Raw genomic sequence first — 1,153,433 nt, 5'->3', positions numbered from 1 at the left:
AATAATCCATTTGGATGGTCCCACTGGAACCGTGCTGGGACCAGGGTCCTGACCGATCATATCAGTAGGTTTATGGACAGGGCTTTAAACTGACAGAGAGGATGCTGCGACTGGGTTCAGGTGAAAGGAGCTTTCCAAATCCAAAGAGAAAAGGTGAAGCATTGGAGCAGCATGGGGATGTGACTGAAGACAAGCAGAAAGGAACAGGAAGGGACAGAGTATAACTAAAATTGTACATCAGCAAAAAGATTTGTGACAGAAGATTGTGGGAAAGAGTAAGTTATGTTTTTTTTAACGGATAATGTCACTGTAATAAGGTAGATGGATTTGTGACACAGAGATAAAAGATATTTAGACACCAGGGAGATATGGATATAGGGTGAACAATCAGGAAAAATGGGTAACACTAACAATAATGGATAACAAAGGCATTACACAGAAAGCATTTGGCTGCAGATCAAGAAGTAGAATCAGTCTGAATGTACATTCTGGCTACTATTGCCAAGGACACAAGTAGCAGAACAGTTTTAGCCACTGAACAGTATTCCATTGCTCATCACTGCATTACACAGGAACTCATTGGAATTTTTTAACAAAGGCATTGTGGTAATTTTGGAAAACCTCAATATTCTTATAATCTGGGACAATCACACGGTCAACATTGATATTGGAAGAGGACTTAGGTTATTTTTTTTTCAGTATTTCTTTGAAAAACACATTGTGCAACTGTTAAGGGACATAACTATCACAGAGCGACCTTGTAATGAAACTTAGTGAATGAGTCATGTCACCTGCAGAGATCCTTCGGGAAATTGTGATAAAGTGCAGTTTAAATAAATATAAAGTTTTAAAGTGAATCACAGAGGACAAGCTGCAACTAGAAACAAAAATAGCCAATTGGATGTGTGTGAGAGGAGAACTGACCAAGGTAAACAGGCTAAACAGACTGAGACATGTATCTGTAAATGGACAGCAGAAAACATTTGAAGGAACAGTGTAAAACGCTCAACAGAAGGACATTCCATTGAAACAGTATAAACCTCAGCAAGAAATCGCCATTGGTCCCGCACTCAGGACAAAAGGGATCATACTAGATTATGAGGCTGAGAAGATCCCCAAAAAGTACTTAAAATCCTGAAGTGAGAGAGTGTTTTAGGAGTAAATGTTAAATAGATTGCAAAGGTTATGCTAGAAGGATGAGGGCAGTGGGAAGGGGAGCCACGGTCAGGGTTTATTGACACAATAGGAACAGGGAGAGGTGAAGGTGCTTGAGGTGGTGAGAGTGTTACAGAGAGTGGTCATGGTTGGAACGGTGTTACAAAGCCAGTACGGATTGCTGCAGCTGGAGAAGTTTGCAGAGGTAGGGAGGGACATATGTATTTTTATTTATTCATTCATGGGATGTGGGTGTCACTGCCTGGACCAGCATTCTTTGATCCAACTGCTAATTACCCAGAGGGTAGCTCAGAGTCAGCCATATTGCTGTGGGTCTGGAGTCAAATGTTGGCCAGACCAGGTTAGAATAGTTAATGTTCTTCCTTAAAGGAAGTAAGTGACTAGAGGAGTTCTTCCTCCTGATAAAAAAATGTTTTTATGGTGGCCCCACCAATATCTTTTACAGATACAACATGACATCCCAACTCTTCCTCTTAATGTTCTCCCCAATGAAGGTAACCACCCCAAACGCCTGCTTCACCAGTCTGTCTATCTGTGACACCACATTCAAAGATCTGTGTACCTGCATCCCTGGGTCTCTCTGACTGATAACACTACCCAGGGCCCGAACATTAACTGTACAAGTCCCACCCTGGTTTGTTTCACCAAAATGGAACACCTCACCTTTATCTAATTAAACTCCATCTGCTATTCTTCAGCCCACTATCCCAGCAGTACTGTTCATCCTCTTGGTATCATAGATAACCTTCTTCACTGTCCACTTTACCACCAATTTCAGTGACACACAAAATCCTTACTTTACCAGAAAACCAATATTCCCATCCACACCATTTATCCAAATGACTAACAACAGTGGACCCACTCCACCGCTGGCCCCACGCCTCCAGTCAGAAAAACAACATGTCTCCCACCATCAAGCAAATTTTGTATCCAGTTCACTAGCTCCTCCTGAATGCCATATCCTTTTTACATTGACCTGAGCTTATTACCCAGTTTACCAGACAGAACACAGAACAGTTCAGCACAAGACCCTTCGGTCATGATTTCATGCCAACCTTTTATCTGACTGTAAGATCAAACTAGCCTACATACCCTTCATTTTACTATTGTCCATGTATCTGTCCAAGAGTCTATTAAATGTCCCGAATGTGTCTAATTTTACTACCACCATTGGCAGTCCATCCAACCACCTACCATTCTCTATCCTCTTATCCATCCTCCATTCAACTTAAAATTATGCTGTCTTGTAATAGCCATTTATGCCATAGGAGAAAAAGTCTCTGACTATTCACTCACTCTGTGCATCTCATCACCTTGTTCACCTCTACCAAGACACCCCACCCCCTTCTTCTCTCCAATGAGAAAAGCCTTATCTCCCTCAAACTTTCTCCATAAGAAATGCCCTCCATTCCAGGCAGCATCCTGGTAAATCTCCTGTGTACGGTCTCTAAAACTTGCACACTCTCCATTCCAGGCCGCATCTTGGTAGATCTCCAGTGTCCGCTCTCTAAAACTTGCACACCCTTCCTGTAAAGATGGGATAAGAAATGAACACAATATTCCAAGTGTGGTCTCACCAGGTCGCTATAAAGATGCAGTAAAACCTCACGGCTCTTGAAATCAATCCCCTTGCTAAGAAAAGCCAACACAACATATGACTTTTTAGCCACCCTATCAACGTGCGTGGCAACTTGAGGGATCTATGAACATGGACGCCATGATCTCTCTGTTCCTCCACAATGCCAAGTATTCTATATTCAGGTTCAACCTTCCAGAATGAATCACTTCACACTTTTCCAGATTGAACTCCATCTGCCACCTCCAGCCCAGCTCTGTGTCCTGTCAATGTCCCATTGCAACCGACAACAGCCCTCCACATCCCCCACCACTCACCAACCTTCATGTTATTGGCAAACTTACTAACCCACTCTCCAACATCCACATCCAAGTCATTTGCAAAAATCACAGAGAGCAGAGTCCCAGAGCTGATTGTTACAGAACACCACTGGTCACTGAGCTCCAGGCTCAATACTGTCCATCTGCTGCCATACTCTGTCTTCTCTGGCCATCCAATCCTGTATCCAGACAGACAGATTTCCCTGTATCCCAATCATCCTTCTTTTCTAAATGAGCCATCAACGTATTCTGTCATATCCTCAAAGAATTCAATATCGTTTGTGAGGCATGACCTGCCCCTCACAAACCCATGCTGTCTCCAATTTAACTATGGTTTTCCAAGTAGTCATAAATCCTTTCTTTAGAGTCCTCGCCAATAATCTTCACAACACAGACATTCGACCAAATCTGTAATTTCCAGAATTCTACCTCCGTAACATGGTCCAGACGCTACAAATCTTCTCTCCTCTGCCATGTTCCCCAGAAGGGCACAGGAGGGTGGTGGGGATTACAGAGATAGGGAGGGATATCAGGACACGAGGATTTTTCAGACAATAGGAGGGTTGCAATGCCAAAAGGAGGCTTCAGTAATTGTGAGGTTTCATGGTGATGAAGGCATTTGAGGAGGGAGGGAGGGAGGATTGTAGGGAAATGAGAGGTTTCTCAATTTAGGTGCTTTGTTAGGACTGCAAGTTGGGGATGTTTAAGCACTGGTGGATATTACATAAACTTGTGGTTTTGGTTGCAATGCAGGAAGAGGATTCAGGAAGCTGGAGAGTATGGGGTCTGAACGAGGTTACACAATTGGGAAGAGTTTTCAGGAGTGGAGGTGTTCACAGAGACAGCAATGGTCTGATCTGGAGCAGAGGACCCAGACTGGGAGAGACGTGGGGACTGGAGGTGGTTTCACAGGGAGGGAGGACCATTGGGCCACAGGAAGTTACATAAATGTCGAGAGCTGTAGGGCCGACAGGTTCATGGAGTTGGGAATGTTGGGAGGGATAGAGAAGTTTACAGGGATAAGGATGTTTGTAGGACAGGGCTGGTTTACACAGACAGGGACTGTTTTAGGGAGCTGAGCAGATTACAGAGATAAAGAGGTTTGTATCATCTGGCGGTAAACAAACAGAGATATGGAGGGTCATCGTGACTGAAGATGTTTATAGATATAGGAAAGTTTAGGTTCTGGGGATTATTTAGACATGGAGGCTGTAGAATCTGGATTGTTCTTTGAGGGATTGGGTAGCAAGATTAGTTGGAGACAGTTTCACAGATAAGGGAGCATAGCACAAACAGAAGGAAGTTCCTGCGGAAGGGAGGGTTCGAGTGGAGAGTGATGTTTACACAGATGGGGGTAAGAGCTGGAGAAGGTTATGGAGATGAGTAAATGTTTGGAGATACAGGAGGAGCTTACATTGACGGGGTGGGTGATAGTGACGGGAGGATGTTACATTGTTAATGAATCTTGTCGGAACAGGACCGGGAGAGGCACAGGCATTGGAGTGGGATCTACAGATCGGGAGTGTTGCAGGGACCTGAGAGGATAACACAGAGAGGGATGGTGGCAGGGTCCCCACATACTGATGGTGTTTTAGGGACTGGAAGAGGTTTGGTCGATAGGGAGGGCTGGAAGAGCTGCAGGAGCTTATGGAAAGTTGAAGAGTTGGAGCAGTTCACAGAGGGAGGGTTCTCCGACAGGAGTAGATCACAGATAGTGAGGGATGTGTGGCCTGAGAAAGTTAAAGAGAGGGGAGTTTTCGGGACTGGAAGATATTACACTGACAGGGACAGTTGAAGAGACTATAGCAAAAATGGATGGAGATGGTTACACAGATAGGGAGGTGAGTAGGGACTGAAGGTGAATACATAGACATGGAGGGTTGTATTGTTAGACGGAGCTGAGAGGGATAGGGACTGGTGTAGGGATTTACACAGATAGGGAAGTTTGTGTTTTTGGAGAAGGTTACAGTGATACAGACAGTGTTAACGAGTGTTGAATGGACTACAGAGGAGCTCAGAGAGAATGAATTATGGGGAGTGGAGGAGATGACAGGTACAGAGATGGCTGTCGGTTTGAAAAGAGCTTCTACAGATCCTCAGTGCTGTAAGGCTGGAGGGAGGTTGCAATAATAAGGGTTACCTACACTTAATGACTTTTTTGATAGAGAGAAAGTCTCAGAACGGGATTGTCAAAAGGAAGTATAGACAGTCCAGATGAGTTTACAGAGATATAAATGTTTTTGGTGGTTTCAGGATGGAACAGTGATTGGGAGTGATGTAACAAATGGCAATAGTTTTCCGGATTGTTCTAAAAGCAGGAGGAGGTGACAGTCATATCGATCGTGGTAAGGACTGGAGAAGCATACATCGCCAAGGAGTGTTTTAGAAACTGTTGGAGATTACACATATAAGGAGAGTATTGGGGATGAGGCAAGGTTCAAGAGACAGGGATGGTTGACAGGACTGGACAATAACTTGAATAGAATCTCCACAGTGTGGAAACCGGCCGTTCAGCCCAACAAGTCCACACCAACCCCTCTAAAGAGCATCCGAACCAGACCCATCCCTCTTCCTATCCAATAAACCCTGCATTCCTCATGGTGAACTCACCTAAACCACACTTGCCTGAATACTACAGTCAATTTATGATGGCTAATCACGTATCGTGCAAATGTTGGACTATGGCAGGAAACCAGAGCACCTGGAAGAGACCCACACAGTCGGGGCGAGAACATGCAAAGTCCACACAGACAGTCGGCCAAGGCTGGAATTGAAGCCAGGTTCAAGGCACAGTGAGGCTGATTATACAGAGCACTGCAGAGATTGGTCTAGGTCACAAAGTTCACAAGGGTTTATTGGAACAGGAGGAAAATATAGTAAGGAACAGGAGATGCTTACATGGACGGTGTCCATGAGAGGGGCTGGAGGTGGTTAACGCTTTAGGGAGGGTTGTGCATTCTCTCGACAATTAGAGATAGGGACTGTTGGGGAGACTGGATGAAGTTAGTCATACTCAGAGTTGTACACACTCTGAGTAATGGCAGATGGAGTTTACTTCTGATCACTGTGAGGTAATCACTGTGGGAAGTCTCATAAGCGAAGGATATACATCATGAGGGTAGGTCCTGCTAGAAAACTGAGTAAAAACGGGACCTTGGTGGCCAAGTCCCTGGATGTCTGAAGGTGTCAGCACAGGTTGACAGGGTGGGGAATGCACCTGAACTGGGAGCAGGAGGGGGACCCACATCCTGATTGGGCGAATTGTTAGAGCTGACTGAGAGGATACAATCTAATCTGGCAGGGTGTTGCACCTTAAACAGTCATAAAGCCAGAAAGAAGATTGAGGTTGGTGCACAAGTTAAAGACAGCAATTTCAGCAGACAAGGCAGGCAAGAACACAGCAGGAAATGGGGGAGGGGGAACTGATGATTAAACTGCATTTATTTCAATGCAAGGGGCCTGACAGCTAAGGAAGATGAACTTAGGGCATGGATTGGAACATGGGACTGGGATATTATAGTTATTACAGAAACACAGCTGAGGGAGGGACAGGGCTGGCAGTTCATTGTTTCAAGGTGGAGATGCTACAGGAAGCATCGAAGGGGAGGCAAGAGAGGACGCGTGGTGGTGGGTTTTGATTGCATAAATCATTACATCAGTACCTAGAGAGGATATTCCTGAGGGATCACCCAGTGATGCTATGTTAGTGGAACTGAGAAACAAGAATGGGTCATCACACTAACACGATTGTCCTACTGACCCCGAATAATCAGTGGCAGACTGAGGAACAAATATATCAGGAGATCTCAAATATCAATCATACTAATAGGGCTGTTATGTTTGGGGCTTTTGAACTTTCCAAACCTAGTCTGGGACTGCCAGTGTTCAGTGTGTAAGGGAGGAATTTGCTAATTGTGTTCCAGAAAACTCCCAATCAATATGTAAATGGCCTGAAAAGAGAAAGGGGCAAAAACTGACCTCCCCTTGGGAAACAAGGTAGGGAAAGGGACTGAGGTGTGAGTGGGAAAGCATTTTGCCAAAGTGACTCAAGTCTATTCGTTTGAAAATAGTGATGGAAAGGGACAGGGCTGGTCCACAGGTTCAAGTTATAAAATGGGACCAGACTAATCTTGATAATATGAGCCAGGAACTCTCAAAAGCTGATTGGGGAGCCGATTTGCAGGGAAAGGGAAGTCTAGTAAGTGAGAATATTTTAAAAGTGAGATAAATTGAGCGATCACCACCAGCATGTTCCTGTTCGTGTGCAGCTCCATGCTGACAGCATTTGGAAACACTGGCTGTCTACTGACGGTCTGGTCAAGGAAAAGGGGGCACGTGTCAGGTATAGCCAGCTGGATCAAGTGAATCCCTGAGGATCACAGGGACTTTAGGAATACACTTTGGGTAGAAATCAGGATTGCAGAAAGTGTACATGCATTAGCCTTGGCAGAGAATGATCAGGAGAATCCAAAAGTGATTGTATAAATATATTGAGTAAAACAGTAACTCGAGACAAAATGCTGTCACTTCAAGATCAATGAGACCATTGATGTGTGGAACAGCAGGATATGGCTAAGAACTTAAACACATTTTTTTTACTCCAGAACTAATTGAGGACAAAGACTGGGGAACTCAGGGAACAAGAGTAATATGTTAGACCAAATTTGGAGTTCTCTACAATTCCAGTATCCCCGCTATAGGAAGGATGTTGGGAAAGTTGAAAGTGTTCAGAAAAGATTGACAAGATGTTGCCAGGGTTGTTGCTGAATAAACTGGGGTTAAATTCTCTGGAGCATCAGAGACTGAGGGGTGACCTGACAGAGGTTTATATAAACATGAGGGGTATGGATTGGGTAAACATTCAAGGTCTTTTCCCAGGGGTTGGAGAGTCTAAATCTAGAGGGCATAGGTTTAAGGTTAAAGGGGAAAGGTTTAAACGGCACTGCAGGGACAGCTTTTTTATGCACACGGTGGTGTGTGCATGGAATGAGCTGAGAGAGAAAGTAGCAGATACTGATACTATGACAACATTTAAGAGATATTTGGATGTGTATATGAATAATAAGGGTTTAGAAGTACATGAGCCAAATGCTGGTAAATGGGATGGATTTATTTACATCTTCTGGTCAGCATCGACGAGTTGGACCGAGGGTCTGTTTCCATGCTGTACATCTCTATGACTTGAAAAGAGTGCATGTTATCGAAGGTTTTAAAACACAAAGCTATGGAAAGCCCAAGGACCTGATTAAATGTATCACAGAACATTGTGCAGCCCCGAGCAAAGATATTTGTGCCATTGATAGCCATGTGCTGGAAAGGCTGGAGGGTGGCATAGTGGACAGTGAAGATGTTGTAATCGAGGATAAAGCGGATGGCCCTCAGGACAACACTGTACAACCCTGTTACGGTGGACGCTGCAAGACGCGTCAGTTGTGGATATAGATACCACTATCACGCGTGAGAAAACCTCCCACCTTGTACATGGCAGGTACTCATGTAACTCAGCTAACGTTGTCTAGCTAATACATTGCAGGCAATGATGCCCTGAGTCATGGTACATTGGGGAAACCGAGCAAAGGCTAAGACAATGGATGAATGGGCACCACACAACAATCAACAGACAGGAGGGTTCCCTCCCAGTTTGGGAACACTTCAGTGGTCCGGAACATTCAGCCTTGGACCATCGAGTGACCATCCTCCAAGGTGGACTTCGGGACAGGCAGCAGAGAAAAGTGGCCGAGCAGAGGCTCCAGGACCTTGGGTTCATGTCACATTACAGGTGATCACCATTACACTCCACACACACAGATATTCCTACACACACACACTCTCACATACACATGGACACAGGTACACACAGACGCGCACACAGACACCCACACACACCGTTATAGACACACACACTCCCACACTTACACATGCACCCCCTCACAAACTTAAGACACTCTGCACTCACTACACACACACTTTCCCACACTCACAACCCCCACCCCAGAGAGACACACACAGACAGACAAAGACCCACAGACACACATATATTTTGTGGGGTGAATTTGTACTTGCAGGATTACATTGTGCTTTGCTCAAAAACTGCATGAATTTATGTAAAACTCTGTTATCTCACTTTTTAGATTAGAATCAATCTAAATATCAGGGCATAGACAGAGAACACAGGGGGCTAACACCTTAACATATTGGCTAGCTATCACCATTGTTACCTGCTAACCCGAGAATGCAACTTTAAAAAACAGTTTTGTGATTTACACATGAAAGAAGTGAAACTATCACTGTATTCTAAACGATAAAAGGCTTAACAGACAATCAATTTTCCAATGTATAATGTCAGTTCCATCACACTGTAAATTTTTGTTATAAATTCTGTGTTATGATCGAGCTCTCCACTATCACCTGATGAAGGAGCGTCATTCCGAAAGCTAGTGTGCTTCCAATTAAACCTGTTGGACTATAACCTGGTGTTGTGTGAATTTTAACTCTCTTCAGTAAGGTAGATTGATTTGTGACACAGAGATAAAAGAAATTTGGACACCAGAGAGATGTGGTTACAGGGCGAACAAAAGGTGGACATAAATATTCAATGGATCACAACCTTGCAGAAACTCAGGCAAAATGGGTAACACTCACAATAATGGATAACAAAGGCAGTGCAGAGAAATCATTTGGCCTCAGACCATGAAGTAGAGTCAGTCTGAATGTAAATTCTGGCTACTACTTGCCAAGGACACAAGGAGCAGAACAGTTTTAGCCACCGAACAGCATTCCGTTCCTCATCACTGCATTACACAGGAACTCGTTGGAATTTTTTAACAAACACTTTGTGATAACTTCGGGAAACTTCAACATTCCGATAATCTGGGACAGTCACACTAACAACAGTGATATTGGAAGAGTAGTTCAGAGAATTTTTTTTCAGTGTTTCTTTGAATAACAAATTGTGCAACTGGCTAGGGACATAACTATCTCAGAGCGATCGTAGGGTGATCAAACTTAGTGAATGAGTAATGTCACCTGGAGAGGTCCTTCGGGAAATTGTGATAAAGTGCAGTTTAAAGAAATATAAAGTTTTAAAGTGAATCACAGAACGGACATGCTACAACTAAAAACAAAAACAGTCAATGACATGGTTTGAGATGAGAACTGACCAAGGTAAAGAGGCGAAACAAACTGAAGTATGTGCCTGTAAATGAACAGTGGAAAACATTTGAAAGGACAGTGTAAATCACTCAACAAAAGAACATTCCACTGAAACAGACAAAACCTCAGCAAGAAATTCCCACCGACCCCTCACTCAGGACAAAATGCATCATATTAGTTTATGAGGCTTAGAAGATCACCACAAAGTACTTAAAATACTGAAGTGAGAGAGAGTGTTTTAGGAGTAAGTGTTAAAGGGATTGCAAAGGGTCTGCTAGCAGGAGTTGGGCAGTGGGAAAGGGAATCAGTGTCAGGGTTCAATGTCACAAAAGGAACAGAGAGAGGTGAAGGTGCCGGAGGTGGTAAGAGTGTTGCGGAGAGTGGTCAGGGCCTGAACGATGTTACAAAACCAGTACGGATTGCTGCTGCTGGAGGGGTTTGCAGAGGTAGAGAGGGACATATGTATTTTTATTTATTCATTCATGGGATATGGGTGTCACTGTCAATTACCCAGAGACAGCTCAGAGTCAGCCATATTGCAATGGGTCTGGAGTCACATGTTAGCCAGGCCAGGTTAAAATGTCAGATGTTCTACACAAAAGGAGGTCAGTGAACCAGATGAGTTCTTCCCACTGATCAACAACGATTTTATGGTGACCTGACCAATGTCTTGTAAAGATACAACATGACATCCCAAATCCTACTCTCAATGCTCTCCCCAATAGAAGTAACCATCCCAAACGTCTACTTCACCAGTCTGTCTACCTGTGACACAACTATCAAAGAACTGTACCTGCATCCCTGGGTCACTGACTGACAACACTACCCAGTGCCCGGACATTAACTGTACAGGTCCAGCCCTGGTTTGTTTCACCAAAATGGAACACTTCACCTTTATCTAATTAAACTCCATCTGCTATTCTTCAGCTCACTATCCCAGCAGTACTGTTCATCCTGTTGTATCACAGATGACCTTCATCACTGTCCAGTTTACCACCAATTTCAGTGTCGCCCAAAAAACTTATTTAACTTACTTAACAATATTTCCGTCCAAACCATTTATCCAAATGACAAACACCAGTGGCCTCACTCCACCGCTGGTCACATGCCTCCAGTCAGAAAACAACATGTCTCCCATCACCCTCTGTCTCGTACCATCAATCCCAATTTTCTGTCCAGTTGACTAGCTCCTCCTGAATGCCATAACCTTTTACACTGATCTGAGCTTATTACCCAGTTTACCATACGACACGTAGAACAAAGAACAGTACAGAACAAGACCCTTCGGCCGTGATGACATTCCAATCTTTTATTCGACCAGAAGATCAAAAATAAAAATGGCATATAGAGTTTAATTCAGATAAAGGCGAGGTGCTGCATTTTGGGAAATCAAATCTTAACAGGACTTATACACTTAATGGTAAGGTCCAAGGGAGTGTTGCTGAACCAAGAGACCTTGGGGTGCAGGTTCATAGCACCTTGAAAGTGGAGTCGCAGATAGATATGATAGTGAAGAAGGCGTCTGTTATGCTTTCCTTTATAGGTCAGAATATTGAGTACAGGAATTGGGAGGTCATGTTGCGACAGTACAACACATTGGTTAGGCTACTGTTGTAATATTGCGTGCAATTTTGGTTTCCTTCCTATCGGAAAGATGTTGGGAAACTTGAAAGGGTTCAGAAAAGATTTAAAAGCATGTTGCCAGGGCTGGAGGATTTGAGCTATAGGGAGAGGCTGAACAGGCTGGGGCTGTTTTCCTTGGAGCATCGGAGGCTGAGGGGTGACCTTATAGAGGTTTACAAAATTATGAGGGGCATGGATAGGGTAAATAGACAAAGTCTTTTCCCTGGGGATGGGGTGTCCAGAACTAGAGGGCATAGGTTATGGATGAAAGGGGAAAGATATAAAAGAGACCTAAGGGGAAACCTTTTCATGCGGAGGGTGGTATGTGTATGGAATGATCTGCCAGAGGAAGTGGTGGAGACTGGTACAATTGCAACATTGAAGAGGTATTTGGATGGGTATATAAATAGCAGGGGTTTGGAGGGATATGGACCGGGTGCTGGCAGGTGAGACTAGATTGGGTTGGGATGTCTGGTCAGCATGGACAGGTTGGACTGAATTGTCTGTTTCCATGTTGTACATCTCTACGACTCGAACTTCCATACCCTTCATTTTATTATCATCCATGTGCCTATCCAGAAGTATATTAAATGTCCCTAATGCATCTAATTTTACCGCCACCGCTGGCAGTGCACTCCACATACACCACTCTATATGTAACAAACCTACCTCTGAAATCTCCGCTTAACCATCCAAAAATCACCCGAAAATTATACCCCCTTGTAATAACTATTTATAGGAGGGTAAAAAATATCTCTCTCTATTCACTCTATCTATGACTCTCACCATCTTGTTCACCTCTGCCAAGTCACATCTCACCCTTCTTCAATCCAATGAGAAAAGCCTTAGCTCCCACAAACTTTCCTCATAAGACATGTACTCCAGTCCAGGCAACATCCTGGTAAATCTCTTCTTTACCCTCTCTAAAGCTTCCACAGCTTTCCTGAAATGATGGGACGAGAACTGAACACAATATTTCAAGTGGGGTCGAACTAGGTCTCTATCGGGCTGCAGCATAACCTCACAGCTTTAAAACTCAATCCCCAAACTAATGAAATCCCACACAATATATTGCTTCTTAACAAGCCAATCAGCTTGGGTGGCTACTTTGAGAGATCTAGGGACTTGGAACCCAGGATCCCTCTGTTCCTCCACACTGCAAAGTATCCCGCCTTTAACCCTGAATTCTGCATTCAAATTCAATCTTCAATATGAATGACTTCACACTTTTCCCAGATTGAACTCCATCTGCCACTTCTCAGCCCAACTCTGCATCTTGGCAATGTTCCACTGCAACCTACAACAGCCCTCCACACTATCAACCACTCCACCAACCTTTGTGTCATTGGGAAGCTTACTAACCCCTCTTTCAATCACACATCAAAATCATTCATAAACTCACAAAGAGCAGAGGTCCTGTCACCACTCCCTGCAGAAAACCACTGGTCACTGAGCTCCAGGATGAATGCTTTCCATCTATCATCACCCTCAGTCTTCTGTTTACCAGTAATCCTGTATCCAGACAGACAGGTTTCCCTGTATCCCATGCCTCCGTACTTTCTGAATGAGCCATAAAGATGTTTTGTCACATTCTCAAAAGATTCAATAAGACTTGTAAGGCATGACCTGCCCCTTACAAAACCATGCTGACTATGTCTAATCAAACTATGGTTTCCCAATGAATAATCAATCCTGTCTCTCAGAGTCCTCTCCAATAGTCTGCACACCACAGACATAAGACTGATAGGTGTGCAATTCCCAGGATTATCCCTATTCCCTTTCCTGAACAAGGGAATAATATTTTCCTGCCTCCAATCATCTGGTCCGACTCCAGTGGAAAGTGAGGGTGCAAAGGCCATCACCAGGTGCTCAGCAATCCACTCCCTCGGTTGCTGTAGTAACTTTGGACGCATCCAGTCTGGTTCAGTGACTTATGTATCCTTATCTTTTAGAAAATTCTCAGCACATCCTCCTTCTTAACATCCACCTGTTCATGTACAAAAGCCTGTTTCACGCTGTCCTCACAAACGACAAGACCCTTCTCAGCAGTGAATACTGAGGCATAGTATTCATTAAGGACCTCCCCTACCTCCTGTGACTCCAGGCACAAGTTCCTTCCACTATCCCAGATTGACCTTATCCTCACTCTGGCCTTGCTCTTGTTCCTCGCATAAGTGGAGAATGCCTCACGGTTTTCCTTAATCCTTCCCAACAAAGGTTTTTCATGCACCCTTCTAGTTGCCCTAAGTCCATCTCTTGGTTCCTTCCTGGTACCTTCAGAGAATCCCTACAGTGTGGAAACAGGCCATTTGGCCCAACTCCATATCAACCCTCCAAACAGTATCCAACCCAGCCCCATTCCCCCACCCTATTACTCTCCATTTGCACTGACTAATGCACCAAACCTGCACATCCCTGAACACTATGGGTAATTTAGCATGGCTAAGCCACCAAACTGACACATCTTTGGGTTTGGGGGGGAAACCGGAGCAGCTGGAGGAAACCCACAGGGAGAATGTGCAAACACCCCAGAGACAGTCGCCTGAGGCTGTAATCGAAATGGAGTCCGTGATGCTATGAGGTCGCAGTGCTAACCACTGAGACACCGTGCCATCCAATGTAACTCTTTGGAGCCCTGTCTGATCCTTGCTTCCTCGACCTTAAGTAAGCTTCCTTTTTCCTCTTGACTAGATGCTAAAGTCCATGTGGACAACGTTGACTGCTCTGCCTTCATCTATCTTTGGCTACCTCCTCGAAGAGTCAATCCGGTTTGTGAAACGTGGTTTTCCACTCACAAAGCCATGCTGACCATCTCGATTCAGCCCTTGCCTTTGTAAACGTAAGGAGCTCCTTTCGCTCAGAATCTCCTCCAACAACTTCCCCATCACTGGGCTCACTGGGCTGTAATTTCCTGGCTTTTCCCTGCAGTCTTTCAATGATGGAACAGCATTAGCCAACCTCCAGTCTTCCAACATCTTACTGTCCCTGTTGATAATATAAATATCTCTATAAGGGATACTGCAATCTCCTCCCTTGCTTCCCACAATATTCTAGGATAGACCTAATGAGCTACTGAAGACTGATCTACCTTTATTTGTTGTAAGATTCCAGCACTTTCTCTTCTTTGGTGAGGATTCTTTCCAAGACATCACTATTTATTTCCCCACGTTCCCAAGCTTCCATGTCTTTCACCACAGTAAATACTGACAAGACTATTTTGTCTAATATCTCACCCATCTCCTCTGGTTCCACACATAGGCGACCTGATTGATCTTTAAGGAGCCCTATTCTCTCCCAAGTTACTCTTTAGCCCTTATTGAAACTTGCATAAAGGCTTCTGATAATTCAAATAAACCATATCCCCCATACCACTACACCCCTCCTACACCCTTACAATTCTGCCATTTATATTCACACCAACAAATTAAATCCAACAGGCTCGTTGCTGTATCAGTCGGCATGGAGACCACTGTCACACACAGTTACTGTACTGCCCTTGCCATAAGTCATTCAGTGTCTTGACTGTAACTATATTGACATTCCCATCACTGTTTGGTGCCTACAAAAGAATTCCTGCTAACGGTTGCTGCTGTTTGCTTATTCTCAGCTCCACTTTTGATATTCAGATCCACATGACTGTCTCATTGATGCATTAATCTCATCTTTCCTTCACAACTTGTTGGCTTTATGCTTAGTCTGCCTATTGGGACTAGATTGGGTTGGAATATCTGCTCAGCATGGATGGGTTGGACCGAAGGGTCGGTTTCCATGTTGTACATCTCTCTGACTCTATAACTCGATCCCAACAACCCTTCGCATTCACTTCCCAGCGATGGTCATTCTGCAGCTACATCACCGTAACGACAGTTCCATCATATCTGATCACTGTCATTCCATCTGCCTTATGGAGAATACAGGGAGTCATTCCTCAGTAGTGGGGGGGGTTGAACAGATGGGTAGAGGTTACAGAAATAGGGAGGCTTAGAATTAAACAGAGTTATATCTGGTCAAGAATGTCAGAGGGACAAAGGTGTTTGGGGATTGGAGAAATTTACAGAGATAGATGGAGCTGGATTAGATTCTGGAAATAGTGATAGGGATGGAGAAAGGAAGAGGCAGGCAGTCTGAGAGGCACAGACAGGGAGCTGTTTCATCTCGGAGATTATTGTGTATACTAACAGAGATATGGAAGGTTGTCGTGACTGAAGACGTTTCCAGATATAAGAAGGCTTGTAGGCTCTGGAGGCTACATAGATAGGAAAGCAAGGTTACTGGGTTGGACACAGTTAAACAGATGGGGAGCGTTGCACAAACTGAAAGAGGTTCCTATGGTCGGGAGGGGTATGGTATCGGGAATGAGGGTGAAATTTAACAAGATAAAGATCGAAGAATTGGAGAAGGATAAGGAGATTACAAATTTTTCACAGCTAAGGAAGGGTTGTAGGAGCTGGCACTGAGTCCAGCAGGGATCTCGATAACCCCAGTCTCCATCCCTTGCCTGTGCTGCTGCATCACTCTGTTGTGGACAATTCTGTTGACTCAGGATCTCAGACCACCTGTACGAGGGAGGAATGCTGACAGAGGCAGTAAATAGACTGACACAGCGAGGGATACCAGATGGAGAGAAACTGAGTGATAGCACATTATTAGACACTGTATTAACAGGGAATTGTTTGAATTTGTCACAAAGACACTGGGATAATTGTGAGGGGATTCAACCTTCCTATCTCATCATCTCTTTGGCAGTGGCTCACAGATGAGGCTGACTCTCTCCCACTTTCATTGGGGATGGGGGAGTCTGGAGTGGCTGTAGAGACTGATATGGCCTTCCACAGACTCTGTTACACTTGAGGCAGAAGGTGGACATGGAAAGGGGGTGGGTGGGGCGTTGATATGACAGCGCGCTCCTTGTGCTGTTTTCTCCTGGATTCCCGTTTTCCCCACAGAAAGTCTCAAGGTGCTCGACACCTTCCCAATGCTCCTTCCCCACTTCAGACGGTCTTGGCCGATTTGATTAAGAGATGAAAAAGAACCGACCAATTCTGAAGTAACCAACATTTAGAAATGTGGAGGAGTGCAGTAGGAAGCGGAAATATTGTCAGTGTTTAATCAGAGGAGCGGAACAGGGAGAATTGAAGGTGCCGGAGGTGGTGAGAGTGTTACAGAGAGGGGCAAAGGCCTGAACAACGTTACAAAGCAAGTATGGATTGCTGCAGCTAGAGCTGTTTGCAAAGGTAGGGATAGACATATGTATTTTTGATTGATTCATTCACGGTCTGAGGATGTCACCGGATGGACCAGCATACATTGCCCTCCTGCTAATTGCCCAGAGGCAGCTCAGAATCAGCCATATTGCTGTCGGACTGGAGTCACATGTGAGCCAGACCAGGTAAGAATGCCAGATGTCCTTCTCTAATGGACATACGTGAACAAGTTGATTTTTATCAGATAATCAACAATGTTTATACAGAGGCCTCACTAATGTCCTGTACAGATACACCATGACATCCCAACTCCTACTCTCAATGCTCTGCCCAATGAAGGGTAACCCTCCCAAACACCTGCTTCACCAGCCTGTCTACCTGTGACGCTACTTTCAAAAAACTGTGTACCTGAGTTCCTGGGTCACTGATTGACAGCAGTACCCAGGGCCCAAACATTAATTGAACAAGTCCAGCCTGGTCTGCTTTAACACAATACAACATCTTGCATTTCGCCACCTGTTATTCCTAACCTCACTGGTCCAGCAGTACTGTTGATTCCATTGTACTCTCCGATAACCCTTTTCACTGTCCACTTTATCACCAATTTCAGTCTCACTCACAAACTTGCTAACCATGGCTCCTGTATTATCATCCAAACTGTTTGTATAAATGATGCACAACAGTGACCCAGCACCGAACCCCAGGGCACACCGTTGGTCACAGGCCTGCAGTTTGAGCAGTAACCCTCTATGAACATGCTCTGTCTCCTACCGTGAATCCTGTTTTGTATCCAGTTGGTGAGTGCTCCCTGGTTATGTGTGATCTAAACTTACTATCCAGTCTGTTATGCAGAACCTTGTCAAAAGCCTTGATAAAGTTCATGTGGACATCGTGTACTGCTATGCTTTGACCTCTCACTTGTCTACCTCCACAGTCAGGTTTGAGGCATGATTCCCCATACACAAAGCCATGCTGATGATCTTTAATCTGTCCTTACCTTTCCAAATGCACGATGATCGTTTCTCTTAGAATCTCCTCTAACAACTTACCACCCTGCCATCAGTCTCACTGGTCCGTAGTAGCTGTCGATGATACAAATATCTCTGGAAGGATCCTGTAATTTTCTCCCTCGCTTCTCACAAGGCGCTGGGATACATCTGACCATGTCCCAAGATTTTATCTAACTTTTCGCATTTTAAGACATCCAGCACCTCCTGTTCTCCAATGTGCACTCATTTCAAGATATCCCTATGTATTCTCCCAAGTTCCCGAGCTTCCATGTCTTTCACCACAGTAAATCTTAACGCAATATATGTGTTCAGTATCTCACCCATCAGCAATGATTCCACACAGACAGCCTCATTTTCCTTTCAGGGGCCCTATTCTCTCACGAGCTAAGTTTTAGCCCCTTGTTGAAACTTGTCTAAATGCTTCTGAAATTTCAAATATTCCTCTACCGCAACTAGCCTCCCCCAACCTTATCTATTCTGCATTTATGGTCACACCAAAATATAGAATCCAACAGATTTAAAAATATCTCCCTTTTATAAAATCATACATCTCCCATTGTTTCTAAGTATCTAGTTATCATTTATTGTCATATCCTTTAAAACACATTCTAGCACGTTCCCGACTTACTGTCAGGCTAACACCGTTTGGTTCAGACTGACTGCACAAAGGGTTTTGGGAATCCTTGTGTATCAATCTGAAAAAGGTAGCTTACAGGATCAGCAGGTAATCGAGAAGGCAAAGGGAATGGAGTCTAAATATAGGGAGGGCTTGCTAAAATGATGTCAGACCACACCTAGATTATATTGAACAGTATGAGTGCCCGAAGGAAAGACATTCTTGTATTGGAGGCAGGCCAGGGAAGGTTCACTCGGCTGATCCTGGAGATGGGGGATTTTCCAATGAGAAGAGGTGGAGTAGATTGACCTTGAACCTATTGGGGTTTTGAAGAATGGGAGAGAAATTGAATGAAACATCCAGGATTCAGAGGGGCTTTGAAAGGTTAGATGTCGTTAAGTTAGAAACTCGAACAGTACAGCAGAGGAACAGGCCCTTCTGCCCACCATGACTGTGCTGACCATCTATTCTCGGCCTGTTCATGTTTCTGTCTAAATGCCACTTCAAAACTTTGCTCTCATTGCCACCTCTCCCACCTCCTGAGCAGCTTCTACCCTCTTGGTAAAGACAACTGGCCTCATTCATCTCACTTTAAAATTCTCACTCTCACCTTAAGCCGATGCGCCCTAGTATTTGATATTTCTCCATTGGAAGGAGGATTCCAACAATTCACACTAATCACGCCTCTCCTAATGCTATATATCTGTACCAGGTCACCCCTCAGTCTCCGATACTCACGCAAAACAATCCAACTGCGTCCAACCTCCTTACAGTAAACACATTCTCATCCAGGCAACATTCTGCCAACCCTCTGTTACACCCTCCACATCCTTTCTGTAGTGTGGCAACGAGAATGACACGCAATCTTTCAAACATGGCTGACTGAAGTTTCATTCAGTCACAACATGACATGCAAATGTCTGTACTCAATACTGTGCCCAATAAAGGTAAGCATACCATACTCCCCCCTCGACCACCACATCCTACTGTGTTGTTATTTTGAGGGAGCTATGGATTTGTTTCCAATGTCTCTCTGTTTGTCAATATTTCCAACTAGTCAATTACTGCACTTCTCTCTTCCATTTGGCTTCATAAATGCATCACTTCGCACCTGTCCCGATGAAATTCAATTTGCCACATCTCTGCCCAACGTTCCAGCTGATCGACATACTGCTGCAACCTTTAACACTCTTCCTCACTATCCACAATTCCCCTAACTATCCCTAATCATTACATGCCTTTCCGAATGTCGTCTGTAAAATTACCACTCAAACTGCTGACTTTTTCATCTGAATCACAGATATAAATTACACACAGACATCGCAGCACTGATCCTTGTGAAACATCATTGGCCACAGACGTCCAATCAGAAATTCACCACTCCAAATGCCTCTGTCAACTATCACCAAGAAAATATTGCATCCAACTTGCCAACGAGCATGGACTGTGATTTGATCTTCCAGATCTCCCTTGCTATTTGGAAGCTGTCCATTCAAAACGACTCTATATTTTGATTCCCAGATTAAATTGGCTGTCTCACCAATGCACTGACTGCGTCCTTTCTTCACAACAAAACGGGACATTGTTTGGTTTTTTGCTGATCCTGCCTAAATCCCTACAACCCCTCAATAATCACATTGCTGTCATGGTCATGCTGCAGCCACCCCTCCACAATAACAGTTCGATCATATCTGTTCTCTGCAGTTAATGCTGTCATTTCATCTGCCTTGTTGCAAATGCATGGTGCGTGTCATCGGGAGAGGGCCTTTGAGGGATGGATAGAGGCAACAGAGTGGGAGAGATGTTTGGGGGCGCGACAATGTTGCAGGGTTAAACATAGTTCCAGTTGCTACAGAATGTCCGCAGGAGAAAATATTTTATTGTTTGGAGGAAGTTAGACAGATAAAGCGTCTTTGATTAGATTCCAGAGATAGGGATGTGTGTAGGGTTGTGGATCATTATATGGACTCTGTTGATCAGGGTGTAGAAACATTCACAGGATTCCAGGATGTCATACATTTAACAATAGTTGTGGGATCTGGAGAATATCACAGTGATAGGGAGGATGGGATGGACTAGAGAATATTACAGGGAAAGGGAGGGTGGTATGGACTGGAGAATGTTGCAAGCACATGGAAGATGATATAAGCTGGAGAATGTTGCAGCATTAGAGATGGGTATATGGACTGGAGGATGTTGTACAGACAGGGATGAAGTTGTAGACTGGATACAGTTATAAGGAGAGATGAATTTATGCACTGGAACGTATGTCAGAGAGAATGAGTGGTGTACATACTGCAAGATACGACAGGGATAGGGAAACTTGTAGAGACTGGAAGAGAGAGTGACAGAGATCTTGTGAGAGACCAGGTTCACTTATGAGCATAGGATGTGCTACAACGAGCAGAGCCTTTTGCAGATATAAATGAGGATACAATGGCCACAAAGCAGTCACACCTTTACATCGGGATATAGGAATTGAAGAGATTACACAGGCTAGGAGTGTTGTATGCAGTGGAGGAGATTAACCTGATAGGGAAGCTTTTAGAGACTCAACAATGTTAGGAAATAATGGGAGTTGCAATGGTGAGAGCAGGTTTCAACAATTCGGAGGATATAGACCTGAATGAGCTTTGACAGATAGTGATGGTACAGTAAAGGGAATTGTAGTGGCTTCCCTTTCATAAGCAATCCATAAGCACTTAAAACAGCCTGTTTGACATGTGCATTATCTCTCGACCATTCATCAGACAGCGCTGCAAATATTTCACTGGCTCTGCCTACCAGGTTAGACTGAACTAGCATTACCCAGAAGACCTCGGAACACTCTATCTGTCTATGCAATTATTCAAATGAAATACAGAGTTCCTTGACAGTAGAGTCACAGGTCGTTCGGATAGCGAAGGTGGCGCTTCGTATACATTCCTTTATTGGTCAGAGTATTGAGTCCAGGAGTTGGGAGGTCATGTTACGGCTGTACAAGACAGTGGTTAGGCCACTTTTGGAATACTGCATGCAACTCTGTTCTACTTCCGATTGGAAGGATTTTGTGAAATTTGAAAAGGTCCAGAAAAGATTTAAAACAACGTTGCCAGGGATGAGTTAAAGGGAGAGTTTGAACAGGTGATGGTTGTTTTTCCTGGAGAGTCGGAGGCTGAGGGTGACCTTATAGAGGCTTATAAAATCAAGAGGGGCATGTATAGGGTAAAGAGACAAAGTCTTTCTCCTGGGGTGTGCGAGTCCAGAATTATAGGGCGAAGTTTAGGGTGAGATTCGAAAGATATAAAAGATAAAAAGGGGCAACTTTTTCACGCAGAGGATAGTACATATATGGAATGAGCTGCCAGAGGAAGTGGTGGAGGCTAGTACAACTGCAACAGTTAATAGGCATCTGGATGGGTATATGAATAGTAATGGTTTAGAGGGAGATGGGCCGGGTGCTAGCAGGTGGGACTACATTGGGTTGGGATATCTGATCTGCAGGATGGGACCATGAATGGGTTGTGGAACCTGGAGGATGTCATGATTTGAACCACAGGTAATGTTTGGATCTTTCAGCCAATCTTACAGATGGTACAATTGCAACATTTAAGAAGCATTTGGATGGATATATGAATAGAAAGGGTTTGGAGAGAGATAGGCCAGGTACTGGCAGGTGGGACTAGATTGGGTTGGAATATCCTGTCGGCATGGCCGGGTTGGAATGAAGGGTCTGTTTCCATGCTGTATATCTCTATGACTGTAAGATCGGCTGAATGGTCCAATCAAAAATTACCTGTGGTTCAAATGATAATATCCTCCAGGTTCCACAAGCCATCCCCTGTCCCATCCTGCAGGTTCAATGAATCCCGGAACCTCTAACCTTCTGCAAGTCCCACGTCCCTTCTGACATTTGTACCATCCTCCAGGTTCTGCAGCCCTTCATACCTCGTAACATGGCCCAGACTCTCCAACTCCTCCTTCCCCTGCAATGTTCCCCAGAAGAGCACTGGAGGATGGTGGGGGTTACAGAGATATGGAGGGACATCAGGACGGGAGGATTTTGCAGACATTAGGAATATATGGACTTGAGGAGGTTTCACAGTTTATGAGTGTTGTAGGGACTGGAGGAACTTACAATGATACGGATAGTTTTAGATTGGAGGATTCTGCAGAAAACCTTTACGTGGTTAAAGGCAGGATTCTGAGCAGCGTGCAGGAACAAAGGGACCCTGTGTCCCTCAGGTTACCACCCAAGTTGACAGGATGTTAAGAAGGCGGATGGTGTGTTGGCTTTCATTAGCAGGAGGATTGAATTTAAGAGATGTGAGATTTTGCTGCAGCTCTACAGAACCCCAGTTAGACCACACTTCGAATATTGTGATCAGTTCTGTTCGCTTCATTATAGGGAGGACGTGGAAGCTTTAAAGACAGTGCAGAGGAGATTTAGCAGGATGCTGCCGGGACTGGAGGGCATGCCCATAGAAGGTAGGTTGTGGAAGCTAGGGTTTTTCTGATCACAGCGAAGGAGGAAGAATGGTGACTTGATAGAGGTATACAAGGAAATGAGAGGCATAGATAGAGTGGATAACCAGAGACTACTTCCCATGGCGAAATGGCTATCACAAGGGGACATAAGCTAAAGGTAATTGCCAGAAGGTTTAGTTTAGATATCAGAGGGATATGGGCCAGGTGCTGGCAGGTAGGACTAGATTGGGTTGGGATATCCTGTCGGCATGGAAGGGACTGGTACGTTATTCACACAGAGTGTGGTGGGTGCGTGGAATGGACTGCCAGCCGTGGTAGTAGATTCAGACACATTACGGACATCTAAGCAACTCTTGGATGGGCACATCAATGATAGTAAAATGTAAGGTATGCAGGTTCATTTCATCTTCAGAGTAAGATAAAAGGTCAGCACTATATTGAGGGCGGAAGGGCTTGTACTGGAATGTGCTATCCCATGTTCAAAATAGCAATAGGTTATGATGGCAGCAAGAGGTTTCGGGAAGCGGGAGAGGATGTGATCTGAATGAAGAGACACAAATAGGAGGCGTTGCTAAAGTTGTATGAGGTAACAGAAACAGCAATGACCTCATCTGGAGCAGATGACCAGACTACGAGAATTGTGGGGACTGGAGGTGCTTTCACAGGGAGGGAGGAGCATAGAGCCACAGGAGGTTACAGAAATGTGGAGAGCTGTCGGGCCTACAGGAGTTCATGGAGATGGGGAGGTTGGGAGGAATGGAGCAGTTTACAGGGATAAGGATGTTGGTAGGATGGGGTGTTTACACAGACAGGAATGTTTCAGGTGACTGGAGCTGAGTACAAAGATAAAGTAGGTTGTACAGATTGGAAAAACAAATAGACGTAAGGAGGGTAGTCGTGACTGAAGATGTTTATAGACACAGGAAGGCTTAGGTTCTGCAGGTTATTTAGATAAAGGGGGTGTGGAATCAGACAGATTCTCCAAGTGATAAAGACAGCAATTTTGGTTGGAGACAGCTTCACAGATTAGGGAGCATTAGTAACCTCCTCCAGTTTGGTCAGAGTGGGAAGGGTTGTAGGGGAAGGTGATGTTTACACATGGAAGAGCTGGAGAAGATTGTGGAAATGAGTAGATGGATGGAGACACTGGAGGAGCTGACATTAACAGGGTGGGTGCTGGCAATGAAAAGATATCACAGAGACAGTGGGTCTTGTAGGAACTGTATTGAAAGAGTCACAGGCATTGGAATGACTTCTGCAGATTGGGAGAATTACAGGGACTGAGAGGATTGTAGGGTCTCCACAGATTGATCGTATCTTTAAGAATGTGTAGATACGGAAATCTTAAACCCAATGTATGCAGTCTTCATTTCAAGACCAGAGGCTTATTATCCCTCATCAGCCAAGGATCCCTAACCCTGCCAGCTTTTCCCTTTACCCCAATGGGGCATACTGGCCCTGGATTCTTGAGATCACACTTTGAAAAGCCTCCCATTTGCCAGTTGTTCCTTTTCCTTCAAACAGACTCACCCAATCGATTAGAATCGTACTGCGGAGGTGCAGGTGTCGGACTGGGGGTGTACTAAGTTAAAAATCACCTGACACTCGTTTCCAGTCCAACCGGTTTATTTGAAAGCACTAGCTTTCAGAACACTGCTTCTTCATCAGTGGTTGGGGAGCACAATCCGAAGGTACAGAATTTATAGCAACAGGATGGCAGTATCATGGAATATAATATCAAACAAATTTAGTTTAAGCCTTACATCTGTTACAGTGATCACCAGCGCTTCCAAAGCGAGTTGGATTATAACTGGGCGTTGTGCAATTTTAAATTCACAGCATTGACGCTGGTCAGATCCTGCCTACTGGCCCCAAACCTGGCCCTGTTCCAGTTTTCCTCTTCAATCTGTGGACCTGCTGATCTTTTTCCATAGCTATGTTAAAACGAAGACAGTTGTGGGCACTGGACCCAAAGTGCTCTCTGAATGACAGTTCAGTCACTTGCCCAACCTCGTTTTCTGTGGGGAGGTCCAGTGTTACACCTGCCTGAGTAGAGTAGGACCCTCTGCATATTGATTTAGGAACCTTCCTTGGGCACATTTGAAAAATTGCCCTCCATCCAGGTCTTCTTATACTCGAGGTGGCCCAGTCAATACAGGGAATATTAAAATCTCCAGCCTGCACTCCTCTATTATTCCTATAGTTATCTGAAATCTCTCTACACAGCTGCTCCTCTGGTATCTGTTGGGTCTACAACAGTCTACAATACAGTCCCAACAAAGTGACCACCCCGCCCCCCCCTTCTTCTTTCTAACTTCTAACCATGTGGAATTTTAAATGAATATATGTTTTAAAAATTGGAATTAACAATCCATAAATAAGTATTGATAAAAATCCAAACACTTGACCTTCAGAGAAAGACAACAGTTCACTCTCATGTGGTCTGCACGACATACCCACAGCAAAGTGTTTGCCTCTCAATGCCCCTGTGAACTGGGCGATCCAGTTGCTTAGCTCAAGGGCAGCAAGGGATGGGCAATAAAGGCTAGTCAGACAGAGACAACCACATCCCATACCTGATTTTTAAATAAGATCCATTCAGATTGTTCCACTGGAACTGTGCTGGGACCAATGTCCTGGCCAATAACGTTGGTAGATTTATGGACAGGGCTTTAAACTGACAGAGAGGATGCAGGGACAGGCTTCAGGTGAAAGGAGCTTTCCAAATCCAAAGAGAAAACGTGAAGCATCAGAGCAGCGTGGGAATGTGACTGAAGACAACAGAAAGGAACAGGATGGGAAAAAGTTTAACTAAAACTGTAGATCAGCAAATCCATTTGTGACAGGAAATTGTAGGAACGAGTAAATTATGTTTTTTTCTTAATGGACAAAGTCTCTGCAACAAGGTAGATGGATTTGTGACACAGAGATAAAAGGGATTTAGACACCAGAGAGATGTGGTTACAGGGCGAACAAAAGGTGGAACGTAAATATTCAATGGTTCACAACCTTGTGCAAATTCAGGCAAAATGGGCAACGCTAACAATAATGGGTAAGAAAGGCATTACAGAGAAAGCATTTGGCATCAGATCATGAAGTAGAGTCAGTCTGAATGTAAATTCTGGTTACTACTTGCCAAGGACACAAGCAGCAGAACAGTTTTAGACCACCCACCGAACAGCATTTCATGGCTCATCACTGCAATAAATAGGAATTCATTGGAATGTTTAATACAGGCATGGTGAACATTTAGTGAAATGTCAATATTCGCAAAGTCTGGGACAATCACACTGACAACAGTGATATTGGAAGAGGAGTTCAGAGGATTTTTTTCAGTGTTTCTTAGAATAACACATTGTGCAACTGGCGAGGGACGTAACTGTCTCAGAGAGACTGTTGTGTGCTAAAACATCGTGAATGAGTAATGTCACCTGGAGAGATCCTCTGGGAAATTGTGATAAAGTGCAGATTAAAGAAATATAAAGTTTTAAAGTGAATCACAGAAAGGACAACTAGAAAGAAAAGTAGCCAATTACATGGGTTTGAGAGGAGAACTGACCAAGGTAAACAGGCTAAACAGACTGAAATATGTGCCTGGAAATGAACAGTTGAAAACATTTGAAGGAACAGTGTAAAATACTCAGCAAAAGGACATTCCACTGAAACAGACAAAAACTCAGCAAGAAATCCCCACCGGTCCCTCACTCAGGACAAAATGGATCATATTAGATTATGAGGCTGAGAAGATCACCACAAAGTACTTAAAATCCTGAAGTGAGAGAGAGTTTTAGAGTAAGTTTTAAAGGGATTGCAATGGGTCTGCTAGCAGCAGGAGGGCTGTGGGAAGGGGAATCATTGTCAAGGTTTATTGACACGATACGAACATGGAGAGGTGAAGGTGCTGGAGGTAGTGAGAGTGTTACAGAGAGTGGTCAGGGTCTGAACGGTGTTACAAAGCCAGTACGGATTGCTGCAGCTGGAAGGGTTTGCAGAGGTAGGGAGGGACATATGGATTTTTATTTATTCATTCATGGGATGTGGGTGTCACTGCCTGGAACAACGTTCTTTGACCCCATGTGAATTACCCAGAGATTGTTGGGGCCCTGGTGGATATATTTAATACTTTGCTGGACACAGGTGAAGTGCTGAATGACTGGAGGATCGCTAATGTGGTTCCTTTGTTCAAGAAGGGCAGCAGGGATAGGCCAGGCAATTACAGAGCAGATAGTCTGACAGCAGGGGGAGGGAAATCATTGGAAACAATTGTGAGGATGAATCAACACTTGCAAAGGTAAGGATCAACTCGGTTTTGTCATCTCGATTTGGCAGAAGGAGATACTGTCTGAGGGATTCAGTTCAGTTTTTTTGAAATGATGCTTAATTATATTGATGAAGGCTGTGCAGATGATGTGGTTTACATGGACTTGAATAAGTCCTTAAAACAAGATCCAACATGGAAGGCTGGTCCAAAAGGACTGGGTTCCAAGGCAAGTTGGCAAATTGGATGCAAAATTGGTGGATAGAATATTTTCACCACCGGGTGTACCACAGGGATCTGCGCAGGAACCATTGAACATTAATAACTCGGATGTGAAAGCAGAAGGTATCATTAGTCGGTTTGCAGATGACATGAAAGGTGAGGGTGTTGTTCACAGTGAGGAGGGTGGTCTCTGTCTGCTGTCCGATGTCAATCGGATGATAATCTAAGCAGAGTTTAGTTCTGATTGAAGTGAGGTAATAATCTGTGGGAGGTACGATAAGAGAAGAACAGACATAATAAACGGTAGGTCCTTGTGGAGTACTGAGGAATACAGGGACCTTGATGGACAAGTCCATAGATCCCTGAAGGTGTCAGCACAAGGAGACAGAGTGGGAAAGGCACCTCAACTGGGAGCGAGAGAGGAACCCATATCCTGGTGGGGTGAATTGCAGGAGCTGCTCTAGAGGATATAACCTGGTCTGGCAGGGTGTTGGACCTTAAACAGTCATAAGGCCAGTAAGATGATTGAGGCTGGTACACTAGTTAAAGACAGCAATTTCAGCAGACAAGGCAGGCAAGAACATAGCAGGGAATGGGGGAAAACTGATGATTAAACTGCATTTATTTCAATGCAAGGGGCCAGACAGCTAAGGAAGATGAACTCAAGGCGTGGATTGGAACATGGGACTGGGATATTATAGTTATTACAGAAACACAGCTGAGGGAAGGGCAGGACTGGCAGTTCATTGTTTCAAGATAGAGATGCTACAGGAAGGGGAGGCAAGAGAGGACGTGTGGTGGTGGGTTTTGATTGCATTGATCATCACAGCAGTACTTGGAGAGGATATTCCTGTGTGATCGCCCAGTAAAGCTATGTTAGTGGAACAGAGAAATAAGAATGGGTCATCACTTTGATACGATCGGACTGCTGACCCTGAATAATCTGTGGCAGACTGAGGAACAAATATGTCGGGACATCTTAAATATCAACCATAATAATAGGGCTGTTATGGTCGGGGTTTCTGAACTTTCCAAACCTAGACTGGGACTGCCAGTGTTCAGTGTTTGCAAGGGAGGAATTTAGTAATAGTGGTCCAGAAAACTCCCAATCAATATGTAAATGGCCTGAAAAGTGAAAGGGGCAAAACCTGACCTCCCTTTGGGAATCAAGGTGGGGAAGGGGACTGCGATGTGAGTGGGAAAGCGTTTTGCCAAAGGGACCACAGTTCTTGTAGTTTGAAGACAGCTTTGGAAAAGGACAGGCCTGGTCCACAAGTGCAAGTTATAAAATGAAGCCTGACCAATCTTGATCGTATTAGACAGGAACTTTCAAAATGTGACTGGGGAAGGGAATTATTTACAGGGAAAGGGAAGTTTGGCAAGTGAGAATATTTTAAAAGTGAGATAAACGGATCGATTAGAGCCAGCATGTTCCTGTTTGTGTGCATGTCAATGCTGACAGCATTCGGAAACACTGGCTGTCTATTGAGGGTCTGGTCAAGGAAAAGGGGGCACATGTCAGGTATAGCCAGCTGGATCAAGGGAATCCCTGAGGATATACAGGGGCTGTAGGAATACACTTTGAGTAGAAAACAGGAATGAAGAAAGGCTAAATGAAATAGCCTCAGCAGAGAAGGAAAGGAGAATCCAAAAGTGATTGAATCAATATATGAAGAGTGTATAAATAACTCGGGACAAAATAGTGTCAATTAAAGATCAATGAGGCCATCGATGTTTGGAACTGCAGGATATTTGCTCAGATCGTAAACTATTTTTTCACTCCAGAACTTACTGTGGAGAAAGACTGGGGAACTCAGGGAACAAGAATAGTTCATGAGACGACAATTGGAGTTCTCTGCAATTCCAGTCTCTCTGCTGAAGGAAGGATGTTGTGAAACTTGAAAGGGATCAGAAAAGATTAACAAGATATTGCCCGGGTTGTTGCTGAATAAGCTGGGGTTACTGTCACTGGAGAATCGGGGGAGACTGAGGGATGACCTTCCAGAGGTTTATATAAACATGAGGGGCATGGATAGGGTAAGCATTCAAGGCCTTTTCCCAGAAGTTGGGGAGTCCAAAACTAGAGGGCATAAGTTTAAGGGTAGAGGTGAATGGTTTACAGAGGGATTGAAGGGACAGCTTCTTCACACATATGGTGATGGGTGTATGGAATGAGCTGAGAGAGAAAGTAATGGAGACAGATACCTTTTAAATGTTGTAATTGTATCTGGATGGGCATCTGAATAGTAAGGGTGTAGACGTATATGGACCAAATGCTGAAAAAGGGAATGGATTTATTTAGATCTTCTGGTAAGCCTGGACGAGATGGGGACCGAAGGGTCTGTTTCTATGCTGTACATCTCTATGACTTGAAAAGAGTGCATGTTATAAAAGAGGTGGTGCTGGAGGTTTTAAAACACAAAGCTATGGCAAGTCCCAGAACCTGATTAAGTGTATCACAGGACACGTGGGATGCTAGGGAAGAAGTTGTGGAGCCCCGAGCAAAGGTATGTGTTCTACTGACAGCCATGTGTGATGGGCTGGCAGGCTGGAGGGCGGCATCATGGACAGTGAAGGAGGTTTTCTGAGATTACAAAGGGATCTTAATGAAGGGAGTGAATGGGCTGAAAAACTAGAGTTGGAATTCAATCTGAATAAATACGAGGTAATGTATTTGGTAAAACAAACAAGGGTAGAGCTTATACAATTTAGGTTTGGGCCTCAGTTAGTGTTTGAGAGCAGAGGGACCTCAAGGTTCAGGTACATAATTCTTGAAGCTTGAGTTCTGAAAAATGGCTGGATAGGCTGAGTCTTTTTTCATTGGAGCCTGGAGGTTGAGACATGATGCTATAGAGGTTTATGAAAAAAATGAGGTATATAGATCAATTTAATGGTAGTTTCCTTTTCCTCAGGATGGGGGAGTCTCAAGAGGAGGGGCCACATTTTTAAGGTTAGAGGAGAGAGGTGTTCAAAAAAAAGATATGGGGCAATTTGCTACACAGAGGGTGGTTTGAGTGTGGAATGAACTTCCTGAGAAAGGGATTGATGTGGATACAATTACAACGTTTAAAAGATATTTGGATAAACAGGTGAATAGGGAAGGGTTGGAGTGATATGGGCCAGCAACAGGCAGCTGGGAAGAGTTTAGTTTTAGATTATGGTGGGTATCAGCTGAAGGGTCAGTTTCCATGCTGTATAGCTCTATGAAAAGAATATGGTTTGATTCCATTATTGAAGAAAGGATCAGGGCTGGGTCCACTGATGTGCATCATCTACATCAACGATTTGGTTGAAAATATAGGAGTGATTGTGAGAAAGTTTGTTGATGATCAAATGAATGGTGTAGTGGGCAGTAAATACGGTTATCAAAGGGGATCTTGACCAACTAGGCCAGTGGACCAAGGAATGAAAGATGGAGTTTAATTCAGGTGTTGGATTTTGTTAAGACAAACCAGGGAGGACTAATACAGTTAATGGAAGGGCTCTGGCCAGGGTTGTTGAACAGAGAGAGAGAGAGAGAGAGAGAGAGAGAGAGAGAGAGAGAGAGAGAGAGAGAGAGAGAGAGAGACCAGGGGGTGCAAGTTACATTGTTCCTTGGAAGTGGCATACCAGGTGGACAGGGTGGGGAAAGCGACATTTGGCACATTTGCCGACATTGGCCAGCACTTTGTTACATACGTTGGAGATATTTGTAACATTGTCCTAAATATTTCCCTTGGGCAGAGGAGGCCACGGGGTGACCCTAAGAATGGTGAATAACAAAGGTAGGTGAGTCCAAAACTAGAGGGTATAAACGGGAGGTGAGAGAGCAAGGATTTAAAGAGGGAGCTGAGGGGGATCATTATCCACAAAGGATGGTGCATAGACGGAACAGACTGCCTCAGGCACATGGGAGAAACAAGAACAATTACAGCATGGAAAAGACATTTGGGCAGGTACATGGAGAGGAGAAGGTTTGAAGAGATAAGGGCCAAATGCAGGCAAATGAGACTCATTCAGTTTAGGTAACCTGGGCAGCATTGAGGCGTTGGACCACAGGTTCTGTTTCCGTTCTGTATCACTCTGTATCTAGCTAAAGAGGATTAGTGTACCAAAATAAGACACGTTGTAGACATGGAAGCAAGTTACAGCAGTGGGGATGGTAGTCTGGAATGCAGTACATTTCAAATATGTGGAGGGACTCCTTGGAAGGGAGAAGGTTACAGGGGCAGGGACTATTGTAGGAGTTAAAAATGACTGAAAACACTTGTGCACAAGCTATGCCACAGATACAGTGTTGCAGAGTAGTGAGTCTTAGTACAGTGTTGGGGGGAGAACACAGAACAGAAAGATCCCAGGCAGCATTCCCAACCTCTCGTTGGAGGCCTACTCTCCCCTCTGTTGTCCTAATGCTCACTAAGACAGCGCAGGACTGGATTGATAACTATGAACTCCCGATGCTGTCTCAGTGCAACATTAGTTAAAGTAGATGTGGTGATTGAGCATGGGGTGTGTCTATACTGTGCTCCCCATCCAGCACTGTATCTATATCATGTATTGCTAGCGATGTTTGGAGCCCTCTCATTGCTCTCTGCTCTGTGCACTGTGAGTGATCTTACCTCACTGCAGGATTTATTGAAGGTTCCAGATTTCCCTTCCCTTTGAAGATGGTTGGTCAGCCAGAGAGACAATGAGGTGATGGATGAGACATACAGCAGTTGGGAAGTCTATTGAGTTAGCAACTTCCTGAGTACCGACAGGAAGAGATAGACAGAATGGGAAATTAGACTGATGCAGTGAGGGTTACACAAGGAGAATGGAAATGAGCCCCACAGATATCTGGAAAATCCCAAACTCCATCCCTGACCTGTGCTGTTGCGTCTCTCTGGAGTGGAGAATTCTGTTAGCTCAGGATCTGGAGCAGCTGCAAGAGTGAGAGACACTGACAGACGCAGCAATTAGACCCTCACAGTGAGGGATACCACATGGAGAGAGACTGAGTGATTTCACTGGAGTGCTGGAATACTTCAGGATCACACAATCATGTTGGAAGAATGGGTTTAGCTTCATGTGTCAGTGCTCAGGGATGAGCAACCAGTGAGCAGGTGAAGTGATGGCCTCGTAACATTATTGTTAGGGCATTTGTTCAAAACCTCAGCTAATGTTCAGGGGAGGCAGGTTTGAATCCCATCATAAGATATGGTGGAGTTTAAAAATCAATAATTTTAAAAATAGCAATTAACAATCCATAAACAAATATGAAACCATTGCTGATGAACAAAAGTCACAATTCCTTAGATTAGATTCCCTACAGTGTGGAAACAGGTCTTTCGGCTCAAGATTGACCCACTCAGACCCATCACCCTCGACCTAATACACCTAACATTATGGGCAATGTAGCATGGCCAATTCACCTGACCTGCACGTCTTTGGACTGTGGGAGGAAACCGGAGCATCCGGAGGCAATTCACGTAGACACGGGGAGAATGTCGCCCATAGCTGGAATCGAATCTGGGACCCTGACGCTGTGAGGCAGGAGAGCTAATCACTGAGCCACCGTGCCACCCACTTGTCCTTTCGACAACGAGATCTGATCATCCTCACGTGGTCTGCACGACATACCCACAGCAAAGTCTTTGCCTCTCAATTGCCCTCTGAAATGGCCGAGCAAGTTACTCAGCTCATGGGCAGCGAGGGCTGGACAAGAAAGGCTGGTCAGCCAGAGACACCCACATCTCCTACCTGATTTATGAAAATATCCAATAGGATGGTCCCACTGGAACCGCGCTGGGAGCAGTGTCCTGGCCAATCATGTCAGTAGGTTTATGGACAGGGCTTTAAACCGACAGAGAGGATGCAGGGACAGGGTCCAGGTGAAAGGAGCTTTCCAAATCCAAAGAGAAAAGGTGAAGCATCGGAACAGTATGGGGATGTGGCTGAAGGTAATCAGAAAGGAACAGGATGGGACAGAGTTTAACTAAAACTGTACATCAGTGAATAGGTTTGTGACAGGAAATTGTGGGAAAGAGTAAATTATGATTTAGTTTGAATGGACGAAGTCTTATCAATGAGTTAGATGGATTTCTGACACTGAGATAAAAATGATTTAGACACCAGAGAGATATGGTTACAGGGTGAACAAAAGTTGGACATAACTATTCAATGGATCACAACCTTGCAGAAACTCAGGCAAAATTGGTAACAAAAACAATAATGGGTAAAAAAGGCATCACAGAGAAAGCATTTGGTCTCAGATCATGAAGTAGAGTCAGTCTGAATGTAAATTCTGGCTACTACTTGCCAAGGACACAAGCAGCACAACAGTTTTAGCCACCGAACAGCTATCAGTTGCTCATCACTGCATTAACCAGAAACTCATTGGAATTTTTTTAAACAAACACATTGTGATAATTTTGGGAAACTTCAATATTCACATAATCTGGGACAGTCACACTGACAACAATGACATTGGAAGAGTTCAGAGAATTTTTTTTTTCAGTGTTTCTTTGAATAACAAATTGTGCAACTGGCTAGGGACGTAACTATCTCAGAGCGACCGTTGTGTGATGAAACTTAGTGAATGAGTAATGTCACTTGGAGAGATCCTCATGGAAATTGTGATAAAGTGCAGTTTAAAGAAATATAAAGTTTTAAAGTGAATCACAGAAAGGACAAGCTACAACTAGAAACAAAAATAGCCAATGACATGAGTTTGACAGGAGAACTGACCAAGATAAATAGGCTAAACAGACTGAAACATGTGCCTGTAAATGAACAGTGGAAAACATTTGAAGGAACAGTGTAAAATACTCAACAAAAGGACATTCCATTGAAACAGACAAATCCTCGGCAAGAAATCCCCATCGGTCCCTCACTCAAGTAAAAAGGATCATATTAGATTATCGGGCTTGGAGGATCACCAAAAAGTACTTAAAATCCTGAAGTAAGAGAATGTTTTAGGAGTGAGTTTTAAAGGGATTTCAAAGGGTCTGCTCGCAGTAGGAGGTCAGATGGAAGAGGGAATAATTGTCAAGGTTTTATGTCACAAAAGAAACTGGGAGAGGTGAAGGTGCTGAAGGTGGTGAGAGTGTTACAGACAGTGGTCAGGGCCTGAACGGTGTTACAAAGCCAGTACAGATTGCTGCAGCTGGAGGGGTTTGCAGAGGTAGGGAGGGACATAGCTATTTTTATTTATTCATTCATGGGATGTGGGTGTCACTGATTGGACCAGCATTCTTTTGCCTCACTGCTAATTATCCAGAGTATAGCAGAGTCAGCCTTGTAGCTGTGGGTCTGGTGTCACGTGCAGGCCAGACCAGGTTAGAATGTCAGATGTTCTTCTCTAAAGGACGTAAGTGAACCAGATGAGTACTTCCTACTGGTCAACAATGCTTTTATGGTGGCCTCACCAATGTCCTGTACAGCCACAACATGACGTCCCAACATTTACTCTCAATGCTCTGACCAAAGAAGGTAACCATCCCAAAGGCCTGCTTCACCAACCTGTCTGCCTGTGACACCACTTTCAAAGAACTGTCGACCTGCATCTCTGGGTCTCTGACTGACAACACTACCCAGGGCCCAAACATTAACTATACAGGTCCCACCCTGGTGTGTGTCACCAAAATACCCTATCCTCTACCAAGTTACTCCTTAGCCCTTATTGAAACTTGTGTAAAGGCTTCTGATAATTCGTATAAACCGTATCCTCGGTACAGCCACTCCTTCACCCGTATCTACTCTGCCATTTATATTCTCACCAATAAAAATGCAATCCAACAGGCTCAAAACCACATTCTCTTTTTATTAAATGTGTTTCTAAGGGTCCAGTTATTGTTCATTGACATATCCTTTCAAACATATTTCAGCTCCCGACCTACTGTCAGGCTAACACTGTTTGATTTCAGACTGACAGCAGAAAGGGTTATGGGAGTTCTTGTTTCGCAGTCTGAAAAAGGTAGCTTACAGGTTCAACAGGTCATGGAGGCTTTGGAATTAAGGAGGATCATGGGGACAGAAGGACATTATGGAGATAGGGAGTGATGTGGGGACTGTATTAGATTATGGACACAGAGAGTGCAGTGGTGACTGAAGAACATTATGGAGATAGGGAGTGATGTGGGGCCTGAAAGGGGCCAAAGAGATCTGGAGGGCTGTTGGGCCTTAAGGAGGTTGCATCGATCAGGAGGATCATGGGGATTGAAGGAGATTACTCTGAATGGGAGGGTCGTTGGGTCAGGATGAGTTTATGGAGATAGGGAGGGTCGTGGGACCTTTTGGAGGTTATGGAGTTAGGGAGGTTTGTGGGGAATGATTCAGGTTACGTGGATAGGAAGAGTTGTGGGGACTGAAGGAGTTTATGGAGACAGGGAAGGCTGTGGGGACTGAAGGAGGTTATATAGATAGTAAGTTTATAGAGATGCACACTGACTACTGGCATTTAGTGATGCAGCGGGGTGTAGTAACTGGGACAGGGGTGCTCTTACTGAGATAGGGAGGGTTGTGGAAGATGGAACAGCTGACAGATACAGGGCAGGTTTTAGGAATGGGAGGACTTTACAGGGATTTGGAGGAATGTAGGGATGGGACGTGGTAACAATCACAGGGAAGATTTTGGGAACTTGATCTGAGACTGGTACGGCTGAGAACAGAAGTGAGCCAAACAGTCAGGACAGGCAGGGACAAGGTAGGACTAATAAATTAAACTGCATTTATTTCAATGCAAGGGGCCGAACAGGGAAGGCAGATTAACTCAGGGCATGGTTAGGAACATGGGACTGGGATCTCATAGCAATTACAGAAACATGGCTCAGGGATGGGCAGGACTGGCAGCTTAATGTTCCAGGATACAAATACTACAGGAAGGATAGAAAGGGAGGAAAGAGAGGAGGGGGAGTGGCATTTTTGATAAGGGATAGCATTACAGCTGTGCTGAGGGAGGATATTCACAGAAATACATCCAGGGAAGTTATTTGAGTGGAACTGAGAAATAAGAAAGGGATGATCACCTTATTAGGAATATATTACAGACCCTCCAGTAGTCAAAGGGAAATTGTCAAACAAACTTGTAAGGAGATCTCAGCTATCTGTAAGAATAATAGGGTAGGTATGGTAGGGGATTTTAACTTTCCAAACATTGACTGGGACTGCCATAATTTTAAAGGTTTAGATGGAGAGGAATTTGTTAAGTGTGTACAAGACAATTTTCTGATACAGTATGTGGATGTACCTACTAGAAAAGGTGCAAAACGTGACCTACTCTTGGCAAATAAGGCAGGGCAGGTAACTGAGGTGTCAGTGGGGGATCACTTTGGGGCCAGCGACCATAATTCTATTTGCTTTTAAATAGTGACGGAAAAGGATAGACCAGATCTAAAAGTTGATGTTCTAAATTGGAGAAAGGCCAATTTTGACGGTATTAAGCAAGAACTTTTGAAAGCCGAATGGAGGCAGATGTTCGAAGGTAAAGGGATGGCTGGAAAATGGGAAGCCTTCAGAAATGAGATAACAAGAGTCCAGAGAAAGTATATTCCTGTCAGGGTGAAAGGGAAGGCTGGTAAGTATAGGGAATCCTGGATGACGAAAGAAATTGAATGTTTAGTTCAGAAAAAGAAGGAAGCATATGGCAAGTATAGACAGGATAGATCGAGTGAATCCTTAGAAGAGTATAAAAGAAGTTGGAGTATGCTTAAGAGGGAAATCAGGAGGGCAAACGTGGACATGAGATAGGTCTGAAAAATAGAATTAAGGAGAATGCAAAGGGTTTTTTACAAATATATTAAGGAAAAAAGGGGAACTAGGGAGAGAATAGGGCCCCACAAAGATCAGCAAGGCGGCATTGTGTGGAGCCACAGAAAATGGGGGAGATACTAAATGAATATTTTGCATCAGTATTTATTGTGGAAAAGCATATGGAAGATATAGACTATAGGGAAACAGATGGTGACATCTTGCAAAACGTCCAGAATCCAGAGGAGGAAGTGCTGGATGTCCTGAAATGGTTAAAGGTGAATAAATCCCCAGGAACTGATCAGGTGTCCCCAAGAACTCTGTGGGAAGGTAGAGAAGTGATTGCTGGACCTCTTCCTGAGATATTTGTATCATCGATAGTCACAGGTGAGGTGCCAGAAGACTGGAGGTTGGCAAAAGTGGTGCCACTGTTTAAGAAGGGTGGTAAAGAGAAGCCAGGGAACTATAGACCGGTGAGCCTGACCTCGGCGGTGGGCAAGTTGTTGGAGGGAATCCTGAGGGACAGGATGTACATGTATTTGGAAAGGCAAGGACATGATTAGGGGTAGTCAACATGGCTTTGTGTGTGGGAAATCATGTCTCATAAACTTGATTGAGTTTTTCGAAGGAGTAACAAAGAAGATTGAGGAAGGCAGAGTGATAGATGTGATCTATATGGACTTCAGTAAGGCGTTCCACAAGGTTCCCCATGGGAGACTGATTAGCAAGCTTAGAACTCATGGAATACAGGGAGAACTAGCCATTTGGATACAGAACTGGCTCAACGGTAAAAGACAGAGGGTGGTGGAGGAGGGTTGTTTTTCAGACTGGAGGCCTGTGACCAGTGGAGTGCCACAAGGATCGTTGCTGGGTCCACTACTTTTTGTCGTTTACATAAATGATTTGGATGTTAAGCAGAAGATGTACAGTTAGTAAGTTTGCAGATGACACCAAAATTGGAGGAGGTGGAGTGGACAGCGAAGAATGTTACCTCAAATTACAACAGGATCTGAACCAGCTGAGCCAATGGGCTGAGAGCTCGCAGATGGAGTTAAGGTCAGATAAATGCGAGGTGCTGCATTTTGGAAAGCAAATCTTAGCAGGACTTATACACTTAATGGTAAGGTCCGAGGATGTGTTGTTGAACAAAGAGACCTTGGAGTGTGGGTTCATAGTTCCTTGAAAGTGGAGTCGCAGGTAGATAGGATAGTGAAGAAGGCATTTGGTATGCTTTCCTTTATTGGTCAGAGTATTGAGTACAGGGGTTGGGAGGTCATGTTGCAGCTGGACAGGACATCGTTATGGCCACTGTTGGAATATTCCGTAAATTCTGGTCGACTTCCTATCGGAAACTTGAAATGGTTCAGAAAAGATTTACAAGGATGTTGCCAGGGTTGGAGGATATGAGCTACAGGGAGAGGCTGACCAGGCTGGGGCTGTTTTCCCTGGAGTGTCAGAGGCTGAGGGGTGACCTTACAGAGGTTTACAAAATTATGAGGGGTATGGATAGGATAAATAGACAAAAGTCTTTTCCCTGGGGTCAGGGAGTCCAGAAGTAGAGGGATAGGTTTGTGGTGAGAGGGGAAAGATATAAAAGAGACCCAAGAGGCAACTTTGTCAAACAGAGGGTGGTACCTGTATGGATTGAGCTGCCGGATGATGTGGTGGAGTATGGTACAAATGCAACATTTAAGAGGCATTTCGATGGGTATATGAAGAGGAAGGATTTGGAGGGATATGGGCCAGGTGCTGACAGGTGGGAATAGATTGGGTTGGGATATCTGGTCGGCATGGACGGGTTGGACCGAAGGTTCAGTTTCCATGCTGTACATCTCTATGACTCTATCACTCAGAGGTTATAGAAATAAACTGCGTGGTCGCGTCTGGAGGAGATTAAAGGTATAAAGGTTTGTAATTACCGAAGGAAATTACATCAATCGGGACCAGCAGAGTTTACAGAGACTGAGTGCGTTTTAGAGACAGGAAGAGTTCAAAGTCATCATTAGAAATGCAGAAACTAATTTATGAGAGAAGCAGGGTCACTCTGCTTTGTGCCCAGAGACAAAGAGGAGTCTAACAGCTGGAGGAGGTTACTAAGGTACAGAGCTTTTTAGTTGTCGTGACGGGAAGGTTACAGAGATCATGAAGGTAGTAGGAGTTCAAAAAAGTCACAAAGACAGGGAGGTTTCTCAGGTCTGGAAAGGACTACACTGACCTGGATGGGTTAAGGAACTGACGAGTTGTTTTTCTTCAGTTAAGGAGAGATGTGACAGAACCCGGGATTAAAGGCAAAGGCAGATACTTGGAGAGTTGTAGTGGTAGGAAGAGCTTACAGGGATAGGCAGGATTGTAGGGGCTGATCGAGATAGGGGAAGTGGTATCGATGAAACAGACAATGGAGAAACTGACAGACATAGGGAGGGTTCTGTGGAACAGATGAATTTACAGACAAGATGGTGATAATGAAGCCTGAGACTTTGCTCATGTTCCTTGCCCAGCATTCTTCCTACATCATGCCCTCAGGGTCTGAATTAAAGTCCACTAACTCCTCCCTGTGCTGTTCACTGTGAGTGATCTTACCGGCTGCAGGATTTACTGAAGGCTCCAGATCTCCCTCTCCATCTCTCTCTGGCTGACCAACTGTATTCAATTTGGGTGATGGACAAGACAGGAATTGGGAATTCTGCTGAGTCAGGGACATCAGGAATACCTACAGGAGACAGGGAAATAGACAGAATGGTAAATTACACTGCTGCAACGAAGGTTACACATGGAGAATGGCACTGAGTCCCACAGAGATCTGGAAATTCCCAGTCTCCATCCATGGCCTGTGCAGCTGCTTCCCTCTGGAGTGGAAAATGCTGTTGGCTCAGGATCTGGAGCAGCTGCAAGAGTGAGAGACACTGACAGAGGCAGCAATTAGACCCACACAGTGAGGGATACCACATGGAGAGAGACTGAGTGATATCAGCAGAGTGCAGGAATCTATCAGGATCACACAATGGTATCATCAGAAGTGGTTCTGACCAGTGAGCACTGCTACCAGTACTCAGGGAGGATTGAGCTATTTTATTGGGATAGGCTCCTCTGGTACCAGGATTATGCAGTGTGCTATAAATGGACACAGATGAGGAGGGGGACAGGTCTGAGGTGAATGGAAATTCCCAAGTCCAAAGAGAAAGGGTGAAATATTGGAACACCATGGAGATGTGAATGAAGATCAACAGAAAGAAACAGTAAGGGACTGAGTTTCATTAAAATACGACATTATCAAACAGATTTGTGACAGGAAATTATTGGTTAAAATAAAGTAAATGCCATTTCCGCCCCTCACAATTCCTCATACACCAAGAGTGTCATCACTTCCACCCCTCACATCATCACTGATGTCACACAGTCACTGACTTCCTCGCCCCCCCACTACTGTGTTTGCCACCACTTCCGCTCCCACCAACGCCACTCACCTGCATTCTGCTTACACCACCCCCAGGTCCCACATCACCATCCCTGCCCCCAGAACCCTGAGGGGAACACCACCCCTGCTCATGACTCCATCCACATTCCCCCTAACACCACACCCTCTCCAGTTACAGGCTCCGTCACCTCCCCCAGCTCCACACCTACGCTTGGTCCCAGCTCCCAGTCCTGCCGAGTTTTCACCATCCCCCTGACCTCCCCTTCACAGAGGACGAATGATCAGTCCTCAGCAAAGGCCTCACCTTTATCCCCCTCCATCCACACATCAATTAATTTAATACATGCCATGACATCGAAAACTTCTTCCACCCTCTCCACCTCAGAGCTTACTTTTACAATGAAGACTCCCGTCTATTTTCTGAGGACCCCTTTGCCGGCCTCCAATACACTCCATCCACCTGGACACCCCGCGCTGGCCTATTACCTGTCTTCCATTTCTTCATTTCCAACTTCCACCAAGACATTAACCGCCTCAACCTATCTACCCCCACCCCCACTCCAACCTCTCACCCTCACAACGTGCAGCCCTACACTCCCTCTGCTCCAATACCGACCTCACCATCAAACCAGCAGATAAAGGGGGTGCAGTGGTAGTCTGGTGCACTGACCTCTACACCGCTGAAGCCATGATGCCAACTCAAAGACACCTCCTCCTACCACCCCCTCTACCATGACCCACCTCCCATCACCAAACCATCATCTCCCAGAGCATACAGAACCTCATCACCTCAGGAGGAGATCTCCCAACCACAGCTTCCAACCTCATTGTCCGGGATCCCCCACTGCCCGGTTCTATCTCCTTCCCAAGATCCACAAGCGTGACCACCCTGGCCGACCCATTGTCTCAGCATGCTCCTACCCCACCGAACTCATGTCTGCCTACCTCAACATTGTCCTGTCCCCCAGTCCAGGTTCATTCGAGACACCACTCACACCCTCCACTCCTCCAAGACTTCCTTTTCCCCAGCCCTCAATGCCTCATCTTCACAATGGATATCCAATCCCTCTACACCTCCATCCACCATGACCAGGACCTCCAAGCCCTCCGTTTCTTCCTCTCCTGACGTCCATAACAGTATCCTTCCACCGATACTCTCGTTCATTTGGCTGAACTTGTCCTCACCCTTAACAATTTTTCCTTCAAATCCTCCCACTTCCTCCAGACCAAAGGGGTAGCCATGGGTACCCGTATGGGCCCCAGCTATGTCTGTCTCTTTGTTGGCTACGTAGAACAGTCCATCTTCTGTAGTTACACCGGCACCACTCCCGTCTTCCTCCGCAACATTGATGACTGCATTGGCACCACCTCGTGCTCCCTTGAGGAGTTTGAGCAATTCATCAACTTCACCAACAAATTCCACCCTGACCATAGATTTACCTGGACCATCTCTGATACCCCCCTACCCTTCCTGGACCTCTCCATCCCCATTAATGATAACCAACTTGACACCGACATTTTTTACAAACCAACGAACTCCCACAGCTACTTAGATTACATATCTTCCCACCCTACTGCCTGCAAAATTCCTACCCCTATTCCCAATTCCTCCGCCTCTGCCGCACCTGTTCCCAGGAGGGCCAGTTCCACCACAGAACACACCAGACAGCCTCCTTCTTTAGAGATCGGAATTTCCCTTCCCACGTGGTAAAAGATGCCCTTCAACACATCGTCCACATCCCGCACCTCCGCCTTCAAACCCCACCCCTCCAACCGTAACAAGGACAGAACGCCCCTGGTGCTCACCTTCCGCCCTACCAACCTTCGCATACACCAAATCATCCGCCGAAATTTCCACCACCTCCAAACGGACCCCACCATCAGGGGTATATTTCCCTCCCCACCCCTCTCCACTTTCCACAAAGACCATTCCCTCCGTGACTACCTGGTCAGTTCGACGCCCCCCAAAAGCCCACCCTACCTTCCTGGCACCTTCTCCTGCCACTGCAGGGATTGCAAAACCTGCGCCCACACCTCTCCCCTCACCACCATCCAAGGCCACAAAGGAGCCTTCCACATCCAAAGTTTTACCTGCACATCCACCAATAACATTTATTGTATCCGTTGCTCCCGATGCGGTCTCCTCTACATTGGGGAGACTGGACACCTCCTAGCAAGCACTTTAGGGAACATCTCTGGTACACCCGCACCAATCAACCCCACCGCCCTGTGACCCAACATTTCAACTCCCCCTTCCACTCTGCCGAGGACATGCAGGTCCTGGGCTTCCTCCACCGCCACTTCCTCACCACCCGACGCCTGGAGGAAGAACGCCTCACCTTCCGCCTCGGAACACTTCAACCCCAGGGCATCAATGTGGACTTCACCAGTTTCCTCATTTCCCCTTCCCCTATCTCACCCCACCTCCAGCCTTCCAGCTCAGCCCCGCCCCCATGACCTGTCCTAATGGCCTATCTCCCTTCGCACCTATCCATTCCACCCTCGTCTCTGACCTATCACCCCCATCCCCACCCCCATTCACCCATTGTACTCTTTGCTACCTTCCCCCATCCTGCACTCTGACCTATCACCCCCGTCCCCACCCCCATTCACCCAATGTACTCTTTGCTACCTTCCCCCATCCTCCACTCTGACCTATCACCTTCTTCCCCAACCCGTTCACCTATTGTACTCTATGCTACTTTCTCCCCATCCCCACCCCCCTCTCATTTATCTCCCCACTCTGCAGGCTCCCAGCCTCTGTTCCTGATGAAGGGCTTTTGCTGTTCGATGTTCCTGCTCCTCGGATGCTGCCGGACCTGCCGTGCTTTTCCAGCACCACTCTAATCTAGACTCTGGTTTCCAGCATCTGCAGTCCTTGTTTTTACCTTATTGGAGGAGACGACCAAGATAAGGCATGTTGTAGACACTGAAGCAGGTTACAGGGATAAGGAAGGTAGTCTGGAATGCAGCACAATTCAAATATGTGGAGGGACTATCGGGAAGGGAGGAGGTTACAGCGATAGGATCTGTTATAGGAATTAAAAATTATTGAAGACACTGGACAACAAGACATGCCATAGATACACTGTTGCAGAGTAGTGAGTTTTAATATAACTGAACTTACATTGGGGTGGTGATTGAGCCTGGGGTGTGTGTGTGTACTGTGCTCCCCCTCCAGCACTGTATCTATGTCATGTTGTGTTAACAGATGTTTGGAGCCCTCTCATTGTTCTTTGCTCTGTGCACTGTGGGTGACCTTACCTCACTACAGGATTTATTGAAGGCTCCAGATCTCCTTTCCCTTTGTCTCTCTCTGGCAGACCAACTGCATTCAATGAGGTGATGGACGATCCACCCAGCAGCTGGGAAGGCTATTGAGTCAGGACTTTCCTGAGTACCTACAGGAGACAGAGAAATAGACAGAATGGGAAATTAAACAGATGCAGTGTGGGTTACACATGGAGAATGGCACTGAGTCCCACAGAGATCTGGAAAATGGAGCGATATTAAGTAATATTCCCAGTTTGCTGGAAGATGTCAGGATCACACAATTGTGTCGGAAGAATGGGTTTAGCTTCATGATGCCCTGGTATCAGTGCTCAGGGATGAGCATCCAGTGAGCAGGTGAAGTAATGGCCTAGTGGTATTATTGCGAGAGAATGTATCCAAAACCTCAGCTAATGTTCAGGGGAGGCAGGATTGAATCTCACCATCTGAAAAGGAGACATTTGAAATCAATAATTTTAAAAATAATAATTAACAATCCACAAATAAGTATGAAATCATTACTGATGTACAACAAATCCAAACACTTGTCTTTTCGAGAAGGACATCTGCCCATCCTCATGTGGTCTGCACGACATCCCCACAGCAAAGGGTTTGCCTCTCAATGACCCTCTGAAATGGCCGAGCAAGTTACTCAGTTCAAGGGCTTCTAGGACTGGGCAAGAAAGGCTGGTCAGCCAGAGACTCACACATCCCATACCTGATTTTTTTAAAAAATCTATTAGGATGGTCCCCCTGGAACCGTGCTGGGTCCAGTGTCCTGGCCAATCATGTCGGTAGGTTTATGGACAGGGCTTTAAACTGACAGAGAGGATGCAGGTGAAAGGAACTTTCCAAATCCAAAGGGAAAAGGCGAAGCAATGGAACAGGTTGGGAAGGTGGCTGAAGACAAGCAGAAAGGAACAGAATGGGACAGAGTTTAACTAAAATTGTACATCAGCAAATAGATTTGTGACAGAAAATTGTGGAAGAGAGAATATTATGTTTTTTTTTAATGGACAACGTTGCTGCAATAAGGTCGATGGATTTGTGATACAGAGATAAAAGAGATTTAGACACCAGGGAGACATGGATACAGGGTGAACAAAAATATTCAGTGGTTCGTAATCTTGTGCAAACTCAGGCAAAATGGGCAACGCTAACAATAATGGATACCAAAGGCATTACAGAGAAAGCATTTGGTCTCAGATCATGAAGTAGAGTCAGTCTGAATGTAAATTCTGGCTACTACTTGCCAAGGACACAAGCAACAGAACAGTTTTAGCCACCGCACAGCATTTCATTGCTCATCACTGCATTACACAGGAACTCATTGGAATTTTTTAACAAAGGCATTGTGATAATTTTGGAAAACGTCAATATTTCTCTAATCTGGGACAATCACACGGTCAACATCGATATTGGAAGAGGAGTACGGTTTTTTTTTCAGTGTTTCTTTGAAAAACACATTGTGCAACTGTATAGGACATAACTATCGCAGAGCAACCGTGTAATGAAACTTAGTGAATGAGTCATGTCACCGGGAGAGATCCTTCGGGAAATTGTGATAAAGTGCAGTTTAAATAAATATAAAGTTTTAAAGTGAATCGCAGAAAGGACAACCTACAACTAAAAACAAAAATAGCCAATGACATGAGTTTGAGAGGAGAACTGACCAAGGTAAATAGGCTAAACAGACTGAAATATGTGCCTGTAAATGAACAGTGGAAAACATTTGAAGGGACAATGCAAAATATTCAACAAAAGGACATTCGATTGAAACAGTAAAAACCTCAGCAAGAAATTCCCACTGATCCCTCACTCAGGACAAAAGGAATCATATTGGATTATGAGGCTGAGAAGATCATCAAAAAGTACTTAAAATCCTGAAGTGAGAGAGTGTTTTAGGAGTAAATCTTAATGGATTGCAAAGGGTCTGCTCGCAGAAGGAGGGCAGTGGGAAGGGGAACCACGGTCAGGGTTCATTGACACAATAGGAACAGGGAGAGGTGAAGGTGCTGGAGGGGGTGAGAGTATTACAGAGAGTGGTCAGGGTCTGAACGGTGTTACAAAGCCAGTACGGATTGCTGCAGCTGGAGGGGTTTGCAGAGGTAGGGAGGGACATAGGTATTTTTATTTATTCATTCATGGGATGTGGGTGTCACTGCCTGGAACAACGTTCTTTGACCCCTCTGCAAATTACCCAGAGGGTAGCTCAGAGTCAGCCATATTGCTGTGGGTCTGGAGTCTCATGTCGGCCAGACCAGGTTAGAATATTTGATGTCCTTCCCTAAAGGAGGTTAGTGAACTAGATGAGTTCTTCCTCCTGATCAACAATGTTTTAATGGTGGCCCCATCAATGTCTTTTACAGCCACAACATGACATCCAAACTCTTACTCTTAATGCTCTCCCCAATGAAGGTAACCATCCCAAACGCCTGCTTCACCAGCCTGTCTACCTGGGACACCACATTTAAAGACTGCGTACCTGCATCCCTGGGTCTCTGACTGATAACACTACCCAGGGCCCGAACATTAACTGTACATGTCCCACCCTGGTTTGTTTCACCAAAATGGAACACCTCCCCTTTACCTAATTAAACTCCATCTGCTATTCTTCAGCCCACTATCCCAGCAGTACTGTTCATCCTGTTGTATCAGAGATAACCTTCTTCACTGTCCACTTTCCCACCAATTTCAGTGTCACTGAAAACAATTACTTACCAGGAAACCTATACTCCCATCCAAACCCTTTGTCCAAATGACAAACAACAGTGGACCCACTCCACCGCTGGTCACATACCTCCAGTCAGAAAAACAACATGTCTCCCACCACCCTCTGTCTCCCACCATCAAGCAAATTTTATATCCAGTTCACTAGCTCCTCCTGAATGCCATATCCTTTTACACTGATCTGAGCTTATTACCCAGTTTACCAGATAGAACACACAACACAGAAAAGTTCAGCCCAAGACCCTTCGGCCATGATTTCATGCCAACCTTTTATCCATCTGTAAGATCAAACTAACCTACATACCCTTCATTTTACTATTATTCATGTGTCTGTCCAAGAGTCTATTAAATGTCCCAGATGTGTCTAATTTTACTACCACCATTGGCAGTCCATCCAACCACCAACCATTCTCTATCCTCTTATCCATCCTCCATTCACCTTAAAATTACACTCCCTTGTAATAGCCATTTATGCCATAGGAGGAAAGGTTTCTGACTATTCACTCACTCTGTGCCTCTTATCATCTTGTTCACCTCCACAAAGTTACCCCGTCCCCTTCTCCAATGAAAAATACCCTTAGCTCCATCAACCTTTCTTCGTAAGAACTGCCCTCCATTACAGGCAGCATCTTGGTAAATCTCCTGTGTACACTCTGTAAAACTTGCACATCCTTCCTGTAAACAGCGGACCAGAACGGAACACAATATTCCAAGTGTGGTCTCACCAGGACGCTATAAAGATGCAGTAAAACCTCACGGCTCTTACAGTCAATCCCTTTCGAAGGGGAACCAACACAACATATGCCTTTTTAACAACCCCACCAACGTGCGTGGCAATTTTGAGGGATCTATGGACACGGACCCCATGATCTCTGTTCCTCCGCACTGCCAAGTATTCTGCCTTTCACCCTGTATTCTGTACTCAAATTCGACCTTCCAGAATGAATCACTTCACACTTTTCCAGATTGGACTCCATCTGTCACTTCCAGCCCAGCTCTGTGTCCTGTCAATGTCCCATTGCAACCTACAACAGCCCTCTACATTCCCCACCACTCCACCAAACTTCATGTGATTGGGAAACTTACTAACCCACTCTCCAACATCCACATCCAAGTCATTTACAAAATCCACAAAGAGCAGAGTCCCAGAGCTGATTGTTACAGAACCCCACTGGTCACTGAGCTCCAGGCTCAGTGCCACCCTGCTGCCACCCTCTGTCTTCTCTGGGCCATCCAATCTTGTATCCAGACAGACAAATTTCCCTGTATCCCAATTTTCCTTCTTTTCTGAATGAGCCATCAACATATTCTGCCATATCCTCAAAGAATTCAATAAGGTTTGTGAGGCATGACCTGACCCCTCACAAACCCATACTGACTGTGGCTAATTTAACTATGGCTTTCCAAGTAGTCATAAATCCTGTCTTTTGAGTCCTCTCCAATAATCTGCACACCACAAACATTCGACCAAATCTGTAATTCCCAGAATTCTACCTCCGTAACATGGCTCGGACTTTACAAATCTTCCCTCCTCTGCCATGTTCCCCAGAATGACACTGGAGGGTGGTGGGGGTTACAGAGATAGAGAGGAATATCAGGACAGGAGGATTTTGCAGGCATTCGGAGGTTCGCAGTGCCAAAAGGAGGCTTCAGTAATTGTGAGGTCTCATGGTGATGAAGGCGTTTGAGGAGGGAGGGAGGATTGTAGGGAAATGAGAGGTTTCACAGTTTAGGTGTTTTGTTAGGACTGCAAGTGGTTACTGAGTTGGGGAGGGTGTAAGCACTGGTGGATATTACATAAACATGTGGTTTTAGTTGCAATGCAGGAAGAGGATTCAGGAAGCTGGAGAGTATGGGGTCTGAACGAGGTTACACAAATGGGAAGAGTTGTCAGGAGTGCAGGTGTTTACAGAGACAGCAATGGTCTGATCTGGAGCAGAGGACCCAGATTGGGAGGGATGTGGGGACTGGAGGGGGTTTCACAGGGAAGGAGGACCATAGACCCACAGGAGGTTACAGAAATGTGGAGAGCTGTAGGGCTGACGGGGGTTCATGGAGATGGGAATGTTGGGAGGGATGGAGAAGTTTACAGGGATAAGGATGTTTGTAGGCCAGGGCTGGATCACAGACAGGGACTGTTTTAGGGAGCTGAGCAGATTACAGAGATAAAGGTATTTGTATCGACTGGAAGAACAAACAGAGATATGCAGGGTAGTCGTGAATGGAGATGTTTATAGACATAGGAAGGCTTAGGGTCTGGGGGTTATGGAGACTGTGGAATCTGGATTTCTTGTCAGAGACTGGGATAACAATTTTGGTCAGAAACAGTTTCACAGATAAGGGAGCATAGCACAAACAGGAGGAAGTTGTAGAGGTAGGTGACGTTTAAACAGATAGTGGTGTAAGAGCTGGACAAGATTATGGAGATGGGTAGATGGTGGAGACACAGGAGGAGCTTACATTGACATGAGGGTGATAGTGACAGGAGGGTGTTAAATAGATAGTGGGTTTTGTAGGGACTGGATTGGGAGAGGCACAGGCATGGAGTGAGTTCGACAGATCAGGATTACTGCAGAGACCTGAGAGGATTACACTGATAGGGATGGTGGTCGGGTCTCCACAGACTGTTGGTGCTTAGGGAATGGAAGAGATTTGGTCGAAAGGGAGGGATGTAAGAGCTGCAGGAGCTTGTGGAGAGTTGAAGAGTTGGAGCAATTTGCAGAAGTAGGTTTCTCAGACAGGAGTAGGTTATAGATAGTGAGGGTTGTGTGGTCTGAGTAAGTCAAAAAGAGGAGAGTTTTCGCGTCTGGAAGAGGTTACACTGACAGGGACAGTTGAAGAGACTGAAGCAAAAATGCATGGAGAAGGTTACACAGATAGGAAGGTGAGTAGGGACTGAAGGTGAATACACAGACATGGAGGGTTGTATTGTTAGACGGAGCTGAGAGGGATAGGGACTGTTGTAGGGATTTACACAGATAGGGAAGGTTGTGTTTTTGGAGAAGGTTACACTGATACAGACAGTGTTAGGGAGTGTTTAGTGGACTACAGAGGAGCTCAGAGAGAATGAATTATGGGGAGTGGAGGAGATTACAGACACAGAGATGGCTGTCGGGTTGAAAAGACCTTCTACAGATCCTCAGTGCTGTAAGGCTGGAGGGAGATTATAACAGTGAGTTTTGCCAAGACTTAATTACTTCACTGATATAGAGCAGGTCTCAGCACGTAACTGTCAAAGGGAAATTTAGACAGTCCAGATGAGGTTTCAGAGATACAAATGTTTATGGGAGTTTCAAGAGGGAACAATGATTGGGAGTGCTGTACCAAATGGGAATAGTTATAGGGAGGGTTCGAAAAGCAGGAAGAGGTGACAGACATATCGATCTTTGCAAGGACTGGAGAAGGTTACATAGGCAAGGAGTGTTTTAGAGTCTGGAGGAGATTACAGTGTTAAGGAGAATATTGGGGATAAGGCAAGGTGTAAGAGACGGGGATGGTTGATAGGGCTGGACAATAACCTGAATAGAATCGCCATCGTGTGCAACCAGGCCATTCGGCCCAACCAGTCCATTCCTAACCTCTGAAGAGCATCCAACCCAGACTCACCCCTCTACCTATACATTAAACCCTACATTTCTCGTGGTGAACTTACTTAAACCACACATTCCTGAATACCACAGTCAACTTATGAAGGCCGATTCACTGATGGTGCACACACACACACACACACACACACACACACACACACAGAGATACAGCAAGGGAGCGACACGCAAACACACACAGTGCGGGAGATACCCGCAGACACACAACAAGGGAAGGACCTGCACACACACACAGTGAGGGGGATACATGCAAGAAACACAGCAAGGGAAGGACATGCAAACACACACATACACAGTGAGGGGGATACACGCAGACACACAGCGAGGGAAGGACATGCACACACACACAGTGCGGGGGATACTCGCAGACACGAAGCGAGGGAAGGACATGCACACACACACACACAGTGAGGGAGATACACGCAGACACACAGCGAAGGAGGGATGCACACACACACAAATCGAGGGAGGGACACAGACAGCGAGGGACACACACAGTGAGGGGGGACACGCACACATGAAGCGAGGGAGGGACACGCACACACGAAGCAAGGGAGGGACACGCACACACGAAGCAAGGGAGGGACACGCACACATGAAGCAAGGGAGGGACACGCACACACGAAGCAAGGGAGGGACACGCACACACGAAGCAAGGGAGGGACACGCACACACGAAGCAAGGGAGGGACACGCACACACACACACAGAGGGAGGGACACGCACACACACACACACAGAGGGAGGGACACGCACACACACAGCGAGGGAGGGACACGCACACACACAGCGAGGGGGGGGAACATCAATACGCACACACACATAGACACAGCGAGGGAGGGACATGCACACACAGAGCGAGGCAGGGAGACGTGCACACACAGAGCGAGGGGGATATGCACACACACAGCGAGGAAGGGACACTCATACAGCAAGGAAGGGACACGCACACACACACACACACACACAGCAAAGGGGAACGCGCAGACACACACAGCGAGGGAGGGACACGCACGCGCGCACACACACACACACACGAACACACACAGCGAGAGAGGGACACGCGCACACACACAGCCAGGGAGGGACACACACAAACACACACAGAGAGCAAGAGAGGGACACGCGCACACACAGCGAGGGGGGAGACACATGCTCACACACGCACACCAGGAGGGACACACACACACACACACACACACACACACACACACACACACAGTGAGGAGGGAAGGAAACACACACACACACCAAGGGAGGTACACGCGCACACACACAGCAAGGGAGGTACACGCGCGCACACACAGCACGGAAGGGACACACACAGCGAGGAAGGGATACGCAGCGAAGGGACACACACACACTGCGAGGGACGGGGACACAAACACGCAAAGCAAAGGAGGAACACATAAACACACACAAACACAGAGCAAGGGAGAGACACGCACACACAGTGAGGAAGGGACAAACACATTCACTTACGGTGAGGGGAATACACGCAAACACACCATGAAGGAGGGACAAGCACACACATGTCGAGGGGGAGAGCATGTGAACAGAAATCGAGAAGGGGCACACACATGCAACGCGAGGGAAGGACATGCACAAATACATACACACACAGCGAGGGAGGGACACACACACGCAAAGCGAAGGAGGGACACGCGCACATACACACACACACACACAAATATTGAGCAAGGGAGAGACATGCACATACAGCGAGGCAGGGGCAAGCACACACACCTACGGTGAGGGGAATACACGCAGGCACACAGCGAGGGAGGGACACGCACATACACTGCAAGGGAGGGACACACACATCGCGAAGGACGGACAAGCACACACATGTTGAGGGGGAGGGCATGTGCACAGAAATTGAGAGGCGGCACACCCACGCACACAAGGGACGGACACACACACGCAAAGCGAGGGAGGGACATTCACAAATACACACAGAGCGAGGGAGGGACATGCACACACGCACACATGCACATAAGGGACGGACACACACAAGCAAAGCGAGGGAGGGACACGCAAAGATACACACACACACATAAACACAGAGCAAGGGACGGACGAGTGCACACACAGCGAGGGAGGGACACAAACACACAGCGAGGGAGCGACATACAAACACACACAGTGAGGGAGGGATACACACACACACACACGTCGAGGGGGAGGGCATATGCACAGAAATTGAGAGGGGGCACACACACACGCGGCAAGGTTGGACATGCGCACACAGCAAGGGGGGACACGCACTCACACACACAAGGGACGGACGCACAAAGCGAGGAAGGGTCACGCACTCATACATACACTCAGAAACACAGAGCAAGGGAGGGACATGCACACACACACACACACACACAAGGGACAGACACACACACGCAAAGCGAGGGAGGGACATGCACACACACAGCGAGGGAGGGACATGCACTCACACAGCGAGGGGGGGAACACGAATACGCACACACACATAGACACAGCGAGGGAGGGACACGTACACACACAGAGCGAGGGGGATACGCACACACACAGCGAGGAAGGGACACTCACACAGCAAGGAAGGGACACGCGCACACACACACACACAGCAAAGGGGAATGCGCAGACACACACAGCGAGGGAGGGACACACACACGCACACACACACACTCACACTCACACATACACACACACACAGACGGAGCAAGGGGGGAAACTCACACTTACACAATGAGGGAGGGCCAAGCACATACACAGCAAAGGAGGGACACACACACACACACACACACACACAGTGAGGAGGGAAGGAAACACACACACACACAGCAAGGGAGGTACACGCGCACACACACAGCACGGAAGGGACACACACAGCGAGGAAGGGATACGCAGCAAAGGGACACACACACACTGCGAGGGACGGGGACACAAACACGCAAAGCAAAGGAGGAACACATAAACACACACAAACACACAGCAAGGGAGAGACGTGCACACACAGTGAGGAAGGGACAAACACATTCACTTACGGTGAGGGGAATACACGCAAACACACCGTGAAGGAGGGACAAGCACACACATGTCGAGGGGGAGAGCATGTGCACAGAAATTGAGAAGGGGCACACACATGCAAAGCGAGGGAAGGACATGCACAAATACATACACACACAGCGAGGGAGGGACACACACACACACACACACACACACACACACAGAGCAAGGGAGGGACACGCACATGCACACAGTGAGGGGGATACACGCAGACACACAGCGAGGAAGGGACACACACACGCAAAGTGAAGGAGGGACACGCGCACATACACATACACACAAATATAGAGCAAGGGAGAGAGATGCACACACAGCGAGGGAGGGGCAAGCACACACACCTATGGTGAGGGGAATACACGCAGACACACAGTGAGGGAGGGACACGCACATACACTGCAAGGGAGGGACACGCACACACCGCGAAGGAGGGACAAGCACACACATGTTGAGGGGGAGGGCATGTGCACAGAAATTGAGAGGCGGCACACACACGCAAAGCAAGGGAGGGACATTCACAAATACACACAGAGCGAGGGAGGGACATGCACACACACACACACACACACACACACACACACACAAGGGACGGACACACACACGCAAAGAGAGGGAGGGACACGCAAAGATACACACACACACACATAGACACACACATAAACACAGAGCAAGGGACGGACGTGTGCACACACAGCGAGGGAGGGACATACAAACACACAGTGAGGTAGTTACCCGCAGATGCACAGTGAGGGAGGGATACACACACAAACACACAGAGCGAGGGAGGGACACACACACACATACACACGTCGAGGGGGAGGGCATATGCACAGAAATTGAGAGGGGGCACAAACACACATGGCAAGGTTGGACACGCGCACACAGCAAGGGGGGACACGCACTCACACACACAAGGGACGGACACACACACGCAAAGCGAGGGAGGGACATGCACACACAGCGAGGGGTGACACGCACATACACAGCGAGGGAGGGACACGCACACACAGTGAGGGAGGGATACACGCACAAACAGCGAGGGAGGGACACGCGCGCGTACACACACACGGAAGAGCACGTACACACAGCGAGAAAGGGACACACACACAGCAAGGGAGGGATACACGCACACACACAGACACACACACACACACGGAAGAGCACGTACACACAGCAAGGGAGGGACACACACAGAGCAAGGGAGGGACATGCGCACACACGCACACACGTACAAACATTCAGAGTGAGTGAGAGACACGCAAACACAGTGAGGGTAGGATATACACACACAGCAAGGGAGGAACCTACATAAACACACACAGAGAGGGAGGGACACACACGCACACACAGGGAAGGAGGCACAAGCACACACACGGCGAGAGAGAGGGCATGTGTACAGGAATTGAGAGGGGACACGCACACAGCGAGAGGGGACATGGACAGACACAGCGAGGGAGGGACACACACACAGAGCGAGGGGGGACATGCATTCACACAACGAGGGGAGAAGCGCACACAGTGAGGGGGATATACATAAAGTGCAATGGAGGGACACACACACACACCGAGGGAGGGAAGGACATGCACACACAGCGAGGGAGGGACATACACAAACACACACAGCGAGAGACACACACACACACAGGGAAGGAGGGACAAGCACACACATGGCGAGGGGGAGGGCATGTTTACAGAAATTGAGAGGGGACACGCACACACAGCGAGAGAAGACACGCACAGACACAGCAAGGGAGGGACACACGCACATATAGTGAGGGGGGACATGCACTCACACACCAAGGGGAGAAGTGCACACACAGTGAGGAGGATATACACAAAGAGCAATGGAGGGACACACACACACACAGAGACAAAGAGCGAGGGAGTGACATGCGCACACACAGCAAGAGGGACACGCAAACTCAAAGCAAGGGAGGGACACGCACACACAGCGAGGGAGGGACACGCACACACAGCGTGGAAGGGACACGCACACACAGCGAGGGAGGGACACGCACACACAAACACACACACAGCAAGAGAGGGACACGCACACACACAGGGAAGGATGAACAAGCAGACACACGGCGGGGGGAGGGCATGTGCACAGAAATTGAGAGGGGGCATGCACAGACATGGCAAGGGAGGGACACACGCACACACAGCAAGGGGGGACAGGCACTCACACAGCGAGGGGCGATGTGGACACAAAATGGTGGGGATATGCACAAACAGCAAGGGAGGGACACACACACACACACACAAGGGACAGACACACACTCAGAGTGAGGGAGTGACACGGACACACACACACACAAAGCAAGGGAGGGACACGCACACAGTGTGGGAGTAAAACGCAGACATACACACACACACGCAGCGAGGGAAGGACACTCACACACACTGTAAAAGGGTCACACATACTCACAGCAAGAGAGGGACACGTGCACACACAGTGAGGAGGAGACACATGCACACGCAGCGAGGGAGGGCCACACCCACACATACGCACAGAAAAAGGTACACACACACACAGAGCGAGGGAGGGACACACACACACAGACAGCGAGGGAGCAACACACACAAACACACACAGAGAGCAAGAGAGGGACACGCGCACATACAGCGAGGGGGGAGACACATGCTCACACAACGAGGGAGGGCCAACACACGCACGCACACCAGGAGGGACATGCACGCACGCACGCACACACGCACACACACACACACACACACAAATCAGAGCAAGGGAGAGACACACACACACCGCGAAGGAGGGACAAGCACACACATGTCGAGGGGGAGGGCATGTGCGCAGAAATTGAGAGGGGGCACACACACGCAAAGCAAGGGAGGGACATGCACACATGCACACAAGCGACGGACACACACATGCAAAGCAAGGGAGGGACATGCACACACGCACACAAGGGACGGACACACACACGCAAAGTGAGGGAGGGACACACAAAGATACACACACACACATAGACACACACATAAACACAGAGCAAGGGACGGACGCGTGCACACACAGCGAGGGAGGGACATACAAACACACACAGTGAGGGAGCGACATACAGACACACACAGTGAGGTAGTTACCCGCAGACACACAGTGAGGGAGGGATACACACACAAACACACAGAGCGAGGGAGGGACACACACACACACACGTCGAGGGGGAGGGCATAAGCACAGAAATTGAGAGGGAGCACACACACACACACGGCAAGGTTGGACATGCGCACACAGCAAGGGGGGACACGCACTCACACACACAAGGGACGGACAGACAAAGCGAGGGAGGGTCACGCACACATACATACACTCAGAAACACAGAGCAAGGGAGGGACATGCACACACACACACACACACACACACACACACACACACACACACAAAGGGACGGACACACACACGCAAAGCGAGGGAGGGACACGCACGCACAATGCGAGGAACGGACACACAGACACAGCGAGGGAGGGACATGCACACACAGTGTGTGAGAGACACACACAGCAAGGGAGGAACATACACAAACACACACAGTGAGGGAGGGACACGCACATACACAGCAAGGGAGGGACACACACGCACACACAGGGAAGGAGGCACAAGCACACACACGGCGAGAGAGAGGGCATGTGTACAGGAATTGAGAGGGGACACGCACACACAGCGAGAGGGGACATGGACAGACACAGCGAGGGAGGGACACACACACACAGCGAGGGGGGACATGCATTCCCAAAACGAGGGGAGAAGCGCACACAGTGAAGGGGATATACACAAAGTGCAATGGAGGGGGATACACACACACAAAGAACAAGGGAGTGACACATGCACACACAGCCAGAGGGACACACACACACACACACACACACACACACACAACGAGGGTGGGATATGCACATACGCTGCAAGAGGGATACACATACTCACAGCAAGAGGGACAGATGCACACAGAGTAAGGGAGGGACACGCGCATGCGCAAGCACACAAACAGAAACACACACAGCGAGAGAGAGATACACACACACAGCAAGAGAGGGACATGCGCACACACTGCCAGGGAGGGACATGCATACACAGCGAGGGAGGGTCACACACACACAGCATGAGGGACACACACACAGCAAGAGCGACGCGCACACTGTAAGAGGGGGACACGCATTCACACACATACTCACAGCGAGGGAGGGACACACAGAGAGTGAGTGATACGCATACACACACATACAGAGCGAGGGGAGGACACACTCACACACTGCAAGAGGGGCACACACACACACAGCGAGGGTGGGACACGCAGACGCAGCGAGGGTGGGACACGCAGACGCAGCGAAGGTGGGACATGTGCTCAGAAAGCGAGACGGGACACACACACACACACACACACACACACACACACACACACACACACAGTGAGGGAGGGAGACACACAGACATACGCACACACAAACACACACACCAGTGAGGGAGGGACATGCACACACACACAGTGAGGGAGGGACAAACACACACAGTGAGGAGAGTTACACGCACACACAGCGAGGGAAGGGGACACACACGCATACACACACAGAACAATGGAGGGACACGTGCACACACAGTGATGTGTCTCCTCGGATGTGTAATCGTTCAGCTCTCACTCCAGCCTGCTCCCTCACAGGGTCACCGTCTCTGTTACTCCCAGGTACAACTAGGCCTCGATCCTCAGTGCTGATTTATATTCTCCCAGCTGTGAGTCAGCCTCAAGTTCCTGCTCCAAGTTGCTCCCTCACACGGGGTCCCTCCCTCTGTGACTCGGTGCTGATTTCGAGCCTCCTGCTCTGCTTTTTATCCAAATCCAAGTCCCAGTCGGCCTTGACACTCGCTGCTGATTTATATTCTCCCGCTCTGTGCTGCTCTCTCTCAGGTTCTCTCCCCTTGTGACTCCCAGGTAATGGTAGGCCTCAAGCCTCAGCTGAGATTTATAACATCCCATTCCGCACTGCTCTCTTACAGGATCGCCGTTGTGCCTGGAAGATAGTGGGAAAGAGGAGGATTAGACAGAGCAGAAGATGTTACAGTGATTGAGGGAGCTGTAGGGGAAGAAACAGGTTATCTGGGGAGCTAGGCAGACCTGCAGTAACTAAAGAATGTTACTGGAAGATACAGCGAGAGTTGCAGACACTGAAGAAGGCAAAGGAAGTAGAGAGATGGTGGCTTGTTCATGACGGAGCTTTGTAGAGTCTAAAGGGCTTCAAAGTTTGGGGGAAGATTTGTAGCTCGGGTGCTCATTGTTGTGGTTCTGTTCGCCGAGCTGGGAATTTGTGTTGCAGACGTTTCGTCCCCTGTCTAGGTGACATCCTCAGTGCTTGGGAGCCTCCTGTGAAGCGCTTCTGAGATGTTTCCTCCGGCATTTATAGTGGCCTGTCTCTGCCGCTTCCAACTGTCAGTTCCAACTGTCCGCTGCCGGTATATTGGGTCCAGGTCGATGTGCTTATTGATTGAATCTGTGGACGAGTGCCATGCCTCTAGGAATTCCCTGGCTGTTCTCTGTTTGGTTTGTCCTACAATAGTAGTGTTGTCCCAGTCGAATTCATGTTGCTTGTCATCTGTGTGTGTGGCTACTAAGGATAGCTGGTCGTGTCATTTCGTGGCTAGTTGGTGTTCATGGATGCGGATCGTTAGCTGTCTTCCTGTTTGTCCGATGTAGTGTTTTGTGCAGTCCTTGCATGGGATTTTGTACACTACATTGCTTTTGCACATGCTGGCTATCGGTACTTCATCCTGGAGTTGTTGTCTGAGAGTGGCTGTTGGTTTGTGTGCTGTTATGAGTCCGAGTGGTCGCAGTCGTCTGGCTGTCAGTTCCGAAATGTTCTTGATGTATGGTAGTGTGGCTAGTTCTTTGGGTCGTGGCATGTCTTCATTCCGTTGTCTTTCCATGAGGCATCTGTGGATGAAATTACGTGGAGTTTGATCCCACCCCGCAGCTCACCAAAAGGATAAACAAAACACAGAGAAACATACAAAAACAAAAGGAACTTATAACCAGGTTTGACCGACAGAGAATGAAACCTGAAAGCAACAACACCCCCAGATTCTATGGACTACCCAAAGTGCACAAACCAGCCATCCCACTCAGACCCATAGTATCACTACCAGGGACACCATCACACAAACTGGCTAAAGAATTACAGCAGAAACTGAAACACCTGATCAGTGGATCCAGACACTCTGTACAGTCAACACAGGAATTCTTGGACATCATCAGAAATATACACATAGACAAGGAAGAAACCATGGTCTCATTCGATGTAACGGCACTGTTCACCTCTATCGACAAAACCCTAGCCAGAGAAACAATAGCCAACCTGCTGGACGTACAGAACAGACAACAGGACGGGGAACCTATCAACAAAGACGGCATACTCAAACTACTGGACCTGTGCCTCACAACACACTTCACATTCAACAACCAGATATATGAACAAATCAACGGCACACCCATGGGCTCACCCATCTCTGGACTCATAGCAGAAGCGGTAATGCAAAGATTAGAACAGTCTGACCGCAAATTCAACCCAAACTCTGGGTCAGATATGTGGATGACACCTTTGTAATCATTAAAAACACAGAAATAGAGAACACACACCGGATCATCAACGCCACACTCACAGGAATCCGATTCACGAGAGGGGAAGAAAACAACAACCAACTCCCATTCCTAGACGTGATGGTACAGAGAACACCGAACGGAGAATTCACCACAAAGGTTTACAGGAAAGCCACACACACAGACCAAGTCCTGAACCACGAAAGCAACCACCCCAACACACACAAAAGAAGTTGCATCAAGACACTGTTCAAAAGGGCCACAACACACCAGAACTACAAAAAGAGGAAGAAGAACACCTATACAATGTATTCGCCAAAAACGGATACCCCCGCAATTTCATTAGGGATTGTCTGTATGGATTTGCGAGATGACTGTCCTCTGATATTGATGAGGGCAGTGCAGATGACGTGGTTTATATGGAGTTCATTAAGGTCTTTGACAAGGTCCCACACGGAAGGCTGGTCCAAAAGGGAAGATCCCATGGGATCCAAGGTAAGTTGGTAAATTGGCTCCACAATTGGTGGAGGGTTGGTTTTGTGATTGAAAGCCTTTGTCCAGTGGGTGTACCACAGGGATCTGTGCAGGAGCCATTGCTGTTCATTGTGGACATTAATCACTCGGATGTGAAAGCAGAAGGTAACATTAGTAGGTTTGCAGATAACATGAAAGGTGATGGTGTTGTCCACAGTGAGGGGGATGGACTCAGGCTGCAGTCTGATATCGATCAGATGATAAACTGAGCAGAGTAATGGCAGATGGAGTTTACTTCTGATCACTGTGAGGTAATGCACTGTGGGAAGTCTAATAAATGAATGATATACATCATGAATGGTAGGTCCTCCTGGAGTACTGAGGAACACAGGGACCTTGGTGGGCAAGTCCCTGGATGTCTGAAGGTGTCAGCACAAGTAGACAGGGTGGGGAATACACCTGAACTGGGAGCAGGAGGGGGACCCACATCCTGGCGGGGAATGTTGCTGGAGCTGCTCGAGAGGATTTAAACTCGTCTGGCAGGGCTGTGTGACCCCAAAAAGAGTCGTAAGGCCAGAAAGAAAGTTGAGGCTGGCACAAATGTTCAAGAGAAAAATATAAGTAGACAAGGCAGGCAAGAACATAGCAGACAATTAGGGAAAACTGATGGATTAAACTGCAGTTATTTCAATGCAAAGGGCCAGACAGATAAGGCAGATGAACCCAGAGCATGGATGGGAAAATGGGATTGGGATCCCATAGATATTACAGAAACACAGCTGAGGGAGCAACAGGAGCAGCAGCTCAATGTTCCGGAGACAGATACTACAGGAAGGATAGAACAGGAGTCAAAACAGGAGGAGAGCTGGTGGGTTTGATTGGGGGGAAACATCCCAGCAGTACCTAGAGGGAGGATTCATGTCGGATCGCCCAGTTAAACGATATTAGTGGAGCTGAGAAATAAAAATTGGTCATTAGGTTTCTACGGTCGGACTACAGCGATAGGCAATGGGATATGGAGGAGCAAATATGTCAGGAGATTTCAGATATCTCTAAGAATAATAGGGTTGTAATGATAGGGGATCTGAACCGTTCCAAACCTGGACTGGGATTGCTACTAAGTTAAGCATTTGGATGGAAGGAATTTGTTAAGTGTGTTCCGAAAATTATATAAGTGGCCCAACTGGAGAATGGGGCTATACCTGACCTCCCCTTGGGAAACAAGGTAGGGAACGGGACTGAGGCGTTAGTGGGGGAGCACTTTGGAAAGTTACCACAATTGTATTAGTTTGAAAATAGCGATGGAAAAGGACAGGCCTGGTCCACAAGTTCAAGTTACTCAAAGGAGCAAAGTTGTATTAGACAGGAATTTTTAAAGTAGATCTGGGGAGGCTATTTGCAGATAAAGGGAAGTCTGGCAAGTAGGAATATTTTAAAACCGAGATAAAAGGAGCGTTCAGTGCCAGTGTGTTCCTGTTAGTGTGCAGCTCAATGCTGACTGAATTAGGAAATACTGGCTGAGTTTCGAGGCTGTGGTCAAGAAAAAAATGGGTCGCATGTCAGATTTAACTGGCTGACTCAAGGGAATCCCTTCAGGAGCATCTGGGCTGTACGAATACACTTAGGATAGAAATCAGGAATGTGAAAAGGGGACATGAGATAGCTTTGGCAGAGAAAGTTAAGGAGAATCCAAAGAGACTCTACAAGTGTATGAAGAGCAAAAGAAGAGCTCGGGACAAACCCGGTCTCCTTAATGATCAATGAAGCCAACGATGTGCGAAACTACAAGATCCAAAACAAATATTTCACTTTGGAACTTACTGTGGATACAGACTGGGGCGCTCAGGGAACTAAACAGTGTTTGTCCTGACCACTATTGGAATACTGTGTGCAGTTCTGGTCTCAATGCCACAGGAAGGATGTCGTGGAACATGAAAGGGTTCAGAAGAAATGACCAAAGATGTTGCCAGGGTTGGAGGGTTTGTGCTTCAGGGAAAAGCCTGAATAGGCTGGGGCTGTTTTCAGTTGAACATGGGAGGCTGAGGAGTTAACCGATAAAAGGTGTTTAAAATCATGGTGGTCATCGACAGGGTCAATTGACAAGGCCATTTCCCCAGGCGAGGGAAACTTTTCAAAGGGGTCTAAAGGACAACTGGCTCCCGCAGAGTGGATGGAATAAGCTGCCAGAGCAAATAGTGGAAGCTGATAGATATACATTTAAAAGGCATGTGGATGGGTGTATGAATAGCAAAGGTTTAGAGCGATATTGGCAAAATTGTGGCAAATGTGACTAGAAACGTCATGCAGGAGTTGGTCCGAAGGGCCTGTTTCCGTGCTGTACATCTCTATGACTCAATGTCTTGAAATGAGTCCACATTATAGAAAAGGAGGTGCTGGAGGTTTTAAAACACAAAGGTAGATAAATCCCCAGGACCTGATCAAATGTATCTCAGGACATTGTGGGAAGCTGGTGAAGAAATTGTAGGGCCCCTAGCAGAGATATTTGTAACATAGAGAGCTATGTGTGATAGGCTGATAGACTGGGGGGTGGCATTGTGGACAGTGAAGAAGGTTTTCTGAGATTACAAAGGGATCCTGATGAAATGTGTGAATGGCTGAAAAACTGTAGATGGAGTTTAATCTGAATAAATGTGAGGTAATGCATTTTGTACAACAAACACTGGCAGGGCTCATACAATTAATGGCAAGACCTTCAGTAGTGTTGTAGAACAGAGGGACCTCAGGGCTCAGCTAGATAATTCTTTGAAGGTTGCAACATGGAGAGACAGGAGGGTTTAAAATAAGGTGTTTGCCTCACTTGCTTTCATTGCTCAGTCCTTTGGATATAGGAGTTGGGAAGTCACGTTGAGATTATACAGGCCATTGGTGAGTCCTCTTCTGGAATACTGTGTCCAGTTCTGGTCGCCCAGTTATAGGAAGGATATTATGAAGCTGGAACGGGTTGGGAGGAGATTTACTGGGATGTGGCTGGGTACGAAAGGCTTCATTATAAAGAAAGGCTGAATAGGTTGGTATTTTTCACTGAAACCTGAATGTTGACAGATGACCTCATAGAAGTTTATAAAATCATGAGGGGGATAGATAGAGTTAATGGGAGTTGTCTTTTACCATGGACAGGGGAGTTTCAAGACATGGCACTACATTTTTAAGTTTAGAGGAGAGACATTTAAAAAAAAGACATGAGGCACACTGTTACACAGAGGGTGGGTTGTGTGTGAAATGAACTTCCCAAGGAAGGGGTGAACATGGGGACAATTACAATGTTTAAAAGACATTTGGATTAGTACAGGAATAGGAAAGGTTTGAAGGGATATGATCCAGGAACAGGCAGGTGGGATGAGATCCGTTTTAGAGTATGGTTAGCGTTAACCGAAAATGGGGGTATGACTCTGACTAAGATTATAATGTTGTGTCATTAATTAAGGAAGGCTGCAAGGGAAAGCCAGGGAACTACAGACTGATGAGTGAGACATCAGGGTGGGTCAGTTGTTGGAGGTCATTCTGAGAGGTAGGTCTTACATGCATTTGGAAAGATAAGGCCTGATTACGGACAGCCAGCATGGCTTTGTGTGTGGGAAAACATGTCCCACAAACTTGACTGGAGTTTGCTCGAGATGTGACCAAAAAGGTAGACAAAGGCAGAGCAACAGACGTTGTTTCTGGTTTCCACAAATCCTTGTTCAGGGTGTAGCATGATACATTGGTTAGTAACGGTCGATCACAAGGGATCAGAGAGAGCTAGCCAACTGGATACAAAATGGGATGACAGTGGGAGACAGCGGGTGGTGGAAGAGGGTTGTTGTTCAGACTGGGGCCTCTGACCAGCAGTGTGCTGTAAGGATTGGAGCTGGGACCACTGTTGTGCACCACTGACATAAACAATCAGAGTGAAAATATAGGAGTCCCTGTTAGTATGTTTGTGGATACCAAGATTAGTGGAAGAGTGGGCAGGGAATATAGTTATCGAAGGGGATGGTAATCAACTGGGCCAGTGGGCCAAGGAATGAAAGATGGAATTTAATTCAGGTGTTGGATTTAGTTAAGAAAAACCAGGGAGGACTAACATGGGTAATAGTTGGGCCCTGGGCAGTGCTGTTGAATAGAGAGAGACCAAGGGGTGCAGTTACATTGGTCCTTGGACTGGCATCACAGGGCGACAGGGTGTTGAAAGCGGCAATTGGCACACTTGTCTTCATTGGTCAGAGCATTGAGTACATGAGTTGGAGATATTGGTAACACTGTCGTCAATATTTCTCCTGGGCAGAGGAGGCCATGGGGTGACCTTATAAAGGTTTATGAAACCATGTAGGGTCTAAGTAAGGTGAATTGCCAAGGGTAGGTGAGTCCAAAGCTAGAGGCATAAACGTGAGGTGAGAGAGCAAGTATTCAAAGAGGGACCTGAGGGGCAACATTATCCACAGAGGATGGTGCATAGACGGAATGGACTGCCAGAGGAAATGGTGAAAATAAGTACTATTACAACATGGAAAAGACACTCGGGCAGGTACATGGAGAGGAGAAGGTTTGAAGGGATATGAGCCAAACACAGGCAAACACGACTCATTCCATTTAGGAAACCTCGGCCGAAAAATCACACAACACAGAAACAGACCCGATGTCTCCAGTTATTGGAGGAGGAGACGATCGAGACAAGGCATGTTGTAGAGACTGAAGCAAGTTACAGCGATACGGATGGTCATCTGGACTGGAGGTTTCAAATATGTGAAATAATTGGTGAGAGGGGAGGAGATGACTGAGATAGGAACTGTTATAGGAGTTAGAATGATTGAAGACACTGGTCCTCAATACAAGTCATAGATACAGTGTTGGAGAGGGAATATGGAACAGAAAGATCCCAGGCAGCATTACCACCCTCTCGTGGGAGGCCTGCTTTCCCCTCAGTTGTTCTGATGCTCCCTAAGAAAGCACAGGCCTGGAATGATACCTGGGAACTCGCGATGCTGTCTCATTACAACAAAACCTGCAGCAGGCGTGGTGATTCAGCCTGGGGTGTGTCTGTACTGTGCCCCCCCCCCTCCAGCACTTTCTCTATGTCATGTCTTGTTAGCTGATGTTTGGATTCCACTTATTAATTCTGCTCTGTGCACTGGAATGATCTTACCTGGCTGCAGGATTTATTGAAGACTCCCGACCTCCCTGACCTTGTCTTTCTGGCTGACCATCCATCGTCCCAACCAGCAGTTGGCAAGTCTATTGAGTCAGGAACTCCATGAGTACCTGTAGAAGACACAGAAATAGGCAGAATGGGAATTAGACCAATGCTTTGAGGGTCACATATAGAATGTCACTGAGCCCACAGAGATCTCGAAAATCCCAGTCTCCATTCCTGGCTGTGCTGCCTCATCTCTCCGGAGTGGATAATTCTGTTGGCTCATGATCTGGAGTAGCTTCAAAAGTGAGAGACGCTGACAGATGCAGCAAGTAGACCCACACAGTGAGGGATACCACATGGAGAGTCACATCACCAGAGTGCCGGGTCAAACAATTGTGCAGGAAGAAAGGGTTTTGATTCATGTTGCACTGGGATATACAACCTGTGAGCAGGCGAAGTGATGGCCTAGTGGCATTATTGTGTGGCAATTTATCCAGAAGCTCAGCAAATGTTCTCTGGACACAGGTTCAAATCCCACCATTGCAAATGATTGAATGTGAAGTAAATGCTTCAAAAACAATGTAATTAAAAACCTGTAAGTGAGTATTAAACAATTACTGATATTAAGAAAAATCCATCGGGTGCATTCCTGTCTTTAGTGAAGTAATCTAAGGTGGGACTGGGATATCACAGGTATTACAGAACAACAGCTGAGGGAGGGACAGGACAGGCAGCTCAATGTTCCAGGGGACAGATGCTGCAGGAAGGAAGAAGGGGAGCTGAGAGAGGAGGAGAGCTGCTGGTTCTGATTGGGTGAAACATCCCAGCAGGACTGAGAGAGGATATTCCTGCAGGATCGCCCAGTGACGCTGTGTTCGTGGAATTAATCAATAACAATGGGTCTTCCCTTTCCTCTGATTGTTCTACAGACCCCGACAGCCCCGCCCTCCTGCACCTTGACCTTCTCAAGATGGCGGCCCTCAAGCCCGCGCTTCCTCTTCCCTCAAACAAATGGCGGCCGTGAATCTGGGCCACTTCCTTGATCAGAAAACGCCGCCTCCTTACCCGGGACTGGTGGGTCTTTTTCGAGTTATTTTTAACCTGTATCCAGGCTTGTGAAATCTCTCCGCTCCTTTCTCCAGCTTGGCGCCCTCACACCGGCTCTAATCGCCGCTCTCTGAAGCCGATCGCAGCCGCTGCCAGAGAATTCAGCTCCATCGCGATCTTTCTGCGTGACCTGATCAATGTGACACTGCGCATGCTCTGTATGGAAACCAAACCGCGCGTGCGTATGAGGTTATCAGTGAGTTTACAGAGAATATTCCTATCTGCACAGGATCATGGGTGAAATATGAGTCATTAACAATTGCTCTGTCGAGTTACAGTCATTGAGATAATTAGTATGTAAATAGATTGTTTGGTCCAACTTAACCATACTAGCCAGGTATGTAAATTACCAATCGTTCTGGGAGTTTGAAAATAAGTTTCTTACTCGAGTTGTGTTAACCGACCTATAAATTATTCACGCCGACCTATGAATTATTCTCAGCTCGTCCCCCTACACGATTGCAAACTCACCCATGTGTTTATCTACGGATTGTTTAGACCTCCCTAATGTACGTTATGATATTTACATCTCAACTATTTCTTAAAAATCTCACATTGATTCATCGGAGAGGCTTAATGCTCCACTATGTAGTGAGAATGATCAATCCTGAAGCGTTCACTCTCCGAGAATGCTTTGGCCCCGCTCCTCACTCACTCTGGTTAGACGACCGGCCGCTGCTCGGTCCTCCTATTCCGCCCCTTCCTCCCAATTGCGGAGTTGATTCAGGCGCGACTCAGCAGGCTAAGGGACAAGGGAAGTTAGAGTCGATGCCTTGTGATGTGGTGAAAATATCCCGAATCTTGGATCGAGAGGCCTGAGTTCATTTCACAGCTTGTGCAGGTGTGTGTATTTCGACTTTATTAAGAAAAAACAAGGGAAGGCAGGAACATTGTAAAAACAATAGAACATGCAAACAATATGGTGGGGCTCTCAATGCTCTGGTGATTTTAGTCTTTACCATGTGTTTCAGGGCCCCAGTGCATCTCAGTACAGACTGTGCCACTTCTCTTTGTGCACAGACAGATACCACGATTGTGGGGCAAAGTGATGTGGTGGGGTACAGATTCTGGATTAGTGGTGCTGGAAGAGCACAGAAGTTCAGGCACCATCCGAGGAGCAGTAAAATCGACGTTTCGGGCACAAGCCCTTCATCAGGAATAAAGGCAGAGAGCCTGAAGCGTGGAGAGATAAGCTAGAGGATGGTGGGGTTGGGGAGAACGTACCATAGAGTACAATAGGTGAGTGGGGAGGGGATGAAGGTGATAGGTCAGGAGCAGTCGGAGGATGGAGTGGATAGGTGGAAAAGAAGATAGGCAGGTTGAACAAGTCAGGACAAGTCACTGGGACAGTGCTGAGGTGGAAGTTTGGAACTGGGATGAGGTGGGGTAAGGGGAAATGTGGAAACTGTTGAAGGTTGCCCTTGGGTTGAAGTGTTGCGAGGCGGAAGATGTGGCGTTCTTCCTCCAGGCGGCTGGTGGTGAGGGAGCGGCGGTCAAGGAGGCCAGGACCTCTATGTCCTCGGTAGAGTGGGAGGGAGAGTTGAAATGTTGGGCCACAGAGCAGTGGGGTTGATTGATGCAGGTGTCCCAGAGATGTTCCCTAAAGCGCTCTGCTCGGAGGTGTCCAGTCTCCCCAATGTAGAGGAGACCGCATTGGGAGCAACGGATACAATAAATGATATTACTGGATGTGCAGGTAAAACTTTGATGGAACTGGAAGGCTCCTTTATGGCCTTGGATAGAGGTGAGGGAGGAGGTGTGGGTGCAGGTTTTGCAATTCCTGGTGTGCCATGGGCAGGTACGAGGATGGGTTGTGGGAGGTGTGGACCTGACCACATAGTCATGGAGGGAACAGTCTTTGCGGAAGTCAGAAAGGGGTGGGAAGGGAAATATATCCCTGGTGGTAGATTCTGTTTGGAGGTGGGGGAAATGTTGGCGGATGATTTGGTTTATGCGAAGGTTCGTGGGGTGGAAGGTGAGCACCAGGAGCGTTCAGTCCTTGTTACATTTGGAGGGGTGGGGTCTGAGTGCGGAGGTGCGGGTTGTGGACGAGATGCATTGGAGGGCATCTTTAACCACATGGGAAGGGAAATTGCGGTCTCTAAAGAAGGAGGCCACCTGGTGTGTTCTGTGGTGGAACTGATCCTCCTGGGAGCAGATACAGCAGAGCCAGAGGAATTGGGAATACGGGATGGCATTTTTGCAAGAGCTAGTGTGGGAAGAGGTGTAATCCAGGTAGCTGTGGGAGTCGGTGGGTTTGTAAAAAATATCAGTGTCAAGTCGATCATCATTAATGGAGATGGAGAGGCCCAGGAAAGGGAAGGTGTTGTCAGAGATGGTCCAGGTAAATTTAAGGTCAGGGTGGAATGTGTTGGTGAAGTTGATGAGGTGGCGCCAATGCGGTCATCAATGTAGCAGAGGATGAGTTGGGGAGGAGTGCCGGTGTAATTACAGAAGGTCAACTATTCTACATAGCCAACAAAGAGACAGGCATATCTGGGGCCCATACGTGTTCCCATGGCTACCCCTTTGGTCTGGAGGAAGTGGGACAATTCAAAGGAGAAATTGTTAAGGGTGAGGACCAGTTCGGACAAACGAGTGAGAGTGTCGGTGGAAGGGTACTGTTGGGGACGTCGGGACAGGAAAAAACAGAGGGATTGGAGGCCCTGGTCATGGTGGATGGAGGTGTAGAGGGATTGAATATCCATGGTGATGATGAGGCATTAGGGGCTGGGGAAACTGAAGTTTTGGAGGAGGTGGAGGGCGTGGGTGGTGTCTCGAACGTATTTGGGGAGCTCCTGGACTGGGGGGATTGGACAGTGTTGTGGTAGGTAGAGATGAGTTCAGTGGGGAAGGAGCATGCTGAGACAATGGGTCGGCCAGGGTGGTCAGGCTTGTGGATCTTGGGAAGGAGTTAGAACCGGGCAGTGCGGTATTCCTGGACTGTGAGGTTGGAGGCTGTGGGTGGGAGATCTCCTGAGGTGATAAGGTTCTGTATGGTCTGGGAGATGATGGTTTGGTGATGGGGGGGGGGTGGGGTCATGGTCGAGGGGGCAGGAGGAAGAGGTGTCCTCGAGTTGGCGTTTGGCTTCAGCGGTGTAAAGGCTAGTGCCCCAGACTACCACTGCACCCCCTTTATCTGCTGGCGAAATGGTGAGGTTGGGATTGGAGCAGAAGGATTGGAGGGCTGCGCATTGTGAGGTTGGAGTGGGGGAGGGGGGTAGACAGGTTGAGGCGGTTAATGTCCCGGCGGCAGTTAGAAATGAAGAGGTCGAGGGCAGGTAATAGGCCAGCGTGGGTTATCCAGGTGGATGCAGTGTGTTGGACGTGGGCGAAGGGGTCCTTGGAAGGTGGGCAGGAGTCCTGATTGTGAAAGTAAGCTCGGAGACGGAGGCAACGGAAGAATTGTTCGACGTCACGGCGTGTATTAAATTCATTGATGCGTGGACAGAGGGGGATGAAGATGAGTCCTTTGCTGAGGACTGATCATTCGTCCTCAGTGAGGGGAAGGTCTGGAGGGATGGTGAAAACTCAGCAGTGCTGGGAGCTGGGATCTGGTGTCGGTGTGGAGCTGGACGTGGGGGCGGAGCCTGTAAATGGAGTGGGAGGAATGGAGGTGGAGTCAAGAGCAGGGTTCCACCCCCATTCCCCTCACGCTGATGTCATCATCCTAGGAAAAATACTTCCATTGTCTACCTTTCTAATCCTCTGATCATCTTGTATGTCTCTATCAAATTCCCTCTCACCTTATTCTTGCCAATGAGAAGAGTTTCAAGTCTCTCAGCCTTTCCTCACAAGACCTTCTCTCCAGACCAGGCAATGTTCTGATAAATCACCTCTGCACCTTTTTCCAATGTTTCCAGATCCTTCCGGAAATATGGGCACCAGAACTGAATACAATATTCCAAGTGTGGCTGCACCAGCGTTTTGGATAGTTGCAGTATGGTATTTAAACTTCGGAACTCAATCCCTCCACAAATGAAACCTAACACACCGTTTGGCTTCTTAACAGCACTATCAACCTGGGTGGCAACATTCAGGGATCGATGTACATGGACTCAAGGATGTCTCTGCACACCACACTACCAAGATTTTTTCTATTGACCCAGAATTCAGCCTTCCTGTATTCTCAAAGTGCATCACCTCACATTTAGTTGCATTGAACTCTATTTGCCACCTCTCAGCCCAATTCTGCAGTTTATCCAAGTCCCCTTGCTACCTGTAACCTTCTTCCACACTGTCCACTACTACACTGACTTTAGTGTCATCCGCAAATTTCCGAATCCATTCACCTATACCTGCAGTGGTCCCAAAACAGATCCTGGTGGCACATGACTAGTAACTGGACTCATCACGTTCGCCTCATACGCGAAACGTCCCCAGTTTGAAACTGGGCAGAAACTCCTTTGTTCTTCAACTGCAGCCTTTTACATGGACAAGAATGGAGCTTTCTTGCTTGCTTTCCCATCTGCAGACCTGCCTTCAAAGTTGCTTGAACAAATCTGCTCTCGTAGTGAGGCTTGTTTCTATGCCTCTGCATTTTCTCCAACAGTGTACTGTGTGGAACCTTGTCAAAGGCTTTACTTTTGTCCATGTGTACACGTCAAATGCCCTACCCTCATCTACAAGCTTGGTGACCTTCTCAAAAAACTCAGTGAGGTTTGTGAGACATGACCTGTCCTTGACAAAACCAAGTTGACTATCTGAAATCAAATTGATGTTTGCCAGATGATTTTAAATCTTATCTCATATAATCCTTTCCTAAACCTTTCCTACAACAGAAGTAAGGCTCACTGGTCTATAATTACCTGGATCACCTCTACTGCCCTTCTTGAAAAGGACACAACATTTGCAATCTTCTAGTGCTCTGGTACCAAATCTGCAGACAATGACAACTTAAATATCCAAGCCAAAGGTTATGCTACCTTCTCCCTAGCTTATCAGTGTATCCTTGGATAAATCCCATCCAGCCCAGGGGACTTGTCACGCCTTCCAACATTGATAATACCTGTTCGTAACTAACTTTGATAATTTCTAATCTAATATCTCATACCTCATTCTCCTCCTCTACAATATTCTCCTTTTCCTGAGTAAAAACCAATGAGAAATGTTCATTTAGCATCTCTCCGATCTCCACAGTGTCAACACTCAACTTCCCATTCTGTCTGTGATTGACCCTATTCCTACCCTAATCATCTTGTTATTCCTCACATACCTCTAGAAAGCTTTAGGGTTCTGCTTTATTCTATGTGTTAAAGACTGGTCGTGTCCTCTCTTTGCTCTTTTAAACTCTCTTTTTAAATCCTTCTTAGCTGATCTGTAATTCTCCATCGCTTCATCTGAACCATCTTGCCTCATCAACACCTAAGCCTCCTTCTTCTTTGTAACAAGAGATGCAGTTTCTGCAGTAAACCAAGGTTCCCTTACCTTATCACTCCCTCCCTGCCTGATAGGGACATACCTATCAAGGACACGCAATGTCTGTTCCCTAAACCAGCTCCACATTTCCATTGTCTGAATCCCCTGCATTTTGCTACCCCATTCTGTGCATCTAATTCTTGCCTAATAGCATTATAATTGCCCTTGCACCATCAATAACTCTTGAACTGTGGCATGTACTTATTCCTTTTCATCGCTAAACTCAACTTAACTGAATTATGGTCACTCTCTGCAAAGTGCTTAACTACAACTAAATCAACCACCTAGTCTGGTTCATTACCAAGGACCAGATCCAATTTGGCCTCCTCTCTTCTCGGCCCTTCAACATACTGTGTCAGGAAATCCTCCTGTACACATTGGATAAAAACTGATTCATCCAACGTATTAGAGTTATAGCATTTCCAGTCAATTTCGGGGATGTTAAAATCCCCCATAATGACCACCCTGTTACTTTCACTCCTATCCAGAATAATTTCGCTAATCCTCTCTTCCACCTTCTGGAACTCTGCAGAGGCCTATTAAAAAAAACTCCAAACAGTGTGACCTCTCCTCTTCTGTTTCTAACCTCAGCCCACACTACCTCAGGAGGCTAGTCCTCATCAAAAGTTCTCTCAGCCACCATTATACATTCCTCGACTAACGTGACATGCATGGACCCATTGCAGTGCTTCAAACTCCATGAGGCAGCCATACTCTCTGACAGACAGACTCAGTCTGGAACCTCCTCTATCCTTAAGACCTTATGCACTGCCTGTGCTCCTCCATTTCCCCTTTGCACGTTCCCTTTCCAACCCATCCCACCTGCATCACTCCATGAATGGTGCTGTCAAGGGCAAACGTCTGTGGAATACCCTCCCTAACCTTCTCTATCCTCCTTTAAGATGTATTTTAAAATCATTCTGTTTAATCAATGTTTTGATCATCCATGAAGCACCTCAGGAGATTTGCCATTGTAAAAGATTCCATACAATACAAGTAGTTGTTGTTATTGCTGTACATTAGGAGAAACAGGAATGATGCATTCAAAATTCGAACAAGAAAGTCACTGACAGGTGTAGTGTGCAGGCCACCAAATAATAACATTACATTGGGATGGGCAATAAACAAAGAAATAACTATTGCCTGTAAAAATGGTACAGCTATTATCATGGGTGATTTTAATCTACATGTAGATTGATCAAACCAGCTCAGTTAGCGTAGCCTTGAGTTTATTAAGTGTATCCATGATAGTTTTCTTGAACAGTATGAAATGGAACTGACAAGGGAGCAATCTATCCAGCATCTGGCCCTGTGCAATGAGACAGGAATAATTAATGACCTCAGAGGTAGGGATACTCTTGAAAGAAGGGATCACTGTATGGTTGAATTTAGAATACATATGGAGAGTGTGAAGATAAAATCTAATTCCTGGGTCCTGTGCTTCAACACAGGGAACTACAATAGAATAAGGGAGAACCTGGATAAAGTAGACTGCAAACAAAGATTTTATGGTGGGACAGTTGATGAGCAGTGAAGATTTTCAAAGGCACTTTACGAACAGTATTTACGAACGAAAGGGACCGTATTGTTGAAGAGAAGAGTGTGAAACGGACTGGTAAGCTAGAAGAGATAATTGTTAGGAAGGAAGATGTGTTGGACATTTTGAACACCTTGAGGATAGACAAGTCCCCCAGGCCTGACGGGATATATCCTAGGATTATGTGGGAAGCAAGAGAGGAAATTGCAGTACTATTGGCAATGATCATCTTATCTTCACTGTCAACGGGGTGGTACCAGGGGTCTGGAGAGTAGCGAATGTTGTGCCCCTGTTCAAAAAAGGGAATAGGGATAACCCCAGGAATTACAGGCCAGTTAGTCTTACTTCTGTGGTAGGCAAAGTAATGGAAAGGGTACTGAGGGATAGGATTTATGAGTATCTGGAAAGACACTGCTTGATTAGGGACAGCCAGCACGGATTTGTGAAGGGTAGGTCTTGCCTTACAAGTCTTATTGAATTCTTCGAGGAGGTGACCAAACACGTGGATAAGGGTAGAGCAGTGGATGTAATGTACATGGATTTTAGTAAGGCATTTGATAAGGTTTCCCATGGTAGGCTTATGCGGAAAGTCAGGAGGCATGGGATAGAGGGAAATTTGGCCAATTGGATAGAAAACTGGCTAACCGGTTGAAGTCAGAGAGTGGTGGTAGATGGTAAATATTCAGCCTGGAGCCCAGTTACAAGTGGAGTTCCGCAGGGATCAGTTCTGGGTCCTCTGCTGTTTGTAATTTTTTTAATGACTTGGATGAGGGAGTCGAAGGGTGGGTCAGTAAATTTGCAGATGATACAAAGATAGGTGGAGTTGTGGACAGTGAGGAGGGAATTTGTCGTTTGCAAAGGGACTTAGATATGATGCAGAGCTGGGCTGAGGAGTGGCAGTTGGAGTTCAACCCTGCCAAGTGTGAGGTTGTCCATTTTGGAAGAACAAATAAGAATGCGGAATACAGGGTTAATGGTAGGGTTCTTAGTCGGGTGGAGGAACAGAGGGATCTTGGGGTCTCTGTACATAGATCTTTGAAAGTTGCCACTCAGGTGGATAGAGTTTGTAAGAAGGCCGATGGTGTATTATCGTTCATTAGCAGAGGGATTGAATTCAAGAGTCGTGAAGTGATGTTGCAGCTGTCCAGGACTTTGGTTAGGCCACATTTGGAGTACTGTGTGCAGTTCAGGTCGCCTCACTTTAGGAAAGATGTGGAAGCTTTGGAGAGGGTGCAGAGAAGATTTACCAGGATGTTGCCTGGAATGGAGAATAGGTCGTACGAGGATGGGTTGAGAGTTCTCTGCCTTTTCTCGTTGGAACGGCAAAGGATGAGGGGTGACTTGATAGAGGTTTATAAGATGATCAGAGGAATAGATAGAGTAGACAGTCAGAAACCTTTTCTCCGGGTTCAACAGAGTGTTACAAGGGGACATAAATTTAAGTTGAAGGGTGGAAGTATAGGGGAGATGTCAGGGGTGGGTTCTTTACCCAGAGAGTGGTGGGGGCATGGACTGCGCTGCCCGTGGGAGTGGTAGAGTCAGAATCATTGGTGACCTTTAAGCGGCATTTGGTTAGGTACATGGATGGGTGCTTAATCTAGGATAGAAATTAGGCACAACATCGTGGGCTGAAGGGCCTGTTCTGTGCTGTATTGTTCTATTGTTCTATCTATTGTAAGTGCTCAACAATGGCATATTTCAGTGAAAAGGAAGGACTCTAAAAAAAGGCATACTCTGCCATGGGTATCTAAGGAAAGCAATCAAATTGAAAGAGAAGGCATGCAAAATGGCCAAAAATAGCCTGAAACTCGAACTGGAAAAACTTTAAATGTCAACAGAAAGCCACAGAAGAGCTATAAAGAAACGTAAGTTAGAACATCAGAAAAATAAACTAGCACAGACTATAAAGACAGATAGCAAAATTTTATATTGAATGAGAAAAGAGTGGCGAAAGTAAATGTTGGTCCTTTGGAAAATCAGAAGGAACATTTCATTATGGGATATCACAGTGGAGGAAACCAATATCTTGCCAATAATTAGCAAAGAGACAAAGATCGGTGAGGATTTGGAAACCATCATTATTACGGAACAGCTAGTGTTGGAGTTAATTGAGCTAATGACAGAAAAGTCTTCTGACCCTGATGGAATGCATCCCAGGGTACTAAAGGAGATGCCAGGAGAAATAGCAAATACACTGGCAGTAATTTTCCAAAATTCACTGGACTCTGTGGCAGTCCCAGCAGATTGGAAAGCAGCAAAAGTGATGCCACGTTTTTAAAAAGGAGGTGGGCAAACGGTGAGGAGTTATACACAAGTTATCTTATTCTCTGTAGTGGGAAAGATGCTTGGGTCTATTATCAAGGAAGAAATAGCAGGGAATCTTAATAGAAATTGTCCCATTGGACAGACAAAGCATGGGTTCATGCAGGGCAGGTCTTGATTCACAAATCTTTTGGAATTCTATGAAAACATTTCGAGCAAGGTGGACAACAGGGACCTAGTGGATGCGGTGGACAATGGGGACGCAGTGGATGCGGTGTACCTGGATTTCCAAAAGGCCTTCAACAAGGTGCTGTGAAAGAGGCTGTTGCGTAATATAAAGGTGCATGGCGTTTGGAGTAGAGTATTAGCATGGATAGAAGATCGGTTGACGAACAGGAACCAAAGTGTGGGGATAAATGAGTACTATTCTGTCTGGCAATCAGTGACTAATAGTGTGCCTCAGGGATCAGTGTTGGGACTGCGATTATTTAGAATTGATACAGATGATTTGGAGTTGGCGACCACATGTAGGGTGTCAAAGTTTGCATATGACACTAAGATGAGTAGCAGAACAAAGAGTGCGGAGGACTGGGAAACTTTGCAGAGAAACATAAATACATTGAGTGAGTGGGCAATGGTCTGGCATTTGGAATAGAATGTCCATAAATGTAAAGTCCTTCTGTTTGGTTGGAGTAACATTAAAAAAGAGATTATTCCTTGAATTTTAAAAAGTTGCAACATTTGCTATGCAGGGGCACCTGAGTATCCTTCTGCATGAAGGTTGGTCACCAGATATAACAATCAATTCAGAAGGCAAATGCAATTTTTCCTTTATTGCAGAAGGGATTGTGCTTAAAAGCAGAGGTTATGTTCCAGCTGTATAGGGTGCTGGTGAGGCCACACCTGGAGTACTCCATGTAGTTTTTATCTCCTTAGTTGAGAAAAGATGTACTGGCACTCGAGGGGGTGTATAGGAGGTTAAATAGGTTGATTCCAGAGTTGAGGGGTTTGGCTTAACAGAGACTGAGTAGATTGGGATTATATTCATTAGAATTCAGAAGAATGGAAACATATAAAATAATGAATGGAATCGATAAAATAGGAGTAGAGAGGATGTTTCCACTGGCAGGTGAACCTAAGACAACACGGCATCAACTCAAGATTAGATGCAGCAAATTTAGGACTGAAATGAGAAGGATCTTCTTAACCTCAAAGGAATTCATTGCCCAGGGAAGTTGTTGATGCTAGTTCAGTAAATGTTTTTAAAGCGAAGGTCGCTTTCTTAACAAAGAAATAATTAATTACGGAATATGGTGAGAACATGGGTAAATGGTTCTGCGTCCACGAAATGGTCAGCCATAATCTTATTGAATGGCAGAGCAAGCTGAAAGGGCAGGATGGTCTTCTCCTGTTCCTAGTTCTTATGTTATGCATTCCTTCCTCACTCGTGACTTGGAGGTGCTGGTGTTGGATTAGGATGGGCAAAATTAAAATTCACAGAACACCAGGTTATAGTCCAACAGGTTTATTTGGAAGCACTAGTGTTGCTGCTGCTTCATCAGGTGGTTGTGTGTTTTTAACTTTGTACCTCACTCTTGTAACTTCTGAACAGCAACAAAAGTCACGAAGCAGTGCGCATGCTCCAGCCAACAATGGTCCCCGGATGATTGTCAGGGGCGGAGCTGGAGGACCTGGCGGGGCAGTTGGTCCTCCGACCAATCAGTGAGCGAGGTGCGGGACTTGGCTATACCACGTGATCATCCTCGCAGACAGCGCGAATGTGTGGGCGGAGAGTTGTCGGTAAGGAAAGGAATAAACAGCAGGAAGTGGGAGGGAAATGGTGTTGGTATGGGCTGACAGATTTTGCAAACATTTGGTGCACATCGGAAAATACAAGTTTGAAACTTAGTCTCGTTTTTTGCAGGAAACGGGAATATGCCTCATCTAGCGATTGACTCGAGTAAGCGCCGCCACCTTTAATCGAAGCAACGATTCACTGGACACGTGCGGCGGCCAGTTTTGTCGGGGGCAAAGTTCAGAGGGGAGTATGCAGCCTTCTCTGGTAGAGAGTCATAGGGCAGGATTTACACAGAGCATGTTCAAACCCAGAGAAATTGATTTTTTTCTCTAGATTTGATTCATCATTCATTTAAATGATTTGGATATGCATAGAGGTGGTACAGTTAGTAAGTTTGCACGTGACACCAAAATTGTTGGTATTGTGGTCAGTGATAAAGGTTGTCTCAGAATACAATGGGGTACTGATCAGATGGGCCAATGGGCTGAGGAGTGGCAGATAGGTTTTAATTTAGATAAGTGTGAGGTGCTGCATTTTAGAAAAGCAAATCAGAGCAAGACTCACACACTGAATTGTAAGGTCTTGGAGAATCTTACTGAACAAAGAGTCCTTGGAATGCAGGTTCACGTTTCCTTGAAAGTTGAGTCACAAGTAGATAGGATAGTGAAGAAGGCATTGGGTATGCTTTCCTTTATTTGTCAGAGCGTTGAGTAAAGGAGCTGGACAGGACATCGGTTAGGCCACTTTTGGAATATTGTCTGCAATTCTGGTCTCCCTCTTATCAGAAGGACGCACTGAAACTTGAAAGGTTTGAGAATTGATTTTCAAGGATGTTGTCAGGGTTGGAGGATTTGAGTTGCAGGGAGAGGCATAATAGGCTGGGGCCATTTTCCCTGCAGTGTAATAGGCTGAGGTGTGATGTTGAAGAGGGGCATGGATAGCGTAAGTAGACAAGGTGTTTACCCTGGGGTGGTGGAGCCCAGAACTAGAGGAGAGAGGTTTAGGGTGTGAGGGGAAAATTCAACAGGAGCCTAAAGGGCAACAAAAATTGTAACATTTCAAAGGCATTTGAATAGGAAGGGTTCAGAGGGATGTCGGACGAGTGCTGGCAAATGGGAATAGATTAGGTTAGAATATCTAGTTGGCATAGATGGGTGGGATTGAAGAGCCTGTTTCGGTGCTCGACATTTCTGACTGTGGGATCATAAAAGTGAACACTGCTCTGATTCGCCTGTGAGCTCCTTGATGTCCACTTTTTCATTATCTGGCTTCCTCTGTCTCTGAGAGTATTTTTGCTCTGTTTATTATTTTATGATTACGTTCACAGACCTTTCTGTAAATGAATTGTCCACTACTGCCTGACTCCTGGCCATATTACAGACGAAGAAGTACTGGATATCTTAAATTGTAGCAAGGTGGATAAATCCCTGGGACCTGTTAAGGTGTATCCCAGACATTTGTGGAAAGCTGAGAAAATGATGGCAGTTCCCCTCCCCTGAGATATTTATATTGTCACTGGTGACAGGTGAGGTGCTGGAAGACATGTGCTATTACTTTAAAAAGGTGGTAAGGAAAGGCCAGGGAACAAGAGAACAGTGAGCCTGAAGTCAGTGGCAGGCAAGCTGTTGGAAGGGATTCTGAGGGACAGGATTTATATGTATTTGGAAAGACGAGGAATGATTAGGGATAGTCAACATGGCTTTGTGTGTGGGAAATTCTCTCTCTCTCAAACTTGATTGAATTTTTTTTTGAAGGTATTCTGTGGACGTTGTCTATATTGACACTGAACGATGTACCACAAAGCAGACTGGTTAGCAAGGTTAGATAACAGGAAATGTTGGGAGAACTTGCCATTTGGATACAAAACTGGCTTGAAAGTAAGAGGCAGAGGGTGGTGAAAGAGGGTTGCTTTGTGGACTGGAGGCCTGTGAGCAGCAGTGTGCTGCAGGAAAGGGATATTGTGTCCTTAAATAATTGACTTGGATGTGAATATATGAGATATGGTCAGTAGGTTTACAGAAGACACCAAAATTGGAGGTGTTTTGGACAATGAAGAAGGTTAGTTCAGAATGCAACAGGATCTTGATCAGATGGGCCATTGGGGCGAGGAATGGCAGACTGGGTTCAAGTTAGACAAATGTAAGCTGTTGGATTTTGGAAAGGCAAGTCAGGGCAGGACTTACACACTTAATGGTAAAGTCCTTGGGAATGTTGCTGAACATAGAGACCATGGAGTGCAGGTTCATTGTTCCTTGAAAGTAGAGTCGAAGGTAGGCAGACTAGTGAAGGTGGTGTTTGGCATGCTTATATTTATTGGTCAATGCATTGAGCACAGAAGCTGGGACGTCAAATTGTGGCTGGACAGGACATTTATTAAGCCATTTCAGGTATTCTGTTTTAAGTTCGAAATTCCCTGTTCTGGAAAGGATGTTGTGAATCTTGAAAGAGTTCAGACAAGATTTACAGAGACTTTGCTAGGGTTGGAGGATGTGGGCGACAGCGTTAGGCTGAATAGGCTAGGGGACATTTCCCTGGAGAGTCAAATACTGAGAGTTGACTCTCAAAGATCAGCAAGGCAGCCATTGTGTGGAGCTGCAGTCTATGGGTGAGATACGGAGACAAGTATTTTGCATCATGTTTACTATGAAGAAGTACATGGGAGATATAGAATGGGGGGAAATAAATGGTGGCATCTTGAAAAATGTCCATATTACAGAGGAGGAGGTGCGCAATGAGTGGCTAAGGAGCTGGTGCAGGGGAAAAGGATTCACATGTTTTGGATCATTGTGATCTCCTCTGGAGTAGAGTTGACCTGCATAAGAAGGATGGATTGTACCTGAATTGGAAGGTGTCTAATATCTAGGCAGGGAGACTTGCTGGTGATACTCGGGAGGCATTAAACCAGGGAGCGAGTGGGTGGAAACCCAAGAGGATAGTGAGAAAAGAGGTATGTCTGAGGCTATTTATTTCCCCCCATTCTATATCTCCCATGTACTTCTTCATAGTAAACATGATGCAAAATACTTGTCTCCGTATCTCACCCATAGACTGCAGCTCCACACAATGGCTGCCTTGCTGATCTTTGAGAGTCAACTCTCAGTATTTGACTCTCCAGGGAAATGTCCCCTAGCCTATTCAGCCTAACGCTGTCGCCCACATCCTCCAACCCTAGCAAAGTCAAATAGTCAAGGCAGGCAAGGGTCAGTATTAATATGATGGGCTGAATGAAGTCGGACTGAGCAGTTGCACTGCATTTACTTCAATGCAAGAGGCCTGACCGGGAAGGCAGATGAGCTCAGGGTATGGTTTTGAACATGGCACTGGGATATTATAGCAATTACAGAGGCATCACTCAGGGATGTATCGGCCTGGCAGCTTAATGTTCCAGGGTATAGAGACTATAGGAAGAATAGAAAGGGGGAGAAGGAAGGAGGGGGAGTGGCATTTTAGATTCGGGACAGTATCATGTTTTTGCTTAGGGAGGATATTCCTGGGAGTACGCCCAGTGAAGTTATTTAGGTGGAACTGGGAAATAAGAAAGGGATAATCACCTTATTGGGGTTTTCTGCATGGATCTCGTCTGGGTCCTCTGGTTTCCTCCCACAGTCCAAAGATGTGCAGGGTATGTTGAATTATCCAGGCTGAATTGTCCACAGTGTTGAGGGATGTGCAGGTTGGGGGGATTATCCAGATTGAATTGCCCACAGTGTTCAGGGATGTGCAGGTTGGATGGATTATCCAGGCTGAATTGCCCATAATGTTCAGGGATGTGTAGGTTTGGTGGCCGTGGGAAATGCAATGTTACAGGGGGAGGTTAGGAGGCTCTAAGGGTCAGTATTAAGGGCTGAATGACCTGCTTCCACACTGTTTGGAATTCTCTGATATTTCTCCTAGTTTTAAAATAGTTACAGAAAATAATACACCAGATCTAAAAGTTAAGGTTCTGAATTGGACAAAGGCCAATATTGATGGCACAAGGCAAGAACTTTCAACTGGCCCTTCAAGCATGCTCTGCCATTCAATAAGATCAGGACTGGGCTTTTTATGGCCTCAGCTCCACATTTCTGCTCTCTCGCCACAACCCTTAATTATTTTCCTGTTCACAAATCTACATTTTCCCTTAAAGGCATTCAAGTTGATAACGTCAAATGCTGCACTCGGCAGGGAATTCCACCGATGCACAACCCTTTACCTGAAGAAGCTCCTCCTGAACTCAGTCCTAAACCTGCCCCCCCCTTATTTTGAGGTTATGCTCTAGTTTGACCCGCCCCCAGAGGAAATAGCATCCCTGCTTCCAGCTTATCTACTCCCTTCATAATTTTATTTTTTCCTCTCCAACCTCCCATCCTTTTAAATTACAATGACTATCGAACCAGTTTTCTCAATCTCTCCACATATACCAATCCTCTCAACTCCCAACTCAAACTAGTGAAGCTCTTCTGTACTCCCTCCAGTGCCAGTACATCCTTGCTAATGTAAGGGGACCAAACCTGTACACAGTACTCAAGGTGTGGCCTCCCCAGCACCCTGTACAGCTACAGCATAACCATCCCTCTAGCAATGAAGGACAATATTCCCTTCACTGCCATAATTACCTGCTGCCCCTGCAAACCAACTTGCTGTGATTCATGCACAAGGACACCCAGCTCCCTCTGCACAGCAGCCTGCTGCATGTTTTCACCATTTCATCATCCAGTTTGCTGTTAGTCCAACCAAAATGGATGACCTCACATATCCCAACATTGAAGTCCATCTGCCAGACCCTTACTAACTCACTTAACCTATCTGTATCCCTGCGCAGACTGACAGTGGTCTCTGCAGACACTGCTCTACCTCATCTTTGTATCAAATGTGAACTCTGACACCGTACACTTGGTCCTCAACTCCAAAACATTTGTGTAAATTGCAAACAGTTGTAGTGCCAACAGTAATCCAAACACCTGTTTATCCCCATTCTTTATTTTTTGTTAGTTATCCGATCCTGTATCAATGATAATACATTACCCATAATGCCGTGCATCTTTACCTTATTCAGCAGCCTTTCGTGTGGCAACTTATCGAATACCTTCTGGAAATCCAGGTATACCACATCCACCAAGTCCACTTTGTCCAATGTGCTCATTGTATCCTGAAATAATTCCAGTAAATCCTTAAACGTGACCTGCCTTTCATGAATCCATGCTGTTTTTGCAAAATGAGACAATTTCTACCCAGATAACTCACCACTACTTCCTTGAGAGATTCAAGCATTTTCTCCACTACAGAAGTTAAGCTAACGGGTCGTTGTTGAAAAATAGTGGCACCACATTTGCAGCTTCCAGTCTGTCAAAACCATCCCAGAATCCAACAGATTTTAAGTGAATTATCACAAGTCTATTTGTTATTCACCACCCCCTCCAACCGCTACCCCAGCCATCTACTTTAGTCCCTGAGATGCAATCCATTAGAGCCAGGAGACCCATCTATCTTTAGGCTGTTATCTTTCCCAAGTTACCTCTTTACTGGGAATGATTGCATCTCTGTCCTCATCTGCCATTGCTTTCATCGGCCTGCGACAACAAGAGTACACAGACAGTATGTTCCTGTTAAGGCCAAGGCTGGAAGGTGTAGGTAATGCTGTCTATCAGAAGAAATTGTGGGCCTGTTCAAGAAAATTAAGGAGGCATATGGCAGGTACAGAGAGCTGTTTTTGTGTGAATCCCGAGAGGAGTATAGGGGCAATAGGAGTAGACTCGAGGTAAACCATGAGGGCAAAAAGGGGACATGAGATAGCTTTAGGAAATAGGTTTAAGGAGAATCCAAAGTGATTGTACAAAAACATTAAGGACAAATGAGTAAGCAGGCAGAGAATAGGTACCCGCAAAACTCAAGGCTGTCTGTGGAACCGCAGGAGGTGAGAGAGATTCTGTATGAGCGGAGAGGTTTTACAAACAAAATGTGCACATCGGAAAACACAAATTTGAACGTCCCAGTTTCTTGTTTTCAGTAAACGGTGAATTGCCTCAGTGTGGCTGCAGGCATGGGTGCGCGCCGCCATCTTTATTTGGGGCAAAAATTCACTCGACACGTGCGGAGCCACCAGCTTTGTAGGGGGCAAGGTGCAGCCAGGCGCATGTGCAGACCTTCTCTGGTACAGAGTCATTGGGCAGGATTTACACAGAGCACGTTCAAACTCAGTGAAATGGATCTTTATTTCTGGATTTGTTTCGTCATTCATTTAACTGATTTGGTATCGTAAATGAGTTTGCAGGTCATACAAAATTGGAGGTATTGTGGATAATGAAGAAGATTACCTCAGATTATAATGAGATATTGATCAGATGGGGTTTAATTTTGATAAATGTTAGGTGCTGCATTTTGGAAAAGCAAATCAGGGCAGGACTTATACACTGAATGGCAAGGCCCTGGAGACGTTTGCAGAACAGAGAGACCTTGGACTGCAGGTTCTTAGTCCTTGCAAGTCAAGTTGCAGGTAGATAGGAAGATGAAGAAGGTGTTCAGTATATTTTCCTTTATTCGTTAGAGCATTGAGTATCGGATGTGGGAGGTCATGTTGCTGTACAGGACATTCGTTCGGCCACTTTTGGACTAGTGTGTGCAGTTCTGGCCTGCCTCCTATCAGAAGGCTGCTGTGAAACTTGAAAAGTTTCAAAAAAGACTTATAAGGATGTTGTTAGAGTTGGAGGATTTGAGCTACAGGGTGAGGCATAAAAGGCTGGGGCTGTTTTCCCTGGAGTGCATTAGGCTGAGCAGTGATGTTATAGAGGTTTATACAATCATGAGGGGCATGAATAGAGTAAATGAACAAGGTGTTTTCCCTGGAGTGGTGGTGTCCAGAAGTAGAGGGCATTGCTTTAGAGTGAACAGATAAAATTTCAAACGAGCCTCAAGAACAACTTGTTCATACAGTGGGTGGAATGAGCTGCCAGAGGAAGTGGTGGAGGCTAGTACAATTAACACATGTTAAAGGCATCTAAATAGACACATGATATGATTAGGAAGCGTTTACAGGGATATGGGCCAAGTGCTGGCAAATGGGAATAGACTAGGTTCGGATACCTGGTTGGCAAGGATGAGTTAGACCAAAGTGTCTTTGTCGGTGCTATTCATCTCGATGACTGTGGGATCATAACAGCTTACACTGCTCTGCTTCATCTCTGGGCTCCCTCATGACCACTTTGTCAATATCTAGCTTCCTCAATCTCGAACAATGGGTGTATGTTTGGACTGTTTAGTATTTTACTATTACTGTTACAGACATTTTTGTAAGTTAATTTTTCACTGCAGCTCAGCCCCTGACAATGTGCTGCTTATTAATTTTATTTCTGGAAAATCTTTAAGAGTCAAGAATTCTTTTTTCCAATAAGCAAGTGTATTTTCCTTCCATTTCTGACGATCATATTCTGCACCATTTTCATTCCCTGTAATCTGTTTTGCACTCCCTGAAACATCAACTGTGTTTCTCCTTCCGCAGATACCAGTGATTAATGCCAAAGCCCTGTTGCTTGTGGAGAGGGTGATGTTTGACTTTCTTGTACAGCTGCAGTTTGTGTGGTGAAGGTGCTCCTATAATGTGGTTGGTTAAGAGACATTACAGAATATTCATTCAGCAACAGTAAAGGTCTGAAGATAATGTCCAAATCAAGAACAGTTTGTAGTTTTATTATCCTGCTTATAATTTCACAAAAAAAATTATTGGGAACTTTAGACATTAGGCAAGAAAAGGATGATATTAGGTCAGGTGACCAAAACCATTGCCAAATAAGCAAGTTTTGAGGAATGTCTTAAAGGGGGAAAGCAGACCTCTGAGGTTTTAGCTGCGAATTTCAGACCTTGTTGCTTTGGCAACTGTAAACGCAGCCACACAGGTGAGGTAATGAAGTATTGTGAGTCTTGAACAGAATGGGTTGTCGAGGTCTCAAAGGGTGTGAGATACAGCGAGCTAGGGATGATCACAACCAGGAATTAAATCAAGGGTGAGAATTTTAAATTGAGGGATGTGGGCTTGATGCTGGCAGGTGAGACTAGATTGAGTTGGGATATCTGGTCAGCATGGACGGGTTGGATTGAAGGGTCTGTTTCCATGCTGTTCATCTCTGTGGCTCTCTGTTGTTCATTATGAATAGCAGCCTTTTGATGGATCAATAAGTTTTGGTACGAGGGAGTACTTGGGCAGCAGAGATTTCGTTTTTCTTGAGATTACAGGGAGGTTGAATGTGGGGAGCTGGCCATGAGTATGTTTGGATAATGAAGTCTGGAGATAACACAAGGTGGATGAAAGTATATGAGCTGAGATAAGGGTGGAATCAGCTAGAAATAGTGGTCTTGTAGTGGGACTGGGCTGTCATCCTCACCTCGCCTCTGGGATTCAGTTAGTTGTCAGATTGTGAATCAGGGCGGTAACACAATCGGGAGCTGAGTGGCCCTGGTGGAGCCTAAAATGAGTGTCAATCAGCTGGCTGTTGCTGAGCAGCTGCTACTTGATAGCCCTGTTGATAACATCTTCCATCACTTTACTGCTGACCGAGTGTGGACTGATAGATGGAAATTGGCTGGGTTGGATTGCCTTGTGTTTTTGTGTTGAACATCCCTGGGCAATGTTCCACATTGTCGGTAGATGCCAGTGCTGGAGTGGTACTTGGCTTGGTGGGTGGCAAGTTCTGGAGCACGGGCTATCAGTTTTATTGCCAGAATGTTGGCAGAGCCCATCGTCTTTGCACTACTTAGCCATTTCTTGATGTTATTCAAACTCAACTGAACTGGCTTTAAACTCACATCTGTGATGTTGGAAACCACTGGAGAAGACCGAGATGGATCATCCCACTTTACACTTCTGGCTGCAGATTTCTGCAAATGCTGTCATCTTATCTGGTGCATGGGTGTGTGAGGCTCCTCCATCAGTAAAGGTGGGGATATCTGTGCTGCTTCCTCCAGTGAGTTGTTTAATTGTCCATCACCGTTCACAACTCAGTGTGGCAGAACTGCAGAGCTCCGATCTGATCGATTGGATGTAGGATCACTTAGCTCTGTTGCTTGCTGCTGATGCTGTTTGAAATGCAGGTAGTTCTGTTTAATAGCTTCACCAGGATGGCACTTCATTTTTAGGTCTGCCTGGTGCTGCTCATGGCATGCCCTCCTTTACTGTCCATTGTGATGGGTGAGAGCAGGATTTACAAACCCATGAGATTACAGATTGTGCTGGAGTACAGTTCTGCTGCTGTTGATGTCCCACAGTGCCTCAGAGAAACCCAGTTTGAGATCCAACATCTCTTCAAAGTCTGTCCTATTTAGAACGGTGATAGTGTCACTCAACAGAATGGAGGTTTTTCTCAACTTTAAGACTTTGTCTCCAAGAGGAATGTGTGATGGTCACTCTTACCGATACTGTCATGGACAGATGCATGTGAAGCTGGTCAGTTCATAACAATGAGATCAAGTATGTTTTTCCCTCTTGTTGGTTCCCTCACCACCCGCTGCAGACTCAGTTGAGCAGCTATGTCCTTTAGGACCTGGCCAGCTCAGTCAGTAATTCTGTTGCAGATCTAGTCTCGATTGTGGACATTGAAATCCTGTGCCCAGAGTACATTTGACACCATTTTATTGCCTCAGTGCTTCCTCCAAATGTTGTTCAAAATGATGGAGAAGTGATTCATCCGCCAAGGAAGGACAGGATGTGGTAATCAGGAGCGATGAGACTTCCTGGTCTCCGGAGTCAATGCTGAGTACTTCCAGGGCAAATCCTCCCTGTCTGTACACCACTGTGCCACCACCTCTGCCTGGTCTGTCCTGCTGGTGGGGCAGGAGATATCCAGAGATTTCAAGAGAAAGTGAAGTCTGCAGATGCTGGAGATCAGAGTCAAGAGTCTGGTGCTGGAAATGCACAGCAGGTCAGGCTGATGAAGGGCTTTGGCTCGAAACATCGATTCTCCTTCTCCTCGGATGCTGCCTGACCTGTTGCGCTTTTCCATCACCACAATCTCAATATCTTGGGATGGTGATGGTGGTGTCTGGTCATTGTCTGTAAGGGTTGATTTCATGAGTATGAGTATGTCAGGCTGTTCCTTGATTGGTCTGTGAGACAGCTCTGCACATTTTGGCACCAAAATCCAGATGTTAGTCTGGAGGACATTGCACCATCGAGAGGGCTGATTCTGTGGTTGTATTAAATGGTGCCTTCTTAGATGCCGAGTGGTCCATCCAGTTTCATTCCTTTGTTGAGACTTTGCAGTGATTAATACAGTGAGTAGCTGGCTGGGCCACTGTCACGTTGGCAGGATTTCTTTCGCCATTGACAATTGTTCCATGGAGATCAGGAGATTCCTAATTCCAGTTATTTTTTTTCTTGAATTCAGATTCCACCATCTGCCAAGATGGGATTTGAACCAGGACTTCAGTTGTTTGTTTTAATATTTTGGATAAAATTTAAATAAATTAGGTTTGTTCACTCACTTTAAATATCACTTACCCAGGTTTTGTTTCTTTATGAAACACTGTCCATCATTCTGTCTCCTCCATCCTTCTCTCTAACAAGAAGAGTTTGGAGCACATGAAGTTTCTCTGTCACTAAGACTGAGATAATCCGATCTGTAGCTTCCCTCCCTCCCACTAGCCCGCCGAGCAAAACTGCTTCCCGTGGTGTTCCCGGTTTTTGTCCTAAACTTACTTCTTCCTCCAGTCTCTTGTCAAGCCTAATCAGAGCTCACCTTGACCCTTTACCCTAATTTCACTAAACTATAGACTTTCCAACTCTCTTTCCTCCTCCTCCTCCTCCTCATCAGTCCCCCTCACCGATTCACAGATATTGTTCCTTGTTCTGTCTTTTCTGGTTATGTCCTTCTCTCCCAAAATCCTGCTCCACCTCCAATCTCCCATTCTTTTCTGAATTCCTTGCATTTGGTGTCCTTGGTCCCTTCTGTATCTCACCTACATACTGCCAGGAGGTGACATTGTGCAAAAGCACCATGTTGGGTTTCACATGTACACTGACGATGGCCAGCTCTCCCTTCCCATCATCCCTCTCCACTACTCCACTGTTACTCAGTTATCAAACTGCTTACCACATTCCCACTACTCGATTAGGTGCAGTTTCCTCCAATGAAACATTGTAATGGTTAAACCCGTTGCCTGACAAATTCCTTTCCCTGACTGCTGAGCCCCTCCCTCTCACTGGGAACTATGCAGCAGAACTACACTCTTCACAGTATTGCAGTTATATCTGACGCGATGCTGACCTTCTGATCAGACATCCACAATCCCAAACACCAGGAATTCCAATCTCGTAAAAGTTCTTCTCTCCTCCTCACCCCAGCTCCATTGCTACTGAAACCCCTTCCCCGTGTCTGTGTTGCCTTAAACGTGACGAATCCGAAACAGAACCCTTGATTCTGTGACTGGCTCAGAATCTGGTTTCAAACTCCCTCCTCAGTATTTACCCTCAGACACATCAGTATTTATTCTGTCAAACCCCTTAAGAATCTGGTGTTGGGTCTGATTGTAGGTGGTGAAAATGGCAGAGGATGATATGTTGTATCTGGGTGGAAGGTAAGGACTTGGCGGGGTGTTCTATCCTTGTTGCAGTTGGAGGTGTGGGTTTCAAAAACAGAGGTGTGGGAAGTGGAGGAGATATAGTGGATGGTATTGACCAAATGGGAGGGGAAATTGCAGTCTTTGAAATGCAGGACCATTTGGTATGTTCTGGCTACTGGAACACAGCAGTAAGCATGAGACAGAGATATTGGCCAGAGAGCGGACTCCTGTGTTAAAGTGGCAGGCAGCTGGAAGCTCGGGGTCTGTTTTTGCAGCAGAACATAGATCATCAGTCGCCATTTCCGCCACCTTCACTGAGATGCTGCCAGACACAGGTTCCTGTTCCCTTCCTGAACAGCTATGCACCCCCCAGCCAGATCGTAATCCACTCCTTTGTCTTTCCAAATGTTCTGGTCTCTCTTTGGGTTCTGTCCTTGCCTATTATTTACTCTTTAACCCCTATCTCCTGCAGTACAGAGATCTGCAGGTTAGTTGAATTGGACAAGCTAAATTTCCCATAATGCTCAGGGATGTGTAGGTTAGGTGCATTAGTCAGGAGAAATATACAGTAATATGGTAGGGGAATGGGTCTGGGTGGGATACCCTTCGGAGGGATGCTGTGGTACCAATGGGCCGAATGGCCTGTTTCCACACTGTCAGGATTCTAATTTTCCCAGCTCCCATGGTTCTGAGGAAGGCCACTGGACAGGTTTCTGTTCCCAGATGCTGCCAGACCTGCTGAGCTTTCCCAGCACCTTCTGCTTGTTGTTCCTGATTGACACCATCCATGCACCTTCTGGGTTTAATTCAGACAGGGGGAGGATCCCACCACTGACCTCACAATGGGGTACAGCTGATTGGTGGAAGCTTCGGATCAATAAGAAAAGGTGGTGGGACTGGTGGACCAAGTGGAACCAGCTGGTCATCCAAACAATGGGAGTGCATGAGGGGCGTGGCCAGTGGGATGACACGTCACCAGTAACTCGGCCAATGCAGTGCTACGTGACTCGGCTGTTGGTGAATGAGGGAGACGCAAACAGGGAAGGGGAGAGTGGCCGTGGAGACGGAGATAATGAGTCACTTTAGACTGGGATCAAGACAGTGGTCAGGACCAGGGAGGCAACATGTGCAGGGAAATAGAGAAGGCATGTCAGAAAGGCAAGGTCACAGTGATCATGGGAGACTTCAATATGCAGGTGGACTGGGTAAATAATGTTGCCAGTTGATCCAAAGAAAGGGAATTCATGGAATGCTTACAGGATGGCTTTTTGGAACAGCTTGTCATGGAGCCCACAAGGGAGCAGGCTATTCTGGACCTAATGCTTTGCAATGAACCAGACTTTATAAAAAATCTTAAAGTAAGGGAACCCTTAGGAAGCAGCGATCATAATATGGTAGAGTTCAGTCTGCAGTTTGAAAGAGAGAAGGCAAAATCGGATGTAATGGTGTTACAGTTAAACAAAGGTAATTATGAGGGCATGAGAGAGGAACTGACAAAAATAGACTGGAAGCAGAGGCTTGCGGGGAAGACAGTAGAGCAAAAATGGCAGGAGTTTGTGGGTATACTTGAGGACACTGTACAGAGGTTCATCCCCAAGAAAAGAAAGATTATCCAGGGAGGGATTAGACAGCGATGGCTGACAAAGGAAGTCAGGAAATGTATGAAAGAAAACGAGAGATCCTATAAAGTGGCCAAGAGCAGTGGGAAATCAGAAGATTGGGAAGGCTACACAAACAAACAGAGGATAACAAAGAGAGTAATAAGAAAGGAGAGGATCAAATATGAAGGTAAGCTAGCCAGTACTATTAGAAATGATAGTAAAAATTTCTTTCAATACATAAGAAACAAACGACAGACAAAAGTAGACATTGGGCCACTTCAAACTGATGCTGGAAGCCTAGTGATGGGAGATAAGGAAATAGCAGCAGAACTTAACAAGTACTTTGCGTCAGTTTGAACAGTGGAAGACATGAGTAATATCCCAACAATTAAAGGGAGTCAGGAGGCTGAGTTGAGTATGGTTGTCATTACAAAAGAGATAGTGCTAGAAAAGCTAAAAAGTCTTAAAATTGATAAATCTCCTGGCCCCGATGGGATACATACGAGAGTTCTAAGAGAGGTGGCTGAGGAAATAGCGGAGGCATTGGTTGAGATCTTTCAAGAGTCACTGGAGTCAGGGAAAGTCCCGGATGATTGGAAGATCGCTGTTGTAACCCATTGTTCAAGAAAGGATCAAGACAAAAGATGGAAAATTATAGGCCAATTAACCTAACCTCGGTTGTTGGTAAAATTCTAGAATCCATCATTAAGGATGAGGTTTCTAAATTCTTCGAAGAGTAGAGTCTAATTAGAACACGTCAACATGGATTTAGTAAGGGGAGGTCATGCCTGACAAACCTGTTGGTATTCTTTGAAGAGGTGACAAGTAGGTTAGACCAGGGAAACCCAGTGGATGTGGTCTAACTAGACTTCCATAAGGCCTTTGATAAGGTGCCACACGGGAGGCTGCTGAGCAAGGTGAGGGCCCATGTTGTTTGAGGTGAGCTACTGGGATGGATTGAGGATTGGCTGTCTGACAGAAAGCAGAGAGTTGGGATAAAAGGTTCTTTTTCAGAATGGCAGCCGGTGACGAGCGGTGTCCCGCAGGCTTCAGTGTTGGGGCCATGGCTGTTTGCATTATATATTAATGATCTGGATGAAGGGACTGGGGAAATTCTAGCAAAGTTTGCTGATGATACGAAGTTAGGTGGACAGGCAGGTAGTACTGAGGAAGTGGGGAGGCTGCAGAAGGATCTAGACAGTTTGGGACAGTGGTCCAGGAAATGGCTGATGGAATTCAACGTGAACAAATGCGAGGTCTTGCACTTTGGCAAAAAGAATAAAAGCACAGACTACTTTCTAAACAGTGAGAAAATTCGTAAATCCAAAGTACAAAGGGATCTGGGAGTGCTAGTCGAGGATTTTCCAAACGTCAACATGCAGGTTGAGTCCGTGATTAAGAAAGCGAATGCAATGTTGTCATTTATCTCAAGAGGTTTGGAATATAAAAGCACCGTTGTGCTACTGAGACTTTATAAAGCTCTGGTTAGGCCCCATTTGGAGTACTGTGTCCAGTTTTGGTCCCCACACCTCAGGAAGGATATACTGGCACTGGAACGTGTCCAGCGGAGATTCACACGGATGATCCCTGGAATGGTAGGTCTAACATATGAGGAACGGCTGAGGATCCTGGGATTGTATTCATTGGAGTTTAGAAGATTAAGGGGAGACTTAATAGAGACGTACAAGATAATACATGGCTTGGAAAGGGTGGATGCTAGGAAATTGTTTCCATTAGGTGAGGAGACTAGGACTCGTGGACACAGCCTTAGAATTAGAGGGGGTAAATTCAGAACAGAAAGGCGGAGACATTTCTTCAGCTAGAGAGTGGTGGGCCTGTGGAATTCATTGCCACAGAGTGCAGTGGAGGCCGGGACTCTAAATGTCTTCAAGGCAGAGATAGATAGATTCTTGTTGTCTCGAGGAATTAAGGGCTACGGGGAGAATGCAGGTAAGTGGAGTTGAAATGCCCATCAGCCATGATTGAATGGCGGAGTGGACTCGATGGGCCGAATGGCCTTACTTCCACTCCTATGTCTTATGGTCTTATGGGAAGTTTTAATTACACTCTGTGCGGTTCGTAAGTCTGAATTAGAAACTCTTAATCCTGGGTTTGCAGCAGATGGGAAAATGGCTGCGGCCCTCAGGCGGTGATAGGTCCTGGGATATAGCCGCCATCTTTATTGGGGGCAAGGTACAGTGAGGCGCATGTACATGTCCCCTTCCTAGGATTTTGGGGGTGGGGGTGAGGCGTACAGCTTGAAGAGAGGCATTTACACATCAAACACATACCAAGTAAAAAGTATGTCTTTATATTCTTCCTGTACTGACTGTGAGTTTTGTTTTGTGAATTCATTTCATAGGATATTAAATCAGAATAATTGAGGCTGGGATCTCAAAATCAAGTTTTTACAGTTAATGGAGTCATCAGGATCTGAATATCATTGTCATTTAACTATGGAAGGAGAACAGTTTGTCTGTTCTGTTTGTGGGAAGATATCTTCAATATTTTTGTTAAGCAGGAAGATGTACAAATTCGTGGTTGGATCACCCTTTGGGTGTATGCTCTGTTCTGGGCCCTGCAGCTGAGGAAGGAGATATTGGCCTGAGAGGGAGCACAGATTTATCCAAATTATACCTCGTTCTCTTTGTAAGAACTCTCAGATTTAGACCCAATCACCCACTTCATGATGTTAACCTGTAAACTTCATATTTTCAATTACCTGCAAACTTCCCATTAAAAATCCTTTTGGACTCAAATTCCAGTACCTTTTCAGGTGGGCTGTTCCAGGCTCTGACAACTGTCTGTTCATTCAGAAACTGCTGAGGTCCATGTTGACTCTGGGGTTACAAAGGGCTGAATTGAAAGATGAGGTGCTGTCCCTGAGCTCCCATTGAGATGCATTGGAACAGTACAGGAGGCTGAGGGCAGTGTAGGTATGAGCAGGCAATGAAAATGACAGGGCTGCACTGTGAGGGCTGCTTGGCTCAATGAGAGTGTTCTGGAGTTGGGTGTAAACAGACTGATGTGCGACAGGGAGAAGGTGAAGCTGAAACTCAGTTTTAGTTCAGGCCGTTCAGAAATTCACATGGTCCCAATGTGAACAGCCAGTTTTTAAGTGATACGTGTGGAGTATTTGTTAACAGTTTTTAAAGTACTTTTCCTGAGGGCAGTTGAGAGTTAACCACATTGCTATGGGTCTGGAGTCACATGTAGGCCAGACCAGGTGAGGATGACCGTTTCCTTCCCTACAGGACATTAGTGAACCAGATGGGTTTTCTAACAATCAACAATAGTTTCATGGTCATCATTCGCCTTTTCATTCTAGATTGTATTGAATTCCGATGCTGCCATCAGCCATGTTGGGATTCTATCCCTAATCCTCAGAACACTGTACATATCACTCATCTGGCAGGCATACCATTAAGCCATTGCCTCCCTTTTTAGCAATGTCTAAAAGGAAGTTTCATCTTTCTACGTGTACAATCAGAGATAAAATACTGCAACGTCCATGTGTCAGCCTCTCCAAAAGGTCAACCAACAGAAATTTTTTGGGCGGCAAAATATTTCACTTTTTTGGGGGGTGGTTTATTACACAAAAATGAATCCAAATAAAAATTTTATGCCACGGACATGTAATTTCTGAAGCCGGAGGGGGATTACAGAGACAGGGAGGGTTGTGGGGCCAGAGGGGGATTGTTGTCCAAACATCACTGTAGTGTACATGAACTGCAGCATTTCAGGGAGGCGGTTAACCACCACTTTCTCCAAGACAAGTAAAGGTGGCCAATAAATACTGGTCTGGGCAGCAAAGGCAACCCCCAGTGAATAAAACCAAGCAGTGACCTCTCTGAGCTGACTTGCTGTGAAGTTAAAAACCTCTCTGGAAATGGAGTGGGCAGAGAAGAGAAACAGAGACATTTCACAGCTGTTCTCAGAGAGACCTCACCCTTGGAAGTACTCAGAGCCGGGGATCAGCTCAGTGAGTTTCAGTTTCTTCAAATATAAATCTTAGTCTGTTTTATTTTATTAAATCTACAATCGTGAGTCAGGTGAGGATTTCTTTTTAATGTCTTACGGTCTCTTGATTAAATGTTTAAGATATGAAACGTAAGCAATAAGTTATTCTCTGGCAGTATTTTTCGAGCAGTAAGACTGTGCCTTTGTCTTGGTCTGTAGATTGTTAAGGTGGAGAGATGGCCTGTTGTAGAGTGGCGTGCTGTTTCTGTCGGATGTGGGAGATTAGGGAGAGTTTCAATGATCCTGATGATTGTCTGCAGGAAGTGTGATTGCAAATCTTATTGGAACGCATGGATTGGTGGAGGAGTGATGAAAGGCAGTGAGGAATTGACAGGAGCCCGTGGGGGGTGGGGGGGGGCGGGTGATAGGTGGCAGTCTCAGGATTGCAGGATACTCCACAAAGTCAGGTAGATGGGTAACCACCAGAAAAGCTAGGAGGGGTAGGTCGGTACTGCTGGAGCTGTCTCCTGTGGCTGTTTTGGAAAATGTAGGTGGTAATAGACTTTCAGGGGAATGTAGCACTGACAGCCAAGTTACTGGTACTGAGAATGGCTTCGAACACAATGTGAGGTATATCCAGTTCCACACGATCGATGGTGATAGGGGACTCCCTAGTCAGGGGCACAGTCGGCCATTTCTGCAGCTGACAGTGAGACATCAGAATGGGGTGGTGCTGCCCTGGTGCCAGTGTCAAGGATGTCTCACAGAGGGAGCAGAATATTCTCAAAAGGGAAAATAACCAGTGGGAGGACATTGTACATTGATACCAATCGCATAGGAAGGGGAAAGCATGGGGTCCTGAAAAGCAGCGAAATTTGCTAGTGCCACTCGGGAGGCATTAAACCAGTGAGGGAGTCAGGGTAATCCTAAAGAGATAGTGAGAAAAGAGGTGAGTCTGAGGCTGGTACTGTTCACCAGTCAGACTGTCAAGGCAGGCAAGAGCAAGTCACAGAATGAGGTGTGACAGACCAGTTGCACTGCATTTATTTCAGTGCAAGAGACCTGGCAGGTCAGGCAGGTGGGCTCAGGGTATGGTTTTGAACATGACAGCAATTACAGAGGCATCACTCAGGGATGGACAGGACTAACAGCTTAATGTTCCAGGGTACAGATGCTATAGCAAGGATAGAAAGGGGGCAACAGAGCAGGGAGAGAGGTGTTTTTAATTAGGGATAACATTATGGCTGAGCTTCGGGAGGATGTTCCTGGGAGTACATCAGGCAAGTTATTTGTTTGGTACTGAGAAATAAAAAAGGGATGACCATCTTACTGGGATTGTATTATAGACACTCTCCCATTAGTCGGCGGGGAATTGAGACACAATTTTACCAGGAGACCTCAGTTATATGTAAGAATAATATGGATGCAATGATAAGTGGTTTTAACTTTACCAACATGGCCTCGGAGTGCTGTAGTGTTAAGGGCTTGGATGGAAAGGTATTGGTTTAGTGTGTACGAGAACATTTCAGATTCAGTTTGTAGGTTGTACCTACTAGAGAAGGAACAAAACCTGACCTGTTTTCTTTATTTATTCACAGGATGAGGCTGTCACTGGCTCAGCCAGCATTTATTGCTGCGTTTACCCAGAGGGCAGTTAAGAGTCAACCACGTTGCTTATAGGTCTGGAGTCCCATGCAGACCAGACCAGGTAAGGATGGCATTTTCCTTCCCTAAAGGTCATTCTTGAACCACATTGGTTTTTCCAACAATTGATAATGGATTCCTTGTCGTCACGAGATTTTTTTTCAGATATTTATTGAATTCACGTTCCAAAATCTGCCGTGATGGGATTCAAACCCGGGTCCCCAGAACGTTATCTGGGTCTCTGGATTAACTGTCTAGCGATAATTTCACTCCATCATCAGGACATGAGGCAGGGTGAGTGACTGAGGTATCAGTGGGGCAGCACATCAGCACCAAAGATTCCATAGTATTGTGGCTCAGTGGTTAGCGCTGCTTCCTCAGCACCAGGGACATGGGTTTGATTCCAGCCTCAGGCGACTGTCTGTGTTCAAGTTGGCACATTCTCCCCAGTGTTTGTGAGGGTTTCCTTCGGGTGTTCCAGTTTTCCCCCACAGTCCAAAGATGTGTAGGTTAGTTGGATAAACCATGTTAAATTTCCCATAGTGTCTAGATGCTGTATATGAGATTTTGGGATGTGCAGGCAAATCTCTGCCTGATGTGAAAAGATCCTTTTGGGGTCTTGGACAGAGGTCAGACGGAGGTGTGGCCGCACGTTTTACATCTCCCGTGGCAGTAAGGGAGGGTCAAGGGTGTGGAGGGTGGGTTGGTGGGAGGGTGTGGACCGAACAAGGAAGGCGCAGCGGGAATGGTCTCTGCGGAATGCAGATAGGGGTTAGAGAGGGAAATATGTCTCTGGTGGTGGCGTCTGACTTTAGGTAGCAGAAATAACAGAGGTTAATGTGCTGTATCTGGAGATTAGTGGGGTGGAAGGTGAAGACCACAGGGTGAGATTCTTTATTGTGGCTGGAGGGGTGGGGTAAAGGTGGAGGTGCAGGAAGTGGAGGGTATGTGTTGGAGGGCATTGTTGATCAAGTCAGAGGAAAATTACGCTCCTTGAAGTCGGCCTTTCTGGGATGTCCTGGAGTAGAATCCAAAGAGATTAAACAAATATATCACTGACAAAAGATTAACTGGACCAGAGAATAGGACCCCTTAAAGGTCAACAAGGCTGTCTATGGAACCACGGGGTGCAAAAGATATGCAAATATTTCACGTCATTTTTACTGGAGAAGTATATGGAAGCTCAAGAGTTTGGAGAAATAAACAGTGATAACTTGAAAAGTGTCCATGTTACAGAGGAGGTGGTACTGGATGTCTTAAATCGCATCAAGGTGGATAAAGCCCTGGAACCTGATCAGGTGTATCCTGGAACTTTCTGGAAATCTAGGGAAGTGATTGTTGGGGCTCTCCTGAGGTATTTGTATCGTTGATCGCGACAGGTGAGGTGCCATTATTTTAAAAACGTGGTAAGGAGAGGCCATGGAACAAGAGAACAGTGAGCCTGACGTAAATGGCAGGCAAGTTGTTGGAAGGGATTCTGAGGGACAGGATATCCATCTATTTGGAAAGGTAAGGAATGACAGGAAGAGTCAAGTGGCTTTGTTCATGCACAATTGTGTTTCACTAACTTGAGTGAGTGTTTTGAAGTGACAAAGAAAATTGATTAAGCCAGGCGATAAACGTTGTTTATATGGACATTCAACAAGGTTCCACAAAGCAGACTGGTTCGCAGGGTTAGATAACATGGAATGAAGGGAGAGCAAGCCATTACAAAACTGCCTTGAAGGTAGGAGACAGAGGATGATGATGGAGGGTGGCTTTGCGGACTGGAGGCCTGTGAGCAGCAGTGTGCTCCAAGAATGGATATTGGACCCTTAAATAAATGACTTGGATGTGAATATGAGGTATGGTCAGTAGGTTTACAGAAGACACCAAAATTGGAGGTGTAGTGGACAGTGAAGAAGGTTAGTTCAGAATACCACAGGATCTTGATCAGATGGGCCATTGGAGCAAGGAATGGCAGACGGAGTTCAATTTAGATAAATGTAGCTGTTGTATTTTGGAAAGGCAAATCAGGGCAGGACTTATACACTTCATGGTAAAGTCCTGGGGAAGGTTGCTGAACAAAGGGACCTTGGAATGCAGGTTCATAGTTCCTTGAAAGTAGAGTCACAGGTAGGCGAGGTAGTAAATGCAGCATTCCGTACGCACCCCGTTATTGGTCAATGCATTGAATGCAGTTGTTATAACGTCATATTGTGGCTGTACAGGGCGCTGATTACACCTCTTCTGGAATTCTGTTTTCAGTTCCAATCTCCCTGTTCTTGGAATAATGTTGAGAAACTTGAAAGGGTTCAGAAAACTTTTGCAGGGACTTTGCCAGGATTGGACGGTTTGAGCTATTGGGAAAGGCTGAATAGGCTGGGAATATTTTCCCTGGAGGGTTGGACACTGAGTGGTGATCTTATAAAATCATGAAGAGCATGTATAAGGTGAGCAGTCAGGGACTTTTTCCCAAGTTCGGTGGGTCCAAAACTAGAGGGTACAGACTTAAGGTGAAAGGGAAAAGATTTAAAAGGGATCTAAGGGGCATCTTGTTCATGTTGAGGTCATTGCGTGTATTGAATGAACTGCCAGAGGAAGGGGTGGTGGCTAGAACAATAACAGCATTTAAAAGGCATCTGTTTGGGTACATGAAGAGGAAGGTTTTAGAGGGATAAGGGTGAACCGCTGGCAAATGGTACTCCATTAACGCTCTCTGTTATTGGTCAATGCATTGAATACAGAAGCTGGGGCGCCATATTGTGGCTGGACAGGACGTTTATTTAGCCACTTCTGGAATTCTGTTTTCAGTTTGAATTTCCCTGTTCTGGGGAGGATGTTGTGAAACTTGAAAAGGTTTGGACAAGATTTACAAAAACTTTGCCAGGATTGGAGGATTTGGTCTACAGGGAGAGGCTGAATAGGCTGGGGCTATTTTCTCTGGAGAGTCAAAGACTGAGAGGTGACTTCATGGAGATTTATAAAATCACGAGGGGTGTGAATAAGGTGAGCAGCCGGGGTCCTATTTCCTCAGGTTAGGTGGGTCCACAACTCGAGCACCTGGGTTTAAGTTGAGAGGGCAAAGATTTAAAAGGGATCTAAGTGGCAACGTTTTCAAGCTGAGTGTGGTGTGTGTATGGGAGGGGCTACCAGATGAAGTAGTGGAGGCTGATAAAATCACAACATTTAAAAGGCTTCCAATTGGGTACATGAGTAGGAAGGGTTTTGATGGATACAGGCCAATAGCTGACAAATGGGAATCCATTTTTTAGGATTCCTTGTTGGCACGGACGAATTGGACTGAAGGTCTGTTTCTTTGATCATCTTAAATTAAGATGCATTCCTCTCTTTTGTGGAGAGCTAGCTGAAGCACAGATAAATATCCTTGGAGCTGAGAAGGTGAAGCAGTGATTTCTATCTGGTGCAGATTTGGTTCCAAGGTCTTGAATTTGCAGAGAGAGAGGAATTGTTAACACTGTCATAATTTTTAGTAACTACTTTCAAGTAATTGGCAAATAATACAAGGTGAAAATATGAACACTATTTTACTCAGTAAGTTCTGAGCATCTGGAACAGTCTGAACGACTCAGATTCAGCAGGTATTCTGAAACAGACATAGAATTTTACTTTTTAAGGAAAGATTTGGGCGGCTGTGGGCACATGGGAGGGGACTTGGGACAGACTTGCAGCATCTCCAGCAGGAGAGAGTACAGCCCCAATGGGTTGAATAGCCCCCAGCCCCTGTGCTCTGTGATACTGCCCCATTCACTGTGAATGATGAAGCTCATCCCAGGGCAGAGAGAGGGATTAGCCCTCCACTCTCATCACAATGGGGTGCGGCTGATTGACGGCAGCTCCAGACCAATGGGAGGAGAATCTGTGTGTTCCTGCAGCCAATGGGAGTGAATGAGGGGTGTGGCCAGGAAGACAACACCTGTCCATGAGCTGTGCAGGTACAGTGTCACTGTTTGGGGTTGGGAGAGACAGCAGAGACTGGGACAGAGGCTGTGGGACCTGAATTACAAACTCCCGGTAAATTAAAACCAAAAGAACTGCGGAAGATGTAAATCAGAAACAACGGGATTGTTGTAAAGGAGTTCATTCTCGATCATGAATTGTAATCCATTGGCATTGTCACGTCGGTTCCAGCGCCATGGGGAAATATTGGAAAAATGATGAATGCAATGTAGTTTTCAGTTATTAAACTGTAAAAAGTGCAGAACAATTTACAAGGATGTTGCCAGGGCTCAGGGGTCTGAGTTATAGGGAGAAGTTGGACAAGTGAGGATTTTATGTTTCGAGCAGAGGAAACAGAGAGGTGTTCTTTTCTAGAAGTGTATAAGACCTTGAGAGGCATGGATAAGGTGAATGCACTCAGTCTTTTTCCCAGGAACTCAAGGATTGGACGGCTTGATTGGATCAGTTTAAGGTTAGCGGAGAAAGAATAAAAGGGAAGCTGAGGGGCATCTGTTTTACACAGAGGGTGGTATGTATATGGAATGAGCTGGCAGTGGAAGTGGTTCAGGCAGGAACACTCACAACAGGTAAAAGTCATTTGGACAAATACATGGATAGGAAAGGGTCAGAAGCAAATGGGCCAAATGCAGGGAAATGGGGTTAGCGTGGATGGACATTCTGGTCGGCATGGGCCAGTTTGGGCCAAAGGGCCTGACTCTGCTGTAGGATTCTATGACTCTTAAGTGTATTTTTCTATTTCTCCCACTAACTCTGTTGGTATCCTGGGATGTATTCCATCAGGGCAATGAGACTTGTGTACCTTTCGCTCCATTAGCTTGCCCAGCTCTAACTCTTTCACGATAATGGTTATTATCTAGGTCCTCACCTTCCTCAGTCTCCTTATCAATTATTGGCATGTTCTTCGTATCCTCCACTGTGAAGACTGACTGCTGTGTGCTCATATTCCTGAACCCTGCAGGATAGGAATAACTAGGCACAGAACTCTGAGAGGTCTTCTTTGAGTCTTTATTGATGAGACATGGCAGTTACCTGGATAGTGTACCTGCAGAACACCTTCAGGCAGCATCAGAAACTCCCCGCCTGTCAAATGTACAGCTCCCATTCTTATACCTTTGTGGTTTGGGACCTTGAATAGGGACTGTCTCTCAGTATTATCTCCATGGCAACGGCAGTTAGAAAGTCTAGTTCAGTTCAGCACTTTGTGGTTAAACCACACACCCCTCCCCCACGCCCCCGTGGCTGCCTCAAGTATCTGACAGGTGCTTCAGTTTCAATGGGGTATCTATCAGGATTCTGATGTGGGGGATCCGGTGGTGGGGTGGACAAAGTTTAAAAACCACACAACACCAGGTTATAATCCAACAGGATTATTTGGAAGTACAAGCTTTTGGAGTGTGCTGTGATTTTTAATTTGATCAGGATTATCTCTATGGTAACAGTTAAGTGCTTTAACAATTCCAGAGGCCATATGTTCCCCACACAATACGTTCCCCTCGAGCAGTGTAAACTGCTATTCTGGCCCTGGGGATAGTTACTCATCGCTTTTCTCCACAATCCCATCCAGCTTTCTGTTGATCTTTAAAGTTTTCCTAATCTCCTTGGTCTTTGCCAGTTTGTATTCATTCTATTTCAGTTTGATAGACTCTCTTATTTCCTGAGCCACCCACGGCAGATTATCCCTTTTCCTACAGTCCTTCCTTTTCCCTGATGTATACTTTTGCTGAGAATTTCAAAAAATTGCTTTGATATTCCTGCACTGTCCGTCAACTTTCCCACCATAAAGTCTTTGTTTCCAGTCTACATTAGCCAACTCCTGCCTCATCCTATTGTAGTCTCCTTTTGTTTAAGCACTGGATCTTGGGAGTGGATCTAATCTTCCAGCTTTCCATCTGTGTTCTAAGTTCAACCAGACTTATCAGGAGTCTTTTATCAGATTACGAGGTGAGACGATGTTTCCTGGGTGTTTTGGTTTTCATTGTCAGAGACCTTGGCTTTGTAATAAAGTACAGGATAGATATTCACAACAGAGTATTCTGGACACTGCGAATGTACGACACAATCTAAAACCACAAATCACGGTCTCCCTTCAGTTTAAAATTGCAAAATCATTATCTACCACACGCTTCCTCACTATCTAAGATTGGAATGCTAATCCACCTGACTATCTGTCATTTTCCAAAAATCTCCTTTGGTGAAGGTGGTGAGTTTTGTATTCAGCTTTTCAGTTATTACCGTAAGAAGATAAGCACTGGGCACAGGAGAACCAGCCCCACCATGTAATACAGTGATGATTGAGCTCACATCGGTCTCAGCTGGATTTTCCTGTCTGCTCTCTCTCTCACCCTTCAACTCATTGCAAATTCAACATCTGTATCTCTTCATTACATTGGCTCATTGTCCTGGCATCCACCGCATTTTGAATAGGGAATTCCACAGATTCAAAACACATTGAGACAAGTACATTCTTCCTCATGAGAATAGAATAGAGTCCCTATAGTGCAGAAACAGGGTATTCATCCATCGATTCCTCACCAACCCGATGATGAGCATCCCAATCAGACCCAATCGTTCCCTGAAACATTGCATTTCCCATGGCTAATTGTCTAACCGGCACGTGAATGGACACTATCAGCAATTTAGCATGGGCAATCCACCTAACCTGCACATCTTTGGACTGTGTGAGGAAACTGGAGAACTGCACAAAACCATGCAAACATGGGGAGAATGTGTAAACTCCACACAGTCGCCTAAGGTCCCTGATGCTGTGAGGCAGCAGTGCTAGCCACTGAGCCACCTCGGCTTAAAACCTACTGCACCTTATTAACCTCCCTATCCCCCAATTGGCTGAATCTATGTTCCTTACGTCAGAAATCAGGTTGTCTAAGTGGATGTCTCAGTAAATCCCAGTGACAGTCCACATGTCCCATGTGTCTGAATGGGGATCCGATACACAACATCCTCCATCCCACACATTTCATTCACATTCCAGAGACAGGTCTCCAGTGGCTGCATGAGGACTGCAACTCCCAAATTCCGAAGCAGGGACCACACGTCTGTGGGGAAACCTGGCACTGCACAAGTACAGAATGTGGGTGAGTTTTGGAGCATGTGCTTTGGGGTAACTAGTGGAAAGTATTTCACACTGTCTGGAGGAGGAACGTATTTGCTTGTAGTATGATCTGTTGGAGGGTCAAAGTGTCACCACACCCACATGGGACCAAGTTCCATTCCCAACTTGTCATAACACTGGAATCTACCAGTGAGAAACAAAGAAGGATGTGACCCATTCTCCCAGACTGAAGGTTCCTCTTCTGTCCAGGATCTGCCACATCCCTTTTTGTTTCCTTTTGTTTCATTCTGCAGTTACATTATTGACTTGCAGCAACTGAAGGGAAAGGAAGTGAACCCAGAAAGGGTGCAGAGTCTAACCAGGGACGGGAAGTGGTGGCATGGATCTGTTTATCAGTTACTCCATGAGAATGGGGAGGGTGTGCATTAGGGGCTAGTAGAGTCAGAATGGTGGGAGAGAGTAAGTGGGCTGTATGGTTACAGCTTTGGGGGAAGAAAGGGGGAAAAGATATTCCAGAGAAACTAGAACTGTCTGCTCTGAATTTCTCATCTGTAGATATTCCTTTACACAGGGTGCGAGATGGTGAAGATTTGCAGATTGAAATCTCAACATCATTTGCCGATCATGATAAAGTTAACCAGAATTTGAAGAACCAAAGATGGAGAATCATTCGGCCAAAATCCTGCAACACTCTCCTCACAGCATTGTCGGTCTATCTGCGCCAAATGGACTGTGAATGGTTCAAGACAGCAGCTCACTACCATCTTCTCAAGGGTAACGAGAGATGGGGAATAAATGCTGGCTGAGCCAGTGATGCCCATATCCTGGAAATGGGTTCTATCTCTAGTTGCTGAAACCCAGTTGATGTTCCTGCAGGATGATGAGGGACGCTGAGTGCATCCTCCAGTAGGCAGCACCATCACATTACCACTGCCTACACCCACACAGTAACATTACAACTTCACTGGAACAAAAGGCAGTGAAACCAAAGGAGGACTTAGATATAGTTCTTCAAGGTAAAGTCATGAAAGGGGATTGGAACACAGCAGGAACAGGAGACTGAGCTGGATGGTCAGCTGTTTCCCATTGAATGGTGGAGCAGGATTGAAAGGCTGAATGGCCTCCTGCTGCTATCTCCCAGGTATGTATGGAGCCCGGGTAGGAAGAAGTGGGCAGGGATTCTCTAAGAGATTGCACCTCCACAACAGTTTTCAGTGAGGGATGGTTTGATGGATTTTATTTAACATTTGTCTTTAACACAAGGTTTGTGAATTTGGTTTTAAAATATTGTAGCTATTTATTCCACTATAAATAAAACTAAAAGAAATGAAACTAACAGTTTTTAAAAATTTCAAATGCCCTGTAAAACAAAATCCTGTCTATTCCCGGACACCATCTCTTTCCAGTTACTCAAACTCCAGGGAAATATTCCCTCCCTGTCTGAACCTTTGGTTTGATTTAACTGCTTTTCAGTTCTCGTTCTGTGAGCTGTGAAGTGTTCTTTTTCCCCCCATTTCTCCTACCCAGAAGTGTTATCTCACACAGCTGATCAACCTTCCCACGTTCATCATTACGCCATTTTGGGTTTTGTTAATATATAATCACCAGCAGTAAACCACCCGTGTAACCAATTGAATATTTACAAACAAAGCCCATTACGGGCAAAGCAAACCATTACAAATGAAAGTGGGAAGGGACCAAATCAAAGTAGAGTTAGGGGTGAGGGGGCAGCAGTGGAGATAAAGCACTGTATCCCCTGCGTTGCCCACCTCTATCTAAAGGCATCGAGAGCATTGATCCATACCACCTGCGCCTCTCCAAGGACTCCCTGCTTTATCCTCAATCATAGAATGGAATCCCAACTGTGTGGGAGGAGAGTATTGGCCCATCAAACCCCACCAACCATCCAAAGATCATCCCACCTGGAGCACTCTTATCCTTGTAACACTGCATTTCCCATGGCTGATCCACTGAGTCTGCACAATTATGGAGACTGTGGGCAAGTCCACACCGACCCGCGGAAGCGCAACCCACCCATACCCCTACATTTACCCCTTACCTAACACTACGGGCACACACAGAAACACAAAAGGCAGCATGTGTACCTGAGTTGACTGAACCTGAACTTAGGAAAATGTGACAACAATCACAACCAGTTCGAATTACAGAATCCCTTAGGCGCACAAAGAGACTATTCGGTCCATTGAGTCTGCAATGATCTGCTGTCCCACCCTACCTCCATAACCCCACATTTAGCATGGCTAACCCAACCCACCAACCTACACACTACAGGCCATATGAGCACGGCCAATCCATCAAACTGGCACATCTGTGGGAGAGTCACATATTATGTCTAAGTGCTCAGGATTGTGGATGAAGGCTTACAAATACTTGACTCTGACGCAATCCTCTTTTTTTCCCAAAATAAAATCTGGGGGAAACTGCAGCCAGAAAGATTTCCGATTATCTCATGAGGAAGAGAATTCAAAACTCGTGCCCCTGACCCAGGGTGCGCAGTGAAGTCACAGAGGTCTGGGAACCATCAGAAATGTAACAAGTTGTGAGCAAGGTGGGAGTGAGACAAGTACAAAAAGATAGTCTGTCACACGGGGGAAGGCAGGAGAGATTAAATTGCAGAAATGGTAGTCCCTCAAGGCCATGGGGAATGGAGTTAGGGCTGGGAAAGAAACCAGGAAACAAGGTGAGCAGCTGTCAAAGAAATACATTGAAAAAACAGATTATAACAACATAGAGGGCAGAGTACACAGTCTGAAATTGTTTTTCTCATTGGTGAGTGCAGAACACTGTAAAGCCTGGGTCATTCTATTACAGCCAACATCTGCAGGATAGGCCAAGTGGCCTCGATCTGTGCTGTAACTTTCTAATAAATTTATTCTGACATTTGGAATTCAGGTCAGATGATGATCATAAATTCTCAAATTGGACTTAAGTTTAATATTCTGGAGAAATGTTAAATCAATCACAATGATCCCATTCTGCAGACTTTAGTCCACAGCCCTGCATGTTCCAGCATCTCAGTTACATCCATGTCCTTTTATTCTAATGTGATGCTGGTTACTACCTCTGCCACCCCATCAATGAGTTCCTGCTCCACACCATCTCCGAGTGAAATGAATTCTCCCCTCCCCTTCTTTCTGCGAATTAGTTTCAATCTAAATCCTCCAGTTTCTGACCTCTCAGTTAATGAATAGCTCCTTCCTATCCACTCGATCTGGATTCCTCAGCATTTTATCACTTCAATTAAATCTCAGCTCATCCTCCTTGGAAATCATCCACAGCCTATCCAACCTTTCTTCAGAGCAGAAATTTTCCAATTGTAGAAACATTCTGATCAATCTCGTCTGTACCCTCTCTGGTGTGATCACATCAAACCTGGAATGTGGGGATCAGAAGTGTGTGCAGTACTTTAACTGCAGTCAAACGAGTGTTCCTGACATTTCCCGTGTCACCTCCGTGTTCTTGTGGTTGTCGCTCAGACAAGAAGTGTCCTGGTTTTCCCACATGAAACTGGATGTGCACTCCGTGGGGCTGGGATTCCCTCTCATGTGTTTATTTGTTAACTAATCCTAAATTAACTTCAGTATTAAACAAGACTATCAGGTCCCCACCAATCAACTTCTTCCATTATACTCAAGTCAACTTACTTTTTAAAATCTCTTTAAAATTATTACTATCTAAACACAACAGGCTTTAATTTGCTGATCAAGTATTCAGATGTCTCCACTGTTACAATCACTTGAAGATTATCTTAACCTTCAGCTACATTTGGTGAATTGAACACGGATTGTAAATATATGAATATCAAACGGACTTGAGTTTTATGATAATTAATCCAGTCTGACATTCTTGTTGGCTTATATCTTGAAGAGAACTGTCCTCAGAACTCCAGCTGTGCTCTGACTTCATTCACAACTGGATGTGGCTGGACTGCAGATCTTAGATCTGATCTGTTGTTTCCCGGATTGTTTTGCCTGTCTATCACTTGCTGCTTATGCTGTTTGGAACACAAGTAATCCTCTTTGGGAACTTCATCAGGTTAACACCACATTTTTTGGTATTCATGCTGCTGTTACTGGCATGCTCTCCTGAATTCTCTCAGTTAAACGAGGATTGATCCTCAGGTTTGATGGTAAGAGGTAAGTTGGGGGTATGCGGGGCTGTGATTCTGTAAGTTTTGTTGGAGTACAATTCTACTGTTGTTGGAAGGAAAGAGCTAAACTCTTGCACTGTAAGCCGTATATACAAGAAGCTACATGCAGTATCATGAACACTGATAGGCCAAGACATGAAATACGAGCATCACTGTACAATGATGCAGGATCACAACTGCAGCAAGGGGAGATTAAGATCCAACTTGACATAGGAGTAGGGAAAGAAGCAGCTGATCAGATTGTCTCATTCATAGTCACAAAGAGACTCTGTGAGATTATTGTACTGTTGGAGTGAGGATGGAGGAGGTCGGGGAGATGGAGAGCCCTTCAAAAGAAACTAATCTGCCTGAGAGTTATGAGATCGATTTGATTGCCGTGCATTTAATAGAAAGCTAATTGAAACTGTTCTTATCCTCAAAAGATAACAAGACAATAGAAACAAACCCCAGAATACATGGTTCAGAGATGGATGTCAATAGCCCATCAACATCCAACTCCTGCAATTATTCAGCAAACGTATGTGTGATTACCCTGTTCTGATGAACCAGAAAATCACTGTTCACTCTGTGCAGATGGACAGTGATATGGGGAAGTACTGGCCGAGTGGTATTGTCACTAGACAGTTAATCCAAAGCACCAGATAGTGTTCTGGAGACCTGCGTTCAAAGTGTTGCAGCACTTGGGGGAATTTGAATTTAATAAAAAAAACTCCGGAATTTAAGAGTCGAATGATGACCATTGTCAGAAAAACCCATCTGGTTCAGTAATGCCCTTTCAGGAAGGAAGCTGCCATCCTTACCTGGTCTGGCCTACATTGTGACTTCAGACCCACAGAAATGTGGTCGACTCTTACCTGCCCTCTGGGCAATTAGGGATGGGCAGTAAATGCGGCCGGGCCAGCAACACCCTCATCCTGTGAAGGAATAAAGGAAAATAAAAGTCTCTACCCAGTGTGAATCTGTACATGTTCAACGATGTTGTGAACATTTCCAAAAGTAAGTTCTCTATCTGCAAAACTTTATGACCTGCCAAAACCATTGTTCATTACTTGGTGTGAACAAGAGAAAAGAACTCCTTCAACTTGTGGTTATGAGTAAATTCACTGGTGTCGCAGCAGAATGGATGCCTGAGTGAATCCCTTCCACCTCCCACACACACAGCGCAGGTGAACAGCCTCTTCCCAGTCTGAGTGGTTTGGCCAGTTTCCAGGTGGGATGGGTAAAGAATTCCCATCTGGCATTCCCCATATTTCCAGAGTCGATCCCTAGTGTGGCTGCACTGGTGTTTTGCCATTTCAGATGAATGCTGGCAGACGGTTACACACACCGTTACGCCGCCACCCCCCACCAAGTCCCCGCCCCCCCCCCAAATCCCCCACGACCCCCAGAATCCAGTATAAAGCAGTTAACATTATCTCTTGCTGTGGAGGGACAGCCTGTATTGGTCTGAGTAGGAACACTGAGCAGATTTACCTTAATGAAAATTTAATCGGTGATCAAAGCAAGTTAAGCAAGTCCAAATAAAATGCATTTAAGCACAGAAAGAAGCCCATCAAATCCAGGCTGACTCTCTGTCACAGAATCCAACATTCTCATTTCCCATCCGTCCCCCAAACTCTGCGATTTTATTTCCTTCAGATCTGATTTAAATATTTTTATCAATCATTGATCTTCTCGACTTGCACCACCATAATAGGCAGCATGTTCTGCATATTTCCAGCTAATACAGTCAGCAGAAACACTTACTCATCTCCCACTGTCTCAAAACCTCATATCTGATCTTAATTCTTGTGCCATCACCTATCGAATACAGATATTTTTGTCTGCTATATCTAGGTCTGTTATAATCTTATACAGCTCTATCAAAAATATATTTAACTTGTTTATTTCAAAGAAAATAGCAATCTCTTCAAATCAATCCAGTGACTGCATTTTCTTCATCAGTGAACCACTCCAGTAAGTCTGTACTCCACACCCTGAAGATCACTCATATCCTTCCTTGTTAATGTCTGTTTTGTTCCACAAATCCAGAGGACGCAAGTTTTCTGTACAACAGCAGTAGCTTTATTATTGGACAGCTGGCAAGAGTTTCAAAGCATCTCTAAAGAAGCCGAGTGTCTACTCGTACAGACTCATCTTCACGAATCTCTGCCTTACCCACAGAGACAGTATATTTAATAAGAATGAGACAAAGGCATATCAGTCACATGGGTGATTGTCATTACCTGGTTTAAAGCTTGTAATTATGAATTTACAAAGCTTGATGAATGGCAATGTCCTGTGATAATAGAACAGAGAACATAGAACATAGAAGAATACAGCGCAGTACAGGCCCTTCGGCCCTCGATGTTGCGCCGATCAAAGCCCACCTAACCTACACTAACCCACTATCCTCCATATACCTATCCAATGCCCGCTTAAATACCCATAAAGAGGGAGAGTCCACCACTGCTACTGGCAGGGCATTCCATGAACTTACGACTCGCTGAGTGAAGAACCTACCCCTAACATCAGTCCTATATCTACCCCCCCTTAATTTAAAGCTATGCCCCCTTGTAATAGCTGACTCTATACGTGGAAAAAGGTTCTCACTGTCAACCCTATCTAACCCCCTAATCATCTTGTACACCTCTATCAAGTCACCCCTAAACCTTCTTTTCTCCAATGAAAACAACCCCAAGTGCCTCAGCCTTTCCTCATAGGATCTTCCTACCATACCAGGCAACATCCTGGTAAACTTCCTCTGCACCCGTTCCAGTGCCTCCACATCCTTCCTATAGTATGGCGACCATAACTGCACACAATATTCCAGATGCGGCCGCACCAAAGTCTTATGCAACTGCAGCATGACCTCAGGACTCCGGAACTCAATTCCTCTACCAATAAAAGCCAGTACGCCATATGCCTTCTTCACTGCACTATTTACCTGGGTGGCAACTTTCAGAGATCTGTGTACATGGACACCAAGATCCCTCTGCTCTTCCACACTACCAAGTATCCGACCATTAGCCCAGTACCCCATCTTTTTGTTACTCTTACCAAAGTGAATCACCTCACACTTAGCTACATTGAACTCCATTTGCCACCTTTCTGACCAGCTCTGCAGCTTCTCTATATCCCGCTGTAACCTGCCACATCCTTCCTCACTTTCTACAACTCCTCCGACTTTCGTATCATCCGCAAACTTGCTCACACAACCTTCTAACCCTTCCTCCAGGTCATTTATAAAAATGACAAACAGCAATGGTCCCAAAACAGATCCTTGCGGAACACCGCTAGTGACGGCACTCCAAGATGAACCTTTGCCATCAACTACTACCCTCTGTCTTCTTCCAGCCAGCCAATTCCTAATCCAAACCTCCAACTCACCCTCAATGCCATATCTCTATATTTTCTGCAGTAGCCTACCATGGGGGACCTTATCAAACGCCTTACTAAAATCCATATATACCACATCTACCGCTTTCCCCTCATCTACCTCCTTAGTCACCTTCTCAAAGAATTCAATAAGGTTTGTGAGGCACGACCTGCCCTTCACAAAACCATGTTGACTATCCTTGATCACATTATTCTTATCCAGATGTGCATAAATCCTATCCCTTAGAATTCTCTCTAAGACTTTGCACACAACAGAAGTGAGACTCACTGGCCTATAGTTACTAGGATTATCCCTACTCCCCTTCTTGAACAAGGGAACCACGTTTGCTAGCCTCCAGTCCTCTGGCACTACTCCTGTAGACAAAGAGGACACAAAAATCAAGACCAATGGCTCTGCAATCTCCTCCCTTGCTTCCCAGAGAATCCTAGGAGAAATGCCATCAGGCCCAGGGGACCTATCTATTTTCACCCTTGCCAGAATTTCCAACACCTCTTCTCTACATATCTCAAAGCCATCCATTCTACTTATTTATGCCTCAGTATTCATATCGACAACAATGTCCTGTTCCTGAGTGAATACTGACGAAAAGTATTCATTCAGTGCCTCCCCAATCTCTTCAGCCTCCACACGCAACTTCCCATTACTATCCTTGATTGGACCTATTCCTAACCTAGTCATTCTTTTATTCCTAACATACCTAGAGAAAGCCTTAGGGTTTTCCCTAATCCTACCAACTAAGGACCTTTCATGTCCCCTCCTTGCTGCTCTTAGCTCTCTCTTCAGGTCCTTCCAGGCTACCTTATAACTCTCAATAGCCCCTATTGAACCTTCACGCCTCATCTTTACAAAGGCCGCCCTCTTCCATTTAACAATGGATTCCAATTCCTTATTAAACCACGGCTCCCTCACATGACCCTTTCCTCCCTGCCTGATAGGTACGTACTTATCAAGGACACTTATTAGTTGCTCCTTGAACAAGTTCCACATATCAATTACGCTCTTGCCTTGGAATCTACTTTTCCAATCCACACATCCTAAGTCATGCCTCACCGCATCATAATTTCCCTGCCCCCAGCTATAAATCTTGCCCTGTAGTACACACTTATCCCTCTCCATCACTAGAGTAAAAATCACCAAATTGTGGTCACTGTCCCCAAAGTGCTCACCTACCTCTAGTTCTAATACCTGGCCTGGTTTGTTACCCAGAACCAAATCCAGTATGGCCTCCCCTCTTGTTGGCTTATCTACATATTGTGTCAGGAAACTCTCCTGCACACATTGGACAAACACTGACCCATCTAACGAACTTGAGCTATAGCTTTCCCAATCAATATCAGGAAAGTTAAAGTCCCCCATAACAACCACCCTATTACTGTCACTCTTCTCCTGAATCATCTTCGCAATCCTTTCTTCAACGATTCTAGGACCATTAGGAGGCCTGTAAAAGACTCCTAACAGGGTGACCTCACCTCTCCTATTCCTAACCTCAACCCAAACTACCTCAGATGGCAAATCTTCGTCCATCGTCCTTTCCACTGCTGTAATACTATCTTTGACAAGCAAAGCCACACCCCCCCCCCTTTAACCCCACCTCTGACCCTACTAAAATATTTAAACCCTGGAACCTGCAACAGCCAATCCTGTCCCTGATCTAGCCATGTCTCCGTAATAGCCACAACATCGAAGTCCCAGGTACCAACCCACGCTGCAAGTTCACCTACCTTATTTCGTATACTTCTGGCATTAAAGTATACACACTTCAAGCCACTATTCTGTTTACAGGCACCCTCATTTAAGATTGATGCCATATTCCTAACCTCCCTACACTCCAGGTCCTGCACCCTAAAGCTACAGTCTGGGTTCCCATGCCCCTGCAGAGTTAGTTTAACCCCCCCCAAGAGCACTAGCAAACCTCCCCCCAAGGATACTGGTGCCCCTCAGGCTCAGGTGCAGACCATCCTGTTTATAGAGGTCCCACCTTCCCCAGAAAGAACCCCAGTTATCCAAGTACCGAAATCCCTCCCTCCTGCACCATCCCTGTAGCCACGCATTTAACTGTTTTCTCTCCCTATTCCTCGACTCTCTATCACGTGGCACGGGTAACAAACCAGAGACAACAATGTGTGATGGATTACAGAAACTGATTATCGTATTGTCCATGATTATGTGTTGACGGGAAGAGATTAAGGCAGAAGGGTTCTTCTTTCAGTAAATGGGGGATTCACTTACCTATGCTCATATGGAGGGGAAGTAAGACAATGGGAGCAGGAGGCAGTTTTACAGGGCTGTGCCCAGGGCTCTCCGTCTTGTCTGGAAAGGGCAAATTGCTCTATCTGGGATTATGGTGGAATCCACATGTGTGGCTCCAAGAGGTTCTGTTTTGAAGATACGGTCTGCCTCACCCCTACTGAGGTGTTCAGTCTGTATTGGAAGAGTACAGGCCTTGTACTCTTACAATACGGCATGAAGACCTTTGGCAGGAGAATGTTTAACCCTTGAGTCGCCAATGCATCCTGAAAGAGAAGCAAAGTATGGCACAGGTCCCTCTGTGGTATTTTAACTTCCTCATCCTGACCAGGAATCTGTTGACCACAATTGGTTGCAATGATTGACTGTGACCTAACGAGAACTTTGTCAATGGTCAGCATCTTTTCCATGAGTTTGTTATCATTCCCTCCATTAATGAAGCCCAGCATCCTATACGTTTACTCAAAACACTTTATGTTCTCTCTCCTTTTTGGATTTGTATACATTGTCCCGCATTCCTGCTGTCCTGCTCTCTATGTCTGTGCCAATCAAATATGTATTCCCTTTCTACATTGCTTCTCTCAAAATGCATCAACTTACTGTGTGTTCTAAAGAAGAGATATTATACTCAAAATATTATCTCTCGCTCCACACATTCTCCCCCCTGAAAAACAGAACAGTACAGCACCGGACTAATCAGCCCTCCATGTCTGTGTAGATCATGATGCCATTCCAAACTGGTTCCATCTGCCTGTATATTGTCCATATCCCTGCCAACCCAGGCCTGCTTATCTGTCTGTCCAAATGCCTCTTAAACATTGTGATTGTTTCTGCTTTTACCATCGCTCAGGCAAGTACATTCTAGTCACTGACAACCTCCTGCAGAAGAAACTTGTCTGACACAACTCCCTTTTAACTTGCACAGATGTTGTTGAAAATGCTCAGCAGGTCTTGCAGCATCTGTGAAGAAAAAACAGTTAATGTTTCGGGTCCGGTCCCCCTTGCTCAGAAATGTTAACTAATTTCTCTTCACAGATGCTGCTAGAAGGCTGAGCTTTTTCAGAAACTTCTGTTTTTCTTTCTGGTTTACAACATCTGCTGTTCTTTAGGTTTTCATTTCCTTTAAACTTGCCCCCTCTCCCCTTAAATCTATGGCCTGTGGAATTGGTAATTTCCACTTGGAAAAAGATTCAGATTATTCACTCTCTCTGTGCCTCTTGGATCACTCCGCAGCCACTGACTTTCCAAATACAACAATCCAAGATTTTCCAACCTCTCCCAATCCAGGCAACATCCTGGTAAACCCATTTCCACCCTCTCCAAAGCCTCCACATCCTCCTTATAATGCGGTGCCCAACACAGCCCACAATCCACCAAAGGTGGGCCTAATGACAGTTTTATATTCAGTCCCCTGTCAGAAGAAGGCAAGCCTGCCATCCACCTCCTTCACCATATTCAGGGAGCTGTGAACATGCACCTAAAGATCCCTCTGTATATCAATGCTGCTCAGGGCATTACCTTTTAGTGTATACATTCCTCTTACAATGAGCCGCCCAAAACGCATCACGTCACACTTGTCTGAATTAAAATTTATCTGCAATTTCTCCGCATAACCTTCCAACTAATATCGTCCTTGATGTTTCCTTTGAGAACATTCTTCACAATTCACAACTTCTTCACTTTGTGCCATCTACAAACTTGCTAATTAAATTGTTTACATTTTCAGGCTAATCATTTATATGTATTACAAAGGACAGATGTCCCAGCTCTGACCCTTGTGGAACAGAGGCACTGGTCACAGACCTCCAGCCAGCAACATACCCCTGCACAACTGTTACTGGGAGAAATATCAAAGAGGAGCCTTGAGTTCTGTGCTGAGCACCACGACCAATGTTTATTCAGAGCTCCTTACTAATGCAGGATGGAAGAGTTCCCTCTCTGGATTTCTGTGACTCCCCCAGCCAAGTCCAGCATTTGGATGTGTTTCTTTCATACGTTCCACTAATATTTCCCCCCTGACCAGATCTCCTGGGTTCGGGATTTCAGCTCAGATGTTTATGAGCTCCCTTTCCCAGTCTCTGATTCTCTGTCGGTCTGCAACTTCCCCTCTCAGCTCATGCAGTTGCTTTGTGAGTTCTTTCACAAATTGTTTCACCCTATCCTTGCTATTGTACATCTCCTGCCCTCCCACTACTATACCCACTGGCAGCTGCATAGTCCTTCCGGTCACTAATTCAAAGGGGGATTGCTCAGTTCCCTTTGCTGGGGTTGACGTCAGTTTCATTAGGGTTGTGGGGAGTACACTAACCCATCCTGGCCTGTCTCTGTCAGGGCCTTAGTCAGTCTAGCTTTCAGTGTCTGCTTCATTCCTTCTACTGTCCCTGAGCTCTGGGGGTGGTATGTGAGATGGGATTTCTACTCAGTACCAAACAGGCCACAGAGCCGCTTAATTTCGTTTCCTGGAACATGTGTCCCTTAGTCAGAATCTGCAGGGGAATGCTTCCACCCACTGAGTAAACCTGTTTATTAAGACCCAGAGGGATTTCCTTCCCTGGGATTGGGATGGGGGTGTATGTAAAATCCATCTGTAATTGCTCCCATGAGTCCCTGGGCCCCTGCTGCTGCCTCCATTTTATCCTGATTGTTTTCCCTGGCTCACACTGTGTACAAAACCTTCGACAAAACCTTCTTGTTCCAGAACACCCCTGTAGTTGATCATCCGATATTGCATTTTATCCTGCTCACTATTGGCCAGCCAATGATATGTTTTTAATAATGTTTGTCTTATACAGTGGCACTGCTGGATCATCCTATGTCCTATTACTGCCCCACCCTTTTCCCATTCCTGTTTCTCCTGCTATGGGACTGTTTCTGGAAATGTCTTTAAACTTTCCTTTCTCACTTCTGTAGCTACTGCCACTGCATCCTCCTCAAATGTCTGCACTGTTTCAGTAAGTATGCTCACCCATGCTCACCAACTACCCCGTTGGTGTGGGGTTTCTACTTTCCTGTGAGCTCTAATCTTCATTATTGCTGCTTCACGGGGAAAGTTAGCTGCTTCCACTAACTCTCTGACCTGTTCTTCATGCTCAATGTGGCCCACAGACAGGGTGATATAACTTCACCGAGCCCAGTCATGAACTATACCAACGGCATGCTGACTGTGTGCATTTTGCCTCCCTCACCCCTGGTTAATGTCCGCGCTTCTGCCAGGGCTACTGGTGGTTCTCTATTTCTGGATAATTCCTCACAAAATTCCCACAATAATTAAACAATCCTAAAGTTTGCCTGATCCCTTTACGGTGTGTGGGTAGATAATTTTATACTCATAGTTTTTGTTCCTGCTGGGACTGTTCCCTCTCCCTTCCTGATTTGATCTCCCCGATATGATGTCCCAGTTCCGTCTCTCCCTACCTTTCCAGTTGTACTCTCTGTGTGTTAATTTTAAGCCTGGCCTGGCTAACCTGATCCAATACTCTGTATAATATCTGGGTATGTTCTTTCTCACCACTTGAGGTGATGAGGTGTTGGTAAGATCAGTGTGACGAAGTCCATCAAACACACATCGGTGTGTAATACTGGAATATTGTGGGATCCCTGAGGTAATAGTATCCTGGTGGACTGTTCTCCTCGGTCAGTAAACACCACTCTCTTCTGCCATTCAATGTCCACAGGTATGGACCCAGACTAGTTCCAGCTTCTGTCAATCTATCACTGTCACAATTGCTGCCTCTTCAGCCCCAGCTTTGATAAGATCCCGTTTGTGTGGGGATTGAGAGGACCCTTGATCTCTACAGGGTCGATAGATAACAACCCACTTTCCTGTTTGAGTTTTGCACACCACTGAGTGGGTCCGAGCTATAACCCACCAGATGCTCTCACTGTCCCAGTCTCCCTGCAATGTAGCTACTCCGGAGAGGTTGCCTCTCCTTTTCTTTCTGTCCCAGTCCTGGCCGGAGCATCCCCATGTTTAGATTCGGGTGTTGACGTCAATAGTTGCCATTTTAGAATAAATAGGAGCAACTCCCAGAATGGTCCCTCTTGAGTGTCACACCTCCATATCTGAATACGTTTTGTCATACTCCCGGTCTACATCGGGACAGGTTTGCTTCATCCAGCTTCCCAGGTTCCCACTCCGACTGCTGTCATTTTAGTAATTGAGGGGGTGAGGGGTAAATCCTTATCGGTAACTGACAAAGATGCTCTGGTGTTAGAATCATGCAAGTGTTGGCCCCTTAACAGCACGTCAATGAATATTCATTGGCTATGCATACATCTACATGAACACAGGCCACTCACAATATGAACAATCTCCCTCTCTCTGCCTACATTCCTTGTCTATGTACCCTTTCCTGCTTCCCTTGTAACATTGTGGGTCTGATTACCCACCCTGTACTGCAGCTATTCCCCTGTGTTTCTGTGTTTGCCTCAGCTCTCATGGCCCAATTCAGAATGTGGTTAGAATTATCTCCCACTGAGAGTCCCATGTTTATAATTACAGTTAAAAAGTGTCCCATGTCATCTTTTAAATACATCAAACCGATTTCATCATCACAGGTTGGGGTTTGGTAATCCCCTGTGGTCCTTACACACCTGAGGCCTCCTCTCTGTATGATCCTCGATATTACCCTTGGTTCCCTGAGTCATCAAGATTATTTTAGCCCATTCAGTCTGTCCCCTCCCCAGTGTGTCCCTGTAATATCTGTAAATGCCTGGTGCCATGGATCAGCTGTACTCTGGGGGGAACCGGCTCGCACCCCATCCTCTCATTGCAGGTACAGTTTCTGCTGTACACTTCAGGGCATCTTGGACCGAGGGAGGGTCCGTACATCATCTTCGGTGAGACTGTGTACCTCTACTAATTCATCCATATTGTCCCAATAAGGCCTATTATTACCATTTCTCTATCAGGCTGGGTGTTCATTCACCAACATCTGCTATTCAGCGGGTAAACGGTTCAGGTTTGGTTTCTGTCAGTTCCCTTTGTTGCTCCCTACTGTCTGTCTAAGTTGAGCTTTGATGCCCAGTGGTGCCATAGACAGGGCCTTCTGGACCTTATAGGGCGTTGGGTCATCCCACCCATTGCCGTCCCTCTGTCCATACGTCGGTGCTTTGTCATCTAACCCATTCCAGTCAGTGTCACCATCCTCACTGCCTTCTGAGGAGAGCGAGTCACTAGGTACCTCCCCCACTGTAACTACCACCTGGCCCTTTGGCTTTAAGGCCTCACGTCTGAGAGCCACCACCTTCACTTGTTCCTGTTTCCCATAATAATTCAACACATCCTGTCATTCCTGGAATAAAACAGAGCAAAATGTGAATTTGGTTTTACTTGAAATATTAATAATTTGACATTCACTTTACATATCTATAGAAGTGAAAATTCTACTTTGATTATTTAAGTGAATTTAACGTGATCATACAATGAAAATAACAGATAATCAACGACAATGAATGAACTGAATAATATGTGATATTTTGTACAAGTTCTTGCAATGAAAATTCAATTTTATTTAATGTTTATCACCCATTACACCAAGGGCATTCTTATTAGGGAATAAAGTAATAGAAGGATATCAGAGAAAATAAATAGACTTTAATTTTAGCTTCACTGCAATAATGAACCAAAACAATATTTGGAAATATGGTTGAACTACATAACAAAGTTTCCAGTGTCATTATTGACATGAAAACTATTTTAGTTTGAAATTGTTTTGCTCTAAGAATAATTGGAAATGAATTGTGATTTGGAATACACCATTTAAAATATATTTTGAAGAGAATAATCAGATACGTTTTTTTGGAGGAAATTGGGAATGGAAATAAATATATATTCATTAATATTAATAGTTTTAAAATGTTGAGAAGTTGACTGGGATTATTTTAATTGAGAGAGGCTACATGATTATAAAGACTAATTCGCCATTTTCATTGCAGTGTTGGTTTCACTAGAATCTGTTGTGGTCTAAGCTCTTGTTGTGTGCAATGGTCTGTCACTAATAGCTTGATTAACCTGCGAGTTCCTGATCAGGTTTCCTTTGTCTGTAAGTCAGTCTGTAAGTGAGCAACACACCTCCTTTTGTGAGGGGAAATAAGTGGCAGTTCACCCTGAGAATTGTTTCTAGCACACACCATCAGCAGGGAAGGGGTTTTTCTAAAGATTTCCAATCTCTATCTACAAATCGGATTTGTCAGTTTGTGGAGGATTCAGCCCCTTTGTTCTGAGCTGTTTTTATGCAAGCAGTTGTTTCATTCTGGCTTTGCCAAGAATGTTGTTTACTCTTCCCTTTTACTGTGATTCTGCAGGTTCGCATATTCTGTCAGTCAATAATGTTCAGGAACTGAACATTGATTGATTTTGTCTCTAACAAAGCAGTGGCCTGGTTTTCAGCTAAGTATTCACGTTCCATTTCCTGGTTGTATTGAATGTTCCAGAACCAGGCTCTGAGCAATGTTTCCATTCACTTGTGTTGGATTCACTGCCAGCCACATGGTCAGTCAAATTCAGCAGTTTGAAATCAGTAATCATCTTGAATTATGAGTCTATTGATGAAATTATTCTCGATTGTCAGGAAACATCCAACTCGGTCACTATGTCCTTTCGGGAATGAAGCTGCCATCCTTACCTGATCTAGTCTACATGTGACCCCTGACCCACAGCAATGTGGTTGACTCTTACCTGCCCTCTGGGTAATAAATGCTGCCCATATCCAGTGGCACCTACATCCAGTGAATGAATTTTCAACAAAGCTCTTAGTCCTGTGTCATGTGAGAAAGAAGCAGAAGGTGAAATTTCAGCCCCTCAAGTCCACTCCATCATTCAATAAGGCCAGGCCTGATCTGTTAGTGATTTGTGTTTCTTCTTCCCCCAACGTCCCTTAACAAGACCATATCAACCTGTATCTTAAAATACTCAGTGAGCCCACCTTCTGGGGCAGAGTGTTCCAAAGTTGCACAGCCCTCTGAGAGGAAATAGATCTCCTCATCTCTGTCCTGAAAGGGTGAATCTAATTTTAAAGCAGTTCTCTCGAGTTCACGTATGACCCACAAAAGGAAACATCCTTTCTACGTCCTCCTTAACAAACCATTCAGGATCTTAGACACTTCAGTCATGTCACACCTCACTCTCCCAAACTCCGGCTATAACAAATCCAGCCTGTCCAACCGATCCACATTTTATTACTCTCACGCCAGGTTGAAATGTTGTGTTGTGTTTATTATGCAGTGAATGTGTTGTCCCACTGTGTGGGGGTCTAAGAGTCAACGTGAGCCATACTAGCTTTCCTGTCTCACTGTGTTACATATATCTTACATCACTGTGGTGATCCAATCCCTCCCTACCTCATATAACCAAAAAGAATGGCAGAGAGAGATCAAGAAAAGTTGTTAGAAAATGTGTTGTCACCTAAAAGGTACTTGGTCTGTTTGTAGAGATTGCATTGTAATTGAAGTAACCAGTTAATGAAAAGTTACTGACAAAATATTTTAAGTGGAGTTGCTGCTGGTGATGGAAATGCTGCTGGTTGGTATAAGAGAGGGCTGGGGGGAATACTGTACTGATGAGAAAGTTGAGCAAGGTAACCTTTTATCTTTGTCAATAAGAAGAGGCAGAGACTGCAGCAAGGACAGAGTTGGAGCTGTTTTGATTTGCAGACATTATTTTAATATTTATTTGATGCGATGTGTGTGTCATTGGCTGGGCCCAGCATTTATTGCCCGTCCCTAGTTACCCTTGAGAAATTGGTGATGAGTTGTCTTCTTGAAGCGCTGCAGTCTACCTGCTGTGGGTTGACCCACGATGCCATTGGGGTGGGGCTTTACAGGACATTCACCCACGGACAGTGAAGGAATGGCGATATATTCCCAAGTCAGGGTGGGTTAGTACCTTGGAGGGGAACTTGAAGGTAGTTGTATTTCCATCTAGCTGCTGCCTTTGTCCATCGAGATGGAAGTGGCCATGGGTTCCTTTAGTGTTGTTAGGGCTGCACTAATCCAGGCATGTGGGGAGTATTCCATCACACTCCTGACTTGTGCCTGGTAGCTGTTGGGCAGGCTTTCAGGAGCCAGGAGTTGAATTACTCTTGTAGCCACTGTGTTTGTGTGGTGAGACCAATTCAGTTTCTGATCAATGATTATCCCCAGGATAATGTTGATAGTGTGTTCAGTGATGGTAACAGCATTGAATGTCAACTGATGGTGGTTAGGTCATTTCTTATACGTGATGGTCGCAGCCTGCATTTGTGTGGCATGGATGTTACTTGCCCCTTGTCAGCCTAAACCTGGATATTGTCCAGATCTTGTTGTTCTTGGGGTTGGACTGCTTCAGTACCTGAGGAGTTAATTGGTTATCAATATTCAATAATTACAAAATTATGCAAATTCCTTTTACTATCAAATGTCATGGACTGTATCTTGTGGTCACTCTGATATTAAATTTCGTTATCTCCTTATTTTCTTCCTAATTCAGACACAAATGTTTGAACATCGATCAGGATAAAATTAAATAATTTAAAAACATACGTTTCTACATGTAAACTAATTGAATGAAATACATTCCTTCTGTATTGTCTGCATTTTGAGCAAAAGTCACTTCTTTTCAATCATTACTGAATAGCTCATTTATTGTCCTCAATCCATCAATCCAGCTGTTCGATTTTAGTCTTCAGTTTACCGATCTGAATGATGTCTAATCAACGTCAGAGCAAAGTGCTTTTAAAATGTTGAGTCAACTTAATTGTTCTGATTACAGCATTTATTATGAATTCGTTATCCTTATAATAATTACAGAATTTTTTTTGTCTTTCTAACATGTATAGTCAGATCCATATTTTAATTTAATCTATTGTTTCATTTAATCCATTGTAACAATACTATTGTTTTCAGGTCAAGTATCCCACAATGGAACCAATGATTTTGTACCCAACATGCTTTGAAAACTGACTTTTGCTCATTTGAATAATCACAGTAATCTCAGCCTTATAAATTCAGAGAACTGTAATTACTTTTCACTGCAATGATTGCTGTTCATGTCTACACATTGCACAGTCACATAGCAACATTAAATATCTCCTTCTTTGATGTGCACTGATATATTTTCAAAAATCTATGTGTTGCTACTATGTAACTATTGTTCAGTTCAGTAAGGGGTATAAATGTGTAATAATAGCTCAGTACATGAACTGATGTGAATATATTGCAGTGTACAAACTCACAATCATTGTGAATATCAATTTTTATTTTCACCATGGAAACACAGTTGAATTAATTCAATTATATTTCACTTTAATGCTCGCATTCATTGTATTTCTAATCACAATAAGAGTGAACTATTTCATGTGACACAATTATTTAAAATTCATGTCACTTTTTTATGGACACAAAATAGAATTAATACCCATTTTTGCTTTCCTTTACCTATCACAGTCAAGTTTGAATTGTAGAAAGTTAGACTGATACAGCACGGAAACAGGTCATTCAGCCAAACTTGGCATTCCGGCCAGGTTTCCGAAACTAAACTAGTCCCATTTTCCTGTGTTTGTCCCATATCCCTCTGGATGTTTTCTATCCATGTAACTGTCCGAAAGTTTTTTAGATGTTGTAATTGTACCAGCCGCTGCCTTTCCTCTCACAGCTCATCTCAATATGCCAAACACACATTGTGAAAAGAGTTGCCCCTCAAATCCCTTTTAAAATTTTCCCCTCACCTTAATAACATTCATACTTTAATCAATAAACTGAAACAAATAAATTCAAGATATTGTGACCATTATAATCAACAACAGATACAAGTTGAGAAAATGTTGGATTTAAAAGTAATTCAATTGACACTTAGATATTTTCTTATCAACTCTGAGGTGCTTTGACACATTTCTGTTTAAGGTAGGAATTGAACGCCTGCCTCGTGGTCTATTCGTACAAACATTACGAGAACCCTCCATAATGTTCCCATGAAGGGCAGGACTATAATCACATACTTACTGTGGTTACTCACAGGGAAAACTGCTCAGATATTTATCGTGATAATTGGACTAGGATTATATTAGACACTTCCAGTGTGTAATGGATAAAAAGAATTCCTAATTTCTAATAATGATGGAACGAAGCGACAATGATCTTAAATAAATATAAGTCTCATGATAATCAAATAATTCAATATGTTTGAAGCAGTTATTCATATACATAAATTAACATTGACCTGCTTTGTAACGCACATGAATTGGAAATAAAGCATTCGCCATTCAACGTGACTACTCACCAAAAGACAAATTTCCTCAGTTTCACAAAATTGTGATTTCTAAGAATTCAAGATTTATTGTAAAAGAATAGATCAACCATTGGTTAATTCAGGTTTGTGTACACAAGAAACACATGAAATTTAAATAATGTTTAATATGAAAAATAGTTAGCTCTTTTTTAATAATCAGAAATATAGAAATGTTAGCATTGAAGTGAAATACAATCAGTACAAGAACGCAAAAAACTGTGGATGCTGGAACTCAGAAACAAAATCAGTAATTGTTGGAAAACAACACAGCAGGTCTGGCAGCATCTGTGGGAAACATTCAGTGTTAATAATTTGGGTCCAGTGACCCTTCCTCAGAATGTATTTTTGCTCACAGCCAATTCAATCCAACTAAGCTTCCATACTGAAAATTATTTTGCTAAGATTAAGAGATTGTAGAGTGCAATATTGTTTGTCAGTTGATGTATTGAGCCATTGTTCCACATCAACAGCTGGATATATTGCATTTAAACAATGATTACCAGTTAGACATTAGCAATAATTCATTTTAAAATGGCTGAAACCAAATTTAAGGTTGATAAGAAAATCCTTATTGCAATGTAATTGTGCAGTATATCAGAAAAAAACTGAAATATTGAAGTGAAAAATAATTAGCCATCTCTTAATTGATAAGGTTGATTAATAATCCTTCCATTTATACGAGAATTCAAATGAAAGTAAATGAGATAGTTACTATGAGTGTTGGGTGAGAAAACTCTGGTTGATTGCAGGTGTGTTGACCTGAAGAGAATGTTAATATTTCATTGTGATACTGACACTAAGAAATAATGGATTCAACGAAAATGTGAATCTCATGATGGTGTGAGAATTGAAATGACAATCAAATAATAATTAATGTTAGAACTCAACACTTCAAATGATTCAATATATTCAAAGCAGTTTGTACTGGATATTCATTAAGATCAGTAAACTGAGAATTAAAATATTGGGTTAATTTAAAACAAAAATCACAACTTCAGAGATTATTCATCAGAATTGTTTTGTCATTGAAAAAAACACATTTATTCAAGAAATTTCCCTCATTTTCTGTCTTTTTTCCACAGGGATCTGTACTGGAACCCTTCTGGTTACGATACAAATATATAGAAGTGACATGAATTAAAACTTAATTGGGTGAGTTAATAAGCTTGAAGATGATACAAAGTTCAGTGCAGTTGTGAATAATGTAGAAGGTTCTCAAAGAATGCAACAGGAAAAAGATAAACTGCAGCTATGGGCAGAGAAATTAAAGGTAAAGCTTAATCCATACAAGTGTGAGGTGTCACACTTTGGGAGCTCAAATATTAAGGAAAAGTAGATAGTTAATGGCAGGACCCTGAACAGCTTTGTTTTTCAAAGGGATCTTGGCGTTCAAGACCATGGCTCCCTGAAAGTGTCCATTTAAATAGATCGGGTGGTAAGGAAGGCAAATGGCATGCTTGCCTTTATTGGTCAGGGAACTGGTTACAAGAGTCAGGGTAACATTTTGCAACTTTGTAAGACTTTGGTTCAGGCATACTTAAAGTATTGTATTCACTTCTGTTTGCCACATTTCAGGAAGGGTATGGAGGCTTTGGAGATGGCACGAGGGCGTTTACCAGGATGCTGCCTGGATTTGGAGAGGCTGCTTTTTTGTGGATTGGTGGTGGCTGGGGCAAGAATTGATTGAAGTCTATACAATCATGAGATACATAGGTAGGGTTGTCAGTCAGGAAGTTTCTTCCCAGAGTTGAAACGTCAAAACTATGAGGCATGCATTTAAGGTTGTGGGGGGAAGTTCGAGGGGCATGTGAGGGGCATGTACTTTTTACACAGGGAGTGGTAGGTGTCTAGAATGATCTTCAAGGGTTGGTGGTGGAGGCAGATACATTAAGGCTATTCAATGTTCATTTAGATAATTTGGATGGATATGGACCAAGGATAGGCAGAAGGGATGAGCTTCTTTTGCATTATGTTCAGCAAAACGTTATGGGCCAAAGGACCCATTCATGTGCTGCACAGATCTTTGAGAGAAAACAAAAACCTCACTCATATGACATTTAATCTAATCAATATTTAGCCACTGGTGTCAGAAATAGGAAGAAAATAAGTAGAGAATGAAGTAGAGACTATAATCTAAACATAGAGTCAATGACATTTACAGAGGTAATTTTTTTGATTTTTTATAAATTATAAGATTAATAACTTTGGAGACGTGTTGAAAATGTTTGCAGTTACTGATGTGCTGAGCCAAAATTACCCTTTTTAAATTGAAGATTGGACTAGAAACCTGTTAGAAAACTTGAAAATATTCAGTAAAGTGTGATGCACATCATAATTTAATCCATTGATTATTACTGCCAATACTACAATAAAAAAAATTTCAGCTCTACACCAAAAAGCATCAATTTTCCATCCAATGCTCATTGGAAATATTGGAATACTACTCATTTCAACAATCAAGGTAATCACAGCCTCATCGATTAAGAGATATCTAATGACATTTCACCAATAATTACAATTTATTTCGACATATTGCTCGTTCAAACGGCAATGTGAAGTTTCTCATTAATATTCAGTTCACTGACAGCATATTAATAATTTAGTTATTGCTAATATCTAACCATTGATCAATCCAGTCAGGGATAGAAAAGTGGAAATATGGCTCAGTACATCAACTGATGGGAAGATATTGCAGTGTTCACTCTGCCAATTATTGTGAATATCGATGTATATTTTGATTTGATTTGATTATATTTTTCTTCAACACAAAGATTTATTGTAATTCTGATCACAGTAAGATTATTTAACTTTGTGACTTTTTTGTAAACAAAAAAATAGAATTTACAGGTGTTTGCTCTTTCCTTTATCAATCAGAATACATTTGGAATTGTTGCAAGTTATACATTTGTGGAAGGAAGAGAAGATGTCTGCAGCTGAACAGTCACAGTGAATGACCTTTTCTTCCGATTCCGTCCAACTGCTAAACGTTCTCATTATCTTTTTCTTTGTAAGAGAAACTGCTTTAAACGTATTCAGCAGCTGTATTATTTATGAATTTACAATAAGCTCATGATATGTCGATTTATCTTTCTTCCCATTATTCTGATATTAATTTGTAAGTAAGAACATATGTGCTTAGTACCATTATTATAGTGAATTACTATTTCATTCTCAGTCCATTCCACAGAAACAGTCTAATTAATTCCCAGGCAATTATCGGAATGAACACTGGTTAGTTTTCATTTGAGTAATCCTAATTGATTGTAATCCCAACCTTCCTTGTTGGGACGATAATGAAAGGCACTTGTGTAGCTCTCGTAGTGTCTCTCCTAAGAGACCAGATAAGCAGATGCAGAGCCATAGCCTTGAAAGCTGGTCCTTCCAAATAAACATCTTGGACTATAACCTGGTGTCATGTGATTTTTAACTTTGTCCACCCTAGTCCAATACCGAGATCTCCAAATTATTGTTGCACGAAGGAATTCTCGTAATTTTTAAAAGAAAATATGACTTTAATTACGATCTTTAACACACGATTATTAATCCCTTCCTATATTCTTAAAATATAGTTGTAATTGAAAAAGAATGCTCACTGAACATGGCACACACAGCTACACAAATGTCTTCCTGGTCATCTAATTACTGCTCCAGAGCAAAACCTGAGTAAGTATCTTATTGTTTCTGAGAACAAGAACCACAATAAACATTTGGCGAGCTGTTCCATCCAATAAATGCACTTGATTTCTTACATATCACTTCAGTAATTGCACACGACATATTTCGCTAAAACCAATAACAATGCTTTATTACAAATGAGCGAGGACGCTAACGTCAGCATACATAGCAGATTTCCAATCCAGTTGAAGTATCGCAAAAGAAAGTGATGTATTTTGGCTTAGAACAACCTGTAGGTGAAAACACTTTGAACTTGCACCTTAAAAATCTTTATCTGCTTATTCAGAGAAAATAATGAAAGATGGCACTGTAAATTTATTTTGACTTTCACTCATGAAAATACTCATGTGAATCGCTTCTCATTTTCTTCCTAGTTCTGATACAAATGTCGAAATATTTATGATAATAAAACTTTAGGAATAATAAGAGTGTTCTTTGCAAGAACGACATGAAGATGTTCAAGGTCCTCGAATTCCTGTTGAGTAGAATACCCTTCATAAGGGTCTTATTGTCTCGCGCCGATGTTTTTTGTGACTGGGGACTGATGCGTTTTCAAATCATGTGCACTGGAGAAGGATTTTTTTAATTTTCAATTTGTTATGAGAAAAAAAACTGCTTTGAACATGTTGATTTACTTTTTTTACTCCAAAGTTATTTATCAATGTACTATCATCACAAAATTATGGACGTTCCCTGTATCTTACGTTCATTGTCATACGCACTTTCGCTATCTACTTATTAACTTCCTACTTCTGACAGGAATGACCAAACATTGGTCATGATCAAAAGTATATAAATTAAAAGTATGTCTCAAGAAGCAAACCAATGGATGGTAACATGTCATTCTTGTAATCCTGCATGTTTGACCCAAAAACAATTCTGCTGAATAATAACTGAATGACTCATTTTTGTGAATCCATAAAGCTAGCCATTATATTGTATTCCTCAGTTTATCGATCTTAATGAATATCCAATAATCATCCCAGCAAAGTACTTTTAGAATATTAAATCAATTTATTTTTTCAGATTATAATGTTATTTTTCCAGTCACTGTCATTACGATAATTGCACAATTATTGGAGTTAATCTTTCTAACAAATATAGTGAGAATCGCATTTTAATTGCATCAATTGTTTGAGTACGAACCCTACAATATATAAATCAATTTATTGTTCAGCTGAACTATCCCATAATGGAACCAATGACTTCTCATTCAATGCCTCATTGTAAACATTTGATGATTGCTCATTTGAATGATCACGGTAATCTCAGCCTGAAGCGTTCAGAAAACTGTAATTACTTTTCATTAGAATAATTCCTGGTCATTTCTCCACATTGTTCAGTGAAATAATCAACTAAGATTTCTCAGTATTCTTAAATTAACTGCTTTTATCTAATCATTGTTCAATATAGTTCAGGGTATATCTGTGGAATTATGGCTCATGCATGAAATAATGTAAAGGTTTGCAGTGTGTGTTGTAAATATTAATTTTTATTTTAACCCTAGCAAAAGTTGAATTGATTTAATTATGTTTCGCTTACATGTTAACATTTACTGTATTTATAAACACGATACAAGTTAATAATTTTTCATGAAACAAAATCATTTAAAATTCTTGTGACGTTTTGAAGTACAACAAAAGGAGCTAACATCTCTATTGTTCCATGAAATAGTCACAGTACATTTTGAACTTTGGGAATTTGAACATTTTGGGAAAGAAGGGAAGTTGTCTTCAGATGAATAGTCGTATTGTGTGACTAATTCATTTATTTTCCTATTCATTTATGATGCAAAAGCATTTTAATTTTCTTTTCATTCTGTGAAAACTTGCTTTGAACATATGGAACTATTTTATTGATTTTTGTTCATCAGGGTACAATGATCAAATGATTAGGCTTTTTTCCCTATCATGGATCTTCATGAGATTCATATTTATTTTAAGTCATTATTGCTTTGTTACAACTTTACTGTAAATTACTAATTCATTTTGTCAGTTCATTACACACAGGAAATATGTAATTAATTCACATACAAATTATTACAATAAACATCTGATTCGTTTTCATTTGTGTTGCCACAGTAAGCATGTGACTATGGTCCTACCCTTCCGGGGTGGGGACATTATGAAGGGTCCATGTGGAGCTCTGACAGTGTCTCTATGACAAGATCAGGAGGAATGATTTCAATTCCCACCTTCAGCAGAGATGTGTCAGAGCAGCTTCAAATATTCATGAGAAAATACCTGGCATAGATTGAACTGCTTTTCAAAACAACATGAAATATACTTCAATCTGCTGTGCATTTCAATCATCACCATATCTACTACTTATTTTCTTCAGGTCACAAATAAAACGTATCATATCTGCTAGTTCAACATTCCTTGAAAAAGTAATTGAGAATATTGCAATCTTAAAGTTGGAAGAGTCTAAGAAATGATACTCACTGATTTTTTTTTCTCTGTTTGAAAGATTCTAGTTCAGACATTTCAAGCACATAAATCTTTATTCTCCAGTATTATAAAGATGAAAAAATAAACAGTCAAAATTCCTCTTCAGCAAAATAACCAAATGCAACTTCATATTATTCATTGATCAGTTGATCACCTACAATTGTAACTAAATATTGTAATTCATCTAAATATTGTTATGTGCTTTGAACAAATTAAACTTCTTATTACTATTCATTCTTGAATTGTCAGGAATTTGTTTTTATTTTCCATCCACCAATACATAATTCATAAGATTGATATGCTTTCAAAATATCGACGTGTTCACTTGAACATTTAATTTGTCTCTCTCTCTCACTTATCTCACTTCATGCATGATAGCTTCAATGCATTTTGCTCATTAACTCTACGAAACTTAAAAATGTTGTTGACTTTACTTCTTTTGTACGCAAGAAAACAATGTAGGTACACCCATCTGTGCTTTAGCTCAAATAACACTAAATTTTAAATTATTGAAAAGACTACACTGGGGGAAAAAGAACGATTCTTCATCTCAAATATCATTTAAATGACACTTTTTCAAATCAATACAAAATGATTTGTATTTTAATTTCACTATAAGAAAAAAAACCTGCTTTGTAAATGTTAAAATCTGCTTCTGTTACTTCCAGCATTAGTTGTCAATGAACAATAATCACATAATTATCAGTCATTTTGTGCAAAATAATTTTCTGTACCAAATGTCATTTATTTGACCTTTTGTTCACAATAGTACTCACTTTGCTGGTCTAATTATTTTCTTCCTTATTCTGACATAGATGTCTAAACATTTATCACAATAAAAATTAAAAAAATAAACATGACTCAACAAAAATCCCAAAGTTGAACTGTCAATTGTTGCTGAGTATTTTTTATAATTATTAAAGCGACTTTTTATATATTAATTTTCTGTTTATCAGTCTTAATTATGACGCAATCGATGTCAGAGCAAAGTGCTTTCAAAATATTAAGTTAATTTATCTATCAATATTCTAGAAACAATTAACAATTACAATAATTGTACAGCACTTTGTGATTGTTACGAAGTCTAAGTTAATGTGTTATTAATATTGTCCATATTTCTTCTTGTGAATGCTACAATATAAAAACCTGTTTGGTCGGGTCAATACACCCAGAAAAGACCAATAACTGCCCTTGCAATATCCTTTGTAAATATCTGACTTTTCCTCATTTGAAAGATCACAGTCATTGATATTCAGAGAACACCAGTTACTTTACACTGCATAATTTCTCTTCATTTCTGCACATTACTCAGTGGAATAGTAAGATGAGATACCTCATTATTCTTAAATTCATTAATAGTATTTTTAAAATCAATTTGTTGCTAATATCAAATAATTGTTCAATTTGGCAAAGATTGTAAGTGTGGATTTATGGTTCCATATAATAACTATTGCAAGGACTTAGCAATGTAGAATCTCTCAATCATTGTGAATATTGCTTTTCATTTTAAAATTGGAAACACTTATGAAATGATTTGATTGTAATTCACTTCAATGTTAACATTTATTGTGCTTCTAATCACAATAATAGTTGAATATTTTTCTTGTGCACAATGATTTAAATTCCGATGAATTTTTTTAAAGTACACAAAAAAACGATTGACATCTTTCTTGTTTCATTAAACACTCACGGGAAATGGTGACTTCTTAGAAACCAGACATTTTCAGAAACAATGAAAGTTGTCTTAAGCTGAATAGTCCCATTGACTGACCAAGTCATCATTTTGTTCCAATTTACGTGTCGAACAAACAAAATTTACGTTGCATTTTATAAAATGAGAAACTATTGTGAACATGTAGAATGATTGTATTCATTTTTATTTATCAATTTACAGTAATCACACAAATCTGTCAAGTTATCATTCCACAAATTATCATAAAATCATAGTTAATTAAGACATCTGTTAACTCCCATCATTATTGTACATTACTGTTTAATTTTAAGTACATTACACACAGGATCCATCCATTTAATTCCAATCCAATTATCACAATAAACATCTGATTAATTTTCACTTGAGTAACCACAGTGAGCATGTGATTATAGACCTGCCCAGCCTGGTTGGGAACATTATGAAGGAATGTTGTGCAGCTCTGATAGTGTCTCTGTTACCAGACCAGGAGGTACAGTTTCAATTCCCATCTTGCACAGAGTTGTGCCAGAGCAGTCTGAATGTTGATTAGAAAATATCTAAGAATCAATTGAATTGCCTTTCAATTCAATATTAGATATGCTTCCATCTGTTGTTCATTGCAATAATCACAGTATTTGCTATTTATTTTCTTCAGGTCACTAATAACAGAATGTATCTAATTCCACTCAATCAATATTCGTTGAAAAATATTTGAGAATGTTGCAGTCATACAGATGAAATATACAAAGTAATGATATTAATTTATTTTCTTTTGTTCTGAAGAGCTGAGTTCAAACAGCACATAGAACTTGATGCTCCAGGGCTATAAAAATGAGGAGAAAAAATACATTTCTTGTTCAGTCAAATAAACAAATGCCAATTCCTTTTATTTATCAATTTTTAATTATTGATGTTTATGAATTGTGTGAAATTTGTTTTTCGTTTTCCACTCACCTATTTATATTGAATGTGAGATTGAACTGCTGTGAAAATATCCAACTGTATTCATTTGAAATTTGACTTTGCATATTTATCACTGTGGGATATATGTAAAGCAGTGTTACTTCTGCAATCATAATTGTTTATTCAAGGTAAATGAACTCGCACCAGTGTATAATTGTTTCAGCCAAGAGCTGAGTTAACAAGAATGAAAACTATGTGAAGGAAATATATTATTGCTTTTATATTAGCTAAAATGTGCATACAAGAATGAAATGTGTCTGCAAATAATTGTAGATGTTATAGACAAATAGTTAAGGTGCTGTGAGGGGAAGGGGTGCAGGTTAAGCTAGATATGCTTGTACAAACATTTACAAGCATCTGTTTTCCGTGTCAGCAGGAACAAAATAACACCATAAAAAGGTCATAAGGCTCGGTGTAAATAAAGAATAAAAAGAAATTATGCTTTGGTTAGCACGGAAATAGATGGCAGTGAAGAAGGATAAATAACAATAAGACCACAGAGGGAGGTGGTCAAACGGCCTTGTGAGGCCAGAGATAAACATTTTGTCAAGGACGAGGCTGGATGAGTTCAGAGATAAACAGCCGGTTTAGATTAGAAATAGTTGTAAACAGGGGAGGAGCAATGGGACGAGGGAAGAGAAACGAATTACATAAATATTGTGTACTCGTTAAATTCAGTGTGTGTGTGTGCCTTGTGGACAGTGGACACCACACCCCTCTTGCAACAGTGTAATAAATGATATTACTGATTCAGGTCATGTTCTGGACTGAAGTTATTGAAGTGACTGAACTTCATTTCTTATAATCACTTATCTCATTTATTGTATGATGTCTGAAGTGTGTTTTGCTCAGCAATTCTATCAACTATTTAAAAAGTCTAATCTTAAATAAGATCCTTAACACCCAATTATCAATCTATTCCTAATTCATGTAAATATCTCAATTTTCTTGAAGTCAATGTTCACACAAAACAGTGCACATAAAGTGACACAAAGATATTCATCATCAGCTGATTACTGTTCAGTGGAATAACCTGAGTATCTTATTGTTTCTGAGACTAATGACAACAGTAAGCATTTGTTTACTCGTCCATGCAGTAAGTGCAACTGATATCTTATATTTCAGTTCAGTTGTTAACGACGATTTATGTTGTTTAAAACAATAATTCTAATTTATCATGGATATTGACTGTAATACAATAACACTGGAAACATTTTTTAACTATTCTAACAATCTTTAAGCCCCTCTTCTGTTGTGAGTGTACAAGAGACAATTCAAATTATAACCATTTTTGTTGCAAATTCAACAAGCGCTACATTTTGAATTTATGAACTTCTTACATATTTGCAAAAAGGTTAGTCTTCACTGTATGTCATATTAAAAGACTGCTTTTTCCAAACATGCATGCTCCAAAATGATTATTGCTTTCATTGCATCGTAAGAAAAGAAGTGTTGAAATTTTTGTTGTTTCAGTTCCAACATTATTCATCATTGTAGAATAACGACACAATTATTACAATCGCTTTATATACCACCAAGCAGTGACTTCATTGTTTGTTTAGTTTCATGCTCATTTTCATGATCTATTAATTCTCTTCCTAATTCTGACACTTTGATTATAATATTAATCAACGTACCATCTCTACAAGGAATCCAGTGGAAAGAAATTCACAATTTTTATATTGCATATATTTTTGAGTTCAGAAAAGAATTTTGTTCAATAATGACTGAATGTCTCATTTTTTCTTTAATACGTAAAGCTAGCTACTATGTTTTATTCCTTAGTTCACTGATCTTAATAAATATTCAATCAACATCACAGCAAAGTGCTTTTGAAATATTGAATCATGTTAATTCTTCTTATGTATTGCAGCGTACAATCTCTCATTCATTGTAACAATCAATATTTATTTTACCTGTTGAAACATAGTTGTATTAATGTAAATATATTTCACTTCAATGCTAACACTAAAAGTGTTTGTAATCACAATAAGACTTAAGCATTTCTCATGCAACAAAATCCAATGAAAAAGCATCAGCATCTCTTTATTGTTTCATTAAACAATGACAATAAATTTTGAATTTTTGGAAGTTGAACAGGTCTAGAAAGAAGGAATGTTGTCTTCAGTTGAATGTTCGCAGTATCTGCTGTTGATTCTCTTCTCCGGGTTCCCAAGAAAATAAATTAACTAGTTCTGCTCATTCTAAATTCCTGGAAAATATTTGAGAATGTTGTGGTCTTAAAGATGAAAAGACTAAGTGATCGTAATTGATCAGTTTTTTGTTCGTAAGAGGTTGATTCGGACATTCACATTGTTATTCTGCTGTGTTACGGGGGGGGGGGGGAGGTGGGAAACAAGTCGCTTTCTTCATCTGTGAAGTAAACATATGCCACTTCCAATTATTCATTAGTCAGCTAATTGCAATTCATCTAAATATTGTAATGAGCTTTGATCAAATTAAATTTCTAATTATTTTCATTCGTGAATTGTTGGAGATTTGTTTTTTTTTTGTTTTCCATACATCTATTCGTATTGAATGTAAATTTTACATGCTTTGACAATAGCGGAGGGTGTTTATTTGAAATTTGTCTTTGCATACCTCTCACTGATTTTACTTATTGCATATAGTTGCACAGTTGCTCAGTCATTAACACTGCTGCCTCACAGTGCCAGGGATCTCGGTTTGATCCCATCCTCGGGTAACTGTCTTTGTGTACTTTGCCCATTCTCCCCAAGTCTATGTGACTTGGCTGTGGTTTCCTCCTACGATCCAAAGACGTGCAGGTTGGGTGAGCTGGCTATGCTAAATTGTTCAGGGATATGTATGTTTGTCAGCAGGAAATGTTGAGGAATATGGTTGGGAAAGTGTTTGGCCGGGTTACTCTTTGGAGGGTCATTTTTTTCAACGAAATGACCTGTTACCACACTTTGCTAACAGGGATTCTACAATAGATTCATTGTGTTTCTCTAAGCAATTCTAACTTTTTAAAAGTTGACTTTAGTTAATATCTTTAACACTTGATTATCAGTGTTCCTAAATCTTGTAAAATAGCTCAATATTTTTTAAATCGTTGCTCACACAAAACACTAAATATGAGGTCACACAAATGTCCCCATGACCAGCTAATCACTGTTCAGTGGAATAATCAGAGTAACTATCTGATTGTTCCCGAGATCAATCCCCACTGCCACAGTGAGGATCTGTTATCATTCCCTCCAATAAATACAGTAGGTGTCCTCTGGTATTTCAGTTCAGTAATTACACATGATACTGGTTGGTCAAAGCAGTGGTCATTCTTTATTATGAATGGCCAAGGATTCTAACTCAAGGGATGTTCATATATCCTGATGTGTTGCATGGTCACAAACAGGCTTTCAGTCCAAATATTGCAAAAATACGTTGGTTTCGTTCAACTGCCGATGTTAACATTTTCAGTTCATGTCCATGAAAAATATTTGGAGAAAGTGAGGAAATCAGATGTTGGAGATCAGAGTCAAAAGTATGGTGCTGGAATAGCACAGTAGGTCAGGCAGCATGTGAGGAGCAGGAGAAACCACGTTTCAGACATAGGCCTTCATTGGGAATCTCTGGCTCCATGGATGCTGCCTGGTCTGCTGTGCTTTTCCAGCACCACAATCTCAACATTACAAATATTTGTCTGCTTATGTGGAGCAATTACTGACTGTTTCCTCTGTAATTTAAAATTACTGTGCTTTCTATTCACTAAAGTTCTGATATTAATTGCTCTTCGTGTTCTTCTTAACTCTGATATAAATCTCAAAATTCTGGGCACAATAAAAGCGATATGAATTATAAATTAGTATCTAGACAAGAGAACCAATGAACAGCTACATAGACTTCTTGAACAGCCTATATATTTGAATGAAAAAGCAATGCCTTCTAAAAAATATCTGCATGACTGTATCCTTTTTTAATTCAATAATGCCACAAACAGCTTATAATTCTTAGTTGATCTCTCTTAATGACTATCTAATCAATCTCACCGGAAACTGCTGAAAAATATTGAATAATCTGGTTTGTTAAAATGCAAAGATTCATTCTCAATTCATTATTACAACAATAAGTGAACCATATTTATCTATCCAATCAGGTCAAGTGACCTGTGGCCCATAATTGAACATTCTAAATATTCCTACAGCTGGAGAAATCGGAGCTGAAAAGGTCAAACTAAAGGAAACAGTAGACAAAATAATCAGCTCCAGAAAACAGCGGAAGGCCCGGTGAAAGAGGTCACAAATGTTCGGGAGATCCAGTACCAACCAGCCTGAGAGTTGTGTTTTGGAGAGGTTGAAGTAGACTTCCAGCCAGTGCCTGAGCATTACACACCTCACTTGAGAATGACAACAACAGAAGGGTGTTTACTCGAAACCCATTGGATGCTTAGAATCCAGAAGTCTGGTAAAATGTTGTGAAACATTTCCCAAATCATGGAGATCAGCTCAACATTATTGAAATCAAAGTACTCGTAATGGTCTTCAAGGGCACTTAATTACTGTTCGGTGAAAACCTCTTTGTAAGTAACTTATTGTTCTCAGGATCAATTATCACAGCAATCATCATGCTCTCACCAGATCCAAACATATGTACGAGACACCTTAATATAATTCACACACTATATCTTTCCCAGAACAATGATGACAGTTTATGACTTATGGCTGAGGACGCTAATCTTAACATGTATTGAGATGAAGGGTACTGAAGGAGGTGGCTCGGAAAATCGTGGATGCGTTGGTGATTATTTTCCAGAGTTCGATAGATTCGGGGTCGGTTCCTGAGGATTGGAGGGTGGCTAATGTTATACCACTTTTTAAGAAAGGTGGGAGAGAAAGCAGGAAATTATAGACCAGTTAGTCTGACCTCAGTGGTGGGAAAGATGCTGGAGTCTATTATAAAGGATGAAATTACGACACATCTGGATAGTAGTAACACGATAGGACAGAGTCAGCATGGATTTATGAAGGGGAAATCATACTTGACTAATCTTCTTGAATTTTTTGAGGATGTAACTCTGAAGATGGATGAGGGAGATCCAGTAGATGTAGTGTACCTGGACTTTCAGAAAGCTTTTGATAAAGTCCCACACAGGAGGTTAGTGAGTAAAATTAGGGCGCATGGTATTGGGTGCAAAGTACTAGATTGGATAGAAAATTGGTTGGCTGATAGGAAACAAAGGGTAGTGATAAACGGCTCCATTACGGAATGGCAGGCAGTGACCAGTGGGGTACCGCAGGGATCTATGCTGGGACCGCAGCTTATTACAATATATGTAAATGATATAGAAGATGGTATCAGCAATAACATTTGCAAATTTGCTGATGATACAAAGCTGGGTGGCAGGGTGAAATGTGGTGAGGATATTAGGAGATTACAGGGTAACCTGGACAAGTTAGGTGAGTGGGCAGAAGCATGGCCGATGCAGTTTAATGTGGATAAATGTATGGTTATCCACTTTGGTGGCAAGAACAGGAAGGCAGATTACTACCTCAATGGAATCCATTTAGGTAAAGGGGCAGTACAGAGAGATCTTGGTGTTCTTGTACATCAGTCAATGAAGGCAAGCATGCAGGTCCAGCAGGTAGTGAAGAAGGCTAATAGCATTCTGGCCTTCATAACAAGAGGAATTGAGTATAGAAGCAAAGAGGTGCTTCTGCAGCTGGACAGGGCACTAGTGAGACCACTCCTGGTGTACTGTGTGCAGTTCTGGTCTCCAAATTTGAGGAAAGACATTCTGGCTATTGAGGGAGTGCAGCGTAGGTTCACGAGGTCAATTCCTGGAATGGCGGGATTACCTTACACTGAAAGACTGAAGTGACTGGGCTTGTATACCCTTGAGTTTAGAAGACTGAGAGGGGATCTGATTGAGACATATAGGATTATGAAAGGATTGGACACTCTGGCAGTAGGAAACATGTTTCCGCTGAAGGGTGATAGCTGAACCAGAGGACACAGCTTAAAAATACGGGGTAGACCATTTAGGACAGAGATGAGGAGAAACTTCTTCACCCAGAGAGTGGTGGCTGTGTGGAATGCTCTGCCCCAGAGGGCAGTGGAGGCCCAGTCTCTGGATTCATTTAAGAAAGAGTTGGATAGAGCTCTCAAAGATAGTGGAATCAAGGGTTATGGAGATAAAGCAGGAAGAGGATACTGATTAGGAATGATCAGCCATGATCATATTGAATGGCAGTGCAGGCTCGCAGGGCTGAATGGCCTACTCCTGCACCTATTGTCTATAAGTCCTGACGACAGACAAGTTTTCTGAGAGGTTTCCAATCCAATAGTTATGATAGAAAATACAATTGTGGTTCATTACATTGTGAACAGATCCCCATTAAATGTATTCATCTGTTAATTCAGAGACAATATTGAAACAAATACCTTGACAAATGCTGTTGACTGTATGTTTCTGTGAAAAAAAGTTCCTTATTGTCTTATTTTCTTTGTAATTCTGAATCAAATGTCTAAATATTGATGATAAGAAAAATTGCATGAATTAAATATAATACATAACTTGTTCGTATTATATATCCAGAAGGAAAGCAGACACCAATTCTAGAATTCTTGAAGATCTGAGAATTTTGAATGACAAACCAGTTCTGATCAATGTTCACTGAATGTCTAATCATGCCAGCATTATAATTCTCAGTTGACTGATCTTAATAAATTACTAATCAACATCAGAGCAATCGCATTTGGAAATATTGATTCATTTACCTTGCCAGAATTATAAAATTAATTAATAATTCATTTTCTCTCCAAAAATCACACAGCAATTCAGTTTAGGTTTCATAAAAAACATCATCAAATTCCCATTTTAATTTAACCCATTATGTCTTAGTGCCAATATTAAAAAGAATAATAGTTCTCTTATTCCAGGTCAGCACAACCACAAACTAACTAATGATTCCCCATCCAACACTCACAGATATTATCTGTTCTTTCTCCTTTGAATGTTCACAGAAATCATTGGATTAATATTTGGTCTTACATATTAACAGACGTCTGATTGTTTTGCACTCCAATAAATACTGTTCATTTTTACACATTACTGGCAGCTATATGAGATTTCTAATCATTTTTAAGTTTTCTATGAAATGATTTTTAAGACTAATTGTTGCTTATATCTAATATTTAATAATTGATCAAGTCCATTATATCCAGCTTTAAGTGTGAAATTAAGGCTCAGTGACAGAAACGTATTGAACTTTGCAGATACCATTTGTAGCGAATGGTGATTTTTATTGTAATACTTGAGTCTTAGTTGATTTTCTGTTCTGGGTGCGGCCTGTCCCCATCTGGAACAGAATGGTCCATATTGGCTCATACAAAATGCCTGACAATCAAAAAGAGGCAGCCTACCTTCGAACTAAAACACAAGGTGTCAGAGGGGTGATAAACAAGATTAACAGTCTCTTCCAGCCTTTAATTTAAAAAAAAACACACTACCAATGGACCTCCTCCAACGCCAGGACTACAGAATTCCAGATAACATACAGACAAATGACCGATACTGATCTTCATAAATGAAAGGATAATTGTCCCAGTAAAATGAATAAACAGCAGCTGTAGGGTGCAGCCCAGTTAACTCACTAAGCAGCTATCGCGACAATAGAAGAGATTGTTTGTCAGAAATAGTTATTATTTTAAAGTGACTCAGAACATTAAACAAAGGTTCTAATTGCAGATTCTTGAGAATCATAGGGGTAATTTGCAACATAAGTTACATTCATGTAACCAATGTTTATTAAAAAGCATTAGAGAAAAGTATTTAGACTTAGATGTGCAGTTAGCTAGTTTTAGGAATTAGCTTCAAGATATGATGTTCACTGCCTATTAATTATAAAGTCCTGACAGTAAGAGTAGCTGTTTAATTTTACACAATATAACAAATTTTATAACACAAGTCATATTACTAATCTTACAGCAAGTAAGTTAAAACTAACTGTCGTTTGTATTTCTTTGTACATAAATAATTAGGACAGTGAACAATATGAGGAGTAATTGACTTTGGTAAAGTAAAATATAATAAACAGTAGAATTCAAAATGTCACACCAGATAAGGCATTCTGAGAGTCCCGAGGGAGTGCTGCAATAACATTGGAATCTGAATGAATGAGATGCGTGGAAAGATCCCAAGGCCTGGAGATTATAGTACCTGTTAAACAACATGAGATGATAAGAATCTGGGACTGTCTATTAGGATGCCCATCTGAGATGATGTGTTTGGTTTGAGTGTCTGGATGAGGAGGAGAGGGCTGTCACATTATATGTACATAAAAATGCAGCTTTTTACTGTACATGTTAGAGTGTGTTATGGATCTCCCTTCCGAGATTGGCCTCGGGGGACGATCCCTTCATTAACTGATTGTTGCATGAGTAAACATTTTCCACATGCCTGAGCTCAGATTGCCTCCTGAGTCTTCATTCCCTGTCAGGGAAAAACACTTCTGCAGTTGTGATGACATTTCAATTCAATACAAGCATTTATTGTGTGTGAAATGATTACATTTTGAGCAAAGTTATTTTCATGATAAAATTGCTTTACAGTTGCATTTTTTTTTGGTATACAAGAAAACAATGGGGGTATATCCATTTGCTCTTTAGTTCAACTAACACTAAATTTAAAATTATGGTAAAGACTACAATGAGGAAATGGGAACTAGTCTTCAGCTCAAATGTCACATTAAATGACTGTTTCCCTTTTTTTCCAATCATGTGTCCTCCAAAATTATTTTTCATTTTTATTTCAATTTAAGAAAAACATTGCTTGGAGATGTCGACAATTTTCCTTTTCCTTTCATGTTAGTCGTCAGTGACAAATGCTCACCCAATTATGAGAATTCCTTTCCGGATGAAGTGTCATTGACTCTACGTTTTGTTCACAGAAATAGTCACTTTCATGGCCTAATTCGTTTCCTCCTAATTCTGAAATAAATGTCGAAGCATTTATTGTGATAAAAGTTACATTAATAAAATTGACATGACTCTTCAAGAAAACTGAAAGAAGAAAGCATGTAACTCTTATGTTGCCTGCATTATTGAACAAAATCAATTTTTAACAATTATTGCTGAATGAATCTTTTCAGATCATACAGCTAAGTTTTATGCTTTAATTTTCAGTTGCTTGATCTTAATGAATATCCAATCAACATCAGAGCAAAGTGCTTTCAAAATATTAAGTCAACTTATCTGTCAGGATTCCAAAAGCAATGATCAATTACAATAATTACACAGCAATTTAACTTAGACATTGTAAAAATGCAGTGTTTTTAAAATTTCATTCATTATTTCTTATTGTCAATGCTACTATATTAATACCAATTTTTTCAGGCTATTGCAAATACAAAATGACCAATAATATCCCTTGCAAAATTCTTTGTAAGTATCGGATTTTTGCTCATTTGAATGATAATAATTATCTCAGCCTTTGAAATTCAGAGAGCTCCAATTCCTTTTCCTTGCAATATTACTCTTCATTTCTACATATTACTCAGTCTAATATCAAGATGAGATATCTTATTATTCTCAAATTCACGAATATGATTTTTAAAATCCCTTTTTGCTAATATATATTATATACAATAATTGTGCAATCCTGTAAGGGATATAAATGTGGAATTATGCTTCCATACAATAAATACTGCAAGGACATTGCAATGTGCAATCTCTCAATCATTGTGAATATTGTATTTACTTTTAACTTGGAAACATTTTTGAATTGATTTGATTATAATTTACTTCGATGCTGACACTTACTGTATATCCAATCACAATATCAGTCGATTATTTGGAGGTATCATCGTTCATTCCAATAATCACAGTAACTGCTATATACTTTCGTCTGGTCACGAATAGCAGGATGTGTCTAATTCTACTCAATCAATATTCCTCAGAAAATATTTGAGAATGTTGCAGTCATAAAGCTGAAATATACAAAGTCATGATAGTCATTAATTTTCTCTTGTTCTGTAGATCTTAGTTAAAACAACACATAGAATTTTATGTTCCAGTGCTATAAATATGCGAAAAGATCAATTACTTCTTCAGTAAAATAAACAAATACTACGTGCTATTATTTATCAATTTTTAATTACTTGTCAGTTTATGAATTGTGTGAGATTTGTTTTTAGCTTTCCAGTCACCTATTTGTATTGAATGTGATATTGAAATGGTGTGAAAATATCAGGGTGTGTTCATTTGAAAGTTCAATTTGCATATCTCTCACTTATCCCATTGATTGCATGATGGTTTAAGAACGTTTCACTAAGCAGTCCTCGTAAATATCAAAAACTGCCTGATTTTAAATCAGATCATTCGCACCCAGTTATCGATCTGTTCCTAATTCATGTAAATATCTCAATTTTAGCGAACCAATGTTCACACTAAACAATACACATAAAGCAACACAAAGACTTCCATCACCATCTGATTATTGTTCAGTAGAATAACCTGAGTAAGTACCTTATTGCTCCTGAAACCAATGACAACAGTAAGCACTTAGGTACAAACAATGACTGCAGATGCTGGAAACCAGATTCTGGATTAGTGGTGCTGGAAGAACACAGCAGATCAGGCAGCATCCAAAGAGCTTCGAAATCGATGTTTCGGGCAAAAGCCCGATGTTTCATCGATGTTTCCTGATGAAGGGCTTTTGCCCGAAACATCGATTTTGAAGGTCTTTGGATGCTGCCTGAACTGCCGTGCTCTTCCAGCACCACTAATCCAGAAACAGTAAGCATTTGTTTACTATTCCATGCAACAAATGTAATTGATATCTTCTATTTCAGTTCAGTAGTTAAAGATGATTTATGTTGCTTAAAACAATGCTTCTACTTTATCATGGATATTGACTGTAATACAATCATGCAAACAACAAACGTTTTGTTATTCTAATAATCTTTAAATTTACTTATTTTACATTTGTGTGCAAGCGATATTTCAAATTACAAACATTTTTGTTGTATAATTCAGCAAACCTAAATTTTGAATTTGTGCAAGTCTCCATTTTTGCAAAACGGAAGTAGTCTTCAGTTTATATAACACATTAAATGACTTTTTTTTCAAATCACGTGCTCTGCAAAATGATTATTGGTTTCAGTTAATTGTAAGAAAAGAACTGCTTTGAACATGTTGATTCTTTTTTGTCTTTTCTATTCCAACATTATTCATCATTGTACAATAATGACAATTATTATAATTCCTTTCTGTACCAAATGTCAGTGACTGCATCATTTGTTCACTTTCATGCTTACTTTCATTATCTATCAACTTTCTTTCAAATTCTGACACAAATGTTTGAACTCTGATCATAAAATTAATCATCTAAATTGAAATAACATGTCTCTATGAGGAAACCATGTGATAGAAATTCATATTTCTTGTGTTACCTGAATTTTGTAGTGAAGAAAGGAAAAAAATGTTCTATAATCACTGATTAGCTTTATGAATTGAAAAAAAATGAGCCAGTTACTATATTTTATTCCACAATTTACCAATTTTAATAAATATCCAATCAACATCACAGCAAAGTGTTTTTTGAAATATTGAATCATTTTAATTGCACATATTACAACATTAATTATCAAGTCATTGTCATGATAATAATTGCACAATTATTTGAGAAAGTCTTTTGAACAAGTAAAGTGAGATTCACATTTTAATTTGACCAATTGTTTCTGAGTACCAACACTGCGATAGGAAGAGCAGTGGATGTAGTGTACATGGATTTTAGTGAGGCATTTGATAAGGTTCCCCATGGTAGGCTTACGCGGAAAGTCAGGAGGCATGGGATAGAGGGAAATTTGGCCAATTGGATAGAAAACTGGCTAACCGGTCGAAGTCAGAGAGTGGTGGTAGACGGTAAATATTCAGCATGGAGTCCAGTTACAAGTGGAGTTCCGCAGGGATCAGTTCTGGGTCCTCTGCTGTTTGTAATTTTTATTAATGACTTAGATGAGGGAGTCGAAGGGTGGGTCAGTGAATTTGCAGATGATACAAAGATAGGTGGAGTCGTGGACAGTGAGGAGGGCTGTTGTCGGCTGCAGAGGGACTTAGATATGATGCAGAGCTGGGCTGAGGAGTGGCAGATGGAGTTCAACCCTGCCAAGTGTGAGGTTGTCCATTTTGGAAGAACAAATAAGAATGCGGAATACAGGGTTAATGGTAGGGTTCTTGGTCAGGTGGAGGAACAGAGGGATCTTGGGGTCTATGTACATAGATCTTTGAAGGTTGCCACTCAGGTGGATAGAGTTTGTAAGAAGGCCTATGGATTATTATCGTTCATTAGCAGAGGGATTGAAGTCAAGAGTCGTGAAGTGATGTTGCAGCTGTACAGGACTTTGGTTAGGCCACATTTGGAGTACTGTGTGCAGTTCTGGTCGCCTCACTTTAGGAAAGATGTGGAAGCTTTGGAGAGGGTGCAGAGAAGATTTACCAGGATGTTGCCTGGAATGGAGAGTAGGTCGTACGAGGATAGGTTGAGAGTTCTCGGCCTTTTCTCGTTGGAACGGCGAAGGATGAGGGGTGACTTGATAGAGGTTTATAAGATGATCAGAGGAATAGATAGAGTAGACAATCAGAAACTTTTCCCCCGGGTACAACAGAGTGTTACAAGGGGACATTAATTTAAGGTGAAGGGTGGAAGGTATAGGGGAGATGTCAGGGGTGGGTTCTTTACCCAGAGAGTGGTGGGGGCATGGAATGCGCTGCCCGTGGGAGTGGTAGAGTCAGATTCATTGGCGACCTTTAAGCGGCATTTGGATAGGTACATGGATGGGTGCTTAATCTAGGATAGAAGTTCAGCACAACATCGTGGGCCGAAGGGCCTGTTCTGTGCTGTATTGTTCTATGTTCTATGAAACTTTATTTTCAGGTCAAGTTTCCCACAATGGACCCAAGGACTTCCTATCCAACATTAATTGTGAATGGCTAATGTTTGCTTATTTGAATGATCTCCATAATCACAGACTTTAAATTCACAGACCTGCAATTACTTTTCACTGCAATAATTTCTGTTTGTTTGCACATATTCCTCAGTCACATAGCAAAATGAGATTTCTCATTATTCCTTAATTCATTAATCGAATTTTATATTCAGTTGTTGCTCATACCTCGTAATTATTCAATCCAGTATTTGCCGTAAATATGGAATTATGGCTCTTTACATGAATAACTAAATATATTGTAGTGTACAATCTCTCAATCATTGTTAATATTAATTCTCATTTACCCGCGGAAACATAGTTGAATTCATTTAAATATATTTCACTTCGATGTGAACATTTATTGTATTTCTAATCACAATAAGATTTAAGTATTTTTCCTGCAACAAATCATGTAAAATTCCTGCGTTTTGTTAAGTCAAATGAAAAAGAATTAACAGCTCTGTATTGTCTCGTTAAACAATGACAATGCATTCTGAATTTTTCGAAATTGAGCATTTTTGCAAAGAAGGGATGTTGCATTGAATGACTAATTCATAGAATCTGCTGTTTATTCTCTTTGAGTTCCCAAGAAACCAAATTAACTACTTCTGCTGGTTCTAAATTCCTGGAAAGTAATTGAGAATGTTTGAATCTTAAGGATGAAGAAGTTGATGTGATTGTACTGACTTTTTTATTGGAAAGAACTTAATTCAAACATTTCAGGCACATAAATCGTTATTCTGCAGTGTTACAAAGATGAAAAGCAAGTAAATTTCTTCATCAGTAAAAGAAACAAATATCACTTCCCGTTATTCTTAGTTAGCTCATTCCCAAATTTGTTACTAAAAATGCAATTCACCCGAATATTGTTGCGTCCTTTGATTATATTAATTTTCTAATTATTGTTCATTCATGATTTGTTAGGGATTTTTACTGTTTGTTTTGCATGTCCCTCACTTATTTGCATGGGGTTGGGCATTGAGAACAGAGGATCAGTGGTAAGCACTTGTGTCTGACAGTGTTATGCACTTGGGTTTGATTCCATCCTCGGCCACATGTTTGCGTGGAGTTTGCATGTTCTGGTTTTCTCCCACAATCCAAAGATATGCAGGTTAGGTAAATTGGCTATGCTAAGCTGCATGTTCTGTTCAGGGATGTGTAGGTTATGTGCATTAGTCAGGGGTAAATGTCCAGTAACCTGAGAGCAGAATGGTGCTGAGTGGATTATTCTTTGGAACGTCAGTGCAGACTTGTTGGGCCAAATGGCCTGTTTCCACACTGTCGGGATTCCATATAATTAGAATTGTGTTTCGCTAAACAAAACTGACAATTTTTTTTAAAATGTTGCCTTTAAAACTTATCTTTAACAGTCAATTGTCAATCTTGTAAAATATCTCAATGTTACTGAAATCAATGTTCAAACAAAACACTGCACATGAAGCCACACAAAGATCTTCATGACCATCTAATTACTGTTCAGTGGAATAATCACAGTAAATATCTTATTGTTCCTGAGATCAATCACCACTAATTGAGTAAGGATCTGGTTATCATTCCCTCCAATAAATGCAATCGTTGTCCCTCTGGTATTTCAGTTCATTAGTTATACACCATACTGGTTGTTCAAAGCATGGTTATTCTTTATTATGAATGGCCAAGGGTTCTAACAGCAAGAGATGTTGTTCGATCTGATTTGTTGCATGTTCTCAAACAAGTTTTCTCTATAAATATTGCAAAGAAATGTGTTAATTTGGTTTTGTTCAACTGCCGATGCTAACCTTTTCAGTTCACGTTCATTAAACATATTTGGAGAAAGTGAGGAAAGCTGAAGCTGAAGATCAGAGGCAAGAATGTGGCAATAGAAAAGGGCAGGCACATCCAAAGAGCAGGAGTATCGACTTACGGACATTAGGCCGTCATCAGAAAAATTCCTGATGAAGGGCTTATGCCCAAAACTTTGATTCTGCTTCTCCTCGAATGCTGCCTGACCTGCTGTGCTTTTCCAGTGCCACACTCTTGACATGAGAAATATTTGACTGAATGTTCAGATATTATACTAAAATTTGCCTCTGTCAATTTAATTTATTTTGCTTTCTATTCACTAAAGCTTTCATGTTAATTGCTTCTCCTTTTCTTCTTAAATCTGGCACAAATCTCAAAATACAGAACGCATTAAAATTCACATGAACTATAAATTTGCATTCTCGACAAGAAAACCATAGGAAGGCGATATAGAATTCTTGAACAGTCCACACATTAAAATGAAAAAGCAATTCCTTCCAAAAAATGTTTGCCCGTCTGTATCTTTCTTTCAATTCAATAATCCTGCAAATAGTTTATAATTGTCAGTTGATCTCTCTCAATGAGTACCGAATCAATGTCAATGTAACCAGCTGAAACATTAACAACAGATTGATAACTGGGTGTTGAAGATCTTATTTGAAGTGAACAAATGTTTGGAATTGACTTGAATTCCACCAGGAAACATTCTTGATTCATAATACAAGAAGTGAGACATGTGAGAGATGTGCAAAACTTATTTGTAAATGAACAAACTCCAATATTTTCAAAGCATTTCAATCTTACTGTCAAAATGAACAGGTGAATGGAAAAATAAAAACAAGTTTCTGACAATTCATAAACTAAACAACAATTACAAACTCACTTTGATCAAAGGAGAGAGTAATATTTAGATGAATCACAACACTTAGTTACAAAGTAGGTAACCACCTGACTGACAAGTAAGAGGTGGTGGCATTTGTTATTTTAGTGAAGAAGATATCAACTTTATTTCAAATTTATAGCATGATATAATAATGTTTAATGTGTTTCAATTGTTTGGACTTGCCCCTTTGCAACAAAAAAGATCAATCTCATTACTTAGACATCGTAATCTTTAATTCTGCAACATTTTCAAATATTCTCCAGGAACTTATAAGCGACAAAATTAGTTACAGGTATTCCCACTATCCGAACATAAAGCGTTATTATAAAACCTTTCATAAGTTGAAAAGGCGTAAATCGAAGAAGCATTAATTTATGTTGGAAACATCTCCCCTTTTTTCGTAAAAGTGAAAATCCTCTTCAGATTTCTTTCAGTTAGAGAAAACAGAGACAGATATAAAAGCTAAGTGGCGAAAGCAAATTTTCCAACACACATTTCTTGGTAACCTGACTCAGATAAGTATCAGATTTTGTGATTATTGATATAATAGATAAAAGCAGATCTAATGTTGGATCGAAAAGCAATTCAGTCTGTGCTTAGGTACTCTCTAATCAACATTCAGATAGCTCTTGATAAATTTCTGGTGAAGGTGTGATTTGAAACCTTCCCTCGGGTTTAGTAATAGAGACACTGCCACAGCTCCACAAGCTCCTTTCATAATGTTCCCACTCAGGACAGCAGGACTGCAATATTCTGTTTCATGTGGTTTCTCAAATGAAAATTAATCAGCTGTTTATTGCAGTAATTTGAATGGGAATTAATTATGTCGTTTCTGTGTGTAATGGACTGGAAATTAAACGATATTTTACAATAACAATAGAATAAATGAATGATCGTCTTAAATAAACAGGAATCTCATGACAATTCTTTGAAAGACAAATTGACAAAACTGTGTGATCATTGTACTTTGATTTAAAAATGCATCAGTCATTCAATGTGAATATTCAGCTGAAGACAAGTTCCCTTCCTTTCAACAATGTACTACTTTCACAATTTCAAAATGAACAGTCATTGATAAAGGAAGGAACAAGCAGATGGTAATTCTATTTTCTGTACATAAACGTGCGATGAATTTTAAGTAAGTTTCATATATGTAAAAAGGAAACTCTTATTGTGGTTCGAAATACAATAAACGTTAGCATGAAGTGAAATATAATCAAATCAATTGAACTGTGTTTTCTCAGTTAAAATACAGTTCCATATTCAAAGTAATCGAGTGACTGTACACTGCAATATCTTTACATTAATTCAGTGTTGAGACATAATTCCACATTTATACCCCTTATAGTGAAGGAAACTTGTGCCAGGAGTCAGAGCAGGTAGGGGAGGTCTTTAATGAGTACTTTGTTTCAGTATTCACGAATGAGTGGGACCTTGTTCTTAGTGAGGACAGTGTGAAACAGGCTGATATGGTCGAACAGGTCAATGTTAAGTCTGAGAATGTGCTGAAAATATTGATAAATCATGGGGATAAATAACTCCCAGGGGCCAGAAAGGATATAACTTAGGTTGTTATGGGAAGGGAGGCAAGGGATTATTGTGTTTTGGCAATGATCTTTGCATCCTCACTGTCCACTGGAGTCATACCAGATGATTGGAGGGTGGCAAACGTTATTCCCTTATTCAAGAATGGAAATTGAGATAATCCTGGGAATCATCGATGAGTCAGTCTTACATCAGTTGTCGGCACATTTTTGGAGAGAATTCTGAGAGACAGGATTTATGATTATTTGGAAAAGTATAGATTGATTAGAGATGGTCAGCATGGCTTTGTGAGCGGCAGGTCATGCCTCAGAAGCCTCATTGAATTATTTGAGGTTGTGGCAAACACATTGGTGAGGACAGAGTAGTAGATGTGGTGTATAAGGATTTCAACAAGGTGTTTGATAAGGTTCCCCATGGTAGGCTCATTTAGAAAGTAATGAGGCATGGGATACAGGGAAACCTGCCTGGTTAGATAATAAATTTGCTGGTCCATAGAAGACAGGGTGAGATTAAATGGATAGTTTTCAGGTTGGAGCACGGTGACCAATGGTCTTCTGAAGGGATTAGTTCTGGGACCTCTGCTCTTTGTGATTTTTACAAATGACTTGGATGAGGAAGTGGAAGGGTGGGTTAGGAAGTTTGCCAATGACACGAGGGTTGGTGGAGTTATGGATAGTGTGGAGGGCTTTTGTAGGTTTCTAGAGGACATTGACAGGATGTAGAGCTGGGCTGAGAAGTGGCAGATGGAGTTCAACCTGGGAAAGTGTGAAGTTATTCATTTTGGAATTGCAAATTTGAATGCATATTTTCAGACTAAATGCAGGATTTTTGGCAATGTGGAGGAACAGAGGGATTGTGGGGTGCACCTCCATACATCCCTCACAGCTGACATCCAAAGTGATAGGGTTATTAAGACGGTGCACGGTGTGTTGGCTTTCATTAGCGAGGAGATTGAGTATAAGAGCCACGAGGTTATGCTGCACCTCTATGGATCCCTGGTGAGACTACACTTGGAATATTGTGTTCAGTTCTGATCACCTCATTAAGACATTGGATGCGGAAGCTTTAGAGAAGATGTAGATGAGATTTACCAAGATGTTGCCTGGATTGGAAGGCATGTCTTATGAAGAAAGATTGAGGGAGCTGGGGCTTTGATCATTGCAGTGAAAGAGGATGAGATTTTACTTGATGGTTTTGTGTAAGATGATGAGAGGCATAGATTGAGTGGATAAGAAAGACTTTTCCCCACAAAGTGGCATAATTTTAAGGTGAATGGGGAAAGTTGTGGGGAGATGTCAGAGATAGTTTCTTTATAGATAGTGATGGGTTCGTGGAATGCACTGCCAGTGGTGGTAGTAGATTGAGATCCATCAGGGACATCTAAGCGACTCTTGGATAGGCACATGGATGATAGTAAATGAAGGGCACGTTGGTTAGTTTGATCTTTGAGTCGGATAAAAGGTCGGAACAACATTGTGGCCAAAGGGCCTGTACTGTGCTGTACTGTTCTATATTCTGTGGACTGAAATGAACAATTATATATTAGCAACATATAGATTTTCAAAATTCTATTAGCATACTTACGAATAATGATAAATTTCATCTTGCTATTTGACTGTGCTATCTCCAAAAATGACCAGGAATTGTTGCAGGGAAAAGTAATGAGGTTTTTCTAAATTTATAAGGCTGGGATTACACAGATCATTCAAATGAGCAAAAGTCATATTTTTAACAGTGCATGTTGCATCAGAAATAATGGATTCTTTTGTAGGTGTGTTGATTGGAAATAAAATGGATTTTTATATTACTGTGTAGGTACTAATGAAGATTGGATTAAATTCAGATATAAACTTCACTGTAGTTGTTAGCAAGACTAAACTGAAGTATACTATAATTATTATCATGCAAATTCCTTAATAATTACTGTTAGAATCCTGAAAAAAAGATATATTGTAGTATTTTACAAACAGTCAAAAAATTAAATTGTGAACCTCAGTATACTTGTTACCCAGACCGATTATTATGCAATTATTGTAATGGTAATAACTTGGTAACTAATGCTAAAACCTAAACAAATAAATTGGTTCAATACTTTGTCAGCATGTTGCTCTGAAATTAATTGGATATATATTAAGATCGGTAAACTGAGGGACAAAATATAATAGCTTGCTTGGTAGAACTGAAGGAAAAAATGAGACAGTGTTTATTGAACAGGATTGTTTTTGTTTAAAAATGCAGTTGATGCAAGAATAATATATTTTCCTCCATTGGTTTTCTTGTGGAGACATTTTTTTAAAATTGTCATGATTCAATGTTGAGACACTTGTGTCAGAGTCTGCAAAGGGGAGAGTGAGAGAGAAAGAAATTTTTAAAAAGCAGAAATGAAAGGAACTGGCGAGCAGAGGAGCTGCAGCTGTAGTGTCTCACCCTGTCAACATCTTATTGGGTGAGCTGGAATGCAGACACAGCTGACACAAGCAACAAGCTGACACAGTCATACGCAGAGAATCAGAGCTTGCAATGTCCTGGACACCACCGTTACCATCCCTGTAGGTCCTGTCCCAACGGCAGGGGACATGGATGTAACTGAAATGCTGGAACATACAGGGTGAAGGACTAAGATCTGCAGAATGTGATTTATTTGACACTTCTCCAGAATATTAATCTCCAGTCCAATTTGAAAAGTTGCTTGCATCATCAGACTTTAACTACAAATGTCAGATGAAAAAATTATCAGAAAGTTACAGCACAGATCGAGGCCACTTGGCCCATCCCGTATGTGTTGGCTGTAATAGAACTCCCCAGTCTTTACAGCTTTTTGTACTCACCATTGAGAGCAACAATTTCAGACTGTACTCTGCCCTCTATGCTTCTATAATCTGTTTTTAACATATTTCTCTGACAGCTGCACACCTTGTTTCCTTGTTTCTTTCCCAGCCCTAACTCCATTCCCCGTGGCCTTGTGGGATGATCATTTCTACTATTTAATCTCCCCTGCCTTCCCCCGTGTGACAGACTGTCTTTATGTCCTTGTCTCATCCTCACCTTGCTCACGACCTGCCACATTCCTGATGGTTCCCAGACCTCTGTAACTTTCATTGCGCCCCCTGAGTCAATGGCACAAGTGTTGAATTCTCTTCCTCCTGAGGTAATCAGAAATCTTTCTGGTTGCATTTCCCCCAGATTTTATTTTGAAAAGCAGAGAATTTGTGTCAGAGTCAAGTATTTGTGAGCCTTCATTCACAATTCCCAGCATTTGGATGTAATTTGTGACCCTCCCACAGATGTGTAACGTTACTGGATTGGCACGGCCTGCAGTGTGAAATTTAGGTGGGTTGGGCTAGCCATGGTTAATGTGGGATTATGGGGGTAGGGTGGGTGAGCAGGTCATTGCAGACTCAATGGGCCGAATAGACCCTTTCTGCACCCACTGGATTCTGTGATTCTAACTAGTTGTGATTGTTTTCCCATTTTCCTCATGCCAGGTTCATTCAACTCAGATACATATGATTCTGTTGGTGCTCACTCACTCCTTCCCCTCAGTTTTACATCAATTTCACACTGTATGTGAGGGTGGGAATGGATTTGTAAATATAAATACTCCAACCAAAACCCTTCACAGGTCAGGAACTGTTTCTGCTACTTTCATCACTCACAAGGAACAGGAAAATAAAGGTTCAGTCACAAATCTTACAGGAACATAGCGGTTATAATCACCAGGAAAGGCTGAACAGCTCAAAATGCTTTTCTCAAGAAAAGAGGAGACTCAGAGACAGCCTGGTACAAGTAGAAAGCTTTGTGTCTGTGTTTTCAGAGATTTGTGGTTGAAATCATTGGGTTGAAATCATGTTTCATTGCCCCAGATCATCAAAGGTGCTATCTAAATGTGCATCTTTCTATCTGTCTGAGTCATCAATCAGATGGACAGGTCAATGTCTGAGTGTCTTACCAAATCCCTGATTGAATCTGCCTCCCCCACAATCTCAGGTGCCTCACCACTCACTGGGTAACGGAGAAACTCTGCCGTTACAATGAGATCTTTATTTGCTGTCACCGCTCCTCGTGCTTCCGCCTAATCCCCACTGCCCTTCATTAAATCCCAGCTGTCACTAGTCCACTCACATGGACATGTTGAAGAGCATGACAGGAGAAAGGATTGAAACCGAGAGTTCAATAGCCCGAATGAAATAGGAAGATGGAAATAAACGGGGATTGTGGATCCCAGGGGATACAGACTCCAGGATTAGTCCTTGTGGGCATTCCTGCAGTAATGAGACAGCATTCACACCTGCACACACACACACCATGAGTGCTGGGGAAAAAATAAGCACTACCGCAGTTAGGCGGTAGTGTGGGAGTTGAAAAAAAGAAAAAAAGAAGATAAAAAACAGAAAAAAAAACACAGCATTCCATGATGAGAGTTAAACCCAGGTGGCAGGAGAGGGAGCCACTGAACAAAAACAGGTTTAGTTCAAACACAGGAGGTTTGTTCAGTCAGTAACATTGTGTTCGACGTGGATGTGAAGTGAGCAGTGAGGGGAAATATTACCACAAGCTGACAATGGATAACTTTCATTGGAACAGGAGGAGGCCATTCAGCCCCTCCACTCTGCTCTGCCATTCATGATGATCATAGCTGATGTGTGATCATATCTAACGTACAATTTGCAAAACCCTCTAATTTCATCAATAAACTCCTCTGCACCACACAAGATGAGTATTGGAAAACTAAACATCTGCAAATGCTGGGAAATCAGATATTGCTGGAAAAATTCAGTAGGTCTGGCAGCATCTGTGGAGAGTGAACCATTCATGTCCAGTGATCAGTCAGGTGACCAGCTGTAGCTGACCATTCTGTTGTTTCTGTAACACTGGAACAGGCTCTGGTGCGAGGGGAATGAGATTGTCAATAACAACTGAGAGAAACAGGAGGATGTACTCAATTAGAATTAGGAATTCACTTAACCCTCCCAGTGGAACACTCACCGACACAGTCACACTGTGGAGAGGCTGTTCACCTCCCCCGATTTACTCGTTCTTACAATCTGCTGAGACACCAGAGATGGCACAGTGGATTTCGACTCTTCACCTGCTCCATGTGTGAGAAAGGATTCATTCAAATCTCTCACCTGTGGAGACAATATTGCATTCCCACTGGGGAGAGGCCATTCACCTGCTCAGTGTGTGGGAAAGGAATCACTCAGTCCTCTGACCTGCTGAAACACCAGCGAGCTCACTCTGGGGAAAGATCATTCACTTGTTCCCAGTGTGGGGGAGATTCACTCAAATGCAGCACCTGTGGAGTCCCCAGTGAGCCCACACAGGGGGCAGGCCATTCAGATGGTCAGTCTGGGAGAGGGGATTCATCCCTCCTGCTGAGACCTCAAGGAGCCCACCAGGGGAGAGGCCACTCAGATGCTTAGTGAGAGAGAAGGGATTCAGTGATTCATCCTGCCCCAGACTCCAGCGGGTTCACACTGGGTAGGATCTGTTCACCCCTCTGTGTGACAAGGGATTTGCTGCGTCTTCAACACGATTGAGAGACCAGTGAGTGCTCACAGGGAAGTGGTCATCCCCTTGCTCCGTGTGGACTGCAGGACTCTGATTCTGATGTTACTGTCCATCAGAGCCAGGAGTGGACCTTGTACATGATGACACTGTTGGAGTATTGATGTTGTTGTTGTTAACCACATTAACTGGGCTGGAGGTGACTGAACTTACATTGCCACTTTCTGAACCTCAGGATGTCTCTCTGGGCAGTAAGTCTCCACAAACAGCAATGTGACAAGGAGCAGGGATCATCTGTTTTGATTTAAATTGTGATTGTAGCACGGCTGCTTCACAGCAGCAGGCACAAGGTTGGAGTCCAGCCTTGTCCAACGGCCTGTGTGAAGTTCCCACATTCTCCCCATGATAGTGTGGGTCCCCCAGAGGTGCTCTAGTTTCCTCCCACAACCCAGAGATGTGCAGGTCAGGTGGATCAGTCATGCTAAATTGTTCACAGTATCCAGGATTGTGCAGACAAGGTGGATCAGCCATGGGAAATGCAGTGTTACAGTGATAGAGTGCTCTGGGCTTTTGATGGTCGGTTGGGTCTGATGGGCCAATGCTCTCCTTCCACACTGTCGGGATTTTATTCTCTGATTGAGGATAAAGGCGACACAGCAGGGTGTCCTTGGAGAAGTAGCATGTAGTGTGGATCAATGCTCTTGATGCCTTTAGATAAAGGTGGGCACTGTAGGGGATATAGTGCTTTATCTCCACCGCTGCCCCCCTCCCCACAACTCTACTTTGATTTAGTCCCTTCTCACTCGGTCACTTGTAATGGTTTGCTTGACCCGTAATGGGCTTTGTTTGGAAATATTCAATTGGTTACACAAATGGTTTACTGCTGGTGATTATATGTCTAGATTAGAGTGGTGCTGGAAAAGCATAGCAGGGCAGGCAGGATCCGAGGAGCTGGAAAATCAACGTTTTGGCGAGAGGCCTTTTCCAGCACCATTCCTAATCTAGGCTCTGGTTTCCAGCATCTGCAGTCCTCACTTTTGCACTGCTGGAGATTATAGGTTAACCAAAAGCAAAATGGCGTAATGATGATTTTGATGGTGGGAAGGTTGCTGTGCTCACATTTCTGGGTCAAAGAAATGGGGAAAAAGAACGCTTCACAGCTCTCAGAACGAGAACTGAAAAGCAGTTAAATCAAACCAAAGGTTCAGACAGGGAGGGAATATTTCCCAGGAGTTTGAGTAACTGGAAAGTGATGGTGTCTGGGAATAGACAGGATTTTGTTTTACAGGAGGTTGAAAGCTTTAAAACTGTTATATTCAGACAGTTTACGTTATTTTCTTTAATTTTATTTGCTGTGCAAAAAGGTTTTGCAACATTTTAAAGCCAAAATTTAGAAACCTTGTGTTAAAGATAAATGTTAAATAAAATCCATCAAACCATCCCTCACTGAAAACTGTTGTGGAGGTGCAATCTCCTGGAGAATCCCTGCCCACTCCTTCCTACCCAGGCTCCATGACTATATACATACCTGGGAGATAGCAGCAGGAGGAGACCATTCAGCCTTTCAATCCTGCTCCACCATTCAATGGGAAACAGCTGACCATCCAGCTCAGTCTCCTGTTCCTGCTGTGTTCCAATCCCTTTTCATGACTTTACCTCGAAGAACTATATCTAAGTCCTCATTTAGCTTCACTGCCTTTTGTTCCAGTGACGTTGTTGTGTGGGTGTAGGCGGGGGTAATGTGATGGTGCTGCCTCCTGGAGGGTGCACTCAGCGTCCCTCATCATCCTGCAGTAACATCAACTGGGTTTCAGCAACGAGAGATAGAAACCATTCCCACGAAATGGGCATCACTGGCTCAGCCAGCATTTATTCCCCATCTCTCGTTACCTTTGAGAAGATGGTAGTGAGCTGCTGTCTTGAACCATTCACAGTCCACTTGGCGCAGAGAGACCGACAATGCTGGGAGGGAGAGTGTTGCAGGATTTTGGCCCAGTGATTCTCCATCTTTGGTTCATCAAATGCTGGTTAGCTTAATCACAATCTGCACGTGATTTTGAGATTTCAGTCTGCAAATCTTCACCATCTAGTACCCTGTGTAAAGGAATATGTACAGGTTAGAAATTCAGAACAGACAATTCTAGTTTCTCTGGAATATCTTTTTCCCCTTTCTTCCCCCAAAGCTGTAACCATCCAGCCCACTTACTCTCTCCCACCATTCTGACTCTACTGCCCCCTAATGTACACCCTCCCCATTCTCATGGAGTTACTGATAAACAGATCCATGCCACCACTTCCCGTCCCTGGTTAGACTCTGCACCCTTTCTGGGTTCACTTCCTTTCCTTCAGTTACTGCAAGTCAATAATGTAACAGCAGAATGAAACAAAAGGAAACAGAAAGGGAGGTGGCAGATCCTGGACAGAAGAGGAATGTTCAGTCTGAGAGAATGGGTCAGATTCTTCCTTGTTTCCCGTTGGTCAATTCCCAGTGTTATGACAAGTTGCGAATGGAACTTGGTCCCATCTGGGCGTAGTGTCACTTTGACCCCCCCGCCCCCCCAACTGATCAATACTATAGGCAGATGCGTCCCTTCTCCAGCCAATCACAGTGTGAAATGCTTACCGCTCGTAACTCCAAAGAACATGCTCCAAAACTCACCCACATTCTGTACACGTACAGTGCTGGGCTTCCTCACACACGTGTGGTCCCTGCCTCAGGGACTGTGGGAGTTGTAGTCCCCATGAAGCCTCTGGAGACCTGTCCCTCGAAAGTGAGAGAAAGTGTGGGCCGGAGGGTGTTGTCGATAGGATATCTATTCAGACACATAGGACATGTGGGCTGTCACTGGGATTTACTGAGACATCCGCTTAGACACCTGGACTTCTGACGTAAGGAATATACATTCGGCCAATTGCGGGGTGGGGAGGTTAATAATGGGCAGCAGATTTTACGCAGAGGTGGCTCAGTGGCTAGCACTGCTGCCTCACAGCGTCAGGGACCCGGGTTTGATTCCAGCGTTGGGCAACTGTGTGGAGTTTACACATTCTCCCCATGTCTGCATGGTTTTGTTCGGTGTTCCAGTTTCCTCCCATAGTCCAAAGATGTGCAGTTTAGGTGGATTGGTCATGCCAAATTGCTCACAGGGTCCATACATGTGCTGGTTAGGCAATTAGACACGGGAAATGTAGGGTTACAGGGAATGGGTGAGTCTGAATGGGATGCACATCAGAGGGTTGGTGTGGAATCGATGGATGAATACCCCGTTTCTGCACTATAGGGACTATTCTATTCTCATGAGGACGAATGTACCTATCTCAATGTGTTGTGAATCTGTGGAATCCCCTATTCAAAATGCGGTGGATGCCAGGACAATGAGCCAATTTAATGAAGAGATACAGATGTTGAATTTGCAATGAGTTGAAGTGTGAGAGAGAGCAGGCGGGAAAATCCAGCTGAGACCGAGGTGAGCTCAATCATCACCGTATTAAATGGTGGAGCTGGTTCGAAGGGCTGCATTGCCTCTCCTGTGCCCAGGGCTTATCTTCTTACGGTAATAACCAGAAAGATGAATCCAAAACTCACCACCTTCACCAAAGGAGATTTTCAGAAACAGCAGGATAGTCAGGTGGATTAGCATTCCAAAATTAGGTAGTGAGGAAGCGTGTAGGAGATAATGGTTTTGCAATTTTAAACTGAGGGGAGACAGTGATTTATGGTTTTAGACTGAGTCGTACATTCACAGCGTCCAGAATACTCTGTTGTGAATATCTATCCTGTACTTTATTACAAAGCCAAGGTCACTGACAATGAAACCAAAACACCCAGGAAACATCGCCTCCCCTCGTAATCTGATAAACAGACTTGTCATTAATCTGGTTGAATTTAGAAAACAGTTGGAAAGCAGGAAGATTAAATCCAATCCCAAGATACTGTGCTTAAACAAAGGAGACTACAAAAGGATGAGGCAGGAGTTGGCTAATGCAGACTGGAAGCAAAGAGTTTACTGTGGGACAGTTCTCAGACAGTGGAGGAATATCAAAGTAATTTTTCAAATTTCTCAGCAAAAGTATATATCAGTGAAAAGGAAGGACTGTAGGAAAAGGAGTAATCTGCCGTGGGTGTCTAAGGAAATAAGGGAGTCTATCAAATTGAAGTAGAAGTCATACAAATTGACAAAGACCAAGGTTAAATTCGGAGATTGGAAAAACTTCCAAGCTCAACAGAAAGTGTGATGGAATTGGGGATAAAAAGTGATGAGTAGCTATCCCCAGGGACAGAATAGCAGTTTACCCTGCTCGAGGGAAACCTATTGTGTGGGGAACATATGGCCTCTGTAATTGTTGAAGCACTTAACTGTTACCATAGAGATAATCCTGATCAAGTTAAAAATCATAGCACACCCCAAAAGCTTGTACTTCCAAATAAACCTGTCGGACTATAACCAGGTGATGTGTGGTTTTTAACTCTGTCCACCCCACCCCAACCCCGGCTCCTCTACATCACCATCCCGATAGACAGCCCCACTGAAACTGAAGTGCCTGTCAGGTACTTGAGGGAGCCACGGGGGCATGGGGGAGGGGTGTGTGGTTTAACCACAAAGTGCTGAACTGAACTAGAGTTTTGAACTGCCATTGCCATGGAGATAATATTGAGAGACAGTCTGTATTCAAAGTCACAAACCACAAAAGGTATAAGAAGGGGAGCCATACATCAGACAGGCGGGGAGTTACCTGATGCTGCCTGAAGGCATTTTGTATGTACACTATCAAGGGAGCTGCCGTGTCTCATCAATAAAGACTCAAAGAAGACCTCTCAGAGTTCTGTGCCTAGTTATCCCTATCCAGCAGGGTTCAGGAATATGAGGACACAGCAGTCAGTCTTCACAGTGGAGGATACGAAGAACATGCCAGTAATTGATAAGGAGACTGAGGAAGGTGAGGACCAAGAAACAACCATTATCACGAGAGAGTTAGAGCTGGGCAAGCTAATGGAGATAAAGATAAACAAGTCTCTTTGCCCATATGGAATACATCCCAGGATACCAACAGAGTTAGGGGGAGAAATAGCAAATGCACTTAGAGTTATAACGTCCTGCAGCAGAGACAGGCCCTTTGGCCCAAACTGGCCCATGCCAATCAGAATGTCCATCCACACGAACCCCATTTCCCTGCACTTGGCCCATCTGCTTCTGAAACTTTCCTATCCATGTATTTGTCCAAATATCTTTTACTTGTTGTTAATATACCCACCTCAACCACTTCCACTGGCAGCTCATTTCATATACATACCACCTTTGTGTAGAACAGTTGCCCCTCAGTTTCCCATGTATTCTTTCTCCTCTAACTTTAACCTGATGTCCTCCAATCCTCGAGACCCTGCGAAAAAGACCGAGTGCATTCACCTTACCCATGCCTCTCATGGTCTTATACACTTCTATAAAATATTCCCCCGCAGTTTCCTCTGCTCTAAACAAAAAAGTCCTCACTTGTCCAACCTCTCCCTGTACCTCAGACCCCTGACATCATCCTTGTAAATTTCTTCTTCATCTTTCCAGTTAAATAACTGAAACCTACACTACACTCATCACATTTCCCGTGTTTCCCTACGGCGCTGGAACCGATGTGACAACGCCAATGGATTACAATCAATGATCGATAATTCACTCCATTACAACAATCCCATTTTCATAGCTTTTTCCATGATGCAGGAATCCTTTTGTCTTTTTGGTTTCATGGTTAATTGTCCTCATACAAAACCAATCTGTGGCTTACCTTTTCCAGGGAAATGTTCCATGATTGTTTAGACTTTCAAAAACCAATGAAATCTCTCTCCACAGTCCCCACGCTAACATGGACTTCACGGTCTCAGTACTTTTTCCAGTCACTCGGACATTTGAAATATTCGTCCACGGGCAGAATGCACACCTTTCCATCCAGATGAAAAGGTCAATGATATTCAGATTGGCACGTATCCAGTAACATGAAGTTCAAATTGAATTTCTCAACTGCAAATCCCCCCTTTCAATACTCTATAACAGAGAAAACAGAAAGTGCTGGAGATCCTCAGCAGGTCTGGCAGCATCTGAAATGGTGACAGATGCAGGAAACATTGCAGCCTTGAAGAAGTGTTGAGATGATCACACCAGGCCTGTGTGCTTGATGACCATTATGGATAAGATGGGGACAGGGATCCCTTTCTGGAAGGGCCTTGGTGAGACCACACCTGGAGTACTGTATACACCTTTGTTCCCCTTTTCCAAGGAAGGCTCTCCTGGTTATTGAGAGCGTGTAAAGGAGGATCACCAGATGAGTCCTGAGATGTGAAGATAGTTAAGGAGTGCAGATGCTGGAAGTCAGAGTCTGTACAATGTGGACCTGGGGAGGTGCAGCAGGTCAGACAGCATCAGAGGAGCAGGAAGGTTGATGTTTTGGGTCGGGACCCTTTGTCAGTCTTGATAAATAGCCCTGACCCGAAACGTCAACTTTCCAGCCCCATCGTATTCATGCTGGTCATCAAGCACCTATTTATTCTAGTCCCACGTTCTGGCACTCAGCGTGGAACTGATATTCTAGTGCTTGGTGTGATCATCTGAACACTTCTTCAAGGCTACAATGTTTCCTGCATCTGTCACCATTTCAGATGCTGACAGATTTGCTGAGGATCTCCAGTGCTTTTTGTTTGTATTGCAGATTTCCACCATTTTGCTGAAGCACAGAGTCATAGACATGTAAACAGCTCCAGATTTTGTTGACTCACATTCCTGGGATGTCAGGACTGATGGATGAAGAGGGACTCAATCTTCGTTTAATCCTCCTTTCCTTTGGCTTTCTGAGCCGCTAACTACATCACTAATATTCTACCTCCCATCCCCTGTCCTAAATCTGATCCATCTAAGCCTACACTTTAGTTCCCATTCCCCTGCCAGACTAGTTACAAACTCACCAATAGAACTGGCAAAAGCCCCCACCAGATTTGTCTCAGCTCTGCCCGGGGGTAACCGGTCAGGCTGGTACAGGTCCCACCCAGAAACAGTCCCAGTGCCTGAAGAATCAAAACCCTTCTCTGGTACACCATTTCCCCAGCCACACATCCAGCTGATCTACCTTCTCATTCCTGATCTCATTAGCACATGGCACTGGGAGTAAGTCTGACATTATTACATTTCAGGAGCTACATTTTAATGTATCTCTGCTCTCCCTATGTCCAACTTTCAGGCCCTCATCCCTCTGTTTAGCGATGTCGTTGGTATCTGTGTGTTGCACGACCATGGGCAGTTTACCCTCCAGCTCCAGAATATCCTGCAGCCACTCCATGATATCATGGATCTTGACACCAGGGAGATTACATACCATCCTGGATTCATGTCTGTGGGCACAGAAGTGCCTAGCTGTACCCCTGATTATTGAATCCCCTGTCACTGTAGCCCTACCATTCTCATTCCTCTTGTTCTGATCAGCAGAGCTCTCTGTGGTGTCATGAACCTGGCTGATGCTGATTTCCCGAGAAGCCACCCCACCCCTTCCCGCCCTTACAGAATCCAAGCAGTGTACAGTATCTGTATGAGAAGGGGATAACAACGGGGGACTCCTGTACTCACTTCCTGAGCCTTTTACTAGATCTGATGGTCACCCATTCCCTTTTTGCCTGTGTAACCCTCACCTGCAGTGTGACTAACTCACTAAACGTGCTGTCCATAACATTCTCAGTATTGCGGATGCTCCACAGTGAGTCCACTCACAGCTCCAGCTTTGAAAAGCAGTTTCCGAGTAGCTCCAGATGGGAACCCTTCCTGCACACATAGCCGTCAGGGACACTGGAAGCGGCCCTTATTTCTCACATTGTGCAAGAGGAGCACACCACGGGTCTGAGGGCTCCTGTCATAACATCTCTCTACATTCATCAAGTTACTCCCATTAAGAGAATTTAAATGAGCGAGTAACCTTCCTTTACTTCAAACATGTCCATTATAACAACAAAAAAAAACATTTACTTAAGCTGATATGTCATACTTTAAAAACTTAAATACTCCACAGGTATCACTGACAAATTGGCTGTTCCCATTGGGACTGTGAATTTCTGAAAGGCCTGAACTAAAACGGAGTTTCAGCTTCACCTTCTCCCTGTCTCACCTCACTATTTACACCCAACTCCAAAACACTCTCATTGAGCCAAGCAGCCCTCACAGTGCAGCCCTGTCATTTTCATTGTCTGCTCACACCTACACTTCCCTCAGCCTCCTGTACTGTTCCAATGCATCTCAATGGGAGCTCAGGACCAGCACGGCATCTTTCAATTCAGCCCTTTGTAACCTCAGAGTCAAAATGGACTTCAGCAGTTTCTGAATTAACAGACAGTTGTCAGAATCTGGAACGTTCCACCTGAAATGGTACTGGAATTTGAGTCCACAAGGAATTTGCAGAGAATTGGAAGTAGGGAGTTTACAGATTAACATTACAAAGTGGATGATTGAGACTAAATCTGACAGTTCCTGCAAAAAGACGAGGTGTAATTTGGAAAAATCTGTGCTCTCTCTCGGGCCAATACCTCCTTCCACAGCGACAGGGCCAAGAATTGAACACATACCCCAAGGGTGATCCAACCATGAACTTGAACATCTGTCTGCTTTTGGTTTGACAAAAATATTGAAGATATTTTCCCACACACAGAACAGACAAACCTTTCTCCTTCCACAGTTAAATGCCAATGACATTCAGATCCTGATGACTCCGCTGACTGTAGAAATTTGTTTATTGAGATTCCTGTCTCAATTATTCTCAATTAATATCCTATAAAATGAATTCACAAAACAAAGCTCACAGTCAGTGCAAGATGAATAGTGAAGACAAACACTTCTCTTGGTATGTGTATGATGTGTAAATGCTCCTCTTCAAATCACCCCTCCCCCACCCAGGAAGAGGACACGTTCATGCTCCTTGCTGTACCTTGCCCCAAATAAAGATGGTGGCTATAACCCAGGACTTCTCACTACCTGAGGCCCAAGCCATCTTCCCCTTTGCTGCAAATGTGGGACCAAGAGTTTCTAATTCAGACTAACGACCTGCCCAGAGTGTAACTAAACCCTCCCAGTCGACACTGATACATTTCATCCGGTTCCTGCTGCCACTCTCCCCTTTCCCCTTTCCTCCTCCTGCACACACCATGGGTCATCATGGGTCCAGTGACCCTTCCTCAGAACCGATGACAGCTGGGAAAATTAGAATCCCTTCAGGAAACAGGCCCTTTGGCCCAACAATTCCACACCCACTCTCCGAAGTTTATCCCACCCAGACCCATTCTCCTATTCTATTACTCTCCATTTCCCCGAACTAATGCACATCCCTGGACACTACGGGAAACTTAGCTGGGCCAATTCACCGAACCTACAGATCTTTGGACTACAGGAGATAGGGGTTAAAGAGTAAATAATAGGTGGGGACAGAGCCCAAAGAGACACAGGAACATTTGGAAAGATAAAGGAGTGGGAAATTGGAAAGTTGTTAATGGAGGAGACAGGAACCTTCGAGCATCTCAGTGGCGGTGGTGGAAATGGAGGCTGATGATCTACATTGTGCCTGCAAAAAAGACCCTGACCTTCCAGTTGCCTGTTCTTTAACACACAAGACTTTTCCCTGTCCAACATCTCTGTCTCACGCTTACTGCAGTGTTCCAGTGAAGCTTGATGCAAGCTGGAAGAACACTTCAGAACATACCAAATGGCTTCCTATTTCAAAGACTGCAATTTCCCCTCACATGTGGTCAACAATGCCCTCCAGTGTATCTCCTCCACTTCCCACACCACTGCCCTTGAACCCCACCCCTCTAAATGCAACAAAGATGGAATCCCCCCATCCTCACCTTCCACCCAGATACAATGCATCATCGTTTGCTCTTTCCACCATCAGATCCAACCACCTGAGATATATTTCCCTCCCCACCCCTTTCAGCATTCCACAGAGATCATACCTTCTGTGACTTCCACGTTGGATCCACGGTCCCCACCATCCCACCCTCCACTCCAAGCACCTTCGCTTGCCACTGTAAGAGGTGGAAAACCTGTGCCCACACCTTCCCCTCACCTCCATCCAAGGCACCACTTGATCCTCCCACATCCAGCAGAGATTTCCCTGCCCACGCAAACACCTCACCTATTGTGTCCCTTGCTCTCAGGACGCCAAATTGTGGAATATTTCAGGGAACATTTCTGGGACACGTGCACCAACCAACCCCACCGCCCTGTGGCCGACCACTTCGGCTACCCCCACCCACTCCGTCACCATGCTGCCAAGGACATGCAAGCCCTCCATCCCAAATCCGAGCCACCTGACACCTGGAGGAAGAACACCTCATCTTCCACCTTGGGAACTTTCAACCACACGGCATCAAGGTTTCCTCATCTCCCACTCCCCAACATATCTCAGATTCAACCCTCCAACTCGGCACTGGCCTCTTGAACAGTCCCACCTGTCTATCTTCCTTTCCAATTATCCATTCCACCCTCTCACCACGACCCTCCATCTACAACCACCTATTGCCTTCCGAGCTCCCTTCCCCACAACGCCAAACACCCCTCCCTATTTATCTCTCAGCCGTATTCCAGTACCCACATTTCTGATGAAGTGCTGACATGCCCAATACATCAATTCTCCTGCTCTTTGGATGCTGCCTGATCTGCTGTGCTTTTCTAGAGCCACACTTTAACACAAACTGGAAGAACAACACCTCATCTCCCACTCGGGGACCCTGCAACCCTCTGGCTTCAACATCAAAGTCAATAATTTTAGGTCCTGAAATCTACCACGTCCGAGTGTCTTTCCCCCCTACCCCACATACCAGGCCTTGTTATTACGTAGCCTGCCATTACACACTACCTATGGTTTCCACTAACAGTCCCCATAAACAGCTATTCACTCTCCCCCCATCAGATCGTTATCCACTCCTTTGTCCAACTGCTCTTATCTCTCTCTTTCGAATCTATCCCCACCTATCATTTACTCCTTAACCCCAACCTTCTGCATAAAAACAGACTTTTATTTCCTCAGTAACATCAGTTCCTGAGGAAGCATCACTGGATCGAAACTGTGAACTGATTTCTTTTCACAGATGCTGCCAGATCTGCTGAGCTTTTCCAGTACCTTCTGGTTGTTGTGTGTGATTTACAGCATCCGCAGTTCTTTTGGTTCTAATTTACCCGGAGTATCTAATTCAGGTCCAGCAGACTGAAACAGTGTTTATCAACCTTCCCAGTCCACACGAACTCCATCTCTCTCCCAGTATCTGCTGTCACTCCCACTCCTTCATATTCAGTCCCCCCTCACAGTGACACTGCACCTGCAAAGCTGATGGTCATGTGTTGGCCTGCTGGACCCACCCCTCATTCACTCCCATTGGCTGGAGGATCATGCCAACTCTCCTATTGGTTTGAAGCTGTGTCAATCAGCCAGGCCCCATTGTGACTTGAGTGGTGGGATCCTCCCAGGTGCATCAGAGGCTGAGGGGTGACCTCAGAGAGGTTTATAAAATCATGAGGGGCAATGGGTAGGATAAATAGACAAGGTCATTTCCCTGGGGTCGGGGAGTCCAGAATGAGGGGGCATAGGTTTAAGATGAGAGGGGAAGAATTTAAAATGGATCTGAGGGGTAATTTTCTTTCCTCACTGAGGTTGGTGCGTGTATGGAATCTTCTGTCGGGAAGTGGAGGATGTTGGTACAATTAAACCATTTGGCATCTGGATGGGTATATGAAAAGGAAGCGTGTAGAGTGATATGTGCCAAGTGGTGGCAAATGGGTATAGATTAGTTTGGGATATCTGGTCAGCATGGACCAGTTTAACCAAAGGGTTTATTTTCATGCTGTACATCTCTACGGCTCTGCCCTGTTATGAGCTTCATCATTCACAGTGAATGGGTCAGTATCACAGAGCACAGGGACTGGAGGCTATTCAGCCCATTGGGGCTGTACTCTCCCCGTCTGGAGATGGTACCAGTCAGTCCCAACTCACCTCCCATTTGGACATAGCCCTCCAAATCCTTCCTTAAAAATGTTAAATTTCAAATTTGTTTTGACAATAACTACTGAATCTGCACCCAGCTGACGGTCAAACTGTTCCAGATGCTCAGAACTTACTGAGTAAAATAATCTTCACATTTTTCTTTGCATTATTTGCCAGTTACCTGAAAATAGTTACTAAAAATTGTGACGTTAAAAATTTCTCACTCTGTCTCTCTGTAAATGAAATACCCTGGAAACAAATCAACTCCTGGTCGAAATCACTGCTTAACCTTCTCAGCTCCAAGGAGAATTAGCAGAAGGTCAGACAACTCTCCATAAAAGAGAAAACTATCTTAATTTTAATTTATTAGTGCCAGAGAGATGTACAGCACAGAAACAGACCTTTCAGTTGAACTTGTCCATGCCGACCACATATCCTAAATTAATCTCATCCCATATGCCAGCCCTTGGCCCATAGCCTTCTAAACCTTTCCCAATCACATATCCAGTGAATGCCTTTTAAATGTTGTAACTGTACCAGCCTCCACACTTTCTCTGGCAGCTCATTCCATACACATACTACGTTCAGCTTGAAACTTTGCCCCTAATATCCCTTTTCAATCTTTTCCCTCATGCCTGTGCTTTCTCGTTTTGGACTCACCTAAACAGGAATAAGACCCTGGCTGTTTACCCTATCCATGCCCCTAACGATTTTATCAACCTCTATGGTCACCTCTCAGCATCCGATTCTCCAGTGAAAAACAGCCTCAGTCTATTAAGCCTCTCCCTATAGCTCAATCCCTAAACCCTGGCAACATCTTTGCATCTTTTCTGAATCCTTTCAAGTTTCACAATATCATTCCAATAGCGGGGAGACCAGGACTGAAAGCAGAATTTCAGAAGTGGCTGAATGAGTGTCCTGTACAGCCGCAAAATGACGTCACAACTCCTGTACTCAATGCACAGACCAATAAAGGCAAGTACACCAAACACTTTCTTCACTACCCTGCCTATCTATGATTCCACTTTCAAGGAATTATGAACCTGCACTCCAAGATCTCTTTGTTCAGCAACACTCCCCAGGACCTTCCCATTAAGTGTAGAAGTCCTGCCCTGATTTGCTTTTCCAAAATGCAGAACCTCACATATATCTAAATTAAACTGCATCTGCCACTCCTCAGCCCATTTGATCGGAGTCTCATTGTACTCTCGGGTAACTTTGCTGTCCACTGCACCTCCAATTTTGGTGTCTACTGTAAATGGCAAAAAGCAGTGGCCCCAGTACCCAGCCTGACAGCATATTGCTCATCACAGGCTTCCAGTCCAAAAAGCATCCTGCACTATGACACTGACAACTCAGCAAGGTTAGAGCTCATGGTATACAGGGAGATCTAACCATTTGGATACAGAACTAGCTCAAAGGCAGAAGACAGAGGTGGTGATGGAGGGTCGCTTTTCAGACTGGAGGCCTGTGACTAGTGGAGTGTTACAAGGATCACTGCTGGATCCACTACCTTTCATCATTTATATCAATGACTTGGATGTGAACATAGGAGGTATAGTTAGTGAGATGACACCAAAACTGGAGGGAAAGTAGACAGTGAAAAAGATTACCTCAGAGAACAATGGGATCTTGATCAGATGGGTGAATGGCTGAGGAGTGGTATTTTGGGAAAGCAAATCTTAGCAGGACTTATACACTTAATGGTAAGGTCCTGAGGAGTGTCACTGAACAAAGAGGCCTTGGAGTGCAGGTAGATAGGATAGTGAAGGCGGCATTTGGTATGCTTGCCTTTATTGGACAATGTATTGAGTACAGGAGTTATGAGGTCATGTTTCAGCTGTAAAGGACATTGATTAGGCCACTTTTGGAACGTTGCGTACAAATCTGGTCTCCCTCCTATTGGAAGGATGTTGTGAAACTTGAAAGGGTTCAGAAAAGATTTACAAGAACGTTGCAAGGGTTGGAGGATTTGAGCTAGGGTCGGGGTTGAATAGAAGTTGAATAGATTGGGGCTGTTTTCCCTGCAGCGTTGGAGGCCGAGAGGTGATATTATCTATGTATATAAAAACATGAGGTGCATGGATAGGTTAAATAGACAACGTCTTTTCCCTGGCATGGGGAATCCCAGCACTAGACGCCATAGGTTTATGGTATAAGGGGAAAGACTTTAAAGAGACTTGAGAAGCAACGTTTTCACACAGAGGGTGGTACGTGTATGGAATGAGCTGCCAGAGGAAGTGGTGGAGGCCATTACGATTGCAACATTTAAAAGGCATCTTCATGAGTATATGAATAGGAAGGATATGGGCCGGGTGCTGACAGGTGGGACTAGATTACATTGGGATATCTGATCAGCATGTACTGGTTGGACCGACGGATCTCTGTTTCTGTGCTGTCAATCTATGACTCTTTGACCTTCCAGCCAATTCCGTATCCAAACAGCTAGTTCCGGCAGAATTCTATGGTATTGAACCTGCTAACCAGTGTGTTATGTGAAACCTTGTGTCTTTCTCAAGTCCAAGTGACTGATTTCAATGCACAAAGCCATGCTGACTCTCCGTAATCATATCTTGCTTTTCCAATGACATGTAAATCCTGTCCCTGAGAATCCCTTCCAACAACTTCTCTGCCACTGACTTCGGGCCCACCGGTCTATAGTTCCCTGGCTTTTCCTTACCACCTTTCTCAAATAATGGCATCCATCTTCCAGAACCTCACCTGTGGCGATCGATGATACAAATATCGCAGCGAGGGGCCCAGCAAAAGCTTCCCTATTTACCCACAAAGTTCTGGGATACATCTGATCAGATTCAGGGATTTATCCACCTTTATGCATTTTAAGTACCACCTCCTCTGTAATATGTACACGTGCCAAACTATCACTATTTATTTCTCCAACTTCTCTAACTTTCTTATCCCCTTTCAGTAAAAACTGACATGAAATAATTACAGAATCTCTCCCACCTCCTGCTGTTCCAGAGACAGTCTTGTTGATCTTTGAGGGTCGCTATTCTCTGCCTAGTTATTCTTTTGTCTTTAGTGTATTTGTAGAGTCTCTTTGGTTTTTCCTTAAACCTATTTCCCAAAGCTATCTCATGTCCCCTTTTTTGCCTCCTGGTTTTCCGCAAGTATACTCCTACTTCCCTTATCATCCTCCAGGGATTCACACAAACACAGTGGGGACTGTACCTGCCATATCCTTCCTTCATTTTCTTGATCAGAGCCTCAATTTCTCAGGTCATGCAGCATTCTCGACGCCTCCCAGTTTTGGCCTTAACAGGAACATACTGTCTGTGCAGTCTCATTGTCGCAGGCCTATGGAGGCAATGGCAGATGAGGACAGAGAAACAATCATTATCAGTAAAGAGGTATTGTTTGGAAAGCTAACAATTCATCCTTATCTCTATAATTCCTCTCTAGCCTCAGAACTATCGCTATCTCTGCATCAAAGACATCTCAATCTCTGCAACATCCTCCAATCTCTAATCTCCTCCAGTCTCAACACACTTTCTATCTTTAATCTTGTCCACCCTCTCAAATCTCTGTGATGTGCCTTTCTTTAATTCCAGCCTTCAGGATAACCCATTTTTTATTTCAGATTCCTGCACCCAGAGCTCCACAATGTCTCGCTTAACCTCTGTCACATTTTCCTCCAAAAACATTAATTAATCACGTATCATCTATTCTAATATCACCTTCTCTGACCTGGTTTCTATTGTGGCTTGTCATATTCCTATATTACGCGTCTGTGGTCTACATGACGGAAAACGGTTTTGTGGTCCATTGGGTTTATGCTGTAAAGAAATCTCCCAGCTAACTATTTTAATCCCAATTTCCAGCACAGAGCCCATAGACCTGGCAGCCTTGGCCTTGCAAGTATGTTCCTAAATAGATTTTAAATGCCTTCGGGATTTCTGTCTCTCACTCTCTTCCAGACAGTGAGGTTTAGTGCAACTGTTGCTCTATTCTATCACCCACAGGGTTCAGAGCAGCTGGGTCTGTGCGAACCACAGATCGCCCATACACTGGGAAGGATGGCAGGGTCCCTGAGAGAGGGCACTGGAGATTTACCAGGATGGTTCAAGGAATGAGGGATTTTAGTTGCAGAATTTGTGGGGCTTTTTTAACATTAATTGTTCATGTGACATGTGTGTTGCTAATACACATCAAGATTAACCATCCGCAATTAATCAACTCTCATTTTCAACCTCTCCCCTTGCATATGCTGTGGTAATATTCAGGTTAACCACTACTAGACATCTCTCTCTAATGAGAGAGCAGTCCTATGGTCGGGTAGCACAATGGTGACTTGATCTTTTACACAGTTATGCCACTGTGCCTCGAGGGTGGGGAAAGGAAATGCTGAAGGTGGTGGATGGGAAGCCTCTCAGGTACAGTGCTTTACCCTGGAGGATGTTCACTTTCTTTAATATTGTTGGGGGGTGGGGGGGGTGCACTGATGCAGGCAAGTGGAGAATGTTCCAACACAATCCTGATGTGTACCTTATAGAGAGCAAACAGATATTGGGGAATCAGGGGTTTGGGGAAACTGAGGAGTTCTCCTTGTAGCAAAGGAAATTTGGGGAGCTGTGACAAAGGGGTTTACAAAAGTTACACGTTATAATAATAAACCTTAGACCCATCAGCTCATTATACAAGGATTACAAGACACATGTTGAAGATTTGGGAAGATCTATTGAGAGGATGGTTTGATTCAAAGGAGAACTTTTATTCAGCAAATGGTATTGATCTGGAACACAATACTCTCACACAATATGAATATCCAGGTCCTGATGAATGGAGTAATTCTGTCAGAGTTTGGCGTTACAATGACTGAGATTTCCATCTGAATATCTGCCTGTAAAACAAGCTTATAAAATCCGTCACTGTCAGTTCAAGTTTGAAACTCATACAATTCCCTCCTCCTGGCCCAGGATAACTGTACACGTTACCCCTGGTGGAGGTCAGCAGGCACTTCAAGGGCAAATCTATGTGGGTTTCTATGAGTTTCCACCTTGGGACTTCATGTGACTGAACATGAGACAGAATGTCCCAAGATTCAGTCAGATATGGAGAGCAGGATTTGCTTCCTTTTCTTTCCTTCCATTCTGCCGCTGTGTCTCCTCAATAAGACATGGGGTGTGAAAGGCTCCTGCAGCTCAATGGGCAAGTTGTCTCCATTCTGACCAATGGGCAACAAGCTCCTCCCAGTCATGAAACAGAGTATCCCTGAAAGATAGCAACTGTGCATGCTTCCCACTGCCCAGTGCTCACAGTACATGTTTCGAATAATGAGGGGGGGGGGGGGAAATCTCTAAGAAAAGGCATAACAGGAAAGTTCCAAAAGGTTATAAACAGTTTACAGAGAGATATTCACAGGAAACCTGGGCAACAAGTTGGCAAATAGAGTATAACTTGGGATAAACTGTAGAAAGCTGCACCACAAAGGGACTGGGGGAAAATGAGCAGGAAACACAGAAAGCTAGCACACAGTTACAACATGGAATCAGGAAGGGGAATGGAATGTTGTCCCTTATTTCAAGGAGTTTGCAATATAAGAGTTTGGAGTATATACCTTAGGGCAACTAAACAAATGGCAAGTGAGACCACATCTGGAGTAACGTGAACAGATTTGGTCACTTTAGTTAACGAAATAGAGCAGTTTATTGGAGGCATTTCAGAGAAGATCCATTGGGATGATCCCTGTTTTGAAGGGATTATCCTGTAAGCAAAGGGTGAATAAGTTGGGAATCTACTCACTGGACTTTGGAAGAATGAGAGGTGATCTCTTTGAAACATACAGGATTCTGTCAAGGTTTGACAGGGTAAATATGGAGAGGATGTGTCCCATTACGGGTGAGTCTTGAACCAGATTCTGGGTCAGTCGCGGAATCAAGGGTTCTGTTTCAGATTTGTCAAGTTAAAGGGAACACCGACACAGGTAAGGGGTTTCAGTAGCAATGGAGCTGGGGTGAGAAGGAGACAAGCAACGTTTTAGAAATTGGAATTCGTGGTGTTTGTGATTGTGTAGATGTCTGATCAAGAGGTCACCTTGGGGTCAGATATGAAAGCAATATTGTGAAGAATGTAGTTCTGCCTCAGACACTTCCCAGTGAGAGGGAGGGACACAGCAGTAAGGGAAATGAATTTGGAATAACAACTGAAGGCAACGGGTTTAATAATTACAGTGTTTCATTGGAGTGAATTGCAGCTAATCGAAGCGTGGTAAGCAGTTTGATAACTGAATAATAGTGGAGTAATGGAGAGGGATGATGGGGAGGGAGAGCTGGACATTGTCAGTGTACATGTGAAACCTAACAGTGCTTTTGGGTGATGTTACCTCCTGGCAGTGTGTTGGTGAGAAACAGGACAGACCAAGGATAGAGCCTGGATGGACACCAAATACAATGAATTCAGAAAGGAAAGGGAGAGTGGAGATGGAGCAGGAATTTCCAATGATGGTGAGGTCAAATATTAGGTTTTAGCAGAATGGGAGAGAAGGACATAACCAGAAAAGACAGACAGACAGATCATGGAACAATATCTGTGAATTGCAAGGGAGGGGGGGGGAAAGAGGGTGGTGACAAGCAGGAGGATGAGACAGAGATTTGGAATGTCCATGATTTAGCTACACTAGGGTAAATGGTCAAGATGACCTCTAATAAGGCTTGACAAGGGACTCGAGAAAATGCAAGTTTAGGACTAAAATGAGGAGCACCCTTGTGAGGCAGTTTGGCTCGGTGGGCTAGTGGAGAGGGAGGAAAGAAGCAGAGGCAGCTGATCGGATAGTCTCAATGTTCTGGACAGAGAAACTCCATGTGCTCCTCACTCTTGTTGGAGGTGAGGATGGAGGAGACAGGATAATGGACAGTGTTTTTATTTCCAAAACAATAAACAAAACCTGTGATAGTGATTCTAAAAATAAGTGAACAAACCTGTCATATTTATCATTTATCAAGAATATTAAAATATACAACTGAAGTTCAGGTTTGAATCCCAAATCGGTAGAGGGTGGCTCTGAAGTCAAGAAAAAAATAACTGGAATGAAGAATCTACCATTTGCCATGGAACCATTGAGGATGTTTTTCTGCCATTGACAATGTCCTTGAGGGAAAGAAACCCGACAGTGGCCCATCAAATCACTCATTGTATTAATCACTGCACAGTCTCAACAAAGGAATGAAACTGAATGGACCACATTACATCTACCAATGCACTGGAAAATACAACCACACAATCAGCCCTCTTGACCCTGCAACTTCTGTCTCACTGTGGGCCAACACAGCAGCAGAACTGTACTCCAGCCCAATCTGAAATCTCATGGCCTGATATCCCCCACTTAACCATTAACATCAAGCCAGGGGAACCAACCCTGGTTCAATGGTGAATGCAGGAGGGCATGCCAGGAGCAGTACCAGGCATACCTAAAAATGAGGTGCCAACCTGGTGAAGCTACCAAACCTGCATGCCAAACAGCACAAGCAACACTAAATAGAACTAAGTGATCCCATAGCCAATAGATTAGATGTGAGTTCTGCAGTTCTGCCACACCTCGTCAAGAATAGTGATGGACAATTAAACAACTCACTGGAGGAAGCATCAGATATCCCCACCCTTGCCGATGGAGGGGTCTCACACATTCATGCAACAGATAAGAGGACAGCATTAGCAGCGCTTTTCAGCCAGCAGTGCCAAGTGGATGAGCCTTCTCCATTGGTCCCTCACATCACAGATATGAATCGACTTGGTTGAAAACTCATTTCCAATCAGATCAAGAAATGGATAAGCGGTGTAAAGGTATGGGCCCTGACAATATTTTGGCAATAATACTGTTGGCTGTGCTCCAGAACCTGCTGCCCACCAAGGCAAGTACTGCTCCAGCACTGGCACCGACTGACTTTGTGGAACATTGCTCAGGGATGTTCCAACACAAAAACACAGGGCAGATCCAACTCAGCCAATTCCCCTCCATCAGTCCACACTCGCTCAGCAGTGAGGTGATGGAAGGTGTCATCAACAGTGCTGTCACGCAGCTGCTCAGCAATAACCTGCTCAGCGATGCCCAGTTTGGGTTCTGCCAGGGCCACTCAGTTCCTGAGCTTGTTACAGACTTGATTCACAAACTGACAATCAGCTGAATGAGGTGAGGATGACAGGCCAGACCCCCTCCAAGTCCACTATTTCGACTTCAGTGATATCACCTGACCTCACCACAGTCTCAGCCCATTTGCTGAAACTCTCATTCATTCCTTTTGTTAACTCTAGTTTTCATTATCTAAATCCACTCCTGGCCAGCATCCCACATTCACCCTCCCGATAATCTCAAGAATATTGAAAACTCTACTGCCGAACTGCTCACTTGTACCAAAACTTTACGATCAATCAAAAGGCTCCCATTTATAAGCAACAACAATTTACTTTCGCACCTTTGAATTAATTCCTAGCTGTAATCATTCCTATCCCCCTGCACCACACACCCTTTCATATCTCAATAATATCTCATTTTAGTTCAGACTCTCAATGATGTGTTTATTTTTGAGTTCACCTGTGTGACTGTTTCTATAGATTGCAAGGGAACATGGTCTGGAATCCCCACTCTAACCCCCGAAGATCTGCTTTCTTCCTTTAAGGCATTCTTGAAAAACTGCTTATTTGGCAATGGTTGTGGTCACTGGACACAATATTCTCCATCTGTAGCCTTATGTCAAAAGTTCTCAATAATATTTTTGTGAAATTAAAACCATGATGATTTGTACAGATATCTTCTATTCATCAATATCGCTGAGTGAATAATCTGTAATTTCTCTTACCCAACCACCTTCACCATACAAACTGCAGCATTGCAAGGAAGTCAAACATCACCCTCTCCACAGGCAACAAGGCTTTGGCATTGTTTACTCGTTTCTGTGGAAGGAGAAATACACAGTTGATGTTTCAGGGAGTGCAATATGAATTACAGGAAATGAAAATGGTGCAGAATTTGACTGTCAGAAATGGAAGGAAAATGCACTCGCTTATTGGACAAAAGAATTCTTGACTGTCAAAGATATTGTGGAAAAAATAACCTGATAATGGAACAGCGTATGGTCAGGAGCCGGGCAGCAGTGGACAATTCATTTACATTCCTGAAGAAGGGCTTATGCCCAAAACGTTGATACTCCTGCTCCTCAAACTCTGCCTGGCCTGCTGTGTTTTTCCAGCTCTACATTTTTCAATTCATTTACAAAACAGCTGTGAAAGTAATAGTAAAATACTATATAGAGCAAAAATACACCCATGAGAGACTGAGGAAGCTAGATAATGAACAAGTGGATATCAGAGAACCCAGAGGTGAACCAGAGCAGAGTTTACTTTTATGATCCCACAGTCAAAGATGTCTAGCACAGAAACAGGCTTTTTCGGTCCAACCTATGCCAACAAGATATCCTAGCTTAATCTATCTAAATTAAATCCTATCTGCCACTCCTTAGCCCATTGGCCCATCTGATCAATATCCCACTGTACTCTGAGATAACCTTCTTCATTGTCCTCAATACCTCCAAATTTGATGTCACCTGCAAACTTACTAACTATACGGCCTCTATTCACACCCAAATCATTTAAATGAATGACTAAATAAATCCAGAAAAAAAAAATCAATTTCTCTGTGTTTGAATGTGCTCTGTGTAAATCCTGCCCTGTGACTCTTTTTACCAGGGAAGACTGTACATACATCCGTCTGATCTTTGCCCCCTACAAAGCTGGCGGCCGCGCACGTGTCCAGTGAATCATTGCCCCGAATAAAGATGGCGGCGCTCACTCGGGCCGATTACTCAACGAGACATATTCCCGTGGTATAGTCTAGTCCCGCCCTCATTCACTGATTGGCCAGAGGACCAACTGCCCCGCCAGGTCCTCCAGCTCCGCACCTTCCTAGGCATTGGTCCGCCGCTGACATCAATCACTTCTTCGGTCCAACCTGTCTATGACAACCAGTTATCCTAACCTAATCTATCTAAATTAAATCCTATCTGCCTGTCCTCAGCCCATTGGCCCATCTGATCAATATCCCATTGTATTCTGAGATAACCTTCTTCATTGTCCACAATACCAACTGTTGGCTGGAGCATGCGCACTGCTTCGTGGCTTTTGTTGCTATTTCTCAGTTACAAGAGTGAGGGACAAAGTTAAAAATCACACAACCACCTGATGAAGGACCGGCAAATTAGTCCTTCCAAATAAACCTGTTGGACTATAACCTGGTGTTCTGTGAATTTTAATTTTGTCCATCCTAATCCAACACCAGCACCTTCAAGTTACGAGTGATGGAGGCATGCATAATATAAAAACAAATGATCTAGGAAAAAGAGAAGGCCGTCCTGCCCTTCGAGCCTGCTCTACCATTCATAAGATCATGGCTGATCATTTTGTGGGTGCAGAACCATTTACTCACGTTCTTAACGTATTCCTTAATTAATTATTTTTAAAAAAAACTAATTTAGCTTTAAAAACGTTTACTGAACGAGCATCAACTCCTTCCCTGGGCAATGCATTCCATAGAGGTCAAGAAGTTCCTTCCCAATTCAGTGCTAAATTTGCTGCCTCTAATCTTGAGGTGATGCCCTCTTGTCCTAGCTTCGTCTGCCAGTGGAAACATCCTCTCTACTTCTAGTTTATCCATTCCATTCATTCTTTTATATCTTTCCATTCTTCTGAATTCCAATGAATATAATCCCAATCTACTCAGTCTCTGTTCAGCCAAACCCCTCACCTCTGGAGTCAACATAGTTAACCTCCTCTGCAACCCCTCTCGTGCCAGTACATCCTTGAGCAAGAAAGGAGATAAAAACTACATGCAGTACTCCAGGTGTGGGCTCACCAGCACCCACTATGGCCCACCTCTGCTTTTAAACACAATCCCTTCAGCAATGAAAGACGATATTCCATTTGTCTTCTGAATTGATTGTTGTACCTGGTGACCAATCCTCCTACAGAAGGATGTTCAGTTGCCTCTGCATAGCAAATAATGCATTTTTAAAAAATTCAAGTAATACTCTTTTTTCTAATATTACTCCAACCAAAGAGTAAGACTTTACATTTATGAACATAATATTCCACTTGCCAAACCATTGCCCACTCACTCTCTGTATCTCTGTTCCTCTGCAAAGTTTCCCAGTCCTCCGCACACTTTGTTCTGTTACTCATCTTAGTCTCATTTGTAAACTTTGACACCCTACATGTGGTCCCCAACTCCAAATCATCTGTATCAATTCTAAATAATTGCAGTCCCAACACTGATCCTAGAGGCACACTACTAGTTACTGATTGCCAGCCAGAATAAGGCTTATTTACCCCCACTCTTTGCTTCCTGTTAGTCAACCAATCTTCTATCCATGCTAATACTGTATCCCATGCACCCTTATATAATGCAACAGCCACTTGCGTGGCACCTTGTTGAAGGCCTTTTGGAAATCCAGACACGCCGCATCCACAGGGTCCCCGTTGTCCACATTGCTCGAAATATCTTCTTAGAATTCCAAACGATTTGTCAAGCATGACCTGCCCTTTATGATTCCATGCTCTGTCTGCCCAATGGGACAATTTCTGTCGAGATTCCCTGCTATTTCTTCCTTGATAATAGACCAAAGCATCTTTCCAACTACAGAGAATAAACTAACTGGTGTAGAATTCCCTATCTTTTGTCCACCACCTTTTCTGACAGTCCTTCCTTTTCACTGGAATATGCCTTTGCTGAGCACTTCCTAAAATGTCTTTGAAAATCTTTCACTGCTCATCAACTGTCCCACCATAAAATCTTTGTTTCCAGTCTACTTTATCCAGGTTCTCCCTCATTCTATATTAGTTCCCCATGTTCAAGCACAGGACCAAGGTATTAGATTTTATCTTTACACTCTCCATATGTACTCTAACTTCAACCATACTTCTTCCAAGAGGATCCCTAACACTCAGGTCATTAATTATTCCTGTCTCATTGCACAGGGGCCAGATTTTGGATAGCTTGCTCCTTGTCAGTTCCATTTCATACTGTTCAAAAAAACTATCATGTATACACTTAATGAATTCCTCACGGCTACCCTGACTGAGCTGGTTCGACCAATCTACATGTAGATTCAAATCACCCATGGTAATAGACATGCCATTTTTTCAGGCTTTAGTTATTTTTTTGTTTATTGCCCATCCCAACGTGACGTTATTATTTGGCCTACACACTGTGCCTATCAGTGACTTTCTTGTTAACATTTTGAAAGGATCATTCCTGTTTCTCCTAATGTATGGCAATAACAACAACTGCTTGCATTGAATGGAACTTTCACAATGGCAAATCTCCTAAGGTGCTTCATGAATGATCAAAACATTGATTCAAGAGAATGATTTTAAAATACATCTTAACGGACGATTGAGAAGGTTAGGGAGGGTATTCCACAGATTTCTGTCCTTGGCAGCTCCAATCGTGGAGTGATGCAGATGGGGTGGGTTGAAAAGGGAACGTGCAAACGGGAAAACGAGGAGTGCAGGCAGTGCATAAGGTCTTAAGGACAGAGGAGGTTCTGGACTGAGTCTGTCTGTCATAGAGAGTACGGCTGCTTCATGGAGTTTGAAGCACCGCAATGGGCCCGTGCATGTCATATTAGTCAAGAATGGTATAACGGTAGCTGAGGGAACTTTTGATGAGGACTTCTCTACTGAAGTAGTGTGCGCTGAGGTTAGAAACAGGGGAGGGGAGGTCACATTGCTTGGATTTTGTTATAGGCTGCTGCAGAGTTCCAGGGAGGGGGAAGAGAGGATTAGCAAAATTACTCTGGGTAGGAGTGAAAGTAACATGGTGGTCATTATGGGGGACTTTAACTTCCCAAACATTGACTGAAAATGCAATAACTCTAGTATATCGGATGGATCAGTTTTTGTCCAACCTGTACAGGAGGGTTTCCTGACACAGTATGTCGAAGGGCCGACAAGAGGGGAGGCCACATTGGATCTGGCGCTTGGTCATGAACCGGACTATGTGTTTGATTTAGTTGTAGGTGAGCACTTTGGAGACAGTGATTACAATTCAGTTATGTTTAGTTTAGCGATGAAAAGGGATAGGTACATGCCACAGGTGAAGAATTATCGATGGGGCAGTGGCAATTATAATGCAATTCAGCAAGAATTAGGATGCATAGGATGGGGTACCGAAATGCAGTGGATGCAGACAATGGAAATGTGGAGCTGGTTTAAGGAACAGATATTGCGTGTCCTTGATAGGTATGTCCCTGTCAGGCAGGGAGGAAGTGATAAGGTAAGGGAGCTGTGGTTTACCACAGAAATTGCATCTCTTGTTAAGAAGAAGTAGGAGGCTTATGTGTTGATGAGGCAAATGGTACAGATGAGGCCATGGAGACTTACAGATCAGCTAGGAAGGATTTCAAGAGAGTTAAGAAGAGCAAAGAGAGGGCACGAACAGTCTTTAGCGTGTAGAATAAAGGAGAACCCTACAGCTTTCTACAGGTATGTGAGGAATAAAGGATAGGGTAGGAATAGGGCCAATCAAAGACAGAAGTGGGAAGTTGAGTGTGGACACTGTGGAAATTGGAGAGGTGCTAAACGAATATTTCTCATCGGTTTTCACTCAGGAAAATGAGAATATTGCAGACAATAATGAGGTAGAAGATGTTAGACGAGAAAGGATCGAGGTTAGTTACGAACAGGTGTTATCAATTCTAGAAGGATTGAAAGTAGACAATTCCCCTGGGCTGGATGGGATTTATCCATGGATTTTCTGGGAAGCTAGGGAGAAGATAGCAAAGACTTTGGCTTTGATATTGAGCTGTCATTGCCTACAAGTTCAGTACCAGTGGACTGGATCATTGCAAATGTTATGCCCTTGATCAAGGAGGACAGTCGAGATGACGCAGGTAATTATATACCAGTGAGCCTTACTTCTGTTGTAGGAAAGGTTTTGGAAAGGATTATAAGAGACAATATTTGTAATCATCTGGCAAACAACAATATGATTTCAGATCGTCAATATGGTTTCGTCAAGGGCAGGTCGTGTCTCACAAACTTCATTGAGTATTTTTGAGATGGTGACCAAGCATATAGATGAGGGTAGGGCAGTTGACGTGGTATACATGGACTTCAGTAAAACCTTTGATAAGATTCCAAATGGTAGGCTCTTAGATAAAATGCAGCGACATAGAATTGAGTGTGATTTAGCAGTTTGGATTAGAAACTGACTTTCCTGAAAGAAGGCAGCGAATGGTGGATGATGGAAAATAATCAGCCTCCAGTGCAGTTATTAGTGGTGTGCCACAAGGGTCTGTTTTGGGACCACTGCAGTTTGTAATTTTTTATAAAAGTCTTAGATGCAGGCATAGGTGGATGGATTGGTAAATTTGCAGTTGACACGAAAGTCAGTGGAATAGTGGACAGTGTGGAAGAATATTACAGGTTGCAGGGGGACTTGGATAAACTGCAGAATTGGTCTGAAGGGTGGCAAATGGAGTTCAATGCAGCTAAATGTGAGGTGATGCACGATGTGAAGAATAACAGGAAGGCAGAGTACTGGGTCAATGGAAAGATTCTTGGTAATGTAGATGTGCAGAGGGATGTTGGAGTTCACGTACATAAATGCCTGAAAGTTGCCACCCAGGTGTACAGTTAAGGTGGCATACAGTGTGTTAGGTTTCATTCGTAGATGGATTGAGTTCTGGAACCACAATATCATGCTGCAACTATACAAAACACTGGTGCGGCCATATATGGAATAATGTGTGCAGTTCTGGTGCCCATATTTCGGGAAGGATGTGGAAGCATTAGTAGAGGTGCAGAGGAGATTTACCAGGATGTTGTGTGGTCTGGAGGGAAGGTCTTATGAGGAAAGGTTGAGCAATTTGAACGTGTTCTCATTGGCAAGAAGGCGGCTAAGAGAGGATTTGATAGAGACATACAAGATGATCAGAGGCTTAAATAGGGTAGACAGTGAAAGTCTTTTTCCTAGGATGATGACATCAGTGTGTATGAGGGGGCATAACTACAAATTGAGGGGTGATAGATTTAAGACAGATGTCAGAGGCAGGTTCTTTACTCAGAGACTGGTTAGGGCGTGGAATCCACTACCTACTAATGTAGTTAACTCAGCCACGTTCGTGAGATTTAAACAGTCCTGTAGATAAGCACATGGGTGATTTCAGGATAGTGTAGGGGGACGAGCTGAGAATAGTTCACAGGTCAGCGCAACATCAAGGACTGAAGGGCCTGTTCTGTGCTGTGTTGTTCTCTGGCTATTGTGCTACAAGAGATTTTTACTGTCTTCAACAGAGTGATGGATCTTGTATTGTGAGCTTACGAAGTGTCACTGATCTCAACCAAACATGTACAAGGTAGCATTTTTCAGCTCTGATCTCCAGCATCTGCAGTCCTTACTTTCTCCATATACGAGGTAGAGTCAGGGCAATAATAAGAGGCTGCAACAGGAGGGAGACAGGTAGCTCCATACAAAACCCGACTCCTTCTCAACTATTTTCACCACAAAAACCGAGCGCCTTCCAGAAAAGCATCTCTATATCCCACCACAACATTTTGAGCCCACAATCGTGGTATCTGGCTGTGCACGAAGAGCAGTGCAACAGTCTGTAGTGGGACCCTGAAACGCTTGGTAAAGAGTCAAATCATCTGAGCATTGAAAGCCCCATCACATTGCATGCATTTTCTCTTGTTTTCACTGTCTTCCTGACTTCCCTTAGTTTTCCTAATGAACCTGCTAAAGTTGTTATTACACACATCTGCACAAGCTGTGAATTGAACCCAGGCCTGTCGTTCAAGATTCGGGATATATTCACCGCGTCACAAAACATCGACTCGAACTTCCTTTGTCCCTTGCCTGCTAAGTCACGCCCGAATCAACTCTGCAATTGGGAGGAAGGGGCGGAACAGGAGGACCGAGTAGCGGCCGGTCCTCCAACCAGAGTGAATAAGGAGCGGGGCCAAAGTATTCTCGGGAGTGAGCGCTTCAAGATTGGTCAGAGAGCAAACTATTTTGCAGGATTGATCATTCTCACGACATAGTGGAGCATTAAACGTCTCTCATAACTCAATGTGAGATTTTAAAAAATACTGTTGTTGAAATGTAAATCTGATAACGTACATATTTCCAATTGATTTACACTACTCGAGTAAGAAACTTCTTTTCAAACTCCCAGAACAGTTGGTGATTTACATACCTGGTTGATTTTGACCGGACAATTTACATGTTATACAGCTCCATGATTATAACTCGACAAAGCAATTGTTAATGACTAATATTTTACCCATCAGTCTGTGCAGTTATGAATATTCTCTATAAATCCACTGATAACCTCAGACGCATGCGTAGTTTGGTTTCTATGCAGAGCATGCGCAGTGTCACATTGGTCAGGATATAGAGAGAGACATGGAGAGACACTTTCTCCGGCGGCGGCTGCGATCGGCTTCAGAGAGCGGCGCTCAGAGCCGGTGTGTGGGAGCCTCGCCGGGAAAAAGGAGCGGAGAGATTTCACAAGTCCAGGATAAAGGTTAAAAAAAAAACTCGGAAAAGACCCTCCAATCCTGGGTAAGAAGGTGGCGGTCTCTGATCAGGGAAGGGGCCCAGAGTCACGGCCGCCATTTGTTTGAGGGAAGAGGGAGCGCGGGCCTGTGGGCCGCCATCTTGAGAAGGTCAAGGTGCAGGAGGGCGGGGTTATCGGGGTCTGTAGAACAATCAGAGGAAAGGGAAGACCCATTGTTATTGATTAATTCCACGAACACAGCTTCACTGGGCGATCCTGCAGGAATATCCTCTCTCAGTCCTGCTGGGATGTTTCACCCAATCAGAACCAGCAGCTCTCCTCCTCTCTCAGCTCCCCTTCTGTCCTTCCTGCAGCATCTGTCCCCTGGAACATTGAGCTGCCTGTCCTGTCCCTCCCTCAGCTGTTGTTTCTGTAATACCTGTGATATCCCAGTCCCATCTTAGATTACTTCACTAAAGACTTAAATGCACCCGGTGGATTTTTCTTAACATCAGCAATTGTTTAATACTTACTTACAGGTTTTTAATTACATCTTTTTTGAAGCATTTACTTCACATTCAATCATTTGCAATGGTGGGATTTGAACCTGTGTCCAGAGAACACTTGATGACTTTCTGGATAAATTGTCACACAATAATGCCACGAGGCCATCACTTCGCCTGCTCACAGTTTGTATATCTAAGTGCAACATGAATCAAAACCCTTTCTTCCCACACAATTATTTGATCCTGAACTCTGGTGATATCAGTCAGTATTTTTCCATGTGTGAACCCTCACTGTATGCGTCTAATTGCTGCCTCTGTCAGTGTCTCTCACTCTTGCAGCTAATCCAGATCCTGAGCCAACAGAATTCTCCACTCCAGAGAGATGAGGCAGCACAGGTCAGGGATGGAGACTAGAATTTCCCAGATCTCTGTGGGCCATTCTACATGTGTAACCCTCACAGCATCAGTCTAATTTCCGACTCTGCTTATTTCTGTGTCTTCTACAGGTACTCGGGGAGTTCCTGACTCAATAGACTTGCCAACTGCTGGTTGGAAAGATGATTGGTCAGCCAGTGAGATGAAGGTCAGGGAGGTCGGGAGCCTTTAATAAATCCTGCTGCTAGGTAAGATCACTCACAGTGCACAGAGCAGAGAGCAATGAGAGGGCTCCAAACATCAGCTAACAAGACATAACATAGACATAGTGATGGAGGGGGAGCAAAGTACAGGCACACCACAGGCTCAATCACCACCCCTACTTTATGTTTTGTTGCACTGAGACAGCATCGGGAATTCCCAGTTTTCAATCTAGACGTGGGCTATCTTGGTGAGCACCAGGACAACAGAGGGGAATGCAGGCCTCACATGACAGAGTGGTAATGCTGCCTGGGATCTTTCTGTTCTCTATTCCCTCTCTAACATTGTATCTATGGGTCATCTTGTGGACCAGTGTCTTCAATCATTCTAACTCCTATAACAGTTCCTATCTCTGTCATCCCCTCCCCTCTTGCCAATTAATTGACATATTTGAAACCTCCAGTCCAGACGACCATCCGTATCGCTGTAACTTGCTTCAGTCTCTACAACATGCCTTGTCTCGATAGTCTCCTCCTCCAATAACTGGAGACATTGGGTCTGTTTCTGTGCGGCATGACTCTTCGGCCGAGGTTTCCTAAACGGAATGAGTTGCATTTGCCTGTGTTTGGCCCATACCCCTTCCAATCTTCTCCTCTCCATGTACCTGCCCACGTATCTTTTCCATGTTGTAATTGTACTTGTTTTTACCATTTCCTCTGGCTGTCCATTCTGTCTATGCACCATCCTCTGTGGAAAATGTTGCCCCTCAGCTCCCTCTTTAAATCCTTGCTCTCTCACCTCACTTTTATGCCTCTAGCTTTGGACTCACCTACCCTTGGCTTTTCACCTTACTGAGGCTCTACATGCTTTCATAAACCTTTATAAGGCCACCCCGTGGCCTCCTTTGCCCAGGAAAAATATTGACGACAATGTTACAAATATCTCCAACTCATGTACTCAGTGCTGTGACCAATGAAGACAAGTGTGCCAAATGCTGCTTTCCCCACCCTGTCCCCCTGTGATTCCATTCCTAAAACAGTGTAACTGCACCCCTTGGTCTCTCTCTGCTCGACAACACTGTCCAGGGCCCGAACATTACCTGTGTTAGTCCTCCCTGGTTTGTCTTAACTAAATCCAACACATGAATTAAATTCCATCTTTCGTTCCTTGTCCCACTGGCCCAGTTGATTAACATCCCCTTCAATAACTATATTCCCTGCCCGGTCTTCCACTAATTTTGATATCCGCAAACATACAAACAGTGACTCCTATACTAATACCCAGATCCTCTATATAAATGATGCACATCAGTGGCCCCAGCACCAATCCTGCTGGTCACTGCTGGTCTAAGGCCTCCAGCATACTGCTGGTCTAAGGCCTCCAGTCTGAACATCAACCCTCTACCTCCTCCTATCAAACTCATTGTGTCTCCAGTTGGGTCGCTCTCCCTGAATGCATGTGACCGAATCTTACTAACCCATGAAGCCTGCTCAACCCTGTCAAAGGCCTTGCTGAACCCAGAAACAATGTCTGTTGCTCTGCTTCCATCTATTTTCTTGGTCACATCTTCAACAAACTCAGGCAAGTTTGTGAGACATGTTTTCCTGTGCACAAAGCCACTCTAACTGTCTGTAATCAGTCCTGTCTTTCCAAATGCATGTAACTCCTATGTCTCAGAATGATCTCCAACACCTTACCCATCCTTGATTTCTGTCTCCTCAGTCTGCAGTTCCTTGGCTTCCCCTTGCTGTCTTTCTTAAATAAGGGCACAAAATTATTTTCATAGTCAGACAGTCATACAGCACAGAAACTGACTGTTCGGTTGATACCGACCATAATCTTAAACTAACCTCGTCCCTCCTGCCTCTTCCTGGATCACATCCCTTCAAACCTTTCCTATTCCTGTACTAATATTTCAAGCTTTGTAATTGTACACACAGTCACCCTTTCCTTGGGAATTTCATTCCACACACAAAACACACTCTAACAGTTTGCTCCTTATGTTTTCTGATTTTAATCTCTCCCTTCTAACCTTAAGAAATGTAGCCCCTTGTTCTAAAATGACCTGCTGTTGGGAAAAGACAAGTCACGTTAACTCTATCTATACCCCTCATTATTTTATAGACTTCTATACGCTCACCTCTCAATCTCCAGGCTCAAGTCAAAAATGTCCCAGACTATACAACCTTCCTTTATAACTGAAACCTTCTATACCCATCACAATCCTGGTAAATGTGATCTGAACCCTCTCCAGCTTAATATCCTTCCTATAACTGGGCAGAGTATTCCAGAACAGGCCTTACCAATGTCCTGTACAATCTACACACGACTTCCCAAACTCCTAAACTCGAATGACTGAGCAATGAAGGCAAGTACCATTTATAACCATCCTGTCTCTCCTTGTGGAAAACTTCAAAGAACTACGTACCTGAACCCCTAGGCGTACAACACTACTGAAGACCCTACCATTAATTGTGAAAGCTCGACCCTTGTTTGTTGTAACCTAAATGCATTACCTCACATTTACCCGAATTGAACTCTGTCTGCAGTTTTTCAGTCATTCACGCATTTCATCAAGATCCCTTTATAATCTCAGAAAACCTCCATCACTGCCCAGAATGCCACAAATATCACTGCTCAGGCCCCTACAATTTCTTCCCCAGCTTCCCACAATGTTCTGAGATACACTTGATCAGGTCTTGGGGATTTATCTACCTCTATGTTTTAAAACTTCCAACACCGCCTCTTCTCTAATGTGGACTCATTTCAAGACATGGAGTCATCGAGATGTATAGCATGGAAACTGACCCTTTGGTCCAACTCCTCCATGATGTTTTTCATCCCATTTGCCAGAACGTTGCCAATAACCCTCTAAAATCCTGCTATTTATATACATATCCAGATGCCTGCTAAATATATTTCTGTCAGCCTCCACCATTTCTTCTAGCAGTTATATCATATATATACACCAACCTCTGCAGGAAACAGCTGTCCCTTTGGTCCCTTCTAAATCTTTTCCTCTCACCTTAAAGCTATGCCTTGTAGGTTTGGACTCGCCCCCCACCCCCCACGACCGGAGAAAAGTCTTTATCTATTGACCCTTTTCCATGCTTATCATGATTTTAAGAAACCTTTATAAGATAACTCCTCAGCGACCCATGTTAAAGTATAAATAATCCCAGTCTCTTCAGCTTTTCTCTGTAGCGCAAACCCTCCAACCCTGGCAACATCCTTATTCATTTCTTCTGAACCTTTTCAAGTTCCACAACATCCTTCCGATGGCATTGAGACCAGAATTGCACACAATATTCCAATAGTGGTCAGGCCAAACAATGAGCGCCCCAGACCTTATCCACAGTAAGTTCCAAAGTGAAATATTTGTTTAGGATCTTGTAGTTTCACACACCGTTGGATTTGTTGATCATTAAGAATACTGGTTTTGTCCCTAGCTCTTCTTTTGCTCTTAATACACTTTGGATTCTCCTTACCTTTATGTGCCAAAGTTATTTCATGTCTTCTTTCTGCATTCCTGATTTCCATCCAAAGAGTATTCCTACAGCCCCTATGCTCCTCAGGGATTCCCTTGATCCAGCTGTCTATATCTGACATGTGCCCCCTTTTCCTTGAGCAGAGTCTCAGTCGACAGCCAGTGATTCTGAAAGCTGTCAGCATTGAGCTGCACACAAACAGGAACATGCTGGTGCTGAACGGTCCTTTTATCTCACATTTAAAATATTTCCAATTGTCAGAATTCCCTTTACCTGCAAATAGACTCTCTAATCAACTTTTTAAAAAGTTCATGTCTAATACTATCAAGATTTGTCTTTCCACATTTTATAACTTTAACTTTTGGACCAGGCCTGTCTTTCAGCAAAGCTATTTTCAAACTAATAGAATTGTGGTCACTTTGCCCAAGTGCTCCCTCACTAACACCTCAGTCCTATTCCCTACCTTGTTTCCCAAGGGGAGGTCAGGTTTCGCTACTTTCTCCAGTTGGGCCATTTACATATTGACTGAGACCTTGTCAAAGGCCTGACCGAACGCCAGGATAACCACATCATCTGCACTGCTCTCATAAATATTTTTAGATAACTTTTCAAAAAAACTCAATTGAATTCATCAGACAGGATTCTCCTTTACAAAATCTGTCCTGAATCTATACCTTCATTTTCAATGTTGATACATCTTGTCCCTCAGAATTGTTCCCAATTTTTACCCAATATCCCTGTGGCCAGCAAAGTATTAAAGAGATCCAAAAGGGCCCCAGCAATCTCCTCCCTTACCTCCCACTGCAGCCTGCAATACATTTCAGTGGGCACTGGGGATGTCTCCCCCTTTATGCCTGTGAAAGCATTTAATACCTCCTTATTGATCTTAACATGTTCTCGAGTCTCACCATCCCGACTGAAATCCCCGGGTACAGTGTCTTTCTCCTGTGTGAATACAGATGGGAATCATACATTGAAGACCTCAGCTACTTCCTCTGGCTCCATGCGCAGATCGTCCCTTTGGTTTCCAACAGGCCGCACTCTTTAGCTGGGCATCTTCTTACTCTGACTCTCGTCATAAAATATCTTGTAGCTTTTCCAAACTAGTGTCTGCTAAGGAGGTTTCATGGCCATTGAGTGCCCCTCATTTTTAAGGACCCCCTTGCACTCTCTATAGTTGTTGAAGGGCTTCACCTGGTTTGATTGCACTGTATTTTCTTTACCAAACTCACAATATCACTTGGTCAGTATTCGCTGAACTTGGTGCCTTTGTCATTCACTGTTCATGGTACACGCTGGCCCTGAATTCTCACTGTATCACTTGAAAATACTCCCGCTTTCCAATTGTAGGCTTGACTCCTCTGAGTCTATATTTTTCAAATCCTGTCTAATGCTAGTAATAATGACCAGTTATAGTGATAATGAAATGATAAGTAGCCTTCCCCAAATTTGGACACACAACTTCTGCATGATCCTTAGCTCTTTCCATCATGACTTCAAAACGTACAGAATTATGGTCATTATCCCCAAACACTACCTTATCCTTATCTCTGTCAAAATGTTCAGTACCTACAGCCTCTTTAATATCCTCCAGCCGTTACCAAAAGCTTGTACCTTCCTCAAGCCTTTCCATCATATGATATCACTGCAAACTTCTCCAGTCCCCACAGCACTCCTCCATCCTATCCTACAGCACCTCACTCCCATGAACCTTCTACCATCCCTATAAACCTCCTTATTTGTATAAATCCCTCCAGCTCCCATAGCCATTCCTGCCCATCCTCCCTTTGAAGCCACATGACCGTTCCCCAGATCTGTAACCTTGGCCAATCTCTGCAATCTTATCTATCTCTGTGACCTCCTCCCATCACTACTAGCCTTCTTAACTCTGTAACATCCTGCAGTCACTAAAATCCTCCGTGAATGTGTACCATCCTATTGAGGACTGTCACCTCTTCCAGTCCCAACAGCTCTCTCTACCAGTAACCTTGGCCAGTCTGAAGAGTCCTTACTAATTCTTCAACCCTCAGTATTGATAACTTCATCCAGTTTCGATAACTGAGAAGAGAGGAATGAGAAGGCTCCAAACCTCTGTTAACAAGACATGACGTCGATACAGATCTGGAGGGGGAATACAGTACAGGCCCACCCCACGCACAATCCCCATCCCAACTTTAAGTTCTGTTGTACTAAAACTTGCTACACTCCAACACTGCACCTATGGCATGTCTTGTGGACTGGTGTCTTCAATAATTTTTAACTCCAATAACAGTTCGTATCCCTGTAACCTCCTCCTATCCCAATAGTCACTCCACGTATTTGAAACTTACTGCATTCCGATTACTATCCCTATCACTGTAACTTGCTTCAGTGTCTACAACATGCCTTATCTCGGTTGTCTCCAGTTATTGGAGGAGGAGACTGAGTCATGCAGCACGAAAATAGTTCCTTCGATCCAACTCGTCCATGTTAACCAGAGTCCCTGACCGAGTCGTGTTTCCCTGCATTTGACCCAAATCCCTTCAAACCTTCTCCTCTCCATGTTTCTGCCCAAATCGTTTTTACGTGTTGTTATTGTACTTTTCTCTACCACCTGCACCATCCTCTGTGTGAAAAATGTTCTCCTCCAATCCCTTTTAAGTCTTTCCCCTGTCACCTGATATTTATTCCGTCTAGAACGTAGAACATGGCAGCACAGTACAGGCCCTTTAGCTCTCGATGTTGCGCCAACCTGTGGAACCAATGTGAAGCCCAAGTAGCCAACACTATTCCATTCTTGTCCATGTGACTATCCAATGACCGTTTAAATGCCCTTAAGGTTAGCAGATCGACTCCTGTTGCAGGCAGTTTGTTCCATGCCCCTACTACTCTGAGTAAAGAAACTATCTCTGACATCTGTCATATATCTTTCACCCCTCAATTTAAAGCTATCCCATCTCATGCTCGGTATTGCCATCTGAGGGAAAGGCTCTCACTGTCCAATCCATTTCACTTTCTGATTATCTTAATATCTCAATTAATTCATCTCAAAAGTCTTCACTCAAACAAAAACAGCTTCAAGTTCCTCTTATCACATTCCCTCCATACCAGGTAACATCCTAGTAAATCTCCACTGAACCCTTTCCAAATCTTACACATCGTTCCTCTAATGGGGTGACCTATCTGCTCTGTCATTTCCTGGCCTATCCCTGCTGCCCTTCTTGAACAAAGGAACCACATTTGCTATCCTCCAGTCATTCGGCATTTCATCCGTGGTCAGCAATGTATTAAATATATCCACCAGGGCCCCAGCAATCTCCTCCCTTACCTCCCAAAGCAGATTGGGATACATTTCATTCAGAGGGAAGGGAGACCTGGAGCCTTCAAGAAATCCTGCAGCGAGATAGGACCACTCACAGTGAACAGAGCAGAGAGCATTTCAGCGATCGATCTTTGGTATGGAGGCCATGACATAGGTACAGAATTGAAGGGTGAACACAGAGTGTGATGGTCCCAGGCTCAATCCCCACTCTCTCGTTTACTTTCTTCTCTGCTGTATTGAGTCTTCCAATGTCTATATAGGAAGTTGACAGTTATCAATCCAGGCCTGTGCTGTCTTAGTGAGGATCAGTACAAAAGTGGGGAAAGCAGGCCTCCCCCAAGGAGATGGTTTTGAATCCTGGGATCTTTCTATTCCATACTTCCCCCGATCACGTTGACTTTTGTCATGGGATGAAGTCATACATTAAGGAAACATACCTTTCGGTCCAACTTATCTGTGCCAGGGCCATGAATGTTTGTAATTCCCAGAAAAGTTCTTATTTCTGGAACCTTAACCCTGCCCACAATCCCACTATTAATTTGATCCCTACTCCAATACTGATGATTCTTCATATTTGTAAATTGCTGTAGTCTTGATAACATGCCGAATCTCAATAATCTCATCCTGCACTCAGTACAATAATCACTATTTCTGTAGTTTTTTACAATAACTACGGTCCACCCTGTCACTGTAAAATCCTTTTCAGACCCTTTTCCATTCACAGCAACACTCCACATCTCTGTTTGCTCCTCCGAGCACCTCTAACGCTCTCACTTTGTGTGGCCAGTACTCTGTGTGAATAACCCTTGGCATGTGGATGGACAATATGGTATGTGAATAATCCTGTCGCCAGAGGATGGTCAATATTGCGTTGGAATAATCCTGTGGCCACATGCTGGTCAATAAAGTGTGTGCATAATCGTGTGGGCTCAGAATGTTGAATATTGTGTGTGAATACCCCTTTGGCTTGAGATTGGTCAATACAGTTTGTGAATGATCCTTTGGCCTGTGAATGGTCAATACTGTGTGTGAATAACCCTTGGCCTGAGGATGGTCCAAACTTTGTGTAATTAATCCTGTTGCCTGAGATTATTCAGTACTATGTGTGAATAATCCTGTGCACTGTGAATACTCAACACAGAGTGTGAGAAATCCTGTGGCCTGAGGGCAGTCAATACTGTGTGTAAATAACCCTATGGCCTGTGAATTGTAAATACTGTGTGTGAATAACCATTGGCCTAAGGATGGTTAATACTGTGTGTGAATAATCCTTTGGACTGTAAATGGTCAATGCACAGTGTGAATAATCCTGCGGCCCGAGGATGGTCAATACTGTGTGTGACTAACTCTTTGCCGAAGGATGGGTAATACTGTGTGTGAATAATCCTGTGGCCTGTGAATGGTCAATGCAGTGTGATAATAATCCTGTAGCCTGTGAATGGTCAATACTATGTGTGAGTAATCCTGTGGCCTGTGCATGGTTAATATTGTTTGTAAATAAGCCTTTGGTCTGAGGATGAACAATACTGTGTGTGAATAATCCTGTGGCCTGTGAATGGTCAATGCAGTGTGATAATAATTCTGTAGCCTGTGAATGGTCAACACTGTGTGTGAATAATCCTGTGGCCTGAGGATGATCAATACTGTGTAGGAATAACCCTTTGGCCTGTGAATGGTTAATACTGTGTGTGAGTAATCCTGTGGCCTGTGTACTGTCAACATTGTGTAAAAATAATCCTGTGGCCTGAGGATGATCAATAATGTGTGTGAAAGATCCTTTGGCCTGAGGATGGACAATACTGTGTAGGAATAATCCTGTGTTCTGTGGATACTGTGTACTGTGTACTGTGTGTGAATATTATTCTGGCCTGAGGTTGTTTAATACTGTGTGTGATTAATCTTGAGGCCTGAGGCCGGTCAATAATGTGTGCGTATACTCCTGTGGCCTGAGAATGTTCAATACTGTGTGTGTATAATCCTGTGGTCTGAGGTTTGTCAATACTGTGTGTAAACAATCCTGTGGATTGAGGATGGTCAATACTGTGTGTGAACAATCCTGTGACCTGTAAATGGTCAATACAGCGTGTTCATTAATGCTGTAGCCTATACTGTGTATAGCCTAGCCTATGCTGGTCAATACTGTGTGGGAATAATCCTGTTGGTTGAGAATGTTGAATACTGTGTGTGAATACTCCTGTAGCCTGAGGTTGGTCAGTACAGTGAATGAATGATCCTGTGGTATGAGGATGGTCAATTCTGTGTGTGAATAATCCTCTGCAGTGTGAATGGTAATACAGTGTGTAAAAAAAAATACTCTTGGCCTGAGGATAGTCAATACTATGTGTGAACAATCCTGTGGCCTGAGGATGGTCAGAACTGTATGTAATTAATCCTGTTGCCTGAGGTTGTTCAATACTGGGTGTGAATAATCCTGTGCCCCATGAATGGTCAATGGTGTGTGTGCATATTGCTGTGGACGGTGAATGGTCAGTACTCTGTGTGAATAATCCTATGGTTTTAGGATGGTATATACTGTGTATGAGCAATCCTGTGGACGGAGGATGGTTGATACTGTGTGGGAATAATCCTTTGGACTGTGCATGGTCAATGCATTGTGTGAATAATCCTGTGCGCTGTGAATGTTCAGTACCGTGTGTATGCTCAATACCATGTGTGAGTAATCCTGTGGACTGAGGCCAGTCAATACTGTGTGTCACTAATCCTGTGGCCTGTGAATCGTAAATACTGTAAATAAGTCTTTGCATAAGGATAGGCAATACTGTGTGTGAATAATAATGTGGACTGTGGATTGTCAATACTGTGTGATAATCATCCTGTGAACCGTGGATGGTCAATATTGTGTGTTAATAATCCAGTGGCCTGAGGGTAGTCAATGCTGTGTGCGAATAATCATGTGGATTGAGAATGGCCAATACTGTGTTGGAATAACCTTTTGGCCTAATAGTCACTACTGTGTGAGAATAATCCAGTGGATTGAAGATTGTGAATACTGTATGAGTAATCCTGTGACCTGTGTACTGCCAACACTGTGTAAATAGTTCTGTGGCCAGAGGATGATCAATACTGTGTTGAATAATCCTCCGGCCTGATGCTGGTCAATACTGTGCGGGAATAATCCAGTGGCCTGAGGATGGTGAATACAGTGTGTGAAAAATATTGTTGCCTGAGAATGGTCAATAAAGTGTGCGAATAATCCTGTGTCCTAAGGTTGGACAATACTGTGTGGGAACAATCCTGTGGCCGGAAGATGGTCTTCACTGTGTGTGAATAATCCTATGGCCTGATGATGGTCAATACTGTGTGTGAACAATCCCGTGGCTTGAGGATAGTCAATACTGTGTGGGAATAATCATGTGCCCTGTGAATGGTCAAGACAGTGTGTTCGTTAATCCTGTGTCCATATGCTGGTCAATACTCTGTGTGAATAATCCTGCTGGCTGAGAATATTGAATATTTTGTGTATGTACTCCTGTGGCCTGAGGTTTGTCAATACAGTGTGTGAATGATACTGTGGCCTGATCATGATTAATACTGTGTGTGGTAATCCTCTGGCCTGTGAATGGTCAATACTGTGTGTGACTAATCCTTGGCATGAGCGTGATCAATACTATGTGTGAACAATCATGTGGCTGTGAATGGTCAATACTGTGTCAGAATAATCTTGTGGCTTGAGGATGTTCAATACTCTGTGGGAATAGCCCTGTGACCTGTTAATTGGTAAAGAGAATATGTTCATCAATCCTGTGGCCTCAGGTTGGTCAATACAGTGTGTGAATGATCTAATGTCCTTAGGATGGTCGATACTGTGTGTGAATAATCCTGTGGTCTGTGAATGGTCAATACTGTGTGTGAATAACCCTTGACCTGAGGAAGATCAATACTGTGTGTGAGTAATCCTGTGGACGGAGGATGGTCAATACTGTGTGGGAATAATCCTGTGGCCTGATGATGTTCAATACTTTGTGAATAACCCTTGGCCTGAGGATGGATAAAACTGCGTGGTAATAATCCTGTGACCTGTAAATGATCAAGACAGTGTGTGCATTAATCCTGTGTCCGTAGGCTGGTCTATACTTTGTGAATAATCCTGGGATGAGAATATTGAATATTGTGTGTGAATACTCCTGTGGCCTGAGGTTGGACAATACTGTGTGTGAATAATACTCTGGCATGTGAATGGTCATTACTGTGTGTGACTATACCTTGGCCTGAGTATGATCAATACTATGTGTGAATGATCCTGTGGCCTGAGCATGGTCAATAGAGTGTCAGAATAATCCTGTGGCTTGAGGATGTTTAATACAGTGTGTGCATAATCCTCTGGGCTGAGAAAGGTCAATAATGTGTGTGAAGAATCCTGTGGCCTGAGGATGTTCAATACTGTGTGTGAAAAGTCCTGTTGCAAGAGGATGGTCAAAACAGGGTGGGAATATTCCAGTGGCGTGAGAATGGAAAATACTGTGTGGGAATAATCCTGTACTCCGTGGATGTTCAATACTGTATGTGAATAATCCTATGGCCTGAGAATGGTCAATACTGCGTGGGAATAATCCTCTGACCTGTAAATGGTCAAGACAGTGTGTTCATTCATCCTGTGGCCATAAGCTAGTCAATGCTGTGTGTGAATAATCCTGTTGGCTGAGAATGTTGAATATTGTGTGTGAATAATTCTGTGGCCTGTGGTTGGGCAATACAGTGTGCGAATGATCCTGTGGCCTAAGGATTATCAATACTGTGTGTGAACACTCCTCTGGCCTGAGGATCGTCAATACTGTGTGGGAGTAATCCTGTGGGCTGAGGTTGGTCAATACTATGTGTGAATAATTCTGGGGCCTGAGTGTGGTCATACTCTTTTTGTGAAAAATCCTGTGGACAGAGGACGGTCAATATTGTGTGTGAATAATCCTTTGGACAGTGAATTGTCAATACCATGTGTGCATAATGCTCTGGCCTCTGAATCATCAGTACTGTGCGTGAGTAATCCTGTCGACTGACCATCCTCAGTACTGTGTTTGAATAATCCTGAGGCCTCAGGATGTAGAATACTGTGTGTTAATAATCCTCTAGCCTGTGAATGGTCAATGCTGTGTATGAGTAATGTTGTGGACTGTCAATGGTCAATACCGTGTGTGAAGAATCCTATGGTTTTAGGATGATCCATACTGCGTGTGAGTAATCCTGTGGACTGAGGATGGTCTATATAGTGTGTGAATATTCCTGTGCACTGTGAATGCTGAATACTGTGTGTGATTAACCATTTGCCTAATGATTGTCAATACTGTGTGTGAATGATAATTTGGCCTGTGGATGGTCAATACTGTGTGTTAATAATCCAGTGGCCTGTGGATGGTCAATTCTGTGTGGGAGTAATCCTGTGGCCTGAAGATAATCAATGATGTGTATGAAAACTCGTGTGGTCTGAGGATGGTCAATACTGTGTTGAAAAATGCTGTGAACTGTGAACGGTCAATACTGTGTCAGAGTAATCCTGTGGACGGAGGATTGTCAATACTGTGTGTGAATAACACTTGGCCAAAGAATGGTCAATACTGTGTGTGAATAATCCTTTGAACTGTGAATGGCAAATACACTGTATGAATAATCCTGCGGCCTGAGCTTGGTAAATACACTGTGTGAATAATCCTGTGGCCTGTGAATTGTCAAGACTGTGTCTGAATAGTCCTTTACCGAAGGATGGACAATACTGTGTGTGAATAATAATATGGCCAGTGGATGTTCAATGCTGTGTGATCATAAACCTGTGGGCTGTGGATGGTCAATACTATGTGTTAATAATCTCTGGCCTGTGCATGGTCAATACTGATTGCAAATAATACTGTGGCCTGTGGATGGACTATATTATGTGTGAATAATCCTGTGGTTTGAGAATGGTCAATACTGGGTGTGAATAATTCTGTGATCTGTGCATCATCAATACTGTGTGTGAATAATCTTTGCTGAGAATGGTCAATACTGTGTGTGAATAATTCTGTGGCCTGAGGATGGTCAATGCTGAGTGTGAATAATCCTGTGGCCTGAGAATGGTAAATACTGTGTGGGAATAATCCTGTGACCTGCAAATGGTCAAGACATTTTGTTCATTAATCCTGTGTCTGTATGCGAGTCAATACTATGTGGGAATAATCCTGTCCGCTGAGAATGTTGAATATTGTGTGTGAGTACTTGTGTGGCCTGAGGATGTTCAATACTGTGTAGGAATAATCCTGTGACTTGAGGGTTGTCAATACTGTGTGGGAATAATCCATGGCCTGAGGATGGTCAATACTGTGTGGGAATAATCCTGTGACCTGTAAATGGTCAAGACAGTATGTTCATTAATCCTGTGGCCGTAGGCTGGTCAATACCGTGTGGGAATAATCCTGTTGGCTGAGAATATTGAATATTGTGTGTGTATATTCCTGTGGCCTGAGGTTGGTCAATACAGTGTGTGAATGATCTTATGGCCTTAGGGTGGTCAATACTGTGTGAATAATCCTCTGGCCTGTGAATGGTCAATACTGTGTGTGAATAACTCTTGATCTGAGGATGATCAATACTGTGTGTGAGTAATCCTGTGGACGGAGAATGGTCAATACTATGTGTGAATAATAATGTGGCCTGAGGGCAGTCAGTACTGTGTGTGAATAATGCTACGGGCTGTGAAACGTCAGTACTGTGTGTGTATAACCCTTTGTCTAAGGATGGTCAATGCTGTGAGTGAATATTAATGTGGGCTGTGGATGGCCAATACTGTGTGATAATAATCCTGTGGCCTGTGGATGGTCAATACTGTGAATCAATAATCTGTGGCCTGTGCATGTTCAACACTGTTTGTTAATAAAACTGTGGCCTGTGGATGGTCAATGCTAGGTGTTAATGAACTGTGGCCTGTGCATGTTCAGTACTGTTTGTACTGAATGGTAAAGGCCATGTGTTTATTAATCCTGTGGCCGTGTGTTTGTCAATACTATGTGTGAATAATCCTGTGGCCGACAATTGTCAATACTGTGTGGGAATAATCCTGTGGCCTGACAATTGTCAATACTGTGTGGGAATAATCCTGTGGCCTGACAATTGTCAATACTGTGTGGGAATAATCCTGTGGCCTGACAATTGTCAATACAGTGTGGGAATAATCCTGTGGCCTGAGAATTGTGAATACAGTGTGGGAATACTCCTGTGCACTGTGAACGCTCAATACTGTGTGTGAATAATCCTGTGCACTCTGAACGCTCAATACTGTGTGTGAATAATCATGTGTACTGAGGGCAGTCAATACCGTGTCAGAATAATCCAATGGCCCATGAATCGTAAATACTGTGTGAATAACCCTTGGTCTAAGGATGGTCAATACTGTGTGTGAATAATCCTGCGGCCTGAGAATGGTCAATACAGTGTCTCAATAGCCCTTTGCCTAAGGATGGTCAATACTGTGTGTGAATAATAATGTGGCCTGTGGATGGTCAATATTATGTGTTAATAATCTGTGACCTGTGCAATGTCAGTATTGTTTGCAAATAATACTGTGGCCTGTGCATGGTCAAGACTGTGTGTGAACAATCTTGTGATTTGAGAATGGTCAATACTGTGTGTGAATAATCCTGCGGCCTGTGAATCATCAGTACTGTGTGTGAATAACCTTTGGCCTGAGGTTGGTCAATACAGTGTGTGAAAAATCGTGTTACCTTAGGTTGTTCAATTCTGTGTGTGAATAATCCTGTGGCCTGAGAATGGTCAATACTGTGTGAAAATAATCCTGTTGCCTGAGGATGATCCGTACTGTGTAGGAATAATCCTGTGGCTTTAGGGTTATCAATACTGTGTATGAATAATCCATGGCCTGAGGATGGTCAATCCTGTGTTGGAATAATCCTGTGACCTGTAAATGGTCAAGACAAAGTGTTCATTAATCCTGTGCCGTGTGCTAGTCAATACTGTATGTGAATAATCCTGTGCCCTGTGAATGGTCAATACTGTGTGTGAATATTCCTGTGGTCTGAGACTTGTCAATACTGCGTGGAAATAATCCTGTGACGTGTAAATGATCAAGACAGTGTGTTCATTAATGATGTAGCCGAATGGTGGTCAATACTGTGTGTGAATAATCCTGTGCCCTGTGGATTGTCAGTACTGTGTGGGAATATTCCTGTGACCTGTTAATTGGTAAAGAGAATGTGTTAATTTATCCTGTGGCCTCAGGTTGGTCAATAGAGTGTGTGAATGATCTAATGGCCTTAGGATGGTCAATATTGTGTTTGAATAACCGTTGATCTGAGGATGATCAATACTGTATGTGAGTAATCCTGTGGACGGAGGATGGTCAATACTGTGCGTGAATAATAATGTGGCCTGAGGGCAGTCAATAATGCTATGGGCTGTGAATTATCAGTACTGTGTGTGTATAACCCTTGGCCTGCAGATGGTCAATACTATAAGTGAACAATCGTGTTGCCTGAGGTCGATCAGTACCGTGTGTGAATAATCCTGTGGCCTGAGAATGGTCAATACAGTGTGAGAATAATCCTGTTGCCTGTGGATGGTCAATACCGTGTAGGAAAAATCCTGTGGCTTCAGGATTGTCAATACTGTGTGTGAATGATCCATGGCCTGAGGATGGAGATACTTTGTGTAAATATTCCTGTTCCTTGAGGATAGTCAATACTGTGTGGGAATAATCCTGTGACCTGAAAATGATCAAAACAGTGTGTTCATTAATCCTGTGGCCGTCGGCTGGTCAATACTGTGTGTGAATAATCATGTAGCCTGAGGATTGTCAATTCTATGTTGGAACAATCCTGTGACCTGCAAAAGTTGAAGACCGAGTGTTCATTAATCCTGTGGCCGTGTGCTAGTCAATACTGTATGTGAATAATCCTGTGCCCAGTGAATGGTCAATACTATGTGTGAATATTCCTGTGGCCTGAGAATCGTCAATACTGCGTGAAAATAATCCTGTGACGTGCAAATCATCAAGACAATGCGTTCATTAATCCTGTGGCCGTATAGTGGTCAATACTGTGTGTGAATAATCCTGTGGACTGAGAATATTCAATACTGTGTGGGAATAACCGTTGGGCCGAAGGATAGTCAATACTGTGTGTGTGTGTTAAATATCCTGCTGCCCGTGGATGTTCAATACAGTGAGTGAATAATCTTGTGGCCTGTGAATCGTCAGTACTGTGTGTGAATAACCTTTGGCCTGAGAATGGTCAATACTGTGTGTGAATAATCCTTTGGACAGTGAATGGTCAATACCATGTATGCATAATGCTCTGGCCTGTGAATCATCAATACTGTGTGTGAACAATCCTGTAATTTGAGAATTGTCAATATTGTGAGTGAATATTCCTGTAGCCTGATGATGGTCAATACCATGTAAATATAATCATGTGCCCTGAGGATGGTCAATACTGTGTGTGACTACTCCTGTGGCCTGAGAGTGGGCAATACTGTGTGTTAATAATCCTGTGGCCTGAGGATAGTCAATACTGTGTGAATACTCCTTTGGTCTGAGGACAGTTAATACTGAGTGTGGACAATCCTGTGGCTTGAGGATGGTCAATACTGGGTGCGAATATTTCTGTGACCTGTAAATGATCAAGACAGTGTGTTCATTAATCCTGTCGTCGTATGATGCTCAATACTATGTGTGAATAATCCTGTGGCCTGAGGATGTTCAATAGAGTGTGTGAATAATCCTGCAGTGTGAAGATGGTCAATATTGTGTGTAAATAATCCTGTGGTTTGAGGATGATCAATACAGTGTGTGAATAATCCTGTGGCTTGATGATGGTCAATACTATGTGGGAATAATCTTGTGACCTGTAAATGGTCAAGACAGTGTGTTCATTAATCCTGTGGCCGTGTGCTAGTCAATGCTGTGTGTGAATAATCCTGTGCCCTGTGAATGGTCAATCCTGTGTGTGAATATTGCTGTGGCCTGAGAATAGTCAATACTGCATGGTAATAATCCTGTGACGTGTAAATGACCAAGACAGTGTGTTCATTAATACTCTGGCCGTATGGTGGTCAATACTGTGTGCGAATAATCCTGTGAACTGAGAACGTTCAATACACTGTGTGAATAATCCAGTGGCCTGAGGATTGTCAATACTGTGTGTGAATAATCCTGTTGCCTGAGGACGGTCCGTACTGTGTGTGAATAATCCTGTGGCTTTAGAATGGTCAATAATGTATAGGAATAATCCTGTTGTCCTGAGAATGGTCAATTCTTTGTGGGAATAATCCCGTGGCCAGACGATGGTCAATACTGTGATTTAATAATCATGTGGACAGAGAATGGTCAGTACTGTGTGTGAATAATCCTGTGGCCTGAGAATGGTCACTACTATGGGAGAATAATCTTGTGACCTGAGAATGGTCAGTACAGTGTGTGAACTATCCTGTGCACTGAATACTGTGTGTGAACAATCCTTGGACTAAGGATGGTCACTACTGTGTGTGAACAATCCTATGGCCTGAGGGTAGTGAGTACTATCTGTTGTCAAAAGCTGCCGATGGGTAACTTTCATTGGAACAGGAGGAGGCCATTCAGCCCCTCAACTCTGCTTTGCCATTCGTGATGATCATAGCTGATGTGTGACCGAACGTACAACTTTCAAAACCGTCTAATTTCATCAATAAACTCCTCTGAAACACAAACACACAAGATGAGTATTGGAAAACTAAACATCTGCAAACTCTGGGACATCAGAAACAAAATCAGAAATTGCTGGAAAAATTCAGTAGGTCTGGCAGCATCTGTGGAGAGTGAACCGTTCGTGTCCAGTGATCAGTCAGGTGACCAGCTGTAGCTGACCATTCTGTTGTTTCTGTAACACTGGAACAGGTTCTGGTGCGAGGGGAAATGCGATTGTCAATAACAAACGAGAAAACAGGAGGACGTACTCAATCAGAATTAGGAATTTACTTACCCCTCCCAGTGGGACACTCACCAACATTGTCACACTGCGGAGAGGCTGTTCACCTGCCCCACGTATGGGAAGGGATTTACACGATCTTACAATCTGCTGAGGCACCAGAGATGGCACAGTGGATTTAGACCCTTCACCTGCTCCATGTGTGAGAAAGGATTCATTCAAATCTCTCACCTGTGGAGACATTAGTGCATTCCCATCGGGGAGAGGCCATTCACCTGCTCAGTGTGTGGGAAAGCATTCACTCAGTCCTCTGACCTGCTGAAACACCAGCGAGCTCACTCTGGGAAAAGGTCATTCACTTGTTCCCAGTGTGCGGGGAGATTCACTCAAACGCAGCACCTGCGGAGTCCCCAGTGAGCCCACACAGGGGGAGAGGGCATTCAGATGGTCAGTGTGTGAGAGGGGATTAAGTGATTCATCCGGCCCCCCCGAGACTCCAGCGGGTTCATTCTGGGTAGGAGCTGTTCACCCCTCTGTGAGACAAGGTATTTGCTGCATCTTCAACCCGATTGAGAGCCCAGTGAGTGCTCACAGGGAAGTGGTCATCCCCCTGCTCCATGTGGACTGCAGGACTCTGATTCTGATGTTACTGTCCATCAGAGTCAGGAGGGGACCTTGTACACGATGACACTGTTGGAGTATTGATGTTGTTGTTAATTTCATTAACTGGGCTGGAGGTGACTGAACTTACATTGCCACTTTCTGAACCTCAGGATGTCTCTCTGGGCAGTAAGTCTCCACAAACAGCAATGTGACAATGAGCAGGGATCATCTGTTTTAATTTAAATTGTGATTATAGCACGGCTGCTTCACAGCATCAGGTACAAGGTTGGAGTCCAGCCTTGTCCAACGGCCTGTGTGGAGTTCCCACATTCTCCCCATGATAGTGTGGGTCCCCTCCAGGTGCTCTGGTTTCCTCCCACAGTCCAAAGATGTGCAGACTAGGTGGATCAGCCATGGGAAATGCAGTGTTACAGTGATAGAGTGCTCTGGGAGTGATGTTCTTCGGATGGTCGGTGGGGTTTGATGGGCCCATTGCTCTCCTCCCATACTGTAGGGATTTTATTCTATGATTGAGGATAAAGGCTACACAGCAGGGTGTCCTTGGAGAAGGAGCATGTAGTGTGGATCAATGCTCTCGATGCCTTTAGATAGAGGTGGGCACCGCAGGGGATACAGTACTTTATCTCCACCACTGCCCTCCTCCCCACAACTCTACTTTGATTTAGTCCCTTCTCACTCTGTCACTTGTAATGGTTTGCTTGGCCCGTAATAGGCTTTGTTTGGAAATATTCAATTGGTTACACAAATGGTTTACTGCTGGTGATTATATGTCGAAATTAGAGTGGTGCTGGAAAAGCACAGCAGGTCAGGCAGGATCCGAGGAGCTGGAAAATCAACGTTTTGGCAAAAGGCCTTTTCCAGCACCACCCTAATGTAGGCTCTGGTTTCCAGCATCTGCAGTCCTCACTTTTGCACTGCTGGAGATTATAGGTTAACCAAAAGCAAATTGGCGTAATGATAATTTTGATGGTGGGAAGGTTGCTGTGCTCACATTTCTGGGTCAGAGAAATGGGGAAAAAGAACGCTTCACAGCTCACAGAACGAGAACTGAAAAGCAGTTAAATCAAACCAAAGGTTCATACAGGGAGGGAATATTTCCCTGGAATTTGAGGAGCTGGAAAGTGATGGCGTCCTGGAATAGACAGGATTTTGTTTTACAGAGGATGAAAGCTTTAAAACTGTTATATTCAGACAGTTCAATTTATTTTCTTTAATTTTATTTGCTGTGCAAAAAGCTTTTACATTTTAAAGCCAAAATTTACAAACCTTGTGTTAAAGATAAATGTTAAATAAAATCCATCAAACCATCCCTCACTGAAAACTGTTGTGGAAGTGCAATCTCCTGGAGAATCCCTGCCCCCTTCTTCCTATCCGGGCTCCATGACTATATACATACCTGGGAGATAGCAGCAGGAGGAGACCATTCAGCCTTTCAATCCTGCTCCACCATTCAATGGGAAACAGCTGACCATCCAGCTCAGTCTCCTGTTCCTGCTCTGTTCCAATCCCCTTTCATGACTTTACCTTGAAGAACTGTATCTAAGTCCTCCTTTGGCTTCACTGCCTTTTGTTCCAGTGACGTTGCGGTGTTACTGTGTGGGTGTAGGCAGGGGTAATGTGATGGTGCTGCCTCCTGGAGGATGCACTCAGCGTCCCTCATCATCCTGCAGTAACATCAATTGGGTTTCAGCAACGAGAGATAGAAACCGTTTCCAGGATATGGGCATCACTGGCTCAGCCAGCATTTATTCCCCATCTCTCGTTACCCTTGAGAAGATGGTCGTGAGCTGCTGTCTTGAACCATTCACAGTCCATTTGGCGCAGATAGACCGACAATGCTGGGAGGGAGAGTGTTACAGGATTTTGGCAGAGTGATTCTCCATCTTTGGTTCTTCAAATGCTGGTTCACTTAATCACAATCTGCACATGAGTTTGAGATTTCAGTCTGCAAATCTTCACCATCTAGCACTCTGTATAAAGGAATATGTAAAGGTTAGAAATTCAGAGCAGACAATTCTAGTTTCTCTGGAATATCTTTTTCCCCTTTCTTCCCCCAAAGCTGTAACCCTCCAGCCCACTTAGTCTCTCCCACCATTCTGACTCTACTACCCCCTAATGTACACCCTCCCCATTCTCATGAAGTTACTGATAAACAGATCCATGCCATCACTTCCTGTCCCTGGTTAGACTCTGCACCCTTTCTGGGTTCACTTGCTTTCCCTCCAGTTGCTGCAAGTCAATAATGTAACAGCAGAATGAAACAAAAGGAAACAGAAAGGGAGGTGGCAGATCCTGGACAGAAGAGGAACCTTCAGTCTGGGAGAATGGGTCAGATTCTTCCTTGTTTCCCGTTGGTCAATTCCCAGTGTTATGACAAGTTGCGAATGGAACTTGGTCCCATCTGGGCATAGTGACACGTTGACCCCCCCCCCCCACCCCCCCCAACCACCAACCACCAACTGATTAATAGCGGGGAGTTACCTGATGCTGCCTGAAGGCGTCTTGTATGTACACTATCCAGGGAGCTGCCGTGTCTCATCAATAAAGACTCAAAGAAGACCTCTCAGAGTTCTGTGCCGAGTTCTTCCTATCCAGCAGGGTTCAGGAATATGAGTACACAGCAGTCAGTCTTCACAGTGGAGGATACGAAGAACATGCCAGTAATTGAGAAGGAGACTGAGGAAGGTGAAGACCAAGAAACAACCATTATCACAAAAGAGTTAGAGCTGGGGAAGCTAATGGAGCTAAAGGTAAACAAGTCTCCTTGCCCTGATGGAATACATCCCAGGATACCAACAGAGTTAGGGGGAGAAATAACAAATCCACTTAGAGTTATAGAATCCTACAGCAGAGACAGGCCCTTTGGTCCAAGCCAATCAGAATGTCCATCCACGCGAACCCCATTTCCCTGCACTTGGCCCATCTGCTTCTGAAACTTTCCTATCCATGTATTTGTCCAAATGTCTTTTACTTGTTGTTAATATACCCACCTCAACCACTTCCACTGCAGCTCATTCCATATACATACCACCTTTGTGTAGAACAGTTGCCCCTCAGGTTCCCATGTATTCTTTCTCCTCTAACTTAAACCGGATGCCCTCCAATCCTTGAGTCCCTGTGAAAAAGACCGAGTGCATTCACCTTACGCATGCCTCTCATGGTCTTATACACTTCTATAAAATATTCCCCCTCGGTTTCCTCTGCTCTAAACAAAAAAGTCCTCACTTGTCCAACCTCTCCCTGTACCTCAGACCCCTGAGACCTGGCATCGTCCTTGTAAATGTCTTCTTCACCTTTCCAGTTGAATAACAAACCTACACTGCACTCATCACATGGAACCGATGTGACAACGCCAATGGATTACAATCAATGATCGATAACTCACTCCATTACAACAATCCCATTTTCATAGCTTTTTCCATGATGCAGGAATCCTTTTGTCTTTCTGGTTTCATGGTTAATTGTCCTCATACAAAACCAATCTGTGCCTTACCTGTTCTAGGGAGATGTGCCATGATTGTTTAGACTTTCAAAAACCAATGAAATCTCTCTCCACAGTCCCCACGCTAACATGGACTTCGCTGTCTCAGTACTTTTTTCCCCAATCACACTGACATTTGAAATATTCGCCCACGGAAAGAATGCACACCTTTCCATCCAGATGAAAAGGTCAATGATATTCACATCGGCACGGATCCAGTAACATGAAGTTCAAATTGAATTTCTCAACTGCAAATCCCCCCTTTCAATACTCTATAACAGAGAAAACAGAAAGTGCTGGAGATCCTCAGCAGGTCTGGCAGCATCTGAAATGGTGACAGATGCAGGAAACATTGCAGCCTTGAAGAAGTGTTGAGATGATCACACCAGGCATGTGCGCTTGATGACCATTATGGAGAAGATGGGGACAGGGATCCCTTTCTGGAAGGGCCTTGGTGAGACCACACCTGGAGTACTTTATATATACCTTTGTTCCCCTTTTCCAAGGAAGGCTCTCCTGGTTATTGACAGAGTGTAAAGGAGGATCACCAGATGAGTCCTGGGATGTGAAGATAGTTAAGGACTGCAGATGCTGGAAGTCAGAGTCTGTACAATGTGGACCTGGGGAGGTGCAGCAGGTCAGGCAGCATCAGAGGAGCAGGAAGGTTGATGTTTTGGGTCGGGACCCTTTGTCAGTCTTGATAAATAGCCCTGACCCACAACGTCAACTTTCCAGCCCCATCGTATTCATGCTGATCATCAAGCACCTATTTATGCTAGTCCCACGTTCTGGCACTCAGCGTGTAATCGATATTGTAGTGCCTGGTGTGATCATCTGAACACTTCTTCAAGGCTGCAATGTTTCCTGCATCTGTCACTATTTCAGATACTGACAGACTTGCTGAGGATCTCCAGCACTTTTTGTTTTTATTGCAGATTTCCACCATTTTGCTGAAGCACAGAGTCATAGACATGTACACAGCTCCGTATTTTGTTGACTCTCATTCCTGGGCTGTCAGGACTGATGGCTGAAGAGGGACTCAATCTTCGTTTAATCCTCCTTTCCTTTGGCTTTCTGAGCCACTAACTACATCACTAATATTCTACATCCCATTCCCTGTCCTGAATCTGACCCTCTAAGCCTACACTTTCGTTCCCATACCCCTGCCAGACTAGTTACAAACTCACCAACAGAACTGGCAAAAGACCCCACCAGATTTGTATCAGCTCTGACCGGGGTAACCGGTCAGGCTGGTATAGGTCCCACCCAGAAACAGTCCCAGTGCCTGAAGAATCATAACCCTTCTCTGGTACACCATTTCCCCAGCCACACATCCAGCTGATCTACCTTCTCATTCCTGCTCTCATTAGCACATGGCACTGGGAGTAAGTCTGACATTATTACATTTCAGGAGCTACATTTTAATGCATCTCTGCTCTCCCTATGTCCAGCTTTCAGGCCCTCATCCCTCTGTTTCGCAATGTCCTTGGTATCGGTGTGTTGCACCACCACGGGCTGTTTACCCTCCAGCTCCAGAATGTCCTGCAGCCACTCCATGATATCATGGATCTTGGCACCAGGGAGATTACATCCCATCCTGGATTCATGTCTGTGGGCACAGAAGTGCCTGGCTGTACCCCTGATTATTGAATCCCCTGTCACTATAGCCCTGCCACTCTCATTCCTCTTGTTCTGATCAGCAGAGCTCTCTGTGGTGTCATGAACCTGGCTGATGCTGATTTTCCGAGAAGCTACCCCACCCATTCCCGCCCTTACAGAATCCCAAGTGGTAGACAGTATCTGTATGAGAAGGGGATAACAACGGGGAACTCCAGTACTCACTTCCTGAGCCTTTTACTAGATCTGATGTTCACCCATTCCCTTTCTGCCTGTGTAACCCTCACCTGCAGTGTGACTAACTCACTAAACGTGCTGTCCATAACATTCTCAGTATCGTAGATGCTCCACAGTGAGTCCACTCTCAGCTCCAGCTCTGAAAAGCAGTTTCCCAGTAGCTGCAGATGGGAACCCTTGCTGCACAAATAGCCGTCAGGGACACTGGAAGCGGCCCTTATTTCCCACATTGTGCAAGAGGAGCACACCACGGGTCTGAGGGCTCCTGTCACAACGTCTCTCTACATTCATCTAGTTACTCCCATGAAGAGAATTTAAATGAGTGAGTAACCTTCCTTCATTTCAAACATGTCCATTATAATAACAAAAAAAATCTTTACTTAAGCTGATATGTCATACTTTAAAAACTTAAATACTCTGCAGGTATCACTGACAAATTGGCTATTCCCATTGCGACTGAATTTCTGAAAGGCCTGAACTAAAACTGAGTTTCAGCTTCACCTTCTCCCTGTCTCACCTCACTCTGTTTACACCCAACTCCAGAACACACTCATTGAGCCAAGCAGCCCTCACAGGGCAGCCCTGTCATTTTCATTGTGTGCTCACACCTACACGGCCCTCAGCCTCCTGTACTGTTCCAATGCATCTCAATGGGAGCTCAGGACCAGCATTGCATCTTTCAATTCAGCCCTTTGTAACCCCAGAGTCAACATGGACTTCAGCAGTTTCTGAATGAACAGACAGTTGTCAAAAATTTGGAACGTCCCACCTGAAATGGTGCTGGAATTCGAGTCCACGAGAAATTTGCAGAGAATTGGAAGTAGGGAGTTTACAGATTAACATTATAAAGTGGTTGATTGAGACTAAATCTGACAGTTCCTGCAAGAAGACGAGGTGTAATTTGGATAAATCTGTGCTCTCTCAGGCCAATACCTCCTTCCACAGCTACAGGGCCAAGGATTGAACACATACCCCAAGGGTGATTCAACTATGAACTTGAACATCTTTCTGCTTTAGGCTTGACAAAAATATTGAAGATATTTTCCCACAGACAGAACAGACAAACCTTTCTCGTTCCACAGTTAAATGCCAATGATATTCAGATCCTGATGACTCTGCTGACTGTAGGAACGTATTTATTGAGATTCTTGTCTCAATTATTCTCAATTAATATCCTATAAAATGAATTCACAAAACAAAGCTCACAGTCAGTGCAAGTGAAGGTAAACACTTCTCTTGGTTTGTGTTTGATGTGTAAATGCTCCTCTTCAAATCACCCCGCCCCCACCCAGGAAGAGGACACGTGCATGCTCCTTGCTGTACCTTGCCCCAAATAACGATGGTGGCTATAACCCAGGACCTCTCACTGCCTGAGGCCCAAGCCATCTTCCCCTTTGCTGCAAACGTGGGACCAAGAGTTTCTAATTCAGACTAACGACCTGCCCAGAGTGTAACTAAACCCTCCCAGTCTACACTGATACATTCCATCCGGTTTCTGCTGCCACTCTCCCCTTTCCCCTTTCCGCCCCCTGCACACACCATGGGTCATCATGGGTCCAGTGACCCTTCCTCAGAACCGATGACCGCTGGGAAAATTAGAATCCCTTCAGGAAACAGGCCCTTTGGCCCAACAATTCCACACCCACCCTCCGAAGTTTATCCCACCCAGACCCATTCTCCTACTCTATTACTCTCTATTTCCCCGGACTAATGCACATCCCTGAACACTACAGGAAACTTAGCTGGGCCAATTCACCTAACCTACAGATCTTTGGGCTACAGGAGATAAGGGTTAAAGAGTAAATAATAGGTGGGGACGGAGCCCAAAGAGACACAGGAACATTTGGAAAGACAAAGGAGTCGGAAGGTGGAAAGCTGTTAATGGAGGAGACAGGAACCTTCCAGCATCTCAGTGACGGTGGTGGAAATGGCGGCTGATGATCTACATTGTGCCTGCAAAAAAGACCCTGAGCTTCCAGTTGCCTGCTCTTTAACACACAAGACTGTTCCCTGTCCAACATCTCTGTCTCATGCTTACTGCAGTGCTCCAGTGAAGTTTGATGCAAACTGGAAGAACACTTCAGAACATACCAAATGGCTTCCTATTTCAAAGACTGCAATTTCCCCTCACATGTGGTCAACAATGCCCTCCAGTGTATCTCCTCCACTTCCCACACCACTGCCCTTGAACCCCACCCCTCCAAATGCAACAAAGATGGAATCCCACCATCCTCACCTTCCACCCAGATACAACGCGTCATCCTCTGCTCTTTCCACCATCAGATCCAACCACCTGAGATATATTTCCCTCCCCACCCCTTTCAGCATTCCACAGAGACCATACCTTCAGTGACTTCCACGTTAGATCCACAGTCCCCACCAACCCACCCTCCACTCCAGGCACCTTCGCTTGCCACTGCAAGAGGTGGAAAACCTGTGCCCACACCTTCCCCTCACCTCCATCCAAGGCACCACTGGATCCTCCTACATCCAGCAGAGATTTCCCTGCCCAACTAAACACCTCACCTATTGTGTCCCTTGTTCTCAGGACACCAAATTGTGGAATATTTCAGGGAACATTTCTGGGACACATGCAACAACCAACCCCACCACCCTGTGGCCAACCACTTCAGCTACCCCCCACCCCATCCGCCACCACGCTGCAAAGGACATACAACCCCCCATCCCAAATCCGAGCCACCCAACACCTGGAGGAAGAACACCTCATCTTCCACCTTGGGAACTTTGAACCACACGGCATCAAGGTTTCCTCATTTCCCACCCCCCAACTTATCTCAGAATCAACCCTCCAACTCGGCACTGGCCTCTTGAACAGTCCCACCTGCCCATCTTCCTTCCCAATTATCCATTCCACCCTCTCACCACTACCCTCCATCTACAACCACCTATTGCCAACCTAGCTCCCTTCCCCCAACCCCAAACACCCCTCCCTATTTATCTCTCAGCCGTATTCCAGCACCCACATTTCTGATGAAGTGCTGACATTCCAAATACGTCAATTCTCCTGCTCCTTGAATGCTGCCTGACCTGCTGTGCCTTTCCAGCACCAAACTTTAACACAAACCGGAAGAACAACACCTCATCTCCCACTCTGGAACCCTGCAACCCTCTGGCTTCAACATCAAATTCAATAATTTTAGGTCCTGAACTTTCCCACGTCCTAGTGTCTTTCCCCCCTACCCCACATACCAGGCCTTGTTATTACGTAGCCTGCCATTACACATTACCTATGGTTAGTCACTAACAGTCCCCATAAACAGCTATTCACCCTCCCCGTGTCCGATCGTTATTCACTCCTTTGTCCAACTGCTCCTATCTCTCTCTTTGGACTCTATCCCCCCCCTATCATTTACTCCTTAACCCCTACCTTCTGCATAAAAACGAGACTTTTTTTTAGTAACATCAGTTCCTGAGGAAGTGTCACTGGATTGAAAATGCGAACTGATTTCTTTTCACAGATGCTGCCAGATATGCTGAGCTTTTCCAGTACCTTCTGGTTGTTGTGTGTGATTTACAGCATCCGAAGTTCTTCTGGTTCTAATTTACCCGGAGTATCTAATTCAGGTCCAGCAGACTGAAACAGTGTTTATCAACCTTCCCAGTCCACACTAACTCCATCTCTCTCCCAGTATCTGCTGTGTCTCCCACTCCTTCACATTCAGTCCCCCCTCACAGTGACACTGCGCCTGCAAAGCTGATGGTCATGTGTTGGCCTGCTGGACCCACCCCTCATTCACTCCCATTGGCTGGAGGATCATGCCAACTCTCTTACTGGTCTGAAGCTGTGTCAATCAGCCAAGCCCCATTGTGACCTGAGTGGTGGGATCCTCCCAGGTGCATCAGAGGCTGAGGGGTGACCTCATAGAGGTTTATAAAACCATGAGGGGCCTGGGTAGGATAAATAGACAAGGTCATTTCCCTGGGGTCGGGGAGTCCAGAATGAGAGGGCATAGGTTTAAGATGAGAGGGGAATAATTTAAAATGGATCTGAGGGACAATATTTTTCCCCACTGAGGTTGGTGCGTGTATGGAATCTTCTGTCAGGAAGTGGAGGATGTTAGTACAATTAAACCATTTGGCATCTGGATGGTTATATGAATAGGAAGGGTGTAGAGTGATATGTGCCAAGTGTTGGCAAATGGGACTAGATTAGGTTGGGATATCTGGTCAGCATGGACCAGTTTAACCAAAGGGTTTATTTTCATGCTGTATATCTCTAGGGCTCTGCCCTGTGATGAGCTTCATCATTCACAGTGAATGGGTCAGTATCACAGAGGACAGGGGCTGGAGGCTATTCAGCCCATTGGGACTGTACTCTCTCCCTCTGGAGATGGTGCCAGTCTATCACAACTCACCTCCCATTTGGACATAGCCCTCCAAATCCTTCCTCAAAAATGTTAAATATCAAATTTGTTTTGACAATAACTACTGAATCTGCATCCAGCTGTCGGTCAAACTGTTCCAGATGCTCAGAACTTATTGAGTAAAATAATCTTCACATTTTTCTTTGTATTATTTGCCAGTTACCTGAAAATAGTTACTAAAAATTGTGACGTTAAAAATTTCTCACTGTCTCTCTGTAAATGAAATACCCTGGAAACAAAACAACTCCTGTTCGAAATCACTGCTTAACCTTCTCAGCTCCAAGGAGAATTGTCTGACCTTCTGCTAACTCTCCATAAAAGAGAAACCTATCTTAATTTTAATTTATTAGTGCCATAGAGATGTACAGCACAGAAACAGACCCTTCAGTCCAACCTGTCCATGCCGACCAGATATCCTGAATTAATCTCGTCCCATATGCCAGCCCTTGGCCCATAACCTTCTAAACCTTTCCCAATCACATATCCAATGAGATGGCTTTTAAATGTTGTAACTGTACCAGCCTCCACACTTTCTCTGGCAGCTCATTCCATACACGTGCTACGTTCAGCTTGAAACTTTGCCCCTAATATCCCTTTTCAATCTTTTCCCTCATGCCTGTGCTTTCTAGTTTTGGACTCAGCTAAACAGGAATAAGACCCTGGCTGTTGATCCTATCCATGTCCCTCACGATTTTATCAACCTCTATGGTCACCTCTCAGCATCCGATTCTCCAGTGAGAACAGCCTCAGTCTATTCAGCCTCTCCCTATAGCTCAATCCCTCAACCCTGGCAACATCTTTGCATCTTTTCGGAATCCTTTGAAGTTTCACAATATCATTCCAATAGCGGGGAGACCAGGACTGAAAGCAGAATTCCAGAAGTGGCTGCATGAATGTCCCGTACAGCCGCAGAATGACGTCACAACTCCTGTACTCAATGCACAGGCCAATAAAGGCAAGTACACCAAACACTTTCTTCACTACCCTGCCTATCTATGATTCCACTTTCAAGGAATTATGAACCTGCACTCCAAGATCTCTTTGTTCAGCAACACTCCCCAGGGCCTTCCCATTAAGTGTAGAAGTCCTGCCCTGATTTGCTTTTCCAAAATGCAGAACCTCACATTTATCTAAATTAAACTGCATCTGCCACTCCTCAGCCCATTTGATCAGAGTCTCATTGTACTCTCAGGTAACTTTGCTATCCATCGCACCTCCAATTTTGGTGTCTATTGTAAACCTACTAACCATAGCTCCTATATTCACATAGAAATCATTTATATCAATGGCAAAAAGCAGTGGACCCAGCACCCAGCCTGACACCATATTGCTCATCACAGGCTTCCAGTTCCAAAAGTACCCTCCACTATGACACTGACTGCTCAGCAAGGTTAGAGCTCATGGAATACAGGGAGAACTAACCATTTGGATACAGAACTGGCTCAAAGGCAGAAGACAGAGGGTGGTGTTGGAGGGTCGCTTTTCAAACTGGAGGCCTGTGACTAGTGGAGTGTTACAAGGTTCAGTGCTGGATCCACTACCTTTCGTCATTTATATCAATGACTTGGATGTGAACATAGGAGATTTAGTTAGTGAGATGACACCAAAACTGGAGGTGTCGTGGACAGTGAAAAAGGTTACCTCAGAGTACAATGGGATCTTGATCAGATGGGTGAATGGGCTGAGGAGTGGCATTTTGGGAAAGCACTTAGCAAGACGTATACACTTAATGGTAAGGTCCTGAGGAGTGTTACTGAATAAAGAGACCTTCGAGTGCAGGTAGATAGGATAGTGAAGGCGGCATTTGGTATGCTTTCCTTTATCAGACAAAGTATTGAGTACATGAGTTGTGAGGTCATGTTGTGGCTGTACAGGATATTGGTTCGGCCACTTTTGGAACATTGCGTACAAATATGGTCTCCCTCCTATTGGAAGGATTTTGTGAAACTTGAAAGGGTTCAGGAAAGATTTACAAGAATGTTGCCAGGGTTGGAGGATTTGTGCTAGGCTGGGGGTTAAATAGAGGTTGAATAGATTGGGGCAGTTTTCCCTGCAGCGGAGGCCGAGAGGTGATCTTATTGATGTATATAAAAACATGAGGTGCATGGATAGGATAAATAGACAAAGTCTTTTCCCTGGCGTGGGGGATCCCAGCACGAGAGGGCATAGGTTTATGGTACGAGGGGAAAGACTTTAGAGAGACTGGAGAGGCAACGTTTTCACACAGAGGGTGGTACGTGCATGGAATGAGCTGTCAGAGGAAGTGGTGGAGGCCATTACGATTGCAACATTTAAAAGGCATCTTCATGTGTATATGAATCGGAAGGATATGGGCCGGGTGCTGACAGGGGGGACTAGATTGCATTGGGATATCTGATCAGCATGTACTGGTTGGACTGACGGGTCTCCGTTTCTGTGCTGTCCATCTATGACTCTTTGACCTTCCAGCCAATTCCGTATTCAAACAGCTAGTTCCGCCAGAATTCTATGGTTTTGAACCCGCTAACCAGTGTGTTAAATGAAACCTTGTGTCTTTCTCAAGTCCAAGTTACTGATTTCAATGCACAAAGCCATGCTGACTCTCCCTAATCATTTTTTGCTTTTCCAATGACATGTAAATCCTGTCCCTGAGAATCCCTTCCAACAACTTCTCTGCCACTGACTTCAGGCTCACCGGTCTATAGTTCCCTGGCTTTTCCTTACCACCTTTCTCAAATAATGGCACCCATCTTCCAGCACCTCACCTGTGGCGATCGATGATACAAATATTGCAGCGAGGGCCCAGCAAAAGCTTCCTTAGTTAACCACAAAGTTCTGGGATACACCTGATTAAATTCCAGGGATTTATCCACCTTTATGCATTTTAAGACATCCAGCACCTCCTCCACTGTAATATATACACTTGCCAAGTTATCACTATTTATTTCTCCAACATCTCTAACTTTTATATCCCCTTTCAGTAAAAACTGGCATGAAATAATTACAGAATCTTTCCCTCCTCCTGCTGTTCCATAGACAGTCTTGTTGATCTTTGAGGCTTGCTATTCTCTGCCTCGTTATTCTTTTCTCTTTAGTCTATTTGTAGATTCTCTTTGGTTTTTCCTTAAACCTATTTCCCAAAGCTATCTCATGTCCTCTTTTCTGCCTCCTGGTTTCCCGCGAGTATACTCCTACTGCCCTTATAGTCCTCTAGGGACTCACTCAAACCCCATGGTCTGTACCTGCCATATCCTTTCTTCATTTTCTTGATCAGAGCTTCAATTTCTCAGCTCATGCAGCATTCTCGACACCTCCCAGCCTTGGCCTTAACAGGAACATACAATCTGTGTTCTCTCATTGCTGCAGGCCTATGGAGGCAATGGCAGATGAGGACAGAGAAACAATCATTATCAGTAAAGGGGTCGGGTTGGGAAAGCGAACAACCCATCCTTATCTCTATGATTCCTCTCTAGCCTCAGAACTATCACTATCTCTGGTATCAAAAACATCTCAATCTCTGCAACATCTTCCAATCTCTAATCTCCTGCAGTCTCAACACCCTCCCTATCTCTAATCTTGTCCACCCTCACAAATCTCTGTGTTGTGCCTTTCTTTAATTCCAACCTTCAGGATAACCCACTTTTATTTCAGATTCCTGAACCCTGAGCTCCACAATGTCCCGCTTAACCTCTGCCACATTTTCCTGCAAAAAATATTAATCAATTCCGTATCATCTATTCTAATATCACCTTCTCTGACCTGGTTTCTATTGTGGCTTGTCATATTCGTATATTATGCATCTGTGGTCGACATGACAGAAAAAGGTGTTGTGGTCCATCAGGTTTTTGCTGTAAAGAAATCTCCCAGCTAACTATTTTAATCCCATTTTCCAGCACTGAGCCCATAGACCTGTCAGCCTTGGCATTGCAAGTGTGTTCCTAAATATATCTGAAATGCCATTGGGATTTCTGTCTCTCACTCACTTCCAGACAGTGAGGTTTAGTGCAACTGTTGCTCTATGATGACATCACCCACAGGAACACAGAGCAGCTGGGTCTGTGCAAACCAGAGATCGCCCACACATTGGGAAGGATGGCAGGGTCCCTGAGAGGGGGCACAGGAGATTTACCAGGATGGTTCAAGGAATGGGGGATTTTAGTTGCAGAATTTGTCTGGCTTTTTTAACATTAATTACTCATGTGACATGTGTGTTGCTAATACACATCAAGAATAACCATCCACAATTAATAGACTGTCCTTTTCAACCTCTCCCCTTGCCTGCACTGTGGTAACCTTCAGGTTAACCACCACCAGACATCTCTCTCTAATAGAGAGCAGTCCTATGGTCTGGGAGGACAATGCTAACTTGATCTTTCACACAGTGATGCCACTGTCCCTCGGGGGTGGGGAGAGGGAATGCTGAAGGTGGTGGATGGGAAACCACTCAGGTACAGTGCTTTACCCTGGAGGATGTTCACTTTCTTTAATATTGTTGGGTGAGGGGGGGTGCACTGATGCAGGCAAGTGGAGAATGTTCCAACACAACCCTGATGTGTACCTTATAGAGAGCAAACAGACATTGGGGAATCAGGGGTTTGGAAAAACTGAGAGTATTCTCCTTGTAGCAAAGGAAATTGTGGGGAGCTGTGACAGAGCAGTTTACAAAAGTTACATATTATAATAATAAACCTTACACCCGTCAGCTCATTATACAAGGATTACAGGACACATGTTGAAGATTTGGGAAGATCTCTTGATAGGATGGTTTGATTCAAAGGAGAACTTTTATGCAGCAAATGGTATTGATCTGGAACACAATACTCTCACACAATATGAATATCCAGGGCCTGATGTATTGAGTAATTCTGTCAGAGTTTGGTGTTACAATTACTGAGATTTCCATCTGAATATCTGCCTGTAATACAAGTTTATAAAATCCGTCACTCTCAGTTCAAGTTTGAAACTCATACAATCCCCTCCTCCCGGCCCAGGAGGACTGCACACATTACCCCTGGTGGAGGTCAGCAGGCACTTCAAGGGCAAATCTGTGTGGGTTTCTATGAGTTTCCACCTTGGGACTTCATGTGACTGAACATGGGACAGAATATCCCAAGATTCAATGAGATGTGGAGAGCAGGATTTGCTTCCTTTTCTTTCCTTCCGTGCTGCCGCTGTGCCTCCACAATAAGACATGGGGTGTGAAAGGCTCATGCACCTTGATGGGCAAGATGTCTCCATTCTGACCAAGGGGCAGCAAGCTCCTCCCAGTCATGAAACAGAGTATCCCTGAAAGATAGCAACTGTGCATGCTTCCCACTGCCCAGTGCTCACACTTCATGTTTCGAATAATGAGGGGGGAAATCTCCTAGAAAAGGCATAACAGGAAAATTCCAAAAGGTTATAAACAGTTTACAGAGAGATATTCAGAGGAAACGTGGGCAACAAGTTGGCAAATAGAGTATAACTTGGGATAAACTGTAGAAAGCTGCACCACAAAGGGACTGGGGGAAAATGAGCAGGAAACACAGAAAGCGAGCACACAGTTACAACATGGAATCAGGAAGGGGAATGGAATGCTGTCCCTTATTTCAAAGAGTTTGCAATATAAGAGTTTGGAATATATACCTTAGGGCAACTAAACAAATGGCGAGTGAGACCACATCTGGAGTAACGTGAACAGACTTGGTCACTTTAGTTCATGAAATAGAGCAGTTTATTGGAGGCATTTCAGAGAAGATCCATTGAGATGATCCCTGTTTTGAAGGGATTATCGTGTAAGCAAAGGCTGAATAAGTTGGTAATCTACTCACTGGAATTTGGAAGAATGAGAGATGATCTCTTTGAAACATACAGGATTCTGTCGAGGTTTGACAGGGTAAATATGGAGAGGATGTGTCCCATTACGGGAGAGTCTTGAACCAGATTCTGGGTCAGTCGCGGAATCAAGGGTTCTGTTTCAGATTTGTCAAGTTCAAGGCAACACCGACACAGGTTAGGGTTTCAGTAGCAATGGAGCTGGGGTGAGAAGGAGACAAGCAACGTTTTAGAGATTGGAATTCGTGGTGTTTGTGATTGTGATTGTGTAGATGTCTGATCAGAAGGTCACCTTGGGGTCAGATATGAAAGCAATATTGTGAAGAGTGTAGACAAGTCCCAGTGAGAGGGAGGGGCACAGCAGTAAGGGAAATGAATTTGGAATAGCAACTGAAGGCAATGGGTTTAACAGTTGCGGTGTTTCATTGGAGTGAATTGCAGCTAATCGAAGCGTGGTAAGCAGTTTGATAACTGAGTAATAGTGAATTAATGGAGAGGGATGATGGGGAGGGAGAGCTGGGCCTTGTCAGTGTACATGGGAAACCTAACACTGTGCTTTTGGGCGATGTTACCTCCTGGCAGTGTGGAGGTGAGAAACAGGACTGGCCAAGGATAGATCCTGGAGGGACACCAAATACAATGAATTCAGAAAGGGAGAGTGGAGACTGAGCAGGATTTTCCAATGATGGTGAGGTCAAATATTAGGTTTTAGCAGAATGGGAGAGAAGGACATAACCAGAAAAGACAGACAGACAGATCATGGAACAATATCTGTGAATTGCAGGCGAGGGGGGGGGGGGGGGGGGGGGGTCTGCGGGCGGAAATGACGGTGAAAGCAGGAGGATGAGACAGAGATTTGGAATGTCCATGATTTAGCTACACTAGGGTAAATGGTCAAGATGACCTCTAATAAGGCTTGACAAGGGACTCGAGGAAATGCAAGTTTAGGACTAACATGAGGAGCACCCTTGTGAGGCAGAATGGCTCGGTGAGCGAGTGGAGAGGGAGGAAAGAAGCAGAGGCAGCTGATCGGATTGTCTCAATGTTATTGACAAAGAAACTCCATGTGCTCCTCACTCTTGTTGTTGGAGGGGAGGATGGAGGAGGCAGGATAATCGACATTGTTTTTATTTGCAAAACAATAAACAAAACCTGTGATAGTGATTCTAAAAATAAGTGAACAAACCTGTTGTATTTATCAAGAATATTAAAATATACAACTGAAGTTCAGGTTTGAATCCCAAATCGGTAGAGGGTGGCTCTGAAGTCAAGAAAAAATTAACTGGAATGAAGAATCTACTGTTTGCCATGGAACCATTGGGGATGTTTTTCTGCCATTGACAATGTCCTTGAGGGAAAGAAACCCGACAGTGGGCCATCAAATCACTCATTGTATTAATCACTGCACAGTCTCAACAAAGGAATGAAACTGGATGGACCACATTACATCTACCAATGCACTGGAAAATACAACAACACAATCAGCCCTCTTGACCCTGCAACCTCTGTCTCACTGTGGGCCAACAGCAACAGAACTGTACTCCAGCCCAATCTGAAATCTCATGGCCTGATATCCCCCACTCAACCATTAACATCAAGCCAGGGGAATCAACCCTGGTTCAATGGTGAATGTAGGAGGGCATGCTAGGAGCAGTACAAGGCAAACCTAAAAATGAGGTGCCAACCTGGTGCACCTACCAAACCTGCATGCCAAACAGCACAAGCAACACCAAATAGAACTGAGTGATCCCACAACCAACAGATTAGATCGGAGTTCTGCAGTTCTGCCACACCTAGTCAAGAATAGTGATGGACAATTAAACAACTCACTGGAGGAAGCATCACAGATATCCCCACCCTTACCGATGGAGGGGTCTCACACATCCATTCCACAGATAAGAGGACAGCATTAGCAGCGATTTTCAGCCAGCAGTACCAAGTGGATGAGCCTTCTCCATTGGTCCCTCACATCACAGATATGAATCGACTTGGTTGAAAACTCATTTCAAATCAGATCAAGAAATGGATAAGCAGTGTAAAGGTATGGGCCCTGCCAATATTTTGGCAATAATACTGTTGGCTGTGCTCCAGAACCTGCTGCCCACCAAGGCAAGTACTGCTCCAGCACTGGCACCTACTGACTTTGTGGAACATTGCTCAGGGATATTCCAACACAAAAACACAGGGCAGATCCAACTCAGCCAATTCCCCTCCATCAGTCCACACTCGCTCAGCAGTGAAGTGATGGAAGGTGTCATCAACAGTGCTGTCAAGCAACTGCTCAGTGATGTCCAGTTTGGGTTCTGCCTGGGCCACTCAGTTCCTGAGCTTGTTACAGACTTGATTCACAAACTGACAAACAGCTGAATGAGGTGAGGGTGATAGCCCAGCCCCCCTCCAAGACCACTATTTCGACTTCAGTGATATCACCTGACCTCACCACAGTCTCAGCTCATTTGCTGAAACTCTCATTCGTTCCTTTTGTTAACTCTAGATTTCATTATCTAAATCCGCTCCTGGCCAGCATCCCACATTCACCCTCCCGATAATCTCAAGAATATTGAAAACTCTACTGCCGAAGTGCTCATTTGTACCAAAACTTGCTGATCAATCAAAAGACTCCCATTTATAAGCGACAATAATTTACTTTCGCACCTTTGAATTAATTCCTGGCTGTAATCATTCCTATCTCCCTGCACCACACACCCTTTCATATCTCAATAACTCATTTTAGTTCAGACTCTCAATGATGTGTTTATTTTTGAGTTCACCTGTGTGAATGTTTCTATAGACTCCAAGGGAACATGGTCTGGAATTCCCACTCTAACCCTCTAAGATCTACTTTCTTCCTTTAAGGCATTCTTGAAAAACTGCTTATTTGGCAATGGTTTTGGTCACTGGACACAATATTCTCCATCTGTAGCCTTATGTCAAAAGTTCTCAATAATATTTTTGTGAAATTAAAACCATGATGATTTGTACAGATATCTTCTACTCTTCAATATCGCTGAGTGAATAATCTGTAATGTCTGTTACCCAACCACGCTGTGGGAGCACCTTCACCACACAAACTGCAGCAGTACAAGGAAGTCAAACATCACCCTCTCCACAGGCAACAAGGCTTTGGCATTGATCACTGGTTTCTGTGGAAGGAGAAATACACAGTTGATGTTTCAGGGAGTGCAATATGAATTACAGGGAATGAAAATGGTGCAGAATTTGACTGTCAGAAAATTGAAGGAAAATGCACTCACTTATTGGAAAAAATAATTCTTGACCGTCAAAGATATTGTGGAAAAGATAAACTGATAATGGAACATCATACGGTCAGGAGCCGGGCAGCAGTGGACAATTCATTTGCATTCCTGAAGAAGGGCTTATGCCGAAACGTTGATACTCCTGCTCCTCGGATGCTGCCTGGTCTGCCGTTTTTTCCAGCTCTACATTTTTCAATTCATTTACAAAGCAGCTGTGAAAGTAATAGTAAAATACCATACAGAGCAAAAATATACCCATGAGAGACTGAGGAAGCTAGATAATGAACAAGTGGACATCAGAGAACCCAGAGGTGAACCAGAGCAGAGTTCACTTTTATGATCCCACAGTCAAAGTTGTCTAACACAGAAACAGACTTCTTCGGTCCAACCTATGTCAACCAGATATCCTAACCTAATCAACCTAAATTAAATCCTTTTTGCCACTCCTCAGCCCATTGGCCCATCTGATCAATATCCCACTGTACTCTGAGATAACCTCCTTCATTGTCCACAATACCTCCAATTTTGGGGTCACCTGCAAACTTACTAACTATACGGCCTCTATTCACATCTAAATCATTTAAATGAATGAAGAAACAAATCCAGAAAAAAAACTCCATTTCTCTGTGTTTGAATGTGCTCTGTGTAAATCCTGCCCTATGACTCTTTTTCCCAGGGAAGGCTGTACATACATCCCTCTGAACTTTGCCCCCTACAAAGCTGGCGGCCGCGCACGTGTCCAGTGACTCATTGCCCCGAATAAAGATGGCGGCGCTCACTCGGGCCGATTATTCAACGAGGAATCTTCCCGTTTGCTGCAAAAACGGGACTATAAGTTTCAAATTTGTATTTTCCGATGTGCAGCAAATGATTGTAAAACCTCTCAGACCATACGAACACCATTTCCGTCCCGCTTCCTGCTGTTTATTTCTTTCCTTACCGACAGCTCTCCGCACACACACATTCCGAACATCCGAACCCACCGCGAGGATGATCACGTGGTATAGTCTAGTCCCGCCCTCATTCACTGATTGGCCGGAGCACCAACTGCCCCGCCAGGTCCTCCAGCTCCGCCCCTGCCTTTCCATTGGTCCGTCGCTGACATCAATCACTTCTTCGGTCCAACCTGTCGATGTTAACCGGATATCCTAACCTAATCTATCTAAATTAAATCCTATCTGCCTGTCCTCAGCCCATCGACCCATCTGATCAATATCCCATTATATTCTGAGATAACCTTCTTCGTTGTCCACAATACCAACTGTTGGCTGGAGCTTGCGCACTGCTTCGTGGCTTTTGTTGCTATTTCTCAGTTACAAGAGTGAGGGACAAAGTTAAAAATCACACAATCACCTGATGAAGGACCAGCAAAGTAGGGCTTCCAAATAAACCTGTTGGACTATAACCTGGTGTTCTGTGAATTTTAATTTTGTCCATCCTAATCCAACACCAGCACCTCCAAGCCACGAGTGAGGGAGGAATGCATAACATAAGAACAAAAGATCTTGGAAAAGGAGAAGGCCGTCCGGTAAGACCATGGCTGATCATTTTGTGGATGCAGAACCATTTACCCACGTTCTCACCGTATTCCTTAATTAATTATTTCTTTTTTTAAAAAAAACTAACTTAGCTTTAAAAACGTTCATTTAACTAGCATCAACTACTTCCCTGGGCAATGCACTCCAATCTATATCAAGACGTTCCTTCTCAATTCACTCCTAAATTTGCTGCCTCTAATCTTGTGTTGATGCCCTCTTGTCCTGGCTTCATCCGCCAGTGGAAACATCCTCTCTACTTTTATTTTATCCATTCCATTCATTATTTTATATATTTCCCATTCTTCTGAATTCCAATGAATATAATCCCAATCTACTCAGTCTCTGTTAAACCAAACCCCTCACCTCCGGAATCAACATAGTTAATCTCCTCTGCACCCCCTCTAGTTCCAGTACATCCTTGAGCACGTAAGGAGATAAAAACTGCATGCAGTACTCCAGATGTGGTCTCACCAGCACTCACTATAGCGAGAACATAACCTCTGCTTTTAAACACAATCCCTTCAGAAATGAAGGACAAAATTCCATTTGCCTTCTGAATTGATTGTTGTACCTGGTGACCAACCCTCCTGCAGATGGATGTTCAGGTGCCTCTTCATAGCAAATAATGTAACTTTTTTAAAAATTCAAGTAATAATCTTTTTATTAATGTTACTCCAACCAAAGAGTATGACTTTACATTTATGAACATAATATTCCACTTGCCAAACCATTGCCCACTAACTCAATGTATCTATGTTCCTCTGCAAAGTTTCCCAGTCCTCCGCACACTTTGTCCTGCTACTCATCTTAGTGTCATATGCAAACTTTGACACCCTACATGTGGTCCCCAACTCCAAATCATCTGTATCAATTCTAAATAATTGCAGTCCCAACACTGATCCTAGAGGCACACTACTAGTTACTGATTGCCAGCCAGAATAAGGCTTATTTATCCCCACTCTTTGCTTCCTGTTAGTCAACCAATCTTCTCTCCATGCTAATACTGTATCCCATGCACCCTTATATAATGCAACAGCCACTTGCGTGGCACCTTGTTGAAGGCCTTTTGGAAATCAAGGTAAACCGCGTCCACTGGGTCCCCGTTGTCCACCTTGCTTGAAATGTCTTCATAGAATTCCAAACGATTTGTCAAGCATGGCCTGCCCTTCATGAATCCATGCTCTGTCTGCCCAATGTGACAATTTCTATCGAGATTCCCTGCTATTTCTTCCCTGATAATAGACCCAAGCATCTTTCTAACTACAGAGAAAAATCTAACTGGTGTAGAATTCCCTATCTTTTGTCCACCGCCTTTTCTTACAGTCCTTCCTTTTCACTGGAATATGCCTTTGCTGAGCACTTCCTAAAATGTCTTTGAAAATCTTTCACTGCTTATCAACAGTCCCACCATAAAATCTTTGTTTTCAGTCTACTTTATCCACGTTCTCCCTCATTCTATTTTAGTTCCCCCTGTTCAAGCACAGGACCAAGATATTAAATTTTATCTTCACACTCTCCATATGTATTCTAACTTCAACCATACAGTGATCACTTCTTCCAAGAGGATCCCTAACTCTGAGGTCATTAATTATTCCTGTCTCATTGCACAGGGGCCAGATCTTGGATAGCTTGCTCCTTGTCGATTACATTTCATACTGTTCAAAAAAATTATCATGGATACACTTCATGAACTCCTCAAGGCTACCCCTGACTGAGCTGGTTTGACCAATCTACATGTAGATTAAAATCACCCATGGTAATAGACATGCCATTTTTACAGGCATTAGTTATCTCTTTGTTTATTGCCCATCCCAATGTGATGTTATTATTTGGCCTACACGCTGCGCCTATCAGTGACTTTCTTGTTAGAATTTTGAATGCATCATTCCTGTTTCTCCTAATGTACAGCAATAACAACAACTATTTGCATTGTATGGAATCTTTCACAATGGCAAATCTCCTATGGTGCTTCATGGATGATCAAAACATTGATTAAGGAGAATGATTTTAAAATACATCTTAACAGAGGATAGAGAAGTTCGGGAGGGTATTCCACAGACTTCTGCCCTTGACAGCTCCAATTGTGGAGTGATGCAGGTGGGGTGGGGTGAGTTGAAAAGGGAACGTGCAAAGGGGAAATGGAGGAGCGTCGGCAGTGCATAAGATCTTAAGGATAGAGGAGGTTCCAGACTGAGTCTGTCTGTCATAGACAGTATGGCTGCCTCATGGAATTTGAAGCACCGCAATGGGCCCATGCATGTCATGTTAGTCAAGGATAGTATAACGGTGGCTGAGAGAACATTTGATGAGGACTTGTCTACTGAAGTAGTGTGGGCTTAGGATAGAAACAGGAGAGGGGAGGTCACACTGCTTGGATTTTTTTATAGGCCACCACAGAGTTCCAGGGAGGGGGAAGAGATGATTCGCAAAATTACTCTGGGTAGGAGTGAAAGTAACATGGTGGTCATTATGGGGGACTTTAACTTCCCAAACATTGACTTGAAATGCTACAATTCTAGTGCGTCGGATGGATCAGTTTTTGTCCAATGTGTACAGGAGGGTTTCCTGACACAGTATGTCAAAGGGCCGACAGGAGGGGAGGCCACATTGGATCTGGTGCTCGGCATGAACCGGACTAGATGTTTGATTTAGTTGTAGGTGAGCACTTTGGAGAGAGTGATCATAATTCAGTTATGTTTAGTTTGGCGATGAAAAGGGATAGGTATATGTCAAGGTGAAGACTTATCGATGGGGCAGTGGCAATTATAACGCGATTCAGCAAGAATTAGGATGCATAGGATGGGGTACCGAAATGCAGTGGATGCAGACAATGGAAATGTGGAGCTGGTTTACGGAACAGATATTGCGTGTCCTTGATTGGTATGTCCCTGTCAGGCAGGGAGGAAGTGATAAGGTAAGGGAACCGTGGTTTAGCACAGAAATTGCATCTCTTATTAAGAAGAAGTAGGAGGCTTATGTTTTGATGAGGCAAATGGTACAGATGAGGCGATGGAGACTTACAGATCAGCTAGGAAGGATTTAAAGAGAGTTAAGAAGAACAAAGGGAGGACACGAGCAGTCTTTAGTGAATAGAATAAAGGAGAACCCTAAAGCTTTCTATAGGTATTTGAGAAATAAAGGATAGGATAGGAATCGGGCCAATCGAAGACAGAAGTGGGAAGTTGAGTGTGGACACTGTGGAAATTGGAGAGGTGCTAAACGAATATTTCTCATCGGTTTTCACTCAGGAAAATTAGAATATTGTAGATAATAATGAGATAGAAGATGTTAGACTAGAAAGGATAGAGGTTAGTTACGAACAGGTGTTATCAATTCTAGAAGGATTGATAGTAGACAAGTCCCCTGGGCTAGATGGGATTTATCCATAGATTGTCTGGGAAGCTAGGGAGAAGATAGCAAAGACTTTGGCTTTGATATTGAGCTGTCATTGCCTACAAGTTCAGTACCAGAGGACTGGATGATTGCAAATGTTATGCCCTTGATCAAGAAGGCCAGTAGAGATGACCCAGGTAATTATATACCAGTGAGCCTTACTTCTGTTGTAGGAAAGGTTTTGGAAAGGATTATAAGAGACACTATTTGTAATCATCTGGCAAACAACAATATGATTTCAGATCGTCAATATGGTTTCGTCAAGGGCAGGTCGTGTCTCACACATCTCATTGTGTTTTCTGAGATGGTGACCAAGCATATAGATGAGGGTAGGGCAGTTGACGTGGTATACGTGGACTTCAGTAAAGCCTTTGATCAGTTTCCACATGGTAGGCTGTTAGAGAAAATGCAGCAACATGGAATTGAGTGTGATTTAGCAGTTTGGATTAGAAACTGGCTTTCTGAAAGAAGGCAGCGAGTGGTGGATGATAGAAAATAATCAGCCTCCAGTGCGGTTATTAGTGGTGTGCCACAAGGATCTGTTTTGGGATTACTGCTGTTTGTCATTTTTATAAAAGTCTTAGACGCAGGCATAGGTGGATGGATTGGTAAATTTGCAGACCACAGCAAAGTCAGTGGAGTAGTGGACAGTGTGGAAGAATGTTACAGGTTGCGGGGGGACTTGGATAAACTGTAGAATTGGGCTGAATGTGGCAAATGGAGTTCAATGCAGCTAAATGTAAGGTGATGCACTTTGTAAAGAATAACAGGAAGGCAGAGTACTGGGTAAATGGAAGGATTCTTGGTAGTGTAGATGTGCAGAAGGATGTTGGAGGCCATGTACATAGATGCCTGAAAGTTGCCACCAGGTGTACCGTACTGTTAAAGCGGCATACAGTGTGACAGATTTCATTCGTAGATGGATTGAATTCTGGAGCCGCAATATCATGCTGCAACTATCCAAAACACTGGTGCGGCCATATTTGGAATATTGTGTGCAGTTCTAGTGCCCATATTTCTGGAAGGATGTGGAAGCATGGGAAAGGGCGCAGAGGATATTTACCAGGATGTTGTGTGGTCTGGAGGGAAGGTTGAGAGACTTGAACGTGTTCTCATTGGCAAGAAGAAGGCGAAGAGAGGATTTGATAGAGACAAACAAGATGATCAGTGGCTTAGATAGTGTAAATATATGGCTTACTTATAAGTATATGGCTGGCTGCCACCTTTGGGGATGCTCCGTTACATGCACGTGCAGGATAAGGTCACGTGGTGCATCGCACCGTTCCAAAACAAGGTCACGTGATGCACTGTTTCACGCGCCGGAGGTGTGCAGGGAGGTCACGTGGTCCTCCGTTTCGCGGGCAAAATTGGGTCACGTGGTACTCCGTTTCACGCGCAAAACACGGTCACGTGGGGTCGAACATCCGGGAATGGAAGGAGGCAGAGAATGGAGTCAGACTAACAACCAATCAGAAGATAATCCCACCTCAGTGACTGCATGATGTTTTTTACTATATAAAAAGACTGGGTCAGGGACAAGGGTGTGGTATTTTTCTGAACTGACACACTGTATAGTTTGTCAGGGACGGAAAGGTCTAGACCCAGAGCTCTGTATGCTTTATCCACTTACTGTAAAATAAACTCAAAAAGTGTGACACCGAACACCTTCTCCTATTGCTTCATTTTAAAGAACACGCAGGACTTCGCTCACACATAGAAGAAAGTAAATTAGTAGATTGAGCCAGAGTCTGACAATAGGGTAGACAGTGAAAGTCTTTTTCCTAGGATGATGACATTAGTGTGTATGAGGGGGCATATCTACAAATTGAGGGGTCATAGATTTAAGACAGATGTCAGAGGCAGGTTCTTTACTCAGAGTGGTTCGGGCATGGAATCCACTACCTACTGATGTAGTTATCTCAGCCACATTAATGAGATTTAAACAATCCTTTAGATAAGCACATGGGTGATTTCAGGATAGTGTAGGGGGATGAGCTGAGAATAGTTCATAGGTTGGCACAACATCAAGGACCGAAGGGCCTGTTCCGCGCTGTATTGTTCTCTGACTATTGTGCTACAAGAGATTTTCACTGACTGAAACAGAGTGATGGATCTTGTATTGTGGGCTTACGAAATGTCACTGATCTCTACCAAACATGTACGAGGTACAGAATGCTGCCTGACCTGCTGCGCTTTTCCAGCAACACATTTTTCAGCTCTGATCTCCAGCATCTGCAGTCCTCACTTTCTCCATGTACGAGGTGGAGTCAGGGCAATAATAAGAGGCTGCAACAGGAGGGGGACAGGTAGCTCCATACAAAACCCGACTCCTTCTCAACTGTTTTCACCACAAAAACCAAGCGCCTTCCAGAAAAGCACCTCTATATCCCACCACTTTGCCCTACAATCGTGTTATCTGGCTGTGAAGAGCAGTGCAACAGTCTGTACTGGGACGCTGAAACGCTTGGTAAAGAGTCAAATCATCTGAGCATTGAAAGCCCCATCACATTGCATGCATTTTCTATTGTTTTCTCTCTGTTCCTGACTTCCTTTGGTTTTCCTAATGAACCTGCTAAAGTTGTTATTACACACATCTGCACAAGCTGTGAATTGAACCCAGGCCTCTCGTTCAAGATTCGGGATATTTTCACCGCATCACAAAACATCGACTCGAACTTCCTTTGTCCCTTGCCTGCGAAGTCACGCCCGAATCAACTCTGCAATTGGGAGGAAGGGGCGGAACAGGAGGACCGAGTAGCGGCCGGTCCTCTCACCAGAGTGAATAAGGAGCGGGGCCAAAGCATTCTCGGGAGTGAGCGCTTCAAGATTGGTCAGAGAGCAAACTATTTTGCAGGATTGATCATTCTCACGACATAGTGGAGCATTAAACGTCTCTCATAAATCAATGTGAGATTTTAAAAAAAAACTGTAGTTGAAATGTAAATCTGATAACGTACATATTTCCAGTCGATTTACACTACTCGAGAAAGAAACTTCTTTTCAAACTCCCAGAACAGTTGGTAATTTACATACCTGGCAGGTATGGTTGATTTGGACCAGACAATTTAAATGTTAGACATCTCTGTGATTATAAATCGACAAAGCAATTGTTAATGACTAATATTTTACCCATCAGTCTGTGCAGTTATGAATATTCTCTATAAATCCACTGATAACCTCAGACGCATGCGCAGTTTGGTTTCTATGTGGAGCATGCGCAGTGTCACATTGCTCAGGACGCAGAGAGAGACATGGAGCTACTTTCTCCGGCAGCGGCTGCGATCGGCTTCAGAGAGCGGCGTTCAGAGCCGGTGTGTGGGAGCCTCGCTGGGACAAAGGAGTGGAGAGAATTCACAAGTCCCGGGTAAAGGTTAAAAAAAAACTCGTAAAAGACCCTCCAATCCTGGGTAAGGAGGTGGCAGTCTTTGATCAGGGAAGGGGCCCAGGGTCACGGCCGCCATTGTTTTGAGGGAAGTGGGAGCGCGGGCCTCAGGGCCGCCATCTTGAGAAGGTCAAGGTGCAGGAGGGCGGGGCTCTCGGGGTCTGTAGAACAATCAGAGGAAAGGGCAGACCCATTGTTATTGATTAATTCCACGAACACAGCTTCACTGGGCGATCCTGCAGTAATATCCTCTCTCAGTCCTGCTGGGATGTTTCACCCAATCAGAACCAGCAGCTCTCCTCCTCTCTCAGCTCCCCTTCTGTCCTTCCTGCAGCATCTGTCCCCTGGACCATTGAGCTGCCTGTCCTGTCCCTCCCTCAGCTGTTGTTCTGTAATACCTGTGATATCCCAGTCCCATCTTCGATTACTTCACTGATGGATTTTTCTTAACATCAGCAATTGTTTAATACTCACTTACAGGTTTTTAATTACATCGTTTTTGAAGCATTTACTTCACATTCAATCATTTGCAATGATGGGATTTGAACCTGTGTCCAGAGAACACTTGCTGAGTTTCTGCATAAATTATCACACAATAATGCCACTCGGCCATCATTTCGCCAGCTTACAGGTTGTATATCCCAGTGCAACATGAATCAAAACCCTTTCTTCCCGCACAATTATTTGATCCTGAACTCTGGTGATATCAGTCAGTATTTCTCCATGTGTGATCCCTCACTGTATGCGTCTAATTGCTGCCTCTGTCAGTGTCTCTCACTCTTGCAGCTACTCCGGATTCTGAGCCAACAGAACTATCCGCTCCAGAGAGATGAGGCAGCACAGGCGAGGAATGGAGACTGGGAGTTTCCAGATCTCTGTGGGCTCACTGCCATTCTACATGTGTAACCCTCACAGCATCAGTCTAATTTCCCATTCTGCTTATTTATATGTCTACTATAGGTACTCGGGGAGTTCCTGACTCAATAGACTTGCCAACTGCTGGTTGGGAAGATGATTGGTCAGCCAGAGAGGTCGGGAGCCTTTAATAAATCCTGCTGCCAGGTAAGATCACTCAAATGCACAGAGCAGAGAGCAATGAGAGGGCTCCAAACATCAGCTAACAAGACATGACATAGACACAGTACAGGCACACCCCAGGCTCAATCACCACCCCTACTTTAAGTTTTGTTGCACTGAGACAGCATCGGGAGTTCCCAGTTTTCAATCCAGATGTGTGCTGTCTTGGTGAGCATTAGGACAACAGAAGGGAATGCAGGCCTCACATGAGTAAGTGGTAATGCTGCCTAGGATCTTTCTGTGCCCTATGCCCTCTCCAACATTGTATCTATGGCTTGTATTGAGGCCCAGTGTCTTCAATCATTCTAACTCCTATAACCATTCCTATCTCTGTCATCTCCTCCCCTCTCACCAATTATTTCTCATATTTGAAACCTCCAGTCCAGACGACCATCCATATTGCTGTAACTTGCTTCAGTCTCTACAACATGCCTTGTCTCGATAGTCTCCTCCTCCAACAATTGGAGACATCGGGTCTGTTTCTGTGCGGCATGATTCTTCGGCCGAGGTTTCCTAAACGGAATGAGTTGCATTTGCCTGTGTTTGGCCCCATACCCCTTCCAATCTTCTCCTCTCCATGTACCTGCCCACGTATCTTTTCCATATTGTAATTGTACTTGTTTTTACCATTTCCATTCCGTCCATGCACCATCCTCTGTGGAAAATGTTGCCCCTCAGCTCTCTCTTTAAATCCTTGCTCTCTTACCTCACGTTTATGCCTCTAGCTTTGGACTCACCTACCCTTGGCTTTTCACCTTACTTAGGCTCTACATGGTTTCATAAACCTTTATAAGGCCACCCCGTGGCCTCCTTTTCCCAGGAGAAATATTGACGACAATGTTACAAATATCTCCAACTCATGTACTCAGTGCTCTGACCAATGAAGACAAGTGTGCCAAATGCTGCTTTCCCCACCCTGTCCCCCTGTGATTCCATTCCAAAACAGTGTAACTGCGCTCCTTGGTCTCTCTCTGTTCAACAATACTGTCCAGGGCCCGACCATTACCTGTGTTAGTCCTCCCTGGTTTGTCTTAACTAAATCCAACACATGAATTAAATTCCATCTTTCGTTCCTTGTCCCACTGGCCCAGTTGATTACCATCCCCTTGATAACTATATTCCCTGCCCGGTCTTCCACTAATTTTGATATCCGCAAACATACAAACAGTGACTCCTATACTAATACCCAGATCCTCTATATAAATGATGCACATCAGTGGCCCCAGCACCAATCCTGCTGGTCACTGCTGGTCTAAGGCCTCCAGCATACTGCTGGTCTAAGGCCTCCAGCATACTGCTGGTCTAAGGCCTCCAGTCTGAACAACAACCCTCTACCTCCTCCTGTCAAACCCATTGTGTATCCAGTTGGGTCGCTCTCCCTGAACCCATGTGACCGAATCTTACTAACCCATGAAGCCTGCTCAACCCTGTCAAAGGCCTTGCTGAACCCAGAAACGATGTCTATTGCTCTGCTTCCATCTATTTTCTTGGTCACATCTTCAAGAAACTCAGGCAAGTTTGTGAGACATGTTTTCCTGCGCACAAAGCCACTCTAACTGTCTGTAATCAGTCCTGTCTTTCCAAATGCATATTTGCAATTCCTTGGCTTCCCCTTGCAGTCTTTCTTAAATAGGGCACAAAATTATTTTCATAGTCAGACAGTCATACAGCACAGAAACTGACTGTTCTGTTGATACCGACCATAATCATAAACTAACCTCGTCCCTCCTGCCTCTTCCTGGATCACATCCCTTCAAACCTTTCCTATTCCTGTACTAATATTTCAAGCATTGTAATTGTACACACAGTCACCCTTTCCTTGGGAATTTCATTCCACACACAAAACACACTCTAACAGTTTGCTCCTTATGTTTTCTGAATTTAAATCTCTCCCTTCTAACCTTAAGAAATGTAGCCCCTAGTTCTAAAATGACATTCTGTTGGGAAAAGACAAGTCACGTTAACTCTATCTATACCCCTCATTATTTTATAGACTTCTATATGCTCAGCTCTCAATCTCCAGGCTCAAGTGAAAAATGTCCCAGACTTTCCAACCTTCCTTTATAACTGAAACCTTCTATACCCATCACCATCCTGGTAAATGTAATCTGAACCCTCTCCAGCTTAATATCCTTCCTATAACTGGGCAGAGTATTCCAGAACAGGCCTTACCAATGTCCTTTACAATCTACACACGACTTCCCAAACTCCTAAACTCGAATGACTGAACAATGAAAGCAAGGACCATTTATAACCATCCTGTCTCTCCTTGTGGCAAACTTCAAAGAACGACGTACCTGAACCCCAAGGCGTACAACACTACTGAAGACCCTACCATTAATTGTGAAAGCTCAACCCTTGTTTGTTGTAACCTAGATGCATTACCTCGCATTTACCCGAATTGAACTCCATCTGCAGTTTTTCAGCCATTCACGCATTTCATCAAGATCCCTTTGTAATCTCAGAAAACCTCCATCACTGCCCAGAATGCCACAAATATCACTGCTCAGGCCCCTACAATTTCTTCCCCAGCTTCCCACAATGTTCTGAGATACACTTGATCAGATCCTGGGGATTTATCTACCTCTATGTTTGAAAACTTCCAACAGCGCCTCTTCTATAATGTGGACTCATTTCAAGACATGGAGTCATCGAGATGTACAGCATGGAAACTGACCCTTTGGTCCAACTCCTCCATGATGGTTTTTATCCCATTTGCCAGAACTTTGCCAATATCCCTCTAAAATCCTGCTATTTATATACACATCCAGATGCCTGCTAAATATATTTCTGTCAGCCTCCACCATTGCTTCTGGCAGTTTATATCATATATATATATATATATATACCAACCTCTGCAGGAAACAGCTGTCCCCTTGGTCCCTTCTAAATCTTTTCCTCTCACCTTAAAGCTATGCCTTGTAGGTTTGGACTCACCCCCCCACCCCCACCCCACCCCCCCCACCCCACCCCCACCCCACCCCACCCCACCCCACCCCACCCCACCCCCACTCAACCCCACCCCATGACCGGAGAAAGGTCTTTATCTATTGACCCTATCCATGCTCACCATGATTTTAAGAAACCCTTATAAGATAACTCCTCAGCGTCCCATGTTAAAGTATAAATAATCCCAGTCTCTTCAGCTTTTCTCTGTAGCGCAAACCCTCCAACCCTGGCAACATCCTTATTCATTTCTTCTGAACCTTTTCAAGTTCCACAACATCCTTCCGATGGCATTGAGGCCAGAATTGCACACAATATTCCAGTAGTGGTCAGGGCAAACACTGAGCGCCCAAGACCTTATCCACAGTAAGTTCCAAAGTGAAATATTTGTTTAGGATCTTGTAGTTTCACACATCGTTGGATTTGTTGATCATTAAGAATACCGGTTTTGTCCCTAGCTCTTCTTTGGCTCTTAATACACTTTGGATTCTCCTTAACTTTATGAGCCAAAGTTATTGCATGTCCTCTTTCTGCATTCCTGATTTCCATCCAAAGAGTATTCCTCCAGCCCCTATGCTCCTCAGGGAGTATTCCCTTGATACAGCTGGCTATACCTGACATGTGCCCCCTTTTCCTTGAGCAGAGTCTCAGTCGACAGCCAGTGATTCTGAAAGCTGTCAGCATTGAGCTGCACACAAACAGGAACATGCTGGTGCTGAACGGTCCTTTTATCTCACATTTAAAATATTTCCAATTGTCAGAATTCCCTTCACCTGCAAATAGACTCTCTAATCAACTTTTAAAAAGGTTCATGTCTAATACTATCAAGATTTGTCTTTCCACATTTTATAACTTTAACTTTTGGATCAGGTCTGTCTTTCAGCAAAGCTATTTTCAAACTAATAGAATTGTGGTCACTTTGCCCAAGTGCTCCCTCACTAACACCTCAGTCCTATTCCCTACCTTGTTTCCCAAGGGGAGGTCAGGTTTCGCTCCTTTCTCCAGTTGGGCCATTTACATATTGACTGAGACCTTGTCAAAGGCCTGACCGAACGCCAGGATAACCACATCATCTGCACTGCTCTCATAAATATTTTTAGATAACTTTTCAAAAAAACTCAATTGAATTCATCAGACAGGATTTTCCTTTACAAAATCTGTCCTGAATCTATTCCTTCCTTTTCAATGTTGATACATCTTGTCCCTCAGAATTGTTCCCAATTTTTACCCAATATCCCTGTGGCCAGCAAAGTATTAAAGAGATCCAAAAGGACCCCAGCAATCTCCTCCCTTACCTCCCACTGCAGCTTGCAATACATTTCAGTGGGCTCTAGGGATGTCTCCCCCTTTATGCCTGTGAAAGCATTTAATACCTCCTTATTGATCTTAACATGTTCTCGAGTCTCACCATCCCGACTGAAATCCCCAGCTACAGTGTCTTTCTCCTGTGTGAATACAGATGGGAAGCATACATTGAAGACCTCAGCTACTTCCTCTGGCTCCATGCGCAGATCGTCCCTTTGGTTTCCAACAGGCCGCACTCTTTAGCTGGGCATCTTCTTACTCTGACTCTCGTCATAAAATATCTTGTAGCTTTTCCAAACTAGTGTCTGCCAAGGAGGTTTCATGGCCATTGAGTGCCCCTCATTTTTAAGGACCCCCTTGCACTCTCTATAGTTGTTGAAGGGCTTCACCTGGTTTGATTGCACTGTATTTTCTTTACCAAACTCACAATATCACTTGGTCAGTATTCGCTGAACTTGGTGCCTTTTGTCATTCACTTTTCATGGTACACGCTGGCCCTGAATTCTCACGGTATCACTTGAAAATACTCCCGCTTTCCAATTGTAGGCTCCTCTGAGTCTATATTTTTCAAATCCTGTCTAATGCTAGTAATAATGACCAGTGATCGTGATAATGAAATGATAAGTAGCCTTCCCCAAATTTGGACACACAACATCTGCATGATCCTTAGCTCTTTCCATCAAGACTTCAAAACGTACAGAATTATGGTCGTTATCCCCAAACACGACCTTATCCTTCTCTCTGTCAAAATGTTCAGTATCTACAGCCCAACCTGTCTCTTTAATATCCTCCAGCCGTTACCAAAGGCTTGTACCTTCCTCAAGCCTTTCCATCGTATGATATCACTGCAAACTTCTCCAGTCCCCACAGCACTCCTCCATCCTATCCTACAGCACCTCACTCCCATGAACCTTCTACCATCCCTATAAACCTCCTTATCTGTGTAAACCCCTCCAGCTCCCACAGCCATTCCTGCCCATCCTCCCTTTGTGTAACATTATGAAGCCACATGTCCGTTCCCCAGACTGCAACCTTGGCCAATCTCTGCAATCTTATCTATCTCTGTGACCTCCTCCCATCACTACTAGCCTTCTTAACTCTGTAACCTCCTGCAGTCACTAAAATCATCCGTGAATGTGTACCATCCTGTTGAGGACTGTCACCTCTTCCAGTCCCAACAGCTCTCTCTACCTGTAACCTTGGCCAGTCTGAAGAGTCCTTGTTAACTCTGCAACCCTCAGTATTGATAACTTCATCCAGTTTCGATAACTGAGAAGAGAGGAATGAGAAGGCTCCAAACCTCTGTTAACAAGACATGACGTCGATACAGATCTGGAGGGGGAATACAGTACAGGCCCACCCCATGCACAATACCCACCCCTACTTTAAGTTCTGTTGTACTAAAACTTGCTACACTCCAACACTGCACCTTTGGCATGTCTTGTGGACTGGTGTCTTCAATAATTTTTAACTCCAATAACAGTTCGTATCCCTGTAACCTCCTCCTATCCCAATAGTCACTCCACGTATTTGAAACGTACTGCATTCCAGATTACTATCCCTATCGCTGTAACTTGCTTCAGTGTCTACAACATGCCTTATCTCGGTTGTCTCCAGGTACTGGAGGAGGAGACTGAGTCATGCAGCACGAAAATAGTTCCTTCGATCCAACTCGTCCATGTTAACCAGAGTCCCTGACCGAGTCGCGTTTCCCTGAATTTGACCCAAATCCCTTCAAACCTTCTCCTCTCCATGTTTCTGCCCAAATCTTTTTTACATGTTGTTATTGTACTTTTCTCGACCACCTGCACCATCCTCTGTGTGAAAAATGTTCTCCTCCAATCCCTTTTAAGTCTTTCCCCTCTCACCTTATATTTATTCCCTCTAGAACATAGAACATGGCGGCACAGTACAGGCCCTTCAGGTTGCGCCAACCTGTGAAACCAATGTGAAGCCCAAGTAGCCAACACTATTCCATTCTCGTCCATGTGACTATCCAATGACCGTTTAAATGCCGTTAAGGTTAGCAGATCGACTCCTGTTGCAGGCAGTTTGTTCCATGCCCCTACTACTCTGAGTAAAGAAACTATCTCTGACATCTGTCATATATCTTTCACCCCTCAATTTAAAGCTATCCCATCTCATGCTCGGTATTGCCATCTGAGGGAAAAGGCTCTCATTGTCCAATCCATTTCACTTTCTGATTATCTTAATATCTCAATTAATTCATCTCAAATGTCTTCACTCAAACAAAAACAGCTTCAAGTTCCTCATATCACGTTCCCTCCATACCAGTAACATCCTAGTAAATCTCCACTGAACCCTTTCCAAATCTTACACATCGTTCCTCTAATGGGGTGACCTATCTGCTCTGTCATTTCCTGGCCTATCCCTGCTGCCCTTCTTGAACAAAGGAACCACATTTGCTATCCTCTAGTCATTTGGCATTTCATCCGTGGTCAGCAATGTATTAAATATATCCACCAGGGCCCCAGTAATCTCCTCCCTTACCTCCCAAAGCAGATTGGGATACATTTCATTCAGAGGGAAGAGAGACCTGGAGCCTTCAAGAAATCCTGCAGCGAGATAGGACCACTCACAGTGAACAGAGCAGAGAGCATTTCAGCGATCGATCTTTGGTATGGAGGACATAACATAGGTACAGAATTGAAGGGTGAACACAGAGTGTGATGGTCCCAGGCTCAATCCCCACTCTCTTGTTTACTTTCTTCTCTGCTGTATTGAGTCTTCCTATGTCAATATAGGAAGTTGACAGTTATCAATCCAGGCCTGTGCTGTCTTAGTGAGGATCAGTACAAAAGCGGGGAAAGCAGGCCTCCCCCAAGGAGATGGTTTTGAATCCTGGGATATTTCTATTCCACACTTCCCCCTATCACGTTGACTTTTGTCATGGGATGGAGTCATTCATTAAGGAAACATACCTTTCGGTCCAACTCATCTGTGCCAGGGACTTGAATGCTTGTAATTCCCAGAAAAGTTTTTATTTCTGTAACCTTAACCCTGCCCACAATCCCACTATTAATTTGATCCCTACTCCAATACTGATGATTCTTCATATTTGTAAATTGCTGTAGTCTTGATAACATGCCGAATCTCAATAATCTCATCCTGCACTCAGTACAATAATCGCTATTTCTGTAGTTTTTCACAATAACTACGGTCCACCCTGTCACTGTAAAATCCTTTTCAGACCCTTTTCCAGTCACAACAACACTCCACATCTCTGTTTGCTCCTCCGAGCACCTCTAACGCTCTCACTTTGTGTGGCCAGTACACTGTGTGAATAACCCTTGGCATGTGGATGGACAATATGGTATGTGAATAATCCTGTCGCCAGAGGATGATCAATATTACGTTGGAATAATCCTGTGGCCACATGCTGGTCAATAAAGTGTGTGCATAATCGTGTGGGCTCAGAATGTTGAATATTGTGTGTAAATACCCCTTTGGCTTGAGATTGGTCAATACAGTTTGTGAATGATCCTTTGGCCTGTGAATGGTCAATACTGTGTGTGAATAACCCTTGGCCTGAGGATTGTCCAAACTTTGTGTAATTAATCCTGTTGCCTGAGGTTATTCAGTACTATGTGTGAATAATCCTGTGCACTGTGAATACTCAACACAGAGTGTGAGAAATCCTGTGGCCTGAGGGCAGTCAATACTGTGTGTAAATAACCCTATGGCCTGTGAATTGTAAATACTGTGTGTGAATAACCATTGGCCTAAGGATGGTTAATACTGTGTGTGAATAATCCTTTGGACTGTAAATGGTCAATGCACAGTGTGAATAATCCTGCGGCCCGAGGATGGTCAATACTGTGTGTGACTAACTCTTTGCCGAAGGATGGGTAATACTGTGTGTGAATAATCCTTTGGACTGTAAATGGTCAATGCAGTGTGATAATAATCCTGTAGCCTGTGAATGGTCAATGGAGTGTGATAATAATCCTGTAGCCTGTGAATGGTCAATACTATGTGTGAGTAATCCTGTGGCCTGTGCATGGTTAATATTGTTTGTAAATAAGCCTTTGGTCTGAGGATGACCAATACTGTGTGTGAATAAGACAGTGGCCTGTGAATTGTCAACACTGTGTGTGAATAATCCTGTGGCCTGAGGATGATCAATACTGTGTAGGAATAACACTTTGGCCTGTGAATGGTTAAGACTGTGTGTGAGTAATCCTGTGGCCTGTGTACTGTTTAAAAATAATCCTGTGGCCTGAGGATGATCAATAATGTGTGTGAAAAATCCTTTGGCCTGAGATGGGCAATACTGTGTAGGAATAATCCTGTGTTCTGTGGATAGTCAGTACTGTGTGTGAATAATATTCTGGCCTGGGATTGTTTAATACTGTGTGTGATTAATCTTGAGGCCTGAGGCTGGTCAATAATGTGTGCGTATACTCCTGTGGCCTGAGGATGTTTAATACTGTGTGTGTATAATCCTGTGGTCTGAGGTTTGTCAATACTGTGTGTGAACAATCCTGTGGATTGAGGATGGTCAATACTGTGTGTGTAAAATCCTGTGACCTGTAAATGGTCAATACAGCATGTTCATTAATGCTGTAGCCATAGGCTGGTCAATACTGTGTGGGAATAATCCTGTTGGTTGAGAATGTTGAATACTGTGTGTGAAGACTCCTGTAGCCGGAGGTTGGTCAGTATAGTGAATGAATGATCCTGTGGTATGAGGATGGTCAATTCTGTGTGTGAATAATCCTCTGCAGTGTGAATGGTAATACAGTGTGTAAAAAAAAAACAATACTCTTGGCCTGAGGATAGTCAATACTATGTGTGAACAATCCTGTGGCCTGAGGATGGTCAGAACTGTATGTAATTAATCCTGTTGCCTGAGGTTGTTCAATACTGGGTGTGAATAATCCTGTGCCCCATGAATGGTCAATGGTGTGTGTGCATATTGCTGTGGACTGTGAATGGTCATTACTCTGTGTGAATAATCCTATGGTTTTAGGATGGTATATACTGTGTATGAGCAATCTTGTGGACGGAGGATGGTTGATACTGTGTGGGAATAATCCTTTGGACTGTGCATGGTCAGTGCATTGTGTGAATAATCCTGTGCGCTGTGAATGTTCAGTACTGTGTGTATGCTCAATACCATGTGTGAATAATCCTGTGGACTGAGGCCAGTCAATACTGTGTATCACTAATCCTGTGGCCTGTGAATCGTAAATACTGTGTAAATAAGTCTTTGCATAAGGATGGGCAATACTGTGTGTGAATAATAATGTGGACTGTGGATTGTCAATACTGTGTGATAATCATCCTGTGAGCCGTGGATGGTCAATATTGTGTGTTAATAATCCAGTGGCCTGAGGGTAGTCAATGCTGTGTGCGAATAATCATGTGGATTGAGAATGGCCAATACTGTGTTGGAATAACCTTTTGGCCTAAGAAGTCAATACTGTGTGAGAATAATCCAGTGGATTGAGGATTGTGAATACTGTATGAGTAATCCTGTGATCTGTGTACTGCCAACACTGTGTAAATAGTTCTGTGGCCAGATGATGATCAATACTGTGTTGAATAATCCTCCGGCCTGAGGATGGTGAATACAGAGTGTGAAAAATATTGTTGCCTGAGAATGGTCAATAAAGTGTGCGAATAATCCTGTGTCCTAAGGTTGGACAATACTGTGTGGGAACAATCCTGTGGCCGGAAGATGGTCTTCACAGGTATGAATAATCCTATGGCCTGACAATGGTCAATACTGTGTGTGAACAATCCCGTGGCTTGAGGATAGTCAATACTGTGTGGGAATAATCATGTGCCCTGTGAATGGTCAAGACAGTGTTTTCGTTAATCCTGTGTCCATATGCTAGTCAATACTCTGTGTGAATAATCCTGCTGGCTGAGAATATTGAATATTTTGTGTATATACTCCTGTGGCCTGAGGTTTGTCAATAAAGTGTGTGAATGATACTGTGGCCTGATCATGATCAATATAGTGTATGGTAATCCTGTGGCCTTTGAATGGTCAATACTGTGTGTGAATAACCCTTGACCTGAGGATGATCAATACTGTGTGTGAGTAATCCTGTGGACGGAGGATGTTCAATACTGTGCGTGAATAATAATGTGACCTGATGATGTTCAATACTTTGTGAATACCCCTGTGGCCTGAGGATGGATAAAACTGCGTGGTAATAATCCTGTGACCTGTTAATGATCAAGACAGTGTGTGCATTAATCCTGTGGCCGTAGGCTGGTCTATACTTTGTGAATAATCCTGGGCTGAGAATATTGAATATTGTGTGTGAATACTCCTGTGGCCTGAGGTTGGTCAATACTGTGTGTGAATAATACTCTGGCATGTGAATGGTCATTACTGTGTGTGACTATACCTTGGCCTGAGTATGATCAATACTATGTGTGAATGATCCTGTGGCCTGAGCATGGACAGTAGTGTGTCAGAATAATCCTGTGGCTTGAGGATGTTGGATACAGTGTGTGCATAATCCTCTGGGCTGAGAAAGGTCAATAATGTGTGTGAATAATCCTGTGGCCTGAGGATGTTCAATACTGTGTGTGAAAAGTCCTGTTGCAAGAGGATGGTCAAAACAGGGTGGGAATAATCCAGTGGCCTGAGAATGGAAAATACTGTGTGGGAATAATCCTGTGCTCCGTGGATGTTTAATACTGTTTGCGAATAATCCTATGGCCTGAGAATGGTCAATACTGCGTGGGAATAATCCTCTGACCTGTAAATGGTCAAGACAGTGTGTTCATTCATCCTGTGGCCATAAGCTAGTCAATGCTGTGTGTGAATAATCCTGTTGGCTGAGAATGTTGAATATTGTGTGTGAATAATTCTGTGGCCTGTGGTTGGGCAAGACAGTGTGCGAATGATCCTGTGGCCTAAGGATTATCAATACTTTGTGTGAATAGTTCTGTGGCCTGAGTGTGGTCATAATCTGTGTGTGAAAAATCCTGTGGACAGAGGACGGTCAATATTGTGTGTGAATAATCCTTTGGACAGTGAATGGTCAATACCATGTGTGCATAATGCTCTGGCCTCTGAATCATCAGTACTGTGCGTGAGTAATCCTGTCGACTGACCATCCTCAGTACTGTGTTTGAATAATCCTGAGGCCTCAGGATGTAGAATACTGTGTGTTAATAATCCTCTAGCCTGTGAATGGTCAATGCTGTGTATGAGTAATGTTGTGGACTGTCAATGGTCAATACCGTGTGTGAAGAATCCTATGGTTTTAGGATGATCCATACTGCGTGTGAGTAATCCTGTGGACTGAGGATGGTCTATATAGTGTGTGAATATCCCTGTGCACTGTGAATGCTCAATACTGTGTGTGATTAACCATTTGCCTAATGATTGTCAATACTGTGTGTGAATGATAATGTGGCCTGTGGATGGTCAATACTGTTTGTTAATAATCCAGTGGCCTGTGGATGGTCAATTCTGTGTGGAAGTAATCCTGTGGCCTGAAGATAATCAATGATGTGTGTGAAAACTCGTGTGGTCTGAGGATGGTCAATACTGTGTTGAAAAATGCTGTGAACTGTGAACGGTCAATACTGTGTCAGAGTAATCCTGTGGACGGAGGATTGTCAATACACAGTGTGAATGATCCTGTGGCCTGAGAATTATCAATACTGTGTGTGAATAACCCTTGGCCAAAGAATGGTCAATACTGTATATGAATAATCCTTTGAACTGTGAATGGCAAATACACTGTATGAATAATCCTGTGGCCTGAGGATGGTAAATACACTGTGTGAATAATCCTGTGGCCTGTGAATTGTCAAGACTGTGTCTGAATAGTCCTTTGGCGAAGGATGGACAATACTGTGTGTGAATAATAATATGGCCAGTGAATGTTCAATGCTGTGTGATCATAAACCTGTGGGCTATGGATGGTCAATACTATGTGTTAATAATCTCTGGCCTGTGCATGGTCAATACTGATTGCAAATAATACTGTGTCCTGTGGATGGGCAATACTGTGTGTGAATAATCCTGTGGTTTGAGAATGGTCAATACTGGGTGTGAATAATTCTGTGATCTGTGAATCATCAATACTGTGTGTGAATAATCTTTGCCTGAGAATGGTCAATACTGTGTGTGAATAATCCTGTGGCCTGAGAATGGTAAATACTGTGTGGGAATAATCCTGTGACCTGCAAATGGTCAAGACATTTTGTTCATTAATCCTGTGTCTGTATGCAAGTCAATGCTATGTGGGAATAATCCTGTCCGCTGAGAATGTTGAATATTGTGTGTGAGTACTTGTGTGGCCTGAGGATGTTCAATACTGTGTAGGAATAATCCTGTGGCTTGAGGGTTGTCAATACTGTGTGGGAATAATCCATTGCCTGAGGATGGTCAATACTGTGTGGGAATAATCCTGTGACCTGTAAATGGTCAAGACAGTGTGTTCATTAACCCTGTGGCCGTAGGCTGGTCAATACTGTGTGGGAATAATCCTGTTGGCTGAGAATATTGAATATTGTGTGTGTATATTCCTGTGGCCTGAGGTTGGTCAATACAGTGTGTGAATGATCTTATGGCCTTAGGGTGGTCAATACTGTGTGAATAATCCTCTGGCCTGTGAATGGTCAATACTGTGTGTGAATAACTCTTGATCTGAGGATGATCAATACTGTGTGTGAGTAATCCTGTGGACGGAGGATGTTCAATACTGTGCGTGAATAATAATGTGACCTGAGGGCAGTCAATAATGCTATGGGCTGTGAATTATCAGTACTGTGTGTGTATAACCCTTGGCCTGCAGATGGTCAATACTGTGAGTGAACAATCGTGTTGCCTGAGGTCGTTCAATACCGTATGTGAATAATCCTGTTTCCTGTGGATGGTCAATACCGTGTAGGAAAAATCCTGTGGCTTAAGGATTGTCAATACTGAGTGTGAATGATCCATGGCCTGAAGATGGAGATACTTTTGTGTAAACGTTCCTGTTTCTTGAGGATGGTCAATACTGTGTGGGAATAATCCTGTGACCTGAAAATGATCAAAACAGTATGTTCATTAATCCTGTGACCGTAGGCTGGTCAATTCTGTGTGTGAATAATCATGTAGCCTGAGGATTGTCAATTCTATGTTGGAACAATCCTGTGACCTGCAAAAGTTGAAGACCGAGTGTTCATTAATCCTGTGATATCCCTGTCCCATCTTAGATTATTTCACTAATGACAGGAATGCACCCGATGGATGTTTCTTAACATCTGCAATTGTTTAATACTCACTTACAGGTTTTTAATTACATCGTTTTTGAAGCATTTACTTCACATTCAATCATTTGCAATGGTGGGATTTGAACCTGTGTCCAGAGAACACTTGCTGAGTTTCTGGATATATTGTCACACAATAAAGCCACTAGGCCATCACTTCGCCTGCTTACAGTTTGTATATCCCAGTGCAGCATGAATCAAAACTCTTTCTTCCTGCACAATCGTTTGACCCGGCTCTCTGGTGATGTGACTCGGTATCTCTCCATGTGGTATCCCTCACTTGTGTGGGTCTAATTGCTGCCTCTGTCAGTGTCTCTCAGTTTTGAAGCTACTCCACATCCTGAGCCAACAGAATTCTCCACTCCAGAGAGATGAGGCAGCACAGGTCAGGAATGGAGACTGGGATTTTCCAGATCTCTGTGGGCTCAGTGCCATTCTATATGTGTAACCCTCAAAGCATTCGTCTAATTGCCCATTCTGCCTATTTCTGTGTCTTCTACAGGTACTCATGGTGTTCCTGACTCAATAGATTTGCCAACTGCTGGTTGGGACGATGGTTGGTCAGCCAGAAAGACAAAGTCAGGGAGGTCGGGAGTCTTCAATAAATCCTGCTGCCAGGTAAGATCATTCCAGTGCACCGAGCAGAAAGTAATAACGGGGATCCAAACATCAGCTAACAAGACATGACATAGAGAAAGTGCTGGAGGGGGAGCACAGTACAGACACACCCCAGGCTCAATCACCACGCCTGCTGCAAGTTTTGTTGTAATGAGACAGCATCGGGAGTTCCCAGTTATCAGTCCAGGCATGTGCTTTCTTAGGGAGCATCAGAACAACTAAGGGGAAAGCAGGCCTCCCACGAGAGAGTGGTAATGCTGCCTGGGATCTTTCTGTTCCCTATTCCCTCTCCAACACTGTATCTATGGCTTGTATTGAGGACCAGTGTCTTCAATCATTCTAACTCCTATAACCGTTCCTATCTCTGTCATCCCCTCCCCTCTCACCAATTATTTCACATATTTGAAACCTCCAGTCCAGATGACCATCCGTATCGCTGTAACTTGCTTCAGTCTCTCCAACATGCCTTGTCTCGATAGTCACCTCCTCCAATAACTGGAGACATAGGGTCTGTTTCTGTGCTGCATGAATCTTTGTTTGCGGTTTCCTGAATGAAATGAGTCACGTTTGCCTGTGTTTGGCTCATATCCCTTCAAACCTTCTCCTCTCCATGAACCCGCCCGAGTGTCTTTTCCATGTTGTAATTGTACTTGTTTTTACCATTTCCTCTGGCTGTCCATTCCGTCTATGCACCGTCCTCTGTGGATAATGTTACCCCTCAGCTCCCTCTTTAAATACTTGCTTTGTCACCTCACGTTTATGCCTCTAGCTTTGGACTCACCTACCCTTTGGCAATTCACCTTACTTAGGCCCTCCATGGTTTCATAAACCTTTATAAGGTCACTCCGTGGCCTCCTCTGCCTAGGAGAAATATTGACGACAATGTTACAAATATCTCCAACTTACGTACTCAACGCTCTGGCCACTGATGGCAAGTGTCCCAAATGCTGCTTTCCCCGCCCTGTCCACCACTAATGCCACTTCCAAGAAACAAGGTAACTGCACTCCTTGGTCTCTCTCCTTTCTACAACACTGTCCAGGGCCCAATCATTACCTGTGTTAGTCCTCCCTGGTTTGTCTGATCTAAATCCAACACCTGAATTAAACTCCATCTTTCATTCCGTGGCCCACTGGCCCAGTTGATTACCATCCCCTTCGATAACTATATTCCCTGCCCACTCTTCCACTAATCTTGGTATCCATAAACGTACTAACAGGGACTCCTATATTTTCACTCAGATTGTTTATGTAAATGGTGCACAACAGTGGTCCCAGCACCAATCCTTACAGCACACTGCTGGTCAGAGGCCTCCAGTCTGAACAACAACCCTCTCCCACCACCCTCTGTCTCCCACTGTCATCCCATTTTGTATCCAGTTGGCTAGCTCTAGATCCCTTGTGATCTACCCTTACTGACCAATGTATCATGCTACACCCTGAACAAGGGTTTGTGGAAGCCAGAAACAACGTCTGTTGCTCTGCCTTCGTCTATCTCCTTGGTCTCATCATGAACAAACTCCAGTCAAGTTTGTGGGACATGTTTTCCCACGCACAAAGCCGTGCTGGCTGTCCGTAATCAGGCCTTGTCTTTCCAAATCAATGTAAGGCCTACCTCTCAGAATGACCTCCAATAACTGACCCATCCTGATGTCTCGCTCATCAGTCTGCAGTTCCCTGGCTTCCTCTTGCAGCCTTTCTTAATTAATGACACAACATTATAATCATAGTCAAAGTCATACCGCACTGTTCGGTTAACGCTAACCATACTCTAAAACTGATCTCCTCCCACCTGCCTGTTCCTGGATCATATCCCTTCAAACCTTTCCTATTCCTGTACTAATCCAAATGTCTTTTAAACATTGTAATTGTCCCCATGTTCACCCCTTCCTTACGAAGTTCATTCCACACACAACCCACCCTCTGTGTAACAATGTGCCCCTCATGTCTTTTTTATTAAACGTCTCTCCTCTTACACTTAAAAATGTAGCTCCTAGTCTTGAAACTCCCCTGTCCATGGGAAAAGACAACTCCCATTAACTCTATCTATCCCCCTCATTATTTTATAAACTTCTATGAGGTCATCTGTCACCATTGAGGTTTCAGTGAAAAATACCAACCCATTCAGCCTTTCTTTATACTGAAGCCTTTCGTACCCAGCCACATCCCAGTAAATCTCCTCCCAACCCTTTCCAGCTGAATAACATCCTTCCTATAACTGGGCGACCAGAACTGGACACTGTATTCCAGAAGAGGACTCACCAATGGCCTGTATAATCTCAATGCGACTTCCCAACTCCTATATCCAAAGGACTGAGCAATGAAAGCAAGTGAGGCCAGCACCTTTTTTAAAACTATCCTGTCTCTCCATGTTGCAAACTTCAAAGAATTATGTCGCTGAACCCTGAGGTCCCTCTGTTCTACAACACTACCGAAGGTCTTGCCATTAATTGTATAAGCCCTGCCCGTGTTTGTTGTTCCAAATGCATTACCTCACATTTATTCAGATTGAGCTCTATCTACCGTTTTTCAGCCTTTGACACATTTCATCAGGATCCTTTTGTAATCTCAGAAAACCTTCTTCACTGTCCACAATATCAGCCTATCACATGCAGCTCTCTATGGGACAAATATCTCTGTTGGAGGCCCTACAATTTCTTCACCAGCTTCCCACAATATCTTGAGATCCATTTGATCAGGTCCTGAGGATTTATCTACCTTTGTATTTTAAAACCTCCAGCACCTCCTTTTCTATAATTGGAACTCATTTCAAGACATTGAGTCATAGAGATGTACAGCACAGAAACAGGCCCTTCAGACCAACTCCTGCATGACGTTTCTAGTCACATTTGCCACAATTTTGCCAATATCCCTCTGAACCCTTTGCTATTCATACACCCATCCACATGCCTTTTAAATGTATTTCTATCAGCCTCCACTATTTGCTCTGGCAGCTTATTCCATCCACTCTGCGGGAGCCAGTTGTCCTTTAGACCACTTTGAAAAGTTTCCCTCGCCTGGGGAAATGACCTTGTCTATTGACTCTGTCGATGACCATCATGATTTTAAACACCTTTTATCGGTTAACTCCTCAGCCTCCCATGTTCAACTGAAAACAGCCCCAGCCTATTCAGGCTTTTCCCTGAAGTACAAACCCTCCAACCCTGGCAACATCTTTGGTCATTTCTTCTGAACCCTTTCATGTTTCACGACATCCTTCCGATGGCATTGAGACCAGAATTGCACACAGTATTCCAATAGTGGTCAGGCCAAACACTGTTTAGTTCCCAGAGCGCCCCAGTCTTTATCCACAGTAAGTTCCAAAGTGAAATATTTGTTTTGGATCTTGTAGTTTCATACATTGTTGCCTTCATTGATCATTAAGGAGACCGGGTTTGTCCCGAGCTCTTCTTTTCTCTAAATACACTTGTAGAGTCTCTTTCGATTCTCCTTAACTTTCTCTGCCAAAGCGATCTCGTGTCCCCTTTTTACATTCCTGATTTCCATCCTAAGTGTATTCCTACAGCCCCGATTGTCCTGAAGGAATTCCCTTGAGTCAGCCAGTTATATCTGACATGTGACCCCTTTTTTTTTGACCACAGCCTTGAATCTCAGCCAGTGTTTCCTAATTCAGTCAGCATTGAGCTGCACACTAACAGGAACACGCTGGCGCTGAACTCTCCTTTTATCTCGGTTTTAAAATATTCCTACTTGCCAGATTTCCCTTTATCTACAAATAGCCTCCCCAGATCTACTTTAAAAATTAATGTCTAATACTATCTTGCTCCATTGAATAACTTTAACTTGTGGACCAGGCCTGTCCTTTTCCATCGCTATTTTCATACTAATACAATTGTGGTAACTTTCCAAAGTGCTCCCCCACGAACACCTCAGTTCCGTTCCCTACCTTGTTTCCCAAGGGGAGGTCAGGTTTAGCCCCATTCTCCAGTTGGGCCACTTACATAATGACTGGGAGTTTTCAGAACAAACTTAACAAATCCCTTCTCTCCAAATGCTTAACTTAGTAGCAATCCCAGTCCAGGTTTGGAACGGTTAAGATCCCCTATCATTACAACCTTATTATTCTAAGAGATATCTGAAATCTCCTGACATATTTGCTCCTCCATCTCCCATTGCCTATCGCTGTAGTCCGACCGTAGAAAACTAATGACCAATTTTTATTTCTCAGTTCCACTAATATCGTTTAACTGGGCGATCCTACATGAATCCTCCCTCGAGGTACTGCTGGGATGTTTCCCCCAATCAAACCCACCAGCTCTCCTCCTGTTTTGCCTCCTGTTCTATCCTTCCTGTAGTATCTGTCTCCGGAACATTGAGGTGCTCCTGTTGCTCCCTCAGCTGTGTTTCTGTAATATCTATGGGATCCCAATCTCATGTTCCCATCCATGCTCTGGGTTCATCTGCCTTATCTGTCTGGCCCTTTGCATTGAAATAACTGCAGTTTAATCCACCAGTTTTCCCTCATTGTCTGCTATGTTCTTGCCTGCCTTGTCTACTTATATTGCTTTCTTGAACATTTGTACCAACCTCAACTTTCTTTCTGACCTTACGACTCTTTGGAGTCACGCAGCCCTGCCAGACAAGTTTAAATCCTCTCGAGCAGCTCCAGCAACGTTCCCCACCAGGATGTGGGGCCCCTCCTGCTCCCAGTTCAAGTGTATTCCCCACCCTGTCTACCTGTGCTGACACCTTCAGACATCCAGGGACTTACCCACCAAGGTCCCTGTATTCCTCAGTACTCCAGGAAGACCTACCATTCATGATGTATATCACTTGTTTATTAGACTTCTCTCAGTGCATTACCTCACTGTGATCAGAAGTAAACTCTGTCTCCCATTACTCTGCTCAGTTTATCATCTGATCGATATCAGACTGCAGCCTGAGACCATCCCCCTCACTGTGGACAACGCCCTCACCTTTCATGTTAGCTGCAAACCTACTAATGTTACCTTCTGTTTTCACATCTGAGTGATTAATGTCCATAATGAACAGCAATGGCTCCTGCACAGATCCCTGTGGTACACCCGCTGGGCAAAGGCTTTCAATCACAAAACCAACCCTCCACCAATTGTGGACCCAATTTACCAACTTAACTTGGATCCCATGGGATCTTCCCTTTTGGACCAGCCTTCCATGTGGGACCTTGTCAAAGACCTTAATGAACTCCATATAAACCACATCATCTGCACTGCCCTCATCAATATCAGAGGACAGTCGTCTAGCAAATCCATACAGACAATCCCTAATGAAATTGTGGGGGTATCCGTTTTTGGCGAATACATTGTATAGGTGTTCTTCTTCCTCTTTTTGCAGTTCTGGTGTACTGCAGTGTGTTGTGGCCCTTTTGAACAGTGTCTTAATGCAACTTCTTTTGTGTGTGTTGGGGTGGTTGTTTTCGGAGTTCAGGACTTGATCTGTGTGTGTGGCTTTCCTGGATACGTTTGTGGTCAATTCTCCATTCGGTGTTATCTGTACCATCACATCTAGGAATGGGAGTTGGTTGTCCTTTTCTTCCTCTCTCCTGAATCGGATTCCTGTGAGTGTGGCATTGATGATCTGGTGTGTGTTCTCTATTTCTGTGTTTTTAATGATTACAAAGGTATCATCTACATATCTGACCCAGAGTTTGGGTTGAATTTGCGGTAAGACTGTTTGTTCTAATCTTTGCATTACCGCTTCTGCTATGAGTCCAGAGATCGGTGAGCCCATGGGTGTGCTGTTGATTTGTTCGTATATTTGGTTGTTGAATGTGAAGTATGTTGTAAGGCACAGGTCCAGGAGTTTGAGTATGCCGTCTTTGTTGATAGGATACTATGTTGGTCGTGATACTATGGGTCTGAGTGGGATGTCTGGATTGTGCACTTTAGGTAGTCCATAGAATCTGAGGATGTTGTTGCTTTCAGTTTTCATTCTTTGTAGGTCAAACCTGGTTATCTGTCCGTTTTTTTTTGTAGGTTTCTCAGTGTGTTGTTTATCCTATTGGTGAGCTGCGGGGTGGGGTCAAACTCCACACAATTTCATCCACAGATGCCTCAGGGAAAGACAATGGAATGAAGACATGCCACGACCCAAAGGACTATCCACACTACCATACATCAGGAACATTTCGGAACTGACAGCCAGACTACTGCGACCACTAGGACTCATAACAGCACACAATCCAACAGCCACTCTCAGACAACAACTCACCAGAATGAAGGACCCGATACCCAACATGAGCAAAACCAACGTAGTGTACAAAATCCCATGCAAGGACTGCACAAAACACGACATAGGACAAACAGGAAGACAGCTAACGAACCGCTTCCACAAACACCAACTAGCCACGAAACGACACGACCAGCTATCCTTAGTAGCCACACACGCAGATGACAAGCAACGTGAGTTCGACTGGGACAACACTACTATCATAGGACAAGCCAAACAGAGAACAGCCAGGGAATTTCTAGAGGCATGGCATTCATCCACAGTTTCAATCAATAAGCACATCGACCTGGACCCAATATACCGACCACTGCAGCGGACAGCTGGAACTGACAATCGGAAGCTTCAGATACAAATCACTATAAATGCCGGAGGAAACAGCACAGAAGCGCTTCACAGGAGGCTCCCAAGCACTGAGGATGTCACCTAGACAGGGGACGAAACGTCTGCAACACAAATTCCCAACTCGGTGAACAGAACCACAACAATGAGCACCCGAGCTACAAATCTTCTCTCAAACTTTGAAGCCCTTTAGACTCTACAAAGCTCCATCATGAACAATCCACCATCTCTCTATTTCTTTGCCTTCTTCAGTGTCTGCAACACTCTCTGTATCTTCCAGTAACGTTCTTTAGTTCCTGCAGGTCTGCCTCGCTCCCCAGATAACCTGTTCCATCCCCTCCAGCTCCCTCAATCACTGTAACACCTTCTGCTCTGTCTAATCCTCCTCTTCCCCACTGTCTTCCAGACACAACGGCGATCCTGTAAGAGAGCAGTGGGGAATGGGATGTTATAAATCTCAGCTGAGGCTTGAGGCCTCCCATTACCTGGGAGTCACAAGGGGAGAGAACCTGAGAGAGAGCAGCACAAAGCGGGAGACTATAAATCAGCAGCGAGGGTCAAGGCCGACTGGGACTTGGATTTGGATAAAAAGCAGAGCAGGAGGCTCGAAATCAGCACCGAGTCACAGAGGGAGTGACCGTGTGAGGGAGCAACTTGGAGCAGGAGCATGAGGCTGACTCACACCTGGGAGAATATAAATCCGCACTGAGGATCGAGGCCTAGTTGTACCTGGGAGTCACAGAGATGGTGACCCTGTGAGGGAGCAGACTGGAGTGAGAGCTGGACGATTACACGTCCGAGGAGACACATCACTGTGTGTGCATGTGTCCCTCCATTGTTCTGTGTTTGTGTGTGTGTGTATGCTTGTGTGTCCCCTTCCCTCGCTGTGTGTGTGTGTAACTCTCCTCACTGTGTGTGTTTGTCCCTCCCTCACGGTGTGTGTGAGCATGTCCCTCCCTCACTGTGTGTGTGTGTGTGTTTGTGCGTATGTCTGCGTGTCTCCCTCCCTCACTTTGTGTGTGTCCCCTCTCGCTTTTTGAGCACATGTCCCACCCTCGCTGTGTCTGCGTGTCTCAACCTCGCTGTGTGTGTGCGTGTCCCATCCTCGCTGTGTGTGTGTGTGTGTGTGTGTGTGTGTGTGTGTGTGTGCGTGTGCCCCTCTTGCTGTGTGTGAGGGCGTCCTCCCCTCGCTTTGTATGTGTGTGTATGCGTATCACTCACTCAGTATGCGTCTGTGTGTCCCTCCCTTGCTGTGTGAGTGTGTGTGCGCGCATGTGTCTCTTGCTGTGTGTGTCCCTCCCTCGTGTGTGTCCCTCCCTCGCTGTGAGTGAGTGAGTGTGTGTGTGTGTGTGTGGGTGTGTGTCCCTCCCTCGCTGCGAGTGTGTGTGGGTGTGTGTCCCTCCCTCGCTGCGAGTGTGTGTTTGTGTGTGTCCTTCCCTCGCTGCGAGTTTGTGTCCCTTTTGCTGTGTGTGTGTGTGTGTGTGTCCCTCTCGCTGTATATGTCTGTGGTTGTGTGCTTCCTCATGTGCATGTCGCTCCCCCATTGTATGTGCGTGTCCCTCCCTAGATCTGTGTGTTTGTGTGTGTGTGTGTGTGTGTGTGTGTGTGTGTGTGTGTTTGTGTGTGTGTCCCTCCCTCGCTGTGTGTGTGTCCCTCCCTCGCTGTGTGTGTGTGTGTGTGTCCCTCTCTTGCTGTGTCTGTCTGTGTTTTTGTGCTTTCTCATGCACGTGTCGCTCCCTCGCTGTCGGGGTGTGTGTGTGTGTGTGTGTGTGTGTGTGTGTGTGTCCCTCCCTCGCTCTGTGTGTGTGTGTCCCGCTTGCTGTCCTTGTGTGCATGTCCCTCCCTCACTGTGTGTGTGTGAGGTTCCACCCTTGCTCTGTGTGTGTGTGTCCCTCTTGCTGTGTGTGTGTGTCCCTCCTTCGCTGTGTGTGCTCGCATCCCTCCCTCGCTGTGTGTCTCAGCAAGTCCCTCACTCGCTGTGTGTGTGTGTGTGTCCCTTCCTTGCTGTTTGTTTGTGTGTCCCCCGCTTCACTGCGTGTCCCTCACTCGCTGTTTGAGTGTGTGTCACTCCATCGCATTGTGTGTATGTTTCTCTCTCGCTCGCTGTGTCTGTGTGTGTGTGTGTGTGTGTGTGTGTGTCCCTCCCTCGCTGTGCGTGTGCATATCCCTCTCTTGCTCTGTGTTTGTGTGTATGTATCTGTGCGTGTCCCTCCTTCGCTGTGTGTGTGTGTGTGTGCGACTGTGGGTAACCCCCTCACTCTGTGTGTTTGCGTGTTGCTCACTCGCTGTGTGTATCCCACGCTCGCGGTGTGTGCACGTGTCACTCCCTTGCTCTGTGTTTGTGTGTGTGTGTATGTGTGCGTGTTACTTCCTCACTTTGCTTGTGTCCGTCCCTTGTGTGTGTGTGTGCTTGTGCATGTCCCTCCCTTGCTGTGTTTGTTTATGTGTGCGTGTCCCTCCTTCGCTTTGCGTGTGTGTATCCGTCCCTTGTGTTTGTGTTTGCGTGTGTGCATGTCCCTCTCTTGCTCTGTGTTTCTGTGTGGGCATGTATGTGTGCGTGACCCTCCCTCGCTTTGTGTGTCCGTGTGACCATCCCTTGTGTGTGTGAGTCCGTGACCACCTTGCTTTGTGCGTGTGTCCCACCCTTGCCGTGTCTGTGTGTGTCCTCTCCTGCTGTGTGTGTGTGTGCCCCCTCTCAATTTCTGTGCACATGCCCTCCCCCTCGACATGTGTGTGTGTGTCCCTCCCTCGCTGTGTGTATGTGTCGCTCCCTCGCTGTGTGTCCCTCCCACGCTGTGTGTGTCCATGCTCCCTCCCTCGCTGCGTGTCTCAGCGTGTCCTTCCCTCACTGTGTGTGCATGTCCTTCCCTTGCTGTGTCTGTGTGTGTGTCCCTTCGCTGCGTGTCCCTCCCTCTCTGTGGGTGTGTCCCTTCCTTGTTGTGCATGTGTGTGTCTCTCCCTCACTGTGTGTGTGTGTTCCCCCCTTGGTGGGTGTGTGCGCATCCCCCCTTGCTGTGTGTGTGCGTGTCCCTCCCTTGCTCTGTGTGTGTGTGTGTGTGTGTGTGTGTGTGTGTGTGTGTGTGCGTGTCCCTCCTCACTGTGTGTGTGGGTGTGTGTTTGTGTGGGTGTGTCCCTCCCTCGCTGTGTTTGTGAGAGCTTCCCCCTTGCTCTGTGTGTGTGTGTGTGTGTGTGTGTGTGTGTGTGTGTCTCCCCCCCGCACCCCCCCCCCCCCGTCTTGGTGTGTGAGCATGTGTCTCCCCACTGGCTTTGTGTGCGCATGTCCCTCTCTTGCTTTCTGTGTGTGTTCCTTCCTCGCTGTGTATGCATGTCCCTCCCTGACTGTGTGTGTGTGTATGCGTGTCCCTCTCTCGCTGTGTGTGTCTGTGTTTGTTTGCTTCCTCATGCGCGTGCCGCTCCCTCGCTGTGTGTGTGTGTGTGTCCCTCCCTCCCTCGCTGTGTGTTGTGAGCTACTCCCTTGCTCTGTGTGTGTGTGTGGCCCTCCCTCGCTGTGTGTGCATGTGTGTGCACGTGTCCCTCTCTTGCTCTGTGTGCGTGTGTTTGTGTGTGTCCATGTCCCTCACTGGCTATGTGTGTGCGTGTCCTTCTCTCACTGTGTGTCTGTGTTTGTGTGCTTGAGCATGGGCGTGTCCATCCCTCGCTGTGTGTACGTGTCCCCTCTTGCTGTAAGTATGTGTGACCCTTTCACAGTGTATGTGAGTGTCCTTCCCTCACTGTATGTGTGTGTATGTGTGCGTGTCCCTCCCTTGCTTTGTGCATGTGTGTGTGCGCCTCTTGCTGTGTGTGCACGTGTCACTCCCTTGCTCTGTGAGTGTGTGTGTGTGTGTGTGTGTGTGTGTGTGTGTGCCTGTCCCCCCTTGCTGTGTGCATGTGTCCCTCCCTCGCCATGTCTGTGCGTGTCCCCTCTCGCTGTGTTTGTGTGCCCCCTCTCAATTTCTCTTGCGCTGTGTGTTTGTGTTCATCCCTCCCTCACTGTGTGTGTGCATGTCCTTCCCTCCGTGTGTGTGTGTGTGTGTGTGTGTGTGTGTGTGTGGGTGTGGGTGTGGGTGTGTCCCTCCCTCGCTGTGTGTGAGTGTGTGACCAGCTTGCTGTGTACGTGTGTCCCACCCTTGCCGTGTCTGTGTGTGTCCTCTCTCGCTGTGTGTGCGTGCCCCCTCTCAATTTCTGTGCACATGCCCTCCCCCTCGACATGTCTGTGCTTGTCCCTCCCTTGCAGTGTATGTGCGTGTCCCTCCCTCACTGTGTGTCTGCGTGTATTCCCCTCACCATAAGTGTGTGTGTTTGTCCCTCCCTCGCTGTGTGTGTGCATCTCTCCCTTGCTCTGTGTTTGTGTGTGTGTGTGTGTCCCTCCTTTGCTTTGAGTGTGTGTGTGTCCCCGTCCCTTGCTGTGTGTGTGTGTGTGTGTGTGTGTGTGTGTGTGTGTGTCCCTCCCTTGCTGAGTGTCTGCCTGTATTCCCCTCACTGTGTGTTTGCATGTCCCTCCTTCGCTTTGCGTGTGTATCCCTCCCTCGCTGTGTGTATTTGTGTGTGTCCCTCCCTCGCTTTGCATTTGTGTGCCCCCTCTCAATTTGTGTGTACATGCCCTCCCTCTCGCTGTGTGTGTGCATGTCCCTCCCTCGCTGTGTGTGTCCCTTCGCTGCGTGTCTGTGCGTGTCCCTCCCTTGCTCTGTGTGTGTGTGTGTGTGTGTGTGTGCGTGTGTGTGTGTCTTCCTCGCTGTGTGTGTTTACGTGTCCCTCCCTCGCTCTGCGTGTCTGTGCGTGTCACTCCCTCGCTGTGTGTGTATGTGTGTCTTCCTCACTCTGTGTGTCCCTTCCTCGCTGTGTGAGTCCTCTCTCTCGATTTGCGTGTGTGTGTCCCTCCCTCACTGTGTGTCTGCATGTATCCCCCTCACTGTGTGTGTGTGTGTGTGTGTGTGTGTGTTTGCATGTCCTTCCCTCGCTGTGTGTCTGCATGTGGGTCCTCTGCTCCAGATCAGACCATTGCTGTCTCTGGAAACATCTCCACTCCTGACAACTCTTCCCATTTGTGTAACGTCGTTCAGACCACATACTCTCCAGCTTCCTGAATCCTCTTCCTGCCACTCCAACAAAAATCACATGTTTATGTACTAACCACCAGTGCTTACACCCTCCCCAACTCAGTAACCACTTGCAGCCCTAATAAAACACCTAAACTGTGAAATCTCTCATTTCCCTACAATCCTCCCTCCGTCCTCAAATGTCTTCATCACCATGAAACCTCACAATTACTGAAGCCTCCTTTTGGCATTGCAACCCTCCTAATGTCTGCAAAATCCTCCTGTCCTGATATTCCTCTCTATCTCTGTAACCCCCACCACCCTCCAGTGCCCTTCTGGGGAACATGGCAGAGGAGGGAAGATTTGTAAAGTCCGAGCCATGTTATGGAGGTAGAATTCTGGGAATTACAGATTTGGTCGAATGTCTGTGGTGTGCAGATTATTGGCGAGGACTCTAAAGAAAGGATTTATAACTACTTGGAAAGCCATAGTTAAATTAGAGACAGTCAGTATGGGTTTGTGAGGGGTCAGGTCATGCCTCACAAACCTTATTGAATTCTTTGAGGATATGGCAGAATATGTTGATGGCTCATTCAGAAAAGAAGGAAAACTGGGATACAGGGAAATCTGTCTTTCTGGACACAGGATTGGATGGCCCAGAGAAGACAGAGGGTGGCAGCAGATGGACAGTATTGAGCCTGGAGCTCAGTAACCAGTGGGGTTCTGTAACAATCGGCTCTGGGACTCTGCTCTCTGTGATTTTTGTAAATGACTTGGATGTGGATGTTGGAGAGTGGGTCAGTAAGTTTGCCAATAACGTGAAGGTTGGTGGAGTGGTGGGGAATGTGGAGGGCTGTTGTAGGTTGCAATGGGACATTGACAGGACGCAGAGCTGGGCTGGAAGTGGCAGATAGAGTCCAATCTGGAAAAGTGTGAAGTGATTCATTCGGGAAGGTTGAACTTGAAAACAGAATACAGGGTGAAAGGCAGAATACTTGGCAGTGCGGAGGAACAGAGAGATCATGGGGTCCGTGTCCATAGATCTCTCAAAATCTCCACGCACGTTGGTAGGGTTGTTAAAAAGGCAAATGTTGTGTTGGCTTTCCTTAGAAGGGGATTGACTGTAAGACCCGTGAGGTTTTATCACATCTTTATAGCGTCCTGGTGAGACCACACTTGGAATATTGTGTTCAGTTCTGGTCCCCTGTTTACAGGAAGGATGTGCAAGTTTTAGAGAGTGTACACAGGAGATTTACGAAGATGCTGCCTGGAATGGAGGGCATTTCTTATGGAGAAAGGTTGAGGGAGCTAAGGCTTTTTTCATTGGAGTGAAGAAGGGGTGACTTTGTGGAGGTGAACAAGATGATAAGAGGCACAGAGTGAGTGAATAGTCAGAGACTTTTCCTCCTATGGAATAAATGCCTATTACAAGGCGGCATAATTTTAAGGTGAATGGAGGATGGATAAGAGGATAGAGAATTAGACACATCTGGGACATTCAATAGACTCTTGGACAGACACATGGATAATAGTAAAATGAAGGGTATGTAGTTTACTTTGATCTTACAGTCGGATAAAAGGTTTGCATGAAATCATGGCCGAAGAGTCTTGGACTGAACTGTTCTGTGTTCTGTGTTCTGTCTGGTACTGGGTAATAGGCTCAGATCAGTGTAAAAGGATATGGCATTCAGGAGGAGCTCGTGAACTGGATACAAAATTTGCTTGATGGTTGTAGACAGAGGGTGATGGGAGACATGTTGTTTTTCTGACTAGAGGCATGTGACCAGCGGTGAAGTGGGTCCCCTGTTGTTTGTCATTTGGATAAATGGTTTAGATGGGAGTATTGGTTTCCTGGTAAGTAATTGTTTTGGGTGACACTGAAATTGGTGGTAAAGTGGACAGTGGAGAAGGTTATCTGTGATACAACAGGATGAACAGTACTGCTGGGATAGTGGGTTGAAGAATAGCAGATGGAGTTTAATTAGATAAATGTGAGGTGTTCCATTTTGGTGATACAAACCAGGGTGGGACTTGTACAGTTAATGTTCGGGCCCTGGGTAGTGTTATCAGTCAGTGACCCAGGGATGCAGGCACACAGTTCTTTGCAAGTGGTGTCACAGGTCGACAGGCTGGTGAAGCAGGCGTTTGGGATGGTTATCTTCATTCAGGAGAGCATTAAGAGTAAGAGTTGGGATGTCATGTTGTATCTGTAAAAGACATTGATGGGACCACCATTAAAACATTGTTGATCAGGAGGAAGAACTCATCTGGTTCACAAACCTCCTTTAGGGAAGGACATGAAATATTCTAACCTGGTCTGGCCGACATGTGACTCCAGACCCACAGCAATATGGCTGACTCTGAGCTACCCTCTGGGTAATTAGCAGAGGGGTCAAAGAACGTTGTTCCAGGCAGTGACACCCACATCCCATGAATGAATATATAAAAATACCGATGTCCCTCCGTACCTCTGCAAACCCCTCCAGCTGCAGCAATCCGTCCTGGCTTTGTAACACCCTGACCACTCTCTGTAACAATCTCACCACCTCCAGTACCTTCACCTCTCCCTGTTCCTATTGTGTCAATGAACCCTGACCATGGTTCCCCTTCCCACAGCCCCCCTCCTGCGGGCAGACCCATTGCAATCCATTAACATTTACTCCTAAAACACTCACTCACTTCAGGATTTTAAGTACTTTTTGATGATCTTCTCAGCCTCATAATCTAGTATGATTCTTTTTGTTATGAGTGAGGGATCAGTGGGAATTTCTTGCTGAGGTTTTTACTATTTCAATCGAATGTCCTTTTGTTGAGTATTTTGCATTGGCCCTTCAAATGTTTTCCACTGTTCATTTACAGGCACATATTTCAGACTGTTTAGCCTGTTTACCTTGGTCAGTTCTCCTCTCAACCTCATGTCATTGGCTATTTTTGTTTCTAAAGTAGCTTGTCCTTTCTGTGACTCACTTTAAAACTTTATATTTCTTTAAACTGCACTTTATCACAATTTCCCGAAGGATCTCTGCAGGTGACATTACTCATTCACTAAGTTTCATTACACGATCACTCTGCGATAGTTATGTCCCTCGCCAGTTGCACAATGTGTTTTTCAAAGAAACACTGAAAAAAAATTTAACCGAACTCTTCTTCCAATATCAATGTTGACCGTGTGAATGTCCCAGATTATACGAATATTGAGGTTTTCCAAAATTATCACAATGCCTTTGTTAAAAAATTCCAATGAGTTCCTGTTTAATGCAATGATGAGCAATGAAATGCTCTTCGGTGGTTAAAACTGTTCTGCTGCTTGTGTCCTTGGCAAGTAGTAGCCAGAATTTACATTCAGACTGACTCTACTTCATGATCTGCAGCCAAATGCTTTCTCTGTAATGCCTTTGGTATCCATTATTGTTAGCGTTGCCCATTTTGCCTGAGTTTGCGCAAGATTACGAACCACTGAATATTTTTGTTCACCCTGTATCCATGTCACCCTGGTGTCTAAATCTCTTTTACCTCTGTGTCACAAATCCATCAACCTTATTGCAGCAACGTGGTCCATTCAAAAAAAAACATAATATTCTCTCTTCTACAATTTTCTGTCACAAATCTATTTGCTGATGTATAATTTTAGTTAAACTCTGTCCCTTCCTGTTCCTTTCTGCTTGTCTTCAGCCACATTCCCATGCTGTTCCGATGCGTCACCTTTTCTCTTTGGATTTGGAATGTTCTTTCACCTGAACCCTGTCCCTGCATCCTCTCTGTCAGTTTAAAGCCCTGTCCATAAACCTCCCGACATGATTGGCCAGGACACTGGTCCCAGCACAGTTCCAGGGGGACCATCCTATTGGATTTTTAAAATAGGATGTGTGAGTCTCTGACTGACCAGCCTTTATTGCCCAGTCCTACAAGCCTTTGAACTGAGTAACTTGCTCGGCCATTTCAGAGGGTCATTGAGAGGCAAACCCTTTGCTGTGGGGATGTCGTGCAGACCACGTGAGAATGGGCAGATGTCCTTCTCTAAAGGACAAGTGTTTGGATTTGTTGTACATCAGTAATGGTTTCATACTTATTTGTGGATTGTTAATTATTATTTTTAAAATTATTGATTTCAAATGTCTCCTTTTCAGATGGTGGGATTCAATCCTGCCTCCCCTGAATATTAGCTGAGGTTTTGGATACATTCTCTCGCAATAGTACCACTACGCCATTACTTCACCTGCTCACTGGGTGCTCATCCCTGAGCACTGATACCAGGGCATCATGAAGCTAAACCCATTCTTCCGACACGACTGTGTTATCCTGACATCTTCCAACTATCTGGGACTATTACTTAATATCGCTCCATTTTCCAGATCTCTGTGGGACTCAGTGCCATCCTCGATATGTAACCCTCACTGCATCTGTTTAATTTCCCATTCTGTCTATTTTTCTGTCTCCTGTAGGTACTCAGGAAAATCCTGACTCAATAGCCTTCCCAGCTGCTGGGTGGATCGTCCAATACCTCATTGAATGCAGTTGGTCTGCCAGAGAGAGACAAAGGGAAAGGAGATCTGGAGCCTTCAATAAATCCTGTAGTGAGGTAAGGTCACCCACAGTGCACAGAGCAAAGAACAATGAGAGGGCTCCAAACATCTGTTAACACAACATGACATAGATACAGTGCTGGAGGGGATCACAGTACACACACACACACCCCAGGCTCAATCACCACCCCAATGTAAGTTATGTTATATTAACACTCACTACTCTGCAACAGTGTATCTATGGCATGTCTTGTGGTCCAGTGTCTTCAATAATCTTTAATTCCAATAACAGATCCTATCGCTGTAACCTCCTTGCTTTCCAATAGCCCCTCCACATATTTGAAATGTACTGCATTCCAGACTACCATCCCTATCCCTGTAACTTGGTTCAGTGTCTACAACATGCCTTATCTCGGTAGTCTCCTCCTCCAACAAGATAAAAACAAGGACTGCAGATGCTGGAAACCAGAGTCTAGATTAGAGTGGTGCTGGAAAAGCACGGCAGGTCAGGCAGCATCCGAGGAGCAGGAAATCGACGTTTTGGGCAAAAGCCCTTCACCAGGAACAGAGGCCGGGAGCCTGCAAAGTGGGGAGATAAATGAGATGGGGGTGGGGATGGGGACAAAGTAACATAGAGTACAATAGGTGAATGGGGTGGGGAAGAAGGTGATTGGTCAGAGTGGAGGATGGGGGAAGGTAGCAAAGAGTACAATGGGTGAATGGGGGTGGGGATGGGGGTGATAGGTCAGAGATGAGGGTGGAATGGATAGGTGGGAAGGGAGAGAGGCCATTAGGACAGGTCATGAGGGCGGGGCTGAGCTGGAAGGATGGAAGTGGCGTGAGATGGGGGAAGGGGAAATGAGGAAACTGGTGAAGTCCACATTGATGCCCTGGGGTTGAAGTGTTCCAAGGCGGAAGGTGAGGCGTTCTTCCTCCAGGCGTCGGGTGGTGAGGAAGTGGTGGTGGAGGAAGCCCAGGACCTGCATGTCCTCGGCAGAGTGGGAGGGGGAGTTGAAATGAAGGGTCACTGGGCGGTGGGGTTGATTGGTGCGGGTGTACCAGAGATGTTCCCTAATATGCTCCGCTAGGAGGTGTCCAGTCACCCCAATGTAGAGGAGATCGCATCGGGAGCAACGGATACAATAAATGATATTGGTGGATGTGCAGGTAAAACTTTGGATGTGGAAGGATCCTTTGGGGCCTTGGATGGTGGTGAGGGGAGAGGTGTGGGCGCAGGTTTTGCAATTTCTGCAGTGGCAAGAGAAGGTGCCAGGAAGGGAGGGTGGGATTTTCGGGGACGTGGAACTGACCAGGTAGTCACGGAGGGAATGGTCTTTGCGGAAAGTGGAGAGGGGTGGGGAGGGAAATATATCCTGGTGGTGGGGTCGGTTTGGAGGTGGCGGAAATGGCGGCGGATGATTTGGTTTATGCGGAGGTTGATAGAGTGGAGGGTGAGCACCAGGGGCGTTCTGTCCTTGTTATGGTTGGAGGGATGGGGTCTGAGGGCGGAGGTGCGGGATGTGGACGAGATGCGTTGGAGGGCATCTTTAACCACGTGGGAAGGGAAATTCCAATCTCGATAGAAGGAGGCCATCTGGTGTGTTCTGTGGTGGAACTGGCCCTCCTGGGAGCAGGGACGGCACAGGCAGAGGAATTGGGAATAGGGGTTGGGAATTTTGCAGGAGGTTGGGTGGGAAGATGTGTAATCCAGGTAGCTGTGGGAGTCAGTAGGTTCGTAAAAAATGTCGGTGTCAAGTCGGTTGTCATTAATGGGGATTGAGAGGTCCAGGAAGGGGAGGGAGGTGTCTGAGATGGTCCAGGTAAATTTAAGGTCAGGGTGGAATGTGTTGGTGAAATTGATGAATTGCTCAAACTCCTCGAGGGAGCATGAGGTGGTGCCAATGCAGTCATCAATGTTGCGGAGGAAGAGGTGGGGAGTGGTGCCATTGTAACTACGGAAGATGGACTGTTCTACGTAGCCAACAAAGAGACAGGCAAAGCTGGGACACTTACGGGTGCCCATGGCTACCCCTTTGGTCTGGAGGAAGTGGGAGGATTTGAAGGAAAAATTGTTAAGGGTGAGGACAAGTTGACCCAAATGAATGAGACTGTCGGTGGAAGGGTACTGTTGGGGACATCTGCAGAGGAAAAAACGGAGGGCTTGGCGGTCCTGGTCGTGGTGGATGGTGGTGTAGAGGGATTGGATATCCATTGTGAAGATGAGGTGTTGGGGGCCAGGGAAACTGAAGTCTTGGAGGAGTGGAGGGTGTGAGTGGTGTCTCGAATGAATGTGGGTAATTCCTGAACTGGGGGATAAGACAATGTCGAGGTAGGTAGACATGAGTTCGGTGGGGTAGGAGCATGCTGAGACAATGGGTCGGCCAGGGTGGTCAGGCTTGTGGATCTTGGGTAGGAGGTAGAACCAGGCAGTGGGGGATTCCGGACAATGAGGTTGGAAGCTGTGGTTGGGAGGTCTCCTCCTGAGGTGATGAGGTTCTGTATGATCTGGGAGATGACGGTTTGGTGATGGGAGGTGGGTCATGGTAGAGGGGTGGTAGGAGGAGGTGTCTTCGAGTTAGCATCATGGCTTCAGCGGTGTCGAGGCCGGTGCACCAGACTACCACTGCACCCCCTTTATCTGCTGGTTTGATGGTGAGGTCGGTATTGGAGCAGAGGAAGTGGAGGGCTGCACGTTCTGAGGGTGAGAGGATGGAGTGGGGGAGGGGGGGAAGATAGGTTTAGGCGGTTAATGTCTCGGTGGAAGTTGGGAATGAAGAAATCGTGGGGTGTCCAGGTGGATGGAGTGTATTGGAGGCTGGCAAAGGGGTCCTCAGAAAATAGGCGGGAGTCTTCATTGTAAAAGTAAGCTCTGAGGCGGAGGTGGTGGAAGAAGTGTTCGATGTCACGGTGTGTATTAAATTCATTGATGTGTGGACGGAGGGGGATAAAGGTGAGGCCTTTGCTGAGGACTGATCATTCGTCCTCAGTGAGGGGGAGGTCAGGGGGAATGGTGAAAACTCGGCAGGACTGGGAGCTGGGACCAAGCGTAGGTGTGGAGCTGGGGGAGGCGACGGAGCCTGTAACTGGAGTGGGTGTGGTGTTAGGGGGATTGGGGATGGAGTCATGAGCAGGGGTGGGGTTCCCCTCAGGGTTCTGGGGGCAGGGATGGTGACGGTGGGACTTGGGGGTGGTGTCAGCAGAATGCAGATGAGTGGCGTTGGTGAGGGCGGAAGTGGTGGCAAACACAGTCGTTGGGGGGCGTGGAAGTCACTGAGTGTGTGACATCAGTGATGATGTGAGGGGCGGAAGTGATGTCACTTGTGGTGTATGAGGAATTGTGAGGGGCGGAAATGGCATTTACTTTATTTTAACCAATGATTTCCTGTCACAAATCTGTTTGACAATGTCATATTTTAATTAAACTCAGTCCCTTACTGTTTCTTTCTTTTGGTCTTCATTCACATCTCCATGGTGTTCCAATATTTCAACCTTTCTCTTTGGACTTGGGAATTTCCATTCACCTCAGACCTGTCCCCCTCCTCATCTGTGTCCATTTATATCACACTGCATAATCCTGGTACCAGAGGTCCCTATCCCAATGAAATAGCTCAGTCCTCCCTGAGTACTGGTAGCAGTGCTCACTGGTCAGAACCACTTCTGATGATACCATTGTCTGATCCTGACACCTTCCTGCACTCTGCTGATATCACTCTCTCTCTCCATGTGGTATCCCTCACTGTGTGGGTCTAATTGCTGCCTCTGTCAGTGTCTCTCACTCTTGCAGCTACTCCAGATCCTGAGCCAACAGCATTCTCCACTCCAGAGGGAAGCAACTGCACAGGCCATGGATGGAGACTGGGATTTTCCATATCTCTGTGGGACTCAGTGCCATTCTCCATGTGTAACCTTCATTGCATTAGTCTAATTTCCCATTCTGTCTACTTTTCTGCCTCCTGTAGGTATTCCTGATGTCCCTGACTCAGCAGAATTCCCAATTCCTGTCTCGTCCATCACCACATTGAAGACAGTTGGTCAGCCAGAGAGAGATGGAGAGTGAGATCTGGAGCCTTCACTAAATCCTGCAGCCCGTAAGATCACTCACAGTAAACAGCACAGGGAGGAGGTAGTGGACTTTAATTCAGACCCTGAGGGCATGATGTAGGAACAATGCTGGGCAAGGAACATGAGAAAATTCTCAGGCTTCATTATCACCATCTTGTCTGTAAATTCATCTGTTCCACAGAACCCTCCCTATGTCTGTCAGTTTCTCCATCGTCTGTTTCATCGATACCACTTCCCCTATCTCTATCAGCCCCTACAATCCTGCTTATCCCTGTAAGCTCTTCATATCAGTACAACTCTCCAAGTTTCTGCCTTTGCCTTTAGTGCTGGGTTCTGTCACATCTCTCCTCAACTGAAGAAAAACAACTCTTCAGTTCCTTAAGCCATCCTGGTCAGTGTAGTCCTTTCCAGACCTGAAAAACCTCCCTGTCTTTGTGACTTCTTTGAACTCCGACTACCTTCATGATCTCTGTAACCTTCCTGTCACGACAACAAAAAAGCTCTGTATCTTAGTAACCTCCTCCATGTCTCTGGGCACAAAGCAGAGTGACCCTGCTTGTCTCATAAATTAGTTTCTGCATTTCTAATGATGACTATGAACTCTTCCTGTCTCTAAAACGCACTCAGTCTCTGTAAACTCTACAGGTCCCGATTGATGGAATTTCCTTCGGTAACTACAGAAGGAATACCTTTAACCTCCTCCAGACGCAACCACACAGTTTATTTCTAAAACCTCTATGAGTGATAAAGATGTACAATTTGGAAACTGACCCTTCGGTCCAACCCGTCCATGCCGACCAGATGTCCAAATTCAGTCTCGTCCCACCTGCCAGCACCTGTCCCATATCCCTCCAAACCCTTCCTATTCATATACCCATCCAAATGCCTCTTAAATGTTGCAATTGTACCAGCCTCCACCACATCCTCTGGCAGCTCATTCCATACAGGAACCACCCTCTGTGTAAAAGTTGCCCCTTGGGTATCTTTTATATCTTTCCCCTCTCACCATAAACCTATGCCCTCTATTTCTGGACTCCCCGACCCCAAGGGAAAAGACTTTGTCTATTTATCCTATCCATACCCCTCATAATTTTGTAAACCTCTGTAAGGTCACCCCTCAGCCTCCGACGCTCCAGTGAAAAGAGAACCGGACTGTTCAGCCTCTCCCTGTAGCTCATATCCTCAAACCCTGGCAACATCCTTGTAAATCTTTTCTGAACCATTTCAAGTTTTACAAACCTTTCCGATAGGAAGTCTACCAAAATTGCATGCAATATTCCAACAGTGGCCGAATCAATGTCCTGTACAGCGCAGCATGACCTCCCAACTCCTGTACTCAACACTCTGACCAATAAAGGAAAGCATACCAAATGCCGCCTTCACTATCCTGACTACCTGTGACTCCTCATTCAAGGAACTATGAACCCACACTCCAAGGTCTCTTTGTTCAGCCACACACCCTAGGACCTTACCATTAAGTGTATAAGTCCTGCTAAGATTTGCTTTCCCAAAATGCAGCACCTCGCATTTATCTGAACTTAACTCCATCTGCGAGCTCTCAGCCCATTGGCTCAGCTGGTTCAGATCCTGTTGTAATCTGAGGGAACATTCTTCGCTGTCCACTCCACCTCCTCCAATTTTGGTGTCATCTGCAAACTTACTAACTGTACCTCTTCTGCTTACATCCAAATCATTTATGTAAACGACAAAAAATAGAGGACCCAGCAACGATCCTTGTGGCACTCCACTGGTCACAGGCCTCCAGTCTGAAAAACAACCCTCCACCACCACCCTCTGTCTTTTACCTTTGAGCCAGCTCTGTCTCCAAATGGCTAGTTCTCCCTGTATTCCATGAGATCTAACCTGGCTAATCAGTCTCCCATGGGGAACCTTGTGGAACGCCTTACTGAAGTCCATATAGATCACATCTATCACTCTGCCCTCCTGATATCGAAGTATGTTACGAATCCACAGTATCGAATCCACATCATAGCGGTCAGTTCTATCAAAGTTTATCTTTTGATGAGACACGGTAAGAAATAACTCGTTTTTCCATGATACTGTTCTCCGAGGTGATGATTTGTTTTCCATCGAATTTCGTTCTCTGATATTTCAGCGTTTCATGTATCAGGATTTAAACCCAAAAGTTCTCGAAGATGTCCCTCCCTCCCACTCGCCCTCACTCTCTTTTCCGTCCCTCGTCCCATTTGACTGAGGCATTGCACAATCTAACATACACTTTCACGTTGATACCGTCCAGTCTATGCCATTGCACTTACTGTTGCTGGGCGACCATGACCCAATCTCTTCATTGGCACCTTCAAATCATTCGATCCCTTTGGATATCGTGGCTGTGAGATCAATTCTCTTTTAGCAGCTTTTACTGACATGGACCAGAGATTATTGGAGCGTGAGGTTCAATAAATGAGCACAGAGAATAATTGGGGAAAAGAGACTCTATTGGAAAAGATCAGCCATGACGGCTTTCTGCAATAGCCTACTGTTATTATCGCTGGATTATTAACACAAAAGGCCAGGTCACATTCTGGTGAGACAGGTTTGATTCTCATCACACCACGCCGGTGGTAGAATATACAATACAAGAAATACCTCCAATTAAGAATACGCTAAACCCGTTTTCTGAAAAGCCCATCTGTTTCACTAAAGGCCTTGAGGGATGGAATCGGCCGTCCAGAACTGGTCGGGCCTCCATTTGACTCCAGACCGCTCGGCAATATATGCTGCAGAGCCACACTGCGTGCTGGCACAGAATGTAAAAAAAGGTTCAATTTGACTCCACCTCGACAATTGTCTGCAATTCACATGAGTCCAGGGATGCGATCACACTGGGAAAGGTGCAGGAGAGATTCACTCGGATAGCGTCTAGGCTGAAGAGATTTCGACATGAAGAGAGACAGGACAGACTGTGGTTGTTTGTCACAGTGCAGAGGCATTTGTGAGAAGGCATGGTTCAGATGTACAAAATAATAAGGGGTATGCATAAGGTAGACTGAAAGTAACGTTTCCCATCGACGGAGAGATCGATCACAGGGGGGCAGAAATTTAATGAGAAAGACAGAAAGGTTTAAGTAGATGTGTGGAAAAGCTGCATAGGCCGGCGGGTGTTGGAATTTGCAACACTGTGCCTGTAAGGGTCAGAGAGGCAGGAAACCTTAGAACCTGAAGAAATATTCAGATGTGAATATGTTCTGCCAATAACTACAAAGCTATGGGCTAAACGATTCGAGTCGTTTAGCAGTTGTTTTTTGACAAATAGAGTCACAACGAGCTGAGGGGTCTCCTTTGAAACTGTTGTCCTCGATAGTATCGTGGTTCGTGTCGCCGCATGTTATGCGGGAGATAGGAGATCAATTCCTCGATGGGGCAGTGCAAATGTTTTAAAACTGTCGCTAATATCTAAAGTGCGGGTTATTAATGCCTGTCCTTCCATTCTCCATGGGACATGTCACAGGAAGGACAGTGCTGTCTGAATCAGTGTGGGGAAGGACTGCAGCTCCTGGCGAGACAGTGTCAGTGAAAGTGCAAACACGTGACTTCTGCAACCTGATGCTTCACTGAACTAAACTCCAATTCTGGTGTGGTTCAAACCCACAAACCTTGAATAGCAAAGTTACCAAATTTGTAGAAATCTAACACACTTTTCATTGCACCACAGAGCTGCAGTCGCCATAATTTTACTGCACCCAAAGTTGTGGTTGTCGTGGAGGAAATGTCAACAATCACCAGGAGATTACGGAGAGTTTTTAAAGGAGAAGATCTTTTATTTGCAAACAAAAACCGTGACACTCAGAAAACAAATTCTTGAATCCCCCCCGAACCTCAGGGTCCATGGCATAGAGTCATAGAGTCATTGAGATATGCAGCATGGAAATAGAACCTGCTGTCCAATTTGTCAATGCCGACCAGATATCTCAACCCAATCTAATCCCACCTGCCAGCAACTGGTCCATATTCCTCTAAACCCTTCCTATTCACATGCCTCTTAAATGTTGAAATTGTACCAGCCTCCACAACATCATCTGGCAACTCATTCCATACACGTACCACCCACTGTGTGAAAAAAGTTGCCCGTTAGGTCTCTGTTTTATCTTTCCCCTCTCAAACTAAACCTATACCCTCTAGTTCTGGAATTCCCAACCCAGGAAAAAGACTTTGTCTAATTATAATGTCCATGCTCCTCATAATTTTGTAAACCTCTATAACGTCACCCCTCAGCCTTCGACGCTCCACGGAAAAGAGTCCCAGCCTGTTCAGCCTCTTCCTAATAGCTCAAATCCTCCAACTCTGGAAACATTCTTGTAAATCTTTCTGAACCCTTCCAAGTTTCACAACGTCTTTCCGGTAGGAAAGGGACCAGAACAGCACACAATATTCCAACAATGGCCTAACCAATGTCCTGTGCAGCTGCAACATGACCTCCCAACTCCTGTACACAACACTCTGACCAAAAAAGGAAAGCATACGCCTTCTTCACTATCTTATCTACCTGCGACTCCACTTTCAAGGAGCTATGAACCTGCACTCCAAGGTCTCTTTGTTCAGCAACACTTCCTTGGACCTTACCATTAAGTGTATAAGTCCTGCTAAGATTTGCTTTCTCAAAGTGCAGCCCCTCGCATGTATCTGAATTAAACTCCATCACTTCTTCCCTTTTCTTGAATCATGTTTTTTTAGCTTATCAAAATGGCCAACTGTGTTAGTCAGAATTACCTCTTTTCAACTATACAATAAACCAATCGTGTTAGTTCCCATTATCGTTCTACTTCTCCCACTATGCTTTTTCATAATTCTACTTAATATTATTCTACTGTGACCATAAGGTATTCTACTGCCACCTGTGCTGCAATGATCTTCCATCCCAGACTAACCTGTCATGATTAGATATTTAGCTACCCTGTCTACCACAATGTTCTCCTGTCCCAAGCTGACTCGACAAACTACTGATTAGATATTTAATGTCATGTCCTGCTACAAGCGTCTCAAGCAGGCTGACTCTACTATCAATTTATTATTTAAAGTCATGTCCTAAGTATTTATTGTCACGACTTGTCCCAGCCTGCCATGATGATATTTAGTAGGTGAGTCTGACGTTATTAATTGTTATTATCTCAGCCTGCCAGAGTAACCTTTCAGCCTCAGTCTGACTCTGCTAATTGGTGTAGCAGCATTCCACTATTCTTATCCCATCCTGCCACACTGGCCCCATCCTGCCCCAGTGACCTTTTGACGCGTGTAGCATTCCGCAGACCCCTTGTAACAGATCATCAGTAGTTTCCATGTCTTTACCCTTTCCATGTTTTCATGCTCTGTATTTTCTGTACAGTGTTTGGATTTTTCATCAGACTTCTATTTATCTTCACCCCACTTTCTCGTACCTGGTCCTTATCCATGTGTGTTCTAACTTCTCAAGTTTTCGGCTAAATACCCCTGACGCATAGCTTTACCACACGTTCAAACAGTGAATTCCAAATAAACAACACTCTCAGAGTGAAAACGTTCTTCCTATCTCTCCTCTGAACATCCTCTTACTGGGGTTTGACGGAGATCCCTGGTTGTTAACGCTTCTCATAAGAAGTTTATTCCTATCACACATATCTATCCCTTTAATGTGCAGCTTAATCACTTCTTCACTCAGCCGTCCCTGCTCTCAGAGAAGGCGCCTGAGCTGAGCTCGTCTGTATTCGCCATGGCGATAGTGTCGTGCTGGAAAAGTATAGTAAGTCAGGCAGTATCCGAGGAGCGGGAGAATCGACGTTTTCTGGCATAAGTCTTTCATCAGAAATGAGTCTTGTGGGTGGGGGCTGGGAGGTAAATGGGAGGGGGTGGGGGTTGGGTGTAAGATGGCTGGAAAAGCGAATGGTGAATGGAGGCGGGGAGAAGGTGATCAGTCAGAGGGCGGGGAGATGAATGGGTCCGGAGGGTGGTTCTGAGTTTGAATGCTTCAGACTGTGATAATGTCGCGGGAGGGGAAATGAGGAAGCCGCTGAAATTTACATTTATCCCGTGTGGTTGCAGGGTCCCACGGCAGAACATGAAGCGTTCATCTTCGAGGCGTCAGGTGGTAACGGTTTGATGGTGGTTTATGCCCGAAACGTCGATTGTCCTGCTCTGCAATTCTCATGACAGGAGAGATGTGAAAACCAAGGACTGAAAAAAAGGAGAAGAACGTATAGATTTAGAAATTATGGAAGTCGACACAGTGCAGACAGAAACCATTTGGCCAGTTGAATCTGCACTGTGCCGTGGAAGAGATCCACACTCCCCCACTCTATCTTTCTAAACCCGCATTTGTGATCCCGCTACAAAAATAGAAATTACTCCAAAAGCTTAGCAAGTCAGGCAGCATCAGTGGAGAGAAATTAGAGTTATCATTGAGAATTCAAAACATTTCCGAGGAAGGGTCTGTTGTCCCGAAATGGTCATTCTGTGTTCCCCGAGCTGCAATTCTGACTTTTGTCTCTTATTTACAGCACTTACAGTCCATTCAGATTTTGTTTGCCATGTACCAGAATTGCACACCTTTGCACTGTGGGAAAGAATCGGAGCAGCCAGAGGAAACTCACACGGGAGAGAGAGAGCAGGAGTGTGCAAATTCCACACAGTAAGTCACACAAGACTTGAATGAAGCTGGGTTCCTGACGCTGAATGGTACAGTTTCACTCACTGAGCCCTCCCAATATACCAGCGCACGTCCTGGAAGCGAATTGAACCCGACCTCACGCAGTGACAGGCGGTGGTACTACCCAGGAATTCTGTGCAAAAAGAAGCCTATTTGTTAATACTGGAAATTAATATTCGCTTAACTATCCGAACTCTTTTTTAAAATTACTTGGCCTATAGCCTTGTATGTGTTGGCATCACAAATTCACATCTGAAAACTTCTGAAAGTTATGAGCATTTCTGCCTCTGCAAACTTTGCATGCACTGAGTTCCAGAGTTTATTCAACGGCTGTTTCAAAACATTTGGCTGCACATTCACTCAAATCTTTCCTCTTCCATTTTTATATCTATGCCACCCTACCCCTCCCCCGTGATCGATCTCACCATCACAGAGAAACGTTTATTGCAATCGACGCCGTCCATATTCTTTATTATTTTGTACATCTCAAATCATGTTTCCTCTCAATTTCTTCTGCTCTAAGAAAAACGCCTCCAGTTTATACAATTTCTCTTCATAACTGAAACTCTTCTACCAGACAATATTCTAGTAAATCTCTGCTGCATCATTTCCAGTGCTATCATATCCGTGCTATCATGCGAATTGCAGAACTGCACACAATAGACAAGATAGAGTTAAATGAGCAAGTGAAATAAATGACGTAGAAGTCCACAGAAAGAGGTAGTTTCGAATAAAGTTTCTTTTCCTCAGTGCTGCCCTGTGTCCTTTTCCAGAGCCTGATGTTCCAATAATCTCTGGTCTATGTGGTAAAAGCTGCTACATGTGAATTGATGTCACAAGCATTGTATCGAAATCGACTGACTGATTTGAACACAGACACGTGTTTCTTCTATGACGGCACAGAGGCGCAAGAAATGCCAAAGCTGGGAGTGCTCCTGGTCAAAGGCGGGGAGGAGGATCATATTTGTTTCCGTTTATTAGATTATTAAAATACAACAGCAGCATGAACCGCACTGCAGAGTAGCTCAGCTGAAGCGTGCTGGAGCCTTGAGCAAGAGGTCAATTAATTGAAAGCATTCTCTGAAATTTTCCTTAAAAATGCGCTGTTTTGTTACTTTGACAGTAATACCTGTTTTTGATCACATCGTCTCCACATCAGCCGCTTGCTCCCAGAAAACACTCCAATCCAGCGTTCATCACTTACATTCCGACACAGCCACATATTATGTTCTCATTCCCTCTGTGATAATTAGAATTGACAATGTCATTCTCTGAGATGCAGCAATGTAACATGAAGTTGGCAAAGTATTAACAAAGAAGAACAAAGAACACAGAGAAAATTCACAGCCCAGGAACAGACACTTGGGGAGTTGGGGAGTTGAAACAATAGCAGTGAGGATTCTGAGTGGTGTACAGGAAAAAAGAGATCTTGGAGTAAACATTCAGAGATCCCTGAAGATTGTTGGACAGGGAGATCAGATGTTTGTGAGGCTTTTTGGATATTATCTATTGGTGACCACAGGCTCAGGATGATATTCGATCTTTATCAACCGCCAGTTTCGGGAACAACTTAAGGAATGGGCACAAGTCTGGTCCATGCAATAATCAACATTTTTAAAAATTGTAAAATAAATGGTGGATGGCTGAAGTATAAGTCTTTGCCCATCAAGACCGCTTCATCACTCAATGAATTTACCACTGATTCCTCTCCAAATCATGCTGCTATGTGCCTTGGAGGGTAATTTGTAAATGGTGACGTTTCAGTGCATCTTCAACCTTGTCGTTATAGTCGGTACAGTTTTTGAGCTTTGACGGTTGTGTCAACATAAGACCATAAGACCACAAGACATAGGAGTGGAAGTAAGACCATTCGGCCCATCGAGTCCACTCAGCTATTCAATCATGGCTGATGCGCATTTCAGCTCCACTTGCCAGCGTTCTCCCCGTAGCCCATAATTCCTCTAGACAACAAGAATCTATCAATCTCGGCCTTGAAGACATTTAGCGTCCCGGCCTCCACTGCACTCCGTGGCAATGAATTCCACAGGCCCACCACTCTCTGGCTGAAGAAATGTCTCCGCATTTCTCTTCTGAAATGACCCCCTCTAATTCTAAGGCTGTGTCCACAGGTCCTAGTCTCCTCACCTAACGGAAACAATTTCCTAGCATCCACCTTTTCCAAGCCACGTATTATTTTGTGCGTCTCTATTAAGTCTCCCCTTAATCTTCTAAACTCCAACGAATACAATCCCAGTATCTTCAGCCGTTCCTCATATGCTAGACCTGTCATTCCAGGGATCATCCGTGTGAATCTCCGCTGGACACGTTCCAGTGCCAGTATGTCCTTCCTGAGGTGTGGGGACCAAAACTGGACACAGTACTCCAAATGGGGCCTAACCAGAGCTTTATAAAGTCTTAGTAGTACATCTCTGCTTTTATATTCCAACCCTCTTGAGATAAGAGACAACATTGCATTCGCTTTCTTAATCACAGACTCAACCTGCATGTTTACCTTTAGAGAATCCTCGACTAGCACTCCCAGATCCCTTTGTGCTTTGGCTTTATTAATTTTCTTACCATTTAGAAAGTAGTCCATGCTTTTATTCTTTTTTCCAAAGTGCAAGACCTCGCACTTGCTCACGTTAACTTCCATCAGCCATTTCCTGGACCACTCTCCCAACCTGTCTAGATCCTTCTGTAGCCTCCCCACTTCCTCAGTACTACCTGCCTGTCCACCTAACTTTGTATCATCGGCAAACTTCGCTAGAATGCCCCCGGTTCCCTCATCCAAATCATTAATATATAATGCGAACAGCTGTGGCCCCAGCACCGAACCCTGCGGGACACCGCTCGTCACCGGCTGCCATTCTGAAAAAGAACCTTTTATCCCAACTCTCTGCCTTCTGATAGACAGCCAATCCTCAATCCATCCCAGCAGCTCACCTCGACCACCATGGGCCCTCACCTTGCTCAGCAGCCTCCCGTGTGGCACCTTAACAAAGGCCTTTTGAAAGTCAAGATAGACCACATCCACTGGGTTTCCCTGGTCTAACCTACTTGTTACCTCTTCAAAAAATTCCAACAGGTTTGTCAGGCATGACCTCCCTTTGCTAAATCCATGTTGACTTGTTCTAATCAGACTCTGCTCTTCCAAGAATTTAGAAACCTCATCCTTAATGATGGATTCTAGAATTTTACCAACAACCAAGGTTAAACTGATTGTTCTATAATTTTCCATCTTTTGCCTTGATCCTTTCTTGAACAAGGGGGTTACAACAGCCATCTTCCAATCATCTTTCCTGACTCCAGTGACTCTTGAAAGATCTCAACCAATGCCTCTGCTATTTCCTCAGCCACCTCTCTCAGAACTCTAGGGTGTATCCCATCGGGGCCAGGAGATTTATCAATTTTAAGACTTTTTAACTTTTCTAGCACTATCTCTTTCGTAATGGCAACCGTACTCAACTCAGCCCCATGACACCCTTTAATTTTTGGGATATTACTCATGTCTTCCACTGTGAAAACTGACGCAAAGTACTTATGAAGTTCTCCTGCTATTTCCTTATCTCCCATCACTAGGCTTCCTGCATCAGTTTGAAGTGGCCCAATGTCTACGTTTGCCTGTCGTTTGTTTCTGATGTACTGAAAGAAACTTTTACTATTATTTCTAATATTACTGGCTAGCCTACCTTCATATTTGATCCTCTCATTTCTTATAACACTCTTTGTTATCCTCTGTTTGCTTTTGTATCATTCCCAATCTTCTGATTTCCCACTGTTCTTAGCCACTTTATAGGATCTCTCTTTTTCTTTAATACATTTCCTGACTTCCTTTGTCAGCCAAGGTTGTCTAATCCCTCCCCGGTTAATCTTTCTTTTCTTGGGAATGAACCTCTGTACAGTGTCCTCAATTATACCTACAAACCCCTGCCATTTTTGCTCTACTGTCTTCCCGGTTAGCCTCTGCTTCCAGTCTATTTTAGTCAGTTCCTCTCTCATGCCCTCATAGTTACCTTTATTCAACTGTAACACCATTACATCCGATTTTGCCTTCTCCCTTTCAAACTCCAGACTGAACTCTCCCATATTATGGTCGCTACTGCCTAAGGGTTCCCTTACTTTAAGATCTTTTATAGAGTCTGGTTCATTGTAAAGCACTAGGTCCAGAATAGCCTGCTCTCTTGTGGGCTCCATGACAAGCTGTTCCAAAAAGCCATCCTGTAAGCATTCCATGAATTCCCTTTCTTTAGATCCACTAGCAACATTATTTACCCAGTCCACCTGCATATTGAAGTCTCCCATGATCAATGTAACCTTGCCTTTCTGACATGCCTTCTCTATTTCCCGGTACATGTTGCGTCCCTGGTCCTGACCACTGTTAGGAGGTCTATACACAACTCCAATTATGTTTTGTTTGCCTTTCTGGTTCCTCAATTCCATCCACACAGACTCCACATCATCCGACGCTATGTCATTCAATACCATAGATTTAATTTTGTTCTTAACTAACAAGGCAACCCCACCCCCTCTGCCCACCTCTCTGTCTTTTCGATAAGTTGAAAAACCATGGAGGTTTAACTGCCAGTCCTGACCCCCGTGTAACCAAGTCTCTGTGATGCCTACTACATCATAATCATTCACTATTATCTGTGCCATTAGTTCATCGGCTTTGTTATGAATGCTACGAGCATTCAGATAAAGTGCCTTAATGCTAACTTCCTTATCATTAGAGATGTTGGAAGTCATATGTCCTAAGTTATCCTTGCTTTTTTCTGCATTCTCAGTCTGCCTCAATTTTAAATCCGCCTGGAAACATGCTATCCTGCTGCTTATCTTTCCATTTACCTCCCTGTCGCTTTCACTTTCCCTTCCCCCCAACTCAGAAGTTTAAAGTCCTACTGACCACCCTATTTTTCCTCTTTGCTAGAACATTGGTACCTGATAGGTTCAGGTGGAGACCGTCCCAACGGTACAGATCCCCCCTGTTCCAAAACTGATGCCAATGCCCCATGAAGTGGAATCCCTCTTTCCCACACCAATCCCTTAGCCACGTGTTTACTTGCCTAATTTTCTTGTCCCTATACCAATTGGCACGTGGCTCGGGCAGTAATCCGGAGATTATGACGCTTGAGGACCTGTGCTTAAATTTCCTGCCTAGTGCTTCGTAATGCCCAAACAGGTCCTCCACCCTAGTCTTGCCTATGTTGTTGGTACCAACGTGGACCACAACAACTGGATCCTCCCCCTCCCGCTCCAATATCCTTTCAAGCCGGTCAGAGATGTCTCGCACCCTGGCACCGGGCAGGCAACACACCATGTGAGACTCCCGATCCGGCTTGCAAAGGATACTATCTGTCCCCCTAATTATAGAATCCCCTATAACCACTACTTGTCTCTTAGCTCTCCCCTCTTGAATGGCCTTCTGCACCATGGTGCCTTGGTCAGTTGGCTCATCCTGTCCAGAGCCCTTTTCCTCAACCGAACAGGGAGCAAGAATCTCGTTCCTGGATGACTTACTTCAGGGAATCTTCCAGGAGGTGCTCTCTGCTGAAATTGCGCCTTAGCAGTTCAGTGAATAAATATTCCGGTGTTGAACAATGTACACTTATGTGACTGTATTGTCGTGGAGTGTGTCCAGTTCCTTCAATGGTATTGAAGCGACACCGACCTAGGCAAATGGAGAGGGTTCTGTGAAACATCTAATTTGTGCGTTGCAGACGATGTAGCCTTCACGGTGAGAAGAGTTGAATTAATAATCAAACAAAGTCGACCGACGGATAATATTTTGGAGTCAACTTCTTTATATGGGCGATCAGGTTCCATTTCTCCTAAATACTAGCTCCCAGGACGATTACACGGAGGAATTCAGCTCCAATGAAGCCTTTAAAGGCCAATCGAATTTGATAAGATTTAACATTGGTCAGAGTAATCATTGCTGTATTTGGTCCTTCTATACATCAATCCGATTCCAATCACTTTCTGACTTCAAGTTCCAATTCCGTCTGCGCCTGAAATTTCAACCCGTTTCCTCACCAAAATTCCTTCAGCTTTCTTAATAAATGTAAGGACGCTGCAGGGGACAGCAGATATTTACAAGTATGTTGCCAACTCTGTATCAAATGGAGCTCGTGAACTGATTGGTCAGGCTGGGCTTTTTCTCCTCGAAACAAAGGAGGTGGAGGGGAGAATTATAAACATTCAATATTCGTGGAATCTTGACTGGGGAGAAACGGGCATGTGGTTTTCCTCATGCTCTGAGGAGAGCATCAGAGGACATATCTCAGAATTCGATATTGCCCATTTAATTCAGAAATGATGAGTAATTTCACAGGGACCAAAAAACCTGTGGCATTTTTCAGAAATCGCTGTTGAGACTGTGTTGGTGGGCATTTTCAAACTGTGCCAGATAGTTAATCAGAAAGATGATAAAACTTTGTCGAGGTAAGTGAGCAGAAAGGAATTCAGGATTATCAGATCAACCATGATTTATTTGAATGGTGGGGCAGACTCCATGGGCTGAATGGCAAACTTCCACTTGCTTAACATTTGCTCTAACGCCTTATTTTATTCATAAATTCAGAATTGTGAGGGAATGGGATGAAGTGATAGAAAAGGTTTAATAAACAGATCAGACAGATCAGGAACAACGCTCATAAACTCAGGAGGAAGAAATGTGCTATGACCTGGGGGCAACAAATGACACTGGGCCCAGCACACGTGGTTGTGTACTGAAGCTGTGATTGTTGAAGAAAGTTGGTAGACCTTATACAGTTGGCAAGTCAGTGATCACTCTGGATGATGGATCATTGTATGATTCACACACAGCAGAAATTTGTGAAAGAATGAAAAGTTCATTTCATTGGAGAGGTTTTCTGCGGTTCCAATGCCGAGTGATTGTTTGAATAACTGATCAGATCATTGCGTGAAATGTTAGTTTAAAATACTCATGAACGACCCCACTGGATAAACTTGCGCTCCGTTCTCTTGTTATTTGTTTCTCTTCCTTTTGACGAAAATTCATAGAAAGACAAGATGAAATGTGGGGCAGAAAGAAAAATGCGTTCAATCTCATTACACCAATTTAATCGAAAATTGAATGGAATGACTGCTCTCACTCATCATTTCGACTTTAATGTGGCGTCGATTATTCGTGAATCACCTATGCAGTGAACAGCAAGAACAAGATCCTCGAACCAGTGTATACCAGAGGTGCAAAGAAAAACTGCTGGACCGGTTTGTGAAGTTAGCAACCAGAGTGTGACTCTAACCCGTGAATGTGGAGCACAGTGGTATAACAACCCACCACCATAATCGCTCAGTCTCCTCAGCACGATTTGTAGAGGTGTGACTTGTAACCTCATCAGGTTACATGTGGTGAAAGTCATGGACATTTCCAGAGTGGAATCGAATCCACACCATGGTGTTGCTGCTTTCACCAGAATTATAATAACAACAAATATCAATCAATACTCATGTTCGCAGAATGAAAGCTGTTATTGATAACTTCTGAGTCAGAACTGTGTCAGGGTGAAACATAGAACAAGAACTTTCCGTTATCTTCTCACCTACGTTTGACTCGTAATTTCTTCAGTCACTTTCTCTCTCACGTGAAGAAGCAGCCATGGAGAGGGAAATAAAGGCGATGTTGTGGCTCAATGGCCTTTCTCATATGGCTGAACCTGAATTGGATTAAATCCCAAGAAACACTGTTTTGTTCATTTCATTTTTTTTTTGCTGCAACCTCACAATGTTCATTGTAATAATCGGAAGTGAATTAGACTTATCTCATTGGAATGATAAATGGTGTATTCAAATTTGCTCCGACTTTATTTCAGCTTAAGGAAAATACTGCATAGAAAAACAGAGGGTTAAAGGGCAAAAGAAAACCCCCCAGTTTTGTTGCTCGTTGCTTTGGCAGATTTCCCCGAGTATTAAATAGACCAAACATCATGGTGTTTGACCTCACATCCTTAACGCATTTGATTAAAGCTGGAGGTATATCTCCAAGCAACTGATCACTTCCTTTTCATTATGTAATATTTTCCCTTCACAATAAGGAAATCCACTCAGTTCCATTTACAATGGTTTAGGTGGAATATTCTGCCAAATCATTCAAAATGCAGAGTTTTTGTTACCGAATCTTATTCAGCTGCACGCGTTCACGAAATGTCTTTATATTTAAAGTCAACCAACTTAGGCATTTTTTTCCCCGCAACATCTGACCAACTACATCCCACCCCAACACCCTTATCTAGCCCCTCGCTATCTCTCTCCTTGTGAAATTTATACCTGGTGTGTCACTAAATGTGCCTTTCCAAATATTTTGAAGAACAGATTCTCGGAGTGACAGCGATTCTGCTCTCATCATTTCTTTGTCCTTCAAAGGTTTTATCAAATGCTTTGAATGTCTGACGTCGAGGTGTTTACTTACTTGAAAGAGGGGATTTTCCACCTATCTACTCTGTCCAAATATTTCATAAGCCCCATTAAGTCTTCCTTAGTACAGGGATAACTGTTGTAAATTTTCCAAGGCAACAAGTGAATAAAATGTCATCCTCAGTACACCCCGTCACCATCGTCTCTCATGGTGTTACACCCAATTATTTACCGTCATTACCCACTCCGATAGAATTACAGAATCCTACAGTGCAGAAAGGACATTCAAGTCAATCGAGCCGGTGTCGACACCCTGAAGAGCATCTCACCCAGACCTAGTTCTCCTCCCTATTCCCGTGTATTTCACCTGAAGAAGGGGCAGCCGTCTCCCTTACGATTTCCAATAAACCTGTTGGACTATAACCTGGCGTTCTGTGACTTTTGACTTTGTCCCCGCGTAACCCATGGTTAATTCACTCTTAACATGCTTTATTCAATCCCTGGACACGAGAGGGCAATTTAACTTTGCGAATCATACTAAGCCTCCGACCGAAGAGCAGTGCGAATTACTGAGTCAATGTTCCATCATAGTGAGGAAATGGTGGATCATTTTTATTGGCTTTATACCCTGGTAACTCAGCCTCATCAATGCAAATCAACCCAAATTCAATGTATCGAAACACTACCCTCTACTCTACAATTTCATTCGTGCTGCGGGAAGGGTTTCTGCACTTATATTTGAATGCTTTTATCCTGTTTATTCCTCGCCTTCGTGCTTCCGGTAAACACTTCAATCCGGAACAAGTCTGTCAAATGGTTTTCATTCCATCACAGTCACAAGATGCAGCTTGCAAAAGTCACATGTTTGCACGTTCACTGACACTCGACCTCCCTGAGAGCTGTAGCCCTTCCCCACACTGATTCAGGCAGCACTGCCCTTCCAGTGACATGCCCCATCAAGAATAGAAGGACAGGAATCGATACCCGCACTTGGAAATGGAGTGACAGTTTTAAAATATTTCCACTGTCCCCAGCGGAGAACTGAGCCCTGTGACAGGCGGGAACACAAACCATTATACTCCAGAGGACAAGAGTGTCAAAGAAGGCCCTTCAGCTAATTGTGGCCACACTAGTCAAAAACAACTGCTTAATGAACTGAATCCCATTTCAATATGTTTATCCCACAGCCTGATATGTTTTGGCATCACACATTCACATCTGAATATTTATTCAGGTCATTAGGGTTTCTGCCTCACTGAACAATACAGACAACGTATTCCAAATTCCAACCCCCCACCCCCCTCCCACCCCTCCCCCCGCGCTGGCTGATAAAGCTTTTCCGCACATCTTCTCAAACTACTCAGCCTTTTTCCTTAAATCTCTGGTCCCTGCTGATCGATCCCTCCATCAATGGGAAACTCGTTCAGTCAACCCTGTCCATACCCGAACTCAGTCATGTCTTGTCTACATCTCCTTTGCACTGCGACAAACACTCCACTCTGTCCTGTCTTTCTTCCTAACTGAAACTCCTCAGCCCAAACAATATCCCGGTAAATATCTCCTGCAATTTTCTGTGTGATCACATCCATGCTATAATGTGACTTACAAAATGGCACAACACTCTTGCGTGAGCCTAATGAGCAGTTGTTTTAAAATTTCTGAATTAGTATGAGGGCGATTCTGGCTAAGCAGATATTATTACCAGTTCCTAATTGCCCAGAGGGCAGTTGAGACTCAACCATATTGCTATGAGTCTGAAGTCACATGCAACCCAGACTAAGTAAGGATAGCAGATTCCATTCCGAAATGACATCAGTGAAACAGATATTTTTTCAACAATTGTCAATGGATATATAGTAGTCATTAGATTATTCATTGCAGATATTTATTGAATCCAAATTTGACGATTATGGTACGGGGGATTCAATCCCGAGTACTGAGACTATTACCTCGGTCTCTGGATTATTAATCCTATGAAATTACCACAAGACCAACGCAGAAAGCCACAAAGCTGATCTTTAACAATAAAATGTCTTTTCACCAGAACTCTCCTGGATATTTTCCATGAGCCTGACTCTCCAATTGTCTCTGTCCTATGTCAGTAAATGCTGCTACATGGGGATTGATTTCACAACCGCGGTATCCAAATGGATCGATTTGTTTGAAGGTCCCGATGGTGGAATTGGGGCACGTTCACCCAACAACAGTGACCGCAGCAGCAGCACAGACTGAACAGTATGAATGTGAAAGAGAGTGATAGGTTGGGCATTGCCTCAGAGAAATGGGGGGAGGGACGGAGAGGAGGTTTAATGATCGTGGGAAGGAGAGAAACCTACAACAACGGGTGTGTTTGAATCGGGTGATATATGAAACGCAGAGATGTAAGAGAGTGGAATTTGAAGGTAAAACAATTAATTTCTTAGCATGTGCCACAAAAAGGACAACGGAGAGAACACTTAGTGCCATAATTTGGTTTCAAATCGAGGTTGCTGTAGTCACAATGCAAAATACCGACAACCAGGATCATCGTAACCACAGAACAGGATACATGCAAGCAGCAATAAGTATACTAGCAGAGGAGATGTTCGGAAGAACAGCACATGTACAATATCAGTGCTTAGCAAACAGTGACAGACATGTGGGAACTGAGAATGAGCTGAATCTTTCAGTTTGGTGTCCTCAGAGTCTGTGGAGATCCCTTGAAAGAAAATGTTGAAAACTGAGATTGATAGATTTCGACAAAACATCAAAGTCTCGAGGGGCAGTATAGGATATTGTTGAAATGTATGCTTCAATACCATTTTAGCTTCACATCGGCACAGCCGCCCAGATCCAACCGGAAATGGGGATGAGAATGAGTGCATGGAGTTACTCCCTGTCTCCAGTGATGCAATAGGTGAGCGTGCGTCCTTCAATGATGGTATAGAGGCCCAAGAAATTCCTCAGTTGAGTGTGCTCCTGATCAAGGGAATGGTTGTCCCCGTTTATACTCTCATAGCGATCGACAGTACATCTTGCTAAGACAGCTGAGTGGCACAACTGGAGCGTGTTGAGCCGTGAACTTTGCAGTGGTGGGTTTAAAAGATGATTTTGCTGTTTGGATCTGTGTTTCCGACACTGGCGGTGGCAGCTACATTTGCTCGCATCAGCTCAGTATCAGCTTCTTCCACACAGTCAAGACTTCAACCTGGAGAAGGTGGTGTTGGGGTGATATTTTAAACTAGTCATCCTTGGGGGTTGGGACATGGAAACGGTGATGTTTAAGTTCGATGAATAAAACCTGAAAAACAAGCCTGACCTCAGAAACAGAGATAATAACTTTAATTTCCTGCAATCCCATTCATTCATGTCCCCTATGCAGGGGATTCCACCATCTTAACCCAGTCCTGCCTACGAGAGACTCCAGGACAAGAAAAACATGAGCTGACCCTTAATTCAAGAATCCCCACCGTGTGGGGAAGCAGTCTAATCGGCCCTTCCAGTCCACACGGTACATCCGAAGCGCATCCCACCAGACCCCACGGTATTCCCTGTCCCATAAGCCTGCATTTCCCATTGTTGATCCCTGTAACTGGCACATCTTTGGTCAGAGGGAGAAATAAAACGCCAACACGCAGAGAATGTGCAGACTGCCCACAGACAGACACCCGAGGCTGGGATCGCACCCAGGTGTGTGGTGTAGCCAGACAGCAACGAACAAGGGGCGAAGAATAAATGTTGTACTGACCAGTGATACTCACACCCTGTGGATGAATGAGAAACAATGAAAACACAGAAACAACATGGACAACAGGATTTGTATCTGTGTGGAAACAATTCGAATGGATCGTTCACCCTGTGTAGAAAAGAAAGGAGGCCGATACCACAGAGAAAGCAGGGCAATGTGGGAACTGCTGGAAGGGATTCTATTAACCACAGAAATGGAAACTCAGTTAATCAGTAACACTGGGGAGAGACCGTTCACCAGTCCCGTGTGTGGGAAGGGGTCACTGAGCAAAACAACCTCCGGAGACGCCAGCAGGATTACATATCCCATCAGGTGTTCGATTATGCTGTCAATGCTGCTGTTAATCCCAACCAGTTATTTGCTCCATAGCGTCAATCATAGAGTCAGACAGCATGAAGGCATACAAGCCCGTCAGTCCAACCAATCCATGCTGAACACACTGCCAAACTAACCTAGTCCCATCTGCCTCCTCCTGTACCCGCTGAGTGGTTATAAGGCCCTTGTAGTTTTATTACTGTGTTCCTAATCCAAAAACCCAGGTAATATTTTGGGGACAAAGGGTTCAGGCCCTGGCATGACAGATGATGTAGTTTGAATTCAATAAGCACCTAGAATTGAAGAGTCTCCAGATGACCTGAATCAATTATGTGGAAAATCACATCTGATTCACACATGCCAGTTCGGGAAGCAACCTGCCATAGTCATCAGCTCCGTCCCACATGAGACTCCAGATCGTGGTTGACTCTTAACTGCCTTCAGGGAAATAACTGACGTACTTAGCATGAATAAATTTATTTTAAAAGTCCCACTTTCCCATTAATGTTTGGAATCAATTGTCCATTAAATGTTGCAAATGTCCCCTCATCCATCACTTCCTCAGCAAGTTAATTGCACACGTAAAACATCTTCCCTAAAAAAATGCCTCATATGTCTTTTTTTAAAAAAATCTCTCTTTTCATTTTAAGCATATGCCCTCTCATCTTGAAACCGCCTTCTGGGAAAATGCAGCTATAGTTAACTCTAACTTGCCTCTCAATAGTTCATAAACTTCTGTCAGATCGCCGCTCAAACCCCTAACCTAGAGTGAAAACAGTCTCGACTAGGAGAAAGTGATAACTGCAGATGAGAGATCAGAGTCTAGAGTGTTGTGCTGGGAAAGCACAGCAGTTCAGGCAGCATTTGAGGAGCAGGAGAATCGACGTTTCGGGGAAGAGCCTGATGAACGACACTTGTGCGAAAAAAATGATTCTCGTGCTCCTCGGATTGTTTTTTTCCTGATACGATTTTCCAGCACCCAAAGTCGAATCTGAATATAGTCTCAGCCTATCCAGCCTTTCATTAGAACTCAAACCTTCCACAGGCAGCATGCGTGAATACCTTTTCTGAACCTACCCCAGCTGAATAATATCATTCCAACAACTGGGCGACCACATTCCCATCCCGATTTCAAGTTGGTTCTTCGCGACTGCGTCACTCAGTTCCTCTGATTCTGGGGCTGGGAACTGGGACTATGTGGCAGCAGTGGTTACTGCCTTCTGTGGGGAAACTCGTGAAGTAACCGATGTTAAACTGCATTGCTATTGAAGTGTCCATTTCAATGAAAGCTTGGTAAAAACAATGACTGCAGATGCTGGAAACCAGATTCTGGATTAGTGGTTCTGGAAGAGCACAGCAGTTCAGGCAGCATCCGAGGAACAGTAAAATCGACGTTTCGGGCCAAAGCTCTTCATCAGGAATAAAGGCAGAGAGCCTGAAGGGTGGAGAGATAAGTGACAGGAGGGTGGGGGTGGGGTGAAAGTAGCATAGAGTACAAAAGTTGAGTGGGGAAGGGGATGAAGGTGATAGGTGGCGGGGGCGCGGAGGGTGGAGTGGATAGGTGGAAAAGAAGATAGGCAGGTAGGACAAGTCAGGAAACGTCATGGGGTCAGTTTTGAGCTGGAAGTTTGGACCTGGGGGTGGGGTGGGGGAAGGGGAAATGAGGAAATTGGTGAAGTCCACACTGATTCCTTGGGGTTGAAGTGTTCCGAGGTGAAAGATGAGGCGTTCTTCCTCCCGGCATCTGGTGGTGAGGGAGCGGTGGTGAAGGAGGCCCAGGACCTCCATTTATTCGGCGGAGTGGGAGGCAGAGTTGAAATGTTGGGCCACAGGGCGGTGGGGTTGATTGGTGCAGTTGTCCCAGAGATGTTCCCGAAAGCGCTCTGCTTGGAGGCGCCCAGTGTCCCTAATGTACAGGAGACCGCACCGGGAGCAACAGATATAATAAATGATATTGGTGGATGTGCAGGTAACAAAAGCTGCACTGTCCCCAGAGTCTTTGATGTTTTGGAGAAATCTATTTGTCTCAGCCTTCAGCTCATTAACGACGGAATCACCACAGCCTCTGTGGGCGCCGATGTTCAACGGTCAGCCCATTCTGAGTTCCCACCGATCTGCCACTGTTCACTCAGCACTGATATTGTGCATTTGGTGCTCTGCCTAACATTTCTTATGATACTGTAATTAGCTCGCATGTTTAGTGGGTTCGTCTGTGGGGTGCCGTGATCGTATAGTGGTTAGTACTCTGCGTTGTGGCCACAGTAACCTCGGTTCGAATCGGGGTCACGGCAATAACTGCTCTATCTACTCGAGTATTTGTGAAACACAAAGGAATCAGTTGTTTTAACGTTTTGATTTTCTCCAAGGTGATTTTTTTTCCTTCAAGCTCTGCGGGGTCACATCTTTGTGTTTCAGAATTCAAATCCACCTGTTGTCAGAGATTTCTTCCCTCCTACGATCACTAACCGAACTTTCCATCCCATACCCCCATTTCATTAATTTGGAGATGCCGGTGTTGGACTATGGAGTACAAAGTTAAAAATCACCCGACACCAGATTATGGTCTCACAGGTTTAATTGAAGCACTAGCTTTGGGAGCGCTGCTCTTTCATCATGTGTTTGTGGAGTGCTTTCTTATTTCTTTCAGGCACTGCAGAATCAAACACTGACTGTCCATTGATACCGATCAGTCTGTCTGGCTGCGGTCACTGTTACTGGGTGAACGTGCCCCAACCCCACCATCGGGACCTGCAGACCATTTGATCCATTTGGTTACCACTGTTGTGAGATCATTCCTCATCTAGCAGCTTTTCCCGACATAGACCAGATATTATTGGCGACGGTCAAGCTCAGGAAAATGGCACAGGACAGTATCGGGGAAAAGCGACTTCATTGGATAAGATCAGTTTCACTGCTTTTCTGCAATGGCCGAGCGTTATTACCACTAACCACTGGACTGTTTATTCAGACACCAGGGACCCGGGTTTGACTCCGACCATGCTAGGTGGTAGAATTGGGATTCAATAAATATCTGGAATTACGAATCTAATAACTCCTTTATATCCATGTTCAATTGTTGAAAAAACAAAACCATCTGACGTCCTTTAAGGAATGGAAGTACCATTCTTACCTGCTCGGGCCTCCATGTGACTCCAGACTCACTACAATATGGTTCAGTCTCAACTACCCGCTGTGCAATTAGGGACAGCAATAAATACTGCCGAACCAGCGACGCCCATATACTTTAACAGAATAGAAAAAAAGTTCATTCGGCTCCAGATCGATTACTGTGTGCAGTTCTGCAATTCACAGTACAGCATGAATGTGATCGCACTGGGAACGTTGCAGTAGAGATTCACTGGCGTATTGTCTGGGCTGAAGAGTTTCAGTTATGAGGAGAGATTGGTCAGACTGGGGTAGTTTGTCACCGAGCAGAGGAGATTGGAGAAGACATGACTGAGATGTACAAAATAATGAGGGATATGGATAGGATAGACTGAAAGAAGCGTTTCTTATTGATGGAGAGATCGAACACTGGGGCCAAGAGATTTCGGAAAAAGGCAGAAAGGTTTGAGTAGATGTGCGGAAAGGGTCAGAGCGGCGGGAATCGCTCTAACCTTAAAAGAATTGAGATGTTAATTTGTGATGCCAAAACATATAAGATTATGGGCTAAACGATGGAAAACTTGATTCAGGTCGTTAAGCAGTTGTGTTGGACAAGTGCGACCACAACATGCTGAAGGGCTTCCTTCGATGTTGTCCTCCTCCACAGTATCGTGGTTCGTGTGCTCTCCTTTCACAGGGCTCAATTCACCGTTAGGGGCATCGTAAGTGTTGTAAATCTGTGGCTCTGTTCCCCACTGAAGGTTATTCATACTTGGCCTTCCATTCTCGGTTGGACATGTCAGCGGAAGGACAGTGCTGTCTGAATTAGCTGGAAGGACTGCAGCTCCTGTGGAGAGGGAGTGTCAGTGAAAGTGCAAACACGTAACTTCTGCAAACTGCACATTATGTTTGTGTTGCAATGAAAACCATTATATGGAGTTGTTCCTGATTGATGTGTTTATTTAAAGCAGGAATCTGAGGAAGAAAACCAAGTTAACCCATTCAGATCTGAGTGCAGAAACATTTCCAGCAGCACTAATGAGGTTGTACAGCGTAGATCCGCGTTTGGATGCATTGAATTCGGGTTGGTGGGCGCAGCTTGCTTTCACGAGGCGGAGTTACCAGTGTGTTTAGCCATAACACATGATACAGATAGTGTTCAATGTAATGGTACATTTGCTCAGTGGTTCGCACTGCTGTTCAGTCTATAGGTCAGGCGGATTGGCCATGTTAAATTGCGCTGATGTTTCCAGGGAGTGAACTCAGTAAGTTAAGTGAATTATCCATGGGTAATGCAGTGATAAGGTCAGCAGTCATATGATGTCAGGTTTTATTCGAAAAGGTTTATTTGAAATCACAAGCCAGAGGCCTGCAAGGATAGAGAAGCGAGCTAGGTCTGGTTGAGATGCTGTTCAGAGTGTCCCTACAGACTCTATTGGCTGAACTGTACTTTCTGCATTGTAGGGAATCCATGATTCTATCAGAGAGGACAGTGGGCTGCTAAGACATTAGAGACGATGCTGACGGCGTTTAGTGGGGATGGAATTTTATTTATTTGTGTGTTGGAAAATTTGACAGTGAACCAAGGAAAAACGATCGGAAGTTTTCCAGAGTATTTGAGGTTTGGAGAGAGTAAATAGGTGGTAAATTCACTCTTTCAAGTTCGTATATTTCCGAACGTCAGGCTTTCAAAACCATCGATGTAGGACAAAGAAATGATGGGAGCAGAATTTCTGTCACTCAGAGAATCCATTTCCAAAATATTTGGAAAGGCACATTGAGAGACACATAAGCATTGAGTTTCAACAGGAGAGAGATAGCCTGTGGCCAGGTAAAAGTGTAAAAGTGGCGTTGGGGGGTAGAAGGTTCGAGGAAACAATGTCTAATTTGGACGACTTCAAATGCAAAGAAATATCGGAAACGGATGCAGCTGAGTAAGATTCAGCAAAAGAAAAACTCTGAGTTTTGAAAGATTTCTTTTAATATTCCTCATGAAGAATTATAAATGGAACTGAGCAGATTTTGTATATTGTCAAGGAAAGCTATTCCATAATGAATAGGAAGTGACCCGTCTCTTAGAGATCGATTTCCTGCTTTAATCCCATGGTTTAAAGATGGGAGGACAATCGCCATGATGTTGGGTTCATTTGATACCCAGTGAAATCTGCCAAAGTAACTGAGACTCAAAACTGGCATCTTGTTTTGTCGTTCAACCTTCTGTTTTTCTCATCAGTATTTTCTTTAAGCTGAAATAAATTCGGATCAAAATTGAATGCAATATTAAACGTTCCAATCACGTAAATCCAATTCAATTCCGATCATTGGAATGAACAGAGTGAAGTTGCAGCAAAATTAATAAAATGAAACGAAAAACCCTGCATTTCTGGGAATTTTATCCACTTCAGGTTCAGCCATATGAGAAAGCCCATCGAGCTAAAACATCACCTTCACTTCTCTCTCCGTATATACTTCTTCACGTGAGAGAGAAACTGTCTGAAGAAATTATGCGTCAAGACTAAATGTGTGTGTGAATGTGACGGGAATTTCATGTTTGCTGGTTCATTCTGAGACAGTTCCTACTCGGAATACATCAAGGACAAGGTATTCCTTCCAAGGACGAGGTCAATTCCTTGGATTTTGCTGGTATTATTTTACTGCTGAAAGCAGAAACATAATGGTGTGGATTCGATTCCGCTTCGGGAATTTCTTATCCCCGAGGTGCACCATATGTAATCTTGATGTGGTCACATGTGAGCGCCTTTGCAATGGGCTCAAGTGGCCCAGAGGTGAAGGCGACGGGTTGCTCTTCCATTGCGCATGTCTGGATTTGAATCCTACTCTGGCTGTTATTTACGTCAAACTCAGCTGTGGATTTCCTTTGTGCCTCGCATCTTTAGTATACATTGGATGGAGAATCTTGCTCTTGTCCTTCATTGAACCGGAGATTTGTGATAAATCGATACCACATCAAAGTCGAAATAAAGCAATTTGATTCTGTTGTAAGTTAAATTGGGATGATGAAAAGGAGCATAACATTTCCTTCCTCCTTTCATTCCGTCTGGACTTTCTATGAATTTACATCGAATGAAAGCGAAACAAATAAGGAGAGATTGGGTACAATAGTTTATTCAATGGGACTGCGAATTTTAATGTAACACTCCACACAAAGTTCTGATCAGTATTTTAAACAGTCAATTGAATTGGAGCTGCAGAAAACTTTTCCAATGAAACGGATCATTCATTTGTTGTGTGAATCATACCACGATCCATCATCTAGTGTGATCACCAAGTTGGCAAGAATATGAGATCCACGAATTTTCTTTAGCAATCACAGCGTCTGCACATACCCATCTGTGGTGTGTCCAGTGCCATTTATGACTCCAAGCCACAACACATTTCTTGTTCAGTTTATGAGCCTAGTTCCTGATCTGTCTGATCAGTTTGAGAAACCGTTTTTATCACTTCATCCCATCCCCTCAGAATTCTAAAATAAAATAAGACGTTACATCAAATGATATAGGATTGGGAGTCGGCCATTCAGCCCATCGAGTCTTCTCCGCCATTCAACGAACTCATGGCTGATCTGATAATCTTCACCTCCATTCTCCTGCCTAACCTCGATAATGCTTCATCAACTTTCTGGTTAAATATCTGTCTTGCACAGTTTGAAAATTCACAACAAATCAGCCTCAACAACAGTTTCAGGAAAGAGTTCCACAGAATCACTGGGCCCTGAGCAAAGAAATTCCTCCTCATTTTTGAATTAAATAGGCAGTTTCTAATTCTGAGTTCATGTCCTCTGATGCTCTCCTCATACCAGAGAGCAAACCGTCTGCCCGTATCTACCCTGTCAAGATCCCACGAAAATTTAACGTTTATAATTGTTATTATGTGATTATGGAGCTCCATTTTATACAGGGTTGGCACCATGTTTGTAAATCTCTGCTGTCCCTTATAGCGTCCTTACATATTATTAAGTCAGGTGGAGAAACTTATATGAGGCAACGGTTGAAATTTCAAGCACAGCCGAGAATCGGAACTTGAAATCAGCTGGCGATTGGAATCAGATTGGTCCACACAAGAACGAAATAGAGTAATTATAAATCTGACAAATGAGAACCTTATCATATTCCATTGACATTCAATGGCTTTACTGTAACCTAATTCCCCTGTGTAATCGCCACGGAGCTTGAATTTGGGAAAAACGGATTGAGATCGGCTATATAAACACTTTCACAACAAAACCATGTCCGTTGGTAGACAGTTTTGGATTGTAAACTCAACTCATTGCTCCGTGAATCCTCCGTTTGCAAGGTACAAATGAGATGTGGAACAGAACTCTCTCCATTTGCCGAGATGGGTGTGACTTCAACAACACTTAAGGAACTGGACACCATCCACGATAATGCAGTCACTTCATTGTACCCGATTCCATACCTGAATAATTATTCCCTTCACCTTTAAGGCACAATAGCAGCGGAGGGCACCAACTACACGATGCACTGGAGTAAGTCATCCGAGAATTTTTGACCGAACCTTCAAAGTTGAACAGCTGAACTGACTAACAGGACAAGGTTGGAACATGCAACGAAACGCCACCATTTGCAAGTTCCCCTCCAAGGCCAGTAGCAGCCTGACTTTGAAAGGAATCAATGATAAACTCATTGAGTGGTGAATCAGTCTTGATGGGCAAAGTTGCATACTTCAGCCCTCCATCTTTAATCTGAAAACTTAATAAATGTTGATTAATGCAGTGACCAGACTTCTGCTCAGACCTTTAGCTATTCCCTAAACTGGTGTTTACGAAAGTTCTACTAGCTGCAACAGTCTGTGGTCAACAACAGAAAAATCCAAAATCCCTCTCAATCAACTTATTCCTCTCAAGATGAAAGTGGTGCAGGAGAAGCACAGCAAGTCCGTCAGCATCTGAGGAAAAATCAACGTTTCGGGCAAACGCCCTTCATCAGGAATGAGACAGGCAGCCTATGGGATAGAGAGATAAATGGGAGGTCGTGGGTCTGGGAAGAAGGTCGCTGAGAGTGCAGTAGGTGGACAGAGGTGGGGGTTGATGGTGATATGTCAGAGAGGAAGGTGGAATGTATAGGTGGGAATGAAAATACACAGGTAGGACAGGTCAGGAGGACGGTGCCAAGCTGGAAGTTTAGAACTGGGGTAAGATGAGGGAGTGGGAATGAGGAAACTGATGAAGTCCACAATGATGCCATGAGGTTCAAGGGTCCCGAAGATGAAGATGAGGCGTTCTTCCACCAGGCGTTGGGTAGAGAGGGAGAGGTGATGGGGGTGGATCAGGACCTGCATATCGTCAGGAGAGTGGGAGGCGACGTTGAAATGTTTGGCCATAGGGCAGTGGAGTTGATTCTTGCAGATATCCTGGAGATGTTCTCTGAAGTGCTCTGTCCAAAGATATCCGGTCTCCCCAATTTAGAGGTGACCAAATCTGGAACAGCAGATACAACAAATGACATCTGTGGAAGTGAAGGTGAACTTTTGATGGATGTAGAAGGCTCAACTGAAGCCTTGGACAGAGGTGAGGGGTACAATGTGGGTGCAGGTTTTGCAATTCCTTCGGTGGCAGAGGAAGGTGCTGGCAGGGAATGGTGGGTCATTTGAGGGCATGGATGTGACTAGGTCGTCGCGGAGGGAAATGTATTTGAGCAAAACGAATGGGTTTGGGGAAGGAAATATATCCCTGGTGTGGGGGGTCAATTTAGAGGGAGTGTAAATGTCGGCGGATGATGTGATTTTTGCCGAGATTGGTGGAATGGAGTTTGAGGACCTTCCTCTTGTCCTTGATCTGTCCTTGTGTTTGGAGATATGGGGTTCATGGATGAACGTGCAGGACATGGATGAGATGCATTAGAGGGCATCTTAAACCACATGGGAGGGGAAGTTCCGTACATTAAAGAAGAAGACCATCTGTTGCTTTCTGTTGAGGAACTCGTCCTATTGGAGCAGACGCGGCCGACGCGGAGGATTTGGGAACACAGGATAACATTGGTGCAAGAGATGTGGTGGGAGGAGTTGAAATACAGATAGCTGTGAGAGTCAGTGGGTTTCTAAAAAATATCAGTAACACTGACCTCCAGGGATATTTTTCACTCCCTACCACTATCCACTTTCTGCAAAGACCATTCCCTCCATGACTACCTAGTCAAGTCCACGCCCTCCAATGACCCACGCTCCCGTTTCGGCACCTTCCTCTGCCACCACAAGAATTGTAAAACCTGCGCTCACATACCCCCACCTCCCCCCACTGCCCGAAAGAAGCCTTCCACATCCATCAAAGATTCACCTGCACTTCCACACACGCTATTTATTGCATCTGTTTCTCCCGATGCAGTTTCCTCTACAGTGGAGCCACCGGACACCTTCTCGCAGAGCGCTTCAGTGGCATCTCCAGGACACCGGCAACAATCAACCCCAACGCCCCGTGATCGAACACTTCACCTCCCCCCGCCACCCTCCCGAGGACATGCAGGTCTTAGTCCTCCTCCACCGACATTCCCTCACCACCCGACGCCTAGAGGAAGAATGACTCATCTTCTGCCTCATGATAGTTAACCCCATGGCATCAATGTGGATTTCGCCAGTTTTCTCATTTCCCCTCACCTCCCACCTTACCCTAGTTCCAACCTTCCACCTTGGCACCGTCCTACTGACCTGTCCCACCTGTCTATCTTCCTTCCCACCTATCCACTCCAACCTCTTCTCTGAAGTAACACTCTTATTCCAACCTCCATTTTGCTGTCTCAGCTAAATTTTCCCAAACCCCACCTCACCCATTTATCTCCCCAAACTCGAGGCTCCAAGCCTTATTCCTGATGAAGTCCTTTTGACCAAAACGTCATTTTTTGTCTCCAACTCGGATGCTGCCTGACCTGCTGTGCTTCCTCAGCCCCACTCAACTCTGGACTCTGATCTCCAGCGTCTACAGTACACACTTCCTTCCAACTGATTCCCCTGTCCATTGATCTTCAGCGACCATGAATGTCCATTCCAAGATCTCTGTCTGTCTACACCACACAGAATACTCATTGCTATTGTTTCTTCTCCCCAATTTCGTTAACACTCATTGGTCTGAATTCAATGCAATTCGTCATTTTTCCTTTCCATCTCATTGATACATCCCTGCAGTCTCTGACATTCCTTGTCATAGTCAACTACACGACCAATTGTTAAATCATCAGTAAACCTCTGAATCATGGCTCCTAAAACTAAGTCTAAATCATTGGTCTACATCAAAAAACAGTGGAACTCCACTCGAAACACGCATACAAACATGGTTCATTGCTGGTTGGGATTAACAGCTGCGATAACAGCAGAATAGACCTCCTGCTGTTACTTGTAAACTGGCTGTTCACTCTGTCAGTTTTTCTCCGGAGTGATCACTTCTCACATATGGGTGTGGTGAGTGACCTGTGCGCATTCTGACTGAGCAAGTGAGTTTACACCTCAGCGGGTAATTGAATCCCTTCCTACAGTCATCCCATGGCCCTGACTTCTTGGCGTTGCAGATATCCTTTTGTCTATTTTGTTTGATAAATAGTTGAATTCGAGTCCACACAGACACGATTCCCATTTCCCCCGTTGTCCATGTATTTTTATGCTTCCTTATTCTCCCACGAAAAGTTGTTATCATTGGTCTGAAGACCATTAGTCCTTCATTCTTAATTCGCCTTGAACTGAGTCAGAGGGTATTTATGGGTGAACCACATTGTGTGGGTCTGGAGTCACATGTTGACAGGTCTCGTTATGGTCGGCAGATTTCCCTATCGAAGGGACATGAATGAATGAGCTTTCAGCAATGTAATGTTATTGTCTCTGTTCCTGAAATTGGGTTCGTTTTTCAGATTTTATTCATCGAATGTAAATAGCAGCAGCTGCCACATTCCAGTCTTCAAAGTTTACTAACCCAATATATCGCCGCTGCACTAACAACTCCCTGCTGCATTTCTCCATTCAAAGAATGACATTGTCAAATTAGATTATCCCAGACTGAGAGAGAATACTACGCGTTCCTGTGTTGGAATCGAAGCAATGTACGATGGATTGGAGTGTTTACTTGAGCAAGAGACTGATATGGACATGATGTGAGCAAAATCAGTTCTTATTGTCAAAGTAACAAAATACTGCTTTGTTAAGGAAAATCTCTTAGAATGCTTTCAATACATTGGCCTCTCACTTCAGGCTCCAGTAAGCTTCCTCTGAGCCAATCCTCAGTGCTGGTTAATGCTGCTGCTGAATCTTAATAATATAATAAATTGAGACCAAGATGCCCTTCCATCTCAACTTTGACCAGAAGCACTCCCATCCTCAGCATTTCACACGCTTGAATAAATACACAATGCCGTTTCACTGGTGGCGGGGAGTCCAGAACTAGAGGGCATAGATTTAGGTTGAGAAGGGAAAGATATAAAAGAGACCTAAGGGGTAACTTTTTCATACAGAGGGTGGTGCGTGTATGGAATAAGCTGCCAGAGGAAGTAGTGGAGGCTGGTACAATTGCAACATTTGAAAAGCATTTAGATGAGTATAGGAATAGGAAGGATTTGGAGGGATATCGGCAGGGTGCTGGCAGGTGGGACTAGATTGGGTTGGGATATTTGGTTGGCATGGACGGGTCGGATCAAAGAGCCTGTTTCCAAGCTGTACATCTCTATGACTCAATGTCCGCACCTTTACCAATCATGTCACTGGTGCCACAGAATAGCTTCACGTGCTCATTTCCTCCCCCACTTCCGGGTTGATATTAGCGGCTGTGCCACAAAGTTTGCCTGATTCTGGTTCTAGGAACTGGGGTTATATTACTGACTGCAGCAATGTGTACCTCTTTGTGTGGGTAAGTTAGTGAAGCAAAAGTTTTAAAACTCATTGTTATTGAAACATACATTGCACTAATATCTCGCACTATCCCCTGAAACTTTCTGTTTCTCGAAATCCATCAAACTCAGTCTTCAACATGCAGTCCGATGGAAACACCGCAGCGTCTGAGGATATCGAATTTAAAATTCAGCCAATTCTGAATTCCCACATATCTGCTATCCCTCGCCTAATATTCCTGTTGTGCATCTGCTACTCTTCCTAACATATCTTCTGTCACTGTTGTTTTTAAACACGTGTCTGCATGACTTAGTGATGGTTTCAATGATAAAATATTCTGCATTGTGGCTGCAGTAAGCTTGTACGAATCCGAGTCACTGCATTTTATTCCTTGTGATTCATGCAGAGAAAACATATAAAGAAATTAGTTGATTTGACATGAAAACATTCTCAGAGATTGGTTAAACCAGGTCAGTTGTTATTGTGCGAATTTTTTTGAAGAGATGACAGATGTGCAGTCAGTGTGAAATTATGTAAAGCACCTGCGACGGCAAGTAAGCTCTATATTTGTGATGTGGAAGGCTATGCTCCTCGCGTGTCACTGGCGAAGGTGTCCAGTGACTGGTGGCACGATTTGGGGCATGGGGACGAAAGGCATAAAGAATGAAATGTTGGGTGTTCTGGAACGATGTGGGTATGTGGTTCAATGCAGATGTGCGGACATATAGGAAGAAATTAATTTGCCTAACTCAGGCAATAGAACAGTCGAGGTTACCCCCTCTAGCCCTGAAGAGCCGAGAAGGCTGGCCTGGCGTTTCCATAAGATAAACTTCTCAGACCCAAGATTAATAACGATCCCTACTGAATTATGGGTAAAAGGCAAACATGGTGTGGGGCATATATGAGGTTGTGAACCAATACGAGAAACCACGAAGTCGGAGTATCGTCCTTGCAGAGCACAATACCCGTTAAAGCCCGAGGCCATGGACGTAGTTAATCAAGTCTTTCAATCCTTCCCAAAGGCGAGAGAGATAATCCCCTGTGTAAACTCACCGGAGAGAACTCCCATTTTTCTGATCAAAAAGGCAAAAATTCCAAGTGAACCGGAGGAATGCAGGTTTGTTCAAGACCTGCAGGCAGTCACTAACAGTGTTGTCCCGCGCTCATCAAATGTTCCCAAACCCTATACTGTACTGGTTCAATTTCCAGTAAATGGTTCCCTGCTGTGGATTTAGCAAATACATTCTTTCGTGGAATGGTGCATCCAGATAGTCAATTCTGGTTCACTTTTTCATTCAAAGGGAAATCTTATGAGTTCACACGACTTTGTCAATGTTACTGTGAGTCACCCACCATATATAATGAGGCTCTACGCAGGAGTCTGGAGACACTTGTTTTCACCCCTGGGTCTGCGCTTCTGCAATCTGGAGACGATTGCTTTATAGTAGCACCGACAGAGGAACAATTTGAGAAGGATTCCCTTGAATTGCACGAGGGAAGGGCACAAAGCCAGTCTCGCAAAGCTTCAATTTATGCAACAACTGGTGAAGTTCTTCGGTCACTTAATATCTGAATAAGGGAAGACCATTGGTCAAGACAGAGTGCAAGTAATTCAGCAAATTCCAAGGCCTCACATGAGGAAACAATTGCTATCCATTTTGGGCATACGCTCCAACTGAAGAAAGTTTTTCCCACATTACAAAAATCTTGAGGCGCCCTGACGTGACATGGCCCATGGAAAATGGTAGCAGAACCAAGGTCCGTTGCAATGGATCCCAGCGGCCGAGTTGAATTGAAAAAGACGTTTCAAAGTACACCTACACCGGGGATTCCGAATCCAAACAAGCCTTCTGTCTAATGGTAGATGAAAAACATGGCTGCATGACATCTGTGTTGTTGCAGGATCATGGGGGAAAATTCAGGCTGGCAGCTTATTTTTCGGCTTAGCTAGACCTCGTAGCGGCAGGATTGCGTAAATGCCTGCGAGCTGTGGTTGCTATATAATCGGCTATGGCGACTTAACCAAACTGATCGCACATGCAGTATCCTTACTGCTTTCCAAGCAAAAGACAGCACATACGTCGGAAGCACGTTGACTCAGATACAATACTGTGTTCTTGGAGAAGCCTAACATTGCAATAAAACGATGCAACGTCCTTAATGCTGCTAGTCCTCTCACGAGAGAAGGAGACGGAGACCCACATGATTGTATCGCTGTAATTAATGAAATGTGCTGCCTCGACAAGATTGCAGAATTCACCATTTCAGAATACAAATATTGTGTTTATATTTGTGGATGGGTCAGGATTCAGGAGCAAGGACATAGGCCAGAATTGTATTGGGAATGCTGCAATAACTACCCATGAGGTATTCAAAGCGGGATGACTCCCTTCTCAATTGTCAGCTCAAGCAGCAGAGCTGGTTGCATTCACTGAGGCCTGTAAATTGGCTAAGGGAAAGACAGCGAATAGTTAACCGATAGCAGATACGCATTCGGAGTTCCACATGATGTTAGAACCTTATGGAAATAGAGGGACTTCTTGACCTTTACCGGAAAGCCCATCACACACCGTGATCAGATTTCTGACCTCTTGGAAGCGGTCCTGTTGCCTAAATCAGTCGATGTGTGTAAATATGAAGCCCACACGAAAAATAACGATTCGGTTTATCAAGGAAATGCAAGGGCAGACTCAGCGGGAAGGACGGCAGCCCAGCAGCCGGTAAATGATCAGTTTGACATGGGAATGACAAAAATCCTTACCCCAGCAGCAGACGTACGGGAGTCACAGTCGAAGTCCAGGCTTGAAGACACGTTTGAGTGGCTAAAAAGCAGAGTGCAGTTTGAGGTAAGGGGTATGGTGTGGCCCCAATGTTAAACCTTTTCTACCACGATCATTAATTCCATTCTATGCCAAACTGATACACGGTAAGGAACATGTGTCAAAAGAGGGGAGATATGACAGCATTTCAGCACAGTGGCACAATGAGGGATTTACTCATTACTTCCAGAAATATTGTGAACGATGTGTTATCTGTAACAATAATGTGGGGAGGGGAAGACAGATGAGTCATGTAGCACATCCGAAACCCCAAAAACAATTCGAACATTTACAACTGGATTTTACCGAACTAACACCCTGCGTAGGAAAAAGGTATTGTCTGGTAATAGTTGATATGTTTTCCAAATGGGTGCAAGCGTTCGCCACGGCAAAACAAAATGCCAGTGCCATAACCAAAGCTTTCCAAACAGAAAAAAATTCCGAGATGGAGCGTCCCTGAGAGGCTTAGTAGTCCCAAGGTTTGTGAAGGTTTATAGCTCAGGTTGAGGTTTATGGTGTAGGTTTGCTCACTGAGCTGTACGTTTGTTATCCAGCCGTTTCATTACCTGGCTAGGTAACATCATCAGTGGTGCTCTCCAAGTAAAGTGAAGATGTTGTCTCCTGCTTTCTATTTATATGTTTTTTATGGATGGGGTTCCTGGGGTTTGGGGTGATATCATTTCCTATTCGTTTTCTGAGGGGTTGACAGATGGTAAATCGATCTATGTGTTTGTTTATGGCGTTGTGATTGGAGTGCGAGGCTTCTCGGAAATCTCTGGTGTGCCTGCATATATAGCAAACGACAAAAACTGACCAAATATTTAACTACACCAGCAACCATCCCAACACGCAAAAAGGAAGATGGATCAGAACACGATTCCAACGAACGACCACACATTTCAGCACAGACGAACTACGGAAAACAGAGGAGAACCACCTATAAAATGTATTCAAGAAGAACGGATACTTAAAAAATACACTCCACAGATTCCTCAGGAACAAAACACGACAAGTTGACCTCACACAGCCAGAAACCCTATCGACCTTTTCATTCATCAGTGAAGTCTCAGAAGTGGCAACCAGACTATTAAGACCTCTCGGAATCCCACCAACAGTTTCAAACAAAACTAACAAATTTAAAAGACCCAGTACAACCCATGGACAAAACCAACGTCATATACAAAATTCCATGCAAGGACTACCACAAACAATACGTAGGACAAACAGGAAGAAAGTGAGCCACCAGGATACAGAACACCAGCTAGCGACAAAAAGACATGACCCTCTCTCCCTCGTAGCCCTTCAAACGGATGAAATTTAAACACCATTTCGACTGGGACAACACATCTATCCTGGGACTGGCTAAGCAAAGACATGCCAGAGAATTCCTTGAGGCCTAGCACTCCAACCACAACGCCATAAAAAAAGACATATATCTAGATAGCATCTGTCAACCACTCAGACGACGAACAGGAAATGGCATCACCACAAACCCCAGGAACCCCATCCTGGACAAACATATATCTAGAAAGCAGGAGACAACAGCTTCTCTTCACTTGGCGTTCGTCACTGATGATGTTACCTAGAACATAGAACATAGAAAAATACAGGGCAGTACAGGCCCTTTGGCCCTCGATGTTGCGCCGATCCAAGCCCACTTTACCTATACTAGCCCACTTACCTCCATATGCCAGGTAATGAAACATCTAGATATCAAACCTACAGCTCAGCGAGCAAACCTACACTCTAGGCTTAGTAGTGACAGTGGGACACCATTTGTCCATAATGCCTTACAGCAGATTAGTAAGTATTTGGGAATAAACATGGGCTAACACTGTGCCTACCACCAAACCAGCGTCAGGGCAGCGGAAAGAGAAAATTCTACCTGAAAAAATATATTGAGGAAATGCTGTGAGGAACTAGGGATGACATGGACAAAGGCACTTCCAATTGTGCTAATGTGTATGAGATCTAGGAGGAGAGGGAGAGCTAACCTTAGACCGTTTGAAATTTTGTTTGGTATGCCGCCAAACACAGGAATTGTCCCGAGACGGAAGGGAATCCAGATAACAGGCCACTGTGAGGATGAGATGTTGTGTTACTGCATGAAACTCTCTACACTTCTGTCCCAAATACAGAATCAACTGAAGACACCACTACCCCAATCAGCAGAAGGGAAGATGTAGCATCTATAATCTGGAGTCTGAATGGTATCGAAAGACTTCAGGAGGGAAAACAGGAAGGCGAAGAGGTGGCTGGGACCGTTTCAAGTACGTCTTACAGCACAGATAGCTGTTAAGGTCGCCGGAACAGCCACGTGGATACAAACCAGCCATTACAAACGTGCAGCTTTGACTGAGGAGACATCACACAACACCAAAACCAATGTAGAGCAAGTATTTAGTAGAAGACTTAAGCAAATGTGGGGCTTCCGCAGTTCAAACTGTTGGCAAGCGCCCTGGTAGGACATTCATAAGGGCAGGGGCCTCTGAGATGCAGCAGCTGACGGTAATCTTAACTGATAGGACGAAGTGGATCTTTACGTGCGACCCATAGCCGTTCAGTAACAAGGATGACGATAAATTGGATAATTAAGATTTATATAGGGATCCATGCCACGCCGGTGACTGGCATTTAGTAGTAGCCACCACAGCAAAAGGGGCACCTGACATGGGAAATAGATATTCTCTGATCAAAGTAAGACTCAGAAGAGCAATGAAGGAGTGTCGTGGTGTGGAATAGATAGATCCTTCTTCGACATCTGTAGACAGTTGAATATAGTGGTGCAATCGCCCCGCCCGCGCCCTCCGAGATGAAGTGCAGAATGTACTACAGACGATAGGAGTAGTGGGGCATTGCAACCAATCAAACGAGATCATGGACCTAACCCCAAGCTGGGCAAAGGTCATTAATGACACACCCGAACGCGAAGGCAGACGGCCGTGGCGAGAGAGCGAATTTAAAGCAGGAGGTGAATTTGCCTGCTGGATATAAATGGCGTAAATGTGACGCCAGTAGGTTGGGAGCTGCGAAGGGCCGTTGCTAGATGTGAAGGGAAAAGAGCATGTGCTTTGGTCATAAGACAAAACGAGAGATTAGACATTGGCTACACTTGTTAGATATGTTTGCACACAGCCCAAAGGTAGACTGCCCAGCAAATTACTGAGAGCCTGGCGAGAAATGACAGCTGTCTGCTTCCACGGGAGGCTACTAGCCTGACCATGATAGTGGGGGGCAATTTGGGCAAATCTCGTGTCACCACCCGACCTCCAGGCTAACTACAGACCCAAGCCTTCCACCCTCCCGACCACAGCCTTCCACATCGTGGATTGCAGGGGAGAAACGTGTATTTGCACCAATCGGGAGAGATTCCTTTTGGGTATCTCCCAGTGTACCTTGATGCTGTACTTCAACAATGACTCTTGTACAGCAACATACACAAATGGTACGACCATAAACATTGCTTGTTCCTTTATCAATGGTCAGACCATGAGCGGCATGGTGGCACAGTGGTTAGCATTGCTGCCTCACAGCGCCAGAGACCCCGGTTTAATTCCCGCCTCAGGTGACTGACAGTGTGCAGTTTGCACATTCTCCCTGTGTCTGCGTGAGTTTCCTCCCACAGTCACCAGGATGTGCATGTCGGGTGAATGGGCCATGCTAAATTGCCCGTAGTGTTATGTGTTAAGTAAATGTATGGGTGGGTTGCGCTTCGGCTGGTGTGTGTGGACTTGTTGGGCGGAAAAGCCTGTTTCCACACTGTAAGTAATCTAATCTAATCAGGATGGCAGGTATAATACGGGCAGGTGGCGAGAAAGGGTACGAGCACTCCCCTGTGTTGGGGTCAAAGTGATAGTGACGCGATAGGTGTAAGTGGCTCAGGATGATAGTGACACAGTGGGTGTGAGGTACCAGTGTGATAGTGACGCAGAGAGTGTAAGGGGTCAGGATGATAGTGACACAAAATGTACGGCGCTCAGTGTGATAGTTCCACAGCAAGTGTGGGGTGTCAGGGTGTAAATGACGTCATAAGTGAGAGAGGAGCATTGCGATAGTGAAGCAGTAGGTGTGAGGCGTCAGTCTGATACTGACACAATAAATGTGATGGAGTCAGGCTGATAGTGACACAGTAAGTGTGAGGGGTCAGCCTGATAATGACACAATAAGTGTAAGGATTCAGGGTGATAGTAACATGGGAAGTGTGAGGGCGTGACTGAAAGTGATGCAAGAAGTGTGTCGCTGTTAGGTGATGGGGACGCAATAAAAATAAGGCCGGCAAGGTGAAAATGGCAAAGACTGTGTGAGTGGGTCAGGGTGATAGTGACGCAGTAAATGTGAGGAGGTCAGGGTGAGAGTGACGCAGTAAATGAGAGAGGATCAGAGTGAAAGTGACGCAGGAAGTCTGAGGAGTCAGACTGATATTGATGCAGTAAGTATGAAGGGGTCAGGCTGAGAGTGACACAGTCAGTGTGAGGGGGGAGAGTTTTAGTTACACAGTAAGTGCAAGGCGTCAGACTGAAACTGATTCAAAACGTGTGAGTGTGTCAGGGTGATATCGACGCAGTACGTCTGAGGGGTCAGGTTGATAGTGATGCAGTCAGTGTGATGGGGCAGAGTTTTAGTAACATGGTGAGCGTGAGGCGTCAGTCTCATACTGACACAAAAAGTGTGATGGAGTCAGGCTGATACTGACGCAGTAGGTTTTAGGAGTGAGGGTGATCTTCACATAGGAAGTGTGAGGGCGTCCCTGATAGTGACGCAATATGTGTGTGGCTGTCAGGCTGATAGTGACGCAGTAAAAATGAGGATGTCAAGGTGAAACTGGTGCAGTCAGTGTGAGGATGGCAGATGGACAGTGATGCAGTAAGTGTGAGGGGTTCTCGCTGATATTGAGGCATGCAAGTGTGAGGGGCAAGGTTGATAGTGACGCTGTGTGCCGGCGGGTCCGGCTGATAACGACGCAGAAAATGTGAGTGTCTCAGTGTGACAGTGACGCATTACGTGTGAGAGGGTCGGGGTGATAATGACAGAGAAAGTGTGAGGGGGTCAGGTTGATAGTGATGCTGTAATTGTGAGCTGATCAGCGTGATAGTGAGGGGCTCAGGCTAATAGCGACACAGCAATTGTGAGGGGGTCAGGGTAGTAGTGACGCAAAACGTGTGAGCGGGTCAGGCTAATAGTGATGCAGTACATGTGAGGTGTCAGACCGATAGTGACACAGTAAAGATGAGAGTGATGGTGTGCCAGTGACGCAGTAAGTGTGAGCCGCTCAGGATGATAGTGATGCAATAAGCGTGAGGTTTCAGGTAGACACCCATGCAGTAAGTGTGACGTGTTCAGGGTGACAGTGACGCAGACACTTTCAGGGTGTCAGATTGAGAGTGACACAGGAAATGTGAGGGGACAGGTTGAGAGTGACACAGTAAGTGTAAGAGGTCAGGCTGATAATGATATACTAATTGTGATGGAGGCAGGATAATAGTGGTGCAGTGAGTATGAGTTGTCAGGGTGATAGTGACACAAACGGTGTGAGTGGGATAGAGTTATAGTGATGCAGCAAGTATGAGGAGGTCAGAATGATAGTGTGCAGGGTCTGGCTGAAGGTGACCAAGAAGATTGAAAGGTTCAGTGTGATCTGGACGGTCAAGGTGATAGTGATGCTGTAAGTATGAGTGGGTCAGTCTGAAAGTGACAAAGTACATTTGAGCAGTAAGCGTGAGGGGGTCAGGCTGATATTGATGCACTACGTGAGAGAGTGTCAAGGTGATGGTGACGCATTAAGTGTGAGCAGGTTCGAGAGAGAGTGACGCCGTTAGTGAGTGGGGTTTGGCTGATAGGGATGCAGTTGGTGCGTATGTGTCAGGGTGTGAGTGATGCAAGAAGTATGAGGGTGTCAGAGGGATAGTGATGCATTAAGTATGAGGGGGTCAGAGTGATTGTGACGTAGTAATTCTGAGGGGATCAGAGAGATACCAACGCAGTAAGCATGAGGGGCTCAGGCTGTTCGTGACGCTGTCAGTTTGAGTGCCTCAGCCTAATAATGATGAAATAAATTTGAAAGAGTAATGCTGATTGTCATGTGATAAGTGTGAGTGATTCAGGCTGGTAGTGACGCTGTAAGTGTGTGTGTTGAAGCTCATAGTGAAGCAGTAGGTGTGAGGTGGTAAGTGTGATTGTGGCGCAGTAAATGTGAGAGGGTCAAGGTGATAGTGACATAGTAAGTTTGGGGAAGCAGTGTTGTAGTGACACAGTAAGTGTGAGGCGTCAGTCTGGTACTGACATAATAAGTGTGATGGAGTCAGGCTGATAGTGACAGAGTAAGTGTCAGGAGTCAGGATAATAGTAACATAGGAAGTGTAAGGGCGTGACTGATAGTGACAAAGTAAGTATTTGGCAGTCAGGCTGAGAGTGATGCAGTCAAAATGAGGGTCTCGAAGTGAAAGAAACGCAGTAAATGTGAGGACGCCAGATGGGTAGTGATGCAGTAAGTTTGAGGGGTTCACGCTGATATTTAGGCGGTAAGTGTGAGGGGTCAGGTCTATAGTGATACAGTAAGTGTCTGCGGGTCAGGCTGATAGTGATGCATTCTAAGACCAAATATCCAACGCTCACTGTAGTGCTGAATAGCGAGACTTCTCAGATGACTTACAGAGTGGAAACAGGCCCAGACCGCCCCGCCGAAGTGCAACCCACCCATACCCCTACATTTACCCCTTTCCTAACACGAGGGGCAATTTAGAGTGGCCAATTCATCTGACCTACACATCTTTGGAGTGTGAGAGGAAACCCACGCAGACACGGGGAGAATGTGCAAACTCCACACAGACAGTCGCCTGAGGTGGGAATTGAACCCAGGTTTCTGGCGCAGTGAGGCAGCAATGCTAACCACTGTGCCACCGTGAGACTTCTCAAGGCTAACACAAACATCAATAGTTCTCATCCTGGTCATAAATCACAATGCTTCATTTTAAAATTGTCCTCTCCTGCTTCTAGATTCACCAATGAGGGAACAAAATTTAATTGCACCACCCTGTTTATCTCTTCAAATATTTTGCAACTCTCAATGAGATTACCTCTCTTGTGTTGATACTGTTAAAAAAAGACGGGATTTGCCCAATATCAATTCACAGGTCTAACGTTCATCCATGATATCAAGGCTAATCACCATTCGTGATATTCCTCATATGGCATTAGTATCTTTCCTAAATTGAGAATTATAATTCCTCATACTGTAGTCCAAGTGCGGTCGAACTGAGCCACAATACATTGGAAATAAAGCTTCGTTCTCGTGCCCTGAAATCCTTCTGCAGCTTTCACAACAGACTTCTACAACTGCTACTAGACTTCAATGACTTATTAAAAACTTCTCTAAGATGCTATTCTAAAAATCTGTACATCAGACAATCTACTTCAAACCTTCGACAAATAATCTCCACACATTTCCCTCCTGACAGGTATGATAAAGTCAAATCGTTGCTATTTATTAAATCATGAGGGACATGAATAGGTCGACTGGTCAAGGTGTTTTCCTGATGGTGAGGAAGTCAAAATTTCGAAAACATCGGTTTAAAATTAGTGGGTTAGGATTTAAAAGGGACGTCAGGGGCAACTTTTTCAGTCGTGTCCAGAATGAGCTGCCAGAGAAATTGTTGGAGACTGGTACAACTGTAACATTTAATGGCATCTGGATGGATATATGAGTAACAAGGTTTAGTGGGATGTGGGCCAAATTTTGGCAAATGGGACCTATTAATTTAGGATAACTGTCCACCATGGTCAAGTTGGAAAGAAGGGCCACTTTCCGTGTTGTATTGTTCAAGGACTTGATGACTCTAGAACAACCGCAAAAATTTTGCAAATAATTCCGTCAAGACGATTTCAAGTTCCAAATCTTCGGTCAATCTTCCTGTCTTATGCTCACAAGTTCATTACCTAATGTCAGAACTTACGGATTAGTTGTAGGCTCCATTCCTGTAAATTGGTCTGCATTCTTTCTAATTCCGATTTTTTTTACGAATGTAGCGAGTGTTTATGGACTTAGCATCAATATTTCTAATACCATATTTCGATGAATATTAAAACACAACTTTGGCACCAGATGATGAGCAATTGAGTCAAAATCGATCGGACACAGTGAGACAATGATCCTCTCTTCATGTGGTGTACATCCGTGACTCTAAAATTCGACGAAGAATCATTCCCACAACTACAGCTGTGTCAGAATCTAGATTGCGGTGAAAGCCTGTCAATCTGCTAAGGTAACGTTCGTCTGGGTCTCTGCAAAGGATTTGGCGAAATCTTTGGGTTTGACTATTTGTTTGGATTAGATTAGATTACATTACAGTATGGAAACAGGCCCTTCGGCCCAACAAGTCTACACCGACCCGCCGAAGCGCAACCCACCCATACCCCTACATTTACCCCTTACCTAACACGACAGGCAATTTAGCATGGCCAATTCACCTGACCTGCACATCTTTGGACTGTGGGAGGAAACCGGAGCACCCGGAGGAAACCCACGCAGACACGGGGAGAACGTGCAAACTCCACACAGTCAGTCGCCTGAGGCGGCAATTGAACCCAGGTCTCTGGCGCGAACTTCTTCAAACAAATTACGTATTTCATGAATTCAGTTATTTTACTATGAAAATTGGCAGCTTTGCCGCCGCTGTGATGGCCGAGAGGTTAAGGCGTTGGCTTTGAAATCCAATGGGGTCTCCCTGCGCAGGTTCGAGTCCTGTTCACAGCGTTGAACCTTTTAAAAGTCATTAATTCCTTTGCAGAATTTGGATTTCGTGGAGCATGAGTTTTGCTTTCAATCGAAAGTAAATTTTCAACTGTGAAGAACCCAAAGTAATTTTAAGACGTCTAATTGAATAGATTATATGTCAAGACACAAAAAGCCACCAACTTCCAACACGAATCAGTTGAAAGTCAAGCTGAGAAAGTTCAACCTAATTTACAACTGACTCTCAAGGCCAATAATCTACTATATCAGCAGTCAATGAATTACAAAAAGCAACTCCATGTGTGGAAAGGAACTCGACTGATCCAGGTTCCTGGCTTGAGGTGTGATAAGGCAAGGCGATATCAGCGGAGTAGAATTTTCTGGAAATATTAGAAATGGAATATTAACGGCCTTCTGCTGTCCACATTCGTCAGAAACTGTGCATTAAGAACTGAATTTTAAAATTAACGATGAAAATCAGACTTAGCCCTCTGCTTGTGGTGAAGCATTGTTCAGAACAATAGGTTGTTGTTGAGTCTAAAATTGACCAAAATAATCGATGGGGATCTTATCCACGGCCTTCGTTGTAGCAGTTGGTGTGGAGAGCTCAGATTGAAGAACCAAATGCCAATTATTCATTTTGGCTGTCTGAATTGCTTAGTTAAACATACTCCCAGTTTAATGTAAAACCTTTGCTATCAGAGCTAGATGTTTTCATGTCAACATGTTCCGATATGAGAAGACACTCCATGGAGAAGATGTGACTTAAATTTTGACTCTAACGTCAGAGATGTTGACACATTTCTGCACCAGAACAGCACTACCATTGGTATCAAATCAAACTGAACAAAGGACGAGTTCAGTTAGACATTTCCTTTCTGCAGACTCTGCCAATGGACCGTTCAGGCCCGATGTAGGAATAGGGCGTGGTGACATCTGTTCGCAAGTGGATGACTTCATTCTTGCTCACGATCCATAAACCATAATTCATTTTGAACTTCTTAGCCATCAGCATGATAAGTGGTACATAATGCACAGGTTTGCTTCTCGAAAGAAAGAGCGAAATCTTATTCAATGCAGACGCAAATTCAAGTTGTCCCTGGTCGACGAGAAGACAGATATCGCGAAACAAAGTGAATACAGAAAACAATCACTGTTTTCTGGGAGACAAAAAGATGTATTGGAAGAACGGAAACGTATATTTGGAACTAAAGTCACATACCAATTCCAGACTAAATGTTCTTGAACCGTTATCTTAATTTGACCTTCATGTCTTCCATTGCTCCAAAAATTATCTTAACAACTCAAAACTTTGTGTTCTTTGATATTGTCTCCTTCATGTTTCTCTTGATTTTGAAACTAAAACCGAGCAATAGTAATGCACCCTATTTCACTTGCAAAGATCAGAAGAAGATCAATTTATAAGAGAACTGAAATAAAGCTACTTCTGTCTTTCGAGAAAAAACACAGTTACCATTTCCACTCCAAAAAGTCTTCTTCAGAAGTCTGCGAAATGAACTCGAAATAGTAAACCGAAAACGACAAAAAGAAGCCATAATGCCGCGACTACACCACCCGAAAGCGCATCAAGTCCAACTCGAATATGCTGTATTACTACTCTCAACATCAGTGGAGAACGGAACAAAGCTCATTCTGCAGTTATAAACCTGTTATGACGTAGTTTGGAAAGTCAGAAATAGGATTAGGTAAAAAGCGGAATGAAAGCGGGATTTCGGAAGTCTGAAAAAAGCAAGTGCGTGCTTTGCTTTGAAGAAGTTTGGCAGTGATGAAAATGGAAATTAACTACAGTGAGGGGGGCTGAATTAATACTCAGATTCGTTGCAACACACAGGGACTCAATTCTTTTTGCTGGGTTTTTGTTTTGCCATTTTATAATCACGACTGCTGTCGGGTTTGGTTTCCATTCCAGGTTTAGGTGACTGCCTGATGGAAGTTTGCACATTCGCCCAATTTCTGTGTGGTAGCTCTGGTTTGTTGTCACATTCTAAACATTTGCAGGTTATTTGGATTCGCCATTGAATGCACACGGTTACAGAGACAGTGATGTGGAGAGTGTCTGGATAGGACGTACTTCAGAGGATTTTTGTGAACTTAAATAGACATAGTGGGGTTAGTCTGCTGTTTCCTGGGTGAGCTACATGGACAGAGAGGGGTCAGGGTATTCTTCCCTGAGGGAGATACATTGACAGAGTTGGATGAGTTGCTCTTCCCTGTGTCAGTCACGCAGATACAGTCGGGTCAGTCTGCCCTTCCCTGGGCGAATTTCTTTCACAGAGTGGTGACAGTCTGCTCTTCCCTGACTGAGTGAAACAGAAAGAGCGGGGTCAGTATTCTCTTCCCTCGATAATTCATGTTGACAGTCTGGCTTCCGTCTGCTCTTTTCTGGCGAGTTACATTGGGAGAGTGGGGTTCGTGTTCATTCATTGGGTGAGTGCCATAGTCAGAATGGGATCAGTCTGCTCTTCCCTGAGTGAATTACATTTATAGAGTCGGGTCAGACTGCTCCTCAGTGAATGACTTATATTGACAGTGTGGGATCAGTCTGCTGAGTTACACTGAGAGTGTGTGGTCAGTCTGCCCTTCCCTCGGTGAGTAACACTGACTGAGTGGCGTCAGTTTGCTCTTCCCTCAGTGAGTTACATTGACAGAGTGGCATCAGTCTACTCTTTCCTGTTCGAGTTACGTGGACAGAGTGGCGTCAGTCTGCTTTTCACGGAGTGAGTTATTTGGACAGTGTGGGATCCGTCTGCTCTTCCCTGGGTGAGTTGCATTGACAGAATGCAGTCAGGCTGCAATTTCCTCGTTGTGTTAATGTGATCGCGTGAGGTCAGAGTGCTCTTCCCTGGTTGAGTCTCATTGACAGATTGGGCTACATCTGGTCTTCCCTGGGAGAGTCATATTAACAGAATGGGGTCAGTCTGCTCCTTTCTGAGTGAGTAATATCACAGAGTGCACTCAGTCAGTTCTTCCCTGGGTGAGCTACGTTAAGAGATTGGTGTCAGTCTGCTCCTCCACGGGCGTGTTACTTTCTCAGAGTCGTGACAGTCTGCTCTTCTCTGTCTGAGTTTAACAGCAAGGATGGTTTCATTACTGTCTTCGCTGGATGATTCACATAGACAGAATGGAATAAGTCTTCTCTTCTCTGAGTGAGTTACTTTGACAGAGTGGGGTCAGGCTCGTCTCCCTGCTTGTGTTTCATTGACAGAATCAGATCAGCCTACTCTTTCCTGGATGAGTGACAGAGACAGAATGGGTACAGCCTGCTCTTCTCTGAATGAGTGACGTTGACAGAGTGGCATCAGTCTGCTCTTTCTTGAATAAATTTTACTGACTGAGTGGTGTCAGTCTGCCATTTGCTCGGTGAGTTACATATAAAGTGTTGGGTCAGTCTGCTCTTCCCTGGATGACTAACATTGACAGAGTGGCGTCAGTCTACTCTTCCCTGGGTGAGTTACATTAACAGAGTGCGGTCAGGCCATAATTTCCTCGTTGAGTTACATTGATCGTGTGATGTCAGCCTTCTGTCCCCTGGTTGAGTTACATTGACAGAGTGGGGTCCATGTGCTCTTCCCTGGATGAGATACGTTAGCAGTTTGGGGTCGGTCTGCTCTCCGCAATCCAGGAACACCATCTCTTGCGGTTTCTTGTCAGTACCTCCATACTCAGGATTTGGAGTTAACAAAAGTAACTCGTCCCCGATATCTTTGGGATAATTAGGGATGGGCAGTGAATCTTACCTCATTGAAAGATAACTGTGTCCCAGAAATGCAATTCGAATAATTGCATCTTCTAATTCGACACTGCAAGCGGTCGGGAATAAATTGAGGAGAGGTGCAGGGCAGAATAATTAAAGTCAAATGCACTGATGCCTAGGAGACATGACACAAAATGTGAGTGTGGAGCGGATGGTGCAAGGCTCAGTGTCAGTGCTATTGGTTCAGCATTTATTGCTCAATGTTCACAATGACTCACACACCACTGCTGTCAATTCACAACAATGAGCCTGTTCATCTTGGTTTGAAAATCCCTGCATGTGTATTAACGTGGTTAATGGGACGCGAGAGGAGATGAGTACATCCTCTTTATTCTGTCAGTTTAAACAGACGAAAAATATCTGTTAGATACCAATGCAAGAGGATACTGTCTTTTTCTGTGCCTTTTTAGTGGGGCATGCTCAGCATTGAAACGTCTGTTTTTGCACAAGCAAAGTTTGATTGCCATTCATACTGAGCAACATTAATACAGAAAACGCGTTTTCGAATTCCTGTGATCAAGTGGTTCAGGCATTGCACATATGGACGAGAAATCTGGCTTTTAACGTGGCGCCATGGCTTAGCTGGTGAAAGCAGCTCCCATCACACTGGTGCCTGCTCATTGTATTGAAAGCTCGTTATTTCTCGCAAGTATTGTGTTGCTGATCGAGAAACTCAGTGTCCTGTTTGAATTGTTGTTCATTCTGATTTCACGTTCCGGCTTCATTTTCCTGGTTTAAATCCAGTAGTGTAGGTTGCTCTTCTTAACTACTATTTTAACCTGGAGATTCTTCCCGCAGTTCCACAAGCACATCTGCTTCTCATTCTTTTATTCACATTCCTTCATTCCCAGTTTTGTGGAAATTAAGTGGTGAGGCAGGAGACACTGCAGCATTCTAGGGAAATGTTGTGGTAATGGCACTGATACCACGCCATGATCACCCTCATTCTCTGCTGTCACCATTCATTCGTTGTACACCAATAGTAAATGCATCGTTGATCTTCTTCAGCTATCATGTAATTACTTTCTTTTTCTGTTGGATAAGGAATTCAATTTTAACTTCGAAAGGGTCTTCAGATTTTGAGGAAGAAATGTCTCCTTTCCTCTGGTCGAAGTGACAGACGCATTATCCAGAGAATGTGAGACTACTTCGATCGACTCCAGCCAAGCGTCAGAAAGCCTCTCAGCAGTTCGAATCTCAAACTGTCTCTGATTGTCAGGCTTTTCAAGAGCAGAAATGGGAAATGAGGGATATGGACAGCCAGAGAGTCGGCGAATGTGAAAAAGGCCCAGGAGGATACAGAGACAAATATTTAAAAAAAGACCCATATTGAGGCTGACACTGAAAGAAACAATTCTCCATTCGGCGTGACTGCTCAATAACGGAAACTAAAAGGACATGTCGCCATTAAAACATAGCCTTCCACCAGCTCAGGCAAATGAAAGTAGCATGACAGCTGATTCAGTCCTTTTAAAATTGTAAATTCGATGTTTGTAAGCTCAAGAGTGATTTTGATAAATATCCTGATTCGACAAGTAAGATTATCATTTTCCCAACAGTATGATCTAGAAATCTATAACTAACCACTTTCCTGTCCATCTTAAGAGAAAAAAAAACCTGGTTCTCTCCACAGATGTTGCCAGTTGTAGCGGGTTTCTCTATCAATTCTCGTTTTTAGTTCATATTTCCAAACCCTGTATCTTTTTGATTTTTGATAACCTGCACAAAACCAAGCATTATCATGTTCGGACCAGTGGCAAGAAATACTGGTACCACGAAATGCTTGTATGTAGTCATGGCCGAGTGGTTAAGGCGGTACATTATCAATCCGGTGGCGTTTCCCCGCGTAGGTTCGAATCCTGCTGACTACGTTATGAATGCTTTCCTGCTGGAACAATTCAAAGCTCAGAAAGCCTGTGATTTGAGAAACACCATGTCCAGGAATGAGAAGTCCCGTTTGGTGGAGAGAGTTCCTCGGCTGGTGAGTTTCACATTGGAACAAAGATTGTTAAGTGGCAATTTCCCGCGGCCGTGGAGCATCAGAAAGGCTCCACATTTAAAACATTATTTCTCTTTCCAGATTCACTGCTCGACACATCGGGTTTCTGCCGTTGTTATTGAACGCCCTGAGCAGACGTGCTGCTTTTCATTAGATTCCTTTCATCCCTTGTCCTCTGTTCTCTGACTCTGGTCATTGGCAACACTTCCTCCTGCTCGTCCGAGTGCTCATTCCCCACTGCTCCCTCTCCCATGATTACAAACGACCGCGGGAAATTGCCACTTAACAATCTTTGTTCCAAAGTGAAACTCACCAGCCGAGGAACTCTCTCCACCAAACGGGACTTCTCATCCCTGAACATGGTGCAAGCCAGAGGATTGTGAAGAGATACTGTGAAAATATTGTCAGTTGGCAGTTGGAAAAATGTTTAGGAAGCAAACCATATAATTTCCGCTCCAGCTTTGGAAATCTTGAGAAACTCTTTGGGAAATGGAATCAGATGAGATTGAAGAAGTGTAAATTGTCACGCCGAGTAGAGGAAGGGACTTTGACTCTGATGTTCTCGGCACAGGAACTGATCTGAGGCATTGAAAGAATTCTCGCTCCCGTACGTGAGGAATACAAACTTCATTTGGACTGTGGGACAATGAAAAACTCTGGAACACTCAAGACAATAGCCAAATATTGACTGAGATCACTACAGTACGAGTACTATAGATGGTTCAGTTTTTGTTCAGTGTGTGCGGGAGGGCTTCCTGACACAGTATGTAGACATGCCTTCAAGGGAAGAAGTCACTTTGGATTTAGTACTGGGTAACGAGCCTGGCCAGGTTTTAGATTTGGAAGTAGGTGAGCACTGTGGAGACAGCGATCACAATTCTCTCAGGTTTACTTTCGTGATGGAAAGGGATAGGTGTACTCCACGGAGCAAGAGTTTCAGCTGGTGGAAGGGACATCACGATGCAATGAGGTAAGATTTAGGAAGCGCAAAGTGGGGTAGGAAACTGTAGGGGTTGAGCACATTAAAAATGTGGAGCTTCTTCAAGGAAAAGCTCCTGTGTGTCCTAGATAAGTACGTACCTGTCAGGCAGGGAGGAAGATATAGAACGCGTGAGCCGTGCTTTACTAAGGAAGTGGAATCCCTGGTCAAGAAGAACAAGAAGTCTTATGTTAGGACAAAACGTGAAAACTCAGTTCGATCGCCCGAGGGTTCCAACGATATCAGGAAAGACCTAAAAAGAGAGCTGAGAAGAGCCAGGAGGAGACATGAGAAGTTGTTGGCAGATAGGATCAGGGTTAACGCTAGGGCTTTCCATAGGTATGTCAGGAATAAAAGAATGACGAGAGTTAAATTTGGGACAATCAAGGATAATAGTGGGAAGTCATGTGTGGAGTCAGTGGAGATAGAGGAAGCACTAAATAAATATTTTTCGACAGAGTTCGCTATAGATAATGAAAATGTTGGCGAGGCAGATACAGAGATACTTGCGTCTAGACTAGAAGAGATTGAGGTTCACAAGGAAGAGATATTAGAAATACTGCTGAGTGTGAAAATAGATAAGTCAGCTGGGCAGGATGGGATCTATCTGATGTTGTTTAGCAAATGCACTGCAGGAAGGTACAAATCAAGCTGATGCCAACAACGGCTCGTTTTGAGCCGCTAATTTGCAGTGAAGTGGCAGCGCAAATAAAAGGTGTCACGCATCACGTCTAATTCCACATCCTGAGCTCGAAATGACCAGATGTCTCTCGCTGAGTTTCGGCAGGGTCTTGCTTGGACGACACCATGACACGTTTTCACTGGAGTAGATCATGAAATCGCGTCGGGACTGTGAATAAAACGATGGAAACTTCCAGCAGAGAATGAGGCGACCCTGAAGCAGGAAGCAGCGGACAAATGTTTCTCCTTTGCCAGTGAAAGGCACTGCTTCACAAATTGGAACCTTCGAAGTGAAGCAGTGTTGGTGATTATCTTCGCTGCTTGTTCACCTTTTTAATTCTGATTCCGTGAAAGTCCGTGGCATTACATATCGACATTCTGCCATTGCCGAGCATGTCTCTTGGGCCAGTGGCGTAATGGATGACTTCGGATCAGAAGATTGCAGGTTCCAGTCCTACCTGGCTCGAGGGGGATGTCGCACTTTAATTGTGCCCCAAGTTGACGCTCCCCTGTGAAGTCCTGCCGTGACATCGCTTCTGTGCTTCCGCATTTAAAACTTGCATTTGTCCTTTTTTCCATTTCAAATTCCAGCTCACCACAACGGAGACCTCTGTCGGTTTGGGGGTATCGTTCTGTGTGTCTCCCTTTGTGGGTGAAAATGAGCATGAGTTCCTCAAAAGAGTTACAAGTCGTTGTGGAAGTGTCATACATCTGCCCTATTATTGTGCCATTTAAGAACACAGGATAAAGTCATTGACATTTGCCCTGGGAACATTAGAACACACGAGACTTTGGGCCAAAGTTGGAAACTGCGACTGGAATAGATGGCTCTCTGATTAGCCGCAATGCACACAGGCGGAATGGTCTTTTCCCACTTTGCAAATCTTCGAAGACAAGTTAAAAATAACCTGAAACGAAAAAGTTCATAAAGGGCGTTTTATTTACACCAAATACGGTAGTATCTATCGCCTTGTCTTGTTATTTACTTGTGAGGATTCGGTACTCTCAGCATCTTGGCCCGGATCGTATTCCCGCTCATGGAATGATTGTATTGTTCAGCTAACATATCGGTGTACTAGTACTTCTGCCGATTTTCTGATGCTAGCAGGTCATTGGTTTTTTCCAAAACATTATGAAGGTTAACATAATACAAATAGCTGCAGTTGGTGGAAATCTGAGCCAAAAACGAAAATTGTTTGCGGAACGCAGAAAGACTGGCAACAGAAACATCGACTTTCCTGCTCCTCGGATGCTGCTGTGCTTTTCCAGCATTTTCTGATCTATAATCAGGTTTCCAGCATCTGCAGTCCTCACTTTTGCCTAGTTCCTTCAGTGTCGCTGGTTCCCAATTCAAGAACTCCATCTCTAGCGATTTAATGTCTGTACCTCCATGCTGTGGAGTTGAAAAGTGAAGAAAAGTTACTCACCCCCTCAATCTCTGGGGTAATTAGGGGCTGAAAGTGAATCGTATCACATTGAAGTGTATCTACAAGCGAATTTATCTCTGTCTTTTATTGGGAACCATCTCTTTCATTGTAACCATCAGGAAAGACCATTTCGTTCGCTAAAAAAAGAAATGAATATGTCTCTAACCTTTGTTTGTTTCATGTCCAAGAATACTCAGATCAATAGCTCCCTTGATTACCTCTACTGGTCATGTTCGCAAAGAGATCTAGCAAATTGCCAAGTGTGATTTTCCTTTCAATAAATAATTTTGACTCAATTTTTCTGCAAATATCTTTTCCTAACTTTGTGCTTTTCTTCTTTTCCATTGGTGTCTCGCAAATTAAAAATGACAGCAAAGCTATGAAAGGAGATGGAAGCATTGAACTGAAGTCAGCGGCAGCTTTCAATGAGATCACGGCTGATTTGGTCAATGCTCAGGGTGCGGTGTTGTCTCTCGTCATGGCTGAGTGTTTAAGGCGATGGAATCGAAATTCATTTGAAGTTTCCCCACGCAGTTTCGAATCCCGCTGACTACGTTATGAATGTTTCCCTGCTGGATCAATTCAACGTTCAGAAAGCCTGTTTTGCAAACCAGGCCTGTAATTTGATTAGACTTGGGAAACTCGAGTTCTTCATTCGAAATGCTCCACATTTAAAACATTATCTCTGTTTCTCTTTCCAGATACATTGCCCGACACATCGGGTTTCTGCAGTTGTTGTTGAACGCCCTGAGCAGAAGTGCTGCTTTTCATTAGATTCCTCTCATTCCTTGTCCTCTGTTCTCTGAATCTGGTCATTGGCAAAACTTCTTCCTGCTAGTCAGAGTGCTCATTCCCCACCGCTCGCTCTCCCATCATTACAAATAACCGCAGGAAATTGCCACTTAACCATCGTTGTTCCAAAGTAAAACTCACCAGCCTAGGAACTCTCTCCACCAAACGGGACTTCTCATCCCTGGACATGGTGCAAGCCAGAGGATTGTGAAGAGATACTGTGAAAATATTGTCAGTTGGCAGTTGGATAAATGTTTAGGAAGCAAACCATATAATTTCGGCTCCAGCTTTGGAAATCTTGAGAAACTCTTTGGGAAATGGAATCACATGAGATTGAAGAAGTGTAAATTGTCAGTCCGAGTAGAGGAAGGGACATTCACTCTGATGTTCTCGGCAGAGGAACTGATTTGAGACACTGAAAGAATTCTCGCTCCCGTACGTGAGGAATACAAACTTCATCTGGACTGTGGGACAATGAAAAACTCTGGAACACTCAAGACAATATCCAAATATTGACTGAGATCACTACAGTACGAATACTATAGATGGTCCAGTTTTTGTCCAGTGTGTGCGGGAGGTCTTCCTGACACAGTATGCAGACATGCCTCAAGGGAAGAAGCCACTTTGGATTTAATACTGGGTAACGAGCCTGGCCAGGTTTTAGATTTGGAAGTAGGTGAGCACTGTGGAGACAGCGATCCCAATTCTCTCAGGTTTACTTTCGTGATGGAAAGGGATAGGTGTCCTCCACGGAGCAAGAGTTTCAGCTGGTGGAAGGGAAATCACGATGCAATGAGGTAAGATTTAGGAAACGTAGAATGGGTTAGGAAACTGCAGGGGGTGAGCACATTAAAATGTTGAACTTATTGAAGGAAAAGCTCCTGTGTGTCCTAGATTTGTATGTACCTGTCAGGCAGGGAGGAAGATATGGAACGCGTGAGCCGTGGTTTACTATGGAAGTGGAATGCCTGGTGAAGAAGGAACGAAGTCTTATGTTTGGAAAAAACGTGAAAACTCAGTTAGAGCGCTCGAGGGTTCCACCGATATCAGGAAATACCTAAAAAGAGAGCTTAGAAGAGCCAGGAGGAGACATGAGAAGTTGTTGGCAGATAGTGTCAGGGTGAACCCTAAGGCGTTCCATAGGTATGTCAGCACTAAAAGAATGACGAGAGTTAAATTTGGGACAGTCAAGGATAATAGTGGGAAGTTTTGTGTGGAGTCAGAGGAGATAGGGGAAGTACGAAATAAATATTTTTTGACAGTGTTCGCGATAGAAAATGTAAATGTTGGCGACGAAGATACATAGATACTTGCGTCTAGTGCAGTAGATATTGAGGTTCACAAGGATTAGGTAATAAAAAATACTGCAGAGTGTGAAAACAGACAAGTCCCCTGGGCCGGATGGTATCTGTCCTAGGATCCTATGGGAAGCAAGGGAAGAGATTGATGTGCCTTTGGAATTGATTTTCAAATCATCGTTGTCTACAGGAATAGTGCCTGTGGAATGGAGCATAGCATATGTTGTTCCCTTGTTCAAAAAGTTTCGTAGAGACAACGCTGGTAATTGCAGACCAGTGAGTCTCACTGCAGTTGTTGGTAACGTGTTGGAAAAGGTTATTATAGATGGGATTTATGACCATCTCGAAAAGAATAATCTGACCAGGGACAGTCAGCACGGTTTTTTGAAGGGTAGGCCTTGCCTAACGAATATTGTTGACTTTTTTGACAAAGTGACCAAACAGGTAGATGACAGTAACCCGGTTGATGTGGTGTATATGGGTTTCAGCAAGTTGTTCGATAAGTTTCCCCACAATAGGCTATTATACAAAATGCGGAGGAATGGAACTGTGGTAGAGATTGCAGCTTTGATCAGTAATTGGCTTGCCAATAGAAAACGGTGTTGTTGTTGTTGGAACATGTTCTTCTTGGTGTCCAGGTCTTGGCGGCGTACCACAAGGGTCGGTGTTACATCCACTGCTGTTACATGAGATCTAACCTTGCCAATCAGTCTCCTATGGGGAACATTATTGAACGCCTTACTGAAGTCCATATAGATCACATTTACTGCTCTGCCCTTATCAAGCTTCTTTGTTACTTCTTCAAAAAACTCAATCAAGTTTGATAGACATGATTTCCCACGCACAAAGCCATGTTAACAATCGCGAATCAGTCCTTGCCTTTCCAAATACATGTATATTCTGTTCTTCAGGATTCCCTCCAACAATGGGAGTATTCTTGGCAGATGCAGTTTCATGTAGGGAATGCGAGGTCATATACTTTGTTGGGAAGAATCAAAAGACACACTACTGTTAAAATCGATAGAAATGCAAAATAAGTGCGGTGCAGAGGAGTCTCAGTGTTCTTATACATGAAACGGACAAAGGTTAATCACATATTTATTTCTTGCTGGCAAAAAAACGCTTTTCTGATGCTCACAATTAAAGAAGTGGTTTCCAAGAAAATAGGAAAATTAAGTCACCAGTAGAGTAATCAATTACCAAGATATCCCTCGTGATGTTTTATGGGACATGTGGGATTTTTTTGGTTTTGGTTCTCCAAACGTATTTACAATGGAACCGAGAGTTTTAGATGGGAAGTTAAGATCCCGCATGACTATTGCCATTTTTGTCACTCACACGCATTTTTTCCTCCTGTACGATTTATTTCCCTTTGTGGTTACTGCGAGTGGGCTTGTAAACTACACATGCTTGTGAGTTCATTCCTCACTGTTCCTGAACTCCACCCAAACAGACTTTACATTCTTATTTCCTGAATCAAGGTAATCTCTAACCATTGCAGAAATGTCATTAAAACTTCGGTATTCCACACGCCTCTGAATATCATCTTTCAATATTAATTGATCATTTACTGTATTGCAGTTGTGCATAAGAAGAGAAAAATAGAATAGAGAATGGTGGACCTCCGCTTCTCACACCCGTTATTGAAGCGAAAATGCAGATTACTGCCCATAATACGATCGTGGAACCATGTGCCGAACCCTCAGGAAACACAGAATAAGTGCAGTGCCACAGGGCATGTCAGGGACAGCACCAGAAGGACAACAGAAATGCTGCTCTAAGCTCCTATTTTCGATATATTTCTCAATGAGCAATAGAGTGTGACATGTGTTCCATCAGGAGTTACCTCACATAAGGAAGTATCCAGTGCTGCAGACGGTCATATCATCCGGATTCCAAGCCCTGGAATCAGAGACATTCAATATTCTGTGCATAACTGCAAGGAACAGCTGTCTGAGGCGTTTACAATCCAGATGAAATTATGAATGCAGCTCTCTAGTTGTCAGCCTCTTTCTCCTATGTCGTGTTTCGTGCAGTCCCTGCGTGGAATCTCGTCAACCACGTTTGACCTGCACATGATGGGTATTGGGCCTTGTTTTCTCGTGACTTGTTGTCTGAGTGAGGCTCTCGGTTTCTGTGCTGTCATAAGTCCGAGCGTTCGGAGGAGTCTGGATATCGTTTTCCAGAATTTGCTTTTAACACAGGGAAGCATGATTTAACGATTACCTCATAGCAAATCCTCGTTGCGAACTTTGTGTGCCATGCATTTGCGAATGAAGGTGGGTGGATATTGGTTCTTGGCAAAGAACTTGTGTGGGCGTCAGTCCAGCAGGCCCTAGTAGCAATACGTACAAACGGCAAGGGCCACATATTCGACTAGAATGGCACAACAATAATAGGACAGGGCAAGCAGAAGACAGCCAGACAATTCCTGGAAGCAGGGCACTCATCCACGGATTCCATCTGTTGGACCCAATCTGCAATCCCAACAAACGGAAGCAGCGGGAATGAAACCAAATGAATTCGTACCAAAACATGAGAGCAGCGCTTGACAGGAACCTCTGCAGCGCTGAGAATGTCACCCAGAAAAGGAGGAAAAGTCTGCAAACCATCATCCTAGCGTCACCGAACCTTTCAACAAGAACTCCAGAAGCATCCGAACTTCACATCTTTCTGCTCCAAAACACCCCACTTTTCCACAACAGAGAATTGCACACTCAACTACCGCGTGTAAGATGAGAATTGCAGCCCCTACACGACCAAGGGCGGAAGTAGGAGCGAGGGGAATAAGCTGCCACTGTCATTCCACAGCTACAAACGCTCTCTTTGAAATGTACATTATTGTATGAATGTCGGGGCAGCAGTAGAATATGGGAACTAAACATATTCTGCGCTGTGTATTCATATTCTGGACAATGTGAGTTGTTCACAGTTTTCCCTGAAAGTGAGTGGACGTCGTTATTTCACCGCTGTTGTGAAGCCAGATCCTGCACTGAATCTGCTCCCTCGTTTTTTGTTGTTGTGGCTAAAAGGTGGTCAATCGCAACGTGAAACTTTGTTATATTTCTCTCATTTCCTTCATTACTGTCCTGGTGAGGGAGGCTGGAGATTGGCTCGCTCGATCAGATGGAGGCACCAGCGCATTGTTGACCTAATTTAATCGAGAATATAATTGGTAATATTCACTTTGCATGGTACATTTTCCTGTTTTGTTTAATGTTACTTGAGCACTTTCTGTTACTTGGCAATGCACTAAATCTCCAGAATGTCGGGAAGCTCCGTTTGGAATTGCTTCGGTGTTATTTGTGTGAGCAGTTCTTGACATACACGTCTCGCACTGCCCCACAGACAGAAGTAATGAGTTTGTTTGTCTGATGATGACTCTACCTTTTGAGTTTTGCACCTGGTCCACGTTAAGAGCTGTCAGTTTTTGGATTCACTGGAGAGTTGAGGGGATAACACGATTTGTGAGGGTTTTTTTTAGTCAACGAAATTATTTGATGTAGAACTTGAGAATGTATCAAGAAGAATGGTCATTGTCTGTAAATGTCTGGAAAACATTCCTCTCTGTGTCATTTCAAAACATTATGCCTCATCAAAAAAAGAAAATTCAAGCACGCTGATTTAGGAACAAACAGCATGCGTTTTTGAAAATGGCCTCTTCAAACTGTTGTCAGGTACTGGAGTGTCACAATATTACCGAGCATGGAAGCAAACCTTCCTCTCCACCTTGCACCTGTTGAACAAATGACCGTAACTAATCTAAACATATTTGCCAATATTTGTCGCTTTTCTCTCCGAACAATTCCTGTCTGCATACCCATTTAGATGCCTTTGAAGTGTTGTGAGTACACCAAACTCTGCCACTAAATGTGGCAATTTGTTGCGCACGCACAAAAATGTCTGTATTAAAAACAAGTGTCGCTCACATACCTTTCAAATTGTACTGCTCTCACATTAAACCTATGCTATCTCACTTTAAACTCACGTGACTTCTGAAAAAGTGGAGATTGACGATGTTCTATGCTCGTCTACATCATGATTTTGAAAACTTTTCCAAGGACATCCCTCAGCCCGGAAGCTCCGGCGAAAACTGTCGAAGAATATTCAGCTTCTCAATAATGTCCACACCGTGCAAACCTTTCAAATTGTTGTAAATGTTTTATTTTAATTAAATAAAATGAAGATTTATTTCTCTTCTTGTGGCTAATCTGAATGAAAACCATTTTCTGCTTCCACACAGAGCACAGACCCGGTTCTGCCAGAAGGAATCCAGTGATTGATTGCATCCAACTGGAATCATCGAGTCAAAGAGATGTACTGCAGGGAAACAGACCCTTCGTTCAAAACTGTCCATGCTGACCAGAAATCCCAACTCAATTTGGTCCTCTTGCCAGCACACGGCCCATATCCCTCCAAACCCTTCCTACTCATATACAATTTCAAATGCCTCTTAAGTCTTGCAATTGTACGAGCCTCCACCACATCCTCTGGTAGCCATGGCAGCACGTACACCGAATAAATTGTCACTGCAAATCCCCTCTAAGGATCTCGCCTTTCTGAGCTGAAACTATCTCGCTGTTCATTCAATGTCGCTATGTCTAATTCTTGGAACTCCCTCCCTATGGACATCATGGCTGTATCACTGTGTTGAGCACTTCGAGGACGAAGTAAAGTAACTTACCATCTCAATCTCTTGAGTAATTATGGTTGGGCAGTGAAGCCTATCCCAAAGAGTGACGTGCATTCTCCAGAATATCGGTTGAAAAAACTGCAGTTTCCAAGTGGACATCCGAAAGTGGTCCGGAACAAAAGTAAAGTTTCAAAGGGAAAGTAGGATAAACTGAAAGTCAATGATGACTGAGATGAATGAGGCAGAAAGTGAGTGAGGAGCTGTTGGTACAAGGATCAATATCAGTGCTCATGGTTTAGCCCTTACTGCCCACTGTTAACACCAACTCACACACCACTCCTGGCAAATTCACCACAATTACCCTGGTCTCTTGGTATGAGTTTCCCTCTGTGCATATTCAGGCGGTAAATCGGGCCCGAGAGGATGAACGCATACTGTTCATCCGGTCAGGTTAAAGAGGTGAAGGCATCCGTTTGAAATCAAAGCAAGAAGAGATTGCCTCTTCCTGTACATTTTCAGTGGACAGTCACCAGCTGTGAACTTCTTTCCTGCACAAACGAACATTGATATAAATTCTCATCGAGCAGCTTTATTACAGAAAGGTAGTCCGATTAACTGTAATCAAATACTTCATTAAATGCCCTTATTGATTTGAAGAACCGTGTCTGTGGCTTCGTCAGTTAAATCATATGGTAATAACCAGATGGTAATGGTGTCAAATGCTGTCAAATGTTCTGTACATTCAAAGTTCATTATTTAAACTTCTTGTAAAAGCCGTATTGTTTATCCAACATCCCGAAAGTGCCGGCTCAGCATGCTTCTTGTGTTAGAGCTCAGACCGTTATTATTTCGTGCTACCAAGCCCGACCTCCTGATGTGGACCCATTAGTTTATTTTCTATCCTGCTAATTCAACGCAGAGTTCTTTTCACTCTGTTCGACAAGTATTTGTGTATCTCTTCTACTACTATTGTCCCTCCGTCTTTTCAAGTTTTTTGGGAATAATGAAGAGATGCAGGAGACACTGCAGACTTGCAGGACAATGTTGTAGTAATAACGCATCCAATGAGATAATGGCTCTCATTGTCTGCTGTCACCATTCATTGATTTTCGGCAAACGGCAATGGCATCATAGAAATCCTATAATTGGAGTGAAACTGCTTTTTTCTGGTCTATTATGAATACTATTTAGAATTGTAAAAGCTCATAACGTTATGAGTGAACAAATGTCACCTGATCTCAGACCTAAGTAACACAGACATTACTTGGAGACTGTGAGCCCAGTTCTACACACTCTGGCCGGGGGGCCGGAGAAAGCCACGGAACAGCCAAAGATCTTAACACTTTTCCAAGAGTAGAAATGGAAAATGAGGGATATTGACAGACAGAGAGTGGGAGAATGTAGAAGAGAGTGAGATGGTACAGGGAGACATAGGGACGCAAACAGAAATTGTCCATTCACCATGGCTGCTCATCGACATAAAGGAGAAGCAAAAGGTAATGAATGCCAGCCTTTCACCAACTCAGGGCAACAGCAACAGCATTACAGCTGATAAAGGAATTTTGCATTTTTACAGATGACGTCTGTCAGCTAATGAGAGATTCTGGTAAGTATGCTGTTTTGCTAAGTGAAATTGACAATTACCCAGGCAATAAAACAATAAAAAGCATCAGTAGCCTGAATCTGTGATATGAAAAAATAAATCTCTTTGTCTCCACCGATGCTGTCAGGCCTGCAGAGTTTCTCTGTCAATTCCTGTTGTTGATTCAGATTTCCAGGTTTCACACTTCTTTGTTTTATGCTAGTCTGAATCCTGTTTGTGGCAATACTGGATTAATTGCCAGTTCCACACAAATTCCCTGCTTTGGGAAGGTTGTCAACAACATAAACGGTCAGAGGAAATCCCCCATTGCTACAGCAGTGAGACCACTGAGTCCTTAACAGGAGATTTCCACGGAAAGTGAAATATGGTGCTGTAAGTTTTCTCAATGAATCCACTTTTACTTTTTTTCATTTGTGATCGTTTTAGCTGCACATTCAGTTTATTTCTTTCTTCCATTTCTGTCAGCTTGGAAAAGGCCTTTCTGCCCATCTGCAGTGCGGGTCATTGGACATTCATCTTTTCGAGTCCAGGAGCTACTATTTCTTGAAGGACCTTCTGCACTGCATCTCGGGTGTGGAGGGTGCGAGGCTGTACCACTATATTCACCTGTCTATAGATACCGGAGAAGGGTCTATCTATTCCACACCACCAGGTTTCCTCATCGCTCTTCTGAATCTTGGTTATTATTACCCTTGCCATGGCACGTCCTTCTTTGATAACAGGAAACCGATATCCCGTGTCAGGTGTACCTGTAGCCGTGATGGATAATACTCAGTACCAGTAACTGGGTACACAAGGATCTCTGCGTAAATATTTATTGCCTTATTTATAGTCGCCCTGGGTACCAAACGGGCATGGGTTGCATGTAAAGGTCAACTTAACATCCTTGGTTAAGATTACCGTCTGCTGTTGTATCCCAGACACCCCTGCCTTCACGACTCGTCCTGCCATGCAGCCCCATATTTCTATGAGTCTTCTAATCATTACGTAAACTTTTTTGGATCCGGTGTTGTCCGATGTCTTCTCAAGATCAGCTACACGTTTGCAACGGCTGGCGTGTATCAACGTGGCTCTTTTGGCGATCTTAACAGCTGTCTGTGTTGTAGGGAGCTCTTGGAACGGTCCCAGCCAGCTCTTCGCCTTCATGCTTTTGCTCCTGAAGTCTTTCACCACTATCCACTCTTCAGGTTCTAGATTGCGCATCTTCCCTTCTGCAGATTGGGGTGGTGCTGCCTTTCTTTTGATTCTGTATTTGAGACAGAAGTGTGGAGAGTTTTATACAGTAACATAATATCTCGTCCTCACAGTGGTCTGTTATCTGTTTTACAATCGGTCTTGGCCAATTCCTGTATTGGGCCACCTTCCAAACAAAATCTCAAACGTCCTAATATTTACTCTTCCTCTCCGTCATATACATTAGCACAATTGGAAATGGCTTTGTCCATGTCACCTCTAGTTCCTCACAACATTTTGCCAATTTATTTTTAAGGATACTTTTCTCTCTTTTCACTGCCCCACCGCTCGCTGGGTGGTAGTCACAATGTTGCCTCACCTTTCTTCCCAAGTAATCACTGATCTGCTGGATGCAATATTTATAAATGGCTTTCCATTGTCGCTGCTTAGCCTTTCAGGGATGCCCCATCTCGGAATTATTTCAGTTAGCAAAGCCTTGGCTACTGCACTGGTATCCTGTTTAGACGTGTGAGCACTTCCACCTCTTGGGAAAACATCAACTATTACCAGACATTGCTTTTCCCTTCGCTGGGTGTTAGTTCAATAAAATCCATCTGTAAATGTTCAAAGGGTCTTTGGGATTGGGAGTGTTCGGCCGGATTCATTTGTATTCCCCTCCCCACATTATTAGTGGCACACATAACACATTATTCACATTATTTTAATGAGTAATGAGTAAATCCCTTTCTGTACCAGCGTGCTGAAATATTGTCGTACATCCCTACTTTTGACACATGGTCCTTACCGTGTGTTACTTTGGCATAGAAAGGGAATAAAGATCGTGGTAGACAGGGTTTCCCACTGGGGCCACACCACACCACACCCATTCCCTCATTCTGCACCCTGCCCTTGTCCATTCACGCTTCTCCTTCGATGTGGCCTGAGACTGTAACTCCTCGAAGTCTGCTTTGGATTATAAATATTTGACATACACATGTCAAACTCATCAATTGGCGGCTGATTGGCTGCCTTCCTTGCCGCTCAGTCTACGTATTCATTGCCTTGAGAAATTGAATCATAATTTTTCCTGTGGGCTTCACATGCACATACAGTGATTGATTTAGGCAATCGGACTGCTTTCAGGAGGTCAGAGGTCAGGCTTTCCAGTGGAGGTCAAGAAGCCCTTGTTTTTCCACAGGGATCCAAAATTATGTACAACCCCGAATGCATATCTGCTGTCGATGTAAAATTCACTGTTCTTCCTTCGGCCAATTTACATGCCTCAATCAAGGCAATCCGCTCTGCTGCTTGCGCTGACAGATGAGAAAGAAGTGATCCCGCTTTGACTACCTCGTGGGTAGTTGCTACAACATACCAGACACTGGCTTATCTCTTTGCTTCTGAATGCTGAGCTATCCACAATAATACGCCGTATCCAGATTATAAATTGGTGAATCCTACACGTCTGGTCTCTGGCTTCAAATGTCATTAATTAGAGCGACACAATCATGTGGGTCTCCGTCTCCTTCTGTGGGGACAAGACAAGCAGCATTCAGGACGTTACATTGCTTTATTGTCATGTTAGACTTCCCCAATAGCATAGCATTGTATGTGAGCCAACGTGCAGCCGACATGTGTGCTGTGTTTTGCTCAGAAAGCAGTAAGGATACAGCATGTGGGACCAGTCGGTTTAATTCAACAAAGCCAACTGTGTCCCTGGAATCTACAACAGCCATTTCAAATGCAGGCAGGACACGGAGGTATTTATGCAATCCTGCCGTTACGGGATCTAAGTTGAGGTGAAAAATAAGCAACTGGCCTCAATTTTCCACACATAATTCTGAATCAGCACAAATGTAATGCAGGCACGCTTCTCATCCACTGTTTGTACAAAAGGCTTGTTTGGATTTGGAATCCCAGTGTTGGTGTAGTTTGGAGTGCCATTTCAATTCAACAAAGGCACTCTAGGCCTCAGGCGTCACTGCAATGGACTCTAGCTCTGCAAACCTGAACCATGAACTATGTCACTTTTAGGCGCCGGAAGATTTGCGTAATGCAGGTTAAACATTCTAAGTAGGATCGCATGACCAAAAAGGATAACAATTGTTTCTTCATGTGAGGCTTTGAATTTTGCTGGTTTGCTTGAACTCTGTCTTGACCAATGGCCTTTCCGTGTTCAGATATTAAGTGACCTAAGAACTTCAACTGTTGTTCCACAAGTTGTAGTTTAGCGAGTCTAGATGGCATAGCATCGCAAGCCTTCCTTTCTCACATTGTTTCTCTGTTGATGCTGTGATTAAGCATTCGTTTACATACTGCAGAAGCGCTGCCCCCCCCCCCCCCCCCCCGGTTAAAACAAGAGTCTCCATACTTCTGTGTAGAGCCTCGTTAATTATGGTGAGGACTCACAGTAATCTTGAAAATGTCAAGTGAAAGTGTACTATTTGCCTTTCAATAGAAAGGTGAACTAGAATTGACTGTAGGCGTGTAACAGTACACAAAACAAGGGATTTGCTAAATCCACAATAGAGAGCCATTTACATCCGGTGGAATTTGAGCCAATATAATATAGGGGTTGGGAACATTTGGGGTGTGCGGAACAACAGCGTTCTTGATAACCTGCAGATCATGAACAAACCTCAATTCCCCCGATTCACCTGGAATGTTTGCCTTTATGAACGAAAAAAAAAATGGGGATTATCACGGGGGATTATCAGTCCAGCCTATAAGAGAGATTCAAAGACTGGAGTAATTCCTTGTACAGCCTCGGGTTTTAACGGCTCTTTTTCTTTGCAAGGACGAGACTCAGACTTCGGGGTTATTCTTAAGGATTCGTATGAGCCCCACATCGTGTTTGCCTTTTGTCCTGAAATCAGTTGTGACCCTTCTTAATCTTGGGTCCGAGACATCTGCCATAGGTAAACACCAGACGACACTCCTGCTGCGGATTACCTGGACTGCCTTGTCTGCCTGAGTTAGCCAATTTAGTTTCTTCCGATACGTCCTTATAACTGCATTGAAGCCGATACCCACACCGACCCTGAAGATACAATCTTTCGTTTTTGTGCCTGCCGTAGCCATGGTCCCAAATTCTGACATCTGTCACTGGATGCCTTCGCCAATGATCCGTGAGGAAAAGAGCCTTCCACATAAAAAAAAACAGGGTCTACCCACCGTCACAGATACTTAAAAAAGTTTAAAGTGACAGCACATCTGTGATCAATCCAATACAATTCGCACAATAACAACTGATCTGGTTTAACCAATCTCCTGAACCAATCCTTCTCTTATGATTTGTCAGGACCATCGCGGCGTTTGTTTGCTGTGCAGTGCAGCATATCTCCAGCAAGAACATCGGTGTTAATGGGATTAACATGGCTCCTTGCTTCCTGGGTGAGTGAATCGCTCATGGAACCTATCGCTTTCTGACATGCATCAGGGGTCGTGATTCGTATTTTCCAGCCTGCATTGTTAATTTTTTTTTTGTATTACCTGCAAGCCCGTAGGGGTACTGCACAAATCGGACCCCAGTCTCACTATGAGATCCCGAGACATCAGATTTAAAGGACAGAATTCCGATAACAGAAATGAGAATTGGAATGTTTCCCCATTACTGGTTTTGCACAATAGGGGTGCGGTAAATCTCTCTCGTGTCACGAGTCCTGATGCGCCCATTAATTCAGGAAGCTTCTGTTCATCTTTATTTCGTCGACTCTCTGAACTGCCTTGATTTATGAAGTGAATATGTGGCCCTTGTATCTTCCAAAAAAGTAAGAGTTGCACCTTCCACATAGAACATAGATGTAAGCATTGACTTATATGCATCATCGTTGGACTGAAAATATAGTTCACGCTTTGCAAACTCAGTGCTCAGTATAGAGGTGGGACATGTTTCAGTGCCCATGTTAGTTGTAGAGATGAGCATAAGAGAGTATTCGTTGCCAAGCCTAAAGCAAAGAGGCTGACCTGTAACTTTGGGCCTGCACACCTCCACCTCGGCCTTCCTCCATTAGTCACCCTGCTGCTCAGCCTCCAGGGCCGAGTGAGGCTGTCTGAACGTGCGCTGCCTCACTCAGTGTTCCAATGCTCTGCAAACAAAGCACCTGCCAGATTTACCTCTGCCAGCCCTTCTTTTCACGCAGCACCTCCTTCCAGTGGCTGGGCGACCATCTGCATCATAGTAAGCTGAGCTTTAAGTGTTTGCTTTTCCATCTTTAATTTCCGTTTTTTCTTCTCTTGGGACAGAAAGTTTTCAGCATGTAGCGCGTGGAGTTCCATCAAATTCAGGTTTTCCGTGTCCCAGGTAATGCATTGGCAAGACGCCTCATGTAATGGGCGCCTGATAGATTTTACATATTCCCTTTAAAATACAATTCGCTTCTTCTTATCAACACTTCAAGGTCAGTGGCCTGAAACATTCGAGTTCCTTTCCAGATATGCAGTTGTTTTTTTCTAATTCCTTGGCTGTTGATATGGTAGTTTGCTGGCCTTGTAAGTGTGCTATTAGTTCGGTTTAAATATACATAGATTTTCTTTCTGTCTGCAACACTTGCCCTCTGCAAAGTCAAGCCCTTACTTTTTTTTGTTTCCCTGTGCTTTTATTGGTTTCCAAAGAAATGTTAATTTTCCATTGCAATGGACATCACATTATTTTCGCAGGTCGGTGCAACATCGAGGGCCGAAGTGCCTGTACTCCACTGTAACGTTCTATGTTGTAAGATGCATTTCCTGCTGGTTTCCGATGTCTCTCCTCACTGTGGAAACTTCCAGACACATCTTCCAGTGATTTGTCTGCACTTCATTCAATCCAGAAAACTGTAGTTCCTCCTGAGAATGTGATCTCTCTACAATGGAGAGAGGAAAACAGAGTCGGTGACAAAGCTGAGATCACTTTAGTTCTGTCCAGAATCAACAAAAATTACCCCAGTCTTCCAGTGTCCTGCCACTTTAAGATTGCATTGTGTACCCAAGCCATCATACCAGTCTCTGGTCTGCTGCAGTTCTTCTTCAAGGCACAGCGCAAGCTGAAAGATCGGGCAACTCATTTTCTACTGAAAGAACATGCAGATTTCAGGACCCAACATCGAGTTCAATCATTTTGGATACTGTCCGCCCTCTTCCACATTTTTCACACACCCATACATCCCATCAGTTCCGAACACGAATCATTAGAATCGAAGCGTTCACTGTCCTTTCTTATCATAGATGGACAAGAGCTGCTGATTTTGTTCAGACATTTTCGCATTTCTTCAAAGAGCATTTCATTTTCCGTTGTAATCGCAAGACTGCAGGAACCGTCTGATTTCTGGAGGAGAAGTTCACAGGAGATAAAAATAATGCTAAGGGCTGGACCATTCCCATTGTGAAGGTAGATGAGCTAAGCTGGGGCTGTGTGACTCAGCACAGAGAAGGCTGAGTGAGAAACTGATTAACATGCACATATTATGAAGAGGATAGATATGTATGACAGGAATGAGGCTTTTAGGGAAGGAATAATAAACAGTGACATAGATGAAAAGCAGGAGAAAAGCGGTTTAGAGGAGATTTAGGAAGAACGCTTTCACCCATAGAGTGTTGTTCATCTGGAATTTCTTACTTGAACGTGTGGTTATGCTAAGTGTTATGAGGACATTTCAGCAGTATGTAGCCGAACACTTAAAGATCCAGAGCACACGTAGATAAGGACCAGATACTAGAAATTGTGACGAGGTCAGACAGACGTGAGATGGGTGTCCCGAACGAAATCGTTCGAAGGCAAACTTTTGTGGTGAAAACTGGGTGAGGCCGCGACTCTGTGGTGCAATGGAAAGCGCGTTGAATTTCTACGCCTTTCTTAAGTCTAACATTCAAAAGTTGTGGATGCAAATCTCATCAGAGTCGAGTTTTAGTTTAGGGTTTGAAAGGTGTTCAGACCAGACTCGGCTGCTCATCTGCAAAACCTATAACATTCATGCAGAAACCCAACTGTCTCGAAATGCAACATTTTCCTCACAGCGATGAATAACTTCAATGTCTATTTATTGGAGAGATCGATAAATATGTGTTAGCCACTTGGCAACACGATGATATGGATACGCTGGAAAAAGACATAAAAGTGCTGTGTGAGCTATGATGGTACAGAATGGCGTGACGGGGCAGGAGCGGTTTTAAGAATGGACTACTTCTGCTCCTTTCTGCTTGAGTCTTTTCTGCCCCAGGTTTTTAAACAATCACAATGAGAACAATGTGAATCTACACCAATTATTATTTTCTGTCTCACCTCCACTTCGCTACCCTCCAAGCTGAAATAGATAGCTCCTGTTTCAGCTTTCGGTCAGACAGTGGAGGATTCTCACAAGTTCTCTGTCAGGCTGAACATCCCTTCATATAGGTTTCCAAGTGGACACATGGAGCAAGCGATTACATGGATACCGGGGATTGAGGGACAGATTTCCCTCTTGCTGGGCTAGAATTCTGGCCAAGGTAATGAACGTGACTTTCTTACATTTTGAAACTTACTCTGGATTCTTGAAACTTTACTAATTAAACTAAAATTCAATTTGCCCTTGCATAACATGATTAATTTTTCACTATGTATAAAAAACCATGCCACGTGCCCTTGGATATAGTAATACAGAAGATTGTTGACGTTGTGTACAGTGTGGGTCATTGTGCCGTATGAACATTCCAAAGGATGCTGGTGAAGTACTAGTAAATCGAATTCTCTGACGAATTGATACCGATAGAAGGAAAATCCCAGCACAGTTGCGACATAACATTTCCTGTGATCAACGCAGGAAGCCACGGTAAACGAACACAGAATTCAATTATGCCTATTTTCACCACATTTTACAATTCATTTTCCTGAACCTGATGCTCATAATCGATGATCCATCATCAGTATAACCTCCTATGCGCTGTGTTTCATTTCAGATCTTCAGCAAAAAAGGAGGAATTGGCTTGAGGGGCCCAGTGCTAAAATCAGTAGCCATTGGTCATCAGTACACGGCAGCTCCAGTTGTGCAATTCGTCAGTTTGATGTAATTGCACGACAGACTGGAAGTGCGTAAGGTGCCAAAGTTGCACATTCGGTTCTCGCCAGGTATTGGTTTTACTGATAGTGACCAGAGATGTTTGCAACTTCAAGCTGAAGAACAGTTCAAACACCAAATATTACACCGCAATAAAGTTCATTTTCGCCCTAACGTTGCATCGACCTGTGATTCCAATCTGACTAGTATTTTACCATCATAATCCGCACGTTTATACAATGACCATTTCATTGCCCTGAAAGTTGTTGAGTCGACGAGTGTTGAAGGCAAGGCGTTCAGCACCCTTACTACTCACTGATAAAGGAACCTACCTCAGTATCTATCACCCTCAATTTACATCGATGTACCCTAGTGCCAAAATTACCATTTGAAGAAAAATGCCTTCGCTGTCCACCTTATGGCAACCTCTGATCATCTTCTATGTCTCTCTAAATTCACCCCTCAAACTTTTTGTCGCTATCAAAAACCGCCTCAAGTCACTCAAACTTTCCTCGTAAGACCATCTCTCCATAGAAGGCAACATCCTAGAAAATGTCCTCTGCACCCTTTCCAATGCTTTCCCTTTCATCGTATAATGTGGCGACCAGAAATGCACGCAACTCTACGATTGCGGCCACACCAGTTAACTTCTGGAGCTGCAAAGTGATAATTTCACTCTGAAACTGAATCACTCTCCCATGAAAAATTAACACACCGTACTCCTTGCAAACAAACCTGTCAGCGTGGGTGGTAACTTTCCGAATTTGAGATACATGGGCACCGAGATCGCTCTGCACACTGCACTTCCAAGAATATAACAATTAGCCACGAACTCTTTATTCTGACCGCCATGATGTCGATTCGAGCCGTGATCGCTGCAATCACAACGCAGAATATGAACTACTAAACTGTTACAGCATTCCACAGGCCACACTTGTAAACTACAACCAGTATGGTAGCAGAGGAAATGTCAGGCAGAATGTACAATATCAGGACTTGGCGAAAGGCATGTGAGAACGCAGAATGAAACGAATCTTTAACTTTAGCATCCCCAGAGACTGTGGAGGTTCCATGAATGAGAGTAGAGGAGAATGGGATTAATGAAACTATCCAAACTCTTGGGAGAGAGCAGATCATTGTTGAAACGTATGCTTCAAAAGTATTATAGTTGAACATCGGCTACTTCATCGCTGTGCCCACACAAGGCAGTACCAACTGCTGCAGGCAATCACACATCATCACAGTTCCAGACCCGAAATCAGAGAAACTGTAGTTCATATTCTGCGTTGTGATTGCAGCGACCTCGGCTCGAATCGACATAATGGCGGGCAGTTCATTCAAAGTTTTACTTTTGGTGAAACACGGTCAGAAATTAATAATTTTTACATGATAATATTTTCTGAGGTGATGATCTGTTTTCCATCGAATTTTATTCTCTGATGTTTCTGCGTTTCATGTATCAAGATTTAAACCCAAAAGTTCTCGAAGATGTCTCTCCCTCGCACTCTCCCTAACTCTCTTTTCCGTCCCTCGTCCCATTTGACTGAGGCATTGCACAATCTATCATACACTTTCACTTTGAATCATTCACGAAGATCCAATTGTAAACTGGGATGGATTGACGGGAGAGAGGCGCGTGTATTTTCGAGGTTGGGACATCTCCTGGTCAAAAGCGGGGCGGAAGGGAATACTTGCCCCCATTTCTAATATTGTGACCATAAATAGCACATGTTGCTGAGACAGCCGATTGGCGCATCCAAAGCGTGTGGAGACTTTAACATTGAGGTGGCAAGTTTCGAAATTTAATTTTCCTGTTTGGGTCAGTATTTTTGGTCTTGGCATCTGCTTTTGTTCGCATCAACTCAGAATCAGCTTCTTGTTCCCAATAAATACTGCAACCTGGAGAAGGTGGTGTTGTGGTTATATAATAAACTAGTCATCCGTGGGAACTCACACACGGAACTGGTAATGTTAAAGTTCGACGAATAAAACCTGGAATGGAAGCTTGACCTCAGGAACAGAGAACATGCCTTTAATTTCCTGCAATCCCAATCATGCATGTCCCTTCTGCAGGGGATGCTACCATCTTTACCCAATCCTGCCTACTTGTGATTCCAGGACCTGAACAACATAGCTGACCCTTAATCCGAGAATGACGACCGTGTGGGAAAGCAGGCCATTCGGCCCTTCCAGTCGACACCATCCCTCCGACGCACATCCTTGCAGACCCACCCTCCATACCTATTCCGTTCCCCTTCATTTCCCATGGCTGATGCCAGTAACCCGCACACGTTCAGACTGTGGGAGGAAACTCACACAATCAAAGAGAGAATGTGCAAACTGCACACAGTCACACGAAACTGGGATCGAATCCATGTCTCTCGTGCAGCGAGTCAGCAGCGAATCAGAAAGAACAACATATGTTGTCCTGACCAGCGACATCCACACCCTATGGGTATATCAGGAACCATAAAAAAACGTTCACAACATGGACAACGGGACTTGCGTCTGCGTGGATTTTATTTGAGCCAATCGTTCATCCTGGGAAGATACAAGGACACCGATATCACAGAGAAACCAGCGTAATGCGGGATTCAGTTACCTGCTGAAGTGGAAACTCATCTACTCAGTCAAACTGGGGACAGACTATTCAACAACCCCGTGTGTGGGACGGGCTCAATGAGCAGAAGAACCTCGAGATTTACCAGCAAGGTTACATATCCCAGAAGGAGATCAACTAAACTGTCAATGCTGCTGTTAATCCAAACCAGCTGCCAGTTTCATACCGTCAAATCACAGACTCACACAGCATGAAAACAGGCCTTTTACTCCTACCAGCTCATACTGAACATAATGACAAACTAAACGAGTCGCATCTGATGGCTCTTGTAACTGCTGATGGTTAATAATGCCCTTGTGATATTATTACTGCTTTGTTAATATGAATGTCCAGATATAATTCTGTGAACATGGGTTCAAACCCTGGCATGGCAGATGCTGGAATTTTATTTAAATAAATCCCTAGAGTCTAATGATGATGTTGAATCAGTTGTTGTAGATCTGATTCACTAATGCCTGATATGGAAGGAAACTGCCATACCTATCTGGTCTGGCTGGTATGTGACTCCAGATCCATAATATCGTAGTTGATTCTGATCTTCCCTGTGGGCAATGAATTATGTACTAGGCATGAATGAATAGCTTTTATTAATCCCACTGATACTTTCCAACTCATTTATCGATCCAAATATCCTGTAAATATTGGAAATGTACTTTCATTCATCACTGCCTCAGGAAGCGAATTGCAAACATAAACCATCCTCTGTTTTAAAAATCCTCTTTTTTATTTTAAATCCCTCTTTTCACTTCAAACATTTGCCCTCTCGTCTTGAAGTGCCCCCTCCTTGGAGAAAAAAACAGTTACAGTTAACTCTAGCTGAACTCTCAATAATTTATACATTTCTATCAGGTCGCCTTTCAAACTCCAGTGCTCGAGTGAAAGTAGTCTCAGCCTATCCAGCCTTTCGTTAGAACACAAACCTTCCCCACTGGCCATGCGCTGGCATACCTGTTCTAAACCTACTCCAGCTGAATAATTTCCTTGCTATTACTGGGCGACATGAACTGGACACAGTATTCCAGAAGACGCATCACCCAATGTCCTGTTCAACTTCAACATAACGTACCAACTCCGACGCTCAACGGACTGAGCAACGAAGACAAGATGACATTTTTTTAACCATTCTGTCTATATATGAAGCAAATTAAAATGAATTATGTACTTGCATTCCTGGCCTCTGTGTTCCACAACACGATGCAATGCCCGATCATTAATTGTATAAGCCCTACTAATATTTGATGTAGCAAAATGCAATACCTTCCATTTATCCAGATTGAACTTCATGTGGCATTTTTCAGCCCAAAGACGCAATGGATTAAGATCCTTCTGGAACCTTAGATCACCTTCTTTAGAGTCTCCAATTCTGCTCCCCTTTGCAAGCTTATGAACCATGGCTTCTATGAGTTCTATTGTTTTCTCATACAGGTCAACTATTTTTAATTATTTGTCGTGGCCATCATTTAGCTGTTTGCAAATCAGGTAACAATTATTCATGTCGTTAACCATGAGGAAGAAAGCCATAGACTGCAGGGAGATTGGAAACAATTGGCAAGAAAATGTGCTGAAAGGAATTCAATCCAGTGAAGTGGGTGATAATGAATTTGGGGAGGATCAATGATAAAAGTGTGAATACTGAGTGGTTTAAAGTAATAAAAGAGAAATTGGAGTAGACATTCACGAATATTTGAATGTGATTGGACAAGGGATCAAGTGGTCTAGAGGGGTTGGAGATACTTTCTGTTCTTGACCGCAGGTGGGAATATAAGAGCATGGAAACGATGCTGGAACTTTAGCAACGGCCTATTCAACATCAATAGACAGGGGAATCAGATGGACGGAAGTGCGTACTGCAGGTGCTGGAAATCAGAATCAAGATTAGAGTGGTGCTGAAGAAGCACAGCAGGTCAGGCAGCATCCGAGTTGCAGAAAAAAATAACGTTTCGGGCAAACGCCCTTCATCAGGAAAAAAGGTGGGAGCCTCGTGGGTGGAGCGATAAATGGGAGGACTGGGTCTGGGAAGAATTTAGCTGAGAGTGCAAGAGGCGGATAGAGATGGGGTTAAAGGTGATAGGTCGGAGAAGAGGGTGGAGCGGATAGGTGGAAAGGAAGATAGACAAGTGGGACAGGTCAGTAGGATGGTGGCAAGTTAGAAAGTTGGAACTCGGATAAGGTGACCGTGGAGAGATGAGGAAACTGGTGAAGACCACGTTGATGCCCTGGGGTTGAGGGTCCCGAGGTGGAAGATCTGGCGTCTGGTGGTGATGGAATGGCGGTGGAGGAGAACCAGAAACTGCATGTCCTTGGGAGAGTCGGGGGACGTGGTAATTGATGTTTTTGGTCATGGGGCGTTGGAGTTGAATGTTGCGGGTTCCCTGGAAATGTTCTCTGAAGCGCTCTCCGAGAATGTGTCTGTTGGCCCCAATGTAGAGGAGACCACATCGCGAGCAACAGATGCAATACACGACATGTGTGGAAGTGCACACGGACATTTGATGGATGTGGAAGGCTCATTGGAGCCTTGGAAGGATGTGAGAGGGAAGATGTGGGTGCAGGTTTTGCAATTCCTGTGATGGCAGGGGAAGGTGCCGTGAGGGGAGGGTGGGTTTTTGGAGGGCGTCGACTTGACTAGGTAGTCGTGGAGGAAAGAGTCTTTTTGAAAAGTGGATAGGGGTAGGGAGAGAAATATAAATTTCCCTGTCACTGCTGGAATTACAAAACCTGCACCCACATCTACCTCCTCACCTCTGTCCAAGGCTCTAATGGAGGCTTCCACATCCATCAAAGTTTCTCCTGCACTTCGACACATGCCATTTCTTGTATACGTTCCGCCTGATGCGGTCTCCTCTAAGTTGGAGAGAGGAGATGTGTTCTCACACAACACTTCAGAGAATATCTCCAGGATACCCGCAAGAATAAACCCCAGTGCCCCATGGCTGAACATTTCAACTCCCCCTCCCACTCTCCCGAGGACATACAGGTCCTGGGCCTCCTGTATCGCCACTGCCTCACAACCCGATGCCTGGAGGAAGAAAGCCTCATCATCTGCCTAGGGAACCTTCAACCTCATGGCATCAATTTGGACTTCACCCGTTGCATCATTTCCCCTCCTCCTACCTTACCCCAGTTCCCACCTTTCAGCTCAATACCGTCCGCCTGACTTGTCCCACCTCTGCATCTTCATTCCCACCTGTCCACTCTCCCTACTTCTCTGACATATCATGTTCACACCCCGCCTGCATCCACTTACAGCACTCTCAGCTACCTTCTCCCCAGCCCCACACCCTTCCCATTTATCTCTCCATCCCATGTGCTCCCAGTCTCATTCCTGAAACCTTTGCCTGAAACGTCCATTATTCCTCCTCCTCATATGCTGCCTAACCTGCTGTTCTTCTCCAACACCACTCTAATCTTGACGGGAGTCAGTTGATTGAGAGGATTTTCAGATATTTTCTATTGTTGAGCTGTTGAGCACAGGCTGTGGATGATAGCATAACTTTAGCAACACCAGTTTAGGGAACAGCTAAAGGAATGAGCACAAGTCTGGTCATGGCATAAATCAACATTTTTCTTAAAATTGGAAGATAAAAGATGGAAGGCTGAAGTATGCAGCTTTGCCCATCAAGACCGTTTCACCAATGATTTTCTCACTGATTCCTTTCCAACTCAGGGTGCTATGGGCCTTGGAGGGTAAGTTGAAAATGCTGGCGTTTCGTTGCATCTTCCAACCTTGTCCTTATAGTCAGTACAGCTGTTGAGCTTTGAAGGTTGTCAAAAATTCCCGAATGACTTACTCCAGTGCATCTTATAGTTGGTGCACTCTGCTGCAATTGTGCCTTAGCGGTGAAGGGAATGAATATTGCAGGTGTTGAAGAGGGTACACTCAAGTGACTGCATTGTCGTGGACGGTGTCCAGTTCCTTAAGTGTTCTTGAAGTTTCACCCATCTCGGCAAATGGAGAGAGTTATATTAACGTCTCATTTGTGCGTTGCAAACGATGTAGGATTCACAGAACAATGAGTTGAGTTTATAATCAAAAAATATCTCAAGAACGTGTTGTTGTTGTCAAAGTGTTTATGTCGCCAGTATCTATATGTTTTTCCCCCCGAAATAATAGCTCTGTGGACGATTACACGGGGTAATTTGTTTACAGTAAAGTTATTGAATGTCAATGAAATATGATTAGATTCTCATTTGTCGGAGAATTCATTACTGTATTTCGTCCTTGTGTGGACCAATCTGATTCCAGTCGCTGTCTGATTTCAAGTTCCAATTCCAGTCTGTACTTGAAATTCCAACTGTTTCTTCTCATAAATGTCTGCCCCTGCCTTAAGAATATGTAAGAACGCTGCAGGGGACAGCAGAGATTAATGATCATGTTGTCAACACTGGAGAAAATGGAGCTTCGTGGAATGATTGGTTAGGCTGGGATTATTCTCCTTGAAACAAAGAAGACGGAGGGGAGCTCTATAATCACATTTATAAACGTTCAATATTCATTGACAGGGTAGTTACGGGCTGGTGGTTCACCCTCTGGTAGGAGGAAAGCAGAATTAGATATTGCCTGCTTAGTTCAGAAATTAGATGAGTGTGGAAACTGGCCCTTCGGCCCAACAAGTCCACACCGACCCGCCACCCCCCTACACCTAACACTGCAGGCCATTTAGCATGGCCAATTCACCTAAACTGCACATTTGTGGACTATGGGAGGAAACCCACGCAGACACAGGGAGAATGTGCAAACTCCACACAGTTAGTCGCCTGAGGCAGGAATTGAACGCGGGTCTCTGGCGCTGTAAGGCAGCAGCGCTAATCACTTTGCCACCGGGCCGCACACGACTGTGGAATAATTTCTTTGCTCAGGGGCCAGTAAATCGGTGGAACTCCTTGCCGAAATTATTGTTGAGGCTGAGTTGTTGTGTATTTTCAAACTGTGCCACACAGATATTTAACCAGATAGATGATAAAGTTTTGTCGAGGCAGTGCTGGAGAATGGAGTTGAGGATTATCAGATCAGCGATGAGTTCGTTGAATGGTGGAGCAGACTCGATGCGCTGAATGGCCGACTTCCAATCCTACATGATTTGGTCGAACGCCTTATTTAATTGATACCTTGAGAATTCTGAGGGGAGGGGATGAAGTGATAGAAAAGGTTTCTCAATCTGATCAGACAGATCAGGAACTAAGCTCATAAGTTCATGAACAGGAAATGTGCCGGGGCCTGGATGCAACAAATGGTACTGGGCACACCGCAGATGGGTATGTGCAGATGTTGTGATTGCTAAAGAAAATTGGTGGATCTAATATTGTTGCCAACTTGGTTATCACGCTGGATGATGGATCGCGGTATGATTCACACAGCAAAGGTTGTGAAAGACTGAAAGATTCATTTCATTAGAAAAGTTTTCTGCGGTTCCAATTCAATTGACTGTTTAAAATACTGATCAGAACTTTATGTGGAGTATTACATTAAAATTCACAATCCCACTTGATAAACTATTGCACTTGATCTTTCCTTATTTGTTCCCCTTTCATTTGTCGTAAATTCATAGAATGTCAAGATGGAATGAAAGGAGAAAAGAAACGTTTGCACTCCATTTCATTATCCCAATGTAACTTACAACAGAATCAAATTGCTTTACTTCGACTTTGATGAGGTACCGATTTCTCACAAATCTCCGGTGCAATGAAGGGCAAGAGCAAGATCGTCCACGTTGAATGTTGCATTCAATTTTGCTCCGAATTTATTTCAGCTGAAAGAAGATACTGATGAGAAAAATAGAAGGTTGAACTACAAGACATGATGGCAGTTTTGATGCTCAGTTACTTTGGCAGATTTCAATGGGTATCAAATGAACCCAAAATCATGGCGATCGTCCTCCCATATTTAAGGCATGGGATTAAAGCAGGAAATCGATCTCTAAGAGACGGGTCACTTTCTCTTCATTATGGAATAGCTTTCCTTGACAATACACCAAATCTGCTCAGTTCCATTTATTACGCTACATGTGGAATATTAATAGAAATCTTTAAAAAAAACACTGAGTTTTTTGCTGATTCTTACTCAGCTGCAGACGTTTTCGATATTTCTTTGCATCTGAAGTCGTCCAAATTAGATATTGTTTCCTCGCACCTTCTACCCCCTGCACCCTCCTTTGCACTTTTACCTGGCCACAGGCTGTCTCTCTCCTGGTGAAACTCACTGCTTGTGTGTCTCTCAATGTGCCTTTCCAAATATTTTGGAAACGGATTGTCTGAGTGACTGAAATGCTGCTCCCATTATTTCTTTGTCCAACATCGATGGTTTTGAAATCTTGACTTTCAGAAATTTATGAACTTGAAAAAGTGAATTTGCCACATATTTACTCTCTCCAAACCTCAAATACTCTGGAAAACTTCCATTCGGTTTTCCTTGGTTTAGTTTCAAATTTTCCAAAACACAAATAAATAAAACTCCATCCCCACTAAATGCCGTCAGCATCGTCTCCAATTCTTAGCAGCACAGTAAACGCTGGAAGTGTCCTCTCTAATAGAATCACCGATTCCCTACAATGCAGAAAGTACAGTTGAGTCAATCGGGTCTGTAGGGAGACTATGAACAGCATCTCAACCAGACCTTGCTCCCGTCTCTATCCCCGCAGGCCTCTGGCTTGTGATTTCAAATAAACCTGGTGGAATGATAACCTGGCAACTTGTGACTCCTGACCTTATCACTGCGTTACCCCTGGCTAATTCACTTAACTTACTGAATTAACTCCCTGGACATATGAGCGCAATTTAACATGGCCAATCCACCTAACCTACAGACTTAAGAGCAGTGCGAACCACTGATCAAATGTAACATCACATTGAACACTATCTGTGTCATGTGTAATGGCTTTACACACTGGCAACTCCGCCGAGTGAAAGCAAGCTGCGCCCACCAACCCGAATTCAATGCATCCAAACGCGGTTCTACGCTATACAATCTCAGTTGTTCTGCTGGAAATGTTTCTGCACTCAGATCTGAATGGGTTTATTCTGTTTTCTTCCTCAGTCTCCTACTTTAAATAAACACATCAGTCAGGAACAACTCTATATAATGGTTTTGATTGCAACACAAACACATTGTGCAGTTTGCTGAAGTTACGTGTTTGCACTTTCACTGACACTCTGTCTCCCCAGGAGCTGCAGTCCTTCCCAAAATGATTCAGACAGCACTGTCCCTGCTGTGACATGTCCCATCGAGAATGGAAAACCAGCCATGAATAACCTTCATTGGGGAACAGAGCGACAGGTTTAAAACATTTACGATGCCCCCAGCGGATTATTGAGCCCTGTGACAGGTGGGGACACGAACCACAATACTGTGGAGGACAACAACGTCGAAGGAGGCCCTTCAGCCTGTTGTGGCCGCACTTGTCAAACACAACTGATTAACGACCTGAATCAAGTTTTCCATCGTTTAGCCCATGATCTTACATGTTTTGGCATCGCAAATCAACATCTCAATTCTTTTTTAAGGTTAGTATGATTTCCGCCTCTATGACCCTTTCCGCAAATCTACTCAAACTTTTCTGTCTTTTCCCGAAATCTCATGGCCCCAGTGTTCAATCGCTCCATCAATAAGAAACGCTTCTTTCAGTCTCTCCTATCCATATCCCTCAGTATTTAGTACATCTCAGTCATGTCTTCTCGAATCTTCTCTGCTCGGTGAAAAACAACCCCAGTCTGTCCAATCTCTCCTCACAACTGAAACTCTTCAGCCCAGACAATATCCCAGTGAATCTCTCCTGCAACGTTCCCAGTGCGATCACATCCATGCAGTACTCTGAATTGCAGAACTGCACACAGTAATCTAGCTAGGGCCAAATGAACTTTTTTTCCTATTCTGTTACAGTATGAGGGCGTCGCTGGCTCGGCAGTATTGATTGCTATACCAAATTGCACAGCGGGTAATTGAGACTCAACCGTATTGTAGTGAGTCTGGAGTCACATGGAGGCCCGAGCAGGTAAGAACGGCAGTTTCATTCCTTAAATGACGTCAGATAGTTTTGTTATTTTTTTCATCAATTGAACATGGATATATAGGAGTTATTAGATTCGTAATTCCAGATATTTATTGAATCCCAATTCTACCACCTAGCATGGTCGGAGTCAAACCCAGGGCCCTGGTGTCTGAATTAACAGTTCAGTGTTCAGTGGTAATAGCGCTCGGCCATTGCAGAAAAGCAGTGAAACTGATCTTATCCAATTAAGTCGATTTTCCCCGATACTGTTCTGTGCCATTTTCCTGAGCTTGACCTCCACTCCCCACAACCCCCCCCCCCAAATAATATCTGGTCCGTATCAGTAAAAGCTGATGCATGAGTATTGATCTCACAACAGTGATAACCAAATGGATCAAATGGTCTGCAGGTCCCGCTGGTGGGGTTGGGGCACGTTCACCTAGCAACAGTGACCCCAGCCACACAGACTGATCGGTATCATTGTGAGAGTCTGTATTAGATTCTGCGATGCCTTAGTGAAATGGGAAATGACTCCACAAACACACGATGAAAAAGCAGCGCTCCGAAAGCTAGTGCTTCAATTAAACCTGTAAGACCATAACCTGGTGTTGGGTCATTTTTAACTTTGTACTCCATAGTCCAACACCGACATCTCCAAATTAATGAAATGGGGGTATGGGATGGAAAGTTCGGTTAGAGATCGTAGGAGGGAAGAAATCTCTGAGAACGGGTGGATTTGAATTCTGACATATGAAACACAGAGATGTGAGCGAGCAGAACTTGGAGGAAAAAAATCACCTTGGAGAAAATCATGAATTTAAAACAATTGATTCCTTTGTGTTTCACAAAAGACTAGGGCACACAGAACTATTACTGCCGTGACTCGGATTCGAACCGAGGTTACTGCGGCCACAACGCAGAGTAGTAACCACTATACGATCACAGCACCCCACAGACAAACACCGTAAACACATGCTCTAAGTACAGTATTATAAGGAATGTTAGGCAGAGCACCAAATGCACACTATCAGTGCTTAGCGAACAGTAGCAGATATGTGGGAACTCAGAATGGTCTGACTGTTTAACATCGGTTCCCCAGTGGCTGTGTTGATTCCATCATTAATGTGTTGAGGGCTGAGAAAAATAGATTTCTCCAAAACATCAAGGACTCCGGGGACAGTGCAGCTTTTGTTACCTGCACATCCACCAATATCATTTATTGTATCCGTTGCTCCCGATGCAGTCTCCTGTACATTTGGGGACTGGGCGCCTCCTAGCAGAGCGCTTTAGGAACATCTCTGGGACACCCACACCAATCAACCACACAGCCTTGTGGCCCAACATTTCACATCTCCCTCCAAGTCTGCCGAAGACATGGAGGTCCTGGGCCTCCTTCACCGCCGCTCCCTCACCACCAGAAACCTGGAGGAAGAATGCCTCATCTTCCGCCTCGGAACACTTCAACCCAGGTTATCATTGTGGACTTCAACAGTTTCCTCATTTCCCCTTCCCCCACCTCACCATGGTTCCAAACTTCCAGCTCAGCACTGTCCCCATGACTTCTCCTGTGTTGTCCTACCTGCCTATCATCTATTCCACCAATCCATTCCACGCTCACCCCCGACCTATCACCTTCATCCCCTCACCCATTTACCGATTGTACTCTATGCTACTTTCCCCCACCCCCAACCTCCTCTCACTTATCTCTCCACCCTTCAGGCTCTCTGCCTGTATTCCTGATGAAGAGCTTTTGCCCGAAACGTCGATTTTACTGTTCCTCGGATGCTGCCTGAACTGCTGTGCTCTTCCAGCACCACTAATCCAGAATCTGGTTTCCAGCATCTGCAGTCATTGTTTATACCAAGCTTTTGTTGAAATGTATATTTCAATAGCAATGCAGTTTAACATCGGTTCCTTCACGAGTTTCCCCACACAAGGCCGTAACCACTGCTGCCACATAGTCCCAGTTCCCAGCCCCAAAATCAGAGGAAATGAGTGGCGCAGTCGCGAATAACCAACTTGAAATCGGGATGGGAATGAGGTCGCAGAGATACTCGATGGCTCAAGTGACTCAACCGGAGAATGCATGGTTTCTATGATGGTTTAGAGGCGCAAGCAATTCCGAGGTTGGGAGTGCTTCTGGTCAAAGGCGGGGCAGAAGGGAAAATCTGTTCCTGGTTATAACAGCAATCTACAGTGCATCATGCTGAGACAGCTGAGTGCCAAAACTGGAGCGGGGGCAGCTGGTTTGAAGTTTAATTTTGCTTCACTATCACCCACTTCCCTGAAATGAATTGCTTTCACCATTTTTATTTCCAATTGTTTGGTATCTCCCGGTAGTCTGCGGCTTTCTTCCTCATGGTTAATTGCATGACTAACTGTTGTATGATCTGCACACTGCTAAATCACGGCCACTGCAAGTAAATAGGAATCATTGATCTACATGTGAAAACAGTGGAACTCACAGCTGGCATGCTTCATAGGTGTGCAGCCGACACCAGAACTGAAGACAGTAATGAAGATTTTCTACGTTTCAAAAGGATCTTAATCCAATGAGTCGTTGTACTGAAAAATCTAACATGGAGTTCAATCTGGATAAATGGAAGGTATTGCATTTTGGTACAACATAAAGAGTATGGCTTAAAGTCATGATCTCTGTTCCTGAGGTCAGGCTTGTATTTCAAGTTTTATTTGTCGAACGTAAACATCACCGTTTCCGTGTCCCAACTCCCAAGGATGACTCGTTTAAAATATCATCCCAACACCACCTTCTCCAGGTTGAAGTCTTGACTGTGTGAAAGAAACTGATACTGAGCTGATGCGAGCAAGTGGAGCTGCCACCGCCAGTATCGGAAACACAGATCCAAACAGCAAAATCATCTTTTAAACCCACCACTGCAAAGTTAAGGGCTCAACACGCTCCACTTGTGCCACTCAGCTGTCTTAGAAAGATGCACTGGAAATCGCTATGATAGTATAAACGGGGACAACCATTCCTTTGAGCAGGAGCACATTCAACCGAGGAATTTCTTGAGCCTCTGTACCATCACACGCTCACCTATTGCATCACTGGTAACTCTGCGCACTGATTCCCATCCCTATTTCCAGTTGGATCTGGGCGTCTTTGCCGATGTTAAGCTAAAATGCTATTGAAGCATGCATTTCAACAATATCCTGTCCTGTCCCCCGAGTCTTTGATGTTTTGTCGAAATCGATCAATCTCATCTTTCAAGGTTCTTATTCAAGTGATCTCTACAGCCTCTGAGGACATCGAACTGAAAGATTCAGCTCATTCTCAGTTCCCACATATCTGTCTCTGTTCGCTGAGTACTGATATTGTACATGTGCTATTCTTCCGAACATTTCCTCTGCTAGTATACTTATTGCTGCTTGCAAGCATCCTGTTCAGTGGTTACTGTGATCGTGGTTGTCGGTATTTTGCATTGTGACCACAGCAAACTCGATTTGAAACCAAATCACGGCACTAAGTGTTCTCTCCGCTGTCCTTTTTGTGACACATGCTAAGAAATTAATTATTTTACCTTCAAATTCCGCTCTCTTACATCTCTGCGTGTCATATATCAGGATTGAAACACACTCGTTGTCGGAGATTTCTCTTCTTCCCACGATCATTAAACCTCCTTTCCGTCCCTCCCCCCATTTCTCTTAGGCAATGCCCAATCTATCACTCTCTTTCACATTCATACTGTTCTGTCTGTGCTGCTGCTGCGGGAACTGTTGTTGGGTGAACGTGCCCCAATCCCATCAACGCGGCCTTCAAACAAATCGATCCATTTGGAAACCGCGGTTGTGAAATCAATCCCCATGTAGCAGCTTTTACTGATATAGGACAGAGACAATTGGAGCGTCAGGCTCATGGAAAATACCCAGGGCAGTTTTGGTGAAAAGACATTTTATTGGAAAGGATCAGCTTTTGTGGTTTTCTGTGTTGGTCTTGTGGTAATTTCATAGGACTGATAATCCAGAGACCGAGGTAATAGTCTGGGTACTCGGGCTTGAATCCCACCATGCCAGATTGTAAAATTTGGATTAAGCAAATATCTGCAATGAAGAATCGAATGATTACGATAGATCGATTGACAATTGTTGAATAAAAAACCATTTGGTTCACTGATGTCATTTCAGGAAGGAATCTGCTGTCCTTACTTGGTCTGGCCTGCATGTCACTTCAGACTCAGAACAATATGGTTGAGTCTCAATTTCCCTCTGAGCAATTCAGAATGGATAATAAATTCGGCTTAGCCAGAATCGCCCTCATACTAATCCAGAAATTTTAAAACAAATGCTCATTAGGCTCAAGCAAGAGTGTTGATTGCAGTTTTGCAAGTCACAGGGATGTGATCACACTGAGAAAATCGTAGGAGATATTTACCGGGACATTGTTTGGGATGAAGAGTTTCAGTTGTGAAGAAAGACAGGACAGAGTGGAGTGTTTGTCGCAGTGTAAAGGAGATGTAGAGGAGACATGATTGGGTTAGGGTATGGACAGGGTTGACTGAACGAGTTTCCCATTAATGGAGGATTAGCAGGGGGCAGAGATTTAAGATGAAAGTCAGAATAGTTTGAGAAGATGTGCAAAAGTGCTTTATAAGCCAGTGGGTGGTTGGAATTTGGAATACACTGTCTGCATTGTTCAGAATGGCAGAAACTCTTAGAACCTGAATAAACATTCAGATGTGAAATTGTGATGCCATGACATATAAGGCTGTGGCATAAACATTGTGAAATGGGATTCAGTTCATTAGGCAGTTGTTTTTGACAAGTGTCGCCACAATTGGTTGAAGGGCCTCCTTTGAGACTCTTGGTCTCGGGAGTATAGTGGTTCGTGTCCCCGTCTGTCACAGGACTCAATTCTCCACTGGGGACAGTGTAAATATTTTAAATCTGTCGCTCCATTCCCAAGTGCGGGTATTGATACCTGTCCTTCCACTCTCGATGGGGCATGTCACAGGAAGGACAGTGCTGCCTGAATCAAGGTGGGAAAGGGCTGCAGCTCTCAGGGAGGCAGAGTGTCAGTGAAAGTTCAAACATGTGACTTCTGCAAACTGCACCTTGTTACAGTGTTGGAAAGAAAAAAAAAACATTTGGCAGACTTCTTCCGGATTGAAGCGTTGAATTTGGGTTGATTTGCTTTGATGTGGCTGAGTTACCAGTGTATAAAACCATTAACAATGATTCAGGTTTTGCTCACTATAATGGAACTTTGGCTCAGTAATTCGCACTGCTGTTCGGTCTGAGGGCGATGTTGATTGGTCAAGTTAAATTGCCCTGTCTTATCCAGGGAATGATTTCAATAAATTAAGTGAATTAAGTAAAGCGGTGACAAGGTCAGAAGTCACAGGACGCCAGGTTATGGTCCAACAGGTTTATTTGACATCATAATGTGGAGGGTTGCCCCTTCTTCTGGTGAAATATACGGGAATAGGGAGGAGAACTAGGTCTTGGTGATATGCTTTTCAGAGAGTCAACACCGGCTCGATTGACTGAAATGCCCTTTCTGCACCGTAGGATTCTGTGATTCTATCAGAGAGGGTAATGACGGTGTTTACTGGGGGTAAAGCCACTTGAGTCGATGCTGACGGGGTGTACTGAGGATGACATTTTATTCACTTGTTGTCTTCGTAAATTTAGAACAGTTATACCTGAACCAAGAAAGACCTATCGGAGGTTTTCATGTTATGAAAAGTTTGGACAGAATAAATAGGTGGAATATTCCCTATTTCAAGTGAGTAAACATCTAGACGTCAGACATTCAAACCCTTTGATAAAACCTTTGAAGGACAAAGAAAAGATGAGAGCAGAATCGCTGTCACTCCGAGAATCTGTTTTCCAAAATATTTGGAAAGGCACATTTGTTGACAAACAAGGAATAAATTTCACAAGAGGGCGACAGCGTGTGTCTCGGTAAAGGTGTAGGGGTGGGGCGTAGTCGGTCAGAAGTTTCGGGGAAACAATGTCTAAGTGGGTTGACTTTAAATGTAAAGAAATTTTGTGAACGTGTGCTGCTGAATAAGATTCGGTTCCAAAAACTCTGGATTTTCAAAGATTTGGCATAATATTCTACCTGAAGCATTGTAAATGGAACTGAGTGGATTTTTCTTATTGTGAAGGGAAGATATTACATAATGAATAAGAAGTGACCAGTTGAGATCGACGTCCTGCTTTAATCACACGCGTTAAAGCTGTGAGGACAAACACCATGATGTTTGGTCCATTTTATACTCGGTGAAATCTGCCAAAGTAACGAGTAACAAAACTGGTGGGTTTTCTTCTGCATTTTAACACTCTGATTTTCTAAGGAGTATTTTCCTTAAGCTGAAATATAGTCGGAGCAAGTTTGAATACAACATCAATCGTTCCAAACAGATAAATCTAATTCCCTTCCGATTATTACAATGAACATTGTGAGGTTGCAGCAAAGTTAAAATGAAACGAACAAAACAGCGTTTCTAGCGATTGAATCCAATTCAGGTTCAGCCATATCAGAAAGGCCATTGAGCAACAACATCACCTTTATTTCCCTCTCCATGGCTCCTTCTTCACGTGAGAGAGAAAATGACTGAAGAAATTATGCGTCAAATGTAGGTGTGAATATGACGGAAAATTCTTGTTCTCTGATTCATCCTGACACAGTTCTGATCAGAATGTATCAATGACAGCTATTCATTGTGACGAACATGGCTATTTATTGGAATTTGCTGTTATTATAATTCTGATGCAAGCAGAAACACAATGGTGTGGATTTGATTCCGCTCTGCAAATTTCTCATCCTTTACTTTCACCACATGTACTCTGATGAGGTCTCATGTCACCCCTCCACAAAATGTGCAGAGGAGACTGAACGATTATGGTGTTGTGTTATTATACCGCTGTGCTCCACATTCACGAGTTCGAGTCATACTCTGGTTGCTAACGTCACAAACCGCTCCAGCAGATATTCTTTTCACCTCACACCTCTGGTATACACTGGATCTCGAATCTTGTTCTTGCCCTTCACTGCACGGGAGATTCAGGAATAATCGACACCACATTAAAGTCGAAATGAAGAGTGAGAGCAGTCATTCTATTCAATTGTACATTAAATTCGTGTAATGAGAAGGAACGCATTTTTCTTTCTGCCCCACATTCCATCTTGTCTTTCTATGAATTTGCATCGAAAGAAAGAGAAACAAATAACAAGAGAACGGGAGCACAAGTTTATCCAGTGGGGTTGTTCATGAGTATTTTAACCTGACACTTCACACAAATATCTGATCAGTATTTCAAACAGTCACTCGGAATTGGAATCGCAGAAAACTTCTCCACTGAAACAAATCTTTCATTCTTTTACAAATTTCTGCTGTGTGTGAATCATGTAACGATCCATCATCCAGCGTGATCACTGACTTGCCAACTGTCTAAGGTCTACCAACTTTCTTCAGCATTCACAGCTTCTGTAAACAGCCACCTGTGCTGTGCCCAGTGTCATTTGTTGTCCCCACGTCACAGCACATTTCGTCTTCCTGAGTTTATGAATCTTGTTCCTGATATGTCTCATCTGTTTAATAAACCTTTTCTATCACTTCATCCCATCCCCCCACAATTCTGAACTTATGAATAAAATAAGGCGTTCGACCAAATGTTAAACAAATGGAAGTTTGCCATTCAGCCCATGGAGTCTGCCCCACCATTCAACGAACTCATGATTGATCTAGATTAGATTCTCTACAGCATGGAAATAGGCCCTTCGGCCCAACAAGTCCACACCAACCCTGCGAAGAGTAACCGACCCAGACCCATTCCCATCTGACTACAGGCAATTTAACACGGCCAATTCACATGAACGCGCATCTTTGGACGGTGGGAGGAAACCCACGGAAACGCGGGAATGATGTGCAAACTCCACAGTGACAGCTGCCCGAGGCTAGAGTTAAACCTGGGATCCTGGTGCTGTGAGGCAGCAGTGCTAACCATTGAACCACCGTGCCGCACCAATAATCTGTAACTCCTTTCTGCTCACTTAACTCGACAAATTTTCATCATCTTTCTGATTAACTATTTAGCACAGTTTGGAAATACCCAACAGCACAGATGGCACAGATTGTTTGGCCCCTGAGCAAAGAAATTACTCCTCAATTCTGAATTAAATGGGCAATATGTAATTCTGAGATTTTGTCCTCTGGTGCTCTCCTCACAGCCTAAGGCAAACCACCTGCCCGTATCTACCCTGTCAAGATTCCACGAATATTGAACATTTATAAATGTTATTATGTAATTATAGAGCTCCCCTCCACCTCCTTTGTTTCGAGGAGAATAATCCCAGCCTACCCAATCATTTCACGAAGCTCCATTTTATGCAGAGTTGGCAACATCCTCGTAAATCTGTGCTGTCCTCTGCAGCGTCCTTACATATAATGAAGGCATGTGGAGACATTTATGTGAGGAAATGGGTTGAAATATCAGGTGCAGATGGGAATTGGAACTTAAATCAGAAAGCGATTGTAATCGGATTGATCCACAGAAGGACGAAATACAGCAATGATAACTCTGACAAATGATAATCTAATCATATTCGATTGACATTCAATGGCTTCATTGTAACTGAATTCCTACGTGTAATCGTCCTGAGAGCTAGTATTTAGGAGAATTGGAACCTGACCACCGATATAAAAAAATTGATGACAAAAACATGTCTGTCGGTCGTTTTTGTTTGATTATTAACTCAACTCTTGTTTCCGTGGAGCCTACATCGTCCGCAACGCACACGTTAGATGTTTAACAGGACTCTCTGTATTTGCCTCGGTGGGTGCTGCTGCAATATCACTGAAGGACCAGGACACCCTTCACGAAAATACAGTCACTTAACTGTACATTGTAAAATGCCTGAATATTTATTCTCTTAACTGCTGAGGCACAATTGCAGCAGAGTACGCCACCGAGAAGATTCACTGAAATAAGTCAACCAGGCTTTGTTGACAGAACCTTCAAAGCTCAAAGACTGTACCAACTATAAGGACAAGGTTGAAGATGCACTGAAACGTCACCATTTATGAATTACCCTCCAAGCACGTGCCAGCATGACTTGGAGAGGAAGCAGTGGTAAATTCATTGAGTGGTGAAGCGGTCTTGATGGGCAAAGAGTTATACTTGAGTCCTCTGCCTTTTATATTACAATTTTAAAATATGTTGATTATTGCATTGACCAGACTTGTGCTCATTCCTTTTGGTGTTTCCTAAACTGGCGGTTGCTAAAGATCGAATATCATTCTCAGACTGTGTTCAACAAAGAACCTCTCGTACAACTGATCTCCCTGCCCAACAATCTTCAGAGATCAGTGAATATCTAATCCAAGATCTTTGTTCCTGTTCACCACTCAGAATCCTCACTGTTATTGTTTCCACTCCACAAATTCATTACCACATACTGGTCTGGATTCAATTCTATTCTCCGTTTTTTCCTTTCCACCTGATTGATACATCCCTGCGTCCCTGGTATTATTCATCACAGTCACCTACACGACCAATTGTTGCATCGTGTGTAAACTTCTAAACATGACTCCTACAACTAAGTTTGAGTTATTGATCTGCATCAGGAAACAGTGGTACTCCACTGGAATCAGCCATCCAGTTCATTGCTGGATGGGTGAACACCTGCAATAACAGCAGAATCGTACTCTTGCTACCATTTTTAAACCTGATGGCAATTCAGCACGTTGCTCTCCTGAATGATTCTTTCTCACATGTGGGAATGGTGAATGAACTGCCCACATTGCGACTGGGGAAGTGAGTTTCCATTTCAGCGGGTAATTGAATCCCTTCCTACAGAACCCGCCCCCATGGACCTGACTTCATGGAGGCGTGGGTATCCTTGTGTCTATTCAGTTTGGATAATCAGCTGAATTTGAGACCATGTTGAGACGACTCCCAATTTTCTCCGTCATCCATGTATCTTTTTTATCCTTCCTTGTTCTCCCCAGGAGTGTGGCCATCATCGTCTGAACAACATTTGTTGTTCATCCTTAACTCTCCTTGAACTGAGTCGGAGGGAATTTAGGGGTGAACCGTACTATTGTGGGACTGGAGTTATATGTTGGCAGGTCTCTTTAAGGAAGGCAGATTTCCCTTTTGAAGGGACATGAATGAATGGGTTTTCAGCAAATTAAAAACTTTTGTCACTCCTCCTCTGAGCGGGTTTATATTCCAGATTTTATTCATCGAATTTAATTACCAGCAGTTGCAATGTTCCAGTCTCCAAGGGTTGCTAGTCCAAATATCGCCATTACATTTGCAGATGACACGAAGATTGGTGGAGTAGCAGAAAGCATAGAGACTGTCAAAGACTGAAGGAGAATATAGATATACAGGAGAGTTGAGCGGAGAAGTGGCAGATGGAGTTGAATCCAGGCAAATGTGAGGTGATGCATTTTGGGAAGTGTAAATCTAGAGACAAGCATACTGTAAATGGAAGAGCCTTGGGTAAAGTTGATGAGCAGAGAGATCTGGGAGTTCAGGTTCTTTGTACCCTGAAAGTGGCTGCGCAGCTGGATCGAGTGGACAAGAAGGCAAATGGCATGCTTGCTTTCACCGGACGGGACATTGATTGTAAGAGCTGACAGGTCATGCTAACAAATAGAAGATTTTGGTTCAACCGCATTTAGAATGCTGTGTACAGTTCTTGTCACCAAATTACCAAAACGATATGGACGTTTAGGAGAGGGTGCAGAGAAGGTTTATGAGGATGTTGCCTGGTATGGAAGATGCGAGCTCAGAAGAGAGTTTGAGTTGGTTACGTTTGTTTTCATTAAAAAAAAAGAGATTGAGGGGGATCTGATCGACGTCTACAGAATCATGAAGGGTATAGTCAGGATGGATAGAGGTAAGCTTTTTTCCCAAGGTGAGGGATTCAATACTGAGAGGTCACGCGTTCTAGGTGAAAGGTGAAAATTTAAAGAGAGAGATACATTAGAAGCATTTTACACTGAGGGTGGTAGGTGCCTGGAACGTGTTACCAGAAGAGGTCGTAGAGGCAATAACAGTAGATTCATTTCAGGTGCGTCTGCACAGATGCATGCGTAGGCGGGGTGCAGAAGGATACAGATGCTTAGCAATTGGGTGATAGGTTTAGACATTGGATTTCGATCAACTCAGCCTTCGACGTCCGAAGGGCCTGTTCCTGGGCTGTAAATTTTCTGTGTTCTTTGTTCTTCTTTGTTCACTAGTCTGCCAACTTCATCTCTCCCCCTCTGACTTATCACCTTCTCCCCAGCTCCATCCACCATTCGCTTTCCCAGCTACTTTGCATCCAACCCCAACCCCCTCCCATTTATCTCTCAGTCCCCACCCACAAGACTCATTCCTGATTAAAGATTTATGCCAAAAAACGTCGATTATCCTGCTCCTCGGATGCTGCCTGACCTGCTATACTTTTCCGGCACGACACTATCGCCATTGCGAAGATAGACGAGCTCTGCTCAGGCTCCTTATCTGGGAGCGGAGAAGGCTGAGTGAGGAAGTGATGAAGGGGCACATTAAGGGGACCGGTATGTGTGATAGGAACAAACTTCTTATGGGAAGAGTTAACAACCTGGGATCTCCGTTAAACGCAAGGGAGAGGGTGCTCAGAGGAGATATAGGAAGAACGTTTTCACTCTGAGAGTATTGAATAAGGGGAACTCACTGTTTGAACGTGTGGTAAAGCTTTGAGTCATGAAAACATTTCATGAGTATTTCGCCGAATACTTGAGAAGCTAGAGCACACTTGGATAAGGACCCATACTGGAAAATGGGGTGAAGATAAACAGATGTCTGATGAAAGATCCGAACACCGTACAGAAAATACAGAGCATGAAGGCATGGGAAGGGTAAAGACACGGAAACTACATGCAATCTGTTACAAGGGGTCTGCGGAATTCTACACGCGTCAAAAGGTCACTGGGGCAGATGGGGCCGCTGTGGCAGGATGGGAAAAGCATAGTGGAATGCTCCTACACCATTAACAGAGTCAGACTGAGGCTGAAAGGTTACAATGGCAGGCTGAGATAATAACAATTAGTCAATTCAGACTCCCTACTAAATATAATCATGGTAGGTTGGGACAAATCGTGACAATAAATAGGAAGGGCATGACTTTAAATAATTAATTGATAGTAGAGTCAGCCTGCTTGAGACGCTTGTAGCAGGATATGACATTACATACATAATCAGCGGTTAGTTGAGTCAGCTTTGGATAGGAAAACATTGTGACAGATGGGGTAGCTGAATATCTTATTATGACAGGTTAGTCTGGTAAGGAAGATCATTGGAGCACAGGTGGCAGTAGAATACCGAATAGTGACAGTAGAATAATATTAAGTAGAAAAAGGTAAAATACATTGTGACAGAAGTAGAACAACAACGGGAACTAACACAATTGGTTTATTGTATAGCTGGAGTGAGGTAATTCTGACTAACACAGTTGGACATTCTGATAAGCTAACTAAACATGATTAAAGAAAAGTGATGGAGTTTAATTCAGATTAATGCGAGGTGCTGCATTTTGAGAAAGCAAACCTTAGCAGGACTTATACACTTAATGGTAAGGTCCAGGTTCTTAGCTCCTTGAAAGTGGAGTCGCAGGTGTCAAATCCCAGTCACATACATGGCTGTTGTTCTTAAAGTAATTTCTTCTCTACGTGTGTAGAAGTAACACAGTGAGTGATCAATTACAATTGGCAGACGTACATAAGGGGGCGTGTGAAATGCTGAAGTTGTGAGATCAGAGCAGTTTGTATTGACATACACCATTCAATGTTCGAATCTGATACTCAGAAATGCGATTTTGAGCGAAATTTGAGCAGGAAAGCTTACCACATGATGTAACACCAGTTTGTGTGGTTCCTCTGTTGTTTACCACATTTGTGTGTTTTGCCTCATTGAGGATTTTGAAGTTGTCCCCCGCTACAAAAGTTTCGTGCTTTTGCACCATTATACAAAAGATGCAGTACAATATCACCCAAGGCTGATTCAGTCTACTTGTACAGATATTGACACCTGGAAACAGCACGATGCACTCTCCTCGAGTCTGGAAAATAATTTGCTACATTCCCACTCTTATGGCTCTTTTCATTCAATCGACTTCTGTTCATCACCGAATCCGATTCAGCAGATCTTGTCACTGAGTCATTTATTTGTGTGTGTTCAGATCATGTGAGCAGAATATCACAGTGGAGGGCCCTGGGCCCATAACCCAAAACCAGACCATACTCAGGGAACCCTCCTCTGCTCTTGCTCATTTCATGAACACCAGGAAGAAATATCTAAGCTCTTCAAAATTTACTAACCGGTTTTTCAGAAGCAAGATAAACAATTCCAGGTTTCTGCTTTTGTTGTCACACGGACCAAGATTGTAAATGCTGGAACCACTTGAGAATGTCCGCTCATCCACGTCCATGTTCTCGCCAGGAGGTGTTAAGGTGATGGTCTCAATCGGATTCTTCGAAAAAGAATAATCTTTTAATCCATTAATTTCTGGTTTATCGGTCCACCAGTTTCCCCTAGGCCTCTGTGTTAGCGCTGACCACAACAGTTTCCCGCAGTCTTCAGCTTTTTGTAGCATGTACCTTCGAGGATGACATCAAAAGATCTTCACTGTTAATGTGTGATAATCTACCAATGGAGCCAGCTCAGTCCGCGGGGATGGGATAAACACCACCACCCCGCTACTGCTACTTAGTTCATGTGACCAATGCCTTTCCACTTGGTCACCGCGCCCTACATCTGCATTGCATATAAATTGACATGTTTATGGTACTCTCTCGGATTGGTAATCAGGAGCGAGATTGTTTGAATTGTTGAAAAAGTAAGATAAACTGAGAAAATACAGGATATTAAATGGGGAACCGGAAGGGAAAGAGAGAACAGTGAATGATAGTGTTCTGACAAAATTTAAATATCATTACTGAAGATTCAGAAAATGCTATCATTCAGAAACATAGCACAATGTGGAATGTAAGTTTTGGTACAAGCAATGCAAGCAGATTGCAAAATCTTAGTCTGAAAATCTTAGTCTTTCTGCAACTGTTTTAGTTTTAATGAACACACACATGGGTTTCAGTGCTGTAATGATCTCCTAACCTGTAGAAGGAAATCCTTGCCTTCGAGGATACGGGGGAAAGTTCACTGATTCATCCCTGTAATGGCAGGACTGTCCTCTGCAAGCATATGAGTACAATTATTCAATGATCCATGGAGTTTTGAATAAGAGGTGAAGGGAAAGTCTCCATTCACAAATTAATCATTCAGTAGAACTCAATACAAGGACACATGTAGTGATGGACAAAGTGGGCAAGAACACAGAAATACGATACACAATAGCGACGATAATTACTGTGTGAAAAGTATTGAATTCAGATCTATGGTGGCCTTTGGCAATGATATTTACTGTCCAGAACTAGTCCGCATTGGAATATGTATAGTCCTACTATGATGTATTTCAACTTCAGTTATCTTTAGAAATAGCTGAGACTCACTCAGGTCATGGGGATTTAGTGTCAACCTTTTTTAAAATCAAAGAATTCATCGCGTAACTGTGAAATCAGTCACCCTCAGTGTAATCCTTGACCTCGTTCTCCACCAAAGACATGTGAAGAGTTTATAAAGGGCACAAACGCTGCTTCCTGGATAGCAAGATATTAGGAATCCCAGGGACGGGGTTTACTGAGACATAAAATCATCAGTAAGGATATAAATGGTTTCATCGGTATGATAGAGAATGAATGAGTTCATTCACGAGATGTGGAATTGCTGCACCAGAAACACGCAAGCTTAAACGGAAACAAAAGAGATTTTCACATAATGTGAGGTTTGAAGTGACTAAATCGGGGAAGCTCCCTCTATCGAGTGAATCTACCAATTCAGTTAGGGCTTCAAAACCACTGGTGAATGATTAAGGAATGATTGGATGAGAGTTTCTTCCATTCAATAAAGTTATTGAAATCCTGGATGACTTTCCAGAAATAAAACGTAGATTTCTGATTTCAGAGTGTTTTAAAAGACGCACGAACTAACATACAAGGAGGGAATTTACCATTGAAAGAAAGGAAAAGTGTGGGTGTGGATTAATTTCGAATTTGTTTTTTTTCAGACACAAAGGCATTTCACGAACACGCACAGCTGAATAAGATTGAGTATAAAAAGTTCATGGACTTGAAAGGTGCAGCGTATTATTCAAGGTGAAGCATTGAAAATGGGGCTGATGTCCTCAAATCACTGCAGACAGAAGTTACATCCAAATGAGTAGCAATTGAATCGTCACTTGGAGACGCAACACCTACTTTAAAGATTTGACCACATTCACATGATGTCAGGTGTATTTCATGCTTTCTTATCTCCACCAAAAACTTTACTCTGTCTTTTTTTGTGTTTTTCAACAGCACACCATTTCAGCTGAAAGATGCTCAGAGTAAAATTGAATACAATATTCAGACGGTCCTATGCGACCAATCTTTTTTTTGATTATTACAATGACCTTTGCGAGTTTGCAACAAACTGCATAACATGAAACCAGCTCAACATCTATTTTCCCGGAATTTAACGCAGTGCACATGGGAAACGTCACCATCTGCTGAAAAATCACCTTCGGCTCTCTCTCCACATTTGTCTCTTCACATTTTAGATACTTGCAGTATGTTTGTTGATCAACGAGTCATTATCCAGAAAAAGTCGTTATTCAATCCACAAAAACTGGTACTTTCCCATAAACTTGGCTTTGATCAATATCACCATCCATCCGTACCCCTCGACCCGACGACAAATTGAAGCTGCTCCATGTGAGGCTCAGACCTAAACCTTCGGCACAGCACACCCCACTATACTGGCACAGAGATACCATGCACTGATCATCTGCAGCACTTTGAGCAACACATTAATGCTTACCTCCACATTCCTGGTTGTACCTAAACGGTTGGGAAACTGAGTTTCTCTGATTCCATGGCTGGTAACTGCGATTACGTGATCATCTTCACCAATGGTTTTGACCCCGAGTGAGGCAAGTGGTGACCTTCTTATTGCAAAGATGGGTAGATTGTTAAAATATACAACTTCAACATTTGCCTTCACTAACCCATGAGCTTTTTATTTTGTTTTTCAAATGTAGAAATCTTAAAATCTTCATCTTAAACATACTCAATGACAGGTCTCCATTGTGTCTCTGGCATCAAATTCCAAAGTGTAAACCCCTCTGAATTCTTCCACTGCAGTCCGCTGTTTGGGAAGTGTTCCTGTTTTGGGAAATGCACTTCCCCGTGTGTCAACTGTTGCGCCCAGTACGCGCTCTGGCACTGCACTCATTTTCCTTCTGACACTTGCTCACTGTGTTGCTGAGATCATACAGTGACTTGGTGTCGCACGGCCCAGGAAAATGATACAGCTCAAGGTTTTTGCATTGTTGAATTCAATTGTCAGTTTAGCCTTATTTCGGTTTTTGAAATTGTCAGTTCTGTACACAAGTTCGTGTCAAAAATATCTGAACGGAAGTAAGGTGTTCCGAATGATGACATTGAGCACTATGTGCTCACCTCCAGTCTGGAAAACAATTCCTCACAGACAATTTTACACCTTCTGCTATCACGGGCTCTTCATCCTGTTGACTTCAAATCGCCACAGAATTCAACAGACCTTCTTACATAGTAATTTCTTCAATTTTGTTGAAATCATTGCGAGCAGAGTATCACAGTGGGAGTGCGCTTCCCCACAACCCAGAGGTCAGTCCATACACTTGGAACTGTACTGCGCTAATTATCATTTCGCCAACACCACGGAGAAATATCTGCTGTGCTGCATAATTTAAGCAACTCAATTACTCATACGGTCACATCCCTCTAACTATGTATGACGATGTGGCAGCGAGGTTAAGGTGGTGGACTATAAGCCCATTATGTTCTACACTAGGGGGTTCGCATCCCTTTGTTGTTGCCATTTTTGGATGACCACAGCTGACTTTTTGAAATTGGAACTCCAATGGTCAGTTTCTATGCATTACACCATTATAAAATCTCAAAGAATAATTTGAGCCTTTTGGCTAAACTGCATTGAAATGTGGATTTAATTGGGATAATGAAAAGGTACGGGTTTCTCTTTTCCAAGTCAAGTTGCTGTGAACTTTCATCATATGAAAGAAATTCAGGAAAATGAAATAATGAGAGGTGCGAAGTGCATGTTTATGCAATGCAATTCTTAATGAGTGTTTTGTCAATGAAATCTGGAGCAGGTTGGGTGGAAATGAATCATCTTGGTGAGAAGAGCACAGTGAGACAGCACAAAATAATGGAGATATTTCAAAAAGGGCAGGGCATGTGCGTAGGGGCACAGAGAACTGGCTGCAAATGCACAGTCGAGAATTGCCGTTGTGGGTGCCGTGCATGGGCATAGACAGACTTAAACATTGGACTCGCCCTTTCCCCTTGGTCGTGCCATTGATGAATGATGGACATAAGATACAGATAAAGGCAAGATGTGGTAAGCAAGGTCCCTCTCGTTATGCACACACTGGATGCATCACATTGAACTTTGAACAACTGTAGAAGTCAGCATGTTAACTGCAGGGAATGAACCTAACCTGTGTATCAATAACCGCAGATTAATGCAGCATAAACTTAAAAATGATTTCAAGTGTCTGTATACGCATGTCATTAACAGATGTTTCATTCTAATACCTGTGTGGTGGAAAGAAGAAGGCACCACATTTCAAGGTGAATGACAACACTAGCAATTTTGTCTTGAAATTGAGATCTATTTGATAATTTAACACAGTGAACAAGTTCAATTTAAATAATACAAATCACATTCCCTCACCTGGAATAAAAGTGTGATTTCATTACAAACATTGTCCTTGCTAAGTAGCAGTTACTCAACATGAAAAATAGGATGCATTTTTATTGAACATACGTCAATTAGCACCATTATCTTACTTCGGATTGACTGCAGTATGCACATGCTAACTAAAGTTTAAGAAAGAAAGTCTTTTGGAAATAACGATTCGGTGGTGATTAAGAATAAGATTAGGTTCTCATGATGTGGATATTCCACCAATGGTTCCAGTAGTAGAAATGGTCAGTGGGCAGTATTTCTACGATGGTGTCGAGGTGTGTGAGCTGCCAGAGATAAGAGCTCCCACCTCATCTGGAGCAGCGTCTGCTGACATAGACCAGGGAGCTTTGTGACATCAGTCTGGGAGTTCCAAGCACACCTGGACTAGTTTTTATTGACATGAAGCAGCAGGGAGTATTGGGACATCAGACTGGTAGATCCAACCTCAACTGGACCGCTTCTATTGACATGGGGGTAGGGAGGATTGGGACACCAGACTGTGAGCTACAATGTCACCTAGTGCAGCTTCTATTGACATGGAGCAGCAAGGAGCAATGGAACGTCAGGTCGGGATCTCCAACCTAACCTGGAGCAGCTTGCATTTACATGGAAGAGGAGGGAATATTGGGACATTAGGCTGGGGAAAGGATATTCAACTATTTTAATCTGAAGTAAAATAGGTTTCAACACCTCAGATGTTAATTGATTTATGAAGAATCTGTCCCGGGAAAATAATTAATTTTGTAGATATTAAAGACAAGTCCTGCAAATGTTCAACTCAGGAAAATACATTGCTACAGAGAGAAATGGGAATGATGTTTCAAGTCTTTGACTTCTTTTCTGGTCGACTTTGCATTGGATAACATCACCGGAATTACTTTTTCACTCATTTCATGTTATTCAGTTTTCTGCAAATACGGAAAGGTCATTAACGCAATATAAAGCTGAAAATTAATGGGAATATAAAATATTGTGATTAAGCTGGCGTTTCCCTCTAATTATGGTGGAAACGCAGCAAAGTCAGTTGTAGTTTCCTCGATCAGCAGTGACCTCACTAATTGGCTGATCAGATTGTGAATGGTAGTTTTTTTTAGGACAATTTGAAGTGAATCAACGATGTTGATTTTCTTTGTTCTTTGTTGACCTTGTGAATGTTACTGCTATTGCTCATGTCCTTGTTTACACCACAGAGCTGCAGCGTGTAAAATCTCAGCTGTGCAGCTGGCCAGTGGTACAACCATTCGTATAGCTGGCTACTTATCAGTTGGTGTAGGTTCGACTTTTACTTGGCGCAGTCGCATTGTGGAGATTCATCACACATCCAAACTAATCTTTCTTGCTCCACTGAGATGGAGTATATTTGAAATTTTCATCTCTACGAACGAAAATGATTTCACTGTCTTCGATCAGTTAAACATTACCAAGAACAATCAGAGTTAAAGATTACACAGCACCAGATTGTATCGAATAGGTGTATTTGGAAACACCAGTGTTCCATGCGCTGCTTCTTCATCAGGTGGTTGTCAACTGTGGGACTCTAACCTGGGTTTGTGTGATTAATAAATTTGTCCACCCCAGTCCAACACCAACACCTCCAAGTTATGGGTAACATCGACACCACAAACGGTCGGTTAAAGTCCAGATGATCTTCCAAAAGATCACGCATGTTGACACACACATCAATTTTCTGCAGAAAGACACCCAGCTGAAGAAGGAGCGGCTCTCCGAAAGCTAGTGTTTCCAAACAAACCTGCTGGACTATGCCCTGATGTTGTGTATTTTTTTTTTTACTTTGTCTACTCAACTCAAACACTGGCAATTCCATATCATAGAGAACTTCAGTCATGTCGCAACGCTGTCAGAGAAGACAATCCTGGAAAAGCCCCACACATTGCTCATAGGTACATTTCGTTTTCAGAAACCAACCCACTCAATAGCTGAGACTCAGTTTTGACAGTTTTTCGAAACTCTTTCGAAGTGGAATCAGATGAGAATGATGAACTGTCCGACTGTGCAGAGAGAGGGAAGACACTTTTCCATTCTTTCAAGGGCTGGGGTATTGAATAATCTAAGACATTAAACAGATTCCTGGTAGAGCTGCTTTCTCTGCCTCAGGAACAAAGAAGTCCTGATTTAAGAAGTCAAGAAGTTAAAAATCGCACAACACCAGGTCATAGTCCAACAGGTTTAATTGGAAGCATTAGCATTTGGAGTGCTGCTCCTTCATCAGGTGGTTGTGGACTACACAGTTGGAAGATACAGAATTTATTGCAAAAGGTTACAGTGTGACATAACTGAAATTTTACATTGAAAAATGACTTGATTGTTTGTTAAATCTTCCATCTGTTAGAATGACTACATTAGGTTCACTTCTTTCTTATGTAAATCGCAAAACTTTCCTTTAATAGTTACATTCTCAGGTGAACTTTAACAATTAATGTCAACCCAGCTAATATGTTGAAGGTGTTAGTCCCTGTGTGCTGTGTCCGTGCCATTATGTTTAGACTGACGCTAATCTGAACAAAAAACACGCTGCAGGCAAGGATGCTTTGCTGAAACCGAGCAGAGGCTACAGAACGGATGATTGGCGAATGCACATCAATCAACAGGCAGGTATGCCCCTTCGCAGTTGGGGAGCACTTCAGTGGTCCAGGACATTCGACCTCGGACCTTCGGGTGACCATCCTCCAAGGCGGACTTCGGAACAAGCAGCAGCTGAAAGTGCCTGAGCAGTGGCTGATAGCGAAGTTCGGTACCCATGGTGATGGCTCAACCGGGACCTTGGGCTCATGTCAATGTACATGTGATCCCATTACCTATCTACACAAACAGACCCTCCTACACACACATACACACACACACACACACACACACACACACACACACACACACACACACACACACACACAAACGCACACACGCATATACATTTCTGGAGTGAATTTGCACTTGCAGAGTTCCATCGTAATTTGCTCAAAAACTGCATGAATCCATGTCAATCTCTCTTAACTCGTTTTATAAAATTAGAATCATTCTAAACAGTATGGAACAGACAGCAGCACACGGGGGTTGACACCAATTGTTATAGTTCACCTGAGAATGAAACTTTAAAATAAAAAGTTTTGCGCTTTACATATGAAAGAAGTGAAGCAAACATGGTCATTCTAACAGATCGGAGACTTAGCAAACAATCAAGGTATTTTTCAATGTATAATTTCAGTTACATCACACTGTAAACTTGTGCTATAAATTCTGTGTCTAACAACTGTGTACTCCACAACCACCTGATGAATGAGCAGCGGTCCAAAAGCTAGTATTTCCAATTTAGCCTGTTGGAATATAACCTGGTGTTGTGTGATTTTCAAATTTCCACACCCCAGTGCAAAACCCGCATCTCCAAGTCCTTCAATCCGAGGCACTCTGGTCACATATCCAACCTTTGTGCATTCAACTTATGAAATCCTTGAAAAAAACTGAATGTTTCAGTAATGATCATTTTTGTAGTACTGAGTCTGAGCAGGCAAAGGCAACTGCTTTCAACGTTTATTCCCATTTGAATTCATCTCCGATATGAAATTCTCACTGACTCTGACAGCACTGATACCCTTGCTGTTTTGTAATGTCAGGATTTCATGTTCATTTTTCGACTTTCATAAGGAACAAAAAATATTTTTTCCCTGACTGGAAATCAACATTGGGAAATAGCAGTGAGACAGCTGAATTTTAGCACTGTCGCAACAAGGAAGACAGATGCAATGCTTGCAAATTTTCTTGGTAACTTTGTTTTTACCTTATTGGTTCAGTTGTAAAATGACACTCATTGAGTTTTTTAAAACATGGTGAATGGTCCTTCAACCTATTGCATCATGATCACTTATCAAACATCTTGCTTGTAAACACAGTTTCCAGCACGTGACTCATCGCCTGGTGTGTTCTAACATTTCAAGTCTTCAGTTAAATTGTTATTCAATTTCTTAAGGGCTTAAGTGGAACAAAAACATCTCTGTGAACTAACAGTTCTGAAAGACAAACTCTTTCTCAGAGCCGTTTGTCAGTTTTCCTCATGATGCTGCTGAAAATGTTTCTGCGCTCACATCTGAATTGGTGTACTTTTCTTTTTCAGCTTCCTTTTTCTTTCTATTAAATAGTTTAGGTTCCAGTACAGATACAAGGTGCAGGTTGCGGATGTCACGTGTTTGTACTTTCACTGACACTCTGTCTCAGCGGGCGCTGCAGACCTTCCCCACGCTGATTCAGACAGCACTGTCCTTCCTGTGACCTGTCCCATGGCGAATGGAAGGACAGGCATTAATAACCCGCACTTCGGAATGTAGCGACAATTTAAAAAAAATTGCGCTGCCCCAGCGAGGAATTGAGCTCCTATCTCCCGCATAACATGCGGCGACACTAACAACTATACTACCGAGGGCAACAGTTTCAAAGGAGACCCTTCAGCACGTTGTATCTCCATTTGTCAAAATCAACTGCTTAACGACTCGAATCGTTTAGCCCATAGCCTTATAGGTATTGGCAGAACATATTCATATCTGAATATTACTTCAGGTTAAAAGGGTCCCTGCCTCTGTGACCCTTACAGACACAATGTTGCAAATTCCAACACCTGCCGGCCTATAACGCTTTTCCACACATCTACTGAAAACTTTCTGTCTTTCTCATTAAATTTGTGCCCCCCTGTGATCGATCTCTCCGTCGATGGGAAACGTTACGTTCAGTCTACCTGATCCACACCTCTCATTATTTTGTATATCTGAACTATGCCTTCTCACAAATGCCCCTGCACAGTGACAAACAACTCCAGTCTTATCTGTATCTCTTCCTGACTGAATCTCTTCAGCCTCGATACTATCCGAGTGAATCTCTCCTGCACCTTTCCCAGTGTGATCACATCCCTGGACTTATGTGAATTGCAGACAATTGTCCAGGTAGAGTTGAATGAACCTTTCTTTTAACATTCTGCACCAACATGCGGTGCGTCTCTGCAGCATATATTGCCAAGCGGTCTATAGTCACATGGAGGCCAGAGCAGTTAAGGACGGCAGATTCCTTCCCTCAAGGCCTTCAGTGAAACAGATGGGATTTTCGGACAACGGATTTAGTGTATTCTTAATTGGAAGTATTTCTTGCATTTATATTCTATCGTCGTCGTGGTGTGGTGAGAATCGAACCCGTCTCCCCAGAACGTGACCTGGACTTTTGTTTTAACAATCCAGCGATAATACCAGTAGGCTATTGCAGAACGCCGTCATGGCTCATCTTTTCCAATAGAGTCTCTTATCCCCAATTATTCTCTGTGTCCACTTATTGAGCCTCACGCTCCAATGATCTCTGGACCATGTCAGTAAAAGCTGCTAAAAGAGAATTGATTGCACAGCCACGATATTTGAAGGTGCCAATGAAAAGATTGAGGCATGGTGACCCAGTAACAGTGAGTGCAACGGCACAGACTGGATGGTATAAACGTGTAAGTGTATGTTAGATTGTGCAATGCCTCAGTCAAATGAGACGAGGGACAGGAAAGAGAGTTCGGGCGAGTGGGAGGAAGAGACATCTTCCAGAACTTTTGGGTTTAAATGCTGATGCATGAAACACTGAAATATCAGAGAACGAAATTCATTGGAAAACAAATCATCACCTCGGAGATCATTATCATGCAAAAACGAGTTATTTCTTACCGTATTTCAGCAAAAGTAAAACTTTGAGAGAACTGACCGCTATGAAGTGGATTTGGTACGAAGTCGTGGCAACCACAACGCAGAAAACAAAATACTAAATGGTTACAGCACTCCACAGACCACGCTTGTAAACTGCAGCCAGTATGGTAGCAGAGGAAATGTCAGGAAGAATATACAATTTCAGGACTTAATGACAGGCATGTGGGAACTCTGAATGGGCTGAGTCTTTAACTTTAACGTCCGCAGAGTCTGTGGAGATTGCATGAATGAGAGTGATGGAGAATGGGATTTATGAAACTCTCCAAAATCATGGGACAGTAGAGGATATGATTCAATAGCATTATAGTTTAACATCGCCTACTTCATCACTTTGCCCACACAAGGCAATACCAACTGCTGCACGCAATCACACTTCATTCCAGTTCTCGACTGAAGCAGGCATGAAGATCCAATTGGAAGTTGGGATGGAATGACGGGAGAGTGGCTCGTGTATTTCCGAGTTTGGGACTGCTCCTGGTCAAAAACGAGGTGGAAGGGAATACTTGCCCCCATTTATAATATTATAGCCATAAGCAGTACATGTTGTTGACGCAACCAACTGGCGTATCTAAAGCGTGTTGAACCTTTAACTTTGGGGTGACAATGTTCGAAATTTCATTTTCCTATTTGGATCAGTGTTCTTGACATTGGCAGTAGCAGCTGCTTATGTTTGCATCAGCTCAGGATTAATTTCTTCTTCCCAGTAAATACTGCAACCTGGAGAAGGTTGTGTTGTGGTTATATAATAAATGAGTCATCTGTGGGGACTCAGACACGGAACTGGTAATGTTAAAGTTCGACGAATAAAACCTGAAATGAAAGCCTGACCACAGGAACAGAGAACATGCCTTTAATTTCCTGCAATCCCATCCATGCATGACCCTTATGCAGGGGATGCTACCATCCTTACCCAATCCTGCCTACTTGTGATTCCAGGTGCAGAACAACATCGCTGACCCTTAATCCGAGAATGCCGACACTATAAGTAGGCTGGACATTCGGCCCATTCCAGTCGACACCATCCCTCCGAAGTACATCCTATCAGACCCACACTCCATACCTATTCCGTTCCCCTTCATTTCCCATGGCTGATCCCTGTAACCTGCACACATTCAGACTGTGGGAGGAAACTCACACAATCAAAGAGAGAATGTGCAAACTGCACACAGTCACACAAGACTGGGATCGAATCATTGTCTCTCGTGCAGAGAGGCAGCAGCGAATCAGGATGAACAACAAATGCTGTCCTGACCAGCGACATCCACACCCTGTGGGTATATATCAGGATGAATAAAAACACGTTCACAAATGGACAAAGGAACTTATGTCTGCGTGGCATGATTTGAGCCAATCGTTCATCCTGGGTAGATACAAGGACACCGATATCACAGAGAAACCAGCGCCATGCGGGATTCAATTACCTGTTGCAGGAGAAACTCATTTACTCAGTCAAACTCAGTCTGTTCAACAGTCCCGTGTGTGGGAAGGGCTCTATGAGCAATAAAAACTCCAGAGTAACCAGCAAGATTACGTATCCCAGAAGGAGATCAATTAAACTGTGAACGCTGCTGTTAATCCCAACCAGCTGCCGGTTTCATAGCGTCAAAGTCATAGACTTATCCAACATGAAAACAGGCCTTTCACTCCTTCCAGCTCATACTGAACATAATGCCAAACTAAACGAGTCGCATCTGACGGCTCCTGTAATTGCTGAGGGTTAATAATGCCCTTGTAATAATATTACTGCATTGTTAATATGAATGTCCAGATATACTTCAATGGACACCGGTTCAAATCCTGGCGTGGCAGATGCTGGAATTTTATTTCAATAAATACCTAGAGTTGAAGAGTCTAATGATGATGTTGAATCAGTTGTTGTAGATCTGATTCACTAATGCCTGATAGGGAAGGAAACTGCCATACTTATCTGGTCTGGTATATGGCTCCAGATCCATAATATCGTGGTTGATCCTGAACTGTCCTCTGGGCAATAAATAATGGACTAGGCATAAATGAATAGCTTTTTTCTAATCCCACGGAAACCTTTCAATGCATTTATCGATCGAAATATCCTGTAAATATTGTAAATGTACTTTCATTCATCACTGCCTCAGGAAGTGAATTGCACACATAAACCATCCTCTGTTAAAAACAGCCTCTCATGTCTTATTTTAAATATCTCTCTTTTCACCTGAAACATTTACCCTCTCGTCTTGAAGTGTCACTACTTGGAGAAAAGACAGTTTAGGTTAATTCTATTCGAACTCTCAATAATTTATAAATGTCTATCAGGTTGCCTTTCAAATTCCAGTTCTCGTGTGAAAATATTCTCAGCCTATCCAGCCTTTCGTTGTAACTCAAACCTTCCCCACTACGAATATGCTGATACACGTCTTCTAAACCTACTTAAGCTGAATAATTTCCTTGCTATTACTGGGCGACAAGAACTGGACACAGTACTCCAGAAGAGGCCTCACACAATTTCCTATTCCATTCAACATGACGTACCAACTCCTACGCTCAAAGGACTGTGCAACGCAGGCAGGATGACAATTTTTTATTAACTATTCTGTCGATATGTGAAGCAAACTAAAAAGAATTATTTAACTGCATCCCTGGCCTCCGTTTTCCACAACATAATGCAACGCCCTAGCACTAATTGTATAAACCCTTCTCTTATTTGATGTAGCAAAACGCAATACCTTCCATTTATCCAGATTGAACTCCATGTAAAATATTTCAGCCCAAAGACGCATTGGATTAAGATCCTTCAGGAAACTTAGATTACCTTCTTTCCAGTCTCCAATTCTGGTGTCCGCTACAAGCTTATGAACCATGGCTTCTATGAGTTCCATTGTTTTCTCATATAGGTCAATGATTTATACATATTTGTCGTGGCCATCATTTCGCAGTTTGAAAATCAGGTAACAATTAGTCATGTCGTTAACCATGAGGAAGAAAGCCATAGACTGCAGCAGATTGTAAACAATTGGCAAGAAAATGTGCTGAAAGGAATTCTATCTAGTGAAGTGGGTGATAATGAATTTTGGGAGGAACAATGATAAATGTGTGAATACTGAGTGGTTTAAAGTAATAAAAGAGAAATTGAAGTAGACATTCAACAATTTTTGAAGGTGATTGGACAAGGGATCAAGTGGTCTCCAGGGGTTGGAGATACTTTCTGTTCTTGACCGCAGGTGGGAATATAAGAGCAGGGAAACTTTAGCAAAGGCCTATTCAATAGCCTATTCAAGATCAATGAACAGGGTAACCAGGTGGACGGAAGTGCGTACTGCAGGTGCTGGAAATCAGAATCAAGATTAGAGGGGTGCTGAAGAAGCACAGCAGGTCAAGGAGCATCCGAGTTGCAGAAAAAAAAACGTTTCGGGAAAAAATGCCCTTCATCAGGAATAAAGCTGGGAGCCTCGAGGGTGGAGAGATAAACGGAGGATGGGTCTGGGAAGAATTTAGCTGAGAGTGCAAGAGGTAGATGGAGATGGGGTGAAAGGTCATAGGTCGGAGAAGAGGGGGGAGCGGATAGGTACGAAGGAAGACAGACAGGTGGGACAGGTGAGTAGGATGGTGCCAAGTTAGAAAGTTGGAACTCAGATGAGGTGGGCGTGGGGAGATGAGGAAACTGGTGAAGACCAGGTTGATGCCCTGGTGTTGAAAGGTCCCGAGGTGGAAGATCTGGCGTCCAGTGGTGAGGGAATTTCAGTGGAGGAGACTCAGGAACTGCATGTCCTTGGGAGAGTCGGGGGGGGGGTTAGTTGATGTTTTTGGTCATGGGGCATTGGGGGTGAATGTTGTGGGTGCCCTGGAAATGTTCTCTGAAGCGCTCTGCGAGAAGGTGTCTGTTGGCCCCAATGTAGAGGAGACCACATCGCGAGCAACAGATGCAATAAATGACACGTGTGGAAGTGCACATTTGATGGATGTGGAAGGCTCATTGGAGCCTTGGAAGGATGTGAGAGGGAAGATGTTGGTACAGGTATGGCAATTCCTGTGGTGGCAGGGGAAGGTACCACGAGGGGAGGATGGGTCAATGGAGGGCTTGGACTTGACTAGGTAGTCGTGGAGGAAGCAGTTTTTGTGAAAAGTGGATAGGGGTGGGGCGGGAAATATATCCCTCGATGTCAGTGTTGCTGACACTTTTTACAAACCCACTGATCCCCACAGCTATCTGGATTATACCTCCTCCCACACCACCTCTTGAGCAAATATTATTCTGTATTCCCAATTCCTCCACCTCAATCGCATCTACTCCCCAAGGTCCAGCTCCACCACAGAACACACCAGATAGCATCCTTCTTTAAAGACCGGAATTTCCCCTCCGATATGGTTGAAGATGCCCTCCAATGCATCTCATCAATGTCCCGTACCTCCGCCCATGAACCCCACACCTCCAACCACAACAAGGACAGAACCTCCCTGGTCCTCATCTTCTAGCCCTCCAACCTCTGCATAAATCACACCATCCACTGACAGTTTCGCCACCTCTAAACAGATTGCACCACCAAGGATATGTTCCCCTTCAAAGTTTGGGAGAAGATTTGTAGCTCGGGTTCTTGTTGTTGTGGTTCTGTTCGCCGAGCTGGGAATTTGTCTTGCAAACGTTTCGTCCCCTGTCGAGGTGACATCCTCAGTGCTTGGGAGCCTCCTGTGAAGCGCTTCTGTGATGTTTCCTCCGGCATTTATACTGGCCTTTGTCTGACGCTTCCGGTTGTCAGTTCGAGCTGACCGCTGTAGTGGCAGTATATTGGATCCAGGTCGGTGTGTTTGTTGATAGAGTCTGTGGATGAGTGCCATGCCTCTCGGAATTCCCTGGCTGTTCTCTGTTTGGCTTGCCCTATAATGGTAGTGTTGTCCCAGTCGAATTCATTTTGCTTGTCGTCTGTGTGTGTGGCTACTTAGGATAGCTGGTCGTGTCATTTCGTGGCTAGTTGGTGTTCATGTATACGGGTCGTTAACTGTCTTCCTGTTTGTCCGATGTAGTGTTTTGTGCAGTCCTTGCATGGGATTTTGTACACTACATTAGTTTTGCTCATGTTGGGTATCGGGTCCTTCATTCTGGTGAGTTGTCGTCTGAGCGTGCCTGTTGGTTTGTGTGCTGTTATGAGTCCTAGTGGTCGCAGTCGTCTGGCTGTCAGTTCAGAAATGCTCCTGATGTATGGTAGTGTGGCTAGTCCTAACGGAACGAGGACATGCTGCACCCCAAAGAACAAGCCTATACCATTGGTGGGCGGCACGGTGGCACAGTGGTTAGCACTGCTGCCTCACAGCGCCTGAGACCCGGGTTCATTTCCCGCCTCAGGCAACTGACTGTGTGGAGTTTGCACGTTCTCCCCGTGTCTGCGTGGGTTTCCTCCGGGTGCTCCGGTTTCCTCCCACAGTGCAAAGATGTGCAGGCCAGGTGATTTGGCCATGCTAAATTGCCCATAGTGTTAGGTAAGGGGTAAATGTAAATGTAAATGTAAATGTAAATGTAGATGTAGATGTAAATGTAAATGTAGATGTAGATGTAGGGGTAGGGGTATGGGTGGGTTACGCTTCGGCGGGGCGGTGTGGACTTGTTGGGCCGAAGGGCCTGTTTCCACACTGTAAGTAATCTAATCTAATCTAAGCCAAACAGAGAACAGCCAGGGAATTCCGAGAGGCATGGCACTCATCCACAGACTCTATCAACAAACACACCGACCTGGATCCAATATACTGCCACTACAGAGGACAGCTCGAACTCACAACCGGAAGCGTCAGAGACAGGCCAGTATAAATGCCGGAGGAAACAGCACAGAAGCGTTTCACAGGAGGCTCACAAGCACCGAGGATGTCACCTAGACAGAGGACGAAACGTTTGCAAGACAAATTCCCAGCTTGGCTATCAGAACCACAACATATGTTCCCCTCCCCACCCCTATCCACTTTCCGCCAAGACCATTCGCTCTGTGACTACCTAGTCAAGTCCACGCCCTCCAATGACCCACCCTTCCCGCTTGGCAACTTCCCCTGTCACTGCAGCAATTGCAAAACCTGCACCCACATCTACCTCCCCACCTCTGTCCAAGGCTCAAATGGACGCTTCCACATCAATCAAAGTTTCTCCTGCACTTCCGCACATGTCAGTTCTTGCATACGTTACTCCCAGTGTGGTCTCCTCTTAGTTGGAGAGAGGAGATGTGTTCTCACAGAGCAGTTCAGCGAATATGTACAGGATACCCGCAAGAATCAACCCCAGTGCTCCATGGTCAAACAATTCAACTCCCCCTCCACTCTCCCGAGGACATGCAGGTCCTGGTCCCCTGTATCGCCACTGCCTCATGACCCGATGCATGGAGGAAGAAAGCCTCATCATCCGCCTGGGGACCTTTCGACCCTATGGCATCAATTTGGACTTCAGCCGTTGCCTGATTTGATGTCCCCCTACCTTACCCCAGTTCCCACCTTCCAGCTCAACACTGTCCGCCTGACTTGCCCCAACTGTGCATCTTCAATCCCACCTATGCACTCCACCTTCTTCTCTGACATATCATGTTCACCTCCCGCCTGCATCCACTTACAGCACTCTCTAACCTTCTCCCCAGCCCCACACTCTTCCCATTTATCTCTCCATCCCATATGCTCCCAGTCTCATTCCTGATGAAGGGTTTTTACCTGAAACATCCATTTTCCCTTCTCCTCAGATGCTGCCCGACCTGCTCTGCTTCTCCAACACCACTCTAATCTTGAGGGGATTCAGTTGCTTGAGAGGGTTTTTGGATATTTTCTATTGTTGACCACAGGCTGTGGATGATAGCAGAACGTTAGCAACCACCAGTTTAGGTAACAGCTAAATGACTGAGCACAAGTCTGGTCACCGCATAAATCAACATTTTTCTTAAAATTGTTAGATAAAAGATGGAAGGCTGAAGTATGCAACTTTGCCCATCAAGACCGTTTCACCAATGAGTTTATCACTGATTCCTTTCCAAGTCAGAGTGCTATGGGCCTTGGAGGGAACTTGCAAATGGTGGCATTTAATTGCATCATCCAAACTTATCCTTGTCGTCAGTACAGCTGTTGTGCTTTGAAGGTTCTGTCAAACATGGCCGAATGACTTACAGCAGTGCATCTTGTAGTTGGTGCACTCTGCTGCAATTGTGCCTTAACGGTGAAGGGAATGAATATTGCAGTTGTTGAAGAGGGTACATTCAAGTGACTGCATTGTCCTCGACGGTGTCCAGTTCCTTAAGTGTTATTGAAGTTACACCCATCTAGGCAAATGGGGAGAGTTATGTTCCTCGTCTCATTTGTGAATTGCCAACGATGTAGGATTCACGGAGCAATGAGTTGAGTTTATAATCAAAAAATGCCTCAAGAACATGTTGTTGTTGTCAAAGTGTTTATGTGTCCAGATTCTATACGTTTTCCCCCGAAATAATAGCTCTGTGGACAATTACACGGGGTAATTTGTTTACAGTAAAGTTATTGAATGTCAATGCGATATGATTAGTTTCTCATTTGTGAGAGTGATCATTACTCTATTTCCTCCTTGTGTGGACCAATCTGATTCCAGTCGCTATCTAATTTGAAGATCCAATTCCCGTCTGTGTTTGAAATTTCAACCGTTTCTTCGCATAAATGTCTCCACCTGCCTTAATAATATGTAGGGACGCTAGAGGGGACAGCACAGATTTACGGACATGTTGCCAACACTGGAGAAAATGTAGCTTCTTGGAATGATTGGTTAGGCTGGGATTATTCTCCTTAAAACAAAGAAAGGGAGGGGAGTTTTATAATCACATAATAACATTTATAAACGTTCAATATTTATTGACAGGGTAGTTACGGGCTGGTGGTTCACCCTCTGGTATGAGGAGAGCACCAGAGTACATGAACTCAGAATTCGGTATTGCCGATTTAGTTCAGAAATGAGGGGTAATTTCTTTGATCAGGGGCTAATGAATCGGTAGAACTCCTTGCCGAAATTGTTGTTGAGGTTGAGTTGTTGTGTATTTTCAAACTGTGCCAGACAGATATTTAACCAGAAAGGCGATGAAGCTTTGTCGAGGCAATGCTGGGGAATGGAGTTGAGGATTATCAGATCAGCCATTAGTTCGTTGAATGGTAGAGTAGACTCGATGGGCTGAATGGCTGACTTCCAATCCTACATCATTTGGTCTAACGCCTTATTTTATTGATATCTTTAGAATTCTGAAAGGATGGGATGAAGTGATAGAAAAGGTTTCTCAAACTGATCAGACAGATCAGGAACTAGGCTCATAGGTTCATAAACAAGAAATGTGCTGTGGCCTGGAGACAACAAATGGCATCGGGCACACCGCAGATGGGTATGTGCAAATGTTGTGATTGCTAAAGAAAATTGGTAGATCTAATATTGTTGCCAACTTGATGATCATGCTGGATGATGGATCGCGGTATGATTCACACAGCAAAATGTTGTGAATGAATGAAAGGTTCGTTTCATTGGAAAAGTTTTCTGCGGTTCCAATTCAATTGACTGTTTAAAATACTGATCAGAACTTTGTGTGGAGTATTACACTAAAATTCACAATCCCACTGGATAAACTATTGCACCCGATCTCTCCTTATTTGTTCCCCTTTCATTCAATGTAAATTCATAGAAAGTCAAGATGGAATGAAAGGAGAATAGAAACGTTTGCCCTCCATTTCATTATCCCAATGTAACTTATAACAGAATCAAATTGCTCCACTTCGACTTTGATGAGGTATCGATTTATCACAATTCTCCGGTGCAATGAATGGCAAGAGGAAGATTCTCCATCCAAAGTATCCTAAAGATGCAAGGCAAAAAGGGAAACCAGAGCTGTCTTTCATAGAAGTAACAGCCAGAGTAGGATTCAAATCCACACCAGCACAATGGAAGAGCAAGCCGTCGCCTGAACCCCTGGGAGACTACAGCACATTGCAAAGGCGCTCACATGTGACCCCGTCAAGATCACATATGGTGCACCAAGGGGATAAGAAATTCCGTGAGCAGAATCGAATCCACGCCATTATGTTTCTGCTTTCAGCGGAATAATAATACCAGCAAAATCCAAGGGATTGACCTCGTCCTTGGAAGGAATACCTTGTCCTTGATTTATTTCGAGTCGGAACTGTCTCAGAATGACCCAGCAAACATGAAATTCCCGTCACATTCACAGGCACATTTCGTCTTGACGCATAATTTCTTTAGACAGTTTCTCTCTCACGTGAAGAAGTACATATGGAGAAAGAAGTGAAGGTGATGTTTTTGCTCGATGGTCTTTCTCATATGGCTGAACCAGAAGTGGGTAAAATTCCCAGAAATGCTGTGTTGTTCGTTTCATTTTATTAATTTTGCTGCAACTTCACTCTGTTCATTCCAATGATCGGAATTGAATTGGATTTATGTGATTGGAACGTTAAATGTTGCATTCAATTTTGCTCCGAATTTACTTCAGCTTAAAGAAAATACTGATGAGAAAAACAGATAGTTAAACTACAAAACAAGATGTCAGTTTTGATGCTCAGTTACTTAGGCAGATTTCAGTGGGTGTCAAATGAACCCAACATCATGGCGATGGTCCTCCCACCTTTAAGGCATGGGATTAAAGCAGGAAATCGACCTCTAAGAGACGGGTCACTTCCTATTCATTATGCAATAGCTTTCCTTGACAATATACCAAATCTGCTCAGTTCCATTTATAATGCTTCATATGGAATATTAATAGACATCTTTCAAATCTCTGAGTTTTTTTTGCTGAATCTTACTCAGCTGCAGACGTTTCCGATATTTCTTTGCATCTGAAGTCGTCCAAATTAGATATTGTTTCCTCGCATCTTCTACCCCCCACACCCCACTTTTAAACTTTTACCTGGCCGCAGGCTGTCCCTCTCCTGGTGAAACTCACTGCTTGTGTGTCTCTAAATATGCCTTTCCAAATATTTTGGAAACGGATTCTCTGAGTGACAGAAATTCTGCTCCCATCATTTATTTGTCCTACATCGATGGTTTTGAAAGCCTGACGGTCAGAAATGTACGAACTTGAAAGAGTGAATTTACCACATATTTACTCTCACCAAACCTCAAATACTCTGGAAATCTTCCATTCGGTTTTCCTTGGTTCATTGTCAAATTTTCCAAAACACAAATAATTAAAATTCCATGCCCACTAAACGCCGTCAGCATCGTCTCTAATGTCTTAACGGGCCAGTAAACGCTGGCAGTGTACTCTCTGATAGAATCACAGATTCCGTACAATGCAGAAAGTGCAGTTCAGCCAATCGAGTCTGTAGGGAGACTCTGAACAGCAACTCAGCCAGACCTAGATCCCGGCTCTATCCCCGCAGGCCTCTGGCTTGTGATTTCAAATAAACCTGTTGGAATAAAACCTAGCAACGTGTGACTGCTGACCTTATCACTGCGTTACCCATGGCTAATTCACTTAACTTTCTGAATTCACTCCCTGGACACATCAGCGCAATTTAACATGACCAATCTACCAAAACTACAGACTTAACAGCAGTTCAAACCACTGAGCAAATGTACCATCACAGTGAACACAATCTGTATTATTTTCACACTGGTAACTCAGCCGAGTGAAAGCAAGCTGCGCCCATCAAGCCGAATTCAAAACAGACAAACGCGGTTCTGCGCTGGACAACCTCAGTAGCTCTGTTAGAAATGTTTCTCCACTCAGGTCTGAATGGGTTTGCTCTTTTCTTCCTCAGATTCCTGCTTTAAATAAACATATCAGTCAGGAAGAACTCTATATAATGGTTTTCATTGCAACACAAACACAATGTGCAGTTTGCTGAAGTTACGTGTTTGCACTGTCACTGACACTCTCTCTCCCCAGGAGCTGCAGACCTTCCCCACGCTGATTCAGACAGCACTGTCCTTCCTGAGACATGTCCCATCGAAAATGCAAGGCCAGGCATTAATAACCTTAACTGGGGAACAGAGCGACAGGTTTAAAACCTTTACGATGCCCCCAGGGGAGAATTGAGCCCTGTGACAGGAGGGGACACTAACCACGATACTGTGGAGGAAAAGAACATCGAAGGAGGCCAACAACATCGAAGGAGGCCCTTCAGCCTGTTGTGGCCGCACTTGTCAAACACAACTGCTTAACGACCTGAATCAAGTATTCCATCGTTTAGCCCATAATCTTACATGTTTTGGCATCGCAATTTAACGTCTAAATTTTTTTTTAAGGTTAGAATGATTTTCGCCTCTCTGACCATTTCCACAAATCTACTTCAACCTTTCTGCTTTTTCCCGAAATCTCCTCGCCCCAGTGTTCGATCTCTCCATCAATAAGAAACGCTTCTTTCAGTCTCTCCTATCCATATCCCTCAGTATTTAGTACATCTCAGTCATGTCTTCTCTCATCTCCTCTGCTCGGTGACAAACAACCCCAGTCTGTCCAATCTCTCCTCACAACTGAAACTCTTCAGCCCAGACAATATCCCAGTAAATCTCTACTGCAACGTTCCCAGTGAGATCACATCCATGGAGTACTCTGAATTGCAGAGTTGCACACAGTAATCTAGCTGGGGCCAAATGAAGTTTTTTTCTATTCTGTTACAGTATGAGGGCGACGCTGGCTCGGCAGTATTGATTGGTATCCCTAATTGCAGAGCGGGCATTTGAAACTCACCCATATTGTAGTGAGTCTGGAGTCACATGGAGGCCCAAACAGGTTAGAATGGCAGTTACATTCCTTAAATGACGTCAGATGGTTTTGTTGTTTTCAACAATTGGCCGTGGATTTATAGGAGTTATTAGATTCGTAATTCCAGATATTTATTGAATCCCAATTCTACCACCGAGCATGGTCGGAGTCAAACCCCAGTCCGTGGTGTCTGAATAAACAGACCAGTGTTCAGTGGTAATCGTGCTCGTGCATTGCAGAAAAGCAGTGAATCTGATCATATCCAATGAAGTCGCTTTTCCCCGATACTGTCCTGTGCCATTTTCCTGACCCTGACCCCCCCCCCCCCACACTACTCCAATAATATCTGGTCCATATCAGTAAAAGCTACTACATGAGTATTGATCTCACAACAGTGGTAACCAAATGGATCAAATGGTCTGCAGGTCCCGATGGTGGGGTTGGGGCACGATCACCCAGCAACAGTGACCCCAGCCACAGACTGATCGGTATCAATGGGAGAGTCTGTATAAGATTCTGCAATGCCTTAGTGAAATAGGAAATGACTCCGCAAACACATGATGAAAGAGCAGCGCTCCGAAACCTCGTGCTTCAATTAAACCTGAAAGACCATAACCTGGTGTTGGGTCATTTTTAACTTTGTACTCCATAGTCCAACACCGGCATCTCCAAATTAATGAAATGGGGGCATGTGATGGAAAGTTCGGTTAGTGATCGTAGGAGGGAAGAAATCTCTGAGAACGGGTGGATTTGAATTCTGACATATGGAACACAGAGATGTGAGCGAGCAGAGCTTGAAGGAAAAAACATCACCTTGGAGAAAATCAAAACTGTAAAACAACTGATTCCTTTGTGTTTCACAAAAGACTGGAACACATAGAGCAATTATTGCCGTGACTCGGATTAAAACCGTGGTTGCTGCGGCCACAACACAAAGTACTAACCACTACACGATCACGGCAACACACAGACAAACACAGCAAACCCAACCAAAAAGTACAGTATCATAAGGAATGTCAGGCAGAGCACCAAATGCACAATGTCAGTGCTTAGCGATCAATAGCAGATATTTGGGAACTCAGAATGGTCTGACCGTTTAACATCGGTTACCCCAGTGGCTGTGTTGATTCCATCATTAATGTGTTTAGGGCTGAAATAAATAGATTGCTCCAAAACATCAAAGACTCCGGGGACAGTGCAGCTTTTGTTACCAGCACATCCACCAATATCATTGATTGTATCAGTTGCTCCCGATGCGGTCTCCTCTACATTGGGGAGACTGGGCACCTCCTAGCAGACCGCTTTAGGGAACATCTCTGGAACACCCGCACCAATCAACCACACAGCCCTGTGCCCCAACATTTCAATTCTCCCTCCCACTCTGCCGAAGACATGGAGGTCTTGGGCCTCCTTCACCGCCGCTCCCTCACCATCAGACACCTGGAGGAAGAACGCCTCATCTTCCGCCTCGGAACACTTCAACCCCAGGGCATCAAAATGGACTTCAACAGTTTCCTCATTTCCCCTTCCCCACCTCACCCCATTTCCAGCACTGTCCCCATGACTTGTCCTGACTTGTCCTCCCTGCCTATCATCTATTCCACCTGTCCATTCCACCCTCACGCCCGACCTATCACCTTCATCCCCTCCCCCACTCACCTATTGTACTCTGTGCTACTTTCTCCCCACCCCCACCCTCCTCTCACTTATCTCTCCACCCTTCATACTCTCTGCCTGTATTCTTGATGACGAGCTTATGTCCGAAACGTCGATTTCACTGCTCATCGGATGCTGCCTGAACTGCTGTTCCCTTCCAGCACCACTAATCCAGAATCTGGTTTCCAGCATTTCCAGTCATTGTTTTTACCAAGCTTTTGTTGAAATATAAACTTCAATAGCAATGCAGTTTAACATCAGTTACTTCTCGAGTTTCCCCACACAAGTCAGTAACCACTGCTGCCACATAGTCCAGGTTCCCAGCCCCAGAATCAGAGGAACTGAGTGGCGCAGTCGCGAATAACCAACTTGAAATCGGGATGGGAATGAGGTCGCAGAGATTCTCGATGGCTCAAGTGACTCAACCGGGAGAAAGCACGGTGTTTCTATGATGGTTTCGAGGCGCAAGCAATTCCGAGGTTGGGAGTGCTTCTGGTCAAAGGCGGGGCAGAAGGGAAAATCTGTTCCCGTTTATAATAACAGCAATCTACAGTGCATCTTGCTGAGACAGCTGAGTGCCACAACTTCAGCGGGGGCAGCAGGTTCGAAGTTTAATTTTGCTTTACTATCACCCACTTCCCTGGAATGAATTGCTTTCACCATTTTTATTTCCAATTGTTTGATATCTCCCTGCAGTCTTCGGCTTTCTTCCTCATGGTTAATTGCATGACTAACTGTTGTGTGATCTGCAAACTGCTAAATCACGGCCACTACAAGTAAATATGAATCATTGATCTACATGAGAAAACAGTGGAACTCACTGCAGGCATGCTTCGGAGGTTTGCAGGTGATACCAGTATTGTAGACAGTGATGAAGATTATCTAAGTTTCAAAACGATCTTAATCCAATGAGTCGTTGTACTGAAAAATGTAACATGGAGTTCTATATGGATAAATGGAAGGTATTGCCTTTTGGTACAACAAAAGGAGTATGGCTTTGCGTATGTTGGAGAACAGGGAAGCTCGGTGTGCAGGTACATAATTCCTTGTAATTTGCATTACCAACAGACAAGATGGTTCAAAGGCATTTAACCTACTTCCCTTCATTGCTCAGTCCTTTGTGTATAGCAGTTGGGATGTTATGGTCAAGTTTTGCGGGACATTGATGCGGCCTCTTCTGGAATATTATGTCCAGTTCTGGTCGCCCAGTTGTGGGAATGATATTATTCAGCTGGAATAGGTTCACAAAAGGTATGCACGCTTGTTGCCAGTGGAAGTTTTGAGTTATAATGAAAGGCTGGATAGGTTGAGACTATTTTCAAATTCTAGATTGGGGTGCTGGAAAACCACATCTGGTAAGGGGCATCCCAGGAGCAGGAGAATCATTTTTTTTCACGCAAGTGTCGTTCATCAGGCTCTTCCCCGAAACGTCGATTCTCCTGCTCCTCAAATGCTGCCTGATCTGCTGTGCTTTCCCAGCACAACACTCTCGACTCTGATCTCTCATCTGCAGTTCTAACTTTCTCCTAGTTCAGACTATTTTCACTCTAGGTTCGGGGTTTGAACGGCGACCTGACAGAAGTTTATGAATTATTGAGAGACAAGTTTAGAGTTAACGATAGCGGCCTTTTCCCAGGAGGGGAATTTCAAGACGAGAGGGCATATATTTAAGATGAAAAGAGAGATTTTTTTTAAAAAAAGACATGTGCGGCATTTTCATAGGGAACGTGTTTTACGAGTGAAATTAACTTGCTGAGGAAGTGATGGATGAGGGTATGTTTGCAACATTTAATGGATAATTAATTCCAAACATGAATGGGAAAGTCGGATTTTTAAAATAAACTTATTCATGCCGAGTTCGTCAGTTATTTCCCAGAGGGCATTTAAGAGTCAACCACGGTATTATCCATCTGGAGTCTCCTGTGGGACAGAACAGATGAATATGGCAGTTTGCTTCCGGAACTGGGATGAGTGAATCAGATGGGATTTTCCACACAACTGATTCAGGGCATCACGAGACTCTTCAATTCCAGGTGCTTATTGAATTCAAACTCCACCATCTGTCATGCCAGGACCTGAACTCTTTGTCCCCAAAATATTACCTGGGTTTTGGATTAACAACACAGTAATAAAACTACAAGGGCATTATCACCACTCAGCGGGTCCAGGAAGAGGCAGATGGGAATGGGTTAGTTTGACAGTATGTTCAGCATGGATCGGTTGGACTGACAGGCCTGTTTTCATGTTGTATGACTCTGATTGACGCTATGGAGCAGGCAGCTGGTTGGGATTAAATGCGCATTGACATCATAAACGAACACCTGATGGGATATGTAATCATGCTGGAGTCTCCGGAGGTTGTTTTGCTCAGTGATCGCTTCCCACACACGGGATTGGTGAACGGCCTCTCCCCAGTGTTACTGATTAAATGAGATTCCATTTCTGTGGTTAATTGAATCGCTTCCAGCAGTTCCCAGATTGCCCTGCTTTCTCTGTAGTATCAGTGTCCTGAATACAACCCAGGGTGAACGATGCTTTCAAATTGTGTCCACACAGATACAAATCCCGTTTTCCGTATTGTTAATGTGTTTTCATTCTCCTCATACACCCACAGGGTGTGAGTATCACTGGTCTTGACAACATTTATTCTTCGCCCCTCGTTCGTTGCTGTCTGGCTAGACCACAAACCCAGGTATGATCTCAGCCTCGGGTGTCTGTCTGTGGGCAGTCTGCACATTCTCTGTGTGTTTGTGTTTTTATTTCTCCCTCTGACCAAAGATGTGCCAGTTACAGGGATCAACAATGAGAAATACAGGCTTATGGGACAGGGAATACTGTGGGGTCTTGTGGGATGCGCTTCGGATGTACTGTGTGGACTGGAAGGGCCGATTAGACTGCTTCCCCACGCGGTGGAGATTCTTGAATTCAGGGTCAGCTCATGTTTTTCTGGTCCTGGAGTCTCTCGTAGGCAGGACTGGGTGAAGATGGTTCAATCCCCTGCATAAGGGACGTGAATGATTGGGATTGCAGGAAATTAAAGTCATGACCTCTGTTCCTGAGGTCATGCTTGTATATCATGTTTTATTCATCGAACGTAAACATCACCGTTTCCGTGTCCCAACCCCCAAGGATGACTAGTTTAAAATATTACCCCAACACCACCTTCTCCAGGTTGAAGTCTTGACTGTGTGGAAGAAACTGATACTGAGCTGATGCGAGCAAATGTAGCTGCCACCGCCAGTGTCAGAAACACAGATCCAAACAGAAAAATCAGTTTTAAACCCACCACTGCAAAGTTAAGGGCTCAACACGCTCCACTTGTGCCGCTCAGCTGTCTTAAAAAGATTCGCCAGAAACCGCTATGATAGTATCAACGGGGCAACCATTCCCTTGAGCGGGAGCACACTCAACCGAGGAATTTCTTGCGCCTCTTTCCCATCTCAGAAGGACAGGACGCTCACCTATTGCATCACTGGAGCCAGAGAGTAACTCCGCGCACACATTCCCACCCCCATTTCTGGTTGGATATGGGTGGCTGTGCCAATGTTAAGCTAAAATGCTATTGAAGCATACTTTTCAACAATATCCTGTACTGTCCCCCGAGTTTTTGATGTTTTGTCGAAATCGATCAATCTCATCCACATGCAGGCCAGACCTAGTAAGGATAGCAAATTCCATCCCGAAATGACATCATTGGAACATTTATTTTCAACAATTGTCAATGGATATATATTGGTCATTAGATTCTTCCTTGCCGTACCTGAGCCGGTCCAAATCAACTAACTAAACATGTCGCCCAATTTCTAAGCATCCGTATTCCTCTGCTTCTCACTTACTCATGCATCTGTCCAGGCGCACCTGAAATGAATCTACCATACCTGCCTCTGCTAACTCTGCTAGCAACGCTTTCCAGCACCTTCCACCTTCGGTGAAAAGTACTTTCCATGTCTATCTCCCTTAAAAGTTTCACCTCTCTCATTGAATGCATGACCTCTCATTATTGAATCCCTCATCTTGGGAAAAAGCTTATCTCTATCCACCCTGTCTGTACCCGTCATGATATTGTAGACCTCAATCACGTCCCCTCAATCTCGTTTTTGCCGAATGAAAGCAGAAGTAATCGACTCAACCTCTCTTCAGAGCTTGCATCTTCCATACCAGGCAACATCTACATAAACCTTCTCCGCATTCTCTCCTAAACGTCCACATAATTTTGGTAGTTTGGCGACCAGAACTGCACAGAGTATTCTAAACGCGGCCGAAACAAACTCTTGTACAATTTTAGCAGGGCTTGCCTGCTCTTATACTCAATGCCCTATCCGGTGAAGGCAAGCATGCCATATGCCTTCTTGACCACTCTATCCACCTGTGCTGTCACCTTCAGGGTACAAAGGACCTGAATTCCCAGATCTCTCTTCTCATCAAGTTGACCCAAGGCTCTTCCGTTTACTGTATACTTGGCTCTGGAATTAGACTTCCCCAAATCATCACCTCACATTTGCTTGGATGGAACTCCATTTGCCACTTCTCTGCTCAACTCTTCTGTCTATCTATATTCCCTTTCATTCTTTGACTGTCCTCTACGTTTTCTGGCTGCTCCACCAATCTTTGTGTCATGTTCAAATGTAGTGGTGTGATACTGGGCTAGCAACGCTTGGAGATTGGAACATGGCAGTTGTTCATCCCATGCAGAAAGGAACCATGTTTGGATGCTTTTTCCCAGTGAAGTACCACTGTTTCCTGATGTAGATCAAAAATTCAAACTTTTTTATTTGGAGTCATAATTTAGAAGGTTACTGACGATACATAGTCTTGTAGTTGACTCTGATAAATAATGTCAGGGACCGCAGGGATGTATCCATCAAGTGGAAAGGCAAAATGGTGAATGGAATTGAATCCAGACCAATGAGTGGTGGTGAATTTGGGGAGTTGTAACAATAACAGTGAGGATTCTGATTGGTTAACAGGAACAAAGAGATCTTGGAATGGGCATTCACAGATCCCTGAAGATAGGGACAGGGAGATCAGTTGTTCGAGAGGGTTTTGGATATTTTCTATTGTTGACGACAGACTGTGGATGATATTCGATCTTTAGCAACCGCCAGTTTCGGAAACAACTAAAGGAATGAGCACAAGTCTGGTCCATGCAATAATCTATATTTTTAAACATTGAAAGATGAAAGATAGAGGGCTGAAGTATCAATCTTTGCCCATCAAACTACTTCACCACTCAATGAATTTACCACTGATTCCTCTCCAAGTCATGCTGGTATGAGCCTTGGACGTTAATTTGCAAATGGTGAAGGTTCAGTGCATCTTCAAACTTGTCCTTATGGTCGGTACAGTTTTTGAGCTTTGAAGTTTCTGTCAACAAAGCCTGGATAACTAACTCCATCGAATCTTCTATGTGGTGCACTCTGCTTCAATTGTGCCTTAACAGTTAAGGGAATAAATATTCAGGTGTTGAACAATATACAGTTAAGTGACTGCATTGTCGTGGAGGGTGCCCATTCCTTCAGTGGTATTGAAGCTGCACCCACCGAGGCAAATGGAGAGAGTTCTGTTAAACATCTAATTTGTCCATTGCGGACGATATAGGCTTCACGAAGACAAGAGTTGAGTTAATAATCAAACAAAGTTGACCCACGGACAGGTGTTTGTCGTCAACTTCTTTATACGCGCGGTCAGGTTCCATTTTTCCTAACTACTAGCTCCCAGGACGATTACACGGAGGAATTCAGTTACTTTGAAGCCATTGAATGTCAATTGAACATGATTAGATTCTCATTTGTCAGAGATATCTTTGCTGTATTTGGTCCTTCTGGGGGTCAATCCGATTCTAATCGCTTTCTGATTTCAAGCTTCAATTCCCGTCTGCGCCTGAAATTTCAACCCGTTTCCTTGCCGAAATTTCTCCACCTGTCTTAATGATATGTAAGGCTGTAAGGGACAGCGCAGACTTACTAACATGTTGCTAACTCTGAATACAGTAGAACTTCGTGGAATGATTGGTTAGGCTGGGATTACTCTCCTTCAAACAAAGGAGGAGGAGGGGAACTTTATAATTACATAATAACAATTATATATGTTCAAGATTCGTGGGATCTTGACAGGGTAGATCCTAGCATTTGGCTTGCCCTATGCTCTGAGGAGAGCACCAGAGGACATAATCTCAGAATTAGATATTGCCCATTTAATTCAGAAATGAGGAGTAAGTTATTTGCTCAGGGATCGAAGAAAATGTGGCATTTTCCAGTAACCGCTGTTGACACTGTGTGGTTGGGTACTTTCAAACTGTGCCAGACCGTTAATCAGAAAGATGATGAAACTTTGTCGAGCTAAGTGAGCAGAAAGGAATTCAAGATTATCAGACCAACTATGTAAAAAATCACAAAACACTAGGTTCTCGTCCAACAGGTTTAATTGGAAGCACATTAGCTTTCGGAGCGACGCTCCTTCATCAGGTGATATTCAGGTGACTATCACGTGATAAAGGAGCATCGCTCAGAAAGCTAGAGCTTCCACGTAAACCTGCTGGACTCTAACCTCGTGTTGTGTGATTTTTTACTTAGTTCAACACCGGCATCTCCAAATCAGATCAACCGTGAGTTCGTTGAATGGTTGAGCAGACTCCTTGGGCTGAATAGCATACTTCCAATTGGTTTAACATTTCATCTAACGCCTTATTTTATTCATAAGTTCAGAATTGTGAGGGGACGGGATGAAGTGACAGGAAAGGTTTATTAAACAGATCAGACAGATTATGAACAAAGCTCATAAACACAGGAAAAAGAAATGTGCTGTGACCTGGGGTCAACAAATGACACTGGGCCCAGCAAAGGTGGCTGTGAACAGAAGCTGTGATTGCTGAAGGAAGTTGCTAGATCTTATACAGTTGGAATGCTCCCAGTCAGTGATCACGTTGGATGATGGATCGTTGCATAATTCAAACACAGCAGAAATTGGTGAAAGAATGAAAGGCTCCTTTCATTGGAGAAATTTTCTGTGGTTCCAATTCCGAGTGAGTGTTTGAAATACTGATCAGATCTTTGTGTGAAGTGTTTGTTAAAATACTCATGAACAACCCCACTGGTTAAACTTGTGCGCCCGATCTCTTGTTTTTTTTTCTCTTTGTTTCGATGTAATTTTACAGAAAGACAAGATGGAATGTAGGGCGGAAAGAAAAATGCGATCCTTCTCATTACACCAATTTCATCTACAATTGAATAGAATGACTGCTCTCACTCTTCATTTCGACTTTAATGTGGTGTCGATTATTTGTGAATCTCCCGTGCAGTGAAGGGCAAGAACAAGATTCTCGATCCAGTGTATACCAGAGTGTGAGGTACAAAGGAAAACTGCTAGATCGGTGCGTAAAGTTAGCAACCAGAGTGTGACTCGAACCCGTGAATGTGGAGCACAGCGGTGTCATAACCCACCACCGTAATCTCTCGGTCTCCTCTGCACATTTTGTAGTGGGGTGACATGTGACCTCATCAGGTTACATGTGGTGAAACTCATGAATGAGAAAGTTCCAGAGCGGAATCGAATCCACACCATTGTGTTACTGCTTTCACTAGAATTATAATAACAGCAAATTCCAATAAATAGCCAAGCTGGTCAGAATGAATAGCTGTCATTAATACATTCTGAGTCAGAACTGAGTCAGAATGAAACAGGACAAGAATTTTCCGTCATATTTACACCGACATTTGGCACATAATTTCTTCAGTCACTTTCTCTCTCACGTGAAGAAGCAGCAATGGTGAGTGAAATAAAGGCGATGTTGTTGCTCAATGGCCTTTCTCATATGGCTGAACCTGAATTGGATTAAACTGCAAGAAATGCTGATTTGTTCGTTTCATTTTAATTTTGCTAAAACCTCACAATGTTCATTGTAATAATCAGAAGTGAAGTAGATATATCTAATTGGAACGATTAATGCTGTATTCAAATTTGCTCAACAAATTTATTTCAGCTTAAGGAAAATACCGCTTAGAAAAACAAAGGGTTAAAATGCAAAAGAAAACCCATCAGTTTTGTTACTCGTTGCTTTGACACATTTCACTGAGTATTAAATGAACACCATTTAATCATGGTGTTTGTTCTCACATCCTTAACGCATGTGATGAAAGCAGGAATTCGATCTCCAAGCAACTGGTCACTTCCTATTCATTATGTAATATCTTCCCTTCACAATAAATAAAAATGCACTCAGTTCCATTTACAATGCTTTAGGTGGAACATTATGCCAAATCTTTCAAAATGCAGAGTTTTTGAACCGAATCTTATTCAGCTGCACACATTAAAGTTATTTCTTTACATTTAAAGTCAACCCACTTCGACATTGTTTCCCAGCAACTTCCGACCGACTACACCCCACCTCTGCAACTTTACCTAGCTACTCGCTGTCTCTCTCCTTGTGAAATTTATTCCTTGTATGTCATCAAATGTGCCTTTCCAAGTATTTTTAAAAAAAGATTCTCGGAGTGACAGCGATTCTGTTCTCATCATTTTTTGTCCTTCAAAGGTTTTATCAAAGGTATTGAATGCCTGACATCTAGATGTTTACTTACTTAAAAGTGGGAACTTTCCACCTATTTACTCTGTCCAAACATTTCATAAACTGAAAAAAAACCCATTAAGTCTTCCTTGGTTCAGGGATAACTGTTCTCAATTTTCCAAGAAGACAAGTGAATAAAATCTCATCCTCGGTACACCCCATCAGCATCTTATCTACAGGCTTTACACCCCAGTAAACACCGTCATTATCAATTCATAGAATCACAGAATCCTTCAGTGCCGAAAGAGCATTTCAGTCAATCGAGCCGGTGTTGACTCTCTGAAGCGCATCTCACCCAGACCTAGCTCCCCTCCCTATTTCCTTATATTTCACCTGAAAAAGGGGAATCCCTCCCCCTTATGATTTCAAATAAACCTGTTGGAGTATAACCTGACGTCCTGTGACTTCTGACCATATCCCCACGTTACCCATGGCTAATTCACCTAACTTACTTAAATCACTCCCTGGACACGAGAGGGCAAGTTAACTTTGCCAATCAACCTAACCCTCCCACTGAACAACAGTGCGAATTACTGAGACAATATTCCATCATACTGAGCAAATGCTGTAATGTTTTTTAATGGTTTTATACCCTGGTAAAACTGATCAAAACAAATGAACCCAAATTTAATGTATCGAAACACTACTCTGTCTTTTACAATTTCATTCGTGCTGCGGGAAATGTTTCTGCACTCATATTTGAATGCGTTTATGTTGTTTCTTCATCAGCTTCCTGCTTCTAGTAAATACTTCAATCCGGAACAAGTCTGTCAAATGCTTTTCATTCCAACACAGTCGCAAGGTGAAGTTTGCAGAAGTCACGTGTTTGGCCGTTCCCTGACACTGCCTCCCTGAGAGTTGCAGCCCTTTCCCACACTGATTCAGGCAGCACTTCCTTCGTGTGATATGCACCATCGACAATGGAAGGACAGGTATCAATACCCGCACTTGGGAATGGAGCGACAGTTTTAAAACGTTTACACTGTCCCCAGCATAAAATTGAGCCCTGTGATAGGCGGGGACACTAACCATTATACGACCGAGGACAAGAGTGTCAAACGAGGCCCATCAACCAAATGTGGCCACACTTGTCAAAAACAACTGCTTCATGAACTGAATCCCATTTCAGAATGCTGACCCAACAGCCTTATATGTCTTGGTATCAAAAGGTCACATCTGAATATTTATTCAGTTATAAGGGTTTCTGCCGCTCTGAAAAATGCAGACGGTGTATTCCAAATTCCAACCAACCACTGACTGATAAAGCTTTTTCGCACATCTTCTCAAACCTTTCTGTCTTTCTCCTTAAGTCTCTGGCCCCTGCTGATCGAACCGTCCATCAATGGGAAACTCGTTCAGTCAAAACTTTCCATGCCCTAACTCAATCATGTCTTGTCTACATCTCCTTTCCAATGCATGTCTTGTCTACATCTCCACTCCACTCTGTCCTGTCTTTCTTCACAACTGCAATGCTTCAGCCCAAGCAGTATCCCAGCAAATATCTCTTGCATTTTTCTCAGTGTGATCACATCCCTGCTATTATGTGACTTGCAAAACTGCACACAAAACTCTTGCTAGAGACTAATGAGCATTTGTTTTAAAATATCTGGATTAGTATGAGGGCGATTCTGGCTAAGCAGAATTTATTACCCATTCCTAATTGCCCACAGGGCAGTTGAGACTCAACCATATTGCGATGTTTCTGAATTCACATACAGCCCAGACCAAGTCAGGACAGCAAATTCCATCCCGAAATGACATCAATGGAACAGATTTTTTTTCAACAATTGTCAATTGATATATAATAGTCATTAGATTCTTCCTTGCAGATATTTTTCGAATCCAAATTTGACAATCATGCCATAGTGGGATTCAGGCCCGAGGAACCAGAATATCACCTCAGTCTCTGGACTATCAGTACTATGAAATTACCACAAGACCAACACAGAAAGCCACAAAAGCTGATCTTTTCCGATAAAATGTCTTTTCACCCAAACTGCCCTGGATATTTTCCATGAGCCTGACGCTCCAATTGTCTCTGGCCTACGTCAGTAAAAGCTGCTACGTGGGGATTGATTTCACAACCGCGGTATCCAAATGGATCGACTTGTTTGAAGGTCCCGATGGTGGGATTGGGGCACGCTCACCCAACAACAGTAACCGCAGCAGCAGCACAGTATGAATGTGAAAGACAGTGATAGATTGTGCATTGCCTCAGCGAAATGGGGGGAGGGACGGAAAGGAGGTATAATGATCGTGGGAAGGAGAGAAATCTCCGACAACGGGTGTGTTTGAATCCTGATATATGAAACGCAGAGATGTAAGAGAGCGGAATTTGAAGGTAAAGCAATTAATTTCTTAACGTGTATCACAAAAAGGACAACGGAGAGAACACTTCGTGCTGTGAGGTTGCTGTGGTCACAACGCAAAATACCGACAACCATGATCACAGGAATCACAGAACAGGATGGTTGCAAGCAGCAATAAGTATACTAGCAGAGGAAATGTTCCGAAGAACAGCAAATGTACAATATCAGTACTCAGCGAACAGTGACAGATATGTGGGAACTGAGAATGAGCTGAATCTTTCAGTTCGCTGTCCTCGGAGGCTGTGGAGATCCCTTGAATGAGAATGTTGAAAGATGAGATTGATCGATTTCGACAAAACATCAAAGACTGGGGGGACAGTACAGGATATTACTGACATGTATGATTCAATAGCATTTTAGCTTAACAACGGCACATCCACACAGATCCAACCGGAAATGGGGATGGGAATGTGTGCGCGGAGTTACTCTCTGGCTCCAGTGATGCAATAGGTGAGCGTCTTGTCATTCTGTGATGGTATAGAGGCGCAAGAAATTCCTCGGTTGAGTGTGCTCCTGCTCAAAGGAATGGTTTTCCCCGTTTTACTATCATAGCGATTTCCGGTGCATCTTTCGAAGACAACTGAGAGGCACAAGTGGAGCGTGTTGAGCCCTTAACTTTGCAGTGGTGGGTTTAAAAGATGATTTTGCTGTTTGGATGTGTGTTTCCGACACTGGCGGTGGCAGCTGCATTTGCTCGCATCAGCTCATTATCAGTTTCTTCCACACAGTCAAGACTTCATCCTGGAGAAGGTGGTGTTGGGGTGATATTTTAAACTAGTCATCCTTGGGTGTTGGGACACGGAAACGTAGATGTTTACGTTCGACGAAAAAAACATGAAATACAAGCCTGACCTCAGGAAAAGAGATCATGACTTTAATTTCCTGCAATCCCGTTCATTCTTGTCCCTTATGCAGGGCATTCTACCATCTTCACACAGTCCTGCCGACAAGAGACTCCAGGACCAGAAAAACATGAGCTGACCCTTAATTCAAGAATCTCCACCGCGTGGGGAAGCAGTCTCATCGGCCCTTCCAGTCCACACAGGACATCCGAAGCGCATCCCATCAGACCCCACGGTATTCCCTGTCCCATAAGCCTGCATTTCCCATTGTTGATCCCTGTAACTGGCACATCTTTGGTCAGAGGGAGAAATAAAAAAGCAAACACACAGAGAATGTGTAGACTGCCCACAGACAGACACCCGAGGCTGGGATCGCATCCGGGTGTGTGGTGTAGCCAGACAGCAACGAACGAGGGGCGAAGAATAAATGTTGTCAAGACCAGTGATACTCACACCCTGTGGGTGAATGAGGAAGAATGAAAACACTTTCACAACATGGAAAAGAGGATTTGTATCTGTGTGGACACAAGTTGAAAGGATCGTTCACCCTGTGTAGAAAAAAGGACACTGATACCACAGAGAAAGCAGGGCAAAGTGGGAACTGCTGGAAGGGAGTTAATTAACCATAGAAATGAAATCTCATTTAATCAGTAACACTAGGGAGAGACCGTTCACCAGTCCCGTGTGTGGGAAGGGATCACTGAACAAACCAACCTCCGGAGACTCCAGCAGGATTACATACCCCATCACGTGTTCGGTGATGCTGTCAATGCTGCTGTTAATCCCAACCAGCTATTTGTTCCATCGCGTCAATCATAGAGTCATACAGCATGAAAACAGGCCTGACAGTCCAACCAATCCATGCTGAACACACTGCAAAACTAATCTAGTCCCATCTGCCTCCTCCTGTACCCGCTGAGTGGTGATAATGCCCTTGTAGTTTTATTACTGTGTTGTTTATCCAAAAAAACAGGTAATATTCTGGGGACAAAGAGTTCAGGTCCTGGCATGACAGATGGTGGAGAATGAATTCAATAAGCACCTGGAATTGAAGAGTCTCGTGATGACCTGAATCAGTTGTGTGGAAAATCCCATCTGATTCAGTCATGCCAGTTCGGGAAGCAAACTGGCATATTCATCTGCTCTGTCCCACATGAGACTCCAGATGGATAATACCGTGGTTGACTCTTAAATGTCATCTGGGAAAAAACTGATGTACTCGGAATGAATAAATTTATTTTAAAAATCACACTTTCCCATTCATGTTTGCAATCAATTGTCCATTAAATGTTGCAAACATACACTCATCCATCACTTCCTCAGCAAGTTAATTGCACACGTAAAACACCGTTCCTAAAAAAATGCCTCACATGTCTTTTTCAAAATAAAATCTCTCTCTTTTCATCTTAAACATATGCCCTCTCATCTTGAAATCCGCATCCTGGGAAAAGGCCGCTATCGTTAACTCTAAACTTGCATCTCAATAATACATAAACTTCTGTCAGGTCGCAGTTCAAACCCCTAACCTAGAGTGAAAACAGTCTCAACTAGGAGAAAGTGAGAACTGCAGATGAGAGATCAGAGTCGAGAGTGTTGTGCTGGGAAAGCACAGCAGATCAGGCAGCATATGAGGAGAAGGAGAATCGAAGTTTCGGGGAAGAGCCTGATGAACGACACTTGCGCGAAAAAAAAATTATTCTCCTGCTCCTGGGATGCTGCCTTACCTGATGTGGTTTTCCAGCACCCTGATCTCGAATCTGAAAATAGTCTCAGCCTATCCAGTCTTTCATTATACCTCAAACCTTCCACAGGCAACAAGTGTGTATACCTTTTCTGAACCTACTCCAGCTGAATAATATCATTCCTACAACTGGGCGACCAGAACTGGACATAATATTCCAGAAGAGGCCTCATCAATGTCCTGCAAAACTTCAACATAACGTCCCAACTACTATACACAAAGGACTGAGCAATGAAGGGAAGTTTGTTAAATGCCTTTGAACCATCTTACCTGCACACCGAGCTTCCCTGTTCTCCAACATAGGTAAACCATACTCTTTTTTTTGTACCAAAATGCAATACGTTCCATTTATCCAGATTGAACTCAATGTTACATTTTTCAGTACATTGGATTAAGATCCTTTTGAGACTTAGATACTCTTCTACACTGTCTACAATTCTGGCGTCGCCTGCAAACCTACGCAGCATGCCTGCTGTGAGTTCCACTGTTTTCTCATATAGATCAATGATTCATATTTACTTGTAGTGGCCGTGATTTAGCAGTGTGCAGGTCATACAACAGTTAATCATGCAATTAACCATGAGGAAGAAAGCCGCAGACTGTAGGGAGATATTAAACAACTGGAAATTAAAATGGTGAAAGTAATTCATTCCAGGGAAGTGGGTGATAGTGAAGCAAAATTAAATTTCAAACCAGCTGCCCACGCTCCAGCTGTGGCACTCAGCTGTCTCAGCAAGATGCACTGTAGATTGCTGTTATTATAAACGGGAACAGATTTTCCCTTCTGCCCTGCCTTTGACCAGAAGCTCTCCCAACCTCGGAATTGCTTGCGCTTCTAAACCATCATAGAAACACCGTGCTTTCTCCGGTTGGTCACTTGAGCCATCGAGTATCTCTGCAACCTCATTCCCGTCCCGATTTCAAGTTGGTTCTTCACGACTGAGCCACTCAGTTCCTCTGATTCTGAGGCTGGGAACTGGGACTATGTGACAGCAGTGGTTACTGCCTTGTGTGGGGAAACTCGAGAAGTAGCCGATGTTAAACTGCATTGCTATTGAAGTATACATTTCAACAAAAGCTTGGTAAAAGCAATGACTGCAGATGCTGGAAACCAGATTCTGGATTAGTGGTGCTGGAAGAGCACAGCAGTTCTGGCAGCATCCGAGGAGCAGTAAAATCAATGTTTCGGGCAAAAGCTCTTCATCAAGAATACAGGCAGAGAGCCTGAAGGGTGGAGAGATAAGTGAGAGGAGGGTGGGTGTGGAAAAAAGTAGCACAGAGTACAATGGGTGAGTGGGGCAGGGGATGAAGGTGATAGGTCGGGCGTGAGGGTGGAATGGATAGGTGGAATAGAAGATAGGCAGGTAGGACAAGTCAGGACAAGTCATGGGGACAGTGCTGAACTGGACGTTTGGAAATGGGGTGAGGTGAGGGAAGGCAAAGGAGGAAACTGTTGAAGTCCACATTGATGCCCTGTGGTTGAAGTGTTCCGAGGTGGAAGATGAGGCGTTCTTCCTCCAGGTGTCTGGTAGTGAGGGAGCGGCGGTGAAGGAGGCCCAGGAGGGAGAGTTGAAATGTTGGGCAACGGGGTGGTGTGGTTGATTGGTGCGGGTGTCCCAGAGATGTTCCCTGAAGCGCTCTGATAGGAGGCGCCCAGTCTCCGCAATGTAGAGGAGACTGCACCGGTAGCAACTGAGTCAATAAATGATAGTGGTGGATGTGCAGGTAACAAAAGCTGCACTGTCCCCGGAGTCTTTGATGATTTGGAGAAATCTATTTATCTAAGCCTTCAACACATTAATGATGGAATCAGCACAGCCACTGGGGGAAACTGATGTTAAACGGTCAGCCCATTCTGAGTTCCCACATATCTGCAACTGTTCGCTCAGCACCGATATTGTGCATTTGGTGCTCTGCCTAACATTTCTTATGATACTTTACTTATTACGTGTGCTTAGTGTGCTCGTCTGTGGTTTGCCGTGGTCGTATAGTGGTTCGTACTCTGCGTTATGGCCGCAGCAATCTAGCTTCGAATCTGAGTCACGGCAGTAATTGTGCTGTGTTCCAGTCCTTTGTGAAACACAAAATAATCAGTTGTTTTAAAGTTTTGATTTTCTCCAAGGTGATTTTTTTTTCCTTCAAGCTCTACTCGCTCACATCTCTGTGTTTCATATGTCAGAATTCAAATCCACCCGTTCTCAGAGATTTCTTCCCTCCTACGATCACTTACCGAACTTTCCTTTCCATACCCCCCTTTTATTAATTTGGAGATGCCGGTGTTGGACTATGGAGTACAAAGTTAAAAATTATACAACACCAGGTTATGGTCTTACAGGTTTTATTGAAGCACTAGATTTCGGAGAGCTGCTCTTTCATCACGTCTTTGCGGAGTCATTTCCTATTTCACGAAGGCATTGCAGAATCTAATACAGACTCTCACATTGATACCGATTAGTCTGTGTGGCTGTGGTCACTGTTGCTGGGTGAACGTTCCGCAACCCCACCATTGGGAACTGCAGACCATTTGATTCATTTGTTTACCACTATTCTGAGATCAATACTCATATAGCTGCTTTTACCGATTTGGACGAGATATTATTGGGGGGGGGGGGGGGGGCAGCTCAGGAAAGTGGCACAGAACAGTATCGGGGAAAAGCGACTGAATTGGATAAGATCAGTTTCACTGCTTTTCTGCAATGGCCAAGCGCTATTACCACTGAACACTGAACTGTTAATTCAGACACCAGGGACCTGGGTTTGACTCTGACCATGCTAGGTGGTAGAATTGGGATTCAATAAATATCTGGAATTCCGAATCTAATAACTCCTATATATCCATGTTCAATTGTTGAAATATAAACAATCTGACGTCATTTAAGGAATGAAACTGCCATTCTTACCTGCTCGGGCCTCCATGTGACTCCAGAGTCACTACAAGATGGTTGAGTCTCAACTACCCGCTGTGCAATTAGGGATAGCAATCAATACTGCCGAGCCAGCGATGCCCTCAAACTGTAACAGAATAGAAAAAAGATTCATTCGGCCCTAGCTAGATTACTGTGTGCAGTTCTGCAAAACAGAGTACTGCATGGATGTGATCGCACTGGGAACGTTGCAGTAGAGATTCACTGGGATATTGTCTGGGATGAAGTGTTTCAGTTGTGAGGAGAGACTGGGGTTGTTTGTCGCCGAGCACAGGAGATTGGAGAAGTCATGACTGAGATGTACTTAATTCTGAGGGATATGGATAGGATAGACTGAAAGAAGGCTTTGTTAGTAATGGAGGGATCGAACACTGGGGCCAAGAGATTTCGGGAAAAGGCAGAAAGGTTTCAGTAGATTTGCGGAAATGGTCAGAGAGGCGGAAATCATTCTAACCTTTAAAAATATTGAGATGTTAATTTGTGATGCCAAAACATATAAGATTATGGGCGAAACTATGGACCTTGATTCAGGTCGTTTAGCAGTTGTGTTGGACAAGTGCGGCCACAACAGGCTGAAGGCTCTCCTTCGATGATGTTGTCCTCCACAGTATCGAGGTTAGAGTCCCCTCCTGTCACAGGGCTCAATTCTCCGGTGGGGGCATCGTGAATGTTTTAAACCTGTCGCTCTGTTCCCCAGTGAAGGTTATTCATGCCTGGCTTCCATTTTCGATGGGACATGTCACAGGAAGGACAGTGCTGTCTGGATCAGCTGGGGAAGGACTGCAGCTCCTGGGGAGATAGTGTCAGTGACAGTGCAAACACGTAACTTCAGCAAACTGCACATTGTGTTTGTGTTGCAATGAAAACCATTATATATAGTTGTTCCTGACTGATATGTTTATTTAAAGCAGGTATCTGAGGAAGAAAACAGAATAAATCCATTCAAATCTGAGTGCAGAAACATTTCCAGCAGATCTACTGAGGTTGTACAGCGTGGAACCGAATTTTGATGCTTTGAATTCGGGTTGGTGGGCGCAGCTTGCTTTCACGAGGCGGAGTTGCCAGTGTGTAAAGCCATTACACATGATACAGATAGTGTTCAATGTGATGGTACATTTGCTCAGTGGTTCGCACTGCTCTTAAGTCTGTAGGTTAGGTGATTTGGCCTGTTAAATTGCGCTGATGTGTCCAGCGAGTGAATTCAGTCAGTTAAATGAGTTAGCCATGGGTAACGCAGTGATACGTCCAGCAGCCACACGATGCCAGGTTTTATTCCAGTAGGTTTATTTGAAAGCACAAACCAGAGGCCTGCGGGGATAGAGACGGGAGTTAGGTCTGGTTGAGATGCGGTTCAGAGTCTCCCTACAGACCTGATTGACTGAACTGCACTTTCTGCATTGTAGGGAATCTGTGATTCTATCAGAGAGGACACTGCCAGCGTTTACTGGGCCGCTAAGACATGAGAGACCAATCTGACAGCGTTTAGTGGGGATGGAGTTTTATTTATTTGTGTTTTGGAAAATTTGACACTGAACCAAGGAAAACCGAATGGAAGTTTTCCAGCGTATTTGAGGTTTGGAGAGAGTAAATATATGGAAAATTCACTCTTTCAAGTTCGTATATTTCTGAACGTCAGGGTTTCAAAACCATCGATGTAGGACAAATAAATGATGGGAGCAGAATTTCTGTCACTCAGAGAATCCCTTTCCAAAATATTTGGAAAGGCACATTTAGAGACAAACAAGCAGTGAATTTCACCAGGAAAGAGACAGCCTGCGGCCAGGTAAAAGTGTAAAAGTGGGGTATGGGGGGGAGGAGGTGCGAGGAAACATAATCTAATTTGGACGACTTCAGATGCAAAGAAATATCAGGAGCGTCTGCAGCTGAGTAAGATTCATCAAAAAAAAACACCTCAGAGTTTTGAAAGATTTCTATTAATATTCCATATGAAGCTTTATAAATGGAACTGAGCTGATTTGGCATATTGTCAAGGCAAGCTATTCCATAATGAATAGGAATTGACCAGTCTCTCCGAGATCGATTTCCTGCTTTAACCCCATGCCTTAAAGGTGGGAGGACGATCGCCATGATGTTGGGTTCATTTGATATCCACTGAAATCTGCCAAAGTATCTGAGCATCAAAACTGGCATCTTGCTTTGTAGTTTAATCTTCTGTTTTTCTCATCAGTATTTTCTGAAAGCTGAAATAAATTCGGAGCAAAAGTGAACACAACATTGAGCGTTCCAATCATATAAGTCCAATTCACTTCCGATCATTGGAAAGAACAGAGTGAAGTTCCAGCAAAATTAATAAAACGAAACGAACAAAACTGAATTTCTGGGAATTTTACCCAGTTCAGATTCAGCCATATGAGAAAGACCATCGAGCTAAAACATCACCTTCACTTCTCTCTCCGTATATACTTCTTCACGTGAGAGAGAAACTGTCTGAAGTAATTACGCGTCAAGACTAAATGTGCGTGTGAATGTGACGGGAATTTCATGTTTGCTGGTTCATTCTGAGACAGCTCCGCCTCGGAATAAATCAAGGACAAGGTATTCCTTCCAAGGACATGGTCAATCCCTTGGATTTTGCTGGTATTATTATTCTGTCGAAAGCAGAAACATAATGGTGTGGATTCGATTCCGCTCAGGGAATATTTTATCGCCTAGGAGCACCATATGTGATCTTGACGGGGTCACATGTGAACCCCTTTGCAATGGGCTGAAGTGGCCCAGAGGTTAAGGCGATGGGTTGCTCTTCCATTGCGCATGTGTGGATTTGAATCCTTCTCTGGCTATTACTTCTATCAAACGCAGCTGTGGTTTCCCTTTGTGCCTCGCATCTTTAGGATACATTGGATGGAGAATCTTGCTTTTGCCCTTCATTGCACCGGGGATTTGTGATAAATCGATACTTCATCAAAGTCGAAGTAAAGCAATTTGTTTCTGTTGTAAGTTACATTGGGATAATGAAAAGGAGGGCAACGTTTCTTTCCTCCTTTCATTCCATCTTGACTTTCTATGAATTTACATCGAATGAAAGGGGAACAAATAAGGAGAGATCGGGTGCAATAATTTATCCAATGGGCTTGTGAATTTTAATGCAATATTCCACATAAAGTTCTGATCAGTATTTTAAACAGTCAATTGAATTGGAACCGCAGAAAATGTTTCCAATGAAAGGAATATTTCATTCTTTCACAACCTTTTGCTGTGTGAATCATACCGCGATCCATCATCCAGCGTGATCACAAAGTTGGCAACAATATTAGATCCAACAATTTTCTTTAGCAATCACAACATCTGCACCTACCCATCTGCGGTGTGCCCAGTGACATTTCTTGATCCAGGCCGCAGCACATTTCTTGTTCATGAACTTTTGAGCTTAGTGATCTGTCTGATCAGTTTGAGAAACCTTTTGTATCACTTCATCCCATCCCCTCAGAATTCTAAAGATATCAATAAATTAAGGCATTAGACCAATTGATGCAGGATTGGAAAACGTCCATTCAGCCCATCGAGTCTGCTCCACCATTCAACGAACTCATGGCTGATCTGATAAGCCTCAACTCCATTCTCCAGCATTGCCTCGACAAAGCTTCATCGTCTTTCTAGTTAAATATCTGTCTGGCACAGTTTGACTCTACACAACAACTCAGCCTCAACAACAATTTCGCCAAGGATTTCCACCGATTCACTGGCCCCTGAGCAAAGAAATTACTCCTCATTTCTGAATTAAATAGGCAACATCTAATTCTGAGTTCATGTCCTCTGGTGCTCTCCTCATACCAGAGGGTGAACCAACTGACCGTATCTACCATGTCAAGATCCCATGAATATTGAACGTATATAAATGTTACTATGTGATTATAGAGCTCCCCTCCGCCTCCTTTGTTTCAAGGAGAATAATCCCAGCCTAACCAATCATTCCACGAAGCTCCATTTTCTCCAGTGTTGACAACATGTTCATTAATCTCTGCTGTCCCCTGCAGCGTCCTTACATATTATGACAGCAGGAGGAGACATTTATGCGAAGAAACGGTTGAAATTTCAAGCACAGACAGCAATTGGAACTTGAAATCAGACAGTGACTGGAATCAGATTGGTCCACACAAGGACGAAATAGAGTAATGATCACTGTGACAAAGGACAATCTAATCATATGTCATTGACTTTCAATAACTTTACTGTAAACAAGTTACCCCGTGTAATCGTCAACAGAGCTATTATTTCGGGTGAAAAATTATAGAAACTGGCTACATAAACACATTGACAACAATAACATGTTCTTGAGACATTTTTTGATTATAAACTCAACTCATTGTTCTGTGAATCCTATATCGTTTGCAAGGCACAAATGAGACGTGGAATATAACTCTCTCCATTTGCCTCGATGGGTGTAACTTCAATAACACTTAAGTAACTGAACACCGTCCACGACAATGCAGTCACTTGTGTGTAACCTCTTCAACACCTGCAATATTCATTCCCTTCACCGCTAAGGCTCAATTGCAGCAGAGTGCACCAACTATAAGATGCACTGGAGTTAGTCATTCGGGCATTTTTGACAACCTTCAAAGCTCAACAGCTGTACTGACTATAAGGACAAGGTTGGAAGATGTAAGGAAACGCCACCATTTTCAAGTTACCCTCCAAGGCCCATGGCACCCTGACTTGGAAATGAATCAGTGAGAAACTCATTGGTGAAACGGTCTTAATGGGCAAAGTTGCATACTTCAGCCTTCCATCTTTTATCTTACAATTTTAAGAAAAATGTTGATTTATGCTGTAACCAGACTTGTACTCAGTACTTTAGCTGTTCCCTAAACTGGTGGTTGCTAAAGTTCTGCTTTCATCCACAGTCTGTGGTCAACAATAGAAAATATCCGAAAACCCTCTCAATCAACTGACTCCCCTCAAGATTAGAGTGGTGTTGGAGAAGCACAGCAGGTCCGGCAGCACCTGAGGAGCAGGAAAAATGGACGTTTCAGCCAAAAGCCCTTCATCAGGAATGAGACTGGGAGCACATGGGATGGAGAGATAAATGGGAAGGGGGTGGGGCTGGGGAGAAGGTAGCTGAGAGTGCTGTAAGTGGATACAGGCGTGGATGAACATGATATGTCAGAGAAGTAGGTGGAGTGGATAGGTGGGAATGAAGATTCACAGGTGGGGCAAGTCAGGCGGATGATGTTGAGCTGGAAGGTAGGAACTGGGGTAAGGTAGGACAGGGGAAATAAAGCAACGGGTGAAGTCCAAATTGATGCCATAGGGTTGAAGGGTCCTGAGGCGGATGATGAAGCTTTCTTCCTCCAGCCATCGGGTCGTGAGGCAGTGGCGATACAGGAGGCCCAGGACCTGCATGTCCTCGGGAGAGTGGGAGGGGGAGTTGAAATGTTTGGCCATGGGGCACTGGGGTTGATTCTTGCGGGTATCCTGGAGATATTCTCTGAAATGTTGTGTGAGAAAACATCTCCATTCTCCAACTCAGAGGAGACCGCATCGGCAGGAATGTATACAAGAAATGGTATGTGTGGAAGTGCAGGAAAAAATTTGATGGATGTGGAAGCCTCCATTAGAGCCTTGGACAGAGGTGAGGAGGTAGATGTGGGTGCAGGTTTTGCAATTCCTGCAGTGACAGGGAAATTTATATTTCCATCCCCACCCCTATCCAATTTTCACAAAGACTGTTTCCTCCACAACTACCTCGTCAAGTCCAGGCCCTCCAATGACCCACCCTCCCCTCACGGCACCTTCCCCTGCCACCACAGGAATTGCAAAACCTGCACCCACGTCTTCCCTCTCACATCCTTCCAAGGATCCGATGAGCCTTCCACATCCAGCAAATGTGCATGTGAACTTCCACACGTCATTTATTGCATCTGTTGCTCGCGATGCGGTCTCCTCGACATTGGGGCCAACAGACACATTCTCGGAGAGCGCTTCAGAGAACATTTCCAGCGAACCCGCAACATTCAACTCCAACGCCCCATGACCAAAAACATCAATTACCACCCCCCACCCCCGATTCTCCCAAGGACATGCAGTTCCCGCGTTTCCTCCACCGCCATTCCCTCACCACCAGACGCCAGATCTACCACCTCGGAACCCTCAACCCGAGGGAATCAACGTGGTCTTCACCAGTTTCCTCATTTCCCCACGGCCACCTTATCCGAGTTCCAACTTTCTAACTTGGCACCATCCTACTGACCTGTCCCACCAGTCTATCTTCCTTTCCACCTCTACGCTCCACCCTCTTCTCTGACCTATCATCTTTAACCCCAACTCTATCCACCTCTTGCACTCTCAGCTAAATTCTTCCCAGACCCAGTCCTCCCATTTATCTCTCCACCCTCGAGGCTCCCAGCTTTATTCCCGATGAAGGGCGTTTGCCCAAAACGTTACTTTTTTCTGCAACCCGGATGCTGCCTGACCTGCTGTGCTTCTTCAGCACCACTCTAATCTTGATTCTAATTTCCAGCACCTGCAGTACGCACTTCCGTCCAACTGATTCCCCTCTGCATTGATCTTGAATAGGCCGTTGCTAAAGTTTCAGCATCATTTCCCTGCTCTTATATATTCCCACCTGCTGTCAAGAACAGAAAGTGTCTCCAACCCATCGAGACCACTTGATCCCTTGTCCAATGACCTTCAAACATTCGTGAATGTCTACTCCAATTTCTCTTTTGTTACTGTTAACAGTCACACTTTTATCATTGTTCCTCCCCAAATTCATTATCACCCACTTCACTGGATTGAATTTCTTTCAGCACATTTTCTTGCCAATTGTTTCTAATCTCCCAGCAGTCTATGGCTTTCTTTCTCATGGTTAACTACATGAATAATTGTCACATGATTTGCAAACTGCTAAATGATGGCCACGACAAATAATTAAAAATCGTTGACCTATATGAGAAAACAATAGAACTCATAGAAGCCATAGTTCATAAGCTTGCAGAGGACAGCAGAAGTGGAGACTGTAAAGAAGGTGATCTAAGATTCCAGAAGGATCTTAATCCATTGCGTCTTTGGGCTGAAAAATGTCACATGAAGTTCAATCTGGATAAATTGAAGGTATTGCATTTTACTACATCAAATAAGAGTAGGGCTTATACAATTAATGATCGGGCGTTGCATCGTGTTGTGGAACACAGAGGCCAGGGATGCAAGTACATAATTCATTTTAATTTGCTTCATTTGTCGACAGAACGGTTAAAAAAATGTCATCCTGCCTTCGTTGCCCAGTCCTTTGAGCGTAGGAGTTGGTACGTTATGTTGAAGTTGAATCGGACATTGGGTGATGCGTCTTTGGGAATACTGTGTCCAGTTCTTGTCGCCCAGTAATAGCAAGGAAATGATTCAGCTGGAGTAGGTTTAGAACAGGTATGCCAGCGCATGGCGAGTGGGGAAGGTTTGTGTTATAACGAAAGGCTGGATAGGCTGAGAATATTTTCACTCGAGCACTGGAGTTTGAAAGGCGACCTGATAGAAATGTATAAATTATGAACAGTCCGGCTCGAGTTAACTGTAACTGTGTTTTCTCCAAGGAGGGGGACTTCAAGACGAGAGGGCAAATGTTTAAAGTGAAAAGAGGGATTTAAAATAAGACATGAGAGGCTTTTTTTAACAGAGGATGGTTTAAGTGTGCAATTCACTTCCTGAGGCAGTGATGAATGAAAGTACATTTACAATATTGACAGGATATTTGGATCGATAAATAAGTTGGAAAGTTTCAGTGGGATTAGCAAAAGCTATTCATTCATGCCTAGTGCATAATTTATTGCCCAGAGCGAAGTTCAGAATCACCACTATATTATGGATCTGGAGTCACACACCAGCCAGACCAGATAGGTATGGCAGTTTCCTTCCCTATCAGGCATTAGTGAATCAGATCTGCTGATTCAGCATCATCATTAGACTCTAGGTATTTATTTAAATAAAATTCCAGCATCTGCCATGCCAGGGATTGAACACGTGTCCACAGAATTATATCTGGACATTCATATTAACAATGCTGTAATAATATCACAAGGGCATTATTAACCCTCAGCAGTTACAAGAGCCGTCAGATGCGACTCGTTTAATTTGGCATTATGTTCAGTATGAGCTGGTAGGAGTGAATGGCCTGTTTTCATGCTGTGTGAGTCTATGACTTTGACGCTATGAAACTGGCAGCTGGTTTGGATTAACAGCAGCATTGACAGTTTAATTGATCTCCTTCTGAGCTATGTAATCTTGCTGGTTACTCTGGAGTTTTTATTGCTCACTGAGCCCTTCCCACACACGGGATTGTTGAACAGTCTGTCCGCAGTTTGACTGAGTAGATGAGTTCCACTGCAGCAGGTTATTGAATTCCTCACTGCCCTGGTTTCTCTGTGATATCGGTGTCCTTGTGTCTACACAGGATGAACGATTGGCTCAAAATCATGTCCATGCAGACGCAAGTCCGGTTGTCCATGTTGTGAATGTGTTTTTATTCTTCCCGATATACCCACAGGGTGTGGATGTCGCTGGTCAGGAAAACATATGTTGTTCTTCCTGATTCGCCGCTGCCTCGCTGCTCGAGAGACATGGATTCGATCCCAGTCTCGTGTGATTGTGTGCAGTTTGCACATTCTCTCTTTACTTGTGTGAGTTACCTCCCACAGTCCGAAGGTGTGCAGGTTACTGGGATCAGCCATGGGAAATGAAGGGGAACGGAATAGGTATGGAGTGTGGGTCTGATAGGTTGTGCTTCAGAGGGATGGTGTCGACTTGTAGGGCCGAATGACCTACTTTCCCACACGGTCTTCATTCTCGGATTAAGGGGCATCTATTTTGTTCATGTCCTGGAGACACAAGTATGCAGGATTGGGTAAAGATGATAGCATCCCCTGTATAAGTGACATGTATGAATGGGATTGCAGGAAATGAAAGGCATGTTCTCTGTTCCTGAGGTCAGGCTTCCATTCCAGGTTTTATTCGTCGAACTTTAACATTACCAGTTCCGTGTGTGAGTCCCCAAGGATGACTAGTTTAGTATATAACCACAACACCACCTTCTCCAGGTTGCAGTATTTATTGGGAACAAGAAGCTGATTCTGAGTTGATGCGAGCAAAAGCAGATGCCAATGTCAAAACCACTGATCCAAAGAGGAAAATGAAATTTCGAGCCTTGCCACCCCAAAGTTAAAGTCTCCACACGCTTTGGATGGGCCAATCGGCTGTCTCAACAACATGTGCTGTATATGGTCATAATATTATAAATGGGGGCAAGTATTCCCTTCCTCCCCGCTTTTGAGCAGGAGCTGTCCCAACCTCGGAAATAGATGCGCCTCTCTCCTGTCATTGCATTCCACTTTCCAATTGGATCTTCACGCATGCTTCACACAGTTTCTCTGATTCCGGGTCTGGAACTAGGATTATGTGTGATTTCATGCAGCAATTGGTCCTGCCTTGTGTGGGCAAAGTGATGAAGTTGCCGATGTTCAAATATAATGCGATTGAAGCATACGTTTCAACAATATTCTGCACTCTGCCAAGAGTTTGGAGAGTTTCATTAATCCCATTCTCCTGTACTCTCATTCATGGAATCTCCACAGTCTCTGGGGACGCTAAAGTTAAAGATTCGGTTCATTCTGCGTTCCCACATGCCTGTCGCTAAGCCCTGATATTGTACATTCTTCCTGACATTTCCTCTGCTACCACCCGGGTTGCAGTTTAAAAGTGTGGTCTGTGGAATGCTGTCACCGTTTAGTAGTTCGCATTCTGCGTTGTGATTGCAGCGACCTCGGCTCGAATCCACATCATGGCGGTCAGTTCTCTTAAAGTTTTACTTTTGGTGAAACACGGTCAGAAATTAATCTTTTTTATAAGACAATATTCTCCGGGGTGATGATCTGTTTTCCATCGAATTTTGTTCTCTGATATTTCTGCGTTTCACGTATCAGGATTTAAACCCAAAAGTTCTCGAAGATGTCTCTCCCTCGCACTCTCCCTAGCTCTCTTTTCTGTCCCTCGTCCCATTTGACTGAGGCATTACACAATCTAACATACACTTGCACGTTGATACCGTCCAGTCTGTGCCGTTGCACTCACTGTTGCCCCAATCTCTTCATTGGCACCTTCAAATCATTCGATCCATTTGGATATTGTGGCTGTGAGATCAATTCTCTTTTAGCAGCTTTTACTGACATGGACCAGAGATTATTGGAGTGTGAGGGTCAATAAAATGGCATAGGGAATAACTGGGGAAAAGTGACCCTATTGGGAAAGATCCCCCATGAGGCCTTTCTGCGATAGCCTCGTGGTATTATCGCTGGATTATTAACACAACAAAGCCAGGTAATGTTCAGTGGAGACGGGTTAGATTCCCACCACACCACGACGACGCTAGTATATGAATGCAATAAATGCCGAGAAGTAAGAATCCGTTGTCTTAAAAACCCATCTGTTTCACTGACGTCCTTGAGGGAAGGAAACGACAATCCTTATCTGGTCTGCAGAGCCACGCCCGATGCTGTTACGGACTAGAAATATGTTCATTCGGATCATTGCTAGAATTGTCCAGGGATGAGATCGCACTGGGAAAGTTGCAGGAGAGATTCACTCGGATAGTGTCTAGGCTGAAGAGTTTCAGGCATGAAGGGAGACAGGACAAACTGGGGTTGTTTGTCAGCGAGCAGAGGAGTTTCTGAGGGGTATAGATAAGGTAGACTGAAACAAGCGTTTCCCATCGATGGAAAGAACGATCACAGGGGGGCAGAAATTTAATGAGAAAGACAGAAACGTTTAAGTAGATGTGTAGAAAAGCGATATAGGCCGGCGGGTGTTCGAATTTGGAACACACTGTCTGTAAGGGTCAGAGAGGCAGCAACCCTTATAACTTGAAGGAATATGCAGATGTGAATATGTTCTGCCAATACCTGGAAGGCTATGGGCTAAATGGTCGTTAAGCAGTTGCTTTTGACAAATGCAACCACAACTGGCTGAAGTGTCTCCTTTGAAACTTGTCCTTGCTAGTATAGTGGTTTCGTGTCGCCGTATGTTATGCGGGAGTTAGGAGATCAATTCCTGGCTGGGGCAGTGTAAATATTTTAAAACTGTCGCTCCGTTTCCAAATGCGAGTTATTAATGCCTGTCCTTCCATTCTCCATGGGAAATATCACAGGAGGGACAGTGCTGTCTGAATCTGCTCCCGGCCAGTCAGAGTGTCAATGAAAGTACAAACACATGACTTCCGAAACTTGCACCTTGTGTCTGTACTGGAGTCTAAACCATTTAATAGAAAGAAGGAGGAAGCTGAGGAAGAAACAGGGTAAACCAATTCAGATGTCAGCGCAGAAACATTTTCCGCAGCATCATGAGGAAAACTGACAAATGGCTCCGAGAAAGAGTTTGTCTTTCATAACTGTTAGTTCACAGTGATGTTTTTTGTTCCACTCAAACCCTTCAGAAATTGAATAACAATTTAACTAAGACTTTGAATGTTAGAACACACCAGGCGATGAGTCACGTGCTGGAAACTGTGTTTACAAGCCAGATGTTTGATAACTGATAATGATGCAATAGGCTGAAGGGCGATTCGCCATGCTTTTAAAACCTCGATGACTGTCATTTTTCAACTGAACAAAATAGGCAAAAACAAAGTCATCAAGAAAAGTTCCAAGCATTGCATATGTCGTCCTTGGTGCGAACATGGTGAAATTCATCTGTCTCACTGCTATTTCCCAATGTTGATTTCCAGTCAGGGAAAAAAAATTGTTGTTCCTTATGGAAATCTGAAATTGAACATGAGTTCCTGACATCACAAAACAGCAAAGGTAGCAGTTCTGTCAGAGTCAGTGAGAATTTCATATCGGAGATGAAATCAAATGGGAAGAAATGCTGAAATCAGTTGCCTTTGCCTGCTGAGATTCAGTACTACAAAATGATCCTCATTGAAACATATAGGTATTTTCAAAGATTTTATAAGTTGGATGCAGAAAGTTTGGTTCTGTGACCAGAACACCTTTTATTGAATGACTTGGAGATACCGGTTTTGGACTGGGGTGTGCAAATTTGAAAATCACACAACACCAGGTTATAATCCAACAGGTTTAATTGGAAGTACTAGCTTTCGGACCACTGCTCATTCATCAGGTGATTGTGGAGTCCACAGTTGTAAGTCACAGAATTTATAGCATATGCTTGCAGTGTCATGTAACTGAAATTGTACATTGAAAAATACCTTGATTGTTAGCTAAGTCTCCGATCTGTTGAAATGACCATGTTAGCTTCACTTCTTTCATATGTAAAGTGCAAAACTTTTTTATTTTAAAGTTTCATTCTCAGGTGAAGTAAAACAACTGGTGTCTGTCCCCCCGGGCTGATGTCTGTTCCATAATGTTTAGACTGATTATAATTTATAAAAATGAGTTACCAGAGACTTACATGGATTCATCCAGTTGTGTGTGTGTGTGTGTGTGTGTGTGTGTGTGTGTGTGTGTGTGTGTGTGTGTGTGTGTGTGTGTGTGTGTGTGTGTGTGTGTGTGTGTGTGTGTGTGTAGGAGGGTCTCTGTTTGTAGATTGGGTAATGGGATCACCTGCACTGTGACATAAGCTCAATGACCATGGGTGCCGAATTTAGTTATCAGTCTCTGTGGGGGCACTTTTAGCTGCTGCCTGTTCCGAAGACCGCCTTGGAGGATTGTCACCCGAAGATCCAAAGGTCGAATGTCCTGGATCACTGAAGTGCTCTCCAACTGGGAAGGGGCACACCTGTCTGTTGATTGATGGACAGCGCCCATTCCGTTGTTGTCGCCTCTGCTCGGTTTCACCAATGTACCATGTCTTCAGGCATTCTTGCCTTCTGCGTGTTGTTTTTTTTAGATTAGCGTCAGTCGAAACATTATGGCATGGACGAAGGACACAGGGACTAACACCTTCAACATATTATCTGTGCTGACACTACTTAGTAAAGTCCACCTGAGAATGTAACTGTTAAAAGAAAGTTTTTCGATTCACATAAGAAAGAAATGAACCTAACATAGTCATTCTAACAAATGGAAGACTTAACAAGCAATCAAGGTATTTTTCCAATGTATAATTTCAGTTACATTACACTGTAACCTTTCGCTTTAAATTCTGTACCTTACCACTGTGTACTCCACAGCCAACTGATGAAGGAGCAGCTCTCCATATGATATTGCTTCCATTAAAGCTGTTGGACTATGACCTTGTGTTGTGCGATTTTTTACTTTGTATTAGAATGCGGATCTCACAATTAAAATAGAGACAAAGAAGCATTTATTCTCTCAGACAGTTCTGTATCAGTGGACTTTCTTGCAGCAGAAAGCTGTTGAGGAAGTGTCATTATGTGTAATGAGGCTGAGATCAGCAGATGTTCAAACAGCAAAGACATCAAGCGTCATGGGGAAAGGCAAGAAAGTGCCGTTCAAGGTTACCAGATCAGATATGAAACCATTCAATAGCGGAGTAGACGTGATGGTCTGAATGGTGTCTATCTGTTCCTCAAATTGTTGGCCTTAATATGAAGCTGCAAAACCGACCTGAGTAAAATGTGCCAAATTTAAAAAAGCGTGGTCCCCCGGAGCACTGAACCGAGATGAAATGTACAAAGAACCACACACAAAGGGCAGACAATATTGGGTCATTCATCCGTCGTGATCAGTATACCAAGTTAAACAGTAAAACCGATATTCATTATCTACATTGAACCTGGCTCCATGAAGCATGTAGTTAACTCTCACAAACCACTGTTCCCCTTCCGTTTTCCTGACGCCCCCTCCGTTCTTGTTTTAAACTGATTGAACGTCAGGCAATTGTAGATGACAGTGCTGATGTGGAACTGTAGCATATAGAACATAGAACATTACAGCGCAGTATAGGCCCTTCGGCCCTCGATGTTGCGAAGCCCTGTCATACGAATCTGAAGCCCATCCCATCTACACTATTCCATGTTCGACCATATGCCTCTCCAATGACGACTTAAATGCACTTAATCTTGGCGAATCTGCCACCGTTACAGGCAAAGCATTCCATGCCCGAACTACTCTCTGAGTTAAGAAACTACCTCTGACACATGTCTTATACCTATTTCCCCTCACTTTAAAGTTGTGACCCTCGTGTTTGCCGTCCCCATACTTGGAAAAAGACTCTCCCTGCCCACCCTATCTAAACCTCTGATTATCTTGTATGTCTCCATTAAGTCACCTCTCAATGTTCTTCTCTCCAACGAGAACAGACTTAAGGCCCTCAGTCTTTTCTCGTAATACATTCCTTCCATACCAGGCAACATGCAAGAAAATCCCCTCTGCACCCTGTCCAAAGCGTCAACATCCTTCTTATAATGCGGTGACCAGAACTGTTCACAATACTGCAAATGTGGCCGTACAAGATCTTTGTACAGCTGCAACATAACCTTGTGATTCCAGAACTCAATCCCTCTATTAATAAAGGCCAAATCTCTGTTTTCCTTCTTAACAACCCTGTCAATCTGGGTGGCAACTTTCAGGGATCTGTGTACATGGACGCCGAGATCTCTCTGCTCGTCTGCACTCCCAAGAATCTTACCATTAGCACAGCACTTTGCATTCCGATTACTCCATCCAAAGTGTATCACCTCACACTTGTCCACATTAAACTCCATTTGCCACCTCTCAACCCAGATCGGCATCCTAACTATGTTTCTCTGCAACCTACTACATCCTTCATCACTATCCACAACTCCACCGACCGTAGTGTCGTCGGCAAATTTACTAACCCACCCTTCTAAGCCCTCATCCAGGTCATTTATAAAAATGACGAATAGCAGTGGACCCAACATCGACCCTTGCGGAATGCCGCTAGTAACTGGACACCAAGATGAACATGTTGCATCAACTACAACCCTCTGTTTTCTTTCAGCGAGCCAATGACTGATTCAAACTCCTTTGTCTCCCACAATCCCATTCCTCCGCATTTTGTATAATAGCCTACTGTGGGAACCTTATCGAACACCTTGCTGAAATACATATACAGCACATCAATCTGTTTACTCTCATCCACCTGTTTGGTCACTTTGTCAAAAAACTCATAAGATTCGTTTGGCACGACCTACCCTTTACAAAACCGTGCTGACTGTCCCTGATCAGATTATTATTTTCAAGATGATTATAAATCGTATCTCTTATAACCTTTTCCAACGCTTTAACAACAACTGAAATGAGACTCACTGGTCTGTAAATATCAGGGTTTTCTCTACTAATCTTCTTGAACGAGGGGACCACATTTGCTATCCTCCAGTCCTCAGGCACTATTCCTGTAGACAATGATGATTTCGAGATCAATGGCACAGGCTCAGCAATCTCTTCCTTTGCTTCCCACAGGATCCTAGGATAGATCCCATCCGGCCCTGAGGACTTGTCTATTTTCACACTCTGCAGTATTTCTAATACCTCTTCCTTGTGAACGTCAATCTCTTCGAGTCGAGATGCAAGTATCTCTGTATCTTCCTCGTCAACATTTTCGTTTTATATAGTGAACACTGTCGAAAAATATTTATTTAGTGTTTCCCATGTCTCCTCTGACTCCACACACAACTTCCCACCATTATTCTTGATTGGCCCTCATTTAACTCTCGTCATTCTTTTATTCCTGACATTCCTATGGAAAGCCTGAGGGTTAACCCTGATCCTATCCGTGAACAACTTCTAATGTCTCCTCCTGGCTCTCATGTCTCCTCCTGGCTCTTCTGAGCTCTCTTATTACGTCATGCAAGGAAACGATTCTGTCTGCTGCACAACATCATTCTGCTTCGAAATATCAGGCAGTATTTCATTTTGATTCCTGTAAAGGTTAACCTTTAACAAGCCATGACAGTGAAATCAGTGAATCCTCATCACTATACTACTCGGGAAGATTTCTGTTAACATCACCCAGGAAACCATGAGATTCGCCATTCTATTTACCCATCCTTCTGTGCGTGATCCCGTCGGCCCTATTCCGGTCTTGTTGGTTGGTTTACAATACTGAGGCTATCCAATCATCTTTGTATTTCAGTTTCTAAAGGATGAGACCTTCTCTCTGAGCTGGCAATGTGCTTGCTCAGTGGCGATAACACTGTCCTTGTAAACTAGAAAAGTGCTTGAAGTAGGCCATTCCTGTTTTTCATTCCAAGAAGTTGAGGCAAACCGTTCAGCAGGACAGGAAATAGTGGGCGTGAGCAGTGATGTTTGGCAGCAAGAACGAGTTGAGTTAGTATAAACCACAGAGTAATGGGGAAACAATGGGCAAGGAACACTGGGACGGGAGAGGCTGAATGCTTCCTTTCTTTGCTGTAACCAGACTTTGGTATTGAATTCTGAAATGGGACAACATCAGACCAGTCGGTGAAATCTTCCTTTCTGCTTGTTTTCTCCCGACTTGGGGAAATGTGTCTGCGTGCTTCAGTCTATGGGTAAAAATGGGGTTCAGTTCCCATCTCAAACTTTAATCCCATTTATTGTGTTTTACGAGATTAAAACGTTCCAGAGAAATTAGCATTCAGGTGAAACGTTAGAGTTCACAAGGTTGCAGACCAAGTGCTGGGAAATGAGATGAAGGGGCCCATTTCTGTGCTGTAAACACTCGATAATTGAATCATTTTTGAGGGGAAACATATCTGCAGTGTCATAATTCCAAAAACTGTGTTATGAAGAAACGGTGCAACTGCTTCTGCCCTCATCCCTGGTGATCTAGTGGTTAGTATTCAGCGCTTTAACTGAGTGGCCTGGGTTTCATTACCGTTCAGGAAATCAGAACTTCTTGTTCCTGATGCAGCGAGAGCAGCTTTACCAGGATTCTGTTTAATGCCTTAGATCAGTCAATACCCCAGCTCATCAAAGAAGGGAAAAGTGCCTTCCCTCTCTCTGCACAGTCAGACAGTTAATCCTTCATTCTCCTCTGATTCCACTTCCCAAAGAGTTTCAAAATATTGTCAAAACTGAGTCTCAGCTATTTCTTTTCTGTCTTTTCATACATAGGAGCTGCAGCGATTGAGTGCGTTGCTTTCTGAAAACGAAACGTACCCATGAGCAATGTGTGGGGCTATTCCAGGATTGCCTTCTCTGACAACGGTGGGACATGACTGATGTTGTCTATGATATGGAAGTGCCAGTGTTTCAGTTGAGTAGACAAAGTAAAAAATTACATAATATCAGGGCAGAGTCCAGCAGGTTTATTTGGAAGCACTAGCTTTCGGAGAGCCGTTCCTTCATCAGTTGGGTGTTTTTCTGAAGAAACTAGGTGTGTACGTCAATATGCGCGATCTTTTGGAAGTTCATCTGGACTTTAACCGACCGTTCGTGGTGTCGACGGTACCCATGACGTGGAGGTGTTGGTGTTGGACTGGGGTGGATACATTTAATAATCACACAAAGCCATTTTAGATTCCAACAGTTGACAAACACCTGATGAAGAAGCAGTGCATGGAACACTGGTGCTTCCAAATACGTCTGTTCAATACAATCTGGTGCTGTGTGATTTTTACTCTGATAGCTCTTGGCAATGTTTAACTGGTCGAAGACAGTGAAAGAATTTTCGTTCGTGGAGATGAAAATTTCAAATAGTACCCACCTCAGCAGAACAAAAATGATTAGGTTGGATGTGTGATGAATCTCCATAATGCGCTTGCGCAAAGTAAAAGTCGAATCTACAACCACCTGATCCGTCGCCAGCTATACAAATGGTTGTACAACTGGCCAGATGCACAGCTGAGATTATACACGCTGCAGAGCTGTGGTGTTAACAAGGACATGAGCAATAGCAGTAACAGTCACAAGGTGAAGAAAGAACAAAGATAATCACCATCATTGATTCACATCAAATTGTCCTCAAAAAAACGATCATTGACAATCTGATCAGCCAATCAATGAGGTAACTGCTGATCTTGGAAATTGCAACTGACTTTGCTGCGTTTTCACCATAATTTGAGGTAAACTCCAGCCTAATCTTAACATCGCATATTCCCATTAATTTTCAGCTTTAGATTACGTTAATGACCTGTCCGTATTTGCAGGAAATGAGTGAAAACGTCCTTCCGGTGATGTAATCCAGTGCAGAGTCGGCCAGAAAAGAAAAGACAAAGACATGAAACATCACTCCCATTTCTCTCTGTACCAATACGTTTTCCTGAGTTGAATATTTGCAGGACTTGACTTTACTATTTAAATAATTAATTATTTTCCAGGGAAAGATTATTCATCAATCAATTAACATCTGAGCTGTTGAAACATATTTTACTTTAGATTAAAATAGTTGAACATCCATTCCCCCAGCCAAATGTCCCAATACTCCCTCCTCTTCCATGTAAATACCAGCTGCTCCAGGTGATGTTGGAGCTCCCAACCTCACGTTCCAATGCTCCTTGCTGCTCCATGTCAACAGAAGCGTCTCTACTTGAAGTTGGAGCTCCCAGTCTAATGTCCCAATGCTCCCTGCTCCATGTCAGTAGAAGTGGTGCAGTTCAGGTTAGACCTACCACTCTAATGTCCCAATGCTCCCAGCTGCTACATGTCATTAAAAGCTGGTCCTTTTGAGGTTGGAGCTCCCAGTCTGATGTCATAATGTTACCTCCTCCATGTCAATAGAAGTGGTCCAGTTGAGGTTGGATCTATCACTCTGATGTCCCAATGCTCCCTGCTGCTACATGTCATTAAAAGCTCCTCCAGGTGAGAGTGGAGCTCCCAGATGGATCTCGCAAAGCTCCCTGCTCCATGTCAACTGAAGCTGCTCCAAATGAGGTTAGATCTTGCATTCAGATGTGCCAATGCTCCCTGCTGCTCCATGTCAACAGAAGCTGCTCCAGGTGTGGTTGGAACTCCCAGACTGATGCCACAATGCTCCCTGGTCCACGTCAAAAGACGCTGCTCCAGATGAAGTGGGAGCTCCCATCCCTGGCAGCTCACATCCGTCTATACCATCATAGAAATGCTGCCCACTGAACATTTCCACCACTGGAGCCATTGGTGGAATATCCGCATCATGAGAACCTAATATTATTTTTAGTCACCACCGAATCATTGTTTCCAAAAGTCATTCTTTCTTAAACCTTACTTAACATGTGCATACTGCAGTCAAGCCCAAGTAAGATAATGGTGCTGATTGATCTATGCTTAATAAAAATTACATCCTATTTTTCATGTTGAGTAACTGCGACTTAGCAAGGACAATGTTTATATTGAAATTACACTTTTATTGCAGGTGAGAGAATTAGGTTTGCATTATTTAAAATTAACTTGTTCACTATGTAAAATGATCAAATAGATCTCAATTTCAAAACAAAATTGGTAACGTTGTCATCCATCTTGAAATGTGGTGTCTTCTTCTTTCAACCATACGGGTATAATAACGAAATGTCTATTAATGATATGCGTATAAAGACACTTTAAATCACAAGGTTTGTGAAGGTTTGTAGCTCAGGTTGAGGTTTAGGGTGTAGGTTTGCTCGCTGAGCTGTAGGTTTGATATCTAGACGTTTCATTACCTGGCTAGGTCACATCATCAGTGGCGACCTCCAAGTGAAGCGAAGCTGTTGTCTCTTGCTTTCTATTTCTATCTTTCTCCTCGATGGGGTTCCTGGTGGTGATGTCATTTTCGGCTTTTTTTCTGCGGATTTCGTAGATGGCATTTAGATCTATGTGTTTGTTTATGGCATTGTGGTTGGAGTGCCAGGCCTCTGGGAATTCTCTGGCATGTCTTTACTTTGACTGTTCCAGGATCAATGTGTTGGCCAAGTCGAACCGGACTACCAAAAATCCATAAACCAGGAGCCCCCTCAGACCCATAGTCTCATTACCCGGAACACCAACTTACAGACTGGACAAAGAACTGCACGCAAGACTGAAATACCTCATAGAAGAGTCACAGCACTCCATCCACTCGACCCAGGAATTCCTAAAAATCATCAAAAACACCAAAGTAGAGGAAGGGGAAGCAATGATCTCATTCGACATAACAGCACTGTTCACCTTCATCAACATCGACCTGGCAAAGGAAACACTTACCACACTTTTCGAAGCGACCATCACACACACCAACCACCATCAATCACATTACCAACGAAAACCTCATGAAGCTAGTGGACCTGTACCTCACCACCCACTTCACTTTCAACAACATAGTCTACAAACAAACCAACGGCCCACGAATGGGATCTCCGCTATCAGGATTCATAGCAGAAGCGGTAATGCAAAGACTAGAACAAACAGCCCTACCAACAATCAAACTAAAATCTAGGTCCGCTACGCAGATGACACCTTTGTCATCACAAAACGAAACAAGATAGTAAAGACATTTAACATCATCAACAACACCCTCACAGGCATAAAGTTCACCAAGGAGGAAGAAACCGACAACAAACTCGCATTCCTGAATGTCACAGGAGAAAGAAAGGACAACGGAGAACTACAAACCTACGCATACAGAAAACCGACAAACACTGACCAAATGCATAACTACACCAGCAACCAACCCAACACACACAAACGAAGCTGCGTCAGAACAGTATTCCAACGTGCCACCACGCACTGCAGCACAGACGAACTTCGGAAAACAGAAGAGAACCACCTATACAACGTATTCGAGAAGAACAGATACTCAAAAAGTACAGTCTGCAGATTCCTCAAGAACAAACCACGTGACAGTGAGGCAAAGAACAGGGAGAGAGTGCAGTTGAACACGTGGCTACAAGGATGGTGTAGGAGGGAGGGCTTCAGATATTTGGACAATTGGACTGCATTCTGGGGAAGGTGGGACCTGTACAAACAGGACGGGTTGCAACTGAACCAGAAGGGCACCAATATCCTGGTGGGTAGGTTTGCTAGCACTCTTCGGGGGGTGGGGGGGTTAAACTAATTTGGCAGGGGCATGGGATCCGGACTTGTAGTCCAGCAAGTAAGCTAGCTGTGTGTCAGGATGCCCAAGACTGTAAGGAGGCTGTGGAGAAGGTAGCACTGACAGGGACTACTTGCGGACACAGAGATGGGCTCATGTGCGTATACTTCAACGCAAGGAGTATCAGAAATAAGGTGGGTGAAGTTAAGGCGTGGATCGGTACCTGGGACTACGATGTTGTGGCCATCACGGAAACATGGATACATGAGGGACGGGAATGGCTGTTGGAGGTTCCTGGTTACAGATGTTTCAGTAAGATTAGGGTGGGTGGTAAAAAAGGAGGGGGGGTGGCATTGCTAATTAGAAATGGTATAACGGCTGCAGAAAGGAAGTTTGAGGGGGATCTGCCTCTGGAGGTAGTATGGGCTGAAGTCAGAAATAGGAAAGGTACAGTCACCTTGTTGGGTGTTTACTATAGGCCCCCCAATAGCAGCAGAGATGTGGAGAAACAGATTGGGAAACAGATTTTGGAAAGGTGCAGAAGCCACAGGGTCGTAGTCATGGGCGACTTCAACTTCCCAAATATTGATTGGAAGCTCTTTAGATCAAGTAGATTGGATGGGGCGGTGTTTGTGCAGTGTGTCCAGGAAGCTTTTCTAACGCAGTATGTAGATTGTCCAAACAGAGGGGAGGCCATATTGGATTTAGTACTCGGAAATGAACCGGGACAAGTGTTGGGCTTCTTAGTGGGTGAACATTTTGGTGATGGTGACCACAATTCTGTGACTTTCACCTTGGTTATGGAGAGAGATAGGTGCGCACAACAAGGTAGATGTTATAATTGGGGGAAGGGAAATTACGATGCTGTAAGACAGGAATTGAGGAGCATACATTGGGACCATAGGCTGTCAGGGAAGAATGTGGTGGAAATGTGGAACTTTTTCAAAGAGCAGATACGACGTGTCCATGATATGTATGTACCTATCAGGCAGGAAAGAAATGGTCGTGTGAAGGAGCCTTGGTTGACGAGGGAGGTTGAATGTCTAGTAAAGAGGAAGAAGGAGGCTTACATAAGGTTGAGGAAACAGGGTTCAGACAGAGCAGTGGAGGGATACAGGATAGCCAGAAGGGACCTGAAGAAAGGGATTAGGAGAGCTAAGAGAGGGCATGAAAAATCCTTGGCGGATAGGATCAAGGATAACACCAAGGCATTTTATGCGTATTGAGAAACCTGAGAATGACGAGAACGAGGGTAGGTCCGATCAAGGACAGCAGTGGGAGATTGTGTATTGAGTCGGAAGAGATAGGAGAGGTCTTGAACAAGTACTTCTCTTCAGTATTTACGAACGAGAGGGACCGTATTGTTGAAGAGGAGAGTGTGAAACGGACTGTTAAGCTAGAAGAGATACCTGTTAGGAAGGAAGATGTGTTGGACATTTTGAACAACTTGAGGATAGACAAGTCCCCCGGGCCTGACGGGTTCTATCCTAGGATTATGTGGGAAGCAAGAGAGGAAATTGCAGTACCATTGGCAATGATCTTCTCGTCTTCACTGGCAACGGGGGTGGTACCAGGGGACTGGAGAGTAGCGAATGTTGTGCCCCTGTTCAAAAAAGGGAATAGGGATAACCCCGGGAATTACAGGCCAGTTAGTCTTACTTCTGTGGTCGGCAAAGTAATGGAAAGGGTACTGAGGGATAGGATTTACGAGTATCTGGAAAGACACTGCTTGATTAGGGACAGCCAGCACGGATTTGTGAAGGGTAGGTCTTGCCTTACAAGTCTTATTGAATTCTTCGAGGAGGTGACCAAGCATGTGGATGAGAGTAGCGCAGAGGATGTAGTGTACATGGATTTTAGTAAGGCATTTGATAAGTTTCCCCATGGTAGGCTTATGCGGAAAGTCAGGAGGCATGGGATAGAGGGAAATTTGGCCAATTGGATAGAAAACTGGCTAACCGGTCGAAGTCAGAGAGTGGTGGTAGATGGTAAATATTCAGCCTGGAGCCCAGTTACAAGTGGAGTTCCGCAGGGATCAGTTCTGCGTCCTCTGCTGTTTGTAATTTTTATTAATGACTTAGAGGAGGGAGTCGAAGGGTGGGTCAGTAAATTTGCAGATGATACGAAGATAGGTGGAGTTGTGGACAGTGAGGAGGGCTGTTGTCAGCTGCATAGGGACTTAGATATGATGCAGAGCTGGGCTGTGGAGTGGCAGATGGAGTTCAACCCTGCCAAGTGTGAGGTTGTCCATTTTGGAAGAACAAATAAGAATGCGGAATACAGGGTTAATGGTAAGGTTCTTAGTCAGGTGGAGGAACAGAGGGATCTTTGGGTCTATGTACATAGATCTTTGAAGGTTGCCACTCAGGTGGATAGAGTTTGTAAGAAGGCCTATGGAGTATTATCGTTCATTAGCAGAGGGATTGAATTCAAGAGTCGTGAAGTGATGTTGCAGCTGTACAGGACTTTGGTTAGGCCACAGTTGGAGTACTGTGTGAAGTTCTGGTCGCCTCACTTTGGGAAAGATGTGGAAGCTTTGGAGAGGGTGCAGAGAAGATTTACCAGGATGTTGCCTGGAATGGAGAGTAGGTCTTACGAGGATATGTTGAGAGTTCTCGGTCTTTTCTCGTTGGAACGGCGAAGGATGAGGGGTGACTTGATAGAGGTTTATAAGATGATCATAGGAATAGATAGAGTAGACAGTCAGAAACTTTTTCCCCGGGTACAACAGAGTGTTACAAGGGGACATAAATTTAAGGTGAAGGGTGGAAGGTATAGAGGAGATGACAGGGGTGGGTTCTTTACCCAGAGAGTGGTGGGGGCATGGAATGCGCTGCCCGTGGGTGTGGTAGAGACAGAATCATTGGCGAACTTTAAGCGGCATTTGGATAGGTACATGAATTGGTGCTTAATCTAGGTTAGAAGTTCGGCACAACATCGTGGGCCGAAGGGCCTGTTCTGTGCTGTATTGTTCTATGTTCTATGTTCTATGTTCTAAGCAGACCAAACACAGCCAGAAACCATAACCACCTTACCATACATCAAAGAAATTTCAGACATGACAGCCATACTACTAAGACCCCTCGGAATCCTAGTAGTACACAAACACACGCACACTCTCAAACAAAAGCTAACAAACTTAAAAGACCCAGAACAACCCATAGACAAAACCCAACGTCATCTACAAAATTCCATGCAAGGACTGCCACAAACACTACGTAAGACAACAGGAAGAACGTTAGCCACGAGGATATACGAACACCAGCTAGCCACAAAAAGACACGATCTTCTCTCCCTCGTAGCCCTACACACGGATTAAAAATACCACCATTTCGACTGCGAAAACACATCTATCCTGGGACAGGCTAAGCAAAGACACGCCAGAGAATTCATAGAGGCCTGGCACTCCAACCACAATGCCATAAACAAACACACAGATCGAGATACCACCTATCAACCACTCAGAAAACGAAAAGGAAATGACATCACCACAAACCACAGGAACCCCATCGAGGAGAAACATATAAACAGAAAGCAGGAGACAACAGCTTCGCTTCACTTGGAGGTCGCCACTGATGATGATGTTACCTAGCCAGGTAAAGAAACGTCTGGATATCAAACCTACAGCTCAGCGAGCAAACCTACACCCTACATTTTAAATTATTTTTTATGTTTATGTTGCATGAATCTGCAGTTATTGTTCCACAGTTTAGTTAACTCCCTATAGGTAACATGCTGATTTCTCCAGTTGTTCATAGTTCAATGTGATGCATCCAGTGTGTGCATAACGAGAGGGAGCTTGCTTCCAACATCTTGTGTTTATCTGTGCCTTATGTCCAGCATTCATCAATGGCGAGAGCAAGGTGCGAGGGCGAGACTAATGTGTAAGTCACTCCGTGCCCATGCACGGCACCCACATTGGCAATTCTCCACTGTGCATTTACAGCCAGTTCTCAGTGCCCCTACACCCACGCCCTTCCCCTTTGAAATATCTTCATTATTTTGTGCTGTCTCGCTGTGCTCTTCTCACCAGGATGAATTACTTCTACTCAACCTCCGCCAGATTTCATCTGACAAAACATTCATTAAGAGTCCCTTTGCATAAACATGCATTTCACAGTTCTCGTTATTTGATTTTCCTGGATGTCTTTCATACAAAAAAACGTTCACAGCAACTTGACTTGAAAAAGAAAACCACGCTCCTTTTCATTAACCCAATGCAACCTACATTTCAGTCAACAGGCTTAAACTATTCTCTGCCATTTTGTCGATGCATATGAACTGACCATTGGAGCTCCAACAGGTTAGCTGTGATTATCTGAAAACAACACCACGGAAATGCCGTTGATGACAGCGACAAGAGTGGGATTCGAACCCACGCGAGAAGATCACAATGGATTAGCAGTCCATCGCCTTAACCTCTCGGCCACCTGGCCACAAAAGCAGGGGAAACTATTACCTTATGAATAATTGAATTGCGTAAATTATGCAGAGCAGCAGAAATTTCTTCCCTGGTGTTGGTGAAATGCTAAATAACACAGGACGGTTCCAAGACTATGGTCTGACCCCTGGGTTGTGGGGAAAGTGCACTCCCACTGTCACACGATGCACACAGTGATCTGAACAAAAATGAGGAAATGACTATGTAACAAGGTCTTTTGAATTCTGTGAAGATTTGAAGTCAACGGAATGAAGAACCCGAGAGAGCAGGAAGTGTTCTTTCAATAAAGAGTTGGAGAAAGCTCTTAAGGATAGTGGAATAAAGTGTTATCGGGATAAGGCAGGAACAGGATACAAATTGAGGATCTTCCGCCAGGATCATAATGAATGGTGGTGCTGGCTCGAAGGGCAGAATGGCCTACTCCTGCACCTGCTGTCTATTATCTATTAAATTGCCTGTGAGGAATTGTTTTCCAGACTGGAGGAGAGTGCATAGTGCTCAATGTCATTATTCGGAACACCTAACTTCCGCTCAGATGTTTTTGACACGCACTTGTCTACAGAACAGACAATTTCAAAATCCTAAATAAGGCTAAATTGATAATTGAACTCACCAATGCAAAAATCTTGATCTGTATCATTTTCCTGGGCCGTGCGACACCAAGTCACTGTAAGATCACAGCAACACAGTGAGCAAGTGTCAGAAGGAAAATGAGTGCAGCGCGAGTGCGCATGCTGAGAGCAGCAGGTGACACACGCGGAAGTGCATTTCCCACAACAGGAACACTTCCCAAACGGCCGACTGCGGTGGAAGAATTCAGAGGGAGTTTACACTATGAAATTCGATGCCAGAGACACAATGGAGATCTGTCATTGAGTCTGTTCAAGATGAAGATTTTAAGATTTCTACAGATGCAAAACAAAATAAAAAGCTCATGGGTTAGTGAAGGCAAAAGATGAAATCGTACAATTTATCAATCTCCCCATCTTTACAATGAGTTCCTCACCACTTTCCTCACGCGGGAACAGAACCACTGGTGAAGATGATCATATAATCCCCGTTACTAGCCATGGAATCAGAGAAACTCCGTTTCCCAAACGTTCAGGTAAAACCAGGAATGTGGAGGTAAGCATTAATGTGTTGCTCCTGTACTGAAGGTGACCAGTGCACGGTATCTCTGTTTAAGTATAGTGGGGTGTGCTGTGCCGAAGTTTTAATTTTGAGCCTCACATGGAGCAACTTCAATTTGTCGTCGTGTTTAGGGATACGGACAGAAGGTGATATTGAGCAAAGTCAAGTTTATGGGAAAATACCGTGTTTGTGGATTGAGAAACAAGCTTTTCTGGATAATGACTCCTTGATCAACAAACATACTGCAAGTATATAAAACGTGAAGAGACATATGTGGAGAGAGAGCCGAAGGTGATTTTTCAGCAGATGGATAACGTTTCCCAAGTGCACTGCGTTAAATTCCGGGAAAAAAGATGTTGAACTGGTTTCATGTTACACAGTTTGTTGCAAAGTTACAAAGGTTGTTGAAAAGAAATCACATTTGAACGTTTGAATGTTGTATTGAACTAAATTATGGTCTGAGCATATTTTACCAAAAAAATGGCGTGCTGCAGAGAAGTACAGAGGGTTAACAATACAAAAGGACAGAGTCTTCTTGGTGGATTTCTTGGGTGGAGTTAAGAATGTACGAAATATACATAACATCATGTGAATGTGGTCAAATCTTTAAAGTAGGTGTTCCATCTCCAAGTGACGATTCAATTCCTTCTCATTAGGATATAACTTCTGTCTGCAGTTATTTTACGACATTAGCTCCATTTACAGAGTCTCGCCTTGAATAATACGCCACACCTTACCAATCCATGAACTTGTTATACTGAGTACTATTCAGTTGTTCGTGTTCATGAAATGTCTTTGTCTCTGAAGTCAACAAATTCGAAATTGTTCCGCAACCACTCTGACTTTGTCTCAATGGTAAATTCTCTCCTTGTACGTTTGTTCGTGTATCTTTTAACACACTCTGAAGTCAGCTTCTACGTTTTATTTCTGGAAAGTCGTTCACGATTTAAATAACTCTATTGAGTGGAAGAAAATCTCATCCAAACTTTTCTTAACCATTCACTAATGGTTTTCAAGCTCTAACGAAAGTTATTTATTCACGAGAAAGAGGGACTTTCCTGATTTACTCATTCAAACATCGCGTTATGTGAAAATCTCATTTGCTTACATCAAACTTGCGTGTTTCTGCTCCAGCATTTCCAAACCTCGTGAATAAACTCCTTGATTCTTTCTATCATCCCGTTTGTATCCTTTCTGATAATTTTATGTTTCAGAAAACAACGTCACTTGTCTTTCTAATATCTTGCGATCCAGGAAACAGCGTCTGTGCCCTTTCTAACTTCTTTACATGTTTTTGGTGGAAAATGAGGACAAGGATTACACACAATATTCCCACTGAGTGTGACCGAAAGGTTTTACAGTTACACTATGAACTCTTTGCTTTTTAAATATGACGCCTCTATTTATAAACTCCAATCAGGTAAATTACTATCTATCCAGTTCATGAACATCGTATCTATCATTTCATTTATTCTTCCACGGAATGTCCGAAAGATTTGTAAGGCCAACATCTCTAAAACCCCATGTGCTGAGTCAGTCTCAGCTATTTCTCAAGGTGACTGAAGTTCAAATACTTCATAGTGTGTCTCCCGTCATTCCATGCAGACTGGTTCTGGACAGCAAATGCCATCACCAAAGGCCACCGTGGATCTGAAATCAACAGTTTTCACATAGTAATTGTCGTCGCTATTGTGTATCGTATGTCCGTGTACTTGTGCATCATTTCATGGGTCCCTGTATTGAATTCTACTGAACAATTATTTTGTGAATGGAGACATTCCCTTCAGCACTCATTTGAAACTCAATGAAACATTGAAACATTTTACTCATATGCTTCCAGAGGACAGTCCTGCCATTACTGGGATGAATCAGTAAACATTCCCCAGGTATCCTTGAAGGCAAGGATGTCCTTTTCCATTTTAGGAGATCATTACAGCACTGAATCCCATGGGTGCGTTCATTAACACCAAAACAGTTGCAGCAAGACTTTAAAACGAAGATTTTGCTATCTGCTTAATTGGTTGTCCCAAAAATTACATTCCATATTGTGGTATGTTTGTGGATGAAAGCACTTACTGAATCTTGAGCCATTATATTTCAGTTTTGTCAAAACATTATCATTCGCTGTTCTCTCTTTCCCTTTCAGTTTCCCGTTTTATATCCTGCATTTTATCAGTTTATCTTAAGTTTTCAATAATTTCAATCAATCTCGCTCCTGATTACCAATCCGGGAGAATGCCACAATTTTGTCAATTTATATGCAGTGCAGCTGTAGGGCGCGGTGACCAAGTGGAAAGGCTTTGGTCACGTGAAATAAAAGGAGCCGGCTGGTGGAATCTGGCCGTTCCATCACAGTCATATTTAAAACATTTATCGTAATCTTTAGCCAAATCATATTGGCAGAAAATAAGAAAACAAAAATGAAAAAATTGCTGCTGTTGAAAATCAAACGAAAACAGTCGTTGCTGGAATATTTCAGGACATCTGGCAGCATCTGTGGAGAGACGGACCCAATGGATGTGAAACGTTAACTGTGATTCATCTGCACAGATGCTGCCAGCTCACCTGTGATTTTACAGCAATTTCTGTTTTTGTTTCAGATTGGCAGATTTTGTTGCAGTCCATGAGAACAGTGCTCATTAGAATCAAACAGACAGCATGGACCCGGTAGTGTGAAATGAGACAGTAATAATGAATGAGTGGAGAGTGTTGTACTGGAGAAGCACAGCAGGTCAGGCAACATCCGAGGAGCAGGAGAATGGACGATTTAGGCATAAGCCATTCATCAGGAATTAGGCTTGTGAGCCGGGCAGAGGAACAAAGCTGAAGCCAGGTGCCAACTCGCAGGCACCTCCTCCTACAGACCACGATCACAAACTCTCCTCCCCTCAACAAACTATCATCTCCCAGACCATTCACAATCTCATCACCTCTGGGCATCTCCCATCCACAACCTTCAACCTCATTGTCCGTGAACTGCGCACTCCCCGATTCTACCTCCTTCCTAAGATTCACAAACCTGACTGCCCCAGTCGACCTATTGTCTCATCCTGAGCCTGTCCCATCCGAATAATCTCTTCCTACCTTGATACAATCTTCTCTTCCCAGTTCAGGAAATGCCCACTTACATTCGTGATACCCCTATGCACTTCACCTCCTCTAAGAATTTCGTTTCCCTGGCCCCCAACGCGTCATCTTCACCATGAACATCCAGTCCTTGTAAAAATCCATCTGCCATGACAGAAGTCTGCAAGCCTTCCAGTTCGTAATCTCACACATCCCAACCAGTACCTTTCCACTGACATCCTCATCCACGTGGCTGAACTGGTCCTCACAATCAACAACTTCTCTTTCCAATTCTCCCACTTCCTCCATCGAAACCCGGATAGGACCAAGCTATGCCTGCCTGTTTGTCAGATACGCGGAACTGTCCATCTTTCGCAATTACACAGGCACCATCCTCCACCTGTGCCTCCGCTACATTGATGAATGTTTGGGGCCACTTGGTGCTCCAACGAGGAGGATGAATAGCTCACCAACTTTACCAACACCTTCCACTCCGACCTCAAATTTATCCGGATCATCTTGGCAACTTCACTCATCTTCCTGGACCTCTCCATCATCGACTCTGGCGACTGACTAATGACAGTCATATACTACAAGCCCACTGACTCTCACATGAATCTAGAGTACATCTCCTCCAACCCTATCTCGTGTAAGAACGCCATTCCTTATTCCCAATGCCTCCACCTCCAGCACATCTGTTCCCAGGATGACCAATTGCACCTCAGGAAGAGCCAGTTGGTCTCCTTCTTCCACGATCACAAATTGCCTTCCCACGTGGTTGACACCGCCCTCAAGTTCATCACCTCCATTTCACACACCACCACCCTTGAAGCCATGCCTCTCAACGCAACAAGGACAGAACCACCTGGTGCTCACCTTACACCCCCATCAAACTGGGCATAAAAGCATCATATTCTGCCACTGATGCCACCTCCAAACAGACACCACCACCAGAGATATATTTCGCTGCCCAGCCCTGCCAACATTCCGTAAAGACCATTCCCTCCATGAAACCTTCTTCAGGTCCACACATCCTCCCACCAGCCCACAACCCTCTCCTGGCACCTTTCACTGCCGCCAAAGGAAGAGTGAAACTAGCACCCACACCACTCCCCTCACCTCAGCCAAGGCCAGAATTGACCATTCCACATCCATTAGAAATTCACCTGTACAGCTCCCAATGTCATCTACTGAATCCGTTGCGCCCAGTGTGGTCTCCTCTACATCAGGGAGACAGGATACCTTCTTGCAGATCATTTCAGAGAACATCTCTGGGACACCCGCACCCACCAACTTCACCGTCCCGTGGCTGAACACTTCAACTCCCCCTCCAACCCCATCAAAGACATCCAGGTCTTGCACCTCACCACTGCCAAACCGATACCACCCAACGCCTGGAGGAGGAAGACTACACCTATCGGCTAGGGACCCTCACACCACACGAGATAAATGTGAATTTGAACAGTTACCTCATTTCCCCTCCCCCAAGCCCAAGCCTTCAACTCGCCACCGCCCTCTCGACCCATTCCATCACTGCAATTTCTGACCTAATTTCTTCTCCCTCCTATTCATCCATCTATTGCTTTCCAGCTATTTCCCCTCAACCCCACACCATTTCCATTTATCTCTCAGCCCGACTCACATGCCTTATTCGAGATTAAGGGCTTAAGCCTGAAACCTGAATTCTCCTGCGCCTCGGATGCTACCTGATCTCCTGTGCTTTTATAGCATCACACTACCAACTCTGATCTCCAGCATCTGCAGTCCTTACGTTCTCCTTGGAATTATCAATGACCTTAGAGTGAATATACCCCTCGATTGCAGTGATCACAGTGTGACTGAGTTTTCCATTTATTTTGGGTGAGGGCAGGCTGGATCTGAGACGAGCGCTTAACATCTAAACAACGGGAATGGTATCAGATCGCGAAGTTTGGGTGGGCTGAAGTGAAATGGAAAATTCTGTCAGAAGATGGGTCAGTACAACTGCATCACATCACCCAGGCTGTAAATGACACGCAGAGTGAGAAAATCAACTTCAGTGCAGACACAATGACAGGTAAAGTGGAAAAGAGACAATACAACACACTGAGGTGCAGTGGAATTAGTTATGTGAAAGGATTCGATATATAAGCTACACCTTTACATATGGACTGCCCTCACATTGGAAAAAGGAATTTCCTGCAGTATAACGGCGATATTTGCCTGTGACATCACAATTTTGAGAGACACTGACATAGTTTCTTCTGTAGCAGCGTGGCCTCGTAAAATCATGATCGTCCCATCAACCAGAATTCAATACTTCAAAGCTCTCCTCTGCGCTGTACAACTTATTTGCTGCTCCTGTAGTCAGATCTTAATCGCTTCACTGTGTATCTTCTTCTGCTTCCTGCTTCATGGAAAAACTTGAAACGTGAACAATTCCACTTTCCACTTTCACCAATCTTTTGCAACTTCCGAGTTGGCACAGGTATGAGTGACCGCTGGCCTCCTCGAGCGCTCTCACTCTGGTATGATCTGAATGATAAAGTGAACTGTGTCTGATATGCAGAATGTCCCCACGCGGGACAGTGCTGTTTATTCCATCCCCGGGGACTGAGGTGTCTGTATTGGCAGAATATTCAGCCATTTCCCTCCACTTGCAGGCATTATGAGGGGATGTAAATGCGGATATGCTCTGAAGCTTCCTCTCACGGGCACAGCCAGGTGCAAGAGCCCTGCTGGAACTTAGCAACTTTGATTGCGAACTTCCTCCAAATGTCATTTATTTGAGAGAAAGAGAAAGGTGCTGAGCTGGTGGGAAAGAGAGAAATGGGCCATGGACTCTCTTCCCTCAGTAAAATGCAAATAAGTGCATTTTTGTGCTGCCCATTTGATGTTCAGAATCAATCTTCACAGAACAATCCAGCAGAAAGGCTTTTGATTTACAGGCGTCGGTTTCTTTGCTGCAATCGAGCTTCAGTTAACATCTGAGTCCCAACCGTCCCAGATAAAGCGACTCCGAATGAAACCCTCACTCACTGAGAACCATCCCCTCAGCCAGGTGCTGCGGGGCTGCAGGCAGTCCAAAGCGGAAGGGAGGATTAAAAACGAACCATTATTTCTCCCTCAGCCTCTCTGCCACAGCGGTAGGGAGAGGGACGGCAGAGACGTGTGACGTCATTCACGTGCTGACAGAAGCCGTTCAGCCCATCGAGTCCATGGTAAATCTCTATCGCTTGCTTCTCTCTGAGGTTATTCATCATCAGTGCTGCTTGTTCTAATAAGAGGGAACTGTATCTGTGTCGAAATGCTGTCTCCAACATACTGAACCACATGTCATTCACGGCTGTTCATTTCACCGGAGGACCCTGCTGTGTGACACAGCGTGGGGAAGAACTGCAAGGCTGTTAAAATAATGAATGCAGATGCTGTAAACCACATGATGGATTAATGGTGCTGGAAGAGCACAGCAGTTCAGGCAGCATTCCAGTATCTTCGAAATCAACGTTTCGGGCAAAAGCCCTTCATCAGGAATAAAGGTAGTGAGCCTGAAGCGTGGAGAGATAAAGCTAGAGGAGGGTGTGGGTGGGGAGAAAGTAGCATTGAGTACAATGGGTGAGTGGGGGAGGGGATTAAGGTGATAGGTCAAGGAGGAGAGGGTGGAGTGAATCGGTGAAACAGGAGATAGGCAGGTAGGACAAGTCCGGATAAGTCATGGGGACAGTGCTGAGCTGGAAGTTTAGAATTAACAGCGCCAGAGACCCGGGTTCAATTCCCGCCTCAGGCGACTGACTGTGTGGAGTTTGCACGTTCTCCCCGTGTCTGCGTGGGTTTCCTCCGGGTGCTCCGGTTTCCTCCCACACTCCAAAGATGTGCAGGTCAGGTGAATTGGCCATGCTAAATTGTCCGTAGTGTTAGGTAAGGGGTAGATATAGATGCAGGGGTATGGGTGGGTTACGCTTCGGCGAGGCGGTGTGGACTTGCTGGGCCGAAGGGCCTGTTTCCACACTGTAAGTAATCTAATCTAAAAAAGACTAGTGTGACGTGGGGGAAGGGGAAATGAGGAAACTGTTGAAGTCCACATTGATGCCCGGGGGTTGAAGTCTTCTGAGGTGGAAGATGAGGCGTTCTTCCTCCAGTGGTGAGCAGCGGTGAAGGAGGCCCAGGACCTCCATGTCCTAGGCAGAGTGGGAGGGGGAGTTGAAATGTTGGGCCACGGGGCGGTGTGGTTGATTGGCGTGGTTGTCCTGGAGATGTTCCTGAAAGCGCTCTGCTAGGATGCGCCCAGTCTCCCCAATGTAGAGGAGACAGCAACGGATACAATAAATGATATTAGTAGATGTGCAAGTAAAACTTTGATGGATGTGGAAGGCTCCTTTAGGGCCTTGTATAGAGGTGAGGGAGGAGGTGTGGGCACAGGTTTTCCAGTTCCTGCCGTGGCAGGGGAAAGTGCCAGGATTGGAGGGTGGGTTGTAGGGGGCGTGGACCTGACCAGGTAGTCACGAAGGGAACGGTCTTTGCGGAAGGCAGAAAGGGTTGGGGAGGGAAATATATGCCTGGTGATTGGGTCTGTTTCGAGGTGGTGGAAATGTCGGTGGATGATTTGGTTTATGAGAAGGTTGGTAGGGTGGAAGGTGAGTACCAGGGGCGTTCTGTCCTTGTTACGGTTGGAGGGGTGTGGTCTGAGGGTGGAGGTGTAGACGAGATGCGTTGGATGGCATCTTTAACCACGTGGGAAGGGAAATTGCCGTCTCGAAAGAAAGAGGCTATCTGCTGTGTTTTGTGGTGGAACTGGTCCTCCTGGGAGTAGATCCAGCGAAGACGGAGGAATTGGGAATACGGGATGGCATTTTTGCAAGAGGTAGGTTGGGAAGAGGTGTGGAAGTGGTAGGGTGGGAAGAGGTGTGCATCAGGTCAAATCTCCGTCACATTCCTGACTGTTGTTCTTATGTTTATTTCTTCTCGACGTGTGCTGAAGTAACACAGTGAGGGATCAATTACTGTTGTCAGACATACATGTAGGGGCGTATTAAATACTGAAGTTGTGAGATTCGAGCAGTGTTTATTAACATAGACCATTCACTGTTCGAAGCTCAGGCTCAGGAATTTGACAGAGAGCGAATTTGAGCAAAGGTTGAGCCGGGGCGTTTACCCCATGACGTACCACGAGTTTCTGCGGTTGCTTTGTTGTTCACCTCATTTCTGTGTCTTGCATCATTGAGGATTTTGATGTTGTCCCCTCGAGACAAAAGGCCGGTGGTTATGCAACATTCTACAAAAGATGCAGTCCAATAACAGCCAATGCTAATTCTGTCTACTTATCCAGATATTGACCTCTGGAAACAGCACTGTGCACTCTCCTCGAGTCTGGAAAACAACTTCCTCACATATAATGCTATATTCTCGCTCTCATGGTGCTGTTCATTCCATCGGCTTCTGTTTTTCACAGAATCCGATTCAATAGATCTTGTCACTGTGTCATTTCTTTCCATGTGGTCAGATCTTGTGAACAGAATATCACAGTGGGAGTGCCCTGGGCCCATAACCCAGAAGTCAGACCATACTCAGGGAACCGTATTCTGGTTTTGATCATTTCATGAACACCAGGAAGAGATATCTATGCTCTTCAAAATGTAATTACCTGTTTTAAGAAGAAAGGTAAACAGTTCCTGGTTCCTGCTTTTGTTACCACACGGACCAAGATTGTAAATGCTAGAACCAGTCGAGACTGTCCGCTCTCCCACATCCAAGTTATCCCCAGGTTGTGTTAAGATGATGGCCTGAATCGCTTCCTTCTCTTCCCTGTCACTCTAGGATGATGTGAGCTGTGAAATCTTTGATGTGAACTGGAGGCAACGTGGAAAAATGTATACACAGCAGGTGCGTGAGCGACGGGACTCGCTGCAGTAACATCCCATGCTGATTCAGACAGCAGAAGCCTCCCTGTGACTTCGAGAAGCACAGACACTGTTCCCGAATAATGGGGAGAGATTCACTCTTTCCTCGCAGTTCTGCATTTTCTACCTCTCTGAAGTGGCATTCTTTGGATAATGGTTCCAAAAAGAAGATGATTTCTTGTGCATGCACGATCTCCCTTTTCTACACCTTTCCAGAATTCCCATACTTCCCACTCCCGCCAGCCCCCTACCCCGCTCCACACACCCGTGTTTGATAGGGAGCTGAAGACCGCGTTCAAGCTGCTCGACACCAATACTGCGTGACAATGGAGGATGAGTTCGTCCAGTTCTCAATGAAGATTGCCCTGTTCCGGGAAAGCAGCTAGCACAGCCTCCTGAGAGAAGCGAGTCAGAATGGAAAGGAGCTGTTATTAAAACTCTGTGCTTCTTTCACTCCGAAACAGCAGAAATAGCCTTAGTTAACCCAAAACTCACCTGATTTCTGGTTACCACGTCTGGCGCCGTTCTGGCTCGTTTGTCTCGGGTGTGACATTGCTTCAGACAGGTGACATATGTGCGAGAGTTCTCGCGTTCACATTGCGGATGAGCCTTGGAATTTTGCACACTACTTCATTTTTGACTGTGAAGATATGATTTCGATGAGGTCGGTTTCAGATAAAGATTCCAAAGCTTGAAAACATACACAAGCAAGTTCAAGAACCGCTTCTTCTCGGCCATTGCTGCTCTGAGAAATGGATTGTATAACTTGAAATAATGCTGAACTTGCCAATGTGGATTTTGCTGCGCGCACGTCCGATACGGAGTAACCTGAATTCCTAGGTCTGGCCAAATTTTGCTTTCCTCACGCTGTGATCTGCATGTCCTTGATGACTATGATCCGACTTTACCATCGCAAACAACGCTTTCCACTGTACTTAGGTCCATGTGACAATCAATCAATCAAAACACATTCATTTCCTCATTGCGTGGAGCCAGCAGGGCTGCATGGCCTCAGTCTGCACTGTGACACATTTTGTGATTCTGATTGAAATTGCAAATAAAACAGCAGAATTGGGGAAGTTACAGAATGGTTATATTGACACAGCCGACACAAATCTGTGCCACAGTGTATCACACAATAACAGTGAAGATATTTTAACGTCATCATCGAAGGTACATGCTACAAAAACCTGAAGACTACGGGAAACCGCTGTGGTCAGCGATAACAGAGCGGCCCAGAGGGATCGTGGTGGGCGCATAATCCAGAAATTAATGAATGAAAAGCATCCTCTGCTCGATGACAATTCCAGCTTTCAGTGTATGTACTGCAACTGCCAGAGTTTCGCTATAACAGTGCTCCGTTCTTCACATTACATAATAATGAGCCATATGCGTCCTGTCACTCAATGGTATCTGAAATAGATACACCCGCCACATTTATGTATTTGAGGAAACACACGTTTGAAGTTATGGAAGATTTTTTTGCTGTTCTCTGGAGGTCTGTTATGAACTGATTCGCAAAGTCACTTGACTGAGCTGGGAATACACTGGCGAAGGTGAGAGAAATCAGTTGGTGTGTGGGCCATACCCCTGACGCCTTGAAGTTATTCCCCACGCTGTGTCACACAGCAGGGTCCTCCGGTGAAATGAACAGTCATGAACGACATGTGGATCAGTAGTTTGGAGACAGGATTTCAACACAGACACAGTTTCCTATTATTACAACAAGCACCACTGATGATGAATACCCTCAGAGAGAAGCAAGTGACAGAGATTTACCGTGGACTCGATGGGCTGAACGGCTTCTGTCGGCACGTGAATGACGTCACACGTCTCTGCCGTCTCTCTCCTTGTCTCTGTGACAGAGTGGCTGAGGGAGAAATAATGGCTCGTTTTTAAACCTTCATTCCACTTTGAACTGCCTGCAGACCCGCAGCTCCTGGCTGTGGGGATGTTTCTCAGTGAGTGAGGGTTTCATTCGGAGTCGCTTCATCTGGGACAGTTGGGACTCAGATGTTAACTGATGCCCGATTGCAGCAATGAAAACGACGCCTCTAAAACAAAAGCCTTTCTGCAGGATTGTTCCGCGAAGATTGATTCTGGACATCAAATAGGCAGCACAAAAATGCAATTATTTGCAATTTACTGAGGGAAGAGAGCCCACGGCCCATTTCTCTCTTTCCCACCAGCTTAGCACCTTTCTCTCTCTCTCAAATAAATGATATTTGGAGGAAGGTTGCAATCAAAGTTGCTGAGTTCCATCAGCGCTCTTGCACCTGGCTGTGCCCGTGAGAGGAAGCTTCAGAGCATATCCGCAATTACATCCCCTCATAATGCCTACAAGTAGAGGGAAATGGCTGAATACTCTGCCAATAGAGACAGCTCAGTCCCCGGGGATGGGATAAACAGCACCGTCTCGGTGGGGACATTCTACAGATCAGACACAGTCCACTTTATCATTCAAATCATACCAGAGTGAGAGCGCTCGATAAGGCCAATCGGTCACTCGTACCTGTGCCAACTCGGGAGTTGCAAAAGATTGGTGAAAGTGGAAAGTGGATTTGTTCACGTTTCAAGTGTTTCCTTGAAGCAGATAGCAGAAGAAGATTCACAGTGAAGCGATTGAGATCTAACTACAGGGGCAGCAAATAAGTTGTACAGCGCAGACGAGAGCTTTGAAGTATTGAATTCTGGTTAATGGGTCAATCATGCTTTCACTAGGCCACGCTGCTACAGAAGAAACTATGTCAGTGTCTCTCAGCATTGTGATGTCACAGGCAAATGTCGCCGTTACACTGCAGGAAATTCCTTTTTCCAATGTGAGGGCAGACCATATGTAAAGTAGCTTGAATATCGAATCATTTGACAGAAATACTTCCACTGCATCGCGGTTTGTTCTATTGTCTCCTTTCCACTTTACCTGTCATTGCCTTTCACTTTACCTCGCACATTCTACTTGTGCGAGTCTTTTACAATCTGGATGATGTGATGCAGTTGTACGGACCCATCTTCTGGCAGTATTCCACTTCACTTCAGCCCGCCCTAACTTCGTTATCTGATACTTTCCAGTTGTTTAGGTGTTAAGTGCTCATCTCAGACCTATCCTGCCCTCACCCAAAATAAATGGAAAACTCAGTCACAATTTGATCACTGCAATCGAGGGATATCTTCATTACAAGGTTAATGATAATTCCAATGATAATGTTTGGACTTCAGATGCTGGAGATCAGAGTTGGTAGTGTGATGCTGAAAAAGCACAGCAGATCAGGTAACATCCGAGGATCCGGATAATTCCGGTTTCAGGCTTAAGCCCTTCATCAGGAATAAGGCTTATGAGTCAGGGCTGAGAGATAAATGGAAGTGGTGTGTGGTTGAGGGAAAAGAGCTGGAAAGCAATAGATGGATGAATAGGAGGGAGAAGATAATAGGTCAGAAGTGGCAGCGATGCAATGGGTCGAGAGGGCGGTGGCGAGCTGAAGGCTTATGCTTGGGGGAAATGAGGAAACTGATCGAAATCACATTTATCCCGTGTGGTGTAAGGGTCCCAAGGCGGAATGTTTGGCATTCCTCTTCCAGGCGTTGGGTGGTAACGGTTTATCAGTGGAGGAGGTCCAGTACCTGCAAGCCTTTGATGGGGTAGGAGGGGGAGTTGAAGTGCTCAGCCACGGGACGGTGAAGTTGTTGGGTGTGGGTGTCCCAGAGATGTTCTCTGAAAGAAGGTATCCTATCTCCCTGATGTAGAGAAGACCACACTGGGCGCAACGGATGCAGTGGATGACATCGATAGCTGTACATGTGAATTTACAACGGATGTGGAATGATCCCTTCGGGCCTTGGTTGTATATGAGGAGAGTTGTGTGGGTGCTAGTTTCACCCTTCATTTGGTGGCAGTCAAAGGTGCCAGGAGACGGTTATGGGCTGGTGGGGGGAAGTGTCGACCTGAAGAGGGGGACGTGGAGGGAATGGTCTTTCTGGAGTGCTGGCAGAGCTGGGTAGCGAAATATATCTCTGGTGGTGGTGTCTGTTTGGAGGTGGCACCCAGTGGCAGAATATGATGCGTTTTATGTGGAGGTTGGTGGGGTGGGAGGTGAGCACCAGGAAGTTCTGTTCTTGTTGTGTTGAGAGGCGTGGGGTTCAAGGGTGGTGGTGCGTGAAGTGGAGGCGATGCACTGGAGGGCATTGTCAACCAACCTGGACAGGCAATTTGTGACCGTGGATGAAGTTGACCAACTGGGACTCTCTGAGGTGCAATTAGTCATCCTGGGATCAGATGTGTTGGAAGCGGTGGAATTGGGAATAAGGAATGTCGTTTTTACACGGGATAGGGTTGGAGGAGATGTCGTCTACACACCTTTGGGAGTCGGTGGGCTTGCAGTATCTGTCTTTAATTAGTCAGTCGCCAGAGACAGTGATGGAGATATCGAGGAAGGCTAAGGAAGTTGCCAAGATGATCTGGATAAATTTGAAGTCCGTGTGGAAGGTTTTCGTAAAGTTGGTGAGCTATTGAACCTCTTCGTTGGAGCACCAAGTGGCGCTAATACATTCATCAATGTAGCTGAGGAACAGGTGTAGGATGGTGCCTGTGTAACTGCGAAAGATGGACAGTTCCGCGTATCTGACAAACAGGCAGGCATAGCTAGGTCCTATGCGGGTGCCCATGGCTATCACCGTCGTTGGAGGAAGTGGGAGAATTGGAAGAGAAGTTGTTGATTGTGAGGACCAGTTCAGTCAGGTGGGTGAGGATGTCGGTGGAAGGGTACTGGTTGGGATGATGTGAGATTAAGAAATGGAAGGCTTGCAGACTTCTGTCATTGCAGATGGATTTGTACAGGGACTGGATGTCCATGGTGAATATGGCGTGTTGAGGGCCAGGGAGACGAAATTCTTGGGGGAGGTGAAGTGCATAGGGGTGTCACGAATGTAAGTGGGCATTTCCTGAACTGGGGAGAGAGGATTGTGTCCATGTAGGAAGAGAATATTCGGATGGGACAGGCTCAGGATGAGACAATAGGTCGACTGGGGCAGTCAGGTTTTTGTATCTTAGGAAGAAGGTAGAATCGGGAAGTGCGCAGTTCACGGACAATGAGGTTGAAGGTTGTGGATGGGAGATGCCCAGAGGTGATGAGATTGTGGATGGTCTGGGAGATGATAGTTTGTTGAGGGGAGGAGAGTTTGTGATCGTGGTCTGTAGGAGGAGGTGCCTGCGAGTTTGTACCTGGCTTCAGCTTTGTTCCTCTGCCCGGCTCACAAGCCTAATTCCTGATGAATGGCTTCTGCCTAAATCGTCCATTCTCCTGCTCCTCGGATGTTGCCTGAACTGCTGTACTTTTCCAGTACAACACTCTCCACTCATTCATTATTACTGTCTCATTTCACACTACCGGGTCCATGCTGTCTGTTTGATTCTAATGAGCACTGTTCTCATGGACTGCAACAAAATCTGCCAATCTGAAACAAAAACAGAAATTGCTGTAAAATCACAGGTGAGCTGGCAGCATCTGTGCAGATGAATCACAGTTAACGTTTCACATCCATTGGGTCCGTCTCTCCACAGATGCTGCCAGACGTCCTGAAATATTCCAGCAACGACTGTTTTTGTTTGATTTTCAACATCAGCAATTTTTTAGTTTTAGTATTCTTATTTTCTGCCAATATGATTTGGCTAAAGATTATGTTAAATGTTTTGAATATGACTACGATGGAATGGCAAGATTCCACCAGCTCGCGACTGCTACTTGGTCCACGTGACCAATGCCTTTCCACTTTGTCACCGCGCCCTAAAGCTGCACCTCATATAAATTGACAAAATTGTGGCATTCTCTCGGATTGGTAATCAGGAGCGAGATTGATTGAAATTATTGAAAATTTAAGATAAACTGATAAAATACAGGATATAAAACGGGAAACTGAAAGGGAAAGAGAGAACGGCGAATGATAATGTATTGACAAAACTGAAATATAATTGCTCAAGATTCAGAAAGTGCTTTCATCCACAAACATACCAGAATGTGGAATGAACTTTTTGGGACAACCAATACAAGCAGATTGCAAAATCTTAGTTTTAAATTCTTGCTGCAACTGTTTTGGTTTTAATGAACGCACCCATGTGATTCGGTGCTGTAATGATATCCTAAAATAGAAAAGGAAATCCTTGCCTTCGAGGGTACGTGGCGAATGTTCACTGATTCATCCCAGTAATGGCAGGACTGTCATCTGGAAGCATATGAGTAAAATCTTTCAATGTTCCATGGAGTTTCGACTGAGTGGTGAAGGGAATGTCTCCATTCACAAATTAATCATTCAGTAGAATTCAATACAGGGACCCATGAAATGATGAACAAATTGAACAAGTACACGGACATACGATACACAATAGCTTCGAAAATTACAATGTGAAAACTGTTGATTTCAGATCCACGGTGGTCTTTGGTGATGGCATTTACTGTCCCAAACCAGTCTGCACTGGAATGACGGGAGACACACTGTGAAGTATTTGAACTTCAGTCACCTTTAGAAATAGCTAAGACTGACTCAGGACACGGGGATATAGAGATGTTGACCTTACAAACCTTTCAGACATCACGTGGAAGAATAAAGGAAGTGATCGCTAATGTTCGTCTCCATGGAGACGATGTTCATGAACTGGATAGATAGTAATTAACCTTATTGGAGTTTATAAATGGAGACGTCATATTTAAAAAGCAAAGAGTTCATAGTGTAACTGTAAAATCTTTTGGTCACACTCAGTGGGAACATTGTGTGTAATCCTTGTCCTCATTCTCCACCAAAAACATGTGAAGTAGTTAGAAAGCGCACAGACGCTGTTTCCTGGATAGCAAGATATTAGAAAGCCAAGTGACGTTGTTTACTGAGACATAAAAATATCAGAAAAGATACAACCGGTTTCATCGGGATGATCGAAAGAATAAAGGAGTTTATTCACGAGATTCGGAAATGCCGGAGCAAAAACACGCAAATTTGATTTAAACAAATGAGATTTTCACATAACGCGAGGTTTGAATGAGTAAATCGGGGAAAGTCCCTCTTTCGAGTGAATCAAGAACTTTCGTTAGAGCTTCAAAACCATTACTGAATGATTAAGAAAAGTTTGGATGAGAGTTTCTTCCACTCAATAGAGTTTTTTTTCAATCGTGAACGACTTTACAGAAATAAAACGTAGAAGCTGACTTCCGAGTGTTTTAAAAGATACACGAACAAACGTACAAGGAGAGAATTTACCATTGAGTGAAAGTCAGTGTGGTTGCGTCACAATTTCGAATTTGTTGACTTCAGACACAAAGACATTTCATGAACATGTACAACTGAATAAGACTGAGTATAACAAATTCATGGATTGGTAATGTGTGACGTATTATTCAAGGTGAAACTCTGTAAATGGAGCTCATGTCCTAAAATAACTGCAGGCAGAAGTTATATCCCAATGAGTAGAAATTGAATCGTCACTTGGAGAGGCAACACCGACTTTAAAGATTTGACCACATTCACATGATGTTATGGATATTTCATACATTCTTAACTCCACCCAAGAAATCAACCAAGAAGACTCTGTTCTTTTGTGTTGTTCACCCCCTGTACTTCTCTGCAGCACGCCATTTACGATAAAATATGCTCAGACCAAAATTCAATTCGATACAATATTCAAACGGTCCTATGTGATTTCTTTTCTTTAATCATTGCAATAACGTATGTGAGTTTGCAACAAACTCTGTAACATGAAACCAGTTCAACATCTTTTTTCCCGGAATTTAAAGCAGTGCACATGGGGAACGTTATCCATCTGCTGAAAAATCACCTTCGGCTCTCTCTCCACATATGTCTCTTCACGTTTTAGATACTTGCAGTATGTTTGTTGATCAAGGAGTCATTATCCAGAAAAGGTTGTTTCTCAATCCACAAACACGGTATTTTCCATAAACTTGGCTTTGCTCAATATCACCTTCAATCCGTACCCCGCAACACGACGACAAATTGAGGCTGCTCCACGTGAGACTCAAACTTAAAACTTCGGCACAGCACAGCCCACTATACTGGAACAGAGATACCGTGCACCGGTCACCTTCAGAACAGGAGCAACACATTAATGCTTACCTCTACATTCCTGGTTTTACTTTAACGTTTGGGAAACCGAGTTTCTATGATTCCATGGCTAGTAACGGAGATTATATGATCATCTTCACCAGTGGTTCTGTCCCCGAGTGAGGAAAGTGGTGAGGTACTCATTGTAAAGATGGGTAGATTGATGAAATGTACAATATCATATTTTGCCTTCAATAAACCATGAGCTTTTTATTTTGTTTTGCATCTGTAGAAATCTTAAAATCCTCATTTGAATAGACTCAATGGCAGATCTCCATTTTGTCTCTGGCATTAAATTTCAAAATATAAACCCCCCCTGAATTCTTCCACCGCAGTCCGTTGTTTGGGAAGTGTTCCTGTTGTGGGAAATACACTTCCCCGTGTGTCACCTGCTGCTCCCAGCATGCGCTCTGGCACTGCACTCATTTTCCTTCTGACACTTGCTCACTGTGTTGCTGTGATCACACAGTGAGTTGGTGTCGCACGGCCCAGGAAAATGATACAGATCAAGGTTTTTGCATTGTTGAGTTCAATTGTCAGTTTAGCCTTATTTTGGATTTTGAAATTTTCTGTTCTGTACAATAGTGCGTGTCAAAAACATCTGAGCGGAAGTTAGGTGTTCCGAATAATGACATTGAGCACTATGCACTCTCCTCGTGTCTGGAAAACAATTCCTCACAGGCAATGTCATAGACAATAGACATCAGGTGCAGGAGTAGGCCATTCTGCCCTTCGAGCCAGCACCACCATTCATTATGATCATGGCTGAACATCCTCAATCTGTATCCTGTTCCTACCTTAGTCCCATAACCCTTGATTCCACTATCCCTAAGAGCTTTTTCCATCGCTTTATTGAAAGAAAACCTCCTGCTGTCTCGGGTTCTTCATTCCGTTGATTTCAATTCTTCACAGAATTCAACAGACCTTATTACATATTCCTTTCCTCATTTTTGTTCAGATCACTGTGTGCAGAGTGTGACAATGGGAGTGCAATTGCCTCAGAACCCAGGGATCAGACCATAGTCTTGGAACTGTACTGTGTTATTTATCATTTCACCAACACCAGGGAGAAATATCTGCTGCTCTGCATAATATACGCAATTCAATTATTCATAAGTTCATCGGTACCCTAGCGTCGGTGACGAGATGGCCGAGAGGTTAAGGCGGTGGATTGCTAATCCATTGTGCTCTGCATGCGTGGGTTCGAATCCCACTCTCGTCGCTGTTATCGACTGTTCTCCAATGACCGCAGCTGTTGTATTGAAATCTGGGCTCCCATGGTCAGTTTATATATATCAATGCTATTACACAATCTCAAAGCATAGTTTGACCCTGTTGACTAAACTGAATTGAAATGTCGTTTGCATTGGGATAATGAAAAAGAGCGTGATTGTTTTTTTCATGTCAAGTTGCTGTGAACGTTTTTTCGTATGAAAGACATCCAGGAAAAGCAAATAACGAGACCTGCGAAGTGCATGTTTATGCAAAGGGATTCTTAATGAATGTTTTGTCAGATGAAATCTGGAGGAGGTTGAGTAGAAGTAATTCATCCTGGTGAGAAGAGCACAGCGAGACAACACAAAATAATGGAGATACTTCAAAAGGGGCAGGGCGTGGGTGTAGGGGCACTAAGAACTGGGTGTAAATGCACAGTGGAGAATTGCCGCTGTGGGTGCCATGCATGGGCACGGAGTGACTTACACATTGGTCTCGCCCTCGCCCCTTGATCTCGCCATTGATGAATGCTGGACATAAGGCACAGATAAACACAAGATGTGGGAAGCAAGCTCCCTCTCGTTATGCACACACTGGATGCATCACATTGAACTATAAACAACTGGAGAAATCAGCAAGTTACCTATAGGGGGTGAAACTAAACTGTGGATCAATAACCGCAGATTCATGCAACATAAACATGAAAAATGATTTAAAATGTAGGGTGTAGGTTTGCTCGCTGAGGTGTAGCTTTGATATCCAGACGTTTCTTTACTTGGCTAGGTAACGTCATCATCAGTGGCGACCTCCAAGTGAAGCGAAGCTGTTGTCTCCTGCTTTCTATTCATATCTTTCTCCTCGAACAGGTTCCTGGGGTTTGTGGTGATGTCATTTCCTGTACGTTTTCTGAGGAGTTGATAGATGGCATCTGGATCTAAGTGTTTGTTTATGGAATTGTGGTTGGAGTGCCAGGCCTCTAGGAATTCTCTGGCGTGTCTTTGCTTAGCCTGTTCCAGTATAGATGTGTTGTCCCAGTCGAAACAGTGATATTTTTAAGCCGTATGTAGGACTACGAAGGAGAGAAGGTCGTGTCTTTTTGTGGCTAGCTGGTGTTCGTGTATCCTGGTGGCTAACTTTCTTCCTGTTTGTCTTACGTAGTGTTGGTGGCAGTCCTTGCATGGAACTTTGTAGATGACGTTGGTTTTGTCCACGGATTGAACTGTGTCTTTTAAGTTTGTTAGTTTTTGTTTGAGAGTGTTGGTGGGTTTGTGTACTACTAGGATTCCGAGGGGTCTGAGTACTCTGGCTTTCATTTCTGAAACTTCTTTGATGTATGGTAAGGTGGTTAGTGTTTCTGACTGTGGTTGGTCTGCTTATCGTGGTTTGTTCTTGAGGAATTTGCGGACTGTATTTTGTGAGTATCTATTCTTCTCGAATACGTGGTTCACCTCTGTTTTCCGAAGTTCGTCTGTGCTGCAGTGTGTGGTGGCTCATTGGAATCGTGTTCTGACTCAGCTTCGTTTGTGTGTGTTGGGATGGTTGCTGGTGAAGTTAAGTATTTGGTCAGTGTTTGTTGGTTTTCTGTATATGCAGGTTTGTACTTTTTCTGTTGTCCTTTCTTTCTACTGTGACGTCCAAGAATGCGAGTTTGTTGTCGGCTTCTTCCTCCTTGGTGAACTTTATGCCTGTGAGGGTGTTGTTGATGATGTTAAATGTCTCTTCTATCTTCTTTCGTTTTGTGATGACAAAGATGTCATCTACATAGCGGACCCAGATTTTTGGTTTGATTGTTGGTAGGGCTGTTTGTTCTAGTCTTTGCATTACCGCTTCTGCTATGAATCCTGAAAGCAGAGATCCCATGGGTGTGCCATTGGTTTGTATGTAGACAATGTTGTTGAAAGTGAAGTGGGTGGTGAGGTACAGGTCCACTAGCTTCATTATGTTTCCGTTGGTAATGTGATTGATGGTGGTTGGTGTGTGTGATGGTCTCTTCTAAAAGTGTGGGAAGTGTTTCTTTTGCCAGGTCGATGTTGATGGAGGTGAACAGTGCTGTTATGTCGAATGAGATCATTGCTTCTTCTTCCTCTATTTTGGTTTTTTTGATGACTTTTAGGAATTCTGGGTGGAGTGGATGGAGTGCTGTGACTCTTCTATGAGGCATTTCCGTCTTGCGTGTAGTTCTTTGGCCCGTCTGTAAGTTGGTGTTCCGGGTAAAGAGACGATGGGTGTGAGGGGGGCTCCTGGTTTATGGATTTTTGGTAGTCCGGGTCGACTTGGGCATCACATTGATCCTGGGACAGTTTAAGCAAAGACATGCCAGAGAATTCCCAGAGGCCTGGCACTCCAACCACAACGCCATAAACAAACACATAGATCTAAATGCCATCAACCCCGCAGAAAACGAACAGGAAATGACATCACCACAAACCCCAGGAATCCCATCCAGGAGAAAGACATTAATAGAAAGCAAGAGACAACAGCTTTGCTTCACTTGGAGGTCGCCACTGATGATGTGACCTAGCCAGATAATGAAACGTCTGGGTATCAAACCTACAGCTCAGCGAGCAAACCTACACCCTAATCCTCAACCTGCGCTACAAACCTTCACAAACCATGCGATTTAAAGTGTCTTTATACGCATATCATTAATAGACTTTTCGTTATAATACCCGTCTGGTTAAAAGAAGAAGAGACCACATTTCAAGATGGATGACAACGTATCCAATTTTGTTTTCAAGTTGAGATATATTTGATCATTTTAAACAGTGAACAAGTTCATTTTAAATAATGCAAACCACATTCTCTCACCTGGAATAAAAGTGTGATTTCAATATAAACATTGTCCTTGCTAAGTCGCAGTTACTCAACATGAAAAATGGGATGTAATTTTTATTAAGCTTACATCAATTAGTACCATTATCTTACTTGGGCTTGACTGCAGTATGCACATGCTAAATAAGGGTCAAGAAAGAATGACTTTTGGAAATAATGATTCTGTGGTGACTAAAAATAATATTAGGTTCTCATGATGCAGATATTCCACCATGGCTCCAGTGTTGGAAATGTTCAGTGGGCAGTATTTCTATGATGGTATAGAAGTATGTGAGCTGCCAGGAATGGGAGCTCCCACTTCATCTGGAGCAGCGTCTTTTGACGTGGACCAGGGAGCATTGTGACATCAGTCTGGGGGTTCCAACCACACCTGGAGCAGCCTCTGTTGACGTGGAGCAGCAGGGAGCATTGGCACATCCGAATGCAAGATCCATCCTCATTTGGAGCGGCTTCAGTTAGCATGGAGCAGGGAGCTTTGCGAGATCCATCTGGGAGCTCCACTCTCACCTGGAGCAGCTTTTAATGACATGTAGCAGCAGGGGGCATTGGGACATCAGAGTGATAGATCCAACCTCAACTGGACTTCTTCTTTTGACATGGAGGAGGGAACATTGGAACATCAGATTGGGAGCTCCAACCTCACAAGCACCAGCGTTTAATGACATGTAGCAGCTGGGAGCATTGGGACATCAGAGTGGGAGCTCCAACTTCAAGTAGAGACGCTTCTATTGACATGGAGCAGCAAGGAGCATTGGAACGTCAGGTTGGGAGCTCCAACATCACCTGGCAAAGCTTGTATTTATATGGAAGAGGAGGGAGTATTGGGACATTAGGCTGGGGGAAAAGATATTCAACTATTTCAATCTGAAGTAAAATATGTTTCAACACCACAGATGTTAATTGATTTATGAAGAATCTTTCCCGGGAAGATAGTAAAGACAAGTCCTGAAAATATTCAACTCAGGAAAACGCATTGGTACAGAGAGAAATGGGAGTGATGTTTCATGTCTTTGTCTTTTCTTTTCTGGCCGACTGTGCACTGGATTGCATTACCAGAAGGACTTTTTCACTCATTTCCTGCAAATACGGACAGGTCATTAACGTAATCTAAAGCTGAAAATTAATGGGAATATGCGATGTTATGATTAGGCTGGAGTTTACCTCAAATTAGGGTGAAAACGCAGCAAAGTCATTTGCAATTTCCAAGATCATCAGTGACCTCATTGATTCGCTGATCAGATTGTGAATGGTCGTTTTTTTGAAGACAATTTGAAGTGAATCAATGATGGTGATTATCTTTGCTCTTTGTTCACCTTGGGACTGTTACTGCTATTGCTCATGTCCTTATTAACACCACAGCTCTGCAGCGTGTAAAATCTCAGCTGTGCATCTGGCCAGTGGTACAACCATTCGGAAAGCTGGCTACGGATCAGGCGGTGGTAAGTTCGACTTTTACTTTGCGCAAGTGCATTGCGGAGATTCATCACACATCCAACCTAATCATTTTTGTTATGCTGAGGTGGATAATATTTGAAATTTTCATCTTCACGAGCGAAACTTCTTTCACTGTCTTCGATCAGTTAAACATTACCAAATGCTATTAGAGTAAAAATCACACAGCACAAGATGGTATTGAACAGACGTATTAGGAAGCACCAGTGTTCCATGCACTGTTTCTTCATCAGGTGTTTGTCAACTGTTGGAATCTAAAATTTCTTTGTGTGATTATTAAATGTATCCACCCCAGTCCAACACCAACGCCTCCATTTCATGGGTACCGTCGACACCACGAACGGTCGGTTAAAGTTCAGATGATCTTCCAAACGATCGCGCATATTGACACACACACCAAGTTTCTGCAGAAAAACACCCACTTGATGAAGGAGCGGCTCTCCGAAAGCTCGTGCTTCCAAATAAACCTGCTGGACTCTGCCCTGATATTGCGTAATTTTTAACTTTGTCGATTCAACTCAAACACTGGCACTTCCATATCATAGACAACATCAGTCATGTCCCAGCGCTGTCAGAGAAGGCAATCCTGGCTTAGCCCAATACATTGCTCATGGGTACGTTTCGATTTCTGAAACCAACGCACTCAATCGCTGCAGCTCCTATGTATCAAAAGGCAGAAAATAAATAGCTGAGACTCAGTTTTGACAATATTTTGAAACTCTTTGGGAAGTGGAATCAGAGGAGAAAGAAGGATTAACTGTCCGACTGTGCAGAGAGAGGGAAGGCACTTTTCCCTTCTTTGATGATCTGGGGTATTGACTGATCTCAGGCATGAAACAGATTCCTGGTAGAGCTGCTCTCGCTGCGTCAGGAACAAGAAGTCCTGATTTCCGAACGGAAATGAACCCCAGGCTACTCAGTTAAAGCGCTCAATACGAACCACTAGACCACCAGGGATGAGGGCAGAAGCAGTTGCACCGTTTCTTCATAACACAGTTTTTGGAATTATATCGCTGCAGATATGTTTACCCTCAAAAACGATTGAATTATCGAGTGTTTACAGCACAGAAATGGGTCCCATCATCTCATTTCCCAGCACTTGGTCTGTAACCTTGTGAACTCTGACGTTTCACCTGAATGCTAATTTCTCTGGAACGTTTTAATCTCGTAAAACACAATAAATGGGATTAAAGTTTGAGATGGGAACTGAACCCCATTCTTACCCATAGACTGAAGCACGCAGGCACATTTCCCCAAGTGTGACACAGGCCTCGGGAGAAAACAAGCAGAAAGTAAGATTTCACCAACTTGTCTGATGTTGTCCCATTTCAGAATTCAACACCAATGTTACAGCAAAGAAAGGAAGCATTCAGCCCCTCCTGTCCCAGTGTTCCTTTCCCATTGTTTCCCCATTACTCTGTAGTTTATACTGCCTCACCTCGTTCTTGCTGCCAAACTTGATCACTGCTCACGCCCGCTATTTCCTGTCCTGCCGTACGGTTTGCCTCAAGTTCTTGGAATGAAAAACAGGAATGGCCTATTTCAAGCACTTTTCTAGTTTACAAGGACAGTGTCATCGCCACTGAGCAAGCACATTGCCAGCTCAGAGAGAAGGTCTCATCCTTTAGAAACTGAAATGCAAAGATGATTGGATAGCCTTAGTATTGTAAACCAACCAACAAGACCGGAATAGTGCTGAGGGTATCACGCACAGAAGGATGTGAGAATAGAATGGCGAATTTCATGATGTCCAGGGTGATGTTAACAGAAATCTTCCCTGGTAGTATAGTGATGAGGATTCAGTGATTTCACTGTCATGGCTTGTTAAAGGTTAACGTTTACAGGAATCAATATGAAATACTGCCTGATATTTCGAAGCAGAATGATGTTGTGCAGCAGACAGAATCGTCTCCCTGCATGATCGAATAAAAGAGCTCAGAAGAGCCAGGAGGAGACATGAGAGCCAGAAGGAGACATTAGACTTTGTTGGCGGATAGGATCAGGGTTAACCCTACGGCTTTCCATAGGTATGTCAGGAATAAAAGAATGACGAGAGTTAAATTAGGGCCAATGAAGAATAATAGTGGGAAGTTGTGTGTGGAGTCAGTGGAGACATGCGAAACACTAAATAAATATTTTTCGACAGTTTTCACGATATAAAATGAAAATATTGGCGATGAAGATACAGAGATACTTACATCTCGATTCGAAGAGATTGAGGTTCACAAAGAAGAGGTATTAGAAATACTGCAGAGTGTGAAAATAGACAAGTCCTCTGTGCCAGATGGGATCTCTCCTAGGATCCTGTGGGAAGCAAGGAAGGGTATTGCCGAGCCTGTGCCATTGATCTAGAAATCATGATTGTCTACAGGAATAGTGCCTGAGTACAGGATGATTGCAAATGTGGTTCCCTTGTTCAAGAAGGGTAGTAGAGACAACCCTCGCAATTAAAGACCAGTAAGTCTCACTTCAGTTGTTGGTAAAGCTTTGGAAAAGGTTATAAGAGATAGGTTTTATAATCATCAAGAAAATAATAATCTGATCAGGGACAGTCAGCACGGTTTTGTAAAGGGATAGGTCGTGCCTAACGAATCTTATGAGTTTTTTGACAAAGTGACCAAACAGGTGGATGAGAGTAAACAGGTTGATGTGCTGTATATGGATTTCAGCAAGGTGTTCGATAAGGTTCCCACAGTAGGCTATTATACAAAATGCGGAGGAATGGGATTGTGGGAGACATAGCAGGTTGGATCAGTAATTGGCTTGCTGAAAGAAAACAGAGTGTTGTAGTTGATGCAATGTTCATCTTGGTGTTCAGTTACTAGCGGCTTTCCGCAAGGGTGGATGTTGGGTCCACTGCTATTCGTCAGTTTTATAAATGACCTGGATGAGGGCTTAGAAGGGTGGGTTAGTAAATTTGCGGACGACACTATGGTCGGTGGAGTTGTGGATAGTGACGAAAGATGTAGTAGGTTGCAAAGAGACATAGATAGAATGCAGAGCTGGACTGAGAGGTGGCAAATGGAATTTAATGTGGACAAGTGTGAAGTGATACACTTTGGATGGAGTAATCGGAATGCAAAATACTGGGCTAATGGTAAGATTCTTGGGAGTGCAGATGAGCAGAGATCTCAGTGTCAATGTACACAGATCCCTGAAAGTTGCCACCCAGATTGACAGGGTTGTTAAGAAAGAAAACAGTGTTTTGGCCTTTATTAATAGAGGGATTCCGTTCTGGAATCAGAAGGTTATATTGCAGCTGTACAAAGATCTGGTACGGCCACATTTGAAGTATTGTGAACATTTCTGGTCACCGCATTATAAGAAGAATGTTGACGCTTTGTAAAGGGTGCAGAGGGGATTTTCTAGCATGTTGCCTGGTATGGAAGGAATGCATTATGAGGAAAGACTGAGGGCCTTGAGGCTGTCCTCGTTGGAGCGAACACTGAGAGGTGACTTAATGGAGACAACAAGATAATCAGAGGTTGAGATAGGGTGGACAGGGAGAGTCTTTTTCCAAGTATGGCGACGGCAAGCACGAGGACCACAACTTTAAAGTGAGGGGAGATAGGTATAAAACAGATGTCAGAGGTAGGTTCTTTACTCAGAGAATAGTTAGGGCATGGAATGCTTTGCCTGCAACCGTGGTAGATTCGCCAAGATTCAGTGCATTTAAGTCGTCATTGGAGAGGCATATGGACGTACATGGAATAGTGTAGATGGGATGGGCTTCAGATTAGTATGACAGGGCGGTGCAACATCGAGGGCCGAAGGGCCTGTACTGCGCTGTAATGTTCTATGTTCTATATGCTACAGTTCCACATCAGCAATGTCATCGGCAATTGCCTGACGTTCAATCAGTGTAAAACAAGAACGGAGGGGGCGCCAGGAAAAGGGAAGGGGAATAGTGGTTTGTGAGAGTTAACGACATGCCCCGTGGAGACAGGTTCAACGTAGATACTGAATATCGGTTTTCCTGTTTACCTTGGTATACTGATCACTGCGGTTCAGTTACCCAATATCGTCTGCCCTTTGTGTGTGGTCCTTTGTACATTTCACCTCGGTTCAGTGCTCCGGGGCCCACGCTTTTTTTAAATTTGGCACGTTTTACTCAGGTCGGTTTTGCAGCTTCATATTAAGGCCAACAATTTTAGGAACAGATAGACACCATTCAGACCATCACGTCTACTCCGCTATTGAATGGTTTCATTTCTGATCTAATAACCTTGAACTGCACTTTCTTCGTTTCCCCATAACGCTTGATGTCTTTGCTGTTTGAACATCTGCTGATCTCAGCCTCATTACACATAATGACACTTCCTCAACAGCTTTCTGCTGCAAGAAAGTCCACTGATACAGAACGGTCTTAGAGAATAAATGCTTCTTCACCTCTATATTAATTATGAGATCCGCATTCTAATACACAGTAAAAAAAATCGCACATCACCAGGTCATAGTCCAACAGCTTTAATGGAAGCAATATCGTTTGGAGAGCTGCTCCTTCATCAGGTGGCTGTGGAGTACACAGTGGTAAGGTACAGAATTTATAGCGAAAGGTTACAGTGTAATGTCACTGAAATTATTCATTGGAAAAATACCTTGATTGCTTGTTAAGTCTTCCATTTGTTAGAATGACTATGTTTGGTTCATTTCTTTCTTATGTAAATCGAAAAACTTTCTTTTTAGCAAACAATCAAGGTATTTTTCAATGTACAATTTCAGTTACATGACACTGTAAAAATATGCTATAAATTCTGTGTCTTACAACTGTGGACTCCATAATCACCTGATGAATGAGCAGTGGTCCGAAAGCTAGTACTTCCAATTAAACCTGTTGAACTAGAACCGGGGGTTGTGTGATTTTCAAATTTGCACACCCCAGTCCAACTGATTTCAGCGTTTCTTCCCATTTGATTTCATCTCCTCTATGCAATTCTCACTGACTCTGACAGGACTGCTACTTTTGCTGTTTTGTGATGTCTGGAACTCATGTTCAATTTAAGATTTCCATAAGGAACAACAACTTTTTTTTCCCTGACTGGAAATCAACATTGGGAAATAGCAGTGAGACCGCTGCATTTCAGCACGTTCGCACCAAGGACGACATATGCAATGCTTGGAACTTTCCTTGATGACTTTGTTTTTGCCTATTTTGTTCAGTTGAAAAATGACAGTTATCGAGTTTTTAAAAGCACGGCGAATGGTCCTTCAGCCTATTGCATCATGATCACTTATCAAACATCTGGCTTGTAAACACAGTTTCCAGCACGTGACTCATCGCCTGGTGTGTTCGAACATTTCATGTCTTAGTTAAATTGTTATTCAATTTCTTCAGGGCTTGAGTGGAACAAAAAACATCTCTGTGAACTAACAGTTCTGAAAGACAAACTCTTTCTCGGAGCCATTTGTCAGTTTTCCTCATGATGCTGCGGAAAATGTTTCTGCGCTCACATCTGAATTGGTTTACCCTGTTTCTTCCTCAGCTTCCTTCTTCTTTCTATTAAATGGTTTAGACTCCAGTACAGACAACAAGGTGCAGGTTGCGGAAGTCATGTGTTTGCACTTTCATTGACACTCTGTCTCGCCGGTAGCTGCAGACCTTCCCCACACTGATTCAGACAGCACTGTCCTTCCTGTGACATTTCCCATGGAGAATGGAAGGGCAGGCATTAATAACCCGCACTTGGAAACCGAGCGACAGTTTTAAAACATTTACAGTGCCCCAGCCAGGAATTGAGCTCCTAACTCCCGCATAATATACGGCGACACGAACCACTATGCGAGCAATGACAACAGTTTCAAAGGAGACACTTCAGCCCGTTGTGGTTGCATTTGTCAAAAGCAACTGCTTAACAACCTGAATGGTTTGGCCCATAGCCTTAGCTTCTCGAAGATGTCTTGGCAGAACATATTCTCATCTGCATATTCCTTCAGGTTATAAGAGTTGCTGCCTCTCTGACCCTGACAGACTGTGTGTTCCAAATTCGAACATCCGCCCGCCTAAACCGCTTTTCTCCACATCTACTTTAACCTTTCTGCCTTTCTCATTAAATTTCTGGCCCCCTGTGATCGTTTTTTCCATCGATGGGAAACGCTTCTTTCAGTCTACCTTATCTGTACCCCTCACAAACCCCTCTGCTCGGTGACAAACAACCCCAGTTTGTCCTGTCTCCCTTCATGACTGAAACTCTTCAGCCTCGACACTATCCGAGTGAATCTCTCCTACAACTTTCCCAGTGCGATCTCATCCCTGGACAATTCTAGCACTGAGCCGAATGAACATATTTCCATTCTGTAACAGCATCGGAATTTACTGCAGCATTTATTGCCTTCCGGTTTGGAGTCACGTGGTCGCCAGACCAGATAAGGACAGTAGTTTTCTTCCCTCAAGGACGTCAGTGAAACAGATGGGTTTTTCAGACAACGTATTCTTAATTCTACACATTTATTGCATTCACATACTATCATCGTCGTGGTGTGGTCGGAATCCAACCCGTGTCCACAGAACATTACCTGGCTTTGCTGTGTTAACAATCCAGCGATAATACCACTAGGCTATCGCAGAAAGCCCTCCTGGGGGATCTTTTCCAATACTGTCTCTTTCCCCCAATTATTCCCTATGCCCTTTTATTGAGCCTCACGCTCCAATAATCTCTGGTCCATGTCAGTAAAAGCTGCTAAAAGAGAATTGATCTCACAGCCACGATATCCAACCGGATCGAATGATTTGAAGGTGCCAATGAAGAGATTGGGGCAACAGTGAGTGCAACGGCACAGACTGGACGGTATCAACGTGAAAATGTATGTTAGATAGTGCAATGCCTCAGTCAAATGGGATGAGGGACGTAAAAGAGAACTCGGGAGAGTGCGAGGGAGAGACATCTTCGAGAACTTTTGGGTTTAAATCCTGGTATTTGAAACGCAGAACAACAAAATTCGATGGAAAAGAAATCATCACCTCGGAGAATATTATCTTCTAAAAAACGATTAATTTCTGACCGTGTTTCACCAGAAGTAAAGCTTTGAGAGAACTTACCGCTATGGTGTGGATTAGAGCCGAGTTCGCTGCAATCACAACGCAGAATGCGAACTACTAAACGTATCGTGCAGTGGAAGGTTGCAGCATTCCACAGACCACGCTTGCAAACTGCAACCAGTATGGTAGCAGAGGAAATGTCAGGAAGAATGTACAATATCAGGACTTAGCGACAGGCATATCGGAACGCAAAATGAACCGAATCTTTAACTTTCACATCCCCAGAGACTGTGGAGGTTCCATGAATGAGAGTACAGGAGAATGGGATTAATGAAACCATCCAAACTTTTGGGAGAGTGCAGAATATTGTTGAAACGTATGCTTCCATAGCATTATATTTGAACATCGGCTACTTCATCATTTTGCCCACACAAGGCAGGACCAACTGCTGCATGCAATCACACATAATCCCAGTTCCAGATCCGGAATCAGAAAAACTGTGTGAAGCAGCCACGAAGATCCAATTGGAAACTGGGATGGAATGACAGGAGAGAGGCGCATGTATTTCCGAGGTTGGTCCTGGTCAAAAGCGGGGCGGAAGGGAATACTTGCCCCCATTTATAATATTATGACCATAAACAGTACATGTTGCTGTGACAGCCGATTGGCGCATCCAAAGCATGTGTAGACTTTAACTTTGGGGTGGCGAGGTACGAAATTTCACTTTCCTGTTGGATCAGTGGTTTTGACATTGGCACCTGTTTATGTTCGCATCAACTCAGAATCAGCTTCTTGTTCCCAATAAATACTGCAACCTGGAGAAGGTGGTGTTGTGGTTATATAATAAATTCGTCATCCTTGGGGACTCACACACCGAACTGGTCATGTTAAAGTTCGACGAATAAAACCTGGAATGGAAGCCTGACCTCAGGAACAGAGAACATGTCTTTAATTATCTGCAATCCCATTCATACATGTCACTTATCCAGGGGATGCTACCATCTTTACCCAATCCTGCCCACTTGTGTCTCCAGGACCTGAACTAAATAGCTGACCCTTAATCCGAGAATGACGACCGTGTGGGAAAGCAGGCCATTCGGCCCTTCCAGTCGACACCATCTCTCTGAAGAACATCCGAGCAGACCCACACTCCATAACTATTCCGTTCCCCTTCATTTCCCATGGCTGACCCCAGTAACCTTCACACCTTCAGACTGTGGGAGGAAACTCACACAAGCAAAGAGAGAATGTGCAAACTGCACACAGTCACACGAGACTGGTATCGAATCCATGTCTCTCGACCAGCGAGGCAGCAGCGAATCAGGATGAACAACAAATGCTGTCCTGACCAGTGACATCCCCACCCTGTGGATATATCAGGAAGAATAAAGACACATTCACAACATGGACAACGGGACTTATGTCTGCGTGGACATGATTTCAACCAATCGTTCATCCTGGGTAGATACAAGGACAGCGATATCACAGAGAAACCAGCGCAATGCGGGATTCAATTACCTGCTGAAGTGGAAACTCATCGATTCAGTCAAACTGGGGACAGACAGTTCAACAGTCCTGTGTATGGGAAGGGCTCAATGAGCAGAAGAACCTCCAGAGTAACCAGCAAGATTACATATCCCAGAAGGAGATCAACTAAACTGTCAACGCTGCTGTTAATCCCAACCAACTGCCAGTTTCATAGTGTCAATGTCATAGACTCACGCAGCATGAAATCAGGCCTTTCACTCCTACCAGCTCATACTGAACATAATGCCAAACTAAACGAGTCGCATCTGACGGCTCCTGTAATTGCTGAGGGTTAGTAATGCCCTTGTTGTATTATTACTGCATTGTTAATATGAATGTCCAGATATAATTCTGTGGACACGGGTTCAAACCCTGGCATGGAAGATGCTGGAATTTTATTTAAATAAATACCTAGAGTCTAATGATGATGTTGAATCAGTAGATCTGATTCACTAAGACCTGATAGGCAAGGAAACTGCGATACCTATCTGGTGTCTGGCTGGTGTGTGACTCCAGATCCATAATATCGTGGTTGATTCTGAACTTCCCTCTGTGCAATAAATAGTGTACTAGGCATGAGTGAATAGCTTTTGTTAATCCCACTGAAACTTTCCAATTCATTTGTCGATCCAAATATCCTGTAAATATTGTAAATGTACTTTCATTCATCACTTCATTTCATTGCACACATAAACCATCCTCTGTTAAAAAAAAGCCTCTCATGTCTTATTTTAAATCCCTCTTTTCACTTTGAACATATACCCTCTCGTCTTGAAGTCCCCCCTCCTTGGAGAAAAGACAGTTACAGTTAACTCCAGCCGAACTCTCAATAATTTATAAATTTCTTTCAGGTCGCCTTTCAAACTTCAGTGCTCGAGTGAAAATATTCTCAGCCTATCCAGCCTTTCGTTAGAACACAAACCTTCCCCACTAGCCAAACGCTGGTATACCTGTTCTAAACCTACTCCAGCTGAATAATTTCCTTTATATTTCTGGGCGGCAGGAACTGGACACAGTATTCCCGAAGACGCAAGACCCAATGTCCGATTCAACTTCAACATAACGGACCAACTCCTACGCTCAAAGGACTGAGCAACAAAGGCAGGATGACATTTTTTTTAACCATTCTGTCTATATATGAAGTAAACTAAAATTAATTATGTACTTGCATTCCTGGCCTCCGTGTTGCACAACACGATGAAACGCCCGATCATTAATTGTATAAGCCCTACTCTTAGTTGATGTAGCGAAATGCAATACCTTCCATTTATCCAGATTGAACTTCATGTGACATTTTTCAGCCCAAAGACGCAATGGATTAAGATCCTTTTGGAATCTTAGATCACCTTCTTCACAGTCTCCTATTCTGGTGTCCTCTGCAAGCTTATGAAATATGGCTTCGATGAGTTCTATTGTTTTCTCATATAGGTCAACGATTTTTAATTATTTGTTGTGGCGATCATTTAGCAGTTTGCAAATCATGTGACAATTAAGTCATGTCATTAACCATGAGGAAGATAGTCATAGACTTCAGGGAGATTGGAAACAATTGGCAAGAAAATGTGCTGAAAGGAATTCAATTCAGTGAAGTGGGTGATAATGAATTTGAGGACGCACAATGAGAAAAGTGGGAATGCTGAGTGGTTTAAAGTAATAAAAGAGAAATTGGAGTAGACATTCACGAATGTTTGAATGTGATTGGACTAGGGATCAAGTGGTCTCGAGAGGTTCGAGATACTTTCTGTTCTTGACCGCAGGTGGGAATATAAGAGTAGGGAAATGATGCTGAAACTTTAGCAACGGCCTATTCAAAATCAATAGAGAGGGGAATCAGATGGACGGAAGTGCGTACTGCAGGTGCTGGATATCAGAATCAAGATTAGAGTGGTGCTGAAGAAGTACAGCAGGTCAGGCAGCATCCGATTTGCAGAATAAAAATAACATTTCGGGCAAACGCCCTTCATCAGGAATAAAGCTGGGAGCCTCGAGAGTGCTTAGATAAACGGGAGAACAGGGTCTGTGAAGAAATTAGCTGAGAGTGCTAGAGGTGGATAGCAATGGGGTTAAAGGTGATAGGTCGGAGAAGAGGGTGGAGCGGACAGGTGGAAAATAAGATAGACAAGTGGGTCAGGTCAGTAGAAACTTGGAACACAGATAAGGTGGCCGTGGGGAGATGAGGAAACTGGTGAAGACCACGTTGATGCCCTGGGTTTGAGGGTCTCGAGGTGGAAGATCTTGCGTCTGGTGGTGAGGGAATGGCGGTGGAGGAGACCCTGGAACTGCATGTCCTTGGGAGAGTCGGGCGACGTGGTAATTGATGTTTTTGGTATTGGGGCGTTGGAGTTGAATGTTGCGGTTTCCCTGGAAATGTTCTCTGAAACGCTCTCCGAGAATGTGTCTGTTGGCCCCAATGTAGAGGAGACCTCATCCCGAGCAACAGATGCATTAAATGACATGTGTGGAAGTGCACACGGACATTTGATGGATGTGGAAGGCTCATTGGAGCCTTGGAAGGATGTGAAAGGGAAGATGTGGGCGCAGGTTTTGCAATTCCTGTGGTGGAAGGGGAACGTGCCGTGAGGGGAGGGTGGGTCATTGGAGGGCCTGGACTTGACGAGGTAGTCATGGAGGAAAGGGTCTTTGTCAAAGTGGATAGGGGTGGGGAGGGAAATATTTCCCTATCACTGCAGGAATTGCAAAACCTGCACCCACATCGACCTCCTCACCTCTGTCCAAGGCTCTAATGGAGGCTTCCACATCCATCAAAGTCTCTCCTGCACTTTCACACATGCCATTTCGTGTATACATTCCGCCTGATGCGGTCTCCTCTAAGTTGGAGAGATGAGATGTGTTCTCACACAACACTTCAGAGAATATCTCCAGGATACTCGCAAGAATCAACCCCAGTGCCCCATGGCCAAACATTTCAACTCCTCCTCCCACTCTCCCGAGGACATGAAGGTTCTTGGCCTCCTGTATCGCCACTGCCTCACGACCCGATGCCTCGAGAAGAAAGCCTCATCATCTGCCTCGGGACCCTTCAACCCCATGGCATCAATTTGGACTTCACCCGTTGCCTCATTTCCCCTCCCCTACCTTACCCCAGTTCCCACCTTCCAGCTCAACACCGTCCGCCTGATTGCACCACCTGTGCATCTTCATTCCCACCTATCCACTCCACCTACTTCTCTGACATATCATGTTCAACCCTCGCCTACATACACATACAGCACTCTCAGCAACCTTCTCCCCAGCCCCACCCCCTTCCCATTTATCTCTCCATGCCATGTGATCCCAGTCTCATTCCTGATAGAGGGCTTTTGAATGAAACGTCCATTTTTTCTGCTCCTCAAATGCTGCCGGACCTGCTGTGTGTCTCCAGCACCACTCTAATCTTGAGGCGAGTCAGTTGATTGAGAGGAGTTTCAGGTATTTTCTATTGTTGACCACAGGCTGTGGATGATAGCAGAACTTTAGCAACCACCAGTTTAGGGAACAGCTAAAGGACTGAGCACAAGTCTGGTCACGCATAAATCAACATTTTTCTTAAAATTGTAAGATAAAAGATGGAAGGTTGAAGTATGCAACTTGGCCCATCAAGGCCGTTTCACCAATGAGTTTCTCACTGATTCCTTTCCAAGTCAGGGTGCTATGGGCCTTGGAGGGGAACTTGAGAATGGTGGCGTTTCGTTGCATCTTCCAAACTTGTCCTTATAGTCAGTCCAGCTGTTGAGCTTTGAAGGTTGTCAAAAATGCCCGAATGACTTACTCCAGTGCATCTTATAGTTGGTGAACTCTGCTGGAATTGTGCCTTAGCAGTTAAGGGAATGAATATTGCAAGTGTTGAAGAGGGTACACTCAAGTGACTGCATTGTCGTGGACGGTGTCCATTTCCTTAAGTGTTATTGAAGTTACACCCATCTAGGCAAATGGAGAGAGTTATATTCCACGTCTCATTTGTGCCTTGCAAACGATGTACGATTCACAGAACAATGAGTTGAGTTTATAATCAAAAAATCTCTCAAGAACATGTTATTGTTGTCAAAGTGTTTATGTAGCCAGTTTAACTAAGCTTTTTCCCCCGAAATAATAGCTCTGTGGACGATTACACGGGGTAATTTGTTTACAGTAAAGATGGTGAATGTCAATGAGATATGATTAGATACTCATTTGTCAGAGTGTTACTTACTCGATTTCGTCCTTGTGTGGACCAATCTGATTCCAGTCACTGTCTGATTTCAAGATCCAATTGCTGTCTGTGCTTGAAATTTCAACCGTTTCTTCGCATAAATGTCTCCACCTGCCTTAATAACATGTAAGGACGCTATAGGGGACAGCAGAGATTAATGAACATGTTGTCAACACTGGAGAAAATGGAGCTTCGTGGAATGATTGGTTAGGCTGGGATTATTCTCCTTGAAACAAAGGAGAGGGAGGGGACCTCTATAATCACATAGTAACATTTATAAACGTTCAATATTCATGGGATCTTGACAGGGTAGATACAGGCAGGGGATTCACCCTCTGGTATGAGGAGAGCACCAGAGGACATGAACTCAGAATTAGATATTGTCTATTTAATTCAGAAATGAGGAGAAATTTCTTTGCTCAGGATCCAATGAATCGGTGGAACACCTTGCTGAAATTGTTGTTGAGGCTGAGTTGTTGTGTATTTTAAAACTGTGCCAGACAGATATTTAACCAGAAAGATGATGAAGCTTTGTCGTGGCAATGCTGGAGAATGGAGTTGAGGATTATCAGATCACCCATGAGTTCGTTAAATGGTGGAGCAGACTCGATGGGCTGAATGGTCGACTTCCACTCCGACGTCATTTGGTCTAACGCCTTATATTATTGATGCCTTTAGAATTCTGAGGGGATGGGGTGAAGTGACAGAAAGGGTTTCTCAAACTGAACAGACAGATCAGGAACTAGGCTCATAAGTTCATGAACAAGAAATGTTCTGTGGCCTGGACACAACAAATGGCACAGGGCACACCACAGATGGGTATGTGCAGATGTTGTGATTGCTAAAGAAAATTGGTAGATCTTATATGATTGCCAACTTGGTGATCACGCTGGATGATGGATCGCGGTATGATTCACACAGCAAAAGGTTGTGAATGAATGAAAAATTCGTTTCATTGGAAAAGTTTTCTGCGCTCCCAATTCAATTGACTGTTTAAAATACTGATCAGAACTTTGTGTGGAGTATTACATTAAAATTTACAATCCCACTGGATAAACTATTGCACCCGATCTCTCCTTATTTTTTCCTCTTTCATTCGATGTAAATTCATAGAAAGTCAAGATGGAATGAAAGGAGAATAGAAACGTTTGCCCTCCTTTTCATTATCCCAATGTAACTTACAACAGAACCAAATTGCTCTACTTCGACTTTGATGAGGTATCGATTTATCACAAATCTCCGGTGCAATGAAGGGCAAGAGGAAGATTCTCTACCCAAAGTATCCTAAAGATGCGAGGCACAAAGGGAAACCACACCTGCGTTTCACAGAAGTAACAGCCAGAGAAGGATTCAAATCCACACAAGCACAATGGAAGAGCAACCCGTCGCATGAACCCCTGGGAGACTTCAGCCCATTGCAAAGGGGCTCACATGTGACCCCGTCAAGATCACATATGGTGCACCGAGGGGATAAGAAATTCCCTGAGCGGAATCGAATCCACACCATTATGTTTCTGCTTTCAGCAGAATAATAATACCAGCAAAATCAAAGTGATTCACCTCGTCCTTGGAAGGAATACCTTGTCCTTGATTTATTCAGAGTCAGAACTGTCTCAGAATGACCCAGAAAACATGAAATTCCCGTCACATTCACACGCACATTTAGTCTTGACGCATAATTTCTTCAGACAGTTTCTCTCTCACGTGAAGAAGTATACACGGAGAGAGAAGTGAAGGTGATGGTTTAGCTCGATGGTCTTTCTCATATGGCTAAACCTGAACTGGGTAAAATTCCCGGAAATGCTGTGTTGTTCGTTTCATTTTATTAATTTTGCTGCAACTTCACTCTGTTCATTCCAATGATCGGAATTGAATTGGATTTATGTGATTGGAACGTTAAATGTTGCATTCAATTTTGCTCCGAATTTATTTCAGCTTAAAGAAAATACTGATGAGAAAAACAGAAGGTTAAACTACAAAACAAGATGCCCGTTTTGATGCTCAGTTACTTTGGCAGATTTCAGTGGGTGTCAAATGAACCCAACATCATGGCGATTGTCCTCCCACCTTTAAGGCATGGGGTTAAAGCAGGAAATCGATCTCTAAGAGACGGGTCACTTCCTATTCATTATGGAATAGCTTTCCTTGACAATATACCAAATCTGCTCAGTTCCATTTATCATGCTTCATGTGGAAAATTAATAGAAATCTTTCAAAACTCTGAGTTTTTTTTTGCTGAATCTTACTGAGCTGCAGACGTTTCCGATATTTCTTTGCATCTGAAGTGATCCAAATTAGATATTGTTTCTTCGCACCTTCTACCCCCCACACCCCACTTTTACACTTTTACCTGGCCACAGACTGTCTGTCTCCTGGTGAAACTCACTGCTTGTGGGTCTCTAAATGTACCTTTCGAAATATTTTGGAAACGGATTTACTGAGTGACAGAAATTCTTCTCCCATCATTTATTTGTCCTACATCCATGGTTTTGAAAGCCTGACGTTCAGAAATATATGAACTTGAAAGAGTGAATTTACCACATATTTACTCTCGCCAAACCTCAAATAGTCTGGAAATCTTCCATTCGGTTTTCCTTGATTCAGTGTCAAATTTTCCAAAACACAAATAAATAAAATTCCATCCCCACTAAACGTCGTCAGCATGGTCTCTAATGTCTTAACGGGCCTGTAAACGCTGGCAGTGTCCTCTCTGATAGAATCACAGATTCCCTCCAAGGCAGAAAGTGCAGTTCAGACAATCAGGTCTGTCGGGAGACTCTGAACATCATCTCAACCAGACCTAGCTCCCTTCTCAATCCCTCCAGGCCTCTGGCTTGCGATTTCAAATAAACCTGCTGGAATAAAACCTGGCATCGTGTGACTGCTGACCTTATCACTGCGTTCCACATGGCTAATTCACGTAACTTACTGAATTCACTCCCTGGACATATCAGCGCAACTTAACAGGCCAACCCACCTCACCTACAGACTTAACAGCAGTTCGAACCACTGAGTAAATGTACCATCACATTGAACACTAGCTGTATCATTTACACAATGGTAACTCAGCCGAGTGAAAGCAAGCTGTGCCCATCAACCTGAATTCAATGCATTCAAACGCGGTTCTGCGCTGTACAACCTCAGTAGCTCTGCTAGAAATGTTTCTGCACTCAGGTCTGAATGGATTTGCTCTTTTCTTCCTCAGATTCCTGCTTTAAATAACCATATCAGTCAGGAACAACTCTATATAATGGTTTTCATTGCAACACAAACACAATGTGCAGTTGGCTGAAGTTATGTGTTTTTACTGTCACTGACAATCTCTCTCCCCAGGAGCTGCAGACCTTACCCACGCTGATTCAGACAGCACTGTCCTTCCTGTGACATGTCCCATCGAGAATGGAAGGCCAGGCATTAATAACCTTCACTGGGGAACAGAGCAACAGAGTTAAAACCTTTACGATGCTCCCAGCGGAGAATTGAGCCCTGTGAGAGGCGGGGACACTAACCACGATACTGTGGAGGAGGACAACATCGAAGGAGGCCCTTCAGCCTGTTGTGGCTGCACTTGTCCAACACAACTGCTTAACGACCTGAATCACGTATTCCATCGTTTAGCCCATAATCTTACATGTTTTGGCATCACAATTTAACATCTCAATTTTTTTTTAAGGTTAGAATGATTTCCGCCTCTCTGATCCTTTCCGCAAATCTACTCAAACTTTTCTGCCTTTTCCCGAAATCTCTTGGCCCCAGTGTTCGATCTCTCCATCAATAAGAAACGCTTCTTTCAGTCTATCCTATCCATATCCCTCAATATTTTGTACATCTCAGTCATGTCTTCTCCAATCTCCTCTGCTCGGCCACAAACAACCCCAGACTGTCCAATCTCTCCTCACAACTGAAACTCTTCAGCCCAGACAATATCCCAGTGAATCTCTACTGCAACGTTCCCAGTGCGATCACATCCATGCAGTACTCTGAATTGCAGAACTACACACAGTAATCTGGCTAGGGCCGAATGAACTTTTTTTATCTATTCTGTTACAGTATGAGGGCGTCGCTGACAGCAACAGTGACCATAGCCACACAGACTAATCGGTATCAATGTGAGAGTCTGTATTAGATTCTGCAATGCCTTCGTGAAATAGGAAATGAATCCGCAAACACATGAGGAAAGAGCAGAGCTCAGAAAGCTAGTGCTTCAATAAAACCTGTAAGACCATAACCTGGTGTTGGGTCATTTTTAACTTTGTACTCCATAGTCCAACACCGGCATCTCCAAATTAATGAAAGGGGGGTATAGGATGGAAAGTTCGGTTAGTGATCGTAGGAGGGAAGAAATCTCTGAGAACGGGTGGATTTGAATTCTGACATATGAAACACAGAGATGTGAGCGAGCAGAGCTTGAAGGAAAAAAAAAATCACCTTGGAGAAAATCAAAACTTTAAAACAACTGATTCCTTTGTGTTTCACAAACGCCTGGGGCACAGAGAGCAATTACTGCCGTGACTCGGATTCGAACCGAGGTTGCTGCGGTCACAACACAGAGTACTAACCACTATACGATCACGGCAAGCCACACACGAACAGGCTAAACGCACGTAATAAGTAAAGTATCATAAGAGATGCTCTTGTTCAGACTTTTTACAGTATACTTTACCCATTCAACCCAGGCATTTGCATCCGTGTACACAGTTTCTATTTCGATAGTCTGTTTCAAGTCCTTTACTTCTGTAATTTTTACTACTTTAAGGTCATTAGGAGGGGTGAAAGGTTGTATCTTATTATCCAGTAGTTCTGCCCATTTTCCCTGCTCTACGCTCTTCAGAAACAACAGCCTGAGAAATCATTCCAGCTTGTTTTCTTTTCTATGCCAAATGTTTCATTTAGTTGTACCCCGCACACCACCCCCCCAAGAATTGCTTCGTGTCATGTGGTTTTCTTGATCGTTAAGTATATTGGGTTACACTCTATATAGGGACAATCGAGAGCTGGTCGGAAGGTGGCCCGGTGTACTGTGACGAGACCATTATACCAAGTACCAACCCCAAGGCCATCCCCATATGATTTAAGATGTATCTCTGAGCTGCAGTACTGTCTCTGATTATCTCCATCCCCACAATTTACTAACCTACATGAATCAGGTCTATTACTTGTGGATTATCAGACTCAGGGACCGTAAATAACACGTGTGAAAATGATATTTGACAAAAACCCAATAGTAAGAGAGCTAGCATCATAACTCGAAGCATCCCCAGCATTCTAAAAAATGAAGCACCAAAAGACTTAATGGACAATCTTACAGAAATTATCCCACGCTCGCGTCACCACTGTATAATCAGTTACTCAAAGTCGCTTTAGTCTGAGTTTCAGCAGTTTTTGCGTTGATTCGGCTGTCCAGATTTCTTCTTCAACTGGAGGGTCCACTGGCCCTTTGATCCGAGTGTAGTGAGTCCAGCCTTTCCCCACCGTCCTTATTGCCGTTTCGGTCGTCAAAAGAGCCTGATACGACACTTCCCAGTCCGGCTGCAATTTAGTCTCGTCCATGATTTTACTGAGACCCAATCTCCCGGCAGGATGGGATGAACGGTGAATTCAAGGGGTGGAGCCTGTGCCAATAAACCCTGATCCTTGAGGAAAGACAAAGAGAAGGACAAGCCCAATATATAGTTCTTTAAGAAAACATCTTTAGTTTCGGGAATTGGCTGTTCTCATTCCTTCGAAGATAAGGTAATTCAAATAAGATTTCATAGTGCGATAGTCCCAAGTCTTTCCTTGGGGCTGTTCGTACTCGCAAGAGAGTGAGAGGTAAACATTTGGTCCAAGGGAGTGTGGTTTCTATTATCAATTTAGAGAGCTGTCATTTGAGTGTTTGGTTCATTCTCTCAACCTTTCCTGATGATGGCGGGTGCCATGGAGTATGGAACTCCCAGGAAATTCCCAACCCTTTCGTTACCCCCTGTAACACTTTAGAGGTAAAATGAGTTCATTGGTCGGAATCTATATTGTTCCCTAACCCATATCGGGGAATTATGTGCTCCAATATTGTTTTAGACACCCCACTCGCAGTGGCAGTAGCTCGGGGGTATGCCTCAACCCAACCAGATAGATGATCTACTCCGACCAGCATATATTTTAGTCTTCCTACTCTGAGAAGTTCAGTATAATCTACTTGTATACTCTGGAAGGGTCTCAATACTGGGTCTCTTCCTCTTGGGATATGTTTTCTCAAGACTTTCTTATTTACCTTTCTGCATATTATACATCCATCACATATTTGTTTAGCAATCGTATATATTCCTTTACATCCACATTCTCTAAGAACTAAATCACTCATGGCTTGTACTCTCCAATGGCTGCCATGATGTGGGACAGCAATAATTTCTCGCATCATCATTTTGTTTAACGTTTCCCTTCCATCAGGTAACCTCCAATGCCCGTGTGCTGTTTTTACAGCCCCGAAATCTTGCAATTCTTATTAGGGAATGGATCACCACTTCTTATGGGCTCAGGGCTGCTTCCTTAGCCACTTCATCAGCTAATCTATTCCCCCTAACTTCTGGTTCATTTCCATTCTGATGACCATTTAAATGCACTACCGCTATTTCTCGGGGGAGTAATAGGGACTCCAAGACCCGTTTAATCAACTCCTCATATGCTAATTCCTTCCCCCGGCTATTGATCAGTCCTCAATTCCTGCCATATCTTTCCGAACGTGCCAACACCAAATGCATATTTAGAGTCAGTGAATGCTGTTCCCTCTTTATTTTCTAACACCATAAGGCTCTTTCCAATGCATAGAGTTCGCAGGTCTGTGCTGACCACCCATTTGGCTACCTTCCTGCCTCTACCATACTACATTCCATCCCATCTACGACTGCATACCCATTATGTCTTTTCTCTTCAGTCACCCAGGATGATCCGTCTATAAAATGTGGGGCTCCTGCATGAAGCGGAACATTTCTCAGGTCCATGCGGACCTTAGTTTGGTATTCTATAATGTCAAGGCAGTCGTGCTCTGGATTCTGAGGAGATTCTCCTTCCCCTTTCTAAACAAAGGCAGCTGGATTTAAACAATTGTCAGTGACCAACACTAGATCATCCTTTTCTATTAATATTGCCACATATTTCAGAATCCGCGAGTCAGTCAACCATCGCCCAGCTTTTTGGCTGAGGATCATTCTCACTTGGTGTGGGGTGCTTACTCTTAGGGCTCACCCAAATGTAAGCTTTCTGCTTTCCTCCACCAACAGTGCAGGGGCAGACACGGCCTGCTCACACTCAGGCCACCCCCGGGTGACTGTATCCAATAGCTTCGAAAGATATGCTACTGGCTGTCTCATTCCTCCCCACCTCAGGCTTAATACTCCCAAAGCCGCTCCCTTATCTATGGTAGCAAAGAGGTGGAAAGGTTTATCTAGAGAAGGTAAGGCTAACATGGGGGCATGCACCAGATCTCTTTTGAATTCTTAGATAGATTTTTTCCTTTTCCTCCCAACTCAGACACTTTGGTTCCTCCTCTAATAGTTTGAGATATAATTTATTCGTCTTTTGAGCATAAGAATCAATCCACAATCTGCAATATCCCGTTAAACCCTAAAAATTACGTAATCCCCGTTTGGTTCTGGGCAGCGGAATCCCCAATATTCCCTCTACTGTTCCGGCTTTATCTTTCGCTTTCCCTCACTAACTAAATGTCCCAAGTATTTCACTTCTTGCTCCACATATTGTAGTTTGTTTTTAGATACCCGCAGTCCTTGCTGACCCAGGAAATTCAATAATTTGTTAGTTGCTTCTACTACTCTTTCTCTTCTTTTTCCTATTACTAAGAGGTCGTCTACATATTGCAACAGGGCAGTCCCCTTGGGGCTGCTAAATTTCTCCAATATTTGTTCTCACATCTGTCCAAATAAATCCGGGGATTCCGTAAACCCCTGGGGAGCACAGCCCACCGGTATTGCTGTTTCCATCCTGTCTTGGGATCTTCCCATTTAAAGGCGAACAAATTCCTACTTTCCTCCACCAAGGGACAAACCCAAAAGGCATCCTTAAAATCTATCACACTAAACCATTTGTGGTCATGAGGGATCTAACTTAATAATGGATAGGGATTTGGCACCACTGGGTGCCTGATCTGTAGTATTCAATTCAATGTTCTCAAATCCTGCACCAATCGATAAGTTCCATCGGATTTTCGCACTGGTAGAATTGGGGTATTAAGAGGAGACTACATGGCTCCAACAGTCCATGTCTAATCAGTCCCTCAATTATTGGCTGCAGTCCTCCTTTACCTTCTATGGAAATGGGACATTGTTGCTCATAAACAACGTCCCCTTTCCTTATTAAACTTATTTCTAGGGGACGGATCTGTATTTTTCCATGATTCCCTTCACTCGCCGATACAATAGGGTCTATCTCTCTCTCCACATCTTCTGTCAACATTGTCATTTGTACAACTGATTCTTTTTCCTCAATTCAAATCTCCAGTCCTAAGAGGATAATTAAGTCTCTCCCTAACAAGTTACTTCCTATATCAGGGATATACAGCAGTTCCCCTGTGACTCTTTCCTTAGGACTTCTATCATCATAGGTTCAAATACTGGAACAGTAAATCCTTCCCCTTTTACCCCGGAAACAGTAATCGACCGTGTTGACATTCCTTCTTTCTTTGGTTTAAAATTCAGCGATGACTGTGCTGCCCCCGTATCTCCGAGGAAGACTACCCCTTCCCTACAGGGTCCCACCTTCAGGTTTATCAAGGGTTCCTGGTGGGCACACGAGGGCAGGAACCCCTGAAAATCCTATTCTTCATCAAAATTCATAAGCGGAATGGCCCTTTCTTCCCTGTGTAGATCAGGACACTCCCGCTTAAAATGCCCGGGTTTCTGCGACAACAGCATCCTGCCTGTGGAGACTTTCATCTCTGCCCCTGTCGCCCGAACCCTCTATCAAATGCTCCCCCTTGTCTTCTCCCTCTCCCTCTTCCTCTCTGTCCTACATGCTGCCACCTACCGCTCCAGATGCTCACTATTGGTTCCATTCTTTTCTTAACTACCTCATCAACCAGAGCGACCATCATTCTTGCCTTCTGTTTTTGTCTCTCATCCTCTGTCTTTGCAAACACTTGCTGTGCCTCTCTCAACAATTCAACTAATGGTATTTCACTCCTCCCTTCTATCTTCAGTATCTTTCTCTGTGTCTGGCCATGCCTTTGTCACAAAACATACTTTCAAAAGACCCTGAGGACAAGACCCTGTGCCACTGGGTCCTCAGGGTTCATTCCAGAGTATTTCTGCATTGAGTCTCTTAATCTTTGCAAGAAAGCTGAGGGTGTCTCATCTTTCTCCTCTTTAACTTCAAAGGCTTTAGTCAACTTCTGCGACCTCGGAACTGCCTCTCTTATTCCTTTTAGAATCAGGTCTTTCAATTCCATCATTTATTTCCTATGCTCTGGGTTTTGATTTTCCCACTGGATGTCACTGAGGGGAAACTCCGTCTCTCCCTGTCTCGTATCCCCATCCCCAATGGGAAGTTCCCTGTCCCATATTTTAATGGCTGCTCCGGGTATAAGTCCCCTTTCTTCCCCAGTGAATAGTACATTCAAAATAGACATTAACTCAGTCCACGTATACAGACTGGGCTCCAAGAATTGATCAATTTGTTCAGACAACCCTACCGGATCCTCAACCAGGACCTTCATCTCCTTTTTAAATGTTCTGACCTCCCCACTGGTGAGGGGGACAGTTACAAACCCAACCTTTTTGTCCGCTATTGGTACCTCCCGAAGGGGATAAGTCTTTATATTCTTCCCCTTTTTTTCTTTTTGTTTTTCCCCCGAAGGCTTTCGTTTAGATACTCTAGAGGCCTTCTCTACATCGACTTTATCTTCCCTTCATTTTGTTTCGGATTGATAGTCCGGAACAATAACATCCCCGTCCACCACCTCTTCGTTCTCCTCTTGTGGGTCATCCGTTCCCTGTCCCTGTCTGTCTGTCTATCCTCGACCCCCATTTTCACCCAATATGATTTCATGGCAAAAGGATCCCAGGGACTGGGTGGGGGAGAGGGGGAATCCCTTGTCTTCACTACCATCATTTTCAAGCTGCCCTTCCAACAGGACGCATTCTCCGCCTCTTCTTGACTAAAAGTTTGTTTTTTATTCACATACATACCTAAATACTGACAGACCCAATCCTCGTCTGAACCGTACTTTGGCCAGAAGACAGCCAGACGAAGGATTGGGTCTTTGGTCCATACTAAACAACAATATTTCATCATTTTCTTTTTATCTTTTTCCCTTGTACAAGTGCTACTTGTCCATTCCCTCAACATCCTACCTAACGGACATTCAGGAGGAATGTTACCGGTCCAAATCAACTATCTAAACATGTCGCCCAATTTCTAATTGGGGTTTGGTTTTTGGATTTGCAGAAATGGGAAACAAATGCTTATAACTACTGCTGTACAAGCATATCTGGCTTAACCTACATCCTCACAGCACCTTAACTATTTGTCTGTACCATATACTATTGCTTGCAGACACCTTTCATTCTTGTATGCACATTTTAGCTAATATGAAAACAATTATATATTTCCTTCATGTAGGTTTCATTCTTGTTGACTCAGCTCTTTGTTGAAACAATTACACACTGATGTGAGCTCATTTACCTTGCATAAGTAATTATGATTGCAGAAGTAACATTACTTCACCTGAAACCCACAGTTAGTAGTGTAGAAAAAAAAACCAAAGAATACAGAGAATGTGCAGCCCGGGAACAGGCCCTTTGGACAGCCGAGCCTGCGCCGGTCCAAATCAACTATCTAAACATGTCGCCCAATTTCTAAGCATCTGTATCCCTCTGCTTCTCACTTATTCATGCATCTGTCCAGGCGCACCTGAAATGAATCTACCATGCCTGCCTCTACTTCCTCTGCTGGCAACGCATTCCAGCACCTACCACCCTCTGTGTAAAATACTTTCCATGTCTATCTCCCTTAAAAGTTTCACCTCTCTCATTGAACGCATGACCTCTCATTATTGAATCCCTCATCTTGGGAAAAAGGTTATCTCTATCCACCCTGTCTGTACCCTTCATGATATTGTAGACCTCAATCAGGTCCCCTCAATCTCGTTTTTTTCTAATGAAAGCAGAAGTAATCTACTCAACCACTCTTCAGAGCTTGCATCTTCCATACCAGGCAACATCTGCTGAAACCTTCTCCGCATTCTCTCCTAAACGTCCACATAATTTTGGTAATTTGGAGACCAGAACTTCACAGAGTATTGCAAACGCGGCTGAAACAAACTCTTGTACAATTTTAGGAGGACTTGCCTGCTCTTATACTCAATGCCCTATCCGGTGAAGGCAAGCATGCCATATGCTTTCTTGACCACTCTATCCACCTGTGCAGTCACCTTCAGGGTACAAAGGACCTGAACTCCCAGATCTCTCTTCTCATCAAGTTTACCCGAAGCTCTTCCGTTTACTGTATACTTGGCTCTGGAATTAGACTTCCCCAAATCATCACCTCACATTTGCTTGGATAGAACACTATTTGCCACTTCTCTGCTCAAGTCTTCTGTCAATATTCCCCTTCATTCTTTGACAGTCCTCTATGTTTTCTGGCTACTCCACCAATCTTTGTGTCATCTGCAAATGTAGTGGTGAGATTCTGTACTATCAAACTTTGGAGATTGGAACATGGCAATTGTTCATCCCATGCAGCAAGGAACCATGTTTGGATGCTTTTTCCCAGTGAAGTCCCACTGTTTCCTGATGTAGATCAATAATTGAAACTTTTTTATTAGGAGTCATGATTTAGAAGTTTACTGATATACATAGTCTTGTAGTTGACTCTGATGAATAATGTCAGGGACCGCAGGGATGTATCCTTCAGGTGGAAAGGCAACATGGTGAATGGAATTGAATCCAGACCAATGAGTGGTGGTGAATTTGGGGAGTTGTAACAATAACAGTGAGGATTCTGATTGGTGAACAGGAACAAAGAGATCTTGGAATGGGCATTCACAGGTCCCTGAAGACAGGGACAGGGAGATCAGTTGTTTGAGAGGTTTTTGGATATTTTATATTGTTGACCACAGACTGCGGGTGATATTCGATCTTAAGCAACCGCCAGTTTAGGAAACAACTAAAGGAATGAGCACAAGTCTGGTCCATGCAATAATCTGCATTTTTAAAATATTGAAAGAAGAAAGATAGAGGGTTGAAGTATGGATCTTTGCCCATCAAACTACTTCACCACTCAATGAATTTACCACTGATTCCTCTCCAAGTCATGCTGGTATGTGCCTTGGACGGTAATTTGCAAATGGTGAAGGTTCAGTGCATCTTCAAACTTGTCCGTATGGTCGGGACAATGTTTGAGATTTGAAGGTTCTGTCAACAAAGCCTGGATGACTTACTCCAGTGAATCTTCTATGTGGTGCACTCTGCTGCAATTGTGCCTTAGCAGTTAAGGGAATAAACATTCAGGTGTTGTACAATATACAGTTCAGTGACTGCATTGTCGTGGAGGGTGCCCAGTTCCTTCAGTGGTATTGAAGCTGCACCCACCTAGGCAAATGGAGACAGTTCTGTTAAACATCTAATTTGTGCGTTGCAGACGATGTCGGCTTCACGAAGACAAGAGTTGAGTTAATAATCAAACAAAGTCGACCCACGGACAGGTTCTTGTCGTCAACTTCTTTATAGGGGTGGTCAGGTTCCATTTTCCCGAAATACTAGCTCCCAGGACGATTACACGGAGGAATTCAGTTACATTGAAGTCATTAAATGTCAATCGAATATGATTAGATTCGCATTTGTCAGAGTTATCTTCGCTGTATTTGGTCCTTCTGTGGGTCAATCCGATTCTAATCGCTTTCTGATTTCAAGTTCCAATTCCCATCTGCGACTGAAATTTCAACCCGTTTCCTCGTCGAAATTTCTCCACCTGTCTTAATAATATGTAAGGGACAGCACAGACTTACTAACATGTTGTTAACTCTGAATACAGTAGAACATCGTGAAATGATTGGTCAGGCTGGGATTATTCTCCTTCAAACAAAGGAGGAGGAGGGGAACTTTATAATCACATAATAACAATTAAAATTTTCAATATTTGTGGGATCTTGACAGGGTAGGTACGGGCAGGTGGCTTGCCCTGTGCTCTGAGGAGAGCACCAGAGGACATAATCTCAGAATTAGATATTGCCCATTTAATTCAGAAATGAGGAGTAATTTCTTTACTCAGGGGTTAAAGAATCTGTGGCATTTTCCAATAACCGCTGTTGAGACTGTGTGGTTGGGTACTTTCAAACTGTGCCAGATAGTTAATCAGAAAGATGATGACACTTTGTCGAGCTTAGTGAGCGGAAAGGAATTCAAGATTATCAGATCAACTATGTTAAAAATCACACAACACTAGGTTATAGTCCAACTGGTTGAATTGAAAGCACATTAGCTTTCGGAGCGACGCTCCTTCATCAGGTGATAGTCAGGTGACTATCACCTGATGAAGGAGCATCGCTCAGAAAGCTAGTGCTTCCAAGTAAACCTGTTGGACTATAACCTGGTGTTGTGTGATTTTTAACATAGTCCAACACCGGCATCTACAAATCAGATCAACCATGAATGGTTGAGCAGACTCCTTGGGCTGAATAGCATATTTCCACTTGGTTTAACATTTCGTCTAAGGCTTTATTTTATTCATAGGTTCAGAATTGTGAGGGGATGGGATGAAGTGACAGGAAAGGTTTATTAAACAGATCAGACAGATCAGGAACAAAGCTCATAAACACAGAAAAAAGAAATGTGCTGTGACCTGGGGGCAACAAATGACACTGGGCCCCAGCACAGGTGGCTGTGTACAGAAGCTGCGATTGCTGAAGTAAGTTGCTAGATCTTATACAGTCGGGAAGTCAATGATCACGCTGGATGATGGATCGTTGCATGATTCACACACAGCAGAAATTGGTGAAAGAATGAAATGTTTGTTTCATTGGAGAAATTGTTTGTGGTTCCAATTCCGAGTGACTGTTTGAAATACTGATCAGGTCTTTGTGTGAAGTGTTAGGTTAAAATACTCATGAACAAACCCACTGGATAAACTTGTGCACTCGATCTCTTGTTATTTTTTTCTCTTTGTTTCGATGTAAATTCATAGAAAGACAAGATGGAATGTAGGACAGAAAGAAAAATGCGTTCCTTCTCATTACACCAATTTCATCTCCAATTGAATAGAATGACTGCTCTTACTCTTCATTTCGACTTTAATGTGATGTCGATTATTTGTGAATCTCCCGTGCAGTGAAGGGCAAGAACAAGATTCTCGATCCAGTGTGTACCAGAGTGTGAGGTGCAAAGGAAAACTGCTAGAGCGGTGCGTAAAGTTAGCAACCAGAGTGTGACTCGAACCCGTGAATGTGGAGCACAGCGGTGTAATAAACCAGGACCGTAATCTCACAGTCTCCTCTGCACATTTTGTAGTGGGGTGACATGTGACCTCATCAGGTTACATCTCGTGAAAATCATGGATGAGAAGGTTCCAGAGCGGAATCGAATCCACACCATTGTGTTACTGCTTTCACTAGAATTATCAAAACAGCAAATTCCAATAAATAGCCAAGCTGGTCAGAATGAATAGCTGTCATTAATACATTCTGAGTCAGAACTGAGTCAGAATGAAACAGGACAAGAATTTTCCGTCATATTTACACCTACAATTGGCACATAATTTCTTCAGTCACTTTCTCTTTCACGTGAAGAAGCAGCCATGGTGAGTGAAATAAAGGCGATGTTATGGCTCAATGGCCTTTCTCATATGGCTGAACCTGAATTGGATTGAATCGCAAGAAATGCTGATTTGTTCCTTTCATTTTAATTTTGCTGAAACCTCACAAGGTTCATTGTAATAATCAGAAGTGAATTAGATATATCTCATTGGAATGATTAATGTTGTGTTCAAATTTGCTCTGACTTTATTTCAGCGTCAGGAAAATACTGCTTAGAAAAACAGAGGGTTAAAGTATAAAAGACAACCCACCAGTTTTGTTGCTCGCTGCTTTGGCAGATTTTACTGAGTATTAAATGGACCAAATATCATGGTGTTTGTTCTTAAAACCTTGACGCATGTGATAAAAGCAGGAAGACGATCTCCAAGCAACTGGTCACTTCCTATTCAGTATGTAATATCTTTCCTTCACAATAAATAAAAATCCACACAGTTCCATTTACAATGCTTTCGGTGGAATATTATGCCAAATCTTTCAAAATGCAGACTATTGGAACAGAATCTTATTCAGCTGCACACATTAAAAAAATTTCTTTACCTTTAAAGTCAACCAACTTAGACATTATTTCCCCGCAACTTCCGACCGACTACACCCCACCTCTGCACCTTTACCTAGCCACACGCTGTCTCTCTCCTTGTGAAATTTATTCCTTGTATGTCACCAAATGTGCCTCTCCAAATATTTTGAAAAACAGATTCTGGGAGTGACAGCCATTCTGTTCTCATCATTTCGTTATCCTTCAAAGGTTTTATCAAAGGGATTGAATGCCTGACATCTAGATGTTTACTCACTTGAAAGAGGGAATTTTCCTCCTATTTACTCTGTCCCAACATTTCATAACCTGAAAAAACCCCATTAAGTCTTCCTTGGTTCATGGATAACTGTTCTCAATTTTCCAAGAAGACAAGTGAATAAAATCTCATCCTCAGTACACCCGCATAAGCATCTTCTCGAATGGCTTTACACCCCAGTAAACACGGTCATTATCAATTCAGAGAATCACAGAATCCTAAAGTGCAGAAAGAGCATTTCAGTCAATCAAGCTGGTGTCGAATCTCTGAAGCGCATCTTACGCAGACCTTGCTCCCCTCCCTATTTCCATATATTTCACCTCAAGAAGGGGAATCCCTTCCCCTTATGATTTCATATAAATCTGTTGGAGTATAACCTGATGTCCTGTGACTTCTGACCTTATCCACGCCTTACCCATGGCTAATTCACCTAACTTACTTAATACACTCCCTGCACACGAGAGGGTAATTTAACTGTGCCAATCAACCTAACCCTCCAACCGAACAGCAGTGCGAATTACTGAGACAATGTTCCATCATACTGAGCAAATGCTGTATCATTTTTTAATGGTATTATACTCTGGTAACAGCCTCATCAAAACACATGAATCAAAATTCAATGAATCGAAAAGCGACTCTGTCCTTTACAATTTTATTCGTGCTGCGGGAAATGTTTCTGCATTCATATTTGGATGCGTTTACGTTGTTTCTTCCTCAGCTTCCTGCTTCTAGTAAACACTTCAATCCGGAACAAGTCTGTCAAATGCTTTTCATTTCAACACAGTCACAAGGTGTCGTTTGCAGAAGTCACATGTTTGGCCGTTCACTCACACTCTGCATCCCTGAGAGCTGCAGTCCTTCCCCACACTGATTCAGGCAGAATTGTCCTTCCTGTGACATGCCCCATCGAGAATGGAAGGACAGGTATCAATACCCGCACTTGGGAATGGAGCGACAGTTTTAAAACGTTTCCACTGTCCCCAGCGGAGAATTGAGCCCTGTGACAGGCGGGGACACTAACCATTATATGACCGAGGACAAGAGTGTCAAAGGAGACCCTTCAACCAAATGTGTCCACACTTGTCAAAAACAACTGCTTAATGAACTGAATCCCATTCCAGAATTCTTACCCCTCAGCCTTAAATGTCTTGGCATCAAAAGTTCACCTCTGAATATTTATTCAGGTTATAAGGGGTTCTGCCACTCTGAAAAATGCAGACACTGTATTCCAAATTCCAACCACCCACTGGCTGATAAAGCTTTTTCGCACATCTTCTCAAACCTTTCTGCCTTTCTCCTTAAGTCTCTGGCTCCTGGTGATCGAACCCTCCATGAATGGGAAACTCGTTCAGTCAACCCTGTCCATACCCTAACTCAATCATGCCTTGTCCACATCTCCTTTGCACTGCAGCAAACACTCCACTCTGTCCTGTCATTCTTCACAACGGAAACTCTTCAGCCCAAACAGTATCCTGGTAAATAGCTCCTGCAATTTTCTCAGTGTGATCACATTCCTGCTATAATGTGACTTGCAAAACAGCACGCAACGATCTTGCTAGAGCCTAATGAGCATTTGTTTTAAAATTTCTGGAGTAGTATGAGGGCGATTCTGGCTAAGCAGAATTTATTACCCATTCGGAATTGCCCAGAGGGCAGTTGAGACTCAACCATATTGCTATGCGTCTGAAGTCACATGCAGTCCAGAAAAAGTAAGGATAGCAGATTCCAACCCGAAATGACATCAGTGGAACAGATTTTTTTTTCCAACAATTGTCAATGGCTCTATAGTAGTCATTAGATTCTTCCTTGCAGATAATTTTTATTCCAAATTTGACGATCATGGCATGGTAGGATTCAAGCCCGAGTACCCAGACTATTACCTCGGTCTCTGGATTATCAGTACTATGAAATTATCACAAGACCAACGTTGAAAGCCATAAAAGCTGATCTTTTCCAATAAAATGTCTTTTCACCAAAACTGCCCTGGGTCTCTTCCATGAGCCTGACGCTCCAATTGTCCCTGGCCTATGTCAGTCAAAGCTGTTACATGGGGATTGATTTCACAACCGCGGTATCCAAATGGATCGATTTGTTTGGAGGTCCCGATGGTGGGATTGGGGCACGTTCACCCAACAACAGTGACCGCAGCAGCAGCACAGACAGAACAGTATGAATGTGAAAGAGAGTGATAGGTTGTGCATTGCCTCAGAGAAATGTGGGGACGGACGGAAAGGAGGTTTAATTATGGTGGGAAGAAGGGAAATCTCCGACAATGGGTGTGTTTGAATCCTGATATAAAAAACGCAGAGATGTGAGAGAGCGGAATTTGAAGGTAAAAGAATTAATTTCTTAGCATGTCTCACAAAAAAGACAACGGAGAGAGCACTTCGTGCCGTGATTTGGTTTCAAATCGAGGTTGCTGTGGTCACAATGCAAAATACCGACAACCACGATCACAGTAACCACAGAACAGGATGCTTGCAAGCAGCAATAAGTATACGAGCAGAGGAATTGTTCGGAAGAACAGCACATGTACAATATCAGTGCTCAGTGAACAGTGACAGATATGTGGGAACTGAGAGTGAGCTGAATCTTTAAGTTCGATGTCTTCAGAGGCTGTGGAGATGCCTTGAATGAGAATGTTGAAAACTGAGATTGATAGATTTTGACAAAACATCAAAGACTCAGGGGACAGTACAGGATACTGTTGAAATGTACGCTTCAATAGCATTTTAGCATAACATCGGCGACTTCACCAGCTTCCTAAAGTTGTGATCAGTGTTGCAGATAATCACACACAATCCCCGTTCCCAGCCTCGGAATCAAAGAAACTGCGGCACAGCCGCCCAGATCCAAACGGAAATGGGATGGGAAAGTCTCGCGGAGTTACTCTCTGGCTCCAGTGATGGAACAGGTGACCGTGGTATGATGGTATAGAGACGCAAGAAATTCCTAGGTTGAGTGTGCTCCTGCTCAAGGGAATGGTTGTCCCCGTTTATACTCTCATAGCGATCTACAGTGCATCTTGCTAAGACAGCTGAGTGGCACAACTGGAGCGTGTTGAGCACTTAACTTTTTAGTGTTGGTTTGAAAGATGATTTTGCTATTTGGATCTGTGTTTCCGACACTGGCGGTGGCAGCTGCATTTGCTTGCATCAGCTCAGTATCAGTTTCTTCCACACAGTCAAGACTTCAACCTGAAGAAGGTGGTGTTGTGCTGATATTTTAAAATTGTCATCCTTTGGCGACTGGAACACGGAAACGGTGATGTATAAGTTCGACGAATAAAACCAGGAATGATAGCCTGACCTCAGAAACAGAGATAATAACTTTAATTTCCTGCAATCCCATTCATTCATGTCCCTTATGCAGGGGATTCTACCATGTTCACCCAGTCCTGCCGACGAGAGACTCCGGGACCAGAAAAACATGAGCTGACCCTTAATTCAAGAATCCCCATCGCATGGGGAAACAGGCAAGTCGGCCCTTCCAGTCCACACGATACATTCGAAGCGCATCCCACCAGACCTCAGGGTATTCCCTATCCCATAAGCCTGCATTTCCCACTGCTGATCCCTGTAACTGGCACATCTTTGGTCAGAGGAAAAAATGAAAACGCAAAAACACAGAGAATGTGCAGACTGCCCACAGACAGACACCCGAGGGTGGGATCGCACCCGGGTGTGTGGTGTAGCCAGACAGCAACGAACGAGTGGCAAAGAATAAATGTTTTCCTGACCAGTCATACGCACACCCTGTGAGTGAATGAGAAACAATGAATACACATTCACAACATGGAAAACGGAATTCGTATCTGTGTGGACACAATTGGAAAGGATCGTTCACACTCAGTAGAAAAAAGGACACTGATATCACAGAGAAAGCAGGGCAATTTGGGAACAGTTGGGTGGGATTCCATTAACCAGAGAATTAGAATCTCATTTAATCAGTAACACTGGGGAGAGACCGTTCACCAGCCCCGTGTGTGGGAAGGGATCACTGAGCAAAATAACCTCCGGAGACTCCAGCAGGATTACATATCCCATCAGGTGTTCGATGATGCTGTCAATGCTGCTGTTAATCCCAACCAGCTATTTGTTCCATAGCGTCAATCATAGAGTCATACAGCATGAAAACAGGCCTGTCAGTCCAACCAATCGATGCTGAATTCAATAAGCACCTGGAATTTAAGAGTCTCGTGATAACCTGAATCAATTGTGTGGAAATCCCATCAGACTTCGGGAAGCAAACTGTCATATTCATCTGCGCTGTCCCACATGAGACTCCAGATGGATAATATCGTGGTTGACTCTTAACTGTCCTCTGGGAAATAAGTGAGCTACTGGGCATGAATAAATTTATTTCAAAAATCCCACTTTCTATTCATGTTTGGATCCAATTGTCCTTTAAATGTTGCAAACGTACCCTCATCCATCACTTCCTCAGCAAGTCAATCGCACACGCAAAACACCTTCGCTAGAAAAATGCCTCATGTCTACTATTTAAAAAAACTCTTTCTTTTCATCTTAAACATATGCCCTCTCGTCTTGAAATTCCCCTCCTGGGAAAAGGCAGCTATCGTTTACTCTAACTTCCCTCTCATAAACTTCTGTCAGGTCTCCGCTCAAACCCCTAACCTAGAGTGAAAACAGTCTCAACTAGGAGAAAATGAGAACTGCAGATGAGAGATCAGAGTCGAGATTGTCGTGCTGGGAAAGCACAGCAGGTCAGCCAGCATTTGAGGAGCTGGAGAATCGACGTTTCAGGCAGGATCCTGATGAACGAAACTTGCACGAAAAGTTGATTGTCCGGGTCCTCGGATGCTGCCTTACCTGTTGTTAGTTTCCAGCATCCCAATCTCGAATCTGAAAATAGTCTCAGCCTATTCAGCGTTTCTATATAACTCAAAAATTCCACGCACAGCATCGTGCGTATGTACCTTTTCAGAACCTGCTCCAGCTGAATAATATCATTTCTACAACTGGGCGACCAGAAATGGACATAATATTCCAGAAGAGACCTCATCAATGTCCTGAAAAACTTAAACTTAACGTCCCAACTAGTATACTCAAAGGACTAAGCAATAAAGGGAAAAAAGTTAAATGCCTTTGAACCATCCTGTCTGTAGGTAATGCAAACTACAAGGAATTATGTACCTGCATCACTAGCTTCCGAGTTCTCCAACATGACGAAAAGCCCTACTCTTTTTGTTGTTCCAAAATGGAATATCTTCCACTTATCCAGATCGAACTCCATGTTACATTTTTTAGTCCAACGACTCATTGGATTAAGATCCTTTTGAATCTTAGATAATCTTCCTCATAGTCTACAATTCTGGCGTCGCCTGCAAACCTACGAAGCATACCGACTGTGAGGTCCACTGTTTTCTCATATAGATCAATTATTCATGTTTACTTGTAGTGGCCGAGATTCAGCAGTGTGCAGATCATACAACAGTTAATCATGAAATTAGCCATGGGGAAAAAAGCCGCAGACTGCAGGGAGATATCAAACAATTGGAAATAAAAATGGTGAAAGCAATTCATTCCAGGGAAATGGGTGATAGTGAAGTAAAATCAAACTTCAAACCAGCCGCCCACGCTCCAGTTGTGGCACTCAGCTGTCTCAGCAAGATACACTATCGATTGCTATGTTATTATAAACGGGAACAAAATTTCATTTCTGCCCCCGCCCCCTTTGGCCAGGAGCACTCCCACCCTCGGAATTGCTTGTGCCTCGAAACCGTCATAGAAATACCGTGTCACTTGAGCCATTGAGTATCTCTGCGACATCAGTCCCCTCCCGATTTCAAGTTGGATCTTCGTGACTGCGCCACTCAGTTCCTCTGATTCTGGGGCTGGGAACTGGGACTCTGTGGGAGCAGTGGTTACTGCCTTGTGGGGGGAAACTGGTGAAGTAGCCGATGTTAAACTGCATTGCTATTACAGCATCCATTTCAACAAAAGCTGCACTGTCTTTGTGCATTTGGTGCTCTGCCTAACATTTCTTATGATACTGTACTTATTGCTTGCGTTTAGTGTGCTCATCTGTGTGATCCCGTGACCGTATAGTGGTTTGTACTCTGCGTTATGGCCGCAGCAAACTCGGTTCGAATCCAAGTCGCAGCAGTAATCGCTCTGTTTGTCCCAGTCTTTTGTGAAACAAAGGAATCAGTGGTTTTAACATGGTAATTTTCTCCAAAGTGATGTTTTTTTTTTCCTTCAAGTTCTGCTCGCTCACATCTCTGTGTTTCAGAATTCAAATCCACCCGTTTTCAGAGATTTCTTCCCTCCTACGATCACTAACCGAACTTTCCATCACATATCCCCATTTCATTAATTTGGAGATGCCGGTGTTGTACTACGGAGTACAAAGTTAAAAATCACCCGACACCAGGTTATGATCTTACAGATTTAATTGAAGCACTGGCTTTCGGAGCGCTGCGCTTTCATCATGTGTTTGTGGAGTCATTTCCTATTTCATTCACGCACTGCAGACTCTCACTGACTCTCACATTGATACTGTTCACTCTGTGTGGCTGCAGTCACTGTTGCTGGGTGAACGTGCCCCAACACCACCATCAGGACCTACAGAACAGGTGATCCATTTGGTTACCACTGTTGAGAGATCAATACTCATGTAGCAGCTTTTACCGACATGGACCAGAGATTACTGGGGGGGTCAAGCTCAAGAAAATGGCACAGGGCAGTATCGAGGAAAAGCGTCTTCATTGGATAAGATCAGTTTCACTGCTTTTCTGCAATGGCCGAGCGCTATTACCACTGAACATTTGACTGTTTATTCAGACACCAGGGACCCGGGTTTAACTCCGACCATGCTAGGTGGTAGAGTTGGGATTCAATAAATATCTGGAATTATGAATCTAATAACTCCTCTTAATCCATGGCCAATTGTTGAATAAAAAAAGAAAACCATCTGGCGTCCTTTAAAGAATGAAACTGCCATTCTTACATGTTCGGGCGTCCATGTGACTCCAGACTCACGACAATATGGTTCAGTCTCAACTACCCGCTGTGCAATTAGGGATCACAATCAATGCTGCCGAGCCAGCGACGCCCTCATACTGAAACAGAATCTTTTAAAAAATCATTCAGCTCTAGCCACATTACTGTGTGCAGTTCTCCAATTCAAAGAATAGCATGGATGCGATCAAACCATGGGCGGCACGGTGGCACGGTGGTTAGCACTGCTGCCTCACAGCGCCAGAGACCCGGGTTCAATTCCCGCCTCAGGCGACTGACTGTGTGGAGTTTGCACATTCTCCCCGTGTCTGCGTGGGTTTCCTTCGGGTGCTCCGGTTTCCTCCCACAGTCCAAAGATGTGCCGCGTCAGCAATGAATTGCTCATGCTAAATTGCCCGTAGTGTTAGGTAAGGGGTAGATGTAGTGGTATGGTTGGGTTGCGCTTCGCTGGAGAGGTGTGGACTTGTTGGGCCGAAGGGCCTGTTTCCACACTGTAAGTAATCTAATCAAACTGGGAATATTTCAGGACAGATTCACGGGGATATTGTCTGGGCTGAAGAGTTCCAGTTATGAGGACAGATTTGACAGACTGGGGCTGTTTGTCACCAAGCGGAGGAGATTGGAGAAGACATGAAAGTCATGAGGGATATCGATAGGATAGACTGAAAGAAGCGTTTCTTATTGATGGAGGGATCGAACACTGGGGCCAAGAGATTTCGGGAAAAGTCAGAAATGTTTGAGTAGATGTGCTGAAAGGGTCAGAGAGGCGGAAACCTGTGAATTTGTGATGCCAAGACATATAAGACTATGGGCTAAATGATGGTAAACTTGATTCAAGTGTTGGACAAGTGTGGCCACAACAGGCTGAAGGGACTCCTTCGATGTTGTTGTCCTCCACAGTATCGTGGTTAGTGTCCCCGCCTGTCACAGGGCTCAACTCTCCGCTGGGGGCATCGTAAAGACATTAAACCTGTCACTCTGTTACCCAGTGAAGGTTATTAATGCCTGGCGTTCCATTCTCGATAGGCCATGTCACAGGAAGGACAGTGCTGTCTGAATCAGCTGGGGAAGGACTGCAGCTCTTGGAGAGAGAGTGACGGCGAAAGTGCAAACATGTAACTTCTGCAAACTACACATTGTATTTGTGTTGGAATGAAAACCATTATATAGAGTTGTTCCTGACTGATATGTTTATTTAAAGCAGGAATCTGAGGAAGAAAACAGAGTAAACCCATTCAGATCTGAGATGCAGAAACATTTCAGGCAGCACTAATGAGGTTGTACAGCGGAGAACCGCGTTTGGATGCATTGAATTCGGATTGATGGGCGCAGCTTGCTTTCACTAGGATGAGTTACCAGTGTGTAAAGCCATTAAACGTGATACAGATAGTGTTCAATATGATGGTACGTTTGCTCAGTAGTTAGCACTGCTTTTAAGTCTGTAGGTTAGGTGGATTGACCATGTTAAATTACGTTGTTGTATCTAGGGAGTGACTTCAGTAAGTTAAGTGAATTAGCCATGGGTAACGCAGTGATAAGGTCAGCAGTCACACGATGCCAGGTTTTATCCCAGCAGGTTTATTTGTAGTCACAAGCCAGAGGCCTGCAGTGAAAGAGACAGGAGCTAGATCTGGTTGAGATGCTGTTCAAAGTGTCCCTACAGACTCGATAGCCTGAATTGTACTTTCTGCATTGTAGGGAATCTGTGATTCTATCAGAGAGGACACTGCCAGCGTTTACTGGGCTGCTAAGACATTAGAGACGATGCTGACGTCGTTTAGTGGGGATGGATTTTCAGTTATTTGTGTTTTGGAAAACTTGAAACTAAACCAAGGAAAACCGAATGGAAGTTTTCTAGAGTATTTGAGGTTTGGAGAGAGTAAATAGCTGGTAAATTCACTCTTTCAATTGCATAAATTTCTGAACACCAGGCTTTCAAAACTATCGATGTAGGACAAATAAATAATGTGAGCAGAATTTCTGTCACTTAGAGAATCCATTTCCAAAATATTTGGAAGGCATGATTAGACACACACAAGCAGTGAGTTTCACCGGTAGAGAGACAGCCTGTGGCCAAGTAAAAGTGTAAAAGTTGGGTGTGGGGGATGGAAGGTACGAGGAAACAATGTCTAATTTGGACGACTTTAGATGTAAAGAAATATCGGAAACGTTTGCAACTGAATAAGATTCAGCAAAAAACCCTCAGAGTTTTGAAAGATTTCTATTAATATTCCACATGAAGCATTATAAAAGGAACTGTGCAGATTTTGTATATTGTAAAGGAAAGATATTCCAGAATGAATCGGAAGTGACCCGTCTTTTGGAGATCGATTTCCTGCTTTAATCCCATGCCTTAAAGATGGGAGGACAATCGCCATGATGTTCGGTTCATTTCACACCCACTGAAATCTGCCAAAGTAACTGACCATCAAAACTGGCATCTTGTTTCGTAGTTTAACCTTCTGTTTTTCTCGTCAGTATTTTCTTTAAGCTGAAATAAATTCGGAGCAAAATTGAATGCAACATTTAACGTTCCAATCATATAAATCCAGTTCAATTCCGATCATTGGAATGAACAGAGTGAAGTTGCAGCAAAATTAATAAAATGAAACGAAAAACACTGCATTACCGGGAATTCTATCCACTCAGGTTCAGCCATATGAAAAAGACCATCGAGCTAAAGCATCACTTTCACTTCTCTCTCCGTATATACTACTTCACATGAGAGAGAAACTGTCTGAAGGAAGTATGCGTCAAGACTAAATGTGCGTGTGAATGCGACGGGAATTTCATGTTTGCTGGTTCATTCTGAGACAGTTCCGACTCGCAATAAACCAAGGAAAAGGTATTCCTTCCAAGGACGGGGTCAATTCCTTGGATTTTGCTGGTAATATTATTCCGCTGAAAACAGAAACATAATGGTGCGGATTCGATTCCGCTCAGGGAATTTCTTATCCCCTAGGTGCACCATATGTCATATTGATGTGGTCACATGTGAGCCCCTTTGCCATGGGCTGAAGTGGCCCAGATGTTAAGTGATGGGTTGCTCTTCCATTGCGCATGTGTGGATTTGAATCCTTCTCTGGCTGTTACTTCTATCAACCGCACCTGTGGTTTCCCTTTCAGCCTCGCATCTTTAGGATACATTGGATGGAGAATCTTGCTCTTGCCCTTCATTGCACCAGAGATTTGTGATAAATCGATACCTCATCAAAATTGTAATTAAGCAATTTGTTTCTGTTGTAAGTTACATTGGGATTATGAAAAGGAGGGCAACATTTCTTTTCTCCTTTTATTCCATCTTGACTTTCTATGAATTTACATCGAATGAAAGTGAAACAAATAAGGAGAGATCGGATGCAATAGTTTATCCAGTGGGCTTGTGAATTTTAATGTAATACTCCACACAAATTTCTAATCAGTATTTTAAACAGTCAATTGAATTGGAACTGCAGAAAACCTCTCCCATGAAACGGATCATTACTTCTTTCACAAACTTTTGCTGTGTGAATCATAACGCGATCCATCATCCAGCGTGATCACCATGTTGGCAACAATATAAGATCCACGAATTTTCTTTAGCAATCACAGCGTCTGCACATACCCATCTGCGGTGTGCCCAGTGCCATTTATGACTCCAAGCCACAGCAAATTTCTTGTTCATGAGCCTATGAGACTAGTTCCTGATCTGTCTGATCAGTTTGAGAAACCTCTGCTATCACTTCATCCCATCCACTCAGAATTCTAAACGTATCAATAAAATAAGGCGTTATATGAAATGATATAGGATTGGGAGTCGGCCATTCAGCCCATCGAGCTTCTCCACCATTCAACGAACTGATGGCTGATCTGATAATCTTCAACTCCAATCTTCTGCCTAACCACGATAGTGCATCATCTACTTTCTGGTGAAATATCTGTCTGGCACAGTTTGAAAATACACAACAACTCGGCCTCAACAACAGTTTCAGGAAAGAGTTCCACACAATCAATGGGCCCTGAGCAAGGAAATACCTCCTCATTTCTGAATTAAATAGGCAATATCTAATTCTGAGTTCATGTCCTCTGGTGCTCTCCTCATACCAGAGGGCAAACCACCTGACCATATCTACCCTGTCAAGCTCCCACGAATATTGAACGTTTATAATTGTTATGATGTGATTATAGAGCTCCATTTTATACACGGTTGGCACTTTGATTGTAAATCTCTTCTGTCCCTTATACCGTCCTTACATATTATTAAGGCAGGTGGAGAACTTTATGTGAGGCAACGGTTGAAATTTCAAGCACAGCCGAGAATAGGAACTTGAAATCAGCTGGCGATTGGAATCAGATTGCTCCACACAAGAACGAAATAGAGTAATTATAATTCTGACAAATGAGAACCTAATCATATTCCATTGACATTCAATGGCTTTACTGTAACCTTACTCCCCTGTGTAATCGTCCATGGAGCTAGAATTTGGGAAGAACGGATTGAGACCATCTATATAAACACTTTCACAACAAAAACATGTCCGTTGGTACACAGTTTTGGATTGTAAACTCAGCTCATTGCTCCGTGAGTCCGACATCGTTTGCAAATGACAAATGAGATGTGAAACAGGACTCTCCATTTGCCGAAATGGGTGTGACTTCTACAATACTTAATGAACTAGACACCATTCACGACAATGCAGTCACTTGATTGTACCCGATTCAATACCTGAATACTTATTCCCTTCACCATTAAGGCACAATAGCAGCAGAGTGCACAAACTACACGATACACTGGAGTAACTACACAATGGCACTCCTCCACGGACTCTCCCAACAAACACATCGACCTGGACCCAATATACCGGCAACTACAGCCGACAGCTCGAACTGACAACCGGAAACGGCAGAGACAGGTCACTATAAATGCCGGAGGAAACAGCACAGAAGCGCTTCACAGGAGGCTCCCAAGCACTGAGGATGTCATCTAGACAGGGGACAAAACGTTTGCAAGGCAAATTCCCAGCTCGGCGAACAGAACCACAACAACGAGCACCCGAGCTACAAATATTCTCCCAAACTTAAGCACTGGAGTAAGTCATTCGAGAACTTTTGACCGAACGTTCAAATCTGAACAGCTGTACTGACTAAGAGGACAAGGTTGGAACATGCAAGAAACGCCACCATTTGCAACTTCCCCTCCAAGGCCAATAGCAGCCTGACTTTGAAAGGAATCAATGATAAACTCATTGAGAGGTGAATCAGTCTTGATGGGCAAAGTTGCATACTTCAGCCCTCCCTGTTTAATCTGAAAACTTTATAAATGTTTATTCATGCAGTGACCAGACTTGTGCTAGACCTTTAGCTATTCCCTAAACTGGTGTTTGCTAAAGTTCTACTAGCGGCAACAGTCTGTGGTCAACAACAGAAAAATCCAAAATCCATCTCAATCACCTTATTCCCTTCAAGATGAAAGTGGTGCTGGAGAAGCACAGCAAGTCCGTCAGCATCTGAGGAAAAATCAACGTTTCGGGCAAAAGCCCTTCATCAGGAATGAGACAGGCAGCCTATGGGGTGGAGAGATAAATGGGAGGTCGTGGTTCTGGGGAGAAGGTCGCTAAAAGTGCAGTAGGTGGATAGAGGTGGGGGTTGACGGTGATATGTCAGAGAGGAAGGTGGAATGGATAGTTGAGAATGAAAATACACAGATAGGACAGGTCCGGAGGACGGTGCTGCGCTGGAAGGTTTGAACTGGGATAAGACGAGGGAGTGGGAATGAGGAAACTGATGAAATCCACATTGATGCCATGGGGTTCAAGGGTCCCGAGGAAAAAGATGAGGCGTTCTTCTTCCCGGCGTTGGGAAGAGGGAGTGGCGATGGAGGTGGCTCAGGACCTATATTTCCTCCGGAGAGTGGGAGGCGACGTTGAAATCTTTGGCCATAGGGCAGTGGAGTTGATTCTTACAGGTATCCTGGAGATGTTCTCTGAAGTGCTCTGTCAGAAGATATCCGGTCTCCCTAATGTAGAGGTGACCGCATCTGGAACAGCAGATACAACAAATAACATCTGTGGAAGTGTCGGTGAACCTTTGATGGATGCGTAGTACGATGTGGGTGCAGGTTTTGCAATTCCTGCGGTTGCAGAGGAAGGTGCTGGGAGGGAATGGTGGGTCATTTGAGGGCATGGACGTGACTAGGAAGTTGGGGAGGGAAAGGTCTTTGAGGAAAATGAATGGGTTTGGTGAGGGAAATATATCCCTGGTGGTGGGGTCAATTCAAAGGCAGCGAAAATGCCGGTGGATGATGAGATTTTTGCGGAGGTTGGTGGAATGGAAGTTGAGGACTTTCCTCTGTCCTTGATCTGCCCTTGTTGTGTTTGGTAATATGGGGATCATGGATGGACGAGCAGGACATGGATGAAATGCATTAGAGGGCATCTTCAACCACGTAGGAGGGGAAGTTCCGGTATTTAAAGAAGAAGGCCATCTGCTGTGTTCTGTTGTGGAACTGGTCCTCTTGGAGCAGATGCGGCAGAGGCGGAGGAGTTGGGAACACAGGATAACATTGTTGCAGGAGGAGTTGTGGGAGGAGTTGAAATCCAGACAGCTGTGGGAGTCAGTGTGTTTCTAAAAAATATCAGTAACACTGACTTCCAGGTATATTTTTCACTCCCTACCCCATCCACTTTCCGCAAAGACCATTCACTCCATGACTACCGAGTCAAAACCACTCCATCAAATGACCCACGCTTCCCTCCCGGCACCTTCCTCTGCCACCACAGGAATTGTAAAGCCTGCGGCCACACACCCCCACCTCCGGCCACTGCCCAAAGAAGCCTTCCACATCCACCTGCACATCCACAAATGCCATTTATTTCATCTGTTGCTCCCGATACAGTTTTCTTTACAGTGGGGCCACCAGACACCTTCTCGCAGAGCGCTTCAGAGAACTTCTCCAGGACACCAGCAACCATCAACCCCAATGCCCATTGACCGAAAACTTCAACTTCAACTCCCCCCGCCACTCTCCCGATGACATGCAGGTCCTGGGCCTCCTTCCCTCACCACCCGACGCCTCGAGGAATAACGTCTTATCTTCTGCCTCATGACACTTAACCCCATGGCATCAATGTGGATTTCACCAGTTTCCTCATTTCCCCTCACCTCCCATCTTACCCTAGTTCCGACCTTCCAGCTTGGCACCGTCCTACTAACCTGTCCCACCTGTCTATCTTCCTTCCCACCTATCCACTCCAATCTCTTTTCCGAACTAACACTCTTATCCCCACCTCCATCCACCTATTGCTGTCTCAGCTAAATTCTCCCAAACCCTACCCGACCCATTTATCTCCACAACCTCGAGGCTCGAACTCTTATTCCTGATGAAGGCCTTTTGTCCAAAACGTCATTTTTTTGTCTGCAACTCAGATTCTGCCTGACCTGCTGTGCTTCTTCAGCACCACTCAACTCTTGACTCTGATCTCCAGAATCTGCAGTACGCACTTCTGTCCAACTGATTCCCCTGTCCATTGAGCTTCAGCGATCATGAATGTCCACTGCAAGATCTCTTTGTCTATCTACACCACACAGAATACTCATTGCTATTGTTTCGTCTCCCCAATTTCGTTAACACTCATTGGTCTGAATTCAATGCAATTCGCCATTTTTCCTTTCCATCATATTGATACATCCCTGCCGTCTCTGACATTCTTCGTCATAGTCAACTACACGACCAGTTGTTGAATCATCAGCAAACCTCTGCATCATTTTTCCTACAACTAAGTCTAAATCATTGGTCGACATCAAAAAACAGTGGCACTAACTGGAAACACGCATACAAGCATGGTTCATTGCTGGTTGGGGTTAACAGCAGCGATAACAGCAGAATCGAACTCCTACTGTCATTTGTAAACTTGATTTTCACTTTGTCAGTTGGTCTCCGTAGTGATCACTTCTCACATATGGGTGTGGTGAGTGACCTGCGCGCATTCTGACTGAGCAAGTGAGTTTACACCTCAGCGGGTAATTGAATCCCTTCCAGCAGTCATCCCATGGCCCTGACTTCTTGGCGTTGCGGGTATCCTTTTGTCTATTTAGTTTGATCAACAGTTGAATTCGAGTCCAAACAGACACGATTCTCATTTCCCCCGTTGTAAATGTATTTTTATGCTTCCTTCTTCTCCCACGAAAAGTTGTTATCATTGGTCTGAAGACCATTTGTTCTTCATTCGAAATTCACCTTGAACTGAGTCAGAGGGTACTTATGGGTGAACCACATTGTTGTGGGTCAGGAGTCACATGTTGACAGGATTCGTTATGGTCAGCAGATTTCCCTTTCGAATGGACATGAATGAATGAGTTTTCAGCATATTAAAGTCATTGTCTCTGTTCCTGAGATTGGGTTCATTTTCCAGATTTTATTCATCGAATTTAAATAACAGTAGCTGCCACGTTCCCGTCTTCAAAGATCACCGATGCACTAACAACTCCCTGCTGCATTTCTCCATTCAAAGAATGACATTGTCAATTTAGGTTATCCCAGATGGAGAGCGAATACTACTCGTGCCTGTGTTGGAATGGAAGCAATGTACGCTGGATTGGAGTGTTTACTGGAGCAAGAGACTGATATGGACACGATGTGAGCAAAATCAGTTCTTACTATCAAAGTAACAAAATACCGTTTTGTTAAGGAAAATCTCTTAGAATGCTTTCAATACATCAGCCTCTCACTTAAGGCTTCAGTAAGTTTCCTCTGAACCAATCCTCAGTGCTAATTAATGCTGCTGCTGAATCTTAATAATATAATAAATTGAGACCAAGATGCCCTTCCATCTCACCTTTGACCAGAAGCACTCCCATCCTCAGCATTTCACACGCTTGAATAGATAGACAATGTCTTTTCACTTGTGGCGGGGAGTCCAGAACTAGAGGGCATAGATTTAGGTTGAGAAGAGAAAGATATAAAAGAGACCTAAGGGGTAACCTTTTCATCCAGAGGGTGGTGCGTATATGGAATAAGCTGCCAGAGGAAGTGGTTGAAGCTGGTACAATTGCAACATTTCAAAGGCATTTGGATGAGTAGAAGAATAGGAAGGGTTTGGTGGAATATCGGCAGAAATGGCAGGTGGGAATAGATTAGGTTGGGATATTTGGTTGGCATGGACGGGTTGGACCAAAGAGTCTGTTTCCATGCTGTACATCTCTATGTCTCAATGTCCGCACCTTTAACAATCATGTCACTGGTGCCACAGAAGAGATTCACGTGCTTATTTCCTCCACACATCCGGGTTGATATTAGCGGCTGCGCCACAACGTTTGCCTGGTTCTGGTTATAGGAACAGGGGTTATGTTACTGACTGCAGCAATGGGTACCTCCTTATGTGGGTAAGTTATTGAAACAAAAGTATTAAAACTCATTGCTAATGAAACATACATTGCACCAATATCTCGCACTATCTGCTAAAATTTTCTGTTTCTCGAAATCCGTCAAATCAGTCTTCAACATGCAATCCGATGGAACCACCACAGCGTCTGGGGGTATCGAATTTAAAATTCAGCCAAATTCAGCCAATTCTGAATTCCCACATGTCTGCTATCCCTCGCCTAATATTCCTGTTGTGCATCTGCTACTCTTCCTAACATACCCTCTGTCACTGTAATTGTTGTTGTTTATAAATGCGTGTCTCTGCATGACTCAGTAATGGTTTCAATGATAAAATATTCTGCAATGTGGCCGCAGTAAGCTCGTACGAATCCGAGTCACTGCATTTTATTCCTTGTGACTAATGCAGAGAACACACAGAAAGAAATTAGTTGATTTTACATGAAAACATTCTCAGAGATTATGATTACTTTGCCACCAAACCCCTCTCTCTCACACACATCTCTGCGAGTCATATTTCAGGATTCAGACTCACCCGTTCTCGGAGTCTTCCCTCCCTCCTGCAATTACATACCTCCTTTAAATTCCCCCTCCCATTTCCCCTACAATCACTTTCACATTGACCCCTTTCAGTTGGTGTTGCTGCGCTCACTGTTGCTGGGTGACCATGTCCAAGTCTCACCATTAAGACCTTCAAACTAGTTGATCCATTTAGATACCGCGGTTGTGAGATCAATCCTCATGTCGCAGCTTTTACTGACATGGACCAGCGATTATTGAAACATCAGGCTCAGGAAAAGGGCACAGGGCAGCATTGAGGAAAAGAAACTTTGTTAAAAAAAACACCAGTTTTTTGTCGAATTGCGCATCATTTATTTCACTTGTTCATTCGGTTCAAGCGAGACCAATGTGTGTAGTTATACAATTTACATTGTAGCAGGGATGTAATAGAACGGGAAACGATGCAGGGGAGATTTGATAAGATATTGTCTGGGCTGAAGAAGTGAGTTTGGACAAACTAGAGTTGTTTTTCTTAGAGCAGAGTAGATTGAGGGGAATATGATAAAGAAGTAAAAAGTACTGAGGGATATGGATAGAATAGACTGAAATACATGTTACACTTTGATGGAGACATCGACCACGGTTGGCCATCGATTTCAGGTCAGAGGCGGAAAGATTAGACTGACGTGGAAAAACGTTTTCGAAAACTGGTTGGTTGAAATCTGGAATACAATGTATGCAAGGACCGAAGAGGCAGAAATCCCCATAACTTCCCGAATAATTCGGATGTGAATTTGTGATGCCAAGACATACAAGTCTATGGGTAAAGTTATTTGAAATGGAGTTTGGACAGTTCTTTGATTGTTATTGAGCAATGCAGATACTCCGTTCCAATGACGGGTTATTAACACCTGTCCTTCCATTCTCGAAGAGACATGTCACAGGAAGAACTGTTCTGTCTGAATCAACGTGGGGGAGTACTGCTGCTCCCGGGGAGACAGAGTGAGAGTGATATTGCAAACACGAGAGTTCACCAAGCTGTACCTACTGTCAGTGTATGAATGGAAATCATTAAATACTTTTGCTTCGGAGTGAGCTGTTCATTTATAGCATGTAGCACAGGAATATATACATTCTGCCCTTTCCCCACTCGCCCATACCATTGAATACCGGCACAATGCAGGAAACCTTCTCTCTGTACGCCATTGTCCAATCCTTCTTGACTTCCAGCACTTCCCCATATGGCACAATTCCACGAAATCCAAGAAGGTGCAATGCTGACCGTTTACGATGTCTCTCCTCATTGTGTAAGTTTCAGTGATTTATCTGCCCATCACTCAAGTTAGCAAACTGCATTTCCTGCTCACAACGTGATCTCGACCAGACTGTGGAGAGAAAAACAGAGCGGGTGATATGCGTGTGTGCACCTTCGTTCTGTCTCCAAGCGAAATAAGACCGTGAGCTTCCAGGTTCCTGTCACTGCAACATCCCACTGTGTTCCCATGCCTCCATTTCAGTTTGGTTTGCTGCAACGCTCCCGCATAGCACAGCGCGATTTGGAAGAGCTGCACGTCAGTTCCTGCTGAGACACGGTGCAATCTTCAATACTCAGCATCGAATTCAATCATTTTAGACCGTGTTCGTCTTCTTTCACGTTCCTTCCCCACCTACAAATACCATTCGTTCCAAAGGTGGATCGTTTGGCGCGGAAATCTCTCCGCAGATGCACTAGACCTGCTGATTTTGTTCTGATATTTCTGCTTTTCTTTGGATAACTTTATTCTGTTCTGATCACCAGCCTTCAGAAAGCGTGTGTTTGCACTGGAGCGTGGTCAAAGGAGATTTACCAAGGTAATGCCTGAGTTCGACCATTTCCCCTGAAAAGGTAAGCGAAAGTGAGGGCTGCAGGTGTTGGAGCTCAGAGTCGAGAGTGTAGTGCTGGAAAAGCACAGTACGTTATTCACCATCTGAGGAGAAGAAAATCCCTGCTTCTGGCACAAGCCACCGCCATTGCATTTCCAGCCGATGCCTGGAGGAAGAACGTCCCATATTCCACCTTAGGACCCTGCAACCGCACGGGCCAAATGTGTATTTTAATAGCTTTCTCATTTCACCTCCCCCCACATTATCCCAGTGCAAAGCCTCCAACTCGGCACTGCGCACTGGACCCGACCATCAATCACCCCTCTGAACTACCAACATTTCCCTCACCTTCATCCACCTATCACTTTCCCAGCTACCTGACCACCACTCCCATTCCCCTCCCTCATCCCCGACTCAAACGTCTCATTCCTGATGAAGGGCTTATGCCCAACACATCAATTGTCTTGCTGCTGGGATGCTGCCTGACCTGCTGTGCTTTGAAAGCACTACACTCACGCCACTGCAAAGATAGATGAGCTCGACTGGGGCTCCTTATCTGAGATTGGCGAAAGCTGAGAGAGGAATTGATTAACGTGCACAGAAAAGGGATGGATATGTGTGACAGGAATAAACTACTTTTGGGAATGATTAATAACCAGGGATATAGATGAAACGCTAGAGGGAAAATGTTCAGAATAGGTTTAGGAAGAATGCTTACATCCTGAGAGTGTCCTTTGTCTGGAACTCACTATTTGAACGTGTGGTGAAGCTAAGAGTCATTAAAATTCTTCAGGAGTACTTAGCTGAACACTTGAGGAGCTAAAGCATGCACGGATGAGGACCAATTATTGTAAACTGGGGCGAGGATAAACAGATCTTTGATGAAAGACTTGAACAACGTAACTTTGGGTGGAATAAAATGAAGGCTAGTACAGCTCTGTGGCACAATGAAAGATGTGATGGACTTCTACTGCATTGTTAAGATTGCGATTCAAATTTTGTGATTTTGAGTCCCACCACTATCGGAGTTTAGTTTGGATTTTTGCTGAATGAATAATCGTTCCGCTGATTCATCATCAGTTCCCATCGTCTGGAGTTCTACATCCTGCTACTGACCACAGAAGATTTCTCACTTTCTGGGTGGTGAGTTTTGTGCGAATCATATCACTTGAAACTTTGTCAGCCGAGAATCGGCCTCTCATTCACAAAACCCACTGCAGAAGCCCACTGCCTCCCACAGTTGCAGAGTTTTTCTGTTTATTCAGTGTCTCTTTCCCTTTGGGCGACAGGTTGATGTGGATGGGCTGGGAAAAGACATTGACGGTTTGGTGAGCCATGATGACATCAAATGGCGGGGTAGTGCTGGCAAGCGAAATGGCCCCCATCTATTCCTCTCAGTCTGTGCTGTTTCTGACAGAGGGTTTTAAACAATAACATGATGAGGACACTGCGAATCTACACCACGGAATACCAAGGACATCCCCTTTATCCCACTGCTCCTGCAGCTGGAATACACAGCTCCTTGTTGTAGCTTTAGATCAGACGGTGGAGGATTGTCCCAGGCGCTCTATCAGACTGCATGCTCCTTCACACAGGTTTCCAACTGAGCACATGGAGCAAACGGCAGTGTGGATATTGGGGATTTAGAGACAGATTAGCCCTTTGCCTAGCTAGAGTTCTGGCCACGGTAATAAACATGAATTGGGGAAATTCAGTAGCTTTCTCTGGATTCTTATCACTTTACAATTTAAACTGAAATTGAATTTACTCTTGTATAACATTCTTCTATCTTCAGTATTCATGAAATCTGTGCAACATGTCTTTGGATGTCCTTGGATGGAGCCATGATGAAGATTGAGAATGAGTGCAGGATGTTTCATGTTGTCTGTAGGAACTTGAAGAAGGAAGTTAGTGAAGTGTCGTTGAATCGAATTCTGTGCCAAATTGAAGCCGACCGAATGAGAAGCTCTGCGACATCGATAATGTAACATTGTCTGTAAACAACGACCCACGGAAATCCAGTTTTCAATCAAGTCTATTTTGCGCAACATTTTTCTGTGTCCCACTTCCTGAACACGATGCCCGAAAAGTCACAGGTCCATATCAGCTCCTCCTCCTCTGCCTTAGCATTACTTCCAGAACTGCAGCAAAAGTAGAACATGCGGGTCAAAGGTCCCAGAGGTACGAGTAGGGCACTTTATAGGTTTGCTGCCGGTGGGCTCCAGTGGAACAACTGATCAGCGCATGGCACTGAACAGTGTGTTAAAATGCCACAGTTGTAATTTCAATCCTTATCAAAAGCTGGTTTTACTGACGTCGATCAGGAATTATTGGAGCATCAGACTGAAGCGTAGTTGGCGAATAATGTCGAATAAAGCAGCATCTACTCTAAAATTCCAGTTTCTGATTTGTGGGATTGTTCTGTCTTTGGGAAAGTTATCAATTATTAACGACAAAACTGCGCATTTTCCCCAAGTGATTATCCATCTGTGGATCAAGAAACAGAGGAGATATTTTAGCTTGATGACCTTTTTCTAATCTCTGACACTGCACTGGATTACATTCTTGAATAGGTTGTTAATGTCGTTTCATATCATCCTGTTTGCTGCAAAGTCACACAGCTCATTCGACCGTTTGAAAGGAATTAGATGTATCTCTTTGGGTAGACTGAATGTTGTCAGTGAATCTGGTAAAGTCAATATCAAATAGTTTTGCTGCGGTGCAGAACAGGGGGTTTTAACAGGAATAAGGAAGTGTCTTGTCGCTTGATTTTTCGGGGGGAGATCAGTGAGTATTAAATGGACTCAGTCCCTTTCCTTGTCATTGTGAACAAATGTTCAAGGCAACAGATGGCAAAGATAATGATGCTTGACATCTTCAGGTCCGATCCTACTCACCAGAGTCACAATTGTATAACAGATACCGTGACCAGTGCAGATGATGATCCTTTTGGCAACCTGAGAGAGTGCGACAATTAATCCCATGTTATTATTCTTACTCTATACCATAAACCAGTTAGCCAGTGGACTGAGCTAACCGGCTTCGATTTAATGCGAAGCTAAAACAAACAGCTCAGTACATTTTCAATTTGTAGTAGTCGACGTCGAACCTGCTGCTGCACCTTTCAACACCAACAGCTCTTCTTATACTTTACATGTTCAGTTGCAGGTATTATGCAATTTCTTTCCGATGAACGCTAAAAAATTCGTGAGTGTGTCACTTTTGCCTCCCCATCCAGGCAGCCCAGAGTCCCTGTCCCTGTTAAATTCGCTCCTTGTGTCTGCATGTGGCCTGTCAAATATGCTGGAATCATCTTCTAAAATGTTTTTTTTTCTGAAAAAGCACATCCGATTTCAAAAACTCAGAATAAAAAGTACCTGCAGCAAACTTCTTTGTCGTTCCTCACTCGTGTTGAAGCTCTAACCTCTGGTTATACGATCACCTGAACGAGGTAATTTCCATCTTTTTTGCCCTAACCAATTTTACATCCGCTGGAAAATCTCCATTAGGGCACAACTCAGTCATTCCTGATTTGTGTCGCATGATTCTTCATCTATTCCACCATCCCATTAAATCCTTTCTTTTCTTTTCATCCCTTCTTGTCTTTTCTCCCAGTAAATCTCATTTCCGTCGTTTCAAACGATTTTGTGTCAAGGGAACTCTGAACATAATCCACCTCCAACCCCCGTGTATTTCATCATGTCTTTATATCCCAATAAATTTCGCCCTGCGTAATAATGCTGGGTCGAATTCAACTCACGAAAACTTATCACTATGCTATGCAATCTCTTTACTGGTACAGGAAAGGTGTGGGCTATTTCACTAACAGCTGAGTTGGTTGGCTGCAGCAACATTGGGTCAAATCGCAGTCACACAGGTGACTGTTGTTCTCATTTTTATTTCTTCTTAACGTATGCTTCAGTAACACAGTGAGGAATCAATTAATATTGTAAGACATACATAAGGGGGCGGGTTCAATCTGAGGTTATGAGAATACGGCAGTTTTAATTAACATAGACCAGAGATTGCTCAAATCTCAGGCACATGAGATTGACAGAGAGCGACGTTGAGCGAAATAGACTGCCTTGGCAAATGCCAGTGTCATGAAGTTTTGGGTGCAATGTACTTTTAATGGTATTGAAATGCCCGGCTAGCACAAGGAGTCCAGAACATGGTAACAACATAACATTTGGTCGAAACAACTTAGAGCTGTGTTACATGGATACAAACATGAAATTTGAATTCGGCCAATCAGTTTAAATTTTGCCCCAATCAAGTTTGAATTTGGTATTTTTACAATGTTAAAATCAATGAAACGATCCTACGTTTTGTGAGCTAAATAACGGACATTTTGAACAGTTACCCAGAGCTGCGAAGAACAGCAAAGAGAGAAGCTAAAAGACCAACAGATGTAGGATGTTCGTAAAATCTGCAAGAGGTGACTATCTGGAGAAATATTTTGCATAGAAAAAAAGTAACAACACCGACCTGGAGAAATAAATCTACAGAGGAAGATACAAACAGAAGATTCTACAACTAGCTGGTTTGTAAATTTGATTTGTTTTTGTAAATGTTAATGGGGTCGGGGTGAGGGAAGGTATTGTAGACCAGAAGGTTTAGAGAAGGGAGTGGTAAGTAGTTGAAAGTTGATTATTCTCTGTCACATGTTAAAAATGACAATAAAATTGTTAATGTTAACTTTAAATAGTGATTTTTGGGATAGTTCTTTGCCTGTTGAATTTTAACGGAATACAGCACGGGATGAATCCTTTCTTCTTTGCTGGTTTACATTAGCAGAGGAGGTTTACCCCGTCACGTAACACCAGTTCCTTTGGTTGCTTTGTTGTTTTGCTCATTTGTGCATTTTGCCTCTTAACGATTTTGAAGTTGTCCCCTCTACACAAAACGTCCGTGCTTTTGTACCATTGTACAAAAGAAACAGTGGGTCTCGGCGACAAGGGTCCCAACAATAACATACGACTCTGATTCAGTCTATCGATCCTGTTATTGACCAATGGAAATAACATTGCGCACTCTCCTCGAGTCTGGAAAACAATCCCTTCAGTTAATGTTGCATCCCGCCCTTCAGGGGCTTTTCATTCCATCGCTTTCAAATTCTCACACAATCCGTTTCAACAGAATTTGTCACTGAGTCATTCCTTTGTTTGTGCTCAAATCCTGTGAGCAGAGGGTCACAGTTGGAGCGTGCTGAGCCAATAAACCAGAGGTCAGACCATACTTTGTGAAATATAGTCTGCTGTTCATCACTTCACTAACAGCAGGTAGATGTATCTATGCTCTGCAAATTTTCACACCTGTTTTAAGAAGAAAGATAAATATTTCCTGGTTGTTGTCACACAGACAACACCAGCACTAGTCGAGACCATCTGCTCGCAGACATCCGTTTTTTTTGCCATGGGTGTAAAGATGATGGTCTGAAACGCTTTCTTCTGATCTTTGTCAATCTGGGATGATGTGAGCTGTGAGATCTATTCTCTCATCTTGGGGTAAGGTGATAAAGCTTATACATATCAGGTGCAGTGTGCCTGAGCGACAGGGATCGCTGCAGTAACATCCCATGCTGATTCAGACAGCAGAGGCATCGATGTGACTCTGAGAAGGACACAGACACAGTTCCTGATGACTGGGAGAGATTCTTTTTTTCCCTGCAGTTCTGCGCTTTTCTATTTGTTTCAGATGGCGTTATTTGCACAAGGTTCCCAAAAGAAGATGGGTTCCTGTGCATGCGTGATCTCCCTTTTGTACAGCTTTCCTGAATTTTCATAACTCCCACTCCCTCTAGCCCCCGCCCCGATCCCGAAGCCCGTGTTTGATATGGAGCTGAAGAGCGCGTTCACGTTTCTCTCCCACGACATTGATTGCCAATAGAAGATGAGTTCGTCCAGCTGCCAGTGATAGGAGCCCGCTCGCGGGGAAAGTGGCTACCACAGCTTCCGGGAAACCGGAAGTCAGAATGGCAAGGAATTGTTATTAAATCTCATAGCTGCCTTCACTCCGAAACAACAGAAAAAGCCTATTTTTAAACAAAGAGAATCACCTGATTTATAGATCACGCACAAGCTGCAGTTCTGGTTCGTTGGTCTTGGGTGTGATGTCGCCTCGGGTGGGTGATGTACGTGTGAGAAGTCAGACTTGAGCCCTGGAGGATTGCATTTGGTTCTATTTTTGACTCAGAAGGCAATCTTTCGATGAGATCAAGGTCAGATCAAGATACTGAAGCTTCAAGACATACACCAGCAACTTCTTGTCGGCCGTTACTAGTCTGAGCAATGGATTCCCTAACTTCAAATGATGCTGATCCTGTTAATGTGGATCTTGCCGAGCGCACGTCCTGTGTGAATTAACCTGAAAGCCTTAATCTGTCCAAAATGTTGCTTTTACTCACACGGTAAGCTGCATGTCCTTGATTAGTGTGATCTGCCTTTAACAATCGTAAACAGATGTTTTCACTGTACTCAGGTACATGTGACAATCAAACAATCAAATAAAGTTAATCAATCGAACCACACAGACATTTCCTTATTGTTTGGTGTCAGCACAGCGAAGGTGGCTGCATGGTCTCACTTTGCACTGTGACATATTTTCTGATTCTAAATTAAATCACAGTTAAAGCAACAGAATGTGGAAGTTACCCACAAGTTATATTGACACAGCCGGGACACACCTGCGCCACACACAATAATAGTGAAGACCATTCAACATCATCCTTTGAGGTACATGCCACACGCCAGGCGAAATGCTGAAGACAGTGTAATTCATGTTAAAGTCAACGCTAACAGAGCGGCCCAGCTGGAGCCTATTGGGCTCATAACCCGGAAATGAATGGATTGAAATCATCCTCTGCTAGTTGACAATTCCACGTTTCAGTATGTATACTGTCCCCAAAAGCTTTCCTCTATAACATAGCTCCATTCTACGTATTGCATGCTGTTTCACTTTCCACTTCCTTTCTCTCAATGTATTTGAAATGAATAATTCGTACTGATACACCATCCAAATTGGCACAAGTGAGGAAACACACTCGTTAAGTCCGGGAAGCTCTTTTCCTGTTCTCTGTCGTTCTGCTCTGATCTGATTCGCAAAATCATTTGCCAGAGCTGGGAATAAACTGGTGAAGGTGAGATATATTCTTTGTTTAGTGCTCGATACGCATGACGCCCTGCAGATATTCCCCACGCTGTTTCACACAGCCATGTCCACCCCGTGAAATGAAAAGACGTGAGTAACAATTGGATCAACTGGTTGGAGACAGCATTATGACACTGACACAGTTCTGCATTATTAGGACATAGATCGCTAATGATGAATAACCACAGAGATATACAAGCGACAGAGGGTTGCCGTGGACTCGATGGGCTGAACAGCTTCTGTCAGCGAGTGAGTGATGCCACACGTTGATGCTGCCCCTCGTCCTGTCTCTGGGACAGAGTGGCTGATAGTGAAATAATGTCTCATTGTTAACCCTCCCTTCCACATTAGACTGTCTGCAGCTCCGCAGCTCACGAACGTGGGGATGACTCTCAGTGACTGAGGGTTTCATTCGCATTCTCTTCATCTGGGACAGCTGGGGCTCAGGTGTTAACTGCTGCCCGATTGCAGCAAAGGAACCGATGTCACTGTTACAAAAGCCTTTCTGCAGGACTGCTGTGTCAAGATGGATTCTGAACAGCAAACAGGCTGCACAAAAATGTCCGCACATCGATGTACTTGAGGGTAGAGAATCCGGAGTACATTCTGTCTTTCCCAACAGCTCAACATCTTTATCGGTCTCTCAGATAAATAATATTTACGGAAAGTTCACAATCAAACTTGGTCATTTCCAGCACTTGATGGAACTGGCTCTGCCGTTGAGAGCATAGTCGCGCTTGCCTCCCCTCACACTGGTTGCAGGTGGAGGGAAATAACTGAATACTCTGCCCATGGAGTCCAAGCAGAAGGGTTAAGAAGCACCGTCCCTTGAACAAGGAGACGGAATGAGAAGGCGATATTCTTGAAACACTTTGGTGCTTAGAAACCCGAGATCAAAGTATAATGTTGTTGGATCTGAGCGACTTTCAGTTGGTTTGGTTTTGGAAACGTAAGAATGCCACTTATCTAGGGGCATGATCTTCGCTCAGCAGCTTGTGTTAATACTGACATGTGAGAATGTCTTACTTGAAGTCGCCATCGAGCCTTGGTCGTTTGAGTTCACGTTTGCCCGGTCGTCCTATCAGCTATTTGATAAAAAAAGGTGTAAATCAGGAAGTTGCCCCCCTTGAAATAACGTTGAATTCTGGAGTAAGAAATGCCATTTTAGTAGGCATGGCACAGTATCACATGTGGTGAAAGCGAAACAAGTGTTTCAGGATGCTCACCCACACAATCCCGTTCTGAATAAATCCACCATCTTGGTTGTGCGCACAGTTCTGCGTATGACACTTGAGGAAGTGGGGACATGAAATGATTGGAAACAGTGCTGAACAGGTTAATGGCAATGGTGTGATGTATAAGGAATGTCAACAATAAAGGTGATTTGTAAGGTTGGGGCAGTTCTTCTTGGAGAACAGAAGGCCGACAGCTGGCCGTGTTAAACCTTTCCAAGACATGAGTGGGATTGACAACGGAAATAAGGAAGGGAGAGTGCTCCCCACGCCTGAAAGGATCGAGAACAATTCAGCAGAGTTTTAAAGTCATTAGTAAAAGTAGAAAAACGTACATGAGGAGGAATGGTTTCACATAGGGAGTGTTTAGGGTCTGTAAACCACTGCCTGACATTGACAAAGACGTAGTTTCAATCGGGTTATTTAAAAACTAATTCAATGTTTATGTTGAAAGTGAAAGTGCGCAGAGTTACAGGGAGAAGGAAAGAGAATGATACCAAAAGAGAAACACATTTATCTCTGTGGAGAGCCAGCACATCTAAGGTGGTTTGTGACACATTTGTGATTCAGAGTGGAATCACAGTTCGACCAACAGAATGTAACGAGTTAGACCACGGTGATGTTGGCAAAGCCGGGACACATCTACACAACAGAACATGATCCAGCACGGACATTTCGCAGGGAGGATGGCGCTGTCTGAAAATCCTGCAGTGCGTTTTGCGGATCAGAAACAGCACACTTCACTAGTGGGCTCCAAACAGGCCTCTGTGCCGTGGCCAAGCAGCCTAAGGCGCGGGGCTCCAGTGCCTATTCGGCAGGCGGGCGGAGGTTCGAAACCCGAAGCTGCAGCGTGCTAATATGCTCTGATTCAATGCCAAGCGAAAAGCAGCGGTATTGGTAACTTGAATGCAGTGTTGGCGAGTATAAGCCCCCTCAAAGATGTCACATTCCATGTGGTGGTCGCCTCCAACACCGAAAATCGCAGGCTCTACTACCGCTGGTTAGTTCCACGCGAGTTGAGCTTTCACTGGAACCAAAAAGAGACTTGCTTCGTCGCTGTCGTGAAACAAAGTCCTGCAGTGACTCTACTCGTCGTTATTTGGTATTCTGACGAAAGGGAAATGTTTCTAATGAGTTACGATGTTACACGGTCTTAAGTTTCCGTCATTTCTGTCCTGCAGACATTAGAAGGGAAAGGTAATCTAATCGGGACTGTCATTGGTGAACTTCAATTTTTATGGTCCATTCTTGTTGTGTTGTTTCTTCCTCTCTTTTCAGCACTTTCTGGGAAGTGGTGGTGCACTAAGGCTCCAGTATGTTTGAAAGAGTAGTTTGGAATTGCCCTGCTGTTAGTTGTGAGATTAGTTAATGGCTCATGCCCACGGTCTGTATCACATTCAGCGTTCATGCTTCGCTGTGTCTGAAAAATGTAATTTTGTTTCTGTTCCGTGTTAAATACTGACTGTTTTGCCATTCGCTCAATACATTACGAGATAACACGGTTTGTGAGGTAACTTCCAGCAGCAAACATCCTCAACTGAGGATCCGGGAATATTTCACGGAGTATGGTCAGTCGGGTCAAAAGTAAGAAGGTCTTTCGGTTCACAGTGTTTCACAATGCTATCTTTCCGGTCAACAGCCGCAGAGAGCGATGGCAAGCCCTGCTAAAAGTAATCCTTTCAAGCCGCTGAAAGTAACACAACGTTATTGGGGCACACAGCATGGAAACAGAGTCTTTGTGGATCTCGTCCATGCTGACCACACAGCCAAAATTAAACAAGTCCCACTTCCCAGCACTTGGCCCCTAACCCTCTGAACCCTTCTGATACAGAAACTCCTCCGGTTGCCTTTGAAGCCTTCTGAGTGTACGAGCCTCCTCCGCTTCCTCTGGTAGCCAATTCCATACACACACACCTGTCTGTGTGGGAAATATGTCTCAGGTCCCGTTTAACCTTTAGCCCTCGCACCTGAAACCTACGCTCTCCAGTTTTCAACTCACCCCACCTTAGGTAAAATACGTAAATACTCAGTTTACAAACTTTCCATAGATCATGCCCCAGCCGCTACGCTGCAGGGCAATTGACCCAGCCTATTCAGCCTCACACAACAGTCGATACATTGACAACATTCTTGCAATTTTGTAAGCAATTTCACATGATTTTCTTACTTTTTCGATGATGCCAATGACGCTGGACAACAACGGGCTATTGGAAATGGAAAGGTGAAGCGGAGAACTGCTGCAAATGACAGTGCTGGGCACCGCTGAACAACAGCAGGCCCTGGCGGGACTTGTCTCTGGTGTGTAGGGGTTATCACATTCTCTTCACACGCGAAAGGACCCCCGGTTGAAACTGGGCAGAAACATCCCTGTCCCCAACCGCAGCCATTTAGATGGACGAGAATGGATCTTTCCTGCTTGCTTTCCCATCAGCAAACCTGGTTTTGCGTTTGCTCGTGCAAATCCGCTCTCAGGGTGAAAAGTAATGCAATTCCATTTAAGTACTGGGCGAAACGTTGTTCAGTGTTTCTCCAACCGGCTTCTGATCATACGCCATCCTGTTTAATACTGTAGTTACCGCGTTCTGATCCTTCGACGAAAAGCAGTAACACATTTGCATTCTTTGCGCAGGCGGCCCTGTTCAAAGCCAAGGGGAAAGGTGATGTGCTGGGTCACGGTGCACCACGGATTCCTAATGTAGCCTCTCTGTCAAAAGTATCCCAAAGTCGTCTCTGAAAGGCCTCATTTGGAATCTGACTGCCGTTATTCAACGTGCGACATTAAGCACTAGAAGTTCTGAATCATGTTTTCGCATTTTAGCAGCTCATTCTATCAGCAATAGCAATAACTGAATTTACAATCTCAGACGATCTTCTGGAGTTGTGCTGTCATAGCGTCACTCATATTTAGGTATGGACCGAGATCGAAGCCATGTTGGAACTGAGACTGTGGAAATAACAGACAGGCGACAGAATGACATCACATCCATTTGGTTTTCTTAATATCACAGATAAGCAGGAAAATGTAAACAGGGACGGGGAGGGGAGGGGGGAAGCGGGATAACAAAGGGAGGCAGTTGCAGTTTGGTGAAATTCCTGCTTTTTGATTCACTCAACAACAAGAGACGTGAAGGTGACTCAGGCGGGAGAGATTTTCACATCGAGAACAAAGAACACTCACGTACAGTTAGCAACTCTTTGATATCTTGTGGGGTGGGAGGGTGGGATAATCACTTTTTGACTTCTGTTAATATATTCAGAAACTATCTTTTACATTGCTGAGAACAGAAACTGCTTCCCTAATAAGCACCATGGAATTTTGTAACTTTTCTGAGTCGCTTCCCATCGATTCCCACATTGGTTTCCACCTCAGCTGGCAGCCATGTCGCTCATATCCTGAAGTGGACATTCTGCAGCAAGTTGCATGGATAAGGTGAAAGACAAGGAAATGCCAACTCGTACTGGCACCGAGGTTTGAGCATCCTCACAATGTGATCTATCCTTCTCTGATTGTCCTGATACCTCGGCTTTTCAGGTGGAGAACATTCTTTGGGACACTTGTTCTGCAAAACAGTCGCAGTCACTGAAACTATGCTGCATGGTATGATGTGGAACACGGCCTGCTCAGCTTTGTACATTTTCTCTGTCATCCGGTATGTTTCGTGTTCTGTTCTGTTTCGAGTCGAAATAATTTACCAAAGCAAGAATCGAAATTCCAGTAATGTCATGCAGCTCATGGATATTTTATCAAATCATGACAGAACATGCATTCTCACACTCGCATATACATTAGTAGCTGAAAATAGTGTCAGAAGACAGATTCAGCTTTCCATTGAGCTTTGTGTGGGTTGATGGGCTATCATTATCTGCTGTGAAATTGATATCAGAGTCGGGCATATCCCAGCTGTTATGCGAGGAGGACAAGAACCGCGAAATGTTTTCCCTGTGCTTTTTCATCTGTTGTTTTTCAGGAGCACAATTGAAAATGTATGAAAATAGGCCACACTCGTCCGCGGATTTAACCGTGGCCGGTCTCGAAGGGGCGTCGCTTCCAATCCCACCACTGCCATTTCTGTTGGTCAACAGCAAAGCTGCAGTGTGTTTAAGTGCCGTGTTCAAAGCAAAAAAAAAAGACCTGGTAGGTTTGCTTGTTTGCTTGTTGGAAAATTAACGACGGTTTGGGAGAGTGCAGTCTCTCTCAAAAGGGTCGGTTTCTGTGCTGTCATGGTCGTGTTTGCCTCCCACATGTAAAATCACAAGCAGCTTTACTGCTGCTGCTTTTTTTTTCAGGCAAGTTGAGTTTTCACTGAAACTGAGGAGACACTGTTATTTCATTGTTTTTGTGAAACATAGTCCTACCGTGACTCAATCCACCGTTATTTGGTGTTCTGGCGAATGGGAAAATCATTCCAATGAATTGCGATGTCATATGTTCAAAAATTTCTCCCATTTCCGTCATTTCTGTCTTGGACACGGCGGAATGGAAAAAAAATCTAATCGAGAATCTAATTGGTGAAATTTACTTTTTATTGCCCATTCTTATTATGTTCTTTCTTTCTCCCTTTTTAGCACTTTCTGGGAAGTGGCCATGCACTAAGGCTCCAGGATGTTTGAAACAGTAGGCTGGAAAAACCCTGCTGTTAGTTCTGAGATTAGTATATTGCTCATGCCCCTGGTTGTGCCCACCAGAACCTACCCTCGCCCTTCCAGACCCTCTCCGCTCCGGGATATCAACTACCTCTCCATCCTCCACCCATTTTCAGGTGGGTGGCCGTTTTTTCTGTCAATTTCACTGTCCAGCTTCAGCCCCCCAGGAACCAGCATCAACATATCCTCCACTAATGGACTCGCATCTAGAGCTCACCTCCCCACTTTCCATCACTGGCAGGTACTTTGCCAGACCACAAGGTGTTGCAGCAGACGTGCAACTCAGCGCAGAGCAGGCTTCACTGGCCTGCAAAGATCCAACGGCAGTCCCGCACAATTCCTTTATAAATAAGAACACGTGGCTCCCCAAAGATCTCACAACCATGATAGGGTATGTCGCACAACCAACAATACATTTCACACCCTTTAGGCAAGACACAGACCCTTTAGTAGAGCTGACACTGATTGGACAGGGAGAGTTTTGTGTGCATTGAGCTCCCGCATTACTGCATCTACTTTTACAAAACAAGGCCCAGGCCCTGCTTCCTCCAACAACAGCCCACTCTTATTAGCTGAAATCCCATAATCACTGTGGACACAGCAATAGAACCATACAGGCCAGCTATTTTCCTCCCAATCACTAACAGTTGCACTCAGTCAGGGAGCAATCCTGCCATCAATACAACAATACCCGTATCACCCGTGGCAGTATTGGGAATCAAATCAGTTATTGAATCACCTCTGCAACAGGGAATCCTCGGGCCCACAACCAGCCCATCCAACACTGCCTTCCTAACTATCCTGAAGCGTGGAAGACCGTCAAAATGGCGCTTTGTGCAAAACCTTAGTGCTGTCAATGCCATTGTTGTTCCCTGCTTCCCAGTATTCTCGGACACAAATGTCCTCCTGAACAGTACCCCGCCTCCTCCTCCTGATATTCTTGTAATCGACCTTTGCTCAGCATCATTCTCCATTAAGTTGTTCCCGAAACTTTATGTTTTTACATATGACGGCTCCAAAAATACATGGGCCGGATTTCCCGAAGGGTATTCGAGAGCCCCAAATTTGTGCTGCTGCAGTATACCTCAATCTCTCTACCCTTCACCTACCATGCCACAGCACGTTCCTCCAGTAAGCGAATGGCCTACTATTGGCTTCCACCTCCACTACTGCATGAAAGCACTTTACGGTGGCCTTGCTCTGTAGTCTGGCACAGGATGGGCATAGGGTGCCCATCAAGAAAATGGAGCTCTGTCAGCAAAATGTCTAATATCTTTCCTATGACCTCAGAGCACTGTCCATGGAGCAATTGTCTGTCATCAGTTATATTCTCAGGTGAACTTAAAACAACTGGTGTCAGCCCCCGTGTGCTGTTGTCTTTTCCATAATGTTTAGAATGATTCTATTTTTTTAAAAAAATGAGTTAACTGAGACTTACATGGATTCATGCAGTTTTTGAACAAAGTACAATGTAACTCTGCAAGTACAAATTCACCCCACAAACGGATATATGCGTGTGTGTGTGTTTGTGTGTGTAGGAGGGTCTCTGTGTGTAGCTAGGATCACCTGTACTGTGACATGAACCCAAGGCTGCAGTTGAGGCCATCCCCATTTGTACCGAACTTAGCTACCAGCCTCTGCTCGGGCACTTTTAGGTGCTGCCTGTTCCGAAGTCTGCCTTGGAGGATTGTCACCCAAAGGTCCGAGGTCGAATGTCCTGGACAATGAAGTGCTCTCCAGCTGGGAAGGGACACACCTGTTTGTGATGGATGTGCAGTTCAATTCATCTGTTGCTGTAGCCTCTGCTCGGTTTCACAAATGTACCATGCCTCAAAGCTTCCTTGCCTGCAGTGTGTTTTTTTTTTAGATTAGATTACTTGCAGAGTGGAAACAGGCCCTTCGGCCCAACAAGTCCACACCAACCCGCCGAAGCGCAACCCACCCAGACCCATTCCTCTACACCTAACACTATGGGCAATTTAACATGGCCACTTCACCTAACCTGCACATTTTTGGACTGTGGGAGGAAACCGGAGCACCCGGAGGAATCCCAAGTAGACACTGGGGGAATGCTCAAACTCCACACAGTCAGTCGCCCGAGGCGGGAATTCAACCTGGGTCTCTGGCGCTGTGAGGCAACAGTGCTATCCATTGTGCCGAGATTGGCACCAGTCTAAACGTTATGGCACGGACACAGCACACAGGGACTAACACCTTCAAAATATTATCCGGGCTGACACTAATTGTTAAAGTTCACAGAATATAACTTTCAAAGAATTTTTTTGCAATTTACAAAAGGAAGAAGTAAAGCTAACATGGCCATTCTAATAGATAGATGACTTGACAAACAATCCAGATATTTTTCAATGTATAATTTCAGTTACATCGCACTGTAAACATTTGCTATAAGTTCTGCATCTTAGAACTGTGGACTCCACAAACACCTGATGAAGGAGTAGCCCACCAAAGCTAATGCTTCCAATTAAACCTGTTGGACTATGACCTGGTGTTGTATGATTTTTAACTTCGTATTAGAATGTGGATCTCACAATTAAAACGGAGATGAGGAAGCATTTATTCTCTCAGACAGTTCTGGATCTGTGAAATTTCTTGTAGCAGAAGGCTGTTGAGGAAGGGTCATTAGGTGTAATCAGGCTGAGATTGGCAGATCTTCAAACAGCAAAGATATCAAGCGTTATGGGGAAAGGAAAGAAAATGCAGTTCAAGGTTATCAGATCAGACATGAAACCATTCCATAGCGGAACAGACTTGATGGTCTGAATGGTGTCTTTCTGTTCCTAAAATTGTTGGCCTTAATATGAAGCTGTAAAAAAGATCTGAGTAAAATGTGCCAAATTAAAAATATGTGGTCCCCCAGAACACTGAACCGAAGTGAAGTGAACAAAGAACAACACAGAAATGGCAGATAATGTGGGTAATTGATCCGGAGTGATCAGTATACCAAGGTAAACAGGAAAAATGATATTCAGTATCTACATTGAATCTGGCTCCACAAGGCATGTTGTTAACTCTCACAAACCACCAGGCCCCTTCTATATTCCTGACGCCCCCTCCCTTCTTGATTTAAACTGATTGAACGTCAGGAAATTGGAGCTGACATTGCTGATGCGGAACTGTAACATGTAGGGAAGCGATTCTGACTGCTGTACAGCATCATTCTGCTTCGAAAGATCAGGCAGTATTTCATATCGATTACTGTAAACGTTAACATTTAACAAGCCATGACAGTGAAAGCATTGAATCCTCATCAATATACTACCAGGGAAGATTTCTGTTAACACCACCATGGACACCATGAGATTCATCATTCTATTCTCCCATCTTTCCGTGCATGATGCCCTCGGCTCCATTCTAGTCTTGTTGTTTGGCTTAAAACACTGAGGCGAACCAATCATCTGTTATATTGAAGTTTCTAATGTATGAGACCTTACCTCTAAGCTGGCAGTGTGCTGGCTCAGTGGTGATAACACTGGCCTTGTAAACTAGAAAAGTGTTTGAAATAACCCATTCCTGTTTTTCAGTCCAAGAATTTGAAGAAAACCGTTCGGCAGGACAGGAAATAGCGGGCGTTAGCAACGATCCAGTTTTGCAGCAGTAACGAGGTGAGGCAGTATAAACTACAGAGTAATGGGGACACAATGGGCAGTGAACACTGGGACGGGACGGGCTGAATGCTTCCTTTCTTTGCTGTAACCAGACACTGGTGTTGAAGTCTGAAATGGGATAATATCAGCTAAGAGGGTGAAATTTTACTTTCTGATTGTTTTCTCCCAAGGCCCGTTTCACTCTTGGGGAAATGTGTCTGCGTGCTTCGGTCTGTGCGTAAAAGTAGGGCTCAGTTCCCCCAACTGGGTGTGAACACATTTTTCCCATCTCAAACTTCAATCCCATTTATTGTGTCTTACAAGATTAAAACGTTCCAGGGCAAGTAGCATTGAGATGAACACGTGAAACATCAGAGTTTACAAGGTTACAGATCAGGTGCTGGGAAGTGAGATGATGGGATCCATTTCTGTGTTGTAAACACTCGATAATTCAGTCATTTTTGAGGGGAAAAATATCTACAGTAACATAATTCCAAACACTGTGTTATGAAGAAACTGTGCAACTGTTTCTGCTCTCATCCATGGTGGTCTAGTGGTTAGTATTCGGCGCTTTCACTGAGTGTCCTGTGTTTCATTACCGTTCAGGAAATCTGTACTTCTTGTTCCTGACGCAGAGAGAGCAGGTCTACCAGGAATATGTTTAATGCCTTACATCAGTCAATACCCTAGCCCTTGAAAGAAGTGAAAAATGCGTTCCTCCTCTCTGCACAGTCGGACAGTTCATCCTTCATTTTCCTCTGATTCCACTTCCCAAAGAGTTTCAAAATACTGTTAAAACTGAGTCTCAGCTATTTCTTTTCTGTGCTTTTCATACACAGAAGCTGCAGCGATTGAGTGGGTTGGTTTCTGAAAATGAAACATACCTATGAACAATGCGTGCTGCTATTTCAGGATTGTCTTCTCTGACAGCGCTGGGACATGACTGATGTTCTCTATGATGTGGAAGTGCCAGTGTTTGAGTTGGGTAGACAAAGCTAAAAATTACACAACATCAGGGCATAGTCCAGCAGGTTTATCTGGAAGCCCTAGCTTCCAGAGAGCCGCTCCTTCATCAGGTGTGGTTTTTCTGCAGAAATTTGTTGTATGTGTCAACCTGCGCGATCTTTTGGAAGATCATCTGGAATTTAACCGATCGTTCGTGGTATCGATGGTACCCATGACTTGGAGGTATTGGTGTTGGATTGGGGTGGACAAATCTGAAAATCATGCAAATCCAGATTAGAGTCCAACAGTTGTCAATCACCTGATGAAGAAGTTGTTGCTTCCAAATATGCCTGTTCGATGCAACCTGGTGCTGTGTGATTTTTAACTATGATTGTTATTAGTAATGTTGAACTGATCGAAGACAGCGAAAGAATTTTCGTTCGTAGAGATGAAAATTCCAAATATTATCCACCTCAGTGTAACAAAAGCAATTAGCTTGGATGTGCTGTGAATTTCCACAATGCACTTGCGCCAAATAAATTTTGAACCTACAAACATCTGATCCGTAGCCAGGTTTACGAATGGTTGTAACATTAGCCAGATGCATAGCTGAGATTTTACACTCTGCAGAGCTGTGTTGTTAACGAGGACATGAGCAATAACAGTAACAGTCCCAAGGTGAACAAAAAACAAAGATAATCACTTCAAATTGTCCTCAAATAAAACAACCATTCACAATCTGATCAGCCAATCAATGAGGTCGCTGCTGATCGAGGAAATAACAACTTATTGTGCTGTGTTTCCACAATAATTCGAGGTAAACTGCAGCCTAATCACAACATCGCATTTCCCATGATTTTCAGCTTTAGATTACGTCAATGACCTGTCCGTTTTTGCAGGAAACTAAATAAAATGAAATGAGTGAAAAAGTCCTGTTGGTGATGTAATCCAGTGTAGAGTCGGCCAGAAAAGAAAAGTCAAAGACCTGAAACATCACTCGCATTTCTCTCTGTATTAATGCGTGTTCCTTAGTTGAATATTTGCAGGACTTGTCTTCAATATCTAAAGATTTTTTTCCCGCGACAGATTCTTCATAAATCAATTAACATCTGAGGTGTTGAAACTTCTTTTACTTCAGATTAAATTAGTTGAATATCGTTTCCCCCAGCCTAATGTCCCAATACTCCCTCCTCCTCCATGAAAATACAAGCTGATCTAGATGAGGTTGCAGCTCCCAACCTGAACTTCCATTGCTCCTTGCTGCTCCATGTCAATAGAAACTGCTGCAAGTGAGACTGAAGCTCACACTCTGATGTCCCAATGCTCCCTGCTGCTCCATGCCATGAAAGGATGCTCCAGATGAGGGTGGAGCTCTCAGGCTGATTTCGCAAAGCTCCCTGGTTCATGTCAACAGGCGCTGCTCCAAATGAGGTTGGATCTTGCAATCTGATGTCCCAATGCTCCCTGCCACTCCATGTTAATAAAAGCTGCTCCAAGTGTGGTTGGACCTCCAAGTCTGATGTCACAATGCTCCCTGGTCCATGTCAACAGACGCTGCACCAGATGAGGTGCAAGCTCCCAACGCTGGCAGCTCTCACACCTCTCTACTATCATAGAAATACTGCCCACTGACCATTTCCACCACTGGAACCATTGGTGGAATATCCGCACCATGAGAACCTAATCTTATTTTTCGTCCCCACCGAATCATTATTTCCAAAGTACTTTCTTTCCTAAACCTTATTTAGCATGTGCATATTGCAGTCAATGCAAAGTAAGATAATGGTGTTAACTGACGTATGTTGAATAAAAATTACATCTTATTTTTCATGTTGAGTTACTGCTCCTTGAAAAGGACAATGTTTGTAATGAAATCACAGTTTTATTCCGTGTGAGCGAACGTGGTTTGTATTATTTAAATTGAACTTGTTCACCGTGTAAAATGATGAAATAGATCTCAATTTCAAAACAAAATTGGGGTTGTTGTCATCCATCTTGAAATGTGGTCATAGAGTCATAGAGATGTACAACATTGAAACAAACCCTTCAGTCTAACCTGTCCACCCCGACCAGATATTCCAACCCAATCCAGTCCCACCCGCCAGCACCCGGCCCATATCCCTCCATACCCATCCTCTTCATATTCCCATCAAATGCCCCTTAAATGTTGCATTTGTGCCAGCCTCCACCACATCCTCTGGCACCCCACTCCATACACGTACCACACTCTGTGTGAAAACGTTGTCTCTTTTATATCTTTCCCCTCTCAAACTAAACCTATGCCCTCTAGGTCTGGACTCCCCGATCCCAGTGAAAAGACTTTGTCCATTTATCGTATCCATGCCCCTCATTATTTCGTAAACATCTATAAGGTCAGCCCTCAGCCTCCAATGCTCCAGAGGAAACAGCTCCAGCCTGTTCAGCCTCTCCCTAACGTTCAAATCCTCCAATCCTGGCAACATCCTTGTAAGTCCTTTCTGAACCCTTTCAAGTTTTACAACATCTTTCCAATAGGCAGGAGACCAGAATTGCACACAATATTCCAACAGTGGCCTAACCAATGTCCTGGACAGCCGCAGCATGACCTCCCAACTCCTGTACTCAATACTTTGAACAATAAAGGAAAGCATACCAAACGCCTTCTTCACTATCCTATCTACCTGCGACTCCAGTTTCAAGGAGCTATGGACCTGCACTCCAAGGTCTCTTTCTTCAGCAACACTCCCAAACCCTTATCATTATATGTATAAGTCCTGCTAAGATTTGCTTTCCCAAAATGCAGCACCTCGCATTTATCCGAATTAAACTCCATCTGCCACTTCTTAACCCATTGGCCCATCTTGTCCTGATCCTGTTTTAATCTGAGGTAATCCTCTTCGTTATCCACTACACCTCCAATTCTGATGTCATCTCTCAACTTACTAACTGTACCTCTTATGCTGATATCCAAATCATTTATGTAAATGACAAAATGTAGAGGACCCAGCACCGATCCTTGTGGCACTCCACTGGTCAGAGGCCTCCAGTCTGAAAACAACCCTCCACTGCCACCCTCAGTCGTCTCCCTTTCAGCCAGTTCTGTTTCAAAATGGTTGGTTGTCCCTTTATTCCATGAGATCTAACCTTCCTAATCAGTTCTCCATGAAGTCCATATAGATCACATCTACTGCTCTGCCCTTATCAATCTTCTTTGTTACTTCTTCAAAAAACTCAATCAAGTTTGTGAGACATGATTTCCTACGAAAGGCATGTCGGGTAATAGAACGAAATGTCTGTTAATGACATGCGTTCAAAGACACTTTAAATCATTTCTCATGTTTATGCTGCATTAATCTGAGGTTATTGATCCACAGTTTACGTTCACTTCCAGCAGTTAACATGCTAACTTCTCCAGTTGTTCATAGTTCAATGTGATGCATCCAGTGTGTGCATAACGAGAGGGAGATTGCTTCCCACATCTTGTGTTTATCGTTGTCTTATGTCCAGCCTTCATCAATGGCGGGAGCAAGGGGGAAAGGGCGAGACCAACGTGTCAGTCTGTCCATGCCAATGCACGGTACCCACATTGGCAATTCTCTACTGTGCATTCACAGCCAGTTTTTTGTGTCTCTACAACCACCCCTGCACCTTTTGAAATATCTCTATTATTTTTTGCTGTTTCCCTGCGCTCTTCCCACCATTGATGAATCACTTCTATCCAACCTGCTCCAGATTTCATATGACAAAACACTCACTGAGAAGCATTGCATGAAACATGCACTTCGCATCTCTCGTTATTTGGTTTTCCTGGATCTCTTTCATACGGTAAAAGTTCACAGCTGCTTGACTTGGCAAAGAAAACCACGTTGGTTTTCATTATCCCATTTCAATCTAAATTTCAATGCAGTTTAGGCAACAGGCGCAAGTTATTGTTTGAGGATTTATATTATCATCAATGCATATAAACTGGCCACTGGAGTTCTATTTCCAATAGGACAGCTGTGATAATCCAACGAGAGCGAGGCTCGAACCCACGCGTGCAGAGCACAATGGATCAGCAGTCCATCGCCTTAACCTCTCGGCCACCTCGTTGCACATGCAATCCAGCAGCTAGCCTAATCTCCCAGAATATCACAACCTCATCTTCTCTGGGGAATTTCCCATTCACAGCCTCCAACCTCATTGTCCATGAACCCCGCATGGCTCGATTCGACCTGCTTCCTATGACCTGCTGTCTCAGCCTGCGCCTATCCGACCCAAATCATCTCTTCCTACCTCAACACCTTCCTGACTCCCCAGTCCAGGAAAGACTCACCTACGTTTGTGACACCACTTCATCTCCTTAAAGACTTTTATTTCCCTGGTCCACAACGCGTCATCTTCACCTTGGAGGTCCAGTCCCTCTGCACATCCATCTGCCATGACGAAAGTCTCCAAACCCTCTGTTTTTTCATCTCACCCCATCCTAACTAGTACCCTTCCACCGACACCCTCATACACCTGGCTAAACTGGCCCTCACCCTCAACAAATTTTCAGTCCAATCTTCCCACTTCCTCCAAACCAAAGGGGTAGCCATGGGCACCCGCATGTGACCGAGCTATGCCGGCCTGTTTGTCAGATATGTAGAATTGTCCGTCTTTCACAGTTACACTGGCACGTCTCCCCACTTGTTCCTCCGCTACATTGATGAATTCATTGGCCCCACTTCCTGCTCCCACGAGGAGGTTGAACAGTTCACCAACGTTACCAACACCTTTCACCCCGACGTCAAATTCACCTGGATCTCCTTGGCAACTTCCTTCCACTTCTTGGACCTGTCCATCACCGTCTCCAGCGAATGACTAATGACAGACATATACTACAAGCCCAACGATTCCCACAGCTACCAATACTACACCTCCTCTCACGTCACCTCGTGTAAAAACACCATCAATATTCCCAATTCATCCGCCTCCACCACATCTGTTCCCAGGGTGACCAACTCCACTTCAGAAAGTCCCAGTTGGTCTCCTTCCCACGTGGTTGACCTTGCCCTCCAGTGCATCTCCTCCACCTCAATCACCAACGCCCTTACATCCCACCCCTCCCGCAACAAGGACAGAACCGCATGGTCCTCAACTTTCACCCCACCAAACTCAGCATAAAACACATCAGACTCCACCACTTCTGTAATCTCCATACAGACCCCACTATCTGGTATACATTTCCCTCCATACCGTTATCAGCATTCCGAAAAGACCATTCCCTCCACGAGCCCCTTGTCAGGTCTACAACTCCCTATAAACCCACACCCCACGACTGGCATCTTTCCCTGCCACCGCAGGAAGGGTAAAAGCAGCGCCCACATCACTCCACTCATCTCCGTCTAAGGTCCCAAGGTATCCTTCCACTTCCGTTAGAAATTCACCTGTACAACTTTCAATGTCATCTACTGCATCTGTTGAACCCAGTGTGGTCTCCTCTACATCAGGGAGACAGGGCACTTTCTTGCAGATCATTTCAGAGAACATCTTTGGGACGCCGCACCCACCAACTTCACCATCCCGTGAGTGAACACTTCAACTCACCCTCCTACTCCGTCAAAGACTTGCAGATCCTGGGCCTCCTTCAGCGCCAAACCATAACCACCCAATACCTGGAGGAAGAACGCCATATGTTCCGCCTTGGGACTCTGTCACCTCACGGGATAAGTGTGGATTTGAACAGTTTCCTCATTCCCCTTGCCACAAGTCCCAAGCCTCAAACTTGGCACCGCCCTCTGGACCCATTCCATCACTGCTTCTTCTGGACTGTCATCTTCTCCCTCACCTTCATCCAACTAACGCTTTCCCAACTATCTCCGCCCAAACCTGCACCCCTACCATTTATCCCTCAGTCCCGACTCATAAGCCTTATTCATGTTGAAGGGCTATACCAGAAAAGTGGATTTTCCTGCTCCTCGGATGCTGACTGACCTGCAGTGCTTTTACATCATCACACTCCCGACTCTGATCTCCAGCATCTGTAGTCCTAACTTTCTCCTAGGAATAATGAATGACCTCGGAGTGAAGATGCCCCTGATTGCAGTGATCACAGTGTGAATGAGCTTTGCGTTTAATTTGGGTGAGGGTAGCCTGGATCTGAGACGAGCGCTTAACACACAGACAACGGGAATGGTATCAGATACCGAAGTTACGACGGGCTGAAGTGAAGTGAAAAATTCTGTCAGAAGGTGGATCAGTACAAATGCATCATATCATTCAGACTATAAAAGACACGCAGTAGGAGGAAATCAACTTCAGTTCAGGCACAATAATAGGTAAAGTGGAAAGAAGGCAATACAACACAATGAGATGGAATGGAATTGTTTATGAGAAAGGATTAAATATTTAAGCTGTTTTACATACAGACTGTCGTCACATTGGAAAAAGGAACTTACAGCATTGTAAAGGCGATATTTGCCTGTGACATCACAATTCCAAGAGACACTGACATATTATTTTCTGCATCAGCGTGGCAAAGTTAAAGCATGATCGGCCCATCAATCACAATTTAATACTTCAAAGCTCTCCTCTGCGCTGTACATCCTGTTTGCTGCTCCTGTAGTCAGATCCCAATCGCTTCACAGTGTATCTTTTTCTGATTCCTGCCTCACGTAAACACTTGAAACTGATCAAATCCCCAGTTTCCACTTTATCCCATATTTTGTAACTCCCTAGCAGACACAGGCACGAGTGACCAATTGGCCTTTTCGAGCGCTCTCACTCTGTATGATCTGAATGATAACGTGCACTGTATCTGATCCGCAGGAAACACTGCAGAAATTGTCCCATCCCAGTGGACTGAGCTGCCTCCATTGATAGATCTGTCTCCATTGGTAGAGTATCATACAGTAACAGCGAACATCTTTTGATGTCATCCTCGAAGGTACTTCCGACAAAAAAGCTGAAGACGGCTGGAAACTGCTGTCGTCAGTGCGATATTCAGAGACCCAGCGGGAGCCTAGTGGCCCATAAACCAGAAATCAATGGATAAAAATATTCTTCTTTTTAGAGGAATCCCATTCAGACCATCAAGTTAACACTTCCTGGGGAGAAAATAGAGGTGGGAGAGCGGACAGTCTCAACTGGTTCCAGCATTTACAATCTTGGTCCGTTTGACAACAAAAGCAGAAACCTGGAACTGTTTATCTTGCTTCTGAAAAACAGGTGAGTAAATTTTGAAGAGCATAGATATTTCTTCCTGGTGTCCATGAAATGATCTAGAGCAGAGTACGGTTCCCTGAGTATGGTCTGACTTCTGTGTTATGGACTGTGATATTCCGCTCACATGACCTTAACACATACAAAGTAATGACTCAGTGACCAGATCTGCTGAATCGGATTCCGTGAAGAACAGAAGCCGATGGAATGAAAAGAGCAATAAGAATGGGAATGTAACAAATTATTTTCCAGACTCGAGGCGAGTGCATAGTGCTGTTTCCAGGGGTCAATATCTGTGCAAGCAGCGTTGGGTGTGATTGTACTGCATCTTTTGTATAATGGTGCAAAAACATGGAACTTTTGTGTAGAGGGGATAACTTCAAAATCCCCAAAGAGGCAAAACACACAAATGAGGTAAACAACAAAGTAACCACACCATTTGGTGTTACATCATGGGGTAAATCTCCCCGCTCAAATTTCGTTCAAAATCGCTCATTGTCTAATTCCTAAGACTGATATTCGAACAGTGAATGGCCAATGTCAATAAAAACTGCTCTGATCTCACAACTTCAGCATTCCATACCCACCTCCTTATGCACGTCTGGCAATAGTAATTGATCCCTCACTGTGTTACTTCAGCACACGGAGAGAAGAACTAACTATAAGAACAACAGTCAATTATGTGACTGGGATTTGGCCCGATTCTGTTGCAACCAATGCATTCAGCTGTAATTGAAAATGCTTCCACCTTTCCTGTGTCGGTATAAGTTTGCACAGCTTAGTGGTGAGTTTGATGCATTGAATTGGACCCAGCATCCTTTCTCAGGTTGAAATATACAGGGATATAAAGACATGATGAAAGACACGGGCAGTGTTTACTGGACGATAAAGACGTTAGGAATGACACGGCCATGATGCCATGTCGTTAGAAACGATGGAAATGAGGTGTAAAGGGAGATAAAGCCACTAGAAACGAAAAGAGGGGGTTTAATGGGATGGAGGCATAGATAAGGAATAATGCGGGAGAAATCAGGAAAGACTGAGTTGTGTCCAAAAAGAAGTTATCTAGCTGATGTGAAGTTGTTAAGAGTAAATACGAGGGAAATTTCCTTGTTTATGTGAGTGAAAACTAGAGGTTAGAACTTCAAACCCATCGGAGCACGATAAAGAATTTTGGAGTAGGCATTTTTTATTCTGAGAGTTATTGAATTTGGAGATGAATTTTCAGAAATAGAATCATTTTAGGAGCTGATTCAAGAATATTTGAAAAGCGAGTGCAGGCAGACAGGAGTGAATTAGATTGGATTAGATTAGATTAGATTACATTAGATTAGATTAGATTAGATTAAATTAGATTACTTACAGTTTGGAAACAGGCCCAGCAGACTCACAAGTCCACACCGATCCGCCGAAGTGCAATCCACCCAGACCCATTCCACTACATTTACCCCTGCCCCTAACACTACGGGCAATTTAACACAGCCAATTCACCTAATCTGCACACGTTTGGACTGTGGAAGGAAACCGGAGCACCCAGAGGAAACCCACGCAGACATGGGGAGAATTAAACAGCGACAGTCATTCTCGGCTGCCTGGATGGGGATGCAAAATTGAAGCGTTCCTGAATACGTTAACATTCATGGGAAAGAAATTGCATGACACCTGCAACAGAAATGTTAAGTACAAGAAGAGCTAGTGGAGTTGGAAGGTGCAGCAACTCATTCAAAATGAAAGATTATATACAGTGAATGCACTGAGCTGTTTGGTTTCGCTCTGCATTGAATGGAAGTCTGTTAGCTCAGTCCGCTGACTAACTGGTTTATGAGAAAAGTGAGATCAACAGCGTGGGACTAATTCTCTCACTGTCTCAGGTTTCCACAAGGATCATCATCTCGCCCACTCACCTGTTCTGTAATACTGTGGTGCCTCCAGTGCGCAAGATTTGGCCTGTCGATGTAAAACATCATTATCATTGCCATCTGTTGTCTTGAACATTTGGTCATAATCAACCGAAATGGGAGTGAGTCCATTGAATACTCTTTTATCTCTGCTTCAAAAATCCTGCGTCAAGACTCAACCTTATTCCAGATGGACACTTTGTTCCTCCCTACAGCAAAACTACTTGCCCAGATCCTTTACCAGGTTTACTGACAACTGTCAAACTCCACAAAGAGATAAATCTAATACTTTCGATTGGTTGAATGAGCTGTGCAGCTTGCTGGAAATTGAATGATTATGAAGCGATTTATACAGACTTTCCCAGGATGTAATCCGGTGCAGGGTCAGCGATTTGAGGAAGGTCATCAAGCTAAAACTTCACCTCTGTTTCTCTATCCACCGATGGATATTCACCTGGGGAATATTTGCAGATTTTCTGTTCATAATTGGCATGTTTAACAAAGGCAAAACATTTCCCCATGTCAGAAACTGGAGTTTTCAAATAAATGCGACATTACTCAACATTGTTTTCAACTGCGCTTCAGTCTGATGCTTCAATAATCCCTGGTCAATGTCAGTAACAACATCTTAAGATAAGCATTGAACTTACAGCCTTGGCATGTTATGCACTTTTAAGTATTCAGCGCTGACCAACTGAGTGACGAGAGCCGCAGACAGCGAACCTGTCACGTGACCTACACGTACCTTGGGAATATTCACTCAATTTCTCTACTTTTGCTGTGATTATTAGATTCCCTACAGTATGGAAACAGACCTTTCGGACCCAAAGGTCCACACCAACCCTCCGAAAAGTAACCCAACCAGAACCATTTCCGCTCTGACAAATGCACTATGGGCAATTTAGAATGACCAACTCATCTGACCTGCACAATCTTTGGACTGTGGGAGGAAACTCGAACACCCGCAGAAAACCCACGCAGACACTGGAAGAACGTGCAAACTCTACACAGACAGTCCACCGAGGCTGGAATCGAACTTTGGACCCTGTTGAAGCAGCAGACTAACCACTGAACCACAACACTGTGGGATCTTTGGTGGTGATGTGCTGCCCCACTGGTACCTCAGTCACTCACCCTGCATAATTTCTCTGGACCGTCTGGTTCTGAAATTAAAGCTAATGCAGTCAAGGTGAAACTGACATGAGGTCATTGATTATTGAAGCACCAGGTTCTCGTAAAGGACACAAAAGGGACACAAAAAATTTGAAAAAATAGACGACATTGAAAAATGGGATTCCGTTGGGTCCTGCATTGTTAACAGGCAATGTTACCTTGACGCTGTCGAAGGGCTTTTCCTTCAAACAGCGTCAATCGGCACAGAATTCGAATCAATGAAACTTCACCAACTTCCTTCTGAAAGTTCATACAGGTAACATGAAACATTTTGCATTCATTAATAATCTTCAGCATTCCTACATCCAAGAACACGTTGCACAGTTTGCATGAATATTGAAGATGTAAGAATGTTATGCAATAATAAAAATTCAATTACAGTTTAAATTGTAAAGTAGGTAGAATGCACAGAAAGTCTGAGCATGACAAAAATTCATGTGACCAGAACTGCAGCCCAGCAGAATGGAAACCTGTCCCTGAATCCCAATATCCACACGTTTGCTTGCTCCGTGTACCCAGTTGGAAACCTGTGTGAAGGAGCTTGCAGTCTGGTAGAGCACCTGAGAGAATCCTTCACTGTCTAATCTAAAGCAACAATAGGAGCTGTCTGTTCTGGCTGTGAGAGCGGTGGTGTAAAGGGGAGGACATTTATATTCCATAGTGTCGATTCACATTGCCCTCATCGTGTTAATTTTGAAAACCTACTGTAAGAAACAGCACAGAAAGAGAGGAACAGGAGGAGGCTTGTCTAAACACGTGTCCTACACACCGTTTAATATCATCATGGCTGAACACACACGTCAATGTCTTTCCCCAGCTCATCCCACAACAACCTGTCACAAAAGGGGATAAAGTCATTTAAGCATACGAACATTTCTGTGCAACTTTGGGAGGGAAATGTGTTTAGAGACAGTTGGTTTCTGCACGAAACTTGCAGGTTTTGCGGGTGAGCATCTGATTCTGGTCTGATCATGATTCCGTAAAAACTCACAACCAAGAAGGTAAGGAATTTCCTCTGGTCAGTAGCAGGTTCGAGAACTTCCGACGACAGGAATTGGCGATGAATCAGCACAACAATCAATGATTTAGTTGAAAACTGAACTAAACTCCAATTCTGGTGAGGTTCAAACTGACAAACTTTGAATAGCTAAGTTACCAAATTTGTAGGAATCTAACACACGTTTCATTGCGCCACAGAGCTGCAATTGCTACAATTTTACTGCACCCAAAGTTGCGGTTGTCGTGGAGAAAATGTCAACAATCACCAGGAGATGCATGGAGGTTTTCAAGGAGTAGATCTTTTATTTGCAAACAAAAACCATAACATTCAGAAAACGAATTCTTGAATCCTCCCGAACCTCAGGTTCAATGGCATAGAGTCATATAGTCATTGAGAAATGCAGCATGGACACAGAACTTGCTGTCCAACTTGGCCATGCCGACCAGATATCCCAACCCAATCTAGTCCCACCTGCCAGCAACTGGCCCATATTCCTCCAAACCCTTCCTGTTCACAAGCCTCTTAAATGTTACAATTGTACCAGCCTCCACTACATCATCTGGCAACTCATTCCATTCACTTACCACCCTCTGTGTGAAAACGTTGTCCCCTAGATCTCTTTTTTATCTTTCCTCTCTCAAACTAAACATATGCCCTCTAGTTATGAACTTCCCGACCCAGGGACAAAACTTTGTCTATTCATAATGTCCATGCCCCTCATAATTTTGTAAACCGCTATAAGGTGACTAACTGTGTGGAGTTTGCACGTCATCCCCGTGTCTGCGTGGGTTTCCTCCGGGTGTTCCGGTTTCCTCCCACAGTCCAAAGATGTGCAGGTCAGGTGAATTGGTCGTGCTAAATTGCCCGTAGTGTTAGGTTAGGGGTATGGGTGGGTTGCGCTTCGGTGGGGCGGTGTGCACTTGTTGGGCCGAAGGACCTGTTTCCACACTGTAAGTAATGTAATGTAATCTAAAAAGGTCACCTTTCAGCCTTCGACTCTCCAGGGAAGACAGCCCCAGCCTGTTTAGCCGCTTCTTATACCTCAAGGTCCAACCCTGGAAACATTCTTGGAAATCTTTCTGAACCCTTCCAAGTTTCACAACATCTTTCCAACAGGAAGGAGACCAGAATTGCACGCAATATTCCAACAGTGGTCTAACCAATGTCCTGTAGAGCCGCAACATGACCTCCCAACTCCTGTTCTCAACACTCTGACCAAAGAAGGAAAGCATACCAAACGCCTTCTTCACTATCTTATCTACCAGCGACTCCACTTTCAAGGAGCTCTGAACCTGCACACCAAGGTCTCTTTGTTCAGTATCACTCCCTCGGACCTTACCATTAAGTGTGTAAGTCCTGCTAAAATTTGCTTTCCCAAAGTGCAGCACCTCACATGTATCTGAACTAAACTCCATCATTTCATACCTTTTCTTTAATCATTTTTTTTCGCTTACCAGAATGCCCAACTGTGTTCGTCAGAATTGCCTCACTTCAGCTGTACAATAAACCAATAGTGTTAGTTCCCCTTGTTGTTCTACTTCTGTCACTATGGTTTTTTATTAATTCTACTTAATATTATTCGACTGTCACTCTTAGGTATTCGGCTGCCACCTGTGCTACAATGAACTTCCATCCCAGACTAACCTGTCATTATTAGATACTTAGCTACCCCATCTATCACAATGTTGCCCTGTTCCAAGCTGACTCTACTAACTACTGATTAGATATTTAATGTCATATCTTTCCGTCTACAAGCTTCTCAAGCAGGCTGACTGACCTATCAATTAATTATTTAAAGTCATGTCCTTAGTATGTCTTGTCACGGCTTGTACTAAACTGCCATGATGATATTGAGTAGGCGATTCTGACGTTATTAATTGCTATTATCTCAGCCTGCCATAGTAACCTTTCAGCCCAGTCTGACTCTGCTAATTGGTGTCAGAGCATTCCGCTATTCTTATCCCCTCCTGCCACACTGGCCCCATCCTACCCCAGTGACCTTTTGACGAGTGTAACATTCCGCAGACCCCTTGTAACAGATTGCCAGTAGTTTCCATGTCTTTACCCTTCCCATGCTTTCATTCTCGGTATTTTCTATACAGTGTTCGGATCTTTCATCAGATATCTGTTTAGCTTCATCCCACTTTCAGTGCCTGATCGTTATCCATGTGTGCTCTAGCTTCTCAAGTATTCGGCTAAATACTCCTGAAATGTTTTGCTGACTCATATCTTTACCACACGGTCACACAGTGAATTCCAAATAAACAACACTCTAAGAGTGAAAACGCTCTTCCTAAATCTCGTCTGAGCACCCTCTCCCTTGTGTTTAACGGAGATCCCTGGGTGTTAACTCTTCCCATAAGAAGTTTATTCCTATCACACATACCAATCCCCTAAATGTGCACCTGAATCACTTCCTCACTCAGCCTTCTCCGCTCCCAGATAAAGAGCCTGATAAATCTATATTCGACACGCCGACAGTATCGTGCTGGAAAAGTACAGCAGGTCAGGCAGCATCTGATAAGCGGGAGAATCGACGTTTCTGGCATAAGTCTTTCATCTGGAATGAGTCTTGTGGGTGGGGGCTGGGAGATAATTGGTAGGGGGTTGGAGTTGGGTGCAAGGTAGCTGGGAAAGCGAATGGTGGTTCAAGGCAGGGGAAGAGGTGATATGTCAGATGGGGAGAGATGTATGGGTCCGGAGTGTGGTGCTGAGTTTGATGCTTCAGACTGTAATAATGTGTGGTGAGGGGAAATGAGGAAGCCATTGAAATCCACATTTTCCCGTGTGATAGCAGGGTCCCATGGCAGAATATGAGGCGTTCATCCTCCAGGCGTCAGGTGGTAACGGTTTGGTGGAGGCTTATGCCCGAAACGTCGATTGTCCTGTTCTGCAATTCACATGACAGGAGAGATGTGAATAACAAAGACAAAAAAAGGACAAAGACTTATAGATACAGAGTTAATGGAAATAGACATAGTGCATACAGAAACCATTTGGCCAGTTGAATCTGCACTGTGCTATGGAAGAGATTCACACTGCCCCACTCTATCTTTCTAAATCCGCATTTATGATGCACCTACGAAAATAGAAATTGCTCCAAAAGCTCAGCGGGTCAGGCAGCATCAGTGGAGAGAAATCAGAGTTAACATTGCGAATTAAAAACAGATCCGAGGAAGAGTCTGTTGACCTGAAACAGTCGTTCGGTTTTCCCCGAATTGCAATTCTGACTTTTGGCTCTGATTTACAACACTTACAGTCCATTTAGATTTCGTTTGTCATTGACCTGAATTGCACACCTTTGCATTGTGGGAAGGAATCGGAGCAGCCGGAGAAAACTCACAAGGGTGAGAGAGAGAGCATGAGAGTGCAAATTCCACACAGTCAGTCACACAAGTCTGGAATCGAATGCGCTTTCTGGAGCGGAAAGGTTCAGTTCTACCCAATGAGCCCTCCCAATATGCAAGGATACGTCCTGGAAGCAAATTGAACCAGATCTCACGCAGCGACATGCGGTGGTACTATCCAGGAATTTTATGCAAAAAGATGCCTATTTGGTATTACTGGAAAGTAACATTCGCTTAACTATCCGAACACTTTGTAAATTAACTTGGCCTATAGCCTCGTCTGTCTTGGCTTCGCAAAATTCATATCTGAATACTTCTGAAAGTTATGAGGATTTCTGGATCTCCAGCCTTTGCATGCACTGAGTTCCATATTTCAACCAACTGCTGTTTCAAAACATTTGTCTGCGCATTCACTCGAATCTTTCCTCTTCTTCCTTAAGCCTATGCCACCTTCCCTTCACCCCGTGATCGATCTCACTATCAAAGAGAAACGTTTATTACAGTCTATGCCATCCATATTCCTGATTATTTTGTACATCTCAATCATGTCTCCTCTCAATTTCTTCTGCTATAAGAAAAACCCCTCCAGACTATCCAATTTCTCTTTATAATTGAAACTTTTCTACCCAGAGAATATCCTGGTAAATCTCTCCTGCATCATTTCCAATGCTATCATATCCGTGGTATCATGCGAATTGCAGAGCCGCACACAATAGACAAGATAGAGCCAAATGAGCAAGTGAAATAAATGATGTCGAAGTCCACAGAAAGAGGTACTTTGAAATACATTTTCTTTTCCTCAGAGCTGCCTTGTGGCCTTTTGCAGAGCCTGATGTTCCAATAATCTATGGTCCATTTTGAAAAAGCTGCGACATGAGAAATGATCTCACAACCACGGTATCGAAATGGAATGATTGTTTTGAAAATGAGGACATCGTTCTTATATGATGGTACAGAGGCGCATGATATGCCAAAACTGGGAATGTTCCTGGTCAAACGCGGGGAGGAAGGGCATATTTGTCTCCGTTTATTACATTATTAAGATACAACAGCAGCATTAACCCGCACTGCAGATTGGCTCAGCTGAAGAGTGCTGGAGTCTTAAGCGAGGGGTCAATTAATTGAAAACATTCTCTGAAATTTTCGTTAACAATGTGCTGTTTTGTTACTTTGACAGGAAGAGCTGTTTTTAATCACATCGTCTCCAAATCTGCCTTTTGCTCCCAGTAAACGCTCCAATCTAGCATACTTCACTTTCATTCCGACACAGCTGCATGTCATATTAGAATTCCCTCTGTGATAATTGGAATTGACAATGTCATTTTCTGAGATGTAGCAATGTAGCATGCAGTTGGTAGTGTAGTGAACACAGAGGAATAGGGAACGCAGGAAATTTACAGGCCAAGAACAGACTCTTTGGACGTCGAAGCCTCAGCTGATCCACTGTCGAAACCTATCACTAAATTCCAAACCAACGGTATCCTTCTGCACCCCATCTCCTCATGCAACTGTCCAGACGCACCTGAAATGAATCTACCGTGTTTGCCTCTCCTACCTCTGCTGTTCAACACTATCCAAGTACCTACCACCCTCTGTGTAAAATACTTCCAACGTCAAACTCTCTTATACTTTTCACCTCTCATCTTGAACGTGTGACATCTCATTATTAAATCCCTCCTTGGGAAAAAGCTTATCTCTATCCACTCTGGCAATACCCTTCATGATTTTGTAGACGTCAGTCAGGTCCCCCTCATCTCGTTTTCTTTCATGAAAACAAACATTACCTACTCAACCCCTCTTCAGAGCTAGCACCTTCCATACCAGGCAACATCCTCAGAAACTTTCTCTGCACTCTTTCATAAACGTGCACATCGTTTTGGTAATTTGGAGACCAGAACAGTACATAGCATTCTAAATGCGGTTGAACCAAAATCTTGTACAAATTTAGCATGCCAGCTCTTATACTTAATGCCCCGTCCAGTGAAGGCAAGCACGCCCGATGCCTTCTTGTCCACTCAATCCAACTGTGCAGCTACATTCAGGGTACAAAGGATCTGAACTCCCAATCGCTCTGCTCATCAACATTACCCAAGGCACTTATGTTTACAGTATACTTGGCTCGAGAATTCGGCTTCCTAAAATGCATCACCACACATTTGACTGGATTCAACTCCATCTGCCAATTCCCCCCTCAATTCTTCTGTCTATCTACGTTCTCCTTCATAATTTGACACTCCCCTATGATTTCTGCTACTCCACCAATCTTCGTGTCATCTGCAAATGTAATGGAGATATTTGGGCCAGCAACCCTTGGAGAATGGAGAATGGCAGCTGGTAGTAATTAGATTTGATGAATAAAATCTGGCATATAAACCCACTCAGTGGAATAGTGTCAAAAAGTTTTAATTTGCTGAAAACCCATTCTTTCATTTCCCTTCAAAAGGGAAATCTGCCGTCCTGAACGATACCAGCCAATATATGACTCCAGCCGCACAATAGTACGGTTCACCCATAAATTCCCTCTGACTCAGGTCAAGGAGAGTTAAGGATGAACAACAAGTGCTGTTCAGGCTATGATGGTCACATTCCGTGGGAGAATAAGGAAGGATAAAAAAGATTAATGGATGACGGGGATAATTGGGAGTCATTTCAGCGTGGACTCAAATTCAACTGGTTATCTAAACTAAACAGACACAAGGATACCCACGCCGCAATGAAGTCAGGTCCATGCGGGCGTGATCTCCAGGAAGGGATTCAATTTCCCGCTGAAGTGTAAACTCACTTTCTCAGTCACAACTTGGAGATGTCATTCACCACTCCCACATGTGAGAAGGAACCAATCAGGAGACCAACCTGGAGAGTCACCATCAGGTTTACAAATGACAGCAAGGGTCCGATTCTGCTGTTATTTCAGGTATTCATCCCATCCAAAAATGAACCATGTTTGGATGCCTGTTTCCAGTGAAGTACCACTGTTTCCTGATGTAGATCGATAATTCAAACTTAGCTGTAGGAGTCATGGTTTAGAAGTTCACAGAAGATACAACAATTGTTTGTATAGTTGACTATGATGAATAATTTCAGGGACCGCAGGGATGTAAAAATCAGGTAGAAAGGAAACATGGCGAATGTAACTGAATCCAGACCAATAAGTGGTAATGAATTTGGGGAGTTGAAACAATAACAGTGGGGATTCTGAGTGGTGTACAGGAACAAAGAGATCATGGAGTGGACATTCACAGGGAGATCGGTTGCTCGAGAGGGTTTTTGGATATTTTCTATTGTTGACCACAGGCTGAGGATGATATTCGATCTTTAGCAAGCGCCAGTTTATGAAACAACCAAAGGAATGTGCACAAATCTGGGCAATGCAAGAGTCATTTTTAAAAATATTGTATGATAAAAGGTGGAGGGCTGAAGTATAACTCTTTGACCATCAAGACCGCTTCATCACTCAATGAATTTACCACTGATTCCTCTCCAAGTCATGCTGACATATTCCTTGGAGGGTAATTTGCAAACGGTGACGTTTCAGTGCAACTTCAACCTTGTATTATAATCGGTAAACCTTTTGAACATTGAAGGTTCTGTCAAAAAAACCTGGACGACGTACTCCAGTGAATCTTCTAGGTGGTGCACTCTGCTGCAATTTTGCCTTAGCAATTAAGGGAATAAATATTCAGGTATTGAAGAATGTACAGTTAAGTGACTGCATTGTCGTGGAGGGTGTCCAGCCCCTTCAGCGGTATTGAAGCTGCACCCACCTCGGCAAATGGAGAGAGTTCTGTTAAAAATCTAATTTGTGCTTTGTGGTTAACGTGGGCTTCACGGAGACGAGAATTGAGTTAATAATCAAACAAAGTCGACCAACGGACATGTTATACTAGTAAACTTCTTCATTTGGGCGGTCAGGTTCCATTTCTCCTAAATACGAGCACCCAGGACGATTAGACGGAGGAATTCAGTTACAATCAAGCCATTGAATGTGAATCGAATATGATTAGATTCTCACTTGTCAGAGTTATCATTGCTGCATTTGGTCCTTCTATGAATCAATCCGATTCTAATCGCTTTCTTTCCGATTTCAAGTCCCAATTCCCATCTGCGCCTGAACTTTCAACCCGTTTCCTCACGGAAATTTCTCCACCTGTCTTATTACTTCGTAAGGACGCTGTAAGGGCGGGCCAGCAGAGATTTACAACATGTTGCTAACTCTGTAAAAAAGGAGATTCGTGGTATGATTGGTTAGGCTGGGATTATTCACCTTGAAACAAAGGAGTTGGAGGAGAGCTCTATAATCACATAATAACAAGTATAAACGTTCAATATTCACTGGATCTAGACAGGGTAGAGACAGGCATGTGACCTGCCCTATGGTATGAGGAGAGCACCAAACGACATGAACGTGAACACAGAATTAGGCATTGCCTATTTATTTCAGAAATGATGAGTAATTTCTTTGCTCAGGGGCCAGAAAGTCTGTGGCATTTTTGTGGCAACCACTGTTGAGGTTGAGATGTTGGGTATTTTCAAACTGTGCCAGATAGTTAATCAGAAAGATGATGGAACTTTGTCGAGGTATGTAAGCAGAATCGAGTTGAAGATTATCCGATCAACCATGAGTTCATTGAATGTTGGGGCAGACTCGATGGGCTGAGTGGCATACTTCCACTTTTTTAACGCCTTATTTTACTCATACGTTCAGAATTGTGAGGGGATGGACTGAAGTGATAGGAAACGTTTATTAAACAGATCAGACAGATCAGGAACAAGGCTCATAAACTCAGGAAGAAGAAATGTGGTGTGGCCTGGGTGCAACAAATTACACTGGGCACAGCACAGGTGGCTGTGTCCAGAAGATTTGATTGCTGAAGAAATTTGGTAGACCTTATACAGTTGGCATGTCAGTGATCACGCTGGATGATGGATCGTTGTATGATTCACACACAGCAGAAATTTGTGGAAGAATGAAAAGTTCGTATCATTGGAGAAGCTTTCTGCGGTTCCGACTGACTGTTTGAAATACTGATCAGATCTTTGTGTGAAGTGTTTGGTTAAAATACTCATGAACAACCCAACGGGATAAACTTGTGCTCCCGATCTCTTGTTATCTGTTTCTCTTTCTTTCGATGTAACTTCACAGAAAGACAAGATGAAACGTGGGGCAGAAAGAAAAATGCGTTCTTTCTTGTTACAACTATTTAATGCACAATTGAATAGAATGAATGCTCTCGCTCTTCATTTCGATTTTAATGTGGTGTCGTCTGCTTGTCTCCCGTGCAGTGAAGGGCAAGAACAAGATTCTCGACCCAGTGTATACCAGAGGTGTGATGTGCAAAGAAAAACTGCTGGAGCGGTTTGTGAAGTTAGCAACCAGAGTGTGACTCCAATCCGTGAATGTGGAGCACAACAGTATAATAACCCACCATCATACTCGCTCGGTCTCCTCAGCACATTTTGTGGAGAAGTGACATGATACCTCATCAGGTTACATGCAGTGAAAGTCATGGATGTGAAATTTCCAGAGCGGAATCGAATCCACACCAATGTGTTTCTGCTTTCACCAGAATTATAATGACAGCAAATTCCAATAAATATCCATGCTGGTATGAATGAACAGCTGTCTTTGATACATTCTGAGTCTGAACTGTGTCAGAATCAAACAGAGAACAAGACTTTTACGTCATATTCTCACCTTCATTTGACTCATAATTTCTTCAGTGACTTTTTCTCTCACGTGAAGAAGCAGCCATGGAGAGGGAGATAAAGACGATGTTGTGGCTCAGTGGCCTTTCTGATATGGCTGAACCTGAATTGGATTAAACCGCAAGAAACGCTGTTTGTTCGTTTCATTTTAATTTTGTGGAAGCGTGGCAATGTTCATCGTAATATCGGAAGTGAATTAGATTTTTCTCATTGGAACGATTAATGTTGTATTCAAATTTGCTTCGACTTTATTTCAGCTTAAGGAGAATACTTCTTAGAAAAGCAAAGGGTTAAAGTGCAGTTTTGTTGCTTGTTACTTTGGCAGATTTCACCGAGTATTAAATGGACCAAATATCATGGTGTTTGTCCTCACATCTTGAACGCATGTGATTAAAGCACGAAGTCGATCTCCAAGCAACGAGTCACTTCCTATTCATTATGTAATATCTTCCCATCGCAATAACAAAAATCCGCTCAGTTCCATTTACAGTGGTTGAAGTGGAATATCATGCCAAATCTTTCTAAACTTAGAGTTTTGGAATCGAATCATTTTCAGCTGCACATCTTCACGAAATGTCTTTACATTTAAAGTCAACCAAATTAGACACTGTTTCCCCGCAACTTCCGACCGACTACAGCACACTCCTACTCCTTTACCTCGCCAGACGCTGTCTCTCTCCTTGTGAAATTTATTCCTTGTATGTCACAAAATGTGCCTTTTCAAATATTTTGAAAAACATATTCTCGGAGTGACAGCGATTCTGTTCTTATCATTTCGTTGTCCTTGAAAGGTTTTATTCAAAGTATTTGAATGCCTGACATCTAAAAGTTTAATTACTTGAAAGAGGGAATTTTCCACCCATTTACTGTGTCCAAGCATTTCATGAGCAGAAAAAAACCCACTAAGTCTTCCTTGGTTCAGTGATAACTGTTCTCAATTTTCCAAGAAGACAATTGAATAAAATCTCATCCTCAGTACACCCCGTCAGCATCTTCTCTAATGGCTTTGCACCCCAGTAAACACCAACATTATCCTCTCCGATAGAATCACAGAATCCTACAGTGCAGAAAGGGCATTTCAGTCAATCGAGCCGGTGTCGACTCTCTGAAGGTCATCTCACCCAGACCTCGCTCCCCTTCCTATTCCCGTATATTTCACCTGAGGAAGAGTGAGCCCTCCCCCTTATGAATTCAAATAAACCTGTTGGACTATAAGCTGTCGGCCAGTGACTTCTAAACTTGTCCCCACGTTACCCATGGCTAATTCACCTAACTTACTTAATTCACTGCCTGGACACGAGAGGGCACTTTAACGTTGTCAATCACCCTAACCATCCCATTGAACAGCAGTGCAAATTACTGAGACAATGTTCCATCATAGTGAACAACTGCTGTATCATTTTATAATGGCTTTATACCCTGGTAACAGCCTCATCAAAACAAAAGAACCCAAATTCAATATATCGAAACGCTACTCTGTCCTTTACAATTTAATTTGTGTTGCGGGAAATGTTTCTGCACTCATATTTGAATGCGTTTATGTTGTTTCTTACTCAGCTTCCTGCTTCTAGTAAATACTTCAATCCAGAACAAGTCTGTCAAATGCTTTTCATTCCAATACAGTCACAAGGCGTAGTTTGCAGAAGTCACGTGTTTGGCCGTTCACTGACACTCTGCCTCCCTGAGAGCTGCAGTCCTTCCCCACCTTTATTTAGGCAGCACTGTCCTTCGTGTGATTTGCCCCATCGAGAATGGAAGGACAAGTATCAATACCCGCCCTTGAAAATGGAGCGACAGTTTTTAAACGTTTACACTGTCCCCAGCGGAAAATTGAGCCCTGTGACGGGCGGGGACACTACCCATTATACTACCGAGGACAAGAGTGTCAAAGGAGGCCCTTCAACCAAATGTGGCCACACTTGTCAAAAACAACTGCCGAATGAACTGAATCCCATTTCAGAAAACTTACCCCACTGCCTTATATGTCTTGGCATCAAAAGTTCACATCTGAATATTTATTCAGGTTAAAAATATTTCTGCCACTCTGAAAAATGCAGACAGCGTATTCCAAATTCCAACCTTCCACTGGCTGAGTAATTCAAGTAATTCCAACCTTTCGCACATCTTCTCAAAGCTTTCTGTCTTTCTCCTGAAGTCTCTGTCCCCTGCTGATAGATCCCTCCATCAATGGGAAACTTGTTCAGTCAACCCTGTCCATACCCTAACTCATTCATGTCTTGTCCACATCTCCTTTGCACTGCGACAAACACTCCACTCTGTCCTGTCATTCTTCACAACGGAAACTCTTCAGCCCAAACAGTATCCCGGGAAATATCTCCTGCAATTTTCTCAGTATGATCACATCCCTGCTATAATGTGACTTGCAAAACTGCATACAACACACTTGCTAGAGCCCAATGAGCATTTGTTTTAAAATTTCTGGATTAGTATGAGGTCGATTCTGGCTAAGCAGAATTTATTACCCATTCCGAATTGCCCAGAGGGCAGTTGAGACTCAACCATATTGCTATGTGTCTGAAGTCACATGCAACCCAGACCAAGTAAGGATAGCAAATTCCATCCCGAAATGACATCAGTGAAACAGATTTACTTTCAACAATTGTCAATGGATCTATAGTAGTCATTAGATTCTTCCTTGCAGATATTTTTTGAATCCAAATTTGACAATCATGGCATGGTGGGATTCAAGCCCGAGTACCCAGACTATTACCTCGGTCTCCGGATTATCAGTACTATAAAATTATCACAAGACCAACGCAGAAAGCCATAAAAGCTGATCTTTTCCAATAAAATGTCTTTTCACCAAAACTGCCCTGGGTATTTTCCATGATCCTGATGCTACAATTGTCTCGGGCCTATGACAGTAAAAGCTGCTACATGGGGATTGATTTCACAACCGCGGTATACAAATGGATCGACTTGTTTGAAGGTCCCGATGGTGGGATTGGGGCACATTTACCCAACAACAGTCACCGCAGCAGCAGCACAGACAGAACAGTATGAATGTGAAAGAGAGTGATAGGTTGTGCATTGCCTCAGAGAAATGGGAGGAGGGATGGAAAGGAGGTTTAATGATCGTGGGTAGAAGGGAAATCTCTGACAACGGGTGTGTTTGAATCCTGATATATGAAACGCAGAGATGTAAGAGAGCGGAATTTGAAGGTAAAACAATTAATTTCTGAGCATGGATCACAAAAAGGACAATGGAGAGAACACTTAGTGCCGTGATTTGATTTCATATCGAGGTTGCCGTGGTAACAATGCAAAATACCGACATCCACGATCACAGTAACCACAGAACAGGATGCTTGCAAGCAGCAATAATTATACTAGCAGAGGAAATGTTCGGAAGAACAGCAAATGTGCAATATCAGTACTCAGCGAACTGTGACAGACATGTGGGAACTGAAAATGAGCTGAATCTTTCAGTTGGATGTCTTAAGAGGCTGTGGAGATCCCTTGAATGAGAATGTTGAAAATGAGATTGATCAATTTCAACAAAACATCAAAGACTCGGGGGACAGTACAGGATATTGTTGAAATGTATGCTTCAGTAGCATTTTAGCTTAACAACGGCACAGCTACCCAGATCCAACAGGAAATGGGGATGGGAATGTGTGCGCGGAGTTACTCTCTGGCTCCAGTGATGCAATAGGTGAGCGTCCTGTCCTTCTGTGATGGTATAGAGGTGCACGAAATTCCGCGGTTGAGTGTGCTCCTGCTCAAGGGAATGGTTGTCCCCGTTTATAGTATCATAGCCATTTCCGCCGCATCTTTCTAAGACAGCTGAGTGGCACAAGTGGAGCGTGTTGAGCCCTTAACTTTGCAGTGGTGGGTTTAAAAGATGATTTTACTATTTGGATCTGTGTTTCCGACACTGGCGGTGTCAGCTACATTTGCTCGCATCAGCTCAGTATCAGTTTCTTCCACACAGTCAAGACTTCAACCTGGAGAAGGTGGTGTTGGGGTGATATTTTAAACTAGTCATCCTTGGGGTTTGGGACACGGGAACGGTGATGTTTACGATCGACGAATAAAACCTGAAATACAAGCCTGATCTCAGAAACAGAGATCATGACTTTAATTTCCTGCAATCCCATTCATTCATGACCCTTATGCAGGGGATTCAACCATCCTCACCCAGTCCTGCCTACGAGAGACTCAAGGACCAGAAAAACATGAGCTGACACTTAATTCAAAAATCTCCACCGCGTGGGGAAGCAGGCTTGTCAGCCCTTCCAGTCCACACGGTACTTCCGAAGCGCATCCCACCAGACCCCAGGGTATACCCTGTCCCATAAGCCTGCATTTCCCATTGTTGATCCATGTAACTGGCACATCTTTTGTCTGAGGGAGAAATAAAAACGTAAACACACAGAAAATGTGTAGACTGCCCACAGACAGACACCCGAGTCTGGGATTGTACCCGGGTTTGTGGTGAAGCCAGACAGCAACGAACGAGGGGCGAATAATAAATGTTGTCCTGACCAGTGATACTCACACCCTGTGGGTGAATGAGGAAGAATGAAAACACATTAACAACATGGATAACAGGATTTGTATCTGTGTGGACACAATTTGAAAGTATCGTTTACCCTGTGTAGAAAAAAGGACATCGATACCACAGAGAAAGCAGAGCAATGTGGGAACTGCTGGTGGGATTCAATTAACCACAGAAATGGAATCTCATTTAATCAGTAACACCGGGGAGAGACCGTTCACCAGTCCCGTGAGTGGGAACGGGTCACTGAGCAAAACAACCTCGGAGACTCCAGCAGGATTACATATCCCATCAGGTGTTCGGTCATGATGTCAATGCGCTTTTAATCCCAACCAGCTGCCTGCTCCATAGCGTCAGTCAGAGTCATACAACATGAAAACAGGCCTGTCAGTCCAACCGATCCATGCTGAACATACTGCCAAACTAACCCATTCCCGTCTGCCTCCTCCTGTACCCGCTGAGTGGTGATAATGCCCTTGTAGTTTTATTACTGTGTTGTTAATCCAAAACCCAGCTAATATTTTGGGTACAAAGATTTCAGGTCGTGGCATGACAGATGGTGGAGTTTCAATTCAATAAGCACCTGGAATTGAAGGGTCTCGTGATGACCTGAATCAGTTGTGTGGAAAATCCCAACTGATTCACTCATGCCAATTCGGGAAGCAAACTGCCATATTCATCTGCGCCGTCCCACATGAGACTCCAGATGGATAATACCGTCGTTGAATCTTAAATGCCCTCTGGGAAATAACTGATGTACTCGGAATGAATAAATTTATTTTAAAAATCACACTTTCCCATTCATGTTTGGAATCAATTGTCCATTAAATGTTGCAAACATACCCTCATCCATCACTTCCTCAGCAAGTTAATTACACACGTAAAAGACCGTCCCTAAGAAAATGCCGCACGTGTTTTTTAAAAAAAGATCTCTCTTTTCATCTTAAAACATATGCCCTCTCGTCTTGAAATCCCCCTCCTGGGGAAAGGCCGCTATCGGTAACTCTAAACTTGTCTCTCAATAATTCATAAACTTCTGTCAGGTCGCCGCTCAAACCCCTAACCTAGAGTGAAAACAGTCTCAATACGGAGAAAGTGAGAACTGCAGATGAAAGATCAGAGTCGAGAGTGTTGTGCTGGGAAAGCACAGCAGATCAGGCAGCATTTGAGGGGAAGGAGAATCGACGTTTCGGGGAAGAGAATGATGAACGACACTTGCGCGAAAAAAAATTTCTCCTGCTCCTCGGATTCTGTCTTACCTGATATGGTTTTCCAGCACCCAAATCTCGAATCTGAAAATAGTCTCTGCCTATCCAGCCTTTCATTATAACTCAAACCTTCCACTGTCAACAAGCGTGTATACCTTTTGTGAACCTATTCCAGCTGAATAATATCATTCCCACAACTGGGCGACCAGAATTGGACATAATATTCCAGAAGAGGCCTCATCAATGTCCTGCAAAACTTCAACATAACATCCCAACTACGATACACAAAGGACTGAGCAATGAAGGGAAGTCGGTGAAATGCCTTTGAACCATCCTGTCTGTATGTGATGCAAATTTCAAGGGATTATGTACCTGCACCCCTATCTTCCGTGTTCTCCAACATGCGTAAAGCCATACTCTTTTTGCTGTACCAAAATGCAGTACCTTCTATTTATCCAGATTGAACTCCATGTTACATTTTTCAGTACGACTCATTGGATTAAGATCCGTTTGAAACTTAGATAATCTTCCTCACTGTCTCCAATTCGGGTATCTCCTGAAAACCTATGAAGCATGTCTGCAGTGGGTTCCACTATTTTCTCATGTAGATCAATGATTCCAATTTACTTGTCGTGGCTGTGATTTAGCAGTGTGCAGATCAGACAACAGTTAATCATGCAATTAAACATGAGGAAGAAAGCCGCAGACTGCAGGGAGATATTAAACAATTGGAAATAAAAATGGTGAAGTAATTCATTCCAGGGAAGTGGGTGATAGTGAAGCAAAATTAAACTTCAAACCAGCTGCCCATGCTCCAGCTGTGGCACTCAGCTGTCTCAGCAAGATGCACTGTAGATTGCTGTTATTATAAACGGGAAAAAACTTCCCTTCTGCCCCGCCTATGACCAGAAGCACTCCCAACCTCGGAATTGCTTGCGCCTCTAAACCATCATAGAAACACCGTTGAGTCACTTGAGCCATCGAGTATCTCTGCAACCTCATTCCCATGTTGATTTCAAGTTGGTTATTTGCGACTGCGCCACTCAGTTCCTCTGATTCTGGGGCAGGGAACTGGGACTACGTAGCAGTAGTGGTTACTGACTTGTGTGGGGAAACTCGTGAAGTAACCGATGTTAAACTGCATTGCTTTTGAAATATACATTTCAACAAAAGCTTAGTAAAAACAATGACTGCAGATGCTGTATACCAGATTCTGGATTAGTGGTGCTGAAAGAGCACAGCAGTTCAGGCAGCATCCGAGGAGCAGAAAAATCGACGTTTCGGGCAAAAGCTCGTCATCAAGAATACAGGCAGAGAGTCTGAAGGGAGGAGAGATATGTGAGAGGAGGGTGGGGGTGGGGAGAAAATAGCATAGAGTACAATAGTTAATTGGGGGAGGGGATGAAGGTGATTGGTCGGGGAGGAAGGTGGAATGGATAGGTGGAATAGATGATAGGCAGGTAGGACAAGTCAGGACAAGTCATGGGGACAGTGCTGAGCTGGAAGTTTGGAACTGGGGTGAGGTGGGGAAGGGGAAATGAGGAAACTGTTGAAGTCCACATTGATGCCCTGGGGTTGAAGTGTTCCGAGGCGGAAGATGAGGCGTTCTTCTTCCAGGTGTCTGCTGGTGAGGGAGCGGCGGTGAAGGAGGCCCACGACCTCCATGTCTTCGGCAGAGTGGGAGGGGGAGTTGAAATGTTGGGCCACAGGGCTGTGTGGTTGATTGGTGCGGGTTTTCCAGAGTTGTTCCCTAAAGCGCTCTGCTAGGAGGCGCCCAGTCTCTCCAATGTACAGGAGACTGCACCGGGAGCAACGGATACAATAAATGATATTGGTGGATGTGCAGGTAACAAAAGCTGCACTGTCCCCGGAGTCTTTGATGTTTTGGAGAAATCTATGTATCTCAGCCCTCAACACATTAATGATGGAATCAACACAGCCACTGGGGGAATCGATGTTAAACGGTCCGACCATTCTGAGTTCCCACTTATCTGCTAGTGTTCGCTTTGCACTGATATTGTGCATTTGGTGCTCTGCCTAACATTCCTTATGATACTGTACTTATTGAACACGTGTAGTGTGTTTGGATGTGGAATGCCGTGATCGTATAGTGGTTAGTACTCTGCGTTGTGGCCGCAGGAACCTCGGTTCAAATCCGAGTCACGGCAGTACTTGCTCTATGTATCCCAGTCTTTTGTGAAACACAAAGGAATCAATTGTTTTAAAGTTTTGATTTTCTCCAAGGTGATTTTTTTTCTTCAAGCTCTGCTCGCTCACATCTCTGTGTTTCATATGTCAGAATTTAAATCCACCCGTTCTCAGAGATTCCTTCCCTCCTACGATCACTTACCGACTTTCCATCCCATACCCCCATTTCATTAATTTGGAGATTCCGGTGTTGGACTATGGAGTACAAAGTTAAATATCACCCAACACCAGGTTATGGTCTGACAGGTTGAATTAAAGCACTAGCTTTCAGAGCGCTGCTCTTTCATCATGTGTTTGCGGAGTCTTTTCCTATTTCACTAAGGCATTGCAGAATCTAATACAGACTCTCCCATTGATACCGATCAGTCTGTGTGTCTGCGTTCTCTGTTGCTGGGTGAACGTACCCCAACCCCACCATCGGGACCTGCAGACCAGTTGATCCATTTGGTTACCACTGTTGTGAGATCAATACACATGCAGCAGCTTTTACTGATATGGACCAGATATTATTGCGGGGGTGGGGTGGGGGTCAAGCTCAGGAAAATGGCACAGAACAGTATCGGTGGAAAGCGACTGATTTGGATAAGATCAGTTTCACTGCTTTTCTGCAATGGCCGAGCACTATGACCACTGAACACTGAACTGTTAATTCAGACACCAGGGACCTGGGTTTGACTCCGACCATGCTAGGTGGTAAAATTGGGATTCAATAAATATCTGGAATTACGAATCTATTAACTCCTATATATCCATGTTTAATTGTTGAAAAAAAAAATCTGACTTCATTTAAGGAATGAAACTGCCATTCGTACCTGCTCGGGCCTCCATGTGACTCCAGACTCACTACAATATGGTTGAGTTTCAACTGCCCGCTGTGCAATTCGGGATAGCAATAAATGCTGCCAAACCAGCGACGCCCTCACACTGTAACAGAATAGAAAAAAAGTTCATTTGGCCCTAGCTAGATTACTGTGTGCAGTTCTGCAATTCAGAGTACTGCATGGATGTGATCGCACTGGGAACGTTGCAGTAGAGATTCACTGGGATATTGTCTGGGCTGAAGAGTTTCAGTTGTGAGGAGAGATTGGACAGACGGGTTGTTTGTCACCTAGCAGAGGAGATTGGAGAAGACATGACTGAGATGTACTAAATACTGAGGGATATTGATAGGATAGACTGAAAGAAGCGTTTCTTATTGATGGAGAGATCAAACACTGGGGCCAAGAAATTTCGGGAAAAGGCAGAAAAGTTTGAGTAGATTTGCGGAAAGGGTCAGAGAGGCGGTAATCATTCTAACCTTAAAAAAAATTGCGATGTTAATTTGTGATGCCAAAACATGTAAGATTATGGGCTAAAGGATGGAATACTTGATTCAGGTCGTTAAGCAGTTGTGTTGGGCAAGTGCAGCCACAACAGGCTGAAGGGCCTCCTTCGATGTTGTTGTCCTCCACAGTATCGTGGGTAGTGTTCCCTCCTGTCACAGGGCTCAATTCTCCGCTGGGGGCATTGTAAAGGTTTTAAACCTGTCGCTCTGTTCCCCAGTGAAGGTTATTAATGCCTGGCCTTCCATTCTCGATGGGACATGTCACAGGAAGGACAGTGCTGTCTGAATCAGCGTGGGGAAGGTCTGCAGCTCCTGGTGAGAGAGAGTGTCAGTGACAGTGCACACACGTAACTTCAGCTAACTGCACATTGTGTTTGTGTTGCAATGAAAACCATTATATAGAGTTGTTCCTGACTGATATGTTTATTTAAAGCAGGAATCTGAGGAAGAAAAGAACAAACCCATTCAGATCTGAGTGCAGAAACATTTCCAGCAGCACTAATGAGGTTGTACAGCGCAGAACCGCGTTTGTATGCATTGAATTCAGGTTGATGGGCGCAGCTTGCTTTCACTCGGCTGAGTTACCAGTATGTAAATGATACAGATAGTGTTCAATGTGATGGTACATTTGCTCAGTGGTTCGAACTGCTGTTAAGTCTGCAGTTTTGGTAGATTGGTCATGTTAAATTGCGCTGATGTGTCCAGGGAGTGAATTCAGTAAGTTAAGTGAATTAGCCATGGGGAACGCAGTGATAAGGTCAGCAGTCACACGTTGCTAGGTTTTATTCCAACAGGTTTATTTGAAATCACAAGCCAGAGGCCTGCGGGGATAGAGAGGGGAGCTAGGTCTGGTTGAGATGCTGTTCAGAGTCTCCCTACAGACTCGATTGGCTGAACTGCACTTTCTGCATTGTAGGGAATCTGTGATTCGATCAGAGAGGACACTGCCAGCGTTTACTGGCCCGTTAAGACATTAGAGACGATGCTGACAGCATTTAGTGGGGATGGAATTTTATTTATTTGTGTTTTTGAAAATTTGACACTGAATCAAGGAAAACCGAATGGAAGATTTCCAGAGTATTTGAGGTTTGGTGAGAGTAAATATGTGGTAAATTCATTCTTTCACGTTCGTATATTTCTGAACATCAGGCTTTCAAAACCATGGATGTAGGACAAATAAATGATGGGAGCAGAATTTCTGTCACTTGGAGAATCCTATTCCAAAATATTTGGAAAGGCACATTTCGAGACACACAAGCAGTGAGTTTCACCAGAAGACAGACAGCCTGTGGCCAGATAAAAGTGTAAAAGTGGGGTGTGGGTGGTAGAAGGTGCGAGGAAACAATATCTAATTTGGACGACTTCAGATGCAAAGAAATATCGGAAACGTCTGCAGCTGAATAAGATTCAGCAAAAAAAATCTCAGAGTTTTGAAAGATTTCTATTAATTTTCCACATGAAGCATTATAAATGGAACTGAGCAGATTTGGTACATTGTCAAGGAAAGCTGTTCCATAATGTATAGGAAGTGACCCGTCTCTTAGAGATAGATTTCCTGCTTTAATCCCATGACTTAAAGGTGGGAGGACAATCGCCATAATGTTGGGTTCATTTGACACCCACTGAAATCTGGCAAAGTAACTGAGCATCAAAACTGGCATCTTGTTTTGTAGGTTAACCTTCTGTTTTTCTCATCAGTATTTTCTTTAAGCTGAAATAAATTCGGAGCAAAATTGAATGCAACATTTAACGTTCCAATCACATAAATCCAATTCAATTCCGATCATTGGAATGAACAGAGTGAAGTTGCAGCAAAATTAATAAAATGAAACGAACAACACTGCATTTCCGGGAATTTTACCCAATTCAGGTTCAGCCATATGAGAAAGACCATCGAGCTAAAACATCACCTTCACTTCTCTCTCCATCTATCCTTCTTCACGTGAGAGAGAAACTGTCTGAAGAAATTATGCGTCAAGACTAAATGTGCGTGTGAATGTGACGGGAATTTCATGCTTGCTGGGTCATTCTGAGAGAGTTCCGACTCGAAACAAATCAAGGACAAGGTATTCCTTCCAAGGACGAGGTGAATCACTTTAATTTTGCTGGTATTATTATTCTGCTGAAAGCAGAAACATAATGGTGTGGATTCGATTCCGCTCAGGGAATTTCTTATCCCCTCGGTGCACCATATGTGATCTTGACGGGGTCATATGTGAGCCCCTTTGCAATGGGCTGAAGTCTCCCAGGGGTTCAGGCGACGGGTTGCTCTTCCATTGTGCTTGTGTGGATTTGAATCCTACTCTGGCTGTTACTTCTATGAAACGCAGCTGTGGTTTCCCTTTGTGCCTCGCATCTTTAGGACACATTGGATGGAGAATCTTCCTCTTGCCCTTCATTGCACCGGACAATTGTGATAAATCGATACCTCATCAAAGTCGAAGTAGAGCAATTTGGTTCTGTTGTAAGTTACATTGGGATAATGAAAAGGAGGGCAAACGTTTCTATTCTCCTTTCATTCCATCTTGACTTTCTATGAATTTACATTGAATGAAAGGGGAACAAATAAGGAGAGATCGGGTGCAATAGTTTATCCAGTGGGCTCGTAAATTTTAATGTAATACTCCACACAAAGTTCTGATTAGTATTTTAAACAGTCAATTGAATTGGAACCGCAGAAAACTTTTCCATTGAAACCAATCATTCATTCTTTCACAACCTTTTGCTGTGTGAATCATACCGCGATCCATCATCCAGCGTGATCACCAAGTTGGCAACAATATTAGATCCACCAATTTTCTTTAGCAATCACAACATCTGCACATACCCATCTGCGGTGTGCCCAGTGCCATTTGTTGTATCCAGGCCACAGCACATTTCTTGTTCATGAACTTATGAGCTTAGTTCCTGATCTGTCTAATCAGTTTGAGAAACCTTTTCTATCACTTCATCCCATCCCCTCAGAATTATAAAGTCATCAATAAAATAAGGCGTTCGACCAAATGATGTAGGATTGGAAGTCGGCCATTCAGCCCATCGAGTCTGCTCCACCATTCAACGAACTCATGGCTGATCTGATAATCCTCAACTCCATTCTCCAGCATTGCCTCGACAAAGCTTCATCATCTTTCTGGTTAAATATCTGTCTGGCACAGTTTGAAAATACACAACAACTCAGCCTCAACAACAATTTCGGCAAGGAGTTCCACGGATTCACTGGATCCTGAGCAAAGAAATTACTCCTCATTTCTGAATTAAATGGGCAATATCTAATTCTGAGTTCATGTCCTCTGGTGCTCTCTTCATACCAGAGGGTGAACCACCTGCCCGTAACTACCCTGTCAAGATCCCACGAATATTGAACGTTTATAAATCTTATTATGTGATTATAGAGCTCCACTCCCTCTCCTTTTCTTCAAGGAGAATAATCCCAACCTAACCAATCATTCCACGAAGCTGCATTTTCTCCAGTGTTGGCAACATGGTCATTAATCTCTGCTGTCCCCTATAGCGTCCTTACATATTATTAAAGCAGGTGGAGACATTTATGTGAAGAAACGGTTGAAATTTCAAGCACAGACGGCAATTGGATCTTGAAATCAGACAGCGACTGGAATCAGATTGGTCCACACAAGGACGAAATAGAGTAATGATCACTCTGACAAATGAGAATTTAATCATATCTCATTGACATTCAATAACTTTACTGTAAACAAATTACCGCGTGTAATCGTCCACAGAGCTATTATTTCGGGGAAAACTGGCTACATAAACACTTTGACAACAATAACATGTTCTTGAGACATTTTTTGATTATAAACTCAACTCATTGTTCTGTGAATCCTATATCGTTTGCAAGGCACAAATGAGACGTGGAATATAACTCTCTCCATTTGCCTAGATGGGTGTAACTTCAATAACACTTAAGGAACTGGACACCGTTCACGACAATGCAGTCACTTGAGTGTATCGTCTTCAACACCTGCAATATTCATTCCCCTCACCACTAAGGCGCAATTGCAGCAGAGTGCACCAACTATAAGATGCACTGGAGTAAGTCATTCGGGCATTTTTGACAACCTTCAAAGCTCAACAGCTGTACTGACTATAAGGACAAGTTTGGAAGATGCAACGAAAAGCCACCATTTTCAAGTTACCCTCCAAGGCCCATAGCACCCTGACCTGGAAAGGAATCAGTGAGAAATTCATTGATGAAACGGTCTTGATGGGCAAAGTTGCATACTTCAGCCTTCCATCTTTTATCTTACAATTTTAAGAAAAAGTTGATTTATGCGGTGAGCAGACTTGTGCTCATTCCTTTAGTTGTTCCCTAAACTGGTGGTTGCTAAAGTTCTGCTATCATCCACAGCCTGTGGTCAACAATAGAAAATATCCGAAAATCCTCTCAATCAACTGACTCCCCTCAAAATTAGAGTGGTGTTGGAGAAGCACGGCAGGTCCGGCAGCATCTGAGGAGCAGGGAAAATGGACGTTTCAGGCATAACCCCTTCATCAGGAATGAGACTGGGAGCACATGGGATGGAGAGATAAATGGGAAGGGGGTGGGGCTGGGGAGAAGGTAGCTAAGAGTGCTGTAAGTGGATGCAGGCGGGGGGGGGGGTGAACATGATATTTCAGAGAAGTAGGTGGAGTGGATAGGTGGGAATGAAGATGCAGAGGTGGGACAAGTCAGGCGGACGGTGTTGAGCTGGAAGGTGGGAACTGGGGTAAGGTGGGGGAGGGGAAATGAGGCAACGGGTGAATTCCAAATTGATGCCATGGGGTTGAAGAGTCCCGAGGCAGATGATAAGGCTTTCTTCCTCCAGGCTTCGGGTCGTGAGGCAGTGGTGATACAGGATGCCCAGGACCTTCATGGCCTCGGGAGAGTGGGAGGGGGAGTTGAAATGTTTGGCCATGGGGCACTGGGTTGATTCTTGCGGGTATCCTGGAGATATTCTCTGAAGTGTTGTGTGAGAACACATCTCCTCTCTCCACCTTAGAGGAGACCGCATCGGGAGGACCGTATACAAGAAATGGCATGTGTGGAAGTGCAGGCGAAATTTTGATGGATGTGGAAGACTCCATTAGAGCCTTGGACAGAGTTGAGGAAGTAAATGTGGGTGCAGGTTTTGCAATTCCTGCAGTGACAGGCAAATTTATATTTCCCTCCCCACCCCTATGCACTTTTCACAAAGACTGTTTCCTCCATGACTACCTAGTCAAGTCCACGACCTCTAATGACCCACCCTCCCCTTGCAGCACCTTCCCCTGCCACCACAGGAATTGCAAAACCTGCACCCACATCTTCCCTCTCACATCCTTCCAAGGCTCCAATGAGCCTTCCACATCCATCAAAAGTGCATGTGCGCTTCCACATGTGTCATTTATTGCATCTGTTGCTTGCGATGCGGTCTCCTCTACATTGGGGCCAACAGACACATTCTCGGAGACCGCTTCAGAGAACATTTCCAGGGCACCCGCAACATTCAATTCCAACGCCCCATGACCAAAAACATCAATTACCTCCACACCCCACCCCCGTCTCTCCCAAGGACATGCAGTTGCTGGGTCTCCTCCACTGCCATTCCCTCACCACCAGTAGCCAGATCTTCCACCTCGGGACCATCAACCTCAGGGCATCAACGTGGTCTTCACCAGTTTCCTCATCTCCCCACGGCCACCTTATCCGAGTTCCAACTTTCTAACTTGGCTCCATCCTACTGACCTGTCCCACCTGTCTATCTTCCTTTCCGCCTATCCGCTCCACCCTCTTCTCCGACCTATCACCTTTAACCCCATCTCTATCCACCTCTTGCACACTCAGCTAAATTCTTCCCAGACCCAGTCCTCCCGTTTATCTCTCCACCCTCGAGGCTCCAAGCTTTATTCCTGATGAAGGGCGTTTGCCCGAAACGTTATTTTTTTCTGCAAATCGGATGCTGCCTGACCTGCTGTGCTTCTTCAGCACCACTCTAACCTTGATTCTGATTTCCAGCACCTGCAGTACGCACTTCCGTCCATCTGATTACCCTGTCCATTGATCTTGAATAGGCTGTTGATAAAATTCCAGCATCATTTCCCTGCTCTTATATTCCCACCTGCCGTCAAGAACAGAAAGTATCTCGAACCCATCGAGACCACTTGATCCCCTGTCCAATCACCTTCAAACATTCGTGAATGCTTACTCCAATTTCTCTTTTGTTACTGTTAACAGTCACACTTTTATCATTGTTCCTCCCCAAATTCATTCTCACCCACTTCACTGGACTGAATTCCTTTCAGCACATTTTCTTGCCAATTGTTTCCAATCTCCCTGCAGTCTATGGCTTTCTTCCTCATGGTTAATAACATGACTTAATTGTCACATGATTTGCAAACTGCGAAATGATGGCTACAACAAATAATTAAAAATCGTTGACCTATATGAGAAAACAATAGAACTCATCGAAGCCATGGTTCATAAGCTTGCAGAGGAAAGCAGAATAGGAGACTGTAAAGAAGGTGATCTAAGATTCCAGAAGGATCTTAATCCACTGCGTCTTTCGGCTGAAAAATGTCACATGAAGTTCAATCTGGATAAATGGAAGATATTGCATTTTGCTCCATCAAATATGAGTAGGGCTTATACAATTAATGATCGGGCGTTGCATCGTGTTGTGGAACACAGAGTCCAGGAATGCAAGTACATAATTCATTTTAGTTTGCTTCATATATAGACAGAATTGTTAAAAAAATGTCATCTTGCCTTCGTTGCTCAGTTCTTTGAGTGTATGAGTTGGTACGTTATGTTGAAGTTGAATAGGACATTGGGTGATGCGTCTTCTGGAATACTGTGTCCAGTTCTTGTCGCCCAGTAATAGCAAGGAAATTATTCAGCTGGAGTAGGTTTAGAACAGGGATACCAGCGTTTGGCTAGTGGGGAAGGTTTGTGTTATAACGAAAGGCTGGATAGACTGAGAATATTTTCACTCGAGAACTGGAGTTTGAAAGGCGACCTGATAGAAATTTATCAATTATTGAGAGTCTGGCTAGAGTTAACTGTAACTGTCTTTTCTCCAAGGAGGGGGGACTTCCAGACGAGCGGGCAATTGTTTAAAGTGAAAAGATGGGTTTAAAATAAGACATGAGAGGCTTTTTTTTAACAGAGGATGGTTTATGTGTGCAATTCACTTCCTGAGGCAGTGATGAATGAAAGTACATTTACAATATTTACAGGATATTTGGATCGATAAATGAGTTGGAAAGTATCAGTGGGATTAACAAAAGCTATTCATTCATGCCTAGTACATAATTTATTGCCCAGAGGGAAGTTCAGAATCAGCCACGATATTATGGATCTGGAGTCATATGCCAGCCAGACCAGATAAGTATGGCAGTTTCCTTCCCTATCAGGCATTAGTGAATCAGATCTACAACAACTGATTCAACATCATCATTAGACTCATCAGCTCTAGGTATTTATTGAAATAAAATTCCAGCATCTGCCATGTCAGGATTTGAACACGTGTCCACAGAATTATATCTGGACCTTCATATTAACAATGCAGTAATAATATTACAAGGGCATCATTAACTCTGAGCCATTACAGGAGCCGTCAGATGCGACTCGTTTAGTTTAGCATTATGTTCAGTATGAGCTGGAACGTGTGAAAGGCCTGTTTTCATGCTGCATGAGTCTATGACTTTGACGCTATGAAACCGGCAGCTGGTTGGGATTAACAGCAGCATTGACAGTTTAATTGACCTCCGTTTGGTATATGTAATCTTGCTGGCTACGCTGGAGATTTTATTGGCCATTGAGCCTTTCCCACACACGGGACTGTTGAACAGTCTGCCCCCAGTTTGACTGAGTAAATGAGTTTCCACTGCAGCAGGTATTTGAATTCCGCATTGCCCTGGTTTCTCTGTGATATCGGTGTCTTTGTATCTACCCAGGATAAAACGAGTGGTTCAAATCATGTCCACGCAGACGGTAAGCCCTGTTGTCCATGTTGTGAATGTGTTTTTATTCTTCGTGATACACCCACAGGGTGTGGATGTCCCTGGTCAGGACAGCATTTGTTGTTCATTCTGATTCGCTGCTGCCTCACTGCATGAGAGACATGGATTCGATCCCAGTCTTGTGAGATTGTTTGCAGTTTGCACAGTCTCTCTTTGCTTGTGTGAGTTTCCTCCCACAGTCTGAAGGTGTGAAGGTTACTGGGATCAGCCATGGGAAATGAAGGGGAACAGAATAGGTATGGAGTGTGGGTCTGATAGGATGTGCTTCGAAGGGATGGTGTCGACTGGAATGGGCCGAATGGCCAGCCGACGCACAGTGTTGGCATTCTCGGATTAAGGGTAAACCATGTTGTTGTGCACCTGTAGTCACAAGTAGGCAGGATTGGGTAAAGATGGTAGCATCCCCTGTATATGGGTCATGCATGAATGGGATTGCAGGAAATTAAAGGCATGTTCTCTGTTCCTGAGATCAGGCTTCCATTCCAGGTTTTATTCTTCGAACTTTAACATTACCACTTCCGTGTCTGAGTCCCCAAAGATGACTCGTTTATTTTATAACCACAACACCACCTTCTCCACGTTGCAGAATTTACTGGGAACAAGAAGCTGATCCTGAGCTGATGCAAACATAAGCAGCTGCTACTGGCAATGTCAAGAACACTGATCCAAATAGGAAAATGAAATTTCGAACATTGCCACCCCAAATTTAAAGGTCCAACACGCTTCAGATGCGCCAATCGGCTGTATCAACAACATGTACTGCTTATGGCTATAATGTAATAAATGGGGGCAAGTATTCCCTTCCGCCCCGCTTTTGACCAGGAGCAGTCTCAACCTCGGAAATACACGCGCCCCTCTCCTGTCATTCCATCCCAACTTCCAATTGGATATTCGTGGCTGCTTCACACAGTTTCCCTGATTCCGGGTCTGGAACTGGAATTAAGTGTGATTGCCTGCAGCAGTTGGTACTGCCTTGTGTGGGCAAAGTGATGGAGTAGCCGATGTTACACTATAATGTTATTGAAGCATACGTTTAAACAATATCCTGCACTGTCCCATGAGTTTGGAGAGTTTCATTAATCCCATTCTCCAGTACTCTTATTCATGGAATCTCCCCAGACTCTGTGGACGTTAAAGTTAAAGATTCAGCCCATTCTCAGTTCCCACATGCCTGTCATTAAGTCCTGATATTGTGTATTCTTCCTGACATTTCCTCTGCTACCACAGTGGCTGCAGTTTGGAAGTGTGGTCTGTGGAGTGCTGCAAATATTTAGTATTTCGTTTTTTGCGTTGGGATTGCTGCGACTTCGTATCGAATCCATATCATAGCGGTCAGTTCTCTCAAAGTTTTACTTTTGATGAAACACGGTAAGAAATAACTCGTTTTACATGATAATGGTCTCCGAGGTGATGATTTGTTTTCCATCGAAATTCGTTCTCTGATATTTCAGCGTTTCATGCATCAGGATTTAAACCCAAAAGTTCTCGAAGATGGCCCTCCCTCCCACTCGCCCTCACTCTTTTTTCCGTCCCTCGTCCCATTTGACTGAGGCATTGCACAATCTAACATATACTTTCACGTTGATACCGTCCAGTCTATGCCATTGAACTTACTGTTGCTGGGCGACCATGCCCCAATCTCTTCATTGGCACTTTCAAATCATTCGATCCATTTGGATATCGTGGCTGTGAGATCAATTCTCTTTGAGCAGCTTTTACTGACATGGACCAGAGATTATTGGAGCGTGAGGCTCAATAAATGGACACAGAGAATAATTGGGGAAAACAGACTCTATTGGAAAAGGTCACCCATGACGGCTTTCTGCAATAGCCTACTGGATTTTAACACAAAAGGCCAGGTCAAATTCTGGTGAGACCGGTTCGATTCTCACCACACCACGCCGGTGGTAGAATAGAAATGCAAGAAATATCTCCAATTGAGGAACCGCTAAACCCGTTGTCTGAAAAGCCCATCTGTTTCACGAAATGCCTTGAGGGAAGGAATCTGCCGTCCTGAACTTCTCTGGCCTCCATGTGACTCCAGACTGCTCGGCAATATATGCTGCAGATCAACACCGCATGCTGATGCAGAATGTAAAAAAAAGTTCAATTGACTCTACCTAGACAATTGTCTGCAGTTGACAGGAGTCCAGGGATGTGATCACACTGGGAAAGGTGCAGGAGAAATTCACTTGGATAGTGTCTAGGCTGAAGAGATTTGGTCATGAAGAGAGACAGGACAAACTGGGGTTGTTTTTCACAGTGCAGAGGCATTTGTGAGAAGGCATGGTTCAGATGTACAAAATAATGAGGGGTATGGTTAAGGTAGACTGAAAGTAACGTTTCCCATCGACGGAGAGATCGATCACGGGGGGTGGGCAGAAATTTAATGAGAAAGACAGAAAGGTTTAAGTAGAAAAAGCGTTATAGGTCGGCGTGTGTTGGAATTTGCAACACTCTGTCTGTAAGGTTCAGAGAGGCAGGAACCCTGAGAATCTGAAGAAATATTCAGATGTGAATATGTTCTGCCAATAGTACAAAGCTATGGGCTAAACGATTCGAGTTGTTAAGCAGTTGTTTTTGACAAATTGAGTCACAACGGGCTGAGGGGTCTCCTTTGAAACTGTTGTCCTCGGTAGTATAGTGGTTAGTGTCACGGCATGTTATGCGGGAGATAGGAGCTCAATTCCTCGCTGGGGCAGTGCAAATGTTTTTAAACTGTCGCTAATTTCTCAAATGCGGGTTATTAATGCCTGTCCTTCCATTTTCCATGGGACATGCCACAGGAAGGACAGTGCTGTCTGAATCAGCATGGGGAAGGACTGCAGCGCCTGCCGAGACAGTGTCAGTGAAAGTACAAACACGTGACTTCTGCAACCTGCACCGTGTGTCTGTATTGGAATCTAATCCATTTAATAGAAAGAAGAAGGAAGCTGAAGAAGAAACAGAGTAAATCAATTCCAATGTGAGTACAGAAAGATTTTCCACAGCATCTTGAGGAAAACTGACAAACGGCTCTGAGAAAGAGTTTCACTCTCAGAACTGTTAGTTCACAGAGGTGTTTTTGTTCCACTTAAGCACTTAAGAAATTGAATAACAATTTAACTGAAGACTTGAAATGTTAGAACACACCAGACGACGAGTCACGTGCTGGAAACTGTGTTTACAAACGAGATGTTTGATGACTGATAATGATGCAGGAGGCTGAAGGGCCATTCGCCATGCTTTTAAAAACACAATGACTGTCATTTTTCAACTGAACTAATAAGTCAAAAACAAGGTCACCGATAAAATTTGCAAACCTTGCATATGTCTTCCTTGGTGCGAAAGTGTTCAAATTCAGCTCTCTCACTGCTATTTCCCAACGTTGATTTCCAGTCAGAGAAAAATATTTGTTGTTCCTTATGAAAGTCGTAAATTGAACATGAATTCCTGACATTACAAAATAGCAAAGATATCAGTGCTGTCAGAGTCAGTGAGAATTTCATATCGGAGATGAATTCAAATGGAAATAAACGTTGAAAGCAGTTGCCTTTGCCTGCTCAGACTCAGTACGACAAAAATAATGCTTACTGAAACATTTAGGGTTTTTTTAAGGATTTAATAAGTTGAATGCACAAAGGTTGGTTCTGTGACCAGAATGCCTTGGATTGAATGACTTGTAGATGCAGGTTTTGGACTAGAGTATGCAAATTTGAAAATCACAGAACACCAGGTTATAGTCCAGCAGGTTAAACTGGAAATACTAGCTTTCAGATTGCTGCTCATTCATCAGGTGGTTGTGGAGTACACAGTTGTAAGACACAGAATTTAAAGCGCAAGTTTAAAGTGTGATGCAACTGAAAGTGTACGTTGAAAAATACCTTCATTGTTTGCTAAGTTTCCCATCTGTTAGAATAACCATGTTAGCTTCACTTCTTTCATTTATAAAGCCCAAAACTTTTTATTTTAAAGTTACATTCTCAGGTGAGATTTAAGAATAGCTGTCAGCCCCCGTGTGCTGTTGTCTGTTCCATAATGTTCAGACTGATTCTAATTTTATAAACCGAGTTAACAGAGACTAACATGGATTCATGCACTTTTTGATCAAAGTGCAATGTAATTTTGCAAGTACAAATTCACCCCACAAACGTATATATGCGTGTGTTTGTGTGTGTGTGTGCGTGTTTGTGTGTGTGTGTAGGCGGGTCGCTGTGTGTAGATAGAGCATTGGGATCACCTGTACTGTGACATGAACCCAAGGTCGCAATTGAGGCCACCCCCATTGGTTCCGAAATTTGCTGTCAGCCTCTGCTCGGGCACATTTAGCTGCTGCCTGTGTCGAAGTCTGCCTTGGAGGATTGTCACCTGAAGGTCCGAGGTTGAATGTCCTGGACCAGGGAAGTGCTCTCCAGCTGCGAAGGGGCACAAATGTCTGTGATTGATGTGCAGTTCCATTCATCTGTTGCTGTACCCTTTGCTCGGTTTCACCAATGTACCATGCCTCAAAACATCCTTGCCTGCAGCGTGGTATTTTTTTTAGATTAGATTACTTACAGAGTGGAAACAGGCCCTTCGGTTCAACAGCTCCACACCAACCCGCCGAAGTGCAACTCACGCAGATCCATTCCCCTACACGTCACACTACGGGCAATTTAATATGGCCACTTCACCTAACCTGCACATTTTTGGAATGTGGGGGCAAACCGGAGCACACCCACACAGACACTGGGAGTATGCACAAACTCCACACAGTCAGTCGCCTTTGGCGGGAATTAAACCTGGGTCTCTGGCGCTGTGAGGCAGCAGTGCTAACCACTGTGCCGAGATTAGCGTCAGCCTAAACATTATGGCACGGACACAGCACACAGGGGCGAACACCTTCAAAATATTATCGAGGCTGACACTAATTGTTAAAGTTCACCTGAGAATGTGACTTTCAAAAACGTTTTGCAAATTACAAAAGAAAGAAGTGAAGCTAACATGGTCATTCTAACAGATAGAAGATTTAACAAACAATCAAGATATTTTTCAAAGCATAATTTCAATTACATCACACTGTAAACTTTTGCGATAAGTTCTGTATCTTATAACTCTTGTACTCCACGAACACCTGATAAAGGAGCAGCCCTCCAAAAGCTAATGCTTCCAATTAAACCTGTTGGACAATGACCTGGTGTTGTATGATTTATAACTTCGTATTAGAATACGGATCTCACAATTAAAACAGTGATGAAGAAGCATTAATTCTCTCTGACAGTTCTGGATCAGTGGACTTTCTTGTAGCAGAAGGCTGTTGAGGAAGTGTCATTAGGTATAATGAGGCTGAGATCGGCAGATCTTCAAACTGCAAAGACATCAAGCGTTATGGGGAAAGGCAAGAAAGTGCAGTTCAAGGTTATCAGATCAGAAATGAAACCATTCAATAGCAGAGCAGACTTAATGGTCTGAATGGTGTCTTTCTGTTCCTAAAATTGTTGGCCTTAATATGAAACTGCAAAACCGACCTGAGTAAAACGTGCCAAATTAAAAAAGCGTGGCCCCCTGGAACACTGAACCGAGGTGCAATGAACAAAGAACAACACAAATCGCAGATAATATGAGTAATTGATATGGAGTGGTCAGTATACCAAGATAAACAGGAAAACCGATATTTAGTATCGACCTTGAACCTGGCTCCACGAGGCATGCAGTTAACTCTCACAAACCACCATTCCCCTTTCATTTTCGTGACGCCCCCACCGTTCTTGATTTAAACTGATTGAACGTGAGGCATTTGCAGCTGACGTTGCTGATGCGGAACTGTAACATACAGGGAAGCGGTTCTGACTGCTGCACAACATCATTCTGCTTCGAAAGATCAGGCAGTATTTCACATCGATTACTGTAAATGTTAACATTTAACAAGCCATGACAGTGAAAGCATTAAATCCTCATCACTATACTACCAGGGAAGATTTCTGTTAACACCACCCTGGACACCATGAGATTCATCATTCTATTCTCTCATCCTTCTGTGCATGATGCCCTCAGTTCAATTCCAGTCTTGTTGTTTGGCTTATAACACTGAGGCTAACCAATCATCTGTTGCATTGAAGTTTCTAATTTATGAGACATTACCTCTGAGCTGGCAATGTGCTGGCTCAGTGTTGATAACACTGGCCTTGTAAACTAGAAAAGTGTTTGAAATAACCCATTCCTGTTTTTCAGTCCAAGAAATAGCGGGCGTGAGCAACGATCTAGTATTGTTGCAAGAACGAGGTGAGGCAGTATAAACTACAGAGTAATGGGGAAACAATGGGCAAGGAACACTGGGACGGGAGGGGCTGAATGTTTCCTTTCTTTGCTGTAACCAGACACTGGTGTTGAAGTCTGAAATTGGACAATATCAGCCAAGCAGGCGAAATCTTACTTTCTGTTTGTTTTCTCCCGAGGCCGGTTTCACTCTTGTGGAAATGTGTCTGTGTGCTTCAGTGTTTGGGTAAAAATGGGCTTCAGTTCCCCGACTGGGTGTGAACTTATTTTCCCCATCTCAAACTTCCATCCCATTTATTGCATCTTACAAGATTAAAACGTTCCAGGGTAATTAGCATTGAGATGAACACGTGAACATCAGAGTTTACAAGGTTACAGACCAGGTGCTGGGAAGGGAGACGATGGGACCCATTTCTGTGCTGTAAACATTTGATAATTCATTCATGTTTGAGGGGAAACATATCTGCAGTGACATAATTTTCAAAACTGTGTTATGAAGAAACGGTGCAACAGTTTCTGCCCTCATCCCTAGTGATCTAGTGGTTAGTATTCGGTGCCTTAACTGAGTGGCCTGGGTTTAATTACCGTTCAGGAAATCAGGACTTCTTGTTCCTGACGCAGAGAGAGCAGGCCTACCAGGAATCTGTTTACTGCCTGAGATCAGTCACTACCCCAGCCCTTTAAAGAAGGGAAAAGTGCCTTCCTCCTCTCTGCGCAGTCGGACAGTTCATCCTTCATTCTCCTCTGAGTCCACTTCCCAAAGAGTTTCAAAATACTGTCAAAACTGAGTCTCAGCTATTTCTTTTCTGTGCTTTTCATACACAGGAGCTGCAGCGATTCAATGGGTTGGTTTCTGCAAATGAAACGTACCTATGAACAATGTGCGTTGCTCTTTCAGGATTGTCTTCTCTGACAGCGCTGGGACATGACTGTTGTTCTCTATGATATAGAAGTGCCAGTGTTTGAGTTGGGTAGACAAAGTTAAAAATTACACAACATCAGGGCATAGTCCAGCAGGTTTATTTGGAAGCACGAGCTTTCAGGGAGCCGTTCCTTCATCTGGTGGGTGTTTTTCTGCAGAAACTTGATGTATGTGTCAACATGCGCAATCTTGGAAGATCATCTGGACTTTAACCGATCGTTCGTGGTGTCGAGGGTACTCCTGACTTGGATGTGTTGGTGTTGGACTGGGGTGGACAAATTTGAAAATCACGCAAAGTCAGATTAGAGTCCAACAGTTGTCAACCATCTGACGAAGAAGCTGTTGCTTCCAAATACGCCTGTTCGATGCAACTTGGTGCTGTGGGATTTTTAACTCTGATTGTCCTTGATAATGTTTATCTTATCGAAGACAGTGAAATAATTTTCGTTCATAGAGATGAAAATTCCAAATATTATCCACCTCAGTGTCACAAATAAAATTAGCTTGGATTTGCTGTGAATATCCACAACGCTCTTGCGCCAATTAAATTTCGAACCGATAACCATCTGATCCGTAGTCAGGTATATGAATGGTTGAAACACTGGCCAGATGCACAGCTGAGATTTTACACTCTGCCGAGCTGTGGTGTTACCAAGGACATGAGCAATAACAGTAACATTCCCAAGGTGAACAAAAATCAAAGATAATCACCATCAATTATTCACTTCAAGTTCTCCTCAAATAAAACTAACATTCACAATCTGATCAGCCAATCAACGAGGTCACTGTTGATCGAGGAAACTTCAACTTATTTTGCTGCGTTTCCACTATAATTCGAGGTAAACTCCAGCCTAATGACAATATCGCATTTCCCACAATTTTCAGATTTAGATTGCGTCAATGACCTCTTCCATTTGCCGGAAATAAGTAACATGAAATGAGTGAAAAAGTCCTTTTGGTCATGTAATCCAGGGTATAGTCGGTCAGAAAAGAAAAGTCAAAGACCTGAAACATCACTCGCATTTCTTTCTGTATTAGTGCGTGTTCCTGAGTTGAATATTTGCAAGACTTGTCTTCAATATCTAAAGATTTTTTTTTCCCGCGACAGATTCTTCATAAATCAATTACCATCTGAGGTGTTGAAACTTGTTTTACTTCAGATTAAATTGGTTTAATATCCTTTCCCCCAGCCTAATATCCCAATACTCCCTCCTCTTCCATGTATATACAAGCTGCACCAGGTGAGTTGCAGCTCCCAACCTGACGTTCCATTGCTCCTTGCTGCTCCATGTCAATAGAAGCTGCTGCAAGTAAGATTGGAGCTCCCACTCTGATGTCCCAATGCCCCCTGGTGCTCCATGTCATTAAATGCTGCTCCAGGTGAGAGTGGAGCTCCCAGACTGATCTCGCAAAGCTCCCTGGTCCATGTCAAATGAAGCTGCTCCAAATGAGATTGGATCTCGCAGTCTGATGTCCCAATGCTCTCTGCTGCTCCATGTCATGAAAAGCTGCTCCAGATGAGGGTGGAGCTCTCAGACTGATCTCGCAAAGCTCCCTGGTCCATGTCAAAAGATGCTGCTCCAAATGAGGTTGGATCTCGCAGTCTGATGCCCCGATGCTCCCTCTGGTCCATGTTAATAAAAGCAGCTCCATGTGTTGGTTGGACATCCCAGTCTGATGTCACAATGCTCCCTGGGCCATGTCTACAGACGCTGCTCCAGATGAGGTGGGAGCTCCCATCCCTGACAGCTCCCACACCTCTATACCATCATAGAATTAATGCCCACTGACCATTTCCACCACTGGAGCCATTGGTGGAATATCCGCCCCATGATACCCGAATCTTATTTTTCATCACCACCGAATCATACTAAAATTCTTCCTTTCTTAAACCTTATTTAGCATGTGCATATTGCAGTCAATCCGAAGTAAGATCATGGTGTTAATTGACGTAAGTTCAATAAAAATTACATCTTAGTTTTCATGTTAAGTAACTGCTACTTAAAAAGGACAATGTTTGTAATGAAATCACAGTTTTATTCCGTGTGAGTGAATGTGATTTGTATTATTTAAATTGAACTTGTTCGCTGTGTAAAATGATGAAGTAGATCTCAATTTCAAAACAAAATTGGTATTGTTGTCATCCACCTTGAAATGTGGTCATAGAGATGTACAGCATTGAAACAGACACTTCAGTCCAATCTGCCCATGCCGACGAGATGTCCCAACCCAATCTAGTCGCACCCGCAGCACCCGGCCCATATCCCTCCACACCCTTCCTCTTCATATTCCCATTCAAAGCCTCTAAAATGTTGCAATTGTACCAGCCACCACATCCTCTGGTAGCTCATTCCATACACCTACCACCGTCTGTGTGAAAACGTTGTCCCTTAGGTCTCTTTTATATCTTTCCCCTCTCACACTAAACCTATGCCCTCTAAGTCTGGACTCCCCGATTCCAGGGAAAATACTTTGTCCATTTATCGTATCCATGCCCCTCATAATTTCGTAAACATCTATAAGGACAGCCCTCAGCCTCCACTGCACCAGAGGAAACAGCTCCAGCCTGTTCAGACTCTCCCTAACGCTCAAATCCTCCAACCTGGCAACATTCTTGGAAATCCTTTCCGAACCCTTTCAAGTTTCACAATATCTTTCCAACAGACAGGAGACCAGAATTGCACGCAATATTCCAACAGTGGCCGAACCAATGCCCTGTACAGCCGCAGCATGTCCTCCCAACTCCTGCACTCAATATTTTGAACAATAAAGGAAAGCATGGCAAAGGCCTTCTTCCCTTCCGATCTACCTGCCACTCGACTTTCAAGGAGCTATGAACCTACACTCCAAGGTCTCTTTCTTCAGCAACATTCCCAAGCCCTTATCCTTATTTGTATAAGTCCTGCTAAGATTTGCTTTCCCAAAATGCAGCACCTTACATTTATGCGAATAAAACTCCATCTGCCATTTCTTAGCCCATTGGCCCATATGGCCAGATCCTGTTGTAATCTGATGTTACCCTCTTCGTTGTGCACTACACCTACAATTTTGGTGTCATCTCTAACTTACTAACTGTACCTCTTATGCTGATATCCAAATCATTTATGTAAATTATAAGAAGTAGAGGACCCAGCACCGATCGCTGTGGGACTCCACTGGTCACAGGCTTCCAGTCTGAAAAACAACGCTCTACTGGCACCCTCAGTCGTCTAACTTTGAGCTAGTTCTGTATCTAAGTGGTTGGTTCTCCCTTTATTCCATCTAACCTTCCTAATCAGTCCTCCATGAAGTCCATATAGATCACATCTTCTACTCTGCCCTCATCAATCTTCTTTGTTACATCTTCAAAAAACACAATCAAGTTTCTGAGACTTGGTTTCCCATGAAAGCCATGTTAGGTATTAGAACGAAACGTCTGTTAATGACATTCGTTTAAAGACACTTTAGATGTTTATGCTGCATTAATCTGTGGTTATTGATCAACATTTTACGTTCACTTCCTGCAGTTAACATGCTGACTTCTCCATAGTTCAACTGGAGGGAGCTTGCTTCCCACATCTTGTGTTTATCTGTGTCTTATATCCAACCTTCATCAATGGCAAGAGCAAGGGGGAAAGGGCGAGATCAATGTGTAAGTCTGTCCATGCCAATCACGGCACCCACATCGGCAATTCTCTACTGTGCATTTACAGCCAGTTTTCTGTGCCGTTACACCCACCCCCTGCACCTTTTGAAATATCTCTGTTATTTTGTGGTGTCTCTCTGTTCTCTTATCACCAAGATGAATCACTTCTACCGAACCTGCTTCAGATTTCATGTGACAAAACATTCATTAAGAATCCCATAGCATTAAAGATGCACATCGCATCTCTCGTTATTTGGTTTCCCTGGATCTCTTTCATAAGATTAACGTTCACAGCAACTTGACTTGGAACAGAAAATCGCTTTCCTTTTCATTATCCCATTTCAGTCTACATTTCGTTAAGTTAAGGCATCAGTCTCAAATTATTCTTTGAGGTTTTATAATCTGGTCGATGCAGATAAACTAGCCATTGGAGTTCCAATTCCAATAAGACAGTGTGATAATCCGAAAATAGCGACGAGAGTGGGATTCGAACCCACGCGTGCCGAACACAATGGATTAGCAGTCCATCGCCTTAACCTCTCGGCCACCTCGTCGCACATGCATGAAAGGATATGACATAATCTCCCAGACCATCACAATTTCAACACGTTTGGGGAATCTCCCATTCATCGCCTTCAACCTCATTGTCCATGAACCCCACACTGCCCGATTCTACCTCCTTCCGAAGACCTGCTGTCTCCTCCTGCGCCTGTTTGACCCAACTCATCTCTTCCTACCTCAACACCTTCCTGTCTCCCCAGTCCAGGAAATTCGCACCTCCGTTTGTGACACCACTTATGTACTTAATCTCACTAAAGAATTTTATTTCCCAAGTCGACAACGCGTCATCTTCACCTTGGAGATCCAGTCCCTCTGCACATCCATCTGCCATGACGAAAGTCTCCAAACCCTCTGTTTCTTCATCTCGCCCCATCCCAACCAGTACCCTTCCACCGACACCCTCATCCAGCTGGCTGAACTGGTCCTCACCCTCAACAACTTTTCCTTCCAATCCTCCCACTTCCTCCAGACCAAAGGGGTAGCCATGGGCACCCACATGTCACCGAGCTATGCCTGCCTGCCTGTTTGTCAAATATGTGGAATTATCCGTCTTTCGCAGTTACTCTCGCACCTCTCTCCACTTGTTCCTCTGCTACATTGATGAATGTGTTGGGCGTCACTTCGTGCTCCCACGAGGAGGTTGAACAGTTCACCAACCGACACCTTTCACCCCGACCTCAAATTCACCTGCATCTTCTTGGCAACTCCCTTCCATTTATGGAATGACCAATGACAGACATATATTACAACCCCACCGAATCCCACAGCTAACAATACGACACCTCCTCCCACCCCACCTCGTGTAAAAACAGAATCCCTTATTCATAATTCCTCCGCCTCTCGGGCATTTTTTCCCAGGATGACCAATTCCACCTCAGAAAGTCCAAGTTGGTATCCATCCCACGTGTTTGACGATGCCCGCCAGTGCATCTCCTCCACTTCACTCACAACCGCCCTTAAACCCCACCCCTCCCGCAACAAGGACAGAATCCCATGGTCCTCAACTTTCACCCCACCAAACTCAGCATAAATCATATAAGACTCCACCACTTCTGCAATCTCCAAACAGACCCCACTGTCAGGTATATATTTCCCTCCACACCCCTATCAGCATTCTGAAAAGACCATTTCATACACGAACCCCTAGTCAGGTCTACAACCCCCAATAAACACACACCCCACTTCTGGCATCTTTCCCTGCCACCGCAGGAAGGGTAAAAGCAGCTCCCACACCACTCCACTCATCTCCGTCTAAGGCCCGAAGGGATCCTTCCACTTCAGTTAGAAATTCACCTGTACAACTTACAATGTCATCTACTGCATCTGTTGAATCCAGAATGGTCTCCTCGACAGCAGGGAGACAGGACACCTTCTTGCAGATCATTTCAGAGAACATCTTTGGGACACCCGCACCAAACAACTTCACCGTCCAGTGACTGAACACTTCAACTCCCCCTTCCCACTCCATCAAAAAGTGCAGGTCCTGGGCCTCCTTCAGCGCAAAACCAGGACCACCCAATACCTGGAGGACGAACGCCATATATTGCGCCTTGTGACTCTGTCACTCACGGGATAAGTGTGGATTTGAACAGTTTCCTCGTTTCCCTTGCCCCAAGTCCCAAGCCTCAAACTTGTCACCGCCCTCTGGACCCATTACATCACTGCTCCTTCTGAACTATCATCTTCTGCCTCACCTTCATCCAACCACCGCTTTCCCCCATCCCCCCATCCCCAAATCCCTTCCAATTATCTCTCAGTCCCGACTCACAAGTCTTATTCTTGTTGAAGGGCTTATTCCTGAAACGTGGATTCTTCTGCTCATCAGATGCTGACTGACCTGCTGTGCTTTTCCAGCACCACACTCCAGACTCTTATCTCTAGCATCTGCTGTCCGAACTTTCTGCAGGAATAATCAATGACCTCGGAGTGAAGATGTCCCTGGATTGCATTGATCACAGTGTGTCTGAGTTTTGCGTTATTTTGGGTGAGGGCAGGCTGGATCTGAGACGAGCACTTAACACCCAGACAACGGGAATGGTATCGGATACCGACGTTAGTGCGGGCTGAAGTGAAGTGGAAAATACTGTCAGAAGGTGGATCAGTACAGATGCATCATATCACCCAGACTGTAAAAGACATGCAGAAGGTGCAAATCAACTTCAGTGCAGGCACAATAACAGGTAAATTGGAAAGAAGACAATACAATACACTGAGATGGAGTGGAATCATTGATGAGAAAGAATTAAATATTTAAGCTATTTTACATACAGACTGTTGTCATATTGGAAAAAGGAATTTCCTGCAGTGTAACGGTGATATTTGCATGTGACATCACAATTCCGAGAGACACTGACATATTATCAACTGTAGTAGCGTGGTCTAGTGAAAGCATGATCGGCCCATCAATCAGAATTCAATACTTCAAAGCTCTCCTCTGCGCTGTACAACCTATTTGCTGCTCCTGTCGTCAGATCCCAGTCGCTTCACAGTGTATCTCTTTCTGCTTCCTGCCTCACGTAAACACTTGAAACATGATCCAATCCCCAGTGTTTCCGCTTTAACCCATATTTTGTAACTCCCGAGCTGACACAGGTACGAGTGACCAATTGGCCTTTTCGAGCGCTCTCACTCTGTATGATCTGTGCACTGTATCTGATCCGCAGGACACACTGCAGAAATTATCCCATCCCAGCGGACTGAGCTGCCTCCATTGATAGAGCTGTCTCCATTGGTGGAGTATCACACAGTAATAGTGAACATCTTTTGATGTCATCCTCGAAGGTACTTTCTCCAAAAAAAACGGAAGACTGCGGGAAAATGCTGTCGTCAGCGCGATGTACAGAGGCCCAGAGGGAGCCTAGTGGGCCCATAAACCAGAAATCAATGGATAAAAAGATTCTTCTTTTTAGAAGAATCCAATTCAGACCATCAAGTGAACACTTCCTGGGGAGAAAATGGATGTGGGAGAGCTGACAGTCTCAACTGGTTCCAGCATTTACAATCTTGGTCCTTGTGACAACAAAAGCAGAAACCTGGAACTGATTATCTTGCTTCTGAAAAACAGGTTATTAAATTTTGAAGAGCATTGATATTTCTCCCTGATGTTCATGAAATGATCAAGAGCAGAGTACGGTTCCCTGAGTATGGTCTGACTTCTGGGTTATGGACTGTGATATTCTGCTCACATGATCTGAACACATACAAAGAAATGACTCAGTGACAAGATCTGCTGAATTGGATTCCTTGACGAACAGAAACCGATGTAATGAAAAGAGCCATAAGAGCGGGAATGCAGCAAATTATTTTCCAGACTCGAGAAGAGTGCACAGTGCTGTTTCCAGCGGTCAATATCTGTGCAAGTTGACCGAAACAGCGTTGGGTGGTATTGTACTGCATCTTTTGTATAATGGTGCAAAAGCACGGAACTTTTGTATAGAGAGGATAACTTCAAAATCCCCAAAGAGGCAAAACACACAAATGAGGTAAACAACAAAGTAACCACACAAATTGGTGTTACGCCATGGAGTAAACTTCCCTGCTCAAATTTCGTTCAAAATCGCTCTCTGTCTAATTCCTAAGACTGATATTCGAACAGTGAATGTTCTATGTCAATACAGACTTCTCTGATCTCACAACGTCAGCATTTCACACCCAACCGCTTAAGTATGACTGGCAATAGTAATTGATCCCTCACTGTGTTACTTCAGCACACGTAGAGAACAAATAACTATAAGAACAACAGTCATGTATGTGACTAGGATTTGATCCGATTCTGTTACAACCAATCGATTCAGCTGTAATTGAAATTGTTTCTACCGTTCCTGTGTCGGTTATAAGTTTGCATAGCTTAGTGGTGAGTTTTCATTCATTGAATTGGACCCAGCATCCTTTCTCAGGTTGAAATATACAGGGATATAAAGACATGATGAAAGACACGGGCAGTGTTTCCTGGACTATAAAGACGTTAGGAATGACACGGCCATGCTACCATGTCGTTATAAACGATGGAAATGAGGTTTACTGGTAGATAAAGCCACTAGAAACGAAAAGAGGGGGTTTATAGTGATGGTAGCATTGAATAAGGAATAATGCGGGAGAAATCAGGAAATACTTAGTTGTGTCGGAAGAGAGGTTATCCAGCTGATGTGAAGTTGTTACGAGTAAACACGAGGGAAATTCCGTCATTTAGATGAGTGGAAACTAGACGTTAGAACTTCAAACCCATCGGGACATGAGAAAGAAGTTTGGAGTAGGTATTTTTATTCTGAGAGTTATTGAATTCGGAGATGAATTTTGAGAAATAGAATCATTTTACGAGCTGATTAAAGAATATTTGAAAAACGAATGCAAGCAGACAAGGAATGAATTATATTAGATTACCTTCGATTAGATTAGATTACTTATAGTTTGGAAACAGGCCCTGTTCAGCAACAAGTCCACACTGACCCGCTGAAGCGCAATCCACCCAGACCTATTCAGCTACATTTTCCCCTGCCCCTAACAGTACGGGCAATTTAACACAGCTAATTCACCTAACCTGCACATGTTTGGACTGTGTGAGGAAACCAGAGCACCCTGAGCAAACCCACGCAGCCACAGGGAGAATTAAACAGCGACAGTGATTCTGGACTTCCTGGATGGAGATGCAAAATGAAAACATTCTCGAATTGGTTAACATTAATAGGAAGGAAATTGCATAACACCTGCAAGTGAAAATGTTAAGTATAAGAAGAGCTGGTGGAGTTGGAAGGTGCAGCAACTCATTCGACATGAAATATTTACTACTGTAAATGCACTGAGCTGTTTGGTTTAGCTCTGCATTGAATGGAAGTCAGTAAGCTCAGTCCACTGACTAACTGCTTTATGAGAAAAATGAGACCAACAGCGTGGGATTAATTCTCTCACTGTCTCAGGTTTCCACAAGGATCATCATGTCCCTCCCTCACCTGGTCTGTAATACTGTGGTGACTCTAGTAAGCAAGATTTGGCTTGTTGTTGTAAAACATCATTGTCATTGCTATCTATTGTTTTGAACATTTGGTCATAATCAACCGAAAGGGGAGTGAGTCCATTTAATACTCTTTTATCTCCGCTTGAAAAATCCTGCGTTAAGACTCAACCTTATTCCAGATGGACCCTTTGTTCCTCCCAACAGCAAAACTACTTGCCCAGATCCTTTACCAGGTTTACTGACAACAGTCAAACTCCACAAGGAGTTAAATCTAATACTTTCGATTGATTGAATGAGCTGTGCAGCTTGCCGGAAATTGAATGATGTGAAACGATTTATACAGACTTTCCCAGGATGTAATCCAGTGCTGGGTCAGCAATTTTAGTAAGGTCATCATGCTAAAACTTCACCTCTGGTTCTCTATACATAGATGGATATTCACCTGGGGAATATTTGCAGATTTTCTGTTAATAATTGGCATATTTAACAAAGGCAAAATATTTCCCCACGTCAGAAACTGGAATTTCCAAGCAAATGCTACTTTACTCAACATTGTTTCCAACTGCGCTTCAGTCTGATGCTTCAATAATCCCTGGTAAATATCAGTAACAGCATCTTTAGATAAGCATTGAACTTACAACCTTGGCATGTTATGCATCTTTGAGTATTCGGCGCTGACGAATTGCGTGACTGGAGCCGCAGACAGCGAACCTGTCATGTGACCTTCACGTACCTTGGGAACTGTAACTCAACTGCTCTAGTTTTGCTGTGATTATTATATTCCCTACAGTATGGAAACAGATGCTTCGGACCCAAATATACACACCAACCCTCCGAAGAGTAACCCAACCAGAAACATTTCCCCTCTGAGAAATGTACTATGGGCAATTTAGAATGACAAACTCACCTGACCTGCACAACCTTTGGACTGTGAGAGGAAACTGGAACACCCGGAGAAAATCCACACATTCACGGGAGAATGTGCAAACTCGACACAGAGAGTCCACCGAGGCTGGAATCGAATTTCACAACTTGTTGAGGCAGCACTACTAACAACTGAACCACAACACTGTGGGATCTTTGGTGGTGATGTACTTCCCCACTGTTACCTCAGTCACTCACCCTGCTTCATTTCCCTGAATTGTCTGGTTCTGAAATTAAAGCTATTGCAGACAAGGTGAAACTGACATGAACCTGTGATTATTGAAGTTTCAGGTTCACGAAAAGGATACAAAAGGGACACAAAAAATGTGAAAAAAATACACGACATTGCAAAATGGGTTTCTGTTGGTTCCTGCGTTGCTTACAGACAATGTTACATTGCCGCTGTCGCAGGGCTTTTCCTTCGATCGGCTTCATTCGGCACAGAATTCGAATCAATGAAACTTCACCAAATTACTTCTGAAAATTCATACAGGTAACATGAAATATTTTGCGTTCAGTAATAATCTTCACTATTCCTACATCCAAGAACACGTTGCAAAGTTTGCATGAATACTGAAGATGTAAGAATATTATGCAATAACAAAAATCAATTACAGTTAAAATCGTAAAGTAGGAAGAATACACAGAAAGTCTCAGCATGACAGAAATTCACGTGACCAGAACTGCAGCCCAGCAGAACGGAAATCTGTTCCTGAATCCCAATATCCACACGTTTGCTTGCTCCATGTACCCAGTTGGAAACCTGTGTGAAGGAGCATGCAGTCTGACAGAGCACCTGAGAGAATCCTTCGCTGTCTGATCTAAAGCAGCAATACGAGCTGTTTGTTCTGGCTGTGAGAGCGGTGGGGTAAAGGGGAGGACTTTGATATTCCGTAGTGTAGATTCACATTGCCCCCATCAGGTTAATTTTGAAAACCTTCTGTAAGAAACAGCACAGAAAGACAAGAACAGGAGGAGGCTATTCCAAACACTGTCCTAAACACCGTTTGATATCATCATGGCTGACCAAACACGTCAATGTCTTTTCCCAGCTCATCCATAACATCCTGCCACAGAACGGGATAAAGACATTTAAGCAATCGAACATTTCTGTGCATTTGGGAGGGAAATGTGTTTAGAGACAATGGGTTTCTGCACGAAATTTGCAGGTTTTGCGAGTGAGCATCTGGTTCTGGTCTGATCATGATTCCGTAAAAACTCACAACCAAGAAGGTAAGGAATTGCCTCTGGTCAGTTGCAGGGACAAGAACCCCAGAAGACAGGAATTGGTGATGAATCAGCACAACAATCAATAATTCTGCTGAAAACTAAACTAAACTCCAATTCTGGTGTGGTTCAAATTCACAGACTTTGTGGTGCAATGAAAAGCGTGTTAGATTTCCACAAATTTGGTAAATTTGCTATTCTCAGTCGTGATTACACTGCAGCCCCATCTCCACAATCCCAGCTCAACCTGACTGGGTTCACACTATTTAAAGTTACCATTTCACAGGCCTTATTGAAAAGTTCCCAGCTTCATTCTTGCCCCATTGAAGGCTGCTCTCAATCAACTAATGTTTCTCCATCTCAATGATTGCATTACGTTCTCAACCATCATCTTGAACTTTACAATAAAATGATCGCGGTGCCCCAAAACCATCCCCTACCGACAGTGGATCCACTTGCACCACCTCTTTCCCAAATTGCAGGTCTCTTGGGCTCTCCTGGGCTGGACACATACTCCTGCAGTGAGCTCTCTTCCATGTATTCCTGGAACACTTGCCCCACGTGACTCTTCACCACCAGTATCTCTGTCTATATCTGGATAAATTAAGTTTCTCGGTAGAACTAATCTGGAGTATTGTCATCGCTCTGAAATGACCCTGCATATTTATTTTCTCCATCATTTCATTGGTTTCTGGCCGACAGACTGTACCTCACAGTGTAATTGTACACTTTTTGTTCTGTAGCTCCAGCCAAATTCATTCTGTCCTTGGACGGATCGTCTGTCTCTTGGACTCCTTAACTAACGCTAATCTAAATCAATACTTCGACCTTCATTCTTTCCCTTCCCTTCTATCATTTTGGAATCCTTTATACTCAGCAATTATTAGCACCCAGTCCTGCCATTCTTGAGCCAGCTCTCGGTGATCAGTCCATCAGATTTCCACACACCAATCTGCATCTGGAACTCCCCACACTCCGAGTATTCATGTCTATGCAGAGTACCTCAGATTAAGGCTTTACTTCTTACTCCATCTTCCACTGATAAACCTGTTGCCGTAAATTAGTACCAACTGCATCTCCCATTATTTTGAGAATCCTGGTAGGTTCCTCTACGATTCTTTTTTGGATCCTAAGCACACACCAAGTTATTTTCACCCCCTTCCACACACCCCATATGACATTTAGTCCCAGCTCTGTCACGTTAGCCCATCCAGCTTGTACAGTTGCTGCCTTCCCCAGAACCAGTCCCAATTTCCCAGAAATCTTAAACCCTTCCTGCTGCATCATCATTCCTATCACACTGTCATCGACCTAAAACTCCGAGTTCTGTTCTCACTTGGACACGGCACTGGGAGTATTCCAGGGATTGCCACATTTGAGGTCCCGCTTGTAACCATCCACCTAGCTCCCTAAATTCTGATGCCCAGACCACTTCACCCTTCCTACCCAGGTCATTCCGACCAACTTGGACATGACATTTGACTGCTCACTGGCCCTCGGACGAATGTCCTGCAGACACAGTGACATTTGTAACCCCACTATCCTGGAATTATATACATGCTGACATCTTCTTCAATTTCCTGTCTCCCCAGTGCCTTTTGCTCCTCCTTCCTCTCCTGTACACTTAGGCTGCTTGTGGTACCACAGACATGGCTCTGACTACACTCACCTGATCAGCCAACACCTACATCAGCTTCCAAACTGGGAAACTTAATTGGGAAGGACACATCAGGCTATTTTTGGATTCCCTGACTGTTTCTCTTCAACTGCCTAGTCCCCTATTCCCTTCCGTATTCCAGGCCGTCATGTCTGCAGTGTGATCTGCTCTGTGTGTGTGCTATCCCCCTAACTCTCAAGCATTACACAGTCTCTAGTCACTGTCTGAGCTCAAAGACCCAGTGTTCATCCAGGACATCAGCAGGGGCTATGACTTCCCAATGTAACAGAATACATTTTCCACCTGACAAATATGTCTTGCCATGTCGTGAAATGCAACATGTCGAGAGAACTTAACTAATTACTTAGAATGAAGTTAACATCAGGGAAATAACAATATGGTAAAGTCCCTTATTCAACTGTGGCTTACTGAGGGAAATTTACTATACTAGCTCAGAATTGCACTCCGCCCTCTTATTTCTGTGTTCAACCCTGATTTCAGAAGTTGAAAAAATAAATTTGCTAACTTGTAGCAATTAACGTACAGTTGCTTATAGCGGTGTATTTATCAGCCAATGAACTTACAGCCTTTTCTGTGATGGCTCTTGCACTTCTGTCAAACTCAGTGCAGGCAGGTCCCAGCAGCAGAAAGTTATCTCTGTGACTCCCAGGTACGTATAATCCCCCAGCTCCCACTCCACTCTGCTCTCTCACAGGGTCACCGTCTCTGTGACTCCCAGGTCCGTGTAATCCTCCAGCTCCACTCCACTCTGCTCCCTCCCAGGGTCACCGTCTCTGTGACTCCCAGGGACGTGTAATCCTCCAGCTCCCACTCTACCCTACTCCCTCACAGGGTCACAGTCACTATAACTCCCAGGTACGTGTAATCCTCCAAGTCCCATCCACTCGGCTCCCTTCCAAGGTCACCGTCTCTGTGACTCCCAGGTACGTGTACTCCTCCAGCTCCCACTCCACTCCACTCCTTCACAGGGTCACCGTCTCTGTGATTCCCGGGTTCGTGTAATCCTCCAAGTCCCATCCACTCTGCTCCCTCAAAGGGTCACCGTCTCTGTGACTCCCAGGTACGTGCACTCCTCCAGCTCCCACTCCACTCCACTCCGTCACAGGGTCACCGTCTCTGTGATTCCCGGGTACGTGTAATCCTCCAATTCCCATCCACTCTGCTCCCTCAAAGGGTCACCGTCACTCTGATTCCCAGGTACGTGTAATCCACCAGCTCCCACTCCACTCCACTCCCTCACAGGGTCACCGTCTCTTGACTCCCAGGCACAATTAGGCCTCGATCCTCAGTTCTGATTTATATCCTCCCACTTTGCTGCCTCTAACTCCCAGGTGTGAGTTAGCCTCAAGCCTCTGCTCCAAGTTTCTCCCTCACACAGTCACTCCCTCTGTGGCTCAGTGCTGATTTTATGCCTCCTGCTCTGCTGTTTCCCCAACTCCAAGTCCTAGTCAGCCTTGATCCTCGTTGCTGATGTATATTCTTCCGCTTTGTGCTGCTTTCACTCAGGTTCCCTCCCTTTGTGACTCCCAGGCAATGTTAGGCCTCAAGCCTCAGCTGAGATTTATAACGTCCCATTCCACACTGCTCTATTATAGTATCGCTGTTGTGCCTGGAAAACAGTGGAAACGAGGAGGATTAGACAGAGCAGATGGTGTTACAGTGATTGAGCAAGCTATATGGGATGGAACAGGTTATGTGGGGAGCAAGGCAGACCTGCAGCAACTAAAGAAGTTTACTGAAGAGACAGTGAGAGTTTCAGACATCGAAGAAGGCAAAGGAAATAGAAAGATGGTAGCTTGTTCATGACGGAGCTTTGTAGAGCCTAAAGGGCTTTTTCAGACCTGCGAACAGAGATGTGCAGACTTCAACAAATGCAAATTGACATCCGCAAGTGTTGACTGGTCCTGGAGACTTGGATGTGACAGAGTGAGAAGACTTGCAGTTACTGGGGGTAATATAAACCTTTGGGTACTGATGGTTTTCAAAGACCCTCAGGAAATGAGGAGGTGCAGAGAATGGGAGCATTCCAAATAGTGGGATTGTGGGGGCTGGAAGTCCTGAGATGGATAAGGAGGATGAAAAGTGTCAATTTTACACACACAACCATTGTAATTATAGAGATTTAAGGAAGGGAATCTGTGCTGCCATTGATTACAGTGATATGAAGAGTTACAAAAACTGAAGGGGTACAAATTTTAAAAAGGAGAGAGTTTGGGCGATCAGATGTTTAAACAAGATTAAAGAAATTTTAGAGATCTCAGGCACAGATGTGAATGGAGGAGGTGAGATATTATGAGGAATTGTCAGATTTATAAGGCGAGGAGGATGTCAGTTATGAAAGGGAGAGCTGCATTGTCTGTCTGCAGTTAGAGACATGAGGAGTGTTGTAGCGCCTGCTGGATGGGACACAGATAAAAAAAAACAGCTCCAACGGCTGGTGCAGTGGCTCAGGAAGGTAGCCCACCACCACCTTCTCAGGGACAACTCCAAATCAACAATAAACGCTGGTCCAGCCAACAAAGCTCATGTTCATGAATGAATAAAAGATCTACAAGTAGCACTGAGGTCACTCAGGAAGGGTCTTTCAATAGCACTTCACAAACCCGGAACCACTACACCCAGGAAGGACAGGAGCTCCGGGTGCACGGGAACACCAGTATTTCCAAGGTACCCTCCAATACACGCTCCATCCTCCCAGCACTGTGTCTGTCCCCACACCCAAAGGACTGCAGTGGGTCAGGAAGGCAGCTCCCCACCACCTTCTCCAGGGAATTACAGATCGGCAGGTAATGGTGAAACTCTGCTGTTTACAGCCAGAAAGAAAAATAAATCCAGCAGTGGGTGTGAAATAAAATCTCCGTTTCAGAACAACATGCTTAACATGGAGAGAGGATTTCTCTGATTCGCACAAGGCAGAGAGTGTGAAGAAAGGGGTCTTTTTCACGATGGAAATTGGTGATGAAGGGAGCTCCACGGGGTCAGTGTTGGGACTACACTCTACACGGTAATCATTCAGAGTCTGGACAAAGGATGTGAAGGGGTACGAGAAATGGGTTTCCAAGAAGTATCCCAGGGATGAAATTCGTGCCATATGAGGACCAGGTGAAGTCTCTGGGTCTGTACTTGATGAAGTTTCAGAGGGGGCGGCAGAACCTCATTCAAACTTACAGAATACTGAGGGGCCTGAATGGAACGGACGTGGGGAGGATGTTTCCACTAGTACGAGAGTCTAGGGTCCAAGGGCACTGCTTCAGAGTGACGGGATGACCCTTTGGTAGATTTGGAGGAATTTATTCAGCCAGAGGGTGATGGACCTGTGGAACTCACTGCCTCATGGGGCTGTGGATGCTCAGTGATTCAGTGTATCTAACTCCGAGATAGCTCGGTTCTTGAGGAGTAAGGGGATCAAGGGTTACAGGGAGTAAATGGGAGAATGGTGTTGAGAATCAATTCATCCATATTCGAATAATGGAATAGACCTGATGGAATGGATGGCCTAATTATACCCCTATACATGATGGTCTTTTGGACTGCGCTTATTGCATGGGTTTCTAAGTGTGCAGTTAGCATTTCTGGCATATCTTTTACCATACATTCCAGCACTTTCCTGATTATCGCTGTCACCTCTTGGTTTCAGATCAACCGCAGAAAGCACCACCACTGAGTAATGTGGGAATCCTTGTGTATAAATCTCAGAAATGTTGAATAGAGGGACAACAGGTCATAGAGAAGGTAAATGGAATGCTGGCATTGATTTCAAAGGGAAAGGAGAATAAAAATAGGGGAACCTTGTAATAAATATAAAGGACTCCAGTCAGCCCACACTGACAATACGGTGAACAGGTTTGGTCCCCTATATAGACGGAAAATGTCTTTGCATTAGAGGCAGCCCAGAGAAGGTTCACCAGGCTGTTCTTCAAAATGGAGGGATATTGATGAGAAGAGGTGGAGAAGGTTGAACTTGCAGTCGTTAAAATTTATTAAATGAGGAAAATTTATTGATACACAAAAGATTCTTTTGTTCTTACAGATTCGGTACTGAGACATTGTTTCCCTGAAAAAGGATCTGTAACCGGAGATAAAGGGGAATACAGTTACCAGAGAAGATAACAGAGAAAAGCTGGGTTGGAGAGACTGGAGGATGTTACAGAGTTCGGGTGGTTTGAGATCACTGTTGGTGATGAGAGATCAGATCGGTTGTCGGGCTGAAAGATGTCAAGGAGAGTTACAGGGTTATCAATTCTGAAGGATTTACAGAGATCAGGAGGGATATAGGGACGAGAGATTACACAGTGCTAGTTGGAGCTACAGAAGTGTTTAGAGAAAGGGAGGGTTATAGGCAATGTGGATTAGACAGATTGGATGGTATTGGGAGCTACAGGAATTTATAGAGAAAGGGAGGGTTGGACGGACTGGAGATTACACTGATAGGGGTGGTAGTTGGAGCTGCAGGAGTTTATAGAGACCGGGAGGATTGTTGGAGCTGGGAATTACACTGACATGGACAATAATTGAAGTAGCAGGAGTGAGTGAGATAGGGAGGGTTGAAGTGGCTGGAAAAGCTCACTCAGCCTGGGAGAAGTGTAGGGATTGGAGGAGCCAGAGATACTGAGGGTAATAGGGCAGCAGGAGTTCAGAGAGTTAGTGAGGACTGTAAAGGCAGGTTTGCAGCATTCCCATCAGTTACACAGAGATGTGGAGTGCTGTTTTGGAGAAGGTTACAGAAATCAACAGGGTTGCAGATACTGGAAGATATTACAAATACAGTGAGCTGTAGTATTTGCGGAGGTTACAGCGACAGGAAGTATTGAAGAGTTGGAGGCTGCTGCAGGTATTAAACATGCTGCAAGGGATCAGTAACCTGACATCGATCAGGGGGATTGGAAGATCCGGAGATAAAGAATGAGAATTGCAGTAACTGAAGAATATCACAGAGATGGTGAGAAACAGATGATTTCGAGGAGCTATAACATGAGATGGGCTGTATTCAATGGAGTCAGGAAAGATACATGGGGATCTGAAGGGGCCACAGGTGATCAAAAGGGCAGTGAGGCTTCTCACTATAGGATTGGGGTAGTTTGCGCAGACAGGGAGTATTTTTTGGAATGGTGCTATTTACAGAGATTATGAAGTTGTATGGAATTGAGGAACGAACAGAGATAAGAAAGGCTGTAGTTAATGAAAACATTTGTTGATGTCGGATGCTGAGGTTCTGGAAATTAATTGGACTGGAAAGCTGGACAATCTGTCAGAGCTTACAGAGACAGGAACAGCAATACAGACTGGAGACACGAACACAGATAGGGAGCATTGCACACACTGGAGGAGGTTTCTGCTTTAGGGGTTGTAGAGGAGTGTAACGTTTATACAGATAGGGGTGTAAGAGCTGGAGAAGGTTATGGAGATGATTAGTTGATGGGGGGACCAGAGGAGCGAACATTGACAGGGCTGGTGATAGTGACGGGAGGATGTAAAAGAGATAGTAAGTCTTGTAGAAACTGATCGGGGGAGTCACAAGCATTGGAGTTGGTTCCACAGATCGGGGGTTTTACAGGGACCTGAGAGGATTACGCAGATGGGGAGGATAGCAGGATGTTCACATTTTTAGTGTTCCAAGAATGGAAACGTTTACACAGTTAAGGAGGGAGCAGTGGGAGCTCACAGAGACTCGGAGGTTTGAAGAGTTTGGGGCTGTTTATGGATAGATGTATATATTTAGGGACAGTAATATGGAACACAGAGGGAGAGTTTAGATTAGATTCCCTTCATCATGCGAACAGGTACTTCAGCCCAACAAGTCCACAACAACTCTCCAAAGAGTAACCCACCCAAACCCACTTCTCTCTGACATTGCAACAAACATTATGGGCAACTTAGAATGGCCAATTTACCTGTCCTGTACATCTTTGGCCTGTGGGATGAAACCGGAGCACCCAGAGGAAACCCACACAGACACAGGGAGAATGTGCAAACACCACAAAGACAGTCACCCAACGAACCTGGGTCCCTGGCGCTGTGAGGCACCATTGCTCACCATTGAGTCACCGGGCTGCCCCAAATTGCAGAATTACACAAAGAGAGGGTGTTTGAGGTGCTGAGAGGGATGTAGGGAGTGGAGGAGCAAACAGAAATGTGGAGTGCTGTTGTTGTTTGAAAAGTGTTTGGAGGTGTTTATATTGATAAGGAGCGCGGTAGGGATGGAAGAAGGTTACTGTGATCGTGTGGTGCTGCAGGCCAGGAGGCAGGTGCGTTATTGGGCCTGCAGAACGTTACAGTGATATAATGTTCTCCTGAGGCTTGAGGAAGGTAGACAGGTGGGTATCTTGGTCCAGGCTGGAGGATTTAATAGAGACGGAGGCACTGTAAGTATTGTTCAAGAGTACAGAAATAGGCATTATTGTACCGAGTGCAGAATGAGATTATTGAGATTGGGCATGTTACCGAAACTGAAGCAATTTACACATAGGGAGAGTCGTCAGCATTGGAGTAGATTTGAAATATACAGTGGGAATATGGGAGGGTGGAGGTTATAGAAACATGAAATTTTCTGGGAAGTACAAGTATTCAAGACACTGGCGCAAATGAGTTGGACCGAAAGGTATGTCTCCTTGCTGTATGACTCTATCACATGACAAGAGACAGCGTGAGCGGGAATATAGAACAGAAGGATCCCAGGTTTCAATGCCATCTCCTTAGGGGAGGCCTGCTTTCCCCTCTGTTGTACTGATTCTCACTAAGACAGCACAGACCTGGATTGATAACTGTCAACTTCCCATATTGACATGGGAAGGCTCAGTTCAGCAGTGATGAAAGTAAACAAGAGGGTGGGGATTGAGCCTGGAAACCATCATGCACAGATGTTCGTGCTTCAACACTGTATCGATGTCATGTCTTCCAGACCAAAGTTCGATATCTTACATGCACTCTGCTCGGTTCACTGTGAGTGATCTTACCTATCTGCAGAATTTACTGAAGGCTCCAGATCTCTCTCTCTCCTTCTCTCTGGCTGACCAAATATCTTCAGTGTAGTGATGAACGAAACAGGAATTGGGAATTCTGCTGAGTCAAAAACATCCTGATTACCTACAGGAGACAGAGAAATAGAGAGAATGGGAAATTAGACTGATGCAGTGAGGGTTACACATGGAGAATGGCACTGAGCCCCACAAAGATCTGGAATATCCCAGTCTCCGTCCCTGGCCTGTGCTACTTCGTCTCCCTGGAGTGGAGAAATCTGTTGGCTCAGGGTCTTGAGTAACTGCAAAGCTGCAGTCACTGGCATCAATTAAACCCTCACGGTGACAGACATCACATGGAGAGCTATCACCAGAGTGCAGGAAGGTGTCACGATGAAACCACGGTCACGAAGACGGTGCACTGGGATCAGCACTCACGGATGAGGGAGTTGTCAGTGGGCCAGGCAATGGCCTCGGTTAACTCACTCGACTGTTCATCCAGAATTTAACCCCGGTAGCAGGGATACCCCTCTGACTACTTAATAACATTTAAGTAAGGAAAACTGTTATAGGTTACTGGTCTGGCCAACATATTAATCCAGACCCAGAGCAATGGGTTTGACTCTCAAATTCCCTCTGAAATGATCTGGCAATCCACTTAGCTCAAAGGTTGGTCAGGGTGGGCCTGAGATGCTGCTCAGCCATAGACAGCAACATGTAAAGATGAGGCCAGTAGAACAAAGGATTGGGAGGATGATTCAGGAGAAGAATGAAAGTAATAGGGTGGTTGTAATGGGGGTCTTTAACTTTCCTGATATTGATTGTGAAAGCTATAGCTCGAGTTCGTTGGATGGATCGGTGTTTGTTCCTGGGCATTTATCCACTTTTATGTGTTTCAAGACATCCAGTACATCCTCCTCTTTAAGATGAATGTTTTCAAGTTGTCACCATCTATTTGCTCACATTCTTTCTCTTCCATTTCCTTCGCCACAGTACACACTGATGCATAACACTTGTTTAGTATCGGACCCATCTCCTGCATCTGCACACAAAGGCTGCCTTGCTGATTTTTGAGGGACCCTATTTTCTCCCTCCTTACCTTCTTGTCCTTTATGTATTTATAAAAACCCTTTGGATTCTCCTTTACCCTATTTGTCAGAGCTATCTCGAGTCCCCTTTTAAACCTCCTGATTACCCTCTTAAGTACACTGCTCCAGCCTTTATAGTCTGAGGATTCACTTGATTTCTCGAGTTTATACGTGACAATTTTTTCCTTCTTTTTCTTCACCAAAAGCTTAGTTCTCTCGTCATCCAGCATACCCTACACGCACCAGCATTTCCTTCCATCCTAATAGGAATACTGTATACTGTCTCTGGAAAGCCGTAATCTCATTTTTGAAGGCTTCTCATCTTCCAATGATAAAGGTTTCATTTTCCCAATCCCCAATTCCTGCATCTCACGAAACTGCCATTTGGAAATAATGAAAAAAATAAAGCACATTCTAAATGAAGGCTTTGATGAGGTCAGCTCTGGTAAGCCATGTAGATCTGGAGACCACCAGATGCATGGAGAGTGCTTTCCATCAGAGCAGCACCAGGTCAGTGTCAGGCACACAGACAGAATGGGCAAATAGATACACATCTGAACTCATATCTCCCAGCCTGGCAATCTGAAGCTGTGCACAGACATTCTGGGAAACATCTCCAAAATTAGGTCATCAAGGTCGGCCTAAAGGTCTAATCAAAAATAAGTCAGTCATTCAGACTAATATATCCTTCAGGTTCCACAACCCATTCCCGGTCTCATCCTGCAGGTTCTATGAATCTCGCTCCCTCTAACGTGTTGCAAGATCCCTATCCCCTCCTATATTTGGACCACCCTCCAGATTCTGCAGTCCTTCCTACCTCCTATCATGACCCGTACTATAAAACTCTTCCTTCTTCTGCAATATTCCTTAAAAGGGTACTGAAGGATGGTGGAGGTTACAGAGTTAGGGAGGAATATCAGGATTGTACGATTTTGTAGTTATTAGTAATATTGAAGTGGCTAAAATTGGCTTCAATAATTTTAACAGTTCTCGCTAATAAAGGAGGTTACAGATCTAAGGAGGATTGTAGGGACTGGAAGACGTTTCACAGTTTGTGGGTTTTGTGGGGATTGGAGGAAGGTACCAAAATAGGGAAGGTTTAAGATTGAAGGTTTCTGCTGAGAACTTCTATTGGGTTAAAGGCAGGGTTCTAGGTAGTGTGGAGTAAGAGAAGAATCTTGGGGTCCACGTCCATAGATCCTACACATATGCCAGCCATGTTGAAAGGGTGTGACGAGGGCATGTGATGTCTTAGCATTCTTAAGTAAGGGGATTGAGTTTAAGACATGTGACGTGAGGCTGCAGCTCCAAATACCCCTGGTTAGTCCACTCTTGGAATATTGTGTTATGTTCTGGTCGCCTCATTATAGGAAAGTTGTGGAAACTTTGGAGAGGGCGCAGAAGAGATTTATCAGGATGTTTTCTGGATTGGAGGGTAGGTCTAATGAAGAAATGTTGGGGAAGCCAGGGGTTCTCCCATTGGAATGAAAAGCATGAGAGCTGACATGATTGAGGTGCACGAGATGATGCGAGGCATACAGAGAGTGGGTGTCCCGAGAATTTTCCCATCATGATTTGGCTATTACGATGGGGCATAATTTTAAGGTAATTGGAGGTGGGTTTATGGAAGATGTCAGAGGTAGGTGCATTATGCAGAGTGGTGGATGTGTGGAATGCACTGCCAGCGTTGGTGGTAGAGATGGTTACATTATGGACATTTACTTAACTTTTGGACATGTACATGGATTATAGTAAAATGAATTTCTCAAAATGGAGACCAGTGCCCAATGCTGTTCCACAAGAATCCGTGCGGGATCCACTGTTGTTTGTGATATACATAAATTATTTGGAGGAAGGAATAGTTTGCCTGATTAGCAAGTTTGCAGATGACACTAAGATTGGTGGAGTAGCAGATAATGAAGGGAACAGTCAGAGAATACAGCAGTAGAGAGATGGGCAGAGAAATGGCAAATGGGGAGCCCAATCTAGGCAAATGCAAGGTGAGGCATTTCAGAAGATCCAATTGATGACCAAAGTAAATGGAAAAGTCCTGGTGAAATCTGACATACAGAGAGATCTGGGTATTCAGGTCCATTGTTCCTTGAAGGTGACAACGAAGGTAAGTAAAGTGGTTAAGGCAGCATACGGCATGATTTCCTTCATTGGATGGGATATTGAGTAAAGGAGTTGGCAGGTCATGTTATAGTTGTATTGGACTTTGCTTCGACCACATTTGGAATAATACATGCAGTTCTGATCACCACGTTACCAAAAGGATGTGGATGCTTTGCTTTGGAGAGGGTGCAGAGGAAGTTCAACAGGATTTTGTCTGGTATGGAAGGGGCTAGTTATTTAGGAAGTTTGAATAGATTCGGATTATTTTCATTAGAAAGACAAAGGTTGACTGGGGACCTGATTGAGGTCTACAAAATCATGGGATGTACAGACAGGGAGGAGAGCAAGAAGCTGTTTTTTCCCCAGAGTGCGGTGAATGGAACAGATGACAGAGATAAAGCGGGTTGTATAGACTGGAGGACCAAACAGAGATAGGGAGGGTAGTCGTGATTGAAGATGTTCATAGATATAGGAAGGTTTACTTTTGCAGATTATTTAGACATGGAGGGTGTGGAGTCTGAAGGATTTTTCAGAAGGACGGTAATCTTGTTTGGAGACAGTTTCACAGATAAGGGAGCATCAGTAACCATCTCTAGTTTGGTCAAAGTGGGAAGGTTTGTAGGGGAGGGTGACATTTACACAAATAGAGGTGTAAGAGCTGGAGAAGGTTATGGAGTAAATGCATAGAGATACAGGAGGAACTTACATTGATAGGGTGTGTGCTGGCCACAGGAGGATGTCGCACACATAGTGAGTCTTGTCAGAACTGGATTGGGAGAGTCACAGGCTTTCACTGGTTTCTGAAGATCGGTAGTGCTGCAGGGTCCTGAAAGGATTGTAGACTCTCCAGCCAGTGATCCTGTCTTTCGAACTGGAAGAGGTTACGTTGATACAGAAACATTGAAGTCAATGTATGCCGTTTTCTTTTTTCTTGAACAGAGCATCAATATCCCTCACGAGCCAGGGATCGCTAAACCTGCCAGCTTTTCCCTTCACACTAACAGGGACACACTGACCCTGGATTCTTGATATCACACTTTTAGAAGTCTACAATTTGTCAGTCATTCCTTTTCCTTCAAGCAGACTCACCCAGTTGATGGGAGCATGATGTGGAGCAGCCTGTGTTGGACTGGAATGGACAATGTTAAAAATCACACAACACAAGCTTCCAGTCCAATAGGTTTATTTGGAGGCAATAGGTTTCAGAGAGCAGCTTCTTCATCAGGTGGTTGTGGAGCCATAGAATTTATAGCAACAGGGTCCTAGTGTCGTGGAATGTAAAATCAAACAAATTTAGTGTTAATTTTATCTTTCAGGTTGATCGCCTGCGCTTTGAAATCTAGTGTTTTGAAATAACCCGGTGTTGTGTGATTTTTAATTCATTCAATCGACCCCTGTTCGATCCTGCCTAATGGCCCCAAAACTGGCCCTGCTCCAGTTAAAGACCTTAATCTGTGGAGATGTCTGATCTTCTTCCATAACTATGTTAAAACGAAGACAGTTGTGGTCACTGGACCCAAAGTGCTCTTCGATTGACACTTTATTCACTTGCCCGACTGCGGTTTCTGAGGGGAGGTCCAGTGTTGCTCCCGCCTGAGCAGAGTGGGGCCTCCTATATATTGATCTGGGGAAATTTCTTGGACACATTGAACAAATTCCACCCGATACGGGCCTTTTACACTGTGAGTGTCCCAGTCAATACAATGGAAGTTAAAATCTCCAAACAGCACTATTCTATTATTTGTATCGGTACCTGCAATCTCTCTACACATCTGCTCCTCCAGCACTCGCTGGCTCTTTGGGGGTCTAGAGCACCATCCTAGTCGACTGACCATCCCCTCTTTGTTTGTAACTTCTCACCATATGTTCTCATTTTATGACCCCTTAAGAGTGTCCTATCTAAGCACTGTTTTTATGTCCTCCCTTATCAAATTGACAACTCCCTCTCCTCACTTACTTGTCCCTCTATCACGCCTGTCGCTTCTGTATCCTGGGACAATGAGATGCCAGTCCTACCCTTCTCTCAGCCCTGTTTCTGTTATGGCTATAATATCCCAGTCCCCACAGTAATCCATGCTCTGAGCTCGTCAGCCTTACCAGTCAGGCCTCGTGTATTGAAATGAATGCCCTTTAAACCAAATGTCATTTCCCTCCCTTGACTGTGCCCCAGAATATCCTGAATATGAAACTTGCTCTTGATGGCTAATGTATTTTCCCCTGACTTTTCAATTGTCTCTCTCTTATTATGAGTACCAAACTCCTGCCTAACTAGTTTGTACATTCCCGAGTAACACTACCAAATCTCCCTCCAGTGATACTGGTGACCCTCTGGTTCAAGTCCAACCCATCCTCTTGTCCAGGACACCCCTAACCCAGAAGAGATCCCAATGATCCAAGATTTGAAAACCCTTGCCCGTTCACCAGCTCCTCAGCCACAAATCCATCCGACCTATCTTTCTATTTCTCTATCCACTGGTGAGTTACACTGGGGGCAATGTGGAGATCACTACCCTTGAGGTCAGCTTTTTAACTTCTTACCTAACGCGTGATACTCATTTCACAGGATCCCATTCCGTTTGTCTACCTCTGTCATGTGCACTGATCTGCACAATGACCTCTGGCTGTTCACTCTCGAACTTCAGAATGTTCTGTAATCGCTCAGAGACATTCTTGACACTGTTACCCGCGAGGCAGCACACCGTCCTGGTTCTGCAGACACACAATTTTCTGTCTGTCCTCTTCACAATGGAGTCTCCTGTCATTACTGCTATCATTAGACATGATCTGACAAACAGAGACTGGGAGGAAATGCCTGCAGTTGGGGCTTTATTTGCAAAGTGGGAGTATTTTAAAGTGATACTGTGAGGATCCATGGCCAGTGTGTTCTTTTGTAGAGTGAATGGCAAAGGCAGCAAGTTCAGCAAATACTGATCAAGTGATATCGTGAGTTTGATAAATAAAATACAGTGCAATAAACACAGGTGAAGCCCTTTACAAGTATAGAGAGGGCAAGGGGGTCCTTAGAAAAGAGGGTCAAACAATGGTCATGAAATATCCTTGGCAGACAGTGTTATGGAAAAGCCACAAGGTATTTTACCAGTACAGTTAGAGTCAGAGGATTACTGGTGAAAGAGTGAGGCCTGTTAGAAACCAAAGGGACGATCTGTGCATGGAGCCAGAGGAAGTAGGTGAAGTCTTCAATGAATACTTCTCATCTGTATTCTCACAGGAGAAAGGCATTGTAGTTTTTGATTTCAGTTGAGATGGTGAGGTTGTGGAACATGTAAAGATCAATCAGGAGGAGGTATTAAAAGTTTTAACAGGCATAAAGTTGGAGGAATCCCCAGGGCTCAATGAGATCCATCCCAGGGTGTTGTGGGAGGTAAGGGAGGAGATTGCTGGGGCCCTAGTGGATATATTAAATACTTTACTGGCCACAGGTGAAGTGCAGAATGACTGGAGGATCGCTAATGTGGTTCAGTTTTTCGAGAAGGGCAGCAGGGATAGGCCAAGTAATAACAGAGCAGATAGTCTGACATCAGTGGGAGGGACATTATTGGGAACAATTCTGAGGGACAGGATGTATCAACACTTGGAAAGGCAGGGATCAACTTGGCTGCATCATCACGGATTTGGTAGAGGAAGATGCCGCCTCAGGAATTCAGTTGAATGTTTTCAAATGGCCTCTCCAAATATTGAGGAGAGCAGTGCCGATGATGTGGGTTATATGCAGGTCAGTAAGGTCTTGGACAATGTCCCACATGGAAGGCTGGTCGAAAAGGGTAGAGTCCATGGGATGCAAGGCAAGTTGGCAAATTGGATCCGCACCTGGTGGAGGCCTGTGTTTGTATTTGGAAGCCTTTCACCAGCCAGTGTACCACAGGGACCTGTGCAGGAACCATTGCGGGTTATTATGTACATTAATGACTTAGATGTGAAAGCAGAAGGTATCATTAGAAGGTTTTGCAGATGACATAAAAGGTGAGGGTGTTGTTCACAGTCAGGAGGATGGTCTCAGACTCCTGTCTAAAATCGATCAGATGATAAACTGAGCAGAGTAAATTCAAATGTAGTTTACTTCTGATCAGTGTGAGGTCAAATCCTGTTGAAGGTATGATAAGCGAAGGATGGACAAAATGAACAGAAGTCCTTGTGAAGTATTGAGGAACACAGGGGTCTTGGTGTCCAAGTCCATAGATCCCTGAAGATGTAAGCACAGATAGACCTGGTGGGGAAGGCACCTAAACTGGGAGCGGGACGGTGATCCATACCTTGATGGGGTGAGTTGCTGGAGTTGCTCGAGAAGATTTAAACTAGTCTGGCAGGGCTGTGGGGCCCTCAACAGTTAAGGCAGATGAACCCAGGGCACGGATGGGGTCCTGGGAATGGGATATAATAGGTATTGTAGAATTGCACAACAGATGGACTGGCAACAGCTCATTGTTCCATGGAATAAATGCTGTAGGAAGGATGGAACGGGAGGCAGAAGAGGAGCAGCGGTGATGGGTTTGATTGGGGGAAACATCACAGCAGTATTTAGAGAGAATATTCACATGGAATCATCCAGTTAAACAATATTAGTGGAACTGAGAAAAAATGTTCATCAGTTTGCTATGATTGTACTGAAATTGTACTACAGCGGTAGTTAGTGGGAGATGGAACAGCAATTCTGCCAGGAGAGCTCAGATATCTGTTAGAATAAGAGAGTTGTAATCGTAGGGGATTTCAACCTTTCCAAACCTGGACTCGCAGTGCTGCAGTGTTAAACATTTGGATGGAAAGAATGTTATGTGCGTTCCAGAAACTCCAGTCAACATGTAAACGGCCCAACTGGAGAATGGAGCTAAACCTGCCCGCTCCTTGGTAAACAAAGTGGGGAACGGGACTGAGGTGTTAGTGGGGAGCACTTTGGAAAGTCACCACAATTGTATTAGATTAGAAATAACTTTGGTGAATCACAGGGCTGGTCCACAAGTTCATATTAGAAAATTGAGCAAGACCAGTCTTGATGTTATTATACATAATGATTTTTAAAAGTGGAAGCTATTTGCAGGTAAAGGGAAGTCTAGCAAGTGGGAATACTTTAAATTAGAGATAAAATGCATGGTCCCGTTTGTGTGCAGCTCTATGCTGACAGAATTAGGAAACACTGGCTGACTGTTCAAGCTCTGGTCAAGAACAAGAGAGCACATGTCAGGTAGAGCCAGCTGGATCAAGGGATTCCCTGAGGATCACAGGGGCTGCATGAATACACTTTGGATGGAAATCAGAAATGCAAAAAGGGTCATGAGATAGCTTTGGCAGATAAGGTTAAGGAGAATCCAAACAAAGTTTACACATGTGTTAAGAGCAAAAGAATAGCGAGCGACAAAACCAGAATCCATAATGATCAATGAAGCCAACGGTGTGTGAAACCACAAGACCCGAAACAAATATTTCACTTTGCGACTTACTGTGGATAAAGACTGAGGAGCTCTGGCAACTAAACAGTGTTTGGCTTGACCACTTCTGGAATACTGTGTGCAATTCTGGTCTCAGTGCCATCAGAAGGATGCTGTGGAACTTGAAAAGGTTCAGAATAAATGAGTAATGATGTTGCCAGGGTTGGAGGGTTTGAGCTGCAAGGAAATACTTAATTAACTGGTCGATTTTCACTTGAACATGGGAGGCGGAGGAGTTATCTTATAACGGTTTTTAATATCATGATGGGCGTGAATAGTCAAGACATTTTCTCCCGACTTGGGGAGTCCGAACTACAGGGAATAACTTTAAAAGTATGCGTGGAACTGTTAAAAGCGACCTAAGAGACAGCTGGTTCCCACAGAGGGTGGCACATGTATGGAATAAGCTGCCAGAGGAAGTAATGGAGGCTGGTACAGATTTAATATGCATCTGAATGGATATATAAACAGGAAGGGTTTACAGGGATTTTGGCAAAGTTCTGGCAAATGGGACTAGAAACATCATGCAGGAGTTGGTCCGAAGGGTCTGTTTCCATGTTGTACATCTCTATGACTATGTTTTGAAATGAGTCCACATTATAGAAGAGCATGTGCTGCAGGCTGTAAAACTCAAAGGTAGATGAATTCCCAAGACTGATCCAGAGTATCTCAGGACATTTGGCAAGCTGGGAAAGAGATTGCGGCAAGATGATCAAAGATATCTGTACCATTGACATCATGTGCATGATGTACTGAAAGACTGGAGTGTGAAAAAGCAGACAGTGAAGGAGGTTTGCTAAGATTACAAAGGGATTTTGAGGATATGAGTGAAATGGCTGAAAACCCTTGGATGGAGTTCAATCTGAATAAATGTGAGGTAATACAATTGGTACAACAAACAAGGGTAGATCCTATTTAATAAATGACAGGACCTTCAGTAGTATTGTAAAACAGAGACACATAATTCTTCGAAGTGTGCGACATGGAGAGACAGGATGGTTATGAAGGTGCTGCCACACTTGGTTTCATTGCTTAGTCCTTTGGGTATAGGAGTTGGGAAGTCACGTTTAGATTGTACAGGCCATTGGTGGGGCCTCTTCTGGAATACTGTGTCCAGTTCTGGTCGCCCAGTTACAGGAATGATATTATTAAGCTGGAGTGTGTTCAGATGAGATGTACCAAGATGCTGCTGGGTGTGGAAGGTTTCAGTAATAAGGAACGGCTGGATAGACTGGAATTTTTCATTGAGGTCTGAATGTTGAGAGGCGACCTGATAGAAGTTTATACAATAATGAGGGAGATAGATATAGTTATGTTTTACCGTGGACAGGGGAGTTTCAAAACGGTGTACATTTTGAAGTTTAGAGAAGAGACATTAAAAAGAAAGACATGAGGGGAAAATTGTTGCACATGGGAAGTTTGCATGTGGAATTAATTTTGCGAACAAGGGGAGAATGTCAGGTCAATTACAATATTGAAAAGACATTTGGATTAGTACAGGAATAGGAAAGGTTTGAAGGGATATGATCCAGAAACAGGCAGGTGAGATGGGATTAGTTTTAGATTTTATTCAGTTGACGCTGAATAGCTTCCATGCTGTATGACTCGAAATATAATGTGTCATTATTTGATAAAGAATGCAAGGGAAAGCCAGGGAACAACAGATCGATGAGGGTGGGTAAGTTATTGGAGATCATTCAAAGAGGTACGATACCCATGCATTTGGAAAGACAAGGACTGAGCACGGACAGGCAGCATGGCTTTGTGAATGGGAAAACATGTCTCATAAACTTAACTAAGTTTGTTGAAGATGTGGATGGGTACATGAATAGGAAGGGTGAGGAGGGATATAGGCCAGGTAATAGCCAGTGGGACGAGATTGGGTTGGGATATCTGGTCGGCATGGACAGATTGGACCGAAAAGTCTGTTTCCATGTTGTACATCTCTAGGACTCTATGTGAGCAAGGAGAGAGATGAAGACACCCTTTCTCGATTCAGCAAGGGAATGAAAACGGTTGAGCATGATACATTGGTTATTTAGGTTGGATCCCAAGGGATCAGGGAGAGCGAGCCATCTGCATACAAAATGGGATGACAGTGGGAGGCAGAGGGTGGTGCTAGAGGGTTGTTGTTCAGATTGGAAGCCTCTGACCAGCGGTGTCCCATAAAGACTGGTGCTGGGACAACTATTGTGCATCATTTACATAAAAGATATGAGTGAAAATATAGGAGTCCCTGTTAGTATGTTTGTGGATACCAGGATTAGTGTGATAGTGGGCAGGTATTACAGTTATCGAAAGGGGTCTTAATCCACGGGGCCACTAGGCCAAGGAGTGAAAAATGAAATTTAATTCAGATGTTGGATTTTTGTTAAGACAAACCAGGGAGGACTAACACAGTTAATGGTCGGGCCCTGGCCAGTGTGCTCGAATGGAGAAAGACCAAGGGGTGCAGTGACATTGTTCCTTGGAAGTGGAATCACAGGTGGACAGCGTGGTGAAAGCAGCATTTGGTACACTTCATGGGTCAGAGCATTGAGTACATGAGTTGGAGATATTTGTAACATTGTCATCAATATTTCTCCTAGGCAGAGGAGGCTACGGGGTGACCTTATACAGGTTTGTAAAAGCGTGCTGGCCATAAGTAAGGTGAACAGCCAAGGATAGGTGAGCCCAAAACTAGAGGGTATAAATGTGAGGTGAGAGAGCAAAGATTTAAAGAAGGAGCTGAGGAACAACGTGTTCCACAGAGGATGGTGCTTAGACGGAATGGACTGCCAGAGGAAATGTTAAAACCAAGTACAATGACACCATGAAAAAGACACTTGGGCAGGAACATGGAGAGTAGATGGTTTGAAGGGCCATGGGCCAAATGCCGGGAAACGTGACTTGTCACATTTAGGAAAGTTGGGCAGCATGGACAAGTTCAGCCAAAGAGTCATGCAGCATAGAAACAGACCCTACGTCTCAGTTTTTGGAGGAGAGACTATCCAGACAGACATGTTGTCAAGACTGAAGCATGTTAGAGAGATATGGATGGTAGCCTGGACTGGATCAAAATTCAAATATGTGAAGGGATTGGTGAGAGGGGAGGAGAAGACAGAGATAGGAACTGTTTTTGGCGTTAGAATGATTAAAGTCACTGATCCACAAGACATGCATAGATAGAGCATTGGAGAGGGAACACAGAACAGAAAGTTCCCAGGCAGCATTCCCACCCTCTCGTCGGAGGCCTGCTTTCCTTTGTGTTGTACTGATGCTCACTAAGACAACTCAGGCCTGGATTGAGAACTGTGACACTCCCAATGCTGTCCGAGTACAATAATACTTAAAGTAGGGGTGGTGATTGAGTCTGGTGTGTGTCTGTACTGTGCTCCCCCTACAGCACTGTATCTGTGTCATGTTTTGTGAGCCAATGTTTGGAGCCCTCTCATTGCTCTCTGTACACTGTGAATGATCTTACCTCGCTGCAGGATTTATTGAAGGCTCCATATCTCCCTGCCCTTCGTACTTCTAGCTGACTAATCATCTTCAATGAGGTGATGGATGAGACACCCAGCAGTTGGGAAGTCTATTGAGTCAGGAACTTCCTTAGTATTTACAGGAGATAGAGAAATTGACAGAATGGGGAATTATCTGATGCAGTGAGGGCTACACTGGGAATGGCACTGTGTCCCACAGAGTTCTGGAAAATCCCAAGCTCCATCCCTGGCCTATGCAGCCTCGTCTCTCTGGAATGGAAAATTCTGTTGGCTCAGGACCTGGAGTAGCTGCAAGAGTGAGAGGCACTGACAGAGGCAGCAATTAGACCCACAGTGTGATGGATACCACATGGAGAGATGCTGAATGATATCACCAGAATGCAGGAAGGTGTCAGTATAAAATAATTGTGCAGGAAGAAGGGGTTTTGATTCATATTGCACTGGGATGAGCAACCTGTCAGCAGGGGAAGTGATGGCCCTGTGGTATTACTGTGAGGTAATTTATGCAGAAACTCAGCGAATGTTCTCTGGACACAGGTTCAAATCCCACCATTGCAAATGATTGAATGTGAATTAATTGTTTCAAAAAAGATGTAATTAAAAACCTGTAAGTGAGTATTAAACAATTGCTGATGTTAAGAAAAATCCAACAGGTGCATTCAAGTCTTTAGTGAAGGAATCTAAGATGGGACTGAGATATCACAGTTATTACAGAACAACATCTCAGGGAGGGACAGGTCAGGAAGCTCAATGTTCCAGAGGACAGATGCTGCAGGAAGGACAGAAGGGGAGCTGAGAGAGGAGGAGAGCTGCTGGTTCTGACTGGGTGAAACATCCCAGCAGGACTGAGAGAGGATATTCCTGCGGGATTGTCCGGTGAAGCTGTGTTCGTGGAATTAATCAACAACAATGGGTCTTCCCTTTCCTCTGATTGCTCTATAGACCCCGGGAGCCCCACCCTCCTGCACCTTGACCTTCTCAAGATGGCGGCCCTGAGGCCCGCGCTCCCTCTTCCCTCAAACAAATGGCGGCCGTGACCCAGGGCCACTTCCCTGATCAGAGACCGCAACCTCCTAAACCGGGCATTGAGGGTCTTTTTAACGATTTTTCCGGGATTTGTGAATTCTCTCCGCTCCTTTCTCCCAGCGAGACTCCTACATACCGTCTCTGGGCGCCGCTCTCTGAAGCAGATCGCAACCGCTGCCGGAAAAGCGGCTCCACGTCTCTCTCTATCTCTCTCTCTGTAATGATCAACGTGACACTGCGCATGCTGTCCATAGAAACCAAACTGCGCATGCGTCTGAGTTTATTGGTGAGTTTATAGACAATATTCATATCCGCACGGAAACATGGGTGAAATCTTTGACATTAACAATCGCTCTCTCGAACTAAAGTCATAGAGATGTTTAGCATGCAAACAATCTGTTCGGCCCAACCCAACCAGAATAGCCAGGTATGTAAATTACCAATTGTTCTGGGAGTTTGAAAAGAAGTTTCTTACTCGAGTTGTGAAAATCAATTGGAAACATGTACGTTATCAGATTTCCATCTCAACTATTTCTTAAAATCTCACATTGATTTATGCTCCACTATGTAGTGAGAATGACAGTTTGCTTTCTGACCAATCTTGAAGCGTTCACTCCCCGAGAATGCGTTGGCCCCGCTCCTCATTCACTCTATTTGGAGTACTGGCCGCTGTTCGGTCCTCCAGTTCTGCTCCTTCCTCCCAATTGCAGAGTTGATTTAGGCGTGACTCACAGGCTAAGGGACAAGAAAAGTTAGAGTCGATACCTTGTGATGTAGTGAAAATACCCCGAATTTTGTACTGAGAGGCCTGGGTTCAATTCACAGCTTGTGCAGGTGTGTGTAATAACAACTTTGAACAGGCTTATTAGTAAAAACAAGGGAAGTCAGGAACAGAGTTAAAACGATAGAAAATACATGCAATGTGGAGGGGCTCTCAATGTCAGATGATTTTAGTCTTTAGCAAGTGTTTCAGGGCCCCTGAACAGACGGTTGCACTCCTAGTGCAGAACCAGATACCATGATTGTGGGGCAAAGTGGTGTGGTGGGATATCGAGGTGCTTTTGTGGAAGGTGCTCGATTTTGGAGGTGAAAATATGTGAGAAGGTTTTGTATGGAGCTACCTGTTCCCCTCCTGTTTCAGCATCATATTATTGTCCTGGTTCTACCTCATACATGTTTGGTAGAGATTAGTGACATTTCGTAAGCCCAAAATACAAGATCTGTCACTCTGGTTAAGACAGTAGAAATCTCTTGTAGCACTATAGTCACAGAACAATACAGCGCAGAACAGGCCCTTTGGTCCTTGATGTTTTGCCAAGCTGTGAACTATTCTCAGCTCGTCACTCTATACTATCCCAAAATCACCCATGTGCTTAACTAGAGGATTGTTTAAATCGACCTAATTTGGGTGAGTTAACTACATTGGTAGGTCGTGCATTCCACGCCCTAAATACTCTCTGAAGAAAGAACCTGCTTCTAACATCTGTCTTAAATCTATCACCCCTCAATTTGTAGTTATGATCCCTTGTACACACTGATATCATCATCCTTGGAAAAAAGACTTTCACTGTCTACACTATCTAAGCCTCAGATAATCGTTTATGTCTCCATCAAATCTCCTCTTAGCCTTCTTGCTAATGAGAACAGGTACAAGTTTCTCAAACTTTCCTCATATGACCTTCACTCCAGACCAGGCAACATCCTGGTAAATCTCCTCTGCACCTTTTCCAATGCTTCCACATCCTTCCAGAAACATGGGCAGGAGAACTGCACACAATATTCCAAGTGTGGCTGCACCAGTGTTTTGTGTAGTTGCAGTATTATATTGCGGCTCCGGAAGTCAATCCCGCTATAAATGAAACCTAACACAACTTATGCCTTCTTAACAGCACTATCCACCTGGGTGGCAACTTTCAGGGATCTATGTACATGGACTCCAATATCCCTCTGCGCATCCACACTACTAAGACTCTTTTCATTGACCCAGTACTCTGCTTTCCTGTTATTCTTCCCAAAGTGCATCACCTCCCATTTAGCTGCATTGAACTCCATTTGCCACCTCTCAGCCCAATTCTGCTATTTATCCAAATCCCCCTGCAACCTGTAACATTCTGCCACACTATCCACTACGCCACCGACTTTAGAGTCGTCTGCAAATTTACTAATCCATCCACCTATGCCTGCGTCTAAGTCATTTACACTAATGACAAACTGCAGAAGTTGCAAAACAGATCCTTGTGGCACATCACTAGTAACCGGACTCCAGGCGGAATATTTTCCATCAACCACGACTCGCTGCCTTCCTTCAGAAAGACAGTTTCTAATCCAACCTCCAAAATCACCCTCAATTCCATGTCGCTGCATTTTCTCCAATTGCCTACCATGTGGAACCTTATCAAAGTCTTTACTGAAGTCTGTGTATACTACGTCAACTGCCCTACCCTCATATACATGCTTGGTCGCATTCTCAAAAAATCAGTGAAGTTTGTGAGACACTACTTGCCCTTGATGAAACCACAGGACGCCCTGCAGGATTTTCAGACAACGCCATCCTCCCTGTGACATGTACGTGCCAGCTAGGATTCGGTTGTGAAGACGTGTCCCGCCTTTGCCAATATCGCCATGGTCTGACTCCCTACATTCTGTTGGTCGAACTGTGATTCCACTCAGAATCACAAATGTGTCACAAACCACCTCAGATGTGTTGGCTCTCCACAGAGGTAAATGTGTTTCTCTTTTGGTACCATCCTCTTGCCTTCTCCCTGTAACTCTGCACACTTTTACTTTCAACATGAACATCGAATTAGTTTTTAAAGAACTCGATTGAAACTGCATCTTTGTCAATGTCAGGCAGTGATTTACAGACCCTAACCAATCCCTATGTGAAAACGTTTCTCCTCATGTACATTTCTCTTCTTTTATTAATGACTTTAAAACTCTGCCGAATCGTTCTCGACCCTTTCATGCGTAGCGAGCATTCTCCCTTCCTTATTTCCTCATTCTAAACCACTCATGTCTTGGAAAGGTTTAACAAGGCCAGCTTTCGTCCTTCTGCTCTCCAGGGAGACCTGTCCCAACGTTCTAAATGACCTTTTTTATTGGCAGTGACATTGGTTTCTTTGCTGCAATCTGACAGCAGTGAACACCTGAGCCCCAACTGTCTCAGATGAAGACAATCCGAGTGAAATCCTCACTCACTGAGAGTCATCCCCACGGCCCTCAACTGCGGGGCTGCAGACTGCCTAATGCCCACGATAGGTTAAAAATGAGACGTTGTTTCACCATCAGCCACTCTGTCCCAGAGACAGGAAGAGTGGCAGCATCAACGTGTGGCGTCACTCACGCGCCGACTGAAGGTGTTCAGCCCATCGAGTCCATGGCGACTCTCTGTCGCTTGTAAATCTCTGTGGTTATTCAAAGTTGGTGATGTATGTCATAATAATGCGAAGCTGTGTCCGTATAGTAATGTGGTCTCCAATAAGTTGACCAATTGTCACTCATGACTTTTCATTTCACGGGGAGGACACTGCTGTGTGAAACAGCGTGGGGAATAACTGCAGGGCGTCATGCGCATAGAGCACTCTGCAACTGAAATATCGCACCTTCTCCAGTTTCGTCCCAGCTCTGGCAAGCTATTTTGCGAATCAGATCAGAGCAGACCGACAGTGAACAGGAAAAGAGCTTCCAGAACTTCACAAGAGTGTTTTCTCAATTGTGTAAATTTCCCGGGTGTATTAGTACGAAATATTCATTTCAGATACATTAAGAGAAAGGAAGCAGAAAGTGAAACAACATGCAATACGTGGAATGGAGCTCTTTTATAGAGAAACACTGGCAGGGGCAGTACACACACTGAAAGCGGGAATGGTCAACGAGCAGAGGATGTTTTCAATCCATTAATTTTAGGACTATCAGCCGAATACTCTCCCCCCTGGGCCGGTCTGTTAGCGCTGACCATAGAAGTTTCACACAGTCTTCAACTTTTCGTCTGGCATGTGGCATGAATCACAGAGGAGGATTTCAAAAGGTCTTCACTATTACTGTGTGATACTCTATGGCACAGATGGATTTTGGCTGTGTCAATATAACCTGTGAGTAACTTCTCACATTCAGTTGGTTTAACTGTGATGTTACTCAGAATCCCAAAACATGTCACAGTGCAAAGTGAGGCCATGCAGCCCGCCTTCGCTGTGCTGGCATCAAACAATAAAGAAATGTAGCGTGTTTGTTTGCTCGCTGAGCTGTAGGTCTGATATCCAGAGCTTTCATTACCTGGCTAGGTAACATTATCAGTGGCGACCTCCAAATGAAGCGAAGCTGTTGTCTCCTGCTTTCTATTTATATGTTTGTCCTGGATTGCGTTCCTGGGATTTGTGGTGATTTCATTTCCTGTTCCTTTTCTGAGTGGTTGATACGTGGTATCTAGATCTATGCATTTGTTGATGGCGTTGTGGTTGGAGTGCCAGGCCTCGAGGAACTCTCTGGCATGTCTTTGCTTAGCCTGTCCCAGGATAGATGTGTTGTCCCAGTCGAAATTGTGTGTTTTTTTTCATCCGTGTGTAGGGCTACGAGGGAGAGAGGATCGTGTCTTTTTGTGGCCAGCTTGTGTCATGTATCCTGGTGGCTAACTTTCTTCCTGTTTGTCCTACGTAGTGTTGTGGCAGTCCTTGCATTGAATTTTGTAGATTACGTTAGTTTTGTCCATGGGTTGTACCGGGTTTTTTAGGTTTGTTAGATTTTGTTTGCGAGTGTTGGTGGGTTTCTGTGCGACGAGGAAATGTCTGTGTGGTTCGACTAATTGACGCTATTTGATTGATTGATTGTCACATGAACCTGAGTACAGTAAAAACCTTTGTTTGCGATTAGTAAAGGCAGATCATAGGAATCAAAGGTATGCAGATCACACCATGAGAAAAACAAAACTTTGAACAGATCAAGGCTTTCAGTTACTCCGCACAGCACGTGCACTCGGCAAAATCCACATTAGCAGGATCATCATCATTTGAAGCTACAGAATCCATTTCTCCGCCGAGTAACGGCCTACAAGAAACGGCTGTTGTGTGTCTTTAAGCTTCGGTACCTTGATCTGACCTCGATCTCATCACAATTATACTTTCTGAGTCAAACATGGAACTGGATGCAAAACTCCAGGGTTCAAGTGTAACATCTCGCACTTACATCATCCACCCGAGGCGATATCACACCCAAGTTCAACAAGGCAGACCGCAGCAGAAGCATGATCCATAAATCAGGTGAATTTGCCTGTTTAAAAAAAAACAATTCTGTTGCTTCGGAGTGAAGGCAGCACTGAGTTTTAATAACATTTCCTTGCCATTCTGAATTCCGATTCCCCGGAGGCAGTGCGAGCCACTTTACCCGCGAGTGGGCCCCCACCAGTGGCAGCTGGATTAACTCACCTTTTCTTGGCAATCAGTGCCGTGGGAGAGCAATGTGAGTCCGCTCTTCAACTTTCTATCAAACACGGGCTTGTGGAGCGCGGGGGGGTGAGTGGGAGTTATGGAAATTCTGGAAGGTCGAACAAAATGGAGATCACAGGACCTCATATCTTTTTGGGAACCTTGAGCAAATAACGCCATCGGAGATAAATAAGAATGTGTAGAACTGCAGAGAAAGAGAGAATCTCTCTCAGTCATCGGGAAGAGTTTATGTGTCCTTCTCGAATTCACAGGAGGACTCTGCTGTCTGAATCAGCATGGAATGTTACTGCAGCGAGTCCTGTCGCTCAGGCACATTGCACCTGATGTGTATAAGCTTTATCACGTTGCCCCCAGCTCAGAGAGTAGATGTCACAGCTCACATCATCCCAGAGTGACAGGGAACAGAAAAAGGCGATTCACACCATCATCTTACCACCTGCTGGGGAGGAAATGGATGTAGTAGAGCAAACTGTCCCGACCAGTGCATGTTCCCAGCATTTACAATCTTGGTGTGCGTGACAACAAAAGGAGGAACCAGGAACAGATTATCTTGCTTCTTAAAACAGGGGTGAAAATTTGCAGAGCATAGATACATCTACTTGCTGTTAGTGAAATGATGAACAGCAGCGTACAGTTCACAGAGTATGGTCAGCCCTCAGAGTTATGGGCTCAGTACGCTCCAACTGTGACCCTCTGCTCACAGGATTTGAACACAAACAAAGGAATGACTCAGTGACAAAATCTGTTGAAACGGATTCTGTGAGGAATTGAAAGCGATGGAATGAAAAGCCCCTTGAGAGCGGGATGTAACATTTTCTGTGAAGGGATCGTTTTCCAGACTGGAGGAGAGTGGGCAGTGCTGTTTCCATGGGTCAATATCAGGATACATTGACTAAATCAGCGTCGAATGTTATTGTAGGGAGGCCTGTTGCCGAGACCCACTGTTCCTTTTGTACAATGGTGCTAAAGCACGGACGTTTTGTGTAGAGGGGACAACTTCAAAATCGTTACTGAGGGAAAATGCACAAATGAGTGAAACAATAAAGCAACCACAGGAACTGGTGTTACGTGACGGGTTAAACCCCCTCTGCTAATGTAAACCAACAAGACATAAATGATTCACCCGTGCTGTCTTCTGTTACAATTCAACAGGCAAAGAACTAACACAATAATCACTACTTAAAGTTATAAATAACAACTTGATTGTTTTTTTTATTGACAGAGAATAATCAACCTACAACTCCTTTCTCTAAAGCTTATGCTCTACAACATCTTCCCCAACCTCAACCCCAGTAACTTTTACAAAAACATTCAAATTTAAAAACTTGCTAGTTGTCGAATCTTGTCTTTGTATCTTCCTCGGTAGATTTTTTCTCCAGGTTGGTGTTGATGCTTTTTTTCTATGCAATCTATTTCTCCAGATAGGCACCTCTTGGAGATTTTACTAACATACTACATCTGTTGGTCTTTTAGCTGCTCTCTTTGCTATTCTTTGCCGCTCTAGCTAATTGTTCAAAATGTCCAATATTTGTCCCACACAACGTTGGATCGTTTCATTGGTTTTAACATTGTAAAAATAACAAATTCAAACTTGATTGGGGCATAATTTAAACTGATTGTCCAAATCGATTTTTTTTTGTATCCATGTAACACAGCTCTTAGTTGTTTCGACCAAATGTTATGTTGTTACCTTGTTCTGGACTCCTTGTGCTAGCCAGACCTTTCAGCACCATTAAAAGTATGTTACACCCACAAGTTAAATAATACTGACATTTGCCAAGACAGTCTATTTCGCTCAACATCGCTCTGTATCAATCTGATGTGCGTGAGCTTTGAACAGTCTCTGGTCTATGTTAATCAAAACTGCCCTATTCTCTTAAACTCAGATTTAACACGCCTCCTTATGTATGTCTAACAATATTAATTTATTTCTCAGTGTGTTATTTTAGCACACACTGAGAAGAAATAAAAATGAGAACAGCAGTCACCTATGTGACTGCGATTTGACCCAATGTTGCTGCAGACAACAATTCAGCTTTAAGTTAAATAGCCCTCATCTTTCCTATACCGTTAATGAGATTGCATTGCAAAGTGGTAAGTTTTAATGAGTTGAATTAGACCCAACATCATTTCTCAGAACGACATTTACTGGGTTATAAAGACATGATGAAATACACGGGGTTTGGGGGGTTCAATTTGGGTAGGAAGGATATGGTCAGAGTTCCCTTGATACAATATCGTTAGAGACGACGGAAATAAGATTTACTGGGAGATAAAGACACGAGAAAAGAAAAGAAAGCTGTTTAATGGGATAGTGGAATCGATGAAGATTCATGCGACATAAATCAGGAATGACTGAGTTGTGTCCTAATGGAGGTTTTCCAGCTGTTGTGAGGTTGGTAAAGGCAAATAAGAGGGAAATTCCCCCGTTCAGGTGAGGGTATAACTCGAGGTTATACCAGCGAATAACGACAAAGAAGTTTGCAGCAGGTACTTTTTATCCTGATTTTTTGAAATCGGTGATGATTTTTCAGAACGAAAAAAATTCATTTCAGAAGATGATTCCAGCATATTTGAAAGGCCATATACAGACACACAAGGAGCGAATTTAACAGGGACAGGGATTCTGGGCTGCCTGGATGGAGAGGCAAAAGTGACTCACTCACGAATTGTTTATCGTTGATCGGAAAGAAATTGCATTACACCTGCAACTGAAAATGTTAAGTATAAGAAGAGCTGGTGGTGTTGAAAGGTGTAGCAGCTGGTTCGACGTGAACTATTACAAATTGTTAATGTACTGATCTGCTTGTTTTAGCTTTGCCTTAAATTGAAGCCGGTTACCTCAGTATAGAGTGAGACTAACAACGTGGGATTAATTGCCGCACTGTCTCAGGTTGCCATAAGCATCATCATCTCCACCACTCATGTGATCTGTAAGACAATGAAGACTCTAGTGAGTAGGAATGGACCTGTCAATGTCAAGCATCATTATCTTTGCCATCTGTTGTCTTGAACATTTGTTCACAATGACCAGAAACGGGACTGAGTCCATTTAATTCTCGCAGATCTCCTCCCGAAAAATCCAGCGACAAGACTCGTTCTTATTCCTGTTGGAAATCTCTGTTCTGCACAGCAGCAAAACTCTTTCTCATGACTTTACCAGATTCACTGACAACATTCAGTCTACCCAAAGAGATAAATCCAATTCCTTTCGAACGGTTTAATGAGCTGTGTGAGTTTGCAGCAAACAGGATTATAGGAAACGAGTTTAAGACCTTTCCAAGAATGTAATCCAGTGCATTGTTAGAGATTTGAAAAAGTTCATCAAGCTAAAATATCTCCTCTGTTTCTTGATCCACAGATGGATAATCACTTGGAGAAAATGGGCAGTTTTACTGTTAATAATTGATACCTTTCCCAAAGACAGAACAATCCCACAAATCAGAAACTGGAGTTTTAGAATAGATTCTGCTTTATTCGACATTATTCTTCAGTGTGATGCTCCAATAATTCCTGATCAACATCAGCAAAACCAGCTTTAGATAAGGATTGAAATTACAACTGCGGCATTTTAACACACTGTTCAGTATCATGCGCTGATCAGTTGTTCCACTGGAGCCCACTGGCAGCAAGCCGATAAAGTGCCCTACTCGAACCTCTGGGACCTTCGACCTGCCTTTTCTACTTTTGCTGCAGTTCTGGAATTAATGATAAAGCAGAGGAGGAAGAACTGATATGGACCTGTGAATTTTCGGGCGTCATGTTCAGGAAGTGGGACACAGAAAAATGTTGCGCAAAATAGACTTGATTGGAAACTGGATTTCCGTGGGTCGCTGTGTTGTTTACAGACAATGTTACATTATCGCTGTCACAGGGCTTCTCAATCTGTCGGCTTCAATTTGGCGCAGAATTCGATCCAACAATTCTTCACTAACTTCCTTCTTCAAGTTCCTACAGACAACATGAAACATACTGCACTCATCATCCAACTTCATCATGGCTACATCCAAGGACATGTTGCACAGTTTTCATCAATACCGAAGATAGAAGAATGTTATGCAAGAGTAAATTGAATTTCAGTTTAAATTGTAAAGTGATAAGAAGCCAGAGAAAGATACTGAATTTTCCAAATTCATGTTTATTATCGTGGCCAGAACTCTATCCAGGCAAAGGAAATACGTGTGTGCGAGAGAGAATGTGAGTTTGCGTGTGAGAGAGAACGTGTGATTGAGAGAGAGAGAATACGTGTGTTCGAGAGAGAATGTGTGTGTGAGAGAGAGGATGCATGTATGCGAGAGAGAGAATGCATGTGCGCATGAGATAGAGAATGTGGGAGTGAGAGAGAATGTGCGTGCGTGATTCAGAGAGAATGTGTGAATGAGAGAGAATGAGTCTGTGCATGAGAAAGAGAATGTGTGTGCGGGAGAGAGAGAATGCGTGTGTGAGAGAGAGAGAATATGTGTGTGCGAGAGAATGTATGTTTGCACGAGAAAATGCGTGTGTGCATGGGAGAATGAGTGTGTGCGTGAGAGAATGCATGTATGAGAGAATGAATGAGTGTGTGCATGAGAGGATGTGTGTGTGAGTGAATGAATGTCTGTGTGAAATAATGCGTGTGTGCAAATGAGAGAGAATGCATGTGTGCAAGAATGAAAGAGTGTGTGAGAGAGAGAATGTGTGTGCACGAGAGAGAATGTGTGTGCGTGTGAGTGAATGCGTGATTGAGAGAGAGAATGTGTGTGTGCGAGGGAGAGAATGCGTGTGTGCATGAGATAGAGAATGAGTGACTGAGAGAGAGAGAATGCACGTGTGTAAGAGAGGGAATGCGTGATGAGAGAGAATGCGTGTGAGAAAGAGAGAATGCACGTGTGAGACAGAGAATGCGTCTGTGCATGAGAGAGAGAATATGTGTGTGTGAGAGAGAGAATGAGTGTGTGTGCGAGAGAGAGAAAATGTGTGTGTGTGAGAAAGAATGTGTGTTTGCGTGTGAGAGAGAACGCATGATTGAGAGAGAGAGAATACGTGTGTGCGAGAGAGAATGCGTGTGCACGAGAGAGAATGTGTGTGCGTGTGAGTGAATGCGTGATTGAGAGAGAGAATGTGTGTGTGCGAGGGAGAGAATGCGTGTGTGCATGAGATAGAGAATGAGTGACTGAGAGAGAGAGAATGCACGTGTGTAAGAGAGGGAATGCGTGATGAGAGAGAATGCGTGTGAGAAAGAGAGAATGCACGTGTGAGACAGAGAATGCGTCTGTGCATGAGAGAGAGAATATGTGTGTGTGAGAGAGAGAATGAGTGTGTGTGCGAGAGAGAGAAAATGTGTGTGTGTGAGAAAGAATGTGTGTTTGCGTGTGAGAGAGAACGCATGATTGAGAGAGAGAGAATACGTGTGTGCGAGAGAGAATGCGTGTGTGAGAGAGAGGATGCATGCATGCGAGAGAGAGAATGAGTGTGTGTGAGAGAGAATGCTTGTGTCCCTGAGAGATAGAATGTGTGTGTGAGAGAGAATCCGTGTGTGCATGAGTTAATGAGTGTGTGCATGAGAGAATGCGTGTGAGAAAAGGAATTTGTGTGTGAGACAATGCTTGCGTGTGAGACAGAGAATGCGTGAGTGAGAGAGAGAGAATACATTTGTGCGAGAGAGAATGCGTGTGTGTGGGAGAGAATGCGTGTGTGAGAGAATCAGTGTGTGCATGAGAGAATGCATCTGCGTGAGAGAGAATGTTTGTTTGCATTGGAGAGAGATTGCGTGATTGAGAGAGCGAATGTATGTGAGAGAGAGAATGTGTGTGTGAGAGAGAGAGAGAATGCGTGTATGCGAGAGAGAGAATGAGTGCGTGTGTTAGAGAGAATGCGTGCGAGACAGAATGCATGTTTTCGTGAGAGAATGCGTGTGAGACAATGAATGAGTGTCTGTGTGAGAGAGTGCATGTGTGTGAGTGAGAATGCGCGTGTGCAATAGAGAAAGAGTGTGTGGGAGAGAGAATGCATGTCTGTGAGAGAGAGAATGCGTGTGCACAAGAGAGAATGTGCAGTTGCGAGTGAGAGAGAATGTGTGATTGAGAGAGAGAATGTGTGTCTGCAAGTGTGAGAGAATGCATGTGTGAGAGAGAGAGAATACGTGTGTGCGAGAGAGAATGTGTGTTTGCTTGTGAGAGAGAACGTGTGATTAAGAGTGCGAGTATGCGAGAGAGGGAATGAGTTTGTGTGTGTGTGTGTGTGTGTGTGAGAGAGAACGCTTGTGTCCCTGAGACAAAAAATGCATGCAAGAGAGAATGTGCGTGAGAGAGCATGCGTGTGTGAGTGAGAGAATGCGTGTATGTGTGAAAGAATGAGTGTGTCTGAGCGAGAATGTGTATGTGCGAGAGAGAAAGAGTGTGTGTGAGAGAGAATGCGGGTGTGCAATGCAGAGACAATGCATGTGTCAGAGAGAGAATGCGTGTGTGTGAGTGAGAGAGAGTGTGTGTTTGAGAGAGAGAGAACCAGTGTGTGTGTGAGAGAGAGAGAATGCTTGTGTCCCTGAGAGAGAGAATGTGTGCGAGAGTGAATGTGTGTTTGCATGCGACAGAGACAATGCTTGTGTGAGAGAGGGAGAATGCGTATGTGTGAGTGAGAGAGTGTGTGTGTGTGAGAGAGAGATGGAGTGTGTGTGAGAGAGAGAGAAGGCTTGTGTCCCTGAGAGAGAGAATGTGTGTGAGAGAGAATGCGTGTGTGAGAGAATGAATGAGTGTGTGAGAGAATGCATCTGTGTGAGAGAGAGAATGCATGTGTGCAAGAGGGAGAATGCGAATGTGTGTGTGAGAGAGAGAGAGAAAGTGTGTGTGAGAGAGAATGAGTGTGTGTGTGAGAGGATGTGTGCGTGAGTGAATGAGTGTCTGTGTGAGAAAATGTGTGTGCGCGATGAGAGCGAATGCGTGTGTGCGAGAGAGAAAGAGTGTGTGAGAAATAGAGAATGTGTGTGTGCGAGAGAGAATGTGTGTGCGTTGCGAGTGAATGTGTGATTGAGAGAGAGAATGTGTGTGTGCGAGAGAGAGAATGCGTGTGCGCGTGAGATAGAGAATGCATGAGTTAGACAGAGAGAATGCGCATGTGTAAGTGAGAGAATGCGTGATGAGTGAGAATGCATGTGAAAAAGGGAGAATGCACGTGTGAGAGAGAGAATGCGTGTGTGCATGAGAGAGAGAATGCGTGTGTGCATGAGAGAGAGAATGCATGTGTGTGAGAGAATATGTGTGTGCGAGAGAGAATATGTGTTTGCGTGTGAGAGAGAATGCGTGGTTGAGAGAGAGAATGCATGTGTGAGAAAGAGAGAGACAATGTGTGTGGGCGTAAGAGAGAATGTGTGTGCGAGAGAGAAAGAATGTGTGTGTGCAAGAGAGAGAATGAGTGTGTAAGGGAGAGAATGTGTTTTTGCATGTGAGAGAGAACGTGTGATTGAGAGAGAGAATGCATGTGTGAGAAAGGGAGAGAGCATGTGTGTGCACGTGAGAGAGAGAATGTGTGTGTGCGAGAGAGAGAAAAAGTGTGTGTGTGAGAGAGAGAATGAGTGTGTGAGAGAGAGAGAATGAGTGTGTGTGAGAGAGAGAAGGATTGTATCCCTGAGAGAGAGAGAATGGGTGCGAGATAAAATGCGTATGTGTGTGAGAGAACATGTTTGGGCATTAAAGAATGAGTGTGTGTGTGGAAAATGCATGTGTGAGAGAATGAATGCGTGTGTGTGAGAGAATGCGTGTGTGTGTGTGAGAGAGAGAGAATACATGTGTACAAGAGAGAGAATGAGTGTGTGTGGGAGAGAGAGAGAGAAAGCTTGTGTGCATGAGAGAATGAGTGTGTGCATGAGAGGATGCGTGTGTGAGTGAATGAATGTCTGTGTGAAAGAATGTGTGTGTGCGTATGAGAGAGAATGTGTGTGTGTACGAGAGAGAATGTGTGTGCGTGCAAGAGAATGCGTGATTGAGAGAGAAAATGTGAGTGTACGAGGGAGAGAATGCGTGTGTGCATGAGATAGAGAATGCGTGAGTGAGAGAGAGAGAATGCGCGTGCATGAGAGAGAGAATGCGTGAGTGAGAGAGAGAATGCGCGTGCGTGAGAGAGAGAATGCGTGAATGAGAGAGAATGCATCTGTGCATGAGAGAGAGAATGAGTGTGTGCGTGAGAGAGAGAATGCATGTGTGTGAGTGAATACGTGTGTGAGAGAGAGAATGTGTGTTTGCATGTGAGACAGAATGCGTGATTGAGAGTGAGAGAATGCGTGTTTGTGAATGAGAGAGAATGCGTGTGCGAGAGAGAAAGTGTGTGTGAGAGAGAATGCGTGTGTGTGAGAGAGGGAGAATGCATGTGTGCGAGAGAGAGAATTTGTGTGCGAGAGAGAATGTGTGTGTGCGAGAGAGAATGTTTGTTTGCATGTGAGAGAGAACGCGTGATTGAGAGAGAATGCATGTGTGAGAAAGAGAGAGAGAATGTGTGTGCACTTTGGAGAGAATGTGTATGTGTGAGAGAGAGAATGTGTGTGTGAGAGAGAGAGAATGAGTGTGTGTGTGAGAGAATGACTGCGTGTGTGAGAGAGAGAATGCTTGTATCCCTGAGAGAGAGAGAATGGGTGCGAGAGAAAATGCGTATGTGCTTGAGAGAATGCGTTTGTGCATGAAAGAATGACTGTGTGTGGAAGAATGCGTGTGGGAGAGAATGAATGAGTGTGTGCGAGAGAAAATGCGTATGTGCATGAGTGAATGCGTTTGTGAATGAAAGAATGACTGTGTGTGGAAGAATGCGTGTGGGAGAGAATGAATGAGTGTGTGTGTGAGAATGCGTGTGTGTGTGAGAGAGAGAAAATACGTGCGTACAAGAGAGAGAATGCGTGAGTGAGAGAGAGAGAATGCGTGTGTGTGAGAGAATACGCGTGTGCAAGAGAGAATGTGTGTTTGCATGTGAGAGAGAACGCGTGATTGAGAGAGAGAGCGCATGTGTATGAATGAGAGAGTATGCATGTGCGAGATAGAAAGAGTATGTGTGAGAGAATGCGTGTGTGTAAGAGAGGGAGAATGCATGTGTGCGAGAGAGAGAATGTGTTTGTGAGGGAGAGAATGCATGTGTGCGAGAGAGAATGTGTGTTTGCATGTGAGAGAGAACGCGTGATTGAGCAGAGAGAGAATGTGTGTGTGAGAGAGAGATAGATAGAATGCGTAAGTGCAAGAGGGAGAGAATGCGTGTGTGTGAGAGAAAGAATGCGTGTATGCGAGAGAGGGTATGATTGTGTGTGTGTGTGTGTGAGAGAGAGAAAATTTTTGTGTTCCTGAGAGAGAGAATGCGTGCGAGAGAGAATGCGTGTGAGAGAGAATGCGTGTGTGTGGGAGAGAATGCGTGTGTGAGAGAATCAGTGTGTGCGTGAGAGAATGCATCTGCGCGAGAGAGAATGTTTGTTTGCGTTGGAGAGAGAATGCATGATTGAGAGAGAGAATGCATGTGTGAGAGAGAGAGAATGCGTGTGTGCGAGAGATAGAGAATGCATGAATGTGAGTGAGAGAATACATGGGTGCGAGAGAGAATGCATGTGTGTGGGAGAGAATGCGTGTTTGAGAGAATCAGTGTATGCGTGAGAGAATGCATAAGCATGAGTGAGAATGTGTGGTTGTGTTGGAGAGAGAATGCGTGATTGAGAGAGAGAATGCATGTGTGAGAGAGAGAATGCGTGTGTGCGAGAGAGAGAGAATGAATGTGTGTGTGAGAGAGAATGAGTGTGTGCATGAGAGAATGCGTGTGAGAGAATGAATGAGTGTGTGTGTGAGAGAGTGCGTGTGTATGAGTTTGAATGCGTGTGTGCAATAGAGAAAGAGTGTGTGTGAGAGAGAATGCTTGTGTGTGAGAGAGAATGTGCATTTGCGAGTGTGAGAGAATTCCTGTGTGAGAGAGAGAGAATGTGTGTGTGTGATTGAAAGAAAATGCATGTGTGAGAGAGAGGATGCATGTATGCGAGTGAGAGAATGAGTGTGTGTGAGAGAGAGAATGCTTGTGTGCGTGAGAGAGAGAAACAATGCATGTGCGAGAGAGAATGCTTGTGTGAGAGAGAGAGAGAATGCGTGAGAGATGAGGGAATGTGTGCATGCGAAAGAGAGAATGCGGGTTTGCATGTGAGAGAGAGAGAGCGTGTGTCCGTGAGAGAGAGAGAATAAGTGTGTGCGTGAGAGAGAGAATGGTGTGTGCGTGAGAGAGAGAATGTGTGTGTGTGGGAGAAAATGAGTGTGTGAGAAAATCAGTGTGTGCATGAGAGCGTGCGTGTGTGTGAGAGAGATAGGGAGAATGTGTATTTGCAAGAGGGAGAGAATGTGTGTGTGTGAGAGAAAGAATGCAGAGATGGGAGAGAGGGGATGAGTGTGTGTGTGTGTGAGAGAGAGAAAATGCTTGTGTCCATGAGAGAGAAAATGCATGGGAGAGAGAATGCGTGTAAGAGAGAGAATGCACATGTGAGTGAGAGAATGCGTTTGTGCGAGAGAGAATGCGTGTGTGAGAGAATCAGTTTGTGAGTGAGTGAATGCATCTGCGTGAGAGAGAATGTGTGTTTGCGTTCGAGAGAGAATGCATGATTTAGAGAGAATGCATGTTTGAGAGAGAGAGAATGCGTGTGTGCGAGAGAGAATGCGTGAGTGTGGGAGAGAATGCGTGTGTGAGAGAATCAGTGTGTGCATGAGAGAATGCATCTGTGCAAGAGAGAATGTGTGTTTGCGTTGGAGAGAGAATGCGTGATTGAGAGAGAGAATGCATGCGTGAGAGAGAGAGAATGCGTGTGTGTGAAGAGAGAATGCTTGTATCCCAGAGAGAGAGAGAACGGTTGCTAGAGAAAATGTGTATGTGCGTGAGAGAATGTGTTTGTGCATGAAAGAATGACTGTGTGTGTGGAAGAATGCGTGTGTGAGAGAGAGAGAGAGAATGCGTGTGCACAAGAGAGAGAATGTGTGTGTGTGGGAGAGAGAGAGAAAGCGTGTGTGCGTGAGAGAATGAGTGTGTGCATGAGAGGATGTGTTTGTGAGTGAATGAATGTCTGTGTGAAAGAATGCATGTGCGAATGAGAGAGAATGTGTGTGTACGAGAGAGAATGTGTGTGCGTGCGAGAGAATGCATGATTGAGAGAGAGAATGTGTGTGTACGAGAGAGAGAATGCGTGTGTTCATGAGATACTGAATGCGTGAGTGAGAGAGAGAGAATGCACATGCATGAGAGAGAGAATGCGTGAGTGAAAGAGAATGTGTGAATGAGAGAGAATGCATCTGTGCATGAGAGAGAGAATGAGTGTGTGCGTGAGAGAATGTGTGTTTGCATGTGAGAGAGAACGCGTGATTGAGAGTGAGAGAATGCGTGTGTGTGAATGAGAGAGAATGCGTGTGCGAGAGAAAAAGAGTGTGTGTGAGAGAATGCGTGTGTGTGAGAGAGGGAGAATGCATGTGTGCGAGAGAGAATGTGTGTTTGCGTGTGAGAGAGAATGCGTGATTGAGCAAGAGAGAATGCATGTGTGAGAAAGAGAGAGAGAATGTGTGTGCACGTGAGAGAGAATGTGTCTGTGAGAGAGAGAGAATGTGTGTGTGAGAGAGAGAATGAGTGTGCACGTGAGAGAGAATGTGTGTCAGAGAGAGAATGTGTGTGTGCGAGAGAGAGAATGAGTGTGCGTGTGAGAGAAAATGCGTGTGTGAGAGAGAGAGAATGAGTGTGTGAGAGAAAATGAGTGTGTGCGAGAGAGAATGTGTTTTTGCGTGTGAGTGAGAACGCGTGATTGAGACAGAGAGACAGAATGCATGTGTGAGAAAGAGAGAGAATGTGTGTGCACGAGAGAGAGAATGTGGGTGTGAGAGTGAGAGAATGAGTGTGTGTGTGAGAGAGAATGCGTGTGTGTGAGAGAGAGAATGAGTGTGTGAGAGAGAATGAGTGTGTGAGAGAGAGAGAATGGGTGTGTGTGAGAAAGAGAATGCTTGTATCCTTGAGAGAAAGAGAATGGGTGTGAGAGAAAATGCGTATGTGCATGAGAGAATGTGTGTGTGCATGAAAGAATGAGTGTGTGGATGGAAGAATGCGTGTGTGAGAGAATGAATGCGTGTGTGTGAGAGAATGCGTGTGTGTGTGAGAGAGAGATGGAAAGAATGCGTGTGTGCGTGAGAGAATGTGTGTGTGCATGAGAGGATGAGTGTGTGCGTGAGAGGATACGTGTGTGTGAGAATGAATGAGTGTGTGTGAAAGAATGCGCGTGTGTGAGACAGAATGCGTTTGTGCAAGAGAGAAAAAGTGTGTGCGTGTGAGAGTGAATGCGTGATTGAGAGAGTGAGAGAATGTGTGTGTGCACGAAAGAGAATGTGTGTGTGAGAGAGAGGAAGCATGTGTGCGAGAGAGAGCGTGTGTGTGTTTCATAGAGAATGCTTGTGTGCCTGAGAGAGAGAATGCATGCGAGAGAGAATGCGTGTGGGCATAAGAGAATGAGTGTGTGCGTGAGAGAATGCGTGTATGCGTGAGGGAATGAGTGTGTGCATGAGAGGATCCGAGTGTGAGTGAATGAAAGTGTGTGTGTGAGATAGAATGTGTGTGTATGAGGGAGAAAGAGTGTGTGAGAGACAGAATGTGTGTGTAAGAGACAGAATGTTTGTGTGCATGCAAGAGAAGGCGTGATTGAGAGAGAGAGAATGTGTGTGTGCGAGAGAGAGAGAGAATGCGTGTGTGCGCGAGAGAGAATGCGTGAGTGAGACAGAGACAGAATGCCTGTGAGAAAGAGAGAATGCGCGTGTGTGAGAGAGAGAATGCGTCAGTGCATGAGAGAGAGAATGGGTGTGTGCGTGAGAGAGAAAATGTATGTGTGCGAGAGAGAGAGAGAATGCCTGTGTGTGCGAGAGAGAATCTGTATTTGCGTGTGTGCGAGAATGCATGATTGAGCGAGAGTGAATGCTTGTGTATGAGACAGAGAATGCATGTGTGTGAGAGAAAGCGTGTGCGAGAGAGAGAATGAGTGTATGTGTGTAAGAGAGAGAGAATGCGTATGTGAGAGAGAGAGAATGCATGTGTGTGAGTGAGAATGTGTGTTTGCATGGGAGAGAGAATGCGTGATTGAGAGAGAGAATGCGTGTATGTGAATGAGAGAGAACGCATGTGCGAGAGAGAGAGAGAGAATGCGTGTGTGAGAGAGAGAATGGGTGTGTGCGAGAGAGAATGTGTGTTTGCGTGTGAGACAGAATGCGTGATTTGGAGAGAGAATGCATGTGAGAGAAAGAGATAGAGAATGCGTGTGTGTGAGAGAGAGAATGCGTGTGTGCAAGAGAGACAATGAGTGTGTGTGCGAGAGGGAGAATGCTCGTGTCCCTGAGAGAGAGAATGCGTGCTAGAAAGAATGTGTGTGTGCGTGAGAGAATGCGTGTGTAAGAGGATCAATGAGTGCGTGTGAAAGAATGCAAGTGTGTGCTATAGAATGCGTATGTGTGAGAGAGAATGAGTGTGTGAGAGAGAGAATGCATGTGTATGAAAGAGAATCTGTGTGTGCATGCGAGAGAGAATGCAAGATGGAGAGAGAGAGAATATGTATATGCGAGAGTGAGAGAATGTGTGTGTGTGCGAGAGAGTGAATGCTTGTGTCCCTGAGAGAGAGAATGTGTGCGAGAGAGAACGAGTGTGTGCGTGAGAGGATGCGTGTGTGAGAGAATGAATGAGTGCGTGTGTGAAAGAATGCGTGAGTGTGAGATAGAATGCTTGTGTGCGAGAGAGAATGAGTGTGTGTGTGTGAGAGAGAATGCTTGTGTCCCTGAGAGAGAGAATGTGTGTGCACGTGAGAGGATGCGTGTGTGAGAAAATGAATGAGTGTGTGAGTGTGAAAGAATGCATGTGTGTGAGATAGAATGCGTTTGTGAGAGAGAGAATGTGTGAGTGAGAGAGAGAATGAATGCGAGAAAGAGAGAATGCGTGTGTGAGAGAGAGAATGTGTGTTTGCGTGTGAGAGAGAATGCTTGATTGAGAGAGAGAGAATGCTTGTGTACGAGAGAGAGGATGCGTGTGTGCATGAGATAGAGAATACGTGTGCGTGAGAGAGAGAATGCGTGTAAGAGAGAGAGCGAATGCATGTGTGTGTGAGAGAGAGAATGCGTGAGTGAGAGAGAGAATGAATGTGAGAAAGAGAGAATGCGCATTTGAGAGAGAGTGCGTGTGTATGAGAGAGAGAGGATGCATGTGTGCGAGAGAGAATGTGTGTTTGCATGTGAGAGAGAGAGAATGCTTGTGTACGAGAGAGAGAATGCGTGTGTGTGAGAGAAAGCATGTGCGAGAGAGAGAATGAGTGTGTGTGTATGTGTGAGAGAGAGAGAATGCTTGTGTCCCTGAGAGAATGCGTGCGAGAGGGAATGCATGTGAGAGAGAGAGAATGTGTACGTGAGAGAGAGAATGCATGTATGTGAGAGAGAATGTGTGTTTGCATGGGAGAGAGAATGCGTGATTGAGAGAGAGAGAATGCGTGTGTGCGAATGAGAGAGAACCCATGTGCGAGAGAGAGAGAGAATGCGTGCGTGAGAAAGAGAATGAGTGTGTGCGAGAGAGAATGTGTGTTTGCGTGTGAGAGAGAATGCGAGATTGGGAGAGAGAATGCATGTGTGAGAAAGAGAGAGAGAATACGTTGTGTGAGACAATGAGTCTGTGTGCGAGAGAGAGAATGCTCGTGTCCCTGAGAGAGAGAATACATGCGAGAAAGAATGTGTGTGTGCGTGAGAGAATGTGTGTGAGAAAAGGAATGTGTGTGTGAGATAATGCGTGTGTGTGAGAGAGAGAATGCGTATGTGCGAGAGAGAATGCGTGTGTGCGAGAGAAAATGAGTGTATGTGTGTGAAACAATGCTTGTGTCCCTGAGAGAGAGAATGCGTGCAAGAGAGAATGCATGTGTGCGTGAGAGAATGCGTGTGTGCATGTGAGAATGAGTGTGTGCGTGAGAGGATGCATGTGTGTGAGAATGAATGAGTGTGTGTGAAAGAATGCGTGTGTGTGAGACAGAATGCGTTTGTGCAAGAGAGAAAAAGTGTGTGCGTGTGAGAGAGAATGCGTGATTGAGAGAGTGAGAGAATGTGTGTGTGCACGAAAGAGAATGTGTGTGTGAGAGAGAGGAAGCATGTGTGCGAGAGAGAGCGTGTGTGTGTTTCAGAGAGAATGCTTGTGTGGCTGAGAGAGAGAATGCATGCGAGACAGAATGCGTGTGGGCGTAAGAGAATGAGTGTGTGCGTTAGAGAATGCGTGTATGCGTGAGGGAATGAGTGTGTGCATGAGAGGATCCGAGTGTGAGTGAATGAAAGTGTGTGTGTGAGATAGAATGTGTGTGTATGAGGGAGAAAGAGTGTGTGAGAGACAGAATGTGTGTGTAAGAGACAGAATGTTTGTGTGCATGCAAGAGAAGGCGTGATTGAGAGAGAGAGAATGTGTGTGTGCGAGAGAGAGAGAATGCGTGTGTGCGCGAGAGAGAATGCGTGAGTGAGACAGAGACAGAATGCCTGTGAGAAAGAGAGAATGCGCGTGTGTGAGAGAGAGAATGCGTCAGTGCATGAGAGAGAGAATGGGTGTGTGCGTGAGAGAGAAAATGTGTGTGTGCGAGAGAGAGAGAGAATGCCTGTGTGTGCGAGAGAGAATCTGTATTTGCGTGTGTGCGAGAATGCATGATTGAGAGAGAGTGAATGCTTGTGTATGAGACAGAGAATGCATGTGTGTGAGAGAAAGCGTGTGCGAGAGAGAGAATGAGTGTATGTGTGTGTGAGAGAGAGAATGCGTATGTGAGAGAGAGAGAATGCATGTGTGTGAGTGAGAATGTGTGTTTGCATGGGAGAGAGAATGCGTGATTGAGAGAGAGAATGCGTGTATGTGAATGAGAGAGAACGCATGTGCGAGAGAGAGAGAGAGAATGCGTGTGTGTGAGAGAGAGAATGGGTGTGTGCGAGAGAGAATGTGTGTTTGCGTGTGAGACAGAATGCGTGATTTGGAGAGAGAATGCATGTTAGAGAAAGAGATAGAGAATGCGTGTGTGTGTGAGAGAGAATGCGTGTGTGCAAGAGAGACAATGAGTGTGTGTGCGAGAGGGAGAATGCTCGTGTCCCTGAGAGAGAGAATGCGTGCTAGAAAGAATGTGTGTGTGCGTGAGAGAATGCGTGTGTAAGAGGATCAATGAGTGCGTGTGAAAGAATGCAAGTGTGTGCTATAGAATGCGTATGTGTGAGAGAGAATGAGTGTGTGAGAGAGAGAATGCATGTGTATGAAAGAGAATCTGTGTGTGCATGCGAGAGAGAATGCAAGATGGAGAGAGAGAGAATATGTATATGCGAGAGTGAGAGAATGCGTGTGTGTGCGAGAGAGTGAATGCTTGTGTCCCTGAGAGAGAGAATGTGTGCGAGAGAGAACGAGTGTGTGCGTGAGAGGATGCGTGTGTGAGAGAATGAATGAGTGCGTGTGTGAAAGAATGCGTGAGTGTGAGATAGAATGCTTGTGTGCGAGAGAGAATGAGTGTGTGTGTGTGAGAGAGAATGCTTGTGTCCCTGAGAGAGAGAATGTGTGTGCACGTGAGAGGATGCGTGTGTGAGAAAATGAATGAGTGTGTGAGTGTGAAAGAATGCATGTGTGTGAGATAGAATGCGTTTGTGAGAGAGAGAATGTGTGAGTGAGAGAGAGAATGAATGCGAGAAAGAGACAATGCATGTGTGAGAGAGAGAATGTGTGTTTGCGTGTGAGAGAGAATGCTTGATTGAGAGAGAGAGAATGCTTGTGTACGAGAGAGAGGATGCGTGTGTGCATGAGATAGAGAATACGTGTGCGTGAGAGAGAGAATGCGTGTAAGAGAGAGAGCGAATGCATGTGTGTGTGAGAGAGAGAATGCGTGAGTGAGAGAGAGAATGAATGTGAGAAAGAGAGAATGCGCATTTGAGAGAGAGTGCATGTGTATGAGAGAGAGAGGAAGCATGTGTGCGAGAGAGAATGTGTGTTTGCGTGTGAGAGAGAATGCTTGATTGAGAGAGAGAGAATGCTTGTGTACGAGAGAGAGAATGCGTGTGTGTGAGAGAAAGCATGTGCGAGAGAGAGAATGAGTGTGTGTGTGTGTGAGAGAGAGAATGCTTGTGTCCCTGAGAGAATGCGTGCGAGAGGGAATGCATGTGAGAGAGAGAGAATGTGTACGTGACAGAGAGAATGCATGTATGTGAGAGAGAATGTGTGTTTGCATGGGAGAGAGAATGCGTGATTGAGAGAGAGAGAATGCGTGTGTGCGAATGAGAGAGAACCCATGTGCGAGAGAGAGAGAGAATGCATGCGTGAGAAAGAGAATGGGTGTGTGCGAGAGAGAATGTGTGTTTGCGTGTGAGAGAGAATGCGAGATTGGGAGAGAGAATGCATGTGTGAGAAAGAGAGAGAGAATACGTTGTGTGAGACAATGAGTCTGTGTGCGAGAGAGAGAATGCTCGTGTCCCTGAGAGAGAGAATACATGCGAGAAAGAATGTGTGTGTGCGTGAGAGAATGAGTGTTTGCGTGAGAGGATGCGTGTGTGAGAGAATGAATGAGTGTGTGTGAAAAAATGCAAGTGTGTGCTATAGAATGCGTGTGTGTGAGACAGAATGCGTGTGTGAGAGAGAGAATGCATGTGTACGAAAGAGAATGTGTGTGTGCGAGCGAGAGAGAATGCAAGATTGAGAGAGAGAGAATATGTATGTGCGAGAGAGAGAATGCGTGTGTGTGCAAAAGAGAGAATGCTTGTGTCCCTGAGAGAGAGGATGTGTGAGAGAGATAATGAGTGCGTGCGTGAGAGGATGCATGTGTGAGAGAATGAATGAGTGCGTGTGTGAAAGAATGTATGAGTGTGAGATAGAACGCTTGTGTGCGAGAGCGAATGAGTTTGTGTGTGCGAGAGAGAATGCTTGTGTCACTGAGAGAGAGAATGCGTGCGAGAGAGACTGCGTGTGTGTGAGAGAGAATGTGTGTGCACTTGAGAGGATGCCTGTGTGAGGAAATGAATGAGTGTGGGTGTGAAAGAATGCATGTGTGTGAGATAGAATGCCATTGTGAGAGAGAGAAAGAGTGTGTGTGAGAGAGAGAATGTGTGTGTGCGTACGAGAGAGAATGTGTGATTGAGAGAGAGAGAGAATGTGTACGTGCGAGAGAGAGAGAATGCTTGTGTCCATGAGAAAGAGAATGTGTGTGAGAGAGAATGCATGAAAGAGAGAGAATGGTTGTGTGCGTGAGCGTGTGAATGCATGAGTGAGAGAGAGATAATGCGTGTGTGAGAGAGAGAATGTGTGAGTGAGAGAGAGAATGAATGCGAGAAAGAGAGAATGCACGTGTGAGAGAGAGTGCGTGTGTATGAGAGAGAGAGAGGATGCGTGTGTGCATGAAAGAGAGAATACGTCAGGGTGAGAGAGAGAATGCATGAAAGAGAGAGAATGTGCATGTGTGTGTGAGAGAGAGAATGCATGAGTGAGAGAGAGAATGAATGTGAGAAAGACAGAATGCGCGTGTGAGAGAGAGAGGATGCATGTGTGCATGAGAGAGAGAATACGTGTGCGTGAGAGAGAGAATGCGTGTAAGAGAGAGACAATGCATGTGTGTGTGAGAGAGAGAACGCGTGTGTGCGAGAGAGAGAGAAAGCGTGTGCCTGAGAGGGAGATATTGAGTGTGTGCATGAGAAAGAATGTGTGTACGTGAGAGAGAGAGAATGCATGTGCGACAGAGAATGAGAGAGAGAGAGAATGCGTGAGAGAGAGGGAATGCTTGTGTGCGGGAGACAGAATGCGAGTGTGCGAGAGAGAGAATGAGTTTGTGTGAGAGAGAGAATGAGTGTGTGCGTGAGAGAGAGAATGCTTGTGTAACTGAGAGAGCGAATGCGTGTGAGAGAGAATGCGTGTTTGCGTGAGTGAATGTGTGTGCGCATGAGAGAATGCGTGTGCGCGTGAGACAATGCATGTTTGCCTGAGAGAATGAGTGTGTGCATGAGAGGTTGCGTGTGTGATAGAATGAATGTGCGTGTGAAAGAATGCATGTGTGTGAGACTGAATGCGTATGTGCGAGATAGAATGTGTGTGCGTGCGAGAGAGAATGCTTGATTGAGAGAGAGAGAGAATGTGTATGTGCGAGAGAGAGTGCGTGTGTGTGAGAGAGAAAATGCTTGTGTCCCTGAGAGAGAGAATGTGTGCGAGAGAGAATGTGTGAGAGAGAGGGAATGCGTGCGTGCGAGAGAGAGAATGTGTGTGTGCGAGAGAGAGAATGTGTGTGTGCGTGAGAGAGAGAGAGAAAGTGCGTGTGCCCCTGAGAGTGAATAAGCATGTGCGTGAGAGAGAGAATTAGTGTGTGCATGAGAGAGAGAATGCGTGTGTGCAAGAGAGAATGCGTGTGTGTGGGAGAGAATGCGTGCATGAGAGAATCTGTGTGTGCGTGAGAGAATGTGTGTGAGCGAGAGAGAATATGTGTTTGCATAGGAGAGAGAATGCATGTGTGAGAGAGAGAGAGAATGCATGTTTGTGAGAGCGAGAATGTGTGCATGCAAGAGAGAGAATGAGTGTGCGCGTGAGAGAATGCATGTGAGAGAATCAATGAGTGTGTGTGTGAGAATGTGTGCGTGTGAGCGAGAATGTGTGTGTGCGAGAGAGCAAGGAGTGTGTGAGAGAGGGAATGCGCGTGTGCGAGAGAGAGAGAATGCGTGTGTGTGTGAGAGAGAATGTGGGTGTGTGAGAGAGAGAATGCATGCGTACGAGAGAGCATGTGCATTTGCGAGCAAGAGAGAATGCGTGATTGAGATAGAGAGAGAATGCTTGTGTGAGAGACAGAGAATGAGTGTGTGCGCGAGAGAGAATGAGTGTGTGTCTGTGAGAGAGAATGCTTGTGTCCCTGAGAGAGAGAATGCATGTGAGAGAGAAGGCGCGTGAGAGAGAGAATGCATGTGTTTGAGAGAGAATGCATGTGTGCGAGAGAGAATGTGTGTTTGCATGCGAGAGAGAATGCGTGATTGAGAGAGAGAGAATGCATGTGTGTGAATGAGAGAGAATGTGTGTGCGAGAGAGAGAATGTGTATGTGTGAGAGAGAGAATGCGTGTGTGCGAGAGAGAATGTGTTTGCGTGCGAGAGAGAATGCATGTGTGAGAGAGAGAATGAGTGTGGGTGTGAAAGAATGCATGTGTGTGAGATAGAATTCGTGGGTGCGAGAGAGAGAATGCTTGCGTCCCTGAGAGAGAGAATGCGTGCGAGAGAGAATGCGTGTGTGCGCGAGAGAATGCGTGTGTGCATGAGAGAATGAGTGTGTTCGTGAGAGGATGTGTGTGTGAGAGGATGAATGAGTGTGTGTGTGAAAGAATGCATGTGTGTGAAATAGAATGCGTGTGAGTCAGAGAGAAAGAGTGTGTGAGAGAGAGACAATGCATGTGTAGGAGAGAGAATGTGTGTGCCTGCGAGAGAGAATGCTTGATTGAGAGAGAGAGAGAATGTGTATGTGCGAGAGGGAGAGTTCGTGTATGTGAGAGAGAGAAAATGCTTGTGTCCCTGAGAGAGAATGTGCCTGAGAGAGAATGCGTGAGAGAGAGGAAATGCATGCGTGCGAGAGAGAGAATGAGTGTGTGCATGAGAAAGAGAATGAGCGTGTGCGTGAGAGAGAGAATGCGTGTGTGGAAGAGAGAATGCGTGTGTGTGGGAGAGAATGCGTGCATGAGAGAATCAGTGTGTGTGAGAGAGAATGCGTGTGAGCGAGAGAGAATGTGTGTTTGCGTGCAAGAGAGAATGCATGTGTGTGAGAGAGAGAATGCATGTGTGTGAGAGAGAGAATGCGTGTATGCAAGACAGAGAATGAGTGTGTGTGTGAGAAAATGCGTGTGTGTGTGAGAATGAGTGTGTGCATGAGTGAATGCGTGTGAGAGAATGAATGAGTGTGTATGTGAGAGAATGCTTGCATGCGAGAGAGAATGCCTGTGTGCGAGAGAGAATGTGCGTTTGTGAGCGAGAGAGAATGCGTGTGAGAAAATGAATGTGTGTGTGAGAGAATTTATGAGTGTGAGAGAGCGAGAATTCGTGTGGGCAAGAAAGAATGAGTGTCTATATGAAAGAATGCTTGTGTCCCTGAGAGAGAGAATGCATGCGAGAGAGAATGCGTGTGTGCATGAGTGAATGAATGTGTGAGTGAGAGGATGTGTGTGTGAGAGAATGAATGAGTGTGTGTGGGATAGAATGCGTGTGTGCGAGAGAATGTGTGTGTGTGGGAGAGAATGCATGCGTGAGAGAATCAATGTGTGCATTGGAGAATGCGTGTACATGAGAGAGAATGTGTGTTTGCGTGCGAGAGAGAATGCGTGATTGAGAGAGAGAGAATGCATGTGTGAGAGAGAGAGAATGCATGTGTGCGAGAGAGAGAATTAGTGTGTGTGTGAGAGAGAGAATGCTTGTGTCACTGGGAGAAAGAATGCGTGCGAGAGAGAATGCGTGTGTGCGTGAGAGAATGTGTGTGTGCGAGATAATGCATGTGTGTGAGAGAGAATGCATGAGCGAGAGAGCATGTGCGTTTGCATGCGAGAGAGAATGCGTGATTGAGAGACAGAGAATGAAAGTGTGAGAGAGAGAGAATGCGTGTGTGTGAGTGAGATAGAATGCGTGCTCGTGAGAGAGAATGTGTTTGTGCGAGAGAGACAATTTGTGTGTGTGTGAGAGAGAATGCTTGTGTCCCTGAGAGAGAGAATGTGTGCGAGAGAGAATGCGTGCGAGAGGGGGAGAATGTATGTGTGAAAGAGAGAGAAAATGCATGTGTGCGAAAGAGAGAATGTCTGTGTGCAAAAGACAGAGTGAGTGCATGAGATAGTGTGCGTGCATGAGAGAGAGAAAATGTGCACATGCGAGTGAGAAAGAGAGTGAACGTGTGTGAGATATGATGTGCACATGCATGAGAGTGTGTCTGAGTTCGAGAAAGAGAGTGTGAGAGTGAGAGAGAGGAAGTGTGTGTGTATGTGAAAAAGTGAGTGCATGCAAGTCTGTGTGTGCATGTGAGAGACTGTTTGTGTACAAGTGAATGGGAGTGAGTGCGCACGTGAGAGAGAGGGCATGTAGGAGAGAAATGCGTCTGCGTGTGGAAGAGTGTGAGAGTGTGTGAGTGAAAGAATGCATGAGTTTCAGATAGAATGTGTGTGTGCGAGAGAGAGAATGAGTGTGTGTGTGAGAGAGAGAATGCTTGTGTCCCTGAGAGAGAGAATGCGTGCGTGAGGGAATGAGCGTGTGCGTGAGAGAATGCATGTGTGCGTGAGAGAATGAGTGTGTGCGTGAGAGGATGCGTGTGTGAGAGAACGAAGGAGTGTGTGTGTGTGAAAGAATGCATGTGTGTGAGAGAGAGAAAGAGTGTGTGTGAGAGAGAGAATGCATGTGTACGAGAGAGAATGTGTGTGTGCGTGCGAGAGAGAATGCGTGATTGGGAGAGAGAGAGAATGTGTATGCGCGCGAGAGAATGTGTGTGTGTGAGAGAGAGAATGCTTGTGTCCCTGAGAGAAAGAATGTGTGTGAGAGAGAATGCATGAGAGAGAATGCGTGTGTGAGTGAACGAGCGAATGCATGAGTGAGAGAGAGATAATGCGTGTGAGAGACAGAATGTGTGAGTGAGAGAGAGAGAGAATGAATGTGAGAAAGAAAATGCATGTGTGTGAGAGAGAGAATGCACATGCGAGAGAGAGAATGAGTGTGTGTGTGAGAGAGAATGAGTGTGTGCGTGAGAGAGAGAATGCGTGTGTGCAAGAGAGAATGCGTGTGTGTGGGAGAGAATGTGTGTTTGGATGCGAGATTGAATGCGTGATTGAGAGAGACAGAATGCATGTTTGTGAGAGAGAGAATGCGTGATTGAGAGAGAGAATGCATGTGTGAGAGAGAGAGAAAGTACATGTGTGCGCGAGAGAGAGAAATTAGTGTGTATGTGAGAGAGAGAATGCTTGTGTCCCTGAGAGAGAGAATGTGTGTGAGAGAGAATGCGTGTGAGAGAGAGAGAGAGAGAATGCATGTGTGAAAGAGAGAGAAAATGCATATGTGCGAAAGAGAGAATACTTGTGTGCAAAAGACAGAGTGCGTGCATGAGAGAGAAAATGTGCGCATGCGAGTGAGAAAGAGAGTGCGTGTGTGTGAGATATAATGTGCACATGCATGAGAGTGTGTGTGATTTCGAGATAGAGAAGGTGAGAGTGAGAGAGAGGAAGTGTGTGTGTATGTGAAAACGTGAGTGCATGAAAGTGTGTGTGTGCATGTCAGAGACGGTGTGTGTCCAAATGAATGAGAGTGAGTGCGCACGTCAGAGAGAGGGCATGTAGGAGAGAAATGCGTCTGCGTGTGGAAGAGTGTGAGAGCATGAAAGTGTGTGCATGTCCGACAGAGAAAGAGAGCGAATGCATATGAGAGAGTGTTTGTGGGTGCAAGGAAGACTGAACTTAAGGGAATTTATACTTGCCAGGAATTGGTGTTGGAGAGACTGTCAGGTCTGAAGGTTGATAAGTCCCCGGGGCCTTATGGTCTACATCCCAGGATACTGAAGGAGGTGGCTCAAGAAATCATGGATGGTTTGGTGATTATTTTCCAGAGTTTGATAGATTCGGGATCAGTTCCTGTGGATTGAAGTGCGGCAAATGCTGTACCACATTTTAAGAAAGGTGGGAGAGAGAAATCTGGAAATTATAGACCAGTTAGTCTGACCTCAGTGGTTGGAAAGATGCTAGAGTCTATTATAAAGGATGAAATAACGATACATCTGGATAGCAGTAACAGGATAGGTCAGGGTTAAGATTTATGAAGGGGAAATCATTCTTCACTAATCTTCTGGAATTTTTTGAGGATGTAACTCTGAAGATGGACGAGGGAGATCTAGTGGATGTAGTGTACCTGGACTGTCAGAAAGCTTTTGATAAAGTCCCACATAGGAGGTTGGTGAGCAAAATTAGGGCGCATGGTATTGGAGGCAAAGTACTAACTTGGATTGAAAGTTGGTTGGCTGACAGGAAACAAAGAGTAGTGATAAACGGCTCTATTTTGTAATGGCAGGCAGTGACTAGTGGGGTACCGCAGGGATCAGTGTTGGAACCACAGCCTTTTACAATACATATTAATGATATAGAAGATGGTATTAGCAATAACATTAGCAAACTTTCTGATTATACTAAGCTGGGTGGCAGGGTGAAATGTGAGGTGGATGTTAGGAGATTACAGGTTGACCTGGCCAGGTTAGGTGAGTGGTCAGATGCATGGCAGATGCTGTTTAATGTGGATAAATGTATGGTTATCCACTTTGGTGGCAAGAACAGGAAGGCAGATTATTACCCAAATGGAGTCAAGTTAGATAAAGGGGCAGTACAGAGAGATCTGGGTGTTCTTGGACACCAGTTAATGAAGACAAACATGCAGGTACATCAGGTAGTGAAGAAGCATGCTGGCCTTCATAACAAGAGGGATTGAGTATCGAAGCAAAGAGGTTCTTCTGCAACTGTACAGGGCCCTGGTGAGACCATACCTGGAGTATTGTATGCAATTCTGGTCTCCAAATTTGAGGAAAGACATTCTTGATATTGAGGGAGTGCCGCGTGGGTTCACGAGGTCAATTCCTGGTATGGTGGGACTACCCCACGTTGAAAGATTGAAGCGACTGGGCTTATATACCATTGAGTTTAGAAGACTGAGAGGGGATATGATTGAGACATATAAGATTATTAAAGGATTGGACACTTTGGAGGCAGGAAGCATGTTTCCGCTGAAGGGTGAGTGCCAAACCAGAGGACACAGCTAAAAAATACAGGGTCGACCATTTAGGACAGAGATGCAGAGAAACCTCTTCATCCAGAGAGTGGTGGCTGTGTGGAATTCTCTGCCCCAGAGGGCAGTGGAGGCCCAGTCTCTAGATTAATTTAAGAAGGATTGGAGAGATCTCTCAAGGATTGTGGAATCAAGGGTTATGGAGATAAGTCAGGAACAGGATACTGATTAATGATGATCAGCCATGATCATATTGAAAGGTGGTGCAGGCTCGAATGGCCTCCTCCTACACCTATTGTCTGTTGTCTATTGTCTATTGTGTGTGTGTGTGTATGTAAGAGAAAGAGAGTGCATGTGTGCAAGCGTGTGCACCAGCGTGAGGTACTGAATGAACTCTTGTTTACTGTGGCAATGTGCAGTGTCAGGCAGTGATTTTGCATGAATGTTGCTGACATTTTAACAGTTCAAGCCTGAATGGTGTCCGGGTCTTACTGCACATGGACACAGACCAGTTCAGGAGCTGCGGGAGGATCAAAATGTTCTGAACATTGTGGAATCTTCGTTGATCATTCCCAGTTCTGATCTTATGTTGTGGAGGGTGAGGGCGGGGAGATATTAATGAAGTTGCTGAAGATGTTTGTGAAGAGGAAGCTAACCTGGGGTTTTCGCACAGATGTGATCCAGGACTGAGATCTTGTACATCTTCCTTTGTGCCATGTTTAACTCCAAACACTGGAGAGGTTAATCTGATTCCCATTAAGTCCAGTTTTGTTCAGCTCCTTGATGTCAACAGAAGATAACCACTGCCTTGATATCAGAGTCAGTCATTTTTACCTGAAACCTTGAGGCAACCTCTTTTGTTCATGTCAATAAGGCATGATATAGGAGCAGCAAGTGTTCTCTTCAAACATGTGGTATTGAATGTCAGGATTAGTGCTCTCAAGAGTGTTCGGGGAGCTAGATAACTGAAACTATTTGAAGAGGTGGTCGATGGCATGGTCTCACTCTCACTCACACACACACAGAGGCATGATCACACTCACACACACACACACACACATAGGCATGGTCACTCTCACACATAGAGAGGCATGGTCTCACTCTCACGCACAGAGGCATGGTCTTACACACTCTCACACACATACAAAGGCATGGACTCACTCTCTCTCTCTCTCACATGCACAGCATGGCCTCACTCATACACACACACACACACACACACACACACACACACACACACACACACACACACACACACACACACACACACACACAGGCATGGTCTCACTCTCTCACCCAAGAGAACCTCAGCAAATATCCCCCTCTCCATATCCAGCCCTGTGTGTGTGTGTCTCAAAAAGCCTAACTACAGTCAGGCTCTGAGACGCTAATGTGGGAAAAATCTTTAATGATTTCAAACTGCCCTGACATAACTCATAAGGCTTTAAAAAAATTGTAGCAACTGGGAAAGATGACACTTTGTTGCCCCAGAATGAACTTCTCATTTGGCAGCAAGAGCCCACAAGACTCCTGTCCTGGAAACTAACATGTCAGTCAGACAGAGACCTCCCCAGGGAGTAGACTGACAGACGATGCAACGTGTCAGAGATGGCAGAGGTGGGCTCCACTAACCCCTCACCCAGAATAATTGTGCACAAGGAATTGGTCAGATTCATTCTCAAACCCTTTTGTCTCTCTGTATGGAGAATGAGCAGCCCTCCCTGTCTGGTTGAGTGTGTGTGTGTGTGTGTGTGTGTGTGTGTGTGTGTGTGTGTGTGTGTGTGTGTGTGTGTGTGTGTGTTTAATAATGTTTCCAGCCTCTGGTTAATTGCTTTCTTAAGATTTGTTTGTATTTTGATGTTGCTGTAATGTTATGAAATGCATTGGGGATGGGGGAAGGGAATGGTGGGATTGCATTTAAAATAGGATCTTGCAGTGTAATTTTGAATCACACTGCTCTCGCTACCGCGGCCCCCCACCGACTCATCTCTTCTCTCTTTTATCCCGAGGAACGTTTGTTGGGAAATCAGGAAAGTGAAGATCCAAAATGCTTGGAGACCAGGAAAGTCTTGGACAAGAACAACCTCCAAAGGAGTTGCACAGGCCTGAGGCCTGTTGGCCAAGCTGCAGCCATGGCACCCAGATGAGTGGGGGTCTGTTTATTCCCTCGAGATTTCATCTACTCTGGGGGTGGGAGGTGGGGTGTGGGAGCCTGGTTTGTCGGGGCCTCTGGTTAACTTGGACCTGTCAGATCACAGCCTTGTCGGTTTTAAAACGGGTTTGAAGCCTGGGGTTCAAGTATCCGTGGCATTGGTGACACAAACAGGTGAAAGCCCCAGGATCTGGGAGACGGGACTCCCACAGGAGGGAATTGCAACCCAAAATATCTGACCCTCCAGAAAGAATTGCCACACTATCAGAGGAAAGTGGGTATTAGAGAGGGCAGGATGATCGAATTCGACACAGAGAGAAAGAGATTGAGAGAAAGAAATGGAAAATGGTGAGAGCAAAAGAAACAGGAGAGAGAGAGGCAGTGTGAGATTGTGAAATAGCTGCAGTATTTGATTTTGGGGTGACAGGAATTAATGAAACTGAAAATAAAAATGATCAGATTATTGAGATTCTGCAGCACTGTAACTTGTGGGATCCTGCTGTGCGTCAATTGCCCTAATGCCATCGTTGCAGGGAGGGAGTGGTTTAATCAGCTAACCCGTCATTTCAAAGCCTTTTCAACATGAAAACTCAACTCATCACCCGACATGTTTGTGTTTGGATTTTGCTGAGAAATTGTCTCAGCAGGTAAAACTTGGGATCTTGCTGTGTTATCTCCCTGTGAAAGATTTTCCTGCTCAGCCTTCCCACTAACGCTGCCTCTTTCCTCCCAAAGGGATCTTCCTGTCCACTTGAGGATTTGAAAAGTGTGTGTTTGTGAGCAGGAAACATTCAAACAAGAGCTTCCTCCAGAGGGGGAATGCAGTCGTGAGGCCTGTTTGACAGGCTGCAGCCTGTTGGGCCCAGGTGAGTTTTGTCTGTGTATTGCTCCGAGGTTTAATCTCCTCTCTCTGGGGAGGGGACTGGCTTTTACAGGGACCTCTGGTTAACTGTGTCCTGTCAAATTGCAGCCTTGTCGTTTTTGAACAGGTTTGAAGCCTGGGGCTAAGGTAACTCGGGCCTTGGGATTTGACACAAATACGTCAACCCTTAACCAGCATCACCCACGATGTGTGTGGGGTTAGATTGCTGATTGTGGGATCTTGCTGTGTGTACGTGTTTATTCATGTTTCTAGCCTCAGGTCACTGCTCTGCGGTGATGTCTGTGTATTTCAATGTCGCTGTGATGGTCAGCAATTCATTAATACTGCAATAATTAAACTGAACCAGTGTCACAGAGTCCCGTGGGAGATTGGGGAAGGCAGACAACTGTGGGATCTTGCTGTTCGTTTGGGGCGAGTGTTGTATTTTATTTCAAATTGATTTGTTTTTATTTCTCAGTGTGTTTCCCCATTCCCTGCTCCCCCTACCCCTGGGGGTGAGGAGGAGATTGGATCCAGGAGCTGAAACTCGGGACGATGCTGAGACAGAGAGAATTAAATCACTTCAGCCGCGAGGAATCATCAGACAGAGAGAGAGAGAATAATCAGAGAATAACTGTCCTGTCTCCTTGTCGTTCATTTACACACACACGCATGAAATATAATGGTGGGGTTCAGGCTGTCTCTGGGATTTTTAGCACAAGGGGGCGTGTTGTGGTCTGGACTGGGGAGACAAAGGGGGGAATAGATGGAGGAGGAGCTGCTGCAGAGTCTGATTCCACAGATGTAACTGTCTCCCTCTCTCACTCAAGCTCCAGGGACAGAGAGAGAGGTGAAGGGAGAATGGGGCTTTGAAGAGGGCGGGAGGGACTGAGGGAGAGAGAGAAAGGAAGCAATAAAAGAGAGCGATGACTGTCCCGTTGGAAGGTTCATTGGTTTAAAATGGATTTGAGGCCTGGGGTTAAAGGAACCCGTTCTTGGGATTATGGCACAAATACGTTACACCCCCAGGATCTGGGAGGAAGGACTCCTGGAGGAGGGAATTAATACCTTAACATCAGAAACTCTCTCCAAAGATCCATTCTAATGCCAGAGTCATGTGCATAGGCCAGGGGCATAAAATGTGAGAAATCTGAGAGACAGAGAGAAAGATCTTCGAGATAGAGACAGCTGGGGTGGGGGGGGGGGGGGGACGCAGAGGAAGAGATTTCAGAGATAGAGGGAGAGAGGTGAGGATCAGAGACATCTCGGAGATGGAAAGAGTAAGGGGGGGAACAGAGAGATAGAGAGAAGAGAGATAAGAGATGGAGACAGCGAGAACAGAGAGAGAGATTGAGAGATCTCAGATGGAGAGAGCACAAGACAGAGATCAGAGAGTGCAGGGCACAGAGAAGGAAGGGGGAACTGTTTGGAATTTGTTCAACAGGAGGATTGCTCCCTCTTGTCCGGGAGACAGAATCAAACCCTTAACCAGCATCAGGGACACACACGATCTGTCTGTGATTACACTGCTAGTCATGGGAGCTTGCTGTGTGTGTTTCAAGCAAGCATCTGGTTAAAAGCTCGATGGTGATCTTTATGTTTCGATGATGGAGATGCCGGTGTTGTACTGGGACAACACCAGGTTATACTGTAACAGGATTGTCAGAAAGCTAGTGTTTCCAGGGAAACCTGTCGGGACTATAACCTGGGTTTGTGTAATGTTTAACGTTATATATCGATAAATATAGACACAGAGGGAGGGAGGGAGGGGAGAAGGGGCTTATGTGTTTTTTTTTGGGGGGGTTATGTCAGGGTCCTATTGTATGTTGATGGAGAAAGAACGTTGCACTAAAAGAGATCCATTTTTGATCTGTTATTCAACCCAATGCTGTCAGGGACAACATCGGGGGAAAGTCGGGGGGGGGAAGTCAAGGGGGAAAGCTAAGGAGGGGAAAGTCGAGGGAGGGGTAAGTCGATTGGGGAAAGTCGAGGGGGGAGTCGTGGGGGGGAAATCGAGGGGGGAAAGTCGAGGAGGATGTCGTGGAAAAGAGAGAGATAGAAAGAATAGGGACAGAGAGAGAAAGAGAAGAGGGACAGACAGAGAGAGAAAAGGGACAAAGAGAGAGAGTGAAAAGGGACACAGAGTGAAAAGGGATGGTGAGAGAGAGAGAAAGAAAAGGGACAGAGAGAGAGAAAGAAAAGGGACAGAGAGAGAAAAGGGACACAGAGAGAGAAAGAAAATGGAGAGAGAGAGAGTGAGAGAAAAGGAACACAGAGAGACAGAGAAAGAGAAAAGGGACAGAGAGAAAAGGGACAGAAAAAGAGAGAGAGAGAAAAGGGACAGAGAGAGAGAAAAAAGGGACAGAGAGAGAAAAGGGACAGAGAGACAGAGAAAATGGAAGAAAGGCAGAGATAGACAAAGAAAGTGAGTTAGAAGGAAAGAACACAAGACAGACAGAAAGGTGGATGGAGAGACACACAGACAGAGAAGGAAGTGGGAAAGTGAGGTCAAGAGAAAAGAGAGGCAAGTGGAGATATGGAGAGGGTAAAGAACCCCATTCTCACGATCCCAGCTGCTCTCGGCTCCATCTCCCCAATGTCGCTCTCTGTGTCCCATCAGGGACTGAGGCTGCTTAAAGGGTCAACCCTAGGATTGAGATTCAAACACAACTCACACATTTTCTCACTTCCTCTCACACTCACACTGAGAGACATACAGACACTAACACCCCAATACTCACCCCTGGGTATGCCACATGGCAAAAGGAATGATGGCTTCCTGAGCCTGGTTTAAGTAGCCGCAGGTCAGTCACTCAAACCCCATCTCTTCTCAAATCCCAGCTGATCCAGTCAGCTCCCAGGTCCATTACCTGGAACACACCTTCCCCAGGGATGGATCACAACAACTACCATCTTTGTGAGATTACAGCGGGGTCTGGGAGGAAACAGAAGGTCAGTGGGTTCGACCTGGGCTGACGCAGTCTGTTCCTGTGTCTGTTCCCCACCCAAACCACCCACTCAGCCAGCCTTGGAATACACACACTGACGCAGACACACCTGACTGCTCCATAGGGACTTTACAAAAGTGTGCCTTCTAGTGGGGTCAGAGCACATCGCTGGGAGTCTGCCTGACTTCTCAATGGGGAATTTATAATAGTCTGCTCTCTGGTGGGCTCGGAGCACATTGCAGGGAGACTGCCTGACTGCTCCATGGGGAGTATACAATAGTCTTCCCTCTGGTGGGGTCTGAGTACATTGCTGGGAGTCTGCCTGACTGCTCCATGGGGCGTTTATAATTGTCTGCCGTCTGGTGGGGTCAGAGCAGACTACAGAATCTTCACTGGAATCCCAGTGAATTTTTAAAGAAAGTTTCCCTTCTGCTGTTCAATTAATTATTTCTAAATTGCAGTCCCTGTTCCCAATTCAAACATATCCAAACAACACTGAAGGGGAACAGGATGGACATTTACACTCCAGATTATTCTATCTTTCTAACATTGTACAAAATTTTATTTTATTTGTTTGAACCGTAAAGACATGTCGTTTCTGTGATTAATCACTTCTAAATGAGATTGAGGAAGGGTTTTAGTGAAATGTAACTACTCCCTCTGACACACAAGCCAAGTGTGCTGTCGCTGATGTTATCAGGGCCGATCGAATTGAGCAAAAGGTATCAAGGTGGCAGATGTCTTGATGCAGCGAGTTGCTGTGGTCTGGGATATAATTCATATCAATTCCAGTGCACAATATTTATGAAAACGCCTGACCATCACCACCTTCCACACATCGCCCACAGACTGACCCTCACCACCATCCAACACCGCCTCCAGCCTGACCCTCATGCCGCCAACACACCGCCCCCAGCCTGACCCTCACCACCATTCACAAACCGACCCCCGCCTGATATTCACTGCCATCCACACACCGCCCCCAAACTGACATTGACCGCCACCCACACACAAGATCCAGCCTGACCCTCACCTCTCTCTCTCTGTCGCCCGCCTCTGTTACCCCCTCTCTCTCTCGCCCCCCTCACTCCACAATTTTCACACATTGCCCCACACCAAACCCACCATCTCGCTCACCACCAAACACTCCCCCACCATCACACACACTACCCCACACCACCCCCACCGTCACTCTCGCACCCACACGCTCCAACATCATCAAACACACTGCCCCACATCAACCCCACTGACACGCTCACTCCCACACACTTCACCACCATCACACACACTGACCCGCACCACGCTTATAATCATGCTCACACCCACACACACCACCATTACACACACGGCCCCACACCACCCTCACCGTCATGCCAAACCCACACCCAAACACACCACCATTACACACACGGCCCCACACCACCACCACCATCTCACTCACCCTCACACACTCCACCACCATCACACACACTGCCCCACACTACACTCATAGTCACTCTCAACACCACACGCTCCAAAACCATCACAAACACGGCCCCACACCACCCTCACCGTCACGCTCACTACCACACCCTCCACCACCATCGCACACACAAACCCACAAATCCCAACCGTCATGCTCACCACCACATAGCCCAGCACCGTCACACACACTGCCCCGCACCACCCTCACCATCACGCTCACACGCACTCCACCACCATCATACACACTGCCCCACAAAACCCCCACTGTCATACTTACCCACACACATTCCACCACTATTACACACACGGTCCCACACCACTCCACTGTCATGCTAACCCCCACACACACCACCACAATCACGCTCACTGCACCACACCACTATCACACACACAACCCCACACCTCCCTGAACATCATGCTTACCCCCACACACTCCACCACCATCACACACAATGACCCACACAGCTCCCACCTTCTGTCTCACCACCACACACTCCACCACCCTCACACTCCCTCCCCACAACACACCCCACCTTCACACTCAACCCTACACAATTCACCACCATCACACACACTGCCTCACACTACCCCCACCGTTACGGTCACCCCACACACTCCACTACCATCACACACACTGCCTCACACGATCCCCACCGCCACGCACACACCCACACACTCCATCACCATCACACACACTGCCTCACACTACCCCCACCGTCACGCTCACACCCACACACTCCACCACCATGAGACAGACTGCCCCACGCCACCCTCACCGTCATGCACACCCCAACACAATCCTACCATCACAAACACTGTCCCACACCACCCGCACATCACGCTCACCCGTACACACTCTACTACCATCACACACACTGCCCCACAACACCCCCACCATCATGCTCACACCCACACGCTCCACCACCATCACACACACCGCCTCACACAACCCTCACTGTCACACCCACTTCTCCATGCACTCCACCAACATCACACGCAATGCCCCACACCACCCGCACCGTCACGTACACCCCCACACAATCTATCACCAACACACATTCTGTCCCACACCTCCCCCAACGTCACGCTCACACCCACACACTCCACCACCATCAAACACACTGTCCCACCCCACCTTCACCATCACCCTCACCCCCACGCACTCCACCACATCACACACACTGCCCCACAACACTATCACTGTCAGGCACACCTACACACAGTCCACGATTCTCCCACACACTCCCCCAACCTCACGTTCAGTCTCCCGCTCAGTCGCCCACCATCACACTCACTCCACAACAATGCCCCACTGTCATGCTCACTCACCCTGCACAAAGCTTCACCATCAGTCCCACCTAAAAAGACTCTCCCCCACGGTAACGCTCACTCCCCTACACACAGCCCCACCCTGATTGTCAGACCCCGTGCACTGCCCCTCCATCACACACACTTTCCCACACATTCCCATTGTCCCGTTCACTCCCCTGCACATACCCTCATCGACACTATCACTTCCCCACACTCTCCTCCACAGTCACACTCTCTCCCCCACACACTCCCCCACCATCATGCTCACTCCCTCCCACACTCCCCCAGCACCACACGCCCACACAGTCTCCCACCATCACACACCTCACAAACCTTAAACTGAGCTTCTGCCTGTGAAGAGTTGAAAAATGTGTTGCTGGAAATGCTCAGCAGGCCAGGCAGCAGCCGAGGAGCAGGAGAATCGACGTTTCGGGCATAAGCCCTTCTTCAGGAAGGCTGATACGGTGCAGTCCTCACTTTCGCCCTCCTGCCTATGAAAACCTGCCCGGTTGATGCCCTCTCAATGGCCTTTGACCCCATCCCAATTCTATTCCGAAAGTAACAGACAGTATGTCCCATGTGTTCTGTTTGTGATATCCTGTTGCACCAGTCTCAGCCACAGTCTGTGGTGCCACTCCACCTGTTACCCACGAGTAGCGGCTCGTGTTCTAACACCCACTATGTCCCCGAGCAATGGCATTTGGACCAAGCTCCATACTGTTCCCTGGCAATGGGCTGACGTTACGTCCCAATCTATGTTCCTTCACATCGGCCTGAAGATCGACAACCCTCTTCTGTTCCCCCAGCACCGAAGGATTCGAGGAAGACAGTAACATTGGGAGGTTATGATCGCAAGATGGAGAGAGAGTGAATGAGATTGGGGAAGGCAAGGAAAGTGGAATTGAGTGTGTAAATAGGAAAAGGAGAGAGAAATAGCAGCACAATATGAGAGTGGGAGGGGTATATGGTGGGAGAATGACACTCAAATACACTCTCCCCCACGGTAACGTTCACTCCCCTACACACAGCCCCACTCTGATTGTCAGACCCCGTGCACTGCCCCTCCATCACACACACTTTCCCACACATTCCCATTGTCCCGTTCACTCCACTGCACATACCCTCATGGTCACTCTCACTTGCCCACACTTTCCTCCACAGTCACAATCACTCCCCCACACACTCCCCCACCATCATGCTCACTCCCTCGCACACTCCCCCAGCACCACACAGTCTCGCACCATCACACTCCTCACACACTTAAACTGAGCTCCTGCCTGTGAAATGTTGAAAAATGTGGTGCTGGAAAACCTCAGCAGGCTAGTTGAAGCGAACAAGTTGAATTCTACTGAGAGCCAAGTTGGAGTGGGTGACCCAGAAGGGAAATTAAGGACAAAGGGAGTTAAACCCAGCTCCTGTGCTCAGCGCCGTGTCCCTTCCCCATCCCTGAGGACCAGGACTTGGGGCTGAGTCTGTCTCTCTCCAGCTCAGCTTCTCCAACACAAAGACACACAACATGATCGGTCACTCTGCTTATCGGCACACTTTAACGAACATTTTTATTGTTAACAAATGGAAGTGATGGATACAGTCAGTGGGATGGTGCCTTTTCTCACTGGCCCCCGAGTTGTGAGAAACATTGAAATGTTTCCCTGTAACCCCCTTGTGGGATAAGGATGGACAAACCAGCGCTACCCTCAGTTTGTGACCATAGCGACAGGCTGCTCCATTTCTGAAACACTGAACTGAATTGAGAAAATCCCGGATGGTGTGATCAATGAGGGAATTTAATTGATTGATGGATTTGGGTGAAGGGATATTTCAGCACATTCTTCAGCTGCTGCCTGAATTTAGTTTGGGTCACGGCATAAATCACAGTGTTTGTGCAGCAACTGAGGAGCTGCAGCATGAAGCCCAATTCCCCCACAAAGCGATGGACATACACAGACTTATACCCAAAATGCCACATCCGACTCCATACAGAATACACCATTAACGTTGACCATAACAGGATGAAATTGGCCGAGATCACAAACATAAAAAGAATGGATTTTTTTCGTTTTCTCATTTCTGTGTCAGACTGAGCGTCCCCATTGGTGTGAGCGCGGAGTCTCCTGCGGGCTCTGCTGGTCACTAAAATGTGTCTGATGGTGAGAACATTGAGCAGCAGAATCAGGAGAAATGGGACACACGGGGTGAGAATGTAGTGGAGCAACTGGATTGTGACCCAGACACTGGAGAATCGAACAGCGACTGTTGCATCACAAAACCAGGGGCGGTTCGCCAGTAAATAGTCAGCCGTGAAAATAAAATACCAGGAAATGTTCTTTAAACAGTTCAGCACAGTCACTGCTCCCAGAACCACAGCCGCCGTTTTCTCACTGCAATATTTACTTTTCAGCTTCTGGCAACAAATGGCCACAAACCGATCAAAGGTGAAAGTGAGGGTGAACCAGACAGAGCAGTCCGCGGCTGCATAAAGCAGGACAGCGTGGATATTACACACGGGGACGGAGTCCCTCAGGAAATAAAACTGTTCCCGATAAACAATGGGAATGTGTCTCAGGATCAGGTCGAGGATAATGACCAGGAGATCCGCTGCTGCCATGGCCCCCAGGTAATGTCTGACACATGGAGACAATCCACAATCTTTATGAAGCAGGACGTAGATGGTCACTACGTTAACTGTGAGGAAGGAAAACAAATTCATTATCCATCAGCCTGGAGGCAAAGGGACCCGTTTGATTGGGGAGCCAGTAAGATTTTCATATGTGTCCCTGTATTCAGGGATGTATTAAAATAATTGGAGCTGGAATAACAAATGGGAAGGTCAGAATTACTGACAAAAATGTGACAGAAACCGCAAGACCCTCCCTCCCCAAACACACAGAGCCACATCCATAAGGACAGAAGGTTTCGAGAACATTCCCACACACTCGATCACTCGAAAGCAGACACAGGTCACTCCTTCCCATTTCCTAATACGGAGGGTAGAAACGTTGCTGTCCTGAAGGATTCTCTCTCAGTTTCCGGAAGACAAACGGAGTTTGTAATTTTTCTGTATTTTTGTCTAAATTGTGGTCGATCCTGTGGCGTGAAGAAATGCAAACGCAGGGAAAACGTATTCACCCCTTTAACTGCCCGAGCGGCCTTCGGAACAGTGTCTCCTTCTCCCTGGAGCGGGATCTCTTCCCTTTAGGATCTTATCGTCTGTTCAATTCACTAACGTCCGGCCGTTCACAAACAATGTCAGGGACAGAACGTTCCGGGGAATGGAAGTTTTAGAATGTCGGGGACAGAACTTTCCGGGGAACTCCTTGATCTGTCCTTCACCTTTCCCCCATACCCACCCCTCCAACATGATGTACTGTGCCTGGACACACTGTAACATTAATGGGGTGAGAGACAGAGGGCCCATCACAGGTATGGGAACTGAAGGCATTGCCAGATCAGCTGAAATGGTTAGATATTCCACATTCTCAGTCCACCTCACAGAACCAGCCCAGACACCATACACCCAGGGGAGATATATGTTCGCCGTGGAACAGTGTGTAGACCAGGCCAGTGCACTGCTCAGTACAACCCAGCAATGTGTCCGGACTCATCCATTGCACTTATCAATACAACCCAGCAATCTGTCCAGATTGAAGCACAGCACAGATCATATCACGGCACTTTACTTCAAACGCAGACTAGACATCTCTCCAGCTTGGGAAGTTGGGATAGAAACGGAAAAAGTGCAGATGCTGGAATCTAAAGTAGACAGGCAGGAAGCTGGGAGAACACAGCAAGCCAGGCAGCATCAGGAGGTGGATGAGTCGACGTTTCGGGTGTTACCTTTTTGTAAGAGTCCTGAAGAAGGGTTACACACGAAACATCAGATTCTACACCTCCTGATGCTGCCTGACTTGCTGTGTTCCTCCAGCAAGTGTTCAGCATGGGAAGCAGTGCAGACCACACCTGTGCATTGATCTCTAAACTCGGACTTCATATCTGTCCAGCACGGACAGCTGTGCAGATCACAACAGTGCATTGATCTATAAACCCAGACTAAACATCTGTCCAGCACGGGGGCGATGCAGACCACAGCAACGCATTGATCTCTAAGCCCGGACTCGATATCTGTCCAGCAGAGGGAGCTATGCAATTCAAGCAGTGCATTGATCGATGAACCCGGACTAGATATCTGTCCAGCACCGGGAGCTGTGCAGACCACAGCAATACATTGATCTATAAACACAGATTAGATATCTGTCCAGCACGGGGAGCTGTGCAGACCACAGCAGTGCATTGATCTATAAACACGGTCTAGATATATGCCCAGCACCGGGAGCTGTGCAGAAAAAGGCAGTTCATTGATCTATAAACACGGACTAGATATCTGTCCAGCACTGGGAGCTGTGCAGGTCAAGCAGTGCATTGATCTACAAATACGGACTAGATATCAGCCCAGCATCGGGAGCTGTGCAGACCAAAGCAGAGCACTAATGTGTGAACCAGAAACAAATATCCATCCAGCACTGGGAGCTGCACATCCCGCATCATTGCATTATCTATAAACCTCTACAAGATATAGCAAAACACTTGCTGCTCCTATATCAGGGCCTATTGATATAAATAAAAGAGGTTGATGCAAGGGTTCAGATAAGAGTGACTGGCCCTTATGTCAAGGCAATGGTTGCCTTTTGTTGATATCAAGGAGCTTAACAAAACTGGACTTACTGGGAATCAGAGTAAACTCTCCAGTGTTTGGAGTCAAACATGGCACAAAGGAAGATGTTCATCATCTCCTTCCTGGGTCACCTCTGTGCGAGATCCTCAGGGTAGCTTCCTCTTCACAAACGGCTTCAGCTGCTTCGTTAATGTCTCCCTGCTCCCACCCCTATCCGCCCCATCATAAGATCAGAAGTGGGGATGGTCACCGAAGATTCCACAATGTTCAGAACATTTTGTCCCCCCTCAGCTCCTGAACTGGTCTGTGTCAAAGTGCAGCAAGACCCAGACTCCATTGAGGTGTGTGTTGTTAACGTGTCTGTAATATTCATGTAACAGCACTGCCTGACACTGCACATTGCCATAGTGAAGGAAGAGTTCATTCAGCACCTATCGCTGATTTCACAGGAATATGAGGAAGTCATTCAGCCCATTGACACTCTGAGAGAAGAACAGGGACAGCCCATTCAGTGCTTCTAGCATATTACTCAGAAAGAGAAGCAGTCTAGTGTAATGGATCACACCAGAACCCCTGGGCGGCACAGTGGTGAGCACTGCTGCCTCACCGTGCCTGAGAGCTGGGTTCAATTCCCGCCTCAGGCGACTAACTGTGTGGAGTTTGCTCATTCTCCCCGAGTCTGTGTGGATTTCCTCCGGGTGCTGTGATTTCCTTCCACAGTTCAAAGATGTGCAGGTTAATGTGAATTGGCCATGCTAAATTGCCTGTAGTGTTTGGTACGGGGTAAATGTAGGGGTATGGGTGGGTTGCACTTCGGTGTGGACTTGTTGGGCCGACGGGCCTGTTTCCACACTGTAATGTAATCTAATCTACAATGTTTGAAGGCGGTAGCCTCGACTCTAATGTTTTCTTAATTTAAAGGAAATGTAAAGTTTCTCTACCAGATGCAATGTGACTGGTCAATCTACTCAGTGTGAAGCAAAACATCATTAATTTAAACACAAACGATAAAATGAAATCAAAGAAAGAGGAATTTAGAATAACTCAATTCTGTTGGACAAGTTAACAGAATAATAGATCGTGGAGCTATTACTAATGAAATGTTCCAATATAGGGAAATTGCATAAACACAGACCCATAAGAAATATTCAGACACAGAATGTCATAAACATTTCTCCAATCAGCAATTAAACACAACCTCAACAGAAAATTCACAAGATTCAAACTCTGTGGAGACCCCAATAGTTTTTGATGCTGCTGAGAAACCATTGTTAACAACATGGCGTTCAGTATGAGTTCACACGCCAACTGCACAATAACTTGGGGATAGTTTATTATGGCAAATAAAATATTAGGAAAGCCATGCTGGTCTGATGAATGGACTGTCTCAGTTCAAATAATGCTGCTCGTGTTTATGTTGATCTTGTCTTGTGCAGTGTAACCTGTATGCCTTACTCTGTCCAAGTCTGTTTGTACCCTATGATCTGTCTGGCCATTCTTACTAAGATCTGCCTCAACTTCTCATAACTAAAGTGTTTCCCTGTAGTGAGGTACACGAGACAATAAATCAAACCAATCAATCCTGTGTAAACTATCAAAGTCTCTTTTGGAAATAAGTGATTGCTGCCACTCCTCATGTTTCAGCGTCACCATTTCAACGTTTCTCACAGCTGTACAGATTAAACACTCAGCTTCTTCACTCTATCCTCATGTTACCATCATCCGTGTCTTTGGTAAGGAGATCATTCCTTACAAAGGAGATCAAATCTGTACAGAGGGCCCCAAATGCTCTCTCAGCAAGGCTCTACCACAGCAGGAAGATGGATAAGATTATGTACTCGAATCATCTTACAATGAAGGACAGCATACCATTGACTGCACCCAGTGCTTACACAGGGTTTGACTTGGAGCAATCCGCATAGACCTGTGAGTGGGAGGTCATGCTTCCCAAACTTTTTCGAGTTCTTTGATGCAGTGAACAAGAAGGTTGACGACGGCAGAGTGATATACATATTTTCTATGGATTTCAGTAAGGCCTTTGATAAGGCCCCACACGGCAGGCTGCTCTGGAATGTTACATCACGTGGAATGCTGGGGGATCTGGCCAATTGGATACACAGTTGGCTTGCTGGTAGGAAGCAGAGCGTTTAGTGGAAGGATGATGGTTAGACAGGAAGCTGGATCCATTGCTGTTTCTTATCTATAATTTGGTTGAAAATGTACAAGGCACGAGTAGTAAGTTTGCAGATGACACTAAAATAAGTGGGAGCGTGATCAGTGACGAAGTTAACAGAAATTGCAGCAGGACCTTTATCAGGTGGGGAGGTGGGCCGAGAAAAGGCAAATGGAATCTAATATAGATGTGAGAGGAAGATTGGAAAGTTTTATCAAGAGTGGGCGGGCGTTAAGGGGTATATAGAACATAGAACATAGAACATAGAACATTACAGCGCAGTACAGGCCCTTCGGCCCTCGATGTTGCGCCGATCAAAGCACACCTAACCTACACTAAGCCACTATCCTGCATATACCTATCCAATGCCCGCTTAAATACCCATAAAGAGGGAGAGTCCACTACTGCTACTGGCAGGGCATTCCATGAACTTACGACTCGCTGAGTGAAGAACCTACCCCTAACATCTGTCCTATATCTACCCCCCCTTAATTTAAAGCTATGCCCCCTTGTAATAACTGACTCCATACGTGGAAAACGGTTCTCACTGTCAACCCTATCTAACCCACTAATCATCTTGTACACCTCTATCAAGTCACCCCTAAACCTTCTTTTCTCCAATGAAAACAACCCCAAGTGCCTCAGCCTTTCCTCATAGGATCTTCCTACCATACCAGGCAACATCCTGGTAAACTTCCTCTGCACCCGTTCCAGTGCCTCCACATCCTTCCTATAGTATGGCGACCAAAACTGCACACAATATTCCAGATGCGGCCGCACCAGAGTCTTATACAACTGCAGCATGACCTCAGGACTCCGGAACTCAATTCCTCTACCAATAAAAGCCAGTACGCCATATGCCTTCTTCACTGCACTATTTACCTGGGTGGCAACTTTCAGAGATCTGTGTACATGGACACCAAGATCCCTCTGCTCTTCCACACTACCAAGTATCCGACCATTAGCCCAGTACCCCATCTTTTTATTACTCTTACCATAGTGAATCACCTCACACTTAGCTACATTGAACTCCATTTGCCACCTTTCTGCCCAGCTCTGCAGCTTCTCTATATCCCGCTGTAACCTGCCACATCCTTCCTCACTGTCTACAACTCCACCGATTTTCGTATAGTGGGCAGAGAGACCTCGGCGTTCAGCTACATGGTTCTCTGAGAGGGAGTCACAGGTAGACAGAGCAGCGAAAAAGGCATTTGATACAGTGGCCATCGTCAATCAGGGCATTGAGCATCGATTAGATTATTTATAGTGTGGAAACAAGCCCTTCGGCCCAACAAGTCCATACTGAGGAGCAACCCAACCAGCCCATTCCCCTGCATTTACCCCTTCGCCTTACATTATGGGGAATTTAGCATAGCCAATTCACCTGACCTGCACATCTTTGAATTGTGGAAGGAAACCCAAGCAGACAAAGGGAGAATGTATAAACACCGTACAGACAGTTGCTTGATGCAGGAATTGAACCCAGGTCTCTGGTGCTGGGAGGCAGCAGTGCTAACCGCTGTGCCAGACGTTGGGAACATTTATTACTGTTACACAGGACTTTGTTAAGGCTGCACTTGGAGTTTTTCTCACCTTGTTATAGGGTGGATGTTATGAAATTAGAAAGAATGCAGAATAAACTTACAAGGACGTTGCCAGGACCCAATGATCTGAGTTATAGGGAGAGGTTGGACAAGCTAAGTCCTTTCCTTTCGAGTGTAGGAGACTGAGCGGGATCTTATAGAGCTGTATAAGGTCATGAGGGGTATGGATTGGGTGAATGTGTTTTTCCAAGGTTTAGAGAATCAAGCACAAGGGTAGATCAGTTTAAGTTTAAAGGGGAAGGAATAAAAGGAAACCTGAGGGGCCACTTCTTTACACAGAGGGCTGGTACGTGGATGAGCTGTCAGTAGATGTGGTTGAGGGAGGTATATTAACAACATTTCAAAAGCATTTGGATAAATATGTGGATAGAAAAGGACCAGAAGGATATGGGTCAACTCTAGAGAAATGGGGTTAGCGTGGATGGACATTTACAACGTGGAGTCTAACCCTTCTGTTAATTAAAACCTAACACCCAGAAACGCTCGCCTCATCGTCTAACCTGTCAAAATATGAGTGACACAGATCTCCTACATTCCACTATTTAAACAAAAATTCACAAGTTAGTTTCTTAACTTTAACAGTGACCACTAAACAACCACTATTCACAAATACAAGCCCCTCTTTTCTTAACTACTTACTATCTGTCTCCAAAAATAAAAATATGCTGTTCCAAAAGCCCACATATTAACTATTACAATCTCAAGATCACACAGTCTCCATCTTCCCCGCTGTGTTAACTCTTCCAGCTGCTGATCCCCCTGTATCATTTTTTTTTAAACTGCAAGTAGGTTTGACATGAACATGTACCTTTGATCGAGAATGTTTTAAATGGTCAGTGAGGAATATTGCTCTACAACAGCTACTCTGCTTTTGCATAGCAGGGGCTCTACCTCTAGTGTTCATTTGCTGTGTTTATATACTTTCCATGATACAATAATTCTCATAATTTGATTGGTATCCAGGTGTCCAAACAATAATATTTAAATTCCGTTGGTTTCTGGTATCCTGAGCGTTGTTTGAAATATTTGGTTGTATTTTAGTTGTTGTCAAAACAGCAACCAAAACCCAGGTATCCATTTCCCAGCTTATGGTGACATGTGGGACAGCCTGACCTTTAGATACCATTTGTGGCTGCACTTTCTATTCAGCAAAACCTGTTCTGTCTTAAAGTGACCAGACATGCTTTCGGCTTCATAACACCTCCCCCTTAAGAAGAAAAAAACATCATAATGAAAACATGTTTTTTTAAAATTCTACTTCTTTATCATATTATTATGAAATACAAAATTATTAATCTCAGTTATACCATTCATATTAATTGCGCACACACACACACACACACACACACACACACACACACACACACACACACACACACACACACACACACACACATATATATATACATCACTTGAATAAGTCAAATCTTACCTGAACTTTTGTCTTTAAATCCATGATGACACATCTGCTGCACAATTTTAGGAAAAATAGCATGTACATTTTGTAAGTTTACCGTCGGTAACATAAGACTCCAATGAAATAGTCTCATATTCTGGTCTTTAAATATTCCAAACAATGCGACAGAATTGTCGTTTTTGTCCACAACCATCTCTAACAATTTTCTTGTCATGCAAACGTTAAGTGTATTCAGGTCAGTACCAAACTCGGCCATTCTTTTTCAATAATGCAGATGTTGTATTTATTTCTGGTGGATATTGAGTTTTTTTTCGAGAAGTAGCCAATTGGCCATTCAATTCCATCATCATCTTTCTGTATCAATACATCTCCGACCCCTATATTTCTCGCATCAAACACAACTTTAAACGTGTTTCAAAATATTTGGTGTCGCTAAAACCGGTGCTGTGAATAATCCTGCTCTAAAAGTCTTAAATGCCTCCTGGTATTGTTCTGTCAACCACAATTCTGTGTTCTTCTTTAGAAAATCCATTAGCGGTGCCAATACACTGCTAAAGTTTGGAACAAACTTCTGATAGAATCCACTCAGTTCAAAAATCGAAACACCTCTTTCTTCGAGGATGGTCGTGGAAATTCCTCAAAGCCCTTCGTCTTTGTGTTCCATGGGGTCAACCTTCCATGTCCAATGTAATGGACCAAGAACGTTTCCTCTGCCTTCGTGAATTCTGTTTACTTTAAGTTTATTACCATCGAAATTAACTATGAACGCCTTTAATCGCTATTATCTGTAGTCTGCAATATTATGGAAAGAAATCCTGCAGACACACTCAGCCCAATGAAGGGTCTCAAATAGATTTTTATCACTGAACACCACAGATGAAGAAACAGCATAATTTCTGGCCACAAAACACCGATCAGTATTACCCAACTCTCACATGTGACTGCCTTCTTCCTAAAACAATGAAATGATACCAGGCCGCTGATTACTGTCCAGAGTCTCCTCGTTCATGAGGAAAGTGTGCAAAACACCTTCTGAACCACACTCTCTATATTTTAAATTTTAATGAATTATACCTGACGGCCTCGGTCTCTGTTCTCCAACACTGCGAAAGACCCTGCTTTTAACTGTATAGGTCCCGCTCTTGTTTGATTTACCAAACCCAATACCTCGCATTAATCCAAACTAAACTCCATCTGCCACCCCTCAGCCCAGTGTGTGACAGCGCTGTCAGACACTTCACATTTCCACAGTTAAAAGAGGAGTTCATTAAGCCCCTCAAGCTGGTTACACACGGATGTGTAGAAGCCATTTCGCCCAACGAAATGACTGAACAAGAAGAGTGACAGCCCATTCAATTGTGCTGCCTGTTCCCCAGGAAGAAGAGGGTTCTGGTCAGTGCATTGATGTATTAAACAGGAACAGGCAGAGCCCAATCACATCATTGAACCTGTTCCAATGGAGCAGGAGGAGGCCATTCAGACCCTCAAGACATTTATACAGGAACAGGAGGGTGTCATTGATGCTCCAACCTGAAAAACCAATGGAGCAGAGAATGCACACATAGACGACTCAACAATGTTCCTCGTAGCTCCATTGTCTGTGGAACACATGATACTTTAACATGTTTTTCCAGGAGTGAGGAAGGAAGCCAAATGTTTTGTACCAAGTCTCAAAGAGGTATCTTCTATCTCTGAAGACAGACCCATGTTCTCCATGGACTTCAGAAGCTGATGGGAATTGTTAACTGTTTTAGTATGAAGGTATTGAGCCTCCTGTCGGGATTGTGGATTACATGACATTCATAATGTGGGGAGAGGTTACTCAAAGTCTGACCCCGTCTCTCTCTCAATCCAAATAAGGAGAGGCATAGGTGAGAGGGACGTTCCAAGAGGTTTTATACTTTTGAGAACCATGTAAACCAAGTAATAAACAAGTCATGGAATTTATCACCGTATCATTGTCTGTTTGGAATATAGTGAGTGACTGTCCATCCCCTTTACGTTCAATGAAATCACCCCTTATTCCCTCAAAGCGCTACAGTTTAATCCTCATGCACTCCCGATGGTACAATCATCCCAACAATTAGTCTGGTGAAACTCCTTTACACGCTTTCTGCCAAGAGGATTATTCCTTATAAAAGAGAGAAAATCTGCCCACAACACCCCAAATACTATCTCACCAACACTCTCAGGGTTGATTGCAATAATTCTGTTCCTTCACTTAGTTGTCTGAGCTTCTTTCCTGTGCCGTAAAATGACATTCCTTCTCTCTACACTGAGAATGCTGCGGAATTTAGACGTTCCTTACATCTGCACGTCAGCATCAATAAAGTCATCACTAGAGGTGCCGATGGAGATGAATATCACTCTCGGAGGGAGACTCAATGCGAAACATATTCACTCGAAACAGGGAATGGTCACCTACCTGAATGGAAATAACTTGCAGGAACATGGAAATCAGGTAGAGGAAGGGAGCGATATTTTCTTTTGTTTTGCCCTCACGGGATGTGTTGCAGCCCTGGTCAGACCAGTTGTGTTATGCTGATCCTGAACTGAGTAGCTGGTTCAGCTGTTCCACAGGACAGTAGAGAATAAAACACAACACTGTGGGTTTGCAGTCACACAGAGACCTGACCAGGGAAGGATGACCCATCGACATCACTAAAGGACATGAGGCAAACAGATAGGCTTTGTTAAAACAAGTGGTGATGATTTTATTTACATTCCATAAACTTCCTTCATGAGACACCAAAAAAATATTATTCTGTGCCTCTTGATGATGAGTCAATGACTTGACCACCATGCACCGTCGGTCCATCTGACAGAGTCTGTGGAGAGAACAAATTGCCCATCTCAAGTGCAAATATTTTTTGACGGAAGCATAGTTAGGAGGGACTTGAAACAGTTACATCTGGACTCATCAAAGATACAAACGATGGATTATTCAGCAGTTGCACTGAGGCTGAGAAGGTGACTGATTTTTTCTGATAGTGGTCTTAGGCAGAATTGGTGAGTGGGGTGAATATGTAGAAATGTAAATCTGAATGGAGAAAAAAGATCATGGAGTTTAAGAACAGTGTGGTTTCTCCTCGCGTATTGTTGAGTAAGTTGTGAACAGTAATTTGCTAGTTATGATCTGTCAAGAATAACATTTTTGACTGGATCTGAAAATGATGACTTCGAAATTCTAAAATTTGAATATGTACAGCAATTCAGTTCAACTCAGCTTAATGGTCAGGTGGAATGACTGACCAGGAACACCAACTATAGCGAGGATGGGATAATAACCACCTTGAATAATCCAAAGGATATCTTCGATCTGTGATGCTAATGATATCCAAGGCTGGGAAAAGTAGTAAAGTCCCAAGGATAAACTCCTGTCTGTTCTAATATTCCAGCCTAATGTTGTCAGATTCTGATCAAATATTGGAACATTCCAGTGTAATGCTCTCAGATTCTGATCTCTCCTCCCGCGCCTCTCAAGCTGCTGATCCTTGTTAGTCCAGTCGGTGAAGCTCCCCCCATACTGGTATAACACATTGAACCGAGTCCTTAATCAATAGAAGAGGCAAACCCTCCAGTGACACATTTACAGTCACTGAACACAGAGCTCGAGCCAACGCCTTTCATTTCAATGTTGTTTTATTAAAATTCAAAACATTGATTCAAACTTCCGCATTCTGGATGGGATATCTGAGGGTGACTGATGGAACTAATCTTAAGGATGGTAGATTAATTGAGTGTAGCCATTCAATCTGCCTTGGATGTAGGAGCAATACCATAAGTTTACCAGAATGTAAACATGCTTCTCTGTTTATAAATGGAAACGTAAATCCTGGAATTAGTGATCAAGCATCAGTATTTCGATAACATACTGAGACAATTTTTATAGTTCATAATCTGAAGGGAATATGTGTCTGAGAAACGTGTGGTTATAACAGACAAATGACATGGATATGTTAACAGAGAACTGAACGTGACAAATGCAATTCAGATTGTTATTCCAGGTTCAGAGAGAGGCAGATGAGGCCTGTCCTATTGATGTTATCGATGTTAGTGAACTGTGATGGAGTGTCATTTACGGGATTCAATTACATTGTGAATATGGCGCTGTGGAGGAGACAGAACACAGAGAGAATTGTGGGAAATGGCAGTTCAGACAGGAGTGAGGGAAAATAATATTCCCCAGTCATCAGTATTGGAATGTTACCATCTTTAACTCATATGAATACATTTAAAATGAGGAATGAGGAGTAAAATCCGTTTATTGAACACAAAAGACAGGACAAAATTATTTTCTGTCCATACTAAACTATGGGAAGTACAAAGAAATAAGATACACTCATAATATTGAGCTACATAAATTGAAATGAGTATTACAAAACCACGGAAGTTTTGTGCAATTTTATCAATCATTATTTGGCCCACAGCTGAGATGCTGATTTCCCCTCTGTCAGTGATCCACCGCATTGAGAATCTCTGGTGCAGTATCTCAGTATTGAGGGGGTTCTCAGTTCCTGCTGCTGTTCGCCCAGTCTATTTAAATTAAATCACTTTCTCACTGCCGAGAAAAAAAAAATCACTTGGCCTTTTGGACTCTGTTTAACTGTCAGCAACTCGGCTCTGTGATATTATTGGCGATAAATGCTCTGGGACCACAGCCAGTATCCGCACAGTGGTCAAACGGTATGGCAATAGATAAAGACCTTGCCGTCCGTGAGAATTTCTAAATAAAACTTTCATTTTCTGTCTGTTCCTGTTTATCTCCCCTCATGCTGTCTTCTGATCTATCCAACTCATACTCTTTTGACATCCCTCCAATCACTCCCTATTCCCAAATTGTGCAGTTGTACAGCTTGATGTTGTGGTAATTTTGGAGAAATGGATAGAGCAGGTACAGGACTGATCGTTGGAACGTCCGGGGTTTATATGCTTCATTAAGAACAAGGAAGGGACTGGGTGTTTAATACAATCTAGTAATTTAAATGGAAGATTCTTCCTATGCATTATAACATTTCCCCTACTCCTCGTATTAAAAGATGAGAAATAAACTCGATTAAATCCACCCTGCTATAACCCTCCTTGTCATCAAGGTGAATCTCCTGCAATAGGGCAACATCCACCCTCTCTTTTTTAAGACGTGGAAGTATATGTTTCCTCTTGACTGGCAGATGGCTCCCCTTAATGTTTCAGGCACACCATTTAAACACATCATTATCCATAACACACTGTCGCAACATTTGAACTCTCGACAGTTTCACATCAAATTACACATCGCAGAACATTAATGACAAAAGACTCATTGAGCCTGAAAACTGTACAAACTAAAACTACTACAACTAACAAACTCTAAAAACTTTCCAAAGCTAAACACATAAAAAACCAAGAACGAAACAAAATCCAAAGTGCCAATGACACTTGATAGGGGAATTTACCCTATTCCCCCCACCCACTGGGTACGCTTACATATCCCAAAACTTCACCTTCTGCCCGCTACCAATATGGCATCTAGGGCAATTAATGACAAAAATCGGGCTTTAACTGCCCTTAGGTCGGCACTTAGTCATCACAACCACACTTGTCACTCACTCCAGCTGAAGCCATAACCCAGACACAAGCAAAGAAAGAGAAAACGAGTTGTCATACTAATGAAGAAGTTAACAGAACTCTACCCATCCCCGACTCTAATTTAACACTGGTTAATACCAGAAAAATCCAACAAAATTTCTTTAAGAGAGGAACATGACTATCGAAATATCCAGCTTACTTTCAAATGTCTACAAAGTTTTCGCTTTCTCTGGCGAGTCAAAAGAGTGTATGGATCCATATGGATCCATTGAAAGGAATATAGAGCATCGCTGGGAACCGTAAGGAATACTGAATCCCGAGTTCCCTTACTCTTCTCTTGATATCATCAAAAGATTTTCTTTTCTGAATCACTGCTACCTAAAGGTCATGAAAGAATTTAATCCTGGAGCTCTCGTGAATTAAATCCATTGGAAACCACACTGAGTTTCCATCAGTCTTTGTTTATCCCCATAAATATGTAACTACACAAGGACAGGGCGATGGCGTTGGTCTGAGTCTGACCTGCGCGCCATAACCCGATGAACTGTCTTAGTCTTCACTCGTCCCTCTTCACCTTCGAACGGAAGGAATTACAGCAGCCAGATCTAGAAAAATCTCACTGGCTGACCACCTGCTGTACCCACGATGTGAACATTCTTCATCATGTCCCTGTTCTCGAGGTGATGATCTTGTTCAGCTGAGTTACGGACCTGTATTTCAAGGGCGGGGGTCCTCTTCCGAGAGGAATCGCCCGCGGTCTCTGTCAATGCAATTCGGTGCTTGACATTGTTCTGTTTCCAGGGCTGTCAAGTTGCTGTTTTTGGAGAACGGCTGAGAGCGGTTCTAGCCTACTGCTGAACTTGTGTTCAATCATGCCTTCAATCATTTCACATAACTTGGTGAACTCAGTGACCAAGTCCTGGTGAGTAACTGGGTCTATCGAACGAGCAGAGAGAGTTGCAGCTACAGCCTCAGGCATGCACCGTGTGTTGGGACTTACTCGATCCTTTACCCATGTTTTGTCATTTCCCTTTGACAAAACGGGATTATAAAGATTCTATCGCTGTTTTTAGTGTTGAATTTTAAGTAAATGGCTGGGATGGGGTGTGTTAGAGATCAACTTGGCCTGTGCTGTGATGCAGAGCCCAGTAAAGCAGACATTCCGGATCATCGCCATCTTGGATTTTCCCTTAACATTTTATCGATATTATCATTTCGTTTTAAATTATATTCCTGGATGTTCTGAAGCCGTGTCATTTGGTACCACTGTCTACATTTCCCCCACAACGCACATTCCTGCTAATCCCCGATAATCCTTGACTCCATTCTTATTTATGAACCTTCTGTCTGTGCGTCAAAATATTCAATATCTCTGCGTCCAATGCTCTGCGGGGAAGAGAGTTACAAAGGCCCACAACACTGAGAAATCAAGAATAAAACTCAAGATCTGAGTGTGAGATTATTTTTTCTTTGTCTCCTTATCTGAGAAAGCATATAATTACATTGGAAGCAGTTCGGAGATGTTTCACTTCACGTATTCCAGGAATGAGTACCTTATATTATGAAGGCTTTAACATGTCACTCTTGGAAAGAGACTTGATCTTATTGAAACATACAAGACCTAGACGAGCGTGGATCAGATAGATACCCATTGGGTATTGTCCAAATTTATTGTCATTTTCATCGAATCTCTACAGTGTGAAAGCCGCACATTCCGTCCATCAAGTCCACACTGACCCTCAGAACAGCATCCTCCGGGTCCTGCACCCCCTACCCTATCCATATAACCCTCCTTTTTCCATGACTAACCTTCCTAACCTGCACATCCCTTGGCACTATTGGCAATTTAGCATGGCCAATCCACTCTAAGCTGCGGATCTTTGGACTGTGGGAGGAAATTGGAGCATTGTGAGTAAACCAACATAGATACCTGCATAGATAATGCTCAAACTCCACACAAAACGTCGCCCGAGTTTGGTATTAAAGCCAGCTCCTTGGGGATGGGAGGTAGCAGTGCTAACCACAGATCCGCCATGCACATCCATTAGTTCTAGTAACTACTTGTGGCTGACTAAAGAAATCTGCCTGACTTATTCCTGTCACTGAACCTGATCCGGTCTGAGACCTTTATGATCGGCCGTATCACCAACCTGGTTACATTTAAAATTTGTTGGGAGCAGTGGAGGAGTGTGACTAGAAAATGAAACGGTGGCACACTGCAACCTCAGTCAGAGCAGGAATTAGGAAAATTCACCAAGTGGGCATTCATTCCAGTGGGAATTCTCTTTCCCAGAGATTTGGGAGGGCTGAATCTTTATATTATATTGAGGCTGGCTTCATCTGAATTTCCATCGACAGGTGAATCATGGATAATAGTGCCTGGAGCGCAAAGTGCAGCTAGAACACAATGGGATGAGCCGTGACCTTAATTACTGGTGAAGTAGTCTCAAAGGGCCGAATGGCCCCCTCGTGTCCCTCAGCCCTGTGTTCTGATGTTCCATTCAGCCCTTCTGACCTGCTACACAAGGGCAGATCGAGGCCACTCCGATGGTTCGGTGTAAAAATGGAAATGTACTTGGAAAATCCAGCCTGGGTCAGGAATCGAGTCCCACCCATAACTTATGAAATTAATAAATAGTAACAGATGTAGGTCATTCGGCCTCTCAAGCTAGCTCGTTCATTTATTAAGAACATCGCTGATCTACTCCAGGGTTCAACTCCACCTTTTGCCGACTCCTGTATCCCTCCACATCTCTCTGGGTTAGGGAATTCCAGACATTCACTAGATTCTGAGAGAATACATCACTTTGCATCTCAGATTGAAATCTAAATTCCTTATTCGGTATCTATGTCTACGAGTTCGACACTCTGCCCAGGAATGGAATCAACTTCTCAACATCTACCTTCTCAAGCCCGCTGTGTATCTTGTATATTTCACCAGTATCACTCTTCATTCATTTAAACCCCAATGAATAATCACCTCACCATTATAGAGATTCTGAATAACTCAACCATTTCATCTCTGGATGCCGGCTAATGATCCAAACTGGTTACTTGCTGCATCAGCATGCTGAATTTATGTTTCATACACTGGAAGACTCCAATCATTTTGTACCACTCCTTTTCTGGAAGTCCTCTCCATTAAATAGCAGCCTGTCTTTTGAGTCTCAGCGTCTTCCACAAACTCGGATGTATATTGCACTCAGCTCCCTCCTTCAGGCTATCAGCATAGATTGTAAATAACTAATGCCATCGGACTGATATGTATGGCACTCCAGCATATACAGCTTTATCTTAAGGATCATTAATCTTGACTCTCCGATTTCTATGTGTTAACCAATCATCATCACATGTTAATACATTATCCGTCATCCTACGATCTTCTGGCTTGAGTCAGATCTTTTATTTTGTAATACCTTGGGGAAAATCACTGAAAAGCCTCTTGTCTACCAGATCTGTTTTATCAAGTCCACTTGTTACATTCTCAGGCATCTCCAGAATATCTTTGCATGATTTTACAGGGCAAAATAAAATTTCTCTTTCATAAAACCACACTGACTCTGCGTGAAGCTTTCCTCAATGTCCATGCTGGCCAGGTTGTCCAAACTAAACTAGTCCCAACTGTTTTCATTTGGCCCATATGCCACTAAATGTTTCCCATTCATATGTTTGTCCAAATGAGTCTTAAATGTTGCAGCTGTACATGGATCTACCACTCTTCCTCTGGCAGCTCATTCCATACCCACACCATCCTCTGTGTTAAAACACTGCCTCCTCGTCCCTTTTAAATCTTCCCCCTTTCACTTTAAACCTTTGCCTTCTATGGTTGAACTCTCCCGCCCTGTGGCAAAGCCCTTGGATATTCACCCGATCCATACCTCTCATGATTTCGTAAACTTCTACAATGTCAGCCCACAATCTTCTACACTCCATCTGATACTAACTTCAAGAACAAGCATTTAAAGGTAAGTGCTGCAAATTTGAAACTTTATTCAACATGACAGTAAAACAATACTCAGCCCAAACTTCATACTGTTATTTGTCTTTCTCCATATTACAATACTGAGGCAGCATGAAACGCTTACGAGTGCCAACAAGAAGTCATGCACCTGAATTTATTTGTCTAAAGGGGGTGATGATCTCGACAATGAAAACGTATCTATGGCCAGATCTATATAATACCATATAGTCAACATTCCCCCTCCTGGCCTCCCGATGGCCTTGTGTGCTTGTGTCGTCCTTATCTTGCACTCAATAGAGAGAACCCCTTTCTCCCCGTCACATCTCAATTTAAACCCGTTTTACATACTCTTCTTTTATCTTTTGTCAGACCCTCTTTTCCCTGTCACCCACTCCCGATCTCTGGCTACGGATTAAAAGCACATTTTCCAATCATTTTCAGTTCTGAAGAAGTGTCACACTAGACTTGAAACACTAATTCTGTTTCTCTGTCTCTGCAGATGCTGATAGACCTGTTGAGTTTATCCAGAAATGAATAGGGGCACAGAACAAATTTTCAATTAAACAATTAACGATCGATACTGGAAATAAAAATACCAAAAATTGCTGGAGAAACAGGGAGCTTTGTAGAAGGTTCAATGGACCTGAAAGTTTATTCTGCATTCACTCCAGAAAATGCTGCAGCATCTTCAGCAATGCCTTCAGCAATTTCTGTTTTTGAACAATTTCCAACGACATATGTCAAAGATGCTCAAGCATCCTGTCCAACATGGTGCGCCCTACACTGGGGACTGAACGATAACCCATGGTGACAGGTTCCTTGACTCTGAAACTGCATAAGGCTGGCATCACTGACCCTGCAGAGCTCTGACCTATGGTCAGGGAGAAAAACAGAAGGAATCACATTCACTTCAAATACGAAGATGGCATTACTGAAAGGAAAAGATCCAGATTAGAACCTCAAATTGATTGAGTTAAAGTAACAAATTGGAGGCGTGACGCCAAGGAAAGAATTTCAGCAGATTGAGAATATGAAAATGGAAGGGTTGCCGCATCAGAAACCAGAGTAGGTCAGTGAATACAGGGCTGTTGGGTGAATGGGTCTCGGTGTGAACTGGGGGACAGTCAGTGGAATTGAATTGTAGATATTGCAGCTTAAACTGGGTTATCATCTGATGCTGTAGATCATAGCAGCAGCAGAAGCAGAATTGTATTCAATGACAATCTGTATCCTTTCCCTCAGGATAATCTCTCAGTCCACTATTACCATCAAGCAGATTTATGGTTCAGTGACGAGTGTGGGTGAAGATGCCAGGGTCGGTACCATGTGTATCTTTACCTGATGACAATGCATTAAAGCTACCACAATTGACTGGTTACATTCGAAACAGCAGAACTAACATCTGGTACAGAGGCAGAAATGATCCCATGACTAACAAACTGATCTAAGCTCTGTCATCCTGCCAAATCCAAGCATAAATGTCAATGAACCATTAAACAACTTACTGGAGGAGAAGACTCCACAAATATCCCCATCGTAAATAATGGAACAGTCCTGTACATCAGTGTAAAAGTCAAGTATGTGGTGTCTGCACTATCCTCATTCAGACATGTTGAGTGGATGATCCACCTCACCCTATCGTGATGCCCACAGAATCACAGATGAAAGTCTTCAACCAATTCGATTCGCTGCAGGTGACATGAAGAAACAGCTGAACACAGTAGGTACGACAAAGGCAATGTGCCCTGACACTATTCCTGCTGCAGGGCTGAAGACTTGTGCTGCACATCAACCCGTGTCCCTGGGGAAGCTGTTTCATTCCAGCTCCAACTCTCACATCTCCCTGGCAATGTGGAAAATTACTCAGCTATGTCCAGTTTCCTAAAAGGGGAATAAATACAATCTAACCAATTACCACCCCATCAGTCCCATCACGACAGTAAATTGGTGGGAGTTCTTTTTTTCACAGAGTTGACAAGCAGCACAGAAATAACGAGCTCAATGTGATTCCGATAGGTCCCCATGTGGAGATAGTGCTGTTGTGGAATTGTCATTGGATTACTAATACAGGCCAGGCTAAAGCTTGGGCAGCTGGTGGCAGTGGTGGAATAATAAAAATAATAAAAACAATTATTAGCATATCGAGATCTAAAATCAGGTGTCAGGAACAGTCTTGTGTCCAATGTTGATTGTAAACTTCGATCTCCTTCCTCAATGTACTTTCAGGAAGTGTCTCCAGACGCACAAACATGTGACACACTCTTCAATGGTCTCTAAAACAGCCAAGCAAGACATTCCATTGTATCAAATGGTCCAATCTCTTAAAGGATATTCTCGGAGAGAACACCAGGCCCCAACCTTGGTGTCAGAAAAGGGAACGGGAAACGTAGTCCTGTTGAACCTGCAGAAACCTCCTTCCGAACGTCTGTCCGTTTGTGACAATATTTACAGCGCTTTCCCACAGACTGCACAGAAACATCGGGAAATGAGTACGCCACACAACACATTGAGCTTTCTCTGTGCTAGTTAATGGTCGTACATCTCCTTCATGCAGTTTTAACCATGCAATATTCGTATGCCTTAATATGTTTAAACATTGTGAAATATAAAATGAGAACTGCTGTAGTCCCTTCAGCCCATCAATTTTGCTCCTTCATTCAATATACAGGCAGTTCTCAGATAAAGTGTGTTGATTAAATACAATTTAGCTGCAATGTGATTCGTGAACCTTTTTCCATAAAGTGAACTCCCGTTCACTGTGACGCAATTCCTTTCCGGGAACCAACTGAACAGCAAAACCCAGCCTCAGGATACTCTGTCTGCAAAATATACAATCAATGTGTTCAGCTAAAACAGGAATGCAATCCGCTCTGGAAGCCTTGAAACTGAGCCTGAAACGGGGAATTGTAATCTTCATTTAGAAAGAACTTTATTTCAAACTGTGGGAAAATCTTCAGGAGAACTGGAGTTTCCCCATCGGCATCACGTGTTCAGTCAGCCCCACGCACTTTCTGGTGAAGTGTGTGGTAACAGGTACACTGCTGTAGTCAGTGACTGTAGTTTGAAAGTGTTACAGTTAGAGGACAGTTTCATTACCATATGTGATTTAAAGATGTATTTTAGACTGTGCTAGTGTGTGTGTTAGACAAACATTAACTTTTCATTTTACTGACATTTGGGGGGGTTTGTCCCTTACCCTCTTTTTCCCACAGACGCCATTATTAATATTGCACGATTTTCAACAACACGGTGTTGCACAGGAACACATCTACTGCGTTATTGGAAAACAGCCTGGACTTATAGCTGATCTATCTTCACACGATACTCCTGCTCTCTCCATATTCCTATAATTTTCAGATATGCTTATTTATATTCAGCGTCTTGGTTTCCACATCCTGATCTGGGGAAGAGTACCCCTGGTTCGCCAGTCTCTGAGTTCAGACATTTATTCTCATCTCAATGCAAAGTGGCCAGTTTGTACCTAATACTGTGGCCCCTTGTTTTAGATGTCCAAGCCAGGGAATTACCGTCCCTGCTTCCAATCTGTCTCCCCCTGTCAGAGTTTTATATATTTCACTATGATCACCACTCATTTTCCTAACCGGCATGGAATATAAGCCCAGTCGCCCCAAACTCTGCTCCAACAACAAGCCTGTCATCCCAGAGATCAGTCTGGTCATCGTTCACTGCTCTCCCTCAATATCAGGTTTGTCCTTTATTGGGCAAGGAGACCAAAGCTGCACACAATACTACACAATGTTCGAGATGGGGTCTCACTAAGGCCCTGTACAGCTGCAGTAAGATACTCTTACTCCTGTACTCAATAACCCTGAAATGAAGGTGAGTACACCATTTATCTGTCTACCCGCTTTCTGCTCCTGCAATATTGCTTTCAGTGACTGATGTACAGGGAGATCCAAATTCATTTCAATGTTCCAGTTCCCCACTTGCAGGGTCTATGTACATTGGTCAGCGTGCCAATGCCATTCCCAGAATTGACTTCTGGCTTCCGAACTCACTGCCCTACATGTACCTATAGGGCTGCGCAGAAATAAACAAAAATGCAGCTTAAGTTCCTTTATAGAACAACATTTATCAACCACGCCCTTTTGAAATGAGAGGCTGCCATTTTATTGTTCCCATCAAAGTGCACAACATCTCATCTCTCCCATTGGTCTCCATCTGCCACATATTTTCCAAGTAATTTCACTTGTCTCAATCACTTTGGAGCTTTTTTACATCCCCCTCACCCACTCACGTGCTGTCAACAGAGTTGGGAATGTTACATTTGAGCCCCTCAACCAAATATATGATGTGTATTGGGAATAGCTGAGGCCGCAGCCACGATCCTTGCTATATCCTATTAGCCTTCCATTTTTTAAAAAAGAATTGTTTTATTCCTATTCAGTGTTTCCTGCCAGCTCTCCCATTCTAAACCCATGACCATATATTAGCCTCAGTTCCAAAGGATTCGAATTCGCACAATAGGCTTGGGCTTTATCAAAAATCTTTCTGAGATTCAACTCGTATTGCATTGATAGCTTCTGCATAATTTTGCTAAAAGCCACTTTCTCAAATATGATTCCCATTTCATAAATCTCTGTTGACTTTGTCTATGCCCATTAATGTCAGTCCGATACTTTCTCTAAACTGTTTAGTTGCTAACTTCATTCTATTCCATTTTTCACACCAGACTAAAGTTCCCTAGTATTGCTAGGAAGTTTTCTTTTTTGTTTTGTTTTCCGCTGTGAAGGCATAGCTGAAGCATTTGCTCCATAGTTCTGCTATTTCCCGGTTCTCAATTATCTGGTATCAAACTGTAAGAAAGGTGCACATTTCTTTCTCTTAAGTTTGCCATTGGCAAATTTTCAGAAAGTATTACAAGTTCTGTCCTATAAAATTTGTTAAGATATTCTTCAGAATCCTATCAATTCCTATTTTAAGGTACTCAGTGATTGGCCTTCCACAGCCATACAATCACAGAAGCAAAGTTACTGTACCATCAGAAATACAGCACGATCTAAATGAGGCCCATTTCCTGACACAATGCGCATAGCCGTGAATCTTAAGGCATTTCAAGAGCACAACCGTGTATTTTCTAATGGTTTTGAGTTTACCATGACAACCCCCCTCTCAAGAATTGCATTTCAGACCCCAACACACTCTGGGTGAAAAGTAATCTCAAATCCTCACTAAACCGCAAACCCTTCACTTTATAAGTGTGGCCCTTTGACTAAAAGGAACAGTTGCTGTCTTTCCACCCTGTCCATGATCCTCGTAATACTATGCTTCTGAATCACGTCCCCCTCCGCCTCCTCGCCTCCAGTCTAAACAACCAAAGGTTATCCAGCTTCTCTCCATAGCTGATATGCTCCATCCTGGTGAATCTCTTCTGCACACCCTCCTGTGCACTCACATCCTTCCTGTAATGTGGTTACCAGAACGACACACAGTATTCCATGTTGGCCACACCAAAGTTCCGCATTACTCTTACAATCTGTGCCTCAATGAATCAAGGATATGTTTACCGTCCCCTATGCTTTCTCAAATTGTGTATTAACCTGTCCATCACATTCAGGGTTGTGTGTAGAAGCACCCTCTGACCTTCCTAGTGTGCTGCCATTCATTGAATCCTCCCCTGTCTGGTTCCTTCTTCCAAAGTGTATCACCTCATTTTTATCAGGATTACATTCCATCTGCCATTGAACTACCAGCTGACCATTCCATCTGTATCTTCCCGTAAATTAAGGCCTTCCTCCTCACTGCCAAACAACCGGTCAATCTGCGTATCAAACACAAACTTACTTATCACACTCCCCACTACTCGTCCATATTCGCAGCTACATCATTTATGAGTACCACAAATATTAAAGTGGAAAATCACACAACATCAGGTTAGAGACCTACAGGTTTGTTCGGAGGCACTAACTTTCGAATCGCTACTTCTTCATCAGGTGATTGTGCGCTTTGTTGAAGAAGCAGAACTTTGAAAGGTAGTGCCGCCGAATAAACCTATTGGTCTATAATCTGGTGTTATGTGATTTTTAGCATTGTCCACCTAGTCCAACACCAGTACCTCCAAATCACAAATAATCAGGGACACAGCACTGATCCCTGTAGTATACCACTGGACACTGGCCTCCAGTCACACAAGCAGTCAACCATCATCTTCTGTGTCCTACCACTAAACATCATTTGGATGCAATTTGACAAGTCACGAATGAGTCCTACCTGTTCCCTGGTTATTCTGATTCCGCTGGGCACACTTGTAGAATATCTGGGAATTCTCCTTAATCTTGTCCTGCCAGCAGATTTCCATGCCCCTGTGTTAGTTAGTCCCCTACGCGTGCAGAATTTCCTCCTTATTGCAGTCTTAAATGGTCTGTCCTTTATCCTGCCATTATTTCCCTTGAATGTGGATTAGGCAGCCGGAGAAACATCCTGTTAATTTGCAACTTGTCACATGTTTTGTGACCTTTATAAATTTCACATTGACCCATCTCTCATTCTTTGAAACTCTGGAGAGCACAGGGCGAGTTTCCTCATCATGCAATCTCGCCAATTGAGGGATTAAACTGGAGAATGTCCATTTAACCTCCTCTGTCGTCAATATATTCTTTCTCAGATTTTGTCACCAAAACTGTACTCAGTATTCCAGGTACAGTACTCACCAACACGCTGTTAAACTGCTTCAACATGTCTTTACATCTGTATTCTGACTCCCTTAAATCAAGGCAATCCAAACTTTAACTTGACACTTGCGTATATTCCTCCAAATACCCTTCACATTCATTGCATTTACGAACTCATTGTGTGAGTTCTTATAGAAAGTCTTCTGATAATCTAAAATATGCCAATTGTACTGGTTCCCGACTATCTATGCTGTAAGAATCAACTTCAAACAATTCCAAAGCTTGTCAAGTATGATTTCCCTTTCGGAAATGTATACTGATTCTCTCCAATGTTGCTGTTAATTTCTAAATAACGAATATCACATCCTATATAATAGACTCCAACAGTTTCCCACAAATGTCAAGTTAATTGTTCTGCAGTGTGGAAAACTATCTCTTCTTCCCTTTATAGATGCTTGGATCACTACCGTACATCTGTAGTGCTTGGATCACGTTTACTAACGTCCATTTATCTACAACGGCTTCGAGACTATGCAGAATGTACAGGAAAATGGAACACATTCATCGACAGTGCAACTAATACTTCTATTAGTGGTTTATTTCTGAAGATTTTGGTATGAAGTACATCTGGTTTGTCAAGCTTAGTAATGCTCAATCGAGCTGCATGTTCAAGTAAAGCCTTGTTACTGATATAAATTGACTTTATGTCTTTTGATCCATAAGTCCTATATAATGACGTCGTATTTCTGGGTGATTTTCTGGATCTTCCTCCATGAAGACAGATGCAAAGTAACTGGCTATTTGCCTGGCCATTTCCGTGTTATCCATAATAAGCTTGTCTCTCCTGATTGCAGATTTCCACACTTGACTGTGCTTTTCTCTTTCCTTTGAAATGTAGATCATAGATTTATTCAGTCTTTGTGTTCCTGTTTGTTTGCATGCATGGTCGCTTTTTGATTTCCTTACCCGTTTCATGGCCCTCCTTTTCTGGATCATAAATTTCTGAGAATTCTCAGGATTCCACAATGTCTGGAATTCTTCTGAAGTCACTTCCTGTGATTAATATAATCTTTAATTTATTATGCTAATCATTGTTAACTCACTTTCTCACTCTTGGGTGTTTTACCTGAAATAAATAGACATATTTTTCAGACTTTGTAGTATTCCTATAAATCTCCTTGTCCTGACCAGATATATTCAGGAACACTGCAGGAGGACAGGAAAGAAATAGCGGGGGCCCTGGTTGGTACTTTTGCATCAGCGGTAGCCAACGGGTGAGGTCCTGGAGGACTGGAGGGTAGTGAATGCTGTGCTGTTATTCATGAAGGGCTACAAATAAAAACCGGGGAACTATAGACCAGTAAACCTAAAATTTGTAGCCGGTAAGTTACTTGAGAAGATTCTGAGGGAGAAGATATACATACATTTGGAAAGACAGGGCTTTGTGAATGGGGGATTATGGCTCACAAATTTGTTAGACTGCTTTGGTAAAGTTTCCAGTAACTTTCGTAAGGACATATGGATTTCAGTCAGACCTTCAATAATTTTCCACATGGTAATCTGCTCTGGAAGGTTAGATCATATGGAATTGAGGGGGAGCTGGCAAATTAGGTCCAAAATTGGCTTGATGATAGGAAGAAGAGGGTAATCGTGGAACGATGCTTGTCGGGCTTGGAGGCCTGTGATGAATGGAATACCTCAGGGGAGACACATATCTATGATTTAGATGAGAATGTATAGACATGATTTGTAATTTTCAACGTGACACTAAAATAGATGGTATCGTGGACAGTGAGGAAGGTTATCAGAAATTTCAGATATTACGGCATTACCTTGATCAGGTGGGGAAGTGGGCCGAGTAATGGCAAATGGAGTTTGATTCAGAGAAGTGTATGTTCTTGCATTTTAGAAAGTCAAATCAAGGCAGGAGTTTCATGGCGAATGGCAGGGCTTTAAGGAGTGCAGTGGACCAGAGTGACCTTGGAATTCAGGTGCACTGTTCTCTTAAGTGGAGTCCCAGGTAGACAAGACACAGAAAAAGGCATTTGGCTCACTGACCTTCATCAGTTAGAGCACTGTGTATCGAAATTAGGGGGTTATGTTGCAGTGATACAAGATGTTGGCGATTCCATACTTGTAGCGTCATGTTCAGTTTTGTTCACTTTCCTCGAGGAACGATGTTATTAAACTGGAAAGACTGCAGAAGAAATTTACAAGAACGTTGCTAAGACTCAACGGTCTGAGTTATGGTGAGAGGTTGGACACACTAGGAGATTTTAGTTTAGAATATATGAGGCTGAAGGGGATCTGATAGTAGTGTAAAAGATCATTGGAGGCATGGATAGAGTGAATGCACTCAGTCATTTTTCCGCAGGATTGGGCAATCACGGACCAGAGGGCATCAATTTCAGGTCAGATGGGAAAGAGTAAAAGGGAACCTGAGGGGAAATTTCCTTTACACACAGGGTGGTATGCAAATGGGATGAGCTGCCAGCAGAAGTGGCTGAGGCGGGTAAATTCACAAAATTTAAAATAAATTTGGACAAATACATTTGGACAAATACACAGGTAGGAAATGATTAGAAGGATACAGGGAAATGGTAGGGAAATGGGGTTAGTGTGAATGGACATTTTGTTCGGAATGGACCAGTTTGGGCCGAATGGCCTGTCTCTGTGCTGTTAGACTATTTGGGTCTAACAACCATTGTTCTCCTACTGAATGTTATATTGAACTTTCCCAATTCACTGGAGCGAACTTGACCCTCTAACCTCTGGGCTTCCATGATGTTTGACCAGAATGTTCACACATTCCACATTGAATGCAGACGCCGTGAAAAATATAACATATTAATGTCACTATTCCTCTAAAGCTGCGTCCAAGCAAGGTTAGTAATTAGTCTTTCCGACCACACAATAGACAATAGTCAATAGACAAAAGACAATAGGTGCTGGAGTAGGCCATTCTGCCCTTCGAGCCTGCACCACCATTCAATATGATCATGACTGATCATCCTTAATCAGTATAACACAACACCACACCCGAAATAATCCGCTCTCTAGTTTGGTTCACAACATACTCTTCAACCAACCTGATATACACTTATGGAATTTATTTTTCACAACATTAGCAGTCACTTAGTTAACTCAGTTTCGATGTAACTTGACATCATCCATTATTACTGCAGAAGCCACAAGTATTTGTTACTTATTCACAGGATGAGGGCTTAGCTGGATAACCAGCATTTAGTGGCCATGCCAGACGGTAGTTAAGAGTCAAAAGCGTTGCCTCGGATCTGGAGTGACATGCAGGCCAGACCAGATAAGAACAGCCGTTTCCTTCCCTAAAGGGCATTAGTGAACCAGATGAGTTTTTCTAACAATCAGGAATGGATTCCAGATCATCATAAACCATTGATTCCAGATACTTATTGAATTCAAATTCCACAATCTTCCATGTCAGGATTTGAAACCATGTCCCCAGAACATTACCTGGGTCTGTGGGTTAAGAGCCCAGCGATAATATCAGTATGTCATAGCTTCCCTTTGCCTATAGTTGCATATATAATTTCCAGAGCATATGATGCAAAATATTTGCGCAACAGTTTTGGTTCAGATATATAACACATCAAGTTTGTTTCTCTTTGCTATTTGTAAGACCCACCCAAACTGATTCTGTGGAATCTGAGGGACAGAGCCTGTGTAGTTATAAATGATAGACTTGGAAAAGGCATTCGGGGATGCTCACCTCGATGCTGAGATGATCTGCAGATATGTCCAGCAATACAGGAACGGCATCATTATCCACCCTGCTCTGTCAGGATAAGTGTCACCGTATATTCTCACTGTTCACATTCACTGTATGTCTCTTATAGCACCTACCCCCGACCAAGGCTCACGCTCTATCTCCAAATAAGGCTCAGGCACGACCCCTCCCGCTGTTGAATTCAGCATCTTCCCTCCCCCACATTTTCTGTCCCTGATGCAATAGCCCCACACACTAATAGCACTACATGGATACAACGCTTTGGACAGACTCCCTCCGGCCACCTCACCATGTCACACCTCCCCCAGCACTAAAAGCAGGGCCATTCACTCCCACCCTCACTCATTCTCCCCTTTTCTCCCATTCCAGGAGAAACAGCCTGGAATAGGACAGAAAGGGCCAAGCCGGGTGGTAGAGTGCCGGATATCCGTTCGCTCATCCCCCTACCCTGATATGAGGGGAGGATCCTGGAAGAGAGCCAGAGATTACCAGGAGGCCTTGTGTGGAGATTCGGAATTATCCACGTCCCACCAACGGAATAAGGATCAGTATTGAGTAAAGAGCAATTCAAATTCAAACCGACAGTCAGTTCCAACCTCATCTGTCTCATGCGCAGATGAACAGATACCCCATTGCACAGAGATGCAGGCAGTGAAATACACAGACGTATTGGTAAATACCCCAATATACTAACATACACATGCACACACGTAGAAGCACACAAAGACATAAACAGTCACACACAAATAGACACAAACACAGATAGAAACAACAGGCTGATACACAGACAGACAGATATAGTCACACAAATACAAAAATAACAAGTACATGGACACACACACATAAATGCACATTAAGGCACAGACACGAGTGGTATTAAGACAAATAAATAAGTTTTTGATTTTTAAGGAGATCAAGGATTCGGGGGAGAAGGTAGGAGAATGATGTTGAGGAACATATTAGAAATGACTGAATATTATATCAGACTCGATAGGCCAAATGGTCTAATTCTGCTCCTTTTTTAATGCTCATGTGGTGTTATGCTATCAGGTATTCTCTTCCCGAAACAGCAGCAGCAGCATGTTTGATTGGAAACAGTCAGTGGTAATGTTGGAAAAGATTGGAGGGCAGAATGGTTAATGTCTATTCCTAGTTATTGTACCACTATATCTGAAAAGGGGCAGTGATTTGATATGAGGTCAACACAGTTTTTAAAAAATGTGTCCCATAATGAAAGAAGGATGCCCACTTCGCTTTACTGTTGTGCTATCTTTGGCGTCCTCATCCTCAGGGAGCAGTGAAGACTCGGTTAATTAAGATATTTTAGTTTGAGCTTGACTGATCTTTGCCGGACAGGAGAGTCAATATTTATTGGGAACAGACAGGAGACGGATGGTCAGACACACTCGGATCAGCCATGAGCATTCGGAATGGTGCCGCTATATGGCCAACTGCTGCCTCTTTCCAATGTGTTGTGCCGTCAATCCACCCTCCGGGCCGTTACACGAAAATACTGCTGCCCCTATCCCATGTGTTGTTCCCTCAATCCACGCTCCCGGCCGTTACAGAGATATACTGCTGCCCCTACCCCTTGTGTTATTCCCTCAATCCACCCCTTAGTGCGATTACAGGGTAGAGGACCATCCCATTCAGCCAGAATGGATCGTTACAATGAGATGGGAGGAGACCATTCTGCCCCTCCAAAGAATTACACAGGAATATAGAATGAAGTATTTCAGCTCGTTGAGTACATTACACAGCCCAAGACGAGGCCATTCAACCCGCCTGAACTGCTGCACAGGAACAGGGATGCTGTCACTAACAGGAAATAGACAGTAGTGATATATGATTTTTTAAAACAAAACTGTAGCTAGTTTTGACTCAGAGAGCACTGTAGGGTCATCAATGATCAATAATCTATGTAAAATATCTGGATGAAGGGACTGAATGGATCAAAGCTGAACTACCTTGTACACCAAAATGATCATTCAATAGATCTTCAAATGGAGGTAGTGAATCTGCTTTATGATGTAGACAGGGAAGGTTAGTGAGCATACCCTCAGCAGAAATAATACAATGTGAGTTGTATATTGCAGTCGGGAACAATTTAAATGAAGAGAGATTGCAGAACTCTGTGATGCAGATGTTTTTCATATTCTTTGTACATGAATCATATGAAGTCTGTCTGCAGATGCAGCAAATGATTCGGAAGTTAAGTGGAATGATGCTATTTGTAGCAACTGGAATTGGGTTTACTTAGGAATATTTCACTGTATCTGTACAGGGCATTGATGAGACCACATCAGATGCACTTGGTGCAGTTCTGTTCCTCTAAACTAAAAAATGGATACAATTCCTTTCAAAGATGTTCAAAGATGCTTCCCTTTACTCATTCCTGAAATGAAGGCATTTTGTTATCGGGGATTATCTGTTTAGATCTTAGATGAGAAATCTTACTGAATCACGATTTTCAGAGAAGTCTTTCAGCTGGGTACATATTTTCTCTTGTTAAGAAGACTAAAGCTAGGTAATAATTTCTTTACTCAGTGAGTCGTGAGTTCATGGAATGCCCTGCCAGTAGCAGTGGTGGACTCGCCCTCTTTATTGGCATTTAAACGGCATTGGATAGGCATATGGAGGATAGTGGGCTAGTGTAGGTTAGGTGGGCTTGGATCGGCGCAACATCGAGGGCCAAAGGGCTTGTACTGCACTGTATTCTTCTATGTTCTATGTTCTATAATAATATTTTGAATGAGATGCATTGGTATTAACACAAATATTATGAAGATATCAACCCATTTTTAAAAATTACGCAGATGCATATAAGCATCTCATCAAATCATAAAACGGGCACATTATTTTCATTTGCTAATGAAATGCACTGTGCACAACAACAGCACTGATGCTACATACAACATACAGTGTATTATCATCCATTCCAGAGAATGTACATGGAGAGTGCACATGGTCCAGTTTGGTGTTCAGTTGACATTCTTGCATTTTTCCAATCAGAGACGGAGAAAAGTATTACTTGCTTCAGAAGCAGCAGCCAATTGGTCTCTCTCTCTCTCTCTCTTACTTTGTTCTGCCTGAAAACAAGGCGTGAGAGCAGAAAAATCCTGAGTCATTTTTACCACTCGTGGAGGATTCCTGATGAGAATTCATAGGAATCTCTGTACAGCTCGAAGCAAAGAGTATTCAGCCAAATCCAACTGTCTGGGAAGAAATCCGCATTCCCAGACATTTGTGTGAGCAGAATAATTTCAAAGTCAGAAAACCATTTGAGACACTATATCATTTTACCATTTGTTCACAGTTCAACTTTCTGTGTCTCAGATTTTTCTAAAAAAAAATCCATTCCGATACCTATATCATTGGACACAGCACTCAACTGGTTACATTTAAAATTTGCTTTCACCAATAGAGGAGTGGGAAAAGACATGAGTGACCCTCCAACATTGGTCAGACCACGAACAAGGGATTCTCAAAGGGTTGTTAAGTTGTGAATTTCCTTCCCCAGAAGATTGTGATGCCTGGATATTTCCATTTGTTCAAAGTTGTCCATGTAAGACATTTGAAAGACAAATGAATGTAGGAAAATGGTACACTGACAGAAAAGTGCTGCTGAGACCTTAATCAGATCATAGTGCATGGTAGAGCCGTGACAAAGTGTCTGATGACCCACTGTTGCTCCACAGTCCCATATTACTATGGTGCATTCAGCCTCTCACAGCTCCTGCAAGGTGCAGATGGGGGCCAATGCTCCACAGTAACACAGGATTTCATTTAATCCCTCACAACTGTCACACTCAGATTGTATGGATTGGAAAATGTTATTTGGAAATCCAGGCTGGTTTTGAAAGACGCCGCTGGCCTGTTTACAGAGTGCCCCCTCTCTGCAAGTTGTGCTTCATTTGTTGGTCTTCGTCTAGACCAGGATTCGTTTTGAATAAAGCTCCACACCTCACTCAGAGATGACTCAAAAAATGCTTTGCTCCCTCTGATTACAACACACAATAACAGTACATCCAGGAAAATTACAGCCATTTACTTTGAAATTACAGAAAATGAAAACATGATGAACAGGAATAGGTAATTCGGACGGTCAAGCCATTATGTACGATCATTTTGATCCACTGTTAGCATTAACTCCTCCTTAATCCCCAGTTCTTCACACTCCTCAGGTCTCTGACAGGTCAAAGATTCATGTACCACCTCTTTAAATACTTTCAGTGATGTAGCTCCCCTAACTCTCTAGTCCAGATAATTCCTGACATTGATTACCCTCTGTGAAAGGAAAACACTCTCTACACATCACTGTCACCTATTGATATGAAGAAGAGGTGAACACAGGGGCTCAGGAAAGAGTGAATGGCCTTGATATCAAGGCAGTAGTTGACTGAGGATGTTATCAGGACCACCTACTTATTTGAGCTTAATGAGAATCAGGTTTAACCTCCCCACTGGTTGGGGTCTTTCAGAGCACAAAGGAAGATGTTTGTGGTTGGTGGCCGACAATCCTCTCAGTCCCGGGACATCTCTTCAGGAGATCCTCAGATTAACTTCCTCAGCACAAACATCTTCAGCTCCTTCATCAACGTCTATGTGCCCCCATTCCCGACGCCCCCCATCTATCCCAAGATCAGAAGCGGAGTGATCACTGAAGATCACACAATATTCAGAACATTTTGTCCCCACTCAGCTCCTGAACGGGTCTGTGTCCATATTCAGCAAGACCCAAACAATATTCACGTTTGTGCTGTTAAAGTGTCGGTAACATTCATGTAACAGACGGCCAGACACTGCACAATGCCACAGTTAAAAGAGGAGCTCATACAGCACCTCAAACTGGTTACACCCGGATATGTGGAATCTGTTTAGCCAATCGAAATGACTGATCAAGAAGAGGGACAGCCCATTCAATCCTACTGTCTGTTCCACAGGAAGAGGAGGCGTCTGGTCAGTACGTTGAGCTGTTAAACAGGAACAGGCAGAGTCCAGTAAAACCCCTAAACCTGTTCTATGGAAGCAGGAGGAGACCATTCACCCCTCGAGACACTTACACAGAAATAGGAGGGTGACATTGATGCTCCAATCTCGGAAACGAATGGAGCAGGGACTGCACTCATAGACTGCTCACAATGTTCCTCGTGGCTCCATTGCCTGTGGAACAAATGATTCTTTAACGTCTTTTGCCAGCAGTGAGGAAGGAAGACAAATATTTTGTGCCAAGCCTCAAGGAGGCATCTTCCATCTCCAAGAAGACAGACCCATGTTCTCCGTGGGGGTCAGAAGCTGGTGGGGATAGTTAACTGTTTACAATGAAGGTATTGTGGCTCCTATCGCGATGGTGGTTAAGATGAAGTTCTATGTATGATCACACACCAAATGCACTGTATTAATGTTGGAAAAGTTTAGTTAAAGACTGGTTCTCTCTCTCTCTCAATCGAAATGGGGAGTGCCGTGGAGTGAGAGGAGCATTCTCAGAGTCTTTTAAGCCATCGAGAATCATGTAAACCAAGTTAAAAAAAAACATGGAATTTATCACCGTATTAGTTCTGTTTGGAATATAATGAGTGACTGTCCATCACCTTAAGTTTCAATGCTATCACCTCTTATTCTTCAAAGCGCAACAGATTAATCCTCTTGCACTCCCGATGGTACAATCATCGCAACAATTAGTCTGGTGAAACACCTTTATACTCTTTCTGCCAAGAGGATTATTCCTTATAAAGGAGAGAAAATCTGTGCACAATACACCAAATACTATCTCAACAACACTCCAGGGTTGATCACAACAATTCTGTTCCCTCACTTAGCTGTCTCACCTTCTTCCCTGTGGTATAAAAAGCCTATCCTTCTCTCTGCACTGCGAATGGTGTGGAATTTTGAAGATTCTTACACCTGTGCCTCGGTCATCACCAGAGGTGTCAATGGAGATATATATCATGTTCAGAGGGAGACTCAATCAGAAAGAATTCACTTGAAAGAGGGAAAGGTCACCTACCTGAATGGAAATGACTTGCAGGAACATGAAAATCAGGCAGAGGAAGGGAGCTATTTTTCCTTTTGTTCTTCCCTCGCGGGATATGTGCAGCCCTGGTCATGCCAGCATGACATGCTGATCTTGAACTGAGTCGCTGATTCAGCTGTTGCACAGGATAATAAAGAGTAAACCCCATTGCTGAGGGATTGCAGTCACACAGAGACCTGAACATGAAAAGATAACCCATTGCCTTCTCTAAAGGACATGAGGCAAACAGATATGCTTCTGTGGAAAACTAGTAGTGATGATTTCATTTGCATTCCATCAACTTCCTTCATGAGACACCAAAAGATTATTATTCTGTGCCGCTTGATTATGAGTAAATGACTTGACCACCATGCACTGTCTGTCCATCTGACAGATTCTGTGGAGAGGACAAATTAACCAGCTCAAGTGCAAATACTTTGTGACGTAAGCATAGTTAGAACGGACTTGAAACGGTTATATCTGGATTTACCAAAGGCACAAACGATGGATTATTCAGCATCTGCATTGAGGCTGAAAGGGTGACTGAAATATCCTGAAGATGGTCTTGGGCAGGATTGGTGAGTGGGGAGAATATGTAGAAATGTAAATATAAATGGAGAAAACACATAATGGAGATTAAGAACAGACTGGTTTCTTCTTGTGTATTGTTGAGTAAGCTGTAAATAGTAATTTGCTAGTTATAATCAGTAAGGAATAAAATTTTTGACTGGATCTGAAAATGATGACTTCCAAATTTTGAAATTTGAATATGAACAGCAATTCAGTTCGACTCAGCTTAACGGTCAGATGGAATAACTTACCAGGAACACCAACTATAGCGAGGATGGGGTAGTAACCACCTTGAATAATCCAAAGGACATCTTCGACTCGTGATGCTAATGATATCCAAGGCTGAGAAAGGTAGTAAAGACCCAGTGATAAACTCCTGTTTGTTGTTGTAATATTCCAGTCTAATGTCCTCAGATTCTGCTCCATTATTGGAAAATTCCATTCTAATGTTCTCAGGTTCTTATCTCTCCTCCCCTGTGTCTCGAGCTGCTGATCCCTGTTAGTCCAGTCATTGATGCTCCCGCCCATACTGGGATAACACATTGAACAGAGTCCTTAATTAATAGAAGAGGCAAACCCTCCAGTGACACATCTCGGATCCACGGAGATTGACATTAATCACAGTCACTGAACAAATAGCTCCAGCCAACGCCTTTCAATTCAATATTGTTTTATTCAATTTCAAAACAATGATTCAAACTTTAATTTTCTGGATGGGCTATGTGAGGGTGACTGATGGAACAAATCTTCAGGCTGGTAGATCAATTGAGTGTAACCATTCAATCTGTCTTGGATGCAGGAGTAATGCCATAAGTTTATCAGAAAGTAAACGTGCGTATCTGATTATAAATGGAGACATACATCCTGGAACTATTGATCGAGTATCATAATTTCAATTAAACATTGAGAAAATCTTTATAATTCATGATCTGAGGGAAATGTGTGTCTGAGAAACGTGGGGTTGTAACAGACAAATGGCATGGATATGATAACAGAGAATTGAACGTGACAAATGCAAGTCACATTGTTATTCCAGATTTGGAGAGAGGCAGATGAGGCCTGTGCTATTGATGTTATCGTTGTTAGTGAACTGTGATGAAATGTCATTTCCTGGACTTCAACTACAGTGTGATTATGGCATTGTGGAGGAGACAGGAAACAGAGAGAATTGGGGGACATGGCAGTTCAGACTGGAGGGAGGGACAATAATATTCCCCAGTCATCAGTATTGGAATGTTACCCTTTATAACTCATATGAAGAACAGATTCAATGATACATCTAAAGTGAGTAATAAGGAGTAAAATTTGTTTATTGAACACAACATACAGGACAAAATGATTTTCTGTCCATACTAAACTATGGGAAGTACAAAGAATTAAGATACACTCATGATATTGAGCGACATAAATTGAAATGTGTATTATAAAACCACGGAAGTGGTGTGTAATCTTTATCAATCATTTATTGGCCAACAGCTGAGATGTTGATTTCCCCTCTGTCAGTGATCCACCTCATTGAGATTCTCTGGCGCAGTATCTCAGTATCGAGCAAGATTCTCCGTTCCTGCTGCTGTTTACCCAGTCTATTTAAACTAAAACACCTTCTCATTGTAACAATTAATCACTTGGCCTTTTGGACTCTGTTTAACTGTCGGATAACTCAGCTCTGTGATATTACTGAATATAAATGCTCTGGGCCTACAGCCAGTATCCGCACAGTGCTCACAGTGAATGGCACTAGATAAAGGCGTTGCAGTCCGTGAGAATGTCGAAATGAAACTTCTATTTTCTGTCTGTTTCTGTCTATCTCCCCTCATGCTGTCTTCTGATCTATCCAACTCACCCTCATTTAACATCCCTCCAATCACTCCCTGTTTCCAAATTTTGCAGTTGTACAGCTTGATGTTTGTGGCCATTTGGAGAAATAGATAGAGCAGGGACAAACTGATCGTTGGAGGGTCCGTGGTTCAGAGGCTTCATTAAGAACAAGGAAGGTACTAAAAGTGCATGTGGTGGGGTGGCATTGTTAATCAAACACAATATTACGTTGGCAGAAAGGATGTTTGTTAAGGACTCGTCCACTGAATTAGTATGGGAAGAGGTTAGAAACAAAAACGGAGAGGTCACCCTGTTGACAGTTCGTTATAGGCCTCTGAAAAGTTCCAGAGATATGGAGTAAAGACTAAAAGATGATGCTGGATAGGAGCGATAATAACAGAGTAGTTGTTATGGATAATTTTAACTTTCCAAGTATTGAATGGAAAAGCTACAGTTCAATTACTTTATATGGGTCAGCTTTTGTCAATGTGTGCAGAATGATTCCTGACACAGGATATAGATAGGCCAACAAGGGACGAAGCCAAATTGGATTTGGTACTCAGTAATGAACCAGACCAGGTATTAGATTTGTAAGTTGAGGAACTCTTGGCTGATAGTGACCACAATTCAGTTATCTTTACCTTATCGATGTAAAGGGACAGGTGTATACTGCAGGGCAAGAGTTATAGCTGGGGGAAAGACAATTATGATGCGATTAAGAAAGAATTTAGGAATTATAGGATGGGGAAGGAAACTACAGGGATGGGCACAATTCAAATGGGGAGTATTTTCAAACAACAGCTACTGTTTGTCCTTGATAAGTTTATAAATGTCAGGAAAGAAGGAAGTGGTCAAGTGAGGGTGCTGTGGTTTACTGAAGAAGTTGAATCGTTTGTCAAGAGGAAGAAGGAGGCTCATGTAAAGATGAAACGTGAAGGCTCAGTTCGGATGCTTGAGAGTTGCAAGTTATCCTGGAAGGACGTAAAGAAAAAGCTAAGAATAGCCAAGAGAGTGCATGAGAAGTCTTTGGCAAGTAGCAACCAGAAAAACACTTAAGCTTTCTATCAGTATGTCAGGAATAAAATAATGACTAAATTAAGATTAGGATCAATCAAGGAGAGTAGTGTGAAGTTGTGTGTGTAGTCCAAGGCGATAGGACAGGTACTAAATAAATATTCGAATCAGTATTCACAATGTAAAGACAATACGGTCGAGCCTATATGGAGTAAAGGCAATTAGATTAGATGGGATTGATGTTCGTAAGGTGGAGATGTTAGCAATTCTGGAGAGTGTGAAAATAGATAAGCCCCCTTAGCCAGATGGGATTAATCATAGGATTCTCTGAGAAGTTAGGGAGGATGTTAGACAACCATTGGTTCGAATCTTTACATCGCAATTGTCTACAGGAATAGTACCAGAAGATTGGACGACAGCAAATGTTGTCCTCTTGTTCAAGAAAGAGAGAAGAGACAACCCTGGTTATTGTATACCAGGTTTACTTTGGTTCTGGGTAAAGTGTTGGAAAGGATTATAAGAAATAGGATTTATTATCATCCCGAAAATAATCATTTGATTAGGGATAGTCAACAAGGTTTTGTGAAAGGTATGTCATGCCTCACAAATCTTACTGACTTCATTGAGAAGGTGAGCAAACAGGTAGATGAGGGTGGAGTGGGGTATATGGATTTCAGTAAAACGTTTGATAAGTCCCCCTTGGTAGGCTATTGCAGAAAATGTGGAGAGTGTCGTTTTGGAAAATCAGAACAGATGAGGCAGCGTCCAAGGGGTAGGAAAGTCGAAGTTTCATTTGTCAGCCCTTCATCAGGAATCAGTGTTCTGATCTCCAGCATCTGGTGTCTTCACTTTCTCCTAGCTCATCGGACGCTGTCTGACCTGCTGTGCTTTTCCTGCACCACACTTTCGACCCTGATCTCAAACATCTGTAATCCTTACTTTCTCCCAGAAAATACGGAACATGGAATTGAGGGTGACTTAACGGTTTGGATCAGAAATTGGCTAGCTGAAAGAAAAAAGAGGGTGGAAGTTAATGGGGAATGTTCATCCTGGAGTTCAGTCGCTAGTGATACACTGTAAAAATCTGTTTGGGTGCGACGTTTGTTTGTATTTTTGAAAAATGACCTTAATGAGGGTATAGAAGGATGAGTTAGTAAATTTACGGTTCACAGTAAGGTCGGTGGAGCTGTGGGCAGTGCTGATGGATGTTGCAGGGACTGAGATGAAATGTTCTATGTTCATGCACCTACAATGGGCTGAATAGCTTCCTTCTGTGATATAACAATTCTGAGGTACTCTGACCCACAATAAAAGCATTAGGTGCCTGGAGAGACAAGCTGGTCTAGTAAAGGACACACACTGCACAAGCATCCATCATCTCTTCCTGTTCTCTGATATACAGCAGCCTTAAAATATCTGCCCAAACAAAATAGATTGATTCAAATTCAAGCAGTCAGGTGGACGTTCAGCTGAGGGGATTGTCATCAGGGGATTTAATGAATAATAAGATTTCAGAATAACACAAATAATAAAATAATATCACAGGAGCATCATAATTGGCAGCAGAGTAAAACTTACGGTTCCAAATATTTGCAAGGTCAACATACTGTCCAGTTTTGGTCACCTTGCTATAGGAAGGATGGTATTAAACTGGAACTTTGCAAGGATGTTGCCAGGACTTAAGGGTCTTAGTCATAGGGAGAGGTTGGATAAACTGGGACATTTCTCTTAGAGCGCAGGAGACTGAAGGGGGCGTAGGTGCTTCAAGAGTCGAGTCATGGCCCACATCAGCTCCAGTCTCCCAGCCTGCCTCGATCCCCTCCAATTTTCCTACCAGTGGAATGGGTTCATAGTGGGTGCCACCTCAGATTCTTGCTCACTGAATATGGGTTCACCTTCAACACCATTATTCCCTTCAGACTGATCACCAAACTCCCTAACCTTAGTCTTGGTTCTGCCCTCTGAAATTGGATCCCCAGCTTTCTGACCTACAGTGCACAATCAGTGAAAATAGGTAAGTGTGTCTCTTCCATGATAACAATCAACACTGAAATCCCAAAGGATATGTCCTCAGCCCCCTACTATACTCCCTATACATGCACGACTGCATTGCCAAATTTTGAATGAATGCCATCTACATGTTCACTGATGACACCATCATAGTATGACAGGTATGTAATGATGGCAAGTCAAAATACAGAATGGAAATAGAGGACTTGGTGATGTGCTGCACTGAGACCATCCTCTCTTTCAACGTCGGCAGAACTAACCAACTTATCATTGACTTCAGAAAGAAAGGAGGAGAACATGCCCTCATCTGCATCAATGGAACTGAAGTTGAAAGGATGGATAGCATTAAGTTGCGCGGAGTGACGAGAACCGACCTCCCATGTAGATGTGACAGTCCAGATGGCACAACAATGCCTCTTCTTTCTCTGGCAGCTCAGGATATTTGACATTTCCACAAGGACCCTCACCAATGTCTACAAATGCACCACTGAGAGCAAACTATCTGGGTGCATAATGACCCGGTGTGGTTACAGCCCTGTCCAGGACAGTAAGAGAAATGACAAAAGGTTGTGTGCACAGCCCATGCCATCACGGAAACCAACCTGCCATCTATTGCCTCCATTAACACAGCTCGCTGCCACGGAAAGGCTGACCACATGATCAAAGACCCATCGCACCGAGATCTCCTACAATCTCTTCCATCAGGCAGACTCTACAGAAGCTTGAACACACAAACCAGCCATTATTAAGCTAAGGAATGGACTCTATAACTTCAAATAAAGCTGATCTTGCTCACATTGATATTGCCTATCGCATGCCCTTTCAGGTATAGCCTGTATGCCTCAGTTTAAGTTTCTCCTTTACCCTATGACCTGTATGTCTTTGCTTATTGTAGGAGTGAGATTCCCCAGCTAGGGACAAAGGCTCTGGAGGCAGACAGGACACCGGCACGAAATGGACTTTAATTCAAGCAAAACCTGGTTAATGCTGGAAGAATACCAAAGGATCTTCCTCGAAACTGACTTTGACATGAGAAGACAATCGTTTTCTTAATCGTTAGCTCAGATCAGAAGGCAAATCAATGACACACTTAGATTTTTCCAGTAAAAAGACAGCATTTTTATACGTTCTGTGTTGCAATGATCGTACACAACTTGTTCAGTGTACCCTCCACTCCCCATCTGCAGAACGAATCTTGTAAAACAACTGCTCAATGATGGACACTCCCAGGGACAGCTCGAGGTTCTTATTTGTTTCGGAAGCTTAACGATTTTTGTTATCTCTAGTCCTTGAGATCTTGCTATAATGTATTCCAAAGGTAGTGGCTGTGCTCGTTTTAGTCATACCCCTCATTGTTCGTCTACTCTCCATTGGGCAGGCTATCTCTTATCAAATTCCGTTATCACATTTTACATTAAAAATTTTGATTCTGTTACAAAATTCTTAATGTCATTATTATTTCTACTGTTAAACCTTTTTTTTAGCGAATTAGACAACACCTACCAGGCATCTCCTTCAGGTTTTATAATTACATTGAAATCTCTGTCAATGATTATTTAACTTGAGTATTTAACTTGGGTTGCTGTTTTTTGGATGAGAAGAATCAATACTGAGATCAGAATAAGTTACCTTTTGTAATAATTCTTCAATGTTTTTGTGCTACAATTTCATTCTTTTATCTCTGTTCTGTTACAAATCATCAATTTTCTTTAAAGAAAAGAACCTTCTTTATCACTATGTTGGCATGTTTCAGAATCTTGTGAATCAGATTATCCTTTCTTTTGCCTTGAAATAATTCCCTTCTCAAGGACCCTTTTGTCACTAATGCTGAAGAAGTCTACGTTAATGTTTGACTATTTTGTGGCTCTTCAGAAACAGACAGCTGAAGTAGACATTTAAATTTCGGCCACTCCATGTCTCTAAAAAAAGGCAGCTCCAATTCTCACTATGGTCTGCCAGAACTGTGTATAAACAAAGAGCTTCACTCGACTTAGATACGTGTGACAATGAATCCTATTGAATCAAATGAAACCAAATCATATGGTAGAGAGAGAGAGAAATTGTCACAAGGTCAAAAAACCCAGATCAAACCTCTGCAGCCTTCCACATCCGGCCAAAAATCGTGATAGAAGATTAAATAACTAACTGGTGGAGAGGGCTCCACAACTATTCCCATTCTATCAATGGATCAGCTCTGCACATCAGTGTAAATAAACAAGGAGATAGTATTTGCACCATCCTAGCCAGGGGTGCTGAGTCAATGATTCAACTCACCGTCTTCATGATGCCCACAGAATTAGAGGCCAGTCTTCAACCAATTCAATTCGCATGAAGAAACAGCTGGACACAGCAGATACGACAAAGGCAATGAGCCCTGACACCATTCCTGCAATAGGACTGAAGACTTGTGCTGCACAACAAGCCGTGGCCCTGGGGAAGCTGTTTAATTCTAGCACCAACTCTGACATCTCACTGACTATGTGGAAAATTACTCAGCTATGTCCTGTTCCAAAGCGGGGAATAATTACAAACTGGCCAATTACAAACCCCTCAGTCCCATCACGACAGTCAAATTGGGAGTTCTTTTTGATAGAGCTGTCAAGCAGCACAGACATAACAAGCTCAGTGTAGTTTCTGATCGGTCCCCATGTGGACATGGTGCTGTTTTGGAAGTCACTGGATTAATAATCCAGACCAGGCTAATGCTCTGGCAGCTGGTGGAAGTTAAAAACAATTAATAAAATATCGAGATCTCAAATCTGGTGTCAGTAAGAGTGACCTTGAAGTCAATGTCGATTGTCAACACCAATTTGCTTTTCCAATGTACTTTCAGGAAGTGAATCTCCCGTGCTTTCCTGGTCTGGCCTAAAAGTGACTCCAGACACACAGACATGTGATAAACTCTTCAATGGTCTCTGAAAAGGCCAAGCAAAACACTCTATTAAATCAAACTGCTCCGAGGTCTTAAAGGATAAAACTGGACAGAACACCCAGCACCAGTCTCAGTATGGAAAAGGGAACGGGAAACACAGTCCTGTTGACCCTGCAGAGACCTCCTTCCTAACATCTGTGAACTTGTGACAACATTTACAGAGCTTTCCCACAGACTGCGCAGAAACATCGGGAATGTAATAGGCCATACAGCACATTGAGCCTGCCCCATCCTAGTCAATGTCTGAACATCTCCTCAATGCACTTTCTCCACACACTGCACACATCTCTTAATGTGATTAACCTTGTGAAGCTATAAAACAGGAACAGTGGTAGTCACTTTTGTCTGTCGAGTTTGCTATGCAATTCAATATAATGATGGGTGAACCTTTATTTCTACACCATACCCCTTCTCTCTCCCCCATCCTTTCGGTGTCTAGACATCTTTCTTCGTCATTAGTGCCTTGTCTTCCACAGACTTATGTGAGAGAGAATTCTCAGGTTCACCAGTTTCTGAGTGCAGACATTTATTCTTATCTAAATGCATTGTGACCAGCCTGTACTTAATACTGTGGCACCGTTTTTTAGACATCCCAGCCAGGGGAATTATCATCACTGCTTCCAATCCATCTCACCCTGTCAGTGTTTTCTTTATCTCACTGAGATCTCCACTAATTTTCCTAAACCCCATGGAATACAGGATCAGTCGCCCCACACTCTGCTGCCATAAAATTCTCTCATCCCAGAGATCAGTCTGATCATCCTTCGCTGCACTCCCTCAGTGTCAGGTTTGTCCTTTATTAGGTAAGGAGACCAAAACTGCACACAACACTGCACAATGTTCGAGTGGAGGTCTCACCAAGGGCCTGTAAAGCTGCACTGAGAAACCCTTACTCCTGGTTTCAAAGCCCCCTGAAATGAGGGTCAACACCCCATTTATCTTCCAGACTGCTTTCTGCTCCTGCAATATTGCTTTCAGTGACTAGTGGACAGGGAGATCCCAGATCCTTTTCAATGTTACAGCTCCCGACTTGGTGGGTCTGCGTAAACTGGTCTGTGTGCCAATGTATTCCCAGTATTGACTTCTGTCTTCAGAACTCACTGCCCTGCATCGAATTCAGAGGTCTCTCCAAACAATAACAAAAGAAAAGTGCAGTTCCCTTTATAGATTGATATTTCTCAACCACTCCCTTTTGAAATGGTTAGAAGGCGTTTTAATGTTTCCCAACAAAGTCGACAACATCACATCTATCCACACTGCTCTTCATATGCCACATATTTACTCATTCACTCCATTTGTTTCAATCACCTTTACGTTTTTTTTCACATACTCCTCGCTTTTCAAAATCCTTGTTCCATCAGCAGACTTGGAAACTTTGCATTTGTATCCCTCAACGAGATATTTGAGATGTATTGTGAATATCTGGCGCCCCAACACCAGTATTTGCGATGCCTCACGAGCCTTCCAAACTGAAAACCATCCATTTATTCCTACTTATTGTTTCCTGTCAACACTTCCATTTTAACACCATGTCCATATATTACCCCCATTCCATGTGCTTTTACTTTGCACACTAGGCTTGGGACTCTATTAAAATTCTTGCTGAAAATCCAAGTTCAGTGCCTTTATTGATTTTACTGTAATTAATCAACAAGTCAGTTGCTCAAATATGTTCCCATTTCGTCAATGTGTGTTGATTGTTTTCTATGCCCATTATTTTCAGTTCCAATAATTTCTCCAAATTAGTTTATTTACTATTTCATTCTGCATCATTTTCTCATCAGACTCAGGTATTCTCCTATTGCTGGGTAGGCTTTGTTTATGTCTTTTTTCATGAAGACATAATTGAAGTAGTTGTATCATGTTTCTCTGTTCTCCATTCTCCATTCCCTGCTTTCTGACTATAAGGAAGGTGACACTTCGACTAAAAAGAACAGCTGTTGTCTAATCACCCTGTCCATGATCTTGTAATATTAAACCTGAATTACTTACACACTCAACTTCCTCTGCTCCAAAATAAATAACTCGAGCTTACCCAGCTTCTCTCCATAGCTCATATGTTCCATCCCAGGGAACATCCTGGTGAATCCCTCTGCACCTCATCCAGTGCAATCGCATACTTCCTGTAATGTGGCTCCCAGAACTGCACACAATATTTCATTTGGCCTTACCAAAGTGCTATATAAAACTCGAATAATCTTTGGGTCAATGAATAAAGGCTTTATCTACAGTCATGCTGAACTCATCAATTATCATATCCAGTCACATTCAGGAATGTGTGGAGAAGCAAGCTCTGGGTTTCCGAGTGTGATGCCATTCTTTGAGTACTCCCCTGTCTGGTTCCTTCTTCCAAAGTGTATCACCGCATATTTATCAGGGTTACATTCCATCTGCCATTTATATGACCATCTGACCATTCGATCTGTATCTTCCTGTAACATAAGACCTGCCAACCACCCGGCCAATCTTTGTGTCAAACACAAACTTATTAATCACACTCCGCCGACCCACTTCACATTCACATCACTTATGAATACCACAAATAATACGGAACACAGCACTGATCTCTGTGGTACACCAGGGGAAATTGGGCTCCAGTCACACAAACAGCCTTCTACCATGAAGTTGAGTTGGGATGCAGCTTGGGAAGTCACTAATAGGCCCTACATGTTCCCTGGTTGTTCTGTTCCACTTGGTATACGTGAAGAATATCCGGGGATTCTCCTTAATCTTGCCCTGCCAACAGGCTTCCATGCCCCTGTGTTAGTCAGTCCCCTCCGAGGGAAGAATTTCCTCCTTATTACGGTCTTAAATAGCATATCCCTTATCCTGTCATTATTTGCCTTAAATATGGAGTAGACAGCTAGAGAAACACCCTGTTTATTTCCACCTCATCAAATGTATCATAGATTTTTGAAATTTCACTGCGATCACCTCTCATGCATTGAAACTGGGGAAGTCGCAAGATAAATCTCCCCATTACAAAACCTTGTCATCTGAGGAATTAATCTGGAGAATGTCCATTGCACGTCCTCTGTGATCAGTGTAACTTTCTTAGATTAGGTCACCAACACTGCACTCAATACCTCCGGTACCCTCTCACCAACACTCTATGCAACTCTTTCATGATGTCTTTACCTCTGTATTCTGATTCCCTTAAACAAACTCCAATCTAACTTTAACTTTCCAATTCCACGTATTCTGCCAAATATCATGCACACTAATTGCATCTACGTACTGACTGTGTCAGTTATAGATGCATTGAGATGTACAACATGGAAACAGTCCCTTCAGTCCAATCCGTCCATGTCTCGCAGATATCCCAACCCAATCTCGTCCACCCTGCCTGCAACCGGACCAGTGCCTCCAAACACTTCCTACTCATACAACCATCCAAATGCCTTTTAAATGCTGCAATTGTACCAGCCTCCACCACATCCTCTGGCAGCTCATTCCAAACACATAACACCCTCTGTGTGAAAAAGTTGCTCCATATGTCTCTTTTACATTACAATTACTTACAGCATGGAAACAAGTCCACAACGACCCACCATCCATTCCCCTACACCTAACACTACGGGCAATTTAGCATAACCAATTCACCTAACCTGCACATTTTTTGATTGTGGGAGGAAACCCACGCAGATATGGGGAGAACCTGCAAACTCCACACAGAAAGTCTGCATAGTTGGAGGTGGGAATTGAACCAGAGTCTCTGGCGTTGTAAGGCAGCATTGCTAACCACTGCGCCACCGTGCCACTCAGCACCTGCTGCCTCACCCGAAACCTATGCCCTTTAGTACCGGACTCCCCGACCCCAGGGAAAAAAAACTTTGTTCATTTATATTCTCCAAGCCCATCATAATTTTGTACGTCTCTATAAGGTCCCCCTCAGCCTCCAACGCTCAGGGGAAAACAGCCCCAGCTTGTACAGCCTCTCCCTATACCTCAAATCCTCAAACCCTGTCAATATCCTTGTAAATCCTTCTTGAACCCTTTCAATTTCCACAACATATTTCCGATAGGAAGGAGGCCAGAATTCCATGCAGTATTCCAACAGTGGCCGAACCATTGTCCCGTACAGCCGGAACATGACCTCCCAACTCCAATGCTCATTACTCCAACCAATAAAGGAAAGCTTACCAAACGCCGCCTTAACTATTATATCTACCTACGACGCCACTTTCAAGGAGCTATGAACCTGCACTCCAAGGTCTCTTTGTTCAGGAACACTCCCAAGGACTTTGCCATTCAGTGTATAAGTCCTGGTAAAATTAGCTTTCCCAAAATGCAGCACCTCGCATTTATCTGAATTAATCTCCATCAGCCACTTCTCAGCACGTTGGTCCGTCTGATCAAAACCCTGTTGCACTCTGAGGTAACCTTCTTCCCTGTCCACTACACCTCCAATTTAGTTGTCATCTGCATACTTACTAACGATACCTCTTACGCTCTCATCCAAATCATTTATACAAATGACAAAAAAAGGACCCAGCACTGATCCTTGAGGTACTCTACTGTTCACAGGCCTCCAGCCTGAAAAACAACCCTCCAACTCCACACTCTGTCTTCAAACTTTGAGCCAGTTGTATATCCAAATGGCTAGTTGTCCCTGTATTCCGTGAGATATAAACTTTCTAACCAGTCTCCCATTGAGAATCTTGTCGAACGCGTTACTGAAGTCCATATAGATCACATCTTCTGCTCTGCCCTCTTTGTTACTTCTTCAAAAAGCTTTATCAAGATTGTGAGATATAATTTCCCACGCACAAAGCCATGTTGACTGTCCCTAATCAATCCTTGTCTTTCCAAATTCATGTACATCCTGTACTTTAGAATTCCCTCCGACAACTTGCCCACCACCGACGTCAGGCTCACTAGCCTATAGTTCCCTGGCTTGTCTGAACCACCCTTTTTAAACAGTGGCACCACGTTTTCCAAACTCCAGTCCTCTGACACCTCTCCTGTGATTATCAACGGTACAAATGTCTCAGCAAGAAGCCCAGCAATCACTCCTCCAACTTCCCACAGAGTTCTAGGGTACACCTGTTCAGGTCCTGGGGATTTATCCTTCTATCCAGCCCTTCCTCCTCAGTAATATGGGCATTCTATAACGTGTAACCATCTATTTCCAGACATTCTATATCTTCCATATCCGTTTCCACAGTAAATACTGATGCGAAATACTCGTTTAGTATCTCCCCCATTTTCTGCGACTCCACGCAAAGGCTGCCTTGCTGATCTTTGAGGGGCTCTATTCTCTCCCAAGTTATGATTTTGTCCTTAATATACTTGTAAAAACACTTTGGATTCTCCTTAATTTTACTTGCTAAAGCCAGGTCATGTTCCCTTTTTGCCCTCTTGATTTCCCTCTTCAGTATACTCCTATTGCCTTTATATTCTTCTAAAGATTCGCTCGATCTATCCTGTCTATACATGACATATGCTTTCTTCTTTTTAGTGAGCCAGCATTCACTATACCTACCAGCCTTTCCTTTCATCCTAACAGGAATATGCTTTCTCTTGATTTTTCTGTTATCTCATTTCTGAAGGCTTCCCATTTTCCAGCCGTCCGTTTACCTGTGAATATCTGCCCACAATCATATTTTGAAAGATCTTGCCAAATTCCATCAAAGTTGTCCTTTCTCCAATTTAGAACATCACCTTTTAGATCTGGTCTATCCGCTTCCATCATTATTTTAAGTCGAATAGAATTATGACAACTGGTCCAAAAGCGCACCTCCACTGACACCTCAGTCACCTGCCCTGCCTTATTTCCCTAGAGTGCGTCAAGTTTTGCACCTTCTCTAGTAGGTTCATCCACATACACATTTAACAATTTCCTCTCCATCTAGACCCTTAACGCGATGGCAGTCCCAGTCGATGTTTGGAAAGTTAAAATCTCCTAACATAATCACCCTACCTTCTAACAGATAGCTGTGATCTCCTTACAAGTTTGATTCTCAATTTCCCTCTATTAGGGGTCTATAATACAATCCCAATAAGGTGGTCATCCCGTTCTCATTTCTCAGGTCTACCCAAATAACTTCCCAGGATGGTATTCCAGGAATATCCTCCCTCAGTACAGCTATAATGCTATCCCTCATCAAAAACGCCATTCCCCCCTCCTGTTCTGCCTCCCTTTCTATCTTTCCTGTAGCATTTGTATCCTGGAACATTTAGCTGCCAGTTCTGTCCATCCCTATGGCCACGTTTCTGTAATTGCTATGATATCCCAGTCACATGTTCCCAACCATGCCTTGAGTTCATCTGCCTTCTCTGTTAGGCCCCTTGCATTTAAATAAATGCAGTTTAATTTATTAGTCCTAACTTGTCCCTGCCTCCCCTGACTCTTTGACTCGTTTCTATTCTCAATTGTACCAATCTCAGATTGATCTATTTCCTCACTATCTCCCTGCACCCCCCCCTTGCCTTCCCCCCGCCCTCCTTATTAGTTTAAATCCTTCCGAGCAGCTCGAGCAAATCTCCCTGCCAATATATTCGTTCCCTTCCAATTTAGGTGCAACCCGTCTTTCTGGTACAGGTTCCTTCTACCCCAAAAGAGATTCCAGTGACCCAAAAATGTGAATACTTCTCCCATACACCAGCTCCACAGCCATGTGTTCATCTGCTCGATCCCTCGATTCCTATCCTCACTAGCTCGTAGCGCCGGGAGTAATCCAGATATTACTACTCTCGAGAACCTCCTTTTTAAATTCCTGCCTAACACCCTGCAATCGCCATCCAGAATCTCAAAATTTTCCCTTCCTATGGCGTTGGTTCCAATTTGGACAATGACCTCTTGCTGGCCCTTCTCCCCCGTGAGATCATTCTGCACCCTTTCTGAGACACCCTTGATCCTGGCACCAGGGAAGCAACACACCATTTTGCTTTTTCCTCTGCTGGCCACAGAAACGTCTGTCTGTACCTCAGACCAGGGAGACCCCGAACACAATGGACATCGTGGAATCCGACGTATCCCTTGTTGCATTCGAGCCAGTGTCAATATAAGAACCTTGCCTGCTGTGCTACGTTCTCCTGCGAATCCATCACCCGCTACATTTTCCAAAACAGCATATTTGTTTGAAATAGGGACAGCCCCAGAAGACTCCTGCACTAGCTACTTAACGCTCTTACCTTTCTTGGATTTAACCCATCTATGTAACTGTATCTGAGACTTCCCTCCTTCCTATAACTGCCAACCATCACATACTGTTGCTGTTACAAATTCTTTATTGTCTTTAATGATCTGTCCAACCGATGCATTCGATCTGATAGGATTCGCAACCAGAAGCATTTATTGCAGATATAACAGCAGTAACCCTTAAATACTCTTTAAACTCCCACATCTGACAAGAAGCGCATATGATTCTACTCAGGCCATTGTGCTCCTTCACAATCTAAAGACCCAGAAAAATAAAATTGTCTTATTCCTCTACAAAACATTGCCCAAGGTTAAATTAATATTTATGGCTTATATTTTAAGATTAATCAAGAGACATATCTCAAAAACATAGAATTAAAGAAGATCCCACTCTACTCACTTCTGCAGACTTTCTGTTGGACACAGTTAAAACAATTCACTTATCTGGCTGGGAAATTTGCCCAAACAGTTCCTCCAAACCAGTTGTAAATTTCACTGTATGTTCATTTCCCGAGTCACACTCCGATATCCTGCGATACATGAATTCAAACAGCAAAGGCAGTAACTGTGTAGGACCGTTGTCCTGTTCATTTCTTCACCTTACCATGTGCTTCCTTTGACGGTTCTTTTCCCTTTCAAACTGCTGTTGCTTTGACCTTTTTTCCCCCGAAGTTCCAAAACAATGCAACATCATAGAAAACAGTGATTGCTGCTCCTGGAATTCGAGGAAATCACCTCCAACACCTAAAATGCCTCAAAAAAGGAGCAGCCGTTACAGCCAGAGACTTTCCCTGCCCAGACTTCTAAAAATCCAAACACACTATATCCACTGGCTGTCCGTGGTCTATACTGCAAGAAACAACTTTAAATAATTCCGAAGTGTGTCAGGCATGATTTCTCTCTCAGAAATGCATTGTGATTCTCTGTCATTTTGCTGTTCATTTCTAAGTACCCAATATCACATCTTATATAATGGATTCCAACTGTTTCCCGACATTTGTCAAATTAATTGGTCTGCAGTCCTCCACGTCATCTCTTCTTCCCTGCGTACATATATGGATCATGTTTATTACCTTTCAGTTATCTACAATCGCTATGGCCTTTGCAGGATCTGCAAGAAAATAAAACACAGTCACCGACAGTTCAATTAATATGCTGTTTATTTCTGGCATTTTGATATCAAGTATATCTGGCCCATCAGACTTAGCAATGATCAATATAGCTCAATTTTCAAGTACTACCTTGTTTCTGATATGAATTGACTTTATTTCTTTATTTCTACAAGACCGATGTGATCACTTGCTTTACACAGAGATTTCCTGGCGCTTTCTCCATGAAGACAGATGCAAAGTAAATGGTTAATTTCTCTGCCATTTCCTTGTTCTTCACAATAAATTCTCCTATACCTTACAAATTTCCACATTTGGCCTTACTTTGGTTTTCTTTGGGACATGGATCATAGATTTTAGCAGTCTGTGTGTTTCCTGCTTGTTTGTATTTGAGCAGTCTGTGTGTTTCCTGTTTGTTTGTATTCATGTTTTTTTTGAGTCTCTTAACACTTTCGTCGTCCTTATTTTCTGAAAAGTTAAATCGGAATGTTCAGGTTTGCACACTATCTGGAATTCTTCTGAAGCTGCTTCCTTAGATTTAATGCAATCATTAATTTCTTCCGTAAACCAATAACGAGTCACCTTCCCTTTCTGTGGTGTTTGTAACTTAGTGATATGTACGTATTTTACAGATTTTACAGCATTTCTATCACTAACAGCCAATGTCCGTCTCACTCTAAATGTCCTATTGTATTTTTCCAATTCACTTGACCTTCTAGCCTCCGGGTTTCCGTGATATTTGAGTGTAATGTTCAAAAATTCTACATTGCTTGCAGGCGCCATGTAAAATGCAACATATTAATGTCATGATTGCCCAATAACTGCCTCAGAGCACGGTAAGTAATTAGTCCTTCTGACAACACACCACCACGCCCGAAATAACCTGCTCTCTACTTTGGTTCACAAATTACTCTTCTGCCTACCTCATATACACATGAAATAGATTTTTCACAGCATTAGCAATCATTTAGTTATCGCAGGTTACATGCAATTTCATATCATCCCGTATTACTGCAACACCCACGATATTTGCATATCTAACTTCCAGAGAATCGGATGCACAAAATTGCACAACAGTTTTGGTTTAGTAATGAAATGCAACAATGTGTGTTACTCCTTCTTGTTTGCAAGATCCATGCAAACTGATTTTGAAGAAGCTGTGGGATGTTCTCTGTGGTGTTATTAGTGATAGACGTGTACAAGACATTGGAGAGGCTCACCCCGATGCTGAGATGTTCTGAAGAAATGCCCATCAATACAGGACAAGCATCAATAACCTTCCCCGCTCGGCCAGGACAAATGTCTCCCTTTTCTCTCTACTCCCTCACACTCTCTGCATGTCTGTTACAGCATCTACCCCCGAACAAGGCTCTTGCTCCACGACTCTCAGTATTGCACGCAACACTCTATTTCCTTCACTATCTCTGTCACTGAAAGCAAATCGAGATTGAATTTATTGCTTTGCCAACATTGAACCAGTGAGACAATTTGATGCTGGGGACATACAAATGCGGATATTTGGAAAATTGGGGAGGGAGCAGATGCCATCATGACAGAATAAGCCTGGGGAACAAGCATCTTGCTCTGCAAGAAATTAGGAAATACTCACTATCTTAGATATTTTTCATATGAAACATATTCACAGTGAACAGAAATACGACGACTCAGGGGATTCAGCAGCCAGAAGAGTAACATCACAGAGGACGGTAGTGGCTGTGTGTGTTTAAAATTAAGTTGATGTTATCTTCATTAGTGTCTTATTCCAGCAACATATTGTTCAAGAGTTGGGGGCAGTTATGGGGGAGGGGGCTTGGTAAAAGTTGTAAATAGTTGTGGCATAATGTTTACCTTTACAGTTAAAAATAAATAGGAGTTATTTTCTTCAAAAAGTGGAGTTTACAAGTTTTCTGTCACTCATATTCTAATAGATTACGAGGTGAGGTGAGCTTTCCTGGGTGTTTGGTTTAATTAAAAGAGGGGTTCACACCATGTCGTAACACTTGCAAAGAACAACAGAGAGCAACAACAAAAAAAAAGGAGTGAGAAAATTCAATATGAGGATAAGTAAACCAGTCATGTAAGGACAGACAGTAAGAGTTTTTTTTTCGATACATAAAGGGAAAACGAGAGGCAAAATTGGGCATCTGATCGCTAGAAATTGACACAGGAGACATAGTCATGTGGAACAAGGAAATGGCTGACTAGCTAAAATATTACTTGTTGTCAAAGTTCACAGTTGAAAACACGAGTAATATCCCAAACATTGAAAAGACTTAGTGGACAGACCTGAGTAAGGTGGGCATCACCTAGGAAAAGGTGCTGGGAAAACTGAATGGTCTGAAGGTCAGTAAATCATCTGGACCAGATGGACTCCACTCCAGATTTCTAAGGCACCTAGCTGATGAGAAAGTGGAAGCGTTGGTGGTGATCTTTCAGGAATCTCTCGAATCAGGGAGATTCCCAGTGGACTGGAAAATCGCTAACGTGATACCCCTGTTTAAAAAGGGAGGAAAGCAAAAAACGGAAAATTACAGAATGACTAATCTAAACTTGACTGTGGGTAAGATCCTGGAATCCATTATGAAGGATGAGATTTCTGAATGGAAGTGGATGGTAAATTAGGACAAAGTTAGCATGTTTTCATCAAGGGCAGGTCATGCCTGGAAAATCTGCTAGAAAACCTTGAGGACGTAACGATCAGCTTAGAACGAGGAGAGCCAATGGATGTCATCCACCTGGACTTCCAGAAGGTCTTTGACAATGTGCCGACATGAGGCTACTGAGTAGTGCAAGGGCCCATGGTGTTAGAGGCAAGGTGCTAGCATGGATAGAAGTTTGGATGTTTGGAAGGAAGCAAAGAGTGTCGATAAAAGTGTCCTTCTCAGGATGACAGCCGGTGACACGTGGCATTCCACAAGGCTCAGTGTTGGGACCACAAATTTTCAAATTATACATTAACGATCCAGAAGAAGGATCGGAAGTCAGTCTGGCTACGTTAGAAGATGAAACAAAGATACGTATAGGGACAGGTAACGTCGAAGAAGCAGGCAGGTTCACAAAGGATTTGGATAGGTTAGGATAATGGGCCAAGAAGTCGCAGATGGAGTACGAAGTGGAAATTGTGGGAACATGCACTTTGTTAGGAAGAATAAAAACATGGACTACCGAGAACATTCAGATGTCTGAAGTGCAAAGGGACTTGGGAGTTCTACTCCAGGATTCTCTCAATGTAAAGTTGCAGGTTGAGTCAGTAGTTAGGAAAGCAAATGCAGCAGTGGAAATTATTTGGAAAGGCTTTGAATATAAAAGCAGGAACGTTCTTCTGAGGCTCGATAAGGCTCTTGTCAGACCATATTTGGAGTATTGTGCGCTGTTTTGAGCTCCATATCTCAGGAAGGATGTGCTGACCTTGGAATGGGTTCACAGGTGGTACACGGGAATGGTCCCAGGAATGAAAAGCTTAAGATATGAGAACGTTTGAGGACTCTAGGTCTGTTCTTGACGGGGTTCAGAGTAATGTGGGGGATCTAATTGAAACATACAGAATACTAAATGGCCTGGGCAGTGCGGATGGTGAGAAGACTTCCATTGGTAGGAGACTCTACGATCCAAGGATGCAATCCTAGAGTAAAGGGACATCCTTTTAGAACGGAGGTAAGGAGAAACTATTCAGCCAGAGAGTGGAGAATCTATGGAATTCATTGTCACAGAAGGCAGTGAAGGTCAGGTCATTAAGTATATTTAAGGCAGAGATAGTTAGCTTCTTGAGTATCAATGGGATCAATGGTTACAGGGAGAAATCAGGAGAATGGTGTTGAGAAACTTGTCAGCCATAATTGAATGGTGGATCAGACTCAACGTGCTGAATTGCCTAATTCTGTTTCTATATCCAACGATCTTATGGTCGTAAGCCACAGTCTATTGCACCCGCTCTCTCACTTTGTTCGTTCTGACAGTAAAATGTGAGAGTAAAAAATCCCTGAGTCATCTTTACCAAACATGGAGCATTCCTGCTGAGGATTCATGGGAATCTCTCCATTGCTTGAAGGAATGGAAATTCTGCCAAATCCAACTGTTCCAGGGAGAAGTCTCATACCAGCAGCTTGTTTGAAAATAACGTCGGAGACAGAGTATCAGTTGGGACACATTATCTCTTTTCCATTTGAAATGAGTTCAACTACTATGAAACGCTGGAAACCCTTTTCTATTATTTTTCATCTTCAGACATGTGCGATTGTGTATGTGTGTGACTCTGTGTCTCACATTTTTCGAGAGAATGACCTAGGTTACACTTCAACCCTGTTGTAACCAGTGGGGCTGGAGAAGGACACAGTGACCCTCCAACATTTGTCAGAGCAGAAATGAGAAATTTGCACGGGCTGTTCAAATGGGAATCCTCTTCCTCAGAGGTTTCATCCCAAGATGGCAGCTCAACACCACCACTTCCAGCGTAATTAGACACAGTCCATAAATGTCAACGACATCCAGATTCCATGAACAAATCTAAAATGATAAATTGCAGCAGAATGAATTGAATGGGAACAAGACTGACAGATGAATGCCTGTTGCCTTCCAGGATTGTGCTGCCCTTGTAATTTGACTTTGTGCAGTTTCCTAGTATTGTACCTGGGTGCTTGCATTTATTCAAAGTTGTGTTTTGCTACATTTGACAGACATGTGAATGGAGGAAAATTGTGGACAGACAGAAAAGTGCTGCGTAGACCGCAATCAGACCAACCATGATTTTACTGTCTGTTCAAGCAATGACAAAGTGTCTAATGACCCACTCCTGCTTCTCAGTTCTCTGTTCCTATGTTCCATTCAGTCCTTAAAACCACTAGAATAGGAGCAGATGGAGACGACTTGCTCCAAATACCTGGTTCGCAGTATTACAGGATATCATTCAGTCCCTCAACACTGGGTTGTTTGCTGTGGGTTGGAAAATGTGATGGGAAATCCAAGCTGTGTATGAAAGTGGTCTCCCACCTCTTTCACGAGTGTCTCCTCTCTGCAAGCGGTGTTTCGTTTGTTGGTCATGTTGTAGACCCAGATTCACGGTGAATATCGGGACCATATCTCTCCCAGAGACGGCTCACAAAATACTTTTCTCTCACTGTCCCCAACATTCAATAATAACACTTCTAGGAAAATTACAACTGTTCACTTTCCAAAGACAGAATATGAGAACAGAAGAAACAGGAATAGGTAATTTGGATGCTCACGCCATTGTATGCCATCATGGCTGACCGACTGTTGGCATTACCTCTTCTTTAATGCGCAACTTTTCACACACCTCAGCATTCTGACAGGTCAAAAATCCATCGACCTCGTGTTTAAATACATGGAGTGATCTCGCTCCCTTAACTTTCTCGATCTGAGAATTCCTGACATTCACTACGCTCTGTGAGAAGAAAACACTCTCCACACAGACACTATCACGTATGAGCATTAACAAAAGTGTTAACTGACCTGCTTAGTTAAGAGGGATTGACCCTGATATCAAGGCAGGATTTGACTGAAGATGTTATCCTCAGAGGCAATTAAATATCCAGAATCATGCATCCCGAGTACAAATAAACATACAAGACATGGAATGTATCACATTCTTAGTGTCTATGTAGAACACAATGAGTGATTGTCCATCACCATCAAGTTTCAATGCAATGACCTCTTATTCTCTGACAGTGCTACAGATTAACTTTCACTCACTGCTGTTTTACCATCAACCCAGGGATTAGTCTTGTGAAATTCGTTGACACAGCCTCCATTGCAATGAGATAATTCCTTTTCCAGGAGAAAACATCTATCCATAATACCCCAAATAAAGCCACAATCACACTCTCAGTGATGGTCACAATAATTCCTTTCCCTCACTTACTGGTCTCTTTATCTTTATTATGCACTGTCACTGTTGTGGAATTTAAAAGTTTCTTACATCTTCATGTCAGCATCAGTAAAGCCAGCACCAGAGATGCCCGTGGAGATGAACATGATTACTGGGGAGAGACTCAGTCAGAAAGACTGCACTTGAAATAGGGAATGGTCACTGACCTGAATGGAAATGAAGTGTAGGAATAATAACACAGGTTTAAGAATAAAACATATTCATTTTGACACAGATATTGTGAGGACATGAAACGCTTATTTTTACATTATGCATGCACATATTAACAGAGTTTCAAAACAAATAGGGCCATTTATTGTTAATGAATTGATTATGTGCACGACAACAGCAATAATACACTGACATGGGGTCGAGCATGCGATGGAATCATCTCGTTGGGAAAATGTTCAAGGAGAGATCACATGGTACAGTTTGGGATCTGATAACGTTATTGATTTAACTTAGAGATGGAAAAATGTAGCCTGTCTGTGAAGGAACAGTCTATTTCTCCCTTTTTGTTTCCCTGTCCCTCATCACAGCAACGTGTGGGAATGAAAAAAAAAGTCGCCTTTCCCACTCATGGAAGTTTCCTCATGATGATTCATTGGAATCTCCCCACTGCCTGAAGCAAAGCAATTCAGCCAAATACAACTGTTTCAGGAAGAAATCCCATTGTCAGAAGGTTGTGCGAGCAGAAAATCTTCAGAAGTAATTATTCAGACTCGATAGTGAGGGTGACAGACAAGAGATTCTGTGGCTGCAAATGGGAATCCGGGATGGTGTTTAGCCTCCCACATGCCAGTGTCTAGTATGTCGCAGACCGGCTGCAGAACGTTCTCACCGGGGTGGGGGAGCAGGCAGAAATCATTGCGCACATTAATACAAATGACACAGGTATAAATAGTGATGATGTCCTGCAGAGTGATTGTAGAGAGTAAGAAAAAGGGTAAAAGGCAGCACCACGAGAGTGGTAATATCCGGTTTACTTCCAGTGCTCCGTGCTCGTGAGGGTAAGAACAGGAGGATATGGCAGGTGAATGGGTGGCTAAAGAATTGGTTCAGGGGGCAGAGATTTAGATTTCTGGATCACTAAGATCTTTTGTGGGGCAGAGGTGATCTATTCAGGATGGACGGGTTGTACCTGAACTGGAAGGAGACCAATATGCTGACAGGCAGGTTTGCTAGTGCTGCAAGGGAGGGTTTCAACTAGTTTTGCTGGGGTTGGGTAGGGGTGGGATCCTCAACAGCAGGCAGGCAAGTGTGAGGCTGGAAAGAGATACAGTAATCAGAAACAGTAAAGTGAAGAGACAGGCTCGGCTGGAACACGACAGAGAGCAAGGAATGTCTGTTGGATTAAATTGCAACTGTTTCAATGCAGGATGGCTGACAGGTAAGGCCGATGAACTCAGGGTGTGAATAGGTATGTGGGACTTAGATATTATAACCATTACAGAAACATGGCTAAGGGAGGGACAGGACTGGCAGCTCAATGTACCAGGGTGCAGGTGCTTTATGCGGGACAGAGATGGTGGAAGGAGGGGACGGGGAGTTTCATCTTTGATTGAGGCGAGTATCACAGCAGTAATCAGAGATAAAATAATTGATGTATCATCCAATGAGTATTCGTGGGTGGAGCTAAGAAATAAGAAGGGAATGGTGATATTGTTTGGGTAGTTCTAGAGGCCCCCAATTAGTAAACGGGGTATTAGAGGAATAAAAATATACATGGAGATTGGGGAGACTGGCAGGGTCAATAGGATTGCCATAGTAAGAGATTTTAATTTTCCTACCATAGACTGGGAATGACATAGAATTAAGGACTAGATGGGCTGTAACTATTAATTGCGTTCAGAAGAGTTTCCTCAAGCAGTATGTAGAGGCTGCAAATTGGGAAGGGGTAAAACTTGACCTACTCTAAGGACTAGGGCAGGACACGTGACTGAGGTGACAGTGGGGGAGCATTCTGGGGCCAGTGCCCATAGTTGTATTAATTTTAAAACGGTTATGGAGAAGGACAAAACTGCTCCACATGTTCAAGTTCTAAACTGGGACAAGGCGAATTTTGATGGAATTAGACAGCAGCTTGTAGGGGTTGTTTGGAGGAGTTTGTTTGCAGGCAAAATAACTTCTGGCAAGTGGAAGGACTTTAAAATTGAAATGTCTACATTTCAAGGTCTATATGTTCCTGTGAGGGTAAAATGCAAGGTTGGGAGGAATAGGGAAGCCTGGATGTCAGGAGATATTGAGGCTTTAACCAGCAAAAAGGAGGCGTGACTCAGGTCCATGCAGCTGGGATCAAGGGAATCCATGGCGGTATCCAGGGGATACAGGAGTTTACTGAAATCAGGAGGGGGAAAAGGGGGCACAAGATAGCCTTGGCTGAGAAGATTAGGGTGAATCCAAGGACGTTATTTAAATATATTAAAGTAAAAGGAATAACTAAATGAGAATATGACCCCTCAAGGTCCAAAGTGAACATGCATGTCAGGAACCATAGGAGATTTGCAAAATTCTCAATGAATATTTCTCCTGTGTGTTTACTGTGGAGAAATACATGAAGACATGGGAGCTTAATAAAGGTCGTGGTGTTCTCTTGGGGTGAGTCACTATCACAGCAGAGGACGTGTTTGATGCAGTAAAATGTATGGAGGTGGATAAATCTCCTGATACGAAACATATGCATCCAAGAACAGTGCACAGGCTACAGAAGAAACTACGGGGACCCTGGTTGATATTTTTGCATCATTGTTAGCCACAGGTTAGGTTCCAGAAGATTGGAGGGTAGCAAATGTTGTGCCATTACTCAGGAATGGAAGCCAAGAAAAATCTGGGAACTATAGGCCAGGAATTCTAACATCTGTGATACGTAGGTTACTTGAAAAGACTCTGAGGGATAAGATATACATGCATTTGGAAAGGCAGTGTTTGATTAGAAATTGTTATTTTTTCAGATTCTGTACAGTATTGGAAACAGTCCACTTGGCCCAAAAATTCCACAAGGACCCTTCAAACAGTAACACACCCAGTCCCATTCCCCTATCCTATGTTTACCCCTGATGCATGCACATAACACTTTGGGTAACTTAGCATGGCCAATTCACCTGACCTATACATCTTTGGATTGTGGGAGGGAAATAGAGCACCGGGAGGAAACCCACAAAAACACAGAGAGAATGTGCAAACTCCACACAGAGAGGCACCCGAATCTGGAATCAAGCCCAGATCCAAGGCACTACGAGGCAGCAGTGCTAACCTCTGAGCCACCGTGCCACCCTTGCTTATTGTCAACACAGTTCAATGATACAGATACAAATCTATTCTGCCCTTCATCCTTGATGCAAGTTGCAATACAACAGACTATGGACAGTTTATTCTCCACTGCAAATGTCATCTTATTATTATTTATTATTGCTTGTTATTACTAATTTTAATAATTATTATTCATAGTTGTTTTTACACTGAACAGATTGCATGGCTTTGTGAGTGGGAGATCGTGCCTCACAGATTTGTTTGAATTCATTGATGAAGTGACCAGTAATGTTGATGAGGGCAGGGCGGTAGATGTTGTCGTTATGGTTTTCAGTAAGGCCTTTGACAAGGTTACCATTGATAGGTTGTTCTGGAAGATTAGAATCGCATGGAATCCAGAGGGAGCTGGCAAATTGGATACACAATTGGCTTGATGGTAGTAAGCAGAGTGTAATAGTGGAAGGATGCTCTTGGACTTGAGGCCTGAGACATATGACGTTCCTCTGAGGTCAGTGCTGGGTCCATTGCTGTTTATTATCAATGTCAATAATATTATTCATAATGTGCAAGGTATCATTAGTAAATTTGAAGATGACACTAAAATATTTGGTATCGTGGACAGTGATGAGGTATATCAAAATTACAGCAGGACCTTGATCAACTGGAGAAGTGGGCCGAGGAATACTTTTGCAAAGTTAGATCGAGGTAGGAGTTTCAGGTGAATGGTAGGGCATTAAGGAGTGCAGTTGATCAGAGGGACCATGAAGTTCAGGTACAGCGTTCTCTGAAATTGGACATGGCAGTGAAGAAGGCTTTTGGCACACTGGCATTTATCAGTCAGTACATGGAGGAGAGAATTCGGAAGTCGATGTTGCAATTATACAGGATGTTGGTGAGACTGCACTTGTAGTGTTGTGTTCAGTTTTGGTCACATTGCGATAGAAGGATGTTTTTAAATTGGAATGTGTGCAGATGGAATTTACAAAGATGTTGCCAGGACTCAACAGTGTGAATTATAGGGAGAGGTAGGACAAGCGAGAACGTTTTTTTCTTTAGAGTGTAGAAGGCTGAGAGGGACCCAATAAAAGTGCACAAGATTATGAGTGGCATGGATAGGGTGAATGGACTCAGCCTGTTTTCCCAGAGTTGTGGAATTGAGGACGAGAGGACGTCAGTTTAAGGTGAGAGGGGAAAGAATAAAAGGGAAACTGGTGGAAACTTTTACACAGTGAGTGGTACGCAAATCTAATGAACTGTCAGCTGAAGTGGTTGAAGCATTTATATTAACAATATTTAAACGGAATTTGGACAAGCACGTGGGCAGGAAAGGAAAAGAAGTCTATGGGCTAATTGCTGATAAATGGGGTTAGTTTGAATGAACATTTGGATCAGCATGGACCCGTCTGGGCCAAAGGGCTTCTGTCCATGCTGTAAGACTTGATTAATCTATAACTAGAACAGCATTTGGGTCAGAATCTCTTTTTTCCTTTGGTTATGAGTTCGAATAATATTTTGACAAAGTTATTTCAAGTTACCTTTGCAGATATTTAGCTTTTCAGTTTGTTATCAAACGTGCGTGTGTGTGTGTGTGTGTGTTCCACAGTATTTTTCAAAGGGAAATATCAATGTATACATTTGCAAATCCTCTCGTCATTATTTTTTCCATCATAGTTTGAGTAATTTTGCCTTTGTCATGAACGTGTAGTTTTAGCAGATTAAATAAATCCATCTGACTTGTTCCTAACACTGACCCTGACACACTCTGAGAACTATATCCTTGGCCACATCATCATACTAGTTATATATTTTTTTTGTGGCCAGTGGAGGAGTGGGACTAGAAAAGGGAACAGCGATCCAAAAGCACACGAAATTATAGACTCAGTAAGCCTAACGTTAGTGTAGAGGAGATTGTTGGAGGGGATTCTGAGGAATAGGACTTCCATCCATTTAGAAAGACAAGGGCAGATTAGGGATAGTTACATGGTTTTGTGTGATGAAAATCATGTCTCATTGATGTGTTTGAGTATTTTGTAGAGGTAAGAAGACTGAAGAAGGCACTAATGTATATATTGTTTACACAGACTTCAGCAAGGTGTTTAATAAGGTTCCCCATCGGAGGGAGTTTACTAAGGTTAGGTCACAAGGAATCCAGGGAAAGCAAATCAGATGGATACAAAATTTTCCTGAAGGCAACGGATTGTTTTCATGAATGGAGGCCTGTCGCCAGCGGTGTGCTGAAAGAATCAGTGCTGAGCTCACTGCTTTTCATCATGGATAGAAACGACTTGGATGGGAATATCGGAGACATGGTTATTTAGTTTACAGATAACATCAATATCATGGTGCAGTGGACAGTGAAGAAGAATATCTCGGAGGCAATGGCACCGTTGACCAACAAAGGGCCAAGGACTGACAGATAAAGTTTAACTTAGATATTTGTGAGGTTTTGCATTTTGGAGAAAGTGAGGACTGCAGATGCTGGAGATCAGATCTGAAAAATGTGTTGCTGGAAAAACACAGCAGGTCAGGCAGCATTCAAGGAACAGGAGAATCGACGTTTAGGGCGTATACCCGAAACGTCGATTCTCCTGCTCCTTGGATGCTGCCTGACCTGCTGTGCTTTTCCTGCAACACATTTTTCAGGTTTTGCATTTTTATAAGTTAAAGCAGGGTCGTGCCCTGGGGAATGTTGCTGAACAAAGTGACCAACGGATGCAGGTTCATAGTTCTTTGAAAGTGTAGTTGCAGGTAGACAGGGTGGTGAACAATGCAGTTGGCATGTTTGCCTGAATCTGTCAGAACATTGAGTATAGGAGTTGGGGTGGCACGTTGCGGTTGCACAGGGACGCTTGTGAGGCCACATTAAGAATACTGCGTACAATTTGGTTGGTTCTGCTTAAAGGATTAATGCTGTTAAGCTTAAGAAGGTGCAGAAAAGATTTATAATGGTTTTCTGGAACCTGAAGGTTTCATCGACAGGGATTGGATGAACAGGTTGCAGCTTTTTCCCCTGGACTGTCAGATGCTGAGGGGTGACATAAAAGTAGTTTATAAAATCATAAGGTGTATGGATAGCCTGAATGGCCAAGGTTTTTTTTCCCTAGAGTCGAGGAGTCCACAAGTAGAGTCATAGGTTGAAGGTGACGGGGGAAAGATTTAGAAGGGACCTTAGGGGAAACGTTTTTCATGCAGAGGGTGGTGCATGTACAGAAAGTGCTGTCAGAGAAAGTGATGGAAGCAGGTACAATCACATGTTTAAATGTATTTGGACAGGCACATCAATACGAAATGTTCAGAGTATATGAGCCAAATGCTGGCAAGTGGGACTAGATCAGATTGTGATATCTGGTCAGCACGGGCAAGCTGGAAAAAAGGATCTCTTTCCACGCTGTATGACTCTCTGATTGAATAAGAGGGGTGAGCAAATATTCTAAAAAGGGCCTTTCAAGTGAAAATTCTTTTCCCCAGAAGTTGGAGGTGCCTCTCTGATTACAAGAATTCAATGCTGAGTTAGTTAAAGATTTGACAGAGAAGTGAGTCATGGTTAATGTGATACAGACAGTAAAGTGGGGCTGACAACATAATCTGATCAGCCACAATCTTAGTGCCTGGTGGAAAAAGCTCAAAGTATCTCATGACCCACTCCTGCTCCTCAGTCCCATGTTTCTGTGTTCCATTCAGCCCCTCAAACCTGTTTGACAGGAGCAGTTGGAGACCATTTGCTGTTATAAACTGGTACCAGAAACAGAGGCTACCATTCAGTCCCTCAATACTGTCACACACAGTTTGACGAGATTTGGAAAATGTAATTGGAAATCCCAGGATGATCATGAAAGAGAACCCTCATTTCTCCTTACAGAGCTGTCCCCCTCTGCAACTTGTGTGTTGTTTATTGGTCATGTTGCAGTCTCGGATTCATTGTGAATACAGCCCCCATACTTCACTCAGAGATGGCTTACAAACTTCTCTGGTCTCCCAGGCCACAACAGTCAAGTAGACCTTCCAGGAAAATAACACCCACTGACTTTCCAATAACAGAATATGAGAACATCAGAAACAAGAGCATGTTGTTCACCCCCCAAGCCTGCCCTTCACTAAGATCGCTGCTGATCTGCTCTTCGTCTCAAATCCTCTTTAAAGTCCAAATCTTCATAACTCTCACCTCTCTGACAGGTGAAAATCTATCTCCAGCCTCGACAAACACTTCCATCGAACACAGAACATTGAACAGTGCAGCACAGTAGGGGCTCTCGACCCTTGATGTTGTGCCACTCGTTTTTCCTACTCTAAGATCAGGCTCACCTACATTGTTCCGTGCACTTTCTTCCATGTGCCTATCCAAGAGTCTCCCAATTTTCCCTCATGTATTTGAGTCTACACCCACCAGTCTCTCTGTGAAAAAAAAACAACCGCTGATATCTCCCCTAAACCTTCCTTGAATTACCCGAAAATTATGACCGATGGTGATAGACATTTCTATCCTGGTGAAAAGTCTCTGGCTATTAACTCTCTCTTTGCCTCTCTTCGCCTTTTATACCTATATCAAGTCACCTCTCATTCTTCTTAATGCAAATGAGAAAAGCCCTCGCTCCCTCAACCTTTCCACATAAGACCTGCCCTCCAGTCCAGGCAGCATTCTGGTAAATTTACTCTGCACCCTTTCTAAAGCTTCCTCATCCTTCCGATAGTGGGGTGACTAGAAGTGAACAAAATACTCTAGGTACGGTCTAACCAGACTCTAGACAGAGCTGTAGCATAACCTCACGGCTCTTAAAGTCAACCTCCCTTCTAATGAAAGCTTACACACCATTCGACTCCTTAACAACTCTATGAATTTAGGTAGAAACTGTTAGATATCTATGGACATCGACGCCAGAATCCCTGTGTTCTTCCACACTGCCAGGAACCCTGTCTATAAACATATGTTCTGCAAAGTTGAGCATTCAAAGGGAATTACTTCACGCTTTTCCAGCTTGAATTCTATCTTCCACTTCTTAGCCTAGCTCTGCATTATGTCAACGTCCTGTTGCAACCTACAAAGCCCTGCAAACACCCATGGACCATTTCAGAAACCTTCGTGTCATCGGCAAACTTACTAACCCACCCTTACATTTCGTTATCCAAGTCAGTTATAAAAATCACAAAGAGAAGAGGTCCCTGACCTGATCCCTGCGGGACAAAACTGGTCGCTTTCAGTGATCTAGCTCCCCTAACTCTCTGTGTACGAGAATTTCTGATATTCACTATCCTCTGTTTGAAGAAAACATTTTCTGCTTCTACACCATGACCTATTGATATGAACATAAGAGAAAACACAAGAAATTAGACAGAGAGACTGGCCCAGAACTCAAGGCAGTATTAGACTGATGTTGACATCAAGGAGTCTGAGGAACATTGCATTTAATGAGAATTGTTTACGACCTCTAGACTGTTTGAAATCATTCACAGCACACGGGAAGATGTTTATCATCAGTGAACAAAAATCATCTCAGCCTTGGGGCATCGGTGCAACAGATTCTCTGGGTAGTTTCCTCAGCCCAGGCACCACCAATTTTTCATCATAGAATCCTTACAGCGTGGAAGGAGGCCATTCAGCCCATTGAGTCAAAACTGAGCAGAATTGGGGATATTCACTGAGGTTTACATAGTTGTCAGAACAAGGTGACCCTCCTCAGATATTGAAGCAGTCTGTGTCCATGTGCAACAAGAACTGGACACCATTCAAGATTGTGCTGTTAAAATCGGGGTAACACTCATGTAACAGCACTGCTGGATACTGTACATTTCCACAGTAAAAGGTGCAGCGCATTCGGCACCTCAATCTGTGCTCACAAGGAAATGTGGAAGTCATTCAACCCATCAAAATATTGGACAAGATGTGTGATAGCTCATTCAGTCCCTCCTGCCAATTACACAGTAAGAGAAGGAATCTGCTCAATCTCTCACTTACAAGGGATCAGAAAGAGAGTGTTTTGCACCTGGAGTTACTTACTGAGGGACAGAAAGCGATCATTCAGCTTCTCAAGTCACAAACCCAGAAACAGGAAGGTGTCAGAGATGCTCGAACTTCACAAACAAATGGAGCAGGGACTAAATAAATAGACTGCACCATCTTGTTACTCGTGGCATAATTACTCATATTACATATGTGTAACTTTAACATGGTTTTCTGGCAGTAGGAATGAAGCCAACTTTTTTAACATTCACCAAGGTATCTTGCATCTCCAAGATAGTAGACCCATGGTCTCCATGGAGGTCAGAAGGTGGTGCGGAATTATTAACACTTTCAGATTGATGCTATTGTGACTGCTGACAGGATTGTGTCCAAAGTGACATTCAATTCACTGTCACACAGTAACTGTGCATTAAAATGTCAGGGTTCATTCAGAGCCTGTATCTCTCTGTCAATAGACATGAGCGTTCTGCACAGGCATGTAAACGATCGGGAGTCAATTATCCAGTGAGAAATATGGAATTTTAACCCTATTCAGCTTTTTGGGATGTAATGAGTATTCGACTATCGCCATCAAGTTTCAACTTCTTATTCTCTTACAGTGCTACATATTAAACACAGAGTTATGCCCTTTCTCCGCATGGTGCCATCATGCTACCATTGAAACTCCTTTGCATTGTCTTGGTGACAAAGAGATCATTATTGATGACGCTGACCAAATGTGTACACAATGCAATAAAATACTCTTTCAACAAAACACACCATTGGAAAAGATATACTAACTCTGATACTTCAATCATTTTGTACGAAGAGCCACATGTCATTTCCTTCCTGCCCCATATGAATTCTGTTAGTGATTTATAACCAAGGACATTCAGGTCCTTTTCAACAACAGAACTTCCCAACCTCTCAGCACTTAAGAAATATAAATGAGAATCATAATAGTTGTTGTACCCATCTGAATCATTTTATACCAAGCAAACAGCTATTTCCCAAGCACTGATCCTTCTGATACCCCACAAGACTTCCACCCAGAGAAAGATACCACTCTTTTCATTTTGCCCATTTTCCAATTTTTGACCCATTTGGTGTATTCCACCACTGCCTACCCATGAACTCAAACATTCCCCACTCACCGGTATTAAACAGTGTCAAACCTATTGTGAAAATTCAAACACACTACTCCCAATGATTCTCAATTGTCGATGTCACAACGGACAATCTCTACCAACTTCAGCAGGTTTATCAAAGAAAGTTTTCCTTTCCTGAATCTAGGCTGACTCTACCAAATCATATCATTATTCTAGAAGTGTCTAGTTGTCACGTTCCTTATAAAATGTTACAATGTGTTTCTCACAGCTGATGTAAAGCTATTTATTTACCTGTTTGCCTTCTCCATCCTGTTTTAAATATTTAGTTAAAAATCACACAACAGCAAGTTATAGTCCAACAAGTTTAATTGGAAGCACACTCGCTTTCGGAGCGTCGCTCCTTCATCAGGTGGTAGTGGAGGGCTCAATCCTAACACACAGAACTTTTAGCAAAGATGTACAGTGTGATGTAACTGAAATTATATATTGAAGAATTGATTGTCTGTTTCGTCTTTCATCTGTTAGAATACCGTGATAGTTTCACTTCTTTCATGCGTAAATCACAAAACTTTTATTTTTAAAAAGTTGCATACTCGGTTTAGCTAGTAAGAATGGTGAGAGCTGAACAATATGTTGAAGGTGTTGGCCCCCTGTGTTCTCTCTCTATGCCATGATGTTTAGGGGGTCACCATATGTTTGGGTCTCTCTGAATGGACACAGTAGCTGATCACACAAACCCGAAAAAAGAGTCCATAGAACCTATTTTGACTCTGTAATGACAGGAGTAAGTCAAATCCGCACACACGCGGTGTACAAAATTAGTGTTGAACATGTTTCTCTTCTTAGTGGAAAAAACCGTTACATCTCTGCACAGTCCCACACTCACAGTTCCACTCTCCAAAGAAGCAGTTGACAATGTAACATTACCTTTCTCTGTATCTCAGCAACTACAATGGCAGCACTTGTGTTGCAGATGTAGTAGATCACCACACTTAGAGAAGAAGGACGAAGGGAATATAACTCAATTTAAACAGGAACACATCTAAATTATCATGGTATTCAGGAATATGGGAAAAGGGGAAATTTTAGAATAAGTTCCTATTTGCTTTTCCTTCTGGTTCATCATCAGCAGTCCCTTTGTTCGCTTTTCATTTCTCTCTCTCTCTCTTCCCCTCCCCCACCCCCCACCCCACCCTCCACCCCCCCAACCCACTCTCTCTCTCTCTGGACATTTCTCCATCCATTCAACTAACCTCCCCATCACTCATCCGGCCATCCCTGATATAAATAATGTTATTCGCCAGTTACCTTCAGTTGTGATATCGGGTCATTAGATTCGACACTTTATGTTTTTCTCCTGACGGACGCTGCCATACTTGCTGAGATTCTCCAACGTTTTCAGACACTGGAGAACTTTATTTCAGATCTCCATCATTTAAAGTTCCTTGGTTTATTTCACCATTAGTGCTGTTGTTTCACAGAATGTCAGCATCACTGGCAAGGGCAGCATTTGTCATCCATCACTAATTGCGTTGTCTGCGAGACTATTTGTCAAGACAATATGGAGCTGTTCTTTTTTTGTCACACTTAGTTTCTTTACCAAAGGCTATCAGTGAAATAATAAAAGAAACCCTAACTGTTTATGGTTGCCGTTTGTAAAATGAGGTTTCATTCGAATTGTTGCCATTCAAATTTAAGTTCTATCATCCGCTGTGGTAGGATTTGAAATAATGTTTTTAACGTCGTAACTTGTACCTGTGAATTGCATCTGAATTACACAGCCAGTGACATTATCACTCTGATATGAGGTCCCTATTATGAAATAACTGGAGAGACAAGAAAAAGTTTGTGGCCAAAATATTTGTAACTGGAATAGTGGTCAGAAAATAACTTGAGCCGTAACATATAAAGTTATGAAGGAGTCAGATGATAGCTAACTCAGCAACAGCACTGAGGCAGAGTTGGAGACTGGGAATTTTATAAAGTTCGGTGTAGGCAGGTTTGATGACAGAGAGAATGCAGAGACATAAAACAGTTCAGGGCAAAAGGGAGACTGAAGATAACAGTTGATGCAATTTAAAAATATAAGTAAACGAAATAGCAATAACCTTCACCATCGTGTATAGAATGGGCACAGATTGGCTTACGAGGAATATCAATAATAGCGAGGATGGGATAGTACCCAGCATGAATAATCCTCAGATAGGCTTCTATCTACAACTCGAAACATGCCCAGTCCTGAGAAAGCCAGTAAAGACCCGCAGATAAATTCCTGTCCATTGTTGGAACACCCCAGTCGAAAACATTCAGATTCTGATCCATTGTTGGAACATTTCAGTTGAATACTCTCAGATTCTGATCCATTGTTGTAACATCCCAGTGTAATGTTCTCAGATTCTGATCCATTGTTGGAACATTCCAGTCTATTGTTCTAAGATTGTCTTCCTCTCTCTTTCTCTGTAACTGCTGATCCCAATCATCTTGAGGATGACACTACCGCTGATACTATGTGATAACTGGTTGAAGAAAGTCCCTTATTAATAGAAGAGGAAAGCCTCCAGGAGCACACTCAGGATCCATGAAGACTGACATCAATCGAAGTCACCGAACAAAAAGCTCAATTTAACCCCTTTCACAACAACCATGACAAATGGAAATAATACTTGTTCTTCCTGAGATGTTGACATCGCTGACTATCGGGCTAATGGCACGTCACGAAGTGTAAAGTTAGAGGTGAGGCAGAGAGGTGATGCTTTCTCTTCACTAACTCCGTGATTCTCCTCTCTTTTGGCAAGGTAGGAATTGCTGGGCTCCTGAGGCTGTGTCTGATTACCAGGCCTGCTGCACCCTTTGACTTTATTTATTTCTATTTAACTTTGACATTTATCTTACCAACATTGTATGGCTTAGGTGGGGTTAGGCATTTTTGAGAGACCTAATAAAGTTTTGTACACGGTGTAGATACAGTCCATTCCTTGTTGTCCTTGCAGCCGCGGCTTGGTCCTGTAGAGTGATGGTCAAACTCGGACTGAACCAGGACTCTCAGTTTTACCTTTCACCAGTTATTGTTGTGGTCGCAGCAGGGATGGAAGGCAGTAAATCTCTCACAGCTGCTACACACTCTGAGATTTCTCTCAGAATTGGCTTTTGATGTTAATTCTTCCTGGATTGGAGAACTGCATGCCAGACAATATGTTTCCTGAATTGGGTTTTGGACAAGTGTGAGTTTCTAGGATGTTACCATATTGAAGCAGTTACTGTTTAGTAATAAAATAACCTATTAATCTGTTAAGTTTCCAATAAATTAGGTTATTCCAAGATCCTTCTTTTGTTGTTTTTTTTTGTCTACAGTGTTTGAATAAATTACGTTTTGCTTAATGTCAAATATTTTGACCAAACGAATTGCACCTGAAACACAGCGCCTCACAATTATCTTTCAAATAAGAAAACGTTAAGGTCGAGATGACCTTCTTCATACATTATGAGAGGCGTCTGTTCGGGTCCATAACAAGAAGGACAGATATTCATGTTTTAATTGGATAATTATTGAATGAACAATAAGTTTCAGGAACACGGGTTTGACAGGGGAATGCGCCGAGCTGGATGATTGATAACTCTATCAGGAATTATATCAGATACACAATCCACACCACATTTCCTGCCCAGATACGTATAAGAGTAGATGAGATATCTGCTCAGCACGGAGTACTGTGCAGACCAGGCTCAGTAAAACTCAGCAATCTGTCCAGGATGGAATACCGTGCAGCTGTCAGTAATCCACTAGCTATCTGTCTAACATGGGGTGCAGTACAGACCACATTGATTAAGAAGCCTGGACAAAACGGTCTGTCCAGCATGTCGCCCACACCAGAGGCTTGCTCTATAAACGCGGACAAGGTATCATGTTCAGTGTGGGTAGCTGTGTTGTGAAGAAGAGTGAATTCATCTGTTACCCTCCCACCATGCAGTGCTGCGCGTACCACCCCCGTGTAATTGTTCAGTAACACCGGGTTAGATCATTGCTCAGTTTGAAGAAACTAGCAGCCAATGCTCGACGTGACAGGATATGCAGCTCCCATCCATTTACCGATCCATATCAGTGTTAAATCACTGCCAGAGATTGATGACAGGGGATGTTAGTTAAAAAACCTACAACCAGTTCACGAAGTGTAGCCCATCCAGACCCATTTCACTCTGACAAATGCACCTAACACGATGGGAAATTTAGCAAGGCCAATTCACCTGACCTGTACATCCTTGGACTGTGGGAGGAAGCCAGAACACCCAGACGAAACCCACACAGACAGTCAGCCAAGTTGGGAATTAAACCTGGTGTTGTGAGGCAGCAGTATAACCACTGAGCCATAGTGCTGCTTGATACACCTGCCGAATACCTGGGGATTCTCCCTAATCTTACCCTGCCAGCAAGTTTCCAAGCCCCTGTGTTCGTCAGTCCCCTTCTTAGAAGTGCGCAATCCAGCTAGTGTTCATGTGCTCAATTGTTACTGACATATATTGACTTTATGTCTTTAGTGTCACAAGTTCCATATGATCACTTGCTATTTCTGTTTGATTTTCTGGCTTTTCCTCCATGAAGACAGATGCAAAGTAACTGGTTGATATCTCGGCCATTTCCCTGTTCCGCACAATAAATTCTCCTCTCCCGATTACACAATTTCATATTTGACCTTGCTTTATTTCGTTTTCTTTGAAATACAGACTGTAGATGTATGTAGATTTTGTGCTCTTTGCATGCTAACAATGTGAAAAAGGCCTTTGGGCCCAACAGTTCCACACTGCCACTTCGAAGAAGAACCTACGCAGAGCCATTTCCATACAATTCTACGTTTCCACCAGACTTATGCACCTTATGCACACGTCCCTGAGCACAAGGGGCAATTTAGCATGGCCAATTCACCTAACCTGAAGATCTTTGCTTTGTGGGAGGAAACCGGAGCACCCAGAGAAAACAAACGGTGACAGGGGGAGCATTGAAAAGTCCGCACAGACAAATTTCTGAGTATTCTCACATTATCACAATGTCTGAAATTCTTCTTAAGTCACTTCCTATGATTAATATAATTTTTAATTTGTTATGTTAACTATCATTAAGTCACTTCGCCTTTCTTTGGTAATTGTATGTTTAAAAAAGACGTATTTTTCAGACTATGCAATATTTCTATAGATCTCCTGGTCCTGACCAGATATATCCAAGAACACAGAAATCGGGAGAGAAGAAATCGCGGCAGACCTGGCTGATAATTTTGCTTCATTGTTAGCCACATGTGAAGTCACCGAAGACTGGTGGGGAGCGAATGTTGTTCCCTTATTCAAGAAGAGCTGCAACGAAAAACATGGAACTATAAACCAGTTAGCTTCACAACTGTGATAGGTATGTTGCTTGAGAAGACTCTGAGATAAGATATACATGCATTTGGAAAGACACGGAGCAGTCAGCACAGCTTTCTGCATTGGAGATCTCAACTTACTAATTTTTAGAGTTCTTTGATAAACTGACCAGGAATGTTGACGAGAGTTGGGTGACAAGGGTAGTCGACATAGATTTTGGAAAGGCCTTTAGATTAGATTAGGTTAGATTCCCTACAGTGTGGGAACAGGTCCTCCGGTCCAACAAGTCCACACCACACCTCCGAACCCAACCTGACTAATGCACCGAACACTACGTGCAATTTAGCATGACCAATTCACCTAATCTGCACTTCTTTGGACTGTGGGAGGAAACCGGAACACTCGGAGGAAACCCACACAGACACGGGGAAATGTGCAAACTCCAACCAGTCAGTTATCTGAAGCGGGAATTTAATCCAGGTCCCTGGCGCTGTGAGGTAGCAGTGCGAACCACTCAGCCACCGTGGTTCCACATGATAGGCTGCTCTAAAATGTTCGATCAAATGGAATCCAGAGAGAGTTGGAAAATTTAACACAATTGGCTTGATGGTAGGTAGCAAAGGGTAATATTGGAAGGATGCCTGTAGGACTGGAGGCCTGTGGCAAGTGGAGTGCCTCAGTGGTTGGTGCTGGGATCATTAATGTTATCTCTATCAATGATTTTGTTGAGAATGTACAAGGCATTTTACTGATAGCACTAAAATAGGCGGTTTCGTGGACAGAGAGGAAGGTTATCAGAAATTGCATCAGGACCTTGATCAGCTGGGGTAGTGGGTTGAGAAATGGCAACTGGAGTTTAATATAGATTAATTTTGAGGTCTTTCATTTTGGAAAATCAAATCAAGGTAGGAGTTTCATGGTGAATGGTTGGACCTTAAGGAGTGCAGTGGGACAAAGGGTCCTTGGAATTCAGGTGCACGGTTCTTTCAAAGTAGAGTCATCGGTCGATGACAGTGAAGAATGCTTTGGAACACTGGCCTTCATTAGTCAGGGAATTGATAATCGAAGTTGGAGAGTTACGTTGCAGTTATACAGGATGTTGGTGAGGATGCGCTTGGAATACTGTGTTCGGTTTTGTTCAATTTGCTCCATGAAGTATGTGATGAAATTGGAAATAGTGTAGAAGAAATTCACAAGGATATCGCTAGTACTCAATAGCTGAGTTATCGTGAGAGTTTGTACAGGCTAGATCATTTTTCTTTAGAGTTTACAAGACTGAGATGATATATTACAGAAATATATAAGATCATGAGAGGTATGGATAGGGCGAATGCACTCAATCTTTTTCCCAGTGTTGTGAATCATAGACTAAAGGTCATCAGTTTAAGGTCAGAGGGGAAACAATTAAAGGGAACCTGAGGGGCAACTTTTTTTACACAAAAGCTGGTACACACATGGAATGAGCAGTTGAGGGGAGAGGGACATTAGCAAAATTTAAAATAAATTTGGACCAATACATGGATAGGAAAGGGTTATATGGAAATGGGGCAATGGCAGAGAGATGGGGTTAGTGTGAATGCACATTTTGGTTGGAATGTACCGGTTTTGAACAAATGGTCTGTCTCTGTGCATGAGGACTCTATGACTCTAACAGCCATTGCTTGTCTCCCACTGTTCAACATTCGATACTATATGCAGATGCCATGTAAAATGCAACATATTTCCCTCAGAACAAGGTTATCAATTAGTCTTTCAGAGCACACATCACCAAATCCAAACTAACCTTGTCTCCAGTTTGGATCACAACACACTCTTCAAGCTACCTGATACACACTTCTGGAATTTATTATTTCACGGCATTGGCAGTCACTTAGTTTAAGCAGTTTCGATGTAACTTGAGATAGTTCAGTATTACTGCAGCACGAACAATACCAATTTCCCACAGCATAAGATATAAAAAATTTGCACGACAATTTTGCACGGCACAACACACCAATGTTCGTTTCTCATTGCTGAGATCTTCCCAAATTGATTCTGTGGGATCTGAGGGACAGGGTCGGTGGCATTATTAGTGACAGACTTAGAGAAGACGTTCATTGAGGCGCATTTTGACGCTGAGATGATCTGAAGAAATGTCCAGCAATACAGGACATTCTGTATCCTCGTTCTGCCAGGATAAGTGTCACCGAATTCTCTCCCACTCACTGTGTATCTGTTGTAGCACCTACCCACGAACAAGGCTCACGCTCGATCTCGAAGTAAAGTTCATGTCCTTCCAATCTCACTGTTGAATTCAGCACCTTCCTTCCATCATTTTGTCTGTCGCCTATGCAATACCGCCACACCAATAACACCTTATGGATTCTGCACTGTGTGCCGACTCCCTCTAGACACCTCACCATTCAGCAACCCTCTCCCCCACCACCACCTACAACAGTACGTACAGCTCATTCCATGCTTCTCTTTCTCCCATTTCAGGATAAACAGCCTGGAACAAGACAGAAAGGGCCATGCCGGGTGTTGGCGTGTCCGATATCCGTTCCCTTTCCCCCCTCTCCCCGCCATGTTGGCATGCACGCTAGCATGAGCCGGAGGGGACCGAGTGAATCGTATGGAGATTCTGTGATATGAACGTCCTACCAACTGAGTAAGAAGCAATGTTCTGTGGTGGGCAATACTCACTTTTACCGCTCTGTCTGTTCTGCTACTTCGTTCCCTCCCAAAACAACAAATGTCTCATTGCAGAAAGATGCAGACACAGAAATACGTGGAGACATATGTAAACACCCCAATATACTAACACTCACAGCACATGCACTGAGATGGACCCGCACACATGTAGAGGCATACAGAGACATACACAGTCACACACTAACAGACTTAAACAGATAACACACAGAGGCTAATACACGGAAGAACAAATGTATACACACAAATACACAGACACACAAACACATGAACAAACGCACGCACGCCGACACACAGAAACACAGGAACTTGTGTCTACAAGCCAGAGAAAGATAGGGTTTTGATGAATAAGGGTACCAAGGATTACAGAGAGAAGTCAGGAGAATGATGTTGAGAAACCTCGAAGCCATTATTAAATGGCAGTCAGACTCGATGGGCCAAATGGCCCAATTCTGCTCCTTTTTAAAATGCTCGTGTGGTGTTATGCTATCTGGTATTCTCTTCCTGGGACAGGAGCGGGGAATGAGTTAAATACATATTTGATTGGAAAGAGTAAGTGGTAATTTTGGACAGGTTTAAAGGGCTGTATAGTCTATGTCTAATCCTAATTATTCTGTCCTTATGTTTCAAAAAAGGTGGCAATTTGATGTTAGGTTAACACAGTTTTAAAATAGTCGGTCCTGCAATGAAATAAGGACGTCCCTTTCCCTTTAGTGTTGTGCTATCTGTAGTGCCCTTTTCCTCAGAGAGCAGTAAAGCCGCGGTTATTGAACATATTCAAGGCTGAGCTCTAGTCAGCTTTGCTGGACAGGAGAGTCAATGTTTATTGGGAACAGACTGGAGATGGGTGGTCAGACACACTCAGAATGCCTTGAGCATTCTGAATGGTGCAGCCGAATGGCCAACTGCTGCTCCTGTCCATGAAGTTAGTCTTCAGATGTAGCAAGTGGTTTGAAATGATGTTGTATCTGGGAAAGGATATCGAATTTAATCGTAGCAATGCTTCACTGCATCTGGACAGCGAGACTGCAGATGCTGGAGGTCAGAGTCGAAAAGTGTCGCACTGGAAACGCACATCAGGTCAGGCAGCATCAGAGGAGCAGGAAAGTCAATGTTTCGGGCACAAGCCTTCATCAGGAATGTGCCCGAAACATGACTCTCCAGCTCCCTGTACACACGTTCCTGGAAGGCCTTTTGAATGAAGCATTATCAGTTTAGGTATTGGATGCAAAATCTTTTTAAACCATACACGATTTTGAGAAAAAATAGCTGGATACATATTTTCTCATGTTAGGGTGTTTAAAACTACGGAATAAAATGTATTGATTGTTCTTTATGCATAGGCGGGTACTGTATCTTTTAAAGAGAGTGAAAGTTGGCAAGGACTTAACAAGCACAGAGTGTGCAGAAAAGTGTTTTAAAAGTAACATTTGGCTGAAACAAATAACTGAGCTGGGTGCTAATGAATTTGAATTTTAATGATATAAAACAATAAGACAATTTGATGTTTTGTGGTATAAAACCGGGCATTCTGTGCAGCAGAAAGCCATAGAAAAGACCGACGTGAAGTTTACAAGTTTCTTACGTCTCTACATCAACATCAATAAAGGCAACACAAGAGATGGAGATGAACATCACTCTTGTGAAGAATTTCAAAGATATAGAATACACCTAAAACAAGGAATGGTCACCTACCCCAATGGAAAAGAGCTATCGGAATATGGTAAACAGGCAGAGGAAGGAGCTATCTTTACTTTGTTGTTCCCTCACGGGATGTGTGCAGCCCTGGTCAGGCCAGCATGTTATACTGATCTAAAACTGAGTGGCTAGTTCAGCTGCTCCACAAGACAGTAAAGAGTAAACGACATTGCTGTGGGATTGCAGTCACACGGAGACCTGACCAGGCAAGGATGACCCATTGTCTTCTCAAAAGGACATGAGGCAAGCAGATGGGCTTTTTTCTCACAAATGATAATGGGTTCATTTTAATTATATCAACTTCCTTCATGAGATATCAATGGATTATTATTCGATGGCAGTAGGTTAAGAGTCTATGACTTGAATACTATACATTGTCTTACATCTGACAGATTCTGTGCAGAGAGCAAGTTAAACAGCTCAAGTGCAATTATTTTGTAGTGGACACGTGGTTTTAAGAGACTTGAAGAAACAGCTGTACTGGATTTAACAAAAGCACAAATGGTGCTTCATTCCGGAATTGCACTGAGGCTAAGGAGGCGACTGGGATATCATAATGGTGGTATTAGACAGGATTGATGGGTGGGAATGATATGGAAATGTAAATTTGTGCAGGACAGAAAGGATTATGGAGTTTGAGAACAGTCTGGTTTCTTCTCGCATATCAGTGAGTAATTTATAAATAGTAATTTGCTTTATATATTTTATAAGGAATGGACTTTTTGATTGGAACCGAAGACATTGATTTCCATTCTCTAAAATTTACGTATCATGAGCAGAAATTCAGTTCAACCCAGTTTAACAGTCAAAGAGAATGACTTGCTAGGATGGGATAGTAACCACCTTGAATAATCCAAATGATTTCCTGGATCCGCCATGCTAATGATATCCAAGGCTGTTAAAGAAAGTAAAGACCCAAGGATAAACTCCTGTCCATTGTTGGAACGTTAGAGTGTAATGTTCTCAGATTCTGATCTCTCATCCCTACCCTTTGGAGCTGCTGATCCCTGTAACTGCTGTCGGTGATACTCCCTCTCACACTATGGGATAATACATTGACAGAGCCCATTTATCGTTTAACAATGGAAACTCTCCACTGGGATAATTAGAATCCACAGACGTTGACAATAATCACAGTCGGTGAACAAATAGCTCCAGTTAACCCCTTTCAATTCAATATTAATTTTATTGAAATTCAAAATAAAGTTTAAAATTTACGCATTCAGGATGGGATATGTGGGAGACATGAGGGAAGGGATTTTGGAGATGGAAGATTGTTTGCAATCATTCAATCTGCCTTGGATATGAGACTAATGATAGAGGATTGTTGGAACATAAACCAGTTTCTCCATTTATAAATGGAAATTATAGCCTGAAATTATTGATCAGTGATTATATTGATGAGTAAACTTTTATAGTCCATAATCTGATGGGAAAATGTGCTTAAGAAAACATGGATTATAACAGGAAAACTGCATGGATATGTTAACAGAGAATTGTACGTGACAAATACAATTCAGATTGGTATTCGAGGATCAGAAGGGGCAAGTGAGGGTCATGCTGTTAATGTTATTGATGTCAATGAACTATGATGAAGTATCATTTATTGGACTTCAATTACTGTGTGATTATGACATTGGGGTGGAGACAGAAATCAGAGAGAATCGGAGGAACTGGCTGCTGCGACTGAGGGAGAGATAATGATATTGCCAGTCATCAGTATTAGAACGTGGCACTTTATAAATCATAAGGTCAGATTCAGGATGCATCTCTAGTGAGGGATGAGGAGAGCCAAAATTAACCATAAGACGAGAAGACATAGGAGCAGAAATTTGGTCTTTCAGCCCATTGAGTGTGCTCCGCCATTTGATCACAGCTGTTAATCTTCTCAACTTCACTCTCCCGCTTTCTCCCCATAACCCTTGATCCCCTTGACAATCAAGAACCTATCTCAGTCTTAAATATACCTAATGACCTGGTCTCTACAGCTTCCATAAATCCCGACTATCTGGCTGAAGAAGATTCTCCATATCGCTGTTCGAAAAGGTCTTCCCTTTAGGCTGGGCCCTCAAGTCATAGTCTCTCCTATCAATAGAAACATCTTTCGAACATCCTCTCTGTCCACGTCATTCAGTATTTGGTAAGTTTCAATTAGATGCTCCAGATCATTCTAAACTCCATCACATATTGACCCAGAGTCCTCAAGTATTCCATATATGTTCAGCTTTTCATTCCTGGAACCTTTCCTATGAATCTTCTCTGAACACCCTACAGTGTCAGTGCATCGTTCCTGAGATACGGGGCCCAAAACTGCACAAAATACTCCAAATGTAGTCTGACCAGAGCCTTATACAGCCTCAGAAGCATATCCCTGTTTTTATATTCAAACCCTTTTGAAATGATTAGCATCATTGTATTTGCCTTCCTTACTACTGACAACCTGCAAGTCTACCTTGAGAGACTCCTGGACTAGAACTCCCAAGTCTCCTTGCACTTCAGATTTCCGGTTTTACTCTTAATATTGGAAATAGTTCATGCCTCTTGTCTTTCTGCCAAAGAGCACGACCACACACTTTCGCACACTGTACTGTATCGACCAGTTCTTTACCCAATCTCCCAAACTGCCCGCATCCTTCTGCACGTAAGGGTGAGGTCTGCAGTTGCAAGAGATCACAGTCAAAACGTGTGGTGCTAGAAAATCACAGCCGGTCAGGCAACATCCGAGGAGCAGGAGGTGCAACATTTCAGGCATAAGCTCTTCGTCAGGATTGAGGATGGTGGGCGGAAGTGGGCTGAAAGATAAATAGGAGAGGGTAAGGCTGTGGGGGTGGTAGTGTGGAAGGCGATAGTTAGACGAAGGTGGATTGTGATCGTGAATGTTAGAGAAGATGGACAAATTGTACAGTTCAAAGGGGCAGTGCGAAGTTGGAGTGTTAGATCTGAGATAAGATGGGGGAGGTTGATATGAGGAAACAGGTGAAATTGACATTGATACCGTGTGGTTGCACGGTCCCAAGGTGGAAGATGAGATGTCGTTCCTCCAGGTGTTGGGTGACTTGGGTTTGGAAGTGGAGCAGCCCCAGGACTGGCATGTCCTTGACGGATTGGGAGGAAGAGTTGAAGTGTTCGGCCATAGGGTGGTGGGGTAATTGTGTGTGTGTGTGTGTGTGTGTGTGTGTCAGAGATGTTCCCTGAAACGTTCCAAAAGTTCACATCCTGTCTCCTCAATGTGCAGGAGATAGGGAACAATGGACACAGTACCATGTCTACGTGGTGTGGAAGGATCCTTTGGGCCTTGGATGGAGGTGAGGGGGAGGTGTAGGCGCGTTTTGCACAACTTGGGATGGCAAGTGGAGGTGCCAGGAGTGGATGATGGCTTCGTGGGGTTGGGGGTGTGGACCTAACGAGGGAGTCGTTGGGGAAATGGTCTCCGCAGAATGCTGATAGGGATGGGGAGGGAAATATATCTCTGGTGGTAGGGTCTGACTGGAGGTGACAGAAATAGTGGAGGATGATGACTTGTATCTGGAGGTTGGGGGATGGAAGTTGAAGACCATGGTGGTCTATCCTTGTTGTGGTAGGAAGGGTGGGGTTCAAGGACAGAGGCTTGGGAAGTTGAGGAGAATCGGTGGAGCACCTTTCTGCAAGCTCTCCACCTCTTCGATGCTACCTGACCCACTTCATATCTTTGTTTTGTCTGTACATCAGACTGTCGGTGGCACGGTGGTTTAGTGGTTAGTACAGTGCCAAGGACCCCGGTTCGATTCCCACTTCGGGTGACTGCCAGTTTGGAATTTGCACATTTTCTCCATATCTGCATGGGTTCCCTGTAGGTGTTCTGGTTTCCGCCTGCAGTCCACACATTTGCAGTTTAGGTGAAATGGGTATGCCAAATTGCCCAGATATTACGTTATTAGTCAGCAGAAAATGGGTCTGTTTGGATTACTCTTCGGTGGGTCAGTGTAGGACTTATTTTACCAAAACGTCTGTTTCCACACTCCAGTGATTCTAATACTAAAAATTACCCAAAGTGCCCTCAGTTCCTTCATCTAGATCGGTAGCTGTATAATGTGAAATTTGGTGCTCCCAACACTAAGTCTTGTGGAACAATGCTTGTCACTGACTGCCATCGTGAGATGGCACATTCTACCCTTACTCTCTGCTAGCTTCCATCGATGCTAGCACGTTGCCTCTGACACCATGGGTCCCCTTTCTCAATACCCTCAAGTGTAGCAATTTGTCAAAGGACGTCTTGAGATGCACGTAGATAATATACATTGGCTCTCCTAATCTGCTCAGTACTTCCTCAAAAACATTCCAGTATGTTTGTCAGGCATGATCACCCCTTGATGAAACCATGCTAACTCTGCTCTATTTTACCAACTACATCCAAGTATTCAGAAATCGCATCCTTCATGATGGATTTCAGAATCTTACACACAACTGAGATCAGGTTAATCAGTCTGTAATTTTCTGTCTTCTGCCTTACTCCCTTTTTAAACGGGGTGTCACGTTAGAGATTTTCCAGTCCACTTATCCCTTTCCTGATTCTAGTCATTCCTGAAAGATCATAACTTACGCTTGCACGACAACTTCAGCTATCTCCCTGACAAGGTTTGGGTGTAGTCCATCTGGTCGAGATGATTTATCTGCATTCTGGCTGTTCAGTTTTCCAACCCGTTCTCTTTGGTGATGACCACCATACTCCTCTTCCCCTCACTCTGTTGATTTTTTTGGGAAGGTAATCGTGTCTTCAACTGTTAAGACTGACGCAAAGTTCCTCAGCCATTCCTTTGTTCCCCACCACGACCTCTCTGGCATCATTTCCATTCTCTACTTTTGCCTCTCTTTTGTACTTTATATATCTAAGTGGCTAGCTTACCTCCTTATTTAATTTTCTCCCTCCTGAACTATTTTTGTTTCTCTCTGTTGGTCTTTATACGCTTCCCAATACTTTGGTTTCATACTGTCCTTTACCACATTATATCCTTCTCTCCTTTGCTTTGATGCTATCCCTGACTTCCCTCGTCAGCCATGGTTGCCTTATCCTCCCTGTACCATGCCTCTTTGTCCTTGCAATGTATCTCTGCTGTGTCTCCTAAATTACTCTTAGAGCCTCCTGCCATTGCTGTTCTACTATGTTTTCTGCTAGGCTACTCTCCCAGTCAATTCTACCCAGCTTCTCCCTTATGCCTCTGCAGTTGCCTTTATTCAGCTGAAGAACTGTTGCCTCTGATTCTATCTTCTGCCTTTCAAATTGCAATATAAATTCAACCGTGTTATGATTGCTGCTTCCGACCACTTCCTTCAATTTAAGCTCCCTTATCAAGTCTGCCTCTTCGCACAACACGAAATCCAGTATTGCCTGTTCCCTCGTGGTTGCAACACAAGCTACTCAAAAAAATCTTGTAGACATTTCATGAATTTCTTTTCTTACAATCCACTACCAATCTGATTTTCCCAGTCCCCCTGAATATTGACATCGCCAATGATCACTGTAACCTTGCTTTTCCTACACATCTTTGCTATCTCCTGATATATCTGATGGCACAGCTCCTCATTACTGTTTGGAGGACTGTAAAAGACTAAAACTGTGGTTGCTTTAACATTGTGCTTCCTGAATTTTACCCATGCAGACACTACACCATCTGAACCTATGTTATTTCTTGCTATTGATTTAATTTCATTTCTTACTGATAAGACAACCCCACCTCATCAGCCCACCAGTGTATCTTTTGGATAGGGTGCATATCCTTGAATATTTAGCTCCCAATCCTGATCCCCTTGCAACCATGTCTCCATGATGCCCATCACGTCACAACTGCCAATTTCGATCTGGATCCCGAATTCATTTACCCTATTCCTCATACTGCATGCATTCAGATATAACATTGTCAGTCCAGTTTTACCCATCCCCCCTCTGATTGTCATTCGTATTCAAATGTGCTTGAAGTTTGTTTGTTAACCATTTCTAAATACTCTATTCTATTTATGTTTGTGATGGAGATTTTAATAATCCATCCTGAATTCTGCACTCTTACCTCCTCTTTTAATTCAGGTTTCTAATTACCCTTATAACTGATTCCCGTTCCCCCACTTCTTTTCCATTTACATGCCTGGCAACCGCCCTAGTTATGCATTTCATTCGGACTCTGGTCCCAACATGGATCCGATAAAGGCTGTCCCATCAGAACAGGTCTTCTCTTCCCCAGAAATGAAATGCGTTTATTCAACACAAAACACAGGGACAAAATGATTTTCTGGACAAACCAAAATATGAAATGTACAAAGAGATAAGATTGTTCAAATACACTCATGATATCGAGCTGTATGAAGTGAAATGTGGATTACTAAACCATGGAAGTGGGGTGCAAACCTTTTCAGTCATTACTTGACCCACAGCTGAGATGCTGATTTCCCCTCTGACAGTGATTCCCCTCACTGAGATTCTCTTGCCCAGTCTCTCGCACAGAGTCTCAGGGGGTTATTGGTTCCTGCTATTATTGGCAGTCTATTTAAATTAATCCACCTTCTCTCTGGAGTTGGTCAATTTGACTATTGTATTCTGTTTAGCTGTCCGCCACTGAACTCTGAGATATTGGAGATAAATGATCTGGGATCACAAACAGTATCAGCATGGTGCTCACAGGGTATGGCTCCCAAACAAAGGGCTTGTAGTTCAGGCGAAATATTTATATAAAACTTCCAACTTCTGTCTATTTCTCCTCATGCTGTCTCCTGATCTATCGAATTTCATCCCCGATTCACACCTCTTCATTTCTCACTCACTCTGTCACTCCGTTTTCTCTCCTCTCTGTTTATCTCCCTTCACATTCTTTCTCTCTATTTCATTCTCTCTCTCTCTCTCACTCTCTGTATATCTCCAATAACTCTCTCTGCTTTCAGACAGCGTAATTGGAGAGCCCGTGGGTGTACGAAGGACTGAATGGCTTCCGTCTGTGCTCTATTAATTCTGAGGTTCTCTGACTCACACTAAAAACGTTAGGTGCCTGTAGAGACAAGCTGGTTCAGTGAAGGAGACAGGGCACAATCATCCATTATCTCTTTCTCTTCTCTGGTATACAGCAATTTCGAAATATCTGTTCAAATAAAATAGATTGAAATTCGAACAGTCGAGAGGACGTTCGCCAGATGGTATTGCAATCAGGATTTAATAAACAGTTGCCACACACAAAATGTGGATTTACTTGATAGTTACTCCTCCCAATTTACACTCCCTCGCTCCTGCCTGATACTGACATAACTTGCCTTACTTCAATTCCATAGCTTCTCAAAAGGTCCTGACTTAACCATGTTCTTAGCTATCTTAAAACTGAAGGAGTTTCCAAAATGATTCCACAATGCTGTCCCCCTGAAATGTCAGTCAACTGTCCAAGCTCATTAGCCAATACGAGGTCCAGTATGGCCCTTCCTGGAGAGGACTATCCACTTACCGTTTCAAGTAACCCGCTTGGATGCACCAAACAAATTCTGCCCCAATCTAAGCCACTTGCTCTAAGGGAGTCCCAGTCAATACTGGGGATGTTTAAGTCACTCACTGTGACAACTCTGTTTTTATTACACCTTTCCATAACTGGCCCATACATTTGTTCTCAAAGTCTCGGTGGCTGTTGAAAGGACTATAGTATAATCCGAACACAGTAATTGCATCAATCTTATTTTTGATCAGTATTCATATTGGATGAGCCCTCTCTGAGTGCAAATGCAACATGATCCCTGATTAGTAATACAGCTCCTCCACCTCTTTTACCTTCCTTTCTGTCTCATCTAATACAACAATTCCTTGACACATTGAACGCCCAGTCCTGTCCCTCTCCAAACTAAGTGCCTGTAATGGCTGCAACATCGTGGTCCCATGTATTGAATCAGGCTGTAAGCTCATCTGCCTTACCCATAATAATCATTGCGTTGACATAAACACACTTCATTCTGGATTAGTGGTGCTGGAAGAGCACAGCAGTTCAGGCAGCATCCAAGTAGCTTTGAAATCGACGTTTCGGGAAAAAGCCCTTCATCAGGAATAAAGGCAGTGAGCCTGAAGCGTGGAGAGATAAGCTAGAGGAGGGTGGGGGTGGGGAGAAAGTAGTATAGAGTACAATGCGTGAGTGGGGGAGAGGATGAAGGTGATAGGTCCGGGAGTAGAGGGTGGAGTGGATAGGTGGGAAAGGAAATAGGTAGGTAGGACAAGTCTGGACAAGTCATGGGGACAGTGCTGAGCTGGAAGTTTAGAACTAGGGTGAGGTGGAGGAAGGGTAAATGAGTAAACTGTTGAAGTCCAAATTGATGCCCTGGGATTGAAGTGTTCCGAGGCAAAAGATGAGGCGTTCTTCCTCCAGGCGTCTGGTGGTGTGGGAGCAGCGGTGAAGGAGGCCCAGGACCTCCATGCGGTCGGCAGAGTGGGAGTGGGAGTTGAAATGTTGGGTCACGCGGCGGTGTGGTTGTTTGTTGCGGGTGTCCCGGAGATGTTCCCTAAAGCGGTCTGCTCGGAGGCGCCCAGTCTTCCCAATGTAGAGGAGACCGCATCGGGAGCGACGGATACAATAAATGATATTAGTGGATGTGCAAGTAAAACTTTGATGGATGTGGAAGGCTCCTTGAGGGCCTTGGACAGAGGTGAGGGAGGAGGTGTGGGCGCAGGTTTTACAGTTCCTGCGGTGGCAGGGGCAAGTGCCAGGATTAGAGGGTATGTTGTAGGGTGGTGTGGACCAGACCAGGTAGTCACGGAGGGAACGGTCTTTGCGGAAGGCGGAAAGGGGTGGGGACGGAAATATATCACTGATGGTGGGGTCTGTTTGGAGGTGGCGGAAATGTCGGTGGATGATTTGGTTTATGCGAAGTTTGTGTTTCACGACATTGTTGAAGAGGTTCAGGGCAGAGGAAATGACCTGGGAGTTGCAGTGGGAGAGGGCCTCCCTGAGATTCTTGTCGAGAGAGGAGGAAAACTTCTTCAAGGCAGGCATCCTTGCAAGAGGATTCGCAGTAGGGTTAAAATTTACGAGGTAAAAACACACTTCAGCCCAATGCCATCTGATCCTGAGTCGATAGGATATACACAAGAAGGATGGGATGGACCTTAATTGGCAGCAATCTCTGATATGTGGATCATTGGGATTTGCAGGTCGGTAGGATGTTCGCAAGAAGGATGGCATGGATCTGAACTGGCGAAATCTCCTGGCAGGCAGGTTTGCTGTTGTCAAAAAGAAGGGTTTAAGCTGGTGTGGTCGTTGGGTGGGGTGGGAGCAGTGGGAACCAGAGCAGTAGGTCCAAAAGTACACGACTGAGGCGGGTTAGTGACTAATCCCAGTACAGCTAAGACCAACAGCAAACAGACAGAGGTTACTGAACACCATGAACCTGGCAGTCTGAGGTACACTGATTATAATGTGAGGCGTATGACAGGCAAGACGTATGAACTTGGAGCTTGGATCAGTATATATAACAGCTATGTTAATATTATAGATATTTGTTTGAGAGATGGACTCGGGAATCCCAATGATACACAAATCGGAAGTGCTGCCTCCTCTACCAGTTCTTTGCCCATGTATTTAGCTCGACTACCATCCTATTCCTAACCTCAATGGCACATTGAATAGTCTTATTGCATGAAATTTTAAATATCATTTCAGCATAACTCCGGCATTAGTTTTTCTTTAAAATGGACCGACTTGACAATAAATACTTGAGTGAGTTCATTAACTGGGAAAGAGGAATCCTCTGAATCAGTCCAGTGATGACAGGATCTGTTATCTATCACCTCCACCAAATCTGCGTGACAATGAACTCCATTTTTTCAGAGCGGCGAGGAAAGGAGGAGTTAAGCGAGGGCTTCTGGGAAGGATAGGGCTTAATTTATATCTGGGCTGTTGTTAATCCGAGATACTACGCGTATATCTCCCTAACGCTCCCCCCTCCCTCCCCGCGAACGAGGAGAAAAAGATCCTGTAAGGTAAGGCTTTTATGTCATATCCATTTTTTTTCACTTATTTAAGTGCATTGTTTGGTTTTAGTTAGTTCATATAAAGTTAAGCTTACAATGGCCGGGGACTTCAGATGTGTGGCATGTGACTAATGCTTGATGTGGGAGCTTAGGAACGTGTCTGACGTTCCGAACTCTTACACTTGCAGGAAATGTGTCCAGCTGCAGCTATTGTTTGAACACATGACGGCTCTGGATCTGCGGATGGACTCACTGTGGAGCATCCGCGATGCTGAGGAGGGAGTGGATAGCACATTTAGTGAACTGGTCACACCGCAGGTTAGGATCGCTGAGCGAGACAGTGAATGTCTGCAGCTACCACATGATGCAGAAATAACACATCCACCGACCCACCATCGTTATTGTATTTAGCTAGTACTGAATTTGTTTTTTTTTTTCATTTTTCAATGTTTTTATATTTCTACTTATGCAACTTGTAACGATAGGTGAACAAAATTCAATTTAAGGCAGATTCATATTTCGCAGAGTCCCAATTAGCCAATCAAATCACATCCTTCCTTGTCAAACTTGCACCTTATCATCTGAAAGAATTCTGGCAGACTTTTCAGCGAGACCTCTCCTTGACGAAGTCATGCTGACTCAGTCCTATTTTACTATGCACCTCCAAGTACTGCATTACAAGGGTCCAGTTCCGCAGCGAAATATCCCAGGCCAAACCATCTCCAGCTGCTTCATCAATGTCTTTCCCTCCATCATAAGTTCAAAAGTGGGAATGTTCAATGCCAAATGTGCAATTAATACCACCCACAACTCCTCAGCTGAAATTTAACATACCACAATTCATTAGAGATTGGGCAACTTTAGATTTCGTCCGAACAATGACAAAGTCTAATTGCTAGGCCCCAAGTGATCCTTCCATATCCGCCAGAATTCACCTCCACCTCCACACACATCATTCAGTGCATCTGCTGCACCCGATGTGGCCTCCTCTATATAGGGAAGACAGGCCGCCTACTTGAGGAACGTTTCAGAGAACACCTCTGGGACACACGGACCGACCAACCAAACCACTCCGTTGCTCAACACTTCAACTACCCCTCCCACTCCACCAAGGACAAGCAGGTCCTTGGACTCCTCCATCGCCAGACCATAGCAACACGACGGCTGGAGGAAGAGCGCCTCATCTTCCGCCGAGGAACCCTACAACCACAAGGGATGAACTCAGATTTCTCCAGTTTCTTCATTTCCTCCCCCCACCTTGTCTCAGTCCTAACCCTCGAACTCTGGACTCCTTCCTCACCTGCAATCTTCTTCCTGACCACTCTGCCCCCACCCCCACTCCGGCCTATCAACCTCACCTTAACGTCTTTCCACCTATCGCATTTCCAATGTCCCTCCCCCAAGTCGTTCCTCCTTATCTTGTATCTTAGCCTGCTTGGCACACTTTCCTCATTCCTGAAGAAGGGCTCATGCCCGAAACGTCGATTCTCCTGTTCCTTGGATGCTGCCTGACCTGCTGCGCTTTTCCAGAAACACATTTTCATCCTAAATTATTCACAAGGTTTATAAGTAAAACATGCAGAGCCGACACAGTGTACGCAAAAGAAGGGTTCAGCTCTGTGTTCAAAATGCTACTTCAGGCTCCCTCATAAAAGACCTTAACTACATCACTCTGTACATTCCCCAAAATAAGAACAGCAAGAGACTGTCCCACTATTTACATCGCTGTGAGCATCATGTGGTGAGGAATAAAATCTCCAAGGGTACATAGCATCCTGGCTTGAATCAATATCATTGTCCCTTCACTGTCACTTTTATAGAATCCTGCGGCTCTCTTTGAAACATATCAGTTAGTGTTCCTGCACCACGAGTTTCACTGGGGTTCACCATCATACTCTGAACGAAAATTAGACATCGGCAATAAATGCTGGTCTTGCTAATGGAATTCACCTTACAAGAACAACTGACAGGAATCTGCTCTATTAAAGGCATCCATTCTAACCTGTCTGAGTTCTAACGCAGTTTTAATGAGGGTTTTACTTTGATCGAAGCATCTGATCTTTCTGTAACTCCAAGAAAGTTCCACGAGTGTTTTCGCAATGCTGATTAAAAATCACATTTGCAAGTTGTACTCATCATTCTGAAAGGGAGAGCCTTTGCGCGCTTGAGAATGCGTTCATTATTTGTCAGTATCTAAAGGCAATAGCAACGGAGAAACTAAGATCAGGAGTAAGTGATTGGACAACTTGAACCAAGTGTGCCATGTTATAAGATCAAGGATGATCTGATTGTGGCCTGAAACACACATTCCTGCTATGCCCTATAACTTTAATTCATAATTCATAGCTGATAAACTGTCTGACTGTGCCTTCAATGTCTTCCCTTTCATCACTCTCTGGGAGGGAAGTTCCCACAGACGCAGAACCCTTTGAGATGGTTCAAACTATCACCAACTCCTTCACTGGGATATTCTCCAGATTCCAGGAGTCCATCCATTTCTGGAAATCTCTCGCACAAATTGAAATATTGTTTCAGCATTCAACTTGAATAGACTACTCAGAATATTATGGGTTTAAAAGGGATCATGCGTCATTTGCCTGGACCCCAACTGATCCAAAGCCAATCTGACAATGTTCTTCTTTAGATATATGCTTCTCACAGGAATCAGTTGAGTGAATCTTCTCTGGACTGCTTTTCATGTCATTGGGCCCTCAGGTCTCCTGAAGTGGTCTCACCGTACCTTACAAATCTGTAGGATATCTTCCCTACTCCTGAATGTATTCTATTTCAAAAGGTTTGGAAATTTATATTGCCTCCCTATGATGGGCACGCAACGTGTTTCTTTTTGTTATCCAGGTGCCTGATTCCTCTGTGCCTAAGCTTTGCAATCTCTCCATTGGATTAATGCACTGTTTTTCATTCAAACCACCAATCGATTCAAACACCAACACATTTTTCCTGCTAAGCCCCATATACCAATATATCATTCACTTGACCAACTTCGAACTCTCTATACTATTATGAAGTGGAGGTCAACATCCATCTGATAATTAAAAGCAATGCACCCAGCGAAGATCTCCTCGCCTTATAATGTGGTAAGGGAGTGTGACAAGTGATGTAACCCACCTGGTTTTTGACACCCGGGTTGTTATAAAGGAGTGGTTCAATAAAATTGAATCCTTTCACGCATTCTGTAATTAACAAGTACTATTGGCTTGTCTAGGGGTGACACGGTGGCTCAGGTGCTAGCAAAGCTGCCTCACAGCGCTAAAGACCAAGGTTCGATTCCAGCCTCGGGCAACTGTTTATGTGGAGTTATGACATTCGACTCGAGTCTGTGTGGGCTCAAACACGTGCTCCTGTTTCCTCTCACAAACCAACGATGTGCAGGTTACTTGAATTGGGCATGCCAAATTGCCCATAGTGTTCACGGATGTGTAAGTTAGGTGCATTCGTAAAGGGTAAATATAGTTAATAGTGTAGAGGAATGCATCTGAGTGGTTTACTCTTTGGAGAGTCAGTGTGATCCTTGTTCGTCCGAAGGGCCTGTTTCCCTACTCTACGTATTCTATGATTCTAATTTTAACAGTGAACAATTGACTAACAAACTGAACAATCAGTCTGTAACTAATTACTTATTCTGGAAAAAAACAAGATTTTCCTGATGTGCGGTTTCACTAATGCAAACTCCACTCATTAATTCATTATTAATAAGAGTAATATTAAAACTTAGTTTCTCAAAGTTCATCCAGAATGGAATCTCTTGAAATTTCTCTATATTATTCCCTCGTCTTTCTCTGTCTGAAATGCCTTCTCAGTTGTTTTCTGGTTTCAAGAATATTTGCTCAGCGTGTTGTGTATCTTAATTGATGGATCGAGCTTTTTAGGCAGAGCATGGAGATTTTTGGTGAGACCCCAATATTTCTTTCACAGATGACACTTCCCTGTCATCGTTGTTTCAAATAGCAGTTGACTCTCCACCTCTGTCCAATTGCCTCTCTGTTATATATATCTCCATGACACAAGAAATTCTTAGTATATGATTGGTTTCATATTGTTTGCACTAAAATGGATCCTTAATCTCCAAGTGCTGTTTTAAGTTAATTGGCAGCATTTGAACTGTTGCCTGGATAACAATGCTGTTTGGGCCTGAAAACTGAACGGGATTGATCCATTCTGTCAATTTGGGCACCTGCAAACTGCTTACCCACAGACATTTGTTCTTCTGTTTCATCACCGAAAAGCACCTTACCTTTTCAAAGGTCATCATGGTGTTGCCCAAAATTTTGCAAGTTCGCCGTTTTTATGCACCAATAGACTGATATGCACACTGATATCTCCACCTCTATAATAATAGTCCGATCAAAAAATCCTGAACACGATTTTTAAAAAACTCTTATTTCAAAACGAGGCAGCTGTCGATTCTTCTCTATATTCCTGTCTTGTTTTCTTATTCTTGGGGATTCTGCTTCCCAGGTCTTTGGTTGATAAAGAGCAGATCTTTCTGCTACCAGGCTGGACTTGTTGGCGGCTTGCTGCTCTTTGCCGCTCTGACCAACTGTTCCAAATGTTTGATATTTATACCCCAAAAGATTGGATTATTTCATTGGTTTAAATATTGTAAAAATACGAAATACAAACTTGGTTAGCATTTGGTATCATAGCACATTATTTAAACTGATTGGCTCAATTTGAATTTGAATTTGTCTCATAGCAACCCAGATACTGCTAGCTGTTTGACCAAATATTACATTTTTAATTTTTCCAGTAATCCGTCCAGCCTTTCAACTCTCTTGAAGGTATAGTACACTTAAAAATTCATAACACTGTCCACCCTATCTAACCCTCTGATTATTTTTTTCTTGGTCAATTCAGACAGCTCTCAACCTTCTTCTCTCGAATGAAAACAGCGGCAACTACCTCAGACTTTCCTTATAAGACCTTTCCTCAAAATCAGGCAACATTCTTGTAAATCTCTTTTGAACCCTTTCCAAACGTTCCACATCCTTCCTGTAATGTAGCAAGCAGAAATATACAGTACTCCAAGTGCGGCCACATCGGACTTTTCTGCACCTGTAGTATGATCATGTGGCTCCAAAATTCTATCCCTCTTCCAATAAAAACTAACATACTCTACGTCTTCTTAACAAGCCTATAAAACAGATAGGCAACTTTCAGTGATCGACGGACATTGACACCGAGATCTCTCTGCTCATGGACACTGCAAAGAATCTTACCATTGGTCCAGTACACTTTACTCCTTTTGCTCCTTCCAAAATGAATCACCTCACACTCTTGCACATTAAACTCAAGTAGCGACCTCTCAGCCCAGCTCTGTAGCTTATCTATGTCCATGTGTAACTTGCAACATCCTTCACCACTATCCACACTTCACCAACCTTAGTAAGATCATTAAATTTACTAACACATCATTTTATACCCTCATCTAGGTAATTTATTAAAATGATAAACAGCAGTTCAAGTTCGTCTGTAGGAACTACAGTTTTTAGTGTAGTCTGTGAAAACAGAAAACATTGTTTTTGTGCCTTTGCTTATTTTTTGAGTTTTTCATCGTTATCTTGTCAGTTTCATCCTGCAAAGAGTCATCACCTAGTTTCACTCTACGATACTTTTTTATGTACTAGTGAAAGCTACTGGTATCAGTATGTATGTTTCCGTTTATTTCCTGTCATCGCTTCTTTTAATGTTGTCTGTTAACCCTTTGCTGATTTTTTTTGTTTGTTTTGATTCATTCACAGGAAGAGGGCATTGCTGCATAGGCCGGCATTTATTGCCCATCCTTGATTTCCAGAGAGCTGTTAGGAGTTATCTACATTGATATGGGTCTGGAGTCACAAATCGGCCAGACTAGGTAAGAACGGCTGTTTCCTTCCCCATCGGACATTAGTGAAACAGGTGAGCCTCTCCTGACAATCTATTCATGTTCATTATCAGTATGTTCATCGCAAATTTTAATTCAAATTCCACCATGTGCCATGGCAGGATTCGAATCCAGCTCCCCAGAACATTAACTGGGTCTCTCGATGAACAGTTCAGCTATCATGCACGAGGCCACTGCCTTACCCGATCCCGCGGAGTATAACTACCTCATGCAGTATGATTTGCCCTGTTTTTTTTTTCTCTCATGCTGTCATTGAATTCCTTATCTATACATGGATAAATTTTCTCTGTCATGCAATTCCTCTTCTCTCACAAAAATACTTTAATTGAGAGGTATTTAGTATCCCCTGAAGTATTTGCCAAATTTCTTCATCTTCTTTTTTAGATTACTTACAGTGTGGAAACAGGCCCTTCGGCCCAACAAGTCCACACCGACCCGCCAAAGCGCAACCCACCCATTCCCCAACTCTTACCCCTTTACCTAACACTATGGGCAATTTAGCATGACCAATTCACCTAACCTGCACATCTTTGGACTGTGGGAGGAAACCGGAGCACCTGGAGGAAACCCACGCAGACACAGGGAGAATGTGCAAACTCCACACAGTCGGTCGCCTGAGTCGGGAGTCTGTCCTGCCTTTGACTGTTCACCCACCCCCCACCAAGACCTTCCTTAGGCCACTGTAAGTATTATTACTCAACACTAAGGCTCCCGTATGTGACTCTGTTTTCACTCTTTCAATCTAAATTTGAAAATACAGTATGTTGTGGTCATTCTTTCCAAGAGGATCCTTTCCTGCAAGATTATTTTTCATTCCTTCCTTATATCAAATCTAAAGTACTCTGTTCTCTGGGTGGCTCCATGACATGTGTTCTCAGAAGCAATCCTTCATATACTCTATGATTTGTACTTGGAGCCTACCCTTCGCAAAGTTGATAAATTGATTCAATATGCACGCTTATCCCACCGTTGTTAACTTGTCACGAACCCTCATTATTTCCGACCTCAGAAGTACTTTGGGGAGACAGTGGCTGAAAATTACTCTTCCAAAGACACTTCCATTTTGTTCCCTCGTGCCAATATCATTTCTTAATATAGCCTTGATATCATCCTTAACCAATCCACCAATTCCACCTCCTTTACCTTCATGTCTATCATTTCGGAATACCGAGTACCCATGGACTGTTCACTGTCCAGTCCTGATCTGCCTGGAACCATGTTTCAATCATCCTTACCAGGTCATACCCATTTATCTCTGTATCCACTGCCAGCTCATCAATTTTATTCCAAATGCTGTGTGCCTTTAGGCCTAAGGTTTTTAAATAATTTTTTTAAAAATTTGGTTTTCCCCTTTGATATTTTCTTGAGTACGAGCTTCCTGATCTCACACACCTCACTCCTTCACGAACCCCATACATTCCATCTTCATTTGTTAATCTCTGACATACATCTCTATCATTTATTCTAACTTCCAACTCACATTTTGTACTGATTTGATTCCTTCTCGCAGCAGGGTCATGAGTCTGGCCGTGCCTGATGTCCTACTCACCTTTACCTTCTGCTCAGTTCTTGACCAGCTGCTTTGTTTCCCAGCCTTCTGGTTTATTAGTTTTAATCCACCAAATTTGTAGGAGAAAACCTGCCCACTAAGATGTTGGTGCTCGTCCACTTAAGATGCAAACTCTCCATTTCTTAAAGCCCCAGCTGTCCTGGAAGAGGGCCCAATGATCCAGAAATCTGAAACCGTCGCCCCTGAACTAGCTCTTTTACCATATGTTGATCGTTACCTAATCCCTACACCTTTTACACTTGGTGTAATTCAGATATTACAGAGAATTGTTTTTCTCTCTCTCACACACACACACACACACATACACACACACACACACACACACACACACCCTTCATTACTTTGAAGAAGAATAACTGTAACCTTATAAATAATCAGAATGATAAGTGAAATGAAGAAATTATTTAAAGGTAGGATGCGAACAATTAGAGTAATGAAATTGCTCCTTATTGATCAGAACAGACGAAGATGTGAACTTATTGCAGTAATCAAAATTATAAAAAAACAACAGAGTAAAATAAGAATACTTCGTTTCTCTTAGCTGGCATTACAGCATCCCAGTTTCAAGATCGCTGGCACAAGGCCTCGGAGAGGGATGAGGCAAACGTTCTTTATTGAGAGAGTTGTTAGGATTTGGAATGCCCTGCCTGGGAGATTTGTGAATGAAGATTCAAGAGGGAACTGGATATATATTTGAACGTTCCGAAATTAAAGGGCAACAGTGATAGAGGTGGCAAATAGGAGGATTTGGGAGACATTTCACAAGCTGATGCATACACAGTGGCCCAATAGCCTCATTCTGTACATTAAAGTTCTGTACTCTATCATGTCCAGATGCAAGTCAAAGCCAGTATCAGATTATTTCCAGTTGTAAATGTTGGCATATATCTGATCATTTTGCAGCAGTATAACCATTTAAATTGCAACTATTGCAAGGTCAGCTTGATGTTGAAATTGAATTACTACTTAGCACACGAATATTTTAAATCATGTACCCATTCAAATAAAACATTTTTTTCCTTTGCTTTGCCACAAAACTGTTTGAAAATGCCTGATTGTTCAATCACACGGATGCATGTTCATCTTTCTTTTTCACATTTATTAAATACCATTCATTCTAAAAATTGCAAGGTTTCAAATTATTGTTAACTTCAATTTCATAACACAGATCATTTATTCAAACTAATATTCTCTGTTCATGTTGAATTATTGTCATTTTTCAATTGTTGGTAAAGGGCTGAAGTTTGCACAATTAGTGAGAAATTAAACTGATTGATTATATATAAATTTGTCAGAACGTTATTTCTATATGATGGTCCAATCGTTTTCTCACTTTAAGAATGCAATCATTCAGAAGCCAACGACTTTCCTAATGTTGGAGCGATGATTTATTCTTTTCAATACTGACAATGAGTATTTAATTGTTGCGAGTTTTAAGAATATTTATAGTTCAGGTTAAGGTTTAAGGTGTAGGCTTGCTCGTTGAGCTGAGATGTTCAATTTCAGACTTTTAACCATCTTCGTCTTCAGTGGGCCTCAGGCGAACCAAGGCTGAAAATTCCTGCTTTCTATTTATATGTTTGTGTTCCTTTGGATTGGTGATGTTATTTCCTGTGGTTATGTTATTTCCTGTGGTGAAGTCATGTCGTGTTCCTTTTCTCAGGGATGGTAGTTACGGTTTAACTCGATGAGTTTGTGGATAGAGTTCTAGTTGGAATGCCATGCTTCTATGAATTCTTGTGCGTACCTCTATTTGGTTTGTCCGAGGATGGATGTGTTGTCCCAGTCGAAGTGGTGTCCTTCCTCATCCATATGTGAGGATGCCATTGAGAGAGGATGATGTCCTTTTGTGGTCAGTTGGTGTTCATGTATCCAAAAGTATGTAATTGTGATCAGCACTGTAGTCAGATAACATGTTCTTTGTTCGATATTAAATAAAATATACGTTCTTCATTTTTGTATCATAAAAAGTTGACTGGAAAGAATATTTTAGTTCCATAAACATAATATCAACCTAATTGTTTTCAGCGATGATGCAATTATTGTTTGGTAATAATGATATTTCACATTTTTGTGAATTAAAATTCACAAACATAGCAAATATCTGATTTTTTTTAGATCAGCTTGCAATCATAACCTACATTGAAAAAAAATTTTGAAAGATTTGAATTCAGTCACAGCTGCCTGTGATACTGAGTAATACATTGTTCTGCTCTTAAATGAATCCAGAGAGCTTCCACCTGGGTCAGGGCAGTCATTCAATCATTATTTCACAACAAATTATTTCGACTCCATCTTCGGTCTGAGCCTTGCACGGGGCAGATGAATGGAAATGGAGGGTCAGAATCACATCGCACAAGTTACTTATGGTGATGGCATCTGGCCTGCCTCCACGACTCCAAACATCTGCTACTGGCCCAGGCACTGGCCGAAGACGTAAACAAGTTGACAGTATTCTGTGGCACTTTGTGTCTCGCAAAGAAACCTCTAAAACCATGTCCAATAAATGTCACCTTCACATTCACCAGTATCAAAATAAAATTGTACATCTCTGTTGATGGACAAAAATTAATACATGGGTCACCCAACAGAATCTATCTGAAGAAAACAGCAGCAAATGGCAAGTCCAGCATCACGTTAATAACTGAACTTGACGGATTCTGAATGATGTAGGTCGTCACGCACATATTCTACTGGTACTCAGGCGACTGTAAGAATGCACACCATAAGTGGACGTCTTTGCCTAATACCCCTACAAAGCTTCCTGATCTCACACACATCACTCGCTCACACATTCAACAATTCATACGAATCCTCAAGCTGGTTGATGAATGAAACACAGAACAGTACAGCACAGTGCAGACATTTCGGCCCTTGACGTCCAGCCAACGTTTTATCCTACTCTAAGGTCAGACTAACCTACATACCCTTCATTATGCTGTCATTCATTTACCTATCCAATAGTCGCTTAATATATCCCCAATGCAGCTGACTCTACGACAGTTGCCAGCAGTACATTCCACCCATCCACCATTCTCTGTCAAAGGAACCTACCTCTGACATCTCCACTAAACCTTCCTCCAATTACGTTAAAGTTTTTCACGCTCGTGATAAATATTCCCACCATGGGAAAAAGTCTCCTGCTATCCACTCTATCTTTGACTCTCACCATTTTGTACATATCATTCAAGTCATCTCTCAGCCTTCTTTGCTCCAATGAGAGAAGCCCTGAACTCTTCTTTGTTAGAATCCTGAAAAATCTCCTCAGCACCCTCATTGAAGTTTCCACATCCTTCCTACAACGAGGCGATCAGAACTGATCACAATATTCTAAGTGTGATCTCACCAGGGTTCCATAGAACTGCAGCAGAACCACTCAGCTCTTAAACTCTATCCCCCGGCAAATGAAAACATCATACACCTTCTTAACAACCTTATCAAACTGGGTGGCAACACTGAGGGAGCTATGACATGGACCACAAGATCACCCTGTTCCTCCACAATGCAAGAATCCTGCCTTTTTTCTGCATTCAAATTCGACCTTCCAAAATAAATTGCTTCACACATTTCCAGTTGAACTCCATCTGCCACATATCTGCATCCTGGCAATGTCCCATTGCAAACTACAACAGCCCTCCACACAATCCACAACTTCAACAATCTTTGTTCCATCGACAGACGTACTAACCTACCCTTCCTCTTCCGCATCCAAGTCAGTCATAAAAATCACAAACAGCAGTGGTCCCAGAACTGATCCCAACGGAACGCCACTGATCACTGAGCTCCAGACCGTCTCCTTCCCATTTACCACCACTTTGTGCCTCACATATGCCAGCCAGTTCTGTATCAAGACTGACAAGTTTCCTTGTATCCCATCCCTCCTTCCTTTCTGAATGAACCTGCCTTGGGGAATATTATCAAACGCCTTGTAAAATACATGCATTCCACATCCACTGCTCCACCTTCTTCAACGTGTTTGGTCCTATCCTCAAAGATTTTAATAAGTTTTGTGAGGCATGATCTGCCCCTCACAAAGCCATGGTGACTATTTCTAATCAAACTATGATTTTCCAAGTAATCATAAATTCTGTCTCTCAGAAACCTCTCTAATACTTTGCCCAATACTGTTGTAAGACTGACTGGTCTGTGAATCTGAGGATAATCCCTCGTACCTTCGTTGAACAAGGAGTAACATTTACCGCCCTCCAATCATCTAGCACTACTCCAGTTGACAGTGAGGATGTAAATTTCATCGCCAAAGGCGCAGGATTCTCTCCCCTGTCTTCCTGTCGTAACCTCAGGTTTTGTCCGTCTGGCCCAAGGGATTTATCTATTCTTGTTTTTGTACTTGAATCAATCAGTACTTCACCTCAAAATGTCTACAAATGATTGACTGCTTTCCATTTCAGGACTTTATACAGTGCTGCCTTCTTGAACACGTATGGTTCCCAATATCCTGTCAATCATGAAATGAAAAATATGGGAAAGCATCAATGCCTTCCTGATGAAGGGCTGATGCTCAAAACTTTGACTGTCCTGTTCCCCAAATGCTGCCCAACTGGCTGTGCTTTACCAGAGCCACACGTTTCGATTCTGATCCCTAGTACCTGCAGATCTCACTTTCTCCATTACTTAGAGCTGTCCCATCTGCACACTGAACAGGGAATTAATCAGCAGAAACTCATTGCATGTGGAGCAAACTGTTTAGTTCTGGAAAGTTGCATTTGATTGATACATTTATTAAAAGAGAATCTACAATTCAACAAATATTCATTCATTCCCAGAGTAACAGTTTTGTTCGTGAATTGGTCAGCTTGATAACAAGCCATCAATGACCAAACAACTCTGCGTTAGAGAGCATTTCAGGTGTTATGTTCCAGACTGAATGTCCTTTACCTCAATGCTGGGAATATTGTCCGACAGACAGATATGATAAGTGAACAAGTTGAAATGGGTAAGTGTGACATTTTTGCCATCACAAAGATGTGTTTGAGGGAGGGCAGGGCTGACAACTCAATATCCAGTGGCACAAGATCTCTAGGCACGACAGGAGAGGTGGTAAAAGAGGAAGTGTTTTTGCATTATTAACTATGAAGACAGTTACTGCAGTAAGAAGGATCTTCTATTGAGGCTTGGCGGTTAGAACCCAGGATCAAAACTATGACAGACATACCGCTGTGGATATATTGTAGACTCCCATATAAAAGAAAGTACAGGAGCTGATATAAAACCAATTTAGTGAGGTGTGTAAATATAACAATAGGATCATTATATTCTGGCATTTCAATTCCAAACATTCAATCGGGCAGTGATAATTTTTTAAGAGGGGTCGGATGTCTAGAAAATTATTCCACAGATCTTCTTATATCAACGTGTAGCAGATACAACAATGGGCGGGGTTGTGCTGGGCCTCACCATGGGGAACGAAGCCAATCAGATGTTGCAGACAGGATTGGGAACGCATGAAAGGATCAGTGGCCGTGACTCATATGTTTTGAGTTTGTTAAGGAAAAGACCCAAACATGTCTGAAAATAAAAGCTTTTGGATTTGGGAGACCAATTTTATTTTTAAAAAAATGACAGGATCTGGTCAAAGTGCATTTGCTTCTGGGTGAAACTGCAGCAGAACTGCGTGGGGTGGTGGGTTGGGGATCATTTGATCAAAATGGAATTGATGACAGTGTCGGCCCAGCATGTTACACAGCAGATAAAATTTCGGAAAACAAGCCAAGAGAACCTCAGATGTCTACACAAATTTCGAACAGAACTAAAAAGGATAGAGAAGCGTAAAGCAGTTACAAAGTGAGCAGGTCAATGGAGGTCCGAAACGAATATAGAAAGTGTAAGGCTAAACATAAAAAGTCAGTAAAAGAGCAGAAGTGGAGGTGGGGAGTTAAAACGTTAGAGGCTGAGATTAGCAACAATTCAAAGACATTCTTTCGGTTTATTAAGTGGAAGAGGATAACGTGGGATAGAATGGGGAGTATTAGGGACCAAGGGACCCTAATACACGGAGCCAGAGACTATGTTAAACTCGGACTTTCTTTCGGTCTTTAGATTGAAGAAGGAATTCCTGGATTCAGGGAGAGAGACCGTGTGATCCTTGAGTGAATTGATACAAAAGCTGACGAAGAATTGGAAGTTTAAGCGGGATAGAGAGTGGGCAAATCCACAGATCAGGATGAACTGTATCTTATGGTGACGTGGAAGATGAGTGAGGAGATTACAGTCTCTTAACCTTTCATTTTCGTTTTGCCTCTGGCCACAGAGAAGGTGTGATAGGACAGGATAATAGCTAATATTGGTACAACTTTCAGAGTGTTAGAAATACCGCATGGGGTTAAAGACCACCAAGTCTCACATCAGTGAGAGGGAAAAAATACAGAAAATTCTGTGGGTTATTGAGGCTGGCTCATTAAATATATTCAGGATTGAGGCAGACTGATTTTCATACAATGTTTATGAGGAAAATGATGGCAAGTGGAATGGGGGATTTTCAAACTAGATCTCACCTAATTGAGTGTAAAAGCAGACTCAGTGAGCGGATAGACAAATTGTTGTCCCTTTGTCGAATTGTATAATTTTTACAATAGCCTTGTATTCACTGGAACATCACCCTCTCTGCTATGGAGTGAGACATAGTTTCGAATGTAGTCGATGGATTCAAGGAATTCCTAAAGGCAGTACTAGTAGACAAAAAGGACCAAGAGACTGTGACAATGCGAATTGGCTGTCGGGATGAAGATTAGCATCAGCGCAGTCAGCGCTACCAAAAGGAAGACCTCAGTAAGACACCCTCCAAGGCCAATCAGTGACCTTGGCTGGAGAGCAGGTAGTCAGTGGTTAGGTGTCAAGGACTGCCTAATGCCTAAGTTCTACATCACTGCAGTGTTTCTCTCCTTTCCTAACCAAAACTAAATGTGAAGGCGTAGAGAGAGACACGCTATTGGTAGCAGAGTAAGTAGTAATGTTTGGCTCAAGAGACTTTGGAAAGCAACAGCTCAGCAAAAACTACAGGCAAGCTCAAATAAAGTGCTTTCAACTTTAGTGTTGGAGTAGTGGGGATAGCAGGTAAGACAGTTGTTCGTTCCTCCTACGGGATGTGGGAGCTCAGGTAAATTCCCACAGTCCCTGGTAACTACACGTGTGGAAATTGAACCCAGCTGCAACTCCTGGGAGACCGTGTTCGGGATCTGGAGCTGAATGTATTCAGGATCATCCGAGATACTGAGAACTTCATAGATAAGAGCTTTCTTGTTGTGGTCACACCCAAGACCCGCAACAATCATGACTGTAATATCCCAGGCCCACTTTAAGATCTATGCCATGAGATCATCAGGTTTACGTGTCGGTCCTGTTGCATTTACAACATGAAAATTTAATCCAACAATCAGTCTTTGCTTCCTGTTGTGTTCAAGACAGAGTGGAGGTGGACCACGACCTGGAGTGGCGAACGGAGTAGGCAGAGAGTGCAGGAATCCCCTGTGGCCAATCCCGTCGAAAACAAGTACACCATTTTGAATACTGTTCAGGAGAATGACGGTTCAAGGAAAAGCAGCAGTAGCCAAGTTGGTGGCATTACTATTCACTCTGGAGCACAGTGGGAAAGTGTAATGGTAAACAGGACCTTAGAGATAGGAGGGTAGATTGTTAGAGGGAGAGATCGGTGATTCCGTGGCCTCAAACGGGAAGGTGTGTTACCTTCCAGGTGCCAGGATGTCTCCGAGTGGCTGCAGAAAATTCTCAAGTGGGAGAGGGAGCAGCCAGAAGTCATTGTGCACGTTGGCACAAATGACACAGGTAGATATAGGGCTGAAAGCCTACAGAGTGATTACTGAGAGCTGGGAGAAAAGTTAAAATCTCGGACCTTGACGGTGGTAATCTCCTGATTACTTCCATTGTAATGAGCTAATGAAAGTAAGAGCAGGAGGATATGGCACAAAAATAAGTAACTAAAGAATTGGTGTGGGGTGGGGGGAAGAGAGATTCAAATTTTTAGATCATTGGAGTCTTTTCTGTGACAGGGTTGACTTGATCAGGAGAGACAGGTGGTACATGCAATGGGGAGGAGACCAATATCTTGTTGGCGAATTTTGCTAGTGCTACAAGGGAAGATGTAAACGATATCGGCGAGGAGAGGGTATCCTCATGATCAGGGAGTCAAGTGCGAGGCTGGAAGGAGATACAGTAATCAGAAGCAGTAAAGTGAAGAGACAGGTTAGGCTGGAAAACGACAGGGAGCAAGGAATGCCTGTTGGATTATTTCGATGCAAGAGGGCTGGCAGGTCGGACCAATACACTAAGAGCGTGGATAGTAACGTGTGATTGGGATAATACAGCTGTTATAAAAAAATGGCTAAGCGAGGGACAGGACTGGCAGCTTAACTTACCAGGGTAGAGGTGCTTTATGCGGGACAGGGATGCTGGCAGGCGGGGAGGAGGAGTTAAATTTCTGATTAATGGGATTACACAGCAGTAATCAGAGATAAAATTACTGACCAATCATCCAGTGAGGTTTTGTGGGTGGAACTAAGAAGTAGGAAGCGGATAATGATGTCACCGTGGTTGTACTATCGGCCTCCAAATAGCTAACGTGAAGTATAGTAACAAATATGCATGGAGAAGGGAGACATTCAGGAGCTATGTGGTTGTCATAATAGTGGATTTTAATGTTTGTAACAGACTCAGACTGCCAGAGCGTTAAGGAGTTTGATGGAGTGGAATCCGATAAGTGAATTCAGGAATGTTTCCTCAAGCCGTATGTAGAGGGTCCTACTTGGGAAGGGGCAAAACTCAAACAACTCTTGAGAACCAGAGCAGGACAAGTGACTGAGGTGACAGTGTCGGAGCACTTTGGGACCAGTGACCATCGTTCTGTTAATTTTCAAATAGCTATGGAGAGCGACAAAACTGGTCCACAGGTTCAAGTTCTAACTTGGGACAAGGTGAATGTTGATGGGGTTAGACAGGATCTTGTAGGGGTCAACTGGAGCAGTTTGTTTGCAGGTGAAAGGACCGCTGGATAGTGGGAGGCCTTTAAACGTGAGATAGCTAGAGTTCAAGGTTTTTATATTCCTGTGACAGTGAAGAGCAAGGTTGGCAGGAATGGGGAACCCAGGATGCCAAGAGATATTTGGGCATTGACTGAAAAAAGGGGGATGCGTGGCTCAGGCACAGGCAACTGGGATCAAGGGAATCCCTGGCAGTACATAAGGGATGTAGGAGTTTACCTCTGATGGAAATCAAGAAGGCGACAAAGGTGCTATGAAAAAACCTTGGCTGAGAAGATTAGGATGAATCCAAAGAGTTACTTTAAGAGTATGAAAAGAAAACAATAACGAGTGAGATAATATGACCACTCAAATACCAAAGTGGACAAATATGTGTGGAACCACAAGAGATGGACGAGGTCTTCGACAAATATTTCTTCTCCGTATTTACCATGGAGAAAGACATAAATATTTGGGAACTTGAGGAGGTTAGTGGTGATATCTTAGTGGCAGTCCATATCACAGTAGTGGAGGTATTGGGCGTTCAAGGATGTTTGATGGTGGATTAATCTCAGGGCCCTTAACAAGTATATCCATGAGCACTGCAGGGATCTAGAGAAGAACTTGTGAGGACACTGGTTAAATACATTTATCACCATTAAACAAAGTTGAGATTCCGGAAGACTGGAGGAGAACAAATGATGTGCCCTTGTTCAAAAGGAACTGTAATAAAAAAATCCTGGGAACTATAGACCAGTAAGTTTAATATCTTTGGTCGGTACCTTACTTGAGAAGATACTATGGAATAAGATGTACATGCATTTAGCAAGGCAGGGTCTGATTAGGAATAGTAAGCATGGCTTTGTGCATGGAGGTTTATGCCAAAAACCTTTGAAAGTTAATTGATGATGTGACCAGGAAGGTTGACTTTGGCAGGGTCTGGATTAGTGCTGCTGGAAGAGCACAGCAGTTCAGGCAGCATCCAAGTAGCTTCGAAATCGACGTTTCGGGCAAAAGCTCTTCATCAGGAATGTCCAAACATCGATTTTCCTGCTTCTCGAATGCTGCCTGACCTGTCGTGCTTTTCCAGTGCCACATTTTGTTTCGGTCTGATCTCCAGCATCTGCAGTGATCACTTTCTCCTCTTAGAATTAGTCTGTATTGATTTCAATTGCAACAGAACAGGATGAATGTTTTCAGCGCCGGACACTGATATACAATTACAGGAGGAGGCAAATCAGCCCCTCGAGCCTATAAAAATGAACCCAGAGTAGATCACGCAGCAACCGGATCAGTCTTACACAGGAACAGGATCAGTCTATTCAGTTACTTGAAGTCCGTAACACAGGAAATCGAAATGACCACAAACTGACTGTACTCAGGGGTATACTGGAATAACACGAGGCCATTTAGCTCCTCAAGCCTGTCCTTCCCTTCAGTAACATCAGGGCTGATCTGGTCTCGCCTGCAATTTCTCTTTCATGCCCAATTCCTTGTAGCCCTTGAATCTCTGACGTGTCAAAATCCATTGACACCCACTCCCACCCCCTTCCCAATCATTTCTGTAATGCAGCTGTCTGGGACAGAGAGTCCCCAACAGTCTCTACCTTCTGAGAGAAGGAAACACTCCCCACACATATACCTTGGTCTATTGACATAAACAAAAGATACGAACTCAGCGTCAGAGTGGCTGGCCCTGACATTATGGCAGGATTTGACGGAGCAACGTGTCAAGGAGTCGGAATAAGGTTGAACTGAATGGGATCAGGTGTAAACTCCCCACTGGGCCATTCAGAAAGCATTGTGATTGGTGGACAGCAATCCTCTTAGTCCCTGGATATCTCTGTGGGCAATCCTCAGGGTAGCTTCCTGGGCACAAACACATTCAGCTACTTCATCAATGTCTTTCCCTCTGTCATTTGATCAGAAGTGAAGATGTTCTGTAGAAATCACATCGAACTTCAAAACCTGGACAACATTCAAGGTTGTTGTTAACGTTTAGGTAACAGCATTGCTAGACCCTGAACATTTTCACAGGATAAAAAGAGGAGCTCTTTCAGCATCTCAAGCTGGTTTCACAGGAATGTGAGAAAGCCATTCGGCCCATTGAAACAATTGGACAAGCAGACTCACAGCCAATTCACCCTGTCCTGCGTATTACACCTGAAGAGAATTGTAAAAATGTAAATATTGAATAGCAGGCGGCTGGAAGACCACACCAAGCAAAGCAGCATCAGGAGCTGGAGTAGTCAACACCTTGGGTGTAACATTTCTTCAGGAGTGGGGATGGACGTACAGAGGTTTACAGGTAAAGAAGCGGCGTGGTGTGGAGGAGGTGGTGTGGTGAGGTGGGGATAGATCAACACTGGTAAAGGGTACCACCGGGTTAGTTGATTGGAGGAATTAATCCAGTTGGAAACTGGAAGAAGGGTGGATCAGAGGAATGGAAGGGAGATGGATGGGCTGGGAAGCGAGTGGGAGGAATTGCAAAGAGTGTCAGCAGATTGGAAGGGAAGTTATTTGAAATTGGAGAACTCAGTGTTCTCGAGACACTCGAGACACTGACACATCAAAAAGAAGTAACCATTCAGCCCCTCCAAACGGTGATACTGAAACAGGAGGATGTATTTGATGCTGCAACATGACAAACTAATGAAACAGAGACTGCACAGACATACTGCTCCATGTTGTTCCTCCTGACTCCATTGCTAATGGTACACACGTGTTATGTTAACATCGTTTGCTGACCGTGAGGAGGGAAAGTGAATGATTTGTTACTAGTTCCAAAGAGGCCTCTTCCATCACCGTGATGTTATGGACGAGTCTAGATCACTCAAAACATTCTTAAGCAAACAGCCCAGAGCATAACTTTGCAATTTGTTTCAATAAGTGTACAATGAAAATTACGTGGTGTAGTTTAGCTATGTTGACGACTGGATTTTAAAGCAGACAAAAGCTTTATTCACAAAAGTACACAATGAAACACAAAGAACAGAATATAGTAACTCGACAGAACTCAACCGATCCAGCTCGGCTTAATTATGCTGTTCCGAATGCACATAAAATTTCCAATAAGCAAACTCGCATTGAAAACCAGTATAAATGGAACACAAGCTTACAGGTTGAAGTTGAAGGGCAGAAAAAAGAGATTTTCCACAAAGCTCCCTGTTGAACATCCCAGTTTAAGACTCAACTGAAAGCTGCTCAGCTCAGCTCAGCTAGTTCAGCTAAATGAGCTCACTCCCCTTTCATTATACAGGTCAACTTCTGAAGCACAACCGCTTTGGCCTGAAGTCCCAACTGCTTACAGATAAACAAAAGGCCACTGAAAATCCTTTTAGTCTCTTTACCAAGCCAGACTGACCAGAATCAGGCCCCTTTTTATTGTCGCTCTGAAAATATCAAGGACAGAGTCCAGCTGAGCCAAGAAAAAGTTTCTTAACAAAAAAGGGACTAGCTTTGTGAGGCCTAGCCCCTTAAAAATTAAACCTTCAATACCAAAAGATGGCTGCATTTTTAACCATTCAAACTCAGTTGGTCGTCTAAAAACGCACATATGCACTATAGCAACTGTAAACATGCAAACATGCACAACCCCATGCAAATTCAGGCCGTGGTACACCCACAACCAAACGCCTCCATATCTCATTCAAACACATTTTCAGATCATGCCACATGCACAATTGTCATAATGAATGGCTACAACAACAAGCTCCATCGAAAGAGTCTGGCATTTTTGTCCTTATTGTTTTCCGCAAATATGAATGGGTTGTTATCAGCGTATACAATTGTCTCAGATGCATCGCTGGTGATATAAACACTGAAATGTTGTCATGCCAACACCAAGCTTAAATTCTCTTTCTCCACTGTTGAATATTTCTGTTGATGAAGTTCAACTTCTTGGAACAATATCCGACGGATCTTTTGCTTCCCTCGTCATCTTCCTGCAGGAGAACCGCACCGACACCCACATCACTGGCATCAATAGCCACCTTGAAAGTCTTCGTGTAATCCAGTGGGGCTCATACTGGGGGCAGTGGTTAACACAGTTTTTAGGCTGGCAAATGCCTTTTGACAGTTTGCTATCCACTGAGAGTTCTTGCCCTTTTTTAATAATTTGGTGAGTGGAGCAGCCACACTGCTAAAGTTTGGCACAAACATTCAGTAAAAACCAGTCAATCCCAGCAACCGAAATACTACTTTTTGTCGATGGTGTGGGAATTTTCCCACTTCTTACGTTTTTGTATCTCATGGGGCTATTGGTCCATTTCTAATAACATGGCCTAGGAACGTGACTTGGGTTTCGTAAATTCACTTTTAGCTAGGTTTGTAACAGTGTTGACTTTGTCATAGTCCCCACATGATCGTGGGGTACCATCTGGCTTTGGCATCATGACTATAGGTGAGTTCCAGTCACTGCAACTCACTTCGATTATGCCATCTTGGAGCATTCACTCTATCTCTTTCTGAACCTGTGCCAGCTTTGGAGGGTTATGCCTATAAGGATGTTGCTTAATCAGAACAGCATCTCCCATATCTACATCATGCACAATTATGCCAGTACTTCCCAGTTTACTTCTGTATATATCCCAAAGTGCTACAAAAAAATCTTTTAGGTCATTCCGACTTTCTTGTGGAAGGTAACTCAATAATTTATCCTAATTTTCGAAAACTTTCTCATTGTTCAATTTGATTTGAGGAATGTCCCATTCAGAATCCTCTGAACGTGGTTCTTCCTTCTGTGCTGTAATCATGAACACCTTCTCCTCTTGCTTTCTTTCACTATCAAACTATCTTTCGAGCACATTCACATGACACACTTTGTGAGATTTCTTCCTGTCTGGAGTCATTAGCAAATAGTTCATCGCACTAAATTTCTTAACAATTTGATAAGGTACACGAAACCTTGTTTTTAAAGGCTCACCTGTTACTGGAAAGAACACCAATGCCTTATTCCCAATTGCAAAATTGTAATTTTGTGATTTCTTATCCACTTTCTGTTTCATTGTATGCTATGATACTTTTAAGTTTTCTCCAGCCAACTCTACAGCTCTATTTAATTTTTCCCTAAAATTTGACACATTGTCCAAATGGGTGGCCTCTGAATTCTGACTTATTAAATTCTTCTTCATCAATTTTAATGGTCCTCCTAGTTCTTGTCCAAAAATTAATTCAAATGAACTGAATTTGGTCGATTCATTCTGTGCATCTCTGATCGCAAAAAGTTCAAAAGGAATTTGCTTATCGCAATCATCTGGATAATCCTGACCATAAACGCTCAGCATGGTCTTCAGTTTTTGATGTCATCTCTCTCGTGCTCACTGTGACTCAGGGTAGTGACCAGTAGATTTGAATTGTTTTATTCCCAAGTTATCCATCGCCTCCTTGAATAGTTTGAATGTGAAGTTTGATCGTTGATCTGACTGTATCATTATTGGTAGTCCGTACCTAGGAAAAATATTGTTTTTTTTCTACAACCATTTTCGCTGTGATATTGCATAATGAGATTGCCTCTGGATATCTCGTCGACACATTCATTATTGTTAATAAATACTTATTCCCACCTTTTGTTTGTGGTAGGGGACCTACGCAGCCAATCAAGACTATTGTGAAAAGATCGTCAAATGCTGGAATAGGTATCAAAGTTGCAAGTTTTATTACAGTCTGCGTGAAATATCTGACACGTCTGGCATAATTCAGCTACATCTTTGTATAGTCCAGCCCTGTGAACAAATCCTTTTATTTTAGCTGGTGTTGTCCTCACCCCAAAATGACCTCCAACTTGTAGCTCAAGTCCCAATCGCGACACCTCCATTCCGTACCCAACTGGCAAAGCAATTTGATGAATTTCTGCCATGTCTGATCTGATTGAAATAGTGGTGGTCTCCATTTCTTCATTAAGACATAATTTGTTCAGTAATAACAGACAGAAATGCTTTCTTTCTTGCTTGCTGAATGACTTTTGATATAACTGTTTTAATTCCTCATCTTTCTGCTGCAAGTCAATCCACTTAGCAGAGCTAAAAATACTTGCATGTTCTCCAACTTGCTCCTTCTCTGCTCTACTTTTCTGATCAAAATAAGATTCGGATAACTCTACATCAGCTTTCTTTTGATCCCTCCTGCATCAACCTGAACATTGTGATGTGTGATCATACAGTCAGGGAAAATTCCTGGATAAACATTCTCCACGTCTTCCATTACCTGCATCTCCACTGGATTTTCAACTAGAGTAGGCAGCACACCTACCAGCGAATCAGCTATATCATTTGCAAGGAAAAATTTTATTCCTGGAGCTGAGAGTTTGGGGTCCAGTATTCCTAACACACATTAGCGACTGTTCTCCCTTTATATAACTGAGCACTTTTTGTCTCACGATGAATTCTTGCTACCAGCACATTTTCTGGCAATAGTCTCTCAGACGTGCATATCTTCTCATCCCTCAGTGTTGCAGACTGAGAAGATTCTGTCTCCTTCAATTTTGGAACAGCCTTACCTATGACTCCTGGCCTATCTGAATAAACTTTACCATTGTTTGTATATTTTAAGCATATTTGGCATATATTTCTTGATCAAAGTCTGATCATCTTGTACACTCTGAGGCAGTTGTCTAACTTCCCTTATGTTTTTCGTGACTGGACCAACAAATTTTCCAGGGTTGTCTGGTTTTCCTACATCTAGTTTTCCTAGCCCACCAACACTGTGATTTTATGTGGCCCATTTTATTACAATGAAAATACCGGGGGCATTTCGCAAGAAAGAGAGTGAATGCATTCCCATCTGTTACTACTTAACAAATGATGTCTTAATTAGGAAATGGAGGCCATCACTTCTTTGCCCCTCTTAAGGGTTTCTTTATTAACCTGTGGTAAATTATCCTTATTGTCTTCACTGAGATCTACCTTTTCCTTCCACGTGAGGATACCTCTTTGCTCCAATTTCTATCCCCCATGGACTGAAATTGATTCTGGAAGCCAAACTGAGTTTTTGGACCAACTGGTAATCATCAGCCACTTTAGCTGATAACTTTGCTCTCTTTTTAACTCTCTTTTTATACACATGAGGTCGCACTGCTTCAAGCAGTGATTATTTGAATTTCTCCAAATTACTTACCTCTCGAAGTGCAACATAGGATTGCTTGCTTTTTCAAGCTTTTATTCATCTATCAAAATTACTCTGTTTGATCTTTTCAAACTCAATGTAGTTTTGACCAGGATCCCTCATTAAATTCCAGAAACCAGATCCGTCCTCTGATAGGGATGCGAACGCCTCACTAGCCTTACCTAAAAGTTCCGTTTGGATTAACAAAGCCCACATTGACTCTGGCCATTGCATTTGTCTAACCACCTTTTCAAGTGAGTTGAAAAAGCCTTCCATATCCTTCTCATCAAACTTAGGCAATGCTTGACTGAGAATAGGCTTCTGACTACCAGGGGTTTGCTCATCCTCACTCATTTCCTTACAAACCCTACCCTCACCCTTTATCTCCAGTTCCTTTACGCTGACTTTCCTTTTTAAAGTGTCCGGTTTTGCTGTTCAAAAGCTCTCTCTTTCTTTCTCCTCTGCTGCTTTCTCTTTTTCCATCTCTTCTGCTGCTGTTTTCCTTCTCTTCTGTTTTTAAACGTAACTCTAACTGTTTCATTTCTGCTGTCCTTTCCTTATATCTCGCCGCTAACTCAAGCTGCCTATTTTGCAATTGAATTCTTGCCATCTCTGTAGATTCTGATGGTTTCTCCAGCAAGTTTAATTGACGAGCTACTGCTGTCAGTATATCTCCTTCCCTCACAGAAGCAGGCAGGTCCAATTCCAGCTTCACTGCTAATTCCTGCAGCTTGGTCTTATTCACTTTTTTCAAACCTTCAAAAGACATTGCATCCACATTCAGAAAACGTTTGGCGACTGAAATAGCCATTGCTATCCAAAGCTTCATCTACCCAACAAACCCAACACCCGAAATAAAGACACGATCACCTCACACTCGCTGTGTGAACCCCCGCAAAGAGCCCCGGTCTGTTATGGACTGGGCTAGACCACTCAAAGCATTCTTAAGTAGGCCGCCCAGAGCATAACATTGCAACTTGTTTCGGTAAGTGCACAATGTAAATACCCGGACTAAGTTAGCGAGGTTGTCTACTAGATTCTAGAACAGAGAAAACTGGATTCAAAAAGACAAAAAATTACACAATGAAATACAAAGAACAGAATAAAGAAGCCCTACTGAACTTAACCTATGCAGATAGACTTAATAATGCTGTTCCAAATATACACAACAGTCACAATAGGCAAACTCCATTTAAAGACCAGTATAAATGGAGCACATGCTTTCAGGTTAAAGTTGAAGCGCAGAAGGCTCATCTGTTTACATATAAGCAAAAGGCCTCTGGAAATCCTTTTCATCTCTGTACCAGAGGAGACTGATTGGAGTCAGGCCCCGTTTTATTGTCCCTCTGATAAACATCAAAGACAGGGTCTCCATGAGCCAAGGAACAGCTTTTAAATCAAAAAAAGAACTAGTTTTGTGGCAGAAAAAATAGGTTAGTGTTCTGTACGGGGGTCAGTAGCTGGCGGGAATGGCGAAATCTATCAGAATTCACTGCTGGCAGATTTGTGAAAAACATAACGTTCAGTGCAGGCTTACACACCAACTGCACATTGATATGATGAGAGTTCATTCAGGACCTGGACCTCTCTCTCAACCAATATGGTGGGGTGGCGGGGGGGGCAGTGTCCAGAGAGCTACGAACATTATCATGGTGTCATAGAGTCTTATAGCACGGAGACAGGCCTTTAGCCCAAACTGGTTCATGCTGACCAAAGTATCCATCCATGCTCAGCCCATTTCCCTGCACTTGGCCCATATCGTTGTCAATGTTGCCTATCTATATATTTATCCAAATGTGAAGACGTGTATTGCAGAAAACATACTATATTTCACTTTATCAACGTTTTGTTTTGGAAATAATGAGTGTTAGTGCATAACGCTCAAGTTTTAATGCAATCAGTTTTAATTATTTTTGTAGCGTTACAGATTAAACACTAATTTCCTTCACACTCTTCTCATGGTGCTATCACTGCAGGGATTAGTCTGGTGAAAATCCTTTACTCTGTCTCTATGTAGCAAGGAAATCATTCATTATCATGGAGAGAAAATCTGTTCACAGTGTCCCAAGTACTATCTCAAGAACACTCGACAAATGCAAAAAGATGGCTTCACTCTTACACTTTAATAATTTTGCAGTGAACTTACTGTCAGTGACTCATGACCAAGGACATCCAGCCAGCTCATTTTCAACAGGAGCACTTCCCATTATCTCGCCTTCTCATAAATACAAAATGAAAAATAATGGTATGTTTTGCCAAATTATTTCTTTACCTTATGAAGCAAAGCCACTCAAACAGCATCATCACTACTGACATGGGAAATGGTTGTAGATGCTGAGGAGGCAATGGCCTAGCTGTATGATCTCTGGAATATTAATTCAGGGACCCAGGTAATGACGCAGACCCCGGATTAGAATTCCAACTCGGCAAATGTTGGAACTTGAATTCAATAAAATATCAGGAATTAAGAATCAAATACAACAATGAAACCATTGTCGATTGTCCTACCTGGCACCCCCATGCCCTTCAGGGAATGAAATCCAACATCTTCACCTGATCGAGCTTACATGTGACACCAGACCCACCTTAATGTGGTTATATCTCAGTTGCAGTTTGAAATGGCCAAGCCAGCCATTCAGTTATATCAGTCACTATGAAGTCTCAAAGGAATGAAACCGGACAGAACTAAGCACTGACTACTTATTACCCTCATACTGCACTGGTCAGCAAGGAAGCTCACAAATACCTTCTCAAGGACAATGGTGAAAGGGAATTAAAGATTGGCCCAGCATCCTATTGATGAATAAAAGAATATGTTTACACTCAGGGAAGAGAGACAAAGCGACATATCTCACTTTAAGCGGTAACTCTGATGTATACCTTACATGGTCACAGTTTTCAGTAATATGGTAACAGGAGAAAATTAAATAAGGTTAATCTCGTTTGTTTTCCATCCCAGCTAATCATCAAAAATCCGTTTGTTTGCTTCTTTCCCTCTGTCGTTCCCTTTCTCTAACTATTCTACTTAGTCTTTCTCCCCTTTACAACAGACGTCCCTGTCACCAATATAAATTACACTATTTCCCAACGGCACACACTTCTGATGTCTGGTCATGGGACTCAAAATGCCAATTCTTTTTTTCTCTCGATCTGAGGTTGCCAAATCTCTCAGTTTCTCTGGCACTTACTTGTTCTTCTTGATTCTGATCTCTTGCATCATTCTTTGATTTATTTCACCTTTACTGTTCTTATTACATGGGATGTCTGCATCGCTGACAGGTGCAGTATTTGTTGACCCTTTACTGTGAGCTTAATTCTGAAGGTAGTACAGAGCCAAGCACATTACTGTGGGTGTGATGTCTGTCTTAATACTAGATTTCTTTTCCAAACGACATCGGTGAAATAGATAAAATTATAGACTAAATGCTGGTGATGTTATGATTATAATTCTTGAAAATTACTTTTATGTCCAATTCTTGAAATTTGAATTTACGTTTTGAAATAATTTGTGGTAGGATGTGAACAGTGCCTTTATCATGTGCCTCTGAGTTACATTTCTTGCAAGAGTATTACACTGACACAGCGTCCCTATCATGAGGTTACTTTAGAGACCAGAACAAAGTAGTGATCGATATATTTGCAACTGAAATCATGCTTCGAGGAGACCTGTAACCATAAAGGCATGAATAATGGTTTATTAAGCGTCAGCATTGATGCCACGATGGTGACTGGGAATATTATCGAGCCTATCGTGGATAGGTTTGATGATGGACAGAATACCGAGACATAAATGAATTCCGGGTAAAAATGTTCTTCGGGATTGTGAACAAACTTGTTCTCAAGTGTTTGTGAGGGCGCGAGTGTGGACGGTGCTGAAATTTGTGGATAATGAATGGAATTTGCATTTTAAACTGAAGACAACATTTGCCGTCTTTGCCAAATAACATTGTCGATTGTAACAGAAATAGCAAGGAAGTTTGCCATGGTTTATGGGATTAGTAAATGGATAGAGATGTAGGTACTTACCAGGAACACCAACAATAGCGAGCATGGGATAGTAACCTGTCTGAATAATCAACAGTACACCGTATATCTGATCTGATAAAGTCGACCGATACCAGGAAAGATAGAAAAGACCGGAGGACAAACTCCTGTCCATTGTTTCAGCATTCCAGTCTAATATTCGTAGATTCTGATCCATTAATGGAACATTCCAGACTCTTCTCAGATGTCGACCTCTCCTCTTCCTATCTCTGCAGCTGCTGATCACTGTTAGCGGCGGAGGTGATGCACCTGCTGATACAATGGAATAAAGCATTGCAAGAAACCCCTTACTAATAGGAGAGGGAAACCGTCCAGTGACATCATTAAGATCCATGGAGACTGGCATCAATCATAGTCACTGAACAAACAGGCGTTGTTCATTTGCAATAGTGTAACCGCCTGTACCTCCACCACCACACCTCTCAAAAACCACAATCCAGATGTTGTTACCGTGCTGGTCGCTCCTCGACTAGAACAGGCACGAGCCAATATATTTACAGTGGCTACATTGACACTCCATTATAAAGGAAATATGGATTTGACTGGGCATTCCTTCCATTGACTTAATGAGGCAATTTTGTATCTTCAGCACTCAATATGCTTCAGCACCTTTTTTTAAAATAAACTCACAAACATCTTAACACACTTTATTGGCATCAAAGCAGAAAGACTTGCATTGTTTGTATTCAGTCCAAAGCCACATGTGTCGTATGTTGTCACTAAGCTGGTCCTTCTACAGAGATATATAATCCTTGAATTTTCTTCTTCAGTGTGGTTCCAAATGACCCAAGATTCCAATATGTCTGAGTTTAGAAAGGTACATTTGGGGTCCTGTTGTTTATACCTAACTAGTTAATGCCTCAGACAGAACGCGTTCAAGTCTTTGTATAATCAAGCGGACGTGGCCGGCTCTCTAGCTGGGCAGATCAATTCCGTTTGGGGGTTAGCTGAGTTAGGGTCACTGTTGAAATTGGACGCTCTCCCCCTCCTTCTCTTCTGACTTCATCACCTGTAAGCTTTTTGTATCAGATTTACTTTTTGTGATAAAGAACCTTTTTTTGCAATTCTTGGAAATATTTTGGAACAACATCCTAAAGTCAGGATAGCCTCTGGATTGGATAACGCAATTTCGCTTAGTATTCTACTTTCAGTTTCATGTGCTTCATGCCGTAATTTGGTAAATAAAGTCTGTGTGTTTTAAACTCTGCAGTCTGACCAGCTAATTCACTCCGAGAATATCCACTATACACTAACCTTCCACAAATATCAAAGTTACGTTTGGACTACCTGCTTAAAAATGATTTGAGGGTCGGGCCTGGTCCATAACAAATTGGGAGGGGGAGGGGTGGGGGGCTTTGCGGAATTTAGACAGCGAGTAGTAAGTTTTACAGTCTCGTTTCTTGTGTTGATTTTGTGAGTAAACAGAGCTTCAGAAAACAGTAGCTCTTGCAGTCAAAAATGGTGTTTTGGAGATGGGAGAATCGACCTTGGGAGTTTTACAAAATGCACATAACTCAAAGCTGCAGGAATAAGTAGAAAAGCTGGTGTTGAAGCTACCTCCTAATGTGAGGAAAGGTGAGATGATTGCAGCAGTAGCTCAGCATTCCAATTCACTGGAAACTCCATTGCGTTCTGTAGAAACAGCTAAACTGCAATCACAAATAAAGCAGCTTCAGTTCGAAGCAGAAATGAAGTAGTTTGCGTTATGACTAAAATTAAAAGTGAAACAAAGAAAATGAATTGGTTTTATCCAGAAAAGAGAAAAAAAATGGCTTTAGCAGGAGAGGCTTAAAAAGCGACAGCATTCGAGCTTCAGAGATGGACACTGAGTGGAAAGTCAGCTAAAAACAATGGCGATGAAGGCTGAAGGTATGCTTAGTTTGCAACAGCGTGAGGATGAGCAAACCCATGGTAGTCAAAAGCCTGGTGAGATACTTTTTAAGATACTTGCCTAAATTTGATGAGTATGATATGGAAATCTTTTTTCATTTCATTTGAAAAAGTGGCTGAACAATTGCAATGGCCAGTGGCCATGTGGGTTTTGTTGATCCAAACGCAACTTGTAGGTAGAGGTAGTGAGGTATCCTCAACAATATCAGAGTAAGTATCTGGGGAGTATGAAGTGGTGAAGAAAGTGCATATGAGCTTGTGTCAGAAGCCTATAGACAACATTTCAGAAATCTTAGGTGTGATCGTTGTCAAACCTATATTGAGTTTGAAAGGGTCAAAGATAGTAATTTTGGTAAATGGGTAAGAACTTTAAAAATAGAGTAAATCTATGATGCACTTAGAGAAGTAATTATTTTCGAGGATTTCAAAGATTCATTGCCTGAAGTAGTGCAAACTCTTGTGGAAAAGCAGAGAGTTAAAACAGCAAAGTTAACAGATGAAGAGGCAGATAATTATGATTTTTTCCATAAAACACATTTTGTCTTCCAGAACCAATTTTAGTCCATGAGGGATAGGAATTGGGGCAAAGAGATATCCTCACGTGGAAAGGATATGTAGATCTCAGTGAAGATCAGAAGGATAACATAACACAGGGTAAAAAGGAAACCTTTGAAGGGGACAAATAAGCTAAAACACTCCGGTGTTTTTGTTGCAATAAATTAGGTCACAGGAAATCACTGTGTTTGTCGGCTATGGAAAAGCAAAACAGATGTCGGAAAACAGGATAAGCCTGGGGGTTTTATTGGAGCGGTAACAGAAAGCACAGTGGAGGCTAGAAAGCTGCATCAGAGTCTACAAGCTGATTGGAGGTTGGTGACGGAGGAAGTGCCGGATCTGCGTATAAAATATACCTGCAAAGGGAAAGTGTATTCACAAAGGTCAGGAGTAGCAGATAAAGAGGAAACAATATTAAGGGACACAGGATGCTCAGTCTGTGATGCTGAAAGATGAGAAGGTATGTACTCCTGAAGGACTATTTCCAGAAAAGATACTGCTGAAGTGAATTCATTTGAGACAAAAATCGCACAATTATGTAAAACGGGGATGGAATGTCCAGTAAAGTGTGGATATGTTGTGGTAGGAGTATTGGACAAATTGTCAGGTCCAGGAATACAACTTGTCCTTGCAAAGTATATCACTGATTCACCGATAGAAATGCTGCCTGCTCTGGTTGAAAGTCCAGTGGAGTCACAGGCAACTGAAGCAATGCAGGAGCCGCATCCTGGAATCTTTCCTGATTATGGGGCAACAAGGTCACAATGTCACCAGCTGAAACAGGAGAGATCAAAAATGTAAAAATAAGGAAGCAGAAGAGGCATTGTAAGAGATATTTTCCATCAGATAGTTGAGACAAAACAGGAGTAAATAGATGATCATGGAAATATGTTTAGATCAGCTAAACAAATTGAGTTACAACGTATAAATGAACATTTAAAGCAGTTAGCTCCCATGGAATCCAGGGAAAGTAAACCAATTGGATGCAAAAATTGTTTTGAAGGTAACAGATTATTTTCCAGACTTGAGGCCTGTGGCCAGTGGTGGGCTGAAAGAATCAGTGTTTAGCTCGCTGCTTTTGATCATATATATATACACGACTTGGATGTGAATATCGGAGGCAAGATTAGTACGTTTACAGATAACAGCAAAATCTGGTGCAGTGGACAGTGAGGAAGATTATCTCAGAGTACAACAGCAACCATGAAAGTGGAGAAAATCACGCATTTAAAATATATCTAGATAGGTACATAAATAAGAATTTTTCAGAGGTATATTGGTAAAATGCTGGAAAATGAGACGAGATCAGATTAGGATGTCTGGTCGGCGCAGATAAGTTGAACAACATTGTCTTTTTCCGTACTGTTGCACCCTCTGATTCGATCAGAGAAATGAGGAAAAGTTCCAAAAGGCCTTGAGAGTGGAGATTCTCTTCCCCAAATGTTTGTGGTGCTTCTTTGTTTACATTTATTCAAAGAAGTTAACTAATTAAATATTTGACAATGAAGTCACTCATGGATAATGGGATAAGGACAGGACAGTGGGGCTGAGACCCCAACCTGATCAGTCACAATCTTACTGCCTGCTGGAAAAGGCTCACAGTGTCCAATGACCCATTCCTGCTCCTCAGTCCCATGTTTCTATGTTTCGTTCAGCCTCTCAAACCTGCTCGACAGGAGCAGTTGAAGGCCACGTACTGCTCTCACCTCGTGCACAGAAACAGAGGAGACCATTCTGTCCTTCAATACTTTCCCACACAAACTTGGATGTATATTGCACTGAGCTCCCGCCGTCAGGCTATCAGTATAGATTGTAAGCAGCTCTAGCCATCGCACTGATATTTGTGGTCTTCCAGAAGATACTTTTTTTTATAAAGATCGATGAATCCTGACTCTCCGATTTCTAAGTGTTTACCAATTGTCATCCCATGCTAATGCATTATCCGTCATACTATGAGCTTCTGTCTTGTGTAACAACATTTATTTTGTGATACCTTGTGGAAAATCTCTGGAAAGCTTCATATCTACCAGTCCACCTTTATCAAGGCCACTTGTTACATTCTCAGTGATCTCCAGAAAAACTTTGCATGATTTTACAGGCAAAATATAGTTCGCCTTTAACAAGATCAGGCTGACTCTGTGTGAAGCTTTTCTAAATGTCCTGCAGTCCCTTACTTAACAACAGACTCTCAGAGATTCGTAACAATAATGGTTAGGCTGAATGGTTCCTGCTTTCAGTCTCGCTGCTTTCTTGAAGACGGTCGCCACATTGGATGGTCTCCAGTTTCACTAGATCACTCCTTTAATCCAGTGTATTATGGAATATTTCACACAGAGTCACCAGCCAGTCTGTGACAACTTCTTCTAAAACCAGCTATGAATTGCTGATGACCTTTTTAGCCTTGGTCTTATATGTTTGAGAAATGCCTTGTTCCTTTTGTTAGAGAGAGTTCAAGAACTTCCCTCCTATTACCATTTTGTTTAGATCATTGAAATATTTACAGCACCTTCACCAGTGAGGAACGATGTAAAATACTGGTGTAAGTGATCTATCTGTTCCCTGTCGCCAGTTTCCCAGTCATATCCTCCAAATGTCCTCAATATACCTTTCTTTTTACCAAAGATTTCGCACACCTCTTGAACTCTTCTTACATCCATGGAAAAGCTCGTGCTGCTTGTTTTTATATTTCTAGCCAATTTTCTTACATCACATCTTTTTTCCCTTTTCTTTATTTTCTATACTCATAAGTAATATCTTGCACACATACAATCTTTGGTCCAGCCAGGTTTTCCAATATTAAATGGTCCCATCTGCTTGCACTTGGACCATACGCCTCAAAACGGTTCCCATTCATCCGTTTGTCAAAATGCCTTGTAAATATTGGAGCTGTACTTGCATCTGCAAGTCTTCCTCTGGCAGCTCATTCCATAAACACATCACCCTCTGTGTAAAAGAAGCTCCCTCTTCCTCCCTTTTAAATCTAACCTCATACACCATAAACCTATGCTCTCTATGATTTCATTTTCCTGTGCCAAGTCGTCTCACAAATTCCATTTTCCTATCCTGTCGAAATGACCTTGGCTATTCACCCTATCCATGCCTCCCATGGTGTTATAAACTTCTAGAATGTCACCCCTCAACCTCAAACACTCCACCTGATTCTAGCTTCAAGAACAAGCATTTAAAGATAAGCACAGCAAATTTGAAACAATATTAAAAATGACAGGTTAACAGCACTCAGCCCAAACTTCATACTGTTATTTCTTTTCTCCATGTTACAATACTAAGGCAGCATGAAAATCTTACGACTGACAATAAAAGGTCAAACGCCTGAATTCCTTTGTCTGATAGCTGTGATGATCTCTACAGTGAAAATGTATCTCTGGCCAGAGCTATATAATACCACATGTTCAAAATCCTCCCTCCTGGCCTCCCTGTGACCTTTGTGGTGGTGTCTTCTTTATCTTGCACTCAGTCGAGAGAACCTCTTTCTCCCATTCACATTTTAACAACTCATGTTATATCATCTTCTCATTCACCTTTGCTAAAAGCCTGTTTATCTGTTCTCACGCCCTCTTTTGCCTGTTACTTACCGCCGTCTCCCACCCCACCCCCTCCTCTGCCAAGGGACTGAAATGCCCAAATTCCAATCCTTTTCAGTTCGGAAGAAGTGTCATACTGGACTTGAATCGCTAACTCTATTTTTCTGTCTCCGCAGATGCTGCCAGATCTGCTGAGTTTCTCCAGAAATAAATAGGCACAGAATAAGTTTTCATTTAAACAAATAATTGTGGATAATGGAAACAAAAATAGAAAAAACTGCTGGAGAAGCTGGGAAGGGTCACTGCACCTGAAAGATGAACTCGGCTTTGACGGCACAAGATGCAGCCAGACCAGCTTAGTTTCTTCAGCAATTTCTGTTTTTGAACAATTTCCAATGAAGTGTGTCAAATCTGCTCCAACGCCCTGTCCAGCACAGAGCGCTGTACAATGGGAAGTGAACAATAACGCAAAGTGCACAAGCTCATTGGCTCTGAAACGACATAAGGCTGACATCACTGATACGACAGAGGTCTTAATTATGGTCAGGGAGAAAAACAGAGGAACAAACATTCACTTCAAACACAGAACATTGTATTATGGGAAAGAAAACGATTCAGATTAATATGTTAAAGTACCAGAATAATTTAAAATATTGGAGGCGTGAAATCAGGGAGAGACCTCAGCAGAATGAGAATATGAAACTGGAAGTGTTCACACTTTAGAAACCAGGTTAGGTCACTGAGTACGGGGCTGATGATGAATGGGTCTCGGTGTGAACTGGGGGAAAGTCAGTGGAATTGGTTTGCAGATATTGCAGCTCACACTGGGTTATCATGTAATGCTATAGATCACAGCAGCAGCCGCAGTACAATTGCATTCAATCACAATCCATAATTTATCCCCCAGGATAATCCATCAGTCTATCATTACCATCAAGCCGAGTGATGGTTCAGTGGCGAGTTTGGGTGAACATGCCAGAGTCTGAACCATGTGTATCTGAACCTGATGACAACCCATTAAATCTACCGCACTTGACTGGTTACATTCCAAACAGAAGAATTACCATCTGATGGAGAGTGGGAAATGTTCCCAAGACTAACAGATAAGTTCGAAGCTCTGCAGTCCTGTCACATTCAGTCATCAATGTCCATGGACTATTAAACAACTTACTGGAGGAGAGGACTCTACAAATATCCCCATCCTAAATAACGGAACGGCCCTGTACATCAGCGTAGAAGACAAGGATGTAATATCTGCACCCTCCACAGCCAGAAGTGTTGAGTCGATAATCCACCTCATCCTCCTCATGATGCTCACAGATTCATAGATGCCAGTCTTCAACCGATTCGATTTGCTGCACATGACATCAAGTAACAGCTGAATACAGTAGATATGACAAAGGCAATGGGCCATGACCCCATTCCTGCAATAGGTCTGAAGACTTGTGCTGCACAACAAGCCATGTCCCTGGGGAAGCTGTTTCATTCCAGCTCCAACTCTGACATCTGTCTGGCCACGTACAAGATTGCTCAACTATATCCAGTCCCATAACAAGGGAATGACTACATTTACCACATCCTCAGGCCCGTCGTGATTGTCACGTTGGTGAGAGTTTCTTTTTGATAGTGCAGTCCAGCAGCACAGAAATAACCTGCTCAGTGTGGTTTCCGATGGGTCCACATGTGGAGATGGTGCTGTTGTGGTAATGTCACTGGATTACTAATCCAGACCAGACTATTTTCTGGCAGCTGGTGGAAGTTAATAACAATTAATAAAATATCGAGATGTAAAACCTGGCATCAGTTACAGTGACCTTGAAGCCAATGTCGATTGTAAACACCAATTTTCTTCCCCAATGTACTTTCAGGAAGTGAATCTCCTGTGCTTTCCTGATCTGGCCTAAAAGTGACCCCAGACACACAGACATGTGATAAACTCTTCAATGGTCTCTGAATCGGCCAAGCAAGACCCTCAATTGTATCAAACTGCTCCGGGTTGTAAAGGATAAACTTGGACAGAACACCCAGCACCAGCCTCAGCATTAGAAAAGGTTATGGGAATCACAGTCCTGTCATCCTGCAGAGATCTTCTTCCTAACATCTGAGAGCTTGTTATAACAATTACAGAGCTTTCCCAGAGACTACACAAAAACATCGGGAAAGGAGGAGATCTTTAGACACACTGAGCTTTATCCATTCTAGTTCATGGTGAAAATTTCCTCAATGCAGTTTTCCCCACACAGTGTTCATAACCCTTAGTATTTTTAAACATCGGGACACATAAAATAAGAATTATTGTCGTCCCTTTGACCCATCAATTTTGCTCCTCCATTCAATATACAGGCAGATCTCCAATAATCTGGGTTTATTAAAAACGATTCATGAATTATGCACCTTTCTTGATAAAGCGAGCTCCTGTTCACTGTGACGTGATTCCATTCCCGGTCCCAGCTGAACTGTAAAAACCAGCCTTAGGATCCTCTGTCTGCCAAATGCACCCTCAGTGTGTTCAGCTAAAGTAGGAATGTCATCCGTTCTGCAAGCCTTGAAACTGAGTTTAAAACTGGGAATTGTTTGCGAATTTTGATAAGTTATGTAGCTCACGTAGAGGTTATAGATATATGAACCTTCCAGCTCAGCGAGCAAACTTGCATCCAGAACTTGGAATTGTAGTCGACATTTAGAAGGAACTTTATTTCAAACCAAGGTAAGAATCTTGGGGAGAAATCTTGGGATGGCAGAGTGGCTCAGTGATTATCATCAGGGACCTGGGTTCAATTTCCTCATTGGGTGACTGTCTGTGTGCAAATTGCACGTTTTCCCCGTGTCTGCGTGGTTTTCGCCAGGTGCTCCAGTTTCCTCCCACAACGATGTGTTGGTCAGGTGAATTGTTCATGCTCAATTGGCCATTACCAAGGGGCAAATTGGCCAGAGTGTTAGGTGTGTTAGTCAGAGGTAAACATAGGGTTGGGGAATGGGTCTCGGTGGGTTACTATTCAGAGGGTGGTATGGACATGTTGCGCCGAAGGGCCTGTTTCCATACTGTCGGGAATCTAATCCAACTGGAATCCCGCAGTAGAGTCATGTGGTCAGTCATATCGCGTGCTTTGTGGTGAAGAGCTTGGTGAAAGGTCCAGTGCTGTAGTTAGTAAATGTTTTGTGGAAGTGTTGCATTTACAGCACTATTTCATGACAATATATAGTTTTAAGATTTACGTAGACTGTGCTGTTGTTTGTGTTGCATTAACTATTATTTTTGTTTAGATTTTTCCTGATATTATTGGGCGTTCGACCCTTACCCTCTTTTTCCCACAGTCCCCATTATTTCTATTGCTCTGCTTTCTATAATCTGCCGCCTAATCAGAGAACAACCTGTAATGATCGCTATTCCTCTATCATCACACCATACTCCTGCTCTCTTCCCATCCCTTTCCTGTCTAAATTCATTATTTATCTTCAGTGCCTTGTCTTCCACAGCCTGATCTGGGAGAGAATTCTCCATGTTCACCAGTCTCTGAATGCCGACATTTATTCTGATCTGAATGCAGAGTGGCTTGTCTGGACCTAACACTGTGGGTGCCTGTTTGAGGCATTCCAGACAAAGGAATTATCATCCCTGCTTCCATACTGGCTCCCCTGTCAGAGTTTTATATATTCCACTCATTTTCCTAAAACTCATGGAATACAGGCCCAGTCATCCAAAACTCTGCTCCTACAACAAGCCTGTCAACCCAGAGAAAAGATTGGTCATCCTTCACTGCTCTCCCTCAATGTCAGGATTGTGCTTTATTTGGTAAGGAGAGCAAAACTGTACACAATACTGCACAATGTTCGAGATGGGGTCTCACCAAGGGCCTGTACAACTGCAGTAAGACACCCTTACTCCTGTACGCAAATGATGGTCAACTCACCACTTATCTTCTTAACTGTTTGCCCCTGTCCATAATCAAACAATCAGAGAAGCTTAGACTGTGTACTGTCAGAAAAGCAGTACGATCTACATTAGTCGCACTTTCTTACATGAGATCGGTAGCCATAAATGTTATGATATTTCAAGTAGGTTTAATCGTTGTGAGATTACCCATCACAACTATTCTCTCAGAAAGTTTAATCCTGACCCCAACACCCTCTGGGTGAAAAACAATCCTCATATCTTCTCTAAACCTCAACCCCTTCACTTTAAAAGTGTGCTCCATTGTTCATGCCCTTTTACTAAAAGAAACTGCTGCTGTCTACCAACCATCTCGTAATCTTATCCCTCTGAATCACGTCCCCCTCAGCCTTCTCCGCTCCAAAGTAAACAACCCGAGCTTATCCAGCCTCTCTCCATAGCTGATATGCTCCATCCCAGGGAACATCCTGGTTAATCTCCTCTGCAGCCCCTGCAGTGCAATCACATCCTTCCACAATGTGACTCCCAGAACTCCAGACAGTATTTCATCTGTGGCCGAATCAAAATTTTGTATAACTCTTACAATCTATGTCGCAATGAATAAAAGCTATGCTGACAGTCGCATGTGACTTCTGAACTAACCTATTACCCTGCCTAGTGACATTCAGGGATATGTGGAGATGCACCCTCTGAACTTTCTAGTGTGCTGTCATTCATTGAGTCCTACCCTGTCTGGTTCCTTCTTCCAAAGTACATCACCTCATGTTTATCAGGGTTACATTCCATCTGCCATTCATCCATCTATCTGATCATTCCATCTGTATCTTCCTGTAACATAAGACCTTTCTCCTCACTGCCAATCACCCAGACAATATTTGTGTTAAACGCAAACTTACTTAACACACTCTCCCCCCCCCCCCCCCCCCACATTCGCATCTACATCATTTCTGAATATCACAACTAATAAGGGATACAGCACTGATCCCTGTGATACGCCAGGGGAGACTGGTCCCTAATCACACAAACAGCTTTCTACCACCAATCTCTGTCTCCTGCCAGTTAGACAACTTGAATATAACTTACTAAGTTATACTTGATAGCATGAGATTGTACGTTCTTTATTAGTTTCCCATGCGGGGATTTGACAAAGGTTTTGCTGCAGAACCATAAAGGTGACGTCTCTGCAAAAAAAATCAATAAAATTCGTTCGGCATGACTTCCCTCTGATATCTTCATGTTTACAATCCCTGATCAAATATTGATTCTCGAAATGAAGATGAATTTTCTCCTTCCCTATTTTCCCCAATAATTTCCTTGACACTGATTTGATACTCACTGATCTACAGTTCCCTGGTCTATCTCCACCCGCACTCCTGTAAAGGCTCCAGTGTGACCAAATCCTACTTAAAGATTTGAGTCAGTGCCTTTCCTCCCTTGTCTCCAACAGCAGCCTGGGATACAACTCATCCAGCCCAGGGGACTTGTGCAATTTTATACCAGCCAAAACCATCATTCCCTGGTCGCATCTTATATCAATCCGTTTAAGATGTTCCCACTCCATCTTCTTGAACTATGTACCTGCCTCCTCATTCTCCCAAGTAAAACAGATGGGAAGCTCTCATGTCACAATCTATCAATATTCTCCAGCTTCGCACACAGATTGCCCCCTTGATTTGTAATGGGCCCTGGTTGTTCCCTGGTTATTCTGTTCTGCTTGATGTCCTAGTGGAATATCTTGGAATTCTCGCTCATCTTTCTTACACTTTTCAATGCCCCTATGTTAGTCACTCCCCTCTATGTGATATATTTAAAGTTTCATTTCGATCATCTCTCATTCTCTGAAACTCTACAGAATACAGGCAGAGTGCGCTCATCGAATAATTTTGCCATACACGGGATTATACTGGAGAATGTCGATTCAGTATATGAGATCAGTATGATTTACTTGGATCAGGAAATCAAAGCTGTACTCAATATTCCAGGTACAGACTCACCAACATTATGTGTCACTGGTGCAGAACATCTTTACTCCGAGTCGGAGCAAATTACTTCAGAAGCTGGAATCTTTACTGAAACCAATACATGCTGGAGATCGCAGGGACTCGGACATCATCCGTGGAGAGAGAGCACAGAGTCCTTCATCACCTATATTCTGATTCCCTTCAAACAAAGGGAAACTTAACTTTTACCTCCCCCCAGTTGCATATGTTCCTCCCAATACAATTTGCTTTTTTGTTTTATGGCTAACTTACAGTATGAATTCTTCAAAAATTCACCTGATATTCAACTATACCATATCCACTGGTTCTCCATTGCTTTTATCGACAAGGGACATCTTCAAGCAAAAAATTTGTAAATGTTGCCCTCCCTTTTAAAAATCTAGCATCATTCTCCAGACGTTTGCTATAACTTTCCAAGTGTCCAATATCACATTCTTTATAATAAATTCTGACAGATTCCCGACAGTAAACAATACGTTACCTGGTCTGTAGTTCATCAATCTCCCTCTTTTTCACTTTGTAAATCCTTGGAATGCATTTATAACCTTCCAAACTGAAAACGGATAAATACAGTGATTCCCAATGCAACTATTATGTCCATTTCTGCTTTCTCTGAAATTCTGCTATGAAGTACATTTGGTCTGTCAGACTTATCAATACAGTTATGTTTTCAAATGCTACCTCGTCACTGATATGAATAATTTTAGTCTTTAGTTACACAAGTCCCATGGGCACTTGGTATTTCTGGGAGATTTTCTGGACCTTCCTCTGTGAAGACAGACATAAAAGAACTGTTTAGTTTCCTTATCACTTTTTTTTCTGTTCTCCACAATAATTTGTCCTGTCCACACATTTGACTTTGCTTTTAGTTTCCTTTCAAATATTGATTGCAGTTTTCATCAATCTTTTTGTTTCTGGTTAGTTTGCATTCTTGTTCTCCTTTTAATTTATTTATCAGTTTTTTAGTCTTCCTTCATTTCGTCCAAAATGTCAATGAATCCACAATATATGACTCTTTTCTAAGGCACTTTCATTGATCTAATGCAATACATAACTTTTTTAATTAAACATCGTTGAATCACTTTTCACTTTTGCGATTTATGCCTTGGGGGGATATATGTATAAAGTAGACTTTACAGTGTTTCTGTAAATAACAGACATTACCTGTCTTTCATTAATTCATTTAATGTACTTTTCAAATTCACTAAAGCCAACGTTATTCTTATATCTTAATGGCTTGCATGACTCAGGTATAAACCCGAAATATAAGAAAAAAAAACTTTTTTTTGTATTTATAAAATACATATAAAATTCAATATATTAAGATCACTATTCGCAAAAACTCCTTTACACCAAATTCTTCGATTTGCTCTTCTGATCACACAACACCCACTCCAAAATTTCCTGATCAACTGCTCGTTGCTCGACATACTTCTAAAGCAACCCATCTCATACACACTCAACATTAACATTCACTTGGGTAAACACTGGTGAGATGTAACTTCAAGCTGTCCATTATTACTGCAGTACCCACAAACCTTTATGTCTAATTTCCTGTTTTATGACATATTTACATTTGTATTGCAGCTTTTACTTTGATACATAACTCCCATGAACGTTGCTTCTCCTTGCTGTTCCTAAGATCCACCTCACCAGATTCTGTGGAATCTGAGTGACGTGGGCTCTCGGGGGGCTAATGGTAGATTCAGGCGAGATGTTTGGCGAGGCATATCTCATCATTTAAATTATCTCACCATACCTTACCTGTTCCTCTCAAGTGTCATTGTGAGATTTTCTCCAGATCTCCCATTATGCTGATGAAGTAGAGAAGGGCAATGATCTTTCAACAGTGCTGTGTATTTCCCCAGACAGCTGAGCCTGCTCTAACCTGGGTGGGAACCTTACAGCAAGCTGGTAGAGTGTTGTTGCTGCTTTACAGGATTTTGGTGAAATCACACCTTGAGTCCTGTGCACAGGTTTAATCTCCTTCCTGAGGAAAGGGTATTGGAATTACCTCAGAGATTATTCCCTTAACTGGTTTCTGCAATGAAGGTGTTAATCATAAAATCTCTACAGTGTGAAACCAAGCCATTTGACCCATCGATTCCACACTCATCCTCTGAAGACCATCCCATCCAATTCCCCACCCACCCCACCCAATCTGTAACCTGGCATTTTCCATAACATGGGTGGCACGGTGGCACAGTGGTTAGCACTGCTGCCTCACAGCGCCAGAGACCTGGGTTCAATTCCCGCCTCAGGCAACTGACTGTGTGGAGTTTGCACATTCTCCCCGTGTCTGCGTGGGTTTCCTCCGGGTGCTCCGGTTTCCTCCCACAGTCCAAAGATGTGCAGGTCAGGTGAATTGGCCATGCTAAATTGCCCGTAGTGTTAGGTAGGGGTAGATGTAGGGGTATGGGTGGGTTGCGCTTCGGCGGGGCGGTGTGGACTTGTTGGGCCGAAGGGCCTGTTTCCACACTGTAAGTAATCTAATCTAATCTAAAAAAAATAACTGATACACATGGCCTCCACTTCCCCGAACATCATGGGTAATTTAGCGTGGCCAATTCACCTAGCACGCACACCTTGGGACTGAGGGAGGAAACTGGAGACATAAATTGAATCTGTGCTAACCACTTTGTTGCCTAGTGTGGGCAACACAACTTGCCTGCACAGTTCAGTCCTTGAAAAGTGACATTTGAGCAGGGAGATTTCATAACTCCCCAAACCAGTCATTGAGCAACAGGAGGAGGACATTGAGGTCTTGTGCAGCTTGGTTAGAAACAGGTGCAGGACATTCAAGCCATCAGGACTAATGTCAGAACACCAGGAGGACTTGCAGCCCATCGTGTGTGTAAAACCAGAACACAATGATTCCATTTATTCACTCATGCCTCTTATACAGAAACTGGGGCAGGTCTTTTACAGCCTTGTGCCTGTTACACAGCAATTGTGAAAGGGAACGTAGAGGTTATAAAAAGGGAAGGACGTCGAATAACCAGCTTCACTGGGAAATGAAAAGTAGTGAAAAAATGTTGAGATTGAAGACAAAATATTGGAATACGTGATGAAGGAAGTAATAACAGGAAATATCCAAAGCCAAACCACAATCCAGCACAGTCAACATAGTTTTATGAAGGATAAATCATGTTTGAATGATTTGACTAACTTTCCTTCATAAAACGTAACAAGCAAGATGGATAATGGGGATCCTATCGATGTATTATATCTGGGCTTCCAGACATCAGTGCGTAATGTGCATCGTAAAAGGTTAATATGCAAGACAAGAACACATGGGGTTAGGAACAATTTACTTACTAGGGGAGAGGATTAGCTAACCAGTAAAAGACATGATATGGTGCCGCTGGTTTTGGACTGGGTTGGACAACGTCAAAAATCAAATGACACCAGGTTCGAGTCCAATGGGTTTATTTGTAAACACAAGGTTTCATTGCGCTGCTCCTTCATCAGGTAAAAGAGAGAGGAAGACCTTAAACACAGAAGTTATAATAAAAAGATCAAAGGGTTGTAAAACCCATGCACATGAATTGTCCACACACCTAAGATGGCTCTTAAGTACTTAACCAGTTAGAATGTAGGTGCGAGTTTGATTGATTAATATGCAAATCGCAGTATTTATTTCAAGTCACTTCCTGGAGACACCTTCATGTACGATTGATGTAAATGAAGTAACATTTGTGGTCAGAAAATCAATTCTAAGCATGACGCCTTGTTTGGAATCTATCTGTGTCTCGGTCTGGAGTTAGACTAGTTTTATTTACAAAGAAGGAGTAGCACGTGTACATATGTGTGTGAGAGGGGTTGTGTCTGTGAGAAGGAGAGAGAGAGACACTGCATGTACGTGAGAGAGAGTGAGGGGGAGTGTGTGTGTGAGTGAACGAGGGAGAAAGAGAGGCTGTGTACATGTGTGCGTGTGACTGCGCGTGTGGACTGTGAGAGAGTGTGTGTGTGAATGTGTTTGAGGGGCATATAGGGAGAGTGTGCATCATTGTATGTAACGGGGAGAGTGAGAATGTGTACTTGTCCCGACTAAGATACAGACAGATACGGCTGATCACTTTCCCCACACACACTCACTCCGTGGTTTCAGAGCATCGCCTCTCTGCAGCGTCTGCTCAATTTTCTGTTCTTGTTACAGACCCAGATGCTGTAACTACAGTCCCTATATTCCATTCAGAGTTGGGTCACCAATTTCTCATGTCTCCCTGAATGTCTGAGGCAGCTCACAGCACAACCTCCAGCAAACCATCCCCAGCAGCTCCACTAACTTTTCAATAACAGGAGTCAGTCACAAGCCCCTCAGCTACAAGTTAGATGTCTGGTCCTTTACAATTATACTCAAGGGTCTTCCTCGTGTTACTGACCGCTCAATCAACTTAGAGGGACAAACAGAGGCGTTCCGCCGGCAGGCGCATACCAAGTTTCAAACACGTGAGTCAGAGCTGCTGGAACACCCCTGTCCATGAAGCACCACATGGGACACACCGGGAAGTGAACAACAGCCTGACACACACCATTTCAATGTGTCTGAGCTTCAGCATGCCAGCACTCGATGCACGAGGGAGTCAAAAACTAAGGCCAGGGAAAGATACAAAAAAAACCCAAATAATTTATTAACTGATAACTTGCTGAAAATATGTATAAGGAGATGGGGGGATTGGAATAATGGGATAAGGGAGACAATGGTGGGTCCAATTCCAAGAAAGCAAGCATTGAATGGAGACATTGCCAAGTCTGCTAGAATGGTCCATTGCCTCATATTCTGAGTCTGCTTCGAGAATCAGCCCAGTCACCAGCAGGCCGTGCTAGTTGATAACTCGATAAACTGGACTATCTGCACAGCATGGGGAGCATTGCAAATCTTTGCTAGGATATTGCAATCCTCCAACACCACCCCTAGAGCCAGTTTTGTATCCAAATGGCTTTCATATGAAAAAAACTGTGTTAAACAGATGACCATGCACAATGTTATTCAACGCCTTACTGAAGTCCACATCGACAATATACACCACTCTATCTCAAATACTCTTTTTAGTTGCTTCTTGAAAAACATCTCAGTCAAGTCAGTGAGACACAATATTGCTTGCACAAAGTCATGTTGTCTATCCTTAATCAGTCTTTACCTTTCAAAATGTGTGAAAATCCAATGACTCATAATCCCCTCCAACAATTTACCTACCACTGACGTCAGGCTCACGAACTTTTCCTTATTTTCCTTCTTAAATCCTTTAAGTAGTGGCACCATGTAGCCACCCTCTTGTCTTCCGACACTTTACCTGTGGCTATTAATGATAGCAAGGTGCCCAGCAATCACTTCCAGAGCTTCCCACAGAGTTCTTGCGTACGTCTAATAAAAGTCAGGACATTTTCTTTCTTTTGCATGTTTTAAGACGTCCAGCAGCTCCTCTGTAATACAGACATTTTCCTAGATGTCACTACTTATTTCCCAAGTTCTCTAATTTCCATATCCTCCTGCCCAGTAAATACTGATGCAAAATATTCATTCAGTACCTCCCCCATTTCCTGTGGTTCTGCACATGGGCAGTCTTGCTGATCTTTAAGGATGTCCTATTCTGTCCACAGTTACTCTTTTGTCCTTGACGTATTTGTAGAATTCCTTTGGATTCTCCCTAACTGTTTGCCAAAGCTATCACATGTCCCCTTTTTAATGCTCCCAATTTCCCTCTTAAGTATACTCTTGTTGCCATCAGACCCTTCTAGTGATTCACTTTAAATCAGGAATTAAGAGGCTAATGATGACCATTTCGATTGTCGGAAAAATCCATCTGGTTCACTGACATGCTTTGAGGAAACAAACTGCCATTCTTACCTGGTTTGGCCTACAAGTGACTCCAGACTCACAGCAATGCGGTTGACTGCTAACTGCCCTCTGGGCAATTGTGGATGGGTAATAGATGTTTGCCTAGCCAGGGACGCCTTCATCCCGTGTATTAATTTTTTAAAAAACCTCAATTCCTGCTATCTATACCTGACATATACTTCCCGTTTATCCGTAACCAGAGCCTCAATTTCTCCAAGCCTCCAGCATTCCTTACACGTACCATCCTTACCCTTCACCCTAACAGGGCCATAATGTCTCGGTACTCTTGACATCTCATTTTTGAAGACTTCCCACTTCCCAACTGACCCCCTTCTCTGCGAATATCTGTCCCAATCGAATTTGGAAAATTCTTAGTTAATATCATCAAAATTGGTTTTCAACAATTTAGAACTTTAAGTTTTAGATCTGGTTCATCTTTTTCCATCTCTATTTTGAAACTAATAGAATTATGACAACTTGCCATAAAGTGCTCCCCCACTGATACCTCAACCACCCCCTCCCTACTGCCTTATGTCCCAAGGGTGACGTTTAGCTCCTTGTCTGTGATGGAGAGCATTGGTCAAGCTGCTGCAGCATTGGAACTGGGGTGGGGGTTGGCAGAGTCTTCGATTCATTGAGTTGAATCTAACAATAATTTGTCTCAGTGACATTTTCATTGAGTGTGATTTAGGGATTTTCTGCACGAAGCTGAACTAGTTTCCTGGTGCTATCTTATCTAAATCAACTAATTATCTACCCAGCTCACCCCATAGTATCCCTCTCATTCAATGCCAGCCCGATTCTCCCACCCATCATGGCAGCAGGTACTCAGCATCGTACGTATATCCCTGGATATTCCGTGATTCCTGGCACTGGTGCCATCTTTAAAAGGCCAATGGGCACATGGATGAGCTTTCTCAGGTTGGATCTGCCCTATACAGATTACCCCCAGCATGGCAGATAAGTGGCAATTACACCACGGTTTATGGACAGGAGCACAGAGGTCCTGGTGGATGGGCAAGTACAGAATAGGACCATTCTCTTCCCCGAGGTGGCCACACCAACAGACCAACCAAGCATGGTCTGAACTCAGTGCAGTATCTATGGTCTGAAGGAATGTCCAGCAATACAGGACAAGCATGAATAACCTTCCCAACTCTGTCAGGATAAGGCTCACCGTATACTCTCCGCTCCCTCACACTCACCGTACATCTGTTCTAGCACCGACCCCTGATCAAGGCTCATGCTCCACACTCTCACTGCTGCATGCAGCACCATCCCTCTCTCTTTCCCGTCTACTATATCTCCCTCACTAATTGCACTGGATGGATACAGCAATGTTGAATGACTCCCTCTGGACACGTCACCATTTTCCAACCACACCACCACACCCCCCTCCCCCCACCTACACCAGTCCTTTCAGCACGGTCACCCAATCCCACCCTCACGCTATCCTTCCCCATCTCATATTCCAGTAGAAACAGGTTGGAATAGGACAGAAAGGGCCAGGCCGGGTTGAGGGGAGTCCGATATCCATCTACACCTCCCCTACCCCAACACTCTGTACCTGTGTGTCTGTATTTGACTCTGTGAGTATCTATACGTTGGTGCAGGTCTGACAGTCTCTGTGGTGTTTAAAAGGACACAATCTCACCCTCAGCTGGCCTCCCCAACCTATTGTAGTGACAATGGCAGAGGGTAATAACCTTCGAGGATTCAGTCTGGGTGGGAGAGAGGGCAGCAGCTCACAGCACCATCCAAACTGACAGCACCATCAACACACACACAAACAATGCTGGTAGATGAGGGTTGTAAATATACTTGGGCCTTTCAGAATGGAAATGCCCACCTCTGAGTGAACCATTTTATCAGGAGATTAGATGAATTTACTTCTCATTCTGTGACTTGCAATGCTTAACATTTACGGGAGAAAGTAATGAGAAGTCCTGAAATAGGCCCAGTAGTGTTGGTAATGACGCAGAAACAACATCGCTTAGTATCAGACAAAACCGCTTTGTGCTTCAAATGATAGTATTTGAAAAATCAAACGGCCAGGCAATTTGACAGATTCACAGCAAAGGATGTGTTTTCTTCTCAGGGTTACAAACTGCACCACCGATGCAGTGGTCTGGGTAGTCCAGCAGGGGGAGGTATATTATGAATCTAATCACAAAACTCAGAGGCGAGCACTGTTGCCTCCCAGTACCAGGCACCTGGGTTCGTGTCCACCCTCAGGTGAATGTCTGTGTGGAGTTTCACATTCTCGCCATGTCTGCGTGGGTTTCCACTGGGTGCTCTGGTGTCCACCTACAGTCCAACGTTGTGGATGTTCGGTGAATTGGACATGCTAAATTGTCCATAGTGCTGAGGGATGTGTAGGTTAGGGGCATTATTCATGGGTAAGTGTAAGATAGCATTTGAACGGGTCTGGGGGTGGGTTACTCTTCGAAGGGTCAGTGTGGACCTGTTGGTTCCAAAGGCTGGTTTCCACACTGTAGCGATTCTATGAACGCCATGAACAACAGGGACAGACGGAGAGAGAGAAGGAGGAAGTCTTTGATCCCAAGATCAATCTATTTATTGCAAAAACAACTTTGCACAGAGATGCAGACAGAGGTACACACAAACTGAAATACTGACACTCACACACATAACACATGCCCACAGAGATACGCACGTAGACATGGATATTTACACACAAACACACAAACATAACCCCATAGACAAGCACACACAATCATTAATACAGTTATCATTGGTTAGTTGGAGAAGGCAGGAGAAAGGGGTTTAGAAATATTTTAGCTGTGATCAAATGTCATGGCAGAAAAGATGGGCTGAATGGCCTCATTACCCTCCAGTGTTCATTGCTCATATGATCTTTCCTGGAATTGTCTTTCCACAAGGTCTTTGGAGACTGAGTTTGACATTAATTTGGTTTAGGAGACTTAATGGGAATATGGACAGGTTTGAGGGGCTGAGTGGTCAATATCTGTTTCTAATTGTCAACTCCTTACATATCAAAGAAGTGGTGGTTGGTTTGAGGGAACACATTTTGAGAATAGGGACCTTTCCATTTCAGATTGAGACAGGTATGCTCCTTTCTCTTTAGGGTTGTAAATCTGTGTTGTTCTCATCCCGAAAGAGCAGTGAAGACTGGATTACAGAAAACACTCAAGGCTGAGTCCCATAGAACTTTGATGAACTAGAAAATCCATGTTTATTGGGAGCAGACAGGAAAGGGATGTGTAGTTACAATGACATCAACAATGCACATTCTGAATGGTGCAGCAGGCTCAAGGGGCTAAATGGCCAGCTGCTGCTCCTAACCCATGTGTTGTTCTCTCAAGCACTCCATAATGTTACAGAGGTAAAGAAAGATCCGATTCAGCCAGTCAGCATCGTTATAATGAGGTAAAAACAATAACTGCAGATGCTGGAAACCAAATTCTGGATTAGTGGTACTGGAAGAGCACAGCAGTTCAGGCAGCATCCGAGGAGCAGTAAAATCGACGTTTCGGGCAAAAGCCCTTCATCAGGAATACAGGCAGAGAGCCTGAAGGGTGGGGAGATAAGTGAGAGGTGGGTGGGGCGGAGATAAAGAAGCATAGAGTACAATAGGTGAGTGGGTGAGGGGATGAAGGTGAGAGGTCGGCGCACGGGGAGGGTGGAGTGGATAGGTGGAAAAGAAGATAGGCAGGTAGGACAAGTCCGGACAAGTCATGGGGACATTGTTGAGCTGGAAGTTTGGAACTGGAGTGAGGTGGGGGAAGGTGAAATAAGCAAACTGTTGAAGTCCACATTGATGCCCTGGGGTTGAAGTGTTCCGAGGCGGCAGATGAGGCATTCTTCCTCCAGGCGTCTGGTGGTGAGGGAGGGGCAGTGAAGGAGGCCCAGGACCTCTATGTCATCGGCAGAGTGGGAGGGGAGTGTTGAAATGTTGGGCCACAAGGCGGTGTGGCTGATTGGTGCGGGTGTCTTGGAGATGTTCCCTAAAGTGCTCTGCTAGGAGACGTCCAGTCTCTCCAATGTGGAGGAAACCACATTGGGAGCAACAGATACAATAAATGATATTGGCGGATGTGCAGGTAAAACTTTGATGGATGCAGAAGGCTCCTTTAGGGTCTTTGATGGAGTTGAGGGAGAAGGTGTGGGCGCAAGTTTTGCAATTCCTGTGGTGGCCGGGGAAGGTGCCAGGACGGGAGGGTGGGTTGTAGGGGGGCATGGACCTGACCAGGTAGTCACTGAGGGAACGGTCTTTGTGCAAGGTGGAAAGGGGTGGGGAGGGAAATATATCCCTGGTAGTGGGGTCTGTTTGGAGGTGGTGGAAATGTCGGCGGATGGTTTGATTTATGCGAAGGTTGGTAGGGTGGAAGGTGAGCACCAGGGGCATCTGTCCTTGTTACGGTTGGAGGGGTGGGGTCTGAGGGCGGACGTATGGAATGTGGACAAGATGCATTGGAGGGCATCTTTAATGACGTGGGAAGGGAAATTGTGGTCTCTGAAGAAGGAGGCCATCTGGTGTGTTCTGTGGTGGAACCGGTCCTCCTGGGAGCAGATACGGCAGAGGCGGAGTAATTGGGAATACGGGATGGCATCTTTGCAAGAGATAGGGTGGGAAGAGGTGTAATCCAGGTAGCTGTGGGAGTCGGTGGGTTTGTAAAAAATGTTGGCATCAAGTCAGTCGTCATTAATGGAGATGGAGAGGTCCAGGAAGGGGAGGGAGGTGTCAGAGATGGTCCAGGTAAATTTAAGGACAGGGTGGAATGTGTTGGTGAAGATGATGAATTGCTCAACCTCCTCGCGAGAGCATGAGGTGGTGCCAATACAGTCATCAATGTAACGGAGGAAAAGGTGGGGAGTGATGCCGGTGTAACTATGCAATATCGACTGGTCGACATAGCCAACAAAGAAACAGGCATAGCTGGGGCCCATACGTGTGCCCATGGCTACTACTTTGGTCTGGAGGAAATGGGAGGATGTGGGAGGATTCGAATGAGAAATCCATCGCTATAATGAGACAGTAGAAGACCATTCTGCCCTCTAAGGGTTTACGCATGAATAGATTGAAGTCATTCAACTCGCTAAGTACATTACACAGTGTGGGATGAGGCCATCTAACCTTTCTAGCCTGCTACCCAACAATAGGGGAAACCCAGTTAACTATCAGGGAATAAAATTTCCGGATATTCAGGTTGCAAAGTTGTAATTCTGTGGGGTTCCTCAGGGACCAGTGTGAGAGTACCAACTATTTACAAACTATACCAATGATTTGGATGAGAGGACTGATTGTCTTCGAGCTCAGTTAGCTCATTCACCAAGAGAGTCATTGAACTGGACATAGAGACTCTGCAATGGGATACAGACGGGGAGGTTTGTGAGCAAAACATTGGCAGAAAACAGTAAAATGTGGGTTAAGTGTTGTGTTGAACAGAGAAAATAACAGTAACCTACTTAAACGGGGAGAAAATCAAAGAACTCATTGGTACAGAAGGATTAGTGCATCCCGCTACATGAGCCACATAAACCGAGTGAGCAGATTCAGCCAATACTTAGAAAAGTGTATCGAATCTTGCTGTTTTTTGCAAAGTCTATTGGATATAATCATTAGGATGTATTACTGCATTTGAACAGGACAATGCTGAGACTACATCTGATGTATTGTGTCTCGTAATGAACCCCTTAACTGAAAGAAAAATATGCAATGGTTTTAGACGCTTTTCACTGATGTTTCACTTCACTCTTTGCTGGAATGAAGGCCTGATGGAATCATAGGGTCATACAGCACAGAAACAGACCCTTCAGTCCAACTGATCTGCACCAATGAGATATTCCAATCTGATGTAGTAATCTTTGCCAGCATTATACCCATAATCCTCGAAACAGTTCTTATTCACATACCCATTCATTGACTCTTAAATGTTGTAATTGTACTAACCTCCATCACTTTTGCTGCCAGTTCGTTCCATATACACGCTATCCTCTGTATAAAAAAGTTACCTCTTCAGATATCTTTTTAATCTTAACCCTCTCACCTTAAATCTATGCCCTCTGTTTTGGAGTCCTCCAAACTTGAAAAATAACCATATTCATGCCCTCATGGCCTCTCCAAGGTCAGGGCACTTCAGGCCTGAGAATAAGAGATGTTCACATTGAACATAAAGGACCCTGAGGAGAGTTCACTCGCCGTAGCTGAGGAATGAGAGAATAAAACTAAGGATTTAATTTAATAAAACAATATATTCATTTTAACGCAGTACTTTGAAGACATTATTGTGCAATAATTATGAAGCCTGATATAAAAATATTTACAAATGATAAATTACAAGTCACTCCTAAATGGAGCAGACAACAGGGATGGAGAATGCAATCAGGGGAAGGTTTAATCAGACATTACATGGTTCACGTTGGTGCTTGGGTAACATTATTATATGTTTAAACTCAGAGAGGAAGAAAAAGTAACTTGTCTGAACAGCCACAGCCATTGCTCCATCGCTTTACTTGTTCATCTCGACAGTAACATATAGAACATCGAACATGGAACAATACAACGTATAACAGGCCCTTCTGCCCTCGATGCTGTTCCGACCTGTGAACTATTCTCAGCTCGTCCCCCTACACTATCCCAAAATCATCCATGTACTTATCTAAGGATTGTTTAAATCTCCCTAATGTGGCTGAGTTGACTACATTATCAGGTCGGGCATTCCACGGCCTTCCCACTCTCTGCATAAAGAACCTGCCTCTGACATCTGTCTTAAATCTATCAACCCTCAATTTGTAATTATGCGCCCTCGTACAAGCTGACATCATCATCCTAGGAAAAAGACTTTCACTGTCTACCCTATCTCATCCTTTGATCATATTTTATGTCTCTATCAAACCCCCTCTCATCCTTTCTATATAAGACCTTCCCGCCAGACCAGGCAACATCCTGATAAATCTCCTCTGCACCTTTTCCAATAATTACACAGCCTTTCTGTAATATGGGGATCAGACCTATACACAATATTCCAAGTGTGGTCGCACCGGCGTTTTGTATAGTTGCAACAGGACATTGCGGTTCCAGAACTCAATCGCTCGACAAATGAAACCTAACACACCGTTTGCCTTTTTAACAGATAGCAGTAAATCTATCAGTCATCTTTACCACTCATGGAGGGTTCATTTTGAGGATTCATTGGAATCTCCCCAATGCCAGCAGAGAAGGGAATTCAGCCAAGTCCAACGGTTCCAGGAAGAAACCCAATTGCCAGCAGCATCTGTGAGGCAGAATAACAATTGAGACCATCTCAATTTTCCTTTTGCCATGAAATTAACTATTATCTGGACAAAAGTCTTCCAAACTAATATTCTGCAGAGTTTGTTTTTTCTCTGTTTGCTTTCAGACGTATGTGTTTGTGTGTGTGTGTCTCAGATTTATAGGAAAATAAATCATGATACACATAGCGTCAATGTCCAAACTATATGTCATTTATTTTTCCATCGTTTTTTTAAGTAACTTTGCTTTTGTTTTAGATTAATTATTTTTACAAATTTAGGAAACATACATGTTCCTAACACTGTACCTGATCCACTCTGAGACTGGTATCATTTGTCATATCACACACTTGGTTACACTGAAAATTTGACGTGACAGATATAGGAGTGGGACTAGAAAAAGATACAATGACTATCCAACCTCGATAGGAACAGGGATAAGGAGAAATTCTCTAAAGACCATTTGAATTTGAATTTTCTTCCCTACTGCTGTGTAGTACCTGTGTGTTTGTATTTAATCAAAATTGTGTCAGACGCGCAATTTAGCATGATCAACCAACTGAAAGTCTTTAGACTGTGGGAGGAATCTCGCGTACCTGGAGGAAACACTTGCAGACAGGGGCAGAATGTGCAATCTCAATACAAATAGTCTTGAGTGTAGAAGCAAACCCGGCCCCTGGTACTGTGAAACAGCCGTGCTAACCACTGACACACCATGCTCCCCTCCCCTCCCCCCCCACACCGGGCCCCTGGTACTGTGAGACAACTGTGTTAACCACTGAGACACCATGACCCCTCCTCCTCCCCCAAAACCAGGCCCCTGGTACTGTGAAACAGCTTGCTAACCACTGACACACCATGCTCCCCTCCCCCACCCCCCAAAACCGGGCCCCTGGTACTGTGAGACAGCCGTGTTAACCACTGAGACACCATGACGCCTCCTCCTCCCCAAAACCTGGCTCCTGGTACTGTGAAACAGCCGTGCTAACCACTGACACACCATGCTCCCCTCCCCGTCCTCCCCAAACCGTGACCCTGGTACTGTGAGACAGCCGTGCTAACCACTGAGACACCGTGCTCCCCTCCCCTTCCCCCCCAAACCAGGCCTCTGGTCCTGTGAGACAGCCGTGTTAACCACTGAGACACCATGCTCCCCTCCTCCTCCCCTCCAAACAGGGATGCTGGTACTGTGAGACAGTCGTGCTAACCACTGGGACACCATGTCCCCCCTCCCCATCCATCCCATACCGGGTCCCTGGTACTGTAAGACAGTCGTGCTAACCACTAGGACACCATGTACCCCATCCCCATCCCTCCCAAACCGGGTCCCTGGTACTGTGAGACAGTCGTGCTAACCACTGGGACACCATGTCCCCCCTTCCCATCCCTCCCAAACCGGGTCCCTGGTACTGTGAGACAGTCGTGCTAACCACTGAGACACCATGCCCCTCCCACCCTGCTCCCCACGATGAGTCAGTGTGCTAGGCAGTACTGGGGAAAATGTAAATCTGTAATATAAACAGAAAACAGTGGCAAAACACTGCATATGAGCCAGTATCTGGAGAGAGAAACAGAGTTGGAATATTAAGCCTGATCTTACCCTATTGGGAAAAACTCATATTCGACTCAATAAGTTAAATCTGTTTCTCTCTGCTCAGAACCTGTTGAGGCTTTCCAGCACTTTAAACTTCCTTAGCCTTTTGGACTGTGGATACTTGTCTGATCTGAAAGTGAACAGTGAAACTGTCATTTCCGTTGGGTCTCGAGTGTTTGGTTATGGCTTCTGAATGAAAAATTTAAAAATATGAGAATGACGACCATTACGCATTATGAAAATGTTGAACTCAGTAACACTGACACCACACAATCAATCATCTGTAAGTAACTAACTGAATTAACGATTCTAATTGTTATCAATGTCTTGTCATGCTCCTGATGTCACTGGCATCATACTCATCCAGCAAGGTCATAACTTTCCGAAACTTCAGATAAGAGTGTGCAAACATAATATATCTTGTTTTTTCTTTTAAAAAGGACATATTCATCCAGGATTTTGGAAGGCACTGGCAAGGGCAGAGTTATTTGTCATTACCAGTAGCTCTGGAAATGGCGCCAGAGAGCTGCCTACTTCAACCTCTTCAATCCAAGTAATGCAGATCCACACAGAGCTGTTGTTGGGATCTTCCAAGATTTTTAACAACCGATAATGAAATAAGAATAAATTAGTCCTTAGTCAGAATGACATACAACTTGGAAGGTACCTTGCAGAGACTGCTTTTTCCGTTGTTCCGGTTTCCACTGCAGAATTTTCTCAAATTACCATAAACCACAGTTTTGCTCAGGGTCTTTGATTCCACCCTCAGTCAAGTCCTGCTTCGATTGAAAGAGAAGTCACTCTGGTCTCAGCTTAAATTACATGGGAAGATCAGTTGAAAGAATAAAGAGCAAAAGACAAGAACACTGTTTGTTAGAACAATGTCCTCATAATATTCCAAAGAAAATTGATACGTGGTCTTACGATTCTGTCAGAAGTTGTTTGTCCTGTTGGTGATGAGGCTGTTTGGTTAAACATTGTGTCAGACGGACAGGAAGAAGCTCCAGTCTGTACCAATACTGAACAAAACTATCCTGTTCACCGTGTATCAGACAGTGGCAAACATCCTATTGTCTGCTGCTATTGGACGTTGATCATTCCAAACACACCATTCACTGATGACCAGTAGTAGCACATAAATCAGCAGATTCCAGCATCTAGTGTGAGAGCCAAAAGGGAAAGGGACGGTCAGGGGACGTGGTGTGACATACAGAGCGAGAACTATTAAGGGAAATGGTCAGTGGAAGGGTATGTAGTATCAGAATGGGCAATGCAAGGGAAGTAGGCGGGTAAGGAACGAGTAGGAAGGGAGGATGTGGTGTGCTGAAGGCACATCAGTGGCAGGAAAAGTATATAGTTGGAAAAGTGAGATTGATGGTCAATCAAACATCACTGTTCAGGAAAATTGGTATCTTGTTTCATTTGAAAATTATGAAAAGATTTCTCTTACTTTCTTATTAACACTGGATTCTTGCTAATATTGTACATTCACTCTGCATTTCTGTATCTCGATCAAATGCAGACAGCATTTTCTTTTTCTCCAATGCAATATGATGTCACTTTTTAAAACAATATTCAGAACGATGGGTCCTTGTTCTTTTAATTTGCTTCCAATCCAACGTAGAAATGAGAATGTGAATTAATCTTCTATAGTGTGTTTATAATGTAAAAGTTAATTTAATCTTAATCCTCATCGCTCCAGCTCTTTGAAACAAACTTAATGAACGAGCCTGCGTCCATCTTGCACATGAAAAGAAAAATCTTCAGCTCTGACTATTGCAGCAAATTTCTTACAGAATAAGCTGCAGACCCACATCAAATTGAACTGTCGCAGTGCACAGTGCCAAAACTTATTCCAAAATTAATGATATACAAGTCTTATGAATAATACATGCAGAGAGGTGGAGTGTAAAAGCAGAATTCTGCTCCATGTCCAAAATATTATTTCTGGCTTCCTCATAAAAGACCTCAAAAGCATCACGCTGTAATTTCACCAATATATGAAAAAACAAGACCCTGTAATTCCCAATGCTTCCTCTGCAACAGATCTGTAGAACAGGTAGAAAATCAAGGTTTGTACCTGATATTCATAAATAGAACATAGAACATAGAACATTACAGCGCAGTACAGGCTCTTTGGTCCTCGATTTTGCGGCACCCTGTCATACTAATCTGAAGCCCATCCCACCTACACTATTCCATGTACATCCATATGCCTGTCCAATGACAGCTTAAATGCACTTAAATTGGCGAATCTACCACGGTTGCAGGCAAAGCATTCCATACCCTTACTACTCTCTCAGTAAAGAAACTACCTCTGACATCTGTCTTATACCTATCTCACCTCACTTTAAAGTTGTGTTCCCTCATGTTTGCAGTTCCCATACTTGGAAAAAGGCTTTCCCTGTCCACCCTACCTAACCCTCTGATTATCTTGTATGTCTCTATTAAGTCACCCCTCAACCTTCTTCTCTCTAACGAGAACAGCCTCAAGGCCCTCAGCCTTTCCTCGTAAGACATTCCTTCCTTACCAGGCAACATCCTAGTAAATGTTCTCTACACCCTTTCCAAAGCTTCCACATCCTTCTTATAATGCGGTGGCCAGAACTGTACACAATACTCCAAGTGTGGCCGTGCCAGAACTTTGTAAAGCTGCAGCATAACCTCATGGTTCTGGAACTCAATCCCTCTATTAATAAAGGTCAAAACACTGTATGCCTTCTTAACAACCCTGTCAATCTGGGTGGCAATTTTCAGGGATCTGTGTACATGGACATTGAGATCTCCCTGCTCATCTGCACTCCCAAGAATCATACTACTAGCCCAGTACTTTGTATTCTGATTACTCCGTCCAAAGTGTATCAACTCACACTTGTCCACATTAAACTCCATTTGCCACCTGTCAGCCCAGCTCTGTATCCTATCACTCTGCAACATACTACATCCTTCGTCACTATCCACAAATCTACCGACCTTCGTGTCTTCCACAAATTTACTTACCCACCCTTCTAAGCCCTCATTCAAGTCATTTGTAAAAATGATGAACAGCAATGGTCCCAACACCGGCCCTTGCGGTACTCCGCTAGTAACTGGACACCAAGGTGAACATGTTCCATCAATGACAACCCTCTGTTTTCTTTCAGCAAGCCAATTACTGATTCAAACTGCTATGACTCCCATAATTCCATTCCTCTGCATTTCGAACAATAGCCTAACGTGGGAATCCTTATCGAACGCCTTGCTGAAATCCATTTCCACCACATCAACCAGTTTACTCTCATCTACCTGTTTGGTCGCGTTGTCAAAAAGTCAATAAGATTCGTTAGCCACGACCTACCCTTCACAAAACCGTGCTAACTGTCCCTGATCAATTTATTTTTTTCTAGATGGTTATAAATCCGATCTCTTATAACCTTTTCCAACATTTTAACAACAACTGAAGTGAGACTCACTGGTCTGTAATTACCTGGGTTGTCTCTACTACCCTTCTTGAACAAGGGAACCACATTTGCTATCCTCCAGTCCTCAGGCACTATTCCTGTAGACAATGATGATTTAAAGATCAATGCCACAGGCTCAGCAATCTCTTCCCTTGCTGCCTAGACGATTCTTGGATAGACCCCATCCGGCCCAGGGGACTTGTCTATTTTCACACTCTGCAGTACTTTCTAATACCCCTTCCTTGTGAACCTCAATCTCTTCTCGTCTTGATGCAAGTATTTCTGTATCTTGCTCGCCAACATTTTCATTTTCTGTAGTGAACACTGTCGAAAAATATTTATTTAGTGCTTCCCCTATCTGCTCTGACTCCACACAGAACCTCCCACTATTATCCTTGATTGGCCCAAAGTTAACTCTCGTCATTCATTTATTCCTAACATACCTATGGAAAGTCTTAGGGTTAACCTGATCCTATCCGCCAACAACTTCTCATGTCTCCTCCTGGCATTGCTGAGCTCTCTTTTTAAGTCTTTCCTGATTTCCTTATGACCCTCAAGCGCCCTGAGATTTCATATTTTGGCCCAACATAAGCCTTCTTCTTCTTCTTGACCAGGAATCCCACTTTCTTAGTAAGCCATGGCTCATGCGTTCTATATCTTCCTCCCTGCCTGACACGTGCATACTTATCTAGGACATACAGGAGCTTTTCCTTGAATAAGCTCCACATTTTTAATATGCTCATCCCCAGCAGTTTCCTTCCCCATTCTGTGCTTCCTAAATATTTCCTAATTGCGTCGTAATTTCCCTTCCCCCAACTGTAACACTTGATCGGTGGAGTACACCCATCGCTTTCCATCACTAAAGTAAACCTAACAGAATTGTGATTGCTGACTCCAAAGTGCTCACCTACTTCCAAATCTAACACCTGGCCAGGCTCGTTACCCAGTACTAAATCAAAAGTGGCTTTGCCCCTTGTAGGACTGTCTACATACTGTGTCAGGAAGCCCTCCTGCGCACACTGGACAAAAACTGACCCATCTGTAGTACTCATAGAGTAGTGATTCCAATCAATATTTGGATAGTTGAAGTCCCCCATGACAACTACACTGCTTCTCTCACTCCTATCGAGAATCATCTTTGCTATCCTTTCCTCTACATCTCTGGGACTATTAGGAGGCCTATAGAAAACTCCCAGTATGGTGACTTCTCCATTCCAGTTTCGAACCTCAGCCCATATAACCTCAGTTAACGACTCCCCAAACATTCTTTCTACAACTGTAATATCGCCCCTGATCAACAATCCCACACCTCCCCCTCTTTTACCATCTTCTCTGTTCTTACTGAAACATCGGAATCCCGGAACCTGCAACAGCCATTCCTGTCCCTGCTCTATCCATGTCTCTGTAATGGCCACAACATCGAAGTCCCAGGTATCAACCCGTGGTGCCAGTTCACCCACTTTATTTCGGATGCTCCTCGCGTTGAAGTACACACACTTCCAACCAGGTTCTCCCTTGCCAGTGTCAGATACTTGATTATGGAACTCCCTACTCTCATCCTCTTCTGTAACTGTCCTACAATTTTGGTTCACATCCCCTGCTGTATTTGATTAAATCCACCTTAATAGCTTTAGCGAATTTCTCACCCAGGATATTGGTACTTCTCTGGTTTAGATGAAGACCATCCTGCTTGTAGAGGTTCCACCTACACCAGAAAGAACTCCAATTATCCAAATACCCGAAACCCTCCCTCCTGCACTATCCCTGTAGCCACGTATTCAACTCCTTTCTCTCCCTGTTCCTCACCTCACTAGCACGTGGCACGGGCAGCAAACCAAAGAAAACAACTCTGTTTGTCCTAACTCTAAGCTTCCATCTAAGCTCCCTAAATATCTGCCTCAAGTCCCCATCTCTCTTTCGACTTATGTCATTGGTGCCAATGTGGACGACAACTTGGAACTGCTCTCCCTCCCCCCAGAGGTTCCCAAAAACATGATCATATACATCACGGACCCTGGCATCCAGGAGGCAACATACCAGCCGTGAGTCTCTCTCGCCCCACAGAACCTCCTATCTGTCCCCTTAACTATCGAGTCCCCAATGACTACTGCTCTGCTCTGCTCCTCTTCCCCCTTCCCTTCTGAGCAGCAGGTGCCCCACTGCTTTCCCCTGGTAAGTTATCCCCCCCCCAACAGTATCCAATACGGTACACTATTGTTGAGGGGAATGGCCACAGGGGATCCCTGAACTGCCTGCCGGTTCCCTTTCTCTCCCCTAACTGTCACCCATCTGTCTTTTTCTTTTATCTGACTACCTCTCTGTAAGTCCTGTCAATAACCCCCTCTGCCTCCCGAATGATCTGAAGTTCATCCAACACCAGCTCCAGTTCCCTAACGCGTTTTTCGAGGAGCTGGTGTTGGGTGCACTTCCCACAGATGTAGTCAGCAGGGACACTAGTGGTGACTCTTACTTCCCACATTCTGCAAGAGGAACATTCCACTGCCCTAAACTCCATTCCCACTATTCTAACTCCCGAAGTGACTTCTAAAAACAAGGATTAGGATATAAACTAGTTACCGAGTAGTGTCTCTGGTAATGCAACCACGCAAATATAAACTGTTCTATTTACCCTTCCTAGAAGTCCTTTGCTCGCTTCTCCCTCGCTGGCTTGAAGGTAACAAGTTTAAATATACATAGAGGCCTTGTTGACAATCACCTTGCACTAACGTCACCTCCTCCCGGCTCCGCCCCCCCCCGCCCCCCCCCCCATCGCTGCTCTGAAATGTTGATGATATTAATGTGGGAAATGGGGTGGTGGGTTGTTGGAGATTGATAAACAATGTTGTGGATGACACAACCATAGGCCCGATGGGACATGGTGAGGAGGAATGTGTTAGGTTACAGGAGGGTACACATTGATTGTTCAGATGGTCAGATCAATGAACGATATAAATTAGCACTGAAATTTGTGAGATGCTGCATTTTGGAAGAAGTAACAAGACAAGAGTGAACTCAAACCATGAAGATAGGTTAGTCTTGCTTTTGGGCCAAAGGTGGGTGAGGGATTAACCTGACAGAGGTGATTAAGAACATGAGAGGTATGGGCAGAATGAACAGACAGCAGCTGTTCCGCTTAATCTTTTGGATCAAAAACAAGGGACAAATGTTTGAAGCGAAAGAGAAGATATTGAGAGAGGATTTGGGGAATCCATTTTGAACTCAGAGGATGGTTTGTGTCTAGGATGCATTGCCTGGGAGGGTGGTTCAGTAAGGTAACCTCACAAACTTTATAAAGCACCAGTATCAGCACTGGATGGTGCAGACATGATTGGCCTTGTATTTATACATGATTCCATGTGGTGGCAGCAATGAAAGCTCTGATACATTCTGAGGCACCAACCAACGGTACTTGTTGGTTTGTTATGGCGACCTGTGCTCAGTCAGTGCAGAGATAACAGATCAACATCATTCCATGGATTATCAGCACTTACTCAACCTAGGACAGACCAGACATCTCTGAAAACATCCAGTATAAATCACATGCTCAGTGCAAGCATCATCCCTCCAAAGCAATAACATAATTCTTCTGTTTGACACCATTATTTTAAGGACACCAATAACATAGAGACAGACTTCCCTTCATTACTAGAAAGACTTTTATCTGTAAGGTTGCTATTTCTCAGAAAAAATAATAAACACCGTCCTATATGTTTGCTTTGACAATAAGTCTGTTTTCCTGTTTGCCTGCGAGCTGTTCATCACAGCATGATGGCTTGTGTAACAGTCCATCCACCACCACCATATTTACTCCCAGTTAAACCAGCACATGAGATGCATTGCATTGCTGGTACTCCCTCCCAACAACCACTTGGACGGACCAACATCAACTGGACTGGAATGTCTCAAGGGCAATTAATGCTGGTCTAGCTCCATTAAAATCCAAAATGAATTGAAATGACAATAGGATTTTCTATAATTATTGAAAAACGTAGAGTCTTGTTTTTATTCCTCTGATGAGTTTGCCACTGTCTTTATCGTTGTGTTATCTATGTCCATGAAACCATTTTGTACACATATTAAATGAAAAAAAACGCTCAGGTCACAGATAGAGTTATGGAGATGTTATAGCATGGAAACAGACCCTTCGATCCATCCCGTCCATGCCGACCAGATATCCCAACCCAATCTAGTCCCACCTGCCAGCACCCTGCCCATATCCCTCCAAATCCTTGCTATTCATATACCATCCAAATGCATCTTAAATGTTGCAATTGTACCCGCCTCCACCACATCCTCTGACAGCTCATTCCATACACGTACCACTCTCTGCGTGAAAAAGTTGCCCTGATGTCTCTTTTATATCTTTCCCCTCTCACCCTAAACCTATGCCCTCTAATTCTGGACTCCCCGACCCCAGGGAAAAAGACTTTGTCTATTTATCCTATCCATGCCCCTCATAATTTTATAAACCTTTATAAGGTCACCCCTCATCCTCCGACGCTCCAGGGAAAACAGCCCCAGCCTGTTCAGCCTCTCTCTGTAGCTGAGATCCTTCAGCCCTGGCAACATCCTTGTAAATCTTTTGTCAACCCTTTCAAGTTTCCCAACATCATTCCGATAGGAAGGAGGCCAGAGTTGTATGCATTATTCCACCAGTGGCCTAACCAATATCCTTTACAGCCGCAACATGACCTCCCCACTCCTGTACTCAGTACTCTGACCAATAAAGGAAAGCATACTCAACGCCTTCTTCACTATCCTATCTACCTGCGACTCCACATTCAAGGAGCTATGAACCTGCATCCAAGGTCTCTTTATTCAGCAACACTCCCTAGGACCTTACCATTATGTGTATAAGAAGACAATGCAGCTTTTAAGCAAAAACATCCAGGGCATAGTAGGCGAAAGGTCTTCAGGAAACTGGGAATAATGTACATTGGTGTTTTCGAAAATCTTCCCTTATTTTGAATGTATTCTGTTTCAGAAAATGTCTACATTTATTTGACCACCCTCAAACCTTTATGCACACAAAGTTTTTATTTTGTAATCCAGGTGCCTGGTTCTTCTGCGCCGCAAGCCAATCTCTCCATTGAAATAATACACTGCCTTTCGATTCAACCTGCCAATATCTTTGAGCGCACAGACAATACATGATACGATGCTCCATACAACAATATTTTTCTGTTCACTTGACGCACCTTAATCTTGTTATAGACTCAAGTCCTCTTCATATGATGCTTTTCTAACAGTTTCAAAAGTCTGCATTCTTCCATAGCACACACAGAATATTTGGCCAACGAAATAGATTGTGGCCCCATTCCAATGGAATTGACAATGTAATATTTTTAATTAATGTCTAAACTATGAACTTGTGACAATGCTAAAGTGTTTTGCAGTCCCATCACTTAGTTCCCAAAACTCAAATTAGGGACAGATGGTGTAAAATCTGTGTGGTTAGAATTGAGGAATGGCAAAGATGAAAAATCATAGTTGGAGTTTTGTACAGGTCCACGTACCGTAGTTAGGAGCAGGGGCGGATGACACATCAGGAGGTAGTAAAGATGTATAGGAAAAGCAAAGTTACAATGATTGGGAGGATTTCAATATGCAGCTGGACTGGGGAAATCAGGATGGCAGTGGTTTGCAAGGAATGGAATTTGTGGAATGTCTATGAGATGGCTGTTTGGAGCAGCTTATAGTGCAGGCAACGAGGGATCGGGTAATAATGGATTTAGAATTGTGCATTGAGGCAGACTTTTTAAGGGAGCTTAAGGTAAAGAAACCTTTATGAGGCAGTGATCATGATAGCATTGAACCTACTCTTCAATTTGAGAGGGTGAAGGTAGAATCAGAGTTAACAATATTACCGCTGAATCAAAGCAACTACAAAGGCATGAGAGAGGAACTGGGGTAAATTGACTGGGAGAGTAGGTTAGCAGGAAAGACAGTAATGACGGGAGTTTCCGGGAGTAATTGAGGAGACACAGCAGAGACTCATCCCAAGCCAAAAGAAGCATGGGAGAAGGAGGATAAGGCAACAACGGCTATCAGGGAACATCAGGGATAGCATAAAAGCCAAAGTGAAATCAGATAACCTGGCAAATGACAGTGGGAAACCAGAGGATTTGGAAGCTTACAAATACCAATACAGGTCAACAAAATAAGAAATAGGAGGAAGAAGATTAAATATGAGGGTAAGCTAGCCAGTAATATAAAAGACTGTAAGAGATTCTTTAGATATGTAAAGGGCAAAAGACAGGCAGAACTGGACATTGGTCGCGGAATGCGACGCTGGAAATATAGTATTGGGGAACAAATAATGGCTGAGAAACTGAACAATTATTTCAGGTCACATTTCACAGTGAACGACACGAATAGTATCCCAAAAATTCAAGATAGCGAGGGGACAGAGCTTATTAGGAGAAGTTGATCGACAACCTAAATGGGTAAATAAACTGGACAATATCCCAGAGTTCCAAGGGAGATAGCTGAAGAAATAATGGAGACATTTGTGGTGATCTTTCATAAATTTCTAGAATCAGGGAGAGTCTCAAAAGACTAGAAAGTTGCAAACATGATACCCTCTTTAAAAAGGGAATAAGGAAAAAGGCAGAACGTGACAGACCAATAAGCCTAACCTCAGTCATGTGTAAGATCCTAGAATCCATTGTGAAAGGATGAGATTCTGAATACTTGCAAGTGAATTGTAAAATTGGGCAAAGACAGTATGGGGTCATCAAGAGGACGTCATGCCTCATACATCTGTAAAAGTTTGTTTTTTGAGGATGTAACAAGCAAGTGAGACAAAGGAAAGCCAGTGAATATTATCCACCTGGATTTAAAGAAGGACTTTGGCAATTTGCCACACAGGAAACTGCTGAGTAAAATAAGACCCCATTTTGTTCGAGGTAAGTTACTGGTGTGTGCAGAAGCTTGGCTGTCTGGCAGCAAGTAGAGAGTGGAGATAAAAAGGTCCTTCTTGGGATTACAGCCGATGACAACTTGTGTTCTGCATGGCTCAGTGTTGGGACCAAACCTGTTTACTTTGTGCATTAGCGATCTACATTAAGGAACTGAGGGTATTCTGTCGAGGTTTTTAGATGATACAAAGGTAGGTAGAGGGACAGGCAGTATTGAGGTGGCAGAGAGGCTGCAGAAGGATTTAGACAGGGTAGGAGATTTGGCAAAGAGGTGGCAGATGGAGTACATCTTGGGAAAGCCTGATGTGATGCACTTTGTGAGGAGGGAGATAGGCATGGACTATTTTATAAATGGAGAAAAAATTCCGAAGTCTGAAGAGCACAGAGAGTTGCGAGTTCTAGTACAGGATTGTCTCAAGGTAAACTGGCAGGTTGAGTCATTAGTTAGGAAGGTGTTGTATCTGCCGCACAGTTTACTTAAATTCTTCCATTCAGCAAAAGAATTGAGTCAACTCTTTCAAACAATAATATTTGTTTATTGAGCACACTCAATGTTAGTACAATAATGTTTACTATAAAGTAATGAAAAATACTGCAAACTGTCTTATGTTTTAACTTAACTTTACATGATTGTGCACCACCACACTAGAACTTGGCCGGGCTCCACGTGGTGATGCCGTCTTTTAGCTTCTGATGGTCTTGGAGTTGTTTTCTTTCTCAGTGGTTCTTCTCCAGTTGCCGCACTCTGTGGGGTTTTGAGGTGATTCTTATCCTTCTAAGTCTTCAAGCCCTTGGGAGGGTAAGAATGATCTTCCAATGGAATGATCAAGGTCATTTACCCAGATCAATCAGACTCAACCAAGGGTCAGCATATTGATGGCCCAAGGGCGACATTCCATTGTATCATTCAAGTCCAATTTCAGGTGGGTTTTGCAGGGTCTGTAACTGTCAGGTTATTTTGCAAACCGTCTGTGGGGAGCTGCAGCTTGTCTGGATTCTGCAGCATATGGATTAGCAGAGAGTTTACTCAGGGCTGGGATCCATTTCCCAGCATGCTTTAATTATTGTTCATTTTTAGAACTCCTTGGTAAGTTTATTAATGTCCATCATGTGTTCAATGTTCCTGGTGGCCTATCCGGTCAGAAAGACAAATACAGTGACGGCATTCATTTTGAGAGGACTTTAATATTAAAGCAGGGATGGATTGATGAGGTTTTACAAGGCTCTGATCAGACCATATTTAGAGTATTTTTGCAATAGCATCATTTAAGATATATCTAGTCAGATGCAAGAATGGGCAGGCAGCAAAGGGATACAGACCCTCAGAAAATATGCGACAGATTTAGACAGAGGATCTGGAACAGTGCAGGCTTGGAGGGCTAAAGGGCCTGCTGCTGTGCTGGAATTTTCTTTGTTAGTCGTTCTTTATTTTTCATTCTAAAAATTGCAAGTTTTCATCTTATTGTATGTTACAATTTAATAACATAAACCATTTATGTATTTGACAGCGCATGTTAAATTATTGTCATTTCGAAATTCGAGTCAGAGAGTCATAGAAATGTACAGCATGAAAACAGACCCTTTGGTCCAACTCAGCCATGCCGACCAGATATCCCAACCCAATCTAGTCTCACCTGCCAGCACCCAGGCTATGTCCCTCCAAATCCTTCGTACTTATATACCCATCCAGATGCCTTTTAAATGTTGCAATTGTACCAGCCTCCACCACTTCCTCTGGCAGCTCATTCCATGCACGTACTACCCTCTGCGTGAAAAAGTTGCCCCTTCAGTCTCTATTATATTTTTCCCCTTTCACGCTAAACCTCTTCCCTCAAGTTCTGGACTCCCCCACATCAGGGAGAACACCTTGCCTATTTACCATATTCATGCTCCTCGTGATTTTATAAAACTCGATAAGATCACCCCTCAGCCTCCGACACTCCAGGGAAAACTGCCTTAGCCTATTCAGGCTCTCCTTACAGCTGAAATACTCCAACCCTTGCAACATCCTTGCAAATCCTTTCTGAGCCCTTTCAAGTTTCACAACTTCCTTCCGAGAGGAAGGAGACCAGAATTGCACACAATATTCCAAATGTGGCCTCACCAACTTCCTGTACAGCCACAACATGACCTTTCAACTCCTGTACTCAATACTCTTACCAAGAAAGGAAAGCATATAAAACGTCTTTTTCACTATCATATCTATCTACGACTCTACTTTCAAGGAACAATGAACCTGTACTCCAAGGTCTCTTTGGTCAGCAACACACCCTAGGACATCACCATTCTGAGTATAAGACCTGCTAAGATTTGCTTTCCCAAAATGCAGCACCTCACATTTATGTAAACTAAACTCCATCTGTCACTCCTAAGCCCATTGGCCCATCTGATCCTGTTGCAATCCGAGGTAATCTTCTTTGTTGTTCTCTACACCTCCAATTTTGGTGTTATCTGTACACTTACTAACTATACCTCTTATGCTCACATTCAAATCATTTATATAAATGACGAAAAGTAGTGGACCCAACACAGATCCTTGTGGCACTCCACTCGTCACAGGCCTCCAGGCTGAAAAACAACCTTCCACCACCATCCTCTGCCTTCTACGTTTGAGCCAGTTCTGGATCCAAATGGCTACTTCTCCCTCTATTCCATGACATCTAACCTGACTAACCAGTCTCCCATGGGGAACCTTGTCGAACAACTTACTGAAGTTCAAATAAATCATGTCCACCACTCTGCCCTCATCAATCATTATTGTTACTTCTGCCAAAAATTCAAAGAAGGTTGTGAGACATGATTTCCCATGCATAAAGCCATGTTGACTATCCCGAATCAGTCCTTGCCTTTCCAAATACTTGTACATCCTGTCCCTCAGGATTCCCCCCAACAACGTGCCCACCACCGCTGTCAGGCTCACTGGTCTATACTTTCCTGGCTTGTCCTTACCAAATTTCTTAAACCTTGGTACCACATTCACCAACCTCCAGTCCTTTGGCACCTCACCTATGACTAGCGATGATACAAATATCTCAGTAACAGGACCAGCAATCCGTTCCCTGGCTTCCCACAGAGTTCTCTGGATACCTGATCAGGTTCCAGGGATTTATCCACTTTTATACTTTTCATGACATCCAGCACAGCCTCCTCTGTAATAAGAACATTTTGAAGTTGTCACCATTTATTTCCCTATGTTCTATATCTTCCATGTCCTTTCCAAAAGTAAACATTGAGCAAAATACCCATTTAGTATCGCCCCTAACGCCTGCATTCCACACAAATGATTCCAAGCCGATCTTTGAGGGGAGCTGTTCTTTCCCTATTTACCCTTTTGTCCTTAATGTCTTTGTAAAATCCTTTTGGATTTTCATTAATTCTATTTGCCAATGTTATTTCATGTCCCATTTTGGCCCTCCTGAGTTCCCTCTTAAGTATATTCATATTGTCTTTTGTACTCTTCTAAGGGTTCAATCAATCTACCTTGTCTGTACCTCTCATATGCTCCCTTCTTTTTCTTAACCAGACCCCCAATTTCTTTAGTCAAGCAGCATTACCTATATCTACTATCTCTTCCTTTCACCGTAACAGGAATATACTGTCTCTGGACTCCGTTACCTAATTTCTGAATGCTTTCCACTTTCCAGCTGCCCCTTTATCTGCGAACATCTGCTTCCAGACAGCTTTTGAAAGTTCTTGCCTTTTATTATCAAAATTAGCCTTACTCAAATTTGGAACTTCAACTTTCAGATCTGGTCTATCATTTTCCATCACTATTTTAAAATTAATAGAATTGTTGGCAGATAGCTGAAACTCACACACTTCAGTCAGAATTAAATCGATTGATTATATTTAAATGTGTCAGAAAGATAATTCTATCTGATTGTTCAATCGTTTGCTCACTCTGAATATGCAATCAGTCAGAGGTCAAACACTTTGCAAATGATATAGCCACAATGTATGCATTTGAATACTGGCATTTAGTGTGTAATTGTGATCACCAGAATAATCAGATAACATTTTCTTTTTGGTATAAAATAAAACGCACACTCTTTAATCTTGTATCATAAAAGGTTGTTAATTGTTTACGTTTTAGTCCTATCAATATAGAATCAACCTCATTGTTTTCAGAGATGATGCAATTATTGTTCAGTTGAATAACTGTAGTTCATATCTCATCATTGCCGAATTCACAAACATGGCTAACTCCTGATCATTGTTCAGGTCAGTAAACCCACCAAGTTGCAATCATGGCCGACATTAAAAATGGATTCCAAAAGGCCTGAATTCAGGCACGTACTACAGGCCCCCACAGCTGCCTGTGACACTGAGTGATATACTGGCCTGCTCCAGAATCCTACCAGAAAGTTTGCAACCTGGGTCAGGACAATCATTCAAACATTCCTTCAAAGTAAATCATCTGGATTCCACCTTGGGCAGGATGAAACTCGCCAACACGCTATTAGTAATCACTCCTGATGAAGGGCTTTTGCCTGAAATGTCGACTTTCCTGCATCTTGGATGCTGCCTGACCTGCTGTGCTCTTTCAGCACCGCTCTAACCTAGACTCTGGTTTCCAGCATCTGCAGTCCTTGTTTTGACCTATCAATATTCTCAGGGCTAAAAAATACTGTCTAAATTAGATACTAATGTTTGATCAGGAACCAGATCTTACAAATTCATCTTCAGTCAGGGCATGACCCAGAGAGCATTGTATGGACATGGAGTGTCAGAATCAAATGGTATTGCTTATGGTGCTGACAGCTGGCATGTTCCCCATACTTCCTACATCTGCTCCCTGATTCAGACGCTGTGTGAACATGTTCGCAATTGGCAGCTTTCTACAGCATCTTGTGTCTCACTGTGAATCCTCTGAAATTATATCCAATAAAGGTACCTTCACATTCACCAGTGTCAAAATAAATTGTACCTGCCTGTGGATGGTCAGATATTAATACATGGGTCACCCAACAGAATGTATCTGAAGAAACCAGCAGCTAACGACAAACCAAAAATCAGTTTAATAACTAAACTTAATGGATTTTGTCTGGTAGAGGTAACCACACATATTGTGCTGGCACTCAGCTGACTGTAACCATGCACACCATAACTGGAAGTCTTGGCCTTATGCCCCTTCCAGCTTCCTGACCTCACACACCTCACTCACTCCCATTTACCAACTGTTCAGAATCCACCAGCTAAGAGAAATTTGGAATATAGAACAGTACAGCACAATAAGAGCCCTTCAGCCCTCACTATTTTGCCAACCTTTTATCCTACTCTAACATCAGACTAATCTACATAACCTTCAATGCACTAACTTCCATGTGCCTATCCAAGAGTCTTCTTAATTATCCCAAATGTATCTGACTCTATTTCTATCACTGCCTGTGCATTCCACCCCCACCACTCTATGTGTAAAGCAGCTATCTCTGACATCTCCCCAAAACCTTCCTCCGATCACCTTAAAATTACGCCTCTGGTAGATGGACATTTCGGCCATGGGATTAGACTCCCATATCCAATCTTTGTCTCTCGACATTTGTACACCTCTATCAAGTCACCAGTCATTCTTCTTCGCTCCAGGGAGAAAATCCCTAGCTCCCTCAAACTTTCTTCTAAGACATGTCCTCCAGTCGAGGCAGCATCCTGGCAAATCTCCTCTGCACACTTTCTAAGGCTTCCACATCCTTCTTATGATGAGGCAAACAGAACTGAACACAATATTCCAAATGTGTTTGTACCACAGCTTTATAGAGCTAAGCATTAACCTCACTGCTCTTAAACTCAATCCCCCTGCTAATGAAAGCCAACACACCATACACCTTCTTAACAACTTTATCAACTTAGCTGACAATTTTGTGGACCTATGGACATGGACCCCAAGATCCCTCTGTTCCTCCCCATTGCCATGAATTCTGGCTTTATCTCTGTATTCTGTATTCAAATGCAACTTTCCAAAACAAATCACTTCACACTTAAGGTTGAACTTTATCTGCCAATTATTAGTCCAGCGCTGCATCCTGTCAATGTTCTGTTGCAACCAACAACAGCCCTCCACACTATCCACAACTCCATCAACCTGCACATCTTCGGTAAACTTACTAACCCACCATTCCACTTCCTTATCAAAGTCATTTATAAAAATCACAAACAGCACAGGTCCTAGAACCGATCCCTGTGGAACACCACTGGTCACTGAGCTCCAGGCTGGATACATTCTATCTGCTACCACCCTCTGCTTTCTATGGGCCAGCCATGCCCGTATCCACAGAGCCAAGTTTCCCTGCGTCCCATGCCTCCTTACCTTCTGAATGAGCCTACAATGGGGAACCTTATCAAACGCCTTGCTAACATTCGTGTTCACCACATGTACCGATCTACCTTCATCAACATGTACTTTTCACATCTTTAAATAATTCAATAAGGTTTGTGAGGCATGACCTCCTATCTCTAATCAAGTTATTATTTTCTAAGTAATTGTAAATCCTGTCTCTCAGAAGCATCTCCAATACTTTGATACTTCAAGCCCACCACTGATGTAAGACTGACTGTTCTATCATTCCCAGGAATATCCCTTCTTCCTTGAAGAAGGGAATAATATTTGCCACACTCCAATTATCTGGCCCCACTCTAGTGGACAGTGAAGACACAACGATCATCACCAAAGGCACACCAAACTCATTTTTGAGTGCGAGCAGAAGCTAAGGTAAGACAGTTTGTTTTAAAATTACTTAGCGGTAGCTGACTGCGGTATTTTTTTTCTCTCTTATCAGAAAGAGCGGGAGCAGAAGGGGGAAGTGACGAAGACCAGAGGGGCAGTTGGGACCCGGAAGCAGATGTTTTTCCTATAAAAGCACACAGGAGAAGAACCCGAGGCTGTACAGAGGTAGTGCCTCCCACCCGCCCTCCTCCTCTAACCTAATAATAAGACCTGTTGTGGTAAGTAGGTAGGTGCTGCATTTTGCTGGTTCTATTGTTTAGACCCAGTTTTTTTTTGAAGGTTACTTTTAGAGGGATGGCAGTGAAGGCAGTGCAATGTTCCTCTTGTAATATGTTTGAGGTGAGGGATGCCATGGACGTCCCTGCTGATTACACTTGCAGGAAGTGCACCCATCTCCAGCTCCTCCCAAGACCGTGTTAGGGAACTGGAGCTGGAGTTGGATGAAGTTAGGATCATTCGGGAGGCAGAGGGGGTCATAGATTGGAGCTTTAGGGAAACATTGCAGACAGTTGGGTGACAGTGAGGGTGACTGGGAGGAAGCAGCCAGTGCAGGGACCCCCTGCGGCCGTTCCCTTCAAGAACAAGTATACCATTTTGGATACTTGTGGGGGGGACGACTTACCAGGGGTAAGCAATGGGGCTCAGGCCTCTGGCACGGAACCTGTCCCTGTTGCTCAGAAGGGAAGGGTGGAGAAGAGCAGAGCAATAGTAATTGGAGACTCGATAGTTCGGGCACAGATAGGCGATTTTGTCGGGGTGAGAGAGACTCACGTTTGGTATGTTGCCTCCCAGGTGCAAGGGTACGTGATGTCTCTGATCGTGTTTTCCAGATCCTTAAGGGGGAGGGTGAGCAGCCCGAAGTCGTGGTCCACATTGGCACAAACGACGTAGGTAGGAGGAGGGCTGAGGATGTTCGACGGGCTTTGGAGCTAGGTTGGAAGCTCAGAGTTAGAACAAACAGAGTTGTTGTCTCTGGTTTGTTACCCGTGTCATGTGATAGAAAGTCGTGGAATAGGGAGAGAGAACAGTTAAATGCGTGGCTACAGGGATGGTGCAGGAGGGAGGGATTCTGATATCTGGATAAATGGGCTTCTTTCTGGGGAAGGTAGGACCTCTATAAACAGGATGGTCTACACCTGACCCTGAGGGGCACCAGTATCCTTGGCGGGAGGTTTGCTTGTGCTCTTGGGGGGTGGGTTTAAACTAACTCTGCAGGGGCATGGGAACCTTAGGGTGCAGGACCTGGAGTGTAGTGAGGTTCGGAACATGGCATCAATCTCAAAGGAGAGTGCCTGTAAACAGGAAAGGGGCTTGAAGTGTGTATACTTCAATGCAAGAAGTATACGAAATAAGGTAGGTGCACTTGCAGCGTGGGTTGGTACCTGAGATTTCGATGTTATGGCTATTACGGAGACATGGGTAGAACAGGGACAGGATTGGCTGTTGCAGGTTCCTGGGTTTAAATGATTTAGTAGGGTCAGAGGTGGCAGTAAAAGAGGGAGAGGTGTGGCATTGCTTGACAAAGATAGTATTACAGCGGTGGAAAGGACGATGGATGAAGACTCGCCATCTGAGGTCGTTTGGGCTAAGGTTAGGAATAGGAAAGGTGAAGTCACCCTGTTAGCAGTTTTTTTACAGGCCTCCTAATAGTCCTAGAATCATAGATGAAAGGATTGCGAGGATGATTCAGGAGAAGAGAGAAAGGAATAGGGTGGTTGTTATGGGGGACTTTAACTTTCCTGATATTGATTGGGAAAGCTATCGCTCGAGTTCGTTAGATGGGTCGGTGTTTGTCCAATGTATGCAGGAGGGTTTCCTGACACAATATGTAGATAGGCCAACAAGAGGTGAGGCCATACTGGATTTGGTTCTTGGGAACGAACCAGACCAGGTGTTAGAATTAGAGGTAGTTGAGCACTTTGGGGACAGTGACCACAGTTCTGTGACTTTTACTCTAGTGATGGAGAGCGATAAGTGTGCCCTGCAGGGTAAGAGTTATAGCTGGGAGCAGGGAAATTATGATGCAGTGAGGCATGACTTAGGATGTGTGGCTTGGAAAAGTAGGCTTCAAGGCAAGGGCGTAATTGATATGTGGAGCTTGTTCAAGGAGCAACTATTGAGTGTCCTAGATAAGTATATACCTGTCAGGCAGGGAGGCAAGGGTCGCGTGAGGGAGCCGTGGTTTAATAAGGAATTGGAATCCCTTGTTAAATTGAAGAGGGCGGCTGATGTAAAGATGAGGTGTGAAGGTTCAATTGGGGCGATTGAGTATTAAAAGGTAGCCAGGAAGGTGCTGACGAAAGAGCTACGAGCAGCAAGGAGGGGACATGAAAAGTCCTTAGTTGGTAGGATTAGGGAAAACACTAAGGCTTTCCCTAATGTCAGGAATATAAGAATGACTAGGGTAGGAATAGGTCCAGTCAAGGATAGTAGTGGGAAGTTGTGTGTGGTGGCTGAAGAGATTGTGGAGATACTGAATGAATACTTTTCGTCAGTATTCACTCAGCATCAGGACATTTTGCCGATGTGAATACTGAGTCATAATTAATTAGAATGGACGGCTTTGAGGCATGTAGGGAAGAGGTGTTGGAAATTCTGGAAAGGTTGAAAATAGATAAGTTCCCTGGGCCGGATGGCATTTATCCTAGGATTCTCTGGGAAGCAAGGGAGGAGATTGCAGAGCCATTGGCCTTGATTTTTATGTCCTCGTTGTCTTCAGGAATAGTGCCAGAAGACTGGAGGCTAGCAAATGTGGTTCCCTTGTTCAAGAAGGGGAACAGGGATAACCATAGTAACTATAGGCCAGTGAGTCTCACTTCTGTTGTGGGCAAAGTCTTAGAGAGAATTGTAAGGGATAGGATTTATGAACATCTGGATAGGAATAATGTGATCAGAGATAGTCAGCATGGTTTTGTGAAGGGCAGGTCGTGCCTCACAAACCTTATTGAATTCTTCGAGAATGTGACTAAGGAGGTGGACATGGGGAAAGCGGTAGATGTGGTGTATATGGATTTTAGTAAGGCGTTTGATAAGGTTACCCATGGTAGGCTACTGCAAAAAATACGGAGGTATGTCATTGAGCGTGAGTTGGAGGTTTGGATTAGTAATTGGCTGGCTGGAAGAAGACAGAGGGTAGTAGTTGATGGTAAACGTTCATCTTGGAGTGCAGATACTAGCGGTGTTCCGCAAGGATCTGTTTTGGGACCATTGCTGTTTGTCATTTTTATAAATGACCTGGAGGAGGGGCGAGAAGGTTGGGTGAGCAAGTTTGCGGATGATACGAAAGTCGGTGGAGTTGTTGACAGTAAGGAAGGATGTGACAGGTTACAGCGGGATATAGATAAGCTGCAGAGCTGGGCAGAAAGGTGGCAAATGGAGTTCAATGTAGCTAAGTGTGAGGTGATTCACTTTAGTATGAGTAACAAAAAGATGGGGTAATTGGCTAAAGATCGGATACTTGGTAGTGTGGTTGAACAGAGGGATCTTGGTGTCCACGTACACAGATCTTTGAATATTGGCCCCCAGGTAAATAGTGCGGTGAAGAAGGCATATGGCGTACTGGCTTTTATTAGTAGAGAAATTGAGTTCCGGAGTCCTGAGGTCATGTTGCAGTTGTATAAGAGTCTGGTGCGGCCGCATCTGGAATATTGTGTGCAGTTTTGGTCGCCATACTATAGGAAGGATGTGGAGGCACGGGAACGGGTGCAGAGGAGGTTTGCCAGGATGTTGCCTGGTATGGTAGGAAGATCGTATGAGGAAAGGCTGAGGCACTTGGGGCTGTTTTCATTGGAGAAAAGAAGGTTTAGGGGTGACTTGATAGAGGTGTACAAGATGATTAGGGTTATAGAAAGGGTTGACCATGAGAACCTTTTTCCACGTATGGAGTCAGCTATTACGAGGAGGCATATCTTTAAATTAAGGGGTGGTAGGTATAGGACAGATGTTAGGGGTAGGTTCTTTACTCAGCGAGTCGTGAGTTCATGGAATGCCCTGCCAGTAGCAGCGGTGGACTCTCCCTCTTTATGGGCATTTAAACGGGCATTGGATAGGCATATGGGGGATAGTGGGCTAGTGTAGGTTAGGTGGGCTTGGATCGGTGCAACATCGAGGGCCGAAGGGCCTGTACTGCGCTGTATTCTTCTATGTTCTATGTTCTATGTAATCTCTTCCATCACTTCCGGGAGTAACCTCGTGTATACCCCATCTGGCCCAAGAGATTTATCTATCCTTATGTTTGTGCTTCAATCAGTCTGTATTTCCCCTCAACGTGTCTACACCCTGTACAACCAACTGATTGAATGCTTTCCATTTCAGTGCTATATACTGTGCTGCCTTCCTGAGCAAGTACGGTTCCCAACGTCCTGCGAATCACGGAATCAAAGAAAAAGGAATGCAGCAATCCCTTCCTGATAAAGAGCACCACACTGTTCGACTCTGATTTCCCTCAAGTGCAGTCCTCACTTTCTCCATTACTGAGGGCTGTCCCCTCTGCACACTGAGCAGGGAATTAACCAACAAAAATCATTGTATGTGTAGCTGACTGCTCAGTTCTGGAAAGTTGCACTCAACGAATACATTTTAAAGAAAAGAAGAAATTACAATTCAACAAATATTCATCCAGTCCCAGAGTTACAATTTTGGTTCATGGTTTGGGCAGCCTGACAACAAATAGTGAAGGATTGAGGAACTCCGGGGCACAGAGTATTCCAGGTGTTATATTCCAGCTTACATTAATACTGGCAGTATTATCAAACAGAATGTTGTGGTCATGGCATGAGTTCGCATGGAACTTTTTTGCAATAAGAGAGACGTGTTTGAGAGGGGTCAGGGCTAACAACTCAATATTCTGTTGTACTGGAACTACGGTCAGGACAGGAGAGGGTGGTAAAGAGGAGGTGGTGTTGCATTATTAATTAAGGAACAGTTACTGCAGTAAGGAGGGACAATACCTTGAACGTGTCTTGAAATGAGGCATTATGGGTCGAGGTTAGGGTCCAAAAGATGACAGACACACTGCTGGGGATATTTTAAAGAGCCCCAGAAAGATGAAAATGCAGAAGCAAATATATAACCAATTCACCGAGGTGTGTAAAAACCAATTCACTGAGGTGTGAAGGAAAGCAAGTCCGAAGATGTTACAGAGATAGAAACGCAAGGCAGGAGATGTTATAGAGAGAGGAAAGCAAGGCTAGAGATGCAACAGAGGTAGGAAAGAAAGGCTGGACATGTTACAGAGAGAGGATAAAAAGGATGGAAATGTTACAGAGAGAGAGTTAAGCAAGGCTGGAAATGGTATAGAGATAGGAAAGCAAGGTGCGAGATGTTACAGAGATAGGAAAGCAAGACTGGAGGTATTACAGAAATAATGTGGCCTGTACATGCTAGAACAGGTTAGTGAGAGATTTTTGAACTCATTCACAGGATATGGGGAAAGGTGAAGCAGCTGGAGTTTAGAGAGATAGGGAGGGGTGTAGGGGCTGGTGGAGTTTACAGTGATAGGTGGGGCTATAGTATGATATAAATGCTGTCGTGATACGGAGGGTTACTGAGATACAGATGGATGTAGCGGCTGGAGGAGATGACAGGGAAAGATACAGAGATACATGTAGATAGTTTAAAAATGGAATTGTGCAATGTCTTAATAGAGAAAATATTGTAGAAATCTGTGGAATAGACAAGGCACTGGGAGGAACTGAAGGAGTGAGACCTTGGACTGTCCAATCACAAGAGTCATAGAATGGGTGTCATACAGCACAGAAGAGGCCCTTCGATTGATAGTGACAGAAAAGTAAAAGCCCTCCAGACACTGGAAATCCCTCCTTCCTAACGTCTGGGGGCTAGGGCTAAATGTGGGAGAGGCGTCCTACAGACTCCTCAAGCAACAATGTGACATAACGAAGCCTCACGTGTCAGATCAAACACAGACACGGAAACCTCCTGCTGACTCCCTTCCCTCAGCTGATGGATCAGTGTCCCTCTACATTGAACACTTGGAGCACGCACTGGCAGAGTGAATGAGCTGGAGAATGTATACTGGGTGGGCTATTTCACATCACCACCAAGAGGGGCTCGGCAGCAGCATTCCTGATCGAGATGGTCGTGTCAAAAGAACATAGCTGCGAGACTGGGTCTGCACCGGTTGGGGAGGGAACGACTGACATGGAGAAACATACTTGACCTCAGCTTCACCACAGCTGCAAAGACATTGATCGATGTCCATATTGGGAACAATGACTACCGCACACAATATTTCTGGAGACATTGTGAATAGTGTGTGTGTGTGTGTGTGTGTGTGTGTGTGTGTGGAGGGGGAGGGGGGGAAGGGGGGTTGGGGCGGTGTATGGTATGTGTGTGTGTACACGCGTGAGCGCACATGTGAGAGATACCATCACCATGCTAAACGGGACAGATTTCGAAGAGATCTAGAGCTCAGCACTGGCCTGTGTGAGGTGATTTGGGTCATGACCAACAGCAGCAGAATAGTACTCCAGCACAATTTTCACTGTCACTCCCGGGCATATGCTCCACTTTACCCTGACCATCAGGCCAAGGGATAAACCCTTGTTCAATGGGGAATACAGGATGGCTGGCCAAGAGCAGCACCAGGTGCACCTCACAATTAGGTGACGTTACCAAACAGGACCACTTACTCACCAAATAGCATAAACAGCTAGTGACAGACAGATCTAACCAACAAATCTGACCTAATCTCTGCAATCCTGTCACAGGCAGTAAGGTTGAATGGTGGTGTCAATCAAACAATTCACTGGAGGAGGAGGATCCCCACATATCGCCTTCCTCTATGATGGAAGAGCCAAACACAACAATAGAAAAGCTAAGGCTGAAACGACCACAACAATGTTCAGACGGAAGTATCGATTGGATGATCTATTTTAGTCTCCTCCAGATGGCAGTCTTCAGCTAATTCGATTCACTTTGTATGGTAATTCCAACGGCTGGAGGAATGGGGAATGCAAAGGCTGTGGGCCTTGATAACATTCTATTCAAGCCGTTCCTGCTGGGATACAGCACTGGCACCCACCTGTCAATTAGGGAATCTATCCGGGTGTGTCCTGTACACACACAGACAAACCATCAGACAATCATTTACTGTCCCATTGCTCCCATCTCTATCATTAATAAAGGGATGGAAGATGTCACCCACAGTGGGATCAAGCAACTCTTCCTCAGCACCAACCTGCTCACTGAAGCTCAGTTTGGGCCCTCATCTCTTGGGCTCATTGAAGCCTTGGTTTAATGATGTACAACAAGAGACCACGCAGCTGAATTCCAGAGGTGAGGCATCATAACTGCATTTGACCAAGTGTCGTATCCAGGATTAACGTCAAAACTGGAGCAAATAGGAATCATTTGCACTGGCTGAAGTTATACCTGATACAAAGGAAAGTGGTTGGGGTTGGAGTTGGAGGAGAGCAGCCATCTCAGCTCCAGGACAGCTCCCCTTTGTTGATGATTGAGTAAGCCTGTAGATAAGAACTGGTAAAGTAAGGTACCATACTCTTACAGGATGATAGGGTCGCTCTCTCGTTAGACAAAGAAGACTGGTGGTAGTTTAACTGTAGGTCATAATGCCTCAAGTAAGCGAGATGTTGGGTAGGACAGCCCTTTTCAGTCTCCTCGGTCAGTGCAGCATTGAACCCACACTGTTAGTATTAATCTGCATTACAAACGAGCCGTCCAACTGATTGAGCTAACCAAGTCCTCACTCAGCACCTTGGGTTAGATATTGTAATATTACTCCATTTAGATAAGTTGTTAGACACCTTTGGAGAAAGTGGAACTAGAAGCAAGCTTCCTAACTCAGAGAGAGGAACAGCATCAGTGAGCTATAAGAGTGGTCTCTGCCCTAGGCCCAATAATTTTCAGTTACTTCATAAATGACTGAAAAATCACAAGTGGGGATGTTTGCCAATGATTATGCAATGTTCAACACCATTCGTGATTTTCTCAGATACTGAAGCAGTCCACATCATAATGGATCATGACCTGGAAATATGCAGGTGTGTGCTTAACAGTGACAATCCCATTTCCATTACACATGTGCCAGACAACGATTACTTCTAACAATGGAAAATTGAACCACATACTCTAACGTTCAATGCCACCACCATCACTGAACACACAAAATGCAATATCGTGGGGATTACCGTTGACCTGAACTGGATTGACCATATGATTTCATTACCCATTTCTGTGAAGGGCTTATGCTGAAACATTGACTTTCCTGTACCTCAGATGCTGCCTGACCTGTTTTGCTTTTCTAGCGGCCCTTTTTGATGCATACAAATTCATTGGCTACAAGAATATATCAAGGGCGAGAAATTCTGTAGGCATATCTCACCTCAAAATTTCCGAAAGCCTGTCCCCTATTACGAAGACACATGTTGAATGTGTGTGTGATTAAATACTTCCATTTGCCTGTGTGAGTGCAGCTTCACCCCTCATCCACTGACACTCAGTAGCAGGAATACCTGCCATCTACATGGTGCTCTGCAGAACTTTACCAAGGCTCCTTACGACGGACCTCTGAATCCCCGACCATCAAGAAGGAGAAAGGAAGCAGATACACGGGACCTCCACCGTGTTCGCTGTGTTCCAAGTCATCTACCATCCTGATTGGGAAGTATATTGCCGTTCCTTCAGTGTCACTGTTTCAAGTTCCCTATCTATCATTAATTGCCGTTCCAATCACATTTCATAAATACATTTACATAAAAAATATTGTCTAGACCTGTTCAATGCTGTACCTGTGTTTCCCTGTGTCTGCGTGGGTTTCCTCCCACAGTCCAAAGCTGTGCAGCTCTGGTGAATTGGTCATGGTAAACTGCCCAAAGTGTTCATGCATTCGTCAGTGAGGCGTGTGTTACTCTTCGGAGGGTCAGTGTGGACTGGTTGGGCCGAAGGGCCAGTTCCCATACTGTATGGAATCCAATCTAATGATAGTGCTCAGCATTGATGCTGGATCCTGTGGCTGCTAGACTGCTCTGTGGCAGGTTATAGTGGAATCAATAAAAGGGAAACATATAATTGACCACATTGTCACCGATCTGCCGGCTGCAGATACACCTCTCCATTTCAAATATCAGTAAGAATGGTTACTCCACAATGGGGAGCAAGGGCTATCTTCACATTTTACAGACCCTCCTCGCCATGATATGTCGCCCGTTGAGTACTGAATGGGTCAGACTGTAAACAGATTGAATATTTAATGATGATGCAGCCTTGAGATGCAGAGGGCCATCATTTAAGGGCAGCACGGTGGCACAATGGTTAGCACTGTTGCCTCACAGCGCCAGAGACCTGGGTTCAATTCCCGCCTCAGGTGATTGACTGTGTGGAGTTTGCACGTTCTCCCCGTGTCTGCGTGGGTTTCCTCCGGGTGCTCCGGTTTCCTCCCACAGTCCAAAGATGTGCAGGTTAGGTAAATTGGCCATGCTAAATTGCCCGTAGTGTTAGGTAAGGGGTAGATGTAGGGGTATGGGTGGGTTGCGCTTCGGCGGGGCGGTGTGGACTTGTTGGGCCGAAGGGCCTGTTTCCACACTGTAAGTAATCTAATCTAATCTAATCTAATCTAATCAGCAGCAGCAGAATCATACTCTATACAGGTCATTCACTCTTCAACCTCACAGACAGACATACCTCCCACTGTACAGTAACAGTCACGGTCCGACATACCTCCCACTGTACAGTAACCATCACAGCCCGACATACCTCCCACTGTACAGTAACCATCACAGCCCGACATACCTCCCACTGTACAGTAACCATCACAGCCTAACATACCTCCCACTGTACAGTAACCATCACAGCCTAACATACCTCCCACTGTACAGTAACCATCACGGCCCATCATATGTCCCACTCTACGGGAACCATCAAGAATGGCATGGTGGCTCACAGCGCCAAGTTCCTGGGTTCGATTCCGGCCTCAGGCGACCGTCTGTGTGAAGTTTGCACAATCCCCCCGTGTCTGCATGAGTTTCCTCCCGCAGGCCAGGTGAATTGGCCATGCTAATTTTTAAAGTGTTTTAGTCAGAGGGAATTGGGTATCCGTGGGTTACTCTTCACAGGGTTGATATGGACTGGTTAGGCCAAAGGGCCTGTTTCCACACTGTAGGGAATCTAATCTACTCTGCAAGGTTCAAGTCAGGAATATGATGGAATCATCAATTGTCTGAATGAGTGCAGCTCCAACAATACTCCAATATAGACTTACTAGCAACAGGCAACGCAGTTGCGTAGGGAGGATCATGTCTCACAAACCTATTTGAATGTTTTGAGAAAGTGACAAAATTGATTGATGAGGGCATGGGGTTGAATGTTGGCCAATTGGACCTTAGCAAATCCTTTGATATGGTTCCTTATGGCAGGCTCATGCAGAAGATGAAGTGAAGTGGGATCAGCGGTCAGTTATTAAGATGGATAGAGAACTGCTTGGTCATAGAAGACAGAGTAGTGGTGGAACAGTGTTTTTGTGACTGGGGATCTGTAAATAGATTGGCGGAGTTGCAGATTGTGAGGATGATTGCCAGAGAATACAGCAGGATATAGGTCAGCTGCAGACTTGGACAGAGAAAACACAGATGTAACTTTATCTGGACAGTTGCAACGTGATCCATTTTAGAAGGTCAAATGCAGGAGAGAAGTATAAAGTGGATGGAAAAACTATTGATTGCATCAACATCCGAAGGATCTTGGTGTACAGCTCCACAGTTCCCTGAAAGTGGTAACACGGGTGGATAGGGTGATCAAGAAGACTGATGGCAAACTTGCAGACATGCATCGGAGCATGCAGTATGAAAATTAGCAGGTCACATTGCTACAAATATATTAACAACAGAAGATTAACTCGGGACAGAATGTGACCCCTGAAAGATCAAAGAAGCCATCCATGTGTGAACCCACAGGAAATGGGTGAGACCTGAAACAAAAGTATCACGTCAGAACGTACAGTGGAAAACACACTGGGGAAGCAGGGAAATAAACAGTGATGTTTTCAAAAGAGTCCACATTGGAGAGCAGGAGGTGCTGAAGGTTTTCAAACACATTAAAATTAGGCAACTCCCTGGGAACTAATCAAGTACATCCCAGGACATTGGGGTAAATTAGGGAAGAAACTTACAAAGATATTTCTATCACTGACAGCCACGGGTGGTGAGCTGGGAGCCTGGAGGGTGGCTAATGTTGTGCCAATATTTAGGAGAGGCTCCGAGGGAAAGCCAGGGACATTAGCACCAATTAGCTTGATGTCAGTGGTGCCAATGTTATTGGAAGTGATTCTGCGGGACAGGTGTTACATACATTTGGAAAGGCAACGATTGACTATGGATAGTCAGCACTGCTTTGTGCGTACAAAGTCGTGTCTCTCAAACTTGATAGAGTTTGTTAAAGAGATGACCAAGGAGGTGGATGCAGGCCGAGCAGTAGACGTTGTCTATCCTGACTTCATCAAGGCCTGAGACAGGGTTTAGCCTGGTGAACTGGTTAGTAAGGTTAGATCACATGGGATCAGGGAGAGCAAGCCAAACAAACACAAAATGGGCTTGAGAGTAGGAGACAGAGGGTAATGGGAGAGGGTTGTTGTGCAGACTGGGGGCCTCTGACCAGTGGTGTGCCATAAGGATCGGTTCAGGGTCCACACATGTGTATTATTGACATAATCGAGAATATATGAATTAGTGTTTTGTAGGTTTGTGGATAGTAAAATACATGTTATAGTTGGTAGTGAATGCAGTTATCAAAGGTGATCTTAATCAACTAATCCAAGAAATGAAAGATGGGAGTTGAATTCAGGTGTTGGGTTTTGTTAAGATAAACCAGGGAGGACTAACACAATTGATAGTTGGGCTCTGGACAGTGTTGTCGATCAGAGATAGACCAAAGGGTGCAGTTACATTGTTCCTTGGAAGTGACATCGCAGGTGGACAGGGCGGTGAAAGCGGATTAGGCCCTCTAGCCCTCATGGGTCAGAGCATTGAATAAATGGGTTGGTGCATCATGATACGGCTGTACAAGACATTGCTGGGACTCCAGTTGGAGTACTGGTTAGGATTCTGATCCTCCTGCTTTAGGAAGCATTTTCCGAAACTGCAAATGGAACAAAGATTGACGATAATGTTGCTGATACTGGAGGGTGTGACAGAAACAGAGAGGCTGGATAAGCTGGAAAGAAACATGGGGGGGAATGAGATAGAGTTGGCAGAAAAGATTTATGAGAATCCAAAGAAATTCTACAACACACAACTGTAAAAAGGCTACTCGAGAGACAATAGAGCTTCTCAAAGATCAATAAGGCCATCCATGCCTGGGATCAAGGAAATGGGCGCGACCCGAAATGAATATTTCATGTCAGAATGTACTGTGGACAAAGTCTAGGAAACAAAAGGAAAGAAATAGTGATGTCTTGAAAAGAGTCCCCATTACAGAAGAGGTGGTGCTCGAGGTCTTAGAACACAAAGGTAGAGAAAGCCCTAGGTCCTGAACAAGGGTATCCCAGTACATTATGGCAATGTCGCAGTGAGAACCGTGGCAGAGATATTTGTATCATTATCTTTATATTTCCATTGGGTGTAGGTGGCTGAGGGGTGACCTTATAAAGGTTTATAAAAACATGAGGGGTATACGTAGGGTAAATAGTGAAGGTCTCTCCCCCAGTGTAGGGGAATCCATAACTAGAGGGCAGAAATATGAGGTGGGAGAGGAAATACCTAAAAGCGACCAGAGGAGCACATTTCCACACAGAGAATGGTGCACATATTGAATAAGCTGCGCTGAAGTGGTAGAGAAAAGTAGAATTGCATCATGGATAATACATTTGGGCAGGTACATGGAGATGAGAAGGTTTGACGGGATATGGGCCAAACGCAGGCAACTGCGACTCGTTTAGGAACCGTGGTCAGCATGGACTAGTTGGATCAAAAGAACCGTTTCTGGTCTGCATGGCTCTTTCTCCAGTTATTGGAGGAGGAGACTACTGAGATAAGGCATGTTGTAGGCACTGAACAAGTTACAGCAATAGAGATGGTAGTCTGGAATGCAATATATTTCAAATCTGTGGAGGGACGGGAGGAGGTTACGGGGACAGGAACTGTTATAGGAGTTAAAAATTATTGAAGACACTGGTCCACGAGACATGGTATATGTACAGTGTTGGAGGGGGAACACAGAACAGAAAGATCCCACACACTCATTGGAAGCCTGCTTTCCCCCTGTTATACTGATGTTCACTAAGACCCACAAGCCTGGATTGATAACTGTGACACTCCCGATGCTCTCTCGATTCAACAAACTTACAGTCGGGGTGGTGATTCAGCTTGGGGTATGTGTGTACTGTGCTCCCCCTCCAGAACTGTATCTGTGTCATGTCTTGTTAGCCGATGTTTGGAGCCCTCTCATTGTTCTCTGCTCTGTGCACTGTGAGTGATCTTACCACACTGCAGGATTTATTGAAGACTGCACATCTCCCTGCCCTTTGTCTTTCTGGCTGAGCAACCATCTTCAATGGACGAGGCACCGAACAGTTGGGAAGTCTATTGAGTCAGGAACTTCCTGAATACCTACAGGAGACAGAGATTTAAACAAAATGGGAAACTAGACTGATGCAGTTAAGGTTATACATGCAGAATGGTCCTGACTATCACAGAGATCTGGGAAATCCCAGTGTCCATCGCCGGCCTGTGCGGCCTCAGCTGTCTGGAGTGGAGAATTATGCTGTCTCCGCATCTGGATTAGCTGCAAGAGTGAGAGACGTTAACAGAGGCAGCAATTAGACCCTCACAGTGAGGGATACCACTGGAGAGATACCGAGTGATATCATCATAGATCAGGAAGGTAACAGGATCAAACAATCATGAAGGAAAAACAGGTTTAGCTTCATGATGCACCGGTATCAGTGCTCAGGGATGAGCACCCTGTGAGCAGACGAAGTGATGGCCTAATGGTATTATTGCTAGAGCATGTATCCAAAACCTCAGCTAATGTTCAGGAGAGGCAGGTTTGACCTCCCACCAGCTGAAATGGTGGAGTTTGAAATAAATAATTTTGAAAATAGCAATTGACAATCCACAACTACCATTACTGATGTACAATAGACCCAAACACTTCTCCTTTCGAGATGGACATCTGCCCATCCTGATTTGGTCTGCACGACGTACCCACAGCAAAGTGTTTGCCTCTCAATTACCCTCTGAAATGACGGAGCAAGATACTCAGCTCAAGGACAGCTGGGGCTGGGCAATAAAGGCTTGTCAGCCAGTGACACCCACATGTCATACCTGATTTACAACAATAATCCATTCGGATGGTCTCACTTGAACACTGTTGGGACCAGGGTCCTGGCCAGTCATGTCAGTAGGTTTATAGACAGGGCTTTAAACTAACAGAGAGGATGCCGGGACAGGGTTCAGGTGAAAGGAGCTTTACAAATCCAAATAGAAAAGATGACGCATTGGAACAGCATGGGAATGTGGCAGAAGACAAGCAGAAAGGAAGAGGATGGGACAGAGTTTAACTACATCCGTACATCAGTGAATAGATTTGTGACAGGAGATTTTGGGAAAGAGGAAATGATTTGTTTTATTTGAATGGACAAATTGTCTGTGATAAGTTAGACTGATTTGTGTCACAGAGATTTAGACACCAGGGCGATGTGGTTATAGGGCGAACAAAAGGTGTAACATAAATATTCAATCGTTCACCAGCTTGTGGAAACTCAGTCAAAATGGGTAACGCTAACAATAATGGAAAACAATACATTACAGCGAAAGTATTTGGTCTCAGATCATGAAGTAGAGTCAGTCTGCATGTAATTCTGGCTGCTACTTGCCAAGGACACAAGCAGAACAGTTTTAGCAACTGAACAGCATTTCATTGCTCATCACTTCATTAAACAGGAACTCATTGGAATTTTTAATAAAAACATTGTGATAATTTAGTGCAACTTCAATATTCACATAATCTTGATAAGCACACTGACAAGAGTGATATTCGAAGAGGAGATTGTAGAATATTTTTCAGTGTTCCTTTGAATAACACATTGTGCAACTGGCTAGAGACGTAATTATCTCAGGTCGACCGTTGTGTCATGAAACTTAGTGAATGAGTAATGACACCTGGGAGAGGTGCAGGTCAAAGAAATATAAAGTTTTAAAACGAATTACAAATAGGACAAGCTACAACTAGAAACAAAAACATCCAATGACACGAGTTTGAGAGAACTGACCAAGGTAAACAGGCTAACCAGACTGAAACATGTGTCTGTAAATGAACAGTGGAAAACATTTGAAGGAACAGTGTAAAACACTCAACAAAAGGACATCCTATTAAAACAGAAAGTCCTCAGCAAAAAATTCCCACCAGTCCCTCACTTAGGACAAAATGGATCTTCTTAGATTATGAGGGTTAAAAGATCACCACAAAGTACTTAAACTCCTCAAATGAGAGAGGGTTTAACCATTAAGTATTAAAGGTATTGCAAAGGGTCTGCTAGCAGGAGGAGGGCAGTCGGAAGGGGAATCATTGTCAGGAGTTAATGACACGATATGACCAGGAAGAGGTGAAGGTGCTGGAGGTGGTGAGAGTGTTACAGAGAGTGGTCAGGGCCTGAACGATGTCTCAAAGCCAGTACGGATTGCTGCAATGGAGGTGTTTGCAGAGGTAGTGAGGGGCATATGGATTTTCATTTATTCATTCATGGGATGAGGGTGTCACTGATTGGACCAGCATTATTTGACCCACAGCTAATTGTCCAGATGGCAGTTAAGAGGCAGCCATATTGTTGTGGACTGGATACACATGTCAGCCAGACCAGGTTAGAATGTGATATGCCCTTCCCTCAAGGAGGTAAGTGAACGAGATGAGTTCTGCAGACTGATCTACACAGCTTTTATAGTGGCCGCACCAATGTCTTGTACAGCCACAACATGACATCCCAACTCCTACTCTCAATTGTCTGCCCAGTCAAGGTAACCACCCCAAAGGCCTGCTTCATCAACTTGTCTACCTGTGACACGACTTTCAAAGAACTGCGTACCTGCATCCCTGGGTCACTGACTGACAACACTACCCCGGGCTCGAACATTAACTGTACAAGTACCATCCTGGATTGTTTAACCAAAATGGAACACCTCACAAATATATAATTAAACTCCATCTGCTATTCTTCAGCCCACTATCCCAGCAGTACTGTTCATCCTGTTGAACCACAGATAACCTCCTTCACTGTCCACTTTACCACCAATTTCAGTATCACCCAAAAAACTTACCAGGAAACCAATATCCAATCCAAACCATTGATCCAAATGAAAACAACTCTGGAGCCACTACTCCGCTGGTCACATGCCTCCAGTCAGAAAAACAACATGTCTGCCACCACGTTCTGCCTCCCACCATCAAACCAAATTTTTATGCAGTTGACTAGCACCTCCTGAATGCCATATCCTTTGACATTGATCTGAGCTTATTACTCAGTTTACTATACGAAACGTAGAACACAGAACAGTACAGCACAAGACCCTTAAGCCATGATGCCATGTCAACTTTTAATCCACTGTAATATCAAAATAACCTACATACCCTTCATTTTACTGCCATCCATGTGTCTATCCAAGATTCTATTAAATGTCCCGAATTTATCTCTCTCTCCTTCCACTGCTGGCAGTGCATTCCACCCACGTAACAGCCTTTGTGTAAAAATCCTCTCTCTCCTTAACCACCCACCAATCACATTAAAATTATGCCTGCTCATAGTAGCCATTTTTGCTATGGTATACAGAAGTGTCACACTATTCAATCTCTCTGTGCCTCACACCATGTTGTTTACCGCTACCAAATCACCCCTCAACCTTCTTCACTCCAATGAGAAAAGCCTTACCCCCCTCAAACTTTCTTCATAAGACATGCCCTCCACAACAGGCAGCATCCTGGTAAATCTCCCTCAAGCTTCCATTGCCTTCCTTTAATGAGGGGACCAGAACTGAACATAATATCCCAAATGGGGTTAAACCAGGGCTCGATAGATCTGCAGCATAACCTCACAGCTTTAAAACTCAATCCCCCAGCTAATGAAAGCCAACACAACATTTTCCTTCTTAACAACCCCATATGCTTGGGTGGCAACTATGAGGGATCGATAGAGGTGGAACCCAAGATTCCTCCGTTCCACAACACTGCCAAATAGTCTGCATTTAACTCATTCAAGTTTGACCTTCCACAGCGCATGATTTCACACTTTTCCAGATTGATCTCCATCTGCCATTTCTCAGCCCAGCTCTGAACCCTGTCAATATTCTGCTGCAACCAACAACATCCCTCCACACTATCCACCACTCCACCAACCTCCAGGTCATCGGCAAAATTACTAACCCACTCTTCCACATCCACATCCACATCCAAGCCATTTATTTTAAAAAATCACAAAGAGCAGGAGGTTCTGGAACCGATCCCTTCAGAAAACCACTGGTCACTGAGCTCCACGCTGAGTGCTTCCCTTCTATCATCACCCATTGTCCTCTATGAGCCAGGAATTCTGGATCCAGACAGAGAGGTTTCCCTGTATCCCATGCCACTGTACTTTCTGAATCAGCCATAAATGTGTTTTATCACATTCCCAAAGGATTCAATACGATTTATGAGGCATGATCTGGCCCTACCAAAGCCATGCTGACTGTCTCTTATCAAACTATGGTTTTCCAAGGAGTCATAAATCCTGTCTCTCACAGTCCTCTCCAATAATCTGCACACCACAGACATAAGAACATGAGATCTGTAATTACCAGGATTATCCCCATTCCCTTTCTTGAACAAGGGAGTAACATTTACCACCCTCCAATCATCTGCTAAGACTCCAGTGGACAATGAGGGTGCAAAGGTCATCGCCAAAGCCGCAACAATCCCATTCCTCAATTCCTGCAGTAACTTAGGGTACATCCCGTCTGGTCCAACAGACCTGCCGATCCTGATGTTTACAAAATACTCAGCAGATCCTTCTTCTTAACATCAACCTGTTCACATATATAAGTCATTTTTATGCTGTCTTCACAAATGACAAGGCCCCTCTCAGTAGTGAATCCTGAAGCACAGTATGCATTAAGGAAATTCCCTACCTTCTGTGACTCCCGGCACAATTTCTCGTCACTATCCCTGGCCGACCCAACCCCACTCTGGCCATCCTGTCGTTCCTCACATAAGTGGAGAATGCCTTTCGGGTTTTCGTTAATCCTTCCCAACAATGCTTTATCATGCCCCCTTCTAGTTGCCCTAATTACATTCAACGCTTCCTTCCTGATACCTTCAGAGAATCCCAACAGTGTGAAAACAGGCCATTTGGCCCAACATCTCCATACCAACCCTCCAAACAGTATCCAACCCAGCCTCATTCCCCCACCCGATTATTCTCCATTTGCCCTGACTAATGCGCCATCCCTGAACACTATGGGTAATTTAGCATGGCTAAGTAACCTAATCTGCACATCTCTGGGCTGTTTGTGGAAACTGGAGCACCTGGAGGAAACCCACGCAGACACGAGGAGAATGCGCAAACTCCCCACAGTCGCCTGTATTCGACAGGCTGTAATCGAAATGGAGTCCGTGATACCATGAGGTAGAAGTGCTAACCACTGAGACACCGTGCCACCCAATGTAACTCTCTGGAGCCCTGTCTGATCCTTGCTTCCTCAACCTTAAGTAAACTTCCTCCTTCCTCTTGACAAGATGCTAAAGTCCATGTGGACAATGTTGACTGCTCTGCCTTCACGTATCTTGGTCCATCCTCGAAGAGTCAATCCGGTTTGTGAAACATTGTTTCCCACTCAGAAAGCCATGCTGACCATCTTGAATCAGCCCTTGCCTTTGTAAATGTATGGAGTTCCTTTTTCTCAGAATCTCCTCCAACAACTTACCCATCACTGGGCTCATGGCACTGTAATTTCCTGGCTTTCCCCTGCAGTCCTTAAGTGATGGAACAGCATTAGCCGCCCTCCAGTCTTTCAGCATCTCACTATGTCTGTTGATAATATAAATATCTCTGTTAGGGACACTGCAATCTCTTCCCTAGCTTCTCACAATATACTAGGATCGACCTAATGAGCTACTGAAGACTGATCTACCTTTATTTGTTTTAATATTCCAGCACTTTCTCTTCTCTGTTAAGGATTCTTTACAAGACATCATTATTTCTTTCCAAGTTCCCCAACTTCCGTGTCTTTCACCACAGTAAATACTGACAAAACTATTTTGTCTAATATCTCACCCATCTCCTCTGGTTCCACACATGGGTGACATTATTGATCTTTAAGGGGCCCTATTCTCTACCAAGTTACTCCTTAGCCCTTATTAAAACTTGTTTAGAGGCTTTTGATAATTCAAATGCACCATATCCACTATACCACTACACCCCTCCTACACCCTTGCAATTCTGCCATTTATATTCACAACAAAAAATTAAATCCAACAGGCTCAAAACACAACTTCTCTTTTATTAAATGTGTTTCTAAGTGTAAAGTTATTGTATATTGACATATTCTTTCCAACAATGTCAGTATCCTCCCGACATACAGCCAGGCTAACACTATTTGGTTTCAGACTGACAGCAGAAAGGGGTTGTGGGAGTTCTTGTTTATCAATCTGAAAAAAGTAGCTCACAGGGTCAGCAGGTAATAGAGAAGGCATTTATTACAGAGGGAATGGATTCTAAAAATAGGCAGGTCTAGCTAAAACTATGCAAGGTACAATTCAGACCACATATCGAATATTATGAACAGTGTGAGTGCCCACAGGAAAGATATTGTCGCATTGAGGCAGTCCAGACAAGGTTCACTCGGCTGATCCTGGGAATACAGGGATTTTCTAATGAGAAGAGGTGGAGTAGGTTGAGGTTGAACCCATTGAAGTTTAGATAATGAGAGAGAAATGAAATGGAACATCCAAGATTCTGATGGGGTCTGATCGGGCAGAGGCTGGGAAGTTCGAAAATAGAACAGTACAGCACAGCAACAGGCCCTTCGGCCCACCACGTCTATGCTGTCCAAGATACTATTCTAACTCAAACCATCTGCCTGCACATGCTCCATATCCCTCTGTTCTCTGCCTGTTCATGTTTCTATCTAAATCCCACTTCAAAACGTTACTCACATTTCTGCTTCTACGACCTCCCTCGGTAACATCCACTCTATGTAAAAAAAAAACTTGCCTCACACATCTCATTTAAACTTCCTCTTTCTCACCGTAAACCTATGTGCTCTAGTATTTGAAAGTTACACATTGGAAAAGAGATTCTGACGATCTACATTATCTATCCCTGTTCCAAATGTTATATTCCTGTACCTGGTCACCTGTCAGCCTCTGATACTCTCACAAAACAACTCAACTTATTTAATTTCCTCTGACAGCTAACACACCCTTAAAAACCCTAATACAGACAACATGCTGATAAACCCCTTTTGCACCCCCTCCAAAGCCTCCCCATCCTTCCTATTGTGTGTAGATGAGACCTGCACACAGTACTCCAAATGTGGCCAAACAAACGTTTTATAGAATCACAGCATCAGATGCAAACCAACATACCCAACATTGTGACTGATGAAGGCTAGTACTCCATTTGCTTTCTATCCCATCTGAAATACTTCTGTTGCCATTTTCTGGGAGTTACTGACTTGCACCAAGATCCTTCTGTATATCAATATCCCTCAGTATGCTAACATTCGTCTTGAATTGGACATCATCTCACACTTGTCCAGATTAAACTTAATTTGCCATTTTTTGTCTATCTCTCCAACTGTTCTGTAACCTCCTACGGATTTTAATGAATCAGCGAAGCAAGGGTTTTGTGGAAAAGCCAGGAAAGTAGAGTTGAACAGTATCAGATCAGCCATGATCTGACTGAAGGACAGAGCATAAGAATTGGCCAAATGGCTTCATTCCCCTCCGACATGTCATGGTCTGAGCACAGACTCAATATATCCTGCATAATATAATGGATCTCTGCTCACAGAACCCCTTTAAACTGGGATTATTGGATATTTATTAGTACACAGCATTTGATATATAAATATGATATGATGTTATAGAAAACCATCTTACATACAATCCAAGATTCTATCCGTTACAGCACTGATACTCATTGCTGTATCAGTCAGCATGGAGACCACTGTCACAAACAGTTACTGTACTGCCCTGCCATAAGTACATTCAGTGTCCTGACTGTAACCATATTGACATTCCCATCACTGGTTGGTGCCTACAAAAGAATTCCTGCTAACGGTTGCTGCTGTTTGTTTATTCTCAGCTCCACTTTTCATATTCAGATTCACTTGACTGTCTCATTAATGCATTAAACTCATCCTTCCTTGACAACTTGTTGGCTTTTTGCCTAGTCTGCCTATTGGGACTAGATTGGGTTGGGATATCTGCTCAGCATTAATGGGTTGGACCGAAGGGTCGGTTTCCATGCTGTACATCTCTCTGACTCTAATGACTCTATCCCAACAACCTTTCAGTATTCACTTCCCAGCGATGGTCATTCTTCAGCTAAATCTCCGGAATGACAGTTCCATCATATCTGTTCACTGTCATTCCATCTTCCTTATGGCAAATACAGGGAGTCATTCCTCAGTAGTGGGGAGTTGAACAGATGGGTAGAGGTTACAGAGATAGGGAGGCTTACAGGGATTCGAGGATGTTAGAGTTAAACAGAGTTACATCTGGTCAAGAATGTTAATGGGACAAATGAGTTTGGGGATTGGAGGATTTTACAGAGATAGAGGGAGCTGGATTAGATTCTGGAGGTAGGGATAGACATGGAGAAAGGAAGATGTAGGCAGTCTGAGAGGCACAGACAGGGAGCTGCTTCATCTAGGAGGGTAATGTGTCTACTAAGAGATATGGAAGGTTGTTGTGACTGAAGATGTTTACAGATATTAGGCGGCTTCTAGGCTCTGGAGGCTACATAATTAGAAAGGCCATGGAGATAGCCAGGTTACTGGGTTGGAGACAGTTACACAAATGGGGAGGGTTGCACAAACTGATAGAGGTTCCTCTGGTCGCGAGGGGTGTGGTGTCGGGAATGAGGGTGAAATTTAAAAATATAAAGATCAAAGAATTGGAGAAGGATAAGGAGATTACATATTTTTCCGAGCTAAGGAAGGGTTGCAGGAGCTGAAGAAGATGACATAGGTAGGGACCGATGGAGAGGTTAAAGACAAATACATTGACATGGAGGGTGGTATTGGTGGGAGGAGCTTACAGGGATAGACAGGACTGTCAGGGTTTACAGGGATGAAGGAATTTAGTATCTCCTGGAGAAGTTTAGGGATTAGGGTGTGAGGGATTGGAGAACCTAACAGAGACAGAGAGAATGGTATGGAGATTGCAAACAGACGAAGGATTATCGGGACTGGAGGATATTACGGAGATCACTAACATAGCATGGGCCAGGATTGATGCCTGCGATCCGCTGTGCTGTCTCATTGAGGACCAGTACAGCAGAGGTGAAAGCAGGACCCTCACAAGATGGTGGGAATGAAACCTAGAATGTTGCTGTTACTTGCCCAGCTCTGTATCTATGTCTCGTCTTCCAGGTCTGAATATAGATGTCTACTACCTCCACCCTGTGCTGTTTACTGTGAGTGATCTTACCAGCTGCATGATTCACTGAAGGCTCCAGATCTCCCTCCCCATCTCTCTCTGGCTGACCAACCAGCTTCAATGAGGTGATGGATGAGACAGGAATTAGGAACATCCTAATTCCCTGCATGAGACACAAATAGACAGAATGGGAAATTAGACTGATGCAATGAGGATAATTCATGCATATTGGCACAGAGTCCAGAAGAGATCTCGAAAATCCCAGTCTCCATCCCTTGCCTGTGCTGTTGTGTCTCTCTGGAGTGGATAATTCTGTTGACTCAGGATCTCAGACCATCTGTAAGAGGGGGGCATGCTGTCAGTGGCAGCAAATAGACCGACACAGCGAGAGATACCACATGGAGAGATACTGAGTGATATCACATTATTAGATGCTGCATTAACAGGGAATTGTTTGATTTTGTAACAAAGGCACTGGGATAATTGTGCGGGGATTCAAACTTCGTATCTTATCATCTCTTTGGCGGTGGGTAACAGATGAGGCTTACTCTCTCCGACTCTCAATGGAGGGGGGGAGGCGTTGGGGGTCCTGAGTTGGCTGTACAGACCGATGTTGCCTTTCACAGATTCTGTTACACTTGGGGCAGAAGGTGGCCATGAGAAGGGGGTGGGTGGGGCATTGGTGTGGCAGCAAGCTCCTTGTGTTTTTTTCTCCTGGATTCCCATTTTCCCCACACCAAATCTCGAAGTGTTCGACACCTTCCCAATGCTCCTTCCCCACTTCGGACGGTCTTGGCCCAGGACTTAGCGGATTTGATGAAGAAATGAAAACAAATGATCAATTCTGAAGAAGCCAACGTTTAGAAATGTGGACATATTTGTTAAAGAGATCACTAGGGAGTCTCCTAGCAGGAGAAGTGCAGTAGGAAGAGGAAATATTGTCAGCGTTTAATCAGATGATCAGAACAGGGAGAATTGAAGGTGCTGGAGGTGGTGAGAGTGTTACAGAGAGAGGCAAAGGCCTGCACAGTGTTACAAAGCCAGAATTGCTACAGCTAGAGCTGTTTGCAGAGGTAGGGATGGGCATCTGTATTTTCATTGATTCATTCAAGGCCTGAGGATGTCATCGGATGGACCAGCATACATTACCCCACTGCTCATTGCCCAGAGGTAGCTCAGAGTTAGCCATATTGCTGTGGGACTGGAGTCACATGTGAGCCAGACCAGGCAAGAATGCCAGATGTCCCTCTCTAATGGACATACGTGAACAAGTTGATTTTTACCAGATAATCAACAATGCTTATACAGAGGCCTCACTAATGTCCTGTACAGATACACCATGACATCCCAACTCCTACTCTCAATGCTCTGCCCAATGAAGGGCAACCATCTCAAATATCTGCTTCACCAGGCTGTCTACCTGTGACGCTACGTTCAAAAAACTGTGTACCTGAGTCCCTGGGTCACTGATTGACAACAGTACCCAGGGCCGGAACATTAATTGTACAAGTCCAGCCTGGTCTGCTTTACCACAATACAACACTGTGCATTTCTCCACCTGTTACTCCGAACCTCACTGGTCTAGCAGTACTGCTGATCCCATTGTACTCTTCGATAACCCTCTTCACTGTCCACTTTATCACCAATTTCATTCTCACTCACACACTTGCTAACCATGGCTCCTGTATTATCATCCAAACTGTTTATATAAATGATGTACAGCAGTGACCCAGCACCGAACCCCATGGCACACTGTTGGTCACAGGCCTGCAGTTTGAGCAATAACCCTCTATGAACATGCTCTGTCTCCTACCGTCAATCTGTTTTGTATCCAGTTGGTGAGAGCTCCCTGGTTATGTGTGATCTAAACGTACTATCCAGTCTGTCATGCAGAACCTTGCGAAAGGCCTTGATAAAGTTCATGTGGATATCGTGTACAGCTCTGCTTTGATCTCTCACTTGTCTATCTCCACGCTCACATTTGAGGCATGATTTCCCGCGCACAAAGCCATGCTGACGATCATTAATCTGTCCTTACCTTTCCAAAGGCATGATGATCGTTTCCCTCAGAATCTCCTCCAACAATTTACTAACCCGCATCAGTCTCACTGGTCTGTAGTGGCTGTTGATGATGTCAATATCTTTGGGAGGGGTCCTGCATTTTTTAACTCGCTTCTCACAAGGTGTTGGGATACATCTGATCATGTTCCAAGGTTTTATCTAACTTTTGCATTTTAAGACATCCAGCATCTCCTGTTCACCAATGTGAATTCTTTTCAAGACATCCCTACGTATTTTCCTAACTTCCCGAGCTTTCATGTCTTTCTCTATAGTAAATACTAACACAAAATATTTGTTCAGTATCTCCCCATCAGCAGTGATTCCACACAGACAGACTCATTGACCTTTCAGGGGCCCTATTCTCTCACGAGCTATTTTTTAGCTCTTGTTGGAACTTGTCAAAATGCTTCTGAAATTTCAAATATCACTCTACCGCAACTAGCCTCACCCAGCCTCATCTATTTTGCCATTTATGGTCACACTAAAATATAGAATCCAACTGATTTAAAAATGTTCCCTTTTGATATAATCATTCGTCTCCCATTGTTTCGAAGCATCCAGTTATCATTAGTTGTCATATCCTTTAAAACACATTCCAGCACATTCCCGACTTACTGTCAGGCTAACACAATTTGGTTTCAGGCTTACAGCAGAAAGGGTTAAGGGAGTGCTTGTTTACCAATCTGAAAAAGGTAGCTTATAGCGTCAGAAGGTAATAGAGAAGGCAAATCAAATGCTGACATTTATTACAAAGGGAATGGAGTCTAAAAATAGGAAGGTCTTGCTAAAACGATGCAAGGTACAAGTCAGACTACACCTAGATTATCATGAAGAGTATGCGTGTCGTAAGTAAAGACATTCTTGTGTTGGAGGCAGGCCAGGGAAGGTTCACACGGCTGATCCTGGTGATGGCGGGATTTACCAATGAGAAGAGGTGGAGTAGATTGAACTTCAGCCTATTGGGGTTTTGAAGAATGGGAGAGAAATTGAATGAAACATCCAGGATTCTGAGGGGCTTTGAGAGGATAGATGCTGTGAAGTTAGAAAATAAAACAGTACAGCAGAGTAATCGGCCCTTCGGCCCACCATGGCTGTGCTGACCATGATGCTATTCTAAACTAATCCCAACCGCCTGCATATGGGCGATATCCCTCTATTCTCTGCCTGTTCCTGTGTCTGTCCCAATACCACTTCAAAACTTTGCTCTTGTTGCCACCTCTCCCACCTCCTGAGCAGCTTCTACGCTCTCGGTAAAGAAAACTGGCCTCATTCATCTCACTTAAAACATCTCACTCTCACCTTAAACCGAGGCACCCTTGTATTTGATATTTCTACATTGGAACAACGATTCCGACTATCCACACTATTCACGCCATTCCTAATGCTATATACCTGTACCAGGTCACCCCTCAGTCTCTGATACTCACTGCAAAACAATCCAACTGCGTCCAACCTCCTTACAGTAAACACATTCTCATCCAGGCAACATTCTGCCAACCCTCTTTTACACGCTCCCCAAAGCCTCCACATCCTTCCTGTAACGTGTCAACGAGAATGACATGCAACCTTCCAAACATGGCCTACTGAAGTTTCATTCAGTCACAACATGTCATGCAAACGTCTCTACTCAATATTGTGACCAATAAAGGTAAGCATATCATACTCCTCCTTTCCCACCACATCCTCCTGTGTTTTTACTTTCAGGGAGCTACAGATTTGCAACCAAGGTCATCTGTTTATTAATGTTTCCCATTAGTCAATTAGTGCACTTCTCTCTTCCATTTGACTTCATAAATGCATCACTTCACACTTGTCCCGATGAAATTCGATTTGCGATTTCTCTGCATAGTGTTCCAGCTGATCTACATATTGCTGCACCATTGAACACTCTTCCTCACTATCCACAATTCCCGTAACTACCCCTAATCATTACAAGCCTTTCCAAATGTCGTCTGCAAAATACTCACCAAGCTGCTAACCTTTTCATCTGAATCACAGATATAAATTACACACAGACATCGCAGCACTGATCCTTGTGAAACACCACTGGCCACTGACGTCCAATCAGAAATTGACCACTGCACATAGCTCTGTCTACGATCACCAAGAAAATATTGTATCCAACTTAACAACAAGCATGGATTGTAATTTGATCTTCCCGATCTCCCTTGCTATTTGGAAGCTGTCCATTCAAAATAACTCTATATTTTGATTCCCAGATTAAATTGGCTGTCTCACTAATGCACTGACTGCGTCCTTTTTTTCACAACAAAACGGGACCTTGTTTGGTTTTTTGCTGATCCTGCCTAAATCCCTACAACCCCTCAATAATCACATTGCTGTCATGATCATTCTGCAGCCACACCTCCACAATAACAGTTCGATCATATCTGTTCCCTTCAGTTAATGCTGTCATTCCATCTGCCTTGTTGCAAATGCATGGCGCGTGTCACCGAGAGAGGGCCTTTGAGGGATGGTTGGAGATCACAATGTGGGAGAGGTGTTTGGGAGCGCGACAATGTTGCAGGGTTAAACATAGTTACAGTTGCTTCAGAATTTCCGCAGGAGAAAACATTCTATTGTTTGGAGGAAGTTAGAGAGATAAAGCGTCTTTGATTAGATTCCAGAGATAGGGATGGGTATAGGGTTGTGGATCGTTACATGAATTATGTTGATCAGGGCGTAGAAACATTCACAGGATTCCAGAATGTCGTACATTTAACAACAGTTGTGGGATCTGGAGAATATCACAGTGATAGGGATTATGGTATGGACTGGAGATAATTACAGGGAAAGGTTGGTAGTATGGACTGGAGAATGTTGCGAGCACATGGAAGATCACATAAGCTGGAGAATGCTGCAGCAATAGAGAGGAGTATATGGACTGGAGGATGGTTCACAGACAGGAATGAAGTTGTAGACTGGATGCAGTTAGAAGGAGAGATGAATTTATGCACTGGAAGGTATGTCAGAGAGAGTGAGTGGTGTGCATGCTTGCAAGATACGACAGGGATAGGGAAGCTTGTCGAGACAGGAGGAGAGAGTGATAGAAAGTCTTGTGAGAGACCAGATTCACTTATGAGCATAGGATGTGCTACAGTGAGCAGAGTCTTTTGCAGATACAAATGAGGATATAATAGCCACAAAACAGTCACACCTATACATAGGTATATATGAACTGAAGGAATTGAAGAGATTAAACAGGCTCGGAGTGTTGCATGTAGTGGAGGAGATTAACCTAGTCGGGAAGCTTTTAGAGACTCAACAATGTTAGGAAATAATGGGAGTTGCAATGGTGAGAGCAGGTTTCAACAATTCGGAGGATATAGACCTGAAGGAGCTTTGACAGATAGCGATGGTACAGTAAAGGGAATTGTAGTGGCTTCCCTTTCATAAGCAAACCATAAGCACTTAAAATATTTTGTTTGACATATGTATTACCTCTCGACCATTCATCAGACAGCGCTGCAAATACTTCACTGGCTCTGCCTTCCAGCTTAGACTGAACTAGCATTACCCAGAAGACCTCGGGCCACTCTACCTGTCTATGCAATTTTTCAAAAGAAATACACAGTTCCTTGAGAGTGGAGTCACAGGTAGTTAGGATAGCGAAGAAAGCGTTTGGTATGCATTCCTTTATTGGTCAGAGTATTGAGTACAGGAGTTGGGAGGTCATTTTGCGTCTGTACGAGACAGTGGTTAGGCCACTTTTGGAATGCTGCATGCAACTCGGTTCTACTTCCGATCAGAAGAATTTTGTGAAACTTGAAAGGCTCCAGAAAAGATTTACAACAACGTTGCCAGGGATGAGCTATAGGGAGAGTTTGAACAGGTGATGGTTGTTTTTCCTGGAGAATCGGAGGCTGAGGGTGACCTTATAGAGGTTTATAAAATCAAGAGGGGCATGGATAGGGTAAATAGACAAAGGCTTTCTCCTGGGTTGTGCGAGTCCAGAATTATAGGGCGAGGTTTAGGGTGAGAGTAGAAAGATATAAAAGAAAAAAAAGGGGCAACGTTTTCACGCAGAGGATCGTACATATATGGATTGAGCTGCCAGAGGAAGTGGTGGAAGCTAGTACAACTGCAACAGTTAAAAGGCATCTCAATGGGTATATGAATAGGAAAGGTTTAGAGCAAGATGGGCCGGGTGCTAGCTGGTTGGACTACACTGTGTTGGGATATCTGATCTGCAGGATGGGACCATGAATGGGTTGTGGAACCTGGAGGATGTTATGATTTGAACCACAGGTAATGTTTGATTGGATCATTCAGCCAATCTCACAGATGGTACAATTGTAACATTTAAGAAGCATTTGGATGGATATATGAATAGAAAGGGTTTGGAGGGAGATAGGACAGGTACTGGCAGGTGGGACTAGATTGGGTTGGAATATCCTGTCGGCATGGCTGGGTTGAAATGAAGGGTCTGTTTCCATGCTGTACATCTCTATGACTGTAAGATCAGCTGAATGGTCCAATCAAAAATTACCTGTGGTTCAAATCATAATATCCTCCAGGTTCCACAAGCCATCCCCTGTCCCATCCTGCAGGTTCAATGAATCCCGGAACCTCTAACCTCCTGCAAGTCCCACGTCCCTTCCAACATTTGTACCATCCTCCAGGTTCTGCAGCCCTTCATACCTCGTAACATGTCCCAGACTCTCCAACTCCTTCTTCCTCTGCAATGTTCCCCAGAAGAGCACTGGAGGATGGTGGGGGTTACAGAGATATGGAGGGTAATCAGGACGGGAGGATTTTGCAGACATTAGGAATATATGGACTTGAGGAGGTTTCACAGTTTATGAGTGTTGTAGGGACTGGAGGAACTTACAAAGATAGGGATAGTTTTAGATTGGAGGATTCTGCAGAAGACCTTTATGTGGTTAAAGGCAGGATTCTTAGCCGCGTGCAGGAACAAAGGGATCCTGTGTCCCTCAGGTTCCCACCCAAGTTGACAGGCTGTTAAGAAGGCGGATGTTGTGTTGGCTTTCATTAGCAGGGGGATTGAATTTAAGAGATGCGAGATTTTGCTAAAGCTCTACGGAACACCAGTTAGACCACACTTCGAATATTGTGAACAGTTCTGTTCGCTTCATTATAGGAAGGATGTGGAAGCTGTAAAGACAGTGCAGAGGAGATTGAGCAGGATGCTGCCTGGACTGGAGGGCATGCCCCTAGAAGGTAGGTTGTGGAAGCTAGGGCTTTTCTGATCAGAGTGAAGGAGGAAGAATGGTGACATGATAGAGGTGTACAAGGGAATGAGAGGCATAGATAGAGTGGATAACCAGAGACTACTTCCCATGGCGAAATGGCAATCACAAGGGGACATACGTTTAAGGTAATTGGCAGACGTTTTAGCTTAGATATCAGAGTGATATGGGCCAGGTGCTGGCAGGTTGGACTAGATTGGGTTGGGATATCCTGTCGGCATGGACGGGACTGGTGCGTTATTTATACAGAGTGTGGTGGGTGCGTGGAATGGACTGCCAGCCGTAGTAGTAGATTCAGACACATTACAGACATCTAAGCAACTCTTGGATAGGCGCATCAATGATAGTAAAATGTAAGGTATGTAGGTTCGTTTCATCTTCAGAGTAGGATAAAAGGTCAGCACAATATTGAGGGCCAAAGGGCTTGTACTGGAATGTGCTATTCAATGTTCGAAATAGCAAGGTTTATGATGGCAGCAAGAGGTTTCGGGAAGCGGGAGAGAATGCGATCTGAATGAAGTGACACAAATAGGAGGCGTTGCTAAAGTTGTATGAGGTAACAGAGACAGCAATGGTCTGATCTGGAGCAGATGACCAGACTGCGAGAATTTTGTGGACTGGAGGTGCTTTCACAGGGAGGGGGGACCATAGAGCCTCAGGAGGTTACAGAAATGTGGAGAGCTATCGGGCCTACAGGAGTTCAAGCAGATGGGGAGGTTGGGAGGGATGGAGCAGTTTACAGGGATAAGGATGTTGATAGGATGGGGTATTTTACACAGACAGGAATGTTTCAGGTGAATGGAGCTGAGTTCAGAGATAAAGTGGGTTGTACAGATTGGAAAAACAAATAGACGTATGGAGGGTAGTCGTCACTGAAGATGTTTATAGACACAGGAAGACTTAGGATCTTCAGATTATTTAGTTAAAGAGGGTGTGGAATCAGAAAGATTCTCCAAGTGAAAAAGACAGCAATTTTGGTTGGAGATAGTTTCGCAGATTAGGGAGCATTAGTAACCTCCTCCAGTTTGGTCAGAGTGGGAAGGGTTGTAGGGGAGGGTGATGTTTACACATGGAAGAGCTGGAGAAGATTATGGAAATGAGTAGATGGATGGAGACACTGGAGGAGCTTACATTAACAGGGTGGGTTTGGGCAATGAAAAGCTATCACATAGATAGTGGGTCTTGTAGGAACTGTATTGGAAGAGTCACAGGCATTGGAATGACTTCTGCAGATTGGGAGTGTTATAGGGACTGAGAGGATTGTAGGGTCTCCACAGATTGATCGTGTCTTTAAGAATATGTAGATATGGAAATCTTAAACACCATGCATGCAGCCTTCATTTCAAGACCAGACCCGCATTTTCCCTCATCACCCTGCCAGATTTTCCCTTTACCCCAATGGGGCATACTGGTCAGTGGGCGACACGGTGGCACAGTGGTTAGCACTGCTGCCTCACAGCGCCAGAAACCCGGGTTCAATTCCCGCCTCAGGCAACTAACTGTGTGGAGTTTGCACGTCCTCCCCGTGTCTGCGTGGGTTTCCTCCGAGTGCTCCGGTTTCCTCCCACAATCCAAAGATGTGCAGGTCAGGTGAATTGCCCATGCTAAATTGCCCGTAGTGTTAGGTAAGGGGTAAATGTAGGGGTATAGGTGGGTTGTGCTTCGGCGGGGCGGTGTGGACTTGTTGCGCTGAAGCGCCTGTTTCCACACTGTAAGTAATGTAATCTAATCTGTGATTCTTGAGATCAAGAATCCCTGATCTTTGAAAAACCTCCCATTTGCCAGTCGCTCCTTTTCCTTCAAACAGACTCACCCAATCGATTAGAATAGTAATGTGGAGGTGCCGGTGTCGGACTGGGGGTGTACTAAATTAAAAATCACCCGACACTCAGTTCCAGTCCAACCGGTTTATTTGAAAGCACTAGCTTTCAGAACACTGCTTCTTCATCGGGTGGTTGTGGAGCACAATCCTAAGGTACAGAATTTATAGCAACAGGATGGCAGTGTCATGGAATATAATATCAAACAAATTTAGTTTAAGCCTTCCATCTGTTACAGTGATCACCAGCGCTTCCAAAGCGAGTTGGATTATAACTGGGAGTTGTGCAATTTTAAATTCACAGCATTGACGCTGGCCAGATCCTGCAGAATGGGCCCAAACCTGGCCCTGTTCCAGTATTCCTCTTCAATTTGTGGACCTGCTGATTTTTTTCCATAACTATGGTAAAACGAAGACAGTTGTGGGCATGGACCCAAAGTGCTCTCTGAATGACAGTTCAGTCACTTGCCCGACCTTGTTTTCTGAGGGGAGGTCCAGTGTTGCGCCTGCCTGAGTAGTGCAGGGCCCTCTGCATATTGATTTAGGAACCTTCCTTGGACACATTTGAACAATTGCTCTTGGTCCAGGTCTTTTTATACTCGAGGTGGCCCAGTCAATACAGGGAATATTAAAATCTCCAGCCTGCACTCCTCTATTATTCCTATAGTTATCTGCAATCTCTCTATACAGCTGCTCCTCCGGTATCTGTTGGGTCTACAACAGTCTACAATACCTTCCCGACAAAGTGACCACCCCCTTCTTCTTTCTGACTTCCAACCATGTGGAATTTTAAATGAATATATGTTTTAAAAATTGGAATTAACAATCCATAAATAAGTATTGATAAAAATGCAAACACTTGACCTTCAGAGAAAGACAACAGTTCACTCTCATGTGGTCTGCATGACATACCCACAGCAAAGTGTTTGCCTCTCAATGACCCTGTGAAATGGGCGAGCCAGCTGCTTAGCTGAAGGGAGGCAAGGGATGGGCAATAAAATCTCGTCAGCCAGAGACACCCATATCCCATACCTGATTTTTTAAAAAATCCATTCAGATTGGTCCCAGCTCAGTTACAGTTGAACAATGTTCTGGCCAATCACATTGGTAGAATTATGGACAGGGCTTTAAACTGACAGAGAGGATGCAGGGCCAGGCTTCAGGTGAAAGGAGCTCTCCAAATCCAAAGACAAAATGTGAAGCATCAGAGCAGCATGGGAATGTGACTGAAGACAACAGAAGGGAACAGGATGAGACAAAGATTAACTAAAACTGTAGATCAGCAAATCCATTTGTGACAGGAAATTGTGGGAACGAGTAAATTATGTTTTTTATTAGAGAGATGTGGTTACAGGGCGAACAAAAGGTGGGACATAAATATTCAATGGTTTACAACCTTGTGCAAATTCAGGCAAAATGGACGACGCTAACAATAATGGGTAAGAAAGGCATTACAGAGAAAGCATTTGGCATCAGATCATTAAGTAGAGTAGAGTCAGGCTGAATGTAAATTCTGGTTCCTACTTGCCAAGGACACAAGCAGCAGAACAGTTTTAGACCACCCACCAAACAGCATTTCATGGCTCGTCCCCGCAATAAATAGGAATTCATTGGAATTTTTAATACAGGCATGGTGAACATTTAGTGAAACGTCAATATTCGCAAAGTCTGGGACAATCACACTGACAACAGTGATATTGGAAGAGGAGTTCAGAGAATTTTTTTCAGTGTTTCTTAGAATAACACATTGTGCAACTGGTGAGGGACATAACTGTCTAAGAGAGACTGTTGTGTGATAAAACATAGTTAATGACTAATGTCACCTGGAGAGATCCTCTGGGAAATTGGGATAAAGTGCAGATTAAAGAAATATAAAGTTTAAAGTGAATCACAGAAATGACAACTAGAAACAAAAACAGCCAATTACATGAGTTGGAGAGGAGAACTGACCAAGATAAACAGGCTAAACAGAATGAAATATGTGTCTGGAAATGAACAGTGTAAAACATTTGAACGAACAGTGTAAAACACTCAACAAATGGACATTCCACTGAAACAGACAAAAACTCAGCAAGAAATCCCCACCGCTCCCTCACTCAGAACAAAATGGATCATATTACATTATGAGGCTGAGAAGATCACCACAAAGTACTTAAAATCCTGAAGTGAGAGAGAGATTTAGAGTAAGATTTAAATGGATTGCAATGGGTCTGCTCGCAGGAGGAGGGCAATGGGAAGGGGAATCGTTGTCAGGGTTTATTGACACAATACGAACATGGAGAGGTGAAGGTGCTGGAGGTGGTGAGAGTGTTACAGAGAGTGGTCAGGGTCTGAACGGTGTTACAAAGCCAGTACGAATTGCTACAGCTGGAGGGGTTTGCCGAGGTAGGGAGGGATATATGTAATTTTATTTATTCATTCATGGGATGTGGGTGTCACTGCCTGGACTAGCATTCTTTGACCCCATGATAATTAACCAGAGATTGCTGGGGCCCTGGTGGATATATATATAATACTTTGTTGGCCACAGGTGAAGTGCTGAATGACTGGAGGATCGCTAATGTGGTTCCTTTGTTCAAGAATGACAGCAGGGAGAGGCCAGGTAATTACAGAGCAGATAGTCTGGCAGCAGGGGGAGGGAAATTATTGGAAACAATTGTGAGGATGAATCAACACTTGCAAAGGTAAAGATCAACTCGGTTTAGTTATCACGGATTTGGCAGAGGAAGATACTGTCTGAGGAATTCAGTTCAGATTTTTTGAAATGGTGCTTAAGTATATTGATGAAGGCTGTGCAGATGATGTAGTTTACATGGATTTGAATAAGTCCTTAAACAAGATCCAACATGGAAGGTTGGTCAAAAAGGACTGGGTTCCAAGGCAAGTTGGCAGATTGCATGCAAAATTGGTGGATAGAATACTTTCACCACCGGGTGTACCACAGGGATCTGTGCAGGAACCATTGAACATTAATAACTCGGATGTGAAAGCAGAAGGTATCATTAGTTCATTTGCAGATGACATGAAAGGTGAGGGTGTTGTTCACAGTGAGGAGGAAGGTCTCCGTCTGCAGTCCGACGTCGATCGCATGATAATCTAAGCAGAGTTTAGTTCTGATTGAAGTGAGGTAATACTCTGTGGGAGGTACGTTAAGCGAAGTACAGACATAATAAACGGTAGGTCCTTGCGGAGTACTGAGGAATACAGGAACCATGGTGGACAAGTCCATAGATCCCTGAAGGAGTTAGCACAGGTTGACAGGGTGGGAAAGGCACCCCAACTGGTAGCGGGAGAGGGACCCATATCCTGGTGGGGTGAATTGCTAGAGCTGCTTGAGAGGATATCACCTTGTCTGGCAGGATTTTGGATCTTAAATAAACGTACGGCCAGGAAGATGATTCAGGCTGGTACACGAGTTAAAGCCAGCAATTTCAGCAGACAAGGCAGGCAAGAACATAGCAGGGAATGGGGGAAAACTGATGACTAACTGCATTTATTTCATTGCACGGGGCCTGAGAGCTAAGGAAGATGAACTCAAGGCATAGATTGGAACATGGGACTGGGATATTATACTTATTACAGAATCACAGATGAGGGAGGGGCATGACTGGCAGTCTTTGTTGCAAGGCAGAGATGCTACACGAAGGGGAGGCACGGGAGGACGTGTGGTGGTGGGTTTTGATTGCATGAATCATCACAGCAGTACTTAGAGAGGACATTCCTGTGAAGTTATGTTAGTGGAACAGAGAAATAAGAATGGGTCATCACTTTGATACGATCGGACTGCTGACGCCGAATACTCTGTGGCAGACTGAGGAACAAATATGTCGGGACATCTTAATTATCAACCATGTAGACAACGCTGACTGATCTGCCTTCATCTATCTCTTGGTCAACTCCTCGAAGAGTCAATCCGGTTTGTTAAACATGGTTTCCCACTCACAAAGCCATGCTGACTATTTCAAATCAGCCCTCGCCTTTCCAAATATATGTAGCTCCTTTCTCTCAGAATCTCTGCCATCAACTTACCCAGCACTAGCTCACTGGGCTGTGATTTCCTGGCGACTCACTGCAGACCTTAAGTGATGGAAAAGCATTAGCCACACTCCAGTCTTCCGGTAACTCATTGTGTCTGTTGATAATATAAATATCTCTGTTAGGGCCACTGGAATCTCTTCCCTAGCTGGATGTCCTGAAACGGTTAAAGGTGAAAAAATGACCAGGAACTGATCAGGTGTACCAGAGAACTCTGTGGGAAGCTAGAGAAATGATTGCTGGGCCTCTTGCTGAGATATTTGTACAATCAATAGTCACGGGTGAGGTGCCAGAAGACTGGAGTTTGGCAAAAGTGGTGCCACTGTTTAAGAAGGGTGGTAAAGACAAGCCAGGGAACTATAGACCGGTGAGCCTGAACTCAGTGGTGGGTAATTTGTTGGAGGGAATCCTGAGGGACAAGATTCACATGTATTTGGAAAGGCAAGGACTGTTTAGGAATAGTCGACATTGTTTTGTGCGTGGGGAATCATGTCTCATAAACTTGATTGAGTTCTTTGAAGAAGTAACAAAGAATATTTAGGAGGGCAGAGTGATAGATGTGATCTATATGGGCTTCAGTGAGGCATTCGACAAGGTCCCCCATGGGAGGCTGCTTAGCAAGTTTAGATCTTATGGAATACAGGGAGAACTAGCCATTTGGATACAGAACTGGCTCAAAAGGTAAAGACAGAGAGTGGTGGTGGAGGGTTGTTTTTCAGACTGGAGGCCTGTGACCAGTGCAGTGCCACAAGAATCAGTGCTGGGCCCTCTACTTTTTGTCATTTACATAAATGATTTGGATGCGAGCATAAGAGGTATAGTTAGTAAGTTTGAAGATGACACCAAAATTGGAGGTGTAGTGGACAGCGAAGAGGGTTATAACAAGATCTGGACCAGATGGGACAATGGGCTAACTGGCAGATGGAGTTTAATTCAGATAAATGCGATGTGCTGCATATTGGGAAAGCAAGTCTTAGCAGGACTTATACACTTAATGGTACGGTCCTCGGGAGTGTTGCTGACCAAAGAGACCTTGGAGTGCAAGTTCATAGCTCCTTGAAAGTCGAGTCGCAGGTAGATAGGATAGTGAAGGCTGCATTTGGTATGCTTTCCTTTATTGGTCAGAGTATTCAGAACAGGAGATGGGAGGTCATGTTGCGACTGTACAGGACATTGGTTTGGCCACTGTTGGAATATTTTGTGCAATTCCGGTCTCCTTCCTATCAGAAGAATAGTTGTGAAAATTGAAAGGGTTCAGAAAAGATTTACAAGGATGTTGCGAGGATTGGAGGATTTGAGCTACAGGGAGAGGCTGAACAGGCTGGGGAGGTTTACCCTGGAGCTTCGGAGGCTGAGGGGTGACCTTACAGAGGTTTACAAAAGTATGAGGAGCATGGATAGGATAGGATAAAGAGACAAAGTATTTTCCCTGGGGTCACGGAGTCCAGAACTCGAGGGCATAGGTTTAGGGTGAGAGGGGAAAGATAAAAAAGAGACGTATGGGGCAACTTTTTCACGCAGAAGGTGGTACGTGTATGGAACGAGCTGCCAGAGGATGTGGTGGAGGATGGTAGAATTGAACATTTAAGAGGCATTTGAATGGGTATATGAATGAGAAGGGTTTGGAGGAATATGGGCCAGGTGCTGGCAAGTGGGACTCGATTGGATTGGAATATCTGGTTGGCATGGACGGGTTGGACCGAAGGGTCTGTTTCCATGCTGTACATCTCTATGACTCCATCACTCATGGAGGTTGTAGAAATAAACTGTGTGGTCGCATCTGGAGGAGAGTAAAGGTATAAAGGTTTGCAGTTACCGAAGGAAATTACATCAATCGAGACCAGCAGAGTTTACAGAGACTGAGTGCGTTTTAGAGACAGGAAGAGTTCATAGTCATTAGAAATGCAGAAACTAATTTATGAGAGAAGCAGGGTCACTCTGCTTTGTGCCCAGAGACAAGGAGGAGTCTAACAGCTGGAGGAGGTTACGAAGGTACAGAGCATTTTTGTTGTCGTGATGGGGAAGGTTACAGAGATCATGAAGGTAGTAGGAGTTCAAAAAAGTCACAAAGACAGCGAGGTTTTCAGGTCTGGAAAGGACTACACTGACAGGGATGGGTTAAGGAACTGAAGAGCTGTTTTTCTTCAGTTAAGGAGAGATGTGACAGAACCCGGGATTAAAGGCAAAGTCAGAAACTTGGGGAGTTTTACTGATATGAGGAGCTTACAGGGATAGGCAGGATTGTCGGGGCTGATAGAGAGAGGGGAAGTGGTATCGAAGAAACAGACAATGGAGAAACTGACAGACATAGGGAGGGCTCTGTGGAACAGATGAATTTACAGACAAGATGGAGACAATGAAGCCTGAGAATTTTCTCATGTTCCTTGCCCAGCATTGTTCCGACATCATGCCCTCAGGGTCTGAATTAAAGTCCACTAACTCCTCCCTGTGCTGTTTACTGTGAATGATCTTACCGGCAGCAGGATTTACTGAAGGCTCCAGATCTCACTCTCCATCTCTCTCTGGCTGACCAACTGTCTTCAACGTGGTGATGGACGAGACTGGAATTGGGAATTCTGCTGAGTCCGGGACATCAGGAAGACCTACAGGAGACAGAGAAGTAGACAGAATGGGAAATTAGACTAATGCAATGAAGGTTACACATGGAGAATGCCACTGAGTCCCACAGAGATCCTGAAATTCCCAGTCTCCATCCATGGCCTGTGCAGTTGCTTCCCTCTGGAGTGGGGAATGCTGTTGGCTCAGGATTTGCAGTAACTGCAAGAGTGAGAGACACTGACAGAGACAGCAATTCGACCCACACAGTGAGGGATATCACATGGAATGAGACAGTGATATCAGCAGAGTGCAGGAATGTATCAGGATCACACAATGGTATCATCAGAAGTGGTTCTGACCAGTGAGCACTGCTACCAGTACTCAGGGAGGACTGAGCTATTTTATTGGGGTAGGCTCCTCTGGTACCAGGATTATGCAGTGTGCCATAAACGGACACAGATGAGGAGGGGGACAGGTCTGAGGTGAATGGAAATTCCCAAGTCCAAAGAGAAAGGTTGAAATATTGGAACACCTTGGAGATGTGAATGAAGACCAAAAGAAAGAAACAGTAAGGGACTGAGTTTAATGAAAATACGACAGTGTCAAACAGATTTGTGACAGGAAATTATTGGTTATAATAAAGTAAATGCCATTTCCGCCCTTCACAATTCCTCATACACCACAAGTGACATCACTTCCGCCCCTCACATCATCGCTGATGTCACACACTCAGTGACTTCCTCGCCCCCCCACTGCTGTGTTTGCCACCACTTCCACCCCCACCAACGCCACTCACCTGCATTCTGCTGACACAACCGCCTGGTCCCACCATCACCATCCCTGCCCCCAGATCCCTGAGGGGAACACCACCCCTGCTCATGACTCCATCCCCATTCCCCCTAATACCACACCCACTCCAGTTACAGGCTCAGTCGCCTCCCCCAGCTCCACACCTACGCTTGGTCCCAGCTCCCAGTCCTGCCGAGTGTTCACCATTCCCCCTGACCTCCCCGTCACTGAGGACAAATGATCAGTCCTCAGCAAAGGCCTCACCTTTATCCCCCTCCGTCAACACAGCAATGAATTTACACGCCGTGACATCGAACACTTCTTCCACTGCCTCCGCCTCAGAGCTAACTTTTACAATGAAGACTCCCGCCTATTTTCTGAGGTCCCGTTTGGCGGCCTCCAATACACTCCGTCACCTGGACATCCCACGCTGGCCTATTACCTGCCTTCGATTTCTTCATTTCCAACTTCCACAGAGGCATTAACCGCCTCAACCTATCTACCCCCTCCACCACTCCAAACTCTCAACCGCACAACGTGCAGCCCTCCACTTCCTCTGCTCCAATACCGACCACACCATCAAACCAGCAGATAAAGAGGGTGCAGTGGTAGTCTAGTGCACTGACCTCTACACCGCTGAAGCCATGATGCCAACTCAAAGACACCTCCTCCTACCACCCCCTCTACCATGACCCACCTCCCATCACCAAACCGCCATCCCCCAGAGCATACAGAACCTCATCACCTCAGGAGGAGATCTCCCACCCACAGCTTCCAACCTCATTGTCCGGGATCCCCCACTGCCCGGAACTACCTCCTTCCCAGGATCCACAAGCCTGACCACCCTGGCCGACCCATTATCTCAGCATGCTCCTACCCCATCAAACTCATGTCTGCCGACCTCTACATTGGCCTATTCCCCCATTCCAGGAACTACCCACATTCGTTCGAGACACCACTCACACCCTCAACTCCTCCAAGACTTCCGTTTCCCTGTCCCCCGACGCCTCATCTTCACAATGGATATCCAATCCCTCGACACCTCCATCCACCATGACCAGGACCTTCAAACCCCCCGTTTGTTCATCTCCCGACGTCCACAACAGTTCCCTTCCACCGACACTCTCATTCGTTTGGCTGAACTTGTCCTCAGCCTGAACAATTTTTCCTTTAAATCCTCGCACTTCCACCAGACCAAAGGGGTTGCCATGGGCACCCGTATGGGCCCCAGCTATGCCTGTCTCTTTGTTGGCTCCGTAGAACAGTCCATCTTCCGTAGTTACAATGGCACCAATCCCCACGTCTTCCTCCGCAACATTGAGCAATTCATCAACTTCATCAACACATTCCAGCCTGACCTAAAATTTACCTGGACCATCTCTGATACCTCCCTCCGCTTCCTGGACCTCTCCATCCTCATTAATGACAACCGACTTGACACAGACTTTTTTTACAAACCTACTGACTCCCACAGCTACCTAGATTATATATCTTCCCACCCTACCGCCTGCAAAATTCCCACCCCCTTTTCCCAATTCCTCCACCTCTGCCGTACCTGCTCCTAGGTGGGCCAGTTCCACCACAGAACACATCAGATAGCCTCCTTCTTTTGAGATCGAAATTACCATTCCCACGTGGTAAAAGATGCCCTCCAACGCATCTCGTCCACATCCCACACCTCCGCCCTCAGACCCCACCCTTCCAACCGTAACAAGGACAGAACGCCCCTGGTGCTCACCTTCCACCCTACCGACCTTCGCATAAACCAAAACATCTGCCGCCATTTCTGCCACCTCCAAACGGAGCGCACCACCAGGGATATATTTCCCTCCCCACCCCTGTCCACTTTCCGCAAAGACCATTCTCTCCCTAACTACCTGGTCAGTTCCACGCCCCCCCCCCAAAACCCACCCTCCCTTCCTGGCACCTCCTCCTGCCACTGCAGGAATTGCAAAACCTGCGCCCACACCTCTCCCCTCACCACCATCCAACGCCCCAAAGGAGCCTTCCACATCCAAAGTTTTACCTGCACATCCACTAATATCATTTATTGTATCCGTTGCTCCCAATGCAGTCTCCTCTAGATTGGGGAGACTGGACACCTCCTAGCAGAGCACTTTAGGGAATATCTCTGGTACACCCGCACCAATCAACCCCACCACACTGTGACCCAACACTTCAACTCCCCCTCCCACTCTGCCGAAGACATGCAGGTCCTGGGCTTCCTCCACTGCCACTTCCTCACCACCCGACACCTGGAGGAAGAACGCCAAACCTTCCGCCTCGGAACACTTCAACCCCAGGGCATCAATGTGGACTTCACCAGTTTCCTCATTTCCCCTTCCCCCATCTCACCCCATCTCCAGCCTTCCAGCTCAGTACTGCCCTCATGACCTGTCCTAATGGCCTATCTCCCTTCCCACCTATCCATTTCACCTTCGTCTCTGACCTATCACACCAATCCCTACCCTCATTCACCCATTGTACTCTTTGCAACCTTACCCCATCCTCCACTCTGACCGTTCACCTTCTTCCACACTCCATTCACCTATTGTACTCTTTGCTACTTTCTCCCCATCCCCACCCCCCTCTCATTTATCTCCCCACTTTGCAGGGTCCCGGCCTCTGTTCCTGATGAAGGGCTTTTGCCCGAAACATCGATTTTCCTGCTCCTCGGATGCTGCCTGACCTACATTGTTTTCCAACGCCACTATAATCTTGACTCTGGTTTCCAGCATGTGCAGTCCTTGTTTTTTTATCTTATTGGAGGAGTAGACGACCGAGATAAGGCATGTTGTATACACTGAAGCAAGTTAAAGCGGTAGGGATGCTGGTCTGGAATGCAGTACATTTCAAATATGTGGAGGGACTATCGGGAAGGGAAGAGGTTACAGCGATAGGATCTGTTATAGGAATTAAAAATTATTGAAGACACTGGACCACAAGACATGCCATAGATACACTGTTGTCGAGGAGTGAGTTTTAATACAACAGAACTTACATTGGGGTGGTGATTGAGCCTGGGGTGTGTGTGTGTGTGTACTGTGCTCCCCTCCAGCACTGTATCTATGTCATGTTGTGTTAACAGATGTTTGTAGCCCTCTGTTTGTTCTTTGCTCTGTGCACTGTGGGTGATCTTACCTCATGACAGGATTTATTGAAGGCTCAAGATCCCCTTTCCCTTTGTCTCTCTCTGGCAGACCAACTGCGTTCAATGAGGTGATGGACAAATCATCCAGCCGCTGGAAAGGCTATTGATTCAGGACTTTCCTGAGTCACTTCAGGAGACAGAGAAATAGACAGAATGGGAAATTAAACAGATGCAGTGAGGGTTACACATGGAGAATGGCACTGAGTTCCACAGAGATCTGGAAAATGGAGCGATATTAAGTAATAGACCCAGTTTGCTGGAATATGTCAGGATCACACAACTGTGTAGGAAGAATGGGTTGAGCTTCATGATGCCCTGGTATCAGTGCTCAGAGATGAGCACCCAGTGAGCAGGTGAAGTGATGGCCTAGTGGTATTATTGCGAGAGAATGTATCCAAAACCTCAGCTAATGTTCAGTGGAGGCAGGATTGAATCCCGCCATCTGAAAAGGAGACATTTGAAATCAATAATTTAAAAAATAATAACTAACATTCCACAAATAAGTATAAAACCATTACTGATGTACAACAAATCCAAACACTTGTCCTTTCGAGAAGGACATCTGCCATCCTCACGTGGTCTCCACGACATCCCCACAGCAAAGGGTTTGCCTCTCAATTACCCTCTGAAATGGCCGAGCAAGACACTCAGTTCAAGGGCTTCTTGGATTGGACAAGAAAGGCTGGTCAGCCAGAGACTCACACATCCCATATCTGATTTTTTAAAAATCTATTAGGATGGTCCCCCTGGAACTGTGCTTGGAGCAATGTCCTGGCCAATCATGTCGGTAGGTTTATGGACAGGGCATTAAACTGACAGAGAGGATGCAGGTGAAAGGAACTTTGCAAATCCAAACGGAAAAGGTGAAACAATGGAACAGCATGGGAATGTGGCTGAAAACAAGCAGAAAGGATCAGGATGGGACAGAGTTTAACTAAAATTATACATCAGCAATAGATTTGTGACAGAAAATTGTGGAAGAGAGAGTAGTATGTTTTTTTTGAATGGACAACATTGCTGCAATAAGGTCGATGGATTTGTGACACACAGGTAAAAGAGATTTAGACACCAGGGAGACATGGATACAGTGTGAACAAAAATATTCAGTGGTTCGTAATCTTGTGCAAACTCAGGCAAAATGGGCAACGCTAACAATAATGGATAACAAAGGTATTACAGAGAAAGCATTTGGCTGCAGATCATGAAGTAGAGTCAGTCTGAATGTACATTCTGGCTACTACTTGCCAAGGACACAAGCAGCAGAACAGTTTTAGCCAACGAACAGCGTTTCCTTGCTCATCACTGCATTAAACAGGAACTGATTGGAATTTTATTAACAAAGGCATTGTGATAATTTTGGAAAACTTCAATATTTGTATAATCTGGGGCAATCACACGGTCAACATTGATATTGGAAGAGGAGTATGGTTATTTATTTTTCAGTGTTTCTTTGAAAAACACATTGTGCAACTGTTAAGGGACATAACTATCGCAGAGCGACCGTATTATGAAACATAGTGGACGAGTAATGTCACATGCAGCGGTACTTCCGGAAATTGTGATAAAGTGCAGTTTAAATAAATATAAAGTTTTAAAGTGAATCACAGAAAGGATAAGCTACAACGAGAAACAAAAATAGCCAATGACATGCGTTTGAGAGGAGAAGTAACCAAAGTAAACAAGCTCAACAGACTGAAATATGTGCCTGTAAATGAACAGTGGAAATATTTGAAAGGACATTGTAAAATACTCAACAAAAGGACACTCGATTGAAATATTAAAAACCTGAGCAAGATATTCCCACTAATCCCTCACTCAGGACAAAAAGAATCATACTAGATTATGAGGCTGAGAAGATCACCAAAAAGTACTTAAAATCCTGAAGTGAGAGAGAGTTTTAGGAGTAAATATTAATGGATTGCAATGGGTCTGCTTGCAGGATGAGGGCTGTGGGAAGGGGAGCCACGGTCAGGGTTCATTGACACAATAGGAACAGGGAGAGGGGAAGGTGCTGGAGGTGGTGAGAATGTTATAGAGAGTGGTCAGGGTGTTACAAAGCCAGGACAGATCGCTGCAGCTGGAGGGGTTTGCAGAGGTAGGGAGGGACATAGGTATTTTTATTTATTCATTCATGGGATGTGGGTGTCACTGTCTGGAACAACGTTCTTTGACCCCTCTGCTAATTACTGAGAGGGTAGCACAAAGTCCGCCATATTGCTGTGGGTCTGGAGTCCCATGTCGGCCAGACCAGGTTAGAATATTTGATGTCCTTCCCTAAAGGAGGTTAGTGAACTAGATGATTTCTTCCTACTGATCAATAATGTTTTAATGGTGGCCCCACCAATGTAGATTACAGCCACAACATGACATCCCAACTCTTAATCTTAATGCTCTCCCGAATGAAGGTAACCATCCCAAATGCCTGCTTCACCATCCTGTCTACCTGTGACACCACATTTCATGAACTGTGTGCCTGGGTCACTGGATCTCTGATTGAAAACACTACCCAGGGCCCGAACAATAACTGTACAAGTCCCACTCTGGTTTGTTTCACCAAAATGGAACACCTCACTTTTACCTAATTAATCTCCATCTGCTATTCTTCAGCCCACTATCCCAGCAGTACTGGTCATGCTATTGTATCATATATAACCTTCTTCACTGTCCACTTTACCACCAATTTCAGTGTCACCCAAAACAATTAGTTACCAGGAAACCAATATTTCCATCCAAACCATTTATCCAAATGACAAACAACAAGGGACCCACTACACCGCTAATCACATGCCTCCAGTCAGAAAAACAACATGTCGCCAACACCCTCTGTCTACAACCATCAAGCAACTTTTGTATCCAGTTCACTAGCTACTCCTGAATGCCATATGTTTTTTACATTGATCTGAGCTTATTACCCAGTTTACCAGACAGAACACAGAACACAGAACAGTTCAGCCCAAGACCCTTCGGACATGATTTCATGCCAACCTTTTATCCAACTGTAAGATCAAACTAACCTACATACCCTTCATTTTACTGTTATCCATGTGTCTGTCCAAGAGTCTATTAAATGTCCCAGATGTGTCTAATTTTACTACCGCCATTGGCAGTCCATCCAACCAGCTACTATTCTCTATCCTCTTATCCATCCTCCATTCACCTTAAAATTACACCCCCTTGTAATAGCCATTTATGCCATAGGAGGAAAAGTCTCTGACTATTCACTCACTCTGTGCCTCTTATCATCTTGTTCACCTCCACAAAGTCGCCCCGCCCCCTTCTCCAATGAAAAAAAGCCTAAGCTCCCTCAACCTTTCTTCGCAACAACTGCCCTCCATTAAAGGCAGCATCTTTTAAATCTCCTGTGTACGCTCTCTAAAACTTGCATAGCCTTCCTGTAAACAGGGGACCAGAACTGAACACAATATTCCAAGTGTGGTCTCACGAGGACGCTAAAAACATGCAGTAAAACCTCATGGCACTTACAGTCAATCCCTATGCCTTTTTAACAACCCTATCAACGTGCGTGGCGATTTTGAGGGATCTATGGGTATGGACCCCATGATCTCTGTTCCTCCACAATGCCAAGTTTTCTGCCTTTCACCCTGTATTCTGTATTCCAAATCGACCTTCCAGAATGAATCATTTCACACTTTTCCAGATTGGACTCCGACTGCCACTTCCAGCCAGCTCTGCGTCCTGTCAATGTCCCTTTGCAACCTACAACAGCCCTCCACATTCCCCACCACTCCACCAAACTTCATGTTATTGGCAAACCTACTAACCCACTCTCCAACATCCACATCCAATTGATTTACAAAAATCACAACGAGCAGTGTCCCAGAGCCGATTGTAATTACAGAACCCCACTGGTCACTGAGCTCCAGGCTCAATACTCTGCATCTGCTGCCACCCTCTGGCTTCTCTGGGACATCCAATCCTGTATCCAGACAGACTGATATCCCTGCATCCCAATTTTCCTTCTTTTCTGAATGAGCAATCAACATATTCTGCCATATCCACAAAGAATTCAATAAGGTTTGTGAGGCCTGACCTGACCCCTCACAAACCCATACGGACTGTAGCTAATTTAGCTATGGTTTTCCAAGTAGTCATAAATCCTGTCTTTAGAGTCCTCGTAAATAATGTGCACACCACAGACATTCGACCAAATCTATAATTCCCAGAATTCTACGTCCATAACATGGCTCAGACTTTACAAATCTTCCCTCCTCTGCCATGTTCCCCAGAAGGGCACTGGAGGGTGGTGGGGATTACAGAGTCAGGGAGGGATATCAGGACAGGAGGATTTTACAGATATTAGGAGGTTTGCAATGCCAAGAGGAGGCTTCAGTAATTGTGAGGTTTCATGGTGATGAAGGCATTTGAGGAGGGAGGGAGGGAGGATTGTACGGAAATGACAGGTTTCACAGTTTAGGTGTTTTGTAAGGACTGTAAGTGGTTACTGAGTTGGGAAGGTTTAAGCACTGGTGGATATTACATAAACATGTGGTTTTAGTTGCAGTGGCAGGAAGAGTATTCAGGAAGCTGGAGAGTATGGGGTGTGAATAAGGTTACACAAATGGGAAGAGTTGTCAGGAGAGCAGGTGTTTACAGATACAGCAATGGTCTGATCTGGAGCAGAGGACCCAGACTGGGAGGGATGTGGGGACTGGAGGTGGTTTCACAGGGAGGGAGGATCATAGAGCCACAGGAGGTTACAGAAATGTGGAGCGGTGAAGGGATGATGGGTTCATGGAGATGGGAATGTTGGGAGAGATGGAGACGTTTACAGTGATAAGGATGTTTGTAGGCCAGGGCTGGAACACAGACAGGGACTGTTTTAGGGAGCTGAGCAGATTACAGAGATAAAGATGTTTGTATCGACTGGAAGAACAAACAGAGAAATGCAGGGTAGTCGTGACTGAAGATGTTTATAGACCTAGGAAGGCTTAGGTTCTGGGAGTAATGGAGGCTGTGGAATCTGGATTTCTTTTCAGAGACTGGGATAACAATTTTGGTCAGAAACAGTTTCACAGATAAGGGAGCATAGCACAAACAGGAGGAAGTTGTAGGGGAGGGTGACGTTTCAACAGACAGTGGTGTAAGAGGTGGTTAAGGTTATGGAGATGGGTAGATGGTGGAGACACAGGAGGAGCTTACGTTGACATGGGGGTGAACGTGACAGGAGGGTGTTAAATAGATAGTGGGTTTTGTATGGACTGGATTGGGAGACGCACAGGCATGGAGTGGGTTCGACTGATCAGGATTACTGCAGAGACCTGAGAGGATTACATTGATAGGGATGGTGGTCGGATCTCCACAGACTGTTGGTGTTTGGGGACTGGAAGAGATTTGGTAGATAGGGAGGGATGTAAGAGCTGCAGGAGCTTGTTGAAAGTTGAAGAGTTGGAGCAATTTGCAGAAGTAGGTTCCTCAGACAGGAGTGGGTTATAGATAGTGAGGGTTGTGTGGTCTGAGTAAGTCAAAAAGAGGAGAGTTTTCGCGTTTGGAAGAGGTTACATTGACAGGGACAGTTGAATAGACTGAAGCAAAACTGCATGGAGAAGATTACACTGATAGGGCGGTGAGTAGGGTGTGAAGGTGAATACACAGATATGGAGGGTTGTATTGTTAGACGGAGCTGAGAGGGATAGGGACCGATGTAGGGATTTACACAGATAGGGAAGATTGTGGTTTTGGAGAAGGTTACACTGATACAGACAATGTTAGTGAGTATTTAATGGACTACAGAGCAGCTCAGAGAGAATGTATTATGGGGAGTGGAGGAGATTAAAGACACAGAGATAGCTGTCGGGTTGAAAAGAGCTTCTACAGATCCTCAGTGCCGTAAAGCTGGAGGGAGATTATAACAGTGAGTGTTGCCAAGACTTAATTACTTCACTGATATAGAGCAGTTCTCAGCACGTAACTGTCAAAGGGAAGTTGAGACAGTCCAGATGAGTTTTCAGAGATACAAATGTTTTTGGGAATTTCAAGAGGGAACAGTGGTTGGGAGTGCTGTAATAAATGACAATAGTAAAAGCGGGAAGAGGTGACAGACATATAATTCTTTGTAAGGACTGGAGAAGCTAACATAGGCAAGGAGTGTTTTAGAGTCTGGAGGAGATTACTGTGTTAAGGAGAATATTGGGGATAAGGCAAGGTGTAAGAGACGGGGATGTTTGACAGGGCTGGACAATAACATGAATAGAATCGCCATTGTGTGGAACCAGGCCATTCGGCCCATCCAGTCCATTCCAAACTCTGAAGAGCATCTGACCCAGACCCACTCTACCAGTACATTAAACCCTGCATTTCTCGTGGTGAACTTAAAACACACATTCCTAAATATTACAGTCAATTTATGATGGCCAATTCACTGATGGTGCAAATATTGGACACACACACACACACACACACACACACACACACACACAGCAAACACACACAGTAAGGGGGATACCCGCAGACACACAGCGAGGGAAGGACATACGCACGCACACAGTGAGGGAGATACCTGCAGACACACAGCGAGGGAAGGACATGCACACGCAAATCGAGGAAGGGACACACACAGCGAGGAAATGACACACACACAGCGAGGGGGGACACGCACTCACGCAGCGAGGGAGGGACACGCACACACGCAGCAAGGGTGGGACACACACACGCAGCGAGGGAGGGATACACACACAGCGATGGAGGGATACACACACACACAGCGAGGGAGGGACATGGACACACACACACAGCGAATAGGGGGACATACACACGCACACACAGACAGAATGAGGGAGGGACACGCACACACACGTCAAGAAAGGGATACTTACACACAACGAGAAAGAGACACGTACACACACAGCGAGAGAGGGACACGCACACAGCGAGGGACACACACACACACACACACACCCCAAGGGAAGGACACGCACAGACATGCAGCGAAGGGACACACAAACACAGACACAGTGAGGGAAGGACATGCACACACAGACACAGTGAGGGAAGGACATGCACACACAGCGAGGGAGGGACACGCACACACAGTGAGGGAAGGACAACCACACACACGTATGGTGAGGGGAATACACGCAGACACACAGTGAGGGAGGGACACGCACATACACTGCAAGGGAGGGACACACACACACTGTGAAGGAGGGACAAGCACACACATTTCGAGAAACTGTGCACGTGCACAGAAATTGAGAGGGGGCACGTACACACAGCGAGAGGGGACACACACAGACGTGGCAAGGGTGGGACACACGCACACAGCAAGCTGGTCACACACTCACACAAACAAGGGACGGATACACACACATAGGCAAAGTGAGGGAGGGGCATACACACACAAACACAGAGCAAGGGAGGGACATGCACACACGTTTACACAAACACAAGGGACGGACACACACGCAAAGCAATGGAGGGACACGCACACATACACACTCACACACAAACACAGAGCAAGGGAAAGACATGCACACAAGGGAAGGACACACATGCAAAGCGAGGGAGGGACACGCACAGACACACACAAACACACACACACACAGCAAAGGAGGGGCACATGCACACACAGTGAGTGAGGGACACAAACACACAGCGAGGGAGCGACATACAAACACACTGTGAGGGGGTTACCCACAGACACACGAGGGAGGGACACGCACACAGAGCGAGGGAGGGGGACACGCACACACAGAGCGAGGGAGGGATATACACACACATACAGTGAAGGAAGGGACACACACACACACACACACGTCGAGGCGGAGGGCATGTGCACAGAAATTGAGAGGGGCACACACACACAGCGAGAGGGGACACACACAGACACGGAAAAGGTGGGACACGCACACATAGCGAGGGAGGAACACACACACACAGCGAGGGATGGACACGCACACACAGCGAGGGATGGACACGCACACACAGCGAGGGATGGACACACACACACAGCGAGAGAGGGACACGCACACATCAAGGGAGGGATACGCACACAGCAAGGGAGGGACACGCACACAGCAAGGGAGGGACACGCACACAGCAAGGGAGGGAGTGAAACGTACACACACACAGTGAGAGAGTGACACACACACACACACACACACACACACACACACAGAGCCAGGGAGGGAAGGTCTTGCACACACACAGAGCAAGTGAGGGACACACACACACAGCAAGGAAATGACATGCACACACACAGCGATGGAGGGTCATATACAAACACACACAGCGAGGGAGGGACACACACACACACACACAAGTTAAAGAGTGACAAGCACACAAATGGCGAGGGGAAGGAAATGTGCACAGAATGTGAGAGGGAGCACGCACTGACACAGTGAGAGAGGGACACATGCACACACAGCAAGGGGGGGCTTGCACACACACAGCGAGGGGGTATACACAAAGAGTAAGAGGGGGACACATGCACATAGCGAGGGAATGACACGCACACACAGCAAGAGGGACACACACACACACACACACACACACAAAGCGAGGGAGGGACATGCACGCATACACAGAGGTAAGAGGATACACGCAGACACACAGCGAGTGAGGGACACACACACACACTCACACAGCGTGGGAGGGACACACAGGCACAGTCAGGAAGTCACACACACACACACAGCGAGAGAGGGACATACATACTCACAGCAAGACGGGGACACACACAGCGAGGGAGGGACACGCGCATGCGCAAGCACACAAATACAGACACACAGTGAGAGTGGGACACGCACACACACAACCAGGGAGGGACATGCACATCCAGCGAGGGAGGGACACACACAAACACACAGAGGGACAGAAGGACATGCACACACACAGCGAGGCAAGGACATGCACACACACAGCGAGGGAAGGATATAGACAAACACACAGAGCGAAAGGGGGACACGCACATAAACAGCAAGGGAGGGATATGCACACACACAGGGAAGGAGGAACAAGCAGACGCACGGCGAGGGGAGGGCATGTGCACAGAAATTGAGAGGGGTCACGCACAGACATGGCGAGGGAGGGACACACGCAACACAGCAAGGGGGGACAGGCACTCACACAGCGAGGGGCGATGTGGACACACATTGGTGGGGATGTGCACAAAGAGCATGGGAAGGACACAAACAAGGGAACGACACACACTCACAGAGCGAGGGAGTGACACGCGCACACACAGCAAGAGGCACACACACACTCATGCACAAAGCAAGGGAGGGACACACACACACACAGTGTGGGAGTGACATGCAGTGAGGGAAGGACACTCACATATACTGTAAAAGTGTCACACATACTCACTGCAAGAGGGGACATGCACACACAGCGAGGGATGGACACGCTCATGCTCAAGCACACATATTCAGACACACAGCGTGAGAGGGACACGCACACACATAGCCAGGGAGGGACATGGACACACGCAAACATACACACAGATCAAGAGAGGGACACGCTCACAAACAGCGAGGGGGAGACAAATGCACACACAGCAAGGGAGGGCCACGCACACACACACACACACACACACACACACACACACACACACACACACTGCAAGAGTAACACACACACACACTGCGAGGGAAGGACACTCACATTCATTGCAAGAGGGACACACTTTTTCACAGCAAGAGGGGGACACGTACACACACAGCGAGTGAAGAACACGCACATGTGCAAGCACACAAACACAGACATACAGTGAGAGAGGGGCACGCACACACACAGCCAGTGAGAGACATGGACACAGACTAACACACACACACACACACACAGCAAGGGTGTAACTCACACATACACAGCGAGGGAAGAACATGCACACACACACAGCAAGGAAGGGACACGCACACACACAGACAGCGAGGGTGGGACCACACACACACAGAGAGCGAGGGAGAGACACACACACACAGAGCGAGGGATGGAAACACATGCACACACACAGAGCGAGGGAGACACACACGCACACACACAGAGCGAAGGAGACACGCACACACACCGACAGCGAGGGAGGAACATGCACACACAGTGAGGGAATGACATGCGCATGAGGACGCACACAAACACAGACACACAAAGTGAGAGAGGGACACGCACGCACACAGGCAGAGGGAGACATGCACACACATATACAGAGCAAGAGAGGGGCACGCGCGCACACAGCGAGGGAGCGACACATGCGCACACAGCGAGGGAGGGCCACGCACACACAAGCACCGTAAGAGGGCTACACCCCCACACACACACAGCAAGTAGAGGAAACTCACACATACACAGCAAGGGAGGGACACGCACACACACAACAAGGGGACACACACACACACACACACACATACACAGAGCAAGGGGGGAACGTACACACACACAGCGAGGGAGACACATACACACGCACAGCGAGGAAGGGACACACACACACACACACACACACACACACACACACAGAGCAAGGGAGGGACACGCACACACACAGCAAAGAGGGACACGCACACGCACACACACACACACACACACAGCAAGGGGGGAATGCACACACACACAGCGAGGGAGACACCCACATGCACAGCAAGGAAGTGACACACACAGCAAAGGAGGGACACGCAGCGAAGGGACACACATACAGACACAGCGAGGGAAGGACATGCACACAGTGAGGGAAGGACATGCACGTGCAGATACACAGACAGCGAGGGACACGCACACAGTGAGGGAGGGACACACACACAGAGCGAGGGACGGACACGCTGAGACACGCAGTGATGGAGGGAGCATAGACACACACAGCGTGGGAGGGACACGTACACACACAGCGAGGGATCAGGCATGTGCACACAAATTGAGAGGGGGCACACAGACGCAAAGCGAGGGACGGACAGGCACAAATACAATCACACACACACACACACACACAGCGATGGAGGGACACGCACATACACACGGCAAGGGAGGGACAAACACGCAAAGCGAAGGACGGACACGCAAACACACACACAGTGAGTGTGATACACGCAGGCACACAGCGAGGGAAGGACATTACATACACTGCGAGGGATGAACACACACACACACACACACACACACACACACAAAGCGAAGGAGGGACACGCACACATACACACACACACACACACAAACACAGAGCAAGTGAGAGACATGCACACACGCACACACACAGAGCAAGGGAGGGAAATGCACACACGCACACATGCACACAAGGGACGGACACACACACGCAAAGCGAGGGAGGGACACGCACAGATACACACACACATAAACACAGAGCAAGGGACAGACGCGTGCACACACAGCGAGGGAGGGATACACACAGTGAGGGATCGACACGCAAACACACACAGTGAAGGGGTTACCCGCAGACACACACAGTGAGGGAGGGACACACACACACAGATATAGTTAGGGGGGACACGCACACACACACACAGCGAGGGAGGGACGGACACACACAGATACAGCGAAGGGGGATACGCGCACTCACACACACACACACACACAGCGAGGGGGACCCGCACATTCACAGCGTGGGAGGGAGACACAATTACATAGACAGAGGGAGGGACACGCACGTAAACACACACACAGAGCAAGGGAGGGATATGCACACACACAGCGAGCGAGAGAAACATACACACAACGCAATGGAGTGACTCACACTCGAACAGCGAGTGAGGGACACGCAGTGTAGGGGGGGAACACAAACACAAACAGCGAGGAAGAGACACACACAGCGAGTGAGGGACTTGCTGAGACACACAGCGAGGGAGGGATGCGCGCACACACAGCAAGGAGGGATACGCACATACTCAGCAAGGGAGGGACATGCACACAGACATGGAAAGAGGGATAAGCAGACACACAGCGAGGGGGAGGGCATGTGCACAAAAATTGAGAGGGACACACGCACACACAGCAAAGGGGGACATGCACTCACACACCGAGGGGAGATGCGCACATACAGTGAGGGTGATATACACAATGAGCAAGGAAGGGACACACACACACACACAGCAAGGGAGTGATACGTGCACACACACTGAGAAAGGGACATGCGCACACAGCGAGGGAAGGACATGCACACACACAGCGAGGTAGCGGCACACACATTCACAGCAAGGGAAGGACACGCGCACATACACACAGAGAGAGAGAGGGAGGGATGGAGATACACACACACAGCGAGGGGGGACACGGACACTGACAGCAAGGGAGGGAGACCCACACACAAAGCGAGAGAGAGACACATACACACAACGTGAGGGAGTGACACACACGCAACCAGCGAGTGAGGGACATGCAGCGAAGGGACACACACACGCACACACACAGAGCAAGCGAGACACGTGCGCACAAAGCGAGGGTGGCACACACGCACACAGCGAGGGTGGGACATGCACACAGCGAGGGGGGACACACACACACAGCGAGGGTGGGACATGCACACAGCGATGGGGGGACACACACACGCACACAGCGAGCGAGAGCTACACAAAAAGTGAGGGAGTGAAACGTACATACACACACACACACACACACGTACACACACACAGAGTGAGGGAGACACACACACACACACACACACACACACACACGGCGAGCGGGAGGGCATGTGCACAGAAATTGAGAGGGGGCACGCACACACACAGCAAGGGGGGACATGCACTCACAAAGTGAGGGGAGATCCGCCCATACAGTGAGGGGGATATACACAAAGAAAACTGGACGGACACACACAAACACAGCAAGGGAGTGACGCCCACACACAGCAAGAGGGTTACACACACACACACAAAGCAAGGGAGGGACACACACACATACACACAGGTAAGGGGATACACGCCAACACGCAGCGAGGCAGGGACACACACACTCTCACACAGAGTGAGAGGGACACACAGACCCACAGTGAGGGAGTGACACGCATATACACACACACACACACACACACACACACCCCCACAAAACGAGGGAGGGAAGCTCACATACACTGCAAGAGGGACACACATACTCACAGCAAGAGGGGGACACGCACACACAGCGAGGGAGGGTCACACGCATGCACAAGTACACAAACACAGCTACACAGCGAGAGAGGGACGCACAAATACACGGCAAGGGAGGGACACACACAGACAGCGAGGGTGGGACCACACACACACACACAGAGTGAGGGATAGACCCACACACATACACATAGTGAGGGGGCGACACATGCACACACACACACAGCAAGCGGGACACACACACAGAGCAAGGGAGGGAAACTCACATATACACAGTGAGGGAGGGACACGCACACATACAGACAGCGAGGGGGCGACACATGCACACACAGCGAGGAAAGGCCACGCACATGCACGTACAACAAGAGGGACACACACACACACAAACAGAGCGAGGGAGCAACATGTACATGAGGAAGCACACAAACACAGACAGACACAGCGAGAGAGGAACATGCACACACAGCGAGGGAGGGACACACATACACACACACACACACACACAAACACATAGTGAGGGAGGGACACGCACGCACACACACACACACACACACACACACACACACACACACACAGACAGCTAGGGGGACACGCACATACAGTGGGGGAGCAACACGCGCATGGGAAATCACACAAACACAGACATTTAAGGCTAGAGGGACACACACACACACACAGACAGGGAGGGACATGCATACACAGCGAGGGAGGAACACACACAAACACACACACAGAACAAGAGAGGGACACACAGCGAGGGAGGGCCACGCACACACACGCACACCAAGAAGGACACACACGCACACACACACACACGCACACACACACACAAACACACAAAGAGCAAGGGGGGAAACTCACACATACGCAGCGAGGGAGGGACATGCACACACACACAGACACACACCACACACAGCGAGGGGACACAATCACACACACACAGCGAGGGTGGACACGCACACTCACAGCGAGGGAGGGAGACACACACACACACACACACACCGAGTGAGGGAGGAACACATACATACAGCGAGAGGGTACGTGCACACTCACAGCGAGGGAGGGGCACACACACACACACACACACACACACGCACGCACATACACACACACACACACACACACACACACAGAGCGAGGGAGGGAAGGACATTCACACTTAGCATGGGAGGGACACACACACACACACACACGCACACTCACACGCGCACACACACAGGGAAAGAGGGACAAGCACAGACAAGGCGAGGGGGATGGCATGTACATAGAAATTGACTCGAAGCCTGTACAAACAGGGAGAGGGTACACGCACAGACATGGCGAGGGAGTGACATGCGCACACACCTCAAGAGGCACACACACACACAAAGCGAGGGAGGGATACACACATATACACACAGTTAAGAGGATACACGCAGACACACAGCCAGGGAGGGAAACACATACTCTCTCTCTCTCTCTCTCTCACACACACACACACACACACAGAGGGAAGGACACTCACATACACTGCAACAGGGACACACATCCTCACGGCAAGAGGGGGACACGCACACAGAGTGAGGGAGGGACACGTGCATGCACAACCGCAAAATTACAGACACACACAGCGAGAGAGGGACACGAAAACACAGCCAGGAATGGACATGCACACACACAGCGAGTGGGGGACACGCACAAACAACGAGATTGGGACATACACACACAGCGATTGAGGCATACACAAACACACACACACAGAGAGCGAGAGAGGGAGGGACACACAACGGACACACACAAGCACACACACACACACACACACACACACACAGCGAGGGTGGACATGCACACTCACAGCAAGGGAGGGAGGCACATACACACACATACACCGAGCGAGGGAGGAACACACACATACAGCGAGAGGGTGCGTGCACACTCACGGCGAGGGAGGGGCACACACACACACACACACACACACACACACACACACACACACACCGAGGAGGGGGACACATTCTCACAGCAAGGGAGGGAGACATACTATCACACACAGTTGAGGAAGGGACACGCACACACACTGCGAGTGAGGAACACGCAGCGAAGGGGGGGAAACACAAACAAAGAATGTGAGAGTGTGACATGTACACACTAGAGTAAGGGAAGCACACACACAGCAAGCGAGAGACACGCTGAGACACGCAGCAAGGGATGGACATGCACACAGCGAGGGAGGGACACGCTCGAACACCCCGAGGAGGGGACACGCACACACTGCAAAGTGAAAGACATGCATACACACACAGCGAGGGAGGGGGACACGCATGCACACACAGCAAGGGAGGGGGACACGCATACACACACGTACATGGCGAGGGGGGGGGAAACACTCGCACACAGCGAGAGAGGGACACGCTCGCACACACCTCAAAGTGAAAGACATGCACTCACAAAGCGAAGGAGGGACAGGCACACACTGCAGCGAGGAAGGATACACACACACTCCAGAGGGAGGGGAACATGCACACACTGCAGAGGGAGGGGGACACGCACACACAGCGAGGGAGGGGGAGACGCTCGCACACAGCAAGGGAGGGACACGCACACACCTCAAAGTGAAAGACATGCACTCACACAGCGAGGAAGGGGGACACGCACACACAGCAGAGGGAGGGACATGCTTACACACAGAGAGGGAGGGGGACACGCACAATCAGCGAGGGAGGGGGACACGCACACTCAGCGAGGGAGGGTCACGCTCGCACACAGCGAGGGAGGCACACCCACACACAGCGAGGGAGGGACACGCACACACAGCGAGGGAGGAACACGCAGCGAAGGGGGGACAACACAAACAAATAATGTGAGACTGTGACACGTTCACACTAGAGGAAGTAAAGCACACACACACACACAGCAAGCGAGAGATGCGCGCACGCACACACACACACACACACACACAGCGAGCGAGGGACACGCTGAGATACGCAGCAAGGGAGGGACATGCACACGCAGTGCGAGGGAGGGATACGCACACACAGCGAGGGAGGGATGCACACCCACAGCGAGGGAGGGATGCACACACGCAGCGAGGGAGGGATGCACACACACAGCGAGGGAGGGACACACACACACACAAAGACAAACACAGAGCGAGGGAGGGAAGGACATGCACACTTAGCATGGGAGGGACACAGACACACACATACACGCACACACACAGGGAAGGAGGGACAAGCACACACACGGCAAGGGGGAGTGCATGTGCATAGAAATTGACACGAAGCCAGTACAAACAGGGAGAGGGAACACGCACAGACACGGCGAGGAAGTGACATGCACACACACAGCAAGAGGGAAACACACACACAAAGCGAGGGAGGGACACACACATATACACACAGTTAAGGGGATACACTCAGACACACAGCAAGGGAGGGACACACAAACACACAATGCGGGAGTGACACTCACATACACAACAAGAGGGACACATACTCGCAACAAGAGGGGGACACGCGCACACAACGATGGAGGGACACGTGCGCATGCACACACACACATGCACAGAGCAAGGGCTAGAAGGACATGCACACATAGCGTGGGAGGGACATACACAAACACACACAGCAAGAGGGGACACGCACAGACACGGCAAGGGAGGGACACACGCACGCACAGCAAGGGGGTCATGCACTCACACAGCAAGGGGAGATGAGCAGACAGTCAGGGGGATATACACAAAGAGCAAGGGAGGGAGACACACACACACAAAGCGAGGGAGGGACACGCACACATACACACAGTTAAGGGGATACACGCAGACACACAGCCAGGGTGGGACACACATAATCTCTCTCTCACACACACACACACACAGAGCGAGAGAGGGAGGGACACACACACACACACACACACACACACACACCCACAGCGAGGGGGGGGGCACATGCACACAGCGAGGGAGGGACACGCTCGCACACCGCGAAGAGGGGACACGCACACACTGCAAAGTAAAAGACATGCACACTAACAGCGAGGGAAGGGGACACGTATGCACACACACAGCGAGGGAGGGGTACACGCACGCACACATGTACATGGCGAGGGAGGGGGACACGCTCGCACACAGCAAGAGAGGGACACGCTCGCACACATCGAGGGAGGGACATGTTCGCATACACTGCAAAGTGAAACACATGCACTCACACAGCGAAGGAGGGACAGGCACACACTCCAACCGGGAAGGACACGCACACACAGCGAGGGAGGGAGACACACACACACAGCAGAGGGTGGGACACGCTCGCACACAGCAGAAGGAGGGACATGCTCACACACTGCAGAGGGAGAGACACGCACACACTGCAGAGGGAGGGGGACACGCACACACAGCAAGGGAGGGGGACACGCGCATACAGCGAGGGAGGGGTCACACACACATAGCAAGGAAGGGATCACGCACACACACCGAGGGAGGGGACACGCTCGCACACAGCAAGGGAGGTTCATGCCCACACAGCTATGGAGGGACACGCCCACACAGCGAGGGAGGGACGCAGCCACACAGCGAGGGCGGGACACTCACACACTGCAAAGTGAAAGACGTACACACTGCAGAGTGAAAGACACACACACACTCAGCGAGGGAGGGGGACACGCACACTCAGCGAGGGAGGGGCACACGCACACTCAGCGAGGGAGGGGGACTCGCACGCTCAGCGAGGGAGGGCGATACGCTCGCACACAGCGAGGGAGGGTGACACCCCCACACAGTGAAGGAGGGTAACACGCACAAACTGCAAAGTGAAAGACATGCATTCACACAGCGAGGGAGAGACACGCACACACAGTGAGGGAGGGGGACACGCTCGCACACAGCGAGGGAGGGGGACACGCACACTCGGGTGAGGGAGGGGGTGACGCTCAAACACAGTGAGGGAGGGTGACACGCACACTCAGCGAGGGAGGAGGACAAGCACACATAGCGAGGGGGGACACGAACACTCAGTGAAGGAGGGACACGCTCACACACAGCGAGGGAGGGATACACACAGACAGTGAGGGAGACACGCACACACTGCAGTGAAAGACATGCAATCACACAGCAAGGGGTGACACGCACACACAGCGAGGGAGGGGGACACGCACACACAGTGAGGGAGGGGGGCACACACACACACGCACATGGCGAGGGAGGGGGACACACACTGACAAACATCGAGGGAGGGGTTCACACAGACACACAGCGAGGGAGGGGACACACACAGCGAGGGAGGGATCATGCACACACACACCGAGGGAGGGGGTCACACACAGCGAGAGAGGGGGACACACACAGCGAGGGAGGGGGACACACACAGCGAGGGAGGGGGTCACACACAGCGAGGGAGGGACACACACACACACGCACATGGCGAAGGAGGGGGACACACACACACAGCGAGGGAGGGTGACACACACAGCGAGGGATGTACACACATCCACACACACACACACACACACATACACAGCGAGGGACGGGGACACGCACAGCGAGGAGGGGAACCCGCACAGCGAGAGAGGGGGCCATGCACAACGAGGGAGAGGGACACACGCACAACAACGAGGGAAGGGGAGGGGGACGTGGACGGGGACACACACCGCGATGGTTGGGGACACACACAGCGAGGGAGGGGAACACGCACAGCAAGGGGGGGGACACGCAAACACAGTGAGGGAGGGGGACACACACAGCGAGGGAGGGACACAGACACACACAGACACACACACACACACACACACACACACACACACACACACCGAGGGAGAGAGACACACACACAGCGAGGGAGGGACACACACACACTGCGAGTGAGGGGAACGGGGACGGGGACACACACAGCGAGGGAGGGGGACACACACAGCAAGGGAGGGACACACACACACACAACGTGGGAGGGAGACACACACACAGCGAGGGAGGGGGACACGCACACACACAGCGAGGGAGGGGGACACTCACAGCGAGGGAGGGGGGGCACGCACACACACAGCGAGGGGGGACACGCACAGTCAGCGAGGCAGGGACACGCTTGCACACAGCGAGGGAGGGATACACACAGTGAGGGGGACACGCACACACTGCAAAGTGAAAGACATGCAATCACACAGCGAGGGAGGGGGACACGCACACACAGCGAGGGAGGGGGACACGCAAACACAGCGAGGGAGGGATACACACACACACACAGCGAGGAAAGGGTTCACACACACACAGCGAGGAAGGGGACACACACAGTGAGGGAGGGGTCACGCACCCACAAAGCGAGGGAGGGGGACACACACAGCGAGGGAGGGGGACATGCACACACATACAGCGAGGGAGGGTGACACACACAGCGAGGGAGGGGGACACACACACAGCGAGGGAGGGGACACAAACACACACACAGCAAGGGAGGGGGGCACACACAGCAAGAGCGGTACACACACACACACACACACACACACACAGCGAGGGCGGGGGACACACACACAGCGAGGGAGGGGACACACACACACACAGCGAGGGAGGGGACACAAACACACATACAGCAAGGGAGAGGGTCACACACACAGCGAGGGAGGGACACACACACACACAGCGCGGGACAGACACACACACAGAGCATGAGGGAAACACACAGCAACAGCGACGTGCACACAGTGAGAGAGGGACACGCAAACACACACTCACACAACGAGGGAGGGACACACAGACACACAGTGAGAGAGCGATACGCATACGCACACATACAGTGCGAGGGGAGGACACCCTCACACAATGCATTAGGGCCACACACACACACACACACACACACACACACACACACACACAGCGAGGGTGGGACACGCACTCACAGCGAGGATGGGACATGTGCTCAGAAATCGAGAGGGGACACACAAACACACACACACACAGTGAGGGAGGGACATGCACACACACACACACACACACACCGAGGGAAGGGGACACACACACATATACACACACACACAAACACAGGACAAGGGAGGGACACGTGCACATACAGTGATGTGACTTCTCAGACGTGTAATCATCCAGCTCTCATTCCAGTCTGCTCCCTCACAGGGTCACCATCTCTGTGACTCCCAGGTACAACTTGGCCTCGATCCTCAGTGCTGATTTATATTCTCCCAGGTGTGAGTTAGCCTCAAGCTCCTGCTCCAAGTTGCTCCCTCACCCGGTCACTCCCTCTGTGACTCGGTGCTGATTTCGAGCCTCCTGCTCTGCCTTTTATCCAACTCCAAGTCCCAGTCGGCCTTGACCCTTGCTGCTGATTTATATTCTCCCGCTTTGTGCTGCCCTCGCTCAGGTTCTCTCCCCTTACGACTCCCAGGTAGTGGTAGGCCTCAAGCCTCAGCTGAGATTTATAACATCCCACTCCGCACTGCTCTCTTACAGGATCGCCGTTGTGCCTGGAAGACAGTGGGAAGGAGGAGGATTAGACAGAGCAGAGGGTGTTACAGTGATTGAGGGAGTTGTCGGGGATGAAACAGGTTATCTGGGGAGCTAGGCAGACCTGCAGTAACTAAAGAACGTTACTGGAAGATACAGTGAGAGTTGCAGACACTGAAGAAGGCAAAGGAAATAGACATATGGTGGCTTGTTCATGCCGGAGCTTTGTAGAGTCTAAAGGGCTTTAAAGTTTGGGAGAAGATTTGTAGCTCGGGTGCTCGTTGTTGTGGTTCTGTTCGCCGAGCTGGGAATGTGTGTTGCAGACGTTTCGTCCCCTATCTAGGTGACATCCTCAGTGCTTGGGAGCCTCTTGTGAAGCACTTCTGTGATCTTTCCTCCAGCATTCATAGTGATTTGTATCTGCTGCTTCCGATTGTCAGTTCCAGCTGTCCGCTGCAGTGACCGGTATATTGGGTCCAGGTCGATGTACTTATTGATTGAAACTGTGGATGAGTGCCAAGCCTCGAGGAATTTCCTGGCTGTTTTCTGTTTGGCTTGCCTTTAATAGTAGTGTTGTCCCAGTCGAATTCATGTTGCTTGTCATCTGCGTGTGTAGCTACTAAGGATTGCTGGTTATGTCGTTTCATGGCTAGTTGGTGTTCATGGATACTGATTGTTAGCTGTCTTCCTCTTTGCCCTATGTAGTGTTTTGTGAAGTCGTTGCATGGGGTTTTGCTCATGCTGGGTGTCGGGTCCTTCGTCCTGGTGAGTTGTTGTCTGAGAGTGGCTGTTGGTGTGTGTGCTGTTATGAGTCCTAGTGGTCGCAGTAGTCTGGCTGTCAGTTCGGAAATGCTCTTGATGTATGTTACTTTGGCTAGTCCTTTGGGTCGTGGAATGTCTTCATTCCATTGTCTTTCCCTGAGGCATCTGTGGATGAAATGGCGTGGAGTTTGACCCCACCCCGCAGGTCACCAATAGGATAAACAACACACTGAGAAACCTACAAAAAAAAAGGACAGATAACCAGGTTTGACCTACAGAGAATGAAACTGAAAGCAACGACACCCTCAGATTCTTTGGACGACCGAAAGTGCACAAACTAAACATCCCACTCAGACCCATAGTATCACTACCAGGGGCACCATCACACAAACTGGCTAAAGTCATTTTGACTGGTCATTTGAGTGGGAGCAGCGGCCGAGGAAAAACAAACCCGGGAGACTACAGCTAAGGTAAGACAGTTTGTTTCAAAATTACTTACCTGTAGCGGGCAGCGGTTTTTTTTTTCTCTCTTCACAAAAAGAGCGGGAGCAGCAGAGGAAGTGACGGTAAACAGAGGGGCAGCCGGGAAGGAGAACGGTGAGTATAAATACTCACCCTTTAATCACCAACGGTCATTTGAGTGGAAGCAGCGGCCGAGGAAAAACGAACCCGGGAGACTACAGCTAAGGTAAGACAGTTTGTTTCAAAATTACTTACCTGTAGCGGGCAGCGGAAGTGAGGTTGGAGCGCATAGCTGGGCGGGAAGGCAAGTGATTAGTATTTGAGTGGGTGTGTTCTAGACCCCAGGTCCTACTTCCGTAGGGACTCCCTCCCACCCTTCTCCTCTAACCTAACTTTAAAGTCCACAGGTTATTGACTCAGTGTTCTTGTTTTTGGAGACAGTGTACAGTCATGGCAGCGCAGGTGGTGGAATGTTCCTCCTGCAGGATGTTTGAGGTAGGGGTGACCACCGATACTCCTGCCGACTTCGTGTGCAGGAAATGCAGTCAGATCCTGATCCTCACCGAACGAGTTAGGGAACTGGAACTGGAGCTGGATGAGCTGAGGATTATTCGAGAGGCTGAGAGGGTGATCGATAGAAGCTACAGGGACATAGTTACGCCGGAGAACAGAGGTAGCTGGGTAACAGTTAGAGCTGGGAAGGGGAAGAAACAGGCAGTGCAGGGTTCCCCTGTGGTCGTTCCCCTAAAAACTAAGTATGCAGCTTTGGAAACTGTTGGGGGGGACAGCCTTGCAGGTGTAAGCTGCAGTGAAGGGGTCTGTGGCTCTGAGATTCAGAAGGGAAAGGGGGAGAAGAGGAGAGCGCTAGTTATAGGGGACTCTCTAGTTAGAGGGACGGACAGGCGGTTCTGTGGACATGGGCGAGACTCTCGGATGGTTTGTTGCCTCCCAGGTGCTAGGGTCCGAGATGTCTCGGACCGTGTCTTCAGAATCCTTAAGGGGGAGGGTGTGCAGCCAGAAGTCGTGGTACACATTGGCACCAACGACATAGGTAGGAAGAGGGGTGGGGAGGTCATTCAAGAGCTCAAGGAGTTAGGCTGGAAGCTAAAAGCTAGGACAGACAGAGTCGTCATCTCTGGGTTGTTGCCGGTGCCACGTGACAGAGAGGCAAAGAATAGGGAGAGAGTGCAGTTGAACACGTGGCTGCAAGGATGGTGTAGGAGGGAGGGCTTCAGATATTTGGACAATTGGACTGCATTCTGGGGAAGGTGGGACCTGTATAAACAGGACGGGTTGCACCTGAACCAGAAGGGCACCAATATCCTGGGGGGTAGGTTTGCTAGCACTCTTCGGGGGGGTTTAAACTAATTTGGCAGGGGGATGGGATCCGGACTTGTAGTCCAGCAAGTAAGCTAGCTGTGTGTCAGGATGTCCAAGACTGTAGGGAGGCTGTGGAGAAGGTAGCACTGACAGGGACTACTTGCGGACACAGAGATAGGCTCAAGTGCGTATACTTCAATGCAAGAAGTATCAGAAATAAGGTGGGTGAACTTAAGGCGTGGATCGGTACCTGGGACTACGATGTTGTGGCCATCACGGAAACATGGATAGATGAGGGACAGGAATGGCTGTTGGAGGTTCCTGGTTACATTTGTTTCAGTAAGATTGGGGAGGGTGGTAAAAAAAGGAGGGGGGGTGGCATTGCTAATTAGAAATGGTATAACGGCGGCAGAAAGGAAGTTTGAGGGGGATCTGCCTCTGGAAGTAGTATGGGCTGAAGTCAGAAATAGGAAAGGTGCAGTCACCTTGTTGGGTGTTTATTTTTGGCCCCCCAATAGCAGCAGAGATGTGGAGAAACAGATTGGGAAACAGATTTTGGAAAGGTGCAGAAGCCACAGGGTCGTAGTCATGGGCGACTTCAATTTCCCAAATATTGATTGGAAGCTCTTTAGATAAAGTAGATTGGATGGGGCGGTGTTTGTGCAGTGTGTCCAGGAAGCTTTTCTAACGCAGTATGTAGATTGTCCAACCAGAGGGGGGGCCATATTGGATTTGGTGCTCGGTAATGAACCGGGACAAGTGGTGGGCTTGTTAGTGGGTGAACATTTTGGTGATGGCGACCACAATTCTGTGACTTTCACCTTGGTTATGGAGAGAGATAGGTGCGCACAACAAGGAAGCTTTTACAATTGGGGGAAGGGAAATTACGATGCTGTAAGACAGGATATGAGGAGCATACGTTGGGAGCATAGGCTGTCAGGGAAGGATGTGGTGGAAATGTGGAACTTTTTCAAGGAGCAGATACGACTTGTCCTTGATATGTATGTACAGATCAGGCAGGAAAGAAATGGTCGTGTGAGGGAGCCTTGGTTGACGAGGGTGGTTGAATGTCTAGTAAAGAGGAAGAAGGAGGCTTACATAAGGTTGAGGAAACAAGGTTCAGACAGAGCAGTGGAGGGATACAGGATAGCCAGAAGGGACCTGAAGAAAGGGATTAGGAGAGCTAAGAGAGGGCATGAAAAATCCCTGGCGGATAGGATCAAGGATAACCCCAAGGCGTTCTATGCGTATGTGAGAAACCTGAGAATGACGAGAACGAGGGTAGGTCCGATCAAGGACAGTGGTGGGAGACTGTGTATTGAGTCGGAAGAGATAGGAGAGGTCTTGAACAAGTACTTCTCTTCAGTATTTACGAACGAGAGGGACCGTATTGTTGAAGAGGAGAGTGTGAAACGGACTGATAAGCTAGAAGAGATACCTGTTAGGAAGGAAGATGTGTTGGACATTTTGAACAACTTGAGGATAGACAAGTCCCCCGGGCCTGACGGGATATATCCTAGGATTATGTGGGAAGCAAGAGAGGAAATTGCAGTACCGTTGGCAATGATCTTCTCGTCTTCACTGGCAACTGGGGTGGTACCAGGGGACTGGAGAGTAGCGAATGTTGTGCCCCTGTTCAAAAAAGGGAATAGGGATAACCCCGGGAATTACAGGCCAGTTAGTCTTACTTCTGTGGTAGGCAAAGTAATGGAAAGGGTACTGAGAGATAGGATTTACGAGTATCTGGAAAGACACTGCTTGATTAGGGACAGCCAGCACGGATTTGTGAAGGGTAGGTCTTGCCTAACAAGTCTTATTGAATTCTTCGAGGAGGTGACCAAGCATGTGGATGAGGGTAGAGCAGTGGATGTAGTGTACATGGATTTTAGTAAGGCATTTGATAAGGTTCCCCATGGTAGGCTTATGCGGAAAGTCAGGAGGCATGGGATAGAGGGAAATTTGGCCAATTGGATAGAAAACTGGCTAACCGGTCGAAGTCAGAGTGGTGGTAGATGGTAAATATTCAGCATGGAGTCCAGATACAAGTGGAGTTCCGCAGGGATCAGTTCTGGGTCCTCTGCTGTTTGTAATTTTTATGAATGACTTAGATGAGGGAGTCGAAGGGTGGGTCAGTAAATTTGCAGATGATACAAAGATAGGTGGAGTTGTGGACAGTGAGGAGGGCTGTTATCGGCTGCAGAGGGACTTAGATATGATGCAGAGCTGGGCTGAGGAGTGGCAGATGGAGTTCAACCCTGCCAAGTGTGAGGTTGTCCACTTTGGAAGAACAAATAAGAATGCGGAATACAGGGTTAATGGTAGGGTTCTTGGTCAGGTGGAGGAACAGAGGGATCTTGGGGTCTATATACATAGATCTTTGAAGTTTGCCACTCAGGTGGATAGAGTTTGTAAGAAGGCCTATGGAGTATTATCGTTCATTAGCAGAGGGATTGAATTCAAGAGTCGTGAGGTGATGTTGCAGCTGTACAGGACTTTGGTTAGGCCACATTTGGAGTACTGTGTGCAGTTCTGGTCGCCTCACTTTAGGAAAGATGTGGAAGCTTTGGAGAGGGTGCAGAGAAGATTTACCAGGATGTTGCCTGGAATGGAGAGTAGGTCGTACGAGGATAGGTTGAGAGTTCTCGGCCTTGTCTCGTTGGAACGGCGAAGGATGAGGGGTGACTTGATAGAGGTTTATAAGATGATCAGAGGAATAGATAGAGTAGACAGTCAGAAACTTTTTCCCCGGGTACAACAGTGTTACAAGGGGACATAAATTTAAGGTGAAGGGTGGAAGGTATAGGGGAGATGTCAGGGGTGGGTTCTTTACCCAGAGAGTGGTGGGGGCATGGTATGCGCTGCCCGTGGGAGTGGTAGAGTCAGATTCATTGGCGACCTTTAAGCGGCATTTGGATAGGTACATGGATGTGTGCCTAATCTAGGATAGAAGTTCGGCACAACATCGTGGGCCGAAGGGCCTGTTCTGTGCTGTATTGTTCTATGTTCTATGTTCTATGTTCTATAGAACTACAACAGAAACTGAAAAACCTGATCTGCGGATCCAGACACTCTGTACAGTCAACACAGGAATTCTTGGACATCATCAGAAATACACACATCGACACGGAAGTAACTATGGTCTCATTCGATGTCACAGCACTGTTCACCTCTATCGACAAAACCCTAGCCAGAGAAACAATAGCCAACCTGCTGGACATACATAACAGACAACAAGATGGGGAACTATCAACAAAGACGGTATACTCAAACTACTGGACCTGTGCCTCACAACACACTTCACATTCAACAACCAAATATATGAACAAATCAACGGCACACCCATTGGCTCACCCATCTCTGGAATCATAGCAGAAGCGGTAATGCAATGATTCGAACAAACAGTTTTACCAGAAATTCAAACCAAACTCTGGGTCAGATATGTGGATGACACCTTTGTAATCATTACAATCCGAGAAATAGAGAACACACACCGGAGCATCAACGCCACACTCACAGGAATCCGATTCACGTGAGAGGAAGAAAAGGGCAACCAACTTCCATTCCTAGACGTGATGGTACAGAGAACACCTAACGGAGAATTCACCACAAATGTTTACAGGAAAGTCACACACAGAGACCAAGTCCTGAACTACGAAAGCAACCACCCCAACACACACAAGAAGTTGCATCAAGACACTGTTCAAAAGGGTCACAACGCACTGCAGTCTCCAGAACTGCAAAAAGAGTGAAGAAGAACACCTATACAATGTATTCGCCAAAAAATGGATAACCCCGCAATTTCATTCGGGATTGTCTGTATGGATTTGCTCGACGACTGTCCACTGATATTGATGAGGGCAGTGCAGATGATGTGGTTTACATGGAGTTCATTAAGATCTTTGACAAGGTCCCACACGGAAGGCTGGTGCAAAAGAAGATCCCATGGGATTCAAGGTAAGTTGGTAAATTGGCTCCGCAACTGGTGGAGGGTTGGTTTTGTGATTGAAAACCACAGGGATCTGTGCAAGAGCCATTGATGTTCATTATGGACATTAATCACTCGGATGTGAAAGCAGAAGGTAACATTAGTAGGTTTGCAGATGACATGAAAGGTGAGGGTGTTGTCCAGAGTGAGGGGGATGGACTCAGGCTGTAGTCTGATATCGATCAGATGATTAAGTGAGCAGAGTAATGGCAGATGGAGTTTTCTTCTGATCACTGAGGTAATGCACTGTGGGAAGTCTCATAAATGAATGATATACAACATGAATGGTAGGTCCACCTGGAGTACTGAGGATCACAGGGACCTTGGTGGGCAAGTCCCTGGATGTCTGGAGGTGACAGCACAGGTAGACAAGGTGGGGAATACACCTGAATTGGGAGCAGAGGGGGACCCACATCCTGGTGGGGAACGTTGCTGGAGCTGATCGAGAGGATTTAAACTCGTCTGGCAGCGCTGTGTGACCCCAAAGAGTCGTAAGGTCAGAAAGAAAGTTGAGGCTGGTCCAAATGTTCAAGAGAGCAATACATATAGACAACGCAGGCAAGAACATAGCAGACAATTAGGGAAAACTGGTGGATAGAACGGCAGTTATTTCAATGCAAAAGGCCAGACAGATAAGACAGATGATCCCAGAGCATGGATGGGAACATGGGATTGGGGATACCATAGATATTACAGAAACACAGCTGAGTGGACAATAGGACCAGCAGCTAATGTTCCGTAGACAGATGCTACAGGAAGGATAGAACAGGAGGCAAAACAGGAGGAGAGCTGGTGGGTTTGATTGGGGGAAACATCCCAGCAGTACCTAGAGGGAGTATTCACGTAGGATCGCCCAGTTAAGCGATATTAGTGGAACTGAGATATAAAAAATGGTCATTAGTTTTCTCCGATCGTACGACAGCGATAGACAATGGGAGATGAAGGAGCAAATATGTCAGGAGATTTCAGATATCTCTTAGAATAATAGGGTTGTAATGATAGGGGATCTTAACCGTTCCAAACCTGGACTGGGATTGTTATGGAGTTAAGAATTTGGATGGAAGGAATTTGTTAAGTGTGTTCCGAAATCTCCCAGTCATTATGAAAGTGGCCCAACTGGAGAATGGGTCTAAACCTGACCTCCCCTTGGGAAACAAGGTCGGGAACGGGACTGAGGTGTTAGTTGGGGAGCACTTTGGAAAATTACCACAATTTTATTAGATTAAAAATAGCAATGGAAAAGGACAGGCCTGGTCCACAAGTTCAAGTTACTCAAGGGAGCAAGGTAGCATTAGACAGGAATTTTTAAAGGGGATCTGGGGAGGCTATTTGCAGATAAAGGAAAGTCTGGCAAGTAGGAATATTTTAAAACCGAGATAAAAGGAGCGTTCAGCGCCAGCGTGTTACTGCTCGTGTGCAGCTCAATGCTGACTGAATTAGGAAACACTGGCTGAGTTTCGAGGCTGTGGTCAAGACAAAAAGGGGTCACATGTCAGATATAACTGGCTGACTCAAGGGAATCCCTTCAGGAGCATCGGGGCTGTAGAAATACACCTTGGATGGAAATCAGGAATGTAAAAAGGGGACACGAGATAGCTTTGGTAGAGAAAGTTAAGGAGAATTCAAAGAGATTCTACAAGTGTATGAAGAGCAAAAGAAGAGCTCGGGACAAACCCGGTCTCCTAAATGATCAATGAAGGCAACGACGTGTGAAACTACAAGATCCAAAACAAATATTTCATTTGGAACTTACTGTGGATAATGACTGGGGCACTCAGGGAACTAAACAGTGTTTGGCCTGACCACTATTGGAATACAGTGTGCAATTCTGGTCTCAATGCCATCGGAAGGATGTCATGGAACATGAAAGGGTTCAGAAGTAATGACCAAAGATGTTGCCAGGGTTGGGGGGTTTCTGCTTCAGGGAAAAGCCTGAATAGGCTGGAGCTGTTTTCAGTTGAACATGCGAGGCTGAGGAGTTAACCAATAAAAGATGTTTAAAATCATGATGGTCATTGACAGGGTCAATAGACAAGGAAGTTTCCCCAGGCGAGGGAAACTTTTCAAAGGGATCGAAAGGACAACTGGCTCGCGCAGAGTGAATGGAATAAGCTGCCAGAGCAAATAGTGGAGGCTGATACAAATACATTTTTAAGGTATGTGGATGGGTGTATGAATAGCAAAGGTTTAGAAGTATATTGGCAAAATTGTGGCAAATGCGACTAGAAAAATCATGCAGGAGTTAGGCCGAAGGGCCTGTTTCCATGCTGTACATCTCTATGACTCAACGTCTTGAAATGAGTCCACATTATAGAAAAGGAGGTGCTGGAGGTTTTAAAACACAAAGGTAGATAAATCCCCTGTACTTTTCCAGCACGACACTCTCGCCATGTCGAAGATAGACGAGCTCAGCTCAGGCTCTGTATCTGAGAGCGGAGAAGGCTGAGTGAGGAAGTGATTAAGGTGCACATTAAGGGGATCGGTATGTGTGATAGGAATAAACTTCTCATGGGAAGGGTTAACAACCAGGGATGTACGGTAAACGCAAGGAAGAGGATTTTCAGAGCAGATATATGAAGAATGTTTTCCCTCTGAGATTGTTGCTTATTTGGAATTCACTATTTGAACATGTGGTAAAGCTACGAGTCAGCAAAACATTTCAGGAGTATTTAGCCGAATACTTGAGAAGCGAGAGAACATATGGATACGGACCAGGTACTGGAAAGTGGGGTAAAGATAAACAGATGTCTGATGAAAGATCCAAACACTGTACCGAAAATAGAGAGCATAAAAGCATGGGAAGTGTATACGCATGGATACTACTGGCTATCGGTTACAAGGGGTCTGTGGAAATGCTAGAATAGTCAAAAGATGACTTTGGCAGGATGGGGTCGCTGTGGCATGAGGGGATAAGAATAGTGGAATGCTCCTACACCAATTAGTAGAGTCAGAATGTGCTGAAAGGTTACTATGGCAGGCTGAGATAATAACAATTTGTCAAGTAAGACTTGCCTGCTAAATATCATCATGGCAGGTTGGGACAAGTCGTGACAATACATATTTTGGAAATGGCTTTTAATATTCAATTGATAGTTCGTAGAGTCAGCTTGCTTGAGACCCTCGTAGCAGGATAAGACATTAAATATCAAATCGGTAGTTAGTAGAGTCAGTGTGGGACAGGAAAACATTGTGGTAGATTGAGTAGCTAAATATCTAAGCATGACAGGTTAGTCTGGGATGGAAGATCATTGTAGCAGGGGTGGCAGTAAAATACCAATTCATGACAATAGAATAATATTAAGTTGAATGTTGGAAAACCCATAGTGGCAGAAGTGGATTGATAATAGGAACTAACATCATTGGTTTATTGTGTCGCTGGAGTGAAGTAATTCTGACTAACAAAGTTGGCCGTGCTGATAAGCTAACAAAACATGAGTAAAGAAAAGGTATATAGTAGTGCCATGGACCCTGAGGTTCGTGGGTATTCAAGATTTGGCTTCCTGAATGTCACAGTTTTTTTGTTAACAAATAAACGATCTACTCCTTGAAGGTCTCTCCGCATCTCCTGGTGTTTGTCTACATTTTCTCCACGACAACCGCAACTTTGGTTGCAATAAAATTGTGGTAGCACGGCTCTGTGGCGTTTTGAAAAGAACATTAGATTTCTACAGCATTATTAACATTGCTCTTCAAAGTTTATGGGTTTGATTTCAACCAGAATCGGAGTTTAGATGCCAGTTCAATCAATGATTGTGCTGCTGAATCATCATCAATTCCTGTCGTCAGGCGTTCGCGACCCTGCTGTTGACCAGAGAACATTCCTTAACTTCTTGGTTGTGGGTTTTGACGCAATCATATCGTTTGAAACATGATCAACCAGAGTCAGCTGATCAGCTGCAAAACCTACAAGGTTTTGCAGAAACCCACTGTCTCTAAACCCATTTCCATCCCATAGTAGCACAAACATTTTCGATTGCTGAAATGTATTTTTCCCTTTGGGAGACAGGTTATTGTGGATGGGCATCGGAAAGACATTGAAGAGTTTGGTCAGCCATGACGATAGCAAATGGCGGGATATGACCAGTGTCTGGAATAGCCTCCTCCTGTTCCTTTCTTGCTGTGCTGTTTCTGACAGAAGGTTTTCAACAATAATATGATGAGGACAATCTGAATCGACACCACGGAATATCAAGGTGCTCCCATTTACCCCACCGCTCTCACAGCTGGAATAGACCGCTCCTATTGCAGCTTAGATCAGACAGTGAAGGTTTCTCTCAGCCGCACTGTCAAACTGCATGCTCCTTCACACAGGTTTCCACTTACGCACATGGAGCAAGCAAACATGTGAATATTGGGGATTCAGGGACAGATTTCCCCTCTGCTGGGCTGCAGTTCTGGACACGGAGACGTACATGAATTTCTGACATTCTGAGACTTACTGTGCATTCTTCCTACTTTACAATTTAAACTGGAATTGAAGTTATTCTTGTATCACACTCTTACATCGTCAGTACTCATGGAAACCGTGCAACGTGTTCATGGATGTAGGAATAGTGAAGATTGTTGATGAATGCAGTATGTTTCATGTTACCTGTATGAACTTTCAAAAGGAGGTTGGTTAACTTTCATTGATTCGAATTCTGTGCCGAATTGAAACCGATCGAATGAAAAGCCCTGCGACAGCGGCAATGTCACATTGTCTATAAACAACGCAGGAACCAACAGCAACCCTTCTTCAATGAATTCCATTTTGCACAGTTTTTGTGTTCCTTTCCTGAACCTGATTCTTCAATGATCACTGGTTCATGTCAGTTTCCCCTCGTCAGTGTCAGTTTTAATTTCAGAACCATATGGTTCAGGGTTATCATGGTGGCTTATTGGTTAGCACTGCTGCCTCACAGCAACTGTGTCCGTGGTTCACAGCCTCGGGTAGCTGTGTGGATTTTGCACATTCTCCCTCTGTCTGAGTGGGTTTCCTCCCACAATCTAAATTAGTCAGGGGGAAATGGTTCTGGGTGGGTTCCTCTTCGGGCACGTTGGGCACAAGGGCCTGTTTGCACACGGTAGGGAATCTAATCATCACAGCAAAAGTAAAGCAGTTGAGTAAAAGTTCCCAAGGTAGGAGTAGGCCACGTGACAGATTTGCTGTCTGCGGCTCTCGTAGCGCAATTTCTTAGCGCCTGGTACTTAAAGGTGCTTAAAATGCCAAGGTTGTAAGTTCAATGCTTACCTGAAGATACCGTTACTGCCATTGACCAGGGAACATTGGAGCATCAGACTGAAACGCAGTTGAAAACAATGTTGAATAAAGTAACATTTATTTGAAAACCCAGTTTCTGATTTGGGGAAATGTTCTGTCTTTGGGAAACGTGTCAATTATTAACTGAAAAGTTACAAATATTTCCCAGGTGAATATGCTAATGGAGGTGAAGATTTAGCTTGATGACCTTTCTCAAATCGCTGACCCTGCAATGGATTACATTCTGGGAAAGTCTGTTGATACCATTTCATATCATTCCACTTCCTGCAAACTCGCACAGCTCATTAAACCAATCGAAAGTGTTAAGATCTATCTGTTTGGGGAGTTTGATTCTTGTCAGTAAATCTGGTAAAGGAATAAAAAGTAGTTTTGCTGTTGGGAGGACCAGAGGGTTCAAACTGGAATATGGTCGAGTCTTGTCACAGGAATTTCCAAGCGCAGACCAGTGAGTATTAAATTGACTCACTCCCCTTTTTGGTGATTGTGAATAAATGTTCAAGGCAACAGATGGCAATGATAATGATGTTTTACATCGACGAGCCAAATCTTACTCACCAGAGGCACCATAGCATTACAGATCAGGAGAGCAGAGGAGATAATGATCCTTATAGATACCTGAGACAGTGAGAGAATTAATCCCATTCTGTTGGTCTCAGTTTTCGCATAAACCAGTTAGACAACGGACTGAGCTAACCGACTTCCATTCAACGTAGAGCTGAATCAAACAGCTCAGTGCATTTGCAATCTATAATGTTTCATGTAGAATAAGCTGCTGCACCTTTCAACGCCAGCACCTCTTCTTATACTTGTTATGCAATTTCTTTCCGATGAATGTTAACCAATTCGAGTGAATGTCCCTCTTACGTCGCAATCCAGGCAGCCCAGAATCCCTCTCGCTGTTAAATTCACTCCGTGTGTGTCTGCTGACGCTTTTCAAATATGCTGGAATTAGCTTGTAAAATGTTTTAATTTCTGAAAATTCATCTCCGACTTCAATAACTCTCAGAGTAAAAAAGTAATTACTCCCAACATCTTTATTGTTCCCCACGGACTTTGAGTTCTAACCTCTCGTTTCCACTCACCTAAACGAGGGAATTTCCCTCATATTTTCTCTGACCAACTTCACATCAGCTGGATAACCTCCCTTTGGACACAACTAATGCTTTCCTGATTTCTCCCGCATGATTATTTATCTATCCAACCATCCCATGAATTCCCCCTCTTTTCTTTTCTCGTGGTTTTGTCTCCCAGTAAAACTCATTTCCAGCCTTTGTATCGATTTTGTATTAAAAGAAACCTTGCCGCGTTATTCCTAACGTATTTATATTCCAGTGAACCCTGCCCGTGTTTTTCATCATGTCTTTATATCCCACTAAGTTTCAACCTGAGAAAGGATGCTGGATCCAATTCAACGCGTGAAAACTCGCCACTATGCTGTGCAAACTTATTACAGACACAGGAAAGGTGGAAGGAGTTTCAACTACAGCTGAATCGATTGGCTGCAGCAGCTTCGAATCAAATCCCAGTCACTTCAGTGGCTGTTGTTCTTATATTTATTTCATCTCTACGTGTGCTGAAGTAACACAGTGAGGGATCAATTAGTATTGTCAGTCATATCTACATGGGGCTATGAAATGCTGAAGTTGTGAGATCAGAGCAGTTTTTATTAACATAGAACATTCATTGATCGAGTCTCAGACTCAGGAATTTGACAGAGAGCGCTTAACGTAACACCAGTTTGTGTGGTTGCTTTGTTATTTACCTCATTTGTGTATTTCGCGTCGTTGAGGAATTTGAAGTTTTCCCCTCTGTACAAAAGTTCCGTGCTTTTGCACCGTTGTACAATAGATGAAGTACAATAACACCCAACGCTGATTCAGTCGACTTATCCAGATATTGACCCCTGGAAACAGCACTGTGCACTCTCTTCGAGTCTGGAAAGCCATTTCCTCACAGATAATGTTACATCCCCACTCTCTTGCCACTTTTCATTCCAACGGCTTCTGCTCTTCACTGAATCTGATTCAGCAGATCTTGTCACTAAGTCATTTTTTTGTCTGTGTTCAGATCATATGAGCCGAATATCACAGTGGGAGTCCCCTGGGCCCATAACCCACATGTCAGACCATACTCAGGGAACCGTACTCTGCTCTTGATCATTTCATGAACATCCGGAAGAAATATCTATGCGCTTCAAAATTTGCTGACCTGTTTCAATACTAAAGATAAACAGTTCCTGTTTCCTTATTTTATTGTTACACGGGCCAAGATTATAAATGCTGGAACCAGCCCAGACTGCCTGCTTTGCCACATCCATTTACCCTCAAGGAAGTGTTAAGATGATGGTCTCAACCGCTTCCTTCTGTTTCCCTGTCACTCTGGGATGATGTGAGTTGTGAAATCTACTCTCTGAACTGGATGTAACGTGGTAACATGTCTACACATCAAGTGGAGTGTGTGTGAGTGACACGACTCACTGCAGTAACATCCCATGCTGATTCAGACAGCAGAGGCCTTCCGTGACTTCAAGGATGGCACAGACACTGTTCCCGATGACTGGGAGAGATTCTCTCTTTACCGGAAGTCCTGCACATTTCTATCTGTCTCAGATGGCGTTATTTGCACAAGATTCCCAAAAGAAGATGAGTTCCTGGGCATGCACGATCTCCTTTTTCTAAACCTTTCCAGAATTGCCATAACTCCCCCTCCCACCAGCCCCCTCTGCCGCTCCACAAACCCGTGTTTGACAGGGAGCTGAAGACCACGTTCATGCTGCTCTCCACCAGCACTGCCTGCCAATGGAAGATGAGTTCGTCCAGTCATCAACGGAGTGCGCCCTGTTCCAGGCGAAGCAGCGAGCACAACCTCCTGGGAGAAGCGAGTCAGAATGGAAAGGACCATAAATAGCCTTAGTTTACAAGAAAAATCACCGGATTTATGGTTATCACATCGGGCGTCTTCTGGCTTGTTTATCACGGGTATGATATCGCCTCAGGCGGGTGATTTACGTGCGAGAGGTCTCGGATTCACATCCCGGATGAGCCCTGGAATTTTGCTCACTGCCTCATTTTTGACTGAGAAGGTATGAGGTCTGATTTTGATGACATCAAGGTCAGATCAAGATTCCGAAGCTTGAAAACACACACCAGCAAGTTCGAGAGCAGCTTCTTCTCGGCCGTTACTGCTCTGAGAAATGGATTATCTAGCTGGAAATAATGCTGATCCTGCCAATGCGGATCTTGCTGAGCGCACGGCCTGAGTGGAGTAACCCAAATTCCCGAGTCTGTCCAAAATTTGCTTTTCTCACGCTGTGGTCTACATGTCCTTAATTGCTATAATCTGACTTGAACAATCGCAAACAAAGCTTTCCATTGTACTTACATCCATGTGACAATCAATCAATTAAAACGTCATTGTGAGAAGCCAGCACAGCGAAGGTGGGCCGCATGGCCTCAATCTGCAGTGTTGCATATTTTGTAATTCTGAGTGAAATCGCAGTTTAATCAACAAAATTAGGAAGTTACACAGTGGTTATGCTGACACAGCCGGTTAACATCTGTGCCACAGTGTATCACATAATAACAGTGATGATCTTTTGATGTCATCCTCGAAGGTACATGCTACTTAGACCTGAAGACTGCGGGAAACCGCTGTGGTCAGCGCTAACAGAGCAGCCCAGAGGGAGCCTGGTATGCCCATAAACCAGAAAATAATGGATAAAACGCATCCTCTGCTCAATGACAATTCCAGCTTTCAGTGTGTGTACTGCCCCTGCCAGTGTTCCTTTGTAACAGTGCTCCGTTCTTCGCATTACATATTGATGAGCCTTCTGCGTCCTGTCACTCAATGGTATCTGAAATAAATATCTCATATTGATACACCCGCCAACTTTACACATTTGAGGATACACACTTACGAAGGTATGGAAGGTAGTTTCCTGTTCTCTGTCGGTCTGCTATGATCTGATTCGCAAAGTCACATGCCTGAGCTGGGAATACACTGGTGAAGGTGAGAGATATCAGTTGTGGTGTGTACCATGCATATGACGCCTTGCAGTTATTCCCCACACTGTGTCACAGTGTGAAATGAAAAGTCGTGAATGACTTGTGGATCAGCATATTGGCGACAGCATTTCGACACCGACACAGTTCCCCATTATTACAACAAACACCACCGATTATGAATAACCTCAGAGAGAAGCAAACAATGGAGAGTTGCTGTGGACTCGATAGGCTGAACGGTTTCTATAGGCACGTGACTGACGCCAACATCGCTGCTGTTCGTCTCCACGTTTCTGGGACAGAGCGGCTGAGGGAGAAACAATGGCTTGTTTTTAACCCTCCCTTCCTCTTTGCACTGCATGCAGCATCGCAGATCAGGGCTGTGGGGATGGCTCTCATTGAATGAGGGTTTCACTCGGAATCTCTTCATCTGGGACAGTTGTGGCTCAGATGTTAACTGCTCCCCGATTGCAGCAAAGAAACCGAAGCCTCTGACACAAAAGCCTTTCTGCAGGATTGTTGTGTGAAGATGGATTCTGAACACAAAACAGGGTACATAAAATTGCACTTATTTGAATTTTACTGAGGGAAGACAGTCCGCTGCCCCGTTCTCCCTTTCCCACCAGCTCAGCATCTTTCTCTCTATCTCAATGATATGTGGAGGAAGTTCGCAATCAAAGTTGCTAAGTTCCAGCGGCTGATGCACTTCGCTGTGCCAGTGAGAGGAAGCTTCAGAGACCATCAGTGCTTCCGTCCCCTGACACTGTCTGCAAGTGCAGGGATATGTCTGAATACTCTGCCAATGGAGACAGCTCAGTCTGTGGGGATGGGGTAATCAGCACTGTTCTGTGGGGGGAAATTCTGCAGTGTGTCCTGTGGATGAAACACAGTACACTTTATCATTCAGGTCATACCAGAGTGAGAGCGCTCGAGAAGGCCAATCTGTCACTCGTACCTGTGTCAGCTCAGGAATGACAAAAGATGGGTGAAAGTGGAGACGTTGTGGATTTGTTCAGGCTTCAAATGTTTACTTCAGGCTTCAGGCAGAAGAAGTTACACTGTGAAGCGATTGAGATCTGCCTACAGAAGCAGCAAATAAGTTGTACAACCCAAAGTAGAGCTTTGAAGTATTGAATTCTGATTGATGGGCCGATCATGCTTTCATTAGGCCACGATGCTACAGAAGATAATATGTCATTGTCTCTCAGCATTGTGATGTCACAGGCAAATGTCGCCTTTACAATGTAGGAAATTCCTTTTTCCAATGTGAGGGCAGTCCATATGTAAAGTAGCTTAAAGATTGAACCCTTTCACATAAATAATTCCACTCCATCTCAGTGTTTTGAATTGTCTCCTTTCCACCTTACCTGTCATTGTTCCAGCACTAAAGGTGCTTTGCTCCTTCTGCGTGTCTTTTACAATCTGGGTGATGTGGGGCAGTTGTATTGATCAATCTTCTGAGAGAATTTTCCACTTCAATTCAGCCCGCCCTAAATTCGCTATCAGATACCATTCCCGTTGTTTAGGTGTTAAGCGCTCGTCTCAAATCCAGCCTGTCCTCACCCAAAATAAATGCACATCTTAGGCACACTGATCACTGCAATCCAGGGGCATCTTCACTCTGGGGCCATTGATTATTCCACGGAGAAAGTTAGGACTGCAGATGCTGGGTAACAGAGTCGGAAATGTGGTGTAGGAACAGCACAGCAGGTCAGACAGCATCCGAGGAGCAGGAAAATTCACGTTTCAGACATAAGCCCTTCATCAGCAATAAGGCTTGTGAGTCTGTGCTGAAAGATAAACCGTAGGGGTTTGGGATTGGAAGGACGTTGCTGCGAAAGCGATAGGTGAATTAAGGTGAAGGAGAAGATGATGGGTCAGAGGGGTCAGTGAGAAAATGTGCCCAGAGGGTGGTGCTGAGTTGAGGGCTTGGGTTTGTGTGGAGGAGAAATGAGGAACCTGTTCAAATCCACAGTTATCCGGTGTGGTTTTAGGGTCGCAAGGCATAATATGTGGCGTTCCTCCTCCAGGCATTGTGTGGGAACGGTTTGGCGGTGAAGGGGGGCCAGGACCTGTACATCATTGATGGAGAGATGAGGGGATTTGAAGTGTTCAATCACGGGGCGATGGGATTGGTGGGTGCGCGTGTCCCAGAGGTGTTCTCTGAAATGATCTGCAGGACGATGTCCTGTGTACCTGATGTAGAGGAGACCACACTGGGTAAAACGAATGCAGTGTATGATGTTGCTAACAGTACAGGTGAATTTCCAATGGATTTGGAAGGATCCCTTGGGGTTTTGGATGGAGATGAGGGGAGTAGTGTGGGCGCTGGTTTGTGGCAGGAAATGGTGCCAGGAGAGTGATGTGGGCTGGTGGGGGTGGGAATGTGTGGAACTGACGAGGGCATCATGGAGGGAATGGTCTTTTCAGAATGCTGATAGTGGTTGGAAATATACCTTTGGTGGTAGGGTCTGTTTGGAGTTGGCAGAAGTGGCAGGATATGATGCATTATATGCGCAGGTTGGTAGTGTGGAAGGTGAACACCAGTGGGTTCTGTGCTTGTTGCATTGGGAGGGGTGGAGTTCAAGGCTGGTGGTGGTAAAGTGGAGAAGCTGCACTGGAAGACATCGTCAACCACGTGGGAAGGGAATTTGCGATCGCGAGAGAAGGAGACCAACTGGGACTTTCTGAGGTGTAATTGGTCATCCTGGGAACAGATGTGGTGGAGGAGGAGGAATTTGGAATTAGGAATGGCGTTTCTGTACACGAGGTAGGATGGGAGGAGGTGCAGTCAAGGTGGCTATGGGAGACGGTGGGCTTGTGATATATATTTGTGATTATACCATCGCCAGAGACTGTGATAGAGAGGTCGAGGAAGGGGTTGGAAGTTGCCAAGATGATGCAGGTGAATTTGAGGTCTGGGTGGAAGGTGTTGGTAAAGTTGGTGAACTGTTCATCCTCCTCGTGTGAGCACAAAGGGGCTCCAATACATTCATCAATACAGCGGAAGAACAGGTGGAGGATGGTGCCTGTGTAACTGTGGAAGATGGACAGTTGCACATATCTGACAAATGGACAGGCATGGTTGGATCCCATGCAGGTGCCCACGGCTACACCTTTGGTTTGGAGGAAGTGGGAGGATTGGAAGGAGACGTTGTTGAGGGTGAGGACCAGTTCAGCCAGGTGGATGAGGGTGTCAGTGGAAGGATACTGGTCGGAACGGCGTGAGATGTGGAAATGGGGGGCTTGGAGACCTTTGTCTTGGCAGATGGATTTGTAAAGCGACTGGATGTCCACAGTGAAGATGACGCATTGGGGTTCAGGGAAACGAAAATCTTGGAGCAGGTGAAGTGCCTAGGGGGTATCATGAACGTAGCCGGGGATTTCCTGGACTGGGGAGATAAGATAGTGTCGAGGTAGGAAGACATGAGTCCGGTCGAACAGGCGCAGGCTGAGACAAGGGGTCGACTGGGGCAGTTAGTTTTATGAATATTAGGAAGGAGGGAGAATCTCTCAGTTCGGGGATCACGGTGCCTGTGGATGGGAGATCCCCAGGGGTGGTGAGCTTGTGGATGGTGCGGGAGATGATAGCCTAGTGATGGAAGGTGAGGTTGTGATTGGAGGCAGCAAGAGGGGGTGTCTGCGAGTTGGATCCTGGCTTCAGCAGTGTCCATCAGGCCGACTCACAAACCTCATTCCTGATGAAGGGCTTATGCCTGAAACGTCGATTCTCCTGCTCCTCAGATTCTGCCTGACCTCCTTTTCATTTACAACACCACACTCACGACTCATTCATTATTCCTGTCTCATTTCACACTACCAGGTCCGTGCTGTCTATTTGCTTCTAGAAAGCACTGTTCTCATAACCTGCCACAACATCTGCCAATCTCAAGTAAAAACAGAAATTGCTGTAAAACCTCAGCAGAGCTGGCAGCATCTGTGCAGGTGAATCACAGTTAACGTTTCAGTTCCACTAGGTCCGTCCTTCCTCAGTTGTTGTCAGACTTTCTGAACTTTTTCAGAAACTACTGTTTTTGTTTGATTTTCAACATCGGCGGTTCTTTCGTTTTTTTTTCTTATTTTCTGCCAATATGATTTGGCTAAAGATCATCTTAAATGTTTTAAATGTGACTGCGATAGAATGGCCAGATTCAACCAGTCCGCGACTGCTACTCGGTTCACGTGACCAATGCCTTTCCACTTGGTCACCGCGCCCGACAGCTGCACTGCATATAAATTAACATAATTATGACATTCTCTCGGATTGGTAATCAGGAGCGAGATTGATTAAAGTAGATGAAAAAGTAAAATAAACTGCGAAAATACAGGATATTAAACGGGGAGCCATAAGGTAAAGAGAGAACAGCGATTGGTAGTGTTCTGACAAAATTGAAATGTCATTTCTTGAGGTTCAGAAAATGCGATCAGTCATATACATATCACAATGTGAAATGTAACTTTTGGGACAACCAATGCAAGCAGATTGCAAAATCTTAGTCTGAAAGTCTTGTTGCAACTGTTTTGGTTTCAATGAACACACGCATGGGGTTCGTTGCTGTAATGATCCCATAAACTGGAGAAGGAAATCCTTGCCTTCGAGGATACATGGGGAATGTTAACTGATTCATCCCAGTAATGGCAGGAGTGTCCTCTGGAAGCATATGAGTACAATTATTCAATGCTCCATGGAGTTTCGAATAAGACGTGAAGGGATTGTCTCTATTCAGAAATTAATCATTCACTAAAACTCAATACAGGGACACATGAATTGATGAACAAAGTGGTCAAGAACACGGAAATATAATGCAGAATACCTACGACAATTACTATGTGGAAAGTGTTGCTTTCTCATCCATGGTGTCCTTTGGTGATGGTATTTACTGTCGAGAAGCAGTCTGCACGGGAATGATTGTAGACCCACTATGAGGTATTTGCACTTCAGTTTGCCTTTAGAAATAGCTGAGACTAACTCAGGGCACGGGGATTTAGAGATGTTGGCCTTACAAATTTTTCGAACATTCCACGGAAGAATAATGAACGTGATAAATAATTTTCATCTCCATGGATACGATGTTCATGATCTCGATAGATAATACTTTACCTAATTAGAGTTTATAAATAGAAAACTCATCTTTAATTAGCAAAGAGTTCACTGTGTAACTGTAAAATCTTTAGGTCACCCTCAGTGGGAGCATTGTCTGTAATCCTTGTCCTCATTCTCCACCAAAGACATGTGAAGAGGTTAGGAAGGGAACAGACACTGCTTCCTGGATAGCAAGATATTAGAAAGCCATGGGACGTGGTTTACTGAGACATGAAAACATCAGAAAGGATGCAAACGGTTTCATTGGAATGATAGAGAGAATTAATGAGTTTATTCACGAGATTTGGAAATGCTGGACCAGAACTACGCAGTTTTAAAAGTGAACAAAAGTGATTTTCACATAACGTGAGGTTTGAAGTGACTAAATCAGGGAAACAGGGAAATTCCCTCTTTAGATTTAATTAGCATCTTAAGTGTGAACTTCAAAACCATTAGTGGATGATTAAGAAAAGCTTGGACTCGAATTTATTCCACTGAATAGATTTATTGAAATCCTGAACTTGTTTCCAGAAATAAAACGTAGAAGCTGATTTCAGAGTGAGATGGAGAGCCCTTCAGAAGAAAGTCAGTTGCTTTTGAGATATGCTATCGACTTGCTTGCCATGTATTTAACAGAAACCTGATCAATATTGTTTTTGTCTCCAAAAGATAACCAGACTGACGGTGTTTCCAAACATCATCAGAAACAAACCCCAGAACGCATAGATTGGAATGGATGTCAATGAATACAAAATACACATCCTGCCTTTACTCAATGAACGCCTGGGTGTTTCACCAGTCATAATGAACCACACAAGGCTTGTTCATTGCCTTTACCCAAAAGTATGTGCCTGTATACAACACAATGTTGGTTACTTCTAAAACCAAGTCTTCCAGGTACACAATTGTGTTAACATTTTAACGGCCAAAGAACATTTTCAATTACTCGGTGCAAATAAAAGAAAATAAAACCCTACACTATGCCCATTTATGAATTCGCTGGCATCTCAGCAGTTTGGGTGACAAATGAATGTTTTCCGACAATCACAGCCAGTAAGTTGTTTCTCTCCAGTGTGAACTCCCTGGTGAGGTAGCAGGTTAAATACCTGACTGAATCCCTTTCTAAAACAGAACAGTTGAATGGTATATACCCAGTATGAGCTCACAGTTGTATTCAGTGGTGGATTATCTGAGAGAATCCTTTCCCACACGTGGAGCAAGTGAACGGTTTCGCTCTCCAGTGTGAATTCCTTGATGTATCCTCAGGTTGGAACCCCAACTGATTTTTTTCTAACACACAGAGCAGATGTGTTGGTTTCTTCGCAGTGTGAACTCAGTAATGGTCTCAGTAGGCTGGGTGACTGGATGAATCCTTGGAAGCAGGTGAACAATATCTAGCCCCCCACCCCAGTGTGAATTTGCTTGTGTCTCAGTCTGGAGGATGACTGACTGAACCCCTTCCCACACATTGAGCAAGGAAATGGTCTTTCTCCATTGTGAACACGTTGGTGTGTTCGCCGATTGGATGAATGTTTTAATTCTATCCAACATGAGAGCTACTGAAAAGTTTCTCCCAAATGTGAACTTGCTGGTGTATATGTAGCTGGGATGGATAAGTCAAATATTTGGAGACAGTGAGGTCTGCAGATGCTGGAGATCAGAGTTGAGAGTGTGTTGCTGGGAAAGCACAGCAGGTGAGACAGCGTCCGACGAGCAGACGAATTGACGTTTCCGGCTGGATCCCATCTTCAAGAATGAGGCTGGAAGCCTCAGGTGTGTAGAGATGAAGGGGATGGCGTGGGCTGGGGCTGGGGAGAAGGTAGCTGAGAGTGCAATCGGTGGATGGAGGTGGGGTAAAGTTGATAGGTCAGAGAAGAGGGTGAAGCGGATAGGTGGGGAGGAAATTTGGCAGATGGGAAATGTCATGAGGACGGTGCTGAGGTGGAAGTTTGGAACGGGGGTATGGTGGGGGAACGGGAAATGAGGAAACTGGTGACGTCCACATTGATGTCCTGGGGTTGAAGTGTTCCAAGGCAGAAGAAAAGGTGTTCTTCCTTCAGGCATAGAGTGGTGGGGGAGTCGCGATGGAGGAGACGCAGTACCTGCATGCCCTCGGCAAAGTGAGGGGGGAGTTGAAAAGTTCACCCACGGGACAGTGGGATTGATTGTCGTGGGTATCCCGGAGATGTTCCCTGAAGCATGCTGCGTGATGGCGTCCAGTATCCCCAATGGAGAGGAGACCGCATCGGGAGCAGAAGATACAATAAATGACGTATGAAAGTGCAGGTGAAACTTTGATGGATGTGTAACGCCACTTTGGGGCCTTCTACAGAGGTGGAGGAATGTGTGGCCGCAGGTTTTGCAATTCCTGCAGTGGCAGGAGAAGGTGCTGGGAGGGGTGGGTGAGTTGGAAGGGGCATGGACCTGATCAGCTGGACACAGAGGGAAGGTCTTTGGGGAAAGTGGATGGGGTGGAAAGAGACATGTATCCCTGGTGGTGGAGTCCATTTGTAGGTGGCAGAAATGTCGGCAGGTGATGCGATTTATGTGGAGGTTAGTGGGATGGAAGGTGAAGACAGGGGGGTTCTTCCCTTGTTACGGTTGGAGGGGTGGGTTTCAAAGGCGAGGATGTGGGACCTTATGAGATGCATCGTCAACCGTGTGGCAGGGCAAATTTCTGTCTTTAAAGAAGGAGGCCATCTGGTGTGATCTGTGATGGAATTGGGAGCAGATGCAGCAAAGGCGGAGGAATTGTGAATACGGGATAACATTTTAGTATGAGGCAGGGTGGGAGGAGGTGTAATCCAAGTAGCTGTGAGAGTCAGTGGGTTTGTATAAAATGTCAGTGTTGATTTGGTCCTCGTGAATGGAGACGGAGAGGTCTAGGAATGGGAAGAAAGTGTCCGAGATGGTCCAGGTGAATTTTAGGTGGAGGTGCAATGTGTTGGCGAAGTTGATGAACTGCTCAACCTCCTCACATGAGTACCGGGTAGCGCTGATGTAGTCATGAAAGTCGCGGAGGAAGAGGTGGCGATTGGTACCAGTGTGGCACCGGAAAATGGACTGTTCTGTGTAGTCAACAAAGAGACAGGCATAGCTGGGGTCCAGGGCTACACCTTTGGTCTGGAGGAAGTGGGAGGATTCGAAAGAGAAATTGTTGAGTTTGAGTATCAGTTCAGCCAAACGAATTAGAGTGTCAGTGGAAGAGTAATGTTGGGGACATAGGGAGATGAAGAAACGGAGGGCTTGGAGGCCCTGGCCTTGGGAGGTGGATGCGAAGAGAGACTGGATGTGCACTATGAAGATGAGGCCTTGGGGAGCGGGGAAACGGAAGCCGTGGATGAGGTGGAGGGCATAGGTGGTGTCCCAAATGTAGGTGGGGAGTTCCTGGACCGGGGGATAGGACAGTATCGAACTAGATGCAGATGAGATCAGTGGTGCAGGAGCAGGCTGAGACGATAATGCAGCTGGGGTAGTTAGGCTTGTGGACCTTGGGTAGGAGGTAGAATCGGGAAGTGCGGGGTTCCCGAACTATGAGGTTGGAAGCTGTGGGTGGGAGATGCCCTCAGTTGATGAGGTTCTGTATGGTCTGGGAAATGATGGGGGTGAAGTCATTGTCGAGGGGACGGAAAGAAGAGGTGTCTTCGAGTTTTTACCTAGCTTCAGCGGTGTAGAGGTCAGTGCACCAAACTACCATAGCATCCCCTTTGTGCACTGTATTGATGGTGACAAATATAATCTCCACTTAACTGTAAATATATGTTGGCGTTTACGTTGTGGTTTGTAGTTATTGAGAGAAGCAGCATTACCAGCACTGGACAGAAAAAAAAACTGTCTGAGATTACCCTGAAGTTTGTAGTTATTGACATGAACAATGTACCCTCCACTGACCAGCTCAGTGAGGTTACCCTCTAGTTTATAGTTAGTTTATATGATAAGTTTACACTGCACTGAACTGTAATAATTGTAGAATAAATTGAGTCATTTATTTACATTTCAGTGCGGTTAAACTGATCATAGCAATAACTACAAACTGCAGGGTAACCTCAGCGAGCTATTTACAGATCAGTGGAGGGTACATTGCTCATGTCAATAACTACAAACTACAGGGAACCTCAGACAGTAATTTAAAGTTCAGTGCAGAGTGTGCTACTCATGTCAATAACTAATAATTGCAGTGTAAACTCAGATATTTATTCAGTTATTAACATGAGTAGCACACTCTGCACTGAGCTGCAAATTTCTGTCTGAGTTTAGCCTGCAGTCTGTAGTTATTGAAATGAGCAGTATACCCTGCACTGGACTGTAACTAGCTCTCTGAATTTTCCACGTAGTTTGTAGTTAATAACATAAGCAGTATATCCTGCACGGAACTATAAATGCATATCTGAATTTCCCCTATAATTTGTAGTTATTGACAGGAGTAGGATAACCTGCATTGGACTGCAACTAGATCTCTGATTTTTCCCTGTATTGTGTTTTTATTGACATGAGCAGTGTAATCTGCACTGAACTGTAAATATCTGTCTGAGTTTACCCTGTAGTTTGTAGTTATTGACATGTACAGTGTATTGTGCACTGAACTATAAATATCTGTCTGAATTTACCCAGTAGTATGTAGCTATTGACATGAGCCGTTTAATCTGCACTGAACTGTAAATATCTGTCTGCGTTTACCCTGTAGTATGTAGTTATTAACATGAGCTGTGTAATCTGCGCTGAACTGTAAATAGCTGTCTGAGTATGCACTGTACTTTTCAATTATTAACATGAGTAGTATACCCTGCACTGAACTGGATATAGTTCACTGAATTTACTCTGTAAATATTTAATTATTGACATGAGCAATATAACCTGCAGTGAACTGTAAATAGCTGTTTCAGTTTACACTGTAGTTTATAGTTATTGACATGAGCAGATTACCCTGCACTGTGGTGTAAATAAATGTCTGAGATTACACTGTTGTTTATAGTTATTGACATGAGCAGATTACCCTGCACTGTGGTGTAAATAGATGTCTGAGTTTAAACTGTATTTATTAGTTATTGTAATGACTAGTATAACCTGCACTGAACTGTAAATAGCTTTCTGAATTTACCCTGTAGTTTGTATTTTCTGATATGTTCAGGAAACCTGCACGGAATTTAAAATATCTGTCAAGTTAGTCCTGTAATTTGAAGTTCTTGAGATGAGTAGTATACTCTGCACTGAACTGTAAATAGCCCTCTGAGTTTACCTTATACTTTGTAGGTATTGACATGATCAATATAGCCTGTTCTGAATTGAAAATAGCTGTCAGAGTTTACCCTGTAGTTTGAAGTGATTGACATGAGCAGTATACCTGTGCTGAACTGTAAATAGCTCTCTAAGTTACCCTGTAAATTTTTAGTTATTGACATGAGCGGTATACCTTACTGCAGTGTAAATAGTTATCTGAGTGTAACCTGTAATGTTTTAGTTATTAACATGGGCAGTAATCCTTGCAATTAAATGTAAATACTTGCCTTAGTTTACCCTGACGTTTATTGTTATTGATATTAGCAGTATATCCTACACTGAACTGTAAATATCTGTCTTTGTTTACCCTGTAGTTTTTGTTTGTTAACATGAGCAGTATAATCTGCACTAAACTGTTAATTGTTCTCCGAGTTTACCTTGTAGTTTGAAGTTATTAACGTATGCAATGCATCCTGCACTGAACAGTGAACAGCTATCTGAGATTACACTGCACTTTCTAGCTATTAACAAGGGCAGTATATCCTACAATGAATTGTGAGTATCTGTGTGCATTTACCTTGCAGTTTGTCGTTATTGACATGAGCAGTATACCCTGTACTGAACTGTAAATAGCTCTCTGACTTTGCTTTCTTGTTTATAATTATTAACATTAGCGGTGTACCATGCATTGAACTTAAATATCTGTCTGAGTGTACCCTGCAGCTTGTAGTTATTGACATGAGCAGTATACCCTGTACGGAAGTGTAATAGATATCTGATTTTATATTGTAGTTATTAGTTATTGAAATGAGTAGTACATCCTGCACTGAACTGTAAAATGCTGTCTGAGTTTACCCTGTAACTTGGAGCTATTGACATGAGCAGTATAACCCGGACTGAACTGTAAATAGCTGACTGAGTAATAGAGATGTGCAGAATGGACTGAGACCCTTCGTCCATGTTACCAGATATACCAATCCAATCTTGTCCCACCTGCCAACGCCCGGCCTATATCCCACCAAACCCTTCCTATTCATATACCCATACAGATGCCTTTTAAATGCTGCAATTGTACCAGCCTCAACCACTTCCTCTGGCAGCTCATTCCATACACGCATACTCTACCCTCTGCATGGAAAAGTTTACCCTTAGGTCTCCTTTATATCTTTCCCCACTCACCCTAAAGCTTTGCCCGCTAGTTCGGGACTACCCCAACCCAGGGAAATGACCCTATCCATGCTGCTAATGAATTTATAAACCTCTATGATGTCACACCTCAGCCTGTGGCGCTTCAAGAAAAACAGCCCTAGCGTATGCAAACCCTCCCTATAGCTCAAATCCTTCATCCCCGGCAACATCCTTGTAAATCTTTTCTGAACCCTTTCAAGTTTCACAACATTCTTCCAATAGGAAAGAAACCAGAATTTCACGCAATATTCCAAAAGTGGCCTAAACAATGTTCAGGACAGCCGGAAAATGACCTCCCAACTCTTGTACTCGGTACTCTGACCAATAAAGAAAAGCCTACCAAACGCCTTATTCACTATTCTATCTACATTCGACTCCACTTTCATGGAGCTATGCATCTGACCTCCAAGGACCTTTGGTTCAGCAACATTCCCCATGACCTTACCATTAATTGTATAAGTCCTGCGAAGGCTTGCTTTGCCCAAATGCAGCACATCGGATTTATCGAAATTAAACTCCACCTGCCACTTCTCAGCCCATTTGATCAACATCCCGATGTAATCAGACATAACCTTCTTCGCTGACAACTGCATCTCCAATATTGTTGTCATCTGTAACTTACTAACTGTACCTCTTAAGCTCACAGCCAAATGATTTATATAAACGATGAAAAGTTGTGGACCCAGCACCAATCCTTGTGGAACTCCACTGGTCACTGGCCTCCAATCTGAAAAACAACCCTCCACCACCACACTCTGCCTTCTACCCTTGACCAGGTCTGTGTCCGAATGGCTAGTTCTCCCTGTATTCCATGAGATCTAATCTTGCTAATCAGTCTCCCATGGGGAACCTTGTAGAACGCCTTCCTGAAGTCCATATAGATCACGTCTACCTCTCTGCCCTCATCAACCCTCTTTGTTACTTCTTCAAAAAACTCAATCAAATTTGTGAGATATAATGTCCCTCGCAAAAAGCCATGTTGACCATCCCAAATCAGTCCGTGCCTTTCCAGATACATGTACATCCTGTCCCTCAGGACTCCCTCCAACAACTTGCCCACGGCCGAGGTCCGGCTCACCCGTCTATCGTTCCCTAGTTTGTCCTTACCACCTTTCTTAAAAAGTGGCAACATATTAGCCAGCCCCCAGTGTTCTGGCACCTCACCTGTGACTATCAATGATATAAATATCTCAGCAAGAAGCCCAGAAATCACTTTCCTAACTTCCCACAGAGTTCTCGGGTACACCTGATCAGTTACTGGGGATTTATCCAGTTTTATGCGTTTCAAGACATCCAGCACTTCCTCCTTTGTATTATGGACATTTTTCAAGATGTCACTATCTGCATCCCTGCATTATATATCTTCCACGTCCTTATCTACAATAAATACTGACGCAAGTTACTCGTTTAGTATCTCCCCATTTCCTTCGGCTCCACACAAAGGCTGCCTTGCTGATTTTTGAGGGCCCTATTCTCCCCTTCGTTTCCCTTTTTTCCTTAATGTATTTGTAAAAACCCTTTGAATTCTCCTTGGCTCTATTTGCCGAATCCATCTTGTGTCCCCTTCATGTCTTCCTTATTTCCCTCTTTAGTATACTCCTCCTGCTTTTGTACTTTTATGAGGATTCACTCGATCTATCCTTTGGACTCCTGCCATATGCTTCTCTTTTTTTTTCTTAACCAACTCTCAATTCCTTTTATCATCCAGCATTCCTTATTCTTACCAGCCTTTCCTTTCACCCGAACTGGAATATAATTTATCTGGAATCTCGTTATCTCATTTCTGAAGGCTTCCCATTTTCCAGCCATCCCTTTACTTCGAACATGTGCCCCCAATCAGCTTTTAAACATTCTTGTCTAATTCCGCCAAAATTGGCCTGTCTCTAATTTAAAATGTCATGTTTGAGATCTGCTCTATCCTTTTCCATCACTATTTAAAACTAATAGAATTATGGTCTCTGGCCCCAACGTGCTCCGCCACTGACACCTCAGACACTTGCCCTGTCTTATTTCCTAAGTGTAGGTCAGGTTTTGCACATTCTATTGTAGGTACATGCACATACTGAATCAGAAAATGTTCTAGTGCACAATTAACAAATTCCTCTCCATCTAAATCGTAAACAATATGGCAATCCAAGTTTATGTCTGTAAATTTAAAACCCCTGCCATAACCATTCTTTTATTCTTACAATTAACTGAGATCCCCTTACAAACTTATTTTTTCAATTTCCCACCTGACTATTAGGGGTGCCTAATACAATCCCAACAAGGTTACCATCCCTTTCTTATTTCCGAGTTCAATCCAAATAACTTCCCTCGATGTATTTCCGGGACTATCCTTCTTCAGTACAACTGTAATGCTATTCCTTATCAAAAAATGCCACAACCCCTTCTCCCTTGCCTCCCTTTCTGTCCTTCCTTTTGCAATTGTAACCTGGAACATTAAGCTGCCAATCCTGTCCATCCGTGAGCCATGTTTCTGTCATACTTATGATATCCCAGTTCTATGTTCCTAACGATGACCTGAATTAATCTACCTTCCCTGTTAGGCCTCTTGCATTGATATAAATGCAATTTAATTTATCAGTCCTACCTTGTTCTCTGCTTTTTCCTGCCTGCCCTTACTGTTTGACTCGCTTCTTTACTCAACTGTACAGTCTCAGATCTTTGCTCACTATCTCCCGGGGTCCCATCGACCCATCTTACTAAATTAAATCCTCCCGAGCAGCTCAAGCAAATTCCTCTGACAGTGTATTCCTGCACTTTCAGTTTAGGTGCAATCCGTTCTTTTTGTTCAGTTCAGTTCTACCACAAAAGGGATTCCAATGATCAAAAAATGAGAATCCTTCTGCCACACATCAGCTCATCAGCCATGCATTCATATGCTCTATCCTCCTCTTCTTGCCCTCACTAGCGTTTCGCACCTGAAGTAATGCAGAGATTACTGCTCTATAGGACCTACTTTTTAAATTCCTGCCTAACTTTGTAATCTCCCTTCAGAATCTCAACATTTTCCCTGCTTTGCCTTTGGTTCCAATGTGTACAATGACTTCTTGCTGAACTCTCTCCCCCGTGAGAACATTCTGCACCCCCTCTGAGGCATTGTTGATCCTGGCACCAGGGATGCAACACACCATTCTGATTTTTCGCTGCTGTCCACAGGAACCCCTGTCTACACTTCGGACTCGAGAGTGCCCTAAAACAATCAATCTATTGGAACCCGACGTACCATCATCGCATTAGAGGCAGACACAATACCAGAAAGTTGGCTGTTTGTGCCACGTTCCCCTGAGAATCCATCACTCCCTACATTTTCCAAAACGGCATACCTGTATGAAATGGGGATAGCCACAGAAGACTCTGGCACTACTTACCTAACTCTTTCTTTTCCTAGAATTAACCCATTTATGTGACTTTATCTGTGACTTTTCTCCCTTCCTTTCACTTCCAGCCATCACATCCCTTTTGATTTGTAAACTCCTCTTTGCCTCTAACCATCGCTCCAACCATTCAATTCGATCTGATAAGATTCACAACCAACAGCATTTATTGCAGCTATAACCCTCAGTAACATGTAAACTCTCTCTTAGCTCCCACATCCGACAGAAAGAGCAGGTCATTCGACTGAGGGTCATTTATGGGCGGCACCGTGGCACAGTGGCACAGTGGTTAGCACTGCTGCCTCACAGCACCAGAGACCTGGGTTCAATTCCCACCTCAGGTGACTGACTGTGTGGAGTTTGCACATTCTCCCCGTGTCTGCGTGGGTTTCCTCCGGGTGCTCCGGTTTCCTCCCACAGTCCAAAGATGTGCATGTTAGGTGAATTGGCCATGCTAAATTGCCCGTAGTGTTAGGTAAGGGGTAGGTGTATGGGTGGGTGGCGGGTCGGTGTGGACTTGTTGGGCCGAAGGGCCTGTTTCCACACTGTAAGTAATCTGAAATTTCTGCTTCTTTCAATCTGGAGGCCCAGAAAGTAGCACCGTCTTATTCCTCTACAAAACACTGCTCCAGGCTATCTTGATGCTTATAGCTTATATATGTTTTTTAAGTTTAATCAGGAGACATAGCTAAAAACAATCAGGAAAGAATCAATTATATTCACTATTGCAAACTTACAATAAGGCCCGAAGGCCACACTTTAATCCACTCACTTTTCTGTCCCTGAGTTGTGACCTGTCCCAAATAGGTTCCTCCAAGATCAGTTGTGAATTTCATTGTTTGTTAAGTTTTGCAGATGCACTCCGATCTCCAGTGATACATGAATTCAAACAGCACAGGCAGTAACTGCGCAGATACACTGCTGTGTCAGTTAGCTGTGTGGATTTCTTTCTCTCTCTCTCTCTCCAGCACTGACCACATCATGTGCTGCCTTTGTCTGTTCCCCTCACTTTTAAAAGTGCTGTTGTTTGACGTATTTTTCCACAAGTTCCAAGACAATGCAACAGCTTATAAAACAGTCATTGCTGTTCCTGGAATTGGAGGACATCAACACAACACCTCAAATACCTCAAAAATGGAGCAGCATGTTACAGCCATTTTTACTGTCCTCCATCTTTGATTATCCAGTATCCTTCACTGTTTACTTTGTAATTTGTAGTTATTAACAATGACCAGTTTAACCTGCACGGAACTGTAAATAGCTCTCTAAGGTTTCCGTGTAGTGTGTTTCATAACAGATAAACTTCTCCACTTTGTCTCAATAAAGATGAGTTAGTTCACACTCAGTTCTGCTGCCACGTCTGCTCCAGTCTGTAAAAGGGCGTCTTCAATTGTAATTTAATTAGACCATGTTCAATGTCAATCCGGGATGGGTGCGAAATTGCACTCCCTCACCTCTGACTCCATCCTCTCCCATAAACTAATTCAGCAGGTGGCTTGGAACCCAAACTGTAGTTGGAGTATAGAGGAAGTTGAGAGTAGGGAGATCTGAAATGAGGTTTCTGCGTCACAAGAAGGCACCAACAAGCAGAAGTTTGTTTTAAAGTGTGTCTATTTCAGCATGCAGAATAAGGTGGTTGAACTTGCAGCATGGGTCGGTAACTGGGCTTTATATTCTGTGGCCATTTCAGAGGGACGGTTAGAGCAGAGACATGAATATATGTTGCAGGTTTCAGGATTTAGATGTTTCAGTAAGAACAGTGAAGATAGTAAAGATGCGGGTGGTGTGGCACTTTTAATCAAAGACAGTATTAGGGCTGCACAAAAGACATTTGAGGACTCGTCAACTAAGGTAGTATGGGATGAAGAAAGAAGCAGGAAGGGAAAGGTCACCCTGTTGGGAGTTTTCGATTGGCCTCCAACTAGTTCCAGAGATTTAGAGGAAAGGATAACAAATATGATTCTTGATAGGAGTGAGAATGACAATGTAGTTGTTAAGGGGGACTTCAACTTGCCGAATATTGACAGGAAAAAATATAGTTCAAGTACTTTAGCTGGATCAGTTTTTATCCATTGCGTGCGAAGGGTTTTCTAATGCAGTATGTAGACAGGACAACAAGGGGCGAGGTTACATTAGATTTGGTACTCGGTCATGCACCCATCCAGCTGTTAGATTTGGAGCCAGGTGAGCACGTTGGTGATCGTGACCACAATTCAGTTATGTTTAATTTATGATGGAAAGGGCTAGATATACACCGGAGGGCAAGAGCTACAGCTAGGGGAAAAGCAATTACGATGTGATTAGACAAGATTTAGGATGCGTAGGATGGCGAAGCAAAGTGCAGGAGATAGGAACAATACAAATATGGAGATCCAAGGAACAAGTAGTGCGTGTACTTGGTAAGTATGTTCCTGACAGACAGGGAGGAAGTTGACGATCACAGGAGCTCGTGTTTATGATGGAAGTTTAATCATATGACAAGGGGAAGAAGAAGGCTTATATTAGGATGAGATGTGAAGGCTTAGTTAGAGTGAGTGAGAGTTAAGCATGGCCAGGAAAGACATAAAGATGGATCTAAGAGGAGCGAGGGGGGGATATGAGAAGTTGTTGCTGGATAGGTTCAGATAAAAGTCAAAAGCTTTCTATCAGTATACAGGGGATACAAAATGACTACAGTGAGATTAGGGCCAATCAAGGATAGTAGTGGAAGTTGTGCGTGGAGTTATAGGGAAGCGTGAAATGTATATTTTTCGTCAGTGTTCACTTTGGAAAAAGATCATGTTATCGAGGAGAATACTAAGAAACAAACTACTAGACTAGATAGTAGTGAGGTTCACAAAGAAGAGGTTTTAGAAATTCTTAAAGGTGTAGGATGTATGGGATTAATCATAAGATTCTCTTGGAAACCGGAGAGGAGATAACCAAACCTTTAGCTTTCATCATTGTCGTCATTGTCTACAGGAGTAGTATCAGAAGACTGGAGGATAGCAAATGTATTCCCATGATCAAGAAGGGCAGTTGGGACAATCCTTGTAATTAACCACGACGGAAGTAAGGCTCACTGGTCTACAAAGTGTTGGAAAAGGTTAAAACAGATTGGATTTGTCATCATCAAGAAATGAATAAGTTTATTACGGTTAGCCAACACAGTTTTGTGAAAGGGTAGGTTGTTCTTCACAAGCCTTATTAAGTTAACTGAGAAGGTTACCAAACAGGTGGATGAGGTTAAAGCCATTGATGTGGTATACATCGAGTTCATAAGGCACTTGATTAGGTTCTAAATGGTAGGCTACTGCACAAAGTATGTCGGCGTGTGATTAAGACGATATAAGGTTTGGTTTAGAAACTGACGAGCTGGAAGAAGACAAAGCGTGGTGTTTGATGCACAATGCTCATCCTGGATCTCAGTTACTCGTGGTGTACAGCAAAGATCTAGGTCGAATGCTTTGTATAAATGACCTGGATGAGGTCGTAGAAGGATGAGTTAGTAAATATTCGGATGAAACTAATGGCAGTACTGTTGTGGGTAGTGTCGAAGGCTGGTGTAGGTTACAAAGGGACATAGATAGTCTGTTGAGCTGGGCAGAGATAAGGGAAAGTGAGTTTAATGAGGAAAAGTGTGAAGAGATTTACTTTGGAACGACAGAATAACGTGTATTTGGCCAATGGCAAGGTTCTTGGTAGTGTAGATGGACAGAGATCTCGGTGTCCACATACACAGATTCCGCAAAGTTGCCACCCATGTTGATAGTGCTGTTAAGAAGGCATATGGTATGTTATATTTTATTAGTGGAGGGATCGAGTTTCGGAACCATGGGATCATGCTGCAGCTGGATAGAACTCTAATGCAGCCACACTTGGGGTATTGCATGCAGTTCTGGTTTATGCATTCTCAGAAGGATGTGGAAGCTTTGGAAAGGATTCAGAGGAGATTTACTAGGATGTTGCCTGGTATTGAGGGAAAGTCGTACAGAAAAGGTTGAGGGACTTGAGGCTGATGTCATTAGAGAGAAGAAGGCTGAGAGATGACGTAATTGAGACATATAAGCACATCTGAGGTTGAGATCAGGTGGAGAGTTAGAGCCTTTTTCCTCAGATGGTGATGGCTCGAATGAGGGGACATAGCTTTAAATTGAGGAGTATTAGATATGGGACAGTTGTCAGATGTAGTTTATTCAGAAAGTAGTAGGGTTATGGAAAGCACTGCCTGCAAGAGTCGTCGGCTCGCCAGCTTTATGAGTTTGAATGGTCATTGTATAGACATATTAGCGAGAATGGAATGTTGTGAAACCAATCTGAAACCTATCTAACCTATTAGTCAGCAGAGGGTCTAACGGCCTGTATTGTGCTGTGATGTTTTGTATTCACTGTTCTATGTTTCAGTTGGAGGCTGAATCAGACTGTTCACAACAATGGAGGAATATTTCAATCCACGGTGAGATTCTAACCACACACTCACCATCATCACAAAGATCACATACATTTGAACCTCAGTAACATCTCAGTTCGACTGCTGCTGAAACTCCCATTCAGTCTTTTGTTCCCTCCAGACTTAACTCCACAAGCAGCCTCCCAGTTGTCCTCCCATATTCCACCTCCCTGTAATCATGTGATCACCCAAAACTCTGCTGCGTTTGTGTGCTGTTTACCCTGTGCTCAATAATGCACACAATTCTGGGCGACACAGCACCAACATACTAACACTCCTTTAATTTGAAATTTTGAGAGCACACCTCCCTCTCTTCATAATCCCCTCCCAGTCTCCCAACCCTCTGAGATACATCTGAAGAAGTGTCAGTGGGCTTGAAATGATAATTCTGCTTCCTCTCCACTGATGCTGATAAACCTGCAGAGTCGCTCCAGCAATTCCTGTTTGTATTTCAGATTTCCAGCATTCATAGTTCTTTTGTTTTTTACCTCCAAAATATTTGCTCACCCATGAATTGCAACCTCCCGTGGTTTCCAATTTTAACTCTCCCATCTTTTGCACATTTTGCATGATTTCAGTTTCCATAGCAATAAGCTCTTGAATTTATTCCTTAAGTTTTTAACATCCCTTTGTTTGTTCAGGTTACTCCTTAAAAAGTCTACCTCTTTGAAAAAATTTCCGATCATTTGTCCTAATATGACCATATGTGCCTGGTGTCAATTATTGTTATGATACAAGGTCATCAGATATTTTTGTATTGTATCCAATATATGAAACATATGAATTGTTTTTTATTTGGACAAAAATCACTAGACCTTCATGATAATTTGATAACTCCTTGCCTAACAGCATTGTAGTTGCACTTTCACCACGCAGACTGCAATAGATCAGGAAGATCAGTCATCAATTTCTTCAGAACTGAGTGAGGGTTGACAATATTTACTGAGCTCCATGAAGAGTAATCCAAAGGTAATGTTTCAGGATATGCTGAATTAATGAGAGAGGGTAAACATGGAGCTGAGTATCGGCACAAAGCAAAACAGTAAAAGACTGTAATACGAACAATTCCTGACCGTGAAGCATTATGTAGGACAGTAAAGCTTCTAAATCTATTGTGTATGGTCAAAGGAATGTTGTAGAAACATCAACCAGACACAGTTTCATAAAGTGACGAGAAGGATTAAACAGACAAGTACTCGCAACATTAGAGATGGAGGGAAGGCTGAAGTGAAACAGAGCTACATATTGAAATGGATTCAGATCCACGTTAAAGGACATACACCAGCTTTCCAGCAGCAGAACCTCTCAGATAACAGGCAAAGCAGTAAAAACTCCACATTACTGAAAAATTATCCCAAATGCTCAACAATGTCACTGTTGTCAACTTGAAATTCACCGTGGAACCTGCAACTGGATAGATATCAGAAGTACTAGACTAAGAGAAGAATCTCACAGTTGAGGAAATCCCCAGGGAGCGGATGATGTCACTGTGCTACTGTCACTGCATGATGCCATAGAGTCAAAGAGATGTACAGCATGGAAACAGACCCTTCGGTCCAAGTTGTCGATGCCGACCAGATATACCAACCCAATCTAGTCCTTCCTAATCGTATACCCACCCAGATGTCTTTTAAATGTTGTAATCATTCTAGCCTCCACCCCTTCATCTGGCAGCTCATTCCATACACGTACCAACCTCTGTGAGAATACGTTGCCCCTCAGGTCTCTTTTATGTCTTTCCCCTCTCACCCTAAACCTATGCCCTCTAGTTCTGTCTCCCTCACCCAGGGAAGACGCTTTGTCTATTTATCTTATCCATGTCCCTCGTGATGTTGTAAACCTAAATAAGGTCACCCCTCAGCCTCAGACGCTGCAGTGAAAACAGCCCCAGCCCATTCAGACTCTCGCTATAGCTCAAATCCTCCAACCCTGGCAGCATCCTTGTAAATCTTTTCTGAACACTTTCAGGTTTCGCAGAGTCTTTCCAATAAGACGGAGATCAGATTTGCACGCAAAATTCCAGAACTGACAAAACCAATATCCTGTACAGACACAACATGACTACATAACCCCTGTACGCAATACTCTGAACAATAAACGAAAGCATACCAAACGCCTTCTTCAATGTCCTATCTACCTGTGACTCAACTTTAAAGAAGCTATGAAACAAGGTCTCTTTGTTCAGTAACACACCCCATGACCTTACCGTTATGTGTATAATTCCTGCAAAGATTTGCCTTCCGAAAATGCAGCACCTCACATTTATCTAAAGATTTAAAGTATACTCCATCTGCCAATTCTCAGCCCATTGGCCCATCTGGTCAAGATCACGTTGTATTCTGGTGTCCCCTTCTTTACTCTTTACTCCGCCTCCAACACATCACTCACAGGAACACAGAGCACCTCAGTCTGTGCAAATCAGAGACGTCCCACACATTGGGAAGGATGTTAGGGTCCCGGAGAGGAAGCAGATCATCATCACTTTGGGAAGGATGGCAGGGTCTCTGAGAGGGGGAGATCACCCACACATTGGGAAGGATGGCAGGATCTCTGAAAGGGGACAGTTCACCCACACATTGGGAAGGATGGCAGGGTCTCTGAGAGGGGGACAGATCATCCACACATTGGGAAGGATGACAGTGTCACGGAGAGGGACAGATCACACACACATTAGGAAGTATGGCAGGGTCCTTCAGAGGGTAGAGATAACCCATACATTGGGGAGGACGGCAAGGTGACTGAGAGAAGGCAGATCAGCAAACATTGGGGAGGACGGCAGATTCCCTGAGAGGGGACAGATCACCCACACATTGGGAAGGATGACAGCGTCCCTGAGAGGCGACAGATCGCCCACACATTGGGAAGGATGGCAGGATAACTGAGAGGGGGCAGATCACCCACACATTTGGAATGATGGCAGGGTGACTGAGAGGTACAGATTACCCACATATTGGGAAGAATGGCAGGGTCCTTGAGAGAGGGACAGATCACGCAAACATTGGGAAGGATGGCAGGGTCTCTGAGAGGGGGCAGATCTCACACACACTGGGAAGGATGGCAGGGTCCCTGAGAGGGAACAGATCTCCCACACATTGGGAAGGATGGCAGTGTTCCTGAGAGAGACAGATCACGCACACATTGGGAAGGATGTCAGCTTCCCTGAGAGTGGGCAGATCACCCACACATTAGGAATTATGGAAGGATCCCTGAGAGGGACAGATGACTCACACATTGGGAAGGATGGCAGGGTCGCGGAGAGGGGGATGGAGCACCCACAAATCGGGAGGAATGGCAGGGTCCCTGAGAGGGGCAGATCAGCCACACATTGGGAAGGATGGCAGGGTCCCTGAGAGGGGCAGATCACCTACACATTGGGAAGAAGAGCAGGGTCCCTGCGAGGAGACAGACTGGTTCTTTTCCCAAAATGGTTCATGTTGAGAGACCCATAATGTGAGGCTTTCATTGAAGCTGAAGGGAAATTTACAGAGTGTACCATTTACTGTTGGTTTAGACAATGTCGATAAAAACAAGGCGTTCACATTAACTGAAAGGAAATTGATCATGGGATGCAAATATAAGACTTTGGTTCAGATCATCAGGTAGGATATGATGGAGAAATTATATGCCGTGTGTCGTACTGACCGAGGGTTCAACACTTACTCAAAGGTTAGAAATATTCAGTTTCACATGAATCGATCAATCGAGTCAGATTTTGATTAGATGTTTGTTTGGTGTTTCCTTTCTGTGAATCCTCCTTCCGTATTCAGCCACGTTTAATAAAGACAGTGTCAGTCCAGGTGAGAAATTAGACAGACAAATAATTCACTTTGATCGATATTTTTGTCGGTATATCCATCTTTGCAAACCTCAGTGAAAGAAGCCTCCAGAATCCATCGCTCTCAGTGCAGAGAGAAAAGTGTAATAAAAAGAGAGTAAGAAACTATCTCTAAACATGAACATTACTTATCTCTCCGAAAAGCGAACACTCCTATTGGGTTCCTCCAGCACCCTCTATTTTATGTCCGAAACTCACATTAGTCATGTTCCTTTCCGAGGGTGATCAGGTATACTCACGCAGAGATCATCACACATTCTGAAGGATGGGAGGGTCCTGAGAGGTGATAGGCTTATTTATTACCCCCAGAGTTTCAGGACTGAATGATATATGATACGATGGAGCATCTGGAGTTGAAGGGATTTGTGACAGAGCTTATGTGCTTATGATTGGTGTAGATGAGGTAGATGAAAACAAAATGTTCACATTAGCTGTGGGAAATGAATGATGAGATGCAAAGTTGGAGATTTGGCCAGATTGACAGGGAGGATTTGCTGAAGTGGTTATGTAGAAGGGATTCTGTACCTGTGTATCTTAATGACAGATAGTTGGACTGAGCGCCGTGAGGTGCTGTATTTAAGTTTCAGTTTCTGTCAAACTGTGGGTTTGTATTATCCCAGTACCAGAGCAACAAGTGATGTACTTCAGGCAGGCAAATCGAGGGGCCGGGGTATCTTCCAGTTTGTGATTGTTCCTTTCCCTCTGGGTGTTTGCAGACCCCTCTGGCACACTCGGTGATGATGAACGCAGGAAATTTGGTGACAGACTCTGAAAACAGTGAGAGCTCCAGCTGTTCCACCGCCCTTCAGATCTCCCTAACATTCCTCTGTAATGGGGATCAGTACACCTGATTCGTGTCAGTCTCTGTGATTCAAATGGTCATCAGCAGGCTGCAAGTTAAAATATTGGTACTACAACATTATTCCGGTGTGCAGCTTTGGCTGTTTCAGATCAAAGTATAAGAGTGATCCCCACCTCTATTTTCAGATCCACCAAATCACGAATACAATTGGTGAGACAGTCCTAGGGCAATGAGCCATAAACTACCTCGACAACTGGCAGCAGAACAACTCCAAACTGCTCTTCCAAACATCCGAGAGCCTTCATGCACCACCACTTCCCGGGAAGTGCTGAAATGAGAGAAAAGGAAGAACAGAATAGGAATGGGCCACGAAAAGTGAAGACTACCAATCACAGTCTCGATTAGATTATTTTACCCTCCGCTCAACACTGCGGCGTATCACCAAACTACGTCTCCAGGACAGAACTGAAGGAAAATGAGAGCGGTCCAAGACAATATGACTTCGCAATTAATTGGAATTATTTTCCCATTCGCCAAAACACCAGGCAAGGACACTAGAGTCACTGCAGCACTTTGTTTCACAACAGCGATGAAACAACAATCTCCACTGGGTTATAATGAAAACAGTGAACAACACAACTTGTCTGGAACATGAAGCAGCAGTGAAGCTGCTGGAGCGCGGGACTTTTCGTGTGGGAGGCGCGCGTGATCACTCCAGTACGGACACTGACTCGATGGAGAGTCTGCACTCTCCCACATCAGACACAAGTTTCCAAGCAACAAACCCAGATGCTCATGTTGGAATTTAAATGCAGCAGCGTTTAGCACGCAGCACGAGGGGAGGCGAACCTACACCTCTGTGGAAGCGCAAACCTTAATCCCGACGGCTCGGCCACAGCTCCAGGCACACGGCAATGCTATTCTCATGCATTTTCAATTGTCCTCTTGCGAATAAACAAAAGCAAAGTCATAGGGAAACGGTTGCACGATCCTGGTCCTGCTCACACTGCTGCTGGGATGCGCCCAGCTACAATGCCAGTTTCACCGCAGATAATGATAGCCCATCAATCCAGAAAACAATCAGTGGGAAGCTGAGTCCATCTTCTGAGACTCGTTTGAGTCACAAATAGAATGTGTCTGTGAGAAGGTCCATTCGATTATGATACCATAAAGAAACCATGAGCTGCATGACAATACTGTAATTTAGATTCTTGGTTTGGTAACTGGTGTCGCCCATTGCTCAAAAGGTACAACTATCGCGATTCAGCGTAACATAAAACAGACTGAACTTCAGGGAAAATGCAGAAAGCTGAGCATGCGGTGTATCTGGTAATACAGTGCAGCTAGACAATAGAAAATAGGTGCAGGAGTAGGTCATACTGCCCTTCGAGCCAGCACCACCATTCATTATGATCATGGCTGATCAGCGTCAACCCATATCCTGTTCCTGACTTATCCCCATAACCCTTGATTCCACTATCCTTAAGAGCTCTATCCAACCCTTTCTTGAAAGCATCCAGAGACTGGGCCTCCATAGCCTTCTAGGGCAGAGCATTCCATACACCCACCACTCTCTGGGTGAAGAAAGTTCTCCTCAACTCTGTTCTAAGTGGCCTACCCCTTATTTTTAAACAGTGTCCTCTGGATCGGTACTCACCCATCAGCGGAAACATGTTTCCTGCCTCCAGAGTGACCAATCATTTAATAATCTTATACGTCTCAATCAGATCCCCTCTCAGCTTTCTAATCTCAAGCGTATACATGCCCAGTCGCTCCAATCTTTCAGCGTAACATAGTCCCGCCGTTCCGGGTATTGACCTCGTGGACCTACGCTGCACTCCCTCAATAGCCAGAATGTCGTTCCACAAAATTGGAGGGCCCAGTACAGCTGCAGAAGGACCGCTTTGCTTCTGTACTCAATTCCTCTTGTTATAAAGGCCAGCATGCTATTAGCTTTCTTCACTGCCATCTGTGTCAGTATGCTTGCTTTCACTGACTGATGTACAAATACACCTAGATCACGAAGTACTTCCCATTTAACTAACTTGATTTCGTTTAGGTAGTAATCTGCCTTCCTGTTCTTGCCACCAAAGTAGATAACCACACATTTATCCATATTAAACTGCATCGGCATCCGTCCACTCACCTCGCCTGACCAGGTCACCCTGTATTCTCCTAATATCCTCCTCACATTTCGCACTGCCACCCAGCTTTGTGTCGTCAGCAAATTTGATAATATTAGTTTTAGTACCTTCATCTATATCATTAATGTACATTGTAAAAAGCTGCGGTCCTGGCACTGATCCCTGTGGCAAACCACTTGTCACCGCCTGCCATTCTGAAAGGGAGCCGTTTATCACTAATCTTTGTTTCCTGTCAGCCAACCAATTTTCAATCCAAGTCAGTATTTTGCCCTCAATCCCATGTGCCCTAATTTTGCTCACTAACTTCCCAGGTGGGACTTTATCAACGGCTTTCTGAAAGTCCAGGTATACTACATCCAGTGGATCTACCTTGTTCATCTTCAGGGTTAAATCCTCAAAAAATTCCAGAAAATTTTTCAAGCATGATTTCCCCTTCATAAATCCATGCTGACTCTGGCCTATCCTGTTACTGCGATCCAGACGTGTCATAATTTCTTCCTTTACAATTGACTCCAGTATTTTCCCACCAATGAGGTCAGACTAACCGGTCTATATTTCTCTGTTTTCTCCCTCCCTCCCTCCTTTCTTAAAAAGTGGGGCCATATTAGCCACCCTCCAATTCGCAGGAACTGATCTTGAATCTATAGAACATTGGAAAATGATCAACAATGCGTCCACGATTTCTAGAGCCACCTCCTTCAGTACCCTGAGATGCAGGGTACATTAGGGAGACCCATCATGTCCCGCAGACTTATCAGCCTTCAGACCGAACAGTTTCTCTAACACCATTTCCTGCCCAATATAAATTCCCTTCAGTTCAGGTCATTCAGCCACTGTTACATCTGGGAAATTGCTCGTGTCTTCCCCAGTGAAGACAGTTCTAAAGTACCAATTCGATTCTTCAGCCATTTCTTTGTTCCCTGTAATAAATTCAGTTGCTTCTGTCTTCAAGGGCCCAATTTTCGTCTTAATCATTGTTTTTCTTTTCATATACCTAAAAATAACCTTTACTATTCTCTTTATATTTCTGTCCAGTTTACCTTCGTACCTTATTTTTTCTTTGCATATTTCCTTCTTAGTAATCCTCTGTTGTTCTTTAAAACCTTTCCAGTCCTCCGAGTTCCCACTCATCTTTGCTATGTTATACTTTTTCTCTTTTGTCTTTATATGGTCCTGAACTTCCCTCGTCAGCCACGGCTACCCCTGCCTCCACTTACGATATTTCTTCCTTTATGGAATGAATTAATCCTGCACCTACTCCATTATACCCAGAAATACTTGCCATTGTTGTTCCATTGCCATCCCTGCTAGGGTATTCCACCATTGAACTTTGGCCACCTCCTCTCTCATAGCTCCATATTCAACTGAAATATTATCACTTCCGATTCTACCCTCTCCCTTTCAAAATACACATTAAGCTTATTGTATTGTCGTCACTACCTCTTAATGGCTCCTTTACATCGAGGTCCCTGATCAAATCCGGTTCGTTGCACAACACCAGAACTAGAATTGCTTTCTCCCTGGTAGCCACCAGCACAAGCTGTTCTTATACTCCATCTCGGAGGCACTCCACAAACTCCCTTTCTTGTGGTCCAGTACCATCCTGAGTCTCCCGGTCTACCTGCATATTGAAATCCTCCATGACAACTGTAGTAATATCTTTGTGACAGGCCAATTTCAGATCCTTATTCAGCTTACACACTACATCCAGGCTACTGTTTGGGTGTCTGTAGGTAACACCCATTACGGTCTTTCTACCCTTAGAATTTCTCAGCTCTATCCATACTGACTCTACATCCTCTGATTCTAGGTCCTCCCGCGCAGGGGACTGAATATCATTCCTTCCCAACAAGGCCACCCCACCCCCTTTGCCAGTCAGTCTGTCCTTATGATAGCACATATAGACTTAAATATTCATTTCCCAGGCCCCCTGTCCACTTGAAGCCATATCTCAGTTATCCCCACAACATCGTCACTGCCAATTTCCAAAGGAGACTCAAGCTCATCCACCTTATTACAGTTACCGCAACTGTTTTGCAGAAAAGGCGCCCCAAAGAATGTTTTCTGCATAAAAAGCTGAGTTAGCGGTAGAATCTGAGAAGGACAGATCACATTATGTGTAGTTTCGAGCTTTGGTGCCGGTACGAGTTGCCAGTTTCCTTGGCTTTAACATTCAACGTGCAATTTGCTGCAGAGATGACCACACCTGGTCATGAGCCAGATGGCTACCTGCTGAGGTGGAACCCTGTGTGGGAATCGATGAGAAGCGACTCAGTAAAGTTTACTAAATTTCATGGTGCTTACTAGAGATGCACAAAACACACTTTCTGAACATAATGAAAGAAAGCAAAAGGCAATCCCTCCACGCCCACGAGATGTCAAAGAGGGGCTAACTGTACGTGAGTACTCTTTGTTCTCCATGTGAAAAGCTCTCCCGCCTGAGTCACCTTCACGTCTCTCGTTGCTGTCTGAATCAGAAAGAAGGAGTTTCAGCAGAGCTGCACGTGCCTCGCTGTGTTAACTCCCCCCTCCCCCACAACGTTTACATTTTTCTGCTCCTCTGTGATATAAAGAAATAAAAATGGAGACAATGCCTTTCTAACCTTTCCAACATGGCAGGGATTTCAGGAGCGCACGTTAATTTTACTGATTCTATGATAGCACGAGTCTAAGCTTAGTCTGAGAGTGAAAATTCATTCATTCCTTTTGCTGATGGAGTGAGCCGCTGACATGTGAAGTACTCGAAAACATGATTCAGGCATTCTGATGCGGACTTTCACACGTTGAAAAACGGCAGACAGGTTCCAAATGATGCCTTTGAGAGACTTTAGCATGCATTTGGTAGAGAGACAACATTAGGAATCCGCGGTGTATTTTGACACCAGCACATCAGCTTTCTCCTTGGCTTTGAACCGAGCCGCAGGGGCAAGGAAAGCAAATGCGTTTCTGCTTTTAGCGGAAGGATCAGAGCACGGGACAAACACTCTTCAACAGAATGGTCATCGGTGCTGTACACATCGGCACATATTGAGAACCAGGGAAGAGAAAAACCTAACAATGCTTCATACAGTAATTAAATGGAGTTGCATTCCTTTACATTGCGACAGCAGATTCAGGTGAACAAACTCCAAGCAGGTTTGCTGATGAAAGCAGCAAGCAAGAAGTGCCCGTTCATTGAAACCTACCAGACTGCCATCGGGAGCAAGACTGTTCCTGTCCCGTTTCGAACCGGGGACCTTTTGCAGGTTAAACAAATGTGATAACTACTACACTACAGAATCTCACTCCAGACGTGGCTGCTGCTGCTATTCAAAGTCGAGCACCACTGAAATGTGCAGCCAGTGACCTCTTCACCTTTCCGTTTCCAATAGCTCGTTGTTGTCCAATTCAATTGGCATATTTGAAAAATTAAGGAAATCACGTGAAATTGCTCACAAAACGTAGACAAGGATGTGGTGATGATTGCAAGGGTTGGACTGTAGGGCGAGGCTGAATAGGCTGGGACAATTTTCCCTCCGGCGTAGGGGCTGAGCCATGAACTTATCGAAGGTTGATAAAGTCATGCGGGTTATGGATGAACTAAATATTGAAGGTTGTTTGATCCCCCGAGTGGGGTGAGTTGAAATCTAGAGAGCATAGATTTAAGGTGAGACTTGCTGACACGGTTTTGAAGAGATTATTTTTGACGGGGCTTACCATCCGTCTGTGTGGCGGTATAGTTGCAGTATTTCCTCACACTAATTCTCTCAGCGCCATCCTCCCTGAGACATGGACATGCTGTGTCGTATTCTGTTGTGCAGATGTGTCCCGGCTTTGTCAGCATAAACGCTGTCTAACATTCAACATTCTGTTGACTGGGATTTCACTCAGAATCACGACTGTGTCACATCCCACCTTAGTTGTGCTGGTTCTCCACAGTAAGGAAAAGTATCCCTCTCTTTGAATCATTCTCTTGCCTTCTCCCTGTAACTCTGGACATTTCTACGTTCAACATAAACGTTGAATACCGTTTTCAAGAACTCAATAGAACCTGCCTCTTTGTCACATGAGACAGTGATGTGCAGACCCTAACCACTCCCTGTGTGAAAAGCTTCCGCCTCATGTCATTTTTACTTCTATTCCTAATGACTTTAATTCTGTGCTGAATCGTTCGCGATCCTTTCAGGTATAGGAGCATTTTCACTGCTTTATTTCCGCTGTCTAAACCCATCATCACTTGTAAAGCTTCAACCAGGCGATTTATCAGCCCTCGGTTCTCCATGGAGAACTGCCCCAACTTTCCAATCGACCTTTATTGCTGACAGTCCTCATACACCGCACCATTCCCATCAACCTGTTCTGCACTGTCTCTACTCATTTCATTTCCCTGCTTCCTAAACCTTCATACCCAGAACTGTGCGAACATCCAGATGGTGGATTTATTCGGAGTGGAATTGTGTGTGTGAAACAGTTGTTTCGCTTTCACCACGTGTGCTGCTGTACCATGTTCACTACAATGACACTCTGGTCCCAAACTCAACTTTATTTCAAAGAGACCAACCTCATGAAGGGCATTTGTATTTTAAATCGAACAACTGACAGTGCGACCTGCAAAAGTGAAATCAAACGACGGAGGGCGGATAGCGATTTGAAGCAAGGCTGTCTCACATGCCAGGGGAGTGTCATGTCCCGAGACAAGCGAGCCAGTGACACTCTTGAATTTCCAACACCAAACCAGCTGAGAGCCGCTCAGAGCCAACGACACCCCACCTTGCTTCAGGAATGTTAAGCAACAAAGCGTTTCAATAACATCGCCTTCTCATTCTGTCTCCATGCACGGGTCAGTGCTGTTTCTCCTTTCCCCTTGGACTGAGCTGTATCCATTGGTGGAGTATTCAGCCATTTCCCACCACTTTCTGGCAGTGTGAGGGGAGGCAAGCGCGGATATGCTCTGAAGCTCTCACACCGGCGTGGCCAGTTCACTCAGGCGCTGGAAGTGAGTAAATTTGATGCGAACTTCCTCTAAATATCATTTATCTGAGACAGAGAGAAAGATGTTGAACTGGTGGGAAAGAGAGAAATGCACTCCGGATATTCTTCCTTCAGGTATATTCAAACGAGTGCATTTTTGTCCAGCCTGTTTGATGCTCAGAATCCATCTTTGCACAGAAATCCTGAAGAAAGGCTTTTTTGTTTACCAGGGGCGCTGGATTCTTTGCTACAACCGGGCAGCAGTTAACATCTGAGCTCCAACTGTCCCAGATGGAGAGAATCCGTATCAAACCCTCACTCACTGAGATCCATCCCCACGGGCCCTGAGCTGCGGGGCTGCTGACAGTCAAACGCAGAGGAGAGGGTTAAAAATGGGCCCTTGTTTCTCCCTCAGCCGCTCTGTCCCAGAGACAGGGAGAGGGACAGCATTAACGTGAGCTGTCATTCCAGCGCTGACACACAAGCTGAACAACCCATCGAGTCCATGGCGACTCTCTGTCACTGGTATCTCTCTGAGGTTATTCAAAATCGGTGATATATGCCCTAATAATGGGGATCGGTGTCTGTGCCATAATGATGTCTCCCACATGCTGATCCATTTGTCATTCACGGCTTTTCATTTCACTGGGAAGACAGTGCCTGTGTGAAATAACGTGGGGCTAACAGTAGGGCGTCATGCGCATGGTACACAGCACAACTGATATCTCTCACCTGCAGCAGTTTATTCCCAGCTCAAGTAAGCGATTTTGCGAAGCAGATCATAACAGATCGACAGAGAACAGAGAAAGAGCTTCCCGACCTTCAGAAGAGTGTTTCTTCACCTGTGTAAATTTGACGGGTGTATCAGTATGAGATATTCATTTTAGATACATTGAGCGACAGGAAGCGAAAGACGAATCAATATGCAATGTGTAGAATGGAGCTCTGTTCAAGATGAACACTGGCAGGGTAGTATAAGCATGCTGAAACCTTGAAATCTCACCGAGCAGGGAATGTTTTCAATCCATGAATTTCTGGGTTATGGGCCAAGGACTCTCGCCCGGGACCGCTCTGTTAGCGCTGACCACAGCACTTTCCCGCAGTCTTCAGGTTTTCATCTGGCGTATGGCATGTAACTTAGAGAGTTACGTTGAAAGATATTCGCTGTTCTTGATTGATAGTCTGTGGTGCAGACGTGTCCCGTCGTTGTCAATAGAGCGTCTGTGTTACTTCCCACATTCTGTTGGTATAACTGTGATTTCACTCAGAATCGCAAAATGTTGTCACAGTGCGGACTGAGACCTGTAGGCCCCCTTCACTGTGCTGGCTCCACACAATGAGGAAATGATTGTGCTGCTCGATTGCTTGTTTTTTATACGATTGATTGATTGATTTTCATCTGTGCCTCAGTTCATTGAAAAAAACTTTGTTTGCTATTGGTAAAGACAGATCATAGCAATCAAGGACATGCCGATTACAACGTGAGTAAAACAAAAGTTGAACAGACTAAGGCATTCAGGTTACGCCGCACAGCATGTGCACTCAGAAAGAACTACATTAACAGGATCAGCATGATTTGAAGTTAGATAATTTATTTATCAGACTAGTAATGGCCTAAAAAAGAAAAGAGAGGGTTTAATGGGATGGTAGAGTAGATGAAGAATCACACCGAAGAAAGTAGGAAAGACTGAGTTGTATCCTAATGGAGGGGTTCCAACTGATGTGAGGTTGGTAAGAATAAATAGGAGGGGAATTCCTTCCTTCAGGTGAGTGCATTAGAAGAGGTGAGAATTGTTTGCTTTAGCTCGGCATGAAATGGAAACCAGTTAGCTCAGTCCGCTGGCTAACTAGATTATGGTATAGAGTGAGACCAGCAACATGGAATTAATTGTTGCACTGTCTCAAGTTACCATTAGTATCATCATCTCCGCCGTCCACCTGATCTGTAATACTTTGGCGACTCTAATGAGTAAGATTTGGTCCGTCGATGTAAAACATCATTATCATTGCCATCTGTTGCCTTGAGCATTTGGTAACAATCCCAAGAAATGGGACTGTATCCGTTTAATACTCACTGAACTCCGCCGGAAAAATCCAGCAACAAGACTCGTCCTTCTTCCTGTTTGAACGCTCTGTTCTGCACAACAGCAAAACTACTTACCAGATTTGCTGATATCACTCAAACTACCCAAAGAGATAAATCTAGTTCTTTTCGCTTGGTATAATGAACGTTGCGAGTTTACAGGAAATGATATAATATGAAACGAGCAAAACAGTCTTGCCCAGAATGTGCACGGTCAGCGATATGAGAAGGGTCATCAGACGAAAACTTTCCTCCTATTTCTTTATTCACAGGTAGTTATTCGCCTGGGGAATACATGCAGCTTTTTAGTTAATAATTGACACCTTTCCCAAAGAAAGAACAATTATCCAAATCAGAAACTGGAGTGTTAGGATCAATTTTGTTTTACTCAACATTGTTTTTGAATTGTGCTTCAGTCTTATGATCCAATAACCCTTCGTCAATGTCATTAAAACAGTTTAAAAGCAGGACTGAAGTTATAAACTGGGAATTTTACGCACCTTTAAGTACCAGGCGCTGAGCAATTGCGCCACAGGAACTGTGGTAACCAGCCTCTAACATATCCTATTCGTACCTCTGGGACCTTCCACCCAACAGCTCGACGTTTGCTGTGGTTCTGAAATGAAAGCTAACGCAGATGAGGTTATATTGACAGGTACCTGTGATTATTGGAGCGTCGCGTTAAGAAAATGACCTAGACACATGCCGTGAAAAATAGACTTCATTGAAAAGTAGGTTTCTATGGGTTCGTGCGTTGTTGACAGACAATGTTCCATTGCTGCGGTCTCAGAGCTTTTCCTTCGATCGCCTTACAATTCGGCACAGAACTCGATTCAGTGAAACTTCACCAACTTCTTTTTGAACGTTCATACTGACAACTTGAAATATCCTGCAAAGAAACCCAATCTTAGATTAGATCCCCTACTGTGTGGAAACAGGCCCTTCGGCCCAACACGCACACACCGACCCTTTGAAGGGCAACCCACCCAGACCCATTTCCCTCTGACTAATGCACCTAACGCTACGGGCAATTTAGCATGGCCAATTCATCTAACCTGCACATCTTTGGACTGTGGGAGGAAACGGGAGCAAACCCACGCAGACACGGGGAGAATATGCAAACTCCGCACAGACAGTCACCCAAGGCTGAGAATCGACCCTGGGACCCTGGTGCTGTGAGGCAGCAGTGCGAACCACTGAGCCACCGTGCTTCCTTCGTTAAGGGGCACGTTGAACGGTTTTCATGAATACTGAAGACATAGCATCGTTATGCAAGATTTAGTTAAATTTCAGTTTAAATTGTAACGTGGTGAGAATGCAGCATGTTGCAGAATGTCCGAAATTCGTGTTTGCTTGTGACAGGAATGCCAGCCCGGCAAAGGGAAAATCTGTTCCTGAAACCCAAAACCCAAAACCCTTGCTCCATGCGCCCAGTTGGACCCGTGTGTGAAGGAGCACGCAGTCTGACAGAGGGTCTGTGAAAATCCTCCACGCCCTATTCTAACGCTGCAACCAGAGCTGTCTAATCCCGCTATGAGTAGCGGGATAAAGGGAAGGACCTTGATATTCCATGGTTTAGATTCACATTGTCCTCATGGTGTTATTGCTTAAAACGCTTACCAGAAACAGCACAGACAGAGAGCAACAAGAGGAGGATATTGAACCTCATGGCGCTACCTCGCAATCTGATCTCATCATGGCTGATGGAACACTAGAATGTCTTTTCCCAGCCCATCCCCATCGACATATCGCCCCCTGGGAAACAGATATCTAAGAAACTGAAAATGTCAGTGCGACTGTTTGTGTGTGTGTGGTTCTGGGGTGGGGGCGCAGACATGTTCAGAGACATTGGCTTCTGCTCGAAATTTGTACGTTTTGCAAAGTATCTGCCAATTCTGGTCCAATCATGTTTAAAAGGTACATTTCCCTCAAAACCTACCACAAAGGAGGTGTGGAATTTCCTCTGATCAGCTGAAGGAACGAGAATTCCAGACGATAGGAATTGATGATGAATCAGCAGAACAATAATTAATTCTGAATAAACTACGACTCAAACCCAACAAACTTTCAAGAACAATGCTGTAGAAATCTAATGCGCCTTTCATTGCGCCACAGAGCCGCTGGCCGCCATTTTACTGCACACAAAGTTGCGGTGTTTGGGTCTTTCATCAATCATTTGTTTACCCTCATGACACTTTCCAGTACGTGGTCCTTATCCGAGTGTGGCCCAGCTCCTCAAGTGTTCAGCTAAATAGTCCTGAAATATTCTCATCACTCTTACCTTTACCACACGTTCAGACAGTGAATTTCAGATAAACAACACTATCAGGGTGAAAGCATTCTTCCGAAATCTCCTGCAGAAGTCCACTCTGTTGTGTTTATTGTGTAGCCCTGATTATTAATACTTCCTATAAAAAGTTTACTCTTATCACACATGTCGATCCCCTTAATTTGCGTGTTAATCAGTTCCTCACTCAACGTTCTGCACTCTCAGACAAACAGCCCCAGCCTAGCTCGTCTATCTTCATAGTGGGAATGGTTCAGTCCAGGCAATCCCTTGGTCAATCCTCTTTGAATAGCGTCCCGTGCAAACACACGATTCCTGCAGTTCGGCGATCAAAGCAGAACAAATATTTTGGAGAACCCAGTGTTGACTGGGGTGTACAAAGTTAAAAATCACACAACACCAGGTTATGTTCGAACAGGTTTATTTCCAGAGCACTAGCTTTTGGAGCACTGCCCTTCATCAGATAATTGTGGAGTGTAAGATCATAAGACGCAGAATTTATCACAAAAGGTTACAGTGTGAGGTAATTGAAATTGTTAAGTCCCTAATCTTTTAGAATGAATATGTTGGTTTCAGTTCATTCATATGTAAATATCAGAATTTTTTTAAAAAGTTGCATTCTCAAGTGAACTTTAACAACTGGTGTCATATCGATCCAAATAACGCATTGAAGGTGTAATGTGCCCTGTGTGAGGCTGCCAGTGCCCCAATGCTCAGACTGATTCTAATCTAAAAAAAAGGACTGGCAGAATCTTACATGGATGCTTGAAGTTTTTGAGAAAATAAAATGTAATTCTGTAAATACAAATTCACCCCACAAATTTATACATGTGTGTGTGATGGGTATGTATGAGTCTGAGAAAGTGAGTATAGGAGTATGCATGTGAGTCGGAGTGTAAAGGGGCATGCCTGTGAGATGGTGCGTGTACGTGTGAGTGTGTGAGTGAAAGAGAGAGTGCTTGTTTATGAGAGAGGGTCTGCGTGAATGTTAGGGTCTGTAGGAGTGCACGTGTCTGTCAGTGTGTGTGTGTTGGAGTACGTGTGTCTGTCTGTCAGAGTGTCTGTGTATCTCTGTGCGTGTGTGTGTGTTTGTATCTTTGGGTATGTGTGCTGTGCAGTGAGGTCACCTGTAATGTGGCAAGAACTCAAGGTCACGTTTGAGGCCATCCCCATGGTTACCAAACGTGGCAATCAGCATCTGCTCGGCCTCTTTGCATTGTTGACTGTCCCGAAGTCCACCTTGGAAGATGGTCACCGGAAGGTCCGAGGTCGAATGCCGCAGACTGCTGAAGTGTCCTCTGCCTGGGAGAGATTACCCCTGCCTGGTGATTGTTGTTCCATGTCCATTCATCCATTGCTGTAGCCATTGCTCAGTCTCGCCAACGTACCATGCCTCAGGGCATTCTTGCCTGCAGCGTATGAGATGGACAATGTTGGTGAAGTCGCCACGGAGGTGTCCCCACGTGTAATGGTGGTACACTTCCCACCATGTACGTGGCAGGTACTCATGTGACTGGGCCAGGTCATCTATCTCTAGAGGCTGTGGAGGTTGCATCGAGTACTGCATGTTGAATACTGAGATTGATAGATTTCTACAATACATTAAAGGCTCAGGCGCAAGGTATTGTTGAAACGTATGTTTCAAGAACAATGTATTTTCACATCTGTTGCTTCACCAACCTTCCCACACAAGACAGTACACCATTGCCTCAGAGGATCCCATATTCCTAGTTCCCAGACCCGGAATCAGAGAAACTGAGTTCCGCAGAAACATGTTGCATATTATTAAGGCAGGTAGAGAAAGCTCCTGCTCGGCAACGGGTTGAAATTTCAAGCACAGACGGGAATAGGGATTTGGAATCAGTTAGGAATTAGAATCGGATTGGTCCACATAAGCACCAAAAACAATAATGATAACTCTGACAAATGAGAATCTAATCATATCCCATTGACATTCAATGGATTATTGTAAATGAATTTCCTCGTATAATAGTCTAGGGAACAAGTATTTGTCAGAAACGGAACTTGACCATCTATATAAATACTGTGGCTACAAAAACAAGTCCGTGGGTAGGCATTTTTTTGTTATTAACTCAGCTCTTAAATCCGTGAAGCCTGCATGGTTTGCAAGGCGCACATCAGATCTGTAACAGATGTCTCTCTCTCTGTCTCTCCATTTACCTGGATGGGTAAAGCTTAAGTACCATTTAAGGAACTGGATACCCTTCACGACAATACAGTCACGTAACTTAACACTAAACAGTCCATGCAATAATTACTGCCTTCACCGCTAAGGCACAATTACAGCAGAGTGCACCACTTACACAACGCACTGGTGTCAATCATTCAGGCTTTGTTGACAGAACCTTCAAAGATCAACTACTGTACCGACGACAAAGACAGGGTGGGAAGATGCATGGAAACGCCATCATTTCCAAGTTACCCTCCAAGGCACATTCCACCATGACTTGGAAAGAAGTATCAGTGATAAACGCATTGATTTGTGAAGTGGACTTGATGGGCATAGTGGCCTACTTCAGCTCTCCATCTTTTATCTTACAATTTTTAAGAAGTTGATTATTGTAGTGACCAGACTTGTGCTCAGCCCTTTAGATCTTCCCTCAACCGGCTGTTGCTAAAGTTCTAGTATCATCCCCAGCCTATGGTCAGCAGCAGAACATATCCAAAAGCCCTCTCGACTAACTGACCTTGCTCTCCAACGATCTTCAGTGATCTGTGAATGTCCACGCCAACATCGGTTTGTGCTTCTAAACCACTCAGAATCCTCACTATTATTGTTTCCTTTTCCCAAATTCATTACCACTCATTACTCTGCATTCAATTCCATTCATCATTTTTGCCTTCCACTTGTCTGATACATCTGTCCAGTCCCTGGCAATCTTCGACATAGTCAACTACTCGACCATATTTGCATCGCATTGAAACTTCTAAATTATGACTCCGGCAAATAAGTGTAAATTTTGATATACATCAGAAAATGGTGGAACTCGACTGGAAACTGACGTCCAAGCATGGTTCATTGCTGGTCGGGATTAACAGCTGCAATCACAGCAGAATCGAACCCTTGCTGTCATTTGTAAACTTGCTGGTGAGTCTGCAGTTTGGTTTCCTGAGTGATTACTTCTCACATATGCGAGTGGTGGACGGCCTGTCCGCAGTGTGACTGAGCAAGTGAGTTTACACCTAAGTGGGTAATGCCATCCGTTCCTGCAGTCCCCCCATTGCCTTGACTTCCGGGCCGAGAGGGTATCTTTGCATCTACAGGTTTACACTGCTCATTTGAATCTGTGGAGCATGTGCAAATGCTGACTGTTTCAAGGAACACTGTCCCTCTCTGCTATTGTCATTTAAAGGCATGGAGACATTGTGTGTGTGTGAGAGAGAGACTGATGTTAACCTGGAGAGCAGGGGAATCAGATCCTGAGCATAAACTATTAACTATAGATACTTAGACACAGTTCTCAATTCCTCCTGCAATCTTACTGCAATAATCACAGAGATAAACTTGTTTTACAGCGAAAGGGTTCACAGATGGGAAATTCAGACTTTTAATCGATCTGAGAGTCACCCAGTTCTGCAGGTCATGATTATTATGGATAATATGGAAGGGGAAAACAACAAGCACAGCCCAGAGAAACCATTCCCATGTTGCAACTGTAGTCGAGGATTTAACCGGTCATGTCATCTGGGAAGATACCAATATGATGGGACCAGGGTGAGGCTGAGTAAATGTGGGGACTGTGGGAAGGAATAAGTTACCACTCCCAGCGGGACACTTACCGACACAGTCACACAGGGGAGAGGTCGGTCACCTGCCCCACGTATAGGAAGGGATTTATTCAATCTTACAATCTGCTGTCGCACCGGAGTTGGCACAGAGGATTGAGACCATTCACCTGCTCCATGTGTGAGAAAGGGTTGATTCAAATCTCCCAAATGTGGAGACATCAGTGCATTCCCACTGGGGAGAGACCATTCACCTGCTCCGTGTGTGGGAAAGGATTCACTCAGTCCTCTGACCTGCTGAATCACCAGTAAGTCCACTCTGGGGAAAGGCCACTCACTTACACCCAGTGTGGGGTGGGATTCACTCAAATGCACCACCTGCTGAGAGCCCAGTGACCCCACACAGGGGAAAGGCGATTCAGATGGTCAGTGTGTGAGAAGGGATTCAGTGATTCATCCCGCCTGCTGAGACCCCAGCGGGTTCACACTGGGTAGGAGCTGTTTACCATTCCATGTAACAAGGGATTTACTGAGTCTTCACCACAAGTGAGAGACCAGTGAGTGCACACTGGGAATTGGTCATCCACCTGCCCCGTGTGGGGTAAAGTTCACAAATCACTGCAGGACTATGATTCTGCAGTTACTGTTCATCAGAGTCAGGACTGGACCTTGCACAAGATGACAATGTTGGATTATTGATGTTGGGATTGTTAATCACATTAACTGGGCTGGTGTTGACTAAATTTATAATCACTACTTTCTGAACCTCAGGATGTCTCTCTGAGCAATTAGTCTCCACAAACATCGAAGTGATAATGAATAGGGATCATCTCTTTTGATTTAAATTGTGGTTATAGCACTGCTGCTTTACAGCACCAGGTACAAGGTTGGAGTCCAGCCTTGGTAGAGTTTGCACATTCCCCTATGATATTGTGGGCCCCCTCCAGGTACAGTCCAAAGATGTGGTTAGGTGGATCGGTCGTACTAAATTGTACAATGTCCAGGAATGTGCAGACGAGGTGGATCAGCCATGGGAAATGCAGTGTTACAGGGATGGAGTACCCAGGCTGGCATGTTATTCAGATGGTCAATGGGATTTGATGGGCCAATGCTCTCCTTCCACACTGTCTGGATTCTATTCTATGATTGAGGATAAAGGCTACACAGCAGGGTGTCCTTGGAGAAGGAGCATGTGGCGTGCATCAATGTTCTCGATGCCTTTAGATAGAGGTGGGCACCGCAGGGGATACAGCACCTTATCTCCACCACTGCCCCCTGACCCCCAACTCGACTTTTATTTAGTCCTTTCCCCCTGTGTCACTTATAATGATGTGCTTTGCCGATAGTAGGCTTTCTTTGGTTACACGGATAATTTACTGCTTATGATTATTTATTAACTAAACGCAAAATAGTGTAATGATGATTTTGATGGTGGGACAGGTGCACAGCTGTGTGTGATAACACTTCTGGGTAGGAGATATTTGGAAAAAAATTAACGCTTCACAGCTCACAGAACGACAACTGAAAAGCAGTTCAATCAAACCAAAGGTTCGGACAGGGAGGGAATAGTTCCCTGGAGTTTGAGTAACTGGAAAGTGTTCGCTTCCGGGAGTAGACAGGATTTTGTTTTGTAGGGTTTTTGAAATTTTAACAACTGTTATATTCGGATAGTTTAGTTTATTTTCTTTTAGTTTTATTTCTTGTGGACTAAACATCTACAATATTTCAAAACTAAATTCACAAACCTTGTGTTAAAGACAAAAGTTAAATACAATCCACCAAAACATCCTTCACTGAAAACTGATGTGGAAGTGAAATCTCCTGGAGAATCCTTGCCCTGCCTACTTCTTCCTACCTAGGCACCATGGCTACATACTTACCTGGGAGATAGCAGCAGAAGGAGGCCATTCAGCCTTTCGATCCTGCTCCACCATTCAATGGGAAACAGCTCATCATCCAGCTCAGTCTCCTGTTCCTACTGTGCTCCAATCCCCTTTCTTGACTTTATCTCAAGGAACTATATCTAAGTCCTCATTTGGCTTCACTGCATTTTGTTCCAGTGATGTTGCTGTGCTACTGTGTGGGTGTAGGCAGGGGTAATGTGATGGTGCTGCCTCCTGGAGGATGCAGTCAGCATTCCTAATCATCTTGCAGTAACATCAACCGGGTTTCAGCAACGAGATGGAAACCATTTCCAGGATATGGGCATCACTGGCTCAGCCAGCATTTATTCCCCATCTCTCGTTACCCTTGAGAAGATGATAGTGAGTTGCTGTATTCAACCATTCACAGTCCATTTGACACAGATAGACTGACAATGCTGTGAGGGGGAGTGTTGTAGGGTTTTGTCTGAGTGATTCTCCATTTTTGGTTCTTCAAATTCTGGTTAACTTAATCACAATCTGCACATGATTTTGAGATTTGAATCTGCAAATATTCACCACCGAGCACCGTGTATAAAGGAAAATTTACAGAGTACAAATTCAGAACAGACCATTCTAGTTTCTCTAGAATATCTTTTTACCCTTTCTTCCCCCAGAGCTGTAACCCTCCAGCCCACTTACTCTCTTCCACCATTCTGCCTCTGCTGACGCTAATGTACCCTCTCCCCATTCTCATGTAGTTACTGGTAAACACATCCATGCCACTACTTCCTGTCACTGGTTAGACTCTGCACCCTTTCTGCGTTCACTTCCTTTCCGTTCAGTTGATGCAAGTCAATAATGTAACAGCAGAATGAAACAAAAGGAAACAGAAAGGGAGGTGGCAGATCCTCGACAGAAGAGGAACCTTCAGTCTGGGAGAATGGCTCAGATCCTTGTTTGTTTCCCATTGGTTGATTCCCAATGTTATGACAAGTTAGGGATGGAAATCGGTCCCATTTGGGTGTGGTGACACTTTGACCCCCCCCCCCCAACCTATCAATTCTACAAGCAGATACGTTCCTCCTCCAGACACTCACAGTGTGAAATGCATTCCGCTTGTTACCAAAAGGTCATGCTTCAAAACCCACGCACATTCTGTACTTGTTCAATGCCGTGTTTCCCCTCACACTTGTGGCCCCTTCCTCAGGGATTGTGGGAGTTGTAGTCCCCATGAAGCACTGGAGCCCTGTCTCTGGAAAGTGAATGAAAAGCGTGGGCTAGAGGGTGTTGTATATAGGATACCCATTCAGACACGCAGGCCATATGGGTTGTGACTAAGTTTTAATGAGACATCTGGTTAGACAATCTAATTTCTGATGTAAAGAACATAGTTTCATCTAGTTAGGATGTGGAGAGGTTAATAAGGGGTAGCAGATTTTAAGCAGAGGTGGCTCAGTGGCTAGTACTGCTGCCTCACAGCGTCAGGAGCTGGGTTTGATGCCAGCCTTAGGCAACTGTGTGGAGTTTACTTGTTCTGCCCATGTCTGCGTGGGTTTCTTCTGGGTGCTCCCGTTCCCTCCCACAGCATAAAGATGTGCAGGTTATGTGGGTTGCCCATGCTAAGTTGCCCACAGTGTCCATACGTTTGCAGGTTAGGCTATTAGCCATGGGAAACGCAGGGTTACAGGGAATGAGGGAGGCTGAATGGGATGTTCATCATAGGGTTGGTGTGGAATCGATGGATGAATACCCTGTTTCTGCACTATAGGGACTCTATTCTATTCTCATGAGGAAGAATGTACCTATCTCGATGTGTTGTGAATCTGTGGAATTCCCTATTCAAAATGCGGTGGATGCCAGGCAATGAACAAATTTAATGAAGAGATACACATGTTTAATTTGCAATGAGTTGAAGGGTGAGAGAGAGAGGCAGTAAAATCCAGCTGAGACGGAGGTGAACTCAATCATCATTGTATTAAACTGTGGAGCTTGTTCGAAGGGCTGCATTGCCTCTCTTGTATCCAGTGGCAATAACTGGAAAGCTGAATCCAAAAATCACTATCTTCACCGAAGGAGATTTTCAGAAAATGCAGGACAGGCAGGTGGATTCGCCTTCCAAACTTAGATGGTTAGGAAGCGTGCAGGAGGCAATGGTTTTGCAATTTTAAACTAAGGCGAGGCAGTGATTTATGGTTTTAGACTGTGAAGTACATTCACACCGTCTATAATAATCTGTTGTGAATATTTATCCTGTACTTTATTGCAAAGCCAAGGTCTCTGATAATGAAAACCAAAACACCTAGGAAACGTCGCCTCACCTCGTACTATGATAAAAGACTTGTGATAAGTCTAGTTGAATTTAGAACACAGATGGAAAGCGGGAAGATTAAATCCAATAGAGAAAGTGAGGACTGCAGATGCTGGAGATCAGACCTGAAAATGTGTTGCAGGAAAAGTGCAGTAGGTCAGTCACACTGACATTTGAAATATTCACTGGTGGACAGAATGCACACCTTTCCTTCCAGATGAAAAGGCCAATGATATTCAGATCGGCACGGATCAAGTAACTATCAGATCTGAACATGAAGTTCAATTTGAATTTCTCAACGGCAAATTCACTCTTTCAGTACCCTACAACAGAGAAAACAAGCACCACATTAAGACAGGATGGAACTTCATAATGCAATGATCCTATTATTATGTAGTTTCCTTGCTTGCTCAAAGCTTTAAATCTCAGTGTCACATTTTCTCTCTTCTGTTAACTGAAGACCAAAGCAATCTCCTCACTTCTTTCCTCCACACAGAGTTCTCACATTCTCTCTCCTCTCATTAAATTTAGTTTCATAACTTCTGTCTGCAGACTAAGAACCAGACTAAGAGCCTCCCGGGTGTTGGTGAATCCTCCCCCACCCACCCCCCGCCCCATCCCAGGTTTTCCTTCCTAGTCAGAACCACGTTGGGGAAAAACCAATATGGAACCTTTTATTTGTGTTCCCCACCCATACACTCTGTGTAAAAAACATGCCCCTGACATCTGTCTTTAATCTATCACCCCTCAATTTGTAGTTATGCCCTCTCGTACAAGCTGACAAGATGGGTGAATGGGCTGAAGAGTTCAGTTTAGAAAAATGTGAGGTGCTGCATTTTGGAAAAACAAACCTTAACAGGACGTATACAGTCAATAGTAAGTTCCTGGGGAGTGTTGCAAAAAAAAAGAGACTTGGAGTGCATGTTCATAGTTTCTCGAAATTAGAGTCGCACGTAGATAGGATAGTAAAGACGGCAGTTGGTCTGCTTTCCCTTACTGGTCAGAGAATTGAGTTTCGGGGTTGGGAGGTCATATTGTGGCTGTACAGGACATTTATTAGGAAACTTTTGGAACGTTACATCCAATTCTGGTCTCCTTCCTATCAGAAGGATATTCTCAAACTTGAAAGGGGTCAGAAAATAATTATAAGGATGTTGCCACGGTTGGATAGTGTGCTTTCCCTGGGGCATCGGAGGCTGAGAGGTGACCTTATAGAGATTTAAATAATCAGGCCAGACATGGGTAGGATAAATAGCCAAGGTCTTTTTCCTGTGGTTGGGAAGTACAGAACTAGGGGACGGGGAGGGGGGCTGGGCAGAGGGTGTGGGGTTAGAGAGAGGTCGCACGGAAACAGGTCGGGGAGGGAGAAAAGGGGAACAGACGGGAGGACAGGCAGAGAGGGGCGAGGGGGGTCAGGGGTGGAACAGAGGGGAATAACAGAGGGGGGGAACAGGAGGGGGGAATGGGAGGGGGGAACGTGGGAGCAAGAAGGGGGAAATGAAGGGAGGAACGAGAGGGGGGAACGAGGAGGGAACGAGAGGGGGGAACGAGCGGTGGAAGAGGGAGGGGGAGAGTGAGGGGGAGGGGGGGAGGGGAGGAACAGAGAGAGGGGAGGAAAAGAGAGAGGGGGAAACAGTGAGGGGAAAACAGAGAGGGGGACACAGAGCGAGGGGGACACAGAGAGAGGGGGACACAGAGGGGACACACAGAGAGGGGGATACAAAGAGGGAGACACTGTTATTTTATAGATCTACAACTCCATCCTGTTCCTGTTTTCTCCTTCTCAACGTCAATCCCTCTGTAGGGCTCAGAACAACTACATAGTTTCTGGAAAGTAGAGTTTCAGGGATATCAGGTGCTGATGGTGGCATTGGGACGCTGACCTTTATTGGTTTGCACTGGTCAATAAAAGGACCTGGGTTCGATTCCACTCTGTGTTGTGTATGCATTTTCTCCCTCTGTGTGTCTACGTGGTGTTCCTCTGGGTGCTCTGGTTTCCTCCCACAATCCAAAGACTTGCGGGTTAGGGGGATTAGCTGTGGACAATATGCTTGGTTATATGGTTCAGGTGGGATGTTGTTCCGATGGTTGGTATTGCCTCATGGGCCGAATGTAGGAATTCTGTCATTGAGTACCGGAGTTATGAGATCAAGTTGTGGCTGTATTGGTGAGGCCAGTTTTAGAACACTGCATTCAATTCTAGTCTCCCTGATTTCGTAAAGAGGTTTCCAGGATAGGACACAACCTCATAATGGCAGGTTCCTGGTAAGTGTTGACGAACAAATAGACAATGGAGTGTGGATTGATAGATCCTTGAAAGTGGGGCTGAATGAAGACAGGGTATAGATTAGAGTGGTGCTGGAAAAGCACAGCAGGTCAGGTAGCATCCGAGGAGCAGGAAAATCTACTCCATCCTCCTCTATGCCCCTATCACTTCCATTCCCACCCCCATTCACCTATTTCCGCCACCTCCAAACGGACCCCACTACCAGGGATATATTTCCATCCTCACTCATTTCCGCCTTCCGCAAAGATCATTCAATCCGTGACTACCTGGTCAAGTCCACGCCCCCCCCACCCCCCCAACAAACCACCCTCCCTTCCTGGCACTTTCCCGTGCCAGGAATTGCAAAACCTGCGCTTCACCTCCTCCCTCACTTCCATCCAAGGCCCCAAAAGAGCCTTCCACATCCATCAACATTTCACCTGCACATCCATCTATATCATTTATTTTATCAGTTGCTCCTGATGCGGTCTCCTCTATATTGGGGAGACAGGACGCCTCCTAGCAGAGCACCTTAGGGAGCATCTCCAGGACACCCGCACTAATCAACCCCACCGCCCAGTAGCCCAACATTTCAACCCCCCTCGCACTCTGCCGAGGACTTGCATTCCTGCACCTCCTCCACCGCTGCCCCCTCACCATCCGTCGCCTGGAGGATGAAGCCTCATATTTCTCCTCGGAACACTTCAACCCCATGGTATAAATGTGGATAACACCAGTTTTCTCATTTCCCTTTCAGCCACCTCACCCCAGCTCCAGACCTCCTGCTCAGCACCGCCCTCATGACCTGTCCTACCTGCCTATATTCATTTCCACCTATCTACTCCACCCTCCTCTCTGACCTATCACCTCCATCCCCACCCCAGTTCACATATTGTACTCTTTGCTACATTCCCTCACCCTCCTCTCTGGCCTATCACCTCCATCCCCACCCCAGTTCACATATTGTACTCTTTGCTACATTCCCTCACCCTCCTCTCTGGCCTATCACCTCCATCCCCACCCCATTCACCTATTTAACTATATGCAACTTTCTCCCCAACCCCACCCCCTCTCATTTTTCTCTCCACTCTGCAGGTGAGGGGTCTGAAGGTTGGTAGTGTGGGAGGTGAGCTCCGGTGTATTTGTCCTTGTTACAGTTGGAGGAATGGCGTCTGAGGGCGGAGGTGCAGGATGTGGACGAGATGCGTTGGAGGGCATCTTTAACCATGTGGGAAGGGAAACTGCAGTCTCGAAAGGAGGCGGCCATCTGGTGTGTTCGGTGGTGGAACTGGTCCTCATGGGAGCAGATTCAGCGAAGGCGGAGGAATTGGAAATATGGGATTGCATTTTTGCAGGGGTTAGGGTGGGAAGAGTTGTATTCCAGGTAGCTGTGGGAGTCGGTGGGTTTGTAAAATGTGTCAGTGTCAAGTCGGATGTCATTAATGGACATGGAGATGTCCAGGAAGGGGAAGGTGGTGTCAGCGATGGTCCAGGTGAATTTAAGTTTGGATGGGAATGTATTGGTGAAGTTGATTAACTGCTCAACCTTCTCGCGGGAGCACAAGGTGGCGCCAATGCAGTCATCAATGCAGCGGAGGAAGAGGTAGGGAGTGGTGCATGCGTAATTACGGAATATCAACTGTTCTATGTAGACAACAAAGAGACAGGCATAGCTGGGGCCCATACGGGTGCACATGGCTACCCCTTTGGTCTGGAGGAAGTGGGATGATTCGAAAGAGAAATTGTATAGGTTGAGGACCAGTTCAGCCAAACGAAAAAGTGTCGGTGGAAGGGTTATTTTGGGGACGTCGGGAGAGGAAGAAATGGAGGGCTTGGAGGCCCTGGTCATGGTGGATGGAGGTGTCGAGGGATTGGAATTCCATGGTGAAGATGAGGCTTTGTGGACCAGGGAAACAATAGTCTTGGAGGTGGACGAGGGCATGGGTGTTGTCTCAAACGTATGTTGGGAGTTCCAGGATTGGGGAGTACGGCAGTGTCAAGAAACGTGGAAATGAGTTCAGTGGGGCAGGAGTATGCTTAGACAATGGGTCAGCCATGGTGGTCAGGCTTGTGGACCTTGGGAAGGAGGTAGAACCGGGCAGTGGAGGGTTCCTGGACTATGAGTTTGGAAGCTATGAGTGGGAGATTTCCTGAGGTGATGAGGTTCTGTATGGGCTGGGATATGATGGCTTGGTGATGGGGTGGGGTCATGGTCGAGGGGTAGGTAGGAGGAGGTGTCTTCGTGTTGGCACCTGGCTTCAGCGGTGTAGACGTCAGCGTGCCAGACTACCACTGCATCCCCTTTATCTTCTGGTTTGATGGTGAGGTTGGGATTGGAGCAGAGGGAGTGAGGGGCTGCGTGTTGTGAGGGTGAGAGGTTGGAGTGGGGGAGTGGGGTAGACAGGTTGAGGTGGTTAATATCTCGGCAACAGTTGGAAATGAAGAGATCATGGGTGGGTAATAGGCCAGCACGTGGTGTCCAGGTAGATGGAGTGTGCTGGAGGCAGGCGAAGGGGTCCTCGGAAGGTGGACGGGAGTCCTGATTGTAAAAGTAAGCTCGGAGGCGGCGGAAGAAGTGTTCGACGTCTCGGCTTGTATTAAATTCATTGCTGTGTTGACAGAGGGGGGAAAAGGTGAGGATGTAGACAGGTCAGTGAAGTGGTATTTGGTATGCTAGCTGTTACTGGGCAGTGTATTGAGTACAAGAGTTGGGAGATCATGTTTCAGTACCCCAGTTTATTGGACGGCCACTTTTAGAATGCCCAGACTGTTTTCAATTCCAGTCTCCCTGCTATAGGATGGAGGTTGGGAAACTTGAAAGAGTTCAGAAAAGATTCACAAGGGTATTGCCAGTATTGGAACATTTGAACCATAGGGAGGGGCTGAGGGTAACTTCCCTGCAACAGTGGACGCTGTTGCATGACATTATAGAACTTTATAAAGTTGTGAGGAGCAATGACAGGGTGACTCACCACAGTTTCTTTATTCTCAAGGTAGGGAAGTCCAAAAGCAGAGGGCATAGGTTGAACGTGAGAGCGGAAAGACTTCAAGGGGACCGTAGGGACAACTTGCTTCACACAGTTAATGGTTGGTGCGTGTATAGAATGGGCTGGTTGGCATGGACGAGTAGGGTCTGTTTCCATTCTATACATCTCTGAGTCTGTTTTGCAGAACTTGAAGGTTTTCAGAAAATATCTACAAAGTTGTTGTTAGGATTGTGGAGTTAAAGGGTGAGGTTGACTAGGCTGGGGCTTTTTTTAAAGATCAGATTCCTTACAGTGTGGGAAAAGACCCTTTGGCCCAAGAGGACCAAACCAACTCACCAATGCAAAACCCAACCCATACCCTTTCCCCAAAGTTCCCCATTCGCCTTACACTACGGGCAATTTAGCATGGCCAATTCACCTCACCTGCACATTTTTGGACTGTGGGAGGAAACCGGCGAAAACCAAGTGGAGAATGTGAACACTCCACACAGTCAATCGCTTGAGGCGGGAATTGAACCTGGGTCTCTGGCGCTGTGAGTCAGCGGTGCTAGCCACTGTGCCGCCCCCTGGAGTATCAGAGACGCAGGCATTACCTTATAGAGGAGCACAGATAGGGAGAATAGCTAAGGTGTTTGTTTCCACCCAGTGTCGGTTAGTACAAAACTCGAGGAGATTGGGATTGAGGTGAGAGAGGAAAGATTTCAAAAGGGACCTGAGGGGCAAACGTTCCACTCAGACGTTGGTGGGTATATGAAATGAGTTGCCATAGGAATGATGGGCGCAGGTATAATTACAACATTTAAAAGGCGTCTGGAGGTGTACATGAATAGAAAGTGTACAGAGTGATAGAGGCCAACTCTCCCAAATGGGAATTGATCAGTTTAGGGTATCTGCTCGATATGGACAAGTTGGACTGAAGGGTCTGTTTCCATGCTGTATAACGCTCTGACTCGAAGTGTTTCAGCAAAATCTGAAATAAAAATCTGAAATAAAAACACAAAGTGCTGGAGATCCTCAGCAGGGTCTGGCAGCATCTGAAATGGTGACAGATGCAGGAAACATTGCAGCCTTGAGGAAGTGTTTAGATGATCACACCAGGCATGTGTGCTTGATGACCAGTATGGAGAAGATAGGGGCATTGTGTTCAACCATTTTATACCAGACAGATCGGCCCCATTTTATTCTGTATTTCTCTGTGACTCCCTCTTTTTCAGAAGCAGGCAGGATTGGGAAGCAGTGGAGAATGTAAATGATGCGTGAGAGGCTTTGAGTACAGTAGCAGGGATCCCTTTCCGGAAGGGCCTTGGTGAGACCACACCTGGAGTACTGTGTATACCTTTGTTCTCATTTCCTAAGGAAGGCTATCCCGGTTACTGAGAGACAGTTATCGAGGGACACCAGACTGAGTCGTGGGATGTGGAGATAGTTAAGGACTGCAGATACTGGAAATCAGAGTTTATGCAATGTGCACCTGAAAAATTACGGCAGGTCAGGCAGCATCGGAGGAGCCAGAAAGTTGATATTTTGACTCAGGGCCCTTTGTCAGTCCGAATGAATAGTCCTGACCTGAAACGTCGATTTTCCAGCCCCATCGAGTGCATGCTGGTCATCAAGCACCTATTTATTCGAGTCCCACGTTCTTGCACTCAGCGTGTAACCGATATTGTAGGCCCCACCAGGAGATCTCTCCCAGCCCTACACAGGGGTTACCGGTCAGGGTTGTACAGGTCCTACCTAACCCAGAAACTGTACCTATGCTTGAAGAATCTGAACCCTTCTCTAGTACGCCATTTCTCCAGCCACACATCCAGCTGATCCACCCTCTTGTCCCTGCACTCACTAGCACGTGGCACTGGTGGCATGACTAATACTATTACATTACAGGAGATACATTTTACTGTATTCCTGATCTCCCTATATCCAACTTTCGGGCCCTCATCCATTTGTTTCGTGATGTCATTGGTATCTGTGTGTTCCAAGACCACGAGCTGTTTGCTCTCCAGCTCCAGAATGTCCTGCAGCCGCTCCATGATATCGCGGCTCCTGGCACCAGGGAGATTACATACCATCCTGGATTCATGTCAGTGACCACAGACGTGCCTGCCCGGAACCTGACTATTGAATCCCCTGTCACGATAGCCCTGCCACTCTCATTCCTCTGTTCTGTGCAGCAGAGTTCTCTATGGTGTCATGACCCTGGCAGGTACTGATTTCCCGAGAATCCCAAGCGGTATACAGTATCTGTTTGAGAGGGGCATAACCACTGAGGACTCCTGCACTCCCTTCCTGAGCCTTTTACTTGATCTGGTGGTCACCCATTACGTTTCTGCTTATGTAACTCTCACCTGCAGTGTGACTAACTCATCAAATGTGCTGCCCATGACATTCTCCTAATCGCAGATGATCCATAGTGAGTTCACCCACAGCTCCCGCTCTGACAAGCTGTTTCCCAGTAGCTGCAGATGGACACACGTCCGGCACATATAGCCATCAGGGACACTGGAAGCGTCCCTTATTTCCCACATGGTGCAAGATGAGCACACCACGGGTTTGAGGGCGACTGTCACAACATGTCTCGAGATTCAGCTAGTTATTCCCTTTAAAAGTATTCAAATGAGCTAGCAATCTTCCATCACTTCAAACAGTGATGGAACACTTGTAAAAAGAGTTCGAAAATGATCCGGCATATCGCTTACAAATTGGCAGTTCCCATTTGGACCATGTGAATTTCTGAATGGCCAGAACTAAAACCGAGTTTCAGCTTCAACTTCTCCTTGTCTCACAACTCCAAAACTCTCAGATTGAGCCAAGCAAGACTCACACTGCAGCCCTGCCATTTCCATCGTCTGTTCACACCTACACTGCCCTCAGCCTGCTGTACTGATCCAATGCATCTCAATCGAAGCTCAGGAAGAGCACCTCATCTTTCAGCTCAGCCCTTTGTATCCCCTGAGTCAACATGAAGCCGTTTCTAGATGAATGGACAGTTGTCAGAATCCGGAACATTCCACCTGAAAAGGTACTGGAATCTGAGTCCAGAAGGAATTTTAATGGGTAGTTTGCAGGGATTTGAAAATAAGGGGTTTACAGGTTAACATCATGAAGTCGGTGACTGGGTGTAAATCTGACAGTTCTTAAAAGAGACGACGTGTAATTTGGATAACTCTGTGCTCCCACTCAGGGCAGAATCTCCTTTCTCAGCTGCAGGGCCCAGAACAGAGCACATACTCCAAGGTGTTCCAACCATGAACTTGAACAACGTTTTGCTATTTGATTGACAAACACTATGAGATACTTTCCCACAGACAGAACAGACAAACCTTTCTCCTTCCACTGTAAAATGCCAATAATATTCAGATCATGATGACTGCGCTGACTATAGAAACTTGCTTTTGAGAACCCGTTCTCAATTATTTTCAATTAATATCCGATAAAAAGAATTCACAAAGCAAAACTCACAGTCAGTGCAGGGTGAATGGTGAAGACAACTATTTCCCTGGTATTTGTTTGATGTGTAAATGCACCGCTTCAAATCGCTCCCCCCGCCACCCCAGGAAGTGAACATGCGCATGTGCCTCGCTGTACCTTGTTCCCAGTAATGATAGTGACCATAACCCAGGACCTATCACTGCCTGAGGGCCACAGACATTTTCCAATTTGCTGTAAACGTGGGACCAAGAGTTCCTGATTCAGGACTAACGACCTGCATAGAGTATAATTAAATCCTCCCAGTCTAAACTTAATCATTTCATCCGGTTCCCGCTGCCACTCTCCCTTTACCCGTTTCCACCTCCTGCACGCACCAAGGGACATTCCGGGACCAATGACCCTTCCTCAGAACCGATGGCAGCTGGGAATGTTAGAATCTCTGCAGTGTAGAAACAGGACCTTCGGTCCAACAAGTCCACACCCACCCTCTGAAGAGCATCCCACCTAAACTCATTCCCCTATCCTATTACTCTACATTTCCCCTGATGAATGCACCTACCTCGACATCGTGGAACACTACGGGAGATTTAGCTTGGCCAATTCACTTATCGTGCATATTTTTGTACTGCAGGAGATAGGAGATAGCAGAATTTCCTCCTGAACCTCTCCGTCTCTTTCCTCCCAAAAATCGTCAACCAATCATGTCTCATCTAAGATAACATCACCTTCTCAAACCTGATTTTAAATTCGGCATGTCATATTCCTATGTTAGGCATCTCAATCATCTGAATCACAGAAAACGTCACTGTGGTCCATCGGGTCTGTCTGTGACAAAAAGAAAACAACCTCTTTACTATCCTAATATATTTTCTAATACTTGGTCCAAAATTTATCTGTAGTGACGTCGCAAGTGTACACCCAAATACACCTTAAATGCTATTGGGATTTCTCTGTCTCCTACTCTTACGGACAATGTAGATTAGTGCAACTGTTACTCTGAGATAACATCACCCACAGGAACGCAGAGCAGCTGGATCTGTGCATCCAGAGGTTCCCCACACATTGGGAAAGATAGCACGGTCCCTAAGACGGGGCACAAGAGATTTACCAGGATGGTTCAGGAATGGGGGATTTTAGTTGCAGAACATCGGCGTTAATAATGCACAAAAATATTCATCTACAATAGATGGAATCTCCTTCCCAACCTCTCCCCTTGCCTGGGCTGTGGTAAACTTCATGTTAAAGAACCAGCAGACATATCTCCTTAATGAGAGAGCAGCCCTATGGTCTGGTAGGACAAAGCTGACTTTCTCTTTTCCACAGTGATGCCACTGTGCCGCGGGGGTGGAAAGAGAGATTGCTGAAGGTGGTGGATGGGACACCACTCAAGCACAATGATTTGTCCTGGAGGATGTTCACTCTCTTTAATAATGTTAGGTCTGCACTGATGCAGGCAAGTGGAGACTGTTCCAACACAATCCTGATGTGTGCCTTATAGACAGGAAACAGACATATGGGAATCAGGGGTTTGGGGAAACTGAGATCATTTTCCTTGTAGCAAAGAAAATTGAGCGGAGCTGTCATAGAGGGGTTCACAAAACATATACATCAAAATGATAAACTTAACACTCGTCAGCTCATCATAAAATGATTACAGGACACATATTGAAGATTTGGGGGAAGACCTACTCAGAGAATGAGATGATTCAAAGGAGATTTTTATGCAGCAAGTGGGAATGAACTGGAACACAATATTCTCACACAATGTGAATATCCAGGTCCTGGTGAATTGAGTAAATCTGTCAGAGGTTGACGTAATAGTTACTAAGATTCCCATCTGAATGTCCACATGTAGTATCCTGTAATATAAGTTTATAAAATTCGTCACTGTCAGTTCAGATTGGAGTCTCACACCTCCTGGCCCAGGATGACTGCACACATCCCCGCTCGTGGAGACCAGCAGTCAATTCAAAAGTAATCTATATGGGTTTATATGAGTTTCCACCTTGGGACTTCATGTGACTAAACAGGGCAGATCTTTGATACATGGGACAGAATATTATACAAGATTCAGTGAGATGTGGAGACCAGGATTTGCTTCCTTTTCTTTCCTTCCGCGCTGCCGCTTTGCCTCATCAATATATCATGGGGTGTGAAAGGCTCATGCAGCTTGATGGGCAAGTTATCTCCATTCTGACGAATGGGCAGCAATCTCCTCCCTGAAAAGGATGGCAAGTGTGCATGCTTCCAACAGCCCAGAGGTCCCAAGAAAGATAAAGGGGGAAATCTAGTAGAAAAGACATAACAATAAAGTTCTAAGATGATTATGAACTGTTTAAAGAGGGATATTCACAGGAGATGTGGGCACCAAATTAGTAAATGTAGTATAACTTGGGAAATGGTGCAGTTTTCCATTCTTGAGGAGATAATAAAAGAACAGAGGACGATTTGAATGGTGGAAACTGTAGAAAGCTGCACTACAAAGGGAACAGGGGTAATTGTGCAGGAAACACAGAAAGCTAGCACACCGTTCCAACAGGTCATCAAGAAGGGAATGGAATTTTCTTCCTGCTTTGAAGGGGTTTGCAGTATCAGGGTTTGGAGTCGATACCTTCGGGCAACTGTTCAACATGGAGTGAGACCACATCTGGAGTAATGTGAGAAGTTTGGGTTCCTTTAGTTAAGGAAATATATCACTTCTTCAGAAGCATTTCAGAGAAGATTCACTGGGATGATCCCGAGCTTAGAGGGAGTATCTTTTAAGAAAAGGCTGGACAAGTTGGGAAACTTCTCACTGGATTTTGGAAGAATGAGAGGTGATCTCATTGAAACACATCTGACAGGGTAAATACTGAGATGTTGTGTCCCACCATGGGGGAGTCTGGGACCAGATTCTGGGTCAGTCACGGAATCAAGGTTTCTGTTTCAGATTCGTCAATTTTAAAGCAACACAGACATGGGTATGGGGTTGCAGTAGAAATGGAGCTGGGGTGAGGTGGAGACAAGCAACATTTTAAAGATCGGAATTCCTGATGTTTGTGATTGTGTAGATGTCTGATCACCATGGGGTCAGATACGAGAGCAATATTGTGAAGTGTGTAGTTCTGCCTCAGACAGTTCTCAGTGAAAGGGAGGGGCTCAGCAGTGAGGGGAAAGTAATTTGTAATAGCAACTGAAGAGGGAAGTTGCTGGGCTGGGGAGGGGGATGTTGAGAGAGAAGGTGCTGGGGTGGGGAGGGGGACGTTAATGTGGAAGGTGCGAGGGTGGGTACGGGGATTTAGAGACGGAAGGTGCTGGGGTGTGGAATGAGGATGTTGAGAGAGAAGGTGCTGGGATTGGGGATGGGTATGTTGAGAGAGAAGGTGCTGTTGTGGGAAGGAGGAATGTTGAGAGGGAACATTCTGGTGTGGGGGAGGGGAATGGGTGAGAGGGAAGGTGATCGGTTGGGGGTGTGGTATGTTGTGAGAGCAGGGGCTGGGGTGGGTAGGGGGCTATTCAGAGGGAAACGTACTGCGGTTGGGGAAGGGAATGTTGAGAGGGATGTTGGGAGTTATTGAGGGCGAAGGGGCTGGGGCTGGGGAGGGGAATGTTTAGAGGTAAGGTGCTGTGGTTGGGAGGGGGATTTTGAGAGGGAAGGTGCTGTGGTGGGGAGGGAGATGTTGAGAGGGAAGGCGCTGGGAGAGGGAGGGGGAAGAGCTGGGAGAGCTTTCCTCACAAAAACATTAAACAATCATGTATCATCTATTCTATTATTCCCTCCGTTACCTGGTTACAAATGTGGCGTGACATATTCCTATATTAAGTGTCTTGAATAACTCGAGTACAGATAAAGGCTCTGTGGTCCATTGGATCTGTGCCATAAAGGAAACTACAAGGTAACTATTCTGATCCTATTTTCCAGCACTTAGCCCATAGGCGTATCTGCCTTGGCATTGCAAGCGTACATCTAAATACATCTTAAATATTGTTGGGATTTCTGTGTCTCCCACCCTTATAGAGAGTGAGGTTTAGTGCAACCGTTGCTCTACGACGACATCACCCACAGCAACACAGAGCAGCTGGGTATGTGTAAACCAGAGATTCCCCACACATTGGGAGGGATGGCAGGGTTCCTGAGAGGGGGTAAAGGAGATATACCAGGATGGTTCAAGGAATGACGTTTTTCGTTGCACGATTAGGGTTGTTTTTATATGAGTAAGTGACACTGCGCCTGCATGGCTCATGGTCACGTGTTGTCCACACCAACTCACATCCTATTGGTCTTGAGCTACCATCAATCAGCCGGGCCCTGTTGTGAGGTGAGTGGTGGGATCCTCCCTCTCTCTGCTCTGGGATAAGCTTCATCATTCACAGTAAATGAGGCAGTATGACAGAGCACAGGGGCTGTGGGCAATTCAGATCATTGTGGCTGTACTCCCTCCCTCTGGAGATGCTGGAAATCTGTCCCAATCCCCCTCCCATTTGTCCATATCCCTCGAAATCTTTCCTCAAAAAGTTAAATTCCAAACCTTTTTAAGAATAACTGCTGAATCTGCATGCAGCTGCCATTCAAACTGTTCCCGATGCTCAGAACTTACCAAGTAAAATAATCTACACATTTTCACCCTGCTGTTTTGCCAATTTTATTAGTTACTAAAAGTTGCGACAGTGTTAAATGATTTATCTCTCGGTCTCTCTGTAAATTAAGTATCGTGGAAACAAATCTGCTCCTGTTCGAAATCACTGCTTAACCTTTTCAGCTTGAAGGAGAATCATCAGACCTTCTGCTTCCTCTCCATAAAATAAAAAGAAATCTATTTTAATTTATTAGTTTCACAAAAAAAGACTAAAATGTAATGCTGAAAATGTAAACACATTTACTGCACTAGAAAATAGACAGGCAGAAAGGCTCAGAAAAGGGGTGAACTTTAAGAATGAAAAGATATTGACACCTGGGCTCAGCAAATGATAACAGGATGCTGTAAGGCAATTAAGAACATTTGGCTTAGTATCCGTGTATCTGTGTGAACAGGACACCAAGTGATAACATTCACAGGCATTTCCTTGTGAAATTCATGACAGTGTTTGAATATGACCCTGAAACGAAAATCGGTACTATCAAAAACTTTGTAATTAACGATCAGATGTTGTCGATTATAATGGATTCTTATTACCCCTTGTAAGCGGGGCTCTCACAGAGAGAAAATAAATTTTTGCTTGAGAGTTCAAAAGGACACGAGAGAGGGAGAGAGACCATTTTAGTGCTGAGGCTGTTGAATCCAGTCGTATATTTACTCCAGGTGCTCATCTGTTATGGATTGAATTTAATTGCATTTTGAGACTTTTTGATGATTTTGAGTCGCTATTACTGGTTATAAAATGCAAACTCTGTAAAGGAAATATTGATAAAGCTTTAACTTACTTACTGTTTTTACAGACCGTACAGACTGCCGCACTGTCAATTCTAACTAATCAGATCTAAATAAAACCCTCAAAAAAGCATGATTTGTTTCCCCAAACAGATTCTTCTCACTAGACTTCTGAAGATGTCTTTGGAGATGTCTTAATTCATTTCCTCAAATTACAAGCATAAAAGGAGATCTTTCATTTTTTAACATCACTATCAGGGGAGGCGATCACCGAAAAGGTATTGTCACCTGGAGAAGTTATCTGGAAACCCAGGTACTGTTCTGGGGGCCTGGACTTAAATCCCACCAAGGCAATTGAACTCAATAAAATCTGGAATTAAAAGTTAAATGATGGCCATAAAACAATTGTCGATTGTTCAGAAACACCCATCTGGTTCACATATGTCCTTTAGGGAAGGAAACTGCTATCCTTGCCTGCTCTGGCCTACGCGTGACTCTAGACCTACAGCAATGGGACTGACTCTCACTGCCCTCTGGACATTGAGGCATGGGCAATGATTGCTGGCCTGGTCAGTGATACCCACATCCTCTGGATGAATACACACAAGGAAAACATAAATTGTGGAAGACAGCTTTGTTTTTGAAATGCTGTGCTCACAGAAGTTTTCAAATAAACAAAAAGTCACCTTATTCGATGGCACGATAGACGCTGCAATAATCAGAGGGAACTTGAGGAACAATGTACAGAGAGAGCTCAGGTATATGGCAGAATAATAAGTTTGTAATAGTAGGGAATTAAATTTTCCAAATATTGACTGGGACTACTATAGTGTGAAAGATTTAATTGGTGACAAATTTGTTAAATGAGTTCAAGAACATTTTCTTTATCAATATCAGAGAAGGAGCAAAACCTGACTTTTTCTCGGTGAATAAGACAGTATAAGTAATTGAAGTGAGAGCAGGGGAACACTTTGGGTGGGACAAAATTGCCGGCTAATTGTGTAAGATTTGTACAATCAAAAACGGCGTGTAAGTTGTCTGATGACTGTAGAGTGGCCAATGTTGTACCATTGTCTGTGAAGGAATATAAGGAGAAGCCTGAGAATGACAGGCCTGTGAGTTTGACTTCAGTGATGGGTAAGTTGCTGCAGGTGATTGTGAATGACAGGAATTACATGTATTTGGAGAGATATGGAACGATTAGTGATAGTCAGCATCGAAACAGTAGGCGAGAGATTTATAGTGGACAGTTGTTTTTCAGACTGAAGGCTTGTGACCAGCAGTGTTCCCCAGGGATCAGTGCTGGGTCCACATTTATTTGCCATTCATATTAATGATTTCGATAAGAATATGGAATGTTTGGGTAGTAAGTTTGTGGGTGACACGAAAAATGGTGTTAAAGTGGAAAACAACAAAGGTTATGTACGATTCCGAAGAGATCTTGATCAAATGGGTGAATGGCTGAAGAGTGGCAGATGGAGTTTAATTTGAATAAATGAAAGATATTACATTTTCAAAAACAAACAAGGGCAGGAATTACACTCATTAAAAGTCAAGCCTTGAGAAGTGAAAGAGAACAAATAGACTTAGGAGTTCAGGTTTTTGAAATTTGTGTCGCATGTAGACAGGGTGGTTAAGAAAGTGTTTAGCACATTTGCCTTCATTTCTCAGGTCTTTGTGTATAGGAGTTGGGATGTTATGTTGAGATTGTACAGGATGTTGGGGAGGTCTTTTCCAGATTTCTGTGCCCACTTCTGGTTGTGCTGTTATAGGAGGGATATCATTAAATTGGATTGGATTCAGAAGAGATTTACCAGGTTGGTGATGGTAATGGATGGTTTCAGTTATAAGGAGAGACAGAGACTTGTTTGCACTGGAGTGTAGGATGTTGAGGGGTGACCTCATTAGAGGTTTATGAAATGATGAAGCGTCCAGGTAATGTGAATAGCAGGTGCCCTTTCCATCAGGGGGTGCAATTCATGAATGGGCTGCATAACATTACAGATAAGGGGAGAAAGGGCTTTAAAAAGACATTAGAGATTTTTAATTTTTTTTACACTGAGTTACTTAATGTGTTGAATGAACCTCCAGAGGAGTGGTAGATGTGAATACATTTACAACTGCTGGGGAGCACGGTGGCTCGTAGCACAGGGATTCGGGTTCAATTCCAACCTCCAGCGACTGTCTGTGTGGACTTTGCACATTGTCCCGATATCTGTGTGCGTTTCCTCCCACTAGTAAACTGCTCATGCTAAATTGCCCACACTGTTCAGAGATGTGTATGTTGAGTGCATTAGTATGGGGTAAACAAAGGGGAATGGGTCTGGGTGGATTTGTTGGGCAAATGGTCAGTTTCCACACTGTAGGGATTCTACGAGAAAGTCATTTGGACAGGTACCTAATATGAAATGTTTGGATACATGTGGACGAAGGGGAGGTAGGTGAGATTAACTCAGTTCGTAATTATGTTTGACATGGAATGATTGGACCACAGAGTCTGTTTCCGTGCTATACATCATTACGATTCTAATTCTAGCTATCTCTACATTCCTCCCTCTACACAACTCTCCCTATCACTGTCACCTCACCCAGCCTCATAACTTTTCCTTATCTCTAATAATTCCTCTACAGCCTCAGAACCCCCATAACTCTAATCCCCTCCAGTCTCTCAAAGCTCTGCTGCATGTGCCTTTATTTGACTCCAACCTTCAGGAGAGTCCATTTTTATTTCTCACTTGATGACGGCCCTTTCAGATTTCTGTGCCGAGCTCCAGGATTTCCTCCTAAACCTCTCTCTCTCCAACTTTCCTCCCAAACACATTGACCAATCATGTGTATTCTATTCTAATATCACCTTTTCTGACCTGGTTTCAAATGTAGCCTGTCATATTCCTATATTAAGTATCTAGAGGTTTACAGCTCAGATAAAAGGTTCTGTGGTCCATTGAATCTGTGCCAGTAAAGACATTTACCACCTAACTATCCTAAACCATTTCCCAATACTTGGTCCATCGTGTTCTTTGTCTTGGCATCGCAAGCGTGCACCTAAATATGTCTTAAATGCTATTGCCAATTCTGTGTCTCCCACCCTTCCAGAAAGTGAGATTTAGTGCAATTATTGCTCAATGATGACATCACCCACAGGGACAAAGAGCAGTTGGGTCAGTGCAAACCAAAGATCGCCCACACATTGGGAAGGATGGCAGGGAAGGAGGGCACAGGAGATTTACCAGGATGGTTGAAGGAATGGGGGATTTTAGTACAGTGATTTGGATGTTCTTTTTCATTATTCATTGGTATGATATAGTTGTTGCTGATACATAGATAATATCGATCTAAAATACATGGACTCTCCTTCTCAACATTTCTCTTTGCCTGGGCTGTGGTAACCTTCAGGTCAAACCACCACCAGACATCTCTTCCTAATGATAGAGCGGACGTAAGACCTGATAGGACAATACCGACTTTACCTTTTCCACAGTGATGTCACTGTGCCTCGGGGGTGGAGAGAGAGAATGCTGAAGTTGGTGGATGGGACACCACTCAAGCACAGTGCTTTGTCCTGGAGGATGTTCATGTTCTTTAACATTGCTGGGAGCTACACTGATGCAGGCAAGTGGAGACTCTTCCAACACAATCCTGATGTGTACCTTATAGACAGCAAACAGACACTGGGGAATCAGGGGTTTGGGGAAACTGAGGTTGTTCTCTTTGTCGCAAAGAAACTTGAGGGGAGCGGTGAGAGAGGGGTTTACAAAGGTTACATGTTATAATAATAAACCTTACATCAATCAGTTCATTTTACAAGTGTTATAGGACACATTGATGGTTTGGGGAGATATATTAAGCGAATGGGCTGATTCAAAGGATAACTTTTATGCAGCAAGTGGGATTGAGCTGGAACACAATACTCACACACAATACAAATCTCCAGGCCCTGATGAATTCCGTAATTCTGTCAGGGTTTGGTGTTACAATTACTGAGATTACCATCTGAATGTCCACCTGTAGTATCCTGTAATACAAGTTTATAAAATCCGTCACTGTCAGTTCATATTAGAAATTCACACCATCCCCTTCTCCTGTCCCAGGATGACTGTATACATTACCCTCGTGGAGGGCAGCAGTCAATTCAGGGTGAAATCTTTGTGGGTTTCTAGGAGTTTCCACCTTGGGACTTCAGGTGACTGAACAGGGCAGATCTTTGACCCATGGAACAGAATGCTCCAAGCATCAGTGAGATGTGGAGAGCAGGATTTTCTTCCTTTTCTTTCCTTCATTGCTGCCACTGTGCCTCATCAATAAGACATGGGTGGTGAAAGGCCCATGCAGCTTGATGGGCAAGTTATCTCCATTCTGACCTTTGGGCAGCAAGCTCCTCACTGAATCAAGGGTTCTGTTTCAGATTCGTCACGTTTAAGGCAGCACATACACAGATAATGGTTTTCAGTAGCAATGGAGCTGGGGTGAAGTGGAAACAAGCAACGTTTTAGAGACTGGAATTCCTGGTGTTTGTGATTGTGTAGATGTCTGATCAAAAGGTCACCTTGGGGTCAGATATGACAGCAGGATTGTGAAGAGTGTGGTTCTGCCTCAGATAGTTCCCAGGGAGAGGGAGAAGTTCAGCAATTAGGGAAAGGAATTTGAAATAGCAACTGAAGGCAATGGGTTTAAGCATTGCAACATTTCATTTGAGGAAATTGCAGCGAATCGAGTAGTGGGAGCGTGGTAAGCAGTTTGATAACAGAGTAACAGTGGAGCAATGGAGAGGGATTTTGGGGAGAGAGAGCTGGGCATTGTCAGTGTACATGTGAAAGCCAACACTGTGCTTTTGGATGATATCACCTCCCGTCAGTGTGTAGGTGAGATACAGGAGGAGCCAAGAATAGAGGTACATCAAATACAATGAATTTTGAAAGGAAAGGGATAGTGGAGATGGAACAGAATTTTCCAACGATGGTGAGGTCAAACATTAGTTTTTAGCAGAATGAAAGGGGAGGACATAACCAGGAAAGACAAACACAAAAAAAAAACATGATATCTGTGAATTGGCGAGGGGGGGTGATGAGGAGGAGGAAGAAACAGAGATGTAATGTCTGGAATTTAGAGACTAGGGTAAAAGATCAAGATGAACCCTGATAACGGTTGATAAGAGACTGGAGAAATATGTAACTTTAGGAAAATAACGAGGAACACCACGTGACGCTGTTTGGCTTCGTGGGCTAGTGGGAGGGAGGGAACCAGCAGAAACAGCTGATCGGATTGTCTCAGTCTTAGTGAGAGAAACTCCATGTGCTCCTCGCTCTTGTTGTTGGAGCGAAGAATCGAAGAGACTGGATGATGGACACAGTGTTTACAAAGAAACAAAACCAGCGTTAGTTATATTTAAAGTGCGTGAACAAACCTGATATATTTAACTTTTATGCAGAATATTAAAATGTACAACTTAAGTCCTGGTTCGAATACCAGTTCGGCAGATGGTGGAATCTGAATTCAAGAAAAAGAACTGGAATTAGGAATCTCCTGATCTCCACGGAGCCATTGTCAATGGCGGAAAAAATCCTGCCAACCTGACAGTCGCCCAACATGCTACTCACTGTATTAATTACTGCAAGGTCTCAACAAAACAATTAAACTGGATGGACCACTCGGCATTTAACAAGGCATTAGGAAATACAACCACAGAATCAGCCCTCTTGACAGTGCAACACCCTTCAGACTACCATCTTTTTTTTTGTGCCAAAATGGAATGGAGAATAGGTCGTACGAGGATAGATTGAGAGTTCTCGGCCTTTTCTCGTATGAACGGCGAAGGATGAGGGGTGACTTGATAGAGGTTTATAAGATGATCAGAGGAATAGATAGAGTAGACAGTCAGAAACTTTTTCCACGGGTATAACAGGGTGTTACAAGGGGACATAAATTTAAGGTGAAGGGTGGAAGTTATACGGAAGATGTCAGGGGTGGGTTCTTTACCCAGAGAGTGGGGGGGGGGCATGGAATGCGCTGCCCGTGGGAGTGGTAGAGTCAGAATCATTGGCGACCTTTAAGTGGCATTTGGATAGGTACATGGATGGGTGCTTAATCTAGGATAGAAGTTCGGCACAACATCGTGGGCCGAAGGGCCTGTTCTGTGCTGTATTGTTCTATGTTTTATGTTCTAAAATGTGGAGAGCTGTCTCACAGACCAGTCAAGGAACAGCCTGACCGAGTCATACTCATGGAATCATCCCTTACAGACAATGAGCAGACACCGTCATCAACATCCCTAGATATCGAGATTGTGATGATGGAAAAGTACAACAGGTCAGGCAGCATCCGAGGAGAAGGGGAATCGATGTCTCAAGCCTAAGCCCTTCATCAGCCTGACCTGCTGTGCTTTTCCAGCACCACACTTTCGACTTTCATTTCCAGTCTTCACTTCCTCCTGAAATCTCTGGATGTGTCCTGTACCACCAGTAGGAGAGACCTGGCAGAGGTGATGGCAGCGTGGTGTACACACAGGAACCATTTGCACTGGGAGTACTCAGCATTGACTTTGGACACGAGAAAGTCTCATGGCTCCTGCTTATTACCATATACCGTGCTCCCTCAGCTGATGAATCAGTGCTCCTCCATGTTGAACAATACTTGGAGGAAGCACTGACACAGTAAAATGGTGTCTAGCGACTCTAGGTACAGGATTTCAATGTGCCCCACCAAGACTAGCTCAGCAGCAGGATTACTGACTGAGTTGGTAGGGTCCACAAGGATATAGCTGCTCAACTGGGTTTGCAGCAGGCAGTGAGGGAACCAGCAAGAGGGGAAAAGATAATAGATCTGATCATTACAAATGTACCAGCTGCAGATGCATCTGTCCATGATGGTTTCGGTAAGAGCGACCAAGACAAAGCCTCGACTTTGAGAGTACTCTCCATTGTGTTGAGTGGTACGATCACCGTGGTAATTGGGACAGACTTCGATCGGATGTAGGAACTCAAACTGGATATCTCTGAGGCACTGTGTGACATCAACAGCAGCAGAACTGTACTCCAGCACAATCTGTAATCTCATGTATTTGTAAATCCCACACTCACCCATAACAATGGACAAAAAAGGAAGGCATCCCATGAGCAGCACCAAGCAGACCTAAAAATGAAGTGCCAAACTGGTGAAGCTACCAAACAGGATCACTTGCATATCAAACAGCATCAGCAGCAAGTGATCGAGCGAAACGATCCCACAACCAATGGATCAGATCGAAGTTCTGCAGTTATGCCACACCCAGTTATGAATGGTAATGGACAATTAAACATCTCGTTGCAGGATGCACTACAGATATTCCCCACCCTTACTGACGGAGGGGTTTCACACATCCATGCAAAAGATAAGATGACAGCATTTGCAGTAATTTTCAGCCAGTTGCAAAGTGGGATGATCTATCTTAGCCTTCTCCAGTGGTTCCTAACGTCACAGATGTGGGTTTGAAGCCAGTTCGATTTAGTTTGAGTAATATCAAGTAGTGGACAAATAGTATAAAGGCTATGGGTCCTGCTAACATTCTGGTAATAATACTGATAGCCTGTGCTCCAGAACTTGCCACACACAAAGCCAATTACTGCTCCAGCACTGGCATCTACCGACAATGTGGAACATTGCCCAGGGATGTTCAACACAAAATCACAGGGCAAATCCAACCCAGACAATTTCCCTCTATCAGTCCACACTCGATTAGCAGTAAAGTGATAGAAGATGTCATTAACAGGGCTATCAATCAGCAGATGCTCATCAACAGCCAGCTGAGCGACACTCATTTTAGGCTCCACTGGGGCCACCCAGCTCCCAATTGTGTTACAGCTCTGATTCTTAACCTGACAACCAGCTGAATCCCGGAGGTGAGATGAGTTGACAGCCCAGTCCCAGTCCAAGACCACTATTTCCAGCTGATTTGTGGTATAGACTGAGGATTGGTTAACCACACTGGCCGTTGCTGAGACCTCATTTGGAGTACTATATACAATTTTAGCTCCTATATTTAATAAAGGATAAACCAGCATTTGAGACCATTCAAAAAAGATTCACTTAGCTGCTTCGAGGATGAAAGGGTTCGATGCTGACTTTAGGTACTCGATTTTTATATACCTCTACAACTCTTGCCATTCATTTTTTTTCTTGTCAATTTAATTACATGATCAATTTTCTGTCTTTTAAGTCATCCGCTGCTGTGTTTTTCTTTTCCTTGTGGGTACTGCCCTTGACTGCCTTTGTTACCCACGGGTGGTTCACCTTTCTCATCGACTTCTCCTTTTTGCTCAGAATTATGTAAAACAAAATCATATTACAGTGACTAAGCATGTGATTTTTCTTTTAAACATTAGATACTTCAATCTGCTCAATGGGTTTTGCTGTTTCAAAGAAGAGCTGAGATCATCTGGAAAGGAGGTGGCAGCTGATTCACTGTTAATTTCCAAAATTAATTTGAATACTTGCATTACTGTGACAGCAGGGGTCTAGCAAAATAGCTATTTTTTAAAAAGCGGCACAGTTGTGATGGGTTGAATAGGGGCTTCTAATTTCAAAAGCTCAATGTGATCCAAGTTGTCTTCTACTCTGCTGTACTAATTCTTTCTGATTGAGACGACTGTGTTAACATGTACGCAGGTTGTAGCAGGATCTCTGACTGCCACAAACTGATTTCGTGGAACAGCTCCTGTGTCAGTGACAGTGATGTTGGACCAGCAGAGGCAGCAACATTCAGATTTCATAAAGCAACTGCAAACCAGGGATGAACTTTGCATGTAAAACTTTTACACTGACCCAATCTGATTAATACTATTAAACTTCACAGTTTAATAACCTGAGGTTTGTTGCTCGTTGCACAGTTATTGATGGTTTTGCAGTCATCTATGATCAGGAAAGGCAGGGTGAATGCACTCAGTCTTTTAAGAAAAAATGTAGGCTGGGGGCAGTGCGGCTCAGCGCTTAGCCTGCCTTACCGCACTGGGGACTCAGGTTCAATTCCAGCCTCGGCTGACTTTCTGTGTTGAGTTTGTACATTCTACTGTGTCTGCATGGGTTTCCTCCAGGTGCCTGTTTCCTCCCACAATCTAGAACAGTGCAGATTAGGTGAATTGGTCATGCTAAATTGCCCATAGTGTCCTGCGTTGCACAGGTTCGGTGCATTAATCGGGGTAAATGTTGAGGAATAGGTTTGGTTGGGATAGTCTTTGGAGGTTTAGTCTGGATTTGTTGGACCGAAGGGCCTGTTTCCACAACGTAGGAATTCTATGCTCTGAGTAATTTTGCGGATCTAACAGAATCCTGGAATTCGGAGGGTTCTCTGTTAGTTGAAACAGTGTTGTGCACTCAACTTATGTTACCTGCTGAAGCAATTTGAGTTAGACTGCTCTGTGCAATTTCTCAGAACAGATGCTCTGGAACCAATCAGGGAACCGCTATTTTAGACCTTATAATATGATTTATTAATGAGCTCAAAATAAAAGTCCCTTTTGGTAAGATTTAATGCAGCATGATAGAATTTAGCTTTCGAGTGTGGAATTTGGTTCTTCAAATAGTATTTAAACTTAAAGGCAGTCATATGGGTATAAAGTAGCAGTCAGCTAAACTGGAATGGGACTATAGTTGGAATGTTAAAGCAGAACAATATAATCAATTATTTTATTATTCTCAACAATATATAGAAAAGCACGATGAACAGCGGTGCGTAGGTGAGGCAATTATGAGTGACATCAAATTGAAAGAATAGATGTACAATACTGCAAAGATGATGGGTTGACCAGAAGGTTTAAAAATTTCAAACTATCAAAGGATGAACAAAAAAACAAATGGAAGATATTTTGTCCCTTGTCAGAGAGACTGTTATAAGATCTTAGCTCCCATTAATACCTTGCTTATTTTCCATATTTAGGATGGTAGCTGTATCTTCTGCATTATGAAGATAATTGGGCAAGTTAACCCACTAGTTACTCAGCCTAAAACACAGTGCTCTTGTGATGCTGTGGTAGTGTCTCAAACTTTGAGCCAGAAGGCCTGGAACTGTCCCACCTGCTCCAGAGGTGTCATAATGCATTGAAATAGGTCGATTAGGAAAGCAATATAAGACAAACTTCAGTAATTGAATGGACAGTCTTGATGGTCTCTGGAAATTCCAAACTTGACTGTTTTGTATCCTCACCTGATGCCTGATCTCAATTAATCTTCTCATCTAAACTGAATTGCCTTTTCTTGTATGAAATAAAATTGAAGTTTGTCCTGTCTGCATGCTCCCTTGTGCAAAACCTGTTGCAATCTGTCAAAGAACAAGATTGAAAACTCAGATTAGCTGATAGTTTGTTCAAGGGCTTAAACTAGTGGCCTTTTCCACCGGGATAGTAAGCGATGCAGAATTGATTCCGTTTCCCATTGAACTGAGACAGGGGATAGTGAGCTTGCTGAAATGTCTTTCACTGAAACATTTTTGAATTAAAATAAATTACTATTGAATTTAGAGACTTAATGGGGAGTATCGACCGTCTTTTCTTTGTTTGTTTCATCGCAGAAGGAATGAGAGCAGGTCCTGCGGAGAAACTGCCAGATATTAAAATGTGTAACTCCGTCTCATTAGCCAGTCTGTCTGAGTCATCCAGTCTCAAACATAATGACTGGAGGTGGGCTTTTTGTGTTCACTATGGATGCTATTACACAGAACACAATTAATGCATAACATATTTCTTGAGAACTGCTAACAGCAAATACTGAAGGACGCGGTAGGGAGCCGATGGCCGAGTGGTATTATTGCTGGACTCTTTCTCCAAAGATCCAGGTGGCATTCTGGAGAAAGTGAGGACTGCCGATGCGGGAGATCAGAGCTGAAAGATGTGTTGCTGGAAAAGTGCAGCATGTCAGGCAGCATCAAAGGAGCATCGATGTTTCGGTCATAAGCCCTTCTTCCGGAATGAGGAGGGTGTACCAAGCAGGCTAAGATAAGAGTTAGGAAGGAGGGACTAGGGAGAGGGGCGTTGGGAATGCGATAGTTGGAAGGAGGTTAAGGTGAGGGTGATAGGCCGGGGAGGGGGTAGGGGCGGAGAGGTCGGGAACAAGATTGCAGGTCAAGAAGGCATAGCTTAGTCCGAGGGTTGGGACTGAGATGAGTTGGGGGGAGGGGGAAAATTAGAAAGCTGGAGAAATCTGAATTCATCCCTTGTGGATCCCCTCCCCTTAGTCCCTCCTTCCTACCTCTTATCTTAGCCTGCTTAGTACATCCTCTCATTCCTGAAGAAGGGCTTATGCCCGAAATGTCGATTCTTCTGCTCCTTTGATGCTGTCTGACTTGCTGCGCTTTTCAAGCAACACATTTTTCAGCATTCTGGAGAACCAGGTTTGAATCGTGGCACAGGAAATTGTGAATTTGAATTTAGTGAATATCTGGAATTGAGAATCTCATCACAAGAGACAATAGAAAATAGGTGAAGGAGTAGGCCATTCTGCCCTTCCAGCCTGCATCACCATTCAATATGATCATGGCTGATCATCCTTAATCAGTATCCTGTTCCTGCCTTATCTCCATAACCCTTGATTCCACTATCGTTGAGAGTTCTATCCAACTCTTTCTTAAATGAATCCAGAGACTGGGCCTCCAATGCCCTCTGGGGCAGAGCATTCCACACAGCCACCACACCCTGGGTAAAGAAGTTTCTCCTCATCTCTGTCCTAAATGGTCTACCCCGTATTTTTAAGCTGTGTCCTCTGGTTCGGCACTCACCCATCAGCAGAAACATGTTTCCTGTCTTCAGAGTGTCCCATCCTTTAATAATCTTATCTGTCTCAATCAGATCCCCTCTCAGTCTTCTAAACTCAAGAGTATACAAGTCCAGTTGCTCCAGTCTTACAGTGTAAGGTAGTCCCGCCATTCCAGGAATTGACCTTGTGAACTTACGCTGCACTCCCTCAATAGCCATGAATCATTTGTCGAGTTTCGGAAAACCCATCTGGTTCACTAACATGCTTGAGTTTAGAAACTATCATCCTTACGTAGTTTTTCCGACATGTGACTCCAGACACACAACAATGAGCTTTATTCTTAGCTGCCCATTGGGCGATTAGGGATGGACAATGAATGCTGCCTAACCAATGACACTCTCATCCATGAACCTCTTTTAAAAACTCGACGGAGAGAGCAAGCTAACATTTTGAGTCCCGATGACGCTTCATCAGAGCTCTGATTGAGTCATCGAGACTCACCGTTAGCTTGCTTGGTTTCGATGGATGATGCCTGATCTGCTGTCAGCTCCGGAATTTGTTGTTTTCAGTACAGATTCCAACATCTACAGCAATTTCCTTGCATTCTTCTTCATTATTGCGTTTATTAAATGCCCACTAAATTGCAGCTACTACTCAACACCTTACTGACAGAGTACTGTGGCCCTGGTGCCAAAAGCCTCCATTGACTTGTTCAATTACACCATAGTTTAGGACAATTGCAAAATGCTACCGTGGCTGAAAACAATAGAATCATAGTTATACAAAATGGAAATATACTCTTCGGTCCAACACATCCATGCCAACGAAATTTCAAAAAGTACACTCGTGCATTTTGCCTGCGTTTGGCCCATATTACTCAACCTTTCCTATTCATGTACCTCTCCAAATGTCTTTTAAATATTGTAACTGTACTTGCATCTACCACTTCCTCTGGCCGTTCATCCTGTGTCCCAACCATTCTATTTGTGAAGAAGTTGGGAACTGATAGCTTCACTATTGACTATATTGTGTGAATCGCTGGGGATTATTATGCATTCAGGACCACACCTTTCTGAGCACGGCTCAGGGCCTCAAGAGATTCCTGAATGTGGCTTGGGCCTCCTTGTAGGCTACCACATGCTTCTCAAGGCTTGTGTTTGCACAGCACATCTGTTTTGGGTGGGAATGTTGTGGAAGGAAGGAGGAGGCGTTAAGGAATTAATTAATTTGTGGAATGTGGGTGTCACTGGCTGTGTGAACATTTATTGCCTCATTCAAATGCCCTTGAGAAGATAGTTGTGAGCTCCCTTTATGAATCAATGCAGTCTGTGTGGGTTGTAGGCCTATTGGTCGTGCTGTTGGGAGCGAGTTCCAGAATTTTGGCTCAATTACACTTCAGGAAGGCTGAATGATATTCAACTCCAAATGGTAGTGGCTTGGAAGGGAACCTGCAGGACGTGGTGTTTGCATGAGTCTGCTTCCCTTTTCATTTTAGGTGGTATTGGTCATAGATTTGGAAGATGCTATTGAAGTATTATGAATTGATATAATGTATCTTGTACATAGTGCATAATGCTGTTCTAGGCATCAGTGGAGGAGGGAGTGAGTGTCGTGCCATTCAAGCAGTCTGCTTTTTCCTAATGCTGTCAAGCTTCTTGAGAGTTCTTGGAGCTGCACCCAAACCTAACCAAGTAGCGAATATTCTATTGCACTCCTGAGTTGTGTCTTGTGGATGGTGGACAGGCTTCAGAGATTCGGGGAGCGATTTATTTACAGTAGTTATATGGCTAGTCGACTTCACTTTCTAGTCAATAGTAAACCCTCAGAATGTTGATGGTGTGGGATTCAGCAATGGTGGTTTTGGAGAAAGAGACTGCAAGGTTTTTGGTGAAGGAACTTCAGGCCTAAAGCTAGGGAGGAGGGAATAAGTTCGAGACTAGAAAAAAAATAGGTGGGGAAAGATGCGGCAAAAGAGACATCACGATCTTTTCTCTGTGCTGGGTCCAGCTGGTCTGCTGACAATACTGTAGAGATATTGTAGCTGACCTCACCAAATCAAACAGCCTCTCACCATTGTCTTTCCAATACCATGCCCATTAAACACATTGTATTAGTCCATGCCTCTTACTACTTCGTTTTGAAATAAGAACATAAGAGCATCAGAACTAGGAGCAGGATTATTAATCCAGCCCCTTGTACCTGCTCTGCCATTTGATACAGTCATGGCTAATCTCATTTTGGCCTTAACACCAATACTGCCAGCTCTCCTTAATTCTTCAACCCATTACTAATTAATTACCTGTGTGTCTCCTATTTAAATTTACTTAATGTCCCAGAATCCACATTGTTCTGAGGTAGTGAATTCCACAGATTCAACATCCTCTAAGAGAAGTAATTCATCCAGCTTCCCCTTTATTGTAAACTTACGACTCCTCATTTTAGGTTGAACCATCTTCTCTGCATCTACTTGATCAATCCCTAGACCATTTTATCGACCCTCAATGATACCACCTCTCATTCTTGGGCTGCAATGAATATGAATGCAAATAGTGATTGTAGTTCAGTTTGTGACATTTTAATAACTGTGGCAGATGATGTTTGTTCAAAACTGAGCTGGACAGTTAGTGCTTTTCAAATAAGAAATAGTTGATGAGATTAAGTACATTAATATATTGGAGTTTTGTTTTTAGGAAAACTTACTGTTGGGAGGATTTGGTTCAGGGAATATTGCAGTCAAAGCTGTGGAAGGTTAACTTCCACCCATGTGTGAGGTAGAACACTGTGATCAAACGAATAAAGAGACCATTTCCTCTTTGGAAATATGTCCTTAAAAAGGCAGAGGGATCTGTAGATAGGAATGAGTCACTGACAGTAAATGGCACCGGTTTGCGAGGTTATTTAGAAAAGTAGAGCATGGCTTTATTTCTGGGTTGACAGAATGGAAATGTGTTAGATATGTGTAGAACCATGGACAGATCACCCTTGGAGCACTGCAAATAGTTCTAACCTTCATACTGTAATATGGATGTACAGGCAGTAGGAAAGACAAAAAATAGTTACTGGAATAATATCCAAATTGAATTTGAATTCATCAAGTAAGATTGGACAGTCTAGTCTCATTGAAAAAGAGTGACATGGTCCAGTTACGTAGGGGTTTGATAGAGTTAGAAAATATATTTCTGCTTGTGAATGACACTATTCCCTGGAGCTGTTTATATAATTGTAGTCACTATTAAATTCAACGGGGTATTTGCACAGGGCGACAAAGTCTTTACCCAGAAAGGGGTTTGAATGTAGAACTTACCTCATCAGAAATAATTCAAGCAAATAACAGATGAATTCAAGGAGGAGCTTGGAATACACGAAAACAAAGAAAACTATGTTGATGGGTTTAGGTTGAGAAGGAAGCCTGTGTAAATCAGAAATACTGAGAACATGTTTTTGTGTCCTGAAACTATGCATCTGTGTTGATCTGTGACATTTCTATAGTAGCAGCTGCGGCGTTAATAAGTCAGGGTGGCAAGGTGGGTCAGTGCTTAGCACTGTTGCTTCACAGCACCAGTATTTGAAGTTCGATTCTAGCCTCGGGTGACTGCCTGTGTGGAGTTTGCACATTCGCTTGTGTCTGCATGGGTTTTCTCCCGGAGCTCCAGTTTCATCCCACAGTCTATATATGTGCAGGTCAGGTGAATTGGCTATGTTAAATTGCCCATGATGTTAGGTGCAATAGTCAGAGGGAAATGGGTCTGGGTGGGTTCGTTTTGGAGGGTTGGGGCAAAGGGCCTGTTTCCACACTGTAAGAAATCTAATCTAAAATAAGACAGCTCACCCTTATCATTTTTGGAGAAAATAAGAACCTCTGGCCACACAAAGGGAAATGGCCCTATTGAGAAGGTGTTTCAAATAGTGGCCAATGACTTGATCCACAGAGACAGTGTGCCTTCATTACCTAGTGAGAAAGGTGAATTCTTTAACCAGAAATGATGTTTTGACCTTCCACTGATCTCATGAATTAAACGGGGAAATGTGTGTCTTTGGTTAGATGAATCGAATCAATCAAATCGATTGCTACGTTAGCACTCATTCCCTACCCAAAGGATATGTGGGTCAAATAGGCACATGTCTTGCAGTGATTTATTTCAAGACTCCTTTATTCAGTCATGTGCTTCAGCTATTCAATCGCAGTTCCTTGTGCTTTCCCTGGATCTGTGGGTTGTGCATAAGCAATCTTAACAATGTGTGATTCAATATCAAAGTTGTGTTCAATCAATAATTGTAACCCCACTCTGCTCCTTGAGCAGATAATTAATCCATGGATTCTAGCTCAGCCCTTAACTTCAAGTTCAAGTTCTAAACCTTTCACTGAGCAATGGAAAATAACAAAAAAGCAATGTCAATCATTTATTGTCTCTCCAGACTCTGCTTCTGTTGCCACTGAGTACACCCATACGTTCGACGAGTCAATGACTAAAGATGAGATTGAAGAGAAATCCTTTCGTTCCCTTCTGCCATCAGAGAGCCATCACCGCATTAATATGGGGAAGAAACGCAGCCAGCAGAATGATTCAGATGAGGACATAGTGCGGATCAATCGGCTTCTACTATGGTTTAAGTTGAGAGGTGGTGCCAATTAGTGGGATCTCAGTTCTTAGAATAGTTGTTCCTCTCCATGCTCGAGGTATCTTGCCATGAGATTCAGATGGAGAGGATGAGGACCATATGGTGAAACGAGTATAAGCCAACAGTTGGACGAGGCCTGTGGTTTTGAAAAAAAGCGAGTACTACTCGGTAACAATGTGCCCAGAGGTTATACAGCTTGAAGAAGAATAAATATTTCACATTGTTCTTTGTGATTGAGTTCCCATGTAGTAAAGACGAAGAATAATATTTACTGGGATTCCTTGCTCACCCAGTCAGGTAAACACAAGCTAAATTTGACTGCTAAGAATGTCCCTGAATTTACACCTTGCTACTTTCCATTAAGGGTGGTAATAAGATGCAAAACACAGGGGGAGTTGCAGAGGAATTTGATTTGAACAAGAGACATTTGTGCAGATAATAAGAGATACTCGAATTGGAAAGATATGGTAAATGCTATCCCGCATGGATCGATGTTGGAGCCCTAATTATTCACTATTAATAATGAAAGGAAAGCCACATTCAAAATTTGGTGCCTCTTTGCAGATTACTGCGATTCGAAGTGTTGGTAGATGGAAGCATAGCATTAGAAAGCAATCTTGATAAATGAAGTAAATGAAAAAAAAACAACAACAGATGAGTTTGTGTCGGCAAGTGAGAGGTTGGATCATAATAGGATATTTCTTGATTATGAAAATTGAGAGAGAGTGGAGTCCAGAGAAACTTGTTGGGATTGATCCAGCTGTTTGGTTCATGAATATATCAGAAACAGGTTCAGAAAAATGATCAAGGGGCCAGTGGAATGTTGACATTGATCTCTACAGACGACGAGGTACCAAAGGATTAGAAGTCATGCTTCAGCAAATCAGAACATGTTTAGACCAAGCTGTCAGATCTGGGCGCCATGGTTTAAGAAGAGTATCAGTCTGAGTGAAAGTGCAGTGTAGATTTACTGAAGTGATACTTGGGTTCCGAGGCTTAACTTAAGTATAAAAGTTAAACAGATAAAGTGTTAGAACATTGAGGTTAATATCGGGAAACACTTTTATACACAGAAATTGATAAAGCTTGATAAAGCTCCACAAACAGCGATTGATTGGAAATCATTTGTAAATTTTAAAACTGACATTGGTAGATTTTAAATGAAAATCTTGTAGGATTATGGGACAAAGACAGGGATTTGTCATGATGATGAAGATTACCATGATTTGTGTGAATGGTGGAATAAGTTTAAAAAGCTAAGTAGCCTCCTCGTGTTCTGATGTTGATATAACCATGGCACCCTTATTCTCTGCAAGTACAACTCTTGTTCTGTTTTTCGTTATTTATCAGAACCTGGCAGCAAATTAGTGACTGAAGTCCTGACCAGAAAATGATCAGTATGAGGAACTTCGCCGGTCTTAATGTGTTTCACAGGTGATGAATTGACACAGCCAGCATTTACCAATCCTGATAAATATTAGGATAGTTTGATGGGATCACTTGTGATGCAGCATTATTAGCATGTCAGATGATACTCAAACTACTTTTAAGTGTTGCTGTTGTCTGCACTCAGTCCAGTGTTTTCGTGGATTACAGAGCAAGTTTTACTTGAGTCAGGGGAAGCAGATCACTTCACTCTACTGTTTGTCTTCCTGTCTTTCACTGTCCAGTATTATTCGAGCATGCCCTTCTCGGGGAGACAAGACAGTTTTTCTACATTCACCATGGAGATGGTGCAACGGTACATTGAGGAGGAGGAGCTGCGTGCACCGCACCAGGTGTCACTCTGCAAACTGCGAGGACAAGCCTTGAAGGAAAGTCCCAAACAGCTGGACTGGTTGGACCCCAGAAAAAGGTAAGGAGCTGACCTATGCAGTGATGTTAAGCTTAAAAGCTTTCAAAAATACGATGTTAGAATGTACAGCTACTTCCAGTAATCCTTCCCAGAAAAGGGAGGGAAACCGTTGTCTTTTTTCATTGCAGTCGGGCTGTTGTCCAGAATCGAGATATTCACATCATCGTTCCCCTTATCGCTTTTGTGGATTGAGAAGAATGAAGTCAAATTTGATTTGTTTTTGTTTCAGATTTTTAAGTTCGTTCTTTGAATTTGAACATTTCCAGTAATGCTGGCATTTGGTACCTTTCCCTCGTTCTCGAAATGGTCACGGTGATGAGCTGCCTTGTGCCAATGCAGTCTTGCTGGGTAAACATAAATATATATCCCTCATGTGCTGTTAGGTTTGGAGCTCAGGGTTCTGCAGCAGACTGATGCAAGACTGTTGTCCTAACCCACGGGTCAGGCTCTTAAACATTTTTTTCAATGGATGTCAGCACTGCTGGCAAGGCCAGTGTTGTTGTCCCTTGTTCATTGCACTTGGGAAGTTGAGAGTGAGCCATTTCCTCAAGCATCTGCAGTCACCTGCTACGGGTACAATCACAATGATGATAAGAAAGAAGTATCTAGGATTGTGATCCTATAGCAGTGAAGGAACGAGATATTGCTAAGTCAGGACAGTGTGTGGCTTGGAGAGGAACTTACAGGTAATGATGTTTCAATGTTATCTACTTGCCTGTGTTCTTAAGGTGACAGAGGCCGCAGTCTTTGAAGATGCTTTTCAAGGAGTTTAGTGAGTTGCTGCAGTGCACATAGCTCTCCCTGTTTATTGGTGAAGGGAGTGAATGTACAGGTTGGTGAATGGGGGTGCTGATCAAGCAGGTTGCTACATCCTATCTGGTGTTCTGTTTCATGGGCATGTACTGGGAGACTGGAAGCGAGTTACTTAGTGAAGAATTTTCAGACTCTGACCTGTTTTTGTTGACATAACGTTGTATAGCTGATCCGGTTCAGTTTCAGGTCGAGGTTAACTCCATTGCGTTAATCGTGAGGGAATCAGTAATGATAATACCACTTAATATCAAAAAGATTGCAAGAGATTGTCATTGCTTGGTATGTATGGTGTGCATACCAATCATACTGCCATGATACTGGAGTCACATATGCTAGACTACTTGTGGGCAGAAGATTTCGTTCTTCAAAGACCATCCATGAATAAGTTGAGCTTTTATGGCTGCTTAACATCTTTGTGGACACTTTTACTGACACCAACTCTTTATTTCCAGACTTTCTTTTAAAGTAGTCTTTAAAATTTTGAGCATAAACAATGTCCAGTTGAAATAAATACTCTCTAAATTGAAAATGACAAGCATTAAAGTTATAAAATATCAAGAAGAATTTGCTGTTTAACAAAATCATAAATCCTGATCATTCTCTTTGTGGTTTAGTTGCTAATTCAGCAGTGGTGAAAATGTGTGATTCCCTTGGGCAGATTTACCCAAGTTTGTCTGTAAATTAGAGCATCATTACACCATGTGTAGGGAGCCGTGGTTTAACAAAGAATTTGAACCTCTTGTCAAGAGGAAGAAAAGGCTTATGTTAGGAAGGGATGTGAAACTCAGTTAGGACACTTTGAGTTACAAGTTAACCAAGAAAGACCTAAAGAGAGAGCTAAGAAGAGCCAGGAGGAAACTTGAGATGTCTTTGCCAGATAGGATCAAGGAAAACCATAAAGCTTTCTACAGATATTTCAGGACTAACGGAATGACTAGATAAAGTTTAGGGCCAATCAAGGATAGTTTTGGGAAGTTGAGTGTGGAATCCGAGGAGATGGGGAAGCACCAATTTTTTTTTGTCAGCATTTACACTGGAAAAAAAGCAGTGAGACAGGATTGAGGTTCATGAGGATGTGTTAGCAATTCTGGAAAGAGTGAAAGTATATAAGACCTCACAGCCAGATGGGATTAATCTTGGGATTCTCTGGGAAGCCAGGGAGGACATTGCAGAACCTTTGGCTTTGATCTGTATATCGTCATTGTCTACAGGAACAGTAGCAGAAGTATTGAGGAGAGCAAATGTTGATTCGTTGTTCAACAAGGGGAGTAGAGACAACCCTGTTCATTATAGACCAGTGAGCCTTACTTGGTTTGTGGGAAAAGTGTTTGAAAAGCTTATAAGAGATAGGATTTATAATCATCCAGAAAGGAATAAGTTGATGAGTAATAGTCAACACAGTTTTGTGAAGGTTAGGTCATGCCTCACAAACCTTATTGAGTGATTTTGAGAAAGTGACCAAACAGATGGATGAAGTTAAAGCAGTTGATGTAGTTACTGTGGATTTCAGTAAGGCATTTGATAAGCATACCCACGGGAGAATATTCCACAAAATCCGGAGGCATAGGATTCTGGGGGATTTAGTGGTTTGGATCGGTAATTGGCTAGCTGAAAGAAGACAGAGGCTGGTGGCTGATGAGAAATGTTCATGTAACGAGTGAGGTACCGCAAGGGTCTGGTTTGGGTCCACTGCTGTTTAACATTTTTATAAATGACCCAAATTAGGGCATCGAAGGGTGAGTAAATTTACAGGTGACATTAAAGTTGATGAAAAAGTCGTGGAGAGTAGTGAAAGACGTTGTAGGTTACAGAGGGATCTAGATAAGCTGCAGAGCTGGGCTGAGATGTGGCAAACAGAGCTTAATGCAGAAAAGAGAGAGGTAATTCACTTAGGAAGGAGAAACATGAATAAAGAATGCTGGGATAATGGTAAGATCCTTGGCAATATAGATGAGCAGAGAGATCTCGGTGTCCATGTACATAGATCTCTTAATGTTGCCACCTAGGTTGCGAGGGTTATTAAGAAGGTATACGGTGTGTTGTCTTTTTTATTGGTAGAGGGATTGAGTTTCGGAGCCATGGGGTCATGTTGCATCTGTAGAAAAGTTTCGTGGGGCCGTACTTGGGGTATTGGGTACAGTTCTGGTTACTGCATTATACAAAGGATGTAGAAGCTTTAGAAATGGTGCAGAGGAGATTTTCTAGGATGTAAAATGGTATGGAGAGAAGGTCTTACGAGGAAAGGCTGAGGGACTTGAGGCTGCTTTCATTGGAGAGAAGAAGGTTGAGAGGTGACTTAATTGAGACGTATAAGAAAGTCGGGTTAGATTGGGTGGACAGAGAGAGCATTTTTGCTCAGATGAAGATGGCTGGCATGAGGACACATAGCTTTAAATTGAGGGTTGATAGATATAGGACAGATGTCAGAGGTAGTTTCTTTACCCGGAGTTGAAGAGGTATGGAATGCACTGCCTGTAACAGTAGTGGACTCACCAATTCTAAGGGCATTTAAATGGTCATTGGATAAACATACGGTTGATAATGGAATAATGGAGGTTAGATGGGCTTTTTATTATTTTCACGGGTCGGCGTAACATCGAGGGCCTAAGGGCCTGTGCAGGGCTTAATGTTCTATGTAAGTAGAGTTAATGTTCAAAGGAGATTGAGCTTACATTATATATTTAATTAGATTTCCTTATACTTCAAAAGCGTTCTGTTAAAGTTCTGTTAATCCATGCTTGCTATCGGCAAAGCTTTCAGTCTACATTGTCACTAAAATATACATTTTTTTTAGTATTTTACAAAAAAATACGGGTTTTATAATGATCTGATGTTAACACATTCCAAGCGTATTTTTTACTCCTCAATTTCTGTGTTATCCATTGTTTTTTTTTCTGAATACTGTAAGAGATTTAATTCTTCACTCTGGTTAGTTGTAGGTTAAATTAGTAGTTAGTTGAGTTTTGTTTTTTTCTCTCGGCGTTTCATTTTTCTGTTTGATAGATGTTGGTTATTATTTATTTAAGATTTAATTGTATATCAATGTTTATACATTTTTTTTAAACTTATAAAAACATGTTCAATTTTCAATAAAAATATCTATATAAGATTGGTTTGTCTGCTAATGAGAAACATCGACTTAAAACTCAATACTTTTATTAAGTTGATAATATGTGCACGTTTATTTATGGAGAGGTCAAATCTCTGTAACCTAAACCTGTATATTGAGGAATAACTGCTGCTGCTGAAAATACCATCATTTGTATTCATAGTTATTGCGTTTTATTCTGCATTCTGTAGAAATGACAGCACAAGACATTGAGCCGAATGTATCTGTTCTTCTGTTTTTTCGCTGCCTGTATTCTGGCTCCTACCTGTTATCAGCATATCCTACAAAGGAGTCAAAACATCTTTGCACTTGATCATGTGCATAGGAATGGGACTCGGTTGTTGACCCACTCATCTGTTTGCCTTTAGCAATAATACTTATTTTATAGTAATAATAATAATTTTATAATTGATCTACATCTCCCTGCTTGGTCTGTTTCCCTGAATAATCATTCCCAAAAAAACAAAAAATAATCAGTCTCAAATTTGAACTTTTCAATTTATTCAAAGCCTAATTTTTTTAAATGGGCCAAAGCAGGGAGGGATAAGAAAGGGTAAATATTAGGATTCGCACAGCCCTACGTATGAAAGACCTTTCCTGAATGGTTTGGAATTGGTTTTAAAATTATGACCCCTTGTTTTGGTCTCCCACACCAGAAAACCTCTCACTGCGACTGCTCTCCAAATAGTGCAGTGTGTTTCTTATCCAAATCAGTTTTGATTTACCCCCATTGCCCTGGTATAACAGTCTCAGAATTGAAATGCAATGTAAAAATGTTCAAGAGTGCTAATCTTGATTTGCATTTCAGTGGTTATGATACGAAAATTGAGTTCCATGCAAATGCTGCAGCAATTGTTGTTCCTGGTGGGATTATCAGCGTTACATCATTCTGTAAGCTTTTTTTATCCTCCGAAGAGGATTGTATAAACAATAGAGGATGCAAACAGGCCTTATTAATGCAGCACCATGCTCAATGGTCTCAAAGTGCAAAGAACCCGACACCCTGCCTCACAGTGCCAGGAACCCAGGTTCGATTCCACCTTCAGGCGCCTGTCTGTGTGGGGTTTGTACATACTCTTCATGTCTGCATTGGGTTCCTGCCTCAGTCTACAAATGTGCAGGTTAGTTTAATAGGCAAAGCTAAATTGCCCATAGTGCCTAGGGATGTGCAGTCTACGTGAAATAGCCATGGGAAATGCAGGGTTACAGGAAAAGCGTAGGGGAGTCAGTCTGGTTGGGATGCTGTACGAAGGCTTATTGTAGACTCAATGGGCTAAATGGCCTGTTCAAACACTGTAGGGATTCTTTGATTTGTTCCAATCAGTTCACATCAGTGTTACTGCACCACTCGTGTCTCCTGTCACCTTTGCTCATCTATTACTTTAACCCTCTATTCCTCTATGCCTCTTATCTTGTCTATCTTCCCCTTAAACGTATGAGATTGGACTCAAACATTCCCTGTGCTTCATTTTTGTAATCCTATTCTGCAGAACTTCCATATCTCCCGAAATAAAAACAAATTACTGAAGATGTTGGAATCTGAAACCAATAAAGAGAAAATGCTGGAAAATCTCAGCAAGTCTGGCAGTATCTACAAGGAGAGAAAACAGCTGAGGTTTCGAGTCTAACTGACCGCGTTGACAAAGGGTCAGTTCGATTCGAAACATCTACTCTTTTCTCTCCTTACAGATGCTGCCAGACTTGCTGAGATTTTCCGGCATTTTCTCTTTTTTGGTTCCATATCTCCCTGTTGGACTTCTTGGTGACGACTTTGTGACCACAAGGTATGCTGTTCCATTTGAAAAGAAATATTCTGCTGTATCCAGTCTGTTAAATCCTCTCATCATTTTAAAGAACTCTATCACGTCTCTTTTTGGCGTCCTTTCAGAGAAGAGCGACGCAGCCTGTCAACCCTTTGCTGACATGTAAACTCACACATTTCTGTGGCCACCTTGTCAATCTTTTCTTTGTGCCCGTTTCGGTTCCTTTTTTCTGTTGACTGTCTGGTGATCTGCCAGCACACAGTATCCAAGTGTGGTTTAAGCAAGGTTTGATTCAGGTTTAGCATATTTAATACATAATTAGATGGGGATTATGTGCTACACTACTGGTGCTTTTTTTCTGATCTAATTAATTTAGATAAATGTGAGGTACTGCATTTTGGTAAGGCAGCTTAGGCAGGACTCAATGGTAAGGTCCTGGTCAGTGTTGCCGAAGAAAGAGACCTTGGGGTTCAGGTTCGTAGTTCCTTGAAAGTGGAGCTTCAATCAGACAGGGTGGTGAGGAGGCCGTTTGGTATGCTTGCCTTTATTGGTCAGTGCATTGAGTGTAGGAGTTGGGATGTCATGTACTGGCTGTGCAGGATATTGTTGAGGTCACTTTTGGAAGAATGCATTCAGTGCTGGCTGGTTGTGAAACTTGAAAGGGTTCGGAAAAGTTTTACAAAAATTTTACTAGAGTTGAAGGCTTTGAGCTATTGAGAGAGGCTGAAAGATATTCTTCAAAGTCTATAAAATAGTAAGGGGCATGGATAGGGTGAATAGCCAAGGTCTTTTCCGCAGAATAGGGGAGTCGAAAACTAGATAGCATAGGTGAGAGTGGAAAGATTTAAAAGAGACCTAAGAGGCAACTTTTTCACGCAAGTATGGAATGAGCTTATTCCATGCCAAGTATGGAGGCATGTAGAATTACAACATTACAACATTACAACATTAAACGAGCATCTGGATGGGAATATAAGTAGGAAGGTTTTAAAGGGATATGGGCCAAATGCTGGCAAATGAGACTAGATTAGTTTAGAATATCTGGTCAGCATTGATATATTGGACCAAAGGGCCTGTCTCCAATTTGTATATCTGAGTCTAAATGACCATCTGTGTTTTGAGAATCACCATTTTGTTTCATTGTTGGTTGATGCTCCGAACCCTTGCTTGGTGAAACCCCTTTTTTCTCTCCCATGTTGTTGCACGTGCTGTAATAAAGGTTAGTTAGCTCGGTTGGCTGGATTGCTAGTTAGCAATGCTGTGATGTCAACAGCGCAGGCTCAAATTTCTGCATCGGCTAAGGTTATCCTGAAAGCTCCACCTTTTCAAACTTGTCCCTCACCTGAGGTGCGGTGACCCTCAGGTTAAACCATCACTTTTTCTGTTATGACAGAGCAGCCCTACTGCCTTCCAGGGCAATGGTGACTTTACTTTTACTCAGTAATAAGTGATTAGAAATTTTATATTCTTTATTGTTTGGTGTATTTCCTTTTGGTGACTTTTGATATGAGACCTAAGGGCAGGGAAGGAAAATGTCTGATCATTAAAAGTGGGGATAAAGTAGGCTTACAGGGAGGAGAAAGTAAGGACTGCACATGCTGGAGATCAGAGTCAAGAGTGTAGTGCTGGAAAACACAGCAGGTCAGGCAGAATCCAAGGAGCAGGAGAATTGACGTTTCGGGCATTAACCCTTCACCAGGAATGAGGCTTGTGTGTCGGGGCTGAGACATAAATGGGAGGGGGTGAGGTTTGGGGGAAGGTAGCTGGGAAAGCAACAGGTCGATGAAAGTAAGGGAGAAGGTGATCAGTCAGAGTGGGGAGTGAGGGACGGGTCTGAAGGGCGGTGCCGAGTTGCCAGGGCAGGAAGTGCAAAACATGCACCCACACCACTCCCCTCACCGCTGTCCAAGGCCCCAGTGAATCCTTCCACTTCCGTCAGAAATTTACCTGCACCTCTATCAATGTCATTTATTGCATCTGTTGCACCCGGTGTGGTCTCCTCTATTTCGGATAGACGGGACGCCTTCTTGCGAATCGTTTCAGAGAACGTCTCTGAGTCACCCGCACCCAGCAACCCCACCGCCCCGTGGGTGAACACTTCAACACCCCCATCTAATCCTTCAAGGACATGCAGGTTCCTGCGCCTCATCCACCTCCAAACCGTTGCCAACCGACGCCTGTAGGAGGAACACCTTATATTTTCTGCCTTGAGATCCTGCCACCACAGGGGATAAATGTAGATTTCAACAGCTTCCTTATTTCCCCTTACCCCACATTATCCCAGTCCCAAGCCTCCAACTTGGCTCTTCCCTCCAGACCTGTCCATCACTCCCCCTCTGACTGATCACCTTCTCCCCAACTTTCAACCACCTATCGCATTCCCAGCTACCTTACTCCAACCCCACCTCTCCCATTTATCTCTCAGCCCCGCGACCCACAAGCTCCATTCCTGATGAAGGGCTTATACCTAAAACATCAATTCTCCTGCTCCTTGGATGCTGCCTGACCTGCTGTGCTTTTCCAGCATTACACTCTCGACACTTGCCTTCACTTGCCTTAACCTGTTTTAAATATTATTTTTGCTAGAACGCTGCACTTAACTTAACACTTATTCATTAATTAATCATGAGGGGGAAACAGCTTTGTCATTTTGCAGCAATGTAATGGAATTTCATGACAATCCAATTTAATTGAAGACCTCTTTGTCTTACACAACGTGATGTGAAAGTTTCGATATAATGGCCTTGATTATACGGTAGACTGTAAAACATTTCTGAATAAAATTTAGCCGAATTACTGGAATTATTGAAAAATCATGCAGAATTTTAAATATAAATTATATTTGTTGTGTGAATGTTGTAATACTGGAAAACTAATAGAAACTAGCACCCTCTCCCAGGGTGAATTAAATATCACTGGAACTTTGTAATAATTGTGTTCATGTAAAACTTTAAAGAGGCTGTTCAAAATTCCTTTGTGATCTAGATAAGCAATTGACAGGTTTTAGAAATATTTGACTTTTTTTCCTGTTAGAAGCATAAAAAGCAAGTGTTGTAGTAAGCCACTTGAGCCTGCTTTGTCATTCAATATGATCATGGCTGATCATCCAAATGCAAACCTTGTTCAAAATTTCTCCACATACCATTTGATCTCTTTAGCCCTAAGAACCCTAAGAAGCCCTAAGAGTGCGAGCAGCAGCTAAGGTAGGACTGTTTGTTTTAAAAGTACTTACCGGTAGCGGGCAGCGGTGTTTTTTTTCACTCTCTCTTCACAGAAAGAGCGGGAGCAGCAGGGGGAAGTGACGACGACCAGAGAGGCAGCCGAGACCCGGAAGCAGGTAGAGCGTAAGCTTACCTGGGTAGGTTTGTTTCCCCTTTAAAAGCGCGCAGCTGAAGAACCCGAGGCACTACGGAGGTAGTGCCTCCCACCCGCCCTCCTCCTCTAACCTAATAATAAGATCCGTTGTGGTAAGTAGGTAAGTGCTGAATTTTGCTTGTTGTATTCTTTAGACCCAGTTTTGTTTTAAAATAAAAGTTAGCTTTAGAGGGATGGCAGTGAAGGCAATGCAATGTTCCTCCTGCAACATGTATGAGGTGAGGGATGCCATGGACGTCCCTGCTGATTACACTTGCAGGAAGTGCACCCATCTCCAGCTCCTCCAAGACCGTGTTAGGGAACTGGAGCTGGAGTTGGATGAACTTCGGATCATTCGGGAGGCAGAGGGGGTCATAGATCGGAGCTATAGGGAAGTAGTAACTCCAAAGATGGCAGATAGATGGGTGACAGTGAGGGGGACTGGGAGGAAGCAGCCAGTGCAGGGACCGCCTGTGGTCGTTCCCCTCAAGAACAAGTATACCGTTTTGGATACTTGTGGGGGGACGACTTACCAGGGGTAAGTAACGGGGCTCAAGCCTCTGGCACGGAGCCTGTCCCCGCTACTCAGAAGGGAAGGGTGGAGAAGAGCAGAGCAATAATAATTGGGGACTCGATAGTTCGGGGCACAGATAGGCGGTTTTGTGGGAACGAGAGAGACTCACGTTTGGTATGTTGCCTCCCAGGTGGAAGGGTACGTGATGTCTCTGATCGTGTTTTCCGGGTCCTGAAAGGGGAGGGGGAGCAGCCTGAAGTCGTGGTCCATATTGGCACCAATGACATAGGTAGGAGGAGGGCTGAGGATGTTAGACAGGCTTTGAGGGAGCTAGGTTGGAAGCTCAGAGTTAGAAGGAACAGAGTTGTTGTCTCTGGTTTGTTACGCGTGCCACGTGATAGAGAGTAGAGGAATAGGGAGAGAGAACAGTTAAATGCGTGGCTACAGGGATGGTGCAGGAGGGAGGGATTTTGGTACTTGGATAACTGGGGTTCTTTCTGGGGAAGGTGGGACCTCTATAAACAGGATGGTCTGCACCTGAACCTGAGGGGCACCAGTATCCTTGGGGGGAGGTTTGCTAGTGCTCTTGGGGGGGGGGGGTGGTTAAACTAACTCTGCAGGGGCATGGGAACCCAGACTGTAGCTTTAGGGTGCAGGACCTGGAGTGTAGGGAGGATAGGAATATGGCATCAATCTTAAAGGAGGGTGCCTGTAAACAGAAGAGTGGCTTGAAGTGTGTATACTTTAATGCCAGAAGTATACGAAATAAGGTAGGTGAACTCGCAGCGTGGGTTGGTACCTGGGACTTCGATGTTGTGGCTATTACGGAGACGTGGCTAGATCAGGGACAGGATTGGCTGTTGCAGGTTCCAGGGTTTAAATGTTTTAGTAGGGTCAGAGGTGGGGGTAAAAGAGGGGGTGTGTGTGGCTTTGCTTGTCAAAGATAGTATTACAGCGGTGGAAAGGAAGATGGACGAAGATTTGCCATCTGAGGTAGTTTGGGTTGAGGTTAGGAATAGAAGAGGTGAGGTCACCCTGTTAGGAGTCTTTTACAGGCCTCCTAATAGTCTTCGAATCGTTGAAGAAAGGATTGCGAAGATGATTCAGGAGAAGAGTGACAGTAATAGGGTGATTGTTATGGGAGACTTTAACTTTCCTGATATTGATTGGGAAAGCTATAGCTCAAGTTCGTTAGATGGGTCAGTGTTTGTGCAATGTGTGCAGGAGAGTTTCCTGACACAATATGTAGATAAGCCAACAAGAGGTGAGGCCATACTGGATTTGGTTCTGGGTAACGAACCAGGCCAGGTATTAGAACTAGAGGTAGGTGAGCACTTTGGGGACAGTGACCACAATTCGGTGATTTTTACTCTAGTGATGGAGAGGGATAAGTGTGTACTACAGGGAAAGAGTTATAGCTGGGGGCAGGGAAATTATGATGCGTTGAGGCATGACTTAGGATGTGTGGATTGGAAAAGTAGATTCCAAGGCAAGAACGTAATTGAAATGTGGAACTTGTTCAAGGAGCAACTATTGAGTGTCCTTGATAAGTACGTACCTATCACGCAGGGAGGAAAGGGTCGTGTGAGGGAGACGTGGTTTAATAAGGAGTTGGAATCCCTTGTTAAATGGAAGAGGGCGGCCTTTGTAAAGATGAGGCGTGAAGGTTCAATAGGGGCGATTGAGAGTTATAAGGTAGCCCGGAAGGACCTGAAGAGAGAGCTAAGAGCAGCAAGGAGGGGACATGAAAGGTCCTTAGTTGGTAGGATTAGGGAAAACCATAAGGCTTTCTATAGGCATGTTAGGAATAAAAGAATGACTAGGGTAGGAATAGGTCCAATCAAGGATAGTAATGGGAAGTTGCGTGTGGAGGCTGAAGAGATTGGGGAGGCACTGAATGAATACTTTTCGTCAGTATTCACTCAGGAACAGGACATTGTTGTCGATATGAATACTGAGGCACGAATAAGTAGAATGGATGGCTTTGAGGTATGTAGAGAAGAGGTGTTGGAAATTCTGGCAAGGGTGAAAATAGATAAGTCCCCTGGGCCTGATGGCATTTATTCTAGGATTCTCTGGGAAGCAAGGGAGGAGATTGCAGAGCCATTGGCCTTGATTTTTGTGTCCTCTGTGTCTACAGGAGTAGTGCAAGAGGACTGGAGGCTAGCAAACGTGGTTCCCTTGTTCAAGAAGGGGAGTAGGGATAATCATAGTAACTATAGGCCAGTGAGTCTCACTTCTGTTGTGGGCAAAGTCTTAGAGAGAATTGTAAGGGATAGGATTTATGCACATCTGGATAAGAATGATGTGATCAAGGATAGTCAGCATGGTTTTGTGAAGGGCAGGTCGTGCCTCGCAAACCTTATTGAATTCTTTGAGAAGGTGACTAAGGAGGTAGATGAGGGGAAAGCGGTAGATGTGGTATATATGGATTTTAGTAAGGCGTTTGATAAGGTCCCCCATGGTAGGCTACTGCAGAAAATACAGAGATATGGCATTGAGGGTGAGTTGGAGGTTTGGATTAGGAATTGGCTGGCTGGAAGAAGACAGAGGGTAGTAGTTGATGGCAAAGGTTCATCTTGGAGTGCCGTCACTAGCAGTGTTCCGCAAGGATCTGTTTTGGGACCATTGCTGTTTGTCATTTTTATAAATGACCTGGAGGAGAGGCTAGAAGGTTGGGTAAGCAAGTTTGGGGATGATACGAAAGTCGGAGGAGTTGTAGACAGTGAGGAAGGATATGGCAGGTTACAGCGGGATATAGAGAAGCTGCAGAGCTGGGCAGAAAGGTGGCAAATGGAGTTCAATGTAGCTAAGTGTGAGGTGATTCACTTTGGTAAGAGTAACAAAAAGATGGATTACTGGGCTAATGGCAGACTACTTGGTAGTGTGGAAGAGCAGAGGGATCTTGGTGTCCATGTACACAGATCTCTGAATGTTGCCACCCAGGTAAATAGTGCAGTGAAGAAGGCATATGGCGTACTGGCTTTTATTGGTAGAGGAATTGAGTTCCGGAGTCCTGAGGTCATGCTGCAGTTGTATAAGACTCTGGTGCGGCCGCATCTGGAATATTGTGTGCAGTTTTGGTCGCCATACTATAGGAAGGATGTGGAGGCACTGGAACGGGTGCAGAGGAGGTTTAGCAGGATGTTGCCTGGTATGGTAGGAAGATCCTATGAGGAAAGGCTGCGGCACTTGGGGTTGTTTTCATTGGAGAAAAGAAGGTTTAGGGGTGACTTGATAGAGGTGTACAAGATGATTGGGGGTTAGATAGGGTTGACAGTGAGAACCTTTTTCCACGTATGGAGTCAGCTATTACAAGGGGGCATAGCTTTAAATTAAGGGGGGGTAGATATAGGACTGATGTTAGGGGTAGGTTCTTCACTCAGCGAGTCGTAAGTTCATGGAATGCCCTGCCAGTAGCAGTAGTGGACTCTCCCTCTTTATGGGTATTTAAGCGGGCATTGGATAGGTATATGGAGGATAGTGGGTTATTGTAGGTTAGGTGGGCTTTGATCGGCGCAACATCGAGGGCCGAAGGGCCTGTACTGCGCTGTATTCTTCTATGTTCTATGTTCTATGTTCTAACTATACCTATCTCTTAAAAATATTCAATATTTTTTCCGGAAATACGTTTTATGGCAGACAGTTTTGTTAGTTCACCACTATTTGGATGAAAAAATATTTCCTCATTTCACTTCTGAATAGCCGAATCCTATGTCCTTTCGACTATGATCACTGGTTCTGGCCTATCCCACTATGAAGGCCAACATACCATTTACCTTCATTGCCTGCTGCACTTGCATGCTTACTCTCAGTGACTGGTGGTCAAAGACACCTTTAGTTGCACCTCCAACGTTCCCATTCTATTCAGATAATTTCTCGTTCTGTTTTTGCAAACAAATATATGACATGTATCCAAATATTATTTCATCTGTCATGCATTTTCCCTATCACTCAACTTATTCAAATCACACTGAAGCATCCCTGTATAGTCCTCACAGTCCATCCTTCTCTCAGTTCACCCTTCCACCCAGCTTTGTGTCACCCACAAACCTAGAAATAGTAATAGATCCTTCATAAAAATCATCTATATATATTGTGAATAACTGGTCTCTGTAGTACCTCACTGGTCACTGGCTGCCACTCAGAAAATTACCTGTTTGTTCCAGCTCTTTGTTTTCTGTCTGTCAACTGGCTGTCTGTCTATGCAAATACACAACCCCCAATCTCACATGTTATTTGCTAATTTCTTCTGTGGGACCTTATCAAAAACCTTCTGAAGTCATCGGAACACTCACTGGTTTCACTTTATAAATGCTACTAGTTATATCCTCAAACTTTCAGTAGATTTGCTCAGTATTATTCCCTCTCTTAAACACATGCGGCTCTGTCCAATCCATCCTCATGACACAAGAGGCCCAGCAATCACTTCCCGAGCTTCCCACAGGGTTTTAGGGTACACCTGATCGGGCCCTGGGGATTTACAAAGCTTTATGTGTTTCAAGACACCAGTATCACCACCTCGTAAGGATGGACATGTTCAAGATGTCACCATCTATTTCTCCGCATTCTATGTCTAAAATGCTCCTTACATAAAACACTGCAGCATACATACACAATTCGACTTTTATGGGCCTTGAGCAGTGATACAGAACAAAGCGACCTAGGGGTTCAGATTTCTGAGATTTGCTGCAAATTTCGACAGGGTGGTTAAAAAGGTGTTTAGCATGCTTGCCTTGATTGCTCAGACCTTTGGGTACGGGAGTTGGGACGTTATGTTGAGGTTGTACAGGATGTTGGAGAGGCCTCCTCTGGAATACTGTGCTCAGTTCTGCTTGTGCTGTCATAGGTTAGCACTGCTGCCTCACAGCGCCAGAGACCTGGGTTCATTTCCCGCCTCAGGCGACTGACTGTGTGGAGTTTGCACGTTCTCCCCGTGTCTGCGTGGGTTTCCTCCGGGTGCTCCGGTTTCCTCCCACAGTCCAAAAATGTGCAGGTTAGGTGAATTGGCCATGCTAAATTGCCCGTAGTGTTAGATGTACGGGTAAATGTAGGGGAATGAGTATGGGTGGGTGCGCTTCGGCGGGTCGGTGTGGACTTGTTGGGCCGAAGGGCCTGTTTCCACACTGTAAGTAATCTAAAAAGTAATCTAATCTAAAGGAAAGATATCATTAAATTGGAGTGGATTCAGAAGGTATTTACGAGGATGTTGATGGGAATGTATGGTTTCAATTATAAGTAGAGGCTGGATAGAGAGGGACATTTTTCACTGGAATGTCGGAGTTTGAGGGGTGACCTTGGTAGAGCAATATAAACCCTCAAGAGAAAAGATAATGTGAATGGCAGGTGCCCTTGCCAGGAAGGCGGTGTATTTTAAGACTAAAGGTGTTGTGGTATGGGTGGGGGAAGTTGACAGGGAAAGTTCTGGGGTGGGGAGGGGAATGGTGAAAGGGAAGGCGCTTTTGTGGGGAAGGGGGATGTTGAGAGGGAAGGCGGTGGGGTGGGAAGGGAGTTGTTGAGAGGAAAGGTGCTTGGGTGAGGAGCGAGCTATTGCGAGGGAAACTTCTGAGGTGGGGAGGGGGATGATGAGAGGGAAGGTTCTGGGTTGGGGAGGGGCATGATGAGAGGGAAGGTGCTGGGGTGGGGGAGGGGTATATTGAGAGGGAAGGCGATGGGGTGGGAAAGCAGGATATTGCGAGGGAAGTTGCTGGGGTTGGGAAGGGGGATGTGGAGAGAGAAGATGCTGGGGTGGGGATCGGATTGTTGAGAGGGAAGGTTCTGGGGTGGGGAAGGTGTATGTTGTGAGGGAAGGCGGTGGGTGGTTAGCAGATTGTTGAGGGAAAATGCTGGGGTGGTGGAAGGGGATTCTGCGAGGGAAGGTTCTGTGGTGCGGAGGGGAATGGTGAGAGGGAAGGCGCTGGGGTGGGGAAGGGGAATGTTGAGAGGGAAGGTGCTGGGGTGGGAGATGGGGATGTGGAGAGAGAAGGCGTTGGGGTGGGGGAGGGGTGTGTGGAGAGAGAAAGTGTTGGGGTGGGCGAGGGGGACGTGGAGAGAAAAGGTGTTGGGGTGAGGGAGGGGGTGTTGAGAGGGAAGATGGTGTTGGGAGGAGGTGGATGTGGAGAGGGAATGTGCTGGGGTCAGGGAGGGGGATGTGGAGAGATAAGATGCTGGTGTGGGGAGGGGGTTGTTGAGAGGGAAGGTGCTGGTGTTTGCTGGGGAATGTTGAGAGGGATGGGGCAGTGGTGGGGAGGGGGATGTTGAGAGGGAAGGTCCTGGTGTGGAGAGTGGGCCAGTGTGACCAAGAAAGTGGACAATGGAGGTGAGTGGAATATGGCTGATGGTGGCATTTTGGAGTCGACTGAAATGCCGGCCGATGATCTATATTCTCCATCTAAACAGAGATCCTGAGCTTCCAGTTACCTGCCACTTTAACACAACACCCTGTTCGCTGACCAACATCTGTCTCACGCTTTCTGCAGTCTTCCAGCAAAGAACAGCATCAATTGGGAGAACAACGCCTCATTTTCCATTTGGAACCGTGCTACCCTCCAGATTCATTACCAAGTTCCGTAGTTTTACAGCCTGAACTCGCCCACGCCCTAGCCCACACTACCTATGGTTAACCATCAAGTCTCCATTAACAGCGATTCACCCTCGTAACAACATTCTTTATACAACTCTTTTTCTCACTCTATCCCTACCTATCCTTTACTTCTTACTTCCTCCCGCAACCTTTCCTTCAGCATATAAACCAACATTTTCTGACTATCAGCTCTGAGGAAGGGTGACCAGATCCGAAATGCTAACTCTGAAATCACTTTGCAGATGGTGCCAGACCTGCTGAACTTGTCCAACACCTTCTGGTTGTTGTTTCTGATTTACATCATCCGCCGTTCTTTTGATTTTACTTCACTGGGAGTTTCTAATTCAGGTCTAGCAGCCTACACTGTTTATAAACCCTGCCAGTCCACACTAACTCCATTTCTCTCTCAGTCTCAGCTGTCTCTCCCACTCCCTTCACACTCACTGACCACACCCCCATGGCTTCACAGTGACACTGCGCCACAGCTCATGGACAGGTGAGACCTTGCTGGCCATGCCGTCATTCAGTCCCATTGGATGCAGAACCGTCCAAGTCTCCTCCTATTGGTGCGAACCTGGAGTCAACAGTTCATGGTCACATGTCATTCTGCTGGATCCACCCCGATTTTCTCTCCAATTGGCTGCAGCACCACACTCCTATTGGTCTGCAGCTGCCATCAATCATCCAGGCCCAATTGTGAGGTGAGTGCTGGGATCCTTCCTCTGTCTGCCCTGGGATGAGCTTCATCATTCACAGTGAATGGTGCAGTATCACGGAGCACAGGGGCTGAGAGCTATTCAGCCCATTGCGACTGTGCTCTCTCCCTCTGGAGTTGTTGCAAATCTGTCCCAACCCCCCTCTCATTTGTACACAACTCTCGAAATCTTCCCTCAAAAAGTTGTACCAAATCTGTTTGAAAATAACAGCTGAATCAGCATCCACCTGGCATTCCGACTGTTCCAGATGCTCAGAAATTACTGAGTAAAACAATCTTCACACTTTCACCTGCATTATTTGCCAATGAAAGAAGTTACTAAAAATTGTGATAAAGTTTATAATTTCTCTCTGTCTCTCTGTAAATTAAATGTTCCTGAAAATTACCTGCTTCTGGTCGAAATTAATGCTTAACATTCTCAGCTCCAAGGAGAATTATCTGAAATTGTTCTACATCTCCATAAAAGAGAAAACTATCTTAGTTTTAATTTATTAGTGTCTTAGAGATGTACAACACAGAAACAAACCCTACGCTCCAATACATGCATGCCAACCAGGAATCCAGGATTCCCATTTGCCTGGAGCTGGCTCATATCCCTCGAAGCCCTTCCCCTTCATGTACCCAATCAGATGCCTTTTAAATGTTGTAATTGTACTACTGTCCACCCCTTCCTCAGGCTGCTCATTCCATACAAGCACCACCCTCGACGTAAAGAAGTTGCCCCTCAGATCCCTTTTAATCTTTTCCCTCTCACCTTAAGCATGTGCCCTCCAGTTTTGGACCAACCACACATGGGAAAATGATTCTACCTCTTCACCTTATGCCCATCATGAGTTTATAAATCTTGAGAAGATCACCTCTCAGTCTGTAACTGTAAGAAACGGGGAAGTGTGTTGTTTTTTACAGAAATAGAAAAGGAAGGGAGTGTATGCGTAGAAATGGGGTCTAAGCAAGTATTAGGGAAATGTATCTTTACTTTCAATACATAAATATGGATAATTAAGTACTAACTTTAATGTAGAATTATTAAAGAAAATAATTCCTTTCATCATAACGTTTAAAACAACAGTCTCAGCAAAAAAACTAAGATTGCTGAAACACATAAACGAGGCAAGAAAAGATACATTGTCAATACGTATGTTCAGGAATGGAATGTACCTATGAACAATGGAAGATGTTGCAAGCAAAGTAAAACAACACCAAGATACAAGTTTAACCTTATGTCAGCACTGACAGAGGGAAAGGTTGCCAACTTGGACAGGGGGAAAAACAATAAAGGCGGAACACAGAGGGGTAGTGGTAGAAAATAATAAGAAAGATTGGGTAATATAGGAACCGGGAGAGATGACCTCACGCAACTCAAAGGTATAATTGTGTAGTAATTTGAATTTTCATCGCTTCAATTGCTCTCTGCAATTGGGGTCCTTTCTTGCAAGATCGTAGAATAAATTGTCTTGTTTCCAATTTTGGTGGTCCCGTCTGAATTTTATTGATTTTGTTTCTAACAGATTTGGGTGCTCGTCCTGGGAACCCAAGCTCTGGTCGCACGATAATTGTTGGGAAAATGAAGAAGGTGCACCTCGCTGATTTCGGCAGTCTTTAGTTTCCCTCTTTGCCGCAGTGGCTCGGGCAAGCGAGATCCGGACTGAGAGACTGTGGAAACAAGACGGGTGAGACCCGGGGGGTTCGGTAGGGTAACTCTTGTGCACAGGACCCGGGTAAGAAAAAGGTATTAAATAAGTATTATCCGGGTGACCGGGGTAGGCATCGGTATTTGCTGCCATCACCACGGGCCAGAGCGCGCTGACACGCGGCAGGTTTGCTCGGGTAAATCTTTTATACACAAAACCCGGGTAAGATATAGATCTGTATATCATCGAGCGGCCGGGGCAGGCAACGGTTGATACTGCCATTGCCGTGGGACAGAGCACGCTGACACACCGGGGCTTTGGTCAGGACAATCTTATGTATACAAGACATGGGTATCCGGGCGGCCGGGATAGGTAGCGATTATTGTCTGGGTAAGTAACGGGATGGTTGCTGCCAGGTATTGCCGCGAGCCGAGGCGCATTCGACCAGGCAACTCTGACGCACAGACCAAGGTATGAAAATGGACCATTAAGTATTGCCTTGGTGGTCGGGCATGTACAAGAAGTACTTTGAATTCGCAACACATTAATTAAGGTAGTTAATTGGCTAAATTAATCGGATGAGTGAGGTGCCTACCTGATTCGACCACCCAGCCATTGAGCGGTTGTTCAGAGTGAAAATCCCCCACGTGAAGGTCAGGACTCTAAAGTGGGTGCTGAAGAAGGTGACACTGAACCTCAGTAAGGTTAATTAAGTTACATAAAGAAACGGCCGAGTATTGAAATGGGAAATAATACTAGTGATTTAAGTGTAGAAGGACAGCCCTTGAGGAAAAATGTTATGAGAGAGGTATAACCATCGGATGCGAGGAAAGGATTAAAAATTTTTTTAAAGTTTTGTTATTTTGTCTGGACAAAGGAAAGCATTAAAACCCCAAGTATATTTTGGCCGAAATATGGTTCATACGAAGATTAGCTATGTCAAGAATTAAATGTCTATGTAAATAAAAAATGGTACTCCCGTAAATAATCTGACTATGCCACTTGTTGGATAGGGAGCCCGAGAATCTTTGTTTTGAAAAATTCAGAAAAAAGATGATGAGGAATCAAATATTTCCCATTGGGATCCTTTGCCAAATCTAACCCCCCACCTTACAACAACGACAATAATGGTCTGTCGACGTCTTTCTCCTCTCCCACAGCGCCCTCTCCAGTGAAAGAATGTGAAAATGGTCCAGGGGAAGAACCTCCCCTGAGTCCGATTAAAACTGGATCAGCAATGAAAAAGAGGGAAAAGGGTGACATAGGTGGCGCAACGGCACAAATATAGACCGTTAGAGAAGTACCCATAGGTAATGGTGAAATTGGATATGTCAATGCACCACTGACTAGCAGCGAAGTCAGATCTTTTAAAAAGGAAATGAAAAGTTTAATTGAGGACTCTACAGGATTGGCAGAACAGTTGGATCAGTTCTTGGGGCCGAATTATATACATGGGCTGAATTGATAAGCAGGCTGGGGACATTATTTTCAGGAGACGAAAGGGGTCTGATTAGAAGAACTGCCCTGAAGGAATGGGAAAAGAGACATCCGGTTGCTGAAAGAGTACTACCAGCTGAAAATAAATTCCCCACTGTGGACCCTCATTGGGAGGGCATGGATGAACTTGATAGTGGAGAAATGAGGGACTTTCGAGAAATGGTTATTTTGGGTATGAGAGAAGCAGCACCCAGATCTCAGAATTTCTTTAAAGCATTTGAAGTGAGGCAGGAGAAAGATGAAGCCCCGTCAGCCTTTTTGCAAAGACTAAGAAAGGCCACTGGAAAATATTCGGGAATGGATCCCGATGATCCAGTAGCTCAGGGACTCTTAAAGATCCAGTTTGTCACTAACTCACGGCCAGACTTATAAAAAAAATTTACAGAAATTAGAGGGATGGAGTGAAAAACAGATGGAAGAATTGTTGCATGAAGCACATAAAGTATCTGTGAAAAGAGAAGACGAAAAGCAAAAACAGAAGGTTAGGATATTGGTTGCAGTGGTCGAGAAAAATATGAATAGAAAATTAGGACAAGAAAGAAAAGCAATGGATAGTAAGGGGAGAAGGCAGCAGGCAGGATATTATTATGGTGGAAAACAGGAAATTTTAGAAGGGAATGTGCAAAGTTAGGACAACAAATTGAAGCTATTTCATTGATGACTTTTGATGAAGAATAGGGGAGTCAGGGATTCCTTCCTCCCGAGACCCACCGGCAACCCCTGATAAATTTGAAAGTGGGACCTAAAGGGGAGGAGGCAGTGTTTTTGGTGGATACAGGAGCGACACGGTCATCTCTAAGTTTTAGACCTCGCGGTGTTAAATTAACTAATAATACTTTCAGAGTTTCTGGTGTAAAGGGCAAAGGATTCTTAGTACCCATTTTCCAGCCGACCCTTATAAAGGGAAATAATGAAGAAGTGACGGGGCAACTATTATATATTCCTGATGTTGGAAGCACTCTTTTGGGTAGAGATTTAATAATTTTGCTAAACTTAAAGATTGGAGTAGAGAATAGTTCAATAACTGTAACAATAAATAAACTGAGAGTTAGTGATGAAGAACAGATAAATCCTAACGTGTGGGCGAGACCCGGCAACATGGGTCGTTTAAACATCAATCCCAACGTAATTATACTGTCCCAAGAGAATAAAGCAGTCAGGCTTAAAAAATATCCGGTTTCATTAGAGGGGCGCAAGTGTTTACAACCAGTAATAGATTCTCTAGTAAAAGAACTACTACTGGAAACATGCATTTCTCCTTTAATACCCGAATAGTACCAGTCCAGAAGCCAGATGGGACTTACCGACTGGCACAAGATCTCAGATCAGTGAACCGTCTGGTCCGGACATGGTACCCAGTGGTGCCCAACCTATACACCCTTTTTAGTAGAATACCGAGTAACCACCGCTGGTTTTGTGTAATAGATTTAAAGGATGCATTCTGGGCTTGTCCTTTAGCCCCAGAGAGCCGCGACATGTTCACTTTTGAATGGGAAAACCTATACACTGGCAGAAAACAATAATTCCGATGGACAGTACTCCCCAGAATCACCTAACTTATTCGGGCAAGTACTAGAAGAAGTCCTGGAACAATAAAAAATTCCTCGGGAAACGTCACTGTTACAATATGTGGATGATCTACTAGTGTCAGGACAAAAGACAAACGATGTAAGTTCAGCCACCAATGGATTGTTGAATTTCATACAACAATCAGGTTTAAGGTTATCCAAAAATAAATTGCAATATGTAAAAAAAGAAGTAAAATACTTAGGACACCTTATTAGTGAGGGAATTAGACGCATTAACCCCGAAAGAATTCAAGGGATAGTAGAACTGCCCCTCCCGAACACCAACGAGAATTAACAAAGTTCCTGGGGCTGATGGGTTATTGCAGATTATTGATAGAAACCTATGCCCCAGTAAGCGAAAGTGTTATATTACAAAGTGACAGAATCAGAACACGAAAAACTGTACTGGACAGAAGAGGAAAAGGAAGGGTTACTTTAATTGAAGAGTAGTTTAACACAAGCTCCAGTATTGGCCCTCCTTTCACGAGAGAAACTATTTCACCTTTTTGTGACAGTAATCGATGGACCAGCTTTAGGTGTGTTAACAAACAAGGGGGGAGGGAAGAAACAGCCCATAGCCTTCCTGTCCAAAATCCTGGAAACTGATTCAAGGGGATAGTCTAATGTCTGCAGGCAGTTGCAGCAACTGCCACTTTGGTAGAAGAAAGCTGGAAACTCACTTTTGGAGGAGCGCTAGTAGTTAGTGCCCCCCCATCAAGTCACAACTGTGTTAAACCAAAAGGCAGGGAGATGGTTAACAGATTCACGATTTTTTAAATATGAGGACATCCTGATGGAAAAAGATGACCTGGTGTTAGCAACAGACACCTGTCTAAGCCCAGCTACCTTCTTATGGAAGGGAAACCCCTAGACAAACGAGAACTAGAACATGACTGTTTAGATATCATAGAGTATCAGACCAAAATTAGACAGGACCTGAGAGATCTACGTTTACATGACGGGGATAGATTGTTTATAGATGTATCATCGAGAGTAGTGGAATGAAAAGGACACAATGGATAGACCAAACCTGTGAATTGTACGCATTACATCAAGCTTTCAAACACTTAGTGAATCGGGATGGAACAATTTACATTGACTCTAAATATGCTTACGGAGTAGTCCATAAGTTTGGAAATATATGGCAAGAACGGAAACTAATCAATAGTCGGGGAAAGGAGTTAGTAAATGAAGAATTAATAGGAAAAGTATTAAAAAGGTGGAATTACTCTGATAAATAGCTATAGTCCCTATACCTGGACATCAGAAGGGGAGTACTGTAGAAGCAAAGGGAAACAGACTAGCAGACGAAATAGCCAGACAGGCAGCTATGAACCGTCCAGAAACAAGGATACAGGTTCTTATACCCCTAATTGAATCTTTTGCCGTGAACTCCGTATACACGGAAGAGGAGGAGAAAGAGTTCCAAGAAATAGGGGCAACGAAGACAACTGAAGGGAAATGGATTCTCCCTGATGGGAGGGAATTGCTGAGTAAATCAGTCATGAGAAATATTTTGGCCACCTTACACCAAGGCAGCCATTGAGGCTCACAAGCCATGTGTGACAGAGTATTGAGGAAATATGGATGTAAGGAAATATATACGTTGGTAAAACAGATATGTGCAGGATGCATAACTTGTAAAAAGATCAATAAGAAAATAATAAAGGAAGGGCTCAAAGGAGGAAGGAACCCAGGAGTGAGACCTTTCCAAAGTATGCAGGTGGATTACACGACACTACCCCCAGTGGGAAAACAGAAGTACCTGCTGGCTTTAGTAGACCGCTTAACCGGGTGGGCGGAGGCTTTCCCAATGTCATCAGCCACCTCAAAAGGAGTGGTAAAAACCCTCCTTGAACATATCATCCCACGATATAGAATAGTGGGAAGTATATATTCAGATCAAGGTAGCCATTTTACTCCCAATATTCTACAAGAAGTAATGGCAAGATTAGAGATATGTTGGGAATTTCACACCCCGTGGCACCCACCCTCCTCTGGACGGGTGGAACGAATGAATCAGACCTTAAAGAAACAATTATCTAAGCTAGTGCTAGAAAATCGATTACCATGGACCAAACGTTTGCCTATTGTGCTATTACGTGTTCGGACTGCCCCAAGACATGAGATCTGGGTTTCTCCTTATGAAATGATGTTTGGATTACAATTTCTAGGAGGGAAAGGAGAGGTGCCGACAGCTGAGCTTAATGACAATGTTTATGAAAAACTATATTGTGGCACTTGGCTCTTCATTATCTTATCTCTGGAACAAAGGCCTGCTGGTGCAGACACCGCCACTCGAGTTTCCAGCACATCAGATAAGACCGGGTGATTGGGTCCGGATCAAGACCTGGAAAAATACCAAACTACACCCGAGCTTGGAGAGAGCATTCCTAACCCTCCTGACTACTGAGATAGCCATCCAAACTGCTGAGAAAGGGTGGAGTCATCACACTCGCTTCAAAGGTCCTGTGAAAGCCCCATTGGCGGAGTGGCATGCTCATCCTACAGACAACCCTCTGAACGTTAAGCTGAGAAAGAGGGAATGAACTAAGATAAAAGACTCTTTTAATGTTTGATGATATATATTGTATTGATTGTAAGGGTTGTGTGGACTCACCTCTCCCTGGCACCTAAAAGATTAAGATAGGGTAATAGGCAGGGTTCAGAGATGGGTGGGAACTGGTACAGTAGTATAACGTTCGTAGCACTAACTGTTCAAGGAAACGGGAAAAATCACTTTACTCCTCTATGCCAAAATTATGCCAAACAAGAGGGACATGCCGACTATTGGGTCTGTGCAGAAATTTCACACCATGGTGAATCAGGAATCCCCACCTGGGGTAATACCATTCACTAAAGAGGAATTGTACGATGTACAACAATTTGACTCGAGCTCAAAAAATACAAAGTGGGAATCTAAAAAGAGCACCTCTAAGTTGGCGGGATGGTTCCCACGACCGGCACCAAAAACTCAGGGTGATATCAATAGCTTCAGAATTTTCCCACTGAAAGGAGCGGTGAACACAAACTGTTTCTGTAATCAAAATGACATCGCACCCTTCCAATTAGGAAAATCATCTTGCGTCTACACCAACCAAGCCACTGCCACGAACACTCCCAAGTATTGAACGGGACAGATTGGGTAGGTGGTCTGAAGGCCTATCCATTTATTCCCGGGGAAAAATATGTTCCTGTGACCGAATGTGTGGAAATAAATGCATGTTATTAAATTGATGAAGCGTTGCCTCAAAACAAGAAACGCTGGAGTGGTTGCTGTTACCTTGCTTATATAGTCCCTCACCTCTGAATAGAAAACATGAGCCCAACCCGAGAAAGGAGAGGGAGATACGGCGTAAGACCCGAGAAGTCCCTGAAGGAGACCGTTTGCTGTGGACACTACTCCCAAACTACGACACTACAAGGGCAGGGGTGGAAATACAGAAACTGGCGGCTGCCCTTGAAAATTTAAATAATTTTCAATGGGAGAAACTCAATCCCAGATATCAGCCATAGGCACTGATATGATCGCAACAAGATGAACAGCTTTACAGAATCGAATGGCTTTAGACTATCTCTTGGCCGAAAAAAGGGCATCCTGTGCGCTGATTGATAAGGAATGCTGCAGCTTCATCCCAGACATCTTTTCCATAGTGGAAGAAAAGGCAGAAACAGTAAAGATAAAGATAATCAATATAACAGAAATTGCGGATGAACTCCGAAAAGATGAAAGATGGGAATGGGGTGACTGGGGAAAATAGTTAGCTAATTTTCATGTATTACTAATAATTGTAAGTTTACCTATAGGATTTAATGTGTTAAAATGGATAATGACTAAGCTGGTAATGTCTTTGGGAGGACAACAATCAATGATGGTCATGACCATAGCTCAAGCACAAGAAAGAGAGTGTGGTAGATTACTCCTCGAGTTTGAGAAAAGTCAAACTTAGAAGGGTAGAAATGACGAGATTGTGAACCTCTACATCCTAGGGTTAAAAGAGGGCAGAAAATAAAAATTGCAAAAACAACAAATGATAAAAGAAAAGAAATGGGATAGTTGTTAGAAATGGGGAAAAGTGTTGTTTTTGCAGATATAGAAAAAGCATACAGAAAAGGGGTACAGGAAAGAAATTATTAACTCTGTCGGTATTGAGGGAAACTAATCTACAATAATGGTCAATTAAATACTAACTTTGGTGTGAAATTATTGAAGGTTTCAAATAAGTTCAATAAGTTCTGTTTAAAAATTATGTTTTCAGCAAAAAGCTGAGATAACTGAAATGCTTGGTCAAGACAAAACGACACAAGTTAACGAAATGTCCGAGGATGGAATGGACCAGCAGAATTGATACAACATGTTAGAACAGATCTTGATGCCCCTATGGATAATGGAAAAGTGAAAAAAGAACATCAAGATACAATTTTAGCCTTGTGTCAGCATTTACAGAGGGGAAAATTGCCAACTTGGAAAGAAGAGGGCAATGGGCATGGAGCATAGATGAGAAGAGGGGAAATTAATTAGAAAGATTGGGTAATATAGGAGTCGGGAGAGATGACCTCACGCAACCCAAAGTTATAACTGTTGTAATTTGAATTTTTCTTCACTTCAATTGCTCCCTGCAATTGGGGTCATTTCTTGCAATATCGTAGAATAAATTGTCTCGATTGCAGCTTTGGTGGTCTCGTCTAAATTTTATTGAAATTTGTTTTTAACACCTGTGTGAGAAACAGAAAAGTATGTTGGTTTTGCAGAAAATTAACAGTGCTGGCAAGCTAAGTATTGCAATAATTAAAGCTCAATTATTAAGCTACTAGACATATAAGAATATGTGCCGTGGGAAAGAGGAATGATAAGCCCAGGCATAGAGACATCTGCAAGGAGATGGTAAGGCTAGCGAATCCTTATCCCCTGGGAAAAGAGGAACAAGGTGAAACCACAAACGTAACATGTAATAGGGTTTTTTGCAAGATGGTCAAAGAAGTATGTCGTATGCCCAAGAAATTGGAAATCAAGTTTAATTTATATATAAGGGAAGTCATGTAGCGACAGGTAAAAGATGATTGGATGTTAAGGGGGTGGGAGAGGTGACCTCATGCAGCTCAAAAGTATGATTGTACATGTATCCAAATGCTAATTTGCTCATTCGCTTGACAAGCTCATTTGCTTGGCAAAGCTTATGCAGCCCGTACTTGCATGTTTGTAAATAAATTCTCTTGCTTCCTGACTTTTTGGTGGTCTCGGTTAATTTTGATAATTGTGTTTCTCACAGATTTGGGGGCTCGTCCGAGATCCTAAGCTCCTGTCGCTCGGCATTCTTGGAGTGACAGAGAAGGTGCACCTCGCCGATTTCAGCGATCTCTGTTTTCCCTTGTTGCCGCAGCGGCTTTGGGCGAGCGTGATCGGGACGGAGAGACCCTGGAAACAAGACGAGAAGGGAGACTCGGCTGTTTCTCTCGTGTGACTCTTGTGTGCACAAGACCCGGGTCTTAAAAACTCTTAAGGTCTGAAACGAAGACGTATCCGGTCGACTAAGAGGTTTCCAGCGACCTTTAAGGCTGAGGGTTTCCAGCGACCTTTAAGGCTGAGGGTTTCCAGCGACCTTTGAGGCTGAGGGTTTCCAGCGACCTTTGAGGCTAAGAGTTGGCCCCGCAGGTTTCCAGCGACCTTGAGGGCCGGAGCCGTCACAACCAGGTAACTCTATGCACAGACCAACGGTAAGAAGAGAGGCCTTTAAGTACTATCTTGGTGGTCGAGGACTACTTTAAGTGGTCGGGGATGCACTTAAGTGGACGGGAATTGGCAAAGTAAAATTAAAAGTGAATAATTGGGCAAGTTGATCAGACGAGTAAGGTATCTACCTGATTCGAGCACCCAGCCTTAGACTGGTTATTAAGAGGGAAAGCCCCCCCCCCAACCCCACGCGAAGGTCAGGACCCTGATGTGCGTGTGGGAGAAGGTGACACTAGACCTCTGAAAGATCAATTTTAAATTAGTAGAAATGGGAGGCAAAGGAAGTTGACTGAGTAAGGATCGATCAATAAAAAGCGCTGGACTCGAGTATATACCACCAGACACTCCCCTGGGGAGAACGTTGCTAAATTGTGAAAATAATCCCCAGACACGGGGAAAGGATAGAACTGTGATAACAAATTATTGTTGTTTTGTTTGGACCCGTGAGAGTATAAATTTACCAAATGAATTTTGGCCCAAATAAGGGTCTGATGAAAGTTGGCTGTGTTAAGACTTAAATATATATGTTCATAGAAAACAAAATCAAGGCCAGCGGAAGTCTGATTATGCGGCCTGTTGGGTGGGAAGTTCAAAAATCTCTATCCTGGTAGCGGCAGTAGAAGAGATAACAAAAAGATGGCAGAAATATGAGAATGACAGAAAGGAAGGGGAGAAGTACAGACAATAAGAGCCAGCCATTAGGAAAAGGCAGCAACTGGCAGGATGCTATTATTGCGGTAAAAATGGGGCATTTCAAACTAGAGTGCCCGAATTACCGAAGAGAAAAGAAAATTGTTTCCCTGAAGACCTTTGAGGGAAATAAGGAGGGTTTGGAAGTATGTTTGAGGCAAATGAGATCAATGGTGAAACAGAAAGAGTAGGGCTGTGATAAGACCACCGTCCAACTAGTTCCCTCGAGGGAAGTCTCTGTAGGTGACGATAAAATTGAATATGTTAATACACCACGAATTAGTAGTGAAGTAAGAACTTTTAAGAAAGAGATGAAAAGTTCGATAGCAGATCTGGCGGGACTGGCTGAGCAGTTAGATCAATTTCTAGAACCTAACTTATATACAGCAAGAGAACTGATGGCAATTTTAGGAACGTTATTCTCAGGAAAGGAGAGAGGTATGTTTAGGCGGACACTCTTAAAGGTCCGGTTTGAAACCAAATCGTGGCCAGTCATGCAAAAGAAACGACAAAAATTAGAAGGATGGGAACAGACTTAAGAATTCTAAGTTGTGAAATCATCCTTTTGGAGAGAGACGACCTGGTGATAACAATAGACACCTGTTTGAACCCATTTACCTTTATGTGGAAGCGAGAGCCCCTAGACACAAGAGAAGTAGAATATTAGAACAGAACAAGAGCCGACATACAGGATATTCCTTTACATGAAGGAGATCAGCCGTTTATAGACAGGTCGTCTAGAGTAGTACAAATAAAAAAAAAGTCCAGAAAAATGTTCAAAAGCTAGAGGAGTTGTTGCGGGAAACTCAAAGTGTTTGTGAAACATGGTGTGTGTGTTTGTGAAACATGGTGTGTGTGTGTGTGTGTGTGTGTGTCTGTGTGTGTGTGTGTGTGTGTGAGAGAGAGAGAGAGAGAGAGAAAGAGAGAGAGAGAGAGAGAGAGAGAGAGCGACAGAAAGAGAGAGAAGCTGTCCAGCTAGGAGAATGCTTTGTGATTCGGTTTGAATGTACATTTGTTTGCTGGTTATTAAATGTTTGTGCTTTGTTCACTGGAGTTTCAGATCCGGGACTGTTTTGAATCTGATTTCTATTGTGGAAATTTTAACATAATTTCTTTTAAGGTTAAGGATTTTACAGATTATGAAGTAAAAGTGAACACCTCTTCTTTTTACAGGACATGACTAGCTTACTTTCAGTTTCTAACTAACCTCTTTTATCCTTACATGGAAGCGAATTATGGAGGACGGGGCTGCCTTGAAAGGGATTTGGCTATTCGAGTTGAAACTTTGGCTTGGATGGGCGGGCCTCTTTGTAACGCAGCCCTGGTTATTTCACGACCTGTAGCATTGTGATCGAACAATAATTGACCGGGAATACTTGGGAGGACTATATTTGGATTTGAATGGTAGACATAGTGAAAATAAAAGAAGAGATGGGGAGGAGATGTTAAGGGATCTGGTAGACAGAAACAAGGATAAAAGTGGAAAAAAAGACAGGTGGGATGTTATTTCTGTGGAAATAACAGTTACTTGAAGAGAAAGTGTCCAGATTTGAAAAAGGAAGTAAAGGCAATGCCGTGTATGAACATTGATGAAAATAGGAGTGTCAGGAGTTCCTGCCCCCAAGTACCCACCAGGAACCCTTAATAAAATTAAAGGGGGGACCTTACAAAGAGAAGGTAGTTTTCCTAGTCGATAAGAGTACAGCAAGATCATCCTTCAATTTTAAGCCCAAGGGAGTGGGAACAAAAAGGTTTTTTTGGATTATGACAGCAGTTTTGTGATGAGAGGTACGAATATCAATTTTGAGCTCATGACAAGATGTGGCAACTAAATTGGGGATCAGATTAACGACAAATAGTGCTATGGAATCTGTTGGGGTTTTTAAAATGAATGTGCTCTAGCAAAACAAATACAGAAACAGAATGAGAAGTCACAGGTGACTGATAAACAAACAGAACTGCACGATTACAGCTGTTGGAATGTTTTGGTCACTTGTTGCGTTTTCCACCAGGAATTATACAATAATTAATAACTGGTGTCGGTTCGGGCTGGCACAATTGTTTCTTTATAGATTTAATCATTTGGTATTTGTGGTGGATCGATTGTGTTGACTTGAATTAGTATTGTCAGGATACCTTCACACATTTTGGGTGATCTGTCATATTGATTCATGATTAATTTAAAACCTGACTGCGTGCATTACTGGCCAGAATGTATGCGGGCAGTGACAGTAACAGTCTGATGGTGGAGGAGAGTAGGAAACTACTTATGGGGAGCTTTACTAGTTAGCACCTCACATCAGGAACGGACCATATTAAATTAGAAAGCAGGACGATGGCTCACAGACTAAAGGATTTTGAAATATGAGACAATCCTAATAAAGCAGAATGACATTGTGTTAGTCACGGACAATTGCTTGAATCCAGCTGCATTTCTGTGACGGGGAGAGGGGAAGTACCTACAGCCAAATTTATTGATATGTTTCTGAAAAACTATATTGTACCTCTTGGTTCTTCATTGTCTTTTCTTAGGAATAAAGGTCTATTGGCATAGGCACCACCTTTAGAGTTCGCAGCACACCAGATAAAGCAAGGAGACTGGGTTCTGATAAAGACTTGGAAAGATACCAAACTACATCCAAATTGGGAAGGGTCGTTCCTCACTCTCCTGACTACCGAGACAGCAGTACGGGTACAGAAAAAGTGTGTAGCCATCACACTCGCGTTAAGGGTCCGGTAGACACACCTACTCCCTCGGCAGAGTGGCAAGTTCATCCTACAGAGGACCCTCTGAAAATCAAGTTGAGCAGAAAGACTGAATTGAAATAAGAGACTTTTAAAATTTGCTGCTATTGATTTAAAACTGCTGTTATTAATTGTAAGAGCTGTGTGGACTCATTTCTCCCAGACACCTGAAAAAGACGATAAATAAGAGAAGTAAACAGAGTAACGGGATGAGTATGGATACGAGGACTACCATAAAATGGGTAGCATGTCTCGAATTGCTAACTTCATCCTCTTAATGTTGAGGCTTTACGAAATAAGGTTGACGTGTTTAGTACTATTAAAAGTCCCTGAATCTGAATACCCGCAAGTAATAAAAAGTGATGTTTGCAGCCTAGTAGATTGCGGAGATGTAAAAAAACAGACAAAATACAGTTCCTTTGCAATTAATCTCCAGAACCAAATGCAGTCAAAATTAGGTATGACAGGGTCATCACACGGCATCACAAGTCATAGAGATCCCTTTCGTCCGTCCCTAGAATGCACTGATAAGAAATGCAACCCGATATACCTCACTATTAAAAATACCTCCTCTGAAGAATCCTTTCCTACTAGTTTAAATGCGAATTGGCCCCTCAGTAACAACCTTAGGATTTTAATGGAAGACCGAGGGGACGCTCTGAGGATATGCAAGAGTTCGATGATTGGAAGGTACCCTGGCAAGTGTTTTATTGGATGCTGTCTCCGAATAATGGTAGAGAAGGGAAAACAAAAAGAACAAAAACCTTTTATCCCTAATGGTGACCCGAAATTGATAAAAGTTATAGAAGTTAAAGACTTAAGACAAACCATTGAAATAGAAACTGGATACAGGGAGACAAATGTCAAGGTAGAATGGGTGTTGATATATGGCAAAAAAAAGTCTAAATAAAAGCAATTGCTATGCATGTGCTTCGGGAAGATCGATGACTCGAGTGGGTCCCTTTCCGCTCGGGTGGAAGCGAGATAAGACTGGTAAGTTATGCATGATAGCCCTGTACCAGAATGAGACGGCATGGGGAAACTCTACTTGTCGAACATTGATGTCGATGTTTCCTGTCTTAAAGAAGGGGGAATTGAGAAAATCTCAAACATTTGCGAATGTGGTTTGGAATGATACCTCCTGTGTAAAGAGGAATGGGAATGGTCAGTCACGATTTCTAGGAGACTTAAAGCTAGGCGTGGAAGTTGAATCAGTCTCCGAGACAGAGTGGGGAAGTAACCATTCAGCCTAAAATATTCCCCGAGCGGATTTGTGGTGGTACTGGGGTGGAAAGGACCCACCATGCCCTCTAACTGGCGAGGCACTTGTGCAATTGTACAATTGGCAATTCCATTTACCTTGGCATTTGAGAAAAAGGAGGAGGCAGCAAAGAAGGATGAACGAAGTGAGAAATCGTTATTGGGTACTTCCTTTGATGACAGGATTTATCTAGTCACCATAGGGGTTCCCAGAAGGGTGCCTGACGAGCTTTAGGCTCGCAACCAGAGTGCAGCAGGTTTTGAATCATCCCTATTTTGTTGAATAACGATGAATAAAAATGTGGAATGGATATACTACATTTTTTATAACCAACAAAGATTTATTAAATATGCTAGAGATGCAGTCAAGGGAGTTGCTGAACAGCTTAATGCCATTAACTGTTTGTCTTGAGAAACCAGACTGGCCCTAGACATGATCCTTATCGAAAAAGGTGGTGTATGTGCAATGTTAAAAGAAAGCTGGTGTACCTTTATTCTGAATAATACAAAATCTGATGGGACAATCACTCGTGCATTGCAATGATCAACCATCCTATCAGAAGAATTCATTAAAACTTCGGTCACGGGTGGGCCAGAATCAGGGTACAAGGAGTGGAAGGAGGTGATAGCTACTGTTCTCACCACTTTGAGGGTTGCAGCACAGTTGGCTGTTGTATTATACCTTGCATACAAGGCTTAACCCAACGAATAAGGAACTCCATCTCTGGAATAACAAAGAGAGGGACAATCTGGAGGAGATAGCTGTAATAAATGAGGATTTAGAAAACAGACAGCGAAGGGAAAGTCAGAGGCTGCTATATGAATTTGAAACCAGACTGTGAACCTCCGCTCCTAAACGGGAAAAAGAGGACAGAAAAATGCAAAAACAACAAATTGTGAAAGAAAAGAAATGGGGGAGTTGTGAGAAATAGAAAGGTATGTTGTTTTTGCAGAAAATTAATAATGCTGGCAAGCTAAGTATTGCAATAATTAAAGAATTAAAGCTCAATTGTTAAGCTACAAGACATATAAGAATATGTGTCACGGGAAAAGAGGAGCGATAAGCCCAGGCATAGAGCCAGCTGCAAGGAGGTGGGAAGTGTAGCGATCCCTTATCCCGTGGGAAAAAAAGGAACAAGGTGAAACCACAAGCGTAACATGTGATGGGGTTTTGCAAGATGGTCAAAGAAGTATGCCGTTTACCCAAGAAAATAGAAATCAAGTTTAATTTAGATAAAAGGGAAGGCACGTAGCGACAGCTAAAAGATGATTGGATGTTACCGGGTTGGGAGAGGTGACCTCATGCAGCTGAAAGGTATAATTGTACATGTATCCAAATGCTAATTTGCTCATTCGCTTGACAATCTCACTTGCTTGGCAAAGCTTATGCAGCCCGTACTTGCAAGTTCGTAAATAAATCGTCTTGCTTCCGGATTTTTGGTAGTCTCAGTAAATTTTGATAATTGTGTTTCTAATAACCTGTAACCAGCGCTACCCTCAGTCTGTTAGCATAGCGACAGGCTGCTCCATCACTGAAACACTGAACTGAAATGAGAAAATCTCGGATGGATTGATTAATGATGGAATTTGATTGATGGATGAATTTGGGTGAAGGGATATTTCAGCACATTCTTCAGCTGCTGCCTGAACTTAGTCTGGTTCACAGCATAAATCGTGGTGTTTGTGCAGCAACTGAGGAGCTGCAGCATGAAGCCCAATTTCTGCACAAAGTAATGGAGATACACAGACCGATACCCAATCCACCACATCCGGTACCATAGAGAATACAGCATTAATGTTGACCATAACAGGATGAAATTGGCCGAGATCACAAACAGTAAAATGATGGATTTTGTTCGGTTTCTCATTTCTGTGTCCGATTGAGCGTTCCCATTGGTGTGAGCGCGGAGTCTCTTGCGGGCTCTGCTGGTCACTAAAATGTGTCTGACGGTGAGAACATTGAGCAGCAGAATCAGGAGAAATGGGACACATGGGGTTATAATGTGGTGGAGGAACTCGATTGTGACCCAGACACTGGAGAAATAAACAGCGAATGTTACATCACAAAACCAGGGCTGGTTCCCCAGCCCATACCAAGCCGTGAGCATAAAATACCAGAAAATGTTCTTTAAACAGCTCAGCACAGTCACTGCTCCCAGAACCACAGCCGCCGTTTTCTCACTGCAATATTTACTTTTCAGCTTCTGGCAACAAATGGCCACAAACCGATCAAAGGTGAAAGTGACGGTGAACCAGACAGAGCAGTCAGTGGCTGCATAAATCAGGACGGCGTGGATATTACACACGGGGACGGAGTCCATCAGGAAATAAAACTGTTCCTCATAAACAATGGGAATGTGTCTCAGGATCAGGTCGAGGATAATGACCAGGAGATCCGCCGCTGCCATGGCCCCCAGGTAACGTCTGACACATGGAGCCAATCCACAATCTTTATAAAGCAGGACGTAGATGGTCACTATGTTAACTGTGAGGAAGGAAAACAAACCCATTATCCATCAGCCTGGAGGCAAAGGGACCCGTTTGATCGGGGACCCAGTGAGATTTTCAAGTATGTCCCTGTATTCAGGGATTTATTAAATTAATTGGAGCTGGAATGACAATTGGGAAGGTCTGAATTACTAACAAAAATGTGACATAAACCACAAGAAATCCTCCCTACCCAAACACACAGTGACACATCCATAAGGACAGATGGTTTCTAGAACATTCCCACACACTCGATCACTCGACAGCAGACACAGGTCACTCCTTCCCAGTTCCTAATACGGAGAGTGGAAACGCTGCTGTCCTGAAGAATTCTCTCCCAGTTTCCTGAAGACAAACGGAGTTTGGGAATTTCTGTATTTTGGCCTAAATTGTGGTCGATCCTGTGTCGGGAATAAATGTAAACTCAGGGAAAACGTATTCACCCCTTTAACTGTCTGACGGGCGTTCGGAACATTGTCTCCTTCTCCCTGGAATGGAATCTCTTCCCTCGGGATCTTATCGTTTGTTCAATTCACTGCCGTCCGGCCGTTCACAAACAATATCAGGGACAGAACGGTCCGGGAAATGTCAGTTATAGAATGTTGGGGACAGAACGTTCCATTGAATGGCAGTTATCGAATGTTGGCGACAGAACGTTCCGGGGAATGTCAGTTATAGAATGTTGGCGACAGAACGTTCCGGGTAACCTCTTGACCTGTCCATCACATTTCCCCCCTACCCACCCCACCAACATGATGTACTGTGCCTGGACACACAGTAACATTAATGGGGTGAGAGACGGAGGGTCCAATCACAGGAATGGTACCTAAAAGCATTGCCAGATCAGCTGAAATTGTTAGATATACCACATTCTCAATCCACGGAACCAGCCCAGACACCATAAACCCAGAGGGAGATATCTGTTCACCGTGGAACACTGTGCAGACCAGGCCAGTGTACTGCTCAGTACAACCAAGCAATTTGTCCAGAGTGGAGCACTGCAGAGATCAGATCAGGGCATTGATCTATAAACATGGACCATATATCTGTCCAGCACTGGGAGCTGTGCAGACCACAGCACGGCACTAATGTGTGAAACTGAAATAAGTATACATCCAGCATAAGGAGCTACACAAAAAACATCATTGCATTATCTATAAACCTCAACCGGACAGTCTGACCAGCATAGCGATCTGTGCAGTGATCACAAGTGAATTAATCTGTAAACCAGGAGCATTTACCCTCCCAGCATGTAGGCATGTGTACAACACCCCAGTGCATTGATCTGTAAACCAGGAGCAGTTACCCTCCCAGCATGTACAGCTATGTGCACCACTCCAGTGCATCGATCTGTAAACCTGGTGCAGTTACCCTCCCAACATTTCGAACTGCGTACACCACCCCAGTGCATTACTCAGTAACACTGTGTTATATCCCTGCCCAGCATGGGGAAGTTTGCACCCCATGCTGGAAGTGACGGAATGTGCAGCTCCCATCCATTTCCAGCTCCATATCTCCATTGTGCCATGACAAGGGGGTGCTGTGGGTGTGAACATCACTGCCAGAGAGAGAGATTGCGGGGGAAGCTGTTTAAATATCACCACTTGTTAGGGGTTTGGGGTATAGACAGAGACGGGTAGACTCAGAGATAGTGTCATGGAAGAATGTGTTCCCAGGTTTCAGGAAGCTGAACTGTAAACACTTCGATAGCATCCTGTAACATGAGCCCGTCTTCCCAGGAAAGATGGGAAAAAGGGATATTGTTGTGACGTCAGATGAGCATTTGTTCTGCACGTTGTAACTGGAATTGGTTTCAACAGAATCTATGACTCATTGGGCAGACGCTAACAATAATTTATCTTTGTATGAATTTCCTTGAGTGCGACAGAGGGATTACCTGCACGAGCCTGAGCTAAGTTGCTGGTGCTATCATATCGAACCCACCTCATTAACTACCCACCCTACCCCATGATGTCCGTCTCAGTCAATGCCAGCCCAATCCTCCCGCCCATCATGGCTGGAGGGACTCACAGTTGCCCAGGTGCCCCTGAATATTCTGTGATCCCTGACACTGGTGTCATCTTTAAGAAGCCAATGGGCACATATTTGAGCTTTCTATGTTAGGAGCTGCCCTGCACAGTTTACCCCGAGCATGACAGATAAGGGGCAATTACACCATGGTTTGTCAACAAGGGAACGGAGGTCCTGGTGGATGGGCTAGACCAGAGGGGGTCCATTCTCTTCCCAGAAGTGGCCACACCACCAGACCCACCGAGCATAGTCTGAGCTCACCACCCAGCTCAGTGCAGTATCTGCGGTCTGAAGAAATGTCCAGCAATACAGGACAAGCATCAATAACTTTCCCCACTCTGTCAGGATAAGGGTCACTGCATTCTCACTTCTCCCCCACACTCACTGTTTATCTGTTACAGCACCGACCCCCGAACAAGCCTCATGCTCCACCACACTCACTACTGCATGCAGCACCTTCTCACTCTCTCCCTGTCTCTCTCTCTCTCTCTCTCTGTCACCCCGTCCACTTTACCCCCACATCAATAACACTGAATTGATACAACGCTGTCGACAGACTCCCTCTCAAATCCTCACCATTAACCATTACCTCCACCTACACTAACACTAACAGCAAGGCCACCCACTCCCACCCTCACTCCAGCCCTCCCTTTCTCCCATTCCAGGAGAAATAGCCTGGAACAGGACAGAAAGGGCCAAGCTGGGTGGTGGAGTGCCCGATACCCGTTCCCTCACCCCCCTCCACCTGCCATTTGGGGAGCACCCTGGTACGAGCCAGAGAGGACCGGGACACCTCGTGTGGAGATTCTGAAACATCCACTTCCCACCGACCGAGTAAGTAGCAATGTTCAGTGAAGGGCAATTCTCACTTTAAACCCACTGGCAGCTCTGTTTTCCCCCGGCACAACTTAGAAGCTGTGGCCCTGATGCCATCTCCCTTTTGTGTCGAGCTGGTACAAATGGAATCCCCACGGTCTCGGTGGGCAGGAGGGTGGGCTCACAACACATCGTCACCACCACCTCCCAGGAAGGGAGCATGGAGAGTCCCTCCTACACATCCCCCTGTAAATAGCTCAGATACTGAAACTAATCTGTGATAGTTACTGCTCTCCCCACTTGTCCTGATATCTTCAATAATCTGTGCTCATATACACCCAGCGCTCTCTGTTCCTGCAGCCCCTTTATAATGGCACAGCCTGTTTTATATTGTCTTTCATTGTCTTTCCTACCAAAGTGTATCACCTCAAACTGCTCTGCACTGATCCCCATCTGCCATAAACCTGAACACTACACCAACGTGTGATTGTCCTGTTAGAGTTCCACACTGTCCTCCATAGACTTCAGAGTTCTTCCAGGTTCGGTGCCATCTACAAACATTGAGATTGTTATAGCGTCACAGTCCCCATGAAACAACTGAAATCCTGCCCCAAACACACGAGTGTGAGCAAGTGAAATACTGATATATTCCCACGGACAAAGTCGAATAATGACATACTGGCAATGGAGCAACAAATGTCCTGACACACACCAGACGGAGCGAATGAAATATTGACAAATCACAGAGCAAGAGAAATCCGGATAGGTCCCACTTATCGATATTCATCAGGGTATAATGGGATGAAGTTGAAAGTGTGTACTGTACCTTCAAGAGAGAGGGAATGCTGTTCTGAACTGAGAGCTTACAAGCACCTGTGGTATGAGAGGATGGCAGACCCAGAAACAGTATATTGCTATAGAGCTGGAGTCGGGTAATAAGAAGTTCAGAGAAAGAGAGTCCCAGAGTTTGCATAGTTGATGTAAAATGTTCACTTTCAGAGTGAAAAAAATAAATTGTATTTTTTATTTAAACAGTGGAATTTGGCAGATCTGTCACTCATATTTTAACAGTTTACGAGGCGAATTGAGCATTTCTTTATGTTTCATTTAAATTACCAGATAAGCTTCCGCCGTGTCCTAACCTTTCCCGTGTGTGTATATCTGTGTGTCTCTGTGTGGGGCAGGTCTGGCAGTCTCTGTGGTGCTTAAAGTGATGCAATGCCACCCTCTGCTAGCCTCCACACGACTCTGCACAGGCATTGGCAGAGGGTGAAAACCAACAGGGATTCATTCAGAGATGGGGAGGGAGAGGACAGCTGCCCACAGCAATATCCAAACTGATGTTTTATCCATGGACTGATCTAAATATCCTTTAAACGTTGTAACTGTCCCTGCTTTCACCACTTCCTCTGGAAGTTCATTCCACACAGAAGCCAGCCTCTGTCAAACATTATTACCACTCATGACTTTCGTAAATCTTTTTTCCTCGCACTTTAAAAATCCCTCAGTTTTGAATCCTCAACTCTAGAGAAAAGGCATCAGTCCTTCAGCTTCTCTGTAACCTTCATTATTTTATAAACCTCTGTAAATTTACTGCTTAATCTCATATTCTTTAGTGAAAAAAGTCCCAGCCAATCCAGCCTCTCCTCATAGCTCACTCCCTCTTTCCCAGCAACATCCAGGTTAATCTCTTCTCAATCCTCTCCAGTTTAACAATATCAACGTCAGTAATATCAAAGTGAATAGTCAAGGTATTTTCTAAGGGTACGGGGAGTCCAAAACTAGAGGACATAGGCTTGAGGTGAGTGGGGAAACATTTAAAAGTGACTTAAGGGGCAGCTTTTTCACCCAAAGGGTGATGTGCCTATGGAATGAGACGGCAGGGTGACCAGAAGAAGTCTCACCAATGTCCTGTACAACTACAACATGACATCCCAATTCCGATACTCAAAGGTCTGTCCTATGAAGAAAAATGTGTTAAACACCTTCTTAACCACACTATCTATATGAGATGCAAATTTAAAAGAATTAAACCTGACGGCCTAGGTTTCTGTACTACAGCACTGCCAAAGGCTCTACTTTTAATTGTATAGGTCCTGCTGTTGTTTGATTTACCAAACCCAATACCTCGCATTAATCCAAACTAAACTCCATCAGACACCCCTCAGCCCAGTGAATGATATTACTGTCACCTCACCCTCCCCCTTCTATTTTAAAACACCCATCCCTCTCCAGGATGCCTGCACACTCCGGCCTTGATTTTCACAAAGACCCTGAGCTTGGGTTGCCTTGTGTGGTTAGGGGGAGGAGGGACAGATTGCAGAGACAGTCAGTGGGGAGGAGAGGCTGGACAGTTATTACCGGCCAGGAAGAGGGGAGTCGTACGTGAGAGTTAGGTAAGATTCATCGGTGTTTTGCGGTCAGAAATTAAGCTCTTCCTTCGTCTCTTGTGTTCAGTAATAAATATTCATTTGAGACCCTTCATTTGGCAGACTGTGAGTGCAGGATTTCTTTCCTTAATATTGCAGACTACAGATAATAGCGATTAAAGATATTTATAGTTAATTTCGATGGCACAGCACGTACACTCAATATCCTACAGTTGAGACCAATATCTTGCATTTGTTTAATAACGCAAAGTGTTTTCTGTAGTTCAGTAATTGTAACCTGTTTATAATAAATCAACACCGAGCTGAAAGTGGACACTAAAATATGATCCAAAATCTGGGTATGGTAGTGTAGTGGGTAGTGTCCCTGCCTATGAGCCAGAGCTCTGGATTTGATTATAATTCCTGAACTTGTGTGATAGTGTTTCTAGCTCTGGGGTAGAAGGCCTGGATTCAAGTCCTGCCTGTTGCAGAGGTATGTCCCAGCATGTCAGGACAGTCTGATGAACAAACACACAAGAGAATACTGTTACAGCTTCATGGGTATTGCTGAGTGATGCTAGTGTCCCTGCCTCCAGGCACAAAGGTCCAGGCATAAATGTCACAGAAGTGTCTCATGATACGTCTGAACAAACTGATTAAAATGAATTTAGAATTGCGACTTGATGGAGAAGGAAGAGGTGTCAGTATTGCATTTCAGAATTTTGGCCCAGGATGACTGAAAGTACAGCCATTCGTGTTGACTGGAATCACATTTTGCAGCAGTAAAGGTTAATAAAATCAAAATGGCCATGTATAGGGTGAGTAGTCAGGGGTTTTTCCCCAGGTTAAGGGCGTACAAAGCTAGAGGGCTTTGGTGGAAAGTGAGAGGGGCAAGGTTTTGAGGAGGCCTAAAGGGCACCATTTCACACAGAGGATGTTGTGCGTATGGAATGAGCTGCTAGAAGAAGTGGTGGATGCTGGTACAACTACAGCATCTTGGTACTGAGAGACATGGCGATCTTTTCCATCAATTTCTGTATTTCTTTAAAAAATGCATTCAGTTTAACACAAGTATTCTGAATAAATTAAACATTTTTATTTTTTAATGACGCAGGGACATATAAACATATCTTCAAATTGACCAAGACTATTTTCTACTCAGGGTATTGCTCTGTGTATGACAGCAGAAATGATGCACCTACATGGAACAGGGAATGTGATGGAGACATAGTTCGGACAATGTACAAGGAGACCTCACATGGTCCAGTTTGAGAGAGGATGACATTACTGTGTGATTCAACTCAGAGAGGGAGAAAGTGTAATCTGCACAAGAAGGAATGGCCTATTGCACTCTCTCTCCTTCATTGTTCCTCGTCACAGCAATGTGTGCGAGCTAAAACAAAATCTCTACAGTCATCGTTACCATTCTTATTTTTATGGAATCCCTGCAGTGTTGAAACAGGCCCTTAGACCCAACAAGTCCATACCAACCTTCCCAACCCATTTCCCTATATTTATCCCTGACTATTGCACATACCCGAGAAATCCCTGAACACTACAGACAATTTAGCGAGACCAACCCACCTAACCTACACAGTTTGTGGTAGGAAACTGGATCACTCATTAGAAGCTGACAGAGACAAGGGGAGAATGTGCAAACTCTACATAGACAGTCACCCAAGGCTAAAATCGACCCCAAGTCCCTGGTGCTGTGAGGCAGCAGTGCTAACCACAGTGCTACCCTTTGGATGATCCCGAACCAGAATTCACTGGAATCTACTCACTGCCTAAAGCAAAGGGAATTCAGCCAAATCCAAACTCTCCCAGGATGAAATCCCATTGCTAGCAGCTTGTGTGAGTACAATGTCTTTAGAAGCAGAATAACGTTTTGGACAATCTCACAATAGTTCCTTTTTCATGAGTTCCAATAATATTTGGACCAAGTTCTGTCAAGTTAAGATTGCAAAGTGTGTGTGTGTGTGTGTGTGTGTGTGTGTGTGTGTGTGTGTATGTGTGTGTGTGTGTGTGTGTGTGTGTGTGTGTGTGTGTGTGTGTGTATGTGTGTGTGTGTATGTGTGTGTGTGTGTGTGTGTGTGTGTGTTTGTGTGTGTGTGTGTCAGCATTTTTAGAAAGGGAAATATTGATTATATATTTGCAATACCCAAACAGTTTGCCATTCATCTTTCCATCATAGTTTGACTAACATTGCTCTGGATCATAAACGTGTTGCTTCAGCAGATTAAAGAAACTAGCCTGACTTGTTGCTAAAACTGACTCTGACCCAGTCTGAGACCAATATGATTGGCCATATCACCGAACTAGTTCTATTTAACATTTGTTGTGAGCAGTGGAGGAGTGGGACTAGAAAAGGAAACAGTGACCCAAAAAGCCGGGGAACAATAGACCGCTGAGCCAGATGTCAGTGTTGGGTAAGTTGTTGAAGGGGATTCTGAGGGACACGACTGACATACATTTGGGAAGGCAAGGGCTGATCGGAGGAGACAACGTTGCTTTCTGCATGGGAAATCATGGCTCATTAATTTGGTTGAGTGTTATGAAGAGGTGACAAAGAAGATTGATGAAGACAGTATGGTAGACATTGTCTAAATGGACTTCAGCAAGGTGTTCATTTAAAGAACAAAGAGCAAAGAAAATTTACAGCCCAGGAACAGGCCCTTCGCCCTCCAAGCCTGAGCCGATTTAACTGTACTATCTAAATCTGTCGGCCAATTCCTAAGCATCTGTCTTCCTCTGCTCCCCACCTACTCATGCATCTGTCCATACGCATCTTAAATGAATCGACCGTGCCTGCCTCTACCACCTCTGCTAGCAACGCGTTCCAAATGTCCACCACCCTCTGTGTGAAATACTTACCGCGTGTATCCCCCTTAAACTTTCCTCCTCTCACTTTGAAAGCACGACCTCTCGTTATGGAATCCTTCAAACTGGGAAAACGCTTGTCTCTGTTCACCCTGTCTACACCCTTCATGATTTTGCAATCCTTAATCAGGTCCCCCCCCCCCCGACCATCTCCTTTTATCTAGTGAAAATAAACCTAACCTACTCAGCCTCTCTTCATAGCTAGTACTTCATTCTAATTGGTCGACAGATTAGTAAGTTTCAGTGACATAAGATACAGAAGAAGCTCGTAAGAAATGGCTTGAAGGAAGAGGGATTTTTTTCAGCCTGGAAGCTTTTCAGCAGCAGTGTGCTGTAAGAATCAATACTGAGTTCACTGCATTTCATCATTCATGTAAAGGATTTAGATGTGATTATAGGGGCAATAGTTAGTAGGTATACAGATGACATCAGAAAGGTGGTGTAGTAGATTATCTCAGAGCACAACGAGACCCCAAATACATAGGACAAAGGGACAAGGAGTAACAGATGAAGTTTGATTTAGATAAATATGAACCTTTGCATTTTGGCAAGGCAAATCAGGGCAGACATTATATTCTTCATGGTCAGGTCCTGGGGCATGTTGTGAAACAAAGGGGCATAGGGCTGCAGGTGCATTGTTCCTTGAAAGTGGAGTCGCAGGTAGACAGAATGGTGCAGAACACATTTAGCACATTTGCCTTAATCAGTCAGAGCATTGAATATAGGAGTTGTGGTGGCATGTTGTATCTGTACAGGACGTTGGTGAGGTCACTTCAAGGATACTGCGTACAACTCGGTTTTCTGCAGAAATGACTTACACGGATGTTCCAGGACTGGAGGTTTGAGCTTTAAGGAGAGGTTGATTAGGTTGAGGCGTTTCCCCCGGAGTGTCAGAGGCTGAAGGGTAACATTACAGAGGTTTATAAAACCATCAGGGACATGGATATTCTGAACAGCCACGTTCTGATCTCCAGGGTAGGGGAGTCCAGAACAAGAGGGCATAGGGGGAAGGTGAGAGGGCGAATGATTTAGAAGGGACCTGAAGATAAACGTTTCTCACAGAGAGTGGTGTGTGTACAGAAAGTGCTGTCAGAGGAAGTGCTGAATGTGGTTACAATCGCACATTTTTAAAGGAGTTGAAAGAGGAGGGATATTTACCAAATGCTGGCAAATGGGACGAGATCAGATTTGATATCTGATCGGAGTGAACAGATTGGACTAACGGGTCTGTTTCCGTTCTGCATGACTCTCTGAGTCGGATGACGAAAAATTCTGAAAGGGCCATTCAAGTGGGAATTCTCTTCACTGGAAGTTTATTGTGCCTCTATGTTCACATTGATTGAAAGCTGCATTAATAAATATTTGACAGAGAAGTGAGTCACGGATATTGGGATACAGACAGGAAAGTGGGGATGAGACCCCAAACTGATCAGCCACAATCTTAGTTCCTGGTGGAGAAGGGTCAAAATATCTAATGACCCACTCCTGTTCCTCAGTCCCATGTTTCTGTGTTCCATTCAGCCCCCATACCTGCTAGACAGGAACAGTTGGAGGCCACTTACTTCTATGACCTAGTGCACAGAAAAAGAGGATACCATTCAGCCTCTCAAAACTGTCACACACGCTTTGAAGTGATTTGGGAAATGTAATTGGAAAAAGGCCCCACATCTCTCTTTAAAGAGCTTCCCCTATCTGCAACTTGTGCTTCAGTTGTTGGTCACGTTGTAGACCCAGATTCACTGTGAGTACAGCCCATATACCTCACCCAGAGATGGCTCACAAAATCATCTGCTCTTCCTGACTGCAATATTCAAAAACATAACATTCATGAAAATAACACCCACTAACTTTCCAATAACAGAATGTGAGAACATCAGAAACAGGGGCAGGTCATTCACTCCCCAAGCCTGCCTTGCACTTGACTAAGATCATGACTTATCTGCTCCTGGTCTCAAATCATCTTTCATACCCAATTCTTCATCGCCCTCACCTCCCTGACAGTTCAATATCCATCGACCTCCTCTTCGAATACTTTCAGTCATCTAACTCCCAGAACACTCATGAGAAGTGAAATCCTGACATTCAATACCACCTGTTTGAAGAAAACCCTTGGTGCTCCTATACCATGGCCTATTGATATGAATAAAAGAAGTTGACACAAGCGGTCAGGTAAAAATGAAAGGCCCTGATATCAAGGCAGTGGTTAACTTCAGCTGGCATCAAGGAGCTTAACAAAACTGCACTTAATGGGAATCAAAGTAACCTCTCCAGTGTTTGGAGTCAAACATGGCACAAAGGAAGATGTTCATCATCTCAGTCCTGGGTCACCTCTGTGCGAAATCCTCAGGGTAGCTTCCTCCTCACAAACAGCTTCAGCTGCTTCATCAATGTCTCCCCACCCCCACCCTCCCCACCATAAGATCAGAAGTGGGGGTGGTCACCGAACATTCCACAATGTTCAGAACATTTTGTTCCCCGTCAGCTCCTGAGCTGGTCTGTGTCCGTGTGCAGCAAGACCCGGACACCATTGAGACTTGTGCTGTTAAAGTGTCAGTAACATTCATGTAACAGCACTGCCTGACACTGCACATTGCCACAATAAAATAGAGTTCATTCTGCATCTCATGCTGGTTTCACAGGAATATGAGGAAGCCATTCAGCCCATTGACACTATTGGAGAAGAACAGGGACAGCCCATTCAGTGCCTCCAGCCTATTACTCAGGAAGAGAAGGAGTCTCGTGTGATGGACCACACCAGAGCGCCTGGAAAATATTTGAAGGCGGTAGCCTAGACTCTTTTTTTTATTTTAATGGAAATGTAAAGTGTCTGCTCTAGACGCAATGTGACTGGTCAAAGTACTTGGTGTGAAGCAAAACACCATTTATTGAAACACGAAAGATAAAATGAAACCAAAGAAAGAGGAATCTAGAATAACTTAATTCTATTGTACAATTTAACAGAATAATAGACCTAGGAACTATTACTAATGAACTGTTCCAATATAGGAAAATCACATAAACACAGCCCCTGGCAGAAAGGAATATTCAGACACAGATTGTCACAAACATTTCTCTAATCCAGGAATTAAAAACAGCACCAAGAGAAAACTCAGGGAAAGTAGCAGGAGACATTCACTGAAGCTTTCAACTCTGTGGAGACCCCAAGAGTTTCTGATGTTACTGAGAAACCAAAACACAGAGATCCTAATCTGTGAGAGCTGGCCACACCCATTCAGGCTGCATTAATATAAACAGAAGGTCTCCCTCGTTGTTTACTCGAGTGGTCTTAACTATCAAGCATCAGTCACCTTCCTCGCTCTGTCAGGATAATGGTCACCACATTCTCTCTGCTCCGTCACACTCACGGTATATCTGTTATAGCACCAACCCCCGAATAAGTCTCCTGCTCCACCACTGTCACTGCTACATGCAGTACCTTCTGTCTCTGTCTCTCTCTCTCTCTCTCTCTCTCAGTCTCTCCCCCTCCCCCTCCCTCCCTCTCTCCCACCATTTTGCCCCTCTACACTAATAACGCTGCATGGATACAACACTGTGGATTGACTCCCTCCGGACACATCACCATGAACCTGTCCCCCACCTACACCAGAACTAACAGCAGGGCCAACCATTCCCACCCTCACTCCCACCCTCCGTTCCTCCCATTCCAGGAGAAACAACCCGGAATAGGACAGAAAGTGCCAAGCCGGGTAGTGGAGTGCCCGATATCCGTTCCCTCCACCCCCTCCCCCCGCCATGTGGGGAGAACCCTGGTAGGAGCCGGAGAGGACCGGGACACCTCGTGTGGAGATTCTGAAACATCCACGAGTAAGGAGCAATGTTCAGTGAAGGACAATTCTCACTTTGAACCCACTGGCAGCTCCGTTTCCCCCCGACACAACTTAGAAGCTTTGGCCCTGATACCATCTCCCTTTTGTGTTCAGCTGGTCCAAATGGATTCCCCACGATCTCATCACCACCAGCTCCCAGGAAGCGAGAACGGAGAGTCTCTCCTACACCTCCTCCTGTAAATAGCTCAGATAATGCAACTAATCTGTGATAGTTACTGCTCTCCTCACTTGTCCTGACATCTTAAACAATCTGTGCTCATATACAGGCAGCGCTCCCTGTTCCTGCAGCCCCTTTATAATGGTACAGCCTGTTTTAAACTGTCTTTCTTTATCTTTCCTACAAAAGTGCATCACCTCACATTGATCCCCATCTGCCATAAACCTGAACAGTACACCAATGTGTGATGGTCCTTTGTCCATAGACATCAGAGTTATTCCAGGTTCGGTGCCATCCACAAACATTGAGATTGTCATAGCGTCACGGTATCCATGAAAAACTGAAATCCTGCCCCACGTACACGAGTGTGAGCAAGTGAAATACTGATATATTCCCAAGGACAGAGTCGAATAATGACATGATGTTAATGGAGCAACAAAAGTCCTGACACACGAGACAGAGTAGATGACATATTGACAAATCACAGAGCAAGAGAAATCGGATAGGTTCCACTTATCTATATTCATCAGGGTATAATGTGACGTATTTGAAAGCGTGTACCATACCTTTAAGAGAGGGTGAATGCTGTTCTGAACTGAGAGCTTACAAGCGCCTGTGGTATGAGAGGATGTCAGACCCAGAAACACTATATCGTTAGATAGCTGGTGTCGGGTAATAAGAAGTTAAGAGAAAGGGGTCTCAGAGTTGTGAATAGTTGATGTAAAATGTTCACTTTCAGAATGAAAAAATAAACTGATGTTTTCATTTAAACTGTGGAATTTGGCAGATCTGTCACTCATATTTTAACAGTATACGAGGTCAATTGAGCAATCTGTATGTTTCATTTAAGTTACCAGATGAGCTTTACACAGTGCCCTTACAATTGCTGTGTGTGTATCTGTGTGTCTCTGTGTGGGGCAGGTCTGGCAGTCGCTGTGGTGCTAAAGTGATGCAATGCCACCGTCTGCTGGCCTCCACACGCCACTGCACAGGCATTGGCAGAGGGTGAAAACCAACACGGATTCATTCAGAGAGCGGGAGGGGGAAGGCAGCTGCTCACAGCAGCATCCAAACTGATGTCTTATCCATGTACTGATCTAAATGTCCTTTAAACGTTGTAACTGTCCCTGCTTTCACCACTTTCTCTGGAAGTTCATTCCACACGCAAGCCAGATTCTGTCTAAAATAATTACCTCTCATGACTTTTGTAAATCTTTTTTCCTCGCACCTTAAAACATCCCTCAGTTTTGAATCCCCACCTCTCGGGAATAGACATTAGCCCTTCAGCTTATCTGTACCCCTCATTATTTTAGAATCCTCTGTAAAGTTACTCCTTAATCTCATGGTCTACAGGAAAAAAATGTTCCAGCCTTCTCAGCCTCTCCTTATACCTCAATCCGTCCTTTCGCAGCAACATCGAGGTTAATCTCTTCTGAACCCTTTCCAGCTTAATAATATCAAGGTCAGTAATATCTAAGTGAATAGTCAAGGTATTTTCTAATGGTACAGGGAGTTCCATAACTAGAGAACATAGGTTTAAGGTGAGAGGGGAAACATTTAAAAATGACCTGAAGGGCAGCTTTTTCACCCAGAGAGTGTTGTGCCTATGGGATGAGCGGGCAGGATGACCAGACTGGACACAGTATTCCAGAAGGGGTCTCACCAATGTACTGTACGACCACAACATCACAACCCAATTCCGATACTCAACGGTCTGACCAATGAAGACACGTGTGTTAAACACCTTCTTAAAGGCACTATCTATATGAGATGCAAATTTTTAAGAATTATACCTGACGGCCTAGGTCTCTGTTCTACAACATTGCCAAAGGCCCTACTTTTAATTGTACAGGTCCTGCTGTTGTTTGATTTACCAAATCGAATACCTTGCATTGATCCAAACTAAACTCTACCTGCCATCCCTCAGCCTAGTGTGTGATATTACAGCCACCTCACACTCCGCCTTCAATTTTACAATACCCCACCCATCTCCAGGATGCCTGAACACTCCAGCCTTGATTTTCACAAAGACCCTGAGCTTGGTTTGCCTTGTGTGGTTAGGGGGAAGAGGGACAGAATGCAGACACAGGCATTGGGGAGGAGAGGCTGGACAGTAAGCAGCGGCATGGTTTTAGGAAAAGGGCAGTCGCACGTTAGAGATGGGTAATAGTGATCGGTGTTTTGGGACCAGAAATGAAGCTCTTCCTTCCTCTCTGGTGTTCAGTAATAAATATCCATTTGAGACCCTTCATTGTGCAGAGTGTGTCTGCAGGCTTTCTTTCCCTAAAATTGCAGACTACAGATAATAGCCATTAAAGACGTTCATAGTTAATTTCGATAGCATAGCATGTACACTCAATATCCTACAATTGAGACAAATATCTTGTATTTGTTAACAATACAACGTGTTTTGTGTAGTTCAGTAATGGTAACCTGATTATAATAAATCCACACCAATCTGAAAGTGGGCACTAAAATATGACTCAAAATCTAGGTATGGTGGTGTAGTGGGTAGTGTCCCTGTCTCTGAGGCAGAGCTCTGCATTTGATTCCAATTCCTGAACTTGTGTAGTAGTGTTCCTTGCTCTGGACTGGAAGGCCTGGATTCAAGTCCTGCCTGTTGTAGAGGTATGTCACAGCATGTCAGAACAGGCTGATGAACAAACACACAGGCAAACACTGTTACAGCTTTATGGGTATTGCTGAGTGACGCGAGTGTCCCTACCTCTGGGTACAAAGGTCGAGGTGTAAAGCCCACAGAGGTGTCTCATGATACATCTGAACAAACTGATTAAAATTGATTCAGAATTGTGACTTGATGGAGAAGGAAGAGGTGTCAGTATTGCTTTTCAGAATTTAGACCCGGGATGACTGAAAGTACAGCTGTTCGTGTTGATTGGAGTCACATTTCGCAGCAGTAGCGGTTTATAAAATCAGAATGGTCATAGATAGGGTGAGCAATCAGGGTTTTTCCCCAGGTTAGGGGCGTTCACAACTAGAGGGCATTGGTGGAAAGTGAGAGGGGAAAGGTTTTGAGGAGGCCTCAGGGGCACCTTTTCACACAGAGGGTGGTGTGCGTAAGGAATGAGCTGCCGGAGGAAGTGGTGGAGGCTGGTACAACGATAATATATAAAAGGCATCTTGATGCTGACAGACTTGGGGAGCTTTACCGTCCCTTTCTGTATTTGTTAAAAAAAAACATTCATTTTAACACAAGTATTCTGAATACATTAAACATTTTATTTTTTCATGGTGCAGGGCCGTATAAACATATCTTCAAATCGACCGAGACCGTTTTCTGCTAAGGGTATGGCTCTGAGTATGACAGCAGCAATAATGCACCTACATGGAACATGGAATATGATGGAGATATAGTTTGGACAATGTACAAGGAGACCTCACATAGTCCAGTTTATGAGAGGATAACATTATTGTGTGATTCAACTCAGAGAGGGAGAAAATGTCATCTGCCCGAGAAGAAACGGCCTATTGCACTCTCTCTCCTTCATTATTCCTCATCACAGCAATGTGTACAAGCTAAAACAGAACTCTATTGTCATCGTTACCATTCTTATTTTTCTGGAATCCCTGCAGTGTGGAAACAAACCCTTCAGTCCAACAAGTCCATACCATCCTTCCAAAGAATAACCTTCCGCGGCCCGTTCCCTTTCTGTTAACCCTGACTAGTGCACCTAAACTAGAAATCACTGAAGACTATAGACTATTTGACCAATCTACCTGAATTATAGAGCTTTGGACTGTGGGAGGAAACTGGAGCACCCATCAGAAGCTCAAACAAAGAAGGAGAGAAGGTATAAACTCCACATAGATAGTCGCCCAAGGCTGGAATTGAACCCAAGCCCCTGATGCTGTGAGGCTGCTGAGCTACTGTGCTACCCTGGAACCTCCTGACTGCTTAATGCAAAGGTAATTAAGTCAATGCCAACTCTCCCAGGATGAAATCGCATTGCTCGCAATTTGTGAGTAGGATATATTCAGAAACAGAATAACACTTTGGACAATCTTTCAATTTTTCCTTTTGTCATGAGTTACACTAATATTTGGACAAATTTCTTTCAACGTGAAATTGCAGAGATTTTGTTTATTGTGTGTGCGTGTATGTGTGTGAGTGTGTGTGTGTCAGTGTTTTTAGAAAGGGAAATATCGATTCTTTATTTGCAATATCCAAACAGATTGCCACCATAGTTTGAGTAACATTGCTCTGGATCATAAACGTGTTATTTTATCAGATTAAAGAATCTAGCCTGACTTGTTGCGAAAACTGACCCTGACCCAGTCTGAAATATCATCGGCCATGTCACCAATCTGGTTACATTTAACATTTGTTGTGAGCAGTGGACCAGTGGAACTATAAAAGGAAACAGTGACTCCAAAGTCCGGGGAACTATAGACTGGTCAACCTGAAGTCAGTGGTGGCTAGGTTTTTGGAAGGGATTCTCAGGGGCAGGATTTAAATACATTTGGGAAGGCAAGGGCTGGGCAGGGTAGACAACGTGGCTTTCTGCATGGGAAATCATGTCTCATTAATTTGGTTGAGCTTTTTGAAGAGGTGACAAAGAAGATTGATGAAGGCAGTTTCGTAGACAATGTTTATATGCACATCAGCAAGCTGTTCATAATATTACGATTGGTAGGCAGATTGGGAAGTTTCGGTCACATGGGATACAGAGGAAGCTAATCACAATTGTCTTGACGGAAGAGGGGTATTTTTCAGACTGGAGGCTTGTGAGCAGCAGTGTGTTGTAAGAATCAGTACTGAGTTCACTGCATTTAATCACTTATGTAAAGGATTTGGATGTGAATATCGGGGCCGTAGTTAGTAAGGTTACAGATGACATCAGAAAGGTGGTGTAGTAGATTATCTCAGAGTACAACGAGATCACAATTAGATGGGACAAATGAGCAAGGCGTGCCAGATGAAGTTTAATTTAGATAAATACGAGGTTTTGCATTTTGGGAAGGCAAACCAGGGCAGAAATAATACACTTAATGGTAAGGTCCTGGGGAGTGTTGTGGAACAAAGGGACCTAGGGCTGCAGGTGCATTGTTTCTTGAAAGTGGAGTCGCAGGTAGACAGAGTGGTGCTGAACACATTTGGCGCATTTGCCTTAATCAGTCGGAGCATTGAGTATAGGAGTTGTGGCGCTATGTTGTATCTGTACAGGATCTGTGAGGACATTTTCAGAAAACTGCATACAACTCAATTGTCTGCAGAAAAGATTTACACAGATTTTTCAGCACTGTAGGTTTGAGCGTCAGGGAAAGGTTGATTATGTTGAGGTGTTTCTCCCTGGAGTGTCAGAGGCTGAAGGGTGAAATGATACAGGTTTATAAAACCATCAGGGTCATGGAGATTCTGACCAGCCACGTTCTGCTTCCCAGGATAGGGGAGTTCAGAACAAGAGGGCATAGGTTGAAGGCGAGGGGGGATTGATTTAGAAGGGACCTGAAGATAAATGTTTCACACAGAAAGGGGTGTGTGTACAGAAAGTGCTGTCAGAGGAAGTGCTGAAGGCGGTTACAATCACAGATTTTAAAAAAATATCTGAAAGAGGAGGGATATTGGCCAAATGCTGGAAAATTAGACTAGATCAGATTTGATATCTGATCGGAGTGAACAGATTGGAATAACGGGTCTGTTTCCACGCTCTCTGAGTCTCTAAGAGGGATGACGAAAAATTATGAAGGTATCTTTCAATTCAGAGTTCTCTTCACTGGAAATTTATTGTGCCTTTATGTTCACATTGATTCAAGGCTGCATTAATTAAATATTTGGCATAGACGTGAGTCACGGATGATGGGATGCAGACAGGAAAGTGGGGCTGAGATAACAACTTGATCAGCCACAATATTAATGCCTGGTGGGGAAGGCGCAAATTCTCTAATGGCCCTCTTCTGCTCCTCAGTCCCATTTTTCTGATTCCATTCAGCCCCTAAAACCAGCAGGTGGAGGCTACTTGCTGCTATAACCTGGTGCACAGAAACAGAGGAGACCATTCAGCCCTTCAAGACTGTCACACACGCTTTGAGGTGATTTGCGAAATGTAATTGGCAATCCCAGGCTGGGTATGAAAGACAACGCTCATCTCTCTTTACAGAGCTGCCCCTCTCTGCAACTTGTGCTTAATTTGTTGGTCATGCTGTACACTCAGATTCACTGAATACAGCCCCCATACCTCACCTAGCGATGGCTCACAAAATGCTCTGGTCTCCCTGACTGCAATATACAATAACAAAACATCCATGAAAATAACACCCACTAACTTTCCAACAACAGACTGTGAGAACATCAGAAACAGGGGCAGGTCGTTCACTCCCCAAGCCTGCCTTGTCCTTCACTAAGATCGTAGACATAGAGCTTCTTTCCTGTGGTATAAAAAGCCATTCCTTCTCTCGACATTGCGAATGATGTGGAATTTTGAAGTTTCTTACATCTGTGCATAAGTCATCACCAGAGGTGTCGATGGAGATGTATATCATGTTCAGAGGGAGACTCAATCAGAAAGAATTCACTTGAGATAGGGAATGGTCACCTACCTGAATGGAAATGACTGAAGGAAAATGGAACTCAGGCAGAGAAAGGGAGCTATCCTTCCTTTTGGTCTTCCCTCACGGGATGTGTGCAGCCCTGGTCAGGCCAGCATGTTATGCTGATCTTGAACTGAGTGGCTGATTCCGCTGTTGCACAGGATAATAAAGAGTAAACCACATTGCTGAGGGATTGCAGTCACACAGAGACCTGAACATGAAAGGATAGCCCATTGCCTTCTCTAAAGGACATGAGGCAAACAGATATGCTTCTGTGGAAAACGAGTACTGAAGATTTAATTTGCGTTCCATCAACTTCCTTCATGAGACACCAACAGATTATTATTCTGTGCCCTTGATTATGAGTAAATGACTTGACCACCATGCCCTGTCTGTCCGTCTGTCAGATTCTGTGGAGAGGACAAATTACCAATCTCAAGTGCAAATATTTTTTGACGTAAGCATAGTTAGAAGGAACTTGAAATGGTTATATCTGGATTTACCAAAGGCACAAACGATGGATTATTCAGCAGCTGCATTGAGGCTGAGAAGGTGACGGAAGTATCCTGATAGTGGTCTTGGGAAGGATTGGTGAGTGGGGAGAATATGTAGAAATGTAAATATAAATGAAGAAAAAAGATCATGGAGATTAAGAATAGTCTGGTTTCTCCTCGTGTATTGTTGAGTAAGCTGTGAACAGTAATTTGCTAGTTATAATCAGTAAGAAATAAAGTTTTTGACTGGATCTGAAAATGATGACTTCCAAATTTTAAAATTTGAATATTCAGTTCAACTCAGCTTAATGATTAGGTGGAATGACTTACCAGGAACACCAATTATAGCGAGGATGGGATATAGTAACCACATTGAATAATCCAAAGGATATCTTCGATCCGTAATGCTAATCATATCCAAGGCTGAGAAAGGTAGTAAAGACCCTCGGATAAACTCCTGTATGTTGTAATATTCCAGTCTAATGTTCTCAGAATCTGATCTCTCCTCCCATATATCTCGAGCTGCTGATCCCTGTTAGTCCAGTCATTGATGCTCCCGCCCATACTGAGATAACACATTGAACCGAGTCCTTAATTAATAGAAGAGGCAAACCCTCCAGTGACACATCTCGGATCCACGGAGATTGACATGAATCACAGTCACTGAACAAATAGCTCCAGCCAACGCCTTTCCATTCAATATTGTTTTATTCAAAGTCAAAACAAGATTCAAACTGTCATTTTCTGGATGGGCTATGTGAGGGTGACTGATGGAACAAATCTTGAGGCCGGTAGATCAATTGAGTGTAACCATTCAATCTGTCTTGGATGCAGGAGTAATGCCATAAGTTTATCAGAATGTAAACGTGCGTCTCTGATCATAAATGGAAACATACATCCTGGAAGTGGTGATCAAACATCATAATTTCAATTAAACATTGAGACTTTTTTTATAATTCATGATCTGAGGCGAATGTGTGTCTGAGAATCGTGGGGTTGTAACAGACAAATGGCATGGATATTTTAACAGAGAATTGAAAGTGACAAATGCAATTCAGATTGATATTCCAGATTTAGAGAGAGGCAGAAGAGGCCTGTGCTATTGATGTTATCGATGTTAGTGAACTGATATCAAATGTTATTTCCTGGACTTCAATTACAGTGTGATTATGGTATTGTGGAGGAGACAGAAAACAGAGAGAATTGTGGGACATGGCAGTTCAGACAGGAGGGAGGGACAATAATATTCCTCAGTCATCAGTATTGGAATGTTATTCTTTATAACTCATATGAACAACAGATTCAAGGATACATCTAAAGTGAGGAATGAGGAGTAAAATTTGTTTATTGAACACAAAACACGGGGACAAAATGATATTCTGTCTGTACTAAACTATGGGAAGTACAAAGAAATAAGATACACTCATGATATTGAGCTACATAAACTAAAATGTGTTTTACAAAACCACGGAAGTGGTGTGCAATCTTTATCAATAATTATTTGTCCCACAGCTGAGATGCTGATTTCCCTTCTGTCAGTGATCCACCTCATTGAGATTCTCTAGCGCAGTATCGCAGTATGAAGGGGTTCTCAGTTCCTTCTGCTGTTCACCCAGTCTATTTAAATTAAATCACATTCTCACTGTAGAGAAAAAAAAAATCGCTTGGCCTTTTGGAATCAGTTTAACTGTCAGCAACTCAGCTCTGTGATATTATTGGCGATAAATGCACTGGGACCACAGCCAGTATCCGCACAGTGTTCAAACGGTATGGCAAAAGATAAAGACCTTGCTGTCCGTGAGAATTTCTAAATAAAACATTCATTTTCTGTCCGGTCCTGTCTATCTCCCCTCATGCTGTTTTCTGATCTATCCAACTCACCCTCGTTTAATATCCCTGTTTCCAAATTGTGCAGTTGTACAGCTTGATGTTTTGGCAATTTTGGAGAAATGGATAGAGCAGGGACAGGACTGATCATTGTAGGATCCGGGGTTTTCGATGCTTCAATAAGAACAAGGAAGGTACTAACAGTGGGGCGGGTGGGGGTTGGCGTGGGGGAGGGTGGGGTGGCATTGAAAATCAAAGACAGCATTATGTTGTTCGAAAGGATGCTTGAGAAGGACTCGTCTAGTGAGGTCATTTGGGAAGAGGTTGGAAACATAAACGGAGAGGTCACCCCGTTGAAAGTTCTCTCTTGCTGTCTGAAAAGTTCCAGAGATGTAGAGGAAAGGATTACAAAGATGATACTGGACAGCAACGAAAATAACAGAGTAGTTGTTATGGAAGAATTTAACTTTCCAAATATTGACTGGAAATGCTGCAGTTCAATTACTTAAGATGGGTCAGTTTTTGTCCAATGAGTGCAGAATGGTTTCCTGACACAGTATGTAGATAGGCCAACAAGGGCCGAGGCCAAATTAGATTTGGTACTGAGTAATGAACAAGAGCAGGTGTTAGATTTTGAGGTAGGTGATGGCTTTGGTGATAGTGACCACAATTCATTTATGTTTACCTTATCGATGGAAAGGGACAGGTGTATACCACAGGACAAGAGTTATAGCTGGGGGAAAGGCAATTATGATGCGATTAGGAAAGGTTTTAGGATGCATAGGATGGGGAAGGAAACTGCAGAGGATGGGTACAATTTAAGTGTGGAGCTTTTTCAAACAACAGCTACTGTGTGTCCTTGTTAAGTTTATACCTGTCAGGAAAGGAGGAAGCTGTCGACTGAGGCTGCTATGGTTTACTGAAGCAGTTGAATCTATTGTCAAGAGGAAGAAGGAGGCTTATGTAAAGATGAAACGTGAAGGCTCAGTTCGGATGCTTGAAAGTTCCAAGTTACCCAGGAAGGTCTTTTAAAAAAACTAAGAATAGCCAGGAGAGAGCATGAGAAGTCTTTGGCAAGTAGGATCGTGGAAAACCCTGAAGCTTTCAATCAGTATGTCCCAAAGAAAAGAATGACCAAATGAAGATTATTCACAATCAAGGACAGTAGTGTGAAGGTGTGTGTGGAGTCTGAGGAGATAGTACAGGCTGTAAATTAATATTTGAATCAGTATTCACAATGGAAAAAGAAAATGATGCCAAGGCCAATACTGGGTTACAGGCTGTTAGACTAGACGGGATTGAAGTTCGTAACGTGGAGATGTTAGCAGTTCTGGAGAGTGTGAAAATAGATATGTCCCCTGGGCCAGATGGGATTTATCCTAGGATTCTTTGAAAAGCTAGGGATGAGTTTACAAAACCATTGTTTGGATTTTTACATCGCCATTGTCTGCAGGAATAGTGCCAAAAGACTGGGGGACAGCAAATGTTGTCCCTTTGCTCAAGAAATGGAGAAAAGACAACCCTGGTAATTATATATACCAGGCTTTCCTTGGTTGTGGGTGAAGTGTTGGAAAGGATTATAAGAGATAGGATTTACTATCATCTAGAAAGTAATCATTTGATTATGAATATTCAACAAGATTTTGTGAAGGATATGTCATGCCTCACAAATCTTACCGAGTTCATTGAGAAGGTGACCAAACAGGTGGATGAGGGTAAAGTGAGGTATGTGGATTTCAGTGAAGCGTTTGATAAGGTTCCCCATGGTAGGCTATTGAAGAAAATAAAGAGAGTGTGGTGTTGGAAAAGCAGAACAGATGAGGCAGCGTCCAAGATGCATGCAAGTTGATGTTTCTCTTGTATGCCCTTTATCAGGAATCAGTTTTCTGGTCTGCAGCATCTGCAGTCTTCATTTTCTCTTCGATCCTCGGGATGTTGCCTGACCTGCTGTGCGTTTCCAGCGCCACACTCTCGACTCTGATCTCAAACATCTGCAGTCCTTACTTTCTCCCAGAAAATATGGAGACGTGGAATTGTGGATGATTTAGCGTTTGGATCACAAATCGGCTAGCCGAAAGCAGACAGAAGGTGGTAGTTGATGGGGAATGTTCATCCTGGAGTTTAGTTGCTAGTGGTATACTGCAAGAATCTGCTTTGGAGTGACTGATGTTTGTCCTTTTGAAAATGACCTGAATGAGTGTACAGAAGGATGAGTTAGTAAATTTACGGTTGATAGTTAGGTTGGTGGATCTGTTGGCAGTGCTGAAGGATGTTGTAGGAACTGAGCTGTAATGTTCTATGTGCTTGGACCTACAATGGGCTAAATAACTTCGTTCTGTGATATAACGATTCTGAGGTGCTCTGCCTGGAGAGACAAGCTGGTCCAGTAAAGGACACACACAGCACAGTCATGCATCATCTCTTCCTGTTTTCTGATATACAGCGGCCTCAAAATATCCAAACAAAATAGATTGATTCAACTTCAAGCAGTTAGGAGGACGTTCACCCGAGGGGATTGCCGTCAGAGGATTCAATGAATAATAAGATCTCAGACTAACACAAAACAACAATATCACAGCAGCATAATAATTGGCCGCAAAGTAAAACTTACAGTTCCAAATATTTCCAAGTTCAGCATCGTGTTCAGTTTTGGTCAACTTGCTGTAGGAAGGATGGTATTAAACTGGAACTTTACAAGGATATTGCCAGGACTCAAGGGTCTGAGTCATAGGGAGAGGTTGGATAAGCTGGGACATTTCTCTTTAGAGAGCGGGAGACTGAAGGGAGTGAAGTGCTTCGAGAAGCTCGTCATGGCCCACATCAGTTCCAGTTTCCCAGCCTGCCTCGCTCCCCTACAATTTTCCTACCAGTGGAATGGGTCCAGAGCGTGTGCCATATCCCTGGAACATCTGGACAACAAGGACACCTACATCAGATTCCTGCTCATTGACTATAGGTTCACCTTCAACACCATTATTCCCTTCAGAATAATCACAAAACTCCCTGAAATTCGTCTTTGCTCAGCCCTCTGAAATTGGATCCTCAGCTTTCTGACCTACAGTACACAATCATTGAAAATATGTACGTGTGTCTCTTCCATGGTAATATTCAACACTGAAATCCCAAAGGATGTGTCCTCTGAACCCTACTATACTCGCTGTACACCCACAACTGTATTGCCAAATTTTGAACGAATGCCATCTGCATGTTCACTAATGACACCATCATAGTAGGACAGGTATGTAATGGTGGCAAGACAAAATACAGAACGGAAATAGAGGACTTAGTGATGTGCTGCACTGAGACCATCCTCTCTTTCAACGTCGGCAGAACTAACCAACTGATGAATGACTTCAGAAAGAAAGGAGGAGAACATGCCCCCATCTGCATCAATGGAACTGAAGTTGAAAGGGTGGAAAGCATTAAGTTGCTTGGAGTGACGATAACCGAACTCCCATGTTGATGTGACAGCTGAGATTGCACAAGAACGCCTCTTCCCTCTCTGGCAGCATAGGACATTTGACATGTCCACAAGGACCCTCATCAATGTCTCCAAATGCACCACTGCCAGCAAACTATCTGGGTTCATAATGATCTGGTGTGGCCACAGCCCTGCCCAGGACAGTAAGAGAAATGACAGAAGGTTGTATGCACAGCCCATGCCTTCACGTAAACCAACGTCCTATCCATTGTTTCCATTTACACAGCTCGCTGCCGTGGAAAGGCTGACAACATTATCAAAGACCCATCGCACCCTGGATCTCCTACAATCTCTTCCATCATGTAGATTATACAGAAGCTTGAACACACAAACCAGCGGTTCATGAACAGCATCTTCCCAGCCATTATTAAACTAAGGAATGGACTCTCAAATTTCAAATAATGCTGATCTTGCTCACATTGATGTTGCCTACTGCATGCCCTTTCTGGTGTAGCCTTTATGTCTCAGTCTAAGTTTTTCCTTTACCCTATAATCTGCATGTCATTGCTTATTGTAGGATTGAGATTCCCCAGCTCGGCTCAAAGAGGACAGGACAGGAGGAAGACAGGACACAGGCACGGAATGGACTTTAATTCAAGCAAAACCTGGTTAATGCTGGGAGAATACCAAAGGATCTTCCTCGAATCTGGCTTTGACATGAGAAGACAATTCATTCTTAATCTTTAGCTCAGATCAGACGGCAAATAAATGACACACTTCGAACTTGCAGTAAAGAGACAGTATTTGTAAACGTTCTGTGTTGCAATGATCGTACACAACCTTGTCAGTGTACCCTCCACTCCCCTTCTGCAGAACTAATCTTGTAAAACAACTGATCAATGATGGACACTCGCATGGACAGCCCGAGATTCTTATTTGTTTCGGATGTTTAACGATTGTTGTTATATCTAGGCCTTGGGATCTTTCGATAATGCATTCCCAAAGTTAGTGGCTGTGCTTTTTTTAGTTACACCCCTCATTGTTTATTTTGAAGGATTGCATGAATTCTATTCTCCATTGTCCAGGCTATCTCTTATCAAATTCCGTTATCACATTTTGCATTGAAAAGCTGATTCTGATACAAAATTCGTAATATCATTATTATTTCTACTGTTAACCTTTTTCTGAGCGAATTAGACAAAACATGCCAGGCATCTCTCTAAGGTTTTATAATTACGTTGAAATCCGTGCCCATGATTATTTACCAAATATTTAACTAGAACTTATTACTATTGTAAACAGTTTCAAAGGCATAATTGGCTTCTGAAAGATGACTTGAGTAGCTGTATTTGTGGATGAAAAGAATCCTTACTGAGATCAGAATAAGTTACCTTTTGTAGTGATTCTTCAAAGTTTTTGTGCTGCAATGTCATTACTTCATCTATGTTCTGTTACAAATCATCTTTATTTTTAAAAAAAGAACCTTCTTTATCACGATGTTGGCATGCTTCAGAATCTTGCGAATCAGATTATCCTTTCTTTTGCCTTGGAATAATTTCCTTTTCAAAGGCACTTATTTCACGAATGCTGAAGCATTCCATTTTAATTTCTGGCTATTTTGTGGCTCTGCAAAAACAGACAGCTGAAGTAGACTTTTAAATTTCGGCCACTCCATGTCTCTAAGAAAAGGCAGGTCCAACTATCACTATGGTCTGCCAGAACTGTGTATAAACAAAGAGTTTCACTCTACTTAGATACATGCGACAATACTTCCTATCGAATCAAATGAAACCAAATCGTATGATCGAGACAGAGAAATTGTCACAAGGTCAATACAAGCAGATAAAACCTCTGCAGCCTGCCACATCTGGCCAAAAATCGTGATAGACGATTAAACAACTAACTCACTGGTGGAGAGGGCTCCACAATTCTACCCATTCTATCAATGACTCAGCTCTGCACATCAGTGTAAAAAACAAGGAAATAGTATCTGTACCATCCCAGCCAGGGGTGTTGAGTCGATGATTCAATTCACCGTCATCATGATGCCCATAGGATCACAGATGCCAATATTCAACCAATTTGATTCGCTGTCCATGACATGAAGAAACAGCTGAACACAGTAGATACGACAAAGGCAATGGGTCCTGACAACATTCCTATAATAGGACTGAAGACTTGTGCTGCACAACAAGCTGTGCCCCTGAGGAAGCTGTTTTATTCCAGATCCAACTCTTACATCTCCCTGGCAATGTGGAAAATTACTCAGCTATGTCCAGTTCCTAAGCTGGGAATCGTTACAATCTGACCAATTACAATCCCCTCAGTCTCATCAGGATAATCAAATTGGGAGTTCTTTTTGATAGAGCTGTCAAGCAGCACAGAAATATCCTGCTCAGTGCGATTTCCGATGTGGAGATGGTGCTATTTTGGAAAAGTCACTGGATTAATAATCCAGACCAGGCTAATGCTCTGGCAGCTAGTGGAAGTTAAAACAACTAATAAAATATCGAGATGTAAAATCTGTAAAACCTTGAAGTCAATGTCGATTGTAAACACCAATTTGTTTTTCCAATGTACTTTCAGGAAGTGAATCTCTCGTGCTTTCCTGGTCTGGCCTAAAAGTGACTCCAGACACACAGAGATGTGATAAACTCTTCAATGGTCTCTGAAAAAGCCAAGCAAGACACTCTATTGTATCAAACTGCTCCGAGGTCTTAAAGGAAAAAAACGGACAGAACATTCAGCCCCAGCCTCAGTATTGAAAAGGGAACGGAAAACACAGTCCTGTTGACCCTGCAGAGACCTCTTTCCTAACATCTCCGTACTTGTGACAACATTTACAGAGCTTTCCCAGAGACCACACAGAAACATCGGGAATGGAATAGGCCATACAACATATTAAGCCTGCCCCATTCTCGTTCATGTCTGAACATCTCTTCAATGCACTTTCTCCACACACTGTACACATCCCTTAATGTGATTAACCTTGTGAAGCTATAAAATAGGAACTGCGGTATTTCCTTTGGTCTGTCGATTTTGCTATCAAATTCAATAAAATGACAGCTGACACTTTATTTCTACACCACACTCCTGCTCTCTCCCCCATCCTTTAGGTGTCTAGACATCTTTATTAGTCTTTAGTGCCTTGTCTTCCACAGTCTTATGTGAGAGAGAATTCCCGGGTTCACCAGTCTCTGAGTGCAGACATTTATTCTTACCAAAATGCAATGTGACCTCTTCTGTACCTAAACTGTGGCCCCTTCGTTTAGACGTCTCAGCGAAGAGAATTATCATCACTGCTTCCAATCTATCTAACGCTGTCAGTGTTTTATATATCTCACTGAGATCTCCACTCATTTTCCTAAACCCCATGGGATGCAGGCACAGTCTTCCCAAACTCTGCTCCCACAAAAAGTCTGTCATCCCAGAGATCAGTCTGTTCATCCTTCGCTGCACTCCCTCAATGTCAGGTTTGTCTTTTATTAGGAACGGAAAGCAAAACCGCACACAATACTGCACAATGTTCGAGCTGAGGTCGAACAAAGGGCCTGTACAGCTGTACTGAGACAACCTTACCCGTGGACTCAAGTCCACCTGAAATGAGGGTCAACACCCCATTTATCTTCCTGACTGCTTTCTGATCCTGCAATATTGCTTTCAGTGACTGTTATACAGGGAGATCCCAGATCCTTTTCAATGTTACAGCTCCCCACAGGTGGGTCTGTGTAAACTGGTCTGTGTGCCAATGTATTGCCAGTATTGGCTTCTGTCTTCAGAAATCACTGCTCCATATGGAACTCAGAGGTCTGTCCAAACAATACCAGAAGAAAAGTGCAGTTCCTTTCATAGATTGACATTTCTCAACCACTCCCTTTTCCAATGGTTGGCTGGAATTTTAGTGTTTCCCAACAAAGTAGACTACGTCACATCTATCCACACTGCTCTTCATTTGACACATATTTCCTCATTCACTCCATTTGTTTCAATCACCTTGAAGTTTTTTTCACATCCTCCTCACTTTCAAAATCCTAGTTCCGTCAGCAGACTTGGAAATTTGCATTTGATTTCCTCAACGAGATGTTTGAGATGTATTGTGAATATCTGGCTCCCCAGCACCAATCATTGCGATGCCTCATGAGCCTTCCAAACTGAAAACCATCCATTTATTCCTACTCATTGTTTCCTGTCAACACTGCCATTTTAGCACCATGTTCATATATTACCCCCTATCCCATGTGCTTTTACTTTGCACACTAGGCTTGGGACTCTATTAAAATTCTTGCTGAAAATCCGAGTTCAGTGCCTCTATTGTGTTTTCTGTAATTAATCTGCCAGTCAGTTTCTCAAGTATGTTTCCCATTTCATGAATGTGTGTTATAATTTTCCTATGCCCATTATTTTCAGTTCCAATAATTTCTCCAAATTAGTTTATTTACTAGTTTCATTTCACATCTCTCATCAGACTCACGTTTTCTCCTATTGCTGGGAAGGCTTTGTTAATGTATTTTTCCGTGAAGGCAGAGTGAAGTAGCTGTGTCATGATTCTCTGTTCTCCATTCTCCATTTTCTGGTTTCAGACTGTCAGGAAGCTGAAACTTTGACTAAAAATAACAGCTGTTGTCTATTCACCCTGTCCATGCCCCTTGTAATCGTAAACCTGAATTACTTATCTGCTCAACTTCCTTTGCTCCAAAATAAATAACTCGAGCTGACCCAGCCTCTCTCCACAGCTCCTATGGTCTATCCCAGGGAGCATCCTAGGGAATCTCTTCGGCACCTCATTCAGTACAATCACATCCTTTCTGTAATGTGGCTCCCAGAACTGCGCACAATATTTCATTTGGCCTTACCAAAGTGATATACATTAAACGCGGATAATCTTTGGGTCAATGAATAAAGGCTTTATCTACAGTCATGCTGAACTCTTCAATTATTATATCCAGTCACATTCAGGGATGTGTGGAGAAGCACGCTCTGAGCTTCCTACTGCGATGCCATTCTTTGAGGATTCCCCTGTCTGGTTCCTTCTTCCAAAGTGGATCACCTCATATTTATCAGGGTTATGTTCCACCTGCCATTGTTCTGTCTATCTGACCATTCTATCTGGATCTTCCTGTAACATAAGACCTCCCTCCTCACTGCCAACCACCCGGCCAATCTTTGTGTCAAACACAAACTTACTTATCACACTTCCCCACCCACTTCACATTCACATCACTTATGAATACCACAAATAATAAGGGACACAGCACTGATCTCTGCGGTACACCAGGGGAAATTGGGCTCCAGTCACACAAACAGCCTTCTTCCATGAAGCTGAGTTGGGATGCAACTTGGCAAGTCACTTTTAGGCCCTACCTGTTACCTGGTTGTTCTGTTCCACTTGATATACGAGACGAATATCTGGAGATTCTCCATAATCTTGCCCTGCCAACAGGCTTCCATGCCCCTGTGTTAGTCAGTCCCCTCCGAGGGAAGAGTTTCTTCCTTATTATGGTCTTAAATGGCATATCCCTTATCCTGACATTATTTGCCTTAAATATAGACAGCAAGAGAAACATCCTATTTATTTCCACCTCATCACATGTATCATAGATTTTTGAAATTTCACTGCGATCATCTCTCATGCTTTGAAAATGGAGAGGTCACAAGACAAATCTCCCCATCAGAAAATCTTGTCATCTCAGGAATTAATCTGGAGAATGTCCATTGCACGTCCTCTGTGATCAGTGTACTCTCTCTTAGATTAGGTCACCAACACTGCACTGAACACCTCAGGCACACTCTCACCAGCACTCTCTGCAACTGCTTCATGATGTCTTTACTTCGATATTCCGATTCCCTTCAACAAACTTCAACCTAACTTTAACTTTCCAATTACACGTATTATTCCAAATACCATTCACACTAATTGCATTTACTAACTTACTGTGCGAGTTATAGAGGCATAGAGATGTACAGCATGGAAACAGACCCTTCAACCAATCCGTCCATGTCTAGCAGATATCCCAACCCAATCTAGTCCCACCTGCCCTCACCCAGCCCATATCCCTGCAATCACTTCCTATTCATATAAACATCCAAATGCCTTTTAAATGCTGCAATTGTGCCAGCCTCCACCACATCCTCTGACAGCTCATTCCATACACGTACAACCATCTGTGTGAAAAAGTTGCCCCTTAGATCTCTTTTACGTTTAGATTTTTTAAAGTGTGGAAAGAAGTCCACACTGACCCGGCAAAGCGCAACCCACCCAGACCAATCCCCCAACATTTACCCCTTAACCTAACACTATGGACAATTTAGCATAGCCAATTCACCAAGGCTGCACATTCTTGGATTGTGGCGAAAACCCACTCAGACATAGGGAGAATGTGCAATCTGCACACAGAGTGTCCACACAGCCTGAGCCGGCAATTGAACCCGAGTCTCTGGCGTTTGCTACCCAACATCTTTCGCCTCTCACCCTAAACATATGCCCTTTAGTTCTGGACACCCCGAAGTCAGGGAAAGACTTTATTCATTTATCCACTCCATGCCCTTCACAATTGTTTACATCTCTAGAAGGTCACCCCTCAGCCCCCAACGCTCAAGGGAAAACAACCCCAGCCTGTACAGCCTCTCCTTATACCTCAAATCCTCCAACCCTGGCAACATCATTGTAAATATTTCCTAAACCCTTTCAATTTTCACAACATATTTCTGATCGGAAGGAGACCAGAATTCCACGCAATATTCCAACAGTGGCCTAACCAGTGTCCCGTACACCTGCAACATGACCTCTCAACTCCAATACTCAATAAAGGAATGCATACCAAACACCGCCTTAACTATCCTCTCTACCTGCGACTCCACTTTCAAGGACCCATGAACCTGCACTCCAAGATCTCTTTGTTCAGCAACACTCCCCAGGACCTTGCCATTATGTGTATAAGTCCTGGTTTTCCCAAAATGCAGCGCCTCTCATTTATTTGAATTAAAATCCATCTGCCACTTCTCAGCACTTTGGCCCATCTGGTCCAGATCCTGTTGTACTCTGAGGTAACCGTCTTCACTCTCCACTACACCTCCAACTTTGTTGTTATCTGCAAACGTACCAACGATTCCTCTTATGCTCGTATCCAAATCATTTATGTAAATGATAAAAAATTGAGGAACCAGCACTGATCCTTGTGGTACTCCACTGGTCACAGGCCTCCAGTATGAAAAATAACCCTCCACCTCCACCCTCTGTCTTCAACCATTGAGCCAGTTCTGTATCCAGATGGCTAGATGTCCCTGTATTCCGTGAGATCTAGACTTGCTAACCAGTCTCCCATGGAGAATCTTGTCGAACGCGTTACTGAAGTACATATAGATCACATCTACCACTCTGCCCTCTTCATTACTTCTTCAAAAAACTCAATCAAGATCGTGAGATATGATTTCCCACGCACAAAGCCATGATGACTATCCATAGTCAGTCCTTGTCTTTCCAAATACATGTACATCCTGTCCTTCAGGATTCCCTTCAATAACTTGCACACCACCGACGTCAGGCTCACTGGCCTATAGTTCCATGGGTTGTCCGTACCATCCTTCTTAAACAGTGGCACCACGTTTGCCAAACTCCAGTCTTCTGGCACCTCTCCTGTGACTATCAATGGTATAAATGTCTCAGCAAGAAGCCCAGAAATCACTTCTCTAGCTTCCCACAGAGTTCTATGGTACACTTGTTCGGGTCCTGGGGATTTATCCACCTCCACATGTTTCAACACATCCAACACATCCTCCTCTGTAATATGGACATTTTTCGACGTGTAACCATCTATTTCCTGACATTCTATATCTTCCATATCCGTTTCCACAGTAAATACTGTTGCAAAATACTCGTTTAGTATCTCCCCCATTTCCTGCAGCTCCACACAAGGACTGCCTTGCTGAGCTTTGAGGGGTTCTGTTCTCTCCCTAGTTATGATTTTGTCGTTAATGTATTTGTAAAAACTCTTTGGAATCTCCTTAATTCTACTTGCTAAAGCTATCTCATGTCCCCTTTTTGCCCTCCTGATTTCCCTCTTAAGTATACTCCTACTGCCTTTATACTCTTCTAAGGATTTTCTCGATCTATCATTTCAATACCTGTCATATGTTTCCTTCTTTTTATTCATCAAACCCTTTAGTTAGCCAGCAATCCCTATAACTAACAGACTTTCTTTTCATCCTAACAGGAATATACTTTCTCTGGATTTTTGTTATCTCATTTCTGAAGGCTTCCCATTTTGCAGTCGTCCGTTTACCTGTGAACATCTGTCCCCAATCAGGTTTTGAAAGTTCTTGGCAAATACTGTCAAAATTGGCCGTTCTCCAATTTAGAACTTCAACTTTAAGATCTAGTCTGTCCTTTTCCATAATTATTTTAAATCTAATAAAATTATGGTACCTGGCCCCAAACTGCACCTCCGCTGACACCTCAGTCACCTGCCCTGCATTATGTACCCAGAGTGGGTCACGTTTTGCACCTTCTTCGTAGGTTCATTCACATACTGAATTAGAAAATATTCTTGTTCACACTTAAGAAATTCCTCTCCATCTAGACTCTTAACGCTATAGCAGTCCCAGTCTATGTTTGGAAAGTTAAAATCTCCTACCATAATCACCCTACTTTCTAACAGAGAGATGAGATCTCCTTGCAAGTTTGTTTCTCAATTTCACTTTGACTATTAGAGAGTCTATAATACAATCCCAATAAGGTGATCATTCCGTTCTTATTTCTCAGTTCTACCGAAATAACTTCCCTTGATGTACTTCCAAGATTATCCTCCCTCAGCACAGCTGCAATGCTACCCCTAATCAAAAACTCCACTCATCCTCCTGTCCTGCCTCCCCTTCTATCTTTCCTGTAGCATTTGTATCCTGGAACATTTAGCTGCCAGTCCTTCCCATCCCTGAGCTATGTTTCTGTAATTGCTATGATATCGCAGTCGCAAGTTCCTAACCATGCCCTGAGTTCATCTGCCTTCCCTGTTGGACCCCTTTGCATTGGAATAAATGCAGTTTACTTTATTAGTCCGACCTTGTCCCTGCCTGCCCTGACTGTTTGACTCGTTTCAGTTCTCAATTGTACCAATATCAGATTGATCTATTTCCTCACTATCTCCCTGTCCCCAGCACCCGCACCCCCCCCCCTTACTAGTTTAAGTCCTCCCGAGCAGCTCTAGCAAATCTCCCTGCCGGTATATTCGTCCCCTTCCAATTTAGGTGCAATCCGTCCTTCTGGTACAGGTTCCTTCTACCCCAAAAGAAATTCCAGTGATCCAAAAATGTGAATCCTTCTCCCATACACCAGCTCCATAGCCATACATCCATCTGCTCTATCCCTCTATTCCTGCCCTCACTACCTCGTAGCACCGGGAGTAATCCAGATATTACTACTCTCAAGAACCTCCTTTTTAAATTTCTGCCTATCACCCTGCAATCTCCATCCATAATCTCAAACTTTTCCCTTCCTATATCGTTGGTTCCAATTTAGACAATGACCTCTTGCTGGCCCATCTCCCCCGTGAGATCATTCTGCACACTTTCTGAGACATCCGTGATCCTGGCACCAGGGAAGCAACACACCATTCTGCTTATTTCTTTGCTGGCCACAGAACTGTCTGTCTGTACCTCATACGAGCGAGTCCCCTAACACAATTGACGACTGGTATCCGACGTAACCCTTGTTGCATTAGAGCCAGTCTCCATACCACAAACGTACCTGTTTGTGCTACGTTCCCGTGTGAATCCATCACCCGCTACATTTTCCAAAACAGCATATTTGTTTGAAATAGTGACAGCCACAGAAGACTCCTGCACTAGCTACTTCATTATCTTGCCTTTCTTGGAGTTAACCCATCTATGTAACTGTATCTGAGACTTCCCCCGCCCCCTTCCTATATATGCCATCCATCACATACTGTTGCTGTAACCAACTCTTCATTGTCTTAAACTGTCTCTTCAACCAATCCATTCGATCTGATAGGATTCGCGACCAGAAGCATTTATTGAAGATATAATCCACAGTAACCCTTAAATCCTCCTTAAACTGCCACATCTGACAAGAAGCGCATATGATTCTACTCAGGTCATTTGAGCTGTTTCACAATCGACAGACCCAGAAAAAGAAAACTGTCTTATTCCTCTACAAAACACTGCCCAAGGTTAAATTATTATGTATGGCTTTTTTTTAAAGATTAATCAAGAGACAAATCTCAAAAACATATAATTAAGAAATAACCCACTCTACTTACTTCTGCAGAATTTCTGTAGGACACAGTTAAAACAATCCACTATCTGGCTGAGATCTTTGCTCAAACTGTTCCTCCAAACCTGTTGTAAATTTCACTGTTTAGTAATTTTCCTAGACGCAATCCGATATCCAGCGATACATGAATTCGAACTGCAAAGGCAGTAACTGTGCAGGTACGCTGTCCTGTCAGTTTCTTCCCCTCACCATGTGCTGCCTTTGTCTGTTCTTTTCCCTCTTAAAAATGCTGTTTCTTTGACTTTTTTTCCCAAAGTTCCAAAACAATGCAACAACATACAAAACAGTAATTGCTGCTTCTGGAATTCGAGGAAATCACCTCCAATACCTAAATACCTCAAAAAAAGAGCAGCTGGTACAGGCAGAAATTTTTCTCGCCCAGACTTCTGAAAATCCAAACACACTACTTTCACTGGTTGTCTGTGGTCTATGCTGCAAGAAACAACTTCAAATAATTCCGAAGTTTGTCAGGCATGATTTCTCTGTCAGAAATGCATTGTGATTCTCTGCAATTTTGCTGTTCATTTCGAAGTACCCAATATCACATCTTATATAATGGATTCCAACTCTTTCCATACATAAGTCAAATTTATTGGTCTGCAGTCCTCCACATTATCTCTTCTTCCCTGTGTACATAGATGGATCATGTTTACTACCTTTCAGTTATCTACAATGTCTGTGGCCTTTGCAGGATCTGCAAGAATATAAAACACAGTCGCCGACAGTTCAATTAATATGCTGTTTTATTTCTGACATTTTGATGTGAAGTATATCTGGCCCATAAGACTTAGCAATGATCAATCTAGCTCAATTTTCTAGTACTACCTTGTTGCTGATATGATTTGACTTAATTTCTTCAGTTCCACAAGTCCCATGTGATCACTTGACACGGAGATTTCCTGGCAGTTTCTCCATGAAGACAGATGCAAAGTAGTTGGTTAGGTTCTCTGCCATTTCCTTGTTCCCCACAATAAATTCTCCTATACTTTACAAATTTCCACATTTGGCCTTACTTTTGTTTTCTTTGGTATATGGATGGTAGATTTGAGCAGTCTGTGTGTTTCCTGTTTGTTTGTATTCATGTTCTTTTTGGTTTCCTTAACACTTTCTTCGTCCTTATTTTCAGAAAAGTGAATCTCTCTGTATGTTCAGGTTTGCACAACATCTGGAATTGTACTGAAGCTGCTTCCTTAGATTTAATGCAATCATTAATTTATTAGGTAAACCATTAATGAGTCACCTTCCCTTTCGTTGGTGTTTGTAACTTAATGATATGTACGTATTTTTCAGACTTTACAGTAATTCTATCACTAACAGCCAATCTTTGTCTCACACTAAATGCCATATCGTATTTTTCCAATTCACTTGACCCTCTAGCCTTCGGGTTTCCATGATATTTGAGTGTAATGTTCAAACATTCTATATTGCTTGCAGGCGCCGTGTAAAATGCAACATATTAATGTCACGATTGCCCAATAGCTGCCTCAGAGCACGGTAAGCAATTTGTCCTTCTGACCACACAACGCCACTCCCAAAATAACCTGCTCTCTACTTTTGTTCACAACATACTCTTCAACCTACCTCATATACACATGAAATTGATTTTTCACAGCATTAGCAATCATTGAGTTAACGCAGTTTAGATGAAATTTTAGATCATCCAGTATTACTGCAACTAGATTTGGATATCTAATTTATACAAGATAATGAGAGGCATAGATAGAGTTGATAGCCCGAGACTATTTCCCAGGGCAGAAATGACTAACACGAGGGGTCATAGTTTTAAGCTGGTTGGAGGAAAGTATAGAGGGGATGTCAGAGGCGGGTTCTTTACACAGAGTTGTGAGAGCATGGAATGCGTTGCCAGTAGCAGTTGTGGAGGCAGGGTCTTTGGGGACATTTAATAGACTCCTGGACATGCATATGATCACAGAAATTTGAGGGTGCATTCTTGAGGATCAGTGGTCGGCACAACATCGTGGGCTGAAGTGCCTATTCTGTGCTGTAACATGTTCTATGTTCTATGTAATTTCCAGAGAATCGGATGCACAAAGTTGCACAACAGTTTTGGTTTAGATATGTAAGGCACCAATGTGTGTTCCTCTTTGTTGTTTGCAAGATCCATACAAACTGATTTTGAAGAAGCTGTGGGATGTGTTCTGTGGTGTTATTAATGATAGACGTGGACAAGACATTGGGGAGGCTCACCCTGATGCTGAGATGATCTGAAGAAATGCACATCGATACAGGACAAACAACAATAAGTTTCCCCGCTCGGCCAGGACAAATATCCCTATTCTCTCTACTCCATCACACTCTCTGTATATCTGTTACAGCACCTACCCCCGAACAAGGCTCTTGCTACACCACTCTCACCTTTGCATGCAACACTCTCTTTCCTTCAATCTCTCTGTCACTGAAAGCAAATCGAGATTGAATTTATTGTTTTGCCAACATTGAACCAGTGAGACAATTTGATGCTGGGGACATAAAAATGCGAACATTTTGAAAATTAGGAAGAGAGCAGATGCCATCGAGACGGAAGAAGCCTGGGGATCAACCTTCTTGCTCTGCAAGAAGTTAGGAAATACTCACTAATCATATCTATTTTTTCATATGAAACATATTCACAATAAATAGAAATACGATGACCCAGGGAATTCAGCAGTCAGGAGAGTAACATCACAGAGGACGGCAGTAGCTGTGCGGTTTTGAAATTAAGTTGATGTAATCTTCATAAGTGTCTTATTGAAACAGCATATTGTTTTGGGGCAGTTGTGGGGGTAGGTTGGTTAACGTTGTATTTAGTTGTGGCATAATGTTCACTTTTATAGTTAAAAATAAATTGGCGTTATTTTCTTTAGACAGTGGAATTTGGGAGTTCTCTGTCACTCATATTCTAATAGATTACGAGGGTGAGCTGAGCTAACCTGGGTGTTTGGTTTAATTAACAGAGGCGTTCACTCCCATGTCGTAACACTTGCAAAGACCAACACAGAGCACAAAAATAAGAAATAAGGAGTGAGAAAGTGAAATATGAGGGTAAGCAAGCCAGTCATGTAAAGAAAGACTGTAATAGCTTCTTTCGATACATAAAGGGCAAACGAGAGGCAAAAATGGGCATCTGATTGCTCGAAATTGACACAGGAGAGATAGTAATGTAGAACAAGGAAATGGCTGAGGAGCTGAAAAATTAATTCGTGTCAGTCTTCACGGTTGAAAACATGAGTAATATCCCAAACATTGAAAAGACTTAGTGGACAGGCCTGAGTAAGGTGGGCATCAACTCGGAGAAGGTGCTGGAAAAACTGAATGGCCTGAAGGTCAGTAAATCACCTGGACCAGATGGACTCCACTCCAGATTTCTAAGGCAGATAGCTGATGAGACAGTGGAGGCGTTGGTGGTGATCTTTCAGGAATCTCTCGAATCAGGGAGATTCCCAGAGGACTGGAAAATTGCTAAGGTGATACCACTGTTTAAAAAGGTAAAGCAAAAAATCGGAAAATTACAGACTGACTAATCTATACTTGGCTGTGGGTAAGATCCTGGAATCCATTGTGAAGGATGAGATTTCTGAATACTTGGATGTTGATGGTAAAGCGGGACAAAGTTAGCATGGTTTCATCAAGGGGAGATCATGCCTGGAAAATCTGCCAGAAAACCTTGAGGACGTAACGATCAGCGTAGAACAAGGAGAGCCAATGGATGTCATCCACCAGGACTTCCAGAAGATCTTTGACAATGTGCCGACAGGAGGCTACTGAGTTAGGCAAGGGCCCATGATGTTAGAGGCAAGGTGCTAGCATGGATAGAAGTTTGGCTGTCTGGCACGAAGTTAAGAATGTCTATAAACGTGTCCCTGTCAGGTTGACAGTCGGTGACAAGTAGTGTTCCATAAGGCTCAGTGTTGGGATCACAACTTTTCACTTTATACATTAACGATCCAGATGAATGATCTTAAGGCATACGTTTGAAGATGAAACAAAAATAGCTATAGCGGCTGGTAACTTCGAAGAGGCAGGGGGGCTCATGAAGGATTTGGTTAGGTTAGGATAATGGGCAAAGAAATGGCAGATGGAGTACAAAGTGGGAAATTGTGGGACTCTTTGTTAAATTTGTTGAATTTGTTGAATTTCCTAACTTTTTTAGGAAGAATAAAAACATGGACTACTGAGAAAAGTCAGATGTCTGAAGTGCAAAGGGACTTGGGAGTTCTACTCCAGGATTCTCTCAATGTAAGCTTGCAGGTTGAGTCAGCAGTTAGGAAGGCAAATGCAGTGATGGAATTTATCTGGAAAGGTTTTGAATATAAAAGCAGCGACGTACTTCTGAGGCTCTATAAGGCTTTTGTCAGACCATATTTGGAGTACTGTGCGCTGTTTTGAGCCCCATATCTCAGAAAGAAGGATTTGCTGACCTTGGAATGGGTTCACAGGAGGTACACGGGAATGGTCCCAAGAATGAAAAGCTTAACATATGAGAATGTTTGAGGACTCTGGGTCTGTTCTTGATGGAATTCAGATGGATGTGGAGGGATCTAATTGAAATATACAGAATACTGAATGGCCTGGACAGTACGGATGTTGAGAAGACTTCCATTGGTAGGAGACCCTAGGACCCAAGAATACAACCTTAGAGTAAAGGAAAATCCTTTACGAACGGAGGTAAAGAATAAATGTCTTCAGCCAGAGAGTGGAGAATCTATGGAATTCATTTTCACAGAAGGCAGTGGAGGTCACGTCATTGTGTATATTTAAGAGAGCGGTAGTTAGCTTCTTGAGTATCAAAGGGATCAAGGGTTACAGGGAGAATGCAGGAAAATGGTTTTGAGAAACTTATCAGCCATAATTGAATAGTGGATCAGATTCGATGGGCTGAATGGCCTAATTTGTGTTCCTGTATCCGATTATCTTATGGTCGTAAGCCACAGTCTATTGCCCCCTCTCTCTCACTTTGTCCCTTCTGACAGCAAAATGTGAGAGTAAAATTTCCCTGAGTCACCTTCACCAAACTTGGAGCATTCCTGTTGAGGATTCATGGGAATCGCTCCACTGATTGAAGGAAAGGAAATTCTGCCAAATCCAACTGTTCCAGGAAGAAGTCTCATCCCTGCAGCTTGTTTGCGTAGAATAACGTCGGAGTGAGTATCAGTTGGGGCTCTTTTCTCTGTCTGCTCTATGTCTCAAATCCTCTTTCATACCCAATTCTTCATAGCCCACAACTCTCTGACAGGTCAGTATCCATCGACATTCTCTTCAAATACTTTCAGTCATCTAGCTCCACGAACACTCTTGAGAAGAGAAACCCTGAAATTCAATACCACCTGTTTGAAGAAAAAAAACTTGCTGCTCCTATATTATGGCTTATTGATATGAACAAAAGAGGTTGACACAGAGGTGCAGGTAAAAATGATTGGCCCTGATCTGAAGGCAGTGGTTATCTTCTGTTGACATCAAGGACCTTAACAAAACTGGACTTAATGGGAATCAGAGTAACCTCTCCAGTGTTTAGAGGCAAATATGGCACAAAGGAAGATGTTCATCATCTCAGTCCTGAGTCACCTCGGTGGGAGTTCGTCTTCACAAACATCTTCAGCTGCTTCATCAATGTCTTCCCATCCCCACCCCTGCCCACATAAGATCAGAAGTGGGGATGCTCACTGAAGATTCCACAATGATCAGAATAATTTGACCTCCATCAGCTCCTGACCTGGTCTGTGTCCATGTGCAGCAAGGCCCAGACTCCATTAAGACTTGTGCTGTTGAAATATCAGTAACATTCATCTACCAGCACTGCCTGACAGTGCACATTGCCACAGTAAAATAGGAGTTCATTCAGCACCTCACTGGTTTCACAGGAATATGAGGAAGCCATTCAGCCCATTGACACTATTGGAGAAGAACAGGGGCTGTCCATTCAGTGCCTTCTGCCTATTACTCAGGAAGAGAAGGATTCCAGTGTGATGGACCATACCAGAGTCCCTCGAAAATATTTAAAGGCGTTAGCCTAGATTCTAATGCTTTCTTATTTTAAAGGAAATGTAAAGTGTCTGTTCCAGATGCAATGTGACTGGTCAAACTACTCGGTGTGAAGCAAAACACCATTTACTTAAACACAAAAGATAAAATAAAACCAAAGAAAGAGGAATTTAGAATAGTGTAATTATATTGGCCAAGTTAACAGAATAATAGATCTGGGAACTGTTAATAATGAACTATTCCACGATAGGAAACTCCCATAATCACAGCCTCTGGCAGAAAGGAACATTCAGACACAGAATGTCACAAATATTTCTCCAATTCAGGATTTAAAAACAGCATCAAGAGAAAATTCAGAGTAGCAACAAGGTGACATTCACTGAGGCTTCCAACTCTGTGGAGATCCCTACAGTTTTTGATGTTACTGAGAAACCAAAACCCTAAGATCCTAATCTGTGATAGCTGGCCACATCCATTCAAGCTGCATTAAAATAAACCTAAGACCTCGCTAGCTGTTTACTCCAGTGGTCTTAACTAGTCAGCTTGGTAAAAATCGTTCAATCTCTCACTGAAAAGAAACCAGGACAAAAATTACCTCTAAAAGCTGCAGCATCATCGCACTTGTCAGCACATCGAGCAGTCAAAGAGGAACTAGGGGTAACCCAATCAGGCCCTTGACCCTGTCCAATCGGACGAGAAAGAAGCCATTCAGTTCCTTGAGTCACTTACACAAGAACAGGATGAGGCCATTTAGCCCCTTGAGTCACTTACACTGGAACAGGAGTAGGCCATTCAGCCCCTTAAGTCACTTATATAGGAACAGGAGGAGGCCATTCCCCCTCAACGCACTTACAAGGGGACAGAATGAGGTAATTGATGCTGATTCCTAATGAATCGCTTATGCCCAAAACGTGGATTCTCCTGCTCCTCGGGTGCTGCCTGACCTGCTGTGCTTTTCCAGCAATCCATCTCTACTCTGATCTCCAGCATCAGCAGTCCTCACTTTCTCCTAACAGACGCTCTAACATGATGAACAAGTGGAGCAGATACTGCACAGACTGCCCCACGTTATTCCTTGTGGGTACATTGCGCATGATACACACGTGGGACGTTAACGTGGTTTTCTAGTGTTGAGGAGGGAAACTATATGTCTTGTGTGAAGTCTCAAGAACGCATCTTCTATCACCGAGAAGACAGCCTGGTGTTCTCTATGTAGGGCGGAAGTGGGTGGGAATGGCTACCTGTTTCTGATGGAAGGTATTGTGGCTGCTGTTGGAGATTGTAAGCAACTTGACCTTCAGTATGGGTTCACACGCCGACTGCCCAATAACATGGGGAGAGTTAATTTCGGCATATAAACTATTAGGAAAGTAACGTTAGATTGAGGAATGGACTCTCTAAGTTCAAATAATGCTGATCTTATTCATGTTGATCTTGTCTAGTGCACATCCTGTTCAATGTAACCTGTATGCCTTACTCTGTCCAAGTCTATTCCCACCCTATAATCTGTCTGGCCATGCTTACTATGATCTGTCTCCACTGCTCATAAATAAAGTGTTCCCCTGTACTGAGGTACATGTGGCAATAAATCAAACCAATGAATCCTGGTTAAAGTATGTTATTTCTCACCCTATTAATGTCTGTTTTGGAAATAAGTGATCGCTGCCACTCCTCATGTTTAGCGTCTCCATTTCTTCGTCGTTCACAGCTCTACAGATTAAACACTCAGCCTATTCACTGTGTCTCCTCATGGAACCATCACCCGTGTCTGTGGTAAGGAGATTATTCCTTACAAAGGAGATGAAATCTGTAGAGAGTGACCCAAATGATCTCTCAGCAAGGATCTACAACTACAGGAAGATGGCATTACTTATGAACGTGAATCATCTTACAATGACAGAAAGCATACCATTGACTGCACCCATTACTTACACAGGGTTGGATTCAGAGCGGTCAGCATAGACTTGCGAGTGGGAGAGCATGCTTCCCAAGTTTGTTAGCGTTCTTTGATGAAGCGACCAAGAAAGTTGACGATGGCAGATCGGTCGACGTAGTCTCTATGGATTTCAGTTATGCCTTTGATATGGTTCCACATGGCAGGATGCTCAGGAAGGTTACATCACGTGGAATGCTGGGAGAACCGGCCAATTGGATACACAGTTGGCTTGATGGAAGGAAGCAGAGGGTTTAGTGGAAGGATGTTTGTCAGACTGGAAGCTGTGTCTATACCTACTTTTTATCGATGATTTGGTTCAGAATGTACAAGGCATAATTAGTAAGTTTGCAGATGACACTAAAATAAGCGGTAGCGTGATCAGTGAGGAAGTTTATCAGAAATTGCAGCAGGACCCTAATCAGGTAGAGAAGTGGCCCGAGAAATGGCAAATGAAATTTAATATAGAAGCGTGAGGTCTTGCATTTTGGAAAATCTAACCAAGGTAGGAGTTTCATGGTGAATAGGAGGGCCTTAATGGTTATAGTGGGCGGAGACACCTTGATGTTCAGTTGCACGGTTCTCTGAGAGTGGAGACACAGGTAGACAGGGCAGTGAAGAAGGTTTTTGGCACACTGGCCTTCATCAGGCAGGGCATTGAGTATAGAAGTTGGGAAATTATGTTGCAGTTACCCAGGACTTTGCTAAGGTTGCACTTGGAACATTGTGTTCAGTTATTGTCACCTTGTCACAGGGAGGGTGTTATGAAATTAGAAGGAGTGCAGAAGAAATTTACAAGGACGTTGCCAGGACCCAATGGTCTGAATTATAGGGAGAGGTTGGACAAGCTCGGTCCTTTATTTAGAGTGTAGGAGACTGAGTGTGGACCTTATAGAGCTGTATAGGATCATGAGGAGTATGGATAGGGCGAATTCTGTCAGTCTTTTTCCCAGGTTTAGAGATTTAAGTTTAAGGGGAATGAATAAATGGAACCTGAGGGTTCTCTTCTTCACACAGAGGGTTGGTACTTGGATGAGCTGCCAGCAGATGTTTCAAAAGCATTTGGATAAATATGTGGTTAGGAACGGACTAGAAGGATATCGGCCAACTGCAGGGAAATGGGGTTAGCGTGGATGGTAAATTTACAAAGAGGAGTCGAACCGCTCTGTTAATTAAAACCAAACACCCAGAAAAGCTCGCCTCACCTCGTAATCTGTTAAAATATGAGTGGCACAGATCTCCTAAATTCCAATATTTAAACAAAAATAGCAAATTAGTTTCTTTAACATAAATAGTGGACACTAAACAACTATTCAAAAATACGAGCCCCTCTTTTCTTCACTACTTACTACCTGACTCCAACTGTATAAAAATATGCTGTTTCAACAACCCACATATTAAACGTTAAAACCTCAAGACCACACAGACTCTATCTTCCCCACTGTGTTCACACTTCCAGCTGCTGATCTCCCTTGGTATTGTTCTTTATACTGCAAGGAGGTTTTAAATGAACATATGTCTTTGATAGAGAGTGTTTGAGATGGCCAGTTAGCACTCCTGCTCTACAGCAGTTACTCTGCTGTTGGATGGCAGTGGCTCTCCCTCTAGTGTTCAAAATGCTCGGTTTATATACTCCCCATGATACAATAATTCTCAAAATTTGATTGCTTTCCAGGTATCCAAACAATAATATTCAAATCCCGTTGGTTTCTCGTATCCTGAGAGTTATTTAAACTCTTTGGTTATATTTGAATTGCTGTCAAAACAGCAACCAAAACTCAGGTACCTATTTCCCAGCTAATGGTGACACGTGGAATAGTCTGAACTTTAGCTGGTGGGTCTATGTACCCTGGTCAGCGTGCAAATGCCATTCCCAGTATTGACTTCTGGGTTCAGGACTGACTGCGCTGCAGGGACCTCGGAGGGCTGCGCAGAAGGAAACAACAAAAAGGAACATGCGTCTCTTTGTAGATCAACATGTTTCAAACACTCCCTTTTCAAAGAATAGGTTTCCAGTCTATTGTTCCCACCAAAGGGCAGACTGTCCACTCTACCCACATTGCTCTCCAACTGAAAAGTATTTGCCCATTCACACCACTTGTCTTCGTCACCTTGAAGCTTTTTTGCAACGTCCTCATCCACTCATAATCCAACATCCTTTAGCCCTGTCAGCAGGTTGGGATATATTGTATTTTATTTCAACAGCCAAATGTTTAATGGGTATTGTGAACACCTGGGGCCTGAGCATAGATCACTATGATAACTAAGCAACCATCCTCTGATAAGTTTTTTTTTAAAATCCTGAATCTTGATGTGACTGGTTGGGCCAGCATTTATTGTCTGTCCCCAGTAGCCCCTTGAGCAGGTGGTGGTGAGCTGCTTTTTTGAACCGTTGTGGTTCAGTAATGGTAATACCATTGAATGCCAAGGGGCAGTGGTTAGATTGTATTTTAGTGATGATGATCAGGGTCTCGCATTTGTGTGGCCTGAATATTACTTGCCACTTGTCAGCCTGGATACTGTCCAGAACTTGTCGTAATTGGACATGGCCTGCTTCAGTATCTGAGGACCCACAAATGTTGCTGAACATTGTGCAATCATTGGCGAACATTCCCCACTTCTGACCTTTTAGTAGAGGGAAGGTCATTGATCCATCAGCCCTTAAGATGTTTGGGCTGAGGCCTCGCCCGAGGGACTCCTACAGACTTGTTCTGTACCTGAGTTGGCTGACCTTTATCAACCATGACCAACTTCCTACGTGTCAGGTATGATTCTAATCAAGCTAAGGTGCCTTGATGCCACACTTGGCCAGAGGCAGCCTTGTTTTCAAGGGCTATCACTCTCAGCCCACCTCTGGAATTCAGCTCTTTTGTCTATATTTGAACTACGGTAATGAGGTCAGGAGCTGAGTGACCCTGGGGGAGCCCTAACTGAGTATCATTTACCAGGTTATTACTGAGCAGGTGCTACTTGAAAGCACAGACACCTTTCATCACTTTACTGATTGGGCTGGTAATTGGCCGGATTTTTCTTTTTTTTCCGGAATAGGAGATACTTGGGTAATTTTCCACATAATCGGTGAAATGTCGTTCTTCAAACGAAATTGGAACAGCTCAGTTAGGGCAGTGACAAGTTCTGCAGCACATGTTTTCAGTACTATTTCCAGAATATTGTCAGGGTATGTACCCTTTGGAGTATCCAGTGTCTCCAACTGAATCTGGATATCGCGTGGACTGAATCAAATTGGCTGATGACTGGTAACTGAATTGCTGAGGACCACTGGAGGAGTCTGAGATGGATCATCCACTCAGCACTTCTGACTGAGGATTGTAGCGAATGTATTATCCTTATCTTATACACTGAATTGCTGGGCTCTTCCATCATTAAGAATGGAGATATTTGTGGAATCTCCTCATCCAATGACTTGTTTCATTGTCCATAACTTCCCAACTTGAAGTGGAAGGATTGCAGAGCTTAGATCTGAACCGTTGCTTGTGGGAATCACATAGCGCTGTCCATCACTTACTGCTTATGCTGTTTGGCACACGTGTTGTCCTGGTTGGTGGCTTCAGCAGGCTGACACCTCATTTTCAGGTCTGCCCGATGCTGCTCCTGCCCTCCTGCACTCTCTATTGATCCAAGGTTGATCCTCTGGATTGATTGGAATTGTTGTGAGGGGATATGCCAGGTAGTGAGGTTGCACTAGAGTGCAATTGTGCTGCTTTTGCTGACGCACAGCACCTTATGGAAACCCAGACTTGAGCTGCTAGATCTGCTTGAAGTCTGTTCCATTTAGCACGGTGATAGTACCACGCAAAATTATTAAGGTTATTCTCAATGTGAAGGTGTGACTTTGTCTCCACAATGACTATGCCGTGGTCACTCTTACCAATATTGTCATGGGCAGATATTTCTGTAACTGACAGATTAGTCAGGATGTGGTTAAGTAGGTATTTTCCTCTTGTTGGTTCCTTCACCAGCTGCCGTAGACCCAGTCTAGCAGTTATATCCTTTTGGGCCCGACTAGCTTAATCTGTAATGTTGCTGCAGAGCTACTCTTGGTGGTGGACATTAAAACCCCCAAACAGAGTACGTTCTGCGCCTTTGCCACCCTCAGTGCTTCCTCCAAGTGTTGGTCAGCATGGAGGAGTACTGATTCATCAAATTGAGATAGGCTGGTACATGGTAATCAGCAGGAGGTTTCCGTTCCCATGTGTAAACTAACGCCATGAGACATCATGGCATACGGAGTCACTGTTGAGGACGTCCAGAGCAATTCCCTTCCAACTGTACTCCACTGTTCCGCCACTTCTGCCGTGTCAGTCCTGCTTTTGAGACAGGAGATATCTGAGGAAGTTGTTGGGGTGACTGGGACATGGCCATACTCACAGAAACTTTCATATAATGTCAGGCTGCTGCATGACGAGTCTGCTTATTTCTATTCACACCTTCCTGCCAGCTGTTCCATTCCAGAAACATGGCCATATATTCGCCCCAATCCACTCAGATTTAATTTTGTAAACTGGGCTTGGAGCTTTATGATTTTTTTCTGAAAATGCAAATGTTTTACATCCATTGCTTCTCTTTCATTTGTCTCCTAGTCTGCTTCTCAAACATAATTCCATTCCATAAATATATATTAGTGTTGTCTATGACCATTACTTTCACTCCCAATATCTTCTCCAAAATCATGTACTTACTTTGTTCTATGTTCCATGTACTATATCATTTTCCACACCAGACTTCGTTTTCCTAGTATTGATAGAAAGTTCAGTGAAGACAGAACTGGTGAAGAGGCTTCATAGTTCTGCCATTTCCCTGTTCCCCATTGTCCATTCTCTGGTTTCAGATTGTAAGGAAGCTGCAATTGTTTTCTCATACTTCTCACATTGGCATAATTTGACAAACTATTAACGTTCATTCTTGGTGATTAATAGATTAGATTACTTACAATGTGGAAACAGGCCCTTCGGCCCAACAAGTCCATACTGACCCACCGAAGCGCAACCCACCCAAACCCATTCCCCTACACTTACCCCTTCACCTAACGCTACGGGCAATGTAGCCTCGCCAATTCACCTGTCCTGCACATTTTTGGACTGTGGGAGGAAACTGGAGCACCCGGAGGAAACCCACGCAGACACGGGGAGAATGTGCAAACTCCACACAGACAGTCGCCTGAGGTGGGAATTGAACCCAGGTCTCTGGCGCTGTGAGGCAGCAGTGCTAACCTCTTGTGAATATACTATTCAGAAACCCATCAATTCCTGCCTTAGGCTGCGCAATAACCGACCTTGCACAAACATACACTCACAGGAGTATTTATTCTGTACTGTCAGAAATACAGCATAATCTACAGTAGTACCACTTACCTAAACCAGGCCCATAGCCTGGAATGTTATGACACTTTCAATTGCTCGTCCAAGCACTTTTTAATGGCTGTGAGGATACCCGTGATAACTCTCCGCTCAGGAAGTAGATTCCTGACCCCAACACCCTCTGGGGGAAAGAAAACTCTCTTTTCTTCCTCACTAAACCTCAAACCCTTCACTTTAAAAGTGGGCTCCCTTGTTCTTGCCCCGTGACTAAAATGAACAGCTGCTATCTATCCACCCTCTCCATGCACCTCATCATCCTGTCCTTCTGAATCACACCCACCTCAGCCTCTCTGTCCGAACTAAACAACTTGAGCATACACACCCTCTCTCCATAGCTGCAATTCTACATCCCAGGGAACATACTGGTGAATCTTCTCTGCACACCCTCCAGTACTATCATGTCCTTGCTGTAATGTGGCTCCCAGAATTACCTAAGTCACTCTATCGTGTATAACTCTTATAATCTAGGCCCCGATTAATAATGGCTACACCCAAGGTCCACTTGTTAACTAACATATCACCCTGTCCAGTCACATTCAGGGGTGTGTGCAGACGCACACTCTGAGCTTCCTCCCCGTCTGGTTTCTTCTTCCAAAGTATATCACATCATATTTATTACTTTACGTTCCATCTGCCATTGATATGACTAGCTGACTAATCTATGTGTATCTTTCTGTAACATGATACCTTCCTCCTCACAATTAACCAACCAGGCAAACACAAAGTTACTTATCACAGTCGCCAGCCCCTTCACCCACCCCCCTCCATTCACATTTGCACCATTTTTGAATACCACAAACAATAAGGGACACAGCACTCATCCCTGTGGTACACCAGGGGACACTGGTCTCCAGTCACACAACCAGCCTTCTCCCACCACCCTCTGACTCCTGCCACTGAGACAATTTTCGTTGTAACTTGTCAGGTTATCCTTGATTCCATGACATTTTACTTTATTTTTCATTTTCCGATGTGGAGCTTTGTCAAAGACCTTGCTGCAAACCTAATTAAGCGATCTCTTGATAGTAATTCACATTCGTTAGGAGTGACTTCCCCCTGATAAAGTTATGATTATTATCCCTGATCAAGCCTTGTCATTCTGATTGGGATTCAATTTTCTCCTTCCCTATTTTCTCCAAGAGTTTCCCTAACAGTGATCTAATATTTGCTTGTCTATAATTCCCGGTCTATCTCTTCCATCCTTCCTGTAAAATGGAATCGCATTAGCTGTTCTCCAGTCCTCTGACACCTCCCCTATGTTCAGATTCTAATTACATTTTTCAGTCAGTGTCTTTCTTCCCCTGTCTCCCACAACAGCCTGTGATGCAATTCATTCAGACCTGGCAGTCAGTCCAATTTTATATCAGCAAAGCCTCAGATTCCTGCTCGCATTTTACATCAGTCTGCTCAAGAGATTCCCCATCCATCTTCTCGAATTCTGTACCTGTCTCCTCCTTCTCCCTAGTAAAACAGTTGTGAAACTCTCATGTCACAATCTCTCAATGTTCTCCAACTTCACACACAGATTGCCCTCTAGCTTTCTAATGGACACGAACTGTTCACTGATTATTCTGTGCTACTTGTTGTCCGTGTAGAATATCATGGGATTCTCCCTAATCGCACCTGCTTGCAGTTCTCCTGGCCCCTGCCTTATTCAGTAACCTGTATGTCTCTAAGTTTCTAAGATTCACTGCGATCACGTCTCATTATTTGAAGATTGAGATCACAGGCTGAGTTTCCCAATCAGAGAATCTTGCCATTTTAGGTATTAATCTGGAGAATGCCTTTTGCAGTTCTTCTGTAGTCAGTATATTTTTTCTTAGATGGAGTCTGCACAACAGTACACAATACTCTCATTTTTGTCTCAGCAACACGCCATGCCACGGGGGCATGACATCTTCTATATTCCAATTAAATTCACATGAATGTAAACCTAATTTTTACTGTTACATCTGCACAATACTTTTTGCTTTAACTTTTCTTATGATATTAGTGTGTGAGTTCTTAACAAAGTGCTCCTGAATATCCAATTATACGTTATCCATTGGTTCCTCATTGCTAATGTCGACAAGAATCATCTTCAAACCATTCCAAATGAATGTTTTCCACTTACGGTTTTCCTTTCGTCGAAGCATTATCATGCTGCCCAGTTTGTCCATTACCTTCTATATATCTAGTCGCATGTTCATTGTAATCGAGTCCAACAGACACCCGACTGCGGATGACAAGTTACTGGTCTGTAGTTCACCACTCTCCATCTTCATTCGTACTTACACCGACGGATAATATTGATAACCGCCCCTTATCCCGATTGGCCACCTGCCTTTCGGGAATGTGTTGCAAAATAATGAAAAAATCCGTAATGCAACCAAAATGACTATTGCTGCTTCCACTGAAATTTTTGTATGAAGTAAATCTGGTCTGTCAGATTTATCAACACTCAATCCAGTTGTCTTTTCAAATATTACCTCATCCCAGATATGAATGATCTTATACTTCATTTACACAAGTCCATTGGTCACTTGGTATTTCTGGGAGAATTTCTGGATATAATTGTTCCATGAAGACAGGTACAAAGAAACTGTTTATTTTCTCTGTAATGTCTCTGTTCTCAACAATAAATTATCCTGTCTACACACTCACTGTTCCACATTTGACCTTGTTTTTATTGTTGTTTCATACATCGATAGAAGCTTTTTAGCAGTTTTGGCGTTGTTATTGTGTTGGCATGCTTTTTCTCTTTTTGATTTTTATCTCTGTTTCTTTGTCCTCCTTTGCTGGGTCCTACATTACTATGAATCCACTGGCTTACTAACATACTTGGCATTTTTCTAAGCTGCTTCCTTTGATCTAATAGGTAAATGAGGAGGGGGGAGATGATTGTGAAAGAGATAGGTCGGAGAGGAGGGTCGAGTGGATAGTTGGAAAGGAAGATGGACAGACAAGAACATTCAAGAGGGCGGTGCACAGTTGGAAGATTGGACTGGGATAAAGTGGGAGGAGTGGAAATGGGGAAACTGGTGAAATCCACATTGATCCCCTATGGTTGGAGGGTCCCATGGTGGACGATGAGGCCTACTTCCTCCATGCATCAGTTGGTTAGGGTCTGGCGATGGAGGAGGCCCAAGACCTGCATTTCCTTGGTGGAGTGGTAGGGGGAGTTAAAGTGTTCAGCCACAAGGTGGTGAAGTTGGTCTGTGTGACTGTACCAGAGTTGGTCCCTGAAACGATCCACAAGTTGATGCCCTATCTCGCCGATGTTGAGTAGACCACCTTGGTTCAAATGGATGTAGAAGATGAAGCGTTCTGCCTCCCTTCATAACCTATCACTTTCAACCCCTCCTCCACCCACCTATCATATTCCTGGCTACGTCCCCCCGCCACACCCCCCACCTATTTATCTCGCAGCCCCTTTGGCCCACAAGCCTCATTCCTGATCAAGCGCTTCTGCCCTAAACGTCGATTCTCATGCTATTAATATGCTAGCTGACCGGCTGTGTTTTTCCAGCACCACATTCTTCGACTCTGATCTCCAGCATCTGCAGTCCCCACTTTCTCCTGACACCTTCATGGCTTGCCCGACTCAGATTTATAACGGTTACTTCAAATTAAACAAAAAAGTGTCGCGTACTCAAACAGCATAAAGGAAAACAATAGAGCCAGCAACGTGGCTCATTGTCCAGCACTGCTTGATTCCAGCCTCAGGCGACTGTCTGTGTGGAGTTTGCACATTCTCCCCGTGTCTACGTGGGTTTCCTCCGAGTGCTCCTGTTTGCTCCCACAGTCAAAAGATTTGCAGGTGAGGTGAATTGACCATACTAAATTGCCCATAGCGGTAGGTGCATTAATCAGAGGGAAATCAGTGGGTGGATTACTCTTTGGAGGATTGATGTGGACTTGCTAGCCCGAAGGGCCTGTTTCCATACTGTTGGGAATCTAATCTCAAATAAAAAGTTGTGGTCACTGTTCTCAAAAGTACGTTTACAGCAAAGTTTCCAATTAGCTCTTCTGATCATCCTACACCAATTCATAAATAACCTGATCTCGAGCTCAGTGCTTGAAATAATGTTAATGCAAGCCATCTCACACGTTAAACAGGATTTCAAAGAAAACATAAAGGTTTTCGAAAGGGAAGAACTTGTAATAATGGCATACATTAGTGACTAAAATGTAACAATAAACTATTGTAATTTAAGGCAAATTATTTGAGTCCATCGTTCAGGACATTTGAAAGTTAAATCACAATCCGTCAGAGTCGAAATTGTTTTACGAAGGCTAAATCGTGTTTGAATTGTTTGCTTGAGTTATTTAAAGATCTCACAAATAAGGTGGTTCGTGCTAATCCTGAAGATGGAATATATCTGCTCTTTCAGACGGGATCGGGTATGTTGCTTCTCCAAAGACTAAGTGTTCAGATCAGACAACATGGGTTTAGGAGTAATTTATTAACTTGGATGATGATTGGTGAACCAACAAAATGCAGTCAGATGGAATAGATGTGTCATTTTCTTCTGGCAAATGTAACTTCTGGAGTGCCGCAGATTTCTGTACTCATGCCTTAACAATTTTTCATCAATATTATTACTCAGTTGACAGGATAGAAAATACTATAACCAATTTTTCAGATGACACTAACATCGGTGGGAAATTATTTCGGAATGAAGATGTAAGAGGTTTAAAATGAATATGGATGGTTTGGGTGAATGGGCTAACATGTGGAAATGAAAATTAAAGTGGAAAACTATGAGATTATACAATTTGGCCAGCGAAATAGAAAGGCAAATTATTATCAAAATGGAGAGAAACTTCAAAGTGCTCAGGTGCAGAGGGGTCAGTGTGTTCACGTGCATTTCACAGAAAACCTGCATGCAGCTACAGCAGGTAAAGGGAAAGGAAAGCATAGTTTCAAATTTATTTGTAAAACGATAGAGTAGAAAGGTAGGGAGTGTTTATGTAGCTATGCAAGACATGAGTGAGGCTGTAACTGGAGTAGAGTTTGGGTGCCCTGACTTGCGGAAGGATGCATTTGCATTGGAGGTAATTCAGAAGCGGTTCATTAGATTGATTCCAGAGATGGGATCGGGGGGTTGGTGGCTTATGAAGACAGATTAAGCAGTTCAGTTCTATAGTCTCAAGTTTATTATAATGAAAGGAGATATCACTGAGGTCTGTAAAATGCTAAAAGTAATTGACAGTGTAGATGTGGAGTGGATATTTTATCATGTGCAGCAATCTACAACAACAGACCAGAGTTTCAGGATGGAGAACTGGCAGGAAATTGGAACAGAGGCCGCGATTAGATCAGCCATGATTATATTCAGTGGTGGAGCAGGCTGGAGCGGTTGAATTCCTGACTGATGTTCCTTGTTCTTATTTAGCTCTTCGAATGTGTTAAACAGGAATGAGGGAGGACTGGTTATCAAACAGTAAGCAGGCACTCCGGATAAATCAGTTTGACAGAACGTCACCAGTGGAGTCACACAATGACCAGTGCTTGATCCTCAACTATTTGCTATCTATATCAATGATCAGGAGTATGGGACAGATGTACTATAATTACGTTTGGCGATGACTCTGTGATAAGCAAGACATTAAATTATCAAGCGAGGCAGTAAAATATAACATGATATAACCTGTCCTTTTATTTACTGGAAGAATGGAAGGAAGTATGTTACTGAAATGGAGAGAGATTACCGGGCTTAGTAATACTCTGTATTGGGGACACTCAGACTAGTTCAGACATGAGAGGTTTTGCTCCATCTCTCTGATGATCTGCTCCGTGCCATTCCCAGTGGCCCCAATGTTGTTGGTTGGCAATGGGGACATGTTTTGAAACGTGTAGCAAGGGGACGGCCTTTAAGATACATTCATTTATTTCTACATGGAGACGGATGATGAAGGAATGGTCTGACTGCGACTGAACGAAGAGGCTGTTGCTGCTGCGAGGACAGTGGGTATTCACCAACATTATGTACTGTTCATGAGCGCATCTCACATTAATGGAGTGAGATTTCCTACAGTTCCCCTCCATCTCCTCAATTGCATGCGGACCAGCACAGCCATGTGCATCATTGGGAAAATTACTGGGAAAGCCAGGATGCACTCGGCAGATCCCTGCTGAGGGAGAAAACATTGTATTCACCTCATCCACCATACATATCCTCCGTCTCTGAATGGTGACATTGATGTCGACATACTGGGAAATGATGGATAAGTCACCAGTCCTGCCTGGAAAGTTCCGGATCATAGAAGTCACAACTCCCCCTTGAAAAAAAAATGAATAATCAATATGCAAAGGTGACTTCATTTTAAACTCGTTATTCTTACTGTTTTAGTAGACTGCAATACATATATATTGTATTGACACTGAGCATGCAAACATTCACAACTCCCTGTTATTTCAGTCAGTTTACTCCGACCACAGAACGCCTCTGTGTTTCTTCATCCAAGTCTCGACAACTTGTCCACAAGTACAGCTTCTTGTCCAGTCACCTGTATAACTTTTAAATTGAATGGCAACAATAATAACCTCTATCTGAATAGCCCGGAAGTTGTTTCCCTAAATTTCTCCAAAACGTTTAGGAGTTATGATCGTATGTAGATTTGTCTCGGGCATGTTAATTTCAAGTTAAATGCTGAAACGTTGTAACGCCAACACCAAGCTCTAGGCCTCCTTCCCAATTGTGAAATATTCCTGTTGATGGTTTCACCGGACACTCCACCCACACATTACATAATGGAGCAAATCCCATCTCTCCAATAGTCCTTCTCAATGACATGTCTCCTCATGTCTCAGCTTCCAAGATTTACATGCTTCTGTACCGCTCAATGCTGCATCTTCTTTACCTACTCCTCCTGGCCTATGCCATTAAACATTACTCTCACATGTATATATTTTAAGATCTCGCAAATTCTTCTCCAGCCCTCACAGAAGCCAAACTTTGATTTATGGGTCAACTGCTAATCATCAGTCATTTCAGTTTCTCAGCTTTTAAGTTTCTGCTCTTCCACACGAGTTCTCACGACTGCAGAAAGTGAATTTTTGAACTCCTCCCAAGTAAGAATCTCTCTAAGAGTGTCACTGGTTACTTTGTTTTTAATACCCTTATCCACCGTTCAAAATTACTTTGTTCGATTCTTTCAAACTCAATTTACGTTTAACCAGGGACGCTTTTTTTACATTCCCCAATTGCTGTCATTAGGCTTCTGGACAAGTTCATATGCACTTAAGATGACTTTCTCCCCCCCCCCTACTTGTCAGATACCTCCTCCAGTAGGGATGCAAATACCTCACTCCAAGCTTTGTTTGGCTGAACTAAATCCACATGGTGAATGGCCACTGTATCTGTTTAGCCACTTTCTCAAATGAAATTAAAAAGACATCTGCATCCTGCTCATCAAATTTAGACAATGCCTGGTTGTACTGAAACAGATCCACATTAGGCTTGTTGTACCATAGAGTTACTCATCCACACACTCCTCCTCATCCAGCCCACAGCCTACCTTCATCTCCACCCTGCTAAGTCAACTTTTCTCTCAAATTGATCACTTTTGCAGTTGAAACTCTCTCTCTTCCTGTTTTTCTTCTTTCTTCTTCCTCTCCTTTTTTTTAATTCTACGTAAAATCATATTTCAAACTGTTTTAATTCCCTTTCGTATTCAACCTGCCTCATCTGCAATTGCATTCCAGCCATTTCCAAAGATTCTGATGGTGTTTCCACCAAAGATTAAATGCCAAACTATAGCTGTAATTATCTCCTTTTCTCACAAACAAACACAAACTCAAATCCAGCTTGTCTGCCAATTCTAAAAACTTTACCTTGCTTACCTTTTGCAAAATCTCCAACTTCTCTTCTTCCACACCCAGAGAACGCTTAGAAACAGAAAGAACCATTACTTCACAAAGCAGTGTTAAAACCAACCGAATTCAACGCGCGGAACAAAAGACACTAACAAATAGCAAACGCAGCTTTTGAGCCCAACAATCTCCCTGTGCACATTTTCCCCCTCCCTACGTGGGTGCTCATTTTTCCTCCCAAAGCCCAAAGATGTGCAGGTTAGGTGAATTAGCTATGGTAAATTGTCCATACTGTTCAGGGATGTGTAGGTTAGGTGCATTTGTCAGCGGTAAATATGGAATATTAGGATGGGGAATGGGTCTTGGTGGGTTACTGTTTGGTGGATTGGTGTGGAATTGTTGGGTCAAATGGCCTGTTTCCACACTGTAGGGATTCTGAACCTTAACCCAATTTGGAATTATCGAATTCGAAACGGACAAGAGTCCCCACTTTACTATGGACCAGAGTAGATTGCCTGAAAATGCTTTAATATGGCAGTCTGGACGCCAACTTTGTCTTATAGTAAAGGTAGATGTGAAAGATTTTTGATAAGCTGCCACACGGGAGGCTGCTGAGTAAGGTGAGGGCCCATGGTGTTCGAGGTGAGCTACTGGCATGGAGTGAGGGTTGGCTGTCTGAGAAAACGCAGAGATTTGGGATAAGATGTTCTTTTTCGGAATGGCAGCCGGTGACAAACGGTGTCCCACAGGGGACAGTGTTGGGCCGCAGCTGTTCACGTTATGTATTAATGATCTGGATGAAGGGACTGGAGGCATAATAGCGAAGTTTGCCGATGATATGAAGATAGAGGGACAGGCAGGTATTACTGAGGAAGTGGGGAGGCTACAGAAGGATCTCGACAGTTTGGGAGAGTGGTCCAGTAAATGGCTGATGAAGTTCAATGTGAGCAAATGCGAGATCTTGCACATTGGAAAAAAGAATCCAAGCATGGACTACTTTCTAAACTGTGAAACAATTCATAAAGTCAAAGTACAATGGGATCTGGGAGTGCTAGTCAAGGATTATCTAAAGGTAAACGTGCAGGTTGAATCCGTGATTAAGAAAGCGAATGCAATGTTGTCATTTATCTCAAGAGGGTTGGAATATAAAAGCAGCGACGTACTACTGAGAAATATAAAGCTCTGGTTAGGCCCCATTTGAAGTAATGTGTCCAGTTTTGGGCCCCACACCTCAGGAGGGACATACTGGCACTGGAGCGTGTCCCGCAGAGATTCACATGGATGATCCCTGGAATGGTAGGTCTAACATACGAAGAACGGCTGAGGATCCTGGGATTGTACCCATTGCAGTTAAGAAGGTTAAGGGGGGAATCTAATAAACTTTTACAAGATAATACATGCTTGGAAAGGGTGGACGCTAAGAAATTGTTTCCGTTAAGCGAAGAGACTAGGACCCGTGGGCACAGCCTTAGAATTAGAGGGAGTCAATTCCGAACATTTCTTCAGAAAAAGAGTGGTGGGCCTGTGGAATTAATTGTTGGGGAGTGCAGTGGAGGCCGGGACGCTAAATGTCTTCAAGGCAGAGAATGATAAATTCTTGATGTCACAAGGAATTAACGGCTATGGGAGAATGCGGGTAAGTGGATTTGAACTGCCCATCAGCCATGATTATATGACGGAGTGGACTCGATGGGTTGAATGGCCTTACTTCCACTCCTATGTCTTATGATCATATGATCTTATGAAATGGGTGATCCAGATGAGATGCAGCTGTTGAAACAACTAAACTTAAACCAAAACACAATTTATTTAAACACTCTAATAAAAACACACGCAAAAAAGGACACGAATGTAGAATAACTTAACTACTGGAAATCTTTTGACAATCGATAGACGAAGTACCTTCCACTAATGAACTATGCCAATGTACGATTTCCCATAAACTCATCCCTTAGCAAAAAGACACACCTAAGGCCAGTCAGTCATGCATGCAGTTCTCCAATCCAGGAGGAAACAGCATCAAGACAGATGTCTCACACTCACAGCAGCTTGAGGTCATTGACTGAAGCATGCAATCGTGCTCCCACCCCAGGCAACCTTGATTGCTACAGCTCAGAAAAACTGGAAAGCCTGGTCTGTGCGAACTGACCATTGACATCACTATTTATTTTTAAAAAACCTAAAAGCTTCCTAAGTTATTGAGTTGAGCCGTTTGCAGTAGGCAGTTCAGCCTTTAAGATCCCTCTGTAAAGAGAAGGAGCAAATAACCTTTTTTAAAGTGACACCATTGCCAGAGATGTTAGGTACCTGGTCCTTTACAATAATACTCAAGGAGCTTCCTTGTGTTACTGACCACACGATCAACTCAAAGGGACAAACACAGAAGTCAGACATTCAGTGGACAGGCACAGATCAAGCTTAAAATAACTGAGTCAAAGCTGCTGAAACCCCGATCCAACATGGAGCACCACATGCGACACCGGGAAGTGAACAACAGCCTGACACACACCAATTCATTGTTTCTGAGCTTCACAATGCCAGCACTCGATACACTCGGGAACCAAACACCAAGGCCAGAGAAAGATACAGAGAGATAGACAGATTCACATTAAAGACAGAAACAGACAGTTAATTAACTGAGAACGTGTGGTGGAAATATATAGAAAAAGACTGGGTAGCGGGACTAACTGGAGGATTGAACCCTGAGAGAGCAAAATTACAAGCATGAGAACGTTAAATAAGGGTATCTTCACATCAGCTGAAATGGTTTGTTTCAACAAAATCTGAATCGGCTCCACAGAACATTTCAAGTAGCATAAACTGGGACAAGGTGACAGACCAACATGGAGAGTTGTGCCGACTGTGCCCGTGCATTGCTCAGTAAACTGGATTATCTGCCCAGCATGAGGTGTGTGTGTGTGGTGTGTGTGTGTGTGTCGGGGGGGGGTGCATTTGGGTGGTTGAGTGTGAAAATCATTGCTTGAGAGAAAATGCACTTGAAAAAAAACAGGTTAAATATGGTTTGGAGATGCCGGTGTTGGACTGGGGTGTACAAAGTTAAAAATCATGCCAGGACATTCAGCCTCGGAACTTCGGGTGACCATCCTCCAAGGTGGACTTCGGGACTGGCAGGAGAAGAAAGTGGCCGAGCAGAGGCTGATAGCTATGTTCGGTACCCATAGGGAGGGCCTCAACCGGGACCTTGGGTGCATGTCACATTACAGGTGATCACCATTGCACTACACACACACACACACAGATATTCCTACACACACACAATCTCACATACACACGTACACAGGGACATACAGACGCACACACAGATACCCACACACACACCCTCATAGACACACACAATCCCACACATGCACCCCCTCACAGACTTAAAACACTCTGCATTCACAATACACACACACTTTCTCACACTCACAACCCCCACCCCAGACACACACACACACACAGACAGGCAGACAAAGACCCACATGCACACATATATTTTGTGTGATGAATTTGTACTTGCAGAATTACATTGCACTTTGCTCAAAAAACTGCATACATTCATGTAGAACTCTGAGCTCAAAACTGCATGAATTTATGTAAAACTCTGCTATCTCACTTTTTTAGATTAGAATCAATCTCAATATCACGTCATTGACAGAGAACACAGTGGGCTAACACCTTCAACATATTGTCTAACTATCACCATTGTTAAAAGCTATCCCGAGAATGCAACTTTTAAAAAAAAGGGTTTTGTGATTTACACATGAAAGAGGTGAAACTATCACAGTATTCTAACACATGAAAGGCTTCGCAGATTATCAATTTTTCAATGTATAATTTCAGTTACATCAAACTGCAAATTTTTGCTATAACTTCTGTGTTACGATCGAGCCCTCCACAATCACCTGATGAAGGAGCGTCGCTCAGAAAACTAGTGTGTTTCCAATTAAACCTGTTGGACTATAACCTGGTGTTGTGTGATTTTAAACAGGTTAAATATGAACAACTGACAGGAATTTGGATAATCGACACAGAGAGATTGAGGGAAGATTCATGGACAGGTGAGTTAACGTGCTCAAGAATATTAAAATAAAGGCATTGCCAGACACAACAGCGATATAGATCAGCGTGCACAGAAATGTCAGACGGATCGGATTTTGGTCTGAGGTCGAATCAGACTGGTTTATGCAGGTTTCAACTCGAGAGTTTCAGCAGCAGATTGTTGTCATCATTAAGTCTGTATTTCACAGCTTAAGGTTCAAACAGCAGATAGGTTAAGCCAGTGAAGTAAAGCAGATGGTTTGGGGGTGGTGGTGGAGGAGGGCCAGGACCATGGTGTAGTGGGAGGGTGTGCTGAAAAGTTTGGTCATGGGGCAATGGGGTTGGTGGGTGCGGGTGTCCTGCATATGTTCTCTGAAGTGTGCCACAAGTTAGCGTCCTGTCTCCCCAAAGGGGAGGAGACAACATCGGGAGCAACGGATACAGTAGGTGGTGGGTCTGGAAGTGCAGGTAAAACTCCGATGGATGTGGAAGGATCGTTTGGGGCCTTGGGAGGAGGTGAGGGTGGAGGTGAGGACGCAGGTTTGCAATTCCTGCTGTGGCAGGGGAAGGAGTTGCGAGGGGACAGTGCTTTGGTGGGCGGTATTGACCAATTGAGGTAGTCACGGGGGAATGGTCCATATCGAATGAGAATAGGGGTGGGGAGGGAAATATATCACTGCTGGTGGGGTCCGATTTCAGATGGCGCAAATGGGGGAAGAAAATGCATTATATCTGGAAGTTTGGTGGGTTGGAAGTTGAGGAACGGGGATTTTATTTTCATGCTGCATTTGGAGGGGTGAGATTCGAAGGCAGAGGTGTGGGAAGTGGATAAGATGTGTTGCAGGGCATCATCGACCATGTGAGAGGGGAAATTGAGTTTTTTGAAGAAGGAGACCATCTGGGATATACACTGGGATAAGAGTGTGGTTCTGGAAAAGCAGGCAAGATCAGACAGCATCCGAGGAGCAGGAAAATCGATGCTTTGAGCAAAAGCCCGTCAACAGAAAACATTGATTTTCCTGCTCATCGGATGCTGCCTGACATGCTGTGCTTTTCCAGACACACTCTGGACTATAATCTCAAGCATCAACAGTGCTCACTTCCGCCGACACACTAGGTTCAGCCACTTCCACAATACTGCCTTGAATTCTGATCACCCTGCTATAGAAAAGATGTTGTTAAACTTGAAAGGATGCAGTAAAATTTTACAAGTATGTTGCTGATGTTGGGGGAGCGGGTGATGTTGACCTACACAGAGGGCATGAATAGGTTGCAGTTATATTCCCTAGAGCGTTGAGTCTGAGGAATGACCTTCCTGAGGTTTATAGAGCTGGATCCCGATGCTCCAAAGTGAGCAACGTCAAAGATCAGGGAAATAGACAGGACAGTTATTCACATTAGAACTGAACAATTACTCATGGGACAAATTGCCGAAATATGCAATTAGACTGAAGAATGGGACTGGCCGGAGGATTCAGAATGTGGAGGATCCAATCACAAGAATGAGAACAACAATCAAGGCATTGCCATATCAACTGAAAGGATTAGTTATATCACATTCTCAATCCACCTCAAAAAACCAGTCCCGGCACCATATATCCGTTCACTCATTCAGCCATCCCTGATAGAAATAGTATTATTTCTCAGTTGCTCTCAGTTTTGATGTAGGGTCACTAGACTTATAAATTTATCTGTGTTTCTCCTGACAGAGGCTGCCATACTTGCTGAGATTCTCCAATATTTTCAGACGCTGGAGAATTTTATTTCAAATCTCCAGCATCCATATTTCTTTGGTTTACTTCACCTTTAATGTTGTTGTTTCACAGGATGTCAGCATCACCAGCAATGACAGCATTTGTTGTCCATCAAAAACTGTCCTTGACTGTGAGGTCGTTTGTCAAGACAATATGTAGCCACCATGTGGCCGTGGGTCTGACGTCAAACTTAGTTTCTTTACCAAAGGCTATAAGTGAAATAATGAAAGCAATCCTGATGTTTTATGGTTGCTGTTAGTAAAATGAGAGTTCATTCAAACTTTTGTCATTCGAATTTAAGTTCTGTCATTGGCTGTGATAGGATTTGGAACAATGCCTACAAGGTTATATCCTGTGCCTCTCAACTACCTGTCCAGTGACATTATTACTTTGATATGGGGTCCCTATTTTGAAATAACTGGAGAGGCAAGAACAAGTATGTATTAAAAATATTTGCAATTGGAGGAGAGGATAGAAGAGAACTGGAGCCGTAAATCTGAAGTTAAGAAGGGAACAGATGATGGCTAATTCAACAACAGCACTGAGGCAGAGCTGGAGGCCGGGAATATTACAGAGCCGGGTGTAGGCAGGTTTGATGGCAGAGAAAATGTAGAAAAACAGTTGAAGGTAGAACGAAGACTCAAGCGTCTGAACAATTTTGTTCCTTCTTCGATGTTGATGAGTAAGGAGTCTGAGATTGATGGAAATGAAGTGGAGGTTGTGATTGAACTTCAAATATATTTGTTAAATATTAATAACTGAAATAGCAATAACCGTCGCTACAGTTTACAGAATTGACAAAGTTAGGTTTACCAGGAACACCAATAATAGCGAGGATGGGATAGTAACCTGCTTGAATAATCAACAGTACGGCTTGTATCCCCAGCTTTAACTGTGCCTAATCCAGTGAAAGATAGTAAAGACCCAACGATAAACTCCTATCCATTGTTGGAACATTCCAGTCTAATGTTCTCAGATTCTGATCCATTGTTGGAACATTCCAGTCGAATGTTTTGAGAATCTGATCCATTGTTAGAACATTCCAGTCTATTGTTCTAAGACTCTCTTCGTCGCCCTCTCTCTGTAGGTGCTGATCCCAATCATCTTGAGGATGACGCTGTCGCTGATACTATGAGATAACAGGTTGAAGGAAGCCCCTTATTAATAGAAAAGAAAACCCTCCAGTGACACAGTTAAGATCCAGAGACTGACATCAACCGAAGTCACTGTACAAACAGCCCCAGTTAACCCCTTTTACAACAACCCTGACATATGACAATAAAACTTTGTATTCCTGAGATGTTGACATCGCTGACTATTGGGCTAATGGCGCATCTCCAATTGCAAAGTTAGAGGTGAGGCAGAGAGATGGTGCTTTCGCTTCACAAGCTCGATTATTCTCCCGCATTTTGGCAGGGTAGGAATTGCTGTGCTCCCGAGGCCATCTCTGTCTGATCACCCGGCCTGTTGCATCAGTTGGCATGAATTATTTATGGTTAACTTTGACATTTATCTTATCAACATTTCACGGCTTAGATGGGGTTAGGCATTTTTGAAAGGCTCCTACAGTGGCATAAGCGGTGTAGATACAGTCTTGTCGTCCTTCCAGCCGCAGCCTGGTCAAGTGGACTGATGGACAAACTCTCCCAGCACTAGGATTTTCAGTTTTGCCTTTCGCCAGTTTTTGCTGGAGTCTCAGCAGAGTTGGAAGACAGTAAATCTCTCCTGGCTGCTGCACACTCTGATATATCTCTCAGAATTGGCTTCTGATGTTCATTCCTCCTGTATTGGAGAACTGCATGTGAGACAATCTGTTTCTGAATTTGTTTTGTGACGTGTGCGTTTCAAGTATGTTACCATGTTGGAGCAGTTAATCTTTAGTAATTAAATAATCTGTGAATCCATTAAGTTTTCCAAAAAATTAAGTTATTCCAAGATCCTCTTGTTTTTATTGAACTTTGTCGACTGTGTTTAACTAAATTGTGTGTTGCTTAATGTCGAATGTTTTGATCAACCGTCTTGCATCTGAAATAAAGCACCCGACAATTAACTTTAAAATAAGAACATGTTTGGGTCGAGACTACCTTCTTCATATATTTTGAGGAACCTTTGATCGGCTCCATAGCAAGAAGGACAGGTATTCATGTTGTAATTGGATAATTACTTAATGGATAATAAGTTGAAGAAACACGGAGTTTGACATTTGAATGCACCGAGCTAGACCAGTGATAACGCTGTCAGGAATTATATCAGATGCACAATCCACTTCACAGATCCAGGCCAGACACGTATAAGACCAGATGAGATATCTGTTCAGCACGGAACACTGTGCAGACCAGGTTCATTTCAACTCAGCAATCTGTCCAGGATGGAATACTGTGCAGCTCTCACTAATCCATCTGTCCAACATAGGGAAGAGTACAGATTACATCAGTGCATTGCTTCAGAAAGCTGTACGAAACGGTTTGTCCAGCATGGGGTGATATGCAGTCCACACGAGTGTCTTGCTCGATAAACTTTGACAAGTTATATGTTCAGTATGGGGAGCAGTAAAGTGAATAGCAGTGCTTTGATCTGTAAACCAGGGGCAGTTACCCTCCCAGCATGTAAGACTGTGTACACCACCCCAGTGCATTGATCTGTAAACCAGGAGCAGTTACCCTCCCAGCATGTCGAGCTGTATACACCACCCCAGTACATTGCTCAGTAACACGGTGTTAGATCGCGGCCCAGCGTGGGGAAACTTGCAGCCCATGCTGGAAGTGATAGGATGTGCAGCCCCCATCCATTTACAGTTCCATTGAAACATGGCAAGGGGTGCTGTGGGTGTGAAACCCATTGCCAGAGAGAGATGTTAGGGAAATCAGTTTAAATACTAAAAATCAAAAGCATTTTGGGAAAAGCAAAAAGAGAGATTGAGAGACAATTTCATGGAAGATGACATGTTTCAGAATGCTGAAGTGAAGATATTTCAACGGCATCTTGCAACGTGAGTCAATATTCCCAGGAATGATATGTGAATGGGATAGTGATGTGAGTTCAGATGATGGAGAGCTTTGTATGAGGATTTGTTCTGCAGCTTTGTAACTGGGAGTGGGGTCAGAAGAGTCTCCGACTCATTGGGCTGAATCGAACAATAATTTGTCTCAGTTCCATTTTCCTTGAGTATGGCAGAGGGATTGTCTGCATCAATGCTAGCTAGTTTCCTGGTGCTATCTTATCGAACGCACCTCATTAACTATCCTTACATTCAATGTCAGCCCGATTCTGCCACCCATCATGGCTGGAGGTACTCACCATCGCATGGATACCCCTGGATACACCGTGATCCCTGTCACTGGTGCCATCTTTAAAAGGCCAGTAGGCAGAAGTTTGAGCTTTCCCAATCGGAGCTGTTCTGCACAGTTAACTCATAGCTGGCAGATAAGGGGCAATTACACCACGGTTAGTCGACAGGAGCACGAAGGTCTTGGTGGATGGGTGAGTTCAGAGGCGATTTCTCTTCCCAGAGAGGGGGCACACCACCAGACCCACCGAGCATGGTCTGAGCTCGCCACCAAGCTCAGTGCAGCTTTGGTCTGAAGAAGTGCCCATCAATACGGGATAAGTATCAATAATCTTCCCCGCTCTGCTCCCTCGCACTCATTGTTTATCTGTTAGAGCACCGACCCCAAAACCAGGCTCATGCTCCACCCCTCTCACTGCCGCATGCAGTAAATTCCCTCTCTGCCTCTACCTCTCTCTCTCGCCTTTTCAATAGTTCCACAACGCAATAGAATACTCTGGAAAGTGCTGATTATGGAATGTTCCAGTTAATGCTCCAAATAATTCCAATTTTCAGTAAACTGTCAGTGCCCTAGTATGAAACTCGTAAGGGGGAGGAATAGAGATGTATGCTTTTTTAAAAAAGTCACACACTATGCAAATCCGTCATGAGGCCATTCAGCCCTTCAAAGGTGCTCTAGCATTTAATAAGATCGCGGTTGTTCTGATGCTTTCCACAACTCAATATTACAGGATCTTTCAGTCATCCAACCCCCTGGGTTCCTGTCACTGACCAGACGACCCTCAGGAACATTTGCCCCGGTTTTCTTCAAGCATCTGTTCGAGGGCATTTCTCATGAAAATGGACTCTGCAAACAATATATTCCATCAGCTTTATACTTTTATGTAATGATAAGCACATTTTACTTAGACCAATCAAAAATATGCACTTAATTGTGGAGATCGATTTCAAATTGCAATTGATTATTCTGATTATTTCACTTGTCTCACCGTATTGTATTCAGCCTAAGACAGCTTCCAAACACTTGTCTTGTTATAAAGTACTATTTTTAGCAGCGAACGATTTTATCATCAGCTGTTATCTTGACCGTAATCTAAATTTTACCCTTTTCCTTGTTAAAAAAGTTTCTCTTGCCCTTTTTCTGTGCCTGTTTCTCTCTGTAACAGTTACACAGTCTCCCACTCAGTTGGATGGACGGTTGGTTTGTGATGCATGGGTAGGTCAACAGCGCTGGTTCAATTCCCCAAACTGACAGAGATTACCGTGAAGAGGACGCTTTCTCAACCTCACGCCAACACCCGAGGTCTGGTGACCCTCAGGTTAAACCTGCTCGAGTGGTCTCTCTCTAATGACAGAGGAGTCCCATGGCCCTTTTGAACTGTACTCTATCCCTCTATATTTTACTTTTTTTCTATGTTATAATTTTGTTTTGCATTATATTCCTGTATGTTTTGAATCTGTGTCATTTGGTACCACTGTCAGCATTTCCCCCATACTGCATATTCCTGCCTAATAATCCTTGACTCCATTGCTATTTATGAAGCTTCCATCCGTGCCTCATAAAAAAAGAATTCAATATCTCTGTCTGCAATACTCTGCGGGGAAGACAGTTACAAAGACTCACAACACTGAGAAAACAAAGATATAAATCATCTGAGAATATTTTCTGTGTCCTTACTTAATTAACGATATAATGACATTGGAAGTAAATCAGATATCTAAGGCCTCACATATTCCAACGGTGAAAGGCTTATATTATGAAGTCTTTAACAGGTTACTCTTGGAACGAGAGCTGTTCTTATTGATATATACAAATCCTTGCGGAGAGCGGATCATGAAGATGCCCACTGGGTGTTTGTATAGTCAAAACTTGTCATTGTCTAAGAATCTCTACAGTGTGGATGCAGGACAGTCTGCCCATCGAATCCAAATCAACTAACCAAGCAGCATCGCACACAGACCTGCCTCCATCTAACCCTATATTTCTCATGACTAACCCACCTAACCGACACATCCCTGGGCAGTATGGGCAATCTAAAATGGCCAATCCACTCTAAGCTGCATATCTTGGGTCTGTGGGAGGAAACTGGGGCACTGGGAGGAAACCCCCACAGACAGGTGGAGAATGTTTAAACTCCACATAGAGGTTGACTCGAGGGTGCATTAAATAAAAACCTGCGTTTTGATTCTCAGTGTCATCCCCAAACTCGGATGTGTGTTGCACTCAACTCCCGCCATCAGGCTATCAGTGCAGTTGTAAATAACAGAAACTACCGGACTGATTTTTGTGGTTCTCCAGTAGATACGTCTTTGTCAGAAAGATTGAAAGATCATGTCTCTCCAGTTTCTATGGGGAAGTCTTTCAGCCCATCAAAACTACTCTGCAAGACATATGATAGCTCATTCAGTCCCTCCTCGAGTTACACAGGAAGAGACGGAATATACTCACTCCCACACGTCACTTACATGGGATTAGAACGAAACCATTTCACACTTGGAGAATCATTTGTTAAGGAACAGGAAGAGGTCATTCAGTTTCTCAAGGCACTAACACAGGAACAGGAAGATCTGATAGATGCTCCAACATCACAAACCAGTAGTGCAGGAAATAAACAGATAGACTGCTCCAAATTGAATTACGTGGCTTAATTACTCATTGTACTAAAATTGTACTTAATTATGATTTTCAGGCAGTAGGAATTAAACCGGTATTTTCAGCCATTCTCCAAGTTGTCTTTCATCTCCAAGAACGCAGACGCATGGTCTCCATGGAGGTCAGAAGATGCTGGGGAATGGCTAACTGTTCCAGAATGAGGTTATTTTAGCTGCTGACAGGATTGTGTACAAATGACAATGCAGTGTCACGCAGTAACTGTGCATTAAAGTGTTCAGAGTTCATTCAGAGCCTGCACCTCTCTGTCAATCGACATGGGAGCTCTGCAGATGCATGTAAACTATCGGGAATAAAACATCCAATGAAAAGTATGGAATTTTCACCCTATGCAGGTGATTGAGACATAATGAGTGTCCGTCCATACTCATCAAGATTCAACCTCTTATTCTCTCACAGCGCTACAGATTAAACACACAGTTACTGCACTCTCTCCTGATAGTACTATCATGCCAGGGTTCAGTCTCGTGAAACTCCTTTGCACTGTCTTGGTGACAAAGATCATTATTTATAAAGCAGAACAAATCTGTACACAATACACCAAATACTCCCTCCACAAAACACTACCATTGTGAAAGATATACTAACTCTGGTACTTCAATCATGTCGCATGAAGGGCCACATATCATCTACTTCCTGTGCCGTAAGAATTCTGTTTGTGACTTATGACCAAGGACATCCAGGTCCTTTTCAACAACAGCACTACCCAATCTCTCAACATTTAATAAATATAAATGTTGAATAATGATATTTGCTGTTCCCATCCGAATCATTTTTGTACCAAGTGAACCGCTATTGTTCAAAGAGTGATCCAGCTGATACCCAACAAGACTTCAGTCCAGAGAAAAGCACTACTCTTCTCGTATCTGCATTACCCAATTTTTAATCCATATGGCATATATTCACCCCTACCTACCCATGGACTCTAACATTCCCTACACACCTGCATTCACCCATATCAAACCTCTGCTGAAAACTCGAATACTCCACTCCCATTGGTTCTCAATTGTTGATGTCACAACGGACAATCTCGGCAAACCCCAGCAGGTTTATCAAAGATCATATCCCTTTCTTGAATCTCGGCCGACTCTACCAAATCAAGTAATTATTCTGCAAGTGTTAAGTAGTCACATTCTTATAACAGGCTACAATTGTCTTTTTTTTTCCTCACAGCTGACATCAAGCTATCCAGTATCGAGTTTTCTGGGTTTTTTTCACTCCGATCTCTTTTAAATATTTAGTTTCACCATAGCTGCTTTCCAGTCTGCAGGATCATTTTCAGAATCCAAGCAGCTTTGAAAAATAATCAATAATTCATTTACTAGCACGATTGTTACCTCCTCAATTCTCGTGCAAGTAGCTCATCAGATGCATCACCTTACAAATCTTCAGTTCAATGAGACTTTCAAAGACATGCTTTTTATTAATTCTAATTTCGTTTTGTTCACCTTTTACTCAAGCCATTCTGTTTCCTAGTTTGATTCTGTAACTTCCACTGTGGAGACAGAGCCAATATATTCCTCTCAGCGAGGTAGATGGATTATATCAGCGAGTGATACATCAGAGGACTGCACTCCGGAGATAATGGATATGCCACCCACCCCTGCGCTGGAAAGTTCCACAATCAATCCAGTTGACTTCATGGTGAGTGCCAGCACCGTCCTGACCCTGGTTTGAGGCTACAGGTTATACTGAAGAAGGGGACACAGCTCAGTGACCGCCTCATATATTAATCAAACTGGTTTCACACTTTATACTTGGAATGAGACCAGCTTAGACAAATGGTCCTGGAAATCCCCGGGAGGATAGTGCAGTGCCTACCTCCTCCTATTTACAGAACTTCACTTCTGTGTAGTCTCAGCTTCGTTTGTTTACCATGGACCCGGACACTCTGTAAATGTAGCGTCCAGAGTGCGGTCGCCAGACCCTCGGGTCTCCCTGAATGAACCCAGCAGCTAACAAAACAAACCCGGTAACACCAACCACAAACGCTCCGCTGATTTTCCAATGACAGGAGCAAGTCAAATCTCCACACCATGGTGCACACATTCAGTGTTGAAAATGCCTCTCTCTCCTCAGTTTCTCTTTCTTGCTGAGAAAGCGGTTGCATTTCTGCAAGTCCCACAGTAACAGTTCCTCTGTCGAAAGCAGTTGAGAATGGAACATTATGTTCTCTGTACATCAGCAACTATCAGGGCAGCACCAGTATTGCCGATGGAGTTGATCATCACAATCAGAGAAGGGAGTCAGTTGGAACATGACTCACTTCAAACAGGGAGATATTTAAATGTACGTGATATTCAGGAATTTGGGAAAAGGGACATGTGAGAATAACTTGCCATTTTATTTTCCTTTCAGTTCATCATCAGCAATGCCTTTGCTCGCTTTTACTTCCACTCTCTTTGTGGCCATTTCTGCATCCATTCAATTCAAACCTTGCTCCTACCTCTCCCTCCAACTCAACCATCCTGGAGAAATAATATTATCTCTCAGATGATTTCCATTGTGAAGCATGGTAACTGGACTCGAAACGTTATCTGTGTTTCTCCTCACAGAGCATGCCATACCTGTTGAGATTCTCCAACAGTTTCAGACGCTGGAGAATTTTATTTCAGATCTCCAGCATCCACAGTTCCTTGGTTTATTTTAAAGCTGTTGTTTCACGGGATGTCAGCATCAATGGCAAGTGCAGCATTTGTTGCCCATCAATAATTTCCCTTGACTGTGAGATAATTTGTCAAGACAATATGGACCCAACCATTTTGCTGTGGATCTGAAGACACTCTTAGTCCAGACTGGGCAATAATGTTAAGTTTCTTTACCAAAGGCTATCAGTGAAACATTAAAATAAACCAAGATGGTTTCTGTTTTCCATGAATGAAATTAGGTTTCATTCCAAATTTTGCCATTCGAATTTAAGCTCTGTTATCGGCTGTGTGAGGATTTTAAACACTGACTTTGGAGTCATAGCCTGTGCCTCTGAATTACCCGTCCAGTTACATTATCAATCTGATACATCTTCCTTATTCCATAGTCCATAGTCCCTATTCCTTATTCACTGCCAGAGAGTTTACATACCAACAAACAAAAGGATTTTAGGAAAAAGGGAAAGGAAGATTTACAGAAAAAAATTCACGTAAGATCACAGGTTTCAGAAAGCTGAAATGAAGATATTTCGACATTATCCTGCAACATGAGACAGTATTCCCAGGAATGATGGATGAAGGGGATGCTGGTGTCTTTTCAGATGTTAGAAAGTATTGGATGAGCATTTGTTCTGCAGCTTTGTAAGTGGGAGTGGGGTCAGCAAAGTCTTCGACTCATTGGGCTGAATCTAACAATAATTTGTCTCAGTGACATTTTCATTGAGTGTGACAGTGGGTTTGTCTGCACGCAGTTGAACTAGTTTCCTGGTGCTACCTTATCGAACTCACCATATTAACTAACCACCCCACCCCATGATATCCCCTTCATTCAATACCAGCACGATTCTTCTACCCATCATAGCTGGAGGTACTCACCATCGCCCAGATGCCCCCGATACTCCATGACCACGGGGATTAGTGCCATCTTTAAGAGGCCAATGGACACACAGTTGTACTTTTTCAGTTCGGAGCTACTGCGAGCAGGACAGAAAATGGGCAATTACACCATGATTCTTCAACAGGAGTACGGAGCTCCTGTTGGATAGGCGAGTCCAGAGAAGGACCATTCTATTCCTAGAGGAGGCTGCACCACCACGCCCAACGAGCGTGTTTTGAGCTCACCATCCAGCTCAGTGCAGTATCTGTGGTCTGAAGAAATGTCCAGCAATACAGGACAAGCATCAGTAACCTTCCCCGCTCTGTCAGGCTAAGGGTTACCGTATTCTCTATGCTCCCTCACACTCATTGTATATCTGTTATAGCACCGACCCCCGAACAAGGCTCATACTCCACCTCTCTCACTAATGCATGCAGCGCCTTCCCTCTCGCTCTCTTTCTCTCTCCCTGTTGCCTTTGCAATACCGCCACATGTTGGCAGAGTGCCAGATATGGAATACTCCAGATAATGTTCCAAATAATTCCCATTTTCAGGAAAACGTCGATGCCCCTGTAGGTAACATAGGATTCAAAGGAGTAGAGATGTACACTTCTCAAATCACATACAGTTCAAATCCATCATGAGGCCATTCAGCCCTGCAAGCGTGCTCTAGATGAACTTATGGTTTTCTCAGTTCCATGTTAGAGGACAATTTCTGTCAATCAAACCTCTGGGTTCCTGTCACTGAGCAGACCACACTCAGGCACTTTTACCCCAGTTTTCTTCAAGCGCCAGTTCGAGGGCATTTCAATGTGGACGGACACTCCAAATAATATATCCATCAGCTTTATACTTCTACGTAATGATAAGTACATTTATACAGAACAATCAATATATACTCTTATTTTATGGTCATTGATATCCAATCACATTTAGTAATTCTGGTTATTTCACTTGTCTCACCTTATTGTATTCCGGCAAAGACACCTTCCAAACACTTGTCTCGTTATAAAATACAATTTCCAGCAGAGAACATTTTTATCCTCAACCGTTATCATGACCTTTAACTGAATTATGCCCTTTTACCATGTTCTGAAAGTTTCTCTTGCTCTTTCTCTATGACTGTTTCTGTCTGTAACAGTTACACAGTCTCCCACTCAGTTGGCTGGACAGCAGGTTTGTGATGCAGAGGAAGGCCAACAGCGCAGGTTCAATTCCCCACAATGACAGAGGTTACCATGAAGGGGTGGTTCTCTCACCCTCACCCCATCATCCGAGGTGTAGTGACCCTCAGGGTAAACCACCACGTGTGCTCTCCCTCTAACGACAGAGCAGCCCATGGTTTTTGCCACTCTATTCTATCATGGTTGGCACATGAATCTTTTTTATCTATGTTATAATTCTGTTTTGCATTATATACCTGGATGTTCTGGACCAGCGTGGTTTTGTACCACAGTCAGCGTTTCCCGGCACTGCACATTCCTGCCCATTCCCGATAATCCTTGACTCCACTGTTATTTATGAATCTTCTGCCAGTGCCTCAGAAATATTCAATATCTCTGCATCCAATACTTTGTGGGGAAGAGAGTTACAAAGACTCACAACACTGAGAAAACAAACATAAAAGTCATCTGTGTGTGAGATATCTTTTTGTCTCCTTACCTGAAAAACAATATCATTTCATAGGAAGCAGTTCAGAGATGTTTCACTTCAAGTATTCCCGGGATGAAGGGCTTATATTATGGAGGCTTTAACAGTTTACTCTTGGAATGAGAGGCGGTCTGATTAAACCATACAAGACCTTGAGGAGAGTGAATTAGGAAGATACCCACTGGGAGTTTGTATAGTCCAAACTTGTTATCATTGTCATAGAACCTCTACAGTGTGGAAGCAGGACAGTCTGCCCATCGAGTCACACCAAGCAACCAAGCAACGTCGAACCCCATGTTACGCTGCATTTCCCATGACTAACCCCCCGAACCTATATATCCCTGGGTACTACGATAATCTAGCATGACCAATCCACTCTAAGCTGTACATCTTTGGACTGTTGGAGGGAACTGGGGCACTGGGAGGAAACCCACACAGACACAGAGAGAGTGTTCAAACTCCACATAGAGTTTCGTCCAAGGTTGGAATTGAACCCAGCTCCTTGGTGATGTAAGGAAAAAGCACTAACCACAAACCCATTATTTTCCTCCGTTAGTTCTATTAGTTACTTTCATGACTAAGGAAATAAGCCTGACTTGTTCCTATCACTGAATCTGACCCAGTCTGAGACCTTTATTATCTGCCATATCACAAACCTGGTTGCATTTAAAATTTGTTGTGAGCAGTGGGACTAGAAAATGAAACAGTAACAGTCTCCAACCTCAAGCAGAACAGGAATGAGAAGAAATTCACAAAGTGGAAATTTATTCACGTGGGAATTCTCCTTCCCAGAAGTTTAAGATGGCTGAACCTTTATATTATATCAAGGCTGGCTTGAACTGATTGTCCAAAGACAGGTGTATCAGGGATAATGTTGCATGGAGAGAAAGGTCCAGCTGGGACCACCATGAGATGAGCCAAGACCATATTCAGTGGTCGAGTAGTGTCAAAATGCCTAATGGCCATCTCGTGTCCCTCAGCCCTGTGTTCTGATGTTCCATTCAGCCCTTCAGACCTGCTAGACAGTGGCAGATCGAGGCCACTGCGATGGTAAGGTGCAGCTTTGGAAATGTACATGCAAAATCAAGGTTGGGTCAGGAAATGACTTCCACCCACAATCCCTCTTTACAGGCTTCCCCTTTCTGTAACTTCTGCTCCAGATACGGGTCATTTTACAGACCCAGATACGCGGTGAATGCAGCCCCCTACCCTACCCAGGGTTAACTCAAACAAGTCCTCTGCTTTCCCTAGATATAACATTGTACAACATGACGTTCCAAAAGTATAAGAACGTAAGAAATGGGAACAGGAGTAGGCCATTCGGCCCCTCAAACCTGCACTGTTATTCAAGAAGAAAATACTGATCTGCTCCACGGTTCAACTCCACCTTCTTGCTAACCCCTTGTATCCCTCAACTCGTCAAAACCCATCCACCCCTTCGGTAAATACATTCCGTGACCCAGCCCCCATAATTCTCTGTGTTTGGGACTTCCTGACATTCAGTACTTTCGGAGAGGAGACATTTATTTACACCCCAGTTTGAAATCGATATCCCTTATTCTATTTCCCCGAGTTGGATACTCTGCCCAGGTGTGAAGCCACATTCTCAGCATCTACTTCGTCAAACCTCCTCTGTATCTTGTACGTTTCAGTAACATCACCTTCATTCATTTCAACCACAATGTATATTCGCCTCACCATTTTAGATGCACTCAACAATTCAACCCTTCAACCCCAGGAAACCGTCTAATGAACCAACCTAGTTACTTGCTGCATCAGCATGCTGACGTTATGTTTCATACACAGGAACATGCCAATTCTTTTGTACAGCTCTTTAGTTTGGGAATCATCCTCATTAAGTTAAAAACCTGCGTTTTGGCTCTCAGTGTCATCCTCAAACTCGGATGTATGGTGCACTGAGTTCACGCCATCAGACAATCAGCGTAAATAGCTGGAGTTATCGGAAGATATTTGTGGTACTCCAGTAGGTACATCTTTATCATAAAGATTGATGAATCCTGACCCTCCGATTTCTATGTGTTCACCAATCGTCATTCTATGGTAATACATTATCCGTCATTCTAAGACCCTCTGTTTTGTGTAAGAACCTTTATTTTGTAATATCTTCTGGAAAATCTGTGGAAAGCCTCATGTCTACCAATTCCCCTTTCTCAAGTCCGATTGTGACATTCTCAGGAATCTCCAAAAATCTTTGTATGGTTTTACAGGGAAAAATACAGCTTCCCTTTCACAAAACCCTACAGACTGCGTGAATTTTTCTAATGCCCTTCAATTCCTTTCTTAATAACAGACTCCATCAGATTCTCAACATTAATGGTTAAGCTAATTAGTTCCTGCTTTCTGTCTCGCTCCATTCTGGAAGACAGGCGCCACATTGCAGGTTCTCCAGTTTCGCTGAAACATTCTGCTAATCCAGAGAGTAATGAAATATTTCACACAGAGCCACCAGTCACTCTGCAACCACATCTTTTAATCCAACTATGAATTACTGCTGACCTGTCTACCCTTAGTCTTACATGTTTGTTAAAATTCTTGTTTCTTTTCATAAAAACAGCTCATGAACTTATCTCCTAGTACCATTTTGATTACGTCATTGAAATACTTACAGTACCTTCCCTGTGAGGAATGGTGTCAGATACTGGTGAAAAATATCTGCCTATTCCCTCTAGCCAATTCCCCAATCACACCCTCCAAATGTCCTCAATGTACTTTCCTGACTTCATTTCTACCTAAGGTCACACACTCATCTTGAACTTTTTTATATGCACCGAAAAACTCGAGATGCTTGTTTTTATATTTCTTGACAATTTGCTTACATCATATCTTTCATTCGTTTTCCCTCGCTTTCTAGATTCATACAGTCATATAGCGCATAAACAGACCCTTTGATCCAATTTGCCCATACCGGCCAGGTTTTCCAAACTAAATTAGTCGCATCTGCTTGCATTTGGTCCATATGCCGCAAAACATTCCCATTCTTACGTTTGTTCAAATGTCTTTGAAATGTTGTAACTGTGCATGCATCGACCACTCTCCGCCTGGCAGCTGATTCGATACACGCATCCACCCTCTCCGTGAAAAGGTTGCCCCTTTGACCCTTTTATATCTTCCACCTTTTCACCTTAAAGCTATGTCCTCTATGTTCAACTCCTCTACCCTGTGGAAAAGCCCTTGGCTATTCACCTTATCCATGCCTTTCATGATTTCATACACTTCTGTAATGTCACCCCTCAACCTCCTACAGTCCATCTGTTACTAGCTTCAAGAACAAGCATTTAAAGATAAACACTGCAAATTTGACACAGTATTAAAAACGACAGGTAAACAACACGCAGCCCAAACATAATACATTGATTTGTTTTTCTCCATGTTACAATATTAAGGCAGCATGAAACTCTTACTGCTGCCAATAAGAATGTAAACACCTGAAATTGTTTGCCTGAAGGGGTGATGATCTCGCCAGTGAAAACGTATTTGTTGTCATGCCTGTGTAATACCACATGGTCCACATTCTCCCTCCTGGTCTCCCTGTGCCCTTGTGCAGCTGTGTCTTCTTTATCTTGCTAACAATAGAGAGAACCACTTTCGCCTACTCACACCTTAATTTAAGTCCAATTTACATAATTTTCTAGTTCACCACAGCTAAATTTCCATTCACCTTTTGCCACACTGTCTTTTCCCTGTCATCCATCCCCCACCTCTGTCAATGGATTAAAAAGCCCAGTTTCAAATCCTTTTCAGTTGTGAAGAAGAGTCACATTGGACTTGAAACGTTAACTCTGTTTCTCTGTCTCTGCGGATGTTTTCACACATGTTGAGTTTCTTCAGAAATGAATAGGCACAACACAAATTTTCAATTAAACAAATAACAATGGATACTGGAAATAAAAAGGCCGACGTTGGTTGAGAAAATGGGAGCTTTGTAAAAGGGTGACTGGACCCGAAAGATTAACTCTGCTTTCACTCCACAGGATGCTGCCAGACCTGCTTAGCTCTTCAGCAATTTCTGTTTTGAACAAGTTCCAAAGCCATGGGTCAAAGCTGCTCAAACGTCTTGTCCAGCATGGAGCGTCTTACAACAGGAAGTGAACTATAATGCATGGTGCACAAATGCATTGGTTGTGAAACTGCATTTGGCTTGCATCACTGACACTTCTGAGCTCTTAATCATTGTCAGGGAGAAAACAGAGGGAATCACATTCACACCAAACACAGAAGATGGTTGTACATGAAAGGAAAAGATTCAGATGCATATGTTAAAGGTTTGAGTATTGTAACAAAGTGGAGGTGTAACGCTAGGGAAAACACATCAGCAGGATGAGAATATGAAAATGTGACCACATCAGAAACCAGGTTAGGTCACTGTGTACGGAGCTGATAGGTGAATGGGTCTCTGAGTGAAGTGGGGGGCAGTCAGTAGAATTGAATTGAAGATTTTGTAGCTCAAACTGGGTTAAGATGTGATGCTGTAGACCACAGCAGAAGTACAAGCAGAACCGTATTCAACCATAATCTGTCATTTTTCCCCCAAATAGTCCGTCAGTCTACCATTGTCATCACGCTGATCCATGTTTCAGTGAAGAATGTGAGTGAACATTGTACAGTCAGAACCATGTGTATCTAAACCTGCTGACAACGCACTTGACTGCTTACATTCCAAGCAGCAGGACTAACATCGGATGGAGAGGGGGAAATTATCTCGAGACTAACAGGTCAGATCTAAGCTCTGCAGTTCTGCCCCATCCAAGCATAAATGTCGATGGACGTTAAAGAACTCATTGGTGGAGAGGTCTCCATAAATATCCCCATTCTAAGTAAGGAAACAGCACTGTACACCAGTGTAAAGGACAAGTTTGTGATATCTGTGCCAACCTCAGCCAGAAGTGTCGAGTCGATGATCTGACTCACCCTCGCCATGATGCCCACAGAATCACAGATGCAAGTTTTTAATCAACTCTATTCGCCGCACGTGACAAGAAGAAACAGCGAAACACAGTAAATATGCCAAAGGCATTGAGCCCTGACACCATTCATGCAATAGGACTGAAGGTTTATGTTGCTTATGAAGCCGTGTCCTTTGGGGAAGCTGTTTCATTCCAGCTCCAACTCTGACATCTCCCTGGCAATATGGAAAATTAGTCAACTATATCTAGTCCTCTAAGAGGAGAATATTTGCACTCTTACCAATTCCCACGTCCTCGTTTCCATCACGATAGTCACATTGGTGGGAGTTCTTGTTGACAGAGCTGTCAAGCAGCACCTGCTCAGTTTGGTTTCCGATGGGTCCCCATGTGGAAATGGTGCTATTGTGGAAATGTCACTGGATTATTAATCCAGACCAGGTTACTGGTCTAGCCACTCGTGGAAGTTAAAAAACAATTAATAAAATATCGAGAAATGAAACCTGGTGTCAGTAGCAGTGACCCGGAATCCAATGTCGATTATAAACATCAATCTCCTTCCCCTGTGTACTTTCAGGGAGTGTGTCTCCTGTGCTTTCCTTGTCTGGCATAAAAGTGACTCCAGACACACAGACATGTGATAAAATTCTTCAACGGTCTCTGAAATGATCAAGCAAGACACTCAGTTGTATCAAACTGTTCCGAGATCGTAAAGGATAAACGCAGACAGAACACCCAGCATCAAGCTTGGTTTCAGAAAAGGAAATGGAAAACACAGTGCTGTCTACTGGACAGATGCTGCCTTCTTAATGTTTGAAAGCTTGTGACAACAGTTACAGAGCTTTTCCACAGACTGTACAGAAACATCTGGAAAGGTGAATTCCATTTGATGCATTGAACCTTCCCCATTCTCGGTCATGGAGAAATCTTCTCAATGCAGTTTTCCCCACACAATGTTCATATCCCTTAGTATGTTTAAACATTGGTCCATCAATTTTGCTCCTCCATTCAATATACAAGGAGTTCTCTGAAAACGCATGTTTATTAGACATGATTTGGCTGCAATGCGTTTTGTGAATTGCACACCTTTCCTTTGAAAGCGAGCTCCCGTTTACTGTGACACGATTCCATCCCCAGCACTAGCTGAACAGCAAAACCCAGCCGCAGGATCCTCTGTCGGCAAAATACACCCTCAGTGTGTTCAGCTACAGCAGGAATGTAATCCGATCTGCAAGCCTTGATCCTTAATCTGAAACTGAAAATTGTAGTCAACACATAGAAGGAATTTTATTTCAAACCAGTGCGAGAATCTTGAGGAGAACTGGAATTCCGTGCCAGAATCACGTGGTCAGTCCGCTTGCGTGCTTTCTGGTCAAGAGCTTGGTGAAAGGTATAGGGTTGTAGTCAGTGACTATAGTGCGAAAGTGTTACATTTAATGCACTCTTTCATTACAATGCATGATTTAACGATTTACTTAGACTGTACTAGTGTATGCGTTATACTAACTCTTTTGTTTGGTTTTTACTCATATCTGGGGGGTTCGCCCTTTACACTCTTTTTCCTATAGGCCTTATTATTAATATTGCACGATTTTCTACAACACAGTGTTGCACAGGATCACAAACACCGCGTTATTGGAAAACAACCTGTATTGGTATTTTATCCTCTATCTTCACTCCATATTCTTGCTCTCTCCCTATCCCTTTAGAGTTGAGAAAGCCTTATTAATATTCAGTGCTTTGGCTTCCACAGCTTGGTGTGGGAGAGAATTCCCCAGGTTCATCAGTCTCTGAGTGCAGACATTTAATCCCATCTCAATGCAGAGTGAGAGTTTTAGACGTCCTGATCAGGGCAATTATCATCTCCGCTTCCAATCTGTCTCACCCTGTCAGAATTTTAAATATTTAACGGTGATTGCCACTCATTTCCTAAACCCCATGGAATACAGACCTAGTCGCCCCAAACTCTGCTTCCACAACAAGCCTATCATCCCAAGGATCAGTCTGGTCATATTTCGCTGCACTCCTTCCATGTCAGGTTAGTCCTTTATTAGGTAAGGAGACCAAAACTGCACACAATACTGCACAATGTTCGATATGGGGTCTCACCAAGGCTCTGTACAACTGCAGTAAGATGTACTCAAATCCCCCTATAATGAAGGTGAATACAGCATTTACCTTCCTAACTGCTTTCTGTGCCTGCAATATTGCTTTCAGTGACTGGTGTACAGGGAGATCCCAGATCCTTTGCAAAGTTACAGCTACCCATTTGGTGGGTCTATGGACACTGGTCAGCCTTCCAATGCCATTGCCAGTTTTGACTTATGGCTTCAGAACTCACTGCCCTGCATGGACCTCAGAGGTCTGCTCGAAAGGAAACAAGAAAAGGGAGCATACGTCCTTTTATAGATCAACAATTTTCAGCCAATCCGTTTTGAAACGATCGGCTGCCAGTCTACTGTCCCCACCAAAATGTACAAAGTCACATCTACCCACGTTGACCTTCCACAGCCATACACTCACAGGAGCATAGACACTGTACCATCAGAAATACAGCACAGTTTACATTAGCCCCACTTCCCGACACGAGGTACACAGTCGGGAATGTTATGGCACTTCAAATGATCGTCCATAGACATTTTAACAGTTGTGTGGTTACCTTGACAACTCCTCCCTCAGGAAGTGCTTTCCAGACCCCACACCCCCGGGTTAAAAAAAAATCCTCAGGTCCTCACTAAAATTCAATCCCTTCACTTTAAAAGTGCGCTGTCCTGTTCAAGACCCTCTGACTAAAAGGAACAGCTGTTGTCTATCCACCCTCTTCATGCACCTCGTAATCTCATCCTTCTGAATCACATCCCCCTGAACCTTCACTCCTTCAAGGTAAACAACCTGAGCTTATCTAGCCTCATTTAATAGCTGATATGCTCCTTCCCAGGGAACGTCCTGGTGAATCTTCCCTGTTCCCCCGCCAGTGCAATCAAATCCTTACTGAATTTTGTCGCTACTGGAACTACACACAGTACTCAAACCTGGCCTAGCTCTTATAATCTATGCCTCGATGAACAAAGGCTATGTTTATGGTCACTATGCTTTGGCAACTTGTGTATTAACCTGTCCAGTCACATTCATTGATGTGTTGAGAAGCACCCTCTGAGCTTCCTAGTGTTGTGCCATTCATTGAGACCTTCCCTGTCTGGTTCATGCTGCTAAAGTGTATCACCTCATATTGACCAGGGTTACATTCCATCTGCAAGTGATCTACCCTTCTGACCATTCCTTCGAGATCTTCCTGCAATAAATGGCCTTCCTCCTCACTGCCAACTATCCGGCCAATATTTCTGTAAAACACAAACTTGCTTATCACACTCCTCACCACCCGCCTCCAGATTCACATCTACTTTATTTATGAATATCCCATATAATAAGGTTAAAAATCACGCAACGTATCAGCTTATAATCTAACAGGTTTATTCGGAGGCGCTAGATTTCGAAGCGCTGCTTCTACATCAGGTGATAGTGCGCTTTGAAAGTTCGTGCCTCCGAATAAACCTGCTGGACTATAACCTTTTGTAGTGTGATTTTTAACTTTGTCCACACCAGTCCAACACCAGCACCTCCGAATTACGAATAAAAAGGGACACAGCATTGAACCCTGTGGTATTTAAAGCAGACATTCTGGGAGCTAAGATGGAAGCTAGTAGTTGAATACGTAGCTACAGGGATGGTGCAGGAGGGAGGACTTTGGATTCGTGGATAACTGGGACTCTTTCTGGGTAGGTGGGACCACTACAAGCAGGATGATCTTCATCTGAACAAGAATGGTACCAATATCGTGGAGGTGGGGGGGGGGGGGGGTGGGAGGAATCTTGCCCAATAGCCTTAGCTATTGTTCAGATGAAGACCATCCTGCTTGTCGAGGTCCCACCTACCCCAGAATAAGCCCCAATTATCCAAGAATCCAATGCCCTCCCTCCTTCACCACCCCTGTAGCTACGTGTTCAACTCCTCTCTCTCCCTATTCCTCGCCTCACTAGCACGTGGCACAGGCAACAAACTAGCTCTAAGCTTCCATTCTAGCTCCCTGACCTTCTGCCTTAAACCCCCATCTTTCTTCCTACCTATGTCGTTGATGCCTTTGTGGACCACGACTTGGGGCTACTCCCCCTCCCCCTTAAGGATCCCAGAAACACGATCAGAAACATCACGAACCCTGGCACCTGGGAGGCAACACACCAACCGTGAGTCTCTCTCATCCCCACAGAACCTCCTATCTGTTGCCCTAACTATGGACTTATGCTCTGCTCTTCTCCCCCATTCGCTTCTAAATAGCAGGGAAAGACTCTGTGCCAGAGCCCTGTGCCCCATTGCTTTTTCCTGGTAATTCGTTCCCCAAACAGTATCTAAAACGCTATACTTATTATTGAGGGGAATGGCTATAGGGGATCCCTTCACTGCCTGCCGGTTCCCTTTCCGTCCCCTGACTGTAACCAATCTTTTTTTTCTTGTACCTGAGGCGTTACTATCTCCCTGCAACTTCTCTGAATAAGCCCCTCTGTCTCCTGAATTATCTGAAGTTCATCCAGCTCTAGCTCCATTTCCCTAACGCGGTTTTCGAGGAGCTGGAGTTGGGTGCACTTCCCGCAGATGTAGTCAGTAGGGACACTCGTCGTGACCCTTGCTTCCCACATTTTTCATGAGGAACTTTCAACTTCCCTAACCTCTATTACCACTGTTCTAAATTCCTAAAGAGATTGTTAAAAAATACGGAATAAAAATTAAACACGTTACCTTACCAACCTGGTGCACAGAACATTCTTTTTTGGTTAGAGAAGGAGGAGGGGTGGGAGACACTACCCGAGTAGTGGTTCTAATAATGTTACCACGCAAATACCATCTGAACAAGAAGGGTACCAACATCCTGGGGGGGGGTGGGGGGGTGGGGGGGACCTGCTAAGGCTATTGGGGTGGGTTTAAACCTAATTCAGCATGGGAATGGAAATCAAAATTATAGTTCGAGTATAGAAAAGGTTGAGCGTAGGGAGACCGAAATCAAGTTTCAGGGATGCAAGATGGCACCGGCAAGCAAGAGGTTGGTTTGAAGTGTGTCTACTTCAAAACCAGGAGCATCCGGAATAAGGTGGGTGAACTTGCAGCATGGGTTGGTCAACCTTGGACTTCAATGTTGTGGCTATTTCAGAGACATGCTTAGAGCAGGGACAGGAATGGTTTTTGCAGGTTCCAGGATTTAGATGTTCCAGTCAGAACAGAGAAGATGGAAAAGCCGGGGAGGTGTGGCATTGTTGGTCAAGGACAGTATTATAGTTGTCGAAAGGGTGTTTGAGGACTCGTCAACTGAGGTAGTATGAGCTGAGGTGAGAAAGGGGAAAGGAGAGGTCACCCTGCTGGGAGCTTTCTACAGGCCTCCGAATAGTTCCAGAGATGTAGAGGAAAGGATCGCAAAAATGATTCTCAAAAGGAGTGAGAAACAGGGTAGTTGTCATGGGGGTCTTCAACTTTCCAAATTGTGACTGAGAACACTATTGTACGAGTACTATAGATGAGTCAGGTTTTGTCCAGGAGGGCTTCCTGACACAATAAAACAATATGTAGACAGGCCTACAAGGAACGAAGCCACATTAGATTTGGTACGGTTAATGAGACTTGGTGTTACACTTTGAAGTAGGTGAGCACTTTGGTGATAGCGATCACAATTCCGTTATCTTTACTTTAGTGATAGAAAGGGATGGGTGTATATCACTGGGCAACAGTTACAGCTGGGGAAAGGCAATTACGAGACCATTAGGCAAGTTTTAGGAATCATAGGATGGGGAAGGAAACCGCAGGGGATGGGCATATTAGAACTGTGAGCTTATTCAAGGAAAAGCTCCTGTGTATTCGAGATAAGTATGTACCTGTCAGGCAGGGAGGAAGCTGGAGAGTGCGGGAGCTGTGGTTTACGAAGGAAGTGGAATCTCTGGTCAACAGGAAGAAGAAGGCTTATGTCAGGATGAGATGTGAAGGCTCAGTTAGGTCACTTGAGGGTTAAAAGATAGCCATGAACGGCCTAAAAAGAGAGCTCAGAAGAGCCAGGCGGAAACATGAGAAATTATTGGCGGATAGGATCAGGGTAAACCCTTATGCTTTCTATAGGTATTTAAGGAATAAAACAATGACGAGCATAGCATTAGGCCAATCGAGGATAGTAGTGGAAATTTGTGTGTGGAGTTAGAGGAGATAGGGCAAGCATTAAATGAATATTTTTCGAAAGGAATCACTCTAGAAAAAGACAATGTTGCCGAGGAGAATACTGAGATACAGGCTACTAGACTAGGTGGGAATGAGGTTCACAAGGAAGAGGTATTAGAAATCCTGCAGAGTGTGAAAATAGATAAGTCCGCTGGGCGGGGTGGGATTTATCCTAGGATCCTCTGGGAAGGCAGGGCGGAGATTTCTGAGCGTTTGGCATTGATCTTTAAATCATCATTGTCAACAGTAATAGTGCCAGAAGACTGGATGATAGCAAATGTGGTCCCTCTGTTCAAGAAGCGGAGTAGAGACTGCCCTGGTAATTATAGACAGTGAGCCTTACTTCAGTTGTTGGTAAAGTGTTGGAAAAGGTTATAACAGACATGATTTATAATCATCTAGAAAAAAAATAATTTGATTAGGGATAGTCAGTACGGTTTTGTGAAGGGTAGGTCGTGCCTCACAAACCTTATTGAGTTCTTTGAGTAGGTGACCAAACAGGTAGATGAGAATAAACCGGTTGATGTCGTGTATATGGATTTCAGCAGGGCGTTCGATAAAGTTCCCCACAGTCGGCTATTGTACAAAATGCGGAGGAATGGGATTGTGGGAGATCTAGCAATTTGGATCAGTAATTGGCTTGCTGAAAGAAGACGGAGGGTGGTGATTGATGGAAAATGTTCATCCTGGAGTCCAGTTACCAGTCGTGTAACATAAGTGTCGTTGTTGGGTCCACTGCTATTCGTCACTTTTTATAAACGAACTGGATGTGGGCGTAGAAGGTTGGATAGTAAATTTGCAGATGAATCTAAGGTCGGTGGAGTTGTGGATGGTGATGAAAGATGCTGTAGGTTACAGAGAGAGAGACATAGATAAGCTGCAGAGCTGGCTGAGAGGTGGCAAATGGAGTTTAATGCGGACAAGTGTGAAGTGATTCATTTTGGTCGGAGTACCCGGAATGCAAAGCACTGGGCTAATGGTAAGATTCTTGGTAGTGTAGATGAGCAGAGAGATCTCGTGTCCATGTAACACAGATCCTTGAATGTTGCCACCCAAGTTGACAGGTTTGTTAAGAAGGCATACAGCGTTTTAGCTTTTATCAATAGAGGGATCCAGTTCCGGAATGATCAGGTTAAGCTGCAAATGTACAAAACGCTGGTGTGGCCGCAATTGTGTACAGTTCTGGTCACGGCACTAGAAGAAGGATGTGGAGCTTTGCAAAGGGTGCAGAGGAGATTTACTGCGATGTTTCCTGGTATGGAGGGAAGGTCTTTTGAGGAAAGGCTGAGGGATTTGAGGCTGTTTTCGTTGGAGAGAAGAAGGTCGAGAGGTGACTTAATAGAGACATATACGATAATCGGAGGGTTAGATAGTGTGGACAGGGACAGCCTTTTTCCAAGTATGGTGACGTCATGAAGGAAGGACACTAACACAGGTTGGAAAGAACCGGAACGATTCATGTGAAGAATCTGAAACAACCACATCCCACCAACCACGGAAGGAGCAATGTTCAGTGAAGGGCAATTCTCACTTTAAACCCACTGCCAGTTCCAACGTCAGTTCTCTCACACCCAAAACAACATTGCACAGAGATGCAGGCAGAGAAATACACACAAATATTTGTAAAAACACCAATATATTAACACACGCAATACATGCAGGGAGACAGGCATACACACAGAAACACACAGAGATATATACAGTCACACATAAATAGACACAAACACAGATAGAAACACCGAAGCTGATATACAGACAGACGTAGACATGAAAATACACAGATAATAAGATCATGGACGGACACATGCACACACATACACACACACACGTGTCATTAAGACACAAAGAGATAAGTTTTTGATTTATAAGGAAATCATGAATTCTCAGGAGAAGGCAGGCGAATGATATTGAGGAACATATAAGAAATTATTGAATGGCAGATCAGACTCGATAGGCCCAATGGCCAAATTCTGTTCCTTTTTTAATGCTTGTATGGTGTTATGCTATCAGGCATTCTCTTTCTGAGACCGCAACAGAGGCTTGGTTTGATACGTATTTGATTGGAAAAGTCAGTGGGACACATTTGGAGGGCTGAGTACTTTATGTCTATTCCTAATTATTGTATCCTTATGTCTGAAAAGAGGTTGATGTGAGGTTAACACAGTATTAAAATGACGGGTCCTGCAATGAAATAACGTTGTCCTTTAACTTCAGTGTTGTACTATCTTTGGTTTTCTTATCCTCAGGGAGCAGTGAAGACTCGGTTATTGAAGATATTCAAGGCTTAGCTTGACTGATCTTTGCTGGACAGGAGAGTTAATGTTTACTGGGAACAGACAGGAGACGGATGGTCCAACACAGTCGGATCAGCCAGAAGCATTCTGAATGATGCCGCCGAATGGCCAACTGCTGCCCCTATTCCATGAATTGTTCTCTGAAACCACTCTCCAGGCTGTTCCAGCGATATGCTCTTGTCCCTATCCCATGTGTTGTTCCCTCAATCCACTCTCGATGCTGTTACAGTGTAGGTGATCCCCCATTCAGTCAGACAGGATCGTTACAATGAGACGAGAGGAGACCATTCTGCCCCTCGAAGAAATTACACAGGAATATAGAATGAAGTAATTCAACTCGTTGAGTACATTACACAGCCCAGGAGAAGGTCATTCAACCCGCCTGAACTGCTACACAGGAACAGACAAACTGTCACTTACAGGAAACAGAGAGAAGAGATAAAGGTTCATTTTCAGGCTGTAAAGCTGTAACTGGTGGAGTGTCTCAGAGATCACTATGGAGTCATCAATGATCAATAATCTGCATTAAAGATCTGGAGGAAGGGGAGGGAATGGCTTGAAGCTCAATTAGCTCGTACATTCAGTGTGTCATCAAATGGAGGTAGTGAGTCTGCAATGTGATACAGACAGGGAAGTTCAGTGAGCAAACCTTCAGCAGAAATAACATAACGTGAGTTGACTATTTTGGCAGGAAGGATAAAACATTTGTAAACAATATAAATGGAGAGAGATTGCAGAACTCTGTGATATAGGCGGTTTCCATGTTTCTGGGACATGAATCATATGAAGTCAGTCTGCAGATACAGCAAGTGATTTGGAAGGTAAATGGAATTATGCTATTTCTGGCAAATGGTATCAGGTTTAGTGAGGAATGTTTTACTACATCTGTACAGGGCATAGTTGAGACCACACCTGACGCACTGTGTGCAGTTTTGATCCCCAAAATTTAAAACAGGGTGTAGTTCTTTGAGAAGATTTTCATAGACGTTTCCCTTCATTCATTCCTGGATTGAAGGCCTTTTGTTATAGGGGATTATCGGTTTAGATATTAGATGAGAAATCTTTTTGAACCGTACATGATTCTCTGAAAAGTGTTTCAGGATGCATGTTTTCTAAAGTTAAGGAGACTAAAGGTAGAGAATAAATTTTAAGAATAAGATGTACTGATATTAACACATATTATAAAAGATATCGAACAATATTTACAAATTAGCAGACGCATAAAAAATGTCATCAGATGATAAAGCGGGGATTTTTTTTTTGCTCATGAAAGGCACTGTGTACAACAACAGATATGACGCCCCAGCATATAGTCCATTATCATTCATTCCAGAGAATGTTCATGGAGAGTGCACATGGCCCAGTTTAGTGTTCCGTTGACATTATTGTATGTTCAAACACAAAGGGGGAGACAGATTTTCCCTGCCTGAGAAGGAGTACCCTCTCTCTTACTTTATTCAGACCGAGAGCAAAATGGGGGCCCAACAACTCCCTGAGTTATCGTTACCACATGAGAAGGATTCCTGATTAGTATTCATTGGGATCTCTCCACTGCCTGAAGCAAAGGGGATTACCTGAAGCAAATCCAATTGTTCCAGAAAGAAATCACATTACCAGCTGCTTGTCTGAGCAGAGTAACTTGAAACGCAGAATACCATGTGAGGCACTCCATCATTTTCATATTTGTTATGAGTTCAACTTTCTGTATCCCACGTTTTCCAGAAAATGACCCAGTCTGAGGCCTATACTATTGCTCATATCAAGAAGAGGGACAGCCCATTTAATCCTCCTATCTGTTTCACAGGAAGAGGAGGGGTCTGCTCAGTACATCAAGCTGTTAAACAGGAATAGGCAGAGCCCTATCAGACCCTTGAACCTGTTCTATGGGACCAGGAGGAGTCCATTCAGCCCCATCAATAAAGCCAGCACCAGACGTGCCGATGGAGATGAACATCATTCTCGAGGTGAGACTAAGAAAGAATGCACTTGAAATAAGGAATGGTCACTACCTGAATGGAAATAAGCTGAAGGAATAATGGAAACAGGCAGAAGAAGTGAGCTTTCTTTACTTTTGTTCTTCTCTCACAGGATGTATGCAGCCCTGATCAGGGCAGCATGTTATGCTGATCTTGAACTGAGTGGATGGTTCAGTTGGTCAACGGGATAGTAAAGAGTAAAACACGTTGTTGTGGGTTTGCAGTTACACAGAGACCCTACCAGGAAAGGTTGATCCATTGCCTTCTCTGAAGCAAGCAGGTGGGCTTTTTAACACTAATGATCATGGTTTAATTTCAATGCCATCAATTTCCTTCATGAGATACCAACATAGTGGCTCTAGGTTATGAGTCAATGACATGAGTACCATGTGCTGTCTCCCTATCTGACAGATTCTGTGCAGAGAACAAGTTAAACTTGTCAAGTGCAATTATTTTGTAATGGACACGTGGTTAGAAGGGACTTGAAACAGGTGAATCCGGATTTAACAAATACATAATTGATGGTTTTCATAGAACTTGCACTGAGGCTGCAGAAGAGACTGGGGTGTCATAACGTTTGTATTGGACAGGAATAGTGAGTGGAGAAGAGATGGAAATGTGGATCTGTGCAGGGCTGGAAATTATGACGTTTTAGAACAGTCTGGTTCGTCCTTGCATATTGGTGAGTAATTTGTAAATAGCAATTTGTTATTTATAAATAATAAGGAAAGATATATTTGATTGGAACTGAAAACGTTGACTTCCATCTTTCCAAATGTTAAATAATATGTGCAGCAATTCAATTTAACCTGGTTTAACCGAAAGATACAATCACTTACCAGGAACACCAACTTTCGCTAGGATGGGATAATACCCAGCTTGAATAACCAGCGGTACATCATAAATCTGCAATTCTAATGATATCCAAGGCTGGGAAAGCCAGTAAAGACCCTCGGATGAACTCCTGACAATTGTTGGACCATTTCAGTTTTAATGTTGTCAGATTCTGATCTCTCATCCCCCCTTTCTCTGGAGCTGCTGATCCCTGTTAGTCCAGTCGGTGATGTTCCAGCCCATACTATAGAATAACACATTGAATCGAGTCCCTAATTAATAGAAAAGACAAACCCTACTGAGACACATTTAGAATCCACAGAGACTGACATAAATAACATTCGCTGAACAAATAGCTCCTGCCACACATTTCAATTCAATACTATCTTATTAAAATTCAAAACCTTAATTAAAATGTACACATTCTGGATGGGATATGTGAGGGTGACTGAGGGAACAAATGTTAGGGCTGGTAGGTCAATTGCCTTCGATAGGAGAATAATACCAGAGGTTTATCGGACAATCAACATGCTTCACTGTTTACAAATGGGAACATGCATCCTGTAATTGCTGCTCAGAAATTACAATATCAGTAAGATATTGAGAGAACTTTTATAGTAAATGATTTGAAAAGAAAATGTGTCTAAGCTAATGTGAGGTTTTTACAGGCAGACAGCATGGATATGTTAACAGAGAATTGTACCTAAGAAACAATAGATACTGCAGATGCTGGAGAATTCAGTGTGGACAAATCATGGCGGTAGAAAAGGCGCAGCAGGTCAGGCAGCATCCGAGGAACAAGAGAGTCAAAGTTTCAGGTTCAACACCTCTTCAGGACTGTCAAGAGAAAGGGACTGAGAGTAAATGGGTTGTGGGGATGAGGTTGGGCGAAAGGTAGGCAATACGTTAACGAAGGAGGAGGGTGATAGTGATAGGTCAGTGGGGTGCGTGGAGCAGATAGGTATGAAGGAAGATGGACAGTTCGATTTCCTTGAGAGGGCGGATCTGAGTCGGAGGGCTGGATCTGGAATTTGGGTGATGGACGGGAGATTTGTAAATCAGTGAATCCAATGTTCATGCAGCGTGCTTGTAGGCTACTGAGGCAGAATATGAGATGTTCCTGGCAACATCCTGATAAATCTCTTCTGAACTATCTCCAGCTTAATAAACTCCTTCCTATAACAGAACTGCACACATTACTACAGAGAAGGCTTAGTCAATGTCCTGAACAATCGCAGAATGCCTTCCTAACTTGTAACCTAAAAGGTCTGAGCAATGAAACCACCTTAAACACCCTGTCCATATTTCCCGCAAATTTCAAAGAATTGGGCCTGCTCCTGCGGATCCCTCTACTTTACAACACTACCAATGCACTACGATTATTTGTATAAGCCCTCCCCTTGTTAATTTTACCAAAATGTCATACCTCTCATTTCTCCAAGTTAAACTCAATCTACCACACCTCAGCCCAGTGAGTGATATTACTACCCTCACCCTCCTCCTTCAGGTTTAAAAGACCCTCACCTCTCTAGAAGGCCTACAAACACAACCTTGAGTTTCCCAAAGACCTAGAGCTTGGTTTACCTACGCAGGCAGAGGGAGGAGTGGGTAAGGAGAGACTGCAATGAAAACAGTTGCCTTGTACCAATGAATGATTTTAGGAAGAAGGAAGCCACGTCTTAGAATTTGGGAATATTGACCGGTATTTTTTGGCCAGAAATTGTGCCATTTCCTCATCTCTGCTGTTCAGTTTTGATATCATTTCGAGATCCTTCATAGGGCAGAGTGTGTCTGCAGGATCTCTTTCTGGAATATTGCTGATTACAGATAATAGCGATTTAAGCTGGAAATCATAGCCAAGCATTTATAAATATTCATAGTTTATCTCGATGCAGAGTACATAAACTCAACATCCTACAGTTGAAGCCAACACCTTTCATTTGTTTTACAGTGAGAACTGTTGCCTGTGTCTTTTAGTCATGTTAATCAGAATTTAATAAATGCATACATAGCTGAAACCTGACACTTAAAATATGATCTGGATTCAAGTCCTGCCTATTGTGGAAGTGTGTCGCAGCATGTCAGAAGAGGCTGATGAACAAACACACAGGAGAATCATGTTGCAGCTTTAGGGGCTATTGCTGATTGGTGTTAGTGTCCCTACCTCCGAGCCTGAAGGTCGAATTTCAAATCAGAAAGAGATGTTTCTCTATATATCAGAATTTAGATTAGATTCCCGACAGTGTGGAAACAGGTCATTCAGACCAACAAATCCACACCGACCCTTCGAAGTGCAACCCACTCAGATCCATCTCCCTCTAATTAATTTCCCTAATTCTGAACGACAATTTAGCATGGTCAATCCACCTGACCTTTTCATTTTTGGATTGTGGGAGGAAACCAGGGCACCTGACGAAGCCATCGTAGACAAGGGAAGATTGTGGAAACTCCACACGGACAGTCACCCGAGTCTGGAGCATGTTGATTTAAATGATTTTGGAATTGTGATTTGATGGAGAAGGAAGAGATGACAGTATTCAATTTCAGAATTTTGTCTTGGGATGACTGAAAACACAGATTCCTTTTGACTGGAGTCATATCTGCACTTCCTAGACGTTTGTAAAATAATGTGAAGGATGAATAGACAAGGTCCATTTCCCAGGGTATGGGAGTTCAAAATTCCAAGGTACAGGTTTAAGGTGAGAAGAGAAAGATTATGAGGGACCTAAGTTCAAATTTACCACGCAGAGGGTGGTACGAGTAGGGAATGTACTGTCAGAGGAAGTACTGAATGCTGGTACAAGTGCAACATTTAAAAGGCATGAGTATATTAATAGGAATGGTTTAGAGGGATATACGACAAATGCTGGCAAATGGGAGGAGATTAATTTAGAATATTTGGTCAGCTTGGATGAGAAAAAATGTCTGTTTCTCTGATGTACACCTCATTGATCCACTGCTTCAACAGATCAAGGTCTCTTTGTAATCATAGAGTGTTAACCATTATACAAACCCTGTCCAATGTCCAACCAATCTTAATGAAATTTGCAAATTTGCAAATCATGCCTTCTGTAATTCCCTCCTAAATCATTTATAGAAATGACATAAAAACGTGGATCCAACACATTTTCCTGTGGATCACGGCTTGCTCCAGTATTCCAGTTTGAAAAGCAACCCGCCACCCCGACCCTGTCTCCTGCCATTAAGCCGATATACACAGAAACACACACACCCAACACTCCACCACCACCCTGTCTCCTGCCATTAAGTAGATATACACCGACATGCTCTCACACACACAACCATTCATCACGAGCCTGTCTCCTGCCATGAAACAGGTATACACAGAAGAACAGACATACCACCGTCCACCACCACCCTGTCTCCTTCCATTAAACAGTTGTATGCAGAAACACATGCACAACCTCCCACATCTACCCCGTCTCCTGCCATTAAACAGATATACACAGTAACACACACACAACCATCCACCACCACCCTGTCTCCTGCCATTAAACAGATATACACAGAAACACCCACATACAACCCTCCAGCACCACCATGACTCCTGCAAATTAGTAGATATACACCGACACGCACGCAAACACAACCCACCACCACCACCCTGTCTCCTTCCATTAAACAGATATGCATCGAAACGCACACACATACAACACTCGAGCACCACCCTGTCTCCTGCCGTTAAACAGTTATACACAGAAACACACACACACCACCGTCCACAACCACCCTGTCTTCTGCTCTTAAGTAGATATATACAGAAACATACACACGCATAACACTCTCCAGCACACCCTGTTCCCAGACATTAAACAGATATACACAGAAACACACACATGCAATGCTCCACCACCACCCTGGCTCCTGCCTTTAGGCAAATGTACATAGAAAAGCACACGCACAAAGTTCCACCACCAATCTGTCCCTTTCCATTAAACAGATATGCGCAGAAATACAGACACTTTCCTCCACGACCACCCTATCTCCGGCATTTAAGCAAATGTACAAAGAAAAGCACACACACAACCCTTCAAGACTCACCCTGACTCCTGTTACGAAACTGATATATACAGAAACAGATACACCCAACTCTCCACAAGTACCCTGTCTCCAACCATTAAACAGATACACACAGAAACACACACACATCCATGCACCACCACCGTGTTTCCAGCCACTCAGCCTTTATGGACAGAAACACACACACAACCTTCCACCATCACCCTGTCTCCTGCCATTAGACAGATATGCACCGAAACACAGACGCACAACCCTCCAGAACCACACTGTCTCCTGCCATTAAACAGTTATACACAGACACATGCATAACCCTCCACATCTAGCCTGTCTCCTGCCATTAAACATATAGAACATAGAACTATACAGCACAAAACAGGCCCTTCGGCCCTCGATGTTGCGCCAACCTGTGAACTATTCTCAGCTCGTCCCTCTACACCATCCCAAAGTCATCCATGTGCTTATCCAATGATTGTTTAAATCTCCCTAATGTGGCTGAGTTGACTACTTTAACAGGTAGGGCATTCCACGCCCTTATCACTCTCTGCGTAAAGAGCTTTCCTCTGACATCTGTCTGAAATCTATCACCCCTCAATTTGTAGTTATGCCCTCTAGTACAAGCTGACGTCATCATCCCAGCAAAAAGCATTTCACTATCTACCCTATCTAACCCTCTGATCATCTTGTATATCTCTATCAAATCCTCTCTTAGCCTTCTTTCTTCCAATGAGAACAGACCCAAGTCTCTCAGCCTTTCCTCATAAGAACTTCCCTCCTGACCAGGCAATATCCTGGATAATCTCCTCTGCAGCTTTTCCAATGCTTCCACAGCCTTCCTGTAATGGGGCGATCAGAACTGTACGCAATATTCCAAGTGTGGCCACATCAGCGTTTTGTATAGCTGCAGCATGATATTGCGGTTCCGGAATTCAATCTGTCTACCAATGAAACCTAACATACCGTATACCTTCTTCACAGCACTATCCACCTGCGAGGCAACTTTCAGGGATATATGCACATGGACTCCAAGATCCCTCTGCACATCCACACTAACAAGAATCTTTCCATTAACCCAATATTCTGCCATCGTTTTATTCTTCCCAGTGTGCATCACCTCACATTTAGCTACATTGAACTCCATTTGCCACCTCTCAGCCCAATTCTGCAGTTTATCCAAGTCCCCCTATAAACTGTAACATTCTTCCAAACTGCCCACCACACCACCGACTTTATTGTCCTTGGCAAATTTACTAATCCATCCACCTATGCCTGGGTCTAAGTCATTTATAAAAATAACAAACAACAGCGGTCCCAAAACAGATCTTTGTGGCACACCACTAGTAACTACTCCAGACTGAATATTTTCCATCAACCACCACTCGGTGCCTTCTTCAAGAAACCCAGTTACTAATCCAAACTGCTAAATCACCCTCAATTCCATGCCTCTGCATTTTCTCCATCAGCCTACCACGTGGAACCTTATCAAATGCTTTACTGAAGTCTATGTATACCACATCAACTGCCCTACCCCCATCCACATGCTTGATCACCATCTCAAAACGCTCAATGAGGTTTGTGGGACATGACATGCCCTTGACGAAACCATGGATAAGGTGAGGACTGCTAATGCTGGAGACCAGAGTTGAAAAATGTGGTGCTGGCCTGCTGTGTTTTTCCAGCACACATTTTTCAACCCTTGACGAAACCATGTTGACTATCTGAAATCAAGTTGTTCCTTGCTCGATTATTATGAATCTTATCTCTTATCATCCTTTCCATGATCTTTCCTATAACAGAAGTAAGGCTCACTGGTCAATAATTACCTGGGTCATCTCTCCTGCCCTTCTTGAACAATTTCAAAACATTTGCAACCCTCCAGTCTTCAGTTGCTAAATCTATAGTAAATGCCGACTCAAATATCAAAACCAAAGGCTCTGCTATCTCCTCTCTAGCTTCCCAGAGAATCCTCAGATAAATCTCATCTGGTGCAGGGGACGTCTCTACTTTCACTCTTTCTTGAATTGATAACACCTGTGCGTAAGTAACCTCGATCCTTTCTAGTCTAATATCTCATACCTCATTCTTCTCTTCTACAATATTGTTTTCCTGAGTGAAAACCGATGTGAAATCTTTATTTAGCACCTCTCCAAGAAATACAGAAACGCACACACAACCTTCCACCACCACCCTGTCTCCTTGCATCAAGCAGGTATGCACAGAAACACACACACAATAATCCCCCACAACCCTGCCTCCTGCCATCCAGCAGCTATACACTGACACACACATAGGCAACCCTCCAATACTACCTGTCACATGCCATAAACAGATATACACAGAAAATCATAGACACATCTCTCCACCCTCCAACATGTCTCCTTACATTAAACAGATACACACAGAAACACATACACATGACCCCCAACAACCACCCTGTCTCCTGTCGTTAAACAGTAATACATAGAAACACACGCAAACCCTCCACATCTACCCTGTCTCTTGACATTAAACATAAAACCCCAGAAACATATACACATCCCTCCATCACCAAGCTGTCTCCTGCCATTAAACAGATATACAAAGAAACACAGACACACACAATCCTCCAACACCACCCCGTACCCTGCCATTAAACTGATATACACAGAAACGGACACACACAAGTTTCTACCATCACAGCGTCGCCAGTCATCAAATAGATATGCACAGAAACACACACATATCTCTCCACCCTCCACCGCGTCTCCTGCCATGAAACAGAGAGACACAGAAACACACACACAACACCCCAAAGCCACCTTGTCCCATGTCGTTAAACAGCAATACATAGAAACACACGCACAACCCTCCACATCTACCCTGTCTCCTGCCATTCAACAGATATATACAGAAATACACACACAACACTCCACCACCATCCTGCCTCCGGTCATTAACCAGATATACACAGAAACACACACACACGCACATACACAACCCTCCACCACCACCCTGTCTCCTGCCATTAGTCAGATATAAACAGAAACACACGCACACAACATTCCACCACCACCCTGTCTCCTGACATTAAACAGGTATACACAGAAACACACACAAACGTATCTCTCCACCATCCACTGCATCTCCTGCCATGAAACAGAGAGACACAGAAACACACACACACAAATACAACCGTCCACCACCAACTCGTCTCCTGTCTTTAATCAGTTATACACAGGGACACACACTCACAACCCTCCACCACCACCCTGTCTATTTCCATTAAACAGATATATACAGAAACACAAGCACCCATCCCTCCATCACCACCCTGTTTCCTGCCATAATGCAGATATGCACAGGAACGCACACATACAACCCTCCACCACCATCCTGTCTCCTGCCATGAAACAGATCTTCATAGAAATATACACAGACAATCCTTTACCACCACCATCCTGTCTCCTGCCATTAAGCAGATATCCACAGAAACAGGCATTGACACACACACAACCCTCCAACACTCGCCTATCTCCTGCCATTAAACAGATATACACTGAAAAACACTCATAAGCCTCCACCATCACCCAGTCTCATTCCATTAAACAGATATGTGCAGAAACACACAGGCCCCCACTTCTCTCCAACACCACCCCGTCTCCTGCCTTTAAGGAAATATACACAGAAACGCACACACACACACACACCCCTCCACGACCACCCTGTCTCCTGCCATTAAACAGATATACACAGAAACACACAAACAACTCAGCCCACCACCCTGTCTCTTGCCATTAAACAGATATACACAGAAACGGACACACAGCCCTCCACAATCACCCTATCCTCTTCCATTATGGAGATATACACTGAAACACACACGCACAATCCTCCACGACTACCCTGTTTCCTGCCATTAAGCAAATATACACTCAAACACGCACACACACATATATCTCCATATCGAGACACAGGCACAGTCATGTCTTTAATGCAGAGATATATAATTTTTGAATAAAACATGTATCAAGAATTAAAGTGAGAAGGAGGGAGAATTGTTTTAAGAAACATCTTAGGCAGGACACAACCGCAAAGTATACCTGATGGGTCAAATATCCTTATTTTAATTTCCTATGCTGTATGTCCTTAACATGGTAGGAATATTTTCCCAAGGGTGCAATGGAGGCTGAGTTTGGTAAATACTTTATTGAACAGTCAATGAGACTGTGGGATACGTTTGAGGGGCTGAATGGTGTGCTTCTGTTCATATTTGTTGTGCCTTTATTTCTGAAAAGAGGAGGTGGCTTGCTGTGAGGTTAGGACAGTTTAAAATTAAACCGTCTCCCATTTCCATTTGAGGTAAGGTGGCTTCTTTCTCCGTTGGACTGTGCGATCTGTGGGGCTGTCATCCCCAGGAACAGTGAAGACTGGGTCATTTAAGATATTCAAGGCTGACCTTAACTGATCTTTGATGGACAGGAGAGTCAATATTTATTGGGAACAAACAGGAAGGGGTTGGTCAGCTTAATACACAGGAACACACACTCACAACCCTCCATCACCACCCTGGCTCCTGCCATGAAGCGGATATGCACAGAAACACAAACACATCCCTCCACGACCACCCTGTCTCCTACCATGAAGCAGGACTGCGCGATCTGTGGTGCTGTCATCCCCAGGAACAGTGAAGACTGGGTCATTTAAGATATTCAAGGTTGATCTTAACTGATCTTTGATGGACAAGAGATCGATATTTATTGGGAACAAACAGGAAGGGGTTGGTCAGCTACAATCAAACCATCCATGATGTTTATAAACTGAGTAGCAGGCTGGAGGGTCCGAATGATTAACTGCTACTCCTATCCCATACGTTGTTCTCCCAATTTACCCCTCGAAGCTGTTGCAGAGAGAGAGAGAGAGGAAGACCTCATTCAGCCAGTCAGAATCGTTGTAATGAGACAGGACGAGGCCATTCTGCCTGTCTATTGAGTTGCACAGGAATAGAATGCAATCATACAAACCATTGACTACACCGAACAGGAGGAGGCCATTCAAACTTTCTGGGCAGTTACACAGTGGCAGGGGAGCCCTGGTTATCGACCCAGAAATAAAAAGTAGAGAGAATTACTTGTTTTCAGGTTGTAAAGATGTAACGAGTGGATTTCCTCAGGGATCAGTGTGAATTTATCAACAGTTTACAATCTAGGTTAATGCCTTGGATGAAGGAGCTGAATGGATTGGAACTCAGTTTGCTCATAGAGGATAGTCATTCAATAAGATGTCAAGTGGAGGCAGAGCATCTGCAATGGCATACAGACGGGGAGGGCAGTGAGTAAACCTGCGACAAAAGAAAATCAGTACAATGTGGGTGACTGGAACTTCGTGATTTGGGGAAATGACAAAACAGCAGTAAATAATTTAAATAGAGAGAGAATGCAGAACTCGGTGGTGCAAATTTATTTGCGTGCTTCAGCACATGAATCACATCAAGTTACTCTGAAGATGCAGCAAGTGATTTTAAGGTAAACGGAATGACGCTGTTTCATGCCAGGGGTATTGGCTTTGATCTTAGCGATGTTTTTCTACATTGGTCCAAGGCATTGCTGAGATTACATCTGATGTACTGTTTGAAGCTTTGATCCCCAAAAGTGAAAACCAAAAGCTAAACTGCTTTTAAACTTTTCAAACATGTTTCTCTTTACTTGGACTTGTTACGAAGACATTATGTTATGAAGTTTAACTGTTTCGGCCTGAAAATGAGAGATGTTCTTATTGATCATAGAATATTATGAGGAGAGTGCAGCTGGTGAATACCTGATGAATATTTCCTCTTGTGTGGGAGAATAAAACTGGGGAAGTAATTTAAGAATAAGACAGGTTCTGAGGCAATGCCACTGGACCAGAAAAGTTAACTCTCATTTCTCTTCATGCATGCTGCCAGACCTGCTGATCTTTTCTAACAAATTCCGTATTTCTTTAAGAGTAAGACACATTCGTTTTAACGCAGATATTGTGAAGACATTAAAAATTTATTTTTAGATTATGCAGGCACATATAAACATATCTTCAAATCAAGTCGGGCCATTTTTTGTTAATGAAATGATTCTGTGTACGACAGCAGCAACGATGCACCTACATGGAGCAGAGTATGTGATGGAGTCATATAGTTCAGTCAATGTTCAAGGAGAGCTCACATGGTCCAGGTTGGGGTCTGATAACATTACTGATTGAACTTAGTGGTGGAAAAAATATAACTTATCTAGGAAGGCACATTCTATTGCTCCCTTTCTCTTTCCCTGTCCCTCGTCACAGCAATATGTGCGAGCTAAAAAGAAAATGTGCAGTCTATTTTATCACTCATGGAGGATTCATGATGAGGATTCATTGGAATGTCTGAAGCACAGGAATGCCCTGCCTGAAGCACAGGGAATTCAGCCAAATCGAATTGTTCCAGGTAGGATTCACATTGTCAGAAGGTTGTGCGAGCAGAATAACTTCAGAAGTAATTATTCAGACTCGATAGTGATAGAGAAAGAAGGAGATTCTGTGGCTGCAAATGGGAATCCAGGATGTGTAGCCTTCCACGTGCCAGGATCAAGGATGTCTCCGAGTGTCTGCAGTACGTTCTCAAGTGGGAGGGGGAGCAGCCAGAAGTCATTGTGCACATTGGTATCAATAACACAGGTAGAAATAGGGATGACGTCTTGCAAAGTTATTATGGAGAGCTAGGAGAAAAGGACCTCAGCCAGCACCATGTGCGGGTATCCAGTGGTAAGTGCTAGTGAGGTTAAGAACAGGAGGACATGACAGATGAATGCATGGTTAAAGAATTGGTGCAGTGGGCAGAGATTCAGAGTTTTAGATCATTGGATCTTTTCTGGGGCAGTGATGACCTGTTCAAGAGAGACAGGTTGTACCTGAACTGTTGGAGGTCCAATATCCTGGCGGGCTCCAAGGGAGGATTTCAACTATATTGGCTGGAGTGGGGGACGGTGTGGGATTCACAACAACAGGGAGACAAGTGCGAGGCTGGAGAAAAAACAGTAATCAGAAAGAGTAAAGTGAAGAGACAGGTCAGGCTCGAACACGACAGGGAGCAAGGAATGCCTGTCGGATTAAACTGCATCTGTTTCAATGCAAGAGACCTGACAGGTAAGGCCGATGAACTCAGGTCGTGGATAGGTAGGTGGGACTGGAGCATTATAGCCATTACAGAAACATGGCTAAGTCTGGGACAAGATTGTACCCGTGTGGAGATTTTTTAGGTGGGATAGAGGTGGTGGAAGGTGGGGATGGGGAGTTTCATTTTTGATTAAGGCGAGTATCACAGCAGTAATCAGAAATGAAATAACTGATAGATCATTTAGTGAGGCTTTGTGAGTGGAGCTAATAAATAAGAAGTGGGTGGTGACATTATTGGGGTTGTACTACAGAGCCCCAAATGGGGAATTAGAAAAACAAAAATATGTAGAGTGATTTGGGGAGACTTGCGGGGGCAACAGTATAGTCATAGTAGGAGATTTTAATCTACCTAACATAGACTGGGACTGACACAGGATTAAGGGCTTAGATTGGGTCAACCGATTAAGTGTGTTCTGAAAATTTTCCTCAAGCATTATAGAGAGGGACCTACCTGGGAAAGGGCAAAACTCAACCTACTTTTGTGAAATAGAGCATGGCAGGTGACTGAGGTGGCAGTGCGTGAGCACTTTGGGGTCAATAACCATCGTTGTATTAAATTTAGACTAGTTATAGAGAGGGAAAAATCGGTACACAGGTGCAAGTTCAAACTTGGGGAAAGTGAATTTTGATGGAATTAGATAGGAATTTGGAGGGGTTGATTGGAATAGTTTGTTTGCAGGCAAAGGGACCTCTGGCAAGTGGGAGGCATTTCAAAGTAAGATGGCTAGAATTCAGAGTCTGTATGTTCCAGTGAGGGTGAAGGGCAAGTTTGGCAGGAAGAGTAACCCCGGGATGACAAGAGCTATTGAGGCTTTGACCAGGAAAACGGAGGCATGGCTCACTTACAGGCAACTAGGATCAAGGGAATCCCTGGACATATACAGGGGAATATAGAAGTTTCCTGAGGAAAACAATCAGGAGGGCAAAAAAAGGGGTAAAAGATAGCTTTGGCTGAGAAGGTTAGGGTGAGTCCAAAGAGGTTAAGTATATTAAAGCGAAGAGAATGACTACCGTGAGAATATGACCACTCAAGTCCAAATTGGACATGTAGAACCACAGATGATAGGCAAAGTTCTCAATTAACATTTCTCCTCTGTGTTTATTGTGGAGATGGACATGACGACTTGGGAGCTTAGGGACGTTCGTGGTGATATCTTGGCGATATCACAGTTGAGGAGGTATTAGATGTATTAGAATGCATGAAAGTTGATAAATCACCTGGTTCTGAACATAGCAGGAGGCTAAAGAAGAAACCACGGGGAGCCTGATCGATATTTTTTCATCATCGTTAGCAACAGGTGGGGACCCATAAGACTGGAGGGTTGTTCCTTTATTCAAGGAGAGAAGCAAAGAAAAACCTGGGAACTATAGAGCAGTACGCCTAACATCTGTGGTAGGTAGGTTACTTTAGATGATTCTGAGGGTATATATGCAATTTGAAAGACAGGATTTGATTAGGAATCATTATTATTTATTTTAATAACAAGTATTCATGATTTTTTTTACCTGGAAAGATTGCATTGTTTTGTGAGTGGGAGATCATGCCTCACAAATGTGTTTGAGTTCTTCGATGAAGTGACCAGGAAGGTTGATGAGGGCAGGATGGTTGACGTAGTCCATAATGATTTCAGTCAGGACTTTGATAAGGTTTCCCATGGTAGGCTGCTCTTCAAGGTCCGATCGCATGGAATTCAAGGGGAGCTAGCAAATTGGATACACACTTAGCTTGATGGTAAGAAGCAGAAGAAAATAGTGGAAGGATGCTTGTCAGACTGGAGGCCTGTGAATAGAGGAGTACCTCAGGGGTTGGTGCTGGGACTATTGCTGTTTGTTATCTATATTACTAGTATTGTTAGGAATATACAAGGCATGATTAGAAAGTTTGTTGATGACACTAAAATAGGTGGTATTGTGGAGAGTGAGGGAAGATTTCCGAAATTTCAGCAGGTTCTTGATTAGCTGGGGATGTGGGCCAAAAAATAGAAACTGAGTTTAATATAGGTAAGAATGAATTTTGGATTTTGGAAAGTTAAATTAAGGTAGGAATTTCATGGTGAATGGCAGGACCTTCAATGGTGTAGTGGAACAGATAGACTTTGGAATTCAGGTGAATGATTCACCGAAAATTGAGCCACAGGAATACAGGGCAGTGAAGAAGGCTTTTGGCACACTGGCATCCATTGGCCACGGCATGGAGTATAGAATTTGGGAAGTTATGTTGCAGTTATACAGGACGTTGGTGAGGCCGCACTTGTAGTGTTGTATTCCGTTTTAGTCACATTGGTAAAGGAAGGATGTTATGAAACTGTAAAGATTGTAGAAGAAATTTACAAGCATGATGCCAGGACCCAATGGTCTACATTACAGGGAGAGGTTGGGCAAGCTAGGACATTTTTCTTTGGAGCATAGGAGAATGAGGGAATTGGGGGTGTGGTTGTTGGGGGTTCTTAAAAAAAAATACAAGATCATGACAGGAATGGATAGAGCAACTGTTTGTAGTCATTTTTCCCAGAGATGGAGAATCGAGGACTTGAAGGCATCAGTTTAAGGTTAGAGGAGAAACAATAAAAGGGAAAAAAATAAAAGGAGAAAACAACAGAGTGTGGTACACTTATGGAATGAGCTACGAGTGGAAGTGGTTAAGACATTTACATTAAAATATTTAAAAGGGATTTGGACAAATACATGGATAGGGAAGATTTAGAAGGACGTGGAACAAGTGCAGGGAAATAGGGTTACCATGGATGGAAATTTGGGTCAGCATGGATCAGTTTGGGCCAAAGAGTCTGTCTCTGTGCTGCATGACTCTATGAGTGGAATAACATTTGTGCCAAACATTCATTTTTTTTCTGCTTTTGTCATGAGTTCGAATAATACTTCGATAAAGTTACTTCAAAACAACATTGCAGAGATTTTGCTTTTCAGTTTGTTGTCAAACATGTGTCTGTGTTGGGAAATATGTACAAGGCCTGATTAGTAATTTCTCTGATGACACTAAAATAGTCGGTATAGTGGAGAGTGAGGTAAGTTATCAGAAATTGCAGCAGGACCTAGATCAGCTGGGGAAGTGTGTAGAGAAATGGCAAATGTAGTTGCATTTCCAAAAATCAAATCAAGGTAGGAGTTTCATGGTTTCATGGTGAATGGTAGGGACTTAAGGAGTGTAGTTGACCAGCGGGTACTTGGAATTCAGGTGGACGGTTCTCTCAAAATAGAATCGCAGGTAGACGGCAACAAGACTTTTGGCACGCTGGCCTTCATCAGTCAGGGAATTGAACATCGAAGTTGGTGAGTTATGTGCAGTTATACAGGACGCTGGTGAGGCTACACTTGGTGACTGTGTTCGGTTTTGTTCAATTTGCTCCACGAAGATGTGATTGAATTGGAAATAATGCAGAAGAAATTGCCAGTACTCAATGGCCTGATTTATAGGGAGAGTTTGGACAGGCTTGATCATCTTCTTTTTTGCACTGTAAGAGACTGAGGGGAAATCCTACGGAAATGTATAAGGTCATGAGAGGCAGGGAAAAGTGCACATCCAATCAGTTTTTTTTTCCGCAGGGTTGGGCATCAAGGACGAGAGGGCATCAGTTTAAAATTAGAAGGGATAGAGCAAAAGGGAACCCGAGGGCCAACTAATTTTGACACAGAGGCTTGTACATATATGTAATGAGCAGCGAGCAGAAATTGTCGAGGCGGGTAAATCAAGAACATTTACAAGGCATTTGGACAAATCCATGGATTGGAACAGATTAGAAAGATACAGGCAATGGCAGGGAAATGAGGTTCATGTCAATGCACATTTTGGTCGGAATGGACCAGTTTGGACTAGCGGGTCTGTCACTCTGCTTTAAGACTCTATGATTCTAATAACCATTGCTTGTTTCCCACTGAATGTTATATTGTACTTCCCCAATTCACTGGAGCAAACTTGACTCTCCAGCCTCCGGGCTTCCATGATGTTTGACCAGTATGTTCAAACATTCGATATTGTATTCAGACACCGTGTAAAATGTAACATATCAATGTCACTATTCCTCCAAAGCTGCTTCAGAACAAGGTTATCAATTAGTCCTTCTGACCAGACAGCACCAAATCCAAACTAACCTGCTCTCTCGTTTGGATCACAACATATTCTTCAATCTACTTGATACACTACTGGAATTTATTTTTCACAGCATGAGCAGTCACTTAGTTACCGCAGTTTAGAGGCAACTTGAGATAATTCATAGTTACTGCGGCACCCACAATATCAAATTTCCAGAGCATAAGATACACAAAACGTGCACGAAACTTTTGCACGACATAACACACCAATGTTTATTTCTCCTTGCTAAGATTCTCCCAAACTGATTCTGTGGGATCTGAGGGACAGGTGGCGTTATTAGTGACAGAATTGGACAAGATGTTCAGGGAGGCGCACCTCGATGCTGAGATTATCTGAAGGAATGTCCAGCAATAAGGACATTCTGTATCCCCGTCCTGCCAGGATAAGTGTCACCGCATTCTCTGCACTCCCTCACACAAATGTATACACTCAAATACACAGACACGCAAACACATGAACAAACACAGACACACACATACAGACACAGAGACATGGACAGTTGCGTTCATAAGACAAAGATAGGTTTTTGATGAACAAGGACATCAAAGGTTGCGGGGAGAAATCAGGAGAATAACGTTGAGAAACCTCAAATTCGTTATTAAATGGCATTCAGTCTCGATGGCTGAATGGCCTGATTCTGCTCCTTTCTTAAATGCTCGTGTTGTGTTATACTACCTGGTATTCTTTTCCTGGGACAGGAGTGGAGAATGAGTTTAATACATATTTGATTGGAAAAAGTCAGTGGTAATATTGGACATGTTTAGAGGGCTGAATGGTTTACATCTATTCCTAATTATTCTGTCCTTATCTTTCAAGAAAGGTGGCGATTTGATGTTAGGTTAACACAGTTTTAAACTAATGGGCCCTGCAATGGAATGAGGATGTCACTTTCCCTTTAGTTTTGTGCTGTCTGTGGTGTCCTCATGCTCACGGAGCAGTGAAGACTTGGTTATTGAAGATATTCACGGCTGAGCTTGACTGATCTTTGCTGGACAGGAGAATCAATGTTTATAGGGAACAGACAGGAGACGGATAGCCAGACACACTGGGATCAGCCATGAGCATTCTCACTGGTGCAGCTGAATGGCCTCCTGCTTCCCCTACCCCATGAAGGTAGTCTGCAGATGTAGCAAGTGGTTTGGATTGATGTTGTTTCTGGGAAATGGTATCAGGTTTAATTGTGGGAATGTTTTACTGCATCTCGACAGGAAGATTGTAGATACTGGAGGTCAGAGGCGAAAAGTGTGGCATTGGAAATGCAGAGCAGGTCAGGCAGCATCCGAGGAGCAGGAAGGTAATGTTTCAGGCATAAGCCCTCCATCAGGGATGCGCCAGAAACACAATTCTCCTGCTCCCTGTACACACGTTCCCAGAAGGCGTTTTGATAAGAAGCATTATCGGTTTCAGTATTGGATCAGAAGTTTTATAGAACGATTCCCGAGTTTGGGAAAAATCAGCTGGATACTTATTTTCTCTTGCCAGGCTGTTTAAAACTGAGGAATAAATTTGAAATATAAGATGTATTGATTATTATGAATGCATACGCGTGCACTGTACCTTTTGAAGAGGATGAAATCTGGCAAGTGCTTAACAAGCACAAAGTGTGCTGAAACATTATTTAACAAGTAACATTTGGCTGAAACAAATAGCTGAGCTGAGTGCTATGGTACACAACAAAGACGAATTTAGCCAATCAGTTTAACTTACGCCCCATGATACCAAAATCCAAATGAGTTTGAATTTTAATGTTATCAAACCAATGCGACAATCCGATGTTTTGGAGTATAAAGTCGGGCATTTTGAACGGTTAGCTGGAGTAGCAAAGAGCACTAACAAATGCAGACTGCCTACAGAATCCCTCACTGAAAGGTACCTGTTTCTATGAAATCAGTGCAGCAGAAGACTAAGAAAAGACTCAGGAACACCTACAGAAGAAGATTCACAAGAAAATCGACGTAACTCGCTGGTTTTGACATTCATTTTTTTTTGTAAATCTGAATCCAGTCGTTTTAACAGATCAGTATATTGCTGTAGAGTGTGAGTTAGATACATTGATCAGACAAGGATGATTACAGTGTAGAAAGTTGTTGTTTAATATACTCTTTTTTCTTGGAATTAAAGAATAAACTGCTATTGCTTTCTATAAATAGTGGAACTTGGTAGTTCTTTGTCACTCATTATTTTACAGATTACGAGATAAGGTGAGTTTTTCTTTGTGTCTGGTTTAAATTAGCAGAAAGGTTTCACCCCATATCGTGACATTGATTTTAACACAGATATAATAAAAATATCAACCGATTTTCTAAAATTATGCAGACACATACAAACATGTCATCGAATTATAAAGCTTTTTTTGCTAATGAAAGGTACTGTGTGCAACAGCAGTAATGAGTGGGGCTGCAAAAGGGATTAGGGATTCTACAACATTGGTTGGAACACAAATGAGAAATTCTGAAAGGGCTGTACAAGTAGGAATTCCATTCCCCAGAAGTTTGTGATGCTTGGGTGTTTGCAATTATTCAAAGTTGTTTCTGTTAAATATTTGACAGACAAGTTAGAGAAGGAAAACGGTGCACATATAGAAAAGTGCTGCTTGGACCACAGCCTGATCAGGCACGATCTTAGTGCCTGGTACAGCAGTGACAAAGTGGCTAATGACCCACTCCTGCTCCTCACTCATGTGTTCCAATGTGCTATTCAGCCCCTGCACAGCAGCAGATGGTAGGTAGTTGCTCCAATTACCTGTTCCACAGTAACACAGGATATCATTCAGTCTAGTTAGACTGACACACACGGTTTGCTCTGGGTTGGAATATGTTATTTGGAAATCCAGGCTGGGATAGAAAGACTCCTCTGGTCTCTTTACAGAGTGTCTCCTCTCTGCAACTTGTGCTTCATTTGATGGTCATGTTTTCGACCCAGATTCACCTTAAATACAGCTCACAGACATCACTCAGAGATGATACACAAAATACTTTGCTCTCTCTCTGATTTCAACATTCAATAACAGAACATTCAGGAAAATTACAACCATTAGCTTTCCAGTTACAGAACATGAGAACATAAGGAACAGGATCAGGAAATTCGGCCAGTCAATCCTGCCATACCATTGTATACCATCACGGCTGAACCACTGTTAGCATCAACTCCATTCAATTCCCAATTCTTCACACCACTCAACTCAATGATAGAGGGCAAAGAACAATCTACCTCCTCTGTAAGTACTTTCAGTTATCTAGATCCCCGAACACTCTAGTCCTGATAGTTCCTGACATTCATTAGCCTTTGTGAGAATAAAACACTACCCACACAGACACAATGACCTATTGGCATGATCAAAAGAGGTGAACGCAGGAGCCCAGCCAAGAGTGGCAGACCCTGATATCAAGGCAAGAGTTGACTCAGTATGGTATCAAGGAACGCTGACTAAACTAAATTTAATGAGAATCAGCCACAATATCTCCTCTGGTTTGGATCATCCGTAACACAAAGGAAAATGTTCGTTGTTTGTGGACATCAATCCATTCAGTCGCAGGGCATCCCTTCAGGAGATCCTCAGGGGAGCTTCCTTAGCACAAACATCTCCAGCTGCTGTATCAATGTGTTTCCTCCACCATAAGATTAGAAGTTGTGATGGTCCCTGACGTTTAGACAATGTTCAGAACCTTTTGTCCCCTGTCAGCTCCTGAGCGTGTCTGTGCAGCAAGACCCAGACAACATTCAGGCTTGTGCTGTTAAAGAGCTCGTAACATTCATGTGACAGTTCTGCCAGACAATACACATTTCCACAGTTAAAAGAGGAGCTCGTTTAGCATCGCAAGCAAGTTACACACGGATATGTGGAAGCCATTCAGCCCATCGAAACTAATAAACAAGAAGAGGGACAACCCATTCAATCCTTCTGCCTGTTACGCAGGAAAAGAAGCAGTCTGGTTAGTGCATCTAACTGTTAAACAGAAACATGCAATCAGACATTTGAACATGTTCAATGGGACCAGAGAGAGGCCATTCATTCAATTAAGGGCTTATGCAGGAACAGGAGTTTATCATTGATGTTCCAACATAACAAACCAATGGAGCAGAGACTGCACTCAGAGACGGCTCCATGATGTTCTTCGTGTCCCCATTGCATGTGGAACGTGTGCTCTTATAATATGGTTTGCTGACAGTGAGGAGGGAAGCCAAATACTTTGTGCCAAGTCCCAAGGAGGCATCTTCCATCTCCGAGAAGGCACACTCATGTTCTCCATCGAGGACAAAAGCTGGTGGGAAGAGTTAACTGTTTTAGTGTGATGGTATTGTGGCTACTGTGGGCTTGTGGATAATGTGACGTTCAGTGCAGTATCACACGCACCAAATGCACTTTATTAATGTGGAGAGAGTTTAGGCAAAGCCTGCACTTCTCTCTGTCAATCGAAATGGAGAGCGGGGTGAAGCAGGGGAAACGTTCGCAGAGGTACTTAAACTGTCTAGAATCATAATCCGAGTTAAAAAAAATGGAATTTATCACGTTCTTGGTGTCTGTTTAGAACATAATGACTGATTGTCCATTCCCCTCAAGTTTAAATATATTCACCTCTTAATCTCTCACAGTGCTAAAGATGAATCTTCACTCACTCCTCATGGTACCATCATTCCAGGAATTAGTCTGCTGATACACCTCAGACTCTCTCTGTGACAAGGAGATCATTCCTTATAAAGGAAAGAAAGCCTGTCCACAATACCCTAAATGCTGCCTCAATAACACTCTCAGGGTTGATAGCAATAATTCCATTCCCTCACTTTGCCATCTCTGTTTCTTTCCTGTGTTGTGAAATCCTCATACCTTCTCTATGCCCTGAGACTGACGTGGAATTTACAAGTTCCTTACATCTGTACATCAGCATCAATAAAGCCAGCACCAGAGATGGAGAAGAACCACACTCTTGTGAAGAATCTCAAAAAGTTGGATCCACCTAAAGCAAGGAATGGTCACCTACCTGAATTGAAATGAGCTGTAGGAATACGGGACACAGACAGAGGAAGCGAGCTCTCTTTCCTTTTGTTCTTTTTCTCACAGCATGTATGCAGTCCTGGTCAGGCCAGCATGTTATGCGAAACTTGAACTGAGTGGCTGGTTCAGCTGTTCCACAGGACAGTAAAGAGTAAAACATGTTGCTGTGAGTTTGCAGTCATACCAGAGACCTGACCTGGAAAGGATCACCCATTGCCTTCTCTAAAGGACAAGGGGCAAGAAAATGGGCTTTTTCCTCACAAATGATAATGTTTTCAATTTAATTATATCAATTTTTTTCATGTGATATCAATGGATTATTATTCGATGGCTGTAGGTTACGAGTCAATGACTTGAGCACAACACACTGTTTTACATCTTACAGATTATGTGCATAGAACAATTTAAACATCTAAAGTGCAATTATTTTGTAATGGACACGTGATTTGAAGAGACTTGAAACAGATGTATCGGATTTACCAAAATCACAAACGATGGCTCATTCAGAAGTTGCACTGAGGCTGAGGAGGAGTCTGGGATATCACAATGGTGGAATTGGACAGGATTGGTATGTGGGGAGGATATGGAGATGTAAATCTGTGCAGGACAACAAAGATTATGGAGTTTGAGAACAGTCTGGTTCCTACTCACATATCAGCGAGTAATTTGTAAATAGTAATTTGCTTTCTACAATTTATATGAAAAGGAATTTTTGACTGGAACTGAAAACATCGATTACTACTTTACTAAAATATACACGTCATGAGCCGAAATTCAGTTCAATTCAGTTTAACAGTCAAAGAGAATGACTTACTAGGAACACTAACTACAGCGAAGATGGGATAGTAACCACCTTGAATGATCTAAAGGATATCTTCGATCTGTGATGCTAATGAGAAAGATAATAAAGACCCGAGGATAAACTCCTGTCCATTGTTGGAACATTCCACTTGAAGGTTCTCAGATTCTAATCCATTGTTGGAACATTCGAGTCGAATGTAATTAGATTCTGATCCATTGTTGGAACATTCCAGTCTAATGTTCTCAGATTCTGATCTCTCCTCTCCTCTCTCTGGTGTTGCTGATCCCTGTTAGTGCTGTCGGTGATACACCCTCTCACACTATGAGATAACACATTGACAGAGCCCATTCATTATTTAACATTGGAAACCCTCCACTGGGATAATTAGAATCCACAGAGATTGACATTACTCACAGTCGCTGAACAGATAGCTCCAGTTAACCCCCTTTAATTCAATATTGATTTTATTAAAATTCAAAATAACGTTTAAAATCTACAAATTCAGCATGGGATATGTGGGAGTGAATTTTGGAGATGGTAGATTGATTGTGTGTAACCATTCAATCTACCTTGGATATGGGAGTAATAAGATTAGATTAGATTACTTAGAATCTGGAAGCAACCTACCCAGACCCATTCCTCCACATTTACCCCTTCACCTAAAACTACGGGCAATTTAACGTGGCCAATTCCCCTAACATGCGCATCTTTGGATTCTGGGAGAAAACCGGACCACCCAGAGGAAACCTTTGCAGACACAGGGAAAATGTGGAAACTTCACACAGACAGTTAGACTGAAGTGGGAATTAAATGCGGATCTTTGGCGCTGTGAGGCTGCCGTGCTAACCACTGTGTCACCTACATATATCAGCTTCTCCCTGTATGAATTGAAACACACAGCCTGTAATTACTGATCAGTGATTATAAAGTTGAGAGAACTTTTATAGTCCATAATCTGGAAAATATAATCTGGACAATATTGATTATAACAGGCAAACTGCAGGGATATGTTAAGAGAATTGTACTTGACAATTGCACGTGACAGATACCTTCCTAATTACTGACAACCGGCAAGTTGACCTTGAGAGACTCCTGTACCAGAACTCCCAAGTTTTTTTGCACTTCAGATTGCCAATTTTACACCTACTATCGAAAATAATCCACGCCTCTCGTCTTTCTGGCAAAGTGCACGACCTCACACTTTCGCACAATCTTCTTCATCGACCAATTCTTTACCCACTACCCTCACCTGTCCACATCCTTCTGCAGGAAAGAGTGAGGACTGCGGATGTTAGAGATCACAGTCAAATAGTGTGGTGCTGAAAAAGCACAGCCAGTCACGCACCATCTGAGGAGCAGGATGTGCAACATTTCAGGAATGAGTGGGGTGGGTGGAAGGGGGCTGAAAAATAAATGGGAGGGGTGAGCCTGGGGGAATGGTAACTTGTCAGGCGATAGGTACATGAAGGTGGGTGGTGATATTGAAGGTCAGAGCAGAAGGTGGAGCGCACACATGGGAAGGAAAATGGACAGGTTGGACAGTTCAAGGGGGCGGTGCCAAGTTGGAGTGTTACACCCGAGATCACGTGAGTGGAAGGTGAGATGAGTAAACTGGTGAAATTGACATTGATACCGTTTGACTTGGGTGTCCCAAGGTGGAAGATGAGATGTTCCTCCAGGTGTTGAGTGGCTTGAGTGTGGCGGTGGAGCTGCCCTAGGACTGGCATGTCCATGGTGCAATGTGAGGGTGAATTGAAGTGGTCAGCCACAGGGCAGTGGGATTGTTAGCTGTGTGTGTCCCAGAGATGTTCCCTGAAACGTTCCATCAGTTGACATCCTGTCTCCCCAATGTAGAGGAGAGAGGGAGCAATGGACGCAGTAGATGAGATGTTTGGATGCACAGAAAATTGTCTGCAGGGTATCGAAGGATTCTTTGGGGCCTTGAATGGAGGTGAGGTCGAGGTGAGGGCGCAGATTTTACACAACTTGCGCTGGAAACAGAAGTTTCCGTGAGTGGATGTTGGCTTGGTGTGGGTGGGGATGGGGCTGTTTGTTGTTGGTCTTAGTTGTACTGGGATTAGTCGCAAATCCTCCTCAGTCACTGTACTTGTGGACCGACAGCTCTGGTTCCCACTATCCTCCTCCACCTCCGCCACCTCCCCCCCCCCCACCCCGGCCGGCCACACAAGTTTAAACACTCCTGAGTGACAATAACAAACCTTCCTGCCAAGAGATTGCTGTCAGTTCAGGTCCATCCCGTCCTTATTGTTTATATCCTACAGACCTGGGAATCTCAATGACCCAGATATCTGAAATTGCTGCCAATTAAGGTCTATCCTGTCCTTCTCGTGTATATCCTAATGAAACGGGTATCGCAATGATGCACATATCAGAAGTACTGCCTCCTCTACCAGCTCTTTGCCCATATATTTAACTGTGCTACCTTCCTATTCCTAACCTCACTGCCACATGGCATAGTCCTGTCCCTCTAAATATAAATATCATTTCAGCACAACTCCGCCAAGACTTTTTCTTTAAAATGGACAGACTTGAAAATAAATACTTAAGTGTGAGTTCATTAACTGAGAAAGAGGAATCCACTGAATCAGTCCAGTAACCACAGGATCTAATATCTATCACCTCTACCAAAGCTGTTTGGCCAAGTATAACATATGGACCATCTATTTGCACATGGACAAGGATAAACAAAAATGGTCAAAAAAACAGAAAGAGAGAGAGCAGATGGATGTCATTCAACATGTTTACTCTGCTTTGCTATCCATTTGGATTTTAGCTTTTCTGTTCCTTCCAATGGTAAGGTCTTTTCCCAGCACACCTAGTGAATCAGAAAGTGCCCACTGTCTTTGTGTCAACAGCCCTGCATGGGGAGCATCCATTGCCAAGTGATGAGTTCTGGGGAGTTTCAGGAGTGGCTTGAGGAAAGGGTGCATACAGTGACGGATGGACTGAGGGACTGAGAGAGATATAGTGGGAACCAGTGACAAAGGGTCAGATGGTGGAGAATCTGTGTGGGTAGAATTGAGGCACGGAAAAGGTGAAAAAAACAAACATAGTTGGAGTCTTGGACAGGCCTCCAAACAGTAATCAGGAGGTGGGGCACAAGATACACCAGAAGAGTGAAAAGATGTAAAGAAAAGGCAAAGTTAGAATGATCATGGGAATGATAAAAACAGTTGTTGAGGAAGAGGACGGGCTCAGCCAGTTGGTGGAGGGTCGTGGGGGTTGGATGCAGTTCATGTCTTTGTTCCAGGAAGAAGCAGAGAGCCCTTAGACCATCCTCGTGGAGGTGGGGGTGGGGGTATGGGGGGTAGGGGGAGATTTGTATTGGGATTTTACATTCATGGGAAAGAGGAGGTCGATGGAGACTGCAAAATGGAAATTCTGAAATTGGTGTAGAGTGTCAGAGGAATCACGGATGTACATGGGCAGGGACTGGACCAGGGTAAAAGATTGATTCAATGTAGGAAGAGATGAATACTTCGTAGCAGGTGCAGGCTGAAGTAGTGAGTCTGCCTGGGCCGTCCTGTTTGTGGATTTTGTGTAGGAGATGGAAGCGATCTCTGCTATCAGAGGGCCATCAGCTTGGGGTGCATTGGGTGTGGGTTGGCAGGGCAGTGTGTGTATGTGTGTGGGTTGGGGGATTGGGGATCACCAGGAGAAATTAGGTCAATTATCGTATTTAATACTTTGACCTGATGTGCCATGATGGGGTCATGGTCTGAGAAAAGACTTGTTATATATTTTTCTATTGCTAGTTTCTTGTTCAGATTGTACAATTATTCTGAATGTTTGTGTCTCCATCAAGTGCAGACGACATGTTTTTGCCCCCCGAGTGTGATGCCTCAACATTTTTTAAACGTTTGTATCTACAGTATGTGCAACAATGGGCGTTTGCTCCAATAATTTGCTTCCAATTCAAGGAAGATGTGAGAATATGATTTGATCTCCTGCAGTGTGTCCATTAGGTGCAATTTTATTAAGTCTTTATCCTCACACATTCGCTCTTTCAAAACAAAAAAGAATGAGTCCAGAAATGCTGCAGATTTTTTTTTCAGCTCTAACTATTGCTGGGAATGTTACACAGGGAATACTCCAGTGTCACGGAAAATACAAATGTTCGAGTGCAAGGTGCAAAACCCTAGTCTATCCTAAATTATTTATAAGCTTTATAAATAAAAGATGCAGAGGTGGCAGAGTGTAAAAGTAGGTTCAGCTGTGTTCAAAATGTTATTTCCGGCCCCGTCATAAAAGAACTGAACTACATCACTCTATAAATTCCCCAAAATAAGAACAGCAAGAGACTGGAATTCTTCATTCTTCTTCTGTGAATAACATCTGGAGACCTGGAAGAAAATCAAGGTTTGTCTGTGATATTCATAAATGATGATGGTGAGAATGTGGAAGATGGGGGCAGCGTAAGTTCGTCCACAGGTATTCGCTTTGACAAATAACAAGTTTTCCAGTGATTTCCTGCCTGTTGTTCATCACAGCATTCACATCTCCACCCCAACCCAGCATGCAAGGCCCAATGATTTTGCTAAATATTTCCTTGATTCAATTCCATGTTTCTGTGACTTGAACGTGTGATTCCAAATAAAATGTTGAGTGGGTAGGAAAACACCAGTGTCCCAAGTGAACTCAAACCCATTCTTCAGCACCATTTTACAATCCTCTGGTACTAGAGCAGGCTGTGTCCCTTTATGAAATATGTAAACACTATTGAAGTTTATCTGATAAGTGGCAAACAAGAATAATTCTTTAATATGACCAGACAGTAAATATCTCAAATTGGAGAGAATCTAAAAAGCCTTCTATTGATACCTGTGACATAATCAATGCCCAATGACAAATATCCAGAGTATAAACATCTGTCAAAAGTTCAACTGGACTAGCCATGCAAAAAAACAGCATTTCAGATGTTGTTAATTCTGTGGTGACTAAAGCACCTCCTAAAGTTCACCAAATTCCAGTATTTACATGGCACCAGGCAGGGAGTGGCCCAGAGAAGACCCTCAGGTGCCCGGATGAATACAGATGCAATAGCTGTTATCGAGGAGAAAGCAGGGGCCTAATTATGCACTGCATCCATTTGTCGTCAGTAATACTGCCTCGCTGCAATACTGATACACAAATGCACTTCTCAGATTCAGTCCCACAGCACTGTGGATTACCCACACCAGCTGTACTGGGACTTCTCAGGGGCAATTAAACCGGTATTCCTCATTAAAATCCCATATGAATTTAAAAAAACCTCAATTTTCTAATAATTGTTGAGCAATGCAGATGTTTAATTGATCTGATAAGCCTGTCACTGTCTCTGAAATTGTGTGATCTATTGTAGAAACTATTTCACGCATAAATTATTAACCAACTGACAACTCAGGCACAGATAATACAAGATAACAGCATTTAAGAAGCAGCTGATTCAGCACTTCAAAGGCCAGGGCAGAATAGGCTATAATCTGGATGCAAGCGAGATTAATGCTGTTTGTTAGCTTTTGGTTGGCATATACCTGTTGGGCGAAAGGGCCTGTTTCTGTGCCCTGCGACTTTATGCATTTAAGAACAGAAGATGTAGTCCCACTATTTTCATTGCTGTGAACATCATGTGGTAATGAATACAACCTCCAAGGTTACACAGCATCCTGACTTGAATCAATACCATTGGTCCCTTCACTGTCAGTTGTTCAGCCTCCTGTGGCTTTCTTTGAAACATATCAGTTAGTGTACCAATAACACGAAGATCACTGGGGTTCACCACCATATTCTGAGTGGAAATTAGACACAGGCAATAAATGGTGGTCTTGCCAACGGAATGCACATCACAAGAACAACTGAAAGGTATCTGCACCACTGACGGCAACCAGTATAACCGATCTGATTTCTAACGCAGTTTTAATGAGGCTTTTACTTTGCCTAAGCATCTGAACTTACTGTAACTCCATGAAACTTGTACGAGTGCTTTCGCAGTGCTGTTTAAAAATCACATTTTCAAGTTATGCTCATCATTCTGAAAGGGAGAACCTTTGTGCGCTTGAGAATGCTTTCATTATTTGTCAGTATCTAAAGGCAATAGCAACGTAGAAGCTAAGATCAGGAGTAAGTGATTGTACAACTTGAACCAAGTCCTCAATGTGATAACATCATGGATGATCTGATTGTGGCCTGAAATACACACATCCTGCTATGCATTAAAACGTTCATGCATCATTATTAGTGATAAATGGTCTGCCGGTGTCTTAAGAATATCCAATGTCTTACTCTCTCTGAGGGGAGTTCGCACAGACGCAGAACCCCATGAGATGATTAAAACAATCACCAACTCCTTCACTGTGACATTCTCCAGTTTCCAGCAGTCCACCCATTTCTGGAAATCTCTCGCACAAATTGAAAATTGGTTTAGCATTCAATTTGAATAGACTACTCAGAATTATATGGGTTTTAAATGGATCATGTGTCATTTGCCTAAACTCCAACAGATCCAAGGCCAGTCTGACAATGCTTCCTCCAGAGATAAATGCTCATCACAGGAATCAGTTGAGTGAATCTTCTCTGGACTGCTTTTCATGTCATTATGCCCTCAGTTCTCCTGATGTGGTCTCACCATTACCCTGCCAAGCTGTAGTAAATCTTCCCTACTTCTCCATGTATTCCCTTTCAAAATGTTTGAAAATTTATATTGCCTCGCCATGATGTGCAAGCAATGTGTTTTTTTTTTGTGATCCACGTGCCTGATTCCTCTGTACCTCAGCATTGCAATCTCTTCATTGGAATAATACACAGTTTTTCGATTCACACCACCAATCTATTCAAACAGAGACACATGTTTCCTGCTATGCTCCAATATATCATTCACTTGACCCACCTCGAGTTCTTTATAATATTGTGATGTGGAGATCAACATCCATCTGATAATTAAAACCAATGCACCCAGTGAAGATCTCCTCGCCTTATAATATGGTAAGGAAGTGTGACAAGTGATGTAGAACTTTGATACCCAGTATGTTATAAAGGAGTGGTTCAGTGAAATGGAATCCCTTCTCGCACTCTGTAATTATCAAGTAACTATTTACCTCTTTAGAGGCGGCACGTTGGCTCAGGGGTTAACACTGTTGCCTCACACCGCCAGAGATCCGGGTTCAATACCAGCCACGGGCAACTGTCTTTGTGGAGTTAACACATTCTCAGCGTGTCTCCGTTAGCTTCTACCAGGCGCTCCTGTTTCGTCTCACAATCCAAAGATATGCAGGTTAGGTAAATTGGCCATGGTAAATTGCCAACAGTGTTCATGGATGTGTAGGTTGGTCAGAAGTTAATATGGTAGAGGAATGCATCTGAGTGGTTTACTCTTCAAAGCGTCAGCATGGTCCTTGTTCGGCTAAAGGGCCTGTTTCCCCACGGTAGGAATTCTAACTCTAACAGTGAATGAAGCTCTGAAAAACTGAACTATCACTCTGTAAATAACTATCTATTCCGGATCTTCCTTATATGCTGTTTTAATAATGCAGATTCCACTCATAAATCCATTGTTAGTAAGAACAATAAATTAAAACTTAGCTTCTCAAAGGTTACACAGAATGGGTTCACTTGAAATGTCTGTATCTTATTCCCTCATCTTTTTCTGTCTGAAATGCCTTCTCAGTTGTTTTCTGGTTTCAAGAATATTTTCTCAGCCTTTATTGACGGATAGAGCTTCTTAAACCGAGCATGGAGATTTCTTGCGAGACCGCAATAGTTCTTTCCTCTCAACACATTTTCAGATGGCAGTTGAATCTCCCCCCTCTGTTCAATTGCCTCTGTTTTATGTAACTCCTTGACACACGAAATTCTTATAATATGATTATCTTCAGATTATTAACTCGAAAATGACCCTTAGTCTCCAAGTGCCTTTTTAAATTAATTGGCAGAATTTGAATTGTTGCCTGGGTAAAAATGTTGCTTCGGTCTGACAACTGAACGGTTTTGCTCCATTCTGTCAACTGGGCACCTGCAAACTGCTTACCCACAGACGTTCATGTTTCTGTTTAATCACCGAAAAGCACCTTACCTTTTCAAAGGTCATCGTGGTATTGCCCAAAATTTTACAAGTTCGCCATTTTTACGCACCAATAGACTGATATCCACTTTATATCTTCCCTTTTGTAGCTTTTCAATCATTATATTCTTCGATATTACAGTCAGACGTTTTTGCCAAAAATATAGATTGTGGCCACATTGTTGACAATGCATTATTTTTTACACCATGTCCAAATTGTCAGTTTGCAGTATTGCAAACATGTTTTGCAGCTCTATCATAGACAGGCAGAAGGCTGGAAGAATACAGCAAGCCAAACAGCATCAGGCGGTATAGAAGGGTGTAAACACGAAACGTCGACTTCTCCACCTCATGATGTTGCCTTGTCTGTTGTGTTCTTCCAGCCTTCTGTCTGTCTTTTTTTGAATTCCAGCATCTGTAGTTTATTGTTGGTCTCTTGCAGCCCCGTTTCCCACTTTCCAGCCTTTGCATCTGCAGAAAAAAATATTAAATCGCAAAAGAATGATCAACGCTCTTAAATTCTAAACTAAATGGTCATTTTCAGTTCCATACACTTGCAATGTTGACTTCTCCACCTCCCAATTCTCTACCTTCTGTCAGTCAGCTAATCTCTATCCAAGCCAATACACTGCCGGGAACCTTCTGGGAACTAACCTTCTCGATCCGTCTTTTATGTAGCACCTTGCCAAATGCCTCAGAATGTCTCGAGATACTACATCTATTGGATCCCGATTATACAACTTCCTGTTTACATTCTCAATTATCTCCAGCAGATTTGTCCAACATGACCTACCCTGCTTGAAACTGCTGAAACTGGTGACATGATCTCTGTTGACATGTTTTTCCTAGTGTTCAGTTATTTCCTTCTTTATGATTTATTCAAGCAACCTCGCAACACAGAGGTCAAACTCACTGGTATATAGTGTCCCATCTTTTGCCTATCTCCCTTGTGAATAACAATGTCATATTATTAATTTTCCAATACATTGGCACCTTTCTACAATCCAAGTAATTCTTCAATATCACAACCAATGCATCTACTATCTTTGCTGCTAGCTCCTTTAATACACTTGGGACTTATCTGCCTTTAATCCCATTAGTTTACTTAATACGTTTTTCCCTGGTCATAGTAATCATAGAAGATAGAATATAATAGCACAGTTCTGGCCCTGCGGCCCTCGATGTTGTGCCGACCTGTGGAACCAATCTGAAGTCTATGTATTCTGCACTATGGCATTTTCATCCATATGTTTATCAAATTAACATTTCAATGTCTTTGAAGCTGGTGAGTGCACTACTGTTGCAGGGCGGGCGCTGTATGCCCCTACTACTCTCTGAGTAAAGAAACTACCTCTGACATCTAAGCTATAACTATCACCCCCCCTCCAATTTAAAACTATGTCTGTCGTGATAACCATCACCATCCGAGGAAAAAGGCTCTCACTGTTGTTACGACGCGGGGTACACCCCTCTGCTAATTTAAACTGGCAACACGTAAAGGATTCACCCCGTGCTGTAATTTGTTAAAATTCCAGACGCAAAGAACTATCCCGAAATTAATATTTAAAGTAAAAATTAACAACTTAATTCCTTAAGTCTAACAGAGAATATTATCTAACAACTATTCGCAACTATTTTACCTTAAAACTATCTTTTACCTCCACCTCGATAATAATAGTCCTATCAAAAATTGCTGATTAAGTTTTTTTTAAAAAAGAATCATATTTCAAAACCAGGCAGCTGTCGATTTTTCTCCATATTCCTGTCTTCTTTTCTTGTTCTTGAGAATTCTGCTTCCCAGGTCTTTGTTTCATAAAGGTACCTGTCAGAGAGCAGATCTTTCTGCTGGACATATTGGCAGCTTGCTGGTCTTTGTCGCTCTGGCTAATTGTTGAAAATGTTTGATATTTATACACCAAAACATTGGATCATTTCATTGGCTTTAATATTGTCAAAATACTAAATACAAACTTGATTGGCATTTGGTATGTTGGGCAGAATTTAAAATGAGTGGCTGAATTTGAATTTGTTTTTATCTCATAGTAACCCAGATACTGCTAGCTGTTTGACCAAATATTGCATTTTAATTTGTCCACTACTCTGTGTGCTTGCTTAGCCCTTGGCCCTTGGCTAACCTTTCAACTCTCTTAATGATATAGTACACTTGAAGCTTCATAAAACTCTCCACCCCATCTCACCTTCTGATTATCTTATATAGATCAATTCAATTACATCTCAACCTTCTTCACTCGAACGAAAACAGCCGAAACTATCTCAGACGTTTCTGATAAGATCTTCCATTCAGATCAGGCAAAATCCTCGTAAATCTCTTTTGAACCCTTTCCAAACCTCTAAGTCCTTCCAATAATGCAGCCAGCAGAACTATGTGTAGTACTCCAAGTGCAGCCACAATGGAGTTTTGTGCATCTGCAGTATGATCGTGTGGTTCCAAAATTCAAACCCTCCACCAATAAAAGCTAACATGCAGTACACATTTTTAACAAGTCTATTAAAGAGGGTGGCAACTTTCAGCGATCTATGTACATTAACACTGAGATCTCTCTGCTCATCGACACTGCCAAGAATCTTACCATTAGCCCAGTATTGTTCATTCCTGTCCATCCTTCCAAAGCGAACCACCTCACACTCTTCACATTAAACTCAGGCTGCCACCTCCCAGCTTATCTATGCCCTTCTGTAACTTGCAACATCCTTCAGCACTATCCACACTTCAACCACCTTAATATTATCCATAACTTTGCTAACACATCATTCTATGCCCTCATCTAGGTCATTTATAAAAATGACAAACAGCAGTAATCCCAACAAGATCTTCTGTAGGAGCTACAGTTTTTTGGTAGTCTGTGAAAAGAGAAAGCATTGCTTTTGTGCCTCTGTCATTTTTGAGTTTCTCATTGTTACCATGTCAGTATCATCCTGAAAAAAGCCAGCACTTAGTTTTACTGCGTATTTGCTTTTTATTTACTAGCGACGCCTTCTGGTATCAGTGTTTATGTTTCTGTTCTTTAGCTGTCTTAGCTTCTTTTAATGTTGTGTGTTAACCCTTTGATGAAACTCTTTTTTTGTTTCCATTCCTTCACAGGAAGAGGGCATTGCTGCGTTGGCCAGCATTTATTGTCCAACCGTGATTGCCCAGAGGGCAGTTAGGAGTTATCTACATTACTGTGGGTCAGGAGTCACATGTACGTCAGACCAGGTGATTTGGTAGTTTCCTTCCAATAGAACATTGGTGAAACAAGTGAGCTTCTCCTGACAATCTATTCATGTTCACCATCAGTCTGTTAATCACAAATTTGAATTCAAATTCCACCATCTGCCATAACAGGATTCGAACTCAGCTCCCCAGAACATTATCTGTCCCTCTCGATGAACAGTTCAGCTGTAACGCATTAGGCCACTGCCTTACCCAATCCCTCCGAGCGTGACTAAAATGTGCAGAATGATTTGCCCTAGTTTTTGCCCTCATGCTGTCATTCACTACCTCACCTCGACATGGATATTGTTTCTCTGTAATGCAATTCCTCTTCTCTCACGAACATACTTTAATTGAGAGGTACTTAGTATCCCCTTAAGTATTTGGTAATTTCTTCATCTGCCCTGCCTTTGACTGTTCGCATCCACCCCCCACCCCACACCAATCCTTTCCTTAGGCCACTGCAAATATCATTGCCCAACACTAAGGCTCTCGTATGTGACTCTGTCCTCACTCCTTCAATCTGAATCTGAAACTGCATCATGTTGTGTTCATCCTTCCAAGAGGATCCTTAACTGCAAGATCGTTTTTCATTCCTTCCTAATATCAAATCTAAAGTAACCTGCTCTCTGGTTGGTTCCATGATATGTGCTCTCACAAACAATCCTTCATATACTCTACGATTTGTACTTGGAGCCCATCCCTTGCCTAGTTGATTAATTGATTAAATGATTCAATATGCACATTTATCCCACTGTTGTTACCTTGTCACGAGCCCTCATTATTTCCGATCTCAGAAGTACTTTGGGGAGACGGTGGCTGAAAATTACTCTTCCAAAGAGGTTTCTTCCCTTGCTTTTTATTTGCATCTGGACTGATTTTCATGTTGTGCCCTCGTGCCAATGTTTTTTCTTAATATAGACTTGATATCGTTTATAATCAATACATCAATTCCACCTCCTTTGCCTTTATGTCTATCCATTCAGAACATTGAGTACCCATGGACAGTTCACTGTCGAATCCTGATCTTCCTGTACCCATGTTTCAGTCATCCTGACTGGGTCATACCCATTTGTCTCTGTACTTACTGACAAGTCATCAATTTTATTCCAAATACTGTGTGCTTTTATGCACAAAGTTTTTAAATAAGTTATTTTGATTTACCTTTCCCCTTTAATATTTTCTTGAGTACGAGCTTCCTGATATCACACACCTCACTCGTTCATAACACCAACACGTTCCATCTTCATTTGTTAATTTATGTTCATGTCTCTATCATTTATTCCAAAATGCAACTCACATTTTGGACTTTTTTGATCCTTTCTCGCAGCATGGACATGGGAGTGATCGTATCTGATGTCCTACTCACCTCTACCGTCTGCTTAGTTTCTCACCTGCTGCTTTGTTTCCCAGCCTCCTGGTTTATTAGTTTCAATCCACCTAATTTGCACTAGCAAACTTCCCCACCAGGATGTTGATACTCTTCCAGTTAACATGCAATCTGTTCATTTATTAAAGCTCCCACCTGTCCTGGGATAGATCCCAATGATCCAAAAGTCTGAAACCTTCGAACCTTAACCACATTTTAATCTACACTGCCTTCCTAATCCTTACCTCTTTTACATGAGGCACTGGGTGTAATTCAGACATCACAGAGGAGTGCTCTCTCTCTCTCTCTCGCTCTCGCACACATACACACAGACACACACACATAGACATACACACAGGCACGCACACACAAACGCTTAACCTTCATTATTTTGCAGAAGAATGCCAGTAACCTTATAAATAATCAGAATGATAACTGGAATGAAGGATGTAGTTAAAGATGCGAGAAATTAGACTTACTCTTCATTGATCAGAATAGAGAAAGATGTGAACTTATTGCAGTGCACAAAAGTTTGAAAGAAATACAGGGTAAAATAAGAATACTCACTTTCTTTTAGCTGGCATTACAGCATCTAAGAGTCCCAGTTTCAAGACCATCAGCACAAGACCTCGGAGTGAGATAAATACCATTCATTCTAAAAATGGCAAGATTTCAAATTATTGTTCACTTGAATTTAATAGCACAAATCATGTATTTAATCAATATTCCCAGTGCATTTTGAATTATTGTCATTTCTTATCTGTTGGTAAATCGCTGAAACTCACACGTTTTGGTGAGAAATTAAACTGATTGATTATATATAAATGTATAAGAAAGTTATTTCGATATGATGTTCAATCGTTTTCCCTCTCTGAAAACATAATCATTCAGAAGCCAACCACGTTCCAAATGTTGGAGCGAAGATGTATTCATTTGAATACTGACAATGCATATGTAATTGTGATCACCAATATAGTCCGATATCACGTTCTTTGTTCGATATTAAATAAAATATACATTCTTTATTTTTGTATCTTATAATTTTGACAGGATTTTGTACTTCAGTTCCATAAATATAACATCTACCTATTTCTTTCCAGAGATGATGCAATTATTGTTTGGTTGAACAATGAATAATCATATTTCACAGTTTTGCCCAATTCATGAACATAGCAAATATCTGATTATTTTTCAGATCAGTAAACCCATCAGCTTGCAATCATAACCTACGTTGAAAATGGATTTTGAAAGATTGGAATTCAGTCACAGCTGCCTGTGATACTGAGTAAGACAATGGTCTGCTCTTAAATCTATGCAGAGAGCTTCGACCTGGGGTGCAGCTTTGCTCGCTGAGCTGTAGGTTTGATATCCAGATGTTTCATTACCTGGCGAGGTAACATCATCAGTGGCGACCTCCATGTGAAGCGAAGGTATTGTCTCCTGCTTTCAATTTATATGTTTGTCCTGGATGGGGTTCCTAAGGATTGTGGCGATGCCATTTCCTGTTCGTTTTCTGAGGGGTTGTTAGATGGTATCTAGATCTGTGTTTGTTTATGGCGTTGTGGATGAAATGCCACGCTTCTAGGAATTCTTTGGCATGTCTTTGCTTAGCCTGTCCCAGGAGAGATGTGTTGTCCCAGTCGAATTGGTGTTTTTTTTTCATCCGTGTGTAGGGCTACGAGGGAGAGAGGGTCGTGTTGTTTTGTGGCTAGCTGGTGTTCGTGTATCCTGGTGGCTAACTTTCTTCCTGTTTGTCCTATGTAGTTTTTGTGGCAGTCCTCGCATGGAGTTTTGTAGATGACGTTGGTTTTGTCCATGGGTCGAACTGGGTCTTTTAAGTTTGTTAGTTTTTGTTTGAGAGCGTTGGTGTGTTTGTGTGCTAGTAGGATTCCGAGGGGTCTCAGTCTTCTGGCTGTCATTTCTAAAATTTCTTTGATGTATGGTAAGGTGGTTAGGGTTTCTGGCTGTGTTTGGTCTGCTTGTCGTGGTTTGTTCTTCACGAATCTGCGCACTGTATTTTTTGAGTATCCGTTCTTCTCGAATACGTTGTTAAGATGGTTTTCCTCTGTTTTCCAAAATTCGTCTGTGCTGCAGTGTGTGGTGGCTCGTTGGAATAGTGTTGTGATACAGCTTCGTTTGTGTGTGTTGGGATGGTTGCTGGTGTAGTTAAGTATTTGGTCAGTGTTTGTTGGTTTTCTGTATACGCAGGTTTGTAGATCTCTGTTGTCCTTTCTTTCGACGGTGACGTCCAGGTATGCGAGTTTGTTGTCAGTTTCTTCCTCCTTGGTGAACTTTATGCCTGTGACGGTGTTGTTGGTGACGCTAAATGTCTCTTCTATCTTGCTTCATTTTGTGATGACAAAGGTGTCATCTCCGTAGCGGACCCAGATTTTTGGTTTGATCGTTGTTCGGGCTGTTTGTTCTAGTCTTTGCATTACTGCTTCTGCTATGAATCCTAATAGCGGAGAACCCATGGGTGTGCCGTTGGTTTGTTTGTAGATTATGTTGTTGAAGGTGAAGTGGGTGGTGAGGCACAGGTCCACTAGCTTCATGATATTTTCTTTGGTAATGTGATTGATGGTGGTTGGGGTATTTGTGTTGTGCTCTTTTAAAAGTGTGGTAAGTGTGTTTGCTAGGTCGATGTTGATGGAGGTGAACTTTGCTGTTATGTCGAATGAGATCATTGTTCTGTCTTGCTCTATTTTGGTGTTTTTGATGATTTTTAGGAATTCCTGGGTGGAGTGGATGGAGTGCTGTCATTCATCTGGGTCTGGGCAGTGATTCAAACATTATTTCGGAACAACTTATTTGGACTCCACCTTGCGTCGGTGAGAAACTATCCAACAGGCTATCACTAATCTCTGTGTAGGTACAAATGCTGTCCAAATGAGATCAATGACCAGCCAGCAACACTGCCTTACAAATCCATCTTCAGACTGAGCTTGGCCCAGGGGGCAGATGAATGGGTATGAAGTGTCAGAATCACATCGCGCAAGTCACTTATGGTGATGATATCTGGCCTGTCTCGCAGACTCCATCCATCTGAAACCTGGACCAGACACCGGGTGAAGACGTTAACAAGTTTGCAGTCTTCTGCACCACATCGTGCTTCACAAAGAAATCTCTAAAACCATATCTAATAAATGCTACCTTCACATTCACCAGTATCAAACTAAAATTGTACATCTCTGTGGATGGCCAGAGATTAATACTTGGGTCACCCAGCAGAACGTATCTAAAGAAAACAGCAAGAGGTGTCAAGTCAAGAATCACGTTAATAACTGAACTTGATGGATTCCATCTGGTATAGTTCGACACACACATATTTAACTGTCTTTTAGGTGATTGTAACAATGCACACCATAACTGGTGATCTTGGCCTAACGCCCCGACAAAGCTTACTGTTCTCATACACACCACTCCGTGACACGTTCAAAAATTGATAAGAATCCACAAGCTGGGTGAAACAGAAACATAATACATTAGACTACAGTACTAACCTTTTGGCCCTTGACGTCCAACTAACATTTTATACTACTCAATCCCCTGCTAATCAAAACATCATCTAACCTTCCTAACAATCTTATCAACCTGGGTGGCAACTCTGATGGAGCTATGACATGGGCCACAAGATCCCCCTGTTCCTCCACAAAGTAAGAATCCTGCCTTTATTCTGCATTCAAATTCGACGTTCCAAAATGAATCGCTTCACACATTTCCAGGTTAAACTCTATCTGCCACTTATCAGCCCAGTTCTGCATCATATCAATGTCCCATTGCAAACTACAAAAGCCCTCCAAATTATCCACAACTCCAACAACCTTTGTTGTATCGACACATTTACCAACCTGTCGGTAGCAGAGTAAGTAGTAAGGCTTTGGTTTGATAGGCTTCAGTGAGCAACAGGTCAGCAAAATGTACAAGCAAGCTCAAAGTACTTTTATCTTTAGACTTGCAGCAGTCCAGTCGGCAGTTAGGGGAGTCGCACGTTCCTCCTGCGGGATATGGGAGCTCATGGAGATTGCCAACGTCCCTGATGACTACACGTATGGGCAATGCAACCAGCATCAGCTCCTTGGTGATCGTGTTCGGGAGCTGGAGAAAGATAAGTGCTTTAGTGTGGTGGTCACACCCAAGACCTGCCCCTATCCATGTTTCTGTAATGACTATCATATCCCAGTCCCACGTAAAAATCCACACCGAGAGTTCATCACGCTTACCTGTAAGGCCTGTTGCATTTAAATGAATACAATTTAATTAAACAGACGTTTCTTGCTCCCTGTCGTGTTCCAGGCAAAGTGTAGCTGGGTGACCATCACGAAAGATGAAGGCAGCAGGCAGAGAGTAGAGGAATCACTTGAAAACAAGTATACCATTTTGGATAATGTTGGGGGCATTGACTGTTCAGGGGAAAGCAGCATTAGCGAGGTTCGTGGCACCAACATTGGCTCTGGGACACAGCAGGAAAGGATAAAAGTAAGCAGGGTTTTAGAGATAGGAGAGTTGATTGCTAGAGGAACAGATTGGAGCTTCTGTGGCCTCAAACGTGAATCCAGGATGGTGTGTTACCTCCCAGGTTCCAGGGTCCAGGATGTCTCTGAGTAGCTGCACAACATTCTCTAGGGGGAGGGTGAGCAGCCAGAAGCCATTATGCACGTTGGCACAAATGATACCTGTAGAGATAGGAATGAGGTCATGCAGAGTGATTACCGAGAGCTAAGAGAAACATTAAAAAAAAATTAAGAGTGCAAGTCTCCTAAGAGGGAGATTACATCTAGGGTCAAAAGGCTTGCACTGCGCTGTAATGTTCTATTACCATCCGTGACCGGTGCAACATGCAATGGACGAGGTACCAATATCTTGGTGGCCAGCTTTACTCGTGCTATAAGGGAGTGTTCAAATGAGATTGGCAGGGGGGTAGTATCCTCAAGAGCAGGGAGGCAAGTGAGAGGTTGGAAGGAGATGCAGCAATCAGAAATAGTAAGTTGAAGAAATAGGTTCGGCTCGAATACGACAGAGAAAGTAATGCCTTTTGGATTAAATTGCATTTATTTCAATGCAAGAGGGCTGACAGGTAAGGCCGATGTACTCAGCGCGTGGATAGGTACGCAGGACTGATAGAGTACAGCTATTACTGAAAAAATGCTAAGGGAGGGATAGGACTGGCAGCTCAATGGGCCAGGTTACAGGTGCTTTAGACAGGACAGGGACGATGGGAGGAGGGGAGAGGAAGTTGCATTTCTGTTTAAGGGGAGTACCACAGCAGTAATCAGAGATGAAATAACTGAAGGATCATCCAGTGAGGCTTTGTGGGTGGAGCTAAGAAATAGGAAGGGGATGGTGTCGTGATTGTGGTTGTGCTATAGGCCCCCAAATAGTCAACAGGAATGAGTGGAACAAATATGCAGGGAGAGAGGGGAGACCTGAAGGAGCAATAGGGTTATCATAATTGGGGATTTTAATTTTTCTAACATAGGCTGGGACTGCCAGAGTGTTAAGTGATTTGAACGGGTAGAACTGTAAAATGCGTCAGGAATGTTTCCTCAAGCAGTATATAGCGTGCCTACTCGGGAAGGAGCAAAAGTCGAAATACTCTTAAATAATTGGGCAGGACAGATGACTGAGTTAAGAGTGGAGGAGCACCTTGGGACCAGTGACCATAGTTCAATTAAGTTTCAAATAGATATGGAGAGGAACAAAACTGGTCCACAGATTCAAGTTCTAACTTGGGGCATGCCTCAGATACAGGCAACAGGGATCAAGGAGGTATATAAGGGATACAGGAGTCAACGGAAGAAGGAAATCAGTAGTGTGAAAAGGGGGGTAAGAAAGGACCTTGGCTGAGAATATTAAGATGAATCCAAAAAGGTACTTTAAATATATTAAAGGATTAAAAACAATAAATAGAGAGGAAATAGAACCCCTCGAAGACCAACGTGAACATGTATGTGTGGAACCATAAGAGATGGGCGAAGTCCTCATGGAATATTTCTACTCAATGTTTACCTTGGAGAAAGACATTATGACTTGAGAACTTCAGCAACTTAATGTGATATCTTAGGAACGATCCATATCATAATAGAGGAGGTTTCGGCCATACTAGAATGTTGGAAGTGAACAAATCTCACGGTCGTATAAGAACACTGCAAGGGGCTACAGGAGAATTTGCGGGGAACCTGACTGATAACTTTGATCATCATTAACCACTGGAGGATAGCAGATTTTGTGCCCTTATTCAAGACGGACTGAACCAAATATCCTGGGAACTACAGACCAGGAGATTTAACATCTGTGGTAGGAAAGTTACTTGAGAAGGGATAAGATGTTCATGCATCTGGAAAGATAGGTTTTAATTAGGAATAGTACGTGTAACTTTGTGCTAGGAAGTATATACTTGACAAATTTCTTCAAGTAAATTTATGAAATAACAGGAAGATTGACTTGGGCAGCGTGGTAGACGTCGAAACGTGTGGTGTTAGAAAAGCACAGCAGGTCATGCAGCATTCGAGGGGCAGGAGAATCGATGTTTTGGGCATAAGTCCTTCATCAGGTGCTCAGGTGCTAAAATATGAAATCGGACAACATTCAAGCTTGTGCTGTTAATATGTAAGTAACATTAATCGAAAATTACTGCTCGGCACTACACATTTCCACGATAAAAAAGAGGAGTTCACCAGCAGCTCAAGCAGGTTTCACATTAATATAAGAAAGCCATTCAGCCCATCGAAACTATTGGATAAGAAGAGGCACAATCCATTCACTCTCTCCTGATTATTACACAAGAACATTGTAAAAAACATACAGATGTTGGAATTCAAAGTAGACACGCAGGAGGCTGGAAGAATACAGAAAGCCAGGCAACATCAAGTGGTCGAGAAGTCAACGCCTTGGGTATAACCCTTCTTCAGGACTGGGAATGGAGGTAAGGGGGTATACAGATAAAGGGGCGTGGTAAGGGAGAAGCAGACACGGTAGTGAGTGAGGATAGATGAACACAAATAGAGGGCACCACCGGGTTAGTGAGAAGAGGACTGAATCCGGTTGGTATGTGGAGGAAGGGTTGATCAGAGAACTGGAAAATAGGAGGAGAAGCTGGAAAGGGAATTAAAGGATTGGAAAGGAGGTTAATTGAAAATGTAGAATTCAGTGTTAAGGCCTCTGGCTTGTAGACTGGCCAGGCAATAGATGAAGTGTTGTTCCTCCATTTTGTGGGTTGGTTAATTCTGACAATGGAGGAGGTCATCGGTGGCCATGTCAGGAAAGGATTGAGTGGGAGAATTGAAAATGGCGGTGATTGAGAGGTCAGGTCAGCCCTGACAAGCCCGGTTGAGATGCTCAGCAAAACATTCCCATAGTTTACCTTTGATCTCCCTGAAGTAGAGAAGACCACATCGAGTGCATGAGATGCAGTAAACTAGGTTGGATCCCATCACCTGGCACACCTTCCACAAAGACCATTCTCATTGCTTATTGTGCCACACTCCCCACCAATCCCTGCAATCGCTCCCAAGTAGCTACTCCTGCAATTGCAAAAGATGCATCACCTTCTGGCACCCCACCTCCCTTACCTCTTTAAAGCGCCCCAAACAGTCCTTCCTGGTCTGACAGAGTTTCACCTGCTTCTCCTCCAACCTAGTTTACTACATCAGGTGCTCCCGATGTGGTCTTCTCAACAGTGGGGAGACCAAACGTAAACTAATGGCACGTTTCACTGACCATCACAGTTGGGCCTGTGGGGGATAACCTGACCTCCTCGTTACCGCCCATTTCAATCCCCCTTCCCACACCTTTTCCATCATAAACATCCATATCATCCTTTGCTGCCACAGTGAGGCAGACCACAAATTGGAGGAACAACGTCTTATCTTCTGCCTGGATAGCCTACAGCCCGGACGGCTCAACAATGAGTTCTCCCAGTGGGAATAAACTCACCAGCCATGTCCTTACTTACTTTCTAGACCCTCCCCTTTTTTTCAATTCCACATGATTCCTTGCCTTCCAGCTCTCAATCGGATTCATCCCTCCTAGCGACCAAGAAAGTTGCACCCACCACTTGTGTGGATGTATTCCTACCTCACCATCCCGCTGCTCTCCACACCCAAACCAGTCCCTTTCCACTTTATCTGCTGCTCCCGCTACCCCCACCCACAGTCCTGAAGAACGATTATACCTGAAATGCTGACTTCCCCCCCTGTTGATGCTGCCTGACTTGTTGTGTTCTTCCAGCCTCCTGTTTGTCTCCTATTATGCAGGAAGATAATGAGTCTCGTCAGCACAACACGCTGGTAAGCTGGAACCATGGGTTGCCCACTGAAACACTTGAACCTCTGCCTTGGGGCCAGGAAGAGGACATTACGCCTCTTCAGACACTGACACATGAACCGAAGAAGCCATTTAACCGCTCCAAACTGTTACACTGAAGTAGGGGGATGTAATTGATGCTGCAACATGATAAACCAATGAATCAGAGATTCCATGTTGTTCCTCCTGCCTCCATTACTAATGGTACAATACGTTTTAGATTAACGTGATTTGCTGATGGTGAGGATTGAAGTGAATCATTTGTATCAAGTCCCAAGGAGGTTTCTTCCATCTTCGACATGTTATGGACTAGGCTAGACCACTCAAAGCATTCTTAAGCAGGCAACGCAGACCATAACGTTGCAATTTATTTCGGTAAATGCACAATGAATATTACCCAGAGTATTTAGCTAGTTTTACTAATGGAATTTAAAACAGAAAAACACTTTATTCACAAATTGCACAATGAAACACAGTAACAGAGTAAAGAAACCTTACAGATCTCAACCTGTTCAGCTCGACATAATCATGTTGTTCCAAATACACACAACAGTACCAATAAGGAAACTCCCTTGAAAACCGAGTATAAGTGGAACACATGCTTTCAGGTTGAAGTTGAAGGGCAGAAAAGACACGGAGTTTCCACACAGCTCTCTGTTGAACTTCCCAGTTCAAGACTCAACTGAAAACTGTTCAGCTAAGCTCAGCAAGTTCAGCTGAAAGAGCTGACCACTCCCCTTTCAGCATACAGGACACTTCGTACGCATGACCACTTTGCCCTGAAGTCTCATCTGTTTCCATATGAACAAAAGGCCTCTGAAAATCCTTTTCATCTCTGTACCAAACCAGAATGATCGGAGTCATGCCCCATGTTATTGCCCCTCTGAAAATAAAACCAAGGACAGACACTCCCTGAGCCAAGAAACAGCTTTTGGACAAAAAAAGGGGTTAGCTTTGTGATACCTCCCATCCCCCCCCAAATGAAAATGACCCATCGATACCAAACGATTGCTGCATTTTTAACCTTGCAAACGTATTTATTAATCTTTAAAAGGCATATACAATCTGCCAACTGTCAAAATGCAAACACGCAGACACCCATGCAAATTCAGGCCGCAGCACACCCGCCACTGAACGCCTCTGCACCTCATTCGAATTGCGATAACGCATCAGCAATTCCGTTTTCACGACCTGCCAAATGTACAATTGTTAAACTGAATGACTGCTCCATCTAAACAGACTGGCATTTTTGTCCTTAAATTTTTCCACACTTGTCAATGAGTTATGATCAGTGTGTGCGAATATCTCCGATGCATTGCTGGTAATATAAACACTGAAATGTTGCAATGCCACCACCAAGCTTCAATTCTCTTTCTCCACAGTTGAATATTTCTGTTGATGTACGTTCACCTTTCTTGAAAAATACGTAATGGGTCTTTTGCTTACCTCGTCATCCTCTGCAGGAGCACCGCACTGACACCCACATCACTGGCATTGATAGCCATGCTGAAACGCTTCTTGTAATCTGGTATGGTTAACACTGGGGCAGTGGTTAACACAGTTTTTAGGCTATCAAATGCCTGTCGACAGTACTCTGTCCACAGGGTGTTCTTGTCCATTTTTAACAATTCGGTGACTGGAGCAGCCACACTGCTAAATTTTGGCACAAACTTTCGTTAAAATCTAGTCAATCCCAGGAAACGTAGTACTGCAGCTTTTCTTTTGACGATGGTGTGGGAAATTCCCTAATTACTTTTATTTTATTATCTGATTGGGTCATTTGTCCATGTCCAATAACGTAGCCCAGGAACATGACTTGGGCTTTCATAAATTCAGTTTTAGCTAGATTTACCACCAAACCTGCCTTCTGAAGTCGAGTGAACAAGTCCTAAAAACACTGCAAATATTCGTTCCATGATTGACTGAAAGTCACCAGGTCATCAATGTACACCACATAGTTGGCTAATCTGGCAACGACATTATTATCAATTTCTGAAATGCGGCTGGAGCGTTTTTCATACCAAATGCCATGACTTTGAACTGAATTGACATATTCCATTTGATGTTATGAAAGCTAAAATTGCCTTTGCTCTCTCTGACAGAGGTACTTGCCAGTTGCCTCTAAACACGTCCAACTCAGAAATGTAAGTGGCTTCTCCCACTTTTTCGACACAATCCTCCAAACATGGAATTGGATATACATCAGTCTTTGTAACGGCGTTGACTTTGCGATAGTCTGCACATGACCACTGGTACCATCTGGCTTTGGCACCTTGACTATAGGTGAGTTCCAGTCACTGTAACTCACTTTGATTATGTCATCTTGGAGCATGAACTCTATCTCCTTCTGAACCTCTGCCAACTTTAGGCGGTTATGCCCATAAAGATGTTGCTTAATCGGAACAGCATCTCCTCTATCTACATCATACACAATTAGCACTTACATTTCATTTCTGAATATGTCTTCATGTGAGTAATAAATCGTTCAGGTCATTTCTATTTTCTTCTGGAAGGTAACTCAATATTTTCTCCTAATTTTTGACAACTTTCTCATTGTTCAATTTGATTGGAGGAAAGTCAAATTCAGAATCTTCTGAACTTGTTTATTTTTCTTTCTGTGTTGTTAACATGAACACCTTCTCCTCTTGCCTTCCTTCTCTATCAAAATACCTTTTGAGCATATTCACATGACACACTGTGTGCGAGTTCTTCCTGTCTGGAGTCCTTAGCAAGTAGTTCACATCACTAAAATTCTTCTCAATTTGATAAGGTACATGAAACCTTTTTTTAAAAGGCTCGCCTGTCACTGGAAGTAACACCAATACCTTATCCCCAATTGCAAAGTTGCGATTTTGTGATATCTTACCTGCTTCTTGTTTCATTGCATGTTGCGATACTTTTAAATGCGGTCGATTCAACTCTCCAGCTTTATGCAACCATTCCTTAACATTTGACACATCGGCCAAATGGGTGGCCTCTGAATTTAGACTTATTAATTTCTCCATAACTTATTTAAACAGTCCTGTTACTTCATGCCTAAAAATTAATTCAAATGGACTGAATTTGGTTGATTCGTTCGATGAGTCTCTGATTACAAGAAGTTCAAAAGGAATTTCCTTATCGCAAATATCTGGACAATCCTGACCATAAACCCTCATCATGGTATTCAGTGTTTGATGTCTTCTCTCCCGCAAACCCTACGATTCCGTACGGTATGAATTGTTTTACTCCCAAGTTATCCATCACCTCCTTGAATAATTTGGATGTGAAGTTTGATCCTTGATCTGACTGGATCTCTATTGGTAGTCCGTATCTAGTAAAAAAAAAGTATCTTTTCTACAACCCTTTTAAGCTGTGATGCTGCATCATGGGATTGCCTCAAGAAATCTAGTCGACACACCCATTATTTTTTTAATAAATACTTATTCCCACTTTTTCTTAGACGTAGGGGACTTACGCACTCAATCAAGACTCTTGTGGAAGGTTCCTCAAGTGCCGGATTAGGTATTAAAGTTGCAGGATTTAGTCTTGCATGTGTGACCTGTTTGACATGTCTGGCAAAATTTAGCTACATGTCTGTGTAGTCCAGGCCAGTAAAATACAATTGTTGTTTGGCTGGTATTGTCCTCACCTCGAAATGACCTTCAAGTGGTAGCTACTGAAACTCTGGCAGCACCTCCTTTCTATACCCTACTGGCAAAGCAATTTGTTGAATTTCTGTCCCTGTCTGATCTGCTTGAATGCGTGATGGTCTCTAATTCCTCATTCAGACATCATTTGTTAAGTATAATCAGACAGGAATGCATTCGTTTTCTTTCTTGCTAAATGCATTTTTGTATAGCTGTTGTGACTCGTCAGTTTTCTGCTGTAAATCAATCAGCTTAGCAGAGCTAAGAATACTTGCATGTTTTTCTACTTGCTCCTCTCTGTTCTACTTCCCTGATCAAAGAAGGTTTCGGATAACTCTATGTCAGCTTCCTTATCTGTGCCTTTGATGTCTCCTGATTAAACCTGTACATCGATGATCTTGAAAATTCCTGGACTTCAGTTGCCTGCGTCTCCACTGACTTTTCAACTAGAGTAGGCAGCACACCTATTGGTGAATCAGCTATATCATTTGCGAGGACAAATTGTATTCCTGGGGTCCAGTACTCCTACCACATTCTCCCCTCTTCTCTGGACTCCCTAGCCTCACTTTGCACAATTGAGCACTTTTGGACTCACCATGAATTCCTGTTACCAGTACCTTCTCTTGCAGTACTTTCTCGGGAGTGCATATTTCCTCATCCCTCAGCTTTTCAGACTGAGAAGATCCTGTGTTCCTTAATAATTGGAACCTCCTTACCTATTAATCCTCACCTATGTGAATAGACTTTACCCTTGCATGTGTATTTTTAAGCAGATCTGCCACGTCCTCCTTAATCTACCTCTGATCATCATGTACATTCTGCGTCAGTTGTCTAATTTCAATTGTACTTTTTGTTACTCGTGCAAAACAAAAACTGCCAGACTTGTCTGGTTTTCCTACATCTGGCTTTCTCCTAGTCCACCAACACTGTGAGTTCGTGTGGCACACTTTATTAAAATGAAAACACCGGAAATTTTTAACTTCGTTGTCCTCCTCAAGGGCTTTTTTTTAACTTGCCGTAAATTATGCTTATGATCTTCACTAAGATCTGCCTCTCCCTATCCCCGTGAGGATATCTGTTTGCTCCAATTTCTATGCCTCATGGACTGAACTTGATTCTGGAAGGCAAAATGATTTTAATGACCAATTCATAATCATCAGTCACTTCAGCAGCTAACCTTGCTGTTTTAATTCTCTACTCGTCTACAAGTTTGCATTACGTCAGGCAGTGAATTTTTGAATTCCACCAAAATACTTACCTCTCTAATGTTATCACAGGTTTGCTTGATTTTTAAAGCTCTTATCCATTTATCGAAATTACTCTGTTTGATCCTTTCAAACTCAATGAATGTTTGACCAGAGTCCCTCTTAAATCCCTGAAACGTTGCCTGTAACCTTCTGGTACAAGCTCATATGCAGTTAAAATGGCATTTTTCATCTCCTTACACTCTCCAGATACCTCCTCTGAAAGGGATGCGAATACGTCATTAGCCCTACCTACAAGTTTCATTTGCATCTACAAAACCACATTGCCTCTGGGCACTGCATTTGTTTAGCCACCTTTTCAAATGAGTTGCAAAAGAATTCTACATGCTTCTCACCAAAATTAGGCAAGGCTTGAACATACCTAAAAAGTTTCTCACTGGGCTTCTGACTACCAGGGACTTGTTCATCCTCACTCTCTTCCCCACTAACCCTTCCCTCTGCCGTTATGTCCAGCCCTTTACGCTGACGTTCCATTTTTGCATGTCAGTTTTTGCTATTCAAAAGCTCTCTCTTTCTTTCTCCTCTGCTGCTGTTGTCTCTTTTCTCTCTCTTCTGCTGCTCTCTTTTTTTCTCTCTCTTCTGTTTTCAATTGTACCTCAAAATATTTCATTTCTGCTGCCCCTTCCTTATCTCTGGCCACAAACACGAGCTGTTATATTTGCGTTTGAATTCTTGCTACCTCTGTAGATTCTGATAGTTTCTGCAATAAGTTTAATTGATAAGCTACTGCTGTAACTATCTCTCCTTTCCTCACAGAAGCAGCCAGTTCCAATTCCAGCCTCTTTGTTAATTCTTGCAACTTGGTCATATTCACTTTTTTGCAAACCTTCCAAAGTCACTGCATCCATATCCAGAAAATGTTTGGCGACTGAACGAGCCTTTCGTATTTAAAGCTTTGTCTACCCAACAAAACCAACACCCAAAATAAAGACAGAAGCACTTCACACGCAATGTTTAAAATTCCACAAAGAGCCCCTAATCTGTTATGGACTCGGCTCGACCACTCAAAGCATTTTAATGCAGGCAGCTGAGAGCATAATTTTGCATCTTGTTTCGGTAAGTGTACAATGGAAAAACCCAAAGTGAGATACCTAGGATGTCTACTAGATTTGAAAAGAGACAAAAACTTTATTCACAAAATAAAACAATGAAACGCAAAGAACAGAATGAAGAACCCCTACAGAACACAACCTATTCGACTAGAATTAAGTATGCTGTTCCAAATATACGCAACAGTCCCAATAATCAAACTCCCTTTAAAAACCAGTACAAATGGAACACATGCTTACAGATTGAAGACAAAAAAGGAGAGTTTCCACACAGCTCACTGTTGAAATTCCTAGCTCAAGCCTCAACTGAAAACTGCTCAGCTTAGCTCAGCTCAATTAATTCAGCTAAAAAGAGCTGACCACTCCCTTTTCATTATACAGGTCACTTCTAAAGCACGACCACTTTGGCCTGAAGTTTTCATGTAAACAAAAACCTCTGAAAACCCTTTTCATCTCTGTAACAAACCAGGCTGATCGGAGTCAGGCCCCGTTTTATTGCCCTTCTGAAAAAAAAAAATCAAGGAATATCTCTTTGAGCCAAGGAACAGCTTTTAGACAAAAAGGGATTGAGAAGACAAAGAAGACAGGCTAGTGTTCTGTACGGAGGTCACAATCTTGTGGGAATGGTTAACTGTATCAGCGTGTGACTGCTGACAGATTTCTGAACAACATGTCGTTCAGTGCAGGGTCACACACCAATTGCACATTGAGGCGGTGAGAGTTCACTCAGAACGTGGAGCTCTTTCTCAACTGATATGGGGGCTCCACAGAACTATGCAAACTGTGAAAGAGTCATAGAATCATAGAGCACGGAGACAGGCCCTTTAGGCCAAACTGGTTCATGCTGGCCAAGATGTCCATCCATGCTAACCTCATTTCTCTGCTCTTGGCCCATATCCTTCTCAATAGTTCCTATCTATATACTTGGCCAAATGTGAAGACGTCTATCGGGGAAAAAAATGTTATATTTCATGCTATCAGTGTTTTGTTTTGGAAATAATGACAGTTAGTCCATAACGCTCAAGTTTTAATGCAATCAGTCTTTATTCCTTTGTAATGAGACAGTTTAAACAGTCATTTTCCTTACACCGTCCTGATGGCACCATCACCGCAGGGATTAATCTGGTGAAACTCCTTTACATTGTCTCATTGTGGCAAGGAGAGGAGAGAAAATCTGTTCACAGTGCCCCAAATACTGTCTCAAGAAAACTCTACAACTGCAGGAAGGTGTCTTCACTCTTATACTTGCATCATTTTCCAATGAAGGGCACCTCACCTTAACTGTGCTGATTACTTACTGCGCTGCATGAATTCTGTCAGTGACTCATGATCAAGGTCATCCAGCTCCTTTTCACCAAGAGCACTTTCCATCATCTCGCCTACTCATAAATACAAAATGAGACGGATGGTATGTTTTGCAAATAATTTCTTTGCCTTATGAAGCAGAAACACACCAACAGTAACATCACTATTGTCATTGGAGATGGTTGGAGATGCTGAGGAGGCAATGGCCGAGCTGTATGATCTCTGGAATAATAATTCAGGGACCCAGGTAATGACCCAGACCTCGGATTTGAATTCCCCCTCGCCAAATGTTGGAACTTGAATTCAGTAAAATTTCAGGAATTAAGAATCAAATAAAAAAATGAAACCATTTTCGATTGTTCTACCTGGCATCACCATGCCCTTCAGGGAAGGAAATCCAACATCTTCACCTGATTAGGCTTACGTGTGATTCCAGACCCACAGTAATGTAGTTAACTCTCCGTTGTAGTTTGAAATGGCCAAGCCAGCCATTCAGTTATATCAGTCACTATAACGTCTCAAAGAAATGAAACCGGACGTAACTAAGCACTGACGACTTACATCCCAGGGGCAGCAGTGGTCGGCAAGGCAGCTCACAAACACTTTCTAAAGGACAATGGGGAAATGGAATTAAATATTGACCCAGCATCCCATTAATGAAAAAAAGAATATGTTTAGACTCAGGGAAGAGAGACAAAGTGACATAACTCACTTTAAATAGTGACTTTGATGTATACCTCACATGGTCACAGTTTTCAGTAATATGGTAACAGGAGAACAATAAATAAGGTTAATCTCGTTTGTTTTCAATCCCAGCCAAACAAAATCCGTTTGTTTGCTTCTTTCCCTCCATCATTCCCTTTCTCTATCTATTCTACTCAGTCCTTCTCCCCTTTACAACAGACGCGTCCTTGTCACCATCATCAATCATACTATTTCCCAGCGGTGATCTATTCTGATGTCTGGCATTTGGACTAAAAATTACAATTCTTTTTTTTCTCTCGACATGAGGCAGCCAAATCTGGTTCTTTCTCGTTCTTTTTGATTCTGATCTCTTGATCATTCTTTGTTTTATTTAACCTTTACTGTTGTTATTACATGGGATGTCTGCATCGCTGACAGTGGCAGTATTTGTTGACCCTTTCTTCTGAGCTCATTCCAGAAGGTAGTACAGAGCCAAGCACATTACTGTGGGCCTGATGTCAGTCTTAAGTCAGATCATGTAATAATGCGAGATTTCTTTTCCAAATGGCATCAGTGAAATAGATAAACTTCTAGACTAAAGGCTGGCGATGTTATAGTCATAATTAGTGAAACTTGCTTTTATTTCCAATTTCTGTCATCTGAATTTAAGTTCTGACATAATTTGTGTTAAGATGTGAAATTGTGCCTTTATGTGAAATAACCTGTGCCTTTGAATTACATTTCTTGCAACATTATTACTCTGACACAGTGTCCCTGTTATGAGCTTACTTTAGAGACAAGAATAAGATTGTCATCGAAATATTTCCATCGAGATATCGTGCTTCGAGGAGACCTATAACCATAAAGGCATAAATAATGGCTTATTAAGCATCAGCATTGATGCCAAGATGGTGACTGAGGATATTATCGACCTGAGAGTGGATAGGTTTGATGATGGACAGAATACCGAGACATAAGTGAATACTGGGTAAAAATGTTCTTTGGGATTGTGAACAATCTTGCTTTCAATTTTTTGTGAGGGCAGTGGTTTCGGCTGTTCTGAAATTTGTGGATAATGAATGGAATTTGCATTTAAAACTAATGACAAAAAAAGGTCTTTGCCAGATACCATTGCCGATTGTAACAGAATTAGAAAGGAGATTCGCCATGGTTTATGGGATTAGTAAATGGATAGAGATGGGGATACTAACCAGGAACAACAACAATAGCGAGCATGGGATAGTAACCTGTCTGAATAATCATCAGTACACCGTATATCAGGTCTGATAATGTCGACCAATACCAGGAAAGATAGATAAGACCCGAGGACAAACTCCTGACCATTATTGCAGCATTTCAGTCTAATGTTAGCAGATTCTGATCCGTTAATGGAATATTCCAGACTATTCTCAGATGTTTACCTCTCCTCTTCCAGTCTCTGCAGCTGCTGATCCCTGTCCTGGCGGAGATGATGCTTCTGCTGATACAATGGCATGAAGCCTTCCTAATAGGAGACGTAAACCGTCCAGTGACATCATGAAAGTCCATGGAGACTAACATCAATCATCGTCACTGAACAAAAAGTCGTTGTTCATTTGCAATACTGTAACCGCCTGAACCTCCACCAACACCACCCTCAAAAACCACAATCTAGATGTTGTTACCGTGCTGATCGCTCCTCGACTAGAACATGCACTAGCCAATATATTTACAATGGATACATTTGCGCTCCAAAAACAGGAAATGTGGATTTGCCTGGGCATTCCTTTCATTGACCTATTGAGGCAATTTTGTATCGTCAACACTCAATGTGCTTCAGCACATTTTTTTAAATATAAACTCACAAACACCTTAACACCCTTTATTCGCTTCAAGCAGAAAGACTTACATTGTTTGAATTCAGTCCAAAGTCAAATATGGCATATGTTGTCACAAAGCTGGTCCTTTTAAAAGGTCATGTTATCCTTGAATTTTCTTCATCAGTGAGGTTCTAAATGACCCAAGATTCCAATATGTCTGAGTTTGAAAGGTTCATTTGAGGTCCTTTTGTTTATAGATAACTGGTAATGTCTCAGGCAGAACGCTTTCAAGTCTTTAAATAAAAACATGTATAACCAAGCGGACGTGGCCAGCTCTCGAGCTGGGCAGATCGATTCAGTTTGGGGGTTAGCTGAGTTAGGGTCACTGTTGAAATTGGACGCTCTCCCCCTCCTTCTCTTCCGACCTCATCACCTGTAAGCTTTTAGTATCAGATTTCGTTTTTGTGATAAAGTATTTGTTTATTGTAATTCTTGCAAGTATTTTGGAACAACATCTTAAAGTCAGGATAGCCTCTTGGTTGGATAAGGTAAATTAGTTGGATATTCAATTTTCAGCTTCATTTGCTTCATACCGTAATTTGGTAAATAAAGTCTTTTTGCATAAAACTCGACAGTCTGACCAGCTATTTCCATCCAGGAATATCCACTATACACTACTATTCAACAATAACCAAAGTTCCATCTGGACTACGTGCTTAAAAATGTTTTGAGGGGTCGGGGGTGGTCCATATCAGATTGGGGGGCCTTTACGGAATTTAGACAGCAGGTTTTAGAGTCTATTTTTTCGTGTGTTCATTTGGTGGGTAAACAGAACTTCAGAAAACAATACCTCTTGTAGTCACAAAGAGTGTATTGGAGTTCGGAGAATCGACCTTGGGAGTTGTACAAAATGCACATAAGTCCACGCTGCGGGAATTAGTAGACAAGGTGGAGTTGAAGTTACCTCCTAATGTGAGGCAAGATGAGATGATTGCAGCAGCAGCTCAGCATTCCAAATTGCTGGAAACTCCATTGGGGTCTGTAGAAATGACTAAACTTCAATCAAAAATAAAGCTGCTTGAGTCTGAAGCAAAAATGAAGCACTTTGCGTTCCGACTAAAATTAAAAGAGAAAGAGAACGAATTGGTTTTATCCAGGAAAGAGGAAAAAAAGAATGGTTTTAGCAGGAAAGAAACAAAGAGAGAGAGAGTTTGAACTTAAGAGATGGGCACTGAGAGTGGAAAGTCAGAGGGAAAAGATGGAGATGAATGCTGAAAGTAAGCTTAGTTTGGAACAGCGTGAAGATTAGCAAACCCAAGGTAGTCAAAAGCCTGGTGAGATACTTTTTAAGTATATTCACGCCTTCCCTAAATTGGATGAGTACAATATGGATTTTTTTTTCATGTCATTTGAAAACGTGGCTAAACAATTGCAGTGGCCACTGGCCAAACGAAACTTGTCGGTAGAACTAGTGAGGTATCCGCAACAATACCAGAGGAGTATCTGGGGGGAATAAGGATGTGAAGAAAGTGCATATGAGCTTGTGCTAGTAGCCTATAGACAACATCTCAGGAATCTTAGGAGTGACCCTGTTCAACCCTATATTCAGTTTAAACGGGTCAAAGAAAGTAATTTTGATAAATGGATAAGAACTTTAAGTAAATGTATGATGCACTTAGAGAGATAATTATTTAGGAGGATTTCAAAGATTCATTGCCTGAAGTAGTGCAAACTCCTGTGGAAAAGCAGACAGTTAAAACAGCAAGGTTAGCAGCTGAAGAGGCTGATGATTATGAATTGTTCCATAAAACACATTTTGGCTTCCAGAATCAATTTCAGTTCATGAGGGATAGAGTAATACTCATGTGGATAACGATATGTAGATCTCAGTGAAGATTAGAAGTATAATTTACCACAGGGTAAAAAGGAAACCCTTGAAGGGGACAAAGACGCCAAAAAGCTCCGGTGTTTTCATGGCAATAAATGAGGTCACAGGAAATCACTTTGTTGGTGGGCTAGGGAAAAAAAAGATGTAGGAAAACAGGATAAGCCTGGGAATATTATTGGAGCGGTAACAGAAAGCACAGTGGAGGCTAGAAAGCTGCATCAGAGTGTACAAGTTTATCTGAGGTTGGTCAAGGAGGAAGTGCCGCATCTACTTATGAAATATACCTGCCAGGGGAAAGTGTATTCACATAGGCCAGAAGTAGCAGATCAAGAGGATGCACTATTAAGAGACATAGGATCCTCTCAGTCTATGATGCTGAAAGATGCGAAGGTATGTATTCCTGAAGGACCATGTCCAGAAAAGGTACTGCTAAAGTGAATTCATGTGAGACAAAACGCGCACAATTATGTAAAGCGGGGATGGAGTGTGCAGAAAAATGTGGAGAAATTGTGGCGTAAGTATTGGACAAACTTTCAGCTCCAGGAATACAATTAATCCTTGTAAAGTATATCGCTGATTCATCGGTAGAAATGCTGCCTGCTCTGGTTGAAAGTCCAGTGGAGTCACAGGCAACTGAAGCCAAGCAGGAGCCTTATCCTGGAATCTTCCCTGTTTGTAGTGTAGCAAAGTCCCAATGTCAACAGCTGAAACAGGAGAGATCATAAATATATAGACAAGGAAGCTGAAGTGATATTGGCAGAGACTTTGTTTCATCAGATAGTTGAAACAAAACAAGATTAAATATGTGATTATGGAAATATGTTCAGATCAGCTGAACTAATTGAGTTAGAGCATAAAAATGAAAATGTAAAGCAGTTAGGTCCCATGGAATCCAAGGAAATTCAACCAATTGGATGCAAAATTGTCTTAAAGGTAACGGATTATTTTCCAGACTGGAGGCCTGTGGCCAGTGGTGTGCTTAAAGAATCAGTGTTGAGCTTGCTGCTTCTCACACGACTTGGATGTGAATATCGGAGGCATGATTAGTAAATTTACAGATAACAGCAAAATGTGCTGCATTGGACAGTGAGGAAGATTATCTCAGAGTTTAAAAGCATCCATGAAAGAGGGTAAAATTACACAGTTAAAATATATTGGATAGATACATAAATAAGAATGGTTCAGAGGTATATTAGCAAAAGGCTGGCAAATGGGATGAGATCAGATTAGGATGTCTGGTCAGCATGGACAATTTGGACAAAAGTGTATGTTTCCGTGTGGTATGACTCTCTAATTCGATAAGATGGATTAGGAAAAGTTCTACAGGCCTTTCGAGTGGAAATTCTCTTCCCCAAAAGTTTGTGGCGCTTCTTTGTTTACATTTATTCAAACTTGCATTAGTTAAATATTTGTCCATGAAGTGAGCCAGAGATAATTGGATACAGACAGCGAAGTGGGGCTGAGACCAAAACCTGATCAGCCACAATCTTAGTGAGTGGTGGAGAAGGCTCACAGTGTGTAATGACCCACTGCTGTTCCTCAGTCCCATGTTTCTATGTTCCAATCAGTCCATCAATCTGCTAGACAGGAGCGGTTGGAGACGACTTACTGCTATCACCTCGTGCACAGGAACAGAGGAGACCATTCAGTCCCTCAATACTTTCCCACACGGTTCGGGTGATTTGAAAAATGTAATTGGAAAACCAAGGCTGGGTATAAAAGAAGCCCCTCATCTCTCTTTACAGAGATTCCTCATTCTGCAAAATGTGCTACATTTGTTGGTCACATTATCGAACCAGGTTTACTGTGAATACAGCTCGGACACATCACCCAGAGATGACTCAGAAAATCCTCTGGACTCCCTGACTACAACATTCAACAACAAAACTTCCAGGAAAATAACAACCTGTAACATTCAAATAATAGAATGTGAGAACATAGAAACAGAAGCAAGTCGTTCACTCCCTATCCCCACCCCTCAAGTTTGCCTCGCCCTTCAGTAAATCATGGCTGATTTTCTCTCGGTCTCAAGTCCTCTTTCATGCCTAATTCTTCATAGCACTCAACTCTCTGACAGGTCAAAATCCATCTAAAGCCTCTTTAAATACTTTTGTAGGTCAGAGAATATAGGACAGGACAGCGCGGAACAGGCCCTTCGGTCCTCGAGGTTGTGCTGATCTTTTATCCTACTCTAAGATCAGACTCATCGACATACTTTCGTGCATTATCTTTCATGTGCTTATTCAAGCATCTCTTAAATGTCCCTCAGGTATCTGACTCGTCTAACATTGCTGGCAGTGCATTCCACGCACCCAACATTCTGTATAAAGAACTGAACTCTGACATCTCCCCAAAATCTTCCTTTAATCACCTTAAAATTATGTACCCTCGTTCCCTCGTTATAGACATTTCTGCTGGGGGAATGGTCATTCGCTCTATCTATGCCTCTCATCATCTTGTACACCTGTATCCAATCACCTCTCATCCTGCTTCACTCCAATGAGAATGCCCTAGCTCCCTCAATCTTTCTTCATAAGACCTGATCTCCAGTCTAGTCATCATCCTGGTAATTTCTCTCTGCACCCTCTCTAAAGCTTCCTCGTCCTTCCTAGAATGAGGTGACCAGAACTGAACACAGTATTCCAGGTGTGGTATAGCCAAAGCGTTATACAGCTGCAGCATAACCTCGTGGCTCTTAAACTAAAATCCCTTCTAATCAAAACTAAAGTACTATATGCCTTCTTAACAAGCCTATCATAATTTGGGTAGCAAAATTAAGCGATCTATGGATATGGACCCCAAGATCCATCTGTTCCTCCACACTGCCAACAATCCTGCCTTTAACCCTGTATTCTGCATTCACATTCGAGCTTGCAAAGAGAATCAATTCACACTTTTCCAGGTTGAACTCCAACTGTCAGTTGTCAGCCCAGTTCTGAATCCTGTGAATGTCACATTGCAACCGATAATAGCCCTCCACACTATGCACCACTCCACAAATCCTCATGTCATCGGCAAACTTACTAACCCACCTTCCCACTTCCTCATCCAAGTCATTTTTAAAAAATCACAACGAGCAGCGATCCCACAACCAATCCCTGCAGGACACCACTGGCCCAGGACAGTGATTTTGCTCGCTTAACTCTCTGTGGAAGAAAATTCCTGACAATCACTGCCTTCTGTTTGAAGAAACCATTCTCTGATTCGACACCATGACCTATTGATATGAACAAAAGAGGGAACAGAGGCGCTCAGGATAGAGAGACTGGCCCAGTACTCAAGGCTGTATTAGACTGAGCATGGCATCAAGGAGCATGAGCAAACTCGCATTAATGAGAATCGATTGTGACCTCTCCACTGCTCTGAGTTATTCAAAGCACAAGGGAAGGTGATTATTATCGGTGGGCATCAATCATCTCAGCCGTGGGGTATCTCTGCAGGAGATTCTCAGGGTATCTCCCTCAGCCCAGGCATCTGCAGTTGGCCAGCGGGTAATCCCTGCAGTGTGGAAGCAGGCCATTCAGCTCATTGAGTTCACACCGATCCGAAGTGGGGATATGCACTGAAGACTTCACAATGTTCAGCACTCAGATACTGAAGCCATCTGTGTCCATGTGCGATAAGACATAGGCAACATTCAAACGTGTGCTGTTAAAATCTGGGTAACATTGACGTAACAGACACTAGACACATTTCTCTAGAAAAAAGAAAAAGCTCATTCAGTACCTCAATCTGGGTTCACAAGAATTAGGGGAAGCCATTCAGCCCATCAAATCTACTGGGCAAGAAGATGAATAGCACAATCAGTCCCTCCTTCCTATTCCATAGGAAGACAAGGGGAACGCTCACTCTCACGCATCATTTACATGGGATCAGAAAGAGACAATTTCACATCTGGAGCCATTTACAAAGCTACAGGAAGTGGTCATTCAGCTTCTTCGGTCAATGACACAAGAAGAGGCTGTTGTCAGAGAAGGTTCAATATCATAAACAAATGGTGCATGGGCTGCACAGATAGACTGTTCTAACATGTTCCACGTGGCTTCACTACTCATATTACATATATGTCATGTTAACATGGTTTTCTGGCAGTGGGAATGAAGACAACATTTTTACCCATTCACCAACGTGTTGTCCATTCCAAGAAGTTAGACCCATGGTCTCTATGGAGGTCCGAAGCTGGTGGGAAATGGCTAACTGTTTCAGAATGAAGATATTGTATCTGCTGACAATGTAACGTTCAGTGCAGGGTCACACAGCAACTGTGCAGTAAAGTTCATTCAAAGTCTGTACCTACCTGTCAATAGACATGGGGCTCTGCATAGGCACGGAAACTACCTGGAAACACGCATCCAATGAGAAGGATAGAATTTTCATCCTATTCAATGGCTTGGGACATAAAGAGTGTCCAACCATAACTATCAAGTTTCAACTTCTTATTCCCTCACTGTGCTACATATTGAACACAAGTTTCTTCACTTTCTCTTTATGGTAACACCATGCCAGGGTTTAGTCTGGTGAAATCCCTTTGGATTGTATCGCTCACAAGATCATTATTTATAAAGAATAATCAACATGTACACAATACCCCAAATAGTCTCTAAACAGGACACTACCTTTGGGAAAGATACATTTACTCTGGTAGTTTAATCGTTTTGCATGAAGAGCCACATATCATTTACTTCCTGCTGATTAAACATTCTGTCAGTCATTAATGATTAAGCACATTCAGGTCTGTTGCAAGAACAGCACTTCCCAAATTCTCACTATTTAAATGAACATAAATGTGAATGATGATATTTGTTGTTCCCACCTGAAACATTTTAGGTCCTGCGAAGAGCTTTGTCCCAAACACTGATCCTTCTGATACCCGAAAGCCTTCATCCAGATAAAAACAAAACTCCCTTCATTCTCTCGATTATCCAAATTTTAAGACATTCGGTGTATTCCACCCTTACCACCAATGGGCTCCAACATTCTCTACTCACTATCTTCAACCATGTCAACGTCTGCTGAAAACGCAAATACTCCACTCCCAATGAATCTCAATTGTCGATCTCAGAACGCACAACCTACACAAAATCCAGCAGGTTTATCAAAGATCATTTCCCCTTCCTGAATCTCGATTGACTCTACCAAATCATGTCATTATTTTCCAAGTGTCTAGTTGTCACATTCCCCAATGTTTTTCTCACAGCTGATATCAAGCTAACCACAAGTTGGTTTTCTGTTTGACCTCTCCGTCCTGTTTTAAATATTTAGGTTTAAAATAGCTGTTCTCCAGTCTGCAGGCTCCCTTCCAGAATCTAACCAGCTTCGAAGAATAATCAGTAATTCTTTCATTAGCTCTACTGCCACCTTCTCAATACTCTTGGTCGTAGTTCATCAGATGCAGCAACATACCGACCTTAAATTCCATGGGATTTTCAAAGACTTACCTTTTATTAATTCTAATTTCCTTCTGTTCCTCATTTTAACCAGTCACTCTTTCCCTTATATTTCTGCAAGTTTGTTTCTGTACCTTCCTCGGGGAGATGAACTCAATATATTGCTCTCAGCGGACAGGTGACTTCTGTCAGTCAATGAATACATTGGAGGAATGCACTTCGGTGATGATGGATATGATACTCACTCCTGTCTGGAAAATTCCAGGATTAATCCAGTTTAATTCATGGTGAGCATCAGCACAGTCCTGTCACCGGTGTGAGACTAAATGGTATACTGAAGGAGGGGACACAGTTCAGTGACCACCTCAATTTTTAAAGAAACTGGTTTCATACCTTACACCTGGTCCAGCTGAGACAAATATCCCGGAAATCCCAGGGAACATAATGCACTGTGCTGCTCCGCCCTATTTATAGATCTTCACTTCTGTGGAGCCTCATCTCCATTTGTTTACCATGGACCCAGACACTCTGTAAATGCAGTGTGTATCGTGGGGTCACCAGATCCAGCAGCTGACAATACAACCTGAGATAAGCATCCACAGAAACTCCACTGATTTTCCAATTCCAGGAACAAGTCAATTTTCCACACGCATGGTGCACGCATTCAGCGTTGAAAACTATTTCCACTCCTGAGTTTCTCTTCCTGGCTGAGAAAGCCAATGCATCCCCGCACAGTCCCACAGTAAAAGTTCTCTCTCCAATGAAGCAGTTGACGGTGTAACATTAATTTCCTCTGCATCTCAGCAACTATAAGAGCAGCACCAGTGTTGCTAATGGATTTGATCATCACACTCAGAGACGAGAGATAGAGGGAACCTAACTCACTTTAAACAGGGACATATCTAAATGGATGTGATATTCAAGAACATGGGAAGTGGGGAAATGTGAGAATAACTTGCCATTTTGTTTTCCTTTCAGTTCATCATCAGCAATCCTTTTGCTCACCTTTCACTTCTTTTTCTCTCTTTTTCTGGCCGTTTCGCTATCCATTCTATTTAAACCTGGTTTCCACCTCTATCTCCAACCCAACCATCCCTGATTCCAGGATAAATAATATTATTTCCCAGTTTGCTTTCAGTTGTGAAGCAGGGTAACTGGAGTCAAACTGTTATCTGCGTTTCTCCTGACAGAGGCTGCTTAGATCCTCCAACACTTTCAGACGCCGGAGAATTTTATTTTCGATCTCTAGCACCCACCGTTTCTTGGTTTATTTCAAATTTAATGCTGTTATTTTACGGGATGCCAGCATCATGGGCATGGGCAGCATTTGTTGTCCATCACTAATTGTCCTTGACCACGTGGCCACTTGTCAAGACAAAATGGAGCCAACAATTTTGTTGTGGGTCTGAAGTCACACTGAGTTCAGACTGGGCAATAATGTTAAGTTTCTTCACCAAAGACTATCAGTGAAATAATAAAACTAAATCCTGACGCTTTCTGGTTTCCATGAGTGAAATTCGGTTTCAGTCCAATTGTTGTCATTCGAACTTAAGCTCTGACATCGGTTGTGGTAGGATTTTAAACACTGCCTTGGAAGCACAGCTCTTGCCTCTGAATTAACCATCTAGTTACATTATCATTCTGATACAAAGTCCTTATTGCCTAGTCCGTATTCCCTAGCCACTGCAAGAGGGATTATGGCAGGGAAATTAGTTTAACTAACAACAAGCAAAAGGATTTCGGGAAAAAATAGAAAAGGAGATTGAGACAATTTCATGTAAGATCACAGATTTCAGAATGCTGAAATGAAGACATTTCGACAGCATCCCGCAACATGAGCCAATATTTGAGGAATGCTAGCTGAAGGGGATTTTGGTGTCAGTACTGATGATGGAGAGGTTTGAATGAGAATTTGTTCTGCACTCTTAAAACTGGATGTGCGGTTAGCAGAGTCTTCGACTCATTGGGCTGAATCTACTAATAAATTATCTCAGTGCCATTTTCATTGAGTATGACAGAGGGATTGTCCATACGAGGCTGAGCTAGTTTCCTGGTGCTATCTTATCGAACTCACCTCGTTAATTACCTACGCAATCTCATAGTGTTCGTCTCATTCATTGCCAGCCCGATTCTCCAACCCAACATGGCTCGAGGTACTCACCATCGCACTGATGCCCCTGGATATTCCATGATCACTGGCAATGGTGCCATCTTTCAAGTGTCAATGGGCACACGGTTGATCTTTCTCAGTTTGGGGTGACACTGTACAGTTGACCCCGCGCATGTTAGACAAGGCGATCTAACACGACGATGTTTCATCTCTCTCTATCTCTCTCGCTCTCTACATATGCACTTATTTTATATCCAATCACAATTAGTAATTCTGGCTATTTCACTTTGTCTCACTTTATTGTATTCAGTCAAACACTGCTTCAAAACACTTGTCCCGTTATGATATACAATTTCGAGCAGAGAACGTTTTATCCTCCTCTGTTATCTTGACCGTTATCTGAATTGTACAATTTTTCTTGTTATGAACGTTTCTTTTGCCCTTTATCTGTGATTGTTTCTTTCTGTAACAGTTACACTGTCTCAACTTCAGTTGGCTGGATGGCAAATGGAGGCCAGCAGCGCTCATTCAATTCCCCACATTGACTGATGTTAGCATGACGGGGACGCTCTCTCAGCAATGGGAAATCTAGCATAGTCAATCCACACTAAGCTGCACATCTTTGTACTCTGGGAGGAAACTAGAGCATTGGGAGGGAACCAACACAGATACGTACAGAATGTTCAAACTCCACATAGAGGTCACCTGAATTTGGAATTGAACCCAGCTCCTTGGTGATGTGAGGTAGCAGTGCTAACCAAATATCTATCATCAACCTCAGTTAGTTCTATTAATTACTTGTAGGTGATTAAAGAAATCTAACTGACTTGTTCTTATCACTGAAACTGACCCAGTCTGAGACCTTTATCATCAGCCATATCACCAAGCTGATTACATTTAAAATTTGTTGTGAGCAGTGGAGGCGTGGGACAAGAAAAGGAAACTGTGACACTCTCCAACCTCAGTCAGAACCGGAGTGAAGAGAAATTCACAAAGTGGGAGGTTCATTCAAGTGGGAATTCTCTTTCCCAGAAGTTTGGGAGGGCTGAATCTTTATATTATACTGAGGCTAGCTTTGTCTGATTTTCCATAGACAGGAGAATCAAGGATATGCGTGCAATGAGAGAAAAGTGAAGCTGGGAACACATTAAGATGAGCCATGACCTTATTGACTGGTGGCAGAATGTCAAAGGGCCGAATGGCCCAGTCGTGTCCGTCAGCCCTATGTTTCATTCAGCTTTTCGGTCCTGCAGTACAGGAGCAGATCAAGACCACGCCGATGGTTTGGTGCAGTTTGCGAAATGTACATCAAAAATCCAGGCTGGGTCAGGAAGAGACCGCCCCCTCCCCCAATCCCTTTTTCCAGGCTTCCCGTCTCTGTAACTTCTGCTCCAGATGTGGGCCACGTTACAGATCCAGATTCGCTGTGAATACAGCCCCCATACCCCACACAAGATCAACTCGGACAAATCCTCTGTTCTCCCTGAATGCCGCATTTTACATCATGACTTCCAGGAAAATAACCATTTATTTTCCAAAAGCACAAATAAGAACGTAAGAAATAGGACCAGGAGCGGGCTATTCGGCCCCTTAAACCTGCACTGTCATTCAATAAGAACATAGCTGATCTAATCCACGGCTCAACTCCACTTTCCTGCTAACTCCTTGCATCCCTCAACTCGCTGATATGTCAAATCTCAATCCACATCGTTGGTAAACACATTCAGTGACCTAATCTCCATACTCTCTAGGTTATGGAATTCCAGCCATTCACTACCTTCTGAAAGAAGACATTTCTTTATGTCTCAGTTTGAAATCGGTATTCCTTATTCTGTATCGATATCCCTGATTTCGAGACTCTGTCCTTGTGTGGAACCACATTCTCAACACTTATCTTGTCAAGCCCCCTCTGTATTTTGTCCGTTTCAGTAATGCCACCCTCACTCATTTAAACCACAATGGATAATCGCCTCAGCATTTTTGATGTATTCAATAAATCAACGCTTTCACCCCAGGAACCAATCTAATGAACCAACATTCCTGCATCAGCATGCTGACGTGATGTATCATACACAGGAACATTTCAATCCGTTGTACTGCTTCTTTTTTAGGCGTCCTCTCCATTAAATAACAGCCTACCATTTGGGTGTAAGTGTCCTCCACAAACTCGGATACATATTGCACTCAGCTCCCGACGTCAGGCTATCAGTATAGATTGTAAGCAGCTCTTGCCAACTAACTGATATTTGAGGTACTCCAGTAGATACATGTTGTTCATAAAGATCGATGAATCCTGACTCTCTGATTTCTAGGTGTTTACAAATTGTCATCCCATGCTAATGCATTATCCGTCATACTATGAGCTTCTGTCTTGTGTAAGAACATTTGTTTTGTGATACCTTGTGGAAAATCTCTCGAAAGCCTCATGTCTGCCAGTCCCCCTTTATCATGTCAGGTTGTTACATTCTCATGGATCTCCAGAAAAACTTTGCATGATTTTACAGACAAAATATAGTTCGCCTTTAACAAAACCATGCTGACTTTGTGTGAAGTTTTTTTCTAAATATCATGCAGTCCCTTCCTTAACAACAGACTGTCACAGATTCCCACCACTAATTGTTAGGATAAATGGTTCCTGTTCTCAGTCTCGCTCGGTTCTTGAAGACAGGCGTCACATTGGAGGGTCTCGAGTTTCACTGGGTCACTGCTTTAATCCAGAGAGTTGTGGAATATTTCACACAGAGCCACCATTCACTCTGTAATCACTTCAATTAAAACCAGCTCTGTATTTCTGATGATCTGTTTACCCTTCGTCTTATCTGTTTGAGAAAAGCCTTGCTCCTTTTGTTAGAGACAGTCCAAGAACTTCCCTCTTATTACCATTTTACTTATATAATTGAAATATTTACAGTGTCTTCCCCTGTGAAGAACGATACAAAGTACAGGTGTAAATTACCTGTCTGTTCTCTGTAGCCAGTTCCCCAGTCACAGCCTCCAAATTTCTTCAATATACTTTCCTGACTTTGTTTCTGCCAAAGATCACACACACTTCTTTAACTCTTCTTACATCCATGGAAATGCTCGTGCTGCTTGTTTTTATATTTCTTGCCAATTTGTTTACATCACATCTTTTCTTCCTTTTTCTTCACTTTCTATATCCATGCAGTCATATCGCACACAAACACAATCTTTGGTCCAACTTGTCTCTGCCAGCCAGGTTTTTCAAAGTAAACTAGTCCAATCGGCTTGCATTTTGCCCATATACCTCAAAATGGTTCCCATTCATATGTTTGTCCAAATGTCTTTTAAATGTTGGAGCTATACTTGCATCTGCCAGTCTTCATCTGGCATCTCATTCAATAAACACATCACCCTTTGTGTAAAAATGTTCGCTCTTCCTCCCTTTTAAGTCTTCCATCTTCCTCCTTAAACCTATGCTCGCTCTCTGATTTGATTTTCCTATCCTGTAGAAAAGACCTTGGCTTTTCACCCTTTCCATGCCTCCCCTCATTTTATAAAATTCTATAATGTCACCCCTCAACCTCCTATACTCCATCTGATACTAACTTCAAGAACAAGCATTTAAAGATAAGCACTGCTAATTTGAAACAATATTCAAAACGACAGGAAATAAAGTCAGCTCAAACTTCCTACTGTTATTTGTTTTTTCTCGATGTTACAATACTAAGGCAGCATCAAAATCTTTAGTGCCATTAAGACGTCAGGCACCGGAATTCCTTTTTTTCTGGTGGCGGTGATGATCTCTACAGTGAAAATGTATCTCTGGCCAGATCTGCATAATACCAAATGTTCCACATTCTCCCTCCAGGCCTCCCTATGACCTTGTGTGGTTCTGTCTTCTTTATCTTGCATTCAAAAGAGAGAACCCCTTTCTCCAATTCACATCTTAAATAAAACTCATTTTGCATCAGCTTCTCCTTCACCACTGCTAAAAGCCAGTTTATCTGTTGTCACCCCCTCTTTTCCCTGTCACCTACCCCCTCCCCACCTCTTGCAAAGGACTAAAATGCCAAGTTTCCAAACATTTTCAGTTCTGAAGAAGTGTCACACTGTACTTGAAACGCTAATTTTGATTTTCTGTCTCTGTAGAGGCTGCCAGACCTGCTGAGTTTCTCCAGAAATTAATAGGCACAGAACAAAGTTTAATTAAACAAATGTCTATGGAAACTGGAAATAGAAATGCACAAATTGCTGTAGAAACAGGGACACGAAAGATGAACTCTGCTTTCACTCCACAAGATTGAGCCAGACTTGCTTAGTTTCTTCAGTAATTTCTGTTTTTGAACAAGTTCCAAAGACGTGTGTCAAATCTGCTCAAACGCCCTATCTATCACAGAGCATTGGGAAGTGAACAAAAACGCAAAGTGCACAAGTTAATTGGCTCTCAAACGAGATAAGTCTGGCATCACAGACACGACAGAGGTCTTAATCATGGTCAGGGAGTTAAACAGAGGGAAAAACATTCACTTCATGCACAGCAGATGGTATTATGGGAAAGAAAACGATTCATATGAATATGTTAAGGTATTTGAGTAATGTAACAAATTGGAGGCGTGACATCAGGGAGGGACACTCAGCAGGATGAGAATATGATAATGGAAGTGTTACCACATCAGAAACCAGTTTAGGTAACTGAGTACAGGGCTGATGGGTGAATCGGTCTCAGTTTGAATGAGGGGAGAGCTAGTGGAATTGAATTGCAGATATTGAAGCTCACACTGGGATATCATCTGATGTTGTAGATCACAGCAGCAGCCGCAGCAGAATTGCATTCAATAACGATCCATAACTTTTTCCCAAGCATAATCCATCAGTCTATCAACCTACCACACTTGACTGGTTACATTCCAAAGAGCAGAACTACAATCTGATGGAGAGGAGGAAATGATCCCAAGACTAACAGATAAGATTGAAGCTCTGAAATCCTGCCACATTCAGTCGACAATGTCGATGGATTGTTGAACAATTTTTTGGAGGAGAGGACTCCACAAATATCCCCATTCTAAATAACAGAAGCGCTCTGTACATCAGTGTAAAAGACAAGGATGTAGTATCTGCACAATTCTCAGCCAGAAGTGTTGAGTAGACAATCCACTTCATCCTCATGATGCTCACAGATTCACGAATGCCACTCTTCAAGCAATTCGATTCGCTGCACGTGATATGAAGAAAAAGCTGAACACAGAAGATGCAACAAAGGAAATGGGCCCTGACAACATTGCTGCAACAGGACTGAAGACTTGTGCTGCACAATCCCTGGGGAAGCTGTTTCATTCCAGCTCCAACTCTGACATCTGCCTGGCCACATGGAAAACTATTCAACTCTATCCAATCCCATAACGAGGGAATAACTATAGTCTGAACATTTACCACGCACTCAGTCCCGTTTCGATAGTCAAATCAGTGGGAGTTCTTTTCGACAGAGCTGTCAAGCAGCACAGAAATAACCTGTTTAGTATGGATTCTGATAGGTCCCCATGTGGAGATGGTGCGGTTGTGCAAATGCCACTGGATTACTAATCTAGACCAGGCTAATGATCTGGCAGCTGGTGGAATTTAAAAACAATTAACAAAATATTGAGACCTAAAATCTGGTGTCAGTAACAGTGACCATGAATCTAATGTCGATTGTAAACATGTGTTCCTTCCCCAGTGTACTTTTAGGAAGCGAATCTCCTGGTCTGTCCTATAAGTGGCTCCAGACACACAGACATGTGATAAACTCTACAATGCTCTCTGAAACGGCCAAGCAAGACGCTCAAATTGTATCAAATTGCTCTGATTTCTACAAGGATAATACCGGACAGAACACCCGGCAACAAGCTTGGTTTTAGAAAAGGGAACGAGAAACACAGTCCTTTTGAGCGTACAGATGCTGCCTTCCTGGTGTTTGAGAGCTCGTGACAACTGTTACAGAGCTTTCCCACGGAGTGCACAGAAGCATCAGGAAAGGAGCAGGGCATTTGATACTTTGAGTCTTACCCGTTCTAGATCTTGGAGACAATCTCCTCAATGCATTTTTCCCCACACAGTGTTCATATCCCTTAGTATGTTTAAACATCGGGATATATCAAATAAGAATTACTGTAGTCCATTCGGTCCATCAAATTTGCTCCTCCGTTCAACATAGAGGCAGTTCTCCAATAACACGTGTTTATTAAACAGTATTTGGCTTCAAAATGATTTGTTGCGCACCTTTTTATAAGGCAATCTCCTGTTCTCTGTTACATGATTCCACACCTAACACCAGCTTAACAGCAAATCCCAGCCTCAGGATCCTCTATCTGTAAAATGCACCCTCAGTGTGTTCAACTAAAACTGAAATGCAATTTGCTCTGCAAGCCTTGAAACTGAGCCTGAAACTGGGAATTCTAGTCTATATTTAGAAGGAAGTTTATTTCAAACCGGAGAGAATCTTGATGAGAAGTGGAATTCCCCCATTGGCATTACGTGGTCAGTCAGCTCATGCATTTTATGGTGAAGAGTTTAGTGAAAGGTACAGTGCTGTAGTCATTGACTATAGTGGAAAGTCTTACATGTACTGCACTGTTTAATTACAATATATGACTTAAAGATTTACTTAGACTGTGCTAGTGTGCGTGCTGGGAAACCTCAGTTTTTGGTTATGACCAATAATTTGGCGGTTCGTCCCTTACCCTCTTTTTCCCACAGCACCGATTATTAATATTCACAGTTTTCTATAACATGGTGTTGCACAGGAACACAGCTACCGCATTAATGGAGAAATGATATCTGATCCTCTACCTTCCCACAACACTCCTGCTCTCTCCCTATCTCTTTTGTGTCTTGAAATCCTTACTTATATTCAGCACCTTGGTTTCCACAGCCTGATCTGGGAGAGAATTCCCCAGGTTCACCAGTGTCTGAGTACAGACATTTAATCTCATCTCAATGCAGAGCGGCCTGTCTGTACCTAATACTGTGGCCCCTTGTTTTAGAGGTCCCAGACTGGGGAATTATCATCCCTGCTTCGAAACTGTCTCACCCTGTCAAGGTTTTGTATACTTTACTGAGATCTCCACTCATTTTCCTAAACCCCATGGAATGAAGGCAGAGTCTACTCAACTCTGCTCCCACAACAAGCCTGTCTTCCTAGAGATCAGTCAGGCCATCCTTCACTCCTCTTCTGTCAATGTCAGGTTTGTCCTTTAATAGGTAAGGAGACCAAAACTGCACACAATACTGCACAATCTTCGAAATGGGTCTCACCAAGGCCCTGTACAGCTGCAGTAAGACACACTTACTCCTGGACTCAAATCCTCCTGATATGAACGGCAACACATCATTTAACTTCCTAACTGCTTTCTGTTAATGAAATGTTGCTTTCAGTGACTTGTGTACAGGGGGATCCAGGCCCTTTTCAATGCTACAGCTCCCCACTTGGTGGTCTGTGTGCACTGGTCAGTATGCCAATGCTGTTCCCAGTATTGGCTTCAGGCTTCAGAACTCACTGCCGTGCATGGAGCTCAGAAGTCTGCACAGAAGCAAAGAAAAATGCAACATAAGTTCTTTTATAGATCAATATTTTTCAATCAACCCCTTTTCAAATGGTAGGCTGCTGCTCTGTCTTACCCACCATCGTGCAAATTGTCACATCTACCCGCATTGTTGTCCATCTGCCACATCCTTGCCCAGTCACTCCAGTTGTCTCAATCAACTTGGAGCTTTTTTACATCCTGCTCACCAATTCACAATCAGACATGGTTTAATGTCATCAGCACACTTGGTAATATTGCGTTTGATCCCCTCAACCAAAGGTTTGGTGTGTATTCGGAAAGCTGGGAGCCAAGCTCGAATCCTGTTATATCACCCAAACCTTCCACTGGAATAAAACATTATTGTATTCCTTCTCGCTGCTTCCTGTCAGCTATCCCATTCAAAAACCATGTTCACATATTAGCCGCCGTCCCATAAGATTAGAATTTGTATGGTAGCCTTGGGGCTTTATCAGCAATCTTTTTGAAAATCTAATCGTATTGCATTGATTGCTTCTCCATAATTTTGCCAAAATCACTTTCTCACATATGATTCACTTTTGATAGATTTCCCTCCGTTGACTTTTTCTATGCCCATTAATTTCAGTCCCGATACTTGGTCTAAAATGTTTATTTGCTAATTTCATTCTATTCACTTTTTCTCACCAGACTAAAGTTTCCTAGTATTGCTGGGAAGATTTCTTTTTCATTTTGTTTTCTTCTGTGAAAACATAACTTTAGTAGTCCATAGTTCTACCTTTTCCCTTTTCTCCATTCTCCATTCTCTGGTTTTAATCTGTAAGGAAGCCGCATGTTATTTCCCTTATTTTAGCCAGTGGCATACTTGTAGAATCTACTACACGTTCACTTTTATAACGCTAGTTAATACATTCTTCAAAAACTCATCAATACCTGTCTTACGCTGCTCAATGATTAACCTTCCACAGCCATACAATCACCGAAGCACTGACTCTGTAGTGTCATAAATACAGTACGATCTTTATTAGTCCCACTTTCCAATACGAGGCCCATAATCATGTATGTTATGACAATTCAAGGGCACGACCATGTACCTATTCGCGGTTGTGAGGTTACCTGTGCCAACTGCCCTCTCAGGATGTGCATCCCTGACCCCAGCACCCTCTGGGTGAAAACCATTCCTCAAATACTCACTAAACCTCAAACCCTTCACTTTAACAGGGTACTGCCTTGTCTGAAAGGAATAGCTGCTGTCTACCCATCCTGTCCATGCACCTGGTAATCTTATCCTTCTGAGTCACGTCCCCCTCAGCCTTCTCTGCTACAAAGTAAACAACCCGATCTGATCTGCTCCATTCCACAGAACGTCCTAATGAAATTCCTCTGCACCCCTTCAGGGCAATCACATCCTTCCTGTAATGTGGCTCTCAGAACTGAACACAGTATTCCAGTTGGCCTAACCAAATTTCCGCATAGCTCTTATAATCTATACCTCGATGAATAAAGGTTATGTTTATGGTCTGCGATGCTTTCTCAACATGTGCATTAACCTGTTTCATCACATTCAGGGATGTGTGGAGAAGCACCGTCTGCGCTTCCCAGTGTGCTGCCATTCATTGAGTATTCCCCATCTGGTTCCTTCTTCCAAAGTGTATCACCACATATTTGTCAGGGTTACATTCCATCTGCCATTGATCTACACATCTGACGATTCCACCTGTATCTTCCTGTAGCATAAGGCCTTCCTCCTCACTGCCAATCACCCAGCCAATCGTTGTGTCAAACACAAACTGATTTATCACACCCACCCCACTCCCACCCCCTCCATATTCACATTTCAGAATACCACAAATAATAAGTTTAAAAATCACACAAACCCAGGTTATAATCCGATAGTTTTGTTCGGAGGCACTAGCCTTCGGAGTGCCGCTTCTTCATCACGTATTTATGCTCTTCGAAAGGTCGTAAATCCACATAAACCTGTTGGACTATCATCTCGTGTTCTGTAATTTTTAACTTTGTCCAAACCAGTCCAACTCTGGCGCCTGCAAATCACAAATAGGAAGGGATACAACACTGATCCCAGTGTTACACGATTGGACACTGGCCTACAGTGAAACAAACAGCCTTCTACCATAAGACCTTCTGTTTCCTACCATTAAGTAGATTTGGATGCAACTTGGCAAGCCACTAATGAGTCCTAACTGTTCCCTGGTTATTCTGTTCCGCTGGACACACTTGCAGTTTATGTGGGGGATTCTGCCTAATCTTGCCCTGCCAGCAGGTTTCCATGCCGCTGTGTTAGTCAATCGCCTTAAAGTGAAGAATTGCCTTCTTATTGCAGTCTGCAATGATCTATCCTTTATCCTGCCATTCTTTGCCTTACATGTCGAATAAACAGCCAGATAAACATCCTATTTATTTCCACTTTGTCATATGTTTAGTGATTTTTCTCTAAATTTCACTGCGATCACCTCTCATTCTTTGAAACTCTAGAGAACACAGGCCGAGTTTCCACACGAGGAAATCTCGCCATCTGAGGGACGAATCTGGAGAATGTCCATTGCGCATCCTCTGTGGTCAGTACATTCTTTCTCAAATTGGGTCACCTCATGCCCGAAACATCGATTCTCCTGCTCCTTGGATGCTGCCTGACCTGCTGCGCTTTTCCAGCAACACATTTTCAGCTCTGATCTCCAGCATCTGCAGTCCTCACTTCCTCCTCACCAGCACTGTACTCAATAATTCAGGTGCAGCCTCATTAACAAGCTGTGAAACTGCTTCAACATGACCTTCCACCTATGTTCTGATTCTCTTAAATGAAGGCGAGCCTGACTTACCTTTCCACTTACATATATTCGTCCAATTGCCATTCAAATTACTTTATTTATGGACTCACTGCATGATTCCTTCTAAAAAGTCTTCTGAAAATCGAAATATGCCATTTGTATGGTGCAATAAATAAGTTCAAATCATTCTGAAGTTTGTCAAATATGAAAACTCTGTAGAAATGCATACTGATTCTCTCCAATGTTGCTGTTAATTTCTAAATATCCAGTATCAGATCCTATATGATAGATTACAATAGTTTCCCCACAGATGTCAAGTTAATTGGTCTGCAGTTCTCCACAATATCTTTTCTTCCTTTTGCGGATGCTTGCATTCCTTCCATTCATGTACAGTGCTTGGAACACATTTCAGAAAGGCGTTTGATAAGGTCCCAAATGATAGGCTGCTCCGAAAGTTTCGATAGCACGGAATCAAAGGGGATCTGGTAAATTGGATACACAATTGACTTGATTGTAGAAAGCAGAGGCTAATTCTGGAAGGATGCTTGTTGGACTTGACGCCTGCGGTTCGAGGAGTGCCTCAGAGGCCGGTGCTGGGCCTATTACTGTTTGTTATCTATATCAATGATTTGGATGAGAATGTACAAGACATGATTAATAATTAGGCTGATGACAGTAAAATAGGCAATACCGTGAACAGTGAGACAGGTTATTATAATTTAGAGCAGGACCTCCATCAGCTGGTGAAAAGGGCCGAGAAATGGCAAGTGGAGGTTAATATAGATATATGCGGGGTGTTGCATTTTGGAAAGTGAAATTCAGGTTGCAGTTTCGTGGCGAATGTTAGACCCTGAAGGTGTGTCGTGGAACAGCGGGATCTTGAAGCTCAGGTCCATGGTTCTATGAAAGTAGTCGCATAGACAGGGCAGTGAAAAAGGCTTTTGGCAAACTCGCCTTCATCAGTCAGGGAATTGGGTATAGACGTTGGTGAGTTATATTGCAGTTGTACAGGACGCTGGCGAGGCATGCACTTGGAGTATTGTGTTCGGTTTTGTTCCCTTTGCCGTAGGAAGGATGTGATTAAACTGGAAAGAGGAAGAACAAAATTACAAGGATAATGCCAGTTCTCAACGGTCTGAGTTGTAGGGAGAGTTTGGACAGGCCAACACATTTTCCTTTGAGTGTCCGAAACTGAGGGGAAATCATTAAAAAAAACTATAAGAATATGAGATGCGTGGATAAGGTGAATACACTCATTCTTTTTCCCAGTGTTGGGAATCAAGGACAGGAGGGCATCAGGTTAAAGATGAAAGAATAAAAGGGATCCTGAGGAGCAACATTTTTATGCAGACCATGGTGCACATATAGACGTAGCAGCCGGCGGTTTGTTTGAGGCATGTACATGAACAACATTCAAAAGGCGTTTGGATAAATACGGGGATAGGAAACATTTAGAAGACTGTGGGGCAAGGACAGGGAAATGGAATTAGGAGGATGGACATTTTTTGTCTCGGATAGATTACTTTGATCCAAAGGACCTGTATCCATGCTGCAGGGCTCCATGGTTCTATGACTGTAACAACGATTGCGTGTCTACCACTTCAGGCTCAAACATTCTATGTTGTATGCAGATGCCGTGAAAAATACAGCATATTAACGTCACTATTCCTCAGAGCAATGTTATTAATGAGTCCTTCTGACCACACAACACCCAATCCAAAATAACCTGCTCTCTTGTTTGAGTCACAACGTACCTTCAACACACCTGTTATACTCTTATGGAATTTATTTTTCACAACTTTAGCAGTCACTTAGTTCACGAAGTTTAGATTCAGTTTGATATCACCAGTAATACTGCAGCCCCCACAATATTTGCATTTCTAATTTCCAGAGCATATAATGTGCAGAATTTGCATGAGAGCATTGGTTTAGATACATAATACAACAATGTTTGCTTTTCCACGCTATTTGTAAAATCCACCGAAACTGATTCTGTGAAATCTGAGGGACAGGGTCTGCGGCATTATCAGTGATAGACTTGGACAAGACATTCGGGAAGGCTCACCTTGACACTGACATGATCTGAAGAAATGACCAGCATCACAGGACAAGCATAAATATCCTCCCCACTCTATCAGGTTAAGTGCCACTGTACTCTCTCTGCTCCCTCACACTCATTATCTGTTATAGCTCCTACCCCGGAACAAGGCAGACACTCTATCTCCAAATAAGGCTCACGCACTACTACACTCCCTATTGAATTCATCAACAATCTCCACACACACACACACCCCCGCCCCAGTGCGCTCTCCCTCTCCCTCCACTATACTCCCAACACTAATAACACTGCATGGATACAACACTGTGGACTCACTCCCTCTGGACACCTCACCATTCTCCCTCCCCCTCCACCAACACCTGCAATAACAGCAGGGCCACACACTCCCACCTTCACTCCCTCTTTCCCTTTCTTCCATTCTAGGAGAATCGATTTGTAATAGGAAAGAAAGGGCTAAACCAGATAGTGGAGCACCCGATATGTGATCCCTCCTCCATCGCCCCGCCATGTGGGGAGGACCCTGGTATGAGCCAGAGAGTAACGGGACAGGTCGAACGGAAATTCCGTAATATCCATGTCCCCCCATATGAGTAAAGAGCAATGTTCAGGTAAGGGCAATTCGCACTTTAACCACTCTGTGTGTTCCCACAATTCTCTCCCTCGCAAAACAACGAATATATTATTGCAGAGAGATGCAGACACAAAAATACTTAACACCAGGTTATAGTCCAACAGGTTTAATTGGAAGCATACTAGCTTTCGGAGCGACGCTCTTTCATCAGGTGCTTCCAATTAAACCTGTTGGACTATAACCTTGTGTTGCGTGATTTTTAACTTTGTACACCCCAGTCCAACACCGGCATCTCCAAATCATGACAAAAATACTCAACAGACATATGTAAATACGCCAATATACTGACACTCACAGTACAAATATGGAGATGGTCCCGCACACATGCAGTGGCATCCAGGAACATAGGTAGTCACACACAAATATACACTAACACATATAAAACGCACAAGCTAATAGAGAAATGAACTGATGTCAGCACATAAATACACAGATACACAAACCCATGAAAAAACACACACAAACACACATACAGAGACACAGACACGAATGCTTATAAGACAGAGAGAGATAGGTTTGGATGAATAAGAGTGTCAAGGGTTAGAGAGAGAAGTCAGTAGAATGATGTTGAGAAATCTCTAAGCCATTAATAAATAGCATTCAGACACGATAGGCCGAATGGCCTAATTCAGCGTTTTTAATGCTCGTTGGGTGTCATGCTATCAGTTATTTTCTTCTTGGGACAGGAGGATAGAATGAGTTTAATACATATTTGCTTGCAAAGAGTCATTGGTACTATTGGACAGGCTTAGATGGATGAATGGTTTATGTCAATGCCTAATTATTCTGTCCTTGTGTTTCAAAAGAGGTGGCGATTTCATGTTAGGTTAACATTTTAAAATAACGGGTTCCATACTGAAACAGGGACGCCACTTTCACTTTCATATTGTTTTATCTGTACGGTCCTCATCCTCAGGGAGCAGTGAGGACTCGGTATTTGAAGATATTCAAGGCTGAGCTTGGCTAATCTTTGCTGGACAGGAGAGTCAATATTTATTGAGAACAGACAGGAGACGGATATTTCGACACACTCGGATCAATCATGAGCCGAATAGCCACCTGCTGTCCCGACCCCATGTGTTATTCTCTCGATCCAAACTCGATGCTGTTACAGGAATATACTGCTGCCATACCGAATGTATTGTGCACTCCATTCACTCCTCGAAGCTGTGACAGAGATAGTGTTCAATCTCATTCAGCCAGTCATTATCGTTACCACGAGACTGGAGGACACCATTCTGCCTTATAACGAGGTACAGAGGAAATTAGAACGAATTAATTTAGCTCATTGAGTACATTTTACTGCACAGGAGGCCACTTAAACTGCCTGAGCTGCTACACAGGAAGCTTCTGCTAGCAGAAAATAGAGAGTAGTGATAAATGCTTATTTTCACATTACAAAGCTGTATTTGGTGGAGTGCCTCAGAGATCACTATGGGATCTTCAACGATCAATATCTATATCAATGATCTGGAGGAAGGTACTGACTAAACACCAGGATGGTAATCCAGTATGTCAACAAATGGAGGTCGTGTGTCATCAATGTGATGTAGGCAAAGGGAGGTTAGTGAGCAAACCTTCAACAGATGTAGCATAATTTGAGATGTCTATTTTGGATGGAAGGATAAATCAATGATAAACAATTTAAGTAGAGAGAGATTGCAGAACTCTGTGATACAGGCGGTTTTCATGATCCTGGTACATGAATCATATGTAGTTTGTCTACACTTGCAGCAAATGATTTGGAAGCTAAGTGGAATGATTATGTTTCTGGCAAAGGGTTCCAGATTACATCAGGAATGTTTTACTGCATCTATGCAAGGTAAAATTGAGGAGTGCAGATGCTGGAGATCAGCGTCGAACAGTGTGGGGTTGGAAAAGCACAGCCAATCAGGCAGCATCCGAGGAGCAGGAGAATTGGCGTTACGGGTATAAGTCCTTCATCAGGAACCTGCCTGAAACATCGAGTCTCCTGCTCCTTGTTTTCTGCCTGACCAGTTGTGCTTTCCAGCATCATATTTTTCAAGTCTACATCTGTACAGGTCGTTGCTAAGTCCACATCTGACACATTATGTGTAGTTTTGATCCCTTAACCGAAACAAAAATTGTTTTGGAAACTTATCAACCATGGTTTGTTCACACGTTTCTGGAATGAAGGCCTTTTGTTGCGAAACATTATTAACTTTGGACTTAGATGAGAAATCTTTTTGAAGCATAGATGATTTTGAGAAAAATATCAGCTGGATACATATTTTCTCTTCTCAGGGAGACTAAAAGTTTGGAATACATTTTAAGAATAACATGCATTGATTTTTGCACAGATATTATGAAGACATCAAACGATGTTTTAAAAATTAAGCATAAACATACCACCATATCATCAAAATATAAAGCAGCAATTTTCTTTTTTGCTAATGAAGGAATTTTATTTTTTGCTAATGAATGGCATATGTATAACAACAACAGTGATGCTCTTGCATATATTCCATTATGGGCCATTCCAGAGAATGTTCACGACGAGGGCACACGGTCCAGTTTGGTGTTCAGTTGATATTGTTGCATGTTTCAACACAGAGAGGGAGGACAATGTTCCCTGCCTGAGAAGCAGCAACTGATTGATCCCTCTCTCTTATTTTGTTCCACCTGACAGCAGTAAATTTCTGACTCACCTCTACCTGATGATTCGTGCAGAATCCCTGATGAGAGATTCATTGGAATCTCCCTATCGTCTGAAGCAAAGGGAATTCAGGTAAATCCAACTATTCTGGGAGGAAATCACATTACAAGCAGCTTGTCTGAGCAGAATAACTTCAGAGGACAGAATAACATATGAGTTCAATTATTATGGAACTCTGGAAAGCTTTCATTTTTCTGTTTTTGTCTTAAGGTGTGTGTGTGTGTGTGCGTGTGTGTGCGTGTGTGTGTGTGTGTGTCACAGTTTTCTACAAGATGAGCCAGTCTGACTTTTATAATTAGCCATATCACTAAACATTGAAATTTGCCGAAACCAATGGAGCAGTGTGACTGCAAAAGGGAGCAGTGACCCTGCAACATTGGTTGGAGCACGAATGAGAAATTCTGAAAGGGCTTTTCAAGTGGGAATTTCCTTCCCTAGAAATTTATGGTCTCTGGAATTTTGCAGTTATTCAAAGTTATGTCTGTTAAATATTTGATAGACAAGTGAATGTTGGAAAATGGTGCATGTACGGAAGAAGTACTGCTGAGACCACAAACAGATCAGCTACAATCTTAGTGCGTGACTGCGTAAAGACGAAGTTTCTAATGGCCCACTCATGCTACTCAGACTAATGTTTCCATATTCCATTCAGCCCTTCACAGATCTTGCACAGTAACAGATGGAGGCCACTTGCTCCAAATACCTGGTCCACAGTAATAGAGGATCTCCTTCTGTCCCTCACAACTGTCACACACAGTTTGGTGTGGGTTGAAACATGTTCATTCAAAACCCAGACTGGGTTGATAATACGCCTCTGATCTCCTTATAGAGTGTCTCCTCTCTGCAACTTGTGCTTCACTTGTTGGTCATGGTGCAGACCCAAAATCACTGTGAATAAAGTCCGCATACCTCACCCTGAGATGACTCATAAAATGCTTTGCTCTCTCTAACTGCAACATCCAATAACGGAATGTTCAGGAAAATTACAACCATTAACTTTCTAATTACAGAACATTACAACCTGAGGAACAGGATCAGATGGTAATTCGGATGGTCAGGCCTGCCGTGCCATTGTATAAGATTATGGTTGATCCAATGTTGTCAGCAACTTTGCTTTAGTTCCCAATTCTTCGCATCCCATACTCTATGACAGGTAAAAATAAACCCACCTACCTCCTCTGTAAATACTTTCAGTGATCTAGCTCCCCGAGCTCTCTAGACCAAATAATTCCTGACATTCACTATCCTCTGTGAAAATGTTACACTCCCCAACCATATTGGCATGCTCAAAAGAGGTGAACACTGCAGCTCATGTAAGAGTGACAGACCCTGATATCAAGGCCGGTGTTGACACAGGATTGTATCAAGGAACGCAGACTAAATTAAATTTAATAGGAATTAGCCACAATCACTCACCTAGTTGGAGTCAGCCATCGCATGGAGGAAGATGTTCGTGGTTGGTGGATGTCAATCCTCTTAAACCAGGGATATCCCTACAGGAGATCCTCGGGGTAGATTTCTCGGCACAATCATCTTCAGCAGCTTCATCTATATCCTTCCCCATCATAACGTCAGAAATGGGGATGGTCATTGAAGATCACACAATGTTCAGGACATTTTCCTCCCTCAGCTCCTGAAGCAGTCTGTGTCCATGTGCAGCAAGACCTGGACTGCATTCAGGCCTGTGCTGTTACTATGTTGGTAGCATTCATGCAATAGCACGGCTGGACATTACACAAGTCCACAGCAAAAAGAGGAGCTCTTTCAGTCTCTCAATCTGGTTACACACGAATATGAGCAAGCATTCAGCCCATCGAAACTACTGAACAAGAAGTGAGACAGCCCATTCAATCCAGCTGCCTGGTACACAGGAAGAGGAGGGGACTGGTCAGCACATCGAACTGTTAAACAGGGACACGTGGAGCCCAGTCTCCCGAAACTGTTCCACGGGACCAGAAAGAGGCCTTTCAGCCTCTAAAAGGCTTATGCAGGAATAGGAAAATGTCACTGATACTCCAGCATAACAAAGCACAGGTCCAGATCCTGCACTGATAGAGGGCTTCAAGATGTTACTCGTGGCACATTGCCTGTAGAAGATGTGCTCCTTAACGTGGTTTGCTGGCAGTGAGGAGGGAAGCCAGATGATTTCTCTCAAGTCTTAAGGAGACATCTTCCATCTCCGAAAAGACAGACCCATGTTCTCCATGGGGGTCAGAGGCTGGTGGGAGTAGTTAACTGACTTAAATTGAAGGCATTGTGGCTGATGTTGGGATTGTGTATAACATTCCGTTCAGTGCAGGATCACACACCAAATGCACTGTATTAATATGTGGAGTTCATATTCAAAGTCTGGATTTCCTGCTCTCTCATTGATATGGGGAGTGGGGTTGAATGGGGGGAATGTTCGCAGAGATATTAAAAGTATCAAGAATCTCATAACCTGAGTAAAAAAAAATGGGATTTACCATCGTATCTGTGTCTGTTTAGATCATCATATGTGATTGTCCATCCCCTGAAGTTTCAATGCAATCCCGTCTTATTCTCTCACAGTGCGACAGATTAATGTTCACTCACTCCTCATGATACCATCATCCCTAGGATTAGATTGGTGGAACTCATTTTCACTCTTTCTGTTGTAAGACGATCATTCCTTATAAAAGAGAAAAAATCTGTGCACAATACCCCAAATACTGCCTCAACAACACTCTCAGGGATGATCACAATAATTACTTTCCCTCACTTCGCCGTCTTCATTTCTTTCTTATGGCATACATTTTTTAAAAAATCCTTCTGTATATACTGCCACTGATACGGAATTTACAACTTACATACCTCTTTATGTCAGTGTCAATAAAACCAGCACCAGAGGTATCTATCCTGACGGATATCATGCTCGGGGAGAGACTCAATGAGATGGAGTATACTTAAATTAAGGAATAGTCACCTACCTGATGGAAATGAGCTGGAGGGATATGGGAAACAGGAAGTGGAAGGAAGCTATCTTTACTTCTGTTCTTTTTCGCTAGGTATATGGAGCCCTGGTCAGACCAGCATGTTAACCCTATCCTAAACTGACCGGCTGGTTCAGCTGTTCCACAGTGCAGTAAAGAATGGATTTGCAGTTACTCGGAGACCTGACCAATGAAGGATAACCCATTGCCTTTTCTAAAGCACATGAGGCAAGCAGATGGGTTTCTGTTTATTACAAATGGTGATGGTTTATTTTAAATTCCATCAACTTGGTTCTTCAGACATGAACAGATTATTATTCTGTGCGTCTAGAGTAAGAGTCAATGACTTGCGCACCATGCATTATCTTCGTGTCTGACAGATTCTACGGAGAGAAAATGTTTAACATCTCAAGTACAATTTCTTGTCATGGACATGTCGTTAGAAGTGACTAGAAACAGGTGGATCCAGATTTCACGGTGGCACAAATTCAGAAGTTTATTCAGATGTTGCACTGAGGCTGACGAGGAGACCGGGACATCATAATGATGGTACTGAGCAGGATTTGTGAGTGGGGAGGATATGGAAATGTAGTTCTGTGCAGGGCTAGTAGGTTTATGGAGTTTGAGAACAGTTTGGTTCCTTCTCGCGTTTGAGTGAGCAATTTATAAATAGTAATTTGCTTCAGAGAATTTATCAGAAAAGGAATTTTTGATTGAGAGTGAAGACACTGACTTCTCCTTTTCCCAAACTTACCGAACATGAGCAGAAACACAGTTCAACCCAGTTTAATAGACAAAGAGAATGATTTACGAGGAACACCAACTACAGCGAGAATGGGATAGTAGCCACCTTGTATAATCCAAAGTATAGCTTCGATCCGTGATGCTAATGATATCGAAGGCTGAGAAAGCAAGTTAAGTTCCCAGGAAAAACTCCTGTCTGTTATTGTAATATTCCAGTCTAATGTTCTCAGACTCAGATCCATTGTTGAAACATTCCAGTCTATTGTTCTCAGATTCTGATCTCTCCTTCCCCTCTCTCTGGATGTGCTGATCCCTGTTAGTGCTGTCGGTGATGGTCCTGCTCATACTATGGGATGGCACATCGAACCCAGTCCTTATTAAAACAAGAGGTTAATCCTCTAGTGACACATTTAGAATCCACAGAGGCTGACATTAACCACAGTCGCTGAACAAATAGCTCCAGTTAACCCCTTTCTATTCAATACAGTTATTATTAAATTTCAAACTAACACATAAAAGTTACACATTCGGAATGAGACATGTGAGGGTGACTGAGGGAAGGAATGTTGGAGATGGTAGATTGATTGTGCGTTGTCATTTAATCTGAATTGGATATGGGAGTAATGACAGAGGATTGTCAGAACATAAATGTGTTTCTCTGATTATAATTGGAAACATACAGCCTGCAACTAGTGATCAGTCATTACAATATAAATAAAGTATTGAGAGAACGTTTATACTCGAAAACCTGACAGGAACATGTGCCGATGACAACATGGGGTTATAACAGACAAACGGGATGGATATTTTAACAGAGAATTGTTCCTGACAAATGCAATTCAAATTGTTACTCCAGGATCAGGGAGGACAAGTGAGGGTCATGCTGTTGATTTTTTAATGCCAATAAACTGCGATGAAGTGCAACTTACTGGACTTCAATTACAATGTGATTATGGCATTGGGGAGGAGACAGAAAACGTTCAGAATTGGGGGACATGGCAGCTGAGACGAGAGTGAGGGAACATGATATTGCCAATTCATCCGTATTAGAACGTTTCTCTTTATAAATCATTTGAAGATCAGATGCAATAATAAATCTACAATGAGGACTGAGGAGAGCCAATATTGCTAAAGACCGTACGACCATAAGACATAGGAGTAGAAACCTGGCCATTCAGGCCATCCAGTCTGATCCAATATTCAATCAAAGCTGATAAGTTTCTCAAACCCATTCTGCACATAACCCTTGATTCTCTTTACAACTGAGAACGTATCCTACGCAGGCTTAAACATACTCAATGACGTGGCCTCCACAGCCTTCTGTGGCAATGAATTCCATAGACTCACAATGCTCTGGGCGAAGGAGTTACTCGTTATCTCTGTTCTAAAAGGTCTTCACTGTGGTCAATGTCTGAGCATCGGATCGTAGTCTTTCCTACCAATGGACAGATTTTCCCAAAATCCACTCTGTCCAAGACATTCAGTATTCTGTAAGTTTAAATTAGAATCCCCCCCCCCCCCCCCATCCTTCTAAACTCCATCGAGTACAGACCCAGAGCCCTCAAACTTTCCTCATAGGTTACGCTTTTCATTCCTGGGGCCATGCCAGTGAACATTCTCTGAACACACTCCAGGGCTACTACATATCTGATAAGACATAGGGCCCAAAGCTGCATACCAGAATCTAAATGTAGCCTGACCAGAGCTTTTTCGTGCCTTCGAAATACATCACTGCTTTTATATTGAATTTCTCTCGAAATAAATCCATTCAATGTATTTACCTTCGTAACTGCTGACTAAATTTGCATTCCTGAAGAAGTGCTTATGCCCAAAACGTCGATTCCCCTGCTCCTTGGATGCTGCCTGACCTGCTGCGCTTTTCCAGCAACATATATTTCAGCTCTAAACTTGCAAGTTTACCTTGAGAGACGCCTGGACGAGGATTGCCAAGTCTCTTTGCACTTCAAATTTCTGAATTTTCCCCCCATTTAGAAAACCGTCCATGCCTCTATTCTTCGTACCAAAGTGCATGACCTCATACTTCGCATCTTTCACTGTATGTGCGACTTCTTTGCCCATCCACTAACCTGTCCAAATCCATCTGCAGCTTTTCTGCCTACTGCGTGCTCCATGTCCCTTTACATATCTTTGTAATGTCTGCAAACTTAGCCAGAATGTCCTCCATTCCGTCATCTAGATCATTAAAGTACGAAGTAAAATGTTGTCCCAACATTGGGTTTTGCAGAACACATTTTGTCACCGGCTGCCATCCTGAGAAGGACCATTTTATCCCTACTACCTGCTTTTTGCCAAACAGTCACGCGTTCATCAATGCTAGCACCTTGCCTGTGTCACCATAGTCCCTTATCTTAACCAATAGCCTCCTGTGTGGAGCTTATCAAAGGCCTTCTTGAGGTCTGGGTAATAACATCCATTGGCCCTCGTTGATCTAAGCTGCTCGTTACTTTCTCAAAAAGGTCCAGCAGTTGCGGCAGGAGTGACCTCCCCTTGATGAAACCATGCTGACTTTGACTTGAATTACCATACACCTCCAAATATTCAGAAATCTCATTCTTTCCGATCGGTTCCAGGATCTTACCCATAACTGAGGTTAGGCTATTTGGTCTGTAATTTTCCGTCTTCTGCCTTATTTCATTGTTAAATAGGGATTTTACATTACCGTTATTCCAGTCCACTATGACATCCCCTGATTCTAATAATTCCTGAAATATCATCACTTACGCCTCCACTTCCTGTGAGCTTTCTTCATTCGAGCTCTGTGGTGTAGTCCTTCTGGTCCAGGTGATTTATCCATCTTCAGCCCATTTAGCTTTTCTACCCTGTTTGCCTTGGCGATGGGTGACATATTGAGCTTTGCCCCGTCACACTCTTGAATTTTTCGGAAATTATTTGTGTCCTCAGCCATTTCTTTGTTCCCCCCCGACTGTCTGTCCTATGATATTTTCCAGCAGCTCAATGTCCACCTTTGTCTTGCCTTTGCCCTTTTTGTATCTAAAGAAAATCTTACAATTTTCCTTGATTTAAATGGCAAGCTTGCCCTCATATTTAATCTCCTCCCTCCATATTTATTATTTTATTGCCCTCTGTTGGTCCTTGTGAGTTTCCAAATTGTCTGGTTTTCCTCTGCCCTTCATCACATTATACGCTTGCTCTTTTGCTATTATTCTGTCCCTGACACCGACACAAACACCTGTTGAAGGAGTGGCACTCCCAAAGCTCGTGTGCTTCCAGTTAAACCTGTTCGACTGTAACCTGGTGTGGTGTAATTTTTAATTTAGTCAGCCATGGTTGCTTCATCCTCCCCTTGACCATGCTTCTTTTTTCTCTCGGGAAGAATCTCTGTTGTGCCTTCTGAATTACTCCTAGATACTCCTGTCATTGCTGTTCCACTGTTTTTCATGCTAAGCCCCTCTCCCAGTCAATTCTACCCAGCTCATCCCTCATGCCTCTGTAGTTGCCTTTATTCAGTGGAAATGCCATTACTTCTGATTCTATCTTCTCCCTTTCAAATTGTAGAATAAATTCAATCATATGAAAATCACTGCATCCTTCGTGTTCCTTCACCTTAAGTTCTCTTAAATAATCTGCCTCATTGCTCAACACTAAATCAGGTATTTCCTGTTCCTGAGTGGGCTCCCTCACAAGCTGCTCCACAAAGCCCTAATGAAGATATTCCACAAATTATTTTTCTTGTGAACCCTACCAACCTGATTTTGCCAGTCCTCCCGCATATTGAAATCTCCCATGACTACTGTGCTTTGCCTTTTCCACTCATCTTTTCTATCTCCTAGTGTGTATTGGAGTCTTGAACATGACGCCAACTGTGATTCTTTTTTCAAACCTTGGCGACACTGAATTCTACCCACACTGATTTTGTGCCATCTGACCCAACTTTATGTCATATAGTCAGAGAGATGTATAGCATAGCAACAGATTCTTCGGTCCAACTCGTCCATGCCGATCAGATATCCCATCCTAATCTAATCCCATTTGCCAGCACTTGGCCTATATCCTTTGTACCCCTCCTATTTACATACCCATCCATATGCCTTTTAAATGTTGTTATGGGACCAGTGTCCACTACTTCCTCCCACAGTTGTTTCCATACACACACCACCCTGTGCATGAAAAAAACTTGCTCCTTTGGTCCCTTTTAATTTTTAGCCTTCTTAACTTAAACCTACGCAGTCTAGTTCTCTCCCGCCCCAGGGAAAAGACTTTGTCTCTTTATCCCATGCGTGCCCCTTGTGATTTTCTAATCCGCTATAACGTCACCCCTCAGCCTCTGATGCAACAGGGAAAACAGCCCCAGGCTATTCACCTTCTCACTATAGCTCAAATAGTCCAATCTGGTAACATCTTCGGAAATCTTTTCTTATGGTTTCAAGTTTTATTAACATTCTTCCAATAGCAAGGAGACCAGAATTCTTACGAATTATTTATTTTCATTCTTACTAATAAGGCAACCTCTCCCCCCACCCCACCTATCTTTTCGATAAGATGCATACCCTTGAATATTCAGGAGTCAACTCTGATTCCCTTGCAGCCACGTCTCTGCCAATTTCAATCTGCGCCACAAGCTCATTTACCTTATTCCTTATATGGCATGCATTCAGAGAGAACACGCTCAGTCCTATATTAACCGTCCCTCCTCTCAGTGCCATTTGTCTGTCCAGTGTGATTGTTTACACTTTCAATACACTTTGTCCTATTTGTGTCTGTGCTGCAGATTTTAGTAACCTCTCCTGAGTTCTGCACTCTTACCTCCACTTTTCATTCCAATTTTCTAATTTCCCCTGTAACTGAAACCCCACCCCAAACCTAAAACAAAATTGAAAGATCTGTCCGCAACCATAGTTATGTGATTTGTTAGGACTCTGGTCCCAGCATTGTTCAGATGAAGACCAATCCATCAGAACAGGTCTCTACTTCCCAGTAAAACAATATGCATATTCAGCACAAAATCCTGGGACAAAACGACTTTTTGTACATTCCAAAATATGGAAATTACAAACAGATAAGATTGTTAAAATACACTCATGATCTTGATCTATCTAATTTGAAAAATGAATTACAAAACCATGGAAGTGTTGTGCAAACTTTAATCAATCATTATTCGGCCCACATCTGAGAAACTGATTTCCTCTCTGGCCGTGATCACCTTCACTGAGATTCTCTTGTCCTATCCCACATACAGAATCTCGGGGGATTATCAGTTCCTGCTGTTTTTCGCCCAGTCTATTGAAGTAAATCCACCTTCTTCCTAGACCCAATCAAATGATCTATTGGATTATGTGTAACTGTCAGCGACCCAGCTCTGTGATGTTATTGGAGATAAATGATCTGGAAAGACAGCCAGTATCAGCGCAGCGCTCATAGGGTATGGCACCAGACAAAGGGCTTGCAGTCCAAGGGAATTTTTAAATAAAATTTCCATCTTCTGTCTATTTTTCTCATGCTATATCCTGATCTACCCAGCTTCACTCTCCTCTAACTCCCGTTCCTCTTACTCAGATTGTCGCTCCACTTTCTATCCACTATGTTGATCTCCCTTCACATTCTTACTTTCTGTTTCATTCTATCTCTCTCTCTCTCTCTCTCTCTCTCTCTCTCTCTCTCTCTCTCTCTCTCCCTCTCTATCTATCTCTCTGTATTTCTCAAATAATTCTCTCTGCTTTCAGATATTACAGTTGGAGACCTTGTGAATGTACTATGGGCTGAATTGCCTCCGTCTGTACTGTATTAATTCTGAGGTTCTCTGACCCACAATAACGACTTTCAGTGTCTGGAGAAACACGCTGGTCCTGCGAAGGACACAGTACGCAATCATCCATTATCTCTTCCTGTATTCTGACATGTAGTGTCTTCAAAATAACAAATAAAATAGATTAAAATTCGCGCATTTGGGAGGACATTCACCAGATGATATTACAATTTAATAAACAGTTCCGCTATGCAAAATATGGATTTGCCTCATAGCAGCATTTCCCAATTAATAGCTCCTCGCTTCTGCCTGATGCTGGTGTAATTTGCCTTCTGCCAATTTATTAAATTCTTGTCTTAGTCCATGTTCGTTGCTAGCTCAAACCTGAGGGTGACGTGATCACTGTTTCCAAATTGATCTTCTACTGAATGGTCAATCACCTGGACAGACTCATTTACTAATATGAGGTCCAGTATGGTCCCTCCTGTAGTTGGACGATCCACATACCGCTGCAAATAACTTTCTTGGATGCACTTAGCAAATTCTACACCGTCTAAGCCTCTTGCTCTAAGGGACTCCCAGTCAATAGTGAGGACGTTAAAGTCACTCACTATGGCAACTCTTTTTAAATACACTTTTCCATAATCGGCCTACATATTTTCTCCTTAATCTCTCGGTGGCTGTTGCAGGGACTGCAGTATAATCCTAACACAGTTCTTGCATCCATCTTATTCTTGAGCTCTGCTCATGTTGACTCATTAGATGAGCCCTCCAGGACGCCCTCTCTTAGTGCAGATGTAATATTCCGCCTGATTAGTAATGCAACTCCCCCCCCTTTTTTTTACCTTCCCCTCTATCTCATCTGAAACGACAAAACCCTGGAAAGTTGATCAGCTAGTCTTGTACATTTCTCAACCAAGTCGCTATAATGTTTGCAACATCGTAGTCGCATGTACGGATACAGGCTCTGAATTCATTTGTTTACCCATAATAATCCTTGTATTCAAAAAAATACACTTCAGCCAAACACATCAGATCTTGACCTGATATTTGGTTTGAGTTTCCCTGATGCAAATTCTCTGCTGCTAGTTTTCAGTGTTTACAAAAGATTGCCAGTAAAGCAGAAAATATTATAAACAGACAATTCCAGTGTTCTCCTTTGTCACTTCAATCTGTACATTGCTTTACACATGGCCCGATTTCGACAGAGCGCTGGATAATTATTTCACTTTAAACAACTGTCTCCTGCCACTCACTGCATATTCAGCAACTATTTCTGTACCCACTGGATAGATTGCTCTATTCTCCCTCTCTCACGAAATCTCTGCAATATGTACATTGTCGTTATATGTACTCAGCCAAACCCCAAGTTCTGACCTGCAAGATTCCTCACATGAAACTAATCACACTTCAGGTTGCCATTGCGTTCTGCGTCCTCTGCTTCTGTGTTGTTGTTCTTCGCTGCACTGGTTTTAGTCTCCAATTCTTCCTTTATCACTATATTGTGGACCTACTGCTCTGGTTCCCACTGTAGCCTCGCCATCCCCCCCAACACCACCCTCAACCCCCCCCACCCCTCCCCGGCCGCCGACCACACTAGTTAAAATCCTCCCGAGATACAATAACAAACCAGCCTGCCAGGAGATTCCTGCCAGTTCAGGTCCAGTCCATCCTTCTTGTATATATCATACCCACCCGGGAATCCCAGTGATCCTAACATCGAAGATCGCTGTCAGTTCAGGTGCAACCATCCTTCTTTTGTACATCCTTTCATAGAACATATAACATAGAACATTTCAGCGCAGGACCCTTTGGCCCTCGACGTTGCGCCGCCCTGTCTACTAATCTGAAGCCCATCCCACCTACTTTATTCCCTGTACGTCTATTTGCCTGTTCAATGACGACTTAAATGCACTTAAACTTGACGAATCTCCTACCGATGCAGGCAAAGCATTCCATACCCTTACTACTCTCTGAGTAAAGAAACTACCTCTGACATCTGTCTTATACCTATCTCCTCTGACTTTAAAGTTGTGTCCCCTCGTGTTTGCCATCCCCACACTGGTCTCCCTTTCCACCCTATCTAACCCTCTGATTATCTTGTATGTGTCTATTAAGTCACCTCTCAACCTTCTTCTCGCTAACGAGAACAGCCTCAAGGCCCTCAGCCTTTCCTCCTAAGACATTCCTTCCATGCCAGGCAACATCCTAGTAAATCTCGTCTGCACCCTTTCCAACGCTTCCACATCCTTCTTATCATGTGGTGACCAGAATTGTACACAATATTCCAAGTGTGGCCTTACCAGAGCTTTGTACAGCTGCAGCATATCCTCCTGGTTCCAGAACTCAATCCCTCTTTTATTAAAGGCCAAAACACTGTATGCCTTTTTAACAACCCCGTCAATCTGGGTGTCAACGTTCAGGGATCTGTGCACATGGGCACCGAGATATTTCTGCGCATCTGCACTCCCAAGAATCCTACCATTATCACAGTACTTTGCATTCTAATTCCTCCAGCCAAAGTGTATCACCTCACACTTGCCCACATTGAACTCCATTTGCCATCTCTCAGCCCAGCTATGCATCCTATCCATATCTCTCTGCAACCTACTACATCCTTCATCACTATCCACAAATCCACCGATCTTGGTATCGTCCGAAAATTTACCAACCCACCCTTCTAAGCGATCATCCAGGTCATTTATAAAAATGACGAACAGCAGTGGACCCAACACCGACCCTTCCCGTACGCCACTAGTAACTGGACACCAAGATGAACATGTTCCATCAACTACAATCCTCTGTTTTCTTTCAGCAAGCCAATTACTGATCCAATCTGCTAAGTTTTGCCACTAT

The 1,153,433-nt window shown here is 43.9% G+C and overlaps 1 long non-coding RNA gene and 7 other non-coding genes across 8 annotated transcripts; 3 read left to right on the top strand and 5 right to left on the bottom strand.

Moving 5' to 3' along the window:
* Window positions 1-221,455: 221,455 nt before the first annotated feature.
* LOC140478559 (uncharacterized) lies at window positions 221,456-949,894 on the bottom strand. Its single transcript, XR_011960816.1, has 3 exons — window positions 949,841-949,894; window positions 221,657-221,871; window positions 221,456-221,545 (listed from the first exon to the last, which is right to left on the bottom strand). It is a non-coding gene; the product is annotated as an uncharacterized lncRNA (long non-coding RNA).
* trnas-uga (transfer RNA serine (anticodon UGA)) lies at window positions 307,846-307,927 on the top strand. Its single transcript has one exon. It is a non-coding gene; the product is annotated as a tRNA-Ser (tRNA).
* trnas-gcu (transfer RNA serine (anticodon GCU)) lies at window positions 422,399-422,480 on the bottom strand. Its single transcript has one exon. It is a non-coding gene; the product is annotated as a tRNA-Ser (tRNA).
* On the top strand, window positions 441,796-441,877 carry trnas-gcu (transfer RNA serine (anticodon GCU)). Its single transcript has one exon. It is a non-coding gene; the product is annotated as a tRNA-Ser (tRNA).
* Window positions 463,351-463,422, bottom strand: trnah-gug (transfer RNA histidin (anticodon GUG)). The gene has a single exon. It is a non-coding gene; the product is annotated as a tRNA-His (tRNA).
* Window positions 514,704-514,785, bottom strand: trnas-gcu (transfer RNA serine (anticodon GCU)). The gene has a single exon. It is a non-coding gene; the product is annotated as a tRNA-Ser (tRNA).
* Window positions 538,826-538,897, top strand: trnah-gug (transfer RNA histidin (anticodon GUG)). Its single transcript has one exon. It is a non-coding gene; the product is annotated as a tRNA-His (tRNA).
* Window positions 559,516-559,597, bottom strand: trnas-gcu (transfer RNA serine (anticodon GCU)). Its single transcript has one exon. It is a non-coding gene; the product is annotated as a tRNA-Ser (tRNA).
* Window positions 949,895-1,153,433: the final 203,539 nt, after the last annotated feature.

Source organism: Chiloscyllium punctatum, chromosome 6, assembly GCF_047496795.1.
Source record: "Chiloscyllium punctatum isolate Juve2018m chromosome 6, sChiPun1.3, whole genome shotgun sequence".
Lineage (NCBI taxonomy): Eukaryota > Metazoa > Chordata > Chondrichthyes > Orectolobiformes > Hemiscylliidae > Chiloscyllium > Chiloscyllium punctatum.
Note: the sequence above shows the minus strand (reverse complement) of the source record. Positions and strands in the feature narration are given on the sequence as shown.